At 36.5% G+C, this 1,153,433-nt stretch overlaps 12 protein-coding genes, 1 non-coding gene and 3 pseudogenes across 44 annotated transcripts; 9 read left to right on the forward strand and 7 right to left on the reverse strand.

The window, feature by feature from the left end:
* Positions 1-79,301: 79,301 nt before the first annotated feature.
* Positions 79,302-461,740, forward strand: STXBP5L (syntaxin binding protein 5L). 6 transcript variants are annotated; one of them, XM_042955301.1, is made up of 29 exons: positions 79,302-79,545; positions 80,620-80,816; positions 134,005-134,102; positions 178,186-178,267; positions 182,407-182,507; positions 224,006-224,140; positions 230,791-230,854; positions 264,025-264,108; positions 269,011-269,134; positions 285,133-285,211; positions 292,100-292,254; positions 297,420-297,492; positions 314,745-314,892; positions 315,777-315,844; positions 345,548-345,588; positions 348,953-349,170; positions 350,888-351,057; positions 352,953-353,078; positions 370,249-370,400; positions 372,377-372,448; positions 394,447-394,512; positions 401,769-401,861; positions 439,830-440,000; positions 442,097-442,336; positions 450,397-450,757; positions 455,905-456,070; positions 458,530-458,641; positions 460,304-460,524; positions 461,311-461,740. In XM_042955301.1, exons 2-29 carry the CDS (start codon positions 80,628-80,630, stop codon positions 461,350-461,352), a joined length of 3,651 nt encoding a protein of 1,216 aa, XP_042811235.1. In that variant the 5' UTR covers positions 79,302-79,545; positions 80,620-80,627; the 3' UTR covers positions 461,353-461,740. The 6 variants fall into 6 exon arrangements, with proteins under 6 accessions (XP_042811235.1, XP_042811236.1, XP_042811239.1 ...); XM_042955302.1 differs by having other exon boundaries at positions 79,302-79,469; XM_042955305.1 differs by lacking the exon at positions 401,769-401,861 and having other exon boundaries at positions 79,302-79,547.
* On the forward strand, positions 178,463-178,572 carry LOC122198969. The gene has a single exon (XR_006193255.1). It is a non-coding gene; the product is annotated as a U6 spliceosomal RNA (small nuclear RNA).
* On the forward strand, positions 232,282-232,379 carry LOC122199012 (annotated as a pseudogene).
* On the reverse strand, positions 447,928-606,046 carry POLQ (DNA polymerase theta). Of its 4 annotated transcripts, XR_006207137.1 has the most exons (33): positions 605,758-606,044; positions 605,108-605,287; positions 602,996-603,126; positions 601,190-601,346; positions 599,441-599,549; positions 595,466-595,685; positions 592,743-592,890; positions 589,379-589,525; positions 581,627-581,839; positions 577,874-578,016; positions 576,244-576,448; positions 575,777-575,919; positions 558,279-558,472; positions 557,241-557,365; positions 555,483-555,726; positions 539,293-542,402; positions 536,431-536,574; positions 535,164-535,360; positions 527,418-527,658; positions 526,021-526,214; positions 522,818-522,955; positions 521,202-521,376; positions 518,651-518,777; positions 511,532-511,653; positions 505,753-505,937; positions 502,357-502,468; positions 495,995-496,119; positions 486,744-486,897; positions 483,861-483,976; positions 483,050-483,125; positions 481,474-481,549; positions 451,123-451,188; positions 447,928-448,174 (listed from the first exon to the last, which is right to left on the reverse strand). XR_006207137.1 is itself a non-coding variant. In XM_042955297.1 (30 exons), the coding sequence occupies exons 1-30, from the start codon at positions 605,936-605,938 to the stop codon at positions 483,012-483,014; spliced, it is 7,794 nt and encodes a 2,597-aa protein (XP_042811231.1). In that variant the 5' UTR covers positions 605,939-606,044; the 3' UTR covers positions 482,119-483,011. The 4 variants fall into 4 exon arrangements, 3 of the variants coding, with proteins under 3 accessions (XP_042811231.1, XP_042811233.1, XP_042811234.1); XM_042955297.1 differs by lacking the exons at positions 447,928-448,174; positions 451,123-451,188; positions 481,474-481,549 and having other exon boundaries at positions 482,119-483,125; XM_042955299.1 differs by lacking the exons at positions 447,928-448,174; positions 451,123-451,188; positions 481,474-481,549; positions 483,050-483,125; positions 483,861-483,976 and adding an exon at positions 485,195-485,268 and having other exon boundaries at positions 605,758-606,045.
* On the reverse strand, positions 538,579-539,049 carry LOC122230355 (annotated as a pseudogene).
* A 5,550-nt stretch (positions 606,047-611,596) lies between the features above and the next one.
* Positions 611,597-638,508, forward strand: ARGFX (arginine-fifty homeobox). Its single transcript, XM_042954354.1, is given in 5 exon segments — positions 611,597-611,662; positions 637,150-637,252; positions 638,013-638,143; positions 638,145-638,276; positions 638,278-638,508. Coding segments are annotated over 5 exon segments (663 nt in total).
* Positions 638,509-657,234: 18,726 nt separating this feature from the next.
* On the forward strand, positions 657,235-664,149 carry FBXO40 (F-box protein 40). The gene is made up of 3 exons (XM_042954355.1): positions 657,235-657,270; positions 658,120-660,090; positions 662,767-664,149. Exons 1-3 carry the CDS (start codon positions 657,235-657,237, stop codon positions 662,980-662,982), a joined length of 2,223 nt encoding a protein of 740 aa, XP_042810289.1. The 3' UTR covers positions 662,983-664,149.
* Positions 664,150-667,375: 3,226 nt separating this feature from the next.
* HCLS1 (hematopoietic cell-specific Lyn substrate 1) lies at positions 667,376-693,651 on the reverse strand. Its single transcript, XM_042955261.1, has 14 exons — positions 693,498-693,651; positions 690,967-691,050; positions 690,535-690,608; positions 680,081-680,210; positions 677,847-677,957; positions 676,324-676,378; positions 671,862-671,972; positions 671,152-671,207; positions 670,505-670,574; positions 669,681-669,892; positions 669,178-669,282; positions 668,408-668,690; positions 668,188-668,256; positions 667,376-667,987 (listed from the first exon to the last, which is right to left on the reverse strand). The coding sequence occupies exons 2-14, from the start codon at positions 691,048-691,050 to the stop codon at positions 667,851-667,853; spliced, it is 1,497 nt and encodes a 498-aa protein (XP_042811195.1). The 5' UTR covers positions 693,498-693,651; the 3' UTR covers positions 667,376-667,850.
* Positions 693,652-695,933: 2,282 nt separating this feature from the next.
* On the reverse strand, positions 695,934-786,302 carry GOLGB1 (golgin B1). Of its 11 annotated transcripts, XM_042903416.1 has the most exons (23): positions 786,183-786,301; positions 782,601-782,691; positions 763,350-763,444; positions 762,392-762,544; positions 762,026-762,178; positions 759,660-759,788; positions 756,925-757,041; positions 754,204-754,326; positions 752,988-753,101; positions 750,577-750,979; positions 748,473-748,564; positions 741,601-741,715; positions 739,099-739,172; positions 730,862-736,047; positions 728,120-730,034; positions 713,761-713,939; positions 706,880-707,045; positions 706,541-706,678; positions 700,808-700,951; positions 699,937-700,034; positions 699,327-699,461; positions 697,618-697,723; positions 695,934-697,335 (listed from the first exon to the last, which is right to left on the reverse strand). In XM_042903416.1, exons 3-23 carry the CDS (start codon positions 763,440-763,442, stop codon positions 697,201-697,203), a joined length of 9,768 nt encoding a protein of 3,255 aa, XP_042759350.1. In that variant the 5' UTR covers positions 763,443-763,444; positions 782,601-782,691; positions 786,183-786,301; the 3' UTR covers positions 695,934-697,200. The 11 variants fall into 11 exon arrangements, with proteins under 11 accessions (XP_042759350.1, XP_042759348.1, XP_042759349.1 ...); XM_042903414.1 differs by lacking the exon at positions 782,601-782,691; XM_042903415.1 differs by lacking the exon at positions 786,183-786,301 and having other exon boundaries at positions 782,601-783,602.
* A 30,787-nt stretch (positions 786,303-817,089) lies between these two features.
* On the reverse strand, positions 817,090-880,165 carry IQCB1 (IQ motif containing B1). Of its 8 annotated transcripts, none has more exons than XM_042955594.1 (15): positions 880,093-880,165; positions 879,526-879,583; positions 874,983-875,092; positions 874,588-874,750; positions 872,469-872,598; positions 867,825-867,918; positions 862,695-862,794; positions 851,936-852,114; positions 849,052-849,161; positions 848,327-848,436; positions 835,980-836,122; positions 834,336-834,484; positions 828,791-828,922; positions 818,939-819,095; positions 817,091-817,862 (listed from the first exon to the last, which is right to left on the reverse strand). In XM_042955594.1, the coding sequence occupies exons 3-15, from the start codon at positions 875,080-875,082 to the stop codon at positions 817,633-817,635; spliced, it is 1,797 nt and encodes a 598-aa protein (XP_042811528.1). In that variant the 5' UTR covers positions 875,083-875,092; positions 879,526-879,583; positions 880,093-880,165; the 3' UTR covers positions 817,091-817,632. The 8 variants fall into 8 exon arrangements, with proteins under 8 accessions (XP_042811530.1, XP_042811528.1, XP_042811525.1 ...); XM_042955591.1 differs by having other exon boundaries at positions 879,501-879,583; XM_042955590.1 differs by having other exon boundaries at positions 880,046-880,147.
* A 97-nt stretch (positions 880,166-880,262) lies between these two features.
* Positions 880,263-915,985, forward strand: EAF2 (ELL associated factor 2). 3 transcript variants are annotated; one of them, XM_042955334.1, is made up of 6 exons: positions 880,263-880,336; positions 888,523-888,617; positions 896,129-896,265; positions 899,078-899,223; positions 909,802-910,062; positions 914,922-915,985. In XM_042955334.1, exons 1-6 carry the CDS (start codon positions 880,300-880,302, stop codon positions 914,966-914,968), a joined length of 723 nt encoding a protein of 240 aa, XP_042811268.1. In that variant the 5' UTR covers positions 880,263-880,299; the 3' UTR covers positions 914,969-915,985. The 3 variants fall into 3 exon arrangements, with proteins under 3 accessions (XP_042811268.1, XP_042811267.1, XP_042811269.1); XM_042955333.1 differs by having other exon boundaries at positions 880,272-880,467; XM_042955335.1 differs by lacking the exons at positions 880,263-880,336; positions 896,129-896,265 and having other exon boundaries at positions 888,533-888,617.
* LOC122230356 lies at positions 907,734-909,121 on the reverse strand (annotated as a pseudogene).
* Positions 915,986-923,686: 7,701 nt separating the features above from the next.
* On the forward strand, positions 923,687-958,960 carry SLC15A2 (solute carrier family 15 member 2). Its single transcript, XM_042956041.1, has 22 exons — positions 923,687-923,944; positions 925,977-926,064; positions 926,659-926,800; positions 930,261-930,353; positions 931,679-931,778; positions 933,591-933,681; positions 933,950-934,027; positions 938,666-938,748; positions 939,205-939,291; positions 939,463-939,552; positions 939,645-939,689; positions 940,728-940,760; positions 941,448-941,536; positions 942,691-942,772; positions 943,358-943,492; positions 944,654-944,818; positions 944,968-945,014; positions 945,729-945,839; positions 946,439-946,535; positions 956,568-956,714; positions 957,556-957,660; positions 957,997-958,960. The coding sequence occupies exons 1-22, from the start codon at positions 923,807-923,809 to the stop codon at positions 958,171-958,173; spliced, it is 2,223 nt and encodes a 740-aa protein (XP_042811975.1). The 5' UTR covers positions 923,687-923,806; the 3' UTR covers positions 958,174-958,960.
* Positions 958,961-972,210: 13,250 nt separating this feature from the next.
* On the reverse strand, positions 972,211-1,001,420 carry ILDR1 (immunoglobulin like domain containing receptor 1). 2 transcript variants are annotated; one of them, XM_042956043.1, is made up of 8 exons: positions 1,001,248-1,001,420; positions 989,887-990,057; positions 988,382-988,531; positions 984,642-984,761; positions 984,139-984,285; positions 977,669-977,800; positions 976,675-977,454; positions 972,211-972,454 (listed from the first exon to the last, which is right to left on the reverse strand). In XM_042956043.1, the coding sequence occupies exons 1-8, from the start codon at positions 1,001,300-1,001,302 to the stop codon at positions 972,435-972,437; spliced, it is 1,575 nt and encodes a 524-aa protein (XP_042811977.1). In that variant the 5' UTR covers positions 1,001,303-1,001,420; the 3' UTR covers positions 972,211-972,434. The 2 variants fall into 2 exon arrangements, with proteins under 2 accessions (XP_042811977.1, XP_042811976.1); XM_042956042.1 differs by having other exon boundaries at positions 976,634-977,454.
* A 17,565-nt stretch (positions 1,001,421-1,018,985) lies between these two features.
* On the forward strand, positions 1,018,986-1,086,422 carry CD86 (CD86 molecule). 4 transcript variants are annotated; one of them, XM_042955599.1, is made up of 8 exons: positions 1,043,068-1,043,421; positions 1,055,785-1,055,834; positions 1,067,605-1,067,940; positions 1,070,227-1,070,532; positions 1,073,464-1,073,613; positions 1,082,294-1,082,339; positions 1,084,276-1,084,352; positions 1,084,934-1,086,422. In XM_042955599.1, exons 1-8 carry the CDS (start codon positions 1,043,405-1,043,407, stop codon positions 1,084,939-1,084,941), a joined length of 990 nt encoding a protein of 329 aa, XP_042811533.1. In that variant the 5' UTR covers positions 1,043,068-1,043,404; the 3' UTR covers positions 1,084,942-1,086,422. The 4 variants fall into 4 exon arrangements, with proteins under 4 accessions (XP_042811532.1, XP_042811534.1, XP_042811533.1 ...); XM_042955598.1 differs by lacking the exon at positions 1,043,068-1,043,421 and adding an exon at positions 1,018,986-1,019,104 and having other exon boundaries at positions 1,084,276-1,086,422; XM_042955597.1 differs by having other exon boundaries at positions 1,043,070-1,043,421; positions 1,084,276-1,086,422.
* A 63,845-nt stretch (positions 1,086,423-1,150,267) lies between these two features.
* On the forward strand, positions 1,150,268-1,150,576 carry LOC122229283 (60S ribosomal protein L37-like). The gene has a single exon (XM_042954356.1). The coding sequence runs from the start codon at positions 1,150,268-1,150,270 to the stop codon at positions 1,150,574-1,150,576; it is 309 nt and encodes a 102-aa protein (XP_042810290.1).
* The last annotated feature ends 2,857 nt before the right edge of the window (positions 1,150,577-1,153,433 follow it).

Raw genomic sequence — 1,153,433 nt, forward strand, 5'->3', positions numbered from 1 at the left:
AACTCAAATAATGATTATTTTGATATGGAGGTGTTTCACACCATTTTGTCTCCCTCCAGTGGCTATTAGGCTACTGATTTTAACAGCTAATGCATTTTCAAGGCTGTTAATTTTCAAGGCTACTGAGGAACTGGGAGGAGGGGGATAGGAATAAGGCAAGTTAAAACATCACAAAACCCACTGTTCTTACCAAGATTTGACCATTTTTTTAAACTTAATTTCCAAAGTTCTGAAAAAGTTGATTTTGATTATTTTTTTTTTGCTAGTTTTCTCTCTTTGATTTTATGGAGAGATGGATTTTTGCTCCACCATTCCAGAAGTGCTTCTTTTGAATATGTTAAATTTGTTGTTTATTAGCATAAGGCAGAATTGCAAAATCAATACCATGTAATCTGAAACGAGATTCTCTTGTTTCTGCTAATTTCTAAGTCCTGAGAGAATTTTTGCCTCAGTTTCCTTTTCTATGAACTGAGTATATTAATAGTACCTATCTCATAGGGTTGTTGAGAGTATTATATGAGTTAATCATAAGTAAAGCATGTAGAACAGTAGTTGGCAAACTATGGCTTGTAGGCCAATCTTACTTTTCTTTTTTAAATTACATAAGTAAAGAATTATTTTTGCATTGTTAAATTATTTTAAAATCAAAGAAATATTTCCTGACACATGAAAACCATAGGAAATTCAAATTTCAGTGTCCATAAATAAAGTTTTATTGATACACAGCCATGCTAATTCACTTACCATATTTTCTATGGCTCTCTTTGCACTAAAACAGCAGAATTGAATAGTGTGATCAAAGCTGCATTGACTAGAAAGTTTCTAATACTTACTACCCAGCTATTTTTAGGAAGTTTGTTGATCTCTAATTTAATACATTGACATGCATGAAAGAACTTAATTATCATTAGCTATCATTTTTACTAGATAACTCATAGTTACTCTTCAGTCTTTGCCATTTTTTAAAAGTATATTTCACATGGTCTACACTGGTCTCAACTCTGTCTCATTAGGTGACACTGACTCACTATGGCCTCCCAGTTTCAGCATAGTCTGCCTCCTGTCTTTCTCCCTGAGATCATCTTTCCCTTTTGCTCACTCTTGTCTAGTTGCCTTGGCTGTCTCTCAGTTCTGGTAATGTGCTGAGCAATTTTCTTCCTCAGGGTCTTTGCATTTGCTTTTCTCTATGTTTGGAACACTCTTTCCCTGACTCTTCACAAATCTGGATCTATATCATTTTTCAGGTCTCAGTTTAGATATCACACCCAGCAAGCCCTTCTCAGACCATCTTATCTAGAATAGGTCCCTCCTCCTTGCTATTCCTTATTCAAATATCCTATTTACTTTGTTCACAACAATAATAATCTGTCATTATCTAATTTTTTAAAGTGCTTTTTGTCTGCTTCCCCCCTAGAATGTTAGCTCCTTCAGAACAAGGACTTTATGTTTCTTATACTTTATTAAAACATAGCATTTAGTGCCCTCACTAAATATGTGTTGAATGAATGAATGATATTTTAATTTCAACTCCAATGATTAAGTATATTCATTCTCTTCTTTTTCTTGTGTTCTCATGCAATGAAACTATTTGACTTATCTTTTTGCTCAAAGGAATGTCACAGGTCTCTGGCTGAGCTATTGTTTGACTGAGTTTGATCAGATACACTTCCCTCATCTAATTAACCATGGCCAGGAATTGGGAATTAAATGGAGTCACAATGGGGCAAAACATGTCTCTCTAGGGCCTGTCCTTTCAGTAGGAGTGTGGGCATACAGAAAAAAGTAGGGTGAAATATGAAGACAACTTTGTACTTTTCCTTCACAGCCTGCACTCTGTTGGTTACATCTTCTTCTGTTCCCAAGTGGAATCTTGGGCAAACCTCGTAGTTTAGATGCTTACAATTAGATAATAAAATCTTGTTTCCTCTGGTCATTTGAATTCCTAAAACAGTCTTAGTTTAGTAATTAATATGTCTTGGCCAGTGTAATAGTAAAAATTCTGAACTTCATTCAGTTAAATCTTCTTTCCCCTAACTTGGATCTGCTTCAACTGGAAACTTGCTATGCAGGTGGGTGTGGATTGTTTCCTTTTCTTCTGCCCCACTCACTGGGCTTGTGCTTGTTCCTTTACTATTGAAGTGTGGGGAGGCAGGAGAGGTGTGGAACAGCAAAAATCTGACTAGTACCACTGTAGTGGTCTTAATTTCCTCTCATGGGGGCAGAGATGGAAGCACACTCTCTACTGGTGCTTTGTGGCTTCCTCAGAGATCCCTCTGGTGGATACTCAATTGTAGCCCTTTTCCCTACATGCTAACAATCCCTATCTGCATCCCCACAACTTTTATACCATTGATATTTCTGAGCTTCCTTCGGCTGAAAGTTGTCTTGTCCCTCACAGAAAACTCTCCTGGGCACTACTCTAACCAGTTCCAGGTCAGCAGCCTCTCTCCTGTGTTGTCCACAACCAACTCATAGCAAACAAGCACCTTAGCTCTGTTGTCAGTGGGGATACAGTTACCTGTCAGCTATAGTGGTCTATTCTGCTGCCTCAGGTTACCTCAAACAATCTCAAATCCTTTAAATTTCTCACAGTTGATCTGGAGACACAAAATGACCTCTGATGTTCTCCTTGACACTCCCTTACTGGGCTTGAGGTGCAATATAGGGCTCCATGTTGATGCAAGATAGGCATGATGGGGAAAGAAAATACTACCACCCTTCTATACTCACTAGAAGAAATCCTTTCCTCAATCTCCCAAAAACTGTATAAGCATCTTCAAACTTATTTTTCTAGCTAGAAAATGGGTGATCAACCAATGGTTATAAGACAGCAAGTCCTGCTTAGGGAATCTAGCCCTTCACTTTGGAATGTAGAAATGGTTGGCATTTATTACCTGAGGGGCTTCAGCCAAAGTCAGACAGAGTCTCATTTAACATCACATTACACATGTCTGGCACCCTCTGAAACATTACAAGTTTCATACAGGGAATACTCACTTAATTTGTGTGTGTGTGTGTGTGTGTGTGTGTGAGTGTTTGATGGTTTTTATTCTAAAGCTTGCATCATTCACTTTTCAATCTGTTCTGGAGAGTTGGCAAAGGCCCATGACCAAAAAGTTTCGGCCTCATTTACAAACTAAATTAGACTATTGGATATATATAAAAATATTATGAGAAAAAATTAAATATTTTTAGAATAGTTTCAGGTGTGCTAGGTGGGGTGGTGCAGTTCTATTGCATGGCAGATTCTACTTGTATCCCTTGAGGCATCATTTTTGTAACACAGCTTATAAAGGCAGCAGAAGGTAGTTCTGCGTTTATTACTTATGTGTTGGTGGAGTGAGAAAGAACAATTTCTAATTTCTGCCAGTAAAATTCTTTTCTGTTCCTGTCTGTTGAGCTTGTTCTGGCAGTAATCATATTCTCCCTCCCTTTATCTCCCCCCAGCCTTAAGAGATACATTTGTGCTCATGCTGGATTGATACAAGAAAAGTGGAAAAATTCTTCTTTTTTTAGAACCATTAATTTCTTCTTGAATTCAGAAATTAGGATTGAGTAGCCTACATATCTAATTGCCTTCTCTGCTATAAAGTGGAGAGAGTTTATGAAGACTGATGAAGAGTTAAATGCTTTGTGGCATTTTATTAACAGTGTGTATCTCTTTAGACCTCACTATTCATTTTGTCTCCACTCCCCTATCTGTTCATTGACTTACTCTTTTTCAGAACTTCCTTTTTTTGACTATGAGTGACATTGTGCATGGATCAGAGTTAACGAATAGATGGATGATTTTCAAAGAGTATATGCCATGGATACTCTGTTATTTAAGAGGCCTCAGGTTAGAGATGCTTAATGAGAGAGCAGTCCAGATGTATAGAGCTGAAGTCAAGTGGCCATGAAGTTGGAGGGATACAACAAAGTTGAAGTCCTGTTCCAGTTGATACTAACTGCCCATGAATGCAACCCAGGCAAGAATAGTTTGACCCACACTTAACTAAGAGAAGAATAATGGTAGACTCTTACAAACTCTTGCTTTAAAAAAAAAAGGATAGATCTGAGGGTTACATTTTATATCACTTCCAGCTAACGCCTGAATCATCAATTAATATACTTCTCAGGAATTCAACCCACTAACAAAATTGTTAATGTTAAATTATTTTTTATAGTTGGTAAGGAGTTTTGTGAAAGATGATCCTTGGGAGCCTTGAGGTACACTTGCACTGAGGTCTGAGTCCCTTACCATGAAGGCCACACTTTCAATCAGAGAGCCAGGTTACTTTAGTTTACCATGCATGCCTCTCTCCTTTGAAAGCTCTTTGTTTGCCTTATCTTTTAAATCTGTGGGTTCTTAAGTATAGTAAAATCTGCCATCATTGATCTCTTACAATATGCTTTCTACTTTGCTGAGTACTTTACATATATTTTTGCATTTAATTCTCCAAGTTTCCAGCCTAAATCCTGAGTTGTGCTTTCTCTTTTCTCCATTCACTAGGGGAGCTCATCTGTTCCAATGGCTTCAACTATCACCATCATACTTAATCTGGATATGTCCACACCACCAGGTTCACACACCAAAAGCTCAATTAATATATCCCCATGGATGGTTTGCCATCACCAGTTTCTAATTTAACATCTTGGAAATTTTTTTCCTCTCTCATCTTCTTTCTCTGTGCATTACATCATTGTCTTTGCCACCACCCTGGTTTAAATCTTGCAGTCATCTTTGACTCATCCTTCTCTTCCTTTCATATATAAATATGAGGAAGACTCACCAAGTCCTACTGATTTTTTTCTATTCTCTCCACCACAGTGCCACTTCAGATCTCCTCACCTCACATATAAATTATTGCAACTCATTTCTGGGGAGGTTTCCTAATTCCAGGCATTTTGCTCTCTGATACATTCTGCCACCACCCTTAACCAATCTTTTGCACACCCTTTCTTCATGTTACTCTGACTGCTAATGGCCCATTGAATTAAGTCCACATCTTTATTCTGGCTCTACTTATCTAATTTTATCCATGTCATCTCTTTTTAAAAATTTAATATGTAACCTCTGCCCTAGTCAAGCCCAGGATCTTCTGTCACCTTTACCTCCAGGGCTCTGTTCATAAGATTCTCTTCATCTAGAATTTTCTTCCTTCCATTTTTTTTTGGATGAAAAATCCAAGGCTCAGAGAAGTTGAATGATTTTCTTGAGGTTATACTGCAAGTGATTGAGTGGATTTAAACCTATTCTTCTGATCCTCATGACCATTTTTTCTTTTCTTAACTCCAACTGCAGGTTTCAGAATCAGATTAATATAGGCTGGAATCCATAGATGGAAACTCAGAATGTATTTGTGATGCATCTGCCTGATAATAAAATACTACCAGTTCAGGAAACATTAGCCTCTGAAGACTGTCTCCCTTATATTGGACCCTAACTATGGCAAATTAAAACATTTTGACATGTCTAATCAAATTATTCTGAAAAATTAATTTTGATAGCTTTTCATCTGTAGTCTCTCAAAGAAAACCTTAAAATTAAAAAAAAATGTGGGATGCTCACCATCTTTTTCAAAGTTACTGAAATTCTCCAAATTTCAACTCAATCATAGGGGCATTGCTCCCAGTTGTCCTAGGTTTGTACTTTAAGCTGCACCCAAAGTTCCAGCACTGTTTTTTTTTATGAATCTAAAAAAGGATCAGATAGCATATGTTCAAGCTGAGCAAGCTACTAGGATGCCAATAGTATGTTTCTGTAAACTTTTGATTGTAGATTTCCTATGCAAATAGGACTTCTCAGAGTTCTGGCTAGTGTTACTTTTAAATAAAGACATGACCTTTTAGTTCAAACAGATATGAAAGTTTCATAGACTCTTATCCAAAGTCTTTTTTAGGTGTCTTTAAAGTGCAGAAATCCTGATTTGTGATCTGGCTGCAAACTTGCTGAATAACCAACGGATGTCTTTCTCCATCTTCATTTCCTTTTCTAATGAAGGAAAGTGACACTTGTCTCTTTGCATTCTACCAGAGGTATCTAAAGATTAAGGATGTTGTCAACATTATTAAAAGAGGGTTATATTTTATTACATAAAAATATCATGAATATAATCACATTATGGCAGGAGCTGTGTTTTATTACAGGTGCATACAATGGGGAGCTTTTTTTTTAATGTTTATTTATTTCTGAGAAAGAGAAAGCACAAGTGGGGAAGGGGCAGAGAGAGAGGGAGACAGAGGATCTGAAGCAAGCTCGTGCTGGCAGCAGAGAGCCCAATGTGGTGCTCAAACTCATCAACTACGAGATCATGACCTGAGCCAAAGTTGGATGCTTAACTGACTGAACCACCCAGGTGCCCTCAATGGGCAGTTTTTGTTGCTCATTTGGTCAGCTGCATTTTGTCATCACCACATTGATGTTAGTATGAAAAGCGAGATTCTCAGAAATCTAAATGTCACAGTTAATTCAAGTTCTCAGACACCTAAATATCAAAGTTGATTTCAACTAGCAATACTTGTGTCCCTGACAGAACTTTGAGGAGAATTAGAAACTAGTTGTTAAAACCTGCCTCTGGAATATTCTTCTCCTTTCTTGGATTTTATTGTTTGAGTTCCAGAGGCTAGTTGCTAATAGTAGCAGAAGATGTTAACCTCATTCTCAACTCTTTAGGCCATGACAAAAAGCTAATAATCTTCTGTGGTGAACACAGTAACTTCTTTCCACTGTCTTCCCAGTAAAAGAAAATCACACATTATGTCACAAGCCAGATACCACTGACCATTCATTCTTTTATTAATTTAGCACCTACAGAATGTAAAATATTCTTTGCAAATATGGGGGTGGGAAGGAAGGTTCAAAACTGTATAAGACAGTCTCTGACCTCTGGGAACTCATAATCCAACAAAAATTTGTTGCACTATTAATACCATAATTTGTATTTCATATCTAATAACTGAATTATTTTTCTGCCTTTCTGTCTTTTAACACATGGAATAGTATAAAAAGCTTTAGATAAGTGGTTCAAAAACTTGGGCCTTAGGACTGGATCTGCGATTGACCAGCCTGTTGGATCTTGACAAGTCAGTTTACATCTCTAGGTTCCAATGTTCTCATTTGTAACATTGCAAGCTTTAGAGTTCTACCCATTTATCCAATATTCATCAGCTATTCTTAAAGGACCTACTATATGAGGTACTTGTCCAGTTACTTAGATTACCTTAGTGACCTAAGCAGGCACATATTTCTGCTTTCCTCTTCTCTGACATTCTATATAGGAGAAAGACAATAAATAAAATAAATAAATAACATAGTATATTAGAAGGTTGTAATGCTATGGAATAAAGAGCACAGTGTAAGGGGGATCAGGAATGTAGGATGGGGAGAAATTGCAGTTTTATATAGAATGATCAGGTGGGACCGAGAAAAAGGCATTTAAGACAAAACTTGACAATGCCCCGTCCAATGTCCTCTCAAAGTATTTTCTCTTATATGGTAAGAAGGGAAAGAATTAGAGAAGTGCTAGCAAATACCACACAGATGTTTCAACCTTTCCTTGTTTGCTCCTTCCTTTCCTTGCAAAGTTGGATATGTGATCTAGAACTTCTCTGTCCAATATATTGGAGTAGCCACTAGGTATATTTTGAGCTGTTGATATGTAGTTAGTCCAAACTGAAATATTTTATCAGCATTAGATACAAGCCGGATTTCAAAGAATGTAAAATATCTCATTAATGTTTTTGTATTGATTGCATGCTGAAATGATAATATTATGGGTATATTGGGTTCAATAAAATATATTTTTAAAATACATTTTGTTCATTTTTTTTTAGTGTAGCCATCAGCAGTTTTAAAACAATACATGTAGTCCACATTATATTTCTACTGGGCATCTCATATTTAGAACATGGGGTTTTGCTATTAGAGTTAATGTCAGTATTGCTTTGCTAGCTAAGTCATCTCTCATTTTTCTGAATGTCTTTCCTTTGGCATTCCTCAAAAGTTTTCCTCTTATGGCCTCTGGGTCAAGGAATGCAATCACAGGGTTCACATTTCTAGAATTCAGGATACTTTAGGGTGATAATTAAGATACAATGTGGTAGGAGCAGGAGAAGAAAAGGAATTTAGATTCTGGGATAGAACATAGGTTCACAAGGGCATGTTTTAGAAACTATAAGACAGGACATTTTGATTCGGTTGTTATGCTAATTAGAGTGAATTATTTCTATCTTTAATCTTCATTCTGAACTTAATGATAGAAAATGTTAGCTGTCATGAATAGTGAATGAGGGGGATGCTGGTATAAAATAGAAACCATTTCTCCAAATCACAGCTAGTCGTAGAGGTGAACAAACCTTTGAGTCAAACTTAAAATTAGGAGAAAGGTATAAGTACCTCTTATTTGGTTTTGTTTGTTTGCTTGCTTATTTATAAAGTCAGTGTATAGCCTGGAATCAATTCAATATACAGCTCTAATCATTTTCTAGAATGCTGAGTTTCCCTTAATCATGTTTTTGGAAGTATTCTAGATCAGGGAAAATGCTGAAAAATTGTTCAGCAGTCTTTCTTTAAGGAAGCAAAGAACTCAATCCTCCAGCTCAGGAAATTTTATGTTTTCTTTATGATGATTTCCCAGGGTTAGCAAGAAATAGTAATTGAATGACTAGAGAGTCCGCAGTCTCTCTCAGGAGCCCATCTTAGTATTTAATCTCACTGATAGTAAAGAGCCTTGCTGGTATACAACCAAAAATAATATATATATTTTTAAATGTTTATTTATTTATTTTGAGAGAGAGAGAGAGAGTGCAAGTGGGGAAGGGGCAAGGAGAGAGGGAGAGAGAGAATCCCAAGCAGACTCTGCAGTGTCAGCGTGGAGCCCCACTGGGCTCCAACTCATGAACCAAGAGATCGTGACCTGAGCCAAAATCAAGAGTCAGATGGTTAACCAACTGAGCCACCTAGTGCCCCCCAAAATAATATTCTTTAATCTAAGGCATTTTTTCCCTTCCTTCCTTCCTTCCTTCCTCCCTCCCTCCCTCCCTCTCTCTCTGCATACTTCTTTCTTTCTTTCTTTCTTTCTTTCTTTCTTTCTTTCTTCTTTCTTTCTTTCTTTCTTTCTTTCTTTCTTTCTTTCTTCTTCCTTTCACCAGTGGAAAACAACTGGTGACAACTAGTCTTTTAAATTTTTTCAAGTATATAAAAGTTTGAATGCAATTAATTCCCCTCTTCTTCCCTTCAGAAATCATTGTATTAGCTGCAAACTCTATGCAGTTGCACAGTATTTGGTCCCTACCTTGCATTTGTATTTTTGTTCTTCTCCTTTACAAATCAACTTAAATTTTCTTTATTGAATTTCATCTTGTTGTTCTATTTTCTCATTTATCAAAGTCACTATGAATGTTTTTTCTTTACCTCATCTTACCAAATAGATGTGTATCTGAACCTGTGGTGTCAGAATGTCATAAACTGTGGCAATACTAAAATGTATGTTCCAGTAGGGAACCAAGAGAAACCAGATTCTGGTGAAGAACATAAATGAGAAGGAACAAAGATGATATTATGAGAAATTCAGTAATTGAAAACCATATAGGGGTCACTCACCATAGACCACCAGGGAAGACAAAAAGACAGAATTTACTGAATTACAAATAAAATAATCCCTAAGTATCTAGAGTTAAATTATATAGTCTTGCTTATCTCAATTACTAGGCTATTTAGAAGTCTCCTGCTCATCCAGTTTAAAACAATTCAGTTTAAGTGATTTTATTCAGAGTATTGTTCTTTGAGATCAATGGAGAAGAAATCTTAAAAATAAATCAGAATAAATCTCTTCTAGTCACTCTTTTTAGACCAATATCACCACTGGTGAGTTACTCATTCTAATTGCTGTTGTTTTGCTGGACACCAAATAAAACTGAGAGAAACATAACCTTTTTCCACTAATCTGAAGAATCATTGCCTCAGTAAAAATGCAAAATACTCATGAGTCAATTGCTTACTGATGGATCAATTATCTTGAGAAGTTAGAGTAGGTAATACTGTCTTCTTTGACTATGTGGGTGGGGAAGGGGAGAATTACTAAAAAAAAGTAGGTGACAATTCCAGGTGTCTGATATAATTGCAATTATCTACGTTTTGTTTTTGTTTTTGTTTTTGTTTTTGTTTTGTTTTGTTTTGTCTGTCTTCATCACAGGTGTATAAACTCCTTGATGGTAGTGACTGTGTCTTATTCCTGGTCTCCTGGTCTCACTTCAGGGCTCAGAAAAAAAGGTATTCAATAAGTAATTGATGAGTGAATGAATGAATTCACAGGTAAATGAATCAAGTTATCCACAAAGAAAAATAAGTGGCAATATCAATATCTCAAAGCAAAATTATTCATTTATTTCTTCTAAAAATATGAATAACAATATAGTTTATGTATAATTTCAGTCTATACTGATGAAACATTAAAGTGGCAAAGTCCCTTAATTTTATATAAATTAGTTTGAAAAATAAAATAAATAATATTAACATATAAAAAGAATTACGTATAATCCAATGAATATACATTTATATATGGATGTGTGTATATGTGTATATATGATAGTACATGAAAATGAAAATCAAGGTTATCATTAGTGTGTCTTAGGCTTAACTGTAGCAAGTAAATCTTGAATCTGATTTTAATTGGATTATGGCCATGAATTGATGGGGAAATGTTGACAGCCACTCAGGCAAAGGAAAAAATCCTTAAAGGGTGAACAAAAATAAGAATTATCAAGAGTGGGAAGGAAAATGGTAAGGCTATCAATCTGACTTAGTATTCAAGCAGAGAATACTAAGAACTGAGGAAATATTAATACACACACTATCTACCTCTCCATCTGTATTTGAGTCAATAGGCAATTAGAAGAAATTGGTGGTTTTTAAGCAAGAGAATTACAAGATGAAAAGGTTTTGTTGTTGCCGTCGTTGTTGTTGCTGTTGTCGTTTTTTAATGCTGTGCCAGGAAGAATTGAAGGCCAAAGGAAAAAGTCCAGCCAGGAGGGTATTGTGATGATATAAAGGTGAAGTGATTAGGGCCTGTACAAGGGTGACTATGGGCTCAGATAGGAAAAGAGAAATGAAAGACATTTAGTAAAACAAGCCATAGAACTTTGTACCAGGATGTGTATGTGGAACAAAGAAAAGTAAAAAAGTAAATTTGAGATTATGAGTAAGGGGAGATTAAGGACACATATATAATTAGATAAAAGAGAATTTAGGAAGGTGTAATATTTTGAAGGGGACCTGTTAAGTTTTAGTGTCATTAAAATAGCTACTTCTCAAAATAGCTGGAAATTTCAGACTAACAGGGAAAAGTCAGGGCTGATTGCTGAATCTTCCTTCTTCTCAGCCTGATTGCTTCTCTACTCTAGGAATAATTTTCTGTTTATTTCTTTGTTTGTTTGTTTTACATTCTGGCTTTGGACCAAATTGGAGATTGACTCCTGCCTTTATAGGAATCCTGTATGAGCCTCTGAGCCAAGGCAATTCTTTCATTTATTCATGTATCCAAGTGATATGAAATGTATACCTTCTTTGTGTAGGAATAATGCTGAGTGCTGTAAACACAAAGATGAAAAGATGGCCTCAGTAATTATCCAAACAAATAATTATAAAAGATATAATTACTAGTGAAATCTGGTGAAACCTTACTTTTATCCTCAGGGTACAAAATTCATCTTGAAACGATGCCTCTAACTCTGTTCTTATGTGCTTAGCAGAAAATCCAGACTTTTACACAAAAATGCATGGGGCACTATCAACGTTTATAGCAGCACTATCAACAATAGCCAAATTATGGAAAGAGCTCAAATGTCCATCGGCTGATGAATGGATATTCACACAATGGAGTATTACTCAGGAATCAAAAAGAATGAAATCTTGCCGTTTGCAACAACATGGATGGAACTGGAATATATTATGCTAAGTGAGATAAGTCAGTCAGACAAAGATAAATATCAAATGATCTTACTCATGTGAAATTTAAGAAATAAAACATGAAAATAGGGGAAAGGAATAAGATAAATAAGATAAGATAAAATCAGAGAGGGAGGCAAACCATAAGAGACTCTTAAATACCAAGAACAAATTGAAGGTTATAGGAAGGGTGTTGGGTGGGGGGATGGGCTAAATGGGTGATGGGCATTAAGGAGGGCGCTTGTTGGGATGAGCGCTGGGTGTTATATGTAAATGATGAATCACCAAATTCTACTCCTGAAACCATTATTACACTAGATATTAACTAACTTGGTTTAAATAAATAAAAAGAAACTCTTGGAGGAATACATGGGAGTAAATCTTTGTGATTTTGGATTAGGCAATGATTTCTTAGAGATGACTCTAAAAGCATGTTCAATGACAATAAAAATAAGTAGGACTTCATTGAAATTAAAAACTTTTGTACTTCAAAGGACATCATCAAGAAAATGAATAGACAACTCAGAGGATGAGAGAAAATGTTTGAAATCATATATCTATTAAAGGGATTGTATCCAGAATATGTAAAGAACTTGTACAATTCAATAGTAGGAAGATAAATAATCCAATTTAAAAATGGGTAAAGGATTTGAATAGACATTTCTCCAAAGAATACATACACAATAATGGTCAATAAGCACATTAAAAGATGCTTAACATCATCAATCATGTGGAAAATGCAAGTAACAACCAAAATGAGATACCACTTCATACTCACTCAATAACATAGCTATCATAAAAAAGATAATGAAAATAATACGTATTGGCAAAAATGTGGAGAAATTGAAACTCTCATATGTTGTGGATGGGATTGTGAAACTGGTGCACTCATTTTGGAAAACAGTTTGGCAGTAAGTCAAAAGGTCAAACATAAAGTTCTCATATGACCCACGAATCCGACTCCAAACTATATACCCAGGAGAAATGAAAACATAGTATACATAAAAGCTTGTATACGAATGCTCAGAGCAGTATTATTCATAATAACTCAAATGAGGAAGCAATCCAAATATCCAATGGCTAATGAATGAATAAAGAATACATGGTATATCCATGCAATGAAATATTATTTGGCCATAAAAGGAGTGAAGCACTGATACATGCTACAACACAGATAAGTCTTGAAAACACTATATTAAATGAAAAAAGCAGACACAAAAGGCCATATGCAGCATGATTCCATTATATGAAATGTCCAAAAAAAGTCAGTCATAGAGACAGCAAATAGATTGGCGGTTTCTAAGCGCTTGGGTGAAAGGCAAGGACAATGACTGCTAATGGAGATGGGGTTTCTTTTTGGGCTGATGAAAATATTCTAAAATTAGATAGCAGTGACAGTGGCACTACTCTGTGAATGTACTAAAAACAAAAAAAACCAATGGATTGTATACCTTAAAAGGGTGAATTTTATGATATGTGCATTGTATCTTAATAAAGCTGTTAGTATAAGTAAGTAAATAAAGAGGGAAAAAAAAATCCAGCCTTTTAAAAGCTTCCAGAATAATTTAAGATCCTTTAGAAGTGTAATATGTTTTCTTTCCACTACCACATAGCATCTCTTTTACATATTAGAGTGCATAGAAAATTCTGGATCTAAACCTACTTCAGTATTGCTAGGTTTGGAGTATGGAGTGAAAAAGTATAGAGTGAAGCCAAGTAGGATATAAAGCTGAATAAGCAAGGAGAAGTCAAATATTCATAGTGGACCTTTCTGACCTCTGTAAGACTTCTTCATAATTTGTTTTTATGAAATGGGACCTAGTCTTCATAGGAATATTCCACAGAACCGCTGTTTGTTAAAAGGAACAAAGAAAAGCAAACAGATCTCTTTATTCTGCATAATTGGAGATCTTTTGGTATAAGTTGAGCTGGCTTCTTTTGATGAAATGCTGCCATTTGCCATTTTTGGACTCTCCGTATTTCTGTTTCTCATCTTTTTTTTGTCTGGTAACAGAGCCTGTCACCAATTTTTCTCTGGTTCTTCATAGCCAGGTAAACTTCTCTTAGTTCTCTATCTGTAGGCCCAAACACTGCCTTTGGGACTTTTCCTGACAGGGTCTTTAGAGCTGCCTGATTTTTTTTTTTTTTTTTTTTTTTAACTCTTGCCTGCTTTGCTGGCCAAGGAAAGGAATCTGTTCTCACTAAGAGGTGTCATCCTGCCCCCTGCAGTAGCGTTGGCTCTCTACTTTCAGGTTTTCCTGAGTCTAGCTAACATGGTTTCTTTTTTATTTCTTTTTTTATCTTTAATTTTTATTAAAGCTTTTAAAAATGTTTATTTATTTTGAGAGAGAGAGAGAGCAAGAGAAAGTGTGAGTAGGGGAGGGGCAGAGAGAGAGAGAGAGAGAGAGAGAGAATCCCAAGCAGGCTCCATGCTGTCAGTGCAAAGCCAGACGCAGTGTTTGATCCCACAAACTGTGAGATCAGGACCTGAGCCAAAATCAAGAGTCAGACACTTAACCGACTGAGCCACTCAGGCACCTCTAGCTTTGTTTCAAACTTCAACTCCTTATCTGCCTCCAGTTCCTCATATTAGCCTCCTTCTCCTGTCTTCTTTTTATATAGTCTGTAATGCTCTTTTGGATTCTCCAGGGATGTCCTAGACCAGGGCTTTTCATACTTTAAATTATATAGGAATCACCTGGGGGTCATGTTAAAACATTATTTTAATTTAGTAGGTCTGGGGCCTGAGATTCTGAATTGCTAACAGTATCCTAGGGGAAGCCACTGCTGCTGATCCATGGATCACCCTCTTAGAAGCAAGGTTCTGAAGACTTTCTTCTTGGAGTTTCCCTAGCTCAGGTTTAAGTAAGCTACTTCATCTGAAGATGGGATGGTGGTTACCACAGCATCTACCTGGCCCAATTATGCTTCCTTTCACCTGCATTCCTGGATCCCCGAGCTTGCAACTATACCTCTTAGGGGACTCAGCATGAGTCCAAGTGGAATCAACCTCATATCTAGTCACCAAATGTCAGGGAACCTCATATAGACCCTTCTGCCACTCAGCTGCAAGGTTTCCAAAGCTGCTCTCTGTGTTCTCCTGTTTTTCTTTCTGTAGCTATAGCCACTCTTAGATATCTGTTTCACTCCGAGCTTGGCTATAGAGTAGGGCACAGACTCCTTACCTCCTTAGTCTCACAGTCTTTTGATGTCTCCATGCCCTATTAATTTTAAGGGTGGTCCTTCCAATTGTTTTGGAAAAATGGTCTTTTTTAACTATGTTTATAGCAAAAATTATAAACATACAGAAGTTGCAGAGATTTAAGTTCTTAAAATCCTGGTCCCTGTTTTATAACTGCAGCTCTCTTCTGAAATGGTAAAATGAATGCCTAAAATCTCTCCCCTCTGTTACCCAAGTCCAACTTCCTTCTGGATGTTTCATATCAATTATCTTTGGTTTCTTCCTGTTTGGTTTTGTGACCTCCCTCCTTGGGTGCTTTCCAATATCTGGCCCACCTTCTCATGACATACTTCTGGTTCCTTACCTGTTCCAATCTAACACACCATTTTGCTTCCTCCAAGGAGACAAAGAAATAGGAAAACTATTGGTTTGACAGCAATCTTTAAGATATTTTAGAATGCTGGCCTTGCCAGTATTACTTGACTTCTTCCCCCTTGACTGCAGCTCTGGTTCCTGACAAGTACTTTGGACTTCAGTTATGTTAGCACTATATCTTTGTCAACTGTCTGGGTGTGCCATTGAACTGATATTTTCTGCCACTTAATTTGGACTCTGTGTTTCTAGCCCCACTTTCCAGCTCTAGTCCACAAATCTGCTGCCAAACAAGTATTTAGCATAGGGCAGTTAGGGCCATCTCTCAGATTTGTACGTGATTGACTATTAACTATTTTGCTACCTTTTAAAAATGTAGGAAAATCAAAATTTCATATTATAGATTCAAAATAAATTGAGAGGGAATATCATGTCTTTAAAAGTTGACCCACCAATTCTCAACTGCACTGGCCCCTTTGTGTATGCTGTTCCTTTTTAACACTTCCCCCCACTGCTCTTTACATGACTCATTCCTTCTTACCATTTATGTCTTAGCTTAAACATCAACTTTCAGAGACCCTGACATCCAGTCTAAGAAGTTTCCACCTTCTTGTTTCGTCATGCTTACTTTAATCTGTTTATCTCTTCATAGCTTAATCACAAGTTGTGCTTTTATATTTACTTTTATTATTTTTTAATCTATTCACTGGGCTATAAATTCTATAGGACACAGGAGCTGTGTCTGGTTAGCCAAATGTTAAATCACCAGCATGCTGATTAAAATAAATATATAAATCAGCATGTTATATTGTAGGTATTCAATAAACACTTGGTAAATAGATGCTTAAATTGGATCTAACCTTGGTAGAGGACACATCTACCTGAATTAACTCAACAAAAAGAGTGCTTTAAGAGCCTTTTAGTGATGATGGAGGTCCAAAACTTTCAGTTGAAATAGGCTGAATGAGAAGCATGTAGAGTCATGTGGAATTCTATAATTCCAGAAACACTAGATAGATTTCAAGACTAAGCAATCAAACATAGCTGCTCTTGTGACCTAGTTTTTACTGAAATCCTTCCTGAGACCATCAAACATGATCAATTCTTGGATTAACAGACAAAGGATTAACGTTGCCTCCTGCTTCAAATGGCTTGAAAAGCTGATAGAAGTCATTAATATCCCTTGAAAGATTATTCTTTTTTTCTCTGCCCTTAAATTATTTGCTATAGCTCCTGTATATGATTTTAAAGGTTATCCCTTACTGATTTTTAATTTTTTTTTAAGAAACAGGTATGAAGTTTCTAGGTAAATCAACAAGTTAATGGAGAGAAGTACAACCTGGTATGATTAGGGAATGGAACTCTGCATGATTTTAGAAACATTAGGTATATTGTTACAGCTTCCTGAAAACAGCACTGAAGAAAATTAAACTAATTTTCAGTCATGGTTGTGAGAAAGGAAAACAGGAACATAGTGAAGGTTTATAGGCAACATTTTTAGTCTCTGTTCTCAGAGACAGCTCCATTAGGCTTAGACTATTCAAATTTATTAAGCCCAAGAAAGGCAAATAAGCTCCATATAAAAGAACAACACATATACAGGGTGCCTGGGTGGCTCAGTTGGTTAAGTGTCTGACTTCAGCTCAGGTCATGATCTCAGTCTGTGAGTTCGAGCCACGCGTTGGGCTCTGTGCTGACAGCTCAGAGCCTGGAGCCTGCTTCAGATTCTGTGTCTCCCTCTCTCTCTGACCCTCCGCCATTCATGCTCTGTCTCTCTCTGTCCCAAAAATAAATAAACATTAAAAAAAAAAAGAACAACACATGTATGAATGTAGGTAAATGTGACTGTAAGAGAAGAGGAAGAGGAACATCATTTTTTGTGGGCACAGAAAAAAAAAAAAATGTTCTTTTCCTGGAGTGTGAAACCATTACAACTCCAAAAGTGTTTGATAGAACTAAAGCCAAATATGTGCATAGCATATGACTCAGCAATTCCACTTCCAGGATATACCCAGTATCAAGGCATACATATATTCACCAAAAAGCATGTACTGGAATGTATATAGAAGCACTATTTATAGTAGCCTTAAACTGGAAACCTCCCAAATATCCAGCAAAAATAGAAAGGAAAAATAAACAAATACTATCCTGCCATGGAGAATTAAGATCTAAAACTGTACACAACAATATAAGACTTCACAAATGTAATATTGAGCAAAAGAAAACAGACACCAAGAATATATATGGTATGATTCAAATGATATAAAATATGAATACAGACAAATCTATGCTGTTAAAAATCAGGATAGCCATCATGCTTGAAGAGAAAAGTAGGGAATAGAAAGGGGCATTAGGGCTTTGAGTTTCTAGAATGCTGCTAATATTCTGTTTCTTGATTTGGGTATTGGCTAAATGGCTCTATTCAATTTGTGAAAATTCCTCAAGCTATGTGCTCATGATATATGCACTTTTCTATGTATTATATGTTAATTTTTTAAAAGATAGTTCTCTTTGGGAACAAAAGATTCTCTATTTTCCCAACTATCAAACAGTCACTCTCCTTTCTGCTTTCATCCTTTTTGGTTGTTATCTTGAAAATTTAAAAGAGGGACAAGAAACAATGATTTAAATGGCTAAATGCAAATGCAAACAGTGAGAACCAGACTTTTTTTTTTTTTTTTGGAAAGGAAAGAAAGCAAGAAGGATAAAGAGAAGAGGAGAGAAGAAAAGAAAATAGAAATCCCATCACTTAGTGTCAGCTCTCATCACTCCCTTCTGGTGACTGAATACCAGACCTCAGTCAGACAGCTGCCTGTTCCCTGAGCCTGTCCACAGAGTATCACAGAGGAGCCTAATTCTACATAGTCTGGGTGCTTTGTCAGGAAGCCATGGCTGAATGGAGAAAGGAGACAGAGAAGAAGGGTAGGAAAGAATAAAAAGAAGGGGAACCACATCTTCAGTGAGACTCGCTACCTGCACATTGCTTTGAAAATTTTACTTATTTTCTTGTCATTTAACTCTTCAATAGCCACTTTAGGGGAATACACTCAATAAAAATTATTATATTGTAGTTTTCAAATCAAACTCATGTAAACTAGATACAAGTTCTCCATTTATTCCTTAATATTAGCAGTAACACTAAACACTTGTTCCTTTAATACCACGACCAAATTTTATCTTTTCTCTCTTTCATACAGTATTTATGTAAGTGAATTGTTTTCATTCTCAAAAATTTCAATGGCTTACAGGAGATAAACCTAAAAATCGCTTTCTGATACACTCTTTTGAGTGGTTGAAAACTGACCTGGGTGGGGCTGTTGAGTTAAGCCACAGAGGTAAAAAACAAAAGAGTCAAACAGTTTAATCCCAAATATCACTGATGTATAGGAAGAGATGTATGGGATGATTTGTAATGGCTCTTATCTGTTCCTGGGGTATCTACACATAACTTCTAAAGGAAAACGCCCAACTGGCTCTTTTGTCTACGAATAGCAAACCACCAGAAGCATCTGGATGATCCATTTTTCATCCAGAAATGAAGCAGTAACATAAATGCTGTTGCTATTTTGTGAGCTGATCAAGTCCCAGAAGTTTGTTTGACTACTATGGCCTATAGATCTAGGTAGAAGAAACTCCAACTATCACCAGGTGCCAATTCCCCATTTTTATAGATGAGGAAGCAGAGGTGAACTAGTTTATTCAAGGTCACACGGGAAGTTAGTAACTGGAGCCCAGGTCAATCCAGCTGTGGCATCTGAGTGATATGTGATGCACATTATCATACAACATTTTCAAGAATCTGGTTTCAGCTCAGTTTCAAGGCACAGTAGAGGATTAACTATTTTCAATTTTTAAATTCTAGATATAATTATCATAGAACTATGAATACAGATTGTAGAATAAATGGTCCCCAAACGGTGCTTCTTTAAAAAAAAACATCTTTTCTTCCATAATCTTTCCTCTGCTGTTTCCTAATATCACTTAGTCCTTCGTTACCTATTTTTACTCATTAATTCTTTTCATTTCTGGGTTCAATTGACAGATGATCTAAAAATAATTATACCAGTGAAAATGTTTACCTATAGACCTTTCACTAGTTTAAAGAGAGTAGTTACAAGAATACTGAAGTAGGAATAAAATTCTATCTTGTATAAAATTTTACCCAAATTCTATTTCCTTTTGAAAAATATTCAAAGCATAATTCTAAATTGTTTAAAAAATAAATTATGTTATTCTTAATATTGAACAACTATGGAAATTTAAGGAATATTTGGTAGTAAATATTTTGTTATGTAAGTAAATTGTTTTACAAAGTTTTTAAAATAAAGCATCAATTTTTCTCCTTTGGAAAAAACAAGATTTAAAAGAGTTGTCTCAGATGCTAGGGTGTTATGACATGCAGTTTACACAGTATTTTAGCACAAATTAAACTTGCTTAATCCTCACGAAGTATGAGAAGTAAGCAGGAGAAACATTATTATTCCCATTTTACAGATGAGAAAATTGAGACTAAGAGAAGTGAAGAGATTTTTGCACAGTCACATAGCAATTTAGTGGCAAGAAATTACTTAAAACTAGATTTTTGGTCTCTAAGTTCTGTGTTTTTTTTTAAAATGCTATGTGATGGTTGCTACCCTCCTTCTCCCCTGCTGCCCCCCACAACATTCAGTGTGCTCCCCATTCCACATGGTTCTTATAAGGTGGACTCTTCAGAGAATATACTCAGGAAGACATATTGAATTAAAAATTCTGGCTGTACAAGCCTCTACCCTCCCACCCAAGTAAAAATCCTGGCAAGGCCATCTGTTTAGTCAAGCATGTGCCTGATGGCTGTGGGAGGATCGACAACTGTACCACCATGGAATCAGGCCCTAGAGAGTAAATATTGAAACATGTGTTTGTTTCTGTACATGTGCCTCAGGGCTCAGTGATGGGCACATTTTAAAGATCTAAATAATAATAGTGATGGTGTTGCTGCCAGCCCTATTCCTATTGCAGTACCTGAGTTCACTTGAAGGAGAGATATAGCCATTTTGCTGATTACACATTCTGTTTCCCTTTCATGCAGTATCTCTAACCAAACCCCAGCTGTCCCCTACCTGCCTTGGTTCTCTCCTTTCTACTTTCCCAGCCATGTTTTTTCTTTTTGAAGGGTGCACTGTATATTCCCATGGATTCTTGATAATTGATTTTTTGCAAGAAGTTGCCTAAATTCCTTTTTTCCCCCTCTATATGATGGGCTACCTCATTGCATGTATCAGTAAGAAGCAAATAAAACAGTCATCAAGAATTTCTGGAGAAAGATATGCAACAGGAGTCATGGCACTATATAAAACAAATAGAAAGCTGTACCTGCCCTAATGTACCATCACAATTGGCTTGGATAATAAGAGATGAGATCACCTAAGAAAAGCAATCTTTAAATAGGTGCCCAATGTTATATGTGATGGCACATATAGGATGATCAAAGACATTCTGAGTAAAGGAATCAGGTGGGGTTCCACAGAGGTACCTTTTAGAAAGAAGAGAAAACAATGTCAAGTCATGATTTAGGTGGATGTAGACCCAATTAATTCCATCAGCATTCACTTCCAAACACCCTAAATAAATATACCATCCAACTTTTTTTTTTAAAAATGAGTTTTCCATCCAATCTCAGCTTAGGATAAGACCACTAGCCACTTCCCTCAGATCAGATTGCCACAGAACCCATGTTCCTTATATTTAGAAGTCCAGAAGATACACTGAGAAGAAGTGAGTTTCAAAGGAATGATGCATGTAGAGTTTTGGAAAAAAGATTTGGACAAAACTTATCCAGTTGGAGATAGAAGTTTGCACAAAGTCAGTAACAAGTATGGGGAAAGGAGGTGTGGCTAAAGCAAAAGAAAAGCCATGTCAGGTTGTAGAGAGAGAAAATAAATGGAGATTGGAAAAGAAGGGTGAAATAATGGAAGTTCCTGAAGATCAGACTAACGATAACAATGGCTAACATTTATCAAGCCTCAATTATATACTGGGCTTGGGCTCTGTTGGGTACCATAGTCAGTATCTTATTTTAGTTTCCCAACAATCCTATGAGAAAGTTATGAATCCTGTTTCACATGATATAATGTAATAGCGAAAAATGTTGACCAAAGTCATATATAGCTATTAAGTCACATTAGTCATACCTCTGCTTGAATCTGCAGTTCATGCTTTTTCCCCTTTTTGTAATTTGAGTAACAAACAGTTTATGCTGGTTGGCAAGTTCTGGAGTTTCCCAGGTGTGATCCGAAGCTGGTCCCTGTACACTGAGAGCTGTGAGACTGAAGTAAGAGGCAGTCTGCTCCAGATTGGTAGGTGGCAGATTTAATAAGGAGAAGAACTTATGTATGAGGCTTGTCTTGGGCAGCCACAAGATGTAGATCTCTGCACCCACCTGCCAGAATCTTAGAAGTTTATAATAGAGGCCTGAACTAAGTTCAGTCATGCATACCATCCAGATGGTCTCAATACTATATCCCTGTCTTAAGGCTATGTCATTGGAGCAGCTTCTGGTTGCAGGAAAGGCAAGCAGAATGCACATTCCAAGGACAGAGGGGGAGGTGAGGAGCCTCTGATTGCCTAGGTCCTTCTTACAGGTCAACTGGTGGTCATGTCCTCTCTATGACCTCCCCCAACAGTTTAGATTGACTGTGCAAGGAAGTTGGGAATCTTTATAGGTTTTGTTTTTCAATTTAACTTTATTTTTGTCAGGGTAATATAAACAAATGATTTAAAAAGCTAAGTATAAGACATAAAATTTAGCAGTTTCCTGTCTACTCTTCCCTCCTCATTGGTATTGCTCCTTAGAGGCGACCATGTCCATTTCTTTTAGCTTTTTCATTTTACTCCATTTTGTATATTTCACAGTTATATGTGTATACTGCAATTTATTATTTTATCATTTTTAAACATTATTGATATCTTGCTTTTGTAGATGAGGATTTATCTTTTATATACTTCTACTTTTTCTTCCCCTCTTCACTCCATCCTCTCAACTGTTATATAATTTTGGGAGGTAAATTAATATCTAATGTTTACATTATGATGATATAAATACTGTTTACTGCCTAATTAAGTAAAGTATTCTGATTATGTTTCATTCTTATATAACTTTTTTTCCTTTTTTGGAATAAAAAATTGCCTTGGTTGTTTAATGACTTTGTTTCCTATACACCTATTGCTAATTCTTTCTAAATACCCCATATATATTTAAAAAATTTTTCAAAGTTTATTTTGGGAGAGAGATGAACGAGCATGAGTGGGGGAGGGGTAGGGAGAGGGGGAGAGAATCCCAAGCAGGATCCACACAGCGTGGAGCCTGACATAGGGCTCAAACCCACGAATCATGAGATCATGACCTGAGCTGAAGTCAGACGCTTAACCAACTGAACCACCCAGGTGCCTCTACTCCATATATTTTCAAAAAGCATCTCACAGTACTCTTTCCATATGGTAAAATGCATCGGATAACCTATCTGTTTATTTGTTTGTTTGTTTGTTTGTTTATGTATGTATGTATGTATGTATGTATGTATTGTCTTTGAGAAACTTTCTCTGCCCTTGTCTCCTGCATTCATCTAGATTGGTTGTGCTACTGTCATCCTTCACTGCTTTCCTGGAGTTCATGTTTCCTGAATTCTGTATCTTCTTATTTTTAATTTACTCTATTGCTCTTAGTGGGGCATATTCCCTATAATCATCCTAAGAAAGGGTACTTGGAAGGTCCAGTTTTGAGTCTTTGAATGCCTAAAAATATCTTTAGTCTATGATTGATAATTTGACTTAGTATAGACTTTAATGCTAGAATTTCCCTTAGACTTTTGAAGGTAATTTTTTTTAGCTGAATCCAGTGTTTATATTAAAAAGTCTAATGATTTCTAATAATTTATGATTCATTTTTTTTCAGAAATTTTTTTTATCTTTTATGCTATTGTTTTCTTTTTAAAAATTTTTTTAAGTTTTATGTATTTATTTTTGAGAGAGAGACAGAGAGAGTGAGCAGGGGAGGGGCAAAGAGAGAGGGAGAGAGAGTGAATCCCAAGCAGGCTCTGTACTGTCAGCATGGAGCCCAATGCGGGGCTCAAACTCACACACTGTTAGATCATGACCTGAGCCAAAACTGAGATTCGGACTCTTAACTGACTGAGCCATCCAAGCGCCCTGCTATGCTATTGTTATGCTTGGTGCCTGGGTCTTTTTCTTATCCTTTCCCTTCTATTATCCTTCTCCTCATTTATTCTATATTTTATAGTTTTCCACAATTTTGTCTTACAAGCCTTCTACAGCATTTTAATTTATATCATGTTTTTATTTATAAAAGTTCTTAGTTTCTAGTTGTTCTTTCCTCCTCATTTTATACTCATAAATATGCAGCATCTTCTATTTTTTTCTCCACAAATATTAAGTTATGAGTATTCTGCTTTCAGAAAAAAAAAATTTTCTCCCTGCATTTTCAGTTTCTCTATGCTTTTTCTTTTGTTTGTTTTGGTCTGTTTTTCATATTGAAAGTTTTCTTCAAATGTCTAGTAGTCCTTGCCTGACCATTCATATGTAAGAATGAAGAACTATAAAACTGGAAGCTCAGTGTGTGGGAGCAATGTGGGATGTGGGGTGATAAAACAGCAAGATTGCTTTTTCTTTGAGAACCCCCAAATGCCAGTATTGGGTAGTTATGTTTTCTCTGGAGTCATTCAATTTCTACACAGAAAAAATTTCCAATCTATTGTTTGGAGCCAGTGCCCTGGCCTTTGTAAAGACTGCTGGGGCAACTATGTGGCTCAGTTGGTTGGGCCTCTGACTCTTGATTTTGGCTCAGGTCATGATCTCAGGATTCTTTGAGCCCTGCTTCGGGCTCTGTGCTGGCAGTGAGAAGCCTGCTTGGGATCCTCTCTCTGCCCTTCCCTTGCTTGTTTCTCCCTCTCTCTCTCTCAAAATAAATAAATAAACTTAAAAAAGAAAAAGACTGCTTAAAAGAGGAAGCAGATTGAAAGGGAGCAGTCTCCCTATTCAACGTACAGACTTTCATTTATTCCCCTTATTTTGAGCTTCAACCCTCATTCTACCTCTAGTAATCCTAACATCTCCAAATTGAGAGTCTCTCCCTGATCCATTTTCCAGCAAAGAAATCTCTAGTCTTATGCAATGATATAGGAGGAGAATTGGGGGCTGTAACCATTTCACATATTGATTTCAATCAATCCCTTTTTATCAGCTTTGTTCTTGCACTTGTCTCCAGGGACTCCCTTTCAGGTCCTGAGCCTTTAAGAGGTTCCAGGGAAGAGATCACCCACTTATTGATATCGCACTCTACAGGAATTTTTGTTGTTTCCTCCTTTCTGTTAAGACAACTATTATTCCTTCACCCACCAAGTTTCTTCTCTTGCTCTCTTGGACCTAATGAGTTAAAAAAACCAAAAAACAAAATTACCTTACCTTCACTTTGATGGGGTTCCTGAGATATATAGATGCCTGGTTTACATGTTTAACATTGTCACAAGTTTGGTTCCCTGGAAGCAGTTGCTGAGATACTTTGGGGTTTAAGGTTAGACATCAATACTTGTTAAATGTTTTTTTAATGTTTATTTATTTTTGAGAGAGAGAGAGAGAGAGTTGGGGAGGAGCAGAGAGAGAGGAAGACACAGAATCTGAAGCAGGCTCCAGGCTCTGAGCTATCAGCACAGAGCCCAACATGGGGCTCAAACCCACAAACTGTGAGATCATGACTTGAGCCAAAGTTGGACACTTAACCGACAGAGCCACCCAGGTGCCCTAGAGATCAATACTTGTGAAAATAAAAGGGAGGAAGCAAGTTTGAACAGAAGGAAAAGCAAACCATGATGCAAGTCTGATAAAGCCTCTGCCAACCCAGCAAGGAGCTTGTAGGAGCAGTGCTAGTAAAAATTGTCCTTCATCCAGCAGAAATGGCTAAGCCTTTATACTCCTGTCTCACTGGGATATGGGCTGCCCTGGGAAGGGTGTAAACTCACCAAGGCAGCTCTCTGAAGCTGAGAAGGAGCTGACAACTATAGAATATCAGCTGACTATGCTCTTCACAACTGGGTAGCAGGTCCTTCCATGAAGGGGGGGTCTGGGTAGTGTATCTCTATGTCTACCACAAACAGGGAGCCCTACATAGGTTATCTTTTAAAATATCTTTATTGAGAGATAATCTACATACCAAATAAATTCACCCATTAAAAGTATACAATTCAATGAATTATAGTATATTCACAGAGTTGTATATCCACCATCATAATTTAAAAGAAACTCTTCTCCCCTTATCCATCACCCCTCAATCCTCTTAACATCCCATCCCTAGGCAACCACTGATCTACTTTCTATTTCTAGAGATCTCTCTATTCTGGACATTTTATATAAATGGAATCATACAATATGAGTCCTTTGTGACTGGCTTCTTTCATTTCATGTTTTCAAGGTTCATCAGTGTTGTAGCATATGTCAATTCTTCAGTTCCTTTTATTGCTGAAAACGATTCCACTGTATGGATATTACTTATTCTTTTATCAGTTGATGGACATTTGGACTATTTTCACTTTTTGGCTGTTATGAATAATGCTTCTATAAATATTCATGTACAAGTTTTTGTGTGAACACACGTTTTCATTTCTTTTAGATATATACCCAGGAGTGGAATTGCTGGGTCTCTCTATATTTAACTGTTTGAGGACCTGCCAAGTTTTTTTCCAAAGTGGCTGCAGCATTTTGTATTCCTACCAGCAGTTCATGAGGCTTCCAACTTCTCCATATCATCATCAATACTTGTTATTGTCTTTTCTTTTAAAACGATAATCATTCTGTTAGTGTGAAGTAGTAGCTCCTTGTAGTTTTTCTTTGGCATTTCCTTGATAGCTAATAATGTTAAGTATCTTCAATATGCTTATTGGCCATTTGTATAACTCTTTAGAAAAATGTCTATTCAAATGTCTGTTAAAATTGGATCATTTGTCTTTTTATTATTTACTTTTTAACAGTTCTTTGTAAACTCTAGATATAAGTCTTTTATCAAATATGTGATTTGCAAATATTTTCTCTCATTCTGTAGGTTGTCTTTTTACTTCCTTGATGATATCCACTGAAGCACAAAGTTTCAAAATTTTGATGATGTCTAACCTATTTTTTCTTTTGTTGTTCATACTTTTGGTGTCATATCTAAGAAACCATTCTATAATCCAAAGTCATGAAGATTTTCACCTGCATTTTTTTCTAAGAGTTTTATACTTTTAGCTCTTACATGTAGATTTTGATTCATTTTGAGTTAATTTTTATGGTATGAGGTAGGGAAGCAAATGTGAATATCTAGTTGTCCCAACTACCATAGATGTTAAAGCTTGAGAATGGCACAATTAATTTAAAAAATAACTAAGAAAATAGCGATTAAACATCTATTCTGTATCTAGCATTTTGTTAGGCATTATGAGATATTGGGCTACCATCCCCTTTCTGGTTATTAGATTCTGATTCTTATGCACTATATTAATTGCCTTTAAAATTTATTAATTGCTACCATAGAGTATTAAACAGGATGATTGTTATGCACAGAGTATTTAAAATATGTCACTAAGAATTCTTTTTTGCTGGACCTGAGTACATTAAGCAGTTCATTTTGAGTAGATTTGTTTAAGTGCCTATGAATTTAGGGAAAATGGATTGGGTATTTGGTTTTTGTCAGGTATTGAATTAAGTACCAGAGATACAAAGAAATGTAAAAGTACTCTTTTTTTTTTTTTTAAGTTGGGCTCACAATGTAGTGGGAGAGAGTGACACATTCTAAAGAAATTTCAACCCACTATCTAAACAATCACCCTATCTCATATCAAATCATCTTGTCCATGACATTCTAAGAGACTTACTGATGTCATAATTTGTCTTTATAGAGTTCCTTTTGTTTAGCAGAACTCTAACCTTAAAGAAAATAATTTACTTTTAAGATTCCATGCTGTTTCCTGATGGTGGTCTTTGTCTATGTGCTTAAAATCATTTTAAAAAAATCTTGCAATTTTATATTCATTTGTCTACAATCTCTGTCATAAAAAGCTACTTTCTCTTTTACCATGTCACTTTTGTTCATTGGGCAAAAGTTATCCATTTCCAGTATTCAGTCTCCTTTACTATTTTCTATGGTTACTAAACATTAATGTGTAACAATTCTGTGAAATTTGACTAACTTAGTTAATTTTCAACCTTACATATGACTCTTAACATAATAGTCTTTTCCATCTTAGTAAATGAAATCACTTAATAGTGGGCCAAGTAGGGCAGAGAGATCTAGTCCAAAATCAAGGGCTATAATAAACAAGTTACAGTATATAAAATAGGAAAAACAGTTTTTTAAAAAAAGATAATGGATGAAGGTGACTCTCTATAATTTAATGGAGTGAGAAAACAGATAAGAACAAGTATAAACACCTTTACAGTAATATAATTTTTTAAAGTACAGATTATATTTTTGGTCCTGAGAATTGTAGTAAAGATAGCAGAAACTCATCTGAGTCTCAAACCTCCTTATCCTAAAATAAATGCACTTTGGTCTGAAGGTATGGTACAAATTCATAAGTGTCTTTCCTACTTTCCTTCTCAAATTCCAGCCTTGTCTTAGCTATATGGACTCTAGGGGTCTGATTATATTCTGTTTCCTAGGAACAGTCTGACTGACCTTCCCATTCCCTCTCAGAGCAAGGTTCTTTTTTTCCGGCTTAAAACTCCAGAATTCTTTGAGTTTTTGCCTTGAATCTTAAAGCTGTGTATTATCCACAGGCATGACAAAAGTAATGACATGTGTTCCCATTTTGAGCTCAGGTTACTGATTCTCATAACTCTGGGTACTATGAAGACATGGGATTACCAGAGAATGTAATGTTTCTTCAAAGTTTGAGAATTTCATGGAATGCATGAATTTTTCTGACTGTCCATCACTTATTGTTACAGATGATATACACAGCAGAGGTTAATAAGATTGCACTGGTTCATTATCAACTTCAAGATATGCTTTAAAGTTGCTCTTTTATTTTATTTATTTTGTAAAAATTTTTTAACATTTATTTTTGAGAGATGGAGAGAGACAGAGTGCGAGCCAAGCAGGGGCAGAGAAAGAGAAGGAGACACAGAATCCAAAGCAGACTCCAGGCTCCAAGCTGCAGCCCAGAGCCTGACACAGGGCTCGAACCCATGAACCGTTAGATCATGACCTAAGCCGAGGTCTGACACTTAACCAACTGAGCCACCCAGGCACCCCTAAAGTTGCTCTTTTAAAAATTTAAATCCGGGGGTGCCTGGGTGGCTCAGTCGGTTAAGCGGCCAACTTCGGCTCGGGTCATGATCTCAGGGTCCGTGAGTTCGAGCCCCGCGTCGGGCTCTGTGCTGACAGCTCAGAGCCTGGAGCCTGTTTCAGATTCTGTGTCTCCCTCTCTCTGACCCTCCCCTGTTCATGCTCTGTCTCTCCCTGTCTCAAAAATAAAAATAAAATGTTTTAAAAAAAATTTAAATCCGTAGTTTCTAATTTTTTTCTTTCTAAAAATAGAGCCATAGAAAACGTCCTCAAGTGAACCCAGCCTCAGTAGTTGGGTTCCTATTAACAGAGATTTTACTGTAAGAAAATTCATGAAGTAGAAAAAATTTTAAAAACAAACAAACAAACAAACAAGTGATTGAATTACAAGCTCTATCAATGTTCCCATCTTATGATTAGAAGTGAAATATTTTAAGTCTTTCCCCCATTTTTCACGTGCAGATAAAGAACTCTGTATGTGGTATTTCTGTTTACCTTTGTTATTGTGATTTCACTGTTTATGCTGTACCATGATGAGAGGAGATTATATGTGAAGTCATTATGAATTATTGTTGGCAGAAAGGAGAACAGCCAGAATAAGTGATTAAAAAGAGAATGAGGCAAGGGTCTGGTGGGGGTAGGGGTGGTGCTGCAGCTGCTACCTCAGCATGAGAACAGAGACCTGTTATGCATGTGTGGGGAACACACGGTCTGCTTCCATCTTTACACAGCTTCTATTTCCGTTGAGTTCTCTGCTGACTCTAGTTCTCAGTCCAGAAGGAATTGGCACAATGTTTACTACCTGGAGGGATTAGAAATAAAGACCAACACCCCCATGGTGCCTTTGAACAAGTAAGCTTAGAAAGCCACAGAAGGGTGGACAGATTGCTAATACCAATGGGAGGTGGGTATGCCTTCTATAGTATGGTCCTAAGGGAATATTGTCTATGGGCAATCAGGAAGAAATAGATCCAGATTGCTGCCAGAAAAGAATGTCATTGCCTGGGTAGGGACTGATCAGAGATGCTGGCCGTATGTGTACATGCTGTTTAGAGGACTGCTTAGGAAAAATGGGCACACACAAGCAGTCATACCCCTGTTGGAAATTGTCTCTTGACCATTTTCTCCCCTTAACATGGTGACCCCCTCATCTTTCATATAAAACAAACTGGCACCTGAATACAAATCTCCTTGGAAATTCTCCTGAGTGTACTTTCTGGGACATGCCAGGTTCATGGTAGTCACTTGGTATCATAGAATCTCAAGAATTAAAAAGCCAGAAAGGGCCTTAGAGGTCATCCAGTTAGCTGTGTAAGCCCAATAGATACTGAGTGAATCATGAATTTCCATCAAGCTTGGCATCTGCCTGTGAATTTATATGATGTCATTTCAATGCTGACAAATGAGCAGCCTGGATAGAGCCAACACTTGTGCGGGATGCTTCATCCACAGGCGTTAGCTGGTTAATTTGATGAGAAATCAGTTCTTTCTGACTCAGTGGACTGCAGCATCAGACTCTCGCCTGCTTTGGGCTTCATTTTTCTGTCACTGTCACTGTGATTGCCAGGGCTCTGATTTTCCCTTCCTCACTCTGCTGATGACTTTCTGGTGGGCTCGATACTTGGCTAACTCTTCTTTCCTCTCTCTAGCCCCATGTGTACTCTGCTTTCTCACAATCTCTCCTCTCAACTCAGGGGGTAAAGAGAGGCATAGATTAGGCCTCATGTTCTAACGATGAGGTTGATTGTTCATCTTCTCCAGAAAGACCTGACGATCTTCCCTTCTCTTCTGGGGTCAGGATCTCTTCATTCCCTTCATCCCCTCCCCCATCAACACACTGGGTGGATGAGGCAAAGGAAAGCCTTGCAAAGGTCCAGATCTCAGCCTGAGACTGAGGCCCTGAAACTAGGCCAGACATGGAGAAATAACTTCAGAGATTCAGTTCCAAAGTGTACCCTTGAGTGAGGTAAAAATATAGGAGTTTGCATCCTTAAATTAAGGGGACCTTCTAGCTACAGAAGAAATGAACCAGAGGTGGGATAGGCTACAGACATTTCTCTTAAACCTACCTGGCCAAAACCTGTCTTCTAACCTGATGGCATGAGCCTGAGAGAAATACACACATCAGAGAGGGGAACATTAAGAGAAACCAGAGAGACTATACAACTGAGATAAACCAAACAGGAGAAGACAAATTTTACTTTGGGAATGAATAAAAGCAATGTTTGTCCATTCTATCTCTGAACCAACAAGTAAAGTAATCCTAATCTTGTCAGAGAAGCTTAGGAGTTTTGATAAACATCTATATTAAGGAGGGAAATACCCATAAATTCTGAATCAGTGATATTCAACCTTGGCTTCACATTAGAATCCTCTTGGGAGCTTTAAAAACCACTGATACCTGGGTTCTCTCAGAAATTCTGATTTAACTGGTTTGGGGTGCCTGTTGGGCATTGGAATATTTAAAATCTGTCTAGGAAATCGAACAGTCAAGGGTGAGAACTAATGTTCTGAAAAGAAAGGATCATATGTAGCAAGTAAACGTTTCAGAGATTAAGCTTCTTTTTCTTTTCTCTGGAAAGAGGAGTACCATAAAGCACCTTATAATTACTTTAGGACTCTCTTTTTAGAAGGGAAATTGCCTTAGAATCTGAAGGTGATTTCTTTCAGACAGACAGGTATATAGGAGCCCCTAGAGTCTGAATTCAGCCGTCGCTGTCTAGAGAAGGGATGTGATCAGATGCTTTGGGTTTTGAAAGTTCAAAGAAAAGTCTAGTCAACCCTTAGTTGCAGATCTCACTAGAGAAAAGGGATAGTAGTTCAGGGTTAGGTGATGTCTTGGCAGGTTATCTGTATATGATTTGCTTTTGCTGTTCTGCGCCTGAAGTTTCATTCTCCCTCTTACCAAGTTCCCAGTTCAAATATCAACTCTCCTCCCTGCAGCTTTCCGTGACCACCTCACATAAGATTAATTGATTTTGCATTCCTACAATAGTCCATGCATATTTCTATTCCCTGGACTTGTCACATTGTATTACAGTTATTTGTTTACCTGCTTGTCTTCTTTCCTAGACTGTGAACTTACTAAAATCAGTGACTTCACTTTTCATCTTTATGTAATAAATTTTGAGAGTGCCTGACATATGGTAGGTGCTTCACAAATATTTATGGAACAATCGGAAACAATAGATTAGGTTCCTAGACTAGTTCAACTTACAATGTAAATCAAATAGGTATACAAGTAATGAATGGTAGAAAACAATAATGTGGAATAATCTTCATCTTTAATGTGCTATGAAATTTGTTTAAATACACAGAATAAATAAGAACCTAAAATACATAATGCAGATATTTCTCAACATGAGAGCATGCTACCAGTCTAGGCATCTGCAAGAGGTAGAAGGGTAGCTAGAGCTTATTGTAAGAAGCCGTTTATGCTGGGGTTGGGGGGGCCACATTTGAACTTTACACTAAGATGTTGTGGAACTAGAGGAGTCCTCCAAGCAGGAAATGACAAAAATGAGATTTTTTCATTTGGAAAAGGACCACTGGTTTAAAAAAGGATCAATCTGATGTCTTTTTGGCAGATTAATCATAGTGTGGCAAAGTAGGGACCAAGTAGAAGGCCACTAAACAGGTGAGAGATGGGAAATGTGTCTTCTATTCCTAGTTCCAAATAATACTTACCAATTGTTATCAACTTGATTGTGTCCCTCCTCCAATTAAATTCGTATGTTGAAGTCCTGACCCCTAGTACTTAAGAATGTGATTATGTTAAGAGATACCTTTTTAAAAAGATAATTAAAGTAAAATGAGGTTATTAGGGTAGACCCTAATCCAATATGACTGGTGTCCTTATAAGATGAGGACGTTAGGACACAGATAGATATACAGAGGGGGAGATTATGTAAAGATACAGGGAGAAAACATCCATTTGCAAGCCAAGGAGAAAGACCAGAAGAAACCAATTCTACTGACACCTTGATTTCAGACTTCTAGTCTCCAAAATTGTGAGAAAATAAATTAAGCCACCCAGTCTATGGTACTTTCCTATGGCAGCCCTAGTGAACTAATATACCAATAAACTCTTAGGACATAATCCACTGGTAAGTTGTATACTGCTATTATGTATTATTTTTCATGACCAAATTCCCTAGAGGCTGGCTCAGTTTTGGGGCCAGAGATCCTATATTTAACATACAGTGTTTGACTAAAATTTAAAATAAGAACATCCTAAATGCCCCATAGAAACCCAGGATTTGAACAAACAATATGAAGTTTTCAAAAACCTTGAAAAAGATAATTTTTTTATCCATTTTAGGTTTCCCTGAATGAATATGTTAGACATCGATATTTGTCCTTTGGCCCCCTTTTCCTATCCAGTCAACTTCAAACATACTTAAATATATACCTATTTAGAGAATCTGCAATATAGACCCGACCACTCCTTTGGTAGCAAATAGGAGCACATAGGGGTAGTCATCTGACTCAAAGAGAACCAATGTATAGGCCAGGCTGACAAATCAGACTCTCTCTCTCTCCATCTCTCCCTCATTCTCATCTGAAACAAGAAGCCTACAAGTTGAGAGTATTGGCAGCTGAATAATATTAATGGTGAGATTCTTGATTGAAAACAGAGAATGGTTTCTAGATCTGGTTCTCTGAGGCCTCTTGGCTTGTTGGAGATTTATGTCCTTATAATAAGTCCACATCCTCCTTTACTTGAGCTACTTTAAGTAGATTCTCTTCCCTGCAAACAGACTTGCCCTAATACAAAAGATAAGGTGAATTCTAGAGGTGAGATTAAGCTTTACAGACTAAAACCATACATAACCACTGATGTACCCCAGAATTATGTAATTCTGCATATCCCTTTATTTTTTAGAGCAGAGGACAAAGTTTGTACAATATAGAGGGGACAGAGTAGAAGAAGAAAAACAAAAGTAGTAAAGTAACTGCTTCCATGATTCATGTAAACATTCTTTTGAATCTTTTAAGAATAATATTTTCATTTATATATGAGTAAGTACACATGTATAAATATATGCATATGCAAAATATACCAGAATAATGGAGTGTTACTTAGAAAAAAAAAGAAGACAGAGGATATGGAATTGAGCATGAAGTTCCATGATAAACATAAAAAGCATTTTAAAACCTATTCCTATAATACTAAAATGTACACATGTCACACAAACATTGTATAATTTCTTTTCAAGAAACTTAAATGCCTAAAATTTTCATTGTCTTCAGCAATTTTAAGTGTTATGAATAACCAGTAGAAAGGCCTATCTAAACCTATTATTTTGTTATTTTAACCAAGAGAAATTTTAGTAGCTCTCTAAATTGGAATCAAATTTCTGTATAATTCTCTGAAAATAGTCGGTGATTTGATTTTGGGGTGTGATTCATTTGTCTCTTCTCATTGCCTCAGTTTTGCCACATAAGGGTTGCTTTCTATAGGCATTGCCATACATTCAGGCTAATGGCCCAGCTTCCTCTTCCTTTTAACAGTGTTCTGCATTCAAGATTAGGATCTGAAAATGAGACTCTGGGTTTATGAAGTGTGGTCCTCTGAGGGAGAGGCCTGGGTGTTTCTCACCTCACTGACCTGGGACCAGTTGCCCCTCAGGGTGCCCCTCTAGCTCTTTTTAGGAGGAGAGAGAAGCCAAGTGAGGTGGATCTGGTCTTCCCTTCTCAGGATCTGTTGACAGAAGAAATAATTAGAAATCAAAGATTAAGTGATGAGTCCAGGGTCAGAAACATGGAGGCCAGGCTAGCTCAGAGAACAGAAGAGGCAAAGCAATAACCACATAAGGACAAGATAGGATGGTCTATGGTTAAATGCACAGGTCCTGAAATCAAGTTACTGGGACTCAAACTCTAGCTTGCCACTTATTTACTGAGTTTCTCCACCTCTCTAAATCCTCATTTCCCCATCTGAACAGACACATGGTTATAATAGTACCTACCTTATAATGTTGCTTTGAGGACTAAATGTGATAATATATGTAAAATGATTTGATTTATCTCATGTGTGACAAATGTTATATGTTAGTATTTTAAAGCTCTCCAACCTACAGGAGACATGCAGTGAGGGAATAAGGTGAGAGAGAGGCAGTAGAGTGGAGGGGATACAAGGTAGGTATAGACTGCATCTCATACCACCTTATTCTCTACCTGTGCTTGTCACAGCGGTAACCTGTGCTCTTCTGACTAGGCAGCTGCACCAATACGTAATAAGAGATTTGGAGACTCCTCAGAAAGCAAAGAACAGCTGTGCCTTTCTCCTCTGCTCAGCTTATTTTTGTTCCCTGTGAAGGCCACTCTAGTTGCTAAGATTAAAAACACCCTCTTTCCCTCCCCTCCCCCCCCATCCTCTCTCCAGTGAACCAAGAGATTTAAGTGGCAGCACCAGTGACAGAATATCTGGCTGTCTGGCTCCTGTGTGTTGGCACCTCTCCACCCCCGCCCATCTCCATCCTAGTTTTGGCTTCCCTAGTCAGACTTCTCTGCATAGCAGCAGAGGGTGTGCTCAGCAGCTCTGCCCAATGACTGACAGACCTGCAGCAGCCCCCGCTGAGGAGGCCAGGCTGTGATTCAGACTTCAGAGCACATTTGGAGGGTATTGCTTTTGAGCTGCCAGTAACAGCATTAGATTTTGTATTTTGTTAGTGATGGGTACTCTGTGGTCACTCTTCTGATTAATCAGTTCTCTTGTCTACCTAACCCTCCTCCCAACCACCCTGTATCTTTGCTCCCTCTCTCTTCTCATCAATCTCCTTATTTGTCTTTGTAAATAACTACACATTTCAATGTATTTGGATATAAAGTCTTATCTCTAATTTTATGGACCATGAAACTTAATTGTGAATCCCTTTGGAAGGGTTCTATTTCATAACAGATGAGGCTATTCAAAGGAAGCCTGTTAGTCTCCAAACCCAATGCTTGTCCAGGGTTTGTTAAGGGTTCTCAGCTGGCCTATAATTCCTATAGATATTTCCTTCAGCACTCAGGTTCCCAGATTCATGGGCCCCTCAGTATAATTATGTACATAATCATATTATTCTTTCCAGAGCATGGGGCTCTGAACCTTCAGGGACATGTCTGGTGCTTCTTGTGTTATGGTTAAGTCCAGATTATCAACATGCATATTGTATTTTTTAAAAGCACACAGCCTTGTGGATTGTGGCTGAGATTGTTATAACATAAGGACTAGACCAGAGCACTAGGGTTCGACAAAGGTGCTCCAGAGATTGTTGTGGTAACAGTGAGTGATTGTAGAGAGAGATAAACTGGCAGCCTCTGACCCCCCACCCCAATTCAACAAGAGAAACTATGCTTTAAGAGTTTTGCATTTTTGGTTTTGTGCTGGATATTCTCTGTTTGCCTGTTTAAATCCATTCTCTCCTCTTCTTCATCTTACTCTTTGCCCCCTGGTAGCTGAATTCTGTGAACTGCATCATTTGGGCTTCCTTGCTTCTAGTTTTCCATTGGGTTCAGCCAATGGAGGAAGCAGCAGGAGATTGGAGGGCAGAAAGAGAAAGAAGCATAGTTATGTATTCCCCTGACTCCTTCCCTTCTAGGCTGTGGTTTGGCAATGGCTATATTCCTCTACCAAAGTCCACTGCTCTTTTTTGGTGGCTCCTCCTACAGCTACAGTTCTTGCCAGGTTTTGGCAAGTATTCTGCCCACTCACTTGCCTGCCACCCACAGGCCTAGGGGTGGACATGCCATCCCACTGTGGCTAGCCCTGTGGAACTTACACCTTCTCTTGCCAGTTTTCCTTTACCTCAGCATTATTTTGTGAATAGACCTTTCATTAAACCCTCTTCACTTACCCTTTATGGTTTTCCATCTGTGTTTGAATTTTCTACACTAGTTCTGTGACTGATTCAGTCTTCTATTGCAAGATTTTGTTTAGTCAAGAATTCTGCTAAATGAAATTTGGAGAACCATAACACTGGATCAATCAGAAGCATTGTAAGAACAAATGTCACATTCTTTGTATGAATTATCCAAAAATTGCTGAAGCAATGTCTTCAAAAAACCATTGAATTAGATAAGGTTTATCATATATTTTAAAATTCCTATTGAGGAATACATTTAATCAGTACTAAATTTAGTTAGTAAATAGAGGCTAAAATGACTCTGGAATTAGACTTGAATCTGGATTCTGACACTTTCCATCTGTGTGATTTTAAGTTATTTAACCTCCTGAAGCTTGTTTTCCCATCTGTAAAATGAAAGTAATAACATCCCCCTACCTCATGGAATTTTGAGAATTAAATTAAATAATGTATACAGAGTGCCTAATAATGGGCTTGATACTTAGCTTGATAGCCAATAAACTTTAACTTTTGCTATTATTATTTATAACAATAAAATGCAAAAGAATATACCAAAGCAAGAAAAATCAACAGTTTGAAGAAACAGTTGTTTGAAAATCTAAAGGTCTTCATGGGGAAGCAACAAGTGCTTCACTTAGATAAACACCAGACCTATTTCTTCCTGGAATTTGTGTTTAAATCAGCCTTCCTGTTAAAGATCCATTGCTAACCAGTATGCATTCTGTACCAGCAGAGATTCAATGGTGCTATCACTAAATTCAGCCAGATAAACATACAAACATGCATACTGACATATAAAAGGCAGTGAAGGTAGTAGTTACCTGAGGAAGTCACCAATGCTGGAGATCCTTCTTCAAATCTTGGCTCAAACATTGAACTCTCAATTAAATCTACTCCTGACCTATTTAAAACTGCAACTCAGTCCTGGTGCTCAGAGCTCCTCATCTCCTGCTCTATTTGTTTTCTTTACTCCATTGCCTTTACTCATCACCTTCTAACGTACCATACAATTTGCTTATTTATTACATTTCTTGCTTATTGTCTGTTTCCTCTAGTTAGAATATAAGCTCCATAAAGGCAATATATATATATTTTTTTGTCTTGTACACTGATGTTTGCCAGCTTGGTACTCAATAAATATTTGTTGAATGTTGTTGAGTCATCTCTGCATTACACTGTGTGTGAGATTTGGGTACCCAAGTATGCTAAATGATAACTTCTGGGTGATTATTTAATTGTATTCAATGGATGTTTACATCAGCTTAACAGGTCAGTTGTCATTTATGTCTGGTCTCTGCTTGAAATGTGTCTGCTTAGCAGTCTGGCACAAAGTGAGGACTCAGACAGTGTTAGTCCCCCTGTGTATTGAATATAGCTCTTTTTTGTTTTAGATCAGTTTTTATGTACATGTATCTGTGTAGGTAGGTATACCTCAAGGTGTTTTCGTGCTTGAGAGCAATGTTAAAAGCCCTCAGCTATCTATTTGCAGCTTATCAGCGAGAAGACATTAATTGCTTCTTTAGTATTCCTTTCTCACTTCAAGTGTTTCCCCTCATTTCCTTCCTCCCCGCAAGAGTGACACATTTAGTTTTCTAAGTTTTAACTATTTAATTTGTTTTCCACATTGAACACTGGATAAGACCGAAGCAAGTGAAGTCTAGCAAAATTTTTTTAGACAATATGGGTCCTGTTTGTATTGTTTTCCCCCCTACTATGAAAAAACCTTGTGATTCCTGTACAAATTATCTTTTAAGGTAATCAGGAGCCCCATTCACCTACTTTCTTCAGCTCAAAGGTGAGATTGGGAATCAGCTTGGTAGTTCAAAGTATTAAGTGGAAAGGCATAGTTCAAAAGGCTGGAACTAAGTCCAAGACAAAGAATTTGTGATGCGGAATACATGATACTGAGTGGACTCATATTGGAAGGGAAACTAGAAGTTTTCTCAATTAAAGGGAAGAGAACTTATAGGACACCTGTAATATAAACTGTTGAGGGTCCTCATCTGCTCTGGATGGCTATTATCTGTTTTCTGAAAACTCATGGAAATCATGTGTTGTGACAAGGAACAGCAAATAGCTTCCATCTTATAAGCTTACTGTGTTCAGTCATGGTAGTAATTGACTGAAACTTTCTTGGAGTGTGGTCCCCCAAGTAGCAACATTACTATCACCCAACAACTTGTTAGATATGCAAATTCCTGATCCTTACCCCAGACCTACTGTACCAGAAACTCTGAAGCAATCTCTGTAAGTCCTCCAGATGTTTCTGAAGCACAGTAACATTTGAGAACAACTTGTCTGGAGTACTGTGTTCAGAAGAATTCTAATCCAAGCTCAGTGGAGGGGGAAAAAATGCAGTAATCTACTAGTGATGTCACCTATGAACAAAGGGAGGTAGGAGCGGCAGTAAGTAGGCAATGTATTTGTGATGTCATTCTTAGACAGAGTTGATCAATATAATGCAAACAAGTGATCTAAACAAGCTACCCAACTTTAGCTACTCAAAAGTTTTGAAGAATTAAAAGAACAATTGGTCAAAGTAAATAACAAATGCAGATGGAATGGTGCCAATGGACTAACTGAGAGCCACATGACTCCTTTTCTAAAACAGTGCTCTGGAGAAGACTCTAGAAAATATGTTTTACTCTAAATTTGGCAAGATGTGATGGAAATAAACATAATATTTATTGTGACAGGAAAAAATAACTCACAAATATCCAGAACTTTTTTTCTTTTGATCTATGAGTAATTATGTGTTCACTATCTGAGTTTATGTTTTTTGTTTTTTTGTTTTTTTGTACAGAATCAGTGTGCGGGTGGAAGAAGATTAAAAGGGACCCACATAGCAGGGCTTGCTCTATAGGGGTAAGAGAAGGTTACTGGAAGAATAACATAACAGGCCCAAAAGGTGAAACAAATGTTGACTAAGAATGAAAAGGGGCTGGTTTGGAGAAGAGGTTTATTTTGAGTTTTGGAAGTGATTTGGAGATAGAATTTAGGGAGATGAAGGTATTCAGAAAGAGATGAAAAAAAATTTTGAGAACTTTTGCTATGCATTAGGAAAAAATTGATATTTTTGAGAGACTTCTGCAAAGATTTAAATTGCTTTTTAATTATTATTATCACTATCATTACTATTTTGGTTGTCGAACTGTTGTTGCTTTCAGAGTGATGTCATGCTAAAACATGGTTTTATTTGGATAGGCATTTATATATTTATTATTCACTTATCTTCTGTCTTCCTCTACAAACACTTTGTTTAATGTAGCTCACAGACAACAGTAATGCTAATAGCTGATGTTTGTTTAAAATTTTGTAATTATATGGGGCGCCTGGGTGGCTCAGTCAGTTAAATGTCCAACTTTGGGTCAGGTCATGATCTCATGGTCTGTGAGTTGGAGCCCCATGTTGGGCTCTGTGGTGACAGCTCAGAGCCTGGAACCTGCTTTGGATTCTGTGTCCCCCACTCTCTCTGCCCCTCCCCCACTCATGTTCTGTCTCTCTCTGTTTCTCAAAAATAAAAATAAACATTAAAAAAATGAAAATTTTATAGTTATAAAACTGTTTTGATAGATCACATTTTCAGAACATTATGGTGAGGCAGGTGGGGGTGATATTATTATTTCCATGTTCCAGATTAGGACACTAAAGTTCATTTAAGTTAAATACTTTGCTCTGAATGAAACAGCTAGTATACAATGGATTTGGGATTCAAACTTGGCTCTCCTAACTCAAATTTAGTATTCTGGGCACTTGATGGGATGAGCACTGGGTGTTATACATAAGTGATGAATCATTAATTCTACTCCTGAAACAATTATTATACTGTATGTTAACTAACTTGGATTTAAATAAAATTAAAAAGAATTACATACATGCATACATACATAAACTAACTTAAAAAACTTAAAAAAATTAGTATTCTGTTTATTACCTTCGATGATAACAAAGAGTAGTATAAAGGAACAAGTCTGTTGGGAAAAGTCATTTGTCTAAAACTTTAAATTTACATGATGTCTCACAAAATATGGTTATAGTTTTTTAGCCACACCTTAGTATGTGAGGATTTGAGGTCTCACCTAAAAAGTGAGATTATTGCAGGTTTTTGTGATTTGGAATGAGGAACGTTTTTCAGGTTGGAACTGTAACAATGACAGGTTGAAAGCAGAAGTCTCCCCAGTCTAGTTTAATCTAGTTACAGAGGATTAAAATGACCTTTTGTTGGGGGTTATTAAAAAAGGGCTTTGAGCCTCAGTATATGTCTTCAGAGAACGGGTACAGATGGAATGGGATAGAAAACAAGCTGGTTACAGAACTAGCAGAAACCTGTGCTTTGTAAATTGCATTGCTTTTATGCTTCTGTACTCTGCTTATTTCCCTTTTTTTTCACCCTTGCTAGTTAACAGAGTTGCTTTGAAAGTTCTTTCCTGTCTAAGGGAACCAAGGATAGGAATTTGATCCTATTTGGGTTGGACATTACCTGTAGACCCCTGAGGACTCAAAATGGTGGAGTGTGTGGAAAGGTGAATCTCTAGGACACAAATTTGGGGTCATGTGGTCAACTGGCTTTTCCTATGTAGAGATTCTCCTTCCTTGGGTAAAATGTTGGAAGAATGCTGCAGTCTTTTTACTTTTGTTTGTTATTTCCCCCCTTAAGAATCTTCACATGATTTGAGTGTGAATTGAGGCAGGGTAAAACATGGTTGGGAGGAAAAAATAATAATTATCTTATAAACACATAGTTTAAAAAATATGTTGATACTAAAACTATTTAAATGGTAAATATAATGTTTAGATAAGGCTTTTCTCTGTTGGTGTCTGATCTTTGAACTTTCCAAATTCAAAAGGATTTTTTTTGTATTTTTAACTTTTTACTCTGCAGTGTCAGGTGACAAGCAGCACAGCATAGTTCTCAAATGCAAAAGTAAAATAAATTTCAGGATATCTTTCCATTTTTCCAAGCTGAAGAGAAGAAAGAATTAAAGGCTCTATTTGCTTGTAGACTTCTAATTTAAAAAATTGGGGAGTTTTCCTCTTCTATTGATTAGGCCTTGAAGCCTGGAGTTAAACAGTGGATGCAACAAACATCTACCCTCCTTAGAGACTGAATCCAGAAATATCTTGCCCTAATTTTGAAACACCATTGATAAAGAGAGAGAGAAAGAGGGAGGGAGGGAGGAGAATAAATAAATCTAAAGATATAGTAATTGGAATATCACTTTTTCTGATCCATGGAGTCGAAGGATCATCACCGATAAGAGTTCAAATGTACATGAATGAGAATACCAGACTATATTATAGTAACACTAGCATATTTTCCTTGCCTATATCAATTGTCATGAAAGTTGTGTTTACCTCGTGTTATTGTATGATCAACATGCTTGACCTTGGCAGTGAAGTGAAGCCTGTAGGACTAGAAATTAGTTTACACTGAACTTTATAAGGACCCATCCCTGTATTGGTACATGCTATAGGTTGGCACTCATATGCAAAGTAGTTAATTATTCATATTTTTCTTTGCTTCCCCTATAGCAGAATGGTGAAAGCAATTTCTTGCATTTATAATTCTAAGAAGGAACATAATTCTAATGGAAAAAATGAATAACAAATACTATCCAATAAAATGTACAATTCCAATGCTATCAGGACGGCCAAGCAATTTTTATATGTAAGAAGTAAACTACAGGCACCTGGGTGGCTCAGTCGGTTGAGCATCTGACTTCAGCTCAGGTCATGATCTTGTGGTTCACGAGTTCTAGCCCTGCATTGGGCTCTACGTTGACAGCTCAGAACCTGGAGCCTGCTTCAGATTCTGTGTCTTCCTCTCTCTCTGCCCCTGCCCTGCTCACACTCTGTCTCTCTCTCTCAAAAATAAATAAACATTAAAAAAAAAGAAGAAAACAAATCCTTCATGGATATAAAAAAAGGAAGAACCATAAAGAAGAGAGAAAAGTTGCTTTTCCTATTATTCTATCACCACCTGTTCTGTTGCTACTTCTGCAAAGTGAACACAGAGAGGTACCCAGTTAACCTCCCTGAGTAACCAAATATTTAAAACAAGTGAATACACAAAAACCTTTCAGCAACCTTCATTTGTAGACAAGGTAACCACAGAGAATCAATAAATAAATTGACCAAGCACTTGTAAGAAGAATGTATTTGTCACAGGACTGTGTTGCTTAAGGACAGTATACCTGACCAGCTTCTTGTCCCTGGATTCACTTAATCCAGGTGACTGCTTCTTTCCAAATCCTCTCAGGTCTTGGAGTAAGTCTTACTCAACACATTGATTTGAGATCAAGTCAGAGTTGTTGGTGGCCTCTCTCTAACCCTGGTGTTTGTCCCAAATGTTTCTGGTTGGGTTCACTTCCTATCTCCTAATTACATAACCTATTTTCTTGCCAATTTCTCTAAATCTCATGTTTCTCTGTTCTCTGACACTTACAATATTAGTTTGCTAGGGCTGCTGTAACAAGTTACCACAAACTAGATGGCTTAAAGAACAGAAATATATTGTCGCACAGTTCTGGAGACTAGAAGTTCAAGATCAAGGTATCAGCAGAATTGGTTTCTTCTGAAGGCTATGAGGCAAAATCTGTTCCATGCCTCTTTATCCTAGCATCTGGTGGGTTGTTGGCAATATTTGGTGTTCTTTGGCTTATAGAGACATTACCCTAATCTCTGCCTTCAGGTTCAACTGGCATTCTCTCTCTGTGTGTTTATCTTTTCACAATATGACACCAGTCATATTGGATCAGGGGCCCACCCTATTCACCTTAACTAATTATATCTGCAACAACCCTATTTCCAAATAAGGGCACATTCTGAAGTACTGAGGAGGCTAGGACTTCAACATATGAATTTGGGGAGGCACAATTTAACTCACAACAGCTTACTCTTGTCATAATTTCTTAAAAAAATTTTTTTAAATGTTTATTTATTTTTGAGGGAGAGAGAGAAACAGAGGGTGAGCAGGGGAGGGGCAGAGAGAGAGGGAGACGAAGAATCTGAAGCAGACTCCAGGTTGTGAGCCGTCAGCACAGAGCCTGATGTGGGGCTTGAGCTCATAAGCCATGAGATCATGCCTGAACTTAACTGACCTGAGTCAGATGCTTAACTGACAGAGACACCCAGGTGCCCCTGCCCTAATTTCTAAATGTCATCCAGTTTACTTTCTGCCAATGGCATACATATGGCTCACCTTTGCTTATTCTACCAATTCTTTGGTAGGCACCTCACATTTGATTTTATTTTCACCTAACTATACTCATGATCTTCCTCCTTTCTCCTTGGAACATTAATGTCCTGGGCTTACACCTACTATGGGAGTCATGTCTAATTATACTTGGCCCTGTGAAGCAGGCAAAATAATGCCCCTCGCCAAAGATATTCAAATCCTAATCCCTGAAACCTGTGGACCTGTTAAGTTCCATGGCAGACTGATGGAGATTGCAGGTGGAATTCAGGTTCTTAATCAGCTGGGAGCTTAAAATAGGGAGATTATTTTGGGTTATTCTGGTAGGCCCAAGGTAATAACACGGTCTTTAAAAATTGAAGAAGGGGGTCACAGAATACAGTCAGAGAAAGAGACTTGATTAGGGAAGTAGGGCCAAAGAGATGCTGTGTTGCTGCTTTGAAGATGGAAGGGGGCTATGAGCTAAGAATTGCATGTGGAAAAGGCAAGGAAATAGGTTCTCTCCTACAGCCTCCAAAAAGGAACACAGCTTTGCTGACATATCTTAATTTTGGCCTGGTAAAACCCAAGCCAGACTTCTAAACTATGGGACTATATGATAATAAAATAGAAAACTATTACATCCAAGAATCAGAAACTCCTGGACACACCCTTATGTTTAAGCACCAGTCTTTGAATGGTCCTGAAAGTTCTCCTGTTCCCCTACTTCTAGGTATACCCCAATTAATCCATTCTGCCACCACTTCAAATATTAGAATAACCATGCCATAGATGCAGCATGGTATAATTAATGCATTACAGTTTGCATAAACATTGGAGCCAGATTTGACTGCAAATTCTGGTTTTGCCACTCTCTAGCTGTATGACTTTAGATGAATTACTTAACCTTCCTGAGCTTTAATTACCTTTCCCTTATCTATAAAAGAGAGATAACAAAGCATACCTCTTATTATGAGGATTAGTAATAATATCTGTAAGTTCATCCAACACTGTGCATTGTATATACTAGGTACTCAATAAGTGGTAGCTATTATTAATGCATTTTAAATTCTTAAGACCACTGTTTCATTTTTCTACCACATTTTATTTTAGTCAAGGTTCATTTTGGAGTCAGAAGAAAAACAGATAATGAGAACTTGAAAGGAAGATTCAGGGAGGCATTATATCTTAGAGTACTTATTGATGGATGGATGGATGGATTTTCAGGAATAAATCATAAAACTAAAAAAAAAAGTGTCCACTGAGTTTTAGGGGGAAGGAGACACCCTTAAATACAAGAGAAAAGACTTGTACATTGTGAAGTATTCAAAATATGTGTTGTCCTTCATTAGACAGAGAACAAAAAGATATTTTCTCTGTTGAATAATAACATAAGTAGCCTGAAAGCTCTTTGGGAGATCACGTGCTTATATTCTTTTTCCTTCAAGGGACTCTATATATCATGGCTTAAATCTGCCTCGTGTTATCACGTCATCATGAAGTTGAAAGCCACCAAAATATCCTTAGAAAGATGGAAGTTATAAAACATCTAAAACCTACTTATAACAAAAAATAGTTCATTAAGAAACTATTTCTTAAAATCTCTTCTGTTTAAAAAAAGGGGGAAATGCAAACAATGCTAAAATGATGCTAAAATCTTATAGTAATATTTGATAGGGTAAAGTGGTAATTTCCTCTGAGAGTTAAAAAAAAACTCTAAGAAATAGCAATGGTTGTTGATCTTAATGTCCTCATCAAAGCAGGGGCAAACCACAAAGGCTGTACTACAGAGCTACAAACTCCAAAATGTCTTGAAACCATGATATTCAGCAATCATTGTATCTGAATCAAATACTGCAGTTTGTTAGATATTTGTCAATTAAATGATGGAGAAGATCAACTTAAAATATGTTTTGAGACTCAAAATGTATTTCTAATTTTAAGAACATAAGAAATAGACATTTATAAAGAATAGGAGGGGCTCCTGGGTGACTCAGTCGGGTAAGTGTCCGACTTCAGCTCAGGTCATGATCTCATGGTTCATGAGTTCAAGCCCCTCATGGCTCTGTGCTGACAGCTTGGAGCCTGGAGCCTGCTGTGTCTCCCTCTCTCTCTGCTCCTCCCCTGCTTGCACTCTGTGCCTCTCTCTCTGTCTCTCAAAAATAAATAAATAGACATTAAAAAATTAAAAAGAACAGGAGTAATCGTCATTAATTAATTCCTGCTGCTACAAATTTCTTAAATTCCAAATTCAAAAAAGAGAAATATGGGGCCAGTTCTATGATAATATTTTATAGCACTGGAAAGCAAGTAGTATACGTGGGATCTAAAGGATAATTCCAGTTGCAGAGACCAACCATAATAACTGGGGTGAGGCCAGGATAGTAGTTGTAAGGCAGGGGCTCTCCAGAGGGTAGGGGAAGCTTCAGGACGCAAGTGGGGTACCTCCTCCCTCCTGGGGAGGAGTCAGATGCCAAGTGTAGAAAGGTTGAAGACTGGAATACGGCACAGAACGCAAGTAATGCACAGGGAAGTAAGTGGGATTTATAAGCAAGAAGTTGCTGGGTATGTCTAGGGGAGAGAGGAATGAAGAATAAGCCAGGAACACCATGACATCACTCAGGATCACTGGTCAGGAGCAGAATAGGGAACACACCATGGCACTGCGGAACATAGTAGGCAGTGACTTCTAAAGATGAGCTTGTGGGCATGACCCAATTTCCACAATGTCAGCCAGGACTTTCCGCCCACTATTCTCAGTTCTTAAGGTGGTCAGGCCTGGCTAGGTGAGCAGCAGCATGAATCTTGGCAAGCAGCATTTGTGACTTGATATTGCAAACACAGAATGTCTTCAGGTGGTAGGTCCCAGAATGCAGTCTGGGATTCTGTTAAACAAATATGTCCTGAAATATGCTGAAAAAGCCTTTGCACAGCAAGACTACTGGCACCTCTTCCTTTTTTGTCTGACTAAGATGTCCCCGACTTCTTCAGCCAGTGACAAAATTAAACCTTCACTCCAAGCCAAAATATAACCTGATTTGTGATGAAGCAGAAAATTTTTTTCAATTTAGGCAATCTTGTAATTTTTAGAAGTCTATGAAAGGAGGAAAACGAGATATCAGATGCCCAGAGTCAATTAGGAACTTCCTAATTCACCTCAGTTATTGATTTATGTAATTATTTCAGGCAAGTGGCCTTGGAGGAATAGTAGTCCCCAACTACATTTATAACTCTAAATTAAATATATTGGTGTGCTATCTTGCTCTTTGACTTGGGAACACCCTAACCTCATTCCAAGTATTGATAAATGAGTTGTTATATGAACTCAGAGTGTTTATTCTAGCTTACTAAGATGAACAAGTAAGTATTCCTAGCTAAAATGCAGAAAAATATCTGAAACGTTGCAGGTTGATGCTCCATGCAACCCACATCTAATCAGAAACCATATTATTTCAATTTTGCTTCCTATCAGATATCTTCCAAAACAATCTATTTTTTCTTTTCCTACGGCTTTTAATGACATTATCCTAGTTTAGGGCCTACCACCTAAATTATAAACAGCTGCTTAGTTGGCCTTCAGTCTTACTCTCTCTCTCACTTCTTCCAATTTCTTTTCCATACCACAAGAATTATGGTTTTAAAAAATATCTAATCTGATCATCTCACTTCCCTGGTTAAAACATTTAATGGAGTCCTACTTTTCTTGGGGTAAAGACCATGTTCCTTAAAATGGTCCACAAAGATGTCCATGACCTGCCCATTATTAACTTCACCAATTTGAATTCCATTTTCCAGCCACACTGGACAACTTTCAGCTTCTACCTGCCATGTTTTCTTACCTCTAGGTCTTCTACTTTGTGCTTTCTCTGTCTGTAACATTCTTCATTACATCTCTCCATCTTTTCTCTTGCTTCAACTTTTATAGCTAATTGCTACTCACCCTTCAGGTTTGGGTAGGCACTACTCGTGTTCAGCAGTATCCAGCTTTCCCTCTTTATCATCAGCACATGGCTAGACTACATTTCCTAGCCTCCCTTGCAGTCATGTGTAACTGGTGTCACTAAGTAAAATGTGAGGGAAGTGATGCACCACTGTCAGTCCTGGTCCATAAAGCCCTGCTACAAACAAACCTTGCTCTATTTCTCCATCCACCACCTAACTGGAAATTCAGTTAGACTTTGACGAGAACAGAAGTCTAAGATGAAGGTGCCTGGGACTTTCATGTAACTGTAACGTGAATAAGAAGTAAATCATTTGTGTATTAAACTGCTGAGAAATTGGGGTTTGTTTGTTTCACCAGCTGGCATTACTTTCCTTAGGCAACACAAGGTCTTAGCTTAGTTTTGAATTTCCCTGGGAAACTTCCTTTGAATAACAAAATTTCTCTTCTTCACTCCACTGTAAGCTCAGCAAAAGCAGGGACTATTATTTTATTCACTGTTGTGCATTTGATTTTCTTTACAGTGTCTATACATAGTGCGTGAACAACCAAAAAGATCTGTTGAATGTTAAACAAATGGGTTTTATATTGAGGCTTAGAAAATTCAAATTTGAGTTTTCAGAGATTAAACATATAGGATTAAACTTGGAAAAGTACATTCAATTCCTTTATAGAACAAGAAACTATGAAAAACTAGAAAAGTCTTACATCCATGCAAGCAAACAATTTAAAAGACCAAATCAGCATGTTGAGGATAAAAACATTAATACAAAGTACCTCATTTTGGCACTCTAGCTGGTCTGCTTTTTGACTTTACTTAGAAGAGAAAACCATGATGAGGATATCTGTCCCCTGGAGTGTCAAGAAGCTTTTGAAAAGCTAAAATAGGATCTGATTTTTCTTATCAGTTTTTAGAGCCCCAGGCATTTTAAACCTGTTCAAAGTGGCAGTTGACATGTCCGATAATGGTTGGAGCACTTCGTTACAAGACCACAAGGCAATACTCATCTACATGAGAAAAATGCTGCCAAGAGAAAGAAACTTGTCTTCTCTATAGCAATAATATCAAACAATTTGTACTTCTTGGATAAACTTGATCTCTATCTTTGGCCAATATTTTTTTTGTGTGTGTATTAAGTAATCATCATGCTCTCTCTTGATTAGAATGCACTAGGCCTAACAGTGTCCTATAGAAATGATTTTGGATATGGCAGTATGAATAAATTTTCAAAGTAGGCAAGAGATCACAAACTAGAATATTCTTTGTGTGAAATAGAAGGCCTAATGTTTTTGTATTTTGTGGATCTCCCTCAACTGATAAAAGTTATATAATTGATTTTCACCCAAATTAATTATGTCATGGATAAGAGAGGGTAGGAATAATGTGGTATTCACAATTTACACTGTTTTATATATTTTTTACTCATAAGAAATTATTAGATCTCTACCTCACCAATTTGCTGAAGAAATGCAGAAAACACAATTTCAGATTGGATATTTAAGGCAAACACCATTAGTTTTCTGTTCTAAATCCATTCCTGTTTCTTCCTTGATGATAGAATCCTGACTTTGTTTATGCCTGGCCCCAGATGATGAAGCCAGTTATGACAACTTCCCTTTCCTAGTCTGTCTTGCAGTTCAGGGTGGCTATGTCATTCAGTTGTAGCCAATGAAACCAAAGATGAAATCTGCTGATAAGGTCTCTGTAGAAAAAATTTTTTTTTCCTGATTAAAAGGGACATACGCTGCTGGTACTGTTCTTCCCTAATCCCTGCCTACTTCCACCCCTATTTTTCCTACTTTGAATGCAGATGTGCAGTCTAGAGCTTTAAAAACCATTTTGCTACCATGAGGCAATCAGCATGAGGACACACTATTGGTGATAGAGAGGAAAAATAGAAAGAATCTGGATCCTTGGTATTGTTGAACAGATAAACTAATATCATTATATATAAACGCTTATTTCTAGGCTATTTATAATATGAGGAAAATGATCCCTATTTGTTTAAACCTTCATTAGTCAGATTTTCAGAGACATTAAAAAATGTGGCCAGTACATAGACAAGAGTAGAAAATATATTGAAACATATTTAAAATGCACACCAGAATCCAATGTGTACCTTTCTCTCACTGATGGGCCAAATTACACTCTGAGATACAAAACTTATATGCATTTGGGCATTCATTATAAGGGTAGAACTGTGAAGACAGGGAAAATGAGTCCAAATCATTTAGTTAAATGCTGTTGCCAGTTAAGAAAAAGCTTGTGTGCATTTTTAAAACATTTTATACTAAATCATGAATAAATAAAACATTTGAACCAACCAATAACAAGTAAGCAGATCGAAACAGTTATCCAACACCTCCCAGCAAAGAAAAGCCCAGAACCAGATGTTTTCACTGGTAAATTCTACCAAACACTTACAGAATTAACACCAATCTTTTTCAAACTCTTCCTAAAAACTGAAGAGGAAGGAATGTTTCCAAATACATTTTATGAGACTAACATTAATTACGCTGATACCAAAGTCAGATAAAGACAGTACAAGGAGGAGTGCCTGGGTGGCTCAGTTGGTTGAGTGACCAACTCTTGATTTTGGCTCAGGTCATGATCTCATAGTCATGAGATCAGGCTCTACGCTGGGTGTGGACACTGCTTAAGATTCTCTCTCTCTCTCTCTCTCTCTCTCTCTCTCCCTCTCTCCATGCCCTTCCCCTGCTTGTTTCTCTCTCTCTTTCTCTCTTAATTAAAAAAAAAAAGAAAAGACACTACAAGGATACATGGAAAGAAAGCTATGGGCCAATATCCCTGATGAATATAGATGCAAAAATTCTAAAAAATAATACTAGAAGACAAGTCAAAAGCACATTAAGAGACTCACACATCATCAAGTGGGATTTATCTTTTGGATGCAAGGGTGGTCCAACATATACAAATTAATAAATAGGATATACACATTTATAGAATTAATGATTAATACTATATGATCATTTCAATACATGCAGGAAAAGGATTTGACAAATTTAACATCCTTTCATAACAAAAACTCTCAAAAATAGAAGGAATGTATTTCAACATAATAAAGGCCATATACAACAAATCATATACAACAAATCAACTCAGTGGTAAAAGCTTGAAAGCTTTCCTGCTAAGATTAGGGATAATTAGGGATAATATAAGGGCCCATTCCCACCATTGCCATTTAAATAGTAAAATAGGACTGGGGAAGCTGTAGCCAGAGCAATGAAGTAAGAAAAAGAAATAAAAGACATCCAAATCAGAAAGGAGGGAGTAAGGGACACCTGGGTGGCTCAGTCAGTTGAGCCTCAGACTCTTGATTTCAGCTCAGGTCATGATCCTAGAGTCCTGGGATCGAGCCCCACATTGGGCTCCAGGCTGATCGTGGAGCCTACTTAAGATCCTCTCTCTCTCTCTCTCTCTCTCTCTCTCTCTCTTTCTCTTTCTCTCTCTCCCTCTCTTTCTACCCTTCTTCCCTGCTCATGCTGTCTCTTAAAAAAGGAAGAAGTAAAATTTTCTCTGTAGATGATATGATCTTATGTATAGAAAATTTTAGGTTCACCTGGGTGGCTCAGTCAGCGTCGAACTTGTGATTTTAGCTCAGGTCATGATCTCACAGTTGTGAGTTCAAGCCCTGCATTGGGCTTTCTGCTGTCAGCACAGTGTGTGCTTCGAATCCTCTGTCCCTCCCTATCTTTGCCTTCCGGCCTTGAGCACGCTCTCTCTCTCTCTCTCTCTCAAAAATAAATAAACCTTAAAAAAATAAACAAATTAAAATAAATTTAAAACATTTAAAAGAGTACGCCAAAGAACTGTTAGAACTAATAAATTAAGTTAAAAGATACAAAATCAACATACAAAAGTCAGTTGCATGTCTATACACTAACTGTGAACCACCTGAGAAAGAAATTTAAAAAACCAATCTCATTTATAATAGCATGAAAAATAATAAAGTACTCAGGAATAAATTTAATCAATGAAATGAAAAACCTGTACACTGAAAATATAAGATATTATTAAAGGAAACTGAAGAAGACACAAATAAATGAAAACATATCCTGTGTTCATGGATTTGAAAAATTAATATTGTTAAAATGTCCGTTCTACACAAAGTGACCTATAGATTTAATGCAATCCCCATTCAAATTCCAATGTCCTTTGCACACAAAAAAACAATCCTAAAATTTGTATGGAACCACAAAAGACCCCGAATAGCCAAAACAATCCTAAGAAAGAACAAACCTGGAGGCATCATATTCCTGATTTCAAACTGTATTACAAAGCTCTATTAATTAAAATAGTATGATATTGGCATAAAAACAGACACATAGACCAATGGGACAGAATTGGGAGCCCAGAAATAAACCCATTCATACATAGTCAATATTTGACAAAGGAGCCAGGAATACTTAACGAGGAAGGGAAAGGATAGTCTCTTCAATAAATAGTGTTGGATATTTTTTATATAGGGAAATGAATATTCACATGCAAAAGAATGAAGTTAGACTCCTATCTTGCACCATTTCCAAAAATTAACTCAAAATGGATTAAAGACTTAAGTGTAAGACCCAAAACTATAAAACTACTAGAATAAAACATAGATAAAAATCTTGACATTGGTCTTGGCAACAATTTTTTGAATATGACAACAAAAACACAAGCAACAAGAGCAAAAATAAACAAGTGGGACCACCTCAAACTAAAAAGCTTCTTATAGCAATAGAAACAATCAGTAAAATGAAAAGGCAATCTACAGAGTGAGAAAGAGTACTTGCAAACCATCTATCTGACAAGGAATTAACATCCAAAATATATAAGGAACTCATACGACAATAGCAAGAAAACTGATTAAAAAAATGAGCAGGGGACTTGAATAGACATTTGTACAAAGAAGACATACAAATGGCCAATAGGTCCATGAAAAGATGCTCAACATTACTGATCATCAAGAAAATGTGAAATCAAAGCCACAAATGAGATATCATTCCACACTTGTTAGAATGGCTATCATCAAAAAAGACAAGAAATAGAATTGTTGGCGAGGATGTGGAGCAAAGGGAATGCTTGTGCACTGTTGGTGGGGATGTAAATTAGCAAACAGTATGTAGGCTCCTCAAAAGATTAAAAAATAGAACTGCTGTATAATCCAGAAATCCCTTCTGGGTATATGTCTGAAGAAGCTGAAATCAGTATCTTGAAGAGATATCAATACCTCCCTGTTCATTGCAGGATTATTCCCAAATAGCCAGGATATGGAAACAACCCAAGTGGGCGCTGATGGATCAATGGATAAAGAAGTTGTGGCATATATATATATATATATATATACATATGAATAATACATATATTATATATATTCATATATAATATATATATGAATAATATAGATGAATATTATTCAGCCACGACAAAGAAGGAAATCCTGCCATTTGTAACAACATGGATGAACCTTGAAGGCCTCATGCTAAGTGAAACAAGACAGAGAAAGACAAATACCGTACATTCCCATCTATATGTGGCATCTAAAAATCCCTAATTTATAAAAATAGAGAGTAGAATAGTGCTTGTCATGGGTTAGGGAATGCGGGGAATGGGGAGATTTTGGCCAAAGGGTATAAACTTCCAGGATAAGAGGAATAAGTTCTGGGTATCTAATGTACAGCATGATGACTGTAATTCACCATGCTGTATTATCTACTTGAAAGTTGTTAAAAGAGTAGTCTTAAGTGTTTTCATCACACACAAAAATGTTGTAATAATGTGAAAGCATAGAGGTGTTAATCAACCTTTGTGTGGTAATCATTTCACAATATATTTGTGTATCAAATCATCATATTGTTCATCTTAACCTTCATATGTTATATGTCAATATCTCAAAAAGTGGAAAACATATATACTTTCTCCCTAAGTGAGGAAGAATAGATATGTACCTCCTTAAGCTGCTGGGGTGGATGTCATTACATCAGCAACATCTTAATGAGGACTCACTGAGAAGCCCCTGCTGGTCAGGAACATGATAAAGTTGCCTGCTATCATCATTATTAGTTAGTATTTCCCTGGAGGCATTAGTCAATTCAATTATATGAGAGAAAAAGTTATAGGTATAAAAACTGAAAAGAACAAGGTAAAAATTATTTACAGATGGCTGGAAAACCCATGAGAATCAAATGACAAAAAGCACTACAAATAAGATAATTAACAATGTCGCTGGGATATAAAACTGAAACATGGAAATAATTTGTTTAAGAAACATTTGATAGTTACAAGAACATAGGTACTATATTAGATGGGACTAGTAGAGAGATGATATTAGAATATGCTAAAATATTGTTACATGTAAGCTTTTAAAAATAACCCATGATTAAGAACAGGGTTGGTCATTAGGTCTGGGGCATGGACAAACCCCTGGTCCAAGCTGTTCAGTGGACTCAACCTATGGGATTGGGGAAGGTTAAGGCACTGGCAGATAATTGTCCAGAAAGATAAAGTCATAGCTATAGATTTCTGTCAATCCATTATGGAGATTAGAGATAATACTATTCTTCCCCTGTTCCTTCCAGGATTTTTGCTAGACCAAGATAAGATAACGTATATAAGACATTTTTGTATATTGTTAAATGCCATGTGAGTGGTAATTGTTATAATGATGGTGATGACAGCAATTCATATAAACAATATGGTGCCTGATTATTACTCAGGAATTACTAATTTTTTAATTATTTCCTTCTAGAAATTAAAGCAGACTCCAGAACACTCATTCTATAAACATCTCTGGCTGGGTTCGGAAAATAAACAGAAATCTGGGGTCCAATTGCTGGAGTCATGGCTGTGCTATCAGCTAGAACATTTCTGGCAACCCCTCAATGTTCCTGCCAACCTGAGGTGTGCTTTTCAGCTCACAGTCTCTTGTCATCTGTCAGAGGCTGAGAGATTTTTAGTGAGAAAAGAAAAGTCTAAGAGCCCTTTCCCTTCTTGCCCTTGAAAAGGAAATATAATGGTTTGGCAGAAAAACCATTCACAGGTCTGATGAAGGTTTAACATTTATTCTTCTAAATGTGCTTATTATGAAATAGTTAAGACATATAAAAATATATAACAATTTATAGTGAACATTCACATACCTGCAACTCATGTTAGGAAATAAAACACCAGCAATATAATTAAAGCCCTTTGGTAACCCTCCCAGATTGCATCTCATGTAACCATTATCTTGAATTTTGTTGTTTATCATACAGGGGACTTCTCTGTATTTTTGCTAATAGCCAACATTAATTCTTTATAAGAACAAATCTTACCAGACTTATCTCAGTTCTATATCCCAATGTTCCTTCTCCATCTCCTGTTTTAAATGTTATAGCACTTTTAAAAATTGTCAGCTTCTCACTATAATACATATTTTTGACATCTCAAGGACTCAGTTTGGTGGAATATATATATAGATTTTTTTTGGTAAAAAATAAAGCATCAATACTCATTATCTTTATACACTGCAGAATGTCTCCCCCACTCCTCCCCTCTTCCTGAACCTCTTCTCCCTTCTTGATTTGCATTGGCATGTGGACTTCTTGTTCCCACCAAATGAGTCAGTCGAGATAGAACGGATGTCAATGTCTCCTGAAAAAAAGATGCCATACTGTCTGGTAAAGTCACAAAAAAGCATTAGCTTGAGCCAACACTGAAAAAAAAAAATGGGAGAGCTCACATTAAAGTCTGGATTTCTGGCTTCTTTTGAAAAATTGAAAAGACTGATAACACAGTGCCCATATTCCTAAATGGCAATAATCCACTGGAACCTAGTAACAGCTGCTTCTTTTAGGTGGAGCACTCTCCATTTTACCATTTTTCTATCACTTCTTTTTTCTCCCTGAGACTAAGACCAATTTCAGTTGCCACTTATTATCATAATTGGACCGCTGATGTTCCTCGTGGTAGAGAAAAAGTTTTATCTTTACCCATATCAGTACTATCAAAAGTGGTGAAAGAAAACAATCGATCAAAAGGGCTACATCCACTCTGAAGCTCCCTTCAAAGAAATGCAGAGGCCTCTAAAAAGCCAGGGTGCTCACTTCACAACTTAAAGAGAAGCCCTCTAGTCCTCTTATCAATCAGATTGCTGACTCTGTGCCCCTCCTCTTGTCCCTTGTGAGGGTGTGTAACCCCCAACCCCACCCTCACAACCACCAGCGTCTTCATTTGTCTAGATTCATATGTAGTTTCTTTTATATATATATACATATATATGTATATATATATAATTTATTGTCAAATTGGTTTCCATACAACACCCAGTGCTTCATATGTAGTTTCAACATAGACTTGAAGCAATATATGTGGAAAATGAGACAAGAGAAATATAGGATGAGGATAAATGGCAAAACACTCCAAATGTAACCTACAACTTAAAATTTAGGAGTGAGGTACAGAAATCAACACATAGCAGATAGGATTATTTACAAAACAATTTCAGAAGAAGACCCACTTTAAATATGATTTATAAAATGTTAGTGGTGAGATTAAAGTGCCTGCTTTCCCGACATCTTATCAGGAAGTCTCCCATCCAAGTACTAACCAGGCCCGACCCTGCTTAGCTTCCGAGATCAGATGAGATCAGGCGCGTTCAGGGTGGTACCCTGTAGACCTTATCAGGAAGTCAATACAAATTGTGATGATGAAATTGATAAGCTCTAACCTTGGAAATTACATTGAGAGGTAAGGTTGTAATGACCAAAGCACTTTTTTTTCCCCAATATATGAAATTTATTGTCAAATTGGTTTCCATACAACACCCAGTGCTCATCCCAAAAGGTGCCCTCCTCAATACCCATCACCCACCCTCCCCTCCCTCCCACCCCCCATCAACCCTCAGTTTGTTTTCAGTTTTTTAAGAGTCTCTTATGACCAAAGCACTTTGTGGACTAATAGGGAATATTAAAAAGGAAGAGAAGGAAAGTAAAAAAAAAAAAAAAAATTGTGAGTCTTTAGCAGTATTCAGGGAAAAAAGGCACTGTGTGCCTGGCAGATATACACATAAGAGTTCTAGCCACAAGCAAAGTGTTCTCTGGGCAGAACAGGTATAAGCGCTTTGGATTTTGCATAAATTATTTAAATACCTTCTCTCCGGTTTAGGTTTAAGAAAAATTTTCTAATTATTATTTTGGGAAGAATGTGTCTTAGCTAATAGACATCAGGACAAGCACTCTCTGTCATACGAACAGCTGATTTACAAACGACTGGTACCTTTGGCATATTTTCTCCATATTAGTCATAACTGTTCTACACACCACTCCTCCCATATGTGATACCCCTGCTTTCTATTGTTTTTCTATTGCAGGTCACATGGGAAGTGAGGTATAGAGATGGTAGTGTACTGACAGCACGATACTCAAGCATGTTTTTGGGTGTATCAATCTTTTTGAATTAGCCTGAGACTCCAAGTATGATTGAAAAACATATTCCAGGGGCGCCTGGGTGGCTCAGTCGGTTGAGCGTCCGACTTCGGCTCAGGTCACGATCTCGCGGTCCGTGAGTTCGAGCCCCGCGTCGGGCTCTGGGCTGATGTCTCAGAGCCTGGAGCCTGCTTCCGATTCTGTGTCTCCCTCTCTCTCTGCCCCTCCCCCGTTCATGCTCTGTCTCTCTCTGTCCCAAAAATAAATAAACGTTAAAAAAAATTAAAAAAAAAAAAGAAAAACATATTCCATACTTAAAAAAAAATCTATGTACAAATGAGATTTTGGAAACAACCGTTTTCTGAATTTGGGGGACGTATTTGCTCTATCACTATTATAAATTATTGCTCATTGTTAATTTATAATCACCCTGGCTTTGTTATCTTTCATTAAAAAAAAGATTGTAATAAGGAAACTTGACCTCCTCTGGGAATTAGAGAAGATTAAGGAGGGCTAATTTGGGTATTCTGTGTAGTGCATTTCTATATCATAACCAATAGTACTGTATTTAATGCATTTCTAAGTCCATGCTTGGAGTGCGCTCTTAAAACAGGATCATTGTGTCCCACAGGGCCTCCCAGAAAAATTGACTTTAACTTCTTGGCCTAAGGAATGAATATAGTGACTAATGTTTTCTTCATTTCATGTCAGTCTTTTAAAACCTAAATAATTTATCAATTTTCCTACTAGCCTCTAAGTTCCTTTCTAGAAGTTTGACAGGAGTACAGAATCTATGTCAACTCTTTTAGGCCACCAGGAATTCATTTAGGAAACTGAAGTGGCAATTTATTAGCAAACTGGCATGAAAGCCCATTTCCTTATCTCTGTATTTATTTCTGCATTTGGGCCATTCTGCAAAGTGGCAGTTACTTAAGGCCTAAAGGGGTAAATGCAGTGTCCAGGTTGCTTAATTTGTAACCAGTGAGAGATTCTACTGGGAGAATTTGGTTCGTTATAAAATAAAATGCTTTATATTATAGGTAAATCTAGAGGCTCTGTTTTTTTTTTAAAGAGAATCTTTTTTAAAAAATTAAATAAGTAAAAGTAACAACATAATTTAAACCTACTCCAGACTTGTGCTATTGTCTTTTTCTTACATGTGCAGAACTCTCTCTGATTATCCAGAGAGCTCAGCCTGCAGAAGCAATGTTTGTGGGGGTGGGGTGGACAGAATGAGATTTTGGCCCTCCATTGCAAACTGCTGCCTTTTCAAATGATGCACACATGCTTGGTCCATCTGTCTTCAAGGACTCAACAGAGTAGTTAGTAAAACTTTCTATTTGGTGTTTGAAGCTGCATTGCCAAATATTAATAACTCATTTTATTTATAACTGATTCTCCAAAGTAGGAAAACAGGTGGTACTCATGAAGAACTCAGTAGTAGCCAAATTTCAAAGGTCAGATGGCTGCAAGTATGGAATGAGAGAAAGCATTTTGTGTTCATACTCTTACTGTAAAAATGTTTGCTATGGCTTTTTTTCCCAATCATAATACTAGTACCTGAGACTGCCCGGGACTTCTCTGTAGAGCTGACCCTCATCTTCCAAATCATTATTCTCCAGGAAGTTTTCCAGAATGCAGACTTTGAAAAATGTCATCATGGTCCTTCATTTCTTTCCCACATGGTCTTGCTCAGCTCACTTACGGCCATCTAATCTCACAAATTAATCCATGAATTGTTTTAGTATTGATTGTTTGGTATTAAGCCCCTCCTAGAGATGATAACTACACAAAACAATGTCCATATTGGTGAATGATTTCAGCCATGTGGCATGCCAGTAGGAAAGATAATTTTGGGCAGACAGGGTCTTTCTCTTTTACTCTCTCATCCTATGGGTCATGAGAACAACAATAAACTTCTAAAAGATCAAGAATAGAAGAGGTGCCAGGAGACAGCTTAATGAAGTTAAAATTTTCAAAAGGGAAGAAAGTTTGCATTTTGGCTTTCAAGTGTCCCTCTTTCTTTTCACAACAACACTGGATTTTCTTTGGGGGAAATTACCTCTTTCATCACTGGAATGGGATATTATGGTGCTGATGTCCCCTTGCCATGAACTAGGCATGTAACTCAATATAACCAATCAATTTCCACCCTTTGCATGAGCATCAAAAACACTGCATTTGTGTGGATTTTATTCACCCCAACAGGGAAACCTTGAAGAGGCCATTCATTTACTCTTTCTACTGAGACACCCAGAACTGCTCTGGTTTTCTTATCATTCTGATTATTTAATCTTCTCTTTTCAGTCCTTTAAATGAATTCCTTTTAACTGCTAGAGTCAATTTATGTTGTTTGCAAACATAGAACTCTAATTGACACAAATGTTAATTCTAAACTGGTAAATATAATATTCATCCTATAAGATTCTAGGGATACAGGCATTCATTAGTATTATCCACCCAATCTTTCCAATTCTACACCATTTATGTGGTAGGAGTGTTATTCCTACTCCCATTTGAAGGTATGGCCATGTAAATTTTTTTGGCCAATGAATTGTGATTGGAAATTATATGTAGCATATCTAGGTGGAGATTTATAAAAGCCATTGTGCAATTTTCCACTGTTCTGGTGATCAGGAAACTCATGTCCAGATGAAGTCTATTAACATGGGTATCTGAGTGACTATGATGAGGAGAGCTTCTCTGCTGATCTGCCTGAGACTTATAGTAAGAGGTAGATATAAACTCTTATTTTAAGCTATTGAGAGATTGGAGGGGGTGATGTTACTGACTAATACAAGAGTGCCTTTAAATGATGTAGAAAAATGTATAATTTTCTGGTTGCCAGCATGGACTCATAAAGAAACAGGGCATGTTGTATATTTTACTCTCACGTTTTAAAATCAGAGTCATTAGGGGTGCCTGGGTGGGTCAGTCAATTGGGCATCTGACTCTTGATTTCAACTCAGTTCATGATCCCAGGGTTGTGTGACTGAGCCCACTGTTGGGCTCCCCGCCGGGTGTGGAGCCTGCTTGGGATTCTCTCTCTCTCTCTCTGCCCCTCTCTCCTTTTCCCTGATCCCACATGTGTGCTCTCTCTCTTAAAAAAAAAAAGTAAGGGGCGCCTGGGTGGCTCAGTCGGTTAAGCGGCCGACTTCGGCTCAGGTCACAATCTCGCGGTCCGTGAGTTCGAGCCCCGCGTCGGGCTCTGTGCTGACAGCTCAGAGCCCGGAGCCTGTTTCGGATTCTGTGTCTCCCTCTCTCTCTCTGACCCTCCCCCATTCATGCTCTGTCTCTCTCTGTCTCAAAAATAAATAAACATTAAAAAAAATTAAAAAAAAAAAAAGTAAAATCAGAGTCATTAGACTAGAAATACAGGAAAAATGAAAAAGATGGATATTTTTCCAGCTTGAGAAATAATTAAACCCTATTAAGATGAAAGAAGATAGATTCTAAATTGTTTATATTTTAATTATAATGAAATATAAATAAAATTATATATTGAGATCATCCAATATGAATGCTAATAAAGCCACAAAACCAATATTATTTAAACTCATCCCTAAAATTTCATGTGATAGTTGATATTATTTAGGTTAACTACATAGATTAAATCAATCTAAATAGATTTGAGATTTAAATCACTGTTTAGCAATATGAACATGGTACTGACTTCCATGGGTTTGATCTTTCAATTCTACCACATGCCATGTGATGATTCAGGTCACCCACGTCTTTTCTTTATTTGAAACACTGCAAAATCATCACTTATAGAGGACACAATGATGTCATTTGGCCTGCTTTCTGTGTGCATGCATCATTTAAGTATTAAGGCATCCTCTCTTTTTTTAACTAACAATTAAAGTAGTACTTCTTGGTACCAGTATGAGGATAATTGCAGACCCAAGAACAGAAGTGTGGCAGTTCTCAACTATAAAGAGGCTATCCAAATTATATTGAATATGTCTGTATTGATTTTTAAAATATTTTTATTAAAGTTAAATAACAACATTAGAATAATTCTCACAGGTACTTGAGGACCTCTGAGGATATATCTGTGGACTAACTACTAGGGGCAGTGTATACCGGTCTGAAAAACATTGCACTTGATATATTAACATTTCAATAAGGCATTACATTTATCACAACACTTGACATTCTTATGGACAGACAAGATAATTAAATTATTAAACTACAGCATATTTGTTGGATGTTTATTAATAGGTCAGTATCAACCTGGGGGGAAGTTTCTACTGGCATGGTCTGGAGCTCTATCCTTAGACCTGTTTTGTTCTATCATTTCATCAAAATCACAAATAAAATATAGAATATATATTAAACAAGTATATCAGTGATAAGCTGAAGATGAAAACAAGTATGTTGTATAAAGAAATATTCAAAACAATCTCTAAACTGTCTCCCTCTCAAGATTTGATTCTTATGTCATCAGATGTTTATTCCACCCACTACCCCGCCCGTTTGCAGTCATGTACTGACCCTCAGAAGATCACTCCTCCTCATTTCTGTCATTCTTTCTACTAATACAGCTGTCTTCATTCTTTATGACTTCTTCATGCATATAGATGATCCTTCTATTTGCCTCGTTTTTCAGTTTATTGACCTCCTTTCTTCCAGTGACCTTGTCTTCTACCTCAGCCACTGTGCAAGTTATAGTTTAAATCTTGTGTTTGTCAATAACTGGAACTCCTGCATGATTTCAATTTCAAGCTCTCCACCCTGATTATCACCTCCTCTAAACTTTCCAGTTCATTCCTTCCTATATTTCAATTCCAATAATCCTTTGAACCCACCAAGCCAATAAAATATCTATCCTACTTGCTTTTCACTATTTCGTTGCTCATGTCTTCACTTCCTTGGTTATTTAGCTTGAATGATATAGTCAATCATCATACTAACTTCCTTATCTCTACTCTCAGCCTCTTTCTACTTTTTCACTGTATTGTTTTCACTTGTCTTCAATCCTGGTTAAAACCAATTTTATGCCAGGGTGCCTGGGTGGCTCAGTTGGTTGAGCGTCCAACTTTGACTCGAGTCATGATCCCACAGCTCCTGGGTTGGAGCCCTGTGTTGGGCTCTGTGCTGACAGCTCAGAGCCCGGGGCCCGCTTTGGATTCTGTGTCTCTCTCTTTCTCTGCCCCTAACCCACTTACATTCTGTCTCTGTCTCTCTAAAAAATAAACATTAAAAAAACACAATTTTATGCCTCTTGCATGTCTGGGCTTGTTTAGTTGACATGACTAAAGAAAAACACACAACCATGTCAATTGGCGTCATTTTATATTTGTGATCATTAACCTTAAGTGGGCCCTTTGCGCTGCCTCGCAATTATACTCCCACTCTGCTAGACTTAGATAATTATTGTATTCCTTCTCCTTCTCCTTAAACCGTATACCCTCTCCCTCGTTCTCACTTTTAGCTTATGATCTTTCTTCCTCTTTTCCTGAGAAAATGGAAGCAATACTTAAAGAACTTCCAAAAGCAACACCATCTTTTATTTCCACCCAATGCATCTGTGACCATCTACTCTGCTTTCTCCTCTGTTATTATGGATAAGCTGTATGTACTTTAGGTAAGGACAGGCCTTCAACTTATGTTCTAGATTTTTTCACTCTCTTTCACTCAAGGATATCCTTCAATTATTCTTCCCACTTTTTGTGCATCATTAATTTCCTCTTCTCTAATGGATTTTTCTTAATAGTAAACAAACATGCTTTTTAAAATTCTATCCCAAAGAAAAAATGTATTTGTACACTCAATACTCAATTCTTGTATTCCCATTCTTTCTTGAATGTGATTTAAATAAGCTTTTGTTCTTGCCACAAAAGAATCACTCTTGTCAATATCACCCAGAACCTCAAGTCTTCATTTTATTAGACTTTCAACAGTATTTGACACAGTTGAGCACACCCTCCCTTCACCTAGCGTGCAGAACGCACAGTATTGGTTTTTCAACTATCTTATTGACTGTTTCTTTTATTATTTTTTAATTGAAGTATGACTAACACACAGTGTTACAGTAGTTTCAGGTGTACAAAATAATGATTCAACAATTCTATACATTACTCAGTGTTCACCATAAGTGTAGTCACCATCTGTCACCAAACAATGCAATTACAATCTTACTGACTATATTCCCTATGCTGTACTTTTCATTTCCATGACTAATTTATTTTATAATGAAAAATTTGTACTAAATCTTCTTTATCTATCTCACCTATATTCCTTCTCCTCTGGAAACCACCAGTTTGTTCTTTGTATTTAAGAATCTAATTTTTTGTTTGTCTCCCCCTTTTTGCTTGTTGATTTGTTGTTTCTTAAATTCCACATGAGTGAAATCATATGGTATTTGTCTTTTTTTGTCTGACTTATTTCACTTAGTATCAATCCCTCTAGGTCCATCCATGTTGTTGCAAAGGGCAAGATCTCATTCTTTTTTAAGGTTAATATTCCACTGTGTGTGTATCTCACATCTTCTTTGTCCATTCATATATGGAGGGACACATATATTGCTTCCACATGCTGGCTCTTGTAAATAATGCTACAATAAACATAGGGGTACATATATCTTTTTGAATTAGTATTTACCCAAAGAAAAGAAAAAGATATATGCACCCCTCATTTTATTGACTGCTTTTGAATGCTCTAGGGCTCACACTTTGCACCTATTCTCTTTTCTATTTATACTCACTCTCTTGGTGGTCTTATCCAAAATCATCCCTTTAAGTACCATCTCAATGCTGATGACTCACAAATGTATATCTGTCTAGTATTTATAGCTCAGACCTTTCCCATGAATACCTGACTTAAATATCCAACTACCAATTAACATGTACCAAAATATTAATAGGCTCAAAACTAAGTCCCTCCAAAACTTTCTCCTTCCTGAGTTCTCCCCTTACCAGTTAATGGCAACTCCATTCTTTTAATTGCTCAGACCTGAGACTATAAACTTCAGTAACAGTGTACCATCATGCACTAGTGGATCATCACTTATTTAATGGTTTATTCATTATGGTAATTTTTTTTCCCAAATATTGATCAACTACTTACCTCAATGTTTCAAGGAAGAGGACTTCTATTTTATCATATCTAGGACCAAGAAGGTAATCTTCATGTTTCTGGGAACCATAATTAAGAGGACTACAATAGGAGCAATAGGAGGAAAGTGACCAAGATATTGAGAGAAAGTAAAGCCATGTTTTATGAGAAATAGTTGAAGAATTTGAGGGTATATTTAATCTACAGAAGAAAGAAATTGAAGAAGAAAAAGTGATACCTGTTATTAAATATTTCCATAGTCCTTCATGTGGTAGGGTGATTATCACACTTAGACTATCCATCTCGATTCAGTTAGATGGATGAACTGGATCATCAGATGGATGAACTTGATAATCAGCCTCTAGAACATGATGCTGATATATATATATATATATATATATATATAATTTTTTTGCATGATTGATACTTCGCAATATATCTACTAAAGTTTGGAGGAATCCCACCATTCAGTGTCCTAAAAGAAAATATTTACATATCTCACGTGAGAAAAAGATGAGCAGACATCTCATGGGTAGAGAAACAGTAACAGGATCACATCCATAGAGATAGATTCTACATGAAATGTTATCTGCCTGATATTTTTTTTAAAGTTTATTTATTTATTTATTTATTTTGAGACACAGAGAGAGAGAGAGAGAGAGAGAGAGAGAGAGAGAGAGACTGAGTCGGGGAGGAGCAGCGAAAGAGGAAGACAGAGAATCCCAAGGAGGCTCCATGCCGTCAGCCCCGATGTGGGGCTCAATCTCACAAACTGTGAGATCATGACCTGAGCTGAAATCAAGAGTTGGACACTTAACTGACTGAGCCACGTAGGCACCTGTGTCTAATCTTCTTAAGACAGGGTATTCTGCTCAAATATGCAAAAGTTTAAGGAAAGGTATATTTCCTTCAAGGGTTAAAAAATAAATGACACTTATATGTGATGCCTGGCACTTATAGTTCTGAACCTTTTATTCATGCTTTATAAAAATAATCTATTATTTAATTTTTTATCTGCCAAGAAGAGAATTTTCCCCTGATTTTCAGCTGAGAATTCCCAAGAAAACTTCTTTTAGGACCAGTAGGTCCTTTATTATTTTCAGATGTGTTGCCTCTAGAGCAGTGATTCTCAATTGGATGCATTTGGAATCACTTGGGAAGTATTAAATAAAAAAATGCCTCTTATTTCTGGGTCTTAACTCCAAAGATCCTGATTTACTTGATCTGGTCTGTAGACTCAGCTTGGAGATTTTTAAAAGTTCCCAAGTATGTTCTATTGTGTAGCCAAGGTTTAAAATTTCTCTGGAGATATTTTACTCCTTCTTGCAATTGCTAGGGATTTGTTAAAGGTAGGATGTGGGGGGGGGGGGGAAGAGAAAATGTTTCAGATACACGTTAGATGACCACTTGAAACAAATATTGTTGATAATTTAAGTATTAAACAGTTAATTGTAGTATATGGTCTTTTATATCTTTCTCACTCTTGAGATTTTATCATTTTATATTTACCCACCACAATGTGTATATATATATATATATATATATATATATATAATCAAAGAAATATATACAAGGACACAAATTCCACTGGGCTATATAAATCAGGATGATTTCATGAGTATAGCTGTATTCCTAGTTGCTGCCTCTTTGGATGGGTGAACCATTTTATTCTGACTACTTTCTCGGTGCACATGACATAATTTTATTAGATTACATTATGCACAGCATCATTGAGTCAAAGTGATGTTATTAGCCTGCTAGAAGAAGCTTCTTACCCAGCTGTGAGGGCTCGTTAATATACATTATGATGTTAATAGTGCACAGAATATGTGAGTAGGTGGTAGGGGGCAGAAATTTAAACCAAATTAAAAATGTGAGAGAAACTGCAGCACATGGGAAATAAATGCTCATTGCCACTAGTCTCAATTATTTTTCATTCTTTTCAAGGTCAAGCTGGCGATTTTTCACTCCTACCCACAAAATGCCCTTCCCGATTGATTGACTCTTACAGCTAGAAGCTCTCCTTACACCCAGGAGGCAAACCTGCTTTTTTATTGTATTAAAAAAAATCTAAATGCCAAAGTGAAAAGAATATTGAGCTTCTGTTTATTTTTATCTGAAAATCAAAACACCATGCAAACTGTAAAGCAGTTAATTTAGTATGAATCTGGGATTTTTAAAGAAGTTTAAATGCTTAAAAAATAATGTTCTGAAGAAATTGTTATTCTTACTGAACCTAAATAAAGCCTACCATAAACCTTTGAGGTAGGAATTTTGTAATTCCTCCTTCCTACTAGATAAAGCATGCTCTCTGGTGTGGCAAAAGAGTTTCCTTCACCATATAGTCACCATTCCTATTGTAGAATGAATAAATATCTTATGTTCACTTATAACTGGGTAGGAGTTTTTTCTTTTTCTCATGGATATTTTTGTCCCCCAAATCAACCATAGCTTGGAGGATCAGTGTAAATTATCATAATTTTGCATGTAGAGAAGGGGAAAGTTTCCCAGGGATTCTTAATTGTCATACTGATAAACAAAGAGAAAGACATAAGAAGTTTAACAGAAGTAGGAGAGTATGGTTAAATGGGAGAAAGTGGGAACAAGGTGGGAGGTAGGGGCTGTTAGTAGGAGAAATCTCTCTGATGTTGTTATTGTCTTAAAGATTTGATGGTAGGAGGACTAGAACATTTTTATTTAATGGCTTCCATTTTCTCTATTCAGAACAAAGTCTTCAGCTGGGGTTGCAGTGGCAGAGAAGTTGGAGGCTAGGAAAAGTGGGAAGGTTATGAAATAGTTGTTGCAGTCTATGACCTTGTTTTATTAGTTATCTTATTTTACTTTTGAATCTTTAATCATTTGTTCCCTGGTATTACCTCTCTATCCCAAAATATTCATTCCTGTCTCAACCAACCCCTCCTTTTTATGCTTTCATTTTTTCTGCTTTCCTCTTTTCCTTTACTACCAAACTTCCTGAAATAGTAATTTATGATAACTACTAATTCTTGCTCATATTCCACTTGCTTCTCACATCTTTAGGGGTTGAAAAAAGGAAGATGATCCATTGAAGGAAGTAAGAGAGACCTCAAAGAAGTAATCAACATAGAGTTGTGTTGAGGAAGCTAGTACAGAAAAAGATTCAAGAAGACTTCAAACCAACTTTCTCAATCATACACCTCTTTATTGAGGAACCTGGAAGAAATAATTGGTTATTTTTTCAGTGCAACCACAGGGCTCTGCTTATACCACTCACATTACTCTCATAACAGTGTTTTATAATTTTTTGCATGTCTGTCACCTTATACTCAATTATTATCAGCTCTTTAAGGCTGTATTACTCTTTTTCTTTGTTTCTTTTTTTGTCCCCTATAACAGCTAGCATTTTACTTAGCACAAAATAGCACACAATACATATTTGTTGAATAAGAGAAGCATGTTTATCTAATTTATGGCTTAATTACATCTTCAAATTCAGGCTTGAAATTCTAGCATGAAGCATGAATATCATGTACTAATATTTTTATTCAGCAAATATTTATTGAAAAACCTACCATGTGCCAGATGCTATTATAAGTACCATGGATATAACCATGAAGAAAATAGATAAAAATTACTGTTTGTAAGCCATTTTACAGATTAGAAAGCTGACTCATATCCATTCTCAGTACTTTTCCTCTTTTTTCATCCTACACTATCAAAGGCTAAGGCCTTCATTAGCCTGGTATGCATAAGGGAAAATATGGTTCTTTCCACATCATCTCTTTGGCTTCTCAAATCTTTTGAAAGTATGCTTTCATAGCTACCACTTTTGATTCTTTCAGCCTTATTTTTTTTTTTTTGACTGTGAAAATATCTCTTAAGAGTTAATAAATTATAAATATGATAACCAAGTTAGAAACTTTACAAACCAAAGCACATATTCTTGTGAAAGGCTTATTTTTTCTTATTTGTAAACACTTTTTTTTTACTTGAGCAAGAATTGATAGTTATAATTAATTACTCTTTCAAATAAAATAATCAAGTCTTACAGTGGTGTAAAATTTAAATCATTTAATTATACATCATATAATGAATCACATCATTATAAAGTATACAATTACATGAAGAGAAATAAAAAGTTCAGCCAAGACACCATATATTAGTTAATATAATATTTGCATTGTCATTTTCATCATCTGCTGTTGAAATGATGGCACATTATTCTCCTGTACTTGTTTAAAAAACTGTTTGCTTAATAATTGTTTATTCTTTCCAGTTTTTTTCCAGCGTTTCTTGCCAAGTCTCTGAATACTTCATGTGGATTATCAGGTAAGATTTTACAATAATCAATGGATGGCAATGGTAATTCCAATCTCAAAAGTTGTTAATGAGAAAAAACACAAAAACAGAAGCCACAGAACAACAACAAAGAACAAGCAAGCAAACAATAACAGTAACAACTCTCTTCCATCCTGGAGTTTGGACAGAGAGAGACTGAGTTTACACATTTTCTTTCTGTTGGGGAAACTAATGTTTCCATATTGAAAATCTTTAAACATATTTAACCGTTATTGACCTATAGATACATTCTCTTTTGTCCTATTTTGCTAGTAAGTTCTTGTTAGGATATGGCCTGAAGACATGGTATTTATTAAACAGACAATATGACTAAGATTTCGAAGATTTACCATTCAGGGCCTCCCCAGCTGAACTCAGCCAAGCTTAACAGTTTCTACAAAGATTTTCTTTCTAAAAGACAAGTTAATTATCAACCTGAAAATACACAGTTACTTACTTTGCAAGGTCCAAACCACAACAAATAACATTTTAGCAGTTTTCATGTTAAGGTCTTTTACTTTAGTGGTAAAATTAATTTTTTTTCTTATAATTCTTTTTTTAAAAAATTTTAATGTTTATTTATTTTTGAGAGAGAGAGAAAGAGAGAGAGGGAGCATGAGTGGCAGAGGGGCAGAGAGAGAAGGAGACACAGAATCCAAAGCAGGCTCCAGGCTCTGAGCTGTCAGCACAGAGCCTGATGTGGTGCTCAAACTCCCGAACCGTGAGATCATGACCTGAGCCAAAGTCGGATGCTTAACTGACTGAGCCACCCAGGCGCTCCTCTTTATGATTATCAGTATTCATTTGAAACTTTGGGGCTGAAAATTGATAATAACTAACATATGTGGAGGATTTCCTAGGTGCCGGGCAGTGTGTTGAATACCAGCACAATTTTTCTAACCTAATTTTCACAACCATCCTATGAGGTTGGTAATTTTATCTTCATTTTATAGATAAGAAAATTGAAACACAGAAAAGTTAAATAACTTGTCCAAGGTCACACATCAAGTAGCAGACTCTGTTCTGTCTGAAATCAGAGTTCCTGTTCTTAAATATACACTATTGTGTATTTCCCTCCCCTACAGTTTTTGCCACTCAAGTTTAAAAAATAACATCAAGGAAGACAGTGGTATTTGTTGAGGGACTGTATGTGTTATGAGACGGTTTTGATGGTTTATGAGAACAATGGTACAGAATATTTTAAATAACAACTGTCCTTGAAAATTCAAGAAAGTTAGTTTCCATAATTAAAGCACATTAAACACAGACACACTTGGAAAACAATGTAAAATAATCTTTGCATTAAATAAAGAAGGATTATGGCTAAAAACAATAGAGTGGGAATAATGGGGAGGAAAGAATGAGGCAGACATAAAATTTGTTTTTCTAACTGAGGAGAGCTAGAAGAAGCCATAAATCACTCTGGCTGTTACTGAAAAAAAATACTTGTCAAGTTCCTTAGCTTTGCAAAGGTTAAGAGAACAACAATGTTTTTTCAGCCAAGCTAGCCAAGGAGCTGATTGAAACAGAAAGCTTATCCTCCTTGGCCAGACAGGACCCACTTAAATGGTTTTCTCTTGTCTTAGAGCCTGTAATTGGACAGGCAAGAAGTCACTCATTCCTCTCCTACTCTCATGATTCCGTTTTGGAACTTTTGTTTATGCTAAAGCAAAGTAATGCTGGTATCATGGCTTATTTTCTAAAACTCTTGTGTGCCAATTTTAGCAGACCTAATAATTAATATTGACATTTACAAAATCTTAACATCTTAACCCTTTGTTAGCCATTATAAAAAATTAATTCAGTATCTTGTGATTGCCATCATGAAGGCAAATGCATATCCCTAAACTGGTGCAATCATCATAAGTCATTCCAAATCCAAGAAAGGCTGTCAATCTTTGTATTTTTATCATCTAGATGAGGGTCAGAGAATCTATAATATGTAGTTTGCATCTTGCTCTGAGTTTCAATTTATGTAACAAATTCCAAGGGTTCACATCCCTATTTGGCCTACAGTGGCAAAAACCCAACTTGGCTTTAAGATCCTTAAATATTCTTTTAAGATTTGGTTGTTTTCCTATGAAATTGTTCTTCTGTAGGTCTATATTTCCTTGTCTACCCTTTAAGCTCTTTTTGTGCTTATTTTCTCAATATTTCCCTTCAAATAACAATATATTAAAATTATAATTTTAATTTGCTCATATAACTGAAGTTTGTTATTACTTTTAAAAAAATATTTATTTTTAAGAGAGAGAGAGAGAGACAGAGTGCAAGCAGGGGAGGGCCAGAGAGAGAGGGAGACACAGAATCTGAAGCAGGCTCCATCCAGGCTCTGAGCTGTCAGCACAGAGACTGATGTGGGGCTCGAGCCCACAAGCCATGAGATCATGACCTGAACTGAAGTCAGACACTTAACCAACTGACCCAGCCAGGTGCCCCAGTTATTACTTTTTAAATTTAGAAATCAAACATGAATTACTAAATTTCTTTTTAATCTTAAAATTCTATGAAAACTCTTACGTTTTCACCTTCCAGTCTGAAATTACAACCTTTTACTAAAATTATGTTTTGCTTGTCATGTTTTCCTGCTCTGTCTAGTTGATTATACTTACCAATTCTTATAATTTAAAATTTTTCTGAACTTTTTTCAAACAAACAATACAAATATAAACAAAAAATGTCAATACAGGTAAGACAGGATATCACTTTACAAAAAGGTTCATTGTTGAGTTCTCCACAGGGACCTAAACTCTTAATGAAATTATGAATTGGTGTAACCTTTGAAAAATAAAATTTAGAACTAAGTATGAAGACATATTATTCTGACATAGTAATGCCCTCTAAAAGAAAGCTAATTGAGGAGTTTCTGTATAAGGAATTAATATTATGTAAACTTTTAATATTTAAGGAACAACTATTTAAAAAATCTGAAACTTTGCCAAAGATTCAGTATACAAATGTTCTCTCTATTATTATTTATAATAGTGCAAAACTAGAAATAAAATATCCAAGAATATGAAAATTATTAAGTGCAGTGTATAAATAATTGTATAACACTCAAAATGATTATTTCTGAAGAATATTTTATGAAGTGGGAAAAGTTTAAAACAAAATGCTTAGTTAAAAATGTTTAGTTCTGAAAATGACTAGAAATAAATGTTTAAGTTTTCTTAAGTTTTTATAATAAGCACACCTTATTTTTATAATCAGTGTATATATAATTAGTACTTTATTTTACATATGTGCAGTGTATATAAATAGAAATAGTAATAAAAAAGGTGATCTCCAGGAATCTCTAATTTGTAGACAGATACTTTTGAGGATTTCTGTATCTGCAGTAGGCTGCAGGTCATCTCTGTTGGTCACTACCCACATAAGTATTCTTTTAATTATTTTTTCAATCAGCTTTCGTAGTATTTAGGAAAAGATTGCAGTAAACCTTGACTAAATAAATCATACAGAGACAAAATTTTGGGTTTGAAAGATTCGTAAAATCCAAACCCTCTTCCTCTCTTTCAATTTCAGCAACAATCAATCCACAGACACAAAGGACTTTTATATTAATAATAATGGGAAAAATAAATTCAACTCAATTCCTATAAAGTTTCACTAAAGCAAAAGAATAATAACAATATATTTGTAGAGTGGTTTGCATTCCATATATCACTTTTACAAACATAATCTCATTTTTCCTTAAAATAGTCTATATGTATATACAGGAAAAATTGACGCTTAGAGGCTGAAAGGGCATGTTAGTGCCCCACTTAGGAAAACCAGTTCTGTCTCAGCACTAAATCCCTTTCTATTACACATCCTAATGTGATAATGTGATAGATAGATATGTGAACATCTATTTTAAAAGAGGCACAAAGAGCTGATTTTAATTACATGTTTAATAGCAAATATTTGAGTTTTGCCCTAGAAGACATGAGTTCTGTTTGCAATTCTGTCATTGATTGTATGCTGAGCCATACTTTGTATGTTTTGGGTCTATCCTAATGACCTCTGCCTGTTTGTTATGAGAGCGATGACATTATTTAATTAACCCTGTGGTTTCTCCCTTTGTGCACTTGGAGTAGGCTGAATAAGAGATTATAATGTTGGTTGCTATTTCCTGCCATATGACAGAAAGCTGACAACTATCAACAAGTACCCTTCCTGAAGGATGTGTAATCACAGGGCCAGAAAAAGTCAGATGAAGATTGAGGAAAGAAAGATAATTCCTAATCCTCTTGAAAATTTTGTGAGAAAGGATATAGGTAGAACCTGTTTTTCAACTGTGTCCTCTCAATGAAATTCTGATTCCTAGACTAGCAAATAATAATGGATAGTGCTATAACTTGATTAAGGGGTTGGAAATGTATGATAAAAGATATTGCTCAGTTCAAGATCCAGCACCTCACAGCAAGCAGATTGGAAATGTTCACACTTGCTAATGTCAATAATTGCCAGTCTGGCCCTTTGGTAAATCTTGCGTCATTGCCCTCCCTCTACTCAAATTCTCCTCCTAGCTGTTCTGATATTCACTGAGACTACAGCCTCTCCAAGCAATTTACTACTGCCTTGCTATGTTTAATTAGTTATCGAATAACTGATTTTCTCCTATTTTAGTGGGACACTCCCTGGGACTCTTAATATATTTCAAATTATATTGAGATTTATTGTGAACTAACAACTTCCTATTAGCATGCCATTCGCAAAGTTTGCTTCTAGTACCTACTCCCCCAACTCCAAAATGTCTTTTTACTTCTAGTATCCAAACTCCTTAGCAGGTAGTCTTCTTTTTTCTGTTCTCTTTTTTCCTAATATTTAGATCTTGTAATAATTTCCTTTATAATATCAATTATCTATATAATCAGATTTCTTAGGTTTCACACTAACAGCACGAGGAAAGAGATTTGGGATACAATTTATACAAGTTCAAATTCCTATTTCACAACCTACCTGATGTATGATATTGGACATATTATTTAATCTTCCTTTGCTTCCATTTTCTCACCTATGAATTGGAGTTATCGTTGTGAGAATTAAATGAAAAACTAAATATAAAATTGTTTACACAGTTCCTGCTCATAGTAGATGCTCATTTCAAAGAATATTGAATTTGATTGTCATATTGGTATGGACTGAATTGTCCTCAGAATATGACTTTGCTTGGAGATAGGGCCTTTAAGAGGTGATTAAGTTAAAATGAGGCCACTGGGGTTGGCCTTAATCCAATATGACTAATGTCTTTATAAGAAGAGGAAATTAGGGGGCCACCTAGGTGGCTCAGTCAGTTAAGCATCTGACTCTTGGTTTCAGCTCAGGTCATGATCTCACAGTTTGTGAAATGGAGCCCTGCATTGGGCTGCACTCTTGGACAGTACGGAGCCTGGTTGGGATTCTCTCTCTCCCTTTCTCTCTGCTCCTCCCCTGCTTGCATGCATGCACTCTCTCTCTCTCTCTCTCTCTCTCAATAAATAAATAAATAAATAAATAAATAAATAAATAAACTTTAAGAAGAAAAAGAAAAGGAAATTCTGGACACACAGAAACACCAGAAATGTGCACACACAGAGGAAAGACCATATGAGAACACAGTAAGAAAGAAGTCATATGCAAGCCAAAGAGAAGCCAAACCTGCTGACACTTTGCTCTTGGACTTCCAGCCTCCAGAACTGTGAAAAAAGTAGTTTCTGTTGTTTAAGCCACCTGGTCTGTAGTACTTTGTTATGGCAGTCCTGGCAAACTAATACACATATATCCACTATTTCAGAAGAATTAACCCTCACCATTTTCCTATTCCAATTCCTATTTAATTTTCTAATTAGTAATAGGGCAGTGATTAAAAGCATAATCTTAGATGTTAGATAGCCTTGAATTTGAAGACTGGGTTATCTACCTAAGTGACTATGAGTGACTTCCTCATATGTTTCAGAGTCTCAAATTTCCTTACCTGTAAAATGGAAACAACATCTGTCTCATAGAGTTATAATAAGAATCAAATTAAAAGAGATGTTTGTAAATTTCATAGTACAGTGTTTGGCATATGGGTGCTAAATAACTGGTAGGACTGATTATCTTTATGTATGACAGACCATTTATACGTGTTTTGTCAATTTGGCTTCGTTTTCTCCAAGCCTGATCAGTTTAGCAAATCTCTGTGTGAAGTGCCATATATGTACATACTTTCTATAATTAGTTAATTTTTTGAAGATGTGGAAAATCAGCTATTAGCTTCATTGTTGGCTTGAATCAAAGATCACAATCCCTTGTAATACATTTTTAACATATATTCTAAAAATCCTTTCAGTATATTAGATTTGTTTAAATAATTTGATGATTTTGTTCCAAGGACCAAGCTTAGACAATCTTTCTTCCTTACAGACTTCATACTTGCCATTTTAGGAAGATAGTGTGGCTTATCAGAAACTCCTCTCAATGAAGTATTCTAATTTATAGTAGAATAAACAAAGCTCTCCTTTATTATTATCTGGACCAATTCTAAATATCGCTACATTATTTTTAAGGTATATTTTATGGTCTGGTATCAATCCCTTTACCAAATGATTTATAGAATAGCACCTTATTGCTCTTTAAGTAAGTAAGGATGGAATTTTCCTCCATATATATGTCATTGTGCTTCTCTCATCCAGTAAGATTTTCAGGCTATAATTGTGCTATCTTCTCACATACACATTACATTATTACATATATAATGCACTGTCTTTTGCTCATTTCTATCCTTTGCTCACAGTTTGTGAGTTGGCATTACAATATCCTCTGTCCACAGTTTCCCACTCAATGAGATTGCAATTTTGTTAAAATTTTACTTGCTGTCATTTATTTAAATTAGTATTTACTGGGCACTTACTATGTACAAAACACTGTGCTACTACTGTGAAAGAACAAAGATATTTAAAATAATCCCAAAGATTCCAAAATCTCATTCTTCTAATTATATATTTTTAGGCTTCTAATATTTGTTAGAAACATTTATATATTCTGACTTGGCTTTTCTTCCACTTCCCATTCCAATTTGTTGTCCCATCTGAAGGAATATCTACGCTGTCACCTCTTTTTAACTCAAGTAGGCCAATGAATTCCCTGTAGGGTCTTAAAGCAGAGTCTTTGTCAATCTGTTTTGTGTCCTTTTTTGTTCTCAGTTCTCCCCAGCTTCAGAATAAAACCACCACCTAGTCTGCTAAGATAGTACAGTGTTAGTGATGAGTGGTTTATGGGGTTTTCTTGTAAACATTACATCTCCTTTTGCTGAATCACTCTCATCAAAAGACCAAACCATCATTTGTTATAGGCTTACTTTCATTTGTTTGAAAATTAAGGAATTGTCAATAGACTTTCTGATGAAGGGAAGGAGGGCATCTAAATCCATTATTTTAGACAATAATGTTACTTCTCAAAGAGTTAAAGTAATCCTCTCCATCCACCCCTCCCCCCCCTTTTTTTGAAGGAAAGACAAGCATAAAAAAGAGGAAAGCATACTTTTGTGGGTCCAATTCTGGAGTCTCTATTCTATTCCATTGGTCTATGTGTCTGTTTTTTGTGCCAATACCATGCTGTCTTTATGATTACAGCTTTATAGTAGAGGCTAAAGTCTGGGATTGTGATGCCTCCCACTTTGGTCTTCTTCTTCAATATTACTTTGGCTATTCCTGGTCTTTGTGGTTCCATACAAATTTTAGGATTGCTTGTTCTAGCTTCGAGAAGAATGCTGGTGCAATTTCGATTGGGATTGCATTGAATGTGTAGATTGCTTTGGGTAGTATTGACATTTTAACAATATTTATTCTTCCAATCCACAAGCATGGAAAGTTTTTCCATTTCTTTGTATCTTCTTCAATTTCCTTCATAAGCTTTCTATAGTTTTCAGCATACAGACCTTTTACATCTTTGGTTAGGTTTATTCCTAGGTAGTTTATGATTCTTGGTGCTGGGAGAACTGGATAGCAACATGCAGAAAAATGAAATTAGACCACTTTCTTACACCATTCACAAAAATAAACTCAAAATGGATGAAGGACCTGAATGTGAGACAGGAAACCATCAAAACCCTAGAGGAGAAAGCAGGAAAAAACCCCTCTGACCTCAGCCGCAGCAATTTCTTACTTGACACATCCCCAAAGGCAAGGGAATTAAAGGCAAAAATGAACTACGGGGACCTCATCAAGATAAAAAGCTTCTGCACTGCAAAGAAAAAATCAACAAAACTAAAAGGCAACCAACGGAATGGGAAAAGATATTTGCAAATGACATATCAGACAAAGGGCTAGTATCCAAAATCTATAAAGAACTCACTAAACTCCACACCCGAAAAACAAATAATCCAGTGAAAAAACATGAATAGACACTTTTTTAAAGAAGACATTGAGATGGCCAACAGGCACATGAAAAGATGCTCAACATCACTCCTCATCAGGGAAATACAAATCAAAACCACACTGAGACATCACCTCACGCCAGTCAGAGTGGCTAAAATGAACAAATCAGGAGACTACAGATGCTGGAGAGGATGTGGAGAAACAGGAACCCTCTTGCACTGTTGGTGGGAATGCAAACTGGTGCAGTCGCTCTGGAAAACAGTGTGGAGGTTCCTCAAAAAATTAAAAATAGGTCTATCCTATGACACAGCAGTAGCACTGCTAGGAATTTACCCAAGGAGTAACACAGGAGTGCTGATGTGTAGGGGCACTTGCACCCCAATGTTTATAGCAGCACTTTCAACAATAGCCAAATTATGGAAAGAGCCTAAATGTCCATCAACTGATGAATGGATAAGGAAGATGTGGTTTATATATACAATGGAATACTACTTGGCAATGAGAAAGAATGAAATATGGCCTTTTGTAGCAACATGGATGGAACTGGAGAGTGTTATGCTAAGTGAAATAAGTCATACAGAGAAAGACAGATACCATATGTTTTTACGCTTATGTGGATCCTGAGAAACTTAACAGAAGACCACGAAGGAGGGGAAGGAAAAAAAAGAGAGAGAGAGGGAGCCAAACCATAAGAAACTCTTAAAAACTGAAAATAAACTGAGGGTTGATGGGGTTGGGGTGGGAGGGAGGGGAAAGTGGGTGATGGGTATTGAAGAGGGCATCTGTTGGGATGAGCACTGGGTATTGTATGGAAACCAATTTGACAATAAATTTCATATTAAAAAAAAAAGAGGAAAGCAAACTCTTTAGCCTTAATAGGCACCTGTTTTTGGAGGTGACATGGGGCCAGGAAGAAATAAGAAAAAAAAAATGGAAAAAGAGAGTAATGACAAAGGTACATATTGTTAGGAATACAATACAGAATTTGGAACCCTACCAAGATCTAGTTTTCACCAGACATGGCATTCGTTTCCACCCAAATTTTTACCCTTCCCAAATAGGATATAATTGGGTATCATCTCTTAAATCTTTTACTAACAACCATTAACAAACCAATTGTTCAAAACCCTTTAACTGCCTCTTATGTGTGAAACATTGTGCTAGGTGCTAGACAAGACAGAAATCTATAATTCCATGCCTGCCTTCAAAAGTGTTACTGTCTAGCTGTGGCAATTGGGGGGTCTTTTAAAGGTTTCAAAAGGAGTAAAATACACATTAAGTACTGAAAAATTAAAAAGGAGAGGGTAAGCATTGAGCTGAGGATCTGAAAAACTAGGCTGTAACCTATCTCTGCTATTTCCTTGCTATGTGACCTTGGACAAATCATTTCTCTTTCAGGTCTTCCCTTTCACCCCATCCTCTTCCTCCACCAGAAAAAAAAATCATCCTAGGAGATCTCAAAAATGTAAGACTATATGAGATGCTTACTAATGAGCTCTGTTGCTTGCCCAAATTGAAGTCTGTAGCTAGCTCTGGCCCCCTGAGTTGCCCTTCATTTTCACAGACGAAGAAATTGAGGTCTAAATTTTCCCCAATCCAGTATCAAGTAAGGGCTCAGAACCAAATATTCCCATCCTGATGCTTTTATTATATTTTTTAATCCTGCACCAAATAGTGTATCTTTCAAAATGATTATTGTGACTCATAAAGCTTAAAATTTCCTGACACGGTTTACTCAGAGAAATGTTTTCTTTTTTTTGTTTTTAAGTGTATATGTGAAAATGGGGGGAAGGGTAATTTACGTATTAGAGGGAACAAGGTAAGCAATTGATTCCTTAGGGTCTGGAAGGCTATATATTCCAAGTCTACGGAAATACAATTCTCTCTGGCAGAGGTGACTTTTTAAGCAATTAGGCCAAGTAGCAGGACAGTGAGGGAAGCCCAATAGATGCACCTGGAGAACGAGTAGAGGTGAAAACTGCAAAAACACTTGCCCAGTTCACAGTATCTTCCAGGGTCAGACCTAGGAACACCCTTCCAGCAGCCTCGGACTCAAGGCGCCCAAGTTTGCACACTTCCACGCATTCTATTGATTCACACTTGCGTCCTTCAACAGGTAGCGCCAATTACAGCCCCCAAAACACGGCCCCCCAGCATACTGGCCAATCTCTCCGTCAATCAAACACTTCAACCACTTTTCTAAGTTCTCCCCTCCCCCTTCCATTGGCTTTTCCTTCGGCCTATCCCCCAGTTTCTTCCGCGCCTCGCGACCGCGGAGCTTGACTCTATGGAGCCTAGGATTGGAGCCGAGGCTATTTGCTCCCTTTGACGTACCGTAACTCTCCGCCCCTTTCTCCAGCGCCGCGCGGCCTGAAGTGGAGGGGGCGGGGCAAACGAGGGGGCGTTCTAGGGGGCGGGGCTTGCATCCCACGGCGGGAGGGCGGAGCCTTCGTTGGAGCCTGCCTGCTTGGTTAGGACCTCGGAGAGCGCCGGGCGCCGCGACCAGAGGAACCGGAGAAGCGGCCACAGTCGGGAGGGACTGACGCCTGCTAGCCCGCCTCCCTCCGCACCTTCAGCTTCTCGGGCTGGCTGGCACCTAGTGGCGGCCGAGGAAGGTGCCTAAGTCTGGAGTCCGATAGTCATCCCTCTGGGACGCCGACAACGCCGTCCAGCCGCGGCTCCCTCACACCTGTGTGTGTGTTCATGAGCGTGAGCGCCCGCGCGCGAATTTCTGTGTGACGGTGTTTGAGTGTGCTCCGAATGGGCGCGCGAATGTCTGTGTGAGGGTGTTTGTGTGTGCTTGGTGCCTAGGCGCTCCGCCCGGGGAGGGACCGCGGGAACGGCGGCTCTGCGCGCCCAGCAGGCTAAGGCGGGACTCGGGCCGCAGCCTGTAGCCGCCACTGCCTCACGTCCCCCAGGAGCTGCCGCGGTGCTGCGGGGAGAGCGGACAGGAGGGCGAGAGCGGCGGCGGCTGCGGACAGAGAGGGGCGGGGGGTGGATGGAGCGGGGAGAAGAGGGAGGAGGGCTGGAGACGCTGGTGGCGGGGGGGGGGGGGGGGGGTTGGAAGGGGAGGGCGGAGGGAGAAGCGGAGGCAGCCGGCGCCGCCGCTCACCCCTCCCGTCTGCTGTTGCCGTGGGTCACCCGCAGATGTTTTGGGGTCCGACTGTTGGGGGTGAGAAATGGAAAAAGGCCTCCCCTTCATTACCTACTGAGAAGAAGGGAGTGTTGAAGATGGTGAGGAAGAGTCCAGAAGGTGGTAGCAGAGTAAATACTCGCTATCCCACCGCCCAACCCCAATATCGTTTTTCTGAAAATATTCTGAGCTGAATCTTTAAAAAAAAAAGCCCGCCCTTAAGAGACACAGAGTCTTGGTCTGTTGGACTCCGGCTTGATTGTATAATAATAATGATGATATAATGCTAATGACGATGATGACACTGCCTTTTATTTTTACCCCAGTGCTGATAAAGCGTAGCTACAGCTGAGGATAAAGCACTTGAAAATTTGATGTATGAGGAGGGAATACTTTGCCTTTAGAGTTGTATTTTATTATTTCTTTTTAAAGGATGTTCTTTTTAGAATTAAAATTTGACAAGATGAAGCCTGGCTCGCTCTCTCTCTCTCTCTCTCTTTTTTTATTCGTTTATAGCCAATGCTTGTAAAATGGGGACTGGCTACTGCCTTCACTAATATGAAAAGCTCAACACTTTTACCCAGGTATAAGTCCATGCGTTAAGTCACCCTTTCCTTTGAATTTCTCAACAGTTTTTAAAATGAAGAAGTTTAATTTCCGAAAAGTTTTGGATGGCTTAACTGCCTCCTCCCCTGGCAGTGGTAGCAGCAGTGGCAGTAACAGCGGTGGTGGGGCTGGAAGTGGTTCCGTGCATCCAGGAGGGACTGCAGGGGTTCTCAAAGAGGAGATTCAGGAAACCCTGACTTCAGAGTATTTCCAGATTTGCAAGGTAAGTTTTGAATTGGCTTACAGCCTATTATTTCTTTATTTCACTGTTGTGAGGAAAGAATAATTAAAAACAAACAAACCAAACCAAACCAAACAAAAACACTCACTAGGGATCAGAAATTGTTGAGATGCCAACACCAGGCAGTCCTGGGCAGACGACTATAGGTAGATGTTTGAATTAATAAAGATGTTCTAGGCATCGACTTCAGTATCAATTTAAAAAGCAATGGTAATTTAAAGTGGAAATAAGCAAACATAAAAAGTAGAATTTGCAATGTCAAGGCCCAAATTGTGGGCAAAATTTTTAATGTAATATTTATGTATAAGTAGTAAACTGAAGGAGAAAATAATCATTCTGGTTAATTCCATGTTGACATTCAGAGAAACTAATTGTTATTTTATTTCACTGTGCAGTATAAAATGATTAAAGCTATTAAAATGTTGCTAGAAGTAATAGCTAAGTGAATACATCCATTTAAAAAGATGTAACAGTATTGTTTTAAATTCATTGTTTAAAATTCTGTATGAAAACAACTCCAGATTCTTAAATTTTTAAACAAATCCATGGACTTAATACTTGTAAGAACTTAAAAATAGCCTGTGTTCTGGTTTAGTGAGGAAACATTTTGGGTAACTGTACTCTAATGTTCAAGTTCTAATGAATAAGCAAAATAGAGTTTCTGATGGGGAGCCATGAATTTTCAAAACAAACATTTTGTTACTATATAGATATTTATATTTTCTGACATAAAGTAGTTTATAATTCTTACTGTTCTTTTTTCTTTTGGGAAGGTAGCTTAGGAATGTATTCTTGACCTCCATGTACAATTAAAAAAGCTACTAAGTCATTCATATAATACTGATGAATATAATTTTAAGATGTTTGAATACATTAAAACAAATCATAAATTTTTGAAATTACAGAAATTATTAAATGTTTTGGTACTTCAAAAGAATTTTTTGAAATTGTTAAAATTATTTTTGTAGTAAATAACATATATAATGGGGTAAGTTTAAATTATTGTCTTATTTGCTATTCCTGGTAGGATCATTATAAAAACATTAAACCTGTATTTATTAAAATATTATATATTAATTTACATAAAAGTGAATTTATTTAGAATTAGATTAAAAGATATAATTCTACCTTATGAAGTTTATATGCATACAATTTTGTATACAAAGTTGTATATAATTTCGTTCTCAATTTGAAATAACAGATAAAGAAGCCAGGGTGGCTCAGTCGGTTCAGCCTCCAAATTTGGCTCAGGTCGTGATCTCATGGTTGGTGGGTTCTGGCCTCGCTTCGGGCTTTGTGCTGATGGCTCAAAGCCTGCTTTGGATTCTTTGTCTCCCTCTCCCTCTGTCCCTCCCCTGCTCATGCTCTGTCTCTCTCTCAAATAAATATTAAAAAAAAAAAAAGAAATAGTAGATATTTTGTCAGATTAGGGGCTTAATATTGGTCATGAAAGAAATATGGAAAAGGGCCTTACAGGCTCAAATTTGAACTGCTAGTTAGGGGAATAATGCTATGATTATCTAATATTTGGTGTATTACTGTTTCCATTCCAAGATTCTGAAAAAATTTCCAAAATCTCTTAGAATAGTTTCGGTAAAGATAAAATAGTTATAGAAAAGGTAGACCTCTGAAACAGATTGGCAGGACTATTGAGGTTTTAAATCTGGTAGAGAAGGTTTTAAATTAAAAATTTCAGGGGAAATGGGTGAATGCAAGAGAGGAAAATGGGAGATATGTAGTTGTCTTCCTATTTAGTCAGACAGGAAATAGTCATGAGAAGTAGCAGAAGTTAAATATGCATTACTTCAAAAACATATGGCATGGTAGGAAGAACACTGGCCTAGGAATCAGATTGTACTTTATTTAAAGCTCTGTCACTTGCCAGCCATGTAATCTTGGACAAGCCATTTATCTGCCTTGAGCCTTGATTTTCTCATCTGTGGTATGGTAATAAGTATTTCTACTCTTCTGACTTAAGAGGGTTACTGGGAAGATCAAACAAGACAATTAGGTGAAGGTAATGTATAAATTTGGAAAAGGTGCTAAAATGTGTATTTTTGTATTCTTAAATTTTTGAAATCACCTTGTTCTTAGTGGAATGACTATAACCAGTAGGTTGTAATAATATAGGTACAAAATTATACTTTCAAAGAAATTAAGAGGAGACATAGCTGTATAAGTGGAACACTAATAGTATTAAAATGTTACTAAATGGGGAAAGTACTATGGCATCTTTGGATAGCAATATACTTAATTTTTAAAAGTGATTTTATGATTGTACTTTAGGTTACCTTGACTATAAGAAAATATATAAAAATGGATTAAGGAAACTCCAAAATTAGGACTGTTACTAAAGTGGGGACTTCATTTGGACTCACTGATGGAATGTGCAAAGAACATTCTATTCTGAGTACTAAGCAGTTGGCACCTTTTGGGTACTTGTAACTTTTCCACATGATCAAAACTAAAGTATAAATCTGTAATCTGCTCTTTTGAAAACCATCCTCATCTCTATTATCTGATCAGTCATCAAATCCTATCTATTCTATTTCCTCAGTATTTCTGAAATTTATTCCCTTTTCATCATCTTCAGTACCTGTTCATTCTATCATAGTTTCTTGGTTAGTCTCTTGAAATTACTCCCTACCTGATCTTCTTACCTCTAGTTTTACCCTGTTCCAATTGATTTTGTTATAATAATGGTTATTTCTGAACTGTAATGTTGATTATGTCATTTCCCTGCTAAGAAGTTTATGTTCGTTTCCCTAGAGCAATGATGCTCTACAAATAAAAGGCTAATGTCAGACCCAGTAAACAGCAGCTATTCAAACAAGTAAATATACCTTATTGGCATACATTTAAAAATAAATAATAATAATAAATTATACAGCTACTCAATAAAAATCGTGTATTTTATATTTGGTTTTTGTTGTATAATATTATCCCTGTCAGGTGTAGGACTTTTGCTGGCCTTATAAAAGTATAAAGTTACACCTTTTATAATCAGTGACAAATGTATAAGAAGTTCAAAAACATAGAAATGGTAGAAGAAACTTAGGTTCAAGCTTATCAAAAAACAAGTTATACATTAGTTTAATGCAATCTAAGTTCAGTATGTATTCATTTGAATGCCTATGTTCAGATATTTATGAACTACATGAAGTGCCTTTTCTGAACTTGAATTCTGTGAAACACAATTTGAAACTACTGCTCTATACAGTAAACGTCAAGGTGCTTAACTTGATCTATATCAGGTTGAGGTTCTCATTTACATTTCCATCCTCATTTCCTTGATTTCCTACGCATACTGCATTCCCTGAAAGGACCATATTTTCTCATATTTCAATGCCTTTTCTCAATTTGTTGCTTCTGACTAGAATATCCCTTCCAGCTTTAATAAAATTGGAGAATTCCTAGTTACTTTTTATCTCATAGTTAAAATATCACCTCCATGAAACCTGCTCTGTCCACTACCTTCCTTTTTTACTGCCCAAGGCAGAATTAGTTTTTTTTTTCCCTTCTGTTTTTTTATAGCACCTGGAATATTCCTTTTGGTGTGAATTTAGCACCTTACTGTGATTAGAAAATTTATTTTTCTGTCACTATTGTTATATTGTTAACTCTATGAGAGGAAAATATATGTTTCCTTATCATTACTAGGCTGCTTACTACCTAGTAGGCCAGTGGTTCTTAACTCTGTGTAAAAGAAAGATTTCTAGCTCCATTCGTCTTAGAGAATCCATATCTAGGAATGGGGCCTAGACACTTGCATTTTTTGAAAAGGCCCCACAGGAAATTCTGATATACAGTCAGTATTGAGAATGATTATAGTAGGCACCTGATATACTTCATGAATGAAACAGTATATACATGGTTGGTTGATTAAAGCAGAAAGTCATTAATAACAATATATGTCTTAAACATTTTATTTTAACTGAAAATGTATATACACCATTTTACAGGTCACTTGATGAATGAACAAGATTTTTTGTTGTTGAGCATTGGTTCTGTAATTGGAGTTCTGTGTGGGCTTTTCTTCCATAAACCATCCCAAAGTCATTATGTATAATTTTCAGTTTTAACTTATTTAAAGTAGAATAAGAACTTTTGGGGGGCACCAAAGTCGGTTGAACATCCGACTTCGGCTCAGGTCATGATCTCATGGCTTGTGAGTTCGAGCCCTGCATTGGGCTCTGTGCTGACAGCTCAGAGCCTGGAGACTGCTTTGGATTCTGTGTCTCTCTCCCAATCTGCTCCTCCCTTGCTCATGCTCTGTCTCAAGAATAAAGTGGGTGATGGGTCTTGAGGAGGGCACTTGGGATGAACACTGGGCGTTGTATGGAAACCAATTTGTCAATAAATTATATTTTAAAAAAATAAATAAAAATTTAAAAAAGGACTTCTTTTGCTTTTGAAGCAAAGTGTCAGGTCCTTCTAGATGATATATACATATCATCTGACACTTAGTTTATACACATGATGAATATATGGTTGGCCCTTGAACAACATGGGCGTTAAGGGTGTGGATCTCCCCATGATTGAATATCTGTATATATTCTACTCCCCCAAAACTTAACTCCCTGAAAACTTTACCTCCCCAAAACTTAACTACAAATAGTCTGTTGACCGGAAGGCTTACTGATAACATAAACAGTTGATTAATATGTAGTTTGTATGTTATATGTATTATATAATGTATATTTACAATAAAGTAAGCAGAAAAAAGAAAATGTTATTAAGAAAATCATAAGGAAGAGAAAACACATGTATAGTACTATGTATTTATCTAAAAAAATTCCAAGCATCACTGGATCCATGCAGTTCATACCCATGTTCAAGCGTCAACTGTATGTACACATATATATAGAGTATAGGTGAGTGTATATGCACACAATATATATGTGTATATGTGTGTGTATATATAAAATCTATCTACCTATCATCTATCTTAATTCTTATAGTTAATTGGCCCACACCTAATTAGGCTGGGAGTAGGAAAGTGTGAGAATTTAAGCTAGAGTTTCAAGTATTCAGTGAATCATTAATGTCAATCCATGTTTTACAAAGAGGATGGAAAGTTTTTGTTAATGTAGTGAGTTTGTTACATTAAACTTAGCTTTATTTGTAGGATCTCCCATTTGACCTTCATAACAGTCCTGTAAGGAAGGCAAGAAAAGTGTAAATATTTTTATTTTACTGATAAGACATCTGAAGCCAGAGAATTTAAGTGGTATCCTTAGGTCTCCAAGTTGGTAGGAGGCATAGCTAAGTTTAATGCTCTATTCTTCCATTATTAAATCTAGTATTTTTTCTGTTTTATCTTTCTAACTTATTAGAAAAGACAACATGATTAATTTCTTAGGAAACATAGAGATTTTGAGAAAATAGACTATTCTATTGACTCCCTTTCAAAATACATCCTAAATCTGATTACGTGTCTTCACTTCTACCACATCTTTTGCCTGGACTACTACTCAATAGCTTTCTAGGTATTTTCTCTGTTCTCACTCAGGCTCCACTTTCATAATAAGCAGTAGAATCCTTTTAAAATTTAAATCATATTATGCCATTCCTGCTCAAAACTCTCCAATGGCTTTTTATTTCTCTTAAAAATAAAAACAAAAATCTCATTAATGTCTTATAGAGACCTAAATGATCTGGCACTGACAAGATATCATTTTCTTTTTTTTTTTTTTAATGTTTTATTTATTTTTGAGACAGAGCATAAGCAGGAGAGAGGCAGAGAGAGAGCGAGCGAAACACAGAATCTGAAGCAGGCTCCAGGCTCTGAGCTGTCAGCACAGAGCCTGATGCAGGGCTTGAACTCATAAGCCGCGAGATCATGACCTGAGCCCAAGTCGGATGCTTAACCAACTAAGCCACCCAGGTGCCCCCAAGATATCATTTTCAACTCTACTTCATGTTACTTACTCTGCATCAGCTACATTGGTTTTCCTATTCTTTCTCCGACACGATTCCTACCTCAAGGCTTTTTCATTTGCTTTTCTTTTCCATGGAACACTTTCCTCCCTAATAATTATATTACATATTCCCTTTATTTTATTTAGTTCTAAGTTAACTAATTGTTAACTTCTCAGAGAGATCTTCATTGACTGCTGCTCACTCCCTCCCTGACCTCATCCTGATTACTTTTTCTTGATAACACAATTACCTGTCATTAAATTATATATTATTTGCTTGTTGTTTGCTTCTCCTATCATAATTTAACTACATGGGGGCAGGGCTTTATTATGTTCACAACTATATTACCAATTCATAGAACTGTGCCTGCCATATACAAGGTAATTAAATATTTGTTGAATGAATAAGTGAGAGCAGGAAAGGTAATAGAAAGGTGTATTAAGAGCAAACTAGGTATTATTTTGAACAGCTTCTTGGAAAAGGCTTTTATGGAAGACAAGGAAATTATTCAGTGAAAGAGTGACACCATTTTAGGAATACAGTATACAATTTTCAAAAAGACGTGGAAAAAGAAGATTGTAGAAATATTCAATTAAATTTCAGTTTTTATTGGAGTGCTTGGGTGGCTCAGTTGGTTAAGCGTCCAACTTTAGTTCAGGTCATTATTTCGTGGTTCATGAGTTCGAGTCCTGCATCGGGCTCTGTGGTGACAGATTTGGGTTCTGTGTCTCCCTCTCTCTCTGTCCTTCCTCCGCTCATGCTCTGTGTTTCTCTCTCTCTCTCTCAAAAATAAATAAACATTAAACAAAACTTTTAAAAAATTAAATAAATTTCAGTTTTTACTGAGAAAGATATAAGGGACATTTTATTCCTAAATCTTTTTAAGGGAACAATTCAGAAGTACTGGATTGACAGTGACAAACACATGGGATGATCTAGACCTAACAAAACAGACAAAAAGAAATATATCACTAGGCAAGATGGCATAATTCCTAAAGTTTTGAATAAACTCTTAAACTAGCCAACTCATAATTCATTACCATTTATAAGCTGTTTTTATAAATGGTCATAGTGTCAGAGCCAACATGTAGATAACTAGTGTAACTACTGCAAGGAAATGAGTTTGTAATCATGATCCTTATACCAGATATAACATAAGATGTTCCCAGATACATAGGTATAAAGTCAGAAACGTGTGGACTGTGGAGAATTAGGCTTTCCAGGACCCAGGAAAACTGAAGGAGGTCAAGTGCCTTGGTTTTCCTGATTATTATCTCTTCTTCAGGTTTCCCATTGTCTCCACATTATTCTAATTTCACATATCTTTACTTGGGAGGTTTTGTAACTGGGTTTGGTGCAAGTCCGTGATCACAGTTCTACATATTTGCAATTTTCATTTATTAAAATATTCCCTGAGATGTGCGGACCTGTCTCGTTCTGTGCTGTAACTAGTATTATAAAAGATAGTACAGTTGACATAGCAGGATAACTTATTATGGATAAAGCATCTGACAATGACTTCATGCTCCTGTCTCCAAAATGGACAGGTGAGGGTGGGCATCTTTAAGAATAGGAATGGAGGCAAACCAGAAGACTTAAGCTACCTTGTTAAGGTTGAGATGGTAACACATTTAAGAACCAAATGCATTAAAATTAATTTTTTTAAGAATCAGCAACAAGGGGGGGCGCCTGGTTGGCTCAGTCGGTTAAGCATCCGACTTCAGCTCAGGTCAGGATCTCACGGTCTGTGAGTTCGAGCCCCGCGTCGGGCTCTGGGCTGATGGCTCAGAGCCTGGAGCCTGCTTCCGATTCTGTGTCTCCCTCTCTCTCTGCCCCTCCTCCGTTCATGCTCTGTCTCTCTCTGTCTCAAAAATAAAATAAACATTAAAAAAAAAATTAAAAAAATGTTTAAAAAAAAAAGAATCAGCAACAAGGGTACGTGGGTGGCTCAGTTTGTTGAACGTCAGGTTCTTGGTTTCGGCTCAGGTCATGATCTTGTGGTTTCACAGGTTCAAGCCCTATGTTGCACTCTGTGCTGGCAGCATGGAGCCTGCTTGGGATTTTCTCCCTCTCCATCTCCCTCTTTCTCTGCCCCTCCCCTAGTTGTGCTGTCTCTGTCTCTTTCAAAAAATAAATAAACTTAAAAAAAAAAAAGAATCAGAAACAAAAGCCAGGTTATTCTGTTACTCTAGGCTCTCTACTTTGTTTATCCTAAGAGCATAAGGGTGCGGGTACAGGCTCATGTAAGGGATTATAGACTTGTAGGAAATATGTTTATAAACTTTTAAGTTACCATAGAGAGCAATCACATTTTCTTACAAAAAGTCTTTTGGTGCTAGTATATTGTCAGCAAATTGGATTTTTATCTCATTTAGTATGGCAGTTCTTATCTTAAAAACAAATAGTGCTCTTACTCAATAGTGAAAAACAACTTTTCCTCTAGCTACCACAGTCAGACAAGAAAAAGAAATGAAAGGCATCCAAATTGGTAAGGAAGAAGTAAAACTGTCACTATTGCAGATGACATTATACTATATATAGAAAACTTGAAAGACTCCACCACAAAAACTACTAGAACTGATAAGTGAATTCAGTAAAGTTGCAGGACACAAAATTAATATACAGAAATCTATTGTGTTCATATACACTGATAATGAAGTAGCAGAAAGAGAAATTAACAATCCTATTTACAATTACATTAAGAGTAAAATACCTGGGAATAAACAACTAGGAATTGAAAGATCTATACTCCAAAAACTAGAAAACACTAATGAAAGAAATTGAAGATGACACAGACAAATGGAAAGATATTCCATGCTCATGGATTGGAAGAACAAATATTGTTAAAGTGCCCATAATACTCAAAGTAATCTATAGATCATTAGATTAGCAATCCCTATGAAAATATCAACAGCATTTTTCACAAAACTAGAGCAAATAATACTAAAGCTTATATGGAACCACAAAAGACCCTAAACAGCAAAACCTATCTTGAGACAGAAAAACAAAACTAGAGTTATTGCAATCCCAATTTCAAGATATATTACAAAACTCCATTAATCAAAACAGTATAACTGGCACAAAAATAGACACAGAGATGAGACAGAATAGAAAACCCAGAAATAAACCCACATATACATGGTCAATTAATCTGTGAGAGAGTAGGCAAGAACATACAAAGACAGTATCTTCAAGAAATGGTGCTGAGAAAACTGGGCATCTACATGCAAAAGAATGAAACTGGACTACTTTCTAATACCATACACAAAAGCAAGGGAAACAAAAGCAAAATTAGACTAGTGGGACTATACCAAAATAAAAAGCTTTTGCACAGTGAAGGAAACTATAAATAAAATGACAAGACAACCTACTGAATGGGACAAAATATTTGCAACTCATATATCTGATAAGGGTTAATTTCCAAAACATAAAAAGGACTTCTACAACTCAACACCAAAGAACCAAATAAACTGATTGAAAATGCGCAGAGGACCTGAATGACATTTTTCCAAAAAAGACATACAAATGGCCAACAGACACACGAAAAGATGTTCAGCATCACTAATCATCAGGGAAATGCAAATCAGAACCACAATGTGATACCACTTTACACTTGTCAGAATGGCAAGAATCAAAAAGACAAGAAATAACAAGTGTTGGCAAAGATGTGGAGAACAAGGAACCCTTGTGTGCTGGGTTGATGGGAATGTAAATTGGTGAAGCTGCTGTGGAAAATAGTATGGAGGTTCCTCAAAAAAATTGAAAATAGAAATACCGTATGATCTAGTGATTTAACCACTGGATATTTATGTAGAGAAAACAAAAAGACTATTTTGAAAAGATATATGCACTGCTATGTTTTTTGCATTATTTATACTAGCCAAATTATGGAAGGAACCTAGGTGTTCATCAGTAGATGAAGATGTGGCATACACACACACACACACACACACATATATATGTATATATACAAAATAAAATATTACTCAGCCATAAAAAAATGGGATCTTGCCATTTGCAACAACATGGATGGACCTAGAAGTTATAATGCTAGGTGAAGTAAACCAGGCAGAGAAAGACAGATGCTATATGATTTTACTTATGTATGGAATTTAAGAAATAAACTAAGAAAAAGACAAAAGAAAAACAGACTTTAAAATACAGAGAACAAACTGGAAGTTGCCAGAAGGGAGGTTGGTAAGGGGATGGGTGAAATAGAGGGGATTAAGAATACATTTACTGTGAATGTATGAGAAAACTGGGCATCTACATGCAGTGTAGAGCACTGAATAATGTATGGAATTGTTGAATCATATTGTACACCTGAAACGAACATAATACTGTTAATTATACTTCAGTTAAAAAAAAATATATATTTAAAAAAATAGTGCTGTCATACTTTGTGTATATTTCAATATCGAACTAATTTAAAAACTTACATAATTTCCAAGTTTGTTTATCTGTAGGATTATCACCAATGATTAAATCAAATTCCTATTTCTTGAAGTTTAGCGCATTTCTGTAGACCCCCTTCTGCCTTCACCTGAAGATTGCCTACAAAAAAATCATAGGATTAATTAAGTTCCGTAGTTTACTTTCAATAATAGAATGATTGTATTGCTTTCCCATATTATAGTTCTAGAAATAATTTACATATTAATTTGACAGCAATAACTTTGTATTCATTAGAAGTTTCAAATAGAAGCCCTGTTTTAAGTTTTAAATTGAGTTTTTGTTGTATTAGAGAAAACTGAATTTTTTGTTTCTACTTGTCAAAATAATGATCTTTATAAAAGAATTTGGTTATAGCTGCTGTGCTCTTCTTTTTAATTTAAAAAAAGATAAATTTAAACATCTTTTTAATATTTAAAAGGCTAATCTCTTAATGTGTATAATACACTGGGAGATCATTCCTAACTTTCTAAGTAATGCTAAAATTTATTGATAAGGAGTGTTAGAAAATCAATGATTAAATTTGATAAAGCTAAAAATAGAAAGCATATTTAAAGGATTTGGGGAAAGTAGTTGTAAAGAATAGACTGCAAGACCTCCAGAAAATACATAAAGGCCCATGATATCTTTATAGAGGTTTGGTTAAATGGAATATTCATAGTTACTGAAGGAATATAAGAAGATATTTTAACAAGTTTATTGCTCAAATAATATTTATTGTACCATGTAAAATGATTAGTACATAAACCAGTCTCACCTAACTAACTATAATAAGAGTGAAATGATATCTTTTGGTTGATTAATCAACAAAATCAGTTAATGATATTTTCTGGGCCTATGTAAGATATAAGAAAGAAGAGTATGATTTTAGTTCTAGGAGGCCTAAAATTACCAGTTGATAATATATAGAATTATTTTGAATATAGTTATATATAATCAATATAATGAATTTGAATACAAATATAATTAATGTTTTAATTCTAGGTATCTTATAATTGGATTACATGTATCCAGTAAGTATTTCTTGGGTTGAAAATAGCATAAAAACATCATCATATTAGAATATGTACATTTCATTATAAATAAAATTGACCATTATGTAATGGTGGTTTTAGATGTAGATTTGGTACCTGGATTCAAAAGGTAAGGATTTGTAGCTAGAGAACACTGTTACTTTTTAAAATTTTTTCTGTTTTGCCAACCATTTGTACATTTCAGTAACATTAAAAACTGTACACAATAAATGTACACAATAAAAATGTGTTGTGTACATGTACACAATAAAATTAGACTGTCAAGAAATTAATTGGATTGCTTAATGTTTAGTCTAATTTATTTATTATAAATTGACTAAACACCTGTCTATAAATCTGCAAACCAAAAAAGTTTGAAAATCATTAGTAGTATAATCAATTGAGCAGTTAGATTGAATCTGAGGGAAATGCTTACAGTTTGTAAACATCTGAGAAGATGAGAAATGTAAACCTAAAAAAGAAGACATAGGAGAAGTAAGCAGAATAAGAGGAAAGCTCAAGAGTAGAGGTAAATAATCTGATGCTTTCTTTACAAAGAATATTAAGAAAGAAATTCAAGAAAGTCTCAGCATTGCAAAGATGTCAAGGATGATGAAAACAAAGCAAAGAAATTAAAAACAAACCAGAACTGAGAGAGCCTATTTATACCAGGAGGAACTTGATTAGGGTAAAATATTTTCAGTAAGATCATGGATAAAATTAAGGTCACAGTATAATAGGGAATAGAGTTGATAGAATCAGTACTATAAGAGTAGGTGGATAAGGAGAAAAGTGGTAGGAAAGTAGCAGTGATGGTAGATACTGATATCATTTTAGTATATTGTAGTGGAGACAATGAAGTTGAGCCATAGAAAAGAAGTTGAGGCTACCAGAAAGGGAAAGGTTGAATGGGGAATAGAGGAAAGATTTTCCCTTTAAAGTAGTAAGGGTCTCTGATCTGGAAATTTTTTCTTTAATTGAGGAGTAAATTTTTTCTTTACTTGATTCATATTTAATTTGAATTCTCAGCAAACTGCTTTAATCTCCTCTCAGGTAAATAAAAATATGAGATTCTACTAGAATATTGCATTAGTTTCCAATTTCTGATGCAACAAATTATCAAAGACTTAGCAGCTTAAAGCAATACAAATTTATTAGCTTATAGTTCTGGAGGTCAGAAGTCTGAAATGGCTGTCACTGAGCTAAAATCAAGGTGTTGGTAACATTGCATCCCTTTCTGGAGGTTCTTGGAGAGTGTTTTTCTTCCTTTCTGGCTTTGATAGGCTGGTTGCAATTCCTTCTGTCTTCTTCCCAACATTGGCTAATTGAATCTTTCTCACATTGCGTCACTATGACACTAACTTTCCTGCTTCCCTCTTCCACATTTAAAGACCTTTATGATTACATTGGGCCCACTAGGATAATCCAGGTTTATTCCCCCTTTTCAAGCTCTACTGATTAGCAATGTTCATTGCATCGGCAACCTTGATTCCTCCTTGCTGTAAAATCTACATATTCACAGATCCTTTAGGGAGCCACTATTCTGCCTGCCATAAAGATGTTCATTACCTTCACCTATCTGTTTTACTTTTAGTTACTTTATGGAAAATAAAAAGAACAGAGAGAATAATATAATAAACTCCTACTTTCAATATTTATCAATTTTGCAAATCTTAATCTCTCATTTCATTGTTTTAACGCAAATCTCAGACATTATACCATTTCATCTGTAAAAACTTTTGAGATAAGAACTTTCCCCCTTCTCCTTTTCAAAAATATAAACTTTCCCCCTTCTTCTCTTAAAAAAATCTCTAGCACCATTATCACTTCTAAAAACATTAACAATTTCTTTATACACTCTAATATGCAGTTAATGTTTACATTTCTTCAATTGTTCCATAATTTATTTTTGTAATTGATTTGTTTGGATTGGGAACCAAACAAGGTTCACACTGCATTTTCATCTGGCTTTAAGTTATCTTTAATTCAAATTGTGTAAAGTCACAGAGTTTTGTTTTGTTTTGTTTTAAAGATCAGGTATCCTATGCTTTTGTGTATGTTGCTGAAAACAAAGCCTGTTTCCTTTCTGAACTGTTAGACTATATGTGAGGAAGTGTGTGGGTTGTTCAGAGTACCACAAGTTGAAAAATAGACTTTAGATTTTTAAAATTTGTTTTCTAGAGATGGGCATATCTTTTAAAGAATTGGAGAAAGAATATTGTTAAATTAGCCTAACTAAGCTACTCCTACTTCATGATGCCATTGTGGGGGTAGATTTTCCTTAGAATATCAGAAAATAGGAAAATATAAAAGACATAGGAGATGTGAATATTAGGGGTGCCTGGGTGGCTCAGTCAGTTAAGTGTCCAATTCTTGGTTTCGGATCAGGTCATGATGTCACAGTTTTATGGGTTCAAGCCCCCCGTTGGGCTCTGTGTGGCAGCACAGAGCTTGCTTGGTATCTTCTCTCTCTCTCTCTCTTTCTCTCCCCCTCCCCAACTTGCACTGTCTGTCTCTCTTAAAATAAATAAATTTAAAAAAAGAAAATGTGAAAATTAATAAGACTGGAGTTGATTCTTTTGGTTGTACTGAATGGTATTAACTTTTATCTATTACATAAGTTATTGGAGGTATTAGGATGGGATCCAGTTTTCACATATCTGTTCTTTTAACTGAATATTTAAAGTAGATTAGTTAACTCTATTTTTTCTCTTACTTAGATTTCTTCTAGGTTATAGGATATCCAAGGCCTAGGTTAATAGGCTAAATATACCTGAAGAACTGGTTTGGAGGGCAATAAGGAGAGGATCAGAATACTGATGAGGAACATACTTTGATTTATTGAGAGTTCCATTTATAAATAATCTGAACATTTTTATTGATTACTTATATAATTCAGAAGGTTCCTTACTCTGATTCTCTTCCATCCTTAGATAGTTTATTGGATCTTTCTTTGCTTTTTCTAGTTCTATCTTAACCAATATTTCTTTGCTATTTGAGATAATATACAATACTTTTGTGTTTTGATAGTTATTCAGCATAGATATTAGGTGAATTAATTTACTTATGTATATTACTATGTACTTATTATTTTTTGAAGGCCTATTTTATATATAACTCTATACTAGGCACTTTGTAATTGGGCCATCAGTTTTTGAATTTACAATGCCAGCACACACTAAATGAACCATTTATATTTTTATGTGATTAATGATTTGCATAAAATGTATTTAATTCATTTTTTGTAACTTTTATGAAAGTTCTTTGCTCCTTTTCCCTTTCCTTCCTCTTTGCCTTGTGTTTCTATTTTTTAAAAATCATTTTGTAGTATATTTGCTGTCTTTGTCCTTTGTTTATCTTAATTTCTCTTTATATTCTCTTGGCTAAAAGCTCTTTTATTCTAAAATGAAAGAACCTGGAAGACATTTAAAACATATTTCTTTTGCCACATTTTATTCTCCTAACAAGTCTAATACTCTTATTGGTACTATTAATATATCAAAATAGTTCTTTAAGTCACCATTTCTCTTTTCTTACCAACTTTTCTTTAAAAGGATTGAAAAGTGTTTAATCTTGATCTGTTCGGTATAATCTTCAATGAATTACCTTCAAATCATGCTTTCTTATTCTTTGATAACTAATTTAATTTCTGCCTTCAAACAAAGCAGGATTATACAGTTACCATAAAAAATTTATTTAATTTTAACACTTTCATAATGCCCATATATTTTATTCTGAAGAGAGCTATAAGATTAAAAACTTGGAGCAAAAGATAAATGTTGAGAGGATACAGTCTAAGAGTTGAACACTTGAGAGTTGATAGCTGAAAGCAAAGTGGGGAAGAACAAGGAAGGAAGAATTTGAGGTATAATTTATGCATAATAAAATTCACAGGTTTTAAATACTCAGTTTAATGAGTTTTGAAAGTTATGTATATCCATGTAGCCATCAAAATATGATATAGAATACCTTAAATTTTCTTAAAATTTCTTTCTGCTCCTTTCAATTTCTTCCTTCTACCCCTTTCCTGAAGCAATGAATTCCTGGCTTTTATCATAAGTTAGTTTTGTCTGTTCTTGGACTTCATATAAATAGAATCTTACAGTATGTATTGTGTGTGTGTCTTCTTTTATGCAATATAATGTTTTTGAGATTTTTCTGTGTTGAATGTATCAGTAATTTTTCCCTTTTTTATTACTGTATAATAGTCCATCAAATATTTTTATTGAAAAATTACACTTCCATTAATAATATAGACATGCTCATCACAGAAAATGCAACAGGGTAGAGAGAAAAACATTCTCAAATTATCCATACATCAAATACTCAGATACAAATGGTAATTAGTGATTTTTTGGGTGCATTTATTTCAGTATTTTTTATGTTTAGTTTTTGTTATGTGCAAATAAATGACCACTCAAATAAGAACAGAGGCTATTTGTTTAGAGATTGCTATAGCGAGGGAATCAGCCAGCATTGCTTGCATTTGACAGAGACTCAAAAGCAAGTAAGGGAGTGGGGAAAGCTTTATAGTGAAAAAAAAAGGGGAAGTTTCAGATATGCTTTGAAAGGAGGTTGTTGGTATGGGATGCTGAGGCAGGCTAACTATAAGTGGGGCATCCTATATGATGAGTGTGGAAGTCACATTTGGCTTTCTCTTATTCGACCTGAGTTTGAAGTGTTGTGGGGGTAGGAGTCTGCAAAAATTAGGGAACCTGGCAGTCATTGACCAAATCCTAAAGTTCTGGGCTGATTACTGTAGAGGTTGTGATTTGGCTTCCTGGAATGGTTGCTGCAGGGATTGTGGTTTTGTTTCCTGGGCTGGTTGCTGCAGAGTTTCTTGGCCAGAATTCTGTTGTACCTGGTCTGGCCATTGTATACTGTATGTTTGGTATCCCAGTTATATAATGGATATTATGCTATATTATGTTATAGATCTTATATAGAATTTTGCATTCTAGTTTTTTTGGGTTAACATTAGAACATAAACATTTTTTATGTTATGAATTTTTTCTTTACGTTTAATGGCTTTATAACATTCATCCAGTGGATGCACTCTTTCTTTATTATTGGAAATTCAGGTTGTTTCAGTTTTATCCATTTTAAAACTAATGATGTAATGAACGTGTGAGCATTAAGCCTTTAGTATATATAGTACTGTTTCTCCAGACTAGATTTCTAAAGGTAAAATAGTTGGGTTATACACTTGCATATATCTTGCTGAATTACTTTCTGAAAGGATTCACTAATTTCAACTCACTTTTGTAATGTATAACTGTCAGTTTAATGATACTGTCACAAGCTTTGGGTGTTTAAAAACATTTTTCTTAATTCAGTAGGTAAAAATAGAAATTATAGTTATTTTAATTTGTACTTTTTGGTTATTAGTGATCTTTATTATTTTCCTATACATTTGTTAACCAGTTGAGTTTCTTCTTACATGAATTTTTTTTCATATCCTTTACTCTTGTCTCTTGGTTCTTACTAATTTTCTATTAGTCTGTATAAAAGTTTTATATATTAAATATATCAACCTTTTATCTGTTACATTTTTGTAAAAAATCCCTAGCTCATTTTTTTGCTTGTTTATTATATATATGAACACACACACACACACACACACACACACACACACACACACACACACTTTTTGGTATAGTTTAATCTATTGCCCCTTCCTTTTTATCTCCTAAGCAAAGAAATGCCTCTAAAATTCAGAGTTTTGATTAAATAATCATTTCTATTTTTTTATTTTTTAGTGTTTTGATCTTTTATATTTTAATTTTTTTATCCAGTTGGAACTTGTTTTGATGTATAGTATGACTCTAAAATGATTTTTTCCTTCAAATAACCAATCAGTTTTATCACAGTGTTTATGAACTGATTCTTCCATTTTCTACTAGTTATGATACTGCTTTGTTGTATATTAACTTTTGATGGGTACTAGGATTTGTATCTGGGATAACAGTGTTCTTCCATTTTTGTGCCTGTTCTTATGCCAACACCATACCAACTTAATTTTTAGGCTAAAGACTGGCCAAAATAATGTGTAGAATGGGTTTTGGAACATTTGAAAGGAAATGCAGTATTTGTGCCCACCAACCAGACTGCATTTCTGTAGTTAAACAAAGTTGGGTTTATTACAAAAGGGGAGATATTGTGTATGATAGGGAACCATGAAATACCTCAGTATGAGGGTGTTAGGAAGGGCTTGTTATAGAATTTGGTTGTGTGTTAGGTGCTTTTAGAAAAGTTCTAATAAGCATGAATTGAATGTTGTCAGAAGGTGGGGAATAGTTCTATTATTTGAATCCTAAGAATTTTTATGTAGGAGGCGAGGAATGACATGGGTGGGGCTAAAGCTCTAATTGATTAAAGAAATAGCAGTTGCTTATGTTGGCTGGATGTGGTTTGCATAGTGTTCTTACATTTATCAGTACCCAGGTGTGATTCTGCAGTAGTTTTGTTTTTGTCTTGCTTCATCACAGTCATAAGGTGGCCTTGTTTGATTTTGGTTTTCTATGAATTTGTTCATGTTCAACAGGAGAACATCATGGCTTAGCTGTTAATGCCAGGCAAACTCCAGCTGACAGCTGTTAGAGGCTGCTTTTTTTTCCCTCTCTTTTAGCAATTTCTTTTAAAGTAGCTTTTGTAGCTAAAATTGCTACAATATCTTGCTAGATAGGCCTGGTTCAATACCTAGATAAGAGCATTTTTTAAATTGATTAACAGCCAACAATCTCGTATTGGTTGATTTGAAATTGGTACACAGTTGTTGAACAACAACTACTCTTCAGTATAATTATATACTTGAAATAGTGTACTTGAAAACAACTATCCTAAATAAATATAACAATTGCTTGTGCTCTTTTCATTTTTACTGTTTCTCCACTTATCTCATTTTCTTTTCGTCTCCATTTTGAGAAAATAATGCAAATTTCATTTCCTGCTTATAATATTCCCTAGTAGGCACCCATTTTTACCTCTAGCGGATAGATTTGAAGTAACTCTTGTTTTTCTGAAAGGTCAACCCAGAAAATCAATTTAGTATTTTTATTTCATTTTATTTTTTTTAACTTAGTATTTTTATATGGCTAGGTGAATATACAAAATTCTATTTACTGTGGAAATAAAACTGATTTTCAAAAATCCTATTGTAAGCTCTGTTGTGTATGTATTAGCGTGAATGAGGTAAGCTGCCTCTGTAATACTTTGATTTTTCACCTGCGCTTTGTGACATCAACTTAATCCAGTTTTTTTAACCAAGTTACAGAAGAGGAATTATTATCTAGCCTGCATCACTGCAAATATTTTACAACTCTGGAGTGGTCTCACTTCCATTTTTCTAACCCTTCCTTTTTTAGTGACTCCTATACTGGCATAAAAGAAAAATTGTATGATAAAAGAAAATTATGTGAGGTAAAATAACATCATTTGCTAATGTCTTTGGCAAATGTATATTTTGAGGAGAGCATTGTATTTGATAATAGGATGGCCAGGTTGTTGAATGAATCATAGAAAGTTAATTTACTGAGTCTGGTGGAGATTCAGGCAAAGAAGTACATAGGGCATAGTCACAAATGATAATTTGTCTAAAGATTGTATTTGTTTGATTTAGTGTGATCAAATATAGGCAGAGATTAAGATTCAAGATGAAAGTTACAGAATTTGGGAGAATAGAGGCAAGAGTGATACAGGAGGAACTCTGTTTCCGGACAAGAATCCAAATGCTCATGATGATCTTGAAGAACCAGGAATAAAGATCATTGGGAGAGCAGCTACAATGCTAATTTAATACCAAGTCTATTGGCCAAGATTTTCTTAATCCCCTTAATCCAGTGAAAGGATTACTTTTAAAGGAATGGGTGGTAGTTTTCTGAAATCACCAAACGGCTTTCTTCTTGTAACTTCACACTACAGAAAAATTTTGACTTTTTTTTCTGTCCCTTTTATCCTCCCTGCCCAGTTAGTTCTTTTTTTTTTTCAATATATGAAGTTTATTGTCATATTGGTTTCCATACAACACCCAGTGCTCATCCCAAAAGGTGCCCTCCTCAATACCCATCACCCACCCTCCCCTCCCTCCCACCCCCCATCAACCCTCAGTTTGTTCTCAGTTTTTAAGAGTCTCTTATGCTTTGGCTCTCTCCCACTCTAACCTCTTTTTTTTTTTTTCCTTCCCCTCCCCCATGGGTTTCTGTTAAGTTTCTCAGGATCCACATAAGAGTGAAAATATATGGTATCTGTCTTTCTCTGTATTCTGCCCAGTTAGTTCTAATGCGCTGTTGTTCTTTTCTTCATGATTTTTTTTTAACCAGATTTTCATCTATCTTTGTTCAGTCTTTGTTTTTGTTATCCCAGTTATTTTTGCCAAATCATATTCTGCCTCTGTTCCCAAATGAAGGATAATTTTTGGTACCAAATTGTACTGAAGCATTTAAAAAATTTTTTCAATATCTTTTAAATGTCTCTTAAGATTTCTTCATTGACCCATGTACTATTTAGAAGAGTATTGTTTAATTTCCAAGTGTTTTGGAGTTTTTCAGCTTTCTCTTACTGATTTCTAGTTTAATTCCATTGTAGTTTTATGGCATACTTTGTATGATTCCAATCCTTTTAAATTTGTTAATAAGTGTCCAGAATGTGGTTTATCTTGGTGAATTTTCTATATGAGCTTGAAGGAATATCTATTATGCTGTTGTTGGATGAAGTATTCTATAAATGTCAATTAGATCTAGTTGATTGATTGTATTGTTCATTTCAACTATGTCCTTACTGATTTTTGGCCTGCTAGATTACTAAGAGGGGGTGTAAAAGTTTCCAACTATAATAGTGTATTCTTATATTTCTTGTTGCAGTTCTATCAGTTTTTGCCTTATGTTTTGATGCTGTATTTAGTTACATGCATATACATTAAGGATTGTTTTGTCTTTTTTGAAGAATTAACCCCTTCACACTATGTAAATCCCCTTTTTATCTTTGATAATTTTCCTTGTTCTGAAGTCTGCTTTGCCTGAAATTAAAATACTCCTACTTTCTTTTGATTAGTGTTAGCTGGTATCTTTCTCCATCCCTTTACTTTTAATTAATCTATGTCTTTATAGTTAAAGTGGGTTTCTTGTGGAAAACATAAGGTTGAGGTCTTGTTTTTTAATCCACTTTGACAATCTCTAACTTTTAATTGGTGCATTTAGTCCTTTGATGTTTAATATATGGTTATTTATATGGTTGGATTAATATCTACCATATTTGTTACCATTTTCTACTTGTTGCACATATTCTTTGTTTCTTTTTTTTTAATTCTACCAAAGATTTATTTTTTTGTTGTGATTTTATTTATTTAAAATTTTATTTATATCCAAGTTAGTTAACATATAATGTAATAATGGTTTCAGGAGTAGAATATAGTGATTCATCACTTATATATAACTTAACCTAGTGCTCATCCCAACAAGTGCCCTTCTTAATGCCCATCACCCATTTAGCCCATCTCCCCACCCAACACCCCTCCCATAACCCTCAGTCTTTTCTCTGTATTTAAGAGTCTCTTATGGTTTGCCTCCCTTTGTTTTTGTCTTATTTTTTCCTTCCCTTCCCCTATGTTCATCTGTTGTGTTTCTTAAATTCCACATGTGAGTGAAATCATACATCTGTCTTTCTCTGACCAACTTATTTCGCTTAGCAAAAATACACTTTAGTTCCATCCACGTTGTTGCAAATGGCAAAATTTCATTCTTTTTGATTGCTGAGTAATATTCCATTGTGTGTATATATTTATATAAATAAATATATATATTTATAGACACACACACACTACCTCTTCTTTATCCATTCATCAGTTTGATGGACATTTGGGCTCTTTGCATAGATTGGCTATTGTTGAATACGCTGCTATAAACGTTGGGGTACATGTGCCCCTTTGAATCAGCATTTTTGTATCCTTTGGATAAATACCTAGTAGTGCAATTGCTGGGTCATAGAGGAACTCTGTTTTTAATTTTGTGAGGAATCTCCATACTATTTATCAGAGTGGCTGCACCAGTTTGCATTCCCACTAACAGTGCAAAACTGTTCCCCTTCTCTGCATCCTCACCAACTTCTGTTGTTCCTGAGTTAATTTTAGCCATTCTGACAGGTGTGAGATGATATCTCGTGGTTTCGATTTGTATTTCCCTGATGATGAGTGATGTTGAGCATCTTTTCATGTGTCTGTTAGCCTTCTGGATGTCTTCTCTGGAAAAGCGTCTATTCATGTCCTCTGCCCATTTTTTAACTGTATTATTTGTTTTTTGGGTGTTGAGTTTAGTAAGTTCTTTATAGATTTTGCATACTAACCTTTTATCAGATATGTCATTTGCAAACATCTTCTCCCATTTTGAATGTTGATTGTTTTGTTTTGTTGATTGTTTCCTTTGCTGTGCAGAACCTTTTTATCTTCATGAGGTCCCAATAGTTCATTTTTGCTTTTGTTTCCCTTGCCTCTGGAGACATGTCTAGTAAGAAGTTGCTGCAGCTGAGGTCAAAGAGGTTGCTGACTGTTTTCTCCTCTAGAATTTTGATAATTTCCTGTCTTACAGTTAGGTCTTTTATCTGTTTTCAGCTTGTTTTTGTGTGTGATGTAAGAAAGTAGTCCAGGTTCATTCTTCTGCATGTCATTGTCCAGTTTTCCCAGCACCTTTTGCTGAAGAGACTGTCTTTTTTCCATTGGATACTCTTTCCTGCTTTGTCAAAGATGAGTTGGCCATACATTTGTGGGTTCATTTCTAGGTTCTATATTCTGTTCCATTGACCCATGTGTCTGTGTTTGTGCCAGTACCATACTGTGTTGATGATTACAGCTTAGTAATATAGTTTGAAGTCTGGAATTGTGATGCCTCCAACTTTGGTTTCCTTTTTCAATGTTACTTTGGCTATTCAGGGTTTTTTTTTTCTGGTTCCATACAAATTTTAGAATTGTTTGTTCTAGCTCTGTGAAGAATGCTTTGTTTCTTTCATTTTTCCATTCTCTCTCTCTCTCTCTCTTTTTTTTTTTTTTTTTTTTTGGCTTTTCGGGTTTTACTGAACATTTTATATGATTGAATTTTCTCTCCCTTCTTATCTGGCAGTTATATTTCTTTTAAACCTTATTGATCTTGTGCCCTTGGAATGTGACTTTCACAAGTACTTCTCAGTTTGTTTGTTTTTTCCCTTAAGTGAGACAACAAGGCCAGAGCTGGTATTTCCCTTCCCCATCTTGAGAGTTGAGGGATTGGAGTTGAGTATTTCCCTTCTCCCAGTTGATTAGGCTCTGATAAAATTGTTTCTTTCAAAGGAAGAACTTGTTAAAAACAACAGAATGGTCTGGGCATATTTCAAAATAGTTACTCTTTCCTTCTTTCTGCCAGAAGCAGGAGGGGATTTTCTTGTCTTCACTGTGAGGACCTGGTAGAGCTTCTGGAGGTAAAACTCAAAAAGGTGTGAGGCCTACCTGGGTCCATTGACGTTTTTAACTCTCAAACTTGTCCACAGGAAGCCTCCAGCTTTGTCAACAACAGTTGAGATGTTCCTTCTCTGGTACTAGTCCATATATTCCTTCTCTGGTACTGGTCTATTAGCATAAGTTTTGCTATTGGGCTTCTGTTACAGTACATTGTGGTTCTCTGTATCTGCCTGTCTTTTCTCTCCAGTTTTGGGGGCAATGGTCTACCCTGTGCTCTCAGTTCTCTGATATATCTAAGAAAAATTATTGATTTTTGTTTCTTCAGCTTTTTTCTTGTGTAGGTGGGACTTACAAGTTCTAATTTCCTATATGCCAGGCTAGAAACTAGAACTTCAGTATCTTTTTTTTAAAAAACAAATAAACTTAAAATCTTGACATCTATAGTGAAATTAATTGAAATAATTAGAAAAAGGTTTTAGCATGATAATAGTACATGTTGTGGTACCTGGGTGGCTCACTCGGTCCAACTCTTGATTTTGGCTGAGGTCATAATCTCACAGCCCTGTGTGGAACATCGCAATGGCAGTACAGAGCCTGCTTGGGATTCTTTCTCTCATTCTCTCTTTGCCCCTCCTCAGCTTGTGCACATGAGTGTGTGGGTGCGCTATCTCTCTCTCAAAATAAATAAATAAGTACTCAAAATAATAGTAAATAATTGTTAATGATCTACAACTTAATGGGTTATTTTCATATTTTAAATCTGATTTTGAAGTTCATTAGTTAAGGGTATAAATTTAATTTTTTCAATCACATTGAGGTTTACTGTGAGTTATTTTAAATTCAAGAAGTGTTTAGTGAGTATCTAAATGTACCTAGAATTCTTTTTCTTTTAAACTTCTATTTTGTTTTTTTAGGGGTGCCTGGGTGGCTCAGTTGGCTAAGTGTCTGACTCTTGATTTTGGCTCAAGTCATGATCTCATGATCATGAGATCGAGCCCCATATTGGGCTCTGCACTGAGCATGGAGTCTGCTTAAGATTCTCTCCCTCCTTCTCCCTTTGCCCCTCCTCCATTTGCATACATGCTTTTTCTCTCTCTCTCTCTTAAAAAATAAAGAAAATTAAAAATTAACAAAACACATAACTTCTATTTTATCGTTCTACTTTGCAAGTAATATGTATTCTTATGAAAAACTAGAAAATACAAATAAGCAAAAAGAAAAACAAATTTTTACCCGGACATTACCACTATTAATGTTTTGGAGTATTTTTTTGGAGACATTTTTTTGTGTTTATGATTACATGCAAAGTTTTTATATCAAAATGAGATCTATACATTCTTTGAAACTTTTTCCTACTTAATGTGTTATGAACATTTTCCTTGTCTGGTTATTTAGTTTTTTTTCATATGGTTGAGTGGTTACCTAGAATTCTGTTGTATTTATGGATTCTAGCTTATTTAAATAAATCCCCAGTTATTTCTATTTTTTTACTTTAATGAAATACTTTAATAAATACCTTTGTTTATTTTTATATACTTACAATTTTTCCTAGGAGAACAAGTACATAGCTAACGGGTATGTACTAAAAAAATAGGCATTTTTTTAAGGTTTTTGATATGTATAATCAAATTGTCCCACTGAAAAGTTGTACACATTTGTATTTTTATTAGAATTTTATATTTATTTTGTCAAGTATACCTCAGTAAATATGGAGTAGGGGAGAAGAAGCTTACTTGTCTCCTAAGCCCTGGAAATTGCCATTATTTAAAAAATTTGACTATATAATTGGCAAGAGATGGTAACTCAAGATTTTTTTGTTTCATTGTTTAGTGAAATTTGCATGTAACAAACTTACTGCTCATGTGTATTTCTTCTGTAGTGAATTAGATGTTGTCTTTTTAGTATTTCATTCTAGACTATTTGGCTTTTTCTTACTGTTTATAAAACATGTTATATAGTAAAGATATTAACACTTATCTACTGGGTTATGTATAAAAAGCTGCTGTAGCCCTTTATTGTGTCAAAAGGCTTTAACGCTCCCTCATTCCTATATGAATATGGGCCAAAAACAGTTTGAATATTTTATTAGTTTTGTTTTCATATGTTTTTTGTAGAAATGCATTTTAATCCATTTTGAATTTTATTGTCATATGGTGTGAGGTAGGGATCTAATTTTGTCAAATGATCCAGCCACATTTTTCAGTCCCAGTTATAGAATGACCCTTTTTTTCTCAGTGATTTGATTACTGCTTTTAATCATATATTCAATTATTTTATTTACTTGACCTATTTTTCAGCATTTTATTTCATTATATTAATCTGTGCCTTCCTATATGAATACTACATTTACAATTATGATCATTTTATATTTCAAAATTTTATAGTTCTCCCACTGTTTGTATATCCCTTTTTAAAAAATTCTTGGTTAGTTTTAAGTTTATATTTCCAAATGGACTTTAGTTTTCTTTTTCTGAAGTTTCATAAAAAATCCAGTTAGGATTCTGATTATTCTATGTTACATCCCTACTCAGCCTCCTGACCCCCCACCCCAGCTTTTTTTTTTTTTCAAATTTTTATTTAAATTCCAGTTAGTTAACATACAATAAACTTAACTAAATTCAGGATAGGATATTACTTTCAGGTGTAGAATTTAGTGATTCATCACTTACAGGCAATACACAGTGCTCATTACAACAAATGCCCTCCTTAATACCCATCACCTATTTAATCCATCCCACCACCCTCCTCCTCTCCAATAACCTTAGGTTTGTTTTCTATAGTTAAGAATCTGTTTCCTGGTTTGCTTCTCTTCCCTGCCTCCCACCCCCACATGTTCATCTGTTTTGTTTCTTAAATGCCACATATGAATGAAATCATAGGGTATTTGTCTTTCTCTGACTGACTTATTTCACTTAGTGTAATACTCTCTAGCTCCATCCACATCATTGCAAATGGCAAGATTTCATTCTTTTTGTTGGCTGAGTAATATTCAATCATATATATACCACCTCTTCTTTATCCATTCATTAGTTGATGGACATCTGGGCTCTTCCATAATTTGACTATGGTTAATAATGCTGCTATAAACATCAGGGTGCAGGTATCCCTTCAAGTCAGTATTTTTGTATCCTTTATGTAAAAACCTAGCAGTGTGATTGCTGGATCATAGGGTATTCTATTTTTGACTTTTTGAGGAACCTCCATACTGTTTTCCAGGGTGGCTGTACCAGTTTGCCTTCCCACTACAGTGTTAAGAGGGTTCCCCTTTCTCCACATCCTCACCAACACTTGTTGTTACCTGTGTTGTTAATTTTAGCCATTCTGACTGGTGTGAGGTAATATCTCATTGTAATTTTGGTTTGTATTTCTCTGATGATGGGTGGTGTTGGACATCTTTTCATGTGTCTGTTGGCCATCTGATGTTTTCTTCTGAAAAATGTCTGTTCATGTCTTCACCCATTTTTTAACTGTATTATTTGCTTTTTTTGGGTATTGAGTTTGGTAAGTTCTTTATAGATTTTGGATATTAACCATTTATCAGATATGTCATTTGCAAATATCTTCTCCCATTTTGAAGGTTGTTGTTTTTGTTTTGTTGATTGTTTCCTTTGCTCTGCAGAAGCTTTTTATCTTAATGAAGTCCCAGTAGTTTATTTTTGCCTCAGGAGACATATCTAGTAAGAAGTTGCTACAACCAGTGTTAAAGAGATTACTGCCTGTGTTCTCTTCTAGGATTTTGATAGTTTCCTGTCTCACATTGAGGTCTTTCTCCATTTTGAATTTACTTTTGTGTATGGTGTGAGAAAGTGGTCCAGTTTCATTCCTTTGCATGTCGCTGTCCAGTTTTCCCCAACACCGTTTGTTAAAGAGACTGTCTTGTTCCCACTGGATATTCTTCCCTGCTTTGTTGAAGATTAGTTGACCATATAGTTGTGGGTTCATTTCTGGGTTTTCTTTCTGTTTCATTGGTCTATGTGTTTGTTTTTTTTTGCCAGTACCATACTGTCTTATTCACTACAGCTTTGTAGTATAACTTGAGGTCTGAACTTGTGATATGTCCTGCTTTGCTTTTGTTTTTCAAGATTGCTTTGGCTGTTTGGGGTCTTTTATGGTTCCATACAAGTTTTAGGATTGTTTGTGAAAAATGCTGGCAGTTTTTTGAGATTTGGTAGAGATCTCTTTGATAGAGATTTCATTAAATGTGTAGATTGCTTTTGGGTAGTATAGACATTTTAACAATATTTGTTCTTCCAATCCATAAGCATGGAATATTTTCCAATTTCTTTGTGTCATCTTCAGTTTCTTTCATCAGTGTTTTATAGTTTTCAGAGTATAGGTCTTTTACCTCTTTGGTTAGGTTTATTCCTAGGTATCTTATGGTTTTTGGTGCAATTGTAAATATAATTGATTCCTGATTTTCTGTTGCTTCATTCCTGTACAGAAATGCAACAGATTTCTATATGTTGATTTTGTATCCTGTGACTTTACTAACTTTGTGTATTAGTTCTAGCAATTTTTTGGTGGAGTCTTTTGGGTTTTCTATATAGAGTATCATGTCATCTGCAAATAGTGAAAGTTTGACTTCTTCCTTGCTGATTTCCATGCCTTTTATTTCTTTTTGTTGTCTGATTGTTGAGGCTAGAACTTCCAGTACTATGTTAAATAACAGTGCTGAGAGTGGTCATCCCTGTCTTGTTCCTGACTGTAGAGGAAAATCTCTCAGGTTTTGACCATTGAAGATTATACTAGCTATGGGTATTTTTTATATATGGCCAGTCTTGGAGCCCTACTGGTTACAAAAACTCATGAAAATCAGCTGTTCTCATTTTCCCAGCCAATGGTTTTGGCCAGTTTCATAGCCATTTACATACCCCTGTAAACTCTATTCTCTCTTGCTTTTTTCTGTGACCAGGGCTCCTTCCCTTCCTCAGCACCTGTGATTCATTTTTCCCCCAAACCATATCTGCACTTTATGCCTTTCTCAGGCATCTTCTATGGCTTCTTCTCTCCCTCTAGTTTTCAGTTTGTTCTGTCAGTCCTCCAGTCAATTTCTTGGGTATTCAGAATAATTTGGTAGTTATATAGCTGTGTTCAAGGGCAGAAGCAAGCCTAGGGTCCTACTACTATGCTGCCATCTTAGCTCTTTTCCCCTCCCCTCTCCCCATACATGTAAAATTTAATTTGGGGAAAGCTTGACATGTTTTGAATATTGAAACTTCTGAATTTATGGTACACCTTTCTAGTTATTCATTATTTTATATTGATCAGTGTCTTGTAGTTGGGTTGGTTGTTGCTAATTGACACATTTCTTGCTAGGTTTTATCCTAGAATTTTATTTGTTTTGTTTTTATTTGTTTTGCTATTTTGAATAGGACTCTTCTTACAGATTTTTTTATTTAATGCTAATCTAGAAGAAAGCTAATATTTTGGTATATTTATTTTGTAACTGTTTCAATAAACTTAACTAAATTCAGGTTAGGATAGAGAGATCCCTAGGTTTATTGGAGAGATATTTATTTATTTATTTATTTATTTATTTATTTTTATTTATTTATTTTTTAACGTTTATTTATTTTTGAGACAGAGAGAGACAGAGCATGAACGGGGGAGGGGCAGAGAGAGAGGGAGACACAGAATCCGAAGCAGGCTCCAGGCTCTGAGCCATCAGCCCAGGGCCCGACGCGGGGCTCGAACTCACGGACCGTGAGATCGTGACCTGAGCTGAACTCGGACGCTTAACCGACTAGCCACCCAGGCGCCCCAATTGGAGAGATATTTAAGAGATTGTATCAGTTTGTATTTCTTGAATAAACTCTACTTAATGATGTTATCTTTTTATTTTTTTTATTTTTTATTTTTCAATATATGAAATTTATTGTCAAATTGGTTTCCATACAACACCCAGTGCTCATCCCAAAAGGTGCCCTCCTCAATACCCATCACCCACCCTCCCCTCCCTCCCACCCCCCATCAACCCTCAGTTTGTTCTCAGTTTTTAAGAGTCTCTTATGCTTTGGCTCTCTCCCACTCTAACCTCTTTCTTTCTTTTTTCCTCCCCCTCCCCCATGGATTTCTGTTAAGTTTCTCAGGATCCACATAAGAGTGAAAACATATGGTATCTGTCTTTCTCTGTATGGCTTATTTCACTTAGCATCACACTCTCCAGTTCCTCGTTCTTTCTCATTGCCATGTAGTACTCCACTGTGTATATAAATCACAATTTCTTTTTAAAATACACAAGTAAAATTACTTTTCAAATATTATACTTGGGACTTATCCTTTATATTTCTAAAATTTTAATGTTTGTTTATTTTTGAGAGAGAGAAAGAGGCAGAGTGTGAGCAGGGGACGGGCAGAGAAAGGGAGACACAGAATCTGAAGCAGGCTCCAGGCTCTGAGCTTGTCAGCACAGAGCTCAACATAGGGCTCAAACCCATGAGCTGTGAGATCATGACCTGAGCCGAAGTCGGGTGCCTAACCAACTGAGTCACCTAGGCGCCCCTATATTTCTAAACAGAATTGATGAATTGATGTGTAATTTGTGTGTGTGTGTGTGTGTGTGTGTGTGTGTATTTGTGTATTCTATATTAGGTTTTTGAATCTGAGTTTAATCTACTTTTCTCTATCTGAAATAAAGTGCCTTGTTCCTGAAAGGTTTGAAAAATGCTCATTTGGCTGGGATCAATATTTTTGAGGGAGTATTTTTTTGAAACAGAAATTTATGGTAATTGTTCAATTTGGATTATTGCTTTTCCTTTAATGAAATTTTTATAATTTATACTTTCAGAGTAAATCCCAAGTTTCATCCAATGTTTCACATTTATTAGTACAGAGTTATGTATGGTTTTTATAATAAAATCTCATTGGTAACAATGACTATATTTTTCAACTTAACATTATGTGTTTATATTTTCTCTTTTTCTTTTTGTTAACTTTTCAAGAAATTTGTCTATTTTATTGGTCTTTTAAAAGAACAGGTTAATGGAACTGATACTTAACTGTTTAAATTTTTTAATTTTTTGCCTTTCACTAATGCATTCTCTATAACATCTAGTCTTTGGAATTTGAGCTTTTTCTTTTTGTAAGTCTGTATGCTATAAATCATTATAAATGTTTCAATAAGACTGGAAAGGAGCACTAGAAGGTATTTCCTATTCTGGGCAGGCAAATTTCATTTATATTTGTAAATCTTACTAATTACATATATAGTACCTCCATATCTTTGTTTTTGGCTTACCAGATTGGTTAATAATGGATAGGTATATTATTCCACACATCTGTTGTGTTTCCTCCATTTTTCTTCTTTTTATTACTTTATCTTTCATATTTTAATCTAGTGGTATTTGTTTCAAAGCATTACAGTAGATCTCCATTGTGATATTTAGTTATATAAAATATTAAATGCTATCCCATTTAATGTGTTTTGTTTTGAATTCTGATATTAATGGTGTAATCCCAATTTTCCTTTTGTTCCCATTGCTTTAAATTAATATTTGGTTAGTTTTTACTAGATTTCTGGAGTTTGTTCTAGATGCTCATCTTTGATAATATTATAGTTAGATTTGGTTTTTTAACACAAACTGAATATCTTTTGTTAATATATTCTTAGGTAAAATGTTTAACAATTCCTTTCCTTGGAATTGGAGTCAATCAATATCAGCAGTCTTTTAATATATCCTTTTTGAGATAGTTTTTGCATGTAATTATATTTTCATCCTATAACACAAATAATTACATATTATAATGGACTTTTGCACTGTACTTTTAAAACTTAAAAATATATCTTATCTCTCATTGCATGCTCTTCCCTACTCTTTCTATGAGTTGCATAGTATTCAATTGTATGGTTATGCCATAATTTATTTTATTGGTCTCCTATAGTTGGACATTTAAATTTTAAAAGGCCTTTATTATTACATGCTGTAATAAGCTTCCTGGAAATGGAATTGCTTAATCAAAGGAGATGAATATTTTAAATTAGTACCTTTGTATTGAAACATATCTATATTGTTTTAATTAATACATTCTTTTATTTTTGAATTTTATGTTTTTAACAGCTTTATTGAGATATAATTCACAACCATACAGTTCACCTATTTGAAATGTCAATTCAAAGAGTTGTACCTCCATTGTCACAATCAATTGAAGAACATTTGATCATGTTAAAAAGATAGCTGTCACTCTCTAATCTTCTCATCCCACCCTTCCAGTATAGGAAACCAGTAATCTATTTTCTGTCTCTATAGATTTGTCTATTCTGGACATTTAATAAAATAACATTACACAATATATGGACTTTTGTGACATATTCATTTTTAATGCTTTTTGTTTGTTTTCTTTTTCTTGATTTTTGTTATGTAGGTTGTATTTTCTTTCCCTTTCTCAGTGTTGAATGTGTGTGTGTGTGTGTGTGTGTGTGTGTGTGTATGTGTATGTGTGTATACATAGGTAAACATATACATGCATAGAAACAATAAAGGAATTGCATGCGTGTGTGTGTGTGTATGTGTATATATGTGTGTATATGTGTGTGTGTGTGTGTGTGTGTGTGTGTGTGTGTGTGTGTGTATAATTTTGTGCCTAATATGTGGTCTGCTCTGGAGAATGTTCCATGTGCACTTGGAAAGAATGTGTATTCTGCTGTTTTAGGATGGAATGTTCTGAATATATCTGTTAAATACATCTAGTCCAATGTGTCATTCAAAGCCAATTTCCTTGTTGATCTTCTGTTTTGGTGATCTATCTATTGATATAAGTGGGGTGTTAAAGTCCCCTACTATTGTATTACAATCGATTAGTTCCTTTATGTTTTTTATTAACGGTTTTGTGTATTTGGGTGCTTTGATGTTGGGTGCATAAATATTTACAATTGTTACATCTTCTTTTTGTATTGTCCTCTTTATGATTATATATTGTCCTTTGTCTCTTGTTACAGTCTTTGTTTTAAAGTCAATTTGTCTGATATAAGTATTGCTACCCCTGCTTTCTTTTGACATCCATTTGCATGATAGATGCTTCTCCATCCCCTCACTTTCAACCTGCATGTGTCTTTAGGTCTGAAATGAGTGCCTTGTAGGCAGCATAAGATAGGTCTTGTTTTTCTTATCCATTCTGTCACCCCATGATTTTTGATTGTAGTATTTAGCCCATTTACATTCAAAGTAAATCAATAGGTATGTATTTATTGTCATTTTGTTACTTGTTTTATCGTTGTTTTTGTGGATCTTCTCTATTCCTTTCTTCCCTTTCTCTCTTCTGTCACCATAAGTTTGCTTTTGTTAGTGATCTACTTGGATCCCTTTCTCCTTATTTTTTGTATATCTGTTACTATTTTTTTGCTTTCTAGTTACCACTAGGTGTGTATATATACATATAATGTATGTTATTTACATATAGCAGTCTGTAGTACATTGATAGTTTCTTACTCTTACTTATGGTCTTTCCTTTCCACCCACAGTCCCTTTTAACATTTCTTGTAGGGCTGATTTAGTGGTCATGAATTCTTTTAACTTTTTTTTTTGGTCTGGAAAACTCATTGTCTCTCTTTCTGTTGCTAGATAGAGTATCTTGACTGCAGACTTTTCCCTTTTAGCACTTTGAGTATATCATGCCACTTTCATCTGGCTTGCAAAGTTTCTGGTGAAAAATATGCTGGTTGCTTTATGGGGTTTCCTTTGTATGTAACTGTCTTCTTTTAAAATTTTTGTTTTAAAATTTTTCTCATCACTACTTTTTGCCATTTTAATTACTATGTGTCTTGGTGTGGACTTCCTTGGGTTAATTTTGTTGCAAGTTATCTGTGCCTCCTGGATCTGGATTTCTGTTTCCTTCCTCAGATTAAAAGTTTCCTTCCTCAGATTAAAAAGTTTTCAGCTTTTATTTGTTCTAATAAATTTTCTGCCCCCTTTTCTATCTCTCCTTATAGGAACCCTATATTGTGAATGTTATTATGTTTGATGGTGTCACTGAGTTCCCTAAGTCTATTCTCATTTTGTATAATTTTTCTTCCTCTCACCTTCTCAGCTTGATTACTCTGTCCTCCAGGTCACTGATTCATTCTTCTCCTTCCTCCAGCCTGATATTTATTCTGTGTAGTGTATTTTTAAATTTCATTTACTGTGTTCTTCATCTCTGATTCTTCCCTATTCATCTTGTAAATGATATTATGTACAACACTTTCTAAGCTCTTTGTATCTAGGAATGTCTTTCTGTAGTCCTAATACATAAATAAAAAATTAGATGGTTAAAAATTCCTCATTATAGTTTTCCCCTTAAAATCTGTGTTGTTCCATTTTCTTTTCAAATGTTTTGAGTAGCCAAACTTCAAGACCAACCTAAGGCTTCACATAAAATAAGGACTACTGTATCCTTTGAATTGCTTGATAATAAGATAAACCTATTGGTAACCAATCTTTCCCTCTTGGAGATGTAATAGTCTTTTTATATGATAAAATACATAAGAAGTCTTGTGGTATAGAAATACATTTACCTGAGCATTTTCAGAATTTATGTGACCAATGTCAAACTTTGCCACAAATTTTCAAACTTATGTGATTCATGTGGATGGTTATGTGACTTTTTTTTTAAAGATTTTATTTGTAAGTAATCTCTACACTAAATGTGGGCCTTGAACTCACAACCCCAAGATCCAAAGTCACATGCTCCACCTATACTGAACCATCTAGGCATCTTTCTGTGAACTTTTTGATGTAACACCACTTATCCATAGTCTTCTAGGGAGTATACTTTGAGAAATTTTATGATTTAGTGTATTTCCCCCATAATTAAGTAACCTCCTTGTGTAGTACATTATTGAGTATGTGAATACATACATTGAATTCAAGATTATTCTACTTGACTAGGGCAACTGAGATGCAAATTGAAGACTTCCAAATCTTGGGAAGTCATTGAATCTCTTGGAAGTAATTTGAAATCATCACAAGATTTTAGACTTGGAAGAGAATTTAGAGATAAGCCAAATGGGTGTCTTTTGAAGGTGCAGAAGCCACACTACTGTGTGCTACTGTCACACTCAGAAAAATTAGTACTAATTCCTAAATATTATTTAATATCTAATCCTTGTTCAGTTTTCCCTGATTATCTCAATGATTGTCCCATTGCGTTTCTATAATAGGTTTGTTTGAATAATGATACAAGGCCATGCACTCTATTTCTTTGCACATGTTCCATAAGATTCTTTTAATTTATACTAGTTCCCCTTCCTTTTCCTTCCATGCTATTAATAGTTGAAGAAACTACATCATTTGTCTTATATAATTTTTCAATTGTGTGTTTGGCTACTTGCTCAACTGAGTGCTAATATCCTTACTCAAGCTTTTTAAAAATGGGGTGGGGTGGCTTAAGAAGGAAATAATGGTATAAATTACCCATTTGCCTTGATCTATACTCTTGGTTCTAGGATATTTTATATTCATGATGGAGACATTCTTTGCAATTATAATGATGATGACTTTTAAGTCATGATTTGGCTTTGCTCTTCAGTGTCTGTCCAAAGCATCTCTTTCTAGAGTCAGGCAAAGGGATCAAGTCCAGTCTAAAAGTGTCCGTTGAATTAACATGATGGTCACTGTAATAGCTTTAGTATATGATCAGTGTTTATTTAGTCTTATAATTCTATTCCATTCCATATAATATAAATGTTACCTGCTCTGTTCCTAGTCCTAAAGTTGTTACACAAAAAATGAAGGATTATTTTTCATTGGCTTATTCTACTCCTAAGAATAATTTATTTAGAAGCAGAAGCCTAATTATTATCAACTCATCTGCTTTATCTAACCTAGGGAAAGACAGTTGAATAAAGTAGAACATAAGCTATTCTTACCAGTAATGATCTGTTCAAGTAATGCCTTTCAGTCATTCCACAGAACTTAACTTGGCATTTCAATATTTTTTTTTCCATTTTTTCCATGTTTCATCACACACACAAACATAAACATACCTACAGGCCTCATTAACTAGACTAGATCATTAGACTATCAGGAAGAGAAGGTCTAAACATAGAGAAAAGTAGGTTTTAAGAACTAGATGAAAGCAAGGATAGTAAAAATGAATGCTATAATGTTTAAATATTATTTTCTAAGTATATATTTTAATGTTTATTTTTGAGAGAGAAAGTTTGTGAGGGAGGGGCAGAGAGTGAGGGAGACAGAGGATCTGAAGCAGACACTGTTCTAACAGCAGAGAGCCTGATGCAGGGCTCAAACCCACGAACTCTGAGATTATGATCTGAGCTGAAGTTGGACGCTTAACCAACTGAGCCACCCAGGCACCCTGGTATAATTTTTGATATCATATTTAAATAATAAAAGAAGAAAATTATAATAATAGTTAACATTTATTGAGCACTTAGTTTTGGTCAGGCAATGAGAAGAGCAATTTAGAATAATCTCTTTTGATTGTCATCATAACAATACTGTGAAGTAAAAATTATTCTTATTTTTGTAAATCAGATTTAAAAAATTGAGGTTTAGGAAGATTATATAATTTGCCTAAAGTCACATAACTAATAAGTGTAGAGTTGTGATTTAAAATCAGGTCTGTTTAATTTGAGAACTTAAGCTCTAAACCAGGTCAAATTTGCCAGTTTTTGTGATTTGTCTCACTACTGCAAAGTCATTTATTACTAGTAGTTCTGACTCTTAATTTCTGCTTCTTTATCTGAAAATAACCTCCAACCACTTAAATACTTGTTTCTTTTAGACTCTCTTGGGTCTTTTCAGACAGATTTGCCTAGTAGCAAAGGCAGACCTGTCTGTAAAATTAGGCAGTTCTATCTACAAAATCTTATTATTGCCAAACTTTTCTCCTTTCCTTTTCCTTTCCTTTCCTTTCCTTTCCTTTCCTTTCCTTTCCTTTCCTTTCCTTTCTTTTCTTTTCCCTGTTTCTTTCTTGCTTCTTCCTCCCTCCCTCCCTTCCTTCCTTCTTTTTTTCCTCCCTCTTTTTTCCTTTCCTTTCCTTTTTTTTTTTTATGTCACAAATAATCATTTATTCTGTTTATGATTCTGTGAGTTAGCTGGGCAAGTTTTCTGGTCTGGACCCACAAGCTGACCACAGACACAGACTTGGCTCTCTCCCATGTCTAGGATCAGCTGGTGGGTTGGCTGGCAGCTGTGATCATGTAGAATGATCTAGGATGGCCTCACTCATGTCTGGTGGTTTGTGCTGGCTGTTAGCTGTGATACCTTGGTTTTTCTTGCTGTGGCTGCTCCATCCTCCAGTAGGCCAGCTTGGGCTTGAATTACATGATGATCTTAAGATTCCAAGAACAGCAAAAGATCAATCGCCAGTGCATAAGCACTTTTCAAATTGTTGGAAAATGTGTGTTAATGTCCTATTGGTTAAAGAAAATCACACAGTTAAGATGGAGGTGGGTATATAGACTCTACCTGTTGGCTGGAGAGATAGAATTTCTGCCCATTTTGCCATCTATCACAGAACCCCAGGATGGGAAGGAAGCACACTGGGGCTTTTGAAACATTTTAGCCAGGACTTAGAACTCAATTAAACATCAAGACTTAGTATGATGTGACTGAAAATCTAAAATTATTTTTCTGAATAGTTATTTCATTTCCTCAATTCTAATTATTGAGTAATTAATTCCTTCCTTAATGGTTTTTGATTGTTTTAAATCAAATATTACATTCAATCAAAAAATCATATATTAAAATGACCCCAAACCTTATCTTCAGTTGGCTTTGGAGATGTCAATTCTATTTTGTTCATCTGTGTCTATTCTTACCCCAGTACCCCATGGTACCCCAGTACCATACTGATTTATTTATTTATAATATGTTATTATAGAACGTATTTATTAAGTGGTAGGCCTAGGTTTTCTTATTACACTTTTTAAAAGTATATATATTTCTTTTTTTTAAAAAGTTTATTTATTTTTGAGAGAGAAAGAGTGCATGTGGGGGAGGGACAGAGAGAAAGGGAGAGAGAGAATCCCACTCAGTCTCCACGCTCAGCATGGAGCCTGGCATGGGATTGATCTCATGACCATTTGGGTTTTTTTTGTAGTTCCATATGAATTTTAGGGTTATTTTTCTATTTTTATGAAAAATGCCATTGGCATTTTGATGGGGAATTTCCTTGAATATGTTGATTGTTTTTATGGAATGAACATCTAAACAGCATTATTTCTTCCAGTTCGTGGACACAAGATATCTTAGCATTTGTTTGTGCCTTTGATTTCTTTCATCAATGTTTTAAGAAAACTACAAACCAGTATCCCTGGTGATGGACATAGAGTCAAAAGTCATTAACAAAATAATGGCAAGTTGAACTTAACAGTACATTAAAAGGATTATACATCATGAGCAAGTAAGATTTATCCCTGGGATGCAAGGATGGTCAACATACACAAAATTATAAATGAGATATAAACATTAACAAGATGAAAAATAAAAATTATATGATCATTTCAATAGATGCAAAAAGTATTAGAAAAAATTCAGTATCCTTTTGTGATAAAAACTCAAAAATTAGGTATGGAAGGAATGTACCTCAACATAATATAAACCATATGTAATAAGCCAAAGATAACGTTATACTCAGTGGTGAAAAGCTGAAGAAAGCACTCTAAGATTAAAAGAAGACAAGGGTGTCTACTCTTGCCACTTCTAGTCAACATAGTACTGGCAGTCATAGCCAAAGCATTTAGGCAAGAAAAAGAAATAAAAGGCATCCCAGTTGAAAGGGAGGAGCAAAATTAATTGTTTCTATTTGCAGATGATATGATCTTACACATAGAAAACCCTGAAGACTCTACTAAAAACTGTTAAATAAATTCAGTAAAGTTGCAGAATATAAAAATAAATATCTAAAAATCAGTTTCATTTCTTTACACTAACAAGAAGCTATCCAAAAAATATATTAAAAACATAATTCCAGTTAAAATAACAACAGAAATAACAACATATTTAGGAATAAATTTAATCAAGGAAGTGAAAGGTCTGCACACTAAAGGGTTCTTGAGGTTTATTTTTCTATAGCTTTATGCTACTAATACCCAAAGAATTGGGGATAATAAGTATTTCAAGTATCTCTCTCTCTCTTTTTTTTAAGTTTAATTCAAATATCTTTAAATATCACCTTTGGGATTAGTGTTTTCCAACATGAAAAATACCTCCAGTAGATAAGGTTGGTCTTTAGCTTCTAGTCTTCTCTTTTTCAACTTTTCCTTCTATTATACTGACACCTTCTTCCCCTTTAGGAATAAAAGCACTGCTACTCATTACAATTGTCCCACTGTGAAAAGATATTTAAGTCAATGTATTATTTTATAAAATACCTCTCCCAGCTATTGTCTTTCTCAAGTTTTTGTTTTCTGACTCTTTGTCACTGTTATAAAACTATTTGTTGTCCTTCTGAGAATTGAATTTGGGTCAACAGACTAAAATAATGGAAATTTGGTGAGTATATGGAGCCAAAAAACATTTATATTTCTCCTGACTGTGGAAAGTAGAATTCTTAGAGACAGAATAAATAGCTCACATTTTGCTCCTTCAAGTGACTTCCTGCTTCTCAGTTATTGCCTTATGGACTTTTGAGGCCTATTACCAACAACAACTTGACATGGAGGTGGCCCTAACAAAGCATAGGGCCATTAACCTGTCATTTTTTTCTTTTGTAATCTCTGCCAATCTTTTCTTTTCTCTCTGAGCATAGACCTTATCTCCCATTCTTTTTTTTTTGTTTGTTTTTAATGTTTATTTATTTATTTTGACAGAGAGAGAGAGAGAGAGAGAGAGAGAGAGAGAGAATGCCTGTGCATGTGAGTTGGGGAGGGGTAGAGAGAGGGAAAGAGAGAATCCCAAGCAGGCTCTGTACTGTCAGCCCAGAGCCTGATGGGGAGCTCAGTCCCACGAACCATAAAATCATGACCTGAGCTAAAATAGGAGTTGGATGCTTAACCAACTGAGCCACCCAGGCACTCTTCCCATTCTTAATCATAAATTTCTGAGTTCTTGTGTCCATTTTTACTGTATCCTGAACAACTATACTTTTGCCATCATCCATGTCTCATTTTTTCTTGCCCTATATTTGCAAAATGAACTGTTTTTGCACATTCCAGGAAAAATGCTTTTGATCTTTATAAGTACCTTGAATTATAAAGCCATAAGAACTGTAAAGCCTTGTGTTGATCAGTTTTTTCTTAGCCTAACTTTCTAGAATGGCCCTGGGGAGAAAGAGGTAAAACAGTATTTTACTGGTCTGTAATGTCATTTTTTTTCCATACTCTGTGACTCAGAGATGAGAGATAACTACTGCTTCTCCTTTTTTGATACAATCTTACTGTTTTCTAATTGAAGCATGAGGAGGCATAAGGATCACTTGATCTTACTCATACCACTTAGTAAAGTTAGGAGAAGCATTTGGTTACTGGTTATTGTCTTTGTGGCTGCTCTAACTCAGTGACTGATCTTGATTCTACCCTAATTTGAAGCTTTATTATTTCTTATAATCCTTTGAAAGCCACTTCTATCTGGCTCTGGTTTTAAATTCATATCATGCAGTAGAGGCTAAAGCCTGGGATTGTGATGCCTCCCACTTTGGTTTTCTTTTTCAACATTACTTTGGCTATTTGGGGCCTTTTGTGGTTCCATACAAATTTTAGGATTGTTTGTTCTAGCTTTGAGAAGAATGCCAGTGTAATTTTGATTGGGATTGCACTGAATGTGTAGATTGCTTTGGGTAGTATTGACATTTTAACAATATTTATTCATCCAATCCATGAGCATGGAATGTTTTTCCATTTCTTTGTGTCTTCTTCAATTTCCTTCATAAGCTTTCTATAGTTTTCAGCATACAGATCTTTTACATCTTTGGTTAGGTTTATTCCTAGAGCCTAAATGTCCATCAGCTGATGAATGGATAAAGAAGATGTGGTTTGCATAGACAATGGAATACCACTTGGCAATGAGAAAGAATTAAATCATGCTATTTGCAGTAACGTGGATGGAACTTGAGGGTATTATGCTAATACCCTCAGTCAGAGAGAGACATATATGTTTTCACTCATGTGGAACTTGAGAAACTCAACAGAAGACAATGGGGGAAAGGAAGGGGAAAAATAGTTACAATCAGAGATGGGAGGAGGCAAAAAATAAGAGACTCTTAAATACAGAGAACAAACTGAGGATTGATAGGGGGGTGGGGGAGAGGGGAAAATGGGTGATGGGCATTGAGGAAGGCACTTGCTGGGATGAGCACTGGGTATTGTATGTAAGCAATGAATCTCAGGAATCTACCCCTAAAACCAAAAGCACACAGTATACACTGTATGTTAGCCAATTTGACAATAAATTATATTTTATAAATAAATTTTAAAAATTCATATTGTGAAAATCAGGAGGTTATATTCTTTCATCTTGAGAGAAGATTAGAATACTGAAAGGTTACATAGCTCTCACTTCCAAAGCTATCAAACTGTGTATTCACTAGTTTGGTGACCTTAGACAAGTTGATTAAATTTACTAAGGCTTAACTGCATCTGTAATGACTCCACCTATCTCATGGGGGTATAGAAATAAATGAATATTAAATGAAATAATCCATGTAAAGTGTTTTTCATTGTACCTTGTACATAGTGAAAAAATGGTGGTGACAGCAGCCTTGGGGACAATGATTATATGTCTATAGTCTTCATTTTTTGTTTCAATGTAGCAAGAGGAAAACTCATTTTCCAGTTCTTCACAACTGACAGTAAATAGACTGTGAAAGACATTGCAAAATGCTGTTTCTGCAAGTAGATTGTAAATTTAGATCTTATTTTATTTGTAATGGAGGTTCAAAATGTCCACCCTCCCTATTACTGGAGATTTAAGAAGTTGGCATCTGAAGAAGAGAGGTGGCCCTCAAATACTTAAGGGCTATTTATACTTATAGAAATAACAATAGTACCAGATATCTCAGTGGACTGTTTGACATGCAAGTATGTAGCTCACAAGGGAATCAAACTAAATAAACATTGAATCATCTTTAATAGTCTAACACCATAACTAGTTGGATAATTAGTCCTTTTGAATCAGGGAACGTAACGCTATTATTTGTTTCTTTTAAGGAATATATTCTTAGTGAGAAATGCAGAACTACCTGTCATGTGTTTTTAGGTCTTCCATGGTTTCTAATACAAGTATTTATATTAGGAGTATAATGGAATTGAAAAGGACCTTGACATAATTTAGTTCATTCTCTTTATTTTGTAGATGAAGAAATTGAGAGCTTAAGTAATATGTCCAGGTTAGATGGTGACAGAGCTGAGACCTGAACTAGCTCTCCTGATTCCTAGCACAATATTCATTATTCTGTGTCATGCTGCTATAATTTTGCTTCACAAGATTTTTCTTTTCGTTTAAAAGTGATTTTTATTTTGGAATGCCTGCTGGCTCAATCAGTGGTGCATGTGACCCTTGATCTCGGGGTTGTAAGTTTGAGCCCCATGTTGGGTGTAGAGAGATTAATTAAAATCTTAAAATGTGATTTTTGTTTTGCTCCATGGCCAAATTATTTTTCTGTGACTACTAATTTTAATACTTATTTTATATCAGTGAGAAAAGATCTTTATATTCACAGAAATTTGTTATATGTATAGACATATAAAATAGATACAATAAAGGATGTACATATTTCTTTCAAGCATGATACAGAATTAATGTGCAATGTATTGAGATGATAAATAAATTAGGAATAGAGGCTAGTGTAGCCAGAAAGAAAATAAATGTTTCTGATAGGTAGACAGGTTTAAGTAGAAGTACTGAGATAGTAAGAAAGATGGAATGGAAGTGATGACAAGGAAAGATACTTTGAGTGAACAAAGAAAATGGCAAATTGGAGTTCTGAAAGAGGTCTAGAAGTGTATGATGATGAGGCTGTGTTCATTTGAGGCTGATGATATTAATTGGTGGTGGTCAGATGAGTTGAAATTGAAGGAAGAATGATGTACTCAAGTTGTATGTTAGATTGAAGCAAGGATATTAAAGACATAAGGCTGTTAATAGGGTTCTGAGTAGAGAGAAAAATGTATTAGCCAGATGATAAAATCACCTAAGAAGATAAAATTGAGTCCTAGGGATGGAAAGAAAAAAAAAAAAACAGTTGAAGAACTCTGAAGAGAACAATCTGGCCACATTAAAGACTGTTCTATCCTTTAGTTCTGTGTCCTTACTGAATAATAAAGATGATAGAATTGGATACCCTTTGGGGTATACCCATGTTTGGTGCATGTTATTAGTGTGCTAGTATTCATATTACTTTTGTCAGTACATATTTGTGTATATATCTCTATACTTTTCACTAGTGAGAATTGGAGCTGTTCATAGATTATGTGGTGTATTTTTTGAGGGTCTATTTTAACATAACTACATGACAGTATGAGAGAAGGTGATAGTATGAGGATAATGAGATAATATTAGAGAAAGTAAATGCATTTAATTTGAACTTGATTTCCTCATATTTTGAAAGGACACTTTTCTGTGAAGTTTAAGAACCACAAACTTGTAAACTGTTTATAGTTAAGCTCAGTGTATAAAGCATATTTATATGCATTATCTCAACTATCAACATGCATTGGTAAGATTAACAATCAGACTATAGAATCGAAGTTACTATATGTATTAAACTGTTGCAATAAAAGTCAGTAGTTTTTTGAATGCCTATAAGTCTCTTAAGCTTGAAACAACAGAATCTCTGAATTCAAGTGGTTTGTTATATAATATGATAGGAAGAAACACAATTAGGTGGTAAAGAATAACATACTTTTACATTAGACTTAGTGATCCCCTAGTATCTATAACATATTAACTAAATAATTGTATGCGTTAAAGATATTATCCAAATGTGGGTATTTGTTCTGTTCTAATGCCTTAGCATTATATAACTCGGTTGCATATAGTTATAATAATCACTAAGGTGCTCAGAGGGAAAAGGGTGAGAATGATAGCTTTTGAACTTAAAAATAAATTTCAAATGCGCTTTCATTACTATTAAAGTTGAGAGAGTTCATTATTCTAGATAAGCATTCTATTTCAATATTTACAAAATATTTGGTAATATTCATCTTTATTTAAAATATAAGACAATAGGGGTGCCTGGGTGCCTCAGTCGGTTAAGCGTCCGACTTCGGCTCAGGTCATGATCTCACGGTCTCTGAGTTCGAGCCCCGCGTCGGGCTCTGTGCTGACAGCTCAGAGCCTGGAACCTGTTTCAGATTCTGTGTCTCCCTCTCTCTGGCCCTCCCCCGTTCATGCTCTGTCTCTCTCTGTCTCAAAAATAAATAAACGTTAAAAAAAAATATAATAGGTTTTGAGGGGAATACTCCTTATATGCATAAATCATATTCATTAACTTAAAAATACCTAAATAATCATAGCACTTAACTAGCTAGGTGAAGGGGACAAATTAAAGGCAGGGTTCCTGCTCATGAAGGAGCTCAGGACTTACTTGGAGAAACCAAAGGGTAAAAATCTTTCTTCAGTAATTTTTAAGAAGTGTTAAGCTGTGGTGTTGGCTTAGTATTTTAGAAAGCATTTCATGTAGGAGTAAGGCCTTGACCTGGGATTTGAGAGATAAGTAGATGAATATTTTATTTTTGAAAAATGATAATAGTTAGGGCCTTTGTTTATCACTTTGTATAGTTTCTCCACTATTAGGTTTTTGTAGATACTTTGAAAAGAGATGCTTTTAGTAGCTTGAATCATAGAACAATGTTGAAAAAGTTTTTGAGGTATATAAACAAATAATTGCTTCTTGAATACTAAATTCTCATGGGATTTTGTTGTCAAAGCTACAACACAAACTAATTACATCAGCTCTGTATATCTAATAGAATTCTAACAGTTGTGCTCTAACTTCTGTGGTATTGAATAAACCTTGATATATATGAATATAATCCTGCTACTGATCAGATTAAATTCAGTCTAGTGAAAAATATTTTGAATAACCATTTTATATATTAGGAAAGATATTAACCAATGCTGTTGAACAAAACATTTGTTTTTAGACTTTTAACATATTTGACAAACTTCAAATTAACAACTAAAGATATAAATGTTGATTTCCCCCTAATTTTACTGATAATTGGTCATTGCTAATAGAAGTTACTGATTATTGTTTATTTACCTTGTGTCTAGAAAACTTACCACATTTTATTTCTTACCATATTTTATTTCTAAAATATTTTAGTAACACTTTTTTTCTTAAATTTTCTGTATTTATGTTCACCATTTCAGTTTCCTTTCTTACTGAATTAGCTTACGTCAAGAAAACAAAGCTGAATAATAATGGACAAAATGGACATTTGTGTCTTCTCCCTGATTTTAATAGGAATGACTATAGCTTTTTGCTGTTTAGTATCGTGTTTGTTGTTATTTTCATTACTCTTAATATTTATCATCTTAAAGTAATTTTCTTCTAATCCTGTTTTACATAAGATGTTTACTTGGATTGACTTTTGAATTTTCTCAAATGCCTTCCCAGAATTTATTGATATAATCATGAGGTTTTATCTTTTAATTTGTTGAGTTAATGAATGTCAATACATATCATGATATTGAGCTGTTTTTTTGTGGATTTAAATGAGATTAAGCAGTCAAATTCTAAATCTAACAGAGACATACTTTAAAATTTTATTTTCTCTTCCATGCATATGAGAGAAAAGAAAACATACCAGTGATCCTCTTCTGGCTTTGTAAAAAACACTCACATGTATTTATATTTTTCTGAAAATGCTATGCCAACTTAAATATCATATCAGGGCAACACATTATTAAGTAAAACAACCAGTCAGAATTACATATACTCCTTAGAAACTCAAGACTATATTCACAAGAGATAGCAGCAATCTGTAGAGTACAGACTCCTTTTTAGAAATAACATTTGCAAAGACATTTATATGCTGAAGAATATTATTTGCTTTTCTATATCTGTATGTTGCCAAGGCTTATTTTGTGAGCAGTTAGAAGTGCCTGTAGTTTCAAGACTAAGCCCTGGAAAGTTGAAAATCTAAGTTAAGGAAAGGCAAAGGATGAAATTTATTAGTAACAAATGGAATATGAGGTATATATATTACATATAATATATATATATTCAGCACCTATACTTACATTTCTAGAATAAACTTTATTTAGTCATGGTTTTCATTGTCAGAATATTTTACTGGTTTTAATCTACTAGTATTTTATTTAGTATTTTGTACCTATATTCATAAGTATTTACTTTAAAATGTTTAAAACAATCTGCAATTATATATATTGTGCAATATGATGAGTTTCCTGTGAATCACTATCACAATAAAAATAGAGAACATTTTCATTACTTGTGGTTCTTCATAGCATCCTTTTTCCTCTTTCTGCCTCTGGATCCTGGCAACAGCTGATTTGATTTTTTTGTTACTTGGAATTTTGAAATTTTATATAAATAGTCCCTCCTTTTCTTTCTCTTTCCCTCTCTGTTACTCACTCTCCCTCTTTCCCTCCCTCCCTCCCTCCCTCCCTCTCCTTCCTCAGGTATATATACCTGATGTGTTTAGGTATATATACCTGATGTGTTCAACATATTGAAAGATGATTTGAGCAATTGGGGAAAGGGTTTGGGGATGAATTAGTGACCAGAACGTAAAAACTAAATAAATGAAACTTAAAAAAGAAGGTAACCTTAGAGAACAAAAACATCTGTGAGGCAAAATAAGAGATTAATATCAATAAGGTGTTAACACTGATGGTTTTGATTTATTGGAAGTTTGGGTATATGGCAAGGATACTTGTATGTGTAATGAGGGGATGGGTGAAAAAGAGAAAATTGTTTTTCCTGAAAAGTCAGTAAGTAGCAATATAAAAATGTTCTTTTGAGACACATTAGGAAAAATACCAAAATAAATAACAGAAATATTGACAAGTGGTTCCCTCTGGGAAGTAGGAAATAAGAGAGGTAAGGAGACAAATTATTTATAATTTTCAGAAATCCTTTAGATTTGTCTGATTTGTTAAACTGGGTGCATGATTGAGTGTTATAAAAATAAAACTAAAATAAGAAAAGAAAAAAGGATATAAAATTTCAGAATATTAATAAGTAAACATTCCATTTCTATTATGTCAACTTCCAAATATCTTATAAAATGGAGGTGTATTAATGCCTTATTCTTCTTTAATTTTAATATTAACTGCCTTTAGATCTTTGAACATTATAGTTTTCTCATTCTTTCAAGAAATTTAAAAGTCTTACTGAGAACTGGTACCAATACCTCAGTTGCCAATGGCATTCCCAGGAACAGGTACTTTACCATTTAGAGCAATTTTACCTTTTTATCACATTATAATGGGATTTCATAGGAACATGTTAAATTTGTTACCATTATGCTACTCGATGGTGTCATATGCCTATCATAGTCCTCTTACTTAGTCTTTTCCTTCATCCAAGTTGGCAGGAAATTATTAAGCAATACTTTCAGTGGTCCACGATGACATCAAATTTACTTGATAAAGTTTCAACCAAATATTGAAATTGAGGGAATTTTACCACTGGTGAGAGTTGCTCCACAGTTACAATAGTAGTTTGGCTTTTGCTTACCAAAATATATTGTGTCCATGTGAAAGTCCTTTTTTGTAGGAGAGTAACCAGATTTCTTATCTCAAATTATTTAAACTTACTGAACAAATTCTGAGACTGCAGTTAATTTCCAATTTCTGGATTCAAAATCAGGAATGATTTACCTTACTATACCTCTTCTCCAGAGTGTAACATTTATAGACCAAACCAGTCAAATGAACTTAATCAAAATAAACATGTATTATATAATCATAAATCTTTATAAGCAAATTTTTTATCCAGAAGAATTTTTATATAACAAATTTGCACAATTGTAGTATTCTATCTTTTGTAAGCTATGTTATTTTTTCTAGCAAGTTTCTTCTACTCTCTGAAAGTAGAGTGTTCCTATGAAATCTTCCATAAACCTAAATGACATAAAGCAAAGAAGCAACTACTATTAATTTATGTGGAAAAGTTTTTGAGCATTCCCAGACCCAAAATACAACCTCTCCTAGACTTTTCTAATACCTTTGGACACATCTTGGTAACAGATTCACAAAATAAATTGAGATAAATCACATATGCTCACAGACACAGTTTAAAGCTATGGCAGCTTGATGCTGAGATGCTGAGTGTAGTTCCCAGAGAAGGTGCTTGGTGGTGCCACTCTTGATGCTTGCTTGAGGCATGTGCTGCCTCTGTAATGGCCAGCTACAAAACAATCACTCAACTCTATTTTCACTTGTTGCCTTTTTTTGTAAAAGCAAAATCCTTTTTACATTTCTTTTGCTTGGTGAAAACAGGTACTAATGTAGGTCTTTTATTATTTATTTTTTAAAATTTTTTTAACGTTTATTTATTTTTGAGACAGAGAGAGACAGAGCGTGAACAGGGGAGGGGCAGAGAGAGAGGGAGACACAGAATCTGAAACAGGCTCCAGGCTCTGAGCTGTCAGCACAGAGCCCGACGTGGGGCTCGAACTCAGGGACCATGAGATCATGACCTGAGCCAAAGTCGGACGCTTAACCGACTGAGCCACCCAGGCGCCCCTAATGTAGGTCTTTTATAAAAGTAAAGTGGCACACATCAACTTTCAAAAGTATGGGATACCTGTATCTGGGAATTTCTAACAGTCACATTTGTGTCATTAGATGAAATCTGGTACATGATTCTAGGAGTTCTGTGCTCAGATTATGGAAATGATAGCTTTGGCCTATCAGTAGTATACGGAAATGATACATATAGGGATGAATCACCAATATGGTAGTGAGCTGGAGTCCTTTTAGTGCAGAATCAAAAGCCATTTAATTTCTTTCATTTTTCACACTAATGACCAATACTAGGCAACATTCCTCATAAATTAACTTGGTGGTCTAATAAATATTTACTTGTTTTTAGGAATGGTTGTGGTTTTTAGGATGCCAGTTAGGATGTGGGCCATAACAATTGTGGCTTACACGATACAAAATTTGTCTTTCATAAAATCTGTCCAAGTTTAAGCAACCCAGGACTGATTCAATGGCTTCATGTTATCTAGAGCCTAACAAGCCTCTTTGCTTTTATGAGAGACCTTTCTATCTTGTTACTCTGCTATCCTTAACCTATGGCTTCTACCTCATGTTCTAAGATGGCTGATCCAAAACCTGCCATTGAGTACATTTTCCAATCAGTAGGAAAGTGAGAAAAAAAAAAAGTAGTATTTGCCTTACTTTTAAGGCTTCATATCACTTCTGCTGTCATTCCTTTGTTCAGATTCTAATCTAGCCTGCTGTGGGGGCTCGGAATATAGTGTGAATTGGATTGCTATGTGCTGGGCTCAAAATTTTATTACTATAGAAAAAGGGGAAAAGAAGATATTAAGGAGCAACAGGCAGTCTCTGTCACAGGAGGTTTTAAGGCTGTTTTGAAATAGTATAATAGTATTAAGCTTAGTCCATCAGGCCAAATGTGAATTCTACTTTGTTTCGTACTGCTCTCAGTTCCACAATGGTCCTTCTGTGTTCTCATTTATATACTGAGGAAATTGAAATTCAAACTAAACTAAAGCTAAAGCTAAGATGTTATGCTTAGATTCTGCCAATGGGAGCACTTAGACTGGATTAAAAGATACAAAGAAAGTAAAAGTCATTTGCTTCTGGTAATAACTCTTGCACTGTCAGCAGTGAATACAGGTTTCTTTCATCTCAAAGGTGGTAGCAGCTTTCTTAACTTAGGGTAATATGACCAATCTTTCCACGTATTCATAACCAGTTCTCTCTATTATATCTTTCTTTGCTTCAAGTATCTTTTGCTTCAAGAGCTATTGATACAGTTGGCTACACTTAGACTGGATTAAAAGATACAAAGAAAGTAAAAGTCATTTGCTTCTGGTAATAACTCTTGCACTGTCAGCAGTGAATACAGGTTTCTTTCATCTCAAAGGTGGTAGCAGCTTTCTTAACTTAGGGTAATATGACCAATCTTTCCACGTATTCATAACCAGTTCTCTCTATTATATCTTTCTTTGCTTCAAGTATCTTTTGCTTCAAGAGCTATTGATACAGTTGGCTACCTCACCTCATCCCTTGTAGTAATTTCAAGGGAGAGTGCTGTTAAATGAATTGTGTCCCCCTAAAATTCATATTTTGAAACTCTAGCCCCCAGTGTGATGGTATTTGGAGAGGGGACCTTTGGGAGTTAATTAGGGTTAGATGACACCATAAGGGTGAAGCCTTCATGATGGGATTAGTGGTTTTTTTTAAGAATAGAGACTCCCTCCCCGCATCATATGAAGATACAGTGAGAAGGTGGCCATCTGCAAGCTAGGAAGGAACTGAATACCTGGTAACTTGATCTTGACTTTCAGCCTCCAGAACTGTGAGAAATAAATATCTTGCTTAAGCCACCAGTGTATGTTATTTTGTTATAGCAGCCTGAACAGACTAATATAGAGAGTGAAACAAAAGAAAACAAACAAAATAACATTAAGAAAAATTCACTTGTTGTGATGAGCACTGGGTGTTATATGTAAGTGATGAATCACTAAATTCTACTTCTGAAACTGATACTACACTATATGTTAGCTAACTTGAATTTAAATAAAATCTTGCAAGAAAAAACAAGGAAAAATTATGTATTTAAAAACCTCATTTTCTTATTGATCAGCTTTACTGCCATCTTATTTCACCAACTGAGCATAAACTATAGTATTTCAACAATCCTACCTGGCACTAAAATTGAGAATTTTTTACCTTGACATGTTTGTTCTAGACTCTGTTCTACATTTTTCTCTTGCTTCATTTATTTTTACTGAATTTATGTCATTCTATTGATAGCCTTCATTCTTTTGAAATCAACCACATACTACACAGATTTTTCTATTCTGTACATTCCATTAAATGGAATCATATAATATATGAATGGCTTCTTTCATTTAGCATAACGTTTTCAAGGTACATCCTGTGTAGCATGTATGTGTACTTCATTCTTTTTTTATTAATGAGTAATATTCCATTGTATGGATATACTGCATTTCATTTATCCATTCATCAGTTGATGGATATTTGAGTTGTTTGTACTTTTTGGCTATTCTGAATAATGCTGCTATGAACATTTGTATTGAAGTTTTGGGTGCATTTATTTTTCATTGCTGTTAGTTATATACCCAGGAGCAGAATCACTGGGTCATAGGTAACTCTATATTTCACACTTTGAGGACCTCCCAAGCTATTTTCCAAAGATTTTATACATGATTTTATATTCCCACCAGCAAAGTATTAGACCTCCAATTTCTCCACATCTTTGTCAGCATGTGTTGGCATCTATCTTTTTTATTATAGTCATCCTAGTGGCTATACAATTGTATCCCATTGTGGATGTGATTTACTAATGCTGTTGAGCATGTCATCATGTGCTTATTGCTCATTTGTATACTTTGGATAAGTGACTATTAAGATCCTTTGCCCATTTTTATTATTGAGTTGTGAGAGTCATTTATATACTCTGGATATAAATTCCTTATCAGATATATGACTTGTATGACTTGCAAATATTTTCTCCCATTCTGTGGGTTGTCTTTTTACTTTCTTGATAGTATCCTTTACAGCATAACAGTTTTTAGTTCTCACAAAGTTCAGTTTATCTTTTTAATTTTGTTGCTTGTGCTTTTGATGTCAGATTTAATTGCCTACTCCCAGTTCACTAAGATTTAAGCATATGTTTTCTTCTAAGATCTTTATAGTTTTGGCTCTTGCATTTAGGTCTGTAATCTATTTTGAGTTAATATTGGAATAAAGTAAGTAAAGGGTTCAACCTAATTCTTTTACATGTGGGTATCAGTTGTTGCAGCACCATTTGTTGAAAGACTATTCTTTCATTCATTGTTGAATTGTCTTGGAACCCTGATTAAAAATAAATTGACTAAAAATGTGAGGAGTTGTTTATGGAATCTCAGTTCTGTTCCACTGATCTGTCTGTCCTTATGCTAGTATCTCATTGCTCAATTACTGTAGATTTGTGTAAGTTTTGAAAACAGAAAATGTGAATCCTCCAACTTTCTTCTTCAAGATCTTTTTTGGTATTCTGGATCATTGAATATCCATAGGAATCTTAGGATCAATTTGTTGAACTTTGCAAAAAATGTCAGATGGGATTTTGATAGGGATGGCATTGACTCTGGAGATGAATTTGGGGAGTATTGTCACTTTATCAATATTAAGTCTTTTAATCCATGATATGGGATGGCTTTCCTTTTATTTGTCTTTAATTTTTTTCAACAATGTTTTGTAGTTACAGCATGTAAGTTTTGCACTTCTCTTCATTTTATTCCTGAGTATTTTATTCATTTGGATGCTATTATAAATGAAATTGTTTTCTTAATTTCATTTTTGGATAGTACATTACTAGTATATAGAAATATTATATTTGTACAACTAATTTTGCAAACTTACTGAACTCCTTTATTCTAATAATTTTTCATGGGCAGCTTTAACAAAATTGGCTCTGAACCCAGGGCCAAGGCTAGCAGGGTTGGAGTGGGCAAATCCCCAGGAGAACTCATGGGCATGGCATACTGCTAGCAGGTTAGTTAGCAAGGGTCTATGCAACCTTTCCTCTGGCAGATGACCCTGTGTTTATGCTGGGGTGGGGGCGGGGGATGCTGGGGGGAGGAAAATGATGCCTGCCAGCTCCCTCATTTTCAGAGAAGTAATCTAACACACTCTGAGATCAGCATGAACAGATCTGTCTTCTGTTTGCCCCTTGTGTTGTGTTAATTGCCATTTTTATGTTGCTTCTTTGCCTCTTCTGTCTTTTTAAGGGCAGCAACCCAGCTATCACTTGCCCTCCTGGCTAGCCCAGTGCCGAGTCAGCTGACTTTTAAAGCTCCAGGCTCCAGGGGAATTCATCCCCCATGATTTTCAAAGCCAAACATTATGAGGATTAGTACCTGCCCCCTACTGTGGTGCTCCCTGGTGCTAGGGCCCATTTCTCTTCCCTGAGTGCACAGCTCCTGCCCTCCTGCAGGCAGCCTCCTTCTGCCTTTCTGTCCTTGCTAACCATTCAGAGATGCAGCTTCTTTTCTATTTTTAGTTGTAGAATTTGTTCTGACTTTATTCAGATCATAAGGCTTTATTTACTTGGATGTGGATGATATCTAGGTGTAAACATGAGATGGTGTGAGCTCAAGGTCTTCCTACTCTACTATCTTCCCAAGCTCCTTCTAGAATCCCCTTTCCCTGACCTATGTGGGTCCTCTATTTCTTTGAAAAGTTATATTTCATGTTGAAATTAATTCCTGTATATTATTGGATATCCTTATGTTAGTTTTATCATCTTTATGATATTATCAACTCTATATTTTTTCTTTTTTTCCATTGTGTGACTATGAAAGCTTTCAAACATACAGAGGAATTGAAAAAGTTATATTGTGAACATTCATGTATACACACACATAACATACATTCTCACCACCTAGATTTGACAGTTACCATTTTACTATATTTGCTTTATCATATATGTCTATCCATCTCTCTAACCATATTACTTCTTTGGATGCATTTCGAATTAAATTGCAGGTGTCAGTACACTTTACTTCTTAAAACCTCAGTGTGCATATCATTAGCTAGAGTTAAATATTTGTTAATAATGCTTTTTTCTTTTTTTGACATTCAGTTTACATACAGAGAAATCATAAACTTTATTGTACAATTTGATGAGTTTTGACCAATGTATACACTTGTGTAATCCAAACTTCTATCAAAATATAGAATATTACCTTGACTCAATAAAGTTCCCTCATACCCTCATCCAGTGAGTTCTCCTCAAGTCAATCACTGCTCTGATTTTTTTTAACCATAGATTAGTTTTGCTTGTTCAAATTTTAATATAAATATAATCATACTATATGCACTGTTTTGTGTATTGCTGCTTTTATTTAGCATAATGTTTTTGAGAATCATCCATGTTGTTGCATCTGTTACTAGTTTTTATCTTTTACTGTTGAGTAGTAGTTTATTGTAGGAGTATACCACATTTTTGTTTTTTGATTCTCTTGTTGGACACTAGCACTTTTTCCAGGTTGTTATGTATAAAGCTATTAGGGGCATACTTACACAAATTATGTGGCCATATGCTCTTATTTTCTTGGATACATAAATAGGAGTGAAATATAGGTCATAGGACAGATAGTGCTTGTGTCATTTTACACTCCTACCAACATATGGTGATTTTTTTTTAATTAAAATACTTATTTTAGTCATTATGGTAGTTGGATAGTGGTATCTTATGATTTTAATTTTAATTTTCCTGGTGATTATTTTTACTATCTGCTCTCTTTCAGACAGTTCGGCATGGTTTTCCTTATCAGCCCACAGCATTAGCCTTTGATCCAGTTCAGAAAATCTTGGCTATTGGGACAAGAACAGGTGCTATACGAATGTATCCTTAACTTTTGGTTCAGTATTTGTTGTATTAATACCAATTACTTTTCCTTAAATATTCAGGTAAGTGAAATATGACCAAATAAAGTTGATTTATTTTGAAATGAATATGATTGTAAAAACCCACAATGTCCAGTTTATTGGCATATTTTTAATGTCTGTGGGAGAACTATTAGTGTCCTATCTTGAATTCTTGATATTGGTAATATTTGTCCCCCCCCCCCCCTTTTTGATCAGTTGTATTGATTTTCACAGGAAACAAATTTTGGCTTCAGAGCTTTCTTATATTGTTTTCCTAACTTGAGTTTTATTGATTCCTGCTTAGATCTTTTTATTTTTTTCTTCTGCTTAACTTTGAGTTAATTTGATCTTTTTTTTCTATTTTTTAAGGTGGAAACTGAAGTTATTGATTTGAGAACTTCTTTTCTAATACATGTCTGTAGTGCTATAAATTTCCTCTCAAATTATGCTTTAGTGTCATTCCATTTTAATTGAATTTTTTATTTTGATACTTAGGTTGTTGCTTCCATGAGATACAGATTTAATTGTAGTTGCAGGAAATGATACAGCCACATGTACTCTTCATTCAATTTCCCCCAAAAGTAATGTCCTACAAAATTATGGTGTAATATCACAACCAAGATACTGACATTGATATTCTCAAAGTACAGAGTGTTTCAGTTACCACCAAGATTCCTCACATTCCCCCCTTATAACCACATCCTCTCCTTCCAATTCTCCCACCCCATCCCTGATTTCTATCACTAATTTGTTTTTCACTTTAGTAATTTGGCCATGTTAGGAATGTTATATAAATGAAATCATACAGTATGTAAACTTTTGGGATTTGCTTTTTTCTTCTCTGAAGATTCATCCAAGTTGTTGTAAGTATCAGTATTTTTTTTTAATTGTTGGGCAATATTCCATGGTATGGAAGTACCACAGTGTGTTTAGCCATTCACTTATTGAAGGACATCTGGGTTTCCAGTTGGTGGCTATTATGATTAAAGCAGTTATAAACATTTATGTACATGTTTTTCTGTGAACATGTTTTCATTTCTCTGCCCAGAAGTGCCATTAGAGGGACTCTATGGTAGTTCAAAATTTAGTTTTATAAGAATATCCCAAACTGTTTCCCCGAGGGGTTGTAACATTTTACATTTTGTATCTTCACATCATTATTAGTGCATCTTGTTTTTTTTTTTTAAGCCATTCTGATAATTTTGTAGTGATATCTCATTGTGGTATTCTGATAATTTTGTAGTGATATCTCATTGTGGTATTCTTATGTATTCTAGATACTACTCTTTTGTCAAATAAATTATTTCTTCTAGTCTATAGCTTGACATTTGACCCTCTTTACAGGATTTTTCAGAGTCCAGTTTATCATTTTTTCTTTATTGATTGTGCTTTTGGTATCACTCCTTAGAACTCTTTGCCTAACCCTGGATCTTAATTTTTAAATTTTTTTTTCTAAAAATTATATAGTTATACATTTTGTATTTAAGTACAGTTCTATTTTGAGTTAAATTTTTATTTGTATTGTCTTTGGTTCTGATATTGGGGTATTATTAGCTTCATAAAATAAACTGAGAAGTGTTTCTTCTTCTGTTTTCTGGGAGAGATTGAGTAAAATTGGGGTTAATTCTTTAAATGTTTGGTATTATTCTCTAGTGAAAATACCTAGGCTTGGAGATTATTTTGAGAGATTTTGTATTACAAATTCAATGTATTTAGTAGTTATAGGACTCTTTTGGTTTTCTGTTTTATCTTAGTTGAATGTTGGTTATGTGTAGTAAGTCTTACTAGTAGTTTTTAAATTGTATTGATTTCTTTTTTGAGGAACTAGCTGTTTGTTTGATTTCCTCCATTTTCTTTGTTTTCAATTTTTTCTGACTTATTATTTTTATTATTTAATAAATCATCATTATTATTTCTTCCTTCACTTTTCTTTGAGCTTACTTTGCTCCTTTTTTCTAGTTTCTTGAAGTCAGAACTTAGATTATTGATTTGATATTCTTCCTCTTTTCTAAGGTATGCATTTAGTGTAATTCTCAGCACTGCTTTAACTGAATCCTGCAAATTTTGATATGTGTGTTTTCATTTTAATTGAATTATATATAGTTTTAAAAATTGTCTCTGAGGGGTGCCTGGGTGGCTCAGTCGGTTAAAGTGTCTAACTCTTGATTTCAGCTCAGGTCATGATCTCATTGTTTTGTGGATTTGAGCCCTGCTTTGGGCTCTGTGCACTGACCATGTGGAGCCTCCTTGGGATTCTACCTCTCTCTCCAACCTTCCCTAGCTTGTGCTTTCTTTGTCTCTCTTAAAATAAACTTAAAAAAAATTGCCTTTGACATATCTTGAGACCATGAATTACTTAGAAGTGTTTTAATTAATTGGGAAGTGTTTGGAAATTTTGTCTTTCTGTTATTGATTTGATTCCACTGTGGTAAACACACACACACACACACACACACACACACACACACACACATAGTATAATTTCAGTTCTTTTAAGTTTGCTAAGGTTTGTTTTATGGTCTTGGATATGGTCTTTCTTGGGGCATGCTCTATGGACTCTGGAAAAACATGTGCATTCTTGTTGAGTGGAATGTTCTATATTTGTCAACTAGATATTGTTGGTTGAAAAAAAAAGATATTGTTGGTTGATTGTGTTGTTGAGTTCTATATCCTTGCTTATTTTCTGTTTGATGATTCTATCAAATCCCAAGAGAAGAGTGTATTAAGATCTCCAACTATAATTTTGGATAAATTTATCTCCTTTTCCAGTTCTATTAGGTTTTTCTTTCTGTATTTTTGAGGCTCTTTGGTTTGGTATGCATGCATTTAGAATTCTTGTCTTCTTCCTGGATTGATTCTTTTATCATTATGTAATGTCTTTATTGGTCTCCAATAATTTTCTTTGCTCTGAGATTTACTTTGTCTCATATTAATATGGTCACTCCTGCTTTTAAAAAAAATCTAATATTTGCATATTCTATTTCCATCCTTTTGTTTTGAACTTAAATATGTCATTGCACTTGAAGTAGTTTATTTGTAGATAGCATATTGTTAGGTCATTTTCTTTTTTCCTTTAATTGAGCTGTAATTGACATTAGTTTTAGGTGTGCAAAATATTGATTCAATATTTATATATCTTGTCAAATGATCTCTACAATAAGTCTAGTTGATATGAATCACCACACACAGTTGCAAAAATGTTTTTCTTGTGATAACTTAAAAAATTTCTCTTAGTAACTTTCAAATACACAATTTATTAACTATAGTCACAATGATGTACACTATATTCCCTAGGTCTTACTTATTTTATAAGTAGAAATTTGACCTTTGACAACCTTCACTGATTCCACCCAACTCCTACAACCCAACCCCTACCTCCAACAACTGCCAGTCTTTTCTCCGTATCTGTGAGTTTGGTGTTTTTTGTTTTTTGTTGTTTTCTTTTGTTTTGTTTGTATTTAAGGGATATCATACAGTACTTGTCTGAAATATTACTCAGTGTACTGCCTTTCATGTCAATTCATGTTATTGCAAATGGCAAGATTTCTTTCTTTTTTATGGCTGAATGATATTCCAGAGTGTGTATGTTTGTGTGTGTATGTATTTTCTTTTAATCTATTCATCCATAGCAGACACTTAGGTTGTTTCCACATCTTCTTTATTATAAATATTCCTGCAATGAACGTGGAGTGCATACATCTTTCAAGTTAGTGTTTTGTTTCCTTTGGATAAATACCCAGAAGTGGAATTTCTGGACCATATGGAAATTCTATTTTTAATCCTTGGAAGAACTCCATACTGTTTTCCATAGTGGCTGTGCTAATATACAGGCCCACCAACAGTGTACAAGGGCCCCCTTTTCTCCACATCCTCACTGACACTTGTTATTTCTTGTCTTTTTGGTAATAGCCATTCTGATAGGTGTAAGGTGATATCTCATTGTGGTTCTGATTTGCATTTATTTGATAATTAGTGATGTACCAGTTAGCCATCTGTATATCTTCTTTTGAAAATATCTATTCAGATCCTCTGATTCCATTTTTTAATCTGATGTGTTTTTGTTTGTTTATTTTACTATTGAGTTGTATGAGTTCTTTATATAGTTTGGATATTGATATGTGATTTGTAGATATTTACTCCCATTTGGTAGATAGCCTTTTTATTTTGTTGATGGTTTCCTTTGTTGAACAGAAGCTTTTTAGTTTGATGTAGTCCTACTTGTTTAGTTTTGCTTTGGCATCATATCCAAAAAATCATTGCTAAGAATGATGTCCAGGAGCTTACTGCCTTTGATTTCTTCTAGGACTTTTATGGTTTCAGGTCTTATATTCAACTCTAACCATTTTGAGTTAATTTTTGTGTATACTCTAAGATAGTGGTCCAGTTTTATTCTTTTGCCTATGGCTATCCAGTTTTCCCAGCACCATTTATTGAAGAGACTGTATTTTCCCCCATTGAGTAGTCTTGGTTCTCTTATCAAATATTAGTTGACCATGTATGCATGGGTTTATTTATGCTCTCCTGGTTCTGTTTCACTGGTCTGTATGTCTGTTTTTATGCTAATACCATAATGTTTTGATTATTGTAGCTTCATAATAAGTTTGAAATCAGGAAGTGAGATGCCTCTAGCTTTTTTTTTTTTTTTAACCAAGATTACTTTGGCTATTTGACATATTTCGTGGTTTCATACAAATTTTAGGATTGTTTGTTCTATTTTTGTGAAAGATGCCATTGGAATTTTTATAGAGATTACATTGAATCTGTATATTGCTTTGGGTAGTATGGATATTTTTTAAAAAAATGTTAATTCTTCTAATCCATGAGCATGGAATATCTTTACATTAATTTGTGCCTTCTTCAGTTTCTTTATCAATATCTTACGGTTTTCAGTGTCCAGGTCTTTCACATCCTTGGTTAAATTTATTCCTAGGTATTTTATTCTTTTTGATGGAATTGTAAATGGATTGTTTTCTTAATTTCTCTTTCTGATAATTCATTATTTGTATATAGAAATGCAACTGATTTTCATATATTGATTTTGTAGGATCATTTTATTTTCAATCTACCATGTCAGTCTGCTTCACTTAATTAATATTTTAAGGTAATTTACTATCAGGTAATTATATGTTGGGGCTTAATTCTGCCAATTTATTTACTTGTTTTCTGCTTGTTTCCTCTCTTTTTTGTTCCTTTTTGTCTTATTTTCCTGGGAGTTATTTTGAACTTTTTAAATAACTCAATCTTGAATTATTTATATTGTTTTGAGTATATTGCTTTGTAGAGTTTTCTTAGTAGTTGCTCTTGGTATTACAACAAACATACATAAATTATCACGGTCTACTGGTATCAACATTTTTTCACTTCGAGGGAAACTGCAGCCTTACTTTCATTTAGGTCCCTATGCCCTCCCTGCTTTTATAGTATAGTTATTTTATATATTTTCTGTAAATGTCTTGAGCAGAATCATATCAGATGGTGCTATAATTTTTGCTTCAACCATCAAATGTGACTTAAGAAACTCATAAGAAGTAGGGGTGCCTGGGTGGCTCAGTCAGGTAAGTGTCCAACTTCAGCACAGGTCATGATCTCATGAGTTCAGGTCCTGCGTCAGGCTCTGTCCTGACAGCTCAGCCTGCTTTGGATTCTGTGTCATCTTCTCTCTCTCTGCCCCTCCCCTGCTCATGCTCCATCTCCATCTGTCTCAAAAATAAATAAACATTAAAACTTAAAAAAAGAAACTCATAAGAAGTCAAATAATATACTATATTTACCCAAAATTTTACCCATTCTTATGTCCTTTCTGAAGTTCCAAGACTTCTTTTACTAGGGTTTTTAAGGTGAAAATAGGGGATTTTGATTTGAGAACTTTCATTTCCTTCTGGTTAGAGAACTTTCTTTAGACTTTTTTAAAGGGTAGATTTGGAAACAAATTGTCTTAGTTTTTCTTCATCTGAGAATATATTTATTATTCATTCCTCAAGGATATTTTTGCTGTATATACACAGTTGATAGTTATTTTATTACTTGAAAAATGTTGTACCACTTTCTTCTGGCCTCTGTAGTTTCAGATGAGAAATCTACTGTCATTCAAATTCATGTTCATTCATAATGCTTTGTGTCTGACTGCTTTCCAGAGCTTTTCCCCTTAGTTTTCAGAAGTTTAATTATGATGTTTCTTGACATGGATATTTCTGGGCTTATCTTATTTGGTGTTTGCTCCACTTTCCAAATATGTAGGTTTAAGTATTTCACTAAATTTGGGAAGTTTCCAGCCATTATTTCTTATAAAAGTTTTTCAATCCCACTGTCTTTCTTCTCTCTTTCTGGGACTCCAGTTATATGAATGGTAGATCTTTGTTCTTGTCCCCTAAGACTGTTTATTGTGCTTCCCTAGTCTAGTCTCTTCCTTCTTTTGTTCAGATTGGGTAAATTTTATTGATCTCTCCCCAAGTACACTGATTTTTATACTCTGTCATCTCCACTCTACTATTGAACCTATCCAATTTTATCTTGGTTATTATATTCTTTAGTTCTATGATTTTATTTCCTTTTAGGAATTTCTATTTGCTGATCTTTATTTTCATTTGTTTCAAGAAGATTCATAATTCTTTATTGAAGGATTTCTGTGATGGCTGTTGAAAATCATTTTCAGATAATTATGGCATCTGATTCATTTTGATTTTGGCATGTATTGATTATTGTTTCTCATTCAAATGTCATTATCTTGGTTCTTAGTATGATGAGTGATTTTCAATTGTTTCCTGAATATTTTGGGTATTATATTAGGAAATTTGGATGCTACTAATAATTTTTTTTAAACCACTAAGTCCTCCCATTGAAGTGTAGCTTGAGGGCCAGGTGGGTGTGTATATTCAAATTTTGTGACGAGCCATGTCAACACCTCCTCCCCGCCAGCAAAAGTGGGTACTGACTCATACCACCTCATTTTCTGATGTGTGGGGATGGAAGTTCATCTTCCTGTGGGGGCCCAGTGACATCAGGAGAGATAGGAAGCATGGTATCAATCACTCCTTGAACTGCCTTGTTCTAACTCACTAACGTGAGTAGAGGTTCAGCTCCTAGTAGGATCCTTTGACACAGTATGTGTGCTGACTAGACCTGATTTGCCCACCTTGTTCAGTGTTATGGCCTATTGCTTATTGTCAGGTGGATGTGGATATTCAACTTCCTAATTATTTCCCTGCTGACGTGGAAAACTAGTAGTGTATGTGTGAAGCCTTACGTGTGTGTGAAGTTCCACCTCGTACCATCTCATTCAATCTTGTTGTCTCTGGACTTCACTGATGCTACCTTGGTAGTAGAATTAGAACGCCTCTTTTATGCTAGGAAGGGGATGTAGGACCAAGTGCTCATTCAGACTCACTAATACCATCCCATCAGGTTGGAGTGTTCCCACCTGCCTCCATTAGTCTGGAGATGGCAGGTCAGCATCCTGCTTAATGCACTAATACCACCTGACAGTGAAACAGAGTGCTACCTGCTTCTGCCAGGCAGGGGATAGATGATTAACTCCCTGCTTGTGTCCCTAACCACTCTCTGCTGAACAAATTGGAGTGTGCTCTCTGAAGGGTGGGGTTAGGATAGGTGGAAGATCAGTTCCCTAGTCAACCCTTTTGAACTATGTGGAGTCCGGGAGAGGAGAGTTTTTCCTTGTTGTTTGCTACTATAAGGTGGGTGATGCCAAAATTTGTTTTTAGGATATCCTGTCTTCTCAGTCCTTTGGCTGGGAAAATTGCCTTTTCATGGAGTTTTTGGTTTTGTTTCTGTTTTCCTTTTTCTACCAGTTGATGGTTCTGGGTTGGAGACTTCTGTGGTGCATTGTCCAGGATATATGAGACACAATAAGGAAACCCAAGGAAATCACTGCTGTGTCACTCTCCTGAGTTGCTTTGCCATTCCTCCTCCTTTCTATCTTTTAGAATTTTCCTCTGCTTGTTTGGAATCTTATATTCAGGGTTTTTTTTGCTTGTTTTTTTAGGTTGTAAGAGGCAGAAACTGGGAGGAATGGAGCTACTTCATATTGGCAGATTTGGAATTCTTCACTCTCAAATTTTAATATGTTGTGTTTTCATTTCATTCTGTTTCTTTATTTTTAAAACAATTCTACTAAACTTTTATTTTTATTTATTTTTTATGAAAGTAATTTTATTTAAGTTTTAGTTCACATACAGTGAAATATTGGTTTCAGGAGTAGAATTCAGTGATTCATCACTTACATACAACACCCAGTGCTCATCATAAAAAGTGCATTTTTAATACCCATTACCCATCTAGCTCCTTCAACCCCCAGTTTGTTCTCTATCATTAAGAGTCTCTTGTGGTTTGTTTCCCTCCCTCCTCTTTTATTTTCCCTCTTCACATATGTTTATTTTGTTTCTTAAATTCCACACATGAGTGAAATCGTATGGTATTTGTCTTTCTCTGATTGACTTATTTCATTTAGCATAATACAGTCTAGCACCATCCATGTGGTTGCAAATGGCAAGGTTTCATTCTTTTGATGGCTGAGTAATATTCCATTGTACATTTATAGTACATCTTTTTTAAAAAATACTTTGTTTCTTTTAATACTTTGTTTAGAGAACAAGAAAGGGAAAAGTGGAGAGAGAAAGAGGGGAACAGAGGGTCTGAAGTGAGCTCTGTGCTGATAGCAGAGAACCTGGTGTGGGGCTAGAACTCATGAAGTGTGAGATCATGACCTGAGCCGAGTCAGATACTTAACTGACTGAGCTACGCAGGTGCCTCTTTACCATATTTTTTTTAGCCATTCATCAGTCGATGGGCATTTGGGCTCTCTTCGTAGTTTGACTATTGTTGATAAGGCTGCTATAAACATCGGGGTGCATGTACCCCTTTGAATCAGTATTTTTGTATCCTTTGGGTGAATACCTAGTATTGCAGTTGCTGGATTAGAGGGTAGTTCTATTTTGTTTTTTGTTTTTTTGTTTTTTTTTTTAAGGGAACTCCATATGCTCTCCAGAGTGGCTGCTTCAGTTTATATTCCCACCAACAGTGCAAGAGGGTTACTTTTTCTCCACATCCTCACCAATACCTGCTGTTTCTTATGTTGTTCATTATAGCCATTCTGATAGGTGTGAGGTGGTATCTCACTGTGGTTTTGATTTGTGTATCCCTGATGATGAGTGATGTTGAACATCTTTTCATGTGTCTGTTAGCCATCTGGATGTTTTCTTTGAAAAAGTGTCTATTCATGTCTTCTGCCCATTTCTTAACTGGATTATTTGTTTTTTGGGTGTTGAGTTTGCTAAGTTCTTTATAGATTTTGGATATTAATGCTTTATCACATATGTCATTTGCAAATACCTTTCCCCATTCTGTAGGCTGCCTTTTGGTTTTATTGATTGTTTTCCTTTGCTGTGCAGAAGCTTTTTATCTTGATGAAGTCCCTTTGTCAAAGATTAGTTGACCATATTGTTGTCAGTCCATTTCTGGGTTTTCCATTCTGCTCCACTGATCTATGTGTCTGTTTTTGTGCCAGTGCCATACTGTCTTGAGGTTGACAGATTTATAACTTGAAATCCAGAATCATGATTCCTCCAGTTTTATTTTTATTTTTCAGGATTGCTTTGGCTTTTAGGATCTTTTTGTGGTTCCATTCACATTTTAGGATTGTTTATTCTAGCTCTGTGAAAACAAAAGAAGAAGGACCTCAATAAATAAAATCATGAATGAAAGAGGACATATCACAACCAACACCACAGATATACAAATGATGTTGCAAAACATAGGGGTGCACATATCCTTTCAAATTAATGTTTTCCAGTTCTTTGGGTAAATAACCAGTGGTGTGAAAACTGGTTCATAGGGTAATTCTGTTTTTAATTTTTTGAGGAATTCCATACTGTCTTCCACAGTGGCCGCACCAGTTTGCATTCCCACCAAAAGTAAAAAAAAGTTCCTTTTTCTCCACATACTCACCAACACTTGTTTCTTGAGTTTTTGATTTTAGCCATTCTGACAGGTATGAGATGATATCTCATTGTAGTTTTGATTTGCATTTCCCTGATGGTGAATGATACTGAGCATTTTTTCATTTGCCTGTTGGTCATCTGTATGTTTTCTTTTTTTTTAACTTTCAATGTTCATTCCAATATAGTTAACATATGGTGTTATATTAGTTTCACGTGTACAGTATAGTGATTCAACAGTTCTCAGGGCTCATCATAAGGGTACTCTTTATCACCTATTTCAGCCATCCCTCTACTCACTTCCCCTCTGGTAACTATCAGTTTATCAGTTTGTTGTCTATAGTTAAGAGTCTGTTTATTGGCTTCTCTCTCTCTTTTTCTTTGTTTTTTTATTGTTTCTTAAATTCCACATCTGAGTGAAATCATGATATTTGTCTTTCCTCTGACTTATTTCACTTGACATTATGCTATTTACCTCCATCCATGTTGTTGCAGATGGTGAGATTTCATTGCTTTTTATGGCTGAATAACATTCCATTGCATATATATACCACATCTTCTTATCCCTTCATCCACTGATGCACACTTTGGCTGCTTTCATAATTTGGCTATTGTAAATAATGCTGTTATAAACATAGGGGTGCATGTATCACTGAATTAGTGTTTTAGTATTTTTTGGGGGAGGGATAAATATCCACTATTTGGGGGGGGGATAAATATCCACACTATTACTGGATCTTAGTGTAGTATTTTTTTTTAACTTTTTTAAATCATTCTTTAAAAAAAAACTTTATTTAAATTCAAGTTAGTTAAGGTACAGTTTAGGACTGGTTTCAGGAGTAGAGCCCAGTGATTCATTGTTTACATATAACACCCAGTGCTCATCCCAACAAGTGCCCTCCTTAATGCCCATCACCCACTTAGTCCATCCCCCTGCCCACCTCCCTCCAGCAACCCTCAGTTTGTTTTCTATATTTAAGTCTCTTATGGCTTGCCTTCCCCTCTGTTTTTATCTTATTTTTCCTTCGCTTCCCTGTGTTCATCTTTTGTGTTTCTTAAATTCCACATATGAGTGTAGTCATATATTTGTCTTTCTCTGACTTATTTTGCTTAGCATAATATACTCTAGTTCCATCCACATTGTTGCAAGTGGCAAGATTTCATTCATTTTGATTGCCAAGTAGTATTCTATTGTATGTATGTGTGTGTTTGTGTGTGTGTGTGTGTGTGTATATATATATATATATATATATATATATATATATATATATACACACCACATCTTCTTTATGCATTCATTAGTCGATGGACTTTTGGGCTTATTCCATAATTTGGCTAGTGTCAGTAGTGCTGCTATAAACATTGGGATGCGTGTGCCCCTTTGAATTAGCATTTTTGTATCTATTGGATAAAAACCTAGTAGTGCAATTGCTGGGTCATAAGCTAATTCATTTTAAATTTTTTCAGGAACTTTCGTACTGTTTGCCAGAATGGCTGTATCTGTTTATATTCCCAGCAACAATGCAAAAGTGTTCACCTTTCTCCTCATCCTTGCCAACATCTGTTGTTTCTTGAGTTGTTAATTTTAGCCATTCTGACAGGTGTGAGATGGTATCTCATTATGGTTTTGATTTGTATTTCTCTGATTATGAGTGATATTGAACATCTTTTCATGTGTCTTTCAATGTGTCTATTCATATCTTCTGCCCATTTCTTCAATGGATTATTTGTGTTCTGAGTACTGAGTTTGATAAGTCTTTAAAGATTTTGGATACTAACCCTTTATCTGATATGTCATTTGCAAATATCTTCTCCTATTCTGTAGGCTGCCTTTTAGTTTTATTGATTGTTTCCTTTGCTGTGCAGATGTTTTTTAAATTTTTTTTAATGTTTATTTATTTTTTGAGAGAGACAGAGTGTGAGCAGGGGAGGGGCAGAGAGAGAGAGGGAGACACAGAATCTGAAGCAGACTCCAGGCTCCGAGCTGTCAGCACAGAGCCTGCTGTGGGGCTCGAACTCACAAGCTGTGAGATCATGACCTGAGCCTAAGTCAGATGCTTAACTGACTGTGCCACCTAGGCGCTCCTGCTGTGCAGATTTTTATCTTGATGAAGTCGCAAGAGTTCATTTTTGCTTTTGTTTCCCTTGCCTCTGGCAATGTGTCTAAGTAAGAAAAGGTCAAAGAAGTTGCTGCTTGTGTTTTCCTCTAGGATTTTGATGGTTTCCTGTCTCACATTTAGGTGTTTCATCCATTTGGAATTTATTTTTATGTATGGTGTAAGAAAGTGGTCCAGTTTCATTCTTTTGCATGTTGCTGTCCAGTTTTCCCAGCACCATTTGATGAAGAGGCTGTCTTTTTTTCATTGGATACTCTTTCCTGTTTTGTTGAAGATTAACTGGTCATACATTTGTGGGTCTATCTCTGGGTACTTGATTCTTTTCCCTTGATCTATGTATCTGTTTCTGTGCCAGTACTACACAGTCTTGATAGTTATAGCTTTGTAATACAACTTGAAGTCTGGAATTATGATATGTCCAGCTTTGGTTTTCTTCTTCAGACATTACTTTGAGGGGCACCTGGGTGGTTTAGTTGGTTAAGCATCTGACTTCAGCTCAGGTCATGATCTCACAGTTTGTGAGTTTGAGCCCCGCATTGGGCTTTCTGCTGTCAGAGAGCCTGCATCAGATCCTCTGTCTCCTTCTCTCTCTTCCCCTCCATCACCCTCTCTCTCTCTCTCAAAAATAAATAAACATAAAAAAATTATTTTAAAAACCCCATTACTTTGACTATTCAGGGTCTTTTCTGGTTCCATACAAATTTTAGGATCATTTGTTCTAGTTGTGTGAAGAATGCTGGTGTCATTTTGATAGGGATTGCATTGAATGTGTAGATTGTTTTTGGTAGTTTCAACATTTTACCAGTATTCTTCTAATCTATGAACATGGAATGTTTTTCCATTTCTTTGTGTCTTCTTCAGTTTCTTTCATAAGCTTTCTACAGTTTTCAGCATACAGATATTTAACCTCTTTGGTTAGGTTTATTCCTAGGTATCTTATGGTTTTTGATGCAATTGTACATGGGATCAATTCCTTGGTTTCTCTTTCTGTTGCTTCATTATTGGTGTATAGAAATGCAACTGGTATCTGTACACTGATTTTATATCCTGCAACTTTGCTGAATTCATGTATCAATTCTAGCAGTCTTTTGGTGGAGTCTTTTGAGTTTTCCATGTAGAGTATTGAGAAGAGTGAAATTTTGAATTCTTTGCCAATTTGTATGCCTTTTATTTCTATTTGTTGTCTGATTGCTGAAGCTAGGACTTCCAGTACACAGTTGAACAACAGTGGTGAGTGTGGAGATCCTGTCATATTCCTGACCATAGGAGGAAAGCACCGTCACTTTTTCCCCATTGAGGATATTAGCTGTAGGCCTTTCATATATGTCCTTTATGATGTTGAGGTATGTTTCCTCTATCCTGACTTTCTTGAGGGTTTTTATCAAGAAAGAATGCTGTATTTTGTCACATGCTTTTTCTGCATCTATTGACAGGATCATATGGTTCTTCTCTTTTCTTTTATTAATGTGGTATATTAAATTTGCAAACTGTTTGATTTGCAATAGTGAACCAGCCCTGCAGCCCAGGAATAAATCCTACTTGATTATGGTGAATAATTCTTTTAATATACTGCTGAATTTGATTTGCTAGTATCTTGTTGAGAATTTTTGCATCCACGTTCATCAGGGATATTGGCCTGTAATTCCCCTTTTGAGTGGGGTCTTTGTCTAGTTTTGGAATCAAGGTAATGCTGACTTCATAGAATGAATTTGGAAGCTTTCCTACCATTTTTATTTTTTGGAACAGTTTGAGAAGAATATGTATTAACTCTTCTTTGAATGTCTGATAAGAATTCCTGTGAGAAGGCATCTGGCCTAGGACTCTTGTTTTTTGGGAGATTGGTGATAACTGATTCAATTTCTTTGTTGGTTATGGGCCTGTTCAAATTTTCCATTTCTTCCTGTTTTCAGTTTTAGTTTTAGTAGTTTAGCATTTGTCCATTTCTTCCAGATTGTCCAGTTTGTTGGCATATAATTTTTCATAGTATTCTCTTAGAGTGTTTGTATTTATTGTACAAACAATTTATAATATATAGTTGTATTGGTGTTGGTTGTGATCTGCCCTCTTTCATTTGTGATTTTATCTATTTGGGTCCTTTCTCTTTTATTTTTGACAAGTCTGGCTATGGGTTTAGCAATTTATTTATTCTTTCAATGAACCAGCTTTTAGTTTTATTGATCTGTTCTGTGTTTGTTGTTGTTGTTGTTGTTGTTGTTTCTATATTGTGTATTTCTGCTCTAGTCTTTATCATTTCCCTTCTGCTAGCTTCAGGCTTTATTTGCTTCTCCACCTTTAGGTATCAAGTTAGGTTGTGTAGTTGGGACCTTTCTTGCTTCTTGAGATAGGCCTGAATTGCAATGTACTTCCCTCTTAGGACTGCCTCTGTTGGATCCCAAAGGGTTTGGACTGTTGTGTTTTCATTTTCATTTGCTTCCATGTATTTTTCAATTTCTTCTTTAATTTCCAGGTTAACACACCCATTATTTCTTTTTAAGTTTATTTATTTTGAGAGAGAGAGAGAGAGAGAGAGAGAAAGCATGAGCAGGGTGGGGCAGAGAGAGAAGGAGAGAGAGAGAGAGAATCCCAAGGAAGTTCTGTACTGTTAAGGTGGAGCCCAATTCAGAGCTCAAACTCACGAACCATGAGATCATGACCGGAGCTGAAACTAAGAATTGGACCGAGCCACCTGAATGCCCTAACACATTCAATTCATTATTTAGTAGGATGTTCTTTTTTTTTTTTTTTTTTTTTTTAAGCTAAAGGAAAGCATCTACTGCAAACAAAGGCAGAGACAGTGTAGCTAAAAGTAAGTCATGGAAAATGAATATTTCAAAATTCCTTTGGAATTACAAAGCACAACCCCCGACCAATGGCACAGAAATGATGGCCCATCATTGCAATTTTTGCCCCAGTAAATATACACTATTTGCATTACATTCAGAATAAAGTGGCAATGAGGAAGACCATTTTGACACAGCCTGGCACTTATAATGTCACTCTCTGCCTTCCTGTGAATATTCCATTTTTGTACAATGTTAAAGAAATCACATTTTTTGAGAGGTGGGAAGATGGCGGCATAGGAGGACACTGGGCTCACCGTGTCCTGCTCATCACTTCGATTCCACCTACACCTGCCTAAATAACCCAGAAAACTGCCAGAAGACTAGCAGAACGGTTTCTCTGGAGCCAAGGGTAGACAAGAGGCCCACGGAAGAGGGTAGGAAGGGTGGAGAGGTGGTGCCTGCTACACGGACTGGTGGGAGGGAGCTGGGGCGGGGGTGGGGGGCAGCCCCACTGGCCAAGCAGAGGCCCCAAGTCTGGCTTGCAAAAGCGGAGGGGCCGGATGGAGTGTGTTCTGACAGCAAGCGGGACTTAACATCTGGAAGGTTATAAGTTAACAGCTCTGCTTGGAGAGCGGGAAGGCTGGAGGACAATGGGAGGGAGAGTTGCTGAGCCCCGGATGACAGAGCTCAGCCTGGCGGGGAACAAAGGCACTCGCCAGCGCCATCTTCCTCGCCCATCCCCCAGCCAAAATCCCAAAGGGAACCAGTTCCTGTCAGGGAACTTGCTTGCACCGCGCAAACACCCAACGCTGTGCCTCTGCGGATCCATACCTCCAGCGTTGGGTCTGACCCCCTCCTGGTGCCACAGAGCCCCTCCCAAAGTAGATCACCGAAGGATAAGCAAGCTGAGCCTGCCCCTCCTGCCCCCATGCACCTTGCTGATCCACCACAGCTAATATGCCAGATCCCCAAGACCACAAGCCTGGCAGTGTGCAAGTAGCCCAGATGGGCCACGCCACACAACAGCGAGAGGGGACGAGAAGGTACACACCAGTCTGACTGTGGCCCCAGCGGTGGGCTGGGGGCAGACATCAGGTCTGACTGCGGCCCTGCCCACCAACGCAAGTTATTCAAGACAGCACAGGGGAAATGCCCTGCAGTTCTGCACCACTCCAGGGACTATCCAAAATGATGAAACGGAAGAATTCCCCTCAAAAGAATCTCCAGGAAATAACGACAGCTAATGAACTGATCAAAAAGGATTTAAACAATATAACAGAAAGTGAATTTAGAATAATAGTCATAAAATTAATCGCTGGTCTTGAAAACAGTATAGAGGACAGCAGAGAATCTATTGCTACAGAGATCAAGGGACTAGGGAATAGCCAGGAGGAGATAAAAAATGCTATAAATGAACTGCAAAATAAAGTGGAGACAACCACAGCTCGGATTGAGGAGGCAGAGGAGAGAATAGGTGAACTAGAAGATAAAATTATGGAAAAAGAGGAAGCTGAGAAAAAGATAAAAAAAATCCAGGAGTATGAGGGGAAAATTAGAGAACTAAGTGATGCACTAAAGAGAAATAATCTACTCATAATTGGTATTCCAGAAGAGGAAGAGAGAGGGAAAGGTGCTGAAGGTGTACTTGAAGAAACAATAGCTGAGAACTTCCCTGATCTGGGGAAGGAAAAAGGCATTGAAATCCAAGAGGCACAGAGAACTCCCTTCAGATGTAACTTGAATCGATCTTCTGCATGACATATCATAGTGAAACTGGCAAAATACAAGGATAAAGAGAAAATTCTGAAAGCAGCTAGGGATAAACACGCTCTAACATATAAAGGGAGACGAATAAGACTCGTGACGGATCTCTCTACGGAAACTTGGCAGGCGAGAAAGGAATGGCACAAAATCTTCAATGTGATGAACAGAAAAAATATGCAGCCGAGAATCCTTTATCCAACAAGTCTGTCATTTAGAATAGAAGGAGAGATAAAGGTCTTCCCAAACAAACAAAAACTGAAGGAATTCGTCACCACTAAACCAACTCTACAAGAGATCCTAAGGGGGATCCTGTGAGACAAAGTACCAGAGACATCACTACAAGCATGAAACCTACAGACATCACAATGACTCTAAACCCATATCTTTCTATAATAAAACTGAACGTAAATGGACTAAACGCACCAACCAAAAGACATAGGGTATCAGAATGGATAAAAAAACAAGACCCATCTATTTGCTGTCTACAAGAGACTCATTTTAGACCTGAGGACACCTTCGGATTGAAAGTGAAGGGATGGAGAACTATTTATCATGCTACTGGAAGTCAAAAGAAAGCTGGAGTAGCCATACTTATATCAGACAAACTAGACTTTAAATTAAAGGCTGTAACAAGAGATGAAGAAGAGCATTATATAATAATTACAGGGTCTATCCATCAGGAAGAGCTAACAATTATAAATGTCTATGCGCCGAATACGGGAGCCCCCAAATGTATAAAACAGTTAGTCACAAACATAAGCAACCTTATTGACAAGAATGTGGTCATTGCAGGGGACTTTAACACCCCACTTACAGAAATGGATAGATCATCTAGACACACGGTCAATAAAGAAACAAGGGCCCTGAATGATACATTGGATCAGATGGACTTGACAGATATATTTAGAACTCTGCCTCCCAAAGCAACAGAATATACTTTCTTCTTGAGTGCACATGGAACATTCTCCAAGATAGATCACATACTGGGTCACAACACAGCCCTTCATAAGTATACAAGAATTGAGATCATACCATGCATACTTTCAGACCACAATGCTATGAAGCTTGAAATCAACCACAGGAAAAAGTCTGGAAAACCTCCAAAAGCATGGAGGTGAAAGAACACCCTACTAAAGAATGAATGGGTCAACCAAGCAATTAGAGAAGAAATTAAAAAATATATGGAAACAAACAAAAATGAAAATACAACAATCCAAATGCTTTGGGATGCAGTGAAGGCAGTCCTGGGAGGAAAATACATTGCAGTCCAGGCCTATCTCAAGAAACAAGAAAAATTCCAAATACAAAATCTAACAGCACACCTAAAGGAACTAGAAACAGAACAGCAAAGACAGCCTAAACCCAGCAGAAGAAGAGAAATAATAAAGATCAGAGCAGAAATAAATAATATAGAATCTAAAAAAACTGTAGAGCAGATGAATGAAACCCAGAGTTGGTTTTTTGAAAAAATAAACAAATTGACAAACCTCTAGCCAGGCTTCTCAAAAAGAAAAGGGAGATGACCCAAATAGATAAAATCATGAATGAAAATGGAATTATTACAACCAATCCCTCAGAAATACAAGCAATTATCAGGGAATACTATAAAAAAATTATATGCCAACAAACTGGACAACCTGGAAGAAATGGAAAAATTCCCAAACACCCACACACTTCCAAAACTCAATCAGGAGGAAATAGAAAGCTTGAACAGACCCATAACCTGCCAGGAAATTGAATCAGTTATCAAAAATCTCCCAACAAATAAGAGTCCAGGACCAGATGACCTCCCAGGGGAGTTCTACCAGATGTTTAAAGCAGAGATAATACCTATCCTTCTCAAGCTATTCCAAAAAATAGAAAGGGAAGGAAAACTTCCAGACTCATTCTATGAAGCCAGTATTACTTTGATTCCTAAACCAGACAGAGAACCAGTAAAAAAGGAGAACTACAGGCCAATATCCCTGATGAATATGGATGCAAAAATTCTCAATAAGATACTAGCAAATCGAATTCAACAGCATATAAAAAGAATTATTCACCATGATCAAGTGGGATTCATTCCTGGGCTGCAGGGCTGGTTCAACATTCACAAATCAATCAATGTGATACATCACATTAATGAAAGAAAAGATAAGAACCATAGGATCCTGTCAATCGATGCAGAAAAAGCATTTGACAAAATTCAGCATCGTTTCTTAATAAAAACCCTCAAGAAAGTGGGGATAGAAGGAACATACTTAAACATCATAAAAGCCACTTATGAAAAGCCCACAGCTAATATCATCTTCAATGGGGAAAAACTGAGAGCCTTCTCCCTGAAATCAGGAACATGACAGGGATGTCCACCCTCACCACTGTTGTTTAACATAGTGTTGCAAGTGCTAGCATCCGCAATTAGACAACAAAAGGAAATCAAAGTCATCAAAATTGGCAATGATGAAGTCAAAAAACTGTAAGGATGGGGCACCTGGGTGGCTCAGTCGGTTAGGCATCCAACTTTGGCTCAGGTCATGATCTCACAGTTTGTGAGTTCAAACCCTGCATCAGGCTCTGTGCTGACAGCTCAGAGCCTGCTTCAGATTCTGTGTCTCCCTCTCTCTCTGCCCCTCCCCTGATCGTGCTCTGTCCCTCTCTCTGTCTCAAAAATAAATAAACATTAAAAAAAACTATAAGGTTGATTACAAAGAAAAAGAAAGGGAAAAAAAAGAATGAAAGAAAAAGAAGTAAAAAGAATAAAAAAGCCTTGGCAAAAAAAAAAAGAGAAAAGGAAATGAAAAATACAAACAAGAAACTTTGACTCTGATTCCAAAAGAAAAAACTGAAGAAGAAAGAAACAAAGAAAAAAGAAAGATAGGTGTTGTTTTGAAGCCCTGGATCTCAGTGCATTTGGTATATGGGGGATGTTGGCTATGCTGGTCTTCCAGAGAAGAGGTCAGCTGCTTTGGCATAGAGTCCCAGTAAATAAGCATTTGCCAGGCACAGGAGGTTGGGGTTTGGTGTTAGTGGGTCCCACCTCCACTGGGGGCAGCTGTATTGCTCTCTGAAGTGCCACTGTGGTGTTGTTGGGGGGAAAATGGTGCCACTCTAATATCTTGTCTTGAACCAGGGATCTCACACCCCCCTGCTGTTCAGGCAGCCCTCACAGAATAGCAAAGGCAGTAAGCTCACCCTGTGCCACAACTCCCCTGCATTTTCCCAGCAAGCAGCTGGGATTCAAAAGCCAAAGTCTGAAAGGATCCAGCACAGATGTGCTCCTCTCCTTTGGAGTAGAGCTCCATGCTGTGTGAATTCCTCTGTCCCTGAGAAACAGTCCCACTCCTGCACAGTGTGTGGAATCTATGTTGTTACTACTAAAGGCAGCAAAGGTAATATTCCCTTTGGGCGCACCTCTGTCTCCTGATGATGAAAAGCCTTTGGCTGGCACCTGCAGGGTCTTTTATCCTTGGGAGGCAATAAACGCTCTTCCAAAAGTACTCCAAATGGGGAATGTTCTCTCTCAGTGGCTGTGCATTTTTCATATAAGGCCTTTATTTTGTTGAGGTATGTTCCCTCTAGACCTACTTTGTTGAGGATTTTTATCATGAATGAATGTTATAGTTTGTCAAATGCTTTTTATCCATCTAGTGAAATGATCATGTGGTTTTTATCCTTTTTCTTATTTATGCAGTGTGATTTGTGCAGATTGATTTGTGATTGAACCAATTATGCAGATTGATTTGTGATTGAACCACCCTTCAACTCAGTAATAAATCCCATTTGGTTGTGGGGAATGATTCTTTTAATGTACAGTTGGATTGGATTTGCTAGTATTTTATTGAGAATTTTTACATCCATGTTCATCAGAGTTACTGGCCTGTAGTTCTCTCTCTCTCTCTCTCTCTCTCTCTCTCTCTCTCTCTCTTTTATGGTATCTTTATCTGGCTTTGGTATCAGGGTAATTTTAGCCTCAATTGGGAAGTTTTTCCGTTTTTATTTTTTTGGAATAGTTTGAGAAAAATAGGTATGAACTCTTCTTAAAAATTTTTTAATGTTTATTTATTTTTGAGAGACAGAGAGAGACAGAGCATGGGTGGGTGAGGGGCAGAGAGAGGGAGACACAAAATCCGAAGCAGGCTCCAGGCTCTGAGCTGTCAGCACAGAGCTTGATGCAGGCCTCAAACTTACAAACTGTGAGATCATGACCTGAGCCAAAGTCAGACGCTTAACTGACTGAGCCAGTTATTAACTCTTCTTTGAATATTTGATAGAAATGGCCTGTGAAGCCATCTGGTCCTTGACTTTTGTTGGGAGTTTTTGATTACTGATTTCCATCTCCTTGCTGATAATTGGTCTGTTCAAATTTTCTATTTCTTCCAGCTTCATCTTTGGGAGGTTATATGTTTCTAGGAATTTATACATTTCTTCTAGGTTGTCGAATTTGTTGACGTATAATTTTTTGTAATAGTCTCTTACAATAGTTTGTATTTCTGTGGTGTTGGTTCTTATTACTCCTCTTTCTGATTTCATTTAAGTCCTCTCTCTCTCTCTCTCTCTCTCTCTCTCTCTCTCTCTCTCTTTTGTGAGTCTGCCTACAGGTTTATATTGTTTATCTTTTCAAAGAACTAGCTTTTGGTTTCATTGATCTGTTCTATTGTTTCTTTTGTTTGCATATCATTTATTTCTGCTCTAATTTTTCATTAAATCTTTCCTTCTGCTGGTTTTGGGTATTGGTTTTTCTTCTTTTTCTAGCTCCTTGGGTGTGTAAGTTTAGATTGTTTATTTAACATTTTTCTTGTCTTGGGGTAGCCTGTATTGCTATGAATTTGCATCTTAGAACCACTTTTTCTGCCTCCCAAAGGTTTTGGGTTGTTGTAATTTCATTTTCATTTGTTTTCATGTATTCTTTTATTTCTTCATGTATTTCCTGGTTGCCCCATTCATTGTTTAGTAGCATGTTATTTAACCTCTATGTATTTTTTGTTTTTCTAGTTTTTTTCTTGTGGTTGACTTCTAGTTTTATAGTGTTGGTAGAAAAGATGCATAGTATGACTTTGATCTTCTTGAATTTGTTGAGGCTTGTTGTGTGGGCTAATCTGTGGTCTCTTCTGGAGACTGTTCCATGTGCACTTGAAAAGAATGTGTTTTTTTTCTGCTGTTTTATAATGGAATGTTCTCAATAGATATGTTAAATCTATCTGGTCTATCTGGTCTAATGTGTCACTCAAAGCCACTGTTTCCTCATTGATTTTCTATTTGGATGGTCCATCTATCCATTGATGTAGGTGGGATGTTAAAGTCCTCTACTATTATTGTATTACTATTGATTAGTTCCTTTATTTTTCTTATCAACTCTTTTGTGTATTTGGGTGCTCCTATGTTGAGTGCACAATATTTACAATTGTTATACCTTTTGGTGTATTGTCCCCTGTATGATTATATGTGTTCTTTTTCTCTTGTTAGAGTCTTTTTTTTTTTTTTCAAGTCAATTTTGTCTGAGATAAGTATTGCTACCCCTGTTTTCTTTTGGCATCCAATTTGCATGATAAATTGTTTTCCATCCCCTCAATTTCAATCTGCAGGTGTCTTTAGGTCTGAAAAGAGTCTCTTGTGGGCAGTGTATGGGTTCGGTCTTGTTTTTTTATCCACTCCATCACTCTTTGTGTTCTGATTGGAATGTTTAGTCCATTTACATTCAAAATAATTGTTGGTAGGTATGTTTTCATTGCCATTTTATTACTTGTTTTATGGTTGTTTTTGTAGTTCTTCTATGTTCCTTTTTTCTCCTTGCTGTCTTGTTTCATGGTTTGCTGGCTTTCTTTCATGATATACTTGAATTCCTATGTCTTTACTTTTTGCATATCTATTAGTGGTTTTGATTTGTGGTTACCATTAGATTTTCATATATCATCTTCTGCATGTACTAGTTTATATTAAGTTGATGGTTGCTTAAGTTTGAACCCATTCTTTACTCCCCTCCTCCACGTTTTACATATGATGTCATAACTTACATCCTTTTATTTTGTGAGTTCTTTGACTGATTTTTGCTGATACACTTTTTTTTGTACTGCATTGTGCTTCCTACTTTTCTTACTCTTAGTTATGGTCTTTCCTTTCCACTCATAGAGTTCCCCTTAACATTCCTTGCAGGTCTGCTTTAATGGTCATGAACTCCTTTAGCTTTTGTCTTAGAAACTCATTATCTCTCCTTGTATCCCAAATAATAGCCTTTCTGGATAGAGTGTTCTTGGTTGTAGATTTTTTCTTTCAACACTTTGAACATATCATACCATTCCCTTCTGGCCTGCAGAATTTCTGCTGAAAAACTTCTGTGGTAGCCTTATGAGATTTCCATTTTATGTAATGATCTTCTTGATGCTTTAAAATTTTTTCTTTATCACTACTTTTTGCCATTTTAATTGCTTTGTGTCTTGGTGTGGACCTCCTTGGTTTGATTTTGTTGAGGGATTTCTGTGCCTCTGGGATCTGGATTTCTGTTTTCTTCCCCAGATTAGGGAAGTTTTCAGCTATTATTTCTTCCAATAATTTTCTGCTCCCTTTGCCCTCTGTCCTTCTTCTGGGATACCAATAATGTAAATATTATTATGCTTGATGGAGTCGCTGAGTTCCCTAAGTCTATTCTCATTTGACATAATTCTTTTGTGTCTCCCTTGCTCAGCTCTATTACTTTCCATCATAATGTTTTCCAGGTCATTAGTTCATTCCTCTGCTTCCTCTACCTGCTATTTATTCCATCAAAATGAAAATTTTTATTTCATTTATTGTATTCTTCATTTCTGATTGGTTCATTTTTTTTATCTCTTTGTTAACTGTCTCACTGATATCCCTTCTTTCCTCAAGTTCAGTGAATATCTTTGTGATCATAACTTTAAATTCTCTATCCAGCATATTACTTATATCAATTTTGCTTAAGTCTTTTGCTGTGATTTTGCTCTGTGCTTTCATTTGCATATTCCTCTGTCTTTTCTTTCTGTCTAACTTATTTAGTCAGGCTTTCTATGCTAGGAAAGTCAGATATGTCCCCTCTCTTTAAATTAATGGCCCAAAGAAGAAAAGGTCCTGTAGTGCCCTGCACTGCAGTATCCCCTGTTCACCAGAACCTAGTGCTTCAGGTTTGTTTCCTCTGCATATTGCTTGTGCCCTGATGTTGTTTCTTGGCTGCTTTTCCCTCCATTCCAGTCATCTTCAATGGCTCTCTTTGCCTGTTTTGGTCAGTGTTAGGTCCCTGTAGTGTTAGGGGCCATTCTCTGGGGCTGCCTTGGGTTTGACTTTAGTAAGACTATTTGTTTGCCATAGATGCAGTAGCAGCAAACTGTAGGGCACTTTCCCTCTGTTATCCCTTGAGAAGCTTTCATTGGTAGGTGGGGCCTGCAATCAGACCAACTGTCTGCCCCCAGCCCACTGCTATGGCCACCATCTGACTGGTCTGTGATTATCTTCCCTTCACCCCGTGGCAGAAGTCACTCTAGAGTGGTGCCGGCTGTGTTGGGGTTGCTTGCATACTGCCAGGCTCATAGCCCATTTTGAATTGACTCTAGCCAAGAGTATATTGGAGGGTTTAGGTACAGTGTCTGCCATTTTGCACCCTGGTGAGAGGGGACATGCTGTATCTGGGACAGCTAGGGTGGGGCATGCTGTTTTAACAAGGTGTGAGCCAGTCTGTTTGTAAAAAGACCTATTACAGTTGCTAGAACCCGGGAAGGCTGATGCAAAGCTGCAGAGCGCATGAGTGGGGCCTGCAATTTTAACATGGTGCATAGAGATCTTCTGCAGGAGAGGCCCCACTGTTGCCCCTGGGACCAAGGCCCACAAAGCATGCAGGTCAGGAAACAAGGTGTTGGCAACGTTTGTGCTGGTCTTCTCTGGGAGGGGAGCCATAATGCTGTGATTGAGGAAAGTGTGACTGGAAAGGGTGGATCCACTGAAGTCTGGGGGTCTAGGGTTGGCATACACAAGTTAGATAGTGAGTGTTGGGCCTGTGTTGGTTCCCGCTGATGGCTATGTGATCATGCTGGTGGGGGAAGAAAATGGCACCTGCCAGCTCCTTTGTTCCTGGAGAAGTCCCTCAGTGAACCCTGCCCCTCCAGACATGCTCTGAGATTAGTAAATAACTCTTCCTCCAGTCTGCCTGAGATGTTTATTAAATTGCTGCTTCTGTGCTATATCTCTGTGGGCTTTTTGTAGTGCTGTCTCTTTAAAAGCAGAGACAGCTTCTGATTGCCTCTGGGCTCTCCCAGAACTGAGAAGCTTATTTTTTAAATTCCAGGTTTTAAGTCATGCTGGTTGTCAGCACTCACAAAATTTGGCCACTCACTCTAGTTTTCAAAGCCAAATGTCATGGGGATTCGTCTTTCTCATGTGGGCTTCCCAGTGTGATAGTCTGTTTCTCTCCCTTCTCTGTGCCTGATGCTGTCTCCCCCCTTGGACAGCCTATGGTCTGTTTAGCTCCCTACCACATCGCTGCTCTTCCTACCTCTTTGATGTGGCCTCCTTTCTTTTTTTTTTTTTTTATTTTTTTTATTTTTTAATATATGAAATTTACTGTCAAATTGGTTTCCATACAACACCCAGTGCTCATCCCAAAAGGTGCCCTCCTCAATACCCATCACCCACCCTGCCCTCCCTCCCACCCTGCCCTCCCTCCCTCCCCCCATCAACCCTCAGTTTGTTCTCAGCTTTTAACAGTCTCTAATGCTTTGGCTCTCTCCCACTCTAACCTCTTTTTTTTTTTTTTTCCTTCCCCTCCCCCATGGGTTTCTGTTACGTTTCTCAGGATCCACATAAGAGTGAAACCATATGGTATCTGTCTTTCTCTGTATGGCTTATTTCACTTAGCATCACACTCTCCAGTTCCATCCATGTTGCTACAAAAGGCCATATTTCATTTTTTCTCATTGCCACGTAGTATTCCATTGTGTATATAAACCACAATTTCTTTATCCATTCATCATTTGATGGACATTTAGGCTCTTTCCATAATTTGGCTATTGTTGAGAGTGCCGCTATAAACATTGGGGTACAGGTGCCCCTATGCATCAGTACTCCTGTATCCCTTGGATAAATTCCTAGCAGTGCTATTGCTGGGTCATAGGGTAGGTCTATTTTTAATTTTCTGAGGAACCTCCACACTGCTTTCCAGAGCGGCTGCACCAATTTGCATTCCCACCAACAGTGCAAGAGGGTTCCTGTTTCTCCACATCCTCTCCAGCATCTATAGTCTCCTGATTTCTTCATTTTGGCCACTCTGACTGGCGTGAGGTGGTATCTGAGTGTGGTTTTGATTTGTATTTCCCTGATAAGGAGCGACGTTGAACATCTTTTCATGTGCCTGTTGGCCATCTGGATGTCTTCTTTAGAGAAGTGTCTATTCATGTTTTCTGCCCATTTCTTCACTGGGTTATTTGTTTTTCGGGTGTGGAGTTTGATGAGCTCTTTATAGATTTTGGATACTAGCCCTTTGTCCGATGTGTCATTTGCAAATATCTTTTCCCATTCCGTTGGTTGCCTTTTAGTTTTGTTGGTTGTTTCCTTTGCTGTGCAGAAGCTTTTGATCTTCATAAGGTCCCAGTAATTCACTTTTGCTTTTAATTCCCTTGCCTTTGGGGATGTGCCGAGTAAGAGATTGCTACGGCTGAGGTCAGAGAGGTCTTTTCCTGCTTTCTCCTCTAAGGTTTTGATGGTTTCCTGTCTCACATTCAGGTCCTTTATCCATTTTGAGTTTATTTTTGTGAATGGTGTGAGAAAGTGGTCTAGTTTCAACCTTCTGCATGTTGCTGTCCAGTTCTCCCAGCACCATTTGTTAAAGAGACTGTCTTTTTTCCATTGGATGTTCTTTCCTGCTTTGTCAAAGATGAGTTGGCCATACGTTTGTGGGTCTAGTTCTGGGGTTTCTATTCTATTCCATTGGTCTATGTGTCTGTTTTTATGCCAATACCATGCTGTCTTGATGATGACAGCTTTGTAGTAGAGGCTAAAGTCTGGGATTGTGATGCCTCCTGCTTTGGTCTTCTTCTTCAAAATTACTTTGGCTATTCGGGGCCTTTTGTGGTTCCATATGAATTTTAGGATTGCTTGTTCTAGTTTCGAGAAGAATGCTGGTGCAATTTTGATTGGGATTGCATTGAATGTGTAGATAGCTTTGGGTAGTATTGACATTTTGACAATATTTATTCTTCCAATCCATGAGCAGGGAATGTCTTTCCATTTCTTTATATCTTCTTCAATTACCTGCATAAGCTTTCTATAGTTTTCAGCATACAGATCTTTTACATCTTTGGTTAGATTTATTCCTAGGTATTTTATGCTTCTTGGTGCAATTGTGAATGGGATCAGTTTCTTCATTTGTCTTTCTGTTGCTTCATTGTTAGTGTATAAGAATGCAACTGATTTCTGCACATTGATTTTGTATCCTGCAACTTTGCTGAATTCATGTATCAGTTCTAGCAGACTTTTGGTGGAGTCTATCGGATTTTCCATGTATAATATCATGTCATCTGCAAAAAGCGAAAGCTTGACTTCATCTTTGCCAATTTTGATGCCTTTGATTTCCTTTTGTTGTCTGATTGCTGATGCTAGAACTTCCAGCACTATATTAAACAGCAGCGGTGAGAGTGGGCATCCCTGTCGTGTTCCTGATCTCAGGGAAAAAGCTCTCAGTTTTTCCCCGTTGAGGATGATGTTAGCTGTGGGCTTTTCATAAATGGCCTTTATGATCTTTAAGTATGTTCCTTCTATCCCGACTTTCTCAAGGGTTTTTATTAAGAAAGGGTGCTGGATTTTGTCAAAGGCCTTTTCTGCATCGATTGACAGGATCATATGGTTCTTCTCTTTTTTTTTGTTAATGTGATGTATCATGTTGATCGATTTGCGAATGTTGAACCAGCCCTGCATCCCAGGAATGAATCCCACTTGATCATGGTGAATAATTCTTTTTATATGCTGTTGAATTCGATTTGCTAGTATCTTATTAAGAATTTTTGCATCCATATTCATCAGGGATATTGGCCTGTAGTTCTCTTTTTTTACTGGGTCTCTGTCTGGTTTAGGAATCAAAGTAATACTGGCTTCATAGAATGAGTCTGGAAGTTTTCCTTCCCTTTCTATTTCTTGGAATAGCTTGAGAAGGATAGGTATTATCTCTGCTTTAAATGTCTGGTAGAACTCCCCTGGGAAGCCATCTGGTCCTGGACTCTTATTTGTTGGGAGATTTTTGATAACCGATTCAATTTCTTCGCTGGTTATGGGTCTGTTCAAGCTTTCTATTTCCTCCTGATTGAGTTTTGGAAGAGTGTGGGTGTTTAGAAATTTGTCCATTTCTTCCAGGTTGTCCAATTTGCTGGCATATAATTTTTCATAGTATTCCCTGATAATTGTTTGTATCTCTGAGGGATTGGTTGTAGTCATTCCATTTTCATTCATGATTTTATCTATTTGGGTCATCTCCCTTTTCTTTTTGAGAAGCCTGGCTAGAGGTTTGTCAATTTTGTTTATTTTTTCAAAAAACCAACTCTTGGTTTCGTTGATCTGCTCTACAGTTTTTTTAGATTCTATATTGTTTATTTCTGCTCTGATCTTTATTATTTCTCTTCTTCTGCTGGGTTTAGGCTGCCTTTGCTGTTCTGCTTCTAGTTCCTTTAGGTGTGCTGTTAGATTTTGTATTTGGGATTTTTCTTGTTTCTTGAGATAGGCCTGGATTGCAATGTATTTTCCTCTCAGGACTGCCTTCGCTGCATCCCAGAGCGTTTGGATTGTTGTATTTTCATTTTCGTTTGTTTCCATATATATTTTAATTTCTTCTCTAATTGCCTGGTTGACCCACTCATTCGTTAGTAGGGTGTTCTTTCACCTCCATGCTTTTGGAGGTTTTCCAGACTTTTTCCTGTGGTTGATTTCAAGCTTCATAGCATGGTGGTCTGAAAGTATGCATGGTATAATTTCAATTCTTGTAAACTTATGAAGGGCTGTTTTGTGACCCAGTATATGATCTATCTTGGAGAATGTTCCATGTGCACTCGAGAAGAAAGTATATTCTGTTGCTTTGGGATGCAGAGTTCTAAATATATCTGTCAAGTCCATCTGATCCAATGTATCATTCAGGGCCCTTGTTTCTTTATTGACCGTGTGCCTAGATGATCTATCCATTTCTGTAAGTGGGGTGTTAAAGTCCCCTGCAATGACCACATTCTTATCAATAAGGTTGCTTATGTTTATGAGTAATTGTTTTATATATCTGGGGGCTCGGGTATTTGGCGCATAGACATTTATAATAGTTAGCTCTTCCTGGTGGATAGACCCTGTGATTATTATATAATGCCCTTCTTCATCTCTTGTTACAGCCTTTAATTTAAAGTCTAGTTTGTCTGATATAAGTATGGCTACTCCAGCTTTCTTTTGGCTTCCAGGAGCATGATAAATAGTTCTCCATCCCCTCACTCTCAATCTAAAGGTGTCCTCAGATCTAAAATGAGTCTCTTGTAGACAGCAAATAGATGGGTCTTGTTTTTTTATCCATTCTGATACCCTATGTCTTTTAGTTGGCGCATTTAATCCATTTACATTCAGTGTTATTATAGAAAGATATGGGTTTAGAGTCATTGTGATGTCTGTATGTTTTATGCTTGTAGTGATGTCTCTGGTACTTTGTCTCACAGGATCCCCCTTAGGATCTCTTGTAGGGCTGGTTTCGTGGTGACAAATTCCTTCAGTTTTTGTTTGTTTGGGAAGACCTTTATCTCTCCTTCTATTCTAAATGACAGACTTGCTGGATAAAGGATTCTCGGCTGCATATTTTTTCTGTTTAGCACACTGTAGATATCGTGCCAAGCCTTTCTGGCCTGCCAAGTTTCAAAGGAGAGATCAGTCACGAGTCTTATAGGTCTCCCTTTATATGTGAGGGCACGTTTATCCCTTGCTGCTTTCAGAATTTTCTCTTTATCCTTGTATTTTGCCAGTTTCACTATGATATGTCGTGCAGAAGATCGATTCAAGTTACGTCTGAAGGGAGTTCTCTGTGCCTCTTGGATTTCAATGCCTTTTTCCTTCCCCAGTTCAGGGAAGTTCTCAGCTATAATTTGTTCAAGTACCCCTTCAGCACCCTTCCCTCTCTCTTCCTCCTCTGGGATACCAATTATGCGTATATTATTTTTTTTTAGTGTATCACTTAGTTCTCTAATTTTCCCCTCATACTCCTGGATTTTTTTATCTCTCTTTCTTTCAGCTTCCTCTTTCTCCATAACTTTATCTTCTAGTTCACCTATTCTCTCCTCTGCCTCTTCAAGCCGAGCCATCGTGGATTCCATTTTGTTTTGCAATTCGTTTAAAGCGTTTTTCAACTCCTCGTGACTGTTCCTTAGTCCCTCGATCTTTGTGGCAAGAGATTCTCTGCTGTCCTGTATACTGTTTTCAAGCCCTGCGATTAATTTTATGACTATTATTCTAAATTCACTTTCTGTTATATTATTTAAATCCTTTTTGATCAGTTCGTTAGCTGTTGTTATTTCCTGGAGATTCTTCTGAGGGGAATTCTTCCGTTTGGTCATTTTGGAGAGTCCCTGGCGTGGTGAGGACCTGCAGGGCACTTCCCCTGTGCTGTGGTGTATAACTGGAGTTAGTGGGCGGGGCCGCAGTCCGACCCGATGTCTGCCCCCAGCCCACCGCTGGGGCCACAGTCAGACTGGTGTGTGCCTTCTCTTCCCCTCTCCTAGGGGCGGGCTTCACTGTGGGGTGGCGTGTCCCGTCTGGGCTACTTGCACACTGCCAGGCTTGTGTTGCTGGGGATCTGGCGTATTAGCTGGGGTGGGTAGGCAAGGTGCACGGGGGCTGGAGGGGCAGGCTTAGCTCGCTTCTCCTTAGGTGATCCACTTCAGGAGGAGCCCTGTGGCAGCGGGAGGGAGTCAGATCCGCTGCCTGAGGTTTGGCTCCGCAGAAGCACAGAGTTGGGTGTTTGCTCGGAGCGAGAAAGTTCTCTGGCAGGAACTGGTTCCCTTTGGGATTTTGGCTGGGGGATGGGCGGGGGAGATGGCGCTGGCGCCTTTGTTCCCCGCCAAGCTGAGCTCTGCCGTCCGGGTGCTCAGCAGCTCTCCCTCCCTTTGTCCTCCAGCTTTCCCGCTTTCCGAGCAGAGCTGTTAACTTATGACCTCCCAGACGCTAAGTCGCGCTTGCTGTCGGAACACAGTCCGTCAGGCCCCTCCGCTTTTGCCAGCCAGACTCGGGGGCTCTGCTTGGCCGGCGAGCCGCCCCTCCGCCCCGGCTCCCTCCCGCCAGTCCGTGGAGCGCGCACCGCCTCGCCGCCCTTCCTACCCTCTTCCGTGGGCCTCTAGTCTGCGCTTGACTCCGGAGACTCCCTTCTGCTAATCCTCTGGCGGTTTTCTGGGTTCTTTAGGCAGGTGTAGGTGGAATCTAAGTGATCGGCAGGACGCGCTGTGAGCCCCGCGTCCTCCTACGCCGCCATCTTCCGGCACTCCCGTGGCCTCCTTTCTATTACAGTTAGTTTTGGAGTTTGTTCTGCCCATATTGTTTTCTGGGTTATTATCTCGTTATATGGAGTTATCTCTGGAGTGTTATATATTCATGGGACAAAAAGGTGAACTTAGGGTTCTCCTACTTTGCCATCTTTCCAGCCTCTCTTATCTCTTTTTAATGACAGCCATTCTGACAGGTATGAGGTAATAGCTCTTACATTTCCCTGGTGATTATTGAGGTTGGGAATTTTCTTTTTACCTATTGACCATTTGTATGTCTTTGTGAAAATGTCTGTTCAGGTCTTCTGTCCAATTTTTAAAAAATTTTGCTTTTGATTTTTAAGCATTCCTTATACATTTTGGATATTAACCTCTTATCTGATATATGGTTTGCAAATATTTTCTTCCATTATACATATTGCTTCTTCATTCTGTTGTTTGTTTTGCTATATAGTAGCTTTTTGGTTTGATGTAGTCCCATTCGTTTATATTTATTTTTGTTACTTGTGCTTTTGGTGTCATAAGCAAAATTGTCAATATCAATGTAAAGGAGATTTTTGCCTCTGTTTTCTTGCAGTATTTTTTTGGGGGGGTGTTTAGGTTTTATATTTAAGCCTTTAATACATTTCATGTTAATATTTCTGAATGATGTGAGATAGGGGTTCAGTTTCATTTTTTTTTCACATGTGAATATCCATTTCTGTACAGAGAAAACACCCAATACCATTTATTGAACAACCTGTCTTTTCCCTATTGTGTGTTCTAGGCTCCTTTGTCAAATATCAGTTGACTGTATATGTGTGGACTTATTTCTGGGCTCTTGATTCTGTTTCACTGGTATGTGTCTGTTTTTATGCTAGAATCATACTGTTTTGGTTATTATAGCTTTCTAATATAGTTTGAAATCAGAAAGTGTGATACCTCCAGCTTTAGGTTTGTTTCTTAGGAGTACTTTGGTTCCTTGGTTCTTTTGTGGTTCCATAAAAATTTTAGGATTTTTTTTTCTATTTCTGCGAAAACTGGAATTTTGATAGGAATTACAACAAATCTATGGATAGCTTTGGGTAGTATGGACATTTTAACAGTATTAATTCTTCCAGTTCACGAACACAGGATATCTTTCTATTTGTGTCTTCTTCAATTTATTTCATCATTATCTTAAATTTTTTATTTTACAAATCTTTCACCTCCTTGTTTAAATGTATTCCTAAGTATTTTATTGTTGTTGTTGTGCATGTGTGTTTTTCTATTACTGTAAGAAGGTTTTGTTTTCTTTATTACTCTTTCTGATCTTTTGTTGTTAATGTATAGAAATGAAACTGATTTTTGTATGCTGATTTTATATCCTGCAACTTTACTAAATTCATTTATTCTAATATTTTTTGGTATTATCTTTAGGTTTTTCTACATATAATTTTATGTCATCCACAGAGATAATTTTACTTCTTCCTTTATGATTTAGATGTCTTTTATTTCTTTTTCTTATTTTATTGCTTTTCCTAGGACTTTTAGTACTATGGTGAATGGGTGTCATGAGAGTTGGCACTGTTGTTCTCTTGATTTTATTTATTTTTATTTTTTAAAGTTTATTTATTTATTTTGAGAGAGGGGGAGAAAGAGAATGAGAGAATGCATCGGAAAGGCAGAGAGCAAGGGAGAGAGAGAGAATCCCAGGAAGGCTCCACACGGTCAGTGCAGAGCCAGATGTGGGGGTCGAACTCACAAACCATGCCATAATGATTTGAGCCAAAATCAAGAGTCGGTCACTTAACTGACTAAGCCACCCAAGGTGCCCCCTCTTGATTTTAGAGGAAAAGCTTCCAACTTCTTTCACCAAGTATGATGTTAGCTGTGGGCTTGTGGTATATGGCCTTTATTATATTAAGGTATCTTCTTTCTATACCCAATTTATTGGGAGTTTTTTTTTTTTTCATGAAAGCATGTTGAATTTTGTCAAATGTTTTTTTCTTCATCTTCTAGAGAATGATATGATTTTTATCTTTCATTTGTTAATGTGGTGTATTATTTTGTTTACTTATGTATGTTGGACCATCCTTTCATCTCAGTGATTAATCCTACTTAGTCTTGGTGTCTGATTCATTTTGTATGCTGTGGAATTGGTTTGCTAATATTTTGGAGAGAATTTTTGCATCTATATTCATCAGGGATATTGGCCTATAATTTTCATTTCCTGTACTGTCCTTTTCTGGATTTGGTATCAGAGTAAGGTTGACCTTGTAAACTAAGTTTGAGGGTGTTGTCTCCTCTTAATTTTTTTAGAAGACTTTGAAAAAGATTGGCATTAATTCTTTAAATGTTCTGTGGAACCATCTGGTCCTGGGCTTTCTTTTGTTGGGAGGTTTTGATTATTGCTTCAATCTCTGTAGCCATTGTTACTCTGTTTAGATTTTCTGTTTCTTCATTACTTATTCTTGATAGGTTTCATGTTTCTAGGAATTTATCCATTGCTTTTGGGTTATCCAATTTGTTGATGTATAGTTGTTCATAGTAGTTTCTTATGATTCTTTGTATTTCTGTGGGGTCACGTGTAATGTCTTCTCTTTCATTTGTAAGTTTATTTTCCTCTTTTTTTCTTGATTGATCTAGCTAAAGGCTTATTTTGTTTATCCCTCCAAAAATAAACATGGCTCTTAGTTTTATTGATTTTTTTCAATAAAAAAATAAAAAATCTCTAATCTTTATCTCAGTTATTTCCTCCCTGATTTTTATAATTTCCTTTTTTTCCCTGTTAATTCGGGCTTAGTTTGTTCTTTTTCTAATTCCTTTTGGTGTAAAATGGTTGTTTATTTGAGATCTTTCTTTTTTCTTAATTTAGGCATTTGTGGCTATAAACTTTCCTTGTAAAACTGCTTTTCCTACCTCCCATAAGTTTTGGTGTGTCTTATTTTCATTTACATTTGTCTCAAGATACTTTATGATTTTCCTTTTGGTTTCTTCTCTTATCCATTGGTTGTTCAGGATTGTTTGTGTGTTTTTCTTTCTTTTTAAAATTTTCAAGTTTATTTATTTATTTTGAGGCAGAGAGCAGGGAAGGGGTAGAGAGGGAGAGAGAGAGAAAATTCTAGGTGGTACAGAGCCCAATGTGGGGCTCAAACCCATAAACCATGAAATCATGACCTGAGCTGAAATCAAGAATCAGATGCTTACTGACAGCCACCCAGGCACCCTACAATTTTGCATTGTTTAAATTCTATTTTAGTGAATTTTTCAGCTTTCCTTCTGTTACTGATTTTTAGTATAATACCACTGTGGTCAGAAAAGATACTATAAATTGTTTCAATATTCTTGCTTTGTGTGCCAACATATGATATATCCTGGAGAATGTTTTGTATGCCCTTGAAAAAAAATGTGTATTCCGGTCTCTTGAATGTAATGTTCTTTATATGTCTGTCAGGTCCATTTGGGCTGTAGTGTTATTTAGGTCCACTATTTCCTTCTTAATTCTGTGTGGATGATTTCTCTAATGTTGAAAGTGGGGTGTTTAAGTGCCTTACTATTATTGTGTTCCCTTTTATTTTACCCTCCAGTTGTGATAATATTTGCTTTAAATATTTAGGTGCTTCACGAGCTAAGCCTGCCCCTCCACCCCCCCGTGCACCTTGCCTACCCACCCCAGCTAATACGCCAGATCCCCAGCAACACAAGCCTGGCAGTGTGCAAGTAGCCCAGACGGGACACGCCACCCCACAGTGAATACCGCCCCTAGGAGAGGGGAAGAGAAGGCACACACCAGTCTGACTGTGGCCCCAGCAGTGGGCTGGGGCAGACATCGGGTCGGACTGCGGCCCCGCCCACTAACTCCAGTTATACACCACAGCACAGGGGAAGTGCCCTGCAGGTCCTCACCACGCCAGGGACTCTCCAAAATGACCAAACGGAAGAATTCCCCTCAGAAGAATCTCCAGGAAATAACAACAGCTAACGAACTGATCAAAAAGGATTTAAATAATATAACAGAAAGTGAATTTAGAATAATAGTCATAAAATTAATCGCTGGGCTTGAAAACAGTATACAGGACAGCAGAGAATCTCTTGCCACAAAGATCGAGGGACTAAGGAACAGTCACGAGGAGCTGAAAAACGCTTTAAACGAAATGCAAAACAAAATGGAAACCACGATGGCTCGGCTTGAAGAGGCAGAGGAGAGAATAGGTGAACTAGAAGATAAAGTTATGGAGAAAGAGGAAGCTGAAAGAAAGAGAGATAAAAAAATCCAGGAGTATGAGGGGAAAATTAGAGAACTAAGTGATACACTAAAAAAAAATAATATACGCATAATTGGTATCCCAGAGGAGGAAGAGAGAGGGAAAGGTGCTGAAGGGGTACTTGAACAAATTATAGCTGAGAACTTCCCTGAACTGGGGAAGGAAAAAGGCATTGAAATCCAAGAGGCACAGAGAACTCCCTTCAGACGTAACTTGAATCGATCTTCTGCACGACATATAGTGAAACTGGCAAAATACAAGGATAAAGAGAAAATTCTGAAAGCAGCAAGGGATAAACGTGCCCTCACATATAAAGGGAGACCTATAAGACTCGTGACTGATCTCTCCTTTGAAACTTGGCAGGCCAGAAAGGCTTGGCACGATATCTACAGTGTGCTAAACAGAAAAAATATGCAGCCGAGAATCCTTTATCCAGCAAGTCTGTCATTTAGAATAGAAGGAGAGATAAAGGTCTTCCCAAACAAACAAAAACTGAAGGAATTTGTCACCACGAAACCAGCCCTACAAGAGATCCTAAGGGGGATCCTGTGAGACAAAGTACCAGAGACATCACTACAAGCATAAAACATACAGACATCACAATGACTCTAAACCCATATCTTTCTATAATAACACTGAATGTAAATGGATTAAATGCGCCAACTAAAAGACATAGGGTATCAGAATGGATAAAAAAACAAGACCCATCTATTTGCTGTCTACAAGAGACTCATTTTAGATCTGAGGACACCTTTAGATTGAGAGTGAGGGGATGGAGAACTATTTATCATGCTCCTGGAAGCCAAAAGAAAGCTGGAGTAGCCATACTTATATCAGACAAACTAGACTTTAAATTAAAGGCTGTAACAAGAGATGAAGAAGGGCATTATATAATAATCACAGGGTCTATCCACCAGGAAGAGCTAACTATTATAAATGTCTATGCGCCAAATACCCGAGCCCCCAGATATATAAAACAATTACTCATAAACATAAGCAACCTTATTGATAAGAATGTGGTCATTGCAGGGGACTTTAACACCCCACTTACAGAAATGGATAGATCATCTAGGCACACGGTCAATAAAGAAACAAGGGCCCTGAATGATACATTGGATCAGATGGACTTGACAGATATATTTAGAACTCTGCATCCCAAAGCAACAGAATATACTTTCTTCTCGAGTGCACATGGAACATTCTCCAAGATAGATCATATACTGGGTCACAAAACAGCCCTTCATAAGTTTACAAGAATTGAAATTATACCATGCATACTTTCAGACCACCATGCTATGAAGCTTGAAATCAACCACAGGAAAAAGTCTGGAAAACCTCCAAAAGCATGGAGGTGAAAGAACACCCTACTAACGAATGAGTGGGTCAACCAGGCAATTAGAGAAGAAATTAAAATATATATGGAAACAAACGAAAATGAAAATACAACAATCCAAACGCTCTGGGATGCAGCGAAGGCAGTCCTGAGAGGAAAATACATTGCAATCCAGGCCTATCTCAAGAAACAAGAAAAATCCCAAATACAAAATCTAACAGCACACCTAAAGGAACTAGAAGCAGAACAGCAAAGGCAGCCTAAACCCAGCAGAAGAAGAGAAATAATAAAGATCAGAGCAGAAATAAACAATATAGAATCTAAAAAAACTGTAGAGCAGATCAACGAAACCAAGAGTTGGTTTTTTGAAAAAATAAACAAAATTGACAAACCTCTAGCCAGGCTTCTCAAAAAGAAAAGGGAGATGACCCAAATAGATAAAATCATGAATGAAAATGGAATGACTACAACCAATCCCTCAGAGATACAAACAATTATCAGGGAATACTATGAAAAATTATATGCCAGCAAATTGGACAACCTGGAAGAAATGGACAAATTTCTAAACACCCACACTCTTCCAAAACTCAATCAGGAGGAAATAGAAAGCTTGAACAGACCCATAACCAGCGAAGAAATTGAATCGGTTATCAAAAATCTCCCAACAAATAAGAGTCCAGGACCAGATGGCTTCCCAGGGGAGTTCTACCAGACATTTAAAGCAGAGATAATACCTATCCTTCTCAAGCTATTCCAAGAAATAGAAAGGGAAGGAAAACTTCCAGACTCATTCTATGAAGCCAGTATTACTTTGATTCCTAAACCAGACAGAGACCCAGTAAAAAAAGAGAACTACAGGCCAATATCCCTGATGAATATGGATGCAAAAATTCTTAATAAGATACTAGCAAATCGAATTCAACAGCATATAAAAAGAATTATTCACCATGATCAAGTGGGATTCATTCCTGGGATGCAGGGCTGGTTCAACATTCGCAAATCGATCAACATGATACATCACATTAACAAAAAAAAGAGAAGAACCATATGATCCTGTCAATCGATGCAGAAAAGGCCTTTGACAAAATCCAGCACCCTTTCTTAATAAAAACCCTTGAGAAAGTCGGGATAGAAGGAACATACTTAAAGATCATAAAGGCCATTTATGAAAAGCCCACAGCTAACATCATCCTCAACGGGGAAAAACTGAGAGCTTTTTCCCTGAGATCAGGAACACGACAGGGATGCCCACTCTCACCGCTGCTGTTTAATATAGTGCTGGAAGTTCTAGCATCAGCAATCAGACAACAAAAGGAAATCAAAGGCATCAAAATTGGCAAAGATGAAGTCAAGCTTTCGCTTTTTGCAGATGACATGATATTATACATGGAAAATCCGATAGACTCCACCAAAAGTCTGCTAGAACTGATACATGAATTCAGCAAAGTTGCAGGATACAAAATCAATGTGCAGAAATCAGTTGCATTCTTATACACTAACAATGAAGCAACAGAAAGACAAATGAAGAAACTGATCCCATTCACAATTGCACCAAGAAGCATAAAATACCTAGGAATAAATCTAACCAAAGATGTAAAAGATCTGTATGCTGAAAACTATAGAAAGCTTATGCAGGTAATTGAAGAAGATATAAAGAAATGGAAAGACATTCCCTGCTCATGGATTGGAAGAATAAATATTGTCAAAATGTCAATACTACCCAAAGCTATCTACACATTCAATGCAATCCCAATCAAAATTGCACCAGCATTCTTCTCGAAACTAGAACAAGCAATCCTAAAATTCATATGGAACCACAAAAGGCCCCGAATAGCCAAAGTAATTTTGAAGAAGAAGACCAAAGCAGGAGGCATCACAATCCCAGACTTTAGCCTCTACTACAAAGCTGTCATCATCAAGACAGCATGGTATTGGCATAAAAACAGACACATAGACCAATGGAATAGAATAGAAACCCCAGAACTAGACCCACAAACGTATGGCCAACTCATCTTTGACAAAGCAGGAAAGAACATCCAATGGAAAAAAGACAGTCTCTTTAACAAATGGTGCTGGGAGAACTGGACAGCAACATGCAGAAGGTTGAAACTAGACCACTTTCTCACACCATTCACAAAAATAAACTCAAAATGGATAAAGGACCTGAATGTGAGACAGGAAACCATCAAAACCTTAGAGGAGAAAGCAGGAAAAGACCTCTCTGACCTCAGCCGTAGCAATCTCTTACTCAGCACATCCCCAAAGGCAAGGGAATTAAAAGCAAAAGTGAATTACTGGGACCTTATGAAGATAAAAAGCTTCTGAACAGCAAAGGAAACAACCAACAAAACGAAAAGGCAACCAATGGAATGGGAAAAGATATTTGCAAATGACACATCGGACAAAGGGCTAGTATCCAAAATCTATAAAGAGCTCATCAAACTCCACACCCGAAAAACAAATAACCCAGTGAAGAAATGGGCAGAAAACATGAATAGACACTTCTCTAAAGAAGACATCCGGATGGCCAACAGGCACATGAAAAGATGTTCAACGTCGCTCCTTATCAGGGAAATACAAATCAAAACCACACTCAGATACCACCTCACGCCAGTCAGAGTGGCCAAAATGAAGAAATCAGGAGACTATAGATGCTGGAGAGGATGTGGAGAAACAGGAACCCTCTTGCACTGTTGGTGGGAATGCAAATTGGTGCAGCCGCTCTGGAAAGCAGTGTGGAGGTTCCTCAGAAAATTAAAAATAGACCTACCCTATGACCCAGCAATAGCACTGCTAGGAATTTATCCAAGGGATACAGGAGTACTGATGCATAGGGGCACCTGTACCCCAATGTTTATAGCGGCACTCTCAACAATAGCCAAATTATGGAAAGAGCCTAAATGTCCATCAACTGATGAATGGATAAAGAAATTGTGGTTTATATACACAATGGAATACTACGTGGCAATGAGAAAAAATGAAATATGGCCTTTTGTAGCAACATGGATGGAACTGGAGAGTGTGATGCTAAGTGAAATAAGCCATACAGAGAAAGACAGATACCATATGGTTTCACTCTTATGTGGATCCTGAGAAACATAACAGAAACCCATGGGGGAGGGGAAGGAAAAAAAAAAAAAAAAAAAAAAGGTTAGAGTGGGAGAGAGCCAAAGCATAAGAGACTGTTAAAAACTGAGAACAAACTGAGGGTTGATGGGGGGTGGGAGGGAGGGCAGGGTGGGTGATGGGTATTGAGGAGGGCACCTTTTGGGATGAGCACTGGGTGTTGTATGGAAACCAATTTGACAGTAAATTTCATATATTAAAAAATAAAAAAAAATAAAAAAAAAATATTTAGGTGCTTCAGTGATGGTACATACATATTTATAACTGTTATATCCTCTTGATGAATTGACCCCTTTATTACTATATTGTGACTTTTTCCTTTTGCCACTGATTTTGACTAAAAGTCTGTTTTATCTGACATCAGTATATTTTGGGTTACCATTTGCATGGAATGTCCTTTATCATCCCTTCAATTTCAGCCTATGTATATCTGTAAAGCTAAAGAGAGTCTTTTGCAGACCACATATCATTGGATCTCGTTTCTTATCCATTTAGGCACTTTGTGTCTTTTGATTGGAGAATTCGTTTATTTACATTTAAATAACAGATAGGTAAGTACTTGCTATTGCCATTTTAAAAATTATTTTCTGAATTTTTAATTCCTTTGTCCTTTGTTCTTTTTTTTCTCTTTTTTTTTTTTTTTCAACGTTTTTTATTTATTTTTGGGACAGAGAGAGACAGAGCATGAACGGGGGAGGGGCAGAGAGAGAGGGAGACACAGAATCAGAAACAGGCTCCAGGCTCTGAGCCATCAGCCCAGAGCCTGACGCGGGGCTCGAACTCACAGACCGCGAGATCGTGACCTGGCTGAAGTCGGACGCTTAACCGACTGCGCCACCCAGGCGCCCCAGCCTCTTTTTTTTCTCTTTTAATTTGTGTTATTTATATATATATATATATATATATATGTATATATATATATATATACATATATATATATATTTATGTACTTTAATTCCTTTCATTTTATCTTTTATGTAACAACTATAGATTTTTTTTTCTTTTTGGTTACTATAAGGCTTATATAAAACATCTTAGAGATATAATAGTCTAAGCTGATAACAGCTCACTTTCAATCATGTACAAAAACTCTACACTTTTATTTCACCTCCCCCAACAATTTATGGAATTGTCACATTTTACATCTTTATATATTGTGCATCCATTAACAAATTATTGTAGCTACAGTTCTTTAAATATTATCCTTAGTTTTTATAATAGAGATAAAAGTGATTTATATACCACCATTAAAATACTAGGGTATTCTGAATTTATGTATTTATTTACTCTTTATAGTGAGTTTTATACTTTTATGTTTTTATGTTGTTACATAATGTCCTTTCATTTCAGCTTGAATCCCCTTTCATGTTTTATTAACAGCAAGTTTAGTGGTAATGAACTCCCTTAGCCATTGTTTGTCTGGGAATGTCTTTATTGTTCCTTCATTTCTGAAGGACTGTTTGGCTGGGTGTAGTATTCTTGGTTGGCAGATTTTTTCTTTCACTACTTTGAATATAATATCCCACTACCTCCTGGCCTGCAAGATTTCTGCAGAGAAATCTACTGATAGACTTATGTGAGTTCCTTTGTATGTGACAAGTTGCTTTTCTCTTGTTGCTTTCAAAATTATCTCCTTGTCTTTGACTTTAAACGTTTGATTATAATTTTTCTGAGTAATTTCTGGGTTGATCTTGCTTGGGTTCTTTTAAAAAACTTTTTTAAAAAATATTTGTTTATTTTTGAGAGACAGAATGCGAGCAGAGGAGGGCAGAGTGGGAGACACAGAATTTTAAGCAGGCTCCAGGCTCTGAGGTGTCAGCATGGTGCCTGACATGCAACTTGAACTCACAAACTGTGAGATCATGACCTGAACTGAAGTCAGATGCTTAACCGACTGAGCCACCCAAGTGTCCCATGAGTTCCTTTGAACTTCCTGTACCTGGATATCTATGTCTTTTCCACAGTTTGAGAAGTTTTCAACTATTTTCCTTAAATAATCTCTCTGCTTCTTTTTCTTCCTTCTCTGGGACTCTCATGATGCAAATACCAACTTGCTTGATGGTATCCCATAATTTACTTAGACTTTCTTCACTCTTTTTTTGTTCTTCTGTCTAATTTCAGATGATTTATCTTTGAGTTTGCTAATCCTTTTGTGTGATCAGTCCTGTTATTGAAGCTATGTTCTAAATTTTTCATTTCTGGCATTGTATTCTTGAGCTCTAGGATTTCTGTTTGGTTCTTTTTTTATAGTTTCTGTTTATTAAATGTATTTTGTTCATGAATTGTTTTTCTGATTTTGTTTAGTTGTGTTCCTTTTGCATTTTCATTCACTTTTTAAAAAGATGATTATTTTGAATTCTTTTCTGGGTAAATCATAGATTTCCATTTTTGGGGGGTCTGTTACTGGAGTGCTATCAGTGCTCTTTGGTAGTGTCATATATATTTAATTCTTCATGATCTATGTTGCCTTGCATTGGTGTCTGTGCATTTGCAGGAGCAAATGCCTCTTTCAGTTTTTATAGAATGGAAGGTAAAGGCCTTCTCTTGTCTGTTCCTTGGACTGATAGTATTACTTCTAGAATCACAGTTGTGCTGGGTTGGAGCTGGTTACAAGGCTGTCACTGGATCTGCGGTAGAGTCTGTGGTTGGGCTTGTTACCAGGGCTTAGGCCAGTGTGGATCACTTCTGGTCCCTGGGTGCATACTACTGCCTGTAGTACTTTGTTAGTAGGGTGGTACTGGACAAGGCTTTACGTGTGGCTCCTGTTATCAGGTAAGTAAGTAGACAGTGGGCTTATTATCAGGTAGATGGTGGGTGTGGCTCCCATCAGATCCCTGGGAGAACTGCTGCCTCCTTACTTGATGGCTCCCTAGGTAGGCAGGATTGACCCTAGACTGTACCTAAGAGGTGCTGGAACTGAGCCTCAGGGCTGTTTTACAATCCACAAGAAAGATTAGGATTCTCAGACTGGCTCTGTGGACAGAGATGGGCATGTCTCCCTCCAGGTCACTGAATAGGCTGAATTTGTCCCTGATCATGGCTTAAGGGGCTCAAGTTGAGTATAGGGACCTTTTAGGATCTTTTGGAGTACAGTTGTAGCTCTTACCAAGCCCCTGTGCCTGTAGAACAGCTCATGGATTGAGGCTGGAGGTGTCTCCTGTCAGGTCCCTGTGGCAGCAGGACTATTCACAGGCTGCAGTTGGAGGGGTTGGAACTGAATATAGGGCCCTTTCAGAGTTATCAGGATTGCAGGTAAGAATGTTCCCCACTGGGATCCTGGACCCTCAGGATTGCTGGCTGGCTGTGACCGTGAGGAGGCTGGGATCATGTATAGGCCCTTTTAGGATCATTGGGAGGACAGATGGGAGTGACTACAGCCTGGACCTCTTGCCAGCAGGCCTACTTGTGGACTGTGGCTGGAAGGGGCCCAGAGTAGAATATGGGGCTCTTTCCAGATCTTCAGATGCATAGATGGTAGTATCCTCCACTGGGACTCTGGACCCTCAGGACTGCTGGCCGACTGTTAGACTGTTGCTGTGAGGAAGATAGATCCCTTTCAGGATCTCTAGGGGCACAGACAAGAGTGTCTCCAACAGGGTCACTGTGCCAGCAAGATTGTTCCTAGACTGTGGCTGAGAAAGTCTAGAGCCTAGTTACAAGGTTGTTTAAGAATCTATGGTCTGCTTGAATTTGGTGGGCTTACTTCCAGTGGCTCCTGCACTGTACCCAAGAGGAGCTAGAGCTGGTTCAAAGACCACTTCCAGTCCACAACTGATGTAAGGTCTGTATGACTACCACCTGATTTGGGTAAGAGTGACTCTTCCAGGTCTCTTGGCATATAGCAAATTCTGGTGACCCCAAGTTGAATGGGGGCTGTAGCTGAGTTCTGAGGGGGGGGGTGCAGAGCTATTTCTATTTCTGTAGTTGAGACTACAGTCAGTAAATCAGTTGCCTGGAGTAAGCCTGCCTTCTTAAAACAACACTTTTCAGTCTTGGACTGCACTGGGGTTTTGCAGCCTCCTATATGGATCTGGAAGCTCCCAGGAAGGCACTTTTGTCTGTGCATGGATGCCAAGTTGTTGTCAAGAAGGGCATTTGTGCAAGAGATGTCCTATTTGGCCATTTTGTTGTCCTGTGTTACATAATGTTATTTGCATCAACTAAGATATTTTGACTCTTTATTTACAAAAATCAGGATAACTTAAAAGCAAAACATTAGATGCTAAGTAAGTTAGTTTTTTCTTTACTAATTAATACTAGTACTAAGTAAAATCTTAGAATCCTTGACATTTATTATATTAGACTCGGGAGACCTGGAGTTGATTGTTATTGCCAACATGAAAGTGGTGCAGCAGTCCTGCAGCTCCAGTTCTTGATCAATGAGGTAAGGATTTTCTTGACTATCACAGAGGCATACACATATGCACTGCATTAGTTGATGTGATCTTTTTAATATTATGATATATAAAAATATATTATTTTTATTTAAATATGTTATATTTTGTATATTCTAAATGCTTAAAGATATGTATGTGTGAAATATTATTCATGGTCACATTTCTTAAAAAAGAATATTTCAGTGCTCACTTTGGCAGCACACATACTAAAACTGGAATGATACAGAGAAAGATTAGCATGGCCCCTGTGCAAGGATGACATGCAAATTTGTAAAAGACTATTTTAGTATTTGTCAATTTATTAGATTGTAAAGGAAAAAGGTCGTACCAGAAGAATGTTATTGTTATTCAGCATAATTTACAGATTATTTAATTTTTTTAAACTTACTAAAACCAATTGCTTCCTTGATCACTAAATTTTTTTCTGCATGCCAACTTAAATTTTATAATCCAGCACTAACTTCATGTTTTGCCTTTATCTTTCATGAAATAATCTTTTCAGTTATTTACCTATGGGTTCTGCTATCTATATATTTATACATATTTGTTGGTATATGTATGCATTTTTATTTATTTGTATATCCATAGGTATTATGACAATTGACTCCCTACTCCATCCCTGTTTTTATAGACCTATGGTGATAAAGAGCCTCCTAAAGACAAAGTATGTAATTAATTATAAAGCTCAGAAAAGTTGCAGATCTTTCATTAGTTGAAGACTTCTTAAAGCCTTCTGGACTCATATTTTTATTCATATTTTAAGTGGGTCATTGAGTTTTCTAGAGCTGTGTTCAATTAAGTGAGCCAGTCAATGCAAAAATGCTTTAAGGATTTGTGCCATACTGGGGTGCCTGGGTGGCTCAGTTAAGCGTCCAACTCTTTTTTTTTTTTAATTAATTTTTTTTAACGTTTATTCATTATTGAGAGACATAGACAGAGCACGAGCATGGGAGGGGCAGAGAGAGGAGACACAATCTGAAGCAGGCTCCAGGCTCCAAGCCACCAGCACAGAGCCCCTTGTAGGTTTGAACTCACAAACCGTGAGATCATGACCTGAGCCAAAGTCAGACGCCCAACTGGCTGAGCCACCCAGGCGCCCCTAAGTGTCCAACTCTTGATATCTTCTCAGGTTTTGATCTGGTGGTTGTGAGATTGAACCCTGCATCCGGCTCCATGCTGAGCATGGAGCCTGCTTGGGATTTTCTCTCTCCTTCTCTCTCTGCCCCTCCCCCACTCATGCATGTGTGCTCTTTCTCTCTCTCAAAACAATAATAATAATAATAATAATAATAATAATAATAATAATAATAATAAAAAAGCATTTGTGCTGTACTGAATTTAGGCACATAGCAGACTCAACTCAGTGCCTTGAGAAAAAGAAAATGAATTATTGCTGATTGTTTCCTTATGACATGAATGATGATTTTATTCACTATCTCCATATATTTACCTATATTTTTTCTAAAAATTTTATAATCATAAACATGGGTAAAATGGTTCATAGAGCTTTGTATCAGAGATAGTTAGGGCATGAAAAATTTGTGATGTTGGCAAATGTCCACCCTTTACTTCTTTTGGCTGAAAATCTTTCTCAGAAGATTGACAAACCTAGCATATTTTACCTTATAGTCATATTTACTATGGGATACCACAATGAGAGAGGGAGATAAAGAAGAAAAGGGAAAATTTTTAAAAACATTTTATTATAATACTTGTCATTAGTATTTAGAATGCCAACCTTTTTGAAGTCTCAGTGTTACTCTGTAACTCTTAGTAGAGTGATCTCAGCCTTTTGCCTTCTGCATGGCTGTTCACTAGCAGGTATAACTTGTTTCTAGGTGATTTTCTCTCATTTTGATCCTCTGAGAATCATCTTGAAATCCTTAGGTTTACTTCTGTGCTGTATAACTAAGTAAAAAGAAAACCTTTAACATCCTTCAGTTTCCATCATCTAACCAGAACTAGTTACCCTGATCCATCTTACACTCAGCTCTTCTACTTTTTTCCAAACTTTCTAGTCTGACCTCATGGCTGGTGTTTTTATTTGTTTTTAATCTTTTCACAAATTTTTATTACTTGTGCTTTTTACAGATTCACTTTGCTTTTATAAATAAGTCCTAGACACCTGCTGATGTGCTTACTTTCTTATGTGTCTTATAATCTTTATTGGTGGTGTTACGCTCAGTGGTACTGTTCATGTCCCTCCAAAATGATAAATTGTTTCCTATTTTTGTCATAGAATTAATAATTCTATGACTTCCTTCTTAGATTTATTTGGCTAGTAAACTGATGTTGAACATATGTTGCTTTATTTTAATTCCATTGCCTTTGGCATATTGTATCTTTTGTATAGCACATAACTATTTATAGAATTTTTATTAATTTCATGTATCATGTTCTATCCCCACCCTAGTCTAAGTGAATTTCCATTGTCCTTAGAAAGGAGATCAACATCCTATATCTAAAAAAATTAGCCTATCAAGCACTGGCAAGCAATCCTAGTAACATTCCAGTTTGTTTATAAGAAACATTTGGGGACAGTTTATACATAAAACAAGCAAACAAACATAAAAATCCTCAAGGCCTGTATACAGTACATTTTATTGCATGGAATGTAATTATGGGTTCATGTTAAAAAAATATATATGAGTGTATACTTTTAATCATGTGTATTTATATACTAATATATAAATGTGCAAATTATATACATTTTAAACATATTTTAATGGATATACTCTTGGATTATGATTGATGTTTTAAAAGCTATTCTTTGAGCCTGAAATCACAGGTATACAATATGAGCAGAAGCATGATAGGATACATGAGCATTTTTGTCTTAGGAATCTAAATGTTCTTCTATAACAATTTCTATCTTCTCTTTTTTAATCCCTAATGAAGAAATAAATTCTGGGAATTTCATTATAGTTAATCTGATCATCTAAATGGGATAATCATATTGATATCTCCAGTTGATATTATAAACTATGAAAGGTTACTTGTAACAGAGTACTTTGGAAAATATGAAAAGAATTTTAGATATCTCAGGGTATGATGATTCTGCAAGATCTGGCATTTTCAGCTGGGAAACCTATAATGGTAAAACTTCTGACATAGTTTAAGATGTTCCTAGCTCACGTAAATAGTTTAAGCATACATATCTATGAAATCATACATGGCAGCTAGTTATCTGCCCTTATGGTATCTGCCATATTAAAAGGTAGAAAACATACTAGTGTATTTGAAATATAATTTATTTGTATTTGGACATAATGTAAAAAAAAAATCTTTGTATTATTTTTGTAGTTATACTGAATTCTAATTGGAGAAATGTTTTCTTTTATTAAAGGTGTTTTCTTTTATCACAGATGAAGCTTCTTGAAACCAGTTAATTCTTGAAAATAAATTATACCACATGTACTTTTTAGAAAATATATATAATTTACAACTGTACAGAGAATCTTTACAAATGGTGAATAAAATATAAATATAAAATATAAAATATGACCAGATTGCAATTTTAAAACTTGGTTGGATATTTTTTTTTCTGGAAAGCTACATAGTATGAGAAGTGAGAAAATTAAACTTAGTTTTTCCCAAAGAAAATATAAAAAATTTTTTTCTAAGGTTTTTTTAGTGTTTATTTATGTACTTTGAGAGAGAGAGAGCATGAGCAGGAGAGGAGCAGAAAGAGAAGGAGAGAGAGAATCCCAAGTAGGCTCTGCACTGTCAGCACAGAGCCTGATGTGGGGCTCAATCCCATGACTGCAAGATCATGACCTGAGCCAAAATCAAGAGTTGGACACTTACCTGAATGAGCCACCCAGGTGCCCCTACAAAAAATTTTTAATATCCATAACGATGCTACAATAATTATTTCTCTCCAGTGGCAAATGCATATTCCTTGAGCTAGTCATCCTGACTAGCAGTAGTTCACTTGCTTCTTCTATTCAGCATTCTTAGCCCTCCTGATTGAAGTATGTACAATAGTTTTCTTTACATTTCTAGGTTATATAGATACAAGTAACTCTTAAAGTAGTGTAAAAAAGAGCAAATCAGCTTGTTGGTTTTGCCTAACAAAAAACTCTTAAGGAAGTCACTCACTTACTTTGTCTTCTTTTTGTTTCAGGGTGCCTTGGTTAGTGCGAGTTCAGATGATACACTTCATTTGTGGAACCTTAGACAAAAAAGGCCAGCTATTCTTCATTCTCTTAAATTTAATCGAGAACGGTAAGAATGTCTGAGTTAAACAATTTCTTAATGTATGAAAAAAGTGTTTCCTGAGAAGGAAGGTTAGGTTTCAAGGTTAACCTTGAAAGACTATTTTTTTCATTATCTTAATATCTAGAAATAACTTAATGTTAGCCTTGTTTTTATAGTTTATTTCATAGAAAATTCATAACTGATATAGATTTAATCATCTACTAATGGGGAACTCCTAACATTTTTATTCTCACTATAAACTGGCACTACAACAGTGATGTGTTCTTTCCCCTAGGCCAGGGTGCTGAAAATGCCCTAAAATTTGAAAGTCAAGTAAATACTAAATGTATTTTTATACCTTTTGATCATGGCAATTGTGTCTTACATTTTCAGTCTTTTGCTTAAATATTTTTACATGAAAAAAATAGCAGGAGAAAGTTTTAGATTCCAAAAATATTTGTTGAGCAGTACTACACATTCAAGCTAAATGTTTTCAAAAATGACAATTTGATCAGAATTTAGATTCCCTCATTTTAGAATGAAATATTAATAATGAGAAAGAGAAAATTGATTGGAAATGGGAAAAATTAATAGGTTTTATTTCTAACTACCAAATTTTAATGTGTCTAGTGTTGTATTCAATTAGTCCTAGAACATAATTCACATCTACTCAATTGATAATCCACCTGGAGATAAAGTAAAATTTGTATTTCTTTATCTGTCTCTGTAATTTAACTATAAAATAACCTGATATTTGTTTATTATTTGGAAAACAATCTAACTCTTTGCAGTGAATGAGAAGGGCCATCACAGGAAAATTTGATGTTAATGAAAGGAAAAGAAACCCCTGAGAAGTAAATTTACACAGATTAGCAAGTACTATTCAAATTGAGGTAGGTGAATAATGGAGGCAGGCAGTCATTGCTGAGAACTCAAGATAGTACTTACATTGTTGAATAGTAATACTTTAATATGTAATCATCACTATATGGGCAGAGCTTAATGAAGTGAATCTCTTTTTATAGCTATGTGAGAAAATAGGATGGCAGTTATGCAGACATTCTTTTTTTTTTTTTTTTTTTTTTTAACCTGAAGCTTTTTCTTTTTCTGTTTGGGTGCATACTATACTATTTAAATAATTAATCCTCAATATTCTGAGTAATATTCATAAGTATTATTTCTACAGTATTTTAGGATCTGGCATCAATGGAAATTTTTATTATACCTAGTATATTTTGAGAGGAGAGAATATATATTTTAGATGTTTGCTAAAACTAGATAGAGTTTATTTAGATCTAATTTTGGTTATATTATCTTAAATTTTAAAGTAATACAACAGAAGTTTCAGGATATTGAAAAATTTAAAGATCAGTCAAGAGTTGTTATACTATTCCTGTTTTTTACCACTAAAAATATCATGTACTCAGATATTGACATACTGATTTTTTCTCTTTCACTGTTTGTAAGATTTTGTTTGTTTCTTTGAATGGACTGAGTAGATCTGGCCCTACACTTCTGTGTAGATGGACAGAATAGGCTTTCCCCCCTTACAGTTGGAATATTGAAGGAAATTTTCTGGCTCCTTTCATGGCCCTTTGTGGAGTGGGGGAAAGAAATGATGGTGATGATTTCCAATTATACTTTTATTATCTCAACTGAAGTACATTTAACTGTTAGCAACATAAAAGAGCAAGCCGGCAGATTTTGGATAAGTTTAAATCATAGGAATTGTATAGGCACTGCTTATTTTAATGCTGACAAAAATGTGATATCTATGTGGTTGACAAAGATAAATTCATCATCTTGAATTTGAAAATAAATTATCTTGACTTGAAATAATCATTAACTATCACATTCTCTTGTATAGGGGGGAAATATTTTTAAACTTATGATAAATAGAAGCCTTAAGTCTGTAAAGGAGAATTCAATGAAGCACTTTTTGGAACTCTACACCTTCTTAAATTAGTCATTTCACTATGTAAATTTCTATATATTCTTATGCTTATGCCAAATATATATTTAATTTATATATTTTATGCTATAAATTTTAGATTATTTTTTTATTAGGGCACCTTCAACCTTTGATCTTAAAATCTTTGAGGCAGTAACAGTTGAGAAATAGGTTTAGATATTTCAGCTGCTTCTGGGGAATTATCCTTGGATTCCCTTAAAATCTGATTTTAAAGCTAAATATGGAAGAGCAACTGTTTTGATCTCTGTGATGCATGATCTGAAAATGAATAAAATAAGTCATTTATATTTTAGTCCTTGCTATCACTGATCATAAATTGTACAAAGTTGGGGAAAGCATAGAATTGTTTTATATGGTTCTCAAGTAAAATTCAATAGGTAGACTATGACATAAAGATGTTAAATTATTTATACTTATATCAGAGTTTATTTTTTCTATCTGTGGTGTTCTGATAATTAATATCATCAGAGTACTTCTAAGGAATATTAGCTAAGTTGCAGGGAAGTAATATTTTAAGAACCCTATAATTTATGAAATATCTAGCAAATTTGATCCATCAGAGTTGGCTTTTGGGGAAGTTTGTACCCCCAATTTGAAAGGTAGTATTGCATTATAAAGGTAATTTGAATTCTGTTTATTTAAGAATTTTCTTGAATAATTCATATTTAGCTGGTTTAACATTCAAAAGATGTAAGTTGTATATACAATGAAGGATCTTTCTTCCACTCTTCTTCCTTGGGCATTTAGTTCCCCTCAGTTGAGGCAAGCAATGTTACTTATTAATTTATTATATCTTTCCAGAGCTTCATTATGTACATATATAGGCAAATACATGTAACATAATTTTCTTCCTTATGTATATATAAGCAAATATGAAAATACATATTTTTGTTACACAAATTATAGCATGTTTTACACTTTTGTACTTTTTTCACTCTCTTTATAATTTATTCTAAAGATTATTCCTTATTAGTACATAAAAAGCTTCCTTATTCTATTTTATTTTACTTACTCTTTTGGTATGTGTGTAAATGTTACCAAATCAAGGAACTGTGTAGGGGTGCCTGGCTGGCTCAGTTGATGAAGCATGTGACTCTTGATCTCAGTGTTGTGGGTTCGAGCCCCCTGTTGGGTGTAGAGATTATTTAAAAATAAAATCTTTAAACAAACACACATATTGGGGCGCCTGCATGGCTCAGTGGGTTAAGCATCCCACTCTTGATTTTGACTCAGGTCATGATCTCATGGTTGGTGGGATTGAGCCCCATGTTGGGCTCTGCATTGATAGCATGGAGCCTGCTTGGGATTCTCTCTCTCTCTCTCTCTCTCTCTCTCTCTTTCTCTTTCTCTTTCTGCCTCTCCCCCACTTGTGTGTGAGCATGTGCTCTCTCTCTCAAAATAAATAAATGAACATTTTAAAAAGCTACATTAAAAGAAATAAACTATGTAAATATTAAGTGTACACATGAAATAATTTTATACCCATGTAACAAACACAAAAATCAAGAAACATAAAATTACTAGAACTATGGAAACTACCCCCCCCTCCGTTTTATCTTTCAATCACTAACCCCAGGTATAATACTATCCTGATTTCAAGCACTACAGATTAGTTTGCCTGTTCTTTGGGCAGTTATAAAAGTGATACCATACATATACAGTTGTTTATGTATAGCTTCTTTTGCTCAATGTTATATTTGTAATTTCAGCCAGGTTGCATGTAGCTATAGTTTATTACTTTCACTGTTATGTAGTATTCAACTTAGTGAATATTCTTCGATTTGATTAACTATTCTACTTCAATTCACTTGCTTAAATTTAACTTTTTTATTTCCACTTACATTTTAGAAATAGCTTGTCAAATTCCACAGACAGTTTCCTGATATTTTGATTTGACGTACTGATCTGAAAAGATATATGGATCCTTATATTCACTGTAACATTTATAATAGCCGAGTTATGAAACACACACACACACACACACACACACACACACACACACACACACACAAAATAGAATATTGCTCAGCCATGAAAAGAAAGAACTCTTAACATTTGTGATAGCATGGATGGACCTAGAGGGTGTTATGCTAAATAAAAATAAGTCAGACAAATACAATATGATATCACTTACATATGAAGTCTAAAAGAGAAAACAAAACAGAAATAGACTCATAAATACAAAGAACTAGTGGTTGCCAGGGAAGGGCGGGATGGGCCAAATAAGTAAGTGAGATTAAGAGGTTCAAACCTCCAGTTACACAATAAATAAGAAAAAAAAAAGAATTATTTTGAATTTGTAGATTAGTTTGGGGAGAACTAACATATTCCACGAAGATGGGGGATGACAATGTTGGTTCATTGTCATGGACAATGACAACATTGATTCATTCAGTTGATGAACAATGGCATATATTATATCCCTCCATTTCCTTAGGTCTTCTTTGATTTCTCTAAATAACATTTATAAATTCTCTGAGGAGGTCTTCCACATTTTTGTTAGGTTTAGTCATAAACATTTTTTTAAAATTCCAGGATAGTTAGCATATAGTGTAATATTAGTTTTAGGTGTACAATATAGTGATTCAACAATTGCATACATTACCAAGTGTTCATCACAACAAGTGCACTCCTTAATACCCATCTTCTATTTCAACCATCCCCCTTCCTACCTCCCTTCTGGTAATCATCAGTTATCTATGGTTAAGAATCTATTTCTTAGTTTGTCTTTCTCTTTTTTTTCCTTTTGTGCATTTCTTTTGTTTCTTTTTAAAAAAATGTTTACTTATTTATTATGAGACAGAGAGTGAGAGCATGAGTAAGGTAAGGGCAGAGAGAGAGAGAGGGAGGGCAAGAGAGAATCCCCCAAGCAGGCTCCATGTTTTCAGCACAGAGCACAATGCAGGGCCCAATTCCATGAACCGTGAGATCATGACCTGAGCCAAAATCAAGAATTGGATGCTCAACTGACTGCACCACCCAGGTGCCCTTTATTTGTTTCTTAAATTTCACATTTGAGTGAAATCACATGGTATTTGTCTTCCTCTGACTTATTTCACTTAGAATAATATTTTCTAACTCCATCCATGTCATTGCAAATGGCATGATTTCATTCTTTTTTTATGGCTGAGAAATATTCGATTGTATGTATATATATTACCACATCCATTCATTGGTCAGTGGACACTTGGGCTGTTTCCATAATTAGGCTATTGTGGATAATGCTGGAAAAAACCTAGGGGTGCATGTATCCTTTATGAATTAGTAGTTTTGTGTCCTTTGGGTAAAAACCTAGTAATGTAATTGCTGAATCTCTGGATAGTTCTATTTTTAACTTTTTGAGGAATCTTCATACCATTTTTCACAAAGGCTGTATCAGTTTGCATTTCCACTAACAGTGCAAAAGGGTTCCCCTTTCTCTACATCCTCGCCAACACCTTTTGTTTTTTGTGTTGTTCATTTTAGCCATTCTGACAGGTGTGAGGTGATATCTCATTGCAGTTTTGATTTGTAATTCCCTGTTGATGAGTGATGTTGAGCATCTTTTCATGTGTCTGTTGGCCCTCTGTATGTCTTCTTAGAGAAACATCTATTCATAAATTGTGCCCATTTTTAAACTGGATTATTTGTTTTTGGATGTCGAGTTATATGAAGTTTTTATATGTTTTAAATACCTTTTATTGGATATGTCATTTGCAAATATCTTCTCCCATTACATAGGTTGTTGTTTTAGTTTTTTAGTTGTGTTGATTGTTTCCTTCACTCTGCAGAAGCATTTTATTTTGACGAAGTTCCAGTAGTTTATTTTTGCTTTTATTACCCTTGCCTCAGGAGAATATCTAGAAAAATGTTGCTAAGGCCATTGTCAAAGAAATTACTGCCTGTTTTCTCTTCTGGGATTTTTATGATTTCCTGTCTCAAGTTTAGATCTTTAATCCATTTGAGTTTATTTTGTGCATGGTGTAAGAAAGTGACCCAGTTTTATTTTTTTGTATGTAGCTGTCCAGTTTTCCCAGTACCACTTGTTGAAGAGACTTTTTCCCCATTGTATATACTTTGCTGCTTTTTTGAAGATTATTTGACCATATAATCGTGGGTTTATTTCTGTGCTTTCTATTCTGTTCCATTGATCTGTGTGTCTGTTTTTGTGCCAGTACCACACTGTTTTGATTACTACAGCTTTGTTATATAAGTTGAAGTCTGTAATTGTGATACATCCAGTTTTGGTTTTCTTTCAAGATTTCTTTGTCCTTTTCAGTTCTTTTGTGGTTCTGTACAAATTTTACTATTATTTGTTCTAGCTCTGTGAAAGATACTGTTGGTATTTTGATATAGATTACATTAAATGTATAGATTGCTTTGGGTAGTATAGTCATTTTATCAATATTCTTCTAATTCATAAGCATGAGTATCTTTCTATTTGTGTCATCTTCGATTTCTTTCATTAGTGTTTTATAGTTTTCAGAGTATAGGTCTTTCATTTTGGTTAAGTTTATTCCTGATACTTTATTTATTTATTTATTTGTTTGTTTATTTATTTATTTATTTTTGGTGCAGTTGTAATTGAGATTTTTTCTTAATTTCTCTTTCTGCTGCTTCATTATTGGTGTATAGAAATGCAACAGATTTCTGTACATTGATTTTATATCCTACAACTTTACTGAATTCATTTATCAGTTCTAGTTGTCTTTTGCTGTTTCTATTAGTGTCTAGTGAGACACTAGTGTCTAGGTTTTTCTATTATATAGTATCATGTCCTCTGAAATACTTCCTTACCAATTTGGATGCGAGTGGACATCCTTGTCTTGTTCCTGATCTTAGGGGAAAAGCTCTCAGTTTTCCCCTATTGAGTATGTTGTTGGATAATGATGTTGGCCTTTCATATAAGGCCTTTATTTTGTTGAGGTATGTTCCCTCTAGATCTGCTTTGTTGAGGATTTTTATCATGAGTGAATGTTGTACTTTGTCAAATGCTTTTCTTCATATATTGAAATGATCATATAGTTTTAATCCTTTCTCTTATTGATTGATTTGTGATTATTGAACCACCCTTTAACTCAGGAATAAATCCCACTTGATTGTGTTGAATGATTCTTTTAATGTACTGTTGGATTGGATTTGCTAGTATTTTATTGAGATTTTTTGCATCCGTGTTCATCAGAGTTATTGGCCGGTAGTTCTCTTTTTTTATTATATCTTTATCTGGCTTTGATATCAGAGTAATGTTAGCCTCAATTTGGAAGTTTTTCCTTTTTTATTTTTTGGAATAGTTTGAGAAGAATAGGTATTAACTCGTCTTTAAATGTTTGATACAAATGGCCTGTGAAGCCATCTGATCCTTTTGTTTGTTTGGAGTTTTTGGGTTACTGGTTCCATCTCTTTACTTCTAATCAGTTTGTTCAAATTTTCTGTTTCTTCTAGCTTTACCTTTGGGAGGTTATATGTTTCTAGTACTTTAACCATTTCTTCTAGGTTGTCCAATTTGTTGATGTATATTTTTTTCATAGTATTCTCTTAACAATAGTTTGTATTTTTGTAGTGTTCATTCTTATTACTCCTCTTCCATTTCTGATTTTATCTATTTCAGTCCTTTCCCTATTTTTTTTTTGAGTATGGCTAGAGGTTTATGAATTTTGTTTATCTTTTCAAAGGGTCAGCTCTTGGTTTCATTAATCTGTCCTATTGATTTTCTGGTTTCTATATCATTTATTTCTGCTCTAATTTTTTATTATATCCTTCTTTCTGCAGGTTTTGGGTTTTGTTGGTTGTTCTTTTTCTAGCTCCTTTAGGTGTAAGGTTAGGTTTTTTTTTTTCTTTTAGATTTTTCTTGCTTCTGTATTGCTGTATTGCTATTAATTTTCCTCTTAGAATTATTTTTGCTGCATTAGGTTTTGGATTATAGTGCTTTCATTTTCATTTGTTTCCATGTACTGTTTTATTTGTTCTTTTATTTCCTGGTTGACCCATTTATTGTTTAGTACCATGTTATTTAACCTCTATGTATTTTTGTTATTTTCAATTTTTTCTTGTGGTTGACTTCTAGTTTCATAGCATTGTGGTCAGAAAAGATGCAGGTTATGACTTCAATTTTCTTGAATTGGTTGAGGCTTGTTTTGTGGGCTAATATGTGATTTCTTCTAGAGAATACTCCATGTGCACCTGAAAAGAATGTGTTTTCTGCTGTTTTAGGATGGAATGTTCTGAATATATCTGTTAAATACGTTTGGTCCAATGTGTCATTCAAGCACTGTTTCCTTACTGATTTTTGGTTTGGATGATATATCCATTAATGTAAGTGGGATGTTAATGTTCCCTACTATTGTATTAATATTGATTAGTTCCTTTATTTTGTTATTAACTGTTTTATGTATTTGAATACTGTCTTGTTGGACCCATAAATACTTACCAATGTATATCTTCTTGTTGCATCATCCCCTGTATATTGTACCGTGTCCTCTTGTCTCTTGTTACAGTCTTTGTTTTAAAGTCAATTTTGTCTGATATAAGTATTGCTACTCTAGCTTACTTTTGACATCCATTTGTATGATAGATATTTCTCCATCCCTTCACTTTCAATCTGCAGGTATCTTTAGGTCTGAAATGAATCTCTTATAGGCAGCAAATAGATGGGTCTTGTTTTTTTTATATACTCTGTCCCCCTGTCTTTTTTTTTTTTTATATACTCTGTCTTTTGATTGAAGCATTTGGTCCATTTTCATTCAAAGTAATTACTGATAGATATGTATTTATTGTCATTTTGTTACCGGTTTTGTCATTGTTTTTGTAGTTTTCCTCTGATCCTTTCTTCTCTTGATCTCTTTCATGGATTGTTGGCTTGCTTTACTGACATACTTGTATTCCTTTCTCTTTATTCTTTGATTTGTGGTTACTATTAGGTTTGTATATAACATTTTCTTGATATAGTAGCCTACGTTAAGTTATGGTCACTTAACTTTGAATCCATTCTTTACTCCTCTCCTACCCATGTACTTAGGCATATGGTGTCATATTTTATACCCTTTCATTTCTTGAATTCCTTGACTGATTTTTACAGATATACTTAATATTTTTTTTTTTTTTACCAATTCTGTGCTTCCACCTTTTTATACTCTCACTGATGTTGTTTCCTTTCTATTCAAAGGGTTCCCTTTAATATTTTTGTAGGACTGGTTTAGTAGTCATGAATTCCTTTAGTTTTTGTTTGTTTGAGAAACACTTTATCTCTCCTTTTATTTTGAATGATAGCCTTTCTGGATAGAGGATTCTTGGCTGCAGATTTTTTCCTTTTAGCACTTTGAATATATCATGCCATTCTCATCTGGCCTGCAGAGTTTCTGCTGAAAAATCTGCTGGTAGCCTTTTAAGTATGTAACTCTCCTTTTCTCTTGCTACTTTCTTTAGTTTAAAAAACTGTTTCCTTGGATTAATTTTATTGGGGGAATCTCTGTGCCTCTTGGATCTGGATTTCTGTTTCCTTCCCCAGATTAGGGAAGTTTTTAGCTATTATTTCTTCCAATAAATATTTCTTTTTCACTCTGTTCTTCTGAGATCCCTATAATGCGAATGTTACCATGCTTGTTAGAGTTGTTGAGCTTCCTAAGTCTGTTCTTATTTTACATAATTCTTTTTTGTCTCCCTTGTTCAGCTTTATTACTTTCCATTACTCTGTCTTCCAGGTCATTAATTCATTCCTTTGCTTCCTCTAGCCTGCTATTTATTCCATCAAGTATATTTTTAATTTCATTTATTGTGTTCTTTTATCTCTGATTGGTTCTTTTTTATTTCTTTGTTAAGGGTCTAACTGATGTCCACCACTCTTTTCTCAAGTCCAGTGAGTACCTTTATGATCATTACTTTAAATTCTCTCTCTGGCATAGTACCTGTATCCATATTGTTTAGGTCTCTTTCTGTTGTTTTGTTCTGTTCTTTCATTTGTTTTGTTCTTCTTCTATCTCCTCATTTTGTCTAACTCTCTGTGTCTGTTCCTGTGTATTAGAAAAGTCAGCTATATCTCCTGTTCTTGAAAGTATTGGCTTTATGAAGAAGAAGTCTTATAGTGCCTGTAGTGTGGGCTCCCATGTTGCCTAAGACCTGTCACTTCAGGGGTATCTCTTACATGCACTGTGTGTGCCTTGCTGTTGAGTCCTGGCTTTTATCCTTCATACCAGTCATCTATAGAGGTTCTCTTTGCCTGTTGTGGGCAGTGGGGTACATTTTAAAAAAGTGTGCACAGGTCTTGTGAAATGAGGCCTGCTGCTGCCACTAGAACTGAGGTTCCACAAAATGTGCAGGTCAGGAGATGGGGACTTGGTGGGGTTTTTGCAGGACTTCTAGGGGAGGAGTCTTGCAGCACTGGAACTAAGAAAAGTGGGAAAGACAGATCAGCTGAAGTGCAGGTAGATGGGGCTTGGTGTAAGCAGGTTAGATAGCTAGTGTAGGCACCATGCTGGTTCCTGCAAGTGGCCATGTGTTTTTGCGGGGGTGGGAGGGTGTTAGAGCTGGGGAAGGAAGTGTTGCCTGCCAGCTCCTTTGTTACTGGAGGTATCTTCCATGATCCCTGCCTCTCCAAGCCACTTTCTGAGATGAGTAAATAACTCTCCTTCCTGTCTGCCCCTGGCATTTTTCAAACTGCTGCATCCACACTGTATTTCCACTAGATGTTTCTTGGGCTGTCTCTTTAAGGGCAGTGACTTCATTTCCTGATGCCTCTGGGCCTCACAGAGTGGAGACTACTGACTAAAAAATTTCTAGGCTTTAAGTCTCACTGGTTGTAAGAATTCACGAGATTTGTTCTGTCTCACTTTCAAAGCCAAATATTATAGGCATTCCTCTTCCCTGTGTGGACTCCCCAGTGTGACAGTCTGTTTTTCACGCCACTGGATTGTTCTCTACCACGAGAGGCGGTGGTCCATTTCACTCCAAATCTGTGACTTCACCCTTCCTACCCTCTTCAGTGTGGCCTCTTTTCTACCTTTAGTTGTGGAGTTTGTTCTGCCAGTCTTCAGCTCATTTTCTGGGTTGTTTATGCTGATGTGAGTGTTATCTACTTGTATCTGTGGGACAAGATGAGCTTAGGATCCTACTTTGCCATCTTTCCAGCTTCCAACTATGTGCTATTCATTAGGGTTTTTAGTTGTAAGGCAGAGGACTTGGGAGAAAAGAGGATATTTTACCTTGATCAGAATTAGACATTCTAATTTAGTTATTTTTATTAAAATTTTGCAGAATCCAGCCCTATCTGGGCTGCCCCTTGCTAGGCCAAGGGGCATAAAAAAATGGATAACTATAGATTCATGTGCAGTTATAATGTATCATACAGAGGGATCCCACATATTCCCTACCCAGTTTCACCCAATGGTAGTAACATCTTTCAAAACTATAATACAAATTCAGAACCAAGATATTGACATTGATTCGGACAAAGTGTATAATGACATATATCCATAATTATCATACAGAGTAGTCACTGCCCTAAAAATCCACTATACTCTGCCTCTTCATCTCTGCCTCTATTTCACCCTACTAACTACTGTCTTATTACTGTTTTCATAGTTTTTTCCAGAATGTCAGATAGTTAGAATCACACAGTATGTAGCCTTTGCAGATTGGCTTCTTTCACTTACTAATATGTATTTAAGGTTATTCCATTTCATTTCACTGTTTCATTTCAACATTTCATATTATCTGTTCACTTACAGACTGACATCTTGGTTGCTTCTAAGTTTTCGCAATTATGAATAAAACTTCTCTAAATATAAACATCCACATGTAGGTGTGGACATATGTTTTCAACTCTTTTGGTTAAATACCAAGGTTACTGGATCCTATGATAAGAATATTTTTAGTTTTTTGAGAAACTCCCAAATTGCCCTATCTTCCAAAGTGGCTGTACCATTTTACATTCCCATTAGCAGTGAGAGTTCCTATTGATCCACACATTTGGTGTTTTTTGTGTTCCAGATTTGGCCTTACTAATAAGTGTATAGTCGTATGTCTTTATTGTTTTAGTTTGTGTTTCCCTGATTACATATGATGTGGAACATCTTTTTATACGCTTATTTGCCCTCTGTGTATCTTCTTTGGTGAGACGTCCATTAAGCTCTCTGCCCCCCCCCCTTTTTTTTACTGGATTGTTTGTTTTTTTTATTGTTCTTATTGAGTTTGAAGAGTTCTTTTTGATTTTAGAGGTGCCTGGGTGGCTCAGGTGGTTAAGCGTCCAACTTTGGCTCAGTCATGTTCTCATGGTTTGTGAGTTTGAGCCCTGTGTTGGGCTCTGTGTGGATAGCTCAGAGCCTGGAGCCTTCTTTGGATTCTGTGTCTCCCTCTCTCTCTGCCCTCCCCCACTCATACTCTGTCTCTCTCTTGCTCTCTCTCAAAAATGAATACAAATAAAAAAAAAGAATTCTTTTTGATTTTGGATAGCCATCCTTTATCAAATGTTTCTTGAGCAAATGTTTTCTCCCAGTCTGTGGCTCATCTTTTAATTCTCTTGATATTGTCTTTCACAAAGCAGAAATTTTTTATTTTAATTAAGTCCGGATTATCAGTTATTTCTTTGATAGATTATGCCTTTGGTGTTGCATTTAAAAAGGTGTCACCATATCCAAGGTTCACCTAGATTTGTCCTATGTTATCTTCTAGAAGTTTTGTAGTTTTATGTTTTATGTTTTGTGTATAGGTCTATGATCCATGTTGAGTTAGTTTTTGTGAAAGGCATAAGGTCTTTGTCTAGATTGAATTTTTTTCATGTGGATGTCCAGTTCTAATACAATTTGTTAAAGACAGTCTTTGCTCCATTGTATTTCCATTGATCTTTGTTAAATATTAATTGACTTTATCTATGGGAGTCTAAATCAGGGTTCACTATTCTTTTCCCGTCATTGTGGTTTTAATTTACAATTCCCTCCTGTCTCATCTTGTTGGACATCTTTTCATGTGTTTAATAGCCATCTGTATATAAACTGTTCATTGAAATGTCTATTTGTGTATTTTACCATTCTTTATTTGGGTTATTTATTTAATAGACTAATTTTTAAGAACAGTTTTCAATTTACAGAATAAATGAAAGATAGTACAGACTTTATTGTTAAAGTCCATAATTTATTTGGATTTCCTTAGTTTTTACTTTTCTTTTTCTGTTCCAGGTCCAATCCAGGATACCATGTTACATTTAATTGTCATATCTTCCTAGGCACTTGGCTTTGACATTTTCTTAGATTTGTTGTTTTTAATAGCTTTCACAATTTGGAGGGCTCCCTGGTCAAACATTTTGTAGGATGTTCTTCTATTGGAACTTGATGTTTTTCTCATGATTGGACTGTGGGTATGAGTTTTGTGGAAGATGATAATAGAGGTAAAGTGCTCTTCCATCATTTCAAGGGTACATTGCTATCAGTATGATTTAACGCTGTTGATACTGACTCTGGGCACTTGGCTGAGGTAGTGTTTGTCAGGTTATTCCACTATAAAGTTACTCTTTCTTCTATTTTTCCATACTGTTCTCTTTGGAGGGAGTCATTATGCACAGCCTACATGTAAAGAGTGGAAGTTTATGCTCTACCTCCTTAAAGGCAGAGTATCTTTAGAAATTATTTGGAATTTATTTGCAAAGGAGATTTATCTCTTCCCCATTTATTTATTTATGTATTTATTCATTGACTCATTCAATCAATAATTTATTTGTAATAATATGGACTCATAAAATCTTATTTCACACCTTGGATTATAATCTAATTCTAGTTTATTATTTTGTTGCTCTTTTTGTTCTAACTTTGGTTGTCATGAACTCTTTCACTGGCTTCTGTATCCCTTTAGCATACCCCAACATTATAGACTTTAAGGAATTTTAAACACTTCTTAATACTTGTTACTCCAGACTCATATACTTTATGCCCCAGTTCTAGAATCAGCCATTTTTCCATTTTCATTTTATTATATTAGGAACCAAAATATGAATACTAGGTGTGCTCATTGCTATTGGACTGTGGTTGCTTCTAGGCCTGCTCAGCTAACATAGCAAGGAAATATATGTTTATATACTAACCCACATCTATAAAAATATCTACAAATATTTATAAATATTTACCTATTTGTATCTATATTAAGATAAATATGAATTCATCTTGATGTCTCCAACTGTAATTCATCACCGTATGGGTCATTCCTCCTGTTGTTTATTTATGAATTTCTAACCAACACTGAGAAACTTGGCTCCTACTCTCCCTTTACTTATTTGTTCAATTCTGGCATCCATGTATATTAGTATCAGAATTACTAATCCATATCCCTGAGGGAAGCAACTTTATCAACTAGAATATAGTGTTTATGTGTAATTCTTTTTGTCTTTAGTCTTGTACTCATGTACTCTTGTACTCATATGGAAATGTACTCATTTCCATAATTATTTAGGTAACCCTTTTGTCCCTCAACTGTCTTCATTCAAGTTGTTTCACTGAAGTTGTTTCATACATTTATAATAGAATTAGATGATTTCATTATAGTCTTCATTCCCTCTTGGGATCCTCTGAACTCTAAAAAAGTGATTTTAAAAACTTGCATACACTAAGGTTCATTCTTTGTGCTGTAAATTTGTGTTGTTTTTGACAAATGCATAATATCATGTATTCCACCACTACAGTTTGATAAAGAATAGTTTCACCATCATAAGAATCCTGTGCTTCATATATTCAACCTTCTCCCGTTTTCCCTGAGCATCTTGCAACCACTGATGTTATTACCACCTCTATAGTTTGCCTTTTCTAGAATGTCATATAATTATACTTTTATACACACACACACACACACACACACACACACACACACAGTCCTTTCAGGCAGTCTTCATTTACTAAGCTATATGTACTTAAGTGTCCTCCATGTCTTTTAGCCACTTAATAGCTCATTTTTTAAAAATTGCTGAATAATATTACATTGCATGTTTGTACTGATTTGTTTATCCATTCACCTATTAAAGGACATCATGGTCACTTTCAGTTTTTATGATTATGAAGAAAGCTGATATAAAAATTTGCATACAGATTTCCTTGGTTTCAATACAGGTGAGAAAATACTTAAGAGAACAATTGCTGGATCAAATGGGACTATTTTTAGCTTTGTAAGAATCTGCCAAATTGTCTTCCAAAATGGCTGTACGATTTTGCATTTCCACCAGGAATAAATGAGAATTCTTGTTGCTCCATATCCTTGCTAGCATGTGGTATTGTGTTTTGGATTTTTAGCCATTCTAATAAGTGTATAGAGTCATCTTGTTGTAGTATTTGTAATTCTCTAATGACAGATGATGTTGAGCATCTTTTCATCTGCTTATTCCACATGTTTATCTTTTTTGGTGAGGCATCCATTCAGATCTTTTGCCCATTTTAATCTTTATTTGGTTGTGTTCTTATTGTTGAGTTTTAAGTGGTCTTTATATACCTTGGATATAAGTCCCTAATGGAATATATATTCTGCATATATTTTGCTAAATCTGTGACATGTCTTTTAATTCTCCTAACAGTCCCTTTTGCAGAGCAGGAGTTTATAATTTTTTTACATTTATTCATTTTTGAGAGACAGAGAGCGCAAGCTGGGGAGGATCAGAGAGAGAAGGAGACATAGAATCCTAAGCAGGCTCCAGTCTCTGAGCAACCTGTCAGCACAGAGCCCGATGCAGAACCCGAACTTATGAACTGGGAGAACTGAGCCAAAGTCGGATGCTCAACCGACTGAGCCACCCAGGCACCCTGAAGTTTATAATTTTACTTAAGTCCAATTTAACACTTTTTATTTCATGGATTGTGCTTTGGTGTTATATATTAAAATTCATGGCTAAATTCATGTCATGTTGATTTTTTCCTGTGTTTGCTTCTAGAAATTTTGCGGTTTTGTATTTTACATTAAAGTTTATGATCAATTTTGATCTTTGTGAAAGATGTAAAGTCTATGTCTAGATTCATTTTATGAACATATGGATGTACATATTGTTTAAGTACCATTTGTTGAAAAGACTATAATTTCTTCAATGAGTTGCTTTTGGTTTTTGTCAAAACTCAGTTGACTTCATTTGTATGTGTCTAGTTTTGGACTAAATAGTTTATTCCACTGATCTGTGTTTCTGTTCTTTTGTCGGTATGGTGCTATCATTAGATTTTAATCACTTTGAAATAAGTCTTGGAATTAGTAGCATGAATCCTCCAACTGTATTATTGTCATTGTTTTTCTTCCCATTCCTTCTCCACTTCTTTCCCTCTCCCCATTGCCTTGCCTCTTCTTTCTCCCCTTCTCTCACCTCCTTCCTCTTCTGTATTGTGTTGGCTAGTCTGGGTCTTTTCTCTTTCCATATAAACTTTAGAATTATTTTGTCAGTATTTACAGAAAACTTTTGGGTGTTTTGATTAACCTTGGATCAATCTACAGATCTAGTTGAGAATAATGGACATAGTAACAAAATCAAGTTTTCAAATCTGTCAACATAGAATATCCTTCATTTGATTTTTGTTAGATTTTTTGAAGTTTCTGCTTATACATTGTGTATATATGTTGTTAGAACCACATCTATGTAACTCATTGTTTTTAGTGCTATTATAGATGGTATTATATGTTTTAAATTTCAAATTCTGTTTACTTGTGGTATATAGAAAAGCAACTGATAGCAATTGTCCTGTATTCTGAATCCTTATTATAATTGCTTTTCAGTTTTAGGAGGTTGTTTTTGTCAATTTTTCAGAATTTTCTACATAAGACTATGATGGTCTTCTGTGAATATAGATAGTTTTATGTCTTTATTCTCAATATGAGTAAATATTACTTCTTTTTAACTGTCATATTGCATTAACTAGGTCTTCCAATACAATGTTGCATAGGAGTGGTAAGAGGGGACATCCTTCCCTTGTTCCTTTTTTTTTTTTTTTTTTTATTTTATTTTTTAATATATGAAATTTACTGTCAAATTGGTTTCCATACAACACCCAGTGCTCATCCCAAAAGGTGCCCTCCTCAATACCCATCACCCACCCTGCCCTCCCTCCCACCCCCCATCAACCCTCAGTTTGTTCTCAGTTTTTAACAGTCTCTAATGCTTTGGCTCTCTCCCACTCTAACCTCTTTTTTTTTTTTTTTTTTTTTTCCTTCCCCTCCCCCATGGGTTTCTGTTATGTTTCTCAGGATCCACATAAGAGTGAAACCATATGGTATCTGTCTTTCTCTGTATGGCTTATTTCACTTAGCATCACACTCTCCAGTTCCATCCATGTTGCTACAAAAGGCCATATTTCATTTTTTCTCATTGCCACGTAGTATTCCATTGTGTATATAAACCACAATTTCTTTATCCATTCATCATTTGATGGACATTTAGGCTCTTTCCATAATTTGGCTATTGTTGAGAGTGCCGCTATAAACATTGGGGTACAGGTGCCCCTATGCATCAGTACTCCTGTATCCCTTGGATAAATTCCTAGCAGTGCTATTGCTGGGTCATAGGGTAGGTCTATTTTTAATTTTCTGAGGAACCTCCACACTGCTTTCCAGAGCGGCTGCACCAATTTGCATTCCCACCAACAGTGCAAGAGGGTTCCTGTTTCTCCACATCCTCTCCAGCATCTATAGTCTCCTGATTTCTTCATTTTGGCCACTCTGACTGGCGTGAGGTGGTATCTGAGTGTGGTTTTGATTTGTATTTCCCTGATAAGGAGCGACGTTGAACATCTTTTCATGTGCCTGTTGGCCATCCGGATGTCTTCTTTAGAGAAGTGTCTATTCATGTTTTCTGCCCATTTCTTCACTGGGTTATTTGTTTTTCGGGTGTGGAGTTTGATGAGCTCTTTATAGATTTTGGATACTAGCCCTTTGTCCGATGTGTCATTTGCAAATATCTTTTCCCATTCCGTTGTTCCCTTGTTCCTGATCTGAGGGGAAAAGCATCTAGTTTCTCTTTATTAAGTATGATGTTGCTATTTATCAAGTTGAAGAAGCTCCTCTCTATTGCTAGTTTACTGAGAGTTTCTCAGGAATGAATGTTGGATTTTTTCAAATGATTTTCCTGAATCTATTGATATGACCTTTTTTCTTTAGACTGGTGATATGATTGATTATATTAATTAATTTTCAAATATTGAACTAGCTTTGCATACCTAGAATAAATTAGATAGTTTTTGGTATTAAATTCTTTTTATACATTTTTTAATTTGATTGATTAATATTCTGTTGAGAATGTTTTCATTAAGTTTTTGAGAGTTACTGGTTTCTAGTTTTCTATTATTGTTATGTCTTTGGTTTTGGTATTACACTATGCTAGCCTCATAGAATGGGTTAGGAAGTTTTGCCTTTGCTTCTGTTTTCTGGAAGATCTTGTAGACAATTGATATAATTTGTTTCCTTAAATGTTGAGTAAAATGAACCTGTTTCAGCCTGGTGCTTTTTTTAGAAATTTATTAATTACTGATTCAATTTCCTTAATAGATCTAGGGCTATTAAGATTATTGATTTCTTTTGTGTGAGTTTTAGTAGAAATTTAGTAGGAATTAGTCTATTTTATCTAGATTTTCAAACTTGTAGACATAGAATTTTTCATCATTTTCTTTAATGATCCCTTTAATGTACATGCGATTAGTACAGTCATCTTCCTTTGTTTCCAATGTTGGCAATTTTTCTTTCTTTTTCTCTTGATTAGTCTGGTTAGAGGTTTATCAGTTTTTTTAATCATTTGAAAGAACCAGCATTGGGTTTGGTTAATTTTCTCAATTGTTTTTCTGTTTGTTTTATTTCTCTAATTTTTGCTATTTCTTTATTCTCCTTGATTTAAGTTTTAATTGCTCTTCTTTCTCCAGTTTCCTGAGGTGTGATATTAGATTAATGATTTATATCTCGTTTTCCAAAACATTCATTTAGTGCTATAACATTTTCTGTAAGCACTTCTCTTGCTGCATCTCATAAGATTTGATTAGTTGTGCTTTCATTCATATACTATATTTAAAAATTTAATTTGTAATTTCTTCTTTGAACTGTGCTCTATTTAGATTTTATCTCTAAATGTGTGGGAATTTTCTACCTATTTTTCTACATTTGATTTCTAGCTTAATACCATCATTTTTGAGAATGTACTTTTCATACTTTCTATTTTAAAAATTGGTAAGGTGTGTTTTATGATCTAGAATGTGTTTGTCTTAGTGAATATTTTATGTGAACCTGACAAATATTTTTTACTTTTGTTAGTTGGGATAATCTATAAATGTCAATTAGTTCAAGTGGATTGATGGTGTTGTTTTTGGTCACCTATATTCTAACTTATTTTCTGCCTGCTTGATCCATCAGTTACTGAAAGATGGGTGTTGAAGTTTCCAACTCTATTAGTGAATTTTTCTTTTCTTGCATTTCTGTTAATTTTTCCTTATGTACTTCGATATCTGTTAGGTACACACATTAAAAACTGCTATGTCTTCTTGGAGAATTCTTTTATCATTATTTAACGCCCTTCTTTATCCTTAACAATATTCCTTGTTTTGAAGTCCATTTTGTCTAAAATTAATATAACTACTTCAGCTTTCTTTTGATTAGTGTTAGATGGTATGTCTTTCTACTCCCCCTTTACACTGAACCCCACTGTGTCAGTATTTTTGGGTATTTGTTTATATAGCATATACTTGATTGTTTTTAAATTTACTTTGAAAATCTCTCTTTTAATTTGCTTACAAAGATAATTTTTATTTAAATTATTGGTATAATTGAATTAATATCTACCATGTTTGTAATTGTTTTCTGTATTTGTGCTTTATTTCTTTTTTGCTCCTTCCCCCTTTTCTACTTCTCTGGTTTTATATTTTTTGATTTTTAAAAAAAAAATTTTTTTTAATGTTTATTTTTATTTTTGAGACAGAGAGAGACAGAGCATGAACGGGGGTGGGGCAGAGAGAGAGGGATACACAGAATCGCAAGCAGGCTCCAGGCTCCGAGCCATCAGCCCAGAGCCTGACGTGGGGCTCGAACTCACGGACCGTGAGATCGTGACCTGAGCTGAAGTCGGACGCTTAACCGACTGAGCCACCCAGGCGCCCCTATATTTTTTGATTTTTAAAAAATGTTTGCTTATTTTTGAGAGAGAGAGCATGAGTGGGGAAGTGGCAGAGAGAGAGAGGGAGAGAGAGAATCCCAGCCAGGCGCCAAGCTGTCAATGAAGAGCCCCATGTGGAGCTCAATCTCAAGAACTGTGAGATTATGACCTGAGCAGAAATCAAGAGTTGGATGCTTAACCGAGTACAGATCTTTTACTTCTTTGGTTAGGTTTATTCCTAGGTGTCTTATGATTTTTAGTGCATTTGTAAATGGAATTGATTCCTTGATTTTCTGCTGCTTAATTATTGGTGTATAGAAATGTAACAGATTTCTGTATATTGATTGATCTTACATCCTGCTACTTTGGTGCATCCATGTATCAGTTCTAGCAATTTTTTTGTTGTAATCTTTCAGGTTTTCCACATAGAGTATCATGTTGTCTGTGAAGAGTGAAAGTTTGACTTCTTCCTTGCCAATTTAGATGCATTTATTTCTTTCTGTTGTTGGATTGCTGAGGGTAGGACTTTCAGTACACTATTGAACAACAGTGGTAAGAGTGGACATCCTTGTTGTGTTCCTAACCTCAGAGGAAAAGCTCCCAGTTTTGCTCCATTGAGGATGATATTAACTGTGAACCTTTTATATGTGGCTTTTATGATGTTGAGGCATGTTCCTTCTATCCCAACTTTCTTTAGGGTTTTTATTCAGAAACGATGCTGTATTTTGTCAAATGCTTTTTCTGTGTCTGTTGACAGGATCTTTTCTTTTATTAATGTGGTATATCACATATATCACATAAGATAATGTTCTTATCTTTTCTTTTATTAATGTGGTGTATCACATGATTGATTTGCAAATATTGAACCACGTTGGCAGCCCAAGAGTAAATCCCACTTGACTGTGGTGAATAATTCTTTTAATGTATCATTGAATTCAACTTGCTAGTATATTTTTGAGAATTTTTTGCATCCAGGTTCATCAAGGATACTGATATTTTTAGTGGAGTCTTTGTCTGATTTTGGAATTAAAGGAATGCTGGTCTCATAGAATGAGTTTGGAAATTTCCTTCTGTTTCTATTTTTTGGAAGAGTTTCAGAAGAGTAGGTATTAATTCTTCTCTAAATGTATGGTACAATTCTCCTGGGAAGCCATCTGGCCCTGGACTCTCTTGTTTCTTGGGAAATTTTTGATAACTGATTGAATTTCTCTGCTGGTTATGGGTCTGTTGAAATTTTCTCTCTTCCTTTTTCAGTTTTGGTAGTTTATATGTTTCTAAAAATTTAATCACTTCTTCTGGATTGCCCAATTTGCTGGCATATAATTACTCATAATATTCTCTTATAATTCTTTGTTTTTCTGTGGTGTTGGTTGTGATTGCTCCTCTTTTATTCATTATTTTGTTTGGGGCCTTTCTCTTTCCTTTTTTATAAGTCTGGCTAGGGGTTTATCAATTTTTTTAATTCTTTGAAAGACTAGCTCTTAGTTTTGTTGATCTGTTCTGCTGGCTTTTTGATTTCAGTATCATTTATTTCTGCTGTGATCTTTATTTCTCTTTTGTTGGTTTTGGGCTTTATTTGCTGTTATTTTCCTAGCTCCTTTAGGTGTAAGATTAGGTTGTGTATTTGAAAATTTTCTTGTTTCTTGATGTAGGCCTGTATTGCAGTATACTTTTCTTTTATGATTGCCTTTGCTGCATCCTAAACTTTTGTACTGTCATGTTTTCATTTTTATTTGCTTCCATGTATTTTTAAAATTTCTTCTTTAATTTCCTGGTTAACCCATTCATTCTTTAGCAGTATGTTCTTTAACCTCCTAACCTGTATTCGTGGTCTTCCCAAAGTTTTTCTTGTGGTTGACTTCAAATTTCGTAGCATTGTAGTCTGAAAATATGCATGGTGTGATCTCAATCTTTAAGTACATGTTGAAGCATGATTTGTGACCCAGTATGTGTTCCCTTCTGGAGAATGTTCCATGTGCACTCTATTAAATCTATCTGGTCCAGTGTGTCGGCTAAAGCTATTGTTTCCTTGTTTATCTCTGCTTAGATGATCTGTCCATTGCTATAAGTGAGCTGTTAAAGTCCCCTAGTATTATTGTATTATTATTAGTGAGTTTCTTTAAGTTTGTTATTAATTGATTTATATATTTGACTTCCTCCAAGTTGGGGGCATAGATATTTACAGTTGTTAGATCTTGTTGAATAGACCTCTTTATTATGATATAATGCCCTTTTCATCTCTTATTACAGTCTTTGGTTTAAAATTTAGTCTGTCTGATAGAAATATGGCTACTCTGGCTTTTTTTGATGTCCATTAGCAAGATAAATGGTTCTCCACCCCCTCACTTTCAATCAGGAAGTGTCTCTGGGTCTCATATAGGTCTCTTGTAAGCAGCATATTGATGGGTTTTGTTTTGTTTTTTATCCGTTCTGATATCCTATATCTTTTGAATGGAGCATTTAGTCCATTTACATTCAGAGTAATTTTGGTAGATATGAATTTAGTGCCATTGTATTCTCTTTAATATTGCTATTCCTGTAGATTATCTCTCTTCCTTTCTTGTCTTTGTTGCTTTTGATCTCTATTTCCTGCTCAAAGAGTCGCCTTTAATACTTTGTGTAGAACTGGTTTATTGTTTACGAACTCCTTTTGTTTTTGCTTGTCTTGGAAACTCTTTATCTCTCCTTCTATTCTGGATGACAGCCTTGCTACATAAGATATTCTTTGGTGCATATTTTTCCCATTAGTATTTTAAATATATCATGCCATTCCCACTGGCCTGCCTAGTTTCTGTGGACAGGTCTGCTGCTGCTAATCTTATGTGTCTACCTTTGTAGGTTGAGGACATTTTGTCCATAGCTGCTGTCAGAATTCTCTATTTTTATATTTTGCAAGCTTCACTATGCATGAAAGTTCACTTTCATGATATATCATGGTGTTGACCTGTGTTTGTTGATTTTGAGGGGAGTTTTCTATGCCTCTTGGACTTGAATGTCTGTTTCCTTCCCCAGATTAGGAAAGTTCTCAGCTTAATTTGTTCACATAAATCTTCTGCCACTTTTTCTCTTCTCTTCTTCTTCTGAGACTCCTATGCTATGTATATTAGTGTGCTTTTTTGAATTGCTGAATTCCCTAAGTCTATATTCATGACCTAATAGTTTTCTTTCCCTCTTCTTTTCAGCTTCATGATTTTCTATAATTTTATCTTCTATATCACCTATTTGTTCCTCTGCTACTTCCATCCTTATTGTGATTACATCCATTCAGTTTTGCATCTCAGTTACAGCATGTTTTATTTTGACCTTACTAGTTTTTAGATCTTTTATCTCCACAACAAACGTTTCTCTGATGTCTTCTATGCTTCTTTCTTTCTTTTTTTTTTAATATTTAAAAAAATTTTTAACGTTTATTTATGAGAGATGAGAGAGACAGAACATGAGCAGGGGAGGGGCAGAGAGAGGGAGACACAGAATCTGAAGCAGGCTCCAGACTCTGAGCTGTCAGCACAGAGCCCAATGTGGGGCACAAACTCACGAACCGTGAGATCATTACCTGAACTGAAGTCAGACACTTAACTGATTGAGCCACCCAGGCACCCCTTCCATGCTTTTTTCAAGCCCAGCTAGTATTTTTATGGCTGTTCTAAATTATTGTTTACATATATTGCTTCTATCTGCTTTCAGCAAATCCCTGGCTGTGGTTTCTTTTTGATCTTCCTTTTGGGGAGAATTCCTCTGTCTCGTCATTTTGCCTAGGTTTCTGTCTTTTTCATGTTGTGAAAGCTTGTTATGTTTCCTGCTACTGAGAGTAATGCTTTATTAATAAGGGATCATACACTGTCCAGGATCTGGTGCTTCAGGAAGTGTTTTTGCTTTATGCTGTGTACATTCTGCTGTTGATTTGGCTACACTTTCTCTTATGTCAGTCCTCTGCAGAGTTACTCCTTGTTTGGAGTGGACAGTATTTGGACCTTTAGCTAGGTATGCTTTGATATTTTTGTTAAAATAAGCTTGATTTAAAAAAACAAAAATGCTTGATCCAAAAAAAAAAGAGAGAGAGATAAGGAAAGAGAATTAAAAAGCAAACAAAAAACTATAAGACTGTTTCCAAAGAAAAAGAAAGCAAGAAAAAAAAAAGCTTGAACCAAAAAATGAGAAAAGAAATGAAAAAACAAATACGTGAACCAAAACTATTCTACCTCCCTCACTACCCACCACCCCTCTCCCTCCCCTCCCCCTCCCCCCCTCCCCCCTGCCAAAAAAAGAAAGCCTGGTCCTATTTCCACCAGAACTGAAGCTGATGCTTTGGAACACTCTATGATCAGTAAACTTGTTGCATAGAGGGTACCTGTGTTGGTCCTCTAGGGAGAGGCTCACTGTGCTGCCTCACAGACCTGCCCTAGTAAAGATGCTTTTGCCAGGCACAGGAGGTGGGGGGTGGGGTGGGGATTTGAGGTTTGGTGTAAGGGGCTCCAGACTTCACTGGCGGTGCTGCACTGACTGTGCTGGTGGGTGGGGGGTGGGAGCTGGGGAGGGATTAGGGAGATGCATCACCCTGCTCTCTTGTCCCTGGAGAGGGTAGCTTGCACCAGCTGCTGCTCAGGGAGTCCTCACAAAATAGCAAATAATTTTCCCTCTTGTGTCCCAGGCTTCTGTCAGATCTCTTCCTTCAACCCTTCTATGCCAGGGCCATCGGCATGCCTGGCACCACAGCTTTCCTGTCTTTTACCTGTGGCACTGCACCTGGGATTCAAAACTCCAAATCTTAAAGGAGCCGGCAAGGCACAGACCTGCTCCCCTCCTCCCACGATTAGCCTTGCAGTGTTGCCCTTGGTGCTGTGCTTTCCCAGAGGAACAGTCACACAGCCATGTGGGTGCCTGGAGCTTATGGTGAAGCACAGGGGAAAGCTATTGCCAGGTTACCTACTCTCTGCACATGCTTCTGTCCCCTGCTGTTGAACTGCCCTCAAAGGTGCCAGCTGGGTCTTTTGTCCTTGCAGAGGCAATATACCCTATTCCAAATGCATACCAGGAAGCAGAGAGTTCTCTCCCACTGCAAACCAGGGGATCTCTACACCAGGCTCTCTGCTGTCTGCTTCTGGGCCTCTGCCCTACTTCTCTCCAGGAGCACAGCTGCCCACCGGTTTGACTCTGGCGAATGACATGGACTTTAAAAACCTCCAAATTTGGGCTCTGCTGTTTGCAATAACTAGTAATAGTCAGTGCCTCCCAATTCCCCAGTCAATGGTTTTGGGGGATTGCTTTTCTTGTGCAAACCCTATGTGCTACTCTCTCTGCTCCTCTCCTTTTCTACTCTGCAAAAAGGACTCCCTTCCTTCTGCAGCAATATGGCTTTTTCTCTCCCCCAATTCATATCTCTGCACTGGTACTTGCCATGTTTTCTGACTCAAGATATGTAGATTGTTCTCTTAATCCTCTGATCAGTTCCTAGGTGTTCAAAGTTATTTGATGTTGATCTAGCTGTGTTTGAGGGATCAGGCAAGCCTAGGGTCCTCCTACTACTCTGCCATCCTAATTCCTCCCCTTTATGATTTTCTTAATAACATGTTCTTTTAAAAAATTTTTTGTTTGTTTATTTTTGAGAGAGGGAGAGAGAGAGAGAGAGAAAGAGGGGGGAAGGGGCAGAGAGAGAGGGAAACAGAATATGAAGCAGGCTCCAGGCTCTGAGCTGTTAGCACAGAGCCTGATGCGGGGTGAACTCACAGACAGTGAGATCATGACCTGAGCTGAAGTCAGAGGCTTAAGACACTGAGCCACCCAGGCACCCCTCTTAATAACATTTTTTCTCTGGTTTACTTCATCGTAAGAGTAGAGTGTATAATACGTAAACATACAAAATATGTGTTAAGTGACTATCTTATTGGTAAGGCTTCTAGTCAACAATAGGTTATTAGTTGTTAAGTTTTGGGGAAGCCAATAGTTATACATGGTTTTTTAACTGCATGGGGGCGGCGGTCAGCATCCCTATCTCCTTCATTGTTTAAGGGTCAATTGTATACCAATTTTACCTCAAGAAAAGTTAATATGAATAAATGGAACTATATTAAACTAAAGGGTTCTCCACAGCAAAAAATGCAGTCAATAAATTGAAAAGGCAACCTAGAAAATGGGAGAAAATATTCACAAACCATGTATCTGAAAAGGGACTAATATCCAAAATATATACAATATGCATACAACTCAATTGCAGAAAAGCCAAAAATCCAGTTAACAAGGGGAAAGGACTTGGTAGACATGTTTCCAAAAAACACATACAAATGGCCAACAGATAATATGAAAAGATGCTCAATATTGCTAATCATCAGGAAATGCAGGTCAAAACCATAACATCACCTCACATTTGTAGGGATGGCTTTTATCAAAAGGATGAGAGATAACAAATGTTCTAGAGGGTGTGGAGAAAAGGGAACCCTTGTACACCATTGGTGGGAAAATAAATTGGTACAGACATTATTGAAAACATGGAGATTCCTAAAAAAATTAAAAATTGAACTGCAAATTTGATCCAGCAATCCCACTCCTGGATATACGTCTGAAGTGAAGTCACTACCTTGGGGAGACATCTACACACCCATGTTTATTGTGACATTATTCACACTAGCCAAGATTCAGAAATAACCTAGGTTTTTTTAATGGATAAAAGGATAAAGAAGATGTGTATATATGTGTATATATGTGTATATATAGGAATTCAGGGGATATTGTTTAGATTTTAACAATTCTTGACACAATAAAGAAATAATTATGTGGCATGATAAAGGTGTTAGCTGACACTATTGTAGTCCTCATATTGCAATATTAAAAAAATGTGTCAAACCAACACCTTGTATACCTCAACCTTACACAATGTTATATGGCAATTATATCTCAATAGAAATTTCAAATAATACATATTGCTTTATAGGTAGTGACTGTAGCTTATAAGAGATTATTCTCAAATCATCCCTCCAGTCCATTATGACATTGTTGCCATTTAATTCATCTATTTACAATAAGTACACAGTACATTGTTGCTATTATTAATTTAAGCAAATATTTATCCTTTAGCTCAATTAAGAAAAAGAAAATTTGTTATTTTACCTTTACTTATTCTTTCTCTCAAGCTCTTCTTTTTAATGTAGATTCTATCTCCCTGAAAAATGTTTAACACTTTTGCCAGGCAGCTCTACTGGCAAAGAATTCCCCATTTTATTATTGTTGTTACTTTTCTGAGAATATTTTTATTTCTTCACATTCGGAGAATAATTTTTCTGGATATAGAAATCTAGGTTGGTGAGGTTTTTTTTTTGAACCCCCAAAACCAATTCTTTCACTCCCCTCTGTTCTTTCTTGCTTTGTTTCTGATGAGAAATCCACTGTAATTCTTTTTTTTTTTTCTCTCTCTATAGGTTATGTAGGTAGGTGGGCTTCCCCCCTGACACTGGCTTTATTCTTACAGTTTGAATATGATATGCCTAGGTGTAGATTTTATATATCTATTCTCTTTGGTCTTCTTTGAGCTTTTTGGATCTGTGGTTTGGTGTCTGTCACTAATTTTGGAAGATTCTTAGTCATTATTTCTTCACATATATCTTCTCATTTTCTCTTCTCTTGGTATTCCAATTATATGTATATCTTTTGAAACTGTCACATAGTTCTTAGATATTCTGTTCTTTTCTTTTTTCTTAGTATTTAAGCTTGGCAAGTTTCTAGTAACTTGGTTCAAGTTTACTGATTGTTTTTTTGGCCATGTCCACTGTATTTTTGAGCTCATTAAATGAATTCTTCATTTTGTTTACAGTTATTTTAACATCTAACATTTCTATTTGAATCCTTGTTAGAGTTTACATCTCTGCTTACATTATCCATCTTGCATGTTGTTTCCTATTTCCATTAGAGCACTTAAAATATTAGTCATAGTTATTTAAAATCACTTGTCTAATTATTCTGTTTGGTTTTTTGTGTTTTGGTTTTTTTTTTTTTTGTCACATCTGAATCTGGTTCTGGTGTTGCTTTGTCTCTTCAGAATTTTTCCTTGCCTTTTATCATGTCATGTATTTTCTTTTGCTGAAAATTGGACATGTTTATTGGATAATAGGTATCAAGGTGGATAGAACTTAAGTATGAGGTTTTACATTGATGTTGTAAGGAGCAAGGCTGTAATGATGCTTGCTGTAGCTCTAAGTGTTAGAGGCTTCACATATCTTTAGTGTCCTTGATATTTTGTCTCTCTTGTTTTTTGGTTTCCCTAAAAACTCCTTCTTATATAAAGATTTTTGGGTTGTAGTTTGTCCTGAGACTTTGATTCTTCCCGAAGTCCAATAGAAGTCACTGATTTTCAGTTTGTTAGGCTTTTGCTTTTTTTTTTTTAATCATTCGGTTTTGAGAATTTATAAATTTATTCTAGATACTAATTCTTTGTAAGATATGTGATTTGTAAATATTTTCTCCAAGTTTATAGTTTGTATTTTCATTCTCTTAACATAATTCTTCATAGAGAAAATGTTTTAAATTTTGATGAAGCCTAATTTATTAATTCTTTAATTATGGATTATACTTTTTCATCAAATATAAGAACTCATTGCTTTGTCCCAGATCCCAAAGATTTTCTCCTATTTTATTTTGGTAAATTTTTATATTTTATATGTAAATGTGTGATTTGTATTAATTTTTGTATAATTTAAAGTTCCGGTAGAGATTTATTTTTGTCTTAATAGATACCCAATTCTATACTATCTTTTGTTGACCTCATTGAATTGCCTTGTATATTTGTCAAAAGTCAGTTGGACATATTAAGTGGGTTTACTTTTCTGTGTTCTCTCTTCTGTTCCATTGATCTGTATGTCTGTCTTTCTGCCAATGTCACACAGTCTTGATTACTGTAGCTATGTATTATGTTTTGTAATGGGGTGGACTTATTCCTCCTATTTACTATTTTTCACAATTGCTTTAGCTATTCTAGTGTCTTTGTCTTTCCATATAAATTTTAGAATAAGCATGTCCATAAAACCACAAAAATATCTTGCCTGAGTTTTATAAAAATGTGAATCAACATCTTTACTATGTTGATTATTAAAATGTGTGAACACTGTATGTTTGTTTGCTTAGATCTTTCATCTGGTTTGTGTAGTTTTTAGCATAAAAGTTGTATGATTTTTTAATATTTACACCTCAGTATAGCATATCTTGAATGCCTTTAAATGATACTGCATTTAAAATTTTACCTTTCACATGTTCATTGCTATTATATAGAAACACAATTGAGTTATGTATGCTGCAATGTTGGTGAAATCACTTTTTAGTTCTAAGAGTTTCTTGGGATTCCTTGGGATTTTCTGTGTTGACCATCATATTACCTTCAAATAGAAACATTTTATTTCTTCCTTTCTGATCTATATGCTATAATTTGCATTTCTTGCTTTTTTACACTGGATAGAATTTCCAATACTGTGTTGAAGAAGAGTGATGACAACAGACATCCTTGTCTTGTTCTTGATTTTTAGGGGGAAAACAGTCTTTTACCATTAAGTGTAAAGTTAATTATAGGGTTTTGGTAGCTGCTGTTTATCAAATTGATAAAATACACTCTAATGCCATTTTTGATAGTTTTTATCACTAATGAGTGTAGAATTTTGTCAAATGCTATTTCTACATCAATTCATATGATGATGTTACTTTTCTGTTTTAGCTTGTTAATATGGTGAATTACATTGATGTACTGGTGTTGAGCTAACCTTGCATTCCTGGAATAAGCCCCTCTTGACCTTTTTATATACTGTTCAATTCTATGTTAATATTTTGTTAAGGACTTTTATGTCCTTATGAGGAGTACTGATGTGTAGCATATTCCCCCTGCCCCCACAAGCTTTATTGTGTTCTAATTGGCAAATTAAAATTTTATATATTTAAAGTATACAATTAGCTATTCTTTTTTCTAAGTTTTTATTTAAATTCCAGCGAGTTAACATATACTGTTTCATTAGTTTCAGGTCTACAATACAGTGATTCAACTCTTCCATACAACACCTGTGCTCATCACAACACGTATACTCCTTAGTACCTATCACCTATTTAACCCATCCTACTACCCATATCCCTGCTGGTAACCATTAGTGTGTTCTCTATAGTTAAGAGTCTGTTTCTTGGTTTGCCTCTCTCTCTTTCTTTTTTTCCCATTGCTCATTTGTTTTCTTAAATTCTACATATGAGTGAAATCAAGTGTATTTTTCCTTTTGTGACTGACTTGTTTCACTTGGCATAATACTCTCTAGCTCTATTCATGTTGTTGCAATGCAGCATTTCATCCTTTTTTTATGAATTTCTGAACATTGATTTTGTATCCTGTGACTTTACTGAATTCATATATCATAAGTTATAGCAGGTTTTTTGGTGGAGTCTTTTGGGTTTTCTACATAGAGTATCATGTCATCTGCAAATGGTGAAAGTTTGACTTGCCAATTTGGATGCCTTTTATTTCTTTTGCTGTCTGATTGCTGCGGCTAGGACTTTGAGTACTATGTTAAATAACAGTGGTGAGAAGGGACATCTCTTTCTCTTTCCTGACTGTAGAGGAATATCTGTCAGTTTTTTCTCCATTTAGGGTGATATTAGCTGTGGGTTTTTCATAGGTAACCTTTATTGTGTTGAAGTATGTTCCCTCTAAACCCACTTTGTTGAGGGTTTTTATCATGAATGGATGTTGTACGTTGTCAAATGCTTTTTCTTCATCTATTGAAATGATTATGTGGTTCTTATCCTTTCTTTTATTAATGTGGTGTATCATGTTGATTGATTTGCACGTATTGAACCACTCTGGCAACCCAGGAATAAATCCCACTTGCTTGTGGTAAATGATCCTTTTAATATACTGTTGCATTCAGTTTGCTAGTATTTTATTGTGAATTTTTGCCTCCATGCTCATCAGGGATATTGGTCTGTAGTTCTTTTGTTTTTTTTTTTTTAAGTTTTTAAATGTTTATTTATTTTTGAGAGATACAGCATGAGTGGGGGAGGAGCAAAGACCTGAAGCAGGCTCCAGGCTCCAAGCTGTTAGCACGGATCCCGACGCGGGGCTCAAACTCACAAACCATGAGATCGTGACCTGAGCTGAAGTTGGATGCTTAATGTACTGAGCCAGTCAGGCACCCCTGTAGTTCTTTTTTTTTTTTTTTTTGTAATGGAGTCTGGTCTTGGTATCAGGGTAGTGCTAGTCTCATAGAATGAATTTGGAAGTTTCCCTCTTGTATTTCCTGGAAGAGATTTTTAGTTCTTCTTTAAATGTTTGATAGAATTCACTAGTGAATCTATCTGAGACTGAAGTTTCCTTTTCTGGAAGTTAAAAAAACAATTAATTTTCTTAATAGTTATAGGACTATTTAATTTATTTCAGATATGGGGAATTGTGCTTATTTGTGCTTCTTGATGAATTTGTCCATTCTACCTGCACTGTTGCAATGTAGGATATATTTGTATAGAGCTGTTATTTATCTGTATTGATATTCCTTGTTTCATTCCTAACTTGGTAAATTGTCTTTTATGTCTTTTTTTCCTTGTCAATCTTGCTGGAGATTTTTCAAGTTTCTTGAAATTTTCAAGGAAATTGCTTTTTGTTTCACTGATTATCTCCTTTGCTTCTCTGTTTTCAGTTTCATTGATTTCTGCTCTTTATTGTTTTCTTTTGTCTACTTGGTTTAGGTTTATCTTACTCTTATTTTTCTAGGTTCTTGGAAAAATATTTTTCTAGGTGCGTGGAAGCTTAGTTATTGACCTGAAACTTTTTCTCTTTTCTAATGTAAGTATTTAGTACTATATATTTCCTCTAGGAATTGATTTAGCTGTTTCACCAGTTTTGATTTCACGTATTTACAGCATCATTCAGTTCAATATATTTTTTCCAAGAGCTTAACATACATGTCTTTTGTTGAAGTATTATTAATATACAGTGTTATATTAGTTTCAGGTGTACAATATAACGATTCAACAATTCTATACATTTTTTCTTTGTCCATTTTTTTTGTTTCTTAAAGTATACATATGAATGATATCATATGGTATTTGTCTTTCTTTGACTTATTTTACTTAGAATTATATCCTCTAGGTCTATCCATGTTGTTGCAAATGGCAAGATCTCATTCTTTTTATGGCTGTGTAATATTCCAGTGCATGCATGTGCATGCGCACACACACACACACACACATACACACTGTATCTTTATCCCTTCATCTATGAATGGACACTTGGGTTGCTTCCATATGTTGGCTATTGTAAATAATGCTGCAATAAACATGGGGGTGCATATATGGTTTTGAATTAATATTTTTGTTTTCTTGTGTAAATACCTACTAGTGGAATTACTGGATCATATGATAATTATATTTTTAATTTTGGGGGGAATATCCACACTTGTCCCCACAGTGGCTGTACCAGTTTGCATTCCCATCAATAGTGCATGAGGGTTCCTTTTTCTCCACATCTGTGTCAACACTTATTATTTCTTGTGTTTTTTTAATTCCCTTGTGATGACTTCTTGGACCCATAGAACAGAAGTGTGTTGCTTAGTTACAAGTGTTTGGAGATTTTTTCTCTTATATTTTTGATTTCAAATGTGATTCCTTTGTATTTAGAGAACACATTCTATATGACTTGATTATTTTAAATTTGTTGAAGTTTATTTTTTAGCCCAAAATGTGGTGTCTTAGTATATGTTTTGTGGTGACAAGATATTTTGCTATTGTTTGGCAGATTATTCTATAAATGTTGATTAGGTCCTGTTGACTGATGGTTGTGTTGAGTTCTATACCCTTGCTCATTTGCTGGGGACAGGTGTTGAAATGCACTAGCATCATGGATTCTCTTTTTCTCTTCTCGGTTTTTGCTTCACATAATTTGCAACTTGTTGTTTGGAAATGCACATTTAGGATTGCCATGTCTTCTTGGTGAATTGATCTATTTATCGTTACATAATGTCCCTCTCTGTCTCTGGTCACTTTCTATTCTCCAAAGTTGTTACATTTTTATCTGGTATTAGTACACCCATTCCTGCTTTCTTTGGAGTAATGTTTATATGATGTATCTTTGTCCTTCCTGTTACTTTCAGTCGATCCATGTCAGTGTATTCAAGTGAGTTTCTTGTGCACAGCATATAGTTGAGCAGTTTTTAAGTTCACTCTGCCAATTGTAATTGGTATTTACATTTTATGTAATTATGGTATGTTAGTGCTTAAGTTGCCTATTTTTTGTCTGCTTATTTTATTTTTCATTCATATGTTTTTTACTTGCCTTCCTGTGTGTTAATAGAACATTATTTTAGAATTCCATTTTGATTTATTTATAATTTTTAGTGTATCTCTTTGTATCATTTCACTTTTTAATGGTTTCTGTAGACATTTCATTATGTATAAACAACTTATCAAAATCTGCTATTGCATTTTCTCAGTTTGAATGAAGTATAGACATTTCCTTTCTTTATCTTCCTTTACTTTCCTCATTTTAAATAAGCTCTCCTCTCTCTGTATTTAAAACCACATCAGACTGTTTATAATTTTTTCTTCGGCTATGATAATTTAGGATACTCAAGGGAAGGTGGAAAATATATTGTATTTAACTGTATTTTTACTCTCCCTGTAGTTTTTTTATTCACACTTGATATTCAAAAGTGTCTTTGATCTTTTTTCTGTTTAGTGAACTCCTTTTAACCATTCTTTTAGAGTTTGTCTTTTAGTGACAAACTCTTAGTCTTCCTTCATCTAATAATATACTGGTTTCTCCCTTATTCTTAGGGGTTATTTTGGGAGAATATAGAATTCTGTGTTGATAGTTCTTTCCCTAAGCATTTGAACAGTATTCTACTTCCTTTTGGCCCCTGGTTTTCTGGTGAGGAATTTGCCATCATTGGAATATTTTCTCCGATAGTTACGGTTTTATTTCCATTATGCTGCCTTTAAGATATTATCTTTTACCTCTTTTAGATAATTGGCTATGATCTGTCTTAATTTTATTTATTTGGGTTTATCCTATTTAGTTTTTCTCAGCCTCTTGAGTTTTTTGGGTTTTTTTTGCCAAATTTAGAAGTTTTAGACATGATTTCTTTACTTTTTTCAGTCCCATTTTCTGTTCCTTTTCTTCTGGGGCCCTGATAACATGATTGTTAGATCTTTTATTTTTATCTCACAAGTTTCTGAGTCTTGAAATTTTTTAAAAAACATCTATTTCTGTTTGTTGTTCAGATGGGATAATTTTTATTCTTTTATCTCTGAATTCACTGAGTCTTTTTTCTGTGCCCTCCATTCTGCTCTTGAGCTTATCCATAGTTTTAAAATTTTCTTGGTTGTATTTTTCAGTAGTAAAATTTGCATTTGGTTTTTATCTCCTGTTTCTTTGCTGACACTTTCCATTTTTTTAATTTCATTTCATTTCATTCATAATTTTTGTTGCATTTTTATGTTAGCTTCTTTTAAATATTTATCAGTGATTTCTAACACCTGTATCATCTTGGTATTGGTATCTTGGTCTTTTTTCATTCAAATTGAGATTTCCTATTTCTTGGTATGATGAAGGATGTTTTATTAAAACTGGTTATTTTGGATATTATGTTATGAAATGGTAGATCTTATTTGAACCTTTTTGGGGTAGGTTTTTTTAACTCTGGCAGTGAAGGACAGATGTCATCTTGTTACTAACAGATGGGAATAGAAATTCAGATTTCCCTGTTGGCCTTTACTATCTTCAGAGATAGAAACACTTTGTAATTGCTGGGTAGGGTATAATTATCACTCCTTATTTTACTTCTACTTTTATCATCCTGATCACAATAGAAGGACCTCATACCTGCTCCCCACGTGGCCTCCACTAACTCAGTTCTTTCATTTAGAAGTTGAAATGTTCTATGAATTTATTTATTTTTTAAAGCTTATTCATTTCTTTTGCGAGAAAGAGCACGCATACGCATGAGCAGGGGAGGGGAAGAGAGAACCCAATGAAGCCTCTGCACTGTCAGTGCAGAGGGCGATGCAGGGCTTGAACCCACGAACCATGGATCATGACCTTAGCCGAAATCAAGAGTTGGATGCTTAACCGACTGAATCACCCAGGTACCCCAAAATATGCTGTGACTTTAAATGAAGGTAGAAAATGTTATTTCTTTTGCTGTAGCAGAATGAGAATAAGCTTCTCAGACTTGGATTTGCCAGAAATCATGATGTTCTTCCTTATGGAACTATAAAGATTTGGCTTATTTTAAAAATTTGACTTATTTTTGATAGTTTTCCAAATAATTACAATAAATAATTAAAGCAACAAAATTGAGTGAGTTTTTTACTGTCTGGTTAGTTAATGAAGACTGTGTATGAAATTCAACTAAATTTTCAGTTTTCTGTTTAATTTTGTCTCTTGTGTTAGAATTTGAGCTGGCTACAGGTTATCCAATGTTATCAGATTCTATTTCTTAGAGAATTTTTAACTCTTTATTTTTTCTTTTATATGATTTTAGTTTTTCCACTAAAATTCCTCTAAGTATCAGTCTTTGAATCAATATGCTGAGGGAGTCTTAGGGTAGCTGTCTGTTTCTTTCCCTGGGCTGTTGTTGTGGTTCTTTTTATCACCACTGTTAGCTATTTGGGGAGAACTATGCAGCTATATGGCTCTATCCTATTACTAACTTAGTAATTTAGGTTCTTATCCTAAAACTTTAAGTGTAAAATAATGGCATTCATTCAATCACAGAACAGTATTTCATAAATACTGGTCATAGGTTATCTATATTAGAATCACCTAGAACAGTAGTAACTAAACTTTAAGTGTATGTGACTAACCTGGGTATTCCTCATAAAATGTAGTTTCTGATTCTGGGGTAGGGCCTGAGATTTGAATTTCTACTAAGTTTCCAGATGATGTTCATGCTGGTCTATGGACTTCATTTTGAATATCAAGTACTGAGGTTACTTGTTAAAGTATCAGTACATGTTCTATCCCTTGAATGTGAAAATATGCATTTTAATGAGATTTATTTATAATAAAGATTAAAAATTATTGCTATAATTTAGTAGTTCTTAACTATGGTTGTGCATCAAAACCACCCAGAAAGAGTTTTAAAACAATATTGCTAGATTTACTTCAGAACTGTTGAACTTTCCTCTCTGTGGCATTTGTATTTTTAATATGTAGAATACACCTGATTCTGAGTATCACCAGGTTGTAAAGCATAATTATAAATATTATAGAAGGGACTGGAGCCAGAGTCGTCATGCCTGATAGTAGAGGTTTTACCTAGTATCTGGATACAAAATAAGACTAAAATTGAACTATGTTACAACTTAGGGGAAAAAAGTTTCAAACTTGAAATCTCCCACTTAATTTCATACAGCAAAGTCTCTATAATTTGAAACCACTTAACTTTCTTAAAATATAGTTTTGGCTTGTGTTGACAGTGTTTCTCAAATTAGGATCTATAGGCATAGACTTGGAATTATGAATTTTCCACAATAGTTTCTGATTGTAATATTTTTATTTTTATAATCACATTAATGGAAAGATTCTGAGTGACTTGAACAAACAATTTTATACAAAAATACTGTCGCACAGTTCCCATATATGAAATTAAATTTGCATTTGTGGTTGTGTTGGCACCAAATAGTGTTATTTTAATTGTTATGGATTAATAAAATAATAGAAATAGACTATGCACATGTATTATGTATTCATGCAAAATGATTATAAAAGTATGTAATGATGTACTATGGAATAGAGTTCAAAACTGTTCAAGTATAGACAAGTGGTAGAAGAAAAACATGGAATAAATATATCCCAAATCAAAAGAACTTGTGTAGTCACAAACATATCCATATTGTGAGGTTAATTATTCTTTTAAAAAAAATCCATCTGTCACATAAACTAATGTCATTAATTTGAATTCTAGATGTAGTTTTATTTGTATTTTGTATTTTTCTATGTATATATGAAAGCCATAAGGATCAGGAATTTATATCTTACTTTATACATAAGTTAAAGAATTTATAAAAGTAAGTGAAAAGTGAAGATAAGCAAAAAACTTTAAAGGTCTGTACATTCTTCAAGCTTTGAAAACATTGATTTTATTTATTTATTATGATTATGTAACACATATATCAAACTATAGAGTTACTTGATTTTTAATATAGTGGCCCTATTTATTTATTGGTTTTTTTAGTTTTTCAAATTTTGGCATCATCTTTATTTTTTAATTTTTAAAACGTTTTAATGTAATTTATTGTCAAGTTGGCTAACATATAGTGTATACAGTATGCTCTTGGTTTTGGGGGTAGATTCCCATGATTCATCGCTTACATACAACACCCAGTGCTCATCCCAACAAGTGCCCTCCTCAATGCCCATCACCCATTTTCCCCTCTCCCTGCTTCCCCCATCAACCTTCAGTTTGTTCTCTGTATTTAACAGTCTCTTATGGTTTGCCTCCCTCTATGTTTGAAACTATTTTTTCCCCTTTCCTTCTCCCATGGCCTTCTGTTAAGTTTCTCAAGTTCCAAATATGAGTGAAAACTTATGATATCTTTCTCTGACTGACTTATTTCACTTGACATAATACCTTCCAATTCCATCCATGTTGTGGCAAATGGCAGGATTTCATTTTTTTCTCATTGTCAAGTAGTATTCCATTGTATATATAAACCACATCTTCTTTATTCATTCCTCAGTTGATGGATATTTAGGCTCTTTCCATAATTTGGTTATTGTTGAAAGTGCTGCTATAAACATTGGGGTATATGTGCCCCTATGAATCAGCACTCATGTATCCCTTGGATAAATTCCTAGTAGTACTATTGCTGGGTTGTAGGGTAGTTCTAATTTTGATATTCTGAGAGTGGCTGCACCACTTTGCATTCCCCCAACAATGCAAGAGGGTTCCCATTTCACCACATCCTTGCCAGCATCTGTTGTTTCCTGAGTTGTTAATTTTAGCCACTCTGACTGGTGTGAGATGGTATCTCAATGTGGATTTGATTTGTATTTCCCTGATGATGAGTGATGTTGAGCATCTTTCCATGTGTTTGTTGGCCATTTGGATGTCTTCTTTGGAAAAGTGTCTATTCATGTCTTCTGCCCATTTCTTCATTGGATTATTTGTTTTTCAGGTGTTGAGTTTGGTAAGTTCTTTATAGATTTTGGATACTAACCCTTTATCCGATATGTCACTTGTGAATATCTTCTCCCATTCCGTCGGTTGCCTTTTAGTTTTGTTGATGGTTTCCTTTCCAGTGCAGAAGCTTTTTATCTTGATGAGGCCCCAATAGTTCATTTTTGCTTTTATTTTTATAATGGCCCAATTTAAATACAGTTTTCTACCTTAGCATTCCTTAATTGCCCTTACTAGAATTAATTCCTCCCTTCTTTGAATCCTTTATAGCAATAGACACACTTTACTTTTATTTTTGTTTACTCGTCTACTTGTCTTATCTCTCCAATTAAATGGCATGTTGTTTTGAGGGGAAAAAGAGTAGATGTGTTGTAATCAAGTACAGTGCTTTTATTTTTTAAGATAATTTATTGTCAAATTGGCTAACATACAGTGTGTAAAGTGTGCTCTTGGTTTTTGGGGTAGATTCCCGTGGTTCATCACTTACATACAACACCCAGTGCTCATACCAACAAGTGCCCTCCTCAATGCCCATCACCCACTTTCCCCTTTCCCCCACCCCCTATCAACCCTAAGTTTGTTCTCTGTATTTAAGAGTCTCTTATGGTTTGCCTCCCTCCCTCTCTGTTTGTAACTATTTTTTTCCCCTTCTCTTAAGTTTCTCAAGACCCACCTATGAGTGAAAACATGTGATATGTGACTTTCTCTGACTGACTTATTTCACTTAGAATAATACCCTCCAGTTATATCTACGTTCCTGCAAATGGCAGGATTTCATTCTTTCTCATTGCCAAGTAGTATTCCATTGTATATGTAAACCAGATCTTCTTTATCCATTCATCAGCTGATGGACATTTAGGCTCTTTCCATAATTTGGTTATTGAAAGCGCTGCTATAAACATTGGGGCATAAGTGCCCCTATGATCAGCACTCCTGTATCCTTTGGATAAATTCCTAGTAATGCTATTGCTGGGTCATAGGGTAGTTCTATTTTTAATTTTTTGAGGAACCTCCACACTGTTTTCCAGAGCAGCTGCACCAATTTGTATTCCCACCAACAGTGCACGAGGGTTCCCATTTCTCCACATCCTCTTCAGCATCTATAGTCTCCTGATTTTTTCATTTTAGCCACTCTGACTGGTGTGAGGTGGTATCTCAGTGTGGTTTTGATTTGTATTTTTCTGATGAGGGGTGACGTTGAACATCTTTTCATGTGTCTGTTGGCCATCTGGATGTCTTCTTTGGAAAAGTGTCTATTCATGTCTTCTGCCAGTGCTTTTTATAAAGATTTATTTAGTGAAATTTGAATTAATGGGTAAATGGATGGAAGGCTAACAATGTCTTAGATGATATACTAGAGAGAATGATAGTGAATATGGATATAGGAATAAGATTATTTTTCCAGGGTTCCTACATAACAGAAAATCTTTCATCTTTCAGGTTATGGTGGTGGAAATACATTACAAGTGAAAGTGTAACTATTAAATATAATAAATTCAATAAGGTATTGATTAGTCACTTATTAGGGTTATCAAATATACAGCATAAGTGTAATCATGCCCTCTCCCTCACCCATGTCAAGCATCTTACATAAATCACATTAGTCTTTTTTGTTGGGTTCAAATAAAGTCTGGGAATCCTGTGAAAAAAATCAGTTGTTTAACCACCACCCATCAGTTGGACATGGGACATAAGATGAAGCCCTTCTGTCATCAAAGGTCTGGTTTCTTGTCATTTAGAATTAGGGGAAAAGTAATACTGGTTCAAAGAATAGTTCTAATCCTGTTTGGGTCTTTTTCATGTATTCCATCATTCTTGTAAAGTTTCTCTATACTGGAATTCTGCCTCTTGCTTCAGCCTTCATTACTGAATCGTGGCGCTTTTTAGATTTTTCTTGTTAACCTTGGAAATGACTAGGTCATATTGAAGTTTGCTCTTTATCTACTAGAACTACTAAATTTTTGTTTACTTTTATTAAATTAGTGTTTTTTTCAACTCTGTGATTCAGAAAGGGTAATCTAAATCCTCTTTAAAATGAGTTTCCTTTTTCCACTTACATTGAATTTGAAATAGATCCTTCATTGCCTAGAAACATGACCATCATATTATTTCCTGTGGGACATTATTAAATATCCCTTGGCAATAGCACTTCTAGACTTTAGGTTTTAATCAGACTTGTCCAATATCATATAGGTTACACTTCAATTAGATTGCCAATTAACTGTAAGTACATATATGATAGCAGGATTTCTAGATTTTTGGATGTAATGTGCAAGGTGCTTTTAGCAGAATACTTTTTAATACATTTTGATTTAGAGAGGTAGGCTGTTGAATACTTCAATGAACCAGACTGAGAATATAAATTCAACAGACTGGATGTTTAGTCTTATATAAAAAAGAGGTATGAGATAGAATTTTGGGGGGAATTTACCATTCACATTCCTTTTTTTCCCCCCGTATTGGTCTGCCTGCCTGGCATCAGAATTCTGTCCTGTTCTTCTAACAATTTACCAGCTTTCTTTCTGAGTGAATTCTAGGAAATATGATGATTCAATAATAAGTTCTGACAATGGATAACTATGAACTTACCTCCCTTGTCATTTTAAGAGTGATTAAGGAGCCTGAATAGGCAAAACTAGAGAGTGATACACTGTCAATAGAAGTCTCTGGTAAATTCCCATATTTTATTTATAGGTGTCATGGTTGTGTTGGCTATAGAACAGGTTCCCAGAATTGGTCAGAAAACCTACTGTGAAGATAAAGGCAGAATAAAAAAGCCCAAAGGAATAGTATGGTAGATCTCTGACCTTATAAGTTTTCTTTATACTAATTAGATTCCAAGCATCTGAATAAATAGTAAATAATTTATGATCTTATATAGACAAAGCTACAAATTCTCTAACTGAAATTTGTTTCCTATGTACTTAATTTCTATTTGAAGTGAATATTACTGAAGAAAAATGACTAGTGTATAAATATGCTAATTTTGCAATCAGATAGGAGTATATTTGAATCCCAGTTTTGCCACTTACTAGGTGTCAGTCCTCTGCAAGTAAAAATAAAAATTCCTGGCCTCAGTTTCCTCTGTGTAAAATAGAAATATTTATCTGTCTTGGAGTGCTCTTTTCAGAATTAGAAACAATATATGTTAATGTCCATGGTAGATACTTATTAAATAGTGGTTATTATTATCATAATTATTTTTAATGATGTACTCTTGTTATATATCCTATATCCTCTGCTAGTAAAAAAATGCTACTTGAGTGTATAGTAAATTTTATTGTTTATATAGCTATCGCTACCTAATAAGTATAAGGAAAATATAATGCTGACCAAATATAAAATTTAGATATTTTAATTGTAATTTTCTTTCTTTCAGAATTACTTACTGTCATCTACCTTTCCAGAGTAAATGGCTCTATGTTGGAACAGAAAGAGGAAATACACATATTGTAAATATTGAATCTTTCATTCTTTCTGGATATGTTATCATGTGGAACAAGGCAATTGAGCTGTAAGTTTGAATTTGAATATCACTTTATTTGGCTTAAATATTTCACATGGTTATGTAAAATATATGTCAAATTACAGAGTTATTTGAAACATTTATAGCTAATTTATGATTAATTTGTGTGAAAAGTTTAGCTAAAATAATTTGAAACTGTACAGACTTAAAATTATTGTAGTATTAACATATTCTTATTTTAGCCTTTCTGAATACTTAAGAGTTTCTGAATAACTAAGGGTTATGTATGTAAAATTTGATGATAATAAGCTAAGACTCATTCTAAAAGTTATACAGGAAATCATCTCATTTCTTTATTGTCATTCTTAGTATAGCCGCTTCCAATGGGAATGGCAAGTGGATTGTGACCACATTTCATTTTATGTAAAAATAATCATAATCAGTTCACATATTTTTTATTGGTGGTAGCTTATTCTTCATTTGCCTAACATATTGTTCAGAGTTCTAAGGAGAATCAATTTATCAATATTTTTCATGTTTTGACATATGCATCCATTTGGATATGTGGTTAGTGGTAATTACCAGTTTGACTTTGGCATTGATATTTAAGTTTTTGCACATGTAAAAATGTGAAATTCTCCAAATGTGAAGCTTTGTGGAATTCCAAGTTATCTTTTTGTAGTACATACATGGACAATTTTCCTGGTCACTGTCTCCTGGTCACTTAATCAGGAAAAAATTTTTCTTTAATAAATGTTTATGTTCTGTGCATATTAGGTCCTTAATAAGATATATTTAACTTGAGTCTGGCTCATTCTCTCTCTTGTATAGATATATTCTAAGTTACATAATTAATTCTCCAAAGCTCTGATTAAAACAGCCTATTTTTATGAAGCTTGAGTCTGGTCTTTATGATAAATCTACCATTCCCAATTTTTAATGTTTCAATGTGCCTGTATATTACTTGATAGGAAAGGTTATTACTAATTATGATCTTCTTATAATATTCCTTTTGTATTATGTCCTAATGGGTCTTTTATCAATGGTAATTCTTCATCCCTGATTAGATTAAGAGCTGCTCCAGGGCAGAATCTTTGTTCACTGTTCCTTTCTTTTTCTTCATACTTCGCTTATTTTGGTGCTTTCCAAAGAGTGGTTACTAAGTGATTGATGACACTACTGAAGAGTTACTTTGATAGTTACACTCTACTATTGACTTACAGCTTTCATTCATAATTGGCATGAGCTATTTTACTCATATATATTTTGATGTTCTATATGTGTATTTTAAAAAAATTTATCCTATAGTCAACTATGTCTTCCAAAAATTATTTACTTTTTTAGCTACTTGGGAAAGATTTTCCCACTATAATCTCAGTTCTATAGAAGTGGTAAATAGGGATGAACTTAATGTTTGCTTTCATAATATTGTTTTAGGATATTGATAAAAACATAAATAAACTTGAGAGATTGAATTATAAACTTTTATACAAATTTAACATTAGTACAAATAGTAATAGATGTATCATTTGTGTTTAGTTGAATGATGCTAATTAAGAAGTTTATTATCCAAATATATCAAATATTTCATCACTTTTGCTGTTTTGTTTCCATATTCACATACTTACCAAATACTTTTCATAGTTCATTAGTGATTTCTACTTTACCTGTATGTATTTATATAGTCTAACTTTTACGATTTCAGGACTAATGATGAATTTAAAAACTGTAAAGGAGGGTAAAATTAGAAGGAACTAAAAATAAGACACTTTTATTTTTCATAGTATGATCTTAGACATGTGATACAGCATCATAATAGAATCTACCATTTATAGAAATATCAAATTTTATAGAGTTGTACATGCCTCTGAAAAATGTCCTGAAATATCCTCAAGAAATTATTAGTAGGCAACATTACCTCTTGAATGTTTCTTGGTTTACATAGACCAAATTTCCAAAAGTGTGTTCCATGCAATTATAGATCCATTGTGATACATATAATTTTAAATGGCAACTGCCAGTCTCCTAGAACGGTCTTTTAACTGCTCTCTACCTCTTCAGGTACATTAGAAAATACATGTCACTTCCTGTTAATATGTGTCAAGTGTATGGGACAATAATACAAATATATTTAAAAGATCATTTCAGTAATAGAATTTTAGACACAAGTTTTAACAATACATTTTCTAAGTATAGCAAATGCAGAATTGTCTTTAAGAGATGTGAAATTATTACTAGGTAAGTTCTTACTTGAAATACTTTCCATTCAATGTTATTTTGTAATTTGTTTCTTTTTTTAGTGAAGTCTTTTAATTGTAATTATAGTCAATTCCCATAATTATAAATATTTTGTGCTCCCAAAATGTATGTATTAATTATTTGGAAACTGGAACACATTTTCCGTAGAAACAGTGATGTTTATAGACCCATAAAATAGTAGCATAGAACTAAACTGACATAAAAAAAATTTCTATGGGAAAATGTATTCCAGGTTTGAGCACAAAAATAAATATTTCTGTGGAACAGCCCTGGCTTTTAAAAATATATAACCGGGGCGCCTGGGTGGCTCAGTCGGTTAAGCATCCGACTTCGGCTCAGGTCACTATCTAACAGTTCGTGAGTTCGAGCCCCGCGTCGGGCTCTGTGCTGACAGCTCAGAGCCTGGAGCCTGTTTCAGATTCTGTGTCTCCCTCTCTCTGGACCTCCCCCGTTCATGCTCTGTCTCTCTCTGTCTCAAAAATAAATAAACGTTAAAAATATATAACCTATTTTTTTCTACATATGGTTAAAATTTGAGCATGAAATTCAGAATTAAATAATAAATGTAAGACTTGTGTTTAACAATCACTCAAACATGTTTATTGTACACTACGATATGCTCTGTACTGGAAACAACTATGAACTGGGAAGACATAGTTACTGTCCTCTTGGGGCTTTTAGTCTAATAAAGGTGAGATTAATTAAAAAGGCAATTCCAATATATTGGAAATAAAATGTGACAATTCCATAAGAAGGACACCTAACATGGGGTCTCAGAGAAGTGTCTGTGAAGGAAGTTACATCTATGTTGCTATCTGACAGGATGAGAATTTCAGTTGAGTGAAGAATTGGGAGACAGGGGTGGAAGTACTCTAGGAGGAGGGGATAGAAAGTTTAAAGGGTGGAATTTGAGAGAGTTTTTGTTCCATGCACAGGAATTTTAAGTAGTTTAGTTGGTTGTAATACCTGGGAGAGAGGATGACAAAGGAGAAGTAATCAGGGGATATAATATGAGGAGAAGTAATCAGGGGATATAATATGAAAGGCTTTTTAAGGCAGTTTGAGAAGTTTGGACTTCTAAGGCCAAGGGCTAGATTTTGAAGGGCTTTATGCAGAGAGTTGACTTGATTAAATATGCATTTAGGAAGACTACTCTGAAGGCAAATATGAAGAAATGATTAAAGAGAGAAAGACTGTATTCTAGGTAAACATTATGATTGATTTAGGAGTGGAGATAAGCTGTCATAATTAAATAAATAGAAGATAGAAGAGGCCAGACTTGGGTATTATGGAAGGATCTAAGAACAATGAGAAGAATTAAGAGATGTTAGGCTTGAGCCACTGTGTAGGTAAGGGTGCCATTTAGTGAAATAAAGTAGGAGATTGAGTAAGTTGGGAGTAAAATAATTTTAGGTTCAATTAGGTTCAATTTTAGGTTCAATTTTAGGTAGGTTGAGTTGTATGTGTTTGTAAGACATTCAAAATGATATGAAGTGGGATATATGGATCTGAAGGTAATGAGATCTGAATTTATGGTCATTGAAACCATGAAAAAAGATGAGATTGTGTATGAAGAGTATATAGAAAACAGGTAGCAAACTAGCAGACACTCAACCAATTCTGACTCACAGATATGTTTTGTTTGGCTACCAGAGTTTTAAGTATGTTCTGAGTTATTTGTAATATTTGAAAATTGGTAGAGTAGAAATAAAAAGTTGTACTTCCAGATTTTCATGAAAATTCATGATGAGACAATTCTAGTTCAGTATTGTTGTCATGGCAGTCAATAATCAATCCACCTTTTGTAGGTGGATAATGTGCTATCCAGTTGGCACAGTTCTCATTCAGCCTATTTAATTCATTTGCAAATCTTGCCTGGCTCCTGTGCATTCTTGAATTCATGACCATATATAACATGGGAATAGATGACAGACAAGGGCAGAATGAAAAGGAATATCAATATTTAAGATATAGAAAGAGAAAGAAAGTCCACAAAGGAAACTATTAAGAAGCTATCATGGTGAATGGGAGGAAGATAAATAAATAGGGATACCTAGAAATATTATTGGGCATTATTTAGATAGATATTACATGACTTTAAGGTCATTGATAATTCTATCTAAAGTAATTTTTGTAGGATTTACAGAATCTAGAGTACACCAATGCTTTATGGCTATAAGTTTTTCAAGGAATGCTTGATGGTTTTTGGAGGTACAATGTCAGGGGAAAAGTCAGAAAAAACATATCAAAATGTTAGTAGTCATTATATTTAGGCAGTGAAATAATATGAGAGTTTTTTTTCTTTTGACTATTAGTGTCTTCTAAGTTTGGCTTGCTTTCTTTCTTTCTTTCTTTCTTTCTTTCTTTCTTTCTACCAATAATATATCTTCTATAGTATGAAAAAGTAAATACAAACAACTGAAGTTTAATGCTAGATTATTTTCTGAACTTGAGTGTTTAACAGAGTTTGAGAGTCTAAATGGTAGAGTCTTGCATGTGGCCTTAGTAGTGTTTCTTAAAGTATATTTCAGTGATTGCCTTAATATGGTCAATGAGGAAGGATCCTATGAACCAACACTTTTGGAAAATATCAAAGATTTGTAATATTCACTTGCAAATTATGGCTTTAAGAAGTTTTATAGAAGAAAAAAATATGTAACTATGTTTAATTCAGGGTTTCCCAAACTTTTTAAATATGGAACACTCTTTAAGTGAAATAACTTATATATTTACTAGTTAATCATAGAGTACACTTTGTTATTTGCTGTTCCAATCAAACCCAAGAGACAGGGGTATGTAGTTTGTTGGATATTATTAATTTCCAAAGGATAATTGAAGGACATTGTCCTTATCAGAGGCACTTATACTCTAATAAAACACTACATTTAGAATGCAAATAGTAACTCTGGTTCCCAATTATTCCATTGATTTACAGCAGTCATAATGCATACTGTTCATTGAGTGCTTAACATGTTTTGCCATTATATTAGGTGATATATTCTAATTTTCCATTTTTAGAAAAACTATTTCCATTTTTAGATAATGAGATTTAGGATAAAACCAGTAACAAAATATCTAATAAATCTGTATTTATTCCTCTGAGTCACTGTGGGAAGTCGGTATCTAGGGAACCTAGAGTTACTTAATTTGTCAGTTTTCTCTGATTCCAACAAGTTTTTAAAATTTAATTTTCTTTACTATTTTGTGAAGAATCTTTGATGGTTTTAATGTGTGCATAAGAAATAAATTAGAATTATGTCAATATAATCATAATAGAATTAGTCTGGCACAAATAGACTGTTGAAGAAAGGATGTGGAAAAATGAGCAGTAACAAATCTATGGTCATATCAGGTCATATTATATTTAACCATGACATAATCATATTTAACAGTATGTTAAAATAAGGAACACAAAAGAAACATGCTAGATATCAGAGTAGAATAAATTTAAAGTCAGATTTACAGAGCATAGGTCCTTTTAACAATATGCACTTAGACACATAGTTACCTGTTATTGCTTACCCTAGGTAACAAATAAGTAAGACATAACCAGTGAACTATGTTTCCTCAGTTTGTCAGTTTTCTGTAATCTGGCTATCACTAGAGAGAGTTTCTTTGTAAATCAAAGGAGATACTAAAATTTTCTTAGGAGCAAAATTAGAGATTTTATGTCAAAAGAAATTGTAAATCAGTTATATACTTTGCAATTTGGTTGCAAGGATTTACAGCATTAGCCTTATGGCTGTGTAAGTTTTCTTTCTTGTGTAACTAAAAGTTCAATTTTAAATTTTCGGAGGTCCAGATAAGGCAACAAACATAAAAATTCCCAGTCCATAAATCCATACTTTTATGAAAAGGCATCATCTTGATTATTCATAATTTTCCTTTGATAATGAGGAAATAAAGTTGATAACATGAAAATATCTAAAGCATCGCTTTCATTATTAATATTGTCCCTTCGAGTATTTAATTTTTGTGCTATAGAAATAAAGAATCCTAGGGTACCTGGGTGGCTCAGTCGGTTAAGCATCTGACTTCAGCTCAGATCGTGATCTCATGGTTTGTGAGTTTGAGATCCACATTGGGTCTGTCTGCAGCACAAAGCCTGCTTTGGATCCTCTGTCCCCTTCTCTCTCTGCCCCTCCCCTGGTTGTGCTTGCTCTCTCAAAAATAAATAAACATTTAAAACAAAAAAGAAATGAAGAACCCTATTGTTATATGGATCTATGTTCTTAAACCTGATTTTAAAAAAATTACACCTATTTTAACAGAGTTAATAGGAAAAAGAAAGATAGTCTTCAAGAAAAACAACCAAATTTCAAATGAATAACTCTCAGATTATTAAGAGTGTATTCTAGTATAATTTCTTTATTCCAGTCTCTAATGGTAAGGTGTTTTAATTTTTATTTTTTAATTACTATTTTGAATTAATTTAACAGATCCACAAAGACTCATCCAGGTCCAGTTGTACATTTAAGTGATAGCCCAAGAGATGAAGGGAAAGTGAGTATTACAATACCATTATTCTTGCATTTATTTTCCTCATTCTTGAATGAAGGTGTTTCTTGTTCTTATTTTGTTCCTAACTTGTAGCACAGTTCATAGCATTCAGTGTTTTCTAAAATTAAAATATGTTGAATGAATGAATGAGCAAATAAATGAATGAATGAATGAATTGTTCACAATAATGGTCCCAAATTAAGTCTCTTTTTTCACCTAGAGTTAAAGTTGATATTTAATTCTAGAATTTTGAGGAAGGTATGGGACATGTGGAACAACTTCCATTTTCAAATATTCTGTGCTGGAACTTAACAATTTGATTATCAATATCATTAATCATAGGCCTCTGCTATTCAGTTTTGGTAATGATACATGACCAATATTAAATAATCATAAATTAGCCAATCTTGATTTTATAAATAGGTAATTATATAGAAAATTTTCTCAGGTTATAGAAATAATCCTTATTCATTTTGATCATTCATAATTTTCATTTTGAGGAAACAAAGTTGATAACATGAAAAGATCTAAAGCATCACTTTCATCATAAATATTCCTTCTTCAATAATATATTTTTTGCTAAATACCATAGAAAACACCTGTATAAATTAGTTAGTATAGGTTTTCTTCTTTGTTTATTTTTAAATGATAGAAAGTGAATTTGTCTAGTAAATATTGAGCCTGCAAGTCAAGTTTGCCTGATGGTAATAGAAAGAACATTGGATTTCTTCAAATTGATCCATTAATACACTGTAATTCCAATCAGGTGTCATCAGAATTTACTTATTTTTAAGGAAATTATTCTAAAATTCGTAAGAAAGTATTTTTCTCCAGATCCTCACCAACACTTGTTATTTCTTCTGTTTTTTATTTCAGCCACTCTAACAAGTGTAAGGTGACAATCTCATTGTGGTTTTTATTTGCATTTTCTTGATGATGAGTGATGTTGTGCATCTTTTCATGTGTCTGTTGGTCATCTGTATGTCTTATTTGGAAAAATGTCTATTCAGGGCCTCTGCCCATTTTTTAATTGGATTATTTGGGGTTTTTTTGGTGTTGTATAAGTTCTTAATATATTTTGGATATTAACCCCTTATTGCATATATCATTTGCAAATATCTTTTCCCATTCAGTAGGTTGTCTTTTTGTTTTATTAATGGTTTCCTTCGCTGTGCAAAACCTTTTATTTTGGTGTAGTCCCACTAGCTTAATTTTGCTTTTGTTTTCCTTGCATGAAGAGACATATCTGGAAAAATATTTCTACAGCTGATGTCTAAGAAGTTACCACCCATTTTTTCTTCTAGGAGTTTTATGGTTTCAGGTCTCATATTTAGGTCTTTAATCCATTTTTGAGTTTATTTTTGTGTATAGTATAAGAAAGCAGTACATTTTCATTCTTTTGCATGTAGCTGTCTAGTTTTCTAAGCACTGTGCTCCTTTGGCAGCACATATATTAAAATCACAGAGAAGATTGGAATGGCCCCTGGGCAAGGATGACATGCAACTTAGTTTTCCCAGCATCATATGTTGAAGACACTGTCTTTTCTCCATTATATATTCTTGCCTCCTTTATTATAGATTAATTGACCATATAAGCATGGGTTTATTTCTGGGCTCTCTAATCTGTTCCATTGATCTATGTGTCTGTTCTTATACCAGTACCATGCTGTTTTGATTACTACAGTTTTATAGTGTATCTTGAATTCTGGAATTGTGATACCTCTAGCTTTGTACACAGTTTCTGGGAATGCAAATTGGTGCAGCCACTGTGGAAAACAGTATAGAAGTTCCTCAAAAAATTAAAAATAGAAATACCATATGATCTAATAATTACAGTACTGGATATTTTCCAAAGAAAACAACAACAACAACAACAACAACAACAACAACAACAACAACACCCCCATTCATTTGAAAAGATATATGCACCCCTGTGTTTAATGCAGCATTGTTTTTTTTTTTTAATTTTTTTAACGTTTATTTATTTTTGAGACAGAGAGAGACAGAGCATGAACGGGGGAGGGGCAGAGAGAGAGGGAGACACAGAACCAGAAGCAGGCTCCAGGCTCTGAGCCATCAGCCCAGAGCCCAACGCGAGGCTCGAACTCACGGACCGCAAGATCATGACCTGAGCTGAAGTCGGATGCTTAACCAACTGAGCCACCCAGGCGCCCCAATGCAGCATTGTTAACAATGGCAAACATATGGTAGCAACCCATGTGTTCATCCATAGATGGATGAGTAAAGAAGATGTGGTATATATACACAATAAAATATTACTCAGCCATAAAAAAGAATGAGATCTTGCCATTTGCAACAATATGGATGGACCTGGAGGGTATGATGCTTAGTGAAATAAGAGAAAGACAAATACCATATGATTTCACTCATATGTGGAATTTAAGAAACAAAACAAATGAACAATGAGAAAAAAAGACAAGCAAAAAAAACCAGACTCTTACATATAGAGACAAACCCATGGTTGCCAGAGGGGAGGTGGTTGGGGAGAAGGGTAAAATAGATAAATGGAAGAACAAAATTGTTGAATCATTATATGGTACACCTGAAACTAATATAACACTATATATTATACTTCAGTTAAGAAGAAAATAAAATTAGTAACTATAAATTTTAAAAAAGGAAAATATTTAAAATATTTTTAAAATTTTTACCTCAATTTTTTATTTAAATTCTGGTTAGTTAACAAACATTTTAATATTAGTTTCACATACTGAGATACCACTGGTCAGATACCACACTGGTCAGAGTGGCTAAAAAGAACAAATCAGGAGACTATAGATGTTGGAGAGGATGTGGAGAAACGGGAACCCTCTTGCACTGTTGGTGGGAATGCAAACTGGCGCAGCCACTCTGGAAAACAGTGTGGAGGTTCCTCAAAAAATTAAAAATAGATCTCCCCTATGACCCAGTAATAGCACTGCTAGGAATTTACCCAACGGATACAGGAGTGCTGATGCATAGGGGCACTTGTACCCCAATGTTTATAGCAGCACTTTCAACAATAGTCAAATTGTGGAAAAAGCCTAAATGTCCATCAGCTGATGAATGGATAAAGAAGATGTGGTTTATATACACAATGGAATACTACTTGGCAATGAGAAAGAATGAAATCTGGCCATTTGTAGCAATATGGATGGAACTGGAGAGTGTTATGCTAAGTGAAATAAGTCAGGCAGAGAAAGACAGATACCATATGTTTTCACTCATATGTGGATGCTGAGAAACTTAACAGAAGACCAGGGGGAAGGGAAAGGGGGGGAAAAAGTTACAGGGAGGGAGGGAGGGAAACCATAAGAGACTCTTAAATACTGAGAACAAACTGAGGGTTGATGGGGAGTGGGGGAGAGGAGAAAGTGGTTGATGGGCACTGAGGAGGGCACCTGTTGGGATGAGCACTGGGTGTTGTATGGAAACCAGTTTGACAATAAATTACATATAAAAAATAATGAAAATAAATAAACTTAATAAAATGAAAAAAAAATAAAGTTTAATGGACTAGAAAAAATATTAGTTTCAGGTATAGAATTTAGTGATTCATCACTTACATACAACTCCCAGTGCTCATCACAGCAAGTGCCCTCCTTAATGCCCATCATCCATTTAACTCATCCCCCACTGCCACCTCCCCTTCCAGTAACCTTTAGTTTGTTCTCTATAGTTAAATCTGTTTTCTGGTTTGCCTCTCTTTTTTTTAATCCCCCTATGTTCATCTGTTTTGTTTCTTAAATTCCACATATGACTGAAATCATATGGTATTTGTCTTTCTTTGACTTATATTGCTTAGCATAATACTTTCTAGCTCCAACCTGTGTTATTACAAATGGCAAGATTTCATTCTTCTTTATGGCTGAGGAATATCCCACTTGGCATCATAGGGTGTTGCCTCTTACCTCTAAAGAACAGCACTTGGCTGCTGTGAGAAGGAAATATCCTCACTTAAGTACTAGGGAAATGGAATATCCCATTTTTTCCACATCAGACTGGCAAAATATTAAAAATTAAAAATAATATCAGGTAATGGAAAACATCACCCCCCCCCCCCACACACACACATACATACCACATCTTCTTTAGCCATTCATCAGTCGGTGGACATTTGGGTTCTTTCCATAATTTGGCTATTGTTAAAAAGTAATACAATACATTGTGATATTGGTACAGGGGGATACAAAAAGACCAATAGATGTAAATGGATATTCCAGAAATGGTTCAGACTTTTGGGGTAATTTTTGGATATTTTAGAGAAGATGTTTTAGGACATAAAAAACTATTGAATAAATGGTGATGGACAATTGGATATCCATTTTGAAAAAAAAAAGTAACGTCTCTCTACCTTACTCCATTCACAGAAGTAAATTCCAGATGGAGAAAATACATAAACATTAAAATCACAACTCAGAAAGTTTTAGAAGAAACTATAGGAAATGAGTTGTTACTGTAAAGTAGAGACATCCTTAGGAAAGACATAAAACCTAAAAGCTTTAAGGAATGTACCATAACAAGACAATCATGATAAGAGATAGGCAATAAAGAGGGAGATATTTGCTACGTATAGTAGGCAGATAATGAACATGCAAAATATATAAAAAACTTGTACCATATCCTCATCTTTCATAATAGGAAATCAATATGTGTAATTAATATATCAAGAAATTGAAATATAAATATATTTAGAAATATGAGAGTAAGTTTACTAGAAAAGGCAGTTATAAGAGTTGAAAATGTGTTGCCTCTTACCTCTAAAGAACAGAGTTTGGCTGCTGTGTGAAGGAAATATCCTCACTTATAAGTACTAGGGAAATGCAATATCCCATTTTTTCTACATCAGACTGGCAAAATATTAAAAATTAAAAATAATATCAGGTAATGGAAAATATTAATAATGAATAATGGACACCTAAATACAGCTCTAGTAGGTATATATACCAATATGGGCAATCTGGCATTATCACCATTTAAAACATGTATTCATTATGACTTAGAAAATTCATTTCAGAGGTCTATCCTATTTATATTACCAAGGGCCAAAATATTGAAAACAGAATAAAGTTCAATTAATAGAAAATGGAATAAATGTATGCCAATATATCCATATTATAGAATGCTGTACTGATATGGAAAGTTCTTTAAGCCATGTTTTAAAAATAAAAGTTGAAGAACAATAAGTGCAGTATAAGGCCACTTGAATAATGCATTTGTGTTTTTATTATATATTCAAATACCCAAGAAAAAAGGCCTGAAAGTATATGTACAAATCTGGGGAGGATACTGGAGATTGGAACTGGGGAAAGTGATCAAAGGTATTGATAGTCCCCTTTGTTCATATTTTTATGAATATAATGTGTGTTAAGTAATTAAAAATTAAAAGGGATGAGAAATAAATTAGTATTAATGTCAGAAAACTACATGTTTGAAATCTTGAATAAATCATTTGACTTTTTTTAAAAGTTTGTTTATTTTGAGAGAAAGAGCACTAATGACTGCATGTGCAAGCAGGGGAGGGGCAGAGAGAGAGAGCGAGAGAGAGAATCTCTCCATTTGTCAGTGCAGAACCTGCCACAGGACTCAATCCTGCAAACTGCGATTTCATGACCAGAGCTGAAATCAAGAGTGAGATGCTTAACCAACTGAGCCACCCAGGTGCCCCCAAATTGTTTGACTTCTTGTACATTAGTTCTTCCATCAACAGCCTTTTGACACATAGAGGTTTTTTCTTATTTTAATGTATTGGATTTTATCAGTCTTTTCATTTGTTTCTTGCATTTTGTATCTTACTCAGTAAATCATTTCTTCCTGTGGGAAAATATCATCCTTGTTTTAAAACAGAAGGTCAGTTTTAAGGCTTTCCATTTCACGATTAGATTTTAACTTAAATATAATTTATTTTATATTGGTTTGAAATAAGGGATATGTCTGTTTTTACAGATAAATAATTCATTTATTGAATAGTTAATTTAGTTACTAATTTATAAGGACATATCACTCACATATGAAATTCCCATGCTTGAATGGATCTTTTTTCTGGACTTTTCCTCTGTTGCATTGATATATTTATTTATTAGTGTACTATTACTACATTTTATTAGTAATAATACCTTTACAAAACATCTTGTTATCTGGTAGGTCCTCCACCTCTTCCTTCTCTATCTTGGCTTTTTCTGAACATTTATTGTACTATATACACTGCAGAATCAGTTTCTAAAACTCTATGTAAATGTCTCCTGGGATTTTGTTTGTAATTTGAACATACCGATTAGAAAAAATTTACTTAAGATATGAATGTTCCAACTATAAACATAGTGTTTCCTTTAGCCTTCTTTTTTTCTATATAGCTTTATAACTTTTTCCACAAAATTCATATGTATATCTTTTGTTAGATTAATTCTAAGTACTTTATAGATTTTATTGTTTCTGTGAATTAATTTTCTTAAAAATTAATTTTAAGTCATTTTAGTGCATAAAATATTGATTTTGTTATTTTGTGTTCATTGTGTCACCTAATGTTTTGTTTTTAATGGCTGTCCTTAGATTACCTGGAATATGCTATGTATAAAAGCATAGCAAACATAGACAAATTTTGTTTCTTCCTTTCTAATATTTATATATTTTTATATACATATTTGTTTTGTTGGATAGGAACCCAGTGGAGGTGAATATAAATGGCTTTAATGGGAACTTTCTTTTGTTTCCAACTGCAAAAGAAATATCTTCCAAGATTTCAAAATTAAGATGTTTGCTACAGGTTTTTGGTTGATTGCTTTTATGAAGTTCACCTATTTCCAATATTCAAAGAGTTTTAAATTATAAACAGTGTTGAATTTTTTGGATGCGTTTCTACATGCATTGAGATATGTTTTGTGCTAATCTCAGTCTATTGATAAGGATGCTATATAGGATCTAGAAATACCTGGGGACACTAGCTGGACCTGAACCAGCTCTCATCAACATTTCCTTTTTCAGAGCCAGTGTTGTGGCTAGACCAGCCCTTGTGGTTTTTTTTAATGGTCAAGATACCCCTCAGCAACAATCATCAGGGAACTTTGAAAAACAAGATTATTGTTCATGAGTCCTAGAGGGTACACAACATGGTTGGGGCCATTCAGTGAAGTCATAGGTAGAGAAAGAGAGAGTGCATGTACCTGGGGTTCTGATTTTATTGAGGATGGAATGCCTAGGGTTTCACATGTTCACTTTATTTGTGAAATAAAACAGAAGAGTGGGAATTTAAGTGTGGGAAAGGAAAAGTAAGCTGTCAATAAAATTGTCAGTTTATCTGTGTCAACCAGAGCTTTCTAAAAAAGGGGAACTTCATGGGTGGGGTATCCTGGCTCTTTATTTAGTCATGTAGCTTGCAATGTGTTTCTTCAAGATGGATGTCTGAAGTGAATGCCCCAGCAATCAAAAGTTTAATGTCAGACACTTATATTACAAAAAAAAGAAAGCTATCATGTACTTATACTACAAGATGAGTATTCCTTAAATTGTTAATTTGTTGAAATATTAATAGATTTTCTAATTAAAAACATTTACATTTCTGGGATAAATTCAACCTGGAAGGGACAATTTTCCACAGAGGCTTTGTGATGAGGTGAAAGAAGGAACACATTACTGATGTTAAGTGTTATACTGAAACAGCATAGTATTGTGGAATCAGAAAACAGACCATCCTCTCTCTGAGATATTATTTACTAAAGAAACTGTGCATTAGTGTATCAAATCGAAGAGGGTGCCCTTGAACTGAGAGATGCTTATATTGGGCATAATACTGTATACATTTCCTTGAATTCTCTCAGGCCTGTCTGTATTCCCAAATCATGACTGTTTGCTCCATCTCTGTTTTGGCAAAATTAATCAGTTTTATACAGTACTGTTTCCTTAAGTAGACTGGCTATGCCAAGTCTTAGCTTCTCCCTTTAATTCTGGATTCAGATAATATACCATACTATAAGATATGATATCTGGCTTTCCTACCAGCTACCAAAGGAGTCAAATGACAAGACTCTGAAATGAGGGGGTATTAACTTCCCATGGAGAAAACCTTGACCAATATTAGACAAGACACAGAAATAAATTCTCCTTTCCTTCCTCTCTGTGGTTGGGCTATTCTGAATTATGGTTTTTCCACATAGACTGTTAGAGACATCTAGCAAGGCCAAACATATATACATGCTGAGTGATTGGCTGTGTCTCTTTGTCTTCTCCCATAAAGTAGTGATTAGTGTGATAATGTATCATCTTACTTTTACGTCTTTGCTTTACTTCACTTTTCCTTTATTATTACAGCCCTGAGATTGCAATTCTCTATGAAACATTAGCACTTAAGCCTAGCCTCAGGCTGTTTTCCACAGAACCCTGGTTAAGACAATAATTATCAGAATTGTTCTAGATCAGGGATTGGAAGCTAGAGCCAATGGGACAAATCTCGCTTGAGGCCTTGTTTTTATAAAACGTTTTTTTGGGACACAGCCATGCTAACCATTGTCTGTGGTTGCTTTCTTACCACAAGAGTACAGCCAAGGAGTTGTGACAGAGCTGTAAGGCCTGTGAAGCCTAAACTATTTACTGTCTATCCCTTCACATAAAAAGTTTGCTGCCTCCTGTTCTAGATTGTAGACCCTCAGGATAGGAGTTTGGGTTTGAACTGTCTCCAATTTAAAATCAAAGAACCCACTGAAGGTGCCAAATGAAGTGGTATTAAACTTTATTATGCAGTGACATAATAATTACTTAAACATCCTCATATGAATAATTGTTAAAGGGGCTGATGGAAAGGTAAGACAGTAGGATTTAAAGTACTTGTTGTGTTTAACTGATAAAGAACAAGGATGACTATAATGATGATGGAAAAAAAACAGCTTCCTTTGATGCCCCTTGTATTATTTTCTATTTTGATGTAAATTACCACAAATTTAGTAGTTTGAAACAACACAAATGTATTATCTTATAGTTCTGTAGGCCAGAAGTCCAATACAGGTCTCACTGAGCTAAAATCAAGATATTAGCAGGGCTGCATTCCTTTTTGTTAGCTCTAGAGGAGAATCTATTTTCTCGCCTTTTTAACCTTTTATAAACTGTACACATTTCTAGGCTTAAATCTCCCTTCCTCCATATTCAAAGATAACATAGCATCTCTTTTTAACCATAGCTGGGAGAGGTTCTCAACTCTTAAGGACTCATGTGATTAGATTGGGCCTACCCAGATAATCCAGGATACTCTCTTCATCTCAACAAATCTTAATTACAACTGACAGGTGTTTTTTGTTTTTTGTTTTTTGTTTTTTTTTTTTTTGGTTTGGTTTGTTTTTTTGTCATTTAAGGTAATATATTAATAGGTTCTGAGGATTAGGGCATAGTCATCTTTGGTGGGCATCATTTTATCTACCAAAACACTGGAAATAAGATGATTTAACTCGGAACAGTTGATTACTGAGTTAAGAGACCCTTTAAAGGCAGCTCTAGGGCAGAGTGTGCTAAAAATAGGCCTGTTTATAAGGGGATAAATGCGTAGTTTGATAGGTCTTGTTTGTTAAAGTCAAAGCCCTGATAAGTAAAGAGTGTGACCCTGATTCCTGATATATTCACTTCCTAGGGCTGCCATAACAAAATTCTGTACACTGGGTGACTTCAAACAACAGAAATTTATTATTTCATTTTGGAGGCAGAACTCCAAAATCAAGATATTTGTCAGGCCATGCTCCTTCTCAAGGCTCTAGGAGAGAACCCTTTCTTGCCTCTTCCAGCTTCTTGTGGCTCCTAGTGTCCCTTGATTTCTGGCAGCATGATTCCAGTCTCTTTCTCTGTCTTCACATGACCTTCTTCTCTATGCCTCTGTGTCCTCTCCTCTTTTACAAGGACACCAGTCATTGGCTTTAGGGCCTACCCTTTAGTCAAGGATGATTTCATCTCAAAAAAATTGTCTCCACCTAACATGGGGCTCAGACTTATAACCCTGAGATCAAGGGTCTCATGCTCTTCGGACTGAGCCATCCAGATGCCCCGCATGTCAAAATTCTTAAAAAATTACATATGTAAAGACCTAATTTTCAAATAAGGACACATTCTGAGGGTCTGGGGCGACATTATTCAACCACTACACTTGGAATAGGGAAATTTGTGAGTATAAGCCTGAGAATTTCACCCTCTCCAATTTCCTTGATCCCTCCTGGCCAACAGAAGTACCTATTTACTATTTCCAGAGAATGGTTCTCCTTTTCTAGAGGACTGTAAATGACTGATGAAATTAGGTAGTTTTCTTGCCTGATGATTTTACCCTCACAAGATCAACCTTCAATTTCATTACCTTCAGCCCAGTAATTAGAATCAGATCTCAGAGTTCAGTACAGCCTAATATATAAGCATAAGTTTTCCTCCTGAAAGAAATAGGCACTACATATGAATCCCTCTCCACCAAAGGAATTTAGGAATTGGATAGTCACCAAGTGTATAGGAATGTTTTTTAAGGGGTTGAGTATAGGGGCTACATAGAGGAGAGTTCATTTACATGGGGGCACTCAACCATAATTTGGATTTAATGCTTTGAGAAGGACACCTGGATCTGTTCTGAATCATTTGTTGGGATGGTTCTTTGAAGGCTGGACTCAACAAAAGTATATGGTAAATAAAGTAGAGAGGTATATATAGTATTAAAGAAGGGGTCAGAAGACAGGGAGAGGAGAATTTTAAATGGATATTTTATATTTGTTCTGGCAACTCACTTCCTGACCATATTCCCTAGGAGGCTCTTTTTTTTAATATTAAATATAATTTATTGTCAAACTGGTTTCCATACAACACTCAGTGCTCATCCCAACAGGTGCTCTCCTCAATGCCCATCAACCACTTTCCCCTCTCCCCCACTCCCCATCAATGCTCAGTTCTCAGTATTTAAGAGTCTCCTATGGTTTGCCTTCCTCCCTCTCTGTAACTTGTTTCCTCCTCTTTCCCTTCCCCCTGGTCTTCTGTTAAGTTTCTCAGGATCCACATATGAGTGAAAACATATGGTATCTGTTTTTCTCTGTCTGACTTATTTCACTTAGCATAACACTCTGCAGTTCCATCCATATTGCTACAAATGGCCAGATTTCATTCTTTCTCATTGCCAAGTAGTATTCTATTGTATATATAAACCACATCGTCTTTATCCATTCATCAGCTGATGGACATTTAGGCTCTTTCCACAATTTGGCTATTGTTGAAAGTGCTGCTATAAACATTGGGGTACAAGTGCCCCTATGCATCCTGTATCCGTTGGGTAAATTCCTAGCAGTGTTATTGCTGGATCATAGGGGAGATCTATTTTTAATTTTTTGAGGAACCTCCACACTGTTTTCCAGAGTGGCTGCACCAGTTTGCATTCACCAACAGTGCAAGAGGGTTCCCGTTTCTCCACATCCTCTCCAACATTTATAGTCTCCTGATTTGTTCATTTTAGCCACTCTGACTGGCGTGAGGTGGTATCTCAGTGTGGTTTTGATTTGTATTTTCCTGATGAGGAGTGACGTTGAGCATCTTTTCATGTGTCTGTTGGCCATCTCTATGTCTTTAGAGAAGTGTCTGTTCATGTCTTCTGTCCATTTCTTCACTGGATTTTTTTTTGGGTGTGGAGTTGGGTGAGTTCTTTATAAATTTTGTATACTAGCCCTTTGTCCGACATGTCATTTGCAAATATCTTTTCCCATTTTGTTGGTTGCCTTTTAGTTTTGTTGATTGTTTCCTTTGCAGTGCAGAAGCTTTTTAACTTGAGGTCCCAGTAGTTCATTTTTGCTTTTAATTCCCTTGACTTTGAAGATGTGTCGAGTAAGAAATTGCTGTGGCTGAGATCCAAGAGGTTTTTTCCTGCTTTCTCCTCTAGGGTTTTGATGGTTACCTGTCTCACATTCAGGTCTTTCATCCATTTTGAGTTTATTTTTCTGAATGGTGTAAGAAAGTGGTCTAGTTTCATTCTTCTGCATGTTGCTGTCCAGTTCTCCCAGCACCATTTTTTTTTTTAACGTTTATTTATTTTTTTGAGACAGAGAGAGACAGAGCATGAACGGGGGAGGGGCAGAGAGAGAGGGAGACACAGAATCGGAAGCAGGCTCCAGGCTCTGAGCCATCAGCCCAGAGCCCAACGCGGGGCTCGAACTCATGGACCGTGAGATCGTGACCTGAGCTGAAGTCGGCGGCTTAACCGACTGAGCCACCCAGGCGCCCCTAGCACCATTTGTTAAAGAGACTCTTTTTTCCATTGGATACTCTTTCCTGCTTTGTCAAAGATTAGTTGGCCATACATTTGTGGGTCCAATTTTGGGGTCTGTATTCTATTCCGCTGGTCTATGTGTCTGTTTTTGTGCCAATACCATACTCTATTGATGATTACAGCTTTGTAGTAGAGGCTAAAGTCTGGGATTTTGATGCCTCCCGCTTTGGTTTTCTTCTTCCATATTACTTTGGCTATTTGGAGTGTTTTGTAGTTCCATACAAATCTAGGATTGCTCGTTCTAGCATTGAGAGGAATGCTGGTGCAATTTGATTGGGATTACACTTTTTTTTTAAATATGAAATTTATTGTAGAATTGGTTTCCATACAACACCCAGTGCTCATCCCAACAGGTGCCCTCCTCAATACCCATCAACCACCCTCCCCTCCCTCCCACCACCCCATCAACCCTCAGTTTGTTCTCAGTTTTTAAGAGTCTCTTATGTTTTGGCTCCCTCCATCTCTAACCTCTTTTTTTTTTTCCTTCCCCTCCCCCATGGTCTTCTGTTAAGTTTCTCAGGATCCACATATGAGTGAAAACATATGGTATCTGTCTTTCTCTGTATGACTTATTTCACTTAGCATAACAGTCTCCAGTTCCATCCACATTGCTACAAAAGGCCATATTTCATTCTTTCTCACTGCCATGTAGTATTCCATTGTGTATATAAACCACAATTTCTTTATCCATTCATCAGTTGATGGACATTTAGGCTCTTTCCATAATTTGGCTATTGTTGAAAGTGCTGCTATAAACATTGGGGTACAAATGCCCCTATGCATCAGCACTCCTATATCCCTTTGGTAAATTCCTAGCAGTGCTATTGCTGGGTCATAAGGGAGATCTATTTTTAATTTTTTGAGGAACCTCCACACTGTTTTTCAGAGTGGCTGCGTGATTGGGATTGCATTGAATGTGTAGATAGCTTTGGTTAGTATTGACATTTTAACAATATTTATTCTTCCAATCCATGAGCATGGAATGTTTTTCCATTTCTTTGATTCTTCTTCAGTTTCCTTCTTAAGCTTTTTATAGTTTTCAGCATACAGATCTTTTATGTCTTTGGTTATGTTTATTCCTAGGTATGTTATGATTCTTGGTGCAATTGTGAATGGGATCAGATTCTTTATTTCTCTTTCTTTTGCTTCATTATTTGTGTATAAAAATGCAACTGATTTCTGTACGTTGATTTTGTACCCTACAACTTTGCTGAATTCATGTATCAGTTCTAGCAGACTTTTGGTGGAGTCTGTCAGGTTTTCCATGTAGAGTATCTGTTGTCTGCGAAAAGTGAAAGTTTGACTTCATCTTTGCCAATTTTGATGCCTTTGATTTCCTTTTGTTGTCTGATTGCTGAAGCTAGGACTTCCAACACTACGTTAAACAACAGTGGTGAGAGTGGACATCCCTGTCATGTTCCTGATCTCAGGGAGAAAGCTCTCAGTTTGTCCCCATTGAGGATAATATTAGCTGTGGGCTTTTCATAAATGGCTTTTATGATGTTTAAGTATGTTCCCTCTACCTCGACTTTCTCGAGGGTTTTTATTAAGAAAAGATGCTTAATTTTGTGAAATGCTTTTTCTGCTTCTATTGACAGGATCATATGGTTCTTTTCTTTTATTAATGTGATGTATCACATTGATTGGCTTGAAAATATTGAACCAGACCTGCAGCCCAGGAATGAATCCCACTTGACCATGGTGAATAATTCTTTTTATAAGCTGTTGAATTCGATTTGCTAGTATCTTGTTGAGAATTTTTGCATCCATAATTCATCAGGGATATTGACCTGTAGTTCTCTTTTTTTTCTGGGTCTCTGTCTGGTTTGGGAATCGAAGTATTGTTGGCTTTATAGAATGAGTCTGGAAGTTTTCCTTCCCTTTCTATTTTTTGGAACAACTTGGGAAGGATAGGTATTATCTCTGCTCTAAATGTCTGGTAGAATTCCCCAATCCTGGTCCAGGACTCTTATTTGTTGGGAGATTTTTGATAACTGATTCAACTTCTTCACTGGTTATGGGTCTGTTCAATTTTTCTATTTCTTCCCATTTCAGTTTTGGAAGTGTATGGGAGTTTAGGATTTTGTCCATTTCTTCCACGTTTTCCATTTTGTTTGCATATAATTTTTCATAGTATTCTCTGATAATTGCTTGTATTTCTGAGGGATTGGTTGTAATAATTCCATTTTCATTCATGATTTTATCTTTTTGGATCATCTCCCTTTTCTTTTTGAGAAGCCTGTCTAGAGGTTTATCAATTTTGTTTATTTTTTCAAAAAAACAACTCTTGGTTTCATTGATCTGCTCTACTGTTTTTTTGGATTCTATGTTGTTTATTTCTGCTCTGATCTTTATTATTTCTCTTCTGGTGGGTTTGGGGTGTCTTTGCTGTTCTGTTTCTAGTTCCTTTAGGTGTGCTGTTAGATTTTGTATTTTGGGATTTTTCTTGTTTCTTGAGATAGCCCTGGACTGCAATGTATTTTCCTCTCAGGACTGTCTTTGCTGCATCCCAAAGCATTTGGATTGTTGTATTTTCATTTTAATTTGTTCCGTATATTTTTTGATTTCTTCTCTAATTGCCTGGTTCACCCATTCATTCTTTAGTAGGTTGTTCTTTAACCTCCATGCTTTTGGAGGTTTTCCAGACTTTTTTCTGTGGTTGATTTAAAGTTTCATAGCATTGTGGTCTGAAAGTGTGCATGGTATGATCTCAATTCTTTTACATTTATTAACGGCTGTTTTGTGACTCAATGTGTGATCTATCTTGGAGAATGTTCCATGTTCACTTGAGAAGAAAGTATATTCCATTGCTTTGGGTTGCAGAGTTCTCAATATATCTGTCAAGTCCATCTGATCCAATGTATCATTCAGGGCCCTTGTTTATTTATTGATCCTGTGTCTAGATGATGTATCCATTGTTGTAAGTGAACTATTAAAGTCTCCTGCAATTACCACATTCTTATCAATAAGGTTGCTTATGTCTGTGATTAATTATTTTATATATATGGGGGCTCCCGTATTCGGTGCATAGACATTTATAATTGTTAGCTCTTCCTGATGGATAGTACCTGTAATGATTATATAATGCTCTTCTTCATCTCTTGTTACAGCCTTTAATTTAAAGTGTAGTTTGTCTGATATAAGTATGGCTACTCCAGTTTTCTTTTGACTTCCGGTAGCATGATAGAGAGTTCTCCATCCCCTCACTTTCAATCTGAAGGTGTCCTCAGATCTAAAATGAGTCTCTTGTAGACAGCAAATAGATGGGTCTTGTTTTTTTTATCCATTCTGATACCCTATGTCTTTTGATTGGAGCATTTAGTCCATTTACATTCAGTGTTATTACTGAAAGATATGGGTTTAGAGTCATTGTGATGTCTGTAGGTTTCATGCTTGTAGTGATGTCTCTGGTACTTTGTGGTCCTTGCAACATTTCACTCACAGAATCCCCCTTAGGATCTCTTTGTAGGGCCGGTTTAGTGGTGATGAATTCCTTCAGTTTTTGTTTGTTTGGGAAGAACTTTATCTCTCCTTCTATTCTGAATAACAGACTTGCTGGGTAAAGGATTCTTGGCTGCATATTTTTCCTGTTCATCACATTGAAGATTTCCTGCCATTCCTTTCTGGCCTGCCAAGTTTTAGGAGATAGGTCTGCTACTACCTTATGTGTCTACCTTTGTATGTTAAGGCCCGTTTATCCCTAGCTGCTTTCAGATTTTTCTCTTTGTCCTTATATTTTGCCAGTTTCACTATGATATGTTGTGCATAAGATCGATTCAAGTTATGTCTGAAGGGAGTTCTCTGTGCCTCTTGGATTTCAATGCCTTTTTCCTTCCCCAGATCAGGGAAGTTCTCAGCTATGATTTGTTCAAGTACACCTTCAGCCCGTTTCTCTCTCTCTTCCTCATCTGGAATTCCTATGATATGGATATTGTTCCATTTGATTGCATCACTTAGTTCTCTAATTCTCCCCTCATACTCCTGGATTTTTTTTTTATCTCTCTTTTTCTCAGCTTCCTCTGTTTCCATAATTTTATCTTCTAATTCACCTCTTCTTCCCTCTTCCTCTTCAATCCACACTGTGGCCTCTTCCATTTTATTTTGTACCTAATTTATAGCATTTTTAATTCATCATGACTATTTTTTAGTCCCTTGATCTGTAGCAATAGATTCTCTGCTGTCCTCTATGCTTTTTTCAAGCCCAGCAATTAATTTTTAAGTATTATTCTAAATTCTTGTTCAGTTATATTGCTTAAGTCAGTTTTGATCAATTTGTTAACTGTCACTACTTCCTGCAATTTCTTTTGAGGAGAATTCTTCCATTTAATCATTTTGGCTAGTTTTCTGCCCCTTATGCATTTTAAAAGCTTGTTGTATGCTCTGCACCTGTGAGCACTGCTATATTAAAGGAGGGTCATACAGTGTCCAAGGCCTGTCCAGGTGGTGTTTTTTGGAGATTGTTACTTGCTCTCTGTTGGTATGACTTTGGTTATTTTATTACCCTACTTTGTATTACCCTACTTTGGACCCTCCCCCAGGTGTGCTTTGATTTGTTCCTTGGAGTAGCCCTGTAGAGGAAAACAAAAAACAGGAGACAAAAACACACAAACATGCAAATAACACAAACAAACAAAAACTAAGAACACAAAACCCCAAAAACACTGACTACAAGAACAGGGTGGAGGCAGTGCTGTTGGAAGAGCACATACAAAGAGAGAAATGACGGGAGTGGGGACAAAAAAAAAAAAAATAAACATTGACTAGGCAGAGAGACTAAAAGGCTTAATCCAGAGAGAGAGAAAGGAAGATAAAGAAGGAAGTAGGGAAAAAGAAGTGAAGATAAAGTTACCCAGACAGAGAAACTATATGGCTTGATTATTCCAGAGAGAGAGAAAGGAATGTAAAGAAAGAGGTGTAGAACATGCATCAAGAGAATGGATTAAATATGTCTGTTCACACAAACCACTAACCAGAGTAACCAGCCTAGAGGAGGGAAGAGATGAGGAAGAGAAATGGGGGGAAGAATATATCTATATATCCAGAATTGACCTAGAGTTAATCCAGGCGATGCTGCATCATTGGTCTGGAGGATCTGTCCACAGGGTCTGTCCAGCTCCGGTATATATGCAGTTACCCAGTAGGAAGGGGTTGGTTTGGTATAGTCTGGACCCACCTCCACTGTAGGCCCTGGGACTAATCCCTGAGAGCCCGTCTTGCTGGTAGTGGTGGTGGAGGGGTGGAAATGGCGATCCCTCAGTCTCTTCTCCATGGATCCGGGCCCTGTGGACTCCGTTTGAGTCATCCTCACTGTGCTGCGGGCACAGACTGGGTGGTCCTTCTCGCTCCTCCAACTCCCCTGACCCTGTGCTTGGCTAGGATTCCAAGTCCCGCTGCATGTGCTTTGGCACTGGGGAAGCGCCTCTTAGTGCCACCCGATATGTGGTCCCAGCTGGCATTGTCTGTGCCACCACACTTCAGGGAGGGCTGCTTTCTCCTACCTCGGATTGTGCCCCGACCTCTGCGCTGAGCCCTGGGGGTGGCAGACTGCAGGCAGATGTGGGCAAGCTTTGTCGTTTTCCACACCACTCCAGGGATGGGGCCACTTTCTCCTACTGGGGTCTGCCCCTTCCGCCCAGCCACTGAGCCTGGAGATGGCCAGCACAGGCAGGCTTTGTACTATAGCAACCCTCCAGGGAGGGGACCGCTTTCTCCAACTGTGGACTGTGCTCCTGACCTAGCACTAAGCCTGGCTCCCCTCCTCCTCAAGTGCACCAACAGGGAGCCAGACCCAGTCCAAAGAAGGCCCCACAGTTAGTGATAGTTCCTTCTCAGTCTCAGTCCGAGGTCTTTCTCCTATCCAGATACGGTCCTACACTTCCCTAGCCACTCTTTCTCTTCCCTTTGTCTCTCTGGAGAAGGGGGTTCCTCCCCTCCGTGCCCACGTGGCCTTTTTTTTTTTTTTTATCTCCCCCAGTTCGCAATCACCCACCTATCTTTTCTCCAGTTGACCTATTTTCTTCCTGGTAGATTCTGTCTCTTTTCTCCCCAGGCTCTTAGATTCAAAGTCCTTTGGCTTTAGTACTTCTTTGTTTGAGAGATGAGAGAGGTATGGATCCCCCTACTTCTCTGCCATGTTGGCCCCTCCCTCTCCTTTAAAATAATTCCCTAGGAGGCTCTTAAGGACACTGTCTTCACTTAACCTAATAAGGAGTGCTTTGGAAAGATGAGTACAATAATTTTTTGAGAAGTTTCATAGGGGTTGTCCTTTTTTGGCTTTTGTTGACAGTAGGAGATGATGGCAGAGATCCAGACTCCATAGTATCTATGGGGATTAAATATCACGGATTGGTAGGGGCCAGATGGTAATATTTGACCATCTGGCAATACAAACATAATTACCATAACAAGCAGTTAAGCCTGGATGGCAGTACAGAAATCTATGGTAATAGCTAAATTACCATGTCGTTTCTAGGAGCAAAATTAGGTGAGCAGCTGACTGAGATATTGTTTGATTTGCATAAGCAGAAAAAAAATCAGCTCTTGACATTGACCACTGAAGTGGAAACTCACAGCACTTCACAGGCTTCTAGATATAAGTCAGCTCTAAGATCTAGAGCCCACTGATAGAAAGGGAGAGCCCAGTTGCCCCTGATGAAGGACCCTGAAGTGCTTCCATAAGTACATATAGTAGTTATAGAAGCCATCTGTGGTCATTTGCAGAAGTAACTTTACTTTTTCAGTACTGTTAGCTGTAGGGTTGGGGCAGACATTAATATCAAAAGATCCAGAAAGTGTTGTCATCCAGTTAGAGTCATGGCATATAGAACTAGGTCACTAGGTGATAAATGATGTTTTGACCCAAGTGTATCTCATAGTAGGTCTAATGGGTATGCAGACTTACCCAGTTATTTTACACCTCAATTGCATAATCTGTATAGATATGTGTAGAAGCTGGCATTATTCTCTTAGTGGTTTTCTGACATTGGAATTAGAGCCATTACAATTGGAAGGGACAAATGGAAACTCCTAAAACTTGTCTCTCCCTGTCATTCTTATAAATAAAAGCTAGGATATATTTCTGGAGAAGTTGCAGAAATTATCACAGTTAGTCTTGAAGGATGTAGTAGTAGTGGTCACTTGTTGGATTCCATTGTCTGGGTCCTGCAAAAAACGATGGATTGAGCTTGGTATTAGTGGACCACTGTAAGTTAACCAGGTGATTACCCAAATCACAGCTGCCTTGCTGTTGATACTTCTACATGTGCAGATCAGTAACAGCCTATATCTCATGATGAATAATTACTGACTTAGTGAACTCTTTTTTCTCAATATATCAGCAGAGAAGATCAAAGCAGCTTGCTTTCATAGAAAGGGAAAATAGTATAACTTCATAATTTTTTCCTAGGACTGTGTTATTTTTCATACTCTGTCATAACATAGTTCTAAGGAAACTTGATTGTCTTAGCATTCTTTAGAAAGGATACTAGTTCATTTTCTTTATTATGCGTAGCTCACAAGATCATGTCAGAGGGTGGGAAGAAAATCCCATAAATATCTGGGACCTTGTGTTATATGTGATGATTTTGAGGGTCTAATGGTCTGGGGCATGTAGGGGTATCTCCTCTAAGATAAAGCATAAGCTTTTGTGGAAAGTGTCATTTCACTTGACAGGCCTTTTTGGATTTAGATAATAGTATATAATGTCTTAAAAATTATTGTTTTATATCGTTTTTAAAGATTATCCAAAAAGCCTGCTGGTTTTAAGTGGGACCTAAGGAAGAAAGGGCTCCCAAGCTTCTTTACAGTCCCCTTACCACTATGATCTAGTAGATCTAAAGGAGCTTAATGTGTCTGGTAGATAAGAATGGTCTGTTGGAAAGCCCGATAAGAGGGTCACAACAGCTATTTTCCATTTTCACGGCAATTCCTGGCATGTTAATGAGCTCTTGTAGAGACTGAACACCCAACCATGGGACACCAAATGACTATGTAAACTGAGTTGTCCAACATGACTTGTATATTATCATACTCATTGAGTCATAGGAATGGGTGAGGGAACTGACAAAAACCATTTTACAACAGAAGTGGTATATTCAGGAAATCAGCCTTCAGTTGTCTAAAAGGCATAATTAGATAAATGGGGGTCTAAGAATTACATCTGTTGCAACAATACATTTGTCTCAACCCACATATATGGTCTCATGGGGTGGGGGATACCTAAAATCAACTGATGGAAGAGGACAGAATTCAGGCCTGCCTCATAGGTCAGATGATTGGTTGCTATTATCTAGATATTGACTGCTGCTCAATTACATCTCCACTTAGGGGTGATCTTGAGTAATCCGATGAGGAAAAATCTTTGATTCCCAAGTACTATAACTGATTGCACATTTCATATAGAGAGTGAAACAATAATAAAAAATCCAGAAGCAAAAATTCCTTTCCATTTGGAAAATTTAAAACTCTTATTATATAACTATTATGTCAAATAGAAAATAAAAAAAAATTGAAGAATATATAAAAATTAACAATATTGTAATACTGCATATTAAATATAGAATAAAATTTCTATGAAATATAATGAAAACAATTATAATTCATAGCTTTTAGTAGCCTTTAATACTTGTATGAATAAAACTTAGAAATTTTAATAAATTCAATATGCAACCAAAAAACTAGAAAAAGAATAAGAAAATAAAGCAAAAGGAAGCAGAAGAGAAATATAAAGACAAATGCAGAACTTATAGACTTAGTTCTCCTGTTTTTAAGCTGTTTTATAAATTAATATCCTGGTTCTTTGCATAGAACATAAACAAAATATACAAACTACTATCTAACCTGATGAAGAAAAAGAGGGGAAAAACAAAGTTACACAAATGATACACAAAACAAGAAGAAATACACTAAAAGTAAGGAAATTTTTAAATATCCAAATTAATGTCATGAAATTATTTTACACAACTCTAGCAGATATATTTAAAAACATAGGTGAAATTGGTAATTTCCCAGGAAAATAAATTTACCAACATTGACGCCAATAGAGACAGGAAGTTTGAGAAAATGAGAAAGTTATTCAATTACTATGTATAAATAAAAGTACCAGACCCAGATGATTTTACAGGGAAATGTTACTAAATTTTTAAGTACTATATAATACAGTACTACATAAACTATTCTAAAGCAGGAGTTGCCTCTGTGGACAGTAGGACAAATTTGGCCTGCTTTCTTTTATTGTAAATAAGGTGTGTGTGTGTGTGTGTGTGTGTGTGTGTGTGTGTGTGTGTGTGTGTGAGAGAGAGAGAGAGAGAGAGAGAGAGAGAGAGAGAGAGAGAGAGATTATGTAGTCTGGAAAGCATAACAGATTTACTATCTGTCCCTTTAGGAAAAAAAGTTTAACAACCCTTGTTCTGACTATAATTTAAAAAAAGAAAATATTGGGACTCCTGGGTGACTCAATTGGTTGAGTGTCTGACTCTTGATTTCAGCTCAGGTCATGATACCAGGATCATGGAATGGAGCCCTGCAGGGGGTTCTGCACTGAGCTGGAGCCTACTTAAGATTCTAGATCTCTCTCCCTTTATCCTTCTCCCCTGCTTTCATGCACTCTCTCTCTTTAAAATAAAAAAAAGTAAATAACATTTAAAAATTTTAAAAAGGGAAAATATTGTGGGTTTTTTTTTTTAAATGTTTGTTTGGAACACCTGGGTGGCTCAGTTGGTTAACTGTCGGACTTTGGCTCAGGTCATGATCTCACAGTTAGTGGGTTCAAGCCCCACATCAGGGTCTGTGCTGACAGCTCAGAGCCTGGAACCTACCTCAGATTCTGTCTCCCTCTCTCTGCCCCTCCCCACTTGTGCTCTGTCTCTCTTTCTCTCAAAAATAAATAACCATTAAAAACAATAAACATTTATTTTTAAGATAGCACAGCATGGAAGGGGCAGAGAGAGATGGAGACAGAGGATCTGAAGTGGGCTCTGTGCTGAAGGTGGAGAGCCTGATTTGGGGCTTGAACTCACCAAATGTGAGATTGTGACCTGAATCGAAGTCACTTAACCAACTGAGCCACCCAGGTGTCTCTAAAATTGTTTTTACTTTACGTGTGACAACTAAGCCTGATAAAGGTTGCACAAGAAGAAAACATGGATTTATTGAATTTATTAATATCAATGGAAAAGTCTTAAAATATCCTATAGGACACAGTCTCCAACAGAATGTTCAAAAACAAAACACTGACAAATGGTGTTTTATTCAAAGTACGCAAAGATGGATATAATGAGAAAATCCATTAATATAGTTTGTTATTAACAGATCTTGAGAAAAATATCATTTCCATAGATGCTGAAAATGTCTTTTGAATGAAATTTAATATCCATTGTATTTCCACTTTTGATAATGAAAGACTATCCTATTTCAGATCAGTCCTCCCACTGGGAACTATAAAATCTAGACAAAATATTTTTGAAAATCTGTTTGAGGACACCAGAGAGTGACCAAGGCAGCAAAGATTTGCAAGTTCTTGATTCCAGAGAAAGAAGCCCAGAAATACTCTTATAGGGATTTTCTCATTTGAAAAGAATGGCTAAGATATTTAGTAACCAAAATGAAATTTATTGGCTGAGAGGCTAAGCAGAGTTTTCTGCAGCTGTATGGGTCATGAGTAGTGTGGATAAAAAAAGTTTAGGGCAAGCCAAAAATAAGTCTCTGATAATCACTCTAAAGGGTGGCTCCAAAGGAATATGCCCTACAAGTAAGGTTGAACTGGAAATATACCAGTCCTCTAATGACTGAAATTTTTGTTAACATTATCTGAATCCTTTTTGGGATTAAGTTGATCAGCCTTAGTCTAACTGACTGAAAAAATAAAAAAATCAATCATTTATGGAAGAAGAAAACATCACTCAGAGCCTTTATTTATCACTACATTTCTCCCATAGTTTGCCTCTATACTTAAAGTAAAAATAACATGGTGTGTAAAAGAATCAGAAAGATCAAAATTTACCAGAAGTCAAGTGAACAGACAATAAGTAGAGACAGACCACCAGGAGATTCAAATAGCAGTTATCAAACATAAAACTTTAAATCAAACTTTAAAATGAGTGTGATTGAAACTAAAAATGATGGAGGTTTCAGCAGAGAAATGAAAAATACGACAGAGAGCAGAATAAACAGATGAAGAAAGAATTAGTGACCTGGGAGATAGGTGAGAAGAAAATATCCATTTGAGAGCATGGTAAGCCAAATGGATGAAGAGCATTTGGGACATAATGAAAAGGTGGAATATATGTGTAATTGGAGTCCTGGAGGAAGAAGAAAAGAATGAGACAGCAGTAATATTTGAAAAATGAATGGATGTTAATTTTTCAAAGTTATGACAGATATCAAAAATCTGAGATGCATTATGGACTCAAAGCAAACTTAACAAAAGGTAAACTTCACCAAGATATATCAAAGACAAAGAGAATAATCTTAAAAGCAGAGGATAGAAAAAAAATAAGATTAATAGCAGACATTTTAACAGAAAAATAGAAAATGAAGACAATTGAGTGATTATGTGAAGGTACTAACAAAGAAAAGTACCTATAGAAAAAAAGCCTACACAGAATTCTATGCTCTACAAAAACACCCTTAAAAACATTGTCATGAAATTATAACAATTTAACATAATTTGCAGTAATTAGCAAATCTACTCTAATGAAAAAAATGAAGTGTTGCAGATTTTGAGTCTAGAGTTCTCTCTTGTCCAGCAAGAGAGCAGGTGCAGAATTGAATACAAGAGAGGCTAATGTCCAAGAGCGCTGAAAAAGGGTCCTTGCTCCATATTTATTAGGATCAGAAGTCTTAAAAACGTGATCGATGTGTAGAAAGAGACAATGAAACAGTGATCATTAACTCAACTGTTGAGAGAAAGGGGGCTTCGAAGATATGCAGTGTTAAGGGTTTGTGTCAATACAAAACAAAATCCGTGGCACCGAGCAGATGGCAGGCACCAGGCCCCGTGTCTGTTTATCTTAACTCGCCTGGGGGATAAGACAGAACATGCTACCTCAGGGTCAAGAAGGTACTTTTCTTTTGCTAATTAGCTCCAAACAATTTCACCCTGCTGCAGTGGTCTGTTGCCCTGTGTGCCTTTTCTCAGACCCTTTCATCCCGTGGAAGCAGCTTTCTGCTTTTGTTCTATGCTGGGGGTACTTTCGCCTTATTTACCCATTCTCGGATGCTTTTGTCCTAAGCCTTGTTAACCCATTGGTGCAAAGCTCAGAGAATTCCTAAACTTATTCCCCACACTAAAGGAATTCTCTAAGGGAATGAAATTGATTATAAAAAAAAAACAGAGATGTAGAAGGAATAAAGAACAAATATGGATAAATCTAGGGAATACTTTATTAAAATAATGACTTCTGGGAGTGTAATAAATTGAAAAATAATACACATGTAAGTTAAAAATAGGTAAAAGTTGGGATGAAGTCTCTGAATTAAGGTTCTAAGGTCCTTCTAGCTCCTAGGAAGTAACACAAGTACTAATTTACATTATAGTTCGATAAGTCATGGAAACATTTTATATTTATGTGGGTAACACTAAAAGAATAAATATATGTATAATGGATAAGTTAATAGAGAACTGAGATAACAAAATTATTAACTCAAAGTAAAAAATGAGGGGCACCTGAGTGACTCAGCTGGTTGAGTGTCTGACTTCAGCTCAAGTCATGATCTTGTGGTTTGTGGGTTCAAGCCCCATGTCAGGCTCTGTGCTGACAGATCGGAGCCCGGAGCCTGCTTCAGGTTCTGTGTCTTCCTGTCTCTCTGCCCTCCCCTGCTCTCTGTTTCTGTCTCTCTCTCAAATAAACATTAAAAAACATATTTTTAAAAAACAAAAAAGGAAAAGGTAATATTAAACAGATGGGGCAAATATAAAACAAGTAGATTAGTTCTAAAGTATGACAGCAATTATACTAAATGTAAACAGACTAAAGGAAAGAAATTTTTAAACTGTTAAAACAATGATATATTGTTACAAGGACACATTTTATTTTTTAATTTTTTTTAATGTTTATTTTTGAGAGAGAGTGAGTGAGCATGAGCAGGGGAGGGGCAGAGAGAGAGGGAGACACAGAATCTGAAGCAGGCTCCAGGTTCTGAGCTGTCAGCACAGAGCTCGATGTAGGGCTCAAACTTACGGACTGCAAGATCATGAGCTGAGCCAAAGTCGGACACTTAACCCACTGAGCCACCCAGGTGCCCTTACAAGGACACATTTTAAACTTAAGGTTATAGGAAAGTTGAACATAAAAAGAGAGGGCAGATATAGCATGTAAACCCTAAGCAAAAACAAACAAAACTGATATAGCTATGCTAATATCACACAAATTAGATGTCTTAGTTCAGCTGCTATAGCAAAAATACTATAGTCTGGACAGCTTAAACAAGTTTTATTTTTCATATTTCTGAGGCTGGAAAGTGCAAGATTAAGGCACCAGCAGATTTGGTGTCTAGTGAAGGACCATTTTCAAGATGGCCATCTTCTCACTGTGTCCTCATATAGTACAAAGGGAAAGAAAGATTTGTAGAGTCTCTTTCACAAGGACACTGCTCCTTTTCTTTAGCGTTTCACTCCCCACTGTTTTTAGAGAGCATGATTTTGGGAGGGGCAGAGAGAGAGGAGAGAGAGAATCTTAAGTAGGTTCCATGCCTGGTGTGGAACCCAGCACAGGGCTTGATCTCACTACCCTGGGATTGTGACTTCAGCTGAAATCAACAGTCAGATGTTTATCAGACTGAGCCACCCATACACCCCTAAGGTTCCACTTGTAAGACCTAATCACTTCCCAAAGCCTCTCCTTTCTAATACCATCACAAACATAAGAAGCAAAAGTAAGCAGGGGCACCTAGGTTGCTCAGTTAAGTGGTTAAGCGTCTGACTTTGGCTCAGGTCATGATCTCGCAGCTCATGGGTTTGAGCCCCATGTTGGGCTCTGTGCTGACTGCTTAGAGCCTAGAGCCTGCTTAAGATTTTGTGTCTCCTTCTCTCTCTGCCCCTTTCCTGCTTGCAGTTTGTCTCTCTCTCTCTCAAAAATAAATAACATTAAAAAAATTTTTTTAAAAGAAGTGAAAGTAAGCAAATAAAGAAGTAATTAGTGAGGATAAAAAAATTTGAACGTGATTAACTTAATTGACATATATAGTACATTACACCCAACACCTGCATACCATACATTATTTTCAAGTATACATGAAGTATTTACCAAAATTGTACATTTGCTGACCATAAATCATTTTTCAATAAATTTCTGGGGATTATAATAATACTCAATATATTCTCTCACCCTGGAGAATTTAGCAAGATTATCAATAAAACATAAATAGGAAATCTCCTAAATACGTACTTAGTAAATAAACACCACACTTCTGAATAACATGTTAAAGGAGAAATCACTATTGAAGTTAGAATATATTTTAAGTTAAATCACAACTATGATATATCAAAACTTATGGAATGAAGCTAAAGCTGTATTTTAGAGGGATATGTATAGCTTTTGTTGCATTTATTAAAAAGTGAAGAAAAGCTGTAAATCAATGATCTTAGAATAAAAATTGAAAAATAGTGAATTAAACTCAGAAAGTAGAAGATAATAAAGATGTGAAGGTTAATTTTATGTGTTAACATGAGCTGAACTGTGGGATGCCCAGATATTTGGTCAAATATTATTCTGGTGTTTCTGTGAAGGTACTCTGGATGAGATTAATGTTCAAATAAGTAGACTGAGTAGAGTAGATTGCTCTCCCTAGTGTGAGCAGGCCTCATCGAATGAGTTGCCTGAATAGAACAAAAAGGCTGACTTTCCTCCAAGATAGGCTGACTACTTTCAAACTGGGACATCAGCTTTTTCCTGCCTCTGGACTTGAACTGAAACATCAGCTCTTCCTGGATCTGGGGCCTGATGGCCTTCAGATTGGGATTACACCATTGATTCTTCTAGTTCTCATGCCATTAGACTCAGACTAGAACTACATTATTGGCTCTCTGGGTTTCTAGTTTGCCAATTAACCTTACCAGTTAACCCTTCTAGACCTGTCAGCCTTCATAATCACATTAGCCAATTCCTTATAATAAATCTTTCTTTATAGATACATCCTACTTGTTCTATTTTTCTAGAGAATTCTAATATAAAATATGAGAGAAAAAATTAAAATAAACATAAAAAGAGAATGTAGTACGTTAGCAAAAATGAAAGTTAATTCTGTGAAAACACTAATAAAACTGATGCATTTCTGGCAAGTCTGATCAAGAATCAAAGAGAACGCACAAAGGAACCCAACCTATTTGCATTCATCCCAGGAATACAAGATTGTTTTAACTTTTCAAAATAAATGGAATTTTCATATTAACAGGAATATGGAGAAAAAAACATATGACAATAAAAAGGTAAGTATTTGATAAAATGCACCTTCCCTTTGTGGTAAATAAAAATCTCTTGTTACACTAGAAGAAAGGAACTCTATTATTCTGAACTTTATTTACCCAAAAATATGAAAATATCCTCCTTAATGGTGAATTAATGTTTTTCTTCTGCATTCAGAAATAAGACAAAGATCCTATCATACAACCTCTTCCATTTAATATTGTGCAGCTATTGATAATATTAGTTGTTTAAAAAAGATGAGAAAGAATTGGAGGCCTCATATGTATCTTGTAGAAAAAAAATTGGTACAACCACTTTGGAAAACTACTTGGCATTATCTATTAAAGTTAAACATATTCTTACCCCATGAATCAGTATATACCTGACAGAAATGCATATGCATATTCACTAAAAGACATATACAAGCTTATTTATAGCAACATTACTATATTACCTGTCAGATGAATAAACTGTGGAATTGTCATACCCAAACAATGGAATACTATTACATTAATAAAAGTTAGTGAATTACTGCTATAAATATCATGTTCAAAAGTAGGAGCAGGACAGAAAAGGATATTTAATATATAATTCCACTCATATAAAATTCAAAAACAGATACTGATAACCTACAGTGTTAGAAGTCGGTAGTTACTTTTAATTTTTTTTAAAAGTGTATTCATTTTATTTTGAAAGAGAGCATGAGCAGGGGAGGGACAAAGGGAGAGGGAGAGTGAGAATCCCAAGCAGGCTCTGCACTGTCAGTGCAGAGTTCTGTGCAGAGCTCAAACTCATGAACCCTGAGATCATGACCTGAGCTGAAATCAAGAGCCTTAACCCTTAACCGACTGAGCCACCCAGGTGCCCCAGAAGTCAGTAGTTACTTTTAGAGGATAAAGAGGAAACGGGAATGTTGACTCATTGAGGGCATGAAATAGGCTTCTGAGTGTCTTGTATTGTTTTTATTCTATTTCTTGTTTTTCAATTATATTTTTTGACCCAGGGAGTAATTTCATAGGTATATTCACTTCATAGTCATTTAAAGACACATCCATAATTTGTGTGCTTTTCTCTGTCTCTCAATAAAAATATTTATTAAACACGTATTCCTGATAAAAGAAATTTATTTAAGAAATGAATCAATTCATACTCTCTTAGCTATATATATTAAATATATAGAGAATCCAGGATCTAAGTAGGGAAATATTAGGGACATTGCCACTAAAGGCAAGAAGAAAACAAGGATGCTCACCTTCTCCACTGTTTTTAATACTATAGGATGTTTTAGTAATGCAGTTAAGAGAAGTGAAAATAATTAGAGTCATAAAATTGGAAAGAAAGAAGTGCAAGTCTCTGTTTTTGATTATGTGATAGTATATCCAAAATGCTTAATAAAATGAACACTAAAATGAGTATAAATAATAAAAAAATTTATAAGGTATTATACTAAAACCTAACCATAGAAACAATGCACTTTCAAAAAAAGATAATGAAGAGAAGATCCAACTTAAAATAGAAACCAAAAACTTCAAAGTGATTAGCTATAAAATTAATAATAAAATTTATATATGGAAAATATCAAACTTCCTGAAAGGTATAAAAGTATATTTGAAAAAGTGAAAGATATCCTTTACTCTTGGATAAGGTGACTTACTATTTTTTCCCATTTCTTGAAGTTTGCTCTTTTTATTTCTTGACTTTATAAAGTGAAATGCTTATATCAGTAAAAAATTCAAAAATTTTCCTCTTTTAATATGTATTTCTAAAACAATAATTTTTGTTCTTGATGAGGCTAAATCTGTATCTCACAAGTTTTAATATAAGGCATTTTTGTTCAGTTCTGTTTCATACTTTTCACTATAATTTCTTCTTTGACCATAATTATTTAGAAGTGTATTTTTTAGTTTCCAAAATAGTTTTGTTAATAACTTCTAATTTCATTTCATAGTTGTTAGGAAACATAGTATCTGATTTTGATTTTGTGGTATTTAATAAGTTAATAGATACTTATCAGATACCTATTTTCTTCAGATACTGTTCCAAGTCTTGATGATATAGTCAGAAAGTCACCTCCTTTGCCTTTACAGTACTTAAATTCTATTTTGAGGGATAAATGTTTAATATTATATTATATAGTAATATAATATATAATTAGATAAAATGTATATATAATATATTTTTGTGACTTGGGTGATATTCATGTTTTGCTGTGGTCAGACATATTACGTACGGATTGATCTTGTCTTGATTCATCATGGTCACAGAGTGTCCTTGTCAGATGTCTCTGGGTATCAGGAGCTTTTCTCTTTCTCAATTCTCTAAGTGATTCTAATATTTTTTTATACTTATTATATCATAATGTATAGTTATATCAGTAAAGTATGACATTTTGAGGCTAGGTAGTTTATATTTTGTGATTTAATGAGGCTATTGCTGGTAATGTTTTATAAACAAAAAACTATCTTTCAGATGTTTCTATGAAAAAATATAGCATTTTAGATTATTATTTCATTACATCTTAGGCTTCCAATTTTGAAAGGTTATATTATTCATTCTCTTGCTAAGTGAGATTTTCTGAACTTTTTAGAGTTATAAACCTCCTTTCCATAGATTCCATAGGAATTGGTTTAATGATACATCATTTTCTATAGTATGCAAAAAGAGCTGATTTGAAGTTAAAAGGCATCTTAGTATAGTATTTATGATGTTTTATAAATTTTAACAAATATTTTTAAAGTTTACACTTACTTTTGACTTTTTTAATTTAGCAAGTCATTGTCATTTACTTTATTTCAATTTAGTATGTAAAGCTCAAATTTTTGCAAATCAATTTTAAAATTTACTGTGTAATTTAATGTTGAAACCTTTTTTATTTTAGTCATTCTGACAGGTGTAAGGTGGTATCTCATTGTGGTTTTGATTTGTGTTTCCCTGATGATTAGTGTTATTGAGTATCTTATCATGTCTCTGTTGGCCATCTGTATGTCTTTTCTGAAAAAATGTGTAGTTAGGTCCCCTGCCCACTTTTAGTCAGATTATTTTTTGGTGTTGAGTTATATAAGTTCTTCATACATTTTGTATATTAACCCCTTATTGAGATATCACGTACAAGTAACTTCACCAATTCAGTAGGTTGCCTTTGAAAATTAAAAATACAAATGGAGTGCCTGGGTGACTCAATCAGTTGAGTTCAACTCTTGATTTTGGCTCAGGTAATGATCCCAGTATTGTTGGATTGAGCCCCACGACAGGCTCTGCGTGTGGAGCATGCTTAAGATTCTCTCCCTCTCCCTTTGCCCCTCTCCCTAGCTCATCCTCCCTCTCTCTCTCTCTCCCTCTCTCAAAAAAAAAAAAAAAAGCATATGATCCAATAATTCCACCACTGGGTATTTACTCAAATAAACCAATTATACTAACTCAGAAAGATATGTGCGCCCGTGTTTATTGCAGCATTATTGACAATAGCCAAGATATGGAAGCAACCTAAGTATTCATCAATAGACAAATGAACAAGAAAGTTGTGGTATATATACACAATGGAATATTTGTAATCATAAAAAAGATGTGATTGTTACATTTGTGATAACATGGATAGACCTAGAAAGTATTATGCTAAGTGAAAGAAGTCAGATTGAGAAAGAAAAATACCATATGATTTTACTCATATGTGGAATCTAACAAAACAAATGAATAAACAAACAAAAAACAGAATCGGACCTATAAGAACAAATTGATGATTGCCAGAGAGGAGAGGGGTGGGGGATGGGCCAAATGGGTGAAGGGGAGTGGGAGATACAGGTTTCCAGTTATGGAATGAATATGTCACAGAAATAAAAGGCACAGCATAGGGAATATAGTCAATGATACTGTAATAGAGTTGTATGGTGACAGATGGTGGTTACACTTGTGATGAGCATAGTATAACATATAAAGAAGTTGAATTATTATGTTGTACACCTGAAATTAATGTAACATTCTGGATCAACTGTACTCAAATATTTTTAATTAAAAAATAAAGTTAAAAATAAAACCTTTAAACATGTTATAGCTTCAAATATACATTTATTTCATAATACGATATTTGAAAAATTTACATTTCCAGTTAAAACTAGCTCATTTATTTTTGTCATTTTTTTGTGTCCTATTATAAAATGTTGAGGTAAGTGATTAGGTCTCAGGATGATATATAGGAGTAGATTATAACCACCACTCTATTTTCTGTTTTTACCTCTGATGTTTTAGAATTATTGAAACATTTTTATGTATTGTGTAAGAATGTTTATCAGGGAAATACTACTGTGTTTTAGTAAAATCATCTTAAGGCAGATTTGTGGAAAATATTATCATTATTTGAGCACTGGCCCATTTTTATCCTTCCTGTTTTTTTAAACTAATGACAGAGTAAATATAACAATATAACTACAAATAATAACTCAGAATTATATGATAATAAAAATCAACATGGCTAGCAGTAATTAGCCAAATGAGTTGAATATGATCATCTATTAATCATTATCTGTTCTCAAATACTTCTTTTTTAAACTGAAAACATGTATTTTGTTGTTTTCTTTATTGATTTATAAATATCAACCATTTTTAATGATGTGAACCTCTAGAATATGTTTGTGAACTTTTTATGGTTCATAAATCACCAGTTTAAAATACATAACTCACCCACTCTCTGTATGGCTTATTTCACTTAGCATAACACCCTCCAGTTCCATCCACGTTGCTACAAAAGGCCATATTTCATTCTTTCTCATTGCCACGTAGTACTCCATTGTGTATATAAACCACAATTTCTTTATCCATTCATCAGTTGATGGACATTTAGGCTCTTTCCATAATGAGAGCCAAAGCATAAGAGACTCTTAAAAACTAAGAACAAACTGAGGGTTGATGGGGGGTGGGAGGGAGGGGAGGGTGGGTGATGGGTATTGAGGAGGGCACCTTTTGGGATGAGCACTGGGTGTTGTATGGAAACCAATTTGACAATACATTTCATATATTGAAAAAATAAAATAAAGTAAAATAAAATAAAATAAAATAAAATAAAATAAAATAAAATACATAACTCCAAGAGAAAGTTGGATTTGATATAAAGAAATTAGAAACCAATTTGTGGCCATATTTTTGCAGTACATAGAACTGAATGGCATGTACATTAGTCATTAAACTTATCCCATTTCACCCTTTATTTCATCTTCATTTTCTATTCCATTTTTCTTTGTTCCACTTTTGTCATTTATTTTTCTGTTCTTATATATTTATGTTTCCTCAATTTCTCTTTGGAACGAGGCAGATTTCATTGGTAAATATTTTATATTGAACTAGAGTTTATTTGCCATTTTTTTAAATAGGAAATATATATTCAGGCTCTAGAAAAATTGATATTCTAAATAAAGTTGTGTTTTGTGTTATGATTTTGCTTTATTGTATTAACATTAAGCTTTATTTGGATCAAGTAAAATTAATGTTGGAATTACAAAAATTATTGTTCTAATGTTTTCCAGTTGCTGATAGGTTATGAAAATGGTACTGTAGTATTCTGGGACTTGAAATCTAAAAGAGCAGAACTGAGAGTTTATTATGATGAGGTAAGTGATTTCTACTGAAATATTTGAAAAGGATATTATAACTTTGTGCCTGTTTTCTACTCTAAGCTTTGTACATTACCAAGTTTTATCATTGGGAAACTGCCTGGTTCTGACCCAGTGCCTCATATTGACCATTGGCATTTGCACAAGTTTTAACTCTGGATTGTTCTCCTGAATGAGAATTCTCCATTGACTGTTTTTGGGTCCCTTTTGGCATCTTATATACATTGATGCCTAATATCTATCCTTTTCCTTCTTTAGGTTTTCCATGGTTATGTCTTGCCTCACTCAGTACCCTTAAGATCTTTAAAGACACTATTCACAACTTCCTTAGAAAATTCTTTTTCTGTGGCAGAGAATTTAAGAGATCAGTTTGAAAGGCCTTATCATACAATACTTGCCTTCTCAGAATAAAGATTGATTTTGTAAATAGTAATACTTAAGAGTCAGTATGATCTTGAAGGAAGTTTTATTGTACATAGTTGAGACCATTAGGTTTTCATTTAGAGAAAGCAATGAACTGCTGTTTATCAGAGAATAGACTCTGCATTAATACTCTAGTTGTTTAAAGATTGATTCTATACCATTAATGATTTCCCCTTTCAGAAGAACCTAATATGAAGATAGGTTGGGGCAAAAAGTGAAAAAGGGTAATTACCTCTTATAGTTGTGGATATAAATGTAAGCTCTCAATTCAATTTTAAAAATAGTAAAGTAGGGAGAGTTAGGAAAATACAGGTCAAATAATCATTATCTGGTATCACCCGCACTTATATGGGAAGAATGCAGAAGAATTTAAGGCAACACTGAGATAAATAGAAAAATTAAAAAAAACCACATTTCTTCATGTTCTACCTCCCATCCTTTCATAACAGTTGAATTTTTAAATTTGATGCTTAAAGATAGAAGCTTTTGGCTATTTCATAACCACACACACACACAATTTGTTTCTTAGTGGTTCTTGCAAACTAAGATTTTATGGTATATACAAGATAATTCTCATAGTGACAGAGTTCAGAAGTACTCAGTTGGGTAATTTGGTCATGACTGGTGGAAGATACCCTGCAGGTGATGTCATACATTTATGCTCTGTGTGATGAACTTCTATTGCATCTTGAATCATAAGGAGAGAAGTCCCTAGGGAGCTAAGCTAGATTTTTCTTTTGTTAAATACACAAAATATAAAGATGACTAGTAGCTAGATAAAAGTACAAATATGATCTGAGTATTTAGCCAATTGGAAATAGAGTAGGCCATTGAAAAAGGAAATCCAGAGCAAAATGCTGACTCAGCTGGTTTTTTTATGCCCTAAAACAGTGTAGAAGGAAGAGTTCTAACCTTAAAAAGTGAGCAAAAACAACTTTTAGTGAAATTTTCAAATAAACATTAACAATGTTTAAGTCAGTAGAGTATTACACTACACCTACTTTATACCTAAAAATCATTTTAAATATTGACTTATATATATATGTAAGTATATACATATAATCTATTTACTGTGATGCATAATTATATATCCTATCATTTTAATGGAGATAGTTATATATATCATTTTACTGCCAAACTTTTAAGACTTTCCTCAGCACTTTTTACCTCTTGTATTTAGAATTTACTTGTAATACTATTATGAAATGGTTTCTAATAAGTCACCAATGACCTCTTCATTATTTAAATAGTGACCCCTTCATAGTCTTTTAAGTTTCTCATTAAACCTGTGGCTTTACATCAGCCCCTCCTTCTTAAAATTGTGTCTTCCCTTGTCTGTGTCTTTCTACCTCATTTTTTGCCCCTCCTTTCTCCATCACTTCTTTCCTTAGTTTTCCTTTAAATTATAGACACTCTTCAGGATTCTATATCTTTACCCTCTTGATTTCTTCTCCAGTTTACATTTGTATTCATGTCTTTTTCCCATCATTTCAAACATTAATTTTATGTTAATAAATTTAAAATCAATGTATCTCTAACCCTTACCTTTCTCCTGAGCTCTTGATCCATGTATCTAACAATCTATCACATAAGTCCAGATAAATATCTCATTGACACTGAATTTACATTTAAAGACCTAAACCTTGTTCTGTGTTCTCTTTTTCAGTTTTTAAATTTTGATTATTTATTCCAGTTTGTAACCCTTAGAGTCATATTTGATCTTTCTTCTTTACATATCCTATGCTATCAGTTTTGTAGTCTCTTGATTCTGTTATATTGCCTATCATTCATTTCCTCTCTTTTTTTCATTCCCACATTCAATGTTCTAATCTAGGTTGTTATCTCTTGCCTGGAAGACTATGATAGCCTTTTAACTAATTGCATTTCCTCTGATATCTTACCTTTTCAGTATCTTTCACTAACAAGATTATCATTTTAAGACACAGATCATGTAATTCTCTACCTCAGAAACTTTGAATGGCTCCCAATTATCAACAATACGAAATCTCTATTCCTTGACAGGAGATTTAAGATCCCAATGTTATCTTTTCTTTTTAGTTTAATGCCATGAATCTTTATAAGCACTCCTCACACTTAAGGCATATTGCTATCTGCTAAACATACCATTTATTTTCCACCTCCAAGCCTTTGCTCCAGCTTATTCCTTGTCGTGAACTCCCTTCTTTCCTCTTTTGCATATCAAAATCCTATTAACTTTTTAGCCACTGGAAAGCTATTTGGACTACCTAACTAGCCCCTTGATGAATAGCCATCGATGAATTGAAAGGTTTGTTTTATAAATCCAACATAGTTTTCAGAAATAACTATATGAATTTACTCCCACATTAGCTGTGACATTTTTGTTTCATTACGTCAATATTTCTAAATAATCTCTTACAGTGAAAACCCTCAGAGTTTGACATGACGATAACCTTTTAATTCCTTGAGTAGCCACTGATTTTCCTTTTTCATATTGATATCTGCTTTTTGGGTTTCCTTTTTCTTTTTTGTTGTAGAGAGAAACTCAATCACAGCCATCGAGTTGACCAAACTAACTAGTGTTTTATCTTCCATATTTTATTTTCTATCTTTTTAAAAATTCTTCTTGTATTAGTTATATTATATTTGTGTGTGTTTTTGTTTTTTGCTTTGTTTCATTTTTGGTTTTTCTTCAGAACCTTAAGGTCCTTTTTTAAGAAAGGAGTAGGGTATAATCAAATTAATAGAAATTGGGTACTTACCCATTAAATGTATTCAAATGCCAGTTCTTCAGTGATGCACTATTTGGCCTTCTCTAATAACAAACTGGTTTTAGATTCCTATTCTTACCTATAAGTGTACAATAAGTATATATCTTTCATGGCACTTAGACTTATTTTGCTTTTATGTTGTAGCTATTATTTTTGTACTTGTCTTCCCCAGTAGGTAGGAAGAAATTCAGTAAGATAGGAAGAAGGGTTAGGGCTGGAGATGATCTCTCTGCCTCCATCATTCATAGCAAAGCAGTCTGAGAGAACTTTACATTGAGTTCATCAAGTTAACACGTAAAAGTTAAAACATTTCCCTTGATCTACCCAAAATAGTGAGAATGAGCAAAGGAAAAGATGAAGAGTATTTTCCTCTAACTGCCTCTACTGAACCCTGGCAAAAAAAAAAAAAAAAAAAGTCTTTAGTAATGAAGACCAGGATGAGAGAGAAAATAAGTCCAGGGTTCCATGTTGTCTTTTCATTTAATTAAATCTTACCTATCTTGAGGTACAGCTCATATCCTATGTCCTTTTATGATGTATTTAATGATTACTCTAGCCATCAATTATCTCTAACTGTAATAATACTTACAGTTTGGAAAACAAACAATAAATTAGTTTTAAATACACATATCTTAGTATATGGTGTTTGTGTGTGTGTGTGTGTGTATCTTAGTTTTATATGCAAATATATATGCATATTTATGTTAAAAGTTCCAAACAATAACTATTATTAATATTCATTTATTTCAGTCTTCCCTATTTTGCAGTTTTGAAAGTTCCTTTAAGGAAAGGGTAATGTTGTACATATCTGTTCAGCTTTTATGCATTATCCAAAGTCCATATAAACTTTATGATTTAGAAAGAATACCAAGCTGTGGAAATATATGATAACATTATTATTCATACAACAGATATTGAGTATCTATTTTATGCAAGGCACTGTGCTACCACTGGGAATAAAACAATATGTGAAACTGGAATAATTACTTGTTAATTTTATGTATTTCACATCTTCAGAGTGAAATTAGAAGTATAAAAAAAGATTTAAATCCTTCTTCCTTAAACCCTAAATTGCCAAGTCAATTAAATAATTCATGTTAGAAGCAATATGGTAAAATGATTGAGAATGTGGGTTTTGTGGTTGGATAGACCTTGGCTTTGAATTGTGTGACCTGAACAAGTATATCAATCTCTGTAGGCCTATTTCACCATGTGCAAATTGGAAAAAATAATACCTTTTTAATAAAATTAATAGAGTTAATATAAATAAAGTGTTTTCCAAGGGGTCTAGCACATAGTAAGCCCTCAGATGGTAGCTCTTATGTAAATTATTTTTTAAATTGGCTACTTTAGGTGAAAGTAGGCCTCTACCTTTCCAGAAATCATATTCAGATAACCTTGCTTTTATTTCTATGTAAATAATTTTTCAAATAATCATATAGGATACAGGGAGGACATAGAATTTATAACAAAAAGTTCTAGGCTATAATGATATTATGAAATGTACCTAACTTTTATCTCAGGAGATTATTTTTTGTAGTTTTCTATAAGCTTATAGAGGACTAGAGCTAAAGGTAGTATGATCTGGGTCAGAAAAATTATGTATGTTTATTAAGTATTGTTGGTATAATAATTTTATTTCAGAATATATTTCCTTTGGAATATAGAATGCTATAACATATCAACTTTCCCCCTCCCCACTTGTTTTTAATTGCTGTTTCATTAGGCTATTCATTCAATTGATTGGCATCATGAGGGCAAACAATTCATGTGCAGCCATTCAGATGGTAGCTTGACTTTATGGAACCTGAAAAGCCCAAGTCGTCCTTTCCAGACTACAATTCCACATGGTAAGGTGTATGCTTTCCAAAGAAATAAACTCTGGAGATATAGTGCCTAGACTTGAAGTGGAATAGGTGGGATCAGTGTGTTTGAAAGAAAGTAATAGGATGTAACTTCTGATTTTAAATACCTCTTTATACCTCCTTCAGATCCCCACATTATACTCCAAACTTTCTGTACTTCCCCTCCCCTGTGTCTATCCACTTTCCTACTTTGTGATACTTATATAGAGACCTTTCCAACCAAAACTGAATGATGGATGGTTGATGTATCTGAAGCACAGGAGATAATGTAGAAAATCTGTCCAGTTTTAAGGGTTACAGAGATAGTGAGAATGACACCATATAGATCTGACCTTCAGACCTAATTCCTAAACTGGTTTATAGTTTGTCATTTTCTAGATTCTCTCACTTATTTCCATTTCTACCATTTGATTCCATTAAATTATAAGAACTATGGTTTTCATTGTAGATTATATTTCTTATTATCTTCCTTATCAAAAGGATGTATTTAAGGTTTATATTGTACCTGTCTCACTGGGCAGAACAAAAAGTTCAAATGTATGAGTATCTTTTATTCAGATGACCATTTTATTTCTGAGAATATTGGTAGTGATCTGAGTTCCATGTTTACCTTATATCATTGGTTGTAAGAATAGAGAGGTCAAAACCTAGCAGTTAATCAAACACAGTCTATTTTATATTTTCTGAGCATTTATTATAGTGTCAGATTTAGAAAATTTAGTATTATTTCTTTATAATGAATGACCCATAAACCACAAGATCCACTTATTCCATCTTGTGTTGGTCTGTCCTTTTTTGTATCACATTTGCATGTTCCATTTACAAATTATTAAATTATTACAACATTTAACCTAGCAGCTTTACTTAGAGATTACTTTGCATTTACTCACTTACTTTCAGATGCTTCATTTACAGATTGCCAGTATAGAAACCTTGGATAGTTATTTGCTATACCTCCCACTCAGATTTAAATATTTATTTCTATGATGAGTTTACTTTTTCTCCTCCCCCTAAAATCCTTATGCCTTTTTTTTTGTATGTGTGTAATATGATTTATTCATAAATTTTCTGTTTACTTCTATTCTTCTTGACTGTCAACTTCTATACGAGTTCTTTTTGGCTGGATTAGATATTTAATACTTTCATATGTTTCACCATATCCATATTTATAAGTTAGAGTTGTTTTCTGTACAGTTGACCCTAGAACAGTATGGGAGATGAGGCACGGATCCTCATGCAGTTGAAAATCTACGTATATATAACTTTTGACTCCTCCAAAACTTGTCTAATAACAGCATACTGTTGACTAGAAGCCTTACTGATAAACACAGTCAATTAATACGTATTTTGTATGTTATATGTATCATATACTGTATTCTTACAATAAGGCAAGCTGGAGAAAAGGAAATGTTATTAAAATCATAGAAAGACAAGATATATTTACAGTACTATATTTATTTTTAAAAATCTATTCCTTTGAATCACTAGGTTTTTTTTTTAAAGCTTATATATTATTTATTTTGAGAAAGAGAGGGTGGGGGAGGGAGGGGCAGAGAAAGAAAGGAGAAAGAGAATCCTAAGCAAACTCTGTGCTGTCAGCACATAGCCTGACTCGGGTCTCAATCCCATGAATCATGAGATCATGACCTTACCTGAGATCAAGAGTTGGATGCTTAATGGACTGAGCCACCTAGGCAGCCCTGAATTAGTTTTATGTTTTTTGGGCAAATACCTAATAGTGCAATTGCTGGATTAAAGGGTAGTTCTATTTTTAACTTTTTGAGGAATCTTCATATTGTTTTCCGGAGTGACTTGTACACCTGAAACTAATATTATACTGTATATTAACTAACTGGAATTTGAATAAAAACTTTTAAAAAATCTTTACATGAGTAGACCCACACAGTTCAAACCCATGCTGTTCAAGAGTCAACTATAATTCTGTTTTCCTGTTGAAAGGGCTAAAATTCTGTTCACAGGTTGTTGAAAACATCAACACCTGTCTCATAACATATAGATTAAGTTAAATACCATTGCCTCACCATAGTTAAGCAGACATCAGTGATTTTTACAATAAAGGCATTCATTGTCATATTTATCTATATTCTTCAGGTTCATTTTGTTACATTTCACCTATTTTTATTTTAGAAAATAAAAATTTTTCTAAGTAGTACTTTAGCTGTACTCTATAAGTTTTGATATTAATTTTATTAAAAAATTTTAATTTTCATTAATATTCAGTTTGAGGTATTTTCTAATTTCTATTATAATTTCTTTGATGTCTGAGTTAGACATTTGTTTTATAATTTCTAAAAATGTGTTTTGTTATAGATTTGGAAACTAACTGTAGTCTGAGAATGTGGCGTGATACTAGTTCTACAAAATTTACTGTGATTTGCTTTATAATTAGACATAAACAAATAATTACTACAAAGTTCCAAGTACGCTTGAAAAGAATACATTTCCAATACAAAGGTCAAACTTGAAATTGTGTTTTCTTTGTATTTTAAATCTTTGCTAAGTTTTTATTGTTTGATTTTCCAATTTTGAGAGAGGTAAGTTAAAATTCTATTATTACAGATTTTTCCCTGTAATTCTGTTCATTTCTGCTTTATATACTTTAAAAATCAAGTAGGTCGAGGTGATTGATAATATTAATCAGATCCTCTGATTTTAGTGATACTTGACTAGTGTTATCAATTTCTGAGAGAATGGTATTAAAATTTCCTACAGAGTATGGAATGACCATTTTTTACTTTAGTTCTGTCGTTTTTTGTTTCATGTATTTTTTGAGGCTTAATTGTTAGGCATCCATTATGTCTCCTATAGAGGGCATATAGTTGGGTCTTTTTTATTTTTAATGTTTATTTATTTTTGAGAGAGAGCACATGGGCAGGGGAGGGGCAGAGAGACTGGTTGGCAGAGGATCTGAAGCAGGCTCTGTGCTGACAGCAGTCACAAACCATGAGATCATGACCTGATCCAAAGTTGGACGCTCAACCAGTTGAGCCACCGAGGTGCCCCAGTTGGGTCTTTTTTTTTCATCTCTATCATTTAGTCAAAGTATTTTGTCCATTAATATTAAATGTAATTGGGGCGCCTGGGTGGCTCAGTCGGTTGAGCGTCCGACTTCGGCTCAGGTCATGATCTCACAGCTCGTGAGTTCAAGCCCCGCGTCAGGCTCTGTACCGACAGCTCAGAGCCTGGAGCCTGCTTCTGCTTCTGTGTCTCCCTCTCTCTCTGCCCCTAACCCACTCGCATTCTGTCTCTGTCAAAAATAAATAAACATTAAAAAAAAGTATATATATATATGTATATATATAAAATGTAATTACTGATTGAATTGGATTTGGGCACACCAAGTTATTTGTTATCTGTTGGTCCGAAGGTTTTTTTTTGTTCCTTTCATCGTTCTTTTTTTTTTTTTTTTTTTGTCTTCTGGATTATGTGAAAGTTTTTATTAGAATTTCCTTCTAATTTACATGTAGGCATTTTATCTTAAGACATTTTTTTGATCAGTTACTCTAGGGATTACAGTATACTTCTTTAACTTTTCACAGTCAATTAGAGTTAACATTGTAGCACTTTATGAAAAAATGTAGAAGCTTCATAATCATATATATTTATTTACATTTATACTATTATAATAGTTATATATGTTCTAAATACACTGTTGTAATTTTTGCTTTAAGTAGTCTTAAGTATTTTTTTAATTAGAAGGAAAATATTCTGTATTTTATTTATAATTTTCTTAATATAATTTTGTATTTATGAAGTTTTGTAATTTCATTTGTTCTTGAAGATACAGCAACATCATTTGGCATTTCACTTACCTTCCTTTATCTAAAAACTCTTCTCTTTTTTTCTTTTATTCTTGAAGCACATTTATGATGCATGTAAATTTCTGGGTTGACAGTTTGTATATGTGTGTGTGTTGTTTTTAAGGTGCTGAATGAACGCTTTAAAAATGTTCCATTATTTTCTGGTTTACAGTGTTTCTGAATGAGAAATGTGTGGTGTTTTTGACATTTGGTTCCCGTGTATATAATTTGTTGTTTTCCCCTGGCTAATTTCAAAATTTTTATAACTTTTATTTTCAATAATTTGACTATGATATGCCTAGAGTTTTCTTCTTCAAATTCATTCTGTTTAAGAGTTACAGAGCTTCTTACATTTAGAAATTTATATCTCTCACAAAATTGGGGAAATTTTCAGGCTTTTATTTTTTCAAATGTGTTTTTCTGCTCCAACCTCTCTCTACGTCTCTTTCTGGAACACTAGTTATCTGTCTGGTAGAATTTTTGGTATTGTCCCACATGTTTCTGAGCCTCCATTTTTTTGTTAATCATTTCTTCTCTGAATTTCAAATTGGATAATTCCCATTGGTCTTTTTCCTCTGTAATCTTCATTCAGCTATTAAGTCCCTTAAGTTATTTTTATTTTATATATTTTTCCACTTGCTACCTTTTTATATTTTGTATTTTTCTGCTGAGATTTCCTCTGTTTAGTCATTATGAGCATTTCCCTTCCCTTCCTTTCCCTTCCCTTTCCTTTAAACATTGAGTCTAGTTATAATTGTTGTTTTAAATCTTTGTCTGATGAAACCAAAATATGCTTCCCCTTGAAGATGGCCTCTGTTCATAAGAATGACTCAAATTTTTCTGCTTCTTCATATATCTAATAATTTGGACTGTATAATGCATATTATGGATATTATGTTGAATATAGTATAGAATATAATTTTGTTACCCCCCTTTTCTTTAGCCATTGTGTTTCCTAAACTGGGAAACCATATATAGATTTATTATTTTTCTACAAATCAATATTTTCTATACTACAAAAGTAGGCTTTGTCTGAAACTCATATTGGACAGTAGTAGGAAAAGAGGGAAGGTGGCCACAGCCAACAAGGTTAATTTAGTACCTATTTTACTTGAGGTTAGCACTGTGGTGACATTGTCCTTGTTGTAGCTGGTTTTCACTAGTACTACAGATATTATTTTTCTTTCACAGTAAATTTTAATGATTTCACATATGTATTCTTCAATCACAATGCCCTCAGCTAAACATACACACACACACACACGTACACAATCTACATATATGATCTTAAATCCCATCTAATCCTTAATAGTGACATTGTTGCTCAGAAACAGGATAGAGATGTCAACAATTATCACCATTATTTAACATTTTCCTGAAAACAATATGTAATGTAATTAGACTTGAAAAAGAATTATGATATTTAAGAGGTTAGAGGTTTTGGGGCACCTGGGCAGCTCAGTCGATTAAACGTCCAACTTCAGCTCAGGTCATGATCTCATAGTTTGAGTTTGAGCCCCGCTTCGGGCTCTGTGCTGACACCTCAGAGCCTGGAGCCTGCTTCAGAGTCTGTGTTTCCCTCTCTTTTTCTGCCGTTCTGCTTTTGCTTTCAGTCTCTCTCTCAAAAATAAATAAATATTTTTTAAAAGTTTTGAGGGTTCAAAATTACAATTACTTTTCGATAATGTAATTGCACAGCTAAAAATAAAAACTAATTAGGAATACTATTAAGTATAACATGAGAATTCTGTATACAAAACAAAATAAAGTGGATGATTACAACCATGAAAAAAATAGCATCCATAAGAATCCCTGAAGTAAATGTAAAATAACAGTGAGATATTATTTCTACTAAAGGACATAAGGAGGACTTTAATGAAAAACATACCCTATGTATGCATGGGTAGAGTTAATATTATAAAGATGTTAGCTTCCCACATATTAATTCAAAATTCAATTTGTTCCCAAGAAAAATAACAGTTTTTAAAAATCAGATGTACATATGTATAGCAAAAATAAACATGAAAATAGGAAAATTATTTGAACAAAGAGAAATGGTCTATTATAGATGGTTTGGAAGATTAGATGCCCTGAACAATTCTTGCTGAAATAAATAAATTCTTACTGAAATGAAAGAAATTTATTTAAGTGTGTGTGTATATGCATGTGTGAGTGTGTGTGTGTGTGTGTGTGTACTGTGTTTTAAATGTCATTGAGCTAGCAACCATAAAAACAAGGTAAATTTAAAGATCCCCAAAACTTTGTTAAACTAGAAATCCTGAGATATAAGTGATGAAAATAGTTTGTTCTGAAGTTTAATGCTGTACTTCAAAGAACTTAAACTTCTATTTTTTAAAAAATACAAATTTGTTGAGATGTAATTCACAATTCACTAAAGTGTACAATTCAGTGGTTTTTCATTTATTCAGAGTTGTGCAACCATCAACACAATCTAATTTTAGAACATTTTTGTCATCCCCAAAAGAAATCCCATACTCATTAACAGTCATCTTATCACTAGTCCTCCATCATTAGGCAACTGCTGGTGTTCCTCTGTCTCTGTAGACTTGACTACATTTCATTTCATGCAAATGAACTCCTATTAAATGTAGTCTTTCATGACTGGTTTCTTTCACTTAGCATAATCTTTTCAAGGTTCATCCATGTCATAGCAAATTTAAGTATTTTATTTCTGTTCATTGGTGAATAATATTCCATTGTATGGATATACCACATTTTTTTAATCTATTCATCACATGATGGGCATTTGGGTTGTTTTCATATTTTGACTATCTGAATAATTCTGTGAATGTTTACGTACAACTTTTATATGGACACATATTTTCATTTCTCTTTGGAATGTACCTAAGAATCGAATTACTGGATCAAATGACAACTCCTATTTAACATTTTAAGGAACCGCCAAATTGTATTCCAGAGTCCTTAGACTTTTACATACTTACCAGCAATGTATTAGGTTTCCAACTTTTCCACATCTTTATCAACATTTGTTAATATCTATCTTTATTATAGCCATCTTGGTAGGCATGCAATAATATCTCATTGTGGTTTTAAATGATATTTCCCTAATGAATAAAGATATTGAATATCTGTTCATGTGCTTATTGTCATTTTTAATATTTCTTGGTGACACACTGATTCAGTTCCTTTGCCCATTTACAAATTGGGTGTCTTTTTTCATTATTATTATGGAGGTGTAATAGTTCATTATATAGTAGACCATATATACATACACCAAATCTTCTTTATCCATTCATCTATGGATAGACACTTCCATTTTTTGCTACTGTAAATACTGCAATAAACATAGAGGTGCATATATCTTTTCAAATTAGTGTTTTGTTTTGTTGGGCTAAAAACCCAGTAGTGGAAGTACTGGATCATATGGTATTTCTATTTTTAATTTTTTGAGAAATCTCCATGCTGTTTTCCATGGTGACAGCACCAATTTACATTCCCACCAACAGTGCAGTAGGGTCTGTTTTCCTCCACATCCTTGCCAACACTTGTTATTTCTAGTCTTTTTGATTCTAGCTGTTCTCACAGGTGTAAGGTGACCTCTCATTGTGGTTCTGATTTGCATTTTCCTGATGATTAGTGATGTTGAGCATCTTTTCATATGTCTGTTGGCCATCTGTATGTCATCTTTGGAAAAAGGTCTGTTCAAGTCCTCTGCGTATTTTTTAATCAGATTGGTTTTATTTTATTTATTTATTTTTTTGGTGTTGAGTTATATAATTTATTCATATATTTTGGACAGTAACCTTTATCAGATACATCATTTTAAAATATTTTTCTCCCATTAAGTAAGTTGCCTTTTCATTTTGTTAATGACTTCCTTCACTGTGCAAAAGCTTTTTATTTTGGTGTGGTCCCAATAATTTATTTTTGCTTTTGTTTCTCTTACCTGAGGAGATGTACCTAGAAGAATATTGGTAAGGCCAATGTCAAAGAGATTACTGCCTATCTTTTCTTGTGGGAGTTTTATGGTTTTAGGTCTTTCATTTAGGACTTTAATCCATCTGCAGTTTATTTTTGTATATGGTATAAGAAAGTAGCACAGTTTTATTCTTTTGCATGTAGCTGTTCAGTTTTCCTAACACCATTTTTTGAAGAGAATTGTCATTTTCCCATTGGGTATTTTTGCCTCCTTTGTCATAGATTGACCATATAAACATGATTTGTTTCTGGGCATTCTATTCTGTTCCTTGGACTATGTGTGTTGTTTTATTTTTTTGTTGTTGGGTTTTTTGGTGTGTGTTTTTGTGTGTGTGTGTGTTTTGTTTTGTGAGTACCATACTGTTTTGATTATTACAGCTTTGTAGTAAATCTTGAAATCTGGAATTGTGATACCTCTAGCTTTGTTCTTCTTTCTCAAGATTGCTGTGGCTATTTGGGGTCTTCTGTGATTCCATACAAATTTTAGGATTATTTGTTCTAGTTTTGTGAAAAATGCTATTGGCATTTTGATAGGGATTGCATTGAATTTGTTGATTGCTTTGGGTAGTATGGATATTTTAATGATATTCTTTCAGTACGTGAGCATGGGCTATTTTTCCATTTGTGTCATCTTTCATTTCTTTTATCACTGTTTTATAGTTTTCACAGTATAAGTCTTTCACCTCCTTGGTTATGTTTATCCCTAGATATTTCATACTTTCCAGTCCAATTGTAAGTGGGATTTTTTTTAAATTTTTCTTTCTGTTACTTCATTATTAGTATATACAAATGCAACAGATATTTGTATATTAATTTTGTATCCCACAACATTGCTGAATTAATTTATGCTAACAATTTTCTTCTTCTTATTTGACTGCTGAAGCTAAGACTCCCAGTACTATGTTAAAAAGTGGCGAGATTGGACATCCTTGTCCTGATCTGAGAGGAAAAGCTCTGTTTTTCACCATTGAGCATGATGTTACCTGTGGGTTTTGTTATATATCACTTTTATAATGTTGAGGTATGTTCCCGCTAAACTCATTTTGTTAAGAGTTTTCATCATGAATGGATGTTGAATTTTATCAAATACTTTTTGTACATATATTGATATGATCTTATCACTTTTATCCTTCATTTTGTTAATGTGATGTATCACATTGAATGTTTTGCATATATTAAGCCATCCTTGCATTCTTCTTGGAATAAATTTTGATGATGGTGAATGATCCTTTTAATGTGTTGCTAATGCAGTTTGTTAATATTTTGTTAAGAAGTTTTATATCTTGGGGCACGTGGGTGGCTCAACCACTTGAGCGTCTGACTTTGGTTCAGGTCACCATCTCACAGTTCGTGAGTTTGAGCCCTGCATTGGGCTCTGTGCTGACAGCTCAGAGCCTGGAGCCTGCTTTGGATTCTGTGTCTCCTCTCTGCCCCTCCCCTGTTCATGCTCTCTCTCTCTCTCTCTCAAAGCTAAATAAACATTAAAAAATTAAAAAAAAGAAGTTTTGTATTTGTGTTCATCAAGGCTCTTGCCCTATAGTTTTCTTTTCATAGTGTCTTTGGTTTTGTTTTCAGGATATTGCTGACCTCATAGAGTGTATTTAGAAGCTTTCCCTTTTCTTCTATCTTTTGGAATAGTTTGAGAAGAATAGATATTAACTCTTCTTCAAATGTTTGGTAGAATTCACCTGTGAATCAATCTGGATGTGGACTTTTGTTTGTTGGAAGTTTTTTTGATTATCTGTTGAATTTCATTACTACTAATTGGTCTGTTTAGATTTTTTAGATTTTATATTTCTTCCTGATTCATTTCTATGAGTTTCTATGTTTCTAGGAAGTTATTCATTTCTTCCAGGTTGTCCACTTTGTTGACATATAATTTGTGTAGTAGTTTCTTATAATCCTTTGTATTTTTCTTCAATGTCAGCTGTTACTTCTCCTCCTTCATTTCTGATTTTGTTTATTTGGGCCCACTCTCTTTTTTGTTTGTTTGTTTTTGATGAGTCTGGCTAAAGTTTATCAATTTTATTTACCTTTTTAAATAAACAACTCTTGGTTTCATTGATTTTTCTATTGATTTTTTAGTCTATTTAATTTATTTCTGATGTTATCTTTCCTTCTACTCACTCTGGGCTTTGTTTTTATTTTCTAGTTCTTTTAGGTGTATGGTTAGATTATTTATTTGAGATTTTTCTTGTTGCTTGAGGTAGGCCTACAGTGCTCTAAATTTTCCACTTAGAGCTGCTTTTACTCCATCAAAGATGTGGACCACTATGTTTTTATTTTTATTCCTCTCCATGTATTTTTAAAATTCCTATTTGATGTCTTCATTGACCCACTGGTTCTTAGTAGCATGTTGGTTAGCCTCCATCTGTTTGTGTTTTTTCCACATTTTTTCTTGTGCTAATTTTGTAGTTTCATCCTGTTGTGGTCAGAAAAGATGTTGGATATGATTTTAAATTTATTGAGACTTGTCTTATGGCCTAACATGTGATCTGTCCTCAAGATGTTTCTTGTACACTTGAACAGAATGTATATTCTGTTGTTTTTAGATGGGATGTTCTATATATTTCTGTTAAGTTATTCAAAGACTCCATTTCCTTATTGATTTTCTGCCTGATCTATCCATTGATGTAAGTCATGTGTTATAGACCTTTACTATTATTGTATTACTGCCAATTTCTCCCTTTATGTCTGTTAATATTTGCCTTATTTATTTGAGTGCTCCAGTGTTGGCTACATAGATATTTATAATTGCTATATCCTCTTGTTGGATTAACCCCTTTATCATTGTGTCTTCTTGTCTCTTATTACAATTTTTGCTTTAAAGTCTATTTTGTTTGATATAAATATTGTGCCCCATTTTTTTTTTGCTTTTATTTGCATGGAATATCTTTTTCCATCCTTTCACTTTCAGTCTGTATGTGTCTTTAGGTCTGAAGTGAGTCTTTCATAGGCAGCATTTAGATGGGTTGATTTTGTATTTTTATTTATTCCACCACCCTATGTCTTTTGATGGGGGCATTAGAGCATTTATATTTAAAGTAATTGCTAATAGGTATGTACTCTTACCATTTTGTTCATTGTTTTCTGGCTGTTTTTGTAGTTCTCTGTTCCTTTTTTCTCCTCTTGCTCTCTTTCTTTGTGATTGACATCTTTCTTTAGTGTAATTACTGGTTTTCTTTCTCTTTATTTTTTGTGTATGTACTACAGGTGTTTGGTTTGTTGTCACCATGAGTTTCATATATAATATTCTAAGTATATAGCAGTCTATATTAATTTGATAGTCACTTAAGTGTGAATACATTCTAAAAGAATTTTATTTTATCTTTTGCTGCTTTTAAAATTCCCTTCATTTTTAATCTTTGACATTTTAATTTTTATGTGTCATGATGTGGACCTCTTAGATTAATCTTGTTGGAACTCTGCTTTCTGAACTTGGATGTCTTTTTCCTTCCCCAGGTTATTAAAATTTTCAGCTATCATTTTTTTTCAAGTAAGTTTTGTGCCCCTTTCTCTCTTCTCCTTCTGGGATGCCTATAATGAGAATGTTTGTTTGATTTTGTCCCAGGTATCCTTTAACCTATCCTCATTTTTTACAATTCTTTTTTTCTTTTTGCTGTTCAGGTTGGGTGCTTTCCATTGCCCTTTCTTTCAGATTGCTTCTGCACCTTCTAATCTACTGTTACTTCCCTCTAGTGGATTTTTTCATTTCAGTTATGGTTTTCTTCAACTCTGATGATGCTTGTTTTATATATTTAAACTTGTGTTAACGTTCTCACTGAGTTCATCTACTCTTCTCTCCTATTCATTGAGCATCTTTATGACCATTACTTTAAACTCTTTGTTAGGTAGGTTGTTTATCTTTGTTTCATTTAGTTCTTTTTCTGAGTTTTGTTTTCCTCTTTTGTTTGAAACATATTCTTTTGTCTCCTCACTTTGCTTAATTTTGTATCTGTGAGTTAGGTGAAACAGCTACTTCTTCTAAACTTGAAGGAATGATCTTGTGTATTACCATCCCCTGTGTAGACTAAGTGCCTGGTGACTTTGGTTAGCTGGCCGGAGCTATGGCTATTGTGTACCCTGGGTCCTGGGGCACTCTGTGCTGGGATCTCTCTGGTGGATAGCTGAAGCTGAAATGGGTGGGGGCCAGGGTGATCCTAGGGCTCTCCACATAGAGTGCTGTGTCAGAACAGCTGAAGCTAAAGTGGGTATAAGTTGTGTTGGGGGAGGGGGTATCCTGGGACCCTACACATTATGCACTCTGGCAGGAAGACTGAAGCTGAAGTGGGTACAAGCTGGGATGTCCTGGGGCTCTCCACACAGAGAGAATCCAGGCAGGATAGTTAAAATTGAAGTGGGTGCAAGATGGAGGGGAGGGGGCTCCTGGGGCATTCTGTGCTGAGGGCGCCCTGGCAGGATGGCTAAAGCTGAAGTTGGTGCAAGTTGGGGTATCCCAGAATGATCCATGCAGGGGGAGCCCTGGTGGAGAGGCTGGAACTGAGGAAGAATGTGAACTACACAGAGGGAGGGATGGTGGTCCTAGGGTGCTCCATGCAGGAGGTGCCTGGTGAATTGTCTGGAGTCAACATTGCCTGGCCCTGGAGTGTTCTCGAGTGCTTTGCCCATGTATCACTCTGGCAAAAGGGCTGTAACTGTAGTGAACACTGATAAGGAGTATTCCAGTGTGCACCACAGTGGTGCTGTCTTGGTGGAACAGCTAGAGCTAGTGTGAGCTAGGGGCCCAGAGTCATTGAGGTAGTAGGCTAGCTAGGGTGCCTGGATTCTGCTCTTGTGCAAGCTTTCAAGATGGAGAGGGGAATGTAAACCATGGTGCTTGTCTGTCTGGAGAGTTTCAATAGCTTCCATGACATTTGGTGGAGTCTTTTATATGCTAGTTGCTTTTTAAAAAAAAAAAATTTAATGTTTATTTTTGAGAGAGAGAGAGAGAGAGAGAGAGAGAATGGGGGAAGGGCAGAGAGAGAGGAAGACACAGAATCTGAAGCAAGCTCCAGGCTCCAAGCTGTCAGCACAGAGCCCGATGCAGGGCTCGAACCCATGAATCATGAGATCATGACCTAAGCTGGAGTCAGACGCTTAACCAGCTGAGCCACCCAGGTACCCTATATGATAGTTGCTTTTTTAAATTGTGGCTTTTATCTTTGTCCCAGGTCATCAAGGGCTGGCATGTGCTAGGGGCCCAGGTTTTGCTGAGGCGGCAGACCAGCTATGGCACCTGGACCCTGCCCCCATCTTTTTTTTTTTTTTAATTATTTTTTTTTTTTTTTTTTTTTTTTTTTTTTAGCATTTATTTTTGAGACAGAGAGAGACAGAGCACGAACGGGGGAGGGTCAGAGAGAGGGAGACACAGAATCTGAAACAGGCTCCAGGCTCTGAGCTGTCAGCACAGAGCCCGACGCGGGGCTCGAACTCGCAGACCGCGAAATCATGACCCGAGCCGAAGTCAGCCACTCAACCGACTAAGCCACCCAGGTGCCCCCTTGCCCCCATCTTTACTATCAAAGTGGAGGGCTATCATAGACAGTGGAGCTTGCCAGTCCCTCTAGCCCTAAGAGAGTTTCAGTCCCCCTCCCATTTGGCAGTGCTCTAGGGCTGGTTCCATTATATTCTAGTTGCCCTTTTAAACCATAACTTTTTTTCTATGCCCCAGGACAGATGAGTCTGCTTCCTGTCCCTTAGTCCTACCCCTCCCCACTGTAGTTCACAGCTTTGGGGGTGAAGGTTCCCTTTGTTTGTGTTTCCCTCTCTTGTGCTGTTCTCTTTGTGGTCTATTTTTTGTTGTACATAAGCTGTTCAATCGGCCCTCAGTTCTTCAGGAAGAATTGCTTTATAAGTAGGTGTAGATTTGGTATGTCTGTGGAGGGGTGTGTTCAGGGTCTTCCTATGTCACCATCTTGGACTGGGACTCCCAAGTTCTATTTATAATGCTTAATCTAGCTTCTAGAAAGTCATCTGGAAATTCTCTGTCATAAAGTGAAGCCATAATATTCTTAACTACTGCTTCATGTACTCCTACTATTCTCAACACTTCATGTCTATTACTCATTTATTTATGGTACCTCATATTGTCAGTTTTATATTTGTTTTGCTTAAGCTAGTAAATTTTAAGCATCTTGATGGTTATTCCTTTTTATCCTGCCATTTAGTATAGTACTTTGAACATAAAGAGTAGCAATAAATGTAATTTTTTATGACAATTTTTTACATGACATATAAGCATATTTCAATTACTGACAGGCAATGAATATAATCAAAGTTGAAAACCTTCAGCCAAAAATTAATTCTTGGAGTTGGAAATTGAAGTAAATAATTAAGATACTGTTCTTTTTACTGAAATCTGTGCATGATACTGATGTATATTGATTGAAAAACAGTAATTGTTTCCATTATGTATATGTGTGTGTGTGTGTGTATACATACACACACACATATACACATACATACCTATATACGTGTATATATAAACAACTGCAAATATACGGTTTTGATTTAATTAATGGATTGGCAATTATTAGACAAACAATGGAGGAAAAAGATATCAACTGAGGAGAATGGGTCTCTTTCCTTATAGTGTTATTTCTTTCAGTTTTCTCTATTACCACGTTACCCAAACCAGTAATCACCAACCACCTGTTCCTCCCCGCTAAGACTACTGTTCAGAGTGAGTCCCTGAGCCAAAGTTCTCTCTTTTTAAGGCATCATGACCTACATATCATGTCAGCAATTCTTTTTTATATATAATACAGATACTTTAAAATCTTTTTTTTTTAACGTTTATTTATTTTGAGACAGAGAGAGACAGAGCATGAACGGGGGAGGGGCAGAGAGAGAGGGAGACACAGAATTGGAAACAGGCTCCAGGCTCTGAGCCATCAGCCCAGAGCCTGACACGGGGCTCGAACTCATGGACCGCGAGATCGTGACCTGAGCCAAAGTTGGACGCTTAACCGATCTTTTTTTTATAATGTGAATGATTATGACCAATATTTAAAAAAAATTAATGTTTATTTATTTTGGGGGAGAGAGAGAGAGAGACAGAGCACAACAGGGGAGGGGCAGAGAGAGAGGGAGATGCAGAATTTGAAGCAGGTCCAGGCTCTGAACCATCAGCACAGAGCCTGACATGGGGCTCAAACTCATGAGCTGTGAGATCATGACCTGAGGTGAAGTTGATGCTTAACCAACTGAGCCACCCAAATGCCCCATGACCAATATTTTATTATTGGTTGCTTCTTTAGTTGACATAGGGTAAAAGAAAGAGAAGGCAAATTTAGAAAGCATGCCATGGAGCAGATAAGGTATGTTGTATGCTGATACCCTGCCCTTTAAACAAATTAAATAAAACTATGTTGACATCCTATTTAGATTATGACTGTGTCATTCTGAAGCTGTCCTGAAAATTTAAACTTAAATGCACATAAACATCTCTCTACATAATAGGTATCTGTGTCTATAAACAGTTGTAGCAATACAAGAATAAATAAGAGTACTTATTAAAATAAAAAAGAAACATACTTCAAAATCATCAATTTTATCAAAATGAGACATAGAATTATAAGCAAAAGCATAACTAGAAAAATGCTATATGTAGAAGTAGCTTTACGTCCATTTCCTACTCTTTTTTATCATTTTGCAAAATCCATGGAGTCTAAACAACATAAACCTTTCCCTACAAGACACTATTTTTATGCAAATATAGTATATCATTGAAATGTGCCATCTGTGTTCTTTGTGTATTGGACTTTCCCTTACATGAATTTTGACAAAAATACAATTATTTTGATAGTCTATCATAAGTTTTAAATGGCAAATCTTTCTGCATGTGAAAGTATGGATTTTCATAATAATACATTTCATTATGCAGAAGAGTATGTATGTGTATATGTCTTCAATTTTAAAGTTGTTTATTTTAAAAGTTAATTAAAATAACTATACGAGACGAGATTTATACATGGAGAATACAAAACAATACAGAGACAAATTTACAAATAACTTTATTAGGATTCAACAAATTGTATACAAATTCAACACATATGTTTGGATGCATAGAACTGTGTTTATCCTACTATGCAAAACACAAAATTATCCCTTTTGTTTATATTCTTTTAGTCAAACTTTTGAAATTATCATGGATGAGTAGAATTTAAATATGATTTAACAAAATCCTTTTTCTTTCTTTAGGAAAAAGTCAAAGAGAAGGAAGAAAATCTGAGTCTTGTAAGCCAATTCTTAAAGTAGAATACAAGACCTGTAGAAACAGGTATGCATTTTTTACTTTGGGGAATATAGGAGATTATATAAAAACAGAGACAGGAAAGGCAAATAACATTTAATGTTTATGTATTATTTAAAGTTTTACATAATTATGTAAGTATATTAATGGGCTATATCCTCTTCATTGATGATAATGATTCTTATTGTTTAATAGGAATATCTATGATGTTATTATGAATATTACAAATAGCAACTGCCAATTATTTTAACCTTCGATGAATATTCAGATGAATATTATGCAAATTAATTTTAACAAAGTAGGACCTTTGGGCCATACACATTACAAGTAGCAACCATTCAATTTTATTCAGCAGAAACGAAACATACCTCTTAGCATTTTACATGATAGAATTAAATACATAACCAAGTCTCTGTACTTTAGGATTTTACATGCTGAAATTAGAAAGATTATAGTTAGATGGAAAGACAATCACTGATGTATATTAGATATTAACATATTAAAATAGTACTCAATTTTAAGACAAAAAATTGAATAATAGTATATAATAAAGTTTTATCATGTGTGCATAGCAGTCTTATCCTATAAATCAACAGTGTTCTTTTTACTTCCAGTAATTATTAGTGGTAATATTCTCATTCAGAATTATTATAATTACAACTCTTGCCTAAACCTTAATTTTATTTTAACTCTGAGTTGGACAATACTACTTTATATTACTTATATGCTCACACTGGAATGTATTCTCAGTATTATAGATACATTTATTTTTTTATTTTTATTATTTATTTTTTAATGTTTATTTTTATTTATTTTTAATTAAAAAATTTTTTTTTAATGTTTTTATTTATTTTTGAGACAGAGAGAGAGCATTAGCAGGGGAGGGGCAGAAAGACAGGGAGACACAGAATCCGAAGCAGGCTCCACGCTCTGAACTGTCAGGACAGAGCCCAACGCGGAGCTCCAACTCACTGACCGGGAGATCATGACCTGAGCTGAAGTCAGACAACCAACCAACCGACTGAGCCATCCAGGCACCCCTTAAAATTTTTTTAAATGTTTATTTATTTTTGAGAGACAGAGAGAGACAGAGTGTAAGCGGGGCAGGGGGAGAGAGAGAGAGAGAGAGAGACAGAGACAGAGACAGAGACAGAGACAGACAGACAGAAAAACACAGAATCTGAAGAGGCTCCAGGCTCTGAGTTCTCAGCACAGAGCTGGATGCAGGGCTCGAACTCACAAGCCATGAGATCATGACCTGAGCCGAAGTCGGATGCTTAACGGATTGAGCCACCCAGGCGCCCCTTCTTTTTTTTTTTTTTTTTAATATGAAATTTATTGTCAAATTGGTTTCCATACAACACCCAGTGCTCATCCCAACAGGTGCCCTCCTCAATTTCATCACATTTAATGTTTGCTTATACCTGCTCTTTGAAAGAATTAATAGTATAAAATTATGGCTATTTTTAATTAGTGAGTTTATATATATAAACATATATGGCGTATATGTTTATATAGATAGATATGTTTTTAATGAGTATATTTTTATGACAGTTTATGTACCTCCCCACACATAAGATAGATTAATACTTCTTTAGTCCAGCCAAATGTTACTATGCTTAAGTAGTAAAAATGACCACAGTTTTGTACTCTTATAATTAAAGTCTTAAAACATTTTAAATTTAATTATTAGGGATGGAAACATTTTACATAGGTATTATGTGTATGGAAACATATGTACATGTTATATATGGAAACATGTATATACTATATATTGATATATATTGATATATATGCATATATTATTATTAAATATATATTATTTATTAGTTATTACTACATACTACACACTGTGCAACTTGTTTAGTGTACTAAAATGAAAGAGAATACTGCCTGCTTTTGAATCTATTATGGTCTAGTAGAGGAAGTAAGGCCATAAACTAGTGGTTTACATGTAACATGCGAGGTACATTTATGACAGCACAACAAAAGGACATCTAACCCAGCCTAGAGAGGGGAAGAGCACAGTGAAGAGACATCAGTAAAATTCTTCTTGGGAAAAGAAATACCTGAGATGGGGCTTAAGTGATGATAGGATGGTGGCACACAAAGAGAGGAAAGGGTGAACATGAAGAGAAGATACTTTAGGAATGAGGATTTCAAGACAAATGTAAGATACTTATTAAGATCCTTGCCATATACTCTCTCTCTCTCTCTCAAAAAAAGAAAGAAAGAAATAAAGAGAAGTAAACCTAAAAACTAAAAAAAAAAGGGGGGGCACCTGGGTGGCTTAGTCGGTTAAGCATCTGACTCTTGATCTCATGGTTTGTGAGTTTGAGCCCTGCATCGAGCTCTGTGCTGACAGCGCAAAGCCTGCTTGGGATTCTGTTTCTCCCTCTCTTTTCCTCTTCTCCACTTGCACTCTGTCTCTCAAAAAAGAAAAAAAAAACCCAAAAAGCAAAAAAGAAGTAAAAAAAAAAAAAAAGATCCTTGCCAAATGGAGTAAGACAGCTATGTGGTCTTGAAATTTAACTCTTTTAAACTTTAATTGCCTCATCAATTATACCTATCTCATTGTGATGTTTGTGAGGAATAAATGAAATTATGCATAAAGTTTGTACTGTCATAAGTTTGATGACTGGCACATAATGGATTTCCTGATAGAAAGAAGTTATCATGATTCTCATCATCAAAGCCATGATATTTCACATTGTTAAAATTATTCCACTGATCCTAATGATATATTCTAGTAATTGGTAATCCAACTTTGTGTAGAAATAATTCAGATTCTAATGTGAAATAATTCTATATTGTAGATAATAATTACTGCCATCCCACTTACTGTGTACTTTACTCAGTACATTGTGTGTTGTGATTATTACAATATTAAAAAGTAGTATTTTTAATATCTAAATTAAATCTAAAATCAGTGGTTCCACTGTTCAGAACACAAGAAGACTAAAAAGCAGAGGAGCACTTAAGTTAAGAATGCTTAAAGGTATTATGGCAAAATGGGCCACAGTCTGGAAATGAAAATACATAGCTATATTTCTGCTCCACCCAGTATGCAGTAAAAACTGTGAAGTCAAAAATTGGGATGGCTGTGGCAGGAGCAGGAACGTTAAGAAGACTCTATCAAATATGTTGCAGCAATAGGGCCTCTTAAAGGATTGCATAGGTAGCAGATGCAAGGGGTTTGTTTTCTGCTTAATTTATCTTAGATCAGCCATTCACATACTGGCTTTATTTACATTTCTAGGATGAACAACCATTGTGCTTAGGAATCACTGGTCCCAGTCAATAATTTGCTTACTGGTACCCCAACCCTGATGGTCTCTAGGCTTACTAAATGGATCCTCTTCTAAAAAAGGAATAATGATCTTTCTACCTGCTACCACTAGCATTATCAAATTCTCTGCAGTTAATAAAAATTACTTTCTGCTAGTCTTTTGATCCCTTTTTATCATGGCCACCTACTGATGGACTTCATGTGTAAAGTTCTCTAAACCTCAGTATATCCATCTGTTAAATGAGAATAATAGTTTTTTCATTGGGGTATCATAAAGATTTAATACAATACAGCAAGTAAAGTTCTTCATACAACACCTGGAACATTATACATATTCAACAAATGTTATTTTAATATGTGTTATGTTGCACAAGTTATTGTTTATCTTCATTGAGACAAAATTTTAATGCTTTTTTATATTATATTTATTTTACAAATTGTGCAGTAAAATAGACTTTTTTCTTTTGGAATCAGTACTATGGATTTTAACACATGTATAGATGCCTGAAAATCACCATCATGATAAGAATACAGAACATTTCCATACCCCTAAAATTCTCTCATGCTATTCCTAATAGCCACATTTTTCTTTCCTCCTAACCCATAACAACCAGTAATCTGTTCTCCATGACTATAGTTTTGTCTTTTTGAGATGTCATATAAATGTATTTATGTATTACATAACCTTTTAATCCTAGTTTCTTTCACTCAACATAATGCCTTTGGAATTTATCCAAGTTGTCAAAAATTTTAATTTGTATTAATGTTGTCTTTATGTATAAAGACACTGTTAATTATATAGCTGTTTATTTTGTAATAATCCATCTGGTCAGTATACCAAGAAACACTTGTATTAAGTAATAAAGGAGGAAGTTTACTGTGATATAGCATTTACCAAATTGTGTCCCTTTGATCACTAACTATATTCATGAAAAAATAGGAATCTGTAATCAAATTCATTTGAGAGATCTGATAAATGCTGCATTATATAGAAGTAAATTGAATTCTTTACTACACAGTTTCTTAGAATCTTTACTATATGGCCTGAATTATAAAATTTCAAAAGGGAGATGTGGTTTGCAAGTGTTTGTCAAATTATTAAATGAAAAACTTTTTCCAGAACATTTATGAAGTTATGTCCACAGTTTTAGAAACATTAGAAGTGAAAAACATGGACTTTGGAGTCTGAATTTAAATCCTTATCCTGCCTCTTCATAGCTGCTTGACTCTGAACAAGTTTACCTGCATTAATCCCAGACTCCTTATCAGCTATAGACAGTATAGATCATTGTTTAGGAGAATAGGTTTTGAAATCTTACAGATCTCCATTTTCTTTTGGGTTTTTTCTTGCTTAGTTGCTTAGTATTAACCTCATTAATGAAATGAGGATTATACTTATGAGAATTTAATGTGATAATAAAGTATCTAGTGCAATTATTTATGAGTGGTTTCCTGAGCATTGTCCTGAGGAAATAACTTTTTATAGAGAAGTGCATGTATATCAGCAATTAACTTTAGACTCAATGTTTTCTTTTTTTTTTTTTAATTTTTTTTTTAACGTGTTATTTATTTTTGAGACAGAGAGAGACAGAGCATGAACAGGGGAGGGGCAGAGAGAGAGGGAGACACAGAATCTGAAACAGGCTCCAGGCTCCGAGCTGTCAGCACAGAGCCCGACGCGGGGCTCGAACTCACGGACCGCGAGATCGTGACCTGAGCTGAAGTCAGCCACTTAACAGACTGAGCCACCCAGGTGCCCCTAGACCCAATGTTTTCTGATGCAGAGTCATAATAAGAGCAGAAAAGGTTTTGCTTTCTTCCAATATTAGAAAGGACATATTTTCCAATGTGCTTACCAAAAAAGGGAGAGTAAATTGCTTCTTAACCTTTATTTGGATTAGTACTAGGAGATGAGAGTTTATACTTTTATATGGAAAAAATCGATGTTTATGGCGTTATTAATATTTGGAGCAGTTAAGCTCGATACATATGAAAAGGTAATATGTTCTCCAAGTCATGATATTTGTTATACAACAAAGCAACACAAAAAGGTGCAAAAACACATACTCATTTCATTAGAAGTGATTTTTTAAATCTGGAGAGAAATCTTAATAATTAAGCATTTATTTTATAGGAAAAAACTTGCTGCTTAATACTGCCATTGCTAGGTTGGTAATTTAATATGCCAGATTACTGAGGTAAGACTAACTCACATCAACTGATATAAGACTCAAGAAGAATAAATTAGAGGGGTGCCTGGATGGCTCAGTCATTTAAGTGTCCGACTATGGCTCAGGTCATGATCTTGCTGTTCCGGAGTTCAAGTCCCGCATAGGGCTCTGTGCTAACAGCTTGGAGCCTGGAGCATGTTTCAGATTCTGTGTTTTCCTTTCTCTCTCTGTCCCTCCTTCACTCGTATTCTGTTTCTCTCTCTCAAAAATAAGTAAACATTGAAAAAATTTAAATAAAAAATAAGTTAGAGCACTGTTTCTTGTTTAGCTTACAACTTAAATATTTATGTTAAAACATCAAGACAGAATTATAAATAAAAATTAGTATAAACATTTTATATGTAAGTATTAATGGAAACCTTTTTAAAAGCTCTTTTTGTTGTTGTTATAGAGCCAGCATAAGATTAGCAAATGTTCCATTGGTAATGTTTGATACTATGTATACAGTACAAAATGAAAGAGAAAGGGAAATTTATGGAGTGATTTCTAGAAACTAGTTGATACTTTGGTGAATAAATGGAAGTGAATTATTTAGAGAAGCATATGTTCTCAAAGAATTTGGTAAAATTTGTGTCTAGTTCTTTTTAAAAATTGTTTTGGAGAAGAATATTTTCTATTAGTATTTACTTATTGAAAATACTTCATTAACATATTTTATTTTTATATATAAACTAGAAACATAGATATTACTTTGAGAAAAGTGAAAAATTATGACTCTATTTCATAACTTTCTGAAACCTGTAATATTTTATAGTCATCTCAGCCATGCCCTAAAATTTTGATGTTAGTTTCACTAGCTAAATAGAACTGGCTGACCCAAGGTAAAATTGAGAACACATTTTTTTGTTTTGTTTTTTCCATCTTTTTATCATAACTCTTTTCCCACAGAGAATCCATTACATAGAATTTTTGTACCTTCTACCACTGTGGGATTGCTACTTTTGCATTTCATTTTATATTGAAATTTGCCTCTCTTGTCCCTTAGGAATTTTGGACCCCACATGCCAACTGTTTAATATGATAAACTAACATACATTAATATTCTAATGGTAGTGATACAGAATTTTGGGAATCAACTAATACATGTGAAGATGTCCTTTTCAGTCAATGAGCACTTCTACCTCCCTTCAACCATCCTGTCTTTTCCCCAGCCCACCTCACCACCTTTAGACTGATTCATTAGTAATTTTAATGGTAAGAATTCACCTCCAGAAAAAGGGATATGGTAGAATAGTAAGTCAGTTAGCTGAGGTATTTTGGGCCAGGAAAGGTGTTTTCTCCCTGTCAAATTACATCATGTATAATCCCCACCAAACTTGTTCATTAGCTCAGCCTGTGATAATCGTATCACTTTAAAGGACTTCTCAATCTCATTAACTTTTTTTTTCTATGTAGTGAACCATTCATAATATTTTCTGGTGGATTGTCCTATGACAAAGCTTGCAGAAGACCAAGTTTAACCATCATGCATGGAAAAGCAATTACAGTGCTTGAAATGGATCATCCTATTGTTGAATTCCTTACTTTATGTGAAACGCCCTATCCAAATGGTAAGTAACAAAAATGAAACTATTAATGTTGAAAATCATTTTTGAAATAAGGTCCTAATAAAATTAAGCTTAAATATTTTTAGTTTCGGCAGCTGACATCTACTGTGGTACAACACTGAGCTACAGGTGCTGGAGCAGGTTCTGCAACTGTACCTACTTGACAAACTGGAAGTAAGACAGATGTAGTACAGCAGTGCTGGAGTTTCAGGTTCTTATATCAGGTAAGTGCTTTACACTTTGATAAGGATGGTGGAAGCTGAGCTGGGAGGGTCCGATAGGGGTCCAGGGTGAAATCACTTGGGGAAACTGAGGTCTCCTAATAGCCTCTCCTAGACCAGCTCCACCCATCCATTCCAGTGCTAATCAAAGTTAAAGCACTTACCTGATATCAGTGATCTGTAACTCTGGTGGTACTGCATCTGTTTCACATCTGGCTTTGCTTCAGATGCAACTGCAGCACCTCTGATTACTCTAGGATTGCTGATGTGTGGTTAGTGATTTATTTCAATTTTGAGAATAATTAGAAGGGCCTTTGAGAGAAGAGATGCATCCTGAATATAAAGACTTTTTTTAGACATAAAAACAACTTATGTGCGAACTGTATAATTAAATCTAATAATGAAATATTTTAATAATAAAATCTAAAAATTGAGGATGAAACATAAAAAGTAAAACATGAATTTATGATTAAAACAACACAGTACATATGCATATGCATATATATAACTACAATTTTTTAAGAGGGAACATGCAAAAGAAGGAACTCTAGACTTGGAGACACAGTATTTGGCTTTATGATTTAGCCCTGTCAGTCACTAGCTAGGTGAACTTGGGTAAGTCATTTTAATTTTATGAGTTAGGCTTATCATTTTTAGAAAGAGAATAATAATATTGACTCCACATGATTATTGGAAGGCCAAAATGAGCATACTTTGTAACTATGAATATCTATAAATTGTTTTATTATAACTGTTGATTTGCTTAAAATTTTTAGTTTCATATTTAAAGATGGGATAGATTGATATGAGATATCAGTGTGGCATTTTATTTCCAGGGTTTCTGGGACAAACAAGTTACTTGTGTTAATTAATCAACAAATATTTATTGGATGCTTCTGTGGCCTCAGTACTGTCAGGACTTATTGAGAATATAGATGAAGTATGAAACTGATCTCTGATGTCAAATCACATAAAATCTGGTTGGATGAGGGAGATAATTGTGACTTAAGTAAAAATGTAACACTTAAGTGCTGAATTATATGGGTTTTAGTAATGTACTAATTTATAGGCTAGTCAGAATCAATGACAAATTTTCATGCAAAGCTGCATGGAAAAAGGATTTAGATAGGCTTTGAAGAAGGACCTGGCACTTGAAGAGGATAATGAGTAAAGGTTTTAGAACTTGTAAGGTTTGCGAGGGTGACATCAACTTAAGAGAAAAAATTGAAAGCCTTTTAGAGGTATTTGGAGATAGCAACAGAGGGATTTTGAGAAAATATTAACATGAAAGAAAGCAATGTTTTTAGTAAAATTTGCCAGGAAAGAGTGTGTGGGTCTGAAGAAAAACTGAAATCTTAAATTCCAGATTACAGCTGGGTGGCATTTGTCCAAATGTTCATTAAAATGATCAAGACCTAATACACTGCTACCTATAAGAATGGAAACAGGAAACTTACTGAATTTGGGCACCAATTAGTTAGAGAATGACATGATAGAGGAGTCAAAGATAACATATTTTAAGAATAATGGTTTCATATGCAATAACTGTTTTTGGAAAGAGAAATTGCTTAGAGAGCAGAAAAAGAGAGGCAAAAGGTCTTTAATATTTATTTATGAATTATCAGAATATAGATGTTCTTTGGAGTTCTGAGAATGAAAGATAAAGGAACAAAGGAACAAAGGGAGAAAGAACAAATAGAAGACCAAAAGCTGAATTTAGGAAAATGCGTCCTGTTAAAGAGCTTAGAGAAAAATGTATGCCAGTAATAGAGACTGATAGTGTTTGATCTATGCAAACCACACATTTTACTTGTGTGTTTGTACAAATTTATGCACATTAGTAGAGATGTTAGGATAATCTATAATGATGTTAAGTAAGTTATAAATATATTGTAACTATGTATTATCACTTCCAAGCCACATATATGTGTTTGTTTTTCAGAGTAGTGATAATGAGGATGGAATTTTTGTCAGGGGCTAAGAGAATAACTATTTCTGGTTAAAACAATAGTACATGAAAATGACAGAAAAGACCCTACAGTACACATTAGTATATAATAAAAATTTTACTCATTGCCCTTCAAGAGGCGACTATTTCCACGTTTCTTATGTATTCTCCCAAAAAGTTTATGCATATGCGTATGTATACTTATCTATGTCTACATTATCTCTTTTTTGTACAAATGACAACATACTTTATGTACTATTCTGTATCATACTTTTTTTTCACTTAACAGTGTATTTTGATTATTAACTCCATATGAGCAAATATGGAACTTCAATCTTCTTTACAGCCATAATGATAAATCTTATGCATTTGTTAAAATAAATTTATTAACAGTTTTTAATGTTGATAAATCATTTTGACATTTGTCAATTCAACTTATTTTTCAAAGAACACAAATGCCTCTTATCTCAGGGGGTATTGCCCAGAGTAACTAACCAACTACACTTGGAATTCGTCAGTTTCACATTTACATTTAACTGTATCTGGTCCTCTATAAGTGTCATAAATAATGCATTTCTCTTCGGAGAAGTAGTAATTATGATAGAGCCTTTCACCTTGTTGGGGACTAGGGTTAAAAGACTGCTCAAAAATAAACCAATCTAATGGAGAAAATGATATGATCGGCATCTATTGAGCACATACTATGTGCCAGGCTTTGCATCTTCATATACACCTAATCTCCGTAACAGTCTAAGGAAGTTATTATTTTGCCATATCAATGGGTAAAGAAATTGAATTAATTTAATTGAGCTAATAAGTTAATGAATTTGCCTAAGATCAAACTGTTGAAAAATAATAGACACATAATTGAACCTAAACTGACTCCTAAGGAAATCTTTTTATTCAGCGGTTACCACAGTTCACCAAGTACTTCTACAAAGGTGAAACTTTTGCTACCAGTTTTTATTATTTTAAAAGAAACAATAATAATCTGAAACATACCTATCTCAAATGATAAAGCAGATATAACCACTGAAAAAAATTTATGAATTTTGCTCATTCATGCCAGTGTCTCAGCTATTTTATTTTTGTAGCAATTGCTTCCCAACCAATGGTTGTCCTAAAGAGAAGACAAAGAAGAAAGTAGTAGTATAGAACTCCAGTGTTCCTTCAACTGAAAAACAAAAACAAACAAAAAACCATAAAAACCCTAGGTTCAGAAGAATTAAAATAATGTTGAAAATTTAAAACATCTCTAAGAGATAAGGGAGAAGCAGAGGAAGCCTCAGTTTGAGAACAGTTTGAATAGCAAACAGTATGAAGACTGCATCCACCCAAACTCCTCGGTTTTGGGGGTTTTGTTTCTAGTTTTTCTTTCATAGCATGTGACTTATAAATAGGTTCTATAGCTTCTCAAGACTGTGAAGGCCATCTCTTCTGGTTTTCCAACTAAGACTTGAATTCTCTGAATAAAATTCTTGCCAAGTGATTGTTGAGTTTAGGATTAAATACTTGTTAAAGTAGCTAGTAGAAACTGCTGGTATAATGAAAACTTAGAATCAGAATTTAAAATTAGAATTTAGAATCAGAAGACTTGGGTTAAAGTTTCAGCTTTTTCAATTAACTAGCTTTGTAAATTTGCGCCAATCTCATAACCTCTTTAGACTTTAATTTTGTTGATGAAATGAAAAATAGTAATATAACACCTGTTCTAGCTACTGAGAATCAAATATGTATGGAAGATGTTTTTGTAAATTTTTACTTCTTAAATTGAGAACACTTTAATTGTACCTTTCCTTTATTAGTCCGTATTATAAATGGAAAACAATGCCTTTCCTTACCACAGTAACTAAATTAGTGCTCTCCCACCAACCATAAATCATTTCTTTTTTTGTCTTTTTCAAATTTTTACTTAAATTCCTGTTAGTCAACATACAGTGTAATATTGGTTTCAGGTGTAGAATTTAGTGATTCATCACTTATATATAATACTCAGGGCTCATCATAACAAGTGCCCTTCTTAATACCCATCACTCAGTTAGCCCATCCCCCACTCACCTTCCTCAATCAACCCTCAGTTTGTTCTCTGTCATAATGAGTCTCTTATGGTTTGTTTCTTTCTCTCCCTCATTTTGTTTTTTTTCCCCCTTCCCATATGTTCATCTGTTTTTTTTCTTAATTCCACATATAAGTGAAATCATATGGTATTTGTGTTTCTCTCCCTGACCTAAAAGTCATTTCTTATGCCATAAGCCTTGATTTTTTTTAATGGCTCACATTACTTTCTGAATCTATTCATTTACTTCTTCATTGTTTGTATACATCCCTAGAATGTAAACTCCATGAGAATAAGGACCTTGTCAATTTTATTCTCCATATATCCTTTGTTCTGAGAATAGTTGCTGGAACATATTGAAAGGAGGGAGGGGTTAAAGTTTAGGAACTTAAAATCACAGATTATCCTCAGACTCTCTGCCTTTTTGAGGTATATACTCTTAGGCACATAGTAGGCAATCTTTAAGTGCCTGTTAAAGCATATTGAATAGAAATTAAATTTTTTAGTATAAGGAATGTTGCTTTCACAGGGAGGTGAAATATGTCATAGCCCAGGAGGGCAGAACTGTTTTCTTACAACGTCTCCTTGTATGCATGAAATCAGATATAAGATGGAAAGATATGGAAGAATAAGATAAATGTTTGTGAGACAGAGATGACAGACTCTTTTCCAATAATCTATCACCACCTCATGATTATTGAGAAATATTTAACTCTATGCAACTTCTCACTTTCACATTTCCTGCAATGATCTTAAACATTAAGTCTGAGAAAAACAACAATATTTTTTAATTAAAAGTGTTTTGTTACTTTTTACTGTGGCTCATATTTTGGTCTTCTGAAATCATTTAAATAACATTTGTAAGGAGACAAAGGAAATGAAAGTTTGATGATTTTATAATATATGAAACATGAAAGCTTCCACTTTTTATTTTTACTTGTAGAATTTCAAGAACCTTATGCTGTTGTAGTACTTCTGGAGAAAGATCTCATTGTAGTTGATCTGTCACAAAGCAAGTAAGTTATTCCTTTACAGATTAACACTATTTTTATACTCTATTCATTACAATGAAAATACAGAAAGTTATCATAGATAATTGACATTAGTGTATGTTAGATGGTAAATATTCTTTATGTGGAATATTGTTATGCTAGAATTATAGAAATGTAATTAGTTCAATAATGAAAACGAAACCAGGAGACTTTAGGAGACGTAGAAAATTGTAACACATTTTTAAGGCAACACCTGATGTTTGGAAAGATGCATTTGGAGACTCAGGACACATAAAATGGATCACATTTTTTCTGTTAACCTAAGCAAAAACAATTGTTATGAAAATTTGTACAATGTACCATATGGCCATCTGCTAGCTATGGACTAATGGAAAATGGCACATGATTAAAGTGTTATTGGACTACTGCAACAACAATACAGGAGAGCAGGATCTCAAAAGCAGAGGAAATGGAGGCCTTCTTTTACTTTCTTTTCTTTCTCATGTTGTAGGCAATGGAAACAAATATTAAACATTGCTCTTGGAGTTGCTTTCGACTCCTTTACATAGTAAAAGTAGATGCAATTGATGAATACTGTCTTCTTGTTACACATTTTCATTCTAAATGATGATAGACATGAAACTGATTTTCCCTATCTTTTTTCCTTTTTAATTGAATTATATTTAACAGACAATGTTATATTAGTTTTAGGGGTATGAGATATTGATTCAACAATTCTATACATTATTCAGTGCTCACAAGAAATGTAATCACCATCTGTTGCATTACAACATTATTACAGTATTACTATGTTCCCTATATTGTACTTTTAATCTTGTGACTTATTTATTTTATAACTGGAAATTTATAGCTTTTAATCCCCTTTATTCCATCCCCCAGCCACTGTTGCCCCTCTGGCAACCACCAGATTGTTCTCTGTATTTATGAATCTAGAATTTTTTCTTTCTTTGTTCACTTATTTTGTTTGTTAGATCCCACATATAAGTGAAATCATATGGTATTTGTCTGTCTGAATTATTTCACTCAGCATCATACCCTCCAGTCCCATCTACGTTGCCACAAGTGGCGATATCTCATTAGTTTTTATGGCTAAGTAATATTTCAGCGTGTGTGTGTGTGTGTGTGTGTGTGTGTGTGTGTGTGTGTGGCACGTCTTCTTTATCCATCTATCAATGGTCATTTAAGTTACTTCTGTATTTTGGTTATTGTAAATAATGCTGTTATAGGGGGTGCATATGTCTTTTAAAATTTGTGTTTTTGTTTTCTTTGGGTAAAAACCCAGTAGTGGGACTACTAGATCACATGGTATTTCTATTTTTAATTTTTTGAGAAACCTCCACACTGTTTTCATGGTGGCTGCACCAATTTATATCCTTACCAACAGTGCACTGGGGTCTCTTTTCCACCACATTCTTGCCAATACTTGTATTTCTTGTCTTTTTTGATTCTAGCCATTCTGACAGGTGTAAGGTGACCTCTCATTGTGGTTTTGATTTGCATTTCCCTGATGATTTGTGATGTTGGGCATCTTATTCTGTGTCTATTGGCCATCTGTATGTCTTCTTTGGAAAAAGGTCTGTTGAAGTCCTCTGTCCATTTTTTAATCAGATTATTTGGTTTTATGGGGTTAACTTGTGTAAGTTATTTAAATATTTTGCATATTAACCTTTTATCAGATATATCATTTGCAAATATCTTCTCCCATTAAGTTGCCTTTTTCACTTTGTTGATGATTTACATTACTATGCAAAAGCTTTTCATTTGGGTATACTCCCAATGGTTGATTTTTGTTTTTATTTCCCTTGCTAGAGGAGATACATATAGAAAAATGTTTCTATAGCAGATGTCTATCTATCCTTGATGTCTATCTTTTCTTCTAGGAGTTTTAAGATTCCAGATTTCACATTTGGGTTTTTAACCTGAGTTTATTTCTGTGTATGGTGTAAGAAAGTGGTCCAATTTTACTCTTTTACATGTAGCTGTCCCATTTTCATAACACCACTTTTGAAAAGACTGTCTTTTCCCCATTGTATATTTTTGCCTCCTTTGTTGTAGGCTAATTGACCATATAAAGATGGGTTTATTTCTGGGCGTTCTATTCTGTTCCACTGGACTATGTGTCTGTTGTTGTTTTGCTTGTTTGTTTTTGCCAGTACCATTCTACTTTGATTATTACAGCTTTGTCATATATCTTGTAATCTGGAATTGAGATAATTCCAGATTTGTTCTTTCTCAAGATTGCTTTGGTTATTTGGGGTCTTTTGTGGTTCCATACAGCTTTTAGGATTGTTCTACTTTTGTGAAAAATGCTGTTAGTACGTTGATAGTGATTGCATTAAATATGTAGGTTGCTTTGGGTTGTATGGACATTTTAGTGATATTCTTTCAATCCATGAGCATGGACTATCTTTTCATAGTTTGTGTTATCTTTAATTTCCTTCATCACATTTTATAGTTTTCAGAGTACAAGTCTTTCATCACCTTGGTTCAGGTTATTGCGAGGTATTTTATTCTTTTTTGGTGTAATTGTAAGATTGTCTTAAAATTTTTCTTTCTGCTACTTCATTATTATAGAAATGCAACAGATTTTTGTATATTAGTTTTGTATCCTTCAACTTTATTGAATTGATTTATCCATTCTGGTAGGTTTTTGGTGAAGTCTTTAGGGTTTTCTGTATATAGTCTCAAGGCATCTGCAAATAGTGACAGCTTTACTTCTCCCTTACCAATTTGGATGCCTTTTATTTCTTTTTGTTGTCTGAATGCTGGAGCTAGGATTTCTAGTACTATGTTGAATAAAAGTGGCAAGAGTGGACATCCTTGTCTTGTTCCTGATCTTTGAGGAAAAGCTCTCAGATTTTCACCACTGAGTATGATGTTATCTGTGGGTTTTTAATATACAAACTTTATTATATTGAGGTATGTTTCCTCTAAATTCACTTTATTGAGAGTTTTTATCAGGAACAGATGTTATATTTTATCAAATTCATGTATTAAGATGATATATGGTTTTTATCCTTTTTCTTGTTAATGTGATGTATCTCATTGATGTATTTGCGAATATTGATCTATCCTTGCCGCCGAGAATAAATTTGGGGTGGTGGATGATCATGGTGAATGATCCTTTAGTGTGTTGCTTAATGCAGTTTGTTAATATTTTGTTGAGGATTTTTGCATCTGTGTTGTTCATCAAAGATATTTGCCCATACATTTTTTTTTTTGTAATGTCTTTGCCTACTTTTGGTATCAGAGTAATGCTTGCCTTGTAGAATGAATTTGGAATTTTCATTCCTCTTCTGTTTTTTAGAATCATTTAAAAAAAGGTTTAACTCTTCTTCAAATGTTTGGTAGAATTTGCTTGTGAAGCCATTTGGTCTTGGACTTTTGTGTGTTGGAAGTTTTTGCTTACTACTTCAATTCTTTTACTAATAACAATTCTGTTCAAATTTTCTATCTTCCTAAATCAACTTTGGTGGAATATGTTTCTAGGAATTTAGCCATTTTTTTCTAGGTTGTCCAATTTGTTGGCATATTTTTCATAATCTCTTATAGTTCTTGTATTTCTGTGGTGTTGGTTGTTATTTTTCCTTCATCTCTGCTTTTGTTTGAGTCTTCCTTCTTTACTCCTTGATGCATCTGGCTAAAGGTTTATCAGTTTTGTTTATCCTTTTATTTTTTAATGTGTATTTTTGAGAGAGAGAGAGACAGACAGACAATGCGAGTGGGGGAGGGGCAGAGAGAGGTATACACAGAATCTGTAGCAGACTCCAGGCTCTGAGTTGTCAGCACAAAGCCTGATGCAGGGCTCTAACTCACAAACAGTGAGATCATGATCTGAGCCAAAGTCAGATGCTTAATTGACTGAGCCACCCAGGTGCCCCAGTTTTGTTTATTCTTTTAAAGAAAGGATAAACCAGCTCTTGGTTTCAATCTTTCTATTGTGTGTGGATTTTTTTATCTCTATGTTGCTCTAATTTTTATCATTTCCTAGGTTGTTTGAGGTTTCTCTTATTTCTTGAGGCTTATATTGAGGCATGTATTGCTACACACTTCTCTCTTAGAACTGTTAGAACTGTTTTTGCTGTGTCTCAAAGATTTTGGACTATTGTGTGTATGTGTGTGTGTGTTTTTCATTTGTTTCCATATATTTTTTTATTTCCTCTTTGATTTCTTGGTTGACTCATTGGTTGGTTAGTAGCGTGTTGTTTAGACTTAATGTATTTGTGTTCTTTCCAGATTTTCTTGTAATTGATTTTAATTTTCATAACACTGTGGTCAGAAAAAATGGTTGATATGATTTTAATCTTTTTAAATTTATTGAAATTTGTTTTGTGGCCTAACATGTGATCTATCTTGGAGAATATTCCATGTACAGTTAAAAAGAACATGTATTCTGCTGTTTGGGATGGAATAATATGTATATATCTGTTAGGTCCATCCAATCTATTGTGTCATTCAAAGTCATTATTTCCTTTAGATTTCCTTTCTGTGATACAATTGATATAAATGGGATGTTCAAGTCCTCTACTATTATTTGATTATCAATTTTTCCCTTTATGTTTGTTAATATGTGCTTTATGTATTTGGGTCCTCCAATTTGGGTACATAGATATTTAAAATTGTTAAATCATCTTCTTGGATGTTCCCTTTATCATTATGTAGTGCCTTTCTTTGCCTCTCATTGCAGTCTTTGTTTTAAATTAAAGTCTTTTTATCTAAATATTGCTGCCTCCATTTTTTGTTGTTGTTGTTGGTTTTGGAGTGGTTTTTTGCTTCCATTTGCATGGTATATGTTTTTCCAGTCCTTCACTCTCAGTCTGTATGTGTCTTTAGCTCGGAAGTGAGTTTCTTATAAGCAGCTTATAGAAGGGCCTTGTTTTTTTAATCCATATAGTCATCCTGTGTCTTTTTATTGGAGCATTTAGACCATTTAAAGTAATTATTGGCAGGGTGACTGGGTGGCTCAGTTGCTTAAATGTCTGACTTGATTTTGGCTCAGGTCATGATCTCACAGTTCATGGGATAGAGGCCTGCATTGGGCTCTGTGCTGACAGTGTGGAGCCTGCTTGGGGTTCTCTCTCTCCCTCTCTTTCAGTCCTTTCCCCTCTCTCTTTCTCTCAAAATAAATAAATAAACATTAAAATAAATAATTATTGGTAGGTGTGTACTATTGCCATTCCATTAATGGTTTTCTAGTTGTTTTTGTAGTTCTTCTCTGTCCCTTTCTTCTCTTGCTGTCTTGTTTGATGGCTTTTTTTACTGTTATGCTTGGTTTACTTTCTATTTATTTTTTTGCATATCTAATATAGGTTTTTGATTTGTGGTTACCATGAGGTTCATATGTAACATTTTATGGGTATAGCAGTCTATATTAACTTGATAGTCACTTAAGTTCAAACACATTCTAAAAGCATTACATTTTTACTATCTCCATGTCTTATGTATATGATGTCCTATTTTATATATTTCGTATATATATTGAATGGTTTTGTAGATATAATTTTCTGTTTTTATGTTTTAAAGCTCCATACTGGCTTTATAAGTGATTAATCCACCACCTTCATTATGTGTTTCTTTTACCTGTGAACTTTTTTTCTTTCATAATTTTCTTCTAGTTATGGCCTTTTCTTTCCACTCAAAGAATTCCCTTTAACATTTCTTATAAGGCTGGTTTAGAGGTGATGACCTCCTTTAACTTTTGTTTGGGAAAATTTTTATCTCTCCTTCTATCCTGAATGGTAATCTATTCTATTCTTTGCTGGACAGAGTATTCTTGGTTGTAGGTTTTTTCCTTTCAGCACTTTGAATATACATGCCACCCCCCTCCTGGCCTACAATGTTTCTGCTGAAAAATCAGCTGATAGCCTTGTGGGATTTCTCTTTATGTAACTTTCTCTTGCTGCTTTTAAAATTCTATCATTGCTTTTTGCCGTTTTAATTATTGTATGCCTTGGTATGGACCTCCTTGGGTTAATCTCGTTAGGGGCTCTCTAAGATTCCTATATCTGTATGTCTGTTTCCTTCCCTAGATTAGGGAAGTTTTCAGCTATTATTTCTTCAGATAAGTTTTTTCTTTAATATGAAATTTATTGTCAAATTGGTTTCCATACAACACCCAGTGCTCATCCCAATAGGTGCCCTCCTCAATACCCATCACCCACCCTCCCTGCCCTCCCACCTCCATCAACCCTCAGATTGTTGTCAGTTTTTAAGAGTCTCTTATGCTTTGGCTCCCTCCCTCTCTAACTTTTTTTTCCCTTCCCCTCCCCCATGGTCTTCTGTTAAATTTCTTAGGATCCACATATGAGTGAAAACATATGGTATCTGTCTTTCTCTGTATGACTTATTTCACTTAGCATAACACTCTCCAGTTCCATCTACTTTTCTACAAAAGACCATATTTCATTCTTTCTCATTGCCACGTAGTACTCCATTGTGTATATAAACCACAATTTCTTTATCCATTCATCAGTTGATGGACATTTAGGCTCTTTCCATAATTTGGTATTGTTGAAAGTGCTGCTATAAACATTGGGGTACAAGTGCCTTTATGCATCAGCACTCCTTTATCCCTTGGGTAAATTCCTAGCAGTCCTAATCCTACGTCATAGAGGAGATCTATTTTTAATTTTTTGAGGAACCTCCACACTGTTTTCCAGAGCGGCTGCACCAGTTTGCATTCCCACCAACAGTACAAGAGGGTTCCCATTTCTCCACATACTCTCCAGCATTTAGTCTCCTGATTTGTACATTTTAGCCACTCTGACTGGCGTGAGGTGGTATCTGAGTGTGGTTTTGATTTGTGTTTCCCTGATGAGCGACATTGAACATCTTTTCATGTGCCTGTTGGCCATCTGGATGTCTTCTTTAGAGAAGTGTCTCTTCATGTTTTCTGCCCATTTCTTCACCAGATTATTTGTTTTTTGGGTGTGGAGTTTGGTGAGCTCTTTATAGATTTTGGATACTAGCCCTTTGTCTGATACGTCATTTTCAAATATCTTTTCCCATTCCGTTGGTTGACTTTTAGTTTTGCTGATTGTTTCCTTTGCAGTGCAGAAGCTTTTTATCTTCACGAGGTCCCAATATTTCATTTTTGCTTTTAATTACCTTGCCTTTGGGGATGTATCAAGTAAGAAATTGCTGCGGCCGAGGAAAGAGAGGTTTTTTCCTGCTTTCTCCTCTAGTGTTTTGATGGTTTCCTGTCTCACATTCAGGTCCTTTATCCATTTTGAGTTTGTTTTTGTGAATGGTATAAGAAAGTGGTCTAGTTTCATTCTTCTGCATGTTGCTGTCCAGTTCTCTCAGCACCATTTGTTAAAGAGACCGTCTTTTTTCCATTGGATATTCTTTCCTGCTTTGTCAAAGATTAGTTGGCCATACTTTTGTAGGTCCGATTCTGGAGTCTCTATTCTATTTCATTGGACTATGTGTCTGTTTTTGTGCCAATACCATGCTGTCTTGATGATTACAGCTTTGTAGTAGAGGCTAAAGTCTGGGATTGTGATGCCTCCCCCTTTGGTCTTCTTCTTCCATATTACTTCCGCTATTCGGAGTCTTTTGTGGTTCCATACAAATCTTAGGATTGCTTGTTCTAGCCTTGAGAAGAATGCTGGTGCAATTTTTATAGGGATTGCATTGAATGTGTAGATAGCTTTGGTTAGTATTGACATTTTAGCAATATTTATTCTTCCAATCCATGAGCATGGAATGTTTTCCATTTCTTTATATCTTCAATTTCCTTCATAAGGTTTCTATAGTTTTCAGCATACAGATCTTTTACATCTTTGGTTAGGTTTATTCCTAGGTATTTTATGCTTCTTGGTGCAATTGTGAATAGGATCAGTTTCTTTAGTTGTCTTTCTGTTGTGTCATTGTTAGTGTATAAGGATGCAACTGATTTCTGTACATTGATTTTGTATCCTGCAACTTTGCTGAATTCATGTATCGGTTCTAGTAGACTTTTGGTGGAGTCTTTCGGGTTTTCCATGTATAGTATCATGTCATCTGCAAAAAGTGAAAGCTTGACTTCATCTTTGCCAAATTTTGATGCCTTCGATTTCCTTTTGTTGTCTGATTGCTGATACTAGAACTTCCAACACTATGTTAAACAACAGTGGTGAGACTGGACACCCATTTCGTGTTCCTGATCTCAGGGGGAAAGCTTTCAGTTTTTCCCCATTAAGGATGATATTAGCTGTGGGCTTTTCATAAATGGCTTTTATGATGTTTAAGTATGTTCCTTCTATCCCGACTTACTTGAGGGTGTTTATTAAGAAACGATGCTGAATTTTGTGAAATGTTTTTTCTGCATCTATTGACAGGATCATATGGTTCTTATCTTTTATTAATGTGATGTAGCTCATTGATTGATTTGCGAATGTTGAACCAGCCCTGCAGCCTAGGAATGAATCCCACTTGATCATGGTGAATAATTCTTTTATAGGCTATTGAATTCGATTTGCTAGTATCTTATTGAAAATATTTGCATCCATATTCATCAGGGATATTGGCCTGTAGTTCTCTTTTTTTACTGGGTCTCTGTCTGGTTTGGGAATCAAAGTAATACTGGCTTCATAGAATGAGTCTGGAAGTTGTCCTTCCCTTTTGGAACAGCTTGAGAAGGATAGGTATTATCTCTGCTTTAAATGGCTGGTAGAATTCCCCTGGGAAGCCATCTGGTCCTGGACTCTTATTTGTTGGGAGATTTTTGATAACTGATTCAATTTCTTTGCTGGTTATGGGTCTGTTCAATTTTTCTATTTCTCCCTGTTTGAGTTTTGGAAGTGTGTGGGTGCTTAGGAATTTGTCCATTTCTTCTAGGTTGTCCAGTTTGTTGGCATATAATTTTTCATAGTATTCCCTGATAATTGCTTGTATTTCTGAGGGATTGGTTGTAATAATTCCATTTTCATTCATGATTTTATTTGGGTCATCTCCATTTTCTTTTTGAGAAGCCTGTCTAGAGGTTTATCAATTTTGTTTATTTTTTCAAAAAAACAACTCTTGGTTTCATTGATCTGCTCTACAGTTTTTTTTTCGATTCTATATTATTTATTTCTGCTCTGATCTTTATTATTTCTCTTCTTCTGCTGGGTTTGGGGTGTCTTTGCTGTTCTGCTTCTATTTCCTTTAGGTGTGCTGTTAGATTTTGTTTTTGAGATTTTTCTTGTTTCTTGAGATAGGCCTGGATTGCAATGTATTTTCCTCTCAGGACTGCCTTCGCTGCATCCCAAAACATTTGGATTGTTGTATTTTCATTTTAATTTGTTTCCATATATTTTTAAATTTCTTCTCTAATTGCCTGGTTGACCCATTCATTCTTTAGTAGGATGTTCTTTAACCTCCATGCTTTTGGAGGTTTTCCAGACTTTTTCCTGTGGTTGACTTCAAGTTTCACAGCATTGTGGTCTGAAAGTGTGCATGGTATGATCTCAATTCTTTTACATTTATTAAGGGCTGTTTTGTGATCCAGTATGTGATCTATCTTGGAGAATGTTCCATGTGCACTCGAGAAGAAAGTATATTCTGTTGCTTTGGGATGCAGAGTTCTAAATATATCTGTCAAGTCCATCTGATCCAATGTATCATTCAGGGCCCTTGTTTGTTTATTGATCCTGGGTCTAGATGATCTATCCATTGTTGTAAGTGGAGTATTAAAGTCTCCTGCAATTACCACATTCTTATCAATAAGGTTGCTTATGTTTGTGATTATTTTATATATTTGGGGGCTCCCGTATTCGGCACATAGACATTTATAATTGTTAGCTCTTCCTGATGGATAGTACCTGTAATGATTATATAATGCCCTTCTTCATCTCTTGTTACAGCTTTTAATTTAAAGTGTAGTTTGTCTGATATAAGTATGGCTACTCCAGCTTTCTTTTGACTTCCGGTAGCATGATAGAGAGTTCTCCATCCCCTCACTTTCAATCTGAAGGTGTCCTCCTCAGGTCTAAAATGAGTCTCTTGTAGACAGCAAATAGATGGGTCTTGTTTTTTTATCCATTCTGATACCCTATGTCTTTTGATTGGAGCATTTAGTCCATTTACATTCAGTGTTATTACTGAAAGATATGGGTTTAGAGTCACTGTGATGTCTGTAGGTTTCATGCTTGTAGTGATGTCTCTGGTACTTCGTGGTCCTTGCAACATTTCACTCACAGGAACCCCCTTAGGATCTCTTGCAGGGCTCGTTTAGTGGTGATGAATTCTTTCAGTTTTTGTTTGTTTGGGAAGACCTTTATCTCTCCTTCTGTTCTGAATGACAGACTTGCTGGATAAAGGATTCTCAGCTACATATTTTTCCTGTTCATCACACTGAAGATTTCCTGCCATTCCTTTCTGGCCTGCCAAGTTTCAGTAGATAGGTCTGCCACTAGTCTTATGGGTCTCCCTTTGTAAGTTAGAACCTGCTTATCCCTAGCTGCTTTCAGAATTTTCTCTTTATCCTTGTATTTTTCCAGTTTCACTATGATATGTCATGCAGAAGATTTATTCAAGTTACGTCTGAAGGGAGTTTCTGTGCCTCTTGGATTTCAATGCCTTTTTCCTTCCCCAGATCAGGGAAGTTCTCAGCTATGATTTGTTCAAGTACAACTTCAGCCCCTTTCTTATTCTCTTCCTCTTCTGGAATTCCTATGATACAGATATTGTTCCGTTTGATTGCATCACTTAGTTCTCTAATTCTCCCCTGTAACTCCTGGATTTTTTTTATCTCTCTTTTTTCAGCTTCCTTTTTTCCCATAATTTTATCTTCTAATTCACCTATCCTCTCCTCTGCCTCTCCAATCTGTGCTATGGCTGCCTCCATTTTATTTTGCACCTCATTTATAGCATTTTTTGGCTCTTCATGACTATTTCTTAGTCCCTTGATCTCTGTAGCAATAGATTCTCTGCTGTCCTCTATGCTTTTTCCAAGCCCAGTAATTTTATGACAATTATTCTAAATTCTTGTTCCATTATATTGCTTAAATCATTTTTGATCAATTCGTTAGCTGTCACTACTTCCTGGAGTTTCTTTTGAGGAGAATTCTTCCATTTCGTCATTTTGGGTAGTCCCTGTGGTGGCTCCTAACTGCAGGGCACTTCCCCTGTACTGCAGCGGGGCCGCAGTCAGACCTGATGTCTGCCCCCAGCCCACTGTTTGGGCCACAGTCAGACTGGTGTGTACCGTATCTTCCCCTCTCCCAGAGGCAGGACTCACTGCGGAGTTGCGTGGCCCCTGTCTGGGCTACTTGCACACTGCCAGGCTTGTGGTGCTGCTTCTATGGGATCTGGTATATTAGCCGGTGTGGATCCACAAGGTGCACAGGGTTGGGAGGGACAGGCTTAGCTCGCTTTGCCATGGGTGGTCCCCTGTGGGAGGGGCCCTGCAGCACAGGGAGGGAGGCAGACCGTTGGAGGGATGGATCCACAGAAGGACAGCATTGGGCGTTTGCGTGGTGCAAGGAAGTTTGGTGACAGGAACTGGTTACCTTTGGAATTTTAGCAAGGAGATGGGAGAGGAAAATGGCGCTTGCCAGCACCTTTGTTCCCCGCTGAGCTGAGCTCTGTCTTCCGGGGCTCAGCAACTCTCCCTCCCGGTGTCCTCTCGCCCTCCCTGTTCTCCCAGAGCAGAGCTGTTGACTTTTAACATTCCAGATGTTAAGTCCCACTGGCTGTCAGAACTCACGCAGTCTGGCCCCTCCACTTTTGCAAGGCAGACTCAGGGGCTCTGCCTTGCCTGGTGGGCTGCCCCTCTACCACCCTGGCTCCCTCCCACCAGTCCGTGTAGCATGCCCTGACTATCTGCCCTTCCTACCCTCTTCCGTGGGCTTCTTGTCTATGCTTGGCTCTGGAGAGTCCATTCTGCTAGTCTTCTGGTGGTTTTCTGGGTTATTTAGGCAAATGTGGGTGGAATCTAAGTGATCAGCAGGACGCAGTGAGCCCAGCGTCCTCCTACACCGCCATCTTCTTCCTCAGTCTGTCTTCAGATAAGTTTTATCCCTCCTTCTCTCTGTTCTCCTTTTGGGATCCCTATAATGTGAATGTTAATCCTCTTGATGATATCACAAAGTTCTCTTAACCTGTTGTCATTTATTCTGCTCAGTTGCTTCATTTTCAGTGCCCTGTCTTCCTGATCACTGAGCCATTCTATTTCCTAATCTGTTTATTCCCTAAAGTATGTTTATTTCAATTATTGAATTTTTCATGTGTGCTTGGTTCTGTTTTATAATTTCTCTTTGTTGAAATTCTCACTGAGTTCATACACTCTCTACTGAAGTTCACTGAGTATCTTTATAATCATCACTTTGCATATTTATCAGGCATACAGCTTATCTCAGCTTTGCTTACATCTTTAACTGTGATTTTGTTATGTTCTTTCATTTTGGGACATATCCCTCTGTCTTACTCTGTGCTTGTTTTTTAAACAAACTGTGCCATTTGTTGTTGTTTTTTAAATAAACACAGAGGTCAGCTATATCTCATAGTCTTGAGAGTAGTGGCTTTGTATAGAAGAGGTCCTGTGGTGCCCTGTAGCAATATTCCCCTTGGTCACCAGACCCGAGTGCTCCTGGGATATCTTCTTTGGGAACTGTGTGCACCCTGGTCTATAGCTGAGTAGCATCTGCATTTAGCCCAGTCAGCTGCAGTGATCAACTTTGCCTGCTCTGGGTACACTAGACAGGGTTTGGTCCCTCTGCTATTGAGGGGTCTGAAGTCTCTGTGGGCTTTTAGGTGGGTGGGGTCAGCAGTCAGGCTCATGATTAGTCTTCACAGGCACAGTGAAATGGCAGGGCTTTCTTCTTGTTTGCCCACAGAGGCTTTTGTTGGTGGGTGAGGCCAGCAGCCAGACTAGGTATTTGCAGTCAGCCTCTCTACCATAACTGTGGGCACACTGAAGAGCAGGGCTTTGTCTCTGCATAACCAGCTAAAAGGCTCAGTTTTTGAAATTGTAGGTATGCTGCTGTGTGGGGTTATCTCCCCATTTCCTCAGGACACTTTGGATTGGCACTGGTCTGTACCAAGGATGCTTGCAGGATGTAGAGGGGCAGGAGCTTCTTTGCAGGGATGCCTGTGAAGGCAGGTGGGTTGGATGGGGTAAGAAACTCAGTGCTACCAAGATAGGTGGAGAGTGTTTGGGCTGGTTTCCAACTGTGCAGCTATCTAGGCGAAGGGTGGGAAGAAAAATGCACCCACCAACATTTGTTTTTGGAGAAGTCTTATTAAGATCTCTGCCCCTTCAGCGCACATTCTGAGGTTAGTAAATAAATATTCACATTTACTCCAGGGACTTTTCAAACTGCACCTTCTGTGCTATGTCTCAGTTGGGGTTATTTATTATGCTGACTCTTTAATGGCAGGGACTGTTTCCTATCTCCCTATGGCTTTCCTAGAGTTGAGCCCCATGTTTTTGAAGCCCCATGTTAATGGAGACTTGATTTCCTACTGCATATCCCCAGTGCCTAGGGTGGGGTCTAATCATCTTACTTCTCTGTGCTTGTGGTATCCCTCTCATGTGTGATTAGTCTTACCAGTGGTTTGGTTCCCAACAACATCTCTGCCCCTCAGTGTGACCTCTTCTCTACAATTAACTGCAGAAGGTCTGTTCTGCCAGTCTTTAGATCATTTTCAGAGTTAGTTGTATAGATATAGTTGTTATCTTGGTGTGTCCAAGGGACAAAATAAGCTCAGGATCCTCCTGTCTCTGATTTTCCCTCATTCTATGCTCTAGGCCCACTGATCTCTTAGCCCCTTTATATTTAGAATTTTTGTGCATTCTCTCTCCTCTATATTAATCTTCCCTTCCTTTTTCTCCTCATTAACATCTCATCTGTAAGAAGCTCAACTCAGGTATCATTTCCTCATTTAAAAAAAATTCTTTCATTACCTATATAATTTGGTCAAATATCCTATTACAGACTCTCACAGCTCCCTTGCTCCTCTCCTTCATAGCTTTGACACATATAAAATTTTCCATCTGTTATTGTTTCAAATATGGTTTCTCTACTAGACTGTAGTGATCATGGAGAGGCTTTGTCTGCACATGGAGTAGGTTCTCAGTAAATTTTTGTTGAATGACTTATAGCCTGAGTTCTACTTTCCATGCCATTTAAAAATGTCAGAGCCGAAGTTCTTCTTTATATTTATTTGTAGCATATATTTCAGTAGTTTGAAAGATATATAGGATTGGGCCTTAAGATCATCATCACTGATTCTGCCTGGCTACTCTATTTATCAAGATTAAAACTGAGTAAATTTTCTGTACGTGTATAGATTTGTTATGTCTCTTCCTCTAAGTTCTAATATTAGTTTTATTAAAATGTACTCTTCTGTTCTCAACAGTACTCATCTTCTTTCTGTGCCATATTTGTTGGTTACTTACACTTTATCTAGTTGGCTATCTTTCAAGGCCCTTTATACCTTTAATAATCACTGTTTTCAGTATATACATTTATTCTTACAGTTTTCATTAGCTTATATGGGTATGTGAATTGACATTTTGTTTGCTAGTTTTTATTTAACATTTCACCTTCGGCAGCACCATATTTTTTTTTTTAATTTTTTTTTCAACGTTTTTTATTTATTTTTGGGACAGAGAGAGACAGAGCATGAACGGGGGAGGGTCAGAGAGAGAGGGAGACACAGAATCGGAAACAGGCTCCAGGCTCTGAGCCATCAGCCCAGAGCCTGACGCGGGGCTCGAACTCACGGACCGCGAGATCGTGACCTGGCTGAAGTCGGACGCTTAACCGACTGCGCCACCCAGGCGCCCCCGGCAGCACCATATTTTAAACTATGTGACATTCCCATTGAGTGTCTAAGAAATTTAACATATTCTCTTTCCTTCCAAATAGTTAACTTTTAACCATGTTTAAATAAATGTTCAAATTAATTTATCCCTTCTTCCCTTACCTCCTTTTTTCCCCACTTAATTGTTTATATGAAAACAAGCATCAGGGTTTACAAATTTTTCCTCTTCTTGATTTCTTGGATTTCTATCTTTGCTTACATCTCCACATCTAAATTCCTATAATACATTTTTAGTTATTCTTTTCTTAACTATATTTCTCTTTACTCTTTGCCAATATACTAATTTTCGCCATTTTCATGATGTTTTCACTTTGTCAGTCTATCATTATAACCTCTTGTTATTATCAATTCTGAAGTTGTAGATGTGGTCTTTAAGGTGATCCATTTATTTTACTTCTAATTCATCAATCTCAGATGTGTTTAATTTCTACTCTGAAACTGAGAAACTTTCATCCATCTATTTTAATATGCTTGCTGTTTCTTTCATTTATTTCTGGGTCCAGGTAGTACTTTATACTTTTTAAAAAATGGTTCTAATTTAAATTCCAGTTAACATAGTGTAATAGTTTCAGGTGTATAATATAGTGATTCGACACTTTCATAAAACATCCAGTGCTCATCATAAGTGCACTCCTTAATCTCCATCATCTATTCAATCCATTCCCCCACCCACCTCCTCTCTGATAACCATCAGTTTGTTCTCTATAGTTAACAGTCTGTTTCTTAGCTTGCCTCTCTTCTTTTTTACCTATGCTTGCTTGTTTTGTTTCTTCCACATGAGCAAAATCATATGGTATTTGTCTTTCTCTGACTTATTTCTTTTAGCATTATACTCAATAGCTCTCCATCCATGTAATTGCAAATGGCAAGATGTCATTCTTCTCATGGCTGAGTAATGTTCCATTGTATATAACATATATATATATATATATATATATATATATATATATATACACACACACACACACACACACACACTACATCCTTTTCTATTCATCAGTCAATGGACAGTTGGGCTGCTTCCCTAGTTTGGCTATAGGAGATAATGCTGCAATAAATATTGGCGTGCATTTATCCCTCTGAATTAGTATTTTTGTATTCTTTAAATAAATACCTAGCAGTGCAGTTGCTGGATCATAGGGTAGTTCTGTTTTTAACTTATGAGGAATCTCCATACCGTGAAGTGGCTGCACCAGTTTGTTTACATCCATTCCAACACCTATTGTTTCTTCTGTTGTTGATTTTAGCCATTCTGACAGGTGTGGAGTGACACATCATTACAGTTTTAATCAGTATTTCCCTGATGATGAGTAACATTGAGCATCTTTTCACATGTCTGTTGGCTATCTGGATGTCTTCAGCCCATTTTTTAATTGGATTATTTGTTTTTAGGGTGTTGAGTTATATAATTTCTTTATATATTTTGGATATTAACCCTTTATCGGATATATCATTTATTAAACACAACTTGCTCCTTTTCACCTGATTTTGCATATACTACTATTCTTATCTGGGATAGAATCTGCAGCATTTCAGATCAGAGGAAGAAAACCCTTGCCAATACACATACATGTTATACTCTTAGATTGGACTACGTTTTTAACTAAGTTCCTAATAATATGGTGGAAAATTATTGTTACTAGCCCCTAGACCCTCAGTAAAACAAAACAAAACAAACAAAAACCTTATATAAGAAATAACATGAATACACAGACCTAGAACATATGCAGCATAGAATAATAACTCCCTCTACTACAGTGCGTAGTAGCTCTGGTACATGAGAAGTGCACATATTATGGCTCTAAGAATTCTTTATGTGGTTCTATACTGATACCCATTTTTAAAATTATAGTGGGTTTAAAGATAGGAAATTTACTGCATCCATAAGTCTGTATTCCCCTTATGTTCTCTAGTTTACATTGGAAATGATCTTAAACATATATAATCATTCACACACCTACACAGCAAACATGTCTTTCAATAATTCTGTAAAAAAACAAAACATTGCCTATGTACTACTTCAATAGGAAATGCATGTCATATTTACTAAGATATTTTAACATTTACAAGTATATTATATAAATATTTGTCAATGTATTAAAACATAAGATAGGTATTTTCTCTATGTACAACTTTATGTAAATAAGTCAACTTGATGAATACATTTTCAGTTTAACATAATTCATTCTATATGTATTAAAGTGATATCACTGTGGAATTTTGGAATTACAGAAAAGACAATGAGTTTATTCAAGAAAAATTCTACCACTATTCATATTACATTTTATAGATAAATATTCTTAAAAGAGCATTCTTGTTCATGTGATCCTTGTTTTAGGATACCTAAGCTATTAAGTGAAATGTATAATTAATATTTAGAAGCTTTTAGGGTTTGTTTTATAAAAGTTACTTCATTTTTTATCTTTGGGAAGTGACACTAATATATTGTCTTCATCTATTAGTTTTCCAATCTTTGAAAATCCGTATCCCATGGACATTCATGAATCACCAGTTACATGCACAGCATACTTTGCTGATTGCCCACCAGATCTGATTCTAGTACTCTACTCTATAGGAGCCAAGCATAAAAAACAAGGATACAGTAATAAGGTAAAAGTAACCATTAAAAATGTTTTCTTATATTCATATCATATGATCATACTTTTTCCTGTTATTTTCTGACCTTCCATATAAGAATACTTGAACTAAATTCTTCTGAGGTCATAAGCTGGTGTCTATAAGACATAACTTGTGAAATTTAAATTTTCCTAAATGCCACATAGCTTTAAGCCTACACCAATATAAATTTCTTATATACTTATTTTATAAATACATATGATAGTATAGACTTACATACTGAGGTACATTTACCTAAGTATATATTTAAACTAGCATATATTTGAATCATAAGATGTAATTTTTAATTATTTCAGATGAAGGATTATGTTTTACAAAATTCAAGAGTCAACTTCAGTTAACTATTTCTTATTCAGTGGTTATAAGGCATAACTAACAAAAGTCATTTGTTAAATAACTTTCTCAATTCAATTTTGTTGTATTTAACTATAGGATTAAAATACTGGCAATAGTAATTTATGATTTCTATTTACACAGGGCTGTTGGAATTGACAACTCCAGGGGGCACAATTTACATAGTACTCTGTGTTAAATGGAACTACAGTAGTTTGGTACAGAGACCATGTGGCAAACGTAGCAACACTGTATTTGTATGATTAAAATACTTCTTTAGTACTTTTTATGTATATGGTAATTTTTGTTAAAATTTGTATTTTTAAAGAAGATGGAATTGTGCACTTGGAATTGTTTGTTCAATGAAATAAGTAAAAGCTGCACACTTCATCATTTACTTTACGGCCATTTATTTTTAAATGAATCTTTTGCCATTATTTTAAAGTGTTTTCCTTTAAAAATTTTAAGTAATTTAAATTAAAAAAAAATAAAACTCATAAATTCTTCCTAAATAATTTATTTAGGAGTGGCCAATCAGTGGAGGAGCCTGGAACCTTGGAACACAAACATATCCAGAAATTATTATTACTGGGTAAGTGGGATGTGATTTGTGACTTTATCAATTGATAAACAAAAAGATATTATTGAATTTTTATACTTTCCTGTAATTGTGCTCTGGCAGTACCAGAAATGTCACTACTTCCCATAGGAACTGACTTCATGCTCTAATATTAGGAATGAAAATAGAAATATAACAACAGATAAAGATGAGACTTAAAATTATAAGGCATTCTGCTTATGAGATATGGAATATATTTTTTCCTATTTTTCCCACTAAGCATTACCAAAAGCCCCGGTTATTAAATGTGTGTGTGTGTGTATATATATATATATAATTATGTATAAATAAATAAATATATAATATATAAAAATATATATTTATTTATTTTTATTGTTTTTTTTGGGGGGGGGGGAAAGAGAGAAGAGGAGGGGCAGAGAGAGAAAATCCCAAGCAGGCTCCATGAGGTCAATGCAGAGCACACTGTGGGGCTTGAACCCACAAACTGTGAGATCATGAACTGAGCCAAAACCAAGAGTTGGACATGAGCCACCCAGGCACCCCAATATTTTAAACAAACATAAGATGATTGGAAAAGATGGAGAGAAGCGAGGCTGGTTAGGGCCCCCCCCAACACCCAAGAAATGACATGGTGGTGAGTTTCCTAGGTTTCCTTTTTGCTTTGTTATCTCAGAATTGGAGTTGAAGAAGAAGCTGGCAACTTGGAACTGCCAGTGGGCACAGACTAAACAAAAAGTCCAAAAAAAGCACTGTCTACTCAAAGGATGATGTAAGGGGCAACCTATCAAGACAGAAAACTGTTAAAAAATAATCTCTTTACTCTAGCTAACCACAACAGAAAAAAACTATGCAGAGGCCGAGTGGGGAGCATCAGTTTCTGACATTGAGCTGAGTAGGGGGCTAGAACTTTTAACCCTTCTGGGTGGTAATGAAACCCATCACGTGTGGTGTTAGAGATCATGTGGGGAACCATAATTTCAACCACTGCCCAACAGTAATGAGCCACACACTTTCCTCCTCTTGTGTCAAGACAAGTCCAGTGAGGAAGGAAAGAAGAAAACAGGACCGAAAAATTACATAAGGAACAGTAGCTGAAAACTTCCTAATTTTGACAACATACTTGAGCCTCTAGATTCCAGAAGCTGAAAGAACACATCATAGTCAAACTTCTGAACACTAAACACGAAGTAAAAATCATGAAAATAAGAGAAATGACACCTTTCTGATAGTGCAAAACCAAATGCATGACAGTGAATTTTTCATCAGAAACTATGAAGGCCAGAAGAAAATCTGATCTCTTTTAAGTGCTGAAATAAAACAACTGGCAATCCAGAATCCTATACCTAATAAATATATCCTAGAGGAAATATTGAAGACAATTACAAATGCAAGAGGATAAAGGGAAGTAAAAAGGAGATAAGGTTTTTATACTTACCTCAAAATGGTAGTATGATGACACCAGAAAACTGTGACAAGTTATAAATATATAATGTAATACCTAAAACAGCCATTAAAAATATGTGCAAAGATACACTCAAAAACATTATTCATACATCAAATGGATGTATTAAATAACTGAAGTAATCCATAGAAAGGTAGGGGGAAACAAACAGTGAAAAAAAAGACTGAAGCCCTCACGTATCAATGATATTAAATATAAATGATCTGAGTACACCAATTCAAATGCACAAATTGGCAGAGTGGATTAAAAACATGACCCAACTATATGCTGTTTACAATACACTTACTTCAAATACAATAGTATAGTCAGATTGGGAGAAAAGTGATGGGAAAATACTCTATAAAGTAATCAGTGGAGAGTGACATCAGAAAGATGTCAGAATAGGGAGCCCAGAAACATTGATGTAACAACAATATATGTTTCAAAAAGCCTTCACGAAAACCCAGAGATTAGTTAGGAAATAATAGTACTCCAGGCAAGTTCAAAGCCTAAAATAGCCACAGCCATTTCATTTCATTTCAACTGTGTGAGCTCCTCCTCCAAATTGTCACAGCTTGTGTTCAAGAGGAAGGTCCAACCTGCATCTTCTTTCATGAGAGGGAAATAGAAGAACAGACTGTTCATTCAGTGTTCCTGCTTTTCAGGGGGATCCCTTGGAGACTGACAGGTGAGACAAACTATGGTACTGATGAAAGATGGATCCCTGGGGGCAGCAGAGAACAACAACAAAAAAAACGCTCAGTGTTTGTTGAAGCACCAAAAACTTGCAATGCTGCCAACAGACTGTAGAGGGAGCAAGAGACTACAAGCCACTTGTAAAGAAACCAGAAACTTCTATAATTGGGAAATTATTACACACAGCCCAAAAAAGACACATCCTCATTAAAGGTTCGAGAAGCCCCTAGGATCTCTACATGGGCCGATGGGTGAAAATCCTCCCCTGTGCAAAGCCAGCCCATAAGAGGTGGCTACATTTTCAAATGCTAAATTCACAACAAGAAATAATAAACACAAAGAAATAGTGAAATATAGCCCAAAGGAACAAAAACACTCTCCAAAAAAAAACTGATCCTAAGGAAATGGATATCTGTGAATTAACTGACAGTTCAGAATAATTTTCTTAAACTCAATGCACTGTAAGAGTACATGTTTAGGATAAACAAAATTAGGAAAATGATGAATGAATGAAATGGGAATATCAGTAAAGACACAGAAACAACCAAAAAGGAGTTTGGGAAAAAAATACTGAATTGAAAATTTTTATTAAAGGGAGGGATCAATAGAAGACTTAATATGTAGAAAGAATCATCAAACTTGAAGATAGGTAATATGAAATTATCAAATGAGAGAAACAAAACAAATGCCTAAAGGACTTAGAGAATACCATGAAGCAGATCAATATAAGCATTATGGTGGTCCCAAAAGGAGAAGAGAGAGAGAAGGGGACAGAGAACTTATATGACAAAATAATGGTAAAAAAATTCCAAAATCTAAGTAAATGAACATTTGCATTCAAATATTCCAATGAAGTTGAACACAAAGAGGCCCACAATGATATACATCATAGTCAAATGAACCAAACACAAACAAATAATCTTGAAAGCAGCAACAGAAAAGCTACTCATTATGCATATGGAAACTCCATAAGATAATCTGGATTTCTCCACAGAAACATTTTAGGCTAGAAGGGAGTGGGTTGATACATTCAAAGTGCGAGAAGTAAAAAAACAAACAAATAAACAAAAAAACCCACCCAGCCCTGAATACTGTATCTGGAAAACTACTTCAAAATTGGAGAAATAAAGACCTTCTAACATAAACAAAAGCTGAGAATGTTTATCACCAATATACCTGCCTTACTAAAACTGCTAAAGAGAGTTCTTCAAGTTAAAATGAACACTAGAGAACAAAATGAAAGCATAAGAAAATATATAGACAGAAACAGACTCCTGTAATGTTGTAGTGGTGATATATAAATAAGTTTAAATTCAAGTTTAGAATTTAGGAGATAAAAGCATTTAAAAAAAACTATATAAAACTAAATGAGTAAAAGAAGGGAATAAAACCATCATTTCAATAGATGCAGAAAAAGCATTTGATGAAGTACAACATCCATTCATGATAAAAACCCTCTGATAAGTAGGTCCAGAGGGAATATACCTCAACATAATAAAGGTGTTATATGAAAAACCCACAACCAACATCATACTCATGGAGAAAAATTGGGAGCTTTTCCTCTAAGATCAGGAACAAGACAAGAATGTCTACTCTCACCACTTTTATTCAATAAAGTACTGGAAGTCCTAGCCACAGCAATCAGACAAAAAAAAAGAAATAAAATAATCCAAAATGGTAAGAAGTAAAACTCACTATTTGCAGATGCCATGATACTGTACATAGAAAACCTGAAAGACTCCAGCAATAAATTACTACAACTGATAAATGAATTCAGTAAAGTCACAGGAAACAATATCTGTACAGAAACCTATTCCAGTCCTATATGCTAATAATGAAGCAGTGGAAAGGGAAATGAAGAAAATAATCCCATTTATAATTACATCAAAAACAATAAAATATCTAGGAATAAACTTAGCCACAGTGGTAAAAGCCCTGTACTCTGAAAACTATGAAACACTGATGAAGGAAATTCAAGATGACACAAAGAAATGGAAAGACATTCCATGCTCATGGATTGGAAGAGCTGGAAGAGCAAACATTGTTAAAACATGTATACTACCCAAAGTAATCTACACATTTAATGAAATCCCTACCAAAATATCAATAGCATTTTTCAGAGCTAGAAGAAACAATCTGATAATTTGTATGGAAACACAAAAGACCTTGAATACCCAAAGCAATCTTGAAAAAGAAAATTTAAAAAAAGAAAGAAAAAGAAATAAACCCACAATTATATGGTCACTTAATCTTCAACAAAGAAAGAATGAATGAATATACAATGAGAAAATGACAGCCTTCAAAAATGGTATTGGGGAAACTGGACAGCCATGTGCAAAAGAATCAAATTGGACCACTTTTTTTTCACCATACACAAAAATAAACTAAGAATAAAGACCTAAATGTGAGACCTGAAACCATGACAATCTTTGAAGAGAGCACAGGCAGTAATCTCTCTGACCTCAGCCATAGCAGATTTTCAGATTTTTCTAGATATGCCTCCTGAGATGAGGGAAACAAAATCAAAACTATTGGGATTATATAAAAATAAAAAGTTTCTGCATAGTAAAGGAAACAATAAAACTAAAAGACAACCTACAGAATAGGAGAACATATTTGCAAATGACCTATTCAATAATAGGATTAGTATCCAAAGTATACAAAGAACAGATATAACTCCATACTGCCAAAATAAATAACCCAATTAAAAATGTGCTGAAGATATGAATAGACATTTCTTGAAAGAAAACATACAGATGACCAACACACACACATGAAAAGATGCTCGAAATTACTCATCATCAGGGAAATACAAATCAGAACTACAATGAGCTATCACCTCACACCTGTCAGAATGACCAAAATGAAAAACACAAGAAACAAAATATGTTGGCAAGGATGTGGAGAAAAAGGAACCCTCAGGCACTATTGGAGAGAATGCAAATTGATGCAGCCACTGTGGAAAATAGTTTGGAGTCACCTCAAAAAATTAGAAATAGAACTACCCTATGATCCAGTAGTCACACTACTGGATATTTCTCCAAAATGCAAAAACATTAATACAAGGGATACATGTACCCCTGTTTTTACAGCATTATTTACAATAGCCAAAATGTGGAAGCAGCTTAAGTGTCTATTGATAGACGAATGGATAAAGAAGTTGTTGAGATATACATATACATATATATACATATCTCAACAACTTCTTTATCCATTCGTCTATCAATAGACACATATATATATACATACACACACACACACACACACACACAATGGAATATCATTCAGTCATAAGAAATAATGAAATCTTGCCATTAGCAACAACATGGATAGAGTTAGGATAATGCTAAGTGAAATAAGTCAGAGAAAGACAAATACCACATGAGTTCACTCATATGTGGAATTTAAAGGAAAAAACTAGCAAAGGAGAAAAAAGGAGAGAGAAACAAACCATGAAACAGACTTTTAACTATAGAGAAAAAACTGATAGTTACCAGAGGGGAGGAGGGAAGGGGGATGGGTAAAATAGGTGATGGGGATTAAAGATTAAATTTACCATGGTGAAAAAAAAATTAAAAAGTATATAAAACTATATTAATAGTTACAAAATATAAACAGATGTAATTTGTGACATTAATAACAAACTGAAGGGGGAGTTGTAAAGGGGTAGAATTTTTTAATGCAAATGAAGTTGGTATCACTTTTTTTTTTTTTGATAGCGCAAGCAGGGGAGAGGGGCAGAGGGAGAGAGAGGGAGAATCTGAAGCAGGCTCCACACTCAGCACATGGCCTGACATGGAGCTCCATCTCACAACTGTGAGATCACGACCTGAGCTGAAATCAAGAGCTGGATGCTTAACTGACTGAGCCACCTAGACACCACTAACTTGATATCATTTTTTAATAGATTGGCATAACTATAAAATATTTTATGTGATGTACATGGTAATCACAAAGAAAATACCTATAGAATATGCACGAAAGAAAATAGGAATGGAATTAAAGCATGTCACTACAAAAGTCAATGAAATGCAAAGGAAGGCAAGAAGAGAAAATGTAGGACAAAATAAATAAAAGATACACAGAAAACAATTTTAAAATGGCAATAGTAAATCCTTTCTCATCAGTAATTTCTTTAAATGTAAATCAATTAAATTCCCAAATCAAGTGGTTGCATGGATTAGAAAACAAAAAAGATCCATGGGGCGCCTGGGTGGCGCAGTCGGTTAAGCGTCCGACTTCAGCCAGGTCACGATCTCGCGGTCTGTGAGTTCGAGCCCCGCATCAGGCTCTGGGCTGATGGCTCGGAGCCTGGAGCCTGTTTCCGATTCTGTGTCTCCCTCTCTCTCTGCCCCTCCCCCGTTCATGCTCTGTCTCTCTCTGTCCCAAAAATAAATAAAAAACGTTGAAAAAAAAAAATTAAAAAAAAAAAAAAGATCCAAGTATGTGCTGTCTACATGAAATTCACTTTAGGTATAAGGATACACATAGGCTGAAAGTGAAAGGATAGATAAATATATCCATGCAATGTCTATCCAAAAGCAAGCAAGAATGGCCATACTTTAATAAAAAATTGTCATAGGAGGCAAGTACATCAGAAAGAAATAAATGTTGTAAAATATATATGTACCTAGTACCAGAGCACCCAAATATATAAAGCAAACATTGAAAGAATTAAAGGGAGGAAGAGGCAATAACAAAAATAGGAGATTCCAACACCCCCCTTTTACTAATTAATAGATCTGCTAGTGGAACTAGCAGACACGTACAAAACACTTCATTCAACAACAGTAGGATACATATTATTCTCAATTACACATGAAACATTCTCCAATATAGATCACATGTTAGGTCACAAAATAAGTCTTAACAAATTAAAGATTGAAATTATAACACTATCTTTTACAACCATAATGAAATGAAACTAGAAATCAACAGTGAAAGGAAAACTGGAAAATCCACAAATATGTGGAAAGTAAGCAACACTCTCTTGAACAACCAATAAGTCAAAAAATAAATCACAAGGAGATTGAAAAATATCTTGAGACAATGAAAATAAAAATACAATATACCAAAACATGGGATTCAGCAAAAGCACTGCTAAGAGATTTATAAGTAAACCTGTATGAAAATGCTGATGTTAAGATCTCAAATCAACAATCTAACTGTACACCTCAAGAGATAAGAAAAAGAAGAAAAAACTAAACTTGAAGTTAACAGAAGGAAGAAAATATTATAGCAGAAATAAAAATGATATCACAAATTGAAAAACAGTAAAGATATTGAAAAATTATTTCTTAAAAGATCAACAAAATTGACAAAGCTGTAGACAGACTAAGAAAAAAGAGCGAAGACTCAACGAGTACCGGAAATGAAAGAGGAGACATTGCAATTGATGCTGCAGAAATTAAAACATTCATGAGAGACTACTCTGAACAACTGCATGCTAACAAACTGGGTAATCTAGAAGAAATGTATGTTTCCAGAAATTTATCCAAATTATGAAGACTGAATCATGAAGACATAAAAAGATCTGAACATGCCTATAAACCAGCAAGAAGACTGAGTAAGTAGTAATAATAAAAAAATAAATGAAATCAACAAAGAAAAGTTAGGACTAGATGCCTTCTCTAGACAACTCTACCTAACATTTAAAGAAGAATTAACACCAGTCCTTCTCAAACTCTTTGGAAAAAATGAAAGGAGGGAACACTTTCAAACCCATTTATGAGGTCAGCATTACCTTGATACAAAAATCAAACAAAGATACTACCAGGAAAAGAAACTACAGACCAATATCCCCAAGGAATATCAATGCAAAAATCCTCAACAAAATACTAGCAAACTGAATTCAGCTACACATTTAAGGATTATACATCATGACGAAGTAGGACTTATCCTTGGGATGCAAGGATGGTTCAACATATGAAAATTAATCACTGTGATAAACCACATTAATAGAATAAAGGACAAAAAGCACACAATCATCTCAGGTGATACAGAAAACTGCATTTGACAAAATTCAACATCCTTTTAGGATAAAAAAAATCAACAAACTAGTAATAAAAGGAAATTGTCCCACCATAATAAAGGTCATATATGAAAAGCACACAGCTAACATCATACTCAATGATGGAAAAGCTGGAAGTTGTCCCTCTAAGATCAGGACCAAGGGAAGGATGCCCACTTACAACTTCTATTTGACAGAATACTGGAAAATCTATCCATAACAGTAAGATAAGAAAAATAAAGAGCACCCAAGTCAGAAAAGAAGAATTAGAATGACATCTATTTGTAGAATACGTGATCTTGTATGCAGAAAAGTTGTAAGTTTACACACACACACACACACACACACACACACACACACACACACAAAACAACTGTTAAATAAAATCCAGAAAATTTGTGGGATACAAAATCAATACACAAAGTCAGTTACATTTCTGTACCCTAATAATGAACAGTTTGACAGGAAATTAAGAAAACAATCTCATTTACAATAGCATGAAAAAGAATTTAAAATATAGGAATAAACTTAACCAAGTAGGCAAAATTCTTGTATAATGAAAACTACCAAACATTGAAGAAAGAAATTAAAGAAGACATGAATTAAAGATACCACATGTTCATGAATCAGAGATGTTAAAATGTTAAAATGTTCACACTACCCACAGTGATCTAGATTCAGAGTAAATCACTATCAAAATCCCCATGGTATATTCTGCAAAACTAGAAACAAAATCCTAAAATTAATGTGGAATCTCAGAGGACCACAAATATCCACAATAATCCTGATGAAGACAAACAAAGCTAGAGTCTTCACACTTTCTGGTTTCAAGACATGATAATTAAAACATAATACAAAGTAATCAAAGCAGACTTATACAGACTATTGGAACAGAATAGAGAACTCATAAATAAACTGTCTTCTATATGGTTAAATCTTTGATAAAGGTACCAGAGCTATCCAGTGGGGAAAGGATAGTGTCTGCAACAAATGATGTGGGGAAAACAGCCTTTGCACACGCAAAAGAATGAAGTTGGATCCTTACCTTACACCATATACAAAATCAACTGAAAATTGAAAAACTTAAATATAAGACCTGAAACTTCAAAGCTCCTAAAAGAAAACATAGGGGAAATCTTCATGACATTGGATTGGGCAATTATTTCTTGGATGTGACACCAAAAACACAGGTAACAAAAGCAAAAATAGACAAATGGGACTACATCAATCTTAAAACCCTCTTTGAAGCAAAGGAAACAATCAACAGAGGAGAAAGGCAACCTATAGAATGGGAAAAGGTTTTTGCAAACCATGTATCTGATAAAGGGTTAATGTTCAAAATATATAAAGAACTCCTACAAATCAACAGAAAAATCCAATTAAAAATGGGCAAAGGACTTAAATAGCTGTATCTCCAAAGAAGATATACAAATGGCTAACAAGCATACAAAAGATGTTCAGCATCACTCCTCATCAGAGAAATGCAAATGAAAATCACAGTATCACTTTACACTTGTTTTAGATGGCACTCTAAAACAAAACAAAAACAGAAAATAACAAGTGTTAACAAACACGTGGAGAAATTGGAAACTTTGTGCACTGTTGGTTGGAATGTACAATAGCACAGATGTTATTGCAAACAGTTTACAGCATCCTCAAATATTAAAAGTATAATTACCTTATAGCCCAGCCATCTCACTTCTAGATATTCAAAAGAATTGAAAACAGAATATCAAAGAGATATGTTCATTGTAGCATTATTCACAATAGCATAGAGGTGGAGGCAACCTAAATATCTATCAAAAGATGAATAGATTTTTTTAATGTGCTACACACGATAGATTATTCAATTCAGCCTTAAAAAAAGAGAAGGAAATCTTGTCATATGTTACAATGTGGATGAAACTTAAGGAAATTATGCTCAGTGAAACAAGCCAATCTCAAGAAGACAAATACTGCATGATTCCAATTATATGAGGTACCTAGAATAGGCAAATTCATAAAGACAGAAATTAGGGTGGTGGTTGCTAGGGGCTAGGGAGAGAGGGGGAAAGGGAACTGTTGTTCAGTGGATGTGGGGTTCAATTTTGCTAGATGAAAAAGTTCTAGAGATCTGCCGCACAACACTGTATACATAGTTAACACTGCTGCATTATACACTTAGTGTTTAAGATGGTAAATTTTATGTTACGGTTTTGACCACAATAAGAGTAAATGTAAATTGTAGAATTTAAAGTTATTATAACTGGAAATAACAACTACATCTATTAATTTAATAGCATTTAGTCACAGCTGAAAGACGATTACTAAACTGGAAGCTCATCAATAGAAAATATCTAGATGAAAGCACAATGGGAAAAGAAACTGAAAGCATGAGATATGATACATGGTAAAGAATTGAACATATACATAATTAGAGACACAAACAGAAAGGAGAAAGAGAATAAAGAAGAATAAATTGTTGAGTGATAATGGGTAAGAATTTTCCTGTTGAGATATGAAAAATGCTAAAATCCAAAAGCAGAGTGAATATAAAGAAAACCATCTACACAGACTGTAGTAAAACTGATGAAAACAAAGGACAAAGAAAAAATTCTTTGATGCAGACACTTTACCTTAAAAGGAGCAACAATAAGATTAATAGTTGATATTTTAATAGAAATGGTGAAAACAGAAGATATTGTAATGATCTATAGTGCTATAAAAAACTACCAGGACAGAATTTGATATTTAGCAAAAATATCCTTCAATTATGAAAGTGAAACTTTTTTCAAACGTTGAGAAAGTGTTGCCAGCAGAACTGCACTAATTAAAGCAAACAAAAAAGGGAATATTTTAGATAGAAGGAAGATAGTCCCAGACAATTAAAATGCAGAAATTAAATAAGAAAAATGGAAAAAAATAATTGCAGGAATTAATATAAATAAATATTGACTTTTTATACTATATTTATACTATATTATATGTTGGTATAAATATTAAAACGTTTAATTTTTTTTTAATATCATGATGTAAAATAAAAATATAATATTGTAAAAGGTGGGAGAGGAAAATGGAGCTAAAACATTTAACATTTCTTGTTTTGTCTGGGAAGATGTAAATTTACCAGTTTAATTTGGACTCAACAATTTAAGGATCAATTTTGTAATATTTGTGGTAACCACCAAAATAATAAGTACAATAATATAATACTCAAAGACCAATAAAATAGAATGTTTTTAAATGTGATTAATCCGTAAAAGGACAGAAAAGAAAGAGAAGACACAGTAGGTTAGGCAAATAGAAGAATTGTGAGGTTGGTAGGTTTAATTCAGATATATCGGTATTTATGCTGATAATATGCAGTGTTTATGTAATTGGACTGAATTCTCCAATTTTAAGACAAAAACTGCCAGTATGAATAAAAATCAAAACCAAATTCTAAGCTGCATACAAGAGACACATTAAATATATGTCTAGCAAAATTGTGAAAGTAAATGCATGAAAAATTATACGATGTAAATAATTTAAAATGCTGGTATAAATCACTTGTATCAGTAGTTTTCCATTGCTGCATAACCAATCACCACAAACTTAGCAACTTGAAACAACATCCTTTTATTAACTCATAGTTCTATAGGTCAGGCATCTGGCACTGCATAGTTGGGATTTCTGTTCAAAGTATCATGAGACTGAAATCAAGAGGTCAGCCAGGCTGAGTTTTCATTGGAGGCTCTGAGGGAAGACAAATTTGCTTCCAAACACATTCTTTTTGTCAAAAGAAATTAGTTCCTTGTCATTGTAGGACTAACATCCCCATTTACTTGCTGGCCATCAGTGGGGCCATCTTAACTCCCAGAAATTACATGCATTCTTTGCCATGTGGCTCCCTCTACTTTCAAGCCAGTTACAATGCATCTTAGTACTTCTCATGTTCAAATCTCAGAATACTCTTACCTTTGACCTCTAGACCTATTATAGGTATCATGTGATCAGGTTAGGTCCATTCAGATAGTCTCCCTTCTTAAAGTCTATCATAGGAGCAATATATTCTCTATTAAATTCACAGGCCCAGGAATTATATAGGATTATCCTGGGAGGCAGGAATCCTGGAGAACATTTTAGAATTCTGCCTACCACATTAATCTTTAAAGCAAGAAGCATTACCAAAGGTGAAAGGTACTATTTCAAAATAAAAGGCTGAATCCATAAGGATTTTGAATTCAAGGAAATATTGATAGAAAGGTAGACAATTCTGCAATAAATGAAATTATTACAGAGCTCCCTCTGCAACTGATTTAAAAATCATTAAAGAATGCATAATAATTACGTTTTGAACAGCATGATTAATAAATCTAACTTAACATATTTAGAACATTATACTCTATAGCTCAAGAATGTACATTGTTTTTTTCAAATGCACATGAAACACCAACACTGATCATATACAGGGCCATAATATAAATGTAAATAAATGTCAAAAAATTGTAATTATTATATAGGATGTCCTCTGACCACAGGAGAATTAAACTACAAGTCAATGACAAAAATATATAAAGAAAATAATTTTTCAAAATCACGTAATTACAACTAACTGCTGTTAATGAAGAAATCACAATAGAAATTTTTTAAATACCTCAAATAGTAAAAATACAATATATCATTACATGTGGATACATCTAAGTTTATGTTTAGAGGTAAATTTATACCTAGTGGTAAATTTATACCCATAACTGTATGTTAATAAAAAGAAACTAAAATTCGGGGCGCGTGGGTGGCGGTCGGTTGGGCGTCCGACTTCAGCCAGGTCACGATCTCGCAGTCCGTGAGTTCGAGCCCCGCGTCAGGCTCTGGGCTGATGGCTCGGAGCCTGGAGCCTGTTTCCGATTCTGTGTCTCCCTCTCTCTCTGCCCCTCCCCCGTTCATGCTCTGTCTCTCTCTCTGTCCCAAAAATAAATAAAAATGTTGAAAAAAAAAAAAGAAAAAAAGAAACTAAAATTCAATGATCTAATTATTTTAAGTTTAAAAAAGTCAGTTATCTTAATATTAAGAAAAAAATTAATGAAATAGAAAACAATGTATAATAGCAAAGATCAAAAAAACTTGTTTGTTTATAGAAATAAGTTGGTAAAGTTTTGTAAGATTGTCAAAAAATTGAATGAAAAAGAGGATTCACTACAATTTACTATCAATTAAAACATAATAGGGTGTTTATAATAGTAAAATTTATGAGATAAAACTTCTATAAAAATACAACTTACCATACTTGGCACTAGAAGAAACAGAAAATATGATTAGTCATATATCTATTAAAAGAATTTAAATAAAATTAGAAAACTTTCACACAGACAACCCTGGGCCCAGATGTCTTCATTGGGGAATCTGTCTAAACATTTAAAAAAGAGTATTACCAGGGTACCTGGCTGTCTCAGTCAGTGGAGCATGTGACTTTTGATCTCAGGGTCATGAGTTCAAGGCCCACACTGGGCATAGAGCTTACTTAATGATTAAAACAAACAAATAAATAAAAAGAATATTACCAATCTTTCAGAAAATCAGAGACAGAAAGAATTTTTTTTTGAAGAAGAGAATATTTTATTATTTTATGAGGCCAGTATATTTTTTGTACCAAAACACAACAGGTACATCACAAGAAAGGAAATTTATAGGCCAGTCTCTTTTATGCATATAGATGCAAAACTCCTAGGTAAAATGTTAGCCAATAAAACTTAGTGCTATAGGAAATGGATGATATCTCAGAACTAAGTCAACTTTATGTCAGGAATGCAATGCTGGTTTAACCTTCAAAAACACATCTATCAAGGGGCACTTGGATGGCTCAGTCAGTTAAGTGGCTGACTTCATCTCAGGTCATAATCTCATGGTTTGTGGGTTTAGGCCCCAGGTCAGGCTCTGTGCTGACAGCTCAGAGCCTGGAGCCTGCTTTGGATTCTGTGTTTCTCTCTCTGCACCTCCCTCACTCATGCTCTGTCCCTCTGTCTTTCAAAAATAAATAAATGTTAAAAAATTAAGGAAAAAAAACAAACACAGCTATCAATATAAAGTAAATAAATTAAAAAATCTCCATCATATAATTAAATGAAAATATGATTAAATTCATCCTCTATTCATTATAAAATCTCCTAGCAAGCTAGGAATATAGGGGAAATTCTATAGTCTGAAAAGTGATTTCTATTAAAAAATTAAAAAAAACTGAAGCAAATGTACTGATTGGTGAAATGTTTAAAGTTTTGCCTCCCATGTTGAGAATAAGACAAGAATGCCTACCATCACCCCTAGTATTAAACATTAAACTGTAGACCTATACAGTTCCATAGAGAAAAATGGAAATGAAAATATAAAGATTGAAAAGGAAGATATTAACCATTATTACTCAGAGACAGCATGATTATATAAGTAAAAAATAATGTACAAATAAACTGTTTTAATTAATTTGAATATGTAGCAATTCACTGGAAACATCAGTATGCAAAATTCAACCATATTTTATAAAATAAAATATACAAAATAAAATATAAAATTTTGTATAAAATAAAAAATACAAAATTATACAGTTTAAAATAGGATACAAAAAAATCACATAATCTAGAAATAAACCTAACAAAACATATAAAGACATCTACAATTAAAATTGTGAAACAATTTGAGAAGTTAAGAAAGACTTAAGTATATGGAGAGATATACCATAATCATTAGTTACACTCAATATTATAAGGATATCATTTTTTCCCCAATTTGATCTAAAGATTTAATGTAATCCTGATAAAAGAACATCAGTACCAATTCCTTAGTGGAAATTAATGTACTGATTATAATATTTATATAGAAATATAAAGAACAATACCCAAACCAATATGGAAAAAAGAACAAAGTGAGAAATTAAATTAGTAGAGAGATTGAAAAAGATGGTTAGAGAGTGGGAGGACCCTAGGCTACACCTTGTACCACAAATACAACTAGATAACTATCAAATCATCCTAAATACCCCAGAAATTGACCTGAAGACTGACAGAACAAACCACAAGTAAAGGAAGAGAAGAGGCCACACTGAAGAATGTTGGAAGTACAAAGACATGGTTTAGGGGAGAAACAGTCCTGACTGCTGCAGAGGTAAGGGAGCCATGATCACAGAAAAGGGCAGAGAGAGAGGAGTACACAGGAGAATGCACAAGAATGTTTCCCCATAGCCATTGGCTTGGAAAATGAAGGGGCTGAATTTCAGGAGTTCTTGCAACTAGTGGGGATTAAAGCCTGGAGTTTTAGAAGTCAGTAGCCTTGGCTGGGATAGAGTCCAGAGGGCACTGCACTGCTCTTGGAGAGAAAGTAGAAAAACAACCCTTGGGGCATATGGCATTTTAACAGCAATCTGAAGGGCACCTGGAGCACACAGTGGGGAGATTATTTGCTATTCTCATAGCATGTCCCAGAAAGGCAGCATTCAGAGACACTTCTCTGGGAACAAAGGAGCTAGATGGGGACCATTTCCCTCCCCCACCCCTCAGCACAAACAGAGCCACCTGCAGGAAGCAGCACAACAAAGAAACTGGCTGCCTAACTTGCTTTTACTAAGCCCCATGCCCTGTACTCTAGTTGAACTGTGCTTCTCAGTCATACTTACTTCAGCTCCAGTATGGAAGGCCCCTCTGCCAGAAGACCAGCACAAATCCCTGCCCACACTGTCTCCCAACAAGAGAGTTGTGCAGGTCCTCAGTTCCAAAACAGGTGGTGACAGATCTCATTTCACAAGCAGACAAAACCAAACCTAGTTAAAATTTGCCACAGACGAGGGACCAAACACAACTCACAGCAGATAAGGAGAGCCTTTGCAGCCTGCACGATAAAGCAGCCAGAATACAACAGTAGAGTGCCCGCAACACATGCTGGAGGCACTCTCTGAAGCACCAGGCCCTGGTCACTACACTATCTCTTCTTCATAAAGCCGTTACTGTCAGGAGCAAGAGATATAACTGGATTTTCTAACACACAGAGGAAAGCAGAGACTTAGACAAAATGAGAAGACAGAGGAACTTATTCCAAATGAAAGAACAAGATAAGGTCATATCCAGAGACCTAAATGAAACAGATATAAGTAACATGTCTGATGGAGAATTTAAAACACTGGTTATAAGGATACTCACTGGGCTTGAGAAAAGAATGGAAGACATCAGTGAGATCCTTACCACAGAGATAAAAAAGTTTAAAAAGAATCAGAAATGAAGAGTGCAATAAATGAGATTAGAAACTTGCTTTATGCAATGAACAGCAGACTGGAAGAAGCAGAACAAATTAATGACCTAGAAGACAAATTCATGGAAAGAAATGAAGCTGAACAAAAGAGAGAAAGAAGAATTATGCAAAAAGAGAATAGATGAGGGAACTCAGTGACTCCATCAAATGTAAGAACATTCATATATAGACATCCCAGAAGAAGAGAAAGGAGGCAGAAATTTTGCTTGAAGAAGTAATAGCTTAAAACTTCTCTAATATGGGGAAAGAACAGACATTCAGATCCAGGAGATACAGAGAATTCCCATCAAAATTAACAAAAGCAGGCTTACACCAAGACATATTGTAATTAAAGTTGCAAAATGTAGTGATAAAGAAAAAAATCTTAAAAGCAGCAAGACAAAAGACATCATTAACTTACAGGGGAAGACCCAGAAGACTAGCAGAAGATTTCTCAACAGAAACTTGGCAGGCCAGAAGAAAGTGGCATGATACAGTGCAAGTGCTGAATGGGAAAAATACACAGCCAGAAATACTATATCTAGCAAGGCTATCATTCAAAAGAGGAGAGATAAAAAGTTTCCCAGACAAACAAAAACGAAGGGAGTTCATGACCCCTAAACCAACCCTGCAAGAAATATTAAAGGAGATTCTGAATGGAGAGGAGGCACCAAAAGTGACAGTATAAATGCAGGAAACACAAAAGCAGTGAAAATGAATATTTCTGTAAAAAATTGGTCAAGCAACTCACAAAAAATGGATATAATATAATAACACACACTTAAAAACATCAGGGGGAGAGAGGAGAAAAGAATGGTTTCAAAATTAAAAGACCATCAATTTAATGTAGATTGCTATATACAGAAGAGGTTATTAACAAGCCTAATCTAACCATATATCAAAAATCACCAATAAACATGTAAAGAATAAAGAGAAATCCAAATCTATCACTAAAGAAAAATCAGCAAAATATGAGAGAAAGACAAGAAAGGATCAGAGAAAATCAAAACAACCACAAAACAAGTAATACAATGGCAATAAATATGTATCTATTAATATTTACTTTGAATATACATGTACTAAACACTCCAAGTAAAAGACATAGGGTGTCAGAATGGATAAAACAAACACCAAGACCCATCTATATGCTACCCACAAGAGACTCATTTTAGACCTACAGGCACCTGCAAATTGAAGATGTGAGGATGGAGAAACATTTATCATGCAAATGGATGTCAAAAGAAAGCCAGAGTAACAATACTTATATTGGACAAATTACACTTTAAAACAAAGACTGTAACAAGGGACAAAAAAAGGGGGGGGGGGCACTATATAATAATAAAGGGGACAATCCAGCAAAAAGATACAACAGTTGTAAATATTTATGCAACCAACATGGGAGTGCCTAAATACAATAACAAACATAAAGGAACTAATCAATAATAATAATAGGGGATTTTCACATCCCACTTACACTAATGGACAAATTTTCTAAACAGGAAATCATCAAAGAAACAATGGCTTTGAATGACATATTGGACCAGATAGACTTAACAGGTATATTCAGAAAATTACTTCCTAATGCAGCAGAATATACATTCTTTTCAAGTGCACATAGAAGATTCTCCCAAATAAATCACAAATTAGCCCCAAAACAGGCCTCAACAAACAAAAGAAGACTGAAGTCATACCATGCACCTTTTCTGTCCACAACTCTATGAAACTAGAAGTTAACCACAGAAAAAAATCTGGAATGATCACAAATACGTGGAAGTTAAGTGACATGATACTAAACTATGAATGACTTAACCTGGAAAATAAAGAAGAAATAAAAACTACATGGAAACAAATGAAAATGAAAACACAATGGTCCAAAACCTTTAGGGTGTATCAAAGGCAATCCTAAGAGGGAAGTATATTGCAATACAAGCCTACCCAAGAAGCAAGAAAAGTCTCTATTTGACAACCTAACCTTACACCTAAACAAGCTAGAAAAAGAACAAAGCCTAAAGCCAGCAGAAAGAAAAAATAAAGAGTAAAGCAGAAATAAATGATATAGAAACTAAAAAACAACAGAACAGATCAATGAAACCTGGAGTTGTTTCTTTGATAAAATAAAATCAATAACCTCTAACCAGACTCATTAAAAACAAAAGAGAAAATACCCAAATGAATAAAATCATAAGTGAAAGAGGAGAAATAACAACCAACACCACAAAAATACAAGCTATTGTAAGAGAATATTTTGAAAAATTATATGTAAACAACCTGGGAAATCTGGAAGAAATGGATAAACTCCTTGAAACATATAAACTACCAAAGCTGAAATAGGAAGAAATAGGAGACTTGAAAAGACTGATAGCCAGCAAAGAAACTGAATGAATAATAATAAAAAACAAAGTCCAAGACCAGGTGGATTCACAGGGGAAATCTACCAGACATTTAAAGAAGAGTTAAATACCTATTCTTCTTAAACTATTCCAAAAAGTAGAAATGGAAGGAAAACTTTCAAATTCATTCTCGAAAGCCAACTTTACCCTCAATTCCAAAACCAGATAAAGACACCACAAAAAAAGAGAAGTACAGGCCACTATCTCTGATACACAAAGAGGCAAAGATCCTCAAGAAAATACTAGCAAACTGAATCCAACAACACGTTAAAAAAATCATTCACCACAATCAAGTGGGATTTATTCCTGAGTTGCAAGGGTGGTTCAGAATTCACAAATCAATCAACATGGTACATAACAATAAAAGAAAGGATAAGAACCATATGATAATTTCAATAATGCAGAAACAGCATTTAACCACAACATTTATTCATTATTAAAAATCCTCAACAAAGTAGGTTTAGAGGGAACTTCCTCAACGTAACAAAGGCCATATATGAAAGATCCACAGCTAATATCATCCTCAATGGGAAAAAACAGAGCTTTTCCTCTAAGATCAGGGACAAAATGAGGATGTCCACTCTGGCCACTTTTATTCAACATAGTATTGGAAGTCCTAACCACAGCAGTCAGCCAACAAGAAGAAATAAAAAGTATCCAGATTGGCAAGGAAGAAGTAAAACTTGCCCTATTTGAAGATGACATTATACTATATAGAAAACCCAAAGGACTCCACCAAAAACTCCTAGAATTGATAAACAAATTTACTAAGGCCACAGGATAAAAAAAATCAATGTACAGAAGTCTGTTGCATTTCTATAAACCCATAATGAAGCAGAAGAGAAATTAAGGAATCCATCACATATAAAATTGCACCAAAAATAATAAAATACCTAGGAGTAAACCTAACCAAAGTAGTGAAAGACCTGTACTCTGAAAACTATCAAACACTGATAAAAGAAATTGAAGATGACACAAGCAAATGGAAACACATTCCATTTTCATGGTTTGGATGAACAAATATTGTTAAAATGTCTATTCTATCCAAAGCAATCTACACATTTAATGCAATCCCTATCAAAACACCACCAGCATTTTTCACAGAGCTAAAACAATCCTAAAATTTGTATGGAACCACAAAAGACTCCAAATATCAAATGTAACCCTGAGAAAGAAAAACACAGCTGTGAAGGCATCACAAATCCAGACTTCAAGTTATTTTACAAACCTCCAGTAATCGAAACTGTACAGTAGCAGCACAAAAATAGATATCGATCAATGGAACAGAATAGAAATCCCAGAAATAAATCCACAATTATATGGTCAATTAATTTTTGACAAAGCAAGAAAGAATATACAATGGGAAAAAGAGTCTCTTCAAAAAGTGGCATTGGGAAAACTGAACCACTTTCTTATATCATTCACAAAAATAAATTGAAAATGGATTAAAAACCTAAATGCGAGACCTAAAACTGTAAAAATCCTAGAAGAGAACACAGGGAATAACTTCTTTGATGTTGACCATAGCAACTTCTTTCTAGATATGTCTACTGAGGCAAGGCCAACAAAATCAAAAATAAACTATTGGGACTACATCAAAATAAAAACTTCTGCACAGGAAAGGAAACAATCAACAAAACTGGCAGAAATTTTGCAGAATATGAGAAGATATTTGCAAATGACATATCTGATAAAGGGTTAGTAACCAAAATATATAAGCATCTTATAAAACTCAACACCAAAAACACAAATAATCCAATATAAAAATGGACAAAAGACATGAATAGACATTTTTCCAAACAAGACATACAGACGGCCAACAGACACATGAAAAGATGCTCAGTGTCACTAATCATCAGGGAAATGCAAATGAAAAGTACAATGAGCTATTACCTCAGACCTGTCAGAACGGCTAAAATCAACAACAAAAAACAACAGGTATTGATGAGGATGTGGAGAAAGGGAACTCTCTTGCACTGGTGTTGAGAAAGCAAACTGGTACAGACTCAAAAAGTTAAAAATGGAATCACTGACAATCCAGCAATCACAGAACTGGGTATTTATCTAAAGAAAAGAAAAATACTAATTCAAAGTAAATTAATTGATGTTTATAGCAGCATTATCTACAATAGCCAAATGATGGAAACAGCCCAAGTGTCCATCAACTGATGAATGGATAAAGAAGATGTGATACACACACACACGTACATACATACACACACAATGGAAAATTACTCAGCCATCAAAAAAGAATGAAATCTTAACCATTTGCAATGACGCATGGAGCTATAGAGTACTATGCTAAGTGAAATAAATTAGAGAAAGACAAATACCATATTATTTCACTTATATGTGCAATTTAAGAAACAAAACAAATAAGCAAAGGGAAAAGAGAGTGAGAGAGGCAAATCAAGAAACAGACCCAACTATAGAGAACAAATTGATGGTTACCAGAAGGAACCTGGCTGGGGGGAGGGAGGCGGGGGTGGGGTGGGGGGGAGGGATGGGTTAAACAGGTGATGGGAGATTAAAGAGTGCACTTATGATGAGCGCCTGGTGATGTATGAAGTGTCGAATCACTATATAGTACACCTGAAACTAATCATACACTGTATGTTAACTAACTGGAATTTAAATAAAAACTTGAAAAAATAAAAGAAATTACATGACATTTAGAGTTATTACAAAACTATAGTGACTAAGATTGTGTGTTGATGGCAGAAATATAGACCCTGCCAGACAAAGCTGAACAGACTAGAGAGTCCAAAAACATATGTCATGTATAAGATAACTGATTTTTTATGAACATGACACTCCAAAGTAGTGAGGAATGGATCTTTTAAAAAAAATTATACTGCTTAATTGGATATTCATATGGAATCTGTCTTTACCACACATCATAATAAAAATATGTTCAGGTAAATGATAGATTTAAATGCTATAGGAAAACAATACAGCTTCAGGAGGATAATAGAGGAGAATATCTTTTTGATGTTTTGGAAGATTTTGTAAAGAAAATACAAAATAGCACTAACCAGAAAGGGAAAATTTTATAAATTAGATTACATTAAAATTAAGAACTTTTCCTCAAAAGACACCATTAAGACACTGAAAATACCAGTTACAGGGAAGACTCTTACATTTTGTGTAAATAGTGAAGGGCTTATATCAGATATATAAATAATTATGATAAATATATGAAAAAGACACAGTAAACTCAATAGAAAAAATTGGCCAAGAGACCTAACAAAGTAACCAAATGGTCATAAGCATATGAAAAGGTGTTCATCACTTTTCAGAGTAATGTCAATTGAAATCACAATAAGATAACATTGTACATACCCATCAGAATGGATAAAATTTTAAAGAGACTATCAGCACCTTTTCCTCATGATGTGGAACAACTAGAAATCTTTTATTATTATTAGTTTATTTAGTTTTGGGGGTGAGGGGCAGAGAGAGAGGGAGAGAGAATCCCAAGCAGGCTCCATGTTGTCAGCGCTGAGCCCAACACAGGGCTGGATCCCATGAACCATGAGATCATGACATGAGCCAAAACCAAGAGTTGGACACAACCAACTGAGCCACCATGTACCCCTAGAACTCTTTTAAAGTGTTAGTGGGAGTACGAATTGGTTATAGCTTCTTTGGAAAATTCTTTGGCAGCACCTAAGAATTCAGGTGAGTCCACTGATTCCACTCCTAGATATATATCTAATAAAAATCTGTATTAAGTACTCCAAAATAGAGTTTTCAAGAATTTTCAGAGCCACACAATTTGTAATAGTGCCAAAATAGAAACAACATAAATATTTAACAATACTAGAGTATATAAATATGCTGTGGTGTATTCATACAGTGGAATTCTAAACAGCAATTTTTAATATGAAATTTATTGTCAAATTGGTTTCCATACAACACCCAGTGTTCATCATTTTTTAATCTGTTGTTTCACACTGTAACACAAATCAAGTTGACGTTCTGACATGTATTAAAGTAATACATATTATTGACTGAAATCAACTAGACTCAACATAGTTGTTTCCATTTATAGACGCTTCAAAAACTGGTAAAACTGATACAGGGTGTTAAAAGCCAAGACAGCGGCAACCATTGGGAAAGATGTAGAAATAGTGATTGGAAAAGAGAATTTAAGGGGTTTTAGATGATGTTCTGTTTTTTAATCTGAGTGATTAAACAGTTGTATTCATTTTGTGATGCTTCATTGTGGTGTGATTTTATGATTTGTACTGTATGAGAGTTTTAACTAAGTAAAAAAATTTTTTTCAAAATATCAGGAAGTTACATTACTGAAAATGAGAGAGTACTGGTTTCTCCACTAAAAAATGCTTACGTTGGCAAAATCAATTTTTTCAGAATTCTAGAATCTAATAGAAAATTTATAACAATCAGGGGAATGCTTAATGAAGACAGAAGTTGCTATAAAATAAGTCATGGAAATGTAATGTATACCATGGTGGGTATAGTTTATAATACTGTATTGTATACTTGAAAGTTGCTAAGAGAGTAAATCTTCAAAATCCTCACACAAGAAAACAAAATATTTTTAACCACCCCCACCTATGGTGATGGATATTAACTAAACTTATGGTAATTATTTTACAAAATGTACAAATGTCTAATTATGTTGTACACCTGAAACTAATATAATGTTAAATGTCAACTATATCTCATTTCTTTAAAAAGCTGCTGAATTTTGTTAAGAGACCGCATGATATTTTTATCTTACTCATTTACAGTTAACTACTGGTGGCCATGAAGATAGCACCCTGCATTCTTCTTACATAGCTTTCTGGTGCCAGAGGGAGTAATAAATACAGACCTTCTTTTCATAGAATGGTAGTTGTACCTGACCTGTGTTTTTACCTGTTTGGTGACTCCCTGAAGCATTAGCTCAAGGGCTTACCTTTGTTTTCCTTGCCTCAGTGCTTTCCTGGGGTTGAAGTGGCTTCCTGGAAGGCATTTATCTGAGTAATTAAAGGCAGATGTACCAGCTGCCACTTACCTGGGGATAGGGATAACAAGCTGGGGCGAACAATAGATTGTTTATACTCTTGGAAAGAATAGGCTGTATAAGAAGATAGATGGGGGGAACAAAGGTTTTGTAAAGCTCCCACAGACACTGCAGAATCTAGATGTCTATATGCTGCCTACAGTTGGATACATGCTAAGAAAATACCTGAGAAGATTCTAAGTTTTCCCCTTTGGATTAACTTTAGGCACCATGCAGACAGTAATTAAAGGCTAATGCAGAGTTGGAAATAACCTGGCTATTATTGCAGCAGTTTCCTAACACAGAATCAACCTGTGCAGACATGGAAAGGATTTATTATTGTTGCTGCTGTTGTTTGGCTATAGTCATTTAATGAAATTGCTGTGAAATCACTAGGTCACCAGTAAGCTAACGGAGCAGAGTTTTCAGAGGCCAAACACAGTGAAGGATACAATCTTTTGAAAAACTGTTTACGTTATGACTTTTCTAAACTAACAGCAAAAACTTACAACAAGCATCAACAGAAAAAATTGGGAAGGGAGAAAAATCTAATTTTCACAGCTTCCTCATTAATGCTCAAAAGTTCAGCTTTCAACAACAAAAGACACAGCATACAAAGAAACAAGAAAGCATGGCCATTCAGAGGGGAAAGAAAATAATTTAACTGAAACTGTCCCTGTGATAGCTGACATTTTACGTACTATACAAAGATTTTAAGTCAGCAGTCTTAAATATGCTTAAAGAACTAAAAGAAAACAAGGATAAAGAATTGAAGGTAATCAATTAAAGAATTAAGTCTCACTAAATAGAGAGTATTAATAAAGAAAATTTATTTTAAAAAGAAACTAAATAGAAATTCTGGTCCTGGGGGTGCCTGAGTGGCTCAGTCAGTTGAGCTCCCATTCTTCATTTTATCTCAGGTCATGATCCAGGGTCATGGGATTGAGCCCCTGTTGGGCTCCATGCTGAGCATAGAGCCTGCTTAAGATTCATTCTCTCTCTCTCTCTCTTTCTCTCTCTCTCTCTCTCTCTCTCTCTCACTCTCGCTCTCTCTCGCGCTCTCTCTTGCTCTCCTACCCTCTCCCCGAGGCTTCCCTCCCCTCCCCGCATGCTTTCTCTTTCTCTAAAATAAATAAATAGGTAGGTAGGTAGGGAGAGAGAGAGAGAGAGAGAGAGAGAGATATTCTGGTGCTGGAAAGTACAATAACAGAAATGAAAAACTTACACGAGGGATTCAGCCTCAGATTTGAACAGGCAGATAAAAGAATACATGGATTTGACCTTACATGGTAAAAAGGGTTATAAAAGAATATTATGAACAATTGCATGCTGACAAAGTAAATAACCTAGATGAAATGGATAAATTCTGAGAAACTACCAAAACTGACTCCAGAACAAATAATCTGAACAAATTTGTAACAAGAGATTGAATTAGTAGTCAAAGTCTTCCTTCAAAGAAAAGGCCAGGATCAGATGACTTCATGGTGAACTCTACCAATTGTTGAAGGAGGTAACACCAAATGCTTCTCACACATTTTCCAAAAACTAGAAGGGAACACATTTTAACTCGTTCTTTGGGGCCAGCTTTACCCTAATACCAAAGCCAGACAAAGACATCACAGGAAAAGAAAACTATGCAACAATATTACTTATGAATATAGATGCAAGCATCCTCAATAAAATACTAGCAAACACAATCCAGTAGAATATTAAGAGATTTATAAAATATGATCAAGTGGAGTTTGTCCTAGGAACACAAGAGTGTTTCAATATACACAAATCAATGTAATACCCACATCAGTAAAATGGAGGGAAGAAAAATAAGGTTATCTCATGCAGAAAAAGCATTTTACAGATGTCCCTTTCATGATTTAAAACCACAACAGCAACATTCAGATAACTCAGTGACTTCCTTATTGGAATGGAACTTCCTTAACCTGGTAAAGGGCATTTTTGCAAAACCCACAGATAACATCATATTCGATAGTGAAAGACTGAAACCTTTCCCTCTGAGATCATGAACAAGACAAGGATCCCTGCTTTTGATACTTCTATTTCATATTGTATTGGAAATTCTATCCAGAAGAGTGAGGCAAGAAAAATAAAAAGCACCTACAGTGGAAAGAAAAAACATTAGCTCTATTTGCGGATATCATAATCTTATATATGTATTAGTGTGTTTTTGTATACTAACAATGAACAATCCACAAAGGAAATTAAGAAAGCAATTCTATTTATAATAGCATCAAAAAGTAAAATAAAATACTTTTTGAAACAAATTTAGAAACAAATTTAACCAAGTAGATGAAAGGTTTATACATTAGAAGCTATAAAACATTGCCAAAAAATATTTTAAAAACACAAAAATAGAATGACATCCCATGTTTATGAATGTAAGATTTAATATTCTTAAGATAATAATATAGCAAAAGTGATGTACATATTCACTACAATCCCTATCAAAACCCAATGGCTTTTTTGCAGAAATGAAAATGGTTATCCTAAAATTCATATGAAATTGCAAGTGACTCCAAATAGACAAAATGATCTTGAAAAAGAACAAAGTTGAAGGACTTACACTTCTTAATTGTAAAGTTTCCTCCACAGCTACACTGATCAAAACAGTTTGGTAATGTCATAAGATTAGAGATATAATTTAATGAAATGTAATTGGGATTCCAGAAATAAAATCATACATCTATGCTTGTTTTTTTAAACAAGAGTGCCAAGACAGGAGAAAGAATAATCTCATCAGCAAATGTTGCTAGGAGAACTGGATACCCACATACAAAAGAATAAAGTTAGACATCCACCCCCCCCCCCACCAAATCTATAAAAAACTTCACAAACTCAACACAAATAAAAACAACCAAGTTAAGAAATGGGCAGAAGACATGAACAGACATTTTCTCCAAAAAAGATGTACAGACACAGGAAAATACGCTCAACCTTGCCTATCATCAGGGAAAAACAAATAAAATGTACAATGAGATATGACCTCACACCTATCAGAATGGCTAGAATCAGCAACACAGGAAACAACAGATGTTGGCCAGGATGCAGAGAAAGAGGAACCCTCTTACACTGTTGGTGAGAATGCAAACTGGTGTAGCCACTCTGGAAAATAGTATGGAGGTTCCTCGAACAGTTAAAAATAGAACTACTCTAGGGGCGCCTGGGTGGCGCAGTCGGTTAAGCCTCCGACTTCAGCCAGGTCACGATCTCGCGGTCCGTGAGTTCGAGCACCGCGTCAGGCTCTGGGCCGATGGCTCGGAGCCTGGAGCCTGTTTCCGATTCTGTGTCTCCCTCTCTCTCTGCCCCTGCCCCGTTCATGCTCTGTCTCTCTCTGTCCCAAAAATAAATAAAAAACGTTGAAAAAAAAAAATAAAAAAAAAAAAAAAATAGAACTACTCTACAACCCAGCAATTGCACTACTAGGTATTTACCCAAAGGATACAAATATACTCATTTGAAGGGACACATGCACCCTGACATTCATAGTAGCATTATCAACAATAGCCAAATTATGGAAAAAGCCTAAATGTCCATCGACTGATGAATGGATAGAGAAGATGTGGGGGGTGTGTGTGATGGAATATTATTCAGCCATAAAAAAAGAATGAAATTGTGCCATTTGCAGTTACACGGATGGAGCCAGAGTAGATTAGGCTAAGCGAAATAAGTCAGTCAAATAAAGACAAATACCATCTGATTTCACTCATATATGAAATTTAAGAAACAAAACAGATGAACATAGTGAGGAAAAAAGAGAGAAAAACCGGAAAACAGACTCTTAACTATAGAGAACAAACTGAGGGCTGCTGGAAGGGAGGTAGGCAGGGGCATGGGCTAAATGGGTGATGGGTATTGAGGGCACTTGCGATGAGCATTGGGTGTTATATGTAAGTGAAGATTCACTAAATTCTACTCCTGAAACTAATATTGCACTATATGTTAACTAACTAGAATTTAAATAAAAACTTGAAAGAAAAATTTGGACCCCTACTTCATACCATATGCAAAAATTAACTCAAATATAAGGAAAGGCTTGAATTTATAGCTAAAGCTATAAAATTCAAAAAGGAAGACCATGGGGGAGGGGAAGGGGGAAAAAAAGTTACAGAGAGGGAGGGAGGCAAACCATAAGAGACTCTTAAATACTGAGAACAAACTGAAGGTTGATGGGAGGTAGGGGGAAGAGGGGAAAGAGGGTGATGGACATTGAGGAGAGCAGCTGTTGGGATGAGCACTGGGTGTTGTATGGAAACCAATTTCACAATAAATTATATTTAATTAATAAATAAATAAAAATTCAAAAAAGAAAACAAGGTAATCTTTCATGACTTTGATTATGGCAGAGATTTTGTAGATATTACACCAAAAGCATAAAAATAAAAGAAAAATATAGGTAAAATGGCCTTCATCATTAGGTGAAAAGACAACAATGAGTTGGAAAAAATTTTCAAACCATATATCTAATAGAGTTTAGTTTTCATAATATATAAATAACTCTTAGAGCTCAACAATAAAAAGACATTTTTTAAATGAACAAAGGATTTGTGTAGACTTTTTCAAAAAAAGATATACAAATGGCCAACAGGCACATGAAAATATGCTTAACATCATTAGTCATTGGGGAAATGAAAACAAAGCCACAATTAATTGTGTATACCACTTCACACCCACTACAATGGCTAAAAAAATTTTTAAGAGGAAGAAAAGCAAGTGTTGACAAGGATACAGATTAATTAGAACCACATAGTTTGCTAGTGGGAATGTAAAATGGTACAACTGATATAGAATATGGTTTGGCAATTTCTCAAAAAGATAACTAATTATCATATAACTGAGCACTCCCACTTTTAGGTATATACAAAAACTTTTACATGAACGTTCATAGAAGCATTATTCACAATAGCCAAAAGCTGGAGACAAATACTTTTCCTGTATTTATTGAGATGACCATATGGTTTTTCTTCTTTAATCTGTCAGTATGATGAATAACAATATGGTGTTTGATTTTTTTTAATGTTTAACAAGTCTTACATTCCTAAGATAAACTGCACTTAGTCATGATGTCTGATCCTTTCTATATGTTTTTTATTTGATTTGCTAAGATTTTGTTGACAATTTTTTCACCTATGCTTGAGGAATATGGTTTTATAATTTTATTTTTTGGTTTTGGTAGTCAGGATAAGGCTGACCTCATAAAATGTGTTGGGGTTATTCTATCGTCTTCATTTCTAGAGGAGTTCTTATAGAATTGCCATTATATTACCAAATAATGATACCATTCTAGATAGGTTTAAGGATTTGCTTTTTATATTTTGAAACTTAAATTTCACTATGACATTCACTTCAAAATTATTTTAATGTAATCAGAATTAACTCAGGTATTTTTTTATTGAGTGTGAACAATTTTTTTTAACTTTTTTAATGTTTATTTATTTTTGAGAGACAGAGAGAGAGTGTGAATGGGGGAGGGGCAGTGAGAGAGAGAAAGACACAGAATTTGAAGAGGCTCTAGGCTCTGAGCTGTCAGCACAGAGCCCAACGCAGGGCTCGAACTCACAAGCTGTGAGATCATGACCAGAGCTGAAGTTGGACACTTAACCGATTGAGCCACCCAGCCACCCCAAGTGTAAACAGTTTTATATAAAATATATTGTTTATTCAGGCCAGTTTTCATTGTTCTCTATTACACATAAAAATATTCCTACAGTCAAATCTTAGTAATTGTTCTTTTTTCAATTTAGATTTTAGTGCATTGTTTAAAAAGTAAACCATTGTTATGAGCTTAGAAATGCTTTAGCATATATTCATTCTCACTGGAATGGGATTTTTTAAATCAAATTTTGTCAATACCTCTTATATACAGTTAGAATGCCTATAATTTTTGAAATTTACTATAATTAATGCTAATGTATTTCTCATCTAGTCATGCAGATGGATCAATAAAATTTTGGGATGCTTCGGCAAGTAAGTTTTAAGTCTCTTGTTCTATAACAGAAAACCCTCAGTTAATATTTACGCAGAGCCATTTGCCACTTTTTACTTTGGATGATTAATATTTCAGATACAGTTTTAGCATATGTATATATAGCTGTGTTATAAAAATCCATTTCCTATGTTGGGTCATTTTAAAGTACTATCTCTACTATACTTTTCCTTTATAATATTAACAGATAGGACTGAAGTCTCCATCAGCAACCTGTTGTATTTACAAAAGGTAAGGTACATTGAAAAAACTACCATACTTTGTCAGATTAACTCTATTGAAGGAATTTCCTTCACCTCCAGCTCTGGTCCTAGAAAAGTTCTTTTATCTCACTAGTCTTCACTTTTCTTTTCCATTTGTCTATGAAGCCCTATGTGAATAAAAAGAAGTGATTAGATAAATGTAAAATTTCTTTTAAAATTTTTGAGAATTATGTAATTTAAGGAATAAGGTAGGCTGCCTCAGTGTTGAAGGGCACGCAAAGATATTTCAGAATTGATTGTATCTGTATATATCCTTCATAGTACTTTTATTTACTAAATCAGATAAATGAATGCACATATTTGACTATTAGGTAAACAGTATGATAAGAACTGTAAATGTAATAGAACTCGAATTCTGTTTGTTATCAGAAATTTGTGATTTGTTTGAACCAGGTAGATCCAGAAAGGGTAATTTGATGGGGTAATACTTAATGTGAGTTTGGGAAGATATTTAAGATTTTAATAGGAATAGGAGGAATAGAGTAAGTGAGCGAGGACTCAGTTTCTGAGGATGAACAACTAGCAAGATGAGGACTATAAGAGAGTGCTGGAGGTTTGAATCTTGTAATTATACCAGGAAATCCAGGCAAAAATGTCTAGCAGGTAGGAAGAACAGTCAAGAATGGAAACTAATGAAGAGGCAGTGTAAAAGTGGTATTTGAAGCTATAGAAGTAAACAGCTTCTGAGGAAGATTATGATAAACACAAAAGCAGAGGGAAGAAGGTTGATTATTGGTTATACTCTTAGCCTGCAAGCTAGAGTCTTTCAGCAATGGAGCAAATCATCAGCAAGAAAAAATGATTAAAATATTTAAAACCACGAATTTTGAGGCCCCTTTCTGAACTCACACAATAGAAATCAATGGCTCAGGGAGAAATTCCACAGGACAAAAGATTTTCTTTGGATGGACTTTTCTTGTAAATCTGACCTTGTTCCAAGAACACAATTTTATAGTAACATCCCACCACCTCAAATTCACTCCTTGGCATCTAAAATGTGAGAAGACACTTTAACATCCTAGTGATTAGAGTATATGCCACTCTTAAGCATGCATAATATTTTAAGAGGTTAATTTTTAAATATTTTATCCCATTCAAAACATATTATAAAGGCTTGCAGCATGTTTAATATTTTTACTGTAATTATAGGAACATATTTCCAGTTTAATGGATATCATTGAAGAAATTTCACTTAGTTTGTCAATTTTGTGGAATACTGTCCAGTACAGGAAGTGAGGTTATACTGAATTTGAATAATTGAGTTTATGTTTTATGTGTATTAGTTTTCAATTTGCTGACTAACAAATTACCACAACTGAGCAGTACTTACATATTATCTCACATTTTCTTTGTGTCAGGAATCTGGGTACAGTTTAGCTGGGTTCTTTGCTCAGGGTTTCCTGAGACTGCAGTCAAGGTGTTCGCTAGGGCTGCAGTTTCATCTGAGATTTAGAATCCTCATTCAGTCTCATGTAGTTGTTGGCAGAATTCATTTTCTTATAGTTTTAGAACTCATGGCAACTTGTTTTATTAAGGCTGGTGAGGGAGTGTCTCTCTAACCTCAGAGAGGGCACCAGTTATGTCAGCCCCATTAAGGATAATCTCTGTTAATTAACTCAAAGTCAACTAATTAGGGGCCTTAATTATGTCTGTAGTATCCTTTTAGCATTGCTATGTCATATAAAATAATCATGGGAGTGATACCCCATCTGACATAGAAGCCAGGCTATAGCATCTGGTATAAAGCCTTACCCATTTTAAAAATGTTTTGATTTGACGTAATTTTAGACTTACAGAATAATTGAAAAAAAAATACCATGAAGTGTTATATAGCTTTTAGCCAGATTTTCCAAATGTCAATGTATACTACATTTGTTTTTCCACCCTCCTCCCTCTCCTTCTTCTCCATATATTTATATATACTTACAGCATTTTGTAACCATTTCTGAGTTGCAGATATGATGCTCCTTTTACATTACATGCCTCTAAAATACTTCACTGTATCTTTCCTACAAATAAGACATTCTTTTACATAGTCAAATTACAGTTATAAAAATCAGAAGATTAATACTGATGGCAATACAGCAATACCTGCTAACCTCCAGGTCTTACTCGGTTTTCACCAATTGTCCCAATAATATCTTTTATAATAAAAGAAAATTGAGAATTATTTATTGCATTTATCATCTTTTGGGTTTTCCTCAATTTGGAATTGTTTCTTAGTCTTTATTTCATTTAATTGATATTTTTGAAAACTCAGGCCAGTTATTTTGTGTAATCTTCAGTTTGGGTTTGACTGAAGTTTCTCATGATTAGGTTCAAATTATGCACTTTTGACAGAAACTCCCAGATTTTCAGAAATTTTCTTAAGGATCTTTTGTAGAATCAGAGCTTTTTATAGGGGAGTTCTTATCAGGGTCTAAAATGGAAAAAATATTCCCCCAAATAAAAATTCCTGAAAACAATTCACAAACCCAGAGTTTTTAAAAATTATAACTGATCCTTTTCTAATACAGGGCCACTCAGAAAAGATTCTTTCTAAAATAATTGCAGATTATTGGGCTTTCAATACTACTAGGTAGTAAATTACAAATGTTTCTCATCTTAAGGATTGTCTAAGAAATTTGTTGGGAGAAGAAAACCCTCTATGAATAACATCAACCTCTCATGTAGCAATCAAAGGGGGGAAATTGTGAAAAAGGATTAAGGGGTCTCCTTTAGGAGAGAATTAGGTTTAGTATTTCCATTGTCACCTTTTTGAGCCCCAATATTTTTATCAATAAATAAGGATAAAAATACTTCATTGGACTTTTCTGAGGATCACATGAGACAATGCATACAAAGGACCTACAAATTCATTGGTATATAGTATATGTTCAATAAATGTTTATTTTTCTCTGGAGTCTCCCTTCAGCTAAACTATGATAAGAGTTCATGACATTGAATGCTTACTAGTTAAAATATAATTTATTTTGTCTGCTTGGATTCTATTTTAGTAGTTTAACAAATACACTGAAAGAGTTTAACAACATCTAAGAATTAAGTTCAAATTAGAAGATAACTATGCTTCAATATCTTGTAGTAACTCTGCAGATGCTGTATAAGCTAAAAACTTCAAAAGTGTTTGAAAAACAGAAGGTAGGAGAAGGAAAACCAACATGTGAAATTGTAGAGGAAGATCCATATGCCATTCAGATGATTTACTGGTGTCCAGAGAGCAGAATATTCTGTGTATCAGGAGTCTCTGCATATGTCATAATTTATAAATTCAGCAGACATGAAATTACAACAGAAATAGTGGTAAGTGATTTAAAATTTAATGTTCATAGCTAGAGTTATTAAAGCAATTATCATATATTTTGGCTAGTGCTTGATATGGTCTTAAGCCATCAAGACTGATGTATTTAGTCAGTAATCCAATTCATAGGATTTTAAATTATTCTTGTTACTTATATAACTTATTAAAAAATAGTTTGGCTTAAAATGATGAAAACAGTTCTGTATCAAAACCTTGTATTTTTAGATAGGATGTATTCTGTCTGTATAGAATTTATACAGACATTTGTAGCTTTATGCATAAATGTCAAATTAATGTGGGCTTTGTTGTATATCTTTATTAAAATTTTTTAGTTTGCCTTTTCTTGTCAATTTTTAATTTCTGTACAGCGACATTTTTATAGGATGGAAATAATTATGAGCTACCTTACCTAATCTTAATTTTAAACTAATCAAGTAATTTAATTGTTCTGATACTCTCGTGGGATAAATTAAATCTAAATTAAGGCATCTATAGATAATTGGCCATCCCTACTGAGTCCATTTTACCATTTTATCAGAAAATAAAGATTATCTACTAAACACCTGTGTATAACTTTTTACCTCAACAGCTAAAATTAAGTATTGCCCTGTTAAAGTATATTAGTTAAAATCCCAGCCTTTGGAGTCAGATAAGTCTATGTTTTAATTCTAGCTGTACCAGCGAATAGCTATACGATGCTGAGGTCACAAAGATCCAGTAGTCAGTAGTAGAGTCTGAGTAAGACCCAGTTTCATCACTCATGTAATTTTCTGTGCAAATAAAATAGAAAAATGGAAAGTAGTAATAAACTACAAATGATAATGAAATTTCATAAGGTTCTTATAAGGATTATATAATATCATTAGTATAGTGTCTAGGTATAGTTGACAATAATTGGTAATGGTTACTGTCACTAGAGAGTTTTTTAATTTTAAGATAATTATAACAGTCATTTTGATAATATTGCTATATTCACACCCCATAATGACATTTTATTAAGCAACTGTTTTCAGCCTCAAAGATCCTGATTTTTACATTGTAAAGCAAATGTTTGTTGTAAAATCGATTTTAATTAAAGCATAGAATGTAATCATAAAGTACTTAATTTTTAAACATTTTTAGATTTTAAAAAAAGGTTTTGGATCATCTTTTATTCCAATACAGTTTATCAAATGTTTTTTAATTAAGCAAGCTAATGAAATTAAGAGCTGAGCTAATGAAACAAAAATTAGAATTTATTTTGGGAATGTTTTACTGAATTTGAAGGCAAAATTGAATGGTTTTTTTAAAACTAAAATCCTTGTACAAATAATTTGTGTGTTATGTATGTGTGTGTAAACACATCCAGTTTATTTTATTTACTGGAATAACTGACCAATTTCTCCTTTTACTATATATGGAGTTGTAATTTATACCTTTATCTTAGGAGTATTTTTTATGTAAAAACTGTATCTTCACTAGTAGGTATTTTTCTTATAATTCTGAAGAATTAAGAAATATTTTACATTTTTTGTGAGTGCCAGTGACTGTTCCATGTATTTAAATACAAATACTGAAATACCAGTATTTAAATCAATTTGGGATATCTCAACTTTACTATAAATTGAAATTGAACTTATTAATCTGAATAAAACAATAATTACAAAAAAGTTGTCAGGTAATTTAATGTGGTTACTTATTGTTATGACTTAGGTTAAATTAAAACTTGATTTTTTTAAGTCATTAGAGGTACGACTTCAGTATGATATTGAAGATATTACAACCCCAGAACCAGAAACAAGTCCTCCGTTTCCAGATCTCTCATCTCAGCTTCCTTCAAGGAGTCTTTCTGGAAGTACTAACACTGTGGCTAGTGAAGGAGGAACAAAGGACAGTATCCCATGCCTCAAGTAAGAGTTGCTACCAAATTTTAAAACAATTTTACATATTAATCATATACTACTTTGAAACTGTACAAAATAAAATTATTCTTCTCTTTTATTAAGTTGTTGTCATTGATCTACACTCAACCAAGGAGTGCTGTGGTCTTTTCTTTGAATATCTATGAAGAGGGCACAATATTTTTATCCTTTATTATGAAGGCATTTATGTTCTTCCCAGAAAGATCATAAAGAAAATATGGCTTTAATAGAATGGGAACACATATGGCAGGGAAGAAACTTGGCCAGTTGCTTGGTATCTCCCAATTCTAAAATCTTTTAGGGAATTTCTTCAGCTTTCTTGGAATAAAAAAAAAACCCCAATCAACCAGACAAAAAACACTACAAGAATACTACTACAAGAACACTACTACAAGAATACTATGTTAGAAAAAAGGATTCCTCTCATGATTGCTATGATTTTGCTAAAATAATACTTTTTTTTACTTTTTAACTGATAAGAAGGTGAGATTTAAACAAAAAGTAGATGAGGGATTTACCTGAAATGTATCTTGTAGAAGAGTATTCCAGGCGGAAGGAATAGATAGAACAAAGGCTTAAAGTGCCTTGCATATGAAGAGGTCAGTGTAGCTAGGACAAGGAGAGCAAGCGGGGGTTGGGGGGGGGGGAATAGCAAGAGATGAAGTCAGATAAGTAATAGAGAGCCAATTATAGGCCACTGTAAGGCCATGGCTTTTATTCCTAATTAAATGGGGACTCATTACAGGGTTTTGAATAGAAAAAAGACATATCAGTTTTAAATTTTATTTTTCAAATTATTTTTTTACATACCATTTTATTTTTAATTTAAATTTTAGTTACTTAACATACAGTGCAACATTGGTTTCAGAAGAATTCAGTGATTCATCACTTACATTCAACATCCAGTGATTAAATTTTAAATTGATCACTTTGGTGGCTTTGTCGAAAATGGATCTTGGGATGGAAGGGAAAGGTAGAAGCTGGGAGACCAGTAAAGAGGCTATTAAATCTAAGCAGAGATGATGTTATGGGCTGACAGATTCAGCAAATAAAAATACAGGATACCCATTTAAATTTCAATTTCAAATAAACAACAAACATTTTTTAGTATCAGTATATTCCAGACACTGCATGGGACATATGTACAGTAAACAAAATAAACAAAACAAAACATAAAACCTATTTATTGTTTATTTGAAATTCAGATTTAAATGGGTGTCTTGTATTTTTATTTGTCAACTGTAACTAGGATGGTCACAATAGAGAATTAAAAAATGGTCAGATTCTGGGTATATTTTGAAGGTAACATCAACAGAATTTGATGATTGATTGATGTGAGGTACAAGAGAAGGATATTAGCATGACTTTTTTTTTTTTTAACTGAATAACTGGAAAGATACAAGTTGCTATAAACTAGAATAGATAAGGCTGCAGGTCAAGCAAATTTAGAAGGAATGAGCAGGAATTTGGGTTTTGGATATGTTCAACTCTTAATTTGGGTGGTAGATGAAGTCATTCATATTGTTATGCATTTATAACTTAATATATGTAACAAATATTTCATAAATATTTAAAAACTTTTGTTAAAAAAAGTAAATAATAAAAATAATTTAAAATACCATCCTCAAAAATTAAGAAAAGGAAGGGATAATGGCCATTTGAAGTTGTGGACTTGACTGGTTAAAAAGCTATTTAAAAAACTAAGCAATTTTAAATAATTTGGTATATTCTGAGAAAGCTAGAAGACACTGTCCACCTGTGTACTTCCCTCAATGTGTGGTATTGTATATTTCTGTAGAAAGATGCTATGTAAATTCTGAAGAGAAGCATGGGCATACTTATTTAAACTGTATGTGATAGAACTACTTTTTTCTCTTTTTTAGTGTTAAGACACGACCAGTGAGGATGCCTCCAGGGTACCAAGCGGAACTTGTTATTCAGTTGGTGTGGGTGGATGGTGAGCCTCCCCAACAGATTACAAGTCTTGCTGTAAGCTCAGCATATGGAATGTAAGTAGCTAAACATTCTAATTTGTATTATTTAATATGTTTGATATAGTGAGATGTTTCTTTTAAAATACTTAAGTCCTAAAAATGGAAAGAAGGCTTTACCTAGATTTTTACTTGATTGAAAATGGTATACGAAAAATAATAACTTATATACAAACTATGATTATTTGTTCTTGCTTGAAGTCAGACTTGTGCTAGCATTTCCACTTTTAATGTTTGGAGGTTGTTAGGATGTTATTACACATTCTTTTTTGTTTTTCTATTTTCTATCCTTTTTCTCCTTGTGTTTCAGTTTGGATGCTTTCTTCTGACTTGTCTTTTTGAATTCACTAATTCTCTCTTCAGTTGTTTATAATCTTATGGTAGATCCAGCCATGGAGTTCAATTTTAGTCATTTTGTTTTTCAGTTCTATACCTTTCATTTGATTCTTTTTAAAGCTTCTTGTTATCTTCCTAAATTATCACTCTTGTCCTTCATTTCCTTGAACATGTTGAATACAGTTCCCTCAATATGTGTTTGATAACTCCCTATCTCTATCTAGTTGATTTGTCTTGGATTTTGGTCATATTGTCCTCATGTAATCTAGATTTGCTTTTTGGTGTTCTTTCTGTTTTTATGGAACATATAAATTTATATACCATCATATATATACTTATATATTTATAAATAAACATTATAGAGATAATTTCAGGTTCTAAATGATGTTATCATCCTCCAAAAAGTATTCACATTTCCCCTAATAGGCTAAACTAAGAGACAATAGAAGGCTTAGAACAACATAATCCAGTCAGGCATTCTTTGAAAGTTGGATTATATTATACCCTTTAAAAGCTAATATAATTTTAATTATTCTTTATTTCTAGATTGTAGCCCTCCATAGAAGTTGTGCCAAATTATACCCCCTCAAAAATGTTTAAGAATACGTGATCTTGCACTACCTTTCTAACAATAGTGTAAACTTTTTATTCCCTGTCATTCTGTTGATAGGAAGTATGTAATTGTGTTAGTAGACTTTTCTCATATCTTAAGTGAAATGGAACATGTTTTCCTGTACTATGACATTTCTGTTTATATTCTGTCCATTTTTCTACAGAGTTGTTAGTATTTCTCTTATAGATTTGTGAAAACTATTTACATAGTAGGGAAGTTAGCTTTCTATCTGATGTAATTTGCTAGTATTTTCCCTGTTTTTGTTTACTTTATGAAATTGTTTACGATGGTTTTTTCCATGAATAAATTTTTAAAAATTGTTAAAGTAATTCTATTTTTTCTTTTATGTCTCTGGATTTTGTGTCATACTTAGAAAAGCTTCCCTCACTTCAAGATTAAAAATTATTACATTCTATTTTAATATATTTCTTAAATATATCTAAGTATTTAATCTATCTAGCATTAATTTAGATATAAATGGGGAATGAAATGGGGATTAAACTCTAGTTCTTTCCTGATGACTAAGAGTTGTACCAATACCACTTCCTGAATACTATATCTTTCCCTCCAAATTTGGAATCAATCACCATTTATCAAATAATACATGAAAAATATATATTTGGTTCTACTTCCATTCTTCCCAGTCTGCCCCTAAGCTAAGTTTGATGAGCTCAAAGAAAACTTTTTGAAGGCATCTGAAAGGAAGACTGCCTAAAAGAAAAAGAAAAATTTTATCTTGTGTTCCTGGAATTTTTGCAGTGTGGAGGTTCTATGTGAACATACATAAGGGGAACCTTTTCTTGACTGAAAAATTGTTTGGTAGATAAACTGGCAGGAACTCCCTTGAATGAAGGAAAGAGAGGAAGGAAGTGTGGGACAGTCAATAATCCCATTATCTGATATGACAAGAATATATGTTTGTCTTCTAACCCAAGTAGTTATGGCAGATGACTGAGCTCAAGCCATTTTCAGGGTTCTATACTCAAGAGATTGACCTATAAAGGCAAGGAATACCAAAATTAAGAGGGTATGAAGGTATATCACCAAGTTCAGGAGCTGAAGATTGTTAGAATAAGTCAGAGAGCATATTTTCCATGTAAAGTAACTGTGGGGGTAACAGTCACTATAGAGCCTCTGAAGAACTGACACTTGTAAGAGAAAGACAGCTTGGACACCTTGCTCGTAGACAGTTTCAACTGCCAAAAATTTCGAGCTCAAGTGGCTACTTCTGTAAATCCCAGCAAAATTTTAGGAAATAAGTAATACCGGTACTATATAAAAACTTTCTGAGAAAGCTGAGAAAGAAAAAGTCATATTCATCTCTTTATGGGACAATATAACTTGATGCCAAAACTTGAAAAGACCATTACAAAAAGCAGAACATGAGCATAGGTGCAAAAATCCCAGCCAAAATATAAATAAATCTGTCAATAAAATAATCACATATTAGAAACATGTTTAGTTTATACCAAGAATGCAAGGCTTGTTTAACATTTGAAATGAATTCGTGTAATTCATCACATTAACAGGATAAAATAGAAAACTATAAAAGTAAGCCATGGGATGCAAAAAGCAAAAACATTTAGTAAAATGTATCTTCTATTCATGAGTTAAAAAGAAACCATTAACTAAACCAAGAAGGAGATTTCCTTAATCTGATACATGGCAGCAAATATCATTCATACTTTACAGTAAAATGTTGAAAGCTTTACATCTGATATGAAAACAAAACAAGGATGACTGCTATCACTACCTCTATTCCCATTGTACTGAAGGACCTAGCCAGAGCAATACATAAAGGAAAATAAATCAAAGTTACATAGATTACAAAAGAAGGAAATGGAAAGAAATGATTATGTATGTACAACATTTAAATACTTTGCAGATAAATTATTAGATTGGAAGATTAGTAGATACAAAGTCGATGTAAAAATAAATGACATTTCCAGGGGTGCCTGGGTGGCTTACTTTGTTAAGCCTCTGACTCTTGATTTTTGGCTCAGGGCATGATCTCACAGTCGTGAGATCAAGATCCACCCCACATAGGGCTCCACGCTGGGCATGACAGCCTGTTTAATACTCTCTCCCTCTCTCTCTCTCTGCTCCTCTCCACTCACACATGCGCGTGTGCTCTCTCTCAAAATAAATAAATAAACAAACAAGCATTTCCATATACTGAAAAAATAGAAACTAAAGTTGTATAAAGATTCCACTTACAATAAAATAAAGTATCTAGGAAAACAATAAAAGATTATCAAGACCTCTACCAACATGCATGCGCGCGCGGCACACACACACACACACACACACAAAGACCTCTACACAGAAAACTATAAAAAGAGAAATTAACAAACCTATATCATGGAGTGGAAAATTCAATAATAGTGTAAAGATGTCAGGTTTTCACAAAATGATCTATTGATTTACCATAATACCAATATAAATTTTAGCATATTTTTTCCCTTGAAGTTTAAAACTGGTTCTAAAATGTATAGAGAAATGCAAAGGACCACAATTAACTAAGACAATACTAAAGAGAAATAGATTTAGAAGACTTGTTCTATGGGAAAGCAAGAGTTATTAAAGTTATGTTAGTCATGACAGTGTTCTATTGGCACAGGAGAAATAGACAAATAGACCAACTCGCAGAAGAGTGAAGAAAGAGATCCAAGCATATATAACCAAATTGGTTCTGCAGAGCAATAGAGGAAATGACAGGTTTTCCCCCAATAAATCTACAAAGCCAATTAAAAAATATATAGAGAAAAAATCTGACTGTTCTTTCCCACTATATACGAAGATTCTAGAAGGTATTATAGGAGAATATCTTCATTACACTTGTGTTAAGAAAATATTTCTTCAATGGGGCACCTGGGTGACTTAGTTAAGCGCCAGCTTAGGCTCAGGTCATGATCTCATAGTTTATGAGTTGGAGCCCTGCATCAGGCTGTGTGCTGACAGCTCAGAGCCTGGAGCCTGCTTTGGATCCTGTGTCTTCCTCTCTCTCTGCCCTTCCCCTGCTGGTGCTCTGCCTCTCTCTCTCTCTCAAAAATAAACATTAAAAATTTCTTTAAAAATATTTCTTCAACATGCTAAAAAATTATTAATCATAAAGAAAAACATTAAGAACTTCTTGGAAAAAAAGGCACCATTAGAGTAAAATGGTAGGGCAAGGAAGAGATATTTAGATTGTGTCTGACACTGGACTCATTCATATGCAGAGTGTAAAAAGAGTCTCATGAGTCCTCAATAATAAAAAGACAAATAATAGAAAAAAATGTGCAGGAAATTTGATCAAATATGTCACAAAGGAAGATATGTAAATGACAAACATATTTTCATATACATATGAGAAAGTACACAACCCCATTAGTAATATTGGTAATATTTGCAAAGATATTGGGTATAGGAACTCTCATACATTGCTGCAAAGAGGGTAAACTGTTGAATCTACTTTATAAAATGTTAGCATTATGTACTCCATTTTAGCATACTTATGTTAGCCCACCCTATAATCCAAAAGTTTCATTTCTAGGTATATAACCTAATGAAAAGCAAACACATATCTATCTTTTGATAAACATCTATCAAAAACAAGCAAAACTGCTTTTTTGGTGTAGGAAGTCCGATTTTGGAAGAGGAAAGAGTAGCAATAATTGTCAGGAACATGAATCAGCTGCTGGTAACATACTATTTCTTGACATAGTGGTGGTTATGTGGGATTGTTCACTTTTTGATAATCCACTGAAGTGTACAATTATGTACACTTATATTTATAAATGTTACATATGAATAAAAGTAAAATATAGAGTTTTGAAAATACTTGAGTAATTTAATTTCTAGAAATTTATCCCACAAATATACTCCACGTTTTAGTGCAAAGTAACTTATGAAGGATAGTCATTGTTGTATTGTTAATAGCAAAAGACTGGAAGCAATCTAATTGTCCATTAACAAAATTATAGGGGAATAAATTAGATTACATACAAATATTGTGAGTCATTTAAAAATTTTAAATCCTATGAATTTACATAGAATTAGCAAAATCTAATAAAGTTATAAAAATCAAGGTACAGCATATTACTTATATACTATGCAACATTGTCTTTCTATAATATGCTATAAACATCCACAATACAGTTTTTAAATTCCTACAAATTGATAAGAAAAAATAACCCAGTTAAAAATAAACTATATAAACAGGCAATTCACAGAAGAAATACAAATGGCAATAAACATGAAAGGATTTATAACTTCACTAGTAACAAGTAAAAAAATTGAAACAAGAGCAATTTTTATCCATTATATGAGAAAATTTTTAAAGATTGCTAACATCTTCATTAAGAATATGAGGAAATGGATTCTTTTTATATACCTTATTTTTTTTTTAAATAAAACTAAGGGGTACCTGGGTGGTTCAGTGGGTTAAACATCAGACTCTTGGTTTCTGCTCAGGTCATGATCTCACGGTTCTTGGGTTTGAGCCCTGCATCAAGCTCCACACTGACATTACACAGCCCTCTTGGGATTCTCTCTCTCCCTCTTGCTCTCTGCCCTTCTGATACTCATGCTCTCTCTCTGAAATAAATGAATAAACTTTAAAAATAAATAAAATAAAACTAAGCGTATCTTTTGACTCTGAAATTCTAGGCTTAGTGAAATATTTACAATTTCTGAAGGCTTTCACTTATGCACCGTTAGTAGAAGCATGTTCCTTGCATCATTCCATATAATAGCAAAATATCTGGAACCTATATAAATCTACATAAATAGGAAGATGCTCTCTTAAAAAACATGTTACTTTTGTACTAAGAATACAATGCAACAGTTAAAGAACACAGACAATGAAATATATCTTAGACATGTTTTAGTGAAAATAATAAAGTTATAGAACAAGTATAAGCTTGTTAAAACATAGAAAAAGGGCAAGAAGAATATAAAAACTGTTAATGGCAGTCATTTTTGAAAAGGAGATTGGCAAACAGTAGACCAAGTAAGGGGGCTTTCATCTTACTGTTTGAATTTTTTCTTAAATATTTATTCATTTTTGACAGTGTGAGCCAGGGAAGGGCACAGAGAGAGGAGGACAGAGGATCCAAAGTGGGCTCTGCAATGACTGCAGTGAGCCCAATGTGGGGCTTGAACTCATGAACCGTGAGATTGTGACCTGAACTGAAATCAGACACTCAACTGACTGAGCCACCCTGGTGCCCCTTGTTTGAATTTTTTAAAGTAAAAATAATTTTTAAGACTGAAAAAAAAAACTTTAAAGAAAACTATACTTTGTGCCTCTGAAATGCTCTTTCCTTAGGGACTTGGGGATGTGAGTTGTTGAGAATCATCAGACACCAGTAATGGTTAGAAAATCTAGGACCTATGGTATGTGACCAATGACTTAAAAGTCATTTGAAAGCATAAATATAGAAACTGATAGAGTGCAGCAAAGTAACTGAGAAGAAAATGTTGGAGAAAAAAGAAGGTGAGAAATCAGTCATTGACGAAATCTAGTAAGAAGATTAAATGTGAATATTTTACTTTTATTCCAAAGACGTAAAGAATTATGTTGAGTCAGCTCTTCTATTATTATCAGCTTTTCTTCCTCCCATTATTTCCAGAGGATAGAGAACCATACAATTTTGATGGCTTAGTGGTAGCTCTGTTTTTTAGTTACTGAGATAATCTAGTGCAGGGTTAAAGAGCATGAATGCTAGAGTCAGATTCTTTGGGATTCAAATCTTAATTCTGCTTTCTAGCTGTTGAATCTTAGAAAAGTTACTTAAAGTTTCTGTGCTCAATTTCCATATCTGTAACACAAGGATAAAATGTTGAAAGGATTAAATGTATGAACACATGTAAAATGTAACTTTTAAGGGCACCTGTTTGGCTCAGTTGGTGGAGTATGCAACTTCTGATCTCAAAACTGTGAGTTCAAGTTCCACTTTTGGTGTAAAGCTTACTTAAAAAATAAAAACAAAAATAAAATAAAATTTAACTTTTAGGTTCAGGGCAGAATACACATGACATATTCAAAAAGAACAATTGTGGAGCTTTTAATTAATGAATTACTTATGTAGGGTGTAGAGAAACGTGAAATAGTGTACTATCCCAGGGATAGGAAGAATAGTGATTTACTACCACCCATAAAATAATAACTTGAAGATATATTTACTTGAATAAACAAAGTAAACCAATAATAGAGTGATTTTATCTTACAAATACAAAAAGAATTTATAAATGAGGAGAGAATCAAGATGGCAGAATAGGAAGATTCTGAGTTTAAGTTCTCCATGGACACACCAAAATTACAACTACATATAGGACAACTCTCAGAATGACCCAAAGACTAGAAGAAGAGCTCTTACACAACTAAGGATAAGCCACATTGAGACAGGTAGGAGTGGAAGAGATGCAAGCTAGTCAGGATCTATATCCCCAGCATGGCAACCCACAAGCAGGAAGGATATCACATAAGTAGAGTACTCCCTAAGGAGGTAAGGGTTTAGGTACCACATCAAGCACCAATGCCCTAAGGACCTGCACTGGTAAAATGTGCCCCCATAACAACTGGATTTGCAAATCATTAGAGTTTAACTCTGGGAGAGCCACAGGGCTATAGGAAAATAAGACTCCACTCATAAAGAGCCTGGTTCACAAACACAAACTCATCTGCACCAAGACCCTACAGAGAGGCAGCAATTTAAAAGGAACCTGGGCCATACTTGAAGGAGACTTATTGACTAATTTTAGGCATGTTCTGGAGGGACAGGATCTGTAGCAACTTTATTCAGGAATATGTGCATATGTGGGTGCCAGTTTTCATGTTCCTCTATCAAGCTAGCCTGGTACTGGAAGGCACCGTTTCTAATACCCTCCATCTACCTGGTTAGCATTACTCATTCCACCCTGGTATTCCCCTATGGGTCCATTCTACCCAATTCATCTGCCCCAACAGCTCAAAGTGCCTCCTGCCCTAGGAGTTGCCAGGGGGTGTGTGTGTGTGGGGGTGTGGAATCCACCAATGTAGCTGCTATGGTCATGGCCAGACCTTGCAGCTAACCACAAGGGGGGCTGGCATAGCCCCCCCCCCCCAAGAACACACTGACAGAAGCTGTAGCCAGGCCTGTTAGCCAGCTGTGCCAAGGGCCACCCAACCTACCAATATACCTATAGCAGTTGCAGCCCAGCCACAATAAAAGGGAATACAGAACCCATATAGGGGACAGCCTGGAGCACCTGGTTCTGGTGAACAGTGGGGATTGCACTTCTGGGCCACACAGGAAATCTTCTACCTAAGGCCATTGCTTCACAACTGGGAGATATAGCTGATCTATGTAATATGTAGAAACACACAAAGTGAAGCAAAATGAGGAGATTGAGGAATATATTCCAAATGAAAAAACTGATAAACCTCAGAGAAAGAACTAAATGAAACTGAGATAAGGAATCTACCTGATAAAGAGTTCAAAATTACAGTCATAAAGTGTTCACCAAACTTGGGAGAAGAATGGATGAACACAGTGAAAACTGCAACAGAAAGATAAATATTAAAAAGAACCATTCAGAGCTGAAGAATACAATAACTGAAATGAAAAATACTTGAGGGAATCAACAGCAGATAAGATGATGCAAAAGTACAAATTAGTGATATAGAAGACAGGATACTGGAAATCACCCAGCTGAACATCAAAAAGAAATAATAAAGATCATAGCAGAAATAAATGAGGGAGGGAGGGAGAGAGGGAGGAAGGAAGGAAGGAAGGAACCAGGATCTGATTCCTTGAAAAGAGAAACAAAATTAATAAACCCTTAGGAAAACTCCTCAATAAAAAAAGAGAGAGGACTCAAATAAAGTCAGAAATGAAAGAGAAATAATAATTCACACTACAGAAGTACAAGGATTTTAAGACAGTACTGCAAAAAAAAAAAGTATGCCAGTAAATAAACAACACAGAAGAAATGGATAAATTCCTAGAAATATATAATTCCATGAGTAAATCTGAAAGAAATAGAAAATACAAACGGTCCAGATACTAGTATGCAATTAAATCAGTAGCCAACATAAGTCTAGACCAGATGGTTTCACAGGTGAATTCTACCAAACATTTAAAGAAGAGTTGATATCTATTTTTCCTCAAACTATTACAAAAAAATAGAAGAGGAAGGAAAATTTCCAAATTCATTCTATGAGGGTAACACTATCCTGATACCAAAACGAGAAAAACACTACCCAAAAAGAAATCTGCAAGCCAATATCTCTGCTAAACATAGATGCAAAACTCCTCAACAAAATAATAGCAAACAAAATTCAACAATACATTAAAAGGATCATTTACCACAATCAAGTGAGATTTATTCCTGTGGTGCAAGGATGGTTCAGGATTTGCAAATCAATCAACTTGATATACCACATTAACAAAATGAATAAAAACCATATGACTATCTCAATAGATGCAGAAAAAACATTTGACAAAATGACATCCATTTATGATAAAAACTCTCAACAAAGTAAGTTTAGAGAGAGTATACCTCAACATAATAAAAGCCATATATGAAAACCCACAGCCAACATCATGTTAACAGTCAAACACTGAGAACTTTTCCTCTAAGATATGGAACAGGACAAGGATGTCCACTCTCACTACTTTTATTCAACATAGTACTGGAAGTCCTAGCTGCAGCAATCAGACAAGAAAAAGAAATAAAATACATCCAAATAGGGAAGGAAGAAGTAAAACTTTCACTATTTCCAGATGACATGCTACTGTATATAGAATATCCAAGGGTGCCTGTGTGACTCAGTTAAACATCTAACTCTCGATTTTGGCTCAGGTCATGATATGGTCATGAGATCAAGCCTCACTTGGGGCTCTGTGCTGGGCATGGATTCTGCTTAACAGTCTCACTTTCCCTCTTCTTCTGCCCCTCCCCCACTCATGCTGTCTCATTCTTAGAAAACAAAAACCCTAAAAACTCCATTAAAAACCACTAGAGTAGATAAATGAATTAAGTATTAAGTTGTAGGAAATTAATATACAGAAATCAGTTGCATTTCTGTATACTAGTAACAAAATAGCAGAAAGAGAAATTAAGAAAATAATCCCATTTGCAATCACATCAAAAAGAATAAAATACCAGAGAATACAAAGAATAATTTAACCAAGGAGGTAAAACATTTGTACTTTGAGAATAATAAAACACTGATAAAAGAAATTGAAGACATCAAAGCAAATGTAAAGGCGTACCACACTCATGGATTGGAAGAGTTAACATCATTAAAATGTCCATACTACCCAAAGTAATCTACATATTCAATGTAATTCCTATCAAAATACCAGTATTATTTTTCACAGAACTAGAACATGTACTCGTAAAACTTGTATGTAAGCACAAAAGACCCCCAATAGCCAAAGAAGTCTTAAGAAGGAAGAACAAAACTTAAAAATATTACAGCTCTAGGTTTCAAGGTATACTATGAAAGCTATAATAGTCAAAACAATATGGTACTGGCATAAAAATAGACACATTCACCAACAGGATAGAGAGCCCAGAAATAAACCCATGCTTATAATGGTCAACTAATCTATAATAAAGGAGGCAAGAATACACAATGAGGAAAAGACAATCTCTTCAAAAAATGATATTAGGAAAACTGGATGGTTAAATTGAAAATAATAAAACTGGACTACTTTCTTATACCATACACAAGAATAAACTTACATGGATTAAAGACCTCAATGTGAGACCTGAAACTATAAAATTCCTAGATGAAAACAAAGGCAGTAATTTCTTTGATATCAACCTTAGCAACATTTTTCTGGATAAGTCTTCTCATGAAAGGGAAGCAAAAGCAAAAATAAACTATTGGGACTACAACAAAGTAAAAAGCTTTTTTAAGTCAAAGGAAACCATCAACAAAACTGAAAGGCAACTTACTGAATGGGAGAAGATATTTGCAAATGACATATCTGATAAGGGATTAATTTCCAAAATACATAAAGAACTTACATAACTCAATAGGAACGAGTCTAATTTAAAATGAGGCGAGGACCTGAAATGACATTTTTTCCAAAGACATACAGCTGGCCAACAAACACATAATTAGATGCTCAACAGCACTAGTCATCAGTGAAATGCAAATCAAAACCACAATGAGATACCACTTCATTCCTGTCAGAATGCCTGGTACCAAAAAGACAAGAAATAACAAGTGTTGGCAAGGATATGCAGAAAAGTGAGCCCTGGTGCACTGTTGATGTTAATGTAATTTGGTGTAGCCACTATGGAAAACAGCATGTAGGTTCCTCAAATAATTAAAAACATAAACATCATATGACCCACTAAGTCTACTGCTGGATATTTATCTAAAGGTAATGAGAATAAAAACACTAATTCAAAAAGATATATGCACCCTTAAGATTATTGCAGCATTATTTAAAATAGCCAAGATAGGGAAGCACTCTTAAGTATCCATCAATAGATGAATGCATAAAGAAGATGTGACACATATCATACATACACACATAATGGAATGTTACTTGGTCATGAAAAAGAATGAGATCTTGCTATTTGGGACAACATGGATGGAACATGGATGGAGGTTGAAATAAGTTTGAGAAAGACAAATACCATATGGTTCACTTATATGTAGAATCTACAAAACAAATCGAATGAATAAACAAACAAAAAAACAGAAACACAATTGTAAATACAAAGAAGACTAGTAGTTGCCAGAGGGGAGGGTGTTGGCAGGTGGAGCAAAATAGGTGAATGGGATTATTGGGCACAAACTTCCAGTTATAAAATAAATAAATCACAGGGAGGTAAAATAAATAAATCACATTTAAGATATGCATACCCTACAAAAGAATTGTGCAATAGGTCTTTCTGCAGTGATGGAAATGTATTATAATCTGAGCAGTCGAATATATTACTGCTAATCACAATGAGCACCTAAAATGAAGCTAGCACAACTAGGAACTGAATTTTTAACTCTAGGTATAATTAAATTTTCTTTTAAAATTTAAAAAAATTAAATTTAAACACAGACAGTTTTATGATTATTTTTACATGGTAGTATATCAAGGGAAAAAAAACAAAGCTATTTTTAAGACAGAATTATTAAATCAGTAATTTTCCAAAATGTATTTGTATTTGATTACAAATGTTATATGAGCTTTTTTCCCCAAGTTCATACCAGTAACAAAACTTTTAAGGTATTTAAAAGCAAAATTTTGCTTTTTTTCCAACCCATTGAACAAACATATTTAAACCTATTTTTCTGAGTTGCTTTTAGAAAGAAGAGCAATTTCTTAAAGCATCACCATATTCAAAGATATGAAATAGAAATGTGTTTTTAAAATATTTGACTTTTACTTTTTTTTATATTTATATGTGTCCATACATTAACATTGTTTATAAATGCCACATAGAACAGGATGCCTGTAGGATATTTAGGGACTTTTTAATGTGGACTTTTAATTTCTATATATAAATATATTTTGTACTTATAAAACAGAAAAGTTAATTAACTCTTAGACAATTGAGAATAGCTAATTTTTATATAAAGCAGTTTAAGATAGATGTTGAGTATTTAAAGAAACAAAGATGAAATTAATAAAAATTATTTTTATTATAAATTCTAAATCTTGAAAATATGTTCTTGTTGATTGATATTTTCTTTTGAATTTCCTTACCAACAAGATATTGGAAGAAAAAAAAAATCTCACCTTTTCTTCCCACCATGAAATCATTTTATCTTTCAGGTAGGTTAACTAAAATATCCAATTTTTTTTTAAATCTTTCCCGTATCATTCTCTTACTCTCCAGAACATTCTTAGGGACCAGAGTCCATAACTCTGTGTAATTCTCTTTTTTGTAGCAATTTAATTAACTAAATATTTATTAGTATTACAAATACTTTATTGAGGTATGTATATAAAATAAAAATCACCCATTTTAAGCATGAAATATTAATTTTGACAAACATGCAAGACAAATATAAGTCATGTAACCACCAACAAACTAATGATATAAAAAGTATCGATCACCTCAAAAGGGTCCTTCATGCTCCCTTGCATTCAATTTTTACCTCTTCCTCTAGCCCCTCAATTTGACTGCATTTACTGTAATTTTATATAGAGTCATAAATCATAAATAATTTTGTGTTTGTTTTCATTCACTTAGCATAATGCTTTTGTGTTTCATCCATATTGTATATGTATCTGTGGCTTGTTCCTTTTCATTGCTGCATTATCCATTATGTGGATACACAAAAAATGTGTTTATACGATGGAAACTTCAGTTGTTTCCAGTTTGAGGCTTTTATGAATAAATTTGCTATTAATGTTCAAGTACAAGTCTTTGTGTAATATTTGTTTACATTTTCTTGGGTAAGAAAGAATAGAATTACTGGGTCATATGGTGAATTTATTTGACCCTTGAACAATACAAGTTTGAATTGCATGGGTCCACTCATACATGAATTTTTTTTCAATACAATAATGTAAATATATTTCCCTTTCTTATGATTTTCTTAGTAACATTTTTTCTTTAGCTTATTTTATTGTAAAAATCTAATATATAATACATAGACAATATATGTGTTCATTGACTGTTTATGTTACCAGTAAGGCTTCCAGTCAACCGTAGGTTATTAATAGTTAAGTTTGGGGGGTATGAAGGAGTTAAAACTTATACATGGATTTTGATTGTGTGGGGGGGTAGGCACCTTTAACCCCTGTGTTGGTGAAGAGTTAACTATATATATTTATAAGGCAAACTATTTTTTAAAGAAGTTGTATTATTTGTAATACCAACAACAATGTATTCAAATTTCAGTTTTTCCACATAATTGTCAACACTTGATGTTACCAATCTTTTAATTCTATCTACTCTGATGGGATCAGTGGTTTTAATTTACATATTCCTGGTGACTAATGATGCTCAGCATCTTTTAAGTGCCTATTTCACATTTGTACATTTTGTTTGGTGAAATATCTGTTCAAATCTTTTGCCTATTTTTTGAAATCAAGTGTCTTATTAATTTTTCTGTACTATGGAAGGTAAAAATTTAAGGCTCAATTTTTTACTTATGGATATCTAATTGTTTCACATCATTTATTGAAGAATATCTTTCCTCTGAATTCCTATAATGCTTTTGTCAAATATCAGTTGACCATTTATGTTTGTTTATGGCCACTCGTTTCATTAAAATTTATTTTTATCTTTACTTCAATACCAGCCTGTCTTGATTCCTGTAACTTTAGAGTATGTTTTTCTCCACCTTCTTAAATATCTAGAATATATATTTTTAAGCATTTTTAATATCCTTGTTTGCTACTTTTATCATTTGTTTCATTTCTAGGTATGTTTCTTTTGATTTATTTTTTCCTTTGCTTATCAGTCATGTTTTCTGAATTCCTTATATGCCTGCTACTTTTTATATAGTGGACATTGTGAATTTTACATTATGGTGGTATTTTGTTTGATTCTTTTTAATAGTGTTGGTTATTTTTCTGGAAGGCAGTTATGTTACTTAGAATAATGTCTCTAAGCTTTTTTTAAGGTGGAATTCAGAAGAACTTTTAGATTATGGCTAAATGTGTTCCCCACTCCTAAAGTGATACTACTATATCTGCTTCTTTTTGTCTATTAGGAGATCTCAGCAGTTTGGTAGTAACATGAAATATTCTCAGCCTTTTGATAACTTTGTGAAATGTTCAGCTTTATCTCTTTAGTGGTTCTTTCCCAAGCCTGGGGGAGTTTTTTCACATGGATGCTCCAGAGAACCATTCTATGAGTCTGATATATTCTCCTTGTGTAGCTCTTTTCTCTCTAGTATTTTACCTCATAAATTCTGGCTGTTTTTGTAGCATCAGAGTCTGATCTATTTCTCCTCAATTCAGTGCGACCACTGATCTCTCTGTGTTAGTTTCCTGTGCTAGTCTAGTCTGGAAAGTCTCTCCTCCATTCACTAAATTAGAACATTAGTTTAAATTAGAATACCCAGATTCCGGTACTGAAATGTTCTAAAATGTGGTGATGATTACACAATTCTAAATACATTTTACTAGTAAGAACAAATATATTTAAAACCACAGAACTGTACACTTTATTTAAATCAGTGAATTTTATAATATGTGAAATATATCTCAATAAAACTGTAAATAAAAAACAAAACACAAGAAGAATACCTAGGTAAAGTTTACTTTGATTGTTATCCTTCTCTTATCCTATGTTGCCTGGTTGGTCAATCTGTGCAAACTGTGTCTTAATATATTTTGTATAGTTTTTTATTTAAGTTAGGAAATTAAACCCAGTATTCTAACTGACTTTTCAACAACCATTGCCTGACCTCCCCAACACTAAGGTATAACTTTCTAGTATTCTTATTTTTAATTCAAAGAGAAAAATAATCATTCTGGTTGATGTAATACATTCTACTTTCCTATTTTTTTTCTTGTCAGTATTGAATTGGGGAACTCTATCATACCTGTATAAGTTTCGAGATATGAACTTTGTATAATATTGCATTTGCTTATTATAATATTAGAATCAGTTCTACTTATGTATGGAAATTTTTCAAAGTATTTTAATAAAAATTTTCTGATTTTCATGCTCATTAAAGCCCTGAAAAATAGATAAATCTAGTATTATAATTCTCATTATAAAGTAAAGAAACTAAAGCCTGACAAAGTTCATTAATTGTTTTCAAGGTCACATAACCTGTAAATGATAGAGATAGAATCTGCTGACTTTTAAAAAAAAATTTTTTTATGTTTATTTTTGAGAGACAGACAGAGATGAGTGGGAGGGAGGCAGAGAGAGAGGGAGACACAGAATCTGAAGCAGGTTTCAGGCTCTGAGCTGTCAGCACACAACCCGACACGGGGCTCAAACTCACAAACCGTGAGATCATGACCTGCGCCAAAGTCGGTGCTTAACTGACTGAGCCACCCAGGCGCCCCTCTGCTGACTTTTATAACAATAGTTTTTGTTTTTGGGTTTTTTTTTTAGTTTCCAAAGTCTGTCTTGTTGGAAGGTGTAGAACTCTATGTGAAATAGCAAAACATCTCATATGGTAGAACTTTTCATTTGTTGTAAGGAAGGAAGGCTATGTGGTGGAGTGGAAAGAATCAAACTGAGAGTAAACCAATGGTTTGTCAACCAGATTCAATCTAAGTAAGAAAACAACACAGAACTTACATGAAATGAGCAAAACAACAGTCATGTAACTAGTGTTTGTTTAGTTTAGGGAGCAAACAGCACAAATTTACAATTGTTTAGCTAGAAGGCATGTTGTAAATTCAGAAAAAGAGAATTTGTGTAAGCCTAATAAATATTAAGTCTGACCAAAATGCCTGCTTAGTGCTAAGAGCTGTTTTAATTTCTCAGGAGAAGTAAAAAAAATTAATCGAATGATGTTTGTCTTTTAATAGGACAAAAGTTAATAAGTAGGACAAAATAAAAAACAAGAGAGAAATTTTTAATTTTTTGTGAATGAAAATTGTATCTCTGTTTATATCTACTATGGTGTCGAAACCTTAGATATAGATAGTTATTTTTTATGTAAATTTTGTGTTAAATATATATTGTTTAAGAAGAGAAATAATTTAGGGGTGCCTGGATGGCTCAGTCTGCCAAGTATCCAACCTCGACCTCGGTCATGATCTCTCAGTTTGTTAGTTTGAGCCCAACATCAGGCTCTGGCTGACAGCTCAGAGCCTGGAGCCTGCTTCAGAATCTGTTCTCCCCCTCTTGCTCTGCCCCTCACCTGCTCATGCTCTATCTCTCTCTCAAAAATAAATAAATATTTTTACAATTTTTTAAGAAAGAAGAGAAATAATTTGGAGGTTAATAATTATAATTTTATTTTTAAAAGGCATCTAATTATATACCTAAGCATCTATAGCTATTACAGTATGCCATTTCTTGATCTATTTCCCCACTGCTAGCAAAAAGATTTTATATGATTCTATAAAAGGTAAGACCAAGTTAAAGAGCAGATTGGGTAATCACTACTTAAATAATAAAATTGATGATAAAATATGACTGTATAATATGCTATTATACAAGGTCACTCCATCCTGTGTAAAGGCATGGTATCCTTCCTGACGTTACACCAATCGCGACCTTACCTCTCCAACCCTAAGGCATTACTTTCCAATTATGTTTAATTCAGAGATTACAATAATAATGATTACTGTGATACATTCTAGCTGCATTTTTTTTTTCTCTCAGAGTTGCATTTGGGAACTGCAATGGGTTGGCTGTGGTGGATTTTATACAGAAGACAGTACTGTTAAGCATGGGGACCATTGACCTATATAGATCAAGTGACCTATACCAACGTCAACCACGGTCTCCTCGAAAAAACAAGCAGTTCATTGCAGGTAGGAGATAAAACAAAATGGTTATGAACTTGATTAGTTCATCTGTTTTCTTACCTTTAGATTTCTTATCTTTCTTCTGTAATGCTATTCAAATGCATGGCAATATGAAGTCAATATAACTTATAATACTATGTAAATAAAATTGGGCGGAAATACAGTGAGAATCTTTGAAAGGATAAAGGAAGTGTTTAAACTTCAATTTGCTGCCAAAGTTAGGGAACACCTCAAGTTTCATAGGTTGAATTCCTAAGAAATAAGAGAAAATAAGAATTTATTAAATACAAAACTGCTGTGAAAATCAGGCTCTGTATTTGAAAAAATTATTTGCAATAGTTGTATTTTAACAGGATAGTTTTCTTCTAATATCTCTTCTAATATTCAAAAATATAATTTTAAATATTCACTACTTTTAATTGTTTAAACTCCATATTCTAGCTGTCACCTTTCTTTATTGGAGGGTGATTTTCTTGGAGGTATTTTCACAAATGCAATAAACATTATTAACATTTTAAAATGCTATGAAAGATAACATTTTGCTTGACAGGACCAATAAATTTGTATAACTATAAAGGAAAAATATATAAGGTTAATTAATATATAAGCAGAAATACTTTCTATATAATGCCAAATTTTGGTATGCCAAATTATCCAAAGTTTACTGAAATTTCAGTATTTATCCAAATAGTTGGCTTTGTAAACACTGACAAAATTTTGCATATTTTCTGTCCACTGATATAGTTTAGTTGATAAAAAAAATCAGTTGAGCTCAAAGATTTGCAGATGGAAATACATCTATAGTATTATGTGTTTAGTTTATTAAATATACTCCTGTAAAGAATATTTTAAAATAAAAAGAGAACATTATGATAGGTGTTATTTACTAAATAGCAAATGTGCCAAATTTAACATCCAAATGTTATAATAAAAGAAGTTTCCCTTTGGACTAATGAAAAATTAACTTGATATACTGAAATTCTTCCCTTTGTTAATCTTTTTTCTTTTTTTTTAATGAACCTTAACCCTTTCTACATTGCTAATTTAGACCCTTTTCAGGAGCACAAAAGTTCTCCTTCAGAATATAGAAGTCTCTTTGTTTCCTGCTAGTGATCTCAGCTTTTAGCATAATTTTAGGAATGCTGGAAATTTCAAATTGTATAGGTTCTGCCTCTACCTTTTCTGGCTTTTGAAAGGAAGGCAGAATAAGAGATTGTGCATGCATGTTCCATAAGATTACCGCATGATTGGGAAAGAGAAGATTGATTTTTTAAAGTTTATGGACTCTAGGGTAGGAAAATATTAGGGTATAAGAGGCAATACTTGCATACTGAAAGCACAAATTGAATTTGAAAAACTGGATCCTATGCCAGTATCTAAGTTACTTACTCAGTTTATACAATGGTATGACAAGGTGTATATTGTGACAAACAGTATAACTGCTACTTAATTTAAATTTATTGAGACTCAATTATGATTAGAGCTTAGAATTTTGATGACTTTAAAATCTGGAAAAACTGTGATGAAGTCATAAACTTTGTTCATATTTAGTGTATAAAATGACTACAATGAATACTCATTTTATATTATAAAAATAAAATACCAAAGACTAAAATCCCTAAGCTGTCTTTTTAATACTGAGGATTGAAGACAACCATTTTGATTTTTATGAGGTAACATAAGTATTATTTACATGTGAAATAAGTTTACTACATAAAAATCATATGACAAATATGACATCTACTCTTATATTTGATTAAATAAAATTACTATAGCACTGTCATCATTCATCTATCACCTCTTACTTTCTAATTGATTTATTTTTTTAATATCTCCTTTCTAATTTGGTTACCTAAACTTGCTGCAATTTCTTCATCTTGGCTGTTCTAGATTCTGGTATGAATCACTTCCTTTCACTTTAGACTATTTTTCTCTCTTTCCCCTGCCTGCTGCTGATGCTGATGTTCTGGCATGTTCCAAAGACAACTTTTGCATGCGTGGCCTGTCTAACTTTTATCCTGATTTAACGAAACGGATCCGTACTTCCTATCAGAGTAAGTTCTATAAAGGTTAGGCAAATAGCTTTTCTAAGTTTTAATGCCTGATTTAAACCCATACATCTGTGCTTAGTAATGTGTTTTTTAAAACACATTCAGCATGCATGCAAATTTTTGTTTTGTTATGGAAGTGCAACCTGATAATTTTAATAATTATATAAATACTTCAAATAGCTAATATCATTTATCCATTTATTCACACCCATTATTTCAGTGTTTATTACAAACCATGCAGACCATATTCTGTTAGTTCCAGAGTCACTGTCTTTTGTTTTGAGGAGGAAGAGCCATGGTGCCCTTATAAATAGTAAACCAGTATCAATAATAGTAATGCCAGTATCAATAATAATTGAATACTTTCTTGTTTGGAAAACCTTATGCCATTGCTCATTTTTAAGAAGTATTATAACAAGGACCACAGTATTTTCCTAAGTAATTGGATTTCTTAGACTTAGCTAACTTTCCTAGTTTCTGTTGCTTTTTTTTTTAAATAGAAAACACAAACACACTGTGAAGTTGGGAAATTAAGGTCACAAACTAAAAATCCAATAATATTAACATTTACCATGGTAGAAAATGCAAATTTGAAGATGATGGAGTAAACAATTCTAAAAACTAGTTCAGAAAGAATGGAGAATGAAGGTATGATTGGAGGTGCAGATATTATTAGTGATATTATGGGCTAACATTCATTGACAAGAAGAGGTTTACAACATATTGATCAGTGTTATGTTAAAAAAGAAGGAACTGGAGAGTGTTATGCTACCTGAAATGTCATACAGAGAAAGACAGATACAATATGTTTTCACTCTTATGTGGATCCTGAGAAACTTAACAGAAGACCATGGGGGAGGGGAAGGGAAAAAAAAAAGTTAGCGAGGGAGGGAGCCAAACCATAAGAGTCTCTTAAAAGCTGAGAACAAACTGAGGGTTGATGGGTGGGGGGGTGATGGGTATTGAGGAGGGCACCTGTTGGGATGAGCACTGGGTGTTGTATGGAAACCAATTTGACAATAAATTTCATATTAAAAAAAAAGAAGGTTGCTTAACAATATATATGATGGCTTCATGTTTGTATAAAATAGGCATATACATGTATACACACACTTATTGTTTGTATTTTGAATTTCTTCAGACCTCGCCTCACCAGTTTGTAGATGATTAATCGGATCACATCATTAATAATAACCTAAAACATTGTCTTCCTCTAGCTAAAGGATGCCAATTCCTATGAAATCCTTAAAATTTTTCTGGGAATGCCCATAGGGTGACTTATTTTTCATCATAGGTATTCTCTAGTTTTCTATTCTAGTAGAACACCCCCTTTTTGGTTGCTTTTCACTGTCTTTTCTCCTGGTGACTTATGATAGAACACTGATATCTATGTTGGCTTCTGCTGATCCTAAAACAGAAACCAATTAGGTATTATAATATTTCTTGACACCTGAAAACTATGTAAAATTTCATTTCCCCAAAATAAAGCTTTATTGGAATGCAGTCAAACTCATAATTTACATATTATCTATGACTGCATCCATACTACAATGGCAGAGTTGAGCAGTTGCAGCAGAAAACATATGGCCCATGATACTCAAAATATCTACTCTCTTGCTCTTTATATAAAAAATTAGCTGACTCCTACCCTAATACTATTCTTTCACACCCACTCGCTTCCACATAAAATGTTTCAGCCAAAACTTTTCCTGTAAATAGTCTCCACATGGTTTAACACACATACTGGAGCTTCTGAATCCCAGTTTAGCCTTCTCAGGGTTGGATTCCCCCAAGACTGTGTGTGTGTGGTGTGAGAGAGAGAGAGAGAGAGAGAGAGAGAGAGAGAATGTATCCATCTATACGGATCAAAAAAGTTTCTAAACATGAGACTGTGGCTTTTACACATCTCTTCTTTTAGTTTTAATGTATTTTCTGACATTTCTATAATAAAAATGCAATGCATTTATAGTAAAAAGAGAAATCTTATGCTGAGGATAAGAAGCAGGAGCAGGTTCTTAATCATGATTCTACAGTATCAACCACAGTATAACAGTTAATGAAGTTCAGAGACATGCTCACTTATTCTGACCCTTCAATACTCTTATACAGCCTTCAGATTTAAAAAGCAAAGATTTTAAATCTTCATTCAGGGTACTCTAAAATATAATTCCTATCTATATTTTCAAATGAAATTTCTACTACTCTTCTATAAAAACACTCCCCTTAAGCCAAGGGTATTTATCTTGCTATCCTTATAATTTATGCATATTATCCCCCCTCTGAAAACACCCTGCTCAAATTTTACTTCCTATTGTAAACTTTTCCTCCTGCCATCAGAGCCCTGTTATGCCAATTCATTTAAATGCCTACAGTGCCTATAGTAGACATGGTAGAACGTGAACCAGTTGGTAGTTGGTGTAGATTCATTTGTATTTTATTTATTTTTATGCATGTGCTCTACCTTTCCAAATGCATGGGAAGAATGTGAAGAGTATATCTAAAATTCTTTATACCCTCTATACCTAGCACAAATATGTGCTCAGTAGTTAAATGATGATGGTAGTAAGATAGAGCATGACAGCAGGCTCTTTCTGCTCATATGAACAGCCAAGGGATTTTTCAGATTTGACAAGGAAGAACAGAAATAGCTTCTGCAGTTATTGGGTTCACTGGAATTTTGCAAAACAAATAGTTTTTTCTAAACAAAGATCTGAAGTGTCAAGACAGAAGTAAAACCAAGTCCTTAGGAGGCCATTAAGAGATCCTCCATGTCTCCCCCAGTGAGCTCCCTAGAAATTCAGACAAGCCATGGAATTTGAAATCAAATTTCTTTAAAGTCTTCTCTTGATAATCAACATCATACGGGACTGATTAATGACTTGAAGGTATATCCTGGAATATGCTTTTAAAAATAAATTTTATGAAAACTTGCTTTTAATTTATTGGATCATAAAACCTGGTTATGTTTCTGTAGTTCCATTTTATTACAATAGAGACTATTTGGCCTTTCATGAATTATTTCCTAGCTTTCAGGAAAGCATATCTGCATTGTTCCTACTTGGGGAAACTTAATCCACTTCCACTGAGTGTCTATTCTATTCGGGGATTGTGCTCGGCAGTTTGACTCAGTGTTATATTATTTAATGGTCATTGTAACCCTTTATGGCAGATAGATATTTATCTGTAGATTCCTCTATAGATGAAAAAAAAATGAAGACAAAGCATATTAAATTAGTTTCTCAAAGTTACGATGAGTGGGAATTAGGCCTATCTGATGCAAAACAGACTTCATATGCTTTCCATTGTATTATTCAGTGTCTCTAAGTGTCTCAAAGTTTCAGGGTCATTGGAAATCAATCCCATTATACTATAATTAGAAACCACTTTTTTACCCAGTTTTTACCCACAATCAATGAAATAATATATTCAAAAACAAAACAATTTAAAATTATTTTTCACAATTGAGGAGATTAGACATGGTGCTCTCTGAAATCCAGTTTTTATCTTTTATGTTTTATTATATCATGATTATATATTATATTTTATTACATCTCAAAGTGACACACATTCTATTTTGAACTTTATACTTTCATTTCTGGAGAAACACTTCAATACCAATCTTTTCCTGGGCTCTTTCACTGATCATTTTGTAAGATACTTTAGGTTCCAAGGAACTGCCTACACTAAATCTTTATTCCATCTGCAAATCTTTCACATCATAGAATAACAAAACTCTATGGCTCAAAGGAAATCTTTGTATTTGACAGATTATGATTTGTGGAACCAATAAAATGATTTGCAAAGAGCAGCAGGCATAGCAGTCAGAGGTTTATATCAAGTTCTACTTTTTCTACTTAAGAAGTACTCATTATATTGGTAATCTGTGGCTAGTCATTTAACTTCTCTGAGTTTCTTTTTCTCTAATATCAAGTAAAAATTATAATCCCTTAACTCCCTTAAAGACTTATGGAACTTTTCTTGGTTAATGTTTGTAAAAGTACTCTATAAATAGTAGACATTATTATTTTAATAAAAGATGAAACCAAGCCTCAGAGAGGTTAAATATCTTTTCCAGTATAACAACTGGTCTATGGAATGACTAACATCCAGTCAGCTGCCTCGTCAACTAGTGCTCCTTCTACTTGTGAAAATGACAGAAATTTTGCTAGTTAGAAAATAATAGTATGCTGTTTAAACCAAAGGAGTTGAGGAATAGGCTTAAGGTAGAACACTGTCAGACAAACTTGCTTGTGCATCAACTTCTTGTTATGCAATGGAAGATCCTTCAAAAAGTCTCAAGTCTATCTATAGATATTTTCCCACTCTCACTGCATGGCTTTTTCAGATTGTGGGGAATGGTAACAGATCCTGGGAACACAAAAAGAAGCATAAAGAAAAATTGAAAGAAGAATAAAAGAGAACTAGCAAAGAGAGGCACATGAATGTAAAATAAAATGAACTTGAGAATATAAAAAATGGAAAAGTAAAACAAAGAATAAGAAAGGAAAGAATGCCTCAATGAACAAAAATGAGCAAAAATCATGGTAAATAATAAATGGGAAGAGTTCATTTATTCAAAAAAATATTAAGCATCTTTTGTGTCAAACATTTTTCTAAGCACAAGATATACAGTGATGAATGAAATAATTATGGACTCTTTCCTCAGTTTAGAATAGAAAACATGTAAGGAATGCATATATGTAAAACATGTAAAGAATCCATAGATGTACTATTATAATTGAAAAAAGCAAAGCCATCAAGGAGAAAAGTGAGATAAGGGGGAAAAGGTGGACCTATTTTTGAGAGTGTTATGAGACAAGGGCCTATCTGAGGAGGAAATATTTAAGTGAAATTGTGTCAGATAAGAATGAAGCAGACAATGCCTTGGACTTACACTTCAGACCAAGATACAGACCAGATTAATGTCTTGCCTAAAATAAACAAACAAACAAAACAGATATAATAAATGAAACTATGGCTTTTTTTAAGATGCAGGACATCAGGCAATGAAATACAGTAATCTCTGAAAATGGGAAACAAAAGAAGTGAACCCTATAACCACACACATTCCTGCCCTGAGAGTTTGCAGACTGCAGCAAAAGAGGAGGGGAAACCCTAGAGAAACCCAGTTGACTCCCTAAGTTAATGAGATGGAGATGAGAAACCAGGAAAACCAGAGCAACTGCAGTTCACAAAGAAGATCCCAGAGATCTATAGTTTCCTCCTCACCAAAGTACTGATCAACACATACTATGATGAAACTAACTAGGAATACATAAAGAACCATCTGAAGGGATTAAAGGAAACAGTGCCTATTCCCAGCAGCCAGACTAGAAAAAACTTCGAATTCACATCCACTTCTAGTTAACATTGTACTAGAGATTCTAGTGAGTGTAGTCAGGCAAGAAAAAAAGTTATCTAAATTGGAAAAGAAGTTAAATCATCTTTTTTCATAGATGACATCATCATCCATAAAGAAAAAAATCTAAAGAATTCTACAGAGAGCTACTAAAACTAATAAGTGAGTTTAACAAAGTACAGGCCACAAAGTCAATGTATGAAATCAATTTTATTTCTATCTACCCAAAACAAACAACCTGAAATTAAAATTTGAAAATACCATTCATAATAGCATCAAAAATATGAAACAGCGATAAATAAGACAACGGATGTGAAAGACCCAGATTGAAAACCTGAAAACATTGCTAAGAGAAGTTAAAAAATACCCTTCAAAAATGAAGAATTACACCATGTTCATGTTTCACAAGACTCAGTGTTAAGATCTCATTTCTCCCCAAATTGATTTGTAATTCAATACAATTCCAATAAAACTCTAGCAGACTTTTAATAGAAACTGACAAACTGATTCTAGAGTCCACACAGAAATGCAAAAGATTTAGAGCCAAAAGAGCTTTTTTTTAAAAAAAGAGAAATGTTGGAAGACCAACACTACCTGATTTAAAGACTTTTTAAAAAATTAGTGTTATTGAACAGTTTAATGTCAGTCCAAACACAAATAGATCAACGGACCTTAATAGAGACTTCAGAAATATACCCACAAATATATTTGGACAACTAATTTTTGACAGAGGTGCAAAAGCAAATTAAGTAGAGAAAGGATTGTTTTTCCTACAAATGATACTTAAACAATTGAAAAAAGTTAACTTTGATCCATAATTGTGACAAATTTTTTCAAAAAATTAACTTATAAATAGATCATTAGCCTTAATATAAAACCTAAAATTTTTATAAATCTAGGAAAAGAGGAGATTTTTATCATACTGGGTTAGGCAAAAGTTTTTTAAATAACATGCTTCATATTAGAACATATGACTACACTGGACTTCTTCAAAAATAAAAATTTCTGCTCTTCAAAAGATAATGTTATGAGAATGAAAAGTTGAGCCACACACTAGGAGAAAATATTTACAAAGCATATATCTTATAAGGGATTTGTATGTAGAATAGATTGTTAAAATTCTAAAAACTATAATAAAGCATAGAACCCAATAAAAATATGGGCAAGAAATTTGAATAAATAGTTCACAAAGGAAGATATACTGATAACATATAAACATATGAACAGGGAAGGAAACAACCAACAGAACTGAATGGCAACCTTCGGAATGGGAGAACATATTTGCAAATGACATGTCTGATAAAGGGTTGGTATCCAAAATCTATAAAGAACTTATCAAACTCAGCACCCAAAAAATAATCCATTTAAAAAACGGTCAGAAGACATGAATAGATATTTTTCCTAAAAAGACATACAGATGGCTAACAGACAGATGAAAAACACTCAACAACACTCATCATCAGGTAAATACAAATCAAAACTGTAATGATTACGACAATGGCCAAATGATGGAAACAGCCCAAATGTTGATCAACTAATTAATGGATAAGGAAGATGTGGTGTATATATATATACACATGTGGTGTATACACACACACACACACACACACACACACACATACACACACACATATACATATATATGTGTATATATATATCTGCACACATACATACATATATACACATACATACACACACACAATGGAATATTACTCAGCCATTGAAAAGAATGAAATCTTGTCATTTGCAAAAATGTGGATGGAGCTAGAGAGTATTACGCCAAGCAAAGTAAGACAGTCAGAGAAAGAAAAATACCATATGATTTCACTCACATGGAATTTAAGAAAACAAACAGATGAATGTAGAGGGAAAAAGAAAAAAGAGGGGCAAAGCAGAAAACAGACTGTTAGCTATAGAGAACAAACTGAGAACTACAGCAGGGGAGGTAGGCAGGGGGATGGGTTAAATGGGTGATGAGTATTAAGGAGGGCTCTTGCGATGAGCACTGGGTGTTATATGTAAGTGATGAATCACTAAATTTTACTCCTGAAACTAATATTATACACAAAAAAAGAAAAGTTTTAGGAAATCAAATCCAGCTGAATATCAAAAATAATTAAATAGAGAATATTCCCGAAATATAATGATAGTCCTTTATTATAATTCAATCAATCAATAAATTAAAGAATTAAACAATAAAGAAAAGCATATGAAAAGATTCTCAACATTCATCATTAGGAAAATCAAATTAAAACTATAATGAGAGAGGTGCCTTGGTGGCTCAGTTGGTTATGTGTCCAACTCTTAGTTTGCCTCAGGTCATGATCTTATGGTTTGTGAGTTTTAGCTCCACGTGGGGCTCTGTGCTGGCAGCGCAGATTTTCTCTCTCCCTCTCTCTTTACTGGTCCCCAGCCTGCAATATCTCTGTCTCTCTCAAAATAAATTAATTAATTAAAAAAAACTACAATGACATATCATTGTACATCGGTTAGAGTGACTAAAATCAAAAATGTTGATCACACCAAGTATTGGCAAGAATGTGGAAGAAACAGAACTCTCCCACCCTACTGGTAGGAATGTACAATGGTATGATCAGTTGGCAGGTTATTAAAGATTTAAATATACATTTATAACATGATCTAGTCATTTTATATCGTTATTTAAACTAGACAAATGAAAGCAGAAAGCCTATATCAATACAAACACATGCATAGCAATCAAACACTGAAACATTTGTAGTAGTCAAAACCTGAAACAACTAAATTCTCCAATAAACAAATTCTGTTATATCTGTTCAGTGGTTTACTAAGCAATAAAAAGGTAAGCACTTTTTTTTTCCTTTTTTTAATGTTTCAAGTTTTTATTTAAATTTTAGTTAACATATAGTATAATATTAGTTTCAGGAGTAGAATTTAGTGATTCATCATTTACATACAACACTCAGTGCTCATCACAAGTGCCCTCCTTAATAGCCATCCCCCACTTAACCCATTCCCCCACCCACCTCCCCTCCAGCAACTCTCAGTTTGTTCTTTATAGATAAGAGTCTATTATGGTATGCCTCTCTTTTTTCCCCCCTAGGTATGCACTATTGATAAATGTTGCAACATCAATGAATCTCAAAATAATTACACTGAATAAAAGAATCCAGGCAAAAAAAGGTGTATATTCATATAAAATTCTAGGAAATGAAAACTAATGCATAGTGACAGAAAGCAGATTAGTGGTTGCCTGGGGGTAGGAAGGGGCACTTATGGGAAGGGCTGGAAGGAGGGTTACAAAAAGACACAAAGAAACTCTTGGGCATGAGGGATATGTTTATTATCTTGATCATGGAGATGGTTTCACAGGTGTATACGTATGTCAAAATTTATCAAATCATATACTTTATAAATATGTAAATTAAACCTTCATAAAGCTTTTTTTCAAGAAAAAACTAGCCACATGAGGCAGGAAATGGTGTATTCCAGGCAGAGTGAATAGCCTTATAAGAAGGTTCTAAAGGTAAAGGACTTAACTATCTTCTAGAAATAAAAAGAAGGCCAAGGAGGCTGGGAGTGCAATAGAAAAGGACTGAGAGGGAAAATGAGTTAAGATTTTGATGTCTAGATGAGCAGGAATAAGATTATACATGTCCTGAGGCAATTATAAGAAATCCCATTTTATTTCAAGGAGGAGAATGATATACTTTTATGTCTTAAAAATATCATCCACACACACTGCTGCATGAAGAAAATATCATGGGGGGGAAAAAGAGCAAAGAAAAGAAAAGAAGAAGAAAAAGAAAAGATGGCCATTATACCAGTTAGGAGGCCAGTGTGTACTCTATGCAAGAATTGAAGGTGGCTTTGACTAGGGTTTTAACAATGTTATTGTAGAAGAAAGGATAGGTCCAAATATCATTAGTACATTAGAGCTACTAATTATATTCAATGTGGAAGATCAGAGAGTGGAATCAAAAATTCTTCCCAGATTTAGGCTTGAGTCACTGATTGTGGTAGGGTTGGAGTAGGACATGGTAATAAGGAAAATAAACTTCAGTTTTAGACATGTTAGAATTTGGTATGTCTGTCATTTATCCAAGTGAAGATGTCACGTGGACAGCTAAACAAATCTGAATATCAATGCTGTTAGTTGAGTCTTTAGCATATAGATAATATGTAATGACATGGGAATAAATGAAATTACCTAGACAGGGGAGAAAGGGGAAACAGAGGGAGGGAAGAGGAGGATTATGGATAGAGACATTAGGAATTTCAACATTTACGTTTCAAAGAAGAGGAGCAGCTGGCCCAGAGGACTTGCCAGAGAAAAGAGAAAAAATGAGGAGACTGTTGCAGAAGCCAAAATAAAGGGGAATGTTTCAAGAAGCGATCAGCCATGTCAAATGCTAAAGATAGGATTAAGTAAAATAAGCTCAGAGAAGTGACTAGTGTGTCTTGCTCTGTGAAGGTTATTAGTGATTCTTTAAAAAGTAGTTTGTGAAAAGTATTGGGAGAGAAACCAAAATTACATTAGAGAGAAGAGTGGCAAATGAGGAAACAGAACAAGTAGATAACTCTTTCAAGATGTTTGGTTATGAAGGAGTGTAGAAAAAAGCAGTAACTTGACTGGAATAAAGTGTCAAGAGGAGGAATTTTTTGTCTTTCCATTTTAGATAAAGAACATATTTTAAAGTTAATGCAAATAGAGAGTGATCCATAGAGAAAGAGAGACTGGTGATAAGGGACAGAGGGGGTAACTAAAGGAGCAAAATCCTTAAGAAGGGGAGAAGGGATGGGAATCAGAACAATGTAAAAGATTAGTTAATAGGAGGTTTTCTCTACTGTAATAGGTACATAAAAGAAAAGGAGAGAGCTACATAATAAGAGGAATAAATTGAAAAATAGTATGATTTGGTTAAACAAATGGTTTTTTTATATATCTGATTTTCAGGTCTATATTTTACTTATTTTTTTTTTGAAATTAGTCTTAGAGTGTAAATTTTTTTACCTCAAAACTTTGTGTTAGAAAGCAACTACATTGAACTGTAATTAGTGGGTAAAATATAAAGTTTCATCTTTGAATTTAAACAAAATGCACAAGGAAATAAAAAGTAGGAGAGCTATTACTTAGTAATATGTGTGGGTTTTCTAGAGTTTAGTGAGTAATCTCAGTGTGAGTCAAACAAATAAAACAAGCTAATATAACTTATGGCAGTGGTCTCAACCAAGAATAATTTTGTTCCCGATGGGAAGTTTAGCAATGTCTGAAGACATTTTTGGCCCTCACAAGTAGAAGAGGGGTGCTCTACTGGCATCTAGTAAATAGAATGTAGGTAAATATCCTATAATATACTATCCCACAGAAAAAAATTATCTCACCAAAATGTCAATCAAATTGGAAAAAATTCAGACCAGAGCATTTTATATGATAAGTGATAATTTGGTAAGAAAATCCCCCAAAGTATAGACTATTTATATGTATGGAGACACTTGTGTCTTAGTCTCTAAAGAATACTAATATTTTATTTAACATTCACAAGTTGCTATTTCAAATACTATCTTAATTATATTATACACTAAGATACATTATAGGTATATACTTGACCCTTAAACACTGTGGGGTTAGAGGCACCAACCCTCTTCTGCAGTCAAAAATCTATGTTTAACTTTTGATTCCCCCAGAATTTAACTACCAAGAGCCAACTACTGACCAAAGGCCTTATGGATAACAGTCAGTTAACACATATTTTGTATGTTACTTGTATCATATACTGTATTCTTACAATAAAGTATGCTAAAGAAAATGTTATTAAGAAAATAAGGAAAAGAAAATACATTATACTACATTATATTGCACTATACTTATTTATTAAAAAAAATTTGTGTGTTAGTGGATTCATGCAGTTCATACTCTTATTGTGTGCAAGGGTCAACTGTACATGCTTAACATTTTTAAATAAAAGTTGATATAATTCACTGTACCCCAAAGGGGATTTGTCTTCTGATATTCAGTTGTTTATTTACCATAAAATTTCTATATCTGTTTTCAACCAGGATTTATTATATGTTTTCTTTTATATTATTATTATGCATTTTCTAATGAATCACTGTACAAATCTTCCAAATTTAGTCAATTTGCTTTACTCTATTTATATGTCAGACATAATTTTCTCCACCTAATCTCTGGGAGATCTCTTTGGAAATCTCAGTATAATCTTTGGGAAAAGCACAATTATCTGGAATGTACTCTGAGTACTTCATTGGATACTTACTAGTATCAGGAATAGATTAATCAATTTGACTAGTTACCATTCTCTTGGTCTTCCAGGTCTTCAGTCCAGCTTTCACAGTATTTCCAAGATATAAAATAAAACCGAGAGGAGCTTTCCATTTCTAGACAGGATGTCGAGATATGAAAGTTCATTCCTGTAGTAACAATAATGATCGCAACAGTAATAAAACCCTGTGATAAATACAATGATAAAGTTAAAATCATTCTTTTCTGTGGAGATATTAAAAAGTGGTAGATTCAAAGAAGGCTTGATTAAATGAATTCCAGAGTGAAAGAGACATTCATAGATGAGCAGAAAGCTGCAGCTGCTCCCATACTTGGTGCAAGTGACTGATCTGGGCACAGGTGCAGAAAGGAGTGGGCCTTCTATAGATGGATGGACTGCAAAGAGTAGGAAAAACTAGAATTGTACATCTAGCAAAAGTCTTATTTATTTATTTGTTTATTTAGAGTGCACATGTGCAAACATGAACAGAGAGAGGGAGACAGAGAATCCCAAGAATCTCATGACCTGTGAGATCATTACCTGAGCCAAAATCAAGAGTCAGATGCTTATGGGGTGCCCAGGTGGCTCAGTCGGTTAAGCTTCCAACTTCTGCTCATGATCTCATGGTTCATGAGTTCGAGCCCAGTATTGGGCTCTGTGCTGACAGCTCAGACCCCAGAGCCTATTTGAATTCTGTGTCTTCCTCTTTCTCTGCCACCCCTCCCCCACTCATGCTTTCTCTCTCTCTCTCTCTCTCTCTCTCAAAAATAAATAAACATTAAAAAAAAGAGAGAGATGCTTAGCCAACTGAGCCACCCAGGTACCCCTCTAGCAAAAATATTTTAAAATAAAGGTAAATAAATTTGTCATGGGCAGACTTGCACTACAAGATATGGTAAAGGTTGTTTTTGATTTTGTTTTTAATTTTTATTTGAGAGAGAGGAAGAGCAAGGGGGGGGGTTGGAGAGGGGCTGAGGGAGGGGAGAGAGAGAGAGAGAGAGAGAGAGAGAGAGAAGGAGAGAGAATCTTAAGCAGGTTTCATGTTTAGTGTGCAGTCCACTGTGGTATTTGATCCCATGACCCTGCTGGGGTCATGACCTGGACAGAAACCAAAGAGTTGGGTGTTCAACTGACTGGGCCACACATGTGCCCCAGTATAGGAGGTTTTTAAGCTGAGGGAAATAATACCAGATGGAGATTTAGATATACAGTAAGAATGAAAAGCATTAGAAGAATAAATATGTGGGTAAATATAAAAGATTATTTTGTCATTTCTTAAAATCCCTAGGAGTTTATCTAATTTTTAAATTAAAAACTAACTGTATTATGGGGTTTATAAAATGTAGAAGAAAAATAAATGACAATAGTAACAAAGGATGGGAGGGACATAAACAGAATCACGTTATAAGTTTCTTTCATCATAAGAGAAATTATGCAATAATAATTAAAAGTAGATTGTGATGAATTATAGATGCATATTATAATCCCTAGAACCACCACTAAAAAATAAATAAATAAATAAAACAGAAGTGTAGCTAAGTAGCCAAAGAGAAGATAAAATAGAATACTAAAAAATATTTGATTTTTTTCAACGGACGGAAAAGTGAAATAGTGGAAAAAAGCACAGAAGGACATGCTGAAAAAAAAATGATAGACGGAAACTTAACTCTAACAATGATTATATTATAGTAAGTGTAAATGGAGCAAATATCACACACACACACACCCAAGAAAAGGGCAGAAATTGTGAAACGAGATGGAAAAAAAAAAAAAAACAACTATATGCTGTTTATAAGAGATGCACTTTAATTACAAAAACATACAAATGATTAAAAATAAAAGAAGTGAAAAATAATTTTATCAAATTATTTATCAGTATTAACCTCAAGAGAGCTGATGGGGCTACATTATGAGATAAAGTAGACATTAAGAGAAGAAGAGAGGCAGTTCCAAATTATAAAAGAATCACTGTATCAGAAAGATATTAATAATCCTATACAAGTACAGACCTAATAAGAGGTATTCAAAGTATAGAAAGTAAACAAAAGAAAGAAAGAAAGAGACAAATATACAATCATAGCTGGGGATTCATTATTTCTCCTCAGTAATTGATAGAACAAATAAAGAAAAATTGGTAAGTATATTAAGAAAAAAATTAAGCAATCCTCTTAACCAAATTGGCCTGACCAAAATAGCCACCTACCACATACAAAGGGAAATATGCATTTTTTTCAAGTAGAAATGGAACATTCACAAATGTAGACTGAGTCAGGAAACAAGTTACAATGGATTATAGGGGACTGAAATCAAGCAGAGTATGTTCTCTGATCATAAGAGAAATTAAATTAGAAATCAATAACAGAAATATATCTTAAAATCCCCAAACATTTGGAAATTAAGACTGTGTCATGGTTTAAAAAACAAATCACAGGAAATTTTTTAAATATTTTTGAACTGAATGAAAGTATAAACACAAAATATCAAAATTTGTAAGCTGTTACTTAAGTAGTACTTAAAGGAAAAATTTAGAACATTATTGCTTATATTGGAAAAGAAAATATCAAATTAATAATCTAAACTTTGTTAAGACACCAAAAAAAAAAAAAAAAAAAAAAGAACAGTGTAACACAAAGTAAACAGAGGAAGGAAATAAAGACAGAAATCAATGAAATACAGGGCAAACAATAGAGTAGATCAATAAAACCACAAGGTGTGTCCTCAAAAAATTTACTAAATCTGTAAAACCCTAGTTAGATAGATCAAGAAGAAAAAAAATAACCAATATGATAAATTAAAAAGGGAACATCACTATGGATTCTACAGAAATTAAAAATAATAAAAGTAAAACTATGAACCATGTTATGCCTATAAATTGTATAGATGAAAGCAAGAGATGTCTTGAAAGAAAAAAATTATAAAAACTGACACCAAACACATTGGAAAATATAAATAGCCTCCTATCTTTAAAAAATTTTTGAATTCAAAATTAAATAACCACAACAAAGAAAACTACAGGCTTTGAATAATTTCACTGATTAATTCTATCAAACATAAATAACACTAATCTTATGCAAATGATTTCGGGGAATAGAAAAAAGAGTGAAATCTTCCCAACTGCTTATCTGAGGACAGCACAATGCTGAAACCAAAAACTTGACAAACTTAAAGGAAAGTTCAGGCCAGTCTCACTTACGAACATAGATTCAGAAATATTAGTAAATGGAAGACAGACATATGTAACAAAGATAAAATATAACCATGGTGGTTTTATCCCAAGAATAAGAGTTTAATATTTGAAAACCAATCAATGCAAAACAACTGATTAACATAATAAAGGAGAAAATTATATGATCATCTCAATACATGCAAAAAAAATCATAAACTAACACTTCTTTAGAATAATCACCAGAAAACTAGGAATAGAATATTTCCTCAAATGAATAAAGCCAATCTATAAAAACCTACAAATAACATCACACTTAATTGTGGAATATTGGATGTTTTTCCACTATAATTGGTAACAAGCCAATGATATACACTCTCATCACCTTTGTTCAACATTGTACTTGAAGACTTAGTAAGGGCAAAAGCAATATAAAAATAATATGCCTAGGGTTTAGCAAGAAAATATTAAAACTCACTTTATTTGCCAGTGATATTGTGGTGTATTAGGACACCCAAAGGAATCTACAAAAAAAAAAAAAAAATACAAAACAATATGTGAACTTAGCAACATCGAAGAGTACACAGTATACAAAATCAATCATCTTTCTATATAATAAAAGGAAACAATTGAGAAATTTATTTATTTTTGAAATACCAGGTACTGGATAGGGGCGTCTGAGTGGCTCAGTTAGTTAAACATCCGACTCTTGATTTTGATTCAGGTCATGATCTCATGGTTCATGAGATGGAGCCCTGTGTTGGGCTCTGCGCTGACAGCTCAGAGCCTGCTTGGGATTTTCTCTCTCCTTCTCCCTCTGCCCCTCCTTCACTCTCTCAAACAACAAAACAAAACAAAAATCAGGTACAGGATAGACTTCCAAATGGCATCTTGAGAAGCACCATGGACACATTCTCCAGAAAAAAAGTAAAACTGGTAAAAAGTATTTTTTAAAAACAGCAATCATTTAAAGCCTCTGGAAATTGTCCTAAAAGGATACAGAAAATAAAGAAACATTTATTCAAGAAAATCTACTGACACTTGGTAAAAAGCGTGTGTTTGATATTGAGCCACAACTTGCTGTATACCTCTCCTGCCTTCAGGTTGCCAGCATTTCTCATCCGTTCCAACTCCCAAGTTGCAAAGGACAAATTCCTGGTGAGTGTAGCCAAGAGGTCAAAGTCTTCTCTCCCCTGTCAGTCCCCCACTCATAGGACAAAATGTCTACCCCAGGCATAGCAAGCTAAAATGCTGAGGCCTTGACTGCTCTCACCCAGCTTGGTCATAGGGCAGAGGTTTCGTGCCAGAAAAGTAGAGCTGAGAAGGCCAGAGGTTACCGTCCCTGCCCCAGGTCCAGACTAGTGGCTCAGAAATTTTGCCCAGAGAAAGAGGCAATGAACTTTGAAGCTCTCCCCAAAGAAACTAGCTTATTTGAAACACAATTTGAGGAAGTTCAAGCCTAAGGATGCCCTCAAAACCAATGAAGTATTTGTTGGAAATCAAATAAGAGGCTGGCAGCTCCTCTTATTTAAGAGCAACCAGCTAGGCCAAAGGTGAGTTGGGATTTGAACAAACCTCAAATACTGGCTTCAAATATGACTTCTGTCTGAATTGGATTAGAATATTGAGTAATATATATCCTGGAGCATTGTCAAAAACAATAAAGCATTCACCTGGTTGTGACTGTGATAGCTAATAGCTGGATTTGATATCAATGAAGTGGTCAGGGAAAGAGACAAGGAGAACCCTGCTAAAACTACTGTCATCCCAGGGTGACAGTATACACACAGAAGGCTATACCCTCTGATAAGCAACATCAGAGTCTTCACAATGTAAGGGAAATAAACTTCACTAAAATAGTCTAGCCAAGTCACTAAACAAGCAAATAACAACAAAAAAACCAGAGAGAGGGAGGGAATTGCTATACAGTATTACCTAATATGTCTAGTTATCAACAAAATATTATAAGACCTACAATAAAACAGGAAAGTGTGACTTATTCACAGAAAAAACAAGGCAATACAAATGGTCTCTGAGAGGGCTCAAATGTTGGATTTAACAAAGACCTCATAACAGCCATGAAAAATCTTTAAAGAGCCAAAAGACACCATGTTTAAAGAAGGTAAACTATAATGATAATGTCTCATCAAATAAAGAATATTAACAAAGAGATTGAAGTTATAAAAAGCAAACAGAACTATCTGATAGCATACACAAGAATTAACTCAAAATAGATTAAAGACTGGACTATAAGATACAAAACCATAAAATCCTACAAGAAAATATAGGCAGTAAGCTCCTTCCTTGATCTGGGTCTTGGCAATAATTTTTTGGATTTGACACCAAAGCAAAGGCAGCAAAAACAAAAATATACAAGTAGGACTACATCAAACTAAAAAACTTCTGCAGAGCAAAGGAAACCATCAACAAAATGAAAAGACAATATGTGAAATGAGAGAAAATATTTGAAAATCATATATCTGTAACAGGTTAATATCCAAAATATGTAAAGAACTTATACAACTATAGCAAAAAAAATTTTCAATTAAAAAATTAGCAGAGCATCTGAATAGATATTTTTCAAAAAAAAAAGACATGCAGATAACCTGCAGGTACATGAAATTTGCCCAGCATCACTAATCATCAGAGAAATGCAAATCAAAACCACAATGAGATATCACCTCCTATTTGTTAGAATGGTTATTACCAAAAGAACAAGAAATAACAAGTGTTGGCAAGTATGTAGAGAAAAGGGAATCCTGTGTGCACTGATGGTAGGAATGTAAATTGGTGCAGATGCTTTGAAAAACAGTGTGAAATTTCCTCACAAACTAAAAATAGAACTACCATAAAATCCAGCAATTCTACTTCTGGGTATCTATACAGAAAAATAAAAAACTAACTCAAAAAGATATATGCCACTCCCATGTTCATTGCAGCATTATTTACATATTTTCCAAGATATAGAAACAACCTAAGTGTTATCAATGGATGGATGAATAAAGAAAATACGATTGAGTTACACACACACACACACACACACACACACACACACACACACAAACTGGATTATTATTCAGCCATAAAAAAGAAGGAAATCTTGCCATTTGCAAGAACATGGATGGACCTTGAGAGCATTACAGTGCCCAGTGAAATAAGACCCATGACATCACTTATATGTGGAATCTAAAAATGAACAAAGAGCAACAAAAATGAGCACATAGATCTGGGGAAGAGATTGGTGGTTTTCAGAGGCAGAGGGTGAAGCGTCAATGAAATGGGTGAATGAGGTCAAGGGAAAATAAGACCCAAATGGAAATTCTTATACAAAAGTACAGTACAAAAAGTACAGTAAATGAAAAGAAAAATTTGCTAGAGGGAGTCAACAGTAGATCTGAACTGGCAGAAATCAGAATCAGCAAACTTGAAGGAAACTTATAGAGACTGTGTATTCTGAGGGGAAAAAAATTAAGAAAAATTAACAAATCCTCAAAGAAGCTTAGGATACTGTAAATGTAGCAAACATGTCCATAATAAGAGTAGAAAAGAGAGAAGCAGGAAAATATTCAAAAAGATAATGGCTGAAAACTTCCAAAATTTGATGAAAACCATTAATGCATATGTCTAAAATGTCAGTGAACTCCAAACAGGATAAATGCAAAGATACCCACACCCAGAAACATCATAGTAAAAATGCTGAAAGGCAAAAAAATCTTGAAAACAGTAAGAGAAAAATGACTTGTCCCATACAACAGAACTGAAGTAGGATTAACAGTTCATTAGAAACAATGGAGGCCAGAAGCAGTAGGACAACATATTCAGAGTGCTCAAAGGAAAAACCTAAACCCAAAAATCTTATATCCAGCAAAACAATCTTTCAAAAATGTAGCTGAAATAAAGTCATTCCCCGATAAACAAAAAATGAGAGAATTTGTTGCTAGCATAGGCCACTTTATAAGAAATACTAAAGGAAGTTTTTCTCAGGCTGAAAAAAATTAATGCCAGATGATAATTTGAATTCACACAAGGGGAAAAAGAACACTACTAAGGTAACTATGTAATTATAAAATAATAATATAAATGTACATGACTTCTTCTCTTAACTGATTTAAAAAGCCATTTATGAAACAATATTATAAAATTGTCTTGATGGGCCTACAGTATGTAGAAATGTAATATATTTTCCAATAACAGCACAAAGGAAGTAGGTGGGAGCAAAGTTGTATTTGAGTAAGCAAACAAAACCAGGTGGATTGACTGGAACAAATGAAGAGAACTAGAAATGATAAATTGCAAAGTTAATATACAAACTATAAATATATTTTCTGCTTTCTTCTCTCAGGTTTTATAAAAACCCAAAGTTATATAAAGTAATCATTATAATAATATGTTGCTGGATTTGTAACACATATGGATATATTATGTATGCCAGTAATAGCACATAAAGGGGAAAGAGGAAATAGAAGTATGAAAGAATAACATTTCTACATCTCCCTGGAATTAAGTTAATATACATCTGAAGTAGATACTGAGAAGTTAAGATGTATATGTTATCTTAGAGCAAGGCCAAAAATATGATGACAAAATCATTAAAGAAATGAATGAGTTACACTAGAAAATATTTAATGCCAAACAAAGCAGTAAGGAAGATTAGAAGGACAAAAAGACATGAGACATACAGAAAAATAAAGTAGAATGACAGGTGTAACCTAACTGTATCAGTTATAACATTAAATGTGGATAGATTTAACAATTCAATCAGAAGACAAAGACTGTTGAGCCAGATTTTTTAAAAAACCAAGATTTAACTCCATGCTGTCAGAGGCCACACATAAAGATGTAAATCCGTTGAAAGTTAAAAGAGAAAAAAACCATGCAAACAGCAAGTACAGCTGTAGTTAATACCAGACAAAATAGATTTTAAAGCAAAAAAAAGTTACTATAAATAGGGACATCTAAAATGAAAAAATGGTTAACCCATCTAGAAGATATAACATCTGTGCATCTGACGACCGATCTACAAAGTACATGAAGCAATACTTGACAGAATCAAAGGGAGAGAGAGAGACAATCCAACAATAATTACTGGGAATTTCAGTACTTCACTTCGAATAATGATACAAGAAGTAGACAGAAAACCAAAAAGGAAATAAAGACTTGAAAAATGCCACATACAAAACCTCTATACTGAAATCTACAAACTCATGCAGAAAGAAAAAAAAATTTAAAACATCATTTAAATAGAGGAGAATACCATGTTTATAGGTTGGGAGACTGAATATTTTTAAAATGTTTATTCTATCAAAATTACTATGGATTTATTACAGTCCAGTAAAAATTTGGCATATCCTTTTGTAGCAATTGACAAATTGATTCTAAAACTTATTTAGAAATGCAAAAAATCTGAAGTAATTAAAACACTCTTGGAAAAGAACAAAGTTGGAGTATTTTACTACCTGACTTTAAGATGTACTATAGACCTGCATTAATGTGGTAGTCAAAAAAAGATAGACAAATAGACCAATGACTACAAAATACAAAGTCTAGAAGTAAACTTACACATATGTATCCGATTTATTTTTTACTAAGGCACTAATAAAAATCAATGAAAAAAGGAAAATCTTTTTAACAAATAATGATGGAAAAACTAGACAAACAACATATAGGGAAAAATGAACCTTAATCTCTACCTCACACCACAATCAAAATTTATTTGAGATGAATTATAGTCCTAAAACTGAAAGCTGAAAATTAAAAAAGCTTCTTGGAGAATACAATAATATCTTCATGAGCATTGAGTAGGCAAAGATTACTTAAACAGGAATTATAAAAAATTCACAATTAAAAAATTTCATAAAGGGTCCTTCAAGTAAACTAATCTCCTGAACATCAAAAGATTTCATTTTCATTAAGAAAATGACAAAAAAAAAAAAAAAGAAAATGACAAGATAAGTCACATACTGGAAGAAAATATTCACAGTACCTACTTCTAACAAAAGACTCTTAAGTATATAAATAATTCTATTCAAGATTTGGCACATACTTGGTTCTGTAACCTTAAATTGTTTAAACTCTTCAAACTCATAGTTTCTTATCTGTAAATCATAAGAGGTGGGCTAGAGTACCACAGCAGCCTTTTCCCAAATTCTATAATTTTTTGAACCATAGTAAGTTTATTGGTACAAATTATATCAAGAAAGGGGTGGTAGCAAGGAATATGGACAAAGATAGTTCTGGTAATTGACAATAGTTTTTAATAAGTACTTCTGGATATAAAGATTTACATTAAAGTAGGAACTCTGAATATTTTTTATAAGGAAGAAGTATATAAGAATCTCTAACAAGTATAGGAAAACCATAATTAAGGATATTTTATGAATGCCACAGGAATGCAGGCTGGCAGATAGCAAGAATTATAAAATATTTATTTATTGTGCCTATCCTTGTGTTTGTCAGTAGAGTTACATAACAGAGTATTAAAAATAAGAGAGGGGTGACTGAGTGGCTCAGTTGGTTGAACCTCTGACTCTTGGTTTCAGCTCAGATTGTGGTGTTGAAGTTCCTGAGATCAAGCTCTGTCAGCACAGAGCCTGCCTGGGATTCTCTCTCTCTGCCCCTCCCCCACTCACATGTGTGCTCTCTCTCTCTCTCTCTCTCTTAAAATACATAAAATTAAAAAAATTTTTTAAAAAGTAAGAGAAAAATGTAATGCTTATTATAAGAAGGAATTTGATATCATCAAATAAGTCACTTAATATGTATTATACAACACTGCATTTTTATAACTAAGAATAATATTTAGAATCTGTAGCATCCCTTAAAGTTCTTTTTAAAAGCCAATAAGCATTTATCTTGAAAGAAGATTTGATTAGGTCTTTTTAAAAACTCCTTATAAATTGTATTATTTTTGGTCTATTTTTAGATAAAACTAGGTCATTTATTAAAGTAGCTATTTCATGTTAAAAAGTAAGAAAGAAGATTTTATATTTTACTACCATTATGTTAATTACTCCTTGTATATATCTATTAGTTATTGCTCCTTATTGTTTCTGGTATCACTTACTGAAACAAATTTTCAGAATCATTGTCATAACACGAGAATAGAAAAGTTTCACAGGGAGAAGAAAAACCTTTTGAAAATTTTAGGAATGAATATATAAGAATTATCTACAATTGTTAGCGAAATTTATCTAATTTCTTGTCATTTCATTTTCAGGTTTAACTGAGCTAAATGATAGTCCCGTTCCCCTGGAACTTGAGCGCTGCAAGTCTCCCACTTCAGGTAAACATGAATGTTAACTTTCAGCCTTCTTGTAATTCACTGCAGTAATCTACTGCTTTATTTTCTTAATTCTTACAATGTAAAATTCATAATTTTAGTAATTGTTTCTAATTTAGTTTCTGAAATTTTACCATAAGCAAATATATACAAAATTCTTGGCCTCCCAAAAAATTAAGATCAGAGATATGAGTGTAGTACATTTAAAGACATTTTAAACAAAGGTTTTTCAAAAAAAGAAAAAATGATAATATGCTGGAAGTAAAGCATCAAGAAAGCATGAGCCTACCACAGTATATTAAAAATGTGAGTATAAAGATTCCTAGGAATAGGTCTTTTAAGGTGTACAAGAAATGTTAGTAGAAATTATTGGGTGGTGGGATTAGAAATGGTTAGCTTATATTTTTTCATTTATTTACCTGATTTTTCTCCAATACATATACAGTATATGTAAATTTTTGAACACCAAAAAATATTACGTATTTCTTTGACACTGAACTATATGTTTTCAGAGTATCAAAAAATTATAATTCCTTATAATTAATTTTTATTTTAACTTCATATAAATTTATAAACATTTAATGCCTTAAAAAGCAATTAATTTTGACTTTTGGAAATTCTTTTCTAACTGTGATATTTCTTTAATTTACTCTATCTCTTTTTTTATGTTTATTTTTGAGAGAGAGAGAGAGAGAGAGAGAGAGAGAAAGAGAGAGAGACCATGAACGAGGGAGGGGCAGAGAGAGGGGGAGACACAGAATCTGAAGCAGGCTCCAGGCTCTGAGCTGTCAGCACAGAGCCTGATGTGGGGCTCGAACTCATGCACTATGAAATCATGACCTGAGCTGAATGAAGTTGGATGTTTAACCTACTGAGCCACTCAGGCACCCCCAATTTATTCTATCTCTTAAGAGTTGCTAATTGTTTATCCTTATTCTTCAGGAATGTGAGGCAAAGTAGAATCTAGTGTCCTGTATAAAGTTTTCTTTTAACCCTATCTATTTAATCTTTATTTCATTGCTTTTATTTTAAATATGATCTCATACTTTTACCCTTTCTTTTGTATTTCTATCCTGTAGGCACCATCCTAATTTAGGCATTTAGTATCCTACATTTAGAGTATCACAAAAATGTTCTTAACAGGTGTCTCTGTGATCTCTCATCCTTACAATTCATTTTGCATATCATGTTGCAAAACTAATCTCCTTAAAATATTACTTTGATATTTTCTCATGTCATAAATCTTCAATATAAAATTCAATATCCTATATCAATTTAAATAACTTCACTTTAAATTCTCATCCATAAGCTAAATTTAAATTTTTAAATATTTTTTTTTTTTTAGAGAGAGAGAGAGAGAGTATGCATGCAAGCAGGGGAGGGCAGAGGGAGAGAATCCCAAGCAGGCTCCACACTCTCAGTGCAGAGCCCAGCACAGGGCTGGATCTCACAACCGCGAGATCATGACCTGAGCCAAAATCAAGATCAGGTGCTTAACCAACTGAACCACGCAGGCACCCCTGTAATCTGAATTTTAATAGTAATATAGGGTTCAAAAGTCAAAGAGAAGTGGTATTTAAAAATCTCCCTCCCACCCTTCCCCATACTTTGTTTCCATCCTTTTGAAAAATAAACATTGTTACTTTCTTATTTATCCTTTCAATTTGTATTTGTAAACAAGCCAAAAAGACATAGTATATTCATTTTTGCTTCCTGTTCTATACATTAGTATAGTATATACATTTCAATATACTTTGCTTGATTCACTGTACTGTGTATCTTGTCTTTCCATTTCATTACATAATCATTACAGTTGTATGTTATTGAAATGCATGCAGTTACTATAATTTATTTAGTATTTCACCAATTAAGGGACCCTTAGTTTGCTACCAGTGTTCTGCCATGTCAAACAATGCTGCAGTGACTAACCTTCATACCTTCCTCATTATAAACGTGTACAGGTAGGGGCGCCTGGGTGGCTTAGTCAATTAAACAGACTTTGGCTCAGGTCATGATCTCCTGGTTTGTGAGTTGGAGCCTGCATCAGGCTCTGTGTTGACAGCTCAGAGCTCAGAGCCTGGAGCCTGCTTTGGATTCTGTGTCCCGCCTCTCTCTCTGCCCCCTACCCTGCTTGTGTTCTGTCTGTCTCTCTCTCTCTCAAAAATAAACATTAAATAAATAAACAAACAAATGTGTACCAGTAGATCTGTAAATTCCTAAAATTGGAGCTTCTGAGTCAAAGAGTATATGCCTATCTAATTTTTATAAATTTTCCCAAATTGCTCTCCTTAGAGTTTGCAGCAATTTTCTCTCTTGCCATCAGTAACATACAAACAATGGTTATCTTTTTTTTTTAATTTTTGTAACGCTGGTAAGAAAAGGTCAATGTAGTTTCAATTTATCTTTCACATACGTGATATTGAATATCTTTTCAATTGTTTAAGACCTATTTATTTTTTTCTATAAATCATCTATTCATACAATTTGCCCATTTTCTACAGAGTTGTCATTTTCATATCAATTTTTATTGCCTCTTTATAAATTAAGATTACCCTTTTTTGACCTGAGATCCACATATTTTTCTCATTTTAACTTTGCTTGTGGTATCTCTTGCCTTACAGCAGTTTTTTGCATTCAGACATTTCCTTTGTGGACTTTTTTCTTTATGCTCATTAATTTAAATACAATTGTAATTATCTGCTTTTTAAAGTTTTGGTAGAATTCTCCCATCAAGTCACTTACCCTTTATAATTACTGATTTTGTATTTCATATTGTCTGTAAAGAAAACTATTTTCATCCTAGAAATTTTCTAACAATATTCAATGTAACATACACAAAGATTGTGGCTCTTTAATTAGGCTAGTTAATAGTCAATCTATTTTTCTGTTGTTGTTTTAATTTAGAGAAAGAATGTGTGTGTGTGTCTGTGTGTGTGTGTGTGTGTACACACGTGCAAGCTGGAGAGGGACAGAGAGAGAGAGAGAATCCCTCAGCAGTGCAGAGCCCAAGGTGGGGCTGGATCCCACAAACCATAAGATCATGACCTGAGTGGAAATCAAGAGTGGGACACTTTACCAACTGAGCTGCCCAGGTGCCCCTTTCTGTTTTGTTTTTTTAAACTTGAACAAAAGTTTTACTGGATTTTAGGGGTTTTAACTTAATTTCTGCTTTTAACTTTATTAGTTCCCTCCTCTGCTTTTCTAATTTTTCACTTTTCAATTTTTTTGTGGTAGGTGCTTAATTCATTTATTTCTTACATGTTGCTATACTAAGGTTAAATTTCCCATTGAACTCTGCATTGTATGTATCAGAGCTTTTGATAAATTGTGATTGCATTAATAGTAATTTCCATATGGTAGAGTTTTTTTTTCTTTTACCAGAGTTATTAATGTTAACTTGTAGCAGAATTAAGTAGCTATAAGTGCTGCTTCATTGTTATTTAAGTCTTTCATGTCTTTATATTTTAATTACTTGACTTGCCAAGGATGGAGAAAAGGAGAATTAAAATACTGTACTAATAATATGTTTCTATCTTTCCTTATATCTGCTGTGTTAAAAATATTCATGTGTAGATATTTTAAACTATATTGACAAAAAGTGCATCTTATACCATAAACCACCATTGTTCATGTCTTTTTACCTGAATTCCACTTTGTTTACTATTAATACTACAACTTTTCCTTTTTTGTTTGTTTCTTTGGAATTTTTCTTTTGTATACCTTGGTCTTACCTCTTTAGGAGTAAACTTTTTTAACTGAGGTATAATACAGAATGTCTGTAGAACACCAGAAACCTCCCTCCTGCCTCTCAGCCACTTACTCTCACAAAGGTACCCACTGTTCTGACTTTTAACCATAAATTAGTTTTGTGAGTTTTGGACTCTCATATGAATGGAAACATGCAGTATTTACTTCTTTTCTTTCTAATTTTGCTCAACATTACGTATATGATATTCAGTCACATTGAATGATTTTTAGTTCTGTGTGATACTCCATTAAATGAATATATCTATGCATTTTATTGTTGCTGCACATTTAGGTGGCTTTCAATTTGGGGTTATGTTATGACCAATCTTGTAAAATATTTATTGAAAATATAAACTCATTTTTGTTGTACATGTTTCTGGGAGTGAAGCCTGGGGGTCATAGGGTATGTTTATGTTCAGCTTCAGTAAATACTACTGAGTTTTCTAAAATGATTGCACCAATTTTACTTCCATTAACAGTATAAAAGTTTTATTTGTTCCACATACATCTTTCTCTCAGTAACATATTTAGTTTTCTTTTTAGAGGTCTTGCATACCTTTCATTAGATTTATTCCTTGGTATTTGGTGTTTTTATACGTCATAATTTTTTAATTTTTTTCTTATTGTTTGTGACTAGGTTATAAAAATACAATTAATTTGTGTATATTGATGTCATCCAGAAAACTTGATAAATTCCAATAATTTATAAATTCTTTTGGATTGTCTATCCAATTATGCCTACTGTTAAAAGAGCAGTTCTATTCTTATTTCTAAAGGAAGAAATTAACTTGGACCTCCAATATAATGTTGAATATATGTGGTATTAGCAAACATCTCTTATTTCCAGTCTCAGGCATGTCTTTCAATATCATAATTAATTATGGTAATTATTGTAGGCTTTTAGTAGACATCTTGCTTTTAGACTTTTGCCTCTGATGTTTTTTTATTATGTTAGGGTAGATCTGGAAACACCACCAAGACACTTTTTCTTTTTGTTTTGTTTTGTTTTGTTTGTTTGTTTTGCAAGGCAGAGTCAGGACTTTGCATGTCATAAGGTAGATTACTTCAAAGCAACAAGGCTTTGACTACTTTTGTATTAGGATACTTGGGACAGAAATGATTGGCTGTGATAAGATTCACTTATCACTTCAGTGCCTTATTTGAGACTGGTTTGCTGGGCAGGGCCCACTCTTCTTTAGTAGCAGCCTTAAATCATATTCACAGTTGAGGAATGATTTTTTTTTCCTTATAACAACTTTTTAGTCATTTTATGTTTGTTAAAATACATGAAATCTATCCTTCTGGGAACAGTGCCAACAAAGTTTATTTTATCTTAAGAAAATTAGAAATAATATTTGATTATTCCATTCATTTCCCATGAAAAAATAAAAATAATGGTGTTGCATTAAAGGGTCTTTCTAAGCCCACAAAGGAGAATGTACCCCATGCCATTCCTAGAATACCACAGCAACACATATACATAAAACTACATTCTGAAATCTCTTCCTATTGTAGGAATTGCTTTATTTAATCTAGATTATCAGGAGAGGTATTGTTAGGGTAAATGCAGACTTTTCAGTCCAATCTCATAAAACTAAAACGTAACCCAAAAAAGCACATTTAAGACTTTAATGGTAGTTTAAATCTCATGAAGCCTATTATCTCTAAAGGCAGAAAAGAATGAAAATATAAACAGTGAAAATGTTTAGATAACTTATAAAGGGCAGAATCAATATGTGTAATAAAGGGAAACCAGAAAATAATAATACATCTGACTTCTGAAAAATTAAGAAAAGCAGCCATGCCTTCTAATGTCTCCTTGATTCACATACTAAAAAAACTAGATCTGATTAATAATGTCAATTATTATGTTTGTATCTGGGTATATCTCCCCTTTTTCATATATATGTAGCATTTAAGAGCCAATACTATTCTTGTCTTTTTTTTTTCCTTAATGCAATGGTTCTCAAACATAAGCCTATATGAGAATGATGTGAACATTTTGTTAAAACACAGATTGCTGAGTGCCAAAGATTCTAATTGGGCACTGAGTGTCTAGAGTGGGGCCTGAAATTTTGCAAAGCAAGGTCCCAGGTGATGCCAATGCTTCTGGTCTCTGGACCACTTGAGAACTATGGCTCTGTGAAAAATTTTTAAATATTTTTTCAATAGTTACACTTACCCTCTCAGTATGTATTTTGTGATCTCAAACCTTAACCCCTTCAAAGTCTGATAAAAGTAGATTAGAACATTGATGCAAAGAGCTGAGTAATGATGGCTGGTAATTAGGCAAGCCAGAGACCAGTAATAATTTTATAATTCTGATTTTCTACATGGATCTCAAACTCCCTTTTAGCTCAATAAACTGCAAGTAAAATAGTGCAAAGTTTAAGTCTATTAAATATTTATTTGAGGACAATGAGAACAGAATAGGAATTCAGAGCTGAAAGAATCTCAGTGAGCCAACCAGAATGCTGATGTTCTTAACTTCCAGGATACTATAGCCATTTCATATTATTTATTCATTCACCCAACTATTTAACAGGTAATTTTCAGTATGTGTAGTTATGTAGATATTATGCTATCTATCCCTGGAGAATAAACTAATGAACAAAATAACATACTCCATGCCAAATAGACCTGACAGTGTATCTGCAGAAACCAACATTAAACTAATAATTTTACCAATAGTCAGCTGTTTTTCCTTAAAGCTGTGTAACCATTTTTCACTCACCAGGTAAGGCTGTGCAGTTTGTGTACTGCATAAACATACCTTCCAAGGGGATGAACAGGAACATTCAGCCCTAGCTCCACTTACCTGGAACAGAACTGCAATCCCTCAAGGAAATAGACGCCTTTTCTTTGGACAAAGAGTTGAAAACTACCCAAGCCTTCAACTGTAGGGTTATATCTGCCCACAAGATGTGCATTTGTCTAATTTTTATTCCTTAAAGGTGTGTCTTTAAAAATTACTTGCTCAGATGAACATCTTTTTCTAGGCTAGCATCGGGTTCTAATATTCCTGCTACCTCTACAGCCATCAATCCTCATAATTCTCACTGTCCACAGTATACAATAGACTTACTATGCTATCAAGTTCAAGTTAAGGCTAGGGTGATAGAATTATTTATCGTTATTAAAATATGTTACTTTAGGTTTCTTTAGTAAAGATATCTTTATCAAAATTTCATAGAGGCTAACATCACAAAAACTAACAAAGAAGCAACCAGCTCTGTTGTTCTCAAACTGGAGTTAGAACTAGGTCTTATAGCCTACATTGAATTCTTGTTCTGCACGGTTCTACATTTCTAGAAACCCAGTACATCCTCCAAAGAAGAAAGCTTCTTCCATTCAAATAGTCCTCTGTTAGGGCAGTGCCAAAACACCCAGATAAATGCACAAAATAGAGACCCTTCCAGATAGTTATCATGCAATTCACCCCTTAGATAAAACTTCTGGGTTCACCTGGGCTAAGAAATTATATGCCAATAGTTTTTATTCCCTTCCTTTAGGACTTGCTACCAGAACTCCTGAGGCAGCACCAGGCTTTTATAGGAATGAAATACCAGCTGTGAGACAGAGGAATCAAGTACATCACTTGCCAGGTGAAAGTGAAAATCTCTTTTGTGAACAAACAAGTTTTTCATATCTCTACAATTTTCTGGACTTCACAATTTGTCTCAAAAGCTTTATTCCTATCTGTGCTGAAAATACAGGTCCCTCGTGGTGAATGAAGACAAATTTCCCTGAAGTAATAAAACCATGGACACTGACTTCATTCAATACAAAACAGGAATTGTTAGGGCTTTTGTGAAAGACTTTGAAATGTTCTATAGAATTTTGATAATGTTGTTTTTCTGCTTTAAACCTGAATACTTTTATCATACCTATAAGAAAATATGAGGGGAGCAACAGAGAATTCAGGGAAACTTAAGAGCCAAAAGGTAGAGTGGTTTTGTAAAAATTCTCCTAATTCTTCATAATACAATTAAGTATTTTCTATGATCAGAAACTACTGTGATGAACCCTGAAACTCCACCAAAGAATTGCCTCAAAGGGGCAATGTTCTCTCAGAAATAGCAGAAAGGAAGGTCTTATAATCTGTTTTAAGCAGAGCCATTGAATATTTGATACTGCTCAGAGAGACCAAATCAAAATCAAACACAGGTTGTACAGCTTCCTTAAATTAGGCATTCATTACAAAATGGTTGTGACCAGATTTGCAATTTAAGAAGCATAAATTACTAATATTCTAGAATCCAAATAAGTCAGTAACCAAGGATCCTAAAAATAGTTGTAACCCATAATTTTCCAAACAGTAACTTACTTTTTTCTTATGTAATACAACACCCCTGTGATAGGCCTTTTTCTGAGGAGAAAACTGATGGTCAGAGTATTTAAGTAATTAGATCTGGAATTCTAATTTGGTTACATTTGGTTGTAAAGCCTATGTGTTTTCCTGGTTTCATTAATAAAATGAAAAAAAGAAATACGAAAATTGCAAAAAACTAATCACAACTGAAATTAAAATATAAGCAAGCAGTGACAAAATTGCTATGAAGAGAATGTTTTAACAAAGAAATTCAAAAGAACTTAAGAAATATACGTTGCATGAAACATTAGAAATATAGTTTACCATTTAAGTTCCAGGAAAAACTAGATACAAAAATGGTTTTTAGTTTTATAGTGCATAAAATCAACAAATTATCACATTTGAATTTATCAAGCCTTGTTTGCTAAAAATTGTAATCAATGTTGGTATAGTACTTTAAAGCAAACAAAGTATTTTTCATATGTATTATCTTATTCAATCCTACAGCAACTCTGAAGAAATTATGACTAAGGAAAAATTTCATAACTTGCTCAAGATAACCCTGCTAATAATAAATGACTTAGTCTAAACCAACTCATATCTTCAGACTTCAAGTTCCTCTGATCCCAAATTATTTGTCCTCCTATTATGTGCTTTTTAAAAAAGTATGTTGAAGAAACTAGTTCTCTCTGGGATTTATAATTCAAGGTAGATAAGAACAGAAGTAAAGTTTCCCAATCTTTTAACTCTCATTCATACAACACTAATAACAAGTTACTGATTCATTAACACTGTCCAGATAGAAATAGGATATATATATTGATATTGTAAGAAAAGTGAAGTCATGACGTTAAACATTTTTTTATGCTGAGGAAAATTCTAATAAAGATACTTCTTTGCCTGGATATGCCTTAGCAACTTCCTAAAAAGGTGAGGGCAGGGGGAGTAACATAGAGGCATGTAGGCCTTTCAGTGCTCTACCATGGATGGTGACTCCAACATTGTGCATATGTTTGAACTGTACCTATATACATAGCAGGTATTTTTGTTTTATCTGTTTCTGGCTTAGGGAAGATACAGACAAATGAAATTTGTTACTTTGTTCCAACTAGTCAGTGAATGAGTCAATACACAGATAAATTTTATAAACATTTCAATCTAAACAACTTTTAATTTATTATTAGATTTATTTATTTTGCAGAAGGCATCTAGGCCACACAAGTGGTATCTTCTGTATCATACATATATCATACATATTATGTTGCTTACTGGAAAGGGCATAGCTTTGGAGTCAGAGAAATTTGAACTTACCTGTCATTTCCTACCATGATATCTTTAGCCAACTTATCAAATAGAAATCTTTCATTGGAAATCAAAAAGTCAATCCAGTTGTTTCTAACCAAGAAACAACTAATCAAAATCTTTCAATTAGAAATTTCTAGCCTATCTCTGTATTTTATTTCCCATTAAAGTAGTAAGCCACATTCAGACTGACTCAGGGTTTGTTTTGTTCCAAAAATTTTGATTCAGCTGTGGAATTAAGGACCTGAGAGGTTCTTTTTTTTTTTTTTTTTAATTTTTTTTTAATGTTTATTTTTGAGAGAGAGAGAGAGAGACAGAGTGTAAACGGGCAAGGAGTGTAGAGAGAGGGAGACACAGATTCTGAAGCAGGCTTCAGGCTCCAAGCTGTCAACACAGAGCCTGACACGGACTGTGAGATCATGACCTGAGCCAAGTTGGATGCTTAACAAACTGAGCCACTCAGGCACCCCAAGAGGTTCTTTTTTTTTTATGTGTTATTTTTTCAAGTGTTTACTTAAATTCCATTTAGTTAATATATAGTATAATATTAGTTTCAGGTGTACAATATAGTGATTCAGCACTCCCATGCCACACTCATGCTCATCACAAGTGTATTTCTTAATCCCCATCACCTATTTTACCCATCCCCCTGCCCACCTTTCCTCTGGTAACCATCAGTTTGCTCTCTATAGTTAAGAGTTTGTTCTGAGAGTTGAGGCCAATACAACATATCTCTGATGAGCCAGGCTGCTCTTTCCATTGACTTTGACTTGAATTAGGAGTTAGGAAAAAAGCATGTGAATATAACAAGTGATTGAAGGATTTGATACATTAATGATGCATGAAGCCCCCTAGTTAAAATAGTATTGTAGTGCCTGAAGTTCTGTTCTTATTTAGGCCTGAACATACTACCTCATTCTGGCATAAGCTATCAGACTACTCCATGGTAAGCTATGGTAAGCTTACTCTATGGTAAGCTATCAGACTACTCCACCTATTATTGTAACTGAGCCTGGAGGCAGAAATTCTAGAATAGAGATAAATAGTCTTGCAAAAGTTTATAATCTGGTGCTGTTCTAGGCCATCACCTGAACTTTAGGGCTGAATTTATATATATTACTATGTATTTTGCCATCAGTCAATTATTTCATTCATTTGCATCGTCTTTGGTCTCTTATACCATCCTACCTGATATTTTCTAGGTAAGTCAGAGGTGATAGATGTGATTAGGTGAGTGAGTAACCCTTTCTGTGGGGATAATTTTCTATGAATTTTTTAAATTTAGTTTTATTGAGATATAATTTATATAGGATAAAATTCACTTTTTTAGTGTATATTCATGAATTTTCTGGGTTTTTTTTTCAAAAGTGTATGCCATAACATGTTAAAGGGACAAGAATTTCCTGGCAATTTGCCCAGAACCTAACAGAATTAAGATAATAAGAAATCAAACTGTTCTAAGTCTAACACTTGGTGCAGCAATAGTCCCTGCCCTGCAGGTGGATTACCTATGTCACTATTTGCTGTGCTACTGTCAGTGAGCCAAGATGAGCAGTTTTTCAAAGTGTGAAGGATTAAAAATAGTACTCTAGAAGAGAACGCACAACATGATTTAAAGAGATTTTCATGGAAAATAAGCCCATTATGAATTAAGTGTATGGCATTACTATTGAAAAGAGCAGTGGAGTCTTAGGAAGTACTACTGTGCAGAGCAAACAAATAATAGTGCTATATACAATTGGAGACTATCCCAATGTGCAATGTTTAATCCTAGGTACCAGATTTTAAATACGACACATTGCCCAGACAAGTCATTTCTGGTATAAAATACCACAGAGAAACAATATTTTCTTGTCAACTAATAATGAAATTAATAGCTAACACTGAATTCTTATTAGATACCACACCATGCTAAATGCATTACACATATTCACTTAATTAATGCTGATAGAGATCCCTATGAAGTAGGGACTATTATTATTTCCATTTTACAGAGAAAGTGAAACATACTCTTCCTGAGATTAAGTAACTACTACCCCAGCTTCACTCACTCACCTGGCAAATGGTTGAGTCATGATATGAATCCAGGTCACTTGTGTTCTGGATCACTGGGCTTTGCTTCATCTAAAAAACAGGAAACCTGCATAGGAGAAAAGCAAAAAGTCTTTATGGAGCTTTACAGAGGGGAAAAAAGACCAATTAAAATTTAGAAAATGTAAGATTGAAAATAGAGATGACAAAATTTGTTTTTTTTTTTTTTACTTAACTCAAAGGAACCAAAAGCACCGGTTAACTTGAAAATGAATATAATAATCAATTTTTAAAGATCATGAAAGTGTTATGAATATCTATGTATCTATCTGTAACTGTATATACATCTAATTTAACAACTAGGACAAATGGTGTCTCATATGAAAAATCTAGGGTGCATCTCAGGAAATACTTCTTGTGGAAGGTTCCTGAATAGGTTAATGTTCATAAAACCATAAAATGTTATTTCTCAAAATGTGATCTACCAACCTCTTTGCATCAGTATCACCATCTTAAAATAAAAATTCCTGCCTATCTGTTCGGAGTACCTGGAGATGGCCCCTAAGTCTCTGCAGAGGCTTTAAGATCTGACATATGAGAGCAAGAATCATTTATTCTTTATTGCTCTAGAGGCCGGAACTGGGACAATTATAAATGGTAAAGGAAAATAGTTTGAGCTCACATAGAAGGAAATTTTGTAGCAATATAGCAACCCCAAATTGGATTTTTTTTTCTACCTTTAAAGGTTTCAATCAGAACTATTCAAACAGATAGGATATCAAGAATGTTGTAGGAGAAATACTTTCATTGAATAGGATATTTGACTAGATGATCTCTAAGATTCCTGGGAGCCAAGATTCTCTTTCTCTCTTTTTTGTGTAATGTGCTAAGCCAGTGAGTCGTGAGAAGTTTCTATTTACCATTTTCTCCGCAGTGCATATGCTTTAGCTTAGAGAACAGTAAAAATGTACCAATTCAGAGAGGCACATTCCCAGGGGAACATTGCAAAGGTTTTTATCCTGTACATTTGCAAGACTAAAGGCCTGTTACTACCTCTTACCTTATTCATCTTCCGACCCAAATTCCTCAAATGTTCATGTGTAACATATTTCTCTAACACTTGAACATACTTTCTCTGCTTAGCCTTCTTCAGCGTAATTCTTCACCGCCTACCTTCTGACTTTATTGGCTTTTTTTCAACATTCATTCAGCAAACACTTATTGTACACCTACTCTATGTCAATAATTTATTAGGTATTGGGAATACAACCTCCCATCTTTGGAGAACTCAGTTTCAGGAAGTTAATGGATAGTAGCATTAAAAAAATCAAGTGTAATAAAATGTGTTAAGTGTTATAAAGGAAATGTGCACAAGATGCTATGAAAGTAAAGATAATGGCACCAGATGAAACCTTAAATTTGAGGCTGCATTCAAAAAGGAGGTGATTTCTGAGCTGTCTTGGAGGACAAGTAAGAATTTACTAGTTGTCTGGACACTAAGAGCCTGGACACTAAAGAGCCCCTCCCCCCACAAAAAAAGTTTATTTGGGCAAGTGAAGAGAATCATTCTGTGCATGAATAATTATTAACATTGTTATTAAACTTTCCTAATTAATCCCACCAAATCATTCCCTTTCACTCCTTCAGTTATACTATTGAAATTGGGGTTTGTGAACTCCAGTTTTCAGGCTTTCTACAGGAAACCAAAAAGACGGGTAATAAAATGGAGGGGGGAATCTAAAAACATGGAGGAGATTTGGAAGACAGACTAAGTTAGATACTAGAATATACAATTCACAATATACAAGTGAATTTTCCATCAAAAAGAAGAGTAGAAAGTGGGAAGGCATGTGACATTGTGGTCATTGTCCTCCTGTATGCATCTGGGCTTATGACCAATAAGCAGGGACTGTTCGACTTTTTGAAAACATCATTGTAATTTATTTAAAGTAATTAATACTATATAGATATGTTGAAATACCCTATTTAAAAATAAAATAGAAACAATTGACATAAATTATGAAACCAATCCTTACATTAGTTATTAAAAAATTAAATGAAAGAGTAGTGAACACACCCCACTCCTTCACTTCATCTGAATTAGGAATTTACAAAATATATTTGCAATCTCTTCTGAAGCATATTACATATATTTAGTTTGCCATATTTTGATATAAATAAATTTTTGCTTGTGCTAATTCTAAACCCAAATTACTAAAATTTGATTTACTGATTGCCCCTTAATCTCTTTATTTTTTATTTTTTGGAAAGAGAGTGAGAGAACACACGCATGCAAGTGGGGGGGAAGGGCAGAGGAAAAGAGAACCCCAAGCAGGCTCCTTGCTCAGCCCAGAGCTGGGCTGGATTCCATGACCCTGAAATCATCACCTGAGCAGAAATCAAGAGTGGGTTCCTGGGCCTCCAGGAGTCCCTGCCCCTTAATCTTAATAGAATTATTTTTAATGTTTTATCATAGCAACAATTGTCAGCTGCTATTATTTTTATTAAAATGATAATACTTAGATTTCCTTTTACAAGTAGTTCAACATGGCATCTAATAATAAGCAAACCACAGCCCAAGGGCCAAATCCAGCTTGCCACTTATTTTGTTATGACTTGTGAAATAAGAATGGGGTTTTAATTTTTGTTAAATTTTTTTTTTAATATTTATTTATTTTTGACAGAGAGACAGCATGAGTGGGGGAGGGGCAGAGAGAGAGGGAGACATAAAATCCGAAGCAGGCTCCAGGCTCTGAGCTGTCAGCACAGAGCCCGACACGGGGCTCAAACCCACAGACCAGGAGATCATGACCTGAGTTGAAGTCAGACACTCAACCGACTGAGCCACCCAGGCGCCCAAGAATGGGGTTTTAGTTTTTAAATGATTGGTTGAAAAAAAAATCAAGAGATAAATATTTCAGGACACATAAAGCACCGTTTTTATGTGTCTCTTAATAATAAGAGCAGTAAAAACCTCATACATTGTATATTAATGCAGTTAGAATCCTTAAGTAGTTAGCATTTTATGACATATCTGCCAGATTTCATGGCCAATTGCTTTACACCTAACATTTTTACATTTAATGAAAAGCTATCTTGTTTCTCATTTTTAACCAAAAATAGACCTTTCTCTTTCCTGACAATATTTTGAATTAAAAACTTAAAAATGGTGTGCCTGGGTGGCTCAGTCAGTTAAGCATCAGACTCTTGATAATGGCTCAGGTCGTGATCTCAGGATTTGTGAGATGGAGCTCTGTGTTAGCTTCTGCATTCACAACGCGGAGCCTGCTTGGGATTCTCTCTCCCTCTATCTCTACCCCTCTCCCACTCTCGCTCTCCCTGTCTCTCTCAAAATAAATAAATAAACATTTTTTTTAAACCTAAAAATGGGAGCACCTGGGTAGCTCACTTCATTGAGCATCCAACTTCCGCTCAGGTCATGATCTTGTGGTCCATAGGCTCAAGCTGGAGTCGGACTCTGTGCTGACAACCTAGAGCCTAGAGCCTGCTTTGGATTCTGTGTCTCCCTCTCTCTCTGCACCTCCCCTGCTTGCACTCTGTCCCTCTCTCTCAAAAATAAAATATACATTAAAAAAATTTTTTTAATTAAAACTAAAATTAAGAAAACCAAAAAATGAATTTTATAGAATTCAAGCCTTGAATGTACATAATTCAGGGACTGGCTGATAATATTATGAATATATTGTTGTATATGCACCATAGGATATTATAAATGAAACACAGGCCCCCATAAGCCCTTAAAAAATATCTACTACAAGATGATCTCCAGCCAATGAAAAGATGCACAGAGAGGCCATGCTCAAAGAAATATAGTGATTATTTAATTTATTTAGGTGTAAAGCTACAAACAACAGTGGCAAATTGGTGGTAATAGGAGAACAAAGACAAGTAGAGGAAGAAGCATTACACTAATTTCACTTTTCATAAGGGGAAATAAATTGTTATTATGCATAGATAACAACTTAAGAAGAAGAATAAATCCTCAAGATAACCACTAGAAAAAAGGTAAAATACCCTAAAATGTCAAAAATTAAAAGGATAAAACATATAAAACTAAACAAGAAAACACAGACAATATAGTAAAAGTGTCTACAAAAAGCAGCAGCAGAAGATACAACCCACTATAAAAGTGACAGAGTAGAACAGAGTCTGTTCTAATTCTCCATTTTGAGACCAGTGTCTTTTAATTCTCCATTTTGAGACTCAGGACTGCCCTGACCCTAGCTTTCTACCTTTTGAAAACATCAAGAATATTGTCTTTGCAACAACTTTTTACTAGAGCCAGTCATTTGTCATGCATGGAATGGGGGTCATACTCAGATTGTTCTTAACCAAAATAACCACAAAGTTTATATCTATAGGAAGAATGGGAGCCAGTGGGTAAACTGGCTCATGAACTCCAGGCACACAATAAACACATCGCAGATGCTTATTTGTCTTTCAAGAGTGACTACATTGGTATTTTCAGGAGCGAGAAAGATGGTGTCTGGAAGCTAACCCTGGTGAATTAATTATGCTGCCATTTTTGTGACGTGGTCCCCTCTAGAGAACAAATATGCTGTGGATAGTGAAGCACAGTTCATTTCTGTTTATTACTTGAGTATGAAAATGGCAAGTGAGTAAGCAAACATATTAGAAGCTAATTCATTCAATGGTCCTCAGTTTGGACTGGCATATCAACAATATTTTGCTGGCATCAGGATTATGTGACTTCAAATGCAGAGTGCTTCTGCATACATTGAAGATGTGAATGAAAACCAACAAGTAGCTAGAACAAACTCCTAAAATTTGTATGGAACCAGAAAAGACCCCAAATAGCCAAAGCAATCTTGAAAAAGAAAACCAAAGCAGGAGGCATCACAATCCCAAACTTCAAGCTATACTACAAAGCTGTAATCATCAAGACAGTATGGTACTGGCACAAAAACAGACACTCAGATCAATGGAACAGAATAGAGAACCCAGAAATGGATCCACAAACATATGGCCAACTAATCTTTGACAAAGCAGGAAAGAATATCCAATGGAATAAAGACAGTCTCTTCAAGTGGTGCTGGGAAAACTGGACAGCAACATGCAGAAAAATGAACCTGGATCACTTTCTTACACCATACACAAAAACTCAAAATGGATGAAATATCTGAATGTAAGACAGGAAGCCATCAAAATCCTCGAGGAGAAAGCAGGCAAAAACCTCTTCGACCTTGGCCACAGCAGCTTCTTACTCAACACATCTCTGGAGGCAAGGGAAACAAAAAAATGAACTATTGGGACCCCATCAAAATAAAAGCTTCTGCACAGGGAAGGAAACAATCAGCAAAACTAAAAGGCAACCGACAGAATGGGAGAAGATATTTGCAAATGACATATCAGATAAAGGGTTAGTATCCAAAATCTATAAAGAACTTACAGAACTCAACACCCAAAAAACAAATAATCCAGTGAAGACATGGGCAAAAGACAGGACTTTTCCAAAGAAGACATCCAGGTGGCCAACTGACACATGAAAAAATGCTCAACATCATTCGTCATCAGGAAAATACAAATCAAAACCACAATGAGATACCACCTCACACCTGTCAGAATGGCTAACATTAACAACTCAGGCAACAACAGGTGTTGGCGAGGATGCAGAGAAAGAGGATCTCTTTTGCATTGCTGGCAGGAATGCAAGCTGGTGCAGCCACTCTGGAAAACAGTATGGAGGTTTCCTCAAAAAATTAAAAATAGAACTACCCTACAACCCAGCAATTGCACTACTAGGTATTTACTCAAAGTATACAAAAATACTGATATGAAGGGACACATGCACCCTGATGTTTAAAGCATTATCAACAATAGCCACATTATGGAAACAGCCCAGATGTTCATCAACTGATGAATGCGTGAAGAAGATGTGGTATATATGTGCAATGGAATGTTACTTGGAGATCAAAATGAATGAAATCTTGCCATTTACGACAAAGTGGGTAGAGCTAGAGTGTATTATGTAAGTGAAAATAAGTCAGTCAGAGAAAGACAGATATCATATGATTTCACTTATATGTGGAATTTAAGAAACAAAACAGATGAACATATGGGAGAGGGGAAAAGAGAGAGGGGACCAACCATGAGAGACTCTTAAAGGTAGAGAACAAACAGGGTTGATACAGAGAGGTAGGTGGAAGGGTGGGCTAGATGGGTGATGGATATTAAGGAGGACTACTTGTTATGATGAGCACTGGGTACTGTACATAAGTGATGGATCACCGAATTCTACTCCTGAAACTAATATTGCAGTGTATGTAACTAACTGGAATTAAAAATTTGAAATAAAAAGAATCTTGGATAATAATGAACAGAGACCATCAATAAACAGAAATTATAAAAAGGAACCAAGTAGAAATTCTAGAGCTAAAATTACAATAGCTAAAATGAAAAACTCACCAGAAAGGTTCAACAGCAGATTTGAGTAGGCAGAGGAAACTGGCCAACTTGAATATAGCACAACTGAAATTATCAATTTGGAGAAGCAAAAAGAAAACAATGGAAAATGAACAGAGACTAAGGGACTTGTGAGACATCATTCAGCATGCCAACATATTATGGGAATACCAGAAGAAGAGAAGATAAAAGGGATAAAAAAGAATATTTGAAGAAATAATAGCTGAAAACTTCTCAAACTTGAAGAAAGATATAAGCTACACATGCAAGAAATCCTTTAAATCCCAAATATAATAAACTGAAACAGATTCACACAGGGGTGCATAATAATCACTTTACAAAGAGATTCAGATTCTGTGTCTCCGTCTCTCTCTGCCTCTCCCCACTCACACTCTGTCTCTCTCAAAAGTAAATAAAACATTTAAAAATTTAAAAAAAAGAAATTCTCAATAAGTTTAAAAGTCAAATCCACATTAGAAACCAAAGAGGCCAGAAGCAATGGGATGACATATTTAAAATTCTGGGAGGAAAAAAACTGTCAAAAAAGAATCTCAGATATATGGCAAAACTTTCCTTCAAAAATTAAAGAGAAATTAAGACATTGCCAGACACAAAAGCAAAGAAAGTTCATCACTAGTAGACCCACCCTATAAGAAATACCAAAGGGAGTCCTATAGGCTGAAATGAAAGGACATTTGACAGTAGCTTGAAGACATATAAAGAAATAAAGAACAATGGTAAAGGTAACTACATAGGTAGATATAAAAACCAATATTATTATATTTTTGGTTTTTAACTCCTTTTTATTTCTCACATGATTTAAGAGTCAAGCATATAAAACTAATTATAAATCTTTAATGTGCATGTAATGAATAAAGGTATGGAGACAACAATATAAGGGCAGGTGATGGACATTTATAGAAACAGAGTTTTGTATGCTATTGAAACTAAGTTGGAATCAATTCAAGAGACATTGGTATAAATTTGTAATCACTAGTATAACCATTAATAACTAAAAAAATATATAGAAAAGGAAATATGGAAGGAGATATACTGGGAAGAAATTAATGAAACATAATAGAAGGCAGTATGGGAGCAATTCATGAACAAAAGATATTCTGAAAAACAAATATAGAAAATTAGCAGAAGTGCTTCCTTATCAGTAATCAATTTAAATGTAAATGGATTAAACTTACCAATTAAAAGAGATTTGCAGAATACATTAAAAATATATAATCTAACTCTATATTATCTACAAGAGAGTCATTTTACATCCAGAAACACATATAGGTTGAAATTAAAAGGATGGAAAAAGACTCCATGCATAACCAAAAGAGAACTTGTATGGCAATGTTAATATTAGACAAAGTAGACCTTAAGTGAAAAAACTGTTACAAGAAACAAAGAAGAATAAAAGAATCATTTTGGTGAGAAGATATAACAATTGCAAACAAATGTGCACCAAACAGCAGAGTCCAAAATATATGAAGCAAACACTGACAGAATTGAAGGAGAAAATTAGATAGTTTTATAATAATAGTTGAAGAATTCAATAGTCTGCTTTCAATAGTGGATAGAAAATCTAGACAGGAGATCAGGAAATAGAGGACTCAAATAACACTATAAATCAACTAGCATTAACAGACACAGTAATCCACAAAGCAATAGAATACATACTCAAGTGCACATGGAACATTCTCAAGGATAGAACACATTTCAGGCCACAAAACAAGTCTCAATAAATTTACAAAGAATACAATTATACAAAATTTTTTTTCTCTAACCACAACGGGATGAAACTAGAAATCAGTAAAATTGGGAAATTCATTAAATTTGGAAATTAAACTGCAACTTTGTAAACAACCAATGGGTCACAAAGAGGAAATCACAAGTGAAATGTGAAATACTTTGAGACATATTAAAGTTAAAAGCAAAATTTGTAGTTTACACCAAAGACATAGATCAGAGGGAAATTTGTAGCTGTAATGCCTATGTTAAAAAAAGTAAGATCTCAAATCAATAACCCGTCTATATACTTCAACAAACTGGAAAAAAAGACCAAATTAAGCCCAAAGCTAGCAGAAGTAAGGAAATAATAAAGATTAAAGAGAAGACAAACTAAACAGAGAATAGAAAAACAATAATCAACAACACCAGAAACTGGTTCTTTGAAAACATCAACAAATTAACAAATCTTTACCTAGAAAAAAGAAGAGAAAATGCAAGTAATTAAAATCAAAATGAGAGTGGGTCCATTACTATCAACCTTACAGAAATGAGGGTAAGAGAATACTTTGAACAACTGTAAACCAACATTAACCTAGATGAAATTGGCAAATTCCTAGAAACACATGAATTATCAAAACTGACTCAAGAAGAAAATTTCAACATAGCTATAATACATAAAGACATTGAATCTGTACTCAAAAACTTGCTGACAAAGGAAAGTACAGCATGAGATGTCTTCACTGGTGAATTCTACCAAATATTTAGAGAATTGACACCAATCTTTCTCAAACTCTTCCAAAAAAAATACAAGAGAGGGGAACATTTCCTAATTCATTCTATGACACCAACATCACCCTAATTTCAAAGCTAGACAACACCACAATGAAATTAGAAACCAACTTCCCTTATGAATGTGCATACAAAAAATTTAACACCATATTAGCAAACAGAATTCAATAGCATGTTAAAAGGATTATGTACCATGACCAAGTGGGATTTATCCCAGAAATGCAAGGATGTTTCAACAGAAGAAAATAAAAGATGTAAAAACAGCATTAATAGAATAAAAGAAAAAAAATTACAGAGATACATCTCAATTGATACTGAAAAACCATTTCATAAAATTGAATATCCCCTCATGGTAAAAACATTCAGAAAACTAGAATTGGAAGGGAACTTCCTTAAAACAGCACAGGGAATTCCTGAAAAACTCAGACAAGATTCTACTCAATGATGAAAGATAAAAATTTTCCTCCTTAAGATCCGGAACAAGACAAAGATGCCTGTTTTTACCACCTGTATTCTATATTGCACTGGAAGTTCTAGCCAGAGAAATCAGGCAAGAAATAAGAGGCATTAAAAATGGAAAAGAAGTAAAACTATCCCTGTTGACAAATGGCATGATCCTGTATAGAAAATCCCAAAGAATCCACAAAAGAACAACTAGAATAAGTGAATTCAACAAAGTTGCAGGGTATAATATAAACTGCAAAATCAGTTGTGTTTCTATACACCAGCAATGAAATTTTTAAAAAAGAATTTAGTAAATTCTTACAAGTCTCTAAAAGAATAAAACGCTTTTAAATAAATTTAACCAAAGAGATATAAGACTTGTACACTGAAAACTACAAAACATTGCTAAAAAAAATTAAATAAGATCTAAAAAAGTGAAAAGACATCACCTGTTCATGGATTGAAAGCCTTAATATTATTTAAATATCAATACCACCCAAAGCAATCTAACAGATTAAATGCAGACCCTACCAAAATACTAGTAGCCTTTTGTACAAGATGGAAAAGCTTATCCTGAAATTCATGTGGAAAATGCTGAAGTAAGAATAGCCAAACCAATATTGAAAAAGAAGAGGGCTGGAAGATTCACACTTCCCCAATATCAAAACTTACAGCATAGCTATAGTAATCAAAACAGTCTGTACTGGCATAAAGATGGACATATAGACCAATGTAATAAAATTGAGAGTCTAGAAATAAAAACCATACATCTATGACCAACTGAGTTCCAATAAGTTGCCAGGATAATTCTGTGGGATAAAAAATAGTCTCTTCAACAAATGGTACTGAGACAACTAGAAATTGACATGTGAAAGAATGGAGGTGGCCTGTTACCTCACATCATATACAAAAAATAGATCAGTGACTTTAAGAGCTAAACTATAAAACTTTTAGAAGAAAGTATAGAGAAAAATCTTCATGACCTTGGATTTGGCAATAGTTTCTTAGGACACCAAAATTTAAGGAAAAAGAGAAAAATATTGGTAAATTGGCCTTTGTCAAAATTTACAACTTTTGCGCATCAAAGGATTTTATTAAGAAAATGAAAAGACATACTATACAGAAAGTATTTGAAAATCATCTAAGGGTTACTATCCAGAATATACAGAGAACTACTACAGTTCCACGACAAACAATTCAATTCAAAAACAGGCGAAAGATTTAGACGTTTCTCCAAAGAACATATAAAGATGGACAATAAGCACATGGAAAGATGTTCAACATCCCTAATCATTAGGGAAATGCAAATGAAAACTACAATGGGATGCCACCTCACACTTAATAGGTGATGCTTACCATCAATAACAACAACAACAGAAAATTACAAGGGTTAACAAGGATGTGGAGAAATTGGAACCCTTGTTCATTACTGTTGGTAATGTGTTATGGTACAACTGCTATGGAAAACACTATGGTGGTTCCTCAAAAAATTAAAATTATTACAATTATTGTATTATCTAGCAAATCTATTTCTGGGTATATACCCAAAAGAATTGAAAGCAGAGTCTCAAAGAGATATTTGTACATACATGTTCATAGCAGCATTATTGACAATAGCTAAAATGTGGAAGCAACCCAAGTGTCCATCAATGAGTGAATGGGTAAGCAAAACATGGTATATACATACAGAAATATATTCAGATTTTAAAAGGAAGGAAATTCTGACATATACCATAACATGCATGAACCTTGAGGACATTGGTAAAATAAACTAGTAACAAAAAGGCACAAAAAACTATATGATTGTAATTATACTAGGTACCCAGAGTAGTCAAATAAATAGATAAAGAGAGTTAAATGGTGGTTGCCAGGGACTGGGAGAGGAGGAAATGAGGAATTACTGTTTAATAAATAATGAGTTTCATTTTTACAAGATGAAAAGAATTCTGAAGATGGCTGGTGGTAACAATATGAATGTACCTAGTACCACTAAACTATACACTTAAAAATGGGTAATATGGTAAATTTTATGTTATATACATTTTACCACAATTTAAAAATACTTTACTGAAGAAGTACTGATGCATGCCACAATGTGGATGAACCTCAGAAACATTGTATTAACTGAAAGAAGCCAGGTGTAAAAGGCCACAAATTATATGATTCTATTTATAAGAAATATCCACAATGGTTAAGTCCCTAGAAACAGAAAGTAGGCTGATGGTCACCAGTGGCTGAGGAAGAGTAGAATGGGCAGTAAATTCTTAATGAGTCAGTGCTAGTCTTTGTGGTGATAAAAATGTTTGTGAACTATATAGTGGTGGTGGTTGCACAAATTGTGAATGCACTAAATGTCACATTCTTAAATGGTTACTTCTATATTATGTGAGTTTCACTTCAACAATGAGGTAAAAATAAACATTGCAAAGAACTGGTAAAATACAAATATAAAGTCTAGAATTTAGTGAATAGTAATGTACCAAGGTGAAAAAAATATGAGAAATTTATGTATTATATTTGCAACTTTCCTCTAAATCTAAAATTATTCTAAAAGACATTTATTTTTTAAAATGGGCAAAATACTTGAATAGACTCTTTACCAAAGAGGATATATAGATGGCAAGTAAGCACATGAAAAGATAACACTAGTTTCTGTATGCTGCTTGCCCACACACTCACAGCCTCCTCCATTATTAACAACCCCCCACACCAGAGTGGTGAATTTGTTATCAGTGACAAACCTATGTTAATACATAATTATCACCCAGAATTCATAGTTTACATTAGGGCTCATGTGACATTATATATAAGTCAAAACACTAAGCATATTCATCATTAAAATATAATACATAATATAAAAAGTCTATTCTAGGGGCACCTGGTGGCTCATTTTGTTAAGCATCTGACTCTTGATTTTGGCTCAGGGCATGATTTCATGGTGGTGAGATTGAGCCCCACTTTGGGGTCTGTGTTGGACATGGAGCCTGCTTTAAGATTCTCTCTCTCCCTCTTCCTCTGTCCCTTGTGCTCGCTTGCTTGTGCTTGCTCGTGTTCTCTATTAAAGAAAAATGCTCTAAAATTCTTCTGTGTCAACCTATCCATCACTCCCTCCCCTAAATTCCTGGCAATGACTGATATTTTTGCTGTCTTCATAGTTTGCCTTTTCCAGATTGTCATACAGTTGAAATCATATAGTATGCAGCCTTTTCAGATTGACTTCATTTACTAATATGCATTTAAGGTTTCTCTGTATGTTTTTTATGGATTCATTGCTCATTTCTTTTTAGAATTTTTCATTATCTAGATATACCACAGGTTATCCATTCATCTATTGAAGGACATCTTGGTTGCTTCCAGGTTTTGACAATTAATGAATAAAGCTGCCAAATATTCTTGTGCTGGTTTTTATATAGATTTAAGTTTTCCATTTTGGAAGGTAAATACCAAGGAGCACGATTGCTGAATCATATGATAGGAGTATGTTTAGTTTTTTAGGAAACTAACAAACTGTCTTCCAATGTGACTGTAGAATTTTTGTATTGCATAACAATGAATCAGAGTTCCTGTTGTTCCATATCCATTCTAGCATTTGGCCTTGACAATATTTGAGATTTTTACTATTCTACAAGGTATATAGTGGTTTCTCGTGGTTGTTTTAATTTGCATATGCTTATTTGCCATCTGTCCACCTTCTTTGGTGTAGTATATGTTCAGATCCTTTCCCCATTTTTTAGTTGGGTTGTTTATTTTCTTATTGTTGAGTTTTAAGTGTTTGTGTGTGTGTGTGTGTGTGTGTGTGTGTGTGTGTGTGTTTTGGATAACAGTCCTTAACCAGATATAACTTTTGCAATTGCTTTCTCCCAGTCTGGGTCTTGTCTTCTGATTCTCTTGACAGTGCCTTTCACAAGGCAGAAGTTTCTAATTTTAATTAAGTCCAACTTACCAATTTTTTCTTTCATGGATCATTCCTATGATGTTGTATCTAAAAAGTCATCACCAAACCCAAGGCCATCTAAATTTTCTGTTTTCTTCTAGTCATTTTCTAGTTTTGAGTTTTATATTTAGGTCTATGATCCATTTTGAGTTAATTTTTTTGAAGATTGTAATGTCTGTGTCTAGATTTTTTTTAAATGCGAGTGTCCAGCTGTTTTGGCACCATTTGTTGAGAAGACTGTCTTTGCTCCATTGTATTGCCTTTGCTCCTTTGTCAAAGATCAGTTGACTACACATTTGTGTGGATATATTTTAGGGCTTTCCATTCTGTTCCCCATTGATCTATTTGTTTATTTTGTTGTCAATACCACACTGTCTTCATCACTTTAGCTTTATAGTAAGTCTTGAAGTTGAGTAGCACCAGTCCTTTGACATTGTTCTCCTCTTTAAATATTCTGTTATTATGGGTCTTTTGCTTCTCTATATAACTTTATAATAAATTTGTCAATATCTACAAAATAACCTGCTGGGATTTTGAGACTATTGAATCTATAGATCAAGTTGGGAAGAACTGACATCTTCACAATATTGAGTCCTCCTATCCATGAACATGGAATATCTTTTTATTTGTTCTTCAGTTTCTTTTATCAGTAAAGAATTTTTTTTATTGTTTTGTAGTTTCCTCATAGAGATCTCAAAAATGCTTTATTAGATTTATATCTAAGTACTTTATTTTTGAAGGTACTACTGTAAATGTTACTGTTTTTAATTTCAAATTCCATTGCTAGTATACAGGAAACTTTTTGTCCCATATGAATACTCACCAAAGAGTAACCTGAGCAGAGGAAACCGTTAACAATCAAGTGGGTAGAGTGACCCATTCTGTGGATACCAGTTGGTGTCCTTCCCAGTTGACCCTGTCAGCACCTAATGGGCTCATGAACAGAGTAACCATGGTGGTAGGGATAGAGGTTATGCATGGGGTCAGCAACATAGACTTTAACCAAAGCTGACCTGGCTACAACCACTGCTGAGTGCCCAATATAACAGCAGCAAAAACCAACACTTTCTCCAACTTGGCACCATTTCCGGGTGGTCAGCTGGTTATCTGGTGGTAGATTGGTTACATTAGACCATTTTCATCATGGAAGGGACAGGATATTGTTCTTACTTGAATAACCATTATTCTGGATATGGACTTGTCTTCCTTGCATACAATGCTTCTGCCAAAACTACCATCTATGGACTTACAGAATACCTTATCCACCATAATGGTAATCCTCACAGTATCAAGGAATTCATGTCATAGCAAATGAAGTGTGGCAGTGAGCCAATGCTTATGGAGTTCACTGGTCTTACCATGTTTTCCACCATCCTGAAGCAAGTGACTACATACACATATTTTATTATTAATCTTTTGATTAATGTTAGCATAATGTATCTTTCTCCATCCCTTTACTTTTAATCTATATATGCATTTATACTTAAATTGGGTTTCTTGTAGACAATATATAGCTGGGTCTTGTTTTTTGAACTACTCTGATAATCTCTTTTAGTTTAGATGATTCACGTTTAAAGTGATTATACAGTTGGATTAGTGTCTACCATAGTCATTGTTTTCTATTCATTACCCTTGTTCTTTGCTCCTATTTTCTTTTTGCATTTTTTCTTTTCTAGTTTAAACTGAGCATTTTATATGATTCATTTTCCTCTCTTCTTAGCATATCAATTATGCTTCTCTTTTTAACTTTTTTTTTAGTGGCTGCTCTTAGAGTTTGCAGTATACATTTATAACTGATCCAAGTCCAGCTTTAAATAGCATACTGATTCATGGGTAGTGCAAGTATCTTATAATAACAAAGCATTCCTAATTTCACCTTTTTATTCCTTCAATCGTTACTGTCATTTTACTTATCCATAAGTAAATACAGTATATCCATATATTATCTAATATACTTATCACCAACTTAGTGTGATTATATTATTATTTCCAAAATAAGAAGCAAAAAACTATACTGTTTCTAAAAAAACATTATTGTGCCCTGGAACAAAGCTCAAGAATACCTAAAGAATAGAAAACAAATAACACCTAATAACATTAAGATTCACAACGTCTGGCTTCCAGGCAATAATACCATATCAACAGGAAAATACAACCCATGATGAAGAGAAAATATCAATCAATGGAAACTGACCCAGAAGTTACAGGATTAAACCAACTATTATAAATATACTTCATATATTCAGAGAGATTGAAGAAAGCACAAGCATGTTAAGAAGAAAACAAAAAGACTCAAATTGAACTTTTAGAAATGAAAAATATAATGTATGAGATTACATAAATATACACTAGATGGGATTAACAGCAGAACTGACACTGAAAAAGAAAAATTACTAAACTCAAATTTTTACTCTCCAAAGTGAAAAAAAGGAATAAACCAAAATAAGTGACCTAGTGTTTAACTCCAACTTACATAAGAAGAGGAAAGAAAGGATGGGACAAGAAAAATATTTGAATAAGTCATGCCAAAAGTCTTCCTAATTTGATGAACACTGTAAATCCATAGATCCAAAGAGCTTAATGAACTTCAAGCAACTTCAAGCAAGAAACATGAAGAAAATTACGCCAAAGTACATCGCAATTGAAATTCTTAAAAACAGCCAGAGAGGAGGGAAAAGATATATTAACATAGAGAAGAACAAATATAAGAATAACAGCAGACTTATAAGCTAGAAGACAGTGGAAGAACATTTTTAAAGTGCTGAAAAAATCAATCTAGAATTCTCTACTCAGCAAAGTATCATTGAAACATGAGTGAAATAAATACTTTTACAGACATACAAAAGCTGAAAAGATCCAGCACTAAAATCTCAGGTCTACAAGAAACACCACAAGAAGTCTTTCTGGAAGAAATTCTAGATATACACAAGAATGAAGAGCCCTGGAAATGGTAAATATGTGGGTAAGTAAAATTAATTAGTTTTTAAGTTTCTTTAAAAAATAATTGATGACTGGAAACATCCTAAATAGGCATTAAGGAGTGAATGTTAAACAAATTGTGCCATACCTATACAGTGGAATACTCCTCAGCAATAAAAAGAAATGAGCTCTTCATACATAACACAACATGGCAGAATCTCAGACCAATCATGGTGAGTGAAAGAAGCAAGACAAAAACAAATATAAGCTGTGTGATTATTTTATATAAAAGTCCATGGAATGCAAACTAATATACAGTAACAAAGTACATCAGTGGTTTTTGAGGCTATAGGGCCAATGGGGAGAGGCAGGATGGAGGGGTTACAAATAAGAATGAGGCAACTGAGAGAGGTGATGGATATATTCATTATTTTGCTATGATACTGAAACAGAATAGTGTTATTCAATTTTAAACATGTGCAACTTATTGTATGTCAGTTATGTCTCAACCTATGCTGAGGAATGTAGTTGTCAAATAGGGATCTATCATCTAAGAATGAAGGAGAGCAATGGCTTTTTCAGACATCCAGAAACTAAGATTTACCATTTGTAGATATTTAGTTTGCTTTTAAAGTACTATCAAATGCAATTAAATAAATAAAATAAATATTATGTATATATATTCAAAAAATGTGATTGAATTATCATACTTACAGGGGATAAATTTTATACCTGAAATCTCAAGGGAATCAACTGAAAAACTAATAAACACATCATTAGAATTCAGTGGCATGGCTGGGTACAAAATTCACACATATAATACATACATGTATAATAAATATACAATTTTTGGTACGTATATATGAAAAGTTCAGTCAGTAGAACAATATAGAAAATTCAGAAAGAGACCAAATGTGTATATAAATTTTATAGTTGTAAATAAATAACATTTAAAATCAGTGAGATAAAGTAGGTCATTCAATAAATGTTATAGGGACAACTCACTAAGCATCTGAAAAAATAATTTCTTTATGCCAAAATAAGTTCTAGACAATAAAAATATAAATGTATAGAGAGAAACTATAAAAATGCTAGAATAAAGCATGGGAAAAGATATTTTTTTAAATGTTCTTAGGGTTAAGATATATTTGTGAAAGATGGCACAAAATTCAGTACCCATATAAAAACAAAACAAACAAAAACTGATGGTTGATAAATTTGATTATGTATGAATAATCAATATAGAAAAATGACATTCTGCAATAAATTTGCCAGATAAGACCAATTTCTACAATGTCCAAAGTACTCAGATATAAAAATAAGTTAAAGAACACACTAACAAAAATTTACAAAGTATTGGTAGTTCCCAAATAAAGAAATATAAGTGTCTTTAAAATTAATAAAAAGATATCCAACAATAATTATTAAAGAAATATTAAAACACTATTTTTTCCAATTAGATCAACAAATATCAAAGAATTGTATAATGTAACATATTGGTGAAGATGTGGGAAGACTGAAGTTCTTATACACTGTTGGAGGGAATGTAATTGGTTAAACCTTTTTGAAACTCATTTTGCAATCAAAATCTAAATTGCATATTCTTGTGCCAAGCAATTTCAATTCTGAGAATTTATCCTACAGATATAATCACGTATGTGTGTAAAGAAGTATTACTATTCTCATTAAAGTTTGTTTTCAAATAGTAAAAGATTGAAAGCCTAATAAGAAAATCGTTAAATCAATTATTATATAGCCCTAAAATGGAAAATTTGTCCCTATATAAACCATTATTCTATATTTACAAACAATTACATAGATCTATATAGAATGGTCGCCAGGACACTGTGAAATTTAAAAACAAAAAAAAAAGGTACAAAATATTGTTAATGTGCTTCCACTTCCAACGAAAAAATGTTTAGACTAATTGTGGAAGAATACTCAAAGAAAATGTTAACATTCTTTGTCTAAATGAAGGTGGAACTCTGAGGGAATTTTGAGCTTACATTTTAAAATTAAAAGTTATTTTAGAAGAAAAAATAAATTGAAGGTATAAGCTATAATACCCAGGGAACCCTGTTAGAACATTGCATAATATATAAAGTAGTAAAAGTCTTAATTTTCTTTTTTTTTTTTTTTTAATTTTTTTTTTAACGTTTATTTATTTTTGAGATAGAGAGACAGAGCATGAACAGGGGAGGAGCAGAGAGAGAGGGAGACACAGAATCGGAAGCAGACTCCAGGCTCTGAGCCATCAGCCCAGAGCCCGACGCGGGGCTCGAACTCACGGACCGCGAGATCGTGACCTGAGCTGAAGTCGGACACTCAACCCACTGAGTCACCCAGGCGCCCCAAGTCTTAATTTTCTTAACCAAATAATTTTAACTCAATATATTGAGATTTACCCCTCAAAAGCAGTTTCAACTTATTATAGGTTTTTATGTATGATTTAGAAAACACATACTGTATGTACAGCTCATTGTGAAAGATTCAGACACAAAAGCATTAAGAAAAAGTGATTATTGATTTGCAAGCCCATTAAATGAAGTTTAGATTTTGAAGAACTGACTCACTGAATATAAAACACAAACAGGTATGTCAAACGAAAAGTCCACAAGCTTTTCAAGGTTAAGGTAAATTTGTTCATATAGTGGGAGTGGGAGGCATTTTGCCCATATTATTATTATAGTCGTTAACATCAGTATTGCAAAAATCAGGGGTTAAAATTTTTTGTTAAGAAACATTAGAAAAAAGTAACCTAGCAACTCAAGATTTCATCTTTTTGGAGATGACAGCTAGATTAACTTTTTTCTTTTTAATTTATCTCAGAATACACTGTGTTGTTTTTTTTTTTTTTTTTTTTTTTCTCTTCCCACTCTTATGTGGGACTTGATATGGCTCAGGGCAAGGTATCAGTTTGCTTCTTCAGCATCAATCAGGATATAAGGGCATTTTAATGTTAAAATCTATTGTTATTTTGAGTTCTGGTCCAAGATGGCAATATAGGAGGCTGATGAATTCTTCTCCTTCCATGGACTCCACAGATCTACAACTACACATGCAGCAATTCCCTCTGAAGGAAATCCAGACTACCTGAGTGACTCCTACACACTGGATGAATGAGAAAATACCCATGTAGAAATGCAACTTTGCACACTCTCAATTAATGAGAGCCACTAAGAAAAACAAAAAACAAAACCTCTTGGACAACCACAAAGGATTCAGAAATCACCAAGAGCTTGGGCCAGGGTGAATCATAAGATTCATATGCTATATAAGACCAGTCCTTCAAATCTGGGAGAGGTGGCTATTTTATCTATAGTGTAGAAACCAACATAGAGTCAAGGAAAATAAAGAAACAGAGGAATATATTCCAAACAAATAAAGATAAAACTCCAGAGACAGATCTAATGAAATGAAGGTAAGTGACTTACCTGATAGAGTTCAAAATAATGGTAATAAAGATGCTCACCAAGGTCAGGAAAGAAATGCATGAACAAAATGAGAATTTAAACAAAGAGGCAAAATACATAAAAAGGTAGCAAACTTTCAGAAATCACATACCTGAAGAATACAATAATTGCACAGGAAAAATTAATAGAGAGGTTCAACAACAGACTGAACTGGAAGGAAGGATCAGTGGATTTGAAGGAAAGCAGATTCCATCCAATCAGAGAAGAAAAGGAAAAAAGAATGAACAAGAGTCAAGATAACTTAAGGTACGAATGGGACAACATCAAGTGGAACAATATTCACATTATAAGGACCTGAGAAGAAGAAGCATGAAAGGAAAAAAAAATTTGAAGAAATAAGGTCTGAGAAATTCTCTAATCTGGGAAATGATAAAGACATCCAGATCCAGGAAAACTAGAAACTATGAAATAAGATAAATCTAAAGAGACCAATACCAAGACACATAATTGTCAAAGGCAAGGAAGAATTTTAAAAACAAGAGAAAAACAATTTGTTACATACCAGGAAATCCCCATAAGACAACTGGCAGAGTTTCAACAGAAAATCCGCAGACCAGAATGGAGTGAAATGCTATATTCAAAGTGCTGAAAGAAAAAAAACCCTGCCAACTAAGAATGTTCTACACAGGAAAATTGTCCTTCAGAATTGAAGTAGAAATAAAGAGTTTTCTGGACAATCAAAAGCTGAAGGAGTTTATCACCACTATACTGACCTTTCCAAAATTGTTAAAGGGACTTGAAACAAAACAGTGCTAATTAGTAACAGGAAAACATATAAAAGTATAAATCTCACTGGTAAAGATAAATATATAATAAAATTCAGTACAATAAAATGTAATGGGGGTGAATAAATCACTTATAAATCTAGTATGAAAGCTAAAACACAAAAGTTGTAAAAACTATAACAACAATAATTTGCTAATAGATATGAAATAAGAATAAACTATGACATCAAATACAAAATGTGGGAAGGAGAATAAAAAGTAGAGCTTTAGAATACATTTGAACTAGTTATTATCAACTTAAAATAGACCATTATAAATCTGTTTGTACACCTAAAACTAATACAATATTTTATGTTCAAAAAGAATACAAGTTTTAAGCAACTTAAATAACATTTTATAGATTCATTGTAACCACAAAGCAAAAACCTATAGTGAATACATGTAAGAGAAAGAATCTAAGTATACCACAAGAAAAGCAACAAATAACAAAAAAAAAAGAGAAGGAACAAAGCAATTATAAAACCACCAAAAGCAATCAACAAAAAGGCAATGAATCCATACCTATCAATAGTTACCTTAAATGTAAGTAGACTAAATTCTCCAATAAAAAGCCAGAGTGGCTGAATGGATTTAACAAAAAACAACAAGGTGTAATTATATACTGTCTACAAGAGATTCACTTTAATTTTAAGAACACGTCAGACTGAAAGTGAAGGGATGGAAAAAGATATTCCATGCAAATGGTAAACAAAAGAGAGCCAAGGTAGCCATACTTATAATAGGTAAAATATCAAAAAAGAAAATTAAAAATATCTTGAGACAAATGAAAATCAAAATACAACATATCAAAATCTATGGGATACAGCCAAAGCAATAGTAAAAAGGGAAGCTTATAGTGATAAACACACATAAAGAAAAAAGAAGGATTTTTAAAATTTTTATTTATTTAAATTCAAGTTAGTTTGTATACAGTGTAGTATTGGTTTCAGGGATAGAAGCCAGTGATTCATCACTTAAATATAACACCCAGTGCTCATCCCAACAAGTGTGTTCCTTAAACCTCATCACCCATTTAACCCATCCCCCCCACCTCCCCTCCAGCAACCCTCAGTTTGTTCTCTGTATTAAACAGTCTCCTATGGTTTGACACCCTCTCTATTTTTATCTTATTTTTCCTTCCCTTTCCTTACGTTTATCTGTTCTATTTCTTAAAGTTCCACATATAAGTGAAATCATATGGTATTTTTCTTTCTCTGACTTATTTCGCTTAGCATAATATATTCGAGTTCCATCCACATTGTTGCAAATGGAAAGATTTCATTCTTTTTGATCACTGAATAATATTCCTGTGTGTGTGTGTGTGTGTGTGTGTGTGTGTGTGTGTGTGTGTGTGTGTGTCCTTTCTATCCAATCATCAGTTGATGGACATTTGGTCTCTTTCCATAATTTGGCTATTGTTGATAGTGCTGCTGTAAACATTGGGGTGCATGTACACGTTCAAATCAGCATTTTTGTATCCTTTGGAAAAATACCTAGTAATGCAATTATTGGATCATAGCATAGTTCTATTTTTAGTATTTTGAGGAACCTCCATACTATTTTTTTTCCAGAGTGATAACACCTGTTTGCATTCCCACCAATAGTGCAAAAGTGTTCCTCTTTCTATGCATCCTCACCAACATGTATTGTGTCCTGAGTTGTTAAGTTTAGCCATTCTGACAGGTGTGAGGTGGTCTCTCATTGTGGTTTTGTTTTGTATTTTCCTGATGATAAGTGATATTGAGCATCTTTTCATGAGTCTGTTAGCCATCTGTAGGTATTCTTTGGAAAAGTGTCTATTCACGTCTTCTGCCCATTTCTTCTCTGAATTGTTTTTTCGGTGTCGAGTTTGATAAGTTCTTTATAGATTTTGGGTACTAACACTTTATCTGATATGTCATTTGCAAATATCTTCTCCCATTCTATCCATTGCCTTTTAGTTTTGTTGATTGTTTATTTCACTGTGCAGAAGTTTATATCTTGATGAGGTTCAATAGTTCATGTTTGCTTTCATTTCCCTAGACTCCAGAGACAGGTCTAGTAAGAAGTTGCTGCAGGCGAAGTCAAAGAGGTTACTGTTTTCTCCTCTAGGATTTTGATGGTTTCCTGTCTTACATTTAGGTCTTTCATCCATTTTGAATTTATTTTTGTGTATGGTATAGAGGGTGGTCCACTTTCATTCTTCTGCATGTCTCTGTCCAGTTTTCCCAGCACCATTTGCTCAAGAGACTATCTTCCACTGGATACTCTTTCCTGCTTTGTTGAAGATTAATTGGCCATCGATTTGTGGGTCCATCTCTGTGTACTCTATTCTGTTCCATTGACCTATGTGTCTGTTTCTGTGCCAGTACCACACAGTCTTGATGATTATAGCTTTGTAATACAGCTTGAAGCCTGGAATTGTGATGCTTCCAGCCTTGGTTTTCTTTTCAAACATTATTTTGGCTATCTGGGATCTTTTCTGGTTCCATACAAATTTCAAGATTGTTTGTTCTAGCTCTGTGAAGAATGCTCATGTTATTTTGATAGGGATTGCACTGAATGTGTAGATTGCTTTGAGTAGTATTGGCATTTTAACAATATTTGTTCTTCTAATCCACAAAAGTAGAATGTTTTTCCATTTCTTCGGCTCTTCTTCAATTTCTTTCATAAGCTTTCTATAGTTTTCAGCATACAGATCTTTTACCTCTTTGGTGAGGTTTATTCCTAGGTATCTTATGGTTTTTGGTGTGATTGTAAATGGTATAAATTCCTTGATTTCTCTTTCTGCTGCTTTATTATTGGTATATACAAATACAACTGATTTATGTACATTGATTTTATATCCTCCAACTTTCCTAAATTCATGTATCAGTTCTAGCACTTTTGGTGGACTCTTTTGGGTTTTCCACATAGAATATCATGTCAGCTGCAAAGAGTGAAAGGTCGACTACTTTGCCAATTTTTATGCCTTTTATTTCTTTTTGTTGTCTGATTGCTGAGGCTAGGACTTCCAGTACTATGTTGAACAACAATGGTGAGAGTAGACATCCCTGTTGTGACCCTAACCTTAGGGGGAAAGCTCTTAGTTTTTCCCCACTGAGGATGATATTAGCTGCAGGCCTTTCATATATGGCTTTTATGATGTTGAGGTATGTTCCTTCTATCCTGACTTTCTTGAGGGTTTTTATCAAAAAAGGATGCTTTATTTTCTCAAATGCTTTTTCTACATCTATTCAAAGGATTATATGGTTCTTATCCTTTCTTTTATTAATGTGGTGTATCATGTTGATTGATTTGCAAATATTAAACCAGACCTGCAGCCCAGGAATAAATCCCACTTGATCATGGTGAATAATTCTTTTAGTGTACTATTGAATTCAATTTGCTAGTAACTTGTTGAGAATTTTTACATCCAGTTTCATCAGGGATACTGGTCTGTAATTCTTTTTAGAGGGGTCTTTGTCTGGTTTTGGAAACAAGGTAATACTAGCTTCATAGGATGAGTTTGGATGTTTTCCTACCATTTTATTTTTTGGAACAGTTTGAGAAGCAGAGGTATTAACTCTTTAAATGTCTGGTAGAATTCCTCTGGGAAGTTATCTGGCCCAGGACTCAGAGTCAGTCTTGCCCCAATTAATAAACAGTTGCCAGGCAAGGAAGGACAGGGTTTGGTGTAAGCAGCTCCCCCCTCTACTAGGGGCTGCTGTGTTGCTCTCTGAAATCCCACTATGTTGGTGTTGGGTGGGAAAATGGTGCCATCCCAATATCTCACCCCTGGACCAACCTCCACTATTCAAGCATCCCTTACAGAATAGCAAGGGCAGTCAGCTTGCTCTGCACCACAACCTTCTATGCCTTCTCCTTGGCACATGGCTGGGATTCAAACCCAACATCTTAAAGGACCCAGCATGGCATGGATCTACTCCCCTCCTTCAGAGTAGAGTCTCTCCACCCTGCTGATGGAAGGCCTTTGGCTGGCACCTGAGGGTCTTTTTTTCTTGGGGAGGCAATAAACCCTCTTCCAAAAGTACTCCAGAAAGAGGACTGTTCTCTTCCAGTGCACCCGGAGATGTCTACACCATGCTATGTATGTGATGGCCAGCTCCCTCCTCCCTAGGAACACGTATCCCACCACTCTGGAGAAAGTCACACACTTGCAAGACCTCAGAATTTGAGCTCCAAAAGCTGTTTGCAAAGGAGAACTGGGATACTCTGTACTTCTTGTTCCCCAGTCTATGGTCCAGAGAGGTTTTCCTCTTGTGCTAACTTGATGCCACACTTTTTCAACCCCTCTCATTTTCTTTCCCTTTTGTCTCTCCACAGAAAGAGTTCCCTCCCCTCTGCAGCTCTGCTGTTTTTCTCTCCCCCAATTCATATCCATGCACCTCCAGCCTGCCAAGCTTCTCCCCCCAACTGTGGAAATCCTTCTGACACTCCACAGATCTATTTCCTGGGTGTTCCAAGTAATCTGACCTCAATACAGCTGTGTTTAAAAGGCAAAGAAAGCCCAGGGCCCCCCTACTTCTCTGCTATCGTAACTCCTCCTAAGAATTTTTTTTAGATTTTTTTTCTTTAAGTTTTTATTTGAATTCCAGTTAACTTACAGTGTAACATTAGTTTCAGATGTAGAATCTAGTGATTCATCACTTACAGACAACACCCAGTACTCACTCATCACATGTGCCCTCCTTAATACCCATCACCCTTTTAACCTAACCCCTGCCCACCTCTCCTCCTGTAATCCTCAGTTTGTTCTCTATAGTTAAGAGTTTGTTTTCTGGTTTGTCTCTCTCCCCCCTCACCCAAGTTCATCTGTTTTGTTTCTTAAATTTCATATACGAATGAAATCATATGGTATTTTCTTTCTCTGACTTATTTCACTTAGCATAATACATTCTAGCTCCGTCCATGTCATTGCAAATGGCAAGATTTCATTCCTTTAATGGCTGAGTGATACTCCATTATATATATGTACATACCACCTCTTCTTTTTTCTTAATTTTTTAAATGTATGTTTATTTTTGAGACAGACAGAACATGATCAGGGGAGGGGCAGAGAGAGAGGGAGACACAAACTGAAGCAGACTCTGGGCTCTGAGTTGTCAGCACAGAGCCCAACATGGGGCTCAAACTCAGGAACTACAAGATCATGACCTGAGCCGAAGTTGGATGCTTAACCAACTGAGCCACCCAGGCGCCCTTAACCATACCACCTCCTCTTTTCCATTCATCACTCAAAGGACTGGACATTTGGACTCTTTCCATAATTTGGCTATTGTCAACAATGCTGCTTTAAACATTGGTATACAAGGGGTACCTGGGTGGCTCAGCTGGTTAAGCGTCCAACTTCAGCTCAGGTCGTGATCTCACAGTTCGTGGGTTCGAGCCCCGCATCAGGCTCTGTGCTGACAGCTCAGAGCCTGGAGCCTGCTTTGGATTCTGTGTCTCCCATTCTCTCTACCCCTCCCCTGCTCTCTCTCTCTCTCTCTTAAAAATAAACATTAAACAAAATTAAACATTAAAAAAAATTAAACATTGATGCACATGTATCCATTCCAATTAGTATTTTCGTATCCTTTGAGTAAATACCTAATAGTGCAATTGGTGAATACTAGAGTAGTTCTATTCTTAATTTTGGGGGAGCCTCCATACCGCTTTCCAAAGTGGCTGCACCAGTTTGTATTCTCACCAACAGTGGAAGAGGGTTCCCATTTCTTCACATCCTTTCTAACATCTTTTGTTTCCTGTGCTATTAATTTTAGCCATTCTGACAGGTGCGAGAGGATATCTCATTGCAGTTTTGATTTGTACTTCCCTCATAATGAGTGATGTTGAGCATCTTTTCAGGTGTCTGTTAGCCAGCTCGAGGTCTTCTTTGGAAAAATATCTATTCTTGTCTCCTGCCCATTTTTTAACTGGATTATTTATTTTTTGAATGTTGAGTTTGATAAGTTCTTTATAGATTTTGGGTATTAACCCTTTATCAGATATATCATTTGCTCTCCCATTCCAATATATTCTCCCGTTCCAAAGGTTGCCTCCCAGTTTAGTTGAATGTTTCCTTCACTAAACAGAAGGTTTTTATCTTGATGAAGTCCCAATAATTTATTTTTGCTTTTGTTTCCCTTGCCTAAGGGGACATATCTAGTAAGATGTTGCTGTGGCTGATATCAAAGGAGTTACTATCTGTGTTCTCTAGGATTTTGATGGTTTTGTGTCTCACAGGCTAAACAGCCAGTGTCCTGGTTAGTGGCCTTTAGCAGGTATCTCTACACCTATGCTGAGGGGTGGGAGGAGGAAATGGGGCTGGCTGGTTATTTTACCCCCAGAGAGGCAATGCCTCCTTTCACAGATGTGCTCCACAGGGAAGGAACAGGCTCTCCCTGTGCCCCTTAGGTGATCCTCACATCATGCAATCTGCCCTGGAGTTGTTTTCCTGCCTTTGCTCCAGGAATAGGGCAGCATCCTCAGGTCTCTATCCCAGAGAAGCCCACAGACCTCTAAAACTCCAGTCTTTCAGCCCCCTGGTTGCAAAATTTCACAAAATTCAGCCCCATTCATTTTCACAGCCAATGGCTTTGGGAAATTGTTCTCCTCATACTTATCCCTGTGCACTCTACTCTCTCTTGGCTTTCTCTGCAACCAGGACTCCTTCCTGTCCACAGCACCCATGTTCCATTTCTCCCCCAAACCTGGTCTCTGCACTTCCTACCTTCCTCAATAGTGGCCTCTTCTCTCCCTCTAGTTGTGCAGTTTATTCTGTCAGTTCTCAGACCAATTTGAGTATTCAGAATGATTTGACAGTTATCCAGCTCTGTTCAAGTGATGAGACAAGCCTGGGATCCTCCTTCTACACTGCCAACTTAGCTCCTTCACAAGAAAACAAAAAAGATCTCAAACAAAACAACCTACCTTTCTACCTCAAGGAACTAGAAAAAGGACAAATGAAACCCAAAATTAGTGGAAGAAAGTAAACAAAGATCAGAGCAGAAATAAATGAAATAGAGACTAACAACACAAATCAAAAAGATCAAGGAAACTAAGAGCTGATTTTTTAAAAAGGAGAAACAAAATAGACAAACCTTTAGCCAGATTCACCAAGACTGAAAATCACAAGTGAAAGAGACATTATAACTGATGCCACAGAAACACAAAGGATCATGACCACTATTAACAATTGAATGCCAAAAGATTGGAGATTCTAGAAGCAGATAAATTTCTAGAAAAATACAACCTACCAAGACAATCATGAAGAACTAGAAAATCAAACAGACCAATTACTAGCAAGGAGATTGAGTCACTAATTTAAAACCTCCCAACAAATAAAAGTTTAGGACCAGATGGCTCCACTGCTGAGTTCTACTAAACATTTAAAGAATTAATACAATCCTTTTCAAATTCTTCCAAAAAATCAGAGTAGGGAAAATTTCCTAACTCATTTTTTCAAGGACACTACAAGAAAAGAAAGTTATAGGCCAATATTTCTGCTAAACATAAATGTAAAACTCCTCAACAAAATATTAGCAAGCCAAATTCAATAGTACATTGAAAGGATCTTATGATCAAGGGTAATATTCAAGTCAATGTGATTCATCATAATAGCCAAATGAAAAATAAAAATCCATCATCTCAATAGATGAAGAAAAAGCATTTGACAAAACTCACTATCTGTTCATAACAAAAACTACAACCAAGTGGGAATAGAGGGAATGTGCCTCACATAATAAAGATCATATGTGACAAGGCACAGCTAACATCATATTCAATGGTGGAAAAGTGAAAGCTTTTACTCCAAGATCAGAAACAAGACAAGAAAGACTGCTGTCACCACTTTTATTCAACATAGTACTGAAATACTCTCCAGGGCATGAAAAATAAATAAAAGGCATCCAAATAAGAACACAAGAAGTAAAATTGTCTATCTGCAGAATATATATATATATCCATAAGGTCTCCACCAAAAAAATACTAAAACTAATAAATTCAGCAAAGTTACAGAATAGAAAATCAACATATAAAGCTCAGCTGCATTTCTATACACTAGCAACAAACTATTAGAGAAATTTTAAAAATCCTATTTAGTTGTATCAAAAAGAATAAAATACTTAGGAATAAATTTAACCAAGGAGGTAAAATATCTGTGCACTGAAAACTATAAGATATTAAGAATTAAAGACACAAATAAATGTAAAGATATTTCATACTCATGGGTTGCAAGAATTAATATTGTTAAAATGTCCATACTGCCCAAAGCAATTTATAGATTCAGGGAAATCCCCCTTAAAATTCCAATTACATTCTTCACCAAAATAGAATAATCCTAAAAATTTGCATAGAACCACTAACGACTCTAAATAGCCAAAGCAATCTTGAGAAGGAAGAGCAAAGAGGCATCACACTTTGTGATTTCAAACTATATTACAAAGCTATAGCAATCACAATAGTTTGGTATCAACACAAAAATAGACACAAATCAATGAAACAGGATAGAAAGCCCAGAAATACACACACACATACACACACACACACACACACACACACACAGACTCAATTAATTTACAACAAAGGAGCCAAGAATATACAATAAGGAAAGGATCATCTCTTCAATAAATGGTGCTAGAAAAACTGTACATCCACATGCAAAAGAATGAAACCAAACCACTATCTTACACCATGCACAAAAATCAACTCAAAATGGATTAAAGACTTGAACACAGACCTTTAACAATACAACTCCAAGAAGAAAACAGAGATGGTAAGCTCCTTGACATTGGTTTTGGCATTTTTTTATTTGAAACCAAAAACAAAGAAAATATATGCAAAATTAAGCAAAAATATGATGTAGTGAGACTACATAAAAATAAAAAGCTTCTGTATAGTAAAGGAAACCACCAACAAAATGAAAAGGCAATCTACTGAATGGGAGAAAGTGTTTGTAAAGTATATAACTGATAAAAGGTTAATATCCAAAATATATAAAGGATTCATATAACTTAATAGCAAAAAAACTCAGATTAAAAAAATGGGCAGAGGTGGGTGCCTGCCTGGCTCAGTCAATAGTGCATGCAACTCTTGATCTAGGGGTTGTGAGTCCAAGCCCCATGGTGGATGTAGAGCCTACTTTAAAAAAAAAAAAACATGGGCAGAGGAACTGAATAGACACTTTTCCAAAGACAACATATAAATGGCCAATAGGTACATGAAAAGGTGCTTAACATCACTAATCATAAGAGAAATGCAAATCAAAACCACAACGAGGTATCACCTCATACCTGCTATGGTATGTATCATCAAAAAGAATTAACAAGTGTGTTAAGAGTGTGGAGAAAAGGGAACCCTGTGTAGTGTTGGTAGGAATGTAAATTGGTGCAGCCACTATGGAAAACAGTATGGAGGTGTGTAATCACATTCCTGAAGACTCTAAGCCAATGGTGGGTGACAACCCAGCAAGACCAAAGGAATGACCCAGAAACAGTGATCGAGATCTAGGTTTATTGGGGGCACTTACATACAGGGAGCCCAGGAGTGGCCAACTGAACAAAGCATCTGCTGCTGGAAACTAAACACAGCAAAGTTTTATAGTGTAGCAATTATCCTAGGAATTCTCTGTAGCTTTGCCTTTCCTTGCACAGCAAATGTTCCAATGATATCAGAACCCACCACCTGGACATTTGCATTATCAAGGTGATACTCCAAGTTGGCCAGCCTAGAGCCCCTGACCTGGAATGCTGAACAACATGTTTTCTACATATCTTACTTATGGGAAATAACAGAGAAGACGGGATCTATACATTCTCAAGATAAAGATTAACAGCAGCATTAGGGTGTGCTTGTGCAAACCAGCCCTGGCCCTTAACACACAGGAGGTTCCTCAAAAATTAAAAATAGAACCACCATATAATCCAACAATCTCACTTTTGGGTATACATCCAAAGGAAATGAAAACAGGGTATTGAAGGGCTGTCTGCAGTCCTATGTTCATTTCAGCATTATTCACAATAGCTAAGATAGGGAAACAACCTAAGGGCCTATAAATGCATGAATGGATAAAGAAGACATGGTATATATACACAATGGATATTATTGAGCCATGAAAAAGATGGAAATCCTGCCATTTGCAAAAACATGGATGGACCTTGAGGGCATTACATGAAGTGAAATAAGCCAGGCAAAGACAAATACTGCATGGTATATCACTTATATGATGAATATTTTTTTTAAAAAGTTATAGAAACAGTAGAAAAGTGGTAACCAGTAGCTGAGGGTAGGGAAAATAGGGAAGGGTTTGTAAAAGGGTATAAACTTTCAGCTATAAGATGAGTAAGTTCTGAGAATCTAATGTAAAACATGATGACATGACAACGATGACTATCGTTGACAACCCAGGAATGTATAATTGAAATTTGCTAAGGGAGAACTTAATGTTCCACAAAAAATAAATAAAGTGATGGGCATGTTAATTAGATAGTGGGAATACATTCCCAGTTTGTATATATATCAGATAATGATGTACAATTTATTATTTTTTTAATGTCTACTTTTGAGAGAGAGAGAAAGACAGAGTGTGAGTGGGGGAGGGGCAGAGAGAAGAGGAGACACAGAATCCAAAGCAGGCTCCAGTCTCTGAGCTGTCAGCACAGAGCCTGACACGAGGCTCGAACTCATGAACTGTGAGATCATGACCTGAGCCAAAGTCAGATGCTTAACCAAAAGAGCCACCCAGGCACCCCTTGATGTATACTTTAAATGTTACGATTTTATATGTCAGTTTTACCTCAATGAAGCTGACATTTTAATAATAGTTATTTCAAGTTAAAGCATTCTATTCATCACCGACAAAGCCTAAGGCAATGGTTTCAGTAAGAAATTATTTTCCCTAAAACTGTAAAGTTAGTTTTAAACATCCACTTAAATGAACAAATTATAAGTTAAACTTTAAAAAACAAATGGTTAATTATTGAGAAATAAAGAGGAAGAAGCTCTTTGAAACTTTGCATTTCAGAGACTAACCATTAAACTCAAGGCATATAAACCTTTGCTCATTCAAAGCATTTTTAACTTTGACAACAAAAATATAGCCATGAAAATTTTGCTATAGAAGAATCAAATTAAAACTGGAGATAAAAATTAAGCTCATCAAGGGGAAGACTAAGATTCTGTTCATCCAGGTTTTCAGCTTAAAATTCTTCAGAAAAAATATTCTAAAAATAAGAGCTTAAAAACCTCAAAAAAAAAAGTCAGCAAAAAAGTAGAGAATGTTGACAGTCAAAAAACACTAAAATAAGACAAATTAAAAATGACATAAACCTTAGTTTTGGGATTATGATGGCAGAGATGTCCTGCTGAACCAGGCCAGCAATAGCACAGCTCCTAGCATGTAGCTCCAGGATCGTCAATGCTGAGTCACTGACTTTTTTTTTTTTTTTTTTAAGTAAAACATTAACTCCTGTGTGGTTGGACATTGTTTGGGGCTGCAAGCTTCTGAGTACACCTCATAGTTTCTCTCTGAGCTTCCGAACTTCCTAATATCCTTTAATAAATTCCTTTCCTGCTAAAACAAATTAATCAAGCGAACCAACATTAAGTCAATTAACAAAGCAACTTTTCCTCCAACCAACACATCGTGTCTGAGGAAGGGGCAACTCTTTCCAACAGATGTATGGCTTATTTTTGCAATTTATACCCCCAAAGTTGTCCTTTTTAATTCATTCTAGTTAGTGCCAGTGTTGTGTCAGATGTTGTTAGTGCCAGAAGTTGCTCTCAGTATTTTTGCTGTTTATAAGACTACATTTGATAGTGCAGGAGGGGTAGAGCTCTTGACTTCAGCTTCCCTACGGCTAACTCATCAAGGGATATTTCTGTCTTTCCATCTGGGAGATCTGGGATTTCTGAAATCTGTGTTAATACGGAAGATGACTGGCCCCAAAAGACTTGGATCTCAATACGCATTACACAGGCTGCTCCTAAACCCTACTATATGTGTCTTCAAAACTATCCCTTACCAAAATATTTTAAAGTGGCCCTGTGGCCCAGTTTTTAAGTATATACACAGTAAGTGAGAAAATCTGGATCCAAATTCTGCCCCCATGAATACTATTTATATATTATTAGATACTTTTCCAAAGTATCCAAACCCTTTTTTCTGAGCTTCAGTTTCCTCAGCTGCAAAATCAGGATAATAAAGGATCTACCCTGTAGGGCTGTTATTAACCTTAAATGGGTAGTGTTAGGGCACCTGGGTGGCTCAGTCAAGCAGCCAACTCTTGATTTCTGCTCAGGTCATTGTGTCACAATCACTGGGCATGGAGCCTGCTTAAGATTCTCTCTCCGCCTCTCCCATTTTTCACGCCCCCCCCCTCAAAAAAATTAAATGGGTAATGTTTATATAGTGTCTGGCATTTAAATATTTGATAAATGTTAACTCTTCTTTTTGAAAATAGTAAAAGAAACACTAATGTATATAAATGGTAAGACCTAATTGTCATGCTTGCACTAGTTCAAGGATATCCAGAAAATGGACACTTTTCAAATTCTATAATACAGAAAAGCTATAATGGAGTGGACACTTAGTACCACATGGACATTAAACATGATTCTTCTCCATTTAACTCTATTATCCTTTGAATGTCCAAAGCACATTTTAAAATGTATTCTGAATATTGCAGAACTATGAGATGATGTTTCAAATATTATATATCAGGATTGAAAAAATAAGACCTATTTTTAGTGCTATTATTTACAGGTTTTTAAGTTCTATCACAACGGAGCTAAACTCATGAGCTCTAAGTAAATAGTACTATTTGTCTGGAATGAGAATGACAATAATAATTTTTGTTCAGAATTTACCATATACTAAGAAGTGTTCTGGCATGTGACATGAATTATCGCAAAATATCCGTGAAGTAGATAATATTCCCAACTTACAGAAAAGGAGATTAAAGTATGGAGGACTACAATAATTTGTATATTTTGTAAATGGTAGAATTAGGATTTGAGCCCAGGCAGTCTGGCTTAAGAGTCATTATTCTTAAGTACCATTTTCAACTGCACAGTAAGATACTTCCATTCTATATTTTAAACTCCAAGCACTTGAGTTGCTTCCAAAACTTATATAAATAGGTGCATATTTAAATTATGCAAAAGAAAGTTGAATACTATAACCTATTTTGTACTGCCATTAAATGATAAAATACTTAATGGAGACAATAAATTTTAAACTATGTTAACAGTCAAATATTAAAAATGAACTTATGTTTAATAAAAATCGTATGAAGTTTTTGGCTAACTACTGAAAATGTGACTAACTCTTAAAATAGTGAGGACTTAGCCATCTTTGTATGTTTTGAAAAAAATGAATTATCACTCTTCATTTACTAATCTACACATTCAGATTCCTTTATATATGAAGATTTAATTATGGTATTTATGCTGCCTTCTTCCTCCTGGTACAGATCATGTAAACGGACACTGCACAAGTCCAACCTCTCAGAGTTGCAGTTCTGGAAAACGTCTGTCTAGTGCTGATGTTTCAAAAGTAAATCGCTGGGGTCCTGGAAGACCACCATTTCGGAAAGCACAATCAGCTGCTTGCATGGAAATTTCTTTACCAGTCACAGCAGAAGGTGAGTTAAACATACAAATTTTTGTGGATACAATTAAAATTTGATATACCATAATAATGGGAGCTAGAGGACAAGGGATGTAAATTACATGTAAAAGATATTTAAAACTATAGTCAGCTCTCAGCAATGAGTAACTGAGAGATTGGTCAAACTGTGGCCATGATTCCGAATCCATTCCTCGCTACACCTCCTTCTTCATCTCTAAAACCAGGATGGCTCTGCTTATTGGTAGACACCTTCTCTTGTACAAAGGAAGACCTATGCTTTAATTTGTTCTCAAGACCCCCAGCAACAGAGTTTCCTTCCATCTCAATGGTGAGCTTTTAGTGTCTCTATCTGTAGTTATTTAATGTCTTGCAACCCTAATTTCCTCAACTGTCAAGTGAATGTGACCAAGAAAAAGGCAAGATCTTAAGTTCTTAAGTTTGCAATCTTCATCTTCATATGTTTTTTAAACGATTAAGTGCTTATTAGTGGAATGAGTATTGGAGCAGAGATTAAAGTATAAGAGCTAGAAGGCCAGAAAGTTTTAGACAGGGAGGAAAAAAGGAATCTTCTAACTTAGTGGCTACTGTCTTGCTGACAACTTTAGGGAAAGATATGGAAAAAATAATCTTAGGAAGATTTTCTATGGTAATTCTAGTCTATAAAGTAATTCCCCATTTACCACCCCTCAATAAATTTGATAGAAATGACCTATATTATTATTCAAAAATTTTAATTTAAAAACTATTTTAATTATACCATACTAAATCTGGTTCATTGACATGCAAATAATGAATTTATCTCTCTCATAGGTGTCTGTGAGTAACAACCTTGAATGTTGATGCACTATGAATGAAAAAACTTTGAAAGCATTTTAGCTAGGATTTGTATAATAAAAGCAAAATGTAAAGGTTATAGAAATAGCACTCTTAATCACTGGCTTGAGAGTTGAGAATTTTGACTTTCAGACATTTCTGCCTCTAATTTGTACTGGATTCTGGGGAAATTGCTTAACTCTATATCTCGGTCTCTAAATCTATAAAGTTATATAGATTATATCCAAGCTCCCTCTCATCTCTAAATTCTATTACGAATAATTATTTTTACAAACTTGCTGAGGGATATAAGGGGGAAATTAGGAATACTATATTTGTCTTTCTAGAAAAAGGATAATCTAAGGAACTTATATTTAACTCTTTTTATAAAAATGAGTCACACTTGTACCTATAAAGGAAGGAGTGAATATGTAGAAAAAAAGGAATATGAGGAACTTGTATTCCAGAGCAATTATAAGAACAAAACCTGCCTCGAATTCCTTTAACTGAGGATGAGTTTATGCTTGTTGGAGTGTGCACATGTATGAGTGTTGATGAGCAGGAAAACTTGCAACTATCCTGCTTCCTGTAGGTGGGCTGAAGCCCCCTCAGAAAGATTACCATTAACAATGAGATGGCACGGTCTATAGCTTCTGATCTGGTCCTAGGAAAAGTTACAACTGGATTTGGATTCAAGGTAGGTAACCTGAAAGTAGTTCGGGGATACGACATTTGTTCTTTGGCCTTGGTAAATACTCCAATTTTTACAACTATAGTTACTCCAAATATAGCAAAACCAAAAATTGTGTTAGTTAGGGACATGTATTCACCACAGAACATTTGTGACCTTTCAGGTAAGTAGTCATAATTTTGTCCGTAAGAGGGAATTGCCAAGAAATCATTAGGAATATTTTCAATAATTGAGGTACAGAAGCATAATTAAAATGGTACCAGAAATTCTTGTAACCTTTACTACTTAGACTAAATGTTTTTTCCCCAGATTAGAAAATTTCAACTAATAGAGGAGGTAATGTAGGGGAAAAAACATGGTGACCTGGAACTCTGGAGTCCCAAGTTCTGGTCCCAGCTCTGCCTAAGTTTATGATTTATACTTCTGGACTTCAGTCTCTTCATTATCAAAATAAGCTGGTGAATTGGACAAGCTGTCTTCCAGATCAGTTAACAAGGAACCAAATTCTACTTCCCTCTCATAATTTTGTTTTTCATGTATGAAGTCTGACTTTACTTCTTATAGAAATACACTAACTTAATTTTTGTTCTTCTAAACATCCATAGAAAGCCGAGAGAATTCCTATAATCGTTCTAGAAGTTCGAGCATCTCCAGTATTGACAAAGATTCTAAAGAAGCAATTACAGCACTATACTTCATGGAGTCTTTTGCTCGGAAAAATGACTCTACAGTCTCCCCTTGTTTGTTTGTTGGAACTAGCCTGGGAATGGTGTTAATCATCTCCCTGAACCTACCTTCAGCAGATGAGCAAAGATTTACAGAACCAGTCATGGTATTTCCAAGTGGTAAGAGTTCTTGTTTTATTCCTTAATTGCTATTTTTCACATTTTGACATAAGATAATGTATAACATTAATTTGTATTGATCTGGAAGACTATAAGTATTCTGTATGTTGGAAACTATTGAGAATTTCATAAATCATATACTATCCCAACATTTGTCATATAGCAACTTACCATTCATTAGGATAAAATAGTATAATCATTTCTATGGTAGTAAACTGTATAACTGTCCACCTAAACAATGCCTTGGGGAAAAAGTTTCTGAAAAGCACTAAGGAAAACCTTAATGCAAAAGTTAAAGTATTTAATGAAGTATTTCTCCAAAGTTCTAGGCCAGAGCAGAGCCTATATCATCCCTGACAAATTCAGAACAATTAAGCTAGAAGCACTACATAGCTTTCGAAAATCTTCAGTAAACTTTCCATCTTGTTTCAAAAGCATACCACACAATTTCTTTCCTTTTTATCCTAGTGCCTGAAAAATTTGACCTAAGTTATGAGTACTGTTGCTAAAGCATATGTTCTTCTTAAAGCAAAGTATCTTCTTCCTACTTGAATTATCTTTTTTTCTTTTCAAAGAGATGAATGTGATTCCTCACGCAATTCCTTTGAACATTTAAAATTTTGTTCTCAATAACTTTTGCTTTGTATTTCCTATGTATGATAAGAAATGTTTTTCAGACAGTTTTTAGGTAAAAAAATAAAAAAGGAATTTTATTAATATATAGGATAAGGAATTTTATTTTAAAAGAATAAATATATGTGGTATGCCATGTTAGAGAGAGTTTTGTTTTCTTTGTTAACTGGTGTACTAAATTCTTATAGATATTTACTTAATGTAGGTGGAATAGTCAGCTCTCTACTAGTCTGGCAAATTTAGATAAACGTATTTATGTGTATGTGTATGTGTTAAATAACAGAAGTTGATCTTCTCACACTTCTGGGGACTAGAGATCCAAGATTAAGGAGTCAACAGATTTGGTTTCTTCTGAGGCTTCTCTCATTGGCTTGCAGATCACCAAAGGTGCCATGTGTTCACATGGCTGTCCTTCAGTGTGCATGTACCCCTAGTGTCTCCCTGTGTATGCTAACTTTTTCTTAGACAGACACCAGTTTGGATTAGGGGCCACCCTAACAACTTCCTCTTAATCGCTTCTTTAAAGGTTGTACCTTCTGAGGTACTGGGTTCTAGGCCTTCAACACATGAATTTGGTGGAGACACAATTCAGCCCATAAAATGCATTGTATTTTAAAAGTTAATCTGCTAGGATCACTGTATTTTAATTGTAAACATATTTCACGATGAGAAAACATCTTTTACTACATTCCTTATTTTAAGGAAATATGCACAATTCTCTTATATTGGTTGAGTTAAAGCCAGATTAGTGAGGTCACAATGAATTATTAAACATTAATTCAATCCACTATTTAACTCAATAAATCGTTATACATATTGGACACCTAATATGTGCCAGGCATTCCTCACAAGTTTAAAGGTGAAAATTTATCTCTTGTGTACAAAAGTTTACAACCATAAGTGAAAGACAGTTTTTTAAGAGATATTCTAAAAAATGTGGTTTTCTATTTCACAAGCTTAGAAATAAACATTCTCTGGAACTGACTTAACAGATCTCTCAATATTGTAGGGAAGTCCTTTAGCATTCTTAGCAAACAGACATAGACTAAAAATGATGGCAAATTACAAAATAAGTATAGATTTAACTTAATAATGTGGTATCTAGTTAGTAAGTAGTTGCAAAGCTTTTCCTCATTTAAAGATATATAATGGGAACCTGTCTTCTCCAATTTTCTTCTATGTCATTATTCTTCTGTTCCTTCCAGACTTTAGTTAATATCAATACCAGCTCACCAATTGTAACAAATGTACCACATTAATACAAGATGTTAATAAAGGACAAAGGGGTCATATGGGAGCTCTCTGTACTACTTGCTCAATTTTCTGTAAACCTACAAGTGCTCTAAAAAAAAGTATTTTTTTAAAAAAGAGGTATACAATAGAGAAAACTATGAAGCTGGTTTCCAATGTGTTTTACAAATAACCATGGAAAAGAGAGAAAACCTAATTAGAAGATCATAAGAGACTACTATGAACAATTATATGCAAATAAGCCAGACAACCTAAAAGAAATGGATAAATTCCTGGAAACATATAACATACCAAGACTGAATCATAAAGAAATAAAAAGTCTGAGCAGATCTATAACTACTAAGGAGATTGAATCAGTAATCAAAAACCTCTCAATAAAGAAAAGCCAACTCTTTTTTTAAGGAATCTTTTCACTTTAATTTACTGTGGTTGTCTTGACAGCAAATTCTATTCAATGATATGGAAATTTGAACTGTACTCAATCATTGAATTTTAGAGTGGAAAAGCACCTTAAGGTTATCCATTCCCTGTAGTTATGCCTTAGCCTGTATCAGAATCACTTGGAAGGTTTGTTACAACACAGATTATTGGTCCCCACCCTCAGAGTTTCTAATTAAACAGGTCCGGGGTGGGGTCTGAGGATTTGCATTTTTAACAAGCTTCCAGGTGATGCTGATTCTACAAATGCCACTTTACATAGGCTAGGATGGAAAAATCTCCAATTCTTTACTCCTGTGCAGGGAAAAACACAGTGCTTCCTCCTTCTGTGTGTTTCTTCTGTGTGCCTCTTTCAAACTGCTTCCACACTCACAACACTTCTGACACCACATGTGGAGAGGTTTTTCCCCATAAGAAGCAGGTCTTTGCAACACCAGCTGAGTGTCCCACAGTTTAACTCAATCCTGACACTATCTGGAGATAATTGTCAGATTCCACAGGTTAAGAACTCATTCCCACAAAACTGCTCCCTCTCCTTCCTTTAGATGTCAATCACCAGTCTAGTTTGTCACCTGTGCTTCTGACACATTGGCTATAAATCTGAGGTTCCCACAACCCCCTCTTTGGGTTCATTCAATTAATTTGTTAGAGTGGCTTACAGAACTCAGGAAAACTGTTTACTTACCATTTACCAGTTTATTATGAAAGGATACAGATGAACATCCACGTGGAAGAGATGCGTGGGTAAGGTATATGGAAAAGAACACAGAGTTTCCATACCCTCTCCAGGAGCGTCAGTCTCCCTGCACTAACACCTGTTCACAAACCCGGAAGCTCTTCAAAGCCCTTCCTTTTGGGTTTTTATGGAGGCTTCATTACTTAGGCATGATTGACTAAATCATTGATCATTGGTTGAATTCAATCTCCAGGCCCCTCCTCTCCGGAGATTGGGAAGGGATGGGACTAAAGGTACCAACCCTCTAAACACAGCTGGTTCCTCTGGCAACCAGCCCCTATCCTTGGGTAAGATCCAAAAGTCACCTCATTAACATAATAAAAGACACCTGTGTTTTTCTCCTCCTTGAGGAAATTCCAAAGGTTTTAGCAGCTCAGTGCCAGATACAGAATAAAGACCAAAATGTTTATTATAAATCACAATATCACACATGCAAATTCAGCTTAATTACAATCCTGGTTAAATTTATTTCTCCCTGCTTATTTATATGCCTGTGCAGCTGACCATGGCTGGAGAAAAACATAACCACAATAAATAGTCTCATTTTGAAATAAATCACCAATAACTTCAAGTAGGTTCCTATGCTGCTGGGTAATATCCTCTCTTCCACACTCTCAAACAATCATATATTTTCTCCACTCTCCTCAAACCTCAAATACCTCCTCCACTATTTTCAATGTCAGCTAATGACCATGTGTCCTCTTTTACTGAGAAAATTGAAACAAGCAGATAACTTCAAACACCACATCTACCAACCTGTCTGCTTATATCTCCGTGGTCTCTGTATTCTCTCCTGTTATTATGACTAAACTGTGTAAGCTCCCAACGTGGCCAACTTCTCTACTTGTATACTCAAAGTCAATCCAGCAACTTTTCCTGTTTCCTTTATATAATTATATTTGCATTTATACCTAATTGTGTAATTATAGTGATAATAAATACTTATCTTTCTGCTAGATCAGCAAATAAACATGCTGTTCTTTCTCCCATTAAAGGAGAAAAACTTGGGGTGCTTGGCTGGCTCAGTCGGTACAGCATGCAACTCTTGATCTTGGGGTTGTGAGTTTGAGCCCCACAGTGGGTGTAGAGATTACTTAAAATCTAAAAGTAAGTGAGTAAATGAGTAAATAAAAGAGAGACACTCTGTCTTGAATCTATCCCTCTATAATGCTCCATTTCATTTCTTTTTCTTTAATGCAAAATCTTTGAAATGTTTTTTTATATTCACGATTTCCAATTTTATTCTTTCATTCTCTCTAGGCTCCATTCTAAACAAGCTTTCTCCCATACCAATCAATAAAAACCTTTGTCTGGTCACCACTGACCTCATGGCTCAATCCAATGGTCAGTTGTCAGGCCATGTATTACTTGACATATCAGCAACATATTACCAAGTTTACCGTTGTCCCTACCTTAAAAACACTTCACTTGGATTCCAGAACAGTATATTTGCCTACTTTTCCTCCTACCTTTGTAGCCATTCCTTCTCAGTCCACTTTACTGGTTTCTCCTCATTTCACTAGACTTAAAACATAAGAATGCCCAAAGACGGACTCAAATCTTTTCTGTTTTCTATTTACATTCGAGGACAAAATGACTTTAAACCTGCCTCATGACTTTAAATGCCATTGAAAATTTAATGGGCTATATATTTTTTATTTATAGTCTGGAATTGTCTCCAAATTTCTGACATAGATATCCAGTTACTTGACATCCACTTGGATTAATCGTCTCAAACTTACCATGTCCAAAATCGAGTTCCTGGTTTCCTATCCTTTCTCCCATATTCATTACCACATCTGTTCATGACAATTCCATCCTTCCAATTTCTCTCGTCAGTAACATTAGAATCATCCTGGACCACTGTTTCTTTCACACTCTGAATCTAATTTATTAGCAAATTCAGTTGGCTTGACTTTTATAGTATCCTCAGATTCTGACCATTGCTTACCACTTCTATTGTTACCACCTGATTGGAAGAAACTTTTATCCTTTCCTTGCCTTGATTTATTGTAGTAACCTCTTAACTGTTCTCCCTTTGGAATATGGCCAGCAGAAAGAGTGATCATGTTAAGTGAAAATTAGATTACATCACTCTATTCTCAGAATCTTCCTTATACCAAGTAAAAGTCTGAGTCTTTACTGTGTTCTACAAGACGCTTTATAACCTAGATCCATCTCTGATCTCTCTGATCTCATCATCTCTAAGTCTGCCCTTTGCTGCTCTAGAAAGTCAAGATCTGAAAAGAGTTTGAGATTCTACTTTATTTGCAAGCTGATAAAGTTAGGTTTCCAGTTTTATGAATGTTGATAGAAGATAAAAGACTCCTGGTTCAGAGATGAAAGATAATCAGATATCTGACCAGTAGTCAGTATATCAGCATTTTGTGCTGGTTTCCTGAGTCTTGATTCTCACAGTATGAAGCAAAGAAGCCTTCTCTTCTATATTAGTCTGCTCAAGACACCATAACAAAATACCACAGAGAGGGTGGCTTAAATAACAGAAATTTATTTTCTCACACTTCTGCAGACTGAAAATCCCAAACCAGTGTCCCAGCAGTGTTGGTATCTGGTGAGAGCTCTCTCTTTGAGTTGTAGAGAGCTGCCTGTACACTGTGTTCTCATAGTGTTTCTTCTGTGTCCAGAAAGAGTGAACAAACTCTGGTGTCTCTTGTTTTAAGGACACTAATTCTATCAGATCATGGCCCTACCCTATGGCCTCATTTAACCTTAGAGGCCCCATCTCCAAGTACATCCACACTGGGGGTTAAGTCTTCAACCTAAGAATTTGAGAGAGGGGAGAGGTAGAAACATTTAGTCCGTAACACCTTCTACTCTATTAAAATTTAATCATACCTTTCCCCTAGAGTTCTTATCTCCTTTCCTGCTTTATTTTTTTCCTTAGTATTTATCAGTGTCTAATATCTCATATATATACTTAGTTATCATATATGGTCTATCTCTATCATCTAAAATAAACTCTAGGAAAGTAGAGATTTATCTCTGTTTTATTCACTATTATATTCCCTAAAACAGAACCTAGAACACATAGTAAGTCCTCAATAAATATAAGTGAAGGTTGTAGTAGGGTAGGCTGCCATTGTGGAAAGCTGGAGTAAGGTATACTTCCAGCCAGTGAGACCTCCTTCAAGAGGAAAGTCCTAATTACTTGTGGGTGAATTATTTACCATAGACTGAACTGTGAAGATCTTATTATACAGGACCTTAAATTTAAGCTTACTTTGCAATGAAGTGTATTTCTGAAATAGTAGTGGCTTACAATTTGGACTTAAGTTTTTTTTTTTCTTTAAGTTAGGAAAGATTAATGGCAAGTCATAAAGATTAATAATACATATTTGAAAAAACTTAAACCCTGTATAAACCTAATGGACAGAATATAATCAAAGCATTTTTTTTATCACAAATTAGGAGACAAAGCAGCTGTTTTGGCAAGGGCAGATTATTGAGAAATTGTCATTTTGATGCTGACAGTTTGTAAGCATCAGGTATAAGTAAAATGGCTTCCAAAATGTAGATTTCTTATCTTTTTAACCTACCTTAGGGTATCTCTAAATTGAGGGTGCTAAGATATTTATAATTAGAAGAGTTATCCCATGACAGGTAATTAAGGAAATGTGGCTTTATAGAAGAATGAATCCTAGATGAATTCTAATTAAATCACTTGTCATAGCTTTGGAAATCCCCCCTGCCCCTCCCACCCCGCTTCCGGAACACTGGGAGAGCTGTTCTTATATTCCTTGATGAAGTGCCCAAACCCTGCTCTCCTAACTTCTTCAGTTCCCTTGTAGGACATTTGCAAGATTCTTCTTTTTAAAGTGGATTTTAAAACACAACTGGGATGTTAAATCATCTAAACACGTTATTTTAAATTTGATTAAGCACTTTAAATTATAAAGTACTTTAAATGGAATGTATTTTTATTTATTATCCTTCCTTTTACAATTGTCTGTCATATGTACACTTTTGAGGCAATATTAGCCTAGGTTAATCCCCTTACTCTCTCTACATGATGTCAGAGGACAAAAGAAAAAAAAAGGCTCTTGGGCGTTGCTTACAGGAGTCTGGTAATGTCCCAAAGTCAATCCGTCACAAGTTGCCTCCCAAGTTTTATAATATCCTGTTTATAATATTCTGGACTGGTTAAAAATAGCCCATAGGTAATAATTTGGCATGGATATTCAAACTTGGAGAATCCAGGTGAGTAAACTTCTTTTCTATATAAACATGCATAAGCCTGCATAAGAGCCAAAGGAAGTTTTTTTTTTTTTTTTTTATAATACAATCAAAATTGCTAGCATGAACTCTATATGTCAAAATTTCATGAAATTTATTCCAGGTGTTCAATTTCAGAAGGAGAAACCGTTTTCTAGTAAATGAGCCTAAGAAATAAGGAAATAGAATCAGATGGCATGAGTTTTTTCAGTTGGAGTTATTTCAATAAATGAAAATTATAAATGTTCTAAAATTTGCTTTTAAAAAAAGGATTTTAAGGGAGACTATATAGTATAGCAAAAGAATACTGGATTAGAAATTAGGAAATGTGAATTCTAGTCCAGGCTCAACAACCAACCTGCCGTCTGACATGGCCCAAATCTGGGCCTCCATCTTCTCATTAATAAAATGAAAGGATTTGGGTGCTTGGCTGGCTCAGTTGGTAGGGTGTATGTGACTCTTGATCTTGGTAAGTTTGAGCCTTACATTGGGTGTAGAGATTACTTAAAAATAAAATCTTAAAAGTAAATAAATAATAAAATGCAAGGATTTGACAAGTTGATGTCTTAGGCCCCTTTTAGATCTAACATTCTATGATTCCAAGTTATTGCAACTGATGAACTTGCAAATCTACTGATTTATGTATATTACTGCAATATTGTGGCACTATAAATTATAAATAATTATAATATAAAGCATTTATTGCCCATGAATAACAGCTGTTTTAGAAAGAATTTCACATGCCAGTGATATGAAATTGTTTTTATAGGCACATTCCTCTCACTGAAAGGAGCTGTGCTAACATTCTCCTGTATGGACCGAACTGGTGGATTAATGCAACCGCCATATGAAGTTTGGAGGGATCCAAACAACATAGATGAAAATGAAAAATCTTGGAGAAGGAAACTGATCATGAACTACCCCTCTCCATCCCAAGAAACAGGAGATCATCAGTATACAGTAATCTGCTCAGAAAAACAAGCCAAAGTCTTCTCACTGCCTTCTCAGACTTGTCTTTATGTTCATAACATCACGGAGACATCTTTTATACTGCAAGCAGACGTGGTGGTCATGTGTAACAGTGCCTGCTTGGCATGCTTTTGTGCCAATGGGCATATCATGATAATGAGGTACTTGCCTTCTTTATAAATTGTCTGGTAATCACAACAGTGTGAATAAGGTACAATTTTGAAAAGTATATGTGTAATGTGCAATCAAGAAGCAAACTGAGATCATTCTTTCATTATGTTTGTGAATGTTTTATTGTTTGACAATTTGAAGAAACTCTTTTTTTTTTTAATTTTTTTGTTAAAAATGCTTTGCATTCTGAATGAAATACATATATTTTAATTGATTTCAAGGAATCTAAGGAAAGACTGATTTTTCTGGTCATTCACACAATTCAAGCATTTATTGAACATATGTATCTCCCATATACTATGCTAGTCATGAAATATAAAAATGAATAAGCTCTAAGGAAAAGAAATTAACTTACTTTTACTATGTTTCATAGTCCACATAAGTATTTTACATACAGAATTTAATTTGATCCTTATGGTTTCTGTAGGACATAGGAAAACAAAGTATTATTTGCATCCTCCATTTTACATATGTTAATAAATTAAAGTTTAAATCACCTCAGGTTACAAGTCTAGGAAAAAGTGAGACCAGCACTGAACAGTATACTAAAAGTCATCACTACAACTGAAATATAACACTGTGTAAGTTTAAGGTATACAGCACAATGATTATACACACACACACACAATATATATATAATAGTAATTTCACTCTGTGTGTATGTGTGTGTATATATATATATATATATATACATATATATATGACTACCACAATAACATTAGTTGACACATCCATCACTTCACATAGTTACATTTGTGTGTGTGTGTGTGGTGAGAAGTTTAAGATCTAATCTTCTAGCAATCAAGTATACAATACAGTATTGTTAACTATGAGTCACCATGCTGTACATTAAACCCCCAGAAGGTATTAATCTTGTAACTGTAAGTTTATGCCCTTTGACAACCTTAGTGTGCTATCAGCTGAGAGATTTCATTATACTGTTAGTAAACTAGAATAAAATTCATGAGACACAAAATTAATTACCTAGTTATTTTATGAATTCAACAAATATTTAATAAATATAACCTATGTAGAAGTCACTGTCATTCATTTTAATACATCACCTGGTTCTAAAAATCACTGAGACAGTTAAGCATTATACTAGGCCTATGAAAGATATAAAAATTAGTAAAAACATAGTCCTAATCCTTAAAAAGCTTACTATCAAATTGGGGAGATAAGACAGATACACAAATAATGATAACACAATGAACATGTATATTCCAACAGAGGAAATATAGGATTGAATCTTCTAGTCACAAACTAAGTTCTCAGAATCAAAGTCATGAGATAGTTGGTATATGTTATTAAATACAAGATGTTGGGAGGAAAGTAAACTGGAGAGAAAGATTGGGGTAAATTATTGAGGACCTGTAATGGCAGGCTAATGAGTTTGATATTAATCAGTTAATAGGAAATACTGTTTTAAAGCTGAATTTAACTTGCTCTAGCTATACATCGGGAAATACATATAAAGGAAGAGCTTGAAATGGTCTTCTGAACTAAAGTTTTAGCTATCTCGAAAGCAAGGTGGAAACAGATGTGAGGGATAATTGAGGAAAACTTGCTAAATATAAAACTGATTGTGAAAGGTAATGGAGGCCATTAAATCACAGGATTAGAAGAGAATTTAACTGAAAATATTTAATGAACCTGGGTAGCAGCGATGTCATTAAAACAGGAAATAAGAGAATTTGGAAAAGCTGAAAATGAGAAATTTGAGAATGAATTCTTGGAATGTGAGGTGTTTTTAAGTGATCCCACAGAAGTTTGGCAAGCAATTTTAGGTTTGGACTGTTAGAAAAATATGGAAGATCCAGCTCTGTTAGTCATCTATATAAATGCATTAGTGAAAGTTACAGCAGTGAATGAGATCATCAAAGAAGATAGTATAAAAAGAACGGAGAAATAGACTGATCTGGGTACAAAAACTTGGGGATATCTCTATATTTATGTAGTAGAATAAAAGCAAAATCCAGCAGAGGATATTGAGAAGAAGTCATCAGAGATATAGGAAAAGGAGAAGAATAACTTCATGAAATAAAAAGGATAGAAGAGTATCCAAACAAAAATAGAAGACCACCAAGAAAACGTCAAGAGGTAGTCAGATATAGCAGAGAGGCCAAAGAATTTGAGTAGAAGAAAAAACACTAGGCCTGGCCTGGCAACTAGTAGGGTATTAGTGATCCTTGCAAAACAAATCTTAGAAGCATAGTGGAGGCAAAAACAAAATTTTCAATGGAGAAAGAGACAGTGGTATAGATCAAAAGTTGACAAACTACAGCCAACAGGCCGTATCTATCCTGCCCTTCCTGTAATCTGATATTGTACAGCTGGCAAGCTAAGAATGGATTTTACATTTTAAAATGTTGAAAAAAATCAAAGAGAATATTTCATAATATGTGAAAAGTACATGAAATTAAAATTTCAATGTTCATAAATAGTTTTTGGAACACAGCCACACCCATTTGTTTACATATAGTCTAGCTGCTTTTGCATGACAAGGCAGAGTTGAGTAGTTATAACAGACTATATGGCCTACAAAGCCTACAATATTTACTATCTGGCTCTTTAATAAATGTTTGCCAACCCCTGGTATAGATTATTTTTTCAGGAAACTGTGGTAAAAAGATAGATGAGGGACAGGAAAGTAGTTCAGAGCAAAACTTGGCTTTCGAGAGTGTTTTCATTGTTAGATTTTCTTTAATAGAGGAGACATGTAAGCCAAGGAAAAGTAGCTACATAAAGTTTAAAAAAAATAAAAAAAATCATTTACTGTCTACTCATTCTCTTAGATATTTCTGGTTCTGTCTGTTTCTCTGTTTCTGTTTCTCTTTCTCAAACTATTTTTCAGTATTTGTCATGAAAATCATTCCAGTCTTGTTTGAAAATGAGGACTTAACTCCTAGACATGCCTTAGTTTTGAGGGAAAAAAAAAATGTGTATCGCACATACCCTCTCCTCCCCAAGCTCACATTTAGTCACTCAAAATTTTTCTTTTAAGTTAAAAGACGTTAAACTGTTGTCACAATTGAAATTTTTAGTTTGATAGTGATTACTTACCTTGTTTTTGCAAAATTTTAGTGAGTCTCGTTTTCTCAAATGATACTGAGTATATCTGAAAATTAATTTCCATTTAAATAAATATGCGCTGCCATCTACATTTATGAGGAGGGAAATTGCTTGAAAAATGAAAAATAGAGAGTTTAAAAAACAGCAGGAATCATAGCAACAGGAGAATTAAGATGCTATCTCTGTCTTCCTCTGCTCTATGTAAAAACTGCTTTACATGGTAATGGCTACTTTAATATTAATTATGTCCTAGTGGAGAATCTTCATGTGTTCTTGAGGATCTCAAAAATATTTGGAAGGAAATTACCTTGGGATGATTTTAGTAATATATATAATATGTAGCTTGAAGAACTGAATCCTTCAAATTGGCATGCTCCTGACTTTGATCATCTTCCCATGCTAAGTATTTTCCTAGATATTTCCAGATCCTATCAGAAATTAACTCTACTGAGTCCATTCTTCTCAAGACCTAGTTTTCTGATAGTTGGCAGGTAGCTGATTGCTTACATGCTAATGTACCCAAACCTAGAAAGTAGTAGAAAGGGATACAAGAGTCTTATCTATAAATGTGTTCTCAAACTGGGCTTTTAGTGAAAACCATTGTTAGTTACGTGATACTATTTCCTTATAAAGTGTCCCTGCACAGAAAAAAATCTATTTTTTCAGCTTTAAAAGCACTTGGTTCCTGGTTCTTAGCAAGTAAATTACTTTTTGCCATTTCCAACCTAAGGTAATTAAACCATTTTTGTTTTCTTCGCTTACTTTTATTATGCTACATAAACAATGTAGCTTATCAGAAAAGTCCATTGGAATCCCTTCCCCACCGCCACCCATTAATTTGACAGACTCTAGCATGGAAGTCTGTTTAACCGGGTTTGTTTTGGCTCACAGCCTAAAGACCTCAATTACTTGAAATGTCATAACATACTAAGTCTTTGAAATCCAGTACATATTTTACACTTACAGAATACCTCAGTTCATGCAAACCACATATCAACTGCTCAATAACCATATGTAGCTAGTGGCTACCATATCGGACAACATAGTGCTAGAACCTCATGGAAAGCTTTTTCCAACTGTGCACATTTCAGATCCCATTCTATATTGTAAAGTTCTAGGGCTTAACTTGTAATAACAAACTACTTTCATAAGAGAAATAAGTACGTTTTTTTCAAGGTACTGGTTTTATCATCTGGGATAATTTAAAATCATCATGCACACCAGAATCAGTTGAACAATTTGAAAGCTGGAGATTTAATGACAAGTCTCTTTTTATCCTTTTGGTATTAGAGGTGTGATTTAAAAGCAATGAGACCAGTTTCTTCAGTAGTTTGCAAAACTGGCTCTTGTGGCCATATCCAAAGGGACATTCTGATGAATATTTAAGCAAAATTTTGGGCTACCACATAAGGATAAGATTATAGCTATTTGGTAAGACACTGGAGATGAGAGGTATTCATTTAGCTATGCCTAATTCTGATCTATTATTTATAACTTATTCTCATTCCCGTACAGCCCTAACCATGTTTATTTACTAAGCATGCCTTCAGTGCAGATGTCCTAAGTCATAGGTAATTTTTATTTCCTGTGTGTAGAGGGAGTAGAGGAATGGGGAGCAAAGCCACTCCGTGGCCAGGCACAGTGAACTGGATCCATTCCATGTCTTCATCAGTGCATAACCTCCTCAGACTCGGGAGTTTTGCCTTAAAAGGAGACAGTAGACCAAGTACTTTCTAGTGGTGATGTTTCTCCCATAACCAAAGACTGCAACCTTTGGTTGCAGGAACCTGTGAAATGCTGCAGAGTGTATTCTGAAATTGCTGGCCACTACATTTAATCCACCCTTCAAACATATTTGCTAAGTATCTGTGTGGATTAAGAGAAAGAACCAGGCCCATAATTTTTTGTGTGTATATAATTTTATGTGAGAGAATAAAAAGAAACAAACATTAAATAGTGGTATAAAAATAAATGTTTTTATGTAAGGAACTGTACATTTTACACAGAGAAATGAAAGCTTCTAACAACGTGAATATGAAATGTGGATTTGCTTTTTTCCATTCAGCCTACCTAGTCTTCGCCCAATGTTGGATGTTAATTATTTGCCACTGACAGACATGAGGATAGCACGGACATTTTGTTTTACCAATGAAGGCCAAGCGTTATACCTCGTCTCTCCTACTGAAATTCAGCGGTTAACATACAGCCAAGAGATGTGTGATAATCTACAGGTAGGTCAGGCACATTTATGAATACACATTGGATATGGTTGTAAAAAGAGAATGAGAGAGATATCTAATAGCTAAATATTATTGGGCCAGGCAATAAATATGCCTTCCCCAGATGTTTTGAATATATGTTCATCATTGTGACCCTGTCAAGTTTAGTGTGGGTGTAGTTATACACAGAAAAAAAAAAAGAAAGAAAGAGGGGGACTGACGGGGAATATGCAAAGATCATACATATTAATGGTTGAGTTTTTGTTTGGTCATTTTATTGGTTTTTTGTTGTTGTTGTTGGTTGTTTTTTTGTTTGTTTGTTTGTTTGTTTTTTTACTACGGAGAATCCCCTGTAAGATTATAAACTCTCCCTCCAAGGTGGGGACTATGCATGTGCACACAAAAATCTTGCGAACAATTCAGGGAGTTCATGGACTTTTTAAAAAAAGAAGTCTAAATTTTAAGAGCCATACAAAATAAATACATATCCTGTGGGTTAGTATTGGGCATTTGTGTTTTATCATAGCAGTGAGCAGAGCTTTGAAACAAAATAAATATAAAAGCTTATCAAAACCTTAGATAACTTAAAAGCGGTTACAAAAGAGCATCTTAGAGATTTAATTGGTTCAACCCCTTTATTTTACAAAACAGAAAACTAAAACCCATCCATTTTAATAGAGAGGTTGAAAGTATAAGCTCTGAACTATTTAAGTTGTATTTTGCCCACTTGTATAACTTTGGGAATTTTGCTTAACCGACCTGTATGCTCTGCCTTGGAGCACTGTCATGAGAATTAAGAACTGAGCCCAGTGCCTGGAATATAGTATGTTTTAAAAATAAATAATAATGTTCCTATTATTGTTATTCAGCAAATGCTTGTTGAGTGGTTACCATATGCCTGGTACTTGGCTAGGTTCTAATTAAGATACAAGTCTCTACCTGCTAGTGTGGAGGAAGATAAGTCAACAGACAAGTACCGCACTCTGTCTGACAGAAAAAGACTGTCTATATGTGGCTGTGCCAGCGCTGAGGAGACATGGAACAGGGGCCCCTGGGTTATGGGATAGCAAGGAGGGCTAGTTAGAACAAGGTTGTAAAGGATGAATAAGAGTCATCTATAGGGATGGGTGGCTGAGAATGGCAAAGGATATGATATTCTCGGCAGAGTAGTGTCATGCAAAAATTCCAGAGGTTCAGGAAACTGCCAATAAACTGCAGAATTAGACAGTGAAAAGGGTGGAGGAATAGTACTGGGGAATTATTCAAAAGTAGATCTTGGAGCACCCTGTAAGCTCCTTAAGGAATCTGGCATTTATCCCAAGGGGAACAGGAAGTCATGGAAAAGGTTTAGCAAATTTGTTTATTAAAACTAATATTCTGGTTACATATAGTTTTGAAGAATTTGAGAGAACAATTAGGAGGTGGTTTTTTTTAATAATTAAGGCCAAAAATAACAGTGGCTTAAAATAAGGGAGCTAGCAGTGAGAATGGAGAGAAGTTAGCGGATTTAATAGTAAGAGTGTAATCAGTTGGATTGGAAGGTTATTAGATATAGCAGTGAGGGAAAGGAAGGGATTAATAATTATCCCTGGGTTTCTGGCTAAGTAAATGTTGCTGCCACTTCCAAAGAGAAGGGATCCAGGAGGAAGAGTGCAGGTCTGGTGAGAAGAGGTGAGAGAGAGTCACACTGCAGTTCATGGACAAACTGATATTAGGTCACACATCTATTGACTTTTGGTTGAAGTTCCTTCCTCCATACCAATGATTCTCAAATTTTGGTCTGCTTCAGAAAGACCTGAAGAGCACACTAAAAATATAGATAACCAAAGAACATTTATGTAGGTTCTGATTTAGTATGTATGAAATGAAGCTCAAGCACCTGTATTTCTAACAAGGTATTTCTCCAGTCATTCTACAGCACATCAGATATTGAAAACAACTGTGTCTCACTATGCTGCCTATTTTGACTCATTTATCTTGAATCATTTCCTAATTTTGTACTTCATATAAAAATAAATCCAAACTTCCTCCACATACTCCCAAAGGCTTCCTACTTCATAGGTTAGTCCATGCTTAGTTCAGGAAGGGGGTTCAGACGGGAAAGAGGCTATAGTAATTGAAAAAGGAAAAGCAGTCCAGATTGTGAGTCACTGATCAGGTGGAGATTAATCCTAGGGTAAATATATTGCTTCTCATGCTTTCTAACTGTAAAGGGGAGAAGAGAAGAGGACATAAAAATGAAAATTTAAAGATGTCAATTACAGGAGAAGGGGAGGAAAAGGAGGTAGAGAAAGAAATGCCAGAGAGAAAACTGGGAGGAAAGCAAAAATCACCAGGAAAATATATGGAAAGCAGATTGTCTTTTCATTATGTGCTTTAACATTCCACAATGTTTTATTATTATTATTATTATTATTATTATTAATTTATTTTTAGTTACTCTAATGCTTTTTTGTTTGAATTTGATACAGGACATGCTAGGAGATTTGTTTATTCCCATAGAGACACCAGAAGCTCAAAATAGAGGCTTTCTCAAGGGACTCTTTGGCGGAAGTGGACAGACATTTGACAGAGAAGAGCTCTGTGAGTAAACTGATTATGAAGCTGTATCACAAAATAGAAGACCTGTTTCTGTGTGTGTGTGTGTGTGTGTGTGTGTAACTTAATATAATATGTGATCTCAAATTCTAGACTAGGGTTTTTTGCTTCTGTATCTTGAAAATTATTTTTTACCAAATATGAATAAAATCAGTTACTTAATATTAGGAAATAGTTTAATAAAAATACTGCATGCAATTCATACAAATAATTAGTAAGCTAATAAATATGTCATTTGCAAATAGATCATACCCACAAGGCAGGTGAAGATATTCAGTTACTGAATTCTGGAAAAAATGTTTATGGATCTGCTACCTTGAAACCACTGCTGGGAAACAGATTCTTTATCCAGAGAACACAAGGCTTATCAATGCTACAGAATAAATTACTTTAAATTCTTCCAGTGAAACTCTGACAAACAATAATTGAAAAGGAGTAGAAAGATACTAGGGAACATTTTCAGAAAGAAAAATGTGTTTTCCAGAATATCTCACCACTATTTAGTCTTGCAGATCAAAACTCCTTTTCTCTTGAACTTTTAACCAAGCAGAAGATCTAGATGCCTCCATATGATGGAATATTTTTCAGCCATAAAAACAAATGAAGTTTGATACATGCTACAACGTGAATGATACTTGAAAACACCATGTTAAGTTAAAGAAGGAAGACAAAAAAAAGACCACATATTATATGATTCCACTTACATGAAATGTCCAGAATAGGCAAACCCATACAGACAGAAAGCATATAGTGGTTGCCAGGCACTGGGACAAGGACGGATCAGGGAGTGACTGCTAATGGGCACAGAGTTGAAACTTTTTGGAGTAATGAAAATGTACTAAAATTAGATAGTAGTGGTAGCTGCATGACTCTGTCAGTACACTGAAAACCACTGAACTGTGGTATATAACGTATGTGAATTGTGTCTCAGTAAGTCTCTTATTTAAAAAACAATAGATCTTAATTCCATGCCTAATGTTACATCCTTGAGAATGTTCACCAAATTTCTACCAAGATAGCTGTCTTTCAATAAAAAACTTCCTTAAAATTCATTCAAATTAAACTGAACTTTGTAAATGGTAGAGAAACTATTATCCTTTTATAAAGGAACAGAATTTCAACATATGTATGCTCGTGTCCATCAGGCATAGACCCTGTTCTCTAGCATTTTACTTCCCCCCAACACACAATTTAAAACAGTAACAACTGAGGCCTACAGAGGATGACAGCAAGATGAGCAGAGATGGTAGGAATGAAGACTTGGGCAGAAGTTGAAACAAATGAACTGGCCTAAGATTGAAACTATCCTAATATGGGTTAAATATGAAATCGCCTATATTGTGAGCAACTGATTCAGCAATGTCAAGAAAGGCAGTGATGCCCTATTGCATGGAACCCGCATACACACATACACATACACACGAAGACAGGCAGTAACAACACAGTTACCTCGCAGTCTCAATGTCTTTCATAGGTGGGTAAATGCTAACATCTCCAAATACACGTCTGTGATAGAACCAAGTATACCTCTCTCTATATGAGAATTATGATGATAGAATTTAATGTAAGTACTTTGGTGATAAGCTTGATTATAATTATTTGAATTACTGACAATGTGTTTTTAATTACTATGGCTTGAATTCCCAGTTGGGGAAGCTTCAGCAGGAAAAGCATCGCGCAGCCTTGCACAACACATTCCTGGCCCAGGTGGTATAGAAGGGATGAAGGGTGCGGCCGGAGGGGTGATGGGAGAGCTGACTCGAGCCCGGATCGCACTTGATGAGAGAGGACAGAGGCTAGGAGAGCTGGAGGAGAAAACTGCAGGCATGATGACCAGTGCAGAAGCATTTTCCAAACATGCACATGAGGTAAACTGCTTAATATAGGCATCTTTACACAGCAATAGCTTTAAACATTCAGGTCCCCCGCAAGAAAACCCAAACAGATGGCACTGTAAGTAATCCTGTGTGAGAGCCAAGGTAGCTTGAATCTCATTATAAGTATTGTAATTCCCCCAGTATTTGGAAGAAATATGTTTTTAATTTTTTTTAACGTTTATTCATTTTTTGAGACAGAGAGAGACAGAGCATGAACGGGGGAGGGTCAGAGAGAGGGAGACACAGAATCTGAAACAGGCTCCAGGCTCTGAGCTGTCAGCACGGAGCCCGACGCGGGGCTCGAACTCACGGACCGCGAGATCATGACCCGAGCCGAAGTCGGCCTGCTTAACCGACTGAGCCACCCAGGCGCCCCAGAAATATGTTTTTAAATACTATAGTAATACTGCTTTGCCTTAGGAAATAATTTAAAAGAAAATTATTCATTGGCTCTGATACATCGTATCTGTATTGTGCACCTGCTACTAGAAAGGTGCTTAGGTACATTACATGATTCCTTCTCAAGCAAAAAAAGGTCAGGGGCACAAGAAGCAGGAATCCACACACTACTTTTTGCTTCAATCATTAAAAATCAGCTGAGTCTTTACAGCTTATTTTTAAAAAAATCTTTCTCATATGCACCTTATTTCAGAAAATGAAGTTATATAAATTTTGCAATTTAGTTAGATATGCATGATTAGCTCAGTATGAACTTGCTTTGATTAGTACTTTTAAAGACTTCTAAAAGCATTTTATTGTGACTATTTTTCTTTGCAGTTAATGCTGAAATATAAGGATAAGAAATGGTACCAATTCTAAACTTCTAAAGAAGCTGTTGACTGCTTTGAGAAACCATTATTCAGGGAAACCAAATTTATTCCCAGCATCACTATTCAACTTGCTAGAAGCCAGTTTCTTCTACAAAATGTTCCATTACAGTCCATCTGAAGTTATCACAAGGGAAATTTATTAGAGACACCGTATAACCCAAAGGCTGGAAACCTGGTTAAAATCCCAAGACATGGCTGAATTTGCCTTTTCCCAGCGTGGAATGGAGCTATCATCTTGGCATGTCATTTGCTAAGGATTTACATTTAGGAACTACGGGGAGTCCTGCTGATTTGAAAAAATCCTGTACAAACAAAAGCATTAATGCACTTAATGAAAAAAAATCTTTGCATGATAAATTAACATCTTAAGAGGAAAAGAAAAAAAAAAACAAGCATGTTGTGACAGAAGAAAAAAAGATTTATGGTAAACTATTTTTATAAATTGGGCCACACCTGACAATTTAAAAAATCTGCATTAGAAGATATCAGTGTATTTCAAGTACATTTGCCATACCCAACTGAAAAAGAAAAGAAAACCAGAATTTTCTTCTCATCTATAATTTTCATTATACTATGACATTATTGAATTCTTATGGCAAGAGTCTGATTAATGTTTCTCTCTCCATAATATTTTACATCATCATGGTTATCAGTCATAATTATTACCAGTATATTAAATTATTCCTAACACAATTATTTCCATTTCTATCATCTCCAGAACAAGTTGCTATTTTCAGTCATAAACCAGGTAGGGCTCGGTCACCTCAAAGCATTTTTTCAGTCTGGCTTGTGCTCTGTAGGGGAGTTGATGATAAGTTTGGGGAAACTAGATTATAGGAACAATGCAGTTAGCTTTGAGAACTGATTTCACACACTCTGGTTTCAGTTTCTAAAGTGATATATTTTTAAGGCTCCATTTGTATCTTTGCCAATTACACAGTATATTACTGTTCAAGCCCAGTGGGGTCTTCAATCCAAAGGTGCTCTTGCAGCCTGACACTCACAGACCAAACTGGTCATTTTCTTCAGTATGATTCAGTAAAACCTCAGTTAATGTTTTGGGAAAGGGATTCTGATTTATTTCATTTCTGACTAACAAGGGCTTTCATTAGTAAATACTTTTTGGTTCAATACTTACTATTGAAAATCTTTATAAAATTTTTGCTATCTTGGCCTTAGTCACCATCATGGACAACAGAAATACAGAGAGAGTTTAATTATACAAAAATCAATAATTTTGTCACTCACTAGGCTATAAGCCACAAACTGTCAGTAGACACCAAACACCTATTCCTTATTTAAAACTCTTTTAAAGGTGGAATAAAGAATATCCTTAATATGATAAACATTCTCTGTCATAACTCTAACAGTGAACTACTAGAGGCTAAATGAATACATTTGCCATCATTATTTAACATGATTCTGGAAGTTAAAAGTCATAGAAAATGAATGTATGCAGATTCCAGTACCCATCCTGTAATATGTTGTTCCTTTGAAAAGAATATTTTTAAAAAATTAATGGGTCTGTCTTACTGAATTTTTATTATTCCAGGTATTACTGGATTTGCGTTTGTGTTTAAGAATTCACATTTTCCTGAAGTGAAGTTATTTTAGTAGCCCAAAATAGTATTTATTTGTGGGGTTTTTTTAGATTTTTTTTATTATTAGTGGTTTTTTTTTTTTTGAAGTGGTACTTTCTTTAAATGCTCTCAGTAATTTTGAGAAGAGCAAAGATGATAGAGTCAGAAAATGTATACCAAGAAACCATTTCTCAGAGTCCTTGAATTCTCCTAATTTCTCAAAAAAGCTTCTCCATGAATCTCACCATTCCTGAGAACAGCCTTAGAGTAACAGAACTTGACTTGGAAATACAAACATGATACATAAGATTATACAGTAAAAATATTAAACCTGAGATCAGAGTTTAGAAAACATTGGCAGCCATATTGCAGTACACTATTTGTACCATCAGTTTTAAGAACTCACTTTTCTGATTTTCTGAACAGATACTTTATCATTTCTGTAACTTAAAAAAAAAACTAAAAGAGCAAAATATTATTTTAGGAACAATGAAATTCAGTCCAAAGTGGCATCAGATTCAATGACTGTCTCTGAAGGCCTCAGTAAGTTTGTATTTAACTTGTTCTACATCTGGGTTTCTCAACAATGTCACTATTAATGGAAAATTCTTTGTTGTGGGACTGCCCTTTACATTGTAGGATGGTTAGCAACAACCCTGGCCTCTATCCACTAGATGCCAGTAGCAACCCCAGAATAAAATAATGTCTCCAGCCATTGCCAAAATTGCTCCCAGTTGAGAGCCACTGTTCTACATTATTTAAAGACAGATTAAATGTGACTATGTAATGTATGTCTTGTATAAAATTAAATATCATAACTTAAGAAGATAAATTATTACACCCCAAATTACATGTGTGGTTCATATGCAATAAAATACTATTTTGAGAAAGCTTATATGAATCAGTGAAAAATAACAATTACAGAATATTTTAAGCATACAGAGAAAACACGAAAAAGAACAATATAGCATTTTACAGAAGTGCTTAAAACTCTGGTTCTAATGAATAAAGCGTTTATAATTAGCACATCAATTGGAAGTAAACAGGTGCTTCTAAATGCTTGAAATGAATAAATTCTTTTAAGTCGTTTAAATATGTCTTTCAATATAATTTTTATAAACCCTTTCTTAATGTAAGGGTAACTTCATCTCCCAAACTCCTGATTAGTGGAATACAAATCAATGAGGTTTTACTGCATCAGAATTATTTTTATAATTCAAAGAGACAGCAATAACAAGAATCTAATGTGGATGTGATTTTTCTCTTTGAATATTTCCGTTCTGTTACACTGACATGTGTGCGTGCGTGCGCACGTATACACACACACACACACACACACACACACACACACCATCACAACCACCACCGCAACCTTATCATCATCATCTTTGGAAAATGAGTACTGTTGATCCATGTAATTCTTTACACCTCTATTCTCTACTATTTAAATGTCTTGCCTCTATCTTGGAACACAAAAAAATACTCCTAGTAACTTGGACAATGATAGAAAAAATGACTGAGCCTTAGTAGTCATCAAAATTACATTATATCTGCTATGGGGGCATCAGAAGATAAAGTTTGAAAACCACAGCTTCTTAAGTTGACCTCATCTCCTTATGAATCCTTCAGAAGATAAGCCCTTCTTACTGTCCCACAAGAAAATGGGTCTTTGTGTTCTATTCATCAATAAGAAGCTATAAGTGTTTGTTTTCCTGGTTTTAATAATGTGAGCAATAACCCCTACCATGAAATCATCCATTAACCTTGTTGTATGGAGGGGAGGATGATTGATTTGTCATTTAATCCCCTACAAAAGCAGGACTACTGACTTTCCTTCTTATACTTGAGACTCAGACTCAGTGCCCCAATCACCATTGGGGTCATTATCTAACTTTGGAAGAATAGTGACAGAACTGAGGGAGATGTTTTCTTATACTTTAGTCACAAAGACAATTTGTCAAACCTTTTATATAGCCTTGGAGTGATTCTCAAGTTAATAAATCAGAATCCAGTTTTCTATTCCTCAAAGATCTTAAAGGATTATAAGAGGAAAAGGTTTACTGTTGGAGTCCCTTTTTATGTGACCCATGTGTCAAATATTAAATGTACCATCTATCTGTTATTTGTATTAAGGGATTACCAGGACTTTGAGAAAGAAAAAATAGATTATGCCCAAGGCTGGTTGAAGAAGATGAAGATGAGCTCTTTGAAATAGTTATAAAACGTTTGGCAGAAGGGAAAAATGAAGCAGGTCTAGAAAAGTAAGCTAAAAATACTCTCCTTGGTTTAGGATCATTGGGACAACCCACCAACATATCTGTGTGATTAAGTCTGGCCCAATGGAAAGACATTAGAACTTGACCACTTTCAGAGATGACAATGCCGAAAGGAGTCAGACACTTCTATCAGGGCTTGCTGTGATTCAGGAGAAAAGTGGTAGCCTTCACAGCTTCCTCACCTATATCCTCTATTACACCAACCCCATTACTGACTACATACTACTTCACATACACACTGATCCAAGTGCCAGAAACACTCTGGTAAGTCATGTATTCTGGATGGCTCATTCCAGGGAGTATAGTGGTTGTGTAGCAAGTTTAGTGTACATATTTGCATACAAAATAGCCCTAAAAGGACAGAATACAGAATACTTGGGAAAGTGAGAGGAAGTGCCAGTTTGGTACAAGAGGGTTGGGGTGGGGAGGGACATGGGAGCCAGAGTTAAGTGGAAGAAATTTTGATGAGAAACCAGAGGCACAGATGGCTGCTTTTATTTATGTATTTACATAGGGAACTGAGTCTCAACCTTGGCTGTACAACAGAATCACCTAAGGAGCTTTTAAAATTCCCAGTTATATCAAAATCTCTCAGAGTGGGAACCAAACGTGTAATTTTGAAAGCCCTCAACATGGTTCCAATGTTAGCCAACGTTGACAAACACAGCTTTATGGCCAATTAAGGAAGAAACATTTGTCTACCTTGGCTGGTATCCAAGCCCCACTTCTGATGGGCCAGGGAAGACAACATGTAAGAGATATAGTGTTGTCTGGATTGATAATTATTGTGTTGAAACCCAAAACAAATGTTCTGTGCAAATTTCTGACCAGGGAAGGCCCCATTAATTTTAAATAAGTCTGTCTTTGTGATTTTCTCCCATGTGACTTGGCCATTAATTATTCCAATTCAAACATCTAGGTTTTGATTGTCTTATACATGTGACATCACAAGACACCAGAAGAAAAATAAGAAATTCAACAGTATGTAAAGCTAAGTGGAAACTAATTCTTAGTAATAGGATAGTGGAAATTAAAACAATCATTTACTAAATCAGGTCCAAATTTATTATTCATTCTTCATTTGGAGGAGACATAGGTACTAGGTACCTTTTCTGCATAGTTGGACAAGATCTTAGCAAGAAGGAAGAGCAGTTCCTTTTTGATTGCTGGCTTAGCTCCCAGGGCCACTTGGATTTATTTTCTTGGTTATTGGATTCATGTTTAAAGGGAGAAGAGTGTCTGTAACTCACTATCTGTGCCCTGAAAGACTACTTTTACCTTTAAAAAGGGAGAGTCTGCCTATCCAAGGCAATAATACCTAATGAGAAAACTTGAGAGTTCTCTCCTCTCATACTGCTCCCTCTGGTATTGGCCTATGCTTCTTAACTGCAAAGCCAGAAAATAAACTAGGTGGTGGTTATGGACAAGTGTACACAGAATCAAAATCTCTAATAACCTATAATTTTTAGTACTTAATTATGTGATGTTTTATTCTAGGAAATAAGAAACAGATGACATCATTGATGTATCTTTCTTTCATCTTCAGAACTTTTGCATCTTTTCAGAAAATGACAAATTACTATTTTTCTGTTGCACTCAGCAATTGTGACTATACTTAAAATTCTTGTAGTCTGTAGAAATATCAATAAAATTGTATATGTTTGTACATAGATGCTCTTATGTTATGATGTCATGCACTACTAAACATTTTTGCCAAGATTAAATATGGACAGAGGTAAGACCTTCATTTGCAACACTTTGAGCCATGGTTTTGCAAAGTACAATTGTTTTAAAAAGGCAGAGAGGAGGAGCATGTACAACACATTTGTTTGAAGTAAAAAAACAAAAAGAAAAAAGACTAAACATAAGTTCTCCAAACTCATAGATTTTGCTAGAGTCTATAAATCCCAAAGGGTAGAATAGCCACCCCAAATTTCCCCAAATTTCAAACTGGGGAGTTGTGTAACTTTTTTATGGAAGACTCTACAGTCAATTTTTGAGGATGTTGATTAGACCTTTGGTGAATTACAAGTTAAACTAAGTTTGGTGAGGATGCAGAATAAAAAACCGAGGCTGAATAAGATGTATTTACAAACTGAACATTCATACCCTACTTCTTGACTTCATTAAAGCTCAGGCTTTAATCCCATTCAGGCAAAACCCATAAACATTATGGGTTTATATCACTACATTCATTAACTTCACAACCTCCAAAAGTCCCCTAGAAAGACAGTGCTCTCTTCCCCTTCTGGCTTTCATCTGCACAATTAATTCCTCTTCAGGCACTTTTTTATATTTATCTATACTGTGGCCTTAGCTGACTAATCTTATTCTTCCAAATACTGTCTAATTATCTCAAGAAAATTTTCCTATTACCACAACTTCCCTCCTAGTTTTGGCTCCATATAAAGATGGGAAAAAAAAGTCAACCAACCAACCAGAGGCTAAGAAGTGTTTTTCAATAAATAGTGAAAATGTAAAAACAGACCCTTTAACATCCAAATGTTGTATTTCCTTCAGAATTTTTTTAAATGTTTATTTATTTTGAGAGAGAGAGAGCATGCACAAGTGGGTGAGGGGCAGAGAGGGAGAGAGAGAGAATCCCAAACAGGCTCTGCACCATCAGCACAGAGCCCGACACTGGGCTTGATTTTAAGAATCGTGAGATAATGACTTGAACCGAAATCAAGAGTTGGTCATTCAGTCAAATGAGCCACCCAGGCACTCCCCCACCTTCAGAATTTTCTCAAAAGTATCCTTATCTTCTTTGAAATACAATCAGTCAAGGTTCACATATATGCATTCAATATTTAAAATACTGATTTGACTTCCTTCCTCCTTTCCTTTTTTTCCATTCATTCAGTCCAAAAGTCAACCAACCTAAGTTGTTGATGACAGCCCCATGCAAGGAGTGCACAGTAGCAGGTGAGTGTGACAATCCAGAGGAAGACAGAATCAGAGTGAGGTGGCTGACATGACAGTAATGATGGCCTGTGAGAGGTAGGCACAGGACAGAAGGCAGTCCAGCAGGTGGAGATAAAGGAGGGAGCAATTAAACAAATATATTGAGGCTTCAAGAGTCAGGTTTCTCAATGATGGAGAAGTACAAATAAAAGGGAATATGAGGGGTGCTTGGGTGGCTCAGTTGGTCAAGCACCCGACTTCAGCTCACGTCATGATCTCATGGTTTGTGAATTCTAACCCTGTGTTGGCCTCTGTGCTAACAGCTCAGAGCCTGAAGCCTACTTCAGATTCTGTGTCTCCTTCTCTCTCTGCCCCTTCCCGACCTGCATTTTGTCTCTTTCAAAAATAAATAAATATTAAAAAGGGGGGGGATGTGAAAATAAATCATGTAGTATTGGATTAGAATTGGAACTATCAGTGAGAATTTTATGTACAAACATACATACATACCTGTGATGTAAAGGTGTGTGTTGTGTGTGTGTGTGTGTGTGTGTGTATCCTAATTCTGAACACTGAGAGAACTAGGAACATCACCCCAGGAACATTGAACACATGTAGTACTTGGAATTTGATTTCTAAACACTATTCTCTGCTAAAAGGAACTGGGGCTTTGTCAAGAAATAGCTGATTTCAAGGCTGAAACATCTTTTTATTCCAGAAAATCAAGTATTCAAAGAATGATGGGGATGTGTCAAAAGGACACAGAAGCCAGCTTCAAAGGGGCCACACAGGTCAAACCTGGGATAATTTGAGTATCAAAACTAATAATACTATTTGAATAAAATAGCTACCCATGTGTCCACACTGATGTTAATTAATTAGAAGGGAAAGCTCTTCCTTACAATATAATGTCGACCAATAAATGTGACAGAATTTTAAAATCACTGTCAATCACTTTAAATTAGGGGCAACAAACCAGTGGATGCTATAACTAGTGGGTTAAAATGTAATGAAGGAACAAGATATTTACATAGTCTCAAAAGTATTTTCACAAAAACTACTTATTAATCATAAAGAAAAAATTAAATTTTAAACTATAGAAACCTGGATGGATATTCTAGATTCAAGGAGACTAGAGAGTCATGGTAACTGGGTATAACATGTAATCTTGGATTGGACCCTTTTGCTATGAAAAACATAATTGCAGCAATTCACAAAACTCACTTGAGTGGGATTCTTGGTACTATTCTTGAAAATTTTATTTAGGTTTGAAATTACTTCAAAATAAAACTATAAAAATAAAACTATTTCAATTATGTCAAATTATTTGTGTTTCAATGACATTGTCTTCTACCTTTCATAGCAAATGGGTAGCTGCTTTATGGGTTAGAATAGTTTTCTGAACCGGTTTGGGAAGCCAACCACTATTTAAAAAAAAATTTTAATGTGTTTTGGGGAGCCTGGGTGGCTCAGTTGGTTGAGTGCCTGACTTCAGCTCAAGTCATGATCTCACGGTTTGTGAGTTTGAGTCCTGTATCTGGCTCACTGCTGTCAGCACAGAGCCCACTTTGGATCCTTTCTCCCTCTCTCTTTGCCCCTCCCCACTCGTGCTCTCTCTTTCAAAATAAACATTAAAAAAATAAAAATGTGTTTTAGTTACACAAATGATACATGAATGTATATTTATAATCACACCAAATAATAAATAGACAAAAGAAAGTGAAAGTTTCCCTTGGTTACCGCCTACCTTTTTCTATAACAGTTATCATTAGTTTGTTGTTTCCTTCCAAATGTTTTTCTATGCTGCAACTTGCTTGCTTATGTACCTGTGTCTTAGATACCTTTCCATGTCAGTATTTATAGATATCACTCATTCTTTTTAACTTATATTATTCCATGGTGTCAATAAAGCATAATTTGTTACCATTCCTCTAATAGTAAACATTTAGATATTTTCCAATCCCTTGACACCATAAACAAGACCACAACAAACATTGTTGCACTTGCATTTTGCTATCTGCAAGCAGTTCTCTAGGGAAGATACTGTGGAATTACCTCAAAGGGCATGCTTATTCAAACCTCTTAAATAAATGTTTCCAATTAAACTATTCTTCACCAGTATGTAAGAATTACTGCTTGCCTACGTTTTCATCTATTCTCAATATTAATCTTATTTTTTCACAATCTAGAAGGTGAAATGGTATCTTACTCTTTTTATTAGAATTTCTCCGATTAGTGAAATTAAATATTTTTTTATGTGTTTAATTAGACACACTTATTCTGTCTTCTGTGACTTGTTTGTAATTTTGACTATATTCTCTGAATAGTTCTGTTGTGGCCACCCTACAGAAGACTGAAGTCCTCCCCAGCATTTGGTTTGGATGTTGAAACTGATGCCACCACACACACCCTAAGAGTGTATGAAAACGTTTATCACTCACATAAAGATTTCTGGGGAGATCAGTAGCTCCCAAACTGGTCAAAAATAGCTTCGGAGAATGAGAAAAAAAGATGGCTTGTGGTTTTTATGTGGTTAGAAGGTGGGGCCAGGGTTTGCAGAAAGGAGTTTGCACAGTAAAGAAGAGAGCACCCAGGCTTTCTGCTCAGCTTTACCCAGGTGTGGGGCAGAAGGGCAAGAGAGACTTAAAACTTGTCAGCAAATGGCAAAAGATGGAGTCAGACTCTTTATTATAGACCACTTTTCTATTATTTGTTTTTGTTACAACTCTGGAAATTAATTTATCCTGTTTATTTTATATAGCTGATTTTTCCTTGAGTCTTTCCAAAGGCCATTCAGACAATCTCTTCCTCTTCCTTTTTGCAAGACTGCCTTCTGGGTTTAAAGGAAGTCTTATGTGGCCTCATGGCAAGGGCAGAAGGGTGATGGTTCTTGTATTTCCTTGTGAGTCCTCTATCATTCATTCTAGAATAGTGGCTGGTCTGCTCCAGACACTTAAGCGCCTTTCACTGATTTGTGCTGAAGTACAATAGTGAATGTGTGGCTTCCTCTCCTGTTTGGAGAAGGGCTCTGTGGTCCTCACTTGCTACTCAGCCTCATCTAGGCTCTGGATGCCTTTTGGGTTCTCTATCATGCCCTGGCCCTGGATTATACTGTTCTGGGTCTTGGATGTCTGTCATCCCTTTTTCATATTGAGGATTTTCTCTTAATGTAATAAAATTTTATAATTTCTTAGCTTTATGACTTTTGTACTTTGTTTTATAGGCCTTTATGTTTGTAAAATAATTCATAACTTCTTTAATTTCATAGTTTAGTTTTTACATTTAGGTTTTTAATCTATCTGGAGTTTTGAGATAAGAGATATTTTAACAAATGGATATCACTATACCCCTTCTTTTGAATGACATCCTTTACCACTAATTTGAAATGATATCTTAATAATTTCCCATCTACATTAAAGTCCGTTTTCTAAATTCTTTTTTTACTGTTTGTTTTTGACAGGGAGGGAGGGAGGGAGGGAAGGAGAAAGAGAGAGAGAGAGAGAGAGAGAGAGAGAGAGAAGGGGGAAAAGACAGAGAGAGAGGAAGAGAGAAAATTCCAACCAGGCTCAGCACTGTCAGCACAGAGCCTGACGTGAGGCTTAACCTCATGAACTGAGATCATGACCTGAGCTGAAATCAAGAGCTGGATACTTAACCGACTGAGCCACCGAGGTGCCTCATGTTTTCTAAATTCGTTAGTCTGCCCTAGTAATTTATGTCTATGTCTGCATCCCTAATAAGCTGTTAAATTATTTTATCCTTATAATCTGTCCTAATATCTGATAGATATCTTTGATATTTTTCAAGTTTGTAAGTATTGATTTTTTTTATTCTAGTTAAGCTTTAGGATAACACCTATCTAAAATAGAAATCCTCTTGAGATTTTCAATGGAATTACAGTAAATTTATACAAGTAATGATGTTTTCTGCTGTCATCACTTCTTCTAGAACATCTGTATCCTTTTTGTCACAACGATTTTCTTCGTTTATACTGATAATTTTGCCTTCACTAAATTTTTCAAGTTGCACATCTAGAGCATCTTGTATAGCATGAATATCGATATTTCCAGTCAGCTATTCTATAACTCTGTGTTTAATTTGCACTTCACTTCAAGTGTTGTCATTTTTCATTTCTCTGGTGTACTTGCATCTTCATTAGCCAATTTCCTCTTTTGATTACCCTTTTTTGTAAAATGTCACACTAATTCACACTGGGAGACAAGGAGTGAACACTGCTACATACTTTACTGTCTGTACCTAAAATCAGTGACAGACGTGCAGTGGCCAATCACAGACAGACTTTGAAAGAAGTGATGTAACTGGTAACTCATCATGATCATGTATTAATGTCCTATCAGTGCTATGACAAATCACCACAAACTTACTGGCTTAAAACAACACAAACTGAAGAATGGCATCAATAAGTCGGTGATATAGATCATTCCCAAGTGTACTCCCCCCTCACAAGAACAACTAACAAGTATCCACGGACAAGACACCAATGAGAAAATCCTCGAACACAGGGCTGAGACTGAAGCACCCCCTGCACCAAAGACTGAGGCAGACCACATTACAAAGGTAAAAGGAGTGGCTACATGGACCACACTGCTTCTCCTCCAGATCAGCACAGCATGACACCAAGAAGTCTCCTCTAAGCCTATGGTTTCTCCAATGGGAAAAGAGCCCATGGTGGACATCCAGCTCCCCTGGCAGCATGAGTTGCTTCTTGGCTCACTCCAGTCTTGTCTCAAGGGGATATCAGGGGAATCTGCAGGGCTTGATCACTGGAAATCAATTTGTGACAGAGAGGGAGGGAGGGACTTATAACAACCAGCACTCAGATCTTGGCAGACCAAGGTCCTACTTATAGCACTCAAGCAGAAGTCACAAATAGCATCTATGCTCATCTGCAGAGCCAGGACAGTGGTACAGTCTGACCAGGGAACTCAGAAGGATGCAGGCTTGCTTGCCTGATTTAGGACCTTAATCAAAGAGCCTTTCCAGCCCTGAAGCCTGGTCTACCCCTATCCCCCACCACTGTACCACTGTCCCCCACCACTACCAGGACAAGGATGCTGTGTCATAGTCCTACCCACTGTTCAATGTAGCTCCCAGCCCTGCCCAATGAGAAAGCCTGACCAGAAGAGTTAAAAGATGCATAGCCCAGCATGTTCAAGTGCAGAGTCCAGCAGGCGTATCTGATCATCCATAGAGCAAAGCCAGTGGCAACATTCTGCCAGAAAACTTGGCACAGATCACCAAGGAGCCTTGCCAGCCTTGGAGCCAATTACCCCTCTCTGCCCAATGAGGGGAGATGATTCATAACCCCACTCATGATGAGTGTGGTTCCCAGCCTCGTGCTACCAGAAAACCTGACCTCAACTCCTGGGAGGCTACTTGGATGCAGTTCCGCTGCTCTGTTCAAGTAGAGGAGCTAATTCATAGCTTCATTCACTGCTGAGTATAGCTCGTGGACTTGCCTAACGAGATAGCTGGAATAGATCATCTGGGACACTGTTTGGAGCTGGCTCTCCAGCCCTGCCTGGGCATGGGAGCTAATTCATAACCTTGCCCACTGCTGAGCATAGCTCCCAGCCCTGCCTGACCAGGAAGCCTGGCCTTAGCACTCGGGACACTCCATAGCCCAACCCACAGTCCTGATTACAACAGCACTTGAGTAAAGAACCTACAAGGAGCTCAGTAAAGAACCTGACCAGGAACTCCAGGTTCTTGAGTAAAGAACCAAGAGCAGGAGACCTGACCTTGGTCTCTTCAGAACCAAGACTATGTCCCCACTTGTCCAGGGAGCTTAGCATGCAGGTCTGTCTGATTTGATTCCTAAACAAGAACATTACCAGCCTTGGGGCACATATGAGGTCCTGTCTGGACAGGGAAACCACTTCCTGCCCCAGCTGCTGCTGTTCCAGCTTTCACCACCACCCCACCATCTCTGACCAGAGGATCTAACAGAGTACATACAAAGCTGTAGAGCCCATACTACACCCATACTTAAAGTGGTACTTGAAAAGAAAGCACAGATTTTGGCTTTCTCCAGGTGCATAGCAAAACCAATAGCCCTGTCTGGCCAGAAATTCAGTGTACAGTCTAGCCTGATCTGGGTCCCCAAACAATGAGCAGTGCAGGCCTTGGGGTACATTTTATTTACCTGCCAGGATGGTGAAGCTAATTCATGACCACACCTACTGCTGAGTAGAGTACCTAGACCCAATCATGTAGAAAACCTGAGTAGAGAACCCAGACAACTACCAAATCCATCCTACAGCCTCTTTAGAGCAGGGAACTAAACCAGTAGTCCTATCAACTGTTCTCAGCCAGCAGCATCCCCCTGCCCTTCAACCTCAAATCATAGGCAATGGCCTTCCCAAAGATAGACCCTGATAACAAGTCCTATTGGCCCAAGGACATTACCAGCGGACACGTCCAGAATACCAAACCATGTGGACTGGGGAAGAACTATCACTCCCAAAGGGAACCTCCAAAATGTAGAAAATAAAACAGCTTCCTAAATGCACAGAGACCAATGAACAGAATCAAGGATCACAAAAAATCAGGTAAATATGACATCACTAAAGGAAACTAATGAAGCTCTAATAACTAACCATAAATAAATGGAAATCAAAGAGTTCAGAATAATCCTCTTAAAAAAGTTTAATGAGCTACAAGAACACACAGATGACTGAACAAAACTAGAAAAACAATGCATGAACAAAACATGAAGTTCAACAAAGAAATATAAACTTTGAAAAAAAGATCCAGAAATCCAAGAGCTGAAAAATACAATGATTGGAGTGAGTAGTTCAATAGAGAGCTTCAACAACATGTATTTGACAATGGAAAAGAAAGAATCAGTGACCTGGAAGATAAGATACTTAAAGTTGTCCACTCAGAGGAACAAGAAGAAAAAAGAGTGGAAAAGAGTGAAGAAAGCCTATGAGAATGATGGGACACAACCCATATGTCCACATTATAAGAAAACCAGAAGAAAGGAAAGGAATAGAAAATACATTTAAAGAAATAATGGCTGAAAACTTCCCAAACTTGGGAAGAGAAATGGATATTCAGATCCATGGGATCCAATGAATCCCAAATAGGTTGAGTCTCAATAGGGCTACAGTGAGACAATTATTAGTCAAAAATCAAAGGCAAAAATTTTGAAAGCAGAAAGAGAAGAGACAAGTTATATACAAGGGAACACTTTTCTCAACATAAACTTTCCAGGATGGAAGACAATGGGATGATATATTCAAAGTATTGAAAGAAAAACCTGTCAAACAGCATTCTATGCCCAGCAAAGCTGTCCTTTATAAAATTAAGAAGAGATAAAGATTTTCCTGAACAAACAAAAGCTGAGGGAATTCATCACCCCCAGACCTGCCTTACAAGAAATCCTAGAGGGAGTTCTTTGAGTGGAAGTAAAAGGAAATTAATTTAACATTATAAAAACAAAAGAAGGTGGTGAAAAGATCACTGGTAATGGTAAATGCATAGTCAAAGTTAGGTTCCATAATATGGTAATAGAAGTACATAATTAACTTACAACTCTAGTTTAAAAGTTAAAAAAAAAATTAAACATACTAAAAATAACCCAAAGTACAATAATCTGTTATTGGATACAGAGTATAAAAATACATAAAGTATAAAATTAATAACCTTAAATGGGAGGGGAAGGAGAAGTAAAAGTATAAAGTTTAGGAATGCTATAGCAGCTAAGTTGTTATCACTTTAAAATAGAATGTTATAGTTTTGAGATATTTTATGTAAGCCTCATGGTAACCACAAGGGGACCTGTAGTAATTATACAAAAGAACATGATAAAGAAATCGAAGCATAGTGATACCAGAAGATAACAAAATAAAAATATAGCAAGATAAGAAGCAAGGAACAATAGATCTATAAAACAGAAAGCAATTACCAAAATGGCAATAGTTAGTCCTTACCTATTAATAGTTACATTAATGTAAATCAATTACATTTTCAGAAAAAGTTACAGAATGGCTGAATGGATAAAAAACAAGATCCAATGATATGCTGCTTCCAAGACACTCTTTAACCTTAAAGACACATACAGACTGAGAATAAAGGGATGAAAAAGGACATTTCAAGCAAATTATAAAAAAAAAAAAGTAGAGGTAGCTATACTTATCTCTTACTTACCCCAAATAGGCTTTAACGTAAAACTGAAAGAAGAGATGAAGGTCATTTTACAACAATAAAGGGGTCAATCCATTGAGGATATAATCATTGTAAATAAGCACCCAACAATGGAACACCTATATAGATATAATGCAAAAACTAACAGAACTGAAAGAAAAAATAAACAGCAATACAATAATAGTTGGGGGTTTTAGTACTCTGCTCTTAACAATGGATAGATAATCTGGATAGAAAATCAATCTGAAACAGTGGATTTGAGCAACACTATAAACTAAGCTAACTAAACCTAACAGACATATACAGAATATTCTATCCAACAACAGCAGAATATGCATTCTTCACAAACACAAATGGAACACTTTCTAGGATAGACCATAGGTTAGGCCACAAAACAAGTGTTAGCAAATTCAAGAAGACTGAAATCATACCACATATCTTCTATGACCAAAATGATATGAAACTGGAAATCAATAACAGGAGAAAACTTGGAAAAATCACAAATACATGGAAATCAAAAACACTCTTATGAACAACAAATGGATCATAGAAGAAATTACAGGGGGAAATAAAAGAGTTATTTGAGACAAAAAATAGAAGCTAAAACTTATGGGATTCAGTGAAAGTAGTTCTAAGAGGGAAGTTCATAACAATAAATATCTATATTAAAAAACAAGAAAGATTTTAAATAGTCACCCTAACTCTATGGCTCAAGAAACTAGAAAAAGAAGAAAAAACTAAGTTCAAAGTTAGCAAAAGGAAGAAAATAATAAAGATTAGAGCAGAAATAAATGAAATAGAGAACCAAAAAAGATTTAAAAAATTTTTGACAAATCTTTACCTAGGAAAAGAGAGAACCCACATCAACAAAATTACAAATGAAAGAGGAGACATTATAATGGATACCAAAGAAATACAAAGAATTATAAGAGGGCTACTATGAACAACTATATTCCAACAGACTGGACAACCTAGAAGAAATGGAAACATTATTAGAAACATACACCCTACCAACAGTGAATCAGAAAGAAGCTGAATATTTGAACAGAGCAATTACTATTAAGGAGATTGAATTACTAATCAAAAACTTCCCAACAAACAAAAAGCCCAGGACCAGATGGCTTTACTGGTAAATTTTACCAAACATTTAAAGAATGCCAATCCTCAAACTCTTCCAAAAAATCAAAGGGGAGGTAACACTCCCAAACTCATTTTACGAGACCAACATAATCCTGATACTAAAGCCAGAAAAGGACGCTGTAAGAAAAGAAAACTACATGTCAATATGCCTGATGAATATTGACACAAAATTCTCCATAAAATACTAGCCAAATTAATTCAACAGCACATTAAAAGGATCATTCACCATGATCAAGAGGGATTTATCCCTGGGATGTAAGGATGGTTCAATATACACAAATAAATACTGTGATACACCCCATTAACAGAATGAAAGAAAAAAAATCATATAGTTATCTCAGTGAGGCAGAGAAAGCATTTGACAAAATTCAACATATGTTCACAAATTAGGTATGGAAAGAAGGTACCTCAACATAACAAAGGTCATACATGACAAGCCCACAGCTAACATCATAGTCAATGGTGACAAGTTGAAAGCCTTTCTTCTGAGATTAGGAACAAGACAAAGATGCCTACTCTCACAATGGCCATTCAACAAAACACTGGAAGTCTTAGTGGGAGCAATCAAGCAAGAAAAAAAAAAAACAACAAAAAGTATCTAAACTGGAAAGGAAGAAGTAATATTGTCTCTATTTGTAGATGCCATGATTTTATATATAGAAAATCCTAAAGACCACCAAAAAAAAAAAAAACCCTTTAAACTACTCAATGAATAAAGTTGTAGCATACAAAACTAACATACATAAGTCAGTAGTGTTTCTATACACTAAAAATGAATTATCTGAAAAAAAAAAACCAATCCCATTTATAATAGCATCAAAACAATAAAATACTTGAGAATAAGCCTAATCAAGGAGGGAAAATATCTCTACACTGAAAACTACAATTGAGTAAAGAAATCAAAGATGACATAAATAAATAGAAAGGCATCACATGTTCATGGACTGGAAGACTTAGTAATGTTGAAATGTTTATGCAACCCCAAACTGTCAAGTTTCCAATGGCATTATTTATAGAAGTAGACAAAATAATCCTAAAATTTGAAACCATAAAAGACCCCAAATAGCTAACACAATCCTGAGAAAGAAGAATAAAGCTGGAGGCATCATACTTCCTGATTATAAGCTATATCAAAAAGCTAAAGTAATCAAAACATCATGTTATTGGCAAAAAACCAAACACACAGACCAATGGAACAGAATAAAGAACACAGGAATAAACCCACACAAATACAGTCAACTAATATTTGACAAGGGAGCCAAAAATACTCAATGAAGATAATCTCTTCAATAAATGGTGCTAGGAAAATTGGACACTACCTGTAAAAGAATGAAACTAAACCTCTATCTTACACCACTCACAAAAATTAATTTGAAATTGAAAGACTTAAATTTAAGGCCTGAAACCATAAAACTCCTTGAAGAAAACATAGGGAAAAAGCTCCTGACATTGGTCTTGGAAAAAATTTTTAATATGACACCTAAAACAACAAATCAAACCACATCAAACTAAAAACCTTCTGCACAGCAAAAGAAACAATCAACAAAATGAAAATATAACCTGTGAAATGAGAAAAAATACTTGTAAATCATACATCTGCTAAGGTGTTAATATCTAAAGCCTACTAAAGCTTCTATAACTCAATAGCAAAAAGAAAAAAACAAACCCAAAACCAAAAAACCAATCAAATTTAAAAAATGAGCAGAAGAACTGAATAGATATTTTTCCCAAGAAGATACACAAATGGCCAACAGGTATATGAAAAGGTGCATAAGATTAATCATCAGGGAAATACAAATCTAAACCACAGTGAGATAGTACCTCATACCCATTAGAATGGCTATCATGAAAAAGACAAGAACAAGTGTTGGCTAGGGTGTGGAGAAAAGGGAGCCCTTGTGACCTGTTGGTGGGATTGCAAACCGGTTCAGCCACTATAGAAAACAGTATGACATTTTTCCAAAAAATTAAGAATAGAACTACCATATGATCCAGCAATTCCACTTTTTGGTATTTACCTGAAGGAAATGAAGACACTTAACAAAGAGATATCTGTAAACCCCTGTTAACATTATTTGCAGCATTATTTACAATAGTCAAGACACAAAAACAACCTATGTGGCCATTGGTGGATGAATGCATAAAGAAGTTGTGGACTATATATTCAATGGAATATTTTTTAGTCATAAAAAGGAGGAAATTTTGCCATTTGAGACAACATGGATGGACCTTGAGGGCACTATGCTAAGTGCAATAAGTCAGACAGAGAAAGACAAATATTATATGTTCTCACTTACATATGGAATCTTTAAAAAACAAACTCAGAAAAAGAGATCAGAAATGTGGTTACCAGAGGCAGAGGGTAAGGGAAGGGGGCAATTGGATGAGGGTGATCAAAAGGTGCAAACCTCAGTTACAAGATAAATAAGTACTGGGGATGTAATGTACAACATGATGACTATGGTTAACACTCTTAGACTGTATATTTGAAAGTTGCTAAGAGGGGTGCCTGGGTGGCTTAGTTGGTTAAGCATCTAACTTTGGCTCAGGTCATGATCTCGCAGTTTGTGAGTTCAAGCCCTGCGTTGGGCTCTGTGCTGACAGCTTGGCGCCTGGAGCCTGCTTAGGATTCTGTGTCTCCATCTCTCTCCTCCCCTCCCCTGCTCACACTCTGTCTCTCTCAAAAATATATGAATGTTAAATAAATATATATATATATATATATATATATATTTATATATGCAATATATATATTAAAGTTGCTAAGAGTAAATTCTAAAAGTTTATATTCAAAAATATATGAATGTTTAATATATATATTAAAGTTGCTAAGAGTAAATTCTAAAAGTTCTTATCACAAGGACAAAACCTTTATTTATTTATTTATTTATTTATTTATTTATTTATTTAGGTAACCAAATGAGATGATGGATGTTAACTTATTTAAAAATTTTTTTAAGCTTTATCTATTTTTGAGAGAGAGAGAGAGAGAGAGAGAGAGACAGAGCGTGAGTCGGGGAGGAGCAGAGAGAGGGAGACAGAGACTGAAGCAGGCTCCAGGCTCTAAACTGTCAGCAAAGAGCCCGATGCGGGGCTCGAACTCACCAACGGCGAGATCATGACCTTAGCCGAAGTTGGACACCTAACCGACTGAGCCACCCAGGCACCCTGGATGTTAACTTATTTTGATAATCAGTTCACAGTATATGTCACTATGCTGTACACCTTAATCTTATACAATGCTCTGTCAAGTATATCTCAATAAAACTGAAAAACAAACAAACACAGATTATTATCTTACACTTTTGCAAGTCAGAACTCCGATATGGTCTTATTGGGTTAAAATCAGGGAATTGGCAGGGCTATATCCCTTCTGGTGGTTGTAGAGGAGAATCCATTTCTATTCCATTGCCTCTTCCGGCTTCTAGAGACTGCCTGCATTCCTTGGCTCATGGACCCTTCCTCCATCCTTAAAGTCAGCAGTGCAACGTCTTCAAATCTCAGTCTAACTCTGTTTCCATCTTCACAATCCTCCTCTTTGACCATCTGTCTTCCTCTTGTAAGGAGCTTGTGTTTATACTGGAATCACCCAGATAATCTTCCCATTTCAAGATCTCTAACTTAATCACATCAGCAATGTCCCTTTTAACATGTAATATAACATGTTCATAGGTTTGAGGGGTTAGGATGGGGATGGGGGGGCATTCTGCTTGCCACAGCGCTCATCTGTTGTTTACATAATGATTTATGGACTGAAAAGTGACGTTTGAACTTTATGAAATTACTCAGTTATAATACCATGGTAACGAAAATTTGAGTTGTGTTATTAGGGGCACTAGTGTTACTTAAGTAAACTATGTATGGTAAGTGGAATTTGTGCATAATTGAGTCATGCAAAGCAAGAACTGTTTGTTTTAAGTTCAGCTGATAAATCAAAAGGAAGAGAAAATGCATGTGACTACACATACGGAGCAAATGCTGCAGAAAATCAGGTGGAGATGACCTATATATCTGCACTCATATTTAGAGAATACTCACAAGTAAACAGAATGAGCCTTCTCTTGTGCCGCATCTCAAGGTCATCTGAACAATGACAGCATTACCACTTTTCTCTCTGAGAAAGATGGTGGAAGTGAATACAGAAGAAACTCAAGAATAATGCTGTAACTTCCCTCTTATCTGTGCCATCTTCTGCCCATTCCTTCTGACCCCCCAAAAGGCATATCTGAGTATTTTGTGTAATAGTATATTACACTTTGTTTATAAAGCAACTGTCTTTTAAAAAATTCTAGTTAATAAACATAAAAGAGCTCTTCTGATAACTGATTAAGAGAAACATTTCCTATGGGCATAGACATTGTTGAACAAACTCAACAATGCAAATCCTAGAATAAATACTAGGAACACAGGTTTCAGATACTCTTAGATGAAACACAATTTTAAAAACTGAGAGGCACCTGGGTTGCTCAGCTGGTGAAGCATCCGACTTTGGCTCAGGTCCTGATCTCACAGTTCGTGAGTTCAAGCCCTGCGTCGGGCTCTGTGCTGACACTCAGAGCCTGGAGCCTGCTTCAGATTCTGTGTTTCCCTCTCTCTCTGTCCCTCCCCCTGCTTGCCCTCTGCCTCTCAAAAATACATAAACGTTAAAAAAATTTTTTTGAATTAAAAATAAAACTACCGATATAAAGTTTCTTATAAATTCATTTTATTTCAACAGCAAAAAAGTCAGTTATACACCTCTGACTGATTAGAAAGTATAATGTCTTCAGCATGGGTATTCTCACCATGCCACAAACACAGAAAGAGACTGTAAGAGATGGATACAGGGGTGTCTTCTTTCTCTGGCAGTATTATATTAAACTGTAGTATAAACATCTGATTTTACAGAACAGGATGCCTCTTGAAGAGGTGTAGCTTATTTTATAATATCTAAGTATTGCAAACACATTCATTGAATGAATTGAGGAAGGAAAAGGAAGAAGAAACACCAATTCATGAAAATCCATTCCTAGACCGCACGCATATCGAGTCTACCTCTTTATAGAGTTCAGAATTTATTAGCCAATGCTGCATAGAAATACAGCTCCACTAGTCGTAAGTTGATATTGGAGAAAAATCACCAGAATGCCTAAGCATGGGGGTATATAAGAAACCAAATCCCTATCTGCCAATGGTTCCTGCTGGTGTCTACATCACAAGTGTCTGCATCCTGGACAGAGCTGAAAATGCCCCAGAGACAGCGGCCATTGAGCCATCATGCTCAACCAGACAGATGAGGACCCAAAGTGCTAAGTGCATGTTTCAGTCATGTGTTCTGAACCTGATTAGAGCCACACAGAACTATAAAAGGCAACTTCATACATTCTCTTTGAGAATAAATATAATTGTTAAACTTGGTATTCTTGCCTCAAAAAAGTTTTTTTATGCTACAGAGAATAAACTCTGATACACATTTTGAAACTCTCACTAAAATTACTATCCCAAGTCCATCAAGATTTGAGAGTTGGTTTTCCTGAAACAGGTGAAAGGGTAAGTTGTACCTACACCAGGCTTCCCCAGAGGACTTAGCCATACAATTACACATCAAAGTCCTTCAGCTCTCCCCAGCTCGCACCTATTTTCACTTTCACTTTCAGTTTCACAGAAAGTTTTATGGCATTTTCCATTTCATTCTTGACAATCTGAGCTACCTACAAAAAAAAAAAAAAAAAAAAAAAAAAAAAAAAAGAGGTTAACAAACTCTTTTCCCAATCAAAGAATGTTTCCCAACCCACCCATTGAGGCGATAAGCCAGACTAGAGCTCTTCATCTCATGGTGCTTAAAACTCAAAATCCAAAAAGAGCCAGCCATCCCAAACTGGTCTGCATTGAAGAGCAGGGCTCTACCAGTTTCTGTGGGAATGCTAAGTTTTTAAACCCTCATGGCAGAGCTCCAAACTCTCATCTAACTTCTCCCAAAGAAAAACAGCCCTGCATCAAAAGTTTCTTTTAAAAGGAGTATGAAGGGCACCTGGTGGCTCAGTCAGTTGAGCATCTGACTCTTGATTTCAGCTCAGGTCATGATCCCAGGGTCATGGGATGGATCCCTGAGTCGAGCTCTGTGTTAAGCATGGAGCTTGCTTAAGATTCATTCTCTCTCTCCCTCCCTCTCTCTCTCTCTCTTCACCCCTGCTCCTCTCCCCCTCTCACACACATACTCTCTCTCAAATTAAATAAATAAAAACAAAAATAAAAATAAAAATAAATAGGAGTATGAAACCGAGCACTCTTAGCTCTTTCTCAGCCCTGTAGGACTCAACATTTATATAGCTATATATATAGTCCCGTCCTGGGACTAAGGAAGGATTCCAGAAATCTCATGCATCTTAACCTGATCTACAGCATCTTAGCATTCTGTGAAATGGACACAAACACTGCAAAAATACCTGAACAACATCCTCTTCTGCCACTTCATATAAGAGCTCATCATGGAGTTGAAGGATGAAGAAGCCTCCTCTGATCGGACAGAACATCCCTTGCAGTTTTCTTTTTGGTAACAATCCTGTGCCACGAAAAAGGGATAAAACTGATCAGTGTGTCACTGTACCATAAAAGAATCATTTTTTACGGATTTTGAGAAACTCTGGGAATTTTTAATCAAGAGATTAAAACACATGAGATTTAGAACTATTAGGAAAATATCTACTTGCTGACTGCTGACCTATCAGGTAAACTCAAATCTCCATCAACTTCCTCCCATAAAGGAGGAATCTAACAGTCAGTAAATGGAGTTTGAAGAACTCTGCTCCAAATGCCATCTAATTTATTTCTTATAAAACAACCTACATCTTCACTTTCCATGGCACCCTGGTAATAGCACCAGAGTAGTATGGGCCCTGATCCATGCTCCAGGAAAGTGAACTGGTATTGTCATTAGGTAGTGTATTATAAGAAGAACATTTGCTGCCACATTTTTATGGCCAGAAGTGTCACTGTGGTAGAACTGGTGCTTTCCCAACTGGACCAAACACTGTAGACAAGTAATTCTAAACCTAGGGTTCAGATGAGGACTTCAGAGACTGTATGAATCCCTTGAAGTTATATGTAAGTCTATACCTGTACATTTTTCTGTGGAGATGATCTTTCAGTAGACTCTCAAAAGAACCTGTAACTCCACTATATCAGACTCAGTTACTATTTCCTAACAAGCTGAGCCTGGTGGTACAAATAATGTCCCAGTGTTCACTAAGATAAGGTCCCACAATAATACCTTTAGAGTAACTGCCTTTAATCATTTGCCCATAGCTCACAGCAGTCCTTCCTTTCTGCCACCCCAATTTCCTACTGATCCTTCTAGGCAGCACAAACACTATCTTCCTCATATCTTGTGCTTCTCTCAGAGAGGATTCTTTAGCTGTCACTGTCTGCAGCCCAAGTTTTCTCACAGGTGGCTCTTAGAGGGTAAGAGAACAAAGGTAGATGAGGCTGTGGCAAGATGCTTCCATATCAGGGCTGCAAGGCTGTGCATCTAACTGAAATCTGCTCTGCCCCACCGGGCCCACTTATCTCACATCACTGGTTGTCAGGATGCTTTTCTGCTTTCCAGTCACCATACCTTCCTTCTCTTGATTTCTCCTAGTTATTTGGCTTCTGACTCTGAATGCTACGATCTCCCTGTTCCTGGTGTGGTCTGCTTCCTCAGGTTCAGCTCCCTTTGATCCCACTAACCTACCACTACTTTTAACCCAGCATGGCATCAGGATGTATCCTCAGGGACATACCCACATTGCTTTCCACCCACTCTAAAGGCTGTTGTTCTTGTCTATATCCTCATTCAGATACTGCATCACTCTGCTGTGAAGAGTTACAGAAATATTTCAGTCAGGAATCATATCTTCCCTTCTTTTCTTTAGATTTTAAATGTAAAGAGGTTGATAACTTTTACTCCCAAATCCTGTAAAGCACATAGTACAGTGTTATTCTCTAAATAAGTTTGATCATATATTCTCTCTTTAAAGACAGAGAGAATGTGTGTGTGGTGTGTGTGTGCAGTATGTGTGCACATTGACTCCCACACACAAAATGTTGAACGAGTAGCCTTAGATATATGGGGGAGAGAGAAGACAATAAAATTAACAATCCGCATTTGGTAGGCAAGTCTTTATATCTATGTATTTTTTGTATGTAGAAATGAACATCTTTATTATCTGTGTAACTGACTATATTATTCTCTATAACATATTTATATGTCTCTCCTAGAAACAGCAAATTCCATCCTCAACAGCTGATCTCACATTTTCTGCCCCATCTCCAATAGAACTGATTCTTCTCCTTTATGCCCAAAACCTTAACTTCTTCCCAGGAAAATTTAAAACTTGGCTGCAGTCATGGTTTGGTAATCTCAATCACACTGAAATGGTATTTAAAGCAAAAGTATGGACATGGGACAAACAGAGAAAGGAATCTACTTGTTAGAATAAGAAATAATCTATCCAAGCAACAAGGAGAGAACTTAGGAAAATAAGAACAAGAAGAGACAACAATACTGGCAAAGAAATGTTGTGATAAGGAAGTCAGCTCAGAATATATTCCCAGACTTGAGAGAGAACATGGAAGGTGATGAATTGGAAAATCAACATATTCTTAAGGTGTTATCTAAGGACAAGAGGATCCCTAAGACACCTTCAAAGTATCTGCAAAGCCAAAACTATTTTCATAATAACACTCGGGTTATTTTCCTTTTCCAGCCTCCTTCTCTCATAAGTACAACAAAGGGACCAGTTATCCTGGATTTACCACTAAAAGTCCCATATCCTAGGAAACCCATCCGTCTCCCACAAACTGGGACATTATCACCCAAGACTATAGAGGGTTTTCCAGAGGTTACAGGGCAGGTGAGATTGCAACAAATCCAAATGTCTGAATCCAATGCAGAAATCCAAATGTCTTCTCTTAAGCCAGACATTAAAGAGACTTGCAGAAACATAAATATCACCAATTTTCTTTTGTTCTAAAACAAAAGAACAGTAGTTGTTTCTATGAAAATATATTACTTATGCTAACATGTAGTGAGTTTATTATTTGTTATTATTTTTAAACATTAATATATGTTTTTGAATTCCCTGTTAAAATTTCTAATATGGTAAATATTACTATATATAACCTACATAAAGTTCTTTGGGACCCTTAGTAATTCTAAGAGTGTAAAAACATCATGAGATCAAAATGTATGAAAAATGCTGAGAATTAATATATAAAAATACTTCCCTTTGTCTTTTCTGATACCGTTAATCTTAATGTTACAGCAGGGTCCTTGTTTGTGAACAAACCTGTTCTGTCTCTTTGGAGCATACCCTCCCGATGACCATGGGATTTGAAGGTTGAGTGCAAGGTCTCTAATTGCTTCTGAATGTTAACTGTGGCTATTTTGACGATATCAGCTGCTGAACCTTGGACTGTTGTGTTGATGGCCTGACGCTCAGCCTATGAAAAACAGTAACAATAACAGGCGCTCCATTAGATATATCAACATTGTTTCATACCTGCTTTCAGTGTCCACAGATCAGTGCTCACCTCTGTAACCAGACTGGAAATCTAGACCAAGATGTGACCCAAGACATCAACTATTAAACTGCATCTTGAGAATAGCAACTAGAATGACCCAGGGCTCTAGATTCTGGGCTATCGTCCCCATGAGAACAGACTAAACAGAAGAAGGTCAGATGGCTTCAGTTTAGAAATCTTCAACACTCAGGATCAAAAACTGCATTACACTTAAAATGTATTTAGCAACTCAAAATTATTTTATAAACATATATCATCAATGTTCTAGCTGTTCATTCTAAAAGACCTATTCCTTGAAAAGTAACTCCTCTTAATCTTAAACAGATATAAGTAGAATACATTCTTTGTGATGTGAGTTAGAATGTTCCAAGCACATTCCCCATATCAGTGGTTTGTTGGTCCTATGTAGGGTTTGGCCCCAGCAGGTCAGGAGCCCTCTGGTATGAATCAGAGCTTTTTAATGAGCTGCTGGAGCTAATCATTAGCTGCTAGTAAAAATGCAGACCCTAGATTCCTAGATATTAAGTTAGAACTTACCCAAAACTCTTGCTACCACAGCTGCTAAAAGTGATGATCCTAAGGCAGCAGGGATGGACATCTGGTTTAATATCCAAAGTAGAACCTATCCATGAATACCATGCCTACTGTCCCAAAAGGTCTCAGAAAGTGGGAAGGGTCTACACACTGGACGGATCTATGTAACTTGAGATGTATTCTCTAGTTCCCTGTTACCTGGACTACAACCAACTCCTAGTATAGTTAATACCTATTAAAGAGATAGACTTTTTTTTTAATGTTTATTCATTTTTGAGAGACAGCATGAGTAGGGGAGGGCCAGAGAGAGGGGGCAACAGAGGATCTGAAGCAGGTTCTGAGCTGACAGCAGCAAGACCAATTCAGGGCTTGAACTCATGAGCCACGAGATCATGACCTGAGCCGAAATCAGATGCTCAACCAATTGAGCCACCCAGGTGTCCATAAACATTTTTTTTAAATTATTTTTTCATCAGATGCTGACAAATCCACTCTAAACCCATTCAGTTGTCATTGTTTTAAGAATGATTAAATTTCAGAGTTCTACTGACTCCTCTCCTCTGTGTAGTGGACTGTGTTATTGTTGCTATTACTTGCTGCCCCACCCAATGCCATATAATTTCAAGTGTTGTTCACTCTAAACTGTTGACCTTGATTTATTTTGCTGAATGAAATGTGACTAAAATTGACATAAGCCCCATCTAAGAAGTTTTAAGAGCTACCCAACATTGTCACACACACGCAAAAAAGGCTTATCCCAGAGACTTTTCCTTCATTCTGAATTCCAGAATGAAGAAAATATGGAGTAAAGTCACAGTCAACCAAGAGCTTAAGTCTAGCGTGAATTAAAAATAAAGCTTCTTATTATAAGCCATTGAAATTTTTGGGTGGTTTTTACTGTGACATAAGCAAGCATAAAAATAAAACTAAGATATATAATTCACTCTCATGATATTATACTTCCCTGATTCTCTTCTAAAATAAAAAAAAAAAAACTTGGCAGTCTTTGGCTTTGTGTCTTACAATCTCATTCCCCTCATGACCAAGGTTTTTTCATGTACATAAAAAATATAGGTTTCTGGTAATAGGAGATTAGTCCATTAGGACAAACCCTCCCACTAATAACAACCAGAAAAGCTGCATGGAGAACACCTATTTGAATCAGATGATTAAAAAGGAAATGAAAAATTATAGAACCTAGAGAGCTAAGAGAGAAAGAAAACCCTGGCGTTGGAGGCCACCATTTCTCTCAGGGGCATCAACAGGTTCCAGAAGAGGCAGCTGAAAGAATCTTTGAGCAGAGCTTAATGGTTTTGAGGGGTCTGGGGAACAAACAAGGGTCATGAAGTAGGAGGGCTAGTAAACCATCAACTTGCCACTCCAAAACTAACACCCTAAGAAAAAGATAAATTAGAAATAGTCTGGTCTTAACATCCTTGCTTCAAATCATTTCTATTCCTGAAATTAGATCAAAGTAACCCTATATTGTTGGTCATTCTAATCTCCTGCCAAAAGCAAATATGAATCTTCTGAATAAAGGTAACATTATCATACAAGCTTCAAATTATACCCACAGTCATTCATAAACAACATTTGACACTCAATAAAAAGCCACCAGGACAAAAAGGAGTTGAGACAATATAACTATTTTTGTAGAAAACTAAGAAAAACAAAGGGCAATAGGAACAGACTACAGGGATATAAGTTCAAGGCTTTAATTATACTATAAACTATTATCAAATTTATTAGACTATAAAGCAAAGTAAAATATATTCAACAAAAAAAAGATGAAATTGAATATTTCAGCAAAAAGTCAAAACCATAAAATAAGAGCAGAATGTAAACTCTATAACTGAAAAATAAAAATAACAGAACTTACTACAGCTTTGAAGTATTATCTTGAAATCTGGGATTGTGATACTTCCAGCTTGGTTCTTCTTTTGCAAGATTGCTTTAGCTATGTGGGGTCTTTTGTGGTTCCACACAAATTTTAGGATTGTTTAGATCTGTGAAAAATGCTATTAATATTTTGACAGGGATTGCATTGATCTGTAGATTGCTTTGAGTCGTATGGACATTTTAACAATATCTGTTCTTACAATCCATGAGCATGAAATATCTTTCCATTTGTTTGTGTCATCTTCAATTTCTTTCATCAACATTTTATAATTTTCAGAGTAAAGGTCTTTCATCTCCTTGGTTTAGTTTATTTTTAGGTATTTTATTATTTTTAGTGTAGTTGTAAATGGGATTATTTCCTTAATTTCTCTTTGTATTACTTCATTGTTAGTGTATTGAAATGCAACAGATTGCTGTAAATTAGTTTTGTATCTTGTGACTTCACTGAATTCATTTAACAGTTCCAGTACTTTTTTGGTGGAGTCTTTATAGTTTTCTATATACAGTATCATGTGATCTGCAAATAAGTTTTACTTCTTCCTTACCAATTTGGATGACTTTTATTTCTTTTTCTTGTCTGATTGCTGTGGCTAAGACTTCTAGTACTATGTTGAATAAACACGGTGAGAGTGGGCATCCTTGTTTTGTTCCTAATCTTAGAGGAAAAGTTCTCAGTTTTTCACCATTGAGTATGATGCTAGCTGTGGGTTTTTTCCACACATGGTTTTTATTATGCTGAGGTAAGTTCCCTCTAAATCCACTTTGTTGACAGTTTTTATTATGAATTGATGTTGCATTTTGTCAAAAAGACAAGAACAAGCATTGCTGAGAATGTGGAGAAAAAGGAATCCTCATGCACTGTTGGTGGGAATGCAAAATAGTGCAGCCACTGTGGAAAAGAGTATGGAGATTCCTCAAAACAACTAAAAATTGAACTACCATATAATCCAGTAATTCCACTACTGGGTATTTACCAAACGAAAACAAAAACACTAATTCAAAAAGATGTATGGGCCCTTATGTTTATTGCAGGATTATTTACAATAGCCGACATATGGAAGCAATCCAAGTGCCCATCCATAGTTGAATGGATAAAGAAGATGTGGTAATGTATACAATAGAATATCACGTAGCCATAAAAAAGAAGAATGAAATCTTGCCATTTGCAACAACATAGATGGACCTAGAGGGTATAATACAAGGTGAAGTAAGTGAATCAGAGAAAGACAAATACTGTATGATTTTACCCATATGTGGAATTTAAGAAACAAAACAAAGAAAAATCAGAACAAACTGGTGGTTGCCGGGGGCAGAGGGGAGGGTGTGAGGATGAAATACATAAAGGGGATTAAGAGTACACTTAGGTTGATGAGCACTGAGAAATGCATAGAATTGTTGAATCATTATATCATACACCTGAGACTAATATAATACTATATATTAATTATACTCCAACAAAAAAAAAAAAATCAATCTGAGCCAGGAAAAAAAAAACAGAACTTAAAGCACTTAAATAGTACCTTTCCTGTAGTTGGGTGTGTGTGTATGGAAGGGTAGGGGGAGGGGGATGGTATTGATGTGGAGGGAGAATAAAGAAGCCTTATGGAGTTGTGGAAAAGTTCTATATCACTTTGAATAGAAAAGCTTAATAGTTGGGTTCAATAGCAAATTGAAGAGGAAAATCAGTAAATTGAAAGATAAGTTTGAAGAAAAAATCCAGAATTAAGCATGATGAAATATAAACATGGAAAGAGCCAAACAGAGGAAATGAAACATGAGGAATTTTTAAAAAAGGTTTAAAATTTTTATAATAGGAGTCCCAGAAAAAGAGGAGAGAATGTAATGAAGCAATAATTAAAGAAGAACTGACTAAAAATCTTCTAAAATCAACAAAAGATATCAAGCCACAGATTGAAAAAGTCCTAACACTCTTAATGGATCAATCAAACACACATATCCACAGAGAAACACGTAAATTAAAAACACACATGCAATTTAGGTACATCACAGAAAATCTACTGTAAACCAGACAGAAAGAAAAATATTGTATGGAAATCAGCCTGGAGAAGAAAGGCAGATTACATCAAAGACAGTTAGACCAGGGCTGAGCAAACTACAGCCTGCAGGCCAAATGTGGCCTAGCTTCTATTTCTGTAAATAAAGTTTTATTGGAACACAACCACACAGTCACCCATTTATGTATTGTCTATGACTGTATTTGCACTATAAGAGCAGAAGTGAGCAGGTATGACAGAACCTCTATGCCCTGCACGCAAATATATAAGGGAGCTTACTTTATCTGACAAAGGCACTAATAAACCTAAAGGAAAGTTCTACATAGCAGTGAATGTTTAAAATTCCCCTCTGAGATCAGAAAAGAGGTAAAGATGCTCACTATCACTACTTGTATTCAACACTGTCCTGGCTTATAAGTCAAACAAAAGTAATAAAAGGAACAAAGTTTAGAAAAGTAGTTATAAAAACTACTTTGCAGATAATAATTGGGAAGATAGAGTTTCTAAAAGTATCTACAGATAAATTATTAGAATTAGTAATTACAATATTTGCAAGGCTTCTAGACAAAAGAACAACAATAAAAACAACTATTTCTATGTACCAGCAACAAAGGCTTAGAAAATGTAAAAAAAGGAAGGAAAAGAGCAAAAATAGATACAACTTGCAACAGCATCAAAAATTTTCAAATACCTAGACAAATCTAATTCCCCAAAATTATACATCGAGAGAATTTAAAAACTACAGACCTAAATAAATGGACAGATATATCATGTTCATGGGCTGGAAAACTGAAGTGTATAAATATATCCATCAAGCTCATCTTGATCTATGAACTTGAGGCAATCTCAAAAAAGTCCCAACAGGATTTTGTGTTTATATAGAAATTTACAAGCTGCTTGTGCAAGTTATATGGAAATGCAGAGAACCAAGAAAAGGCAAAGCTGCATCACTAAGATGGTGTGGCACTGTCTAAAGGATGAACAAATACAACAGACAAAAATAATGTGTCCAAAAACAGACACATCCATATATAGAAATTTCATTTGTGGCAAAGGTGGCACTGAAGAACAGTAGGGGGAAAGCTCCGTTTTTCCAATAAATAGTTAGGGACAACTGTATATCCTTGAGGTGAGGGGAGATGGAAGACCTTGACCCTCAGTCTCTCATAATACATCAAAACCAATTTCTGGTTGATTGTAGATATAAATGTATATGGCAAAACCAAAAATTCCTAGCGAAAATTATCTTGACATTGGGGTAGTGAAAGCTTTCTTAAACAGATCAAGGAAAGCACTATAATAATATAAAAGACTGATAAGTCCATGTAACCAAAGAGCTCATATCTGGAATATATAAAGGACTCTCATAAATCAGTTAAAAGAGAGACAACTCAAAACAAATAAACAAACAAAGACAAAAGATTTAAACAGACCCTCCACAAAAGAAGACATCCAAATAGCCATAAACAAAAAAGGAGCTAAACATCATTAGTCATCAGAAAAAGGCAAATTGAAAGCACAATGAGGTACCATTACACAGTTACCAGAATAGCTAAAATTAAAAAGACCAATGATATCAACCAAGGCAAGAACGTAGATAAACAAAGCTGGTGGCAACGTTAATGGGGATAACTGCTCTGTAAAACTGTTAGGCAGTATATACTAAAGTATAGACGTGCTTAATCTATGACTCACCAATTCCACTCTAAAAGTAATGAAATTAGGTACATATGTTCACCAAAAGACATATGTGAGAATGTTCATAGCAGCTTTATTAATGATAAGCAAAACCTGGAAAGAGTCCAAATGTCTGCCAATGGAGAAATGAAATGTTAGAATGGATAAATTGTTGGTATGTTTCTACTATGTCAGCTAAATAAAGACATGAACTATAGCTGCACATGAAACTCAAGAATCTCACAGACCTATATTTGAATGAAAAAAGTCAGATCCAAGAGTACATATGGTACGATTGCATTTAAATAAAAATCAAGTTCATACAAAACTAACCTATAGTTTTATGTGTGTGCTGGGGTGGGAGGTGGATAGTACTGATTTGGAGGGAACATAAAGAAGCCTTCTAGGGTGTTGGAAAAGTTCCATATCATGACAGGATGGTGGTTATACGTGTATAAACATGTAAAACTTTACATGTTAAGATTTGTACCCTTTACTACACATGTTATTTCTCAATTAAAATTTAAAGGCTAATCCAAATTATTACCCTCTCCTCATCTAAAGTTACTAGTAAGAATGAAAAGGCAAGATACAGTGTGGAAGAGACTATTTTCCCAACATGTAATCAATATGTCTTTCCTACATATAAGAAAAAGACAGACAACTCAACAATAAAAAAAAAAAATGAAAAAGAAGACTTGAAAAACCACTTTTCCAAGAAAGAATTAAGTAATGGCTAATAAATATTTGTTAAGTTACTTACCTCATTAATATTCAAGGAAATGCAAAGTAAAACTACAAGATACTACCTTAAACCCAACAGAATAGCTAAAATTATATCACCTTAATAGCAAATGTTGGTAAGAACACAGAGCAGTGAGAACTTGCACACACTTCTGAAAGGAGGACAGATTGCTGCAACCACCATCAAAAACAATTTGGCTTTATCTACTAAAGTTGAAGATAAGCAGCAATTCTAAGACTAGTTCTTTACCAAACATAAATTGAAACATATGTGCACCAAGAACATTGGACAAGAATTTTCAAATCAGCAATATCCATAATAACTCCAAACTGGAAACCTAAATTCCCATCAATGGAAAAATGGATAAACTGTGGTATAATCATAAACATACTATCATAAAGTAAAACAGCTACCTTTATGTAAGACGACATGAATGACTCGTCTATGCAGTTTTGAGTGAAAGAAGCTATAGGCAGAAGAATACATACATATGATGTACATAGAGATCAAAAATATATAAAACTATAGGGCTAGATTATAATAGTGATTATTTCTAGGAAGCAGTGGGTAGTGAGTAGGAGTCATCAAGGGACCTTCTAAGGTGCTGACAATATTCTATTTGACTTGAGTGGTAGTTACACAGGTGTAGTTCTGTGATAATTTACTAAAATTTACATTTGTTTCCTGTACTTTCTCTATGTATATTTTTCAATACAATAAAATTTTAAACAAAAAGTGAAGCCAAACCAAAGCAAACCAAAAATTAAATCTGGTTATATCTATTCGTAATTCTGAGGGTTGGAATTTTCTTTTTTCTCAGCAACAACATAATGAATCAGTTAGAACTTTAACTCCTAAGGATTTGGCATGTAAAGTCTTACCCTCACATCTTTAGGTACAAAAATATTAGTTTTCAAAAACTTGTATGGTTTATTTACATCAATAAATCTATCCTCCATTTTTAATCATGTAAATCCCAAGAAATATAACTCCTCTTAGATCAAGTCTAAAATTTTCAGCCTGCCATTAAAGCCTTCCACTAGCTGGCTCCATCTGACCAGTAGAAAATTATCTACTCCTAAGGGACAACTCATTTAGAGAGATGGTAAAAGCCTGATAAATATTTGATGTCTGTGTATATGGTAGGCTACAGAGTGAAGAAGTAACAAAAAGCCATCTATTCTTCCACGGTCCTTAAGAACATTAGTGCTCTGAAGGTTTCTAGCTCCAGACAGAAGTCTAGCACTGTGGGGGGGCTGGGTATTTTCATTACATACAATGTATAGTGGGCACTGACATGCAGAAGTATTGGAGAAGATAAAATATAACCAGTTGAAATAGGAAGATGTGGACTATAATAGAAATTTAAATGTTCAGATGCATAGAATACTTTTGTGGGTCCCAAAGATTTCAGAGACTTTAAATCATAATTTTAGTAAATACCATCAATAAATATTTTAAATGGTGTTAAAAATAGCCTTTTTCAATATTTTGAATATCCTAATAACTTTGGGTGAGCCAGTGTTATTAAAATAAATAAACAAGGGGAGCCTGGGTGGCTCAATCGGTTAAGTGTCTAACTTAATTTCTGCTCAGGGCATGATGGGGCTTCCCGCTAGGCATGGAACCTGCTTAAGATTCAATCTCTCCCTCTCCCTCTGCCTTTTCACTGCATGTGTGCATGTGTGCTATCACTCTCTCTCTCTCAAAAAAATAAAAAAATAAACAAGTAGAATGAGCCAAAAATGAATGAACCACAATTTAATGATGGGCTAATCTGAAAAAATCGGAAACTTTGTGTGATATGACAAATTGGTATACAATATCTGAAACAAAGAACAATTAGCAAATGTAAGAATTACATTTATAATTTATTAGCAAAACTAAAAAAATAACTGGCTTACTGAAACAGAACGTCTTTAAAGTATTTGAAGTATTATTAAGTGAACTCATATTTACATTGGTCTCTAAGGACTACATTCAGCAAATACTGGCATGTGCCATTATTTCAAAGTCCTTAGTGAAACAGAAGATCCAATTAATAGGCTACTGATTCCTAAAAGGAAAATTAGCAGTGTTTAGTCTTGGTTGAAAAGTATATGTCATTAAAATATTAAGTTAAAAATCCAGAGAAATCTCAACATACGTGAGCTTTATGATAAGGGTTGTTGTCGTTGATTCCTGGTAAATATCTACGTCTTCCCAAAATGGTCTGAACAAATCCATCTCTTTTACAATTCTTCACTGTCTCTCTCATGAAATGATTAATCCCTACAAAGAAAATACAAAAATAATTATAACCAAAGTCCATTCTTAATCTCATTCACTAGCTTCAATATAATGAAATATACCAAAACCCTACCATGATTCTTAACACTATATCACATCATCAAATCTTTGCATATAAACTTTCATTCACTTTTTGTAGACTCAGAAAGTTAGGAACAAAATGACTTTAGAACATAATCAAGAAACCCAAAGCAGGAGGCATCACAATCCCAGACTTCAAGCTATACTATAAAGCTGTAATCATCGAGACAGTATGGTACTGGCACAAGAACAGACACTCAGATCAAGGGAACAGAATAGAGGATCCAGAAACAGACTCACAAAAGCATGGCCAACTAATCTTTGACAAAGCAGGAAAGAATATCCAATGGAATAAAGACAGTCTCTTCAGCAAGTGGTGCTGGGAAAACTGGACAGGGACATGCAGAAGAATGATCCTGGACCACTTTCTTAAACCAGACAAAAAAATAAACTCAAAATGGATGTAAGACCTAAATGTAAAACAGGAAGCCGTCAAAATCCTCAAGGAGAAATCGGGAAAAAACCTCTTTGATCTTGGCCACAGCAACTTCTTACTCAACATGTCTCCAGAGGCAAGGGAAACAAAAGCAAAAATGAACTACTGGGACCCCATCAAAATAAAAAGCTTCTGCACAGCGAAGGAAACAATCAGCAAAACTAAAACACAACCAACAGAATGGGAGAAGATATTTGCAAATGACCTATCAGATAAAGGGTTAGTATCCAAAATCTACAAAGAACTTATCAAACTGAACACCCAAAAAACAAATAATCCAGTGAAGAAATGGGCAAAAGATATGAATAGACACTTCTCCAAAGAAGACATCCAGATGGCCAATTGACACATGAAAAAATGCTCAATATCACTCATCATCAGGGAAATACAAATCAAAACCACAATGAGATACCACCTCACACTTGTCAGGATGGCTAACATTAACAACTCAGGCAACAACAGGTGTTGGCGAGGATGCTGAGAAAGAGGATCTCTTTTGCATTGCTGGCGGGAATGCAAGCTGGTGCAGCCACTCTGGAAAACAGTATGGAGGTTTCCTCAAAAAACTAAAAATAGAACTACCCTACAACCCAGCAACTGCACTACTAGGCATTTATCCAAGGGATGCAGGTGTGCAGTTTTGAAGGGACACATGCACCCCCATGTGTCCCTTCATGTTTATAGCAGTACTATCACTAATAGCCAAAGTATGGAAAGAGCCCAAATGTCCATTGATGGATTAATGGATAAAGAAAATGTAAGAAAATGTGGTATTATATACAATGGAGTATTACTTGGCAATCAAAAAGAATGAAATCTTGCCATTTGCAACTACATGGATGGAACTTCAGGGTATTATGCTAAGTGAAATTAGTCAGAGAAAGACAAAAATCATGTGACTTCACTCATATGAGGACTTTAAGAGACAAAATAGATGAACATAAGGGAAGGGAAACAAAAAAAAAAACAGGGAGGGGGACAAAACAGAAGAGACTCTTAACTATGGAGAACAAACTGAGGGTTGCTAGAGGAGTTGTGGGAGAGGGGATGGGCTAAACGGTAAGGGGCACTAAGGAATCTATTCCTGAAATCATTGTTGCACTATATGCTAATTTGGATGTAAATTTAAAAAAAATAAAAAATTAAATTAAAAAAAAAAAAAGAACTAACATAATCAGGGCACCTGGGTGGCTCAGTTGGTTAAGCATTTGACTCTTGATTTCAGCTCAGGTCATGAGCTCACTATTCGTGAGTTTGAGTCTTGCATTGGGCTCTGTGCTGACAGCACAAGCCTGCTTGGTATTCTCCCTCTCTCCCTCTCTCTTTGCCCTTCCCCCACGCTCGCTCACTGTCTCAAAATAAATAAACATTAAAAAAAAAAAGAAATGACATAATCTAACTCTATCACCAACAAAAAATATGAAACCAAACTCCAGAACAGAGCAGGTACTAAAACCTAGGATCTTAAGATTATTCCATGCTACTTTTCATCAGCTTCTTCTGCTCTTTCTGATTGTGTTAATCAATCCTCTTTTACTGTTTGGTCTTATCACTTCCAGGCTTAAAACATTCTAATAGCTCCTTGTTAGCATCTAAGCTATAGTCAAAATAGGACCTAAATGAAATCAATACAAGAATAATAAAAACTTCATTAGGAATATACACGACTCACTTCTTACAATTTAAAAAAATATGTACGGTGTACTTTTCAAACGCATTCATATTCCCTATACCAGGATTCATCCTCTGCTATATAGGCTCATTATTACATCTTACAGATCTCCAGATTGAATTTGTTGCTCCAGGTAGGCCAACTGTTCATTCCTATTTCTGAGCTAGAGAGGTCTTCTCTCCTCAACATCCTTTCTCCGTGCTATTTTAAACACAATCAGGTATACAGACTGTGCTGATATATCTTTATTCATACATGCAATCTCTGCTTTCTCACAGCTCTGCTTATCCTAAATAATTAACATTAATGTCTCCTAACTAAAACCCCTCATCTGAAGATTTCTGCTGTGTGGCTGGTACAGGAGAGACATTTGAGGGGACTGTGGGTGAAAGGAAGGGATAAAATCCTGCCAAGTGAAGCTGTTGGTGATATTCAACCACCAGCATAAGAATTTCAGAAAGCAGTAAGGCTCTCCCCTTTTCCTCTTTAAAAATTACTATGGTATTGTTGAGTGAAGAGCAAAAAAAGGATAAGACTGAAGACACTGCACCTGTACAAATTCTCTTAACTGACCCCTGTCAGAGGCTCTCAAATATTCAGAGATGGAAAGAACTACTTTAAAAAAAAAAACAAGCAAAGGGGAAAAAAAGAGAGAGGCAAGTCAAGAAGCAGACACTTAGCTATAGAGAACTAATGGTTACCAGAGGGTAGGTGAATGTAGGGATGGGTTAAATAGGTGATAGGGATTAAGGAGTGCACTTGCCATGATGAGCACAGGGTGATGTATGGAAGTGTTGAATCGCTGTACTGTACACCTAAAATTAATCTAACACTATGTGTTAGCCAACTGAAATTTAAATAAAAATTAAAAAAATCAATTTTGAGGTATAGTTTATATACAGTAGAAGGAACCCACTTAATTTTTAAAATTTGTATATTAATTTTATTTCATTTTATTTTATTTTAATTTACATCCAAGTTAGTCAGCATATAGTGCAACAATGATTTCAGGAGTAGAATCCAGCGATTCATCGCCTACATATAACACCCAGTGCTCATCCCAACAAGTGTCCTCCTTAATGCCCTTGTCCATTTAGCACACCCCCGCAACCCAAAACCCCTCCAACAACCCTCAGTTTGTTCTCTGTATTTAAGAGTCTCTTATGTTTTGTCCCTCTCCCTGTTTTTATATTATTTTTGCTTCTCTTCCAAATATGCTTCTCTTCCAGATATGTTCATCTGTTTTGTATCTTAAATTCCACATGAGTGAAGTCATGATATTTGTCTTTCTTTGACTAATTTGACTTAGCATAATACACTCTAGTTCCATCCACATTGTTGCAAATTCTTTTTGATCACCGAGTAATATTTCAGTGTGTGTGTGTGTGTGTGTGTGTGTGTGTGTGTGTGTGTACACACACTACATCTTCGTTATCCATTCATCAGTCAGTGGACAGTTGGGCTCTTTCCACACTGGCTATTGTCGCTAGCACTGCTATAAACATTGGAGTGCATGTGCCCAGAAGGAACGCACTTTAGGTGAACAATTGGATGTATTTTAACAAATTAATGCACACTACAAGATATGAAACATTTATATCACCTTTATAGTTAGATCCCCATTATCAGCCAAAAAACTCATTGATCTGCTTTATGATACCATATCTTGGTTTTTCATATTCTTAAAAATTCATAAAAATTGAATTGTACTGTATGTTCTTATTTGAATTTGCCTTCTTTTGCTAAATAGTATTCCATTGCAGAGATATACCAAAATTTGTTTATCCATAATCCTGTTCATAGACAATTTGGTTGTTAGGAATAAAACTGCTGTAACATTCACATAGCAGTCTTTCTCTTGCTGTTTTCATTTTTCTTGGGCAAATACCCAATAGTAGAATTGCCGGATCACATAATTATCTGTATGTTTAACTATGAAAGAGCCATACTGTTTTCCAAAGTGGTTGTACCATTTGACAATCCTACCAGCAATGTAAAAGGGATACAGTGTTTTTAATTTTGGCCATTGTAGTGTTTTTGTAATGGTGTCTCTTTGTGGTTTTCATTTGCTTTTCCCTGATGACTAATAACAATAATATTTGATGTTGTCATTCATATATTTTCTTTTGAGAAAAGTCTTTCAAATCTTTTGACCTTTATTTTATTGGATTGTTTGCTTTCTCACTATTGGTTGTAAGAATTTTTACATATTCTGGATGCAAGTTCTTTGTTGGATAATAGGAACTGCAAATATTTTCTCTTCTGTGGTTTGCCTTACATTTTCTTTTATTATTTAAAAAAATGTTTTTTAATGTTTATTTATTTTTGAGAGAGAGAGATAGAGTGTGAGCTGGGGAGGGGCAGAGAGAGAGAGAGAGAGAGAGAGAGAGAGAGAATCTGAAGCAGGCTCCAGGTTCTGAGCTGTCAGCACAGAGCCCAACATGGGGCTCGAACCCATGAACTACAAGATCATGACTTTGGCTTACCAAAGTCGGACGCTTAACCAACTGAGCCACCGAGGCACCATGCCTTACATTTTCTTAATGGTATCGTCTATCAATGTTTATCTTTTATGGTTAATTCAGTGTAATTATCACCTAAGAAATCTTTGCCTACCTCAATGTCACAAAGAATTTTCCCCCTATTTTTTCCTTCTGAAGATTTGTAGTTTTAAATTTTACTTTTAAGTCTATGCTCCATATCAAGGTAATTTTTGAATAAAGTATGGGATAAAAGTTGAAGTCACTTTTTTTCCATATTAGTATTCAGTTGTTCTAGAACCAATTGTTGACAAGATCATCTTTCCTACATTGAATTACCATGGCAACCTAATTGAAAATCAAACCACCACATATATATATATACACTTATGCCTATATTGATTATTGTAGTTTTATCATAAATTTTGAACTCAGGGGGTGTTAGTATTCAACATTATACTTTTCCTCCCAAAATTTTTCTCATTATTCCAGGCCCTTTGAATTTCCAGATAAATTTAGAATAAGCTTGTCAAATTCTACACAAAAGTCTAATGGAATTTTGATTGGAACTAAATTGAATCCATAGAACAATTTATAGAGAACTGTCATCACAACAATATTGTACCTTTTAATAAATTAACATGGTAACCCTCACATTTATCTAAGTATTCTTAAATTTCTCTCAGGATTGTTTCAGAGTTTTCAATAAAGTCTTGCACATACTGTTAGATTTATCCCAACTATTTCATGTATTTTGATGTGATTGAAATGGTTTTATTTTTACTTCATTCACTAATTATTGCTCATAAACAAAGATACAACTGAATTTTACAAATTGACCTTGTATGATGGGAACTTTCTAAATTTAGTTATTTGTTCTAGTAGTTGTTTTTGTAGAATTCATATGATTTTCTATGTACAAGATCATGTCATATGTGAATAAATTCTTTTTGGGGATTGAGGACAAGGTTGACTATAAAGGACTATGAAATAGCTTTCTGGGGTGAAAGGCTAATGGTTCCATATCTTGGTTGTGATGCAGATTATATAACTCTGTGTATTTGTCAGAATTCATACAAATACACATCTAAAAGGAATGAATTTTACTGTATGTAAATTGTACCCCAATAAATGCCAAAAGAAAAGATAATTTAAAATGGTAATACTCAAACTGCTCTATAACAGTAATTGTTCTTTCATAGTGTCTGGTACATTTAATCAATGGTTTACTGTTTTGAATTAAAGCTATCTAAACCTACAGCACAGGACAATTCCAGGGCTTTATGAGATATTCACAATGACATAGTAGCATATACATCAACTGGATTTTGTTATTCCATTTCTGATCCTACTTTTATTTAAAAAAAAAAAAAAAAGCCCATCTTAGTAATGATAAGGTTAATGTTATTTAATTAACAATACCTAACAAAAACTTTTGAGTAATAGAAACGTTAACAGAAAATTTTCTAACACTAATTTTTTTCAATTAATATGGCAAGATAGTTGAAGGATAGCATCTAGAAGATAATTGGCACTCCAGGTTTATCTACCTGTATATCTGGATTTGAATGAATCAATGTAGCAGGCAGCATCATTTTCTTTAATGCCCATCTGCTCTCCCAAAGATTTAGCTCCCATTCCATAAATGATTCCATAGCAAATCTGAAAAGAAGTCATTACACTCAGTGAGTAAATTAAAGGTGATAACTACATAACATGCAAATATAAAAAGTTCATGAGGCTTGAAATTTGGTCCACTTTTTATTTCATAGTGAGTCAAAAATGATTAGATCTGTTTTTGGTAGGTTAAATTCATAGAACCTGACATCCAGTGAACATCTTTTCTCTTTTCTGCCTTTTAGGAATACTTTCGGGTAGGGAGGAAGGGGGAAATACGAATAAATGTGAATATGTGTGTGTTTTAAGAAAATAATACTAGTGATTTAAAAGGGAAGATTTATTCCTGTCATTTAACCAGTAGTCTTCAGAGCGGCTTTCTGCTCCCATAATACCATATTAACTTCTGCTTAAAGAAGTGTCCAGGAGTCAAAAAAGAGAAGCATTACAAACATTCGTCTCCTGGCCCTTACATAGGACTAATAGAGTAGGAAGTGATGGCTTCATGGTTGGAAAATAGGGAAGACTTCACTGGAAATGAATATGCTTTCCGCTTCACCACCACCTTAAATCCCACAATTGCAGAATTCTTTTGGGTTAAATGAATTCCTGAGGAAATTTTGGGAGTAATGGAAGGAGGTGGTCTAAATAGGTCAGTAAGGACACTATAATTTAATAATGAATATTGCCTGGGTTCAAATCCCAATTCCAGCATTTACACAAGCTACCTAAAGTCTTGTAACTTGATTTATTCATCCATAAAATGAAGATAGTAATACCTGTATCATGAATTGTGAAGATTATGGAGTTATTATTTATAAGTGTTTAGGAAAATTCCTGATATAAAGCAAGCTCATATAAATGTCATTAAATACAATTCAGAAGATAACTTGCAAAAAATGATTATCAGAATTCCAAAATACTTTTAATGTGATAGGATGGCTAGAAGTTTTTGTTTTTTACATTTTTTAAATGTTTATTTATTTTTGAGAGAAAGAGAGAGCAAGCAGGCAAGACGTAAAGAGAGAGGGAGACACAGAATCCAAAGTGGGCTACAGGCTATGAGCTATCAGCACAGAGCCCAATGCAGGGCTTGAACTCGTGAACCATGAGATCATGACCTGAGCCAAAGTCAGACGCTTAACTGACTGAGCCACCTAGGTGCCCTGTAATGTTTATTTATTTACTGAAAGAGAGAGAGAGAGAAAGAGAACAGGGGAGGGGCAGAGAGAGAGGGAGAGCAAGAGAATCCCAAGCAGGCTTGCACTGTCAGTGCAGAGCCCTGATGCAGGGCTCAAACTCACGAACTATAAGATCATGACCTGAGCCGAAATCAAAGAGTTGGACACTTAACTGACTGAGTCACTCAGGCATCCCCCTATCTTTTTAAATACATTGAGAGAGTTTTTTTTTTTTACCTTCTTTTTTCTTTCCCTTTTTGGTGTTTTTACATTTTATTTTGTGACTCCTACCTTTTTTTTTTTTTTTTTTAAACTCAGAAAGTACACAGCACTTTCTGAGATCTCAGCCAGAGCCAAGGAGTTCAGTGCATGGTGACTTAGGAAGAAAAATTGACATAGCATAAACACCATTAAGTCATGTAAGAACTTATTAAATAGAGGCAGATATCATCAGTGCATGAGTGTTTATATGGAGACAGAATGTCTAAGTTCTGGCATTCTGAACTTATCTTGGCTCCACCACTTACAGCTGTATGACTTTAAGCAAATGACTAACTTTTGGTGACTTTGTTTACTCCTATATAAAATGGGAATAATAATAATACCTATTTTATGGGTTTATTAATATTAAATACTGGAACATTACCTATTTTACTTAGGGTTTGATTCTTGCTGAATGCAGAACCCCAGAAGAGATTCTTAAATAGAAAGGGCAAAGGTGGCTTTCTAAACAGTGGAAGAGGGGCACCTGGGTAGCTTAGTCAGTTAAGCATCTGACTTCAGCTCAGGTCATGATCTCACAGTTCGTGAGTTTGAGCCCCGCATCAGCCTCTGTGCTGACAGCTCAGCCCGGAGCCTGCTTCAGATTCTGTGTCTCCCTCTCTCTCTGTCCCTCCCCTGCTTGCACTCTCTCTCTCTCAAAAACAAATAATAAACATTAAAAAAAAAATTTTTAAAGTGGAAGAAACAAGTGCTGGTGCTAAATAGGCAATGTTGAGAGGAAGTGTTTCATGTCTAATGAGTGAGTCAAGAATTATAGTTGCGAGTAACTAGAAGTATAAATGTAAAACTAACACATAGGATCTTAAAGTGGGAGTAATGTTCGTTTGCCTCAGCCAGCAATCCTGTTCTCTCAAAAATGGCATCAGATTTCCCACAGGCCATGAGGTAAAAAAAAAAAAAAAAAAAAAAAAAAAAAGTATCAATGTTAATCCAGGCCAGGAACTAATACGGACCCACTTGAAAAGTCCAAGGGCAGTATAAAATTTCACATGTGGATTAGCTAACCAAAGGCCTCAAAAAGCTATCAGTTATTAATTATAATCTACAGCTCAGTCAATTTTTATTTTTCAGGAAACATTTAGAAAGCACCTGTGAAAATAAAGATGAAAATATGAATGCTTATAGACTAGAAAGAAATTTTTAAAACACACACACAGGGACACCTGGGTGGTTCAGTTGGTTAAGCATCTCTTGATTTTGGCTCTAGTCATGATCCCAAGGTCATGGGAGTGAGCCCACATCATGCTCTGGGCTAAGTGCAGAGTCTGCTTAAGCTTCTCTTTCTCAGGGGCACCTGGGTGGCTCAGTTGGTTGAGCGTCCGACTTCGGCTCAGGTCGTGATCTTACAGTTCATGAGTTTGAGCCCCGCATCAGGCTCTGTGCTAACAGAGCCTGGAGCCTGCTTTGGATTCTGTGTCTCCCTCTCTCTCTGCCCCTCCTCTGCTCATGCTCTGTCTCTCTTTCTCTCTGCTCTCAAAAAGAAATAAACATTAAAAAAAAATAAAAGATTCTCTTTCTCTCCCTGCCCCCTACCCTGCTCTCCCACTCACGATTCCTCTCTCTCTCTAAAAGAAACCCCCCCCAAACACAGATATACATAAATAACAACTACCACCACCACCACAATATCTACCACTAATGCAGATGGCTTTCCTCACACTAAGTTGCCTCAGACTAAATCTACCTGATTCTTTTTACTGACTCTATTGAGGAAAGTATAATGAATACCATGAGATAGGCTCAGGTGAATGTGATTTCAAAGATCCAAAGATGGAGAAATCATTCCTCCACTGCAAATGATCAAGGCAATTTTTAAATTTTTTTAATCATTAAAATTCCCATTTATGTTCAACATGCTAAGATCACCTGCTTTGCTTGTTGCCTCAGATCATCCCCAACAGACTCTGGCTCAATCATTTTCCACTCAGCGGCAATACTCCTGAAAACATCAGTTCCAGTGTTTAACACTTGAATGAGACGCCGATCATGAGATAAATGAGCCAAGATCCTCAGTTCAAGTTGAGAGTAATCAGCAGCTAATATTAAGCCACCTGAAACAGAAATGATTTTAGAAAAGCTGGTACAAAGATAAATCCAGGTTTTATAGAATTGAGCGGGAAGACAGAAATTTAGTTCTAACCTAGAACCATAAGATATGTGTCCAAAGGTTAAAATCTTGCTTTTAACATGATGCAATTCAGTTCTGTGACTTAGATCATAATTTTTCTGTTTGGCTTTCAAGTATATGTATTATGTGTAAAGCCACCCCTGACCTCTGCCACTTAACCACTATAGTAGTGCTTTCTTCAGTGTTTCCACAGCACCTGATACACAATCTAAAATGGTTCTTCCATGCCTCTCCCACGTAGCACAGAGCCATTAGAGATGGGATACTTATTTTTCCTTTTCATTCTATAGAAAATCCTTTAAATGAGGGGAAAAATATATTTTCTATTCTTTTAGATTGCTTGCAAAAACTGACATATCTCAAGTTTTACAACAAAACAAAAGATCAAATATTTGCTTCAATAAATTTTTTTAATTCTCATTTCAAAATTAAAAAAAAAAAGAACATCCTTTAAATGGTTGTTGAATGAATGAATGAATGAAGAAACTGATTTGTAATATGTGCACATTTTAAGTGGGCTGGAGAGAAACATTCAATGGAAACAATCCTCTATGACTTGGAGGATTCAGAAAGTTTACCTATGAAATAGAAATAACTGGATTAGACACACATGGCAAAAACAAAATTTAAAAAATAGTGGTAAAGTGGCACCTGGGTGGCTCAGTCAGTTAAGCGTCTGGCTTTGGCTCAGGTCATGATACCATGGTTCATGAGTTTGAGCCCCTCATCAGGTTTCAGATCTTCTGTCCCCTTTCTCTCTATCCCTGCCCTGCTTATGCTCTCTCTCTCAAAAATAAACTTTTTTTAAAAATCATGGTAAAAAAAAGTAGGAAAAATATTTACAACTGATATCACAAAAGATTCATTGTCATATTATAAAAAAGACATGCTACAAATCAAGAACAAGATAATATATAAACAAGCAGTTCACAGAAATAATCAGAAGAACCTTAAACATACTAAAGAATGCTTGACTTCATTCACAATAAAAGAAATGCAATTTAAAACTATAGCAAGGAATAATTTTTCTCTACTTAAATTGCAAAAATCCAGAAGTCAGACAGTACGTTCTGTGGCAAGGCTAAGAAAGGAACACTCAGATATCGTTACTGGGAACTAAATGGCTATTCTCCCCCATTAGATTGCAATTCAACAATACCTACCAATTAAACAGATTTACTCTATGATTCAGCAAACAAACCCACAGTTTGCTGCTACACAGATTACCTGCACAGAGATTAAACTGATTTATGTTCAAAATTATTTACTGATCATCACAATTCTTCAGTATAAAAACATTAAGTGAAGAAAGGCATACAACAGTGTATATGGAATCCTTGTTTTTGTGTAAGAATAGGGGAAGGAATTATATATTCACATTTGCTTATATCTGCATAAAAAATACAATGAGGACATGTAAGAAACATATATGAATGAGGTTATCTAGAAGAGCTGCAGACAATAGGACAACTAGGACAGGGAAGGAAATAAAACTTCTCAATATATTTTGATTTTATACATTTTTATTTCTGAACTATGGTAAATAAATAAACAATTCAAAAGTATATAAGTAATAATTTAAAACAAATGACCACAACTTTTATAGCCTTCCTGCCATAAATAAGATAAACTCACAAAATATATGAAATAAGTGTTTTCAGATGTTGGACATAGTACAGGACTACAATCCTTAAGAAGTAGGGAGGAGGGAAAAGATGAGGTGAGTCATGCAAGTGTCTTAGGGTTCTGAAAAGAGGAATTTACCAGAATGCATTGCAGGGAAGGAAAGATGAAACAAAGCACTATGATCTCTCTGAGATGAGGAAGCAGAGACTAGAGTTTGTGCCTACTGAGGGAGCTAGAATTTGTGGAAATTTGGAGAAAGGAGTTGTACATAAGAGGAGCACCACAAATATGCATAGTAATCCCTTTGGACTTTTAACCAAATACTAAAGAAGGGAGATAGTTCAGGAAACCAGGCAAAGAACCAATACTAAAGGAGTAACTATTACTGAAGAAACAACCACCATCACATAGCTGTCAGCTGAACAACTACTTGAACAACATCCTCTTGAATGTTGAGAGATGTTCAAGCTGTGATCAGTCTGAGTGGACAGACCTTGTTAACCCCTTGAGCACCAAGTACAGACCCTAGCAAGGCAGCACCTTACAATCAGGACTAATCTAGCCCTGGGGTAAAGGCCACTCTAAACATTTGCTAACAAAGCTTAAAAAACATCTCAAAATGATCAAGCTGAATGTGAAAGTAAATTAAGTGTCTGCCAGAGAAAATGTTATTAATGAAGACTACAAAATCCCAAGAGTCAATAATGTAGCAACCGTAATGTCCAATATATAATAATAATAATCATAATAAAATACCAGACATATGAAGATCCAGAAAAATGTAACTGACCAGGAGAGTCTTTAATCAATAGCAAAATGACCCAGAAATTACAGAGATGATGGAATTTTAAATAGCTACCATAGATAATGTTCAGGAATTTAAAGACACATGAACATAATGATGTAACAAATAATGAAATGCAATAAGGTAATAAAAACTAGACAAAGAAATCAAATAAAAATTCTAAAGCTAAAAATATCTGAAATGTAAAACCCACCAGAAGGATGTGACAGTAATTAGACACTGTAGAAGAGAAGATCCATGAACATTAAAACAGCCAATAGAAAATATGCATTGTAGCACAGGATTGGGAGGAAAAAAAAAAAAGGAAAGGGAAATAAAAAAGAAGAAAGCTTCAGGGAATTGTGGGGCAATACCAAGTGGTATTACATATGTATATTTGGAGTAATAGAAAGGAAGGAGAGAGAGATATGAACAAAAAACATTACAAGAAATAATGGTTGAAAATGTTCCAAATTTACTGAAAAATATAAGCACATAGATTAAAAAAAAAGCAAAATGATGCCAACTGAGGAAATTCAGCAAATTCAAAAGTCTTACAAGCAAAGCATGAAAAACTACCCAGAGACTTGCGCCCAAATCAAATTGCTAAAATTGAATAACAAATAAAATTGAAAAAGCATCCAAGGAAAAGTTTTATTATGCTTAGAAAAAGAGCAAGAAAAATGGTGGAGTACTTCTCATCAGAAATAATGCAACCAGAAACTAGTGGAAATATATAAAGTGATGAAAGAGAAGGACTGTAAACCAATAAATCTATGTTGAATAAAATTATCATTCGGGCACCTGGGTGGCTCAGCTGACTGAGCATTGGACTCTTGATTTTGGTTCAGGTCATGTTCCCAGAGTCGTGGGATTGAACCCTGCATCAGGCTATGTGATGAGTGTGGAGTCTGCTTAAGATTATCTCTCTCTCTTCCTCTGCCCCTATCCCTGACTCACTTTCTCTCTCTCTCTCAAATAAAATTAAAAAAATAAATAAAATAAATTATCTTTCAAAAGTGAGGATAAAATAAAGACACCTAGAGACATGGGAATGCTGAGATAAGTCGTTGTCAGTAGATCTGCACTACAAGAAACCTTAAAGGAAGTATTCTGGAGGAAGTACTTTAAGATTCCTTGAATTACTCCAAGAAATGAAAAGTGCAAGAAATGGTAAAAATGGACAGATAAGAGAGATGCTTTTTTATTTGATTTCTTTGAAAGATTATAGACTGTTTCAAGCAAGAATAACAGCTATATAGTAGAATTTATATGTCATAGAAATAAAACCTATTATAAAAGAGGGGAAATGGAAAAAATTCCTTATATTACAGGTGAAGTAGTATAAGGTTATTTGAAGATAGTTTGTGATGGGATGCATATTGTAAACTTTAGAATATATAGGATAGTTAATAAGACAGTAGAGAAAATAAAAAGAATAAAAAGTAGTCACTTAAATCTTTAAAAAAGAATAAAAAACAGATAAATAAAACACAAATAACAAGAGAGTAGACTTAAACCAACCATATGCCAATTTTTTTTTTTTTTTTTTGAGAGTTAGAGAGAGTGAGTGAGCACAAGCAGGGGAGGGGAAGAGGGAGTAGGAACGAGAGAAGCTTACACCAGCTTGACGCTTAGCTTAGATATAGGGCTCGATCTCATGCCCCTGAGGTCATGACCTGGGCCCAAATCAAGACAGACGCTCAACTGACTGAGCCACTCAGGTGCCACACCAATAATTACTTTAGATGTAAATGGACTAAACACTAAATATATGTGATAGAAATTTTCAGATTTAATCGATATATCTTTAATTTCAATAAACTTAAAAAATGTAAACAAAAGCAGTATAAAATAAGGTCATGTTAACACAATTTTATTGTTTAGCTAAGAATAAATTGATGAACAAATAAACAAAATGAAGCATATACATACAATCAAATATTATTCAGCCTTAAAAAGAAAGGAAATTCTGACATATACTACAACATGGATGAGTCTTAAAGACATTATGCTAAGTGAAATAACCAGACACCAAAAGACTAATACTGTATAATTTCACATAGATGAGATAGCTAGACTAGTCAAATTCACAGAGACAGAAAGTAGAATGGTGGCTGCCAGGGGCTGGGGAGTGGGTGGGAAGAGTTATTTTTTAATAGATGTAGAGTTTCAGTTGTGGAAGATGAAAAAGTTCTGGAGATGGATGGTGGTAATGGCTATACAACAAGGCAAATGTACTTAATGTCACAGAGCTAAATACTTAAAAAAAAAAATACTTAAAATACTTAAAAATGGTTACAATGATATAATGCTGATAGTTTATACTTAAAGCAAAACTGAAAATTACCAAGCAGGTTATGTTATCATAGACCTGAATTCACCATTGGAACATTAAGTTTCTGACAGAATTAAAATAAATTCAGAATGCACTCACCCAGACCCAACAGCTGGCAAAAGATAAAAGAGCAAATATGTATACAAATATTAGGGATGTTTAGGAGTTAGATCGTGACTTTCAAATGTTTTATGACTCGAGTTTATAGCCAGAGTTAAACCTTTTATGAAAAGTATATGACTAGAGTACTGAGGAGAGGTCAGGCACTGGGAGGACAGCCTTGGGGACTAGCCCCTGCACTAGGAAGCAGCGGTGTGGAGAAGAGGAGGAGAAACAGAATAGCAAAGCAACTCAGAAAGACAAAAAAAAAAAAAAAAAAAATGTGCCTTCAAGATAAAGGGAGGACAGAAATTGAGGAAAGTAAGGGTTAATCGAACAGTACAAAAGCTGTACAGAAGTCAAAGAGGACAAGGACTAATGGTATCTGCTGGACTTTGCCAAAAGGTCTACAATGACCTTGGAAAACATGGTTTCAGCAGACTGCTGCCCATAAGCTTACACCACAGAAGTTTCCCACAGAGCAGATCATGAAGACAATGATGACTGACAACCTTGCAACACAAAGGGGAAAAACAGGCTACACTGAAGAGAGGAAAGGGGAAGCGACCAATGCATCCTTCTGAGTCTTATTCATAATGCAGGCTTTATCAGTGCTTTGAAAACCATTCCCACAGCAATGAGGAGTTCAGAAAACCATCAGCCACCTTACCTGGGAAAGGTACAAAGGCATGTCGCATGCTGACTGAAAAGGGCATTCCTCTGTCTGAGGCTCTCTCCTCCATCTGTGCCTGGTGTCCAGAGTTCAGGCTGCAACTTGTCTTCTTTCTTCCTCTGTCATGAAAACATCATCAGCAGCTGGACATGAAGCAGTCTCAAATATATGAAAAAGGTCTCATTTTTCAGTAAAGTCAATAGTTCTATCTAAGAAACTTAAAAATCTTATCATTTGAAACGCACTTTAAAGCTTAACAAAGCTGGGAGTAAAGAAGATGGCGGCGTAGGAGGACGCGGGGCTCACAGCGCGTCCTGCCGATCACTTAGATTCCACCTACACCTGCCTAAAGAACACAGAAAACCGCCAGAGGATTAGCAGAAGGGAGTCTCCGGAGTCAAGTGCAGACCAGAGGCCCACGGAAGAGGGTAGGAAGGGCGGCGAGGCGGTGCGCGCTCCACGGACTGGCGGGAGGGAGCCGGGGCGGAGGGGCGGCTCGCCGGCCAAGCAGAGCCCCCGAGTCTGGCTGGCAAAAGCGGAGGGGCCGGACGGACTGTGTTCCGACAGCAAGCGCGACTTAGCGTCTGGGAGGTCATAAGTTAACAGCTCTGCTCGGAAAGCGGGAAGGCTGGAGGACAAAGGGAGGGAGAGCTGCTGAGCCCCCGGACGGCAGAGCTCAGCTTGGCGGGGAACAAAGGCGCCAGCGCCATCTCCCCCGCCCATCCCCCAGCCAAAATCCCAAAGGGAACCAGTTCCTGCCAGGGAACTTGCTCGCTCCGCGCAAACACCCAACTCTGTGCTTCTGCGGAGCCAAACCTCCGGCAGCGGATCTGACTCCCTCCCGCTGCCACAGGGCTCCTCCTGAAGTGGATCACCTAAGGAGAAGCGAGCTAAGCCTGCCCCTCCAGCCCCCGTGCACCTTGCCCACCCACCCCAGCTAATACGCCAGATCCCCAGCAACACAAGCCTGGCAGTGTGCAAGTAGCCCAGACGGGACACGCCACCCCACAGTGAATCCCACCCCTAGGAGAGGGGAAGAGAAGGCACACACCAGTCTGACTGTGGCCCCAGCAGTGGGCTGGGGGCAGACATCGGGTCGGACTGCGGCCCCACCCACTAACTCCAGTTATACACCACAGCACAGGGGAAGTGCACTGCAGGTCCTCACCACGCCAGGGACTCTCCAAAATGACCAAACGGAAGAATTCCCCTCAGAAGAATCTCCAGGAAATAACAACAGCTAATGAACTGATCAAAAAGGATTTAAATAATATAACAGAAAGTGAATTTAGAATAATAGTCATAAAATTAATCGCTGGGCTTGAAAACAGTATACAGGACAGCAGAGAATCTCTTGCCACAAAGATCGAGGGACTAAGGAACAGTCACGAGGAGTTGAAAAACGCTTTAAACGAATTGCAAAACAAAATGGAATCCACGATGGCTCGGCTTGAAGAGGCAGAGGAGAGAATAGGTGAACTAGAAGATAAAGTTATGGAGAAAGAGGAAGCTGAAAGAAAGAGAGATAAAAAAATCCAGGAGTATGAGGGGAAAATTAGAGAACTAAGTGATACACTAAAAAAAAATAATATACGCATAATTGGTATCCCAGAGGAGGAAGAGAGAGGGAAGGGTGCTGAAGGGGTACTTGAACAAATTATAGCTGAGAACTTCCCTGAACTGGGGAAGGAAAAAGGCATTGAAATCCAAGAGGCACAGAGAACTCCCTTCAGACGTAACTTGAATCGATCTTCTGCACGACATATCATAGTGAAACTGGCAAAATACAAGGACAAAGAGAAAATTCTGAAAGCAGCAAGGGATAAACGTGCCCTCACATATAAAGGGAGACCTATAAGACTCGTGACTGATCTCTCCTTTGAAACTTGGCAGGCCAGAAAGGCTTGGCACGATATCTACAGTGTGCTAAACAGGAAAAATATGCAGCCGAGAATCCTTTATCCAGCAAGTCTGTCATTTAGAATAGAAGGAGAGATAAAGGTCTTCCCAAACAAACAAAAACTGAAGGAATTTGTCACCACGAAACCAGCCCTACAAGAGATCCTAAGGGGGATCCTGTGAGACAAAGTACCAGAGACATCACTACAAGCATAAAACATACAGACATCACAATGACTCTAAACCCGTATCTTTCTATAATAACACTGAATGTAAATGGATTAAATGCGCCAACTAAAAGACAGAGGGTATCAGAATGGATAAAAAAACAAGACCCATCTATTTGCTGTCTACAAGAGACTCATTTTAGACCTGAGGACACCTTTAGATTGAGAGTGAGGGGATGGAGAACTATTTATCATGCTCCTGGAAGCCAAAAGAAAGCTGGAGTAGCCATACTTATATCAGACAAACTAGACTTTAAATTAAAGGCTGTAACAAGAGATGAAGAAGGGCATTATATAATAATCACAGGGTCTATCCACCAGGAAGAGCTAACTATTATAAATGTCTATGCGCCAAATACCCGAGCCCCCAGATATATAAAACAATTACTCATAAACATAAGCAACCTTATTGATAAGAATGTGGTCATTGCAGGGGACTTTAACACCCCACTTACAGAAATGGATAGATCATCTAGACACACAGTCAATAAAGAAACAAGGGCCCTGAATGATACATTGGATCAGATGGACTTGACAGATATATTTAGAACTCTGCATCCCAAAGCAACAGAATATACTTTCTTCTCGAGTGCACATGGAACATTCTCCAAGATAGATCATATACTGGGTCACAAAACAGCCCTTCATAAGTTTACAAGAATTGAAATTATACCATGCATACTTTCAGACCACAATGCTATGAAGCTTGAAATCAACCACAGGAAAAAGTCTGGAAAACCTCCAAAAGCATGGAGGTTAAAGAACACCCTACTAACGAATGAGTGGGTCAACCAGGCAATTAGAGAAGAAATTAAAACATATATGGAAACAAACGAAAATGAAAATACAACAATCCAAACGCTTTGGGATGCAGCGAAGGCAGTCCTGAGAGGAAAATACATTGCAATCCAGGCCTATCTCAAGAAACAAGAAAAATCCCAAATACAAAATCTAACAGCACACCTAAAGGAAATAGAAGCAGAACAGCAAAGGCAGCCTAAACCCAGTAGAAGAAGAGAAATCATAAAGATCAGAGCAGAAATAAACAATATAGAATCTAAAAAAACTGTAGAGCAGATCAACGAAACCAAGAGTTGGTTTTTTGAAAAAATAAACAAAATTGACAAACCTCTAGCCAGGCTTCTCAAAAAGAAAAGGGAGATGACCCAAATAGATAAAATCATGAATGAAAATGGAATGATTACAACCAATCCCTCAGAGATACAAACAATTATCAGGGAATACTATGAAAAATTATATGCCAGCAAATTGGACAACCTGGAAGAAATGGACAAATTTCTAAACACCCACACTCTTCCAAAACTCAATCAGGAGGAAATAGAAAGCTTGAACAGACCCATAACCAGCGAAGAAATTGAATCGGTTATCAAAAATCTCCCAACAAATAAGAGTCCAGGACCAGATGGCTTCCCAGGGGAGTTCTACCAGACATTTAAAGCAGAGATAATACCTATCCTTCTCAAGCTATTCCAAGAAATAGAAAGGGAAGGAAAACTTCCAGACTCATTCTATGAAGCCAGTATTACTTTGATTCCTAAACCAGACAGAGACCCAGTAAAAAAAGAGAACTACAGGCCAATATCCCTGATGAATATGGATGCAAAAATTCTTAATAAGATACTAGCAAATCGAATTCAACAGCATATAAAAAGAATTATTCACCATGATCAAGTGGGATTCATTCCTGGGATGCAGGGCTGGTTCAACATTCGCAAATCGATCAACGTGATACATCACATTAACAAAAAAAAAGAGAAGAACCATATGATCCTGTCAATCGATGCAGAAAAGGCCTTTGACAAAATCCAGCACCCTTTCTTAATAAAAACCCTTGAGAAAGTCGGGATAGAAGGAACATACTTAAAGATCATAAAGGCCATTTATGAAAAGCCCACAGCTAACATCATCCTCAACGGGGAAAAACTGAGAGCTTTTTCCCTGAGATCAGGAACACGACAGGGATGCCCACTGTCACCGCTGCTATTTAATATAGTGCTGGAAGTTCTAGCATCAGCAATCAGAAAACAAAAGGAAATCAAAGGCATCAAAATTGGCAAAGATGAAGTCAAGCTTTCGCTTTTTGCAGATGACATGATATTATACATGGAAAATCCGATAGACTCCACCAAAAGTCTGCTAGAACTGATACATGAATTCAGCAAAGTTGCAGGATACAAAATCAATGTGCAGAAATCAGTTGCATTCTTATACACTAACAATGAAGCAACAGAAAGACAAATGAAGAAACTGATCCCATTCACAATTGCACCAAGAAGCATAAAATACCTAGGAATAAATCTAACCAAAGATGTAAAAGATCTGTATGCTGAAAACTATAGAAAGCTTATGCAGGTAATTGAAGAAGATATAAAGAAATGGAAAGACATTCCCTGCTCATGGATTGGAAGAATAAATATTGTCAAAATGTCAATACTACCCAAAGCTATCTACACATTCAATGCAATCCCAATCAAAATTGCACCAGCATTCTTCTCGAAACTAGAACAAGCAATCCTAAAATTCATATGGAACCACAAAAGGCCCCGAATAGCCAAAGTAATTTTGAAGAAGAAGACCAAAGCAGGAGGCATCACAATCCCAGACTTTAGCCTCTACTACAAAGCTGTCATCATCAAGACAGCATGGTATTGGCATAAAAACAGACACATAGACCAATGGAATAGAATAGAAACCCCAGAACTAGACCCACAAACGTATGGCCAACTCATCTTTGACAAAGCAGGAAAGAACATCCAATGGAAAAAAGACAGTCTCTTTAACAAATGGTGCTGGGAGAACTGGACAGCAACATGCAGAAGGTTGAAACTAGACCACTTTCTCACACCATTCACAAAAATAAACTCAAAATGGATAAAGGACCTGAATGTGAGACAGGAAACCATCAAAACCTTAGAGGAGAAAGCAGGAAAAGACCTCTCTGACCTCAGCCGTAGCAATCTCTTACTCGGCACATCCCCAAAGGCAAGGGAATTAAAAGCAAAAGTGAATTACTGGGACCTTATGAAGATAAAAAGCTTCTGCACAGCAAAGGAAACAACCAACAAAACTAAAAGGCAACCAACGGAATGGGAAAAGATATTTGCAAATGACACATCGGACAAAGGGCTAGTATCCAAAATCTATAAAGAGCTCATCAAACTCCACACCCGAAAAACAAATAACCCAGTGAAGAAATGGGCAGAAAACATGAATAGACACTTCTCTAAAGAAGACATCCGGATGGCCAACAGGCACATGAAAAGATGTTCAACGTCGCTCCTTATCAGGGAAATACAAATCAAAACCACACTCAGATACCACCTCACGCCAGTCAGAGTGGCCAAAATGAAGAAATCAGGAGACTATAGATGCTGGAGAGGATGTGGAGAAACGGGAACCCTCTTGCACTGTTGGTGGGAATGCAAATTGGTGCAGCCGCTCTGGAAAGCAGTGTGGAGGTTCCTCAGAAAATTAAAAATAGACCTACCCTATGACCCAGCAATAGCACTGCTAGGAATTTATCCAAGGGATACAGGAGTACTGATGCATAGGGGCACCTGTACCCCAATGTTTATAGCGGCACTCTCAACAATAGCCAAATTATGGAAAGAGCCTAAATGTCCATCAACTGATGAATGGATAAAGAAATTGTGGTTTATATACACAATGGAATACTACGTGGCAATGAGAAAAAATGAAATATGGCCTTTTGTAGCAACATGGATGGAACTGGAGAGTGTGATGCTAAGTGAAATAAGCCATACAGAGAAAGACAGATACCATATGGTTTCACTCTTATGTGGATCCTGAGAAACATAACAGAAACCCATGGGGGAGGGGAAGGAAAAAAAAAAAAAAAAAGAGGTTAGAGTGGGAGAGAGCCAAAGCATAAGAGACTGTTAAAAACTGAGAACAAACTGAGGGTTGATGGGGGGTGGGAGGGAGGGCAGGGTGGGAGGGAGGGCAGGGTGGGTGATGGGTATTGAGGAGGGCACCTTTTGGGATGAGCACTGGGTGTTGTATGGAAACCAATTTGACAGTAAATTTCATATATTAAAAAATAAAAAAAAATAAAAAAAAATAAAAAAAAATAAAAAAAAAAAAAAAAGACATCTGGTAGGATTCCAGTCGGATTCCTCACTTATTATATTTGAATAAATAATCTTCAAACTTAAAAAAAAAAAAAAAAAAAAAAAAAAAGCTTAACAAAGCTACTAGATTTTCTTTTTTAGCAAACATTCAATTAAACAGGAAGTAAGACATTTCTGTAACAGCTTCTGCCACAAACTGCTTCTGAAACAATTCCTGATATTTAGCTCAAATCAACAAATCCTTTTGACCATATGTAATTATCTATGCTTTTTCTTTCCATCAGGTGTATATGGCGAGGGCAGGAGGGGATGTTCCTGACATAATTAAAAAACTCTTCCCTTTAGCGACTGAGTTAATAAAGCACGTCATGCCGATTGATTTAATTAGTGGCCTAGGTTTTCAGCCTTTCACCATCAACTAGCATCTTTATAGACAGACTCAGGATGTTAAACGAATAGCACCTAGAATAGAAATATATATGCCCAAGGGTGCCTGGGTGGCTTAGTCGATTAAGCCACCAACTCTTGATTTCAGCTTAAGTCATAATTTCAGGGGTTGTGAGTTTGAGCCCCCACTAAGGGCTCTGTCTCTGGCTCCTCAACGGACTTGGGGCTCCACACAACATGGAGCCTGCTTGGGATTCTCTCTCTTCCTCTTTCTCTGTCCCTCCCTGTGCACACGCACACTCTCTCTCCCTCAAAAATAAACTTAAAAAAAAAAAAAAAAAAGAAATATGTATGCCCAGAACAAAAAATTCATTATTTCATTATTTTGTCCAATAAAATAACTAATTTCATTATTTTGTCCAAACGGCTGTTTTTGAACCATTCATACTCACAAAAGTATATTAACACAAATACAGAGAAATAACGTCTACCTGTATGTGGGAAGTAGACCTTTGCCTAGGGCTTGGGAAGGTGGGCTTTCCCCTACTAGTGTTGGCATTTCGATCTCAAAATCTCTTGGCACGTTCTGAATATTTGGTTCTGTAAAGGTTATTCGTCCTAAAATCAAGCAGAATGAAGACATAAAATTGAGGGGAGTGGGAGGGATCTGACATTTATTTCACAGTAATGGCATTACTGAATTATCTTTAAAATGCATGTTCTATTATTGCTACGCTAAAATAAATTTGTATTTAAATATTTTTCATTATGTTCATGTGTCTGACAATGATAAAACAAGTATAAGACCAATCCCAATGTAGGTGAAGATATGAGTCAACAATAGAATATTTTACATTAACCTAGCTCTCTAGAAAACAATCCTATAAGCCATAATTTGATAAGTTGAACTATTCCCATGCTAAAGTGAATACCAGGTGTCAGCACTATACAATGTTAGTGGTGGTATTAATGAGTAATCAAATGGACTAATCAAATGGATCCTAGGAGAAATGACTGTCAAAGCTTTCAAAACCCAGGAATGCACAAAACAGAATCTGAAGCAGAAGAGCAACTGAATGCTGAAGAGGGACAACTGGGGCCCAAGGAGTTAGCTAATGTGGAAAATGCAGGAGTGAGAAGCGGTGACTGGAAAATCACTTTCTAGATATCAGCTGGCTGCTTTTCTTCATCACCATCCTTAATCATTAAGAGAATCAACGGTAGCATTGATAAAGTTGGAGACTAGAATCAGGTGGTTACTGAATTTTCTAGGAAAGAGAAAGCAATTTGTTTTAATGTTTATAGCCTTTATTTCCCAAAAAATATTTTACACTTGTTTACTTATTGATTGAATTTTTCTAAAACACATAAGCATAGTTCAAAAAAAGTCTGGGTAACTGATTGTGTTATTGTAGTTTTTATAACACATATATAGTGATACAAAATCTTCTGTTTTAAATTGTACTCTTCTTTGTAACTGGCTGTCTACTAGCTACTATATATAATTTCATCTTCTTTTGATGAGTCAGGCATTTTAAGTACCTCAGATATTCTTTTACTGAATAAATCCCTGATATATGTCCTTGTTATTTACCTTTTAGCAAAAATTAGTGCTCAATTAATGGTAGATATTAATGTACTTACTATCATTAAATGGCCTGTTCAATGTTACAAAACCAGCCAAAACCAGAAGAAGGAATCTAAGTCTCTTGCTGCCTCAGCACACTGTCTTCTTTTCTATAATGGCACTTACTATTCAGGCCTATTGTTTAAATTAATGAGGTTAACACTGGCAGACAAACAAGATGGCAAAAATAAATGAAAACATGAATGTAGCTTCATGGAGATGAATTCTAATAACTAAATGGCTTTGCTATGCTTAGGTAAGCTTGTATTTCTAAAATAGTCTTTATTTATTTATTTATTTATTTACTTATTTTTATTAATTAAATATAATTTATTGTCAAATTGGTTTCCATACAATACCCATACAAACTGACTGAAAAACAAAAGGAACTGATTACTTTCTGCTTTATAAACAATGAATAAATGCAACACCTTTAAAACTCTACATTGATTTTGATATGTTGATATGTCTTAGCATATGTCTCAAAATGAAATTTAAATACCAATAGGGCAAGAAATGGCTAGGATGAAGGCAGATGTTAGCTAAATAGGGGAGAAGGGAAAAGACTTTATTTAGAACAGAGAATAAGCAAGCGAAGAGAAGAGCAGCTCCTCATGGTGCCTCCATCTGTAATAACAGCAACAACTGATAACTAGCCATGCACAAAGTGCCATGAACTAAACACTTTAAATGTATTAACCTACTTAATCCTCAGAATGACCTGGTGAAGTAGACTATTAACACTGTGTTTTACACATGAGGACACGTGGGCACCAAGCTACCTTGTCTAAAGATTCACAGCACCAGAATTCAAAACATGTAAAAATTAGATATTAAAGTCCAATTCTATACCACCAACCTAAACTATCTCCCCAATGAAAGAATTAATCCTGCCCTTTCTTCAAATGCACTTTGCAGTTGGCAAATATTTAGTTTTGTACGGCTTAGCCTAAGAATGCTTTTTTCCTTACCTATCCCAAGAGTCATACAAGACACTCAAAGTACTCCACAGCTCTTTTCTGATTCAGTAAAATAAGACACTCATTTATTATACAGATGTTCCACAGCACTATTTAGATTCAACTTGGAGAGAATCTTAAGAGGTTCAGGAGAGGGCTAGGACTGAAATTAGATAAGATCACTGGCTCAAATAAATATTAATCCAAAGCACAGCCTCAGACATCCCAGTTACTCTATATAGTACTTGAAAGTAGGAACTCTATCTTACTAAATCTCATCTCTGTAGCTAGTATCCATCCATGCTTTGGTGTAGTATGTGTTTCATAAATGTTTATGAAACTTCACAGTATCTAATAATCAACACTTGAATTCCTTGGTCATCATAAGCAAATATTATATATGAAAAGTTTTTCTTTCAAAATTGGCTATTATCTACAATTAAGATTTCTCATTACCTGTAGCAGTGTGTGATTGTGATATAGGATAGATTCTTTCCATTCCAAGAAAAGGATTTAGACGCTTTTCCCGCTGCAGAGGAAAGACCACTTTGGTAATAGCATTAGTGATTCTTCTCCACTCTAATATCAAGCCTGGTAAAGGATGCAATGCCTTTAATTTATTTAAAACATCCTGCCAAAGAAATATAAAAAGGTAAGATCAGATTCTTGTCCAAATTCCATAGCAAACTAGACTTTCTTAAATCTCAAAATTAATTTTGTTAACTCCTGTATCTACAACTCAAAATTAACTGTTTGGGGTTTTTTGACAATCACTGTGATAAAACTATAACAACTATAGATTATAAAATGCAAATACGTCAATGCTGAGTAATATCAATTTAGATCTACCTTAAAAATAAAATCAATGAGATGTCAACTTAGCAAGGTATTAGAACTGCATTCCCTCGCCCCACCCCAAGAATCCTTTCTCTGTATTTTCCTTCTCTATTCTTCATGTGATTGGAAGTTTCTTATGTTTTGTTTTTTTTTTTTTCCTTTTGCCCTAATACTTTCATGGTTTCCATGTCAAGAAAGTTAGAAGACGTTTATCTTCAAAACTGTGAATTTTCCATGCTACAGAATTTTGGTAAACTGCTAAGAAATAGGAACTTGGAAGGTTAGAGGGCCAGTGAGATAAAACAAAAAGTTTTGTTACAGAATGAAACAGTGGAAACTTCCCTAGGGCAGGTTAGTCATAGTTAATGATATTAGGGTCAAAATTCTACAGAATGGCAACTGGGGACTTCTTTTTCCTTGGCTGTTGTGGCTGTATTTCCTACCCCTTATTATTCCATTGAAAATTTGTTCAGCAAAACTGTAAAATTAAGCCTTTTCTCTTCTCTCTTAAGCATAAAGTTTCCATGGATTGTGATTTGTACTTTTACTTTGAAATTAGCAGAGTAGAGGGGTCTCTGGGTGGCTCAGTTGGTTATCCGACTCTTGGTTTTGGCTCACGTCATGATCTCACGGTTCATGAGTTCCAACCCTGCAGTGGGTTCTGCTCTGACAGCGTGGAGACTGCTTTGGATCAATTCTCTTCCCCCTCTCTGCCCCTCTCACATTCACTCTCTCTCTCAAAACAAATAAGTAAACTTAAAAAAAAAAAAAAGAACTTAGTAGACTAGATTCTTAAAAGAAGTTCATGGAAAACTTACTATTTTGCCTTAAAATTGCCCCTAAACTATTTTATTTGTAATGGCTGGACTTTTTTTCTTTTTTAATTCTTCCGCACCTTTGTTCATATACCTATAACTATATAAATTATGTTACACTAGAAGTCCAAGAGTAGTGGATGTCAATGACTAAATAATGTCTACAGATCTAAGTTTATAAACCATTATACTGTCTTAATGATAGGAAGGACACAACTGCTAAATCAGATTATGGTCCAGATTTTCCATGATGGAATGTCTCCAGTTTTTGCAGGCAGTTGAACCACAAATCAATTTGTTTTTATCTGGATAAGTTCAAATATTGGGCTATGCTGGATCTTGCTTTCATCAGCATTCTTTCAAGACACTAAAATGCTAAAAGTAATTCAATTTCTGCCCTGTGACTGCCCCATAGAGCACCTTACTGGTGCTGAGCTGTTTTCCCAGCCTTAGCTTGCGTCCATTGTCATTCACTCTTCTAGTAGAACCCAAAGTCTTCTTGCTGCCTTGATTTTTTCTCTCTCCATTTGGTGGCAATTTTAATTCCAAAAATAAAACCTGCAAGAAATTAATGCTTCTTTAGTCAAGAATTAAATCCCAAGCATTGACATTCACAAACATTTTTTAAAGTTATTTAAGAAAATCTATATAATTCACTATGGCTTCAGAGATTTTCTTATAACATCTTAAATTATCACATTTAATAAATAATGGCAATAAAAATCTGTACGTCAAGTATGTCTATACCCTAATTTAGGCACTATCAGATTAATACCAATGCCAGGCTTTTAAACAGTCAAGAACACGGGAATGTATACTCTGTGCTGAACAAGTGATAAATAAGCTATTGACATTGAGACTAGCAATTGCTCTGACAACTGTGAACTCTCCTAAATACCCCTTGATGTGGTAACCAACGTGGCTACTCAACCATTTAGGCCTCATAGAGGGTCAATATGGGAGGCTCTGTGGCTATCATATGATCACAAAAATCAGAGAACACTAAGGTAGAAAGGGATCCAAAAAGTCATCTACTTCCACCACCATAAGGCTAGACTCAGAATCCTTGGGCACAAAAGTCAGGAGAAGGTGGCTAACCCAACGTAGCAATAATGATAGCTAGAGTGGCTCATAAGCACCCATTGAAGAAACTAGGCCTATACAGAGCAGGGATTTTTTTTTTTAATTTAAAGTAACAATAAATCAACAATTCCAGGAGGAAAGACCTACCATAATTAAAACAATTCAAAGATCTCAAGTTACGTTTTTAAAGGTTCTTTATCTTGCATTTCTGTTTTTGGTGAAACCCTCAGAATTGAGTGCGGAAACTTCATAAATTACCTCTCCACGTCTCAATGAATATATCTGTGAAATGAGGTAGTTGAACTAGATGAGAGCAAGAGGCACTAATATTTATTGAGGACTTACTTTGTGTCGGCCATTATGCTAGATGCTTTAACACGTATCATCACATGTAATATATGTAACAATTCTTTGACACATTTGAAAAGTTTACACAGTTGGAGAAACTTGCTTAACATTACATGGCCAAAAAGCAGAAAAATTAAGAATTAGAACCCATAGTCTTCTGACTCCAAAGTCCTTTTTCTTTCCTCTAACCCATGCTTCCCTCTAGACTAGGAATCAACAACCATTTCCAAAAATGGGCCAGATAACAGATATTTTCAGCCAATTGTGCCATTATAGACCAAAAGCAGCCAAAGACAATAAGTAAATGAACAACAGGTGTGGCTGTGCTCCAATAAAATTTTATTTACAAAAACAGGTGGCAGACCAGATCTAGCCCACAAGACGTAGTTTGCTGATCCCCACTCTACACCAGTGCCATCCAAAAGAACTTTTTTGCAATAATGAAAATGTTCTATATTTGCATTCCCCATTACGATAGTCACTTGCCACATGTGGCTATAGAACATTTGAAACGTGTCTAGCACAAGTAAGGAACTGAATTAATATATTTTATTTAATTTTAATCAAATTAAATATAAATAGCCACAAGTGGCTAGTGGCTCCTGTATTGGACAGTGCAGCTCTAGATGATTAGTAATATCCTTCCCAGGTCAAAGATTCAACTTCAGATCACTAAGGATTAAACAGTCAATGTGTGAAACTGTCAGATTACCTTAAATATAATTTCCATTTTAACATGAAGACCTAAGAACAAGCCATTAACATCAAAGGTCTTTTATTCTGGCCTAGAGTTTAGTCTAGGCCTATGGCCTTAGTACCCATCTGAATCACAAGGGCACAGATTCCTGTCTTTGCCCCAAGCCTACTTATGCTGAAATCCAGAGATCCTATGTTTTTGATAAGTCTTCTATGTAATTTTATGTGCAGTCAGTTTGGGAGTTCTAAGCTAAAGAACTCAAAAGAGGGGTGCCTGGGTGGCTCAGTCCATTGGGCAGCCAACTTTGGCTCATGTCATGATCTCATAGCTCATGAGTTTGAGCCCTGTATCAGGCTCTGTGCTGACAGCCAGATTCTGTGTCTCCCTCTCTCTCTGCCCTTCCCCTGCTCATGCTTTGTCTCTGTCTCTCTCTCTCAAAAATAAATAAACATTAAAAAAAAACTCAAAAGAAAAAAATTAAAAAAATAAACAAAAAAAGGCACCACTAATTCAATACAAATGTACCCTGTGGTTAGGAGAAACAAAATTCCTCTTATTTTAAAAACATAACCCTGTGGCTTAAAAAGGGGGCATTTATATGAGTATATATAACATTTATTGAATATTTACTATGAGATGAGCACTATTCTAAGTGTTTTACTTTCATCATTTACTCCTCACAACAAATCTGTGAGGTATTTCTATCATAACCCATTTTACTGATGTAGAAATTGAGATATAAAGAGTTAATGTATTGGCCCAAGGTTCAGAGTTAATTACTAAGTGGAGGAGACAGGATTCAAATTCAAGAAGACTGGCTTGAAAGCCTGTGATCTTTACAATATGCTGTATTACTGAATTGCATCTGTAAGACACCTGAACCTCAATGCTATCGAGTATAAGCACCCACCCTGTACTTGTAACCCCTCTACAACACCCCAACCACCCTTTGCGGAGTGTGAGGAGACAAAAGAATAGAATGTCAAACTTTGAAAATAAAAAAAAGGATAAACTCTGTCAAAACGTATGTAAGTTTATAAAAATCTTATGTAGGTTTAAAAAAAGCAAATAGTCACAAAATACCCTTTTTCATTAACAACTGAGAAAAATATCTAATTTTGTTCTCCAAAAAAAAATTGGGGGGAAGGAAGGAGTGAGACTTCATGAAATGTCTAACTTCATGGAGAAACAACTACACTGTTATGTAACATCACTATAGATCTTTTGTTTAATAAATATTTACTGAGCCTCCTCTGTTCTAGGTAAATCTCATGGAGCATACATTCTAAGTTTCTTTACTAACTTCCAAACTCATAAATACAGACATAATTTATAAATTAGACACTAGAATACTCTATTTCCAAAGTTCTGTGCTGGACTAAAATTTTTAAAATTGATCTTTGTCATTTAGGCAAACACATTTAGGAAATACACACACATACACAAACACACACATCATTTTTAACTCTAAAATTCTGCATTCCCATGATACAACCTCAGCAATATCATCTGAACTGGTGAAGGAAAAACTGTGCCCGGCTAGTTGATAGGCCTGAGTCTCAATGGCATCCAGCTTGGCTTGCATTATGTGTTTCTGACTTTCACACTCTGCAGTACTAAATCCAATTCCATTTAGTTCTAACAAGGCCAAGCAGTACTGAGAGGGCATTTCCACTTTACAGAAAACATCTGGAAGAAAAAACAAGAAAACTAAGACATTAATTCACCAGCTAAACGATTGGATTAGCATCATCACCTAAAAACACATGGAATTTTTCTAGGCAAATTCAGAGGTGCTACCCAAGCAACTCTTCAGGATCCAGTCTCCAAAGCAGCACTCTCAGGCCAACAATGAAAGGCATAAAAGTACTTCCCACTTTTCTACTTCAGCACTAGACCACTATCTTTGTCTACACAGAGGGCAGAAAAACTGGCAATCTTGTGAATAGTCTATATTATAATAAACTGCATTTCTCCCAAGATAATGTTTTTGTTTCTACCCTTGGCAAGAGCAAGAGAGCCAAACTTATTTGCTAAACTGACTAGAAAGAGTTAATCTCCTGAAATTATTTCCAATGTTCCTGGTTCCATGATATGCACATTTGCACAAAGAACTAAAAATGGATGCTTCTTACCAAAGAAGCCAATGCTCTTACCAAAGAGTAAAGAAAAAGTTTTCTAAAGTAAGAATCAGAGTATTTTTCTATCTACTGATGCTTCTCAACAGAGTAGTCATTCTACATCATTTTTTTCCAGTATGCTTTCTGGAATATTAGTGTCAAAGATACTCTATGAAAAGAGTACAGTTGAGAGACACTGTATTGGGAGTTCCAGCATTTATATACTGCTTTTGGATATTCATGATGCCTGTTAATTTAGTAAAGGCTCTGAGAAGCCCTGAAGCAAAGACTATTTAATTTTGTATTAAGTGAAAGTCTGAAATTATTTGACCACAATACCTTGTATCTTATGCAATACTTATTAACATCCTGAAAAGTAAAAATATTTAATGTCTCACCTTTTAAGGAAAGTTTGTTGACCCCTGTGCTGGACAATCCAGACATAGAATTTGCATTAAAAGTGATAAAGAGGGATGCCTGGGTGGCTTAGTCCTTTAAGCCTCTGGCTCTTGAAAACAACTAGGTCGTGATTTCAAGGATTTGTGAGAGGGAGCCCCCCATGGTGGCAGCTGTGCTGACAGCACAGAGCCTGCTTGGGATTCTCTCTCTTCCCCTCTCTCTCTCTGCCCTTCCTCCTTGCTGTCTCTCTCTCAAATAAATAAAGTTTAAAAAAGGTGTGATAAAGAGTGATAAAGACCTGTGATAAAGTGTCTAAATATAAAACCAACACCAGTCTGTAATAGCACAAAAATGCCAGCAACATCGTTTTAACCTTGAAGGTTTTCCTTCTTCAACAAAGAATTGAGTTGATTCATAGCGTTGAAGATGAGAATCGACTCCATCGAGGCTCTGTATCTCCCAGAATGTTCAGTGTTGACATTCAGCCCCAGACTCTGAACTCCTTGGCCAGTCTCTATCCCTTCGAGGAGTGGAAGCTCATGAGGAAGAAAACTGGAAACTATGCTGTGAAGAGTTGGCTCCTTAGAATCTGGATCTAGTAACCAGCATGCCACCTGGGAGGGTTCAAGACATTTGTGCGCACTTAAATCAAAAGGGGAAAATGCTCATTTCTAATCTCACTCATTTTCATGTAATACCAATTCAGTGGCCTTTCTAGAAGAGGAGGAAAGGATAATTATAAATTGTCCCAGGACTCATTTTTGGTACTAATTCGAGCAATTTTCAAAGAAGGAAAACTTACAACTTTTCATCACTACATTGATGATACAGCTCCTGCTGATATAGTTCTGAAATAGGCTTGAAATCTTAGCACCCTTCAGATAATTAAAACTTTGTTTCTGAAAATGTAGACAGGCTCTTCTCCACTAAGGGTTGATTTTGGCTAAGCTACTCTAGTAAAGATAGGCCTATACAGTTTTAGGTTTTTAAAAATTCTTTCAACATCATAAGAAGTGAGACATAAATGTTTTACCATTAAAACTTCATACTCAAAGTTTTAGAAAGCCTCTGGGGGCTTTCCCCTCAGGATGAGGGCCTGTCACTAGGACCATCCAACAAATCATGACTGCTATTTTTAGCTCTCCTATGAGACTAGACTTGTATTTTCTAATGCTATGTGATCTAGCAGATCAAAACTAAATTAGAATTAGGAAATATAAGCCCTATTCATAATTCTGACAATTACTACCTGACTCATTTACTTCTTCTGTAGCTTAAGAATGTAGTTTGATAGGGGAGTGTGATACTGTGAATTATAATAAGAAATTTAAAATCGGTCTCTGTCTCATTTCTAGGACAGAACTTCTAAAACCTTTGACATTTCCTTAACTATGAGATGAAGGTGTCTCTTGTTATGTTAATGAGGTGACTTTCGGAATGCCCCTAGGTTACCTAAGGATGGGAGCTGGCTGCCAGAGGAAACAACTCTGTGATTGGAGGGTGAGTACTTTCAGTCTCACCCCTGACCAGCTGGGAGGCGCCTGGAAGGCCAATGGCTAATGATTTAATCAATCGTGCCTATGTAATGAAGGCTCCATAAAATCCCCAAATGACAGGATTTGGAGAGCTTGGAAGAGCTTGGAACATGGAGGTGTTGGCGAGTGTGGTGTGCTCGGACAGAGGATGGAAGCTTCCTTTCCCTTCCCACATACCTTACTCTGCATCTCTCTTCCGTCCGGATGTTCATCTGTATCATTTATCATATCCTTTTATAATAAACTGATAAATGTTACTAAATGTTTCCCTGAGTTTTGTGAGTCACTGTACTTAATTTATTGAATCTGAAGAGGGTGGAGTTCACAGGAACCTCTCATTTACAGCCAGTTGGTCAGACTACAGGTAACAACCTGGATTTACAACTGGCACCTGAAGTCCTTGCCAGATGTCCTCGGAAAGGGGGGTCCTTGGAATCTCCAGTCTGTAGTCAGTTGGTCAGGAGCATATGTGTTAATTTGGGCTTGCAACTGGCCTCAAAATAGTGGGCAGTCTGTGGCACTGACCCTTAACCTGTGGAATTTGATGCTATTTCCAGGTAGATACTGTCAGAATTGAGTTGTAGAATACCCAGCTGGTGTTTCCAGCATTGCTTGATGGTGTGGGGGAAAACCCTACAAACACATCAGAACTGGTCTCAGTAGGGGCGTTTGGGTGACTCAGTCTGTTAAGCCTCTGACTTCGGCTCAGGTCATGATCTTTCAGTTTGTGAGTTCAAGCCCTGCATTGGGCTCTTCTGACAGCTCAGAGCCTAGAGCCTGCTTTGGATTCTGTGTCTTCCTCTCCTGCTTGCTCTCTCAAAAATCAGTAAACATTAAAAAAAAAATTAAAAAAAAAAAACGGGGCGCCTGGGTGGCTTGGTCGGTTAAGCGTCCGACTTCGGCTCAGGTCATGATCTCGCGGCCCGTGAGTTCAAACCCCGCGTCGGGCTCTGTGCTGACCGCTCAGAGCCTGGAGCCTGTTTCAGATTCTGTGTCTCCCTCTCTCTCTGCCCCTCCCCTGTTCATGCTCTGTCTCTGTCTCAAAAATAAATAAACGTTAAAAAAAATTATTAAAAAAAAAAAAAAAGAATTGGTCTCAGAACACTTTTTTTGTTTTTTTTTTTTGGTTTTTTTGGTGTCAGAGAAGCAGAACTTGCTAGAAGGGCCTGGCTCACAGAAACATATGGTTTATGAAGAGAAAAGATAAAAGGGTGGAGATTATGATCCTTTGATCGCTGGATGCTACCTAGTGACCCATGATGTGAAACTGCAGTTACACTATAGTTACTAAAGGTAAAAGCTACCAATGCAATTTAGAAATGGTAGACCTAACCCCCAAGGAGTTGGCTCATTAGATATATAAGGAAATAAAAAATAATAATCACACTAAACATACAATCTCCTGGTTACTGTTATCTGTAATAGCTAAATAAAAGTAAAGTGCTGGGTCTCGCCCTGATGATAAACCAAGTTCAGATTTGGGTCAGTCTGAGCTCTAGCCAGTAGCCTCAAAGTCATCTGTACAGGGGCAACACAAAGTAGCCCTAAGACCTCTGGTCATCGTTAAGGTAATCAATGTAGGAGGGCAATACCTACAAACTACCAAAACTAGGGGATACAGTGTGAAGAAGCTGTTTCCCTTTGCGGATCAGTATAATCAGTCTTTTTTTTTTTAAGTTTATTTATTTATTTTGAGAGACAGAGTGAGTGGGGGAGGGGCAGAGAGAGAGAGGAAGAGAGAAGAAGAGAGAGGGAGAGAAAGGGGGAGAGAGAGAGAGAGAGAGAGAGAGAGAGAGAGAGAGAGAATCCAAGCAGGTTCAGCACTGTCAGTGCAGAGCCCTTTGCAGGGTTTGAACTCACAAACCATGAGATCATGGCCTAAATTGAAGTCAAACATTTAACCAACTGGGCCACCCAGGCACCCTACCTACTATCATCAGCCTCTTGAGGAACCTTTACTAAAATGGATTAGGAGAGTAATTTAGGAGGAGGGTCTGGTCTTGGATGCTGCAGAACAAAAGGCAGAGGGTTGATGCAAGACCCCACAGCTCACTATAGTATAATAAGAGTTGAGTGTATGTGATCCAGACACATGCGAGGTTGTTGCCAAGGAAACAGCTGGCCTGGTACACCGGATAAAAGCCACTGTAAGGTCTGTTTACCCTGAGAGGGAGACTGTCCCTTTTCTCTTATAAATGCCAAGTGGAACACCCCAGATAAAGGAGCTGATATTCTTCATATGCAAGCCATATGGGACTGCTTTATGATAACTGGGATATTTACCCACTGAAATCAGTACATTATCCAGGTCACAGTAAATGCTTTGGTTTAAGGGGGACCTTTAACCATATAACTGTACTGTTGCAAAACTGAGGGACAGTTTGGGAAGCCTTGTCAAAATTACCACCTCACTTCCTCTCATAGGCCTTAGAGATGATAATAAAAACTTGAGATTTATTAACAAGAGAATGAGAAGAGGCAGGGCCAGAGTCAAGAGACTTCCCAACAGGGTGGAAAATTTTAAAAGGTTATTAACAAATAAGGGGAATAAAGCAAATATTGACAGGAGCAAGAGAAAGAGGAAACAGAAAGGGGAGAGTTACAGGACTCACCCCAGAAGGCTGGAAATCTTTAGATGGTTATTAAGAAATGTGATGAATAAAATGGGTAATGATGGATTAAATAAAAGGTTTTAATAAAGCACCACCAAAGGTTGGGTGGGTCAAAGCAACCCCCCCTCCGTTAGTCCCCCAACATTAAAGGGCCTCAAACAAGACTGCTCTATTCACCACAATTTGGAGAAATTTTAAAAGCTTGAAGGCAAAAGGTACAATGAGAAACCTGACCAGTGGTTAGGCAGATTAATCAAGTTAATAAAAGGGCCAGGGTACCTTGGTTCAACCCGTCCCTCAGGACTCAAAGCCTTTAGGACAAGCGTAGGTAAAACTGTCAGGAGGTGGAAAAGAGAAGTTTCCAGAACTCTTTGATGGAAGATCCAGGAACTCTGGTACCAAAACCCATTGGTAAAGCCCTTATTTGGGCTACAATTAGATTAAGAGAAATGTAAAAATGTAATCGTTGATAGGCTTATGTAAATTGGAATGTTTAATTATGTGAAGAAGTTGTATCTCCTTTACCTGAATATTTTATGGTAATGAGTTGTTATGCCTGGTTGGGGAACACTTTCCCTACCTAGTTTTGTAAAACCAAAGCCTTTTGATGAAGTCCTAATGGAGATTATGATTAGAAATGTAAGGGTTGATGGAATTAAGGAAAAAGTCTGTAGGAGAACTGGTATGTTTGAAATGGCTTTAGATGAGGTGGTTGGATTCTTACCTGATTGCATTTTGGGAATGGACATTATGTCAAACAGGGGAACATGTCCCATAATTAGTATTGTAAAACAGAAGGCATCTAAATTCACTCTTCAAGCAATGTTAAATAGACATGCTCAGTGCGAACCAGCAAGATTGCCTAATCCCGCACAGTGTGGAATAAAGCTCAAGTGCTGGTAAAGACAAACTGTGCAATCGCCCTATGTGGAGACTGGGGCTAATGGCAGAGCTTGTGAGCATCTCATGACAATGACTACTGGAACTTTAAACAAGAGAATTTCCATTTGAGGGTATTTATTGCCTTCTTATCTGACATTATTAATTGATGCTATTTCTATTACTAAAGGATATAATACGATCCTGAAACCTGAAATACCCACAAAGTGTTGGGTGATATCTGAGAACTGCTCTAATGGAGATGGCAGTGCCCAGTAGAGTTCCATAATAAAATGGAAACAGTTTATACAGGATCCTGCTGCCTGGGGAATGAAAAGAAGAGATACTCAAGAGCAGGGAGCCTCTTTTCTCCTAGGCTTGACTCTGGAATTGTGTGAGGAGAAGCTGCTGGATTCCATTGTCACTTGGACAGTGCTCTAGAAACAGTCCTTGACTGACTGATAAAGAGCTGCTAGGTTTGTGGATGGCAGTTCCGAAGTGAATGGACAATATCCTGCTTTGGAAGGCCATCATTCTAATTAAAGAAGATAGAAAAGATCATCCTGGTGTGCTGAATTTCATGTTGTTTTCCTAGCAGTGATGAAAGAATTGAACAGAGCTAGGGAAAAGCTCTGTTTGGGTTTTCACTGGCTCATAAATAATGCCCAATAACTTTGCCAAAATGTCAGTCAGGAAGGTCCTCTTCTGGGACACAGTCCTTATAGAAATTTGAAGGGGTGCATCAAAATAGGACACATTAATGCCTTTCAGAAGAATTCCCTTCTAGGCTAGGAAGGTGACTAGAATCATCAAGCCAATGTCCCTGTATGACCCTGGAAGATGGACACCTGGATCTGTGAAATGAGTGGGCCTGGTTCACTGCAGCAATGCAGAGATGGGCTGAATCTAGACATATTCCTCTTGCACCCTCTGAGGCACAGAGTGCCAAAACAAACTATTCTATCTGCCAACAAGAGGGACCAAGACTGCAGATGGTTATTTAGCAGATTCCCTGTTAGGAAGGTCATGAATATAGCTGGCAGGTGAAATTAATGCTAGTAGCCTTGGAGGGCTACAAATGGGTCCAATAGGAACAGACATTGACTCTGGACTGTGCTTTGCTTACCTGATTGTAGGGGCAAATGCTCTGGGTACTATTAAAAGAACAGAAGAAGAAATTGCACCAGTTTGAATGGCTAACTGTTATTTCTTCAGACTAAAGAACACACTTTACAGTCCATAATGTTCAACAATGGGCAAAGAGATATCCTCCTCAGTACTAGTTTGATAGAGAACTGAAATAGGCAATTAAAACATTGGTTGTCGTAAATGGGGGAAGAGAAAGGCAGGAAGAGATGGCTTTTATGCCTTCATGGTATGTGAGTATATGCTCACACTCAACATGAACATGAGTGGGGCTAAAGGAGTCCCCACTGGATATATTTGTCTGTTTGGATCTGAGGAACTAAGGTGGGGGGCGGGGGGAAGGTGCTAACATACTTTCTTTCCCACATCACCTCAACTTTTTTCCTCTTAGCTGATAATAGGGGTCACAGGACCAGGACTACGGGTATAAGGGCTGGAAATGAATGATTCCTAAGCAAGAAACTGTAACTATTCCAAAAGGGGTGAAGGCACATCCTGCCCCATCAGGCCCTTAGGAATTGTAACATAAAGGTTAAAGCATTGAAGGAAAAATAGTAGTTATGGCTAAGTAAATGAATAAATGGGCTTTGTAAGGAGGAAAATCCAATATTAACATCTTAAAAGCCGCTCCAAGCAAGAAATGATATTGTCTTTTAGTTTGATTATGTCAGATACCTGAAAGGGTGAAGCCATATATTGCTGACACAACTCTTACTTTTGGAACCTGGTAAGCCTGCAAAGCTGGGAGACATTTCATATCCTGCCATCCACATTAGAAACTGGTGAACAGAAACCTTTTAGAGAATATCAAATACGGTAGTTTGATGTAAAAGTTGGCAAATGTTTCTTATAAAAGTGAGCTTTTTAAAATTAATTATCTTCTTACATCAAAAGTGTTGTGACTGACAAAACTGATTGTGCAATCTTTCAAATAGTTTATGTAAAAAGTACTACAATAAATCTGAGATGCTACAGTAGTTTTAATGAGAAGCTCATATTACCCATATTCTCCTTTTGGACTCTGGAACATCAAAATTAAGTGACAACTTTTTATATCCAGTAAATGTCAGTTTAAAAACTACATGGAATTTATCACATGTAAACCAAGCCCAGCCTGAACTGCAGAAAAGGCCAGTATCTTCAGTTTATTTGATATTGCCTTTGAAAATCTTTCCCTAAAAAAGCTAAAGAAACTAAGAAATTTATCCTATTGATTTATCCTATTATTGATTATATTGCTAATAACAACCAAGTAGTATCATATATCAATTCAAAATTAATATTCTACATACCTCATGTATTCAGTATCAATAGGGGGAAAATGATATTCCTTTGAAAGCTATGATACTGTAAATAAATGTCTTATGAAAATGCATTATACTGTTTATGTTACAATAATGTAAGTTACCCTTTCCTTGATAACTCAGAGTCATCATTATGAAAAGCATATCATGCTTTGCTATTATTATAAGCAAAGTTCACAGGGGCTAATAAGGTGATTTGTCCCTATGCTAAATGGCCCTAAATGTTGTCCTTTCAGATGGCTTATTATCTACACATTTTTCCTATTTTCTGCCTCTATAGTCATGGACATCTGAAACAACCTGCTACCATATATTTAAATCTGACAGTTCTCACTTCATTTCTAATTTACTATGAGACAGAAAACTTAAAACATAACCAAAATAAAATTTTTTTAAATCTCTGAGGAAAGATATGAATTTTAGTGCTTATAATTTGTGGAATCACTGTTTTTATCTACATAGAGGTATTTTGGTGCCTAATATTCTGTTCTGGGTGGATGAAATTACTGGATAAAGGAATGACTACTCTGAAAAATGTAAGCTTCATTGTTGGAGTTAAATAAATACCAAGTCATTTAAGAATTAACACTACACATTAAAAAAGTTTTTTTAAGTATAGTAAAAATTAAATAAGACATGAAACCTTAGGATCTTCATAACTTTGTTCCAAGGAGATACCACAAGACAGAAGAAGAATTTTATAGCTCTGGATGAAGTCATAGATGATAATAGAACGTTCTTTATCGGATTCGTCTTGAAAGCAAGACAGAAGATACCACATTCTGTCTTTCACAGTCAGGCTTGGATCCAGAGAAGGTGGGACCAAACTGGAACTAATTTCTTTAAAAAACAAACAAACAAAAAGGCTTAAGGCAAAAATTACATGCATTCATTTGAAGCAGCAATCTTTAATAAAAAGACTGAAAAAAGACTCAGAAATCTAAGGGTTTACTTCCATGTAACCAATAACTCAGCATGACCTTATTCAGGTTATGTTGATCATATAGATGAAGTGCTTCATATTCTAGTGTGTATGCTGCCGAAGCAAGCACAAAGCTTCATATTCTAAAAATTAAGGCTTATGCTATGTAATTTATATTGTTCTATTTAATTAGGTGGGAGACAATTCTAAATATGAATATTTCTAAAAATAAATTTACATTTCCCAGAATAAGGAGTTAAAGACAGAAAAGGGTGTTTTGAAATGAATTTTAAATGAACTCCTTTAAAAAGGTTTAGTATGAACGTATAGTGTTACATCTTAAAAAAAAAAAAAAGTACTCAACATAACACATTTTCCCTCAAAACAACTGAAAAAAATTTCAAGCTTACTCAGGAACACATACATTATATGGCATTCTTTAAAATGCTTACTTATTAATTTTGCTCCTGTCTAAAACCAATTATGTCAGGTATGTAATGCAGCAACTGTAATCAGATCACAAGGTATTTCTAGATCATATCCTCTCTATTCCAAAGGCTTCTACAAAGGCTGTATGATTCAACTATTGTATATGTTCAGCTCATCAGTGTCACTAGATAAGTTCCAGACACAGTCAATGACAGGAAAAAAGTCTGAAAAGAAACTGGTATGATCCAATCTTCAGAGCAATCCCCTAAGATATCCAGGGAGTCCCTAAGGCTCCACTCCACTACCTCCAAGAAGAAAAGATAGTATTAGTAGCCTATGTGATAGGTAGAGGGGAGTAAGAATAGTACTTAAGACATTCATTCTAATGAATATATGAAATAATGTACAAATGTGCCACTTCCCCCCCTCCCCATTTTTTTAATCCTAAAAATAAATTCTAGGAAAACATCAGGAAATTATTCTCAACAAAAAAGCCACTATCCTAATAGAGATTATCTTAAAAATTATATGGTGACTTAATCAAATAGTGATTACTTACCAGGATGCTTTTGTTCCTTCTGCAGTGAAAAATAATAGGCATCTCTTCCACCCCAGCACACTGCCAAACCAACCACCAAGATGTCATCACAACCTTTAACAGGAACTCCATCATCTCTAATAGGGGTTTCCTGAGGTAGGCTGACTAAATAAATCAAAAGTGAAATAGTTAAAAATCTCAAAATAAAGCCATTAAACTGAATGTTAAAACAATGATAATGATAAAAAAAAAACTATTTGATTGGCAAAATTTCCAGATCCCCATAATATGCATTATTTGGATGGTCTTTTTAAGGTATATGTAAGATCTTTCTAGGCTTCCCATCAATTTAGATAACTGTCACTTTGAAAAATTTATCAAAGATATCTTAAAATATATCCATAATAATAACTAAAGTGGGTATTAACTAAATTTTTTCAAGCTACATTTTGAATTGCTATAACTGAAACAAATAAAGACCACTGGTATACTATAAAAATTTTGTAGTGAACTCAGCAATTCTTTTTTTCTTTTTTTAATGTTTATTTTTGAGAGAGAGAGACAGAGACACAGAATCTGCAGCAGGCTCCAGGCTCTGAGACGTCAGCACAGAGCCCAACACAGGGCTCAAACCCATGAGGTGTGAGATCATGACCTGAGCCAAAGTCAGACACTCAACTGACTGAGCCAACATAGGCACTCCTGAACTCAGAAATTCTTAACACTAAGAAACTCCAAAAAAATCAAGTATCTTACTTCTTGGTGAAGAATCAGGTATAATTTTGTATCCAGAGTCAACATTTTTTCTGAAATAATGGATCTCCAACTTTACAAATACAGATCAAGAACCAGTCTAATAACTGGCACACAGTTGTTAAATTTAAGTGAACAATTTTACCCCTCTACCTGCTCAAAGAATGTGCTCAATTTTATATTTGTTGAATGAAAAATGGAAAGTACTAGTCAACACAAAACATATATAAAACTTGTCATTAACACATTTGCTCCATGACCTAAGTGTTCATCTACAGACAAATGAATAGGAAGATGTGGTATACATATACAATGAAATATTATGGTGCCATAAAAAGGGATGAGAACTTGCCGTTTGAAACATGGATGGACCTACAGGGTATTACACTAAGTGAAATAAGTCAGACTGAGAAAGGCAAATACCATATGATTTCATAAATAGAATCTAAAACAAAAACACATAAATGAATAAACAAACAAGCAGAATCAGACCTATAAATACAGAGAACAAACTGATGGTTACTAGAAGGAAGGGGAGGTGGGGGGTTGGGCAAAATGGCTAAAGAGAATGGGAGATACAGGCTTCTAGTTATGTAATGAATAAGTCATGGGAATAAAAGGCACAGCATAAAGAATATATATAGTCAATGATATTGTAATAGCAATGTATGGGGACAGATGGTAGCTATACTCATGGTGAACATGGTATAATGTATAAACTTCTCATATCATTATGTTGTACACCTAAAACTAATATAACATTGACTGTCAATTATACTCAAATAAAAAAATTAAAAAGAAAAACATGTGTTCCATGAATTGAAGATCAGACAAATACTCAAACTTTTATGAACAAATTCATTCATAAATACAGAGATTTAAGAAATCTGATCAAATCTTTGATTTCCACAGCAGGTCGTCAAGCTGACTACAGCTATTCCCCAAGATACAGAATCCTTACTGTCATGAAGTAAGACAGGAATATACATGCATGGCATTATTTGGTTCAATTCTCTTAAAATGTGGAAGGGCTCTGTGAGGATTTGGGATCAACATTTTGGTATAGAATTCATGAATATCAGTAAAGGTTATAAGTCTACTTGAGGTAAGTATTGAAAAATATAGTTAACATACATTGTTAAAAATATAGTGCCAATTTTCTATGTACTTTTGTGATTATCTAAGTAGATTATATAATACAAATTAATTATTTTAATTAATTAATAGAAAATAATTCATAAGCACTGATGATTAATAAAAAATGAGATACCAAAAATGGTGATCCATATTCAAAATATATTTGTTTTTACAAAATTATATTCTAACATTTATATATTATATAAAATATTATATTATGTATTAAATATACATATTTATATGATTTTTTAAAAGAAACATTGCGTTTAATGGTAAAGCTTAGCACACTACAGCACCAGATATGGGCTGGAGTTGAAGCAGCAGAGACAGGTAGATGACCTCCATGAAGCCTCGTAAAGTGAAAAGAATAAGAAAGGCAACAATTAGCACCATGGCCTGACACATGGCAAAACCCAGAATAGAACTGAAGAAATGCTGCTGTTTGAGAGCCAGGTTCCTGATACACCCAATGATCAAGCTGCCAAAAACTATCCCAGTGCTGGCCCATGTACCAGCCACAACAACTGGGATGGCTGTAGCAGCAATAAGCTTGGGTACTATGTCCATGTCCTGAGAGACAAGACTGCTATAGAACTCCCTTTGGACCACCTAGTGTGGGGAGCTACTGTGGCAAGGCTGTTTAGGGATTTCTGGCTTTTGAAGAAAAGAGGCAGACACAGGCCTGATTAGACCAGAGCTATAACAGCGGATCAGGGCCACAGTAATAAGTAGTGCCTTAGAGGTCTGCATTATTTCAGTATCCCAGCTTGACCTTTTTTCTCAGTGCTCAGTTCTGACACCCTGGAGTCGCCCATCACTTATACCAGATGGCAACTATTATTAATCTAGTTGCACTGAACAATAAGCTGTTCTACAGGTAAACCCATATAGAAGAAATTTTAATTAAATTGGAATAAATTTAGTACATTCATCCCAATTCACTATTTTACATATAAACATGAAAATATGAAAAATTAAAGAAAAAATTCTTACCTTGCTTAAACCTACCACCAATAGCAGCATTTTTAGAAGACCTCAAATTACTGATCTTTTCACAAGCCAGTGAGATGGAAAATCTCTTTTTGCACTGCCACTCCTTAATGAATGTTTGAAAGAGAATTTGGTCACTTGCTACATCAATTATGGCCAAGCTTTCTGGGCTGCATGAGGCTGCAGTTAACTGCGATCCATCCTGTGACAACTGCAGTGAAAAACTTGTGTCTCTAATAGGTCTATCCTTTTTTAAACCATCTCTACTCTCTGAACTTAAATCTTGGTTTTTAATAGCTGAAGATGAGCCAAATGAGTAACTTTTACCAAGCTGTAAAACACTATGCATTTTCTGGAGTTTTACAGAAGATGTTCCAAGAATACTTGGAACCACTAGCTTAGAAGCAGATGCTGGGATGGGTGTAGGAGGAATGAGTCCGTTATCATCAACTATACAGCTCTCTTTCCAAGGCAAGAGGGATGAGGTTTTACCATGATGGGCCCCGTTCTCCAGTGCTCCAATCTTGCTCTTTATTTCAACATTAGGGAAAAATGAAATTCCCGGAACTTGATTTGGCTCCAAATTTGAAATCACTTGTTTGCCATTTAACTCCATATTTTCCCCTTTTAAACTAGACAAGTTTGTAGTGGCTAATTTTTGCTTTTCATTTTCTAGAGGACTGGACACTTCATCTAAAATTCTTTGCAGTCCTGGACTTAAATCAAACGATGCCCCTGACCATATGAGCGATTTATTTTGCCCTATCTCAGTTAATTTGGACTTTTTAGACTTTTCATCTTTATCTCTTCCAATTATTTCTCTTTGTGAATAATCATTATTGACAGTTCCTGGATCACTTAGTTCTAATGCTGTAAGAGACACTGAGGTATTATGTTTTTCTTGGACAGGAAATATATCTACATTGTCCAAAGCTTCAACCATCTGAGCAGAATCCAACTCTGAAAATATAAGAGACTCCTCACTGAAACAAGTCAACTGTTGCTGATTATCTTGATTCTCATTTATATTTGATTTTCTAAGTTGGCCCTCTGGTTGTAGACACAGAGAATGACTGAAACAGTTTGACATTAGTTCAGAAGAAAGCGGTTCTTTTGCTTGTGTATCAGGTGGTTGTTCTTTCACTAGGTAATCTTCACTGAAACTGTCAAATAGTAAGCTATCACTCAAATTCAAAGTTGTTTCAGGAGCTGGCAGACATTCTACTTCTACACCAGTGGGAGGCGGTAGTATAACTGGTTTCAAAGCTTCTTGTGTTTGATAACCTTGAAGAAAACTATTTAATTGAGAGTCAGTGACAGAAAGTTCATTCCTTTTAAAACAAGGGCCATTTTCCCTCAAGAGTATTGGAGAATGAAAAATTGAGCTTTCTGGAGTCAGGACATCAACTCCATGTGAATCGGTGCTTTGTTTCACAGTATCTACAGTCTTATCCTCCAAATGATCTATATTTGTCACTCCTGGAGAATGTCGTTCACCAGGAAAAGTAATATGAATCTCATTCTGAAAAGAGATCACCGAGCTCTGTTTGTCTAAACTCTTCGGCATTGTCTCTGTTGCCAGGTTGGCATCCTTTGCTCCTTCTTGTTTGGCATTTTCAGTTGCCATCTGTTGTATAATTTTCTCTGACTGAGTATCCAGGTACAAACTATCTTCAAATTCACAAAGAACTAAACCTAAGTCAGAAACGCAATTATTTTTAGTTTTGTTTGCTGCATAAGCTTCCGTTTTTTCTTGTATTTTAGAGGGATTTAGAAAATCCTCATGCTGGCCTCCTGATTTACCAAATGCTCCAGTTGGGGGATGTATTCTACTGAGTATCTCAGTGCTGTTTATATTATCTCCTGATACCTGAAAATTATTTGATTTATTTTCCTCACCATTAAACTTCATAATTCCACACTTGATAATACCATTTGAGTCTTTATTCATATAACTACTGCCTGTCTCACAGGGCATTTGTCTCTCTAATATTTTTTTCTGTTTGGTATAAGTGTTTGTTTGTTTATCAGACTGTTTTTCTGCACACTGGTTAATTGAATGGGTGTCATGGTGTTTTACATAAACATTCTGGGTTTTTGAATCACTTTGTATCATCAGTACTTTGTTTATTTTTTCTGACTGAACAAAAGCTAGTGCTCTTCCGTTTTCACTAACTGTACTAGTGGGATGACAAGTCACTTTTTTACTCTGGGATTCTGTGATAAAATGTTCCACAAGAATATTGTTAGTTTTTGTTTTGTTCTTTGAACTTTGTTCTGTTTGTGATGAGAATGATGCTTTGCTATATTTTCCCTCAGCACAGTAAGATACATTTTTAGCAAACGGCTCTGGACTTCTAAATTCCATATTCTTCTCATCTAAGGTAATTGAGTCTTCACAATAAACAGGATTAGACATAGCTTGTTCCTGTAAATCAATTCTATACATCCCAGTGTCTTTCACAGGGCTACTATCTCTGGATTGTGTTAGATGCTTACCACGTTTCCAAGATCGAGAGGCAGTACTCATCTTTTCTGAACTGAAACTCAAAGATTCTTTTTTTGTTTTCTCAAATAAGAGAGTTTGAACAACATTCTTAGTGCTTTTTTTCCTCTCATTCAGAGAGGTTACTAGCTTTTCTTTACTTCTGTTCAAAGAAGCCCGTTTTCTTGCTCTGGAAATGGAATGTACTTGGGATTCTTGATTCCCATTCCGTAACTTGTAATAAAAGGAATTTCTATTCTCTCCACATTTAACTAAATCTTGCACTGTAGTTGGTGAATGCTTAGCAAAAGAATCATTAAACACTGAGCTACTTTTTTTCTTTGATATTAATCTTTTACAAGATCTCTTAGTTTGGGGTGTAAGTTTCTGTTCCTTTACTTCTGGCTCACTGCTGGTCAATGAGTGTGTATTAGAATTTAAAAGGGAATATGGATTCCATTGCACTCCCATTTCAGCTAAATCCTGCTGCAGAATCCTTTTGGCTTCTTCTACTATAAGGGCTGCTGCTTCCCTTTCAGTTAAACCTTTTCTGCCAGTCACCCAAATATTTCGCATATTCCGACGTTCTTCAACTGCTTCCTCTTCCTCATCCACGGCCTTTCGGGCACTAAACAAGGATATAGAAAAAGAAATAAATTAATGCATTGATTCATTCATGCATACAGAAATATTTATTAACCACTAAACTGATCTGTTCTAGGAAGTGAAGAAATAGCACTGAACAAGAGAGAAATACATCTGCTTTCTAAGAGCTTACATTTTAGTTGGAGAAACCAGAAAACAAATGTTAGAATGCATTCCATATCAACTGATGATAAGAGTTGTGAACAAAAACGAAGCACCAGGAGGGGATGGCTGGTTCTGCAATTTTCAGATAGCAAAATTAGGGAAGGCCTCACTAAAACAGATGTAGCAGAAACTTTTTTAAAATAGTGTCATAAAACTTTCATTGAAACAAATCCTCCTATGTAATATTAACTCTAGACAAAATAGTTGAAGGAAATGGAGAGTGACCAAAAGAAAGGAGAAACTGAAAGAGGGTAACTAAAAACTTGGATAAAAGCCTGGAGTTTATTAATTGACAGAATTTGAAAAAGAGCTCAGAATAATTACAGGAGGTATAAAATGAATGGAGAAAGTCCAGAAATGAGATCCAGAGAAGGAAAACCCAAAATTCTCCATATAAATCTGTTCAAATATCTAGCTGACCTCTAATCTATGCAAGTATGGGATGACTCTAAGCAGCCAGTTAAAAGTCTAAACTGAACAGAGATTTGAGTTACTGTCCACTATAGGAAGACAAAGTTTAGAGTTTGAGTTCAGCCAAGCTCACTGATAAAATATCAATGTTCTTTAGCGTAAAATAATAGATTCTACACCCTAAAATGCCAAACATATACATAATTGAAGTACCATGAAAAGAAAAAATACAGCATGAATCATAAAAACTATGAAAGAAATAATGGTCAAGAGACTTCTGTTTCCAACAAGACTGGTGTAAGAGGGACCAAGTTAGCCACTCACCCAAAACAACTAAAATACCAAGGCTAGCTCCTAAAAGATGTTGCAGCTTCCATTTTGCTCTTTTATATCACTTAGTCTAGAGAAAGCCAATCATCATGGCATAAGGACAACAACAGCTCTATGGAGAAGGTCACATGGAGAATTGAGCACCAGCTGGGCAGTATGTGTGTGCCATCTTAAAAGCAGATGCAACTCAACCCTTCAGATAATTATAGTCCCAGCCAACAGCTTTACTACAACCTCAAACCAGACCACCAACAAAGATGCTCCCAAGCTTATGACTCATAGAAACTTTGCGTTAATAATTATTTCTGTTGCTTTTAAGCCACAGAGTTCTTCTTTTAAAACATATTTTTCAAGTGTCTTTATTTAAGGACTCTCTACACCCAATGTGGGGCTTGAACTCACAACCCCAAGATCAAGAGTGACATGATCTCCTAAGCCAGCCAGGTGCCCCTAAGTCACTAAGCTCTTAAAGTAATTTGTTTCACAGCAATAGTTAATTAATTAGCCTATTAAAACTATCCAACTTCAAAGATATAAAAATCTCAAGGTCTACATATTTAGAAGGAAAAAAAAAGAATTATATCACCATCAGAATTCTCAAAAACAGCATGCACAGCAAAGAAATCATTTTCCTAAAACTTAATAAAAGAAAAGGTGGACCAAAAGTCTATATCTAGTCAAGATGTGCTTTAATTATTAAGGTTATAGAAAAGCAGTTTTACACATACAAGAACTTAGGGAATTCTATACGATATTAGCCCTCAAGAAATCTATTAGCAGGTAAGTGTAATCCAACCAAGAGAGGACTAAGAGTACTTCAGCACTAAGACTGATGGTAAGAATATGAATAAATAAAAACGTAGATTATATTAGTTTTCATCTCTACATCCTACAAGGGTAGGGACAAGGGTGGAAAATTAATGTATAAATGTTATACATTGAGACAAACAGAACTAATGCACTTTTTAAACGGAGGGAAAAGGAGAGGGAAAAAGAAAACTAAAGTAAGCTCAATGTCAATGACTATTGTTCAGGCAATAGGTAGGTGCTACAGGATACCATTAAAATCTTGACAAACCAGGGATGCCTGGCTGGCTCAGTTGGAAGAGCATATGACTCTTGATCTCAGAATTGTGAGTTTGAGCCCCACGTTGGGTGTAGAGACTACTGAAAAATAAAATCTTAAAAAAAATGTTTACAAGCCAGATAATAAAAAGTACACAGGTACGCGCTAGAACAAAATACACACCTGTCTAAATTTAAAAGTAAAACTCCAAAGAGTACCCTTAAAGGTAGACAAAGAAACATAGTAAATACACAATACACATAATTATAAAATAATTTAAGAATTGAAATGGAACATTTTAGTTATATCAATAAATGTGATGGGATTAAATCATCTATTAAAAGAAAGACTTCAATTTGGTTCAGAAAGTAAAACACAATTACAACTCAGTGTGGTACATAAAAATCATACCTAAAACCAAGTGATTCTAAAAGACTAAAACTAAAGGGATGGACAAAAAATATCCTAGAAAAATGGAGCAAGAAGAAAGCAGTGAGGGCTATTTTGCATTAAATATAACAAAAAGAGGAAAATTTAATGCTAAAAACAACAATCATAGTAAATATAACATTACCAGTCATATTTACTATGAGTATTTACACACCAAATAATAAGCAACCATTTTTATGAAGCAAATATAAGAGATACAAGGAGACACAGAAAGAAGTGTACTAATAATTAGTAGACTTTAATAAACCATTCTCATTAAAACACAGATCAAATGTTGAGGAGGGTAATAAATAAGAATAAAGAAGACCTAATGAACATAAGCAATGAGGGCGACTTTTTATGAATATATCTCAAACACTTTACCTTTGTAATACAGAACACATCTAGTTTGTATTGATCATATATTAGAGCACCAAGAAAACATCAGTGAGTTCCATGAAGTATATGTGTTATAAATAACATGTTAGATTGATGTGCAATAAGACTAGAAATTATTTTAAAAAATAAAAAAACAAAAAGCACTTCCACCTGGGCAAAAGAAGGAAACCATGCAAATTACATTTCTAACAAATAAAAACAAAATCTCTACATATCATAATCTATGGGTTATATTTAAAATAAAAACCACAGGAAAACTCACAGTACTAAGTTCATAGTTCTACACTAAGAATACAGTATTTTATTTATCAATAAAAATATAAAAGTCAACAAATTCCTGGTTCAACAACAAAATTAGAAAAAGTACAAAAGAAAACAAAAGAAAGCAGGAAGAAGGAAATGTAAAATTAAAAGAAGAGATTAATAAGGTACATTACTTTAAAAAAAAGCCATAGACCTAGACCTAGGTCTAGATCTAACTGATTTTTAATCAATTTAAAAAATAGATAAACCACTAGCTAACCTAATCAAGAAAAAATAGAGATAAAGTAAAATTTATAAAATAGTAAATGACAAGGAAGGAATAACCATTGAAATAGAAGAAATACTTAAAATTCCTAAGAAACTAATTTACAAATCTCTATAAAAATGTATTTGAAAATCCAAATGCAACAAATAATTTTCTAAGGAAATACAGATTACCAAAATTGACCCCATTCAAGATAGAAAGCTTAGAGAGACTAATTTCTGAAAAAATAAAGTAGACAAAGTGATCAGGAAACTAACCCATTGAAAGGCACCATTCAACATGGTTTCCATACAATAATCATATAAAAACTTCTAGCAGTCCCAAGCCTCCCTAAATTATTGCAAAGCACTGAAAACAAAAAATGCTTCATAATTCTTTTTCATGAGGCAAGTCTGATACCAAAACTGATAGCAAAACTTGAATAAAAATAGTGCAAAAAAACCACACAATGCAAGAAAACAATAGGCCAATATTATTTGTAAATAACAATGCAAAAGTATACTATATCAAATATTAGCAAATAGAATCTAACATCATATAATAAAATAAGATGACCAAATTAAATTTATTCCATAAGATTGATTCAATATTAGGAAACCTATTAATATAATGTACCATGCTAATAGATGAAGGAGGAGGAAGAAAAAACTATGATAATCTTCAGGAATACTGGAAAATGCTTTGACAAAATTCAATACCCAATCATGACAAAAATATTCAAGAATTATGTATTTCTTACATAAATACACACACACACACACACACACACACACACACACACACACACACACACCATAGTTCTGAAACCAGTATCCTATTGAAGCAACACCAGAGGCATTTCCCCTAACAAACAAAGCAAAAATGCTTGTTTCCCCTAACAAAATAAAGAAAATTATTTACAAATAATATTGGCCTATTGTTTTCTTGTTTCCCCTAACAAAACAAAAATGTTTGTTTCCCCTAACAAACAAAGCAAAAATGCCCAATATCTATTACTACTATCCTTACTACTACTACTACTACATATTAGAGATATCAGCTAATACAATTAGATAAATCAATTAAAAGCATACAAATTCTTACAGAAGTAAAATAACTATTTGTAGATGATGTGCCAACATACCTGGAAAATTCTAGAGAATCAATGATAAAAGTAATTCAAACAATAAAAGAATTTAGAAAATAGGATAAAAAATTATACAAAACAGCCTTCATATACCCTAATAATAACTATGTAGAAGACATAATAAAAGAGAGCAACCAATTAAAATAACAATAAATATTAAGTAGGAATAACTTTAACAAGAAATGTATAAAACCTGTGTGAGCAAAACTTAAAACTTTTGAAAACCTATATGAGGAAATCTTTTGAAAACTCTTAAAAATCACAAAGACTAGATCAAATTCAAAGATGTTACCTATCCTTGGATAGGTTGACACAAAATATAAAGATATCAATTCTAAGTTAAATTTCAATACAATTCCTATAAAATATCAACAAGCACTTTAACTTTCATATGGCAAATATGCAAGAATAGCCAAAAAAAAAAAAATACTGGAAAACTATGAGAGGAAGTGTCCTTCCAGAGATTAATAATTTATAATTTATAATTAAAAGTATTTACTGGCTCATGAATTGACAAAAAGAATAGTATATAAAATAGAAACTACAGAAATAGACCTAATTATTTATGGATATTTGGTAGATGACAAAGATGGCATCTCAAATCACTAAGTCAAAAATAAACATTTTTATAAATGGGAGCCATTGGATAAAAGACAAAATTTGATCCAGACTTTATACTATACACAAAATTAAATTCTAAATACATCAGGAATCTAGATGCAAATCTACAAATACTAGGAGAAGACATGAATGAATTCCTTTTTAATTTCAGTAGACAAAAGTTTTCTAACTATGACAATTCCAAAGCAAAAAAAAAAAAAAAAAAATTGACAAAAAAATCAATAGAAAAGTTAAAATTCTGCATGGCAAAAACAATGTAGTAAAAGCCAAAAGACAATTTATAAATTTTGAGAAAATATTTGAAATATACATATAAAATAAACAGCTAAGAACTCTAATCAATTTAAGAAGAAAAGATTCTTTTAAAAGGAGAAAGAAGGGCACCTGGGTGGCCCAGTAGATTAAGCATCTGACTCTTGATTTAGGCTCAGGTCATGATCTCAGGGTCCCTGTGATAGAGCCCTCTGCACTGACAGCATGCAGTCTGCTTGGGATTCTCTCTCTGCCACTCCCTTGTTCTTTCTCTCTCTATTAAAGTATATAAACATTTTAAAAAAATAAATAAATAAAAAGGAGAGGGAAAAGACCAAACTCAGTAGAAACAAGAAAAGACATAACCAGATAATTCACAAGGATACAAAAAAATGATCCTGAAACATATGAAAAGATATCTTTTAAAAAAATAAATAAATAAAAAGGAGAGGGAAAAGACCAAACTCAGTAGAAACAAGAAAAGACATAACCAGATAATTCACAAGGATACAAAAAAATGATCCTGAAACATATGAAAAGATATCCACCATCATTCACAATTGGAGAAATACACATTAAAACCATACTGAGATACTATTTCCTATCTATCAGACTGGTGAAATGAAAACTGTAACAATGGATTCTGTTTGCAAGGCTGTGGCGTAATAGGCCAGTGAGAATGTAACCTGGTACAACCCTTCTGCAGGGTAATCTGGAACTAATAAACCTACATAAGCACTTACCTTTTGAAATCCCACATCCAAGAATTTACTCTGAAGAAACATTACCAACAATGGAAAATACATATGCTTGGGTAATTTATTGTGAATTTTTGTTAATGGCAAACTGAGACAATAAAAATGGATTTTCTGGCTCTCATGTACCAAGTACTAAAAGGAAAGGGTGGCCAGGTGTCAGATATACCAGTTTCCATTCAGAAAATTAACATTAATACAATGCTATCTCTTATCTATACACCTTATTCAAATTTTATCAATTGTTCCACTTATATCCTTGTTCTAATCTAATCTAGAATAAGGTGGTACATTTGGTTGTCATGTCTCTTTATTTCCTTTAATTAGAAAGAGTTCCTCAGTTATTGTTTTTCATGACCTTGATATTTTTGAAGAGTATTAGACAATTATTTTGTATAATATCTCCCAATTTAGGTTTGTCTGATGTTTCCTTACAATTAAATTTATGTTAGACATTTTTGATAAGAATACTCCAGGAGTAATGCTGTGTCTTTCTCACTGTGTCACATGAGGAGGTATGTGACGTAGATCTGTCCTAATACTGATGTTAGTAATATTGATCAATAAAGTTCTGGGCATTCAGAAAAGGCATAATCACAGAAATAGTAGCCTTAGCATAATACATAAGTACAAATAGCAACTAGAATGTAAAGAGAAACTAGACCTAGAACTTTGCCAAATGGTGGGGGAGCTGCCGGAACCCTTTCCATGTCAGGAGGGGCTGCAAGTGCCACAGTTTATGCTCCCTCTCCACCTTGATAGCCCAGAGAGAAGCAGGGTTCAGGTTCCCTAGCTGGCCTACCACTTCAGTAAGTTCCAGACCCCTAGCCCACACCAGCCCCAGCCCCACCAAAGTAGCACCAGTGTGGTGCCCGCCAGAACACCCCTGAGCAGTACTCACTGTAACTCCAGCCATTACAGCAAGGTGGCACAGGCGTAAAGCACCCCAGACCCAGGTCCACACTACTTTGGCTCCACACAGTTTACTAACATACTCCATGACTCCTTGGCCCACATCCACCTTAGTTCCAGCCACCCCGACAGTGCATCCCTTGTGTTAAGTGTCCCCAGAACACCCCAACTTGTAGCTTTAGCTGTCCTCCCAGGGCATCCTGTGGGTGGAGAGTCCCTAGACAGCCCTGGCCCATGCTCACTTCAGCTTCAGCTATCCTGCCAGGGATCCTCTCATGGAGAGCCCAGGGAATGCTCCAACCTGTGCCAACTTCAGCTATGGCTCTCCTGCCAGAGCACCCTCTCTATGGAGAGCTCTGGGACCACCTGGCCCAAGCCCACTTTAGCTCAAGCCATCCTACCAGGGCAGCCCAAACATGGAGTACCTGGGACTCTGTGCCCATGCCAGCCACAGTTCCAGCCAGCCAAAGTTATCCAGCATACACAGAATACACAGGAAATGACATACATAATACCTTTCTTTTAAGTTTAGAAGTAGCTATTCTACTCAATTCAAAGGAACAAACACAGAAAGTCAAGCAAGATGGGAAGACAGAGGAATATGCTCCAAACACAAGAACAAGACAAAACCTTAGGAAAAGGACCAAATGAAACCTAGAGAAACAATATGCTTGATAAGCAGTTTGAAATAATGATCTTAAAGATCTTCACTGGACTGGAGACAAGGGTGGAAGAACTCAGTGAAAACTTCAACAAAGAGTTAGAAAATATAAGAAAGAATCAAAGCTGAAGAATACAATAACTGATATGAAAAATACACTAGAAGGAATCAACAATAGGGGACGAGAAGAGATGATTAGCAATCTAGAAGACAAGGTAATAAAAAGCACTCAGCTGAACAGCAAATAGAAAAAAATTTTTTTTAATGAGAATAGGTTAAGGATAGGTTAAGCAATCTCTGGGATGACATCAAGAGAACAAATATTCACATTAGAGGGGTCCCAGAAGAGAATAGAGAAAGTAGGAGGCAGAAAATTCATTTGAAGAAATAACAGCTGAAAATTTCCTTAACCTGGGGGAAGAAAACAAACATCTAGGTTCAGGAAGGACAGAGAGTTCCAAACAAGATGAACTCAAGGAGTTCCACACCATGATACATAATTAAAATGTCAAAGGTTAAAGATAAAGAGAAAATTTCAAAAGGAGCAAGAGAGAAACAAAAAGTTACATAGAAGGGAAACCACTTATGGCTATCAGCAGATTTTTCAGCACAAATGTTGTGAGCCAAAAGAGAGTGGCATGATATATTCAAAGAGCTGAAAGGAAGAAAACCTACAACCAAGAATACGCTCCATGGCCATGTTATCATTCACAACCGAAGGAGAAATTTAAAAAAGTTAAAGTTCATCATCACTAGGCTACCCTTAAAAAAAATGTTAAAGGGACTTCTTTATGTTAAAAAGAAAAGGTCATAATCAGAACTAAGAAAATTATGAATACAAAGATGTAAAATATGAGAATACATACCTAAAACGGAGGTGAAAAAATTTTTAGAATGTGTTCAAATTTAAGTAACTGACTTAATATAGACTGCTATATAATTAACATGTTATATATAAACCTCATCGTAAAGACAAAACCAAAATCTATAATGGGTATACAAAAAATAAAGACAATCAACTAATACAACAGAAAGTCATCAAAGGAAAGAGAGCAAAAGAAGAAGAAAAAAACTGAGAACTACAAAACAACCAGAAAACAATTAACAAAAGGGCAATAAGTACATACCTATCAATAATTACTTTAAATGTAAAAGTAGGTCTAATGCTCCCATCAAGACATAGCGTGGTGGAATAGATTAAAAAACAAGACCCATTTGTATGCTGCCTACAAAAGACTCATGTCAGACCTAAAGACACACAGAAATTAAGAATGAAAGAATAGGAAAAGATATTCCATGCAAATAAAAGCAAAATTAAAAAAAAGCCAAGGTAGCAATACTTATATCAGACAAAACAGACTTTAAACAAAGGTTGTAATAAGAGACAAAGGGCATTATATAATGATAATGGGGTTAATCCAACAAGAAGATATAACATTTGTAAATCTCTATGCACCCAACATTAGAGCACCTAAATACATAAAGGAAATATTAACAGACCTAAATGGAGAAACTGACAGTAATTCAGTAATAGTAGAGGTCTATAACATCCCATTTACATCAATGGATAGATCATCCAGACAGAAAACAAAGGAAACAGTGGCTTTGAATGACACATTAGACCAGATGTACTTAAAATATCCATGCACAACATTCCATCCAAAAACAACAGAATATACCTTCAATTCAAGTGTACATAAGACATCCTCCAGAACAGATCACACATTAGACCATAAAACAAGTCCCAGGAAATTTAAGAAAATTGAAATCATATCAAGTATCTTTTCTAACCACAATAGCATAGAACTATCAATCACAAGAAAAAAACTGGTAAAAAGAAAAACACGTGTAGGCTAAACAGCATGCTACTAAATACCATGCTACTAAACACCCAATGGGTCAATGAAGAGATCAAAGAGAAAATCAAAAGATACAGGAAGACAAATGAAAATGAAAAGACAACAGTCCAAAATCTTTGGGATTCAGTGAAAACAATTCTGAGAGAAATTCATACAGATACAGGCCTACCTCAAGAAACAAGAAAATTCTCAAATAAACAATCTAACCTTATATGTAAAGGAAATTGAAAAAGAGAATGAAGCCAAGGTCCATAAAAGGAAGGAAATTAAGATCACAGTGGAAATAAATGAAATAGAGATTTAAAAAAATAGAAAAGATCAAGGAAACCAAGAGCTTGTTCTTTGAAAAGATAAAATTAATAAACCTTTAGCTAGACTCATCAAGAAAAAAAGAAGAGGACACAAATCAATAAAATCAGAAATGAAAGAGGAAAATTAATAGCCAACACCACAGAAATACAAAGACTTACACGAGAACATTACAAAAAATTATGTCAATAAATTAGAATAAATGGATAAATTCCTAGAAACATATAATCTTCCAAAACCAAATCAGGAAGAAACAGCAGCTGAACAGACAAGACACTAGTAATGAAACTGAATGAGTAACCAAAAAACTCTCAAAAAACAAAAGTCCTTGACCAAATGGCTTCACAGGTAAATTCTACCAAACTTTTAAAGACAAGTTAATATCTATTCTCCTCAAACTATTCCAAAAAATAGAAGAGAAAGGAAAACTCCCAAAAACATTATAAATGTATTCTACAAAGCCAGTATTACCCTGATACCAAAACCAAAAACACTATAAAAAAAGAAAATTACAGGCCAATGCCCCTGATAAACATAGATGCAAAAATCCTCAACAAAATATTAACAAATCACATTCAACAGTATATTAAATGGATTATCCACCACGACTAAATGGGATTTACTCTGGGGATGCAAGGATAATTCAACGTTCACAAATCAAAACAAAGGTTAAATATCATATGATCATCTCAATAGATGCAGAAGAAGCATTTGACAAAATTCAACTTGAGTTCATAATTAAAACTCTCAAAGTGGGTTTAGAGAGAACATACCTCAGTATAATAAAGGCCATATGTGAAAAACCCACAGTTAACATTATACTCAATGGTGAAAAATTGAGAGCTTTTCCCCTAAGATCAGGAACAAGACAAGAACATCCACCTTCCCCACGTTTATTCGGCATAGTACTGGAAAGCACAGCCAGAGCAATCAGACCAAAAAAGAAATACAAGACATCTAAACTGTTTAGGAAGAAGTAAAACCATCACTATTTGTAGATGATATGATACTATACATAGAAAACCCTAAAGATCCATCACAAGTCTATTAGAATAAATAAATTCAGTGAAGTTGTAGCATAAAAAGTTAATACACAGAAATCTGTTGCATTTTTATACACTAATAGCAAAGTAAAAACAGAAATTAAGAAAACAAACCATTTACAGTTACACCAAAAATCTTGTACTCTGAAAACTATAAAACATTAATGAAAGAAACTGAAGATAGAAAAAAGAAATGGAATGATATTACCATGCTCATAGACTAGAAGAATTAACATTGTTGAAAATGTCCATACTACCCAAGCCATCTACAGATTCAATGCAATCCCTACCAAAATACCAACAGCATTTTTCTCAAAACTAGAATAAATAATACTACAATTTGTATGGAACCACAAAAGACCTAAAAGCCGAAGCAATCTTGAGAAAGAACAAAGCTGGAGGTATCACAATCCTAGATTTCAAGATAAACTACAAAGCTGTAATAATCAAAATAGTATGGTACTGGCACAAAAACATGTAGTAGATCAGTGAAACAGAACACAGAGTCCAGAAATAAACCCATGCTTAATGGACAATTAATCTATGACAAGGAGGCAAGAATATGCAATGGGAAAGTCTCTTCAGTAAATGACGCTGGGTAAACTGAACATCTATGTGCAAAAGAATGAAAGGGTATCACTTCTTATACCATACAAAAATAAATTCAAAATGGATTAAAGACCTAAATGTGAGACCTGAAACCATAAACTCCTAGAAGAAAATGCAGGCAGTAATTTCTTTGACATAAGCTTTAGCAACATTTTTCTGGATATGTCTCCTCTTGGAACAGGAACAAAAGCAAAATAAACTATTGGGATTTCACCAAAATAAAAAGCTTTTGCACAGTGAATGAAACAATCAACAAAACGAAAAGGTAACCTATTGAATGGGGGAAGATATTTGCAGATGATATATCCAATAACAGATTAATAGCAAAAATATGTAAAGAACTTATATGACTCAACACCAAAAACAAACAAACAAATAATTAAATGGGCATTAAGTCCAATTAAAAATGGGCAGAGGACCTGAATAGACACATTTCCAAAGAAAATATATAGATGGCAAACTGACACACGAAGTTATTCAACATCACCAATCATCAGGGAAATCAAATCAAAACCATGAGATATCAGTTACACCTGTCAGGTCACCTGGAATCAAAGACAAGAAATAACAAGTGTTGGTGAGGATGTGGAGAAGCAGGAATGCTTGTGCACTGTTGGTGGGAATGTAAATTGGACCAACCACTGTGGAAAACAGCATGGAGGTTTTTCAAAAAATTAAAATGAAAATACCATACGATTCAGTAACTCTATTACTGAATATTGACCCAAAGAAAATGAAAACGCTAATTGGAAAAGATATATGCACCTCTATGTTCATTGCGGCATTATTTACAGTAGCCAGGGTATAGGAACAACCCAAGTGTCCATGGATAGATGAAGGAATATAGATGTCATATATATATATATATATATATGTATCACATATCATGTATCATAAATATGTGATAGAATATTACTCGTCCGTAAAAATGATTGAGATCTTGCTATTTTTGACAACATGGATAGACCCAGAGGATATTATGCCAAATGAAATCAGTCAGACTAAGAAAGACAAATATCATATGATTTCACTTAGATGTGGACTCTGAAAAAACAAAAAAGAAAAAATAAACCCATAAATACAAAGAACAAACTGATTGTTGCTGGAGGGGAGATGTAGGGGGATAGGCAAAATGGTTGAAGGGGAGTGAGAGATAAAGGCTTTCAATTATGGAATGATTAAGTCACAGGCATAAAATGTACAGCATGGGGAATATAATCAATGGTATTTAATAGCATTTTATGGCAAAAGATAGTAGTTACACTTGTGGTGAGCAGGGCATAACATATAGACCTTTCAAATCACTATGTGTACACCTGAAACTAATGTACCACTGTGTGTCACCTATACTTCAATTTAAAAATATATACATACACACAGGCAGGCACACACACACACACACACACACACACACACACACACACGATAGTAATTCTAAAGGGGGAAAAAAGCAGTCTCATTTTCTTCCAGTGACCCCATGTACGTCATGATACTATCAAAGAAAAAAATATTTTAGTACATTTTCTATTATTTACAAATAGACATAATTTTTCATTTAATAACTACTGGTCAGGAGGACTCTCTTACCTTTTAAAGGGCACAGCATTTTTCAGAACAGTCTCCACTTCCACAATATTTGCTCTGGCAAGATCTGCCACAGTAAGATAGCCAGAAGCATAGAAGAACCTGGCTCGCTGTGCATTAAGTAAGGACACCCGGACCAGGTCACACAACTCCCTCTGGATGCCAAATGTAAGACGCTTCTGAAATTGGGAAAGTAGTAGTTCCATGTTGTGCCAGCCGAGGCGGTTGGAAAATACTGTAATCATCCCTACAATAATCATAGAATATTTATGAAATTAAAAATTCTTGGGCTGCCTGGATGGCTCAGTTGGTTGAGCGCCTGACTTCACTCCGGTCACAATCTCTCAGTTTGTGGGTTCTAGCCCCACATGGGGCTCTGTGCTGACAGCCTGGAGCCTGGATCTTGCTTCGGATTCTGTCTCCTCTCTTTGCCCCTCCCCCATTCACACTGTCTCTCTCTCTCTCAAAAATAAACATTAAAAAAACGTTCAAAATTCTTTTAAAAATTCTTTAGAAATAATTCTCTATTTCTTTAGATACTTTTGTCTTGCTGTATCTTTTGTTTTGTTTTACCAGCAGAATCGTAAACTTTAAGAGGCACAAAGGCACAAAGTGTACGTTAACAGGCGAGTAGACACATGTTCAGGGCCTAGCTAATTGGTCAATAAAAGGGGTAAACACATTGTCATCTCATTTATTCTTAATCACGAACTTGATATTTGAAAAAACTGAGGCAGAGCATGTTAACACAAAGTACACAAAAAGCCCTCACTCTAGTTCATTCCTCTCATTCTCTCTTCCTTCCTTTCTTTTTTTTAAGGAAGAGAGAACTCTTTAAAACAGGTGAAAGACTCTTTCATCTAGAGCAAAATAAGAAAATAAGAGAGATGATTTAAATATTCAAGTGCTGAGAGGAGTACAAAAAGTGAAGCTCCTATTGATACTTTCTTCAAGGAAAGGTTGCCCAGCTTAATAGCTATTCCCTCATGAGATAAAGAGGCCAGAAGAGCCAATGTCAAGGCATTAATATAATCACTTCCCTATGAGAACATTAATCCTACAGGCAATTTGAGATCCTTCATGCCAGTGAGTTGAAGTCTCCAGCCCCTCCTACAATCTTTCCCTCAGTACTCTCATATATGCACACACCTTCACAATGAAACCTCCTACACACACAAATCCACACTCTCTCCAGCAGCCCAGGGTTTCCTTCCTAAGAGTTTGTAAGGATTTCTTGGTAAAATCAGACCCAGAACTTCCCTATTTGCCTAGCTTACAGATAGGGGTTTAATTTTATTAAGGGCAGACCAGTGTTTCCTTAGAGGAGAGATACTTAGAACAGTCTACCAGATATACAGAAATCCCTCTGTAGTTGCCATCCTCCTACTCAATAACAAATATTAATCAGCAACTTGATGAGAAAGAGGAGGCCATTGAGAACTTTGGGTCTACTTCCTGCAACAGTGAAAACATAAAAACTAAAAAAAAAATAAAAAGGAGGATGCTTAGCAGGTGGCTAAGCAATGGAGGGAGACTAAGATCCAGACACTCAGCTAGCTGCCAGCTGCCAATCCTCTGGAGCAGGGTGAGAAGCCATAGTTTTAGGGGTTCTTATGAGGACAAACATACACAATTATGACTTTACATGATCCCCTCATTTTTAGAGAAGCCTAAAATAAATGGAATATGAAAAAAAGTAATTTTAACTTGATCTCAAACTGCAGAGTCTCAAATAAATGTGGAAACCCTTGTTTAACTGACCTGCATAAACAGCTGCTGACTGTTGTAAGGATTGAATCTGTCCACGACTGCATCCATATTTCTGATTTATTTCCTTTAAGGGAACTTCACTGATTAAGTCTAATAGCACAAGACTGGTAAAAAACCTGGAAAGTAAATCACCGAAAGTGTGGTAAGAGATTACTTATGCCTACAATGAAGATATAACATATGCTGGGAAACAAGAAAGAATCAAAAAGGCAAGTGAAGATTTATACACTGTGAGAAGATTCCTAATAGGATATAGGATTAGTGGACAAAGACTGAGCTCAATGTTGGTCAAATAAATCCTGACATACATTAGTACTATAGCATAGCAAGGAACCTAATACCTATATAACAAAAAGAGCTCCTCCATATTTCAATACTGCTAACTAATTTTAAGAAATAAGACTTGGTTCAAGAAATATAATGGCACAATAATTTAAAAGAACATCTGATACACAGTTACATGATCATCTATTCATATTTCAAAAAAATGACATAATTTGATAATAAAAACCAGTTTTGACTTGAAAGGTCCTAGTGCCACAAATAATCCAAGTATATAAATCCTTACAAAATTCACACTTGATTATGTTGTAAATAATATACTAGATACTAGCACTAAGAAAAATAATTTTATTAGATTTTAAAGAAGCTAAATGATTCAATTTCCCCATCTGAATTTTTTAATGGCTCTTCCCCAGAGCCATTATGATATTGTTTTATAATAATGATACAAAGCACAACCTCACATGAAGCTACACTAAGTTGGCAATTCTAATTCACATCTTTAAGTAAAGGAAGTAATTAAATGTTCTACTTTAAAAGGTCTTCATCTACAATGACTTCTAAACTATAAATAGCAAGAGAGAAATATCAATCAATTCAGTAAATACAGGAAAGTGAAACTTTTTACCATACTCAGCCAAAAATTTGATTTTAATGATAATGAAAGTGACTACAATAAACTGAACATCTACTATATATCCAAAAACTGTGTTAAATACTGGATAGTGTAGACTCCTTGATATTTACCTTTTATGGATGGCCATCTGGCGATGCTGTCTCTCAGTTCTGGCTACTACTTTTCCTTTCACACAGCGAGCCAAGAACGCTTCTTCGACTCCCACTAGCTCTGCCACCCGTTTCATAGAAATTGGCAGCTTCTCCCATAAACAGAAAAATCGATACCAGTCAATAGTGGTCCAATCCTCAAACATAGGTGTAACCTAAAAGAAAGAAATATCATTCATTAGCTAAACAAATGTATTACAAAAGGAACAAAACTATAAATGTAAACTTTGTATTAAAAATAAAGGACTCAGCATTTGGAAAAATTTCTAAATGTGGTAATACCTCACTTATATGGAAACTTCATTTATTTACAAACGAGTCACAACCAAAAGAAAGAGACCACTGAGCATACAAACTGGATTTTACCAAATCCAAGAACTTTAATCATAGACACTTTTAATTTCAATGTCCTTACATTAAGTACAATCCTAAGTATTTTCTATGATTTCCAAGAAAGAATCAGGAGAATAGAAAGAGTGGGGAAGGAAAGAAGGAATCAATATTCACAAATGCTACAATATATTATCTAAAATATCCAGGGTTCAACAACAATAAAAACTATGAGACATGCAAAGAAACAGGAAAGTGTGTCCCAAACACAAGGGAAAAACATGCAAAAGAACTTTGATAGGTTCCAGATTTGGGAATGCCAGACTTCGAGGTATACAAATACAGTCAAAGAACAAAAGAAAACTATGCTAAATGAAGTAAAGGAAGGTATGATGACAATGTCTCAGCAAGAAGAGAATAAGAGTAAAGAGAAAGAAATGATTAAAAAAAAAAGAGCTAAATGGAAATTCTGAAAGTAAAGAGTGCAATAACTGAAATAAATAATTTACTACAGAGCTAAATACTACATGCAAGCTGTCAGAAGAATCAGCAAACATGAAGATATACCAATAGAGACTATGCAATCTGAGAGGACAGAAAAAAGGGAAGGAAAAATTAACAGAGCCTCAGAGAAATGTGGGAACTATTATGTGCAACAAGAGACTAAGTGAACTCCAAGTAGGATAAACATAAAAATATCCATACCCAGATGCATCATAGTAAAAATGTAAAAAAACAAGAGAAAATCTTGAAAGCAGCAGCAGAAAAACAATGCATCATATACAAGAGAAACCAATAAGATTAAGAGCTGACTTCTTAACAAAACAATGAAAGCTAGAATGCAATGAAATGATATATTCTAACAGCTGAAAGAAAAAAAAAAAAACCATCAACCCAGAATATTACATGAAGGAAACTATCTTTCTAAAGTAAAGGCATCATAAAGGCATTTTCACTGAAACAAAAACTAAAAACATTCTTTTCTAGCAGATTTTCCTTATAAGAAATACTAGAGAAAATTCTTCAGGTTGGAAAACAAGTGACCCAAAACAGTATTTTAATTCCACACACAAAAAAACAAAAAGTGCCAATAGAAGTAGTTATGTAGATACTTATAAAGACAGTATTATTGCATATTTCCTCTCCTTCCCTCTCCTGATTTAAAAAGCAACTGTATAAAATGACATGTATGTAACATATAAAAATGCATTACATTTGGCAATAACAGCCCAAAGGTTGACATGCGGGAGTTGTGAAACTAAATAAAGAAAACCTCCCTTACCATGGATCAGGGAAGCCCTGAAGGGAGAGCTGTTAAGCCCATACCACTCATTGTAGCCTACATAACCAGCAGGAAGAAGGAAGAATTATTTCAACAAGGGAGAGCACTTTTCAAATCGGAATTGTATCTCCTGTCTTTAAAAATAGGAAGGAAGATCCCTCTCTGCTCTAGTGACAACATACTAACTACCATTTACAGCCAATCAGAAACCACCACAAACTCAAACTCTTGTTCTTCTCCAGTACACTTTTGTTCTAAACAAAACACTCCCTAATTTCCTCCTAAAACATAATAAAAGCTGACCCTCCTTTGTCTTTTCAGACTTGCTTATGGTTCACCATAGCTTGCTTGTCCCAAATTGCAATTCCTCTGCTATTCCTGAATGAAATTCATTTTTTACTTAAATAAAATTTCTCTTTGCTCTGTTTAGAGTTAACAGAGCAAAACTGTATTGGAGTAAGGAAATGACAAAAGATAGTAACTAAAAACAATAAGAATAAAGAAAAACACAAATCTTAAATACGAATTTTAATGTAACAATAAATATACATTTTTCTCTCATCTTACCTTCTTTAAAGACATAAAATTGGGGTGCCTAGGTGGCCCAGTTGGTTAAGCATCCAACTCTTATTTTGGCTCAGGTCATGATCTCATGGTTCACAGGTTCAAGCCTGCATGGGGTTCTGCACTGATAGTGTGGAGCCTGCTTAGGATTTTCTCTCTCTCTCTCTCTCTCTCTCTCTCTCTCTCTCTCTCTCCCCCCCTTCTCTGCCCCTCCCCTGTTCGCTCACTTTCTCTCTCAAAATAAGTAAATAAACATTTAAAAAGACATAAAATTACATAAATTATAACTATAACAATGTATTACTGGGTTTGTAACACATATAGATATACACATATAACAGTAATAGCACATCAAAATAACACCATACCAGAATAATGTTTCTATATCTCACTGGAACTAAGTTAGTATAAATTTTAAGCTATATTATAACTCCTTGAGTAACCACTGGGAATAATTAAAAAAAAAAAAAGAGAAAAATTAATTAAAGAAATTAAAATGTTATACTAGGAAATATTCAATTAAAAGAAATCAGTAAAAGAAGTACAGAGGACATAAAAAGACATAAGATATATAGAAAATAAAGAGACAAAACATAGATGTTACCCCAACTATATCAATAATAACATTAAATGTGAATGGGTTAAATAATAAAAATTAGCAGACTGGATAAGAAGCCAGAATCCAACTATATGTTGTCTGTAGAAGACAGATACAAAAATACAAAAAGGTCAAAAGTAAAAGGCAGAGAAAATATAATGCAAACCACAACCATAATAAACCAGAGTGGCCATACTAATATCAGATAAAATAGACTGTTCAAAAACATTAATAAAAACAAAAGGATCATTCTATAATGATAAAAGGATTAACCCATCAAGTATATATAAACAACTATAAATATATACAGGGTGCTGAAATACAGGAACAAAACTTGTCATAAATGAAAAGAGAAATTAAAAAATAATAGCTTAAGACTTAAATACCCTAACTTTCAACTGGATAGAACAACTAAGCAGAAGATCAACTTAGTCTTCTAAGACAATATTCTAAATCAACTAGACCTAACAGACATCTGTAGAACTCCATCTAACAAGAGAAGAGTGCACATTGTTCTTGAATTCACATAGAACATTCTCCAGGATAGACCATATGCAGGCAATAAAACAAGCCTCAATGTATAAAAGTATAGGGGTGCCTAGCTGCCTCAGTCAGTGGAACATGCAACTCATGATCTCAAGGTTGTGGGTTTGAGTCCCATGTTGTGTGTAGAAATTGCTTAAAAATAAAGTCTTAAAATATATATATATATTTTTTAAATATTATATTTAAAATATATATATATAAAATCTTAAAATCTTAAAATATATATATATACACACATCCATATATATACATACACACACATATATAATATATATAAATATATATTTATAAAATATATAAATATATATATATACACACACACACATCCATATATATACATACACACACTAAATTACACAAAGTATGTTTCCTAAGAATGGAATAAAATTCAAAATGAATAACAAATAATGTTTGAGATTCATAATGTGGGAATTAAACAAGAAACTACTAAATGACATGGGTTAGGGAAAAAATCACAATAGAAATTACAAAGTACCTTAAAATTAATGAATATAAAAAATGAAAACATAACGTACCGAACTTAGAAGATGCAGTGAAAGTAGTATTTTGAGAGAAATGTATAGCTATAAATGCTTCTATTAAAAAAATAAAGGTTTGAAACTAATACCCTAATCTTCAACTTTAGACAATTGCAAATTGAAGAACAACGTAAAGCCAAAATAAGAAGGAAGAAAATAATAAAGAGCAGAAATTAATGAAATAGCCAAAAATAATAAAAGAAAAATCAACTAAACAAAAATTGGTTCTGGTAAAAGACAAACTTGAGACACATAAAATTTTTCAAGATTTTATTTGAGCATAAATTGATTTCAATTGGGCAGTGCCAAACCAAAGGTGGTTAGAAGCCCCCCACTAACAGGGGGAGGAGCAAAGTTTTTATAGAGAAGATGCTGAAGCAAAGCAAAGCAATTATTTGACTGGTTATAGCTTAAGCACTTGCCTTACTTGGGAAAGCCTCAATGGCTGTTTGTGATTGGTTGTTCTCAAGTTTCAATTTCTTGGATTTGAGTGCACTGCTTCTGGCTTATGTTTTGTCTTGCTTATGTAAGCTACCAAGGCATTACAGCCACCTCAATCTAATGGCTTCCTTGTTTAAATACTTTTAACAGTGCTTTGAAAAGATGAATGAAATTGAAAAACTTTACCTAGGCTGATTCAGAAATGAAGAGAGAGGACTTAAATTACTAAAGTCAGGAATGAAAGAAGGGATAACATTACTGAATGTACAGAGAAAAAAGGGGGGGGGGTTATAAGAAAATAATGTGAAATGAATACCAACAAATTAGAGAAGCTATATAAAATGAACAAATTCCTGGAAACACACAAACTACCAAACTTGATTCAGGAAAAAACAGGAAATATGAATAGACCTATAAGAAGTCAACTGATTGAATTAGTAATAAATTTACTCCAAAGAAAAGTCTGGGCCCAAATGGCTTGACTGGTAAAATTTATCAAATATTTACATAAGAAACATAAATCTTTCACAAATTGTTCCTTAAAACCACACAAAGTCATATTGAGAGAAGAGAACTACAGACCAATATATCTAGTAAGTATAGATGCAACAATCCTCAGTAAACCAAATCTAGCAACAGATAAATAGTATTATACAAATAACCAAGTGGGATTTACCCAGAAAATCCAAGATCAATATCTCAAAATCAATTAACATAATACACTATATCAATAAGATGGACAAAAAAAAAACCACATGATGATCTCAACAGATGCAGAAACAGCACCTGACAAAATCTAACACTCTCTCATGATAAAAGCATTCAACAAAGCCATCTGCAAAAAACCCACAACTAACATCAAGATTGATGGTGAAAGACTGAATACTTCTGCCCCAAGATAAGGGACAAGGCAAAGATGTATGTGGTTGCTATGCCTATTCCATATTTTATTGGATTCCAGCCAGGTAAATTAGAGAAGAAAGGAAAGGAAAGGAAAGGAAAGGAAAGGAAAGGAAAGGAAAAAGAAAAGAGAAGGGAAGAAAGGGGAAGGGAAGTGAAGAGAAAGAAAGGGAAGGGAAAGGAGGAAGAGGAAGGATGGATGGAAGGAATGAAGGAAGGAAGGAAGGAAAAGATAGAAAAGGAAAGACATCCAGACTGAAAGGAAGAAGCAAAACCATATTTGCAGATGGCATGGTCTTGTATATAAAAAATCCTCAAGAATTCACAAAAGTACTGTAAGAATGAATAAACAAGCTTAATAGATTACGGGATATAAGACCCATGTACAAAAACCAGTTTTTTCTGTATACTTTAATAAATAATCTGTAAATGTCATTAAGAAATAAATTCAATTTACAATAGCATCAAAAAGAATAAAATGCTTAGGAATAAGCTTAACAACAACAACAACAAAAAACTTGTACTCTGAAAACTGTAAAAATTGTTGAAAGATATTAATGAACTATCTGCATCGACCATAAGGCTTAATATTATTAAGATGAAAATATTTCCCAAAATGACCAACAACTTCAGACAATCCCTATCAAAACTCAGCAGGCTTCTTTGCAGAAATTGGCAAGATGATCCTAAAATTTATAAGGAAATGCAAGTGACCTAGAATGATCAAAATTTTTTTCAAAGTAAACAAATTTAGAGGGCTCACATTTCCTGATTTCAAAACTTACTACCAAACTACAGTGATCAAAACAATACAATATCAGGGCACCTGGGTGGCTCAGTTTGGTTAAGCATCTGGCTTTTTATTTCGACTTAGGTCATGGTTTAGGTCTCATGGTTTGTGCAGGTCATGATCTCGTGGTTTGTGGGATTGAGCCCCATACTGTCAGCACAGAACCTACTTGGGATTCTCTCTCTCCCTCTCTCTCTGTCCCTCCCCCACTCAAGTGTGCTCTCTCTGTGCTCTTTCTCTCTCTCAAAATAAATAAACATTTTTTTCAAGTACAGTATCAGCATAAGGATAAATATATATCATTGAAACAGAATTGAAAGCCCAGAAAGAAACCCTCACATTTGTGGTCACCTGATTTTTGACAAATGGTGCAGAGACACCTGGATATGCACATGCAAAGGAATGAAGTTAGATTCCCAACTTACATCAGTCACAAAAGTCCAAGTAGATCATATGTCTCAATGTAAGATAAAACTATAGAACTCAAGAAAACAGGAGTACATCCTTGTGACACTGAGTTATACAGTGGATTCCCAGATATGACAGCAAAAGAAAAAAATTGATAAATTTATCAAAATCCATAGCTTCTGTGCTTCGAAAATCATCATCAAAAACATGAAAAGATAACCCACAGATTGGAAGAAAATATTTCCAAATCTTATGTCTGATAAGAGACGTATCTAGTATATATAAAGAATACTTACCTCAATAATAAAAACTAGCAATACTTTAAATAATTTAAAATAGCAAATAATTTAAAAATAGCAAAAGATCTGAATATTTTTCTAAGATATTCATATGATCAATAAACACATGAAAAGATGCTCAACGTCATTAGCCATTAGGGAAATGCAGTCCAAACTATAATGAGATAGCACTGGACACTCATAAGGATATATTAAAAAAGATAAAAACAAGCATTGGAGAAGATGTGAAGGATAGGAATTCATATACATTGCTAGTGGGAATGTAATATTACGCAGATGCTTTTGAGGAGTTTGAAAAATCTCAAAATGTTAAAAATAAAGTTACCACATAATTCAGCAATTCTACTCCTAGGGATATACTTGTACATGCATGTTCACAGCAGGATTATTAATAATAGCCAAAAAGCAAAAACATACCAAATGTCCATTAATTGATGAATGGATAGAAATGTAGTATATCCATACAATGGAATATTATTCTCCAATATAAAGAACTTAAGAACTGATACATGCTTTACTGCAGCATTATTTACAATAGCCAAGAAATGGAAGTACTCCAAGTGTTCATCAATAGATGAATGTATAAAGAAGATGTGGTATATACACAATGAAATACTACTTAGCCATAAAAAGTATGAGACCTTGCCACTTGCAACAACATGCATGGACCTAGAGGGTATTATGCTAAGCAAAATAAGTCAGTCAAAGATAAATATCCTATGATTTCACCTATATCTAGATTCTAAAAAACATGAATAAACAAACAAAAAGCAAGATCATATCTATAAAAACAGAATACAAACTTATGGTTGCCAGAGGCAAAGGGGGAGAGGGACAGGCAAAATAAGTGAAGGGGAGTGGGAGATACAAGCTTCCAGTTATGAAATAAGTCACAGGAATAAAAGGTACAGCATAAGGAATGTAATCGATGGTACTGTAATAGCATTGTATGGTGACGGATGGTAGCTACATTTGTGGTGATCGTAACAAAACATACAGAGCTATTGAATCACTATGTTCTATACCTAAAACTAATGTAACATCATGTGTCAACTACACTCAATTTTTTTTTAAAAATAGAAAAAATGGGAATATATGTTATACCATGGATGAAACTTGAAAATATTATGCTAAGTGAAAGAAACCAGTCATAAAAGACCACATATTATATGATCCCATTTATATGAAATTTCCAGAATACGAAAGTCTATAAAACAGAAGGCACACTATTGCATTAGTGGTTGCTTAGGACTAAGGGAGAATGAGGAGACTAGAGGAAATTTGAGAGTAACTGCTAATGCAACCAGGGTTTTTCTAGGGTGATGAAAATGTTCTGAAATTAGATATTGGTGATAATTGCACAACTCTGTGAATATACTAAAACCCACTAACTTATACTTTAAATGGTATGCTATATAAACCATATTACACAAAGCTATTTTCAAAATATATACTCAACTTCTACATGAGAAAATTTTCAGAACATTCTTGGAAGCCCAAAAATAGACTTAAAGAAATAGAGAAACATGTCTCTTCATGAATAAGACCAATCAGTCTAAAAAAGAAGGATGTCAATTCTCCTACATGACAATGTGTAAATTTAACAATACCAATGAAAATACCAAGTTAATTCTAAGCATTACATTAAAAAGCAAGCAAGCAAGAATGCGTATGAACACTGAAAAAGGACAGCAATGAAGGAAACTAGCCCCATTAGATAAAACATACAAGAAAAGCTTTTAATTAAAACAGGGTAACTCGTGTACAAATTGGTAAAATTGGTCTGTTGTCAGATTGACAAATGAGGCAGATATACATCCAAAACCAAATGTAAGTTTAAAATATCCAAATAAGAAATGCAAATTAGTACATAAAACATGGGGAAAAAAGTAAAGATAAAAGCTAAAGAAATTTTTTCATTCGTTGTGTGTAAATAAACCTTTTAATAAATGAAATTGTGACTGCAGAATGTCACCATGAAAGAAAGGTGAAATTGAAAAGCCATATACAGTAGGTCTCCCCTGCTGCTTATCTGTTGGTTTCACTTCCCATGGTTTTAGTTACCCACAGTTAACCATGGTCCATAACAGATGATATATCATCAGAAGGTCAATAGTGGCTTCACACTACATCATAATGTCTATGGTATTCACCTCACTTCATCTCATTACATAGGCAATTTATCATCTCACATCATCACAAGAAGGGTACATACAGTAAATAATTTGAGAGAAAGATCACATTCACAAAAGATTTATAACATTACATAATTGTTCTATTTTGTTATGTTGTTGTTATTAATCTCTTACTGTGCCTAATTTATAAATTAAAATTTATCAAAGGTATGTAGGTATGGGAAAAACATAATATACATAGGGTTCGGTACTATCTGGGTTTCAGGCATCCACTGATGGTATTGGAATGCATCCCCCATTTTTTCCCTCCATGAATTGTCATGTGTTTTATTTTTCTATTGTGTTTTGTTCTTTTTCTTAAGTTTTTATGGTTGTTTTATATATTAGGGAGAGTAGTGCCCCATGGCACATAGAATGTATCCCCCATGGATAAGGGGTGACTACTGTACTAGAATAAACTTCTAATGGAACACAGCTCAAAAGAAGGGAATCATAATCAGACAATTACATGAAGAACAATGTTAGGGAATTCCTTTATAATCTCAGATCAAGAAAAGCATTTCTTGCCAATACAGAAGTTCATAAATTCAACGACATTTTTTAAAAATGTGAGGTAAAACACAGAATAAACACAGCCAAAGCCAACTAAAAAACTAGATAAAAATACTTTCAACTTATACTACAAAGCACTATTCTCCCTAATATATAAAACAACCTTAAAAACTTAAGAAAAAGAACAAAACACAATAGAAAAATAAAAGACATGGACAATTCATGGAGGGAAAAAAGCATACTGTCCTTAAACAAATGGAAAAAATGTTCAAATGTATTCATAACTTAAAAATATAAATTAAAAATACACTAAAAAGTATAAAAGCTTATCAATATATATACTCTATTCATCAGGTTGTGGAAAAATAACTACCCTAATATAGCACTGGTAAAATTGAAAAGTGATACAAATCTTATGGAGGGCAATCTTACAAAACCAAAATCACATGTGCCTTTATACTTTATCAAACAATTGTTCTTTAGGGAGTCTTTCCTAAAGATATACCTCCCTCAAAACTAAATAATATATGCACCAAAGTTATTCACTGTAGCATCATTTGCCATAACAAAATATTGGAAACAACCCAACTGTCCATCAACAGAGAACTGAATAAATAATGGTATACACACACAATGGAGTTATACAGATATTTTAAAAAAGAATTGAAAATCTCCATAAACTGACAGAGTGATTTCCAAGATATATTGTTAAGGAAAAAAGATGGTGCAAAAAAAATGTATACAGTGCACTTACAGTAAGGTAAAGTAAGAATACATATATGTGCTTGCTAGTATTTATAAAACAAAAGAGATATAGTACTTTCTTATTTTATATACTTTATTACATTTCACAGATATTGTCTTTTTTTTTTTTTTTTAATACAAATTAAAGGTTTGTGACGGTCTTGCTTTGAGCAAGTCTACTGGCACCATTTTTCCAACAGCATTTGCTCACTTTGTGTCTCTGGGTCATATTTTGTAATTCTCACAGTTTATTTCAAATTTTTTCATTATTTTATGTGCTACGATAATCGGATCAATTATCTTTGATGTTACTATTGTAATTGTTTTAAGGTCTCATTAACCACACCCATATAAAACAGTGAACTTGATAAATATTGTGTGTCTTCTGACTGCTCCACTGACCAGCCATTACCCTATCTCTCTCTCTCTCCTAGGGCTTTCCTACTCCCTGAGATATAACGATATTGAAATTAGGCCAATTAGTAACCCTACAATGGCCTCCACATGTTGAAATGAAAAGGAAGAGTCCCAAATCTCTCAAATCAAAAGCTAGAAATGATTAAGCTTAGTGAGGAAAGCATATAGAAAGCTGAAACAAGCTGAAAGCTAGGCCTTTTCCACCAAGCAGCTCCGTTGTGAAAGCAAAGGAAAAGTTCTTGAACTTTTAAATTAAAAGTTCTACTCCAGTAAACACTCAAATGATAAGAAGGTGAAACATTCTTATTGCTGATATGTAGAAAGAGTGAGTGACCTTGATAGAAGATCCAAATAGCCACAACACTCCCTTAAGCCAAAGCCTAAACCAGAGCAAGGCTCTAACTCTTCAATTCTGAGAGGCCAAGAGAGGAGAGGAAGCTGTACAAGAAAAACTGGAAACTGGCAGAGGCTGGTTTGTGAGGTTTAAGGAAAGAAGCCGTCCCCATAATGTAAAAGTGCAAGGTTAAGCAGCAGGTGCTGATATAGAAGCTGCAGCAAGTTATCCAGAAGATCTAGCTAAAATCATTAATAAACATAGCTACATTAAACAAAAAATTTTCAATGGAGACAAAATAGTTTACTATTAGAAGAAGATGCCATCTAGGATTTTTCATAGCTAAAGACAAGTCAATGCCTGGCTTCAAAGTTTCAAAGGACACGATGATTCTTATTAGGTACTTATGCAGCTGGTGACTTGAAGTTGAAGCCAGTGCTCATTTACCATTCCAAAATCCTAAGGTCCTTAGTAATTGTGCTAAATCTACTCTCCCTGTGCTCTGTAAATGGAATAGCAAAGCCTGGATGACAGCACATCTGTTTACAACATGGTTTACTGAGTATTTTAAACCTACTATTGAGACCTATTCAGAAAAAGAAAGATTCCTTTCCAATTACTGCAGACAATGTAGTCACTCATGAGCTCTGATGGAGATGTACAAGATAAATGTTGTTTTCCTATCTCCTAATGGAATATCCGTTCTACAGTCCATGGATCTTGAAGTATAGATAATACTTGAACAATGTGGGGGTTGGGGCACCAACCCCAATGCAGTGGAAAAATCTGTGTACAACTTTTGACTCTCCCCAAATCTTAACTGCTCATAGTCTACTGTTGACGGAAAGCTTTACCAATAACAGAAACAGTCAATTAACACATATTTTATGCTATATTATATACTGTATTCTTATGATATAGCTAGAAAAATGAAAATGTTAAGAAAATCATAAGGAAAATACACAGTACCGTGCTATATTTATTTTTTAAAAATCCATGTATAAGTGGACCTGCAAAGTTCAAACCCATTTTGTTCAAGAGCCAACTGTAATTTTGACTTTCAAGTCTTTTTATTGAAGAACTGTATTTCATAAGGCTATAGCTGTTAAAGACAGTAATTCCTCTGATGGGTCCAGGCAAAGTACATTGAAAACTTTCTGGAAAGGATTCCACCATTCTAGATGCCATAAGAACATTTATGATTCATGGGAAGAGGTCAAAACTTTAATATCAATGGGAGTTTAAGAGAAGTGACTTCCAACCCTCATGGATGAATGTATGGGTCCAAGATTCCCATGGAGGAAGTAACTGCACTTGTGGTGGAAACAGCAAGAGAACCTGAATCAGAAGTGGAGACTGAAGATGTGACTGAATTGCTGCAATCTCATGATAAAACTTGAATATATAAGCAGTTGCCTCTTACGGATGAGCAAAGAAAGTGGTTTCTTGAGATGTAATCTACTCCTGGTGCAGATGCTGTGAGAACCATCAAAATGACAACAATGGATTTAGAATGTGACATAAACTTAGTTGATAAAGAAAGCAGCAGCGGAGTTTGAGAGGATTGACTCCAATTTTGAAAGAAGCTCTACTGTCGGTAAAATGCTATCAAACAGCATCGCATGCTACAGAGAAATTGCTTGTGAAAGAGTCAAATTTCATTGGCAAATTTCATTGTTGTCTTATTCTTAAGAAATTGCCACAGCCACCTCCAACTTTAGCAATCACCACCTGGATCAGTTAGCAGACATCAACATCCAGGCAAGAACTTCTACCAGCAAAATGATTATGGCTTGCTGAAAGCTTAGATGATGCTTAACATTTTTTAGCAATAAAGTATTTTTAAATTAAGGTATGCACATTTTTTAGACAATGCTATTACACACTTAATAGACTATAGTGACTATAGTATAGTATAAACTTATATATACTGGGAAACCAAAAAAGTCATTTGGCTCACTTACTGCATTATTTGCTTTGTTACAGTGGTCTGGAACCAAACCTGCAATATTGCCAAGGTGTGTCTGTGTATTAAAAACTAATGAAAATAGTTATCTATGAAGGTCAGTAGAGGTACATCCTTTTGATGTACTTCTGACTTTTGAATCACATAAATGTTTTAAATATTCAAAAAATAAAATAGTATATGAAAACTACATGTTTTATTTAACTTAAAACATAAATGTATATTAACTTGCCACATTTTGAGCTAAGGTCAAGGCCTTTTGTTTTGAGTCTAAGTCTACTGATTAGAATTTATCACTGCTTTCTTATGTAGACCACATCCACAATACACTGAAATTCAATTTGTTTTGGCCAAGTGTAGTTAGATATTAAAGAGAAATGCAAAATAATCTGTGAGCAGTATCCTTCTAGTTCTTTCCCATATTGACTTTTATAACTTTTTTACAGTTTTTACAGTTGTCTCACATATTTCATTAGCAATTATTTTAATGACTTATATTCAATCTGATTTTCATGGAAGTAAACTGGCAGTCTGACCCTAGAACTGATAATCTTATCCACTGTATGATAAATGAGACAGTTTTAAGACCGTGGCAGGTAACTTATAACACTGGCTTTGAGATTCTTCCTAGCCACATTCTCAGGCACAGAACTTTGAGCATATTATCACCCATGTATTACAATTGTTCACTAGAAGAAAAAATGGCCTTGTTCTGGCATTTCCCCTCTGTTCACCTCAACACTGTTTTTTATTTAAATGCATTTCCTGATAAGCCTTCCTAATTCTATTTAACTTTGTTTTTAAGATTTATTTTATTTTTTTAAAGTATTCTCTAGGCCCAACGTAGGGCTTGAACTCACAACCCCAAGATCAAGAGTTGCATGCTCCATCAAATGAGCTGGCTAGGCACCCCAACCTTCCTAATTCTCTGATAATTTCAGTTTTATGCTCCCACCACTCACTTGCTTATCGAAATATATGTATCTGCCCCTTTCCCCCAAGCTTTATCAAAGTATAATTGGCAAATGAAATTGGATATATTGAAGATGTATAATATGATGATTTGATACATGTGTTCCTGTGTAATGAATACGACAATCAAGTTAATTAACACATCCATCACCTGACACAGTTACCACTCTGTGTGTGTTTGTGGTAAGAACAGATTTACTCTCTAAACAAATTCCAAGTATACAATACAGTGTTATTAGTTATAATTACCATTTTGTACATTAGATTCCTACAACTTATCCATATTATAAGTGAAAGTTTGTACTCTTTGACCAACATCTACCTATGTTCCCCATGCCCTGGCACCAGGCAACTGCCATTTAACAATATTTCTGAGTTCAACTTTTTCAAATTCCACATGTGAGTGATATCATATTATATGTGCCTTCTTCTCTCTGGCTTACTGCACTGAACATGATACCCTCCCAGGATAATCCATGTTGTCACAAATGGCACGATTTCCTTCTTTTTGATAGCTGAATGATGTTCCATTGTATATAGTTATAACATCCTATTCTAAGCTGATAACAACTTAACTTTGATTACATACACAAACTCAAAAATTTTACTTCTCTATCCCCTTATGTTTTAGGTCATTGATGTTACCATTTACATCTTTTATTTTGTGTATCCATTAACTCATTATTTTGTTTTTTTTTTTAATATAGTAGACACATTACATTAGTTTCAGGTATACAACTTAGTGATTTAACAACTTTACACATTATACTATGTTCACCACAAGTATAGTTAACATGTCTTATTATATCACTATTACAATATCATTGACTGTATTCCTTATGCTCTACATTTTATTCCTGTGACTTAATCATTCCACAACTGGAGGCCTGTGTCTTCTTCTCCTCTTCTCCCAATTTGCTCATCTCCCTACCCTACCCCCTCAGTTTGCTTTCTTTAATTAGGATCTATTTCTGCTTTTTTGTTTGCTTATTCTTTTTTTTTTCCATTTATGAGTGGCATCATATGATACTTGTCTTTCTCATTCTGACATATCACTTAGCATAATATCTTTGAGTTCACAGATTTTTTCTTTTCCTTGACTGAATCCACTTTTGAAGCTACTGAATTTTTCACATCACCCACTGTATTCTTCAGCTCTAGGATTCATGTTTGGTTTTACTTTTTGATGGTTTCTATTTCTTTGTTGAATTTCTCATTCTGGTCATGTACTGTTTTCCTAATTTTGTTTGGTTGACTATCTGTGTTTTATTGTAGTTCACTGAAATTCATTAAGAGGATTATTCTGAATTCTTGGTCAGTCAGTTCACAGATCTCCATTTGTTTAGGTTTGGTTACTGGAGCTTTACTAGTTTCTTTGGTGGTGCCATATTTCCTTGATTCTTCATTATTCTTGTATCCTTGTGTTGGTATGTGTGCATTTGAGGAAGCAGTCACTTCTTCTAGTCTTTACAGGTTTGGTTCAATAGGGAAAGATTTTCACTAGTCAGTCCAAACTAGGTTCTCAAAGGCCAGCTGGTAGAGCCCACAGGAGGGTGGGCAAGGTTTGATGCCAGAGTTTCTGGTTGGGTGGGGCCACTGGCTCAGCCCTGCATTCAGGCAAGACCACTCCCTGGGCTGCCTGATCAGGTGGGACTGTTAGCTGGTCTCTGCAGACAGGCATGGCCACTGGCTGGGCTCTCTGACCAGACAGGACCAGAGACTAGACTCCTTGGATAGGTGGTGCCATTAACTGAACTTTGTGTTCAGGTGTGGCCAGAGGTTATGCTCCATAGTTGGATGGGGCTGCAGGATGGACCCTGTGATCATGCAGGACTTCTGGCTGTGTTCTACAGTTCAGAGTCCCTGCTCCAGCAGGGCCACAAGATGAGCTCTGCAGTTGGGTAGGGGTGTCAGACTGGTTACCTGCAAGGGCAGAGGTACAGGCTGGGCTCTGCAGTCAGGCCTTTGCCTGGGAATCTTAGCTGGGCTTAACTGTTCACCCTGCTTTCTGGTCAAACAGGCAGCAATCTGGCACAAGTGGGTGGAGCCATTTGCTGGGCTCTCTGATTGGGCAAGGTGGCCAGGAGGGATGCAGTGCCATCACTAATCCACACACAAATCCCTGTGAGCCCTACCTCCCATATTGTTCCTCAGGTAATCTAGCCTTGCCTATTTCCCTAGCATTCCCCATAAGGTAAGACAGAAGTGGACTTCCCAGGGAACACTCCAGACTGCTGAGGAAGCTAGATGTCAACCCCAAGCTCTCTTTTTCTCACTGGAGAAACTGTAGGCCCAGAGAATTCCTCCCAGTGTGGTACAGTGCTGGATTAGGGAGGCGCAACACTGTCAAAGCAAAACCACTGCTCTTAGCCTTCTAATGTGGCTTTTCTCAGTTTTTGTGCTCCATGAATGTGTTTCAGCCTAACTGCCAGGTTCTGGGATTTTTAGAAAGGTGTTTTTGTCTGTAAATAGTTGCTAATTCATATTTCTGTTATGGAGACTAGAGCCAGGGGCCTCTTATTCTGCCATCTTGCTTATGTCAGTTCCTACGACTGCTCTTAATTGACAAAATATTTTTAGCCAGGTTCTTTCCAGAGAATACAATCTCAAACCCTATTTTATTCAATTTTTATCAAAATCTTTGTTATAAGAAATAGTTATAAAAGACTATCTAATATATACAAGCCTTTAAAATTCCTTATTGCATTTATTATAGAGATTTTCTCAAGAATATAAGACCCTGGGTGTCTTTTTAGGACTAAATTTCTCTTATGCAATAAAATGCAACATTTTTCCTAATTATTTTTTTAAAGATTTTACTTTTTTAAGTAATCTTTACACCCAACATGGGTCTCGAACTTACAACCCAGAGATCAAAAGTCACATGCTTTACTGACTGAGACAGCCAGGTACCCCTTTTCCTCATTTTTTTGGTTTTGTTTATCTTATCAATATTGAGACTAATCAAGCTTTCCTGTTTGCTGTAGTTGCTAGAAAACTCAGAACCAAAGTTGGCTACAGGAACTGTACATGACTTAAAGGCATGCATGTTTATGTACAAACCTTTGAATTTTATATGATGATCTTATTTTCAACTTCCTGATATTTCATTATACTTTACTATTCTTTTATATATTGTAAAACATGTTTTTTATAAAACACCTCAAATGCTTTTTTGAAAGGTTAGAGAAAAAAGCAGACAAATAAATTAAAATGTCACTATAACATTTAGCTTATTACTTTATTTTATTTTATTTTTTTTTTAATTTTTTTTTTCAACTTTTTTTATTTATTTGTGGGACAGAGAGAGACAGAGCATGAACGGGGGAGGGACAGAGAGAGAGGGAGACACAGAATCGGAAACAGGCTCCAGGCTCTGAGCCATCAGCCCAGAGCCTGACGCGGGGCTCGAACTCACGGACCGTGAGATCATGACCTGGCTGAAGTCGGACGCTTAACCGACTGCGCCACCCAGGTGCCCCTAGCTTATTACTTTAAAACAACTCTCTTCTTACCTGTACTCTATTTCCACCACTGCTACCCTAAAGAAGACAAACAAGATGTTCCCAAGATGTTCAGGATTCTATATAAGTATTTTCTCCCCATTTTCACAAACTTAATAGTGAAGAAAACAGAACTTACCAGATAAACAATATGCAAATCATTCTCTAAAACAAAGCCCTTCATTGCTCTTTGGAGGTCAGCAAAAATATCTAAAGTATCAGTTGGAGAAAGTGAAGAAGACAGAGTTGCTGAACCAAGATGTGTTGGATGATACACTTTTCCTGGTTGGGGGCAGGTGAAGGGAAATAAAGTATCAAATGTTAAAGATTAAATAAAACACTGTCTTTCTGTACTCTATAATTTACGTTTTAGCCTCTGATAAATTTTACAAACAGAATTTTGCCCAATGTATGCATATTTATGAGCAGATTCTATGCTAAATGTCTGATGTTGCTAAATCCAACACTAAGTACTAAAAATGAGTTTATATACCACTCGAAAAACCGGTTTCCTTTTATAGTGTTTGAAAAGTCAATTTCCTTTTACTAAGCAGTATAAAGTCAGCAAAGATGAAAAAGTGTATACTGTAATTAAGTCACACTTACCTTCTGTTCCATCACTAGCTTCAGTAATCTGGATGAATTCGTTTTCTAGCAGCCACATTACACAGGCTTCAATTGCTCCAAGTTGAACAGAATCTTGATTCTTCTGAATTCCCAGCTTCCCTTCTCTCATACTCGCAGCCAAAAATGTGCAAGAAGCATAAGTCTGCATATCTTGTGATGTACTTGCCATTCCACCAACTATTATCTGATATAAGAGGTTTGAAATTTTCTGTAACTTTTTAATAAGACATGCAGGCCCTTATGATATAAAAGAAATGAAGTGATTTTGTTCTCTTAAAGTATTCTCAGCATCTTAACGTAGAGATTTTTTATTAATTCTTCCATTATCACTCGTTATACATGTAGATAACACCTAATGACAACATCAAAAGTTTCCTTAAAAGTAGATACATTTTCTCATAAATGAAAATAAATGAATCACTATCTATCTGAAATGTAGGAACTAACAACATAGCCTTCCTTCTGAAACATATGGGCATATAGGAATGCTAGTATTGAATATTCCCCACCCAGAAAGGGGATGGGAATGGGTGTAGAAAAAGTGAAGTGAGTTGTGTTTTGTGGATATCATCTTCCTACAACTATATTAAATATACTAATTAAGTGTACTAATTTTCCCTTTGACTTCTTCCATTTAATACAGATTGAAAACATACTAAATCAACCTAAACAGAGCTTACTCCTTTTAATGACCCCAATGCATAGTTTTACCAAGATTTATTTAGTATTTGTGGTATTTTGGTTGTTTCCAGTTTTTTCTTATTGCCAATAATGCCATAATAACCATTCTTGTACATTTAATTTTATGCAATTTCACAAATACATCCCTAAGTAAAACTCTTAGTTGTGAATCTACTGGTAAATGGCTATGTGTTCTGTTTTGGCAGTGTTGTTGTTTTTATCTTAGTGGATATGTCCAAGTTGCCCTCCCAAAAGAGTTTCAGCAGTATATGAGAATGCCTACTTTCTATATCCTTACCAACCCTATGTTATCAGTTACTTTCCTTTTTTAGTGTGTTTTCGTTTTTGTTTTCAAATGGAGAGCGAAAGGGGAGGAAAAAAAGTATGAGCACAGGTACCAGAACCCCCTAGCACCAGTACTAAAGCCAAGAGCAAGGCATGCTGGTATATGAACAGAAAAATTTCTGGATGAATACACAAAACACTTAAAAGGAGATTCGTTACCTTTGAGGACCCAGAATAGAAAGTTTTTTCACTTTAGATCTTTCCATGTTGTTTAAAACTTCTAATCATGTCTATTTGTAATTTGATTTTATTTTAATGTCAATAGGTATTATCTGTATGTAAGAACTATGGTCCATTTTTGTCACCTTTTTTAAAAATTCAAAAAATAATAAAGTATACCTAAAAAAGAAAAAGAATCATCTGGCATTTGGGTTTTAATCCACTGTTCTGAAATACGCTGACATAGAACTAGCTGTATTAAACTCCAGGAAATAACTATATAAAATAGAAGACATTCAGACTTGGGAACACTATAAACAATCTCACAATGAAACACAAAGCTAAGATTTTTCTTCACATCATTAAGTTCTATCATCATATTATAGGCTTCAAAGAGCAAATAATTTAGTGAACTCTTCCTTACCTCCAGAATAGCTCTTATCATGCTTGCAGTTACTTCTTCTCCTTCTCGTCTTTGCAAACAGCTACAAACAGGTTTTAGAGATCCCTGAAGTAGAGCTATGCCTTTTGATTTCTCAGAGTTCTTACAAACTAAGATACTCTCACCTATAACCAAAAAAATGCACATTTGCAAAACCCCAACATATTTCCATAATATACCTGCCAAAGAGAATTTAAGTTGTCTTACTTATTTAAAAAGAAGGTAATAGATGATAGCGGTTATTACGATCATAAAATTATTGCTGATGCTTTAATTTTCTGAATTTTGGATTGAAGGGGATCAGAATATGCCATACCAAAACATGCCACTTTGGCATAAGATTATTTTGACCTGAAGGCACTTAGGAAGTAGCAAACACAGTAAGAGCTCCTGGCCCTCACCCTGTTTGCCTAGATGTAAGACATAAATTTCTCTTTGTGAAGGTGTTCCACTTATCACTTATCGCTGGATGCAGAAAGGCAGCACCAAGATGGGTCTGCATAAACCTTACTAAATAATCCTTAACTTCTGTTAGTTTCCAGTATATATTTACTTTCCCACAATTTACCACTTCTAGAAACTCAAACCCCTTTTCCTTGGTCTTGTCACTTCACAATTCTATTACCTTTTGTTAAAAGGGTATAAAGCCCCTAACATCTAACTGCTTCTTTGGGTCTTTACTGGTTCTCTATGAAGTCCTCTGTCTATGCAAAAAATTAAAATATTAATATCAAATAAAATATGTATGCCTTTTCTCCTGTTAATCTGCCATCTGTCAGTCTAATTTGCAGGCACTAGCCATAGAAGCTAAGCAGGCACAGGAAAAGTTTATTTCCTTCCACATAGGAGCAACTGTTTTTACTGAATAATTAAGTATATAATAATAATAATAGAGGTATTTTGAAAATCATAAAGGAAAATGCAAATACAAATTATTACTGGTTACATATGAAAACACGAATTCAAAAATATTTACAGAAACCTAGAAATTACATTATAACTCACTAATCAAAAAGCTTTAGGTTACTGTGACAATCAAATGAATAAAAATGTGATAGCACTTACACATTATAAACATATATAAAGGTACAATTTATACAAACATAAACTATTATTACAGTAATTAAGACTAGAAAAAAGATAATTTTTTTTTTCAAAAATGAATCCAATAGTAGGGGAAAGGAAGCAAGTAGATGTGTAAGGGGGAAAATGAAGGCAACTTGCATTAGAGAAAACTAAAAATGGCATTGTGGTGGAGTATATTAATCATTCTAGGGAGAGAGAAGCCTTTCCTAAAGCTGATTGCTAAACTGAGAACCAAGATAGGATAAAGATAAAGGACTATAAACTTGATGACTGTTGTTGTTTATCCTAGATATAATTACAAAAAGATAGATGCCATCAAACAAAACAATAGCAGCAACAAAAACAGCTGGATAAAATGCATCACCTGGCTCTTATAAACACTACAAAATAGCCCAACTTAAGATAAAAAATTATCTACAAAATGGATCAACTAGCATTAGTGGCAAATACAAAAAGCCACTTTGGGCTATTCAAACTACTTTCAGCTTTTAATCCTTCAGCAAGATGGACAACCCTTTTTCAAAGTGAGCAAGATTTATGAAAATTAATGCCAATATATACAGTCCAAGTCCCTGCTCCCATCTGTCTGAGGAGGTTGTATCCATACTACAATAGACAAGTCAATTAGAATCAAATCAATTATTATATTTGACTTGTAAATCACTATTTTTGCACAAAGTACCAACCTCTTATACTGGAAGGTTCCAAGAAATCCACAGAAAGATTAAAATGTTATCTAAATAAAACACCATTAACTGTCTAGGAACATTAACATAATTTATAAAATGTAAAGAAGTTATAAAGATGCTACATAATCTAAAAAGCATGACCAAGTATGCATATCTTCATAATTGATATGAAACACTATATTCACACATTCTCCATTTGCTGGAAGTTCTGAGCAAGCATATGTCATCCTGAAATGGAGCATTATGCAAAGTCAAAACTTCAGAAGTTTCCAAGACCTCAAATACAAAGTTACTGTGGTACATTTTAGTTTTGTTTAAATGTTAATCTGATTTAAGGCTTGATAATTTGGCCAGGGTACCAACCTTCCAATTATTCTTCCCTACAAGAAAGAGAAGTATAAGCTAAGAATATAGCAGGGCAAATAAAATCTCCTTATCTTCTATATTACCTTAAAGACCCTCTGACCCTAAAAGAAGAGTAGCTGTGTAAAATGAACTTAGACTCCACCCTCCAAAGTTTGAGCCTGCTAAGAAATTAGAGTTGGAAGGAAGGGCAGAGGGAAGAGCAAATAGGAATAGGAAGGGAGTGTTTTTGTCTCTTCCCCCAACCTTTTCTAAATGTGTGTAATCTGCACATTTTATAGGTAAAGTAAGAGACAGAGCAGGATAAACTTCTTTGATGCCTATAATAGGGGAAATCCAAGGAGTTGGATGTTTTTTTTTTAATCATTAGTATGTTTAGGGCTTAAAAGAGAGGCAGGCCAATAGCCCTTCAGGGATTACAGAGAAGTCATTTGTTACTGGGGCTGAGACACATAGCCATTCTCTCATTTTTCCTTTAATAAAACTCCTACATGTTGGATGGGCACATGGCCACACAGCTAAAGGTTATATTTCCCAGCCTCTCTTGCAGTTGGGAAATGTAACCATGTGACTAAGTTCTGGCCGACTGGATGTGAGGAGAAATACTTAGTGCAACTTCTGAGAAGTGCCCTTAAGGGATAAGTTGTGTCCTTTACTTCCTCATCGCCCCTTCCTGATGGTTGAAATGCAGATGTGATGACAGACAAATCAAGTTATTCTAATAGTCACTTCCTTGTATACTACCTAGGTTTTTGCACCCAGACTATCCCACTTATTTTCCCATTAAGACTTTCCCTTTTCTCCTGGATATCCTAATGTTCTTCAGCAACCATAGAACTATTTTTTTACATACAGTATAATATTAGTCAATAAAATACATCCTAGAGAAGAAAGATGAGATGACAGAGAACTTCCTCCCAAAGCTCTTTAATGTTGTAAGACTTATAACAATTTTGTCACACCCATAATTATCTACCAAGTTAGTAATAACATTTGCTGCTACCTCAATATTTAATTCAAACAAGACTCTTCCTCATTGCTTAAGACATAACTTCTGCTTAGTTTCTGTTAATGTTACCATTACTTGCTGACAGAAGAAACTAAAAAGGTGTTTTCAGAACCAGCACCATTTTAGAGAGAAAATAATGGTATGTGAAATTCCTATTCCTAAATGTAAGAGTACTTTCCAGCTCTCAGTATCCCTCCTTTGAAGTCTTAGGTCAGTCACCTAAGCAGAACTAAAACCCCATGAAAATTACTCCCTTCATTAGCACTAAATAGATTATACTGGAAATTAAAAATCATCTTCTAGCTAATATGATAAATCATTTTGATTAGAATAATACTGAATCATTTCACCACATATAAAAGAAAATCTTAATTTTACATTAAGAGAAAATCAATGGCTAATGATATATGAAAATTATAACTTACATTCATTATAAATATTAAGCAAATCAAAAACATGACATTAGTGCTTTGGATAACAAAGAAATACAGCATGATGAGAAATCAATTGGCAGGCATCAGTCAGATTTCAAGTAGACTGACACTGTCCTTCACCAATGCTATTACAATTAAAATCAAACTCACTTACCTACTGTGTCTACCCCTTTCCTGCCAGCACGACCAACCATCTGCTTATAAGTAAGAATATCTAGAGGTCGACCACTGAAAATCGGAGTACGAATAATTACACGACGTGCTGGTAAATTCACCCCAGATGAAAGAGTAGAAGTTGCTGCCAAAACCCGAATCTGACCTTGACGGAAGGCTCCTTCAATGATATCCCTCTCCTCAAAAGTAAGACCTAACAAAAGGAAGTTACAATAACATATATTTATTAATGAATATATGAAATAATGAATATAATGAAAATACTGTACTTGATTACTTACAAATGGATCTGGGAATCTACTAGAAACTTCTAAAGATTTTTACAAGCTATTGTTATGACCGTAAAAACATCTTTATGTCACCACAGTCTATCTTTAAGAGTATAATCTGCCTCCCCTAGTATACTTTTTTTTTTAAATATGAAATTTATTGTAAATTGGTTTCCATACAACACCCAGTGCTCATCCCAACAGATGCCCTCCTCAATACACATCACCCACCCTCCCCGCCCTCCCACCCCCCATTAACCCTCAGTTTGTCCTCAGTTTTTAAGTCTCTTATGCTTTGGCTCTCTCCCACTCTAACCTTTTTTTTTTTTTTTTCCTTCCCCTCCCCCATGGTCTTCTGTTAAGTTTCTCAGGATCCAAATAAAAGTGAAAACATATGATATATGTCTTTCTCTGTATGGCTTATTTCCCTTAGCATAACACTCTCCAGTTCCATCCACGTTGCTACAATAGAACATATTTCATTCTTTCTCATTGCCACATAGTATTCCATTGTGTATATAAACCACAATTTCTTTATCCATTCATCAGTTGATGGACATTTAGGCTCTTTCCATAATTTGGCTATTGTTGAAAGTGCTGCTATAAATATTGGGGTACAAGTGCCCTGATGCATCAGCACTCCTGTATCCCTTGGGTAAATTGCTAGCAGTGCTATTGCTGGGTCATAGGATAGGTCTATTTTTAATTTTTTGAGGAACCTCCACATTGTTTTCCAGCGTGGCTGCACCAGTTTGCATTCCCACCAACAGTACAAGAGGGTTCCCATTTCTCCACATCCTCTCCAGCATCTATAGTCTCCTGATTTGTTCATTTTAGCCACTCTGACTGGCGTGAGGTGATATCTGAGTGTGGTTTTGATTTGTATCTCCCTGATGAGGAGTGACGTTGAGCATCTTTTCATGTGCCTGTTGGCCATCTGGATGTCTTCTTTAGAGAAGTGTCAGTTCATGTTTTCTGCCCATTTCTTCACCAGATTATTTGTTTTTCGGGTGTGGAGCTTGGTGAGTTCTTTATAGATTTTGGATACTAGCCCTTTGTCTGATATGTCATTTACAAATATCTTTTCCCATTCTGTTGGTTGCATTTTAGTTTTGTTGATTGTTTCCTTTGCAGTGCAGAAGTTATCTTCATGAGGTCCCAATAGTTCATTTTTGCTTTTAATTCCCTTGCCTTTGGGGATGTGTCAAGTAAGAAATTGCTGCGGCTGAGGTCAGAGAGATTTTTTTCCTGCTTTCTCCTCTAGGGTTTTGATGGTTTCCTGTCCCACATTCAGGTCCTTTATCCATTTTGAGTTTGTTTTTGTGAATGGTATAGAAAGTGGTCTAGTTTCATCCTTCTGCATGTTGCTGTCCAGTTCTCCCAGCACCATTTGTTAAAGAGACTGTCTTTTTTCCATTGGATGGTCTTTCCTGCTTTGTCAAAGATTAGTTGGCCATACGTTTGTGGGTCCAGTTCTGGGGTTTCTATTCTATTCCATTGGTCCATGTGTCTGTTTTTGTGCTAATACCATGCTGTCTTGATGATGACAGCTTTGTAGTAGAGGCTACAGTCTGGGATTGTGATGCCTCCTGCTTTGGTCTTCTTCTTCAAAATTACTTTGACTATTCGGGGCCTTTGTGGTTCCATAAAAATTTTAGGATTGCTTGTTCTAGCTTCAAGAAGAATGCTGGTGCAATTTCGATTGGGATTGCATTGAATGTGTAGAAAGCTTTGGGTAGTATTGACATTTTAACAATATTTATTCTTCCAATCCATGAGCATGGAAAGTTTTTCCATTTCTTTATATCTTCTTCAATTTCCTTCATAAGCTTTCTATAGTTTTCAGCATACAGATCTTTTTTTTACATCTTTGGTTAGGTTTATTCCTAGGTATTTTATGCTTCTCGGTGCAATTGTGAATGGGATCAGTTCCTTTATTTGTCTTTCTGTTGTTTCATTATTAGTGTATAAGAATGCAACTGATTTATGTACATTGATTTTGTATCCTGCAACTTTGCTGAATTCATGTATCAGTTCTAACAGACTTTTGGTGGAGTCTATCTGGTTTTCCATGTATAATATCATGTCATATGCAAAAAGTGAAAGCTTGACTTCTTCATTGCCAATTTTGATGCCTTTGATTTCCTTTTGTTGTCTAATTGCTGATGCTAGCACTTCCAACACTACGTTAAACAACAGCAGTGAGAGTGGACATCTCTGTCATGTTCCTGATCTCAGGGAGAAAGCTGTCAGTTTTTCCCCATAGAGGATGATATTAGCTGTGGGCTTTACATAAATGGCTTTTTTGATGTTTAAGTATGTTCCTTCTATCCTGACTTTCTCGAGGGTTTTTATTAAGAAAGGATGCTGAATTTTGTCAAATGCTTTTTCTGCATCGATTGATGGGATCATATGGTTCTTATCTTTTCTTTCATTAATGCGATGTATCACATTGATTGACTTGCGAATGTTGAACCAGCCCTACAGCCCAGGAATGAATCCCACTTGATCATGGTGTATAATTCTTTTTATATGCTGTTGAATTCAATTTGCTAGTATCTTATTGAGAATTTTTGCATCCATCCATCATCACCATCAGGGATACTGGCCTGTAGTTCTCTTTTTTTGCTGGGTCTCTGTCTGGTTTAGGAATCAAAGTACTGCTGGCTTCATAGAATGAGTCTGGAAGTTTTCCTTCCCTTTCTAGTTTTTGGAATAGCTTGAGAAGGATAGGTATTATCTCTGCTTTAAATGTCTGGTAGAATTCCCCTGGGAAGTCATCTGGTCCTGGACTCTTACTTGTTGGGAGATTTTTGATAACTGATTCAATTTCTTTGCTGGTTATGGGTCTGTTCAAGTTTTCTATTTCTTCCTGATTGAGTTTTGGAAGTGTGTGGGTGTTTAGGAATTTGTCCATTTCTTCCAGGTTGTCCAGTTTATTGGCATATAATTTTTTATAGTATTCCCTGATAATTGCTTGTATTTCTGAGGGATTGGTTGTAATAATTCCATTTTCATTCATGATTTTATCCATTTGGACCATCTCCCTTTTCTTTTTGAGAAGCTTGGCTAGAGGTTTATCAATTTTGTTTATTTTTTCAAAAAACCAACTCTTGGTTTCATTGATCTGCTCTACAGTTCTTTTAGATTCTATATTGTTTATTTTGACTCTGATCTTTATTATTTCTCTTCTTCTGCTGGGTTTGGGGTGTCTTTGCTGTTCTGCTTCTATTTCCTTTAGGTGTGCTGTTAGATTTTGTAATTGGGGTTTTTTTTGTTTCTTGAGATAGGCCTGGATTGCAATGTATTTTCCTCTCAGGACTGCTTTTGCTGCATCCCAAAGCGTTTGGATTGTTGTATTTTCATTTTCGTTTGTTTCCATATATTTTTTAATTTCTCTTCTAATTGCCTGGTTGACCCACTCATTCTTTAGTAGGATGTTCTTTAACCTCCATGCTTGTGGAGGTTTTCCAGACTTTTTCTGTGGTTGATTTCAAGCTTCATAGCATTGTCGTCTGAAAATATGCATGGTATGATCTCAATTCTTTTATACTTAAGAAGGGCTGTTTTGTGATCCAGTATGTGATCTATCTTGGAGAATGTTCCATGTGCACTCGAGAAGAAAGTATATTCTGTTGCTTTGGGATGCAGAGTTCTCAATATATCTGTCAAGTCCATCTGATCCAATGTATCATTCAGGACCCCTGTTTCTTTATTGATCCTGTGTCTAGATGATCTATCCATTGTTGTAAGTGAAGTATTAAAGTCCCCTGCAATTACCACATTCTTATCAATAAGGTTGCTTATGTTTGTGAGTAATGGTTTTATATATTTGGGGGCTCCGGTATTCGGCGCATAGACATTTATAATTGTTAGCTCTTCCTGATGGATAGACCCTGTGATTATTATATAATGCTCTTCTTCATCTCTTGTTACAGCCTTTAATTTAAAGTCTAGCTTGTCTGATATAAGTATGGCTACTCCAGCTTTCTTCTGACTTCCAGTAGCATGATAGATAGTTCTCTATCCCCTCACTTTCAATCTGAAGGTGTCCTCAGGTCTAAAACGAGTCTCTTGTAAACAGCAAATAGAAGGGTCTTGTTTTTTTCCATTCCTTTACCTTATGTCTTTTGATTGGAGCATTTAGTCCATTTACATTCAGTGTTATTATAGAAAGATGCGGGTTTAGAGTCATTGTGATGTCTGTAGGTCTCATGCTTGTAGTGATGTCTCTGGTACTTTGTGGTCCTTGCAACATTTCACTCACAGAATCCCCCTTAGGATCTCTTTGTAGGGCTGGTTTAGTGGTGATGAATTCCTTCAGTTTTTGTTTGTTTGGGAAGACGTTTATCTCTCCTTCTATTCTGAATGACAGACTTGCTGGATAAAGGATTCTTGGCTGCATATTTTTTTTCTGTTCATCACATTGAAGATTTCCTGCCATTCCTTTCTGGCTTGCCAAGTTTCAGTAGATAGATCTGTCACTAATCTTATCGGTCTCCCTTTATATGTTAGAGTGTGTTTATCCCTAGCTGCTTTCAGAATTTTCTCTTTATCCTTGTATTTTGCCAGTTTCACTATGCTATGTCCTGCAGAAGATTGATTCAAGTTACATCTGAAGGGAGTTCTCTGTGCCTCTTGGATTTCAATGCCTTTTTCCTTCCCCAGATCAGGGAAGTTCTCAGCTATGATTTGTTCAAGTACACTTTCAGCCTCTTTCTCTCTCTCGTCCTCCTCTAGAATTCCTATTATACGGCTATTGTTGTGTCTCATTGCATCATTTAGTTCTCTAATTCTACCCTCATACTCCTGAATTTTTTTTAATCTTTTTCTCAGCTTCCTCTTTTTCCATAATTTTATCTTCTAATTCACCTATTCTCTCCTCTGCCTCTTCAATCTGAGCTATGGTCACCTCCATTTTATTTTATACTTCATTTATAGCATTTTTTAGCTCCTCCTGACTGTTTCTTAGTCCCTTGATCTCTATAGCAATAGATTCTCTGCCATCCTCTATACTTTTTTCAAGCCCAACGATTAATTTTATGACTATTATTTTAAATTTATGTTCCGTTATATTGCTTAAATCATTTTTGATCAATTCGTTAGCTGTCGCTACTTCCTGGAGTTTCTTTTGAGGAGAATTCTTCCGTTTTATCATTTTGGATAGTCCCTGGAGTGGGGCAGAACTGCGGGGCACTTCCCTTGTGCTGTCTAGAATAACTTGTGTTGGTGGGCGGGGCCGCAGTCAGACCTGATGTCTGTCCCCAGCCCACAGCTTGGGCCACAGTCAGACTGGTGTGTACCTTATCTTCCCCTCTCCCAGGGGCAGGACTCACTGTGGAGTGGTATGGCCCCTATGGGGGCTACTTGCACACTGCCAGGCTTGTGGTGCTGCTTCTATGGGATCTGCAGTATTAGCCGAGGTGGATCCGCAAGGTGCACAGGGGCAGGAGGGGCAGGCTTAGCTTGCTTTGCCATGGGTGGTCCCCTGCGGAAGGGGCCCTGCAGCACCGGGAGGGAGACAGGCAGACCTGTCGGAGGGATGGATCCACAGAAGCACAGCATTGGGTGTTTGTGCAGTGCAAGCAAGTTCGGTGACAGAAACTGGTTCCCTTTGGGATTTTGGCTGGGGGATGGGAGAGGGAGATGATGCTGGCCAGCGCCTTTGTTCCCTGCCGAGCTGAGGTCTGTCTTCTGCGGCTCAACACCTCTCCCTCCCATTGTCCTCTCGCCCTCCCACTCTCCAAGCAGAGCTGTTGACTTATAACATTCCAGATATTAAGTCCCGCTGGCTGTCAGAACTCAGGCAGTCTGGCCCCTCCACTTTTACAAGCCAGACTCAGGGCTCTGCCTTGCCAGGTGGGCTGCCCCTCCACCCCACCGGCTCCCTCCCGCCAGTCCATGTAGTGCGCACCACCCCTCCGCCCTTCCTACCCTCTTCCATGGGCCTCTTGTCTACGCTTGGCTCTGGAGAATCCATTCTGCTAGACCTCTGGCAGTTTTCTGGGTTATTTAGGCAGATGTGGGTGGAATCTAAGTGATCAGCAGGACACGATGGGCCCAGCGTCCTCCTACACTGCCATCTTCTCCTGCATTCCCCTCTAGTATACTTCTATCTCATCTTCTAGACCAGGGTGGGCAAACTTTTTCTGTATACATTTTAGGCTTTGCAAGACAGATGCTCTGTGTCAACCCTACCACCGTCAAATGAAAGCAGCCACAGAACAAATGAGCATGACTGTGTTCCAATACAACTTTACGAAAATAAATGGTGTGCTGGATTTGACCAGCAGACTGCAGTTTGTTGACCTCTGTTCTAGAAAATGAACTCACTGAGCATAGAGACATTGCTTATGCATCACACTATCTTCAGGGTCTATCCAACACAGTGGTCAGGCACAGTTTTGACATAAATAAATGCTAAAGAATATATATACAAGTAAATGAAAAAAGTATATACAATATATACTTATCTAGATTATTTTTAATTTTATTTAAAAAATCAAAAGGATTGGGTGCTTGGGTGGCTCAGTTAGTTGAGCGTCAAACTTCGGCTCAGGTCAAGAGTTCACTGTTCATGAGTTCAAGCCCCGTGTTGGGCTCTGTGCTATAGTTCAGAGCCTGGAGCCTACTTCCAATTCTATGTCTCCGTCTCTCTCTACCTCTCCCTTGCTCACACTCTGTCCCCCTCTCTCTCTCAAAAAAAAAATAATAATAATAATTTAAAAAATATCAAAAAGATTGAGGTTCTAGTTTATAAATTAAGTAGTGGGTCCACAGGTATTCATTTTATTAATATGCATAAGTTAAATATAATAAAAATATCTTGTATGCTTATATATACACACATATATTTTAAAATTTATTTATGTACATGTAATGAAAATTTTAAATAAATTAAAAAGGTTAAATTCCTAATTTTAGGAACTATATATTCTTAATCATATTCTTAGTACATATAATCATGGACAAACCACCCTCTGAAAGAAGTTATTTAGTTCAGTGACTGTATAATCCTTGCAATTTTGACCTGTTTTATTTTTAAACACTTCTAGTGCTCTCAAAATACAATATGACAATTTCTAAAATTAATTTGATTTTTATATATTTGTAAGTATATTTCAATACCCCTTAAGATAAAAGGAAACACTCAGAGTAGCATAAAATTAGGGTAGCAAATACCTGTCTAACCTAAATTTTAAGGAAACAAAATGTAGAAAGGTAACAATTATAGAATTCACTTCTCCAAGGGAACAAAAAAGCCTTTATGTAGTTTTATATACTATACAGATAAGTAAACTAAACGTGTTTTATTCTTGTTTAATCTTGATCACACAATTTCTTAAAATGAAATCTAAGAGTATTAGACTGACAAGAAATCAAATGCACACAAATATAAATGTGAAGGAATTATGAGGATATTTGGAGGGGGCTTCTTAATAACAGATTACAAATATGGATACCTGCATGATGAAATGCTACTCCCCATGGTATAGTTTTTTGCAATACAGAGTCCAATCCTGAAGGTGAACGTTTTAACTGATCCATCACTTCTAGGAGACTCTTTTGTTCCAGTACCACTGGTAGAAGTTCAGATGATCTTACCAATCCTGTCACAGAAAAATTATCAACACTGTTCACCTCTGGATAGACCTCCTTAAGTGCTATCTGCCTAAGTCAGGACAGAGGTAAATATCAGGGCAATGGTTCTAAAATTACCATATATAATAATTAGCTGAACATCTTTTAAAAATACTGATGGCTGGCTCTCACTCTTGGCCATTGTGATGTAATAGGATGCAACCTGGACATAAGGAATTTTTAAATCTCCTAGGTGATTCTAATGTGCACCAAAGTTTAGAAAGCACTGTAGTAGAGTGAGGCCAAGCCCACAAGAGGGGACAAAGGACCCAGCTAAGGAAGGAGAGGATTACAGATACTACCACTCAGAGCCTAAAAATCAAAATCCTTGCTCATCAGTATACTCTCACACAATAGGCGTCCTTGAGTCTCAAGTAGGAGCCCAAGAAATGGCATTCCAAATAGGAAATGGTCATAGAGGAAATGATGGGAGAGAGAAAAAACAAACTTAACAGAACTCCAATAGACTTAATACTGACCAATAATAATTGTAGATTCTCCACTTATAATTCTAGTAACGACAGCCTTTAAATTCTCTGAAAATCATTTTATATACCAGTTTTTGCAAGGATGTGGATCACCTTGTGCATAATTGCCTCCATGCAAAAGTCAGATATATTAAATGGCAAAACAGAAAATTCAGCAGACCATTTGGCATAGGTATAGGTATATAAAATCTAGTTTTAAATAACTGTAAGTGTTTGTATATGGTAGAGAATACTCAGAAATGTCATTTTCTTTGTGAGAAGGCGCTAAGCCTTTGAAACCAGCATCACTTGATATCAGACTAAATGTCTTGTTTGAATAAAAAGACTGAAAGGAAGGATGAATAAAAAGCAAATATACAATGTCCCCCTAAAGGTTCAGAAAAATGGAAGTGCCAGTGCTCAATAAAAATGATTAAAATGTGTGCAAAAAAAAAAAAAAAAAATCCTTGCTCAAAGTGTGTCCCATCAACCAGCAGTGTCAGAACCACCTAGGAACCTATTTCTGTGTGACAATTTTTCTAGCCTATTTGCCACTAATGTGGTAATTAATCACATATTACCTTCTGTTTTTGTCTCTCTGTGTAACCTGCTCCCTTAGTAAGCAAGACCTCAACTTTTTTAGGTGTAGGAACTATGTTTTCTTTAAAGAATCTCCCAAACTTTTGGATTTCTGAACTAGCAAATTTCTCATAAGATATATTTTTAATATAGCTTCTATTTCCTAATTAAAAAAATATTTTAGGTAAACTTTTCTTAAAATTTTAAAGACTCAGAGGGGCGCCTAGGTGGCTCAGTTGGCTGGGCATCCAACTTCAGCTCAGGACATGATCTTGTGGTCCGTGAGTTCAAGCCCCACATTGGGCTCCGTGCTGACAGCTCAGAGCGTGGAGCCTGCTTTGGATTCTGTGTCTCCCTTTCTCTGGCCCTCCCCCACTCACACTCTGTCTCACTCTCTCTCTCAAAAATAAATAAACATTAAAAAAAAATTGGGGGGCACTGGGTGGCTCAGTCGGTGGAGCGTCCGACTTTGGCTCCTGTCATGATCTCACAGTTTGTGAGTTTGAGCCCCACGTTGGGCTCTGTGCTGACAGCTCAGAGCCTGGAACCTGCTTTGGATTCTGTGTCCTCCCTCTCTCTCTGCCCCTAACCCACTCACATTCTGTTTCTGTCTCTCTCAAAAATAAATAAACATTTAAAAAAAACGTTTTTTTTAATTAAAAAAAATTTTAAAGACTCAGAGAGGCTTGTCAATGTTTTATTATGCTAAGTACAATTAAACATTTTTTTTAAACTACCATTGATTGATACCTTTATTTCCGAAGAAAAGTCATTTTAACATAAAAGAAATTAGTAGGGATAATTTCAGAATTTAAACTTCAGCTTTACAAAAAATGTGCTGCCTTGTCTTTACTTTTCTAGTGAAAAGTTCATCATAGCCCAGGCTCCAATTTAAGCACCAGGATTTGGGAACCCTTGTGATAAATCAAAATGACAGAATCTCAAGCAAAGAAGGTAATAATAATATTTCTGGCTATCAAAGGAATTTAAGTTATTATGGTACAACATAAAGAATATAAATGGCATAGTATAGGAAACATCAATCAGGAGGGAAATAAAAGCAGTATTATAATGTTGGGCTGGAGTCTTCCCAAAATAAACTTCAAGCAAAGTTTACTTGTTAGATCTAAGCTTGAGGTATCTATCACCTATCCTCATGACTGCAGTAGCATAATGAATTCATAAAATATCCTAATATTCTGTGACCAGAACTGGTTGGTCTCTGTCTTCTCTACACCTATCTTGGACCCCAAGGGACCACAGGTTAGCAAAAGTGGTGAGGGAACAGTGCTCATCCTAGAATCAGTAAAATATATACTAATAGTCATAGCTATACACTAAATTATTACTCAGCAATAAAAAAGAATCAGTTTGATAGATTTAACAACCTGGATGAATCTTAAAAATACCATGCTGAAAGAAGCCAAACATAAAACACACAAACATACTATATAATTTCATTTATATGAAATTCTTAGAAAAGTCACAACTAATCTAGAGAAACAGAAAGCAGATCAGAGGTTGCCTGGGGCTAACAATAGAGAGGAGATTGATAGCTAAAGAGCAAAGATTACATTTTAGGATGATAAAATGTTCTATATGTTCATTAGAGTAGGGATTAAACAAATGTATACAATTGTTAAAATTCATTAAATTATGTAATTCAAATGGGTACCTTGTATTGTGTATAAATTAAACCTTAATTAAAGCTGCTTTTAAAATACATATGTGTTTATATACATACATATGTATATGTGTGTGATTCTTTCTTAGAGTTTGGAAATATAAAGAGAGAGATGTCTGATTTCTCCAGAAAAATGTGCATATGAAATTTTATATATAATTTAGGAGCTTCAAAGATATCTCTCAAAGCCCATGGACCCCAGATGAAGAATCTTGTATGTTTAGTAGTATGCACCTGTATAAATCCAGTATTACAAAAATCTGAAGGTTAGCCTGAGTGTATGTATACATTGTCTATAATGAGGATAAGGAGAGGAGCATAGTTTTGTAAAGGAGTGTCCAGTGGGCAGGTGGAGGCAATGATCAAAGAGAACTATACTTTATTTATATAATCATTAACATTACTTTTAAGCAAATATACTGAAAATAGAGGCTTTCATTTCCATCAGTAACTTACCCTCAGCTTGATGGTGTAGGTTACAAAACTCACGGGCAATGATATCTGCCAACTTCTCACACCATTTCTTTGATGGACAGAAAAGTAATACTGAATGGTTATCACAAATGGTCTCATAACATAAACTAACAACATGGTCCTCATCTCCCTAAAAAAGAAAGAGAAATAGTCATTTTAGTGGTCTTTCAAAACATTTCACATCAGTTTCAAGTCACTCATTTTGCTTATTGGGGAAGGTTTTTTTTTCTACTGAAAGGTATAATAAAAACCCGTTACAAAGTCAGTAACAAAGAAAAAGCAAGAGAAAAAAAAGAAATAAGCTTCCTTATGATGCAAGGTAATTTCAGGTAGAACAAAGTATATGTAAATGTCTAGTAGCCCAGTGAGTTCTCAAAACTGGAAGGTCAGTGTGTTTAACTGGATTAATTCATTCATTCATTCACTTGATGAACAAACATTTACTACATACCAGATACTGTTCTAGGTACTGGAGATAAAGAACAAAGCAGAAAAAAAGCTCTGCCCTCAGAATTTTACTACTCCAGTAAGAAGGGATTGATAATAACAAAAACAAGCTAAGTAAAACGCACAGAATTTTGAAGAGTGCTAAAAATAAAATGGAAAATAGGGACCAGGAAAGGGAGGACATTATAATTTAGATGAGTTAGCCAGGGAAGGTCTCAGAAAGTGACATTTGAGTAAAGGTCCAAAGGTGAAAGAGTAAACCATGCTGATGAGTGGGGGGAAAGCATTCCAGACAGAGAGAACCTGAGGTAGAAGATTCTTGGTATATCATAGAACAGCAATGTGGCTGTGGTGGGAGTGAGAAGGAATGTAGTAGGTGAGCTCAGAGCACTAAGGGGCTGGGGACAGATCACATAGGGCATTATAGGCTACCAAAAAGAGGCTGGCCTTCATTCGAAATGAAACAAGGAAGCATTCCAAGTTTGGGAACATAATGGTTATGTGATCGGATGCTCATTTAAAAAGAAAATTTTTTTAATGTTTTTATTTATTTTGGAGACAGAGAGAGAGTATGAGCAGGGGCGGGGCAGAGAGAGAGGGAGACACAGAATCTGAAGCAGGCTCCAGGCTCTGACCTGTCAGCACAGAGCCCGACACGGGGCTCAAACTCAGAGACTGTGAGATCATGACCTGAGCTGAAGTCAGATGCTCAACCGACTGAGCCACCCAGGCACCCCTCGGATGCTCATTTTAAATAGATCACTAGCCCCTGATTTAAGCATAGACTGAAAGGGAGAAGGTGGGAAATAGAAAGATCAATTTGGAGACTATTTCAATAATCCAAATAAGGGTCAAGTGATTCAAATAGGGTGGAGGCATAGACATAATAATAGAAAGAGATTAATAGGACAGTAAATAAATGTGTTTACATATATATTTCATTGAGGTAACCAAGGCACAGTCTGCTGCAGTTTGGGGTACTGAGCAAAACAACTGAATAAGATTCCATGCCAGGCATACAGAGGCTACAAATGCAGACCTATGAGAGTACTGAAACGCGAATTTACTCCTAGTACCAACTCCAGCTGTTTCAGTACTCAGAGGCACAGCTCTTTATAAAATGTGAAGATGCCCCACTCCACAGATGATGAATCAGTTTTTTAATGTCAGGATTGAAAAATCAGACCTAAAAAAATACTGTGAACTAAAATTTTTTAACTGTATTTATCGGTGTGTGAGGAAATTTATCATTCATCAAACACTTCCTAGATGCCAGTTTTTTAAAACCATACTTCATTCTTACAATAAGTGTTACATCGCATTTTATAGAGGAAGACAGTATGTTCAGAGAGGTTTTGTGATTCAACTAATATCAGTCATATCAAGAATCTCTATGGAATACCAGAAATAGGTCTGACTCCAAAAATGTTTTTCCCCGTTACTATATAATTACTACTTAACAAAAGTTTCATTTTCCACATTAGTATTTAGTAAGTAAACTAAACCATAAGAAAATCTTTTCCCAGTTAAAAAGAAAAATCTACAAAATTAGTTATTACTTATTATTTATATTATTTTCTATTACTTATACTTACTGGAAATGATAATTTTTTTTTAAGTTTGACAGAGTATGAGTGGGGGAGGGGGAGGGGCAGAGAGAGAGGAAGAGAGAGAATCTCAAGCAGACCTTGCACCGTGAACAGAGCCTGATGCAGGGCTCAAACCCAGCAACTGTGAGATCATGACCTGAACTGAAACTAAGAGTCGGACGCTTAACCACCTGAGCCACCCAGGTGCCCCACAAAACGATAATCATTTAAATTCAAGGCACAACTACATTTCCTCTCTCACCATCACCACCAGTTATTTAAGATGAAACCAATTAGCTTAATATTAAGTAATCCTTCTGGGGCACCTGGGTGGCTCAGTCGATTGAGCAATCGACTTCGGCTCAGGTCATGATCTTGCGGTTCACAGGTTCGACCTTTGGGCTCTGTGCTGACAGCTTGGAGCCTGCTTTGGATTCTGTGTCTCCCTCTCTCTCTGCCCCTCCCCGATCACACTCTGTCTCTCTCTCTCAAAAATAAATAAAAAAAATTTTTTTAAATAAAAAAAAATATTAATAATCCTTCTGATGGTGATGTAAAGCATATTCAACTACTTTGCAACCACTAACTTATATAACTCAAAAATTGTTAACAACTTGCTAGAAAATGCAGTCAAACACTGGGAATACTTATCGAAGAATACTGACTTACCTTTACTTGTAGACGGGGCTGAAATTCCCTCACAAGTTTCATTGAAGAATCATATATAGAATTTCCAATTTTTACTGACTCCAACAGTGGTACAGGACGAAAGTTGGTGTGGTAGAGTTCAGCATTTAACCAGGAAGCCACAAGCTCCAAATTAGGAAGAGTAGCACTCATGCCAACAATCTGCACGGCATTAGACAGAGGACTGGCTAAATCTGTCTGGCTGTAAAAAATAAACGAAAATGATGTTAAAAGACACATAGTATTAATTACAAATAGTGTTGCTAACAATATTTTTGTTCATGTCCTTCAGGACATACACCAAGTCATTTTTAAGGTACACACCTAGAAATAAAATTACTGGGTTATAACTTATCTTCAATTTTATTAATGTCAAACTGGTTTCCAGAGACGGTACCAAAGTATCTCCATAATCCATGTGTGTTTTATTGTTCCACATCTTGTCACCACTTAGTTAAAAAAAAAAAAAAAAAAGATGCCAATCTTTTTTTTCTTTTTTAATTTATTGTCAAGTTAGCTAACATACAGTGTAGTCTTGGCTTCAGGAGTGGATTCCATGATTCATCACTTACATATAACACCCAGTGCTCATCCCAACATGTACCCCCCTTAATGCCCATCACCCATATTCTCCAACCTCCAAACCCCCATCCCATCAACCCTTAGTTTGTTCTCTGTATTTAAGAGTCTCTTATGGTTTTCCTCCCTGTTTGTAACTTATTTTTCCTTCCCTTCCCCTATATTCATCTGTTGTGTTTCTCAAATTCCACATATGAGTGAAACCATATGATATCTTTCTCTAACTGACTTATTTCACTTAGCATAATACCCTCCAGTTCCATCCACGTTGGTGCAAATGCCAATCTTTTTAATGTTAGCCATTTTGGAAAGTGTGTGGTAATATCCCCTTGAGGAAGTAGTTTACATTTCCTTGATTAGTAATGGTATTAAGACCATTTCATGTTTATGGACCATTTGGATACCATCTTATAAATGCCTGTTGAAGGTGCTTGCCCATTGACGTATTGGGTTTTTTCTTCTTGATCATAGAAGTGTGTGAATGTTCTAGATAATAACTTTCCTCTTTCAATAAGTTTTTCTCTTGTCTTTATTTATTTCCTTCTACTTTCTGTGGCATTATTTTACTATTCTTTTTCTAAGTTCTTGAGATGAATAATGCATTAATTTTTCAGTCTCTCTTCTTTAATAATATATGCACTTTATACTATCAAGTTCCCTTTAAACTTTAGCTACATTTCAAAAGTTTTGTTAGGAGATATGCCTTCAAACTATCTTCCAATTTCTACTGTGATTACTTTTTTGACCCAAAAATGGGTCAAAATGTTTTTCCCAATTTCCAGTGTGAATTTTCTAGTCATGCCTCTCCTATATTTATTTCTAGTTGAATCCCATTTGTCAGAGAATACATTTTAAGTGACTTAAACCCTTTAAAATATATTGCTTTATGGCTCAGCATTAGTACAAATTTACTATGTTCATTGAAAGGAACATTCTGCTTTTATTTGGTAATTCTTCTACATACATCCATTAGGTCAAATTTGGTAATTGTATTAGTCACATCTTCTATATCCCTACTGCTTTAGGACATAGATGATTATCTCCATGTTTTCTCATATACTGCAAAAGGTGTTAAAATCTCCCTAGACTGAAACATAAGAGCTCCCAGATTGAAAGAATCTATTGAGTACTGAGTACAATGAACAAAAATGGAACACCAAGACACATCAGCATGAAATTTCACAACACTGAGAAATAAAAGGAGCCCTAAAAACTCCCAGAGAGAATTAAAACATTTTATACAAAGGACAAAGGATAAGCATGGCATGGGATTTCTCAACACTAACAAGAAAATGAAGTAATGTCTTAAAAACTCTAAAGTTTTTAAGTAATAAGTAGTAAGTAAGTAGTAAGTAGTAAGTAACTTAAGTAAGTAACTTAAGTAGTAAGTAAGTTTTTAATGAAGTAATGTCTTAAAAACTCTAAAGGAAATCTTGACTTTTATACCTGGACAATCTATGAGATAGCTATAAAACATTTCAGACATGAAAATTTTCAAAAAAAATCACATGCGTAATAGCCTGTACACTAAAATAAAGTGGATTTTCCTGAAAGATGTCCTCACCAAAATGAGGAAAACATAAATTATCCAAAAAAGGGGTGCTCTGATTCAAGCAAAAAGTAATAGGAATGAATGATAATGATAAAGAAAGATCCTAAAATAAGTGCTGTGCAGCACATACATATGTAGTTTACCCACCTATCCAGATTGGAACAGTTCAGAAGGCTTTTGGAGAAACTTCAAGAAGATGAATTTGGTATAATAGCAAATGTGTTAAAACATATTGGATGAAAATTTACATAAGTGGGAAAGAGGCTGGAGGTCAATCAGTGATAAGGACATAGAAAAACAAACCAGTAGGGTGCTCGGGTGGCTCAGTCGGTTGAGCGTCCCACTCTTGATTTCAGTTCAGGTCATAATCCCAGGACTGTGGGATGGAGTCCTGCATCAGATTCCATGCTGAGCATGGAGTCTGCTTAAGATTCCCTCTCTCCCTCCCTCTCCTCTTCTCTCCAGTTCACACACTCACATAATAAATACAAAATAAAAGAAAAACAACAACAACAAAACACAGGCCATCAAACAAATAAACAAAAAAACATTTATTAATTTCAGAGAAAATAAAACATTATTTAGAAAGTAAAAGTAGTCACAATATATACTACATGGCTCAGTTGGCAATGGCATGTATAGTCCTAACAGCATAACACTAAATATTGATCTGAGCAAAATTATGACATAACAGTATTTGGAGAATGGGAAGGTGATGAGAAGACAGAGACTGTGGGGTGGAGGGGAGGTGATGGGAGACTCGGTTGGGTAAGTAAAGAATATAAAAAAGAGCTAGGATTTGAAGGGGCACATGTACCCCAATGTTTATAACAGCACTATCAACAATAGCCAAATTATGGAAAGAGCCCAAATGTCCATCGACCGACAAATGAATAAAAAAGATGTGTTATATATATATACAATGGAATATTACTTGGTGATCAAAAAGAATGAAATCTTGCCATTTACAACAACAGTATGCTAAATGAAATAAATCAGGCAGAAAAAAAACTATCATATGATTTCACTCATATGTAGGATTTAAGAAACAAAACAGATGAACATAGGGGAAGGAAGGAAAAATAAGATAAAAATAGGGAGGCAAACCATAAGAGACTCTTAAATATAGAAAACAAACTGAAAGTTGCTGGAGGGGAGGTAGGTCGGGAGACGGGCTAAATGGGTAACGGGCATTAAGGAGGGCACTTGTTGGAATGAGCACTGGGGGCTATATATAAGTGATGAATCACTAAATTCTATTTCTGAAACCATTCTTATACTATATGTTAACTAACTTGGATTTAAAGAAAAGTAAAAAATAAATACATACATACATACTGAAATGAGAAAAAAAGAGCTAGATCTTCATCTTCCACAGTAAGTAATCAATATAAACTGTAAAACTAAAAACTCAAGTGGTTACATTTAGAGATAACACTATAAATAATTGTTTTTAAAGCTATGAGAGTTGAAAGTAGTTACCTCTGGTAAGTGGAGGATGAAGAAATGCTATTTTTCAAAATTAGCTTTGACTACTTAAATACAATGAATGTATAACTGACAAATACAAAAACTGGATTTTTAAAATTTTATCATAAAAATGGTGAGTAGTCAGAAATTTTTAAATGTTTACAAAATAAAATCACTCTCAGTCTTATGTACTTCTTTTGGAATAAAAACTAACTGCTATACATGAGTTTGTTCTAAATAGGCACTATTCTACTTCTTTAATTTATTTAATTCATACCTATTTTGCAGACATTTTCTCAACATTTCTTTCTCAACATTGCTAGAATCTCAGGAACTCAGTTATTTCAGGTACTTACCAAGATGCTGACTTATGAGTAATATAGCAAATCTTAGTCAGCAAAAGTTCCAGCAGATACCCTCGGTGAGAGTCTCCCAGCATATGCAATTCATCCACAACCACCATTCCTAGATTTTACAAAATTTCACAATTTCAAGAAAAATTTTAAAAGACCCAATATCTTATACAGTAAGTAGCTGTCATTACTATAATATATTGCAGGTGATACAAATTTCTAACCCTAACACAAAAATTAGATTTCACATAGTAGATGATCCTTTTTCAAGACATTTCAGGCATCATAAGTGGTCCTACTATAAGTATTCTGGATCTAAAAATCAATGATTAGCTAAATCAGGGCTAACTCAGAGAAAACTGCCTCTTATTACTCAGACACTTCTTTATTGGCAACCTTGTAGAAATGTATGTACAATGAGACATCAAATACATTTATGACAGTTATTCAGTGTATTGACTTTTCTATGGGGGAAAACAGCCAGGGCAACCATACTGATGTTAGGAAGTTGCTTAGAAAAACAAGATCAGATCAAGAAGAAAGAAGTGATTTTAAGAGATGTTTTTGTTGGAAGTGATAGGCTAGTGAATCACCCTACTACAAAACATAAATATGACCGTAATTCCCTTCTCCACTACTTAGTGAATTAAACCAGTCTGTGCACTTGGAATAGTGCTCAAGAATAATTGAAAATTTAGTATCAACCAACACCTCCTTTAAAGGTCATCATGTCATGGTTTTCACAGGCGGTGGTATCCTCCCTACAAATCTTGCCCACCAAAATCAAGATCTTTCAGGTCTATTTCCTAATGGCATGATGTTCCTTTTTCTCATTGGTAAGCTATCTCAAAATCATATGGCATGATAAGTTATTTCAACATTTATTCACTCACTCATTCAAAAAATATTTATTCTCCCTAGTGTGCCAGGCACTGTGCTCAATATATTAGATATAAGACTTAATAAGATTCTATTGCAATCCTCAACGTATTTATAATCCAATTGGATCACAAGTAATAAGACAATTCTGATACAAATTGGTGAATGTGATTTCTCTAAGCTTTATAGAGCAGAGCCATGTCTTATTAATCTTTGATTTCACTCCTCACTCCTAACCTACTCCTACTTTACCATTTAAGTTCACCAGGATCTCAATGAATGGCTAACTGATATTCCTGCTGCTTCTGTTGCTGCTACAACCATTCTCTTCCTGTTGCTATCTCTACATAGACTTTCCTAAGAGGTTATTAAAGAAAAAAAAAGTATTAAGGTAGAAAATCTTCCTAGAGTCCTAAGTTCAAATACAGTATCAGCTTCTATAGCTCCCTACAATTTCCCTGCTAAATGGTAGCCTCTGAGAAGAAGCCAAATCTAGATATCTTAGCATTAGAACATGATAATGAATATACATACACAGTAACTGTGGATATGACAGAACCAGCCCCAGCATGCTTCCTTCTATTCTTGGTAAAGTTTAGACAGAAGAGAAATAATGAGAAATGACTTGAGGGCTCAAGGATATCCTCTATGTTTTGTAAAGTATATACAAGGAAATAGTCAATTAACAGCAGCAGGACACAATTTTTTTTTTTAAACAGAGTTCCTAACATTACAGATGCCAATTCTCAACTTCAGAAATAGATGACAAGACAGTAAGAAAAAACATGGGACACGTAGAAATCACAAAAGCTTCACTCCATTCCAACAAAAAATAGCAACAGAAAGTATTTGCTTATTTCCTACTTTTCTTACCTAATAGGTCCATCTTATTTTCCTCTATAAGGCGATTGATTAGACCATTGGCTCTCTCAATGGTGCAGACAGCAATATCCAAGGAAGAGAAATGCCTTGTGGGGGAGGCGCTGCCCATATAACCGTCCACATTTATTCCTACTTCCTGAAACAGACTCTGAATTGAGTAAAAAGGAACAATACAGGTAAAAATATTTGAAATTCATGAATTGTAGATTGGTTCTATTCCACGACACAGACATAAGTATCAAAAGATATTTATTAGATTACTGTTGGTTGTTCCTAGCCAGGATACACTGGTTCTTTTTAGAATCATATACTAAAAATATGAAGTTTAGAACTGACAAAACTCAGAACAGAGATTTTCTGTTAAGACAAAGCCAAATAAAATTAAGTATGCCATTTTAATGATAGTATTAAAGCAGCATTTCCTAGAGCTATTTATAGAAATTAAAATTGGGGGAAAAAACTACCTTAAGCACTAAATTTTTATTCTAAAAACATGCAAGATACTAGGTCTTTTTTTAAACACTAATGTAACACTTTAAGAAACAAATTTATACTTCATGAAAAAAATATTCTTACTATACCACTAATTTTTTATACAATGGAAGTTTTCAAAAGTCAAATGCAGTGGGACTTTGATGTTAATTTTCTTTTAGTTTAAATTGTAACTAACATACCTTCTTAATAAAAAGGATCCTTTCATCATTTTGTTACTTTGGTCTAAGTTGAGAGGATGTGGGACCAGCTTTGTTGGCTATTTGGCCTCTGAAATAACTGTTAAAAAGATTTATAGAACCATTGAACTTGAGAGCTGTTCATTCAATAAAATGTTTCTGAGTGTTTATTGAGTTAACCCATAGTTTGAGGGTTAACATCCTCATTTTAAGAATGAAAATACTGATGCCCAGGAGATTATGTGCCTGGTCTGAAAACATAGTTAATGGCAAAACTGGGACTAGAATCCAGATTTTCTGGACCACCAGTACAATAGTCTTGCCATTCCAACACGGCATTTTTTCACTGCAGAAATCACAATAGTAACTTTATTCTACTTAATGAAACACTGTATTTGTAAAAATGGCTTAAAAACCAGTGAGTATCATACAAATAAAAAACATTACTCACTTTTGCAGAATAGAACAGACCACAGGCTTGAAGTGGTATATGATTCTACCTAAGCACCAATGGATTTTGTTCTTCTTCCCTTAAATATTCCTGAACGGCTCTCAGGATAGGATATGTTTCTGTAAATACCCTTTCCTTTCCACGTTTCTCTCTAATCCTACTATTCAGCTAAAATGCTGATTTTTAATTTATGACTCAATCAGCATGAGTATTATGTTTACTTCCTAAGGGAAAGTTTATAAATTTTAACACAATTTCCAATCATTCTTTTGATTTGATGACCCTTTCTCTTTTATGCAATATTTTTAAAGTTTCTCTTTGGGGCGCCTGGGTGGCTCAGTCGGTTGAGCGTCTGACTTCAGCTCAGGTCATAATCTCGCAGTTTGTGAATTCAAGCCCCGCATCGGGCTCTGTGCTGATAGCTCAGAGCCTGAAGCCTGCTTCGCATTCTGTGTCTCCCCGTCTCTCTGCCCCTTCCCTGCTCATACTCAGTGTCTCTCTGTCTCTCAATAATAAGTAAATGTTAAAAAAAAATTTTTTAATAAAAAAAAAAGTTTCTCTTCATAAATGGTCAACTTTCAAAGCAACACTGGGATGCAATAAAAGAAACTTATTATTAACACAGCCCCAATAACAGGTCTTATCACAATAATGTTCTTAGTACAAGAACATTACCTGGAGATAGTATTTCTTCTCTTTAGCCACAGAGACAAAGGGCAAAATAAACAAAGCTTTCTTCCGCATTTCCAAAACCCTCTTCAACATAAGTAGTTCAGCAACAAGAGTCTTTCCAGCACTTGTCGGAGCTAAAACATATTATTCCATAAGGTTATCATAAAGAGAAGTAATATTTGACATACTGCACAAATAAATGTTTTAAACCACATCCAGTAACTACAGGGCCTAAGACTAACCTATCATTAAGGCCCCTACTAGCATTTGAAAACTTTACATGCTTAAACCCCACTGACTTCAAACCAGGGTTCTAGATAGCCTCACACAGAAGAGAATTATTAAACAAATCCTTTTTGGAACAATAAATGATGAATATTGAGTCCCTAGTTTGTATCTAAAGATCCTTTAAGTACTGAATGGTTAAAAGCCCTGCTTTGAGGAAGGAGATAAACAACTTTAATATATTGTGATAGGAACTATGATAGAAGCTGAGAGAGAAGAGCTGTAACAAAGTTTATGGAAAGGAAATAGAAGTTATGAGAAGACAATGGAAGAGGAAAGGAATGTCAAGCAAAAGAAACAGCATGTGCAAAGGCCTGGAGGAAAACCTGGTGAATTCAGATGACAGTAATTTAGTAAGCCTGAAATAAAATCAGTAGGAGTAAGAGAAGATAAATGAATGTGCCACATGAAAAAGAATTTTATAATCCCACCACATAAGGACTTTAGAATTTATCCTGAAAGCAACACAGAATGATGAGTTTCATAAAAAGGAGTGGCAAGATCATGTACTTTATAAAGACCACTTTGGGTGCAGAGGCAGAACAAAACCAGAGAGAAAAGATAAACTAGTTATAAGGCTACTCCATAATCTAGAAGATGATAGCATAATCTACAAGAGAGAGGATAATAAGCTAGGTTATGTACCTAAAAACAGAGAGTAGTCAGAATCAAGCTATTTGGGATAATACACACTGGACTTGGTAATTAATTGATATAAGTTGGTGACCAGAGATATGAATGACACTCAAGTTTTGGTTTAAGCAGTGGAAATGGTCAGGCCATTCTACCACTGTCACCAGTTAGCATTTATTGTGTACCTTCTACATGCCAAGAACTCTTCTAAGCATTCTCTCATGCTTTCTATTAATATGCTCTCTATTAAATGCCACAGGCGGCAAGTGTTAGTTTTCAAACCCAACCAATCTGATTCCACACGCTGAACTTATTTCTAATGATAACTCTGTATTTGCTGCAGCCATAAGGAAAGACCTGGATCACTCAACTTCAGAGAAAACTGATACAAAGAAAGTGCATCTTACCAAGTAAGTTCTAAAGTCAGCACAGTAAAAAAATTAAGTAGTATGAATGCCAGAGTTGCTCTTGAAAGCCTATATATATCTTCTATAAAGCAAATTACACCCAGTTTTGTGTATGCAACCCTGTAAAGCGAGTCAATTTATAAATAAATAATGTATAATGTTCATACACCGTAAGGCAACTGAGATCAACGGGGCAGGGGCAGGGGCAGGGGCTGGGGGGGGGCGGGCAGGGAGAACAGATTTACATTTCCCTTGCACACTCATCCTGGGACATGTTTGTTGAGAGGAATGGCAAGCAGAACAGCTCTCCTCAAATTGTCTGCTTTTGGGGGCACCCGCGTGGCTCAATCTGTTGAGCGTCCGACTATGGCTCAGGTCATGATCTTGCAGTTTCTGAGTTCAGCCCCACATCAGGCTCTGTGCTGACAGTTCAGAGCCTGGAGCCTGCTTCGGATTCTGTGTCTCATTCTCTCTCAAGCCCCTCCCCCACTTGTGCTTTGTCTCTCTCTGTCTCTCCAAAAGCAATGTAAAAAAAAATTTTAATTGTCTGTTTTGCTCTCTACCAACCACCAATATAATGGAATTTGCATAATTTAAGTATGTATATGAGACTCCACTTTTCATATTTTAAGACTTAAGACTTTCTCTAGTTATAAATCACTCTCATTCACTTTTTAAAACTACCTCATAACTACTACCTTTTAACTACTTCATAACCACCTCAATAGAGTATCCTTTACATTCATGTCTTTAAAGTAATAAAGAAATTAATTTGCACAAATTTTAATACCTGAATAGACTAAATTCTTTCCTTCCAGGACTTGTCCAAGCAAAAGGCACTCTGCCTGCCACTCAAACATCTTTTTTACACCAAAACTGTGATATTTCTCCAGAACCGCTGCAGGAAGTCCCCAGTTTGCCAACAGCAACTTGTCCATTTGATCGTCAGAAACTGTCTGCTTGCATTCCCCTTTCAGGAAAGAAAAAAGTAATTAAGAGTTGAATCTAATTCTAATATATGACTTCAGTAGTCCTCCACCGTGTTTTGGAATCCCTGTGTGTTGGAGTGAGGCTATATAGAGCATATCCTGACATAAAGCATTTTCCCATATAAGGATCTGTAAGGAGTCCTGGGCACTATTAGGCGTTGAGCCTCCCACAGATGATTAGACTGGCCACTAGGAAGTTGTTTCTGTAAAGGTCGAATGACCCACAAACCACTTGAATATTATCACGAGGCTGTTGCCCAATATGCACGTCCATGTCCTAACAGAAAGTGACCTTCCACACCAGTCAGGAGTCACAAACTGAGAAAGGGAGTAGAAGCCTAGCAGGCTGTGCAAACAAGCAAGCTCTGTGCTGTAATTACGTACACCTTCTGACACGTGGCTGGGCAGAGCTGCCCACCTCACCCGCCGCCCCCAGAGGGCCCGAGAGTACCTGCAGCTGCTGCTGGCGGGCGACCGAGGTCCTTCAAGCAGCGCCCCAGGCCTGGGGGAGGACTCAGCACCGGCCCTGAGGGGAGCAGGGGGCTGTCATTACTGTCACAGCAGCTTCCCGAGAAGGAGTCCGAGCCTGATGCTGAACGTCGCCGTTTCCCACTCCAGCGCGGAAGATTCATCGCGAACTCTTCTTGGCCATTCAGGGAAAGCCACAGTCCCAGCGTCTTCCCACACGGTAGAAACAGGGCCTGGTGACAGGTGTAGTCACCATCTTCCCGCCACGGTTTTCAAACAGACCTCCCAACCCGCGCCGGAACCATAGAGTTCTCAGTGGTGAGAGTATCCTGAAAAACCATAGAATCGTGGGGAAGGAGCGTCTCTCAGTGGTGTCCTAGACCTCCAGTCTCTAACCTTCTTTGTGGGTTAGGGTCAGAGAAGCTAAACTGGGCCTGGTTGGGGGGCGGGGAGGGGGGAGACTCGGTGTATATAACCTGCACTTATAATCGGGTTAGCCTAAGCACTTTTTTGGGTCCATTTCTGATTTGAATAGCAAGATTTACTAACTTCAAAAAGTGAGTTGCCCTTTATAGGTAGATCAGGGAAATAACTCTTCTTAAAGTGTTGTATTAAAAAATTATAGCAGATTATGTGTGCAAAATATTATACAAGTGAAACCTCGGATTTCTAGTGGAGCATAATCAGCCGCTCTCGTAGTGTATGATGGTGTGGCAGAGGCTATTTCTGCAGTTCCTGCTGTGGCCATCACACTCTGACGAATACGTGACGGCGAGTCGGGGACTGCTGGCAGATAGACCCCTTCGAAGTCTGTATTAACGCTGCAAAGAATGGGCTCTGAATGTGCCTGGGTGATCGTTCTAAGCCAAGAGCTTGTTGATGGACCTGTGCTCTACCTTTTGGCAAGGTAGAAGCAAACGCATTCTGGACGTAAACTGTGGCTAATTACCTAGTTGCATAATTAGTTTCACCAAGCAAATCTAGTAGGAGAAAGGCCTGTCCGTAAGAGGCTGCGCTATTCTATAGCACTAACGATCTCAAAAGGGCTGGTCCAGTAGAAAAGATTGGTTAGACGCCTGGAAAATAGGCACTTTAGAATTCTATGAAAACCTACCTTATTAAAAAATGTTTTTTAATGACAATATTCTAAAGTTCCACAAGATGGAGACATTACTCCACGAAGGAAACATTTTTCCTCGTTCTCTTTTATGCAAGTTCCCTGAATTCATTCTCTCAACCATTTATTGAGTACCTTCTGTGTATGTGGCAGGGAAAAGGCAGGAAATGGTTCCTGCTCTCAAAGAGAAAGAGCCTAGAGAAAGAGACAGACATTAAACAAATTAATAATTTTAAGTTGTACTAATGTTCAGGCAGAAATGAGCAGTGTTATCAAAGAAGTAGAAAGAATCCTAATTTACATTGTAGTCATGGAAGAACTTTATGAAATGTCCTATAGCATAGAGGTCAAGAGTGCGATTCTGGAGCCAATCAGTCTAAGTATGAAGACTTTGTAACTGATTTGGGGCAACTTGCTTAACCTCTTTGTGCATCCATTATTTCATGTATATGACAGTGATAATAATAGTAAACTGTTTGGTTTTTATGAACATTAAATAAGTCAATATGGGTAAAGTGCTTAGAACAGTGCCTCCCACATAATAAACGTTCTAATATTTCTCCCAATATAAACCCAGCATTTTAAGGAAGGTAATAAACCAAAAAAAAAAAATTCTCACAAATCTCACATTATTTTTATTATATGAACTATGATCAAATGAGGAAAATAATTAGGAAGGAAATGCAAGAAATAGTTCATGTCATCCCAGTAAAAAGCTTAGAGAATATTTTCAAATTTTCAAACATTCAACAACTGTTTCTAATTTTTAAAAAAAATCTTAAAAAAGAAAGCTACTTCTCAAAACTATTTTTTTAAATATTTAAAAAAATTTTTTGTGCTAACAGGTATTGTAATAATGTTAATACACCAGAAGTATTTCCCATCTGTCTTTTAATTGCATCTGAGCTTGTGTTCCTTAGGATTTTTATTTGTGGTAATTCTTCCAGGTCTGAATTAAAATCTTCCACAGGGAATGCCTGGGTGTCTCAGTCAGTAGAACATGGGACTCTTGATCTCAGAGTCATAAATTCAAGCCCCCCGTGTGGTATAGATTTTATTTACAACAAATAAAAAATAAATAAAATCTCCCAGAAAAAAAAAAACAAAACATCTGCACATATTTCTGGCAGTTTCTGGGAGACATCCAATTCTGGACCACTTTAAACTTAATCTCTGGGTTGATTTTTTTTTTTTTAAATATATGGAAGTAGGAGAATGATGTTAGACACTCAGACCCAGATTTGGACAGACTTCCATCCTCACCATATCAATCTGCAGATCAGACATTTCTCTCCTTTACTTACTAAGGGTGCTTCTTCTTGGGTTTTGACTTTATTTTCTTAGATCTTATCTCTCACCTGTTAGGAGCCCCAGACTCCTATCCCAGAATACATAATCCATTAAAATCCACACTCTAGATCACCATGGATCAGCAGACACCACTATGGAAAACTTTGGTTCTAGAGTTTCATTTGCTCATTTAGAATGTTTGAGTATTTGATTGATATTTATGTCCTACAAGGAATTCTCTGATTTTTACAATTTTACTCAGGAATTTTATTAAATATATTTCTTATATAACATCCAGAATTTTAAGAAGTGTGCTACACTAGAAGTGGTTTCTTGTTCAGCCTAATATTTCTGAAAACAAAAGCAAAGGAAACTCAAATGACAATTGATATACATTCAAATATGTCATCTGATTATTTTAGCCTGTACAAATAATAAAGTGATTTTTCCATTGAAATTGCAGAGGTTATATAAAAAATAAAATTTATGCAAACTACATTTGTGAGTTAATTAAAACAAAGTCATCTACCCAAACTGAATAAATTCTGTGCTTCTCATGTGGATGGAAGTGATTTGCAAAAAAAGGAGGAACCAGAAAATATCCAAGATCATAAATGGGATGCAAGTGGTGCTAATTGGAGCTAATGTGCTCAGACTAAAGGAGATGCTAATTAAGAGGATTTTCTATTTGAAGTGCAGTGGTTCTCAACTGGACAAGGGCAGTGGCTGCACATTAGTATCCCCTGGGGAGCTTTAGAACTATTATCCTATGCCTAAAGACTCTGATGTAATTGGTCTGGGATAGAACCTTAAAAGCTCCCCAGGTGTTCTTAAAATGTTGCTGGAATTGAGAACCCCTGGTATAATCCAAGGGGTGCTGCAGACTTGAATTCAGGTAGCTTCTGTGAAGGTTTAATAAGAGGCTTAGCTGAACAAGAAACTCTGAAAAAGACCTATTTCTCCACAGTGTCCAAAGAACTAGTAGAAATAGCTCGCTTATGGATGGGGTTGGAAGCAAAATTGAAATAACTTCAAAGGTCTAGGTTAAAACATCAGAAAGCCAACTTAAAGATAGTAAAATGAAACTGTGAATGCCTGAAAGAAATTGAATTACAGAAATATGCAAGAACACGAACCTATAACTTCCAAATTTACATGTAGGCTGTTCTCCCACTTCTCACATGGCAATACTATCGATTGCTTATGTAGTAAATACCAAGCAGACACTATAAGCAAGAGGGATAAGGAGTAAAACTAGGAATCCTAAGGATGTGATTTTTGGAGTAGAAATAGCCTTTGATTAGATGGGGAAAGGGGTGAGTACTCTGCTGGGGAAAAGTTACCAAAAGGAACCCTGGTGGATCAAGCTCCTGATTGGTTTGGTTGGGGTGGGGGGAGTCAGATCATACCTAAGCTAACACCCCAGGGCTACCACTTGAGTCTCTGAGTGTACAGTTTTAAAATCAGCCTTTTTTTTTTTTTTGCCTGCAAACTTTTAATTTATTTTTTATTTTTTAATATAACTTATTGTTAAATTGGCTAACATACAGTGTGTAAAGTGTGCTCTTGGTGTTGGGGGTAGATTCCCATGGTTCATTGCTTACATACAACACCCAGTGCTCATCCCAACAAGTGCCCTCCTCAATGCCCATCACCCATTTTCCCTTCTCCCCCACCCACATCAACCCTCAGTTTGTTCTCTGTATTTAAGAGTCTCTTATGGTTTGCCTCCCTCCCTCTGTTTGTAACTATTTTTCCCCTTCCCTTCTGTTAACTTTCTCAAGATCCAAATATGAGTGAAAACATATCTGTCTTTCTCTGACTGACTTATTTCACTTAGCATAATACCCTCCAATTACATCCATGTTGCTGCAAATGGCAGGGTTTCATTCTTTCTCATTGCCAAGTAGTACTCCATTGTATATATAAACCACAGCCGATGGACATTTAGGCTCTTTCCATAATTTGGCTATTGTTGGAAGTGCTGCTATAAACATTGGGGTACATGTGCCCCTATGAATCAGCACTCCTGCATTCTTTGGATAAATTCCTAGTAGTGCTATTGCTGGGTCATAGGGTAGTTCTAGTTTTAATTTTTTAAGGAAACTCCACACTGTTTTCCAGAGTGGCTGTACCAGTTTGCATTCCCACCAACAGTGCAAGAGGGTTCCCTTTCTCCACATCCTCTCCAACATCTGTCATTTCCTGAGTTGTTAATTTTAGTCACTCTGGCTAGTATGAGATGATATCTCAGTGTGGTTTTGATTTGGATTTCCCTGATGATGAATGACATTGAGCATCTTTTCATGTGTCTGTTGGCCATCTAGATGTCTTCTTTGGAAAAGTGTCTATTTGTGTCTTTTGCCCATTTCTTCACTGGATTTATTTGGAAAACCCAAAAGAAAGACTCCACCAAAAGGCTGCTAGAACTGATACATGAATTCAGGAAATTCACAGGGTACAAATCAATGTACAAATATTGGTTGTATTTTATACACCAATAATGAAGCTACAGAAAGAGAAATCAAGAAATTGACCCCATTTACAATTCCACCAACAAACATAAAATACCCAGGAATAAACCTAACCAAAGATATAAAAGATCTGTATGCTGAAAACTATAGAAAACTTATGAAGGAAATTGAAGAAGACACAAAGAAATGGAAAAACATTCCATGCTCATGGATTGGAAGAATAAATATTGTTAAAACATCAATACTACCCAAAGCAATCTACATATTCAATGCAATCCCAATCAAAATTGCACCGGCATTCTTCTTAAAAATCAGCTTTTTGATTCCGAGGATTTCTCTAGATGTGACTTTATTTTTTTCTTTTATACTCTCAACCCCACCCTTTTTCTTATTTAGATGAAATCTTCCCCCAAATCAACAGCAACAAACAGGAAGAATGAGTGGAGACTTGCTTATAGCCAGCTGCTTTGGTGTAGGGTAGAGGATGCAGGCCTATTTGGGTTGAATTTGTGTTCCTGTCTTCTTTTTGCATTTCCCCATTGCCTCTTTCCCTAATTATCTCTCCTCATTTTCACTTTATTTGCCTTTCTACCCTTCTCTTCCTGTTTACATTTGATCACTATGAAGATAGTATACCCTTATGCATAATGCAAGGAAAAAATTTATCTTTAATAAACTCGGAATCCTCCATGGAAAGACTTCCTTTATGATAAAGGGGACCTTACAGTTACCTATAATTCTCATGTTAATAAAATGGCCCTTAAAGCGATTCACAGTTGTCCTCAAGTGTAATTTTTATATAGATTAGACAATCTTTTGAGCATGAATTGGTAAATAAATATATTTCAAGATTCCATCTTTCTTCTCTAAAGTGGGACCAACTTACAAAGATCACATCTTCACCGCCCATTTTGATGGTGTGCACATCCTGGGTTACGTCAATGGTAACTCTAGAGGACAAGGACACAGACATTCCTCTCCTATATCACCTCACCTGCAAGGGTAAAGTAAGACTGTTTATTTTGGTTCAATGGTGTCATGAGTATCTCATTATCTGCCAGACTCAGAACATACTGGAAAATCTCTGGAGCATATGACCTGGATTGGACCATTCTCTAAGGCAAGTGACATATCATTGAGGTGTAGGTGTTTTAGCCAGTTCAGGCTGCTATAACAAAACACAGGGATAACATAAATTTTTCTCACAGTTCTGGATACCGGAAGTTCAAGATCAGGGTGCCAGCATGTTTGGGTTCTGGTGAGAGCCCTCTTCTGGGTTGCAGAATGCTGCTTGTTGTATCCTCAAATAGCAGAAAGAAAGAGAGAGATCTCTCTGGTGCCCTTTTTATTTGGGTATTAATTCCATTCATGAGGGCTCCACCCTCGTGAAGGCTAGGATTTCAACAAATGAGTTTGGAGGGGATACATTCAGTCCATAACAGAAGGTAAAATGTCCCTTAGTCAACATATGAAAAGTATATGGCTCAGCCCAACACAGCAGGCCAGGCAGGTAAGCTTCCCTGAACTCCAGTTCACCAAACTAGAGGCACTGTAGATGGCAGACTTAGGTTTGAACCCCAGAGCCACCATTTTCTAGCATTTTTACCTTAGGTAAAATTAACTTTTTTTAACCCGTTTTCCTTTTTTAAAATTGAACTGATAAAAATGCCTATATCACAGCTTGTGGTAAGAATTATATTACATATAAAGTGCTTAGCATCACACTTGGCATGTAATTAGCATCCAGTAATTGATAGATATTATTAATCTTCCTCTGAGGTATATTTAACATAGAAAATCCTAGAATCAATGAGAAGGCTCGCCTTTTGAAACAAAGACAAGTTGTAATATTCAGATTCACTATTATTTTTGATGAGCAAGTTTTCTCAACCTTGGATAGCTGAATGCTATTCCCTTTCCCTAAAGCACTTTTATCCATTTCTTCACTCAGAGAGTTTCTAGTTACTCTTCAGAGGTTGGCTTAATGATTCTTCCTCAAAAAGAAGCCTTTTCTGACTCCAATAGGACCTGAATTTTCTTATTACTCCAAAATAACTGTATAATTAATTGTCTTCCCCACTAGATATAATCTCCATAGAGTCACAGATTATGTCTATTACGATTGACTCTATGTACCCTGCTGGTGACTACTGAAGGCTTCAGGCATTCCTTCCCTAAATCTTCACTGCAATTTTTTGAGGGAGCTATTCATCTCATCTAGTTCTATTAATTATTGAGGGAGAGACATTTAAGTCTCCAACTATAAATGTGGTTTTGTCTATTTTTCCTTTCAGTTCTATCAGTTTTTGTTTCACATATTTGTTGTTTGGTGCATACACATTTAGGATGGTTCGTTCTTCTTAGTAGACTGACCATATCATTATGTAATGTACTTCTCTGTCCTTGGTAATTTGTTTTGCTCTGTACTTTGTCTAATATTAAGATAGGCGCTCCAGCTTTCTTTTGATTAATGTTTGCATCTTATCTTTTTCATCCTTTTATTTTATTTTATTATACTTGTATAATTACACTTGAAGTTACTTTATCATATTGCATTGTAATATTGTATATTTGTATATTACATATAAATTATATGTATAATCATTAATTATATACATTATATAATTTCTTAATATATTATTATGTAATATAGACATATCTTATCAAAGTCAACTGGTATTGATATTTTGAGTGAATTGTAGAAGCTTTAACCCCTTTATGTCCCTTTACCCTTCCCCATTTATAATATAATTGTATTAATTATTTTCTCCATATTCATTGAGAACTATACTGAAGACTATTACAATTTTTGCTTCAACCATCAAACAAACTCAAGAAGATAAGGGAAATGTATTGTGTTTACCCATATTTTTATTTCTGTGTTCTTTCTTTCTTCTAAATGTTCCCAGAGTCCTTCTTTTTTTCATTTCCTTTTTGTTTACAGAGCTTTCTTTAGCCATTCTTTTGAGGGTAGACCTGCTGGTGACACATGCTCTTAGATTTACCTCATGTGTGAATGTCTTTAATTCCCCCTTCATTCCTTAAATATATTTTCATTGGATATAGAATTGTGGCTTAACCATTCTTCTAGCACTTGAAAAATATTTTGTTATTTCCTTCCACCCTTCATGGATGCTGATGAGAAATACACTGTCATTTGAATTGTTTTTCCCATCAGTAATGTGTCATTTCTCTCTGACTGCTTTCAAGACCAAATCTGTCTTTGGTTTTCAGAAGACTATAATATGTCTTTGCACGAATTGCTTTGGATTTAATCCATTTAAGTTTTGGTCATATTTTTCAACCTGCAGGCTTATGGTTTTTGACAAATGCTAGAAATTTTTAGTCATTATTATTATTATTATTTAAATATGTTTCAGCCCTCTGCAATCTTCTACCTCTGGGACTCTGATGACACAAATATTAGATCTCTTTTTGTCCCACAAGTCCCTAAGGTTCTGTTCATTTTTTCCAGGCTATTTTCTCTCTGTTGTTGAGATTGCATAGCTTTTATTGTTCAAATTTACTGAGTCTTGCCTCTGTCCTTTCCATTTTGCTATTGAGCCTATCCATTGAGGGGTTTTTTCCCCTTTTTGGTTATATATTTTGGTTCTAATTTTTTCGTTTTGTTCTTTTTTATATCTTTATTTCTTTTTTTTAGTCTTCTTATTTCTTTCCTGAAATTTTATATATGTTTTCATTTGTCTCAAGAGTATTTGTAATTACTTGTTGAAGAATTTTTCTGATGGTTGCTTTAAAATTCTTGTCAGATAATTGGACACCATGTCATCTCAGTGTTAGCATTTGTTGATTGTCTCACTTAGTATGAGCTCTCCATGGTTCTTGGTAAGACATGATTTTCACTCGAAACTTGGACATTTTGTGCATTGTGTTATAAGACTTAGGATCTTATTTAAATCATGTGTTTTAGCATGCTTCCTCTGACACCAATCTGGTGGGTGAAGGGGATACCACCTTAGTACTATCAGGTGGGGATGGAAGTCCAAGTTTTCCACTCAGCCTCCCTTGACACTGGGAAAAGGGGCATGGAGAAGGGAGGAAAGGGACTCATTACAGCAAAGTGGAAGTGGAAGATTAGGCTCCCCGGTAGGCCTCTGTTAATTCTACCCTGGATAAGAAGGGGAGGGACACCTCATTACTGTTCCCCATGTGGCCTCCACTGGGGGACACCTTTTGAGTGGGGTTAGAAGAGGGATTGCTACTGCTGAGAAGTCATGAAAGTCTTCACTCTCTACTAAGCCTGATCTATTGCCACCCCAGCAAAGAGAAGGAGGAACACTGCATTAACAGTAGATAGGGTTGGAACTCCAGGCTCCCCACTTGGTCTCAACTGACACTGTATGAGACGAGAGGTGCTCATTACCACCCTACAGAGATGGAAATCCTGGCTCCCAACTCAGCCTTCTATGAGACCTCCCAGGTGAAAAGAACCTGGACAGTGAATACATTTTTACAGTGTGGCAAAGGTGGACGTCTAGGCTATTCACTCAGCCTTTGCTGGCCAGGGTAAATGTGGGACTGGAGTTTCTCTGTACAGCGCATATTGTCTAAAAGTCTGCCTTGCTTGGCTGCCCCTTTTCCTGGTCCTTCAACAGAAGAGCAGATTTTGGGGGGCATTTTTTTTGTCTGTGCCCATTGAATTTTGGGTTTGCTGACTTTTCCAGTGTCCCTTTGGTATATGTAAGGCAGAACAACATAAAACAGGAAACTCACAATAGTGAATTTTGGGGGACCCAGGGCCTTAGCCGGTCTGCCTTCTGTTCACATTACAGAATCTTCATGAGTTTGAAACTTTTTCTGTCTTTTGCGAAAAAGGAAAAAAGAGAGTAAATAAGAGTTTGAGGAAAATATTTTGAAAAAAAAGTTCCTGAGAAAGACTGAGGGATCAAGAATATTGAGACATTAAGAAAAAGTACTAAAAGAAATATAGAAATACCAAGAAAGTTAAAGAGAGCATGAGTATAACAGAGTAAAGAAACTGGATAGCAGAATTAGTAAGAAAGATGAAAAAGATAGATTAAGAAAGACTGTTGGAGATGAACAGAAATTGAGTTCATTTTGAGAAAAATGTTGAGAAATAGAGAGTTCAGAAACTAGGATATTGTCAAAATGTGAGAATTAGTGAGAATTTGAGAAAGAGAAAAATTGGGAAAGTAAAAGTATAAGAGAAAGAAATTGCGTTTTTGAAAGAAATTCAGAAAGAGGAAGAAGAAAGAAGAGGAATGACAAGAATGATAAGAATGGCAAGAGAATGACAGAAATAACAAATTAGTAGACATGGATAACTGAGAGACATTTTAAAAGAAAGTGAGATATAACAAGAGAGAACAAGAGAAAACTTGAGAGTGGTATTGGGATAAATTGTGAGATTTCTCTCAACTGTGCTCTTTTTGGAACACCTGTCAATTATCGTCCCATTTCCTGAGTTGATTCTTTAATGCCTAAGTTTTTTTCCTTCCTATTGTCCATTGTTTTGTTTTTGTGCTTTACTTAGGGTATATCTCTTTTGTCATGTGGTAAGCTTCCATCTTCTTTATTTGGTAGAATACAGAGTGTGAATCTGATCTTTTGTTTCTAAATCTATGGCTTAGTTTAAGACCTATGCATTCTGGGCTAGCTGACAGGAGGGGTGGGAAGGGCCAGGGTCAATAACACTACATTATGTATTTAAATGTTGCTAAGACAATAAATCATAAAAGTTCTTAGCTCAAGAAAAAATTGTAACTATTTATTGTGACAGATATTAACTAGACTTATTGTGCAATATATACAATATTGAATCATTCTTTTATATACCTGAAACTAATATAATGTTATAGGTCAATTAGAACTCAGTAAAATAAATAAACAGGGTGGGAGATAAGTGATGCATGAGTGAATAAGAGAACAAATGGATGTATAAGACTTCAGTCTATTTAAGGAAGATGGTGGCCAGGGTGGGTGGGTAAAGCACCACGGAAAATACAAATTAAGGGTCAACAAATAGCAGCAGCCAGAGTAATAAAATACATATATCAGACTTTTTATCCTTATGGCTAAACAAGCTGCAGTTCAGAAAGTTAAGGAAATAACAGCAGTTGAAAAATATGAAGAACAGAATGAGGCCTAATATAAATCTAATGAAAATTCCAAAAGAAGATAATAGAGATAATGGAAGAATGACAATATGCAAAGAGATAATGGCTCAGAAATGTCCATAATTGAAGAAATTCAATGTGCTTAGGTTGAAAACATATAGCAAAACATAGACAATATAAATAAGAATAAATCTTACCTAGACACTTAGAGGTAAACACATAGACTATGAACAAAGGACACATCTTTTTAAAGCAACAAGAGAGTAGAGAAAGATCACCTACAAAGGAATAAAAGTTCAACTATCAGCAGACTTCTCAGATAAATGAGTTTTATATTCACCTAACCTATTATGCAGGATTGACAATATTTTCAGGCAAAGCACGTTTGAAATGTTTACAATTAATAGACCATCACAAAAAGAATTACTAATGATTCTACTTTAGAAAGAATAAACCTGTGTCCAAGAGAAAAAAGGAGGCTGAGAGAGAAGCAATGGTGAGTGACCAAAGAACATGATAAGCATGGTTTAATCTAAATAAATATTTATGACAAAAATAATAATGGCTACTTTTAGGGGCATAAAAGCAAGTTTGATCTAAAACGGTAGACAAAAATAACATGAGAACCTGAAGGTGCAGGATTCACTGTTAAAAATCCAAAGAGCATTATATTGTTTGGGACAAGTATAGAGAAACTGATTAATTTTGAATTTTTTAAATCAAGTATTTATATGAAAAACTTAATGGTAAGTTTAAACCTTGCATATAATTGCATACAACTGTGAAAAGGCGGAGAGGGAATAAAGTGCAAACATTTCAACAGAAAGCAGGAAAAATGAAAAAAACACAAAAACACAAAAAATATAAGGAAGTAGACATCAGTCCAAATATATTTCTAATCATGATCCTATCAAACGTAAATGGATTTAATCCACATTAAAATTCTCAGATCAGATTGCTGGCTTAAAGAGACAGAGCTATAAACAAGGCAAGTATAAAAGTAAAGAGATGGTGGTATCAAAAGGACCCAGGACCCTATGACCCAGCAATAGCACTACTAGGAATTTATCCAAAGGATACAGGAGTGCTGATTCATAGGGGCACATGCACCCCAATGTTTATATCAGCGCTTCCAACAATAGCCAAATTATGGAAAGAGCCTAAATGTCCATCAGCTGATGAATGGTTAAAGAAGATGTGGTTTATATATATAATGGAATACTACTTGGCAGTGAGAAAGAATGAAACACTGCCATTTGCAGCAACGTGGATGTAACTGGAGGGTATTATGCTAAGTGAAATAAGTCAGTCAGAGAGAGCTATCATGTTTTCACTCATGTGGAATTTGAGAAACTTAACAGAAGACCATGGGGGAAAGGAAGGGGGAAAAATAGTTACAAACAGAGGGGGGAGGGATGCAAACCATAAGAGACTCTTAAATACAGAGAACAAACTGAGGGTTGATGGGGGGGAGAGGAGAAAATGGGCGATGGGCATTGAGGAGGGCACTTGGGATGAGCACTGGGTGTTGTATGTAAGTGATGAATCATGGGAATCTACCCCCAAAACCAAGAACACACTGTATACACTGTATGTTAGACAACTTGACAATAAATTATACTTTAAAATAATAATAATAATAATAAATAAAATAAAATTTTTAAAAAGGACACAGGAGATGGCTTAAAGAGTAGGTCAAAAGTAGAGTTTGAGTATAAAAAGAATAATGACTATTTCCAGCAACAGTTATATTAGTGTCTAAGCATACTATTACTGAACGAATAAATGATTGAATGAACGAAAGGTTGGACATCAGGTGTATATCTGGGTGCAAGGGTCTGGGTGTATCAAAAATTACATTTAAATACCTGGTGTTTCACCATGAGGACACACTAAAACAAAACAAAACAAAACAAAACAAAACAAAACAAAACAAAAAACAAAAAACACTTGATTTCCAGAGAGAGGATAAAGCAGGCTTGAAAATGGGCTCTCCAAAGGGATTCATGAGGGTAAGCAGGGGAGGGAAGTGAAGAAGGATAGGGGCCCAGAATGTGAGGTTTAAGTGGTCCAGAAAGATTCAAAGATTGAAAGAGAAAGATTGAAAGATGCAAATCACTCAGCTCCATTCCCATTGGAAGGAGATAATAGAAGACTAAAGTTGAGGACAGAAGGCAGATCAGAAGGTCAGATTGTCTTACGAAAGTGAATGTAAGATTCCTGTTACAGATGGTGTCTGCTTTTGCAGGGCTCCCATCCTTTCCCAATCTATGCTGGCCTGTGTTTTGTTAACTGCAGAATCACCACACCTAAGTAAGCAACCACTTGTGGGAGGCAGTCAATAAATATTTGCTGAGTATATGCAGTGCCCTGCTGGCAATTCTTGTTTGTGCTCCCCATAGCCCTGACCTAGGAAAACACCTGAGTCAGGTTGAAATATACACTTCCTTGTTTCACATGCTAGTTAAGCTGAAGACTCAATGCCCTTCCAGGGAGAGTGGGCAGGTGTTTAGATGGTGCATACAGGAGTCAGTAAGACCTGATTCATTCCCAGTTATGCTACGCTAGCTGCCAAAACTTGAAGACCCTGCTTCTCTTCATCTAAAAGAGGATGTTAACAATTGTACTTTATCCCCCATGTGTTTGTTTAGAATTCAGTGAATCATGCATATGAAGCACTTAAATGTTTGATACATAGAAAACATCTTCAAATGTTATTATTATGACTATTATTATATTGAATAATATTCTAATGTTCTTATTGTATGTTACTGCATAAATGTACTACTTCATTTACTCTGAGGATTATATTGAAGAACAGATGCTTAGCTAGGTTTAATTTTCCTTCAATTAAATGCCAGTTCCTGGCCCATCCTCTATTATTGCTTTTCAAATGCTTTGGTCTCAATCTTTTTACATTCTTAAAAATTACTGATTGAGGACTCCAAAGAGCTTTTTTTCTTTCTGTGGGTTATATCCTCAGACATTTGCCACATTAGAAATTAAAATTGATAAATTAAAAAACATTTATTCATTTCAGAACAAAATGATAAATGCATTACATGTTAACCATATTTTCCACACATACAAAAGGTGAAAAGAATGTCATCGTTTTACATAATAGAAACTTTGTCTGGCTTAATAGAAGATAGAAGTCTCTTCTGCATTGTTTTCTTTTTTGAAATATAGTTGACATGCAGTGTTATATTAGTTTCAGGTGTACAACACAGCAATTCCACAAGTCTATACATTACTCAATGCTCACCACAGTAAGTTTAGTCATCATACAGCGTTAATACAATATTATTGACTATATTCCCCATGCTGTACTTTTAATCTCCATGACTTATTTATTTTATAACCGCAAGTTTATACTTCTTAATCCCCTTCACCTATTTTGCCCACCCCCCACCCACTTCCCCTCTGACAACCACCAATTCTCTTCTGCTTTTGCATTTACTTTTTATGATATATTGTTTTTGTTGAAACTAGCCTTATGCACATTATGTTGAAATCTGGCTTTATGTGGTTATAGCGTTAGAAAAGAAAGAAGTATTCTAATAGTCTTTGTGATAATTGTGGATATTCTTTGAAGCTACAAAGCAATATCAATAAGTAGTAACTTTTTAAAAAGTGGTTGTTACGTGATACTTGAAATCATAGCAATGAGCTTTGCATAATCTATCACATTAAAATCCACTGGTCTGCATCACCCTTTGAGTGGATCTTTTACCTACACATGGGCTTGTAACAGCACACACTGGATATTTGTAAAATACTGGTTTATGAACAATCAGTTGGAGTTATGAAGTTCTCCTAAATGTATTCCACTATACGTTCATGATAAAATGACAGTTAAAAAGTAAACATCTCGGGGCACCTGGGTGGCTCAGTTGGTTAAGCGTCCGACCTCAGCTCAGGTCATGATCTCGTGGTACGTGAGTTCGAGCCCCGCGTCAGGCTCTGGGCTGATGGCTCAGAGCCTGGAGCCTGTTTCTGATTCTGTGTCTCCCTCTCTCTCTGCCCCTCGCCCGTTCATGCTCTGTCTCTCTATGTCTCAAAAATAATTAAACGTTAAAAAAAAAAAAGGTAAACATCTCAATATTATCATGAATATATTATTATATAATTTGACCTCAGGAACCCCCTGAAAAGATCTCAAGGACTCCCAAGAGCTTTTGGAGCACACTTTGAGAACTGCTGCCCCAGATTATCCAACCTTTCATAGTAATGGCCTCTCTCTCTTACTCCATCTCTCCCTCCTTCCCTCCTTTCCTCTTTTGCACACCTTTTCCAAGCAAAAGCAAAATTAATCTATATTCTCTTCCCACATACATATCACCTCCTCATAGCCAACTGTTTCCAAAGGTGCAATAAAGGGACAATAAAGTAGAAGCAGAAAAATAAATGAGCAACCAAAATTGAAATTGCTTTTGGAAGGAAAAGTACATAGTGCCAAGAAAGAGTTAAGAGAACACTGTGAAGTTGTTTGGGAAGAGAAGTCAGCTTCTACATGTTCATGTTGTTTAAACTGAGAAAAGATAGGCGGTAGGTAATGAGTAGTGTTAAGTAGGAGATGAAAGTGGAGATGAGCATATGCAAACACCAGGAAACAGGCAACTCATGACTTACTCAAAGAATTGAAGGAAATCCACAGTGGCCATAACACAGAGCTAAAAAGAGGGGAGAGCTCAGTAGGTGCCATTTTCAAGCCTAAGACAAGAGTACAAATGGAGGCACACATACCATATATCTAAGTATTTAGAAACTGTAAATCAAGCTATCAAACTGTTAAGTAAAATATGTTCTACTTGCCCACTTTGACAGATATATATCTTCCTAGACGCTGAGATTCAGATTTTGAATTCTTGGGTTCTCTGAAGTTCCAAAGAACATGGCAATGTAGGGAGAGCTAGCCCCAACCACTCCACCCTCATTCTCATCCCTGCTTGCATGCCTAGGTCCAGGCTCTGTTGACACCCCTTTGACCTATAGTCACCTCTTGGGCCAGGGAGGGGTGGACATTGACAGCATGTTTTTCCCTGAGGAGGATGAATCAGGGAAGGGGCTGTGCAGGTTCCAGGCAATGGGTAGAGAAGTGTGTGGTCCCTGGTACACGGAGTATGATGTAGAAGTGGGCACATATTCTAGATGGTCATGACAGTTTTAAATTGTAGACTCTATGCCCAGTGGGGAAGCACATACTAAAGAACAAAAGAGAGGCCCTTTTAGAACCTTGCTAAGTCTTATTTGCAGACCCGTAATATCAGCATCATCTGGTAACTTATTAGAGATGCAGAATCTTAAGCCCCAGATCTATCGAATCAGAATCTGTATCTCAACAATATCCCTGGCTGATTTGTATACCTATTAAAGTCTGAGAGGTGTAGAACTCAATGAAAGGACTCAAGACAAGGGCTATTTTTTTTTTAATGTTTTTATTTATTTTTGAGACAGAGGGAGACAGAGCATGAGCAGGGGAGGGACAGAGAGACACAGAATCTGAAGAGAGCTCCAGGCTCTGAGCTGTCAGCACAGAGCCCAATGCAGGGCTCGAACTCACGGAGTGTGAAATCATGACCTGAGCTGAAGTCGCATGCTCAACCGACTGAGCCACCCAGGCGCCCCAAGACAAGGGCTATTTTTCCAGGTTTATAAGAAGTACTGCCTGTTCCTGTAAGTCTTCCTAGGCCAAGGTCACTGAGGATGTGGGATTTGTCCCACCTGCACTAGGGAGTCATGGAAGAGCTCTAAGCAGTACAGTTACATGGTCTGAATTACTTTTCTAAATAACAGCAGTTCCCATTCCTTGAGCATTACATTGCAACAAGCTTTGTGGTTTACAGATAGGATTTTAGTGAATCATCACTACAGCCATGTGAGATGGAGATTATAATTATTTTTCAACTGGGGAACAGGCTTAGGAAGGTGAAGTCACTCTCAAATTCAGAGGTACTATGTGAAGGACCTGTTGTCTTCAATACATCGCATTCCAAGAAATGAATGAGCTCATCACTCTTCATTCCCCACTCTACTCTATTCCACAGACTTACCAATGCAGCCCTCTGGTGCCTGGATGAACAGAGGAGCCCCTGGAACTTCCCAGACCCACCCTTTTTATCTACATGAGTGATTACAGCATTGATGTGATACAGCAAGACAAAGTTGATCACAGTGAGCCTTCCTTTCAGTCTGACCCCCATCTCTTAGGGGCCCACAGAACTCCTTGAAGGAGGAACAGTTACAATAGTCAAATGAATCCCAAATGCTTCTAGCTCAGGCTGAATCCCATTTTCCAGGATGGATTAACTGGTAACATAAAAAATAGGGTGAATTTTTGTGCAGTCTGTGTTGTCTAAGAAACGCATGTCAGGTAGGACTAAATCTCCAAGAATTTTATTAGGGGAAATGCCTGTGCCAGAAAATGGGGAAGGCCAGAAGGGCTGTCAGATCATAACACAAATCTGACTTCTAGTGAAGGAGAAGGGAAGGTTGGGTAGAAGCATCTTAGACCGTCCACCATGCAGTCTAAATTGTGTAATGCTGTTGGTGAAATCTGAGTAAGCTTTGTGGACTGTACCAATGTCATTTTCCTGGTATTGATAATATACTACAGTTATGCAAGATGTCACCATTGGGAGAGGCTGGATGAAGGGTACACAGAACCTCCTTGTCCTTTTTTTTTTTTTTTTTTTTTTTTTTGGCAACTTCTGTGCACATGTAATTATTTCAAAAGTAAAAGTAAAAAAAAAAATACAGCACTAGAAAATGTGATAATTTTTTGCTTTCAGTATTTGTATAGAATCCAAATAACTGAAGAAGAGAAAATTAGTCTATTATATTTAACCAGATATTTTCCAATTCTGTGGCTCTTCCTTTCATTCTTGAAGTTCCAATTTTCCCTTAGTACCATTTCTCTTCAGTCTGAGGAACTTCCTTTAACATTTCTATAGAACAGGATTACTGGCCATAGAGTCTCATAGTTTCGCTTGATCTGAGAACGTCTGTATTTTACCTTTATTCTTGAAGGATGCTTTCTTTGAATATAGATATAGAATTCTAAGTTGACAGGTATTTTAGCACTTTAAAGATTTTATTCCACTGTCAGTCTTCCTTGGTTCTTGATGAGAAATCCATGGGCATTTGATCTCATCTAATTGTCTAATGTATCCATCTTTTCATGTAAAGACTGTATTTCAACAACCTCATTTTTTAAAGTCCCCCTACTCTGAATCACAAAGATATCAGCTCAATTCTCTTAATATTACCAAAGTTTCATTTTGGACTAATACATCTGGAGTATTTTTCTATGGTATACATGTGAATCACTTTCCAGCTGATGTAGAGTTTCCTGGAATTAACTTCATTTGTCCAAGATTGTTACAGCAAGCCGAGGCACCTTGAAAACATTGTTTCCCAGGGAATGAATGAATGCATCAGTATCCCCTTTCTCATATAGGTTTTCCTTCCCAGATGTCAGCACCCCTGATAAACAGAATGGCCCCAGAGAATTCCCAGTCATACCCTCTTATCAATATGGATGATTCCAGCATGAACTTGACACCATCAGATCTAGAGGGTCCCAGTGACTACAACTCTCCTTCACCCTCCCTCCTCCACTGTTACCCTCTTCACAGGGGGCCCTGTAACTGTATTTTACATTTGTTTTAAAACAGTTATTCATTGTTATACCTTCTTTTCAAAAACCTATTCAAAAAAATGTCCCCATTATAAAAGGGGAAGTTATAAATTTCATAATCACAGTCAAGCGCCTTTCACCCATGCTTGACTACATTAAGATAGATAAGCTGAAAACACAAGCTACAGAGCAAGAGAGAATGTTTTTTTTTCTGAGAGGGAAAGACTGAAGTAAAAAGTGACTGAAAACTCCTTTCCAAAGGCAAGGTATGATTCTGACACCAATTCTTATGGGTGGGAAAAACCATGTCAACCAGCTGGGTGTCCTAAATTCATCTCAATTCTGATATTATCTACTTAGAGATAGCCTCATTCAGATTCCACAAATTAAGGGCTCAGTCTCACAAGACTGCCCCCACTTCAAATGCCAACCCAAAATCTAGGTTGTCACTTCTGCTTCTGACCAACTGCCTCTATGTCAGAGGTTCCCATGACCCCCTTCTTGGGTTCAATTAATTAATTCCTGAGCTCACAGAACTCAGGAAAACAGTTTGCTCGCTAGATTATGGCCAGTTTATTACAAAGGATAGTAAAGGATACAAATTAACAGCCAGATGACAAGATATATAGGGCAAGGTCCAAAACAAAGGAACTTCTATCTGCTTGGAATTTGTTTGGCCCTGGCCGAGCAGCATGTCATTGCATCTGGTTCACCAACCTGGAAGCTGTCCAAACAATCCCCTTTGGGTTTTTATGGAGGCTTCATTACATAGCCATGATTAATTAAATAATTGTCATTGGTGATTTATTCAACCTCCAAGTCCTCTCCCATCCCCACAAATCAGTGGTAGGGCTAGCAACTTCCAATCCTCTAATCAGGATTTGTTCCCTTGCAAATAGCCCCCTGCCTCCATCTCTAGGGGATTTCCAAAAGTCACCTTATTAGTGTAAACTCAGCTGTGGTTGAAAGGAGCATTTATAAATATCAAGACACCCATTTAACCTTTAAGACTGAAGAACTTTAAAGAACTGAGGACAAGAGACCAAATACTATAACAAAAGATGCCCCCATTGCTGTTATCAATTAGGAAATTTGAAGCTTTTGGGAGCTGTGAGCCAGGAACCATGGACAAAGACTGAAATATATGTTTATTATAAATCATAATATCACACAGGAATATTGTCATCCACCATTGTGGGAAAATGTGAAAAAACCTCATTTATAGAGTGGTAGTATATAAATGTATACAGATATTTCTTTTCATAAGTTGTATCTTACTGAATTCTGAAATATGTACTTGTTTTTATTCAACAATGTATCCTAGAGATTTTTCTATGTTCATAATATCTACCTTTTAAAAACTATATGACTGTACAAAAATCATTTAAGTTTCTATATACAATGAACAATATGAAAAGGAAATTAATAAAACAATTCCACTTACAATAGCATCAAAAAGAATAAAGTACTAAGGAATAAACCAAGGAAGCAAACCAAACTAAAAACTAAGTAAACTAAAAACTACAAAATGTTGCTGAAAGTAATTAAAGAGTAGATAAATACATGGAAATAAATCCTGTGAGAATGGATTGGAAGGCTTCATATTGTTAAGATATCAATACTACCTAAAGCAATGTATGAACTTAATGCAATATCTATCAAAATCCCAATGGTATGGTTTGCAAAAATACAAAAATCCATCCTAAAATTCACATGGAATCTCAAGGGACCACAAATAGCTAAAAAAATCTTGAGAAAGAACAAAGTTGGAGACCCAAGACTCATACTCCTGATTTCTAAACAAACTACAGTGATCACAACAGTACTGGCATAAAGACATACATGCACCAATAGAAAAGAAGAGAAAGCCCAGAAATACAGTCTCACATGTATATGGTCAGCTGATTTTTGACAGGGATGCCAAGACCATTGACTGGGGAAAGCAGAATATCTTCAATAAATGATGTTGGGAAAACTGGATATCCACATGCAAAAGGATGAATATGGACCCTTACCTTACTCTATAGAAAAATTAACTCAAAATGGATCAAAGATCTAAACGTGAGAGGCAAAACTATAAGAAAACATAGGGGAAAAGCTTCACAACATTGGATCTGCGATGACTTCTTAGAGATTATACCACAAACAGAGGCAACAAAAGTATAAATACATAGATTAGATAACATAAAAGTGAAAAACTTCTGTGCACCAAAGGACAGAATCAACAGTAGAATGGCAACCTATGGAATGGAGAAAATATTTGCAAATCACATATCTGATAAGGGGTTAACATCCATAATAGATAAAGAACTCCTATAAAATAATAAATAGGTCATTTCTCCAAGAAGATATACTAATGACCAACAAGCATATGAAAATATTCTCAAAATAGTTAATCATTAGGCAAAAGCAATTCAAAACCGCAAGATATTCCCCTCACACCCATCATGATGGCAACTATCAAAAAACAAACAGAAAATAACAAGTGCTGACAAAAATGTGGAGAAATTGGAATCTTTGTGCCCTGTTGGTGGGAATGTAGAATGGTGCACCCACTATAGAAAGCAGTATGGTGATATCTCAAAAATTAAAAATAGAATTATCATATGATCCAGAAATTTCACACAAAAGAACTGGAAGCAGGGTAAAAGGAGATATTTGTATACACGTTTTCATAATAGCATTATTAACAATAGCCAAAAGGTAAAAACAACCCAAGTGTCCAACAGCAGATACATGGATAAACAAAAAAAACCCCATATGTGGTATATACATACAATGGAATATTATTTAGCCTTGAAAAGGAAGGAGATTCTGATACATGCTATAACATGGATGAAACGTGAGGACATTATACTACATGAAATAAGCAAGTCACAAAAATACAAACACTATATGATTCTACTTACATGAGGTATCTAGAGTAGTAGATTCATATAAACAACAGAAAATGGTGGTTGTCAAGCGCTGGGGGAGGGAGGAGTGGGAGTTGTTATTTAATGGGTACAGAGTTTCAGTTTTGTAAGATGAAAACAGTCTGGAGATTGGTTTCACCACAGTGTGAACGTACTTAATGCTACCAAACTATACACTAAACAATGATGTCAATAGTAAATTTTAAATTATGTATATTTCACCACAATTTAAAAAATATACATGATTAGGTACTATTCTAAGCTATGGATATACAAAAGATTATTTCACCAGCTTTCTATTGATGAATTAACATTTTAATTCCCAGTGATAAATATTCTGGGTTCAATGGTATGAAGTATATTAAAATGAAAGCTATTACTAACTTTCTTTTCAAATTTTGTGCCACTTCACACCTCCACTAATAATAAATAATGGTATGCATTCCCCCACATTATCAATAAAGTTTGATTTATAGTTAAAGTTTTTGCCAGTCTTGTGGGAGAAAAATTAACTCATTGTGTTAATTTACACATTATGAATCCCTAGTGAAGTTGAGCATTTTTCACCATTTTAAACATTTTTACCTTCCTTTCTAGACATTATTTTTTCATGCCTTTGACCCAATTTTATGATGGAATTTGTTTTTTCTCATTATTTTTGAACAATTTTTTTTATAAAATAGGGATATGAATCCTTTAATACATATTTCAAGTCTCTCTAGTCTGATGCAACTTATTTTAACCATTTAAGGTTTTTGTTCTTTTATTATTTCAATGTAAACGTTAAAAAATAAACTTGAATCTATTTGTAATTGCTATTGAATTTTGTGAGTTAGAGTGTAATTTCTTACACACTAATGGCAACTTGTTCTATTCCTACTGCTTGGAAATGCCAGTTTTCCATCTATAGTAGTGTTTGTTTGTTTTTTCTATATTCTGTTGTAGCTCTAATTTAACCTTTTTGGCACCAAAACTGCCGCATTCCATGTTACCTATTTAAAGTATGTTAGATGGCAGTCTAGCCCATTCTCTTTCTTTTAAAAATAAAAAATTACATACTTTTAGATACTTTCTTTTCCGAATTTTGGAACCATCTTGTCAAACTCCATAAAAAAAAAACTATTAATAAATTGATTAGACACCTTGCCTGCCCCCACCTTGAGCCAGCGGGTCTCCACTCATGTGGCATCAAGTGAGAGCACTGATACTGGCAGAGTGGACCTGGGTAGGGCGATGATGGCCAGGCTCTCACTGGGGCTTCTTCTTCTGTAGCTGCTTCTACCCACACAGATTTATTCAAATCAAAAACCTACTGTAATACTTTCAAGTAACTCCTCCCAGAATACCTCCACTGCCCCAAATCCAGCTAATGCCATCATCCTGACAACTAGCAGTGCTCTGCAGTCAACAGCCAGTCTCTTCATCGTCTTGTTCCCTTCTACATCTCTATGGTTAAGATAAGAGACTTAGGCCAAGAAACATCTATACTTCCCCATCTTCTAAACCCAATCCAAATGGTGTCTAGACAGCCAGTGTGACAAAGAAAAAACAGGTCCTTGTTGAATCTGCTAATTCCACACTTTATTTTATTGACACAGAAAATGTTGAGGATCCCAAGTTTTACTGGTTTGAAGAACATATGAAGAGTCTATTGTCTGGATGATGAATGTCTATTAAATCTACTGGAGTTGCATGTACAAGATGAAGAGACAACATCCAAGATTAGTTAAGGTATGATTTCTTTAAAGGTGGCTTAAGAAGTATGGACAGGTAAATTCTACCTTGAAAATGAGAATAGATTTTATCTTACCTAGATATAAAGGATGGGATGTCAACAGAATCAGTTTTCATTTGGTTCTTTAAATCTTTAAGGCCATAAAACAGTTAATACAAAAAGCTTCCATAATTCTATTTATATGTACATGGAAGAATCTTCCAGGTGTTGCCGTAAATCCTCAATGTATTGTCTCAGCAGTACTGATTTAATGCCAGTGTAGTCTAGATAAAGTTTTACATTGTTGAGCTATCACTGTTTTTTGGGAACTGAACTCTTTCCCCTGAGGCTTTGGATTTGACATTGCATTTGATTTTTTGTATAGTAGCTGACACGTGCCAAGGCAATGATGGATTGGAATCTACCCCAGATTGAAGCATAATGAGCAAATTTTGCTTATATACATATCACCCATTCCTATTCAACAAGAGTGCTAGATTCATTTATCTAAACTGATTCCAAAAAGTAGGAGTACATTGACCTCAACTAATTTCAAAATGCTTTTATTTCTGCTTATGTTGAATACTTTTTGCAATTAAAAAAAATCTGTTGTGAAGGTAAAATTAACAAATCTTGAAATTAAAAAGACAAAATATGTGCAGGAGCCAAAATTATAAATCAAGTATTTGGGAAGTGAAGACTAGAAGCTTACTTACAATAAATTCAGGAAAACTTTTATACTCTTTTTGTAAATACTTTTTTTTTTAACTCTGAATCAGAATAATCACATTTGGAAAACTTTCTGTTCGCCAATATTTTTAGATGGTTAGAACTTCATCCTAAGCCCAAAGAAGGCTTGATTCTGGAAAGTACATCTTTTCACAACTGCCCAGATGCACAGAAAGCTTTTTAAAAATAGACACTCTAAAATATTTTGTTCACATGGTCACCCACTGAGGCTCATCAGAACAAGTGCCCTCCTTAATGCCCATCACCTATCTAACCCATCTGCCCACCCATCTCCCCACTGATGCTTAAATGTTCCAATATCTAATATGGCCACAGTAGTCTTGATGACCAAAGTCATTTTTTCCCCAACTTTAGGAACCCACGCCATAACAACCATTTCCAACAGATCTCAAGCTACTGTGTATGAATGAACATTCCTTTTTGTTTCATGCCTGAATGTTGTCTACCTACTTTGGATTGTATATTGTGTTTGTATATTTATGCTTTGATTCATAGTAACTTCTCATATTATGGAATTGATTTGCATTGAACAAGAACTGCAAATTTAAAAAATGGCTGAAAGAACAAAAAAAGATATTGATTAGGATTAAACTGAAGTTATAGAACTATTTGGAAGAGGAGATTGACATTTTTGTAATATTTACTCATTTCTCTCAAGAACATAATATGCCTTTTTTGTTTCAATTTTTTATTTAAATTCCAGTTAGTTAACATACGGTGTAATATTAGTTTCAGGAGTAGAATTTAGTGATTCATCACTTACATGTAACACCCATTGCTCATCACAACAAGTGCCCTCCTTAATGCCCATCACCTATCTAACCCAACTGCCCACCCACCACCCCTCCAGCAACCCTCAGTTTGTTCTCTATAGTTGAGAGTCTGTTTTATGGTTTGCCTCTCTCACTTCCCCCCATGTTCATCTATTTCTTAAATTCCACATATGAGTACAATGATCATTTATGCCCTTTACACAGCTTTATAATTTATTTCATATAGTTTTTAGACATTTCATTTAGATATATTCTTAGGCATTCTATATATTTTGAGGATCTAACATATAGGAACTTTTAAAATGCAATGTTGACCTTACATTTCTTATTTGCTTTAAAACACTTAATGGTTGCATCACAATCTTATATTCTTCCAATGTGTTGAAGTGTTTTACACAATATTATATTTTGGGGTTTTTTTTTTTTCCAGTGGAATTTTAAAGATGAACTTTTTGGTGTTTTGCAAATATGACACTTTTGCTTTTTTGTTGTGCTACTTATTTCTTATTCATATTTTGTTTCATTTGCTAGGTACACTAGTGCAATGCTGCACAGTACCTAAGTTAGAGGACATTTTTGCCTCTTATTTACTTTAATAGTAATGGTCTTGATGTCTCTTATTAAGTATTTATCATTTTTTTAAAAATATATTTATTTTTGAGAGACACAGAGTGCATATGCGAGGGAGGAGTAGTGGGGGGAGAGAATCTGAATTGGGCTCTGTGCTGACAGCAGACAGCCTGATAAGGGGTTTGACTCACAAACTGTGAGATCATGACCTGAGCCAAAGTCGGATGCTTAACCAACTGAGCCACGCAGGTGCCCCAAGTATTTATCCATTTTGATATAGAAACTCTTTTGGTTAAGGAAATACCTTCTTTTTTTTTTTCAATATATGAAATTTATTGTCAAATTGGTTTCCATACAACACCCAGTGCTCATCCCAAAAGGTGCCCTCCTCAATGCCCATCCCCCACCCTCCCCTCCCTCCCACCCCCCATCAACCCTCAGTTTGTTCTCAGTTTTCAACAGTCTCTTATGCTTTGGCTCTCTCCCCCTCTAACCTCTTTTTTTTTTTTTTTCCTTCCTCTCCCCCATGGGTTTCTGTTAAGTTTCTCAGGATCCACATAAGAGTGAAACCATATGGTATCTGTCTTTCTCTGTATGGTTTATTTCACTTAGCATCACACTCTCCAGTTCCATCCACGTTGCTACAAAAGGCCATATTTCATTCTTTCTCATTGCCACGTAGTATTCCATTGTGTATATAAACCACAATTTCTTTATCCATTCATCAGTTGATGGACATTTAGGCTCTTTCCAAAATTTGGCTATTGTTGAGAGTGCTGCTATAAACATTGGGGTACAAGTGCCCCTATGCCTCAGTACTCCTGTATCGCTTGGGTAAATTCCTAGCAGTGCTATTGCTGGGTCATAGGGTAGGTCTATTTTTAATTTTTTGAGGAACCTCCACACTGCTTTCCAGAGCGGCTGCACCAATTTGCATTCAGGAAATACCTTCTATTCCTACCTTGACCAACATTTTATCAGAAATGACTGTCTAATTTTTTTTAATTTTATGTCATCTTTTTATATGATCATGAAAATTTTCTGGTAATGTAGCTGGTTGTCTTAATAAAAATGTATGCCTTAAAATACAGAAAAGAACAATGAATATTATAGCAAATACCTATAATGTCACCACAAAAAAGAAAAAAAACCTGTTAACATATAATCACGTTTTTCCAGTTGCTTTTTCCAACTTTATGCTCAAAGTAAATCACATAAGAAATATATAACTTAGTCTGATTTATTTAAAAAATGATAGTGATTAAGCCAAAGCACTTACTTAACAATCATTCTTAACTGTTCTATCCCACCTCTTTCTTCTCTGAGGCAGTCACTAATATAGGTTTGGTATAATTTTTGTAGTTTACTTTTTATGTGTTAATAAACTATAATTTTGTGAGTTTTTTAAAAAGTATAGTTCCTATATCATAGTATATAAGCACATAACAAACATTAGTAATATAGTTTTTTTGAATTTGTTTTCTATGAAACTATTGTAATTGGTAATATTTTCCTAACTTACACCTGATATGCTGAGGGAGTTAATTATTATAAGATCAGTAGGTGCAGAGGCAGTGATTTGATTATCAGAAAAGTGTTAGGGTTGTTACATAGCCTATGTTAAATATAGTTTATAACTTCAATTAAAGAGACTTCATTTTCAATGCCAAATATTCTTCTTCTATTTTTTTTTTTTTGTTTCTTTATTTTTGAGAGAGACAAAGAGGTCGAGTGGGAAAGGGGCCGAGAGAGAGAGAGAGAGAGAAACACATAATCCGAAGCAGGGTCCAGGATCCAAGCTGTCAGCACAGAGCCCTATGCAGGGCTCGAACTCACAAATGGTGAGATCATGACCTGAGCTGAAATCAGACACTTAACTGACTGAGCCACCCAGGTGCCCCATCAATGACAAATATTCTAAAATAATAAAAATTTAAAAAGAAAACACTTCTGTTGTGTATATTATGTGCCATGCATTATGCTAGTGTTTTGTGTGTATTAATGCCTGACATTAATACATCTGTGTAACATTTACAAACCCTATTATAAAATAGCATTATTAGCATCACCTATTTATGATTTATGAGCTGAAGTGAAGAGTTTAAGTCACCCGTTTCTATCACATTCCTAGATAATTAGTTTCTGAGGAAAATTTCCACCATTAAACATAAAATTACTGAATCTCCACTCCATTTCCTCCAGTCGTTCACCTTGGCAAACATAGTTCCTGCACATAATAGTTCCATCTCAGAGTGGATCTCTCTTCTTTTGGAAAAAAGATGATTGCTAAAGATTGAATTTTACTTACTTATTTTTAACATATAAAATTTCAATTATAAAGAAAAACAGAGAATAGTATAATGAATTCCCATGAGCCCATCATTAAGTCTTAGCAAATATATATCTCATTTAGTATGTTTTTGAGGTTCATCCATGTTGTAAAATGTATCAGCAATCCATTATTTTTTTTGTTGATGAATGATATTCCATCATATAGATATAACACATTTGTATGTCCATTCAACAACAAGGAGATTTAGATTGTTATCAGATTTTGGCAATTATGAACAGTGGGGCTGTGAATAGTTGTGCATATATCTCTGAATGGATGAATGTTCGCATTTCTCTTGGGTAGATTCCTAGGAGTGAAATTGCTGGGTTGTATGGTAAGATTATGTTAAACTTTCTTTTAAAGAAAATGCCAAACTGTCTTCCAAAGTAGCTGTATCATTTAATAGTTCCACCAGTAATCTCCAATTGTTATATGAGAGTTCTAATTTCTCCATATTCCTTCACATGACCATTTATATATCTTTGGTGAAATGCTTATTCAAACCTTTTAATTCTAATTAAATTAAATTCTACGATTTTTAATTGGAATGTTTTTCTTCATTTTTGAGATGTGTTTATTAGATATTCCAGATGCAAGTTCTTAACCAGATATACATTTCCTTCTGTCTGAAGAATGGCCTTTAACATATCCTATAGTGAAAGTCTGTTGTTGATGGATTCTTTCAGCTTTTATATGTGCAAAAGCATCTTTTCTCAGAATGGTCTTCTGAACTTTCCAATGTATACGTGTTGATGTTTTGAGGCTTCTCCTCTTCTTAAGCCCTGATGATTCCCCGCTGTCTTTCTTCTGCATCTCTGCATCTTCCCATGGATAAGTGGCAAGTCACAATCAAAGCTCCAAGACTCATTTGAAAAACACAAATAATAGGTATCAGAAGAGACTAGTTATTACACCAAGATAAGGGCACAAAGCTTAGATGCAAAAATATTGCTACAGTTTTACTAAAAAGAATATTTCAAATAAACACATACATCAATAATGACATGAGTATATAAAAAGCTAAAAACACACAAAGATTACTCTTTTCCTTCTTTTTATCACCTATAAGTTTTTTTCTTCATTTAATTTACTTTTATATGTTGTGTGTTTGCATACACAGATAAGAAACGTAAAGCCTTTACCTTTACTTTTAATGCATAATTAAATCAGACAATATATATGTAATACAGAAATAACATGTTATAGCTTTTTACATGTGCACATGTGCAAGAAGGGGAGGGGCAGACAGAGGGAGAGAGAGAATCCCAAGCAGGCTCTGTACTGCCAGAACAGAGTCCCATGTGGGGCTCAAACTCACGAACCACAAGATCATGACCTGAGTAGAAACCAACAGCCTGACGCTCAACTGACTGAACCACTTAGGCACCCTCAGAATTTAACATCTTAAACTGTAACGATACTTTGCTAGACCACGTACAGTCCAATGAGATATTTTACATTCGTTTGTTCATATTAAGACTTTGAAATCCAATGAATACTTTATACTTAACAGCATATCTCAACCTAGATGCTAAATTTTCATCATAAATACTTAATATGCTTTTAGAGTTCATAAAATTTAATTTAAAAAGTAGACCGAAGGGGTGCCTGGGTAGCTCAGTCGGTTAAGCATACAACTTTGGCTCAGGTCATGATCTCAAGTTTCAGGCGTTCAAGTCTTGTGTCGGCTCTGTGCTGACAGCACAGAGCCTGGAGCCTGCTTTGGATTATGTATCTCCCTCTCTCTCTCTGCCTCTCCTCCACTCGTGCTCTGTCTCTCTGTCTCTCAAAAATAAATAAATGTTAAAAAAATTTAAAAAGTAGACCCAAGTTGTTCTAAATATACTAAAAAAGTTACCAGTAACTGGATTGAGTATCTGTTTTTAAATTTAAATTAAAATTTAATAAAATTAAAAATTCAGTAACTCAGTGGAACTAGCCACATATCATGTACTTGACAGCCATGATGGGTAGTGGCTACTGTATTGAACAAAACAGCTCTAGAGAGCTAAGGAACAAAGTTGTTTTCAATTTTGTACTGTGTCCGTACATAACTTACCCAAATAAATAAACCGTTTTCCTGTTTTAAAGCCAAATAGTAACTAGAAGTTTGTAGAGATCAAGGATGCACCCCTAAAGGATGAATGTGGAGGCAAAACAGTTATCTTAATAGTATATTCTTGTAACCTAGAACAAAATTCCCAGTAATAGCATTCCAAAAACACATTCTGAAAGTGCTGTATCACATACAACTTCATTGGAAGTAAGATTGTGCGCTCAGTAAAACTATACAGCTTAATGAAAAGAGTAATCTCAGAGTGTTGATGAAGATATCAACTACCTAAGTTTGAATAGAATAATTTTATAAAATATGAGTAGAAAAATCAATATAAATTAATATTTTACATATTTGATTTCAAATACATATATATGAATCTCAAAAATAAATTAGATACTGTAAGTATAGAATATATACATATAAATATGTGATTATATTAAATATATTTCATATAGGTTATTTACATCTATGTTCCTAATTAGCATAGTCTGTAGCTTTGTTTATAGAATTTATTCTTGAGGTGCCTGGGCGGCTCAGTTGGTTGAGCATCCAACTTCAGCTCACGTCATGATCTCACAGCTCATGAGTTCTAGCCCTGCGTCAGGCTCTGTGCTTTGACAGTGCAGAGCCTGGAGCCTGTTTCTGATTCTGTGTCTCCCTCTCCCTCTTTCCCTGTCCCACTTGTGTGCTGTTCTCTGCCTCTCTCAAAAATAAATAAACGTTAATTGTAAAAAACTTATGGTGTCTATTCTTGCCTGGGTTTAGTACTGGTGTTATGGACTTCAAATATAAGAAGTGAAGTTCAAGTGAAAACCATTCCTTCTTTTATTGAAATGGGCATATAACAGCATTGCCTTGAATTCCATATAGCACAGAATTGTCTTGAATTCCATAATATATCTTATGTTTTTGTGTAGTTTTTAGTTTATTCAGGTTCTGCAGTTATTGTTTTTAGTAAATTATGGTAATTGTATTTTCTTAGAAATTTTCCTTTCTCTCAATTGCCATTTTAAAAAAATACTCTATAACTTTTTGATTGCCAGCATGACTTTAGTAATGTCTTATTTCTTATGAACTTTTTCCCAGGGCAATGATTAGAGCTTCAGAAATCCTGGAAAAGAAAAACCCTATTTACCAGACAAGATGGATCAAGTTCCAAAATAAATAAGCAAAGAGAGAAAACCCACTTTGAAGAGTGTGTTATATTTAGGTGCAGGGAGATGCACCTTCTTCCTAGTTTTTAAAGGAAACAAAAGTGTGAAAAAGAGGAGGGAAACCATTGTCCACTATCTTGAGGTTAGGCAGGGTAGACAGAGTATCAGAGAAGGGGGTTTTCTGTTTTCAGTTCAGGGCAAACCGAAACTCAAAGGAGTCATGTCCCAGAGTGAACAAACTGGATAGGGAGAAAGTTAAGAGGTAACTTTTCCCAGAGGAAAAAACTAAATCTCAGAAAACAGAGGACAAAGCACTGTTACACAGGGTTCAGCCACCCAGAGTGAAGACCTGGGACCTTTATCTCCTAAAGTCCAAGCCGTGTTGAAGGAAGTCATGGAAAATTCACAGTTGTGGTTTCTTGGGAGTTTTTAGGAAAGGAGGTGGTGTAATGGAAGAAGTACCAAAAACACACCTCATTTGCCCACACAGCATGAAGAGTTGGAGACTCTGTTTATCCACACCATGTTTCCAGATTAAAATCCCCAGGAGGAATCACCTTCGAAACTCAACTTACCCAAGTCAATAGTAAAGGTCTATCTGATTCCCTGAAGTGTGCTTGGCACCTTCATCCAAACCACAATCTGGAAATTTCTGTCATAACATAATAATAATATTTCAATATTGAATACATACTGTGCACTAGTACTGAACTGGGCACATCACATATGTTGGCCTTGCTATCATCCAATTTAAAAGATGAGGAAAACTGAGGTTCAGGGGCAAAGTGTTTGGATCACAGATACAAGAATAAGCAGTATAACTGGAATTAGAACTTCAGAGTTCTCGTACTGTAGAGCTCAAATAGAGGAAGGACTCTTATTCAGATTCCTGACTTAGGGTCTTCCCAAGTAAATCCCTGCAATCTGTTTAATTCATAATGCTACCAAGAGACAAAGAGCTCCCCTCAACCTCTGAATCTGCTAAGGCCCCAAAGTTTTTCTTACACTATTCCTTACTATAATCCTCACCTCCCTGGTAGGACTAGCTTCTCTTCTTTAGAGTTCAGGAAACTTTCTTGGACTAGTTTCTCTTCTCTAGAGTTCAGGAAACCTTCTCTAAAGTCCCAGAACAACCTCTGAAACAACCCCCTTTTTTTTCTTCTTCCTTCTCTGGGGTCCCAGTCCTGATTCCTTGCTGTCCCTGCACTCATGCCCATCTCTGCTCTCTCAGAATTCAGTGTCATGAGGACTTGGAGAGGACATGAGGGTTATAATCTGGCTTTTTCCACTCCAGACAAGCCCCCAAATCCTCCATTCACTGACCATAATCCTCCCACTTCTCCCACTCTTGTATCTGGTTCAGGAACCAACAATTCAAATTGAGGAAGCAGCAGCAGCAACTACTAAAGCAACCAAACCAGACCCTTCCATCCAAGAATGTGCACATCTCAACCACAAAGTCAATCAGTCTTCATTATTTTTCTTCCTGCAGTTTCAGATTTCTGTAGCTCCTTTCCACATCAGCCCTTAGGCCCTTTCAACTGGGCATGGGACTCTCACCACTGAGATATCCAAATGTAAAATCCTTAGTTGGAGAAGCTAGTGGCCTCAGTGTCTTGCTTTGTACTCTGATACCTATGACATAGCCTAAATCATGAAAGTGTACAGTTTTCCTGATGAGGGTGAGACATCCTGCCATTCTTTTCATTGTCTATAGAAGTATCCCTCACCAACAAGATCCCAGCTAGAAGAAAAGAGTTCCTCTCTCCACATCTGTGCTGGTCCAGCTGTAGGTCTATCTCCTGGACAAATCAGGTCGAGTATGACAAGCTGGGGCTTTGCAGTCTAAGAGATTGCCTGGAATTCTAGAATAACTCCAATGTGGTGGAGTTTGGATTTCTCTGATCAAAGTACAAATAAATACCAGATCATATAGAAAAATGTTCTTGTCTCTTATACATGCCTCTTTTCTTTCCTTTGTATGCTTCTAAACCCAAATGTATGGGTCAGTGTCACTTTGATTCCCACAGAAGTGTAAAAACTAGAGATGCTTTAACAAGTATAGCTCAGTACTACACATCAGCCCCACAACTCTCCCAGGAGATAGGCCTTCCTAATTCCTTAGATGGCCAAAGAGACTCCAAAATTCCCTCTTCTCAAAACTATCTTAAACTTTTAATTAATTTTTAATTTTGTTTTTATTTTTTATTTTATTTTTTTTTAGGATTTTAAAAGTTTTTATTTAAATTCCAGTTAGTCAACAATGCAATATTTGTTTCAGGTGTACAATATAGTAATTCAACAAAATATACAACACGTTGTGCTCATTAAAACAAGTGCACTCCTCAATCCCTATCACCTATTTAACCCATCCTCCTACCCACCTCCCCTCTGATAACCATCAGTTTGTTCTCTGTAGTTAGAAGTCTGTTTCTTGGTTTGCCTCTCTCTTTTTTATCCCTTTGCTTGTTTGTTTTGTTTCTTAAATTCTACATATGAGTGAAATCATATGGTACCTATCTTTCTCTGACTGACTTATTTTGCTCTAGTTCTATCCACATCGATGAAAATGGCAAGACTTCATTCTTTTTGATGGGTGAGGAATATTCCATTATATAATAAAGAAACAAACAAACACCATATCTTCTTTTTCCATTCATCAGTCAATGAACATTTGGGCCGTGTCCATAATTTGGCTATTATATATAATGCTGCCATAAACACTGGGGTGCATGTATCCCTTTGAATTAGTATTTGTATTCTTTTAGTAAATACTTAATAGTGCAATTGCTGAATTGTAGGGCAGTTCTATTTTTAACTTTTTGAGGAAGCTCCATACTGTTTTCCAGAGTGACTGTACCAGTTTGCATTCCCACCAATAGTGCAAGAGAGTTCCCCTTTCTCCGCATCCTTGCCAACACTTGTTGTTTCTTGTGTTGTTGATTTTAGCCATTCTATCAGGTGTGAGGTGAAATCTCATTGTAGTTTTGATTTGTATTTGCCTGATGATCCATAATGTTGAGCATCTTTTCATGTGCCTATTGGCCCTCTGGATGTCTTCTTTGGAGAAATGTCTGTTCAGGTCTTCTGCCCATTTTTAAATCGAATTATTGGGGGGGGGGTGTTGAGTTTTATAAGTTCTTTATATATTTTGAGTATTAATACTTTATCTGATCGTTAGCAAATATCTTCTCCCATTCAATGGGTTGACTTTTAGTTTTGTTGATTGTTTCCTTTGCTGTGCAGAAGCTTTTTATTTTGATGAAGTCCCAATAGTTTATTTTCGCTTTTGTTTCCCTTGCATTGGGAGATATATCTAGAAAGAAGTTGCAATGCCAGTGTCAAAGAGATTACTACCTGTGTTCTCCACCAAAAAATTGCTAGAACTGATACACAAATTCATTAAAGTTGCAGGATACAATATCAATGTACAGAAATCTGTTGTATTTCTATACACCAATAATGAAGCAGCAGAAAAATTAAGAAAACAATCCCATTTACAATTGTACCAAAAATAATAAAATACCTAGTAATAAGCCTAACCAAAGAGGTGAAAGACCCATGTTCTGAAAACATTGGTGAAAGAAGTTGAATATGACACCAAGAAATGGAAAGACATTCCATACTTGTGGATTGGAAGAACAACTATTGTTAAAATGTCTATACTACCCAAAGCAATCTACACATTTAGTGCAATCCCTATCATATCACCAACTGCATTTTTCACAGAGCTGGAACAAACAATTTTAAAATTAGTATGGAACCACAGAAGACCCCAAATAACCAAAGCAAACTTGAAAAAGAAAAGCAAGCTGGAGCATCACGATTCCAGACTTCAATATTACAAAGCTGTAATGATCAAGACAGTATAGTACTGACACAAAAATAGATACATAGAATAGAAAACCCAGAAATGAACCACAACTATATGATCAACTAATCTTAATCAAAGCAGGAAAGAATATCCGATGGGAAAAAGAGTCTCTTCAAGTGGTTCTGGAAACCTGGACAGCAACACACAGAAGAATGAAACTGGACCACTTTCTTACATCATACACAAAAATATATTCAAATGGATTAAAGACCTAAATGTGAGCCATGAAACCATAAAAATCCTAGAGGAGTATACTTCAAGTTTTTATTTTAATTCCAGTTAGTTAACATATAGTGTCATATTAGTTTCAGGTGTACAATATAGCAATTTAACAGCTCCATACATCATCCTGTGTTCATCACAACAAGCGCCTTAATCCTCATCACCTATTTAATCCACCCCCACACCTACCTCCCTTCTGGTAATCATCAGTTTGTTCTATATAATTAAGAATCTGTTCCTTGCTTTGACTCTCTCTCTCTCTCTTCCCTTTGCCTGTCTGTTTTGTTTCTTAAATTCCACATATGAATGAAGTTATATGGTATTTGTTTTTCTCTGACTTATTTCACCTAGCATAATACTCTCTAGCTCCATACACGTTGTTTCAAATGGCAAGACTTTATTCTTTTTTATGACTGAGTAATATTCCTACCTTAGGCTTTTTTTTTTTTTTTTTTTTAAAGGGTCAGCAGCAGGGCTGGGTTGGTCATTAACCTTTAATGGGAGCAGTATATAAACTTATATTTTATTACCAGTATTTAGGGCCTAGGGTTTTCTAATAGATATATTCAGTCAAAATTTAAGGGGAAATCACAATCACCATTAGTTTTAATATATGAATCCATAAGTACTAAGAAACGTATGAACTGGCATAGAAAGAAATACAACAGATTTTGAAGATGAGATGATTATCTAGGAAAATTGACAACATCAACTGTCAGGCTTTTAGAATTACTGTTCAGCAAGTTTTCCAGTACATGATCAACCTACGAAATTAATAGCATGTCCCCAAAACCAATAATAAAACAAAACATAATAAAATAAATACCTCTCAATGAAAAATATGTAAGGATCTAGGAATCGAATAAAGGATATAGAAGATGTTGTGGATAAAAGGCTTTTGAGGCCATAAAATAATACATTTGAGAGGATTTAAGTCATAAATTCTGTTCTCCAAACTCATGGGAATGAAAATAAAAATCAATAGTAAAAGAAAATTCAGAAAATTCTCAAAATTCCCAAATACATGAATATTAAAAAGTACATTCCCAAATAACCAATAGATAAAGACAAAATCACAAGGAAAATTAGGAAATACCCAGAGACAAGTGAAAACAAAAACACAACATGCCAAAACATATGAGAGGAAGTTAAATCAGTACTTAGAAGGAAATTTATAGCTACAAAATCCTATGTTTAAAAAATGGTGTCTCAAATTAATAACATTTTTTTAAATAGGAAGGAAGCTTGAATAAATATATTAATATCTGTCAAGTTATACTTTAAGGCAAAACACTTGGTTAAAAGTAAAAATATATTAGACAAGGACAAAAGGAACAATTAACCTGAAAAATATAATAATTCTGCATTTGTATCTATTTAACAACGTATTCCCAAGACATATAAAGAAAAGTTAACACAATTCTGGGGGAAACTTAAACACATAATCGTAATGGAACATTTTAATATAATACTCAACAATTGCCGAGTCAAATAGATTAAAATTCAGTATGCATAGAGAAGGTTTTTAACCACACAGTGAATAAACTTGACTTAAAAGAAGTAGATTTCTTCATCCAAATGATAGAGAATACACATTATTTTCAAGCACATAATGATCATGTACTAGACCACAAAGTGTATCTTAAACTTAAATGAACCAATAACATATATGCAGCATTTTTTTTAAGTCATAAGGCAATTTGACTAGAAGAAACTTCAACTTCTCTCTCCATTTAGAAATAAAGAGTACATTTTTAAGTAATTAATAAATCATGGAAGAAATTATGTTAATAACCTGGTAAATAATAATAATAATAATAATAATAATAATAATAATAACAACTAGGTCAATATTTACTGGGGAAACTAACAGACACTAGTAGTAGCAGGTTTGCAGGTCTTTGTTACCCATCACATCCTGGATCACTGCAGAGGGATCTTGCAGAGCAAGACTGCAGACCTAGGAGAGAAACATTGGCCCTTAGGCTGTGACATTTTTTGCCTTTTCTTTTTTACTTTTGATTTTTTTAATAGTCTTTATTTTTTAGAGCAGTTTTAGGTTCATAGCAAAATCAAGCAGAAGGTACAGAGATTTACCATATACTTCCTGCTCCCTCATATATATAGCCTCCTCCATTATCGGGAGGGGTAGGTATATTTGTTACAATTGATGAACTTACATTGACATACCATCACCTAAAGTCATAGTTTACATTAAGGTTTACTCTGGGCGGTGTACATTACACGGATTTTGACAAATGTATAATGACATGTATCCATCATTATAGTATCTTATAGGATAATTTCACTGCCCTAAAAATTCTCTGTGTTCTATCTATTTATCTCTCTCTCTCCCCTAACCTCTAGCAACCACTGATCCCTTTACTGTCTCCATAGATTTACCCTCAAACCAATAAGTTTATACCTTCATAAACTAGAAAAAGAAAAGCAAACTAAGTCCAAGGTAAGCAGAAGGAAGAATATAAAGACTAGAGCAGAAATAAATCAAATAAAGAAAAGAAAAACAATACAGCAAGTCAATAAAATCAAAAGCTAGCTCTTTCTCAGTCCGACTTACTTCATTTAGCATAATACCCTTTAGACCCATCCATGTTGGCACAAAAGACAAATACCATATATTTCACTTATCAGTGGAATCTAAAAACAAAACAAATAAATAAACCAAAAGCAAATAGGACATATAAATATAGAGAATAAATTGATGGCTGCCAGAGGGAAGGAAGCTTAAGAGACAGGCAAAATGGGAGAAGGGAAGGGAAACACAGGATTCCAGTTATGGAATAACTAAATGACAGGAATAAAAGGGACAGCATGGGGAATATAGTCACTAGTACTGTAATAGCAATGTACAGTGACAAATTGTAGCTTCACTTGAGCATAGAGATGTAACATACAGAGATGTTGAATCACTATGTTTTATATCTAAAATTAATGTAATATTGTTTGTCAAGTATCCTCAAAAAATTTTTTTAAATAATTGAAAGGGAAAAAAAGCTAGTTCTTTGAAAAGATAAAAAAATGATAAATCTTTAGATAGATTGACCAAAACCAAAAGAAAATAAATTAAAAAAGAAGACTCAAATTACTAGAATCATAAGTGAAAGATTATACTACCAACCTTACAAAAATAAAAAGCATTGTAAAGGAATACTACACAAATTATAAAATTATGCAATTATTCATAACAAATTAGATAATTTAGATGAAATGGAAAATTTCCTAGGAAGACACAAAATACAAAACTTGACTAAACAAGAAATAGAAATGTGAATAGAGCTTTAACAAATAAAGAGATTGAGTTAATAATCAAAAATTTCCCACAAAGAAAAGTCCAGGCCTAGATGGCTTCACTACTAAATTCTGCCAAACATTTAAAGAATTAACAACAATCTTTCACAAACTCTCCCCCAAAAAACAAGAAGAGAACACTTTCTAACTCATTCTATAAGACCACATTACTCTGATACCAGAACGGAACAAAGACATCATGAAAAAATTACAAAGTAATATCCCTTATGAATATAGATGCAAAAATCCTCCACAAAATACTAGAATACCAAATCCAGCAACATATAAAAAGGATTATATACCAGACCAAATAGGGTTCATCTAGGAATGCAAAGTTGGTTCAACATAAAAAAAAATCTGTGTACTATACCATATTAGTAGAATAAAGACAAAGTCACATGATCTTTTTAATAGACACAGAAAAGCATGTGACAAAATTCCTTACACTTTCATGAAAAAGACACTCAACAAATTGGGATAAACTTTCCAACTTCTTCGACTTGATAAAGGTCATCTACAAAATGCCCACAGGTAACATCATAATGGCAAAAGACTGACTGCTTCTCCCCTAAGATCAAAAACAAGAGGGGTACCTGGATGATTCAGTTAGTTAGGCATCTGACTTCGACTCTGGTCATGATCTTACGGTTGGTGGGTTTGAGCCCCACGTCAGGGTCTGGGCTGACAGTTCAGAGCCTGGACTGTCTCTCTGACCCTTCCCTACTCACTCTCTCTCTCTCTCTCTCTCTCTTTCTTTCTCAAAAATAAATAAACATTAAAAAAAGAAAACAGGAAACAAATTTGGGATGGCCACATTCATCACTCTTATTTAGCACAGTGCTTAAAGTTTTAGGCAGCGCAGTCAAGCAAGAAAAGGAAATAAAAGGCATCTGAATTAGAAAGGAAGAAGTAAAAATATCTCTGTTCACAGATGGCATGATCTTGTATATAGAAAATCCTAAGGAATCCATAAGAAAACTATTAGAACTAATCAACAAGTTAAGCAAAGTTTCAGGATACAAGATCAATATGTAAAATTTTTATAATTTTCAACTGCTCGTTGTTCACCCCTAAATAAGTTTACCTATGTGGACATATGTGCATGGAAAAATCCAGGGAAAGGCGAATTCTGTATCTGTCTTCGGTCCATATATTCAAATAACAGCATTGGTGAACACTTGGTATGTTCTGGGCATCATTTGTGTGCTCTACCTATATTAATGCATTAATGTGTAAGCTTACTAACACATAGTCACACCAAGTATTTTCATCCCCATTTCACAATTGAGAAAACAGAGGGAGAGAGTGGTTAAGTAATTCGGCCACATACATAAATTAGTGAAGCCAGGATTATATATTTGCTTTCCTTAAAATATCGCTAAAAGGGTTTCTTTGAAGAGGAAGTAAAGAAGAGCCCCAGACTCAGAGTGAGAAGAACTGAGTCTTTCCACCAGCCAGCTGTGTGACCTTGGAAGGACAATTTACTTTTCTAAACCTCTGTCTCTTTGTGTAAAAAGAGGAAGTTGGACAAAGTAAAAGCAAAGCACCCACCACCGCAGATTCTCTCACACTGGACTTAATTAACGCTGTGCCTGATTTCTGATTTACAAACCCTCCCTTTCCCGGCCGTGGGGGAAAGAAGAGGGCCAGGAGAGGACAGCCACTTACTTGTCATGACAAGAAATAGGAGAAACAGAAACAGGACCACATGTCACTTGCACAAGTTGCTGCTTCAGCCAGTGATGGGTTTAGGTGAAAAGCATGGTTATAATTAGAGCAGCAGCCTGGCCTGAATGCTCCACCAGCCACAGTGAGCACAGCTGGATCTGCCGACTGCACGCACAGGAGTCTGAGAGGCTGCTCCGGCCTTGAAAATGATCCTTCTTAAAAAGATTTGCCTCCTTCCTCAAAGGAAAGAAAACCTATTGATATAAAAGCTCACTTCCCTTCTGGCTTCCCCTGCTAAATGCTACTCCAGTAGAGACCAAGTGTTGATGAATACAGGGGAAAGAAAAAAATCGTAAGCTGAGCCTGGTCACATTGCCCCTTGTGATATAGTTTTATTTTTAACTTCGAAACACTTGAACTATTTCTGTTGAAGTTTTCTCTCCTTTCCCTGCCTCCTCAACAGAACTCTGTCCTCTGCTGCAGCTGATGCACCACGGCCACTTCCTGCGATCTGCTTGTTCACAATCAAGGGACACAGGTGCAGCAGATGCTGACTCCGCCCGTGCCATTAAGGTAAGCTCTTCAAACTCGAGCAGGTGCACCAGGGGGACATGTGGAGTGATGAACATGGAGATGGAAGCTGGGCTGCGCACCACCTTTTTGCTCTGAACAAGAGGATTGTTAAGCAAATTAGTTAGATGTGGCGGAGAAAGGGGTGGGCTTTGAGAATGAGACTCAGCCATATGTAAACTCTTCTTTTAAATCAAAAATCTTAGAGCAGGAAGAAATTACCTGCTTTCTGACAGCTTACGTTCTCTCTTCTATAATCAACCAAAGTGGCTATGTGATGTCTCTAAAGTTATACAGTAGTGATGGGGGGTTGGGGCAGGGTGGAGAAGATGGTGAGGGAATAGGTAGAAGGATTTCTATTTCTATTTTCTATTTCTATTTTCTAAAGTCCAAATGCTATGATCTTTTCACCAATCAGCATTTGCTACGTTAACTGCCATTCTATGTACCTTAAATTCCATCCCCTGTGTCACACTACCGATTAATAATATAGCACAATTATATTCACTGTATGTGCTATTTAAACTCTGTTCATAGAGCTTAAAACCTGTTTTTCTTTAACAATATTCCCTAAGTGTGGTTCCCTCCTCTCTAAATCTCTTGAATCCAAAATGCATCCATGGAATAGAAGTGAGAGTATTTTACAAGTTGACAAATTTATACAGGCTTTTGCACACAAACCGCAAATTATTACAAAGTTGGAGCTTGCACATCCAGAGGGCCAAAGGGAAAATGATGAATGATACTTGAAGTATCAAAAGCTTTAAAATGTAGATTATTTCTAGTTTTTGCAATAACTGCATAGCATTGCATGCACAAATAAATTGTCAGGGATAAGGGTGCAGTGTTTATTTTGTTTCCCTCTGGGACTTGCTTTAATGTTCAAAGTTCAGCTAAGGACATCCTAGGAAGTAGCCTATGCAGCAAAAGGGATTCTGTACACTCTGAACTTTGCAGTGTACAGGCTAAAGCTACCAATGCCAAGTAAAAAGAGACCTACCCAGATACCCTAACTCCTGGATTCCTTCCTTCCTGCCTCTGTAACCTCCAGACATATCCCATAACTGTGCTGTAGACATCTAGATTGTACTTATCCTTGTTTGCTGGGGACAATGTATTGTATAGAGCTGACTAACTTCCCTTAATTTTGTCAGGGTTTCCACAGTACCAAGGTCTTCAAGGTATATGGTGGGATGCTGTGCTGGCAAGACAGGGGCGTGGTGGTTTAGAAGTAACCAAGCATACAGGCTACCTCACAGCTACCCCAAGATAATCTGGCTAATTAGCACTTTCTTGGCCAATACAAAACAATAATTAAAAATACTGATACTAATAACACAAGCACCAGATAGGAGAATTAACTAGGGTATAATGAAAATGCTGGAATCATAGCCCAGAAGCCCAGGATTGTGGACCCAGGTATGGGAATTATCATCAGCCACTGGTTGTGTTAAAATTTCAAGAGACAAAGGGATTACTTTAGTATTTAAGTTTATACACTTTCTTTCCCTAGAATTAAAATCACCATAGCAGCGGAACAGGTGAACAATGTATAATTAAAGTAACTAATTAATTGGGTAACAGGTTAAGAGTTGAAGAATATCTCTGATCTTTAACTTTTGACCTTGTCACTTCCACTGAAGATAAAGCTCAGGAATAAATAATTATCGCCAGGGCCAGCCACATGAGGAGGCAAAATAGTTAGTTGCTGATATCATGTGAGGGGTGCTGAAAGGGGCCCTTGCCTAAAAATATCTCCCTGACATCAACCCTGTTTGCCTACTAATTTTAAAATTATAGTAAAGAATGTTAAAGCTATTATCTGTTAATCCCATTCTCTTTTGCTTGAGTCAGTGATTTAAATATACCTGCTATATGCCTCCTCATGACCTTGTTGGCCAGTGACAGTCAGGCACCACCTCTTTCTCATTCTTCCAGGCTCTGTCCTATTTTGCCCTTGGTACCATGTAAGCTGCCCACATGCTCTTCGCCACCACCACAACACAGGTTGCTCTGTATGGCATTGTGCTTTCCACAGAATTCTCACTATTACATCAAGGTGAGAAGCAAGGGAAGGACACTTCACTTTTCTCTGGGCCTCAGCTTCTCTTGTACGAAATGAAGAGGTTAAACTAGACACTTTCATTTCAAAGTGAGGTTCTTAGACCATCATCAGGAGCTTGTTACATGGTTAAGACTCTCGGGCCCCGCCCTAATCCTACCAGATCCAAATCCACATTTTAAAAAGATTGCCCAGGTGATTCCTACACACAAGCTCCAGAGCAGAGGATTTCTGATTATGTGCCCAATCCAGATTTCTGATTTAGGACTGCAAAGATTTAGAACAAGTACTACAACCTCCTGAAAACCAATTCTGGCAGCATTCAGAGTTTCTATTATAACTTGAGCCCACAGAATTCTCTTCCGTTCAGTTAAGGCTACATTCACATAATAACATTGAAAACATTTCTTTTTCTTTATTTAAAAAAAAAGCAAAAAAACCATGGGGCACCTGGGTGGCTCAGTTGGTTAAGCATCCGACTTTGGCTTAGATCAGGTCATGATCTCACGGTTTGTGGGTTCGAGCCCCTCATTGGGCTCTGTGCTGACAGCTCAGAGCCTGGAGTCTGCTTCAGATTCTGTGTCTCCCTCTCTCTCTGCCCCTCCCCAACTCGTCCTCTATTTCTGTCTCAAAAATAAATAAATATTTTTTAAAAATCAAGAAAATTTTAAAAAGCCCCAAATTAGCAGACATCTGACATCATTACAACTTTCCTCCTAAATCTGTCTCAAATTGCTCTCACACAGCTCTTTCAAAAAGCTGTTTTCTTTAGGGTTCTATTTTATTGCATTCAATTCAATCCTATTGAATAAACATTGAGTTCCAGGAGAACATTGGCTGTACTCACTCTCTCAGTGTCTCAGAAACTACTGTGCACATTCCTTGAGGGTATTCTCCTTCTTTGGTATTCCAGTCAGATCTCCTCTCCCACCCAAACACATTCTCCTGGCCAGATGACTTCTGCTCCACTGATGGCCTTCATCCCCAGGCTCTCCATCATAGCAACTTCCCTTAGAAGGTATTGACTCTGCAGCCCATTGCAATAGAGAAGCCAATTTTAGCTGACATCTTCCCTTTTTGCTCAATGAACAGAATAATGTATGTAGGTAAATAATAAAGATGACAAACTTGGGCTTAGGAAGCAAAGATGCCTCAATCTGCCTTTGTGACATCTGTAAGATCCTCCAGCATGGATGCCATACTGTTTGAATTTTTAAGAGCTTCAGGAATGAATGTGGTGAATACAAGGCACCATAGTTGGGGGGGTGGTTTAAGGGTACTCACATTCTTATGGGACTAAGGTAAGACTTTTTTCTTAAATGGGGTTTGAAGATGATTAAGCAGGCAGTGGAACATAAGCTACATTGGCCTGAGGGAGAACTGAATACTGAAAGGCTGGCCAAGAGGGGCAGGAGTGATGCAATGGGAAGACATAAGACCTGGATGCAGAAGTGACCATGGGAATGACCTTCCTCATAGGGGAAGGACTAACAATTGAGTGACACTTTCTCTACTTTATGTTATTTGTCATAATCCTATGGGGTATTATGAGTTCCATTTTATCAATGAGTAAGTTAGCTTTAGGGAAATTAACTTGTGAAAAATTACTTAGCTAGCACATGACAGTGTTCATGAATTTACTTTATTTTGAGGGTATCAGGTAAGGCCTCCACAGGAGGAAACATAACAGCTAAAGTCTAAACAGCAGGAAGGAGCCCATAACACAAATAAAGAGTGAAGGGAGAATTTTAGTAGAAAGAACCAGCACAAAGTCCCTACACTGGACGAAGTGACAAGGCTAGAACTAAGTGCTCAAGGGAGAGGTGAGGTAAAGGAGGCCAGCAGGGGACACTGATGCAGGGCCTTGTGGGCCAGGATAAGGGTGTCAGAATTTACTCCTCGTGATGGGAATCCACTGGAGATTTTAAGTGGGAATAATGACCTGGTGTTAAAGTTATTGAAATCACTCTTCTGCTGATGAATGTAGATTACAGAGCACAAGATGGGAAGGGTGAGACTGATTACAGGCTTTTGCACCAGACTGGATGAGTATGATGGTGCTTGGATCCAGGCAGTGGTGGTGGAGATGGGAAGATATGGACAGAACTGCCCACTGCCCTTTCAGATCTCTCCCCAAGGCCTTCCTACCTAACTGGGCAGTAGTTCCTCTGTGACTGAAAGCACAAAATCAACCAGCTTCTATCTCAGTGGTTCTTAAACTTGAGCTTACAACAGAATCAGCTGGATGCAGCAGTTCTGATTCCGTAGGTCTGATTTGGTAGGGCCCAATAGTTTACATTTCTAACCAATTCCTAGGTAATACTGACACTGTGGGTCAGTATGTGGGTCACTTTAAGGGGCACTGTTCTAGCTGACTTGCCTTTTCTTATTAATTTACTCCTTTGTGAGTGGGCCACACAGCACCACAACTTGCATCAAATGTTTCTCCCCTACCAGGTTCTAACTTATCCCCTATTTTTGTAAAGAATATCTATCACTTAAACTCATGTACCTGGTCCTTTCACCTATTCACATTCCACTTAAACTGCATCCAGTACAACAAGTAAAATCTAGTTCTGTGTAGACTTTTTTTTAACTACTTAAGTCTAAATTATTTCATGTTGATTGCTATCTCCTCTATCTAGGGGAACATTAAAACATAATTTGGGGAGAGGGTTTCAGAGGGTGTTTTGACCATAGACTTGATTGAAGTTCATTTTTAAGAGGAGAGAATGTATTGCCTTTTCAGACAGGAAGTGAGAATGTATTTATTTATTTAAGTTTATTTATTTATTTTGAGAGAGAGAGAGGCAGAAAGGGAGAGAGAATCCCAAGCAGGCTCTGCACTGTCAAGGGCAAAGCCTGACACAAGGCTCAAACTCACCAACCATGAGAACATGACCTGAACTGAAATCAAGAGTCAGATGCTTAACTGACTGAACCACCCAGGTGCCCCAGGAAGTAATAATTTAAAGGTGAACATAGAAGCATAGAAACTGAAGGAGGAAATGGCACCTGGATAAAAATACATTGTTTTTGTCATTGAATTTTGTCAACTTTTTCCACCATGAAGAGTTTCTATAATGTATGTGCTTTAACTTAGTAGGTTTTTGAGTTTAAATCTCAGAATCTATATTATACTACAGATTCTAACCTAAAAACTTTACTTTCATATTTATGCTACCTCAAATGCAAGGCCATGGGACATGGATACTTTTCATATTTCCTCTATTCAGATGGGGCACAGTATGGAATATGGTCCAGATGAGGACCAAAAAAAAAAGTCATCAGAGGGATGAAGATGCTTCCTGTGAATGATGAACATCCAGTTCCTCTACAGTCTGGAAAGATTATATATGTATTCTGTGCCTCAACTGGAGGAAGGGAGGATCTTCCCCTAATGGGCTCTAGTCATGGGCTTGCTTTCATCCCAAATCACAGAGATAGACCACATGTCTCTGTGGGTCTCTGAGGGACACAGTGTGATGTAGCAAAGAGTACAGAGTTTGAAGCTGGACAAACCTAGGCTTCTTTGTGTTCCACTGTAAAGTATAAAGGGTAAGACCCACATCACATAGTTGTTTGAGGATTAAATGAGGTGTTACTTAAAGCACATGGTAGGCACTAAAATCTTATTTCTCTTTCTCCCTGGCATCCAAAATGCAGAAAAATCCCTCAGTCTATGAAAGTCAGACAAACACCATCGAGGATAAGGATCCAGTCGCTGCATTGGAACAGAGATTAGGAGAACAAATCATCTTATGTCACAAGATAATCAATGATATATATAAGTTGAACAATTTGGGGCAAGACCAAGTGGCTACAACATAAGATGATCAATCAAGTATCCAAGTTTGTCTGGCACTAAGAGGCTTCCTGGGAGTTAAATCAAGCTTCCTCAGAGCTAAAACCAAGAAAGTCCCAGGCAAACCAGGATGATTGGTCACAATGCTTACCTAGCAATAATTAGACAATCAAGAATTTTGGATTGTCCTTTATCTCAGTGGGAACAATTTCCCCTAGATATACAACAAAAGGTTTAGATATGATTTTTTACACCCTTAGGCTATACTTATCTTTCTTCTCCCCTCCACTGTCAAACTGCTCCAAAGGATAGTCTACACTTTTGTGTCTTTCTGCTCAGTACATGTCCTCTCTCAAAGTCACTTATTTGGTGTAGCTCCAGAGCCTGGCAGAAGATCTTTAAATAGCATCATTAAAAACAGAACAAACAAAGGAAACAGCATCTTTGTTCCTGCATGCATGGTTTGTTTGTTTGTTTGTTTGTTTGTTTGTTTTCTGTTAAAGGGATATTTTCAAGTAACTTCAAAGACATGGAGAGCGATAGGGCTCCACCACAAATGTTTCCAGTTTCAATAGCACTGCTCCAAACAAAACAAAACAACAACAACAAAAACTATTCTTTATAATGCTGAAGCATAAGAAATGATTTGGTTCAGAGTTCATCACCACTGTCCCTCCAGCCAACCATATCCCTGCTGCTGGGGCTGAGTTGTCATCACACACACAGAGCACACGGAACTAGCTAGGCCTGCTTTTCCCTTCCCAGAAGCTGGTCTCAACTTTGTGACAGAACCAGGCTGGCAAATACAAAGGTAGACAGTCATGCTGCTGGTAGCTTCTTTCACTTAGCCTTATTCCATTTGCGATCTGCCTCTTCTTTCCCACCTAAAAACTAGTAGGGGACTCTGAATCACCCAGACTGCATCTTTATTTGTGTCTTTTATGAATAGAAAGCAGATGATCACACTCTCCCAACAAGGCCACAGGCCCTGCCAATATTGGAATGTGTGTTTAATGGCTTCCCCCTCCGCTCCAAGCAAACACCACATTTTGCGTGGCAAGGGTTCCACCGCACAGCTGAAATGCCACATTTGCTCTGCCAAGAGCTCTTTGGGGATCTGCCATGAGCAGTGACATTGTTATCATTGTTCTTAATCTTGAGGCAGCATTTGAAGCTATAGCTCACCATTTCCTTTACATGGGGCCACATAGTTCCGACTCTTAGCTCTCTGGTCTCTCTTCTCTGGCTTTACTTCTCCCCACTGTCTTGAAAGTGGTCATACTTAGCTCTGTACTTCACGGCTGAGATGCCTATTCTATGCTCTTCTTTCTCCAGTTATGGCTTCCTCTCTCATTTCTAAGTGAACACTTCTCAAATCTACATCTCTCCATTCTACCCACATCTTCCCATCCTCATGATCTGTCATCACCTTAAAAACTTGTATTAAACTTGCTGGGCTCATCTTTCCCCCAAAAACAATTCCTTCTTCAGACTTCTATTTTTCTCAGAATTACATCCAATGTTCTCTCTTCCTTGTTCAAAATCTTGGCATCAGCTTTGACTCCTCCTCTTTCCCCATCTCCAGACAGAAACCAAAATGCTGTGATTCCCTTGTGATGCCTACTGTCTGCCTCATCTTGCCTAATTCCATACCATCAGTCCTGCTCCTGCAGCTTCATCACCCTCCATGAAGCAGTTTCTTACTCCAAGCCCTCCACACTGTCACTCCACTGCTGGTTAATACCCAGTCACAGTGTTAAATGGCCCCTTATTGAGCAAGCAAATAATTCCAGATGCTTTAGCCTCATATTTACAAATTTCCACAATAAACCCATGATGAACTTTCCCCCCACAGGAGTGATCAGTCTAGAATATAGCAGGAGCCTAACTGAATGCTAAGTTGTATGCTAAAAGCTCCAGTAGCTGGACTCTTACATCCAAAAGATGTCCTCTTGCCCAATCCTATCCTGCTGCACCTCAGTCCAGCCCTCACAGCCCTTCACTCTGCTCAATTCCCCCTCTACCTTTAACACCTTAATTTATCTCCTCCTGGGCCCTGAGTCCACTTGGTAGTCTTGCTTGCAACTTCTCACCTGCCTCCTGATTCAGGATATTAGGGATAAAGAGCTATCTGCCATGATTCCTCTTTCACACTCAGTAGTCCTAGTGCATAAGAATCAGACGGGTAATATATTAAGGATGTGAATTCCAGACACAGCCCTCACTTAAGGCTGAGGTGCAGACTATGCTATGCTATGCTGTCCAATAGAACTTTTTATGCAGATGGAAATGTTCTGTTTTGTGTTGTCCAATAGAATAGCTACTAATCACATGTGGTCATTGAATACTTGAATTGTAGCTAGTGTGACCAAAAACCTGAATTATTAATTTTATTCCATTTTGATTAATTTAAATTTAAATAGTCACATGTGGCTGGTGGCTGCCACCGTGAACAGTGCAGACTTATAGATTTAACAGGCATCGTGAGTGACTAATTCTGCTTAGCAATAGTGTTGAAGAACTACCTAAACAAGCAGTGTGACACTTATGCTCCCTTACTGGCACATTGTTATCAACAAATGTTTGTTGGAGGACTGAATGAACAAATGAGTATATGAATAAATTTGAATATAATTTCCTTGAGATTTAAGACTGTCTCTTCTGGAAAAGAAATTTGAGGGGACTTTTCCAAATTAAAAGAGGCTAAAAAGACTTACCAACCAAATGTAATAAATTGACCTTAAAGGGACCCTGGTTCCAAAGTTAAATTTTTTTTTTTAAAGTATTGAAGACATTCTTTGGGACAATTGTGTAAATTTGAATACAGACAGCATATTACACGATATTAGAAAATATTTTTTTCATTTTCTTAGGTGAGATAATGTTATTACAGTTACAAAGGAAAATTTCTTCAGTCTTAGGAAATACGTGCTAAAGTACTCAGGGATGAGGTGTCATGATATCAACAACCTATTTTCAAGTGCTTTGGTAAAAAGTGTGTGTGTGTGTGTGTGTGTGTGTAGAGGAAGAGAGAGAAAGCCAAAGTGGCAAAATGTTACCTTTAAAATCTAGGTAGAGTATATTTGGCTGTTCATTGTATATGTTCTTTCACCTTTCCTGAATATTTGAATTTTTTTAAGTTATAGGAAAATTCACCCACAATGAATTGGCAAATCCTAAAGTAAAATAAAATTTTTAAATACTGTATTTTCTGACTTTTGGGTTCTAACTCCACCCTACCCCACCCACCCCACTCCATCCCAGACTAACATAGTGCTGACATTGTGCTATAAACTCTGTAGACCAGGTGCTGCAAACTGGCAACCTACAGATCCTATGTAGTTTGCATACATGTTTTACCTTGGCCCAAATAGAGGCTGCATTTGTTCTGATTAAATTAGTTGCCAACTTTAAAATTCCAAGGATTTTTATCGTAATGTATTATGCAGCAAGATGTTTTGCAATATAATGAAATATAAAGTACTCATTTTAGGGGAACCTGGCTGGCTCAGTCAGTAGAGCACGCAACTCTTGATATCAGGGCCATGAGTTCAAGCCCTACACTGGGCGTGGAGCCTACCTAAAAAGTTGTAAAAAAATAAAATAAAAATAAGACACTTATTTTATAATAGCAAACATGTATAGATCATGTCCTATGAGACAAGTACTATTTTAAGAGTTTTGGGTATTTAACTCATTTACTCCCCACAACAGTGCTATGAGATAGGTATTATTATTATTCTCCCTTTTACAGATGGGGGAAATGATGAACAAAGAGATTAAGTAACTTTCTCAGTTTCACAACTACTGACTTGTAGTGCCAGGTTGAATCTTGCACAGTCAGCCTCCTAACAACCATACTTTACCGCCAGTCACAACAATCTGCATCCCCAGTTTCTCTGGAAAAATCGGATGATCTGGCAACATATTCCCATGTGGGACCAATTGACCAGAGCCAAGGAGCTACATTCTCCTGAAGGCAGGGCATCTTCTCTTCTGCTTGCCAGAGTTCCCATTCAGCCTGCTTCTGAGGCCTTGGGGTCTGACCCCTGCTCTAGCCACAGCACAGCTGAATTCAGCAGGCTGAAGGACAGATGGTAGATACATCACAGATACTTGTACACCTGCCCCAGGCCAAGCTGAATATCAGGCTGACCTGGTAGTGAGCATGAAGCTCTACTGGGAGAGAAAGTTAGGAGGGAAACTTGGGCCAGATGTGTGTGTGTGTGGTAGTTATGGGAGGCATGGATGTGTGGAACATCAGACCAACTGTTGGTAGACAAAGGAGAAAAGTTACAGGAACCAAAAGGTACATATCCCATGCCTGGTAAGATGCCTCACCAGAGGGCTGGGTGTCAGTGAGAAGACTGTGGGCTAGCATGGCCCGGGACTCCATCACTTAGCAGCTGTATAATCTTGGACAAGTTATTTAACTTCTCCAGCTTCCATTTCCTGGACTATAAAATGTGGGCAATGACATTTACCTCAAGGGTGGTTAAAGGAATCAGAGTATACAAAGTCTCTTTGGTGCCTGTTAATACACATAACCAAAATGCTTTTCTTACTAATCATTCATATTCATATTTTCATGTTTTCCCCTAGATTTACAAAGCAAGAAGAAATTAGGAAGCTATGGTAAGTAGTATGGTGATTATTGGATTTTCATCTTTCAGGGGTCCAGGTCTGGCTTCATTTAACCTGTAGCCGAAGCAGCTGGCAGACTTGCCGTTATGGTTGATGATACTTATTGACTTTTGGCCAAACCAGAGATGCTAGAGAAGAACCTAGAAGAAACTGACATGGAGTAAGGGAAAAGCAGAGAGATGAGAAAGATTTGTGGGCAAATACTTTCACTAAAACTTTAAAAATGAAAAACCCAAACATCCAGCAATAAACTAAGTGGTTGACAATTCCTTCATTCAGCAAATTGAGTGCCTACAATGGTCCAAGTGCTGGAGATACAGATGTGAATAAAACTAGACATGGCCCCTCTCCTCCCAGCACTTGGTAGGTAGTTGGTTAAATAAATGACAGCACACTCACTCTGGAATATTACACTGCCACGATGAAGACAGTTTGCAAAGAATCATTAATAAAGCAGGTTGGTCTAATGTTATAATAGCAAGGTAAATACAGGATGAAGAATTGTATTCACAGTATTAACAAGATAATATAAATCACCCATAATCCACAACTCAAAAACAATTATCAACATTGTAGTCCATTACATTCAGCTTTTTCTTTTTCTATTCTTTTTTTTTTTAATTTTTTTAATGTTTTTTTTCAACGTTTTTTTTTTTTTTTTTTTTTTTTTTTTTATTTACTTTTGGGACAGAGAGAGACAGAGCATGAACGGGGGAGGGGCAGAGAGAGAGGGAGACACAGAATCGGAAACAGGCTCCAGGCTCCGAGCCATCAGCCCGGAGCCTGACGCGGGGCTCGAACTCACGGACCGCGAGATCGTGACCTGGCTGAAGTCGGACGCTTAACCGACTGCGCCACCCAGGCGCCCCTTAATGTTTATTTATTTTTGAGAGAGAGGCAGTGAGAGCCAGGGAGGGGCAGAGAGACAGAGACAGAGACAGAGACAGCAAGAGACAGACAGACAGAATACGAAATAAGCTCCAGGCTCTGAGCTGTCAGCACACAGCCTGATGCGGGCCCAAACCCATGAACTGGGAGATCGTGACCTGGGCTGAAGTTGGACGCTTAATTGACTGAGCCATCCAGGCGCCCCTTTCTTTTTCTATTCTAAACACATCTACTATATACATAGAATAAACTATTGGAAAATGAAGAAGAGAGTGTTGGTAGTTGTTATTTTGGGGTTGTGGGATTATGAGTGAGTTTTGCTTCTTCTCTATGATTTTGTAGATTGTCCAAGGTTCCTATAATAAGCATGTATAAACAGGTAATAAGCCAATTAAAACACAGTCACAGACATGCATAGAGCTTCTCTCCCCCATTTGTTTTCTCTTTCCCCTTGCTTTGGTGTCTCCAGGGTAGGGCACGCAAGCCTCTAAGTGGGCAGCACAGGCATTGTGAGAAATGCTTTGACCGTCACTGCCACATTCCTGTGGAGCCTGATGTCTCCTGTCTGGTGATAAACTGCCACCTGTCCTGTGGTGCTACCTTCCACATGTGCAAAGAGGCAGAGCATGAGCTCCTCTGCCCTCTGGAGCAGGTTCCATGCCTCAACTCTGAATATGGCTGCCCCCTTTCCATGTCCCGCCACAAGCTGGCCAAACACTTGCAAGTGTGCCCTGCCAGTGTGGTCTGCTGCTCCATGGAGTGGAATCGCTGGCCAAACGTGGACTCTGAAACTACCCTTCATGAGAACATCATGAAAGAGACCCCCAGTGAGGAGTGTTTGGACACAGCCCTGGCCCTCCAGGACCAGAAGGTCCTTTTCAGATCTTTAAAAATGGTAGAACTTTTCCCAGAAACTAGAGAGCCCACTCGGGAGGAAACTACCATGAATGGTGAAGCCACTTGGGAGGAAATGGGAGGAGCAGTGGGTGGAGTGGATGTCAGTTTGGTACCACATGGGTCTCTGTCAGCAGCTAATGGAGAAATGGTAGAGCTGAGTCAAGAAGAACGAGAGGCATTAGCCAAAACCAAAGAAGGGATGGACCTGGCCAAGTATGACAAGTGGGAAAATATATTCAGCAAAGAGCATGCAGCCTCTGCTTTAACAAGTACATCAGTGAACTGTGACAACAATAACAGGAACAACCCAGGAAAAGAACAGGTTTCCAGTGACAATAACATGGTAAGGGAGGATGATCTCCAAGAGAAAGAGAAAGAACCACAGGAAAAACAGAAGCAGCAGGACTTTAATGCAGTCGTGGAAAAGACAGGGCTTGCCCCTTGGCAGGATGGTGTTCTGGAAAGACTGAAAACAGCTGTGGATGCAAAGGACTATAATATGTATCTGGTGCACAATGGGAGGATGCTTATTCACTTTGGTCAGATGGCTGCTTGTACACCTAGGGAGAGAGACTTTGTTTATGGCAAACTTGAGGCTCAGGAAGTAAAGACTGTTTACACCTTCAAAGTTCCTGTGAGCTACTGTGGGAAGCGGGCTCGCATTGGAGATGCCATGTTGAGTTGTAAGCCAAGTGAACACAAGGCCGTAGATACTTCAGATTTAGGGATCACTGTGGAGGACCTGCCCAAATCAGATCTCATCAAAACCACCCTCCTGTGTGCTTTAGAAAGAGAACTTAAAGGTCATGTCATCTCCGAATCTAGGAGCATTGATGGGCTGTTTATGGATTTTGCTACACAGACATACAATTTTGAGCCAGAACAGTTTTCTTCTGGGACAGTGCTGGCTGACCTCCTAACCACTGACAACCCAGGGGGGCTCCATGTGGAACTCCACAGTGAGTGTGTCACCCGGAGACATAACAAAAGCAGCTCTGCCTTCACTTTCACTTGCAACAAATTCTTCAGGAGGGATGAATTTCCCTTACATTTCAAGAATGTCCACACAGACATTCAATCATGTCTCAATGGCTGGTTCCAGCATCGATGCCCTCTCGCCTACTTGGGATGTACTTTTATTCAAAACCATTTCCGTCCCCCAGGACAAAAGGCAAAAGTGATTTATAGTCAGGAGCTCAAGACCTTTGCCATCAAGCCAGAGGTTGCTTCAGAGCTGGGTGAGAGAAAGAAGAACAACCATCTCTCAGGCCGTGGAGCAAAAAGCCAGAATTCTCTAACCAGCTTGCCCCTGGAGGTTTTGCAGTACATTGCTGGGTTCTTGGACAGCATCAGCCTGTCCCAGCTTTCCCAGGTATCTGTGCTGATGAGAAATATCTGTGCTACTTTGTTACAAGAGAGAGGGATGGTCCTCCTACAGTGGAAGAAGAAGAGGTATTCTCATGGAGGCACTTCCTGGAGAGTCCACAGAAAGGCAAGTAAACTCTTATTCATTAATTAATTCATTCATTCATTCACTCAACAACTATTTAGGAAGAGATTTCTATGTGCCAAGCACTGTACCAGGCACTGGCAATGTACTAGGTTACTGGGAATAAGACATAATTCCTAAATTCAAGGAGGCCAGTCCAGTAGGGAAGACAGACCTACAGACATATAAATGACAATACAAATGGTAGTGCCTGTTTATCTCTGTGTATGTGTCCTGGATATCTTCTGCTTGCTCACATGATTCATTCTCCAACCCTGTGATCAGTTCCCTGGGAGGCTGATCTCTACAGACTGCCTCAATCAGCAGACTTGCCCGCCAGCTTCCATTTGGGCTAATCAAATGGGAGTGTATCAGTAGGAAATGGGAGGGAGGTAGACTGAGTTGATGTATCTATTCTTCTGGCTTCCTCCCTTTATGCATTTTTCCCTTCCATGACACCTAGCACTGGCCATGTCCCTCCATTGAAGGTGACTGTTTCAGGTGGCTCTCTCCACAAAGTTACTCATTCTGGGATACAATGACCTCCTTTCTTCTTCCCTTTCATGCCTAGGGTATTAATGCTCTAGATTGTTACTTGCCTGGGTACTGCACTATATCTTGTGGCTTTCCTACACCCTGCCCATACATTTGTATATCATTATTTTTTTTAATTCTCTTCAAATTACCAAGTTAAGTGTGCCATCTGTTTCTTGCCTGGACTCTGATACAGTATGCCAACAAATTCTCCTCAGTCCCATATCAACTCATTTTTTAAAAAAGACTTTTTGCCTTTGTTAAAGGAATTTTGAAATTCTAAAATAATTTGGTCCACTGATCTCTCCTGATTCAAATACCTATTTACTTTCTCAAAAAGCTGCCGTGTAAATCAAAGAATCTTTCTCTTCAGAAAAATCTTACTTCTTTTTTCCAATCACATTACACTTGCCGAACTGCATCATAACTTCTATTAGTTTATACCATACAGAAGTGAAACTCCTTAGCATCCTTTCCCATGGTAAATATGTTGGTAATATGAACCACAAATTAATAATGCCCATTTAGCTCAATAATTCCATAATCTCACTGTTGAATTTTTTCCCAAAATGTGGGTGTACAAACTGGCACTGGGGAGTTAGAGTTGTTTACACCTATTTTCATTAATTATGTCTAAAACATCTTATATGTTTTCTATTATTTATTCCCTGAACAGTCTTCTTTAAAAAATAATCATGAGACTCTCCTTCATGTATCCAGGCCTGCATCCACGTGTTTAATAAACACTGACTTCCACCCATCCACATGTTAGGGACAAACATGAATGAGACTGAGAACCTGCCCTCAGAAACTGTATAGTCTAGAACTGTCTAATATCTTTCTCTATAAAATCGGATGCAAACAATTTAATTTATGTAGTAGAAATTCCATTAATTTTTGGCTCATGTTTGTCCCCAGTTCAATGATTCCTGACCACTCTTGAAAATTATTTGGGACAAACAAATTTCCTTTTAGAAAGGAAGAAAGAGAATTTAGTTGGAGCTAAAGGATGCTCATATTAAAATGGCTTTTTTTAAGCAAAAAAGGGAAATAGTTCTAAAATCTCAGAAAATACCTTTTTTTACATAGGAACAAGGATAAGAAACTGAGGGTGAAGTGTCAGGTTGAAAGGGTCTCAGGTTATGCCTATCCTTATAGCCAGATTTTAATTTTTTTAATGTTTATTCTTTTTTTTTTTGAGAGAGAGAGAGAGACAGAGCATGGGCAGGGGAAGGGCAGAGAGAGGGAGACACAGAATCTGAAGCAGACTCCAGGCTCTGAGCTGTCAGCACAGGAGAGTCCAACACAGGGCTCAAACCCACAAACCATGAGATCATAACCTGAGCCAAAGTCAGATGCTCAACCAACTGAGCCACCCAGGTACCCCTATTAGATTTTAAAACTAGTAACTCTGCACCATATCCTAGGTGGAAAGGCCAAAAGGGGGTTTGTGTACCAGATATCTATATTTCTCCTGAGGTTTCTGTGTTAGGATACTTTTAGTTTTAAGCAACACCAACTTAAAATGGCATAAACAATAAAGGGAATTTTGGCCCACAAAACTAAACAAATCCACAGGTAATGGCTTCAGGTAAGATTTGATCTAGCAGTTCAAAAATGCCCCCAATGACCTTTTTACTTTCTATATCTTATTTCTACTTCCTCACTAGTGGCTCCTTTCTAAGACACAGTTATCCCTTGGTGGTCCCTTTTGGCTGCCAGCAGCTAAGACAGCAGTTTCCCAGTTCAAGTACAGAAGGAAAAAGAAAATCTGCTTCTTAATATCTCAAGCAAAAGTTCTAGGGTAGAGTCTCATTGACACTAATTGTCCTCATTTGAACCATGTGTCTATTCTAGAACTAATCACTGTTGCTGGTGGGAGGGTGGTGGGTGGGTGTCAATATGCAGATTGCTGTGGTCATTTCCATACATTACATGGCTGGCTGGGAAGATTATCAATTGGAAGGGGGGACTAGGAATTGGATGCTGAAGAAGGAACTAACAAATGTCTGCAGCAGCCACTAAACATTCTCTGGAAGCTAAGAACATGAAGAAAAGAAAGGTATTTTCTTATAGTCTTCAAATAAAGCTAGCCTGAGATTATTGCCCCGGCATTCACTTTTGAACTTCTATGTTTCCTAACAGATCTGGCAATTCAGCAGCCTTTTCTCCAAAGTCAAGAGCTGGGAGTTTAATGAAGTTGCTTCCATGTCTGAACACCTGAAGGCCTGTCCTTTCAACATTGTAGAGCATAAGACTGACCCAGTTCTTCTGACCAGCATGTGTCAGCTCCAGGAGCAGCCCCGAGAAACCTTAGTCACCACCTTTAGAACCAGACCACGGGGAAGACACACTTGCTAAAGATTCAGATGCCACCGTTCTTGGATTTGCCCTCCGAGTTACTGAAAGTAGGACAGAGTGTGGTTTTGAGGACTTTCTTCTGTAAACTGCATATGTGCTTTTCTAGGTATATGGAGCATGCACTCCTAAACCTGAGCAGTTGCACAGGATCTAAGAATTTTCTAAGCCGTGGTTTGTACACTTGCCATTAAGTGCCATACTGATTACTTATTTCCTTCTCCCCACCCCCTTTTTTTCCTAAAACAAATCAGTCTGAGGAGAAAAAATAGGTAACTTGAGGCCATTTAAAAAATAAGCCCAAGTCTTAGGAGATGGGAGAGCACTGAAATTCCATAACCAGTACAGACCTGTGTTTTTGTGGAGAATGTTTTAATTGATGAGCACTTTCAAATTTATGGGGCAAGCAACGCAGGATTGGGTCAGAGGTGTGTTCCACCTCTCATGAAGGGCACGTGGTTTGATGGTTCTGGAGCTGGGGTTGTCTTGATGGTTAAGTCTAGGTCTTCTTTTAGTCACTCCTGCAAACCCAGGAAGTCCAAGCATAGCTCAATGAAATGGAGACCTTGACCGAGTAGAGCAGCCTTGAGGACAACACAGGCCAAAGAATGAGAGGCAGAAATGAGGTCACAGAGTTTGTTGTGGAAAATCTTAGCAACATACAGAAGGACAGCCTTACAAAATGAGGAAAAGTCCAAAAGGGCATTGTATTAATGGAGAAAATTAGCACCAAAAGCCACACGCCTACTTTTAAACATGTTAAAAACGACTTGAGTCCAGATTCTTTTCTTCTTAAAATTATATTCTAGGTCTGGATTAGGGATAGCAGAGGTATAGCCCAGCACCATCCTGGGCTAGCTGAGATGACCTCAAGACATTAACACCAATTTCAGTGTCATGCCAGAATGCACAGGGTAATCCAGAGAGACCACACATTGGCAGAGTCCAGACAAGGCCCACTGCAGTTCCTGTGGCCCACCAGGTCTTAGATACCATTCGAGTACCCTGTGAGGGATCATAGGAAGGAACACACCTGAACATAGTAGTTCCCATAGAACACATAGGAACATAATTGCTCCTACCTATTGTGGTTCATGACTCCAGTCTGTCAGAAATTGGTGATACTATTGGGCTTTGGTAACAAATAGTGAATACTCATGAAAATAGGAGTAAAATAAAAATACACAATAGACACTGCCATCCCCTAAAGCAGGGTTTCTCAGAACTATTGACATTTTGAACTGAACAATTCTTTGTTGTAAGGGACTATCCTGTGTGTTATCAGATATTTAGCAGCAGCCTTGGCCCCTATGCAATAGATACCAGTAGCCCTCCACCCCCACATCTGTAACAACCAAAAATGTCTCCAGACATTGCTAAATATCCTCTGGGAGTAAAATCTCTCTGGGTTGAGAACCGCCATAAGCAATATCATACCAGTGGCAGTAACTTAGGATAAGTTTTTAGTACAGCAAAATCTTACATAAGTATCTACAATGGTTATGATTTTATGTAGCTCTTCTTTATTTACTAGATAAGTCTTAGATGTGATTTTAAGTTGGGAACCAGATGGAGCTGATTGTTCAGTGTGGCTTTATGTCCTTAGGTCATGTGCAAAGAAATATATCCTTTCAGTTCAGCTCTCTCCAGATGTAGCAGAAGCCAGCATGTTGAGCTATTTATCTTGTGTTTCTTTCCCTCTTACCTTAATTGGTGCCATTTTCCCAGCAGTCTTCAAACAAGTGAGAAAAGGGAAAAGGAGGACATGTATCATGCGGAAGCAGAGAACAAAGAATTTAGCCAACAAAAAGAGTTTAGTCCATCTGAATACTTGTTGTTGCCTGGGTCTCTCTCTGAACATGGTTCAGAGCTGGTACAGATGAAGTAGAGGACACCAGTGAGAAGAGTCAGAAGGCGTTAAAGCAAGTCCCAGAGTAGAAGCATGCTTATCTTTTCATTATAATATGCCACTTGGTACTATTTGGTAATGTAATTCTATTTTCCATAATCCTTTTTGCTTGGTTTATATTTCACATTTGTATATAAGGCACCATTTTCTAAAAATACAGCTAGAGTGTGAGCTATGATTTTATTCAGTGAAGATGAGTAACTGGAAACAGCTGAGCACCAAAGTGGAAAAAAAGGAAGAGTTCCCCAGATCTCAGCTCCATGTGTTTTGAATCCAGTCCCCTCCTATCTAGAGAAAGAAAGCTCCTAAAGTGCATTCTGGGTGTCTTCTTTTACTAGAAAAAGAGATAAAGTGTAGCTATTCACCAAGGGAGAGAAAAATCAGGGGCTGCTGTTAGATGAAAAATGGAGAGAAAGGAGGAGAGCAGAGGGATTTTCCTTCACACCTGGGCAGCTCAGGGTCCAGGAGAGCAGCCAGGAGGCTGCCCATACGGCTTTGTGGGCTGCACACTTACAGTTACTCTTTATTTTCCCAGTTACTGCCTTCAGAGCAAAATTAAATTGATTAGCATCATCAAACACATTTTATAAGATATCTAGTTGTATATGTTGCAGGAATCCAGGGTACTACAGGTATCCACCAGTCTACACAAACAAGCACATTTTATAGTGAGATGTCAGCTGAAGCAAAAAGGAAGCCTTTTAGAGAGGCTGTGGATTGGACTGAAAAATGACTGGATTCATGAGATGAGGGTATGTTGAGTAGCATGAGCAGCAGAATTATCTGACAGAGGCAAGACAGCTGGACGTTGCTTCAGATGAAGAAGCAGCAGAGGGGAGTAAAAAGGAATAGGAGTAGGAGTCTGGACAGGGAGGTATCTATGAACAGATACCTTGATGAGTTAATCTATCTGAAGTAGAGACCAGCCAAACATGGAGGGTGAAGTCTGCAGAACTGAAGCAGAAAGGAAGTTTCTGTCTTATAATGAAGGGAAAAGTGAAAAGCAAGGTGGAACTTGAAGATGGAACAGGAAAACCACTGTGAAAGTCTGATCTATCTGTGATATTGAGTCAAACTGAAATGAAGAATGAGATTGTGTACATCTGTGGTGACTTACCTCTGTGTGCTGGAAATCCCACTGTCTCTAGAAGTGGCAATAAAAGCTGTTTTGCACTCTGGAAAGCTAACTGAGTGATTCTTGTAAGTTAGGTCTAGAGACAGATCTGTGATTCACTGGCACAGAGGTCATTGTGGAAACAAAGGAGTGTGTGTCTTGAAGGAGAACCAAGGAACAAGCCTGAAGGATGCAGTGCTCTCGACACATGAGGAGCTCGCCAATTTTATGGAGTCCTAGAACAATTATGGATCTTAGTCATTAATCCTAGCTCCTGCTTGGGCCCACTGCTTTCTTCATCTTTGCCCCCAAATCCCTTTTATTTTGATTTTATCTAGGATCTCCTATTAGACCTTGCTGAGCCCAATGTCTCAGAAAAAAATGGCTGGAAAAACAAACAAAAAAACAAAACAAACAAACAAACAAAAAACCCACCATACCCAGGTCTCTCATTCTTTCTCATCCCCATAATTTGCTTGGTGATTTGCTTTTTGCCCACCATTAGCTGTTTAAATGTACTCATCTCTTTTCCTATCAGCCTTGGCTCTGGACCACACAGAACAGTCATGAGTTTCCCCTATCTACCCTCTTACATGGCCATCGATTTCAGTCACCCAACTACAAGGAAGCCTGGACTTTCCCTAGTAGAGGCCACTGTCTCTGACCCTAAATCCTCTTAATACCTCACTGGAGCCTGTGTTCCTTTAGCTTTAGTCTTTTTTTTTGCTGACCAAATCTCTCTTTTCCTCCTTTCTATTCCCCAATTTGTGTTTCTTCCTCAAGAATCATCATGTCCTGTGCTTGCTTCAGCAGCACATATACTAAAGAATCATCATGTCCTGGGGTGCCTGGGTTCTCAGTCAGTTAAGTGTCCAACTCTCGGTTTTGGCTCATGGTTCATGAGTTCAAGCCCTGCATTGGGCTCTGTGCTGATAGTGCAGAGCCTGCTTGGGATTTTCTCTCTCTCCTTTTCTCTCTCTGCCCCTCCCATGCTCTTTCTCTCTCTCCCTCAAAATAAGTAAACTTAAAAAAAGGAAAGTATCATCATGTCCTTAAAGAACGCAGTCATTACTCCCAGGAAGAAGGTGGTTGGCCTCTCACAACTGCTAAAGCCAATGCAAGTTGAACTGCCTTAATGTGTATACTTCCTGGTCCTCTGGCCCCTCACCTTACTGCCATTTTCCAGGCCAAACTATTTGGTGTTGGGTTTAAGTACAATCTAAGGAGAAGATTTAACCTTGATATACAGGGTGCAGGGCAGTGGGCAATGGCAGGAGGGGGTCTTCTGGATACACCTGAGAGAGGGAAGGAGAATTGGAGCCATGAGAGTAGGGCCATTGAGGCCTGCATAAAAAGTACTATTTACCTCAGCATACAAATGAACCACAGTCCCACTTTATTTCTGATTTAAGATTGAGCAGACAGAAGGTTAAAAAAAAATCTCTGCAGAAAAGGAAAGTGGGCAAACAGTATAGCCAGGCAAATCAGACAATCTAGACATACCTTTCCATGTAAGCAAACCAGGAAGCTCAGAGCTCACAAACAGAGGAAGGCAGAACTTGGGGTATTTGAGGGAGTATTCATGAGGAAGCAGACAGGATCACAAGATGAATGTATGTCCGTGAGCACTTCTAGGGTAGAAAGGACACTGAGGGGAAGAAGACCCCTTCCTCATGCTGTCTCTGTCCCAACCCCTAGTGGAGAGGGAGAGGAAAGTCTCTCTAGAATCTCAGGCAACTCGTCTCTAGAACTCAGTGCAACTTACACTTGCAGTAAGAATAGGGTGGGGGTGAAGGCAGAAACACTTTGGACTTGGGAAGTCACGGTAGAGGAGACAGGGAGAGCCAGTTACTGGAGGAGCTTGACATAATTTGCAGGAAAGAGTCCAAAGTGGCCATGGCAACGTCCCCGCCACCAGCCCTCATCCACCATCTCAATGTCAGTGATGATGTCATCAGGATCAAAGGAAATCTCGTCACTTCCCTCTGGGGAGGAAATGGATGGGATGTTAGGATGGTCAGACCGTAATCCTTCCATTCCTGTCCCCACTTTAAACTTCAGGGAAAGAAGGGTGCTATTCTTCTGGATGCTAATCCTGGGTCCTCCCCTGACCCTCAGAATCCATCCCCCTCTCTTGTAGTAAGGGCCTCCAGGCACCAGACCCCTCAGGCCACTCCAAACCTACCTCCTTGGTAATCATACAGGGCTATCGCTGAGATCCCTGCTCCAGCCCCAGCTGGGTAGCCAGATGATTCTGCATGAAGAGAAATATAAACATGGTCTCACCAACATGGAGAAGGAAAACAGGTCCTTCTGGGTAGTGGGGGAATTCCTCTTCCTTTTGCCCTCCCCTGGACTGGACCCAATGCAGGAGCTGCTTCTCCCACCCCCCACCCCCCACTCACCAGCCATAGTGGAGGCAAAAGAAGGATTCTCAGGTTCGAGTACATCCTCATAGTCCCCGTCTGGTTCACCATCCTGCTCACATCTGTCCATGTCTCCAATATCCTCATAGTCATTCTCAGTCTCAGGCTCAGTCTCAGGCTCAGGCTCAGACTTGGGCTGAGGCTCAGGCTCAGGCTCAGGCTCAGGCTCAGGCTCAGGCTCAGGCTCTACTTCATACACTGGCTCTTCCTCCAGCTGCAGGCCTTCCAGAGTCCTGGGAGGCAGGGCTGGGGGCTCCTCATCCTGAGAAGGGACGGGTGTGGATCAGAACAACTTCCACCCATGGGTGGGGTACTAAGACCCCACCCATCACCATCCTACCAATTCTACCCTCGTCCTCACCTCTACCTAATAGACTCTCCTATGGAACACAGGCTTTCATCCATCTTTATTCCTTGACTTCCTCCCATACCTACCCACTCAAAACATCTACCAGGAGGTGATAGGAGGGGAATATAGAAGGTGTGAAGAGAAGGAAATGGAAAGCAAGTCCGATTCCTCTAATGACCAGGAAAAGATTGAAGCAAAACACATTTTTGAGAACACCACGGCTAGGATGACTAACTCTCCTGATCTTTCCAGGACTAGGTAGCCCCCAGAATGCAAGGTTTTCAGTGCTAAGACCAGGACAGTACCAGACAAACCAGGGTGGTTGGTCACTTCATATGGCCCACCTTTCCTCCCATGAGGAGATGGGGAAGGGATAGAGGATCTTTGGGGCTCTACTCACATCTGGGGGATTCTGCCTCAGGGGCAGGGTGGGCACTGGGTGTTCCCTACTGGTTCTCACAGGTCCAGGCTGTGATGGTGGACAGGTCCCTGCTGGAGGCCAGGCCTGTGAAGAATGAAGCATCTCTCTTGTAAGTATGTAAACCTCTGTCTTCTCTCTTACACTTCCCTTCCTGTCTCTGCCAATCCAAATCAATCATCCTTCTAGATGGGCTCCAACCTGAAGTGATAGCTCCTTCTTGTTCCTGTAGTAATGACTGGCTGCATGGCCAAATATGCAAATCTTGGTCTATATAAATCTTGATTTTTTTTTTCCCTCTAACATTTTGGTATATATGAGGCCCAATCACTCAGCCTGAAATCTTCCCGAAGATAGAGACAGGAGTTATCAACTTTGCCTAACACCAGGGAGGCCTGTGCCTTATTTTCTACCAATGATTTGGAATCCTTACTTTATTTGGGCAAGGAATCTTGGATGTGAACCCCAGAAGACCAAGCACTCACCTCTGAAGAGATTTTCTTGGGCAATGGGGCTGGCACCTCTGGCTCTCCCACAGTGTCTACTGGCCGCTTAGCCTCATGGCTCATCTTTACCAGGGCCTTTCTCTCCTGTTGCTGCCTGGCTATCTGCTGTGCCTTTTCTTCTTCCTCCCGCTTCCTCTTCTCCTCAGCCATGGACTCAAATTTTGCCTTCAACCCACGAGCACCACTAGAAGCTGCAGACACAGGCAAGAAGAATTAGGATTGTCTTGGATCAGGTATGGTGGGGATGGCACTTGAAGGAAGAGAAGGAATTGGTTAAATATCCAGGCAGAAAGCAGATGGAGAGGGAACTCATGGGAGAGAAGGTAAGAGGTACTGATGGAGGAACAAGTGGGTTTTAGGAAGAGAATATAGCCCTGAAGCCTAGATTTCCATATAGCCAAGCCATGCAATCTCACACTTTTGTCCTTTCTAAATTATAAGCTTTGTTTTCCTAACCAGCATCCTTCCCTATCCACATTCCTTAAACCTGTATGCCCTCTGGCCACCACCCACTCTCTCCTTCCCAGTCCCAAGTTCTTATCCTTCTTATTCTTCCCAAATGTCTCCCCAACCCTCCCTTCCTATGTTCTCTGCTCACAGTTCCTTCCTAATGTCACTCCATCTCTCTACCCACTTAATCCAGTTTTTCTAGGAGAGAGAATTCGGGAATATACAGGCAGGATCAAGTCTACCTCAGCTAGTTTAAGTAGTTAAAGGCATGGAGAGGGTAGTCTAGGCATAAGAAAGAATGAGAAGGAAGAGGTGGTTGAGGAAAATAGAGAAAAGGAATTGTTAAGACTCACCAGCCTCTATGGGTGTCGTCTTTTTATAAGCTGTAGTTGGAGCCTCCATTTCATTGAAGCCAACAGCACTCTGTAGAGAGAACAGTATGCAGGGAGGGAGGAGAAGGGAATGGTGATAACCCAAAGTCAGTATTGGGTATTGGGGCCACTATAGGAGGTATCCCTAACCATTTGGTGCTTAATAGTTAAACAGGGTATTCCTACATTGTTTTGTGGTAGAGAGAGGGGTAAAGAATTTCTAAACTGGTGGGCTCAGCTCCCCTTTTTGAAACCTCAGAGAACCTAGAACCTCACACCTCTAAGTCCAGTTGCCTAGAATGCAGCAGGGCCCAGCCAATGCATGAAGAGGAACTGGTGTGCATGGAATAGAAATAGATTATAGATTGAATTAAGCAATGTCTAGCAATCAATGAAATTTCAAACATCACCTTTCCCTGAAGTTTATCTGTGTTTCTGTCTCTTTCTCTGACTCCCCCCATTCTCTTTATTTGAAGCTCAGGCTCTGGAAGACTTGCTCATTAAATGCTGAAAGCAGTCAATGGGTAGTGTAGGACAACAGCTCAGGACACTTAGCTTCTCTTATCTCAATCCATTTCAAGTGCAGTTTAGGGACTTTTTCTCAAGACACTGGTGTTCTGGTGCTTTACCTTATCCACTCGGTCCTTCTGGATTCCATACTGACCACCAAAGCCCTTGGCATAATCTGCAGGACAGAAAGGTCTGAGAGTCATAAGAGGAGTTAAAATGCTAGGAATGTATAGGTAGGGGAGTCATGGAAGAAAGACCAGACAACAGGAATATGGAAAACAGAGATGGATGAGGAAGAGTGAGAATCAGAGGGTAGAGAAAAGCCTGGATGGAAAGAGAAAGAAAAAGATAGGGAGAAAAACAGTTAAAAGAAAATGGATTGGAGATAGATATGAAGAGGGAAAGATAAAAGAGAGAAGTGACAGAAAAGGAAGTAATATAGGGAGGAAATGGGAAAAAAATAAGGAGTTTCCTCCAGTCATCCCCTATATGTCCCAGGGAGGAGAGAGACCTCTCTGTCTTTGTGAGGCACAGGGGCCTGTGAGACTCAAAGCCAAATCACTCACTTGTCATCACCCAGCCTGTTTCTCTTTCTCTTGCTCAGTGACCCCTTCTCTTTGGCCTCTTCTGTCCTGCTCCTAATCTTGCTTCTTTCCTCTCTATCCTCTTGGTTTCTTCCCATCCACCCCACATACATACACTTACCCTTTACACCACCACTGCACATCTGCACCTCTGTACTCTGGGTCCTCTGTGTCAGCTTCCAGCAAGGAAGGAAGGAGGGCTCTAGGCTACTGTGTGACCTCCCTCCTCTCCAATCCCAACTCACCTCTCTGGGACTCATGTTTCTCTGTCTCTCCCTTGTAGTCATATCCCAGAGCTGCTTTGTCCCGTTTATCCTTCTCTATCCCATAACGGCCTCCAAAGCCATGAGAGTAATCTGTGGTGGAAGAAGTAGTCATGAGAGCCCACTCAGCCCAAAGGAAGGTACTGTGGAAGAGAGAAGTCAGGTTAAGTGGGTGCAGGGGGGATAGGGGCCTGGGAAGAAAGATGGGCCAGCATCTAAGTGAATTAAAGACAAACAGTGTCCTAAGCCATCTTTTGGAAGCTGTAATTCAACATTGTTCACTCCTTTCCTCTTCACCTTTACTTCTGTCTCAAGATGAGAAGAGCATTTCAATCTTCTCCCTTCTTCAAGGAAGGGTAAAGTATAGAGAATGTAAAGAGACACTTTCAGGCAAAAAAAAGGCAAATACATATGAAATGTAGCCTGTTCTTACTCCTATATAAACACTTAGCAATATCTGCTAAAATACAACAATCGTTTTTTTTTTTTTAATAGTGAAGCTCAAATGAAAAAAAAAAAAAATCATGTCTCCAGAAACAAAGAGATGAATCAAAGCAGTAGATATGAGAGTACTTATGAGTGGACTGAGAAAACCCAAGGATGTTTTAAGCCCCGAATTTAGTGTCTAGAGATTAGGATCTAGGGTCAGGGGTTCTTATACAAGAACAGGGGACTGGGGAGCAAGAAATGACACTCTACCTGCTTCTGTAAAAGAGTTCTAGAAAAATTCTACTTATTTTTCCAGGGAAATGGTGAAGGGGGTTGTCATTTGTTCAGCACTTGGTAGTGGGAAATTTTACCTATGGGACTTGGAAACTCCAGGCTTACCCTGAATGTGTAGAATGCAAATTTCCAGTTATACACTACTTATATTACACAGGAATTCTAAGAGGAGAAATTAACTTCATGCTGGTCTAGAAAAATATATACCACCGAAAGAAAAAGCATTGGAAAGATGGCAGGAATATGAGACAGAGTAGACCTCAATAGAAAATGCATTATAAGAGATAAGAGAGCTATAACACAATAACAAGAGAACAAGTCATCATTTATGAGGAATATGTATGTTGGTATAACCAATTAACAGAATCCAGATTTATATGTAAGCAAAAACTGACAGAAACAGAAAGAAATAGACAAATCTGTGATCCTAGGTGAAGATATTAACACTCCTGTCACATTAACTGATAGAATATTTAGACAAAAAGAATCTAAAATTATAGAAGGTGCAACATTATCATCTAACAAGACCTAATTGACAATTACAGAACATTATATCCCCAAACTGCATAATATACTATTTTTTATGCACATAGAAAATTCACCAAGATAGATTATATGCTTGCCTATACAATAAGTTGCAATACATTAAAAAGGTTGAAATATTAGACATCATATTCTCTTAACACAATAGGGTTAAATTAGAAAATTCTCTAATACCTAGAAAATAAATATCACATTTATAAATAACCCATGGGTCAAAGAAAAAATCAAAAGGGAAATTAGAACACACATTTTTAGCTTAATAAAAATTAAAACACACAGAACATGTGGAATGCAGCAAAAGTTTGTTTAGAGGGAAGTATATAACTTTAAGTACCCATACATGTTACTACACTTTGTCCAAACCCATAGAAAGTACAATACCAATAGTAATCCCTAAGATAAACTATGGATGGACTTTGGGTGATTTTTGATGTGTCAGTGTAGGTTCATCCTTGGTAAAAAATGTACCACTGTGGTGAGTGATGTTAATAATGGAGGAGGCTACACGTATGCGGGTGATGAGGGAGGAGTGTATGGGAAATCTCTGTGTCTTCCTCTCAATTTTGTTGTAAGTCTAAAACTTCTCTAAAAATATAAAGTCTAGGGGCACCTGGGTGGCTCAACCAGTTAAGCATTGGACTCTGGATTTCAGCTCCGGTCATGATCTCACAGTTCGTGGGTTGAAGCCCCATGTCAGGCTCTGCACTCACTGTGTCAGAGCCTGCCTTGGATCCTCCGTCTCCCTCTCTCTGGCCCTCTCCTGCTCATGCACTCTCTCTTTCTCTCTCTCAAAAATAAATAAACATTAAAAAAGTTAAAAATAAATGAATAAAAATACAAAGCCTATGATGGGATACCATCTCACACCTGTCAGAATGGCTAAAATTAACAACATAGGAAACAACAGGTATTGGCAAGGATGGAGAGAAAGGTGAACCCTCTTGCACTATTGTTGGGAATCTAGACTGGTACAGCCACTCTGGAAAACAGTATGTATCTTGCTCAAAAAGTTAAAAACCTACCCTCTGACCCAGCAATTGCACTATGAGGTATTTACCCAAAGGATACAGAAATACAGATTCAATGGGAACACATGCCCCCAGATGTTTATAGCAGCATTATCAACAATAGCCAAATTATGGAAAGAGCCCAAATGTCCATCAACTAATGAATAGACAAAGCAGACGTGGTATACACACACACACACACACACACACACACACACACACACACACACTGGAATATTACTCAGCCATCAAAAGGAATGAAATCTTGCCATTTGTAACAATGTAGATGGAGCTAGAGAGAGTATTATGCTAAGTTAAATAGGTCAGTCAGAAAAAAATAAATACCATTTGATTTCACTCATATGTGGAATTTAAGAAACAAAACAGATGAACATAGGGGAAGGAAAAAAAAGAGGAAGGAAAATCATAAGAGACTCTTAACTATGGAGAGCAAACTGAGGTTCTCTGGAGGGGTGTTGGTGGCAGGATGGGTTGAATGGGTGATAGTTATTAAGCAGGGCACTTGTGATGAGTACTGTTATATGTAAGTGATGAATCACTAAATTCTACTCCTGAAACCATTATTACACTCTATGTCAACCAACTCAAATTTAAATAAAAACTTGAAACAATAAATAAATAAGTAAATAAATAAATAAAAATATAAAGGCTTTAAAGAAAGAGAAAGAAAGAGAGAGAGAGAGAGAGAGAGAGAGAGAGAGAGAGAGATACATTAAAAAGAGAAGGAAAAATTCCAGTATGCATCTAATATGGGTTCCAGAAGAAAGAATAAAGGAGAGGAGAGGCACTATCCAAAGGAAACCAACCTGAGAATTTTCTATAATTGAAGTTATTTCTCAGGTTGAAGAGGAACAATAGTCTCATGCAGGAAAGAGAAATAAGTCCAACATTTAGATGTATCCTAATGATATTTCAGAATATCAGAGACAAAAAGAAAACCTTTCAGGGCACCTAGGTGGTTCAGTCGGTTAAACATCTGACTTTGGCCCAGGTCATGGTCTTGCAGTCCACGGGTTCAAGCCCTGCATTGGGCTCTGTGCTGACAGCTCAGAGCCTGGAGCCTGCTTCAGATTCTGTGTCTCCTTCTCTTTCTGCCTCTCCACTGCTCACACTCTGTCTCTATCTCTCAAGAATAAATAAACATTAAAAATTAAAAAAAAAGGAAAACCTCTCACAGAAAAAATAGGGACACAAAGGAATGATGGTTAGAGTACACAAGAGAGATGCCAAGGAGGATGAAATAATACCTTCAAAGTGATGAAGGAAAAGTTACAATGAGAAATGGAGCAAAATATATTTTTCAGACAAAACCTGGGAGTTCTTTCATAGGCTCTCACTGAAAGAATTATCAAAGGATATACTTTAGTAAGAAGGAAATAAAAGCAATGAGGAAACAGCGAAATATAATAAACGGGAATGGGCTAGGAAGTTGGTAAATATGTTGGACAATTTAAATAAGCATTCACTAGGGGCACTTGGGTAGCTCAGTCGGTTAAGTGTCCGACTTTGGCTCAGGTCATGATCTCGAAATTTGTGAGTTCGAGCCCCGCATCAGGCTCTGTGCTGAGAGCTCAGAACCTGGAGCCTGCTTTGGATTCTGTGTCTCCCTCTCTCTGTGTCCCTCTCCACTCACACTCTTGTTTCTCTCTCTCAAAAGTAAATAAACATTAAAAAATTTAAAAATAAATAAAAAATAAATAAGCATTCACTAAATAATAATAGTGATTCATTTTTGTGGGGTTTAAAAACACATGGAATCCTTACACTGGGCAACAATTGGCCAGTTGGTACAAAGAATGTAGGATGTAGAAGGAATGCAATTAAATTATTCTACATTTTCTTTGTTACTCAGGATGAGATAGTGATTAATTTTAAACTTAAGTAAAAAATGAGAGTTAAAACTTAGGGATACCTTCCTAAAATAAAGGAATAGAATACCTTATTTTCAATCCAGATGGAAAAGGGGACTAAACAATCTCATAGGAAGAGATAAAGAAGAAAGAAGCAAGTACATGCTTGGATTTAAAAATAAATACAATAGTGGGGAACTGGGTCATGGAACTAAAGGGAGTTGATGACAGCTATTGGGAGGTGAAGTCTGAGCTGAATAGGTCAATTGGGTTGCAAAGGTTGAAGCACAGGGTCCTTGCCTTTCTGAGATGCATGCTTCTCCACTTCTCCTTTGTAATCAAAGCCAACTGCCGACTACAGAGAAAAGGAGAGAGGATTGATTAGAACTGGAGCTGACAGTTTTCCCTCTCCCTCACATACCTCCCCCCAGCTCAGGCCAGAGGTTAGTTTATAGGAGCTTAGGGCTGAGAATGAGGGTTTGACCTAGAAACAGATGACACCCTGACCTGACAGGCTGGTGGAGCAGCAGTGTGCTACAGAGCAATGAACGTGAGCGTTATGGGCTCATCAGCTCTTGATTCAACCCCCAACCCCACTTGCCCTATTTTTAGTTGTTTAACTTTATGCATGTCCTTTAACATTACTGAGCCTCAGTCTCCTCAAATATGAAATGAAACTAGGTAAACCTCCTTACTAACCTCAAGTATGAAATGGAGAAATGATCCCTCTTTATTTGGGACCAGTGTAAGTAATAAGTGGGTCAAGGTATGTAAAGTGTTTGCATTGTGTCACTCAGTAAATTAGTGCTTTTCTTCCTAACTCTCACGATATTAAAATGAGATAATAGTTAGGAATGTGCCTTGTAAACTATAAAGCACTATGCACATGTAAGAGATATTATCCTATTCCTAATTGATTGTACTGTGCCTCTCTTCTCTTTCCCTAAATGGCAGCCGACACCCAGAGATGTGTTTTGATGGGATGAGAGGCAACTAGGAGAACCTGGATCTTTGCTGCTCTAGGACTGGATATGTTGGCCAATACCTAACATCACTCATAGCTACATCCCCATCTGGCTCAGTACCTATAGGTCTTCTAAGCAAGACTAGATTTTGCATCTCAAGAGCCATTACTATGTATTGTTTCTTGGTTTACATGACATAATGACTATTTAGGTAATTCAATTTGTGACTCAGGAGGCAGAAGATGAAACAAAGAACAAGGAGTGATCAGGAAAAGACAAGATAGAAGGGAAATTCCATCCTACTGTGCTTTTTCTTTTTCTTTTTTTTTTTTTTTTCCCCACAAAGGAGTCTTTAAAACCTCTGGGCTTCAGGGTTTTGGTGCTACATCATGCGAAAAGTAACCTTTACCTTCTAAAAACATTATAACCCTAATTAGCTGTTTTACTTGATAGTTTGCTCCTGTGGTCATAATACTTAAGCTGACTCCCACATTCTCCTGAAAGGCATAATGATAAGGTTTTGATGCTTGAACAAAAGAGGAGCTTTGGAATTTCCCTTGTCTTTCTTCAAGACAATGAGGAAATCAATGGTTTGACTTCCTTATCAATGTTTGATTCCTTATCAAAACAGAGTTTCAGAATCTTTGTATCATTTATATTAACACTATTGAGCTCAGCATGTGGCCTCCAAAAGTGGCACAAAGGAACTTGCTGAAGAAGATTATGGGAGCTATCCTCATGATGGACCCTCCTGAGGCCACTGCCATCTTTCCATAGGAGAAGCATAGACCCACATTCAACAGTGAGTGCTGGTAAATCCCACAGGATTTGAGCTGGGTGGCACAGGGAGATACTTACCTTGTCTGCCCTGTCCTTCTCAACTCCATATTTGCCTCCAAAGCCTCTGGCAGCATCAGTCTGAGAAGAGTGCTTCTCCACCTCAGCAACATATTCATGGCCCACAGCACTCTAAGAAAATCAGATGGAATGAGTGAAAGACAAAAATGACTGTAAAAATTAAAATGATACAGACGTGGTTTGGGATTTAAGAATACCAGAAATTCCATTCTGGGTCTGTCTCATAGCCTCCACCAGTGTATCATGTAAGGAGTATATGACTGGAGAGAGCAAGGTTGCTTTTTCTTTTTTTTTTTTTTTTTTTTTTCAACGTTTTTTTATTTTTATTTTTGGGACAGAGAGAGACAGAGCATGAACGGGGGAGGGGCAGAGAGAGAGGGAGACACAGAATCGGAAACAGGCTCCAGGCTCCGAGCCATCAGCCCAGAGCCTGACGCGGGGCTCGAACTCACGGACCGCGAGATCGTGACCTGGCTGAAGTCGGACGCTTAACCGACTGCGTCACCCAGGCGCCCCGCAAGGTTGCTTTTTCTAGAGGCTCACACATCCTGAGTCTTCTTTAATACCATTAGGAACCCATCACTTAGGAAACTCCTGTAGGATGGGCTGGAACCATCAGGATAGATTCGAGGTAGGCAGAACAGTGGTTAAGCCAGAAACAAAAAGAAAGGTAAAAACAAGGGATTTATGGGTCAAAATAGAATTAAGTAGTTAATAAAGAGAGATCAAAGGGGACTAACTTTATACCATAGCCAACATTGCACATTTCATTAAAACAGCCAAGTGCTTCTGTTCTGGATTATAGTTTCTGTGTGACCATCACATTTCAGAAGTGCCAACTGAGCCCTGATATTTAACAGTGACTGACTCTGCACCAAAGGGGGTTGGTAGACAATACTGTAAGTAGTCCAAGAGGGCATATAAATTTTCTATGCCCCTTCACTTTTTATTCCATCTATTGTTTTATTTTCTATTTGGTTTTAAAAGGTTTATCTCTTCTAATATTTAGATATGGCTATTTTAATAATCTGGGAACTGACTAGTACTTCAAACCAAATAATGCAGAGTCCCAAATAAGAAGAAATTAGAAAGCCTTTCCTTTCTCCTGTATTTTGAATCTCATGCTGGGACAAACATCAATACAGAGATTGATGTGAAGCATTGCCGTATATGAGCTCCTAGGAACTCATTTTACAGTATTCTTAGGTCTGTGTAGGTCAACTTTGCTTGTGAATTTAAGAATGCATGAATGCTTATCTATTTTAGTTTTTTCCTAGGAATTTTGTGGAGAATACAATGTCTACATTGCACTTTACACAATGACAAAACAAAACACTTCTTGAGGGTGCACTAAAGGCTTTTCATTGAATTATTTTTTCCTCCTTAGAGATAAAATCTTTTTTGTTGTTGTTGTTGTTACAGGAATATATCTCTATCTTTGAGATTAGCAAAGTCAATGGAAACTATGATTTAAAACACAAGCATTTTTGGGGCACCTGGGTGGCTCAGTCGGTTAAGCGTCCGACTTTGGCTCAGGTCATGATCTCACGGTCCGTGAGTTCAAGCCCCGTGTCGGGCTCTGTGCTGACAGCTCAGAGCCTGGAGCCTGCTTCAGATTCTGTGTCTCCCTCTCTCTCTGACCCTCCCCCGTTCATGCTCTGTCTCTCTCTGTCTCAAAAATAAACATTAAAAAATTTTTTTTTTAATTAAAAAAATAAAGAAATAAGACAAAAGCATTTTTAACCATAGTTTAGTGGTAGCTAATGGATAAAGGAAAATATTTGTATTTGATGGAATCTAATGAATAAATTCACATCAATATTTTTCCCATGCACATATCATATAAGATATAATATATATATAGACAAAGAACACTAAATACACAGTAAAGAAAATAATAAGAAGTTGCAATATCAACATTCTATACAAACATTTGAAAACAGTAAATGATTTTAAGACATATTCTTCCCTTCTCTAATTGTGACCCTGTCTCCTCAGTCTAGGAGTTACAGCATGGCTGGGTCTACCACAGGCTAGCCTTTTTAAATTCTTGGACCACATTTTCTACCATCTATATTTATGTGTTGAAATCAGGAAAAAAATGATACAAATAGTATGTGGACATTCTATTTTAAAGCCCAAATTAATACTGTACTTTGAATAAGTTTTAAACTACAATACCAACAAATGAATCAATTTTTTATCTTTAAGCAAACATCTTTCTTTCAACTCACCTTGTCCATTCGGTCTCTCTCCACCCCAAACCGACCTCCATACCCATGGGATGCTTTGGGCCCTGAGTCCATCTCCTTCTTCTTGAGAATATCATGCTCCTCTGACACTTTGTTCCTCAGCTGGTGGATACTGGAAGTAACCACATGACAGAGACTCATCTAGCACAAGTCAATGAACTCTCCCTCCCAGAAAAATGGAAGTCTTGAGATGTGTTCTTTATTTTTAGCAATAACCTGAGCTCCCAAAGTATATCAATGCTGGGTCTGGAAGTAAGAGATTAGTGTGGCCTATATACCATAGTCTGATTTAAACTCTCCACAAGCCAATAATATTTCCTCTAGTCTGTTAATTTGTCCACTAAATAAACTTCTGATACTTGTCCCGTTTTTCATGTTCTTAAATATTAGAGGACAGTGATACCAATTATATTCTAGTAACTGGGAAGTTATTTTCCTTCTGAATGGGTCTGCTTTCTAGCATTAGATACTCTCTCCCCAGAAGTACAAAAATATTTATATACCCCTTTATTCCCACATTCTAGTCCTGAGAATCTACCTCAAGGAAATAATTTTAAATATGGCAAGTCTTAATATCTAACGATATTCACTGAAACACTGAAGATAATAGCAAGAACTAAGAAACAATTTATAGGGCTAATACTTGGAGAACAGTTAAGTAAATTGCAATATTACCTTTCAATGGCATACTAGGAAGTCATTAACGACGGTTAGGAAAGATGTAGCTTTGGGAGATTTATCTATACATTAAGTATTTGGTGTATATTTTGGTAAAAAATGAATGCCCTTCATCTCCACCCCCAAATCTGAAATTCCTTACACTAAAATCTAATAAAACAAACAATAAGCAGAATCAGACCTATAAATACAGAGAACAAACTGATGGTTGCCAGAGGGAATGGGCAAAATGGAAGAAGGAGAGTAGAAGATGCAGGGTTCCAGTTATAGAATAAATACGTCACAGAAGTAATAGTCAAAGCACAAGGAATGTAGTCAATGACATTATAATAGCGATGTAACTACACAGATGGTAGCTATATTTGTGGTAAACACATCATAATGTATAAACTTGTCAAATCACTAAGTTATCCACCTGAAATGAATGTAACATTATGTATCAACTATACTGAAATGAAAAAAAAGCTAATAAAAACTAACAAAATTCAGTCTTATCACTAATTGTTGTAACACCTGAAGACCCAAATAAACTTGATTTGGGACACCTCTGTCACTAAGAGAATGTAACACCAAAAGGAAGCCTTCTCCTTCTTACTTCACTTTCATCTTCACTATGAGGGTAGAGAGTACCTCTGCATATCTGTCTGCTCTGAGGATATGAAGTGACAGGTCAGCACCAGCACTAGCACCAATAAGGGACAATCAGTATGTATACTTGGTCACATAGAGGCACTTCTGGGGATTCTTAGAAACATTTGGACAAGAGAACCCTAAATTAAAAAATTTCACTTCCTGTAGCAAGAAAAAGAGGTTTAGGGAATTGAGACATGATGATGTTACTGGGACTTCACCAGCTCGGGAAAACCAGATACACTGGTTACAGGTTAGAATGGCCATCCCACAGCAGAAATTCTCTTCTTTCATGGAAGAATAGATCCATCTGGTGGCCTTCTAGTATAAGCCCACCAAAAGCCTTTTTTTAAAGCCCTCTTGGCTTTAGTCATAGTTAATTTTAGAAAGCTGGCTTTGAACCAGATGAAATTAAGCTAAGAGCTGGAAGGACCATCTGTTCCGTGCCTGCTCTAAACCCTCTGGCAGCAGTGGAGGCAGAGATCCTGTGTTGCTAGTTCATTAACACTGACACTTTAGAAATGTCTGTGTCAAAAAAGCTACTGGTTCCAAGAACATGTAAATAACTGTTATTTCCCAACCAAAATATTCAGATGAAGAATGACAAAAATGATGCCAAACATTACTTTCAAATGAGCAAAATGTGCGAAGTTTTAATGAGTCCAATGATTGCCACATGGGTCATAACTATATCATTGTTAAAACAAGTTTTAAAGGGGATTTGAAAATGAAATTCAGGAATTTCCACCTAATGGATGATAGCAAAGCTAATCAGAGGATGATGCCAATAGATAATACAATTTAAATAAAAATGTTGGGGCCAAAAAAGACCAACTTCTTATCAAATTCTTTAGAATATAGCTGAAGCCACTCTAAATAGGCCTTAATCATATTAGTACCTCACTCAATAAATATTCATTAAACTTTTGAGTGTAAGGCACTTTTAGGCTGTGCGGATACAAAGATTATTAATGTATATGGAGATAGTGGTCAGGTGGGAGAGATAGAAAAAGTTACAATCCAATGTGCTAAGCAGCATATCTAAGAAACGTTTGACACATTAAGTCTCAGATACCTATTTTAAGTTTTGAAATACCTTGGAATTTGATAAAGCGATGCAGTTTATGGGAACCAAGTGTTTTGTTTTTGTTATAATAATAAAAGCACAGAGATGAGTCACACAGATAAGATTTTATCCACAGATGATATGATCATAGATGCAGAAAATCTAAAGAATCTACAGAATACACTACTGGAACTATTAAGTACATTTGGTAAGTTCACAGGATACAAGGGCATGATCAAAATCAATTTCATTTCTACACACAGGCATAACTCATTTTAGGGGCACACCACTTTATTACACTTTGCAGATATTGTGTTTTTAACAAATTGAAGATTTGTGGCAACACTATATTGAGCAAGTCCATTGGCACCATTTTTCCTACACCATTTGCTCACTTCATGTATCTGTCACATTTTGGTACTTTGCACAATATTTCAAAGTTTTTCAATATTATTATATTGATTATGGTGATCTGTGATCAGTGCTGCTTGACGTTACTATTATAATGGTTTGGGGGCACCATGAACTTGAATGGATGGGAAGTTGCTTCTTATGGATGAGCAAAGAAAGTGGTTTCTTGAGATGTCATAAATGTTGCATGTATTCTGACTGCTCCCCCAACCAGCCATTTCCCCATCTCTCTTTCTTGCCTTAGGCCTCCTTATTCCCTGAGACACAGCAATTTTGAAATCAGGCCAATTAATAACTCTGCAATGGCATCTAAGTGTTCAAGTGAAAGAAGAGTCACACATCTCTCCTTTAAATCAAAAGCTTCAAAATCATTTCAAAAGAAATCATTAAGCTTAATGATGAAGGCATTTCAAAAGCCAAGACAGGCCAAAAGGTAGGTCTCTTATGCCACACAGTTAGCCAAGTTGTGAATGCAAAGGAAAAGTTCTTTGTTTAAATTTTCTTATGTAACTGACTGTCAAATTGGCTTACATACAATACCCAGTACTCATCCCAACAAGTGCCCTACTCAATGTCCATCACTCATTTTCCCTCTCCCCTTCCTGCCCCCCCATCCACCCTTAGTTTGTTCTCTGTATTTAATAATCTCTTGTGGTTTGCCTCCCCCTCTCTCTGTTTGTATCTATTTTTCCCCCTTCCCTTCCCCCATGGTCTGTTCAGTTTCTCAAGATCCACATGAGTGAAAACATATGATAACTGTCCTTCTCTGACTGACTTATTTCAGTCAGCATAATACCTTCCAGTTGCAAAGGAAAAGTTCTTAAAATAAATTAAAAGTGCTACTCCAGTGAACATAAGAATGATAAGAAAGCAAAACAGACTTATTGCTGATATGGAGAATGTTCTAGTGGTCTGGATAGAAGATCAAACCAACCACAACATTCCCTTAAGTCAAAGCCTAATCTAGTGCAAGGCCCTAACTTTCTTCAGTTTCATGAGGGATACAAGAGGTGAGGAAGCTGCAGAAGAAAAGCTGGAAGCTAGCAGTGGTTGGTTCTTGAGGTTTAAGGAAAGACACCATCTTCATAACATAACAGTTCAAGGTGAAACAACAGGTGCTGATGTAGAAGCTGCAGAAAGTTATCCAGAAGATCTACCTAAGATAATTAATGAAGGTGGCTACACTAAACAAAAGATTTTCAATGTAGACAAAACAGCCTTCTACTGAAAGATGCCATCTAGAACTTTCATAGCTAAAGAGGAGAAGTCAATGCCTGGCTTCAAAGCTTCAATGGACAGGCTGATTCTCTTGTTAGGGGCTAAGGAAGCTGGTGATTTTAAGCTGAAGCCAATGCTCATTTACCATTCTGAGAATCCCAGGGCCCTTTAAGAATCACACTAAATCTGGGGCGCCTGGGTGGCGCAGTCGGTTAAGCGTCCGACTTCAGCCAGGTCACGATCTCGCGGTCCGTGAGTTCGAGCCCCGCGTCAGGCTCTGGGCTGATGGCTCGGAGCCTGGAGCCTGTTTCCGATTCTGTGTCTCCCTCTCTCTCTGCCCCTCCCCCGTTCATGCTCTGTCTCTCTCTGTCCCAAAAATAAATAAAAAAACGTTGAAAAAAAAAAAAAAAAGAATCACACTAAATCTACTCTACCGGTGCTCTATAAATGGAACAGCAAAGACTGGATGACAGCACATCTGTTTACAACATGGTTTACTGAATATTTTAAGTCCACTGCTGAGACCTACTACTCAGAAAAGAGATGCCTTTCAAAATATTATTGCTCATTGACAATGCGCCTGGCCCCCAAGAACTCTGATGGAGATGGACCACATGGTTAGTGTCATTTTCAAAACCTGCTAACACAACATCCATTCTGCTGCCCATGGGTCAAGGAATAATTTCATTTTTCAAGTCTTGTGACAATATTTAAGAAATCTATCCTTTAAGACTACAGATGCCATAGATAGTGATTCCTCTGATGGATCTGGGCAAAGTAAATTGAAAACCTTCTGGAAAGGATTCACCATTAGAGGTGGCATTAAGAACATTCAATAATTCACAAGGAGAGATCAAAATATCAATATTAACAGGAGTTTGAGGAAGTTGATTTCAACCCTCATGAATGACTTTGAGGGTTCAAGACTCCTGTGGAGGAAGTAACTGCAGTTGTGACGGAAACAGCAAGAGAACTAGAATCAGAAGTGGAGCCTGAAGATGTGACTGAATTGCTGCAATCTCAAGATACAACTTGAATGCATGGGAAGTTGCTTCTTATGGATGAGCAAAGAAAGTGGTTTCTTGAGATGGAAACTACTCCTGGTGTAGATGCTGTGAAGACTGTCAAAATGACAACAAAGGACTTAGAATATGACATAAATTTACATGATAAAGCAGCAGCCGGGTTTTAGAGGATTGACTCCAATTTTGAAAGAAGCTCTACTGTGGGTAAAATGCTATCAAACAGTGTCACATGCTACAGAAAAATCATTCAGGAAAGGAAAAGCCAATCAATGTAGCAAACTTCCAATTTTGATACAGAAAATTTTTCCATAGAAATTGCCACAGTCACCCCAACTTTAGCAACCATCAGTCAGAAGCCATCAGAAGCCATCAACATGGAGGTAAGACCCTCCACCAGCAAAAAGATATGACTCACTGAATGTTCAGATGATGCTTACTATCTTTTAGCAAAGTATTTTTATTTTTAAAAAATGTTTATTTTATTTTATTTTTTTTGAGAGAGAGAGAGAGAGAGAGAGAGAATGAGCGGGGAAGGGGCAGAGAGAGAGAGGGAGAGAAAGAATCCCAATCCATGCTGACGCAGGGCTCAAACCCACAAACTGTGAGGTCATGACCTGAGCCAAAACCAAGGCCACCGAGGCACCCCACAAAGTGCTTTTAAATTAAGGTATGTACATTATTTCTTTAGACATAATGCTACTGCACACTTAATAGACCACAATATAATGTGAACATAACTTTTATATGCACTGAGAAATAAAAAAACTCATTTTACTTGCTTTATTCTGATATTTGCTTTATTGTGAGGGCCAGACACCAAACCTGCAATATTGCTGAGTATGACTATACTAGCCATGGACATTTGGAAATTAAAAGTTAAAAATAAATACTATGTATTATCGTATGAAATCACATGAACTATTTTAGCATCAATTTAATAATAAAATATGTCCAAGACCTGAACATCGAAAAATATTACTGAAAAAATTGAAGAAGAAATAAATAAGTCCATGTTCATGGACAGGAAAATTCAAGATCATTAAGATACCAGTTTTCTCTAAAATGATCTATAGATTCAATGCAATTTCAACCAAAATATGATCAGACATTTTTGTAGGAATTGACTCATTTATTCTAAAATATATGTAGGAATATAAAGTCCTGGGACAGCAAAAAGGTTTTTTTTTAATTTTATTTTATTTAAAAAAAAATTTTTTTAACGTTTTATTTATTTTTGAGACAGGGAGAGACAGAGCATGAACAGGGGAGGGTCAGAGAGAGGGAGACACAGAATCCGAAACAGGCTCCAGGCTCTGAGCTGTCAGCACAGAGCCCGACGCGGGGCTCGAACTCACAGACTGCAAGATCATGACCTGAGCTGAAGTCGGCCACCTAACCAACTGAGCCACCCAGGCCCCCCTTAAATTTTATTTTAGAGAGAGAGCACAAGTTGGGGAGAGGGGGGGAGAGAGAGAGTGAGAGAGAGGGAGAGAGAATCTTAAGCAGGCTCCATGCTCAGCCCAGAGCCCAACACGGGGCTCAATCCCACCACCCTGGGATCATGATCTGAGCTGAAACCAAGAGTCGTACATTCAACTGACTAAGCCACACAGGTACCACTTGAACAGACACTTTAAATGAAGACATATAAAGATACATGAATAACACATAACAAGATGCTCAATAAAATTAAGCATCAAAGAAATACAAATTAAAATGACCACATACCCACAAGAGTGATAAAAATTAAAAATACTAACAATACCAAGTGTAGAGAAGCATGTGGAGCAATTGAAATCCATACATTATTGGTAGGAATAAAAAATGGTAAATTCCTTTCAGTTTGGTAATTTCTTGAAATAAATGCATACTTATTATATGACTCAGCAGTTTTATTCCAAGATATTTCCCAAGAGAGATAAAAACACATGTCAACAAAAAGATTTGGACCCAAATGTTCATACAGCTTTATTTTTAATAGTTCCAAATTGTCAACAACCCAGATATCCATCAGCAGGGTAATGGATAAACCAAACTAAGATATACCCATATAATGGGAAACCACTGGACAGTAAAAAGGGACAAAAGACTGATACACAAAGACCATAGTTAGGTCTCAAATAATTATACTGAGTGAAAGAAGACAGACACAAAAGAATATATTTTGTATTACTGCATTTACATAAAATTCTAGAATAGGCATAACTAACGTATAGTGACAGGAAGCAGCTCAGTGTTTACATCCAGCCAGGGGTGGACATGGGATATATGGACTGTAAAGAGGCACATGAGCATGAGAGGGCAAGAGTGGCAAAAAGAAGAAGGAAAAAAGGGCCAGAGACCTTGAAAATCAGGCAGCTACTAGGAAACACTAGGTTGCTTGCAGCTGCCTGGCCCAGGCTTCTCTATACAATAGATGAGGGACAGACATTATCCTTTGAGCTATTCACTGAATTACCAAGTCACTCCCCAAACTAAGTATATTTTAGGTAGACTTAAAAAAGAAAGATAATGGTGTGGGGGAAGGTAGTGAGATTAGTGAGAACCACAATCACTTCCTTTTCCTGCTCTGAGTGATCTCAACTCTGCAGCTACTGTTCTCCTCTCCAACTTCCCCCTCCTTTCCAAAGCCCTTAGTGATTCTCATCTGACCTTAAAGATTGGCTTAGCCCATGTTAGCCAGAGAGAATCCAAGAATATTAGAGACTTAATAATGGAAGGTCCTCTAGAGGTCTTTTTGATCCCAGTGGGAAAACTGAGAATCAGAGAGGAAAAGTGACCTGTTCATGGTCACCTGGCTAGTTACTAGCAGAGATGGGGCTTTTACATCTTGGTAGCTTGGGTGAATGGGAAGGAAGTGGGTTTTTGTGTAAATATCTCTACCATGTATGCTATCCTTAAAAGATCCAGTTAGGTTAATAAGGTAACATCCAAGGTCACTACATTTTATAATTCCAAGGGTCAACAGAGTAATGGATATACTGAGTTGCACAACACAACAGTCCAAGTAAACACCACTTAGGAAGAAGAAAGACTGTAATTTTTTTACATGTTTATGTTAGGTTTTTAGGAAGAAAGAATATAATTTAAACTAATCTATATTTGGGCACCTCAGTGGCTCAGTGGGTCAAGCATCCAACTTCGGCTCAGGTCATGAGCTCGCGGTTTGTGAGTCTGAGCCCCGCTTTGGGCTTTGCGCTGACAGCTCAGAGCCTGGAGCCTGCTTCGGATTCTGTGTCTCCCTCTCTCTCTGCCTCTCCCCTGCTCACACTTTGTCTCTGTCTGTCTCTCAATAATAAATAAACGTTAAAGAAAATAAGAAATAAATAAAAATAAACTATATTAACAAAAAAAAGAAATATTGGGGTGCCTGGGTGGCTCAGTTGGTTGAACATCTGACTTCTGGCTTAGGCTTTTGCTCAGGGTATGTGAGTTTGAGCCCCACATTGGGCTGGCTGCTATCAGGGCAGAGCTCAGTTTGGATCCTGTCTCCTCTCTCTGCCTCTCCCTAGCTCATGCTCTCTATCTCAAAAATAAATAAACATTTTTTAAAAATGAAGAGAAATATTATTGAGCTGCTAAGAGGTGCTAAATACTGCACTAGAATGTTGATACATGTTAGCCCCTTGAATTTTAACCATACTCTGCAGGGTAGCTATTATTATTCCCCTTTGATAAGCAAATAAACTGAGATTCCGAGAGGTTATATGTCTAAATTCACATTACTTGTAGCTGCAGAGCTGTTAGTCGAACCTAACAAATTCAAGCTCTTTCTATAAGATCATGGCAAAGATTTAGCAGTCTTCCTTAAAATATTCTGCTCCTACTATGCATGAGACAAGCTGGTTGGGAAAGGTATTAGAATATTGGTATCTTCATCTTAAGAGTTCTCGGGATACTAGGGCTGAGTAGCCTTTACTCAGAAAAGGAAAAGGATCTTTTTTCTTTTTTTTTTTTTTTTTTTTATCTATGAGATTGGAAAGGAGCATCAAGAAACTTCCTGAATGAACCTGTTCCATTTTTTTTCATCTTTCCAACTGCTTCCAGAATTGGTTGGTTTAAGAACAATATTCATTACAGTTTCTTGAGATAAATCATTATGTCTTATCAAACAACGATGCATATTACTGAATATTATCAAATTATATAAACACATGCTAAGTTTCCTAGTGTGTTGTTTATACAATGTGGTCATCCACTGACACTTTTTAAATCTAGGGGAAAAGAGGTAAAAACACTATTGTTAAATTCTGTATGGGGGAGTTAAAATGGAGTTTTAAAATGTATTAATTTTGCCAATTTATTTGTAATTGTTAATTTTTGCTTTAAAAAATTTAAAAATTTTTTATTTTAGAGACAGAGTGATTGGGTGAGAGGGGCAGAGAGATAATCTTAAGCAGGCTCCATGCTCAGCATGGAGCCAAATGTGGGGCTTGATCCCATGACCCTGGGATCATGACCTGAGCCAAAATCAAGAGTCAGATGCTCAACCAACTGAGCCATCCAGGCATCCCAATTTTTGCTTTTTTTATTTTTGCTCTTGTTATGCAGTTTATTGTGTCTACCCTGCTACTAATATTTGACATCCAAAGTAGACAGCCCTGTTTAAATGATCCTGAATAATCTATGGAGGAGAAGAGGGAATCTTTCAATATGAATATACAATATATCCCACAGAAACCCTTAGATATGTCTGTAACTTCCTTCTCTCTTACAGTATCAGACTGTTTTGTTGTTTTGCTCTTATTTCTGATAAAACGTTGGGTTATCATCTTTAAGACCCTTAAACCCTATTACTAAAATAATTTTAATCAATAGGTTTTCTAACTGTCACATTTCTTCATATTACCATTCATGGTTTCCAGCTTCTGTCAAGTAGCCAAATACAAATTTTTATTTTAAAAATCATCCAGGCCAGGTATGGGACCTGATATTGTCCTCTTCTTACAATATCTATTCTGAGTTATTTACCTTGATCTTTCACTGAATCCTTCTTGGTCTATCTGAAGTCACCTACATTCTAGACACACATTTCTATTTCTTTGAATAGATAGATGATAAAGAGATGTTGGAGAGATAAAGTGATACAACCTCAACCAGTATTTGAGCTACCTCATCTCTGAATCCCTTATAATAGACCCACTTGGGGAAATAGCATAGTTGTTAGAAATGAGAGAGAGAATACGGTTAGGGGGATAAGTGGAGAGACATGAAACAGAAACCCACAATGATACACATAGGGACACACAGGGATAGATTCAAGAAAAAACAAATGCAAAGACACGTAGACATTAACTACCTTCTCTCCTTCCTTCCTTCCTTCTTCCCTCACCCTCCCCTGAGTGTCCAAGTTCTCCTCAGGCTCTTCCTACACCCTTTTTCTGCACCCCAATCCTTTTGGCACCTACTTGATATGTTCTGCACGTCCAGAGCCTTCAATGGTCTTGGCTCCCCACCGTTGCTCCTTTTCAGAGATGTCATTCTACAAAAGACATCATCAGCAATAAGTGATGGCAAGAGATGTGCCACATTGAGAGAGGCTGACACATGTGCCTGCACCTCAGCTTCTGCCTAGCTTGTCATAGCCCGTCAATCACAATGTCAAACTCCTCTACACCTGTCCCCTTCCATCCTCAACATCAGCTATCATGCACACCCCCACTCATGACACCCAACTGTCCTACCAGTCAGTTCTACCATGAGTGCTATTTCAGTCCCAGATTGTCCTTTCTAAGCCCCCTAAAAGGTAAGTAATAACAGAGTAGCCCAGGTGCCTCTCCCTTGTCCCCTCACCTCCACCTTTTATTGATTTTTCCAAGCAAAGTTATTTCCAAACTCACCACAAAGTCAGGGTCTGTGTCCCAATCATCACCCTGGGTCTCCACAGAAACAGATACATCATGCCCTACTACAGACTTCCACATCTGAGGATGACAAAATGGGAATTAGGGAGAGAAAATCAAGAAGAGGGAAAACAAGAATGCTGCTGAAGTCAATGTTATAGCAGTCCAGTGGTTTTGCTATTTTTTCTTAGAACAAAATGGAAGCTGAGGCAAAGCAGATGGAAGTTTTAGGAAAACACTTTTGCTCAGTTAGAGGAGCGGAGGGGGGGGGATTTATTCAAGACAAATTAACACGGTCTAGGCCTACTGAGTCTGGAGAGAGGCCATCATGGGTGTAGGTAATGTTAAATAATCTGGGTGTCAAAACTGCTGGGAACATTCATTTGTGTTGCAAGGCTAGCAGGGTAGTGGCTTAAAGTGGCCATCAATGAGGAGTACTAGGGTACCCTCCAAATTAAAGCACCATGCCTCTCAGTTTCTACATATGACTCCTGTTACAGCTGTTGAAAGGTGCATTGGTCCAGCCCCTAATAAAGTGAACACCTACACTTTCTTCTCTACCACCTGCATAATTCTACTGAGAAAATTCCAACCCCAGTGCAAGTCATTATCCCATTTTCATTCTAAGAGCAGCTACTGAATAGGTGCATGAGGTCAGTAGGGAAGTCAGCTGAAATTCCTGCCCTGAACAACACATAAGGAAGTATTATTTACTGGGAATGAATCATCTATTCTTTAATTTTTAAAAACAGTTCAATTATATTTCTAAAGAAGATAACTGGTTCAAACAGCATATAATAAATCCCTTATTTTGAACACTGAGAGTTATTAGATTTTTTTATTAAGTAAGAAAGAAATTGTTAGAGAACACTAGGATGAAGGGGAGCCAAATTGTTATTCTGTGGCATCCCCAGTGTTTCCATTGGCTCTGCCAGTTTATGCATGAGGAATAGCAAGTTGCTCTGTATGTGTGGGATCCTGGATCTCTGTATGTCCATTGACAAATGCTTATCTGCTCTCGGGGGACACTGAGACTTCTTGACCCTGCTACTACTTGCTAACTAGCAACTCTCCTGTCCATCCTTCCTTGGACTCCTCATCCCACTGGTGTATTTCCCTATACTCTTCACTGTCTCTTAAATGAGACCTCTTAAAACTGCTCCTAGGACTCCACAATGTCTCCACACAGTCTCTCAGACTCTCCGATTTTCCTTTCCTCTTGGAAGCTCCATCTTTCTCCATGCTATTTGATAGCCTCCTTGGAAACTAGCCCAAGGATTTGGGGGGAAGGGTGGTTAAAGAGATGCAAAGAGGACACTGGAGAAGTAGTGACTGAGTCAGCTGCACTGTGAGAGGAGTCCCTGCCCAGAACAGCTCTGCCTTTCCTTATGGGGTAACAATTATGGATTGAAGAGATAAGGCCTATGGTCCTGGCTCCTGGGCTGCTTTTTGACAAAATGACTTCATACAGAAAACTGGAAAGGAGAAGTTTCTGAAATATTCATGATCAAAAAGGAAGCAAGGAGGACTGACGGTCCTCTCCTCTTTCCTGCTGTTCCTCTGGGGCCTCAGCCTAACTCACCCAAAAGCCTCCCATCTTCATGTATTTTTTAAACAAAGGGAAGTTTCTGACGCAGAGACTATTAGTGTCCTTAAGCTGCTGGCCAGAAATAGAAAAGCCAAGAGGGGCTATTAGAGGTAGGGGACTGGGGAGTAACTCGGTGAGGAATGGTGCCCAGGATCGCAGGCACAATTAAGGGCCTCATCACGAAGCTGCCTGACAGCATCAGTAAAGTACATGGACCTCAGTCAGAAGATCACCCCAGCTCTGTTACTAAGCCCCTGTGGGAACAGGGGTAAGGGAATCAACATGGAATATGTTCTTATTTGTCAGGTACCAGAGTAGGCAATTAAAAATATTAATTGGGTAAATCACTGAACATCTTTGATACTCCATTTTCCCCAGGGGAAAATAAATGAAGAGGTTAATGTAGCTAATTCATCAAGTCCCCTTCATTTCGGACATTCTGGGATTCTGGGATCCTACAATCACAGAAACTAGCCCTAGTGGAACCATTGTTTGGCCTCCATCCGCACTGGTGCTCAGCACGGGTGTAAGTAGCAACTACTTCCTGCTGTGTCACAGTGTCTCCTATGTGAGTTTTGTCTCTTTGCAAGACCATATGCTCTCTAAGGACAGAGACTTTGTCTTCATCTCCTATGGTCCTCCTCTTGCCTCAGGGCCTAGGAGCAACAGGCCTTAGGAGAAGGTTGTAGACTGTCAGCAGAAACTAAGAGTCCTGGGTGGCTGCTGCATCATGTGCCCTGGGCTCCAGACCCCCATTTCAGTTTCCATCCCCATATGCTCATTAGTCATGATCACTCACCCCCAGGCCTCTGGCCATAAAAGTCTAAGAGCCTGTGAGAAAGGACTTTATCTCTCATGGAGGACTAAGAGCCAGGTAGGTTCCTCTTAATTCAGCTCTTGCCCTGTGCTCCCCAACTTTCCCACTGCTCAGAGTACCCACCTCCAGTAGCCAAGTGTCTGCTCTAAGCTCCCAGCTCTTCACGTCCACTGGGCTCCCCTCTCTACTGCCACTTCAGAGCAAGAAACTCTGAGCTGCTGCTTCAGTTCCGTATTCAGCAGGTTTTCTGTCATTTCCTGACACCCTGTCCTCACAGCTACTTCCTGAAGTTTGAGTCAGTTCCTTCTGCTTAGGCACTTAAAAAAAAAAAAAAAAAAAAAAAAGATAAAATGCCGCCGTGCCTCGTCTTTTGCAACGCTTTGAGAGTCACAGGGAAGTTATAAGAAATGCTGCTCTTACTCTCAGAGTTTATATCTGGTCAAGGAAGCAAAGTATTCACAGAAAATACATAAAAGAATGTTGTAGAACAGCACTCATGTTTGAAATAGGTAGGCACTTGCATCTACTATGGTACAGGAATTTGTGGTAAAAGTAATTTGGTATGGGGTGAAGTAATCTAGAAAGGTTTAATGAGAAAAGTGATTTTTATGTGGGTTTTGAAGGGTAAGATTTAAAAAGAAACTCACTTCTACATCACCCATCGCACTTAAACCTGGGGTTTGCATACAGATATTCAAATAAGCATTGATCAGTTGAACAATGGAACAGAATCAGTCACGGGAAAGGCAAGCCATGGAGGGAGAAAGTTTCAGACGTTGTTTAGGGGAGTGGGGTCTGAGCTAACTAGCAGAAAAAAGTCTGAAAGAACTAGATGCTACTACCAGATGTTGGAAGGTTTTTGTGGCATTTTGTATTACTGTTCAAGATTTGCTGCCCCTCCTTCCTTTCCTTCTTGAAGCCAGACTTGCTCAGGTGACTGATTTGGGCCAATTAAATGTGAGAAGTGAAATACATCACTTTCTGGTGGAGACTTTAAGACCAGTGCAAGCTTTGCCATGCTTTTCTGCCCACTGCTCACCAAGGCAAAGTGCAGTTCTCCAGTGGCTCCTCTGGAAGCCTGGGTCCCCAGCTGAGAATGATGACAACACTACTAAACAGTAATCTTTGCTGTTTTAGCTACTAAAAATTGGTGTTTGTTACTGTTATCTGACCTAGTCTCTCCTAAGCCTGATGATATGGAGTTCTAACCTGATTTGCTCAGGTTTGAGCTTCCCAACAGACTCAAACAGAGACTAGATGAAAGTGGTCTAAGATATAGTGGAGGTGATTTCTGCATTAGAAATAATAAGACTTTAGTCACTCTTAAGAATTCTATGTCAGTTTGGTGGGTGGTGGTGGTAGTGTATTTCTCTCTCCTACTTCACGACCTATTTATTATGGCAGCACCAAAATCATTTCAAGGAAAAGATCATTTGTAGAAGGGGAAAAGATCTTTTAGATCATTTGGGATCCTGATTCAGTGTCAAAAATGGGAATGATCAGACCAAATACTGTGGCACACCATCCAGGTACAGTTCTAACCCTATCACTCTTTAGCAAAGTCTCAAGTTCATTTCTTCTTCTTCTTTTTTAAGTTTATTTATTTTGGGAGAGAGAGGGAAAGTGAGCATGAGCAGAGGAGGGGCAGAGGGAGGGAGAGAATCCCAAGTAGGCTCTGCACTCTAGCTCTATCCCACGAACCATAGGATTATGACCCGAGCCGAAATCAAGAACCGGTCACTTAACTGACTGAGCCACCCAGGTTGCCCCCAAGTTCATTTCTAATGAGACAGTGAGATGGAGCACACAAATAAATAGCATGGACTTTCAAGCCATAAAATCTTGGTTTGATTCACTCATTGTACTTTAATAAAGTAAGTTAGCTTTTCCTAAGCAGCAACTTAATATAAAAATAACATAGTAGGGGTGCCTGGGTGGCTCTGTTGATTAAGCGTCTGACTTCAGATCATGATCTCACGGTTTAGGAGTTTGGGCCCCACATAGGGCTTCATGCTAACAGCATACAGCCTGCTTGGGATTCTCTCTCTCCCTCTGTGCTCCTCCCCTACTCTCTTTCAAAATAAATAAACTTAACATAAACCAGTAACTTAAATAAACTTAAATAAACCAGTAACATAGTAATGTTTATTCTGCTATACCCTCTTAGATTTCTCTTCCCCCAACTCCCATTCATAGGGATCCTTAAGGGCCTAATATTTTCACTATACCCCAGATAAGTATTCTCTCAGGCCCAGGCATGAGCTGCATGAATCTCAGGCCCTAAGGCGCAGTTTGTTTGGTTCAACACTAGAATGAATTTCCTCACTCCGCTTCATCACCCTGGAGTCTAGAGGCTAAGGCCAGAATGACACATGCAGCCATTACTGATGCTGGCCAAGGAGAAGGAAGCCTAAACAGGTAGAGCTTACTACCCCTGAATCCACTCCTGGCTGCCCAACCCTCTGTCTCCTATCTACCCTTCCTTGCCCAGCATGCAAGCACATGTACATAAGCACCTGTGTCTACATACATTCATACACATGTACATACCACCACCAGTTTTGATTCTGAAAATAATTTTATTATTTTACAATTGTTCAGGAAAGTTCCTGGGTTGCCATGACCAAGATTTGGTCACCAAAGAACAAAGGATCACAGCAGATCAATCAGTCCACCAGTTTTCTCTCTTCTTTGGGTGGTGAGAGCAGGCAGGGAACACATCATGTGCATAATGAGAAACTAACCAGCAGGTAAGGGTGGGGGAAGGGGAGGCAAGGAACAGGCACAAATGGAATTCAATCCTGGCTGCCATTCTCAGGCTTAGACTTAGATATCTTGTCTTCTCTATATTCACCCTCCACTTTCCTCAGCTCTGTTACCACAGAGGGCAGATGACTATGGGCTGAGAAACAGGGCTAACTATCACCAACAGCAGAGTAGCTTTGTACAACCAGAGGCTAGGAGTGGTCATCAGACCAGTCAGATCTCCCTGGTGGGAGTCAATGCCTCACCTAGGATTAGCTCCTAGTATACTGCTTTAGGGTCTACACTCAAGGCATATCCAGACAACATCGGAATGACAAGAATCTGATCTCCCCTGTCTATAGCCAATTCTTCCTTTCAATGAAAGGAAAGGCACGAGCCATTTAATACCTCAGTATGTGATCAAGGGCACACACATAGGATTCTATCCCTATAGTCCAGGACCTCAAATCTAACTCCAGTTATGTCTGAACAATCAGGGAAGGAGTCAGTGTCCTACCCTGTGATTGGTCAACTGAAACCCTGGGGAGTTCTTCAGTTCCCACCCTATTTTGCAAGAGACCTAACCAGCTATTCTATGAGATACTGTTCCCCAAAACTTTGTTTATGGCAGGTCCACCTTCCCTCTGAAGCAGGAGAAAATATAAGGTAACTGAGGGAAAGAAAGTATCAATCAAAATGATACTAGACTTCAGATTATTAGGTTTATTACAACCATCTTCTAAGCTGAAAGACATTCCTCATCATCCTTCACAGGACCACAAAAAATCAGGGCCCTGCAAAATCTGAACAAATACCGGGTTCAACAACCGACAGTGGGGCCTCCTCAGATTATGCAGAAGTGTTCCGACCCCGGGCAGGAGAAGAAAGCAGACCCGCTGGTCCCTGCAGCTCTGCCCTGGGCTGACATCCACCTCTGTTTGTGCAGGCACTTTCTGTGGAGAGTTGGAGAGAAGACCTGTAAGTGGGAAGACTGTTCCACTAGCAAAATTGATGGTTTGGATGTTAGAGATGAGGGAATTCCAAGTTCTGAGGGGAGTAGTCACAAAGGTGAGAACTCAGTTTATAGATGGCCTGTGAAACACAGAATGAGTAGGACGTGAACCATCAGAAAGTAGATGGCTGCTAGCAGTGGCACTCGGGTCCGGGAATGACAGAGTGAACGCAGGACCCGCTTCCATCCAGCACCACTCCGGGTCTGAAAGAAAAATTGGAAAGTCAGAGAGGTTTGCCCTACAGGGATATGTCCCTTTCCCTTCTCCCAACATTGCAGGAAAGAGGTATCCTGAGAGAAAGCTCCTTCAGGGTCACTTGGCCAACTCCACTAGGTTCCTCTAACCTTCCATACCCTTCTAGTCTTAGATTCATCAGGTACTCAGTGCCTGGACTTCCACCTTCCTTTTCCTTGACTCCTTGCCCTCAATGCAGCCAGCCCTGTCTGATAGCTTAGTACCCTCTCCTTAGTTTCTCCCCTTCTTACCCTTCGACAGCTGCTGCTTGTAAGATCTATCAACAGTGCCTGTTCCTGAGTGCCACAGGAGCCAATGATAGGAGACCGGGCAGAGTCCCATTCACTGTGCTCCAACCTGTGTTGAGGGAAAAAAAGAGACATGGCTTGGTTGTAGCACAAGCAGCTGATGAGGTGAAGTCTTCCCAGCCATTCTGCTGTGTGATGTAGCACGACAGACTGGCAGCAAAGGCTGCTACTATAGTTCCTGTCCCTACACAAGCAGTGTGTGTGCAGGCAGATCGGTTTCTTTCAGCAGCAGTTAACGGTGAGGATAACTACCAGGAATTAATAATTGCCTACTATGTATCAGATGCTGGACTGGGTGCTGTACATATATTTAATCCTCAGGTTAGAGGTTGGTGTTACTATCTTCAAACTAATGTTGTCTTGTCCATGGTGGCACAGCCAGTAACAGGTCAAGCCAGAATTCAAAACCCAGGTTTGTCTCTAAACCTCACGTCTGTTTTTTGTTTATTTTTTTTTCCAATACACCAGAGAAACTCATTAAATTGTTTTTTCATTTACCAAAGGCTAATTAGGCAAAAGCATCCAAGGAAGATTTTTGTGAGGTTCTTAGAATTAAACTGAACTGCCAGCCTCTACTGCTTCTTCATTTTTTGCTGATTTAATACTGGCACTTCTCTATGTAATGAAGAAGCTGCCTTTTTCCATTCAATGGTTTCTCAAAAAACATCAACTGCATCAAAGGGGCTGCGGTAACATAGCACATTTGAACAAATATTTGCCTATAGGTATGCACTTTTTAATCATGGTGGGGAGGATGGAACTCTCCACTCCTCCATATGAAGGGATGTCCATTAGTCTAACACTCCTGGCCTCTCATTGCAGGTCACCGAATTTTCTCCTGGAAAGAAAGAATATTTTAATCTGATTTGTGAGTTTGGAAGGAGAAACTGAATGAGTACAGTCTAGCTCCATCATGCCAGTTTTCCTCTGAGAGTCAGGCTGACTGCACAGTACACCTTCTGTGTCTGTTCCTCCAGATGATAAGCTTTTCAGGGACAGCCCTGACCTGGAACAGCAAAGTCTGGCACTATGCAGGTCAGTATGTCAACTTCTGTAGGCTAGGCCGAGGAAAAATGAAATGTTTGTAAATATTGGTGAACCAAACAGCATTGGCTGCTTTTAAATAACAAGTCCACTGGGGGTGCGTGGGTGGCTCAGTTTGTTAAGCGTCCAACTCTTGATTTCAACTCAGGTCATGATCTCATGGTTTGTGGGTTCGGGGCCCCGCATTGGGCTCCATGCTGGCAGTGCAGAGCCTGCTTGGGATTCTCTCTCTCCCTCTCTCTGCTCCTCTCCCACTCACTCACTCTTTCTCAAAATAAATTTCTTTAAAAAGAAATAACAAGTGCGCTTAGTTCCACATACACTGCACAGTACATGTGAAAGAAGCTCTAACATGGCAGAGTGTGGGGCCTAGGCGGGCTGCACTTGATCAGCTGCCTACATCTGCATTCCGCATCAGGGCCGAAGAGGACACTGTGGAAGGGCTAAGCTTAGACTAACGTAGCTTATCTTGACCCCAAACTTCACTGCAGCACCCATCTCAAGATGGGATTAGATCCTAATTATTCCCAAGTCTGGCCACTGAAGTGTACCCAGTGTAATCAGAAAGGATGAGAAGTGAACAGAGGTTATCTCCCTCAGTCCTTTACCGCCGGATCTGCTCCTCAGCCACAGAAAGGGCAGTCTCAGCAGCCACTCTTTGGTCTCGTTCTTCTTCCAGCAGCTTCCGCAATTCGCTCATCTCTTGTTTAGTGTTGCACAGCTGCTGCTGGGCTTCAGAAAAGCTTCAAAATAAAAGGACATCAAACAGCATCAGTAGGTGCAGAACATAGTTGCTGACACAAGGGATTCAAAGCCTTCGTAAGATTATAAAGCAGGAAAATGTATAGACGTTTATACAAACAAAAAATAGGAAGGGGAAAAGATTTTTTTAAAAAAAGAACATTTTAAAAGTGTAGCTGTTGAAATAAGTTGCAGAGAATGCCTTAGAGATTTTAGAGATTGACTGCATATCTTTCATTTGAATACCACAGGATTAGTGGTGTGTGTGTGTGTGCGCGCAGGTGTGCTCCCATTGCCTGACAAACTTTCAACTTTACAAATTTGTTATTATAGTTGGTACAATTTAATCCTCACACCAATCCGGTGAGGCTGATAAGAAGTCATATTAAACCCATACTCTGGGCTCCAGTTCCATCTAGATGACTGTCCATTTCTGTACACTAGTGTGTGCACCAGGGTTGAGGGCTGCTCCCCTACCTGAGCTGTGGCTCCCTCAGTTCCTCAGGATCACTCTTCCTGTGAGCTCCATTCTTTTCCTGGGGAGCTCCTGGAGCAACATCTATATTCAGTGGCCCCTAGAAGAAGAATAAGTTTAGTAATTCAGAGATGAAAGCACTTAAGAAACCGCTTGGGCAAAATGAGAACTCACTGAACACCAGAGAGAATGAGACACCCTGGAGAAAAACACTCCTCTTGTCGTTCTCTTCAAGTACAGAGTCAGAAGTGAGAATCTTCTGCTCTAAGAGATTAATCTCCTACCTGAAACTCTTGATTAGATTTTCTCCCAGATAATCATTTTTTAATCTCTCTTCTTAAAATTTTAAAGGCTTACGGCTGAAATCTGCTTTTTTTCTAGCGGAGGCTCATGGATTTTCCAAAAGCTACTCTGATCCTTCCGTTGTTCGACTACTCGCAAACCTCCTCCTTCCCTGTCCTATTCATCTCTATGCTAATTCTCACTACCTCCCAGCTTCAACAGTACACACCGCTAGGCTGTGTCACCAGCCCCACCTATTTTGTTTCTCAGGGCCAAATCTTCCTACAGCTTTCTTATTTCTTGAAGCCAAATCCACAGTCTTAGTGACAGAGTTAAAGCCTCAGTCATCAGTTTCCCACTCACTTTTTGATTTCTCTCCCACCATCTCACTGATCTTTGTCCTTCTAATCCCTTCACTCTTTAATTTTTCTAGGCCTTATTCCCATCTCAGCGAATGCTCTCCTCTCTTCCATCACACCTAATTAATCTTTAGCCTGAGGCACCAGCCTCTCCCATGCTGCTCTTTATGCTTTCCCATTTGCACTCAATTTTGTAACCCTTTTCCCAGCCTCTCGCTGCCTTCCAGCTCACCGCTTGCAGCTCCTGGACCTGCTTCTCCAAGACTGCGCAGTGATTAAAAAGGTCAGTGTAGTGCTGCTGGTTCTCACGAAGACTCTGACTGGTATCGCTGAGCTGTATTGAAAGGGTATTTTTCTCTTCGAGTAGTTGAGAGAACTGCAACAGTGGAGAGGGGAAGGACTGTTTCACAAGAAGCAGTGCTTAGGAAGACTCTTGGAGTTTCAAGGATCTAATTTTTTTTAATCCAAGACCTTTATTTCAATAATAGTAACAAGAGCATTGTGTGTTCCTTCAAACTGAGAAAACTCAGAATTTTTCAACTGAAAAAGGAAAATAATTCTGGAGAAGTGGTAGGAAACTATTTGTGGTGCCTAGTACATTGACTGGGAAACCAGAAAGCAGAAACCCACAAGCAATCTGATAGTACAAACTATCGCAGGTATGTAAAGGAGAAAGATAGCAGGTTGGGTCCAAGATGAAATAACTCACAAATGACTATAATCCTTAAAAGTCGATAAGAGATAGAGCTGTCACCTAAAAATTCACACAACCACAGTACTGGGCAGATTCTTCAATGCTGCAGAGAGTTACAAGTTGTCAAGAAGGTAGAAAAAGAAATTATCATGGGTGGTAGGTGGGAGACACAGAAGAAATCCTAAATTTCTATGTACATGTAAGAAACTATACTGGGAGCACAGACTCTCACAGGTGGAAATATTTCAGTCACTCAAAGCAGGACCTTCCTTTACTACCTAAGAGGTAGTTATTCAGTCTTTCCTTGAACATGTCCAGTGTCAGGGGTGCTCACCACCTGACAGAGCAGCCCACGTCAGTTTTTACCAGGTCAAAAACCAGAAAATTATTTTTTCTATTGAATGAAAAATTTACCCATTGTAGCTCCTACGATGACTTGAATTCAATCCCCTGGAACTACAATTCTAATTCCTCACTTGCAGGCTTGTCAGGTTTCAAGTTTTAGTTATGATTAATACCCAGAAATATTAACAATCAGAGATACTTCTTCAAAGTCCCTGCTATAGGACTGTATGCATTATGCGAAGGGAAACCAGTGTACCTGGACACATGTTCAATCTTTCCCTGAGTATTCCTTTTGTAATTATTCTGAGTTAGTACTTGTGTGAAAAAGTGGACTCAATGTTCAAAGAGAAGATAAATTCTTCTAGAGATACTCTGGCTGGATGGGAAGGACATTTGATACTCACAGAAAACTAGAATAAGAAATCCACATGGTATAACAAAAATATTTGCATAGCCAAAATAAAAATCACAACAAATAACCTTACCTCTGAAAAGCAAGTTTACAAAGTAATTTTTATTTTTTTTTTATTTTCTATTTTATTTTTCATCTATTTAACTTAAATTTAATTTTTTTAATGTCTATTTATTTTTTGAGAGACAGAGCACAAAGGGGGCAGGGGCAGAGAGAGAGGCAGACACAGAATCCGAAGTAGGCTCCAGGCTCCAAGCTGTCAGCACAGAGCCCAATGTAGGGCCTAAACCCAGGAACCATGAGATCATGACCTGAGCCAAAGTCGGACACTCAACTGACTGAGTCACCCAGGCACCCCGACAAAGTACTTTTTAAAGTATCATCTGATTTGAGAGAGGTAGAGGAATGATTTCTGTCCCCGTTCATAAATAACAAACAAGAGACGATCAGTGACATGCCCAACAACATGTAGCTAATAGATGACAGACCAGGACTCAAGTATGGTTCTTGATTCCAAGTCTAAGGTCTCCCTACTACATGATGGCATCCCATCTGTGGGTTCAGCGAGGGAAGTGAACCAGGTTATGGTTTTTTGGGGGGAGTACGACAAGTGAGCAAAGAAAAGGATATAAACGTTTGAGAAGCAATACTAATTTGAAGACAGGGGTAGACATGACTACTGGGTACAATGATAACTACTGGGTTCTGAGACAGAGTATTATAGTCTCCTAACAAACAAAAATTAATTTTCCTGGCAACAGTGAACAGCTCAAACTGTACAAAAACAAACAAACAAACAAACACCTCTCAATATTGAAAAATACAACACTTTATTTTTCCTTCACAAATCTGAAGGAGAAAACTTCGATTTGTAAAACTCACTGGAAGCAAAACCCCTCTTCACTGAAAAAGTCTAATTGCTTATTAGCCAGCCATCCTCATATAAAGCACTTTTCCTAATGTTTGCATTATTCTTTCTAGAATTAGACACAGATCCCTATAGCTCAGGTATTGACAAACTTTGTTCCAGGGTCTACTGCCTTTTTTTGTAAATAAGGTTTTATTGGAACATGACCACTCTATTTATGTGCCACCTGCGGCTGCTTTTGTGACACAACTGCAGAGCTGAATAGTGGTAACAGAGACGGCATAGCCTACAGACCTAAAGTATTTACCATCTGGGCCTTGACAGAATTTGCTGACCTCTGTTCTAGCTCATAAGCTATTGTACTTCATCATATCTATACTTATAAAAACAGATGCAGGAGGGAATGATCTAGACTACATTATACCAATAATCATTCCTCTCATGTTTTTAAGTTTGTATTATATACAAACATCCAACCATGCTGGCAGAATTATATACATAAAGTCTGAGCATCCATGGAAAGAATTAGGGCAGTGGCTTGGAGAGCAGCCATTCTACGCTGACAGCCCATCTACTGTGCTCCATCCTAGGGCCCAAGAAGAAATTCTCCTAGGTAGCTGGGACCCATCTAGAGTGAGGCTCTAAACTCATCAGATAATATGCTCCATGAGGGACTACTGTGTATCCTAACATACGGCCAGGCCCATAGAAGGCAAATAATAGTTATTTGCTTGATGAATGAATGAATGACACTAGGGACAGAGATACTTTACAGTTGATTTCTAAAGGAAGTACTCTTTCTCACCCAGAATGATAGTGACTCAAAGTAGTGCTTCTCATTCTTTAAGTGGTAGATGAAGTATATCTCAATAAAGTTGTTAAAGAAAGCATAACTGTGATTATGACCCAGAACCAGTACATAAATATATATAATTGAAGCTAAAGTTTCCCAAAACAAGATATGTTCTTTATTATATATATTACATAATACATACATATTTCCAATCTTTTTTACTGTGTTTTTTTACAAAACACTATTTGCACTGCTTCTAATAGCCCTAAACTGGAAAAACCCAAAAGTCCTTTAAACAGCAGAACAGAGAAACCATGGTATAAGCCTACAATGCAATACTGTACAGTATGAGAAGGAAAAATCACACTATATACAACAGGATGAATCTCACAAAATAAATGAAGCAACATAAGAGAGAAGATATGATTCCATGCACCTGTAGTTCTAAGAAGGGGGTGGTCATGAACAGAAAAGGACACAAGGGATTTCTAGGGTTCTGGTATGTTCTGATTGTTGATCTGGGTGCTGGCTATACAGGTGTCTTCACCTTGTGAAAATATGCCATGTTGAATTTATGGTTTGTATGCTTTTTTGTATCTTTACTCAATAAAACATTAACATTAGGGGCGCCTGGGTGGCTCAGTTGGTTGAGCATCAGACTTCAGCTCAAGTTCAAGCCCTGCACTGGGCTAGCTGTTGTCAGCATGGAGCCTGCTTCGGATCCTCTGTCCCTCTCTCTGCCCCTCCCCCGTGTGCGCTCGCTCGCTCTCTCTCTCTCTCTCTCTCTCTCTCTCAAAAATAAACATTAAAAAAAAGTTTACATTAAAAATTTTTTAGTTGCTACCCACTAAAATGACCTCATCATTTACTAATAGCCCTGAATCGCAGTTTAAAATACTGTCCTAGAAAGACAAATGCTCAAAGTGATTTAGAGTGATTTTCAGGGCAGCAAATGTAACAAGGCTGAGATGGAATCTAGTTTATGGAAAAAAGGGGAACTGGATAGGAGCTGCTCTGGAGCCCCCTTGAAAACACCCAGACGGGCACCTGGGTGGCTCAGTCAGTTGAACATCTGACTTTTGACTTCAGCTCAGGTCATGGTTCGTGAGTTTGAGCCCTGCATCGAGCTCTGCACTGACAGTGTGGAGCCTGCTTGGGTTTCTGTCTCTCCCTCGCTCCCTCTCTCTCTGCCCCTCTACCACTGCCCCCTGCAAAATAAATAAATTTAATAAACTTACTTTATAAGAAAAAATAACCACTCCCAGACAATTACCCCAATAAAAGCCCTATAGTTTTATTCATTTGGATCAACAAACCTATTTTTTAAAATGCAAATTTGTCTGCCAAAGTTAATAGCATTATCAGCATCTGATACTTTGATGTCAATTAGTTGAATTTAACATTTAATAACTACCTTCTACATAAGCTAGGTACTGTGCTTTTCCACATACTATTATCATATTTATCTCAGAATGACCTCCTCCTAACACTTTAGGTAAATTACTTAATACCTCTGGGCCTTAGTTTCCTCATCTATAATACAGCTTACCAATCTTTACCATTTTTGGATCATAGATCCCTTGGTGAACTGATGAGTTCTCATGATGAGAAACTTACACACACACACACACACACACACACACACACACACACACCATTTTGTATATACTTTTTGGACATTCACAGCTTTCCTCAAAGCCAATCTTTGTACTCTACAGTCTAAATGACCTCTTAAATCCCTTCTAGTTCTAACATAAACTACCTAGCTGGGTTCCTCTGAAGAAGTCAGAACTAGGGAGTTGCCACCAGAGAATATTTGAAGTCAGAAAGCAACAGGAATATAATGATTCATAAGAAGGTGGGGAAGGAGAGGTAGGTGAAGGAGGAAGAAAAGCCAGAGAATGAATGAGGAGAGAAGACACAGATGTAAAAAGGCTTCCAAGAATAATTTTCTTCCAAGAATAATCTTGCCTTGGCGAGGGGTACCTGGGTGGCTCGGTCAATTGGGCATCCAACTTCAGCTCAGGTCATGATCTCACAGTTCGTGGGTTCTAGCCCCGCGTCAGGCTCTGTGCTGACAGCTCGGAGCCTGGAGCCTGCTTCAGATTCTGTGTCTCCCTCTCTCTCTCTGCCCCTCCCCTGTTCATGCTCTGTCTCATTCTCTTTCAAAACTGAATAAACGTTAAAAAAACATTTAAAAAAAAAAAAAAATCTTGCCTTGGCGAGATTGGCTCTAGGGACCAGATGGCAAAGTGGCTCTTCCCTACAGAAATACATCCTATCTACTCCAGCATGCTTCCTTAGAGTGTCTAGAATGGCATGGCTGGGGTTTGGGGGAAAATCTGGCTTCTTTAGTTCCAGAATGTTAGACACCAGTGAAGAAGCCTACAAATGGAGTGGAACAAAGAGCAGCCCTCTCACCTCTATCCCTGCTATCTAATCACATCTGAAAAGCTTCCTCCTGGAGACATTTTCCTGTTGCACATTGATGGGAAACAGAGAGGAAGGTGTTGGAGGATTTGTGGGGAGTTACCTCAATATTACTAACAAGGGATACAGATGGGGAGAGAATGCTGGGGAATAAGCCTTCCTAAAAGAGTTGGATTTTTTTTTTTTTTATTCTTATTGAATAGATTTCACCAATCATTCCCAAGGACACTCCAAGGATGAGGAAGTGGATATGGTCCCGTATCTGTGCTTTGCGGGGAGCAACCCAGGCTCCAAGAAAGGTAAATCTTCTGCGCCCTAAGATATGCTATAGCTAAAACACAGGCTTAATCAGTTCCTACTTACGACCTTGCTTCTGGTCATGGAAATAAGAAATTGAATTTTAGTCTAGTAGGAAACACTTACCTTACTGTTTAGTTGCTGAATTCTCAATTCCTTTTGGTGAATTTCCTTTAAGCTGTCATTGAGCTGAGTCCTAAGAAGTTCTGTCTCATAAACTAGATTTTGTGATCCATCTAGGGATGCCAATGTCTCTGGGGATGCCTGCCAGGATACAAACACTGATGAAATTCCCTCCCAATGCTGTTCATGCTTAATTCCTTCCCTCAGTAAATTCTGTCCACTTCATAGGAGGTCACAAGACAGCTTGTCCAAGAGTGGTAGATGGGCACTTGGCTTGCAGGAAGCTGATTCTTCCTGGGTGGTGGTTATCTCTAAGTAGCAATCAGCACTGAAATTACTCACCTGTCTTTGGTACTGTACTTTGAGGGCCTCAGTATGGGAGGAAGGAGATCTCAATTCCCTTATAAGATTCTGCAGATGACTGAGCTGCTGATCTTTATCTGAGATAGCCATAAGGTACTGTTCCTTCATTCTCTTCTCCTGGGCTTCCCAGGAGCTCTTCTCCACCCTACAAAACACATGAAATGATCATAGGCAAAAAATACTTGTGAGACAAGGATGAATAATTACATATTCAAAACAGTAGCATGGGCTGTAGAGATGTAGTAAATATGTAACCAATTGAAATTTATATTATAAATTGAACTGTACAGCAAGATGATGAAGCTGAACTAATAAAATAATTTCAACTGGCAAGACCAAGGATGATTTTACAGAAAAACATTCCAGGTTCCAGGAACATACTGAACAAAAGGCACAAAAATGAACACACACACACACACACACACACACACACACACACGCACTGAATTTGGAAGTGGAGTAGCATGTAAAGTGGATAGGGTAGGAAATGAGGATGGAGAAGTGAGGTTGGATCATGTGGGGCACTGAGTGCATGCTAAATAAAGCTTACTTTATAAGCAATGGGAAACTACTGTAACTCTTCGGAAAGGTAGTGCCAGATGCAGTCTAATGTTATAGTGACAAAAATACAACTGTAGAGTCTTGTAGGAACTGGGTTCAAATGCTGGCTCTGTCATAAACTAGGCATCAGACCCTGAGTAAAGTTTCTTAATCTCTCTGAGTTTCACTGGTGAAATGGGAATACATATCTATTCCTGAAGATTATTCTGAGGATTGAATGAGACACTGTATGCCATGCACCAGACACAGAGCCTGCCACATCATAATCGCCCAACAAATATGAGCTGCTGATATTTTTATTCCCTAAACTTAGCCAAGAGGAAGGCTTCTTTCTGATCCCAGCTAATTTTTTGTAGTACTAGCAAAAACTGCATCTCTGTCATATTCTTTAGTTCTACTTCTCTCTGTACTGTCTAGAAGAACTCATTAGAATTGTAATCAAATTTCTTCAGTGTCTCTTCACTTTAAATAATGCCCATGTCTCTATTTGTCCCAATAATACAAGATTTTGTTTGAATTGAATCTGACTTTTTTTTGTCTTTCACTTTAGAAAAAAGGTACAATGGTCCCTTCTTTTCTAAATGGCAAATACCTGTTATGAAATAATACTGCTTTGCTAAGAAGTGAGTTGGAATACAGTCAAAATGTTTTCAAATAGGCAGAGCCAAAACTTAGAAACTAAAATGAAATTTTATTACAAGGTCACTATATGTAAAAGGCACAAGAACTTTCAACACTTTCTTTGATATTTGTGAAAAAATGAGAGAGAACAATTTAAGAGCGTAATGCAGAAGAAAGACCATAATCTTCCATAAAAAGCTTCAAGCTGCCATTTTTCTGGAAGGTGGTGATGGCATGGAAAGAGACGCTCAAAGGAGAATAGGGCCTAAGAAACAAAGCCGATTATTCATGTAACTCAGCCATTACAGGGTTATACCTCACTTACCCCTTATGTAAGAGAGCACAGGAACCAGAGCAGAATGAGCAAACCAATAGCTACAAGGGGAAGAGAAAGGTCATGGTATAGATCCAGGCTCTCCTAATAAGCCAACCCTGAGGCTAACAGAGGTTTAAACAAGATGTTCCAGCCTTTTCATATTTGAAAAGCTAATTTCCCCCAAGTATATCAAGAGCAAACGACAGAGAGCCCTGAAGATATTCAGCTAAAAAAACCTGGTCCTAAAGTCAGGGAATCAAACCTGTGTCTTCATTTTCTTCTTCCTTCTAAATGTGAAGTAAAATATCTTCCTTTCCTCCCCCCAATTTACTCACATTCACTTGAGATATAATTTTACTTTTCTTCAAAATTGCTCAACTGTGGAAGGTCAAGAGAGAAAGGCTAAGAGAAAGGTACATGGGGACACAATGAGGGGGCAAAAAAATCAACAGACCAGAAATCATTTTTTTCTCTTCTCTAAGATTCAACTCTATAAGGAAAGTATCCTTTTAGGATGCCCTTTCAGGAAATTTAAAAGGGAAGAGGTGTCTACAGAAAATAAGCCTTTAGAGCTTTGCAGCTCTTAAGTTTATACTGGTAACTGGACACTTAATATATTTGTAGTTCCAGGTGACCTGGAGATAATATGGGAGCATCAACTTGATGTCTCCCATATGGTTCCAATCATCTTTGGAGATCCCTAAATTCAAAGGTCAGTTTTACTATGCATTTGGAAAAAGACACACCGAGATCCTGATCTCTTGATAATGCACTGATTCTAAAAGACTCTAACAGAATAAACTCAGGGTAGCTATTCCCTGGGCAGGGAATGAGTGGGGGGAGATAAAGCTGAAACGGAGCAATTCATTTTTTCTCTTGAGATTCAACTCCAGAAAGAATAAACAGAAGAAATTTGTGTTCCCAGAGAGCAAAAATTCAATTTTTTTACCTTTGCAATCATCATTTGGTTAAAAATGTGTACTTTTATTATTTGGAGAGGCTATCAACTCCATGAAATAGGTTATATATATGTTCACTTACAAGAAAGTTAATAAGATGTTAAATATGAAAACCTTTTAGATGTAATTTTACTGGGCAAAATTTAAATTACCAAGTTCTACAAAGCTCTGTAAAGCTGGCTTAAGGTTTATTTTGAAATGCCACGTTAGCAAAATGTATGTTATCTAGGATCGGTGAAGGAACAAATCTTTTGTGTCTGCACATTAAGAGCTGCCTTAGGGCCATTCCAACAATACTTTTATTATATTGCTAACTGCCACGATGGTAGCCCCTCTGTAAGTTGGATAGGAATCTAGACTCCACCTGTATTCTCTGTATTCACTTGCCGATAGCAGCAGGTGAGACAAAACAGGTGCTGCATGATTAGCAGTACTTTCCAACACGGAGATTCTTCTTTTAGTACCAAACTTTGAAAGTTTTGGATTTGAAACAGCAATAAAGTTCCAACAGTGAGGTTGCAACAACAGGATTTGTTTTTACATACTGCTAAGCATTTCTTCTTTACCTTTCTTTTTGGATCAAATTTGTTAGAAACACTGAATTTAAAAACCAGCCAGAAGTACAGTTCTTATTATATTTTTTTCTGCTCTAATAGTACCATATAACACTATTATTCATCTTTAAAAGAAAAGGGCTTGGATTTCTGGATACAGACAAGAGGGAGTGGATGCATATCTCCTTATTTCCCCCACTAAGTATAGATAAAAACCCTGGGAATTATGTATAAAAACAAACACAGGAAGACCCAGAAACATGGAGAGAAGAAATTGGACCAACTAGGGACCCCAGGACATGAGAAATGACACAGCATTGAATTTGCTGGTTTTTCTTTTTGAATTTTATATATCCCAAACTGGGTGAAGAAGGATCCAACAATCTAGAAACACCAGTGAGTACCAAGTAAAGTTTGTTCCCACTTGCCAAAAGACCACTTGCCAAAAGCCTAGTGAGGCAAATATTAAAGACAGTAATCACTCTATTCTAGGTGAACATCATGGAAAAACCACAGCACCTTCCCTCCACCCCAAATCAACAAAATCCTAGTGGAAAGAGCAGACTTATATCTTTGCTTAGAGATAACTAGGTGTAATTCACCCTCCTTGCTGGGTGGTATCAGAAAAGGCCAAAGTACCCTGGACTATCACCACTACCCAGTGGAAAAGAGGTGACTCTGACTGCCCCCACCTACACCCCACTATAGTGTCAATGTAAACAACATGTGGGGTCTAGACATCTACCTCTACCCATAACAAGGTAACAAAGCAGAGGTAGTATCAGAGACAGGTTCCCTGTCCCTGTGCAGGTAGTATCAGAAGAGGTCAACAGAAAGTTTGGACTTTGGACTTCTGGACCAGGGGTAACAAGAGGAGTAGATGTCTACCTATTCAACCACCTTCCTGCAATGTCAGTAGGGGCTGAGTGAGGAACCTATATTTTCCCCCACTGTCCAATGATAATGAAATGCCTCTCTCCAAAACCTGCCACCCCCAATGGTATCAATGGAGTCCATGTATGGACCTTGGACTTGTATTCTCACCTAACAATACTGATGCACTGCTCCCCACCAAGTGCAGTGTCAATGAAGTACAAATGGGGAACCTGGGCAGCTGTCTCTTCCTGGCAGTATCAAGGCACCTCTTCTCCTGGGGTAACAATGAAGGCTGAGTAGACAGCCCACTGGGCTGCACCCTCCATCTAGCAGTGGAAGCCTACTAAAGCAGAGAATTTAAGTAAGATTCAGAGTCATATCATCTCCAAAATGTTCAAGATACAACTGAAAATCACTCATCATACTAAGAACCAGGGAAGTTATGACTTGTCTGAGAAAAGAAAATTAACAGATTACAACACTGAAATGACACAGATGTTGAATTAAATGTATAGAATTATATAAGGATTTTAAAGCAGCCACCACAAAAATGCTTAGACAAGCAATTACTAACACACTGGAAACAAATGAAAATACAGAATGCTTCCCATTTCTCCAAAGACAATATTCAGATGGGCAACAGACACATGAAAAGATGCTCAGCATCATAATCTTCAGAGAAAGGCAAATCAAAACCACAATAAGGTATCACCTCACAGCAGTCAGAATGGCTATTATCATAAAGACAAGAAATAGTTAAGTATTGGTGAGGATGTGGAGAAAAAGGAAACTTTAATTACTGTTACTGGGAATATAAACTGGTACAGCCACTATATAAAACAGTATGAAGGTTCCTCAACAAATTAAAAATAGAATACCATACAACCCAGTAACTCCACTTCTGGGTATTTTCCAAAAGTAAACAAAACACTAATTCAAAAAGATATATGCATCCTTATGTTTACTGCAGCATTATTTACAACTGCAAAGATATAGAAGCAACTCAAGTGTCCACTGACAGATGAATGGGTAAAGAAGATCTGGTATACACACACACACACACACACACACACACACACACACACACACAGGAATATTACTGAACTAAAAAGAGAAGGAAATTTTGTCATTCACAACAACATGGATGGACCTAGAGGGTATTATGCTAAATGAAGTAAGTCAGACAGAAAATGAGACAAACACCATATGATTTCACTTATATGTGGAATCTGAAAAACAACAAACAAAGAAATGGACTCATAAATACAGAGAACAAACCAGTGATTGCCAGAGCAGAGGGGGTGGAGGAGGGATGGCAAAATAGGTGAGAGGATTAAGAGGCAGAAACTACCAGTTATAAAACAAATAAGTCACAGGAATGAAAAGTTCAGCATAGGAAATATAATCAATAATATTGTAATAACTTTGTATGGTGACAGATGGTAACTACACTTATCACAGTGAGCACTGCATAATTTATATAATTGTTGAATCACTATGTTGTACAGCTGAAACTAATGTAACATTGTATGTCAATTATACTTCACTTAAAAAAAGAGAAAACCTTAGCAAAGAAATAGAAGATACAAAGAAGACTGAAAAGAAATCTTAGAGCTTAAAAATATAATATCCAAAATAAAAGCTAATAACTCAATGGGCTCAACAACAGAATAGAAGTGATGAAGAAAAAAAATCAAGAATCAGTGAATATGAAGCTAGAACTGAAATTACTGAATTTGCAAATAGAGAAAAATAATCATTAAATTGGATTTCATCAAAATTAAAAAGACATTGAGAAGAATGAGAAGATAAGCTGCAGACTAGGAGAAAATATTTGCAAGCCACGTATCTGATAAGGAACTTGTACCTAGAACATATAAAGAATGCTCAAAACTCAAGAGTAAAAAAAAATCAACAACCCAAATAAAAAATGGACAGAACACATGAACAAACATTTCATTAAAAAGGACATATGCATGTCAAACAAGCAACAAAAAAATTTTCAACATTATTAGCCATTATGCAAATTAAAACCACACTGGGATACCATGGCGTATCTACTAAAAAACTACGATACAGTCACAATATCAAATGCTGACAAGAATACAGCATTCAATATTGAAACTAGATCATTCATATATTGCTGCTAGGAATATAAAATAGTACAGTCATTCTGGAATATAGTTTTATAATTTCTTAAAAAACTAAACAGACACTTACCATACAACCTAGCATTTGCACTCCTGGACAAACATCTCAGAGAAATGAAAACTTATTTTCCACATAAAAACCTATACACAAATGGTTATAGCAGCTTTATTAATAACACATAAAAATGAGAAGCAACACTCACGTGTGAATGGTTAAAGCAGTATATTCATACCATGGAATACTATTCATCAATAAAAAGAATGAACTATTGATACACGAACAATGTTGATGGACCTCAAAGGCATTTATGATATGTGAATAAAGCTAATTTCAAAAGGTTACATACCGTAGGATTCCACTTAAAATGATGTATGTTAACTAACTGGAATTTAAATAAAAACTTTTAAAAAATTCTCAAAATGGCAAAATGATAGAGGTGGAGAACAGATTAGTGGTTGCCAGAGTAGGATATTGGCATAGGAGGGCGAGGAAGTGACTATTTTCAGTGATGATTACATTTATTTACACATATGATAAAGTTGCACAGAACTATGCACACATACCACACACATACATATGTAAGTGAACATAAAATTGATGAAATCTGAAAAAGGTCTATGACTCACACCCATGTCATTTCCTAATTTGGGTATACTATAGTAATGTAAGATATTACCATTAGAGGAAACTGGGTGAAAGGTATACAGGAGCTCTCTGTACTGTTTTTGTAACTTCTTATAAAACTATATTTTATAATAAAAAGCTAAAAAAAAAAAAAAGAAAACTAAAAGAAAAAGAGTCAAAAAGCAGGGATTATCATACCTGAGCTGATGCAGCTCATGTTGCCAGGAGAGATTTTCCTGCCTTAGCTCTTCTTGCATAATCTGAAAATTTTTTGTCTTATCTTGATACTCCTGAAGTTGAGCCTTCAGTGGACGTAACTCAGTGATTTCTTGGTTAATCTGTAAGTATTGCTGCTGCAGATTCTTCAATTCCTTCAGCTTTAACCAAAGGGAAAGTAACAGGGTGATTCATCACATCTCATTCACCCAGCTGTAAGTCATCAGCAGCTCTCTGCTAAGTCAGTCAGACACCACGACAGACTATCAGCACCTAACAGGTTCACTGACATATATTTGCAACATTAATCTCTAAAATGGTGAAATATAGGCAGCCAGGCTGGTGGGAATCACCCCATAGAGCTGCCATCAAGGCTATAGGGCCTGACCATTCCTGCAACTTGTACCCCAGCCTCCTGCTCCTGAGGTCCCCAGTTGATTCTAGATCTACAACCTGGACATAGGACAGACCTAGAGGACCTACAGTTTCTTTATGGGTGGTACCTCCCCAGAACAAGAAATGTAAAGATGGACTGACTTTCTATTTAGCCCTGTGCCCTGCTTAGGCTTTTAAACTTTCTTACATGGATATCAACCTTAACTCTAGCTTAGCTAATGTTGACTATGAAAAGAAGGCAGTGATGCCCAGGCCCAGGGATTAATAAGAGTACTTAGGCTTTGAGGGTCCAACATCCCGCCCACATAGGTTGTGTGACCCTGTGCACATTCCTCACACCCTCTAAGCCTTAATTTCCCTTATCTATAAAATTTCCCTTACCTTCCTTATAGTACTTCTCATTAGATTATGAGAATCAACTGACGAAATTAATGGTGGTAGTGATGATGGTTATGGTGGTGATGGTAATAATGATGATGGTCATATAATGATGGTGGACTTGCCTTTAATTAACAAAACTCTCTACCTACATTCCAGATATATCTTCAAATTATTTATCCCCAGTACTCTTTAAAAGCTTGGTAGTAAGAAATAATGTCAGGACATCTGGGCTAAAAGGGTGCATTGAACACATGTCTCTTTCACCCACTCTTAGAACCATCATTAAACGTACAATAAAGGCATCATTTTATAAGCATAAAACACAAGAACAGGGAGAACAAGAGAGGAGTCAGCAACAACAAAATTAATTTTGGAAGCTGAAAAGCAGATGCATAAGTGGTAACTGACTTAACAGATCTGGGAAAGCCAAATCTTAAGCTGGCAGTAAGGAAAGCCAAGAACCAATGGAACTTACTCTGTAGAATCTTCAAAAGGCTCAGGAATTAACAGCACCAGGTACCTCTGGAAAAGATAGTGATGGGGGTAGGGAGAAGGTGGTGGCTGAAATAAGGAGAATTAGATGAAAGCTGCTTAAAAAACAATTACATCCCTAAATACTCCTCTTAGTTCCATACCTTTTGTTAACTCTAACAGACAACTAGAGTGTTATTCTTTGGAGAAGGTAAAAGAAGTGTCTCTGGGCCATCAAATACCAGGCACAACTGAAGGTAAAAAGACTGCTCTAAAACAAGGGTGATTGAGTCAATGTATGCCTTCTGAATGCTTGAAGTCTTTCCCCTACTCAGCTTGGACAATGCTGGCACCCAGGCCTTTACCATCCATGCAGGAAATGAGAAGTCTTCTCTAGAAAATCTGACCAGCCCAAGAGGAACTAAAGATACAACATGGGAACTACCCACAAAAAGTTCAGCAAGATCACCCTGCAATCACCAACCTCACAGTTGGTAAGCCCCATCCACAAGCTTTTTAGACCTTACCCTTAAACATGAAGAGTAATTCAAGGATTAACCCCCATCTGAAGAATGGATATCATTAAGTCTGGGATGAAAAGAACTAAAAGAAAAGTAATTCAGAAGAGATTAGCAGGAGGAAGAATATAATACACTTGAAGATTTAACAGAGAATATTGGAAATTAGAAACATTAGAGCAGAAATAAAAAATAAAGAAAAATTCATTATAAGAAAACATCAAAGAACAAAATTACCACCCCTATTCTTGGAGAAATAAGTTAAGAACATCTATCTATGTGACAAGAAAAAAAAAAAGAAATACTTAGAAATTAGGAACATGATCATAAAAATGAAAACCTCAATATAAGGTTCTAAGGATAAAAGTGAGAAAGCCTTCCCAAAGTATAGCAAAAAGAATAGAAAGGAAAATTATAGAACCAATCCAGAAGGTCCTACATCTAAATAACAGGCTTTTCAGAAAAAAAGACAACAGAGAAAAAGGATGGGGAAAATGGTAAAACTGAATTCAAAAGAATCTCCCAAAATTGATGAGTATGACTTCTTGGATTTAAAGGACTAGAGAAAATGATGAATAAAAATAGATCCACATCAAAGTACATTATCATGAAATTTCAGAATACATGACTAAAAACTCTATACATTTCCAAAAAGAAATGAGAGAGACAAAAAGGAGATAAAGAAATAGATTATAGATAAAGGATCAGCAATCAGAACATTAGACTCCTGAACCACACTGTAATATAAAAGGCAATAGACCAATGTCTTCACAATTTTGAAGGGGAATTATTTTCAGCTTAGAATTCTATAGCCAGCCAAACTATCAATCAAGTATGAGAGATAAAAAGACATTTTCAATAAATTTACCTCCCCTGTATCTTTTCTTAGGGAGCTACCAACAAATCATTTGTTGGAAATGATTTCTTCCAACATGGGAATTCCAACAAGGGGAATTATTTTCAGCTTAGAATTCTATAGCCAGCCAAACTATCAATCAAGTATGAGAGATAAAAAGACATTTTCAATAAATTTACCTCCCCTGTATCTTTTGTTAGGGAGCTTCCAACAAATCATTTGTTGGAAATGATTTCTTCCAACAAAATGAAGACACAAAACCAAGACAAGGAAGACCTGGAATACAAAAAACAGGAGATCTAATACAAGAAACAGGTGAAGGGAGATATCCTAGGATGAAAACTAGGAGTGCACAGCAACTGGTTCATGTAAGAGCGAGAAAAAAAACTCCAGAATTTTCTTCATAAATGCAAAATTGATAGGAATAAACACCTTAAGAGGATATGTGGATAAATGGCAGTAAACCTAGAGGTAAATTATATTGATAAATAGAAAGAAAACTAGTAACAACAACAAAAATACAGCTATTAACTCTAAGGGGGAAAAAAGATGCTGAGGAAAATAAAAGTAACATATCTCAGCTCTTATTTGTAGTCATAAAAATGTAAACACTGGGGCGCCTGGGTGGCTCAGTCGGTTAAGTGGCCGACTTCAGCTCAGGTCATGATCTCGCGGTCCGTGAATTCGAGCCCCACATCGGGCTCTGTGCTGACAGCTTAGAGCCTGGAGCCTGTTTCAGATTCTGTGTCTCCCTCTCTCTGACCTTCCCCTGTTCATGCTCTGTCTCTCCCTGTCTCAAAAATAAATAAAACGTTGAAAAAAATTTTTAAAAAAATGTAAACACTGAATACTGAATTAACCAGAATGCAAATTACATCAGTAGAATGGAAAACGGGCTGTATACTGAAAATGTGCATATGTACCATGGAAGTAGAGAGAGGAAACAGACCTAAATAAATCCCCGTTAGCATAAAAGACAGTCAATAGCTAATACAAAGAATTAAAACTCAAGATGCATTACCAGCATGATATTTAGATACCGAGAAAACACCAAAATAATAAGACAGTTGAAAGCAAAGTGTCTTGGGAGGAGGAGAATCAGAGTTGGGAGTGCTGTTTTTCTAATCAAACACGTAGAACTGAGTGATATGCAGAATTTAGTGACATAGATGTGCATATAACTTTATTTTTTAAACAAAAAAGAAAAGCATTTTTTTGTTTTAAAACAAAAACATTTTTATGCACTAAATATATTCTTTATTCACTCCTCTAATCCAGATACTCTAAATATTAATCTTGGAATAGACTAGATCATCAGGAAGCTGTGTGTCTGGGACTGCATTTTAGCTGTTTGTATAAGTACCTTTAGGAAACTAGACAAAATTCTTTTGCTATGCAGTTACAGCAAGGAATGGCTAAATTAAACCTATAAAATAGGGAGCCTAGGTGGCTCAGTTGGTTGGGTGTCCGACTTCAGATCTGATCTCACCGTTTGTGGGTTTGAGCCCCGCGTTGGACTCTGTGCTGACAGCTCAGAGCCTAGAGCCCGCTTCAGATTCTGTGTCTCCCTCTCTCTCTGACCCTCCCCCTACTTGCACTCTCTCTCTCTCTCTCAAAAATAAATAAACATTAAAAAAATTTTTTAACCCCTATGAAATAACTATTATATTTACTGTAGAGAAGTAAAGGATATTTCACAATTTCATACGGTCCTCTCTATAGAAACACAAAAGAAATTTCTTGCAGGTCTCAATAAACTATTCTTATATCGAACAAAGTAGTTTTTCTTTCTTCCCTTTCCCTAAAACACGGATATTGTAATTCATGTATATGGATTTTTAATTCCTTATTTCTGATGGCTGCCAGAAAGCTGGAAAAAAATCTGATGACCCATCTTTCTAAAAAGATATTGTGACATCTCCTTGGGATACTAAATTTACTCCTGGTTTAATCTTTTTCTCTCCTATCCTCATCTTCTCTTCCTTCCCAGTTACTTGCATTATATTATCGTGAAAAACTGCTCATATCTTTATATGCTACTTCAAGTCATTTTCAGAATGAAATGAGTATAGGGGACTTCCAGAAAAGATGGCAGAGTCAGAGGATCCTAAAGTCACCTTGTTCCATGGATACAACTAGATAACAATCACATCAGTGTAAACAACACTGAAAATGATTCAAAGACTGGCAGAACAGATTCCACAAGTAAACATACAGAAGAGACCACATCAGGTAGAAACACAGTTGGGAGCCAAGCTGACTCAGGAGACTGTCCATGGGAAGGAAGGACATCACAAGAACAGAGAAGGGAGAGGAGCAGACCCCATACCAGGCACCCCAGTCACAGGGACCTGCACTGGGAAGACAAAGCCTCGTAACACTGGCTTTGAGAACCAAAGGGAGCTAATATCTGGAGTTTTTATAATCAGTGGGGCTTACCACCTAGAACTTTACAGATGAACAGCTTGGCTCTGGGAGAGCTGGAGGGCAAGAGAAAATTAAGTCCCTTCCAATAAAGAGCACAACAAATAGCCCTGCTGAGATATAGCATAAAAGCAGCAGTTTGAAAAAATGCCTGGGGCATACAGGAAGACTTATCTATTAATCTCAGAGTGTATGCTGGAGGGCCAAGGATCTTTGGGAGACTTCTCCAAGAACAAAAGAGCTGGCAGGTGCCATTTCCCTCCCACCCCCAGCCTATATATGCAGATGTCTGCAGAAACCAGTGCAGCACAAACACTCTCCACTTGGGATTGCTGTGCCCCACCCCTGGGTTCTTCTGCAGACTCATCCCCTGCAACCTGGCCTCAGCAGGAGTATATCCAAAATGGCACCACAGGCGTGGCATTCTGCAAACAGTCCCAACAGGGGCCAATACCACTCCAAAGTGACTCCTGTCCAAAGGAGAGGGGAAGATAACCACACAGTAGTTTACTGCAGCCTTAGCAATGGGCTGGGAGGAGACGCCTGGTCTGACTACAATCCCCCACCCACTAACAAAAACCTACCAGGGGATAACACAGGGAGAGCTCCCTGCAGTTCAGTGTAATCACAGCTCCGGCAAACACCTGGTCTGACCCAACTAAAGCCCAAGACAGTCCCAGACTGGCCCATTAACAACACAGGGACCAAACTCTGCCCACAACAGGCAAAAGGAGCCATTGCAGATCACTACACTGAAGGCAAACACAGCTCAGCCACAACATGAGGGTGCACACAACACACACAGGAAACACCTTGAAATGCCAGGTTCTGGTGAACAAGGGACATTGCACTACAGGGCACCACAGGATCTCTTCTTGATAAGGCCACTACTTGCCACGGCTGACTTGATGTTGCTGACTTTCCTAACACATAGATATAAACATGGAGAGTTAGGCAAACTGAGGAATCAGAGGAATAATCCCCAAAGAACAGGACAAAGAGAGAGAAATGAAATGGAGATAAGCAATATGCCTGATAGAGGATTTAAAGTAATGGTCAGAAAGATACTCATTGAACTTGAGAAAAGAGTGGAAGATCTCAGTGAGACTGTCAACAAAAAACCAGAAAACACACAAAAAAAGAACCAGTCAGAGAGGAAGAACTCAATAACTGAAATTAAAACTACACTAGAGAGAATAAATAGTAGAATAGAGAAAAGAGAAGTACAGATCAGTAACCTGGAAGACAGAGTAATGGAAAACAATCAAGCTAAACAAGAGAAAGAAAAATGAATAAAGAATGAGAATAGATTAAGGGAACTCAGTGATATCTTCAAGTATAACGTTTGCATTATATGGATCCCAGAAGAAGGAGAGAAAGGGGGCAGGAAATTTATTTGAAGAAATAATAGCTAAAAATTTCCCTAATCAGGGGGAAGACACATAAATCCAGATCCAGAGGCACAGACAGCCCCCAACAAAATCAACCCAGGGAGGTCCACACCAAGATACACAGTAATTAAAATGGCAAAAATTAATGATACAGAGAATTTTAAAAGCAGCAAGAGAAAAGAAAACAATACGTACAACAGAAAGCCCATAAAACTATCAGCTGATTTTTCGGCAGAAACTTTGCAGGACACAGGGGAGTGGCATGATATATTCAAAGTGCTGAAAGAAAAAAACCTGCAATAAACAATACTCTATCCAGAAGGGCTTTATCTATCATTCAGAATAGAAGGAGAGATAGAGTTTCAGGACAAATGAAATTTAAAGGAATATATCACCACCAAACCAGCCTTACAAGAAATGTTAAAGGGGACTCTTCAAATGGAAAGGAAAGACCATAAGCAGAAGTAAGAAAAGTAGGAAGCACAAAAGCAGTAAAATCAAGTACATCTATAAAAACCAGTCAAGGGTTTCACAAAATACAAATATGTAAAGTATGACACTATATACCTAAAACATGGAGGGGAGAGGAGAAAATTTTGGTACTTTTAGAATTAGTTCAAACTTAAGTGACCATCAGCTTAATACAGACTATTATATGCACAAGATGTTATATATAAACCTAATGGTAACCACAAATCAAGAAACTGGTAATAGACATGTAAAAAAATAAAATGAATCCAAGTATATCACTAAAGAAAGACAGCAAACCATGAGAGAAGAGAACAAGAAAGGAACAGAAAAGATCTACAAAAACAACTGTAAAACAAGCAACAAATTTGCAAGAAGTACACACCTATCAATAACTACCTCAAATGTAAATGAACTAAACTCTCCAATCAAAAAGCATGCAGTGACAGAATGGATAAAAAATCAAGACTCATCTAGATGCTGTCTAGAAGAGACTCATTTCAGACCTAAAGATACCTGCAGATTAAAATTGAGGGGGACAGAGAAACATGTATCATGCAAATAGATTTCAAGGGAAAGCTAGGGTAGCAATACTTACATCAGACAAAATAGACTTTAAAGTAAATACAATAACAAGAGACAAAGAAGGACACTCCATAATCATAAAGGGAACAATCCAACAAGATATAGCAATTGTAAATATTTATGCACCCACCATGGCACACCCAAATAAATAAAGAAGCCCACAACTTAAAGGAAGTAATCAGTAGTAATACAATAATAGTAGGAGACTTTAACACTCCAGTGAAATCGGACAGACCATCCAAATAGAAAATCAACAAGAAAACAGTGGCTTGAATGACATGCTGTACCAGATGGACCTAACAGACATACTCAGAACATTCCATCCTAAAACAGCAGAATATACATTCTTTTCAAGTGCACATAAAATATTCTCCAGAATATATCATGTTAGACCACAAACAAGTCTCAACAAATTCAAAATGAGTGAAGAGGTATCATGCATCTTTTCTGACAATGCTACATATAAAACTAGAAATCAACCCCAAGGAAAAAATCTAGAAAGAACACAAATACATAGAGATTATATAACATGCTACTAATGAATGAGTCAACCAAGAAATCAAAGAGGAAACTTACAAATACATGAAGACAAATGAAAATACAATGATCCAAAATCTTTGGGGTGCAGCAAAAGTGGTTCTAAGAGGGAAGTTTATAGCAAAACAGGCCTACCTCAAGAAGCAAGAAAAATCTCAAATAAACAGTCTAACCTTACATTTAAAGGATCTTTAAAAAAAGAATAACAAAAAAAATCTAAAACCAGCAGAAGGAAGGATAAAATAAAGATTAGAGCAGAAATAAACAAAATAGAAACTAAAAATACAATAGGAGAGATCAATGAAACCAGGAGCTGGTTCCTGGAAAAGACCAACAAAATTGATAAAATATTGGTGAGATTCATAAAAGAGAGAGAGAGAGAGAGAGAGAGGGAGAGAGAGAGAACTCAAATAAAATCAGAAATGAAAAAAGAAATGACCGACACCACAGAAATACAAAGGATTATAAGAGAATATTATGAAAAATTATATGCTAACAAATTGGGCAACCTAGAAAAAATGGATAAATTCCTATAAACATATAATCTACCAAAATTGAAGCAGGAAGAAACAGAAAATTTGAACAAACCAATACCAGCAAAGAAACTGAATCAGTAATCAACAAACTCCCAACAAACAAAAAAGTCCAGGACCAGACAGCTTCACAGGTGAATTCTACCAAACATTTAAAGAAGAGTTAACCCTGTTCTTAAACTATTCCAAAAAGTAGAAGAGGAAGGAAAGGTTCCGAATTCATTGTATGAGGCTAGCATTATCCTGATTCCAAAACCAGATAAAGACACCACTAAAACAGAGAACTACAGGCCAACTACTCTGATGAGCATAGATGCAAAAATCCTCAACAAAATATTAGCAAACTGAATCCAACAATATATTTAAAAAATCATTCACCATAATCAGAATTTACTCCTGAGATGCTGGAGGGTTCAATATTTGCAAATCAATCAATGTGAGATCTTTTCAATATCTGAAGAAAAAGCACTTGACAAGGTACAACATCCATTCATGACAAAAACCATCAGCAAAGCAGGTTTAGAGGGAACATACCTCACCATAATACAGGTCTTATATGAAAAACCCACAGCTAACATCATATTCAATGGGGAAAAACAGAGCTTTTCCCCTGAGGTCAGGAACAACATGAGGATTTCCTTTCTCACCATCACCACTTTTATTCAGCATAGTACTAGAAATCTTAGCCACAACAATCAGATTAAGAGAAAGAAATAAAAGGCATCCAAATTGGTAAGAAAGAAGTAAAACTTTCACTATTTGCAGATTACATGATACTATATATAGAAAACCCTAAAGATTCCACCAAAAACCTACTAGAACTGATAAATGAATTCAGTAACTTCACAGAATAAAAATCGATATACAGAAATCTGTTGCATTTCTATTTACTTAATGAAGCAACAGAAAGAGAAATAAATAAAACAATCCTATTCACAATTGCAACCAATAATAATGAAATACCTAGGAATAAAATTCACCAAAGAGGTGAAAGACCTGTACTCTGTAAACTATAAAAACACTGATGAAAGAAATTAAAGATCACACACACACACACACAAATGGGAAGATATTCTATGCTCACGGACTGGGAGAGCCAATATTGTTAAAATGTCTATACTACCCAAAGCAATCCTTAATCAAATGCAATCCCTATCAAAATACCAACAGCATTTTTCACAAAACTACAATAAATAATCCTAAAATTTGTGTGGAACCACTAAGACCCTGAATAGCCAAACCAAACTTAAAAAAGAACAAAATTGGAGCTATCACTCTCCCAGATTCCCAACTATACTACAAAGCTGTAATAATCAAAACACTATGGTACTGGCACAAAAACAGACACATTGATCATTGGAAAGAATAGAGCCCAGAAGTAAACCTATGATTTAATCAATTAATCTATGACAAATGAGGAAAAAGACAGTCTCTTCAACAAATGGTGCTGAGAAACTGGACAGCTACATCCGAAAGAATGAAACTGGACCACTTTCTTACACTATACACAAAAATAAATTCAAAATCGATTAAAGACCTAATTGTGAGACCTGAAACTATAGAAACCTAGAAGAGAGCACGGGCAGTAATTTCTTTGGCCCCAGCAACATTTTTTCTAGTTATGTCTCCTAAGGCAAGGAAAACAAAAGCAAATATAAACTATTGGGACTACATCAAAATAAAAAGCTTCTAGAGAACAAAGGAAAAAATCAACAAAAAAAAGACAACCTACTAAATGGGAGAAGGTATTTGTAAATGATACATCCACTAAAGGGTTAGTATACAAAATATATAAATAACTTATAAAACAACACCAAAAAACCCCCACACAATCCAATTTTTAAAAGGGCAGAAGACATGAACAGATATTTTTCCAAAAAAAGACATATGGCCAACAGACACATAAAAAGATGCTCAACATCACTAATTATCAGAGAAATGCAAATCAAAACCACAATGAGATACCTGTCAGAATGGCTAGAATCAAAAACACAAGAAACAACAAGTTTTGGTGAAGATACGGAGAAAAAGGAACCCTCACTCACTATTGGTAGGAATGTAAACTGATGGCATCTACTGTGGAAAACAGTATGGAATTTCCTCAAAAAATTAAGAACAGAATTACAATATGATCCAGTAATTCTACTACTGGATATTTATCCAAAGAATACAAAAATACTAATTCAGAAAGATATATGCATCCCTATGTTTACAGCAGCAGTAACACAATATCTAAAATATGGAAGGAATCCAAGTGGTCCATCAATAGATGAGTGGATAAAGAAGATGTATTTATATACAATGGAATAATAGTCACAGAAAGGAATGAAATCTCACCATGTGTAACATGAATGGGTCTAGAGTGTATAATGCTAAGTGAAATAAGTCAGTCAGAGAAAGACAAATACCATATGATTTTACTCATATGTGGAATTTAGGAAACAAAACAGTCAAAGGAAAAAGGAGGCAAAAAAGCAGACTGATGTTTACCAGAGGGGAGGTGGCAGGGGGATGGGTGAAACAGGTGAAGGGGAGGAGGAGTCCACTTATCCTGATGAGCACTGAGTAATGTATTGAATTGCTGAATCACTATATTGTATACCTGAAACTAATGTAACACTGTGCATTAATTACACTGGAATCTAAAAACAATTTAAAAAAAAAGAATGAAATGAGTATAGATAAAGGCAGCTCTGGAGATCTGCTCTCTACCCTTTAGGTAAACATTGTCTAAGTACTTATTTGATTATGGGAAAGTCCTAAGGAAGTTCGGACAGACTGAAAACTCTGGAATGTTTTCAGAGTTGTTTGTGACATTGTATTAGAATCCTCAGGGCTAATTCTCTGCCACTTGGACACTCAGACTTTCCCTTGAATAACTAAGTAGAGAACCAAAGTAAGCTAAATCCCTTTCGGATCTAAATCATTTCTGGAGTGGTCCTGAGGGAAAAGGAGTGTGTTGTAGAAAGAGGTGATAAACTGCTAGCCTCAGCTGAATGTTGAAACTGATAGTGGTTGACTTAAGATAGCTCCCATAACTATCATATATGCAGCCAGTGACTGAGAGACTATATGCTTCAATGCCCATGACATAGACTGAGAACAAGATATGAGGGAAAAGAGTTGATGGACAGTTAATGATACATTCAAGAAGTATGCAGAAGCACCTCAGCAGACTGCAGTGGGCCTCATTTGTAGTATCACCCAGTCAGACTGTCAGGCTTTCATGTGATTTATAACCCTGCCTAGGCTTTAGGATTCATTCATGGCAGAAATAAAGGCCTCAGTCTCAAATGTTTCCGTAACTCCCCTACGTGACAGTTTTACAAAATGGAAAAAACAGCGTTTTCAGTAACAACCACAAAAATAGAGAATGATCCCCAACTATGTTGATTACCTACCATATAGTTAATTAATTACCCCATGCTAAAAATCATAGGAAATACATACAAGTATAATACATGACACTTAACCAAGAGTTTAGAATCTAATCAGGGAAATATTAAGTGTATAGAAATTAAACACACACAGACACATACACATATATACATCAAGACAATATGGAACAAATCAAAGTACTAGAGAAGTACAAACAGAAGGCAATGGACAATTAAGTGATTTGGAAATACAACCAGAGAATTTGAGCTCCAGGGAGATGTTTAAATAGTGGGAAATATTTGCCCAACAAAGGAAAATTGAGAGAACATTTTGGTTCAGAGGATGGTAATGTGGAAGTACTAGATATGATTACTGCATAATGAGGAGTTCAGTTTGGCTGCAATGAAGATTATGAGTAATGGAGTAGTAACAAGGAAGGCTGGAAAGAAGGACCTGAACAAGATATAGGGTGTCAAATGCCAGAGGTTTGAATCCTAAGCCTATTCTAGAGTAATACAACTTTTAAAGATTTTTGAGCAGTATAGTAATAAGAAAGAAGAGCTTAAGATTTATTCAGTGATGATATATAAAATATACTGGAAAGGTGACAAACTCAAAGAAGCAGTATCACAACAGTTAAGTGTATAGTGTTAAGAACTTATCTTAAGATATCGATGATGGAAAGGAAAAAGATATTTGAAGCCCACTGTGAGTAAAGTGACAGACCTTGATGATTAAATGAAATAAAATCATGGATAGCTATGAGCCTTAGGGAACAGAAGAACACTACTATGAGTTATAGAAATGTAGAAATTATAAAATGCTGACTTGGCTTGTAAATATCCAGCAGACGAAAATATGGAATGGGGATTGAGAGATAGAAAGCATTGTGAGGTAGCAAGTTTAGTCCCCAGTGTTTACGATAAGTAGAGCAATTCATTAAACAAAACCTTGTCAATTAAGAATCTAACATAATAGCTTCCAGGAAAAAGATTTTGACTTCGAAGATAATCAAGTCCTGGGTGCTATAAACTACAGCTTTGAGGTATATACTGTCCTGATGAAAACCTTTCACATTTGCATTCTGAAAGCAATGAAAAAAGTTTAAGCTCCTAGGACAAAGTCTGCTGAACTGAAACTATTTTTAAAATATAAACAAATATGTACACATTGTATTGCTGTCAAAACAATAGCTGGAAAGAGGGGCTTTGTTTGGATTACAAAAATGAAAAAATTATCTATAAATGCTAGATATTAAGTGTAATATGAATGAACACATTGTCTACAAAGAAAAAGAAAAATTAGAACAAGTCTTTACAGGTAGGGGAGGGGCGCCTGGGTGGCTCAGTCGGTTGGGCATCTGACTTCAGCTCGGGTCATGATCTCACGGTTCGTGGGTTTGAGCCCCACATCGGGCTCTGTGCTGACAGCTCAGAGCCTGGAGCCTGCTTTGGATTCTGTGTCTCCCTCTCTCTCTGCCCCTTCCCCCACTCATGCTCTCTCTCTCTCTCAAAAATAAACATTAAAAAAAAATTAACAGGTAGGAGAAATGATCTCTTTACTCAGGCTAATCTTAAAAACTAGAATTTTCATATTCTGGACACTGGTCACTTTTTAAAATGGAAAATCCAACCTTTTGAAGCTCAGTTTATTTCCTATTTGGCCTAAGTACATGGCCTTGACAGAGTCAAGAACTGTCATGAAAGTGAAGGCAGTAATGTCACAAAGCAGAACCTGGCTTGGCTCATATAGTTCCAATTTTTGCCTCTGAATCTTGATAACCTGGAAGTTTTTAAGAAAACAGACCTCGATTAAACTACTGGATCCTGCTAAAAGCAGCAAAATTTTAGTATTAGAGATCCTCATTAGCTTTCTCTCAGATTGAAAAAAAGTTGGGTATTAAACTTATTTAAATTAACCATTTTTACATTTAACTTTTTTGTGACAAATTAGGGTTGAGTTATATGTAATTATGAGATGAACTGAATCCTCTCTACCCTTAATTCTACCAGATGACCTATTGCTAAACTGTCACTGTAAGAAGGCACTGAATGATCCCTATACCTTCATTCATTGAACTATGACAAATTCTGGAAATATTTATGTGTGTGTTTAAAATATATAAAACAGCCTCCATCTCTTCATTCTTTTGTAACCAATGGAGAGTTTTGTGCACAGAAAATTTGTAATTGTTTTTAAATGGAATGGCAGATTTAAAGTAATTTAAGTAATGTCTGTGTTTCTCTAAGAGCACACAGAATCTGTGAGATGGATAATACTGTCTCAGAGTTCCCAGATAATATGTATAAGAATGTGCTTATCTTTTTTTCCATGGAGACGAAAATTATAAAGAAAGGCTCAAAAACTCCCAAACAAAGACCAGAAAGAGAACCAGACACTCACTAGTCGGTCTCTGTCATTTTGGAGTGATGACATAGCTTTTTTTAAACTCTGGACTTCAGCTAGGCTGGTCACAGGCTGGGCCGCAGACCTCTGCTTCCCCTCCTCCAACTTGCGGAATTTCTGCAGTTCATTCAACAGGTGATCTCTCTCATTCTGTAGACTGGCCATAGCCTTGGAAAAGGACTGCACTTGACTGTAAGAATCTTCTAGTTGTGAGGACAAGTGAAGCAGTTGCTCATCTTTGGACAAAAGCTGTTGGTTAAGTTTCTCAAGGTGAGGCAAGCTGCTATCCTCAGTGGAGTTCGCTGAAAGGGCAGCTTTAGAAACAAGAGCATCTCTCTCCCTGCTTAAGAGGCCCTGTTCTTCTCTCAGCTGTGCCAGCTCCTCGAGACTGGCCTCGTATTTCCTTTTCAGTTCATCAAGCTCCTCATTGGCATGATCCCTGCTATTTTGTAGGGAGTTCATAGACCTTCCGAAAGACTGGATTTGTGCTGTGAGATCTTTATTTTCTTTGGTGACCATGAGTAATTTCTGTTCCATCTCCACTAGATCTCTTGCTAGCTCTGCCACTCTCTCTTCTGCAGTTTCTGTTTCATTTCGCATTATCCCGGCATCATGGTGAAGATGCTTTAATTCTTTCTTCAGTTTATCTTCAATTTCACCCACTTTCTTGGCAGCTTCCTTCTGAACACAAATCAACTCCTTTTCCAGTTCTGTAATTCTCTTCTGAGAGGAGGAAAGGGTAGTACTTAACTTCTGTACTTCTTCTTCTTTTACTTTTAATTGGGCCTGAAATATCCCTAAAGTTCCTTCTTCTTGCAAGGCTGTCAACTGTTTCTTTAGTTGAGATATAGATGCATTCAAGCTCTCAATCTCTCTAGACAAACTTTGTTTCTCCTCCTCTAGAGCAAGTGAGGACCTCCGCAGATCCTCCTTTGCTTCCTCAGACTCCTTCAGCTTTCCTTCCAATTTAGCACATTCACTTTTTAGCTCCTTATTCTGCTGAAGTTGGGCTTCAAGTAGTTGTTTTTGCTGGCAGTCCTTTCTTGATATCACTTGGTTCAGGTCTTCTCTATACTGGATCAGTTCTGCATCTAATTTGGCATTCTCAGAATTGAGATCATCCATATGACTTCTCAAGCATCGAATTTCTTCTTTAAGCTTGTTATTCTCAGCAGCAGCTTCTTGGATGAGTTGATCTTTTTCCAAGATGACAGAGAGATGTCGCTCTTCCAGCTGTTGGTAGTCGCCTACTATGCGGTCTCGGTCATCCTGGAGAGAAGACATGGATTTAACGAAGGAATTCAACTGAGCCTTCTGCTGCAAGTTTTCCTTCTTGATGGTTTTCAGTGTTTCCATAAGCTGGTTGGTTTTGTCAACAGCTTTTTTGTTCTCCTCTTCTAAGACAATATTCTCCTCTTCCTCCTGGGACAACAGGTTTTCCAATTCTTTAATTTCTTTATTATGTTGCTGATGTAGTTCAGCAACAGCTACTTGGATTGCCTGTTCCTTGGCAGAAAGCAGGCTTATAATCTTCTGCTCCTTCATGCTTATTTCTTCATGCAGCCTACTAGTCAGTTGTCTGGAGGCCTGAAGATCAGTCTCTAGCTGTTCATAACTGAACTTACAATTCTGGATGTCAGCCTCTTGCTGCTTTATGATCCCTTCCAAATTCTCTTTCTTTTCCTTACATTTTTCTAAAGAATTATTTAAATCAGTCGACTGGTCTCTGAGAATCTTAAGTTCTGATTCCAACTTAGCTAATTCATTCTGAGAACTGTGGTACAGATGCCGAGTCTCTTCTAGCTGGGACAAAAGTTCTTTGTTTTCCCCTTGCAGAGTATCACAGACCTTTTGTTGAAGCTGGACCTCTGTCTGGGCCTTGGACTCCCAAATTTGCTTATCATGTTCAAGCCTGGAAAAAAAGAGAGGAGGTCATTAATTACAGATTTCAAGGAAAAACTACCTGATGCCTAAGGAACACATACAACAAGTACTCAGACCTACAAATGAATCAATATTTATGATTCAAGGTGCTCATCCTTTTAATGAAGAGATATTAGTTCTATTGAGTGCTCTGTATCAAAGGTATATTGTACCTAAGGGTATTTCAGTCATAAACTCCCAAATATGTTGCTGATTTTAGTGGCATGACTTTGCACACTCTAGAAAGCAATATTTTCTATTTTGTTTTACTTTGCTCCAGACAAGCTAATGTCTAGCTTCTTAAAGGAATTATCTTGGTGTGACAGACCATGAGGAAACCTGTCTCAGAGCAGAAAAATCCTATTAAAAGTGGAGGAGTACCAAGTGTTAGTTCCTGAGCTTGAAAAGTGATATAAAATTGGTGTTAGAGGAAAAGAACTCTAACAGGTATATGCAGTATGAATTAATGTGAAATATAGGGAAGAGAAAAGAGGAGATCATTTAGGAAGCTAAAGCAGTCATTTGGGAGTACCACAGTAAAAACCCAGACAAAGATAGTGGAAATGAAAACGAAAAGGGAGAAATCAAAGAGATCTCTCAATAGAAAGATGGGAAGAGAAGCAAACATGGATATTTCACCTTAATACTAGTCAAAAATCACTGAAAAAAAAAAAAAAGAAGTGAGGGAGAATATAGCTTCTAGAGAAGTCTAAGCCAAAATGAGTCCTGTAATATCAAAGGCAATAGAAATAGTTTAAATAGTGACTTTCTTTGCCTTCAGTTACATTTAGAAGAGCATAAAACTTATCCATTTACCTGGAAATGTTGATCTTCAATTCTTCCATGTGGATGGACATCTGCCTAAGCTGATCCTTTAGAACACTGCAATTCTCCTCTTTGAGTCTAATTTCTTCTTCTTTTGTTTGAATAGCATCACTGAATTTCCTCTCCCACTTCTTGGCTTCATCTATTACCCTGTCCCGATCATCCTGGAGGGAAGACATGCTCTTAGTGAAAGCTGCAAGCTGGGCCACAGTACTATCAAGGTTTTCCTGAAGTTGCTTAACTTCCTTGTCTTTCTTGTTCAGAGTAATCTGAACCTCTCCAAATGTCTCTTCCAAGTGGACTTTCTCTCTACGCAAAGCATCCAGTTTCTCTTGCATGTTCTTCTTCTCTTTCAGGTGTTTCTCTTCTACCTGCTCCAGTCTCCGCTCCAGATCTTCATCTTTTTGTTTCATTTGGCTTTTAACTGATTCTTTGTTGGACTGAAGTTCCTTTTTCAACTTGAGATTATCTGCTAGGACCCTTGCTGCTTCACTTTGAGTGTCATCTAGCAGTACTTTGAAGCTAGCCAATTCTGTTTCTGCCTTCTTGCGGTGTTCATTGGCTTGAGCCAGATTTTCTTTGGTTATTTCCAAATCTTTTTGGGACTCTGTTTGAACAAACTCTAGGGCCTTTACAGTTCTCTCCAGAGCACTAATTTTCTCTTGATACCTGATGCAGTCCTTCTGCAGCTGCTTTACTTCTTGTTGTTTTTCTTTTAACAGCTCTTGAAGTTCCTTTGCATGGCTTTTATTGCCAGGTTCCTTCTGAGCACCTTGTATTTTCTCCAAATATTCCTTTCGTATTTCTGATTCCACCTTAGTTTTCTCCTTGACTAACTGCTGCTTTTCTTCTTCCAATTCACTCACACACTTTTTAAGGTTCTGCATTTCGGATTCCAGTAGCTCATTTTTTATTTGGGCATCTGTAACATCCTGATAGTAATTGCCAATGCTTCCATTAAGTTCTGCTAATTGATTCATAAGCCTCTCTTCCAAATCATCTTTCTCTTCTTCTGCTGTCTCCTTTAGCTTGGTAACTCTGGCAAGTTCTTCTTGCATTTGCTGATTTGATAGGTTTATTTTGGTTATTTCTTCCTGAAGTATTTTTAGTTCATCATCCTTTGCTGATATTTGACTCTGTAAGGTACTTCTCTCATTTTCTAAAGTCTGGTTAAATTCTCTTTCTTTCTGCTTCTCTTCCTCTAATTCAGCAATTTTTTCTTTGAGCTGATCAATCTGCTGCAGGCAGTTATTAATTTCGTCATTTGAACTGACATTCTCATTTTCATCAGGCTTCTTGGCACTGTTCTCAGATGGAACAGATTCTGAATATTCAGTCCTTGTGCTCATGTTCAGAGAGCTTTGTTCATTAGAATCACCTGGGACAGACTGTGTTGTCCCTTCAAAGATATCCCTTTGGTTATCAGGTTTCTCAGTGGCCTCCAGGCTACCTTGTTTGGATACAGTACCTTCAACCTGATGCTTTAAATCTCGAACCTCTTCACATAGAGAGTCCTTCTCAGTCATTAAAGCCTCAAACTCCTTGGAAAGGGTTTTATACTCTGTTTTGACCCTTTCCAGTTCTTCTTTCAAGTTGGAATTGGAAGAAAGAAGTGCTTCCACATCATCATTCGATGTACCTCCTCCAGAATGTACCTCTGCTCTAAGCCGGTCATTCTCTTCTTCCAATTCTAGGATTTTCTGTTGTTTAGATTTAGCAAACTTTCTCATCTTTTCTTTCATTTCCTCCATTTCCCGTTCAGCTTCCTGTAATTGCTTCTCTGCCTCTTTCTTGTTTGCTTCTGTGCTTCTCAACTTGCCATACAGTTCTTGCTTCTCTTGCCTCACAGTTTCCACGACATGCTGAATCCTTTCTGCCTCATTACTAACATTCTCATATGACTGCAGAAGGATTTCATACTCCTTTTGTAACTCTTTGTGTTTCTCTTGCCACTCAGCGCTTTCTGCAATCTTAGAACATTTCAAAGATTCAATTTCCTTCACTAAGTTTTTCTTGTCTTCAGTAAGATCCTCCAGAGCTAATTTCAGACTTTCACAAGAGCCACTGAGACTTTGATTTTCCATTAAAGATCTGTCCATTTCTGTAATGAGCTTGTCTCTTTCTTCCTGAAGAAGAGCTAACTTTCCTAAGAATGTATCTTTTTCTTTATTTTGAGCAGAAACTTGGCTTTCCACATCTGCCAGAGACTTAGTGAGATGTTCAATGGTTTCTCTGGCCAAAGACAATTCCTCTTGAAGACTTTTGTTTTCTTTTAGCGCTTCTTTTCGGGAAATAAGAGCAGCTTGCAGTTTCCTCTGTATTTGTTGCTTTGCTTTACTTTCTTCCCCAGTCTCCTCTGGTTTTTGCTTCATTTCACAAAGTTCCACCTGCAACTGCTTTATCTTCTCATCATGTTCTTTGGCTTGCATTTCCAGCTGTGTATGGAGAGCCTTGATTAAATCCTCTTGTTCCATTATCTCTGTCTGTACTTTCATAAGCGCCTCTTCTTTCTCACTAAGCTGTCCAGAAAGGTATCTAACTTCTTCTTCCTTTTTGCTTAGGAGTTTCTGCAATTCATCTAGTTCAGGCTGTAATTCTCTTAAATGTTCTAATCCAGCAATTTCTAGCTGACTGCTTTCCAACTTCTGCCTCAGGCTTTCTGCATGGGTTTCAGCCTCATGGGATGCTGTCTTCAGGCTCCGGATTTCCAAATCCTGTTTATTTATCTGCTCTTGTAACTGAAATACCTCTTCTGATTTTTTAGTGAGCTCACTTGTCACAGAACTAATCTTCAATTCCAACTCCTCTTTCTGGGCCTCTATCTCTTTCAGCTGGTTCTTAATCTGGACAACAGAAGTACTGCTCTGCAGAGCATCTGCATCTCTAGGAGAAAGCAAGTCAGATTCTGAAACAGATTGAGCAGGTTGCTGCTCTGTGGCTTTGAATAAAGGTTCTTTTAAACTTTGATTTGGAGGTCCTGGATCCTGCTGGTCGATGCTCAGGAGTTTTCTGTCTACAGACTCCTTTACTTGAATCTGGAGTTGTCTTAGTTGGTCTCCGATGTCCTCATTTTCCTTCCTCTGCTCATCAAATTGATCTCGTAAGTGATTATAATCATCCTTCTGTTGCTTTAGTTCCTCTCTAAGATGTCTTTCTTTTTCTTGTGCCTTCTGTAGAATCGCCTTTCGAGAGGTTAACACCTCCTGTAGTTTCTTTTGAAGTTGCTCCTTTTCTTTTTCAAGGTCCAGCATCTTTTCTTCCAGCTCTGGTTTCCAGTGTTCTCCACTGCCCACACCAGGTGGACTGATGGCCACTGTTTCTTTTACAGGTGCTGCTGAGTCTCCATCACCTACATCCTTGTTACCTGTGGTTAACTTTTGGATAACTGCTTGGTTTTCAATGATTTCTGCTTGCAGCAAATCTATTTTGTTTGTCTTCTCTTGCAGGTTCTGATTCATCTGTTTGATCACAGCCTGTAACTCTTCTTCAGCTGCTACCTTCTCTTCTAAATCCTTCCTTACATGCTCTAGCTCCACCTCTTTCTCAGATATTATCTGTTTTAAAGAAATTTCTATTTCTTGGCACTTAGCAGTCACACATTTTTCTGAGTCTTCTTTGCTTTCTTTGTCTTCTTCCATTTCTCTCTTCTCACTCTCATTGAGTGGGATCTCTTTCGTAGATTCATCTTTCACTTTGGCCAATTCCTCTTCTAATCTACTGACTCTCTGTAGAAGTTCCTTTCTGTTAATAAGAGCTGCCTGGAGCTTTCTCTTTCTCTGTTCACTTTCTTTCTTTACAAGGTCTAATTCATGCTGAAGTTCTTCTTTACTTAGGAGCCCTGCTGGGTTCAGCTCATCATAATTCTGTTTAAGGCCAGAAACAACTTCTTTATCTTCTTCTATCTGCTCTTTTTTTGCCTCTTCAGCCCTGGATAATAAGTTCAACTGTTCTTTAAGAGTCTTAATTTCAATCCCAAGAGAAAACTTCTCCTCATTAAGCTGAACCATTTTCTCAGTCATACTGAAGCTGATTTCCGTCACTTGCTGATCCTTCTCTATGATGGTTTGTCGGAGGGTTTCCACATCTCTTTTTTTCTCTAATAAGAGTTGATCCATTTTTGCTATTTCAAGTTCCTTCTGTGAAAGAGCCTGAGAAAGTTCTTCCATCTTATTTGATATATTCCTTACACATTCTGCGCCTTCAAGAACTTCATTTTCCTTCTTCTCCAGCTGGCTTTGCAGGCTTTTTATCAGTGCACTCTGCTCAGAAAACTGAAGCTGCAAACCATCGAGTTCATTCTGCAAAACTTCAATCTTCACATCTTTAGATTTGGCTTCTATGCTGAGACTGTGGATCTGTTCAGTAAGCAAGTTGTGATGAGTCGTTTGACTTTCATAGTCAAGTCTTCTTTGCCTTTCTGCTTCTGCAAGGCTCACTTCCAGTTGTTGTACCTGAGCCCTCAGTTCCATTACCACACTAAGTTCCTTCACCTGAGAGAGAAGTTGGTCTCTTTCTTCAGACAAAGCAGTGAATGCACTGTTGGTATTTTCGGCATTTTTCCTAAACTCATCAATCAACTGGGTTAGGTTGCTGATTTCTTTAGTTTTCTCATCTAAATTTTCCTCATAGATTTCCTCTGCTTTATGAGAGCTTATCTCGAGCTCCAAAATTTGCCTTTTTAGCCTTTCCAATTCATCCTGGTGACACTGACAAATTCCTGGTACAGCAGAAAGGGATTTATCAACATCATCCTGTTTGGTTGATTTTAATTCCATTTCAGTGTCATTTAAAGATATATCTTCAGATGTTCTATTTTGATGTTTAGTACTCATCTGCTTTTCTTTTTCAAGTGTTGGAAGACTGCTCCCTTCATGTGGCATTGGGGGAAAATGTTGCCCTGTATCTTCAGGCAATACTTTCATGCTAACTGTAAGTATTCCTTCACTTTCTGCCTGCTTCATTTCTTTCTGGTCAGGGACCTCAGCGTCCTCCTCGGCCTTTTTCCCCTGGAGCTGCAGCTTAAGAAATGCAATCTCTTCTTGAGCTTCTTTCATTTCCAGCAATAAAACGGACAGTTCTTTATGTTTCTGAGAAAATGTGTTGTCTAAGACATCCTGTCCACTCTCCTCAGCAGAAGAGCTACTCTTGCCGAGTCCGGTAATATCAACCATGTTGACCTATTTTTTAAAAAAGAAAGGAAAAGCCTCAATCAGATGTCTTATAAGAAAGAGCCTAACTAAAAACTCATATTTCAGGCATTTTTCAAAACCTGAAAATCTCTAGTCCAAACCTCCTTCCATAAAGCTGCTAAATACTTTTAAAATCAGTTATTATTTCCCAAACTGGACCTCTGTGTGAGAGTACCCTGTCAATCCTATATTGAGGTCAAGCCATATTCATAAGACCTATATAGTAGCCTGGAACTCCTTTTCTGGATATCCCGTACTTGGGAAACTTTTTCTTTAGATTAAAATTCCTATTTGTTTCTCTTGAGAATTGCTTAAAAATAAAAAGAAAAGCAGGAAATGCATTAAATTTTGCTTGATCCCACACCAAAAAGGAAGGTATGAGATCCTTTTTCCTAAACTATCCGTTGAAATGGGAAATATTACATAAGATAGCCATTACCACCAGATAAGTGGATCATTAAACAAGTAGGTTGAGATAAACTACCATAATCAAATAACCAAAAAGAAGTTCCACTGAGGGGTGGGTATGAAATTACAGACTTGTCTGACAAAATATTAACCATTATTATTACAAAGATAGCTGTGTTAGACTGCTTAATCCATATACATTGTTTCTATAATTGTCTTCCTAGGAAACAAAATCAGTGAATCTCCTGGTAAATTTCATTAGAACTTTACTAAATTGAGTTTGGAGACAGTGTACACAATGAAATCTCCACCTTTGCCAACAGCACCATTTTTTTTCCCCCGAAAAAAATTCCAATTTGATAGGAGGGAAAAATCCCCACAGGACTGTCAAATAATGTAGTGGCCAAGAGTACAAGCTCTGCAATCCAACTGAGTTCACATCTTAGCTCTGCCATTTACTAGCAAAAGCTGGCACACAGTAAGTATCCAATGAATATTAGCTACTATGTTGGTAACATTCTCAGCCATTGAATAAGAAAAAATATTCATCACTTTAAAATTATTATTTCAAGAAAGGTTATAATTTTTCATAAGCATTATTTTTAATCATTTAAAATTCTCTGCTGTCTGCATTATTCATAATCAAATTTCTGGAGATTAACACTGGACAGAGTATTTAAGCACATGGAAAAAGCTCCTTTTATAATTTCTTCAGGTCACATGCTTATTTATCCATCCCTATATACACTAAAGACCTGATATAGTCAAGACATCACTTTCTGCCAGAAGACCTCAATATAATTCCTTTTTTGTTCTCTCTCTCGGCCTAAGTATATTTGTTTCCTCTTCTCCATCATGCCAGTTCACTCACTCTCTTCCTTCCCTTGGTCACACCCTCTGCTGCTCTCCATGAGATCTACTAAGTTCAATCAACTTTTTGGCTCAGGTGAAAAATCAATGTTATCCCTAAGACATATACCCAATGTTATACCAGAGAACTTTGTTTTTTCCAGCCACTCTCATTACTTTTTCTGCTAATACTAGCCTTTCCCTTTCAGCTGAGCTTACACTTTCTATGCACCTTTTCTACTCACTTTCTCTTACCCCAAAGGATTATCTTAGGCACCCTTCCTTTTGCAATTTCTTTGTGTGTGTGTGTGTGTTTTTTTTCCCCTTTCTTTTCCCTTGTTCTCTGTTTTTGTGTTCTCCCTTCTGGTATTGTTTTTCTTTTTCTTTTTTTTTTAATGTTTTTATTTATTTTTGAGACAGAGAGAGAGAGAGAGAGCATGAGCAGGGAGGGGCAGAGAGAGAGGGAGTCACAGAATCCGAAGCAGGCTCCAGGCTCCGAGGTGTCAGCACAGAGCCCAACATGGGGCACGAACTCACGGACCGTGAGATCATGACCTGAGCTGAAGTCAGACGCTTAACTGACTGTGCCACCCAGGAGCCCCTGTTTTTCTTTTTCTTAAGAAATTAGCATCTTTCTTACCTGTTCCTCTTTTTTGATCTAAGTTGTCTTGTTTTCACTAGATACTACTGCTAAGCATCTTAAAACATTAAGCAACTGCTTGGCCAAACACGACTCATTTTTACTCTGTCAGTATCCATATAATGCTATAACTTTCAAATTTTAGTTTCCTTTTGCCAAGTTTGTGAACAGCACATCAGCAGTCCCATAAAAAAATACTAAATATAAGTATAATGGTTAATTTTATTGTCAACTTTGCTAAAGCATAGTACCCAGATACGTGGTCAAACATTATTCTAGAATTATTCTACATGTGTCTGTGAAGGTATTTTTTAGGTGAAATAAACATTTAAATCAGTAGGCTTTGATTACCCTCCACAATGTAAGTGGGCCTCATCTAATCAGTTGAGGCCTTAACCAAAAAAAAAAAAAAGAAAAAAAAAAAAGACTGACACCTCCAAACAGAGGGAATTCTGCCACCAGACTGCCTTTAGACTCGAACTGTAACTCTTCCCTCGGTCTCTACCCTGCTGGCCTACCCTCTAGATTTTGGATTTGCTAGCTCCCACAATTGCATGAACTAATTCCCTTAAAATAAATCTCTCTCTCTACATATATACACACTCCCTATTTTGTTTCTCTGAAGAACTCTAATATAATTAAGCAGACACTTCTATTAAGAAGTTACATTATTCTTCAAGGCCACTTATGACTCTATCACTGACTTCTTAAAACAACAGAATATTTAGGAATCACACATTCTTATAAGTAATTTCAGGTTATAAAAAGCACCATTCTTCAAAAATACTCTTTTTAATATAATCCTAAATGAAACTATGCCAATTTAGTGGAGGGGAACTAGAGATTTTATCTAATCTCACTGAGAAACTTTTCCGAGATGGGCAAAGAAGTTGAGATAAATAATAACCCAGTATGAGAAAGGAATTATCAAATCCCAAACAAATGGCTACTATACTTGTATTCTGGTTCAGGACAAATAAAAAAAAAAATCCAATATTTTGATATAAATGAGACCAAATGGGAAATAATAACCATTATAACTTTCTCTGTCAACATTAGAAAGTTGCTGAAATGTTTAGGTTTGAAGCTAACTTCTCTTGATCTAGTTCACATTCTGGTTATTTTAAGAACATATCACTTACCTCACTGACTTCTCTATCTGCCTCTCCACTTCTATTCTGAGCCTCCAGGAGAGTAATCTGAGAAGACAGTTTTTCTGAAAGTCACAAAATAAATATCCTTAGATGATTTATGTAGAGTGTTTGAGAAAACAGAGACATGATTGTGTGTGAGGCTATTTGAGATGCATGATATAATCCAAGAGGAAAGAAATAAACAAAATAGTTTTGGGAAGATAAAAGGCTTATTTTATCAAAAAGAAATGGCAAGAGAAGACGTGATATAAGACAGAATGGTGGGGAAAAAGACAGAATGGTTCTAGGTGATGATAGTTAATCTGAATGAAGTATATAAATAGTGGAGGGCTTTAGAGGAGAAGGATGCCAGAGCATGTGAAGAGTAGCAGCTATTTCTGTGGCACAATTTGGGACTTCTAGGGTAATAAATTTGCCTTGATTTATCCATAACCCTACTGTGTTCATAATATACATCTTACATTCATACAGCACTTAAAGGTCTTCAATGTTCTTTCACATATGTTTATAAAGACATCAAATTTTAGCACTAGAACACAGCTATCTAATCTCCTCAATGACCATATAAAGAAACATTGAAATGACATGACCTACAGCTAGTTCACAGAGAGCTGGGATCATAATCCAATCTTCTAAGTTCTACCCCATGTTCTATTTTGATACATATATCTAAAAAGGGTAGTAGTACCTTGGAGGATAAAAACACTGAGTATTAACATGCCCCCAAGAAGTTTATACACTTTCTGAGAAGCTAAGACAGATATGTTAAAGGTAAAAAAAGCATTTTATACTACATCTAAATGTCTTAACATGACCTACATGGGCTCTCATGAGTTGACCCCACCTATTCTACAACCTTTTCTTCTGCACTGGCCTTTTTTTGCTCACTCTCCTCCCAAAATACTGGCTTTATTTCTGTCTGCAAACATATCAAGTTTATTCAGATTTCATGGTATTTGCACTGCTTTTTTCTCTGCTTGGAATGCTTCTTGCTTGGCCTTTTTGAATGGCTGTCCCCTTTTCTTCATTCAGGTTTCAAGTTCTCAGAGAGGCCTACCCTAATGACTCTAATGTTGCTTTCCTCTCTCCCCAGGCATACTTGCAGTTATCTATTTTATTTTTATCCTAATACTTATCATGTTCTGAAATTTTCTTATTTATATATCTGTTCATGGCCTATCTTCCCCTGTAATGTGTTAGGCAAGTTATCACAGCAACTAGATTACTGCTTGGCACATAGAATAGGTACCACAGAAATCTGCTAAATGAATGAATGACAATTCATGAAACAAATGAATTTGAGACAGTATATAATGTGTTCAGACATCTCACAAGATTATTTGAGGAAGAGGTACAGTGGTAGAAATGGAAGTGCAAAAGGGGAGTTGAATAGAATATGACACATAAAGCAAAGGTAACCTAAAACCAAACACAAAAACTAATACAGAAAACCTTAAGGGCAGTGATCCTTGCAGGAAAAAGCAAAGAGAATGGAACTTGTGTAACACCTCTAAACTATAATGAGCTATATGACAGTGATAGGCACTGTTTGCAAAACTGCAAAATAAGCATCATGGATAAAGTCTCAAAGAAGTGCTTTAAGTGGGTTGATTAATGAGCTGAATTTGTGGTGTTCTTTATATATTAGCAATGGTGGGAATAGTCTAATACAGATATATAATCCCCAGCTAAGTAGAACTGAAAAATGGTTAACGTGGAAATACTGTCTCTAGAGTTTAAGAAAGGTACAAACTTGGGGCACCTGGGTGGCTCAGTTGGTTAAGCATCCAACTTCAGCTCAGGTTATGATTACACAGTTCGTGAGTTCAAGCCCCTTGTTGACAGCTCACAGCCTGGAGCCTGCTTCAGATTCTGTGTCTCCCTCTCTCTCTCTGCCCCTCCCCCACTAGGGCTCTGTCTCTCTCTCTTTCTCAAAAGTAAATAAACATTAAAAAAAATAAAAAGAAATGGTACAAACTTTACTTGGTAAAGTACCCTAGTTGAGGTCTGAAAGATGAGTAAGAATTAGCCTGACTAAAGGAAAGGGATAGGGTTGTAAGTAGTATATAGCATGAGCAAAACTCAAAATGTTTTCTACTTTTGGACCTTTATTTTACACTGATCTCTGTTACTTCATCCCCAAAATGTATTACCGGGAATACCCTTTCTCTCATCATTTTGCCTCTTTAAAAATTCATCCTCTTATTAAGGTCCTATTCAAGCCATGCTCCTGAAAAGATCCCTTGACCACTCCAAAATACTGATATCCTACAGCATTTACATCCCATAATGTAAAATGTTATACTTACATAAACACGGGTATGATGCTCTAATTGTTCATTGTGTATTAGTCCTATCTTTAATAACCACCAGCTGTGCTAAGATCATTGTCATCGAATCAGAAAATCTACATGTTATACATGTATAGTGATAAAAGTAGAAGCATGTGGGTTGAGAAGACAGAGAATTATGGTTTTCATTTATACGTACCATTCTCAGCTTTCAGCTCCTCCAGCTCTATAGAACTAAGGAGCAAAGCTCTCTTTTCATTCTCTAGTTCTATCACTTTCTTCTGCAAAAAGGCAATATTCTCCTCAGTGACTACCTAAAATGTAGAAAGACAACAAATCAATGATTCTCAGTGAAAAACCCTCACATAATGCCCAGATAGCCTCTGGCATTTTTGTCTCCTAAAAGTTCTCCAGCCACGAAAATACTTTAAATATGGCATCTACGTATTTGCCTAGCTCATCTTTAAAGTAATGCTTTTTATCAGAAGATAGAAAAATTTTCACACAAACTTCTAGTTCATTGGCTTTCAAATTTAAGAATAGGCACTGGATTACAAAGACAGAAATCTCAAGTCTATTGCACAAGAAAAAACATTTTCAGGTCCATAAGTAACATTACCAAGTTTGCTTAATGCCACTTGATAACCAGATCACTCTCTTGTAGGAGACTAAACATGAAGAAGAACAGGGACAAAAGTTAATATATAATCTTTAAAAAGAAGAAGAGCCATAACTGTTTTTTTTTTTCCCAAGGATAATAAAAATTATCTTGTGCTTCATTTATGCATCCATATTGGTTTCGTTTTCCTAGTGAGGCAAATATCTCATTAGGACACATCTTTAGTTGTCTGTCATTTTATACAGGTTTTTCTTCGCCAAGGGGATTTTCTATACAATTCTTCATAAAAGTGTAGGATTTTTAAGCCTTGATAGTCTTTACAGCCTACTCAGCCCCAAATCTTCACTTAATGTTTAAAGAAATGGCAAGAGATGAGTTTAAGGATTCTATGACTTATTCTAAGGGAAGTTCCCGGTTTGCATTACAAGGAGCAAGTAAAACACTGACAGAAAAGCCTCAGAATGAGATCTTGAAAAACAAGGAAACAGACTTTGGGGCAAACACACCTGCCAGAGTGTGAGAGGGAAATCAATGAAAGAAGAAAAAATGAATTATCAAATCCCAAATAAGAAAAAACGGTACAGCTAAATCCAATCGTATCAATAATTACATTAAATGGACACTAAACACTCTAATTATAAAGTAGAGATTATGAGAAGAAATAAAAGAGCATAACCAAACTTTATGCTGCTTTTAAGACATTCACTTTTTTTTTTTTTGAAATTTATTGTCAAATTGGTTTCCATACAACACCCAGTGCTCATCCCAAAAGGTGCCCTCCTCAATACCCATCACCCACCCCCCATCAACCCTCAGTTTGTTCTCAGTTTTTAAGAGTCTCTTATGCTCTGGCTCTCTCCCACTCTAACCTCTTTTTTTTTTTTTTTTTTTTACTTCCCCTCCCCCATGGGTTTCTGTTAAGTTTCTTAGGATCCACATAAGAGTGAAAACATATGATATCTGTCTTTCTCTGTATGGCTTATTTCACTTAGCATAACACTCTCCAGTTCCATCCATGTTGCTACAAAGGGCCATATTTCATTCTTTCTCATTGCCACGTAGTACTCCATTGTGTATATAAACCACAATTTCTTTATCCATGCATCAGTTGACAGACATTTAGGCTCTTTCCATAATTTGGCTATTGTTGAGAGTGCTGCTATAAACATTGGGGTACAAGTGCCCCTATGCATCAGTACGCCTGTATCCCTTGGGTAAATTCCTAGCAGTGCTACTGCTGGGTCATAGGGTAGGTAAGACATTCACTTTAAAGAAAGAGTAACTTGAAAGTAAAAGAATAGAAAAGAATGTACTATACAAACAGTAAACATCAGAAGACTAGAGTTCTTTCATTAATATCAGATAAAAAAAGAACTTCAAGTAAGGAAATGTTACTAGAGATAGAGTAACATTTTATAAATGAAATAAGGAACATTTCCTCAGAAGACATAAAATCATAAATGTAAAGGTAATTAATAATAGAAATTCAAATTACGAAGAAAAAAATGACAATTAAAAGGAAAAATAGACAATTCCAGAATCCAATAACTACAGAATATACATCCTTTACAAGTGCACAAGGTATGATCACCAAGAAAGACCACAGGCTGTATCATAAAACAAGTCTCTAAAAAATGTCAAAGGATTTTAAATCATATACAGCATATTATCTGATCACAATGAAATCCAATTACAAATCAATAATAATAAAATATCTAGAAATAAAACCAAATTTCTAGATATTAAACAACACACTTCTAAATAATCCACAAAGAAGAAATCGCAAGGAAAATGAACAATAAAAAATATATCAAACTATGGACTTTGAGAGAATTGTGTAACTTTAAATGAAAAATGCTTATATGAGGGAAAAAAACTTAAACCTTTGATATAAAGTTCTACCTTGAGAGGTTAGCAAAAGAACAACAAAGTAAAACCAATTAGTAGAAAGAAATACCAGAAAGCAACAATCAATGAAAGTGAAAACAGACCAGTAACAGAGAAAATCAACAAAGCCAAAGCTAGTTCTTTGAAAAGATTTAAAAAAAATAAGAAGTGGAATAATTGCTAGTAACACTGCTCAGGAAAACAAAGCATAAATTGAGGGAATTTTGATCAAAGGATACACACTTGCAGTGAGAAGATGAACAAATTCTGTCCTGGAGAGCCAATTTACAGCACTGTAATACACAGTTAATGATACTGTATCACATACTTGAAAGTTGCTGAGAGACTAGATCTTCAATATTCTCACCACAAAACAGAAGTGATAATTATGTGACGTGATGGAGGTGTTAGCTAAGGCTAAGGTAATCATACTGTAAAATATAAATGAATCAAATCAATACTTTGTACACCTCAAACTTATACAATGATGTATCAATTATATCTCAGTTTTTAAAAACAATAGGGACTGGGGTGAGGGTGAGTGCCACTAAAAAGCTATGGGCATTAAAAGGATAAAGAGGGAATATTATAACCAACAATATGACAAAAACTAAACATCTTCAATGAAATGGGCACAATCTCAACAACAATAACAAAAAAACCCAAACTGACATAAGATGAAAAAAATCTTATTAGCATTATACCTGTAAAAGAAATTCAATTTCTTTCTTTCTTTTACAATTTTAGATTCAGACGGTCTCACTGTTGAATTCTTTCAGACATTTAATACCAATCTTAAACTCTCAGAAAATAAAAAGGAACACTTTCAAGCTTGTCTTATGAGGCCAGCACAATCTTAATATCAAAATCTGACAAAGATATTATAAAACAAAGAGAAAATTATAGACTGATATCCTTCATGAATATGGATACCAAATCCTTCACAAAATAGTGGCAAATCAAATTCAGTAATGTATTAAAGGGATAATACTTCATGACCAAGTGGGATTTATCCCAACAACACAAGGTTGGTTTAATATTAAAATACTGTACCACATTAACAGAATATAAAAGAAAATCCATATGTGCATTTAGAAAAATGCAGAAAAAGCATTTGACAAAATTCAATGCCAATTCTCAGAAAACTAGAAATAGAGGGGAATGTCCTCAATCCAGTAAAGGACATTTATTGAAAACCTAAAGTTAATGGTAAGCATAGCTAATGGTAAAATATGGAACATTTTCCCATAAGATCAGGAACAATGCAAGAATCTCACCACTTTATGAAATAGTGTAATGAAAATGAAGGTCCTAGCTATTGCATAAAAAAAAGAAAGACATAAAGATTAGAAAGAAGTAAAAGTCATCTTTATTTGGAGATGACATGACGGTTTACTTAGAAAATCCAAGGAATCTATAAAAAGAGACTAGAACTAATAAAATGAATATTTGTCAAGTTCAGATAATATAAAGTTACTAAGCAAAATTCAATCGTACATTTACATATTAGCAGCAAACAGCTGGAAACTGAAATTAGAATAATTCCATCTACAATAGCATCAACAGGCATTAACTACTTTGGAATAAACTTTTAAATGTGCACAGCCCCTCCAATGAAAACTATAAAACATCATGAAGGAAATTAAAGAAGATAAAAATAAGTGGGAAAATATACTACATTTGCTCATGGATTGATAAGTTCAGTAGTGTTAAGATGTCAATTCTCCCTAAATTGATCTATAGATTCAACACAGTGCCAACTCAAAATCCCACCGAGCTTTCTTTCGTTTTTTTTTTTTTTTTAATACAATTTGAGAACACAGACTATATACTTTCTGTGGATATGTACCTGTAATAAAGCGATCTTGAATAGAAGAACAAAATCAAAAGACTTATACTACTTGACTTCAAGACTAACTACACTCTACAGTAGTAAAGACAGTGTGTTACTGGCCTAAGGACTGACAAATAGATCAAGACAACAGAATACTAAGTTCAGAAATGGACCTAGTAATCATTTGATTTTCAACAAATATACCAAAGAAATCCAATGAGGAAAGTAAAGTCTTTTCAAGAAATAGTGCTGAAACAACTGGACATCTATATGGGGGAAAAAAATAAGCCTTGACCCTTACCTTACACTACACACAAAAATTCTGAGGTTCAGAGACTTAACTGGGAAGGCTAAAACCGTAAAGCTTGTGGAAGAAAACAAGACAAAAACTTCATGACTTGGCATTAAGCAAAGGTTTCATAGTTAGGGCACAGAAAATTATAACAATAAAAAAAAATTGATAAATAACAGGTTTCATCAAAATTATAAAATGTCTACTAGTTAAAAGACATGAAGAATATGAGTAGGAGGCAAGCCACTGTGTGGGAGAAAATAGTCACGAAACAGATTTGAAAATAAATTGGCATTCAGAATATATAAAGAATCCCTACTACTTGATAATAAAAAGACAAAGAACTTCAATTTTTAAATGGGGGAATAACTTGAAAAGACACTTGATCAAAATAAGATATATAAAGCCAGGAATCTCAAGAAAAAATGTTCAATATCATTTTTCATCAAGGAAATGCAAATTAAAACCAAGCACCCATTAAAATGGCTAACATTTTTTAAATTGACAATATCAAATCTTGGAAAAGATGTGGGACAACTAGAACTCTCATATATTTTAGATGGCAATGTAAAATAATACAACCACTTTGGGAAATGATTCGGCAGTTTCTTATAAAGCTAAATACATACGCTATGGCCCAGCAATTCCTCAACTAGTATTTACTGAAGATAAATGAAAACGTATGTCCTCACAAATACCTGTACAAGAATGTTTATAGCAGCTTAATTCATAATGGCCAAAGCCCAGGAAATCATCAACAGGAAATTACAGCACAGTCATGCAAAAGGAAAATGCAATATATTCACAAAATTAAGTACTTCTCAGCAATATAAAAAGTACAGTATGATATATGCAGCAATATGGATGAATCTCAAAACAGGCTGAGTGTAAGAAACTTACACAAAAGAGCACATATATTTACATGACTCTGGAAAACAGGCAAAATTAATCTGTGGTGAAAAAACAGAACATTGGTCATCTCTAGAAGGTTAGGATGTGATTGGCTTCAAAAAGGTATGAGAATACTTCGTGGGCAGATAGTGATATATCTTGATAGGGATTTGGGGTAACAGTAGTGTATGCATTTGACAAAACTCAATGAATGGTACATTTAATATTTATACATTTCATGTTTCTAAATCTTACTTCAAAAGAAAAAAACTATAAATAAATATTAAAATCTAGTCAATGATATGCATGTTGGAATATTTAGAGAAAAATGTATCTACAACTTCCTGTGAAATACATAAAAAATTAAGATGAAGTAGTGGATGGATAAATGGATAGATGTTTTATAAAGCAAATACAGTAAGATGTTTTGTTTTGTTTTGTTTTGCTTGTTTTTTAGTAAAATGTTGATAGAACCCAGATAGTGGATATAGAGGTATTCACTATCATATTCTTTAAATTTTTTGAAATTATTGAAAAATGTCTTTAAACATTAGAGGGAAAAGTTGTGATTTTGAGAACAGAAGAGATTGGAAAGCTAGATGCTAGAAGCCAGGAAACAAAAATTTTTATCAGTGTACAGTACTGCCCAGGGACCATGGAACTCTTGCTGGTCAATATGTTTGTCAGTTTGGAAGGGTATAGCTTATAATGGAGATGAATGAATCCAGTTATCCCAGCTTGGCACTAGCCAATTAAGAGCATCAAACTAACTATCCTTGTTCTGATAATCATGCTCCATAACAGCCTTATGATGATTACAATCTAGCTTCTCACAGAGATTTTTACAGAAGGAAAAGAGAATATATGGGCCAATCAACAGCTAATTGGCAATTAAAGTTTCTACTGTTACTTAATGAGAGCATTATGATTTCTATAATAGACTTAAACATCTGGTTAGATGAAATTGTGTACATTAAAGCTGATCAAATCTCAGTCTACCAAAAACAAAATTGACTTCTCAGCTGATAAAAGGGATTATAAAATCAAAAATAATGATTTATTTCCAAATCAGAATTCTAAGACCTTAGAATCAGAAAGGCTCCTGAGATCATGGTACTTATTATCTATTATTTCCTCATTAATCACTGTTCAGACATAAATTAATGGCTTTCATGATTCCTTTCAAATGAAATCACCTCCAAAAAAGCATTTTATCAGGGCGCCTGGGTGGCTCAGTTGGTTAAGTGTCTGACTCTTGGTTTCAGCTCAGGTCATGATCTCACAATTTCTTGAGTTTGAGCCCCATATCGGCCTCTGCACTGACAGTGTGGAGCTTGCTTGGGATTCTCCCTTTCTCTCTGCTCTTCCCCTGCTCACACCCTCTCTGTCTCTCTCAAAATAAATAAATAATTTTTTTTAAAAAAGCATCTTATCAGGCAGAAGAGACAGAAAGTTTATACTACTTTCTGGAATAAATTCTCATTAGAGCACTCAAGTATAGATATAGCAAAGACAGATCATATTCGTAAGAAGTAAACATTTAATTACCTGTGTATCCTCAGTATAAACATCTGGGAGAGAAGTCTGAGACGCTGCTTCTTGTTGTTGCAAGGCTGGTCTGCTTAGCAATTTGACTTGCTCTAAGGAAAGGAAAATAAGTAAATAAAAATGATTTCTGATGCAAGTCTGAAACTTGGTAAATTGTTATCTTCTAGAGATATACCACATGCTGCTTACTCCAGTTATCTTTTTTTAAATATTTTTTTTAATGTTTATTTACTTCTGAGACAGACAGAGCATGAGTGGGGGAGGGGCAGAGATAGAGGGAGACACAGAATCCAAAGCAGGCTCCAGGCTCAGAGCTGTCAGCACAGAGCCCAACACGGGGCTCAAAGTCACAGACCATGAGATCATGACCTGAGCCGAAGTCAGTCACTCAACCGACTGAGCCACCCAGGCACCCCTTACTCCAGTTATCTTAATTAAAATTATGCCAATGTCATGTTTTAACTGTTCACATGCTCTGAAGGACCAAAAGGCATCTCCATAAACCACTTCCTTAAAAGGTAAAATAAAACAGGATTAGAATTTTTTACAAAGTCATTTTTCCTTAACCCCTTGCAAATGCCTTTAGTATTTTTAAATTTTATTTTCTTCACTCTACACTGAATCATTATGAATCCCACCAAGATAATATGGCACAACTCTGCACATAAATATGGTCCAGTTAAGAGGACAGTGTGCTCATGTAACACACTGTTCCCATGTAATGCCTCTCAAGGCTTTCTGGTTAATGTTCAACTCCTCAATACAGATCTTCAGCTTAAGTTTTTCTAAAATCTTTCCTTCAAATGTATGCCAATCTCTTCAAATTAAATTAGAAGCATATATTACTTTAATAATAAAACTTTTTTAAAAAGTAAGTTTTCATTAGGCCTTCTTAAAGGATAAAGATTTTCCTTAAAAAGAACTTTTTACCTTTAAGAAAAGCATTCAGATCCATCTTTAGAAGTAAGGATGATTCCACACCATTCAGTTTCCCTACCTATGTACCTAGATCTAGCCTGAGTTTCCCAAAAATTAATTCAAATCCTACTCATTTATTGGGTAAAAATAACAACACAAGAAACAACAGGTGTCAATGAGGATGTGGAGAAAGGGGAATCCTCTTACACTGTTGGTGGGAATGCAAACTGGTGCAGCCACTCTGGAAAATAGTATGGAGGTTCCTCAAAGAGTTAAAAATAGAACTACCCTATGATCGAGCAGTTGCACTACTAGGTATTTACCCAAAGGATACAAAAATCGTATTCGAAGGGATTCATGCACCCCAGTGTTTATAGCAACATTATCAACAACAGCCAAACTATGGAAAGAGCCCAAATGTCCATCGACTGATGAATGGATAAAGAAGATGTGGCATATAGACACAATGGAATATTATTCAGCCATCAAAAAGAACAAAATCTTGCCATTTGCAACAATGTGGACGGAACTAGAGTGTATTATGCTAGTGAAATAAGTCAGTCAGAGAAAGACAAATACCATCTGATTTCACACATATGTGGAATTTAAGAAACAAAACAGATGAACATATGGGGGGTGGCATGGAGAGAGGGAAACAAACTAAAAGAGACTCTTTAAAGACAGAGAACAAACTGATGGTTATCAGAGGGAGGTAGATGGGAGATGGACTAGATGGGTAATAGGTATAAGGAGGGCACTTATGATGAGCACTGGATGTTGTATGTAAGTGATGAATCACTGAATTCTACTCTTGAAACCAATATTGCACTGTATGTTAACTAAAATTTAAAGAAAAATTTGAAGAAAACAAAAAACAAATCCTACTCATTTCAGTTACTGAAACTTTCAGATCACAGTCATGTTTCACATAGCATTCTTTTTAATACACGACACATCATTATCAATAGTTTTTATTTCTGTAATGATAATTATAATATTAAGCCAGATTATAACTTCAGCCAGAGATAGGAAAAATGACAAAGAGTTCAGAAGAGAGGTCTTTCGTAATTCTGCTAATGATTCAATTGCTTTGAGCAAATGATGTCATTAACATATCCCTGAAATTCTGAAGTAGGAGACACTCAGGTGCTAACCAAGTAGACTTGAAAAGCAACCAAATACTGACCTTCCAGTTGTTGAATAGCCTGGGCTGAATGAACTGCCTGTTCACTCTTATCTTGGAGAAGCTTTGAATTTTCCTCCTTTAGAGCATTACAGGCAGAATGTAGCTCTTGCTCAGTCTTCTGAAGACTCGAAATGTGAGAGATCTTCTCTTCCATTTCTGCTTTGTGCTTCTGCTCTAAAGCATTGTACCGGGACTGTAGTTCAGCCTGGGCTTGACCTGCTTGCTCAAGCTGCTCCAGAAGATGATGCATTTCTTCCTGCAGGTTATGGAAAGATAATTTTCTCTCTGTCACCTCAAGTTGCATCTTTTCCATTAGAATCTTGGACTCCTGTCTTTCTGTTTCCACAGTGTTCCTTAAAGTATTATGCTCAGCTTCCATCTGCTGTAACTGCTGAGAGAGAATCTAAGAAAAAAAGACAAAGCTTCATGAGCTATAAATTCATTCTTTCATTTCAATAAGCATAGTTAAGTACCTGTTCTAGGTGAAGCATGGGGCTAGAGACCCAGGACCAAACCTAAAATTGCATAAGACCCTGTATTTGCTCCTTGATACTTTTAACAGTTTCTATTCATACATACTTATTTGTGCGTCATCTTTTATTTTCTGTCTCTCCCGTTACGAAATAAGTTCAATAAGTGAAGGGACTTTGTTTTATCATCACTGTTCTCTAGCACCAAGCATAGTGCATGTCACAATGAGTACCTGGTACTCAATAAATATTGAATAACGAATGAATGAATGAATGTCGTTCCTGCCCTCATGGAACTCAGAGTTCAGTGGGAGTCACATTTAACCAGATAATTATAATTCAAAAGTGATAGAGGCCATGAGAGAGATACTTAGGTATTAACAGGAGCAGAGAAAAAGGGAAATTTGCCGAAAGTCACATAGTTGTAACTATTTGTATAGTAACTATCTAGTAAGAGGCACAACTGAGATTTGAACCTAACTGCCTGAAGACAGTGAGAGGAGCCTCGGGATCAGGATATAGGTTTTATTAGGATGGGAGATCTGGGATGTTTCTATGCAAGACGTCCTTCTCAAGAAGAGTTGAAAATTAAGAAGAAAGAAGATGATTGACTTTCTCCAGCAGCACACAGCACCCAGATGAATAAGCAGAGAATCTGGACTATAGCACTGATTCTACGTTAGGATTTGGCTACCTGAATGTGATAAGACAAGGACATAGGGAACCTAAGGTCTGATAAAAGAGTATTCCAAATGGTCAGACATGGGTCAACAGCAGATGGGGAAAGGAGAGAGGCCAAGAAAGAACTAACATACCAGAGGAACAAAGTGAAAGGACCAAAGGATCTCAATGAGAATAAAGGTCAAGACAGCCTGAGAAAGGGAATGACAGGATGGGTTACAGCCTGGGATGGGATACTTGAGCTTAAGATTTTAGAACATCTTTGTCTGATCACTTTAGATTCAGGGAATACTGCATGGTGGGATTATTTCAAGCCAACAGAAAATCAACAAAAACAAACAAGGGATAGTAAAAATCAGGCACAAGAACCATTCGAGATACCAAAGGAGCAAACTAACAGAAAGGAAACTCACTAGAAGACAGTATGACATTCTAGAGAAACTAGGCTTCATGAGCTATAAATTCATTCTTTCATTTCAATAAGCATAGTGAATTCAATAAGCATAGGTGAAGCATGGGGCTAGAGACCCAGGACCAAACCTAAAATTGCATAAGACCTAAAAGCACAAAGGAAAAAGCAAGAATAAAAGATACAAATAAAAGCAAGAATAAAAGATACAAAAGGTAAGCTCATCGTTATATCACCACCATGTAAGCACAGGGTATTTGTTGAAAGAATGAATAAATGGCACCTATTCTCAGAAGGCTTACGATGTTATGGAATGCCTGGGTGGCTCAGTTGGTTAAGCGTCTGACTCTTGATTTTGGCTCAGATCATGCTGTCACGATTCATGACATAGAGTCCCAAGCTGGGCTCCCCATTGACAGCACAAAGCCTGCTTGGGATTCTCTCTCTCTCCCTTTCTCTCTGCCCCTCCTCCACTCCTCCATGTGTACATGCTCTCTCTCTCTCTCTCTCTCTCTCTCAAAAATAAACGAGAGGCGCTCGGGTGGTGGCTTAGCCAGTTGAGTGTCTTACTTTGGCTCAGGTCATGATCTTGCGGTCTATGAGATCAAGTCCTGCGTTGGGCTCTGTGCTGACAGTTCTGAGCCTGGAGTCTGCTTTGGATTCTGTGTCTCTATCTCTCTTTGCCCTCCCCCATTTTCTCTCTTTCTCAAAAATAAATAAACATTAAAAAAAATTATAAATAAATAAACTTTAAAAAGAAGGCTTATGATGTTATATGTGCTGCCTGGGAAACTAAAGTGGAAATGAATACTCCACTCCTAAGACAGGCAGTAAAGATCACGAGGCAGTACCTGGTTTTTCTCTTCGGCAGTAGTCAGCTCCTGTTGTAGCAAGTCCACCACCTGAGCACGGCCCAATAAGGCTTCCTCATGCTCTTCAAGCTTCCTCTGCAGCACCCTTAATTTCTGAGAAGGAAATGTTTTAGATACAATGTGCTAAACCAATGAGCACCATTATCTGCTTACCTTTCGAAATATTATGTAGATTTGTGTACTTCTGTTTTTTGGATGTTGAGATGACAGATTAAAGAGTGGGACACCAGCATGCCATGCTCCCCCTCCAGCACAAAAAAGAATCTCCGAAATTGCCTTCTCCAGTACACTGACAACAACCAAACTGAGATACAAGCAAGCCCCTGAATTAGGGAGGCTTTTTAGTAATTAGAGAAAATAAAACATCCACTTCTAAAATTATATAGTCAATGTCCTACTCCTATGTAACATAAGTACATGTATATCTCACTCACCAAAGAGAACATTCTCTGCAGGCAAGAACCATTTCTCTTCTAGCTTCATGCACAGGACATGCACTCGATACACATTTGTTGGATAAATAAATCAATGATACATGTATATATTAATATACTACTTCAAAGAGTGCTATATTCTGAAACTTTATTTAGTGGTGTATTCTGAAGGATTACTTAGAACGTGGAAGAAGTTTTCACTCAAAAACAATTAAATGCATCAACCATGAAATACCACTGGAGCACTTTTAGTTACCAGACTGCACTACACACTAAATAAAAACAAATACCTTCAAGTTAGTAGATGATAAACTTAAAAACAATGAAGCCAATTTCCAAAATATACCCAATGAATTTTTTTAGAATAATTGATTTAATAAGAGACTTTATGACTTCAAAATCACTCCTTTACATCTTTATAATTTTTTGAAAGTTTAAAACTGGCTTCATTGATTTGAAGCTTTGGATCAGGTCTTTAATGCAGCTACAATTGGCAAACTGAAGAGAAACCAATTTCTGACTACCACATACATTTGCCAATTAAATTTAGCTTTTGAGTACCAACAACCTGGTTAGAGGCATAAAAGGCAAGGTAAGGACAAGAAAAAATAAATAATTAATATGCAACAGAAGACAAGATCACCAAAAAGAAGCCAATTAAGGAGCACACTAAGACCAAGTAGAGAGCAGTATGCAAAGGTAGAAAATTTAATTAAAAGTTAACCAAATGACAGTCATTCTACTAAGTTTTAGCAACACACCTGTTGCATCTCTGTTTCCACATCTGCCTGGGTTACTAACTGAAGAAGCTCATCTTCATGAAGACGAACTTGTGTTTCAAAGCGGGCATCTTTCTCTCGGACCACCTGCTGCATGGAACTCAACTAAAGACACACACCAGAGAAACTATACACGTTACACTCCCCGAATATAGCACAAACAAAACTCACACACTATTCTCCAAAGATAGACACTGAGAACTGATAGACAATAGAGTTTTTAAATTAAATTTTTAATGTCAAGGATGAGAATGCGAAAGAGAGACAGGCCTGACAATAACTTCCAATGTAAGAGAAATCCTCTTATCAAATTCAGAAATCAGCCTAAATACAAATTGCGATTAACAATTGTATTTGCATGGCTACTAAAATGTTTAAATATACAAGAAGTATAATTTTTAAAAGTTCTGCAGAGATTAGAATATTAAACCTACAAAGTGAAATTAGGTTTCTGTTAAGTCCTAGGCACATCAATATCACACTCAGGCTCAAAAACTTTCAGTGAAAAATCTCATGCCCTATTAAGTCAAACTTCAAACTAATGGATCTTTTATTCAAAATTCTCTACAACTGGAATAAATCCCATTTGATCATGGTGAATGATTTTTTAAATGTATTGGTTGGATTCAGTTTGCTAGTATTTTATTGAGAATTTTTGCATCCATGTTCATCAGGAATATCAACTTGTCTTATCTTCAAAGAACTGCTTTTACCAAAGACCTTGGTATATTTCTAAACTCTTACCACCTCTTCCTGACGCCACTATTTTCAGGTGTCATTACTTGCAGGCTTCTAGATCACCCTTATTTGTAAATGGCTCTTAACAGAATAAAATGGAAATAAATAGACTGTGAGCTGTTTAACATCAGTGTTTTTGTTTTGTTCTGTTCTGCAGTTATGTGTGTGTGCACGTGCACATGTGTGTCTGCATACGAATGCCTACTTACTCATTTCTTTAAGATCTGTAGTGTGTGTGTGTGTGTGTGTGTGTGTGTGTGTGTGTGTGCGCGCGCGCGCGCACGTGCACATGTGTTGTCTGCATATGAATGCCTACTTATTCATTTCCTTAAGATCTGTAGTTGAGTATGCTGACCTCATCTTAGCTTGCCCAGTCTGTATTGGTCCTTCAACCACTGCTAATTTTTTCAATTTATGACATCTTGAATTATCTCAGCTCTCCTTCTGGGTAGGAAAAAAATCTTTGTAATTTTTTTATCTTAATTCTGACATTACTATGAATCTGGAATCCTGTGTTGCAAGTGTATAGGCATTGGAGTCCTTCATTACCAAATGCATCTATGTATCCTTTCCTATAAATGTACCATATTCCTTTTTAATCTCTGTGACTTTGCTCAGACCATTCCTCACAAATGGAATACTTTCCCCCATCTTGTCGAGATTAATATCTATCCATCACAGTTTTGCCTAATTTTTCCATGTACCTTCCTTGGATATCACACTCATGGTAACCTCTTTCATCTCTCAAAATACTTTCCATTTGTGTTGACGCTTGCTATTCACTCATTCTGAATGGTTTGCATTATGATGGATCTGTTAATAATATATTTATATTCTTGGCTTTCCATGTTTTATGCCACTCAGTAAAATACATATTTTGTATTTCTTTATGCTACATTATATATAGTGCTTCTGCCTACAACGGACACAATAAAAGCTAATAGTTTTGTAAAAGTAAGGATTTCGGGATATACAATATTAACTGTATATATAGCAGCAGACCATCCATGGACAGAAAACACCGTTAATACAATAATTTATCAAAAAATTAAACACCCAATGGAAAAAATTAACTATTATGCAAAGATACTTCAAGGGAAAAAACAAATTCACGAGTCAAAAGCATTCTCAAGGGAAAAATATAGGGTTGGTTGGTCAAGCTGGAAATTTAGAAAAACAGCCAGAGAGAAGGAGTTGAGGATGCCAGTCCAAACAGTCTGGTCCTGGTAGCAGAAATAAATATGAAGAATGTCAAATACTAGTGCCTTTTAACATTGAATCATGTAACCTATACCACTTTCTCATCATATACTAAGAAACCTTCTGATTATAATTTAACTTCTCAGTAAGATTTTACTATAGGGAAAGAAGGGACCTAATCATTTGTATTTCTTTTTGTTTACCTTACCAGTCCCCTCCAAACAACACAAGCCAAATCATAAAAGACTGAATTTCTGTGTGCTATTAAAACCAAATTACAGGACTGTAGAACTTAGAAACAGCCATCAATTAGGTTATGGCAAATTTATCAACACTTTTATTGTAACACTTTTATAGTAACACTTCTATTTTCTTCTACTACCATACCCTTCTCATTTCTACTGTAACATTCTAGTTACTATACTTTTATATACTAAGGTTTTAAAAAGTGTTTGAATTGGGGCACCTGGGTGGCTCAGTTGGTCGGGTGTCTGACTTTTGATTTTGGCTCAGATCATGATCTCATGGTTCATCAGTTTGAGTCCCATGTTGGGCTCTGTGTTGACAGTACAGAGCCTGCTTGAGATTCTTTCTCTTTCCCTCTCTCCCTCTCTCCCTGGACCCCCACACCCCTGCTTGCACTCTTTCTCTCAAAAGAAATAAACTAAAAAAAAAAAAAAAGTGTCTGAATTGGCTTGTCATGAATAACCCATTAGACTTTCATGATTCTTTATTCTAACCATTATGAGGTACCTTCCCCCCTACCTGAGCAGCTTGTTCTGCCTGTGTCTGGCTGAGCTGGGCTTTCAGACTGCTAATGAGTTCTTCCTTCTCTTGGAGCTGTTGCTTCATAATTAAAAATTCTTCCACCTCTGTTGAGCGCTTATCAAATGGAAGACACAGAAGGAAAAAAATATTTAAACAAAAGAATTAGCACTCTTTATTCTTTGATCTCGCCGTCTCATTTGCCCCAATACCTACCAATATCCTTCTAATTTCCTCTTAACACAAAAGTGAACTACATGTGCATAGTGGTTTTTAAAAAGTAATTATCAGAATTATTTGTCAGAGGAAAATAGAAGCGACAGCAGCAATTTTTCAACTTCTCTGAATCCTCACATTGAAACAGACAGCACAACTAAACAGTAAAACCAAAAACCCATAGATAATATTCACAATGAAATTAGGAAGGTAGTCCCACAAACTCCAAAATACAAGCAGGCAGAGCAAACCACCAAAAGGCACAAGACCTGCATGGTATTAAGAGCCTACACAAAGGAAGAAGGCAGCAACAGAGCAACAGTAATGGCCTTGAGAACAGGAAAATCCCCAAATAGCCAACAAGTTCTTACTGGAAAGCACAGTTGGCCAATCTAAGAACAGCAGCTTAAATTGGCAGGGCTTTTCCATTCTCCAATACTGGGTAAATGCAAGGGATCCACAGGAAAAAGGACTAAAAGGCTAGATCAGCCTAGCCCCTCTGAATTCTCAAAACTGACTCATCAGGGCTGCCTTCCAAGATTCAGGGCTGCCTTCCAAGACACAGACCGGAAATAAGAAAAAACTTCTAGGAGTGAAATAAAAATTACGCAGAATAGAGATAACAGAAACAGAAGAAAAAGGTCTATACACATGTTGTATAATTCATTATCAACTAGCCACATGTGACTACAGAAGGCCTGAAATATGCCTAATGCAAATGAGGAGTTTAATTATAAATATAATTTAATTTTAATTAAAGTACAAATTATTTCCCATTAAATTCAACTATATTTCATTTGATTGCATCATGTCATATACTCTTGAATTGTTAAACAAGTAAGACAAGTAAGAAGTGTGCATGCTATTCCTAGTATTACAATAAATACATCATGTAGTCAGTGTCAGTGGATTCACTCAGTTTGAATGATTTTTTCCTACATACTCATGTAACACTGCAATGTGTTTATCTGAATCCTTTATGCAGACAACATGAGTCACAGTTGATACCTATGCAGATCATACAAAAAATGATGTTCAGCCCTCAGTTCAGTTATTGGAAAGTGTTTAAGTATGTCTGGAACAACTTAAAATGAATCTACTTTTTCAATTGGAAATTTTATGAAATCTACACAGAGGTGAAGTATTTCTAATGAGAATTTAATAACCCAAATTGAGACATAATATAAAAATACACACCAAATTTCAGACAGTGAAAAAAAAGAAAAAGTAACATACACAAAAATAATTATATTAATTTCAAAAGTATATTTTGAATATATTGGACTAAATGAAAAATATTTTTGAAATTAATTTTCCTTCCTGTTCTTTATCTTTTGTAATATAGCCACTACAAAATTTTTAAAATTATGCATGTGGTTTACATTATATTACTATTGAATCCAGCTGCCAGATCTTTGGACAGACACACACACACACACACACACACACACAAAAGAGAGAGAGAGAGAGAGAGAGAGAGAGAGAGAGAAGTCTCTTAAGTAAATAAAGTTCTCCTGAACGAAGCCTCTCTCCAAAAGTTTAGAAAAATTAACTGCACACAAAAATAAGGAACATAAAAGGATCAAGGTTAAATTTCATACAAAGTTATTATTAGAAAAAAGACTAAGGAGCAGAATAATATTCTTAAAGGTCATAATAACAGAACTGAGACATGTTAAAAATAAAATAAAATAAAAAACCAAACCCGCCATCTATTTAAAAAGGTGTTAAAAAATAAAGAAAATTATATAAAACACAGAAGAACAACATAAATCAAAATTAGAAATTTCAGAAAAAGAAATCTAAACAAGAAATAACACAAAAGTAAACAAACACAAAACAGAATGCCTTAAGTAAAGTAAGAAAAAAAAAGAAAGTTACAGTGAAGAAAGAAAGAAAAAGGAACTAAGAGTGACAAATACTAAAGATAATCAAAGAAGGAACATACAGATAATAGAAGTTCTTAAAGAAGAAAACATACCAAATATTACAAGCTATATAATTCAAGAAAACTCTTCTGAAATAAAAATATGTGAAACCATATATTAAAAAAGCATAATAGGGGGCGTCTGGGTGGCTCAGTTGGTTGAGCATCAGACTTCGGCTCAGGTCATGATCTCGCGGTCTGTGAGTTCAAGCCCCGCGTAGGGCTCTGTGCTACAGCTCAGAGCCTGGAGCCTGCTTCGGATTCTGTCTCCCCCTCTCTCTCCCCCTCCCCCACTCGTGCTCTATCTCTCTCTCTCTCTCTGTCAAGGGTGAATAAATATTAAAAAAAAATTTTAAAAAAAGCATAATAGGAATCCACAAATATCAACCACAAATGGCAAACACCGATTACTAGACTTAGGCAGGAAGGAAGGGAAGTTGGTGAGGGAAGGAAAGGGAAGAAGAAAGAAAATTGACAGATACATAGGTAAACATCTGTTGGGTATCTAGAAAAATGTATTTATGGTATAATAATCCATTGGGCCTTAGTGATTCATTAACCTAATGATTATGAGGTGACTAAACACCCCTACCTGTGTAGTTTGCTCTGCCTGTGCCTGGGTAAGTTGGGCTTGCAAACAGCTAATTAGTTCTTCCTTCTCCTGGAGTTTATGTTTTATCTTTTCTACTTCCATCTCTTCCTCTGTAGAACTCTTATCATGCTGAAAATACAGGAGATAAAGTTATTTATTTAAAATAATTACAACTAATACATATGTGATCTTTTGTTCTAACTTGCCCTATATAACTATTTGATTATAGTTTCATAAATGGGAGCAAGAAATAACACCTGACCTATCAACCAGGAAGGAATCTTAGAGTTTTCCCATTTTAGTATGGCCAGGTAGCTCCTTGCTAGACTCATCCTCCATCAGATAACAGCTATCAACTCTGAACAATACAGGAAAACAGCTACTTGAAAATGCTAGAGGGCAACCAAAAGCAGGAAGACACTGGAAGGGAGTCAATACTTGGAAGAAATTACACTGAGTTTCCCATTTTTATGGTTTTTTTGTCTGAGGACAAAACCAGTCAGCACCACACAGGACTAAAACTTAATAGAAAATTCACAGTCTCACTGCCTTGAAAAACCAGAGGACAGAATTTAGGAAAACACAGGTGCTGTTAAGTGAGGGGCAAAACATCATACAAGACCCAGTAAAGGGAAATCCAAATCTTTCAAGTCTATTTTTTCCCCCGAAAAGCTCTTCCTTATATTAAACCAGACTCTCCCTCCCTACTGAATTCACCACCCTCAAATGAACCAAGTCTGCTTATTAGAACTACGCAAGATAATTTTATACTTTCTTCTACGTAATACTTTGTCAAGCATCTGAGGATTGCTGTCATTTCTTCAACTATACTTTCCAGAGACTGTCTAGCTCTGTAAATGGGTATCCAATAGTATAAAGCTGCTATAACTAATTGCTGAAACTTAGAAATCATTTGAATTCGACCCTCTTATTTAACAGAAGAAGGAAATGAAGTTGTGGTCTCAGGCCTTAAAAAAAAAAAAAAAGCAGAGTATAAAATGGATAACTTAAAAATCTAACAACATAGTAGAGGGAAAGTTAGAAGAAACAAAGCAACGTGGGGAGACAGACTGGTACCACAACTACAAGAAGAAACAATTATCAGAGGAAAAACCAAGAAGAAAAGAATCTTGATGAACAAGTAATCTGAGAAGAATGAGAAAAGCTCCTAAAATAAGCTTTGAGAAGTTAAATAAAGCTATGGAAAAGTAATGTCTTCTGAGCATTAGATCCAGAGAAAAAAGACTAACCAGGGTACTAGGAAGCTAACCAGTGACCCCAAGAGTTGTGCCTAGAGAATCAATTACAACCTCATTTCCCCAAACTAAAAACATTGAACAAGGTGGAATTAAGAAAATGAAAATAATGGGGCACCTGGGTGGCTCAGTTGGTTAAGGTTCTGACTTCAGCTCAGGTCATGAACTCACGGTCTGTGTGTTCAAGCCCCGCATCAGGCTCTGTGCTGACAGCTCAGAGCCTGGAGCCTGCTTCAGATTCTGTGTCTCCCTCTCTCTCTGCCCCTTGGCTGATTGCACTGTCTCTGTCTCTCTCTCTCTCTCTCTCTCAAAAATAAATAAACATTTAAAAAAAAGAAAAAGAAAATGAAAATAAAAATAAATAGATCTCTTAGGCAGAGTTAAGGCTAGGCCAACTACAATGTGCACATGTTATATGCCGGCCTCCATTATATTCTATACCAAACTCTTCAAAAAACTCAGGTTTCTTGTTCACTAAATGGCTGGTTGAATGTGAATATCTGGGGCTTAACCACATAGAAAAGCAATAATAATGTGTTGGGACAATACTCTTTCTTAAAAGGCACCACTTTCCTTATTCCTCTAACCCTGATCTTAAATTGTTTTGCTGGTGACAGGTGACAGTCATAAACCTAGAAAGCACCCCTCACAGGGAGCCCAAGGCAATCTAATTAATTCAGTTACAATGCATGAAATATTAATCCACTAATATATGGCCACATGAAGACGAAGAATATTCTATGTCAAGTCACTGACTAAAAGAATTCAGAGCTGGTGGAAACCTTACAGACTATGTAGTTTAATATTCTAACCAAAGATGAAATTCCACCAAAAAGTATGTGCCTCTCCCATCTAAATTCCTCACTCCAGTATATTTTTCCTGTTAGCCTTTTTTAATTCTCTGAAGGTCTAGGTCACATTTCATTTCTATATTTTCTGTTGGCCTTTTATTCTATCTGTGTGTGGCCCAGAGCCCAGCTAGACTACAAGCTCAATAAGAAAGTACAACATTTAGTGTTGTAACTTCACAAATTTTTGTGATTAGGGAAGATCTGTTATAATGGGAGGCTTTTCCACTCAGAAAATGTGTATTATATCCAGTCACCGTACCTTGGAAAGTTGCTCCTCTGACTGAGGTTCTGTAGGCAGGACAATCCCTCCTTGTGCCTTCATTTCTTCAATGTGCTTATTCAAAGAAGTTAATTTGGCCTTAGCATGAAGTTTTAGTTTTTTTATTTTATTATCAGCAGCTTTTCTTTCTTCCTGTCAGAGAACAATGAGATGGTAAGTATATAAATGTTTATTCATCACGTACCTAGTACATAACAAAAAGTTATTCTCAATAGGCATCATTTTACAGTATGAGGGAAATAAGAATCACATTCTCTAATCACTTAAGTGAAAAGAAAAATGTAAGTGAATGTTGTGTCTGTCTTTTATCAAATGCTTGGCAGGAAAGGAGGAAAACCATGGTACCTGTAGAACTTCATCCTTTTGTTGCAGTTGAATGTCCTTCTGTCTAACGATTTCTTTTAACTCCACCACCAACTGCTCAGCATAAGCCAGGCGCTCCAGAACATCCTCTTGTGTTCTATTGTTAAATTCCATGTCTGATTCTTGGGGTAATGCCTAGTATTTAGACAAAAAGTTGCCAATGCACCAGGGAAAAGACATTAGCATTGAGAGAAAAGAGTTCCTTCATTGCAACATCATTTTATCTTTTCCCCAACTCACCGCCGTGCTTAAGAAATCTTTCCAACTCTGAGACAATAATTATCATCATAGCCATTAAAATATATTGAGTATTTTAGAAATGTGAAGCATTTCACAAACATTATCTCATTTATGAGATTATCCTAATTTTACCAAAGAGAAAAATAAAGGGAAGCAAATATAACAAACTAGCAAGTGGAAGACCCCAAAATTTAAATTTAAGAGAGCAGTTGAATAAAGTTCTCTCAACCACTAGGCAATACTGCTTGTCTTTCAGAAAACTAAAGGGCTTCTTTTGATTCCTTATGTGACCATCAGAAAATACAATGTAAACTATAAGAGAAGTGTGGATAAATTTACAATAGCAAACATATCTTCAAACCTGAAAGGTGCCCTAGTTCTGCCACTAATTATTCAAACCTTTCCTAGGGAACAGGATATATACCTGAGGAGAAGTTAAAACAATCTAGCTAGCACTAAACAAGGCTCAGGGGGCAATGAGAAAGATCTTTCCAATCTCATCCAGAACTTGACTCCCATCACCGTGGCTTATAGGCTACAAACTTATAGGAGAAGGATCATTTATAAAGTATCAATATTTTTCTTAATCCTCTCTTCCACCTAGTACAATGGAGGCTACTTAAAACCTTCTATCTTCCTTTTCCTCAGAAGAACATAGAATATATGTCTCATCAGTTTAATTTAGAACAGAGCTACTCACAGGGTCTAGGGAAGCCCTCATATTCTGATCAGTGTCATCTCCTGATAATTCATGCAAAACAACATTGGCTAATCCTGACAATCGGCTCAGCATTTCTGCAGGAAAAGAAAACATAAACAGTAAAATGGACATAGGCTTCTCTTGTACTGGCAACTATATCATCTATAAGTGAAAAGCATGATGATGTCTTTAAAAAGGCATTTGAGGGGCGCCTGGGTAGAGCATCCGACTTCAGCTCAGGTCATAATCTCGCGGTTAGTGAGTTCGAGCCCCATGTCAGGCTCTGGGCTGACAGCTCAAAGCCTGGAGACTCTTTCAGATTCTGTGCCCTCCCTCTCTCTCTGCCCCTCCCCCATTCATGTTCTCTCTCTCTCTCTCTCTCTCAAAAAATAAAATAAACATTAAAAAAATTTTTTTAAAAAGGCATTTGAGTATGTGCAGTGTAGTCACATAGTGTTCTTTTCAGTGGCAACTGCACTGCACTCAAATAACCACCACTAACATTTTCTAAATAAAATACAGATACATAATTGTTTTGTGGGAAGTAAAAATGTCTTATAAGTTACCTTTAATCCATTTTCTTTCATCATAATTTCATTTACAAACATGAACTTCTAACATTCCTTCCCCTGCCAGAAGATTATTCTCTCCTACTTTGTCAAATAAATCCTGTGATGTAGCAAAATTTTTCTTTTTATGTGCCCTCATGAACCCCATTCTTTCAGGAGGGTTTCCTGATAACCTATGCGGTTTTGCTAAAATTTAAATATAATCCTTGTTTAAATGTATAGCATTAAATGCATATATTAGAAAAGGAAAAGGGATTTAAATCAGCAACCTGTGCTGCTTCTGTAGGAAATTAGAAAAAGAAGAGCAAAATAAAACAAACATAAGCAGAAAAAAATTCAGGTTAGAGCAGAAACTAATAAAATTGAAAATAGAAAAATACAGAAAATCACTAAAACCAAAAGATGATTCTTAAAGAGTAAGTTCAAACTAAAATTACCTGAATGTAACATAGACTGCCACCTGCAGAAAAGGTTATATACAAACCTAATGGTACCCTTATATCAAAAACCACTAATAAATATGCAAAGTATAAAGAGAAAGAAATCCAAATATATCACTAAATAAAATCAGCAAACTATGAAAGAGATAAAGACAAAGAAGGATCAGAGAATATCTCCAGGAACAACCATAAAACAAATAATAAAATGGCAGTAAATACATACCTATCAACAATTACTTTGGATGTAAATGTACTAAACACGGGGCAGAGAGAAAGGGAGAGAGAGAATCCCAATCTCATGAACCCTGAGATTATGACCTGAAAGGAAACCAAGAGTCGAACGATTAACTTGACTGAGCCACCCGGGTGCCCCAAATACATATTCTTCTCAAGTGCACATGGAGCATTCTCCAGAACAGATCACAAAATAAGCCTAAACAAATTCAAGAAAACTGAAGTCATACCATACATTGTTATTGAACACAATGCTATGAAAATACAAGTCAATCACAAGAAAAAATCTGGAAAGAACACAAATACATGGAGGTTAAATAATATGCTACTAAACAATGAATGTGTTGACCAGGAAACAAAAGAAGAAATAAAAAAGTATATGGAAACGAATGAAAATGAAAATATAATGGTCCAAAAGCTTTGGGATGCAGCAAAAGCAGTTCTCTTCAACGTTTGTTTTTTTTTTTTTTTTTTTTTTTTTTTTTTTTTTTTTATTTATTTTTGGGACAGAGAGAGACAGAGCATGAACGGGGGAGGGGCAGAGAGAGAGGGAGACACAGAATCGGAAACAGGCTCCAGGCTCCGAGCCATCAGCCCAGAGCCTGACTCGGGGCTCGAACTCACGGACCGCGAGATCGTGACCTGGCTGAAGTCGGACGCTTAACCGACTGCGCCACCCAGGCGCCCCAACAAAAGCAGTTCTAAGTGGGAAGTTAATTGCAATACGGGCCTACCTACCTCAAGAAGTAATAAATTTTCAAATAAACAACCTAACCTTATACCTAAAGGAGCTAAAAAAAAAAAAGAAACACAAACAAAACCTAAAACCAGCAAAAGGAAGGAAATAATAAAGATTAGAGCAAATAAATGATATGGAAACTAAAAAAATAGCACAGATCAATGAAACCAGGAGCCAGACTTATCAAAGTTGGCGGGGGGGGGGGGGGGGGGGGGGGGAGGAAGGAAGGACTCAAATAAAATCACAAATGAGAGGAGAAATAACAACCAACACCACAGAAATACAAACAATTATAAGAGAATATTATGAAACACTATATGTCAACAAACTGGACAACCTGGAAGAAATAGATAAATTCCTAGAAACACATAAACTATCAAAAACGAAACAAGAAATAGAAAATCTGAACAGACTGATAAACAGAAAAGAAACTGAATCAGTAGTCAAAAACTTCCACCAAAACAAGTCAGAGGTGAATTCTACCAAACTAGAATACCATTTAGCTATTCTTCTCAAAATTTTGCAAAAACATAGAAAAGGGAGGAAAACTTTCAAATTCATTTTATGAGGCCAGTAGTACACTGATTTCAAAAACAGATAAAGACACCACTTAAGAGAACTACAAGTCAGTATCCCTGATGAACACAGATTTAAAAATCCTCAACAAAATACTAGCAAATCAAATTAGTATTTTAAAAAAAATTATTCATGATCAAGGAGGATTTATTCCTAGGCTACAAGAATGGTTCAATATTTGCAAATCAATCAGTGTGATAATCACATCAATAAGAGGAAGGTTAAGAACCACAAGATCATTTCAATAGATACAGAAAAGGCAGTTGATAAAGTACAATATCAATTCATGATAAAAATCTTCAGCAAAGTAGCTGTAGAGGGAACATACCTCAACATAATAAAAGCCATATATGAAAAACCCACAGCCAACATCAAAAACTGAGAGATTTTCCTCTAAGCTTAGGAACAAGAGAAGGATGTCCACTCTCACTGCTTTTATTCAACATAGAAGTCCTGGCCACAGCAATCAGGTAAGAGAAAGAAATAAAAGGCATCCAAATTGGTAAGGAAGAACTGAAACTTTCATTATTTGCAGATGACATGATACTATATATAGAAAACCCAAAAGACTCCATCAAAAACTGCTAGAACTGATAATTCAGTAAAACTGCAGGATACAAAATCAATGTACAGAAATCTGTTGCATTTCTATACACCAATAATGAAGCAGAAGAGAAATTAAGAAAACAATCCCATTTGTAACTGCACCAAAAATAATTAAATACCTAGGAATAAACCTAACCAAAGAAGAAAAATAATTGTACTCTAAAAACTATAAAACACTGAAGAAAGAAACTGTAAATGACACAAAGAAATGGAAAAACATTCTATGCTCATGGGTTGGAAGAACAAATATTATTAAAATGTCTATACTACCCAAAGCAATCAATAGACTTAATGCAACCCTCCCCCCTCAAAATACCAACACCATTTTTCACAGAACTAGAACAAACAATTCTACAATTTGTATGGAACCACCAAAGACCCCAAATAGCAAAAGCAATCATGAAAAAGAGAAACAAAGCTGTAGGCATCACAATTCTGAAATTCAAGTTATATTACAAAACTGTGGTAATCAAAACAGTATGGTACTGGCACAAAAACAGACCCATAGATCAATGGAACAGAATAGAAAACCCAGAAATAAACCCACAACAATATGGTCAATTAATCTTTGACAAAGCAGAAAAGAATATCCAATGGGAAAAAGACTCTCTTCAATAAGGAAGAGGAAAACACTAGGAAAATGGGACAGCAACATGCAAAAAGAAAGAAACTGGATCACTTTCCTATACCTTACACAAAAATAGATTCAAAATGGATTAAAGAACTGAATGTGAGATCTGAAACCATAAAAATCCTAGAAGAGAACACAGGCAGTGTTCAGTAACTGCTTAGAACAAGCAGTAACCTCTTTGACATTGGCTGTTGCACTTTTTTCTAGATATATTTCCTAAGACAAGGGGGAAAATGCAGAAATAAATTATTGGGACTATATCAAAATGAAAAGCTTCTGCACAGCAAAGGAAATATCAACAAAATACAAAGTCAACTTGCAGAATGGGAGAAGATATTTGCAAATGACATATCCTATAAAGGGTTAGTATAAAACTCAACACCAAAAAAAATAATAATCATCTAATTAAATTATGGGCAGAAGACATGAACAGACATTTCTTCAAAGAAGTCATGGAGATGGCTGACACATAAGAAGGTGTTCATCATCACTTACCATAAGGGCAATGCAAATCAAACCACAATGATTTATCACTTCACACTTGTCAGAATAGCTAAAATCAACAACACAAGAAACAACAGGTGTTGGCAAGGATGTGGAGAAAAAGGAACACTCTTGCACTGTTGGTGAGAATGCAAATCAGTGTAGCCACTCTGGAAAACAGTATGGAGGTTCCTCAAAAAGTTAAAAATAGAACTACCATATGATCCAGCAATTGCACTACTAGGTATTTGCCCAAAGAATACAAAAAACTATTTCAAAGGGATACACATACCCCTATGTTTATTTACAACAGCCATGATATGGAAGCAGCCCAAGTGTGTCCATAGATTGATGAATAAAGAAGATATGGTATGCGTGTATATATAAATATATACACATATATATATATGTGTATATACACACATATATATATGTACATACATATTTATATATGTGTATATACACATATATATGTATATATATATGTATATATGTGTACACACAAAAGAATATTATTCCACCATAAAAAAATAACAGAATCTTGCCATTTACAATAACATGGATGGAACTAGAGAGTATAATCCTAAGTGAAATAAGTCAGTCCAACAAAGGCAAATACCATATGATACCACTCATATGAAGAATTTAAGAAAAAACAAATAAGCAAAGGGGGAAAAAAGAGACAAATAAAGAAACAGACTCTTAATTATAGAGAACAAACTGATGATTACCAGAGGGGAGGTGGGTGAGGGGATGGGTTAATTAGGTGATGGGGATTAAGGAGTGCACTTATTGTAATGAGTACTGGGTAATATATGGAATTTTCTTTTTATGTTTGTTTATTTATTTTGAGGGAGGAGGGGCAGAGAAAGAGGGAGAGAGAGAATCCCAAGCAAGCTCTATGCTGACAGCACAGACCCCAATGCAAGGCTCTGTGAGATCATGACCTGAGCCGAAATCAAGAGTCAGATGCTTCACTGACTGAGCCACCCAGGTGCCTCTGATGTATGGAATTGTTGAATCACTATATTGTACACCTGAAATAAATATAACACTATACCTTAGCTAACTAGAATTAAAATAAAAACTTAAAAAAAAAAAGTTTGTTCTTTGAAAAGATCAACAAAATTGATAATGCTCTAGTCAGGCTGACCAAGGAAAAAAAAATAAAGATACAAGTTATCAATATCAGTTATGAAAAAGGAGACATCAGTACAGATCTAACATACATTAAAATATTGTAACACAACAGTACAAATAATTCTATGCCCATAAATTCATCAACATAGAAGAAATGGGATAATTCCTTAAAAGATATAAGCTAAAAAAACTCACTAAAGAAGAAAAAGACAAATATAGATAATACACACAAAATAATATACATACATAATACACACAAATATATAAATACACATACACCCACACATCCCTTATTTATTATTTACTCATTCATTCATTCAGATCAGTGTCAACTGCTAGTCCATAGAAGTGAGAATATTAATGTTTTGATAGGAAAAATCAAAATAGAACTGGACTGTGCATAGCACTAGTATAAGTAATTACACTAAATTTTGTTTAATGATAAAATGTTATTTGGCCTTCAAAAGCCTCAGCAGGGAGAAATATAAAAGCTCTTGTACAAAATAAGCACTTGAATTAAAAACAATTACCCCTAAAGTTTTCTTCTACTTAGAACAGTAATAATGTTTAGGGCAACCATGGTCCTTAATTAAGAAGGAAGTGGTGAAGTCTTTGTTTCTATGACAGGTTATCTTGGATAACCGAACTAGCATATAACACTTAGAAAAAAGATGTACATGAAACAGGAAAGGAAAAAGAAAACCACTCCTAGAAGGGCAACATAGGACCACATATAACTATATATATAACTACTAAAAAGGCAACATAGGGCCACACATAAATATATAGGACCATATATAACCACTCATTCAAGCTGTGAGACTTATAACTATAGTCAGTTAAAAAAAAATCACAACTCACCATTACACAGACTAAACTTTGTTTTCAACTCTCAAGACTGAATTTTCTATAGCAATCATTAGTGAAAGAAATGAACACCATTAACTATGTGCCTAATAGGCACACAGATTTGCACTAATCAAAGAAAGTCATAACAGAACCTACTCTATCAAACAGAATCATTTTATCTTCAGATTTTTCAGACCACATCAGGAATAAACACACACACAAAAAATCAACCAACTGATGGGACTCTGAAAAAATGGGGATTGCAAACAGCACAGATTATGGAACTTCCTGATTTCCCACATAAAAATTGACAAAGCAACTAGATAACAAAACTAAAAACCCATATACAGGCTTTACCAAAAAAACAATGTGACAAAGTTTCCCACAAACTCTAAAATAAACATGGATATAGATAAACCACCAACAGCCACAAGATCTGCATGTCATTGTTGTCCATGTGGGAGGAAAAGGGAAGTGAAGAGTGGCAGAATGTTCCACCCCAAAATCTGTCACTTTGGCTTAAAGATTATTTTGGAGCTAAAGGCACTTGAAAAATAGCAGGTACAAGAAGGATGCTCTGACCTCTCCTTTTTCTTCCTGAAAGCAAGATACAAAACCTCATATGGAAGATGTCCTCCTTATATTAGAAGGAAAGTAACATTCTTATCTCCAGGGATGGGGAGTTGAAGCCAAGAGGAATCTGTACAAACAAACCTTGTATGTGAATCCTTGTCTTCCTAGTCACTTTTCCATGATTAACTACCCCTTTGCCTTGTACTGTTATCACAATTTACTGTTCCTTGTCCAACTCAATATATAAGTGTTCCATTCTAATTGCTTCTTTTAGTCTTCATTTCCTTATGAGGGCTCCAGTGTCACTTAAAATTTATACTAAATAAATCTGTATGCTTTCCCTGTTAATCTGTCCTATGCATATTTAATTCTCCATCCAAAAACCTTAAGAGGAAAGAGGTAAAATAATGCTGCCATACAGAAGCTATAAGACTGTGACACATAAACCAAGAGAACCACAAAATAGCCAGTGGGTATTCACTGGAAAATGTGCTGAGCCAATTAAAGAATAGCAGCTGAAAGAGGGAGGTATATCCATACTCCAACACACATAAGAGCAAGGAGCCTGCAAGATTTAAAATGACTAAAGAGTCTGGGCCCCTGAACTCTCAAAACTGAAGAGTCATGGCTCTCTTTCAGAACAGGGCCTCTAGTAAGAGCAGAACCAAAATTCATCAAAACTGAGTCAACAGACAACAAAGGAAGATCCAGATAAAGAGTGAGCTGGGGGTAGTAGAAAAGGAGTCAGGAAATCTCAGAAATCCAATGGCCACATATTTGAACCAATATTGGAAAACAACGTAAGAGGGAACTCTGTGAAGTTAGAAAGGCTATCCAAAATAAATGTCCTTCTAAAAGTTTAGCAACATTAAATTAACACAAAAATGAGCACCTGAAAAGTAACACAATCTCCATACAAAGTCATTTTAAGAAAAATAGCAGAATAATATCCATACAGAAAATGGAAGCATGTCAAAGAGTCATGCTCAAAATAACTCAAAATTACAACCTACTAATCAAAATGATGTAAGACATGAAAAGCCATACGTCAGAAACTGAAATACCCATAAAGGCAGCAAGAGAAGAAAGGAACAAATGAACCACACAACAGTCAGAAAACTATTAATAAAATGGCAATAGTAAATTCTTTCAAAAATTACTTTAAATAGGGGCGCCTGGGTGGCTCAGTCGGTTAAGCGGCCGACTTCGGCTCAGGTCATGATCTCGCGGTCCGTGAGTTCAGGCCCCGCGTCGGGCTCTGTGCTGACCGCTCAGAGCCTGGAGCCTGTTTCAGATTCTGTGTCTCCCTCTCTCTGACCCTCACCCGTTCATGCTCTGTCTCTCTCTGTCTCAAAAATAAATAAAAGTTAAAAAAAAAAAAAAAAATTACTTTAAATATAATTGGATTAAATTATACAATCAAAAGACATGGAGTGGCTGAATGGATTTAAGAAACAAAATCCAACTATATGCTGCATACAAGAGACTCACTGGCTCTAAGGTTACACAGAGACTGAAAGTGAAGAGATGGAAAAAGATATTCCATGCAAATGGTAACCAAAAGAAAACAAAGGTGACTAATAAAAGACAAAATAAACTTTTAGTTAAAAACTGTAATGACAGGCAGAGAAAAGGTCAATGGTAAAGGGGTAAATGATAAAGGGGTTAATTCATCAAGAGGATATAATACTTGTAAATAAATATGTATACACCCAGTATCAGAAAGCTAAATATATTAAGCAAATGTTCGCAGAACTGAAGGCAGAAATAGACAGCAATACAATAATAGTGGTAGACTTCAATTCCCTTACAACAGATATGTCATCCAGACAGAAAAGCAATAAAAGCATAAGAAAGCAATAAGAAAACAATGTACTTGAACTACACATTAAATTAAATGGACCTAACAGACATATACATAACATAACAAAAGCAGCAAAATATACATTCATTTCAAGTGCACATGGAACACTATCTAGGATATAGATCATATATTGGGCCACAAAATAAGTCTTTACAAATTTAAGAATATTAAAATCATATCGAGTATTATTTCTGATGACAATGGTATGAAACTAAAAATCAAAGAGAGAGAGAAACAAAAAACAAAGTCTTAACTACAGAGAACTGATGGTTACCAGAGGGGATATGGTGGAAGATGGGTTAAATAAGTGATGGGGATTAGGGAGTGCGCTTGTGATGAGAACCAGGTGATGTATGTAATTGCTGAATCACCATATTGTACACCTGAAACTAATACAAGACTGTATGATCACTAACTGGAATTAAATTTAAAGAAAAAAAAACATTAAAAGAAGAAATAAAATTACTTTTAATATGCAAAAAATAGCAAGAAGAATATTGGAAAATCCACAAATATGTGAAAATTAAACAATATGCTCCTGAATCAATGGGTCAAAGAAGAAATCACAAAGGAAATAAAAAATTATATTGAGACAAATGAAAATGGAAACATGGCATATCCATGGAAATTTAATGAGACACAGCAAAAGCAGTTTTAAGAGGAAAGTTTGTGGAGATAGCCTCCTACATTAAGAAAAAAGAAAGATCTCAAATAAACATTGTAACTTGACACTTCAAGGATCTAGCGAAAGAAAAACTAAGGTGAAAGCAGAAGGAAGGAAATAAATAATTATCAAAGCAGGAATAAAGGAAATGGAGACTTAAAAAACAATAGAAAACACCAATAAAACTAAGTTTTTCAATGTAACTGGTTTTTTGAAAAGATAAACAAAATTGACAAACCTTTAGCTAGACTAAGAAAAGAGAGATTCAAATGAATAAAATCATAAGTGAAGGAGGAGACACTACAACTGAGAATACAGTAATATAAGGGATCTTAAGAGACTACCATGAATAACTATATGCAAAAAAATTGGATAACTTGGAAGACACAGATGAATTCCTAGAAACATACAACTTATCAAGAATGAATCATGAGAAACAAAATCTGAACAAACCAATAACATAGAGATTGACCCAAAAACCTCTCAACAAAGAAATGCCCAGAACTTGATGGCTTCACTAGTAAACTCTAAAAAAATGCTTAAAGAAGAATTAATGCTAATCCTTCTCAAACTAGTCTAAAAAAAACTGAAGGAGAGGAAACACTTTCAAATTCATTTTATGAGGACAGTATTACCTGGATACTGAATCCAGACAAGGACACAACAAGGAAATTATAGGCCAGTATCCCCGATGAAATAGATGCAATAATCCTCAAAAAATACCAGCATACTCAATTCAACATCACATTAAAAGGATCATTCACCATGTCAGGTAGGATTTATTCCTAAAATACAAGGATGGTTCAACATCCACAAATCAATAAATGTGATGTACTAAATTAACAGAAGGAATGATAAATATCACATAATCATCTCAATAGATGGAGAATAAGCATTAAAAAAATTCAACATCCTTTCATGATAAAAACTCTCAACCGAGTAAGTACAGAAGGAATGTACCTCAGTATAATTAAGGCCATATACAAGCCCACAGTTATATCATACTCAATGGTAAAAAGCTAAAAGCATTTCCTCTAAAATCAGAAAGATGATAAAGATGCCCATTCTCACCACATCTATTCAATATAGTACTGGAAGTCCTAACCAGATCAATGAGGCAAGGAAAAGAAATAATAGGCACCCAAATCAGAAAGCAGCAAAATTTTCTTTTTGCAGATAACATGGCCTTACATATAAGAAACCCTAAAGATTTCACCAAAAAATTATTACAACCAGGGTGCTGGGGTGGCTCAGTCAGTTAAGGGTCTGACTTCAGCTCACGTCATGATCTCACAGTTCATGGGTTCCAGCGAGTCCCGGGTGGGGCTCTGTGCTAAAAGCTCAGAGCCTGGAGCCTGCTTCAGATCCTGGGTCTCCCTCTCTCTCTGCCCCTCCCCCTCTGGTGCTCTGCCTCTCTCTCAAAAATAAATAAAAAAACATTTAAAAAACTTTTTTTTTTTTAATTTTTTTTTTCTAACATTTATTTGTTTTTGAGACAGAGAGAGACAGAGCATGAATGGGGGGGGGGGGGGGGTAGAGAGAGGGAGACACAGAATCTGAAACAGGCTCCAGGCTCTGAGCTGTCAGCACAGAGCCCGACGCGGGGCTCGAACTCACGGACCGCGAGATCATGACCTGAGCTGAAGTCGGCCGCTTAACCGACTGAGCCACTCAGGCGCCCCTTAAAAAACTTTTAAAAATTATTACAACTAACAAACTAATTCAATAAAGTTTCAGGATATAAAATCAGTATACAAAAATTATGTTTCTCTGTACCAACAACAAACTATCCCCTCAAAATTAAGAAAATAAAGCCAATTATAACAGCATTTTAAAAAATAAAATACTTAGGAATAAATTTAACATTGTATATATAAACCACGTCTTTATCCATTTATCAGTTGATGGACATTTAGGCTCTTTCCATAATTTGGCTATTGTTGAAAGAGGATCTTGAGAAACTTAACAGAAGACCATGGGGGAGGGAAAGGGGAAAAAAAGTTACAGACAGGGAGGGAGGCAAACCATAAGAGGCTCTTAAATACAGAGAACAAATTGAGGGTTGATGTGGGGTGGGGGAGAAGGGAAAGTGGGTGATGGGCATTGAGGAGGGCACTTGCTGGGATGAGCACTGGGTGTTGTATGGAAGCCAACTGGACAATAAATTATATTTTTTTAAAAAAGGAATAAATTTAACAAAGGATGTGAAAGATTTGTATACTGAAAATTATAAGACATTGATGAAAGGAACTGAGAAGACACAAATAAATGGAAAGGTATCCCATGTTCACAGGCTTGAAAAACATTATTAAAAGCCTATACCACTCAAAGCAATCTACAGATTCAATGCTATCCCTATCAAAATTCCAATGCCTTTTTTCCACAGAAATTAAAAAAAGAAAAATCTAAACCATATGGAACCACAAAAGATCTAGAATGGCCAAAGCAATCTTGAGCAAGAATAAAGCTGGAGGCATAACACTTTTGCTTTCAAAATAGAACATAAAGCTATAACAATCGAAACATTAAGATACTTGCAGAAAACAGTCATACAGACCTCTAGAACAGTATAAAGAGCCCAGGAATAAATCCATACATTTACATCGAACTGATGTTCAAAAAAGGTGCCAAAAATTCACAATGGGGAAAGGATAGGCCCTATTTTAATAGTGGTGCTGAGAAAACTGGTATCCACATGCAGAAGAATGAAACTGGACCCTATCTCATACTGCACACAAAAATCAACTCAAACTGTATTAAAGACTTAAACACAAGACCTGAAACTGTAGAACTAGGAGAAGAAAGCAGAGGGGAAAAGCTTCTTAACATTGGTCTTGACAATAATTTCTTGAATACGACCTCAAAAGTACACACAACAAAAGCAAAAATAGACAAATGAGATTGCATCAAACTAAAAAGCTCCACAGCAAAGGAAACAACAGAATAAAGAGACAACCTACAGAACAGGAAAAAATATTTGCAAACCATACATCTGATAAAGGATTAATATCCAAAATATATGTGAGAAATTCAAACAATTCAATAGCAAGAAACAATCTGATTTTAAAATGGGGAACGGAACTGGCCAGATATTTCTCCAAAGAAGACATACAAATGGGCAAGTTGTATGAAAAAAAAATGCTCAACACCAATAATCATCAGGGAAATACAAATTAAAACCACAATATCAGGTGGGAGGATGAGCTTAACGGATTATGGGCATTAAGAAGGGCACTTGTTGGGATGAGCACCAGGTGTTATATGTAGGTGATGAATCACTAAATTCTACTCCTGAAACCAATACTACACTATATGTTAACTAACCTGAATTTAAATTTTAAACACACACACACACACAATATCACCTCATACCTGTTAGAATGGCTATTTTCAAAAAAACAATGGATAGCAAGTGTTGGCCAGGATGTGGAGAAAAAGGAACCCTTGTACACTGTTGGTAAGAATATTAATTGATACAGCTATTACACAAAAAGGTCTGGAGGTTCCTCAAAAAATTTAAAAATAGAACTACCATATGACCCAGGAATGCCACTTTTAGGTATATATCCAAAGGAAATGAAAGCAGTATCTTAAAGAGATATCTGAAATGCCATGTTCATTGCAGCATTACTCACAAATAGCTAAAATATAGAATCAACCTAAGTGTCTACTGATACATGAACAGATAAAGAAAATTGTGTGTGTATGATATATCATTCTGCCCTAAAAAAATAATGAAATCCTGTCATTTACAAGAACATGGATGGACCTAGAGGACATTATACTACGTGAAATAAAACCAGGTACAGAAAGACAAATATTGCATGATTTCACTTATGCACAGAATCTAAAAAAGTCAAACTTGTAGAAGCAGACAGTAAAATAGTGGTTGCCAAGGAAAAGTGGGTAAGGGAAATAAAGAGATATTTGTTAAAGGATACAAACTTTCAGTTATGCAGAATGAATAAATTCTGGAGATCTAATGTACAGCATGGTGACTACAGTTAATAACACTTTATTGAGGGGCACTTGAGTGGCTCAGTCGATTAAGCATCCAACTCTTGATATTGGCTCAGGTCATGACCTTGCATTTGTGTGATTGAGCCCCACATTGGGCTCCATGCTGAGCGTGGAGCCTGCTTGAGACTCATTCTCTCTCTCTCTCTCTCTCTCAAAATAAACATTTTTTTTAAAACTCTGTATTGGGGCACCTGGGTGGTTCAAGTGAACCCCCACATCGAGCTCTCTGCTGTCAGCACAGGGCCTGCTTCAGATCTTCTGTCTTCCTCTTTCTTGGCCCCTCTCCAGCTTGCTCACTCTTTCCCTCTCAAAAATAAATAAATATTTTTTAAAAAAACCCACTGTACTGTATACCTGAAATTTGCTAACAGAGTACATCTTAAATGTTCTCACCACAAACACAAAATGGTAATTACGTGAGGTGATGGGTACTTTCCATATTTCAATTAGCTTGATTGAGGTCATCATTTAACATGTCTATGTATAGCAGAATATTACATTGTGTACTTTAGACATGTACATTTTTGTCAATTATACTTCAATAAAGTTCAAAAATAACAATGACAATATCTATTTCCAATATTAACATTTTGTTAACAAAAATTAATAGCTGACTATAATTGATACATTTTTATACACCAACTAAGAGCACACCAGAGCACAAATAGTTAAGTATATGATAGAGATATGTATCATATTTACTTTTACAAAAGAAAGATTAAACTTTGATAGGTTGTTCTATGATGCAAACTTGGCTGAACACATGTATAGGTTTTCTTCGATTTGAAATAAATTAAAACAAATATATTTATCAATTTACCTTCCCCAGTAGAAAAACCCAAAACTGAAGAGGAAACTCAAGAAATAATTGAAAAGTTTTAAAAATCATTTTGGAAATGAGATAAAACTAAAACAAACAAAAAATACCCAGGAAAATGAACATTCATAAGTCATGCCTTAAGGAAAAAAAGAAAGTTAAGATAAAGGATAATTTTATAAATCAAAAAGAAATTACCTGTAAACTAAACATGCAACTACCTTATGATCCAGCAATTTTACTCTTAGGCATTTGTCTCAGAGAAACAAAATCTTAAATTCACGCAATAACCTGTACATGGATGTTCATAGTAGCTTCAGTTGTAAGAGCCCAAAACTGTAATCAGCAAAGAAGTCCTTTGACAAGAAAATGGTTAAACAAACTGTGGTATATACATACCATAGAACACTACACAGCAATCAAAAGGAACAAACCAATAATTTCGATGAATCTCCTGCTGAATGAAAAAAAAGCCAATTTTCCAAAAGTTACATACTATATAATCCTACACCTATATAATATTTTTGAAGTCACAAAATTTTAGAAATGGAAGACAGATCAGTGGTTGCCCATGCTTATGGAGGGTTTGGAAGCAGAAAGGCAGGAGGTGGTTGAAGTTATAAAAAAACAACAGAAGGTGTTCTTGTGTTGGAACTTTTTGATATCTTAACTGTAGCAGTGGATACGTGAACCTAGATAGGTGATGAAGTTGTATAGAACTTACACACACACATATAAAGGTGGGAGTGTATTAATGTTAGTATCCTGGTTGTGATATTACACAAGTTTTATAAAATTTTAAACTTTGAGGGAAACAAGACAAAGTGTACAAGGGATCTTTCTGTATTATTTCATTACAAGTTCATATGACTCTACACTTATCTCAATTTTTAAAAAGAAAGAAAAAGGAATGAACTAAATACAATGTGATGTCCTATAATTTGATCCTGGAACAGAAAAAAGGACATCGGGGCGCCTGGGTGGCGCAGTCGGTTAAGCGTCCGACTTCAGCCAGGTCATGATCTCGCGGTCCGTGAGTTCGAGCCCCACGTCAGGCTCTGGGCTGATGGCTCGGAGCCTGGAGCCTGTTTCCGATTCTGTGTCTCCCTCTCTCTCTGCCCCTCCCCCGTTCATGCTCTGTCTCTCTCTGTCCCAAAAATAAATAAAAAACGTTGAAAAAAAAATTTAAAAAAAAAAAGAAAAAAGGACATTAATGTTGAAACTAATGAAATTAAAAGAAAGTATGGAGGTTAGTTATGAATCATCACTGGTTTCTTAGTTTTGACAAATTCACTTTGTCAGGAGTATAGTTGACTAAACTGTCTACATATTTTCTATAGTAAACCTAAAATTATTCCTAATAATTTTTTTATTTAAGTTTGTTTACTATTTATTTAGTGGGGGGAGGCACATGTTTGAGTAGGGGAGGGGCATACAGAAAGGGAGACAGAGACTTCCAAGCAGGCTCCACACTGTCAGTGCAGAGCCCGACTTGGGGCTCGATCTCATGACCCCAAGATCATGACCTGAGCTGAAACCAAGAGCCAGACGCTTAACCAACTGAGCCACCCAGGCATCCCAATAAAAATTTTTTTATTCTTAAAAAAATTTTTAAAGGTAATCAATACAAAGGGAACCAGAAGTGATAAAGATTGATGATAAGCACTGTGGACAACCAAATTCCCTGCAGAAGAAAACCAAAGTTTCTGTAACCAAAGTTACAGAAAAGACACAAAAAGCTAAAACTGAAGAGCATTTAACTGAAATTTTAAATTTTGAACTTTGAAGCTACATATTGAAAGAGTCTACCATGTAGCAGGGGTTATCAACCCATAATGACCAAGAAGACATTCTAGTAAAACTAATGGACTTAAAAATAATCTTTAAGATTTAGGTCAAAAGATCATGTGACTTGTCTAATTATAATAATAATAATAATAATAATAATAATAATAATAATAATATCAGACTTTTTATAATGTTTTTGCCAGGAAAAATATCCTAGAGTTCCACATTTGAGATATTCAGGGAAAGAAAATGTGAGCCAAGGATTTTATTTTCAGCAAAAATGACCTTCATTTTTGATATAAAAAGCACAGAGAGAATGTTAAAAGCATGCAAGAAAATTCATGAAAAATTTTCCCACGAACATTTCCTAAGGCACCTACTAAAGAGAAAGCTTGAGATGACCAAAATGATCAAAGAAACATCATCATAAAGACTGGTGGTAAGCACTAAATATAGTTATTTGTAGAACTAACACTGATATGGAGAGAACATAATATTAAATAATTACATGCTCTAACAATATATAGGGCTACCATGAAGAAAACCTGGGAAGAATGTGAATCATATATGCAAAAAAAAAAAAAAAAAAAAAACCCTTTAGAACTATTTTCAATAACCAACATTAGTGGTGACTGTATTAGTATTATTATTCCTTGACAAGTACCACATGTACCATGTGGAATTAAAGTGCAATAATTGAGCAATTAACAGGCATAGTAATTCTATCATATTTTCAATGTGAAAAAAGGTAATACAGGTGTAAAACAGAAGAAATTAAGAACCTCAAGATAAAAACTGATCTTGGATTTGAGTTGAAAGCATCAGTATAAACTTACAAGGCATTTTACCTCAGTACATCTATTTTCCTAGCTTTGTCCACTGAAAAGGCTTAAAAATAATGATAAACTGAGAGGCAATGAACATCTCTAGTGCTAGATTGGGGTCTTGCAATACTATTTTCCATTAAAAATGTTTTTAAGTAGGAGAGCTTCTCAGAGAAATGGCTAATTCCTGTTCTGAAATAGGAAATGTACACAATAAGCCTAAAACATCTTGTCATACAAATAGCAAGGAAGCAATCAAAGGCTAACTAGAGTCATGTCAAAAGGACCTGGGGGGAAAAAAAAAAACCAATATGTGATCCAGTTTTATAATCCAGAAACAGGGATTTATTATGGTCTTTTAAAATTTCTGTCAGTATTTTTTTTATAATTTTAATAGTACAGGGTTTACACATACTTTGTTGAATTTATCCCTATGTATTTAAATTTTTTATTCTACTCTAATATTGTTTTACTATTATTTTCCAAATAGTTGCTCTACATACAAATATAATTTATGTTTCCATATTGACCTTGTATCATGTGACCTTGTTAAATGTACCCATTAGTTCTATGTGGTTTTTGATAGACTTTTCTTTGTAAATTTAGTATACACAATGATATCTTCATTAATAAAAGTGAATTTCATTTTTTTCCTAAAAAAAACAAAAACAAAAAACAAACAAAAAAAAGGACCCAGGATCCAAATTGAGAAGGTTCTCACAGGCCAAAGGAACAAGTGAGTTTCTAAGAAGAATATCAATTGCAATAGATTGAAACCCACCAAAAATACTTCAATCCACAAGTTCATATTAAACTCATCAGGTAAACTAAGTATCTTGAAAACTAACAAAGTCAAGGATTTATCTTGACTTTTCTATTTGAACTTTACCATTCAGGAACCAAATAGTAGATAAGGGGATCCATATCCATATAAAATATTTCAGCTAACAAATGAAAACAAAATGGTAGAACTGGATACAAAGGATACAGGAATATGCTGAATTGCCCCATGAAAGTGAAATTCTCAGAGTGTGGGAAACTCCACAGGTCAAAAAGTCTAAGTTCTTCAACAAAAATTATAAGGAAAGGACTTAAGAGACACTGAGTTAAAAAGGGGGGAAGGGAGGGAAAAGATTCACATTTGGGTGATAAAACCATAGAGAAACCACAAGGAAGTGATTACTGTGAAAGGAAGGAGAGAGCAAATGGAGGAGTTTCTCAGATGACTGACAAAGTTAGATTTCTTGACCTCATAGTTATGATAAGAATGCTTACCTCCTAATAATTCATCAAGCTATATGTCTTTTGGTGTGTGTGTGTTTTTCTTCTTGAGTTTTATTTTACAATAAAAAGGTCTTTTTAAAAATCAATTAACAGCTAGAGCCGTCTATAACAGAGTTACTCAACTTAACCCGTGGCTTGGTCACACACCATGACCTATAAATACCTCAATCACTGGCCACTTCCCATCATCTTCACTTCAGATTCTCAAACCAACCTTCAACCCACCTCTATCATAGTCCTTCTGTTCGTACTCACACTTTCTGCTCTAACTAGCTTGGATTCTACTGCTTGCTTCTGCTACTACCTTTAGGGCTAAATAGAGAAAGTACTGAGATTTCACACATTGTGGCAACATTCCCAACCATCTTAGAACCATAGGACCTTTAGAGAAATGTAAAACACGTTATCATCTGTGGCCAAACGTATGCACACATGTATACTGAAGGTGGTATGCCCTAAATCAAATCTTTTGTATATCACCATTAGCCAAGAAGACTGTGAGGGATATGTAATTTCTATTGGGAAAGTTTTTTTTTTTTCCCCCCAAATATACAATTAAAATCCCAAATGTTTTCTCAAACTCTCCCCACCATTGGTATCCACCACTGCCATGCATGAGATTTTGATTCATCCTCCTGAGAAGGGTGTGTCTCCACCAGCAGCCTACTGAAAATTACTGCACATGAAGATACATACAAATGAACATAGGATCATGATAATATTATTGGAAATAATTATTGAGCAATATGTACTTTATACAAATTTCTCTATAATTCTCACAAAATCTGCAAGATCAGTATCATCATCATTGCCATTTTAAGATAAAGAAAACTGACACTCAAGAGAAATGAATACATTTCAAAGTATCTCTACTAAAAAAGCATTACTAAGATAAAAAGCTCTTCAAATGAAAAATAGGTTACTTTCCTCACATAACCATTTAAAAATATGTACATTTTAAGAAAGGAAAGATCAGTATAAAGGATGTACCATTTCAGGTCAAAGTAAAAGGAGTTTCTCAAAGATATACAATAATCGGACAGGTCCATGAGAAAGGAAGTAGTGGAACAAGCACCAAATTGGGAGCCAGGAACTGAGCCTTCAGTTCTGGCTCCAACACAAAGAGGCTGTACTATGCTGGGTAAGTTACCTTACAGTTTCCTCATCTTCAAGTGAAGAAGACTGACAAATATTCTAACGCCCAGTACTATGACTCCATGATTCAAGAGTGATTTGTATGGCTGTCAACAGAAAAGGAAAATGTGGAAATGTAATTGGGAAGGGTATCTCAGGCACAGTTAAGTGCTTTATGTAGTTGAAAGGTTGAGAACTTGAGGGCAAAAGAGACAAAGTAGTCATGCTTAAGCCAAATGAAGAAAGATGGATCTACCCCTCTGTTTAGGCTCACTGTAGGACAGAAATGGACAAATGGGGGAAAATATTCATGTTCACTGTAATAAATTCATGTAAGGAATATGTGTGACTGCTGGGACAAAAAATGCTCTTGCTATTGTTTTATAAAGCACCAGAATTATGACTAGCAATTTGGGAAAAGAAAAAAAATCAGGGCTTCATGCCAAGGCCAGCCTTCAATAAAACAGGCAAATAAAACAATCTTTCAAGTCAATGCTAGCTACACCTTCCACAAACACTGCCACAGGATCTCAACACTCGTCTGTTGAGGTGGCACTAGAAATTTAATAAGTATTATTTTTGCAAAGTCTTCACTGCTTGCTATAAATAATTATTTTCAAAGTACCTACTTGGCATGGAGCATAATGCCAGGAGCCACAAAAACATAAAAAGAAATATAAGTAATGTCCCTAACCACAGAAAACTTAGTACAAAATGCATGGGAAAATAAAAAAAAATAAATAATCGAAGATAGTGCATGCCTGGGTACACATCTGCTTTGGAATTTAAATCACATTTTCCCACAGAAAATGGTGAGATCTCCAAGTCACTCCTCAAATTTATTTAAAGTGTACTTGGTTGAGCCTGGGTAGTTTTCCTTAATTCCTTAATTCTCAAAGTGATTTTCAATTGGTTTGAGGAACTGAGAGGAAATGGTGCTATACAGCTGGAAAAAACATATCCAATATTATGATATAACTTTACAATTACAAAATGAAAAGCTAATTTTCATGACACAAAAAAATGTTTTCATTAACAAATTTAGAAGTAAATGGTAGATATAATTTATATAAGCAGTACTATGCACTATTATTTCAATAGCTTTACATATAAAAACTTATATATCCTCATTACTTTACTTTTTTATTATTAAAACAACCCCAACAAGGAGGTACTATCAATATCCCCAGTTTTAAGGTTTGTAAACTACAGCATAAGAGAGATTATATATTTTAACTAATCACAGAGCACCATAAAGCTTCTTGGCTGATGGAGATATACAAAAAAAGAATCTATTTTGTGAGTAACCTCATCACCCAACATTCATCACTGGGGCTGAAATTAGGGCTGGGGCTATGAGAGCACTCATATACTTATATATTCACTACAGCAGTGTTTGTGATGCCTAATAAATACAATCCAATGCCCATCAATAGGGAACACACTAAGTACATTTTGACATTTCTACAAGGACATGCTGTATAGCCTTTTAAAAGAATGAGGTACTTTAATACTTATGGATAGAAAAAAATATAGTATCAAGAGGCAAAAGAAAGGTATAGAATAGTATGTGTATCATGACTCCACTTGTGGGAAAGAAATAGGAGGGGGATACATATTAGGTAAGTGCTTGAGTCTGATCAGAAAGTTTCTTAAGAAGAAACAAATTATTTACAATGCTTACTTCTGGGAAGTAGGGAATGAGAAAAAGGCCAGTAGATAGGGGAGAAAGAGATTTTTGTTTTTATATTATACCCTTTTGTATTGAATTTCAACTTACCTAAAGTACATACTGCTGATTTTTACATGGCTGAATTAAAAATATAGTAGTAGAGAGCCTAACCTCCTTTTATATAGTGGTTCCTAACAACAGACTGGTATGTGATGATCAGTGGTGAGATGTGTTCCAAATAATTTATTCCTAACAGTATTTAACCAAGAGAAGTTTATGAATGATTTATTATTTTTATAAATGGATAAAATCGACATCCTTTTAATTAATCCATTAATGCAAAAGGGAAAAAGATAGGGGGCCTTTAAGACTCAAGCAGAGGGGAAAAAAGATGGATCGCCTGAAGAGGATTTCTAGGAGGTCCCATTCCAGAAGAATGGAGGACCTCAAAAAAAAAAAAAAAAAGTTTTCTCCATCCAGTCTGTAGATACTTAGAAATGTAAACAGCCTTCTTGTAAAATAAACAAACTTTATAATGGTTCCCAAATTGGGTTAGGAGTGTCCTGGAGAGTAGGCAAGATTTTTTTTTCATCCTTTTAAATACGTTTTTGTATATGTTTACTGTGCTATGCATATGGTATCCATAATTAAATATAACATATTTGGAATATGCTTGTTCAAAAACGTTCTACTGATAGGGTGTGTAAAAATGTTTAGGAACTACTGATGTGGTCAAACGAAGTTAATGCAGTGAAGAGGAAAGCATTTAAGTAAAAGTACATGGTCAAGGGATGAAAAGTAAAAGTTGTGAAACTGTCAGTGTATAATGGTTGCAACTTTTTAGTTCTCTTCAACTTCTTCCTATATCTATTCCATGACCAAATCCTGCCATTTCCAGGTTAATGTTTACTGGGTTTGACCATTCATAGTCATTCTGACCATGCAAATTTTAATTACTTCGTGTTTCTGGAAAGGCCTCCAAGCCTGTCTGTAAGGAGTTCTCCACTGCCATCTTGCAAAAATTACCTTAAGGTTCTTTAAGAGTTCAGAAAGCTTCCAACTATCGCCAAAAGTGAAAGTACTTATCCAGTGATTTTAAATATCTCTGTCCTACACTTAAACTGTCCTTTCCCCACAGACCAAATGGAACTCTTAAAATAAGTCGGACAAATATATTCCTCATTTGTCAAGGAACTCACTTTCCTCTTCGCACTCCCACACACCACTCCCCTTAAGCAGATAAATATCCTCCACAGCACCAAATCAAGTTCTTTTTCCTCCAGAACTTTCTTCAGGATTCTCTTTCTCTAACAGTATGTCTACCCCTGATTCCTGGGATTTTAGTGCTGAAGGCGTCGCAAAGATTATTCCTCTCTCCAAATCTCACCAGCAACTCATTAGCAGGATCTTTTGCCAGGTCCCTTTTTGCATTTTATCTCCACCGTTTCTGTGATCTCCGCCCTGAAGGGCGTTCATTCCTTTGGGTCCCGCTTCCCTTTCCGGAAACTAAGTTTAGAACCTGAGCACAGGGGCCAGACAGGTTTTCTCCGACGTCAGCTACTGCGAACCCAGGGCGGCCTGAACAGGCCGCTCAGGGAACAAGGCCGAGAGGACAGGACTGACCCGAGAGCCCTCTCCGTCGATCCGGGAGAAGAAACGTCCTGGGGAGGGAGCAGACCGCGCATATGTGCCCCGAGGCCGCGCAGTGAGACCCCCAAAGCCCTTCCAAAGGGCCAGCTGGCATGTGGGCAACTAGAACTAGGCCTGGTAGGTGAAAGGAGGCGTGTGTAGGGCTGGATCCAGGACGGAATAGGAAGAGGAGGGGCAGGGAGGGGACCCGAGTGTGGCCGCTTCGGCAGCCCCTGCGGAGGGGTGACCGTTAAAAGACTCAAAGAAGGGAGGAGTTGGGGAGTATCCCTCACTCACCTGGAAGAGGCTGCGGCCGGAGGCGCCAGCTGCCCCCCTCCCAAATTTAAGCCACGTCAGCTCGGGAATCCCGTACGCGACACCTACCACCGCCGCGCCCCGTCAAGGGACTCAACCACTCGCAGTTGGGACGGAAGATGGGATTAGGACAAGAACCAATCAGAGCTGTTGGCAGAGCGTTACCAGGGAGACCAGGCACGCCTTGTTTGTAACTAACCCATCAACAATGACGGAAACCAATCAACATTAGGAAACTCTCCTCTTCCTCAAAGAAAGAGCCAATGGTCTCTAACGAATGGAGGGGGGGGGCGGAGTCAGACGTGAGCAAGTGTTCCGGAAGAAGATCTGCGGAAAACCGGAAATGCCCGGAGGGCGGGCATTCTGGGGAGGGTCAGGTGTTAACGCTGTGAAATGGGTGGGCCACTTGGCCCGAGTTCTTCTGTGGTGTTGATGGTGACTGACCCACGCTATGGCTTGGGTTTTTGCGTAGTCCGGTACTGTGGATACCAGCTGTGACAGGATTGTTGAATGAGCTGTGAGAAGGGAGTGGGGATGTGGGTTTTACTCTTAGAATCATAAATTAGTAAGAGCCGGAAAGTAGGTCGTCTAATATGATCTTTTCATTTTATTGATGAAAAATGAGACCCGGATTAAAATGAGACACCCAAAGACAAGTAACAATTACTGATAGAACTTGGATAGAACCTGGCGGCTTTATGAAAGAGAATCAGAGATATCTCGACGTGAGAGAAGAGTGAATACTGTTAGGAAAGTGCCTCTTAAGTATCACTTGAGCTGGCACTTCAGCGAGAGGTGAGATTTGAGGACTCAGGTCTGGACGTGAGAAGCTCCAATAGTAGTCACCCAAATCATGCGTGCTCTCCTTAAGCTTCTAAGGAAAGGGGGGAAAGCCAGCTCCCTTGATTTCAGGAAGTCTCTTGACAGCAAGACTATTAGTTTGAATTTATTGCTAGCCCACTATATGAATCCTCACCTTAACTCACATAACTCGTTCAGGTTCAAACATCAGCTCACTAAGGGCTTTGCTGGCTACTCACCTTTCATAGCAGTCTCCTGCATGTACTTTACCCCTTCTCTGCTTATTTTTTCCCTAAACCCTTTGTTGTCTTTGTTTTTTCTCTTCTCTGTAAATGTTTACTTCCAAAAGACAGGAATTTTTGTCTCTTTTGATCTCAGCTGTATCTCCAGGTCCAAGAACAGTATGCAGTAGGGCACTCAGTATCTTTTGAATCAGTGAAGTACATATGATTGTCGCCATTTTTCATTGGACACGTTAAGGCTTAAAAGGATTAAGTAATTTGCATAAATTCACATATTGAGGGGCAGAACCAGGATTTGAAATAGCTATCAAATGCCAAAGCTGTGTTACTTCATCAGTACATTATATTCTCATTTCCCTGACTGCCCACCCAGCAAAGCCTGGATCAGTGCAACCACCAGTCTTCACTCCTACCTTTTGGAGCACAGAATGGTGCAGGAGAAAATTTGACCTCAGGGAGGTGGTTACTTCTACACATTCAGTTTCCAATTTCACTCCATCTTCAGCACACTCCTGAATCTTTCGTGTGTATTCAGCTTCCTTTCTCATTTCCACAACAGTTATTGGAACTTTTAACACCCTCCTCACATTCCTGGCAGATGAACTTGCTTCTGTCTCAGAGAAAATAGAAACCATCTGCTTGGAGTGCTATTGAGTTACTCCATTGCACATTGTCTTTCTCCATACTTTCTTGCTTCCACATTCAGCCTTAGAAAAGATCTTCTAGTTTTAATGTCATGAAACTTTCTTATAGGAGAATAAATTAGAAAATTGTCTGTATAGTAGGTCTTCTTAGGCCTCTGCCCTTCATTCTTGGGTCAGTACAGACTGGCCATTCAGTGAGAATTACAGTGAACTCTAGGGAAATGAAAGAATAATACTGGGTGGAGGTTAAAGAGCTAAACTGAGGTTTTATTTCAAAGGACGCTGAAAGACTGGATATAATTTAGAATGCAATTTAATGGAAACAGTTCAGGCCGTGAGAGAGTGATCAAGGTAATAAAAGATAACTAGGAGTTGACCCATCGGATAAGAGGGTAAAGACCAGTGGAGGCAGGTGGAGCAGCATGTGCATGGACTGTTTAAGGAACGACATGAGTACTACGAACAGGTAGACAAGGAGTAGGTCATGATGTGGTGTGTGCTATTTTATGATAAGGGATATTGTTCTGAACTCAAAAGCAGTTAGGGACTGCAGAAGTCTATAATCACTCAGTTGTCCCTTAAAGAGTGACCATTCCTCAATTAATAGTGTGGTGAGAAAAAATTGGGAGGCAGGAAATGTCACATCCTGTCTGATTTACAATTGCCCAATTCCCTGTTGGCTTCTTTGTTCCAGTCCTTTTGCCTTATTCTCTCTCACCATCCCTTATGCGAAATGCAAACTTATCCTAAAACTTTCATACAGATTTATTTATTAATGTATTCTCCATACCTAACATAATCTTCAACAGAGTACATGTTCAATAAATAATTGTTAAGTGAACAAGTGTTTAAATTTACAAGAGTCTGATGTACAACTATGCCAATAAATCTTAAAATCAGAGAAATAAAAGTAATTTCTTGATAAATAGAAACTTTGATGTGTAAATAAATACACAAAAAATATAAAATCACACAATTACATCAATGCAGAAAAAATTGACAAAATTCAACAGTGATTCATGCAAAAAAACAAATAAACAAACAAAAAACCCTGAGAAAACTAGGAATAGAAGGGAATTGCCTGAATCTGATAAAGAATATCTACAAAAAGCCCACAGCTAACATTATTCTAACTGGTGAAAATGAGATGTTTTTCCCCCTAAGATTGGGAATAAGGCAAGGGCATCCTCTCTCACCATTCCTATTCAACATTGTACTGGAATTCCTAACTAATGTAAGACAAGACACACAGATTGGGAAGAAAGAAATAAAATATTTTGTTTGCAGAACATGATTTTATATGTAGAAAATCCCTAATAAACTAAGAAACAAAAAAAAAAGCAACAACAAAAAAAACACACCTGGAACTAAAAAGCAATTATAGTAAGGTTGCAGGATAAACAGTTAATGTACAAAAATCAATTGTTTTTCTTACAATAACAATGTACAATTGGAATTTGAAATTAAAACCACAATGCTATTTATATTAGCACCAAAAGAAAGAAAGAAAGACCTAGGCATAAATCTAACAAACATGTACAGGAGCTATATGAGACAAACCATAAAATTCTGATGAAAGAAATAAAACACTAGGTAAATAGAAATATTTCATGTTCATGGATAAGAACAGTTATTTTGTGAATATCAAAAAAATGAATTCTAAAGTTTATATGGAAAGGAAAACCTGGATTAACCACAGAATAGAGAATAAAAAAGAAGGAGAGGTTGGATGAGATGTTGGTGGGAAAAGAAGGAGGAAGACAAAGTTGGAGGACTGATATTAGCTGCCTTCAAGACTTACTGTAAAGCTATAGTCATTAAGATGGTGTGGTAATGGAGAAAGAATAGATCAATGGAACAGAATAGAGAGCCCCAAAGTAGACCCACACAAGTATAGCCAACTGAGATTTGATGAAGGAGCAAGGGTAATTTTATGGAGAAATGTCTTTTCAACAGGTGGTGCTGGAACAATTAGACACCCATATGCAAAAAAAAAAAAGAATGTAGACACAGACTTCTACCTTTCACAAAAATTAACACAAATGGATAACAGACCTAAATGTAAAATGCAAAGCTATAAAAATTCCAGTATTAAAAGAAAATCTAGATGACTTTGGATTTGGCAATGACTTTTTTTTAAGTTTATTTATTTATTTTGAGAGAGATCACATGCATGCATGGGGGAGGGGCAGAGAGAGAGGGAGAGAGAATCCCAAGCAGTCTCCTCACTGTCAGTGCAAAGCCTGATGCGGGGCTTGATCCAATGAACTGTGAGATCATGACCTGAGCCAAAACCAAGAGTCAAATGTTTAATTGACTGAGCCACCCAGATACCCATGGCAATGACTTTTTGGATACACCACCAAAAGCATGATCCATGGGTGTGTGTGTCTGTGTGTCTGTCTGTGTGTTGGCAGCGGTGGGGGGCTGATATGATAAGTTGGACTTCATTAAAATGAAAAACTTCTGAAAGGCTCTGCTAAGAGAATGAAAAGGCAAACCACAGACTGGGAGAAATACTTGCAGAACACCTATGTGATAAAGGACTGGTATCCAAAATATACAAAGAACTCCTAAAACTCAACAATAAAAAAAATCCAATTAAAAAGTAAGCAAAAGATCTAAACAGACACCTCACAAAGGAAATATACATATGGAAAATAAGCATATAAAAAGATGCTGAACATCATATGTCAGTAGGGAATTGCAAATTAAAATAATACTGAGCACCACACACTTATTAAAAAGGCAAAAACTCAAAGCACTGGCAACATCAAATGCTGGCAAGGATGTGGAGCAGCAGAAACTCTCATTCACTGATGGTGGGGATTCAAAATTGTACAGCCACTTTGGAAGACAATTAGGCCATTTCTTACAAAGCTAAATGTTGACTTACCACACTATCCAGCAAACACACTCCTAGGTATTTACTCACATTGGTGAAAACTTACATCTACACAAAAACTTGCATATAAATGTTTATAGAAGCTTTATTTATCATTTCCAAAACCTAGAAATAACCAAGATGTCCTTCAATAGGTGAGCGGATAAACTGTGGTACATCCATACAATGGAATATCATTCAATGATAAAAAGAAACAAGCTATCAAGCCACAAAAAGACATGGAGGGAATTTAAATGTGTATTGCTAAGTGAAAGAAGCCAATCTAAAAAGGCTGTATACTGTATGATCCAACAATATGACAACCTAAAAAAGGCAAAACTATAGAAATAGTAAAAAGATCAGTTGTTGGCGGGGGTTCTGAGGGGCATGGAGAAATTAACAGGTGGAGCACAGGGGATTTTTTAAGACAATGAAACTATTCTGTATGACACTATAATGGTGGATACTTGACATTCACTTGTCAAAACCCATAGAACTATATAACACAAAGAATGAACTTTAAACTGTACACTTCAGTTAACGATGTATCAACATTGGTTCATCAGCTACAACAAAGGTACCACACTAATGCAAAATGTTAATAAAAGGAGAAACTGTTAGGTGATAGGAAGATGGAGGTGTGAGTAGATGAAACTGTATAACTACTCAATTTTTTCTGTGAATCTAAAATTACTAAAAAAATAAAGAAGTGTGTGTGTACGTGTACATATATTATCAAATTTGACTTTTTAAAAAAAGTAGAAAAACCTGACAGGCCATTACCATAGAGAAAAATTGAGAAGTCGTTCATTTTTCTTCAAATAAGTATACTTTTCAGCCCAGATAGTTTTACAGGCAAATGCTTTTAGGACTTTCAATGAAGAGATATTTGCTATGGTAGATAATCTACACAGAGTATAGAAATGGGATGCTTCCCAGCTGATTTTTAGAAGATCTTGCCATTTGTGGCAACATGAATGGACCTAGAGGGTATCATGCTAAGTGAAAAAAGAGAAAGATATATACCATATGATTTCACTTTTATGTGGAATCTAAAAAACAAAATAAATGAACAATGAAACAAAAAGCAGAAAAAGACCCACAAATACAGAAAACAAACTGTATTTGTAAATGATCTCCAGAGGAGAGGGGATGGGAAGAGATGGGAAAAATAGATGAAGGGACTGGGAGGCACAGGCTTCCAGTTATGGAATGAATTAGCCACAGGAATAAAAGACACAGCATAGGGAATATAGTCAATGATACTGTAATAGAGTTGTATGGTGGCTACACTTGTGGTGAGCACAGCATAACATATAGAGAAGTTGAATCACTATGTTGTATACCTGAAACTAATGTAACATTCTGTGTCAACTATACTTCAGTTAAAAAAACCTTGGGGCACCTGGGTGGCTCAGTTGGTTAAGCGTCTGACTTCGGCTCAGGTCACGATCTCACTGTCTGTGAGTTCGAGCCCCATGTCAGGCTCTGTGCTGACTGCTCAGAACCTGGAGCCTGTTTCAGATTCTGTCTCCCTCTCTCTCTGACCCTCCCCCGTTCATGCTCTGTCTCTCTCTGTCTCAAAAATAAATAAACGTTAAAAAAAATTTTTTGAAAAACCTTGCATAATCCAGTTAACTAAGGCTTTTAAAAAGTCTCTAATTATGATTATCTTTGTTATTACGACTTCTCTTTCTCCATATTTATTCTAGCTGAAGCTACTATTTACAGAAGTAGAAGTACTATATGACAGGCTATTTTCAGGGGAGTTTCATGGGGCCTTTGAAGAGAAAGAGGGTCAAAGCCAGGGCGGGCAATCAACTGGTGGTCCCATAGCAAGGCCACTGGAACTAATAGCCCAGTTAGAGCCATAGAGCCAGGGCAGCCCTTCCAGAGTCCAACATGAGCTGGTGTTTGGAACACATCCCCTGCAGTCTCTCCAAGAGCTTCTTTCCGATTGAGGTCAATCAGTAAGAGAATGTTGCTGAGTACCACTGCAGCTGTTTAGGGCTGAGGCACTCAGCAGCCTGCATCAACAGCTGAAACAGTTCCTTGATAATGTGCAGACCTCTCACATAGCCAGTCTCTGTGAGTTATATTTAAATACATTCATCAAATAAAATTCTCATTAATAAGGATGCCCTAGAGGTGAAGTAAAGTCTAAATTATGAGATTTGAATTTTGTATGAAAATATCTGTTTATACCTGCCCCACAGAGCACTTATTGATTATTTTCTCCCTACAACAGCAAAAATCCCAGAAGGATCCAGAGTGTACCACACACCCGTACTCAAAACCTTAAGGAAATACAATTCCTCTGAATTTCCTGGCACTCATAGGTTATGAGTCCTGGGTGTCTCCTCTGGGAAATACAGATATACCTGTCCATACTCCAGTGTCCATTTTTTTAGTAGGGTCAGCCTGCCTGCAGACTGAATCTGAAGCAGATGAAACTGGTGTCCCACCTATGGTGAGGACAGAAGGACTGTTCCTCTGTGAATTGTTTAGGCTCTGTTCTGGTATCCCAAGGAGGCAAATATGACATGGGGTAGATTTCAGATCATTTGTCTCCATAACACTGTTGGCGGTCATTCTTTACAAAAACTGATTCCTAGCAACAGATGCCATAGATGGCTCTCTATGGGAATGAGGACTTTTGTTTCCTGACTTTTCTGGGAATGTTAGCACTCCTGATTAGGCACTAGACCCTGTGGAAACTGAGCTGGCTTTAGGAAAACTGAGACCAGATCTGATGGCTTTTGTTTTGTCCTTTTATACTCCTTAAAACTCCATAAAACTTGGAATGTACAGCAGCCCTTATTTTGTATTTTCTTGCCTAGATCCAGGCTCTGGTTCCCACAGGTCTTTGCATATCATCTATCTTTGAGGATTGAAAAGATTGCGATTTGGGGATCTATTCTGTCTGTGGAGCTGCAGGTGCCCCCTTGCTTCTGCTGGATGAGCTCCGGGATGGGGAGCAAGGATGGCAGGTTGGGTCTTGGAAGGACTGTTAGTGTGGAATGAGCTGATGTTATGCTTCCAGTCTTCTCAGAGACATTAGAAATGTCTGAGGGATGCAGAAGCTTGCCAGTTTCTTTTCCTACCTTGATGTTAAGGCCCCAATGCCTTTCAGTTCTACCTAAGTATCTTCAAGCAGCACCAGTTTGCCCAAAGGTGGGCAGGAATAAGCAGCAACCTTTGCTCATGGAAGAGCAGAAAAGCTAAAGAGGCTAGGCGTCCTTACCCAGGAGATGGCAAAGTTGTCTCCCAGCCATACTCTGGCTACAAGCTGCTCCTTTGCAACTGAAGTGATCACTGTTAAAACTCCTATTGTGTCTGCAGGGGCTAGAGATACTAGAGCTATTTGACTCAAAGCCCTGAATAGGCCAGGCTCCAGGAGAATTGATTGAGTCCTCTTTTAACTTTAAGAGTCTTCCCCACAGAATCAGTAGGCTCTGGATACTTCATGGAACATGTGGTGCCAGGCAGAAAAACCTTGGAATTCATGGTAGGCAAGGGCGGGGAATGGCTCAGACAAACAAGTGGGCTTGTCTCCACAGGGGAAGAAGTCATGGTATTTTGTAGAGGAGAAGCAGCATTCATGCCATAAGAACTCAGATACCATTTCTATATGAATCATTATTGGGCATTTACAAATATATGAGGAAGTCATAGAGGAGGAAATGGTGACTTTCTTATCCTGAGGCACCCAAAGCCAAGGGCATGAGGAATCTCAAATCAAAGTGGAGAAAATTCCTCCTAGGAATTCCTCCTGGGAGGAATTTTCTAGTAATTCCTAGGAGGAATTACTCAACACTGATTCAATGAATATTTACTAAGTACAGACCATGTGCCAGACACTGGTGTGGCTTATTTTTTTAAGTTTATTTATTTATTTTTAGAGGAGATAGGGGCAGGAAGAGAGAGAGAGAGAGAGAGAGAGAGAGAGAGAGAGAGAGAGAGAATCCCAAGCAGGTTCCACGCTATCAGTGCAGAGCCTGACATGGGGCTGGAACTCACGAATTGTGAGATCATGATCTAAGCCAAAATCAAGTGTTAGCCCCTTAATGGACTGAGCCACCCAGGTACCCCGGTGTGGCATTTTTTTTTTTTTTTATCTAGGATCTAAGGATAAATTCTAGGCCTCTAAGCAGCTTTGTGATGTGGACTTCTCCAGGCCTCAATTTGAAGAATTTTCTTATCATGTATTTTAAGGGATATGGCAGGGCCCTCTTTTGGAGAACTCCCAAATACTATAAAATTTCCTCAGGACACAGCTATATTTAATGAATTAATATGTTAGCACAAAGAAGCCACTGGAACTCAAGTTACATATCAAAGTGACATCTCTGAGAAGTTTCCTAGGTGCTTTCAAGAATTCTTCTCACTAAAGCTTACCCTCACCAATATTCCTAACCAAAAGCGTCGCTAAGATTAACAAAGTCACCCTACCATTGCTAATATAACTAATAAATGTGAAGATTCACAAATAGAGCACTTACTGAGAAAACTTATGGACTTGCTAATTATCTCTAAATTGTCCTAGTTGTGTCCTACTCAACAAACTCCCCGTGATTTTATCAGAATATTTCTTAATAACTAGGAGATTTTTTCCATTTACTACTTTACAGAGCTAAGCACACCATTTAGGAATGTGTATTCAATCTGGAGCCAAAACCAAGTTATTAAAAAGTTTTGTATAAATAGCAATTAACAGGTTCTCCTCTGATCCCTAAAGGAAATGCAGCCCTAGCCTCTGTATCCTGCCTTATTTCTCAGTCCTCAGGATTAGCAAACTTCTCATTCACTTTCCTTACATACATTTTAATTAGGCTGACAGGCACAAGAACTACAGACTGATTAATATGAATGAAGGATTTGGCTGCATAATTTATAGACCCAGTAATAAGACACCTTACAGGACTCCTGTAGGGACACAGGTGTTGAGCCTCTGCTCTCTGGGAGAGTCCTCCATTAAGATATTGAGTTTCCTTTTATGCCTGTGTAGTGCTGAGAGTTGCACATTCTAGAGAGTTTGCCCCAACTCTCTTGTCTTCTCTGTGTTATATGGGGATTCTATGAAACTAACTTATTCATTCCATATTTATTACTTTAATTTTGTTTATTTTTATTAATCTTTCCATTCTGCTTATTATTTAGTCTTGAGAGTGTATCACATGAAAATCCAGAGCACTTAAAATTGCTTGGCTCTCCTAAGGGCAGGGAAAGCCCATGTGTGCTAAATAATCTACAATCAAATTGTTACTGAGTGCCTCCTTCATAATAAATTGGTTGAATAGATGGTATTTTTTTCATTCCCTCTACCTAGAACAGTCCCCTTCTACTCCAACTGGTCAGTTCATTCTTTATTTCACTTCAAGGGGCTTCTTCTGGTCATCTCCCAGACTAAGTTAGGGACTCTCATATACACATCACTCCCTACAAAATAATCATCCTCACACCTTAATTCATTTACTTGCTTTAATGAGTGTAGATTATTTATCTCTATGTAAGTTCCATTACCAGGGGCTGTATCTGTCTTTTTCATCTAGCACAGTCTCTTTTGGTATTTACTTATAGGTATTCATTGAAGGAATAGCTGCATCTTAGGGTTAAACATCTGACGTAATAGACACTTGGCCAAATACTGATAACTCAGTTATTTAACAATTAACTAATCGAGCACCTCAAATTGCATAATGCAGAGTGGAGAGACAAAAAAATATATGGGGCACCATCCCAGCTCTTAAGAGGGATTAGATTTTCCATAAAGTGGATGGGCCATTTTCATGCATAGTTGCTTTTGAAAGTTCTGGTTTTTAATGTCTGGCTTCCAACGGGGGAAAAAGAAAAAATGAAGGGAGGGTAAAAAGGGGCACCATCCCTTTAAATCCCCTTCATCCAGAAGGGAAGGGCTTACAAAAATGGGGGCAGATGTAACAACAATGGCCACTCTGTTCTTTGCCTGCATATCTGTAATTGGAAGCTGCAATCATTGATCAAAGTACAGATCACCATATTTGGAGGACAGGGTCCATTTTGCCCACCCTGGCTCTGGCAAATTGTATGCTCCAGAAATGTGCAAAGCTACCTTCCAGGGTGCTGAGGGAGGGAGCAAAGGTAGAGGTAAGGGTAACTGCTATTGTGCTTAGAGCTGAAATTGACTAAAATTAACTGCAATTTACCTGCCAAACCTTTACCTAGAAGTTGCAAGCCTTCCATGTATTTCAGAGTTCCAAAATAGTTACATTACATATATTCTGCCAGGGCAATTGTCTAGGTGAGAGGACACAATCCTGAGCCTTACTTACTACTCCACTATCTTAGAATCCTCTATATACAAGAGGAATATATATACTCTTAAGGAACAGCTAGTTCATAATATTCCTGAAAAATTTAACATCAGCTTTGGTAAAAAAAACAGTAAGAGAAGACTTCAGGAAACTATTTCCCTTGATGTTTACCATATTCAAATTAAAACATAAATATTAAAAATACTTATTTAATGATGCAGTAAAAAGCAATAATAATAAATTACTACATGTTAACATAAAAAAAATATTTTTATAAAACTAATTTTTTTTTCCCAACAAAAGTTTTGAAGAAAAGGGAGGTACATTATTAAATTTTTGCAAAGCTCTTTAATATCTGGCTTAAGAGAAGACAATCAGATTCTCATATCTGCTTCTATATTCAATCTGTTAGGATGTTGCTTTGCCCAAAGTATTTGAAGAAAATACAGCCTCACACAGACAGGTAATTAAAATACAAAAACATTTTAAGAGCCTTTTCGGAAAATTGTAGATATTCTTCTTTCTACGCCAAAACTCACCAAGTAGTAGTTTCTCAGCCCTGGTTGCACATTAGAATCACTCAAAGGGCTTTTAAAATATACTGATGGTTGGTACCCACCCTAGGGTAATTAAATTATATGTGGGCCACAACAGCTAATCTATCTATCTATCTATCTATCTATCATCTATCTATTATTTGGGAGAGAGAGAGTGCACTGGAGGGGGTGAGAAAGAGGGAAAGGGAATCCCAAGCAGGTTCCACGCTGTAAGCATGGAGCCCAATGCAGAGCTTGCACTCATGAAGCATGAGATCATGACCTGAGGAAAATCAAGAGTCGGATGCTTAACCAACTGAGACACCCAAGTACACCAAGAGTTGAATTTTTAAAAGCAGGCTAGGTGAGCACTTCTTAAAATTTAATGGAAATACGAGTTACCTAAGGATTTTATTCAAATGCAGATTCTGATTTAGTAGATCTGGAGTAGCATCTGAAATTTTGCCTTCTGACATCTCCAAGGTGATGCCAGTGCTGCTGGCCCATGGACCATAGTTTTACTAGCAAGGCTCTGGTGATTCGTACAGGCAACCAGGGCTAAGAACCCAGGCCAAGAAAGGCTTACTAAGCATTAATTATTGATTGATTAAGGTTTGCTAAACAATGAAGAAGAGAAAACTAGAGACTGAAAAGGGGAGAAAGCTCTGACAACAACCTGGAACTGTTGTTATTGCTGGAGAGTGAGGAGTAGAATCTATTTTATAATTAACAATTAGTACTAAAAGCAGAGTGTTCCTTCCAAAATTTTTATGTAGAAACCTGGAATCTCTCTCTACAACACTGTGGTATATGTTTAGCTATGAGGATGTTTAGCTATGACATATGTGAGCCCATATGCTATATGAGGGCAGAACCAGACTTGAGTCCATGGACCAAATTGAATATAAGGTGTTTTTTTTTTTTATGTTTATTTTTGAGAGAGAGAGAGAGACAGACAGAACATGAGTGGGGGAAGGGCAGAGAGAGAGATGAAGACACAGAATCTGAAGCAGGTCTCAGGCTCTGAGCTGTCAACACAGAGCCCAATGCGGGGCTCGAACTCACAAACTGCAAGATCATGACCTGAGCTGAAGTCAGACACTCAACTGACTGAGCCACCCAGGTGCCCCTGAATATAAGGCTATTTTATTTTATTTTATTTATTTTATTTTTATATTTTTTTTATTTTTTTTTTATTTTTTAATATATGAAATTTACTGTCAAATTGGTTTCCATACAACACCCAGTGCTCATCCCAAAAGGTGCCCTCCTCAATACCCATCACCCACCCTGCCCTCCCTCCCACCCTGCCCTCCCTCCCACCCCCCATCAACCCTCAGTTTGTTCTCAGTTTTTAACAGTCTCTTATGCTTTGGCTCTCTCCCACTCTAACCTCTTTTTTTTTTTTTTTTTTCCTTCCCCTCCCCCATGGGTTTCTGTTATGTTTCTCAGGATCCACATAAGAGTGAAACCATATGGTATCTGTCTTTCTCTGTATGGCTTGTTTCACTTAGCATCACACTCTCCAGTTCCATCCATGTTGCTACAAAAGGCCATATTTCATTTTTTCTCATTGCCACGTAGTATTCCATTGTGTATATAAACCACAATTTCTTTATCCATTCATCAGTTGATGGACATTTAGGCTCTTTCCATAATTTGGCTATTGTTGAGAGTGCCGCTATAAACATTGGGGTACAGGTGCCCCTATGCATCAGTACTCCTGTATCCCTTGGATAAATTCCTAGCAGTGCTATTGCTGGGTCATAGGGTAGGTCTATTTTTAATTTTCTGAGGAACCTCCACACTGCTTTCCAGAGCGGCTGCACCAATTTGCATTCCCACCAACAGTGCAAGAGGGTTCCCGTTTCTCCACATCCTCTCCAGCATCTATAGTCTCCTGATTTCTTCATTTTGGCCACTCTGACTGGCGTGAGGTGGTATCTGAGTGTGGTTTTGATTTGTATTTCCCTGATAAGGAGCGACGTTGAACATCTTTTCATGTGCCTGTTGGCCATCCGGATGTCTTCTTTAGAGAAGTGTCTATTCATGTTTTCTGCCCATTTCTTCACTGGGTTATTTGTTTTTCGGGTGTGGAGTTTGATGAGCTCTTTATAGATTTTGGATACTAGCCCTTTGTCCGATGTGTCATTTGCAAATATCTTTTCCCATTCCGTTGGTTGCCTATAAGGCTATTTTAAAGGATATAAACAGAATATTGGATTGAGTTAACCAGAATTTAACATTCCAAATCTGAGAATACAGCTTTTTGGAACTAGTTAAACAGAAAAGTATCACGAAACTTTTCAACCACTGATTTCTTAACTCTGAGTAAATTCTGATCAAACCCTTGATAGATCCACAGGTTTTTCTCCAATCTAACTTACTGTTTCTCTACCAAACTCCTATTCACATTCTTAGGCCTAGCTCCCAATTATCCAATCCCTTTACTCATCATGCTTCCTTTCTCCTCTCTCAGAATCTTAAACACTTCTTTTTTTATAAATTTTTTAATGTTTATTTGTTTTTAAGAGAGGGAGAAAGAGAGATAGAAAGGGAGAGAGAGAGAGAGAGAGAGAGCCAGTGGGGGAGAGGCAGAGAAAGAGAGAGGGAGACACAGAATGTGAAGCAGGCTCCAGGCTCTGAGCAGTCAGCACAAAGCCCAACTCCGGGCTCAAACTCACTGAACCGTGAGATCATGACCTGAGTTGACTGAGCCACCCAGGCGCCCCCTAAACACTTCTTTTATACTGTTGGCATACTGTGTCATCATTTTCTTATCTCTTTCTCCCTCCAGACAAAGAGCTCTTGAGAGAACTTTGTTTCTTTCTTTGAATCCCTAGCACCTGGCACAGTCACTGGGATATGATTGGTACTCCAAAATATTTGAGGAATTACACTGAAGTTAAGAAATACTGGAGAATCTTTAAGAAAAAAAGTAAAAAAGAAAAAAATATTGGAGAAACTATAGAGAATAGCTGGTAGAAATGAAAATACTATTTATGAGTGAAGAAAAATTAAGGGCTAGAACTGCTAAACCTAAGGAAGAAAAATTAGTGGGGTATTTACCAATTTTCCAATAGACTCTATAATGGAATGTAAGCAAAAAGATTCTGATCCTGAAGGAGTTTTTTGGTTTTTTTAAATATATGTAAAAATTCACCAAATTGTACATTATTAGTGCACTTTATGAATGCTATCTTTTGATAAGACAGATAAGGAAGGAAGGAAGGACAGTGGGTAGGAAAGGAGAGAAGGAAGGAGAAAGAAAAAGAAAATCCAGTCGACTAAGAGGTGAATCAAAATACTCAGAAATTGATACATACTGATAAAAGATTGGTAGTCTAGTATTGAATCTATGTCAATATAAAATGGAGCTTGAACAATGTGGAGTCTAAATTAATAGAACAGAACATGATGTTACTAGAATTAAAAAATAAGGAAAACTAACAAAAGCCTAAAGGAAGAAAGGAAGAAACCCTAATGGTGAGCCAATTTCTGTATCTTCTTTTTAAAAAAAATTTTTTTTAATGTTTTTATTTATTTTTGAGACAGAGAGAGACAGAGCATGAGCAGGGGAGGGGCAGAGAGAGAGGGAGACACAGAAGCAGAAGCAGACTCCAGGCTCTGAGCCGTCAGCACAGAGCCCGACACGGGGCTCTAACTCACAGACCAAGAGATCATGACCTGAGCCGAAGTCAGATGCTCAACCGACTGAGCCACCCAGGCACCCCAATTTCTGTATCTTCTATAGCAGAGTCAGTAGATACTGTCAAAATTGAAGCATGTAATTAAACAAAGATTCCAGGGGAAAAAGTTGCTGTCCTGTTGTTTCCTCATTTACCCAAAGAATTAAACCAGAGAATAGATTTTGAATGCTATTGAGTTCAATTAGATATTAAGAACTAGTTTCCTGAATCAAAATTAGTTGAGGACTGTCCTTTTGGTAAAATTCAGATTGAAAATAATTTTCACATAAGATGTTTTAAAGACTAGATAAGTGTTTTTCTGAAGTTTAGTAGTGAGCCCAGAGGAGATTTAAGGCCATTATAAGCTTTTGATTGTGTGTCAGAAAGGAGAAGGAGAGTAACAGAAACCTGGGCCCTCTCATCTCTTGTGCAGACCACCTCCTATCCCATCCTTAGGCTCTAGTATTTACCCCACTATCATCAAACCATCTCTGAGAGCAAATTAAATGGGAAAGAGTAGAATTGGCCTGCCAGGATAACCCCAGTGATCAGATAAGAGAGTATAGGAGAGAGCAGAATAATGAGCTGAAACCCGTTTCCTGACCATCAGGGTAAAGATCGAGAGACAGAGAGACAGAGATAGAGACTGAGACAGAGACAGAGACAAAGAAATTGGGACAGAGAGAGAGACTTTGGAAAATGATGGTAGTAGCCTTTATAGATAGTACTTCTACTGGTTGAGGAAGGTACAGGGATCTGAATATAATTTTCTGAGCTGGTGCCACATGTGTTTCTGGCACCAGAGAGGATACTGAATACGACAAAGTAAGATGAAGAAAATGAGAACACAGTCATCTCACATGTATTCACACAATCCCTTTGTACACTTGCACCCTCATGCACAGATGCCTTAAATATCCCACACATTTGCCTACACATTCAGAGACCACCACTTACATACCTTCTACCTGCCATTCATTCCCTTCCTCCCTGTTTCTGGTTCTGTCTGTTCCTCAATCATCTCTGCTCACACAAGAGCAGGACTCCTGTATCCTGCCTCTTGACATCAACAGGCAATGCCTGACTTTGCCATCATCATGGAAACTTTGGGGCACTGGGAAGTAGTAGGAGGAGAGAAAGTGGGATAGGCTTTGATTGGCTAGTGCTTGTCAAAACGTGAGGCAGAAAAACCAGCTGGGAAGAGTTAGATTGCATAGAGGGCACGAGGCAGGAAAAGAGATACTTTCCACACATGTTGCTTTGACTGGAGAATGTGTCAGAAAGAGTGGAAATCTGAGCTTGTCATTGTCATTGTTCTGCCCCCACATGATTGAGTCCTAGCCCAAATGTCTGAGCATTTACTCAGTATCTTTCCATTATAACACTAACGTGACTGTAGTGACTGAAACAAAATCCCCTTGTCTCAGGACCTGTTTCCTCATGAGTACAAAGGGCATAATCATAGCTAAAAGGAGAATAAATGCAAATGATAGACAAACAAGCTTCTTTTTTTATGTTTATTCATTTTGAGAGAGAGCACAAGTAGGGGAGGGGCACACAGAAGGAGAGACAGAATCCCAAGCAGGCTCTCTGTGTTCAGCGCAGAGCCCTATGTGGGGCTCAGTCTCACGACCATGAGATCAAAACCTGAGCCGAGATCAAGAGTTGGATGCTCAACCAACAGAGGCACCCAGGCGCCCCTAGACAAGCAAGCTTTTTAAAACATTGTAAAGAGATCCATAGAACCACGGTATTATATGAGAAGTCCCTTCCTCTCTGAACAGATGAACAAAATTTTTCTGTGCTATGCCAGCGAATTCTTCTAGGAATATGAAAAAAATATGAGATGGAGGATATCTACATGTTAGTGTTCGAAATGAGATAGGAGGCAGAAGCTAGGAAGGATGTGCCATGACCTAGACACTGTCTACTGACATTAAGCTGTGGCAATCACTGAGTTCACCTCATTTGTTTCCTATAGACTTTCCCTCGTTGCTTGATGTTCAGTGTCCTCAAACCTGTTGTTTCATATATTGCTTGTTTCTGTTTTTTAGGTTGGGGGTCAATATGGTACTCTATCTTAGGTAGAGCTTTAAATCATTAAGTTTTTGAGTAGTTTGTGATACAATAATGAATGCTACTGAAATTGATAGCTAGATATGGGATACTGCCATGAAAAAAATATACAACATGTGGCACTAGCTTTGTGGCCAGGCAGCAGGCATAGGCTGGAAAAATTACAGGGAGATCGGAAAACTGGCAACTCATATTATGTAGTAGTGAAACTTTATTTATAAACCTATCACCTGTAAACACATGACAGAGTAAAAATCTATCTAATGAACATTTGAATTTAGATAAATAAATTTATCTAAATAAAACTTTCAGGAAAAAAATATCCTACAAGGTGAGTATGATAAGGGACTATAAGAATTTAATTAGCTAATGAAAGAAGGGGCCAATTTATAAGCAAAATTTAAAGAGAACATAATGGGGCCAAGACAGGTTTAGAAAACATTTTTAATCTCCCATCTACCCATTTGGTAAAAGATTCTCAAAGCCAAAACTTAGATGATTTACATTTAATATATTATTGATACAGTTGGGCTTAAATCTATTATTTAGTTGTTTTATGCTAGTTGTTTTATGATTCTATTTTGACTGCACTGTCATCTTAAGTTATACTTCCTCTTTTATTGTTTCTGTGGTTGTTTTAGGGTTTGCAATGCATAAACACAACTCATCATAGTCTACCTAAAAGTAATACTATCTCTCTTCATTTATAATTTCAAAACCTTAACAATTTTATTTTCTTCCTTCAATTTGTTTTTTTGGCTATTATTATCCTACAATTTACTTCTACATATGTTACAACACAAAATACATTCTTACTAATTTGACAGCCAAGTAACTTTTACATTGATTAAAAATAAGCAAAATTTTTATATTTACTTTTATTTTTACCATTTCCCTATTAGTTTGTGTAGGTCTAATTTCTATCTTATATCTTATTCCTTCTGTCTAAAGAACTTCCTTCAGCATTTCTTATCATACAGCATACAGGTCTGCTGCCATTGAATATAATCAGCTTTGTTTTTCTGGAAAAAATCTTTATTTTGCCTTCAGTTCTTGAAAGATATTCTTGCTGTATATGGAATTCAGGGTTGATAATTTTTTCTTTCAGCATTCTAAAAATGTCATTCCTTTGTCTTCTGGCTTGTATAGTTTCTGTTAAGAAGTTCATTTGGAACTTAATTTTTCTTTTTTCTACATTTTTTTTCTGTTTAAAAAAATTTTTTTTTAACTTTTATTTATTTTTGAGACAGAGAGAGACAGAGCATGGACGGGGGAAGGGCAGAGAGAGAGGCAGACACAGAATCGGAAGCAGGCTCCAGGCTCTGGGCCATCAGCCCAGAGCCCGATGCGGGGCTCGAACTCACGGACCGTGAGATCGTGACCTGAGCTGAAGTTGGACGCTTAACCGACTGAGCCACCCAGGCGCCCCCATTTTTTTTCTGTTTTAATCATTTTCTTTTTATTTTGGATTTGAAGCAATGTGACTATGATATATTTAGGTGTGTTTTAAAATTTTTATATTATTTTATGTTATTTATCCTGCTGGGGGTTCTCTGGGATTCTTGGATCTGTAGTTTCATTATTTTGAAAAAAATTCTTGGCCATTTTTACTTCAACTATTTCTGCCTCATTTCTCTTTCTTTTACATCTGGTATTCCAGTTATCCACATGTTATACTACTTGATATTATTTCACAGTTCTTGAAGGCTATATTCTCCTCCTCCAACCCCATCTGTATTCTTTTTCTTTTCTCTTCATGTTTCTGTTTGGAAAATTTCTGTTGATCCATTGTCAACTTCATCCATTCTTTGCTCAATACTAGTCTGAACTTCTCAAAGGAATTCTTAAACTCTAATATTGTTCTTTTTCTAGCATTTCCACTGATCTATTATTTTTAATAGTTTCTATTTCTATGAAACTCCACATCTGTTTATGCACGTTGTCAATATTTGCATTCTATCTTTTAACATATTAACAATATCTATTGAGGTCTTTTGTGAGTCCCAATGTCTGAATCATCTCTGAATCTTAAAGTTTAGTTGTTTATCTCTTGAAAAAACAAAAAAAAGCTATTTTCTTCCCTATATTTTTTGTGTGTCCCAATTTTTGACAAAATTTCAGACATGTATAAAATAGAAAAGACTAAGGTAGACACTACTTATGCCCAGATAAGGGTACAACTCTTTGTATATCAGACAGTAAATGTGGGGATGTTTTATAATAAAGGATTTGTATGCTCTTTGCCCCATGTTGTGGGATGGGGCTTCTAAACCCTTGAAATTTCCTGAGTGATAGAAGCATTTTGTTCTGTATGTTGGGCCACTGGACCACACATGAGTTTATGCTAAGAAAAGGACTCAAAATGGGGAGGAGGGGTGAATCATGTCAGAAAGACAAACCATGTGATTAAAAGGCTGAAGCTTTGCACCACATATTATCAGCCTGACCTCCCAACCTATGGGGAGGTGAGGGAGTGCTGGAGATTGAGTTCAGTCATATGATCAATGATTCAAACAATCACCCCATGTAATGAAACAACAATAAAAATTCAGAACATTAGACTTCTGGGGAAGATGTGGAGTAGGAGGACCCTAAACTCACCTTGTCCCACAGGTACAACTAAATAACACTCATATCAGTGTAAATAGCCAAGAAAACAACCCCAAAAGTGGCAGAACAAACTCCACAACTAAATATAGGGAAGAGGCTACATTGAAGGGGATAGTAAGGATGGAGACATGGGAGGGAGCTAAACCCTGCATTTCTGGCCATTGGAGGAAGGGGACCATGGGTGCAGAGAATGTGAGAAACAGACTATCATACCAGGGAGCCTGCACAGGGAAGACAAACCCCCATAGCATTTGGCTTTGAAAACTAGAAGGGCCGAACTTCATGAGTTCTTACAACCATTGGGTTGAGACTTAATGCCTACAATGTTAAAAATCAGCAGGCTCAGCTGTGGGAGAGCCCAGAGGGTGAAAGAAAGCTGAGTTCCCACCTTTAAAGAGACAGCAAACAGCCTGAAGAGATAAGCATAGAAGTAGCAGTTTGAAAAACAAGCTGAGCATATGGGAGGGAGAGTTATTTACTGATCTCAGAGTTCACTGAGGGACTTACTCAGGAACAATGGAGCTGGCAGGTGCCATTTCCTCACGCAACGCAACGTTTCCACCAGCATAACCACACAGCCACCTGCAGGAACCAGCATTCACCACAGGGCTTGCTTACACAGGGCCCTGTGCCCTCCACCTAGGCATACCTCAGTCCCAGCACTGTGGGTCCCCTCTCCTAGAAGACCTGTGTAAATCTTGCCAACACTGCATCTCCCAACTGTGCACTTTGCAGGGCATTGGTCCTGGCAGCAGCAGCTGGTCACCTCCCGGGGAGGACATGTACACCTTGTAAAAACTGCACCCCATGCCTGCGTGCTTTGCAGAGTGGCCCTGGCTGCCCTGTCTCTATAGCAGCTGTGTGTCCCTGTGCAAGAGGACCAGCACCACCTTGTTAAAATTGCATGCCCTGCCCACTACTTTTAACAGCAAAACACAGAAATGACTTTCCGAACGCACAGAGAAACAGACAGGCAAAATGAGGAGATGTCCTAAGAAACAAAATCACATCAAGAGACCTAAGCAAAATGGTGATAAGTAATATGCCTGATAGACTGACTTCAGCCATAACATCTTTCTAGATGTCTCCTGAGGCAAGGGAAACAAAAGCAAAACTAAACTATTGGGACTATATCAAAATAAAAAGCTTCTGTACAGGAAAGGAAACAATCAACAAAACAAAAGCCAACATATGGAATGGGAGAAGATATTTGTAAATGACATACCGGCTAAAGGGTTAGTATTCAAAATATATAAAAAAACCTATAAAACTCAACACCCAAAAATAAATAATCCGATTTAAAAATGGGCAGAATACATGAATAGACATTTCTCCAAAGACTACATACAGATGGCCAACAGACACATGAAAAAATGCTCAACATCACTCATAATCAGGGAAATGCAAATCAAAACTATAATGAGATATCATCTCACACCTGTCACAATGGCCAAAATAAACAACACAAGAAACAACAAGTGTTGGTGAGGTTGTAGAGAAATAGGAACCCTTGTAAACTGTTGGTGGAAATGCAAACTAGTGCAGCCACTGTGGAAGACAGTATGGAGGTTCCTCAAAACATTAAAAACAGAACTATTTTATAATCCAGTAATTGTACTATTGGGTATTTACCCAAAGAATTCAAAGGGATACATGTATGCTGTTTATTGCAGCATTATTTACAATAGCCAAATTATGAAAGCAACCTAAGTGTCCATCAGATGAATGGATAAGAAACACACACACACAATGGAATATTATTCAGTGATAAAAATGGAATTTTTCCATTTGCAACAACATGGATAGAGCTAGAGAGTATAATACTAAGTGAAATAATTCAGTCAGAGAAAGACACATACTCACATATGGATTTTACTCAAATATGGAATTTAAGAAACAAAATAAATGAACAAAGTAAAAAAGAGACAAAGCAAAAAGCAGACTCTTAACTAAACAAACTGATGGTTACGAGGCGGGGGTGGGGTGGGAAGATGGGTGAAATAGATAAAGCAGATTGAGAGTACAATTATTTTGGTAAGCATTGAGTAATATATAGAATTGTTGAATCACTGTGCACCTGCAACTAATTTTACACTGTATGTTAACTATACTGGAATTTAAAAACATACGTTAACTTATCGATGCTTGCTTAAAGAATTTCCAAGATATGTTTTTCAGATAAAAGAAAACACAATCTTAAATGGAAGCTCCTGAAATGTAAGGAAATGTAAGCCAAAAATATGGTATGTGTGTTTATCTAAATAAACACTTGTTATAAAAACAAACAAAAATCTGTGAAAAATAAGCCTGGTTGACCTTCCTTGTTGGTGAGCATATCAGTGTGTTGGGAGGGTAATGCATCCTGATTCCATGGGGACAGTGCATGGAAGGTCCATGTTTGGAAGCCTATAAGACCTTTTCATAAGTATTCTTCGATAAAGAAAATGTGATATATCTATATCTATATAGATATCATATAATGGAATATTACTCACCTATGAAAAACAATGAAATCTTGCCATTTGCAATGATGTGGATAGAGCTAAAGTGTATTATGCTAAGTGAAATGAGTCAGTCAGAGAAAGACAAATACATATAATTTCACTCATATATGGAATTTAAGAAACAAAATAAATGAACATAGAGAAAGAGAAAAAAGAGAGAGAGAGAGAGGAAAGCAAACCATAAGAGACTCTCAACTATAGAGAACAAACAGGGTTGATGGTGGGAGGTGGGTGGGGAATGGGCTAAATTGATGATGGGTATTAAGGAGGGCACTTGTGATGAGCACTGGGTTATATGTAAGTGATGAATCACTAAATTCTACACCTGAAACCAATTTTACCATATATGTTAACTAACCAGAATTTAAATAAAAACTTGAAATAAAAGAAAATTAAATTAAAAAAAAACATAAGCATTCTTTATTTGGCTAGACATGATTTGTAACTTTTATAATAAAACTAAACAAAAGTATACTGCTTTTGTGAGTTCTGTGAATTGTTCTAGTGAATTATCAAACATGAAAGTATTGTGGGAACTCCCAAATTTGTAGGCAGTTGGTCGGAAGTGTGGGTGGCCTGTAGACATCTAAATTTATGGCTGCCACCTGAGGTGAAAGCTGGTTTGTTGGGGATTGTGTCCTTTGTGGAGTTTGCATTAACTCCAGTGGATAACATCATAATTGTATTGAACAGTGGCCAACAAGTGCATGACAAGGTGTTCAACATCACTAATCGTCAGGGAAATGCAAATCAAAACCACAATAACACCTCACACCTGTTAGGATGGCTTTTCTTAAAAAGACAAGAGATAATAAATGATGGTAAGAATGTGGAAAAAAAGGAACCCTTATATATACTATGTGGGAATGTAAGTTGGTTATAGACATTTTGGAAAACAGTGTAGGGGTTCCTCAAAAAATTAAAAATAGAACTACCACATGATCTAGTAATCCCACCTCTGGCCATACATCTAAAGTAAATTAAATCAGTATCTCAAAGAGACATTTACACTCCCATGTTCATTGCAGCAATATTAACAATAGTCAACATATGGATACAACCTAAACATCAGTCAGTGAAGGAATGGATAAAGATGCACCCAGAGGGAGGAGTTAAGATGGCAGAGAAGTAGGAGGGCCCTGGGCTTTCCTCCTCCCTCAAACACAGCTATATTCAGGTCATATCACTTGGAACACCCAGGAAATCAATCTGCAGAATGGCAGAAGGATCTCCAAGGTTGGAGGGAGACAGCGTGGTAGGTGAGAGGTGCATGAAAGTGAATTGGGGGAAGGAAAAACTGCAATGCTCTGGGGGTGGGGGGCATTCTGAGGAGAGATAAATGGGAGACAAAGAAAGAGGGATTGAGTGAGTGTGGCATTGAATTCACACAAGAGGAAAACCTTTCTGGACCACAGACTGGGGAGATAGAAGTTTTCAGTGCCGCAGGTTTTTTAGCAAACAGCATGTAGAGCTCAAACTCAGAGGTTTTGGAAGTGCACAACTTTCTCCAGAGCAGAGCTGTGGTGCATGCTCCTGGAGAGAAGGAGGGAGCTGGCTCAGGAGTGCATAGCATGGTGTAGGGGTCTCTGGGGCGCATTGGGAGAGAATACCTGCAGATTGAAGTGAGGGGATAGAGAACCACCTATCATGCTAATGGAGGTCAAAAGAAAACCCAAGTAGCCATACTTATATCAGAAAAACCAGAGTTTTTAAAATTGTATTTATTATTAAGAGAGAGCAAGAGAGGGAATGGAAGAGGGTTGGACGGAGAGAGAGATAATCCTAAGCTGGCCCCACTCTGTCAGTGTGAAGCCTGATGCAGGGCTCAAACTCACAAACTGTGAGATCATGACCTGAGCCAAATCAAGAGTCAGACACTTAACCAACTGAGCCGGCCAGGCACCCCAGACAAACTAGATTTTAAAGCAAAGGCTATAACAAGAGATGAAGAAGGGCATTATATCATAATTAAGGAGTCTATCCATCAAGAAGATCTAATAATTGTAAATATTTATGCCCCCAACTTGTAAGAACCCATAAATAAATTAATAACAAAGAAACTCATTGATAATAATACCATAATAGCAGGGGACTTTAACACACCACTTATAGCAATGGACAGATCATCTAAGCACAAAATCAACAAGGAAACAATGGCTTTGAATGACACACTGGACCAGATGGACTTAACAGATATATTCAGAACATTTCATCCTAAAGTAGCAGGATACACATTCTTCTTGAATTCTCATGGACCATCTCCAGAATAGATCACATACTGGGAAACAAATCAGCCTTCAACAAGTACAAAAAGATTGATATCATACCATGCTTATTTTTCAATCACAATGCTATGAAACTTGAAATCAATCACAAGAAAAAATTTGGAAAGACCACAAATACATGGAGATAAAAGAACATCCTACTAAAGAATGAATGGGTTAACCAAGATATTAAAGAGGAAATTAAAAAGTACATGGGAGCCAATGAAAATGAAAACACGACAGTCCAAAACCTCTGGGACAGAGCAAAGGCAGTCATAAGAGGGAAGTATACAGCAATCCAGGCCTTTCTAAAGAAGGAAGAAATGTCTCAAATACACAACCTAACCTTACACCTAAAGGAGCTAGAAAAGGCACAGCAAATAAAGCCTAAAGGCAGCAGAAGAGGGGAAACAATAAGGAATAGAGCAGAAATAAATAATATAGAAACAAACAAACAAAAACCAGTAGAATAGATCAATGAAACTAAGAGCTGGTTTTTGAAAGAATTAACAAAATTGATAACCACCTAGCCGGACTTATCAAAAAGAAAACAGAAAGGACCCAAATAGATAAAATCACGAATGAAAGAGGAGAGGTCACAACTACCACTAACACCACAGAAATTCAAACACTCATAAGAGAATACCATAAAAAATTATATGCCTAAAAACTGAGCCATCTGGAATAAATGGGCAAATTCCTAGAAACATACAAACCACCAAAACTGAAACAGGAAGAAAATTTGAACAGACCCATAACCAGCAAAAAATTGAATCAGTAATTAAAAATCTCCCAATAAGAGTCCTGGGCCAGATGGATTACCAGGGGAATTCTATCAGACATTTAAAGAAGAGTTAATACCTATTCTTCCCAAACTGTTCCAAAAAATAGAAATAGGAGAGCTTCCAAACTCACTCTATGAAGCCAGCATTACCTTGATCCCAAAACCAAAGATCCCACTAAAAAGGAGAGTTACACAAGATACCAGCAAATCGAATTCAACAATACATTAAAGGAATTATTCATCATGATCAAGTGGGACTGCAGGGCTGGTTCAATATTCGTAAACCAATCAACATGATACACCACATTAATAAAAGAAAGGATAAGAACCATATGATCTTGTCAGTAGATGCAGAAAAAGCATTTGACACAATACAGCATCTTTTCTTGATAAAAACCCTCAAGAAAGTAGGGATAGATGGAATATATCTCAACATCATAAAGGCCATATATGAAAGACCTACAGCTAATATCATCCTCAATGGGGAAAAACTGAGAGCTTTCTCCCTAAGGCTAGGAACATAACAGGGATGCCCACTCTCACCAGTGTTGTTCAACATAATACTGGAAGTCCTAACCACAGCAATCAGACAAAAAAAAAAAAAAAAAAAAAAAAAAAGAAAGAAAGAAAGAAAGAAAGAAAGAAAACACATCCAGATTGGTACAGAAGAACTGAAACGTTTACTATTTGCAGATGACATGATACTATATATAGAAAACCCTAAAGACTTCACCAAAAAACTACTAGAACTGATAAACAAATTCAGCAAAATCACAGGATATAAAATCAACATACAGAAATTGGTTGCATTTCTATACACCAATAATGGAGCAGCAGAAAGAGAAATCAAGGAATTGATCCCTTTTACAACTGCACCAAAAACCATAAGATACCTCAGAATAAACCTAACCAAAGAGGTAAAAGATCTGTATGCTGAAAACTATAGAAAGCTTATGAAAGAAATTGAAGGCACACAAAGAAATTGAAAAACATTCCATGCTTGTGGATTGGAAGAACAAGTATCGTTAAGTCTATACTGCCAAAAACAGTATACACAGCCATTGCAATCCCTATCAAAATAACAACAGCATTCTTCACAAAGCTAGAACAAACAACTCTAAAATTTGTGTGGAACCAGAAAAGACCCCCAATAGCCAAAATAATGTTGAAAAGGAAAACCAAAGCTGAAGGCATCACTATCCTGGACATCAAGCTGTATTAAAAAGCTGTAATAATCAAGACAGTATGGTACTGGCACAAAAACAGACAAACAGATCAATGGAACAGAATGCAGAACCCAGAAATGGGCCTACAAATGGATAGCCAACAAATCTTCAACAAAGCAGGAAAGAATATCCAATGAAAAAAGACAGTCTGTTCAGGAAAAGGTGTTGGGAAAACTGGACAGTGTGACATGCATAAGAAAAACTAGACCACTTTGTTATATCATACACAAAAATAAATTCAAAATGGATGGAAGACCTAAATGATAGATAGGAAACCAACAAAATCCTAGAGTAGAAAACAGGCAACCTCTTTGACCTTGGCCACAGCAACTTCTTACTAGACATTTCTCCGGAGGCAGGGAAATAAAAGCAAAAATGAACTATTGGGACCTTATCAAGATAAAAAGCTTCTGCACAGCAAACAATCAACAGAACTAAAAGGAAACCGATAGAATCGGAGAAGATATTTGCAAATTACATATCTGATAAATGATTAGTATCCAAAATCTCTAAAGAACCTACAAACTCAACACCCAAAAAACAAATAATCCAGTAAAGAAATGGGCAGAAGACATGAATAGACACTTTTTCAAAGAAGACATCCAGATGGCTAACAAACACATGAAATATCACTAACAGACACATGACTAACATCACCCATCATCAGAAAATACAAATCAAAACCACAATGAGATACCACCTCATCCATCAGAATGGCTAAAATTAACAACTCAGGGAACAACAGATGTTGGTGAGGATGTAGAAAAAGGGGAGCACCAGAGCCCTTTTGCACTGTTGGTGGGAATGCAAACTGCTGTAGCCACTCGAACAGTACAGAGTTTCCTCAAAAAATTAAAAACAGAGATACCCTACGACCCAGCAATTGGACTATTAGGTATTTATCCAAAGGATACAAAAAATGTTGTTGGGAAGTATATGTGTATACATATACAATTGGAATATTACGATTCCAAAGAATTAAATATTGCCATTTGCAACAATGTGTATGGAACTAGAGTGTATTATGCTAAGCAAAATAAGTCAGTCAGAGAAAGACACATATCATATGATTTTACTCATATGTGGAATTTAAGAAACAAAATAGATGAACATAGGGGAAAGGAAGGAGGAAAATCAAGATAAAAACTAGAGGCAGTAAAACCATGAGAGACTCTTAAATACAGAGAACAGAGTGTTGCTGGAGTAGAGGTGGGGGGATGGGCTAAATGGGTATTGGGCATTAAGAAGGGCACTTGTTGGGATGAGGACTGGGTGTTATATGTAAGTGATGGACCACTAAATTCTACTTCTGAAACCAGTCTTATACTGTATGTTAACTAACTTGAATTTAAATAAATAAATAAAAGAGGGGCGCATGGGTGGCTTGGTTGGTTAAGTGTCCATCCCTTGATTTTGGCTCGGGGCACGATCTCATGGTTCATGAGTTCAAGCCCTGCATTGGGCTCTGTGTGGACTGTGTAGAGTCTGCTTGGGATTCTCTCTCTCCCTCTCTTCTTCTTTCTCTCTTTGAAAATAAATAAACATTTTTTAAAAAAAAGATGTATGCAACAGAATATTATTCAGCCACGAGGAAGAAGGAAATCCTACCATTTACCATAGCATGGATGAAACCGGAGGACATTATTCTATGTGAAATAAGCCAGATAGAGAGAAACAAGTATTATATGATTTTATACATATGTGGAATCTGAAAAAAAAAAAAAAAAAAAAACCGTCAAACTCATAGAAACAGTAAAATGGTGGACACCAGAGGCTGGGAGGTGAGAGAAATGGAGATGCTGCTCAAATGGCACTAACTTTCAGTTATAAGGTGAATAAGTTCCTGGGATCTAATCCACAGCTTGGTGACTATAGTTAATAATACTGTAATTTATACTTGAAATTTGCTGAAAGCAAATCTTAAGAATTGACACCACATAAAAATAAAGGTAAATATGTGGGGTGATGGATGTGTTACTTAACCTGATTGTGATTATCATTTCACATCATTATACATTTCAAATATATACAATTTTGTCAATCATACCTAATAAAGCTGGGGGGGGGGTCTTCAAAATGTAATCATTAAAGTTAAGTCTAGCAATTGTGTGTTTGGATTGTCTTTGACATAATTTGAAACTGACCTAAATGGACATGGATATTCCTAAAAAGAAAAACATAATAGGGAATGGCTTTTCTACAGACTTTGTTAACTACAGAATTTTCCGTTTCTAGGCATTCTCTACATGCATAAGGATCTAATATTAACAACTGTGTTTCTCATATTTGTATTAAACCCTCTTCAGTACTTTATATTCTGTAGACGACGAACTCTCACAGGGTAAGCAAGTCATCCAACAAAATTAAATTGTGACATCTAAATTGATGATTGGTAAAATCACTTTCTCACATGTATTAGATTTTTTTTTCACTGAGTAATGCAGAATTGTTTGGTTATATCAATATACTAAACACAACAGCATTATAAATCAGAATAAGAATTTAAAATGTAAGAATTAGATTGCAGTGGGGTTGACTCAGAGTAGTCAGGGCTTTAGCTGGGTTTGGTTTTCCTTTTTATCTTCAATGCACCATGGACTTCAAATTATTTTTTTGCTGCTGTTACCTGCTTACAGTGGGGTCTAGGAAGCTTGAAGGTTTTTCAGTGTTCCAGCTCCACCCTCCACTTTCAGCTGTCCCTTTTGCCTTTACCACAGAGGAGGTTTCTCTCCATGCCAGTAATAAAGTGCCATTGCTTATTACTTGGTGCTAGGCTAGTTGCTGGGACATTGGGTATTGTGTTGTCCTGATCTAGCCTAAGTCTTAGGCCAGGTCTCTTCTCCTGTGATTGGAGGTAGGGCTTTCTCGGGGTTCCTATCCTTCTATTCCTTGGCAGTCATTAGCTTTGGCAGGCAGTTTTCTAGCTGTCCCCCCCCCCCCCCCCCCCCCCAGCATTAGGAGACATCTGCCTTGTATTATGTAGGATTTCTGGGGCTAAGATGATTTCCTCTCTCAGGAGAGGGATTTTGTTTCTGTCCCTCCCTCAGCAATACTGTATCTGTACCAGTATCTGGAGCTAGTGTTTCCTATCCTGCCTCCAGAGACAGTTTTTATTTCTATTGCTTTCTTACATGTAGTAGGATTTTCTCTGAGCCTTGCTACCCCTGCTCTAGCAGCCTAAAGCTTTTAAGAAAAGGGTTTGGGAAAGCAGGCAGGGATTTGGGCATGGCACTCAGCAGCAGCCTATCACATGTTTGCCTGCATCACAAAAGGCATCTCTTCAGGCCTGCTGCCCTGCTCCCAACCTTGCCTGTTTTTAGATGGAAGGTCTAAATTCTCCCGTCTGAGGCTCCTAGATATTCTAAACTGACATGCTACCCCATACTTGGTCTTTAAGAATTTGTAAAAATTTTAGTTTTCTTCTTATCCAGCTACCTTTGTCTCCTGTGCTCTGCTAAAGATGAAATAGCTCATTTCACAGATATTGAGTCACATCTCTATTTACTTGGTTGTCTTGAGGCCTCAACTATCAGATAGGCTCAAGAAAAATTATTTTTGTAGATTATCTTGCATTTTTAACAGGGGAGCAACATTTTCACCTAGCTTTCTACATTCTAAGTGAAATCAGAACTTTCAACTGATTATTACAGATTAATTATGTACATTTCTTTCCCAATTATGAATAAAAATTACATTAGGATAGTGACTAGAATTTTACTAAACTTAATGTTGGAGGAACGGACATTATACTATTTGGTCTTCCTATCCAGAAATAATGGTATTTTCACTCATTTATACAAAAAGTATCATACAGGTTCCTTATGATATTGAGTCCATGATTTGTTAAATGTTTTTAATTTAAATTCTATATTGTTACAAACACAAACAGAAGTAGCTTCTGGTACTAAAACACAATCAAAGATAAATAGGAAAATTAGAAAGTATCAGGTTGCAACCAAATAACTCTATAGGTACCTAGGATCATTAACACAAAGTAAGTATTATATTTGGCTGAGATTTATAGGAGATAAGACAAAGGGAAACAGTAAGTTATAGAATTCTCACAGTTTAACAGAACAAATGCATTTATCTGAAGGAATTTTTTTTGTGCTGAATCCTAGGATTAAAAATTTTTTTTTAACGTTTACTTCTTTTTGAGACTGACAGAGCGTGAGTGGCGGAGGGGCAGAGAGAGAGGGAGACACAGAATATGAAGCAGGCTCCAGGCTCTGAGTTGTCAGCACAGAGCCTGACATGGGGCTCAAACTCACAAGCCATGAGATCATGACCTGAGCCCAAGTCAGATGCTCAACCGACTGAGCTACCCAGGCACACTTCTTAGGATTTTTTTAAAATGCAGTTCTTTTAGAAATGATAGAAAATGAGTTCAAGCACTGTTTGGTAGAAAATAGTGCAGTGCCCTTCAAATGACCATTTCTTTTCCTCATCTTAATAAATTAGGCCAAGAACATACTTTTTATATTCGTAGAAACACATGCATTCTAAACAATAAATGTGAAAAGTTGAAGTAATCCTGACAAGTTTTTGAGAATTGTTGAAAATATTTATTTAGAAAACATCTTTAGTAGGAAAACAGCAAAAACAAAAGAACTACCACATTTCATCTAAGCAATAGAATGCCATGCTGAGGTTAGTTCCACAATAAAAGCCATCCTAATTTGTGTGTGGCGTGGGTAATGTGGAAAAAAAAAAAAGAGAACTGAGACAGAGGTAGAAGGTAACTCCTTGCTTACTGCCTGAAAATCTTATCTGGAGAGGAATTTCGGGAAATGAGTTAGGATAGCTCTAGTCTACTAGTATGCCAGAGGCAGAACCAATACAATCTCCTGAAATAAGTGTCATTTCTTTGGGTAGCTCCCTAAGGGGGTTTGGTTCCACCAATGAATAAAGTTCCTAATTCTACACTGAGCTCATCCTTTGGGACATCAATCTCATCTCCTTCTTCTTCCCCAAGATTCTTCCACCAGGGTGCCTGTAAATGCTTCAGAGCGGTAAGATGGGCCTGCTTGGCCTTGGCTGCCACAGGCCTGGATCTACTTAGGAAGAGCTCAGGTTCCTTCCCTTCTGTTTCCTTCAGACTTGGTGCCTCTGTAGTAAACAGAAAATAAACAGGTGAGTAGAAGAGTTATGTATCAAACAAGTAGGAATTTGGAAACTATAGAGTTGGAACTCTGCTATAGTAGGCAAGGGATAGGGTTCCAATTCTGAATCTATTATCATTGCTAGCTATAGATGGCATATGACTATTCATAAGTTGAAGCTGTGGCTGGCAGCAACTACCCACCCCCCATACTGTGTAAAAGAAAAGAATTTAAAAAGATGTAGGTTTTTTTAGATGGTTTAAAGAACATGAATTTTTAAAATATAGCAGAACCTCATCCTATATACGAGAGGCTCAGTTCCAGCCACCTATCTATTGAAAAATACAAAATTCACAAGTAATGGCACTAAACAGAAGACCCTGGTCCTTTCTGCTCCGTACACACTAAAAGTGTTTCATAGGTGGACTGAAATGTAGGATGAGATCTCTCCCTAAATGTATCTATGGTTGTAAGAAGCAGATGAATTAACTTTTGTGAAAACACTTCATTAAAAATTGTAAAATGCGGGCCCCTGGGTGTCTCAGTCGGTTAAGTGTCTGACTTTGGCTCAGGTCAGGATCTAGCAGTTCATGAGTTCGAGCCCCGCGTCAGGTTCTGTGATGACAGCTCAGAGCCTGGAGACTGCTTTGGATTCTGTGTCTCCCTCTCTCTCTGCCCCTCCCCTGCTCACACTCTGTCTCTCTCTCAAAAATAAACGTTAAAAAAAATTATAAAATGGCACTGTAACTACTGTCATCTACTTCTGAAATATTATCAAAAGCTTTTGAGACTACATAATGAAATTTGGCTAGTAGGGCTTAGCATCTTTATAATTAATAACTTTTGTCTAAGTTGATATCTATGAATGATAGCAAGGCTTAGAGAAATAGCCAAAAAGGAGGTTATTAGATCTGCATTATTTGAAAAGATCATGTGCTGGCATGTTCTGGATCTAGAAATTTCTGAGGACAAGAAATAGGCTAATAAACCATTAAATGGTATTTTCCTTCTGAAGATTTTCAATGTCACAAAATCTTGCATAGGTTGTTCATTTTTAGGATACCAAGATAAACAAGCACATACTCATTAATTGTTCAATGTTGGTGTTGATCTGAGCCATCAGAGCCTCCCTGTGCTGCTGGGCTCTCTCTTCTAGGACCCTGCCCATAAGGTAGTGTTGCAGTTGTTCTTGAGCTTGGGAATGGAGCTCTCTGCTAGTCACATCTGACATCTGAGAGCTCTGGGAAAAAAGAAGCGAAAAAATTATCACAGGAGACATATGTTTCACCCAACCACTTAGCAGAGGTTCCAGAATGCTTAGCTATCTCAGCCTATCAAATGAATCTCATGATTGATTTCTACCTTGTACTCTTGTTCAAGCATTAAGTAGGTTTTTAAAAGCAGCTTTATGAAAATTCAGAGGATAGTTTCTTTCTGGTATATTCCCATACCTCACTTCCTCACATACTGTAGAATTTTGGGAGAAGAGGAAAGATTAAGAGCCCTTAGTGAAAACTACAAATGGTTAGGTAAAGATACTGGCCTGGAAGAGGAATAACAAGCCCAACCCCTGTTCCAGATCCCACCTGACAGGCTTTTCATCTCACTCCCACTCCCAAACTTATCTAAACCATAATGTTATAACTGCTTCTGGTTTCACAAAACAAGGGGGAAAAAATCAGCTAAAGGACCATAATACTTTGGCTACACAGCTACTTTAAAGAGAACTTAATTAGTTTGGACAAGAATAAGAAAATCTTAACTCTGAAGCTGATAAAGCTTCTGACACCACAGCTTGCTCAAATATTCCAGTTCCTGGATCTGGGATACAGTCCCACTCCGTCTAACACTTTACTTTTCAGCCACAGAATCTTAAACAGGAGCACGAGAGTATGGCTAAAGTAATACTTGTTTTTTAAATGAGAGCATGCATCAACATCATACAAAATGCATTAAAAGAGAGAGAGAGAGAGATCAAAGACCTAAATATAAGAGAGAAAACTATAAAACTCTCAGAATAAAAGGGGAAAATCATGACATTAGGTTTGGCCATTTCTGGAATATGACACTGAAGACACAGACACAACAAAAGACAGACAAGTTGAACCTCCATCAAAATTAAAAATTTCTGTGCATCAAAGGATGCTATGAACAGAGCTGAGAGACAGAATACGAAATTTGTGTTTAATGGGTATAATTTCAGTTTTGCAAAATGAAAAACATTTTGAAGGTGAATGGTGGTGATAGTTGCACAACAATGTAAATGTATTTAATCCCACTGAGCTGTACACTTAAAAATGATTAAAATGGTAATTTTAGGTTTGGTATTTTTATGTTCTATATATTTTACAATTAAAAGAAATAAATTAAAAAATAGAACTATGAGGACACACCAAACCTACTGATTCAGAATTACTTGCTGTGTATGTGTGGCTTGGGTATGTTATTTTATAAAGGGATTACTCTGATTAACACTGCTAAAGCAATATAGTCTTCTTTATAGACCTTAGGAACCAATGATCTATTTGTTGGGAAAAAGGTTTTCTTTTCTTTTCTTTTGCATTTAGGTTAATTTTTTTTTAAAACATACAGCTTTATTGAGGTAAAAGTGACATACAATCAACTACAATTATCAAAAGTGTACAATTTGGTAAGGTTTTTAAATTTTTTTTTTAAGTTTATTTATTTTGAGAGACAGAGACAGCACAAATGGGAGAGGGGAAGAGAGAAGGAGAGAGAGAATCCCAAGCAGGCTCTGTGCTACGAGCGCAGAGCCAATGCGGGGCTCAAACCCACAACACCATGAGACTATGACCTGAGCTGAAACCAAGAGTTGGATGCTCAACAGGCTGAGCCACCCAAGTGCCCCAAATTTGGTAAGCTTTGACCTATGTATACATCTGTGAAAAACATTACCACAGTCAGGATAATGAACATCCATCACCACCAGAAGTGTCATTGCCTTTTTGTAATCCTTCATTCCATACTCTCCCATCCCCAAGTAACCACTGACTTAACTTTGTTACTCTAGAGATTACATTTTTAAAGTTTATATAAATGGGGTAATTCAATGTATATTGTCTGGCTTCTTTCACATAGCATAATTATTTTGAGATTCATCTATGTTGCTGTGTGTATCTATAATTCATTCCTTTATACTGTGGACTGGTATTCCATTGTATGGATATAGAGCAACTTGTTTATCTATCTGTTGATGGATCCTTGGGTTATTTCTAGTTTTGGGCTATGTGCATTCATTTACAAATGCTTGTATGGATATATTTCCTTTCCACTTGGATAAATACTTAAGAGTGGGATCACTGAATCATATGATGGATATACGTTTAACTTTTTAAGAAACTGCCAAACTGTTTCCAAAGGGGTTGCACTATTTTGCATTCCCATCAGCAGTGTATGAGAGAGCTACAGTTCCTCCACATGCTTGCCAACCTTTGACATAGTCAACTTTTAAAATTCTAGACATTTTAACAGTTGTATAAAGATCTTATTATGGTTTAAATTTGTATTTCCTTTATTAACTGATGTCGATATTTCATGTATTTGCCACAATTTCTTTGGGTGAAGTGTCTGTTCAAATCTTTTGCCTGTTTAAAAAAATTGCTTTGCTTTGCTTTGTTTTCTTATTGTTGAGTTTACACTCTGGATACAAGTCCTTTACCAGATACATACTTGGCAAAGATATTTTCCCAATATTTGCTTTTTTAAAAAAAATTCTATTATGGTGTCTTTCGAAGAACAGAAGTTAAAAATTTTGATGAAAACCAATTTATCAATTTTTCTTTTGTAGATTATGCTATTGTTGTTGTATTTAAGAAATTACTGCCCAACCAAAAGTATGGCTTTTCTCTAATGTTTTCTTCTAGAAGTTTTATATAATTTTAGATTTTGCATTTAAGTCTATGATCCATTTTAAGTTTTATATATGATACAGTATATGGATCCAAGTTCATGTTTTTTACATATGGATATCCAATTGTTCCAGTTTCTCTACACATTAACTGTGCACCTCTGTCAGTAATCAGGTGGCCATATATGTGGGCTTATTTTTGGATTTGATTTTGGTTCCACTGATTTATTTTTTTAAAATCTTTATATCAGTACCACAGTTTTGGCTACTACAGCTCTATAGTTCATGAAATCAGGTAGTGTTAAACCTCCAACTTTGTTCTTTTTTGTAGTTATTTTAGCTTTTCTAGGTCCTTTGCATTTCCATATGAATTTTAGAATCAGCTTGTCAATTTCTACAAAAAAAAGCCTGCTGGGATTTTGATTGTACTGAATGACATTCTGTCTTGTTCCTGATTTCAGGAAAGAAGCATCCAGTCTTTCATCATTGTCAGCTGTAGATATTCTTCATCAGATAGAGGAAGTTTCTTTCTATTCCTACTTTGCAGAAATTTTTTTTGCATGTATTTATATGATGACAATTGTTTTTCCTGGTCTGTTAATATGGTGAATTACTTTAATTGATTTTCAAAGGTTAAATTAACCCCGAATCCCTGAGATAATCCCAGGATGTATTAACCTTTCAATAGATTGTTGAATTCAACTTCTTATCATTTTGTTTAGAATTTTTTCATGTATGCATGAAAAATATTGTTCTGAAGTTCTTTGCTTGTAATGTCTCTGGTTATGGTGTCAGAGTAATGCTGGTCTTATAAAATGAGCTGAGATTGCCTCCCCTTCAGTTTGGTAGAAGATTTTATATAGAATTTGCACTATTTCCTCCTTAAATTCACCAGTAAAACCAATCTTTCCCTCAAGTTTTTCCTGAGGAAAGTTTTTAACTACAATTTGTTACCTATATATATAGATACAGGGGCTATTCATTTTATCTCTTTCTTCTTGGGTAAGCTTCGTAATTCTTATCTTTAAAGGAATTTATTTCATGAGATTAATCAAATTTATTGACATATGAAGTTGTTCATAATATTCCCTTATTATCCTTTAATATCTGTAGTATCTACAACGAAGTCACCTTTCTTATCCCTGACAGTGGTAATCTGTATCTCCTCTTTTTCCTGACTAGTCTGCCTACAAGTTTATCAATTTTATTGATCCTCTCAAATAACTGGCTTTTTATTAAATTTTTTCTATTGTCTTTGTTTTCTATTTTATTGATTTCTCTCAAATGTTTATTATTTCCTTTTTTCTATTTACTTTGGGTTTAACTTGTCCTTTTACTAGTTACTTTAATATGTAAGGTGAGGTCTTTGATTTGAACCTTCTTTTAATATAGATGGTCAGCAATATAAATTTCCCTCCAAATACTGGTTTAGAATCCGCAACTTTTATTTATTTATTTATTTAGTTAGTTAGTTAATTTCAATTTAAATTCAAGCTAGTTAACATACAGAGTAGTCCTAGTCAGAAGTAGAACCCAGTGATTCATCTCTTACATATAACACCCAGTGCTCATCCCAAAAAGTTCCCTCCTTAATGCTCATCACCCATTTAACTCATCCCTCCACCCACCTGCCCTCCAGCAGCCCTCAGTTTGTTCTCTGTATTTAAGAGTCTCTTATGGTTTGCCTCCCTGTTTTTTATCTTATTTTTCCTTCCCTTCTCCTATGATCATCTGTTGAGTTTCTCAAATTCCATGTATAAGTGAAATCATATTATCTCTGTCTTTCTCTTATTTCACATAGCATAATGCCCTCTAGTTTTACCCACATTGTTGCAAATGGCAAGATTTCATTCTTTTTCATCACTGAGTAGTATTCCATTGTGTGTATGTGTGTATATCTATATATATATACACACACATTTTCCTTATCCATTCATCAGCAAGTTCTGAAATATGCTTCCATTCAGTTTGAAATATTTTTTAATTTCCCTTTTTACTTCTTCTTTGATCCTTTGGTTATTCAGACGTGTTGTTTAGTTTCCAAATATTTGGGGATGATATATCTAGAGATCTTTCTGTTCTTAAATTTCAAACAATTTCATTGTGGTCAGAGAACATACTTTGTATGACTTCAGTCTTTTTCAATTTACTGACTTGTTTTATGCCACTGAACATGGTCTATCTTGGTAAATATTCTGTGTGTACAGGAGAAAAATGTGTATTCTGCTGTCATTCCATGGAGGGTTCTAAAAATGTCAACCATATACTCTGGTTTCTCTTCAGATCGTATAAATCTTTCGCCTTTTAAAAATGTCAACCAGATCAAGTTGTCTGATAGTGTCATTCAAGTCTACTATATTCTTGTTGCTTTTTTGTCTATTTATCCTGTAAGTTGTTTAGAAATGGGTATTGAAATCTCTATATTGTGGCTTTCTCTACTTTTCATCATAGTTCTATCAGTTTTTGATTCATGTATTTTATTGTGGCTAAATGTATATATATAATTTATCATGTTAACCACTTTTTAAGTGTATAGTTCAGTGACATTAAATACATTCACATTGTTGTGCAACCATCACCAGGGTCCATCTCTAGAACTTCTTCATCTTTCCAAACTGAAATTCCGTACCATTTAAACACTACCTCCCCATTCTCCCACCCCCCACTCCTGGACACCACCATTCATTCTATTTCCCATCTCTATTCTAGGTACTTCATTTAAGTAGAATCATACAACATTCGTTCTTTTCTGTTTGGCTTATTTCACTTAGCATAATGCCTCAAAGTTCATCTATGTTGTCTCCATATAGTTTCAAGTTCTGTTATTAGGTGCATAAACATTTAGATTCTTATGTCCTTTTGATTAATTGACCCTTTTATTATTATGAAATTGCCTTCTTTACTTCTGGTAATAATCTAGTAATAGTGCTCTGACATCTACTTTGATATTTATATAGTCATTCTAGATTTCTTTCACTAGTGTTTGCACATTTTGTTCTTTTTATTTTTTCATACTTAAAGTGTGTTTCTTGTAGTTAACATATAATCAAGTCATACTTGTTCATTTAATCTGACAATCTCTGCTTATTAATTGGGGGTATTCATACCATTTAAATTTATTATAATTATTGATATGGTTATGTTTGAGTCTATCATTTTATTATTTTTCATTTTCCCATTACTTTCTTTTATTTTTCCTCTTTTTCTGCTTTCTTTTTGATTAATCGACTATAATTGTTTCATCTCCTTTATAGGCTTATTAGCTATAACTCTTTTGTTCTTTAACTTTATTGGTAGCTTTAGGATTCAGAGTATACATCTTTAATTATCAATCCACTCACTTCACATATAGTATAAGAACTTTTCAATAGTATACATCTATTTCTCTCCTGGTTTTTATACTATTGTTGCAAAGCATTATATTTTTACATATGTTACAAACACCATTAAACATTGCTATTACTTTTGTTTCAAATAATCAACTGCCTATTTTTGAAAATGAAGTTCAACTGAAACACAACTACAAGTATTTGTTTATATATTATCTAAGACTACTTTAATCTACAGCTGCAGAGATGCATAATGATGATAAAGGGTATATGGTCTACAAAACTGGAAATATTTAATCTGTAGTATGTATTACAGAACATTTGATGACATTTTGGTTTAAAAAAAAATCAATTATGGGGTGCCTGGGTGGCTCAGTCGGTTGAGCATCCCACTTCTCACAGTTTGTGGGTTCGAACCCCGCATTAGGTTCTGTGCTGACAGCTCAGGGCCTGCAGCCTGTTTCAGATTCTGTGTCTCCCTCTCTCTCTGCCCCTCCCTCACTCATGCTCTGTCTCTCTGTCTCTCAAAAATAAATAAACATTAAAAATTTTTTTAAATCAATTATATTTTATAAATATTTAAATGATGAGTTAAAAGTCATATATTTACCCATGTAGTTACCATTTCCAGTGCTTCTTAATTTCTTTATGTAGAGTTGGACTTCTTGTGGTACCATTTTTAAGAGAAATCGTAAATCCTTTACAACTTGAAGGCTGTAACATTTCTGGTAGTGTGAGTATGCTGGTGACAAAGTACTTTATCACTTGTATGTCTGAAAAAGTTATTTTGTCTTTGTTTTTAAAATAATTTTTCATAGTAAAGAATTCTACATTGACAGCTTTTTTTTTTCAATTACTTTAAAGTTATCTTCTTACTTGCATTGTTCCTGCTGAGAAATATGTCCTCTGTTTTCATATGTTTTTGTTTTCTGTTTTTAAGATTTTTACTTTATTACTGATTCGAGGAATCCCATTATAATATGCCTTGGCATAGGTTTTGTTGTTTTTTTTTTCCCCATGTGCCTGTGCCTTCATTGGACTTGGGGGTAAATTTATAATTTGAAAAGTTTTTGGTCATTATGTTTTCTATCTTTCTTTCCTATCTTCTTCAGAAACTCCCAATTATTCATTTAATAGGCCACATGAAGACTCACAGCTCACTAATGTTCTTTTCAATTAAAAAATTTTTTTTTCTTTTTTGACTCATTTTGCATAGTATATACTACTATGCCTTCAACTGTATTAATCTTATTCATCCATGTCTCATCTGCTATTAATGATCTAGTGCATTTTTCATATCACACATTGAAATTTTTACCTCTAGAAGTTTGATTTGGGTATATTTTATATCTTCCACATCTCCACTTAAAATTTGAACATATGGAATACAGTTATAATAATAACTTTTAATGTCCTTCTCTGCTAATTCTAACATCTGTGTAATCTCTAGAGTGGTTTAAATGTCCTGCTCATTATGGGTCATGTTTTCCTGCCTCTATATATGCTTATTAATCTTTGAATGCAAGACATTGTAACTTTTACCTTGTTGAGTGCTAGTTATTTTGGTATTTCTAAAAATCTTGAGGCTTTTTCTGAGATGTGGTTAAATTACATAAAATTTTTTTGGTATTTTTGGCTCTTGCTTTTATGATTTGTTTGGCAGAATGCATCAGTATATACTATTTACTTTCTACTACTAAGACAAGACCTTCCTTCTTACCGATGCCCTGTGGATTAAGTTTTTCTAGTCTATTTGATGGGAACATGCACTATGGACCTGTGTTGAGTACCAGGCACTGTTCTCTTTTATCTTTTAAGATGACTGTTTCCTTGGCCTTGGGTAGTTTCCTTATATACATGTACTAATCAGAATTCTGAAATATACTCAAGGGAACATTCTCCAGATATCTGGGGTTCTCTTTGTATCTCCTTTTACTCTGGTACTCTGTCCTATGAAATCTAGCTACCTTGTTCTCCTCAGACTCTCAGTTTCATCTCCTCAGCATGGGATTCCAAAGAGCTCCTCCTTTGTTCCTCCTCCTTATGCTGTGACCTAGAAACTTTCTCAGGGTAATAAGCTAGGGTCATCACATGGCTCACTCTGGTCCCTCTCAAGAATTACTAATTTTTATTGTTTGATGTCCATGGTCTTGGAAACTATTGTTTCATGTATTTCATCATGTATTTCATCTCTACCCCACCCCCCACTTGGTTGTTTCAGGCAGGAAGTAAATCCAGTCCCTTTTACCCCATCTTCCCTCTCAGGAATTACTAACCTTCACTGTCTGATGCCCACTGGCTTGAAAACCATTGTTTCACGTATTTTATCTCCCCCCGCCCCAGTTGTTTCAGGCAGTAAGTAAATTCTGTCCCTGTTCCTAAATCTTGGATAGAAGCAGAAGTCAGAACTTCTTTCTATTGTCTACCTCTATGTGGTAACCACAGAGGGCCTGAAATACAAGGGCAGGCTTGTCATCTTTTTTTTCACAGGCCTACATTAGTTTGTGAATTCTTAAATTCAGATTAGTAGGCAGGAAAAGTAGGAGTCCTTACTTATGCCTCCTCAACTGAGCCTTGCTGTCGAATTCTGCTTTTACCAATGTTCTGTTCCAGTGGTAATCTATCAGATACATGCTCAGCTATAACATGTTAGTCCTCTAATTTCTATTTATAATGGTCTTTCTGTTTTTTTAGATTTTGTTTCTTTTTGTTTTCTTTTGCATAAGGCTCTTTAGTTTTGGGAGTTCTGGAAGAATGAAAGGGTAAATGATAGGACTACCTAACATTATTCTTAACCTCTAACATTAGTCACCCAGAACCTTCAGATTTTAGAAAGAGGGAGAAAGTGTGTGTATGTGGGGAGGAGGGGGTAGAGAGGAGGGAGAAACAGAACCCAGAGACAAACGATGGAAGCACAAGAAAACGGATGTGAAAAGTACGTAAGTGGTACCTTCATGAGTGGTTATTAGTTTGAGTGAGGGCAATAAGCATTCTGATTGGCTGAAATGTATAATCTCCCAACTTTCCTCATAAAATTAGTGAAGTGTGGAAGTATGGGAGAAACATCAAGAAAAGAGAAAGTGAGTGTGATTGGCAGAAGTATAGGTCATTAAAATTAATGACAGGGTGGTGAATCACTCTAAAAGCAGAAAGGAAAATGATCTTCAAAAACATAGGAGTATAAGGTCAAGAACTCAGAAGGGAGAAGCAAATAACACCTGATATGTAGTACTGTGGTTACAGAAAGTAAAAGATATGGACATTTCTATTGGGAGAAAGGTGTTAGCAGTATTACAGTAATAAAATCATAAGAGGCAAACAGCCAACTGTTTTATAATATTGGCTCCTGGAGTTTCATTAATAGCAGATGTCAGTTTCCACATGTCTGTGTTATGTGTTTGGGTATATATGTTAACAACGAATATTTACTGACTGGAAGCTATATATACTCTTTGTGGAAGCTTCAACATAGTTTTATGCACTATTGCAAAAAAAAAAAAGCAATGACCATGTTTTGCTGATACACTATGCAAGATGACTGAATTGAAGCAGTCTCCTTCCTTATTGACTATACGATGGCACATGTAATTATAAGACTCCTTAACTCTATGGTAAAGCCACTGTATTACCTTTTACCAATAAAAAATGCACAAACACATATAATACACTACTTTGTTGGTGAATATCATGCACTGGCAAAAAGTAACACTGATTATCAACGCACAGAAGCCTGCATACCGGATGTCTTTGGAGATAGTCATCCACTTGTTGCTTCAGTTTAACTCTGCGTGCATCAGTGAGGTCTTGAAGTCCTTGCCAAGGAGCAAACAGTTTCTTTTTCTTACGACACTTTGCTAGGAATTTAAGAGTCTGGGGCAAAAAAAGAGTTGTAATTTTTCATTCCTAACTAATAGAACTATTTTCTTCTACAACATACGGCAGCAAACATATTACAAGTTATTAACTCTGAGTGTGTATGAGGAGAGGGATGGGATTGTGATGGGAGTGAGGGAGGACAATGATTTTTTAATGATATTTTCTTGGAGTGTTTTAATATTTTACAAGGATATATTCATGTATTATTTGTATACAAAGCAACAAAGAGGAAAAAATAGGACATGAGTTCTCATCTCAATTCTAGTCCCTTATAAACTGTATGATTTGAGACATCGTATAGTAAGCAATCAGGAGGAAAAAACTGGAAGTAAGCTCTTGTCTCAATACTTGTCCCTTATAAACTGTGTATGATTTGGGGCAAGTCACTTGATCTCTACAGAAAGGGCTCTAGGTCTATAGAAAAGAAACCCCAATTCTACTTAGACTACAAGAATGTGAGGATCAAAGGGATAGTATGTATGAAAAAGCTTGGTAAATGAGGAAATACTATAAAATTATAAAGTATGGGGCTACTGACAAAAATACTTTCTTAATTTTCTTTCTCATGTCCTTCAGAAAGAATTCCTAGTAAAACAAGAAGTCTTAAAACAGGCAAGATTTGGAAACAAATTTGAAATTATTCTGGCCAATTTTTTTCACTCTTCTCCCCTCCTTGTAGTTTTTATTTCATCAAAGTTACATATTCACATTGGCTTAAGGAAAAGGTTGGCAAATTATGGCCCACAGACCAAAGCCAGCCTGCTGTGTCTTTTTGTATGGCTTAAAAGTTAAAAATGGTTTGTACTTTTATATGTTTAAAAAGAATATACTGACTTGTGAAAATTATATGAAATTCAAAATTCATTGTCTACAAATAACATATTATTGATGTTTCATGCTTGCTTATGTATTGTTTTCAGCTTCCTTTGTACTATAACTATAGAGCTGAACAGTTGCAAGACTGCATGGCTCACAAAGTATAAAATATTTTACTATTCAGTGCTTTCCAGAAAAAAAAAAATCATTGATATAATTCTACTGTTTAATGTGACAGTTTTATAAGAATTATTATTAAAAAAAACAACTACAGCTCTCTGCCCCCGCCCTCAAAGACAACTTTAACTCTCCCAGCTTCTTCTTTTGATGTTTATCTTCATCTAGTTTTCTGCAATTTTTCAAGTATGGGTATTATCTATCGACCTTCTTCTATAGCAGATAAGGATTTAGCTTAGCTCTCTTTCATTGCTTGGCCTCCCACATATTTTCCACATCCCCAAACATCCAATATTATTGTAAATTTAGTTAAATCAATGTGCAGTGCTTACATAATTATAACTACAAAAAGGTCATTCAATTTTGAGCCATATAGCATATGATTACTTTTCCTTTCTTGCACATTTTTTATCTTCTGTAGAATAAATGTGTTGTTTTCCAATGATTACTTTTCTATGTACTTATCCCTGATCATGCATCTAAACTCTGTCCTAATGCTTACTTAATACATTAAAATATATCAGGCATTCTATCAAATTTGTTTTCTGGGATATACATTTTCCGGAGCTTTCTGACCTGCTCAAAACTGGATTGACTGTTCTCTATGCCTGATGCATGTCATCCTGAGATCTCCATTCACCATCATCTTAGCGACTCCTTTTCATCTTTCCTTTGCACATTACTATATTCCACATTGTCTTTTTTCTTGTTTTAGAGACTTTGTGATACGTGAAAATTCTTTAGTTTACCCTTATCTTTAACTGATGGTGCGGATGATGTAGAATTCTAGTAGGAAATCCTTTTCCCTCCAAAATGTAACAGCCTTACTCCAATATATTTTAGCTTCCAATGTTGCTACTGAGAAGTATGTGTGTCCCCAGCGTAGTTCACAGTAATGTAAAATAAATGTGGGTGTATTTCTGTCCTTGTTTTAGACATTTAGTTAGCCCTTTTAATCTAAAACTAATGACACTGAGTTCTGGAAAATATTGAATTATTTGATTTCCTCTCCTCAGGTTTTTTCTGTTCTTTGTTTCAAATGTTTGAATATTTGACTTCCTGGACTGGTTTTCTTTTCTTTTTGCCCTGCTCTCTGGATTTCCTAATTTTTCCCCCTAGTCCTTTTATTATGTCTTTCATTTTTCCTTCTGCCAATTTTTCTTCTATTTGTTCCCCTTTATATAGCATCCTGGTTTTGTTTCATGCATTATCTTCTCTTAGCTCTGAGGAATTACCAGATTTTTAAAAAGTCTTCTTATTCCTGCAATGTCTCTATTTCCACCAAGTAGTATTATTGTTTGTTTTGGCTTCAGCTTTCCTCAGATATTCAGTGACACTTTGAGCTGATATTTAAGAGTGAAAACTAAGAAGTTGTTAGAAATTCTGGGCTGGTGGGTAGGCCTTATCTACTGTGTATTTTAATATAAAACTACTGAACTGGGCTGTTTCTTTGTGGAGTACCCCATCGTGAGCATACTTGTAACTCTTCTCAGATTTCCCGAAAAAAATATTCTCAATCTACTGTTTGCAAGAGATAAGCCTGGCTGATGGCACACAGGGACCTGGGGGGGTGGTGAACAGAGCTGGAAGTATTCTCACTCACTATATAAAATTTCCCTAATATCTCTGTTTTTAGTATGTTACTGGAGCCTTCAACTGTGCTTGCATCCTCCTGTTAAGAGACCCTCTCCCTTGTATTGTTCCCTTTACTTGATTCTTCTTCCTTGCTTCTCCTTCTCTCTCTCTTCTACCTCCTGCTATTAGCTGGGAACATCAGAGTAAAGGTACCAGAACAGAGGAATTTCTGTCCCTAGATCAAAAAAGCCCGCCTTAACCTTTTATTTCTTCATTCTTTGCCACTTGAGGACTCTCTGAAATTGTTATTTATCTTCCAGTTTTTATTTATTTTCTCAACTGCTAAGGGTTTCTCTAAGTGTTTTTGTGGTCAGTGTGTGATGGATTTGTATAATAGTGCAAAGTACTTTTCTGCTATAATTAAGTAGCAAGCACTACTATCATTCTGGCTCTAGAGACCAGACACCATCAACCATCACCTTCCTTCTAAGTTTCTTAAGAGATGAGAAAGCAAGAGAAGAAAATCATGGAGCTATTAAAAGGGAAAATGCAGCTAACTCTTCAAACTTAATTTCAACACTATACCACTACCAAGAACTCCCACTTATTATCTGGGTTAAAAATGTGTAATTTGAAATTAGCAAGTTTACATAGGGTTTTTTCAATTTCTAATTACATGAGAAACAATGCCTCTCCTTTTGCAAAAAAATAAGGAAGGGAGAAAGGCAAAACATAGTTCTGGCCTTTTCCTGCCAAAAACACTAAAAAGCAGTTCCTCCCAAAGGACAAGTTCAAGGAAATGATATTCCTACTACTTTCAGTGAAACTAATTAATTATTCCTTTTTTTTCTTACTAAGATCAATAGTAGTGCTAATAAAAATATAATGGAAGTCACATATGTAATTTTAAACTTTCTAGTAGCCATATAAAAAAAGTAAAAGGAACAGTCAAAATTAATATTTTGCAAATACTGAGCTATATAAACATACTATATATAACTCAATATATGTAAAAGATATTGGCACTTCAACATATATTCAATATAAAAATTATTAATGAAGTATTTTACACTTATGACACATTCCAATTTTGACTAGCTGCATGTCAAGTACTCAGTACTCACATGTAGTTAGTGGGTACTGTATTGGACATAGTCTATACACAGGTCTTTAGTACGTCTTAAAAAAGGATGCTTTGAAATGTAGTAAAATGTGTTGTTTACTGACCACTGATTGCCTTATCCTAATTTTCTCTACTACTTTCATTTCCCTCTCTGTACTTCATAATTTGTTTCTCTTTTCCCTCTTTGAAAGGAATTCTCTTCCTACCTCTCCAATTTTTGGCTAGCTTTGCTTTGACTTCACCATTATTTCTAGTAGTGAGCTGCAAAGAATAAAACATGACCTTGACCCATCCCTTTTTGTCTTACAATGGAGACCTGTATTCCTTCTTTTGGGTGGGGGAGACATGAGGCAGATATGACTAATCTTTTTCCTTTTATGCCAAAAAAAAATTGTGAAAGCCAAAATGACTTTGCCTTCATAGCTGTCAGATATCCTCCTCTATAATGACCTCTGTGCTGCTTTCTTTAAGGAACGGTGGACAAACTGAGGTATCTCATTTTAGAGTACAGGATCCTTTTATAAAATATTGGCCTTATCTAAATTGTCAAAGTAGTAATTCAATTTCATAAGGTCCTAGTTGATTCTCTGACAGAAAAGAATTTAAAAAGGAGGAAGCCATGAGATAAAAAGTACTAGAAAGCACCCAAGGGTTCCTCCCCTAAAAGAAGTATCTCCAACATGGATATCCATAGGTTCTTAGATGGCCTTATGTAGCAGAGGGTAAAAAGCAGGTGTGAGTGTTGTTTGGTGATGGTATAGGATTGTTTGTTGCAGACAGAGCCTGACATCACCCAAAAAGTCTGAGGAAGAAGGGGGCAACAGAAATCTACCTACTTCTCTTTCCTTACTTACTTACTTTTTCCTATTTTTTTAGTACTTACTCTTTCCTATTTTTTATAAGAGTAGTTTTTAATTATCTTTGTAAGAAGTTAATCATGGAGAATTAACAAAGAGACTATTCAAAATTTATCACTGTAAAAAACTGAAATTAACCTAAAATTCAACAATAAAGTATCATAAAGATAACTGCTATAGACACGAAATGCTATAGACCTGAAAGTTAACAGGTATAAGCAAATAACAGATGTTAGGAAAATTGGTCACTGAATGAAATAAATAGCCTGTTTGCTATACTTTTCCAAGGCAATAAAATATTACTATGCTCCAGATAAATCTCAGGAAAATTATCATTTAAGAACACCATTCTATAATTCAAGAATTACAGTGATCCAATTATATCTAATATATTATCTGTACATTAAAAAAAAAATAAAATATGATGTGCTGAACTGGTACAGGCTTTGCACTTTACAAAATACTTTCCCAAAAATCAGGTCATCTGACTCACATAACAATTAAGTGAAAAAGGTACGGTAAACATCCATTCATATACCAAGCACATGCTGAAGGCTGACAACAATAAATAAGAGTTCCTTACCCTTCAGGAAGTCACAGGCCAAGAAAGAAAAAAAAAACAAAACGAACAAATAACACTGCAGTATGATAAATGATGTTCAAGGTTCAATGGAAGTACTAAGGACTGGGTGTCTAAATCAGTTTGTCCAGTGGTAAAGAGGTTCTTATTTTATAGAGGAAGAAACTAAGACTCAGAAAAGCTCCGTGACTAGACTTTACAGCAGGTATATCCAAGGTCAGGTTTGAATCCATGTTTTTGCCTCCTAATCCAGTAATCTTTTTACTACATTAGACTCACTGCTCTCTGAAGTGTGACAGCTGCTTTATACTCCGTGAGAGATGGCCTCTGTTGGCGAAAAATTTTCCTTTCCCTGTACCCTCTCCAGTGTTTCTGGATAATCAATGCTGATTTCTCTTCTATTTCCCGATTATGTTTTTCCACCTGACCTAGAAAGATGACACACACTATTACAACATATGCTTTTTCAAGTTCTGGAATCAGGACAATGATAATAACAACAATCTTACGGTCTTTTTATTTGTTTCTTTAAATATTGTTAATTAATTTCCCCAATTTTATTATTTTACAGTAGTTCTAACATAGTAGGAAAAAAAAAACTCCAAAACCTTTCTCAGATTATGTCGCTTCTTTTAGAGAAAAGATTCATATAATTTTTTTGTAGCAAAGTAATGAGAAAAGGGTTAATATTAATAATCCAATAGTAAGAATATTTAGAAAAAAGAATCCCAAGTACATAGTAGGAATTCAATCCATACCACGAGAGGGAAAAGGCAAAACGTGTGTATGTATTAACTACTCTGTGTACTTCTAAATTTCTCTTATCTACAGATGACTTTTTTTTTTTCTTTCTCAGACTCGTTGTACGTGAGCAAGAGAAAGAACTCTAGCGCGTCTCACAGATGGGAAATTGAGCGGATTGTTGATGCCATTATCTGAGAAGGGGAATACAGGGAGAGGAAATTGGTGGGGGAAGTGGGGAGATAATGACTAGTTTTAGGATGCCTGTGGATATCTAAGTAAAGCTATCCAATAGAGAACTGGCTACAGAGCTGTGCAGTCCAATATAGTTGACACTAACCACAAATAGCTACTTTAAATAAAGTGAAATTAAAGATTCATGTGCTTGCATGCACTAACCATATTTCAAGTACTCAATGGTCATGTCTAGCCAGTGGGAACCATATTAAACAGTGCAAATAAAGAACATTTAATTTTGTAAAAAGGTTTATTAGGAAGTGCTGGTTTAGAGCTTGGGAGGGTGAAGATGCAAACAAGATTTGAATGTTCACTCAGTTGGTAGTTGAAGCTGTAGTTACGGATAAGATACTGCAGAAAGAGCAACATGAGAGTGAGGAGTAAAGATGGAACACTATGAAAATTTATATTTAAGGGAAAAAATGAGAAATAAGAGGGTAGTGGAGAACACTGGGAGTGAGTGGTAGGAGGGGAAGGGGAAGAACAAAAACAATCTTAAAACCATTCCAATTCCCAGACTGTAATATTAATCTCAGTTTAGTGTATCAAAGGTGGTAAGATGTCACAAGGTTTATACTGGTGTATGAATAAAGTTCAGATGCCAGAATGTAGCAATATTCAAACTCCTTACTTAGGGTCAAGGGGATTCTTTCTCTATGTCTCTGAAAGCTATCTTTAAAGCTATCACATATTTTTATGTTTACTAATTTATTCAAAAGATACGAAAACTAGTTGAGAGACTGCTCATCATCAATAATAGGCCTTAATCAGAAAAAATAGTAACTTTTTTTTTTGACTCGAGATTTAACAAGGTTTACCTGGAAAAGGGAGAAACAGGGAAACAGTCCAAATTAAAAGAAAAAAAAAATCAGGTAGCAGGAAATCTGGCTCATTAAAAGATGCTTTAAATATTTTTACGCTTAGAAAATTGACATTGCCACGCACCTGGATGAACTATTTCAAGCATACTCAGCCGTAATTCTCGGGACAGTCTCATGGCTCTCTGTCTTTGAATGTGCAACTGTAATCTGCGATCCTCTTCTTCCTTCTGCCTTTTTAGCTTTAGTAAGATCTTGCTTCGTTTAGATCTGTGACAGAAACAATAAGTACCTTATACGTAATTTTTTCATAAATGATACACCCATTTAAGAAGTATATGAAAAAATGTTTAACCTCACTAGTAATTATATATATGCAGCCTTGTTACAACTGTAACAAGTTGAAAACAATAGGGAACTGGATAAATTACTGGTTCATTCACTGAACAGGATTCTATGAATAAAAAAAATAAAAAATTCAAAAATTTCCAAATTTAGCAACTTGGGAAAAGACCCAAATCTAATGTCAAGTAAAAATAAAATCAGGATATAGAAAACTTTCCAAATTGTGTTAAAAATACATATTACATATATTAAAAAAAATTTCAATAGCAATTTTAACTGCATGAAATGATTATGAATGATTTTTATTTTCTTCATGTTTACCTATTTCTCAATTATTGACTAATAACATTTATTATTAGAACCAATTATGAAATTTTAATGTGGCCACAAATATTTAATTAGTATTTGTATATTATCTGCTTTTATTCACCAAAATTTGTCCTTAGCCATTTGTGTCCAGTTTGCTTCCTATATCACTATGCAAGGAGATCACAAGTATTAATCTATAATAAATATACTCAAAATGCTTTCAGATACCCACAGAAAGAGAAATAAAAAAAGGATTAAGAAGAGAAGAATACATTATTTATTTTACTTCTATAGACTTAATTTGCTTGTGCCTCACTCAAAAGCATTTGTTCTTAGATTCTTTTTCCAGAAATGAGGTACCTTGGCTATAGCTTTGTAGACAGGCAGACTTCAAAATGGTATAGTTATTGAGAGTTATAACGGTTTTTAATTCGGTTTCTTTTGGAAAAGGAAAAACAAGCATAAAGCAATTTAAAAATCTCTTAAAACAGAAGAGGAAAACTCACAAAATTATTCTGATAAAATTTTTTGTGTGTGATTTTTGCTTATTTTCTTAGTATTCCCTAACTGCTACCAATTACAACTTAAGGGTTTTTTCTAGTTGTACACTTTGTCAAGAGTCAAAGGTCTGTTTCAAAATGTCTTTCTTATTACCCTATTAAGAAAGGTAGAGAAGACCTCAAGTTCATGTGTGCCAAAAGGAGAAGGGGTTCTAGAGAGGATGTAGGGTTAGCTAAATAGTTTCTAAGTGTCTTTTCCTCTTTCCAAAATTTGGAAATAAAGTAAGGGGTCTTTACGTTCTCAAACAATGCTGATGTAAACTTGCCTCTCCTATAGAACTCTCCCTGCAAAATTGTGGGTTGTATACAGCATATAAGTAAGGACATTTTGCCCTTTACCTACTTATGGAGGATAAAAGAGAACAACTGGCCCTAAACAAAATCTCCTTTTAAACTGTCTAATTGTTTATAGATTATCATGTTTAACATTGCATTATCATTATTTTAAATTTACTATTAGTATGAGAAACCTAGTAATCATTAAAACTGAATTGCTAGGACATTTAATCTGTCAGAAAACTGTGTCTGGGTAAAAGCTTAAGCATACAGGCTATAAAATATGGCAAAAATGAAAAGATTATGGTGTGTGCAGTAGAAGTAAAACACAGAAATATAGTAGAAAAGTGAGGTTCAGTGATTGAAATGACAAATGATAAATATGTGTTTCTGGATTCACATGCTTTATTCATGTTTGAAAACATTTATTAGGAATTAATGTGATTTTGAATTTGAATGTTTTCCTCCCACTTAGGAACATTCTAGTTAGTTACTAGTAGCTACTTACTCTGTAGTTCTAGTTAGGAGTTCCTTTAATCACTAAAAAATTTGAGTACTCATTTAACTGGTTTCTTTGTAAGAAAGAATAGGCATTTGACCATCTGGGAACTGTACTGCACTTCTATAAATGAAATGACTGATCAGATATATTTGCAAGATAATTTATATAAGTACATTCCATGATCTACATTTAATCAACATGAATCTTTACCATCAAAGAGTGACCAAACGATCTACTGCCAAAATATCAGGAATTCTCTAGGAATTCCTCTTTTGTAGAATAGTAAGTATGAACTAGGGGAACACCATATGAGTTCATGGCCAAAATAGTTGATGGGCTCTGTTCATTAACTCAACAAATATTTATAAAGAGTGATTGCTGTCTGCTTGATACTGCAAATCAGGCGAACAGAGAAGAGATAATATTTCTGCCCTTCAGAAGCTCAATTTCAAGAAGTTGAAAGGTAGCAGAATATGCTACTTTGGCATAAAGATTAATTTTGAGCAGGCAAATGAGAGAGAGGCAAATGAGAATCTGCCAGTGCAGAAAGAGTCTTCCCAGAGCATACTTTATCAAACTAAAAGCAGAAGCCTCTCAGAAATGAAGACTGCTATAAATCCCCCCTCCCAAAGAAGTTTTATGGCCATGAAGAAGATGGAGAGTTGGTGCCAAGATGGATCTAGACAAATAACCCACATATGCTATTAGTTTTCCAAATATATTTACCTTCCCATAATTTCCTGATGTTGGAAGCCTAAAACCCCTTTTGTTTTTACCTGTCACCTCTCTATGAATTTATTATTCTTTGTTAAGATGCTACCCAAGCCCAAACCATTCATTGGAGTTACTCATTATGTGAGGTTTCTTCTGCAGGATGTGTACTGCACACATTAATAAACTGTTTTTCTCTTGTTAATCTGTTTTGTTTTCCTTTTTTGTCAGTCTAATTTTCAGAGCCCCAGGGAATGAACCTAAGATAGGTAGAGGAAAAATTTTTTTCTTCCCCTACAAAGTGAAACAAGTATAATTAAGACACCAAATTATCGGGGCCTGGGTGGCTCAGTTGGTTAAGCGTCCAACTTCAGCTCAGGTCATGATCTCCCTGCCGTGAGTTCGAGCCCCGCATCAGGCTCTGTTCTGACAGCTCAGAGCATGGAGCCTGCTTCAGATTCTGTGTCTCCCTCTCTCTCTGCCCTTCCCCTACTCACACTCTGTCTCTCTCACTCTCAAAAATGAATAAATGTTAAGAAAAATTAAAAAAAAAAAGACACCAAAATGTCAGCACTATGATAAAGGTAGGTAGGTTGTGTGGTTTCCCAAAGATAACTGGTGCAGCTATTAGCTGCTTCAGAAAACCTTGCTGAGGAAAAGAGCACTTACCATTAAATAAAGTTTCTGACCATAAAAAATGATTCAGTAAAAAAGAAACCCCCAAGTGGTGAGAGGATGGGCAAAATGGGTGAAGGGGAGTGGGAAGTACAGGCTTCTAGTTATGGAATAAGTAACTAATAGGGATGAAAGGTACAGACAGCATAGGGAATACAGTTAATGGTATTGTAATAGCCTGTATGGTAACAGATGGTAGCTACACTTGTGGTGAGCATAGCCTAAGTATAGAGTGATTTTATCACTACACTGTATACCTGAAATTAATAATCACACTTCAGTTAAAAAAAAAAAAAAGACAGTTCAAAAGGCATCTAACACAACATAAAAAAGAAAAAAGAAAAGAAACCCCTAAGAAGGCACATCAATAAGGGTATGACTACACAAGAGTGCCTCTTGCTGGAATTTAAAAAGCTCTGATGAATCTGGGTCCATAATTATGAGTGGTGGGCAGTTCCTTCCTCCCCAAAAAAACATGGGAGGGAAAAATTACCCTGAGATAATGACCTGACCACAAAGAGACAGAAATAACCTTTGCAGAAAGCTCAGTCATAAAGGAAGCAAGAAAAATTTGCATAAATTATTTCAACTAGTAAAAGAGGAAAGGTACTGAAGCCTGAACAAACTTGAAATTAAAAAATTAAATAAAACCCAAAGGTTAAAACTATACTTCAATCTGTTCTAAGACTTCAAACTCAAAATACTGGAAAAAAACAAACTGTTTATAACATGAGATTTAAATAATTTTGGCTTCACAACTAATTTCTTTTAACGGAAATAGTTATAACTGGACTGGTTTTGTTATATAAAGCAATGCAGTTTCTATTTTAAAATAGTGTAACATTAATTAGAATCCAGAGGTGCCTCGGTGGCTCAGTCGGTTAAGCGTCCAGCTTCAGCTCAGGTCATGATCTTGCAGTTCGTGGGTTCTAGCCCTGCATCCGGCTCTGTGCTGACAGCTCAGAGCCTGGAACCTGCTTCGGATTCTGTGTCTCCCCCTCTCTCTGCCCCTCCCCTCCTCATGCTCTGTTGCTCTCTCTCTCTCTCTCTCTCAAGAGTAAATAAACATTAAAAAAAAAAAAGAATCTATAACTATACTTTTAAGTGAACAGAATCGGCAATCATGGGGTACTTTTAAATATAGATTTTTATATTACAAGAAAAAGTAGATGGGCAAATTTGACAACTATTGTGAGACTAAACATTAAAGGTCTGAATCCATGTTATAGGGGTACCTTTAAATGTAAGAGGGCAGAGAGCTGAGAATGATAGCAAGTAGAATTCATAATAAATACTCTGAGTTCACCACAGAAGGCAAGGCTATGCCAGAACATCTCAGATTCTTGAAGAGAATAATATACATTGTGACTCTCAAAATATTCATCATTACCCATATTTATTTGACCAAAGAAATATTTTTAAAAATGTTTTTAAAGAAATTCATTGTAGGATACATAGTAAACCATGAGCAATGCTGGAATGGATTATAATTGCCTCTCACAAGTACTATTTATTTAATATATCTGTTTGTCTAACTAGATTTGTAAATCTTCAATGGCAAAAAATGTGCCATATGTAGTTCCCCACTATCATTTTTTTAAGTTCCAGGTAATATGCTAAAAAAAACCAAACACCCTTTATATTATTTTAATCTTGGGAGGTACATAATTATCGCCATTATATAGATGGAGAAGTTGAGGATCAAAGAGGTTGGGCAACTTGTCCAGGGTCTTTTAGCCCATAAATTGCTGAGGTGGAATACAAAATCAAGTCTGTTTAACTCTTCCAATACCTAGCATGGCCTCTGGCATATATTAGGCAATTGAAACATGTTTAAAAAATTCATGTTAAAAAAAAAAACACATGCCCAATATTAATAATCTATCTTTAACTCTTCTCTAAAGGAAATTTTCATCAATGATTTAAATCTAAATTTTAGCTCACTATTTAAAAAAAATTTGTAACTGAGAAATGCAGCTGTAGTTATTAAAAGACTAGTTTTAGTTCTCTTAAAAAACTGACTTCTGGAATATGCAAGTTTCACTTTAGTAAATGAAAATTTAGCTTTAAGTCTAAGGCTACATGAAAATCACCTTTGAGATAGCTCTATTTCATCACAAATGACTAGGAGCTAAGTCATTTACATGTGTGTATGTGTGTGTGTGTGTGTGTGTGTGTGTGTGTGTTATTCTTTCCATTGGCTCTAAGAATCTGGATGGGTCAGTCATAAATAATATGCTGTCAGTATTTTCACTTTTGGTCCACTTGAAACAAGGATGAATGACAAACTGTGTCATATCTAAATGACAATACCTATCTGTGCCATATTTACTGATAAAACTCAAGTGAACATACTAAAACCATTATGAACTCATACATGTTTTTACCATAATTACATATGAACAATTAAGGCACTTTTTTATTTCAAGGGTTAAATAAAATAACTGACTATCACTGCCTCTCTCTGTAGGCTTGGCCCACAAAAAATGTCTTATCAAGTGAGTAAGACTATATATTTGGTCCATCAGATTTTTGTCTTTCATTATGTCCTTTGCTTTGAAAGTACATCTAGTTACTGGAGTGCTGGTATTCAGAAATGTGTTTTCAGAACAAGAATGAAAGCAATAGTAAAAGAAACAGCTGGAGGAGCAAGTTGGTGGAGCAGGAGTATCCTGAGTTCATCTCCTTCCCCAGAAAATAAGGATACAACTAAATACAGACCAACTCTCTCTGAGAACAACCTAAAGATTAGCTATTCCACAGCTAAAGATATAAAGACAAAGCACATGGAGAAAAGTAGGAGAGACAGAGATGAGATCTGGTGCAGTGACCCACAGGGGGAGAGATGCCACAGGTATAGAGGTCTTCCCTATGCAGCAAGGGTTTCAAACCCGACATCAGGCTACCTTGCCCTGGAGATGTTCATCCAGAGAAGTGCCCATAAATTTCTGGCTTTGAAAATCAGTGGAGCATAATTCTGGGACAGCAGAGAGGCTATAGGAAACAAAGACTCTATTCTTAAAGGTCTCATGCACAAACTTACTTGCTCTGAGACCCAGCACAGAGGCAGCAGTTTGAAAAGTACCTCAGCTATATGTAAAGGAAAGCTGAGTGATTTCCTGACTGATTTTAGGGTATGTGCTGGAGGACCAGGGATCTGTAAGAACTTTCTCTGGGAATGGAAGTACTGGTGGGTTCCATTTCTGATACTCTCCCATCTACTCTGTTAGCATCACATACCACTCCCCAGCGTTGCCCTGTGGACTCACCACACCAACTGGCAGGTGGCACTGGCTTCGACTAGCACCTCATAAAAGCATGTTCTGCCTCACTGCATCCAGTGGAAAGCAATGGCCTGGACTGGAGCCCACCCAAACTGGCTGGTAGGGGGAGCTGTAGACAGCCCGACCCACCAGTGTGCCCACAACAGTTGCAGCCCAATCAAAAGGAAAGTGCATGAAGTCAACACAGGGGACACCCCTGTTGCACTTAGTTTTGGTGACCTGGAGAGGACTGTGCTTCTGGCCCCTCCAGGACACCTTCTACATAAGGCTACTCTTTGAAGACCAACAATTGATCTACCTAATACACAGAAACAAACACAGAAAATCAGGCAAAATGAGGAGACAGAGGAATATGGTACAAATGAAAAAACAAGACAAAACTTCAGAAGAAGAACTACACAAAAAGTGTGATCTACCATATAAAGAGTTCAAAGTAATTATCATAAAGATGCTCATCAAACTTGGGAGAAGAATGGATGAACACAGTGAGAATTTCAACAAAGAGATAGAAAATATAAAAAAGAACCAATCAGAGCTAAAGAATGAAATAAATCAAACAAAAAATAAGTTAGAAGGAAATCAACAGCAGATTAGATAATGCAGAAAAACCAAAGAGCAATCTGGAAAACCATGTAGTAGAAACCAGCAAAAAGACTGAAGAACTTGAAAAAATTAGAATAGTTTAAAAGACTTCTGGGACAACATCAAATGTACTAACATTTGCATATTAGGGGTCTTGGAAGAAGAGTAAGAGAAAGGGGTAGAAAACTTATTTGAAGAAATAGTAGCTGAAAACTCCCTAACCTGGGGAAGGAAACATACATCCATGTTCAAGAAGCACAGAAACTCCCAACACGATTAACCCAAAAAAGTTAATACCAAGAAACACAATAATTAACATGTCAAAAATTTAGGAGAGAATCTTAAAATCATCAAGAGATAAGAAACTAGTTATGTAATAAGGGAATGTCCACAAGGCTGATATTTAGCAGCAACTTTGCAGGCCAGAGGGGAGTTGAATGATATATTCAAAGTTCTGAAAGGAAAAACCTACAACCAAGAGTACCCAGCAACATTATCATTCAAAATAGAAGGAGATATAGAGTTCCCCAGACAAACACAAGTTAAAGGAGCTCATCACCACAAAAACCAGCCTTACAAGAAATATTAAAAGGGACTTCTTTAAGCAGTTAAAGGCCATAACTAGAAGAAATTTATGAAAAGAAAAACATCTCACTAGTAAAAGCAAACATATAGTAAAGACAGTAGATGAACCACTTATAAAGCTAGTATGAAAGCTAAAAGACAAAAGTAATAGTCAAGTGTATCTACAATAATTAGTCAAGAGACACTAAAATAAAGAGTAAAATATGATGTCAAAAACATGGTGGTGGGAGAGTGTTTTAGAATGTGTTCAAACTTAAGTGACCATTAACTTAATATAGACTGCCATAATTGAGCATTATATATGAACCTCATGGTAACCACAAACCCAAAATCTGTAACAGCTACACAAAAAATAAAAAGACAGCCAAGCATACCACTAAAAGTCATCAAATCACAGAAAACAAGAGAAGAAAAAAACAACCACAAAAACAATGAACAAAATGAACAAAATGGCAATAAGTACACACCTGTTATAATTACTTTAAATGTAAATGGACTAATGTCCAATCAAAAGACACAGCATGATTAAATGGATAAAAAAGAAGACCCATCTACATGCTGCCTACAAGACTCATTTCAGACCTAAAAACACATACAGGCTGAAAATAAAGGGATGGAAAGAAGATATTTCATGCAAATGAAGTGAAAAGAAAGCTGAAGTAGCAATACATATATCAGACAAAATAGACTTTATAACAAATACCATGAGACAAATAAGGGCATTACATAATGATGAAGAAATCAATACAGGAGGATTTAACAGTTGTAAACGTATATATTTTTTCACCTAATATATTACATATATAAATATATGCACCTAATATAGACACACCTAAATATTTAAAGCAAATTATTAACAAATGTAAAAGGAGAAACTGACAGTAATACATAATAGCAGGGACTTTAATAACCCATTTATGTCACTGAATAGATCATCGAGACAGAAAATCAATAAGGAAAAAGTGGTCTTAAACGACACTGTAGATCAGATGGATTTATATACACAGAACATTCCATCCAAAACCAGCAAACTACACATTCTTTTTAAGTGCACATGGAACATTCTTGAGGATAAATCACAGGTTAAACAACAAAACAAGTCTCAACAAATTTAAGACTGAAGTCATATTAAGTATCTCTTCCAACCACAATGGTATAAAACTAGAAATCAATTACAAGAAAAAAAAACTGGAACAAACACAAACACGTGGAGGCTAAACAACATGCTATTAAATAAATGGGTCAACAAAGAAATAAAAGAGGAAATAAAACATTACATTGAGACAAATAAAAATGGAAACACAGCATTCCGAAATCTATAGGATTCAGCAAAAGTAGTTCCAAGAGGAAAGTTTATAGCAATACAGGCCTACCTAAAAAAAAAAAAAAAATCTAAAACCTAATCTTAAACCTAAAACAACTAGAAAAAGAAAAAGCCCACAGCTAATAGAAGAAAAAAATAATGAAGACCAGAGCAGAAATAAATTAAATTAAAAAAAAAGATCAATGAAACTAAGAACTGATTCTTCAAAAATATAAGCAAAATAAACCTTTAGCCAAATTCATCAAGAAAAAAAGAGAGGGCCCAAATAAATAAAATCAGATGAAAGAGAGGTTACAACTAACACCATAGAAGTACAAAGGATTATAAGAGACTACTTGGAAAATTACATGCCAACAAATTAGACAACATAGAACCCACAAAAAATGAAATATACAATCTTACAAGAGTGAATCAGGAAGAAGCAAAATCTTAACAGACCAATTACTAGTAATGATATCAAATCAATTATCAACAAAGTTTCCAGCAAACACAAGTCCAGGATCAGTGGCTTCCCAGGTGAATTCTACCAAACATTTAGAGTTAGTATCTACTCTTCTCAAACTACTCCAAAAAATTTAAGAGGAAGGAACACTTCAAAATTCATTCTACAAGGCCAGCATTACCTTGATACCAAAACTAGACAAAGACACTAAAAAGAAAAGGAAAAAAAGAAAATTATAGGCCAATAACCCTGATAAACATAGATAGATGCAAAATTCCTCAATAAAATATTAGCAAATGGCATTCAATGATGCATTAAAAGGATCATACATCATGATCAAGTGGGATTTATTCCAGGGATGCAAGGATGGTTCAATATCCACAAATCAATCCATATGATATACCATATTAACAAAGGAAAAAAATCATATGATAATCTCAACAGATGCAGATAAAGCATCTGACAAATCCAATAAGCCGTTTATGGTAAAAACTCCCAATGAAGTATGTTTAGAGGGAAGATACCTCAAAATAATACAGGACATATATGACAAACCCATAGCTAACATCATATTCAATGGTGAAAAACAGAGCTTCTCCTCTAAGATCAGGAACAAGACATGGATTCCACCCTTGCCACTTTTATTGATCATAGTTCTGGAAGTCCTAGTCATAGCAATCAGACAAGAAAAAGAGATACAAGGCATCCAAACTGGGAAGTAAGAAGAAAACCATCACTGTTTCCAAATGATGTAATATTATATATAGAAAATCCTAACGATTCCACCAAAAAACTATTAGAATAAATGAATTCATTAAATTTGTAGGTTAAAAAATCAATTGACAGACATCTGTTATATTTCCATATGCTAATAATGAAGTAGCAGAAAGAGAAATTAAGAAAACAATCCCATTTACAATTGTATCAAAAGAATAAAATATCTAGTAATAAATTTAACCAAGGAGGTGAAAGACCTGTATTCTGAAAACTATAAGACACTGATGAAAGAAACTGATGATGGCACAAGTGGAAAGATATACTGTGCTCATGGATTAGAAGAATTAATATTAGAATGTCCATACTACTCAAAGTAATCTACAGATTCAATGCAGTCTCTATCTACATTGGCATTTTTCACAGAACTAGTACAAATGAATCCTAAAAGTTGTATGGAACAACAAAAGACCCTGGATAGCCAAAGTAATCTTGAAAAAGAACAACAAAGCTGGAGGTATCACGTTCCCAGATTTCAAATTGTAGTACAAAGCCCTTGTATTTAAAACAGTATGGTGCCGGCACAAAAACATGTAGACCAGTGAAAAAGAATAGAGAGTTCAGAAATAAACCCAAACTCCCATGGTCAATTATCTGTGACAAAGGAGGCAAGAATATACAATGATAGTCTCTTCAACAAATGGTGGCTGGGAAAATTGGACAACTACATGCAAATGAATGAAACTAAACCACTTTCTTATATAAAAATACTCTAAATGTATTAAAGACCTAAATGTAAGACATGAAACCATAAAACTCCTAAAACAAAACACTGGCAATAAACTCTTGGACATCAGTGTTGGCAATTTTTTTTTTGGATCTGTCTCCTCAGAAAACAAAAGGAAAAATAAACTATTGTGACTATGTCAAACTAAAAAGCTTTTATACAGTGATATAATACCAACAAAACAAAAAGCAACCTATGAATGGGGAAGATTATCTGTAAATGATATATCTGATAAGGGGTTAATATCCAAAATATATAAAGAACTCATGCAACTCAAAACCAAAAATCGCCCCTAAAAAATTCAGTTAAAAAATACACTGAATACACATAAAAAATACCTGAATACACATTTTTCCAAGGAACACATACAGATGGCCAAAAGACACATGAAAAAATACTCAACATCACTAATCATCAGGGAAATGCAAATCAAAACCACAATGAGGTATTACCTTACACTTGTCAGAGTGGCTAGTGTAAAAAGACAAGAAATAACAAGTATTGGCAAGGATATGAAAGAAAAGGGAAACCTAGTGCATGGGGGTCAAAATGTATATTGGTGTAGCCACTATAGAAAACAGTATGGAAGTTCCTAAAAAAATTAAAAATAGAAATACCTTATAATCCAGCAAATACATTTATGTGTATTTATCCAAAGAAAATGAAAATATGAATTCAAAAAGATATATGCACCCCATCTTCACTCCAGCATTATTTACAATAGCCAAGATATGGAAGCAACATAAGTGTCCATGAATTAGATGGATAAAGAAGATGTGGTATATAAAATAAATACAATGGAATATTACTCAGCCATAAAAACGAATGGAATCTTACCATTTGTGATAACATCGATGGTTCTAGAGGGAATTATGCTAAGTGAAATTAAGTCAGAGAAAATAAAATTCCATATGATTCTACAGTTATATGTAGCATCTAAAAAACAAAGTAAATAAAACAAACAGATCTATAAAAACAGACATAAATTGGTTGTTGCCAGAGAGGGGAGACAGACAGGGGGATGGACAAAATAAATGAAAAGAGGCATAAGCTTCCAGTTATTAAATAAATAAGTCAAAAGGATGTAAAGTATAGCATAGGGAATATAGTCAATAATATTGTAATACATTTGTGTGATGACAGTTAATAACTAGACTTATCATGATGATCATTTTACAACGTATATAAAGGTTGAATCACTTTGTATAATTGACACTTATGTAATATTGTATGTGAACTATCCTTTAATTAAAAAAAAAGAGTAAAAAAAACATATTAGAAAAATTGAGGGAAAAAACACCTTAAGTTTTCACTCAGCTGTAGTGTAAAAAGATGTATCTATCCTCTGAGATCATCGTGCCTCACCAGAACTTTTTACCTGAAACTCCTCTGCAAAGTAATCACAGCAGATGGAAGCTTCTTTAACCTCTTTCTAGTTTGGAAACCCTTCCAATAAGCTTGAATCAAGCAAGCTGCTTGATGTAGTTTCTGAAATTAAAGGCCAGAATTAATATAGAGACATTTCTATGAAAATCTTGTTTAGAAGTTTACCTCTCAAAATATCAGGCCTGGGCAAGTAAGTATTAATCTCTACCTCTAATAAACTGGGGAGGAGGCAATTTCATAGGACAAGGACAGGTAAGGTCTAAAAATATTAAACCTGACCTGCCAAAAGAGGTACATACACTAGGTTCTCAGGCAGTATCTAGAATGTGTTCAAGATACAGTCTGATTATCTCTGGATTCTCCTTAATTAATCTCACTTCTACTCTTTTTATAAATATTTCATAGTTCTGATTTTTAATGCTTTCCCCTCTGCTTGACTTCTTATGCCTGACCTCATTTATTCAAGCATTCAAGGGTATGAATAACTCTTTGAACAGGCTAAAAAAGAAAAAAGGCTCTAGGGTTAAAAATCGGGTCCACAGAAACCCCTTACCCTATCAAACTACAGCTGCTCTGAATATTTGAGGAGATAAGTAAAGAATGGGGGAGAGACAGCAAATAAAAAATTCAAGAAGCTACCACTCTCCAGTATTTTGAAACTAAAATGTTTACTGACATGTTAGCAAATACGCAAGTTATTTTTTTAGAATTTATTACCTGTTCTTCTACTTCCTGATAGACCTTTGGGGTTAAAAGGGCAATGAGCTGTCCAAGTTCTTGACTAAACTCTGTCCCAGGCTCCTGCTTATTTCGTAGACTTCTGAGTCCTGAAATGGAATAACAAAGGTACATATAAAATATGATTTGCTATCTAATCAGGATTAATTTGAGGTTAAAAAGTCTGGTTTAGAAAGAAATGAATACAACAGTAAGATTAATTACATGATTTTTTTTTTTCCTTTTCTCAAAGACTTCTAGATTGAAGTCTTTAGGATATTTCTCTGTCCTAAGAGATTTTATGTGATCACTTGTAATATCTGATGCAAAGGCTGTCTCCTCAGTATCTTAAGTGGAATCATTGTGGTAAATCAAAGAGGAGAGATATAGAATTTTTTACCTGTTTCAACATAAATACCTTAAACTGAAACACTTTTAAAAATAAATAGCATACTGAGTAAATGACTATACTGTGGAAGCATTTAAACAGGTTACTAGTCATTCTTAAAGAAAGCTATTTAGGGGCGCCTGGGTGGCTTGGTCGGTTAAGCGTCCAACTTCGGCTCAGGTCATGATCTCACGGTCCGTGAGTTCGAGCCCCGCGTCGGGCTCTGTGCTGACAGCTCAGAGCCTGGAGCCTGTTTCAGATTCTGTGTCTCCCTCTCTCTCTGCTCCTCCCCTGTTCATGCTCTGTCTCTCTCTGTCTCAAAAATAAATAAACGATAAAAAAAATTTAAAAAAATTAAAAAAAAAAAGAAAGCTATTTATTAAATAAAAATACACAGTATTGTATGTAATTTGGGGCAAATCAATAGGTTACTGAGCAACTATTATAGAAGTGCTATAAATACTGCATTTTCATTCCAAAATAAAACACAGAAGTAGTATAAGCTATAAAGTAAGTACTATTTGTAAGCATGTTGAAATGATGTATTGTAGTATTCACTGTAAATAAAGTAAAATGCCCTTGGTGTATATAATTGGGGAGGCCACTATACAGATCTGACCATGTCTTTATACTCTCTTCAAAACTCAAGTTCTCAGCGGTATTAATAATTGTAAAATAGCTTTTTTTCTAATTTATTTTTTTAAATTTTATTTATTCTCAAATTAGTTAACATACAGTGTAGTCTTGGCTTCAGGAATAGAATCCAGTGATTGATCACTTAACATGCTCACTCAATGCTCATCCCAACTATTGCCCTCCTTAATGCCCTTCACCCATTTTCTCCACTCCCATCTACCCTCAGTTTGTTTTCTGTATTTAAGAGTCTCTTATGGTTTGCCTCCCTCTCTGTTTAATAATTGTAAAATATCTTGAGGAAACTGAGTAAGTTCTACTATTGAGAAAATAAAGGGAGATGAATTGTTAAGGTGAAATTCCTTTAATGAACTCTATTAGACATTCACATTTCTATAGAATAAATCAAATTACTAAATTTAAAAATGACTGGCACAATATCAATTGGAGAATACTATTACTGGCACTTTCTTTCCATCTTTATTCCTATAACAAAATAATTACAATGTTAACAGTAATGACTGATGGAAGGTAAGCTACTAAATAGTGCTTTCCAAATCATCAGGCATGATTAGAAGGCCACTGTAACAGTCTGGATATTAAAAGCATAATTTAATGTTGTAATCTTTAAAAATTTCCATATAATATGGCCCTGTATTAGTGAGTACATTCAGAACTAGAAACCTATTTCCTGACCATGCTGAATAAGAAAATATCGTGTAATGAATTCATGGCCCCAGGTTGCAAAGAAATAAAACAAACCTAACAGAACTTAGCTTGGCAATTAAAAACGAAACCAAAAACACCATCATCTGTGGGATTCTGGATAAATTACCAAATTTTTTCATGGCTCTGCTTCCATTGCTATAAAATGAGGATATCTCTTGGGGTGCCTGGGTGGCTCAGTCGGTTGAGTGTCTGACTTTGGCTCAGGTCATGATCTCACAGTTCGTTGAGTTCGAGCTCCACGTCGGGCTCCGTGCTGACAGCTCGGAGCCTGGAGCCTGCTTCAGATTCTGTGTCTCCCTCTCTCTCTGCCCCTCCCTTGCTCATGGTCTGTCTCTCTCTCTCTCAAAAATAAATAAACATTTAAAAAAATTTTTAAATGAGGATATCTCATGGGGTTTTTAAATATTTTAATGTAGAATAAGGTATGCAGAACTATGACTGACATAGTAAATTTTCAATTAAATGAAAGCTATTATATGGGAGTGGCATTGTGCTGAGCCTTTCCTCCTCCAAATTTCTGACTTTTTATTCATATATAATTTTGGATGTGAGGAAGACTTTTTGTTTGCTTTGAGAAAAAGCAGTGAAAGACCTGAAGAGTATTATTAATTGATGTAAAGATCAAAAGGGCTGTCAATCTCTCAAGCATAGCTCTATTTTCTCCAGTAAAGTTAATCTTATTAAGGTCACCAGTCTTTTTGGTCATTATTTTACTATACTACATAGTATATTCAATACACAACTTTTTTTGTCAGAGGAGTATCCATTGTAACCTCATCAACAAAGTACCATAAGCCATCTGTTGAGACACGAAGATAGCTTGATTACATAAAGACATTTTCCTGAATTGGTATCTGTTGTAATAGGGTTTTATCTACACACACCAGTTACTGAGCTTTTTAAAGTACAAGAATTTTAGTGACTCAACACTTCCATACAACACTCAGTGCTCATCACAAGCATACTTCTTAATCCCCAACACTATTTAACCACTAAATTGTACACATGAAATTAATATTACACTGCATAACAACTGGAATTTAAATAAAACCTTAAAAAATACAGAAATTTTGTAAACCATCAATAAAAATTTCTTTTTGAGAATCTCAAGAAAATAAAGAATATATGCACTACCTTTGTAGCAGGCACTTAGTCTCAGTAAAATCAAAATTTCCTGATGGGTTTCAGTCATCAGCAGTAGAAGCTTTGCAGCAGTACTTCTTATCACAGAGCTAGGAGTTGATAAAAGCTTGAAAACAACTTCATCTAAAATTGAATGTAGTGTTTTTCCTTCTATCCGGAGTAAATCACCCCTAATAGAACAAAATAAAAAGATAAAGAATGTACCATTACTAATGGATGTATAGGTATCATAAAAAATTAAACATAAAAGTTTTAGCAACTTTATGCCTAACTGTGGCCAAGTGCAAGAAAATAACCCAGTTTTTAAACATAGAGCTTAGTTCCACAAATGTATCACATTAAATCAATTATTATTTATTGAATTCCTACTGTGTGCAAGGCACCATGCTCGGTAAAACAGGGAATACAAAGCAGCCAAATGCCCTCTCTGAAAAACCTACAATCAAGTTGCAGAGGAAAAATAAATGCGCAAAATATTACATAGATGACTTAAAAACTTAAAAGCAACAATAAGAGGAAAATCACAAGACAGTACATGGTTCATTGCTTAACGATGTGAGAAAAATCCTATAGGAATTCAATTATCATGGACTTAATATAGGAGGAATTTATCTTTCCTTAGGTATTTCCTTCATTACATGAACAATTATCTTCTTGGACTACTTACGTGATGAAAACTTATCTGAAACTTGGAAACAGCCAAAAGAAATTACTGGGTATCTTTCACTCACCTGCCCCTAAGGAGTATGTGATTTTCTAGGGGTGTGTACCTTTGCTTGACTATGTGTTCACTATTGATTAGGATATTTTGCAATTCTGTAAGCTAACCTTGATAAGCTAACCTTACAAAAAACGAGTAACAGTGATTCTTATCTGAGAGCAATGCAAACAGATTCTTAATCAACAATACAAATGGATTCGTCCAGTAGAAAAAGTAACTGTAATGGTTACTATCTACTGTTTTACAAGACATCAATTAGGTTTTTTAGCTATTAGCAAATTCATTTCTACATTCCTTTGACAAACCCCTCTTTAAATCTCCCTTCCTCAAGATTCCTCAAAAAATTAAAAATAGAACTACCCTACGACCAAGCAATTGCATTACTAGGTATTTATCCAAGGGGTACAGGTATGCTGTTTTGAAGGGACACATGCACCCCAATGTTTATAGCAGCACTATCAACAATAGCCAAACTATGGAAAGAGCCCAAATGTCCATTGACGGATGGATGGATAAAGAAGATGTGGTGTATGTATACACACACACACACACACACACACACACACACACACACACACACACACACAATGGTGTATTACTTGGCAATCAAAAAGAATGAAATCTTGTCATTTGCAGCTCTGTGGATGGAACTAGAGGGTATTATGCTAAGCGAAATTAGAGAAAGACAAATATTATGACTTCACTCATATGAGGACTTTAAGACACAGAACAGATGAACATAAGGGAAGGGAAGCAAAAATAATATAAAAACAGGGAGGGGGACAAAACAGAAGAGACTCTTATTAAATATGGAGAACAAACAGAGGGTTGCTGGAGGGGTTGTAGGAGCGGGGATGGGCTAAATGGGTAAGGGGCATTAAGGAATCTACTCCTGAAATCATTGTTGCACTATACACTAATTTGGATATAAATTAAAAAAATAAAATAAAATAAAATAAATCTCCCTTCCTCAAATTCTCCTTTGAACCTATAAACATCTTACTGGTTCCTTCATTAATAAATAAGTTGAATAAAATTTTTTTGACACACTTCACCACCAATATAATGATAGGGAACATACCCATTGTGCCACAAAGTTTCCTTGTGTTTCATTGTCATACCCCAACTCCTTCATCTCCCTGTTAGCCTATCCCTTGACAACCACTAATCTACTATCTGTCACTAAATTAGTTTATGTTTTCTAGAATTTTATACAAATGGAATCAGACAGTATGTCTTTTTTTGGCCCGGCTTCTTTCACTCAGCACAATTATTTTAATATTCATCTGTATTATCTCATGTATGAATAGTTCATTCTCTTTTTTTACTGAGTAGTAGTCTATTGTATGGATATACCTATAGTTAATTCACCTGTAATGGACATTTGCATTGTTTCTAGTCATTGGCTATTACAGATAAAACTGCTATTAACATTTGTGTACAAGTCTTTGTATGGACATATGCTTTCATTTTTCTCAGGCAAATACCTAGTAGTGGAATGGATGGAAAATATGGTAGGTACATGCTTATTAAGAAAATGACAAACTATTTTCTAAAGTAACTGTACTATTATATTACTCCCGCTAGCAGGGTTGATTCCTCCATATTTTTGTCAACAATTGAATCAGTGTTTTAAATTTTAGTCATTTAACAAGTGTATACTCGTATCTCTCTAATGACTAGTGTTGCTGAACATCTTTTCATGTGCTTATTTGCCACCCATGTTATCTGTTTGTTCTCTATACTGAAGAGTGTCTTATGTTTTTGTCCCCCTCCCTGTTTTTATATTATTTTTGCTTCCCTTCCCTTATGTTCATCTGTTCTGTGTCTTAAAGTCCTCGTATGAGTGAAGTCATAATATTTGTCTTTATCTAATTTCGCTTAGCATAATACCCTCTAGTTTCATCCACAGAGCTGCAAATGACAAGATTTCATTCTTTTTGATTGCCAAGTAATACTCCATTGTGTGTGTGTGTGTGTGTGTGTGTGTGTGTGTGTGTGTGTGTGTGTGTGTACACCACATCTTCTTTATCCATCCATCCATCGATGGACATTTGGGCTCTTTCCATAGTTTGGCTATTGTTGATAGTGCCGCTGTAAACATTGGGGTGCACGTGTCCCTTCAAAACAGCATACCTGTACCCCTTGGATAAATACCTAGTAATGCAATTGCTGGGTCGTAGGGTAATTCTATTTTTAAACTTTTGAGGAATCTCCATACTGTTTTCCAGAGTGCCTGCACCATTTTGCTCATTTTTCAAACTGGGCCTTTTTTAAATTTTGAGAGTTTGTATATATTCCAGATACAAATACTTAAGATACATGCTTTTCAAATATTTTCTGCCAGTCTGTTTTGTCTTTTTCATTTTCTTAAATAGTGTCTTTTGAAGAGCAGATTTTTAAAATTTTTGATGAAGTCTAAACTAATCAATTTCTTCTTTCATGGATTTTACTTCTGTTGTCATATCTAACAATTTAAGAAATTTTATGCAAACCAAGGTCATAATGGCTTTCTACCATTTTCTTCAAGAACTTTTGTACTTTATATTTTGCATTTATGCCTATTATCCATTTTGAATTAATTTTTGTATTGGTTAAGAGGTATAGATCAAAATTCTTCTCTTTAAATATCAATAGCTAATTGTTCCATCACACTTTAAAAAACTATCCTTTTCACCTTAAATGGCCTTTACACCTGTTTTGAAAATCAATTGTTCATATATGTGTTAAGTCTATTTCTGGATTCTATTCTGTTACATAGATATATTTGTATATATTTGCATTAGCACCTCATTGTTTTAATTATGTTAGCTTTATAAAGCCTTAAAATTGGGTAGTGTTAGCTCTCCAACTTTGTTCATTTTCAAAGTTGGTTAGGCTATTTTATATTTTAGGTTCTTTGGTTTTCATATGAATTGTAGAAATCAGTTTGTCAATTTCTAGAAAAATTAGATTTTGAGTGGATTTGCATTTAAAGTCTTTTAAGTTAAATTCAATTAAATTTGGAGAGAATTTGAATCTTAATATTGTACCACTCATCTATTTACATAGCGTAACCTTCCATTTATTTACATATTCTTTAATTTCTCTCAGCAGTCTTAAGTTTTAAGTCTTTCCCATTTCTTTTCAGATTTAACCCAACACATTTCATATTTTTATGCTATTTTAAGTTGCAATATCTTAAAATTTTAATTTCTGAGTATTAATTGAAGGACATAAAACTTCAATTTATATTTTTATACTGATTTTACATCCTACTACCCTTGCTACAATCACTAATTTTAGTGGCTTCTTTGTACAGTCTATTGATTTTTCTACATAGATGACAATGTCATTTCCAAATACAGAGAGCTTTGTTTCTTCCTGTCTGTACAAATAACTTTTCCTTTCCTTGCTTGACTGTAAAAGAAAGAAACTCCAATACAATGTTGAAGAGAAGTGATTGGAGAGGAGATCCTTATCTTGTCCGTGATCATTTAGGGAAAGCATTTAGCATTTTACCATTAAGTATTTCCTAGATAATTTTCATCAGGCTCACAAAGTTCTATCTTCTACTAGTACCGTGTTGTTTTTCTTTTTGAAAAATCAGGAACGGATAATGGATTTTTCAAATGTTTTTTCTGTATCTACTGATACGATGATATAATTTTCCTTTTTTTGTTTTGTTAATATGATGAATTATATTGCTTGACTTTAGAATATTACTCTAGCCCTGAATTCCTGGGATAAATCCAACTTATTCAAAATTTATTAACTTTTTAATATATTATTGGGTTCCAATATATTACAATGTCTTTTGTTTGGTTATCAAGTAATTCTGATCCCATATTATGAGTTGGAAACTATTTCTCCTCTTCAGTATTCTGGAAGAGTTTGTTCAGGATTATTTCATTAAATGCTTATGAGAATTTATCAGTGAAAAAGCTGTCCAATCCTGAAGTTTTCTTTGTGGGAAGTGTTTTAGCTACAAAATCAATTTCTTCATACTTATAGGCTAGTCAGATTATCTATCACTTCTTTTTTTGTTGTTGTTGTTGCTTCTGGAGCAAGTTTTAGTAGTATGTGTCTTTCAAAGAACTTGTCCATTTTACCTTAATAAGCATAAAGTTGTTCACATTATTTCCTTATAGTACTTTTAATGTCTATTGACTTTATTGTGTTGTCTCCTAATTCCTGATATTGGTAGGTCGTATTCTTTTTTTTCCCCTGATCAGTCTTGTTTCAGACTTATCAATTTCATTATCATCTCAAAGAACCAGCTTATGGTTTCATTGATCTTCTATACTGTTGTTACTATTTTACTGATTTCTGCTTTGATCTTTATCATTTTTTTAAGATTATATTTTTTTAAGTAATCTCTACATCCAACATGGGGCTTCAACTCACAAACCTGAGATCAAAAGTTGCATACTTCACCAAGCCAGCCACGTGTCCCTATCATTTTCTTTCTTCTGCTGGAACTTAATTCCCTCCTCTTAGTTTCCTAAAGTGGAAGGTGAAATCAATAATCTGACACTTTTCTTCTTTTCTAATACAGGTATCCCCAACATTTTAAAAGTTTGCATTATACCCCTTGACTGCTATGAAATACCTACATTAGTACTTGTTTTTTGCTAACTAAAAGAAACTTGAAGGTTGCTGCTTTTACCAAAAAGAAAAAGAAAAAAAAGGGGGGGGGAAGAATTTGTTTTGCAGTAAGCTGTTATAGAGGCAGTGCACATCCCAAAAAGCCAGAGCGGCACCAAGAAGCTCCTTCCCTGGAAACTGCACTCAGTATTTCAGCATCAAGCTGCCATCACTTTGAACTGTCTGTGAGCATCTGTGCTGTACCTCAATTTATTCTGTGCAAACTTTAGCAAGATATGTCCTAAGTATCAGAAAAACCTGGGAGGTTATTTTTGGGGTCTTAAATGCACAACATTTTTTCCCACATAAACTAACAGTAATTGTTTGCTTTATACCATTTTGGCTTAGGAAAGGTTTTATATGACTGCTTTACTTTTAGATAGTAGGGGAAACCTATGTTGGTATTAAGTGGTATAAATTTTCCCATTAAGTACTGCTTTAATTTAGATTCATCCCAGAAATTGGGATATGGTGTTTTAATTTCCATTTATTTAAAAACACCTTCTAAGTTAATTTTTTTTCTTGGTCCTTTGGGTTATTTAGACATGCATTATTTTCCCCACATTTGGGGATTTTTCAGAGGTCTTCTTGGTATTAATTTCTAGTTTAATTCCATTGAAGTTAGAGAACATACTTTGTATGACTTAAGTCCTTTTACGTTTATTGAAACCTATTTTATGGCCCCCGAATGGCCTCTCTAGGTAAATGTTCATTTGCATTTGAAAATAATGTGCATTCTGGTCTTCTTTGGTAGAGTGTTCTAAAAATTTCAATCAAGTTGGTTGATATTGTTCAAATCTTCTGTAGTTATAATTTTTACCTACTTATTCTACCAATTATCAAGAAAGGGGTTTAGACATCTTCCACTTTACCTGTAGTTTTGTCAATTTCACCTTTCAAATCTGTCAATTTTTTCTTTGTATCTTGAATCTCTGCTGTTAGGTCAATAAACATGTTTTCCTGATGAACGGATTCTTTATTATGAAATAACCATCACTGGGAATATTCTTTTTTCTGAAACTTACTTTTTCTGATATTAATATAGGTATTCCAGCTTTCTTTTTACTAGGGATAGCATAGTATATCTTTTTTCATCCTTTCACTTTTAATCTATTTGTGTGTTTTTATATAATTTTTATTTATTTCTTTGAGAGAGAGAGAGCATGCACACAAGTTGGGGACAGGAAAAGAGAGAATCTTAAGCAGGCTCCACACTCAGCATGGAGCCAGACGTGGGGCTCAATCCCACGATGCTGGGATCATGACCTTATCTGAAACCAGAGTTGAACGTTCAACCAACTGAGCCACCCAGGAACCCGTTTTTGTATTTAAGGTACATTTCTGGAAGACTGCATGTATTGGTTCCTACTTTTTCATCCAACCTGTCAAGCTGTTCCTTGTAACTGAGGGTTTCTAGCCATTTGTACCTAATACAGTACAGGTTTACATCTGTTATTTGGTGACTACTTGTTCCATTGTCCTTTACTTGCCTTTTTCTTTTTAATGCCTTACTTTGGAGTAAGTATTGCTTTATGATTTTTTACTGCCTATCTTGGCTTATTAGCTATAACTCCTTGTCTTGTTATTTTATTGATTGCATTAGGGTTCATAGCATATATCTTCAACAGAGTCTAACTTCAAGTGATATACTACCAACCTTAATTGATATACTACTTCATGTACAGGTTTCTTCCACTATCAGAAACTAGAGTGTTCTTATGAAACCTTTTGTAAGCTAAAATGGCATAAAGAGAAGAAGCAATTACCATTTTGTAGAAGTGAAAACTGTCTTTGAATTTCTTTTGGTTAGCAAAAACAGGTACTAATGTACGTCTTTCGTAAAAGCAAAGAGGCATAAAGCAAACTTTCAGATAGCCTGAAACCTATTTATAGTGTAAGAGTTTATAACAGACTTCCATTCCTTTCCTCCCAGCCTTTATGTTATTGTTGTAATACGTTTTACTAATACATATTACAAACCCTCAAACACATTTTATTTTTGTATAAACAAATGTTATTATATTACATGTATCATTATAATGCGAAAAATAATCTTTTATAGTTACTTCTATGATTACTATTTCTGATATTCTTCAATACTTGGTGTAGATCTTCTTTCCTCTGGTTGAAGGACTTCCTTAACATTTCTTGTACTGTGTGTGGGTCTGCTGGTGATTTCTGAAAAAGCATTTTGTCTTTGTTTTTGAAACATATTTCCACTGGGTATAAAATTCTAGGTTTGACAGCTGTTTTCTTTCAGTGTTTTAAGGATGTTGTCTTCGTATTGTTTCTGATGAGAAAGTTACTGTCATTCTTATCTTCATTCCTGTGTGTAACATCTTTTTTCCTCTGGTTGCCTTTAAGATTTTCTCTTTATCACTCGCTTTAATAAAAAAAAAATGTTTATTTATTTTTGACAGAGAGAGAAAGAGAGAGAGTGAGGGAACAAGAACATGAACAGGGGAGGGGCAGAGAGAGAGGGAGACACAGAATCCAAAGCAGGCTCCAGGCTCTGAGCTGTCAGCACACAGCCCAATGTGGGGCATGAACCCACAAGCCGTAAGATCATGACCTGAGCCAAAGTCGGAAACTTAACTGACTGAGCCACCCAGGCGTCCCTCTAATGCTTTGATCTCAATGTACCTTGGTGTCATATTTTACTGTCCTTCGAGTTTGATGAGAATTTTGAATTTGTAAGATTATTATAGTATTCAATGAATTTGGAAAATTTTTAGACATGGTTTCTTCAAATATTTTCTTCTAACTCTACTACTTCCTTTATATACTCTAATTATGCCTACATCAGCTCTACAGTTCACTGAGGTGTTTTTCTTTCTTTATTCCTTTTGTTTCATTTTGGATGGTTTCCACTGCTATGTCTTCAAGTTCATTAATCTGCAATGTTAATCTGCTATGAATCCTATCTAGTGTATTTTTCATATTGAGTTTGTAGTTTTCATATCTAGAAGTTCACTCTGGGATTTGTATCATATGGGTCTCTATTAAACTTTTTTAAAACATGGAATACAGTTAACTATCCTAACTATCCCATAACTATCCTGATGTCCTTGTCTATTAATTCTAACATATATGTCAGTCTTCATCAATTGATTCTTCTCATTATTGGTCCTGTTTTCCTCCATGTTTGCATGCCAGGTACTTGTATGAATTTTATCTTGTTGGGTGCCAGGTATTTGTGCATTCCTAAAAATATTTTTGAGTTTTCTTCTGTTTAGAGATTTTCAGGTTCCATATGCAAATCATATGCAATCAATGATTTAGTGAAATTAGTATCAGATTGGTAATACTTCTGACCAAAACTAAAAGATCAGTAACATTTTATAAAACCAAGTCACCTATAATCTGCAGTATATTCTATAGCACAGTTATGACTGCAGATCCTACCTGAACATCTTTAGTAGAAACTGTAAGATATTATCACTTTGTATTATTACTAAAGGAAGACGAAAAAAAGAAATCAAAGATGCTATGATAGCACAGGTGGGATTTTCTCATCCCTTTAAAATCAAATCAAAACACGACCATTTCTGCCATACTTCCTACTTTGTAGAACTTACCATAAAGATTTTTAAGATAAAGATATGTTCAAAAACCAGAGCAGTTACTTGTAAATAATTTGATCCTTTTGGGTTGTGCTTTTGTTTGGAAGGTCCAGAATGTGTTCAATCTAGTGCTAATTATCCCCCCACTACTGAGATGAAACCTTACTGAGTACTCAATGTTCTGTTACTCATGAGGTTTTCCACCTGGCTGTTGGGAGTCAGGCAATATTCTTGGCTCTGTGTGAACTTCTGATGCTGTTCCTTTTCATAGTTTTGGATTATTGTTTTCGCAGACATTGAGTAGTTTCTTCACATGTATATGCCAATCAGTACTCTACCAAATACTTGAAGGAGACTCTGATTTCTGGGGCTCTCTCTGCATGTAGCTCTTTTCTTTGGTGTTCTGTCTTATGAACTCCAGCTATTTTGTTCTCCCCCGACTCTCACCTCTACCTTTTCAACTCAGCCTGGCTAGGATACCCCTCCCTGTGCCACAGTCTGGAAACCCTCTCAATGCTAGGAGTTAAAGTAAATATTAGGTTCACCCTATTAATTCCTTTCTCTTAGGGCTCACTTTTCTTTCACTGACTTAAGTCCAGTTTCCTGAAAACTGTTGTTTTACGTTTTTCCTGGTGTTTGTTTTCTTCAAGTGGTAGGGTAAATCCATTTCAATTATTCCATTTCAATCACAAGTGGAAGTAAAGTCTTGATGGTTTTCATTAGTTTTTAAAATATTTTTTTAATCTATTTGGTACCAGTGCCCAAGGCCAAAATTTTATTACTTCACTTGGATTACTGTAGTTGCTTCCTCTAATTGCCTTCTTTGTCTAGAGTTTTGTCCCCCTTAAATTCTTCCTCCACATAGTGACCTGAGTAATGTAAGTGAAATACACTTATTTTAATCCACTTTAAAAATCTGTTAATAGTCCCATTTCCTAAGATTAAATTTCCTTAACACAACATATAAGCTCTTCATGACTTAAGTCTGAAGAACTTGTTAGTCACCTCCACATGCCAAACTGTAGATGCCAGCAATGATGAATTGTACCTACTTTTCATCCATATCATGTTATTTCTTTGTGCATTTGCTTACGTTATTACCTCTGCCTTTCTCTTCTTCCTCTCCAGCTAATTTTTCATTCTTAAAGTTTCTCCTCAGGTGTCACCATATTGAGGAAGTATCACCCCTTGGTTTTGGTTAGGAGCCTAACACTTGTGCACACCTTTATAACTGTAACTTAATATGCTATAATATAATCATGTCTGTGGGTTGGTCTCCTGCTATACTGTAAGCTATCTGAAAGCAAATTTTTTATCTTAATCAACTTTGGGAACCCAATGACACACATAGTTGACACTTTAGACATTTAATAAATCCATACTGAACTGGAAGAATCAATTATTATAAGTGTGTATAGTTCTTTTTCCATTTTAATCTGGAAAAACTGTCTATCAGTTCTTTTATGCCATTCTAAGAAAAGCACCTGGCATAATGGTGAGCTTGCAGTTTGCTAAATAAATATATGATTAAGCATTTTTTTATTGTGGTCTCAATATTTTTGTTCAGATAGCACCATAAATATTTCTTCTCTAAGCCTGAGATTGTCTACAAACTTCTTAAGCTCTGAGATACCAATTCAATAATTAATTTCCAGTCTTTTATGGTATTTTATATTCTTTTTTCTGAAAGACAATGGTAGTAACAGAGTTCTTGAAGTATCATGTACAAGTCATAAGTAATTGATGATTTAAGCAAAATTGGAATAAAACTGGTAATGCTTCTGTACCAAAAGTTAAAAATTATAAATACTTTAATAAACACTTTGTAAAACCAAATCACCTGTTGATTTGTAGTATGTTCTGTAGCATAGTCATGACTGTAGATCCTATTTGAAGGTTGTCAGTTTGCAGTAAGTGTAAGAAATGATCACTTTGTAGTACTAAAAGAAGAGAAAAAAATTAAAACAAAGATTCTATGATACAATCGAGATTCATTTACTTTCAAAACCAAATCCAAGCATGACCATTTCTACTAAAATACCTGCCTTTGTATACTTTACAATAAAGAAGATTTTAAGATGGGCAGTTTCAGTAACCATAAAAAAGTGATTCCATTTTATGAAAGTTATGAACAGAAAGCATCCACAAATACTACCCTAAGACTCTACTGTTATCTCCCATTAAATGAGAAATAAAACAAAACATATCCTAAATTGGAATCTTTCTAGCAATAAATTTCAGTGAATAAAATCAAATTTCCTGTGAAGAAAAGAGAATATGAAGGAATGGAAATGGTACATATGACTGTAAACAGTGGCTTACATCCTTAAAACAATTGTTACATAATATACATGTTTGCTAACATTTTGTCTTAAATAATAATGAAATTATCATTTACAAAACAACGTTTGTTTTTATTGGTTTATAATTTTTAGGTTCTGAGAAGCCAGTTTTGAAGACCTGACACTGGATGCTTCTGTAAGTTGCTTAACCTCTCAGAACTCCCATTTCTTCAACTGTAAAACAAGAATAGCTCTCTCATAGATTACTGATGAATGTCCTACAACCTACCCTACTGAATAGGTTCCCAGTAAATGTCAGTTTCTACTCCCTTCTCCATTAACTGATCAGAATTACAATTAAAGTGGGATCAGGTGTGCAGGCAAGGCAATTCTGTGAATACTATCCTAGCTTCCACAAAACAACTTTACTCTTTGCCTCTTCTTTCTCCTGAAAGAATATATTGATTTCTTTCACATACTAATTACTGTTTTTCCATTTACAAAGTCCAATATTTCAATATTTTACTAAACATCAATTTTTTTAACATTCAGCAACTTCAAAAAAAATTCCACTATTAAATATTTCTATGGCTTCTTATTTTCTATTACTTCAACAGTAAAAGACTTCTTTTTTATAACTGGAATAAGTATATTATTTCCTTTTTGTCTACTTAAAGATGTTTTATTAGTAACTCTTTTTAATTAATTAATTTCAGAGAGAGAGAGGGTGTGAGTGAGGGGGAGACAGATAGAGAGAGAAGCAGGACTCAACTGAAGTGGGGCTTGTGCTCACCCAAAGCAGGGCTCCAGCTCACTCAAAGTAGGGCTAGAACTCATGAACTGTGAGATCATGACCTGAGCCAAAGTCAGATGCTTAACTGACTATGCCTTGCCCTTAGTAACTCTTTGTAATTCTGAATTCACTGAACTCGTGATATGCAGAGTGTGTGTGTGTGTGTGTGTGTGTGTGTATGAGCTCATCTTTTTTCTATACTGGAAAAAGTTATGCTAAAATAATTTTAGTCATTCCATCTTATTTTTACACTGTTTTATATTATTACAGAATTTATTTTTGGAGCCTCTATTCTGTTTTTCAAGTGTAGTTGTTTTTATTGAGTGTGAGATAACTATTTGGTCCCCCAAACAAAAATACTTGTGCCCATTTAATTAACCTTCTTATAATGAATGCTTCAAACCTTCACAAGAGTAGAGAGAATAAATCATGATTCTACATGCATTCAACTTTAACAATGATCAACTTATGACCAATCATCTTTCACCAAGCCTATCCACTTCCAGCCTCCCATTTTATTTTGAAGCTAATCCAATACATCAATTATTTTATCCACAAATACTTCAAGATATACTCCCAAAAGATATGATTAAAAAATAAAACATAACCATATCTAAACTGAATGTTTTTTTTTTTCTTTTTAATGTTTATTCATTTTTGAGACAGAGACAGAGTGTGAGCAGGGGAGGGGCAGAGAGGGAGACACAGAATCTGAAACAGGCTCCAGGCTCCAAGCGGGGCTTATGAGATCATAACCTGACCATGAAATCATGATCAAGACCTGAGCCGAAGTCGGATGCCCAACCGACGGAGCCACCCAGAAGCCCCGAATAATGATTTAATTTTATCAGATATCCAGTCAGTGCTCCAATTTCCAATTATTTTGTGGATTTTTAAAGTTTGTTTGAATCAAGATATAAATAAGTTCCACAATTACAAATATTATACATAGTAACTGGTTATCTTTCAAATTTCTTTTAAACTATGGATTCTTTTTTTTCTTACAATTTATTTGTTGACAAAACTATATCAATTGTCTTAGGAGGTTCCCATGGTCTAGATTTGTTAACTGCATTCCTGGGGTGTAATTTAGTGTTTCTCTGACCTTCTATAAATGGGTCATTGGAGCTAGAGGATCAAAATGATTCAGGTTTGAATTTTTGACATCTACATTTCATATGTGAGGTTATGTTGAGCCATTAGGAGGTACTTCTCAAATTTTGACAGTGATGGATGATTAATTCCTAAATCTGTTCACTTACTAACAGTTGTACAATGGCAATATCTATCTTACCTTTTTCACCTATTGGAATAGTTTTATAAAGAGAAATTTCTCCTCATCAAGACATAAGAAAAGGCAAGAGAAACTCTGGATTCTTCATTTACCAGTTTTCAAAATGAATTGGTTCCCTAGTAGACTTTAATGGTAATTTTTTAAATAGTTGATATATTTTTATCCTCAGTAGTTATTATCCTTATTACTGTTCTAATTTCCCATTTTTGGCTAATAGAAGCCTCCTTATTTTGGCTCCTGAATCCTTTTCACAGAATCCCAATAAATTGTGTGTGTGTGTTTTTATTAACTTGTTTTATTTTTTATAATCCCAATAAATTTTGCTTGCTTCCTTTCTATCTGGTATACAAAATACCTTGCATATTTTCTGTCTCAGACCTTTAGTCTGCCATTTCTATAAGAGCTGATTCTTTTTAGAGAGAAAGGTTATAGGAGACCCCAATTTTGTACCCATTTATTTTTTTGTATATGAATCTCACAACCATGTAATTTAGTTTTAATACAAACTTTATTGATATTTTAAATCTACAGAATAACCTGAGGAACAGTCACATTTGTTGTCATTACTATTTCTGGAAGAAAAAAAACAGCATATTTTAAAAGTTATTCAAGTATTCTCTCTCTTGCTATCTCTCATTTTATTAGGCCTTTTACCACCCATTATAGTATAGTAAAACTAAGTACTTTATATTTTTGGTAAAACAGTTGTTTAAATTGAAAACTTTATAATATTTGTTTCATAATGGGAAATTAATAGATAATGCTTTAAAAGAAAAGGAAGTAACTAAGTATTTAAAAAAAAAAAAAGAGAGAGAGAGAGAGAGTGGGAGAGACTATTCATCAAGGTTTCAGAGGACCTGGTTTCTGGGTCTACTTAGTTTCAAAAGGATATAACCACCCAAAGTATTAGTTGCAATAATTGTTGCAATAATTAGTTGCTGCCTTTGGAAAATGGGAAATGAAGTGAGGCACAAGGGCCAGGGTTTGTTTTTAACAATCCTTATAGAACTATTTGATTCTTTATGTGCATGCATAATATTCTGAAAAAATTAAATTAAAAATAAAAATTCAATTCTATTTTCACCTTCTAAAAAAAGTCAGTGTTCTTATATTTTTCTTATAGTTACATTTATCTTAGATTAAATCTTTCAAAAGGATAGAATGTTGCCACAATTATCATTAAAGATTACTTCCCCAGTCTTAAGAAAACATAAAACACATGTTTATATTTCTCAAGTGTAGAAATATCCTATAAAATAACTATCAAGTTCAGTAAAATGTCAATATATAAAAGCTTACCCCTACATGAATAGTTAGGCTATGAATTAAATCATATATGCTCTGTACATAGGGATTTCTCTCACACTAAATCTAAAATACAGATGCAATCTTTGGAGCTTAGAAAAAAACATTTTCTCTAAGTTGCTAAAATTATCATCCAAAGAAGACTTCCAGATGGCCAACCGACACATGAAAAAATGCTCAACATCACTCATCATGAGGGAAATACAAATCAAAACCACAATGAGATACCACCTCACACCTGTCAGAATGGCTAAAATGAACAACTCAGGCAACAACAGATGTTGGCGAGGATGTGGAGACAGAGGATCTCTTTTGCACTGCTGGTGGGAATGCAAACTGATGCAGCCACTCTGGAAAACAGTATGGAGGTTCCTCAAAAAATTAAAAATAGAACTACCCTATGACCCAGCAATTGCACTAGTAGGTATTTATCCAAGGGATACAGGTGTGCTGTTTCGCAGGGGCACGTGCACCCCAATGTTTACAGCAGTTCTATCAACAATAGCCAAAGTAGGGAAAGAGCCCAGATGTCCATCGATGGATGAATGGATAAAGAAGATGTGGTATATATATATATATATATATATATATATATATATATATATATACATACAAGTATACTTGCTGAGTATTACTCGGCAATCAAAAAGAATGAAATCTTGTCATTTGCAGTTATGTGGATGGAACTAGAGGGTATTATGCTAAGCAAAATTAGTCAGAGAAAGATAAATAGCATACGACTTCACTAATTTGAGGACTTGAAGATACAAAACAGAGGAACATAAGGGAAGAGAAGCAAAAATAATATAGAAACAGAGAAGCAGACAAAATATAAGAGACTCTTAAATATGGAGAACAAACAGAGGGTTATTGGAGGGGTTGTGGGGGAGATGGGCTAAATGGGTAAGGGGCATTAAGGAATCTATTCCTGAAATCATTGTTGCACTATATGCTAACTAACTTGGACGTAAATTAAAAAATAAAACTTTAAAAAAAATTTAAAAATTATCATTAATCCTTATCTTTGATTTGCTAAATAGTAAGAGCTAAGAAAAAATTATATTTAAATAATATTTAAGCAATTTTCTCCTTAATATTCACATCGTCAATGTTGACTATTTAAAACTGGAATGTACAGATGGGCTTTTATTTTTGTGTGTGTGTGGTTATTTCAACGTAGTTCCATTTAACTGTGGTTATCTGTATAGTTAATGAGATATTTATTTTTGAAAAAAAAAAGCTGTTAGCAGGTACTTTACAATGATTATCAGTTACCTTAAAAATCTTTTCTCTTACCATTTTGGATGAGTTGAACATGGCCTCCCAAAAGCCAGAAGAGAGAATCAGTCACAATTTGGAAAAAGCGTAGTAATTCATCTTTTTCTTCCCCCTTAATACACATAACACAAACACAAACCCAATTTACTTTTCTGTAATTGCTTTATTTAAAAAAAAAAAAAAAGAAGAGAAACTTCTCTCGGGGGGAATCAAGAGAACCTGGTTGCTGGATCTTACTTAGTTATTTATGATCTTGTAGCCTTTAGTTTCTTAATTTATAAAACTTGTGTTACAGGCTGGCGATACCTACCTACTCTACTTACTAGAGAAATGGTTGTTACCCAGAGGTCAAATGAGACAATATATAAACTGTATAAGAACTACAAGTTGATATATTAGGATTTCTCAACACTGGCTATGCATCAGAATCACTGTGGAGCTTTTTTTAAAATTAAATATAGTATATCCATGTACAGGCTTTAACCCAAACAATTTGAATCTCCAAAGTCAAAGTCTGAACATCTGTATTTTTACAAAGTTAGGTGGCTGATTTGATTATGCAGTTAGGTTTGAAAATCACTGTTATATGCAAATGTAGATGTCAGCATGTAAAGCATTATTATTAGCACATTTCAGTTGCAGCTTCTAATCTATAACTCCATGAGAGCAGAGACCAAGTTACTTGGCTCTCCATTAGACATTCAGTGTCTAAAAAAGTTCCAAACATAGTACGTGTTCAATCAGTATTTATTCTACAAATAAATGACAATTTTTTCTGATTCTTCCTTTCTGGAAAATAGGGTGATTAGTGTATTAGAATATATGTCATAATAGCAAATAAGAAACAGATTTTGTTCACAATTCTGTCATTTACTGGCCATGTAACTTCAGTGGAAAGTTGTATAAAGGCCACTAATTTTACCCAGGTCTTAAATTTGTACTCTAGCACAAAAGTAACAATCACAACAGCAAAGGCATTATGATTGCAATGATTATTATAATAATAAAAGCATGTTCTTCCTATTATTTTAGCACAGGGTTAGGTAGGTGCTTAAATAGACATGTGCTTAAATACAACAACAATCAAAAAAACCAAAATCTAAAAAAGAAAGAAATGTCGCATTAGGTCAAGAAATACTTTAGTCCAGTAAAGTGCCTTTGCCAGTTTCACCAAAAGACACAGCAGAAAGAGCGTGGTAATCTTCATTGTTGTCAATCTCAAAGAATAGTGCAGAGCCCTTAGACTTCCTTTTTTCCTTAAAAAACCCATTAGATAATGCCACCCATAAATTCATGGCTTCTGAGACTGGTTAACAAAATTTACCCTAAGTCACTTCAAAATTTTGGGGTAGGTATTTTTCTTATGGCAGTATGTAAATGTATGTGTACGTGTGTATATTTTAACCAGTTTGCAGTTTAGGCCAGATCATTCTGTGTATGTCCCACCATGTGATCTAATACCTATATGTCAGCTAATTAAAAAAAAATTTTTTTAATGTGTTTGGTTCTTTAGACAATGAGTTTGGCTTTTTTTTTTTTAATGTTTATTTATTTTTTAGAAAGAGCACACATGTGAGCACATGAGCAGGGGCGGGGCAGAGAGAGGGAGACAGAGGATCCAAGCAGGCTTCACATTGTTAGTGCAGAGCCCAAGGCACATCTCAAACTCACCAGTGAACCGTGACATGAGCCAAAGTTGGATGCTTAACTGACTGAACCACCCAGGTGCCCCCAATATTTTTTTGATTGGGAAACACTTAGGTAGATAAAACTTATAAATTCAGTTTTCTTGTAATCTTTTTTTTTATTATTTAAGAAAGAGAGAGAGAGAATCTTAAGCAGGCTCCACACTCAGCACAGAGTCTGACATGGGGCTCGATCCCACCATCCTGGGAACATGACCTGAGCCAAAATTAAGAGTTGGATGCTTAACCGACTGAGCCACCCAGACACCCCTGTAATCTCCTTTTTATCTATTTTCATTTTGTTCTGTGGTAAAGTGGCCCTCTTTTGCTGTAGTTTACCCCCTTTAATGTATTACTGAAGGAGTTTTCCTTTCTATACAAATACCATAATAAAGAATAGGAAAGTATTATGAAAAGTTTTAAAGGACTACGTAAATGAAAAGACCGTAATTACTATTGCCCCTAATATTAAATAAAAATACTCTCAAGAAAACATAAAGCTGTCTTAATGGTCTGAGCTATTCATGAGATAGAAATTATTTTACAGGGACGCCTGGGTGGCTCAGTCAGTTAAGGGTCATGATCTCACAGTTTGTGAGTTCGAGCCTCCCCATCATCAGGCTCTGTGCTGACAGCTCAGAGCCTGGAGCCTGTTTCAGGTTCTGTGTCTCCCTCTCTTTCTGCTCCTCCCCCACTCACACTCTGTCTCTCCTTCAAAAATAAACAAACCTTAAAAAAATTTAAAAGAAGGGTGGCTCAGTCGGTTAAGCGGCCGCCTTTGGCTCAGGTCATGATCTCGCGGTCCATGAGTTCAAGCCCCACGTCGGGCTCTGTGCTGACAGCTCAGAGCCTGGAGCCTGTTTCAGATTCTGTGTCTCCCTCTCTCTGACCCTCCCCTGTTCATGCTCTGTCTCTCCCTATCTCAAAAATAAATAAAACGTTAAAAAAAATTTAAAAGAAAAAAGAAATCATTTTACAAAGGAGAAAACAGGTACAGTGAAATCAAGTCATCTGCCCAAGAACCCATAGTTAATTTGTGGCACAGCCAGGAAAAGAAATCAAGTCTAACACAAATTCCCATAGTTTGTGCTGCTTTAACTGACTTGAATTAAGTCTAGAAATATATAAAATTTATTTATTGCTACCAACCTCAAAATGCCAATGGAGATGCTGGAAGAATTTGTGACCTATTATTACATAGAAAGCCTATATACTCTACTACTAAGTTAAATTCTCTGTCAACAATAGTTTAAAACAAATTTTTTTTAATGTTTACTTATTTTTGAGAGACACACACACACAGTATAGGCAGGAGAGGGGCAGAGAGAGAGGGAGACACAGAATTCAAAGCCGGATCCAGGTTCTGAGCTGAGAGAGCACACAGCCCAACATGGGGCTCGAACTCACAAACCGCGAGATCATGACCTGAGCCGAAGTTGGATGCTTAACCAACTGAACCACCAAGGTGCCCCTGTCAACAATACTTCTTATACTCAAACTACTATCTCATCCATATTGTATGTCTCATTCAATTTCATTCATAATTTTTTAATTTGTTGTTTTTTAAATTAAAAATAGAGCTGTCTTATGTTTCCTAAAGAAATATCTAAATATCTTGCCGACTTTATTAGCCTAGGTGTTAAGTATAAGACTATGTCTATTCTTTATACTTCAAGCACCTCAAATGAAATTTAATATCCCTTGATGACCCAGTTATTTTTCTTCATAACTCCCAAAAGTTGTTAATCTGTTCAAAATTTAATATAGCAGTAGGCCAAATGTACATATAGCCAAGAAATATTACAAGATAAAGAAGTTTCAGCTGTGTACACTTACGACTTCTTTAAGTATTATAACTAAATTGATCTGATATTCACAGAACATTCCACACAACAGAGTTCACATTCAAGTATACAGGCAGTCCTTACTTTTTGCATGGTACCATGTTAAATGAAACTTGTGCCATATCAAAATCTTTACATGTTTCTGATATGCATGAGTTTCAATCAAGATAGCACTGTGCAAAGCAAGGACTGCTTGTAATGAAACATTCACCAAGATAAAAGTGCCATAAAACAAGTCTGAAAAAATTTCAAAGGATTGAAATGATACAGAGTATGTTATCTGACCACAATAGAATTAAAGTAGAAATTAGTAACAATAAAATATCAAGAAAATTCACTCATATGTGGAATTTAAAAATAAAACAATCATGGAGGGAAAGAGAGGGGCAAACCAAGAAAGACTCAACTATAGAGAACAAACTGATGGTTACCAGAGGGGAGGTGGGTGGGAGGATGGGTTAAATAGGTGATGGGGATTAAGGAGTGCACTTGTGATGAGCACCAGGTGTTATATGGAAAGTTGACTCACTAAACTGTACACTTGAAACTAATATTACACTGCATGTTAACTAACTGGAATTTGAATAAAAACTTTCAAAACAGAAAATTCTCAAATATTTGGATATTAAGCAACATATTTCTAAGTAATCTGTGGGTTAAAAAAAAAATAGTACATACAGCATTTAGCACAATCCACCCAAGAAATACTTGCTGGACTTAGTAAGCCCTATGTTTGAGTTGAAATATTTTGACTACAGAAGATCTGAAAGATCAAATAGAAAGTTCACCTTTATTGTTCTGTGCCACAGAAGCTATTAGAAAAGTACTGGGCCACAGAACAATACTTTCCTCTACTGTTAAGTAGGTGTATTTTAGAAAGATGCTATGGAAATAAATGTCTATGGGTGCTGCTCAAAGTTGAGAAGCAAAGCAGATTCTTCAAAAAGTCATATGGTACACTTCAGCCAGCACTTTAAAATTTCACACATAGAGGCTTTTTTGGTTATAATTTCAAAAATGTTTGGATCCACTATTCTAATTGTACTTTCAGCCAAATACTGCACATGTGAAAAATAATGTGGAACATCTTCTCAAGAATTTTGGCTATTAAAATCCTGAATAAACACATATACCTTAGCTGCATTGATGAAACATGTTTGCAATCGCCTCCCCAAAACCAGAAAATTTTCTGCAGCTGATGGAAGCAATTCATTGTAAAATTCCTCTGCATCTTCTCCTGGCTCCAAGCCCACACAGCAATGACTAAAATAAGAGCACAAGTCTGTGACTGTTTGTGTTAATTATAAATTTCAGTTGAATGCTAGAGCTTCTATAGACAACACTGTGCCTTAATGAGAATTTTTAGTTATCTCTTTTGTTGTCAAGCCAATAAAGAACTTTTGCTGGAAAATTAGCATTACAACTTTCTGGAGAAGTAAGTCCAGTGGTGTGAACTTTGTACTGAGAGCTAGGACTCATATGTCCTAAAAACCTACTTGTCAGCTTTTTGGGAAACAAAATACACCTGATTCACAATAAAGAGAAACAAGGCAAGTTTTCAGTGAATGAGCTATAAACACTCTAAAAGCAATACAATACCTTGGGAGTCTAATTCATGAAAAACATTTGTGTTGATACCTTTGAGACATCTGATAGCTGAAAAATACCCAGGGTAGGATTAGTCTACAAGGGACAGATGAAGAAATCAAATACTCTAATACCAATTCTACTCTCCAATAGATCTATTTTCTTAAACTGCAAAATATCTGACTACACATTCCTTATATCAGAAAAGTAAACCACAAAAACCTTGCTTTATTAGGGACACTTTACAATTTATGTTAAAGTAGATAAAGTCATTTAGAGAAATGAGTCCTCTTGAAACTTCACATAAAAGTCACTCCCTAGATATGAAATGGGTATATTCAAAGCTCTTGATAATAAAAAGTATTGGTGTAGACTAATACTAACAAGAGTCCCCAACCCAAGACTGATCTCTAATGAGTAAACACTGCTGTTACAGGCTTTTCAACATGTGAAGATGACACTGATAAGCAATAGTGACTACATATGAGTATGCTAAAATTTAGCTGGTTGACACTCAATGTACTTTTGTTTTTGCACATCAATCCTAAAATTTATGGACGAACATTCACATGTATCAGTTTCTCTTTTTACTTTCGTTCCTAAAAATTATTTAAGAGTACCTACTTTGATTGTGGACATTAATTTAAAAAATTATGTTTTTTGTATATGCACAAACATGGGGATTTTTTTTTAATGTTTTTATTTATTTTTGAAGGAGAGAGACAGAGCATGAGCGGGGGAGGAGCAGACAGAGAGGAAGACACAGAATTCGAAGCAGGCTCCAGGCTCTAAGCTGTCAGCACAGAGCCCGATGTGGGGCTCAAACCCACAAACTGAGATCATGACCTGAGCTGAAGCTCGACGCTCAACCGATTGAGCCACCCAGGCACCCCATACGTGGGGATTTCTTAAGACTTGGATTCCACCAAGATATGTGTATCTGTTAATAGTTTTTTCTAACTATACATGTTGAATCCAGCCTTTATGTAGTAACAAATTAGGAATGAGCAATTTTGAAAGGTAAGATTCCAATTAGTAATACAGGTGTTTAGTTACTTAATTAGAAAGTGGCTTAGGCACTGAGAACAACTGGTTTATTTTATTATCTCCTTTAAAAATAAAAGATTTTGATCTTCTAAATTTTATGGACAGGATTTTGGTTACCTAATGAAATATACAATTGAGATAGCTAAATCAATACAACATAAAATGACTAGCTTTTGTATCTGTTCTCCTATAGTACTTTGCTTACATCTTTCATCTTAGCACCTATTTCATTTAGCCTTGTATGATAAAGTCACATGACTGTCATCCCATGTCTACTGTAAGTTTTTCCAGTATAGAACCAGTGCCTTAAAAATCTTCATTTCTTCATATATTCCTTAGTGAATAAAGAGTCTGTTAAGTACTTGGGACTCAGTGGTGAGCAAAAGACGTGATCACCATCTTCACAGGACTTATGTAGCAAAATTTTAGATAGTGAAATATTCACCAATACAGTTACAAAGAGTAATATATGGTATAAAGGAGGAAAAGTACAACCATAACCTACCACAGAAGGTTGCCAATTCTTGTTAAGCAGATGAATAAAGAGAAGCAAATGTTGAAAATGAGAATCTACTACTATATCCCTCAAGAACAGGAGGACTCATTGCTTCATTTTACCTTAATATCTGTGTAAGCTGGGAAATTGTAGTCCAACCACCCTGGATTCGAGAACAATCTTGACTGAGGACCAAAAGGCAATACTGAATGAGGTCATAACAATATATATCTTGTTTTATTTTCTTCAACTCTGAGCTTCCTAAAGGTGTGTTGTTTATTATTTCTAAGGCAAAAGGAAAGAAGATATACTTATTTCTGCTCAATAAATCCAAGACTTTTATATTTTTATAGTTTGAATAATAACTAAACTTACTTTAAAAAGGAAACATAGCACTTTCTTATCACAATGTTAAGATTTTTCTGAACAAATCAGAAACAAATGCTAAAACTATACCCATGATGGAATTGTTTTGTTCCTTAAATAGTGTTAGCTAATCACAAAAATATTTTCTTACCTTTTAACTTCAACAGTATAATAGGGACATTCTGCTCAGGACTGTTTGCAACTTCGGCAGCTAGAGATAAGATCCTTGGGTCTGTACCTGTTGGTTTCATTTCTTATTGCCTATATTTTAACAGAATCAGAAAGATAAAGGTCAAACAGCCCTAAAACATTTGCTCCCTAAGTAATGTTTGAAAAATAGTTTCAATATAAAATTTGTTTTGTTTGCTTTGAGAAGTGAAGGATAGATTTTTCAATTTCTTCCTTACAGGAGATTCTAATGTTTCTAATTGGAATACCTATAAAGAGCTAGAGACTCCTATAACTTACTATGACAGCTACAGCAGGTATTATTTATCGCGCACTAGGAGTCAGGAACAGTGCTAGATACTCCACATTCACTCTCTCTAATCTGCACAATAATCCTGGGATAGAAATTAATTTCTTTGATCATAAAAGAGACACTGAATGTGCAGAAAAGAGCTAACATAGCTTGAGACAAAGTTGGCCCTTGCCTGATGCCAAGACTGGCCCCTGGCTGGTGAACTTGGATTTCAGAAGGGTTTCCACCATTCCCTAACAAGAGTGGCTCACTGTACCTAAAGTATTTGTGAAAACAATGTGATTTATGCAGAATGCCTGCTCATTCCAAAAGCTTGGAATTCTGGTACTTGGTAGTAGACGATGCCTATATGACCACCTCCAATAAAGACCCTTATCACTGAGTATCTAGTGAGCTTCCCTGGTAGACAACACTTCAAAATGTGACAGTTCATTATAGGAAGAATTAAGTGTGTCCTATACGAACCTACTGGGAGAAGACTTTTGGAAATTTGCACCGGTTTTCCTCTGGATTTTGCCCCATTTGCCTTTTCTCTTTGCTGATTTTGCTTTGTATCCCTTCACTGTAAATCACAGCCACAAATACGACTATATCCTAAGAGGTGTCAGCCCTCCCAGTGAATCACTGAACCTTGGGTTGGTCTTGGGGACCAACACACAACTCAGAAATGGGACGTAATTATAAGATAACAAAAGCTTATTAATAAATAGCATAGTAAATCAAATTATCTTTGTTATTATTATTATTATTCTCATATTAGTGTAGTCTTGGCTTCAGGAGTAGAATCCTGTGATTCATAACTTACATACAACACTCAGTGCTCATCCCAACAAGTGCCCTCCTTAATGTCCATCACCCATTTTGCCCACCCCCCCATCAACCCTCAGTTTGTTCTCTTATGGTTTGCCTCCCTGTCTCTTCTCTTCTTGTTCCTTCCCTTCCCCTAAGATCTTGTTAAGTTTCTCAAATTCCACACATGAGTAAAATCATGTGTTATCTTTCTCTGACTTATTTTGTTTAGCATAATACCCTCCAGTTCCAACCAAGTTGTTACAAATGGCAAGATTTCATTCTTTTTCATCACCATAAAATCAATTACCTTAAAATTAAATATAAGACACATCCCAATTCAATTTGCTGTTTACCACACTCAAAGCTCAACGGTATCATTATTTAACAAAAAGTACAACCTTCACTTACAATAAAAGCCAACATATATTAAGTATTTTACTATGAACTAAGCACTGTACTAAGTGCTTTTGCACACATTATCTTACTTCTCACAAGACTATGAGGTAGAGGCTGTAATCATCTCATTTTACAGATATGAAAAATAAACTTTGAAGGAACCTATCATGGTTCCACCAGCATCTGGTGGAGTCCGTATTCAAATCCAGATCAGTCTGACTCCAAAGTCTGTGGTTTTAGATACAATGTTCATTATATTCCCTTCCATGTAAAATAATAAAAAACACAAATGACATACTTTTAACTCACTTATTTTTAGGTATTATTCTTCAAAATTGGCACCAAAACTGCCCTTTATATTGGGGAGTTGGCCATAAAATAAGCATCGAAATGTCATCCTTTTTAGGTAAAATATAAATCATTAAAATATAAATTTTCTGAAAATATTTCAAAGAAAGTCCAGCACAACTCCTGGTGTCACTCCTGTCACACAGTAGGCATGCTACTTCCCAAGAGAGTGGATACAGTTATCTCACTCTTTCCAATGGTTGCATATGCTATCTTCCTTTGTAAGAGTGCATCAAAATATATTTAAACCATTCCCTCTACTGGAGGTCATTCAGAGTATGCTATTACCAGCAATGCTGCAATGACTATGAATGTACACATCTTTATGCACTCATGCTAGTATCTTGCAGGATGAATTTCCCTTGAAGTCAGATGGCTGGGTGGCAGGATATAAATTTTTTAAATTTTGATTAGATGGTACCTTTGAAATATGTGTTTCAAATTATACTTCCTCTAACAACATATGACGGTGTTCTTTTTACTATGCCCTCACTGATACATACTGCTATCTTATACATTTCTACCAATCTACTAGATGGAAAATGATATCATCTTTAATTTGTATTGCTTTGATTATTAGACAAGTTAGGCACATTTCATGTTCACTGGTTATTTCTTCTTTAATATATTTTCTATTCATATCCTTCAACAATTTTCCTACTGGATTATTCTTTTGTAGAAGCTTTCAGCTTTTCATATATGGATATGAACCTTTACCTTTTATACTAGGTGTAAACAATTTATGTCATTTATTTTTTTTAAGTTTCATTATGGTGTCTTCACCACAGTTTCACAATTTTCACGTAGTCGAATATAACAATCTTTTCCTCTATGACTTCTACTTTGGTATCATTCTTAGAAGGGTCCTCCTTAACCCTAAGAGTTGAAATACAGTCTCTTAGACTCTTAAATATGGAGAATAGAGGGTTACTGGAGGGGTTGTGGGAGGGGAGGCGGGCTAAATGGGTAAGGGGCATTAAGGAATCTACTCCTGAAATCATTGTTGCACTATATGCTAACTTGGATGTAAATTAAAAAAATAAATTAAATAAAAATTTAAAAATAAATAAATAAATAAAATATAGTCTCAACTTTTTTCTGGTGCGTTTATGGGTTTGTTTTAGTTAGATCTTCATTTACTTATATCTTTATATATTCAATACACATTTAAGTTATTTGTGAATGGTGTAAGACAGGAATATAACAATATTTTTTAAGTTAGATGAGGATATAGATTTGTGGAAAAGAACAAATGCATACAGCTGTTATAAATTCCTGAGGTAATATGTCATCAGTAGACCTAAACAAAGCAATGTGAAATGTCACTTGGGGTATTTTCCAACTCTATTTAGTTCATTAACCTGTTTGGTTAGGTTTTTTCGGTTTTTTCTTTATTCCTGGACTCGTACAACCTGGTTCATTTTAATACGTTTGGTGAAAATTCACACTAGAAGGTAAGTTTCATGACAGCAAAGCTCAGACCATCCTTGGTGGCTGCCTTCTTATCTCTCTTGTTCACTACCATATTCCCAGAGACTAGACTAATGCCTTTGCCCATACCTGGTAAGTATTTAATAAACATATGTTGAAAGAATGAATGAATGCACAAACTTTGGGCACTCCAAAAGTCAATTTCTTGACTCTGCTTTTCTCTTTATTAGGATTATGGAAACCTCAGATTTCTAATTGGAATCTTTTTCATGTAAAATAGGCTTAAAGCACTGTTGTTGCACTCTGGCTAACATAATAAAAGATCACTGAAACATCATCATCACCAAACGTGTGTAGAGCACTATGTTAGATACATAGATCACAAACATTTTATACAGGACAGAGTCCCTGTTCATGTGTCGGCTGGGAAAGAAAAGTACACACACACATACGTATATGTAAAATAATTATATAAAATATTTTAAGTGCCAAATAGACGACACAGATGATAAGAAAACAGACCAGAGAGTCAGAGGACTGGACTTCTCTGAACCAGTTTTCTTACCAGTAAACAAAATTCCTACTTTCTAGAATAATTCAAGATTTAGAAAAGAAAGCAGAAACCAAGGATGTTTCTAAAATGTTGCCAGATAATAGAGTTATACTTCAATAACGATAACCATTTGGAGAGCTTTATGTGCTGTGAATTGTTTTAAATCCATTCATGTATTAATTCATTTAACCCTCTTAACAACTCTAAGGAATAAGCAGTATCATTCCCCCCACCCCTAATTTTAACGATGAGTATACTTTAGTTTGCATGAAGTCACACTGTAAAGTATGAAGCTAGGGTTCAAACCCAAAAATTCTGGCTCCAGAACCTGAAGCACTTAATTACCACACCAAACAGTCTGAATACACTTTATAAAAGAATTTACACAAGCAGATAGGTTTAGGGAAACACATTCACCTACTTGCCTAGAACAATAAATTGACAAATTTGGCTACGGTATAGGTTAAGCAACGGGGTAGAGTTTGATTACATACTTACCCTGAAAAACAACCACCCGTTATGGCAACCATCTGTAAACTCTCTCTTGGGTGCTTCTCTTCTAATATAACACTTCCCTCATCTTTACCATTAAACTCATGAACTTTTGACAGGACAAAAAAAAAAAACAAAAACAAAAACAAGTATTTTTGAATTATTAATGCTATTACCCTGTTGCACAGCACGAACTCTGACCTTGATCTTTTGGGAATTTCGTCTTCCTGGTCGTGCCGTTTACTGCCTCCAAAGATCACTGTGAAGGAAGTAAATAAAAGAAGGCTACCGAATGCAATCTCGTTGCAACTGATCCTAAACACCGTGATTTCCAACTTGTAATCTTTTCCCCCATCCTCTTCATCCCGTCTCGATCCTAATACTCCCGAGAACTTCCTCTGGAACAGAAATCAGGAGTTGATTGCCCAGGTAACGGCGTCGCCTCCAGGCAAGTTCAAGGTCTGAGGTCGCAGGCTCCTTCATTCCGGATTCTAGACCCAGCTTCCGCGCTACCAGGCCTTGGGGCAAAACACCAGGCCTTGTGCCCCGCTTCCGCCCCTCCCCGGGCCTCAGTTTCCACTAGACATCTCCACAGAAAAGGCACAGATACTCCCGTTAGGAACTCCTAAGCACCGGGATACTTGGCCCAGAACCCCACCAGGCCTCCCAGCACCCGGGACTCTCACTCTCCCCAGTCGCCACCTCAGGCAGGTTACCTCACCCTGTCTTCGCGTTCTTCCTCCGAAGGACCCACCTCCCACCACGCACCTCAGCTGCGCGGCCTTTCCCAGGCGGCTTGCGTCGCAACGCGGGAAGGGGTCTGGAGGCGGGACCAGGATCCTCGGAGCTAGGGGGCGGGGCGCCCTTCTCCACGCAGCCAATCAGCACGCGAGAGGCTTCTGGGGGGCCGCGCGCGTCGGGCGCGGGGCGGAGTCTGGTGGCTGCCCCGGCCTCAGCAAGTGCAGCTGCTTCAGGATGAGGTGGCAGATGACAGTGAGCGCAGGTGGCGGAGGTAAAGTCAGAGCCAGGGGATAATGATGAATGGAGCTGCGGGACCCTCGCGCATCGATCATCGCGAGCGGGTTCTCAAGTTAGGGGAGAGTTTCGAGAAGAAGCCGCGCTGCGCCTTCCACACTGTACGCTGTGAGTGAGGACGATCCCCGGGAGAAAGGGGGACCTCTGGGGATGGGGACGTGGAGACATTAAACTTCTCGGAATTGTGATCCCACAAACCTCCTTACTCTGCTGGAGAATGGGGTGACCGGAGCTAACCGCTGTCCTGCCTGGAGTCCTAGGGGTTTCGTGGAAGAAGCCAGAGTTGAGCAGGTGTCGGTTGTAAACCCTGGGCAGAGAGATTCAAGTGAGACCAACAAGCAGAAAGGGAAACTTTGTGGAGGAGATCCGCAGGGGTGACTGTGGAGACGACGTGACTGGTGTATAATGCAGAGGTGATAGGAAGGTAGTTAGGTGACAGATGGAAGGATGCAAAGGGCCGAACAATTATGCAGGGTGAAGGTAGTACCTTGAGGCTGGTAGGGAAATATTCCTTCCCTTCTTCACTTTTTCTGTCGCTGACTGATGAGAGTTCTTGTTTAGTGTGTTCCTGGGTAGGTATTCTAAACCATTCCAGTAATCTGTAGCTCTTTTGGACCCCTGATTTCGTTCACCTACCAAATACTGATTATCAAAGTCTTGGAGGGTGTGTTATGCATTTCTTTTTTAGAAAGGTATTTACTTCCCTATGATCTCTCCTTTTGATTTCCTTTTGGTTGTCCTCTGGAAGTAGTTCTGGTAAATTACACTCTGTAATGTTCAGGTAGAAAAAGGATCTCTTTTGCTTTAATAGTTGGATGGTATAGATTCCAGGAAGGAAAATATAGCATATTATAATTTGGTATGTAAAACATTTCATTCTTTGCATAATAACCCTCAGAATTATAGAGCGGAAAGGAAACTTTGAGATCTTTGAATCATAACCTCTTATTTTTCTGTGGCAAAATTGTAAAGTAGCTATTTTTTCACTTCCTTTCCCCTGTCCTGTTCTTCTTTAGTGTCTCATCATTCCACCTTTCTCACTCATCGTGTTCTTAGACTGTCCAGAGATCTTCATGGTTTTTGCTCTGAGATTTTCCATGTTTCAATCAAAACACCCCATTAAAACTCAACTTTCTTGAGACACCTTGGTGACTCGGTTGAGCGTTGGACTTCGGCTCAGGTCATCATCTCTGGGTTCATGATTTCAACCCCATCTCTCAGGGTTGCTGCTGTCAGCACAGAGCCAGCTTTGGATCCTCTGTCCCTCTTTCTCTCCATCCTTCCCCTGCTTGCACTCTCTCTCTCTCAAAAATAAACATTAAAAAAAAAAAAAAAACACAAACCCTCAACATTCTCCAGAAGTTTGGTTAAGTTGTAGATGATCTAATTAAAGTAACCCAGGGTAAAGGTATAAAGATCAATGGGTTTAACTCTCCAAGAATATATTTACATTTTATGAAAGGGTTTTGTTAAGCAAAATTAACATCCAGTTGGTAGAATAAACAGGGGAAATATTTGTCAACAGATCTTCAACAGTGTCCTTTGTTTTTTCTGCTTTGCGGTTCTCTGTCGTCCAAGGTTACCCACAGTGAGACAGCTAGTGCTAGCTGTGCAGTTTCTCTCCTTCACTTCCATTTTCCAAAAGTGTGATAAAGCTGATAACCTGGTTTCTCCATGCCTTTCTTGCAAATAGTACCTCCTCTCTCCTCTTTTTTCTCAGGTTTAAAGTAGCCTTTTAGTGATTTTTCAAATCATAAGGTTTAAGATTATAAAGATTTGCTTAAGAATAAATTTTTGCATAATTTGGATATACTCTTTTAAGGGCATGAATCACAAAGAGGATAAAATACAGCTTTTGAAAGGCTCTCTGCAGGTGCTTCAAAGCTTTTCATTTATAAAAGTTCTCACCATGCTGGAATTGTGCCTTTCGAGTCAGAGAATCAGTTGATCTGGCTATAACAATGAAAAAAAAAAAAAAAAAAAAGACAAAACAACCATAGGAATAACCATCACAATAAACCCAGATATTTGAATACACGCTTAGTGCTGTGGAAGATATTAGAAAAGTTTTTGGCCTTAGTTTTTTTCTTGTTGAAGCAGGCAGAATCTTTCTAGATTTATTTGAATAAAACCAATCATTATCCTTGAGGACAGTTTCATCTACCTTATGATCCTCACTCTTAATGACTCAGAGTAAGGGATGGAAACTATAGAACAAGAAATCTTACTTTTATACAGGGCAAGTGGACCTAATTTATAACAAACACTCAAGTCAGTGTAATCTGGGAGAAAGTAATATTCTACGTTTATGTACAGGGGTAATTATGCCTGCCTAATATTTTTAACAAAACAGGTTGCGAATTCTGGCCTCCACTACCAAATAAGTAATGTACCTTTTGGAACATTCTCTAAACTTTTAGCCTTCATTTTCTAATATATAAATGGTAAGGATTAAATAAGATTGCATAAACAACCTGGCACAGTCTTTGGTGCATAGAGAATAAATAATAGTTACCATTATCCTTGAAGGGGTATATTCATGTGTGTATGAGGAGTGCCAATGAATGTCATTTACTTAGAGTTTCAAAAAGCATTTATCAAGGCTTGGCAATAAAACCTAACGCAAAGATAGTCTGGCATGTGGTAGGGAAGACATGGGATGTTCTGTAAGTGATAAGCTCAATGTTTAGCAGCAGATACTTCACTGGGTGGAAGAGTTTGAGTAACAGGACCCACTAGAATAAATTTTGAATTTGGGCTAGTGCTAATTTTACAATTTCTATCTAGATAAGGTAATAAACATTGAAATTCCTAAGTTTGTAAATGATACCACTTTTTGCTTGACAGTAATTGATGAACTCATGGTCAGTGAGGAAGATTGAGCCTTCATGTAGAGCCACTCCCACAAAAGTGGTTGTTAAGCTTTGGTGTGAGCAAACATTAGAAAGTACATTAATGAGAAATTGGATTAAAATTATATTTACAATTAATTTTTTCTGATAAATGTGGTATATTGGAAAGGATATGGGTTTTCAAGTTAGTTGAATTAGTTCAAATAATAGGAAGTAAATTTATGATAGTAATTGTGATTCTTTTTTGAAGATATTGACATTATGTGACACTACAGCCAAAATAATCAGAAAAGTGATCAACATTGATTGAAAAAGTATTAATACAGAGTAGGAAATGTTTCTCTCCTCTATATGTAATACAAGTAATTGTACTGTAAACCTGAAAAAAATAACATAGAAGAAGGATATCCACAGTGAATAAATAAATGGTAAAATTGGTGGTGAGGTTTCCAAACCAAGGAGAACTGAAAGAAATAAACTATGTAGTCTGGAATCATAGCAACCTAGAAAATACATTTGATATTTGGAAACATATAGAAAACATGAGATTACTTAACAAATTCTGTAATTCTAGAACTATACTTAATCCATTGAAACTCAAAAGTTGTATTCTTAAAAAAAAACTTGTTTGAAAGTAAATAAAAGGCAATACTAATTAATATAACAAGTAATAAAAAGTAGAACTTATTAATTCTAGCAGTAAAATAATTAGAAATGTAAATAGGTTCAGAATAGTTTTGATAGATTTATTGACTATGAGTTCATGCTTATCATTGAATAAAGCTATAGATATTTTGGGTATATTACTATCTCTTATAGTTGTCTCATATTATAGACATCTATAGAAAGGCTTCAGAGACTTGTGAATCTCTTGAAATTATACAGTATTTGATATGTATGTTCATATATGCATTTTTTCTGTAGAGAGGATTTATGGCTGGTCTATAATTTTCATCAGATTCCCATAGGGACTTATGACTATTCCTCCTCTCCTAACAACCCCCGCTCCCCTGCCAACACACACAAAAGTTAAGAACTCTGGACACATATGTGGCTCAGTCGGTTGAGCATCCGGCTTCGGCTCGGGTCATGATCCCGCGGTCTGTGGGTTCGAGCCCCGCGTCGCGCTTTGTGCTGACAGCACGGAGCCTGGAGCCTGCTTCGGATTCTGTGTCTCCTCTCTCTGACCCTCCCCATTCATGCTCTGTCTCTGTCTCAAAAATAAATAAACGTTAAAAAAAATTAAAAAAAAAAAAAAAGAACTGTGGATATATAATAAGGCAAAGAGGCTATATGAGTGGATAGAGTTTGTGGCTTGAGTTCCTGATTTGATTTTTAACTGGCTCCATTACTTTAGCAGAGTTTCCCATTAGTAAAATGTGGGTGAGAATAATCAATTCAAAGAATTGTTGTGAAGATCTAAAGTGATGATATGTTACAAAGAAAAATAATCAGTTTTAAACACTAAAACAGAGGTTATAGATTAACAACCTGTTGGCTGAGTTTGACTTTAGAGATGCTTTGTTTGACCCACACAGTTATTGTTTTAGCATAAACTAGTTGTAAATATGTAAAAATCAAGATCTTTTATACAGAAATCTGGATTACCAGCTTCTCTTTAAAAAATCAGAAGATAACCTGGCCTCACCAAACCCATATTCCTCTTGACAGGAGTTGGCTGGATCCAAGTTGTGGTTGTCTTCTTGAGATTGGGCTTATTCATTCTCTAGGTCACTGTGGTTCCCCACTGATCTGCTTCACTGCCTTGAATTACCTTTCTGGCTTCTCCTCTAAAGCATTATTTAACTGTAGTTAAGCGACAGGTCTCCCAATATTGTCCTCTGTGTCACTGTCAGAAAAATATGGGACATCAAAAGACCCTGGCTTTACTCTAGGATGTCATTTCTGTTAACTATTTATCGTAGAGATTCCTTTATTGTCAAATATTAAGTAATGAGTGCCCTCTATGAGAACAGAAATGTGCTAGTGAAAAGTACAAAACAAATATGGCAGTATCTACCTTAAAGAAATGAGAGTCTTGAAATACAGATTTATCTGATCCTCAGGAGACAATTAGAAAACAAGTCTTTTGCACATAATTTAGCTGAAATAAGTTTATACTTAAAAATAAGTTTGGAGTTGGTTCAGAGAGGGATAAACATATGAACCAGGGTCAATTACAAAGATCTCATATGTGCCCATTATATTAAAGGCACTATGCTAGGAGCCATAACTCAGGAGGAATTAAAGTATGAAGCATTATGTTTTAAAAAATTACAGTTCTGGGGTGCCTGGGTGGCTCAGTCGGTTAAGCGTCTGACTTTGGCTCAGGTCATGATCTCACAGTCCAGTCTGTGAGTTCGAGCCCCGCATCAGGCTCTGTGCTGACAGCTCAGAGCCTGGAGCCTGCTTTGGATTCTGTGTCTCCCTCTCTCTCTGCACCTCCCCCACTCGTACTTTCTCTCTCTCAAAAATAAATAAACATTAAAAAAAATTTTTTTAATTACAGTCCAGTAGGGCATATACAGAAACAGGCAAATAATACCAGGAAGTTTATGTTAGGTTTTGATGAGTGGTAGGTAAATGCTATAGAAGAAGACCAAAAAACTTGAGATTTTGGAGAGTAGAGAAAGGGCCCCACATAGTGACTACTTTAGGGAAGAGGGGACTTTGAAATAGGATTCACATTCTAAGAGCAAAAACAGAAAAGCAGATGGTCAAGCTGTAGCTTTCTGTTGATTGAAAACTAGTTGACTTCAGCAAGAATAGGAGATGGAATAGGAGATGGCTCTGAAAGATATTATGGAAGAAGACATAGTGATTAGATGTGAGTGATGAAGATCGAGGAATGTTTATATGAGTATTTACACTGATGAGCAAAACCTTAAAGATAGTTAAAATTAGGAAGTTGAGGACATTTTAAAACCAACAAAGTCTGTTACTGTGGGTATCCCATAGGCCATGATGATAAATTACTTATATTAAAATACTTTAAGTGGAAGTTACTTCATTTATTATGTATACATCCTTATAAAATGAAGTTCTCACTTTAGTTCATGATCTTAGGTGAGGGACTTGATTTCTTCTACCCTCATTTGCTGTATCTGTAACATAGGAGTATTCACAACTTTAGAGAATGTTCGTAAGGCTACGAGATAAAAGTAATTAAGAAAAAATTTAAAATAAAGTAATTAACACATAAGTTATTGCTGTTATTGTTTTTGTTTTGTATCTTTGTTTATTCTCTTGGCTATTTCTGTCTTCTGCTTTCTACTTTCTTTATTTCCATGATACTCAAGCTCAGTTCTGATTTTTTTCTTTAGTATTGTTGTCTTTTCATTAATTGATATTAACTAACACTTATTTCCCTAGAACTTCTTTCAAGCATCTAAAACTTAACACCTTAATTATTTTTTATCTTTGTCATTACTTTACTGCTACTAACAAACTTCCCAATTTATTTTCAGTCTAATCTTTATCCTCAATGGTACTACTATTGTAAATCAAATTCTTTCATGTTTTTCATATTGTCTATGTATTTTTAATCTGTTTCTTAAAATCTGGAAATAGGCATCAAGATTTGAGAGATACTTATTGCATGTTTTCAGTTCTGAATTAAAGCAACATGAAGAATAAACCATGCTATAAAGAATACTTAGTGTGAATTGTTTATACTCATATGTGCTTAAGGAACATAAGAGTGGATTTCATTTCTTTTCATAGAGTTGTTAAAGAATTAAATATGCAGTGCTAACAAGGTGCGTGGCAGGAAGTGTTCCTTATAAATGTTAGCCATTATAATTGTCATTGAGAAGCAGCGGCCAGCTTTTGTTTATAGACAGCAGATCATTTGATGAGCACTAGAAGATTCTCCTTTCACAAGACCTACCTATTATAGTTCTCTAAATTCTAATAAATGTTCAGTACTTTGGATTTAGACATTTGGGGGTACTTCCCTGTTAATATAAAGATCAGTCTCTTGGGGTAGGGGTAATTGGGAGAGGCCTCTCAGAGGCTAATGTTCTATTTCTTGATCTGGTTGCTGATTACATTCGTGCCACTTTGTGAAAATTCATCAAGCTTATGATTCACATTCTAGTTTGCATGTATGCTATATTTTAATAAAGAGTTAACCTGGGAAAAATGTATGTAACTGGAGGAATTCTGTATCAGAATTATCAGTCCTTAATATGTATTGATATGAATTATTTTTAAATGGCTTTCATATCTTAGAGGTTTTAAACTTGTTCAGCATGTGAAATATCTGAGCACCCTAAATTTCTTCTGGGTAATATATTTTAATAACATCATTTGAATTATGATTTAACTCAAAATGAAATTCTATTTTAAGTATTCTGAAGTTGCAGATTTGGTTACATTTATGTATCCTTTAGTGGCAAATATATCCATGAAAAACTCAAACTTTTAAATTCAGTGATTGCTTTTTCTTAAGTTTTCCAATGAATGTGTATTTTCCACGTATTCATTAATTTTGTATTCTGCTAGAACAGCAGGCAAGTGATAGTAGGCACCCAAGGTGGTTTAAGAAAAATTATGGGAGAAAAAGACTGAAAATTGAAAGCATTCTACTAATATAAGTTTTTAGCAAATTGTGAAAACACTGACATTATGTAGTTTTTAGCAGTGGAACATCTTAGTCTAGGTTGCAGTCTAAACAGGATCCAGAGGGAACATGGTTTGAGGAATACTGTTGTAGAGTTCAGCTATTTCTTTTTTTCTCAGAGTTATATATATCTATCTATATCTATATCTCTATATCTCTATATATCTATATATCTATATATACCTATCTAGATATATAGATATATACCTATCTAGATATGTATATATAGATATATAGATAAAGATATAGATATAGATATAGATATAGATATAGATATAGATATAGATATAGATATAGATATCTCCAAACTGGTTTGGATTTTATTTGTAATATGAAGACTCTCCTAAACCATTTTAATTACTGGCTATTAAAAAATGATTTATCACTCTGAAACATGCTCACACTTTTTTAAATGTTTATTTACTTACTTATTTATTTATTTTTGAGAGAGAGAGGGAGGGAAGCATGAGTGGGGAAGGGGCAGAGAGAGAGAGGGGGACAGAATCCAAAGCAGTCTCTGCGTTGTCAGCACAGAGCCAGATGTAGGACTCAAACTCAAACCATGAGATCATGACCCGGGCCAAAGTCGGATGCTTAATTGACTAAGCCACACAGGCACCCCTTTGATATCCAGGTACCCAGGTATTGTTCCATCTTATAAAAATCCATATCTGTTTCTATTTTTAGATGACTTCAAACCTGCTTCCATTGACACTTCTTGTGAAGGAGAGCTTGAAGTCGGCAAAGGTGAACAGGTGACAATAACTCTGCCAAATATAGAAGTGAGTACTTCCATATATTTGGACTTAAAGGATCCTTTTGCAGTATTTTTACTAAATTTAAATGAAAATAACTGCACAATTCATGTAGTGATAGTTAAAGTAATTAACAAATATACCAAAGCAAAAAAAAAAAAAAAAAAAAAAAAAAGCCAAACACTTATTTTAAGCTATTTCAGGCAAAATAGTCTTAAAATACTTTATTTATTCATTTTTTTTTTTTTTAGAGAGTGAGCACAAGTAGGGATGGGGTAGAGGGGGAGGAAGAGAGAGAGAATCTTAAGTAGGCTCTACACGCAGCACAGAGCCCAACACAGAGCCCAACACTGGGCTCCATCTCATGAGAGTGAGATCATGACCTGAGCCGAAATCAAGAGTCAGACGCTTAACTGACTGAGCCACCCAGGCACCCCTTAAAATACTTAAAAAACAAAACACCTTTGATCCATTTAATAAGTTTTAAGAACTATCACATCAGATGATTTGAAACAATTGGAGGTCTAAACATATACCTATTAAATTATTATTATAAGCCAGATTTTGTACTCTGAACTAGGAATAAGAACATATCCCCTGCCTTTTAGTCTTAATCTGCTATAGCAGAAAGACATACAAATGTCTAATGCTATACATTAGAGCATGTACAAAATTCTGTGCAAGCACATATGTGGAATCAAATATTCTGCCTGGTAGAATCTTGAAAGGCTTCACAAAGCACATGCTATTTGAGCTGAATCTTAAAAGGCAGGTAGAATTTCATCAGGCATAAAGGGAGTAGACTATCCTAGGTAGAAGGGATGTTATGTGAATGGCTCTGATAGAGAAAGAAACAAGAAGTTTGTGGAATAAATGAATTAATGTAAGTTCTAATGTAGAATTTAGACTTTATCCCATAGGTATTAGAGAGCTTTTAGAGGCTTTTAAGCAGAGTAGTAACATGATTGGATTTGTGCTTTTAGAGTGATTTTATCAATAATTTGGGGGAATGAGTTGGAGAAGAAAGACTCTAGGTCTTTAACCAAAGTTTTGTCTATTTAAAAAATTTCCAGATGTTTCCAAGTAACACTGTGAAATACTGTTTACACAGATATACAAATTATTTGTTGTATGGTCTAGTTTTCTCAATCTTTGAGTTAGAAATTTCTTAGCATTCAACTTAAGTTTGTTTCTTTTTTTCTTTTATACCAACTTGACCTATACTCAGAGAACACAAAGACTGTAACATTTTATTTTAACATATAGAGAAAGCACAGACTGAGATTTTTGTCTTTGTGTAATTTTTTAATGGAAATGGTTTTGTGCTAGTTCATCTACATTCTCTTATATGCATTTATGACATTATTTGTCATGATTAGAGGTAGAGCAAGCAAGTTCTCTATCCCCTAGTCGTCTATCTTTTTCTTATTTTTATCAGTCAAAATTATTTTTTATAATTTTTTAATGTTTATTCCTGAGAGAGAGAGAGAAAGCACAGGAGAGGGGCAGAGAGAGAAAAACATACACAGAATCTGAATCAGGCTCCAGGCTCCAAGCTGTCAGCACAGAGACAGCTGGGGCTCAGACCCACAAACTGTGAGATCATGACCTGAGCCGAGCCACCCAGGCACACCCCCCCACCCCCGCACTGCTTTTCTACTGCAAGCAGATGGGGATTTTTACATTTATTAATAAACTTTTCTCAATCACCCCTATCCTTCAATTAAGAGTTACCATCCACCATGTGTTATGATCTCAATTGTTGGGGTGCCTGGTTGGCTTAGTCAGTTGAGCATCTAATTCTTGATTTTGGCTCAGGTCATGATTCCCCCGTCATGGAATCGAGCCCTGTGTCAGGGTCTGTGCTGAGTGTGAAGCCTGCTTAGGATTCTCTCTCTCCCGCTGCCCTTTTCCCCCACTGACATGGCCTCTCTCTCTCTCTCTCTCTAAAATAAAAAAAATAATAATAATAAATTAAAAATAATTTAAAAATTGAAATGTCTCTTAAAAGAATGACAATTATAGAAAGAAGCTTTCAAGGCTTCAAATGGTAAATTTCTTTAACAGCAAAGAAATAATTTAGGAAGATGTAACTCCTTGCCCCCAGGACACCAGAGATATGTCCAAAAAGAATATATCTCAATATTTGTGTGTGTGTATGTGTGCATGAGAAAGAGAGACAGATGGACAGTGGGCCATATATGTATATATATTTACCTTCTATGTGGTAACTCCTGTGCTAGGTAGCTATTAAGAATACAGCAGAAGACTAGACATAGTGTCCTAAAAAATATTACCATTTAATTAGGAAGACAGGAAATTACTGATTACAAAATATAGAAATGTAAGGACTGTCATAAAAGTATTTGTAGAATATTACAGAAGTACAAAAGAGCAATAATTCAGTCAGCAGAGAGAGAGCAGATGCCAGGGTATGCTGTCTTGAAGGAGAGTTGAAGTTACCCAGGTAAAGGAAAGAGGGAAGAATGTTTTAGGCAGAGAAAAGAAAAATACATGGGCTAAAACAAGGCAACAAAAGAGTCTGTTACATTTGAAGAACTACATAAAGCCGCTATGGCTAGGTCAGAAGGAGTCTACTAGGGACACAATGGGAGATGGACAGGTATTAGAAATCAGATAATAAAGGGCTTAATGTGTAAAGCAAAAGAATTTAAACTTTATCCTATAACTCTTTTTAGACAGCTGAAATGAAAGAGAATAGTTAAAATTATCATCTGTCAAGAGCAAATATATTTTTCTGCTGGCCATATAGTCCTTGGACAATTGTGAATTGTAATAGAAATTACATTCTCAAATTCACTTTGTGGGTTTTCCTCCCTTAATTAAAGAACTTCTTTAAACAAGTAGGAGTTTTACATTTCTTCAGAGTTCTTAATTTTGTAGGAATGTAATGATTTTAGTTTGAGGCATTTAGATTCTCTATTTTCTTTATGAACTTGGCTTTCATCATACAGGTAAAAATGAATAAAAGCTAGGAGTCATCCTATAAAATAGAACTTTTATTATACTATACTTTTAAGAGTACCTTCAGTTTCTGGAAGTTCTTCAAAAGAGTAGATTTTTTTATATGGTAGTAGTTAATATTTATTAAGTGTTGTATGTAAAGGGTACTATTCTATGTTCTTTATAAGAATTAGCTCACTGGGGCACCTGGGTAGCTCAGTTGGTTAAGCATCTGACTTCAGCTCAGGTCATGATCTCATGGTTCGAGAGTTCGAGCCCCATGTCGGGCTCTGTGCTGACAGTGTGGAGCCTGCTTGGGATTCTTGCTTGCTCGCTCACTCGCTCACTCTCCTTCTGCCCCTCCGTCTCTCATGCTTTCTCTCTCAAAATAAAAAAATAAACTTAAAAAAAAAAAAGATTTAGCTCACTTAAGCCCCACAACTACCTATGGTTTAGGAACTCTTCCTGATGCCATTTTGCTAATGAGGAAACTGAGGCATGTGGAGGTTTGGTAATCGTCCCAAAGTTAGGTAGCTTATAAACCACATAGTTGGATTTCAAATCCAAGTCTTCTTGACATTGATAAATTCTTGACCTTTGTAAAGTAGTTTTTGCAAAATTCTTATTTTTTGTTAATTTAAATTCATGTTAGTTGACATATAGCGTAGTGTTGGTTTGGGGAGTAGAATTTAGTGGTTCATCACTCACATATAACACCCAGTACTCATCCCAACAAATGCCCTCTTTAATGCCCATCAAATAGGATAGATTCTCTAATTTTCATTCCTCTAGGTTTTCTTTGGTAGTACCACGTAGAAGAAACTAATAAAAATGGGATGCTTGGGTGCTCAGCCAGTTAAGTGTCCTACTATGGATATTGGCTCAAGTCATGATCTCACAGTTGTGAGCTGGAGCGCAGCATCAGACTCTGTGCTGAGCATGGAGTCTGCTTGGGATTCTTTCCCTCTCTCTCTGCCCCTCCCCCATTGGCACACGCTGGGTGTATGTGCTCTCTTTCTGTCTCTCTCTCTTTCTCCCTCTCACAAAATAAATAAGTAAACATTAAAATAGGAAACTAACAAAAAATGGAGGCTGTTAAGCTGGTTAATAGTGGGAATTTACAAATCTCTCTTTCTTATGAGTAATTCTCTATAATTGACTACTGTAAAATTTCAAAATGTTGAATTTTGAAGGGAAAAGACTTACTTGCTATGATTTATCATTGGTGCTGTCCAAGTTTGGCATTCTTTAGTGGTGACTCCACCTTATGGAGTACTTTTGTAGGCCTCAATGAAATAGTCCACTGGAAACTTTCAACCACTCTTGCTATTATGTAGGAAATGCATCTCTAGAGGTTACCTATGACTTCAGCCCCCAAACACTGGACTTGTGAAAGTTCCATATGTCAGATGGGCTGCTATGCCACTCTAAACCACCCTCTTGGGCAACATTCATCCAGGATGAACCTGGAAGGTTTGATTCCATCCACTGAATTTATTTAGCTCAAATGAGAAAATAGCCACCACGTTCTTGGGACCTCAACCTATTTTAGGACTCATTTTATTTTAACATCCTATTGCAGTTATATTTTTAAATGAATTATATCTTTTATCATTATATAATAATATTTTTAATCATGTTTTTGTGATTTTTAAGCTTAAATACTACCTTGCCTAATATTAATATTGACACTTTGCTTTCTTTTTGTTTGCATGTTCGTAGAATCTTTCTTTTATTTAGCTGACATTTTAAAATATTTTAAAATATATTAAATATAACTATTTTAAAAATATTAAATATAACTATTTTAAAATATATCTTTTGATAACAGAATAATTTTTTTAATATATGAAATTTATTGTCAAATTGGTTTCCATACAACACCCAGTGCTCATCCCAAAAGATGCCCTCTTCAATACCCATCACCTACCCCTCCCCTCCCTCCCCCCCCCCATCAACCCTCAGTTTGTTCTCAGTTTTTAAGAGTCTCTTATGCTTTGGCTCTCTCCCACTCTAACCTCTTTTTTCTTCCTTCCCCTCCCCCATGGGTTTCTGATAACAGAATAATTTTTAAACCCAGTTCAACACTTTCCGTTTTTATTAGATTTCTATCCACACTTAGTTCAAAGTTGATATAGTTGATTTTTATATTTATCATCTTATAGTATGTTTATTAGTTATTTTACTTTATTTTCTATCTTTTGTTTTTTATTAGTTTCATTAAGAATCTCTTCTTTTTTTCCCTTGTATTTCTTTTGGAGTACTATTGTACTTTTTCATCCCATTACTGACTAATTTCCTTTCCTGGTATTCCTAATCAGGCATGATCAAATTTGCCTGTCAACAGATGGGGGACAAAACTGGAAGGTGAGTAGGGAGGTGAATAATGGTAACTTAGGTGAGATGATGATTGGATCCTGAGGTTGGGTAATAGCAGTAAACATGGAGATGATTGGATGTATTCAGTAGTTAATTTTTTTTTTTGAGGATTGAATGAGTTTAATATTGTACACATAAAACACTTCAAACAGTGTCTAGCACCCTATAGATGTTCACACATGTTCATACAAGGCAATCTTTTTAAAATCTAGTTCCATTCTTCTGCTTAGAGGCTTCCAAATGCTTTTCTTTTTTTTTTTTTTTTTTAATATGAAACTTGTTGTCATATTGGTTACCTTACAACACCCAGTGCTCATCCCAACAGGTGCTTTTTATGGCTCTCAGAATAAATCTCAAACTCACCCCACCCCCCATGGCCAGCAAGGCCCTATGGGGGTCTATAGTTATCCATCTGCCAAGCTCATCTCCCTCTCTCACACCCCCTCCCTCTCACTTCATCTTTTTGGCCTCAGATCCTTTGCACTTGCTGCTCCCTTTTCCTGGAGCTCTCTTCCCCCAGTTCTCATGGTGACTGAGTCCTCATATTTCAGGCTGACTGTGACTTCAGTTTTATTTGCTCACAAAAGTTATTGAGAGGCAAAGACAGTTCATATTCTTAGGAGTTTCCTGATGTTTTAATACATTAATACTCTTTTCTAGGGGTATGGAATAAGGGACTAGGCAGGAATTAAAGTTTAAAATAGGAATAGTGGGGCGCCTGGGTGGCTCAGTTGGTTAAGCATCCAACTCTTCATTTGGACTCAGGTCATGATCTCATGGTTCATGAGTTCAAGCCCTGCATGGGGGTCTATGCTGACAGTGCAGAGCCTGCTTGGGATTCTCTCTCTCCTTCTCTCTCTGCCTCTCCCCCACTTGCTATCTCACTGTCTTTCTCTCACTCACTCACTCAAAATAAATAAATAAACTTAAAAAAATAAATAAAATAGGAATGGTGCTCAATTTAATAAGGAAAAAAGACTTTACTTTTTATATTTTTTTAATTTTCTTAAAGGTTATTTATTTATTTTGAGAGAGACACAGAGTGCATGAGCAGGGGAGGGGGCAGAGAGAGAGAGCAAGAAAGAGAATCTCAACACAGGGCACAAACCCACCAACCAAGAGATCATGACCTGAGCTGAAGTCAAGAGCTGGACACATAACCAACTGAACCACCCAGATACCCCAGGAAAAAAGCTTTACTTTTTAAAAACTGTTTCAAAATGTGGACAGCAGGTATAGAGATTATGAAGGCTTTATTTAACTTTGGATCAAAGTGTTCATATTGTTCATATTCAACACCCATTTACTATCTCTGAAGCATTTGTTACTTTAGGTACTAGGAGAAATAAAGAAAACAACCAAAACTATGATCCAGTTGTTATTCTTCAGGAATTCAAAGTACAACAATGTATTATAATTTTAAGATACATTCTATTCTAAGTAGAAATGCAACTATCTTTAAGAAGAATATGGTGCAAATCTCTTATCAACTGTAATTTGGAGTCCTTGGGTTACTATCTGGGAGTATCTTATTCATTTATTCGTCTATTTCTTGTATTTCCTGTAAACTGATAGATATATCTAAAGGGCGGATGTGAGTTAGACTGTGTGTGTGTGTGTGTGTGTGTGTGTGTGTGTGTGTGTGTGTGTGTGTGTGTTTTAGGCAAGATACTTTATAGGTGATGCTGTTTACTTTCTTTTATATCACATCGTGCAGGATATTATGTCTGGTTGTCCCACTTTTAATGATGCTAAAATTAATTGGTGAGTTTAGTGTAATAGTAATCTGCATAGGGAAGCACCACTTTAATAAAAAAAACAAGATTTTAAAAACTAAACTAATGAAGGAAGAAGAAGGTGGGTAGGAGGTGTGATTCAGGGCTTCTGTTCCCTTATCTGTAAAATATATTATGCATTAGAATTGAACCCCAATTGTCTGTTGTTGACCAGTGAAACAAATCTTTAATGACACAGGGCAAGTACTTCCTCTGTTCCCTTTTCTCAGTAATAGCAGGTTTGAGACCTCAGCCTTGCTTCATCTCTTTTTTCCTACGAATCCTTGTTAGAGTAGTAAACTTAGGTAGTTAGGTGGCTTGAGGCATAACATAGGTTGAGAAACACAGAAGATCTTGAAGGCCTTCCCAAATGATTTTCTATGACAGATTTCAAGTAATAATATTTAACTTTTTAAACAGGGCTCAACTCCACCAGTAACTGTTTTCAAAGGTTCAAAGAAACCTTACTTAAAGGAATGCATTTTAATTATTAACCATGATACTGGAGAATGTCGACTAGAAAAACTCAGCAGCAACATCACTGTAAAAAAAACAAGGTATGTAGGGGGTGCCTGGGTGGCTCAGTCAGTTAAGCGTCTGACTTCAACTGAGGTTGTGATCCCACAGCTCGTGGGTTTGAGTCCTGTATTGGGCTCTGAGCTACCAGCTCAGAGGCTGGAACCTGCTTCAGATTCTGTCTCTCTTCTCTCTCTGCCCCTTCCCCATTCACACTCTGTCTCTCTCTCTCTCAAATATAAATAAACATTAAAAAAGTAAAAAAAAAAACAAGATATGTGGTTTATGAAATAAACTACTTTATCAACAAAGAAGTTGCTAAGGAAATATTAGTGAAAAAAAGTATTGGGTAAGTCACATTATTATATAAAGTTTCTTTCTTTGTGGTACAAAATGTTTTAATCTTTTTCCAAGTTTAAATTTGGCGGAGATCCTTAGCCAAAAGCTTTTATCACTTCTTCCTATGATATATAAAAGCTTTCTTTGTTTCTGAATGTTTTCTATATGCGTAGGTATACATTTTATTCTATTGTAGATACTTTCATAAAGCTGAACTGAAAGAAGCCATTATACACTCTCCAAAATAATTTCATCATCATTAGTAAAAACTTATTGAGCACCTAGAATATGTAAAGAACTAGAAAAAGAAAATTTCCTATACAAATACTAGCTTCAACATGTCTGCATTTTAATTGGATTAACAGATCATTCCATTTAAAAAGTCAGTAAGAATATAGCTATCTCAAATTCTTGTTTGCAAATAGGTGATGCATTGTCATGTAATATAAGAGACCTACACTAATAGCCATACAAAGAATATAGGCAAAAATTGTTCTCGGACTTAAAGGAATGGAGAAGTTCTCATTGACTGGAACATTTGGGAGTCTTTATTGATGTCTTGAGAGGTTAAGAATTTGAAGGGATACATGCACCCCAATGTTTATAGCAGTATTATCAATAATAGCCAAATTATGCAAAGAGCCCAAATGCCCATCAACTGATGAATGGATAAAGAAGATGTGGTATGTATGTATGTATGTATGTATGTGGTATGTGTGTATACACGCACACATATATATATACACAATGTATATATATATATATATATGTGTGTGTGTGTGTGTATATATACACACACACACACAATGGAATGTGTATATATATATATATATATATATATATATTTATATATATAACATATATAATATTATATATATATACATACACCCACAATGGAATGTATATATATATAAGGTATATAATATTATATATATATATATATATATATATATATACACACACACATACACACACACAATGGAATATTACTCAGCCATCAAAAAAATGAAATCTTGCCATTTGTAACAATGTGGATGGAGCTAGAGAGTATCAGGCTAAGCAAAATCAGTCAGAGAAAGACAAATACCATATGATTTCACTCATATGTGCAATTTAAAAACAAACAATCATTGCCAAAAAAAGAGAGAGGCAACCAAGAAACAGACTCTTAACCATAGAGAACAAACAGTTACTGGATGAGAGGTAGGTGGAGGATGAGTTTAAATAGCTGATGGGATTGAAGAGAGCACTTATGAGTACAAGCTGTTGTATTGAAGTGTTGGATCACTAGAATGTACACTTGAAACTAATGTTACACTGTATGTTAACTAACTGGAATTTAAATTACAAAAAGAAAGAAAAAAAAGATTTAGGGCTTTTCCTCCCAAACATACTTGATAAGACTTACCATGGGTACTTGTTAAATGTGAGTTTCCAAATTCAACTTCAGATCAGGGAAGGACCATTGGAAGCTCTTTTTTATTATCCCCTTCCTGCTTAGGTAATTTTTATTGGTAGGAAAGTTTGGAAAATATTTAATTGATCAGTGAGAACATGAAGTTGTAGGCAAGGTTTGAAAGCAGGGATATATCTGACTTATTTGGAGCCAATGAGTAGGATCTGTTTAATAGAGCAATAATTTGTTTCTGTGCCTGTGTATAAGTAGATTGACATGCTTACATTTGTTTAAAACATTAATCCACCAAACAAGCTGACTAAAATGAAACAATGTGGGAAACAGAAAAATGAATAAACCACAATTTTTGAAAGTAGGAATGAAGAGAACAGTGGGGTTCTAAATATTCTGAATGAAGAACTGACGGGATTTGGGTGATTGGCAATTGAAGAGACAGAAGTCAAGCATAATTGTATTATATACTCTGTTCGCAAAAGCATTGAAAAGAAAGTATACAAATCTCCTTTAGTAATGTGTCTTAAAGTTAGGAATAAAAAATATGAAAGAGAGGCACCTGGGTGGTTCAGTGGTTAAGCGTTCAGCTTCATCTCGGGTCATGATCTCACGGTTTGTGGGTTCCAGCCCCATGTCGGGCTTCTGTGTCTCCTTCTCTCTCTGCTCCTCTCCCATTCGTTCTCTGTCTTTCTCTCTCAAAAATAAACATTAAAAAAATTTTTTTAAATATGGAAGTGATTTTAACAAATGATAATTTTAGAATTTAGGGAGTATGTTGTACTTGTTATACACTTATGTATAATTTCAGTTTATTTTAGTCATTTGTGTATGTCTCATCTCTTCAATTTTGAGCAGTTTTGTTTTTATTCACATCTGTATTCCCTCAGTGGATCTGTGTATATGCCATACATATAGCAGAGTTCAATAAGTGTTTGTTAAATAACTACTTGTTAAAAAATGAACTAAATTCATGCTTTAATTTTTGAATATCATTTTAAAGATTTCTAGAGAAAAGAATAAGTGGTCAATTTTAGTAACTTTGTTAGTTGTAATTGTTAAATTTCTATCATCCCTGTTTTGACCTTTGATATTCTGAATTGCAGAGTTGAAGGAAGTAGTAAAATTCAGTATCGTATAGAGCAACAGCAACAACAAATGCGGAATTCAGCTAGAACTCCCAATCTTGTAAAACATTCTCCATCTGAAGACAAAATGTCCCCAGCATCTCCGATGGATGATATTGAAAGAGGTAAAATCTAAGTTTATATATAATTCCCCTTATAATAAATTATTAAGAATTACTGGGTGAAAATTTTTATTTTAATTAACAAGGGAGCTGATTTAAAATTTGTTTTAATGTTTATTTTTGACAGAGAGAGAGAGAGAGAGAGTGTGTGTATGTGTGTGAGAGCAGAAGAGGGACACAGAGAGAGGAAAACACAGAATCTGAAGCAGGCTTCAGGCTCTGAACTGTCGGTACAGAGCCCAATGCAGGGCTCGAACCCATGAACTGCAAAATCATGATCTGAGCCCAAATCAGTTGCTTAACCGACTGAGCCATCCAGGTGCCCTAATGAGAGAACTGATTTTAAACTGTCATTGAGAGCATAATATTTTTGTAATTATGGGTTTTTCTGGGGGAAGAATGTAGTTTATGATTTAGGGTATTATGTCAGTAAGACTATATCTGTAGAACAGAATTTATATCTTTTATTATTATCCAGGGTAAAAAAAGTGACTGTTTAGATATCTGTAACTGGAGTTTCTTTTTTACAGTTGTGATGATTTAGATTGAATTCCTCACAGCATTTTTCTGTCAAAGTTATTTTATTTATAGCCAGACTGTAAATATCTAAGATGTCACTAGACCAATAGGAAAGTGAGGAGATGTAATAACATGTAGTAAGTTCTTCTGAATGGCAGCTCACTTCTCAGCAGGAAGGTGTTTCTAGGGAGGCATAGTCCTTTTGAAAGTAAGGAAACTGAAATCTCCATTTTTTTTTTCTAGCTTCAGGCTGGGTGTCTGTGGTATACTAATTGTAGGAGTAAAACTCTGGTCACCTGGTTACAAAGTATATTTGCTTCTACACTTTTCTTTCATAATTTGTATATAGTTCTCCAATTCCACTTGCTCCATTCTAGGCCCACTATAGCATTAGTTCCCCAACATATTAGTGTTCTTTTTACAAACAGCAAAGAATATACACACTTAAAACCCTTGTTTCTACAAGGAATCTTGAATTTTATTTTATTATTATATCATATCTGATTCCGAAATGGATTTGAATTATGATGTCATTCTATTCATGTATATAATAAAATACTGGAATAGAAAATCAAGATATTGAAGGGGAAGAGGATTTGCTAATTATTTAAAATTATTTAAAAACAGACAAATACCATACGATTTCACTCATACGTGGAATTTAAGAAACAAAAAACATAGGGGAAGGGAAGGAAAAATGAAATAAAAACAGAGAGGGAAGCAAACCCTAAGCTATAGAGAACTAACTGAGGGCTGCTAGAGGGGCAGTGGGTGGGGGGATGGGCATTAAGGAGGGCACTTGTTGTGATGAGAACTGGGTGTTACATGTTAAGTGATGAATCACTAAATTCTACTCCTGAAACCAATACTACACTATATGTTAACTAACTTGAATTTAAATAAAATCTTGGAAGAACAAATAATAATACAGTGCAAGAAGAAATCCCTCTTTGTTTTTTAGCAGAGACCTTAATAAAAGCATTGTATTGAAGCATTGGATTCTAGAGGATAAGTTATCATCATCTTATGAGGTTTAATGATTTCAAGGTCTAATTTTATATAAGAAATTACCTTGAGATGTTTGTATAGCATGTTATCTAGACTGTCTTCTTTTAAATATTTTCCTGACCCTTCTATGCCAATGTCTATTGCTATGGTTGAATCATCTTTTCAAATTTATGACTAGATGTCTGGCAGTTGTACTAGTGTTTCTGCGGTTTAATTTACATTCACATCTTTGAGCTGTCTGGGATTTTTGTTTAAAAAATAAGATGAGGGACACCTGGGTGGCTCAGTCAGTTGAGCATCTGACTTTGGCTCATGTCATGATCTTGCAGTCCATGAGTTCAAGCCCCATGTCAGTCTCTATGCAGATAGCTCAGAGCCTGGAGCCTGCTTCGGATTCTGTCTCCCTCTCTCTCTGCCCCTCCCCCACCCACATGCATGCTCTAAATAAATAAATAAATAAATAAACAAACAAACAAACATTTAAAAAAAAAAGATGAGAATCCAAATTTATCCCCTCCCCAAGAGCATGGATAAATAAGTATTAACAGAGAATTAATAAATATGGTATTGTTAGAGAGTGTATATTGATACCCATTTATTGATATCAATTGATATAATTGATATATTTATATCGAATGATATAAAGACATGATTTCTTCTGATATGAAAACCATTTTTTTCAATTTTTTATTCAAATTCCAGTTAATCAACATATAGTGTAATATTAGTTTCAAGTGTAGAATTTAGTGATTCATAACTTACATGCAACACCCAGTACTCATCACAGGTGCCCTCCTTAATACCCTTCACCCATTTTACCCATCCCTCTGCCCACCTCCTCTCCAGCAACCCTCAATTTGTTCTCTAAAGTTAAGAGTATGTTTCTTGGTTTGCCTCTGTTTCTTTCCCCCATACTGATCTATTTTGTTTCTTAAATTCCACATATGAGTGAAATCATATGGTATTTGTCTTTCTCTGACTTTTTTGCTTAGCATAATATTCTCTAGCTCCATCCATGTCATTGCAAATGGCAAGATTTTATTCTTTTTTTATGAATGGGTAGTATTCCTTTGTGCATATATACCACATCTTCTCTAGCCACTCATCAGTCATTGGACATTTGGGCTCTTTCCATAATTTGGCTATTGTTGATAATGCTGCTATAAATATCAGGGTGCATGTGTCCCTTCGAATCAGTATTTTTGTATCCTTTGGGTATATACCTCGTAGTACAATAGGTGGATCATAGAATAGTTCTCTTTTTAACTTTTTGAGGAACCTCCATGCTGTTTTCCAGAGTGGCTGCACCAGTTTGCATTCCTACCAATAATGTAAGAGGATTCCCCTTTCTCTGCATCCTCCCCAACATCCGTTGTTTTCTGTGTTGTTAATTTTAGCCATTCTGACAGGTGTGAGGTGATATCTCATTGTAGTTTTGATTTGTATTTCCCTGATGGTGGTATTGAGTGATATTGAGCATCTTTTCATGTGTCTGCTAGCCATTTGTATGTCTTCTTTGAAAAAAGTCTTTTTTATCACGTGCAGAATTTCAATATGGATTTAAGTCTATTTTACAACCTAAGATATGCAAGGGCCAATGAATATGTGAAAAATTGATCAGACTCACTAGTGCTTTCAAAATGTAAAATTTAAAATTAAGGAATATTTTTTTCACTTATGAGCTTGGCAGTAACTAAAACATTTGTTAACATCCACTGCCAGGTAAGGAGAGAAAGAGAAATAAGTAGGTAACTACTGATATCTTTGGAGTCAGACTGCTGACGTTCAAATCCTGGCTCAGTCACTTAGCAGCTGTATAGCCTGGGGAAATTTATTTAACCTCTTATTTCTCTTTGTGTATGTTTCCTCATTTGTAAAATAGAGGTAATTATTAGGGTTGTTGAGAGGATTAAATAAAGAAATACCTATAATGTGCCTAAAGCAGGCACTGGGAAATGTTAAAATATTAGCTATTATTTTAACTCCTTTTTTTTTCTTGTTCCTTTGTTTATTTATTCATTAATGTCTGCTCTTTAAAAAAATTCTTCCTTTCTTTGACTCATTTTGAGTTTGCTCTGTTATTCATATAATTGGATGGTAAGCTCATCTATGTTGAATTTACTTTTTGTATTCATTTAAGAGTATAAATACTCTCTGAGTATCATTTTAACTGCATCAGTAGATGAGTAGCTCTTCCACTATAGTTGAATTCTAAATATCTGTGTAACTTCAACTCTTTGACAATTATTTATAATTATGATTTATGGTTTCCAAATATGAGGAATTTAAGAAAAATCTGAAGGTGGGGCTTAAAACAATAACAACATATTTTCTGATCATAAATCATCAATTTGTGTAGAGCTCAGTGGAAATAGTTCGTTGTTGTTTCACATGGTGTCAGCAGGAATGACAAGAAGTCTAACATCTGGAATTATTTGAGGGCTCAGTTGTTCACAGTGTCTGCCAATTTGATGCTGGCTTTGGCCTAGACCTTTCCAGGGGTTGTCAGCTGGAAAACCTACACATGGCTTATGCTGCAGGTGGCTAGGACTTCCTTACGACATAGTGGCTGGGTTCCAAGAGTAAATGTCAAGATAGGAAAAAAGAGGAAAAGAGGATACAGGAGAGAGAGGTGAAAACTTTATCTTTTTAATTGAATGGTTTCAGAAGCCTAATTTTTTGATGCTATTATAAATGCTTTTATTTTGGGGTGCCTGGGTAGCTCAGTCAAACGTCCAACTCTTGATTTTGGCTCAGGTGATGATCTCATGGTTTGTGAGTTCAAACCCTGCATTGGGCTCTCTGCACTGACAGTGCAGAACCTGCTTGGGATTCTCTCTCCCCCATTCACTCAAAATAAATAAAAAAACTTCCTGTTTCTCTCAAAATAAATAAATAACTTTAAAAAATGCTCTTATTTTATCATTTTAATTTCTAATTGCTCATTGCTAGTCAATAAGAATGCAACTGATTTTTGTATATTTTTCCTGTATCTTTTAACTTCACTAAACTCACTATTTTAATAGGTTTTTTTTTGTGGATACATCAGATTTTGTACATACACAATTATGTCATTTGTGAATAATGACAGTTTTACCTCTTTCTTTCCCATCTGGATGGCTTTTATTTTATTTTTTGACTTACTGTACCAATTAGAACCTCGAATACAATATTGAATAGAGGTTGTATGAGTGAAAAACCTCCTTCTTCTGACACTAGCAGGAAAACATTTAGTCTCTTACTTAGTATTTTGTACAATTTAAGCTGTAAATTCTTCCTAGCTGTCTTTCATCAGTTTAACTCCCTTTTAATTCTCTTTTGCTGAGAGTTTTTATCAAGAATGACTTGAAATTTGTTAAATGTTCTTTTTGCTGTTTTGAGATGGCTTTTACTTTTTATTTTTTAATATAGTGAATTATATTGATTGATTTTTTGAAGGTTTGTATCCCTGAGAAAGCCCCACTTGTTCATGATGTATTGTACTTTTAATATAGTAGTGTTTCTCTCATCCTCAGCAATAATGGCATTTGGGGTTGGAAAATACATTGTCAGGGGCTGTCCTGTGCATTGTAGGATGTTTAGCATCATCCCTGGCTTCTACCACCAGTTGTGACCACCAAAAATGTCTCCAGATATTGTCAGATGTCCCCCTACTGAACAAAATCATTCCTGATTAAAAGCCATGTTAGATATTGTTAAATGCGGTTTGCTAATTTTTTTTTTAATTTGTGCATCTGTGTTCATAAGGGACATTGGGGTGTGTGTGTGTGTGTGTATGTGTGTGTGTGTGTGTGTGTTCTCTTGTAATGTCTTTGTTGGGTTTTGATATCAGTAAACTCTGATATCAACTTAAGTAACAAGTTGGAAAGTATTCCTTTCTTTTTAATAATCCAGAAGAGTTTGTATCACACTGGTATTATTTATAACTTAAATGATTGGTAGAATTCATTAGTGAAGCCACCTGTGCCTGGAAATTTGTGTGTGGAGTTGGGATGGGGGTTGGGTTTTAACTACAAGTCAATTTCCTTAGAAGGTTTAGGAATATTCAGATTATCTGTTTCTTCTTGAGAAATTTTAGTAGTTTGTGCCTTTTAAGGAGTTGGTGTATTTCTTCTTATTTATCAAATTTATGGGCACAGAGTGGTTCACAGTATTCCTTCCTATCCATTTAATGTCTTTAGGATCTGTAGTGCTGTCACCTGTTTCATTCCTGACATTAGTAATTTATGTCTAGTGTCTTGTTTTTCTTGATAAATATGATTGAGTTTTGTCAATACTATTTATATTCTTAAACAATCAGCCTTCAGTTTATTTTCACTATTTTTTTTTCTGTTCTCTTTCCTTAGTTCTTGCTTTTACTATTTTTTCCCTTCTACTTACTTTGGTTTTAATTTGTTCTTCTTATTTTCTAGCTTCTTAAGGTACAAGTTTAGTTCACTTAATTGAGACTGTCTTTTTCCCCCCAAAATATAATCATTTCATGTTTTAAATTTCACCCTAAGCTGTACTTTAGCTGCATTCCAGAGATTTTCATTTTGATTTTCATTTAATTTGAAGTATTTTCTAATATCTTTTTGCTTCTTTGTCCATGGATTTTTTTTAATTGTGTTTACTTCACAAATATTTGAAGATTATGTTCTATTTATAAAATTAAAATTTTATTTTGTTTTGACAGAACAGATACTCTGTATAAATTCAATTTTTTAAAATGTATTGTGGGACAAGACAGCATAGATTTATCACTCCCTGCTTCTCCCTACAAAGTAAAACTATAAACTCTGGAAATAATGCAAAAGACAACCAAAGGCCAACTCTGAAAGGTAGAAATTGGAGGGCCATCTGGTTAGGGAACTCAGGAAGGACTAGAGGAATAGTAGAGTCAGGGCATGATAAAATATTCCCCTCCCAGATGATGATGGTTCAGGGCCAGTATGTCTTGACCCCCAACTTAGCTATAGAAGGTATTCCAGATAGGGTCATTCTTCCCCTGGGTTAAAAGTCCAACAACAACACCAGGGTAGCCCGGATAAGGAAAACAAGAGAGATGGATCAGAAGTCCCACTGACAACTTGTGACCAGGGAAAGTACTCTCCTTTTTCTTCAGGTCTGAGATTCCACTCCACCACCCAGAGATGCTCCGCAGCAGGGTATACTGGCAAGAGGTAGGGCAGGGTCCCATATTTGTTTCAGATGTAGAGTTTAGTGATTCAACACTTACATACAACACCTGGTGCTTAATCCTCATCACATGTTTAATCCATCCCCACACCCACCTCCTCTCCAGCAACCCTCATTTTGTTTTCTATAGTTAAGAGTATATTTCTTGTGCCTCTCTTTTTTTCCCTATGATTGTTTGTTTTGTTTCTTAAATTACACATGAATGAAATCGTATGGTATTCATCTTTCTCTGACTTATTTCACTTATCATAATACTCTCTAGCTCCATCCATATTGTTGCAAAGGGCAAGATTTCATTCTTTTTTATGGTTCAGTAATATTTCATTATATATATATATATGTATATACACACACACACACACACACACACACACATATATATATATATACACACACACATACATACACACACATATGCACACCACATTTTCTTTATCCATTCATCAGTTGATGGATATTTGGGCTGTTTCCATAATTTCCCTATTGTTGATAATGCTGCTATAAACATTGGGGTACATGTATCCCTTTGAGTTAATATTTTTGTATTCTTTTGGTAAATACCTGGTAGTGCAATTGCTGGATCATAGAGTACTTCTATTTTTAACTTTTTGATGAATCTCCATACTGTTTTCCAGAGTGACTGCACCAGTTTGCATTCCTACCAACAGTGTACAAGGGTCTCCCTTTCTCCACATCCTCACTAACACTTTTGTTTCTTGTGTTGACTTTAGCCATTCTAACAGGTGTGAGGTGATATTTCACTGTAGTTTTGATTTATGTTTCCCTGATGATGAGTAATGTTGAGCATCTTTCCATGTGTCCATTGGCTATCTGTGTGTCTTCTTTAGGAAAAGGTCTATTCATGTATTCTTCCCATTTTTAATTGGTTTATTTGGGGGTTTTTTGATGTTGAGTTTTATAAGTTCTTTATGTATTTTGGACACTAACTCTTTATCAGGTATGTCATTTGCAAATATCTTCTCCCATTCTGTAGGTTGCCTTTTAGTTTGGTTGATTATTTCCTTTGCTGTGCAGAAGCTTTTTATTTTGATGTAGTCCCAATAGTTTATTTTTTATTTTGTTTCCCTTGCTTCAGGAGACATCTAGTAGGAAGTTGCTATGGCCAATGTCAAAGAAGTTAGATACTGTCTAGGTTCTCCTCTAGGATTTTAATGGTTTCATGTCTCACATTTAGGTCTTTAATCTATTTTGAAGTTATTTTTGTGTATGGTGTAAGAAAGTGGTCCAGTTAAATCTTTTGCATGTTGCTGTCCAGTTTTCCTGACACCATTTGTTGAAGAGACTTCTTTCCCATTTGGATATTCTTTCCTGCTTTTTCAGAGATTAATTGACCATATAGCTGTGGGCTCATTCTGGGTTTTCTATTCTGTTCTATTGACCTGTGTGTCTATTTTTGTGCCAGTGGCATGGTGTCTAAATTTGCTAAGAGAGCAGATCTTAGGTTTTCCATCACACACACACACACACACACACACACACACACACACACAGAAACTATGAGGTGTTGGATATGTTAATTAACTTAATTATGATAATCATTTCACAATGTATATGTTTACCAAAGCATTAAGTTGTACATTTTGGGTTTTTTCCTCCTACCAAAAAAGTGCTTTAATAGTTAGAGATTGTCTAAAGTTCTCTCACAGAAGTCAATTGATTTGCATATTTCTCTTCAGTCAAAGCTAGGACACCCAGAGTGAGAACCTCCAAGAGCAGCCAGTCTCATGCAAGGGCCCAGGTAGGAGCTATCAGGAGAGCAGGTTGCAGGAGCTAGGCCAGGAGGCCATTCAGGAGATGACCTTTAGGCTCAGCTTGTGCCCCTCCAGGACCTGCAGGCAGTCCTGTCTCCTACATCCAGTAGGTGTCGTACAGGACCAGCTGTTCCAAGGCACAGCTGAGCTTCTGGAGGCTCTAATCAGCTGCTAGATGCCTGGGTCACACATGTAGTTGTCGCCTGAGGTCCCACTTGCATGGGCTGTGGTTGGCCAGTGGGTGGGAGGCCAGACTGCAGTAGCCACTCTCAGTCAAGTCGCATTCCCCAGCTAAGGCACCCACAGCATGGTGCCAGGCTGGCCCATGACCTGGCATAGTTCCTGAATGCCAGAGTACCCAGCTTGTTGTTGCTCATCTACAGCTCTACAAGATTCTGTTTTGAGTTAGCATCATGTTGAAGTGGTGGCAGCAGATAGCTGTAAGCTGTAGGACTTTACCCATGAAGAATGCAGCTGGCAACTAGGCTCTTACAGGCTCTCACACAGCAGCCAGGCACCCTGTCCTCCAGTGCATTGCCCAGAAGGCTCAGCTCTTCAGGTTTACCTTGGCCCTAAGGACATGGCACCGGTCTCTGCAGCTCTTGGTGGTGATGTCAGAGTCCCAGAGCCATAGGGCCCTGAGCCAAGAGCTGGGGTGTAGCAGCCTGGGGCACAGCTGGACAATGCCCAGGTCGCCCAGCTTGTCACCCAGTTCCAGCTCCTTCATTGAAGCCTTGGAGGCCATGATGCCACACAGATCCTTACCATTGGCCTATGTGCAACCACAGTTCTCCATCATCAGCGCCTCCAGCTAGCAGGTGGAGTCCATGAGGCCCTGGCACAGTGCCCTGGGGCTGTCCTGGCAGATGTTGTCATTGCTCACCGTGAGTTCCTTGGAGTGCTGCTTGGCCTTGAGCACCAAGGCTAGGGACTCACAGCTGGCCACTGGCAGGTTGCAGAAGCTCTTTGCAGAGCAGCTAACAGGCCTGCATCTGCCAGTGGGTTGTCACTGAGGTGCAGTTCACACAGGATGGGCACTGAGCGCAGCATGTAGGGCAGAACCCCACAGCCAGCCTCCATTAGGCAGCAGTTCTGGAGGCTGAGCTTCTGTATCTTGGAGGTGGGGCTCTGCAGGCCCTGGAGCACCAGGTGCAGACCAGCATCACCCAGCTCTTTGGTGTAAAGGCTAAGCTTGGTCAGGGAGGGGTTGGCCTAAAGGGCAGAGGTAATATCCTTGCAACACACCTCTGTGAGGACCCTGTTGTCCAGCCTGACCACCTCAAATTGCTGAATCAGAGAGGCAGGAGCTCTGTCCACCCAGCATCATTCAGCTGTTCACGCTGAATGTCCAGATTCCTTGTTCAAGGCAAAGTGGTTTTTTTGGCCGAGCCACTTTATGCCAGGGCCAGAAGCCTGTTGTACATCTAAATGTATACAATTTTGTCAATTATATGTCAAAAAAGCTGGAAAAAAAAAGAAATTCATCTGTAGGTATTGCATTGCATTATATATATTTTAGGATAAGAGGAGTTGGAGGATTGTCTCTGCCAAAATAGATTTTCATTTTTATAGTTTTAAGTTTTCACATTCTTTATTTTATTTGAATTACATACATATTTAAGTATAATGGTATAAAAATGTAGTATTTCGATTTAGGCACTGCCTATGTCTTTTAATTTTCTTAATCCCAACATTGAAGTATGGCTTGTTTTGGTGGTAGAGGAGCTTTTTAAATAAAATGCTTTAGGGGTGCCTGGGTGGCTCAGTCAGCTAGGTATCTGACTTCAGCTCAGGTCATGATCTCAAAACTCATGGGTTCAAGCCCCACTTTGGGCTCTGTGCTGACGGCTCAGAGCCTGGAGCCTGCTTCAGATTCTGTGTCTCCCTCTCTCTCTACCCCTCCCCCACTCACATTGTCTCTCTCAAAAATAAACATTTTTAAAATTTTAAGTAAAATGCTTTAAATGCTCTAAATGTATATATATCTTATTTATTCCTCATCAACAGTCTCTTAGAAGCTAGCACATTCAAAATTTACTTTATTTAATATCTATGTTTAATATTATTTATTTAACCTGTCTATTAATTTCTGCTTTATTTTCAGAACTGAAGGCAGAAGCTAGTCTAATGGACCAGATGAGTAGTTGTGATAGTTCATCGGATTCCAAAAGTTCATCATCTTCAAGTAGTGAGGATAGTTCCAGTGACTCAGACGATGAAGAGTGCAGATCCTCTCCTTCTGATCCAGGGACTTATATCTCAGGACATCCTGTCATGTCTGCCATGCCACAGTGCAGGATTCCTGATATGGATGCTGGCCGGAATAGATCTCATGACAACAGTGGCCTTCTGATGAGTACTTTAAGTGAGTATATGTAAACATGAGTAATTGGAAAAGTAAGAATTCACTGTGGAGCCATAGTGATTATGATCTAAAATTTGGATTAAAAGAATAAAACTCTTACTTTATTCATTTGGTACTATGATTAATCATTACCTGCTTGTTGAATCCTTCCTTTCCTTTTGACACTGTGACATTGTGTCTTATTGGTTTTTCTCCTGTCTCTCTAGATACTTTTCTCTGTCTCCTTTGCCAGTTTAGAATCTTCTACTCCATCATTAGAGCTGGAGTTCCTCAAGCAAGGCTTAATTCTAGGCCCTCTTTCCTTTTTCCACATTCTTTCCCTAGATAATCTCCTCCATATTTTTGTTGTAATCAATACTTACATATAGATAACTTGTAAATTTGCATCTCTGACCTGGTCCTCTGAGCTCTAGAAACAGATAAGTCCAACACCATCTTTTAGGAAAGGCATTCCAAATTCACTTTGTCCAAAAACCAACTTATAATCATTGGCTCACTGTGTTTCCTCTTAGTGAAAGGCAGGATTCATAATAATACAATCCAGAAGCCTAATTGTATATAAGGATTTACTTCCTCTCCCTTTTTGTAGCATAGTCAATCCATCATCAAGTCCTATTTATTTTACCTCCTTAATATTTCTCAAATTCATCTACTTCTCTGCATCTCCACTGCTATTACTCTAGTTCAACTTACCATATTTCTTGCATTTCACTCTGCAGTGATGTTCTAACTGGTTCACCCCCTTATCTACTCAAACCCAGTTTTGATCCATTATGTATATTGCAGCCATATTGCTCTTTTCATAATTCAAATATAATCTGTCACCCCTCCTGCTTTAAACTTTTCAATGACTAGTACAGTTGAACCTTAAGCAACACAGGTTTGGACATTGCAGGTCCACTTTACGTGGTTTTTTTTTTAATAGATTTTTTTTTCAGTACTGTAAATGTATTTTCTTTTCCTTATAATTTTCTTAACATTTTCTTTACCTTGATTTATTATAAGAATATAGTATATGACACATATAGTAGTATATAGCATACAAAACATGTGTTAATTAACTACTTATATTATTGGTAAGGCCTCTGGTCAACAGTAGTTACGTTCTTGCGGAATGAAAAGTTATATACAGGCTTTTCACAACAGAGGGTCATCTCCCCTAACCACTCCCGCATCAAGTGTCATTTGTAATTTCTTCTATGGTAGAGACAAAACATCTTAACATAATGGTCTTGCTTGTTTTATTCTAGTAACATTTACCTAATTTTTGCCACTATACTCAAACCTTTCACCCATATGAGGGCCCTTATACACTGCTGTTCATTTAGCCAGAAACACTTCCTTCTTTTCATGTAGTTAACTTTTTCTCCTTTAGATTACAGTTCAAGACACACTCTGTCAAGGATACCTTCCTGACAAGGTCAGATCCTCCTTTTTGCAGAACTTCAGAGCAATATCTTGCTTATGTCAATTGTCATAATTATAAATTTATATCTTTTGTGTGATTTGCTTTCTTCTAAAGTTTAAGCTGCAGGAGGAGACCAGTCTTGTTTATTTTTTCACTTATCATTGAGTACTAGCACCTAGTACACAACCTGATACATAGTAGATGCTCAATAAATACATTTATTTATTTATTTTTATTTTTTTAATGTTTTATTTATTTTTGAGACAGAGGGAGACAGAGCATGAGCAGGAGAGGGGCAGAGAGAGAGGGAGACACAGAATCCGAAGCAGGCTTCAGGCTCTGAGCTGTCAGCACAGAGCCCGACTCAGGGCTTAAACTCACAAACCGCGAGATCATGACCTGAGCCGAAGTCAGATGCTTAACCGACTGAGCCACCCAGGCGCCCCGCTCAATAAATACTTTTTAATAAAAGCATACAGGTTGATACTCTCAGGAGGAAAATGGGACTTTATGTGTATTTAAAGCTAATCTCACTGTGTTAATTAATAATGATAAAGAAAACGACTGACTCTAGCTAGCCATATAACAGAACAGATCCAGTTTCATTCTTTTGCATATATTTGTCCAGTTTTCCCAGCACCATTTATTGAAGAGGCTATTTTTCCCCATTGTATATTCTTGCCTTCTTTGTCATAATTAATTGACCATATAAATGTGGAGTTATTTCTGGGCTGTCTTTTCTGTTCCATTGATTTATGTGTCTATTCCTCTGCCAGTACCATACTGTTTTGATTATTATAGTTTTATAGTATATTTTGAAATCTTTAATGAATAAATTTAGAATTAAGAGGAGCAAGACACCATTCAACACACAATGTCAACAATTTTTATCTTTATTTAACTTGTTGAAATAAGGATTAGAAAGCATTCATATCACTAATATGTTTTCCAAAACAAATACAAAAATCTTTGTGAAGTAAAGATTTAAAATAAAGATATAACACTATTTCAAAAAGATATGTGCACCCTATGTTTTTGCAGCATTACTTACAACATTTAAAGTAACATTTAAAAAAATGTAAAGTCTTCTTTCAGTTTACACAATAGTTCATTAAATTTCAGTAAATTTTAAGTCTGTGAAAAAGAATAGTTTATAAAACTGAAATTAGGTTCCAGCCTTAAAATTACGAACTGGTCTTCCAGGTACATGAATATACTAGTGGACTTTGAAAAGCTTTGCACAATGTGGTAGAGTTCTTTATTGTGTAAGACTTGTTCCTACATTGTAATACATTTAGCATTCCTAAATTCCCCTCTCACTAAATGCCACTAACAATCTGCAAATCATCCAAACAACACTTCAAATAAATTTCTGTGCCATCTCTAAGGGATCAGTATTGCTGTCATTGAGAACCACTGGCTTAGGAATCTGAATGCATTTGCTATGGGTAAACTCTTTTTTCCAAGTCACAGTTACCATTTTGATTGAAAATGTATTTCCTTTACTAGTATGTCATGTTCAAAGGCTAATCTGGATACCTTCAAGTCAACTGAATATTTCAACAGCACGGTGATACTATGCATATAACCCATACAGCATGAAGTCTATTACAGAAGTAGAACTCGGGACATTGGGTTTGACTTAGGAAACTCATACTATGGGGATCGTGTCAAGTTGAACATTCTTATGCCATACAATAGTTGTGTAATAAATGGAAACTTAATCCTTAAAAATTATAAAATGGTCATGCACAAAAGAAGCTTTAGCAGATTTCTTTATCAAATAATGTAATAGTTCTGGAGTTCATGCAGTGAACTGAGCTGTCTTGCAACAACTTATATATGGCCTAGAAACCACTTCTCTTAAACTGGGTATTAACTTAAAAATATGCCAGCTTTTTGTTGATTTTGGACTAGTTTAAAAATACAAGAATATTTTTAACCATTGTAATTTACTACCCAAATGATATTATCCAATTCCATATCTTCAAATAAACCCCTGCAGTCAGTGACTCCCAAATCTTTATTTCCAGCTCCAACCTCTACCATGTCAGACTTATATATCCAATTGCCCATAGCATATATACTTGAAAATTTACTAGGTATCTCAAATGTGTCATGTTGAAAATTGAACTTGTAATTTTTTCACATAATCTTGTTCCTCTGGTATTTCTCATCTCAGTAAATGATACCACCATCCATTTGTTTAGATCAGAAATGCCAGGAGTCATTCTTCACTTTTCTCTTTCTCTCATGCCCTAAATCCAATACTTTTGATAGTCCTGTAAGTTCTGTCTTTATATTTTAATCCTGACTGCTTAGCACCACCTCCACCTGAGCCACCTGAATCAAAGCCAGTATTATTTCTTACGTGAGAAACTCTGATACAATTATAGTGTATTATAGTGTATTCACTGATCTAAAACAGTTCAAGTCAATTGTCTGCTTAAAATTTTCTGACGAATCCCATTACATTTCAACCAAAACCCAAAGTTTTTATCATAACCTAGAAACCGTGGTTTTCTGGACATCTTCCTGACCTCATTTCCTATCATTCTCTTCCTCATTCATTCCACTTCAGCCACAGGGCCTTCTTGCAGTCAGCAAACACAAGCATGCTTCTGCCTTAGGATATTTGTATTTCCTGTTCAGGCTTGACAGTACCTGCCCTCCTTCCACAGTTTTATGACTTTCTACATTTGGATCTCTGTTCAAATGTCACGCTTCAAGGAGGCCTACCTTCTGGACAGTACCTACTCTCCTTCCACATTTTTATGACCTTCTCTCTACATTTGGATCTCTGTTCAAATGTCATCCTTCAAGGAGACCTGCCAACAACTATCATATCTAAAATAGCACCTTCCACCACTCTTCCATCACTAATCTTCATTTTTTCATAGTATTTATCCCTACTTGACATCATATTGTATATTTGTTTGTTTACTGTCTGTTTCCCCCACTGGAATATAAATTCCATTACTGTAAGCGCATTGATGAATTACAAAAGGAACCAATGATGAATTACTCTTAAAATATACTACTTAATGTTTTGACTGAATTTGATGTAAAAAAATTATGTAACTTTTTCACTCTTCAAAATGATGTAGGCTGATCTAAACCACATTTTTTCTCATTTCCTGATGTAATTAAATCAGTGGGGTAAAAAGAAAAGTGGTGTTGGTATGTGAAAGAAGACTAAAAGAGATGCCAGATGATACTAAAACTATGCTGAAGATTGGTGTTTTCTTTACAAGCAATATTAATTTTTCAAATTACTAATGAAGTGACTAAATTATAGAATAAGCAATCTGATTATTAATGACAAAATGCTAACTGAATGGGATCACTCGGTGTTACATTTTGTGTAATATTTATGTTCATCCAAAAATAAATATATTAAATATGAAAATATTAAATAATTACTACAGTTTTGCTATTTTTTTTATTTTAGGAAATGATTTGCAGCTGAGTGAATCAGGAAGTGACAGTGATGACTGAAGAAACTTTCAGCTATATATATAAAATTTGTAAGACGTGGGATAATTTATATTAAGAGTAAAAATTCCTAAGACTGAAGAAAATGTATCTTAACTTTTGATGATAAAAGAAATTAAATTTGATTCAGAATTTTCAGTTGATATGATATTTTTGACCTTTTCCGAGTACTAGCATTTTCATGTGCATTCCATTTCCAAGGTTTTACAGATGAGAAAACAGAATTTAGGTAATTTGCCCACATATTGTTAGTTAACAAGTGGCAGATCAGGTGTTCTAGAGTTCAAGTTCAATGCTCTGTTTTATCACACTGCTGTCTCCAATTGTGAAATGTCAAAACAATTTATTTATAATGGTTTTAATTGTATCTCTGAGCCTTTTATATATGATAATCCTTAGATTTTGGTTGAAAATATTTAAATTCTTAACAAAATTAAGCTATAATTTAGAATAAAAGTAAAGCTAGATAATTGTTTTAATGAAACTGTTTTTGTATCTCATAATATTTTTTTAATTTTGCTTTTGAGAGAAAAATAAGCAGTTAAGTGTTAAGTAGATAAATATTACTTACATCTGTAGTATTTTTGAATTTGGGGGAAATGATAAATATTATAGTTGAAAGCCAATGACCATAGCAAGTTCTTTTTTTTTCTTTTTTTCTTTTTTTAAGTTTTTTTTTTAATTAAACTTCACTTTTTAGAGAAGTTTTAGGTTCATAGCAAAATTGAGCAGAAAGTACAGAGAATTCTCATATACTCCCTGTTCCCCAACCTCCCCCACTATAAACATCCTGCACCAGAATGGTATGTTTTTACAATTGATGAATCTTACATTGACACATCATCACCCCAAGTCTATAGTTTGCATTAGAGTTCACTCTGCATTGTACATTCTATGGGTTTTACAGATGTATAGTGATATGTATCCACATTGTAGTAGTATACAAAATCATTTCACTGCCCTAAAAATCCTGCACTCTTCCTGTTCATTTATTTCTCCCCCACCCCCAACCCCTGGCAGCCACTGATCTTTTTACTGTCCCCTTAGTTTTGCCTTTTCCAGCATGTCCTATAGTTAGAATCATACAGTATGCTGCCTTTTCAGATTGACTTCTTTCACTTAAATATCCATTTAAGTTTCCTCCATATCTTTTTCATGGCTTGATAGTTCATTTCCTTTTAGTACTGAGTAAACATTATATTGTCTGGATGTATCAAAGTTTACTTATTCACCAACCTACTGGAAGAATTTTCCTTGCTTACAAGTTTTGGCAATTCAAGTTGAATAAAATTTTTTCATAATTACCTCTTACCATAGGAATTTCGTAGTTTATTTTTTTTTTAAATACTTACGTTTGGTTTTAATCTCTCCTACTTTCTTCTCTCTCTCTCCCTTCTTCTCTCTTCAGCTAATCTATTTGTATATTCATTTTTATATCTTTTTTATTCATCAATACTTATCTGAGAAACACAGCTGTATCATTTATTACTTAACTAAAGCAAGCTCAAAGAATATTACTCAGCCATCAGAAAGAGTGAAATCTTGCCATTTGCAACGATGTGGATGGAGCTCGAGTGTATTATGCTAAATGAAGAAAGTCAGTCAGAGAAAGACAAATACCGTATAATTTCACTCATATGTGGAATTTAAGAAACAAAACAGATGAACATACAGGAAAAGAAAAGAGAGAGAGAGAGAGAGAGGTAAACTATAAAAGACTCTTAACTATAATGAACAAACTGAGGGTTGATGGAGGGAGGGAGGTGCAGGCTGGGCTAAATGGGAGATGAGCATTAGAGAGAGACTTGTGATGAGCACTGGGTATTGTATGTAAGTGATGAATCACTAATTCTACACCTGAAACCAAGTTTACCATGTATATTAACTAACTAGAATTTAAATAAAAACTTGAAAAAAAATAAAACAAGCTGGAATATTTAAAGTAGCTAGTAAAACAAGCATATCATTCTAACATAGGAATACAAATTATAATGGTTTTTGCTGAAAGTCGTTATGCTGAGATTTCTTTGACTAGTGTTTACTCTATCAGAAATGAGTACATGGTGGTATGAGCTGATAATGCTGGCTACATTAACAGTATGTTCTCAAACTATACCTCTTGCATTCAAAACAGCTCATCCTCTCTTCCCCCTATTATTTCCCCTGTAAATGAAACACGTTCTTAAAGACTTTTTTTTTATAGTGTGAATACCTAGAGTATCATTCTCTATACCCTTTAAGGATAAATATAAGTACAATAAAACCTTGGTTTGCAAGCATAATTAATTCTGGAAACATGCTTATAATCCAAAGCATTTGCATATCAAAGTGAATTTCCCCATAATAATGGAAACTCAGATGATTCGTTACACAACCCAAACTATTCATATAAAAATTATTACAATACTGTAATACAAAATAATAAAGAAAATATAAAATATACAGAAAAATAAACAAATTAACCTGCACTTACTTTCGAAAACCTTCATGGCTGGTGTGAGGGAGACAAAAGAGAGGAGGGTTATTGTATAGGATGAATTTGACTATCACTGACAGAATCACTGCTATCTATTGGCTCAATGGAATCATTTTCTTTTCATACAGCTTTAACAGGGAACCTATCCAATGACAAGTACTTGCTTTTGCCTCCTTTTGAGGATTTCACAGAAATGTGATATTGCATTGATGATCACCCACAATCCCGCAGCAAGAGAAAGAGAAGAACCATTGGCTTGGTTGTGATCATGTGACATTTTACGTCATGTACTACTCATATTGGAAGACATCTCTTGTTTACCAAGTTAAAATTTATTAGAAATGTTTGCTCATCTTGCGGAACACTTGCAGAACAACTTACTCACAATCCAAGGTTTTACCGTAGTTTAAAGAGGAATGAAATAATATCTCCCATGCCTCCATACCTCCTCATTGGATGTGTTTTCAGACATTGAAATGCAGGGAGCTATGGATGAGACAGATTCTCAGATATGAGGTTTTCTGTCAGAATCATCTGATGATCCTGACATGAAGCCAGGTAAATATCTTTTCCCCATCTTCATTGATATAATTGACATATAACATTGATAAGTTTAAGGTGTACAATGTGATGATTTGATACACATATATATTATGAAATTAATACTACTATAAGGTTAGTTGACATAAGGACATGTCCTGTTACTTTACCTGTTCTGAATGGTTTGATGAAAATGATGATGATATAAGCATGCAAGTAGGAAAAGTAAGTTGGCTACAAAGGAACAAAAATCAATGGGTTTGAACCATTCCATAATACTATGCTAAAACACTAAAGTTAGGAAAGCTGCACCTGCACAAGGATATGAGTGTGACTTATAAATAGTTTATGCATTAAATGCCATCCATAATTTGGTAAGAAAGCATTCTTAGACATGCCAGAATTTGCGAATTATATCATTCACATATAATTCCTATACTTTCCAATTTGTTAAGAGATGGGTCAAAATTAAGAACTCAAGAATGGAAAAAACAATTCATTGCATCATTATTTATAATAGCCAAGATATGAAAACACCTAAGTGTTCATTGATGGATGAATGATTAAAGAAGATGTACACATACATAATGGACTACTACTGAGCCACAAATAAAGAATGAAATCTTGCCATTTGTAGCAACATGGATGGGCCTTGAGTGTATTAAGTGAAATAAATCAGAGAAAGACAAAAAAAAAAAAAGAAGAATGGAAAAAAAAACATCATAACAATATTCTAAGAAGGTTGATAGCTCTCCTACCCACCCTGCCCTCATGAAGGGGACTCACTCAGTTTGTGGGAGTAGGGGACATTCATGCCCTGCAACATTTTATGAGGAAGTGACCTCGCAGATGCTGGCCAGTGGAGAAGAGCCAGGAGCTTAGCCCTACTAGCCTGAGGTTGTAATCCTAATTAGGGCAATGACATTTGAGAATAGGCTATGTGCATGCACCAAGCTATTCACACACTCCTGACTAACCCTAGGGCTATGTACATGTGCATAAGACACTGAAAAGGGCCTGATGAAAAGCAAAATCTGGAAAGACTTGAAAACAGCCTGAACTTTGGACACACTCCCCCATACATACAGATCCATCAGCAAAGGACAAAGCCTTAGTGATTCAAAATGTTTGACTTATGAACTCTGCCCAGTCTTGGACTTTTCTGAGTAAAACATACTGCTTCACTTCCACTTTCCAAATCTCACTCAGGTCTTTCTGGCCTAGACCCATCTAAAGAATATGATTCTTGGAAACACAGTTCCTAGTTTAAACAAACTTGACAATAAACAACCTAAAAACTGGGAACAACTCAAATGTCCATCAACACAAGAAGAAGGAAATGAACGGTGGCATATTTGTACAGTGAATTCTACTGAACAATAGGAAAAAAAAAACTTGTCACAGACAAAGAAATAGACGAGTCTCACAGTCAAACACAAAGAATACAAATAGTATTACTCCATCTATGTGAAATTCAAAACTGACAAAACAAATCTATGGTGATAAGTCAGAATAGTGATTACTTTGGGGAAGGAGAGTTTGGCTGGGAGACAGAAGGAAAGCAGCAAGTATTATTCTAGCACTGAGGTGCTAGAAATACATATACATATTTTATATTAAGTGGGTGATGGTTGTGTAGTGTAAAAAAAGTTACATTTGTGTAATGTAAAAAAATGGAGTTTTACACTTAAGATTTGTGCATTTTAGGTTATACTTAATTTTAAAAGTCCAAAAAACAAGATCAATAGAAAAAATATTTGCAATGCATAATAATATTATTGTAATATTAATGGCAGACCATTAATACCAATATATATAGATTTTATAAACTTACAAGAAGGGGTAAAACAACTCGCTAAGAAAATGAGCAAAGGAAATGGATAGGCAGTTCTAAAAATTATAAAAACATACATTTTTAGCAATCTCACTTCTAGATATTTATCCTTTAGATATATTTGACTTACATAAAAGGTTATCATGACAGTATTATTAAAAATAGGAAACTCAAAACAACCTGGATATGCATCTTTTTGTTAGTGATTTTTGGAGTTATTTATATAGCCTGGACACAAATCCTTTGACAGATATATGTAATATGAATATTTTCTTGCACTCTATGAGTTGAATTTTCACTCTTAATGCGTATTTTGGTGAACAAAACTTCTTAATTTTAATACTGCCCAACATATCAATTTTTTTTCTTTTATGGTAATGTATTTTTATGTCTTATTTAAGAAATCTTGGCATATGCCACAGAGAACATCCCACAGAGAACACAGAGATGTTCTCCTATGTTTTCCTCTAAAAGCTTTATTTTTAAAAAGCAGATCCACAATCTATATAGAATTGTTTTTTACCTATGGTGTAAGATAAGGGTTACAATTAATTTTTTCCATATGGATATCCAGATTGTGTTTATTTATTGAAAACCATTTCCTCCACTGCACCGCAGTGTCATCTTTGTCATTAATGATATCTCAGCACATGTGTATGTCTTCTGAATTCTGTTTTGTTCCATTGTTGCCTTACCTAGCTTGGTGTTGATTCCACGGTGGTATAATTATTATAGTTTTATAACAGGTCTTATATTGGGTAGCGCAAGTCCTCCACTGCTATTCGTCAAGACTGCCTTTGCTCTTCTTGGCTTTTTGCATCCCTCTATAAATTTTTTAAATGAACTTGTCATGTTCTACACTCACAAAACCTATTGGGATTTTGTATTGAAACAATAGGTTGATTTGGAATATTGACATCTGTATAACATGAACTTTCTAAGTCATGAGCATTGTATGTGTCTTCATACATAAATCTAAATACATATTTAGATCTTCTTTAATTTCTTTCAATAGCGTTCTATAGTGTTTAACGTTGAGGTCTTGGACATTTTCATTAGATTTATTCCTAGGTATTTTTATGCAATTATAGCTGATATCACTTTTTAAATTCCCTTTTCCATTTGTTTTTGCTGATATTTAAGTACGATTTATTTCTGTGTACTGACTCTATATTCATACACCTTGTTTAACACGTTCTCTTGTAATTTCATATTTGTCTCCTCTCTCTGACTATATTAGTATTTATTATTTTACAGCTTCAGTCTCCTTTCTAAATATGAGTGTAAAATATCACTGCTGTCATAATCACTGAGACCCAAAATATTTTTCACTCTTATCACTGATATTTCAGATTCTTCCACTGCCATTATCTCTTTTGTGTCCGAAGAGTTTGTGCTGATTTCTATTCAGGAATTGCTTTCTCTTTGGTTTTTTCTTTTTATTCGTCTGTCTGATTTCAACTTAGCAAAAATGAGACATCTTGATATATGATCAATATATGGCTCTAGAATAGGCCACAGGAAGCTAGAGTTCTAGTCCTTGTTCTGTCCCTTCTGAGTTCTTTCATAATATTCTGTAAGCTAGGCTGGGAGAGGGATTTCAAACCAGTGTTCCCTAAATTCCTGTCATAAGAATTATTAGAGGTGCTTATTAAAAACAGAGGTTCTTCAATCCCTACTCAAATCTATTGAAAAAGAATTTTCAAGAAAAAGGCCTGCAAATCTGTGTGTGTGTGTGTGTGTGTGTGTGTACACATGCATACATATATACATATGAATTGTTCTGATATATATAGAAACATTATATATATGAATGAAAAAATATACATATGAATGAATTACCCAACATCACTCTCACCATCAGGGAAGTTTAGTTTACATAGGACAAGATTAAGATTCCTTCCATCTGTGATATTATTTGATTTTATGAATCTTAGCATTGTATTGCCATAATCAAAAAAAGAATTTCATCTAAAGAAGAAGGAGGAGGAGGAGAAGGGGAAGAAGAGGAAGAAGGGGAAGAGGGGGAAGAGGGGGAAGAAGAGGAAGAAGAGGAAGAAGAAGAAGAAGAAGAAGACGACGACGACAAGAAGAAGAAGGAGAAGAAGAAGGAGGAGGAGGAGGAGGAGAAGAAGGAGAATCAGGGGTGCCTGGGTGGCTCAGTCAGTTAAGTGTCCGACTCTTGATTTCAGTTCAGGTCAAGATCTCACAGTTCATGAGTTTGAGCCCTACATCGGGCTCTGCGCTGTCAGCGCAGAGCCTGCTTGGGATTCTTTCTTTCCTTCCGTCTCACTCTGCCCCTCCCCTGCTGGCTCTCTCTGAAAATAAATAAATAACCATTAAAAAGAAAGAAGTATCAGAAAACCAATGCCAATACTCTGAAGTTTGGTATTTGGAGTACCTAAGAGCACAAATAAATCAGAGCATTGCATCTACAGGTGCATTACATCTCTAGGTGCTCTGCCAGATCAAATGCTATTCTTAGAGGTATATGGCTGGAGCAGGGGGAGCCATTGATATAATCAGATCTTCAAGGCATCTTAAGGTTAACTTGACTAGTAACTTATGACTGTTTTGCATCCAGAGTTATAACCAACCTAGGTCAGGAAAAGCAATACTTTTTGAAAGAACAACTACAGCTTAATCATTAATGCCACAGTCCAAAATGAAGCTGAACTCTGGGTAAAGGTTGGTGGGAAAGAAGGGCGATGCGGAGTATGATAGAAGCTGAGAAGACATGGTCAAATTCTGAGGTAGAGTTTAGAGAGGGAAGGGTAGAGTTTATTCTGGCTTTATTTGTCAACAAATTACTCATAGAGGTAATGTAAGAATTCCGCAAGACATAGAGTTCTAGGTTCTCTCTTATATTCTCAAATAAAATAATTAATTCTCCTGTTTTCTGACCTCCTTGTTAGTTTTATCCTCATTTTTCTTATAGCTCTCTCAGTTTTCTTTTATCTTTTCACTAACAACTGGAAGGGCATCATACATTTTTGTTCCCCATTGACTTACTGTATAAAATACGTCTGTCATCATCACTAAGTATTGATGAAAATCGTGATTGCAATCATATCTAGAAAGTGACCAGTTCATAATTTTTGCTCAGATTGGATTTCCTTTATTCATAAAATGATGGATTCATCCTGAAGTGATGAAAACACAAGGGCTGAATTTAGCGAAGAAGAGTGATTTCCAAATGTACATCACCAACCCTTTTCTCTGATTTTCGTTAGCTCCACCTCTTTAACTGTTTATAGGATAGTTCTAGTTGAACTTTACTATGTTGAAAACCAAAATCAACATCTTTTCTATATTTCCAAATTCAATTTCGTGATTACTTTCTCTCTTCAGTGCATTTCAATTCCCCTATATTCCTACATTTCCATTTCCATATACCCTCCATTCCTGAATAATGTCCATAGGCATTACTGATATGAATCTCCCATCTCTCATGGCAGTTAAAATTCCAGACCTGCCATTTACTGACCACACGACTTTGGACAAATTACTCAACCTGTTGGGACATTAGTTCCTATAAAATGGGGATTGTACTAAGAATTAAAATATAGATAGATAGATAGATAGATAGATAGATAGATAGATAGATAGATATTATATATATAATACATATGTAATACATATATATTATTGTTGGCCATAATAGATGTTCAATAAATGGCAGCTATTGTGATCCTGAAATCAATCTATACTTGAGGCATGGTATTCTTAGCTATTTTGCACTCTTTTGCAATTCTCCAGCATTGTCTTGCCCCATCTTGTGATGTGTTCTTCTTACTTCCTCAAGCTCTTTTATTTAATCATTATTTTGAACTAGCCTCTGAGACCCAACCCTTTCTTTTCCCATAGCTGTGTGCTTTGCTTTTGGTCAGGCAGCTGCTGAAGCTGACACCCACAGGGTTAAACCTAGTCCACTCCCAGTGCCCGTTTTCACAGTAGGCTGGCAGCTGTCCCAACTTCCTACCGAAGCCAAATGCTTGAGGAGAGAGAGACTAAGGAGCCAGCTATGAATCCCTTCCAGAAAAATGAGTCCAAGGAAACTCTGTTTTCACCTGTCTCCACTGAAGAGGTACCACCTCAACCCCTCAGCCTCCCAAAGAAGCCACCTCCGGTGAGTCCCCAGATTTAATTCTGCTTCTGACAGGAACAGACTTGCTCTTTTGGTTCTTCTTGGCCTCTGGAGTGTCAGGCTGAGCTGTATTAGGGTATCAAAAACTATTCTCACTTGGAATTAGAATTAACCTGAAAACCAAATCTAACCAGAAGTTTTCTTTACTTAGGAGAAGAAGCAGTAGGAAGAGGTAGTGAGATTTCTTCAGCTGGGATACAAGACTTTGCTGTATCTCATTGTATATTCTGAGTTTCTCTGGGGTGAAAAAAGAAGCAATTTGAATATCCAGGGAAACTTGGCAAGCATTCTTGCCTGGAGAACTGTGTGTAATTGTTCTTTCTTTACCAGTATAAAAACTCAGCCCTTCGTTCCCCCTGGATTCAGAGTCTTATGCTGGACACCAAGGAAAGTTTTAGAATAGATGCAGTGTCTGTTATTATGTGTGCCAGTTTACAGTGGAAACAGGACAGAGAAACAAAGAAGTAATAATGTTTGCATTATATACTTGTGAAACACTTCCAAATTCGTTATCTCATTCAACCTTCATATCAAAATCCTGTAAGTGGAGAGGATATAGTAATAATAGCCAATATTTAGTTAGTTCTCACTATGTGCCAAGAGGTGGTAGTATTCCTATTTCTTTGGAATAATGAAAGTAAACATAAAAACAGGTATAGTAGTATGTCCAGAGTTAATATGTTAACACAGCCAGTGACGGTATTACATAGCCAGTAAAGTATATTAACTAAACTCTAGGTTGTATAATTCTCAAGCTGTGAGATGGGAAAGTAAGAAGCTTTTTAGCAAGTTAATATATTAATATATAGTAATATTTAGGAGGGTTGTTTATATCCATCTATATAGGTAAAAAAAATGAAAACATTAATTTATTACTTCATCTATTTATTTAGTTATATCTCTTCTGGTCCCAGAAAATTTAAGGCTGCTTACAAAGATGCATGTTATTTCTTATGAAATAAGAGGCAATATAAATTTCATGATGAGATTTGACTGTCCAAAGTACAGATATCTCCCTCCCCACCTCATGTAAGTTGGGCAATCATAATGGGTAGGGATTTGAAATTAAACATGACATTCCTTATATACTGACTGATACAGCATATAGTCCTTTTAATGTCCAATAGGATTAGCAAGAAAATGTTATAGAATGACTTTCATAGGAAGAGTGGACATTTAATGTTATAAGATTTAAGAACTCTCTAAGTTCAAGGTGATCAATCAGCTTACCTTTAGGAATCTAGATGGACTCTGAGCCTGGTTCCACCAGGCTCTGAATGGTAAGCCATCATATTGCCAGGATCCTCCTGGTATCATGAACAGGGAAGGTGGGAACAAGAGAGGTTAGTTCAAACAGTAGAACTAAGGAGGTTATTGACCTCTAAAAGTAACTGCTTCAGGGGCGCCTGGATGGCTCAGTTGGTTAAGCATTCAATTCTTGGTTTCAGCTCAGGTCATGATCTCAGTTTCATGAGTTCAAGCCCCATGTTGGGAGAAATACCACTGGCAGCACAGAGTCTGCTTAGGATTCTCTCTTTCTCCTCTCTGCTCCTCCCCGACTCGTGCTCTCTCTCTCAAAATAAATAAATAAATAAACTTTAAGAAAAGTACCCATTTAAATGTAACTGCTTGGATGTCAAGTGCTCTATAGGCTAATTCTTTGTTCTGCTCTTAGAAATAAGTATGATTATTCTCCTACTCAGAGCCCCAGGCTTTTCAGTTGCTTGTAGGTAGATGGGAGGTCCTGGTATGTAGGGTCAAGGAATGTCTGAGCAGTTCCATGTTAAATGAATGAGGAACAAAGTAATATTCAAAATAGCTTCTATTACTCCTAAGTCAGCAATACAAGTACTTTTTAGTGTGATAATAGCTGTTTCATGAAGAGTAGGGGCCTTTGCTTCACGTTACCTATCATGATGATTTCAAGTAAATGAATTTGTGTGTCATAGAGCAATCTAGTGATTAAATAGAGGGGAAAAGCTCATGCTTGAACCACTGCCTTTTTATTTCATAGAAAATTTGTGGCTCCAACTATCCACTGAGCATTGCCTTCATTGTGGTGAATGAATTCTGTGAGCGTTTTTCCTATTATGGCATGAAAGGTAATTTTGTGTCCCAAATTCTTTCTCTTCTCCACTCACCCTCACCCCATGTTGGGAAACACGTGGTCTTCTTTATGTACTTATTTCCCTTATCCACACTTTCTACCTTTATCCATATTGATCTTTTCCTCTGGCAAACATTGCCAATAAATACTGCATGGGATTTCACCTAGTGACAAGCCAAGAACAGAAAGGCCTTACAGATACCAGAAAACAGTCTGTAAGAATATAAGTGTGAAAACTTCCTTCTATTTTCATACATGTTTCTCAGGTCTATGAACAGACCTGTTTCTCAGGTCTATTGTTGAGAAGGAGAAGGCCGTGACATTGGAAGCATCTTTGGGATTGGCTTAAATGCTATGTATGTACATGGACTTAAGGGAGAAATACCACATTTGTACACTAAGCATAGCCTCATTCACTCCCACAATGTCCATGGTCCCTGCTTCTATTGCCTGACAGTCACTCCTCAGTCACTTCACTGATAGTAGTGTTGAAGGTCAAGATCACCTTCAAAGACCAGAGCTGAAATATACTTCTCCATGAATCATTTTAATGTATCTGTCTTGTTTTCTTTATCCCTTTTCACCTCAGCTGTGCTGACCCTGTATTTCCTGTATTTCCTGCACTGGAATGAAGACACCTCCACATCTATATACCATGCCTTCAGCAGCCTCTGTTATTTCACTCCCATCCTGGGAGCAGCCATTGCTGACTCATGGCTGGGAAAATTCAAGTAAGGAAGATGGGCGGTCACATCCCTACATTGCAGATTAATTGTGCAGAGATTTTTCCACTTCTTGCTGCTTGCTTCCAAGCAAAAATATACTTGTGTCATCCATGACAAATATGTATCTCTTTAAGATTGACAACACAGAAAGACTATCTCTCTTCATTATCAGTTTTCTTCCTTTTTTTTTTTTTTGCATCCTTTTCAATCAGGAATTGTTTTATTTTTATTTTTCTTAAATCTAATTTTAATCTCCCATTCTATAGTTTAAGACCAATTCTTGTTATAATCTCAGGGATGATAAAGATTGCTACCCACCAGAAAATTTATAATTTTAGAGACCTCAGTGTAGTTACTTCATATACTCTCCATCTCTTCTCCAGAGCGAATCATCCCAACTCCTTTAGTATATTCTTATGAGTCCCCCTTTTTAGCTGTTTTACTGTTTCTTTTCTCTAAACTCTTTCTGTGGTTTGTTTCTTAAGAATATAATATATTCATGAATTACACTGATGGTCTATTCAGTTCTGCACCTTTTAAGTCTCTGAAAATAGCACCAAGAGACATGTATGGGATGTTATAGTTTCCCCTACAACATTATCCTCATAGGCTAGAAATGAATGGATCTTGGCTATCCATTCCCAACTTATTTTCTATGGCTTTGTCATCTATGGATTTGTCTTAATTAGTATTTCTCAAAGAGCATTTTGTTGAAATAGGTTGATAGGATACAATGAGTATAATATAGGAAGATAAAGCTCTCATAGTCAAATAAGTTTGGAAAATGCTAGGCTGAACAAAGTTAAAAAGATTTCTTTACTGCATGACTTCTTATAGCCTTTAACATGCTAATACACACTGTACAATTAACAAGAAATTGTTATGTTATGTTATGTAGTGATTATGTTATGCTGTGTTATGGTATGTAGTAATTCCCAAACTTATTTCACAATGGAATATTTTTTCAGGATATTTTGTGGACCTAGTATTCCAAGGAATCCTTTCTAGTAAACATTGGTTTATATCTCACTTGGCTTATATATATTCATTGTTCTAAAGTGTTTACTTAGCATTTAATATATGACTACAACCATAACACAGTAGTGAATACAGTTTCTTGACTCGAGAGAAAGATGGTGGATTATGTTTGCTACTTATGTAATATTGGTTACCAAGTCCATCCAGATAGGAGATTGGTACTATATGCAGAATAAAAAGTATAAGTCATGATCTTTATTCAGTTATAGAATAAAAGACTCCCATAAATGCCCTAGTACTTTTATTTATTTTTAAAATGACTTCCTTTAAAATTGAAGCATGGATATGGCTTTTCATGATTTCTATAAACATCTACTGAGAGGGCTAACTACATGCTAGAATGCTTTTTTTTTTTTTTATGTCAAGTTGCTTTTAAGAGAGCCAAACATTTTTAGTCATAGTCTCTAGTGTGATTTTTATGCTCTGTGTCCCCATGCCTATTGGTTTGGACTTACAGCCACTCTCTTAATGAATGTGTTTACTACCATCACCTTTCTCTTTCTCTGAATAGGTATATAGCATGTTTTTTCCCTCTCCTATATTTTTTGTCTCATCAGAGCTGCCCCTCTTCATGCTAGGTTTCTTTCTCTGCCATCACTGCACATACTCCTTCTCAGTTCCTAAACTCTCATTAAAAATGGCTCTGGTCGTGAAATAAAACTTAAAACCTCTCCCTCTTTCCTTTCCTTTTCCACATTAACTTGTCTATATTAAAACTGAAGGAACACTGGGCTGTAAGTTAGAAAGTAGAAGTTCTATACCTAACCCTAATACTAATTAATTAGAATGTCACTCTAGGAAGGTTCTTCGACCTCTCAGGATTTCACCTTCCTCATTTGCAAATGAAAGATTGGTCAAGTCTATCCAGAAAACTTTTGTTTCCTGTGGTTAGGATTTCAATGACCCCCTTTCAAATGCAGAATGTCCAAGTCTATCTTGACTTCTTTCTCTTTCTGTTAAAGTTTCCTACCATTAGCTTCCTCTTATATTCTTCATATCCTAGACTAATTTCCTGAGCCTTTCACCTAAAATGTTGCTTATTTTCTTTCTAAACCACTTATACTTCCTTTATCCATTTAGTCCAACAATCTGATATTGCTCTGATCTCCCTACTCAGACTCTATTATTCCAGCTTACACTTCTTTTGTTTTTTTCTCGCAGAGATCATCTCTTTTGGGTTCATGATAACTGGCCTTTTTTTCAGTCCTTTTTCATTCCCCTTCTATTTATTCTTTTTATTCCAACAAAGAAAACTCTTCTCCAGAAGATGCTACATGCCTTTTGGGAAAGCCTGTCCCCTTCCTTTGATATTAATTGTCATACGCAATTAATGCCCTGGATTAGTCACCCAACTTCTTATACCCTACTTGCCATTATAAACCTTCTAAGGTCCCTTCCCTGGAGAACCAACTGAAAGAGAGTAGGCATTTAGAATAAGAAATCCACAACCTGAGATTGATGGCATATCCAGCCTCTGTCTGATACTTTCATTTCATTCTTTATATTCCACATTAGCATATAACACTTTAAAACCACAGGTGTAAACTATATAATCTCCAAGGTTCTTTCTAGTACTAACATTCTACTTATATTTAAAGAGAATGCTGGCATGGTAATGCACATAAGGAATATATCATAAAGGTAGTAGTGTGTTATATTTTAGTGTGTAAATCTCTACATATGTTCTTCCTGGAATTCTTCGCTGTTCCACTTCCTATTTGCCATTCAGATTTCTTGGAAAAACAACCCAAGAAGTCCCTACCAACTGCATGACCTTTATCACTGGGCAGTCTCTTCATAGTCCCTGACTCCTTTCTTACCCTTGATAACCTGAACATGAAGTAACTGTGGTAGGGGTTACAATTAACCCAAGTGTTCGAGTAATCAGGCTGAACCTGAGAGCCTTTTTATCCATCCCATTGGTTGGGTTTAGAGAAAGTTCTTTATGTTACTCATTCTTTTTTCCTATTTACCTGCAGTTTTTTTCTTGATTCCTATTGATTTCTAGTGCCAAAGACATTCCTTGATAACAACACCTCTGGTCAAAGTAACCTATTGTCCTGGTTCTCATAGTTTAAAACGTCATTTGCTGCAAATCCAACCAGTGGATGTGGATCCAACCAGTGGATCCAACCAGTGTAGAGTGAGTGGGGAAAAGGACATGTCATATATGAGAAAAAAGCTTGAAGGGAATGTCCATTACCTCTAACACTACCGGGTAAAGAGTTGCTCTCTCTTTTTTCTGGTTTGTTTACTTCATTTACCACTCCTATATCTATGTACATTTCTCAGGTAATTCTTTCCTCCTCCTCCCCTTCCTCCTTCCATTCCATTTATTCTGGCACTGAGAACAGTATGAATTCTGAGTCTGTATTACTCAACTCTCTCGATTCTGTTTGTAGACTGACTGATTTAACTCTCTCAACAGGACAATCATCTATCTCTCCTTGGTGTATGTGCTTGGCCATGTGGTCAAGTCCTTGGGTGCCTTACCAATACTGGGGGGACAAATGGTACACACGTGAGTAAAATCATGGAATAAACTGAACAACTTTTCTTTCATTAGACAGGTCAATGTCTCACACATTCATTACAGGTTATTTTCTATTTTCTTACCAGAGATGTCCCTTTATTTTCCAACCTATTGTTTTATTACCAAAGTGGTTGAGAAAAAAAAATTATTTTGTGATCAGTTGAACTCTTGCCTACTTTAGCTGTCCTCATTTGTTTTTATTAAACATTTGGAGACTTGTAGAATGCCTAGCTAGTTTCCTTTTCATAAAAACTCATCATATTCTTAAAGACAATTATTTTTTTTAATTTTTTTAAGTTTTTGTTTATTTTTGAGACAGAGAGAGACAGAGCATGAGCAGGGGAGGAGCAGAGAGAGGGAGACACAGAATATGAATATGGCTCCAGGCTCTGAGCTGTCAGCACAGAGCCTGTCGTGGGCTCAAATTCAGGGACTGTGAGATCATGACCTGAGCAGAAGTTGGACCCTTAATTGACTGAGCCACCCAGGCACCCCTCTTAGAGACAATTATTAAAACTTGATGCCCCTCATATTTCCCCACTTATTCACCCACCCATACATCTGTACTTTGCTAGGACTAAAAATGTGCATAATATTTCTTTATAGTGTGCATTGCAGAAATCCTATTCAAAGCTTGGATTATTTTCATTTAAGTTCCATATATTCCAATTGCTCTATCCCTCTTTATTTAAGCTATTGATGTTTATTAGGCCAGAGGCATTTGATACATACTGATGTCAGTTGATTCAGTCAGTAAAGAGGAGGGTTACAGTTGTTCAAGAAGTAGATCATATGTATTCATGTTTATAATCTGCCTATACATGTATTTATCTAATGAATTAAGAATTTTAAAATTTAATAAATATTAGATACCTCCTTCTCAGTGTCCCAACAAAAAGTGACACTTCTCCTATTAATCATAAAGAATTTTAACATTTTGTTTTGTGGTTAGGAAGGGTATATGGGATAGGTGTTTATAAGGCCCTTCTGTTGGTATATTCCTTAAATTAAGACAAGATTGAAAACAGTGCTTTAACTGTGGAATTCCTTCAGTATCTGCTTCTATCTATTGCACACAAAGGGTAAATGGAGCTCTCAGGGACAAAATGCCCCCTTGCAATGCATACTTTCTGGCAGAGGCTCAAAGGTCATAAATATTTTAAGTGTCTCTGGGTCTCCCCGAGGAATGAAGGCAGATGGAAAGTGCCTGCAGAAATGTAAAGAAGTGTGAAAGGAATCTTTGCTCTTGTACATTCAATTTCTGCAGTTGTGCTTCATATCAATATGGTTATATCCTTACCTCTCCATTTCAGAGTCTTATCATTGGTTGGCCTGAGTCTAATAGCTTTGGGGACAGGAGGTATCAAGCCCTGCGTGGCAGCTTTTGGTGGAGACCAGTTTGAAGAAAAACATGTAAGAGACCTGTTATTTCTGTGTTTTCAAGAACGTAGAGCAGGCATTAAAAAGGTACCTAGCAGGTAGCTATTTGCCAAGATTGAAGTAATCCACAGGTCAGTTCTATTAGGTGCTGGGTACTGGTCATTAATTGAAACACTGAAACATGTTCAAAGGAAAGTAACCAGGGTGGTGAATGGACTAAGACACATCTTATGAAGAAAGGTTGAAAGAATTGGAGATATTCAGCCTACATAAGAATTAAAGAGAATATTATAACTGTCTATAAATATTGATAGTAATTAAATCAGAACTAGTGGGTGAAAGCTATAGGAAGTTTTTTGCTTGATGGAAGGAAAAATTCCAAAAGAGTTTGAAGCAGTGAGTTTACTCTCACTTGAAGTATTTGAGAAGAACCTTGGCAAGTACTTCGAGAATGGGAGATAATAAGCAGTGTAGAGATGATTTAAGTACATCTGGCTGAAATTCTATGAAAGGGGGAAATGATCGTTCAGAATAAAATAGAATGAGATTCTATAGATGAACTTGTCTGAATGATCATTTCCTCTTTTCCTACTTTCCACTATTAATGGGGGGGGGGGAGGGCGGGGAACAGGTATGAATAAGCTGCAAATGGGCCTAAACGAGGAAGCTTGATAATTAGGCAGGGAAAGTAGTCTATTTTTAAATAGGCAACATTTTTGGCTTTCTCTCTTTTGCTCTCACTTTTCTTTTTTGTCTGTCTTCATGTATTATTCCCTCATCTATAGCAATTTCTCATGTTTCTGGTTTTTGTCTCTCTGTTCTTTCTCTGTGTCCTGCTTCTTGTGTATCTCCTCCCCTTCGGACCACTTGAGTTATTATTTTATATTCCCTATCTGCCCGGGGTACCATAGATCATAATTGCTTGCTGACTTTGGAGAAATACCGACCTTTGGCAACCTTTGGGATTCTAGGCACAATGAACTGTACAAATAGGTGAGTGGAATAGATTTAAAAGGGGACCAGAAGAGGAACCAAACACTGTAAACAGAAAATAGGGAAGGGCAGATTGTGCTACCGTGTCAGGAAAAGATCTGTGGTACCAGAATGAAGCATAATGAATAAAAACAACAACAACAACAAAAACAAACAAACAAACAAAAGCCTATATTTTAAAGTTGTTTCATTCAGTAACTGCTCTGCAAAGATATTTGAATAATAAGACAAACCTACGTCCAAGTTTCCACCAACCACTTCTAAGCCCACGGACTTCCTTTTATACTCTCTGGCAGACTTCCCATAAGCACTAGGTGAACTACCCTGCTTGATCAACAATTTAACCCACTGTCCTATGTTCTAGTACTATTCCTATACCACACATTCCATAAAATCTATTATTTAACTCAATCATTCACTTAATTAATTCAGTCTATAAAAATGTGTTGAGTCTGTAATATGTGTCAGGGACTATGCTAGGTAGTAGGGAACACAAAAATGAGCAAGATAGGATTTCTGTGCTAAAGGAACTCTCAGCCTACCGAATGAAACAGACATTTAATGGAAAGAAATTAATATTAGGACATATATAGGACACAAGTGGCACAGTATTATAGGATGATCATTTTTTTCCCAGGAGGGGTATAAGAGTGTTAAAGATGCTTGTACTAGGTTTGAAAGATGGGTAAATGTTTGTATGGGTTATGTGTTAAAATATCTAATATGTTTTTCAGATATCATGGAGGCAATATCTGAATCTGTTTCTGTGCATGTACCTCCAGCTTAGTCTGAATGTAGGGTAGATGAGCTAGGAGGCACATCACACTTATTTTTTGTTTTTTTGTTTTTCAGGCAGAGGAACGGACTAGGTATTTCTCAGTCTTCTACCTCTCCATCAATGCAGGGAGCTTGATTTCTACATTTATCACACCCATGCTTAGAGGTTAGGATCTTTTCTAAGGGGCCCTGTGTAAGGTTTTCTCTGACCAGTCAAAAATCTTTTCAAGGCTTCCTGCTCTTCATCCTCTACTTTTACAAGGGCTTAAAAATCTGAGAATTTCTTTTAATCTTGATTTGTCTGGCCCAAAAGAAAGATTATGGATGAGGTGATGGGAAGAAAGAGGATGGTTATGTCTATGACCTCACAAACTTGAGCTTGCAGAATAGAACACCAAAGATTCAAGATTCAAGGTTACTTTCTTCTGGCCTAGGAGATGTGCAGTGTTTTGGGGAAGACTGCTATGCATTGGCTTTTGGAGTTCCAGGATTACTAATGGTGATAGCTCTTGGTAAGTACACTGGGACAGAGGAAATTAATAATCACTGATGCCTGCTACATGAAAAGCATCATCTAAGCACTATTTTATTCAGTCCTCACACTAACCCTATTAGGTAAGTGTTATTGTAGGGATTTTCTCTAGACATTGGAGATAAATTAACAGAATGAAGTCAGAAACCAAGGAAGAAAGAAAGAAAGAAAGAAAGAAAGAAAGAAAGAAAGAAAGAAAGAAGACACAAAGGAAAGAAGGAAGGAAAGGGAGAAACATGCCCAAGGTTATATAACTAATAAGTTTTCTGGGGAGCTTTTAAAAAGACTAATCCCTGTGCCTTATATTGGAGCAATTAAGTCAATATCTCTGCAGGATGGAGGCTAGGTATCCATAGTTTTTTTAATATCTAGGTGATTCTAAAGAGTAGTCAAGGCTGAGATCCACCGTTCTATACTACAATATGTAAGGAAGCGAAGAAGATAATTAATCCTTTCTCTCAATCTAGCTTATTTCATCTGATAGTTATTTATCTGGTTATTGGAAGATATTTTTAATTCTTTTAAAGTAGTTTCTAGGTTTTGCTATTTCTGTCCTGCTCTTCAATGCTCCCAAGGAGTTTTCTCTTGATCAAAGGGAATGAGGGGAGTTGGATGAGTAGGTGGAAACTGATGCAAGTTAGATCAAGTGGCATTCTCCTTACCACCGACAACCCAATAATGGAAGAGGAAAGAGGATGTGTGTGTTGCTTAGTTTATGCACTCTAAGGGGAAACTTGGATGTGATTGTTCCTAATCACTGACCTGGAAACCTGTTCTCACTCTGAGTCTTTGGGTGACACCCCCCTGGAAGATATCCAGCGCAACACATAAAGAACTCAATAGAGGAAGAAAGAACCCAAAGAGTCAATGTTCAGTCCTGATTATTTTCTTCCAGGGGGTGGTTAATAGTAATACTCAGATTCTAATTCCAATTTCAAGGAAACTTCTGTGTTATTCCGGGAGAGCTGTGATAATACATTCCCTGCTTCCTTCTCCCTTTGAAACCAAACATTTTCCCAAATATCATCCTGGTTTTCCACTTAGTGCTATGTCTCCTTCTCTGGATCATGGCACAATAATAATATTAACACATCAGAATAATTATAAAGATAAAAAGAGATACTATAAGTTAAATGTTTTATAAACTATGAAATGTTAAACAAGTGTTAGTTGTCATTATTAGCTGCTTCAGTTTTCTGGGTACGAATAAATAATTCTCTGGCCTTTCACTATAAATTTATTCATCTATTCTTTTCATTCATTGATTCAACAAACATTTATTTAATGAAACTTTTATGTGTCAAATCCTGTGTAGCAATTGGGGTTACATTGATGAATTAGAGAGCCACAGAGTTTATGCCTTCAAAAAACTTATATAGTCCAGCAGGAAAAGGGAGACATACATAGTAAACAGGAATTTACCATACAGTATGATCAGTGTCACAGTGGGGGAGGTACAGAAAAGGTTGTAGGAACACGAAGGAGGGATGTCTGACTAAAACTCTGAAGCTCAGAAAATGTTTGTCTAAAGAAATGGTATCTAAGATGAGGCCTAAAAGATTAGCAGGAGTTAATCAAAGAAGACATGATATCTGTAAGACAAGGAAATGAGAGATAATTGTGACATATCTGAAGGCCTTAGAGGAATTCCAGATTGCCCCAGGTATAAATGAGAAAGATGAAGAGAAAAAAAGTGACAAAAACCAAATAACGAACGGCCTTTTAAGTCTTAAGGAATTAGAACTTTATCAAAATATTAGGGAGCTACAAAAAGATTCTGAACAGAGGAATGATTGTTAGATTTTTATTTCTCAGTGGTGTCTCTGACCATAATGTGGAGAAAGAATGGGTTAAGGGTGAAGTAAGGATATTATTTATCTTGATTACTGAATTCTTGGCATTATTTAAAATTTTGTGCTCAAGGTGAGTGTCTCACTCAGCTCAGACTAGTCTCAGCCCTGGTAAAATTGACAAAACTTGATATGATTAGAAATGTGAAGTGATGGAGAAGATAAATCAATGAATATTAGGGTTCTGACTTGAGCAATTAGGTAGATAGTGGGATCATTACACTAATGAATTTAGTTTGGGATACATTACATTTTAGATGTCTTTGAAAATGTAATTGGGGTTATCAAAGAGCTATCTGGAAATACAGGTTTAAAGCTCAGAAGAAATGTTTGGGCTGTAGATAAAGATCTGGAGCTAGTAGTGTATGAAGAGCAATTAAGCTATAAAAATAGATTAAATAACTAAGAGATAGTAAAACTAAAGTAAAAGAGGGCTACGTTAGAGCCCTGAGGAATGCCAGTATTACAAGATAGGCAAAAAGAAAAAGCTCACAAATGAGACTAAGAAGGAATGGCTAAAATGGTAGGGGTTCTATCTTGGATTCTAAGAGGATTTCAAGAAGGGAATTGTTCAGAGTAACAAATGTTACTAAGTGGGAAAGTGAGATAAGGGAGAAAAATCCCCTTTGAATATAGCAACAAGAAGGTCACTAATTTGGTGATATCAGTCATGATACATTGGTGGATTCAAGACAGATTAGAGTAGAATGAGAAGTGAATAAGAGGTAAGAAAGGGAAAATGGTATGTATAGCTGAATGGGACATGGAGTCAAGAGAGTATGTTGGGCATGCTTGAATATCATTAGGAAGACTCCAGTAGAGAAAGAAGTTGAAGATGTGAGAAAAAGACAGTGTAATCAGTATGAAAGCACACATGGCAGAATTACCTTTGTACAGAGGAGGAATATCACCTTCAACTAACTGGAGGGAGAAGAGGATAGCTGTAGATATAGAAATTAATAGATTTTGTGTCAGGAAGTTGAGACAATTCCTGTTTGAAGGCTTGTGTTTTCTTTATGAAGTAGGAGGCAACATCATCTACTGCAAGAAAGAATTAGTAGAGAAACTTAAGGTTCCTACTCCTCTTCTTCAGTTAAGTGGCTTTGAAATTTAAGTGTGATCTTACCCATATAATTACCTGGCCTTCCTTTTATCAGTCCACTGTCCACTCTACTATTGATATTTCTAGCCTCTTTCTAGGATCATTCTTAGTTTTAGGAGTGGTCTATTTCCCCTCCAAAATCTTCCTCTTGTCTAGATACCTCTTTTGCAGCCCACTTGTCTCCCAGGATTAGCATCCTTTCTCTTAGCCATTTTTCTGTCAACAATAAGAAGCCCGTGGTAAGTAAAGCGTGCTATTTGGACAAGCTTTGGGGAAACAGAGGATGAATGAAGAAAAAGTGATAAAGGCAATCTGACTGAGAATAAGAGAATTTAGAAAGTTAAGGTAAGGAAAAGTAAGGGGACTCAGGCATTCTGGTGCATAAAGATACTACAAAGTGCTGCTGGTCACTGACAAAGACACCTTTGGTAGAAGAACTTCTAGAGGGACATCTTGCTGGAGCTGGGAAATCCATTAAGGAGGGAAATACATTTGGGACAGTACCAAGATAGAGTCTTCCTGCTGAATTTAGTTCATAAGCTTGAAAAAAATAATATTTAGTATTTCATAATTATAAAAATAATATCATCTAATTGCTGGTTAGTTGGAATGTAGAAAAAAATAAGAAAATAAAATTCACTTATAATTAGCTGTGAAGATGTGGTTAAAGAATACGGGGTAAGGAAAAGAGAATGAGCTCAAGTACAGTAATAGCACAGAATTATTTTTGTAAGAATTATGAATAGTGGTTAGAGTGTAGAGTACCTAATGGGAAATAATGAAACATAAAGTAGGAAATAGTAGATTGAGGTGAGCTCCACAGGGGCCATGTCTTTTTTTATCTAGCAAAGTGTCTAGTGTAAGAATGAGTGAATGAGATGCTTTATGGTTGTTAACAGCATATATTATTTTTGAGTCAGACAAATCTCAGGTCAAAAATACAGTTTCTGGCATTTTATAACTATGTAATCTGTACAAATTGCTTAATTTCTTTTATCTTCAATTTCTGCAATAAAATGGAGAGAGTAGTACATATTTTTCCGGTTAAATCTGTTAATATATATAAAATGCTTAACACTTTGCATATAATAGTAAACCTTCAATAGATGGATAGTGATAATAATAGCCATGAGGATAATAATGAATTTGGGAAGAGCTTTCATGCCAGGAGTTTGGGCTTTTTAGGTAGGTCCTAGAAATAAGGTTTTAATTTGGCATCAGATAAGAGAAGGAAGAGACCAGGGATTGAAAAACTAGTTGGTAGCCATTTTAATAATCCAGGGTAGAGGTTCCAAGGTACTAAACAAGAGTCCTAGCAGTAGTAATACAAAAAAGGGGCAGATAGGAAATATGTTGAAGAGAGTCTCAATTAAAGTGGGTAACATATCAGATGTAGAGATGGAAGAAAAAGAGAGAATTCAGAAATGACTTTGATTTCTGTGGCACAAGAAAGTCTCAACAGATTACTTCTCTTAACTATTGACCATTTTATTCTTCTCTGGGATCCCATAATTTGTGTAATTCCAAAGTCAGGAAGTTTAACTCAGTCCCCTCCCTTTATAAGCTTTGCCAGTCACTCCTAACACGTCAGCAGCCTGTCCTTAGTACTGACATACTGAATGTGCTGAATGAGAAGCTAAGAACCTTGTTCGTGTATCAACTGCAGTTGTGTTTGCAATGGGAAGCAAAATATACAGAAAACCACCTCCTGAAGGAAACATAGTGAGTCAAGTTGTCAAGTGTATCTGGGTGAGTGAATTGTTTACCTGCCTTTTTCAATCAATGGGAGAGAGATGCTATGCTGAGCATATAGGCCTTCAAACATGGGTATACATTTTTCCCAATGACTCTGTTCTACTTCTGTACCTTTTGGCAAACTGAGATTAATCAGTCTTCCTCTGTGTCTCTACTTAACCATTAAGTAAAAAATATAATGTAACCATTTTTGTAAATTGACAAAAAACTTCTGAAATGTGTATATGTAATATATGTTGCCAATAGGATGCAGGAATAGTTTAAAATTATATCTGAAATATTCTGTATTCAATGTCTGATGAAATCAAAGGGTTGGAGTAAGTCAATTAAAGTATGTGTATCTGAGGGAAGGGATAATGAATTAGAAAAGGCATGGGAGGCTTTCTTTTTGTCACACTTCTGATATCTATGCTCTGGTATCTATGCTCTGATATTTATGCTCTGCCCTAGTTTGCTATTTCCAACCGTTTCAACAACCGCTCTGGGGACATTCCTAAGCGACAGCACTGGCTGGACTGGGCAGCTGAGAAATACCCAGTAAGTTGGAAGTGCAGAAATATCTTATGCCTCCATGGAGATTTTCAATGTCCAAACTGATTCCCTCTTACTGCATTTGACTTCTTCTCTTACTGTTCTGGGACATTTCTACTCTAAACAAGAAAACCAACTCTAGAAATTCAGCCTGTTCCTTCTTTCCCTTTCTTGCAGAAGCAGCTCATTATGGATGTGAAGGCACTGACCAGGGTACTATTCCTATATATCCCACTTCCCATGTTCTGGGCTCTTTTGGATCAGCAGGTAAGAATGGTTCTTTTGAAAACAACTCCTTATTCCAGCCCCTTTCCTCTCACAGGAAAGGAATTTCTCATAATAGCATCTGTCACCCCTAGGGCTCACGATGGACCTTGCAAGCCACAAGGATGAATGGGAATCTGGTGAGAAAAGATTTTCCAGAGAAGTCTATTATTTTCTTTATAATCCATATTAGGGAAAAATTAATTTCTTTGTGTTTTTGCCTGAAAACTGACTTAAGATCATAAGAGAGGTGCCTTTAACATGAAGGTACTGAGTAGGCAAAATTTAAAAAGCTAGTCTAGAAATAAAAACACAGAATCTTCTCTTTAGAAATCAGGAATATAAAGATGGAAAGGTTTAAATGTATACAAGGAAGTAGTGAGAAGAGAGTGAATGAAATGATAGAGACTTGGGATAGAGAATGTTTTCTCCCATCTAAGCCTTCCTGGGGCATAGTAGCATCGGATTTGATTGGTGCCACTACACATTTAGCCCATCCCAGGTTCGTGTAGAGGACCTAGAAATGTGGTACTTTGTACATGGACGAGGAATGGGAAAGTTGTAAACATTGTTTTGTTTTTCCAATCTCCATTCTTTAGCAAACTCAGAGTCTCATCTAGGCTCTCAGTTGTTCTACTTAGATTATTATATTGTTTTTCTACCATCTCAGTTGTGAAGAGGGCAGGGTGGAATGATACCAAGATTTTATTAACCAGTCTATTTGGAGCCTGCAAACTATAATTTTACCTTTTCCCTTTCTCTGGTTGTCCAGAATTTACTATGGTTGTTCTCTCGTTGACCCCTGGAGAACAACTTTGGAAACACTGTGTGTTAGTGGAAGTCATTATCCTAACCATAACATTGTGTTCTGCACATTATCACCTACAACTGCAGTCACTGAAATTAACAAAAACACACTGACTCTACTCTCTCTCAAGAAAACCATAGTACACCGAAAAAGAAAATTCTCCTTTAGGCCTACCTGCCTTCAGCAAGCATTGCCTGAAGCCATTCCCAGTCTGTTTCCCCAAATACCCTTAGAAGCTCAACCATGGCCCTGAACTAAAGACCTGGTGAATTTTATCTTATGTATCTCTCCTACTAATTAGCAATATTTTTGATCTAAGCTATTCTTGTCTTTAGCCACCATCCAAGTGTAATTTATTATAATTTTTCAGGGTGTTTTTGTGCTTCAGCCTGACCAGATGCAGGTAGGAGTTTTCTCTATACTCATGGGGATTTATGGCTTTCCTTATCTATACTTCTACCTGTAATATCAGGATTACCAAATATAACTGGATGTTTGTTTCCTTGTATGCTGAGGAGGATTAAGGATAGGGGTGAAAATATTCTCCTTTTGCCCCACACTTCTCTTTCACATCCTGCCCACTTCCAAGTAGAGTGAATTTTGATCTCGCAAGAGAAGTATAAGCTCGGGTTTTTTTTTTCCATGTCAAGACAGTATTTTGGAAATATTGTCCAAGAAAGTGTAAGGCTTTGTTGTGTGAGTAAAACACAATTTGGTGACTCCCAGTTCTTTTTTTAGCCCTTGTTTAATAATCCCCAATTCTTCCTTCTCTCCTTCTCTCCTTCACATTTTCCCTTGGGCTGTGGAACAGGAAAAGATAAGTGAAATTGGGAGGGAAAAATTCCCAACTGATTGGACAGAAAAACAGGTTCAGAGTGAAATTTGTTCTGTGGGATATTGAGAAGCTGAGGTGCTATGCAGGGCAAATAGAGTCCTGGGTATAAAGGACTGAGAGAGGTGGAATCATTCCATACTTAGTACAATGAAACTATGTTTGAACGTTAGAGTACACACAAGCAAATGAGAGCACATACTTACACTTGAGGTAGAAGAATATGTGTAATTAATCCTTTTTACCATGATGTTACAGGTACTAAATCCCCTTCTGGTTCTTATCTTCATTCCATTGTTTGACCTTGTCATTTATCGGCTGGTTTCCAAATGTGGAATTAACTTCTCGTAAGTGCTCACTATGCCTTTGTTATTTAAACTGACTTAATATTTGCTCAGCTTGATAAAAGTTTAATGTCAGTACTTTTCTACTTAGTCATGATTTGTTTTGGTTTATAATTTTTCTGCTTCTATGTATCTAAGTTAAACTAAATGCCTATTGATACTGGAGGATGGGAATTAGAGCTAACTAATTCTTATTATAGACAGTCCAAGCCATTATTGCGGACTGAACTGTGTGATGTTGAAGAGGTAGATCTAAGCTTCATGGAAAGTCAAAAGTATGTGAGAATAGAATCCTAAATCAACTTGTTGCTTTATTCTTGAATGTTGCCTCTTCAAAGTATAAAGCCTATCATGACAACTAATCCCTTTAAATCTTCTACTGTCTATATGAAACAAAGTGGGTATCTAGTAAGAGTGGGAATAGAGTTGTCCCTAATTACTGCTTTCGCCCCATTCTAAATAGGAGCACCGGGTGTTGTATGGAAATGTTGAATATTGTAGACATGAAACTAATATTACACTGTGTGTTAACTAACTGGAATATAAATAAAAACTTAAAAAGAAAAGAAGTGTTATTCTTTGTAAATTTGACCAGAGGGTTTTCCAGCCTCCTCTAATTCCTGATTTAATAGCAATTTCTTTTTGATGACCACATTATCATATTCAAATGTATTCAAATGGTCTTTTTTCATTTACTCATTGATTGAGCAGATATTATTGAGTTCAGCACCAATGCCATGCAAATATAACAGCATAGATCCAGCCCTGAAGGAGTTCACTGTTTAATAAAGGAGGTAGAACACATGCAAGATAATTATTACACAATGTGATATATATTAAGTGCAGTAAGAAGGGAAACAAAGTGCCAGGGAAATAAGACTTATGAAGAAGAAGAAAATGAGGTAAAAATGTATAGTGCCTGGCATATAGCAAATGTTCAATATATCTGGCTGCACTACTATTATTTTTGGTTATGATGACATAATGTATAGAAAGACCATCATAAACAAAAGTTGATGTGGGAAAATGTGGGGCATTAACAGATAACTCTTCAGTGTGAGGAGTAGCTGGGACCAAATCAGGAAAGGTCTTTAATGGTAGGCTTAGAGGGTTTAGATTTAAAGTTTAGATATATTGTCTCTCCCTTTCCTCTGCAGATCACTTAGGAAAATGGCTGTTGGTATGATCCTAGCAAGCCTGGCGTTTGCAGTTGCAGCAGCTGTAGAGTTAAAAATTAATGTGAGTTCAATAAATCTAAAGCTCCATGAGGGCAAGACCATATCTATGGTATTCACTCTTCTGATTTGTTCAATCCTGGTTGCCTGGGACCTAGCACAGTCAGTACCTGATCTAGACAGTACCTGATCTAAAGAGGGTGCATCATACCTATCCGTGGTAAACGAGTAGATACAAGGGTAGAACAGCAATGTAAAATGACACCCACCTCCCACCTGAGTGTTTCAGAGTATATTGTCAAGGAATTCCCAAACACTAATATCCAAGGTATCTAGTCATCCCTTTGGGAACACAGGCTTTTGAATATTTGGCAGATGGAATAGCCATTATTGGGGAATGATGTATGAGGACACAACTGAGTCAAAAAGCATGGAGTTTGTTACGTAGCATCAGTGCTTGCTACACTGAGCTGGTGCTTCCCCCTCCAAACTGCCTTCAGAGTTTTCTAAGCCAAATACTCTTCAGAGGGAGAAAACTGTCCTCTTGACTAGATGGACTAGGCTGTCAGAGATAGGACAGAGCTATGTGTTCTCATTGTATTTGAAGGGTTATTTGTTGGTAATTCTGACATGCATTCTATGTCCTAAGAGAATGACCCCACCGCAGCCCGGTCCTCAAGAGATTTTCCTGCAAGTCTTGAATCTGGCAGATGATGAGGTGAAGGTGACAGTACTGGGAGATGAAAACAATACTCTGCTGGAAGAGTCCCTCAGATCCTTTCAGGTGAGATATGGACTTGAATTAATTAGAAACACATTCAGGGACACCTCGGTGGCTCAGTTGGTTAAGCATCCTGAACTTCGGTTCAGGTTATGATCTTCTGGTTGGTGAGTTCGATCCCCATGTCGGGCTCTGTGCTGACAGCTCAGAGCCTGGAGCCTGCTTTGGATTCTGTGTCTCCCTGTCTCTCTGCCCCTCCCCGGCTCACCTCTGTCTGTCTCTCTCTCAAAAATAAATAAACACTAAACAAATTTTTTAAAAAAGAAACACATTCAGATTATGCATCAAGGTGACAGCATAATATAGTGGTTAGAAGCACACACTTGTGGAGTCAAACTGGCCCTAGTCCAATTCCTGGTTCTGCCATTCCATAGCTATAAGACCCTGAACAAGATACTTTATCTCTAAATCTCAGTTTCATCATCTGTAAAATGGCAATAATTTTTATGCCATAAGCTGTTGTAAGGATAAATATTATATGTAAAGCACTTAGTGTCAGGGACATTGTAAGCTCTCAGTGGGTTGTCATTTGTATTGTTATTTCAAACTGCTTCCTAATATCACATCCTCTGGAAGGATTTGGCTTGTATATTTTCACTAATATTACTGTAAATATTCTGAAATATTTATTTTAAGATATTGTTTTTAATAATAAAAATAATATACATCTATTGTTGAAAACTGAAGAGTATGTAGAAGGACATAAAAATCACCTGTAATTCCACTACCCAGAGATGATCAGTTAAGCATTTTTGTATAAATGAATAAATACGTTTTTAAAAAGTACTCAAACTCTACATGCTGTGTTGAACTTTGATTTTTTTCTTAACATTAACCATATCATAATCATCCTTCTTTGTCGAGAGCATGATTTTAATGGACACATGATATTCCATTTTATGGATATATCATAGTTTACTGAGGTATATCCTTATAGGTATTTAAGATTTTTTTATTATACATAATCCTATAATGAACATCCTTACTATAAATCTTTATGCATGCCTCCAATTACTCTAATATAGCATATTCCTAAAAACAGAATTACTAGGTTAAAGGGCAAAGTTGAAAGTATCTGATGAGCTCACCTGCCCTGGGATGCTATGAGACTGTGATGTCTACAATGCATCAGAAGTTGAGCATGACAATTTCTTCATTCCACAGAAGATGCCACACTATGCCCAACTCCACCTAAAGACAAAAAGCCAGGATTTCCACTTCTACCTAAAATATCATAATCTGTCCGTCTACACTAAACATTCTGTGAAGGAGAAGAACTGGTACAGTCTGATCCTTCGAGAAGATGGAAAAAATATTTCCAGCATGATGGTAAGTTGAGGAATGATCTAGGTTCCAAACTGTTATCTTTTTTTGACTGGATCATTTATATCTTACCAAAGATATGCCTGATGATCAGATTTCTGACTATCAGTTCCTTGTTGTCACCAGTAACTGATTTTTACTTTCCTCTATTACAGGTGAAGGATGAAGAAAACAAAACAGCCAATGGGATGACAACTGTGAGGTTTGGATGTCAAGGAGACCCCAGGCCACTCTGTTTTGAATCTTGGTCTCTCTTCTGATCTGTGGGGCTTCAGATAGAGTAGCCTCACATTCTATTTGTCTTGTACAGAGATTCTCTCTCCTATAATATCAAGGGCATGGGTATCAGAGGCATTTTCCAGGACAATGAGAGACAGGTTTGCTTTCGCATGTGGTATTAAAAGATGACCCTGTATCTGTATATGTCCCTGGTGCTCTAATGTGTACATCCCTTTTTGTTGAATTTTATCCACTTATCTTGCTCTCAGGAAAATAACTGAGTACTTCCCTCTCTGTGATCACCAGAGAAAAATTTAAAAGTGAGCAAATAATCCTTTCTTCATGGTTGGTGGTTGAATATCCCTTATTGTTACTGTGTTTTTAAAGCATAGTTTTTTGTAAACCTGTAGAAGCCCTATGGTGTAGTAAAGGTAACACCTTTGGTTTTGAATCCAGATAAGGCAAAAATCATGTCAGGTATCCAGGGAAAGTTACAGAGATAGAGAACCCAAGAGGTCACTGGTCTCTGTAGCAGGAATCAGGCATGAAATAGAGAGATGCACATGCTTATGGCTGTCAAGATTAGGTGGTTGCTATTGTGTGCCAAAAACTGTTCTAGGCACTGGGAATATAGCGGTAAACAGGTGTCCCTGTTTGGGAGGGTTTGTCTGATGTGTGACAATGTCTCTACCCTTAGGTTTATTAATACATTACACAAAGAAGTCAACATCTCCCTGACTACAGATATCTTCCTCAGTGTTGGTGAAGACTATGGTGTGTCTGCTTACATAACTGTACAAAGTGGAGAGTAAGAGCATTACCCTTGTGGACCTTTTACTTCTATCAACAATTGTTTTTTATTTTTATTTTTATTTTTCGTTTTTGCAATTTCATTTTATTCCACTGGCCCAATGTCATCGTACAAATAAAATTCAGTTGCGTTCCAAATAGCACAACAGAGTCTTCTGGAATGGCACCCTACATATAACAATTGTTTTTTAAATGTTTTCTTTGCATATAGGTGTGGGGATTGATTTTGAGTATACTCAGGTTTCCTGTTTTATACTGTTTCACTAATTCTTAAGACTTGGATGAGAAAAACACATAAGGCTTGGATGAGAAGACTGAGGGCCTGAAGTCCACAAAAGAAGATGATTTGTGCCTTCTTTATTCAGGCATAAGGTTAAAAAAAAACTACCTGACAGACAATGAAGAGCTCAGATCAGGGTCAGAAAAACCTGGCATTAAAATCAATCACTCCTAGAGACTTCTTTTCAAAGAGAAATGGTAGCTTTGCTGCTTGACTCATCATGAATAGAGAGATGAGGTCACTCTTTCCCTGGAGATGGGAATGCATTTTCTAGAATAAATGTGGTGTTTATTCTAACTAAAATTGTCCTGTTCCAGATATGCTGCAGTACATTGTAGAACAGAAGATAAGGACTTTTTACTGAATATGGGTCTACTAGACTTTGGTGCAACTTATCTGTTTGTTATTACTAATGTAAGTAACTCATGACCACCCTACTCTCTCCTTCTATATATCTGTATCTATATTTATATCTATATATTTATTATCTGTATCTGTATTTATCCTGGGATCCAAAGAAAACTGTATGTTGGTGCAGGGTCACATACTTATTTCTAGTGTAAAGTGATAGGTTCTTTTGGGACTTTAGAAAGTCTATTAAGGTCTCTATAAGGGACATTAAAAGAGATAACATAGGCAATAGGCATATAATAGAAATATAGAATGATATAATAGGTGGACTTTTGTGTCTGGATTCTTTCATTTGGCATATTTTCCAAGGTTCATTCATGTTGTAGGATGTATCGGTGCTTCATTTCTTGTTACTATTAATTAATATTCCATTATATAGATGTAACACATTTTATTTGTCAATTCATCAGTTAATGGACAGTTGGGTTGTTTCTACCTTTTCACTATTATAAATAATGTTGTTATGAACATTCATGTACAAGTTTTTGCATGGACATTTCCATTTCTCTTGGGTGTATATGTATGAGTGGAATTTCTGGGTCACATGGTAACTCTAAGTTTTAACCATCTGAGGCACCACTACGAACTTTTCCAAAATGAATTCCATTTTACATTCCCACCAATAGTGTATGAAGGTTGAAATTCCTCCTCATCTTCACCAACACTTTTTTTCTGTCTTTTTTATACCCATCCTAGTAGATGTGAATAATATATCATTGTGCTTGTGAGGGGGCAGGCGGGGGACACAGAATCCGAAGCAGGCTTCAGGCTACAAGCTATCAGCACAGAGCCCAACATGGGGCTCAAACTCACAAACTGTGAGATCATGACCTGAGCTGAATGCTCAACTGACTGAGCCACCCAGGCGCCCCTTTCTCCTCTAGCTTCTAGTGGTTTTCTGGCAACATTTGGTATTCCTTGATATGTAGAAGAATCACCCCAATCTCTGCCTTCAAGAGAAGGCTTGTCTGTGTCCAACATTCTTTTTTACGAGAATACCAGCCACAGTGGATTAGAACCCACCCTAATGACCCCATTTTCACATGACTAATTATATCTGCAACAAACCTATATCCAAGTAAGGTCACATTCTCAGGACTCAGTTAGGGTTAGGACTTCAACATATGAGTTTTTTTTTTTTTTTTTTTTTTTTTTTCAACGTTTTTTATTTATTTTTGGGACAGAGAGAGACAGAGCATGAACGGGGGAGGGGCAGAGAGAGAGGGAGACACAGAATCGGAAACAGGCTCCAGGCTCCGAGCCATCAGCCCAGAGCCTGACGCGGGGCTCGAACTCACAGACCGCGAGATCGTGACCTGGCTGAAGTCGGACGCTTAACCGACTGCGCCACCCAGGCGCCCCTCAACATATGAGTTTTAAGGGGATGCAATTCAACCCATAACACTTGTATTCCTGTTATTATTCTACTTTTTGTTTGTTCTGTTTTTTGTATGCTACTCAGGATAGAAGTCATACATATTGTTTCTGAATGCCAGGATCTAATAAGCATTTAAAGTAAACATCATAAATTGGAGCTTGGGGGCCCAGTTTTTTCCATAGTCCTATTTTGTTTGGCCTGCACAGGACTGACAAAAGTAATAATAATCATTATTAGTTGACAATACTTAAAATTCGGTGGATTTCATGTAAGAAGCAGGATTCTTAACATTTTTCTCTCTTTTTAAAAAATTTTAGTTAGTTAACATATAATGCAATATTGGTTTCAGGAGTAGAATCCAGTGACCCATCATTTACGTAAAACATTCAGTGTTCATCACAATAAGTGCCTTCCTTAGTACCCACCACCCATCCAGCCCATCTCCCACCCACCTCCCTCCATCAACCCATAGTTTATTCTCTATCATTAAGAGTATCTTGTGGTTTGTTTCCCTCTCTTCTCTTTTCCCCTTCCTTTCATATGTTCATTTGTCGTGTTTCTTAAATTCCACATGAGTTAAATCATATGGTATTTGTCTTTCTCTGATTAACTTATTTCGCTTAGCATAATACATTCTGGCTCCATCCATATGATTGCAAATGGCAAAATTTCATTCTTTTTGATGGCTAATATTCCACTATATATATATAGTATACACACACACACACACACACACACACACACACCCCAAATCTTTATCTGTTCATCAGTTTATGGACAGTTGGGCTCTCTCCATAGTTTGGCTATTGTTGATAATGCTGCTATTAACATTGGGGTGCATGTACCCCTTTGAATCTGTATTTTGTATCCTTTGGGTAAATACCTAATAGTGCAATTGCTAGACTGTAGGGTAGTTCTATTTTTACTTTCATAAAGAACCTCCATACTATTCTCAGGAGTGTCTGCACCAGTTTGCATTCCCACCAACAGTGCATGAGGGTTCCCCTTTCTCTGCATCCTCACCAATACCTGTTATATCTTGCATTGTTAATTTTAGCCATTTTGACAGGTGCGAGGTGGTATTTCATTGTGTTTATTTTTTTGTTTTCCTGATGATGAGTGATGTTAAACATCTTTTCATGTGTCTGTTAGCCATCTGGATGTCTTTTTTGGAAAAGTGTCTATGCATGTATTCTGCCCATTTTTTAACTGAGTTATTTGGTTTTTGGGTGTTGAGTTTGATATGTTATTTATAGATTTTTGGTACTAACATTTATTAGTTATGCCATTTTCAAATATCTTCTCCCATTCTGTAGGATGCCTTTTAGTTGTGTTGATCGTTTCCTTTACTGTGCAGAAGACTTTTATCGTGAAGTCCCAATAGTTCCTGTTGGCTTTTGTTTCCCTTGCCTTCAGCGACATGTCTAGTAAGAAGTTTCTTCAGCTGAGGTCAAAGAAGTTTGCTACCTGTTTTATCCTGTAGGATTTTGATGGTTTCCTGTCACACATTTGGGTCTTTCATCCATTTTGAATTTACTTTTGTGTATGGTGTAAGAAAGTGGCCTAGTTTCATTCTTCTACATGTTGCCATCCAGTTTTCCTAACACCATTTGTTGAAAATACTTTTTCCCATTGGATATTATTTCCTGCTTTGTCAAAGATTAGTTGGCAGTATAGTTGTGGATCCATTTCTGGGTTCTCTGTTCTGTTCCATTAATCTATGTGTCTGTTTTTGTGCCAGTACCATATTGTCTTGATGCCTACAGCTTTGTAATACAGCTTGAAATCCAGAATCATGATGCTTCCAGTTTTGTTTTTCTTTTACAGGATTGCTTTGGCTATCTGGAGTTTTTTGTGGTTCCATACAAATTTTAAGATTTGATCTAGCTCTGTGAAAAATGCTGGTGGTATTTTGATAGGGATTGCATTAAATGTGTAGATTGCTGTATGGAAACCAATTTGACAATAAATTATATTTAATATAAAAAATGTGTAGATTGCTTTGAGTAGTATGGACATTTTAATAATGTTTGTTCTTCCAATCCATGAGTATGGAATGCTTTTCCATTTCTTTGTGTTCTCTTCAATTTCTTTCATAAGTGTTCTATAATTTTCAGAGTATACATCTTTTACCTCTTTAGTTAGGTTTATTCCTAGATATCTCATTGTGTTAATGCAATTGCAAATGAGATCGATTCCTTGATTTCTTTTTCTGCTGCTTTATTATTGGTATATAGAAATGCAACAGATTTCTGCACATTGATTTTATATCCTGCAACTTTGCTGAATTCATGAATTAATTCTAGCAATTTTTTAGTGGAGTCTTTCAGGTTTTCTACATAGAATATCATGTCATCTGCAAATAGTGAAAGTTGCACTTTTTCCTTGCCAATTTCGATGCCTTTTATTTCTTTTTGTTGTCTGATTGCTGAGACTAAGACTTCTACAACTATATTAAATAGTAATGGGGAGAGTGGACATCCTTGTCTCATACCCGACTGTAGGAGAAAAGCTCTCTGTTTTTCCCAATTGAGAATGTTACTAGCTGTTGGTCTTTCATATATGGCCTTTATGATGTTGAGGTATGTTCCATATATCCCACCTTCTTGAGGGTATTTATCAGGAAAGGATGCAGTGTTTTGTTAAATGCTTTTTCTGCATCTATTGACAGGATCATATGGTTCTTAGACTTTCTTTTATTAATGTAGGGTATCACATTGGTTGATTTGTGGATATTGAACCAGCCCTGCAGCCCAGGAACATATCCCACTTATGGTGAATAATTCTTTTAATGTACTGTTGAATTCAATTTGCTAGTATCTTGTTGAGAATCTTTGCATCCAGGTTCATCAGGTATATTGGCCTGTAATTCTCCTTTATAGTGGAGTCTTTGTCTGGTTTTGGAATCATGGTAATGCTAGCTTTGCAGAATGAGTTTAGAAGTTTTTCTTCCATTTCTATATTTTGAAACAGTCTGAGAAGAATGGGTATTAACTCTTCTTTAAATATCTGGTAGAATTCCCCCTGGGAAGCCAGAAATTGTTGATTACTGATTTAATTTCTTTGCTGGTTACACATCTGTTGAAATTTTCTATTTCTTCCTGTTTCAGTTTTGGTACTGTGTGAGTTTCTAGGAATTTATCCATTTCCTCCAGATTGTCCTGTTTGTCGGCATATAATTTTTCATGGTATTCTTTTATAATTGTTTGTATTTCTGAGGTGTTGGTTATGATCTGTCCTCTTTCATTCTTGATTTTATCTATTTGGGTCCTTTCTCTTTTCTTTTTGCTAAGTCTGGCTAGAGGGTTATCAATTTTGTTAATTATTTCAAAGAAACAGCTCTTAGTTTCATCGATCTTTTTACTGGATTTTGTTCTATACCATTTATTTCTGCTCTAATCTTTATTGTTTCCCTTCTTCTGCTGGCTTTAGGCTTTATTTGCTGTTCCTTTTCTAGCTTCTTTAACTGTAAAGTTAGATTGTCCATTTGGGACCTTTCTTGCTTCTAGACCTGAATTGCAATATACTTCCCTCTTAAGACTGCCTTTGCTGCATCCAAAAGGTTTTGGACTGTGATGTTTTCATTTTCATTTTCTTTTTTCTTGTGGTTGACTTCAAGTTTCATAGCGTTGTGATCTGAAAATATGCATGGTATGATCTTGATCTTTTTGTACTTGTTGAGGGATGATTTGTGATTCAGTATGTGATCCATTCTGAAGAATGTTCCTTGTGCACTCGAAAAGAATGTGTATTCTGCTGTTTTAAGATGAAATGTTCTGAATATATGTTAAGTCCATCTGGTCCAGTGTGTCATTCAAAGCCATTGTCTCCTTGTTCATTTTCAGCTTAGGTGATCTCTCCATTGTTGTAAGTGGGGTGTTAAAGTCCCCTACTATTATTGTATTATTATCAATGAGTTTATTTATGTTATTAATTGATTTATGTATCAATTATGATATAATGCCCTTCTTCATTTCTTATTTCAGTCTTTGTTTTAAAATCTAGTTTGTCTGGGGCGCCTGAGTGGCTCAGTCGGTTAACCGTCGACCTTGGCTCACGTCATGATCTCACAGTTCGTGAGTTCGAGCCCCTTGTCAGGTTCTGGGCTAACAGCTCAGAACCTGGAGACTGCTTCAGATTCTGTGTCTCCCTCTATCTGCCCTTCCGTTGCTTGCACTCTGTTTCTCGCATTGTCTCAAAAGTAAATAAACATTAAAAAAACTTAAAATCTAGTTTGTCTAGATATAAGAATGGCTACTCTGGCTTTCTTTTGATGTCCATTCACATGATAGATGGTTCTCCATAGCCTCACTTTTAAACTGTAGATATCTTTAGGTCTAAAATGAGTCTCTTGTAGGCAGAAAATTGATAGATCTTTTTTTTTTTTTATCCATTCTGCTACTCTATGTCTTTTGATTGGAGCACTTAATCCATTTACATTCAGAGTGATTATTGAAATTCATGAATTTAGTGCCATTGTGTTACCTGTAGAGTTGGTGTATCTGGTGATGCTCTCAGGTCCTTTCTAGTCTTTCTTGCTTTTGGTCTGTTTTTTTTTCCTCCACTCAGAGTCCCACTTCAAATTTCTTATCAGGCTGGTTTAGTGGTCACAAACTCCTTTAGTTTTTGTTCGGGAAATTCTTTATCTCTCCAACAGCCTTGCTGGATAGAGTGTTCTTGGCTGCTTATTTTTTACATTCAGTATGTTGAATATATTTTGCCACACCTTTCTGACCTGCCAAGTTTCTGTGGACAGATATTCTGCAAACCTGGTCTGTCTTCCCTGGTAGGTTAAGGACATCCCCCGCCCCCCCTCCGGCTGCTTTCAGGATTCTTTCCTTGTCTGTGTATACTGTGAATTTGACTATGATATGTCTTGGCCATAGCCAGATTTTGTTGGATTTAATGGGAGTTTTCTGTGCTTCTTGGATTTTGATGTTTGTGTCTTTCCCCAGATTAGGGAAGTTTTCAGCTATAATTTGCTCACATAATCCTTCTGCCCCCTTTTCTCTCTCTTCATCTTCTGGGACTCCTGTGATATAAATGTTATTATGTTTTAACAAATTGCCGAGTTCCCTAAGTCTGCCTTTGTGATCTCTAACCTTTGTTTCCCTCTTCTTTTTCAGCTTCATTATTTTCCATAATTTTATCTTCTATGTCACTAATTTGTTCTTCTGCCTCATCCATCCTCGCTTTTGTGGCCTCCATTTGGGTTTACATCTTTGTTATAGCATTTTTAATTTCAGCCCGACTAGATTTTAGTTCTTTTATCTCTGCATAAATGATTCTGTGGTGTCGTCTATGCTTTTTTTCAAGCCCTGCTAGTATCCTTATAATCATTGTTTTATTTATTTTAAAAGATTTTTTAAATGTTTATTTATTTTTGAGAGGGGGGAGGGGCAGAGAGGGAGACAGAATCTGAAGTAGGCTCCCCACTGTCAGCACAAAGCCCAGTGTGGGGCTCAAACCCTCCAACCATGAGATCATGACCTGAGCCGAAGTCCAAGGCTCAACTGACTGAGCCACCCAGGCATCCCATAATCATTGTTTCAAATTCTAGTTCAGAGATCTTACTTACATCTGCATTGACCAAATACCTGGTCATCATTTCTTCCTGTTCTTTCTTTTGAGGTGACTTCCTCTATCTTGTCATTTTGGAGGAAGAAAAAACAACAATAATAGAATGAAATAAAAATGAAAAATAAAGGGAGCCAGATCCTAGGTGTGTTTTTGTCTGTTTGTTAAGAGAGGCTTGATAGAAAAAAAAAGAAAAGAGAAAAGAGGAGAGAAAAAAATTTAATTTAAAATTTAAAAAATAAAAAGAATAATAAAATAAAATTAAAAAATTGTGCTTTTTCTGTATACAAGAAACAAAAGAAAAGAAAAACAACAACATCAACAACAAAACAAAAACAGAAGGAACAGCAAATGAACAAACAAACAAAAATGAAGCTAGATCCAGTTTCCCCTATAACTGAAATTTTGCAGCAGTCTGTGATCAGTAGACTAAGCTCAGGGAAGGGATCTGTGCTGGTCTTCTGCAGGAGGGGCCTCCAGGGCACAGTGGAGGTGGGGGGGAGGGGTGGTTGATGGTAGGAGGGAGGCTTGGTGTAACAGCTCCATTCTCCACTTGGTGGCATTGTGTAGCTCACTGGAGTTGATTAGTGTTTGTGGGCTAATGGTGGAAATGCCTTCACCCCACTCCCTAGTCTCCAGAGTGTGAAGTTTGTACCTTCACAGATGTGCAGTTGCCCCTTTTGTCTCCCAGGCATCGGTCAGCTCCCTGCCTTCCCCCTGTCTCCCAGGTATCAACCTACTAGGGAGTGCCTCCCTCCAGATTTTTATCTCAGGAATGGCTGTGTTTCAAAACCCCACACTTCAAAGACCTCCACAGTTCCAGAGAAAAGGGTCTTGCTGCACTGTGGCCCACTTGTCCCAGGAAATGGTTGTACCATTATGCAGCAGTAGCAGCTCAGAGTTTGTGGTAAATTGCAACACATATCCCGCTCCAGGGTTTGCTACCCTCAGGCAGTGTCTGTTTTTATATGGGTGAATGTGGCAGTTTGATGGTGCCCACTGGGTCTCTTGCCCATGGGGAGACTGTATCACCTCTACTAAATGCACTCCAAGCTGGGGAACCCATTCTCCTGTGCAACCCAGGGAATCCTCAGACCATGCTGCCCATTCCCAGGGTTCTGACCTGCTTTCTCACCAGAGAACCACCAGGGAGGGGCTAACCTCTGAAACTTCAGACTCTGTGCTCCACTGTTTATAAAAACCTGGTGGTAGTGAAACCTTCTCCTTTTCTTTTCCCCGTGCTAAGTTTTTTTGCGCAGTCCCCTGTACATGTTTTTACTCTTTCTCTGTTTTCAGAGGGAAGAGTGCTTTTTTGCACAAACCCAATGTGCTGCTCTCTCTCCCTCTCTTTCTCCTCTCTGTGAAAATGCTTTCCTCCCCCTCTGCAGCACCACGGCTCATCTCTCCCCCATTTCACCTCACTGCACCATATACCTGCCACATTCTCTCCCTCAAATTATGTAGATTGTTCTGTTAATCCTCAGCTTGATTTCCTAGCTGTTCAAAATGGTTTGATATTGATCTAGCTGTGTTCAAGGGACAAGACCAGGGTTCCCTTATTACTCTGCCATCTTAACTCCTCCTCTCCTCTCTTAAGTTTCTTAAAAACAATAACAGAAGATTTAATTACAAGTATTACCATGTCAATTAGTTGGTGCTGTAATGGCTATGCCCTTTAGATGAGGCCTGTGCTATCCACTTTACCACAGCCCCCATCATTCCCATTTAGCCTGCTTCGTTTTCTTAATTGTTTGCCTGTGGGTATTTGAGTATGAGATCTTGATTTAGAAGCTTAAGTCACGGTCTTCTATTAGCCTAAGAAAACCCGAACATATGTCTATGTATTGTTCATAATATCAATTGAAGCAAAATTTACCTATTTTGAACCTAATGACCCTTCGACTCAGAAAATGAAGGACATTTGGATGTCAGACACTTTTGATTTCAAGGACTTTTGATCTTGATGTTTTAATTGCTATTTTAATCACATTATACTTTAGATATTATACCTACTACCTAATAATGGTTTCACTTCAAGAAATAAATGTAATTTTAGAGTTTTTATTCCATTTATAACAAATATTAGTAGACATAGCCTATATAAAATAAAACCAACCATAACTAAAAACCTACAGACAAAGAAATGAAGATTATAGAATCACATATATTTGGTAACATTAATAACAACAACAATAAAAGACCCTAAAAAAATATTTTTGACCAAAATTCTACAGAAAAATTATCTCTTTTTCACATAATTTGAATGTGTGAGATTTGAGTTAAAAAATAACGGCCAGTAAATAGAATTAAAAATAGCAGGCACTATTTGATATAGATTTTTCAACATTTTGATCAACAAAATGTTTAATGTAAGGTATACCAAGAAAATAATTAATTTTGATAAAATTAATTTTAGTAAAATAAAAATTTTAATGGAAAATGTCCAAAACCAGTTTAATTATGCTTACATAGAAAACTGGACAAGGAAGTAAACTTTCTCAAGAACATGCTGAAAATTCATTGTGTTTGTATAATTTAGACACCATTTTATATTTAAAATATTGGTCAGGGGCACCTGGGTGGCTCAGTTGGTTAAGCATCTAACTTTGGCTCAGGTCATGATCTTGCTGTTCATGAGTTGGAGCCCTGTGTAGGGCTCTGTGCTGACAGATCAGAGCCTGGAGTCTGTTTCAGGTTCTGTGTCTCCCTCTCTCTGCCCCTGCCCCCTCTGCCCCTCTCAAAAATAAATAAACATTTTAAAAAAATTTTAAAAATAAAATAAAATGTTAGCCAGGATCATAATACCTATAGTTCAAAATGATGGAAATCCAAACTACAGTATCAAAATATTCTGCCATTTTAAGGACTTTGTCAATAATAGTATCTGATTGACTGAAGCCTGGTAAGTGAGTGCAGTGTTACCAAAAAGAATTTCAAAAACTGAAATTGTATAGAATTTGTTCAGTTTCTTGAAGGATGAAAATACAAAAAGGGGATGGATATAAGATCACATAATGCTGTAGGTTAGAAATATTCACTTGTGACTGCTGATAAGCCTATTTCTTCTTTCTCTCACTAAGAACACCAGTCAGGATCCTCAGGCCTGGAAGATGAAAGACACTCCAGCCAACAAACTGTCCATTGCATGGCAGCTACCACAATATGCCCTGGTTACAGCTGGGGAGGTCATGTTCTCTGTCACAGGACTTGAGTTTTCTTATTCTCAGGTAAGTTTTTCCAAGTGAAAAGTGGAGGTATATATATATTTCTCAGAGAAGGATGAGGTTTAATCCTAGCACTGCCTTAAATAGGTATGTGATCCTGGTCAAGACCTCTCTATTTTTCGGCCTTAGATTCCTTACATATGACCCTGAACAGAGAGTCATCTTGACTCCCAGGATCATGGCAGGGCAGCATAGTAGGTGATGCTCTTTGGGATCTAGGAAAGGGTACTTTAGGAATGAGGACTGTGGGAGCGCCTGGTGGCTCAGTAGGTTGAGTGTCCAACTTCTGCTCAGGTCATGATCTTGCAGTTCATGAGTTGGAGCCCTGTGTTAGGCTCTGTGCTGACAGCTCAGAGCCTGGAGCCTGTTTCAGATTCTGTGCCTCCCTCTCTCTCTCTGCACCTCCCCACTCGGGATCTGTCTCTCTCTCTCTTTCAAAAATAAAAATAGATCACAAAAAAAATTTTTTTAAAGAATAAGGACTGTGAAGTCAAACTGGCCATGTTCAAATTCTGACTGTACAACCTATTGCAAAAACTTGAGCAAGTTAATGATCTCTGATGCTATTTTTCTTTATGTATAAAATAAGAATACTGGTAGAATTTATCTCTTAGGGTATAATGAAGATTATATGGTATAATGAATTAAAATATTCAATTAAGAGCTCCATCTTATTTTTACTGTTAACATTATTTCCATGCCCTGAATCAAACACCACAGCTGAACTTGGGGGGTGGGGCAGGAGTTCAAATTTGGAAACTTTTGTGGGAGAAGTTTTCTGGATGCATGGGTCATATGGATGCTGTAGGGCGTTTGTTTACTCACAAACCTGTGTCCTCTTTAGGCTCCCTCTAGCATGAAATCTGTACTCCAGGCAGCCTGGTTGTTGACAGTTGCAGTTGGGAATATCATCGTGCTTGTTGTGGCACAGTTCAGTGGCCTGGTACAGGTATGGATCTGATGGAAGTAGGAACTTGTCTACACATGATTTCCCCTCCAAGTTCCTTTTCTCCCTGTTCCCCTATCCCTTTGCCCCTCACATTTCCTACTCAGCGCTGCGGCATGAGATGGGCTAGATATAAACAGACATGGCCAGGAAAATAGACATATAAGAGTGGCAATAATGGCCATCATAGGCCCATCAGAGGAGACGCCAGTGAACCCATTCTTCTTTTAGCAAACCTCTGCCTACACTGGTGATCCTGAATCAATCTGCTCATCCTACAAAGATCCATTTAATTTCAAGTTTCTCCACATTCGTCTCTATATTTATTTCTTCCTGCAGTGGGCAGAATTCATTTTGTTTTCTTGTCTCCTGCTGGTGGTCTGCCTGATCTTCTCCATCATGGGCTACTACTATGTTCCTATAAAGCCAGAGGATTTACAGAAGCCAGCAGATAAGCAGATTCTCCATACCCAAGGAAACGTGATCAACCTGGAGACCAAGAAGACAAAGCTTTAATGGCTCCTTGGCCTCTGCCCAGACCCCAATCTCTGGCTTTGGTCTTGGCCATCATCCATCTTAAAGCATTTTTTTCTCCTACTTGGTCAGGGAATAGAAGTAGCATCATATCTGAGATGATCTCCTTCATTTTTGATAGAAGCAGTTCTAGGACTGGATTTTCCAGTACATTAAAGTACAAGTCCCCTGAGACTCTATGTCTCCCCATCAATTACTAAACTCGTAAACATTGTGTAGTATTGCTGAAGCAGGCTAGGTGTTTCTAAATGTCCATTAAAAACACAAATGTATATTGAAATTAATTTCTGGGGTTATGCAAAGTTATGTAGGAATCCCTTTACTTGCCATTTAGAACTAATGACTCCTTTCTTTGAGGTGCTGATTCCGGGGAAATATTGCAGAATAACAGAAATGGTATTTCAAGTTTCTTCGTAAGCAACATACTTATACTATTACTAGGACCTCATGAATTAGTGTGTCTGGTGCAATCTGGTTCAGGGGCTGGCCTGTCAGCTACCCAGGTTTGATAAGACCTTTTTAGTAAATTTTTCAGTACAGGTGGTAGGAGACAAATGACATTTTATTAATACACAGAAGAAATATATCTTTCTGATAATTATAGTATTTTATCTACTAACCAAAATACCTTTTCTTCATACTGGTAGATCTTTGGAGACCAAATTAAATATGCTAAGCATGGTTCTGGAAATCAAGAACAAGTATAACTTGTAAAAATCTTGGGGTGCCTGGGTGGCTCAGTTGGTTGAGTCTGACTCTTGATTAGGGTTCAGGTCAGGATCTCATGGTTCATGAGATGGAGTCCTGCATCAGGCTCTGCACTGAAGGCATGGAGCCTGTTTGGGATTCTGTCTCTCCCTCTCTCTCTCAAACATAAATGAATAAACTTCTTACAAAAATAAATCCTGTTGAGCCATTCTTCTACAATGCACATTCTTCTTGGGACTACAAAATTTCAGCTGGATTATGCCTTCCTGTGGACAGTTGTATAGACACTTATTATAATTTTCCAACCATACCTTTTCAATGTCACTGGGCCAGCTTTTTATTATAATTACATCATTTCTAGTTTATTGCAACAGATATTTAATAACAATAATATTTTTATGAATTCAACTTCCTTTTTTATTATCACCCTCTTCAGCCTCAAAGTAGTGGTCTGTTTTGATAGTTTTTCCTATTTGTCTTTTCCTATAATTTTAATTTTTTTCCAATTTTTTATTTAAATTCTAGTTATTTAACATACAGTGTAATATTAGTTTCAGATGTAGAATTTAGTGATTCATCACTACATATACCACTGGGTGCTCATCACAAGTGCACTCCTTAATACCCATTGTCTATTTAATCCATTCTCCCACTCACCTCCCCTCTGGTAACCATCAGTTTGTTCTCTATAGTTAAGAGTCTGGATTGCCTCTCTTTCCCCACCCCCATGTTCATTTGTTTTGTTTCTTAAATTCCATATATGAGTGAAATCATATGGTATTTGTCTCTCTCTGACTTATTTCGCTTAGCATAATAATCTCTAGCTCCATCCAAATCATTGCAAATGGCAAGATTTCATTCTTTTTTAGGACTGAGTAATATTCCATTGTATATATGTACCACATCTTCTTGATCCATTCATTAGTTACATAATTTTTAAATGCCGTCTCTCCATTTAGGCCTTGGAATTTCTTGTTTATTAAAAAAGTTACAATAACACTCTAGGTTTAAGCTTATAAAATGGTGATGCTCAGTGGAGGGGCTTGGTCCCATATAAAGATCCTATCAAAATCTGTAAGGGGATGACAAAAGTGGTAGAACACAGGGTGGTTTTTTTTTTTTCTGTGTTAAAATGTCAAAAACATTACCTTGTACACAATGAATGAACCAGTGAACAGACATGGGGATGTCATTATACTACTGTGCATTTCTAGGGAAAAAAGTTCAGAACCACAATACTACAGAGCCTCACTTCTGCTGGTTTTGCTCCATTATTCTCATCTAGAACTGTGTTGAGTCTCACACAGTAAATGTAACAAATAAGAAAAGTTACTCCAATTTCCCAAGTGTTACATACTTTAGTTTTACTGGCCATGATTTCAGAGATACTGAAGTGATAGTAACACCATTCAGTTTCCCCAGATATCTTGCTGTAAACCTGACCTTACTTCTTCAGAAGATATTGTTTGTTTTTGAGCAGCCTTAACTCAATCTCCTCTATGAAATATTGTTTAAGGAGAAGTTAACAGTGCTCTGTGAATAAAAGTTTCTATGGACAAATACATTTTGGGAATGAGGCATATTATATCCTCTTCCATAGTAAAGATTCTGAGAAATCCTGCAGTAAAGACAAAGTAAAAACACTTTGTTTAGCCAAAATGGTATAGTAATCTGCAAAACAATGGTTTGGGGGAAAACTGTGGGAGGCAGTTCTTCCTTATGCTGAACTAAAACCTTCCTCTCTCAAACCTCCTACCATTGCCTCTTTCATATGGCAGAACTTTTGCCAATTGGGGAGAACTTTTATGTCTCCTCTTCAATCATCAAGTGAGTGTACATCAAGTTAAAGATTCTCAGCTCCTTTATTTTTTTTATTTTTTTTTTAAATTTTTTTTTTTTAACGTTTATTTATTTTTGAGACAGAGAGAGCCAGAGCATGAACGGGGGAGGGTCAGAGAGAGAGAGGGAGACACAGAATCTGAAACAGTCTCCAGGTTCTGAGTGGTCAGCACAGAGCCTGACGCGGGGCTCGAACTCACGGACCGTGAGATCATGACCTGAGCCGAAGTCGGACGCTTAACCGACTGAGCCACCCAGGCGCCCCATCAGCTCCTTTAATTACTTTAATGGGTTTTCACAGGGCACAGTCCAGCCCTTTCAACATTCTTTTTTACCTCTTCTGAGAAATGTATTTTACCTGAAATGTAGCAGTGGCTCAGAAGCCTTCTTAACATGATACCTGGAGCTAAATACACTACCAGAAGTGGTCTGACTAGAGGAAATAAGACCTGCCTTTCTGTAAACAATATACTTCAGTTAATACAACCTTTGGTAATATTAGATGTTTTTGGCAACTCTACCATGATATATGCTCATATTCCAACCAGATGGTTGGCTAAAATATCCAATTTTTTTAAAAGAGCTATTATTTATCCAAAAACATCTTTGAGTTTCACCATGTGCTATTCACCAAGTTAGGTATTGGAAAAACAAAAGTGAATAATCTACTATACCTATATGAAAGGTTACCTCACTCATCTTGACTGACTGTCAAGATCCTAGAAAGAACAGAAGCCTTGAGGAAGTTATGGTATATTGAGGAAGAACAAGAAGGACAATATTACAGGGCTCCAATAAGGTAGAAAGTGGATGCAGTCAGAAGAAGCTAATGACCAGATGATGTGGGGCCTTGTGACTACAGTAAGACCTTTTGATGTTACTGTTTTGGTTTTTTTTTAATTTATCTATTTAAATTCAAGTTAGTTAACATACAGTATAGTATTGGTTTCAGGAGCAGAACCCAGTGATTCATCACTCACATATAATGCCCAGTGCTCATCCAGCAAGTGTCCTCCTTAATGCCCATCACCCATTTAGCCCATCCCCCCACCCACCTCCCCTCCAGCAACCCTCAGTTTGTTCTCTGTATTTAAGAGTCTTTTAGGGTTTGCCTCCATCTAAGTTTATATCTTATTTTTCCTTCCCTTTCCCTATGTTCATCTGTTTTGTTTCTTAAATTCCACATATGAAATCATATGATATTTGTGTTTTTCTGACTGAATGATTTCACTTAGTATAATACACTCTAGTTCCATCCTCATCAACATAAAAAGCTTCTGCACAGTAAAGGAAACAATCAACAATGGAATGGGAGAAAAAATTTGCAAATGACACATCTGATAAAGGATTAGTGTCCAAAATGTACAAAGAACTTACCAAACTCAACACCCAAAAAAACAAATAATCCAATGACGAAATGGGCGGAAGACATGAATAGGCATTTTGATGTTATTCTAAGTGAGATGTGAAACTGTTGGAGGTTTAGAACATGGGAATGACATAATCTGACTTTATATTTAGGATAACTCTGGCTGCTAAGAGGAGAATTGTCCATAGTCTGGAAGGAATAGAAGCAGGGATTCCAATGAGAAGACTTTCATAATAGTCCAGGCAAAAAAAAAAAAAAAAATGTTACTTGGACAGGGTGGTAGCAGTGAAGGTGGGAAGAAATGGTTTGACTTGGATTTAACCTTAGGTAGGACTGAAATGATCTGAGTATGGCTTGCATATATGGTTTGAAAGAAAGAAATCAATGCTGACTTTTAGATTTGGAGTCTTGAGTAATGAGGATGAATGATGGTGCAATTTTGGGGGAGTAGGAAGACTAGGGTTAAGAACAGGTGTGAGGTATAAAGTAAGTAAAACTTTTTGTTTTGTCAGTGTTGAACTTCAGTACCAGTTTGGTGTCCAGTTGGAGATGTTGAGCCAGATGATGCTCTGGCTCATTTGTTGTTGTTCAGATTGGATAACTTCAATAATCTATTCTTTTATTAATCTTCTTTCCTCTGTCATCTCTAATCTACTATTGAGCACATCTAGTGAGTTTTATTTCATTTATTGTAATTTTCAGTTTTACAATTTCTCTTTGGTTCTTTTTTCATAGCTTTATTTCTTTGCTGAAACTTTCTATTTTTTTTATTTGTTTCATGAGTGTAATTGTTAGCTGAAACATTTTTATAATTGCTGCTTTACAATCCTTGTCAGATAATTCCAACATCTGAGTCATCCCATTGGCATCTGCTGTCTTTTCTCAATCGAATTTTAATTGTCCTGTTCTTAGGATGATGAGTGAATTTCAACCATATCTTGTACATGTGTGTATTATGTTAGATTATGGTTATCATTTAATCTTTTTCTTCTTTGGTAAGAAGTCACACTTTTTAGATGACTCAGGAAAGTGGAGGTGGATGTTCAGCTCCCCACTATGTCCTCTGACACCTTGCTGGCAAAAGTGGAGTACCAACTGGCACCAACTCATTGCTTCTGGGTTTCAGTGGAAGTCTACTCCCTGCTGGGTCCCACTGATGCCAGAAGGGAGATCAGTGTGTCAACTAGCACCACTTCACACTTCCCTCTTCCACCTCATTGCTACTGGATGAAGGTGGGTGTGGAAGTTCAACTCTCCGCTGAGTGCCAATTAAACTGAGGATAGGGAGGTCGGGAGGACAGAGAAGGTGGAGGGTCAGTGTGCATCACTTCATTCCATCTCATTACTGCCTGGTAGAAATAGAAGTTCAGCTCCTCCCACTAGGCCCTGTTGACAGGGGGCAGGAAGAAAGAAGGGTGCTGACTAGCACCCTTCTTTGAATCATCTCTTTTTGCCTCTTAGTTGTGGGTGAGAGTTGAAAGCTCAGCTCTTTGCTTGGTCATGCTGATACTACCAAATGGTGGAACTGGAGTACTGTTTGCTATCACTGTTTGACCCCATGGACACCAGCATGGTGAGGGATTCAGAATGCTATCATTGGTTGAGGAATGAAAGTTCAGCTTCCTGCTCAGTCCCACAGACAACTGTAGTAGAGTTTTGCCATTGGTATTTGGCTGGAATAAGGTGGATATTGTCAAAATGTTTCATGTTCTGCTACACTGCTCTTTTTCCAGTTCTTTGGCCAGGGGGAATAGCCATTATGGAGTACATCTTTGGCTGTACCTGTTGGCAGTTTCGGCTATAGGCTTCTCCAGCCTCCTGTACCAGAAATACAGGAAACAAGAAAGAAACCCAGGGAATTCACCACCATTCCCAAGATCCCTAGGCACTTCACCTTTCTCTTTCTACCTTTCAGAGTCTCCCTGTGTTTGCAATGTTATGTCCAAAATTTTTTAGTTGTAAGAGGGAGGACTAGAAAGGGATGTGGCTACTCCTTCTTGTCCAGAACCACAAATCCTAAATTGTTCTTAAAGGTGCATTATAAATAAATAAATAAATAAATAAATAAATAAGAACCAAGGATTTTTTGGTTATTCTCCTACTGCAGTATATTTTCCCCCAGTTTTATTGAGAAATAATTGACATACAGCACTATATAAGACATACAGCATGATGGTTTGATTTGCATATATTATTAAATGATTACCACAATATGTTCAGCTAACATCCATCTCCTTATATAGATACAATAAAAATAAAATAAACAAAAGAAAGGAAAAGAAAAGAAAAATTGTCTTGGGATGAGACCACATAGGATTTGCCCTCTTAACTACTTTTTTATGTATCATACAGCAGTGTTAGCTACAGTCATCATGTTGCACGTGACACCCCTAGTACTTATTTCACATAACTGGAATTTCATACCTTTTGATCACCTTCTTCCACCTTCATTCCTTTTTTAAAAATAAAGTGATTCCTGTGAACTTACTTTCTAAAAACATAAATACAATTATTTCGGTTTTGTTTTATTGACTTTTTTTTTTCTATGTGTAGCTTGAGTAGTGGCATGTTGTCTACTTCCATGGCTGGGCCATGACAAAGCCAACCCAATCTACTTTTAAGACTCCGGATTTCTGCTTTGCTCTGGAGTCTTCTGAAACACGAGGACCTCTAGAAGAGGCAGATTTAGTAGTCGCTAATGATGAGTTCCTTATTGCTCTAGTTAGGGAGGCAGCTTTGTATCATTATTAGAAGGAACATGGACTCTGGAGTAGCAAACTCTAGTTTGAATCTCTATTCTATTTACTACTATAGGACCTTTGGCAAGATTTCTGAAGAGTCATAATACCTTAATAGAGTTTCTGAGAGAATAAAATAACATGTGCAAAGCATTGAGGAGGACATAGTAGGCACTCCATAAATACTACCATCTACTGTGTTAAGTTTAATGAGTAGGGAAGAAAGTTCAGATCTTCAGTAATTTAGAATTTGTTGTTGAAGACTTACCTTGGGCTCAGTCCATCTATGACCTCTTCAGTATTCAATTATAGAAACTCAAAAGGAGCCAGAATTCTAATAATGAAGCAGAGAAGGCTCTGAGCTTATGGTATTAAATTCCCTGAAGACAAAGACCATATCAATATTTCTTTTACATTCTCCACAGAATCCTCCCTACCTAAACCTCTCAGAGAAATTTTCTAGCCACAACCCAGATGAGGGCAAGCCCTAGGTACTAATTGACTCTGCCATCTTTAGAGATTGGACCAAGAATGGACATTAGCCCAAGTAGGATTCATGAGTTGAGAATTTAGAATTGAGACAAAGGGATAGAGAATCAGTCACATGGTATAGGACACTCAAATTGAAGGGTCTATAGGTTGTTGGGGGATTGGGTGGACACCATGGATCCTTTTGTGTAAGCCAAAGTTAGGGTGAAATTAGAATCCTGTAAAAGAAGGTGGTCAGCAAAGCAGACAGATAAGCAAGTATCAAAAGAAATGCTGAAGTGGGAGGACACACAGCTTGAAACAGAGACAAAAACAAACAAGGAGACAGATATTCAGAGAAAAGTAAAGAAGATAAGGGGATAGGATATCAAATGAGAAAGAATGGAACCCAGGAATGGAATGGTCACCCTAAAACGACTCAGATGACTACAATATCTGTTAACTGGAAACACCACTGAGGCCCTGTTGCCAGCAAAAGCAGTCCCTTTACCTCTGATTGATGATGGTGATCCTGCCTTGCTTGAAGACCCTGTAATGACCCTACTTAAGGTGATTGCCTGGCAAGGGAATGCCATTCTCCTCATGCCCTACTAAACTCTCCTCCATTGTCTCCATATTTACAACAGATAATAAAACACCTGTGGGGTCAATCACCAAGTCATATCAAGAACAAGTGTCCTGCATGGCAAAAAAAAAAAAAATATTACAAGATTGCACTAATATTTATCAGTACAATCCTGGGGGAATAGACATGGAACTGAATTATGAGGGTACTACAACAGGGGTGGAGGAAAATAAATTTCAATTAGGCTGAAATTATTTTTTAAGTTTATTATTATCTATTTTGAGAGACAGAGAGCATGAGTAGGGGAAGAAGTCCAAAGGCCTAGCTAGTTCTTGTCTTGATATAGCTGAACTTAAAATGAACTCTGTCCTCTGTGAAATTACCCCCCAAAAAGCACAGGGTTTTACTCTACAGTATTGCAAGAGACCAGAAAAGGTTTTTTTTTTTTTTTTTCTTTTTTTTTTTTTTAAAGAGAGAAAGCAGAAAGAGGCCTTGGGGTCATTTTCCAATTCCAGAAACCTTATATCCTTGGTTTTTAACAGCTGAGGGCTTCTCTGACTGATCCACCTCAGTCTCCCTCAGAAGCTCTCTTCTTCTACCTGCTTCTATTTTTTATTTTTTTATTTTTTTCAACGTTTTTAATTTATTTTTGGGACAGAGAGAGACAGAGCATGAACGGGGGAGGGGCAGAGAGAGAGAGGGAGACACAGAATCGGAAACAGGCTCCAGGCTCCGAGCCATCAGCCCAGAGCCCGACGCGGGGCTCGAACTCACGGACCGCGAGATCGTGACCTGGCTGATGTCGGACGCTTAACCGACTGCGCCACCCAGGCGCCCCAAAAGGTTGATTTCTAAGATGCCTGTGAGAATTCTTTGAATCCTTTCTGCAGAACTTGAAAAATAACGTTGAATAAAAATTATATCTTACAGGTCTTTAAAAAGAAATGTAACTAGGAATTTTACTTTGACCACAAAACTAAATGGAGAGGTGAGTGGAGATTAGAGGGAAAGTGAGAGTGTCTAGCACTCTCCCCAGGAAGTTTATTTGAAACCTGGGATTTTAAAGCACAATGACTCCAAATGCTCAACATTTTCGTCTTTTTTCATAATCCAAGAGAGGTCTTTTCAAAAATAAAATCTCTTCAAGTGAAATATTTGAAGTTTAACAATTCTTTCAATTTTGCTTCAATTTCCCTTTTCCTGTTAGAAAAGAAAAAGCTATTTATTTATTTAACATTTATTTATTTTTGAGAGACGGAGAGAAATAGAGCATGAGCGGGGGAGGGGCAGAGAGCGAGGGAGACAAAGAATCTGAAACAGGCTCCAGGCTCTGAGCTGTCAGCACAGAGCCCCACACGGGGCTCAAACTCACCGACCACCGCACCTGACCTGAGCCAGAGTCAGATGCTTAACCCACTGAGCCACCCAGGGGCCCCACAAAAAACTTTTTAAATTAAAACTAGTATTCATATGAACATATTTTAAAAGGATTTCTATCATTCATTATATATCAGAGAACGCATTTTGGAATGACGTTCAACCTACTATAAAGATTTTTGTTACGGTGTAGTACATGTCATAGAATTCACCAATTATAAGCATACAGATTCCTGATTTTTAATAAGTTTACAAAGCTGTTCAACTATCACCACAATGCAATTTTAGAACATTTCCATCACCACAAAAAGAAACCTCTTGTCCATTTGCAGTCAATTCCTGTTCCAATCCCATTCCTAGGCAATCACTTATTTACTTACTGTCTCTATAGATTTGTCTTTCCTGCACATCTCCTTTGAATGGAATTATATGCTATGTGGTCTTTTGTATCTGACTTCTTTCACTTAGCGTATTGTTTTTGAAGTTCATCCATGTTGTAGTATGTATCAGTAATTTGTTTTTCTTTATACTGAATAGAATCCCATTGTATGGGTGGCTATACCGCATTTTGTTCATCTGTTCACCAGTTGACGGAAATTTGGATTTTTTCTACTTTTTTAGTTATTATAAATGAGGCTTCTATGAACATTCTTATACAAGTTTTTATGTCCACGTATTATTTCTCTTGGGCAATACCAGGGAGTGGAATTTCTGGGTTGTATGATAAATTTATGTCCAATATATATTTTTTAATTGTCAAAAGGCTTTCAAAGCAGCTACAGTCATTTCATATTTCCATTAGCAGCCATGAAGATCCCCATTTCTCTACATCCATGCTACCACTTTTTGTTGTCTCTTTTATTATTTTCATTCTAGCAGGTGTGAAGTGGTATCTCATTGTAATTTTAATTTGTATTTTCCTAAAGATAATGATATGATAGAGACATCTTTTCATGTGCTCATTAGCCATCTTTATGTTTTCCATTGTGAAATCTCTATTTGAATGTTGCCTATTTTTAAAAATTTGGTTGTGGGGCGCCTGGGTGGCGCAGTCGGTTAAGCGTCCGACTTCAGCCAGGTCACGATCTCGCGGTCTGTGAGTTCGAGCCCCGCGTCAGGCTCTGGGCTGATGGCTCGGAGCCTGGAGCCTGTTTCCGATTCTGTGTCTCCCTCTCTCTCTGCCCCTCCCCCGTTCATGCTCTGTCTCTCTCTGTCCCAAAAATAAATAAAAAACGTTGAAAAAAAAATTTTTTTAAAAATTTGGTTGTTTGTCTTATTGAGTTGTAAGATTTCTTTAGAGATGAATGTTAGAAGTATTTTTATCAAAGATTTGTGAATGTATTCTCTAAGTTTGTGGTTTGTATTTCTATTTCCTTAAAGGTGGCTTTTGAAGTACAAAAGTGTTAAATTTTGATGAAATCCAATTTACATTTTTTTTTCTTTTAAAGATTATGCTATTGGTGTTATATCTAAGAACTCTTTACCTAATCAAAGGAAACAAAGGTTTTCTTCTATCTTTTTCTCTAAATGTTTTATGGCTTTAACTCTTACATTTAGAACTATTATCCATTGAATGGATAAAGAAGATGTGGTATATATATACAATGGAGTATTACTCGGCAATCAAAAAGAATGAAATCTTGCCATTTGTAACTACGTGGATGGAACTGGAAGGTATTATGCTAAGTGAAATTAGTCAGAGAAAGAAAAAATCATACGACTTCATTCATATGAGGACTTTAAGGGACAAAACAGTTGAACATAAGGGAAGGGAAACAAAAATAATATAATAACAGGGAGGGAGACAAAACAGAAGAGACTCATAAGTACAGAGAACAAACTGAGGGTTACTGGAGGGGTTGTGGGGGGGATGGGCTAAATGGGTAAGGGGCACTAAGGAATCTACTCCTGAAATCCTTGTTGCACTATATGCTAACTAATTTGGATGTAAATTAAAAAAAAAAAAGTTAAAAAAAGAGAACTATTATCCATTTTCAATTATTTGTGTACATATGAAGGGTCTAAATATATTTTTTTACGTGTGGCCATCCAAATGACCTAGCTCCATTTGCAAAAAAGACATTCCCTTCCTCACCAAATTGCCTGAACAGTTTTGTAAAAAAATCAGTCTACCATAAATATAAGGATTTATTTCTGGACTCTCAATTCTGTTCCACTGACCAATAGGCCTATTCTTATGTTTGTACCATACTCTCTTAATTACTGTAGCTGTATAGTACTATTTATTTACTTATTTATTTTAAAGGGTATTTATTTATTGTGAGAGAATGATCAGGGGAGGGACAGAAAGAGAGAGAATCCCAGGTGGGCTCCACAATGCAGAGCTTGAATTCATGAACCATGAGATCATGACTTAAGCCAAAATCAAGAGTTGGAAGCTTAACCAACTGAGCCACCCAGGTGCTCCAATAGTACATTTTAAAATTGGAAGCTATAAGTTCTCCAATTTTGTTTTTCAAGATTACTTTTACTATGCTGCGAACCAGTCTTGCATATATGGGCCAAATCCCATTTATTCATGGTGTATAATTATTTTTAAGTATTAAAATATTTGGTAATAGTCTGTTAATGATTTTTGCATATAAGTTCAGAAGAGATATTTTTTTGTGGTTTTCTTTTTTTGTAATGACTTTTGCAGTGGCTTTGCACTGGTCTCCTTAAATGAGTTGGGAGTATTTCCTCCTTTCTATTTTCTGGAAGACACTGTACAAACTTAGTGTTAATTATACTTTTAAAGGTTTGCTATTATTCTCCAGTGAGACTATCTGGCCTGCATTGAGATTTCATTTCAGAGAGCTCTTAATTAAAAATCCAATTTCCTGAGGTAGCAGTTGTGGTGACTGAGCACAGCCCAGTGACAAGATGTTGGTGTTAGTATTAAGAGACATCACACACTGGTACAACATACTGCCAGCTAAATTAAAAAAAAAAACTGCTGGTGCCAGGAAAGGTTCAGCGCGTTCTGTGTACTGGAAACCTTTGCACCAAAGAGAGTTATGACTATCTTCAAGACTGCTGATTATGCTCATAATGTGAGAGGAGACTTTGATGAAGATCTGAATTATCCAGAACAGAAAGTTGTAACTGTTGGGCAGTCCAAAATCGGTTTGATCCAGGGGCATCAAGTTATTCCATGGGGAGATATGGCCAGTTTAGCCCTGTTGCAGAGGCAGTTCCGTGTGGACATTCTTATCTCAGGACACACACACACAAACTTCGGTTACTGAAATGACACCTTTCCTCATTAAAAAAAAATTTTTTTAATGTTTATTTTTGAGAGAGTCAGAAAGAGAGTGAGCAGGGGAGGACAGAGAGAGGAGGAGACACAGAATCCAAAGCAGGCTTCAGGTTCCGAGCTGTCAGCACAGAGCCTGACACAGGGCTTGAGCTCACGAACCGTGATATCATGACCTGAGCCAAAGTTGGATGCTCAGAAGAAGGGGGTTCAAAAGATCTGACAGCATGGAGTCTGACATGGGGCTCAAACCTGCTACCTGGGAGACCATGACCTGAGCTGAAGTCAGATGCTCAACCAACTGGGCCACCCAGGCACCCCTGAATTTTATGTCTTAACTGTTAATTTCTTTTTCTGTTTTGCTATTTTAGATCCAGTTACATTACAGACATCAAAAATCCCAAAGAAACCTTTGTACAACACAGGCATTTAACCTATTTTCTCTAGATGTAATTAATGAGATTGGGGGAAAAAAATGGATGTGTCAACGCAACAGGATCTAAATTGAGCTTAAGGTCGTACACATAAAGATACTGTTGAGGAACACAGACACACCCCTCCTTTCAGACCACCTCCTTCCCTGCTCAAGGAGGGTGTCTACATCAAGCACAAATGGGTTCATGAAACCACCAAAGGGGCTGGAGAAAATGGGAGGGAGTAGTACAGCTTATTATAGGGAGGGCATAGCCCACTCCTCCTGGGGTTCTTGGAGTGGCAAAACCTACCTGGATGCTTCTGCTTGGGAAATCTCAAATCTGCAAGGCTGAGTGGTGCCAAGACAAAGGTGACTCCAAAACTATCCAAGTTGGCTTGGCTCTACTCTGAGCTTTAGTTGGGAAGAAAACTCAATTCAGTCAAGCACATCAAAGTAGATATTTATTTGGGGCAGAATCCTTAGGTCAGTATATTTTCTTTCTAATTTATTTATATACTGTGCTGTCCCCAAGAAGCATTCAAAGTGATTTTAATGGATACATAATATGTAAGAATATATAAATTAGATATAAGCAAAAAAAAAAAAAAAAAAAAAGCAAAATGAAAATAAAAACAAGGGACAGGAACAAGTTTGGTGCAAAATTGCTTCTTGTGATTTTTGACACTTGCATAAATAACCCATGAGAGAACACGTTGCTGGAGTATTTCCCATGCTATCTCTGACTTGACCCTCAAGAGCACTCAGGAATGGGCATAGGTGCAGCAAAGTGTACTCCTAATATGCAGGTATGCTATAGAGATAGAGACAAGTTCCCATGGAAATTTCCCACATACTATTCAATAAATTTCCTGCACCTGAAACATGTTTGATTTCTTCTTAAAGATTCCTGAGTTCTGTGAAAATGGCCACGGTTCTGAGCGTGTAACCTAGCTGAAGACTCCAGCTACTAAGTTTCTGAGGGATCACATCCCAGTTAGGGTCCATTACATGTCAGGTACTCTAAATGTGCAGAGTGTGAGCCAAAGCTAACGCTATAGTCATGAATTCCTCAAACTCTTGTTTTTTAAACAGGTTTTTAAATGTTTATTTATTTTTGAGAGACAGAAAGAGACAGAGCATGAGAAGGGGAGGGGTACAGACAGGCAGACACAGAATCTGAAGCAGGCTCCAGGCTCTGAGCTATCAGCACAGAGCCCAACACGGGGCTAGAACACAGAAGCCGTGAGATCATGACCTGAGCCGAAGTCAGACGCTCAACTGACTGAGCCACTCAGGCACCCCTCAAACTCTTGTTTTTAATATTCTTCTGTTTCATTCTCAGAATCTAAGCCAGAACTGTTAGAAACGGGTTGGTAGAGTCCGTCCCAATCAGCTGGACATCTAGGTGATGCTGATGACTTGCGGAGCTGAGAAGTAGCCAAAGAAGTAGTGCTGTGCCGGGTGACTAAATGACCACACTCCTTCCACTATGGGAGCTGTCTCTCTCCTGTGGAATAGAACACAAAAAAATCCAGTCAGCTGGGATCTATTGTCTATGCATAGAACACACAAGGTGCACTTGATTGTGTTCAAATCATAGATGAGTGGTGGATGCTGGGACAGCATGTATGAATCTAAAAATTATTTCTTGACTCTTCATAAAGCCAGTGTCTTCCCCAGGCTGAAGTTTCTCTTCTTTCATACCTCCCTGGAGGCTCCCTCAAACATCTTTAATTTTTGAAAGTTTTAGTCTCATTCACTTTGTCACCTGCTGATTTTAACATCTTTAAGTGTCCCTTAGACTGAAAAAAAGTACCCTGTCCATTCATCAGCCCATCACCCTACCATTTGTTTATGAAGACATGGCCAAGTTCTTTTCCTACTCATATTCTCCTGAACCATTCCTTCTCAGCCCTTCTAAAAAGTTTAGCTTCATACCTTAGTATTTCTCTCAAGTTATTTTTCAGAGATCATTAATTATCTCTTCCTGACCAAACTCAGTGGCTTTTCTTCAGTAGTTAGTCCACTTGATCTTTCGGCTTTTTCAACTTGTTCTATCAGGGCAAGGACTATGTCTACATTTCTCATATTTCTCTAACTATATATTGTAGGGGATTTCTATCTATGTTTTGAATATCTACAGCTGTAGTCCATGAATGTGACCGTTCTTATCTTACTTGAAATGGCAAAATAAGGTATCTGTCCCAAAACATACTGTTCAAAATGCATTGTATATGTACATACATTCATGTTGCTATAGAAAAATTGTGTTTCCATTTTATTAGGAAAGTGATTTTTAGGGGGCATGACTTCTAATCAAAATGCTATGGGATAAATGTTCTCTGATACAAAGGAAAGTAATGAAATGGGACAAAAGGAAAGTTCCTTGTGCAGGGCTTGCTGAAGAAAAACCTACACATGATCAAGGAATAGGCATTGTATTAAAAGTAGAAGATTAAGTATACTGATCAAAAAAAGGTTTTATTAAATTGAGTCAAGAAAAATGAAAAAAAATCTTGGCTTCTCTACAGAAAGTTTGAGTTTAACTAGGAGAGGAAGGAATGCAGTTTTCTTTCATATTATAAGAGGTGTGTATAGGCCAAGCTTGCAACAAACCAGAAATGCCTTGGGAAGCCCTTTATGATAAGGCAAGATTGCAAAGAAAGATAATCAATTTGAAGGAGGTCAGGAACACATGGGGCAATGCAGTGTGAAACCACAGGAGTTTAAAGCTTGACATTATAATTTCTTAGATTTCTGAGGTTTGATGGAGTGGAAAAAACACCAGACCTGAGGTCAGATATTAACTGGTTTGGCAGTCAAACGGGAGACTCCTCAACATAACTTCCACTTTCTCATGGGCACTGTGTAAAGAACAGGGTAATATTTTGGATGGAAGCCCTTGTTCCTTGGTATATATTTGTTAAACATTAATGATTCTTTAGAGAGAAGGTTCCATGTGAGCAAAAGATTTTTCGATTAATGCATATTGCTCTGAATATTTAATGAACTATTTTTAAAAAGTATTTTGTAAAAAGTTATGGTAAAACTAACTGCCAAAAGCTTGATTTAAGAAAATGGTGAAAAATCAAGTCACGGAGCAAACAGAAACTTCCAGTTATACATAATCAAAGATTGCCATCTAGTGGTCTAATTGTATTATAAGTTCTGAGGTTAGCTGCAAACTCTGAAGACTTCAGAGGCTAGGAAAGTGTGTGGGAAGCAACCAGCCCCACTGAGGAAAGATGCAAAGAGATTTTGGCCCTGGATACTTTTGCTTCACTAAAGGCATTAAAAATTCCAACTATGAACAAAACACTGTGCCCTTTCAAACCAATCAATTTTCTAAAGCCAGCTTTGGCCCTGGGCCTCTAGTCACTCAGAATATGAGTAGACAGTTGAATGTGATAAAGTAAACTGATAACTCTTTGTGAGATAAACTCAGAGATCCAAAACAATGAAGGCTTTCAAAATGATCGTTAGTGAGATCTTTGGGTCTCGTGAGCAACTTTGCAATAGAAAATTTGGTTTGCCTGTGTTAGAATTAGTGGTGTGTACATTTTAATGATAAAGGAAGCTGTGATACTTTCAGAAAATAGGGAAGAAATAAAGTTAAGAGGAAGAAATATAGAAGGAGAGCATCATTGCCCCAGACGATTCTTCTTTCTTTCAAATGAGGCATTATGAGTTACTGAAAGGGTACAGGCTTGAGAGTCAGAGAGCTGTCTGTGTTCAAATTCTGGTTTCACTCCCTACTGGCTTTGTGACTGAGGGCATGATACTTAATCTCACTGAGCCTCACCTAATGTTATAAAGATTAAGTGAAATAAGGTTTAGAAAGGGCTTACCCCAGTGTCTGGAACTTAATTAATGTTCCTTTTTCCCTTCTCTCACTTACAAGAAACCACATAATTGAACTTAAAGAGAAGAAAATGAAAAAAAGAAAAAATTAGAAGAAAACAGGGCTTGGATTTGAGGCCAAACATTGGCTTTTACATTACACTTTTTTTTTTTTTTTTCTGTTAAAATAAGAGACAGTTTAGTCACTAATGACTAAAGTAACAGCTGTTGTCCCAGCTCTAACTGGTTCCGGGTTTTCTTTCAGGATATAATTTTCTTACTGGTAACATGGAAGAAAGAGCTGTATCCACTGTAAAATGAAAATAATAGTAAAAACCTCACAGGGTGCTCTAAGGATTAAATTAGATAGTGCATAAATGCCCATAGCTAGGTACCACTTAGTAAGGATACTAGTAAGTTTCATTGTTACTGGTCTTTGCCTCTCTCGTGGGACATCTGTGAGAATATGATATAATTGCCATTATTTCAGAAGTGCCTGCAGACCTTGCTCATGAATTACTCTCTCACCAAGGCTCTTTTCCTGAAAGACTAGCACCATAGCTTCCACAACGTCCCTGTTTCTTTGCACACTACATACATGTGATTGTTTTTTAAACAAATCACAGCAGTATTTGCATTTCCAAATGACAAATATATCCTTGAAGGTATATTAGAGACTAAAATTCTTCTTCCTATGATATCTTCTACTCTGGGAACTTCCCTCAGAGATATCTCTATCTCAACAGAAGCAAACAGAAGAGGATTTTGGTCAAATACAGAAATATATTTTCATGTAAATTGGTTCCGAAGGCAGTTCGTGAATATTTTTGAGCAACGGCAGCATAACTTTGCAAAGTGACATTAAGGGAATATCATCATTTGGATACATTAATTATAAAATGATTTTTTAAGTCACATCTTAAAAAACAAATTAAGGCCAGGGCACCTGGGTGGCTCAGTCAGTTAAGTGTCTGACTTCAGCTCAGGTCATGATCTTGCAGTCTGTGAGTTGGAGCCCCACACTGGGCTCTGTGCGGACAGCTCAGAGCCTGGAGCCTGCTTTGGATTCTGTGTTCCCCTCTCTCTCTGCCCTTCCCTCACTTGTGCTCTGTCTCTCTCTCTCGCAAAAATAAATTAAAACAAATTTTTTTTAATTAAAAAAAACAAAACAAATTAAGGCCTATAATCCCTCTTTGTGCCCCTTTTAGGCTGGTAAGCTTTGACTAGCACCTTGCCTGTTCACAGAACCCTAAAGTTTTACCCATATTTGGGATATGAGGTATTTATTGTTTTGGTTTGGGGTTTTTTTCATCAGTTTAAGGATTCTTTCCAGGGGGTCTCAGAGGACCTCATCCTCGAATACAACAAGGCCTTGCACCCTGACTTGCAGCACTCAGAAGTGGCACAAATGTCCTCTGTCAGGCTGCATGTTCTAATTTGGGGTATGGAAATACGGTTGCTAAGTAAAGACAGGCAGGTATGACAGGAAGTAAAGCCTTAGCCATAAAGCCCGTGTTTAAGTCTTAGCTCCACTACTCACAAGGCACTTAATTATTCTGAGCCTCATTTCTGAATCTGTGAAATGGGGAAGCCCTGCCTCACCAGACTGTGATGAGGGCTGGTCTGAGGATGAGAAGGCCCTGTTTTAAGCATCAAGCATCGAGCCCTTCCTGGCCCTCTGCACTCACCCGGCCCCTTCGAGCGAGGTCTCACCAAGCCCATGAGGCAAGCTGTGCAAAACAAGGAGGAGGTACTCTCACTGGTGGCATGTGGGGTGGCCTCTGCCAGCTGTGGCCAAGCCCCGCTCTGCCCATGCCCGACCCTCAGCAGGATGCCCCAGGCTCACCGAGCGCCTCTCCACACTCCCTTTTTTCCTGCCATTCTTGCCTGGCATGACATCCAGCGAGCGGTAGCTGGGTGGCTTCTCCTCAGGCCAGTGTGAGGGGTGTGAGCTGCGGCGGTGGGTTCCCCAGCTCCGGGACTGCCTCTCCTTCTCATCCTCCTCAGAGCTCCAGGAACTGAGGCCGGAAGGCAAGGGCGGGGAGTAGCTGCGGGGCCTGCGCCTCTGGGGCCTCTGGGCATTCTCCCAGGGGCCAGGCCTGTGAGGTCGGCCTGAGTAGTGGCTCCGAGCAGATACGTGGTTGGGCCACCAGTGGGCCTCACTGGACGAGGGGCCGTCACTGGGGCTGTCCCTGTCTGACCAGGGCGTGGGTAACCCACGCAGCCCAGAGCAGTGGCGCCTTCCCCTCCGAAGTTGGTTCAGCTCCCGTCCTTCCAATGCCCGGCGCTTAGGCTCCCTGTCCTGGAGCTCCTGGTGAAAAGCAGAGTAGTGGGGCTGCCTTCTCTCCTCCCTCAGATCCCAGGGTCCAGGGGGAATTGGAGTGAGCCACTGTTGGTGGGAGGAGTTGCTGGTCCTCTGGGAGGACGGCAGGTCTCTGATCAGTGGAGGCAGGTGGATGATTCTGCGTTCCACAACCTCAGAGCCCAGGGAGGACAGCATGCTGCAGGCTTGGCCAGATATGGCTTTGAGGTCAGGGGGCAGAGGCTGGGCTGGGTTGAAGTTCCGCAGCTCTTTCTCCAAATACTCTAGGACACCATTGGTGATGGGAGGGTGAGCAGTGGTCTGGCTCATTGGCATCTGTGGGAGGCTGGATCGCAGGGACAAATCTGAATGCAAACAAGGATAAGAACATACAGAATTGCTGGCCCAAAACATGGCTTCTCAGAACCATGGCACCAAAATGCCACATTTTTCAGCTTGCATCCATCCCGTCCCCTTGATCATAGATATTCACTATATTGTCATGAAGGCCCCAATGCAGCCCATATTCCTACCCTTACCCTCTGCCCTCTCCCACCCCAAATCTCTGGCAAGGTTTACCTCGCTGCAGCAGCGGGTTCATTGGATAAGATGAAACCTGGGAGCTCCTGTCCGCCCCCCAGTATAGGGGTTTTTCCATCATCTGAGGGCCTAGGGCCTGAGCCTGCTTCATGTACCGGTGGCGAGCCAGGGCTAGAGGGGAAAAAGGAGAAATGCGGACCCTCAGCCAGGACAAGCCCCACACCTCCCACCTCACTTTTCTTGCTAGGAGGCTTTGCTAAGAGGCCAGTTTCTGACCTATCTTACATAGGAGTGAAAGTTAAGGGAATAGTAACTAATTGGTCATCTTGCAAGGAGCTGGGACTCCTGGGGTACAGGATGCAACCCCTATTCCCAAGGAAAGCATACCTATAACCCTGACTTCCTAGTCTTGAAAATATTGTATCGTCCTGCCATTCCCAGTTTCACCTAAAATTTAGGTAGATACGTGGGTATTAGTAGGCAATGAAATCTTGGGTCCCAGGCCAACAAGGCCTTCAGCCACAGGCCAAATCTAGAAGGTGCAGACGCAAAGGACTTTAAGGCAGCTATGAGTCAGGGACTGCCAGGGAAGCTCAGGGCTGCCCACTCAGAGTGGAAAAAGCTAAAAAAAAAAAAAAAAAAAAAAAAAAAGGATGTAGATGCTGAGGTCAATGGGCAGAATTACTGGTAAAGGGAGGGACACTGAAGAATTTTCTAGCTAGTACAACAGCCCTGCAACCCTGGGGGTGGAGAGGAGAAACTAGTGGAAGGGAGGCAAGAGATGCAAAAAGCTGAAGTAGATCCCAGTGGATCCTTTCTACTCTTCTCCTTATCCTAAGTAGGGGGAATCTCTAAGTGGTGCAGTGAAGGCAGAGAAGGGAGAAGGGAAATACCATTTCCTTTCAGGGCAAAGAAAATCATATAAAAAAAGCAAGAGGGATCAATAGAAATGTCACTCTGATACCCTAGTGCAGCTAGTCTGAAGCACACAATCCTTTCCTCTCTGCCCCCATGAGTGTAAATTAAAAACAAAATCATTTAGTTGGTTTGTTCATGAATTTCTATTTTAAGGTGATTCTGTCCCAAGGTCTCAGTCCGTCCATGCATGTAGGAAAAGGACTTGTGTGTTCAGGCAGGAAGTGCCTGCCTCAGGCCCCCCAGCTGGCACTCTCACCTCCTCCTGGGTTCCTCAAGCCTGTGGCCACCTCTAAAGCAGCAGGGCTCTGCCTCAGGCTTCCTCCTGGCACAGTAAGAGGGGCAGACAGGCACTCTGGACCCTACTGCAAAGGGCCGGGGATTTGCTGAGGCCAACAGCTAAGTGGCCATCTGGGCCCAATGACTCCAGTGTGAAACAAACTTCCAGCACAACAGGAAGTGGTTGCAGCAGAGCCTCCAGAAATGTCCGGAGCTCCAGCCCTGGTAGTGCGTCATAGCCCAGCCTGGAGGAAATCAGATGCAAACTTAGAGAAGCTCACCCAGCTGCCACACCTTCATGCTACTGGACAGCACTCTAGACCCTCCAAATGCTTCAGCACTTCCTCTCCCTCTTGCTAACAGATGCCTCCCCTAGCTTCCTATATGTGCTACCATCAGCACACATAATGCCCTGCTTAATACGTATGTGCCAGTCACTTTATATAGGCTAACTAATCCTCAGAGCAATCTGTTAATGTGGGAATTAGATGAAGAAGCTGGGTGCAGGGAGGTTGACTTCCCAGTTCAAGGTCCCATAGCTGGTGATGGCCAGAGGTGCCATTCTGATGCCCAGGCCTGTGTCCTTTCTGTCAAATCAGTGAGTCCCCAGACTCCTTTATTTCTGTGATGAAAAACAAAACAAAAAACAAAAACCTTCCACAATTGTACCTCCTCCCTTTATTACTAACTCAGCTCTATACCTTTCAAAACCCACTCCAGACCTGCCTCTGCCTCTAAGGCCTGGGGACATCTGGCTCAATTGGGAACAACTCTATCCACCCCCCACCCCTCTAACTGAATCCTGGCCACTTCCTTCTCCTACTCTCTTAATTCAACAGTAGAGAAAGGGAAAGTTGGGCTTACTCCTTGCTCCCCAAATGACTTAACTAATGGGACCCTCTGCACAGATAACTCTCTAGAGACCCTTCCAGATCCTCCATCTGAGGATGAGGATCTCTGAGATCCTCTCTGAGAGATTAACCCACCTGCTCCCTTCTTAGCTGCCACATCCTTTTCCCCAGGGCCCCTCCCTTCCCTGATGCAATGGAACTGTTGAGATGGGAGTGGAAAACACAACCTCTGAGCTTCTCCTATGCCCTCTTGTCCCCTAGGGATGTCAGGGTTTTCTGTTCACCTAGTGGGGAATCAGATAGGCAATAAAATAAGAGACATGGAGAAAGTAGCTAAGCCTCAAAAAACTCCTAATAAGTTATCTCTGAACCTCAGTGGAGTAAAGTCTGCCTTGATCACTTTAATGAGCTACTTAAAAATACAGATTACTGGGTCCTGTTCCCAGATATCCTTCAGTCTCACGCAGAGCAAGCAGCAGCTGTGTTTTCAACAAGCTCCCTAATTCAAGTGCAGGAAGCTCAACTAGAGTTGTCTACTGAGGATTCTCAAGAATCTCCTGAGAACTATGGTCCTCAGGGTTTAGTTTCCTTAAATAAAAGCTTTCAGGGTCAATGGACTTCCACCTGAATCCCAGCGTATACCAGGAGTCTGATTTTGAGTGACCTTCCAGAGTGTGCGGGCCCAGGCTCCTCATCTGTAAGCTAAGGATGGAAATACCTATTTCATAAAGTTGTTGAGGTTAAATGAAGCAATACATTTGAAATGCCTAACAGATGACAGACAGTCAAGAGACAGTGGCTCTCATTGTTATAAGTCACTTTTTTTGCTTTAGATCCCATAGGAAACAAAAGTATACATTTGGAGCCTAAACTACCAAAGGCATATTTATCTTCACTTCTGAGGAAAACCCAGGGCACGTTCTTTAAGACATCTCTTCCGTGACAGAAATGACACAGCACCTGCCTCTCCTTCCCTGCAGTCAAGATCATCTGTGGTGCCTTGAAGCCTTCCAACTGCACTTGCCTGTAACTGCTTATCAGCCATTCCCCACCCTTAAAGAACTCCTTCTTTACCCTCTTTTGATCCATGGTCACACAGTCCTTTCACTTTTTCCCATACACCAGTCCCCCTAACTTGGCTGGCTAATCATTTCAGTGACATCCTGAGGAGCTCCCTAGAATCCCATGCACTTGAACTCTTACCATTTCAGCTTTAGCTTCTGGCCCCATGCTGCCAGAGCTGACTGCAGTCAGACAACCGCCTTCAAGTAGCCCTGCTCAACTGGCTTCCCTTGACTGATCTATAGACCCCACTTCCCTCCTCTAGAGCAGCAGTTTAAATGGTCCCCACTTCTCATGTCTTCCCCTCCCCATGAACTTTCAGCTGATGACATCATCTTGGTTGAGGAAGAGGAACCAGCCCTGGGCATGGAATCAAGAGAACTATGTCTAGTCCAGGATCTGCCACTAACGAGCTGTGTGAAATTGTGCAAAAGTCTCTTTAGGCCTTACTTCCTTCAGCTGTAAGCAGAATGGGGAGGTGGGTGGGTAGATCAGAGATTCCCAGTGTGGCCTGTGGCCCTACTACACGGGATGCCTAGAGGCCCTGTGGGGAGGATGGCCAGTAACCGATGTAGGAATCAGTTTCAATCACTTTCATCTTTTAAGTTCTACTGTGGGTCATTTACCAGTACTAAGTGAAATATCAAGAGTTACTAATATCTGGTGTCATTTCATTTTTTCTCCTCTCTGGTCCTCCATTAACTCACTGTAAAGTGGGAGCAAGTTAGGGAGGTGAGCTGTGGTCAGAGAAGGTCAAGAAGCACTGATGTCATTCTCAAGCTCTGTTCTGCCTCTAGAATTCTGATTTGCTAAAATTGAGACAGGCTGGTATGAGATCCCTCAGCTTCTTCCCTTACACTTTGGATCATCCCCCACATTTTAATGACTTCCCCCCTTTCTCCAGAGGTCAGGCTGCCCTTCCCTTCCTTTCTACAGGTAGTTCTTTTGCTGTATACCTGATGTCAATCCCAACTGTTCCTCCTGCTCAGTGATCGCCTTGCCTCATAAGGCTTCATTTTAGGGGTGGGCACCTGGGTAGCTCAGTGGGTTAAGCGTCCGATTTAGGCTCAGGTCACAATCTCATGGTTAGTGGGTTCAAGCCCTGCGTTAGGCTCTGTGCTGACAGCTCAGAGCCTGGAGCCTCCTTTGGATTCTGTGTCTCCCTCTCTCACTGCCCCTCCCCCACTTGTGTTCTTTCAAAAAAAAAAATACGTTAAAAAAATAAGGCTTCACTTTACTCATTTCCTACTGGCCTTGGTTCTTTGCCTACAAATACACTTGGGGTTTTCATATTCTAACCAACAGTCACACACACAAACCCTTCCCCATGCAAGAGCCCTCCTTAACAACTTCAATCCTCTCTATGTAATCTCCTCTTGTCATCAAAATTCTCAGGACAGTGTGCCTTAGTGACTCACTCTGAAAGTGACCTCATTTGCTCAAGTTCAGGGACCTTTATTTGTGGCCTGCATTTCTTTATTTTACCAGTTCTTCTAAATGAACTCTAACCACTTAAGAGAAATCATTCTCCCCCAGAACGTGTTTATCAGCTTACTGACAGTGGATACATTTATCATTTGTGCGGGCTTTGTCCCCGGTTCTGCCTGTTTTTAGTGCCCCACTGACTTAGGGATTCTAAGAAGGCATCTTGGGAGCAGTTTTCTCATCTCTTCACACATATTACTACTTCAGTGATAGTGATTTTTCCTTGGGATCTGTCCCAGAGGCTCTTGAAAGGTAGGGAGTTCCACAGCCCAGTATTGAGTCCTCTGCTATTTTCCCTCTCTTTCAGGAGGTCATTGGTTTCTCTGCCAAGCCCACTGTGATCTACACACAGAGGCTGTGGCAGCCTCAACTGTGTGACATTCGGGCATTCATACGTCAGGTGAACATGGATTCAACACCACACTGCCACTGTTACTTACTAGCTGTGTGACTTCTCTGACCTTCAGTCTCCTCATCTGTTAAGCAGTGATAACACAGTCTTCTAGGGTTGTGAGGATTCACAGAGGGAAATATATGGAAGGGGCTTACGCATAGCAGACATCCAAAAAAAGTTAGTTCTCTTTTCCTATAAGACAAAAACCTCGGAACACAGACCTGAAACCAGACTCAGGCCATTAGCCTTCTTGACATTGTAGATTAAGGTTTTTTTTCTATCTTAAGAGGTAATTCCTTATATTTCCTTTTAAAAAATTTCCTTTCAAATGAACCAAACTGATAAAAGTGATTATCTCTGAGTGCTTAGTGTTTACACTTTCCCAAATTTCTCAAATTTTCTACAATGTCATACCTTACTTGTATCATCAGGAGAAAAGATGTTATTTTAAGAACACAAAATTCCTACCATTTAAAGCAGGTGATTCCACTCCATCTATTTATTAAGAAGTCATTATAGAATAATTTTCTATTAAAAAATTTGGCATTCCACAGCCAAATTTTTTAGGGTATATCATAATTTTGGTTTAAAATGTCAAATTTTAGGGGCACCTGGGTGGCTCAGTCAGTTAAGTGCCTGACTTGAGCTTAGGACAGGATCTCACAGTTCATGAGTTCGAGCCCGGCCTCGGACTCTGTGCTGACAGCTCAGAGTCTGAAGCCTGCTTCAGATTCTGTCTCCCTCTTTCTCTGCCCTTCCCCTGCTCATGCTCTGTCGCTCTCTCTCTCTCAAAAATAAATAAACATTTGAAAAAAATAAAAAAAAAAAAAGTCAAATTTTAGCCCAAAGAAAGATCACATTAAGAGCAAGATCTTCCGTTCCCTCTCTCCTTCATCTAAACCTCTTTCCTTTATCTAAAAAGAGATATTCAAAGTGTGGCCCACAGCTCAGCAGCATCACATCACTTGGGAACTTTTGAGGAATACAAATTATCGGGCTACCCCAAACCAATTAAACCAGAAACTCTGGACGTAGAGCCAGAAACTAAGTTTTAACAAGCCCTCTAGGTGATTCTTAAGTTTAAGAATCACTGCTTTAACTCCTTTCTCCTCTATCTGTTCTTTTCAAGTCCTCTCTAAGGGGTGGCCTTCTCTCTCACTGCTACATTCAAACCACTTGCTCTAGCCACTCCCTGTCCAAGCAAGGTGAGAGCTAGGAGCAAATACTGAAGCACAGGCATTTCAGGGCCACTGAGGAAATGCCATCAATAGGCAGAACCATTGGAAGGAGGCCTCAGGCAGGCTCGGATGTGGAGAGACAGAAATCTTCCCACTTGGGTCTAAAGCTTTCTCTAGCATTATATTCTGTGCTGGGGTCAAAGACCTCTGAGCCTGTGAGGGGAGAAGGGCATGGAGGAGAACCTGGAAGGACCCAAGGTTTTGATCTGTGTGTGTGAAGCTCATGTATTTGGGATACCAGGCTCCAGCATCACCCCATCCCACTGCCTATCTGTCCTCTCTCACCTTCCTCGGGGCAGCAGCAACGGGCAGGACAGCAGGGGCAGCGGATGTAGCAGCAGCAATACTGAGGACAGCACTGGCACCAGCACACTCCAATCAGCAGGAGCAGAAGGAGGGCTCCCAGAATGATGAAGATCACTGTCAGCCAGTCTGCAGGGGAGACACCAAGAGGAAGCTAACCAAATATGCAGGTGAATGTTTCCAGGTCTAACATTCTAGAGGTCTAATAAATATAGCTCTTGACCTATAGGTTAAGCTTGACCAATATACCAGCAAAAAAAAAAAAAAAAAAAAGACAAGGAAAGGAAAAGGAAAAGGAAAAGGAAAAGGAAAAGAAAAAGGAAAAGGAAAAGGAAAAGGAAAAGGAAAAAAATAAAGTTTAGTTTTGGTAAGGGACCTTCAGAGGTTGGCAATCCAACAATAACCTGGGCTTGCTTGTTTCTGTGCTGTATGTAAAAGTGTCACAGCAATGAGGTGGCTAAATAGAAAGCTCCAACAGCACTTACGCAGAACAATGAGCTTCACCTCCTTATCTGGGTCTCCTGATGTGTCCCCTGGAGCCTCAATGGTGCAATAATACACTCCATGGTCCCACCACATCACTTCATTAATCACAAGGTCTGCTCCTGCAGGGAGGAGGGAAAAAGTACCAGGTGTTAAAGGAGAGGGCCCTAGTATGTGACCTATGGCTTAGGACTCAGCACTGTCCTTCCACATCCTTAGGGCCCCCCTCATAGTTCTGTCTTTTTTCTGAGACCATCCTATTTCTCCAAACAGTCTAATAATGGTAGAACTCACCATTCATTGAACCCTACCAGGTGCTTTGAAAGGATTTTGGACATCACCTCATTTAATTCCCACCACAGCTCACAGTGGGTGAGATGACATTACACTGTCACTCAGGGTCTCTTCTCCCTTTTTCTCTGTCTTATAATTTTTGGTCATGTACATGGCCATCTAGAATAAAGTCACTACTTCCTGTCATCTCTTACAGGTGGGCATGATCATGTGACTCAGTTCTGGTGGATAGAATGTAAGCAGAAGTGTTACAAGATGGCTCCCAGGAACTTTCTTAAAACAGTTGGGGAACATCTTTGTCCTTTTCTTCATCTTTTCTTTTATACTGTTATCAGTCAAGCACATGTGATGAATGCCATCTTGGACCATGGGGGAGAAAAAGACTTTCTTGGTGAGCTGGAGCTGGGGACCATCCCTCAGGACTTAATGGAACAGAGGCATCACACTAGTTTTGGACTATCTACCTCAAAATTTATACATGAGAAGAAAAAAACTTCTTTATTAAGTCACTAATATTTGGAGATTTTGCTTATTCACAATCAAACTCTACACAATCCTGATACACTAACCATGATTATTGGCTGCATTTCAGATGATCACATGAAGAAACCAAGACTCCAGGAGGCTAAGAAACTAGCCTAAGAACAGAGAAATAATGCTTAGCATAAGTAGGTTCAAATCCATGTCTCTCTGTTGCAAAGCTGGTGCTGTTAACCACTAAGTTCTGATGTCCTCTCCAAAGTGGGTAGAAAACTCCACAGCCTGGATCCCTCACTGGCTATGAATGGATCCCTCTGGATCTTGAAGGGATGGGTTATGAGATGAATTGAATGAGTAAGGATGAAATGCCACTATTTTAAGGGTAAATGTTATTCAATACTCAAGAAAGGATTTTCAGTTCTCATGAGCACCAAGCGCTGTGCTACTTAAGATAGATGAATGGTATGTTCAAGTTTAGTAAATGCAACAAATCTTCACTAAAGACCTTTTGTGGGTCCAGCACTGAGTCAGACACTGGGAAGATCTGCAGAGGAACCAGACTCCTCTGTCCTAACAGGGCTTAAAGTCCAGTCAGAAGATCCAGGCAGCTTCCACATTCCTGCTATTTCACCCACAGTAAGTGCCAGGGGACATCTTCAAATTCTTTTAAAAAAAAAACCCAAAAAACCAAAAACAAAACAAAAAAACCCTTCGCATTATGGACTTGCTCCTGCTTAGCTGGCAGTCATATTTACAATTCTCCATTATCTGTTTGTCAAAAAATATTTATTGAGGAAATGAAACAGAAATGCAAGGTCACGCACCACTGGAGCTAACTTCAACTTTTGTTTCCTTCTCTTTCTACGTCAATCTCTACAATATTTTCCTCCCCATGATTTTCCAAACACACTACCTTTCCCAGAAAGAGCTTCCCCTAGACTTGGAAGAATGGGGAAAGTGTTTTGGAGGAGGTTCTCCCTCTAAGTTAATGTGTATCATAGGTCTGCCCCAGTTTTTATTAGAAACATAAACATGTTTTTCAGGGATGTCACAGTAATGAGGACATTCAGATATGTTAATATTTAAATTTCTTTATGTTTATTTATTTTTGAGAGAGAGAAACAGAGCACAAGTCGGGGAGGGGCAGAGAGAGACAGAGACCTAGATTTCAAAGCAGGCTCCAGGCTCTGAGTAATGTGGGCTCAAACTCATGAGCTGTGAGATCGTGACCTGAGCTGAAGTTGGACACTCAACCAACTGAGTCACCCAGGCACCCCTGGATATGTTTATATTTTAAATGATCCAAGAACTGATTTGACAGGGTCATTTCAAATGACGCAAGCACAGGGCAAAGAAGTGTCAGAAAACAAGGGTTCTAGGAAGTCACAACAAGCATGGAGGTAGAATTAAAAACCAAGGGGGAAATAATGGTTTTCCATGGGAGTAAGGAAGAAGCAAAGTTTGATCCAAAAGTGACTGGGAGTGAAAATAGTGGATACTATTGTTCAAAATTAGATAAAAGGAAGAAAGAAAGAAAGAAAGAAAGAAAGAAAGAAAGAAAGAAAGAAAGAAAGAAAGAAACAGAAAAGCAAGGACTGTCTGTCACCTTGTCACCTCTGGAGAATTTTATCCTTCAAAAACTAAATGAGACTTGCCAAAAGAGACTTTACATTTTGGAGTCAGATCAGGGCTCATTTTGCAGGTTCTGGGAAAAACAGAACCACCCTGAATCTTTGAGAATGTACCTAGAGACCAGAATAGGACAGATGTTCACTAAAGCTAAGAGTTTAAGGGCTGGCTTGGGGAAAGCAGAGATTGCATGTAAAAGGATCAGGTTTAAATATTACAGCTAAAGTATTAGACACCAATCTGGAAGCAAATATTAAATTGGCTCCCTTTAAATGATCTACCTTTAAATGGTCATCAAATATTCACTGATTTCCTCACATTGTTGCCACAGGTACCCTGAGTGGCCTGCTTAGTGTATTCTCTACCATTTTTCCCCTTTTAAGCAGCAAATATTTATTTAACACTGCACATGAAACTCACTGAAATAGGCTCTGAATTATGTGCCAATAACCCATCATGGCAATCCTGGATTACAAGGTAGGAATGTAGGGCTAACCCTCCGTCCAAAAGCGTGCTCAGTGATGGTAACTAAAGTTCACTGCACACTTAATATTTGCTAAGTGCTTTATGTATATCATCTCACTTAATCCTGACAAATCTCCACAAGATGGGGAGTACTATGGCAAGTCCCATTTTGTAGAAAAAAATCGAAGGGACTTACCCAAGTTCACATACCCTATAAGTGCAGAATGGGGACCCACACCAGAATCTGACTGCAGACTGAGGGTTCTAACCACCACTCCGTGTACTAGGCATAAAGAATAAACATGCTTTAGACATAGCTTTCAGATATCACGTTTGATACTTACTTCAGTGTAGGGAGACAGAGCCTATTATGTCCATCTTTCAGATGAGGTAACAGATGCCAGAGAAAAAAATCTGCTGCTGGTCAATGAACTAATGCTCTTGGTCAATGAACCCTAATGCTCTTTCCTCTACCAATGGGTGATGATGGTGTCAAGGTGGCCACCTACTTGAAAGCCCCTTAGATATATACAACAGGAGTGGTCAGAGGGAAACTCAGGGCCCTGGGGTTCACACAGGCCCTGAGGGCAATTTATGGGAGGGAGCAAACAAGACTGATCCACACCTTAGCCATGAAAAAGCAAAAGAAACCACCCACTCCCAGACCTTTAGCCAAAGCTGTAGGACATCTTCTCATCCAGACACCAACTTCCAGGGGAGTGACTTCAGATGGTGGTACAGCATTCTATGTATCTGGCAATTTCCTCAAACAAACAAATGGAAAGAAAAAAGGGAGGGGAATCCCCACAATGACTCAGCCTGTCAGGCCTGGTGTCCGCCACCCCCATTTCCCTGCTGCCTCCCCTGCACTCACGGTTCTGGATGGTGATCTTGCGCTGCCGGTAATCCACCCCCAGCACGGGCTCATTCTGCCCCCGCCTCTGAGCCACGATGCGAACCTCCCGCTGGCTGTCATTGCAGTCATTGGAGGGGTCCTGGCCCAGGGATAAAGCTGCCTGGTAAGCTGAGAAAAGGAGACACAGCTAAGTCACACAGCAGGGGGAATTCCCATGAATAAAGGCACCTTTAGTGTTCCCTGGAGCAGGGAAGCTTCTCAATTTTTCCTGAGCTCATGCATCTACTGGGAATCTCACTAAACATGAAATTTCTGAGTCTGCGGGTCCGGAGTGAGAATCTGAGAGTCTGCATTTCTAATGAACTCCCAGGTGATACTAATGAACTTTTGAGCAGCAAGACCCAGACCCCTCTAAAAGGCCATCATTTCTAAATCCTGGCTGCATGCCCCCGTTTCCCAGCCCAACTACCCTTACCTCATTTTTGGTAACCCCAGATTCTGCCCCCACAGGGTTCATCTACCTGCCCTTACAATGCATTTTCTGGTGGCAAATGCCTACCACCCTGGTCTCTTTTCCCTGGCCCTTTATTTGAAGAGTAACCCCCTGAAAATCATGCCTTGATTTAGAGATGTGTCTTTTGGGAACGAGGCCAGGTTCTGTCAGTGACTCAGACATTTAGGTATCGGGGTTCATACTGTAAGATGTACTGTAAGTCAGGGCTGACAGAGGTAAAGCTCAGGCCTCCCCCCATTTTTCCTCATCTCAGGAAGCTCACTTCCTTCCTTATAGATGGCATCTACTTCTACTCTCAAAAATTTCTACAAGGTTAATTGTAGAACCTCTCACAGGGCTGCCAGTGAGGATCTGCATTCCTTTGTTCCTTGAGAGAGGCAGAAGTAGACAGCTAGAAAGAGCTTTGCTTTCGGAGCACAGAACTGACATGAGTGGGGCAGCCACTACTGTGAGGTAGGACGTGGCTAAGCATAGGTAGGGGGAATTGTGCAGCCCGAGAATGTATTCCCTGGGGGCAGTGAGCTCTTGCTCACTCGCTCACTCGGAGGGTTCAATCGGCCACCAGGAAGGCTGACCATAAAAGGGAGTGTGGCAGTGTGTGGAGGTTCACAAATGGCCACTCCTCAGCATCCTGGAGGGTGTAGGAGGCTTCTTGTCTACATTCTAAGGTGGTGAAGGTGATGGCGGCAGACTTCAGACTCATCTCAGTGTGCTGGCACGCAACCAAATGGGCTGGGAGGCAGGACTTGAGCTGCCTTTTAAAAAAAACTTAATGTCTGATCTGCCTAAATCTTTTCAGGAACAAGGTAGGACATAAATTTTAAAATAAAATAGTATGTGACCAGGAATAAGTTAGTTCATCTGCCTGGGCCATTTATCTATCAAATGAGGGGGCCACATTAAGTGATCTTTGTGGCTTCTCATAAGGATTTGTGACCCTAAATAATTCCTATGCCTTCATGGCAATGCTTCACAGAGGGGCCTGGGCAGAGGGGGGGAGGGCACTCACATGCAGAGTAGTAGTCAAAGATAGGGTCCTTGCAGAAGGACTTGAAGCGCCACGTCACTACCACATCCTGGAGCTGGGCGGAGGTGGTGTAGTCACATTTGAGGATGACAGAGGCAAACAGGGTGACATAGCGCTCCGTGTGCTGGACGGTCACCAGCAAGGACAGGCACCCTGCAGCCAAGAGCAGGAGAAAACACTGAAGGCATACTATGTCTCTGATAGGTGACCTACTTCTGTTCATGGAGTGATAAAAGCCATGCAAATAAGTGAACACACTGTCTGACTAGATGGGAGCTCACAGGCAGAGTTAGAGGCGGAGACTGCAGACACTCTGGGCGAGGTGGAGGACAGAGCAAGGATGACTTGCAAGGGTCTCATCCGTCCAGCAACAATACAGAAACTGTATGAAAAGAAGGCTGTATAGGTACTGGTCTGAGCCTGCTAATACATGCATACATTTTCTCATGTCACTTTTCTTAAAATGTTTCCCCACTTCCCCAAGGAAGGATTCTGTGTCTCCCTCTCTCTCTCTCTCTGCCCCTCCCCTGCTCATGCTCTGTCTCTCTCTCTCTCTCTCTCTCTTTCTCTCTCTCTCAAAAATAAGTGTTAAAAAAAAAAAAAAAGAAGAAGAAGAAGAAGCCTTCCCTGACTGCAAACCTGGGAGAGGGGCCCTGTGTGTTTTCCTAAAGTGCCTCTTTCTACCCCCAGGCAACACTTTTCACATGCCTTGGTGATGGCCAGTTAAGTGCAGGCTCTGAGCAGGCTGAGTTTGTCTCTGACTCATCATTTAAGCACGAGCACCTCATCCTGCACTGTCACCTCCTTGGCACCCAACAGATGTTTGTTGAATAAATAATGGAATGAATGACCAAGAATACATCAACAGTAGAAACTGGCAGTACAGGTTGTAGACCTAAGCATGACAACATAAATAAAAACGATCAGATTGTGACAAATTTTATCAAGAAAACTTGAAGAAAGTAAGGTTTTTTTCTTTTCTCCTTTTTAAAACTCCTTCTCCCCAGCCTCCAAAGCTACAAATATACTTGCAGCTCCAGGTCTGCCTTGATGAGGAACCAGGTGGCACAGAAAGTCAGGTGGACTCTGGCGTGGTGAGGGGTCCACACATAACCAACATCTTAGAATGTTCCTATGTCAATATGGTTTCTAGGCCAAGTTATAAGGGATCTTCTTGTGGGAGGTTTAGCTCAGAATAGTAGTATTCAAACTTGAACATGCACCACCAGGACTTGTAACAGCCCAGATCACTGTCAGTAGGAGTTTCTGATTCAGCAGGACTTGGGTGGGGCCCAAGAACTTACATTTCTAACAAGTTTCCAGGAAACGCTGATACTACTGCTCTGGGCATCATACTCTGAGAACCACTGGTGTCGACTAAACTAAAAACAAAACAAACAGGCCTTGTACTCTGAGACAACTGGGTTCAAATAACACTTCGCTATTTATTTGGACATTATACAAGTTTTTTTTACTCTGAGTTTGTGTTTTCTCAGCTGTGGCTGGAGATTATAGTAGTCCTAACCTCATCGGGTCCTTGAAAGAACGCAGTGAGATCATTCTCTTCTGGCACTTGGCATGGCGCCTGGCACATATGCTGCTGTGTTAGTGTCGGAGTCGGAGTCGGAGTCTGAATCTGAGTCTCTTTCCCTCTTTTCCTTTATCATGAAGGCCAGAGAGAAAGGGGTTCAAGTTGCGGTTCTCTCCAGGAGAGTTCTCAGGTGGAATGGCTTCAAGGTGACTGTTTTACTCCCACAAACATTTAGCGCCACTCTCACCCCTTACAAAACAGCTGGGTGAGCCTGGCTCAAAGGCCAGAGCCATGTGGTTCTGAGTCCTTCCTCACCTGCTGGACACAGCCCTCGTGAAATAGTAAGTGGTGGCTTGTGACGGGCACATGCACCCACTTTTCTCACATCCACAGAGAAAGAGCAGAGTGCTGCTCAGGATAGGCCCTTGCCCCCAGAAATGACCTAAACTGTCTCTAGGGCTGGGCTGAAATGAGTATATGCCTGTGACAGACCTGCTGTAAAGAGGATCTGCAGGGGAGACCTGTACCTGGGCAAGACTTCATGGAAGAAAAATATAAGCTGGACCTTAAGACTCAGGTAGGATTAAGATCACACATGAAAAATAGGAAGAAGGCAGAGAAACTCATGGCTTCAAGGCAGAAGAAGAGAGTGAGCAAAAGCCCTTATCAGAAAGGAGCAGTTATTTACGGGGCTTGGAGGGAACCAAACTGGCTAGTATTCTGGCTTTATGGGAAGCAGAGGGATAAATAAGGTGGGGCTGGTGGTAGCGTGTGGGGGTGGAGTCTAAATCACACTGAAGCATGTATTTCTAGTTAATGGATAATCACTGGAGACTTTTCTGTAGAGTAATAGGGCAAAAGTGGTGTCTTTGGTAAGACTGATGACTTCCTTGTCCAGCTATAAAGATCATCATTTCAAAAATGAGCCTTGAGTAGTTTGGGAGAAAAACAGCTGCTGTCTTCTACCAGCTATTCCTGGACTAATTCCTGGAAATTAGTCCAATCAGAAATGGAAGAGCCAGTGACCAGCGTCTCAAGCCTAACATGGATTACTTTGTAATCTGCTTTGTTAGTTTTGCTTCTCTACCCTCACCACCCTCCTTGTTTTTTTCCAGAACTGACCTGACATAGACCTTGGAACTTTCCCCCAACACAGCTTTAACTGAAGAGAAGTCGCTACAGGTAAGCTTTTGACAATGTCCAGGATGGCACTGTCAACACCAGCTTATTTTGCTCAGCAGATACACGGATTGGAATGGAAATAAAAACACCTATTTGTGGTCTAAACAAAATCCTATGTCCACACAGTACTTTCAAATATTTTCTTTTACACATTAAAAATGATCCCTGGGAGGAGATGAGCAGTGCCCCTTCATACACCGCAAATCTGAGACTGGAAAAGGTGAGTGGCCTGTCTGTAGTCGCTTCACTTTCTAATAAGGTCAGAGTCAAGATTCCACCCCTGAGCAGTACTCTGGCCACTCTGCCTGGTTATTCTTTAAATAAAGGAAGATGTTCGGTACTCACTAGCCTGCAAATAATTGTGGAGTGTGGAGCCAGGCTATAATTGGCAGCAATCACTCTGATACTGTGATTGACTGATAACCTGCATGTTCTTTATTTTCCTGAATGGTAATGTGACATAAATAGCAATTTCTTCAGAGGACTGTAGTGAACATTATTTGTATAGAGGTGGAACATTTGGAGGGAGGGAGGTTTGCTGGGAGTCAGAGAAAGGAATTTGGAGCTAGAAGTTACTTTCAGGTAGCTTTGAAGATTGCTGAATCTGACACTCTGAGGGAGAAGAATGGGGACAAGGGTGATCACCTTTATTGCCAGATTCCCATTCAGCACCCTTCCATGAATGCCTTTATTATGGCCAAAACATACCTGAGGTGACATGACTCACCTTTACCAACGTCAGCACTGGCTTTGCTGGCTGGGTATTTACTCCTTCATCCTCTCTCAGATTTCATCCCTTATGTGAATTTCAAGCCCTTGAAATAGATCAGGTTCCCACAATTTTGACTGAACTGAGCTCACTCCCACTCTCTCCAGGGTTCTTCCAGCCCCATAGCATATGCACTCTTGGACCTATACCCCTTGCCCTCCTCCACAAAGAGAGTAAGAGTCCCCGGACAAAAGGTACTGAGCAACCACCAACCCTCCCTCCCCTTTTCTCAGCTGTTGCTGTGAATCTTAGGATGTATTCTGTGCCAGGTGATGCACACACATTGCCTCTTATCTTCACAAAACCCTCTAGGGTGGGAATCCCTCTGCTCATATATGTGGGCCAAGCTTCAGAGACTATAATAAACCAAGCCCTCTCAGCCTCAGGATTTGGTTCTGCTGGCACCCAAACCTAATCTTTCCCAAGCAGGCAAGCTTGACTTTCCAAGTGGAAGTCAGGTGTTAAACTCAAAAAGTAGGAGGATTTTCCAGATTGGGAGGAGGACAGCCTATCTCAAAGGCAAAAACTTCCCATCCTTCTTGTTCTGTAGCCTCAGACTTCTCAGTAAAACTAACCACATTGGTCATGCACACTACTATGCAGGTAAAGTTTTCAAGAAGAGACTAAGAATAGAAGAATCTGGGCTGAAAACAGGGACAGATTCAAAAAGGTAGATGTCGATGTTGGATCTTTGCTTTTTTTTTTTTTTTTTTTTTGAGAGAGAGAGAGAGCAGGGGAGAGGGAGGGGGAGGGGGAGGGGGGAGAGAGAGAGAGAGAGAGAGAGAGAGAGAGAGGGAGGGAGGGAGGGAGAGAGAGAATATCTTAAGCAGCTTCATGCCCAACACAGAGCCCAAGGCAGGGCTCAATCTCACTATCCTGAGATCATGACCTGAGCCGAAATCAAAAGCCACCTAGGCACTCCGGATCTTTGCTCTTTAAATTGTTTTCAAATTCTTATATTTCTTTTCTTTTTTTTTTTAATTTTTAATTTTTATTAATTTTTGAAAGACAGAAAGAAACAGAAGGTGAGCAGAAGAGGGGCACAGAGAGGGAGACACAGAACCTGAAGCAGGCTCCAGGCTCTGAGCTATCAGCACAGAGCCTGACACAGGGCTCAAACCCACAAACCGTGAGATCGTGACCTGAGCTAAAGGCAGATGCTCAACTGACTGAGCCACCCAGGGGCCCCTCAAATTCTTATATATTTTTTCTATTTTTAAATTTCCTTCATCCTGTGGTATCCCCTTCATTTCCTAAATATCTCTATCATTTTCTTTTGAAACTTTAATTCTGGAGAGTGACTTCCTGAGTTCAGATTTTGTCTCCACTCTCCCACCAGCTAAAAGACCTAACAAATTATTTCCAAACTACGATTGCCTCTTTATGCGGAATTATGATAATACTTCCTTGATAATGTTGTAGTAGGGATTAAATGAGATAATAAATGTCCAGCATTTAGCAAAGAGGGTGGGACATAACAGGCACTGAAGAAACATTAGCTGTTACTTGTCTCATTTGTACTTATCTTGCCTACTTTGGAGATTGAAGTCAACTGACAACAGCATGTGAAAGCATTTTGAAAGCATTAAAATGATACAAATGTAAACTGGCATTAAAAGCTCTTAAAGCTCCATCACTTTGTCCCCTGGCAAACCCATTCAGTTAGTCTCCTCTGGGAAAAAGGGAGAGAAACCTGTCATCTAAGGATTGAAAGGTAACTTCAGATGAGATATTGGAGTTTGTGGGAAGGAGGGAAATGGTAGAGGATTCTGTTTCCTACCATGAAGTACTTTTTAAGACTACGCTCAGGTGCCAGTGGGGACTACATCCTATATTAAAGTCAAAGGAAAACCAATGAAAGAAAATTATCTTTACAGCTAAATGATGTATGTTCCAAACATATGCATATCTCTGTATATTACTTTATTCAATGTCTTCCCTGTGTAATATCAGATTGGGCAAGATGTTTTACAGTGTCTAGAACATATTATCCATACAGCATAAGGACAGAGGTATTCAGGGGATTGAATGGCATTTCCTCTCCTTTACACATGAAGGGCCCTGCCTGGACGGGTGTGGCAGGCAGCAGGGGAGCATGGTCTTTCCAGGCAAGGGGCTTGACCTAGTGCCAACACTTGATGGAAGGTCTTGATTCTTGAGTGATTTTTAGGCACCCAGGCACCTATGATCCACTAAGCAGGTTAACAAAAAGTACACAGGTTTAATCCTATCAGAGTTTATGTCTGAGCAAGCTATCTCCCCAAGTATATTTGCCGTCAGCACTTGTTACATTTCCTTAGATAACAGTGCAAATATAAAAGGAATCAAGGGGAAGAGGGAGTGGCCATGAGTGTGAACAAAAAGGGGTTGAGAGAATTAGGAGAGGAGAAAAGAGGACAAAGAGAAGGGGGCTGGGGCGGGGGTGAGGGTAGGAATTCGGTCTATGTATTACATGTTTAACAAAGGTCTGGTATCTGCTACTCAACAGTGTGAGGCTCAGGGTGGTGCTAAGCATGTGGCTACACAGGGGAGGAAACATATATACTGAGCACTTGCTATGTTGTTAGCCATGGTCTTGGGTGCTTTATTATATAGTATCTCATTTAACCTTTGTAAAAACACCCATGAGATAAGCCTTATTTTATCTCAATTTCATAAATGAGAAAAATCCTCAGGGAGATGAAGTAACTGGTTCAGGACCACACAGCTAGTGTTTGCCAGCCTTATACATGGCTGGCCTTATACATTAATGCGTGCCTTATACATGGTATGCATTAAACATTTGCTGACTAAAAACAAATTCATACAAGACAGGCTAAACTGCTTGGAACAAATTTTAAGTGCTCTAAAAGTATAGAAAACAAATAAAGTTAACCATTTGTAGGGTGGCAGACAAAAAAAACAAAGAAGGGTGTGTATTGCTGGGAAAGGGGGTACAAGAGCATCCCCATATCAGCGGGAGAAGGCTGCCCAAAGTAGTGAGTGAGGCCAAGAATGAGTGAGCCCTGAAATCCAAACAAAGAGCTTTAATCCACTCTATAAGCTATGGGGATCTAATAGAGGTTCTTGGAGGAATAAAATGAAGGTGAAAAAGATGAACCCAGGTAGGTTAACCTATCGTCTGAGTAGAGGCTGGTTGGAAGTAGACAGAAAAGAGGCAAGATGGTTAAGGTGCTTAAGATAGGCTAGTGTGAGGTTTATCACCTGGAATAGAAAAGAAGGGGCAAAGCCTGGGATTAAGAAATAGAACAAGGTTTGGGAAATGAAGAAAGTGTCAAAACTGCTTTCTTCTGACCCCACCTTATCCTAAGATTCACAGATTGAAAGATACAGAAATAAAGATGAGGGAAATATGAGACATGACCTGAATCTTCCCAATTCTTTAAACACAAATTTAATTCTCCCCCAAGGACAAAATGAAACACACTACTGGGCTGAAAGAAACCCAGGCAGATGATACATTAATTATCAGCATCTCATTCCACTGCATTGTTGTTGGGGCAACATGTTTAATAAGTAGCATTTAGTTAGACAATCTATTTCTACTTCTGCATACTAGGATTCAATTAGACAAAACAAATTTAATCCATGGTATGAAACAGGGGAAAGAGCAATGTACTAAAAATGAGGATGCCAGGGTTCTGGTCCTAAGTCTACTATGTCAACCTGGCACTTGTGACTTTCCTGAACACAGATTTCCTTACCTGCAAAACTGGTCCAAAGAGGAAGACAGACAGAGACTGGGAGTGAGTTCTACTTGAGTTTGGCAGAGTCCTGGGATTCTGGGGAGGTACGTCAGGGATCCCATGGAGGTAAGGAAGGAGCCAAGTGGACAGCTCCCAACCACCACCCACACCCTCCTCAGCCTGAGAAACTCCGCTTTCCTATCCACTACATTGTGAATCAAGATGTCATTCAGTCTTCAGTGTGATCCCACACTTTACCCCCATCACCAAGGGAAAATTGCTGGTCTATATGCTAAGAATCTTGTGTCTTAGAATCAGCCGGCTCATTTCACAAAGAATGATAATACAAGTTGATAGTTGAGTGAATCTGTAAGTTAACACCACTCTATAATCTTTAAAAAATTCACAAAAGCCCAAATGAGACACACTCTTTTAGAATTTGGGTGGAAAACTAAACTTTCATTCCAGGCATAAACTTTGAGGCTCAATGGAGGTAACCAGAACTATCAGCCAATAATGCAAAAGGCTGCAGAACCTACTTTAGATTATCTTAATGTTTTGTTTTAAGGGGCAAGTATCACTTGTGTGCTAAACATTTCTTTTTAAAGAAAAAAAAACTTTGAAAAAGTACAAAAATGAACAAAAACAATGACAACTGATCTCTCCACAGCTCAGAGCACAGGGACTGGGGTTAACTTCCCAGGACTCCGGGACCTGAGAGGCTCCATCAGGGCCCCAGGCCACACTGACTAGACTTGCCAGTACCCAAATCTGACATGATTTCACTAATGGCCCACACTTAACAACTACAGAAGCCTGGATGCTAACTAGAAGCTTGGGTTAACTCTTCTTTAGAAACAGAAGAGAACAGCGTGCTGGATCAAAATGAACATACTCTAGGATTTTCCAAAGCTCATATTGCAATCTGCAGCAGACCTTGAGAAAATCAACTTACTGGATTTTTCTATTTAGTGTTAATTTGGAGACTATTTTCTACTTATTTAAATGTTATTAAAATAATATGTGATATCAATCTGTTATTCTTTTACCCAACATAGTAATGGGTTTGTGTGTGTGTGTGTGTGCTCGTTTCTGTTTTATAAATCTTATACATGTGTCCATGTCACAACATAAACTGTATTTCTGAGAGCTGTAAAAAAAGTTTGAAAAGCACTTCTTTGGTAGATACCGGAACTGAGAAAAGTAGTTTGATTTCTGTTTGATCTTAGGGAATTTTAGGAAGTTTCGTGTAAAAATGAAGAGGTGGGGGCAGTATTTCCTGAGTGATGACCATTTTGTAGACCCTGTGCTTGATGTTAAGCCATCCAACAAGAGCTGGCCTTATGGGGACTGGAGGGTGGGGGTTGTGAGGGGCTTATCAGGAATTTCACCTGTTTTCTGGATGAAGGGAATTGAATTCCTCCAAAGTCACAGCTAGTAAGAGGCAGATTCTGAATTCCAACCTGATAGTCCACTGACTATTAACTGCAGTTTCTTAGCTATAGGGGAAGGAGGAGGAGGGGAAACTTAAATTGCTTCATTCAAGTTAGCTCTAAAATACCCTACTTGGATCTAAATCATGAGTATCATCACCTCACCACCGTGGCTAACATTCATTAAACCCTCACTTTGTTTCAGCCACTATATTAAGTGCCTTAAAATCTTCATTTCACTTAATCCTCACAAAAACCTTATGAGATATGTACTATAATCATCCCTGTTTACTGCAGGCTTTCAGTAACTTGACCAGAGTCACACAAACATTGTGGATGCAAAATCCAAATGCACATTAAATAGCTGGATGAAGCTTTTTCTTTTATATATACCTTCTACACATATTCGGGGAAAATATCTGCTAAAATAGCTATTTCCCCTCAAACTGTTGGAGTCTGAAGAGTTGAAATCTCAATTTCTCACCTATGAAATAAAGTTGAAATTTGGGGCACCTGGGTGGCTCAGTCAGTTGAGTGTCTGACTCTTGATTTTGGCTCAGGTCATGATCTCACGGTTCATGAGATCAAGCCCTGCATCAGGCTCTGCACTGAGCATGGAGCCTGGTTAAGATCGTCTGTCTCTCTCTCTCTCTCTCTCTCTCTCTCACTCTCTCTTTCTCTCCCCGTGCCCCTCTCCCCACCCCCCCCCTTTGCATTCTCTCTCTCTAAAATAAAAAGGAAAAAAAAAAAAGAAAAGTGAGATTAGATGTTACTTAGGACTTTTTGTGAATTCAGCTTTCTCTAGTTCTAAAATGGGTCATGCAGGTAGGCTTCCATTTAAAGAATGCCTGGGTGGCTCAGTCAGTTAAGCGTCCGACTTCAGCTCAAGTCATGATCTCACAGTTTGTGAGTTCGAGCCCCGCATCGGGCTCTGTGCTGACAGCTCAGAGCCTGGAGCCTGTTTCAGATTCTGTGTCTCTCTCTCTGACCCTCCCCCATTCATGCTCTGTCTCAAAAGTAAATAAATGTGACCAAAAAAAATTTTTTTTTAATAAAAAAAATAAAGAATGACAGGCAAACACAGCAGTCTGTATAATTTTACCACCTCGGCATCCTGGCTACTAACACTGCATGGCTGGTTCCTGAACACTTGGAGCTCCACTTTCTAAAGCCCCTGTCCATTTAGCAATCTGCTTACTATAAAGAATATACCCTTTGGTTATAGTCGCTGTATTTGAAAATTTTTCAGTGTTCAATATTCTTCATAAAAATAGAACAGCTTTTAGAACAGTATGCTGATGATTTAAGGATTGGGGTTTATACCCTAATAAAATTTTTGTCTGTAAGGCTTCTTTTCTTATTCTATTGACCTGGATGACTGCTGGCTACAAAGTCCTAATCTGGAATAGGGTGCTAAAGGGGGGAGATGGGAGTAGACCTCTATTTTCTTGAAAAGGTAGCTCAAGCAGCTTCAGAAATCCCTAGCTGCCATGGAACTTGAGCTGAACACATAACGCACAGGATAGAGGACTGTGAGAAGCTGGGATTTTTATGATTTTGCTGTCACACTCCCAGTTGGTAACTACTCTGGTGGAATTTGGGGCACTTAAATTTAGGTGAGGTTTAGTCCATTTCCTTGTGTATCATGTGTCGGACACCTAGCCTTCTTAGCTTCAGACAACTGATAGAACATAGATCCTGCAGAAAACGGTGTGAGCCAGAGGGTCTTAGGGATACTGATTTTCCAGTTTTCTCACCCTTTTGCAATTCTCCCTCCTTTTTATTCTCAGCATTAAGCTTAAGCTATTGTAGAATCTTGTCTGAATGAGATTTAGTTACACCCAAGTGATTTTCATGTCCTATCAAGCTGGTAAAAATGAAACTCTGCCCATAACTTCAAATTACATCTCCTTCAGAAAAATACAAGACTCAAATTGGTCTGTGAGCAAACTGAGCTGACTTCCCACTGAGATAAGAGGGCAGTTATTCCTAAAAAGGGGACAAGGGATGGTAAAATGAAATGAAACAGGGAAGAATTTCCAAGGGCACTCATACATTCTTGTTTGCAAGGTCACACCTACATCCTACTTGAAAAGGGTTGAAAGTCCTGCAGTCATTCAGCTATCCTTTCACCTGATTTTACTCATGCAGATAGACACTCCTGCCATATTTCCAAGAGATACACTGAGACACAAAAACCATGCTTTCCAAAGCAGACAGGGTAGGAAAGTTAAGAGAAGGGAGGATAAAGGGTGGGTGGTTGGGCGCCTGGTGGGGAGATACTGAGCAAGGGGGAAGAGTTAGGAAAGTGAGTGGATACAAAGAAAGTAGAATAGGGACACTGACCATGGTTAGCAGACAGCCACATGGCTTAGTCCTATAAAATAAGCAAAGTAAATAGGAATCAAAAGAGTGGTGCTTCCACCTTTATCGATTCAGTTTTAAAGACTAAGAAGTACCTAAAGACTGCTGGAGGGAAGCCCAGGGGCTCTGGGTTTCTTTCTTAGTTGCACCTGTTTCAGAAGGGCCTAGGCCAATACATGAGGAAAACAACAGGTTCCCACAGGCAGAAACTCGAGCTACTCCCCGCACCTCCTGGTGCCTGTGCCAAGAGCTACCAGAGCGCTGCCCCGGCCTCCACTACCCTGCCCTGTCCTGCCCGAGGCCAGCTCTGCAAGGCCAGGCAACAATGGCTTCCTGTCTCTCTGCGCCCAGGGTGAGACCCACTTTCCCAAGGCTCACCTGCTGGGAGCCAGGTGAAGAGGAGCAGCCAAGGTGCAGGCAGCTCGGGGCCCATGCCAGCCGGTCCCTGGCCCCTTTCTGCTCAGGGGCTCCGGGGGCACGTCAGCTCTCTTCCACAGCTTTCACCCCAGGACGCACCACTTCTCCAAGGAATCCCTCCGCCTTCCCCTCGCCCGGCGCGGCGCGGCGCGGCGGAAGGGCCGGCCTCGGTCCCCGAGCAGGTGAGGTCCGGCTCATCCCCACCTGGGGCGCGCCCCTCAGCCCCGCCTCCCGCTCCGCGCACCGCCCTTTCCTGCTCCGCCCCCGGTCCCGGAGGACCGCGGCCACCTCTCCTACCTGCCACCGCCTCGCCTCTTCCACCGCAAGACTCCAGGTAGTTCTCCTCCCTGGAACCCCATCTCTTTCCACACCTTTCCCGCTTATAAAGAACGTTACCATTTTATCCCCCATAAGTTCTTGGGAAATCTCACCCCTAGCAACTTTCTTACCCCTCTTTGGAGAATTTATGTGGACATAACTGTCTAGGTGCATTTCCTGCGTTATATTTCCATTCCCTCACGCGTGTTTGGAAAACTTTTTTTCCCCACTGAAAACACACTAATATGACTTTTGCACATAATGTTTGCTCAGGTTTTCTAGAAACTAAAGTGTATGGTATAAACTAGACAAATAGGTCTAATTTTCCACAAATATAAAACTCATAGATGCTTATTACAGAAAAGTTAGAAAAATATAAATTATTAGAAATAAGAAAAAAATCCTGCTCCCACCACCCATAGTTAGGCATTGTTAACGTTGGTGTATTTCTTTTTATTAGTTTCCATCCTTCATGAAGTGCAGCTCCACAGCCTCTCACTGACTCAGCCCCCCCAAAGTCAAAGATTCTAGGTCACTTTGCACCAGGCCAACTAAGATATAATCCAGTCCTTCCTTCCTTGGCAGGAACCCACTAGGGAACCATAAAACACAGGAAGAAGACACACTTGCCTTCGGGAACCAACCAACGACATTAACCTGGAAAGTCACCTATACACTGGTCAATAGAAACAACAAGCTATTTTATACACCTCTCCCTTATTAGGGATTGTTCATTGTGCTCTCCCTCCTAGCCACCGTCTTTTTCCTCAAGAAAAGAATTATAAAGGTGCATTAAACATGGTTTCTGCCCCTCAGGAAGCTCCCATTCTCATCAGTGACCTTAGAAGTCAATATTATTTCTCTTAAGATTGTCTCCTCCTCTGCTGTGAAGGGTTCTCTTCACTAGAGCTACTCGTGTCCCTCATCTCACTTCAGCCCAGAGGAACATCCTTGTCCTGAGACTAATTGGTGGTCAACCCAGTCCCTTCTCCCAATTTCCCCTCCTTCCCCTTTAGTCTGCCCTCTAGTTCCCCAATTGGCCTCTCCCCTTTAAATGTTTTTTCCTGTAGCCACTTCTCTTCAAGAAAGTAGGAAGTAAATTCAGGCAGTAAGTACATGGCCAAAGGCAGATGGTACAGAATGTTCAGGGGCCTTGAGACCTTCCACAGTGGGATCTTAGCACAGCAGCAGAAGCAGGATATAATGTGAGGGATGCTCCCCCTACCCCCTCCAGAGACTGTGCACATGCTGTCAGGAACATTGTATGTGTCTGAGTGTTTGTGACCCTGAGGGATTTGTGTGGCTCCTGGATTTGTAAATTGCTCTAGGCAAATGTTAAATCCCAGTCTAAAAAAGTATGAGCCCTCACTTTCCCAAACCTACCTCCCACGCCCTTCAGTCCTTGTTTTGATATAAAGGTCAGTTTAATACTACACGCATCTTTTTTCTTTACTACCTATATTCTATATTCCACCTGTATGAAGCAATGATCTAAGAGCCTTCTGTGCATTATCTCATTACATTTCTACAATAACTATATAAAATAGGGACTGTTATTCTGTTATTATCAATCCCATTTTACAGATGTAGAAGCTGAGGTACAAAGAAGTAACTTGACCAAGGTAACAAAGCTAGTAAGTGGTGGAGTTATGAATCTAAATGAGGCAGCCTGATTCCAGACCTTCTGCTGTTAGCTATTACACCATACACTCTCACCTAGCCATGTCTCAATCTGTGTTTACAGTTATCAGCTAAGGCAGTTTGTTTCCACATATATCATTTAGCTCTACAGAAAGTAAAACTCCATTCCACTACCGTGAGCTCTCCTGGACTAGTTATTCTGCCAACATGTACCATTGATTCAATAAAGATTTGATAAGAATATACATTTGGCTCAGAACAACAAACAATTCTTTCATTACTAAATATAGAAGTAAAAATCACTTGACCTGCTGATAGTGACTGAGACAAAAGTGTCCTCATATACAAAGTAACAATAGGTAGTATTTATTAAATGCTTATATTGTGCTGGGCACTATTCTCAGCACTTCAATAATTCTCTCAACAACATTCTGAAGCAGGTATTATTATTGTCCCCATTTTACAGCTAAGGAACTTGAGGCACAAAGATCCAGTTACTTGGGGTCACCCAGCTTGTAAGCAGAAAAGCTGAGAGGTAAACTCAGGCAATCTGCCTTTGGAGAACACACCCTTAATTATTACCCTAGCCATATTGTGTTTCTTGGTGTTCACTCGTCTAGGGTCTAACCACAAAGTACAGAGCTTATGATTTCATAATTTATAATCATACTTTTTAGTTAAAACTGTCCATAAATATTTCTGAATACTGTGTCTATATATACATATGCATCTCTGCTCGAGAATAGTTTGATATTTGTACATGTGTGTATTTATCAAGAATGGAAGAAAGAAAATAAAGAAATATGTAATTAAAAATCCTGCTCCAGTTAAACCTAAAGGGACGCAAGAAATGAAAGTAGCTAACTGATGCTGCAACATTTGGAAATATCTCATTCATTTTGTATGTCTGGCATACAAAGAGCATAGCACCTGGCATATTGGTAGTGCTCAATAGATATAGTTGAGTTCTTTATCTATAGTTGCTGGAGTAAGTGACATGTAAGCTGGGTTTGAAAATGAACAAGACTTTGTCAGAGCAATCCAAGCAGAGAGACTATGTGCGAAAATCATAGCACCAGGAAACAGCATAGTTTAACTATAAGCACTTCAGTTTTGCCAGGGCAAGGTGGGGAGTGGTAGGAAAATTTGTTAGAGAGCCAGGGTAAATAAAGGGCCTTGCATGACCAGCTGGAGAACTAAGACTTTATACAGTAGACGTTAGGGAGGCAGCAAAGGGTTTTAAGCTGGACAAGACATGATCAGACTTGCGTGTTAGGAAGATAAACTTGTCAGCAATGAGAAGAATGGTAAGCAAGGATTGAGATGAAAGGCAGGGAGATCAGTTAGGAAACTGTTACTGTGGTCAAGATGGAAATACTGAAGGCTCAACCCAGTCATTGGTGTTGAGAATGGGGAAGAAAAAATACTTTGGCAGACATTTAGAATGTAGAATTGACAAGACTGATGGTAAATTAGATGTGGGAATTGAGAGAATATATATTTCTGATTATTAAGTCTGTGTAGATGGTGTTGCCATTCTACACAGATATACAGAAAAAATTTTGAATCATTTTAGACACATTTGCACCTGACAGAATAGTGGAGTATCCAAATGAAACCCTCATGGATGGTTCGACACCTTTATTAAGTACAGTTGTTTGAGTGGGGTTGGTAGGAACTACATGCTTAATAAGAGAGGTCTGGGTCAGATGGGACTGGGAGACCTACTTTTTGGTCAGTGGAATATAATCCAAGATACAATTCATCTGGGAGTAGGGCTAAAAGCAGGAGGTGAAAAAATCTGGGGAAAGGAGTTTCAGAACAAATATGTTCATTATTACTACTCCTATTCAACATTATACTGAATCTTCTAATTAGCATAATAAGAAAATTTAAAAGGCTGAAAATGAATAAAGATATTGTTATCACAGTGTTTTGATTACATAGACTACTGAAGAGAATCTATATACACAAGGACTAACAAGAAGTTGCTGAAAACAAGGTCAATATGTTAATGTCACTGGAACATCCATTTGGAAGATATAACTTTAAAATATACATTTGTGGGGAACCTGGTTGGCTTAGTCGGTTAAGTGTCCAACTCTTGGTCTCGGCTCAGGTCATGATCTCACAGTTTGTGGGATTGAACCCTGTGTCATAAGGCTCTCCATTAACAGTGTGGAGCCTGCTTGGGATTCTCTCTCTCTCTCTCTCTCTCTCTCTCTCTCTCTCTCTCTCCCTCCCCGCCCCCCTGCTTCAAAATAAATAAATAAACTTTAAAAAATAAAAATAAAATATACATTTGTAATAGCAGTAAATCTATAAAGTAGGAATAAATCTAACAATATATGTGAAATAGCTCGATGGAGAAAATTGTAAGAAGTTAGTAAAAACACTTTTCAAAGATGTAAATAAATGCAAAGATGTACCATATTCATAGATAAAAACAATATCACTAAAGACAGTATTTTTTCTGAGTTAATTCTAAATATTTCTAACAAAAACCTGAAAAATCTCCCCAGAACTTCCTAAGATATTCTTAAAATCAAATGGAATACAGTGGTAAATAGCTAAGATAATTTTGAAGAAAAATAAGAAGGAAGAGAGAAATTTGCCTCTTTAAATGAAAAAGCTAGAGCACTTAAAACCATGTGGCAGTGGCATAGATAAGCAAACAGACAAGTGGAACGAAGACAAAAGAGATTCTGGAAACAGATACCCATATAGACGGGAACTTGATACATTACAGAGATTGCATTATACTTCAATGGGAGGATAGGGATAACCATAAACTATTCAATAAGTGATGCTAGGACAATTAGTGTTTGTTATGTTAAAAGTTAAGATATTGTTTCTTCATACTACATACAAAATTCCAAACTGATTGAAATCTAAACATTAAAAGCAAAAATTTCAAGCTTTTAGGAGAAAATATGGTAGAATACTTATATGACCTTGAAGAAAAGAATCATTTCTTAAACAGAAAACAAGAAGAATAATTCATTAAGGAAGACTGATACAGAAGACTATGTTAAATTTTAAAATTCTATAATCAAAGACAATGTATACAAAATGAAAAAACGAAGCACAAACTGGAGAAAAATGTTTGCTGTGCATTTAAAAGGCAAAAAAATATGACCAGCATATTTAAAAAATAACAACAACAACAACAACAACAACAACTCCTAAATAGTAAGTAGGGGACAACCCAATAGCAAGGGAGACAAATAGCCAATTCACATAAGAGGAAATCTGATTCACTATTAATTATATTAAAAGATGCTCAACCTGACTAATAATCAGAAATTGTAAATTTAAAACAAAGCTATTTCATGTGTGACAAATTGGTTAAAATGTAAAAGTCTGAGCAAACTAAGTGTTGGTAAAGATGTGAGAAGTTTAAATTGGTTCAACTACTTTGGAGAACAATTTGGCAAAATCTCATGAAATTGAAGGTGCGTATATCCCTGCACCTTTTGATTTCCCTTCTAGGTCTCCAATCTATAAAAAGTCTCACTCTTGTGCACACAGATACATGGATGTTGGCTGCAAAACAGTTTGTGCAAAACCTGGAAACAACTTCCCAACAGAGAGGAGTAAATAAATAAAATGGGGCTTATCAATGGAATGAGATAATATGACACTGTTAAAATGAATTAACTAAATCTATACCATGGATGAATATTAAAAACATAATGTTATATGAATAAAGAAGTTGCAAGATATTATTTACAGTATTTTGTCAAATGTTAAGACAAAAACAATATATATAAGATTCACATATATGTAGAACAAAATACAAAAACATTCCAGGGAATAGGATTCACCAATCTTGGAGGGTTGTTACTCCTGAGAGGGAGGGAGGAGAGGTATGGGTTAGGAGGGACGTCAGCTGAATCTATAACATTTTATTTAAAAATATATATATCTTGGGGTGCCTGGGTGGCTCAGTTGGTTGAGCATCCAACTCAGGCTCAGGTCATGATCTCACGGCTTGTGAGTTAGAGCCCTGTGTTGTCAGTTTGAGCCCTGTTTGGGGGGTGAGGGGGCTTGGCACTGACAGCTCAGAGCCTGGAGCCTGCTTCTGATTCTGTGTCTCCTCTCTCTCTGCCCCTCCCCCGTTCATTCTCTCCCTCACGTGCGTGCTCTCTCTCTCTCTCTCTCTCTCACAAAAATAAACATTAAAAAAATTTTTTTTAATATCTGAAACTAATACACTAAAAATGTAAAATCCGTTACATTTAGGTGGTATAAATGGTGCTGACTGTATTATTTTGTATGCCTTTCTGTATCTTTGGCTTATTTTGTAATTAAAAATGCTTTAAAGACAAAAAAGAGTAGCACTGAATGAGACTATGTGTGTTTGGGCTATGACATTTCCACTGACATCCAGTGTGACTTTAGGTAAGTCACTTTGGCCAAGAATGTTTTTATCTATCAAATGGGAAACTGGATGAGATAACTTCTTTGGTTCTTCCCACCTCTGGCATTCTACAAAAGTGAGAATGACCCAGATTAGGAAGATACCAGGGTTCTTTAGCTGGACAGAGGAATACAGAACTAATGCATCTCTAAGGGTGACTTTCCTCAGAGAATGGGCTCTACCCATTCTAAGCAGAGATGTAGACTCCATATTCTGCCAAAGCCATGCATGGAACCAAGGTACTTTAACTGCACTTTTCATGGAAGGCCTGAGAATCTGGTTTTCTGACTATTTTATTGTAAGAAGAAAATCTAAGGACAATTGGGGGGGGGCTTGTCCAATTCTTGAGGCTGGAGAAGAGGCCCAAGTCCTCATAGCAAAGCAAAGGTAGGCAGCCTGGAGTTTTGCTACCAACAGAGGGATTTTTTTCTCTCTCTAGTGTTTTTCATCTTGTGTCAAGGCCCAATTTGTTATTCAGACTCAGAGCTTCTCTGAAATGATGAGCTCAGTCCATACACATCTCAGTGAAGCTCAGTAGGGGTCAGAATATCCAGTTCTTTCCAGCCCACTCCAGAGAATCTGATTCAGTTAGTCTATGGGGAGACCCAGGAAGCAGTATTTTTTCAAAAGTTCCCAGGTGGTTCTAATGTACAGCCAGAGTTGAGAAGCTACTTGAAGAGTGAGCTGGATGAGAGAATGCCCCACATCTTTGTTAGCAAATAGGGCATTCCCCAGGGCAGTCCCTAAACAGAACACTTTCCAACACATTTCTTGTCTCAGTTTATCTTTGATAATTCTGCTTTGCCACCACCTTGAATGACAGAATAACAGAGTTTCTACTCCAAAGACCAAGATCCTGAAGTATGTAACTTTTCCGATGTTAGGTTTCTTCACCAGGACAGCACAACATACTCATGGTACCTTCACATGGGAGTGAGGCTAAGGACATCGTCACCAAGCAGCTGTTTGACTCTAAACAAATAACAGTCTCTCTAAGCCTCAGTTTTTTGTTTTAACACAACGGACTTAGGCAAGATCAGTGGTTTTTACACTGTATTCTGAGAAGCTCTTGCATTCTGTGGAGTACCTAAGGATTTGCCTCTGCCAGAAAGGTCGGTTTGAAAAAATCACTGGATTGAATGATCCAGAAAGGCTTTTCCATAGCCAACAGTTGACAATTCTAAATTCTACAGGAATAGATTTATGCTACCACCAAAGTCTAACATAACCCATATGCTTTGAGGCCTTTTGAAGATCATATTTACCAACCTGGTCTAAAGCAGATATTACAAACTGGCTACTTGCAGACCAAATTCAGTGCACAGTCATGTTTGGGTTTTGCCTGAAGAATACTATTTTTTCTTTCTTTGGCATCTTTTTAAAAAAATTTTCGGGGCGCCTGGGTGGCTCAGTCGGTTAAGCGTCCGACTTCAGCTCAGGTCACGATCTCACGGTCTGTGAGTCCGTGAGTTCGAGCCCCGTGTCGGGCTCTGGGCTGATGGCTCAGAGCCTGGAGCCTGCTTCCGATTCTGTGTCTCCCTCTCTCTCTGCCCCTCCCCCGTTCATGCTCTGTCTGTCTCGAAAATAAATAAACGTTAAAAAAAAAAAAATTTTTTTTAAAAATTTAAAAAATTTTTTCTAAATTTGAAATATAAGACAATTCTGAAACCTGTACAAATCAGAGGTGTATGGTTCAATGAACTATCACAATGTAAACATATCTTTACAATTATTCTGGGCAAGTTATAGATCAGTAATGAAATGGTGATTTCCTCATAACCCCTCTAAATCATTCCCTCCCTTTTCCTCCCCAAAGGTAACCACCATCTTGACTTCTTACATTATAGATTGGTCTTGCCTCTTTTAACATTTACATAAAGAAAATAATGTAGTACACATTTTTGGAGCTTGTCTCTTTTGCTCAATATTAGCAAGATTCATCTGTAGTTTTGCATGTATCTGTAAGTTTGTTAACTCTTATTTATGAATAGAATTATATTGATAGAATATACCATAATTTATTTAATGTATTGTTGATAAGGATTTTGTTTCTACTATTTGGCTACTATGAATAATGACGCTATAAACATTGTTGTAAATGTTTGGAGAACCATACACTAACCCATTTTTGCTTCTATAACTTAAGGTAAAGTTATCGGGTCATCGGGTATGTGTGGTGATTTTAATATATGTACCCAAATTCTCTGACCCTCCTCTCTTCAAAAGAGACCCTCAAGTATAGGCTGAACCTAGTGACTCACTTCTAATGAAAAGAACAGCAAAAGTGATAGTGTGTTACCACCAAGACCAGATCATAAAAGGCATTACAGCTTCTTCCTTGCCCAGTATGGGGAGGCCAGCTGCAATATCATGAGGATACTAAGGCAATCCTATGGAGAGGTCCACATGGCAAGGGACTGCCAATGATCATATGAGTGAACCATCTTGGAAGGAAATATTCTAGCTGCAATCAAGTCTTCAGAAGAGTTGACATTTGGCTATTAACTCATGAGAGACCCTGAGACAAAACCCACACAGCTAAGCTACTGTCAGATTCCTGACCCACAGGAAGAGAGAGAATATGTTTGTTGTTTTAAGCAACAAACTACTGTTTAAACTATTGTTTAAAACAATAGTGCTATTATGCCGCATTAAATTATCAGTATAGTAAGCATATGTTCAACCTTAGATTTTTCCAAATTTACCTATATACCACTAGTGTATGAAAGTTTTAATGTTTCACATCCTTGGCTATATTTGGGGTTGACAGTCTTCAATTATAGCTCTACTGTGGGTATGCAATGGTATTGCATTGTGGTTTAATTTGCATTTCCCTGATGACTAATGTGTTGAGCACTTTTTCATATGTTTATTGGCTTTTGGGACTTTTGGATATTCTTTTTTTTTTTTTTTTGGCTTTAGTAGAATCTTTTGCTTTTTTTTTCTATTCAATTTTCTATTCTTTTCTTGATTTATAGGAGTTTCTTATGGTATTCTGGATATGGTCCTTTTTGTGATTTTCATGGGTTAAAAATACCTCCTCCCAATTTGTGACTTGGTTTTTTGCTCTCTTAATGATATTGTTTGCTGAACAAATATATTTATTACTTATTTTAAAGAAGTTTAATTTATCAATATTTTAATGTCTTTAAGATTTTAGTGTCTTATTTAATATATACTTGCCTTTCCTAAGGTCATGAAAATATTCTCGTCTGTAATCTAGTAGCATTATATTTTCCTTTTTACATTTAGATCTACAATCCACATAGAACTGATGTATGAAGTAGGGAGTTAAGTTCCATTTTTTTCCTCAGATATCCAATTAACCAAACCTAATTATTGAAAATTAATTTCTATGCTTGCTTCAGCAGCACGTATGCCACCCCCCCCCAAAAAAAAAGGAAGAAAGAAAGAAAGAAAGAAAGAGGGAAAAAGAAAAAAATAATTTCTTTCCTTTCTGCTCAACAATGTCAGCTTTTCCAAAAGTGAACTGTCCATACATGTGTATATTTGATTCTGGATTCTCTACTTTCTTTCCTTAGTCTTTCTATTTGTTTGCCTATCTTTGTGCCAATACCACATTTTTTAAATTATGATAGCCTTATAACAGGTCTTCATATCTACTAGAACAAGTCCTTCCATTTCATTTTCTTCTTCAAGAATGACTTGGCTATTCTCAGCCAGTTGCATTTCCACGCACATTTTAGAATCAACTTGCTAATTTACACAAAAATCTGCTAGGATCTTAATTGGGATTGCCTTACCCATCTACCCGATAGATGAATTTGGGAGGAATTGCCATTTTTATATTTTTGAGCCTTCCAATTTATGAACTTAGTATATACCTCCAATTGTTTTTATATTCTTCCATTTTTCTTAAATTTTTTTAGGTTTTCATTTTTTTGGTAGAAATACATCTCCATGAGGCTAATTTGTAGGTATTTATATAATTTGATGGTAAATTACATCAATTTAAAAATCATTTTAAAAATTGTATTTTCTGTTGTTTATGGCTAGTGTATAGACTTTCAGTTGATTTCATATATTGACCTTGTATTCAGCAAAATTGTGTGTCTGGTTATTTTGGTTGAGTCCCAGAAATTGTATGAAATACATGAAAAGGTATAGAAATTACTTCTGGTTTCACCTCAGAGGTATAGAGAGCTATAAAGAGCTGTTCCCACCCTTACATTAAGAAAATGCTGGACAAACTGCAAAACTAATAAAGATTCTTTAACCCTTAAGAAGGTTGCTGTCACTGGACAAAAATGTAACCCAAATTTGGGAGACAAGCTCCTATATAGAAAAACAGAATCAGAGCATTTGCTTATCTGGGGGAGATGCCTCCTGATGCCATATAAGCCAGTCACAAGAATAGCTGGAAAACTAATAAATTGCTAAAGGCTGAGTGTGGACCAGTGTTATACATTGAAGCCCCCGTGGGTCTGTCTGTACCTTCTTTCAGGGCTTTTCTGTGAGAACCTCACCAGGAGCTCACAAGGAAAATTGGAGAAAACTCTAAGGACATTTTCCTTACAGGAATGGCTGCATGAGAGGGACTAGAAATCATTGCCAAAACTCTGCTCTAACCCATCTATTCTAGCTCCTCTGTGAAACAAAAGGCTCAATCTGCAGAGTTAATGGAAACAAAAACTATATTTTTAAGGTACTGATGGAAGCCTGTTGCTACTGGGGAAGGAAAACAGGAAAATAAATGTTTACCCCTGGGAGAAAGTCAAGAATAGGTTCTGGCCCAGCACTAAGTCCGGTGGAAGGCAGGAACACAAGTGAAGGTTCACAATGTCTGCCGAAAACTGAAGCAATTAAAACACAGAGAACTAGGCCTTGCCTACCCTCCTCCCCACAACCATTCTGATAAACATTAAGTAAAAATAAGAATGGAATACAGCTAGGAGAACAGCAAAAGACAGATTATTTTGGGGAACCAGTTCAAAGGGAAGACTCAAAAGAAAGCAGAAAGACATGAAACCAAGAGTAGAGAAGACACCAAGAAAAACATTCTGGCAAATAGCTCACACAAGGTATCGCTAGAGAAATTTGAAGCCTGTGTACACTGAGGTAACCATAGTAACAACAAACTTCCAGCCCAACTCAACTCCAGACAAACTTAACACCAGTCCTCATGTCACTAAGTGCCTAGCAAAAGGAAAAGCATGCTTATCTCTAAGCATGAAAGATGTATACTCAGTGTCTATTATCTTGTAGAACACATCTTACTTTGAACCAAAAATCATGAGGCTGTCAGTCTGCTCAGGCTGTCTAACAAAATACCATGGACTTGGAGGTATAAACAGCAGAAATTTATTTCCTTACAGTTCTGGAGGCTGAGAAGTCCAAGATCAGGGTGCCAGCATGGCTGGTTTCTGTTGAGAATTCTTTCTGGCTTTCAGATGACTGCCTTTTCACTGTGTGCTTATATGGTGGAGACAGAAGGAGAGCAAACTTCCTGGTGTCTCATCTTATATGAGCATTAATCCTCATGAAATCTCCACCCTCATGACCTCATTTAAACCCAAATGCATGTCAAAGGCCTCATCTCCAAGTACCATCACATTGGGGGGTTAGAGCCTCAGCATATGAATTTGTGAGAAGATACAATTCAATCTATAGCAGAGGAATACAAAATGACAAGAAAAATCAAAATCTGAAAAGACAAAACAATCATCAGAACAGAACCAGGCACAAATATGACCCATGTTGGAACTATCTTACAGGGAATTTAAAAAATTAAAATTAATATGTTAAAGGGTCTAATTGACAAGGAAGATAATATACAGGATCAGAAAGATAATTTCAGCAGAGAATATAAACTATAAACAGAATCAAATTGAAATGCAAGAAATTAAAAAATGTAGTAAAGAGATGAAAAATGCCTTAAACAGGCCCATCAGTAGACCTGACACAGCAAAAGAAAAAAACATGGAACTTGAAAATAGGTCAATAAAAATTATATAAACTGACAAACAAGAGGAAAAAAACTAAAATGGGGGAAAATAAACAGAACAGAGCAACCAAGAGCTGAAGGAAAATATCAAATGTTATAATATACATGTAACTGGAATCTCAGAAGGGATAGAGAAAAAGAATAACAAGATAGAAGAAATATTCAAAGAAATAATGGCCAAGAATTTCCTAGAATTAGTGCCATACCTCAAACCACAGATCTAAGAAGCTTAGAAAACATCATGAAGGATAAATACCAAAACCAAAACCAAACAAAATAAACTCCACTCCTAGGCATATCATATTTGTAGTAGTTTCCTAGGGCTACCATAACAAAATATTATAGACTGGGGGGCTTAAATAAAAAATTTATTTCTCACAGTTCTGAATGCTGCCTGTTCAAGATCAAGGTGCTGGCAGTGTTGGTTTCTTCTGAGGCATCTCCTCTTGGCTTTTACATGGCCACCTGTTTGCTGTATCTATACCTGTCCATGGGTGTCATCCATGATGTCTTTTTTTGTGTCCAAACTTTCTCTTCTTATAAAGACACCAATCAGATTGGATTAGGGGCCACCATATCAGCCTCATTTTAACTTCATCATTGCTTTAAAGGCCATATCTCCAAATACAGTCACATTCTGATGTACTTGGGATTATGACTTCAGTGTATGAATTTTGGAGGGACACAACTCAGTCTATATCAAAATCAAACTTCTGGAAACTAAAGCCAAAAAGTACACAGAGGAGGGACGCCTGAGTGGCTCAGTTGGTTGAGTGCAGACTCTTACATTTTTTTTTTTTACATTTACTTATTTTTGAGAGAGAGAGTGAGACAAAGTGAGAGTGGGGGAGGGACAGAAAGAAAGGGAGACACAGAACCTGAAACAGGATCCAGGCTCTGAGCTGTCAGCACACAGCCCGACATGGGGCTCAAACCCACAAACCATGAGATCATAACCTGAGCCAGAGTCAGACGCTCAACCGACTGAGCCACCCAGGAGCTCCAGCAGACTCTTTGATTTTCAACTCAGGTCATGCTCTCATGGTTCATGAGATAGAGCCCCACATCAGGCTCTACACTGACAGGGCATGGAGCCTGCTTCTGATTCTCTCTCTCCCTTTCTCTCTGCCCCTCCCCAGCTTGTGCTCACTCTCTCTCAAAATAAATTTAAAAAACTTTTTTAAAGAAGAAAATACACAGAAGAGAAATAAAATTACCTCCAGGAGAAAAAGGATAACAATTACATGGACTCTTTGTCCCAGAAACAATGCCAGTAAGAAGACAGTGGAGTGACATATTTAAAGTGCTGAAAGAAAAACTGTAATATAGTTTGAAATTAGGAAGTGTGATGCTTCCATCTTTTGTTTTTCTTCCTCAAGATTGGCTATTCAGAGTCTTTGTGGTTCCATAAAAATTTTAGGATTTCAGTGAGAATAGGCATCTTTATCTATTCCTGATCTTAGAGAAAAAGCTTCCATCTTTGTATTGTTGAGCATAACAATGGACCTTTATTATGTTGAGGCACATTTCTTCTATACCAATTTGTCAAGAGTTTTCTTTTTTTGAAATCAAGATTATGTGATATTTACCCTTCATTCTGTTAATGCAGTATATCATGTTTATTGATTTGCTGTGGTGAATCATCCTCAAAACCCACTGACCGTGGTGTATGATCTTTTTAATGTGCTGCTGAAGTCACTTTGCTAGTATTTTACTAAGAATTTTTGCATCTATATTCATCAGGAGTATCAGCGTGTAATTTTTTTTTTTTATGACAGTGCCCTTATCTGGCTTTATAATGAGAGTAAAGGGGGCCTTGTAAAATGACTTTGGAATTGTTCCCTCCTCTCCAATTTTTGGGAAGAGATTGAGGAGGATTGGCATTATTCCTCTTTAAGTGTTTGGTAGAACCTTGTGAAGCCATCAGGTCCTGGGCATTTTTTTGGATGCAGTTTTTGATTACTGCTTCAATATTCTTAATCATTATTGGTCTGTTCAGATTTTCTATTCTTCCTGATTCAACCTTGGTAGGTTATATGTTTCCAGAATTGTATCAATTTCTTCTAAGTTACCCAGTTTGTTGGTGTATAATTTTTTTGCCAATTCTATCTATTCATTTTAATTGAAGTATATTTGATATACAATGTTACATTAGTTTCAACTATGTACAACATAGTGATTTAACTAGCTTATATATTATGCCATGCTCACCAGAAATATAGCTACCATCTGTCCTTATATATTGCTATTACAGTATCTATTGACTATATTCTTATGCTGTGATTTTTATTCCTGTGACTTATTCATTACATAACTGGAAGCCTGTATCTCCCACTCTCTTCCAGCCATTTTTCCCAGCCCTCCACTATCCTTCCCTCTGGCAACCATCAGTTTGTTCTGTGTGTTTATGGGTAAGCTTTCTGCTTTTTGTTTATTTATTCATTTGTTTTTTAGGTTCCACATATAAGTGAAATAATATGATATTTATCTTTCTCTGTCTGACTTATTTCACTTAGCAAAATATCCTCTAGGTCCATTCATGTTGTCGCAAATGGGAAGATCTCATCCTTTTTATGGCTGAGTAATATTCTATTGTGTATGTATACAGTATCTTCTTTATCCATTCATCTATGGATGGACACTTGTGTTGGTTCCATATCTTGGCTACAATAAATAATACTGCAATAAACACAGGGATGCATATATCTTTTCAAATCAATATTTTCCTTTTCTTTATATAAATACCCAGTGGTGGAATTAATGGATTATATAGTATTTCTATTTTTAATTTCATGAGAAGTCTCTATACTGTTTTCCACAGTGGCTGTACCAATTTACCTTCCCACCAACGGTGCCACAATGATTCCTTTTTCTCCATGTCCTCACCAACACTTACTATTTCTTGTCTTTTGATTTTAGCTGTTGGAACAGGTGTAAGGTGGTATCTCATTGTGATTTTGGTTTCCAGAAATTTGATTTTGATATAGACTGAATTGTGTCCCTCCAAAATTTATATGTTGGAGCCCTAACCCCAAGTACCTCAGAATATGACTGTATTTGGAGATATGGCCTTTATTTTTATTTTTATTTTTTTAGGAAGTATTTTATTTTATTTTTTTTCCAATATGAAGTTTATTGTCAAACTGGTTTCCATACAACACCCAGTGCTCATCCCAAAAGGTGCCCTTCTCAATACGCATCACCCACCCTCCCCTCCCTCCCACCCCCCAGCAACCCTCAGTTTGTTCTCAGTTTTTAACAATCTCTTATGCTTTAGCTCTCTTCCACTCTAACCTCTGAGATATGGTCTTTAAAGCAGTGATGATTAGTGATGTTGAGCTCCTTTTCATGTGCCTGTCTTATTGGCATATAATTGTTCATTGTATTATTTTACTATCTTTTGTACTTCTGTGGTATCAGTTGTAATGTCTCCTCTTTCATTTATAATGTTATTGATTTGAGTGTTCTCTCTGTTGGTCTTAATCTAGTTAAAGGTTTGTCAATTTTGTTTATCTTTTTGAAACCAACTGTTAATTTTGATTATCTTTTTAATTGTCTTTCTGGTCTCCATTTCATTTATTTATGCTTTAATCTTTGTTATTTCCTTCCTTCTTTTAACTTTTGGCTTAGTTTGTTCTTTTTCTAGGTCCTTGTCATGCAAAGTTAGATTGTTTATTTGAGATTTTACTTTTTTTCTCAATGTAGGCATTTATTTGTATGAACTTCCCTCTTAGAAGTACTTTACCACATCCCATAAGTTTCGGTAATTTCTGTCTTCATTTTTGTCTGCCTCAAGATTCTTTTAGAAGGAAATCAAAAGGGAAACTTTTGATTTCTTCTTTGATCCATTGGTCACTTCTGATTTTACTAATTTGAGTCTTCTCTCTTATTTTCCTTGTCCATCTGGCAGCTAAAGGTTTTGATTTTTTCAAAGAGCCAACTTTGGGGTTCATTGATTTTCTCTATTGTTTTTCTATTCTCTATTTCATTTATCTGCTTTAATTTTTATAATTTCCTTCCTTCTGCTATCTTTGGGTTTAGTGTGTTCTTCTTTTTCTAGTTCCTTAAGTTGTAAAGTTAAGTTGTTGGTTTGAGATCTTTCTTTTTGTTTCTTTGTTTTTTTGTTTTTTGAGATCTTTCTTAATTCTTAAAGTTAGTGTTTACATCTATAAATTTCCACCTTAGCTCTTGCTTTCCTTGTGCCCTTCCTACCACTCCATTTTTCTCTTTTTCCCCTTTTTGGAGCCAGACAATGAGACAATAACTTCTCCATCTTTATGTTTTCAACTTTAATTCTTTTTTTTTTTTTTTTTTTTTTTTTACTATTCTGGAACACTCTAGGTAATTTATTTAGGAAGTTTATCTTTGTAGTGGCATTTTTGTTGTTATTGTTCTGTCTGATTGGTAATATATTTCTATTGACCTTCCTACTTAATTGTCATCTTCTCTAGGTAGAGAATGCTACCTCAAAACTCTCAAGATATTATGCTGTGTTTTTTTGACATGCAGGGTTTAGTAAGAGGTCAAACTGGTTTATTTTTCTCTGTAGCCATCCTACTTTTTCATTTTGCTTTTAGCTTTCAATGTCTTTATAATTTAAAATGCTTACAATTATTTATCTGTAGGAATATCCATTTTCTTACTTTTTTTTTTTTTTTGGACAATTTGAATCCTTTGCTTTCCTTAATAGTGTCCTTTTCAGTTCATGTATGGAAATTTCGTTTCTTCTGAAAATAGTTTCTACTTAATGAATTTTATGTTTTTCTCTCAAGTACATCTCTTAATTTTAGGATGCTGCTTTTTTTTCAGGCCTCTATTTCAGGAACCTTCTCTTTGGCCAATTTAATCTTTGGCTACAGTAAGAATGAAATAATAAAATCTGTAGTTTTTGTTTGTCCTCCTTGATTATGCAGCTCTCACAGGAGGACTTTCCCTTGCCCCCAAAGTTCAGTGAAATCCTCTGTTGTCTCTGTGATGGAAATCAGTAGGAGGAGGTTACTGACTCCAAATCCAAGTCCATAATAAATCATACTTTTTCTCATCTTAACAAAACTTTAAAATACTTTTTATTCTATTTATATATACAGATATTTTTTCTTTTTAATTATTTTATTTTCTAGATTTTTTGAGGGAATTTCAAGAGGGGGAGTTTTAGTCAGCCTCATCTTAATGTCATGTCTGGAACTCAAGCCACTGAATTATTTTTAAAAACATGTTTAGATCTAGGTCAGTGAATTCAAATGCAAGGAAAGAGTTAAATTTCTTCCACAAGTGTTGGCAAAATCTGTAGAAAAAAGAGGAACGGCCTTTATTAAAGAAAGTTACAGGATATACAGTCATTGAGGAAGAAGGCTTTTCACAGGGGTAGAAGAGATTGCTCCTCCTTCCACTGTAACGCAGACTCTACAGACAGACAAGAGTCATTCCCAGATGTTAGCACAATAGCAGACAGTCAAGATGGATCTCGGGTGGTGAGTGATCATTCTTACTATTCTTTGAAAGGCAATTAAGGATTATGTAACCTCAGTAGCAGGCTGAGGTTGAGGATGGTGCTCATTCTCTGTTTTCTGTCCTTCCTGCTCAAGAATGCTAATATGTATTAAGGGCATAATTATGCACAAGCCAAAAGCATGAATGCTTGGGATAATGAATGATCTATGTTGTGAAAAATTGGATAAAGTCCCAAAGCCATTCTCACCTTCTGAGAGCATCTCCTTAGGTTGATCTTATAGCTCCAAGGCAGGGGATCTTTTAAAGAAATTTCTAGCAAGGACATTTGACTGCCACTCAAAGGTAAAAATTATTTAAGGTGCCAAAAAGTTTACTGGTTGTTGTTTTTTTTTTTTTTTCAAGTGATTAACTTTAATTTTATAAATTTGTTTTTTGAATATTTCAATGTTGCAGTTGTTGGTTTTAAGAATCAGAAAAATTTTAAATGTCTGCATAAGTAGTACCATAGACTAGAGAGTAAATTTTCCTTTGTAAGGAAAAGTAAGATGGAGAAGAGGTGTCAGAAGAAAACGCAGAACCCAGAAAATGAGTCACAAATAGGCCATGAGAGATTCTGAACAGAGTGAGGTAGTAGAAAGAAGGAGAGTAGTAATTCAATTAGCTCTCTGGTATTGAACATACATGATGTATTATGTGCTTTATTCATGTTATTTCACGCATTTTAATCTTCACAGTGACTCTTGGACAGATAATATCTGTTTTATAGATGAGATAACTGTGGCTTGAAGAGCCTAAATAACTTGTTAAGGTCACACTGCTCATAAGGAATAGAACTAAAATCTTTCTTGCTGCTTTGCTCTGTACCACAAGGTTTCTTCATGTGTGGCACGCCCCCATGGCAGAACTTACTGGAAGCAGTAACATACACCCTCCTCTTGGTTGGTGGCAGCTGGAATCAGTCATCATTTGTTATTGTTCTTTGAAAATCTAAGTAACCCTCATCTACACAGTGCTTACTGGTTAGGGAAACAGCTTTGCTGATTTCATTTCAGAAGATTAGAATTTAATTTCCAAGTAAAGAGTCTTGCTTCCTTGCTGTAGAATTTTGAAATATTACACGTGTATGAAAAAAATTCAGAATTTATAATTTTTGTGGAACTAGAGGTGATACTGTTTAATTATGCTAATGCTGCCTGCAGACATCTATAGAACCACAGGCCACTGTCTATATTGTTTTTGTTAAGATTCTCTGTTTCACAGTGCCTGAAAATTGATAATAAACAAAATTTTTAAATATAAGTCACCAATAAATAATGTTTAATCGCCTCAGAAATAAAAGAAATGTGAATTAAAACCACAAAATATCATTTTTATTTATCAAAATGGCAGATTTCTCTTTTTTTTAGTTTATTTATTTTGAGAGCACAAGTGGAGGAAGGTGCAGAAAGGGAGGGAAAGAGAGAATCCCAAGCAGGCTCTATGCTGTCAGCCCGAAGCCCAACACAGGGCTCAATCCCAAAAACCGCGAGATCATGACCTGTGCCGAAATCAAGAGTAAGACATTTAACTGACTGAGCCACCCAGGCACCCCTAAATGGCAGATTTCTTTTTACGAAGTAACTACCATTCATACAATAAGCCTACATGTTTCTAAGAAGAGAGGAACATTTATGCTCTTATTACCTAATATAATCTTTCTGGACAAAAATTTGGTGATACAAATCAAACCCTTAAAATTTATATGCCCTTTAACCAAGATATTCAATTTTTAGAAATTTTTTGTAGGGGCACCTGGGTGACTCAGTCGGTTAAGCATTCAGCGTCAGCTCAGGTCATGATCTCACATTTTGTGAGCTTGAGCCCTGTGTCGGGCTCTGTTCTGACAGCTCAGATCCTGGAACCTGTTTTGGATTCTGTCCCCCTCTCTCTCTGCCCCTCCCCTGCTTACACTCTGTCTCTCTCACTCTCAAAAATGAATAAACTTAAAAATTTTTATTAATTAAAAAAATTTAAAAAGAAATTTATTGTAAAGACATAATCATATGTTTGTAAAGTTTTAGTGACATGAACATTTTTCTTGTCATTGTGTCTAATAGTGAAAACCTTAGAAACAACTTCAATGTCTTAAAATAGGTAATTGGTTAATTATGGAACATCCATAATGAAATACTATGAAATCATTAAAAATTCTATTGTAGAACAATTTTTAATGTGTTTTGCTAAAGAAAAAAGCAGAATGTACAGTACTATGACGTTTATACATAATACCTTTATACAAACAATGTTAATCAGAAATACAGATGATTTTTATTTTCTATTTTGTGCTTTTGAACTTAGATCATATCTGTAGGCAGAAAAATAAAACTAGATTATTAAAAAAATAAATCAATACTTAGCTTCTCTCAGAAAACCAGACAGCTGTCTAGTACTATGAGATCACTCATAATTTGTGGAATTCTATTTTTAGGCTTTGGCCCTTTGTGTCTAACTTTTTCTCTCTTAACTCTTCTTCAGAATATACTCACTAATGGGGATCTGGGTGGCTCAGTCGGTTGAGTGTCCAACTTCAGTTCACGTCATGATCTCACAGTTCGTGGGTTCGAGCCCCGCATCAGGCTCAGTGCTGACAGCTCACAGCCTGGAGCCTGCTTCAAATTCTGTGTCTCCTTCCTCTCTATCCCCACCCCCCCCCAACTCATGCTCTGTCTCTCTCTCTCAAAAATAAATGAACATTTAAAAAAATTTTTTTTTAATGTTTAAAATATACTCACTAGATCCTAATAAGCCTGTTTTCATAGAAGTTCTGTGCGGAAAGACCAGAGTGCTCATGTCATTTTACAGATGTGATGGGATGGCTCTTGAGTGAGCTACATATTGGGAGGAAGAACAGGGCAGTGGTTAAGTGGCCATGCTTTGGAACCAGAGTGTTGGGGCTTGAATCCTAGCTTCTCCTTCTTCCTAGCTATGTGACCTTGGACAAATTGCCTAAAAATTGTGATCCTTAGTTTCTTATCTGTACAATAGAGATAATTGTGATATGTCATAAGGTGGTTGTGAGAGATAACCCATGTAAATGCTTAGAATCTTGCTCTGATAAGTACTCAGTAATTATTATTAGTTGTTATTATTATTACTGTTAGTATTAATTATTAGTTATTATTATTAGTTGTTATTATTACTATTACTGTTAGTATTAAGAAATAGAGGGGAAGTGATTTGTCCAAGGTTACACAATTATTTGATGACAATGCTAGGACTAAAATTCAGGAAGGTTTTTTCCAATAGAAGTGTGTTGTACCCTCTGAAGCCTGTTAAGACAACCCCAAGCTGGGCTCCCGGTGAAGCTGACATGAAAAAGACAGAGCCCCAGGACAAAGCCAGCCACTCTAGGGAGTGACTCTAATTACAATGGGAAGCCAAATGCTGGAAAAGGAGGGTGAGGCTAAGAAAGCAGAGAGTCAATTTGGATGCAGGGAGCAGCCAGGAGCAGAGATAGGGCAGAAGAGAAGAGATGGCTCAGAGATCTGCTGAGACTTTTATAGACCACCAGCTGTGGGCTTCATGGGGGCTCAACATGGTTTAAAGACCCAAGGTGTGGGTGATTAAATAGACATATGGGGTGTGTGGGGTGGGGAGGGACTGCAAATATAGCTGTGAGAAGATCCTTGACAGATAGTAATAATAAAGGAAGAGGTGGAAACTAGGAGGGGCCAGGCATCCAGCTGTGATTATCCTAAAATTACAGCCTAAGTTTGAAAATTAATAAACAAAAGATAAGATAATATCTGCTTTAAAGAAATACCTCTGTCAGCAGAGTGCAGAACTGATCTGGGCTAACAAGGAGATTATTTAGGAAACTATTGGAATAATCCAAGGAGAGGTGTTGAGGACATGAAACCAGTACAGTTATGGCAGGATCAGAGAGGAGAGGATGCTTTTAGAAGATGTTTAAGCACAAGAATTGACAGGATTTGGTTTCTGAAAGATGTGGAGCTTGGAAGGAGAGATCTAAGTATACAGTGGCATCTTTCATAAAATGGGGCATATAGGAAGTGGATTGGGTTTGAGCTGGGGAAAAGAGAGGACTAAAGGTGAGTTCATTTTTGAGCATGCTGAATTTGAGATCCTATGGAGTAGGTGGATGGTGATGCATAAGTAGACAAGTGAATATACAGGTACAAAGCTCAAAAAGGAGGTATGGGCTTGGAATAGATTCAACATAGCTGCAATTCTCATTGTGGGTAAGATCACTAGGGAGAGAGGATGATGGAGTGAGAAAAAGCCAGGGATAGAACCTGGAAAACCATGACATTTAAGGAGGGAGATGAAGATGAAGAGTCCAAAATAGACACACCAAGGAGGGACTAGAGAGATTGAATTAAAGCAGGAGAAAAGTGATGTCCTAGGAACCAAGGGAGGAGATAGATGAAACAAAGAACAGAACATGCCTAGGGAAAGACAAAGCATATTTACCAAACTTCTACGTTGAACACATGAGATACAACAGAAAAAGTGAGTCTAAGGGCTGAATTGTGTCCCCTCAAAATTAATATGTTGAAGTCTTAACCCCAGTAGCTCAGAATGTGACCGTATTTGGAGAGAGGGTCTTCACGATGATAATCAAGTTAAAATGAAGTCATTAGGGTGGACCCTAATCCAAGATGATTGGTGTGCTGATAAAGAAGAGAAAATTTAGAGAAATATGCATAGAGAGAAGACAATGTGAAAAGACATGGAGAAGAAGGCAATTTACAAGCCAAGGAGAGACACCTGGAGCAGACCTGTCTGTCACAGCCTTCAGAAGGAAGCGATGCTGCTGACACCTTCATTTAAGACTTCTGGCTTCCAGAACTGTGAGACAATAAACCTCTGTTGTTTAAGCCACAATTTGTGGTACTTTGTTACTATCTCTAACAAACTAATACACTTGGTGAGTGTGCATAATACCTTGGTGAGAAGAGTGCACACAGCCAGAGAAAGAAACTGGGCATAAGCGAATGGGGGAGGGAGGGAGGAAAAAGGATTGGTCACCTGAGCTAAGAGAAGGAAAATATTTCACAATGCAGAGGGTAGTCATAGTGTCAAATTCTGCAGAAAGGTGAAGTAGGAGAATGACTAAAAATGTCAGTCCAGAGGCCCTTGGTGACCTTTGCAGAGATCTCCTAGTTGAGTAGAGGGAGTAAATTGTAGAGAGCCGAGAATACAGAGACAGAACAGGGACCACTCCTGCAAAATGTCTGGCAATGAAAAGGGACCTCCTCTCTGGATCAAAACTCACCTCTGCTGTCCATAACAGCCACATGGAAACAACCTAGAGTCCAGACAGCCAGACCTGGAGTTTTCCTTCCTCTACTCTAATAGCTAAACAGAGGAGAGAAAAGCAGATACAGGTATTCCTTTTCCACCCAAACTGGTTTGGGAAGGATTTCAGGAAGAAAAGGATTTTTGTAGCTAACATTTTGGCACATCAGATTTTTATTTATTTTTTTAATGTTTATTTATTTTTCTGAGAGACAGAGATAGAGCACGAGCAAGGGAGAGGCAGAGAGAAAGAGAGAGAGAGAGAGAATCCAAAGCAGGCCCCAGGCTCTGAGCCACCAGCACAGAACCTGACGTGGGGCTCGAACTCACGAACCACAAGATCGTGACCTGAGCTGAAGTCAGAGGCTTAACTGACTGAGCCACCCAGGTGCCCCACAAGGTAGATTTTTAGTACTAACACAGATTCTATTCTGTTTTGTAAAGCCATAAGAAAGTTGTTTTTTGAAACTTCTCAGAGATGAAGACTTGTGGTGAATCTGATGATGTCGAATTTGGGGGATCGCTTATCATTTAAGCAGAAAAATATAGTAGAATTGGAATGAAGAAGTATTAAAGCATCTTCTTAGAAAGCTCTGAAGCCAATGGGATACCTGAGTGGCTCAGTTGGTTAAGCGACCGACTTTTGATTTTAGCTCAGGTTTGTGGATTCGAGCTCTGCATCAGGCTCTACACATGTACAGACAGTGTGGAACTTGCTGGGGATTCTCTCTCTCTGTCTCTCTGCCCCTCCTGCATGTGCGCTCAATCTCTCTCTTTATCTCTCTCTCAAAATAAATAAATAAACTTTTAAAAAAGATTTAAAAAAAAGAGAAAGCTCTGAAGTCAAAATGAGTCTAAAATTTGCTTTCTGTAGTCTCAGAGACATTATCAGCCAAACAACTCAGAAGTCACAGTTCTGTATTTTAGGGGATGAAATTAATCCAATTTGGCTGTACTGAAAGATCAAATAAAAATAAAAAAGAATGAATAGTTAGTTAAGTAAACCAATTAGTCAATACCAGCCAGAAACTAACCATGGGGTAAAACCTGAGAAAGTAACTACCCATAAGATAAACCTAGATCATCACCTTCATCTTTATGACTGTTTTCAACCAACTAAACAATAAATCTTCATCAAGAAACTGTCTTCAGGAACTGTGTAGAATACAGAAAAAAATAGCCAACATGTAATCTTTACAGTGTAATTAGGAAGAGAAACCAACAATTATAAAATGACAAAAGCAATCCAATGCAGTTAATAATTAAGCAATTTTTTAAAATAAATGTAAATGACAAAAATTGTTCATTTCACTACATATTAAAGAAATGCCAATTCAAGCTCCAATGAGATATCTTCATTTACCAGATTAAACAGTAAACAAACAATCCAATTATAAAATAGGAAAAAGATATAAAAAGGCATTTTCTCAAAGAGGATGCACAGGTGACAGGCACATGAAAAGATGTTCAACGTCATTAGCCATGATGAGAATGAAAATTAAGCCCACAGTGAGATGAGATATCACTACACACCTATCAGAATAGCTTTAAAAAATAATAATAATGGTAACATCACTCTGGCAGGATGCAGAGAAACTGGATCACCTATATTTTGCTGTTGGGATTGTAAAATGGTGCAGCCACTCTGGAAAACAGTTTGACAGTTTCTTGAGAAACTAAACATACACTTACTATATGACTCACAAGTTGCATTCTTGGGCATTTATCCCAGAGAAATGAAAAAACTATGTTCACACAAAACCAATACATGAATATTCATACCAGATTTATTCCTAGTAGTCAAAACGGGGAAAAATATCCTTCACTGAGTGAATGGTTAAACAAACTATGGTACATATATACTATGGAATACCACTCAGCAATAAAAGGGAAGAACTATTGATACCCACACAAACTTGGATACATCTCCAGAGACTTATGCTATGTGAAAATGCCAATCTCAAAATGTTACATACCATATGATTCCATTTATATGTCATTCTTGAAATAATAAAATCATAAAGACAAGAAAGCAGACTGATGGTTGCCATGGTTATGAGTGGTGGAGAAAGGAGGAGGTATGCCTCCATAAAGGGATAGTACAAGGGAGCCTTGTGGTAATGGAATATTTCCTTATTACACTAGAGTGACAGTTTTTACATAAATTTATACACATGACAAAGTTGCATAGAACTATACACATGCACATAAAACATAAAACTGGTGAAATATAAATAAGCTCTGTGGGTTATACCAATCTCAATTTCCTAGTTTTAACTGTTATACTGCAGCTGTAAAAGATGTTACCACTGAGGGAAAGTGGGTGAAAGTCACACAAGACCTCCTTTACAGTTTTACCAACTTCCTTTGAATCTTAAATTATTTCAAAATAAAACATTTAAAAAGTAAAGATACAACTCATTACCCCCAAAACAAATAATCCAGTTAAAAAATGAGCAGAGGACATGAACAGACATTTCTCCAAAGACATGAAAATGGCCAACAGACACATGAAAAGATGTTCAACATCACTCATCATCAGGGAAATGCACATCAAAACTACAATGAGATATCACCTCACACCTGTCAGAATGGCTACAATCAAAAACCAAAGCGGTTCCTCACAAAGTTAAAAATAGAAATACCCTATGATTTACTAATTGTAGTACTGGGTATTTATGCCCAAAACACAAAAACACTAATTCAAAGGAATACATGTGCCTCTGTGTTTATTGCAGCATTATTTATAGTTAAAGCCAAATTATGGAAGCAGTCCAAGTGTCCATTGGTAGATGAACGGATAAAGAAGGTGTGGTATATACATATTCAGTGGAATATTATTCAGCCATGAAAAAGAATTAAATCTTGCCATTTGCAACATGGATGGAAGAAGTGAATATAATGCTAAGTGAAATAAATCAGATAAAGATAAATGCCATATAATTTCACTCACAATGCAGAATTTAAGAAACAAAACAACTGAGCAAGGGAAAAAAAGAGAGAAACCAAGAAACAGATTTTTAACTACAGGTTATCAGAGGGGAGGTGGATGGGGGGATGGATGAAATAGGTGAAGGGGATTAAGAGTACACTTAGCACAATGAGCACTGAGTAATGTATAGAATTGTTGAATTGTATACATTGTATTGTATACGTGAAACTAATGTAACACTGTACATTAACAATACTGGAATTAAAATCAAAAACTTAATTTTAAAAAGTAATGGGAAAAAACCCAAAATGTTAATCTTCACTGAATATTAAACAAATACTAATTCAAACACCAATGAGGTATTTTTATTAACCAAATTAACAATTTATGTTTTGTTGGAGTGGGGATAATAATGCTACTGAGTATACAAGAAGAACAGTACATTCATATGGTATTGATTGGAGGATTATGAATGGCTATAACCTTTCTGGAAAGCAATTTTCCCACTGTAAAAAGCTTAAGAATGCTTAAAAACACCCATTCTAGCCAACTGCTTATTTCTCTATGTTCTTAGTAATTTCTCAGTTCATTCAGCACCTTTGTTTCCAGGCTCTGGGCTACGTGTTAGAAATTGCCAAAATGAGTGACATGATTTCTCAAGGAGCTCAGTTTAGTGGTAAATATATCAAATATGATGATTTTTTAAAAATAGCAGTGAAGCGTGTGAGGTTCCAATATGTTTTCTATTTGTCTGTAGGCAGTATGTCTTGAATAAGTGCCAGAGTTTTGAGTCAGTCTGGCTGGTGTCAAATAATAAGTAGTTAATAAGTAGTTTTCTGTTTACCAGCCATGTCACCTTGGGGAAGCTATCTACTTGTCTGAACTTCAGTGCCCTCATCTAAAAAATGTGGTTATGAGTACTTTTTAATGCCATGAGACTTCTAGGAATTTATAGTGGATATGAAGTCTCATGGAAATAACATGTTTTAGTCTTCATATTTTTTCTTTAAAATCTATTATTTTCTATATTTTAAATTGTCTTCACTTTCTTTAGCTCTGCCTTTTCTTATTTAGTTCTAGCAAATGGTTTTTTTTAAGTTTGTTTATTTATTTTAAGAGAGAGAGAATTCCAAGCAGGCTCCTCACTGCCAGCACAGAGCCTGACATGGGGCTCAAACTCACAAACTGTGAGATCATGACCTGGGCTGAAACCAAGAAGTTGGACGCTTAACTCTGAGCCACCCAGGTGCCCCATAGCAAGTGGATTCTTACCTAAAACCCCGAAGTCACTATAGTAAACCTCTAATTATAGATACGAGAAGGGCAGGCTCAATGCAAGTGAATAAGGTGAAAGCCAAACAACAAAGCCACTTAAAATATATTTTATGTAAGGTAGGATGCCAAAAACATTAAAATAAAGTCCTGTCCTATAATTGGTAATTATATGTACCTTCATGAAGCTATGAAGCCCCCTTTTTAGCCTTCTGGATTTCCAATATGGTACATTTGGTAATGTCTGCTCTTAATTTATAAAGACTTGTTTGCCTATTAGTCATCATGGGTAACATATTCAAATTTGCACTTCTAATTCTAGAAGATATATAAACTACCACTTTTGCTTATTGTGAAAATGCTTATTCCTCTTCTGCAATAATTTCACTTTTAAGGATATAGATAAATAGTATGAGACATGAAAAAGATTTGTGCACACAAATGTCTATTATTGCATTATTTAATATAATGAAAAATAAGAATCAACCTGAATTTTTCATAGTAGGTGAATGGTTAAGTAAATTAAAGATGAAGTTGTTGATAACGTGTGTGTGTGTGTGTGTGTGTGTGTGTGTGTGTGTGTGTGTGTGTTGATGACTTTTTAATGACAGAGAAAACATAAAGCTATGGAATTATAAAGAAAATAACGCATGGAAACAACATAGCAAGTATGTCAAAACAGTCATAGTGGTTACCTCTAGGTTGGCAGGATCATAGGAATAGGGTTTTTTTTTCTTTGAAATTGCTAAATCTACAGTGAATTTATATTGCTCTGCTAAGCAGGATAAAATCAAGATAAAAAGCAACCTAGTAGTGAGGTACAGTCTCTGAGTTGGGAAGAGTAAACACAGAATGCCTACAGAGATCTTCAGATAATAGAATGTGATGCAGGCATATAGTTTATTATACCCTCATGACGCCTGAATGGTGGAAGCTTCGTTACACAGCAGATGAACCCCATCTTTTTTTGTTTGTTTGTTTGTTTGTTTGTTTGTTTGTTTGTTTTAAAATTTTTTAATGTTAGTTTTGAGAGAGAAAGAGAGAGAGGTGGGGCAGAGAGAGACAGAGACACAGAATCCGAAGCAGGCTCCAGGCTCTGAGCTGTCAGCACAGAGCCCAATGCAGGACTCGAACTCCCAAACCATGAGATCATGACCTGAACTGAAGTCTGACACTTAACCGACTAAGCCACCCAGGTGCCCCACAGATGAGCCCCATCTTGAGCAATGCTGCTGGTCCCCACTCTGTTGTCTTGTGTGCTGGAATGTGGTCCAGTACAACCTAATCTCATTTTTTGGAGAGAAGTTAGGGAGGTAGACTTATATGTGATATCTCCTGATTTTTATGTAATGCCTCAATGTCTGGAGGGGCTTGCTTGGCTCAGGCCTCCAATTTTGACCTCTGTTCTCTAGTGCAACAGAGGTTCAGAGGAGTGTGAGAACACTATGGATGGAAAGGTTTAAGAATATATTAAATTCCAGGCTATAGTGAATCAGGGCTAGAAAAGAGGGGGCTGAGAAAATTTGTTTATTAACTCATTCAGTAAAGTTTTATTTAATGTTGAGAAAATGAAGATGAATCACATAGAGATCCTATTTAGCAGCTATGAAGGGAGAAGGTTACATTATAGCTAGCATTTCTTATCACATGGCAGGCATTATGGCACATTCTATCATATATTATTTCACTTAATCCTTACAATTCCTGGAGGTAGGTACTATTATTATCCCCTATTTTCCACAACTGAAAACTAAATCTTAGAGATGTTAAATAACTTGTCCAGGTCGCATAGCTGATACAGAGCCAGGAGTCCAGCCACCAATCTAATTCTAGACCAAAGCTCTGAACAGCATTATGGGAGCATCTATTATGGCAGACCAAGACAGATTTGTGGGTAGAAATATTTGTGCTTGGAGAGAGCTGTGTTGTATCAGGGCCCAAAACAAGCTCTGGCAGCCAAGTAATAAAGGTAAGAACTAGGGAGCAAGTGGTCTGGGACAGAGATTGAAAACTAAAGATTGGTAGACCAAAAATAGCATATAGATAGACAGTAATTTTTAAAAATTAAAAAAAATTAACTATAACTAGTTGCCAGTACTTTAAAAATCTGGAGAATTCACATAAATTTGGATTTCCACCTCCTCTGGGAAATCAGAATAACCAGTAACAATGGGCCCTCATTCCCATATGGTAACAACAGGTGAATCTGGAAGAGGCTGCTCAACTTCTAAGGGTGGGTAAAAGCTCTCCTTTTCCTACATGGCCTACTTTGCTCATTTATTTACATTAACTGCCAGGACCATGTACACACTTGAGTCTAAAAGCCTTGGTGTAAATAGTGAGGCATCAACAGGTGGGAAGGAATAACCAAATGGAATGAAGGCAGGTGAGAGCTGGGAGTTACAAAAGCTAGGGAAGTTTGAAAATATAGACCCAGCAAGATACTTCCCCCAGGGCACCAAATTTTAAGGCAGAAGCCATTTACATCTTCCCTTCTGACTGGGCTGGAAAGTGGTCCCAAGATCTTTGCTTGCAGGTTAGAAGGAAGTAGATTGGTAGAGAAGGGGGAACTTGATTGAAGGTTCAGTGGAAAAGGTGGGAATTTGAGGGACATGGAGAATTGAGACAGCAGGGAGTAGAAAAGTTAATACACCTATGCAGTGGCTCACCCAAAATTCAGTTTTCAAGACGATTCTCTGACTTGTTAAGTGTTCATGGTCACTAGGGAAAAAAAATTTAAAAAAAAAAAAGGGAAAACAAACCCAAACTCAGTTTCTTTAATGTCTCTAGTTGTGTTTTCACACATACAGGCAGAGTGATCCCTTTACACACACTTAGGTATTGATCTGAGGGTCCCATTCAGTTCTGGGGGACTTTAGGAAAAACATTTACTTGGATTAAAAGAATTTGGGGCAGGTTACTTATTTCTCTAAGCCTGTTTATTCATCTGTTAGAAGGTTTCATAGTTTCCAATTTTCAGAGAGTAAGGATTAAGTGAGTGAATGGAGGAATATGAAGTGCATGGCTGACAGCAGGAAGGAAGAAATGATTGCTGTGATGAGCAGGGATGGGGCTAGGAACCTCACATAGGTGTAGTCCCTGAATCTTTATAATGACCATGTAAATTAGGTATTATTTTCCCCCACCGAAAAAAAAAATGAGGAAATTGAGGTTTGGAGAGGTTTAGTAATTTACTCAAGGTTGCATAATTAGTAAAAGGTAGAGTGGAGAGACTTAAAAAGAGCCAAACCACACCAAAAAAGTACGCTGACATCTATCTGACATTCTAATGATAGTCATATAGCAAAATCAGCTAGAAATTGAAACAGATTCAATTCTATATCCTGCTAAAACTTGAGGTCACCAGCTGTGTGTCCCTAGGCAAGTGGCCTAACTTCTTTGAAACTCAGTTTCCTCATCTGTAAAATTCCTACATTTATTGTGGAGATTAAATGAAGCAATACACTTAAAGTACCTGGCAGAATACCTAGCTTATAAGTCATCAGTTAACAGATATTAACTTTAATGACGTTTGTTGGACCTGTTACTGCACTAAGTATCAGGAATGCAAAGGGAACTAAACATGTTCCCTGCTCTTGTGGAAGTCAGGATAGGACATCTATATAAGCAGGGAAATTTTAACACAAGGAGGAAACTGTTATAATGAAAGAATAAATGATGTGATTTGGGAGCGAGAAAGATATAGATATAGTGGAAAAGGAGGGAAGGATGGCAGGGAAGGTTCCAGCTGTGACGTACAGAGTGACCTGGATCTCAAAGGAACAGTGGATGGAGTTCTGCATACAGAAAAGGCAGGAAAGGCATTCCAGGCAGAAGGAATAGCTTGTGCAAAGACAAAGACGGCAAAAAGTCCTGAAAGGTCTAGGAGGGTCAAGGGTCAGTGAACAGTTCTGGTGTGACTAGAAGGTAAGTTATGTGGGTTGACTGATAGAAGCAGAAGAGAAAAGTTGGGTTCAGGCTGTGAAGGCCTTTGTGTGTCTTGCTAAGAAGTATGACCACTAGTCCATGAGGAAAAGGGAGCAAGTCTTCAAAGCAAGGAAGTTTCATAGTCAGATTGCTTTTGGTGAAAAATAATGATAGGGTAAAGGATAGTGTAAGGGATCCAGCCAGGAGATTGTTGCAGTAGTCTGGACAGGAGGTGACAGAGACCCCAAAACTGGCCACCAATGAAATGGAAGTGGGTGGTAAGGAAGAGGAAGTGAAGGATGACATAAACATAATGTGTGAAGTCCATGGTATGAAAATGGCTTGGTCCCTTACTTACCAAAGGACCAAAACAAAAACACAGAAAACCTCTTTTAAAAATAATCTCTTTTGTTTGTATGCAAATAGGCCATGCATAGTGAAAATGCAACTCAAGTATGATGACAAATACAATATTTTGTCTCCAATCCTTGAATTGCAAAGATCAAATTGGTTTCCAAATGCTGTCCTTCTTAAGAATTCCAACTCCTCACATTAAAACCGTAGCCAACAAGTACAAGGTTTATTTGAGATCATTTCTGATATTAAACCAGATTTGAGGAAAGCTATTTAAGGCACTTTTCAAAAGAGACCATCCTTTACTCACATGGCAGAAGAGTAGGAGGAGCGACATCTTATTTTACTGGAAATTTTGTTGTTGTTGTTCTTAAAATGCAGGGTGCTAGTTTATTTTATAGATTTAGAAATTAATTAGCACTTAGTATTTATCTTCAGTATTTAGAATTATTCAAGAAATATCAAAGGAATCTGAATTTATTAGTAAAAGGTTTAATGTCATTTGCCAAATGGTATGTTTACTTTTTATTTTTTTATTTTTTAAATACAATTTATTGTTAAGTTAGCTAACATACAGTGTATACAGTGTGCTCTTGGCTTCAGGAGTAGATTCCCATAATTCATCACTTACATACAACACCCAGTACTCATCCCAACAAGTGCCCTCCTCAATGCCCATCACCCATTGTCCTCTCTCCCCTGCCCACCCCCATCAACCCTCAGTTTGTTCTCTGCATTTAAGAGTCCCTTATGGTTTGCCCCCCTCTCTGTTTGAAACTATTTTTCCCCTTCCCTTCCCCCCTGATGTTCTGTTAAGATTCTCAAACTCCACATATGAGTGAAAACATATGACCTCTATCTTTCTCTGCCTGACTTATTTCATTTAGCATAATACCCTCCAGTTCCATCCACGTTGTTGCAAATGGCAAATTTCATTCTTTCTCATTGCCAAGTAGTATTCCATTGTATCAAAAACAAATAATCCTGTGAAGAAAAGGGCAGAAGACATGAATAGACACTTTTCCAAAGCAGACATCCAGATGGCCAACAGACACATGAAAAGATACTCAATATCGCTCATCATCAGGGAAATACAAATCAAAACCATTGAGATACCACCTCACACCAGTCAGAGTGGCTAAAATTAACAACTCACACAACAATAGATACTGGCGAAGATGTGGAAAACAGGAACCCTCTTGCACTGTTGGTGGGAATGCAAACTGGTGCAGCCACTCTGGATAACAGTGTGGAGTTTCCTCAAAAAATTAAAAATAGAATTACCCTATGACCCAGCAATAGCACTAGTAGGAATTCATCCAAAGGATTTAGGAGTGCTGACTCATAGGAGCATATGTACCCCAATGTTTAGAGCAGTGCTGTTAACAATAGGCAAACTATGGACAGAGCCCAAATGTCCATCACTGATGAATAGATATGGAAAATTTCTTGTAAGTGGCAACATGTCTAAGTGGTGGTGGACCTTTAGAATCTTCCAGATAAAGGCATGTGAAGGGAGCTACAAAATTACACCTGGTGGTTCTGTACCACCAACTTGAAAATTGCAAATCCAGGTTGATAAATACGTATTTTCAGGGTTCCCAGAAGTCTTATGTTCGTTGCTTTTGGTTACAAAGATGCCACAGGGAAGTGAGCCTTTGTGTGTGCAATGCCCCCTCCTTCGACCCTATTGTGAAATGGAAGCTTTAAAAAATCCAGTGGTTTTGGTTTTTTGTTTTTTGTTTAACAAGCTTAGTCATATTGGCTGTGTTCTATATGCCCCAATATATTTTATTTTACTTTGTAGAGCACATTTTATTTATGTTCTTATATAAATATTTTGCATAAAAAGGTGCTTTCTCAGATTATGCTTCCCTAAAATTGAAATATGCTGCCATTTATTAAAATGTGTTAGTTTTGTTATGTATTATATTCCCTCCTCTGCACAAATAGGAAAAAGCATATGGACTTTACTCTTTAAGCAACTTTTATACTTAGAATATTACCTCATTTTATTTCTTCTAACTAAGGTTTAAAGGAAATGGCAAATGTCAGATGCTTTGTGAAAGAGATGACAGTTTCTCAGAATGCGTAAGGGCATATCTTTAAGCAAATGGGCCACTTTAAATTCAGAGATCACAATCTTGTGAATTTGGGTTTAATGTTCCCAGGTAACACTAAAGATCGAAATAATATGTTTGGAATCATATATTTACTTTGTTGAATTCTGAAAAGTGCCATCACTGATGTTGGTAGTTTATTGGCATCAATTTTTAAACTTGCTGCTGTATGTATTTCATTCATCTTGGAAAGATTTTACGTGGTTTTGTTATTTGTTAACTAACAGGCCATCTTTTGTATAAACCCTCAGAAGTCCTGAGATTCTCTAAGTCCTGAGATTCTCGTATTGTAAACATTACTAAATAGCTAGAATATAGAATTATTAAATTAGAAGTTAAGTATCACTTTCATCTACCCTTCTCTCAGAGTGAGTTCTCTGCTGTGCCATCTGTGACTGACAGTCATGCAGACACAGTGACCATTTAAAATATGAACCGAAGGAGAACCAATATTTCTTAGAGAAGTCTATTCCTGAGTCAGAGGGCCTGGGGAAATTTTTCTTAATTGTGACCTATACAACCTAGTTAATATCTACCACATGCTCTTCAGATGTTACTTAATCATTAGTAACTGAAGCTGTTTTTGTTGAAAATCACTTGTTGGCAGGCCCCTTGATATTACCAGTTTGGTGTCGGTCTCCTGCACTCACCTTCAGGCTCTTGCAGAGCAGGGACCCTCTGCTTTTCCTTGTATCCCAGGACCAGCCCAAGTCCTATACTTAGTTAGGGCTGGATAAGCATTTGTTGAATGAATGAAGGCAAATTAAAAAGTAGAAATTGCAAATGGTGCAATTACATCAGTGGATTTTAAAGTATTATTAGAAAGTGGGAAATAGGGGCGCCTGGGTGGCTCAGTCGGTTAAGCGTCCGACTTCGGCTCAGGTCATGATCTCGCGGTATGTGAGTTCAAGCCCCGCGTCGGGCTCTGTGCTGACTGCTCAGAGCCTGGAGCCTGTTTCAGATTCTGTGTCTCCCTCTCTCTCTGACCCTCCCCCGTTCGTGCTCTGTCTCTCTCTGTCTCAAAAATAAATAAACGTTAAAAAAAATTTAAAAAAAAAAAAAAAAAAAAAAAAGAAAGTGGGAAATAATGTTAAGATACAAAGATGGGTGGAAACAAAGGTAAAGAATAAAAATATGTGCTTTTCTGTGTCACTAGAGTCTATAGTATTACTAGTTTCCATGAGCATCCTGGAACCACTCCTGAAACTCTTCCCAGTCCCTTTTATGAAGTGTCTGTACACATAGCTGGTGGGAGGGGGGCTCCAGATGTGGTCTTGCTGCTATAATTCTGATCTCTAGTGTCCAAGGGGGCGAATGGTGAGTTCCTCAGTTCTCCAGGCTGTAGTCCTTCTCTGGCTTGGCCTTATTTCCTGATCTGTGGCCCCAGTTCCCCATTGCTCCTTAGGGCCTGTCCCCCAGTGTCCCCCAGGACACTTATTTCACAGGGGCAAACAATGCCCCTTATTTCACAGGGGCAAACAATGAAGTATCTCCACTCACCACACTGTAGATATCACACTTCCCAGAAACTCCCAATTCTGACTGTGCCACAGCACACCTCCACCCCACTCCGCCATGTCTCCACCAGACCACTGACCACTCTCAGACCCTGGGTTTGGGATGGCTGGCTCCGTACTAGCTGGGGTTGCTGTCCTTAGCCTGAGCTCTACACAGAGCCACATTCTTAATCTTCTCCACTTGCCCATACAGCTAAAGTAACAGATCATGTAAATGCCACAGTCATCCCAGGTACAACATTACTTGTTTTTCTAAAATGTGCACATCCTGATACTTAGCCTTTTGACAATTTTTCCTTACCCTACCTTTTACAACATGCAAATGTAATTTTCAACCCACATAAATTTTGTTGCCGAAGTTTAGGTATGTTTTATTAAGCCACCATTTGGTTTTGAGAGAAAATGCAGACAAGGATCTTAAGTAGGATCTTGTAAATAACTGTTAGTGTCCTTTACCTTTCTGACTTCTCCTTAGAGGACATCTAGGCAAAAGTGTGTCACTGAGTCCTAGTTTCTGTGTTCAGAAGTTGATCGAATATAAATTAAGAAACAATACACGTTCCCTCTTTCTTAACATGCATGAATGATGGGTGTGAATTTGCATCATGAGAAAGTGAATAAAATAAGATACCCCAGGGCAGCCAAGGAGACCAAACAAACCAACTCAGGACTAGAGAGGAGACTGCGCTAGAGGTTGTAAGAGTGAGGATCTCCCCCAACCTTGGTGACCCTCTTATAGGATGTAAATATGGAGGCTGTAAAAGTTTGGCTGAAAGAAAAAGACTCAACCTCCAATGCTTAACTATATAAAATTGCTTTTAAGTGTAGGTCAACATTGTATCTCCGCCTCAAAGAAAAAAAGAAGCTTACTACATTTCTAAGAATGTTCCTCCAGAAACATGGAACTGAAAGCTATTTTTTTATTGATCTGGCCCTTAGAAAACAATGGGACTTTTTAATGTACGCAAGGAACTGACATGAAAATTTATGATTCTGCACCAGAAAGATGCAAAAAATGTCAAAATAGAGGGCAGAAATACAAAACTAGAGATGTTTCGCAGCAATGTCTTATGTATGGCATTTAATTACAAGTGTGCAACATGGAGAAGAGAACCTCTGGACTGTGAAATTGATGCTAATTTTTTTACCCACGGGGTAGAAGCCCTCTAAAATGTCATGTTATTAACTTAGTTGCTTTACCAGGAATCAGTGCTTATGTAGTGTGTGTGTATGTGTGTGTGTATGTTTTTAATTAATAGACTTTATTTTCGTGACAGTTTTAAATTTATAGAAAAATTGAGCAGACCATACAGAGAATTCCCATACACCCTCTCCCCTGCACATAGTTTCCTCTGTTATTATGATCTTGCATTGGTGTGGTATATTTGTTAATGAACCAATATTGTTAATTAAAACTCACACTTTACATTAAAGTCCCCTCTTTAGGTTCTACAGTTCTGTGGGTTTTGACAAATTTATAACATATATACACCATTAATTACAGTATCATGCAGAAAGTTTCACTGCCCTAAAAATCCCTTGTGCTCCTCTATTCATCCCTCTTCACATCCTCTGGCAACCACTGATCTTTTTACTGTCTCAGTGATTTTGCGTTTTGCAGAATGTTATCTAGTTGGAAACATACAGTATGTAGCCTTTTGAGGTTGGCTTCTTTCATTAAGCAACATGCATTTAAAGTTTGTCCATGTCTTTTCATGGGTTGATAGCTCATTTCTATTTATTACTGAATAATATTCCATTGTATGGACATACCACAGTTTGTCTATCTATTCACTTATTGAAGGCCATCTCAGTTGCTTCTACTTTGGGGCAATTATGAATAAAGGTGGTATAAATATGCATGCACAGGTTTTTGTGTGGACATAAGTTTTAAACTCATTTGGGTAAATACCTAGGAGCATTATTGATGGTTCATCTGGTAGGCTTATGTTAAGTGCTGTAAGAACCTGCCACAATGAGTTCCAGAGTCCCTACATCATTTTCCATTCCCACCAGCAATGAATGAGAGTTGCCATTGTTCCACATCCCTGTCAGCATTTGGTATTGTCAGGAGTTTTGTTTTTTTGTTTTTTGGGGTTTTTTTAGCCATTCTAATAGGTATTTAGTAGTAGCTCATTATGGTTTTGATTAGCAATTCCCTAATGACATATGATACTGAGCATCTTTTAATATGTATATCTGTACCATCTGTATATCTTCTTTGGTATGGTGTATGATCAGATCTTTTGCCCATTTTTAGACTGAATTGTTTGTTTTCTTGAGTTTTAAGAGTTCTTTGTACATTTTGGATATCAGTCCTTTATCAGTTATGTGTTTTGCAAATATTTTCTTACAGTCTGTGGCTTCTCTTTTCATCCTCTCAGCAGTTAGTGTGTTTATGTTTTAAGGATGAAGGATTTTCGAAATACAATTTTATAACAGCAGTAAAATAAAAAATTCATAGCAAATGTTTTATGTTCTCTCTCAAGCAGTATCAGAGAACCCTGTTTATGGACCCAGAAGAGTTTCATTAAAAGGGAAAAGTCAGGTTCTGGGGACAGTGGTTGTGGCTTCCTGCACTCTGAGAGGTTGTGCAGCAGGGCTGGGAATAAGAACAGGACCACCCTGTGCTGCATCACTTCTAAATTAAAAATAACTTAGGAACTATGAATAGGGCATGAATTTCTGTCCATGAATCCAAGTATGTAAGAGATGGTCACTTCCCATGTTTCCTTTAATTCAACCTAATCTCACCTGTGAAACCTATTCTACCAGTTGGATAGGGGATTCCATCTTGATCATACAGGGATGCCCTTTCCTTCTTACAGCCCAGTCATAATTCAGGAAGCTTACCTAGTGCCTAGAAGGAGGAAGGGCCTCAAATCCCAAGACCATTTTGGTTGCTATTGGCAACCTCACTATCTAAACCACGGTGGTCTGTGAAGTCTGGCAGCTCTCCACCCCTATGTCACAGTGGGAAATGAGGTTATCTCCTGAGGCCCATGAACCAAGTGCACTGCTTCTGTAGGCACGAGCCATCACTCCCAAAGCTGTTATCCCCTTGGGAGCACTGAGAGAGAGTGCTTTGTTTGATCCCTCTGCTCACAGGACCCAAACAACTCTGCCCTTCCTTCCTCTTGCATCTCAAAAGCACTCTCTTTTCTCTTCCCTTTTAGGACATCTATATTATCTCTTCCATGAGCTTTCACAAAAGTCCAAAAGTGCCTTTGACTTTAAGTCACTTCTGCTTTCTCCCCTGCAAAAATCTATGTGTCAAGAAATCTCAGAAAACAAATGCTAATTAACATTTCGATAAGTAATGCCTCTATAATTATTTGTGGAAATTATTTGGTCCTATATTAGAACCACCACCACCTAGAATATTTTTAGAGTGCTTCTTGACTGGTGGCCACGGGAAGCCATTTATGTATAGCAAACAAATATATAGCTGGAATTGGAAAATTCAGCTAAGTGTTTGGATCTTTCCAAATGCCCACAAGTTTCTAGCTTTGCCCCTCCACCCTCAGAGTAAATCCTAACCGTGTGGTCCCAGGGGAATATCTCTTCCCCCAACCCAGCTACCATCTATAGCCACTCCCCTCCGGCTGCTTTTTCTTGTAGCCTTGGCCTCCTCAGACATGAGAACATCTGGGAGTGAGGCATGGAGGAAGCAGCCCCACACAGAAAGCAACTTTCTGAGGTTACTGGTAACTTCCTCTTCACTAAACACAAGGAACTGATTTTCTTCATTTTGCTTAACCTCATCTCAGCATTTGATACTGTTGACCACCATCACTGCTGAACCCCGTCCATGCTTGGCTCTGATGACTCTTGGGTAGGCCTCCTTATCAGCTTTTTGAGTGGCACAGGATTGGAGGGATGACTAGTACAATGAAAGACATAAAGAGGATTCAGAGTAATTCTGATTGGCTGAACACTGACATACAAATAAGATGGGGCCAAGAGGTGGTGATGTGACATGATATTTGAAAAAAAAAAAATCATGGTCAGCCACTCCAGTACAACTGTGTACAGGCTAATTTGATCTCTGACTCATTAGTGAAAGTGATCTTGTCACTATCCATTTCATTCTGTAAGCCCTTTCTGCAAAGAGGTATGTTGACACATTCAGGGAGACAGGTGCCAGTGAGAGAACCACCAAGCTGGTTAGGGTTCTAGAGACCACATTATATGAGGAACAGTTGAGGACACTGATAATATGTAGCTGAGAGAAAAGACTACTGAGGAAACTTATGATATATCTGTTTTCAATTATTTGGAGGGTTCCATGTGAAGGGGTAAAAATACATATCCCGGCAGTTTTAGAAAACAGGACAGGGACACTTAGGGGACTGGGGAGTGAGTGGTGGGAGATTTGGGATTATTATAAAGAAGACCTTTCTCTCATAACTGTCATATCAGGTAGTAAGTTTTCCAACATAAGTAAGAAAGCAAAGACTGGACATCCATCTATTACAGATAACACCGAGGGGAGTCCTTGCTTCAGTGAGAGACTAAAATGACTTTTGAGGTCCCTGAAACAACCTTGCAATGCTAATTAGTTCATAGAATTAGAGAATTCCGTGACCCCGAATTGTCCTTTATTTCTGCTGCCTGCCTCACTACTTATCTTCCATTACTTCTGTTACAGTGCATTGGATACTACTCTAATCAGGACCTGAAATAAGGAGATGAGAGAAGGGATACGGAAAAGAGAAAACAATAAAACTTTTTTTTAAAATAACCTACCGTATGCCAGGATCTGTGTGAGGCACCATATACGTGTCTTCCTATTTAATCCTCACAACAAGCTTATGAGACATTTAATATTACCTCTGTGAGGAAACTAAGGCTCAGAAATTAAGTGACTTCCTCAAGAACACACAGGTATTAACTAGTGGGGCCAGAGTTTGAACAACAGGTTTGAACAAACACAGAGTTTGAACTCACCCTTTATTTCTGGTAAATAATACTGCTCTTTAAAATTTTTAGTATTTATATAAAGATTCCTTTTAAAATAAGTCAAGAATAAAATGAGTGCATAAAAAATAATACAGATTTTTACATGGATATGAAGTGGTACTAGTAGCTAGAATGACTGAAGTTTGGGAAATACTATTCTAAATATTTTGATAGCAAGACTTTCCAGTTTAGCCTATCTGATATTTTGACTGCTGAGTATAAGGAAAAGAAGGAAACTTGAAAACGGAGTGGTATGTAAATTAATTCTCCTGTGCTCTGATACATGGGTAATTTCATGTGTTACAATAAGGAAACTAAATGGACCCTTTCAAATAAAAAAATATATATATGATTGTAAAATCCAGAGGAAAACCCCAGGTGGTGCCTATCCGAGTAAAGGATGAAGTTTCCAAGGTATGCACAGAGAATCGCTGAGAGGAAGTGAAGACCCTATGAGTCAGGGCCCAGGACCCACATAAGAGCCCTCTGGGTTTGAGAGACCCTGGATGGAAGGTGAGGAGTTTACAGACCTGTTTTGGGAAGAATGATCATCACCTTTCCAGTGATTAAGGATCAACTTTGCGCAAAGGTCAAAGTCAGAACTGTAAAGTCTGGCAGGAAAACAGAAAAGTAATAACGAAGACTAAATAGCTGCATATCATGCTCTGTGCCAGGTGATGTACATGCAAGATCCCATTTGTTTTTCAGAACAATGCATCAAGGATGCTGGTCACATTTCCTGGATGAGAAGACTAAAATGGGGAGATGTAACTTAGACATCTGGACATCTTAGACATCTCCTGGACAATAACTTGTCCAGGGCCCGGTGGTCAAGCCAGGGTTTGACCTTGGACTACCAGTTCCAAACCTGTGCTATGCTACTTCCCCTGCACCACATGTGCTTGCTTGGGTGCTCTTCTCAACCCAGACAACAAACAGCTCTCCCTTTGCTACTTTTAATTTCTCTAGTCCTGCAGGGCCCAGCTAGCCACCAAGAGATCAGAGGAGGCAGGTTCACAGGTAGCTGTTTCTCTCCCGAATGCAAATGCTGCAGGCTCAGAGGCGCATAAACGTCTGCCCCCACCCCCCCTACTGAGCAGAGGGCTTTTCAGGGCCTGATTGGATCAGGAAAAGAAGCCATACATTTGGATCAGGATTATATGTGTGAAGCCTGTCCCTCTCGAAGCACTAGGTTTGGAAAAATCCACTTGGCATTCACACACCTATCACTCTTCTGCTGGTGACTTGTCCCCAGACTCGAGTACCACCTACTTCCAGGAATAGGGGCCAAATTTTCTACATTAGGATAATTAGGATTAGATGAGGATAATTTAAAAACAAGCTGTGTATGTTAATTGGCTCCTAGCAGGATCCATGGAGATATACTCAAATGAATGGTTTGTAGGGGGGTGGGGTGAGAAAAAAATACCCAGTCTCTGGGCTCTGTGGTTGCAGACTGCCTCCTGCAGCCCTGCCAAGCCGGAAACAGTACCTGGTACATGGCTGCTGCATAAAACACTTGTTAAACTGAGCTGAACCTTCACCTATGGGACTCAAAGGCTACACTCCTGGATCTCTGTTAGTCTTTGTCATGTTTGTGGCTGGGCTGCCTTTGGGGAGTTTCCTCAGGGCTTTACATTCACTCACTCTCCGCCAGTGCATTTGTAGTCATTTTCATCGGTGGAAATGCCCACCTGCCATCAGAAGTTATCTGGAACCAGCCCCTGTCTGTGGTGCTATTTCTTTCTTGTCAGTTCCCCTTTCTGCATTTGAGTTCTAGTCTCAGCCCTGACATTATTTCTTTCTCTACAAAGAGTGTTAGGAAGTTATGGGGAGCTCACAAAGGCTCCTCATCGTTTATTCTTAACACCTTGTTTCTGTGTTCCTCGGGAATGTCACTGAGCTTATACATCTGGTCTCTAGGAGCTGCAGTGGATGGGCATTTGTGACAGGTATGTTCTTATGAAGCTTGTATGCTTTGGGAGCTTGGTGTCTGATAAAGCTACATCTGGGGCAGATGTTCAGAGGTTGGGCTGATGGCTGGCAAGGGAGTGGGTAAGAAGGGTTGTGGAATACGTGCATAAAACTTTTGACCATCAGGCTTGATTCTGAGACTGGCTACATTGGAGGTAGGACATTATAGAAATGTGTCTCTTCCATCCAGATCCTTTGTCTGCTTTGGTGAGCTAAGAGACAGGACAGGCAGGAAACAGAAGGCACCACTTACCAAACAACCAACAGCTGCCCTTGGCCTCAGGGTGCTGGGGGCTCCAACGAGCTCCACTGCAGGAGAAAGTATCCAAGGATGCTGGCCCTGCCTGAGCCCCTTGTGCCAGTGAGAAGTTCAAAGAACTGGGGCAAAACCCACAGCTTCTGCAGTGGTCTCTGCTTTCTTATTTGGCCTTTCTCTTCCCGTCTCTTTGTCTCCATTTCTTCTTCCCATCTAAATGCCCCTCACAATATTGGCTCCTCTTGGCACCAGAGACCAATAGCTCATTTGAAAAGAAAGTCTTAGGTCCAAAAAGAGCCCATGCAGTGGTTTCTCGTGTTCTGTATACCATGAACATATTTGCATTTGCAAATAGGCTTAAAATAGTGCCTCCACTAATAGTTATTTAAGGAGAGACAGGTGAAAATAATTTTTGGCCAAGGGAACTTCCCACTCCTCTCAAATTGTAATAACTAGGGAGATGATCTATTCCTCTGACATGCAACCTCAATCTTGGGACTAAGGCTGTGGACTTAAATGAGTCTAATTATGTGCACAAGCTCACAGTTCTATATTATTTCATCTGTTTGCTGTTGCAGGTATCATTGATACTATTTACATGAGCTATCCTGTGTATAATGGAAGCTTTTATAAATCTCTGTTCATTAGCATGTTCTAAATGTATCTGAGTGATTAACTGTGTCCTGGGTTTTAACAGAGAGCATAAAAGTCATGGTCCTTGTACTCTTGAAGCTTTTAGCTTAGTGGGAAAATAGTATTAACAGTCACACTAAAAGGACTGTATAGCAACACTGCTTTGAAGAGAAGGAAATGGCTTTTTGTGATTGTACCCACTGTTTAATGACTGTCTTTGAGCTTGATACTTTGGTTGCTCTAATAGCCCTGGATATCAGATATCTCTTCCTGGTGGTAATGAGAATTGGATTTTATGGAGTTGAGGCTAAGGTGGGAGAAGAAAGAGCATAAAAGGTAAAAAAGTGAGCTAAGCCAGATTCTTCAGGAGAAAATCAAGGTTCAAATACCATGTTTCAAAAAGGTGAGAAATAAGTTTGGGGGGTCCCTCTCCCAGGAGACTGAAGCTGTGAAGAAATAGAGTAAGAACCTAACATGTCTGAAACAAGCAAGGAGTAGGAAGGTTCCTGAGTGGTTATCCAGTGTCCAGGCAAGGGTTGACAATTCACCTTTCATGGTCAGGCAAATAAGAGTGGTTTAGGGGGGCAGTACAGAAGGATAGGGCCATAGGCTAGGTGCACAATCCTTTATTGAACCTTTATCCTCATCTCTAACCTAATATAGAGACTAGTTTCTAAACCATACATCAGAGTATACTCAGGCTGAGGTTGGGAAATACACACCATTTTGAATATATGTAGAAGAAAAATATGTCTTCGGCACTTTCCATCTCCCCATCAGGGTAGGAAACTTCCCATTCACTATTCTCCCTCTTTTAGGAGTATGATTTCTTTCTGAGTTCCATTTCCTATTTAGCTGCATTAACTTGAACTTAACTCTTAATGGCTAAAAACAGAAAACATTTCTCCCTTCTAGCTAGCATTTGCATTTTAATAGGGGCTTTCAAAAATGCCTAAACCCAAGGAATGAGTAATTTGGGAATTCCAAGCACCAGGGTAGGGCTGGTACACAGAATGGGGAGAGGGGACGTCCCTCAAATTGTGCCCTTGATACATTGGCTTTCTCTCTTTGACCATGGTTCTGGTTCTGAGACAACAGGAAGGGGCCCTCTTAAGGGGCCATGATTGGCATAAATGCCTTTTAGTGAGTTCTGGGTTCTTATTTGTGGTAGGCAGAGCCCTTGACCAGATGTGCACAGACTCACCTGTAAAACTTTGCATGATGCTTACCCACAGGCACCTTTTGGCAAAAAAGGAAAAAATGGTTTCCAAAACCATTAATAATTTGGAAAAGAGATGCTCCTTGACTCAAAAATATCTGATTTTTGGGCATATGTCTTGTACACAAACTTGCTATAAGGAGATTGGAAAGCTAACCATGCTATGTACGTTCCTTCTTCCGGGAGTGAGGGGAATGGACTCTTAATTTTAATACTTTAGTTACCTACAATATCAGGGAGTGAATAAAAGCAGCCTTCTCCCCCATATGAATCTACATAGATATTTTTTCTTTGTACCTATTCATCTTTGATGCTGTTCCCCTCATATCTGTGTGGAAACATTGTGCTCCCAAATGGGTATGGGAAAGGACACCTAATCAAATTAAGGCAGTGTTAGGTATGAAAAATCTCCACAAATGGGAGTCCAGGAGGATTTGCTCCAAGAAGAGATTGGAGACCAAGTCAGACATATGATCCAGCGTGAGCTAGAAAGAGACATGTTTGGCATGGGAGCTTAGCAAAGCTCAAGATGGGTGACACATCTATAGCCCATCATCTATGCCCACCAGACACCAGGAAGTGTTCACGTTTTCATCAAGGTGTCGCTCATGCTCTTCTCTTTCTCGTCCGTATGCTGGTTCAGCCTCTTCATCTGAGGTCTTTGAGAGTTAATATTGGCTTTCTTGATACCAGCCCTCACCCCTTCCTCAGACCACTGACAGGCTCATTTTCTTTAAACTTTCATTACATAATTTTTCTGCTTCCAGACCATCAGTCCCAAACTCTCAATTTTCTATCACATCAAATATAAACTCATCTGACATACCAGACTGCATTAAGCTATCCTACTCTACTTAAAGAAATGAACTTCCCATTATTTGTGCAAGTGAAAAGTAAAAAAACTCTGTAGCATCCACTGTATTAGTCTATTAAATAAGAGTGATTCCTGACACTCAGTTGAATGAACGAATAAATAAACCAATCAATTAATACCTTATTCTCATCTCCCATACTTAATCCATCACCACATCCTGTCAATTATAATCCTAAATATCACTTGAACCTATCCACTGCTACTTCTGCTACTACCACCCTAGACCAAACAACCATCTTCTTCATTTAAATGACTGCAATAGTCAACGGATTGGTCTTCTGGCATCTTCTGACTTCCCTACTATCCACTTTCTACACAGTAGCCAAAGTCATCTTTTCAAACTACAAACCTGATTATGTCACTCTTCCACTTTAATTTCTTCAGTGATTCACACTGCACTCAGAATAAACACCAAAATCCTTTGCTGACCCTTAAGATAAGCATGGTCTGGCCTCCACTGACCTCTCCAGGTTTGTCTCCCACCCCTCTAGTCATTTAAGCCACATCAACCTTCCCTCATGTCCTTCTTGCCGTGGTGCCTTTGCACCTGCTGTTCCTTTTGCCTAGAATCCTTCCAAGCTACCCCCTTCACCTATCTGGCACTTTTCAATCTGTTATGTTTACCTAAAAAACTGCCCCTAAACTCAGCAGCTTAAAACAATGAATATTTTACTCTGTCTTACAATGTTGTGGGCCAGAAATTTGGGCAGGGTTTTGAGTGATTTTTCTGTTCCTCATGGCATCAACTGAAGTCACTTGGTGGTTGGTACTAAGTTAGTGAATGGGCTAGTATAGAACTTCCCTGTCCAATTCAGTAGGCACTAGCCACATGTGGCTACTGATCACTTGAAATGTAGTTCATCTAAGTTCTGTAAGTGTAAAACACCTACAAGATTTTGTACAGAAAAAAGAATGTAAAATATCCATTAATAATTTTATATTGATTATATGTTGAGATTATAATATTTTAGATATACTGAATTAAAGAAAACATATCATTAAAATTAATTTTTACCTATATCTTTTTAATTTTTTAATATGGCTATTGGAAATTTTCAAATTACGTATGTGGTTGCATTAAATTTCTAGTGGATGGTGCTAATCTAGAGCAAGGGTCACCATTTTTTTCTACAAAAGGCCAGATAGAAAATATTTTCAGCTTTGCAGGCCTGACAGTCCACTACTCATCTCTACCACTGTAATGAAAAAACATCCATAGACAATAATTAAACAAATGGGTATAGCTGCATTCCAACAAAACTTTATTTATAAAAATAGATGGTGGCCAGATTAGGTCTGCAGGCTATGTTTGCTAACCTCTGATCTAGAGCTTCCAAGAGTTTTTTAAGTTTATTTATTTATCTTGAGAGGGAGAGAGAAAGCATGAGCAGGGGAAGGGCAGAGAGAGTGAGAGAGAGAATCCCAAGCAGGTTCCACACTGTCAGAAAAGAGCCCAATGTGGGACTCAATCTCATGAACTGTGAGATCATGACCTGAGTCAAAATCAAGAGTTGGACACTTAACTGACTGAGCCACCCAGGCACCCCTAGAGAATCCAAGATTTTATTCATATGTCTTGTGGCTTGGCAGAGATGGCTGGAAGGCAGGATTCGGCTGGGACTGTTGACCCAAACATCAATGCATGGACTCTTTGGCATGGTGGTCTTAGGGTAGTAGGACATCTTCCATGATGGAGTCTTCCAAGAAAAACAGAAGCTTCAAGGCTTTTTATGAAACATCCTTTCTGCTGTATTCTATTAGAGAAGTCTCTAAGGCCAGCCCAGATTTAAAGAGAGATTAGACTTCACCTCTTCATGGGAGGAGTAACAAGGAATATGTGTCCATCTTTAATCTATCACATCATTCTTCAAATCTCAGTTAAGACTAGTCCTATTATAGGCATTCAAATTACCGTGAAACTCTATGTGGCACTTGTCATTGTTAACAATTTTACATCTATCTGTGTGATTCTTTTGCTCCTCCACTAAACTATAACCAACCATGTGAAGAGGTTCCTGGTTTTGTTCATTATTATATTCTAAGCAGCTAGCACAATGCCTGGTTTAATAAATATTTGTTGAATGAATGAATGATATTAGGGCACAGCTTTGCAGCCATTAACTGTACTAATAATATTGATCCCACATTTCTCCATATTGCTCTCAAGCATATCACAAGACACCCTGTCAGAGGCCCTGTTAAAATTCAGACACATTCCATTCCCAGAAATCTTAGGAATTTGTAGTTCAGAAACTTTATAAAAAAGGAAATAAGCCTACCCTATTCCCCCCAGTAGCTTAAAGGTGATAATAGCTGCTCTAAAATTATACCTTCAGATTCTGGTGCTCTGAGACGTAATTCATGCAGCATGTCAAACCAGAGGCAAACCAAGGCCCCAGGCAGCTTGTGATCCTCCTGGACTTCACTCACAATGCCAGTACAGCAAGCTTGACTTGTCCAGTCACAGGATGAACTGACAGAAGGCAAAGGACCAGGCCCAGAGTACTGGACTGAGTCCGACCTAATCTTCCCTCCATGGAGGCTGCAGCATCATCTCCTGCTTTGCTTAGAACAAGGACTCTTGTATGTGCCAGGAGGAGATAAGCATTGCCACCTTCCACACTGATCCTAGAACTTAAATTGTAGTTATATGTGTACACCCTATCATTTTTTTTAGTACTGAGTGAGGGACCAAGGCCCACACATCTTTACATCCCCCACAACCTGTAGAACAAGGCTGTCACTGAGTAAATTCAATAAATGTTTACATGAGAGAAGGTCTCAATGATCAAACAATTTTCCTTAGACACCAGCAAACTTAGCATTTTTCCTGATACCCTGATCATGGCTAATACTCTAGATAAAGTTGTGAAACAGAAAACAGTTTTCTTTGTTGACACCAGCTTGTACCTTGAATTCTTCTCTCACTTCCTGTGACATCATATCTGCACTCCCCAGTCCCACCCTCTAGCTAACCACCATCACCCCACCTCCCTTCATACAGCCTCTTGCCTGAAATAGATCCCACATGCTCCTTCAGATCTGAGACACCAAAGATACCTTCTTTATCCCCTCCTCTTTCTGCCCAAATACCTGAATTTCCCCCAGAGTTCTTCTAGGTGAGACTTGCTGAAACACAGTAACCTGTGCCTGCAGCTAAGTCCACACTAGAACGCTGATAACCTGTTCAGGGCTGGAGTGGAGAGGAACATTCTCTGCCTGGCACGGAAAGGGTGTTCAAGTAATATTTGTGGAATGAATAGAAGCTCGGACAGAAACTCTTCTGATAGGAAGGGCCTTTTGGCTCCTCCCACCCCCATCACAGCACCTGCCTTTCCTGTAATGTACACTCCGATCCCAGGAGCCACCTTCACACTTGGCCTTTGGGATGTGCTGCTCCCCTGCTACCTTAAGAGTGGGTAGAATCATAATCCTTTCTCCTTGCTCCCACAGCACAGCTGAAACTGGTTGGAACTTTTAAAGGAACTCTATCAGTGTTAAAAAGAACACAATGATACTGTGTGGGTTTAAACCTCAACTCTGTCATTTACTACCGAGTGGCTAGGGCAAGTTCCTTAACCTCTCAGCAGCTCCGTTTCTTCATCTGTAACTTGGGGGCAGATAATCCCACTTGGCTGTGAGGAATAAAAGTGTAAATAGTCATTCAGCTGACTCTCACTCATGGTCTATGATGAGCCAGGCATATACAGTAAGGGAAAGTGGGGTGCTAGGGTAGGTGTTCTGCTTTGGTTTCTACAATGGGCCTCCAGCTACATGGAGGCAAAAACCTACTATTAGATTTTTGGTCAGTTCACCTACCTACAGACCTTATTCTGCTCACCACTGACAGAAATCTCTTCTCAGAGAATCCCCCCCCCGTAAATTCTTAGGTTCTTTCCTCTCCCATTCCCCTTTTTGCTCGCTCCCTTCAAAAGCAAGAGTATCTACTTCTCAGGCCCTCTGGAGAAAGCAATGACTTGTGGTTGTGGTTGAGAGTTTATTCCTGAGGGAACAGTGACATTTCTGCTCTTCTTCAGAGCTGAAAACATTGAAGAAACTGGCTTCCCAACCCAAGCCTGCATCCTCACACATACGCCATGTCTAGAGTTGAGAGAAATTCTTCACATGGGGTATAGAGGATCATGTCAATCTCAAGTATTTTAGCACCATATTTTACGAGGGTCTCTGACAAACGGAATGTCCAAAGTATTGTCCAGGACAGTGTGCAATCTTCAAATTAATGTTAGTAAAGTTTACTAAAAAGACTGTCACTGCTGGGCCAGGATTTTGAGGAGGGATGCAATCTCTGCCCCCAAATTCTTAAAGGGCTTTCGCAGAAGTGTATTAAGGTTTCTCTGCATAGCTCCAGAGAGTGACACCAGTATCAATGAGAGGAAGTTAAGGAGAGGCAGTTTTCGCTCAGGGGAAGAGAGAATTTCCAAATAGAGAAGTTAAAATGGTATTGATTTCCTTGTCATATGCAGTGTTTCTCCCCAATATATGAATTACAGGGACCATCTGTCCAAGATTTCTTGGGCCATACTGATTCATGTAATAATTTGAATTAAAGGCGATTTGTTAAATTTATAGTGAAATATAATTTGATTTTGTGTCCCTGTTCAACACATCACCTCAAGGAAAAACAAATCTTTGGCTAGGTCAAACATGCTGGTTTTTGGATTGCAAACAATGGGAGATTCCTATAGTAGATCGTAGTTCAGATCAAAGGATTCCCAGTCCTCAGTTTCTATGACAAATAGGATGCTGGTGGTGATTTAGTATGAGGAAGTGCACAGGAAACAAACAGAGAACTCTCTAGGCTCTACCATTGAGTGGTGTCAGCTCTGGCCCAACAGATAATGCCCAAGCTCTGTGCCCTATTGAAATCATTGGAAGGAAGAGACAGATTAATTGGGAGCAAGTGTGAGATTCACATACTGAACACGTACTGTGTGCTTCAGCAACTGAACATATTTGCAACTCAGTGTCATAAAGCTCTACTTTTCTAAGTAGTTACCAATTCACACTAATTTTTTAAATATTAAAGAGTTCCTACAAATTAAGAAAAACTTGTAAAAAGCCCAAAGATTCAAAAGTATGTAAAAGAAATGTATGGACAGTACATGGAACAAGAAATGTTATCTGTTATACATTTGAAAAGATATTCAAACTCATAATAAAAGAAATTCATTCTAAAATTACAGTGAGGGGCGCCTGGGTGGCTCAGTTGGTTGAGCGTCCGACTTCGGCTCAGGTCATGATCTCACGGTTTGTGGGTTCAAGTCCCACATCAGGTTCTGTGCTGATAGCTCAGAGCCTGGAGTCTGCTTCGGATTCTGTGTCTCCTCTCTCTGCACCTGCCCCACTTGTGCTCTGTATCTCTCTGTCTCTCAAAAACAAATAAATGTAAAAAAATTTCGTTTTAATTACAGTGAGAGGGGTGCTTGGGTGGCTCAGTCAGTTAAGTGTCCAACTCTTGGTTTTGGCTCAGGTCATGATCCCATGGTCTCATGAGTTTGAGCCCTGCATTGGACTCCATGCCAACAGTGTGGAGTCTGCTTGGGATTCTCTCTCTCCCTCTCTCTCTGCTTCTCCCCCACTTGCACTACTGTCTCTGTCTCTCTCAAAATAAATAAATAAACTTAAAAATTTTTTAATAAAAATTAAAAAAATAAAATTACAATAAGAACCACCTCACATCCATTAGGATGAATACCATAGGGAAAGAAAATAACAGATGTTGACAAACGTGGAGAAATTGCAACTCTTGTGCACTATTGATGGGAATGTAAAAGTATGCAGCTGCTGTGGAAAACAGTATGCCAGTTCCTCAAAAATTAAAAATAGAATTACCATATGACCCAGTAATTCTACTTCTGACTATACACCCAAAAGATATGAAAGCAGGGCTGCAAAGAGATATTTGTACATCCATGTTCGTAGCATTTTCACAACAGCCAAAAGGTGGAAACAACTTAAATATCCATCAACAGATGAATGGATAAGCAAAATGTGGCATATACACACAGTGGGATATTATTAAGCCTTAAAAATGAAGGAATTTCTGATACAGTCAACATGGATGAACCTTGATTAAATTATGCTAAGTGACATAAGCCAGTCACAAAAAGACAAATACTGTATGATTCCACTTATATGAGGTACCTGGAGTAGTTAAATTCATGGAAACAGAAGGTGGAATGGTGGTTTCCAGGGCCTGGGTGGAGGAGAAAATAGAGAGCTAGTGCTTAGGAAGTAATGAGTTTCTGTTTTGCAAGATGAAAAGAGTTCTGGAGATGGATGGTGATGATGGTTGCACAATAATGTAATTGTACTTAAAACCACTGTACACTTAAAAATGAGTAAGATGCGCTCTCTCTTTTTCTCAAAAAAAGAGCAGGGGGAGTGGTGGCGCATGGGTGGCTCAGTCACTTAAGCCTCCAACTCTTGATTTCAGCTCAGGTCATGATCTCACAGTCATGAGATTGAGCCCCACAACATGCTGGGCATGGAGGCTGCTGAAGATTCTCTCTCTCCCTCTCCCTCTGCCCCTCCCCCATTTACATGTGTGTGCTCTCTGTCAAAAAAAAATGGGTAAAATGGTAAATTTTATGTTATGTGTATTTTACCAGAATGAAAAATAATTAAAAAAATTTTTTTAGGGGCGCCTGGGTGGCGCAGTCAGTTAAGCGTCCGACTTCAGCCAGGTCACGATCTCGCGGTCCGTGAGTTCGAGCCCCGCGTCAGGCTCTGGGCTGATGGCTCGAAGCCTGGAGCCTGTTTCCGATTCTGTGTCTCCCTCTCTCTCTGCCCCTCCCCCGTTCATGCTCTGTCTCTCTCTGTCCCAAAAATAAATAAAAAACGTTGAAAAAAAAAATTTAAAAAAAAAAAATTTTTTTTTTTAATTATTATGTCTATTTATTTTGAGAGAGAGAGAGAGAGTGACAGTGTGAGTGGGGGAAGGGTAGAGAGAGGGGAGACACAGAGTCCGAAGCAGGCTACAGGCTCTGAGCTATCAACACAGAGCTTGTTGCAGGGCTCGAACTCACAGTGAGATCATGACCTGAACTGAAGTTGGACACCTAACTGACTGAGCCACCCAGGCACCCCAAAAAATAATTTTTAAAAATTACAATGAGGGGCCACCTGGGTGGCTCAGTTGGTTAAGTGTCCCACTTTGACTCAGGTCATGATCTCTCGGTTTGTGGGTTTGAGCCCCACATCAGGCTCTATTCTCACAGCTTGGAGCCTGGAGCCTGCTTCAGATTCTGTGTCTCCCTCTCTCTGTGCCCCTCCCCTACTCACACTCTATCTCTCTCTCAAAAATAAATAAACATTAAAAATTTTTTAAAATAATAAAAATGAAAATTACAATGAGGTGTCATCTTAACTTTCCCTATTAGTAAAGATGACAAATTAGAAAACATGTTATGTTGGCAAAAGCTATGTGAAAAGAAGCATGCTCATGGGGGACATAAACATATAATCTTAGGGGAAAACAATTTTTCAATGTTTCAAAGATTAAAATTTCAATTAATTTTGACCCTTTGGTCAAGCCATTCTACTTCTAGGAAGATAGCTTATTCCCACAGTGATTTGGTATATGACCAAGGTTTTTCATTGCAGCAAAATACATCTATTGATAGAGGCTGGTAAAATAAATTATTATCACTCAATAGAATACGACAGAATATGCAACTGTTAGAATGAAGATACCCAGTACATGCTGATACAGAACAACCTCTAAGGTAGTGGCAAGTGTGCAAAATTGTGTATAAAATACTACCGCTAGTGTTTAAAGATGAAATGAAAAAAGAATATGGGTCTATGTTTTCATTCTGCATTACCTAAAATAATTGCAAGTCTAAGCAAGAAACTTAACAGATAGCAGTGGTCACTCCAGTTATGTCTGTGGAGGAAAACTAGATAGCTAGGGGACAGATTGGGAGAGAGACTTGCTTTCCACTATTTATCACCTTTAACTTTTAAATTTAGTTCCATGTGCAGGTATAATCTATTCAAAGATTTTTAACTAAAAAAAAGAGGTTATAGTCTAGAAGGGAAGAAACATAACAGACACTTTTAGCCCAAAGTTCTATGCTGAGTGCTATGGGAGCAGAGAGAAAGGGTATCTAGCATAGCCCAAATGGATTAGAGATGGCTCCTCGACAGACACCCCTAAGGAAGACATTTCTTCTATTGGATAAGAAATAGTTGTGCATCTTCTCCTGGGCATTGGTTTGTTGTATCTTAATTAGATCTGTAGATTAATTCACCAATTAGGTTTTCATTTTCACTTTGGTAAAAAGTTATAGGCCAAACTTATGACTTGAACCATGCAGGATGAGCAGATTTCTATGGTAAACATTTAGCATTGGGCTTGTACAAGGCTCCATTTTTCATTCTTGCATTTGTTTTGCTTTTCAACTGTTTCTAATTTTGGTCATTCTCCCCTATTCTATGCTTCCCTGTAAGCCATTCTGAACAGCTTTTTTGTCTAAGTTGGGGTAAATGGGTGAGTAAAGAAAGAGGGAGGGTGGAGAGGAAGAAAGAGATGAGAGTATAAAGCAATGCCTATTGTTTTCTTTGGCTCCATCATGTTCTCAAAGAGGGGTCCTTAGACCAGCAGCAGCAGCATCACCTCTGAGTTCATTAGACATGGGTTTCACCTGCCTAGTAATTCAGAATCTCTATGGACAAGGCCCAAATAACTACTTTAACATGATCTGCTAGATGATTTTTATGCACATTAAAGTTCAAGAATCACAGGGAAACCAAAGGCAAGTTGATTGCTAAACATACTCTTTATTTGTCCCATCAAACCCATTGTATTGGTCAAGATAAGTAATGCTAATTACTCCAATAAATAATGCCCAAAATTTCATTAGCTTAACACAATAAAAGTTTATGTTTTGCTCATGCTACAGTCCAATATTGATCACTTTAGGGTGGAAAGAGCTGTTTCATTAATTTGTTCACTAAACCAGTTCCTTTCATAGTGAGGCTTTGCCATCCTCTGGGGCCTTGGATTCTTCCTCTGGATTCTTTGCATCTAAGAAGGCAGGAGAGGGAACAAAGAGAGAGGAAGCTTTGTTGGCAGGTCTGGAAGCAACACCAGTCTTTTCTGCCTACTATTCCCCTGGCTAGAACCCCAATCACGTGGCCCACCTAATTGCAGGGGAGGCTGGGATGTAGGGCATATCTGTGGAGCCAGGAGGAAAAGGAAATAGCTTTGGTGAATACATAGCATGGTCTCTGCCACATCCATGGGCCTAAGTGAATCTCAAACTCCACATGTCATGTTTTGATATTCAGTGTCATTTGCTAATCAAATTTTATCTTTTCTTTTTTAACTCTAGCACTATGGGACTGAGTCGCACTCTCCTTGTGATGGCCCTCCTGCTCTCTGGTAAGAACCTTTGACTTTGTAAAGTCCTAGAATCCTTCTACTGTCTCCCAATGAGTTGACCATTGTGAGCCCAGTCCTGAGACTTGATGGATTTTACTTAATTTCTATACAGTGCTGCACAATACCACATTAAACAACAACAACAACAACAACAAAAAACACATTTTTCTGGAGAAGAAGGAAGCATCATGATTAAGAACAGGTATCTCAACCAATGGCAGGTGTAGCCTGGGATGGAGCTCCACCCCTCTGCACATCCTCCTCCTTTGCCATCTTATACCCATGGTACTGGATATACAAAGTAAGGTACACTGGCCTGTCCAGCAGCACCTAGGGAGCTATGGGAAGGCCCCTGCTCTGACACCACTGAGGCTTAACTCTTTTGCTCCACACATACTTCCTTCTGGTCTTCTCTGTCCCCATTCCTGGCATTCTCTGGCTTTTAGAAAATAGCTGATGGGCTTCTGAAAGCCTTCCATTAGGGACCACTGGTTTCCATGTTCCCTACCTTCCCTTTCCTCTTCCACTGCCTTCCCTACCAGCCCATGCCTATACATCATAGTTGCCACTGTTTACTGGAAATATCAAGAAGCCCAGCCCTGCTACCTACCTCAGTGACCTTCAGCTTGTTGCATCAGTGGATTCACCATGAAGTGAATGAAGCTGAGCTTCAGGGATTCTCACACTTTCCAAAGTCCCCTCTGAGCCTCCATAAGGGGCCCTAGTAGTGTGATCATGAATCTCATGCTTTGGTAAAATTTTCATAAATATGATATTTTAACCACAATAGTTAAGACCACTGTCTTTTTCCACTGCAGCTTTCCTCTCCATCACATTCTCCTTCTGTTGGGTGCCACTGTAGTGGCCATGGGCATTTTGTATTTGAATTCTATATTCTTTCTCTTAAAGAGAACTCCCCCTCCCTCCCCACCCCCAACAAAGATGTTTTAGAAGACTCAGGCCTCACAAAACTCAGATCTTCCCTGTTTGCTGCTCCTCTCTGAGTTTCAGTTTCTTCATCTATAAACTGGGATTGATCGAGGTTCCTGCTGCACACCCTATGACTGGGTGCCTTTAGTTTCTCCTCTCCCGCCCCTTCCTGCTGCTCATTTTCCACACCCTCAGCACCAAGAGAGAAACCATCCCAGTTCTGATGTGGGGCAGGAAGGGAGGGTGAGCTGAGCCCAAGCGTGGCCATAGCAGGAGGCAGGCTGCCCCTCAGTAACCAGCATGCTGGTGAGTTCACCTCCTCCAGAGGGCTGCACACCAGGCCCATGGCCATTGGCCTCATGCCTGCTGTCTGTGATGAGGAGTCAAGGTTCTAAGGGAGAGATACTCCCTCAGATTGATGCTAGCTGGGACAGGCCTTTTGTGATTTCTGTTTTCTACTTAGCACCTTGGAGCTTGTTGAGTCCATGAGTATGAGGTCTATAGATGTGCTAACTGACCACTTCACTGATTTAGGCCAGAACAGAATCTTCTACGATCCAGGGCCAATAACCTGCTAACTTTAGCTCTTGGGGAGGCATAAGGTATATGTGAGCAAGAGTAAGAGAGAAAGGGGCCAAGACAAGTCTCTGGAGAACATTATCCAGCAGGAAGCCCTTCCCATTCTACTTCCTATTTTATTTACTTGACAAATACTTAGATGTAGCACTTACTTTGTGCCAGGTACTGTTATAAGCATTTTATAAATAATAACTCATTTGAACATCACAATAATTTGCTGCTTTAGGTCTTATTTTGATTCACCATTTTATAGATGTAGAAAAGAGCCCAGAGAGGTTAAGTAATTTGTCTAAGACCAACATAGGTATAAGTGGCAGAGCTTAGATTCATACCCCACAGTGTAGATTCAGCATCTATTCACTTAACCTTGACATTATGCTTCCTCTCCTAACTGTTGCTCATGAACTGTTCATAAGTGGTAGGATTTGTTCCTTGAAGATACAAACAACTTTGTTGGATAAGGTCACTTATGTCTCAGCCAAGGTCACAGATCCCCACCAGCACGTCCTCCACCTTTCCTATAGCCAACACCTCAGCTGTCTCTAATGCTTGGGCCCCCGCCCTTCTCATTACAGTGGCCAGCCCAGCTCTTATGACGTGGGGGAAAAATGAAGAAAAATGGCTTAGAAACAAATTTTTAGAAAAGTCTGAACTGAGATACCATTTTCCCCTAAACTTTCTGACTCTGCACACTGAAAGTGAGAATAAAGCTGAGAAACCCTATCAAAACTGAGTCCAGATGTCACTTTTGCCCTTGTTTTAACTTTGAAACTGCCTGGACACTTCTTAACCTCAGAAAAGAGAATTACCAGTATTGAAACCTTAAAAATAACCCCCAAATGGTAACTGCTTAAGTTTTATGGCATTAAAAGTATAAAAAAAAATAAAAAATAAATAAAAGTATAAGCTATATATTTGGCAATAAAAATTGCAATATTGGGATAGGAAAATGGTGATACCGGATTAGAATTAGAATGTAGCATTGCCAATGCTTCACATGCTATTAAAAACAACAAAAAGAAGAACAACAACAAAACAGATATCATTCTTTTTTAAAGAAGGGGAAGAATCAACTTGAATTTTATCTGTCTTTCTTCTCAGGACACATCTCTGCTTACTGAGTTGGTGAGCATTGACCCGGCCATAGGCACGGATCCAAGGGAAGAAAGGAGATGCAGTTGGCCCAGTTAATCTGCAGCAAAAATGCAGGGTTGAATGATTTATTTGATGGCAGAGATAAAGCAGTGCAGCAAAATAATTTTGTTTTTCCTCTCCCCCATATCTTTCGTGTCTTCCCTTAGTTGTGGAAATTAGACATTATAGTGGCCACCTCTGCCCTTCAGATGAAAACTGGATGAGAGTTTAAGACTGAAAAGGGAAGGAGGGCCTTGCAGAATTAGGTTACAATTTGTGCTCTGTATTTATAAAGCTAAGGGAATTTCTAGGTGCCACTTGGAGAGACACATTTAACTGTCAAGTTCTGTTTGCTGCTGTCCCAGCGCCTCTGTAACTCTTTAAAACTGGAGCCAGAGTGGTATTTGGAAAATCAGTAGCTCACACATCAGAAGGAAATTTCTTTCTTGTTTGACTTTTGTTGATGGCTCTCTTATCGTCTGGTAGTGCTTCCCATTTCTTTTGATCAATACCTCTGGCTCAATGAATGTACCCGGAGTATAACTGAAAGTCTTTTTTCACTTTAAAATTTACATAAAATTGGGTCAAACCCTTATTCCACATCTTATGGAAAGGTCCACTGTTTTCCCCAGATTTTTGCAGGTTCCCAGCGGATGGTTGCATGGAGATTATGTTTATATATGTGGTTACTTTCACTCCTATTTCCTGCTACTGTTGATAGTGGTCACTAAAATCATTACCTGGAGGTGAGCAGATACTTCAGACTTAATCGCAAAATTCCCAAAGAATTGTCATGAAGCCTAATAGTTCTCCTATTGGGGTCATTCCATGTTAAGCTACTGTTTCAGGGTCTTTTGAAATACATTCATGCAACCCAGTAGGTAGTATCTTACCCCAAAAGTAATTCATCATTTTAGTAGAGTGTTTAGTTAAGTTCCAAAGAGTATGGGCTGGGGGGCGCCTGGGTGGCTCAGTTCATTGGTCTTCCGACTCTTGATTTCAGCTCAGGTCATGATCCCAGGGTCATGGAATCAAGCCTCATATTGGGCTCTGAGCTGAGTGTGGGTCCTGCTTAGGATTCTCTCTCTCTCCCTCTCTCTCTCTCTCTCTCCTCTCCTTCTGCCTCTCTCCCCCACTCACTCTCTCTCTCTTTAAAGTGAAAAAAGGGGCACCTGGATGGCTCAGTTGGTTAAGTGTCCAACTTCAGCTCAGGTCATGATCTCACAGCTTGTGGGTTTGAGCCCCGTGTTGGGCTCTGTGCTAACACCTCAGAGCCTGGAGCCTGCTTCAGACTCGGTGTCTCCCTCTCTCTCTGCCCCTCCCCTGCTCACACTCTGTGAAAAATAAAGAGTATGGGCTGTCAGCCATGATAATTTAGTGGGAGATGGTCACTGAATAGGATAAGTGTAGGGTTGTTTAGAAGCAAGAATAAAACTGGGAAAAGAGAATTTCTCTAGGTGTGGATTTATTTTCATTTATCTTGCTTGGTACTTACAATGCACTTTTGATCTGAGGACCCATGTGCTCAATTTGAATAGGGAACACAGAGGCTTCAATGGTAGACAGACTCCTTCAGAAAGGAGTTAAAAGTTTGAGATATTATGGCTTATTTTTACTTTGTGAGAGATCTTAATACCATTTTCAGAATATGTAACTCTGAATTTTGGCCCCCATGGGACTGTTGTAATTTATGGAAACAAAAACAAACACTTAGTAGCCCTTACTATATAAGCAACATTTTACTTCTAGAGCCAATCTATTCAACAGAAGTGACCCCTCTTATATTGTCAGGCCATAGGGCCAAGTTCCAGGGCCATAGTTTCAAAGGTATAAAAACACTTTTAACACCCTCTAAGAGTATTTACCCATTCTTGGTTTCATTTTCACTTTCTTTAATTCCTTCTTCTTATATATGTGTCTATTAAAAAGCATTCAACTCCTTTCCCCATTTAAAAATCACTTTTCTGGTATTTACTATAAAGCAACAGATAAGACAGTAAAAACAGTTACATACAGTTATGATCACAATACATATAAGAATCTCTCACATTTACTCAATATTGTTTCATACATACTTTCTAAAGTTTCTAAATTATTTTCATTTTCATAATTTTTGAATTGCATTAATCCATTGAATTGGAGTTAAAATTTAGTGTGTGTGTGCGTGTGTGTGTGTGTGTGTTACTCATTTAGAAGTTATGACCTCACTGTTTTCTTTGGTTGCTAAGGACATTTCAATCTAATTGTCATTTAGGTTTTCTTTCTTCAGTTTTTAAAGAATGAGTGTATAAGTTTGAAAAAATATTTTATGCTTTAAGTTTAGCAGTTTCACCACAACATTTCTAGGTGTGAACTTATTTTCATTTATCTTACTTGATACTTAGAATGTATTTTAAATCGGAGGACCCAAGTTCTTCTCAACTTGAATATTCACAATCTTTATCTCTTCAACTATTGTTTACGTACCATTCCTCCATTCTCTCTTCTTTGAGAAGCTCTAGAACTTCTCACACTAACTGTTCATGACTCAATCTGTTCTTCCACATTTTTACTTCTTTCTCTTTCTGTACAGCATGCTAACCAAGGGTCAGGTAGATCAGCACAGCCAGGAGGTCTTCTCATTGTTGAGGGAGCCCAGAACAAAAGGCTCCAACAGTGTTTTGGACCCTGAGGTTGGGGTGGGGAAGAAAGATGAAGGGAAGTGCTTGGGTTGGACATACTGAGTCAGCGTGAAGAAAAGTGTCTTCAAGGCTCTTCCTCTTCCCCAACATTAGGAGACCTCAGGAAAGGCTTCTGAAGGCCTCTGCTCAAGAACTCAAAGGAATCTAGGAATGAAGGAGTCTGGGCTATTAATGTAAATTTTTGAATGAGCATGACTGGCCACAGATCTTGAGTTTTGACTACAGTTCCTATCAGAGATTGCTGTGCATGGGCTGTGCACTAAGTCTGGTTTGGGAAGGACAGTTCTTCCCCATGAAGCCTTCTAGGTAAAACCTTTGTAATTCTTTAGGATGAGGACTTAAAAAAAATCACACATAGGTTTTTAAACTAGGAGATGGATTCCTCAGAAGAGACAGACAATAACCAACATACCACATCATGTCAGGGCATGATAACTACTCTGATAAAAAATAAGTCAGTATAAGGAATAGGGAGTGGCAAGGATGCTATCTTCAATAGAACGGTCAGAGAAATCTCCCTAGGTGGTAGCATTTTATGAGAGACTTAATGAAGTGAAGAAATAACTATGAGACTATATAGAGGAAGAGCCTTCTAGGCAGAGGGATCAATACGAGAAAAGGCCTTGAGATAGAGTGTGCCTGCCTTTGGAGGAATAGCAAGGGAGCCAGTGTGGCTAGAGCTGAGTAAGTGAGGGAAAGAGGTTTGAAAGGTACCAAGGGCCAGATTATATGAGACCTTATAGACCATGGGATGGATTTTGGATTTAGTTCTCAGGGTGATGTGAAAGGATATGGATTTAATTTTCAGTGTTGTAGGAAGTCATCAGAGACTTCTGAACAGAAGAATTATATTATCTGAGATACATTTTTAAAGGATTATTTGGGCTTAAGTAACTAGATGTGGGGGCAAGGATGAAAGTGGGGAGATCAATTAGGAGGCAATTGCAATTATCCCAGTGGAGATGGAATGGAGGCTTGGCCTAGGGGAGTATCTGCAAACTCAGTGAGTAATGTTCCAATTCAAAATCTATCTCAGTGAGGCAGAAGAATTGATGGAGTGGTGGTAGTAGAAGGAATGAAGTAAAAAGACAGGAGGTGGTGATAATAAGGTGAGGTGCTTGATATTGAGAGCTTTTAGGAGATATAGAGGTAGAATTTTGGTCTGGGGTCTGGTCCAGGGAGGAGATGGCTGGGGTTGCGTGAACAATAACACCATTGGACAGAAAGAGGACAAGAAAGTGGGAGGCCCGACACTATGTTCATGAGGCTGAAATCACCTAGACAGGGGCAGTGAAGGAGAAGACAGGAGAAGATAACTATAGTAAGCCAGATGCTCAGATCTTCAGTGAAAAAGGGGCACTTAGGAAGAAGACAGGCAACAGCAGCCATGAGGGGTCATGGATGGTATATTCTGATGGCTTGTACTTCAAAGGAGCTGGGGTTTTTTAATGTATAATGATGTGTTTTCCATTGTACGTTATACGATGCTTCATATATTTTAATAGATAATATTTTATAAAACATATAACATTTTTATAACTTTATAAAACATATAGATATTATGTTATATATATATATATGGTATATAGGAACCATTCAATGAGGTAGAGGACAAGAACATTTACAGGGGAGGAAGAGAGTATCTGTTGCTATATAAATAGCAGTATTCAGCAGGTAGTTGAATATGGATATCTGGAACTCTAGTAAAAGTGACTGGCTGAAGAAAAGCATCTATGAATTATTAGCTTATACTTGACAGGGGAATAGAGAAGAAAAGAATCCAGGGGGGTAGAGAAGAAAAAACATAGAGAGTAGAGAGTAAGGAGAAGATCAAGAACAGGCACTTGAGATAATCAGCATTTAAAGAGTGATCATAGAAAACTGACCAGGAGGTCAGAGAATGGGAAAGATGAGAGTTTCCAGAAGGAGATATGGTCAACACAGTGACATTCAACAGAGTGGTCATATAACATGACGTCTGAAAAGAGCTCTGAATTTGGCATTGGTGGGAAATCACTGGCAACCTCTGTGAGGGAAGTTTTGGCAGAGAGGTGGGGGACAGAGCCTGGGGGTGGAGGCAGCAGTTGCTGCTTACTCTTTCAGAGAGTTTGACTATAAGAGAAAAAGAAACTAAAAGCAGTAGCGAAGGAAACTGCTGAAGTAACTGCTATGAGGGAGAGTAAGGAGGGTAATCAGCCCAGAGAACAAATTAAGTGAGACGGGAGACTACAGATTTGTAATGTTATCAGTCTGAATAATTGAGTAATTTCCCTGGTACTGCTTAATTATTTAGTTGTAAGAACAGATATGTAGATCAAAAATTAAATGTTCTTAGGATGAATTCTGTACAGCGGGGCAAGTTTATTGGCAAAAGAATGATTGGAAAGACATACTATCATCTAATATGATAGCCGCTAGCCATATATGGCTATTTATATTTAAATTAATTAAAATTAGGGACACCTGGGTGGCTCAGTCAGCTAAGCACCCGACTCTTGATTTTGGGTCAGATCATGATCCCAGTGTCATGGGATCAAGCCCCACGTCAGGCTCTGCACTGCGTAGTAGGAGACTGCTTGAGATTCTCTCTCTCTCCCTCCACCCCTCTCCCCTGCTCCACATGAGCTCCTCTTTCTCTCTAAAATAATAATAAAAAATACTAAATTAATTAAAATTAAATAAGATTAAAAATTCATTTTCTCAGTCACACTAGCTACATATCAAGTGCTCAATGGCTATAGTGGCTGGTGACTGTCACATTGGTCAGCACAAATATAGAACATTTCTATCATTGTAGAGAGGTCTTTTGGTAAGCACCACACTACAGGGTCTAAACTGGATAGAGCTGAGGTCTTGATGAAGTCAGAGAACAAACTTAGGTGGAGTAGTCAGGAGCAAATGTTGGAGGAAGATATATTGTGGACAGAGATAAGTACATTGAGGTTTAGGATTCTAGGAGCAGAGATGTTCTTGGTGAAAAGGTTCAGGGTTATGTCATGGGAGAGGTGCTGCTGAAATAGCCTGTGGATGAAGATCTTTGAAGTGGAAAAGACCAAAGAAACTTGAAGCAAGGTTGTTGGTGAACTTATCCATACTGAAATCACTCAAATTGATAGTAATAATTGGTTGGAAAGAAGGATCTTGCATCTACTGCCAAAATCCTCAGTGAGCAAAGAAGTAATGACAAGTGATTAGTAGTAACAGCAGTGAGAGAGGTGAACACCTCAAAAGGGGAAGGGTGTTTCTCAAGGTCCTCTCGAAATGTGCTAAAACAAGCAGTAGCTGGGGACAAAGGGTGGCCTTCAGGTAGGCCAGAATCCAATGAAAGCACAACCTTGGGGGAAATATTTGATGAAGAGATTGAAGATGTAGAGGAGTTTATTACAAAGGAATGAGATTTCCAGGGGGCTTGGTAAAGCTTTGGAGGAAGTTTAGTAAAAGAAGAAAAATTTATGAGCATAAATAATCATAGTAACATGAGAAGAAGATGGACCTTGAATGTATAAGACATGCATTTGGGGTAGTGGCCTGGAAAGACTAAAGTCCCAGGTATGGTCGGAGACCTCACAAGGTCATAACACTACAGTTTTGTGTAACTTTTAAACATTATATTGCTAAGAAAGTCCTCAAGTACCCTTTGAAACAAACTTCTCTACTTGATCGGGGAAGTGTCTAGATGGATTCTTGTGTGCCTAGCTCCTGACATCATCATAGCAATCAGTGATAACTAGACCCAGACCTTTTCTGTTACCTAGATGCTGGTCAAGGGAGAGAATCTCAATGCTTAACCACCAATGGAGTCTCAATGAGTCCAGTAACTGGGTGACCTAAGGTGTGGAGTCATAACAGGGGAGGCCTAAAGCCACTTAGGAAAAATAGACCTTGAGCTAAATGTTCCCCACATTGTCAGAGAGGAAATTAGCATGTGTAGCTCTGAGTGATGTCATGTAAGCCAGTGGTTGGTGAGGAACTTGGAATGTAAATTGTGAAATACTTTCAGTTCCACTCAAGATGGGCCTCAGAGTGATTTCTACCCTAGAGTGAGGGGAAAGGGAGGAGGGACAAATAGGAATAAATTGTTCCTATCACTATCTTCTTTGTTCTACTCCAAAGACAGAGGTAGAGATCCTCTCTTCCAGCTTCTCAAACTGAGCTGTTGTTAAAATGAAGATTCTGACTCAGTAGGTCTGGTGGTGGGGGTGGGGCAGAGATTCCGCATTTCTGTCCAGTCCCCTAGTGATGCCCATGCCTTTCACTTTTGATTGGTAGGTGAGGATTGGGGCAGTCAGATGGGTGGAAGGAACAGCCCTTATAATCTTTGGGAGGAGGGGGGTGGGACCTGAGTCAAAGAATTTTGACTGATCTGTGAGTGGAAAGAGTGAGTAGGAAGGAGAGAGAGGTTCTGCAGAGAAACAGTCATAGACAAAGAAGACAAAAAGAAGAAGCCAAAGTTGAAGTCATTTCCAAGCCCAGAAGACACAGTTGACCACTAAGCAATAATTTAATGTTGACCATTAACTGGTAGAATTTTCAACTATGAGTTTGGTTTCGCCTTTAGGTCATCTGCCCTGTATATATATATATATATATATATATATATATATATATATATATATAGTAAATTAGCGATAAAACCAGAATGAGTTTCCCCAGAGATATAGCTACTAGAAGCTTTTACAGCAGGTGGCACTCTTACATTATCATTCAGAGTTTAGCAAAGAAGTAGCAGGAGCCCTCGGATTGCCTTGTAAGGCAATTGCTGTAAATTGTAAGTAAATCTTCCTTAGGTTCCCCTTTCACAGTTCCAGGTACTCAGGTAAATTTTCTCACCACCCTCCAATATGGGAACACATCCCATACAGATGTTGCATTTTATACTTGCCAAGTGTTTTACAGGGTTCTAGTGAGCACAATGCAACAGTCAGTGATTTGAACTTGTGCTAACAACTCTCAAGAGTGCCCAGAGTCCTCTTCCCTTAGAGTGCAAGACCACCCAACCCTCTTGATTATGTGTTCTCACTGGGCCACACTTTGAATAGTTCAATTTTGCCAAGTGCATGTCACTGTTATATGTCCTACTCCCTCTTAGAAGAGGAACCCATTGATCAGATCAATTCAATTTCTCCCACCACCCTCAAAGAACACCTCAAACGAAACTCCTCTCATCTCTCTCACCAACCTGCTCTCCTTTCCAGCTTAATGTCAACATCTCTTCACTGAAGTCTTGAATGATGAAGCTTTATTCAAAACCCACCCTAACATTCTCCCCAGGGTGGTATTTAACTTCGTATTAACTAAGAAACAGCATTTCATTTCCCACTAACCCTGCACTTCTCACCCACTACTACTTAATTTCTTGGCCAACTCATACGTAATTCTGTGACTCAGAACAAGTCCTACAAAAACCCTATAATCAATCACATTTAAGGAGTTAGGTGGCCCACATCCCTTCCACACTTCACTATGTCCTTAGGGGTGAAAGCCTTTATCTGAACTTTCCCAGCATGTCCTCCAGGGGTTGTAAAAATTTCCAGTGGCAACACATATGGGGAAGAGCAAGTTTCTCGTACCTGGGGTTTCCCCAGTACTCCAAAGGCACATCCTCACCTTCTCATCTATGATTCATTTCCAGGATTTTATTCATGTACTTTAAATGGTTTTTGACCACCACAAACCCAAAACAACCATCATATTGGCACAGTTCTCCTTCTGATCCCTGAAAGAGCTTAGGGAGGTCACTGAAAATAGAGGCTTTGGTTGACCGTGTCATTTCCAAACTGTTTTATATCCTTGGGCGAGCTGGCCATGGAAAGCAGTATTCATGAGGGAAGCTCTACAAAGGGAACTGTTTGAATTTCAAAGATATTACTCAATGTAATACCCAACTATCAAGGCATAATGAAAGGGAGGGAGTATCAAATTTGTTGCCATTATCAGAAATCTTTCAACTATAGCAGGCCAAGGGATAAGGGGATAGGGAAGGGAAGGGAGAACTTTTGGTGATGGCATAGAAGTAATGGACCTTGTAACAGCTACAATGAAGAGAATCAATATTCAGGTTACAGGAAGGTTAATAGATGGGTGAATGTAAATGTATTATCTAACTCTGCTGGTTTTCCCTGTCTTGGGATTTAAATTCACAGAACCATAGTACTTGAAAGACTCTTGGAACATTTAGTCCACCCCTTCATTAAACTGATAAGGAAAGTGCATTTCATAGTGGTTGCAGTTTGCACAAGGCCCACTTTAGTTAGCAGTGGAGTGAGAGAGAACAAAGGTCCCATTCTCCAGATGCCAGTATATTGCACATTCCAGAGTTTAATACCTAGTTCTTTAGTATCTGTACTGGTGAGATAGCATCTGGGTATTGTATAAAGATAAATGGAGTTGTTTTTTCTTTTTCCTTCTTGCTTCACCTTCTCCAATCTCCACCTTTCCTTTTTTAGGTGTTTCTTCCATGAAGAGTCAAGCATATTTCAACAAGACTGGAGAACTGCCATGCCATTTTACAAACTCTCAAAACATAAGCCTGGATGAGCTGGTAGTATTTTGGCAGGACCAGGATAAGCTGGTTCTGTATGAGCTATTCAGAGGCAAAGAGAACCCTCAAAATGTTCATCTCAAATATAAGGGCCGTACAAGCTTTGACAAGGACAACTGGACCCTGAGACTCCACAATGTTCAGATCAAGGACAAGGGCACATATCACTGTTTCATTCATTATAAAGGGCCCAAAGGACTAGTTCCCATGCACCAAATGAGTTCTGACCTATCAGTGCTTGGTATGTAATCAAGGGCATGTTCAGATCCCTGACCTTCTCAGATGAGACTGCAATGAACAGAGAAATGTTGCAGGGGGTAGGGTTGGGGAGGTGAGAGGGGTGGGGGTGGTACCTGGAGAGAGAAGACAAGGGCCAGCCATTTCTGGGAAGTCCATTTGAAGGGAAGGCAAGGTTTGGTAATAGGGAACTGAAAGTCCTTGTACTTTTTATAGATTGCTTCTGAAGGATCACTAAGAATCTGCTTTGGGGGCAAAATAGAGCTAACTGAACAAAGTTAAAGTGGCCAAGGGAAAACCATGGGTAATTTGGCCATTACTAAGTTTACAAAGCTATATAGGCCTCAGATTTCTTTTATGTTCATTTTTTCCTTTGGTCCAAGATTTCTCACCCACTAAATCTTTGCCTAGAGCAACTAGCAAAGGTAATAGCTGATTGATCTGGGTTTTTTCTTCAACCTCCTGTAGGTCACTTATGAGTTGTTTGCTGACCAACCAAGAGCCTGGTTGACGAAGGGAAATAACCCAGAACACATAATCCCCAAAAGTGACAATTCAGCTCCTCTTTTTTTCCAGGCCTTGAAAAGTCTACATATCACTACAGTTTTTTTTATTATAATACAGTAAAATTAATTATTTTATTTGATGCATAGCTCTGTTGATTTTGACATATGTATAGATTTATGTAACCACCACTACAAATAGAATATAAAACATTTTTGTCACCCTAAAAATTTTTCCTCATGCTGTATCACTTTATTATCATATCCTCTCCATATGCATAACTCCTGTTTTGCATCCTACAGTCTTAACTTTTGAAAACGTCACTTAAATGGAGCCACATAGTACGTAACCTTTTAAGATTGGCTTCTTTTTTTCAACATAATGCCTTTGAGCCTCATCTAAATTGTTGCATGTATCAAAAGCCTGTTGCTTGCTATTGCTGAGGAGTATTATATTTTATCCACTCAGTGTATGGCAAGACATTGGGTTATTATAGTTGTTTTGGGTCTATTATAAATAGAGCTTCTGTAAACATGTACAAGTTTTTGTGTGAATGTTAAGTTTTCATTTCTCTTAGGTAGATACCCAAGTGTGAGATTACTAGATTCAGATTAATTTTTAATGAAATTGGAAAAGGCAGATCAACACTGATTCTGAAAACACAGAGTTAAACCAAAGGCAAAGTAGAAATAGAATGATGAGTTGCTCCCTTTAAGCTTTATGTGATTTAAAGTAGGCTGCAGGACTTTTGGAACATTTTGTACACATGCTAAATCAATGTTTTTAAAGTATGGCCAGATACCATTGAGAAACATGGTGTGTTTTGGTGGGACACAATCATTTTTCCAACCTGTGATTCCACAGATATTGTTAAGGAGGGTGAAGTAGGTAGCACCATGGCAACCCACTTTCTACAGACTCCATAAAGTATAGGCAGGGTTCTTACAAAACTTACAAAAACAGGGTACTTACAGCAAAACTTACAAAGATGACATGCAAATCACTGTTAAAGGCAATCTACTAAATTATAAATTAGTATGTAGAACCTGAAAGCTACCCAGTGACTACTGAAGAAGAACAGGGATCTGGCTGGCAGAAGGGGCTAGGTGCCAGTGATCCTCAATGGCCACAGGAATCTGAATGGCAAACCAAAGCAGGGGAATCTCTGTGTTTATCAAGATCATATATTTTCCCTAAAAATGGCTGGGTTTGACCTTCATCTTGTATATGATGTAGAAAACTTGACAGTTATGCCCAAAACCAATATTCTGAATTTCTAAATCCAAAATCCCCATCCACTCACTTACCACTATCTTGCTTGGGGTTCTGGAAGATATGGCCCAGAGTATGCCAGCACCATAAACTCGGCTGGTGTCAATCCCTTTCTGCTTCCTTAGTCTGGCAAGCTGGAATGTACCCCACGAGACGGCTGAGTTCTAAAGTCACACCAGTTCTCCTTCCCAAGACTCCACTCTCCAGCACAATGGCCTCATTGTGAATCTTTGGTGACTCAATTTCAGCCCTCCTTTCACTCAGAGAGTACCCCCCTGATTTGGGTAAGCTGGAAGTAAGCATAGTCCAAAACTCTATTCTTGAAAAATAAATGTGGGGTCATTATGAAGCTTTCACCATGGACTGAGGCCCACAATTTACACACCTGGAGGCTCCCAGATGTGCCCCCAGTGAGTTCCCAGATCAGAACGTTATTTGCAGTTATCTTCTAGACACATCTAAATTTAGACTGATTTCTTTTTTTTTTTTTTTTGTCTCTTTATTCTGCTTTCAGCTAACTTCAGTCAACCTGAAATAACAGTAACTTCTAATAGAACAGAAAATTCTGGCATCATAAATTTGACCTGCTCATCTATACAAGGTTACCCAGAACCTAAGGAGATGTATTTTCAGCTAAACACTGAGAATTCAACTACTAAGTATGATACTGTCATGAAGAAATCTCAAAATAATGTGACAGAACTATACAACGTTTCTATCAGCTTGCCTTTTTCAGTCCCTGAAGCACACAATGTGAGCGTCTTTTGTGCCCTGAAACTGGAGACACTGGAGATGCTGCTCTCCCTACCTTTCAATATAGGTAAAGCTGCTTCTCAAGACTATTTCTTTTAACAGGTATTATACACAAATGGTTGAGGCAGATCACTCAATGTGCCTTGCTTGCCAGGAAACCTCCAATGGGGTCATTTTTTGGTACTATTAGGGAGGACTCAGACAGAGGTCTCCTCTCCATCTGAGTGCTGCAGGGTCCCAGAAACTATGAACGCATGCTGCACTTGAGGAAGTATGTTCTTAGCCCAGTCTTCTGGGCTACCTTTGGATAGAATATTTTGAAATTCAGTCAGAAAATGCAAGATTCCTCCAGGCTAGAATTCTTCCATTCATTCATACACACAAACACACACACATCATACATACATTCATACATAACAGTACATGCTGAGTATAGAGCCATTCTACACATTGTTGACTGCAGACATGAAAGCTGAAAGGTGTAAGACATGCTCTCTGCCCTCAAGGACCTTCTAATAGAATCAGAACTCCATGATGTAAACACATGGAAAACTTGATTTTAAAAAGATTGGAATTAGAGTCTAAAGCATATCCCATGGAAATATGTGACCAAATTTAAAAACAAGAATGACTGATAATCAGTTTTATAGACATTCAGAGGTAGGTAACTTCCTTGGGAATTCTTCCTAAAGGAAATGGGATCTTAAAAGATAACTGGGCTTTAAAAGTATGGTGAAGAGATGACAGGCATCAGACTAGTGGTTTCCTAAACAGAAAGAAAAATTCTCAGCATCCAGGCTTAGAAGGTGAGAAGACTGGGGCGCTTGGGTGACTCAGTCAGTTAAGCATCCGACTCTGGCTTAGGTCATGATGTCATAGTTTGTGGGTTTGAGCCCTGTGTTGGCCTCTGTGCTGACAGCTCGGAGGCTGGAGCCGGCTTCAGATTCTGTGTCTCCCTCTCTCTCTCTCTCTCTCTGCCCCTTCCCTGCTTGCACTCTGTCTCTCCCTCTCAAAAATAAACATACATTAAAAAAGAAAAGTGAGAGGACCAAAATCAATTCACAGTATCTGATATGGGCACAGGTGGTGGTGGTGGGCATATGCATCAAGGAAAGACTCAGAAGCAGAAGTTCTTGTGGCATGTTGACAGTATAGTACAGGGTCCAGTCTAGTTGGAGGAAAGGGCTGACGATAAAGCAGTGTCTGCTAATACGAGCCTGACATTTTAGAGTCTGGCTTTGCCCTGGAAGAAATGTATCCATATTTGAGACTTCACTTGTGAGGAGCAGTAACTCCAAGATTCTCTCCTGGAATAAAGGGACCCTGTACCCACACTGCCCTTATGGCTGCTTCTGATCCTGACCCCTTTTCCCACACGTCTGCCTTCTGCTTACCTTGGCCCCTTCTCCAATTCTCCCTTTTGGTTTTTTCCTCTTCTAAGGCATCCATTCAACTTCTTTCTTAATCCTCTAACCCTGCTGTTTCCTCTCTCCTGGTGTCTCATTGTTCAAACATAACTTGGTCCATGGACACATTCTTATGGACAGTCCTTGGGGCCAATAAGCTTTGCCGGTGGCCCAATCCTTTCCTTCTACTGATTTCCTCCTGCTAAGACACTTCTGCCTCTGAGAGTCCAGTAAATAGGCCACATAGCCTGTCCTGGTTGCTTCACTGTAATCTCTGTTGGCCTAATAGTAGCCTCTCCTAAGCTATCCCTGAGGTTCAGCACCTGTTTGGAGCCAGCAACACCACCACACCTAACATGCCTTGGGGCCTTCTGCCATGGCTTCCTCTGCCATGCCTCCCACAGTCTACAAATGAACAGAGCCTTACCACCACTGTAGCTTCATCATGTCTCACCTTTCTGCTGTTTCTCCACTACTGTCAAAACCTTCCCAGCTATCACCATATTCAGAAATGTTTTAGCTCTAGCTGCCTCAGGAAGCCAGGGCTTGCCTCTCTGTATCCCTGTTCTATGGCTTGATCAGAAATTGAGTAGACCCTGAATCAAGGAATCTTTTTGGGTGTCAAAAGGTAGCAGTCTCCATGTTATCAAGTATAACTTCTCTATACTGGGAATGCCAAACAGGCTCAAGTGGGATAAACTGGGACAGACTCAAAAAAGTGTTGAATATGGCCTGTAATGGCAGCAACTCCTTTTGTTAATGTCTTAGGAACAAGGTATGGATCCACAAATTGCAGCTAAACTAATAGGTCAGTGGTTCCTATTTGCCTGTAATTTGAGATTAACTATTCAAATCATTCCCATAAATTGTCTATAAAATGGGCCACTCAGTTATAAGCTTTCTCTCCAAAGTCTGTTTTTCAACTTTGTAGAAACTTAGAAGTCCCCATGCAGGAAAGAATGTCCTGACCTCCCAGGAGCTGATTCTAAACCGGTTTCCTCAGGGCATGAAAAGATATCAAAGGTTTTCTAGTAGGTGATACATTCTGAAAGCCCTGCTTTTTCCACTGTGACCTCAGTGGAAGAAACAAATAAACAAACAAGCAAAACTGGAGATAGGAAGCTGTTATATTTGTCCAAGTGAGGTATGTCTGACACCTGATCTACAGATGATAGTGGATGGAAAAATTATTATAAGGGAAACTTCAGGACCCCAGGGCTTGACTATGCCTGGGCTGAGGAAGCATGCTGCTGCACAGATGACTATACATTCAAAACCTTCAGCATGGGTACCATATCCATGCACAGAACCAAGGGCCAGTTTGACACTCTTCTTCTAGATCACAGTCCTTGTCATCCCAACCTCTGGGAAGAGAAGGTAGCTTAGTCCAAGCATTTGGCCAGGAGCAATGGCTTGGTTCTTAGCTGTGAGGCCCTGTGACTCGGGCTTTCTATGGCCTCAGATTGTGGATTTCAGGCTCCTCTGGCAGTAGAACCCTGGGGAGATGTTGACTTGTAAATGAAGACAACAGTAATTATAAACCTTTTATAATCAACCTTCCTGGCTGATTGAAAACTTGTGGTCATTTCTAGATGCACAACCTAAGGATAAAGACCCTGAACAAGGCCACTTCCTCTGGATTGCGGCTGTACTTGTAATGTTTGTTGTTTTTTGTGGGATGGTGTCCTTTAAAACACTAAGGAAAAGGAAGAAGAAGCAGCCTGGCCCCTCTCATGAATGTGGTGAGTCAGTGCTTGTCCTCTCTACAGATTGCTATTTTGCAGCTACCTCCTGATCAGCTGCCTTCTGGAGCTCATTGACTGAGCTCAGACTGGCAAAAAGTCAGCAAGTGGCTGGAGGAAAAGGTTTTCCCTCAGAGTTTGTAGCCCATATAGATGGGACTCAACATTGCTCTGGATTTCTAGGAGAGGCAACATTTCTAAGGTTTACAAAGGTACTTCTGGTTTCCAGACAAAGCTGATTATTCCTTGCTTTACCTACCTCACTTCATGAGTTCACTGTGAACATTTAAATGAAGTAAAATGGTGAAAACACTTCTAAATGTTAGTGATTATGGACCTGGCAGAGTTCAAGCAGGGAAGCTTGGTGGGAGGAGGGGAGAATTAGATGACCATAAGATTCACCTTCTCATCTCTAAAAGTCTAGGTTTCTGAGGAAAAGAAAGTGGGATGAATTGTTCCCTCTTGACTTGTTAAAATAATATTATTATAAAAATAATAATAAATAAAATATAATATAAAATAATATTATAAAAATAATATTAACTTTTATTGATTACCAAGTATTACATACCCATTACCAATTATACTGAAAGTAAAAATCATGTATAGTTCCACAAGAAAGAAATAGTTATGTAGACAACATTTTGGTGTATATATTCCAGATTTTTCTGGAATCTATGTTATTTTCCATAATTGGAATAATATTATAGGACTGTTTTTCACAGTTTGGATAATACCACGTGTACTGTTTTCTAACTTATTTGTACTAAATGTAGCAAGAAAATTTTTAATGTCAGTAAGTATCATTCTATAGCATCATTTATTTTTTTTCTACAGCATCATTTTAAATGGCTGTGAGATATTCCATTTTGTGGATATACCATAATTTATTTAACTAACTCCATATTGGTAGACACCTAGGATGTTCCCATAGTTTTGCTATTATAAATAACACTGCATTGAGCAGCCTCCTCATTGACTTTTATAAAAGTGGCCCTGTGCTTAATGGGGGACAAAATTTCACCTGGCTTTATAATAATCTTATGCTTCTTTGTGGTTTGGGCTGGTTTGGGCAAAGTTGTAGAGTAAGGTTGGACTTTATATCAGTAATGCCTGTAGTAGAAGTTTGGTTGGTGCTAATAATTAGGTAACCTTCTTACTCACTTTGGTAAAAAGCATCAGATGAGTAAATGCTTCAGATCAGCATCTTATTTCAGATTTCAGTATACTGATTTTTATTTTTTTAATGTTCACAAATGATTTTATTTATTTATTTATAATTTTTAATTTAAATTTTAGTTAGTTAACATACAGTGCAATATTGGTTTCAGGAGTAGAGTTCAGTTAGTCATCACTTAAATACAACACCCAGTGCTCATCATAAGTGCCCTCCTTAGTACCCATCACCCATCTAGCCCATCTCCCACTCACCTCCCCCTGTCAATTCACAGTTTGTTTTCTATCATTAAGAGCATCTTGTCATTTGTTTTCCTCTCTCTCTTCACTCCCTTCCTTCCCATATGTTCATCTGTTTTGTTTCTTAAATTCTACAAATGAGTGAAATTACATGATATTTGGTATTTGTCTTGCTCTGAGTGACTTATTTTGCTTAGCATAATATATTCTATGTCCATCTACATCATTGCAAATGGCAAGATTTCATTCGTTAATGGCTGAGTAATATTTCATTGTATATACCTACCACATCTTCTTTATCCGTTCATTAGTCAATGGACATTTGGGGTCTCTCCATAGTTTGGCTATTGTAGATAATGCTATTGTAAACATTGGAGTGCATGTACCCCTTCAAATCTTTATTTTTGTATCCTTTGGGTAAATACCTAATAGTGCAATTGTTGGATCATAGTTTAGTGTCATTTTTAGTTTCTTGATGAAACTCCATACTGTTCTCCAGAGTGGCTGTACCAGTTTGCATTCCCACCAGCAGTGCAAGAGGATTCCCTATTCTCTGCACCCTTGCCAACACCTGTTCTTTCTTGCATTGTTAATTTTAGCCATTCTGACATTCAGAAGAGCATGGGGCTCTTAAGATTGTGAGTTTGAGGCCCACGTTGGGTATAGAGATTACTTAAATAAATAAATAAATACATACATAAATAAATAAATACATAAATAAATAAACTTTAATAAATAAATAAATAAAATTTTGGGTCACCTGGCTGGCTCAGTCAGTGTACTGATTATAAGATCCACTAGAAAATAGATGGATAACATTAGCAGTCATTCATTGCATCCTATTATGTATATTTTTTTTTAAGTTTATTCATTTATTTTGAGAGAGAACAAGAGGGAGAACATGAGCTGGGGAATGGCAGAGAGAGAGAGGGAGAGAGAATCCCAAGCACGCTCTGCACTGTCAGCAGGGAGCCTGATGCAGGGCTCAATCCCGCAAACTGTGACATCATGACCTGAGTGGTAACCAAGAGTCTGACACTCAACTGACTGAGCCACCCGGACAACCCATCATCCTGCTATATTAAAACAAAACAACACAGGAAATTGGGGACTGATTATCCAATTTCAATAAATGAATACTAAGCCTATGGTAGAGTCATTCAAACCACCAAAGTATGTAGTGTGCTGATATAATAATAGATTTCTATGATATGAAAGTGTAAAATTCAGAACACAGGGTCAGATGTAGAGATATATCGTGGTTATCAAAGCTTTGACTTCTCAAGGTGACAATTTTGAGCTTTTTCTTTCAATCTCATTGCCATTTAGAATTAGCTAAATGTGCAGAAGCAGGCTTCAGCTTGAAAATAAGCTGTTTCCTAAATTTTCTTTTACTTTGGAATGATTAGCTCACAAATGAAACAAAGAAGAAATGGAGAAAAGGAGAGTAAGAATGTTTCTTCCCCCAAGAGGAAATCAGAAAAATTCAGGAGAATGGACTATAGAGTTAAAGAGGATGTGTGTGTATACATGAAAGAAGTTGAAAGGGGGTTCAAGAAGCTTTGTATTTCAAATGACAAGATTTCCTTCTTTTTGATGGCTGAGTAATATATCACCACATCTTCTTTATCCATTCATCAGTTTGGACATTTGGGCTCTCTCCATAGCTTGGCTATTGTTGACAATGAGGCTAATGGAGAGAGATGAGTGGGGGATGAGCTAGATGGGTGATGGGTATAAGGAGGGTACTTGTTATGATGAGCACTGGGTTTGTATGTAAGTGATGAATCATTGAATTCTACTCCTAAAACCAGTTTTACACTGTATGTTAACTAACTAGAATTTAAATAAAAATATGAAAAGAAAAAAAGAAGCTGTGTGTATGCATATGAAATAGTCAAACTGAGCTATGAATGATAAAAGGCAGAAAATAACAAGAGAACATAGCATATATATGACCTCTTCCTCCCAAGAATGTGATAAAGAATATTTCTAGGGAAAGTTTGATCAGACAATCACCTGTGCTAGTGAGTTTGGTCAAAGAGAAGAGTCTTGATATCACTGGAGGAGGACATGTTCCTAGTAACCATGCTATGTAGATGTGTTTGTAAATTTGGCTTCTGTAGTTCAGCAATGTCTGCACTTTGCTTTGTGGATACCTCTGGCACTGCCTATATGATAGACTAAACAATGTCCCCAAAAAGATGTCCACATACTATTCACAGAACCTATTATGTTATCTCACATGGCAAAAGGGACTTTGTATATGTAACTAAGGTACTGACTTTAAGATGGTGAGATAATCCTGAATTACCCAGGTGGGCCCAATTTAATCACATGAGTCAGAGCATCTTTCCCAGGCTGGGTTAGAGGGATGAGATGTAAGAAGGAGAAATCCAAAGGTTGAGACAGACTTAACACATCATTGCTAGCTTTGAAGATGGAGAAGGGGCCGTGACGCAAGGAATGTGGGTGGCCTCTAGAATCTGCAACTGGCCCTCAGCTGAAAGCCAGCAAGGAAATGGAGATCTCAGTCATAAAACCACAAGGAACTAAATTCTGCTGACAAATAGACGTGGAAGCAGTCATGATCCATCCACAGAGACACAACTTACTGATAACCAGTAGGAATTTCTCCAAAAATGGAGCTTCCTCCTAATCCAATGTTAATCTGTTTCTCAGAGGAGACAGCCCTCTAGCTAAATAATTTGGCATCAGAAGTCTTTTCCAGTGTTTGTTCGGTAATTATACTTTTTCTATGCCCCAACCGTCCAGATTTACTCTGTTCAGGCTGTTAAATGAATAAAAGGGAAATGCCACAGTTCTTCTAGCTGGTTTCTAATCTCTCTTCTCTTTTTTGATTTGTCAAACAAAGCAGATTAGGCATGAGAAATTGTAACCTTGAATTACTGTCTTTTCCCAATCAGAAGTTACCCTATCGGTTTACCCATTGGGGAGAGAGACTAAAAATAGCTCCTCCTGAAGTTTTACTTCCTCATTTGGGTCTTGTGTGACTGAAATCTGTATGTAATAGAGCCCTAGCAACCAACAGTTTTTACAGTTTGCCTCCCTCCACCAAACCTGGAAGAGTCTCAGCTCTTTCAGGAATGATTTCTTAAAGGGCAAGTGTCTTTTCTGAAATAAATAATTTTAACCACTATTTAGACAGAAACCTTCACAAGACTTAAAAACTGAAAGTTGGTGATATCATTACATCTGGCCTTCAGAATGCTAAATTTGTAATCAAATACACAAGATTAGAATCTGCTTTTTTGTTGTCCGCTTTTATTTTAAAATAGAAGCTTTTTTTTTTTTTTAAATGGTGATGATTTTGTCATGGGTATGAAAAGACAATATAAATATTCTATGTTGGTCCACAGACATCTGAAAAACTGTATTCAGCTATAAGCATTATTTTTAAAAAAGGAACCTTGACAAAAACAAAACCTAGCCAGATATATAAAGTGTCTAGAAGTTCAGTCAAATAAGAAATAGTTCAAGTAACTGAGGATGCTTAGCCAGAAAGGAAGCTTTGGGAATGGGAAAGGTGTTCCCTTCAAATATCTGAAGAACTGCCATAGAGTACAAATATCATACTTAACTGTGGCTTCAAAGGGCATCTCAGTGCATGATTATAAGAAGATGTAAGGAAATATGACTGAGTTGTAAAAATTAAAAATTTTTTTAATTTATTAAATTTTTAAAATTATATAGAAGATATAAACTTCTTCCTCCCATGTAGGATGAACTGCTACAGGAATTTCCCTCATACAGTAAACTGGAAATCAGACAAAATATGAAACAACTGTTTTCAGACTTTGGACAACAAGCTGTAGAAAATTGTAATCCCTGAAAGAAGGGAAAAGATGAGATGAGCTGTATGATTGCCCCCAAACTACTAGTTAAAGTCAGTTTCCAGACTGCTCTGATAAGGAAAGAAAACTACACATATGCCTTGGGAACATAAATGGCCAAATGCTTTACAAAATTACCAACTAAAGTCTAGCAATATATTAAAAGTATGATACATCATGATCAAGTGGGGTTTATTCCAGGAATATAAGATAGGCTCAATATAAAAAAAATCAAGCAATAAAATTCACCATATTGGCAAACCAAAAAGAAAAGCCATGTAATCATGTCAGTGGATACAGATAAGCATTTGGCAAAATTAATACTCATTCATAATTTTCAAAAAGAAAGAAAAACTCTCATAAAAGTAGGAATATAGAGGAACTTCCTCAGCCTGACAAAGGACATATACCAAAACCTTCAGTTAACATCATATTTAATGATAAAAGACTGTTTTCTCCATAAGATCAGGAATGAGGAAAAGATACCACATTTAAATGTATTATATTTATTCAAAATTTTCTTGGAGGTCCTAGCCAGTGCAAAAATCTAGAAAAAGAAAGAAAAGGCATACGTGTTGAAAGGAAGAAGAAAAACTGTCTTTTTTTCAAAAATAGCATGATCATGTTTATAGAAAAGCCCAAGGCATCCATAAAACGCTATTAGAACTAATTGTGTGTAGCTGACTCAAGATACGAAGTCAATACACAAAATCAAAATCAGTTGTATTTCTACATACTAACAACAAACAAGTTGGACACTGAAAAAAATTTTAAATACCATTTACAGTAGCATCAAATAATATTAAAAGGTTAGGAGTAAATTTTTAAAAATAAGTACAAGACCTGTACACCAAAAACTGAAAAATATTACTACTGACTAAATTAAAGTAGGCCTAAATAATTGGAGAAATATGCCATGTCATGGATCAGAAGAGTAGATATTAGGATATCAGTTTGGCCCAAAGTGATCTGTGGATTCAATGAGATACCAATCAAAATACTGGCAGGCTGTTTAGTGGAAATTAAAAAGCTAATTTTAAAGTTATGTGGAAGTGTGAAAGACATACAATTGCCAAACAATTCTAAAAAACAAGATAAAAATGGACGACTTATACTACCTTATTTCAAGATTTACTATATAGCTATAGTAATCAAGACAGTGTGGTATTAGTGAAAGCACAGACATACCAACCAATGAAACAAGAGGGATAATCAAAAGGTAAACTCATACGGTCAACTGATTTGGACAAAGGAGCTAAGGTAATTCCATGCAGAAAAGGATAGTCTTTTCAACAATGGTTTTGGGACAATTAGATACCCACATGGAAAAATATGAACCTTGACACACACAACATAACTTGCAATGGATCATAGACCTAAAAATAAGAGCTAAAATTAAGAGATTTTTAAAAATCAGAGAAAATCTTTTTGATCTTAGGTTAGGCAAATCTTAGATAGGATACAGTAAGCACAAAGTAAAAATTGGGGGCGCCTGGGTGGATCTGTCAGTTAAGCGTCTGACTTCGGCTCAGGTCATGATCTCATGATTTGTGAGTTCAAGTCCCACGTCGGGCTCTGTCCTGACAGCTCAGAGCCTGGAGCCTGCTTCGGATTCTGTGTCTCCCTCTCTCTCTCTTCCCCTCCCCCACTTGTGCTCTGTCTCTCAAAAATAAATAAATAAATAAATAAATAAATAAATAAATAAAGTAGAAATTGATAAACTGGACTTCATCAAAATTAAAAAACTTTTGCCCTTTTGACTTTGTTAAAAAAATTAAAAGTCAAGCCACAGACTGGGAGAAAATGTTTCCAAATACATATCTGAAAAGAACTTATATACTATATATCCAGAATGTATAATTATAAATTACTACCTAGTAAAGAAGACAATCCATTTAACAAAAGGCTAGGAGCAAAAGACTTGAACACATACTTCATAGAAGAAAATATACAAATAGACAATGAGCACAGTCAGACAGTCACAACATCATTAGTCATTAAGGAAATACAAATTAAAGCTATAATGAGATACCACTACACACTCACTAACATGGCTAAAATTAAAGGTACTGGTAAATATCAAGGGCTGGAGAGGATGTGAAGCAATTGAAACTCTCATGCACTGCTACACAACCCAGAAATCTTAGATATTTACCCGTGAGAAATAAAAACATATGTCTACACAAAGATACATACACAAATGTCCACAGCAGCTGAAATACTGAAAGTCTGGTATCCTAAATTTCCATCAGTTGGTAAATGGATAAACAAATGGTGGTATATTCATACAGTGAAATACTGCTGAGCTATAGAAAGGAACAGACTACTAGTAACATGCAACAACATGTATAAATTCAAAAGAAGTATGCTAGGAGAAAGAGACCAGGCACAAAAAGACCACACGACCACACACTTATGATTGTTTGGAATTATGAAATTTTAAAAAAGCAAAACTATTGTGACATTAGCCAGATCAGTGGTTATCAGAGGATGGGATAGGGGAAAATATTGACTGAAAAGGGGCAGGAGGGAACTACTGGGGCTTATATAAATGTTCTATATCTTGGTTATGGTGGTAGTTACTTGACTGCATACATTTGCTAAACTCATAAAAATCTATACAGACAATCACTGGATTTTGTTGTATATTAATTAACCCCCAATAAAGCTGATTATCTTTAAACACACACACACACACACACACACACACACACACACACACCAGAACTGCCAATGCTAGGAAGTGTTAAAACCCATCAAGGGTATTGTTTTACTCCCTAAAGTTCTCTATGGACATCCAGGTTAACAATCCCTGTTGCAAGATTCTGAGTGAGACAAAAGCACTATCACAACAGTTAGCCTAAAGGAATTCATACTCCAAGTTGCATCAGTGGTAAGCCCATATCAGTAGCAACTCAGGCTTTGGGAGATCTAGCCAGCTAGAGATTTCCCATTTAGGCCCATCTGTGCCACATTGTATAATATTGGGTAGTGCCAGCTGACTCAACCATTTAGGCATCAACATATCCAGGATTTCCTTTTATTCCTTCTTCTAAACCTTTACTTTCAGAAAAGGATTGAAAACTTTTCCAATCACTAAATGATTGCTAAAACTAAATGTGTTACCCCTCCCAGTAGTATTTTTATTTTAGTAAAGAGTAGAGCTATATGTGAAAAGTCTATTTCCAATATTAGAACTTAAGACACAGTGAATAAAGGAAAGCATTTGCTTTTTGGATGCAAAAAAACGCCTTCTCAGTCCCCCTGAAATTGCATCAAGTAACCATCTTTTCCACGTGTATGGGCACATGATTTCTCTTTGAGTCCTAGGACTGGATTCTCTTCAAACTTTCCCTCGTTTAGTGTCTATAAGGCAATACATTTTCTAAAGTTGTTTTGGTCTCTTTCAGAAACCATCAAAGGGGAGAGAAAAGAGAGCAAACAGACCAACGAAAGGTGAGTCTTGACCTTACAACATTGCTGAAAGAGGTACCATCTCCAGAGAATTTATAACTTGACCATCAGTTGAATCTGAGGCATGCTGCGCCCTTAGCAAACATGCACGAATGAAGAAAGAAAGGAAAATGAGACTAGTCAGGATCTGGAAGGAAATGTTCTACCTATAAATGGATGGCAGGATGTCCAGTACACAATGCTCAAGGGACATGGCAAGCTCAGTCATGGTAAAGTAAAAAATTAACACCAAAGGTGGTCTGTGTGGTGTGTGTGTGCTGTATACGATTCACATGGTAACCTCGGTACCTATCACGATGCCTGGACTAGTGGGAATCCTACATGTATGGAATGAATAAATAAGTGAGGAGAGATAACATGTTCCCTGTAACTTCAGTGTCTTTGCATCTGCTGTGCCGTCTACTTGGAATGTTCTTCTGCCACTTCTTTACTCATTCTTCACATCTTGGTTCGAGCTGCACTTCTAAAAAACCCATTCTTAAACTAGATTATGCTAACCTGTTATAGAATCATATGGATCCCTATGCTTTATCTTCATAACACCAGGCAATACTTACATTTTTGTGCAGTTACATTATTAACGTCTGTGAAGTACACACTTATGGAGGGTACAGACCATAACAGTTAAGCTTATCATTGTGCTGCTAGCACCCAGCTCAGTGCCTGCCATATAGTAGGTGCTCAATAATTTTTTTCTATTATGAAACTATAGTAGCAGATATTTTTTAATTCATAGAAAGTAGCCTTTTTATAATACTAACAATTTTCTATAGTTATAATTTTCATGGCATCTACCGATTTACAGATAATGGGATGTATTCATAACATTTACATGGTAGTGATTTGGTAAATATATAACATGTTGAAAAAGAGTTTCATGGAAAAGTAAATGCTATTCATCAGGGCTTAGTTTCTCTTACATTTGCTTTCAGCTGAGCAGTATTATAAGTTGTTTGATTTTTATTTTTTCATTTATTTGCTTTCTTTCTAGATTTTTTACGTAATCAAATCTAAATAAGCAATCCTAAATATGACACAGGGGAAATGTGTATATCCTTTTCTTTATATTATCTTTTGTCCACATACTAGGGGCTAAAGTAGACAAAATATGATGAAGTGCTTTTTTACTAAGAGTTCAAGTTTTCAGTTGTTTTTAAATTCAATTTATTCAAACTAAAAACAAAAACAGTCCATCCATGTTGTCACAAATGGCAAAATACTCATTCATTTTTATGGCTGAATCATATCCCATTGTATGTACATTACCACAATTTCTTTATCCATTCATCTATCAGTGGACACTTAGGTTTCCATATCTTGGCTATTGTAGCAAATATTTGTTGACAGAATGAATGTATGCATGAAGAATGCATAAGGATTCCTGGTGATCAGTTCTTTCACAACATGATGAAATCAGATTATTTGTACTCCATCCTCCCTGAGAAACAGGGCTCTCAAGAATATCAAGGCTCTGGCCACACAGTCATAGGGTCAAAGCAATCCTAAGTCAAACACCTGGTCACAAAGATACAGTCATAACCCCAGGATGCACAGCCCCCAGAGTGCTCAGCATTGACCTAATGCATAAGCTGCTGTGAATCTAGGAATCCTGGATGATGAGCCCAGGTGCTGAGATGTTGCCTGTCCTCACAGACCCAGTTCAGAAATAGCCAGAAGAGCCTACAGAGAGAAGGCAGCAAGGAATCAACACATGGCAGGGGCAGGCCCAGACTAAAATAAAGGGTAGTTAATTGAAGGAAGCATGAACAGCGCATCCCCTTCTCTCTCTTCAATAGTTTGTTTCTCCTTATTGCTATTGCAGTGGCCCCCTATGTTTCACCCTGTCATTGAAATCTAGAAAAATAAAATGGCTGTATTGTGAAATCTCACCCAGTTTTTTTTCTTCCTGTTTTTCCAGAGTACCATACCATGTACCTGAGAGATCTGATGAAGCCCAGTGTGTTAACATTTTGAAGACAGCCTCAGGCGACAAAAGTACTACACATTTTTAATTAAAGAATAAAGTCCATATAACTGTCCATTGTTTATATGCCTTTCCCTTCAAGTTTTGGGCTTACCTTTTTCTTGTCTATTAATATTATTATTACCATTAATAATAGTGGAGGTTCCAGGACTCCATCTGAGAAAGCCACTCTGTAATGCCAGCTCTGCTCCCTACCTCAGGAGCAGACCTTAACTGCTTCTTTTCATTTCAGAGCAAATTTGTGTGCCAAGCTCACCTGACTGGCTCCTGGCTCAGGAATAATGTTTAAGACTAACACCTCCTGTTTCACATTCAGCCTTCTTTTCTTAATTTTATAAATTGTGTTTTATGTAGAACTCCCAATTACTGGAATAATGGCTTTTATCTATGATAATTCTAAGGTAGTGCCTCATTCTATCTTGTATATTTGTGACTGAATAACTACCTCTTCAGTCTTGTGGGAGTTATATATTTTATGGCTTTTATAGTATTGCTATTAATATCTTGAAACATAAAGAGATGTGTACTATAATAATGTAATTACTATGCCCTGAGAAAATCACTGCTGAGGAGCTCTTGTCCCTCTGTGAAGATCAGTAGGAAAATGGTGGCTTGGCGTGCTGACAATGATGAGCAGACCAACTCAAAATTTGGAAAATTAAGAACAATGAAGATGGAATCAGCTCTGGATCCTGGATCCACTTCTATCTGGGCCCTTGCTAACCTGAGAAGGATCCGCCTGCGGAACAAGCTATAGATAAGCCTTAGCAGAGAACACTGGGTCAAGCACTGCGCGTTGTGAACCTACTTCTCTTCTTGAAAGAAATGACTGAGATGATGGTCCAGGGCAACTATGCAAGAGCCAACTGAGAGATCACAACACTCAAAAGAGAAAAAAAATGAAAGATCTTGACAACAGAGATGCACATGAATGTCCTGTCTGTCCAGTCCTCTGACAAACCTTGGGATTAGCAACAGGTGGACAGTCTGTACAAAAGGACTTAAAACAGACAGCAGCTTCCATGGTGGTTGGTGAGAAGTTTGGATAATAAGTTATTGTGATGTTTCATCTGGCTGCAGGCAGAGCTGGGGAGGAAGAGCTATCATCTTGATAATGGGATAAATGGAAGGAAGCTTAGGACTCTTTCAACTTACTTCTGAGACACAAAGAGCTAGAGTGGAATCAGGAGGACCAAGATGTAAATAATCTAGAGGCCAACTTAGCTGGCAGGTGCCCTAGGGAGAGATCAGCTGGCCAAGAGCAGGGCTGGCAAATTTATATCTGAGGACTGTCTATATGTCATTATAAATGATGGGGAAACTGGGTACACGAGAGGACTATACTAGCCCAGTAGAGATGAGTCAGATGACCCTGGCTCTAAAGCAGCATCACTAAGGGACGAGGCAGCCTCAGTCCAAACCAAGAGAGAACTTTGGGAGGCCCAACCCACAGAAATATTTCTTCTTATTCTACATAAAGGAATCTAGAAGGTTGTAGACAGCTGTACTAGCCATGCTTGTCCTTGTAATATTACCATTTGTGTGTTCTTCCCTGCATTTGCTTCATTAGGCCATAAGCATCTTGTTAGTTTCTAACATGTTTCGTATAGTGAGTTCTTAATAAATTTTTCTTAAATTGATTTAAAAGTCTCCATTTTCTGCTTCTACTTCAATGGTACTACTTAACCTTTGTAGTCTGATATTACTTCCTCTGTCTTCCTAATGTACTTTCTCCCTCTTAATGTCTCTATGGAAGCCTCATTCTCCAGTCACCCTGGCTAATGGCCTCTGACTCATCCCAAACCCTCCTCTTCCCCTTTCCCCAACCATTGTATAAGAAAAGGGGGCTTATATGATTCTATATGTTTATCTCAGTCATGAGACATAAAAAATCAAGTAAGGGAGGTTCTTTCTGAGGACAACTGGGAAGTTTGGAGTTAGGGAAGGGATACTTGGTTTTCAGTTTGTAACTTTTATATTCTGTAATTTTAAATTATGTGCTCATATATACATTAAACAAAATCTTAATGTAAAATATTCCTTAAAATACCCTGATTATAAAATAAATGCATATAACTGTATTGTATATTTGTAAAGTTGCTAAGAAAGTAAATCTTAAAAGTTCTCACTGCAAGAAAAAAAGTTTGTAACTATATGTAGTGATGGATGTTAACAAAACTTATTGTGGCAATCATTTCACAATCTATACATATATCAAACCATTGTGTTGTACATCTAAAATTGGTACAATGTTATATGTCTATTATATCTCAACTAAAAATGAATAAATGCATACACACACATATATGTATATTCACTTAGCATATAGCATGCACTTAGTATATATTGCTACATGTGAGAAGACCCAAGGAAATTCTGGGAAAAAAACCTCTAGGTTCTGTGAGGGCAGCAATGTGTCTAATTTCTTTACCAATGAATCCTAGGCACCTAAGAGTACCTCAAAACTATTTGTTCAAAGACTGAATGAAACATTAATGTGCCTCTGGTGAAAACATCCTTCCTCTGTATATTAAATTCTCCAGATTTTCTGTGTTCCAAGTCTGGGGGAAGAAAAGCCAAGAACAGTTAAAAGATGTCATTAAGTATAACACTACTAGTTAACATTACGGGTATTTACCTTGTACCAGGCACTTTTCTAAACTTTTAAACTCATTATCTCATTTATTCCTCACAATGACCCTGTGAGGTATCGGGATATAATGACCATTCTGTTGATGAAGAAACTTAGACATAGAGTGGTCAAAGTAATTAACCCAAGGTCACTAAATTAGTAAGTGACAGAGCTGGGGGAAGTTTTGCAAAGCATCAGCCCCTCTGCCCCTTTGCTTCTCAGCCATAGAAGAAATACCATTTTGGTTGGTTGAGTGCCTACAGCACATTTTGCACTACACTCCCTCAACCCTCTGAGGTGGTGCCTCCCAAGGATGCATCACTGAGATTTCCAGAAGCCACTCCATCATCTCACAAGACCAGAAGCTGTGGATGATAAGACACATGATATGACCAGCAAAAATGAGTTTTGGGTCAGAAGGAAAGTGAACTACAACTTCTGCCTCCAACTCCTCCACCTCTACCCCTGCCACTTATTCTTTTGTAATCCACCCTCCTCAGTGTTCTCACGGTGTTCTCAGATTTGTTAACCTGGGCTAGAAAGCAAAGAGTCATCTCTGACCACTGCCCTCCAGCCTCTCCCTCAGTACCTACTGCCACCCCACCTTCCTGCCACATTTGGTTATCACAAGACCAGGCAAGTATTCTTATGACTTCAGCACCCACCCCTTCTTTTCTCATTCAGGCCCTTATTTCCTCAATTCAAGAACATGACAATCTCTACTGATCCCAGTCTGTTGTCTCTCTTACCCTGCATTCTGTCCAAAACATTAAAAGAAACAAGGAGATAAATAGTGAAGAAAAGGTCTCCTCACATTTCTTTTCCCTAGCCACACAGAGACAACTATGATCTCCAGGTTCTTATGTATCTTTCCATAGACACACTATGCCTATTTATAAGTGTGTGTGCACACGTGTGTGTGTACATATACATATGTATATATAGTATATATATATATATATATATAAACATACATACATACACACATGTGTGCGTACATATTTTTCCCCTTATTCAGGCAGATTTGGTTTTATTCATTTATTTTTTTATTTAAAAAATTTTTTTAATGTTTATTCATTTTTGAGAGTGAGAGAGAGAGTGTGAGAGGGGGAGGGGCAGAGAGAGAGGGAGACATAGAATCTGAAGCAGGCTCCGGGCTCCAAGCTGTCAGCACAGCGCCTGACGCAGGGCTTGAACTCGCGGACCGTGAAATCATGACCTGAGCTGGACAACCAACCGGCCGAGCCACCCAGGCACCCCAGATTTGGTTTTATTCTACACCTAAGCAAACAGCCTAAATATAAGACCCTTGCTAAGATGATTAAGAGAGACACCTGTCTTCAGTATAATCCTTCATATTAAAAACATATTACTATATTGGCTTTCACTCTCACCCATATGCCAGCATTACTGTGGATCTTATAATAAAAGTGAGATCCCATTGGCTTTTACCACATCTGCCTGTTAACTCCAGAAGAAAAAAATGCTTAACAGATATGGAGTCCTGCACTATCTTTAGACACAAATTTTGAGCCTGTTCCAGTTTGAACAAGTTATACCCTAGGTCTGATGAACAACAGTCACCCTGAAATGTATCTCCCATTTATTGCATTTCATTTTTTGTTTCTCTTCTTTAATATTTATTTTGAGAGATAGAGTGAGAGAGAAAGAATGGGGGAAGGGCAGAGAGAGAGGGAGAGAGAGGATCCCAAGCAGGCTCCATGCTGTCAGTGCAGAGCCTGATGCGGGTGTGAAATCATGACCTGAGCCGAAATCAAGAGTCAGGTGCTTAACCAACTGAGCCACCCAGGTGCCCCCATTTTTTATCTTTCTGGATTTACTCCCTCTCTTTGGTGGTACATATCCACCAGTAGCTTTCTGAGAAAGGATATATAGGAAATTAATGATATTTTGTGTATCTAAAATGTCTTTACCCTATTCTCCTCTCCTCTCCCACTTAATTAATCACTTGGCTTGATATGGAATTTTAGATTAGAAGTTATTTTCATTGTCTCTAGTTTTCAGTGTTGTTCTTGAGAAAGCTATAGAAATTCTGATTCCTTATCCTTTTATGTGGAAGCTTTTAAGATCTTCTCTTTGTATCCAGTGTTCTTAAATTTTGTAATAAAATTCCCATTCATCTACTGTGATTTACACTGAGGTGGCCTTTTCTATCTGGAAATGCATGTCCTTCACTCTAGAGACATTTTCCTGAATTATTTCATTGATTATTTTTTTCCCTTCTATTTCACTAATCTCTCATTCTAGGATATGGATTCCAATGTTGGATCTCCTAGACTGATCCTCCCATTTTATCTTTCTCTCTCCTTTTCCATCTTTTTGCCTTTTGTTTGATTTCTTAAAGATTTCCTCAAGTATAACTTTCAACCTTTTTGCTGTATTCTGCTATCATGTTTAATTTCCAAAAGCTCTTTTCTATTCTCTGAATGTTTCTTTTTGCAAGGAGTCTGTTCTTAATGGTTGCATTATCATCTCTTGACTCTCTGAAAATGTCAGTAATAGGTTATTGTTTAAGTCTTATTTTTCCTCCCTTATCTCTGTGTCCTCCAAGTTGTTTCTTTTTATTTCTTGGTTTTGGTCTATATCATCCATGTTGGAGGATTGCTCAGATGTCTGATGGTGATGTCTGTTCATGATTAAGAGTAAGGAATTAAAAATTTGTTTGGAGGATCTAAGTCTAAGGGTGGGCTTGTTAACTTTACCATTATAGTCAAGGGATCTGGATGGGCATTTATGGGGGAACCATATTTAAATCTTTCCTCTTCAGTTGGTAGTTTTCCTGTATCTTGCTTGGAAGGTGGAAGTCTGGCTGTCAGCACTTTGGGAGTCACGTGAGAGAAAAGAGAAAAGCAATATGTGCACATGTGATAGTGGTGGGGTCTCTGCAGGCTTTATTAAGTATGAATAAATTTATGTAATCTATGTTTTCAGTATGGTAACTCCATCCTCAAATGTGTGAGATATTTCCCAATTCAAACATTTTCTGCTTTACCCTCTCCATAGAACAAGACTCCTGACCTCTGCCAAGATGGGAGAGGGGAGTTGCCCAGTGGTGTGGAGTGGGAAAGGAAAGTGCAGCTCTAACTATCACACAACTTCTACCCAGTCTTCCTTATTTTGGCCCTTATCTTTTCCCTCAAACTTCCCCTCAATTGGTTCTTGGTCCTACCAGTTCCTGAGGCTTTTGATGGTTCTGGAGTATAAACTGGATTGTTTCTTGGGTTTCTGCACTGACAGGTTAGACTTGGCTGTCCTGCCTTATTAAGTTAGTTACCACTCAACCATCTACTTTTCAGATTCCAAACTTGTCTCCTTTCCTATTCTTATACTTTTAAATTTGTCCACTTAAGTTAAAAAATATTTTTCTTTAGTTTTAGTGGAATTTTAGAAGGTAATAAAATTAGAGGTATGTATTTAATCTATCATTGTACCTGGAACTCCACTATTCTAGGACTCTACCATTGAGTGCCTCCAGTCTAACATCCAAAGTCATCAACAATGTGACTTGAAACTAACCCAACTATACCAACCTTATTTTCCCCTCTTCTTTTATTGGAAACCATTGTTTGGAATCTAAATCTGGAAACTGCCAGATTTAGCTACTAATAATTTCTGAAATATAGCCTGTATTATCCAGATTGTTTCCATTTACACTATTCTGTATCTCTGGAATATTTCTTCCCATCTCTGTCTTTGTTTACTGGACCCTTTTTTTTTTAACTTTTTAAAGTTTATTTGTTTATTTTGAGAGAAACAGAGAGAGCATGAGAGGGGGAGGGGCAGAGAGGAAGGGAAAGAGAGAATCCCAAGAAGGCTCTGCACTGTCAGAGGCTCCGATGCAGGGCTCGAACCCCACTAACTGTAAATTCATGACCTTAGCCAAAATCAAGAGTCAGACACTTAACTGAGCCACCCAGGTGCCCCTAATGGACTCTTGTTCATCATTAAAACCTGGCTCAAATACCACTATGTCTGTTGGACCACACACCTAACAACTACCCAGGCTGCACAGTAACACCATATCCTTGGATCACAGAATGCCCCTCCCAGCAGTAATTCATTCCTATCTTAAAACTTTCCTTCCTACCAATCACCATGATTCTGGCCATTGGCCAATATATAGAGGACTTCCAGGTTTCCTAGGGGAAATCCAAGCCACCAAATAGCAAGTGTTATTTTGTTATACACAGCTATAGTCCTAAACATCCTAGTCTGGGTAGTTTCATGTTCTACATGCCAACTTCTACCAACCATCCTAGCTTTGGCTTTTGATCACCCAATTGCCCCTGACCTTGCCATACCACTGAGACCTGACAATCAACTTCTCCTCCCAGGTTAAAATCTTAATTTCCCGATCTAAGTATGACTTGGATTCACTCCCTAAAAAAGCTGCCTCTGGCCACCCAGGATAATCATCCCTTGAACCATCTCAGCCTTCTGAACCCATTATTTCAAAGCAGTCACACCAGACCAGATCTTCCCAGCCAACAGGAAGCAGGATTACAGAGTCACATGGCCCTACACAGGAGGTAAAAGTGTGTCCCGTACCTACCCCTCAATTTTAGTAAACATCCTCATTAACTTAAATAAAACCTCTCATTTCATGGAATCATATACTTTTAGAGCTTAAAAGAACTCAAACATTCCTTGGCCCTCATGGGAGGTGGAGGTAGATACCACAGGAATTAAGAAGCAGGGTCTGGAGAGATGTGGAAACAGAAAATGAACTCACTCAGAGATGGGTAAGGTGGTGGGAAGGTTAAAGTAGAATAGAAAAGGAAAATTGTCTGTTTACAGCAACATCTCTGAACCGTGCTACCCTTCAAGTTTGCCAACATGTAATAAAACATTTCTAATTTTGTGAGCAGTTATTTTTGTCTGTTCCTTATACATTTCCTAAGAAAATATTTATCTGCAAAGAGTAACTTAACAAGCATTAAGGATAAAAGTCACAGATAATGAATGAAACAGAGAAGAGGAAAGTACCAGTAGTTTTCATTCTTATGAAAAAACACATAAGATTTCCCACTTCTCAAATTATTTCTTATTAAGCTACACATTCGATTACAGTGATTAATAAATTTTCTTTAGTGAATGAGGAAAGGGGAATACATTTTGGTATTCATAGGGCCCTACACCTGTAAAGTCTAAATCAGAATCCCAATGCTGGGGAACCACAGATGCTGTGTCTTGGGACTAGGCTGTCTACTAATACTGTTTTCAGAGGAAACTAAGCACCCCAGCCTTTCTCATCCTGGCACCATTTACATTGTTCCCTATTTACATACACACAAGAGCAAGGTAGTATTTTTTTTTTTACAAACAAGTGTAACATAACAAATATTAGAGTGCTCATTACTTTTTAAATCTCTTATTGTGAAAAGAAGCCCTTTAAAAATATACATGAACTTATTGCAGAAAGTAGCTCTCCACTCTGGCAGTAGTATCAGTTTCCTCCTACTCATTGCATGTGGCAAAGTGGCTTCCTTTCCCATGATCAGATTGTATAGCATTGTTTCCGAGATTATACACTCTGAACTCCTAGGTTTCCAAAATATGGAGAACACAGAGTAAATATTCACTACATTTTCCTAACAGTTGATTAGAAATGGGAGAAATGTGGAAACCATCCAGTAGAGCCCTTCCCTTTGAGGTGGCAAACAAGGGCAGAGAGGAGGGGATTCACCCAACATCAAAGAAAGTCAGCACTAGAACTCAGGTTCCTGACCTTCAGGTCATTGCTTTCCACCTCATGGTGCCCTCTGTGCTTCCTGTTAGCTGGAAGGGCTGGGAAATGGGCATCAACAGATTATAATGTAGCAAGAGCGTTGACTTTGGGTCGGATAGACCTGGCAGTGCTACAGTTGGCATGCGACCTTGGGGCAAATTACTTGAGCTCTCTGATCCTAGGTTTCCTTATGTGTAAAATAGGGTTAATAACACCTACCTACTTCATGAAATCAAGCACAATCCAAAAGATATGAGGATTATACAGTTGAAAAGAGAGGGAGAAGGGGAGGAGGGGAGGGATCCAGCAAATAAGCAATTATATAGTTTGTTTCAGTAGGGTGGGGTTGGGGGGTGGTGAGTGAGCATTAGTAGTGAGAGGATGGGAACAGGAAGCCATGATGGAGTAATAGTAGTGGGTGTGGATTCTTTCATGTAACACTTAGCCCAGAAGTCCCTCCACACCTTGCTGAAAGCCAGAAATGCTCCTGCAACTCCTCCTACATCAGCTTCACTTGAAGAAGTTCCTCTCTCAGCATCTCAACCCAGGGACCGAGATGATCCATGCAATCACTTTATATGCATGGGATTTTCCATCCTTACTGCTGAAGCCAAAGTCATCTTTTTAAGATATTTATCTTTGTCAAGATTATTTCCAGACTCAATAATATCTCCTTTCCATCAAGATGGCAGAGAGCTCCGCCCTTACTAAATATAACATAAAATTCTATGCAGTCAGGCTGAGAGAAAAAGGGGTTCTCTCAAGGGCCAGTGGCTCCCAGTCCAGATTTTGGAAGACCTCTGTCTTAGAGGGCAATTATGCAGAGAATGGTTTTGTATTTGAATGGTTTTGGATTAGAGGCAAGAAAACCAGTTAGAAAACTGGCACAACTAGCCCCTGCAAGTTTAGCATTTCTGAGTTGCTAAGCTAGAAGAGCCTCCTTACATTTCCAGGCTGGATCCTGGTGTCTGGGCTCATCAGATCAGGGGCAGGTCTAAGTAGACTCCACTACAGAAGCAAATCCAAATGACAGGAAAAGGGAAACTTAGGGGAGCTGCTTTAGGAGAGACAGACCACAAGAGTTCTCTGCACTCAATCAGAATGGGATAAAAGAAATCCTAAATGATGTTAGAAAGGTGACATAATTCAGGCAAGGCTAGTAGACTACAAACAATAGTATAAATCAAAGTCTTTGAATAAACCCACAATTATATGGTCAATTAATCTTCAACAAAGGAGGCAAGAATATATAATGAGACAAAGTCTCTTCAAGAATGGTGGTGAAAAACTGAAAAAGTACATGCAAAAGACTGAAACAGGACCACTTTCTTACACCACACAAAAATAAACTAAAAATGGATTAAGTATGAAACCCTAAATATGAAACCCGAAACCATAAAAATTCTAGAAGCGAGCATAAGCAGTAATTTTTCTGACATCAACTGTAGCAACATTTTTCTAGATATGTCTCCTGAAGGAAGGGAAACAAAAGCAAAAATAAACTATTGGGACAGCATCAAAACAAAAAGCTCTGCACAGTGAAGGAAACAATCAACAAGACTAAAGAACCTAATGAATGGGAGAAGATATTTGCAAATGACATATTCGATAAAGGGTTAGTATCCAAATATGAAACGTATTAAACTCAACACCAAAAAAACAAACAATCCAATTTAAAAATGGGCAGATGATATGAACAGACGTTTTTCCAAAGAAGGCATACAGATGACCAACAGACACATGAAAAGAATAATCATCACTTATCATCAGAAAAATGTAAATCAAACTACAAAATGCCAGTCCCAAGATATTACATACCATACGATTCCATTTATATGTCATTCTTTAAATAACAAAATCATAAAGACAAAAAAGCAGATTGGTGGTTGCCATGGTTATGGGTGGTGGAGAAAGGAGGAGGTACACAGCTGCAAAGGGAGAGCACAAAGGAGCCTTGTAGCAATGGAATATTTCCTTATTACATGAATGACAGTTTTTACATAAATTTACACACATGATAAAGTTGCATAGAACTATACACATGCACACAGATGAATGCACATAAAACAATACTAGTGAATCTAAATAACCTCTGTGGATCATACCAATGTCAATTTCCTAGTTTTAACTGTTGTACTGCATCTATACAAGATGTTACCACTGGGGGAAAGTGGGTAAAGGGTACACAAGACCTCCTTATAAAGTTTATTTAAATATATAACTCAACACCCAAAAAACAAATAATCCAGTTAAAAAATGAGCAGAAGATATGAACAGACATTTCTCCAAAGACCTACAAATGGCCAATGGACACATGAAAAGATGCTCAACATGGCTAATCATCAGGGAAATGCAAATCAAAACCACAATGAGATACCACCTCACACCTGTCAATGGTTAAAATAAAAAACACAAAAAACAAGTGTTGGTGAGGATAAAGTGAGGCCAATTGAGGATGCAGAGAAAGAGGAACCCTCACACACTGTTAGTGGGAATGCAAACTGGTACAGCCACTATGGAAAATGCTATGCAAATTCCACAAAAAAGTAAAAATAGAACTAACATATGATCCAGTAATTCCAATACTGGGTATTTACCCAAAGAAAATGAAAACTCTAATCTGAAAAGATGTATTCACACCTGTATTTATTGCAGTATTATTTACAATTTACAATAGCCAAATTATAGAAGCAGCCCAGGTATCCATCAAAAGATGAATGGATATATATAACGTTATATTTATATATATACACACACACATATATAACATATATATAATGTATATATAACATATTATGTTATATATAATGAAATATTATTCAGCCATAAAAAAGAATGAAATCTTGTCATTTGCAACAACATGGGTGGAGCTAGAGAATATAACGCTAAGTGAAATAGCCCAGAGAAAGACAAATACCACACGATTTCACTCACATGTGGAATTTAAGAAACAAATGAACAAAGGAAAAAAGACAAACCAAAAAACAGACTCTTAACTATAGAGAACAGATGGTTACCAGAAGGGAGATTGAGGACGGGTGAAATAGGTCAAGGAGATTAAGAGTACACTTATCATGGGGCACCTGGGTGGCTTAGTCGGTTACGCGTCCAACTTTGGCTCTGGTCATGATCTCACAGTTTGTGAGTTTGAGCCCCGCGTGGGGCTCTGTGCTGACAGCTCAGAGCCTGGAGCCTGCTTCAGATTCTGTGTCTCCCTCTCTCTCTACCCCTCCCCCTGCTCGTGCTCTTTCTCTCTCTCTCTCTCAAAATAAATAAACATTAAAAAAAATTTTTTTAGGGGCACCTGGGTGGCTCAGTCGGTTAAGCATCCGACTTCGGCTCAGGTCATGATCTCACGGTCAGTGAGTTCGAGCCCCGCGTTGGGCCCTGTGCTGACAGCTCAGAGCCTGGAGCCTGCTTCAGATTCTGTGTCACCCTCTCTCTCTGACCCTTCCCCCGTTCATGCTCTGTCTCTCTCTGTCTCAAAAATAAATAAACATTAAAAAAATTTTTTTTAAGTTTTTTTTTTAAAAGAGTACACTTATCGTGATGAGCACTGAGTAATATATGGAAGTGTTGAATTACTATATATACACCTGAAATTAATACAACACTGTTAACTACAGTAGAATTAAAATTTTTTAAAGAAAAAAAAACCTAAATTCTTTAAACAAATGGAAGCATTAAATATTCAGTAATAAAATTTTTTGCTTTAAAAGAATAATTAAAAATAAATAAATAAATCACAGTCTTTGATACAGTCACCAAGATGAAAAGATCCTTTTCAATACAACAGATCCAATATGGGAGTAGGAGAAAGGTAATTTGACAAATGAAAGACAAGAGATACAAAGTAGGAAGCAAAGGCTTTTTGCTTCCCAGATTGCCGACTACCAAATACATAAAACTCTTTAAGTTCATATTTGCAACCCAGAGGATATACCTGAAGCTTCTTACTAGGGCGCGCCAGGGTATGGTTGCCATGTTGACTGGTAACACAAACTAGTTACATGCTGTTTCCACCAGCCCACCTGCAACTTTTTAACTGCACACATCAAGAATTTGCCCTCAGGCTTCACACCTCACAACCTTTGTAGAACAGTTGAGCTGTATCCATTTGATGGGAAAACATCAAGTCTATTTCATTAAAAAAAAAAAAAAAAAAAGCCAACCCAAACAATCAAAACATAGTGGGTTTTTTACTGACTTTTTTCCCCTCTAGTTTTCAGTTTATTTGTTGAACTCTCTTAGAGTCATATCTCAGAGTTTGAGACTCTCATTATCAATTTAGAAAGAAAAAAAGGAATGCCTTTTCTTAATGTGAAAAATATATTCCTATGTCCAAACCAGGTATGCATGTTTTTTTTTTATCTTTACTTTTGGTTTCTTATTGTTATTGTTGTTTGCTTACTTGAACAAAGACTGAGTCACAAGTTCCACTATTACAATAAAATTATATTTCTGTTAATTTCTCCTTGAATCTCTAATAGTCCAGGTATGCATATTAACATATGTGAATGTCCTCAGGGTTTAAACAGTCTTGACTGGAAAAAAAAAATATATTGTAGCAAGACTTAAAGAAACAAGGTGACAGGTCAATGTAAATTTTAAGAGTTTTGATTCTAATTGCTTATATTCAGAACTTGTTAGAAATAGTTTATTTGAAGCAGGAAATATAGGTAAGTTATAAAGAAAACCTTACCTCAGGGTCTTAAGTATTGGTTTGGTCAAATCTTCCCAAACCTATGTGAGGAAGTGATACTGTATCATTGCCATCATCTTCATTGTCATCATCACCATCATCATCATCATCGCTATTTATTGAGCACACTATACGTCAGGCACTATGTTAAACAGCTTATGTATATTACCTTGGGAAGAAGGAATAAAGGCTGCATCACACTGCAGAAGTTTAAGAACTCATTTGAGAAGGGAGAATCAAAAGAAAAGCATAATAAAATAAGATAGTATCAGAATTTAGAGAAGCGGGGGGCAAAGTATGAAAGCAGTAGTGAACAAGTATTTTATGGTATTGGGGCAGGATGGGGAGGTGCAGTCCTATACTAAGAGTTGCGTATAAGTGATCATGAGGTCAGAACTGGCAAAGAAAACTGGTAATACTAGGAAATATTTCATCCTAAAGAAAGAATTCAGTAATGAGTATTCAGGAATTATGGAACTATTGCCAAAGGGTAAGTAGATTTTAGTAAGCAGGAGCATCTCTCCCCCAGCTTATTGTTTGATTCATGTTTAACCTGAACATGTAGACAGTCCTAAGAAAGCAGATCCAAGAGATAGATCATGGTGATGTCATGCAGGCCCTGTTTTTAGCCACACATTCAGTTATGTGAGCCTATAGTTTTTTTTTTTTCTCTCTCTCCCTCTCCATTTCTCCTCTCACCCTTTTTTATTCCTCAAGTTGGTTTTATTCCTTAAGTCATACTTTCTATTCCATACAACAAAAATATTCCTAATTGATGCATCACAGAATGGAAAAATCTTGGTCCAGCTCAGTCCAAAGGTGCAATCAATATTTTCAAGCTTCTATTCCCCTGCTTCATTTTGACTTGGACTTTCTTTGCTTATTGACCCCCTCTCCTATTACAGGCAGGTTCTCTCAATGTGAAAGATGGTCACAAGAAGTTCTGGCTTATGTTGTCTGGAGAATCTTTTTTGTTAGGTCCAGTAGATATATCCTTGAGAGGATGCTGATTAGGTTTGTTTGGGTCACAAGTTCATCCCTGAAGCAATCACCATGGCCAGGAATTTCTGACCTTATTAAATAGGTCCAAGTATTGTGCTCCATTTCTCCCTCTCCCAAATCCCAGGGGAATAGAGTCAACTCAAACTCAAATACAACAAAATGTTGTATAGGGAAAGTGGTGTAATGGATGTTAGTGAATCATCCAGGACCAATGCATCCATCCCCTTGGATGCTGTGAATGTTTGTTCTAAACAATCCATAGCTGCATTCTCTAAGACTTGCCCTTGGCCAAACAGGAAACTCTTCCCCTAATTCTATCTTTAAAATTTGATTTTGTTCATTATGATTTTTATTAATTATGATTTAATTAACTTAAATTAATGTAATCAATGTTTGTTAATTATTTATCAATAATTATCGATTTATTTAAAATATTGCATTAAAATAGTGTTCATCTTGATTACTGAGGTTTTTTCTCACCCTCCAATTTTACCCTGCTCCCCTTACCCTAGTCCTAGCCCTGGCTAAGGAGCTATACACCAGCCCTCTGCCATCCCCTCTGGGGACAGACCTCAGTCAATGATTAATGGATGTAGGGGTACAAAAGGTCAGCCCCATTGCCTCAAGACAGGGCTAACTCTGCAGTAGGAGCTTCTCAGGGGATCAGATCCTACAGCTAGCCTCCAGGTAGGATCACATTCTTGCTGGTTTTTATTCCTGCCCCTTTTTGCCTTCCTCAGTCTCTTTTTCTGAGAGCATTCCCAGCAAGTTACTTGGATAGGATTCCCTAGCTTCAAAGAACCCTACCTAAAACAGTTGATACCAGGAAGGGTTCTAGAAAGTAGACACTAAACGTGAGTTACTGTAGTTCGATTACTCACCAGCTGGATAACAAGGAGATCTAGGTTTCAATACTGTCTGGATGCTGTGGTAGTGGATTATTAAAACTTACCTGTAGTAAGCTATAATAGGATACAGACACAAGAGGCACTAACTGGTACAATGTCCTAGCATTAAAGTCACCTAGAAGTTTTTTTAAAAGTTCCTAAGCCCAGACTACGGATAAGATAATTACATCACAATTTCCGGGGGGAAGAATAAAGGCACCAGTATTTTTAGAAGCTCCCAGGTGATTTCAGTGTGCTGGCAAGTTTAGGAACCACTACCACAGACAGTTGAGGGATAGGGGAGCAACAGTGACTGTAAGAAAGTTACAAGAAAAGATACAGGAAAGTTACAAGAAAGCTCTTGGTAATGCTACTGATTCCTTGCAGAGAGAAAAATCAAAGGCTCAGGTTTATCAATGAAAAATTTTGAACAGTGAAAGTCAGAGGATCTCCTTGACAACATTTAAAGAAACACTCAAAAAAAGGGGGGGGGCACCTGTGTGGCTCAGTTGGTTAAGTGTCTGACTTCCACTCAGGTCATGATCTCCTGGTTCATGAGTTGGAGCCTGCGTGGGGTTCCATGCTGACAGTTCAGAACCTGGAGCCTCCTTTAGATTCTGTGTGTCCCCCTCTCTCTGCCCCTCCCCCACTTGTGCTCTGTCTCTCTCTGTCTCAAAGATAAACATTAAATAAAATTTTTTAAATGAACACTCATTTCCTGTGGCTGGAGGGGAGGCATGGCTGAAGACTAGGCTGAGGATTGATCAAGAACTTTGAATTGCCTGGACCCTCTAGGCTTACAGAAGTGAACAACTCCCCCTTGTTGAAATATACAGCCCACCTGCTGCTTAAAGACTACAAAGATAACTCAATGAGGCAGTGCTGGCAACCCTATTTTTAAAGCCATCCTTGCCCTCTTCATTTTATGCCCTCATCTCCATCTGGCCACTGGACACATCATTAATATCAAGTCTAAGCAAACCTGACTGGGAAGTCTGAGGCTTACTAAAGGAACAGAAAGAAAAAATACCAAAGGAGCTGAAGGACCTGGCTGGCAGGTAATGGGGGAAAGTTTAATGGGGGAAGAATAAAGTATAATGGGGGAAGAATGAAACCCTAGATAAAGGATTTAGCATCTGACTGTAAAAGGGCCCTGGGTGACAGTCCTAATATATTACGGAAATGAGACTTAAAGATTGGAAAAAAACATGGTGCATAGTAAATGAAGTAGAGGTGTCAGAACTGTGATGGCGAACTGTGGAGGAAAGGCTCAGAGGCTTAGAATGCTAGAATGAGCCTACAATATAAACCTGGAAACCCTATCACTGTGTTTCTCAGGACGACCTGGAAGATGCTTGATTAACCAAGGCAGTAACAAATATGCTTATGGGACATAAGCATGGTTGAAAATCTAGTAATATTTGTTCTCTGTAGATGAGGACTGATAGTAGCAGATGCTGTTGCAGAGTGGGCTTTACAGTATTGAGAAGACATGACCCTGGGATGATAGAGAGCAGGGGCAGCACTTAAACATCCGAGGTAATGGGCATAATGAATGTGATGGGCAACAAGTTTGGAACAGTAGCCAGGGAGCCTCAGCGATCCTTAGAGATGGCTCGTAGAAATTGTACCCCGAGGGGCAAGAAAACAGGCCGTCCTCAGAGATGCTGTTTAATATATATAACCAAAAAGGACCAAGAACAGATGAGAAGAAAACTGAGGTCATGAGCCCACCATCTCCCCACGCCTGGAGGTAATTATTATCTTGTCTTTGTGATAAACATTTTCTCGTTTGATTTATTATTTTGTAGCCTATGTATGATCACTAAACAATATAATTTAGTTTACCCCAGTTTCCAACTTTTATATAAATAAAATTGTACCATATGGTTTTTTGTGCATGACTAATTTCTTTCACTCTACATTATGTTTGTGAGATGTATATGTATTATGTGTGTGCTCCATGTTATTCCATTGTATGAACAACCTCTACAAGTTCTGCTCCATGGAACATGCAACCACTGCAGTCATACAGGGTCCCACACTCAAAAGGACCTGTTCTTGGTTTAATCATTTTATCTTTGAATTTTAGTTTTGAAAGGGAAGTCTGATGGAACAATGCAGCATGTGCTGCAGACTTGGAACCTTGGCTCAAGAATGATCCTACCTCCTGCCATCTTCCTGGATTAGGTTTTCAGCCAACTACTCCCAACCAAAGTCATCCCAGGCCTACTGGTCCCAATCCCATACAGCAATGGCTAACGCCCTATTGGAGGTCTGGGTGAGGGCACACAGAGGGTCAAGATTGGTTCCTACAGTATCTAGGGTGGAGTATGGTGGCAATTGTCTCTGTCCTAGGCCAGGTATGCCATGGTGAATTCAGAGGTGACTTGGCAGGGACAAACCTCTCATCCACCCATGTCCAGGAACTTAGCACTTCTAGGCATGAGGTTGCAATACTATGTGGACTGGAAAGGGTAGATGACTGCCTCAACTTTGGGGACCAGGTCTGGAAGCTGCTGAGAATCCAGCAGTTGGTGGGTTTTATGCCTGCACTAGTATGGAGTCATGAGGTGGGGCTCCCAAGTGTCTGGGAGTATCTGCACTTGCCCTATGAGTGTCCCTGAATCCAAGACAGCATGACATTAAACAGCAAATCACAAACACTACGACACGTCAAAAGAAACCATAGAATAAAGGAAAATGCTTTCTTTTTGCTGTTTTGAAGGTGCCCACATTTTCATTTTGCACTGGGCCTGGCATATTATAAGGCCAGCCCTGATGCTATAGTTCGTTTGTCCATTACTGTTTAGATCAATTTGTAAAACCTAAAAATTGTACCCATATAAATGTATAACTAGATGAGTTTTGACATATTTATACACCCATTAAGCTGCTGCTAAAAACAAGATTCAGAACATTTACGAAAAGATTCTCATGTCCTTTGCAGTCCATTCCTCCCTCCATCCTGGTCCCCAGACAACCACTGATCTTTTTGTCATTATAGATTGTTTTTATAGATGATAGATTGACTTTTGAAAATTTTACATAAGCATAATTCTTTTGTTTAGTTTAAAAAAATTTAGGGGTGCCTGTGTGGCTCGTCAGTTCAGTGCCTGACTCTTATTTTTGATTCAGGTCATGATCTCGCAGTTCATGAGTTTGAGCCCCACATTGGCTCTGCACTGACAGTGCAGAGTGTGTGGAGCCTGCTTGGGATTCTCTCTCTCTCTCTTTTTTAAATATGAAATTTATTGTCAAATTGGTTTCCATACAACACCCAGTGCTCATCCCAACAGGTGCCCTCCTCAATGCCTATCACCCACTTTTCCCTCCCTCCCACCCCCCATCAACCCTCAGTTTATTCTCAGTTTTTTTAAGAGTCTCTTATGATTTGCCTTCCTCAAAATAAGTAAATGAACTTAAAAATTTTTTATTGAAATATAGTTGACACACAATGTTATATTAGTTTCAGGTGTACATCATAGCGATTTGACAACTAGTATGTATTATTCTTTCATGACTGGCTTCTTTCCCTAAGCATGATTTTGAGAATCCATTGAATCTTGATGGACAGTTGAATTTTTCCTAAGTACAGCCTTATGGAAAATACCACTGTTGACATTCTCACACACATGTGTTGGTACACATGTGAACAAGTGTCTCCAGGGTTCATACATAAGGCCATGAGACATGTTTAGCTTCTGCTTTATTAGAAAAAAGCCAAAATCTTTTCCAAAGTTGCTCCAATTTAAATTTCCATCAACATGTATGACAGTTTTCCTTACTTTATATCCTTGTCAAATCTTGGTATTGTCAGTCTAATCTAATGGGTGTGTGGTGACATTTCACTTGTGGTTGATTGGTTTTAATTTGCATTTTCCTGATTACATGTTTTCATATGCTTATTGGCTAATTAAATTTCCCCTATTATGAAGTACCCATTTATTCAGTTTTTATATTGGATTGTCGACCTTTATCTTTTTGATTCATAGGAGTTCTTTGATTATTAGTGAGGTTTTTCTGTCAGTTTTACATGTTATAAATATCTTCTCCTACTCCATAAGCTTGTCTTTTCATTCTTTTTATTGTATCTTCTGTTTAACAGAAGTTCTTCATTTTAATATAGTCAAAAGCATCAATCTTTTCCCTTTTGATCAGTGTTTTTGTACCTTGTTTGAGAAATCAGTCCCTACATGCAAAGTCATGAAGATATTCTTCTCCTGTGTTATCCCCTAAAATGTTTTTGTTTTTTTCCTTTCACATTTAAGTACAATCTACAATTTATTTTTGTGTATGGTATGAAGTGTCCCAAATAGTGGTTTTTTTTTTCAATTTGGATACCCAATATTTCCAGCACCATTTACTAAAAAAAAAAAAAAACACCCACCCTTTCTTCACTGCTTTGATATACTACCTCTGTCATAAGTCATTGTCCAGACATGCATGGATCTGTTTGGGGGCTCTGTGTTTTACCCATTTACCTGTTTTTCATCCTTACACCAATACTACCATGCTGTCTGGTTAGGGCTTACCAAGAAGTCTTAAAATAAAGTCTGGTAAGCAAGTTCTTCCACTTCCTGTCTTGACTGTCCTTAGCCCTTAGCACTTTCATATATATTTTAGAATTTGCTTACCAAATTCCACAAATGGATCTTTTTGAATTTTGACTGTTACTACATTAAATCTATGAATCAATTTGTAAAGAATGGGCATCTTCTTGGTGCAGCCACTCTGGAAAATGGTATGGAAGTTCCTCAAAAAATTAAAAATAGAACTACCCTATGACCCAGCAGTTGCACTAGTAGGTATTTATCCAAGGGATACAGGTGTGCTGTTTCGAAGGGGCACGTGCACCCCAATGTTTACAGCAGCTCTATCAACAATAGCCAAAGTATGGAAAGAGCCCAAATGTCCATCGGTGGATGAATGGATAAAGAAGATGTGGTATATATATATATATATATATATATATATATATATATATATATATATATAAAATGGAGTATTACTCAGCAATCAAAAAGAATGAAATCTTGCCATTTGTAACTATGTGGATAGAACTAGAGGGTATTATGCTAAGTGAAATTAGAGAAAGACAAATATGTGACTTCACTCATATAAGGACTTTAAGATACAAAACATGAGCATAAGAGAAGGGAAGCAAAAATAATATAAAAACAGGGAGGGGGACAAAACAGACAAATATGGAGAACAAACAGAGGGTTACTGGAGGGGTTGTGGGACGGGGGAGGGCTAAATAGGTAAGGGGCATTAAGGAATCTACTCCTGAAATCATTGTTGCTAACATATATGTTAACATATATGCTAACTAACTGGAAGGTAAATTTAAAAAAATAAATTAAAAAACAAAGAATGGGTATCTTCACCAAATCATGTTTTCCATCCTATGAATATTGTAACACTCTCCAATCATTTATGTCTTCTTTGATGCCTTTCAGTAAAATGCTAACATTTTCTCCATGGTGGCCATCCTTACTTGATCATCTTTTGATAGGCATGATCCTTGGCACTTGATATGATATTTGCAGTCTTATTTCATCTAATTAACTGTTGCTATTATCTAGAACTACAATTTATTTTTGTACATTAATTTTGTATGCAGTAAACTTCCTAAATGCTATTGTTAATTCTACTAATTTATCAGTAGATTCTTTCAGGTTTTCTACTTACACAGTCGTGTCATCTGAGACTAGTGATAGTTTTATTTCTTCCTTTCTGATGATATTTATATCATCTATTACTTTCCTTGCCTTACTGTTCTTCCTAGGATTTTCAGTACAAAACTGATTAGAAGTGATAGCAGGTAGGGACACCTGGGTGGCTCAGTCTGTTAAGCATCCAACTTCGGCTCAGGTCAGTGGGTTTGAGCCCCGTGGGTTTGAGCCCCGTGTTGGGCTCTGTGCTGACAGCTCAGAGCCTGGAGCCTGCTTCTGATTCTGTATCTCCCGCTCTCTCTACCCCTCCGTTGCTCACGCTCTTTTCTCTCCATCTCTCAAAAATAAATAAATGTTTAAAAAAAATTTTAATTAAAAAAAAAGTGATAGCAGGTATTGTTTTATTCTTGATCTCAAAAGAGATCCTTTCCAATGTTTCACAATTAAGAATGTTTGCAGTGGTTTTTGTACATATTCATTATCAGATTAAATATTGTTTTATTCCTACTTTAAGAGATTTTTTATATTATTATAAATGGATTTTTAATGTTATCAAATGGTTTTCTGTATCTTTTGGGACAATAATACAATTTTTCTACATTATCCCATTAATGTGGCAAATTATATTAATTGTATTTCTAACGTAATTCAACTTTGTATTTCTGTGATAAATACAATTTGGTCTTGATCCTTTTTATATGTGACTAGATTTGGCTTGTCACATTTGGCTTCAGATTTTTGTACCCATTTTCATGTGTGAAATGTCTGGTAATTTCTTGTCCAATTTTCTTGTCCTAGTCCAGTGTTGGTATCAAACGTATGTTAGTTTCTGATAATGAGTTGGAGAAATGTTTCTCCTTTTCTATTTTCTAAAAGAGTTTGTCTCATTCTGGAATTATCTCAATATCAAATGTTTGACAGACCTTGCTGGTAAATCCATCTGTGCCAAGAGTTTTCTTACAAGGATATTCTGACTACTGATTCAATTTCTTTAGTAGTATAGCACTATTCAAGTTTACTTTTTCTCTTTGAATCAGTTTTGTTATATTTTTCTGGGAAATTACCCAATCTAACTTTTCAAATTTATTGACTTATAATTGTTTATGAAATCTTCTTGTATATTAATGTATGCAAGATCTGTAGCGATGGCTCCTTTGTCATTCCTAACATTAGTTATTTGTACCTTTATTTTCCTGTGCTCTCCCCCCATACCAACCAACCTCTCTCCCACACATGCACTCAATCTCACCAGAGGTTTGTCAATTTTATTAGTCTTTCCAACAAACTACCTTTTGGTTTTATTGATCCTCTCTCTTATATACTATTTCCTACTTCATTAATTTCTGCTCTTATATTTATTGTTTCTTTCTTTCTACTTACTTTTGGTTTATTTTGTCATGCTTTTTCTAACTTCTTGAAATAGATGATTCAACCATTGATCATCGGGTTTTTTTCTTTTCTGATCTATTACTTAGGGTTATAAAATTCCCTCTAAAAACTGCTTTGTGTCCCCAAATTGTTCATTATTGTTCAGTTCAAAATATTTTCTAAATTCTATTTTCTTATGATTTCTTATATGGCTTGTGGGTTACTTATAAATGTATTTCTCATTATCTAAACAATTAGAGATTTTCTAAGTTTTTTTGTTTTTGTTGTGTTATTTTTACCAATTTTTAGATTAATTGCATCATAGTCAGAGAACATGATCTGCATGATTTCCAGCCTTTGGTTTTGTTGTTCTTTATAGCTCAGTATATGGTCACGTTTTGATCTGCATGATTTCCAGCCTTTGGTTTTGTTCTTTATAGCTCAGTATATGGTCACGTTTTTTAATATGCTCCTTATGGGTTTGTACTTTTGTAGTTGCTGGGTCCTATATAAATTCAGTATGTCAAATCTGTTAATCAATGTTAGTTAAATCATTTAAATCCTTTTGATCTTTTTTGTATTGTTATTTTATCAGCTACTGAGAGAAACTAGTTAAATTGCCCAATATAGCTAAGCATTTTTCCATTTCTTATAATTCTGTCAATTTTTGCTTTGTATATTTTGAAGCTATATAATTAAATGCATTGTAAATTTTAAATTGTAATTGTCTTCCTGGTGCATTCTTTTATTGTTATGGAGTGAATCTCATTACATATAGTAATTCTTTCTGTATTTAAGTATACTTTGTGTTATGTTAGTTAACCATGCCAGATTTGTTGGTTAGTATTTGTATACCATATCTTTTTTCATCCTTTTAAGATATCTCTTAGTGTCCTTATGTTTTAGATGTGTCTATACATTTATTCTTAGCTTTTATAAACCCGGTTTATCAATTATTATTATATTTATTATAATTGCTGATACATTTTGGTTTAAATATATCGTTTTATTTTGTGCTTTTTATTTTTTCCACCTGTTCTATGTGTATTTTTCGCTCCTTTTTGGCTTCTCTTAGGTTAAGTATCTTTCAATATTCTAGTTTTATCCTCTATTAGGTGTGAAATTAGGCATTTTGGTTCCATTATTTTAATGATTACTAGAGAAATAACAATATACAAACCTATCAAAGTGCACAATTAATCACTGTTTCCTCTTTGACAATACAAGGCTAACAGTACACTTTTAATACCATTTAAACTCCTTCCAACTTACATATTAGTTTTGTCATATACTTTAATTATATCTTTATTTTTTTAAAAAATAGCACAAGACATCATTACTGTTTTATATAGTCAGTTTACCCACATATTTACTACTTTTACTGTTCTTTATTTCTTCTTAAATTGTAGGCCTTCTAGGATCCCTCTAGGATCATTTTCTGTCTATCTAAGGTATATGCATTAGACCTTCTTTTAGTGAGGGTCTGCTATTGAAAAGCTCTTTGTTTTGTTTATTTACCATTTGTACTTGACACAGATATAAAATTCTATGTTGGCAATTGTTTTTTGATGCATTGGAGATATTATTCCAGTGTCTTCTAGCTCTCCTTGTTATGTTCAGAAGTCAACTGATAATCTGTCCCTCCTTTGAAAGCAATCTGTCTTCTTTTTCCTTCTGAACTTATTTTATAATCTCTTTGACTTTGGGGTTCTGAAGTTTGATTATAATGTATCTAGATACAGATTTCTTTTTATTTATGTTGCTTGGGTTTCCTGAAGCTTCTTAGTTGCTGTGTTGATATCTCTTTTTCATTTCCAGTAAATTTTCATACAGTATCTCTTCATATTCAAATTTCTCTTTCTTCTACTGCAGTTCTGATTAACTGATTGAGTCTTCCCACACTACCCTCTTTGCTTCTTAACTTTCCACCTGTATTTCCCAGAGTTTTTTCCTGTAAACATTTTTTTGCCCCATCTTGTAATTCACTAACATTTTACCTATATCTAATTTGCTCTTCAACATTTCTGCATTGCATCTACTATGAAAGACAATTCCTGATCTTTCTTAGAATAGAATGGTTGCCATTCACTCATTCATTTGTTCAATTAATACTGAGTACTTGCTATGTTTCAGGCACAGTGGATGAGTAAACTTGGATATACAGTAGTGAATAAAGCAGACAAGACCCCTGCCCTCATGGAGCTCACAGTCTAGTGGAAAGGGCATACATTTAACAGGTAATTAAACATGCACACTCATTTCATAGTGTAGTAAATATGATGAAAGAGAAACACAAAATTCTGGGAGAGAGAATGGGTGTTGGAGCTTTCACTGTGCCTCATTTACCTTCACAAAAGCTTGCACCATGATTTATTGTAATTGTCTGATACCTGTGGCTATTATTCCTTGGCTACCAACATGTCTTTTGTCTGACACTATTCCACTTTGAGCCATCATCCCTAATAAGGATAGACCCAAGTTTGCCTCTGCATCCCTTTCTCCTCGCCACCTTGCTGACTTAGCATGGCATGAGTCACTCTTGCTCTGAAAACCGAAGTTCTGAGAAAACTGACCCAATGAAGATATGACAGAAAAATAAAACTCCTAGCGTAAGGGATTTGGAGCATGTAGGGGTGGAAAAATCACCCTGAAGTTGTCAGATGAACCTGATCCAGATAAAATACTCTGTGCTTAGATGAGCAAACAGATAGTGAAGTAAATAAAAGTACACTTTGAGTACTGTTTGAAACAGTGGCACATAAATACTTCCAGTGCCTTGAGAAAAGTCCTCACAATAATAATAGAGATCTCGTGACAAAAACAAACCTAAGTATTTGGACTGTGAAAAAACAGAAGACCGAACATGCAGTCAATGAATCCACGTTTTCTGTATCACTATAGTCTGGAAAATAAGCCATTATATCCTTAGGGTTTCAGGATCTTAGAAGAAGTCCTAAAGTGACAGGAAAGGGCCTTCTAGTGTCTTCCTCAAGCCAAGGGCTTGGCATTTACAATTAAAATCTCTGCAACACCAGCTGCATGGTCTTAGGGAGATTATTTAATCTTCCTCACTTTGAGCTCAATTTCTCATCATAAAATTTGAATAATAATGGGCCTTCTAGAGGGTTTTAATACTTAATCTATGTAAGCATTATAATTTTATAATATATAATTTTTCAGCACCCAGTTCAGTGTTGAGCATATATTAGATGCTCAATAAATGTTTATTGTTCAATCAGCTATACTTTTATTATTGAGGCCTCTCTCAAATAGTGAGGATGGTAAGATAAATGGTAGTTGGTCTCTGTAGATGGTCTCAAATAGTGAGGATGGTAAGATAAATGGTAGTTGGTCTCTGTAGATGGTCTCTGCAGCCCCACAGAGGTTTTCAGAGGCCTGGTGACCAAGTCTGCAAAGAGTGACACAACGGCATTCCAAGACACATACTCTTAGCTAAGACCCCCAAACATGGAAAGGAAAAGACTTCCTCCATTTACCTGGGCCAAGTGCCTTGCTTTATTTATTTAAATAAAAAAAGCAAAAGCACTGGCTAATGCATATTAACATTCTTAGTCAAGGTGAGCTAAAATGAAAACTCAAGCTGGCTAGAGGAGCTTTGCTAACCACATGCTCAACATAGAAGGTTGTGATAGACATGAGCTGGAGGCAAGAACAGCAATAAATAGGTTACACATTAGCAGGCTAGGGACACAACATCCTGACTTTGTGCCTTCCAAGACCCTTCCATATCATGGCCTTGTGGTTTCCAAGACCCCAGGGCTAGCAGACCAAGAGCCACCAGTGCAATACATGCATTATCCCCTTCCATTTCTGTGTTAGGGTAACCCCTAGACTTATTATAATACATTTGTATTGCAATTTTAGTCCCCCCATGGGGAAGGCTGCCATGACTGTTCTGGTACAAATCTTGTAGGGTCAAAAACTACTTCTCCCAGCTTGTAGGAAGAATCTCCCAAATGATTGGAAGCAGCCTTCATTAGAGACCACCCTCCATGACCCAAGCCCACCCCACTTTCACATAAAAGAAAAAGACCCCTGTAGCCTCGGGTTAGTTGCCTCCTCTGGACCTGCACACTCTCCCTACTTGAGAGTGTACTGTCTTAATGAACTGCTTTGTGCTTTGCTACTTTCCCTCTGGCTGTCTTTTTTTTAATGCTTATTTATTTATTTTTAATTTTTTTTTAATGTTTATTTATTTTTGAGAGAGAGTCAGAGACAGAGACAGAGTGCAAGCAGGGGAGGGACAGAAGGAGGGGGAAGAAACAGAATCCAAAGCAGGCTCCAGGCTCTGAGCTGTCAGCACAGAGCTCTACGTGGGGCTCAAACTGATGAACCACAAGGTCATGACCTGAGCCAAAGCTGGACACTCAACCGACTCAGCCACCCAGGCGCCCCTGGTTGTCTTTAATCAAGCACAGATCCTCATGTAAATCTTCCACGGGGAATCCACGAACTAAGACCTCCATTCATACAATGCAGACTCTCCCACCAATAACAGTTGCATGGCATTAGCTTTCCACAGCAGACCACTTACCCAGTCCCAGGCCCCATGAATGAATCTCTTTCCTGACCAGAGTTCTATCCCACACCATGGTGGTCTTCAGTGAGTTCATATGTTTTAACTTTCTCCATGCAGCACTCTGTCATCTGCTCTACCTCTATAGCTATGAAATGTCCAATCATAAACTGTCAGAGTATGGGGTAGGGTGCTGCCCACCAGGTGATCATTTCTGGCTGCTTCCTTGAGTGTTTAATGGAACCTTCAGCTCTACAGGAAACTCTGCTCTTGGTGGCATAGTACATGGGGTAGAAGGAGGCTCCCTCTGAACTGCACTTGGTCTCAAACTAGTCTGTGACACAGAATAAGAAGGGATTCTCAGGGAAGGAAAGAGACATTCTTCAGGGCTCCCCACCTGAAAGGATAAAGTTCACCTTAGAAATTCTGCTGGAAAATTTGATGGACCTAATCAATAAATCATCTAAAATTCAAGGAGATTTGTTCTTATCACAAAGAAAAATATGGTCAGAATTTTTTCTTCTCAAAACAGCCTAAGTCACTCTTTGGAAAGGAAGTTTGATATTTACAATTATGGGTTTCTTAATAATCAGTTGGCAACAATTTTATAAATCAAGAATGGAGACAGAATTAAACACTCAAATATGAGTTTGGTACATCATGGTTAAGGTCAATACCATGACAGTAAAATAGTTAATCTTGGGTTCACAGCTGTGGGGTAAAAGAGAAAAAAATAGTTGATTTCCTGAAAGCTAAACACTAGGCTCTCTCTCTAATCCCAGACCACATTATCCTGATAAATAAGGAAGTTGTGCTTATTAACAGGAGCTTAATAAGATTGCATCCCCCCATAAGTATCCTGAAGACATTGGCAGCTTTCCTCTCTAGCAACAAACTGTGGTAAGCAACTCACAGTCATTTCCTGCCCTGTCCTTGACTCCTGGCTGCAGCCTGTGGACATGGATGACCAGGGCATGGAGCTACATGATTCATCTATCTTCTAGCGTATGGATACGAGGGCAGCACCATCTCACAGGAAAGCACAATTTTGTTTTTTAATTTTGCTTAATGTGCTTCTGGAACAGCACAAGCTGTCCCTATTCTGAGGCTGGAGAATTTGATTTCCTCTCTTGCCTGTGGAAATGGTCTCAGTGTCTGACCCTATTTAATCACAGAATGTTAATACTAACCTAAGATGGCTGACTGGAGGCCCTCCCTGGGCCATGGCAGAGAGCAGTGCTAATCTTTCTCACTGAACCTAAACCCAACCTCAGAATACAGAACTCTTGGCAGCCCCACCAATCAGAGTAGGCATGTCTGATTAAAATCACCACATATTTCCTCAGTTAAACAATGCATATTATTTTTTCACTAGGAGAGGAAAACACATTACTGTTTTAACAGCACTGGAATTCTACTAAGGGAAGAGAACAACTAGCAACAGTGATGTATACTCTTCTGACACTCTTTTCAAGGGCTACTTTCAAATCCCCCCGCCAAATCCCTAACTCCTCAGTCAGAATCGAGTATATTATATATTTATATTCCTGCAGCCTTGGGGGAATGAAGGAAGAAGGGTGGTGCCTATTGTGGAATGAAGCACAGAGGAGACAGGACCACAGATGCTGAAAGAAATGGTAGAAGCCAGGAAACAGTAGAGAGGCAGGCTGCAGTGTGGATAAACTCAGAGAGAGCAGACACAAGAGAATCCTGCAGACAAGGGGGCAGGGAACGGGGAAATAGGTGGATTGGGGCTGAGGGCCTTGGAGCTGTTATATGGGAAGAGGTTTTCCAAGTAGTAGATATTTATTTGTTTAACACATCTGTGGTGATAATTCATGTATAATCTAGTACCTTGACTTTTTTTGCAAAATATAATCTCAGAAGTACTTTCTATGTTAATAATACATTATCTTCAAAAATATCATTTCCAATGGTGTCAGAATAGTCTACTGAGCAAATATGCTCTGGTTTATTTGATATTTCCCCATACTAGACTATTTTAAATACATTCAAACTTTTAGCTATAAAGGATGATAATGCTATGAATATCTTTATCTATAAAGTTTTTGTTATCATAGGGTAATTCCCTCATGGTGCATTATGAGCAATGGAATTTACCTGGTCAAATGGTATGAAATTTTTGCACTTTTGATAAATATTGATATAGTTTCTATTTCCACCAATACTGATGGGTATCCCAGTTACTCTGCACAAGGGAAGCTGTCTATTAACTTCCACTTATTTCCTGGAGGGAGATGTTCTTAGACTGACAGGTATTTTTAGAGGATTACATTCTTAGAGGTATAATTGCTAAGTCAAAAGGTACACATATTTGAATTTGGGGGAGACAATGCCAAATTGCCTTCCAAATAGGCTATACCATTTAAACTCTCAACCACAATGTTAATATATCAACCACATATATTCATTTCTCCTATCGTTGCAGACTATGGGTACTTTGCCCATTATTCTATTAAGTTGTTCATATTTTATTTGTTGATTTACAGAAGGCCTCTAAATATTACCAAAATATATTGCCTGTAATGTATATTGCAAATGTTTCCTTTTTGTCTTCTTTGTTTTTAATGGCTCGTATTGTACAGAGATTTTTTTTAATATATGAAATTTATTGTCAGATTGGTTTCCATACCACACCCAGTGTTCATCCCAAAAGATGCCCTCTTCAATGCCCATCACCTACCCTCCCCTCCCTCCCACCCCCCATCAACCCTCAGTTTGTTCTCAGTTTTTAAGAGTCTCGCCTAAATGTCCATCAACTGATGAATGGATAAAGAAATTGTGGTTTATATACACAATGGAGTACTATGTGGCAATGAGAAAGAATGAAATATGGCCCTTTGTAGCAACGTGGGTGGAACTGGAGAGTGTGATGCTAAGTGAAATAAGCCATACAGAGAAAGACAGATACCATATGTTTTCACTCTTATGTGGGTCCTGAGAAACTTAACAGAAACCCATGGGGGAGGGGAAGGAAAAAAAAAAAAAAAGAGGTTAGAGTGGGAGAGAGCCAGAGCATAAGAGACTCTTAAAAACTGAGAACAAACTGAGGGTTGATGGGGGGTGGGAGGGAGGGGAGGGTGGGTGATGGGTATTGAGGAGGGCACCTGTTGGGATGAGCACTGGGTGTTGTGTGGAAACCAATTTGACAATAAATTTCATATATTGAAAAAAAAAAGAGTCTCTTATGCTTTGGCTCTCTCCCACTCTAACCTCTTTTTTTTTTTTCCTTCCCCTCCCCCATGGGTTTCTGTTAAGTTTCTCAGGATCCACATAAGAGTGAAACCATATGGTATCTGTCTTTCTCTGTATGGCTTATTTCACTTAGCATCACACTCTCCAATTCCATCCACGTTGCTACAAAGGGCCATATTTCATTCTTTCTCATTGCCATGTAGTACTCCATTGTGTACAGAGATTTTTAATTTTTGTATATAGTCAGATCCATCTGTCTCTCCCTTTTGCCACTTATGGGTTTTTTGCTTGTTTGTTTGTTGTTTTACTTTTTAAAATTTAAATCCAAGCTAGTTAACATATAGTGTAATAATGATTTCACAAACAGAATTTAGTGATTCATCACTTACATATAACTCCCAGTGCTCATCCTAACAAGTTGGCAACTATGTTTTTATCTACCTTAGAAGAGTCTTACCAGTCCCATGATTATAAAAATACTCTCAGAAGTTTTAGTATAATGATTTTTTTATATTTAACTATTTAAACTGTATGGAATTTCATTTTGTGTATGTTGTGAAGAGTGATTTTATTTTTTCTAAAATATATGAGCAATTGTCCGTTTATCACAAACTAAATCCGTAGTCTTCTTAGATCTAGTTTTATGTTCTCTAATTACTAACTTCATAATAGGTTTTGTTCTTCTGGAGGAAGATATCTCCTTGATATCTTTCCTATTTTAAAATGTTATTGTTTATTCTTATGTATTTATGTTTTCTTTTTTGTTGTTGTTGTTTTTGGTTTTTTTTGTTTTTTGTTTTTTGTTTTTTATTTATTTATTTTTTTAATATATGAAATTTACTGTCAAATTGGTTTCCATACAACACCCAGTGCTCATCCTAAAAGGTGCCCTCCTCAATACCCATCACCCACCCTACCCTCCCTCCCACCCCCATCAACCCTCAGTTTGTTCTCAGTTTTTAACAGTCTCTTATGCTTTGGCTCTCTCCCACTCTAACCTCTTTTTTTTTTATGTTTTCAAATAAACTTTAGAATCATCTAGAAAAGGATTACTTTTTTATTTCTGTTTTCTTTATTTGTTTTGAGAGACAGAGACAGAGACAGAGAGAATCCCAAGCAGGTTCTGTGCTGTCAGCACTGAGCTCAATGTGGGGCTTGAGCCCATAAACTGTGAGATCATGACCTGAGCTGAAATCAAGAGGTGGATATTCAACCAACTGAGCCACCCAGGCATCCCAGGATTAATTTTTTAAAAAGCAACTAATTTTCATTGAAATTACACTAAATTTATATGTCAAATTGGGGACAAATAATATACCTTGGTAATATACCCTATTAATAATATTAAATCTTTCTATGCAGAAAATGATATCACTCTCCATTTGTTTATTGGACTACTTCTCTATTTTTATTGATATCTTCACATTTTTCACTTTGTCTTGGTTATTTTTAATAACAACTTTATCTAGATATAATTCACATGCCATAAATCCATCTTTTTAAGGTGTATAACTCAGTGGTATTTAGAATATTAATAAAGTTGTTAATTCCAGAAAATTTTTATCACCCCTAATAGAAACTCCATATCCATTAATAGTCACTCCTCATTCCCCTTTTCCACCTAGCTCCTGGCAACTTTATGTCTTATGGATTTGCCTATCCTGGACATTTCATATAAATTGAACTAAACAATGTATAGCCATTTGTGTCTGGCTTCTTTCATTCTGTATGATTTCAATATTCATCCCTGTTATAGGATGCTATCAGCATTGTACACCTTTTTATTCCAAATAAACTCCATTAGTTGGAGATACCATATTTCATTTATCCATATATAAGTTGAGAGACATTTTGGTTGTTTCCACTTTGGGCTATTATGATAACACTGCTATGAATACTTATATACAAGATTTTGGTGGACATATGTTTTCAATTCTTGGGCATACACCTAACATCTAGGTATATACAGTTACACTTACACATACTACTGGGTCATACGATAACTGTATAACATTTTGAGGAACTGTCAAAGTGTTTTCAAAAGTGACTACACCCATTTTACATCCCCACCAGCAATTTATGACAATCCAAATTTCTCCCCCTCCTCACCAACACATGTTATTTTCCATCTGTTTTATTACAGCCATTTTAGTGAATATGAGGTTGTATCTCATTGTGGTTTTGATTTGCATTTCCCAAAGGACTGATGATGCTGAGCATCTTTTTATATGCTTATTGACCATTACTCCTGTGTTTTCTTCTAAGAACTTTATAGCTTTAGCTTGTATTTAGGTCTGTGATCTATTTTAAGTTAAAATTTTTATAAGGTGGATCTACCTTCATTCTTTTGCATGTGCCATCATGTTTTCTCAGCAGTATTTGCTGACAAGACTATTGCTTCACCTGTTGAATGGTATTGACACCTTTGTCAAAAATCAGTTGTCTACTAGGTATATACCCAAAGGGCACAAAAAGACTGATTTGAAGGGATATGTGCACCCTGATGTTTATAGCAGCATTATCAACAATAACCACATTATGGAAATAACCTAAATGTCCGCCGACTGATGAAAGAAAATGTGCTATACATATACGATGGAATATTACTCAGATGTCAAAAAGAATGAACTCTTTCCATTTGTAATGATGTGGATGGAGCTAGAAAATATTATGCTAACTGAAATAAGTCACTAAAAGAAAGACAAATGCCATATGATTTCACTCCTGTGTGGAATTTAAGAAACAAAACAGAAGAACATAAGGGTAAAAAAAAGAGAGAGGCAAACCAGAAAACAGACTCTTGACTATAGAGAACTGAGGGTTGCTGGAGAGGAGGCAGGTGGGGGATGGGTTAAATGGGTGATGAGTATTAAGGAGGGTACTTGTGATGTGCACTGGGTGTTGTATGTAAGTAATGAGTCACTAAATTCTACACCTGAAACTAATATTACACTGTATGTTAACTAACTGGAATTTAAATAAAAAATTGAAAAAGAAAAACATCACAAAGAAAAAGGAAAAGAAAAAGAAAAAAAAATCAGTTAACCACAGGTTCATGGGTTTATTTTTTGGACTCTCCATTCTATTCCATTGATCTGTATGTCTATTCTTATGCCAGTAGTTAGTACATGATCTTGATGACCGTAGTTTTGTAGTAAGTTTGGAAATCAAGAAATGTGAGTCCTCAACTTTGTTCCTTTTTTTAAAATTTCTTTTTTATTTATTTTGTTTATTTATTGTTGAGAGACAAAAACAAGAGTGCAAGCAGGTGAGAGGCGGAGAGAGAGTGAGGCACAGAATCCGAAGCAGGCTCCAAGCTCTGAGCTGTAAGCACAGATCCTGATGTGGGGCTTGAACCCACAAACTGTGAGATCATGACCTCAGCCACAGTCGGACACTTAACCATCTGAGCCACCCAGGCACCCCTGTTCTTTTTCAAAACTGTTTTGACTATTCTAATTGCCTTGCAATTCCATATGAATTTGAGAATCAACTCATCAATTTCTGTAGTCAACTGAGATTCTGATAAGGATTACATTGACTCTGTAGACCAATTTGAGGAGTATTACCATCTTAAAAATATTAGCTCTTCTGAATCATGAACATGAGGTCTCTTTCCTTGTATTGAGGTTTTCTTTCACTTTTTTCAACTATGTTTTGTTACTTTCAGAGTATACTTGTTTTGCTGAAATTTATTGCTAAGTATTTCTCTTTTTTTGATCCTATCAGAAAATGGAATTTTTTCTTACTTTCATTTTTGGATTGTTCATTGTTGGTGTATAGAAATGCACTTGATTTTGCATATTTATTGTGTATTCTGCCACTTGCTGAACTCATTTATTCATTCTTATAATTTTTGTAGGTTTCTTAATTTTGTTTTTATATATAAGATCATGTCATAAGATAGTTTTACTTCTTTCTTTCCAACCTGGATTTTTTAAAATTTATTTTTCTTGCCTAAATGCCCTCACTAAACCCACCAGAACAATGTTGAATATAAATGGTGAGAACAGACATACTCATCTTGTTCCTTATCTAAAGAACCAGTCTTTCATTTTTATGTATGATGATAGTTGTGGATATTTCAAAAATGCTCTTTGTCAGGTTAAGGAAGTTCTCTTCTATTCCTAGTTTGTTCGGTGTTTCTATCGTAATGAAATTGAGTTGGGTTTTGTCAAATGCTTTTTCTACATCTGTTGACATGAGAATGCAGTTTTGTTCCTTTTTTTAATCATATGGCATATTACAATATATGATTTTCAGATGCTAAACCAGCCCTGTATGACTGGGATAAATCCAATTGTTCATGGTATATAATCTTTTGTATATGTTGCTGGATTGGTTTGCTAATATTTTGTTGAAGATTTTGTTTTTATATTCATGAGGGATACTGAGCTGTAGTTTTCTTATGATGTCTTTGAATGCTTCTGGTATCAGAGTAATAGTAGCTTCCTAAAATGAGTTGAAAAGTGTTTCCTCATTTTCTGTTTGGGAAGAGTCTGTGAAGACTTGGTATTAATTCTTTTTTAAATGTTTGGTATAATTAACCTGTGAAGCCATTTGGGCCTGGACATTTTCCTGTAAGAAGTGTTTTTGTTTTTGTTTTTGTTTTTGTTTTAATATAATTTATTTTCAAGTTAGCTAACATACAGTGTATACAGTGTGCTCTTGGTTTTGGGAGTAGATTCCTGCGATTCATTGTTACATACAACACCCAGTGCTCATCCCAACAAGTGACCTCCTTAATGCCCATCACCCATTTTCCCCACCTCTGCCAATGCACCCCCCATCAACCCTCAGTTTTTTCTCTGTATTTAAGTCTTTTATGGTTTGCCTCCCTCTCTGTTTGAAACAATTTTCCCCCTTCCCTTTCCCCATGGTCTTCTGTTTAGTTTCTCAAGTTCCACATATGAGTGAAAACATGATATCTGTCTTTCTCTGACTGACTTATTTCACTTAGCATAATGGAACTGAAAGGTATTATGCCTGTAGGAAGTTTTTTAGTTACTAATTAAATCTCTTTACCTATTACAGGTCTACTCCAATTTTCTATTTCTTCCTGAGTTATTCTTGGTAGTTTGTGTCTTTCTAGTAACTTATCCATTTCATATAGGCTTTCTAATTTATTGACATACACCTTTTCATAATATTCTCTTATATCATTTTTATTTCTGCAAAGTTGGTGGTTATGCTACCTCTTTCATTCATTATTTTAGTAATTTGTGTATTCTTTTTATCTAGTTTATCTAGCTAAAAATTTGTTAATTTTATCGACCTTTACAAATGACCAAATTTTTCTTTTATTGATTTTATTAGTTTTTTATTATCTATTTCACTTATTTCCACTCAGGTCCTTTTTCCCTTCCTTGTGTTTGTTCTCTATTTAGTTTTCACATCTTTTTCTGTTTGTTTCTTATGTTGGAAGGCTAGATTATTGATTTGAGATCTTTCTTTCTTTTCCATAGAGATGTTTCCAGCTATAAATTTTCCTCTAAGCACTCAAAAAATCTCTAATCTACCTTATAATTTCTCCTTTGACATATTTATTTCAGAGTGTGTTTAACTTCCATATATTTGTGAATTCCCAAATTTCTTCATATTATTAATTTCTAATTTCATTCCATTGTGGTCAGAAAACATACTTCATATGATTTCAATCCCTTTAAATTAATTGAGGCTTGTTTTCTGGCCTAACATATGGTCTGCCTCAGTCCATGCAGGTTGCCATAACAAACTACCATAAACTTGGCAACTTGTAAACAACAGAAATTTATTTCTCACAGTTCTGTAGGCTGGGAAGTCCAAGATCAAGGCTCTAGTAGTTTCAGTGTCTAGTAAAGACCCACTTCCTTGTTCACAGGCAAGTGTCTTTTTGCTGTGTCCTCACATAGGGAGAAGGAGGCAAAGGAGTTCTCTGGGCCTCTTTCATGAGGACACTAATCACATTTATAAGTTCAGAGCCCTAATCACCTGTCAAAAGCCCCACCTCCAAATACTATCACACTGGGGATTATGTTCCAACATATGAATTTGGGGGAGACACAGACATGCAGTCTATAGCATAGTCTATCCTGAAGAATGTTCCATTTGTACTTGAAAGAATGTGTATTCTGCTATCTTGGGGTAGAATATTCTATGGGTGTCTGTTTAGGTCTAATTGATTTACACTGTTGTTCAAGTTTTCTACTTTCTTTTAGATTTTCTTCCTAGTTGTTCTATTCATTGATAAAGTGGGGTATTGAAGTCCCCAACTATCACTGTTAAAATTATATTTTTCCTTTCATTCTTTTAATTTATTTCTTCATGGATCTTGAAAATCTCTTGTTATGTATGTGTATGTGTACAATTGTTATATCTTTCTGATGAATTAAACCGTTTACCACTAAAAAAAGACTTATTTTGTCCTTAATAATAATTTTTGTCTTAAGATGTATTTTGTCTAATATTAAGATAGTTGCTCTAGTTCTCTTTTGGATACTATTTACATTGTATATCTTTTTCCATTATTTATTTTAACCTATTTGTATCTTTGAATCTGAAGTATGTCTCTTGCCAGACTCTTAAAAACTGAGAATAAACTGAGGGTTGATTGGGGTGGGAGGGAGGGGAAAATGTGTGATGGGCATTGAGGAGGGCACCTGTCGGGATGAGTGGGTGTTGTATGGAAACCAGTTTGACAAAAAATTTCATATTTTCCCCCCCCAGAGGGGGAGGGATGTGGGGGTTTGGGCCAAACAGGTGAGAGGGAGGAATAGGCCTCCAGTCATGGAATGAGCAAGTCATGGGAATAAAAGGCAGAGCAAGGACCAGTCAATAATACTGTAATAGCAATATAACAGGACAGATGGTAGCTATACTTGTGGTGAACATAGCATAATGTATAAATTTGTCAGATCACTGTTGTACACCTAAAACTAATGTAACATTGTGTGTCAACTCAAACAGAAAAAAAATGTCTCTTGTCACAACATAAATGTCGGATCGTATGTTTTATCCATTTTTCCAATTTCTGCCTTTTGATTGAAGTGTTTAATCCATTTACATTTAATTAAATTACTGCAAAGATAGGATTTATGTTTGCCTTTTTGCTATTTTATATGTATCTTAGGTCTTTTCATTCCTCTATTCCTCCATTACTACCTTCTTTTAGATGAAAGGGAGGCTTTCTAGCATACCATCTTAATTCCCTTTTTGGTTTTTTTTTTTTACTATATATACTTTTTTAATTTTCTGAGTGATTACTCTGGAGATTGCAATTAACATCTTAACTGAAAATAATCTAATTCAGATAAATACCAACTTAATTTCAACAGTATAAGAATCTTTGCTCCGGTATAGGTCCTTTTCTTCCACCATCTTTTGTACCATTATTGTCATAAAAATTGTATCGTTAGACATATAAGGTAAGCAACACAGCATTATAATCATTGATTTATGCATTTGTCTTTAAATTAGATAGGAGAAAAAAGTGTTAAAAACAAAAAAGTACACTTATACCCACTTATACCTTTTATCTATGTAATTACCTTTACTGGTGCTCTTTACTTCTTCATGTGGATTTGAGTTACTGTCTAGTGTCCTTTCATTTGAACCTAAAGGACTACACTTAGGATTTTTTTCAAGTTTTTATTTAAATTCCAGTTAGTTAACATACAATGTAATATTAGTTTCAGGTGTAGAATTTAGTGATTAAATACTTTAGTGATATAACACCTAATGTCCATCACAACATACACTTAGTATTTCTTCTGGGCAGGTCTCGCTTTTTGTTATCTGAGAACACCTTAATTTCTTCTCTGGCTCTGAAATATAATTTTGCTGAATATATCTTTTGGTTGACAATTTTTTTCTTTCAGTATTTGAGTATGTCATCCCTCTGCCTTCTGACCTCTCTAGCTTCTGAGAATTCTATCAACTTTTGATCTTATTGAGGATCCCTTATATGTGATGAGTTGCTTTTCTCTAGCTGTCCTCTTTCTCTACTGAGGTATAATTAACATAAAACATTATATTAGTTTCAGGTGTGCAATACAATTTCAGATAAGACGACCTGCATAGGCCTGAATTTTTCCAAAAACGTCATACATATAGCCAACAGGAACATCACTAATCATCAGAAAAATGCATTTCAAATCCACAATGACATATCACCTCACACCTGTTAGAATGGCTATTACCAAAAAGACAGGAGATAAGTGTTGGTGAGGTTGTAGAGAAAAGGGCATTTCCCAAGTGTAGCTGCTATGGAAAACCAAATGGAGGTTCCTCAAAAATTGAAAAATAGAACTATCATACAATCCAGCAATTCCATTTCTGTGTATGTATCCAAAGGAAATTAAATTACTATCTTAAAAAGATATCTGCACCCCCATGTTCACTGCAGCATTATTTACAATAGCCGAGACATGGAAACAATCTAAGTGTCCATCAACAAAAAAATGCATAAAGATGTAGTATATGTATACAATGGAATGTTATTCAGCCACAAAAAGAAGAAATTCTGAAATTTGTGACAATATGGATGAGCCCTGAGACCATGATGCTAAGTGAAGCAAATCAGAGAAAGACAAATACTGTATGATCTCATTTATATATGGAATCTAGGGGGAGAAACTCACCAAAACCTGCCCCCTGCCAAACTCATAGATACCAAGAACAGATTGGTGGTTGCCAGAGGCAGGACAGGGTGAAATGGGCAAAAACGATCAAAAAGTTACAAGTTTCCAATTAGAAAATAAAGAAGTTCTGAGGATGTAATGTACAGCATGGTCACTACAGTTAACAATATTGCACTACATATTTGAGAGTTGTGAGGAGATCAGATCCTAAAAGCTCTCATCACAAGAAAAAAAAATTTACAGATATGTATGGTGATAGATGTTAACTAAACTTATTGAGGTGGTCATTTCACGATAATATACATATATCACTTCATATTTACATACACCTAAAACTCATACAATATTATGTCAATTTTATCTTGATAAAATGGAAAAATTAATAAGATTAAATTAATTTTTTAAATTAAAAAATGCAACATTATGAATACAAAAAATACAGTGAGTATTTATTAGTGTGATAAAGAAATCACTACAGCTTTATTTAGGTCCTTTTATTTAACCCCAAGCATCCCTGTGCAGATTCACAGGAGCTATACAAATGAAGGATCTTGATGTTTAAACTTTTTTAGTTTGAAGGTATAATTACCTTTGGCAAAAGTTCTACATTTATGTTAAGATAACTGAATTTTATTTCAAAAATACAAGCTCGGGATATTGCTTGACCACAATCTTACTGTGCATCAATATTGTGACAGAGCAAATAAAAATGAGCCATCTCAGGCAAGTAATATTCCAAATTTACCATAGGCATCAGTCAAATCACTCTGGGAGCCCAGATTGAAAGGGAATATTGGCAAACCAGAGTTCATACTAAGGAAGGAAGGCAATATGATGATAGAATCTCTAAAACCTGCCTTTGAGGAACTGCTGAAGGAACTGAAGCACTTGGCTGTGGGAAGGAAGTGCTGCTGGGGAACAGTAGAAGAGCCAGCATGTACAAGAAAGAGACTTATTCTGTATTGTTCTAGAGGAAGGAAGGATGAACTGCAGGAAGATTTCAGTTCAATATAAGTCAATTCAAGTCAACAAATATTTATGGAATCTGTTATGTACTGGGAATTGTTTGAGGCACTGGGAATAAAGCAGTAATCAAAATGGACAAAATTTGATTCTCATTTTGTAAGAGAGATATACAATAACACATAAGTATGACAGGTGATGGGGGATGATGTATCCTAAGAAGAGAAATACAGCAAAGTGTCAGCAACAAACAATTAAGAATGAAATTTTAAAATTATGCCAAATACAATTGTATCAAAAAAGCATCAAATATCTAGGAATAAATCTAGCAAAATATGTGCAAAAAACTTATACACAGAAAACTATAAATTATTAGTGAGAGAAATTAAAGAAGATTTAACTGAATGGGAGAATATGTCATGTTTACAGATTGCAAGCCTAACTATGAGATATCAATTTTCTTCAAAATTGATCTATATATTCAATGTAATCTCAGTAAAAAATCCAGACGTGTGTGTGTGTGTGTGTGTGTGTGTTTGCAAGCTGATTCTAAAAATGTATATGGAAATGCAAAGGGCCAATAGCAGCCCACATGATCTTAAAGAGGAATAAAGTTCAAGAACTTACTGTACCAGATTACAAAACTTACTATAAAGCCACAATTAAAAAAAAAACAGTGTGGAGTTTTGGCAAAAGAATGCACAAAGACATAATAGGACACAATAGACAGTCCAGAAACAGACCCACATATAATTGGGTATTTTATGACAAAGATGACACACAGAATAAAAATGTTTATCTTTTTTATTAATGGTGCCAAGTCAATTGGATATTCATTGGGAAAAAAATGAAAGTTGACCATAGAAAAATCAATTCCAGGAGGATTATATATCTTAAAGTAAAAGGAAAACATAAGGCTTCCAGAAGAGAACACTGCAGAATATATTCATGACTTGATGTCCACAAAGCTTTCTTAAGCAGGATAAAAACACACTAACCATAAAGGAAAAGATAATTAATTGGACTATATTAAAAATAAGAACTTCTGTCCATAAAAAGACACTATTAAGAGAGTGAAAAGGCAAACTACAGAATTGGAAAAACTATTTTTAATATCAACAATTGACAAAGAACCTAGAATATAAAAGGTATGCATGTGTTTAACACTAGAAGATATTGCCAAAGATTTTTCAAAAGTGGTCATACTAATTTCCATTTCCACCAGTAGTCAATGAGAGTTCTTATTTATCTGTTTTTTATGTTTAGTTATTTTTGAAAGAGTACAAGTCAGGGAGGGGCAGAGAGGGGGGACAGAGGATCTGAACTGGGCTCTGTGCTGACCTCAGCGAGACTGGTGTGGGGCTGGAACTCACGGACCATGAAATCATGACCTGAGTCAAAGTCAGACATTCAACCCACTGAGTCACACAGGTTCCCCGAGAGTTCTTATTTATCTTATTAACCCAGTAATTCTACTCAGATATATTGCCCAACAGAAATTCAAGCACATGTACACCAACAACCATTCATGGCAGGATTATTCATTATAGCTCAAAACTGAAAACAACTCAAACGCTCATCAACTGAAATGATCAATAAATTGTGATATATGCAGGAGAATATTCTACAGCAATTAAAAGGAGCAAGTTACTGCACAATATGGTTGAATCTCACAAGTTGTTGAATGAAAAAAAATTAGATACAAAAGAGTATTTACTGAATGATTCCACTGATATAAATATAAATAATCTATGGTTTTATAAATCAGGACAATGGAAAAAAGTACAAGTGCTGATCAAATTGTACAAATTTCTAAACATGTGTTCTACTTCAATAAAATTTATTAATTAAAACAAAAAGAAAATGACTAGGCCCTATTTGAGTTTCTTAGAGCATCTTGAGAGGGATCAGGATGAAAAGAGGACAGGGGCTAAAGATGAGAGTGTGAAAACACCCTCTAGCAATGAGACAGGAAAGTCAGAACCCAGGAGGAAAGAGAGCCAATGAGAAATTCATGGCAGCTGGATTCCTACATGTTTTTAAAGAACAGAGTATTACATATTCATTTTTAAGTTGTTTTCTGTGTGCAATTTGCTCTAACTTCTCTGACCCTATCACCTACCCCCCAACTTTATTGCTTTCAAGCCATAAATAAAGTTTGCAACACCCTAAAAAATGGTAAAGAAGAATAAAGAAATAGTGATGGAGTGGGGTGAAAGAGGGGCTACACTATGGTGATATGAATCCCAGAGGAATGCATTTCTGGAAAGGTAACATTGAATGGAGAGCAAAAGAAGTGAGGGAGAAGAGTGTTCCAGACCAGGAATAGTAAATGAGTCTCTGAGGCAGGATCTGCTGACCACATTCAAAGACCAACAAGGAAACCAGTGTGTGGGAACCAAGAAGGATTATAGGAGATGAGATCAGGGAAATAGCCAGATGATGCTGGCCTTTATGAACAATGCATTTTACTGGATTTTAGTCCGAGTGAAATAAGAAGCCATTACAGACAGGGTTTTGAACATAGAAATGACATAATCCAAGTTATTCCAAATGTATCGATCCCGTTGCTATGGGAAGAATAGATTGCAGAGAGGCAAGGGTGGAAGCAGGAACAGTTAGAAAGTTTTCTAGGAGATGCTGCCTTGGATGAGGCTGGTGGTGGTGGAAGTGGAGACAAGAGGTTGATTCTGGCTCTATTTTGAAATCTGAGCCAGCATGACTTGCAGATGAATTGGATATGGAATGTGAGGGAAAGAGTCCTTCCAGGGATGCCTCAGGAAAGAACTTTCTAACCTAAAGATCTGTCTGTTGAATGAGCTTCCCTGAGAGCAGTTATTCTAGCATAGGCAGTTTACTCATTCCACCTGAATGTTCGTCTCCTTCTAGTTTACCTGCTGTGTAAGATCCTTAGAAGCAATGGGCTGGGTGACCTCTAAGATATTGCATGTGCCAAACATTATGGAGCTTTAAGGCAGTCAGATCATGATCCTGTACATCATGAATTTTTAGGCCATGCAGTCGCAAAGTTAATTTCCCACACCAAAGTAACTTTTTATCTGCTATGTGCCTTTTTCACCACACATGCATTTTTATACTGGTCAAAATGGGTTAAAATGAACAGCAGGGGCAGCTGCTTTGGGGTAAGCAGACACCACACAAAATGAAGCCTGAGGCTGAGAGATGCTGATATTTGAAAGAAGGAAGAGCAGCCTTGTCCTCCCAGCCCTTAGGGATGGTTATGAATAGAGGCTACACCAGAAGAAAGTGTAATTATAGAGAAAATGATTGAATTGTAAGCAAACACCTTAACAGTTTCAATAGCCCCAAATGTTATCTCTTTCAAAGCAACTACCTTGAGAATAATCTGCTATTGTTCTATATATAACACAATTGTCACACTGGTGCTGCTGTTGCTCTAAGCTTATTTGAAACCCTTCTTGGGATTTTTCCTCAGGGAGTTTATGTAATTTACTTCAAAATGCAGTCTCTCCAGTGGTCAGCTCCCTGGGAAGTTTGATGCCAAGAATCTCAGATTCTCCTGGTTGGCAGGAACTTCAAAGCTTATAGCCTATCTAGTGTGTGACCTCCCATGGTATCATTAGTGACAAGCAGGCACCTAACCTCTGCTTCAGTCCTTGGAGGGAAGGGAATGTGGTAAATACCTCTAAGGCAGCCCTTTCAAATCCTCCCAGACAGCTCTGATTGTCAGAGTTGCCATTAATTTATTTTCTTTCCAAGATTTTATTTAAATTCAAGTTAGTTAACATATAGTGCAGTATTGATTTCAGGAGTAGAATTTAATGATTTATGGCTTACATATAACACCCAGTGCTCATCACAAGTGCCCTTCCTAATGCCCATCACCCATCTAGCCTATCCCCCACCCAACTCCCCTCCAGCAACCCTCAGTTTTTTCTCTATAGTTAAGAGTCTCTTTTGGTTTGCCTCTCTGTGTTTTTATCTTATTTTATTTTTCCTTCCCTTCCTCTATATGATCTGTTTTGGTTCTTAAATTCCACATATGAGTGAAATCATATCGCATTTATCTTTCTCTGACTAATTTCACTTAGCATAATACCCTCTAGTTCCACCCATGTTGTTGCAAATGGCAAGATTTCATTCTTTTTGATGGCTGAGTAATATTCCTGTGTGTGTGTGTGTGTGTGTGTGTGTGTGTGTGTGTGTGTGTATACACCACCTCTTTATACATTCATCAGTCAACGGACATTCGGGCTCTTTCCATAATTTGGCTATTGTTGATAGTGCTGCTATACACATTGGGGTGCATGTGTCCCTTCAAATCAGTATTTGTTTATCCTTTGGATAAACACCTATTAGTGTAATTGCTGGGTCATAGGGTAGTTCTACCTTTAACTTTCTGAGGAACCTCCACACTGTTTTCCAGAGTAGCTGTACCAGTATGCATTCCCACCAACAGTGTAAAAGGGTTCCCCTTTCTTCACATCTTCACCAACATCTGTTGTTGCCTGAGTTGTTATTTTAGCCATTCTGACAGTTGTGAGGTGGTATCTCATTGTGGTTTTGACTTGTATTTTCCTGATGATGAGTAATGTTGAGCATTTTTTCATGTGTCTGTTAGCTATTTGCATGTCTCCTTTGGAGAAGTGTCTGTTCATTTCTTCTGCCCATTTCTTCACTGGATTGTTTGTTTTTGAGGTGTTGAATTTGATAATTCTTTATAGATTTTGGATACTAGCACTTTATCAGAGATATCATTTGCAAATATCTTCTCCCATTCTGTTGGTTGTTTTTCAGTTTTGTTGATTGTTTTCTTCACTGTGAACAAGACTTTTATCTTGATGAAGTCCCAATTGTTCATTTTTTGTTTTGTTTCCCTTGCCTCTAGAGACATGTCTAGTAAGAAGTTGCTGCAGCTGAGGTCAAAGAGGTTGCTGCCTATGTTCTCCTCTAGGATTTTGATAATTTCCTTTCTCACATTTAGGTCTTTCATCCATTTTGAGTTTGTTTTTGTGTACGGTGTAAGAAAGTGGTCTAGTTTCATTCTTCTACATGTTGCTGTCCAGTTCTCCCAGCACCAATTGTTAAATAGACTGTCTCTTTTCCATCGGATATTCTTTCCTGTTTTGTCAAAGGTCAGTTGACCATATAGTAGTGGGTCCATTTCTGGGTTCTCTATATTGTTCCACTGATCTATGTGTCTGTTTTTGTGCCAGTATCATACTGTATTGATGAGTAAAGCTTTGTAATATAGCTTGAAATGCTCCAATCAAAAGACATAGGGTATCAAAATGGATAAAAAACAAGACCCATTGATATGCTGCCTGTAAAAGACTCATTTTAGACCCAAAGATACCTCCAGATTGAAAGTGATGGGGTGAACTATTTTTCATGCTAATGGACATTAAAAGATGGAGTAGCCATACTTACATCAGACAAACTAGATTTTAAATCAAAGACTGTAGTAAGAGATGAAGAAGGGCACTATATCATAATATAGGGGGCTATCCAACAAGAAGATTGAACAACTGCAAATATTTATGCCCCCAATGTAGGAATAGCCAAATATATAAGTCAATTAATAACAAACTTAAAGAAACTCAATACAATAATAGAATGGGACTTTAACACCCCACTTACAACAATGGACGGATCATCTAAGCAGAAGATCAACAAGGAAACAATGGCTTTGAATGACACACTGGATCACATGGACCTAACAGATACATTCAGAGCATTTCACCCTAAAGCAGCAGAAATTAGAATTATTTAGAATTTAGAAAAGAATACACATTCTTTTCGAGTATCCATTCATTTTCAACTGAAGCATGCCCCAACATACCTTCCATCCACTGGTCATAATGGAGTGTGAGCAGAATTCCCAAAATTCAGGCATCTGTGTCCCACCTTCATTATGTTGCCATTTCTACTATATCCAAATATCACTGGTCTTATTCTTCCTTTAATATCTTTCTTTGAAAATTACCCAATTTTCTTACGCAAGTAAATTGACCTTAAATGGAAACTACATCACCTTGTAAGTGGAAAGCCTGTATCAATTAGAAATTAATAGTGTAAGGAATAATATCAGAAGGAAGAGAAAGTGATGATATTAAATTCTACTTAGGAACTGTTGCCTAGCAAATGTGCTGAGCCCGAGGCAGGCTTTCTCTTTGTTAAAACAGATTAGCAAGTGGTAGAGAGGTGTAAAGACAAAGAATCACAAAAATGATAGTTCTTCCCAGACATAATCCATAGAATCAAGAGAACTGAAAAAGACATAAATTTTTTCACCACGTGATCTAGTTATTTAACATCATCAACTGCGTACCACTCAAAACCATCTACTGTACCTGTAGTGGGAGATGTACACACTGAGACCCACGGGCAAAATGGTCAAACACCTTGGCTGGTCATGTTTCCACCACCTCCTAACTGCTGTAAGCTTCGGTTTCTTCATCTTTAAAATGTAATAATAGCTCTTCAGAGTGAAACTTTCTTAATCAAAGGAATTTGAACATTATGCCCAGGTATAAACTAATCCCTGAGAGGAATTAATTCGGCCTAAGGCTGCAGCATCATTCAGTTTGGAGTTGAATTAATTCAGCCTTTTGGCACTGACTAGGTTGTACAGTCGTTAGGACATTTTAATACCTACTGCTACTGAACCAAATCCCCCACTATGAATTTGTATTGCTGGGTGTTTGGGCCTGAGGGAGGACTTGGCATTTATTACTATTTTTTAAATTTTAGTTAATGTACAGTGCAATGTTGGTTTCAGGAGTAGAATTCAGTGATTCATCACTAACATATAACACCCAGTGTTCATCACAACAAGTTATTTTTATTAACTAGATTCTTCTCTTCACTCTATCCTGGTGTTGGAACATTTGTTTACCTCCCCTTGTGCTGCATTGGAAGGGAAGTAAGTCAATGGGCAGAACTGGGGTCTGATAAGGATGTATTTGAGAGTCCCGATGTGAGTCTATGCTCCTCTGAAGCAAGAAAATGGAAATACAGAGGAGAAATCTGCGTTGTTACTTAAAGTTGTTAAGCTTAGTAACTATGCAACTTTTCACTCTTATGGCTTAATGTTATTTTGCAAACACTTCATCATGTTACTTCATATTTTCTTTTAGGTTTCTTTTTTTTTTTTTTTTTTTTTTTTGCTTTAAAAATAAATACTCCCTCTTGTTCTAAAAAACATTTTGAGCACTCCTGCCCTGATGTTTTTCATTTTTAAAGATTGTGTAATATCTCATTAAGTTACCCTCCCATAATTTATTTAACCAATTTCCTATTGTTGACAGTTTGCTTTGTTTGTTTGCCTTAGTGTTTTTTTACTGCTGTTATCTTATGTTTAAAAAAATAATCTTGCTATGATCATCTGCCCATGAACATTATTTTGTTCTGGAAATTTCCCCAAGAATGAAATTACTGCATCAAAGGGATAATAATTTTTGTGGCTCTTTACAGACACCAGCAAGCTGCTCACCCAAAGGAGTACATGTTGTTTGAGGGTAAAAAGAAAAAACTGGGTTTCTACAAAATAAATTAATTTTCCCCTTTTTCAAAAAATATTCTAGCGCCTGATAGGTGGCAGGCGTCATGCCAGAGGATGGGGACTGGGATGATCAAGGCAGGTGGGTCCCCGTCTTCAAGGAGCGCAGGGTCGATTCCGTACAGGAAATGACACGCTAGCGGTGACTGCTTCTGGCCGGGGAGGACTGAGAGCCCTTTGGCGCGGAGAGTGGACAGAAGAGAGGAGGGAGCTGTTTGCGAGCACCGAGAAAGTCTCCCTGCGTAGGCAGCGCATGACCTGAGTCTTGCAGAATGAGTAAGAGTTTGAGCATGGGTTTTATATTTATTTTACTGTAATTCTCTGGCCTTTTATCAAAAAAAAGTTTCCCACTCTTGGCACGGAGAACGTTGGTGTAGTCGTAAGCCCCCACCGTCTAAAGCCTCTTTCCATTTCCAAAAAGGAAGGAAGGGGTTCTCTCAGACTGCAGGAGCAGGATCTAGGGTCCAGGGATTCCCAGCGCTGAGAGGACTGGAGAGCACCCGAGCGTGGGGCGCCGGGTCCCCGGGAACCAGACCCAACGAGTGGCCCCCGGGAGAGAAAAGACGCGCCCTCGGCGCTGGGCTCCAGAGGAGTCAGCGCAGCTCCATGTGGACGGGGAAGACGGTGAGGGTGCTGGGGCTGCCAGGAGTGCAAGATAACAGAGCAGCCGGCAAGTGGGCTCCGAAGGGAGCCGGGCTCCTCAGTCTGGGACCCCGAGGGGGCAGGCGGGCGGGGAGCGGGAGAGGGGCGGAGTTCCGAGGCCCGGGCAGTGGCAGCCGCCCAGAGGGTCGGCGCGGGGGGTGGGGGGTGGGGGGGCTGCTGTGGCCGGACCGGACAGCTGGCGCCTCTCCGAGACCGTGACCTTGGCATCGGGAGCTGGGCCCGCGTGGCGTCCTGAGCTCAACTTCCAGCCCATTCTCGTGTAGACCCACAGCTGACGGGCCGGCGCTACCCCTGGTGAGGGAGCACGGGCCAGGGCTGCAGGTAGGACCAAGGTCGGGGAGGAGGGTGGGCCGGAAAGCACCCCAACGCAGGGCGGGCAGTGGCGGGGTCCAGGGACCGCAAGGGCCCAGGAACCAAAGGAAGGGCGCACGCGGGAGCACCTCAGCCCCGGGAACACCGGGTGCGGGTCTGTGCGGGAAAGTGAGGGCCAGGTTACAAGACCAAAAAGACTTCCTGGGCACAGGACCAGACTGTTCAGTTACCCCCAGAAGGAGCTGGGGGTCGCCCTCTCTGACGAACCGAAGTGCGTACCAAGACACGGACTGTGGGTAGTGTCTTGTGCCTGCGCCTTGTTTCTGCCTGTGGCGCGGTCAGAAAGAACACACACCTTTCCGTGTATGTTAACAAGGCAACAGGCAGCTTTCTAGTGTCTTCGGATATTTAAGGGAGGGCCACAGTGTCAGCACCCATCTTCCTTGGCCCAAGCCTCCAGGTGTCTTGAGGACAAAGGAAAAAAGAGCAAGAAGAACCAGATGCGGTTTTTTTTATTATTTTTAAAACTATTTTTAAGAGATAATTTCAACAGATAACACATGAGCATGGGTTTTTTAAGGTTTATTTATTTTGAGAGGTGGGGAGCGGCAGAGAGAGAGGGTGAGTGAGAGGGAAAGAAAGAATCCCAAGCAGGCTCCTGTGCTGTCAGCCTACAGCCTGAGAAGGGGCTTGATCTCAGCAACTGGAGATCATGACCTCAGCTGAAATCAAGAGTGCCACGCAGGCACCCGATTTTTAAAATCAAACAATGCAAAAGTTAATCTTCTAGAGATAATATTTATACCAGCATTTGTATCTATAGCTCATTGTTTTTACTCATATCCTTTCTTGCTCTGTCCCCTCCTTTTGATTCTTTTTTTTTAATTTTTTTTTAACGTTTATTTATTTCTGAGACAGAGAGAGACAGAGCATGAACAGGGGAGGGTCAGAGAGAGAGAGGGAGACACAGAATCGGAAACAGGCTCCAGGCTCTGAGCCGTCAGCCCAGAGCCCGACTCGGGGGCTCGAACTCACGGACCTCGAGATCATGACCTGAGCCGAAGTCGGCCACCTAACCGACTGAGCCACCCAGGCGCCCCTTGATTCTTTATCCTACCTCCTGCCTAATGAAAGTACCAGAGGAAAATGACATCATTGCCACTGCCCACACCCCATAATCTCCAGTGTTCCCAGCTGGTACCACCCCTGCTGTCTTCAGAATCTTTCACTGGGCTGGCCCTTGGGGTAGGGAGCCCACTACCATGACATTTCATTTACTTTCCCTAACTGTCCCAGCATTCGGGAAGAATCCATGATGAGTACTATACTATCTGTTCTTTCCCTTAAACTAGTCTTTCCAAGTGTAATTTAAGTAGAGTCTGGTACTGAGGGGGAATTAATGAAGGCTGTTTCCTAAAATGCACTAGATTTCCAGGAATTCCAGAAAGCAGAACTTGGCCAATTACACTTTTACATTGCCTGTCCCTTCTCCACCCAGGACCAACAGAGTGGCAGGCATAGTATTCTTCCTCCATAAGAATCTCAGAAAATAGGTGTTTTATACTTGTAAAGGGGCTCAGGGACATAGCTTTGTGGCAGACCACCAGGAGGGAAAGATGTAGAAGAGTTAGAGGGGAACAGAGAAGTAGGAAGGGAGGAGTAGGCCAAGACTCTTGAGTGGAAAAGAATCCTGGAGCACAGGGCCCTGTCATTTAGGAACAATCATCAGATAATTCTGCTAAAAGACCACACATGTGGCTTATTTCTGCCAACAATCAGCACAATCAACTCTGTTCCAAGGCTTTTACTATGCAAGGCCAAAATATATTGAGAAATGGAAAAAATCAGCAAATAAACCCCTTTTTATCTATATGAGAAAATATAAGTGGTTTAAATTATTTTTAATGAAATAATAAGTTTTTTAGGAATTATGCAGAGTGTTTAAAATAACCTAATAGGTACTCCAAGTCACTACATTTTCCTTTATTTTGTTCACTTTTTTCATGTTGCATGACCTAGACCTGGATCCCACACATGTCAGAAAGTTCAGGTTGGTTAGAAACTGCCCTTTCTAAGAAGCCTTTTTGAATGGAGGTTGAGAGGAGAATGGATTAGAAAATAATGACTGATCCTTGTCGTAGGGTAAGGAAACAATGAGGAGGAATGAATTGAGTACCAGCTTGAGTCTCATAAGGAATCTTTGTGGTTTTTCTTCTCAAATTTTTATTTAAATTCTATTAGTTAACATAGAGTGCAATACTGGTTTCAAGAATTCAATGATTCATCACTTAACATATGACACCTAGTACTCATCATAACAACAGCCCTCCTTAATGCCCATCACCCATTTAGCCCTTTCCCCATCCACCTCCCTCCATCAACCTCAGTTTGTTCTAAGAGTCTCTTATGGTTTGTTTCCCTCTCCCTTTTTTCCCCTCCCACATGTTCATCTGTTTTGTTTCTTAAATTCCACATACAAGTGAAATCATATGATATTTGTCTTTCTCTGACTGACTTATTTTGCTTACCATCATACACTCTAGCTCCATCCATGCAGTTGCAAATGGCAAGATCTCATTTTTTGATGGCTAATATTCCATTGTAGGGGCACGTGGGGGACTCAGTTGGTTGAGCATCCAACACCTGGTTTTGGCTCAGGTCATGATCTTGAGGTTCATGAGATTGAGCCCTGCGTCGGGCTCTGCACTGTCAGCACAGAGCTTGCTTGGGATTCTCTCTCTCCCCTCTGTCTCTGCCCCTTCCCCACTCATGCTCTCTCACTCTCTCTCAAAATAAATAAATAAACATTTAAAAAAATATTCCATTGTATATACATACCACATCATCTTTATCCATTCATGAGTCAATGGACATTTGGGCTCTTTCCATAGTTTAGCTATTGTTGATAATGCTGCTTTAAACATTGGGGTGTATGTACCACTTCAAATCTGTATTTTTTTATCCTTTGGGTAAATACCTAGTAGTGCAATTGCTGGAGAGTAGGGTAGTTCTATTTGTAACTTTTTGAGGAACCTCTGTAATGTTTTCTAGAGCGGCTGCACCAGTTTGCATTCCCATCAACAGTGTCAGAGGTTTCCCCTTTCTCCACATCCTCGCCAACATCTATTGTTTCCTATGTTGTTGATTTTAGCCATTCTGACAGGTGTGAGCTAGTATCTCATCATGGTTTTGATTTGTATTTCCCAAGGAATCAGGTATAATTCTTCAGAGAACTGGACAATGAATAAGAGGTGAAGGAATCATTCTATTCATTCATTCATTCATTCATTCATTCATTCATTCATAATGTTTATAAGAGTGCCTGGCTATGTGTCAGCAACTGGGGGAAAAGTGGTGAAAAAACCAGGCAAGATCTCTGATCTCCTGGAGCTTATAGATGCTTTGGGGAGGCAACTGTTAGTAAAATAACAAACTATTAAATATATTTTTATAAACTAAAATAAGCTCCCTAAAGAAAAGAATGTTAGTTCATTGAGGGTGTATACAGACTTTACTGCATAGACCAAGGAAGGCTTTCTCAAGGAAGTTTCCCTTGAGCTGAGATTCAAGAGTAGGTGGAAATATTGGAGATATATGGTTTTGAGATGGGACCAGAATGTATCGGCTAGACATTGCATTTGGCTGCTAGTGAGTTAGTAATCAAGAAGTCTGGCTGCCATGTAGTGTTTTCCATATGGCATGTGTAGACATGTAGAACTGGCATTTCTGGAATTTGGGGAGATATTCCTTGTTCACACAACATCATTTATGCCGTCTTGAGTTGGTCGTGGCTTTCCATTGCTGTCATTCTTGCTTTTAAATTAAAATTTCAAATTAATTTCATTTTTATTAGTTTATTTTATTATGCATAATAAAATATGTGCATTGTGGTTCAAATATGAATATTTCCCATTGTAGAGGCAGATATGTATGTAACTGCCATACCAAATTTGGCTGGTACAGTGACAACTCATTGTTATCATTTTCCCAGTACTTTCTCAAGTGAAAATAAGTGTGGTAGGTAGACTACAATATCTTCTCTCCAGTCCTATCTTCTGCTCTAATTGGGAGGATGTCAAAATGTTTAGTTATCATAAAGCTGCATGTACTTCTTCAGAGTTTTATATTCAGTCCCTCAGTAAAGAAAAAACGTTACTAATTACACTGATGCTGTAAATAAAAGCAATATAAATCTCACAATGTATTGGCATGGGGTGCTCTGACCAAGCAGCATACTTCATGTACAAACAAATATTTTCATTCATTCAACAATATTTGCAGTTAAATTTCTGTAAGCCAAGCACTGGGCTAGATACTATGGATAAAACGGATTAGTAAGACATGGTCTCAGCATTTAAGGAATTCATAGGAATCTAAGAGGAGGGAATCATTTGTCCATGGAAGGATAGGAAAGTGTTGTGGTTGCCATAATGAAAGCATAATTAAGGTACAGTGATACACAGGGAATGGAGTAGTCAATTCTACCAAGGAGAAGAGGGGCTGAGGAAAGGTTCATGGAGGAGTTAACACTTGAGATGAATCTTGAAAGATGAGACACTCCACAAGACAAACAAAGGGAAGAGGGCATTATAGAGAAGGGATTTATGTGCAAAACCAGAGGTGTGAAATAGCATGTCAAGGTCCAGGACCTGTAAGCAGCTCAAAGAGCTGAGGCATTAGGAGCAAAGAGGGACTCATGAAGAGACAAGGCTGGAGTGGTGGGCAGGCCAGGTCACAGAGAACCTGCATGCCATCACATGGATAACTTGGTGGTTAAAATATGCATCTGAAATGATACAGACCCAGGTTTGAGTCACGGCTCTGCCACTTTCTAGATGTGGAACCTTGGTTAAGTAACTTGACCTCAATAAGTAATAGCGGTGAAGGTTGTACCTCCCTTATTAGGTTCCTGCAAGAAATGATAAGTCATGTGGTACGTGGCAAGATTATGCGTATAGTTAATATTGGCTTTTTTTATTATTATTATTATTTATCCTAATGCAAAGGAAGCCACTGTAGGGTTTTAAGTAGACTTAATGTGCATTTTGGGTTAGATCATAATCATCCTGGCTGTATATGGATGCTGAATTAAAGGGGGGCAAGTTTGGAACAGAGAAACCACTTACAGAAATTATAACCATTCAGATGATGATGAGGATAGCCCGAACCATGGTGGCCATAGCAGTGGCCATGGAGAAAAGGAACCAATGCTAGAGATGTCTGCAATGTAAACTCCACAAAACTCAATTACTCATTACTTGTGGGAAGTGGGACTCTGCTCTGTCATATTTTGGTTCTGTCATCTAAGTGATTTTAGGATAAAGGAAAGGAAGCCATGTGTCAACCGGGACTAGGGATCAGGTATCTAGGAAGTGCTTCTGTGTTAGCAGAGGACTTAATGATTGGTACCAAAAAAAGCTGTCTTTGTAACTGAGAAGACTCCTTGACAACTTCTATGTCACAATGTAAAATAGTACTGGGAAGGCTTAGTTGATCCATAACAAATAAAATCCATTATCTCTCTCATCTCTGGGAGGCTTTTCGTTCAAAGTGAGTGAACAGTAGACTTCATCCATTTGCCACTGTCATAAAGTGGCACATACAACAAGCACTCATGCCTTGTAGTTTTGTTTCTATTCTTGCCTGACACCAGCCTGATTGAATTTTTTCTCAAATGCTCTCTCAGAATCCAATATGCACAGGCTGAGGTGCCTCTATCAAAGCTAGTGAGAATGAGAGGATTGAGGTGCTCCCTATTTTATAATGCAAGGTAGTCTTGGTAACCACATCATCCGTTCCTAAGATGGAAAATAATCCAGATATGTGTGATAGTGTTTGCTGAAAAGTTGCTGGGAACTTTATGCCTGTTTCCCCCAAGTCTGGATCCTAGGAAATGCTGACTGAATGTTGGATTCACTTGCCTGAACAATTTTATAATTACTTGAAGCCGCAGAAATGAACAGACATTATAATTAGGCAGGGCCAATGAGTTAGGTGGTAAAGTGTGAAATGAGAAAAAATAAGGTCTGCCCCTGCCAGAGACAGAGAGTTTGGATAAAAGTGGATTTTCCAATCTCTGTGACTTTGGGCAACACATCTCACCTCTCTGAGCCTCAGTTTTTACTGGTGGATATTCCTTTGAATATCAGTAAAACTGAGGTAGTGTCTCCTTCAAAGGGTGGTTTTGAGGTTTAAATGAACTATAAATGAAAAGTGTTTAACACAATGCCTGCAAGGTAGCTATTTAACTGGTCTGTATCCTTTGGCTCAGCTCCTGTCTGAAATCTTTTTTTTACACTGAAAAAGCAGGAAGAATCAAGATTTCTTAGGTTAAGTAACCTGAATTAATTGGCTTTTATGTGTTTCTCATCCATAATTGATTTTTTTCCCCTGGGAACTGGGGTGGAAATCTGTTTTCCTCCACCCTCGGGGAATGCTTATCAGTATGATGGGGACAAAGGTAATATGATACCCGCGGAGAGAAGACTAATTTTAGCTATTCTTTCAACAAGTCTTTCACCTACATACAAGAAAAATTACTAATAGTAAGAAAAATGAAGTGATTTGACTTCTTTCTCCCATGTTTTTTGTTGTTCGGCATTCCTAACAAGCATGTTTCTTATTTATTTGTTGTTTTTCATGTAGAGAGAAGCAGGCTCAAAAATATTGTAACCATTTCCCCCAACCCTCAATAATAATTATGATCTGTTTGTCCTTAGAAAGAAAGTTGTTTTTTTCCTCTTAACAGAAGTTAATGGTTGAAAAAAATTATCATATCCTCCATTTAGTCCTTCTAAATATTCTATAATTTGACATAAGCATTTAGTTTAGTTCAATAAACATTGGTTGAGCTCCAACTGCATGTCAGGCATTAAGTTAGCACTACACACTCAGGCCAGCCTTGATACCCAGATCTCCAGTCTGGTGGCCCCTGCAGAAGAGGATGGGTAGGCAAAGGTGTGGGGGGGGGGGGGTTGCCAGCTGATCAGAGAAAGCCACTGAGAAGGGAACCTTCAGACTGAGGTTCTCTACCACAGCTTCAGACCCCTGGTTCATCAGATCATGAGTTCCTTCAAGTCAGGATCCTGGTCTGTCCCTCCCTATGCCCCAAGGCCCTGTCCAAGAGAGCCCTTTTGTGCTATTTGTCAATGGAGAAACCAAGAGATAAAAATAGTGAGGAGGCCAAATGGTCTTCTCTTTCTGTAGTCTTAAAAATGAAAATATTCCAAATAAAGTTTCACTCTGCAATTATCATCTAATTTTCACCATCATCTTTTGAGAGGCAGCACAGCATGGTGGTTTAAAGTCTGGGCTTTGGAGTTAGACTGCCTGGGCCTGTGTCCCAGCCCTACAACTTACAAGTGTGTAACCTTGGGCAAGTTATTTAATCTCTCTGTTCTCCAGTTTCTTTATCCATAAGCTGGGGTTATTAATATTACCCACTTCATTGATTATTTTTTTATTGACTTACAATTGATACATATTAGTTTCAGATATACAACATAATGATTTGGTATTTGTATATACTGCAGAATGATTACCACAATAAATCTAGTTAACATCCATCACCATACATAGTTACATTTTTTCCTTGTGATGAGAACTAAGATATACTCTCAGCAACTTTCAAATATGCAATACAGTCACCATGCTATACATTACATCCCCATGACTTATTTTATAACTGGAAGTTTGTACATTTTAACCCCCTTCACCCATTTCACCCACTTCACTTTGCCCACTTATTGGTTGTTAAAAGATTTAAATGAGCCAATACACATTGTTCAACCTCATCAACTACAGACAGCATGTCTTACTCGGTGTTAAAACCCCAGAATCCAGCTTGGTGACTAGTACATTGGAAGAGCTGAATGAATGAACAAATCTCAGTACTGTAGACTGCTAAACCAGTCTACTTTCCTAATATTAACTCACGATCCTCAGAACATCCCAAGAGATAAATAAGGGAAATGAACAGGTATCATCATCTCCATTTCTCAAGTGAGGGCACTGAAAGGTGGAATAACTTGCCTGAGAAAACGTGACTATAAATGACAGAGTAGATTAACACTCTGGACTTCATTTATTTCCAGCTCTCTACCCTTCCCACTATCTGGCTGTCTCTTGATCTTATGCAGGTTTCATGGAATTCAAAGGATAACCAACAGCAAAAGTGAACACATAGAGATAGCTCTTTTAGCCTTCTGAAGAAATGAACTTCTTACTGTAAATATACTCCATCAAATTGTAACTTCAAGTTAAACTTGAAGTTTGGAAAGTTTCTTTTTGGGGGGTGTGGGGAGGAAAACAGAGGATATTTTATGGGAATGAGGAAATTCTTTTTTTTTTTTTTAAGTGTAAAAGTAGCAGAGAATCATGAAGGAAAAATACTGATAGATTTTATTACATAAACATTTAAAAATACTTATCTATAAAAGTCATAACTAAATTAAAAGGAAAATAAACTAAAACAAATTGTACCAATTATGCCAAAAGGTTAAGTTTCGGTATCTTATTTAAAAAAAATTTTTTTTAATGTTTATTGTTTATTTTTCGGGGAGAGAGAGAGAGAAAGAGAGACAGAGTGCAAGCAGAGGAGGGTTAGAGAGAGAGAGACAGAGACAGATAGAACCTGAAGCAGGCTGTAGGCTCTGAGGTGTCAGTACAGAGCCCAACATGGGGCTCAAACCCAGAAATTGTGAGATCATGACCTGAGCTGAAGTCAGACACTCAACTGACTGAGCCACCCAGGAGCCCCTAAGTTTTGGTATCTTAAAGAGCTCACAGAATTGAATAGGAAGAACACTAAAACTGTGGTTTCAAAAAAGTGGGCAAAGGATTTAACAGTTTTCAAATAAGGAAAAGCACAAGGTTGGTGAACATATAAAAATATTTTAACTTTACCTGAATAAAAGGAATAAGAACTTTTTTAATGGTATGCCAGTTTGTTTATCAAGAATACTAAGACTTTAAATATAATGCTGGTGGAGTGGGATGAAATGGCTATCCTTGTAACATTATCTGGAAAACAATTGCCTTAAAATTGTGGCCCTTGATTAAGGATTTCAGTTCTGAGACTCTGTCCTACAGAAGTCATCAGGAATTAAAGATTTATATCTGAAGATGTTCTTCACAGTGTTTATTTATGAAAGTGGAATAGTAGGGGTGCCTCGGTGGCTCAGTCGGTTGAGCGTCCGACTTCAGCTCAGGTCATGATCTCACAGCTCGTGGGTTCGAGCCCCGCATCAGGCTCTGGGCTGACCACTTGCTCAGAGCCTGGAGCCTGCTTCAGACTCTGTGTCTCCTTCTCTCGCTGCCCCTCCCCCGCTCATGCTTTGTCTCACTCTGTTTCTCAAAAATAAATAAATGTAAATAAAAAAAAATTTTTTTTAAAGAACGAAAGTGAAATACTAGAAACAACCTATATGTCCAATAGTAAGGGAGTAGTTAAATAAATTATGGTGTGGGGGGGGAAGCAGCATAGTCTAGCAGCTAAAAGCATGGATTCTGGAGCCTCACCACCTGGGTTCAAATCCTGGCTCTGCCACATATTAGCATGTAACCTTGGAAACCTCACCATGCCTCACTTTTCTCACCTACACAAAGGGGATGACAAGAGTACCTACCACATAGGGTTGTTTTGTGGCTTAAATGAATCAACATCATTCACAATTCCAAAATTTGTATCTTTATTACCAGCAAAATATAATTGAACTGACATAAACTGACACAACCTTATCCCACTTACTGTACCCATATTCTGTGACTATCGTCAATCTTAATCCTTTTCCATGGTTTTACTTTCCATGCAGAATCTCTAAGGTCAAACCTAACTGGAATCAGGTGTATATACTTGGAGCTAATCTCTTGGCCAAGAAATTTTTCTGATTCCTCCAGCCCGGGACTTTGAAACTTTAAGGTTGGGGATATTCTTAACATGTAGATTGCTGAGCTCCACACCCGGAAATTCTGACTAAGTAGTTCTGGGGTGGAGTCAAATGTCTGTAATTCTTACAAGCTCCCAAAGTGATGCTGGGGATGCTGATCCATGGACCACACTTTAGGTAGCCCTGCTCTGATCCATTCCTTCATTTTTATCACCCCTTGTATAGTATCTTTCTTATTTGAACATTTTAATCTCTGGAAACCCCAACTTGTTTTTTATGTTATCATTCTCCTATTCTCTCCTTACTACACTGTGCTTCTATTTCCAGAAGTAGTAATATAATAAAATTTTATATCACTTTCTAAGCACTTATGATGCTCCAGTAATGGTCAGTGCTTTATCCATATTATTTTTTTTCATCCTTCCAACATCCTCATTTTGGAGGTGAGAAAACTGAGGTCCTAGGACACCTAGTAAGTGGAAGAGCAAGTCCTCTTGGCCCCAAAGCTCAAGCTTTTTCTATTTTACTGTCCTATCCCTTTCACATGGTGGTACATGTCACCAGGTCTCTAGTCAACATGCCTTCTCGGTCCTGCCTCAGCTGCCTAGCTCTTGCCTAGTCTCCAATCTAGAACCCCCTCGTCTCCTCATCACCTATCCAGATCCCAGCCAGGCCTTCTATGCCAGGAAGCTTTCCCAGCTACAGCTGCCCACAGCCAACACCCCGCCACATCTTTTGTTTTTACCTGGGGATTTATCATATGTGTTTATGTTTTCATATTAAGGGATTTTTGTCTTCCTAACTGAATTTGGAACTCCTTGAAATCCAGGCCCATCTCATGCATCTCTGGGTTCCCCTTGGACTAGCAATGGTGGGGACTGACTGCTTCCCTTACCCACCCCCCTTCCTACTCTTCTCCTTTCCTAGCCCCCTATCTCCACCTTGTCCTTTCCTAATTTGGTGAAATCAAGCCACATCAACAAGAAGACAAAAAAAAAAAGGCCAACCTTAACCCTTCTTAATCTCCCGCCTCCCTCCACTGCAGCTGTGGGTGACTTGCCTTGTTGTTCCACAGTATCATGGGAAGGAACTTTTCTATGAGGCCCTACATTTGGCAGAGAAGCACTAGCAATGCCCTATAACACTTGGTTCTTCTTGAGGGTTTCCAGGTACCACCCCTCTCCCTCCATATTTACTCAAATTCCATTTCCATTATTTTGCTTCCCAGTTTCACTCTGCATCCTTGTCTTCATTCAAGTATGTCAGGAGTTCTCAACTGCCTATTTCCCCTAATGAAATGAACTATTTCCCCTAATGAAATCTATTAGGGCCAGTATGGTGGGACCCATCCATTTGGTCTGTACACTTTGGTATTTTCTCCCTTCCCTTCTTCCCCTCCTTCCCTCCCTCCTTCCATTCCTGCGTTCCTCCTTCTTTTTGAGGTCATTATTCCTGTTATTGCTTGAAAGGTGTTATCAACCCCCTATGACAGCTTATACATCTCAGGGTTTAAAATCTTCCTTTTTTAATTTTCATTATCTCCTTGTAAGGTGTCTGCAGAGCAGCTGGGCCTCATAGCCAAAGAGTGAGATTTCCCATGGTGCTTTCATTTCCTCCCTGTCCATTAGTAGGAAAGTACAGGTTGTGTTTGTGTTATAGCCTCATGTAGCTACCCTGCTAAAAATGACAGCACTAGTACATTATGGTAGATTCAATTAGTTTTCTTTTTTTCAGAAGGTTTTTTTCTGACCCACATTTGTGAGCCACTTTTGTGGTGGCCCTGATGCTTTCCTTCAGTACCTCCTGTAGTCTGAATTCCTTCTATTTGGTGCCTCATTCCATGTGCTATTCTTGGTAGCTTTCAATGTGAAACCCTAAGAAAAAAATTCTAAGGAATACCATTTACTGTTTCTTTAGTGTTTACAATGTATTGTGCTAAGCATTTTTATACCTTGCTTTGTTTGATCCTATCAAAAACTTTAGTTAGGTATTATCCCAATACAATGGAGAAACTGAGGTTTAGTGAGGTTAAGTGACTTGCCTGAGGTCTCACGGCCAGTAAGTGGAACAGCCTACATTCAAACATTTGTCACATAATTCCAAAGCCCATAGTCAAAATTTAGTTTCTGGGAGATTTGTTCTATTCTTCAAAAAACGCGATAATTTTGCCAAAAGTTCTCTCATATACTGCCATGATGGTATAAACGGAAACACCCTTATTGAAGGCAATTTGGCAACACATATTATAATCTTTTTGAATGTCCTTATCCTTTTAATCTAGCAATTCCCATGACTGAATTTATCCTAAGGAAATAATCATTAATATGTGCAAAGATTTAACCCTAAGGGAGTTCAAGGAGGCAATATTCATAATATGAAAAATTGAAATAGGTTCCATGTCCAACAGAGGAAAATAAATATGATACACAGAGGTAATGAAGTACCAAGTAGTCATTAAAAATTATTTGGAAAAAGAATATTCAGTGGCATAGAAATGTGTGCAGGATATAGTAACTACTATAGGATTTCAGATTACACCCATTTTTGTAAAAACAGATACTACAAAATAGATTCAAAGAGAAATGATACAGAGCAAGAGACACAGATATGTAGTATACATCAAAAATGCAAAGAGTTGTGAGATTAAGGGGATAGAACTAAGATTAATTTTTACTTTCTTTTATTGTTTTTATTGTGCACCTTTCAAATTGACATTGAAGCTTTTTAAAACTTATTTTTCTTCTTTAATTGGAAAAATGTCTGTGTGTTGTTTGAAGACATAGAATCTTTGGCACTCCATCTTGGGCATTCCCTCTGTTAATGTTTTTATGCTAAAGACATCTTGGATTGTTCTTTTTGTCCACCCACCTGGGGGCTAAGCTGGGGAGCTGATCGTATGTGTTGGAAATGTCTGCATGAAACTAAGTTCTTGTCTGGTATTTTGTGCCCCGTGGTTCAGGTAGCAAATTCAGAGCTTGTTTGATCCAAATCCTTTTCCTGGTCTAAACTAACTAAACATCCTCTCTTCCCTCTGCTACCTGGTTGTGTGAACCCTGACAGACCTCATTTTTCCTCTAGAGCAGTAGCCACTTTTCCTTAACTTCACTCACACTGTGAAGAAAATTTCACACTTTTTTAAAATTATAAGATCTATGAATGCTGTTCATATTTACCAGTGCTCCTTTTTATATTTATTATTTCCTCCACAAACAACCATTTCTACTGACATTTGAGTTCCATCTTCTTGGTTTCTTTAATGCAGGCTTTCGTTAGTTTTTTTTTCTCTGACTCAGTGCACTTTGGTTTCTTGACCTGATCACCTTCCAACCGCCTCCTGCAGCTGACTCACATCCATCTCCTCCAACTCACCACATTGCCTCCCCTTCTTTCAGGTCTCAAGGTGTCTTTGGAAAGTGCCTCCCATTCTTCCTTCAGCTTTTCCTTCTGCTCTCATCACTTTGATCATCTCTCTGCTGGCTTCCTTCATTGACCCCTGTTAAGTCCCCATTTCTGCTTCTAGAGAGTCCACCTGTCTGTCTTTCATCTATTTATACTTTCCATTCAGCTGGTAATCCTTAGTCTAATCATTTCAGCCTTTGATTTGGACCTTCTCTGAAGTGTTTTTTTTTCAGATATTTTAAAAACAAGTTCCACCACTCAGGCTCCCTGAGGGGGGTGTGGAGCTTTCTAATTCATGCTTTTTCTTTAGAGCATAACCAATTGTAGAAGGAATAGTTTAACCTTAGAAAATAACTTACTAAAACAAAATATCAGTTAGCACTCCTTGTATTTAAAAAATGTATATATTGGTTTTTTTTTTAAAAGCAAGTAATCTTTGAAAAGAGAAAATTATCCTTGACCAAAAACAAACACAAAAAAGCTCATGACACAGTATTTCCATCTCTAATAATAATAATAATAATAATAATGTAACTGAACAAGTGTTAAAGAAGTATTTGAAAATATGTTAATTGAAATATTGGTTGTAATAGCAAAAAGAAACTAAGAAATATCTTAAATACCCAGCAGTAAATGCTTGGTTATGTAAGTTTGATATACCACTAATCACTATGAAGTCATTAAATATGACTATTACATATGTATGGAAAGAAATACATATTGTTTAGTGAAAAAAACTGGGTTGCAGACCAGAATTTATGACATGATCCCCTTTCTGTAAAATTATACATGTATGTGTATATATAGTCATCAAAAGATCTCTTGGTGATGGATTTTGGGGTGATTTTTAATTTTCTGTTTCTTTTGATTTCTTCTTTATACTTTTGTACATTGCTAGCATATTTTACAGGTAGCAATTCTTGTTTTTAAACCAAAAAACACTTATTTTCTTTTCCTAGTAAATTACATAACTAACTTCAATTTTTGATTCTTCATTTTATATTTTCCTAACATTTTACAATGAAAATATCAAACATTGCTTGACTTATTATGAAATATTCATACTAGAGATATGTAATATATATATATTATATGAATATTAAAGAATAATAATAAAATGGATACTTGCATGCCCATAATCAGTTTAAGAATATTAATTCTTTGGAACCCCTCTGTGCCTCTAATCAAGCCCATCCTGTTCCTTTCTCCAAAGAGATTAACTACTGCCAAATTTGTATTTCACATTCCTTTACTTTATAGTTTTATGAAATATATGTATGTTCAGTTCATTATGCTACAACTTGTGTTACTTTAATACAATGAGTAAGGGAATTGTGTCAATATACACAAAAGTTACATTGTTTATATAACGTTTTTCTCCACACATAAATGTTCTGTACTACTAAGGAGCAGTAGCTAACTGCAAAGTATACTAACACAGCTGAAGGCATCAAACTGAATTTCTGTACACAAAACCTACCCATCCCAAGTTCTTCTCTTGATTTCTTTTAGACTTATACCCTATCTGGGAAGTGCTTATACCTAAATAGGAAGTGCTTGTTACACAGTTCTTCCTGATTTTCAGGCTTAGGATCTTTGCCCAAAAGCAGCTTCCTCAACCTTCCTTAAGCCTTCTTCTAAAAAGCTATCTTCCTCTTTTCTATAAGATAAATTCTAATGTTTGCAGACATATTTACTTAAGAATGTAATATGTCTTGTAATTATACTAATGTTTTTATTAGGATTTGTATTGGTTTTATTAATATTCTGTTTACAAAGTTATCTAGAATTTTTTCCATAAGGAAAACAGTCCATAATTTCTGTTACTATTAATGCATGGTTTTGAAGAATGAGAGTGATTTTTTTAAATGCCTATATTATATCAAAAACATCTGTATCCCTAAACAATAGTTTAATTTGCATTGTTTTGAATTTTGTATTTGTACAAATGGAATCATGCTGTTTGCATTCTTCAATGTGCATTTTTAAAAATATTGTATTTGTTAAATAATCCATGTTAATGACTATAGCTCTGGTTCCATTTTCACTGCTGTACAGAATTTCACTCTGAGTGTGCCAAAGCTTATCTATTCTCCTGTAGATCAGCAATTGGTATTTGAAATTTTCTGATGTTATTTTTTAAATGTTATTATAAACAGTTTTGTACATGATTCCTTGGCACATATACAAGAGTCTCTAGGGCATTCTACCTAGGGATAAAAGTGCTAGGCTCAGAGTATGCACATCTTCATGTTTACTAGGTAATGTGACATGAATCTCCAAAGTAATTTTACCAATTGAAACTTCAATCATTAGTGTATGACAGTTCTCCTTTATCCACATCCTTGCCAACAATTGAGTTGTTGCCAAATTGTTCTGGTTTTAACTTGATTACCAATGTATATGTGCTTGTCTATTCGTATTTCTCTGAAATGCCCATTCATGTCTTTTACCCATTGCTTTGACATTGGGAGGTTTCTATTTTTTCTTTCAATAGGAATGCTGTATATTCTAGATACTACTCCTTTTTCAGTTACATTGCTACAACTATCCCCTTTCTGTTTGCAGCCTGTCTTTTCCCTTTTAGGATTTTTTTTTTTTTTTTTGATCTTTTCATTAACAGTTCTTAGTTTAATGTAATTGAATTTGTCACCTTTTATTATTTGTGCTTTTTAAAACTTGTTTAAGAAATCTTTCCATACTTGGGGTTATAAGACATTTTATATTTTCTTCTGAATTTTTTTGTGTGAACCATAAACTTTGATTAATGGAAAATAGAATGCCTTGCTAATGGAAATCTTGTCTTAAAAATGGCAGAGAAGAACACATTTATTTTTTTAAAGTAAATTCACATTTTATTGGGCTGCAACATGATGGCAGGATTTGCTTTTGTTTCAAAAGATTCCCTAAGTTCAAGGTAACTCTGTTGAGATTCAACAGTACATCTGCCGACCTGGAAACTGGGAGTGAGTGGAGTTTAGTAGCGGCAGGTGAAGTGGGGGTACAGGTAGGGGTGGGGATAGAGGTGGGGGTGTGGGACTCTGCTGCCCCCGGTCCTTTGCCTGTCACCTTTAAATCTTCAAACCATTGCAGTTGATTTTTGTGCATGATCTGAGTAGAGATCCAAATTCACTTCCCCCACATGGTTAACCAGCTGTCTCAAAACTGTTGAGGCAAAGTCCACTCTTTCTCCCACCAATACAACACCATGTCAATTATCAAGGTTCTGTGTATTCATGAGTCTCTTTCTGTGTTCTCTGCTCTTTACTATTTGTCTTCCCTGCCATTATCAACTATCTCAGTTATTCCAGCATAATATTGTTTTGGCAGCTGATAGGGTAAGCCTCCCTTCCATTTTCTTCTTCTTCTTCAGAAATATTGAATATTCTAGGCCTTTGTTCATCCACATAAGTTATAGAAGCAGTTTGTCAAGGTGTGTGCATACAACACACACACACACACACACATACACACACACACACACACACACACCTGATGGCAAGTGTATACATACACATATCTGTTGAGATTTTTATTAGAATTGTAGTGTTTCTATAGATCAATTTGGGAAGAATTGACATGATAACAATATGGAGTCTTCTGTGAACAGAGATATCAATTTATTTAGATTGTCTTCAGTGTCTTTCACTAATGTGAAGTTCTCTCCAAAAAGAAATCTTATACATATTTAGTTCATTCTCTTCTTGAGAAACTTACTTTTTTCTATTATAAATAGTATCTATTTACAAAATATATATTTCTGTTATTGATGATTAATAGAAATGCAATTGACTTTTACCTACTACATATCTGGAAACTTTAGTAAATTCTCTTATTAATTCTAATTATTTTTATGTAGATTCTAAAATTATCTTGTCTATAATTAATGATAATTTTATTTTTCTTTTCTAAACCTTATACTTTTGATACCTTCCTATCACTAAATTGTCTAAAACCTCTGGGAAAATGTGAAAGAGAAATGATGATGGGGCATTCTTGTCTTGTTCCTGATTTTGAAAGGAGGGCTTTTAACATTTCATCATTACATATAGTGTTTGGCATCTCTAGTGACTGAGCTGCCTTATATTTTGGAGCACACTTTTCTCATGCTTGATTGGAAAGAGCTCAAGTCAAGTTTAGCCTTGGAGCAAGAGGCAAAATCATATGCCTTAGATCTAGATTACTTAGGCTAGTGTAGTAGAGAAGAAGGATTTTCTATGTGGCCCACTAGAATTTGACACTGGGGTTTGGGGCCACAGCCCCAGCTAATATTCTCTGTAGATACATTTTCCTCCAAAACCTTGAAGTCAGGATTTGAGTAGTTTTGAGTCCCAGCCAAAACCACCTCCTAATGCAATGAGTGGGTATCAGAATCACACATTGGTGGGCCCTAACCCAGAGTTTATGACTCAGAGTCCCTGGGGTAGGGACTGATAATTTGCATTTCTTTTTTTTTAACTTTTTAAAATGTTTTGTTTATTTTCGAGAGAGAGACAGGGTGCAAGCAGGGAGGGGCAGAGAGAGAGGGAGACACAGAATCTGAAGTAGGCTCTAGGCTCTGAGCTGTCAGCACAGAGCCCAATGCAGGGCTTGAACTCATGAACTATGAGATCATGACCTGAGCTGAAGTCAGACACTTAACTGACTGAGCCACCCAGGCACCCTGAGAATTTGCATTTCTAAGAAGTTCCCAGGTGATGCTGATACTGCTGGTCCCAGAACCACACTTTGAAAACTAGTCTTCTTTTTGGTCTCCACCATGGAAACAATATGATGAAGGGGATGTCATCATTTGAAAAGCATTGCAATAAGATGCATGCATTGTGCTGCTGCTGTGGCTCTAAGTCCTACCACCTTCAGAAATTGACCTGTGGCAAATGTGTCTATCTTGCCAAGCAGAAGAGAAAGTATAACTGGAGTGGCAAAGCTAAAAGACGAAATACCCCTGGGACTGGTCAAAAGAGGCACCCAAAAATTGTGTGCCGCAGATTCAGAGATGGATTCTGTGAAGGAACAACACCTAAACCCAAGAGGGTGGCTGTTGCAGCATCCAGTTCATCTGAAGGATTCAATGATTAGTCACAAGATAAGTGTTCTGGTTTGAAAGAAAGAAAGAAAGAAAGAAAGAAAGAAAGAAAGAAAGAAAGAAAGAAAGAAAGAAAAAAAGAAAGAAACGCTGCCCTAACCAGCTCCTTAAAACATCCCAACAGTGACAATCCAGAGACAAGGAAACAAAATTATTAAAGTGCCTGAGGGGTGCCTGGGTGGCTCAGTTGGTTGAGCATCTATCTGACTTCAGCTCAGGACATGATCTCACGGTTCATGTGTTCAAGCCCTGTGTCAGGCTCTGTGCTGATAGCTCAGAGCCTGGAGCCTGCTTCAGATTCTGTGTCTCCCTCTCTCTCTCCCCTGCCCCACTCATTCTCTCTCTCTCAAAATAAATAAATAAATATAAAAAAAAAAGTGCCTGAGAAGGAAGGAGGGAGACTGCAACCATGAGTACCATCCCTGGAGGATGACAGATGGCCACTCCAAACATGGAAGAAATGAAAGAGGGAAACACAGGAGGAAATGGGAGATTTGGGACAGAACATGAAAGGAACTCATGGGAAAGTATGAAGGGAGACCACAAACAAGCAAATAAATCAGGTGGGGCTGATTATTCAGTCTGCATCCAACAAAGGACATGGAGGGGAAAGATGACAGTGAGACCTGCATAGCTTTTAGGAGGGGCAGTGACAGGATGGCAATTTAAGTGACAATTCATTGCTAAGATCTGTTCCCCACAGAGATGGGCCTCTGCCAAGTAAGACAGTAAGTGCTGGGTAAATCAGAAGCCCAAGCCCCAGGAAGTAACAAACTTAATGCAAGTTTCCTATTAAGCAGATAAACTGGATTTATTCTTAAAGTAGATAAGAAAAGGGAAGTACTGCAAGAGTACAAGCCTTAAAGTCATGTTCATCTTTTCAGGAGCTGCAGTCCCTGCCAGACACTTTTACATGGGCTCAGGGCCAGTGAAGTGGCAGGGGTGGAACATGGAGAATCACGTTAAGGAAGAAGTTGAATCCATTGCCCTAATGGAGGGAAAGCAATACCAGAGGTTCCAGGGAGAACCAAAGACTAACTCTGCACATAGTAATGAGATCAGAGGATGCTTCTGATACTGGGTTTTTACTCATCTATGGTGTAAATTGGCAACTGCTAAAAAATAAGAAGAGTGCAAGGTCTCCATTCCCTTCTCATGCCTGCTGCCTGCCAACTTCCTGTCAAGAGCTAGCCGGCTGTCTGGACATCATGTCTTAATGCTGTCTCTAGCTTTGATAGTTAGTGTATAATACAGCAGAGTTGGAAGGAACCATAGAGGTGGTCCTCACCTGTTGGGCCTATACAGCAAGAGTGATTAGCCAGAAGTCAACCTAGGTAACAGCATTCATTTATTTTATTTTACGTGTTTGTCATTAGGACTGTTTGATTCAATTTACTGACACATTAAAATATATAAATCAGTATCCCTATATTTACCCTATAAAATCTGAAAAGCCTTGGATATATGTAGCATGTTGCCTCTAGGTAAACTCAAGTAGCTTCATATGTGTATGTGTATAGAAAACATAGAGAATTACACCCCTATGAAGGGTTTTGATTCCAAATTAGCTACAAACAGTTTTTAAGCAAATTGCTTCATTATTCTGTGATTCACTACTCTCGTGAGGCTAGAAGTAAAAGTACTTTAAGTTCCAAGAAAGAAAGGTACAGTATAAATTCAACATAGTTCTTAGAATTGTAGATTCTTCCAGTGGGACATGCAAATCACCCGTCCACACTCACCTACGGCCCTCCACTTCCCTCACACCTGGTCATCCAGCCTCTTTCTGAATACTTTTACACCCTCACTTTGGGAGGCCTGTATTTCCATTGTTGCATAGTCTTAATTGTTGTAACAGGAAACTTTTCTCATGCTTTTGAAAACCTAGTACGTTGCTATACAGTTTTGATAGGAAATTCTTTTTTACATCACGTTAAAATCTGGCTGCCTTGAATTTCTGCCTGTCTGTCCAGTCCTATTCTTGGTCCCACTGAGAAAAAAACCTAAGACCTCTTTCAGCATCCTGAGGACTCCAATCATGTCCCAACTAAGAGTTCTTTTCTCCTGACAAACTATCACAGTTCATTCCCACAAATGTTTCCTCCTCATAGCTTCATTTTCAAGCTTTCATTGTCCTGTCTGCCTTCTCTAGACATGAACTAGCTTATCTGGATCCCTTTCTTTAATATTGAAATATATATACCTGGACATCATACGACATAAGAAGTCTAGGCCAAGGATGGGTATGATAGTGTTCTTGGTCCTCCTGGTCCTTGTTAACAAACCACTGCTTTAGTAGTCACCTGACCCTGGGGCCCATATATTGCCTATAGGCATTATAGACACCTTTCTATCTTTTTTCTTACTATTTGGGTATAGTTGTTAAGCCAGTATCAAAAACACCTATCTAAATTACTCAAATCAACATTCGTTTTTATGTGCCAATTTTACAACCATAGCAAAGAGAGGTCAAAGATAATTTAAGACAACTTGCACAAGCTGGTTCTTGACTATTTCAGCTGTGGTTTCTAAGAGGTACAAGCCCCCCACATGAAGATATCTTTCTATTTTCTTCCGTGTGCTTGTTCCACTTGACCAAATTCTGCCAATTATCCTGGACCTATATCAGTGCACTGTCTACCCACATTTAGCTCCTCAACACTTGACCCTGTGTTATCCTCTCTTTTTGAAAACTCCAAGGTGACCTTTGGAAGTACTTGCATTTTTGTTGCTGTTGTATACTATTTCCTTATCCCTTTGTCCTTCTGATCTTTCATTTGCCAGATTCTTTAATTTGCTCTTTTAGCAAATTACTTTATGATTCTGTTGTCTTTATTATACTTTATGACT

This window comes from Panthera leo, chromosome C2 (assembly GCF_018350215.1).
Source record: "Panthera leo isolate Ple1 chromosome C2, P.leo_Ple1_pat1.1, whole genome shotgun sequence".
Classification (NCBI taxonomy): domain Eukaryota; kingdom Metazoa; phylum Chordata; class Mammalia; order Carnivora; family Felidae; genus Panthera; species Panthera leo.

What these genes read in the sequence shown, in the direction of transcription:
- HCLS1 (XM_042955261.1), bottom strand. Translation starts at nt 691,050, where the DNA reads ATGTGGAAGTCTGTAGTAGGGCATGATGTATCTGTTTCTGTGGAGACC. An exon ending in GGACGTGCAGAACATATCAA is followed by an intron (nt 680,211 to 690,534) that starts GTAGGTGCCAAA and finishes GGTTACTTCCAG; the next exon opens with TATCCACCAGCTGAGGAACA. An exon ending in TTTTGCCTCCACTATGGCTG is followed by an intron (nt 668,257 to 668,407) that starts GTGAGTGGGGGG and finishes CTCTTCATGCAG; the next exon opens with AATCATCTGGCTACCCAGCT.
- POLQ (XM_042955297.1), bottom strand. Translation starts at nt 605,938, where the DNA reads ATGAATCTTCCGCGCTGGAGTGGGAAACGGCGACGTTCAGCATCAGGC. An exon ending in GAAAGGGGTAGACACAGTAG is followed by an intron (nt 578,017 to 581,626) that starts GTAAGTGAGTTT and finishes TTTTGGTTATAG; the next exon opens with GTGAGAGTATCTTAGTTTGT. An exon ending in TGAGGCAACAAGCAAAGCAG is followed by an intron (nt 502,469 to 505,752) that starts GTGATCTTAGCA and finishes ACTTCTTTTCAG; the next exon opens with ATTTGCTATGGAATCATTTA.
- LOC122229283 (XM_042954356.1), top strand. Translation starts at nt 1,150,268, where the DNA reads ATGATGAAGGGGATGTCATCATTTGAAAAGCATTGCAATAAGATGCAT.
- FBXO40 (XM_042954355.1), top strand. Translation starts at nt 657,235, where the DNA reads ATGAAGACAGTTTGCAAAGAATCATTAATAAAGCAG. An exon ending in AAGAATCATTAATAAAGCAG is followed by an intron (nt 657,271 to 658,119) that starts GTTGGTCTAATG and finishes AGACATGCATAG; the next exon opens with AGCTTCTCTCCCCCATTTGT. An exon ending in CCTGGAGAGTCCACAGAAAG is followed by an intron (nt 660,091 to 662,766) that starts GCAAGTAAACTC and finishes GTTTCCTAACAG; the next exon opens with ATCTGGCAATTCAGCAGCCT.
- IQCB1 (XM_042955594.1), bottom strand. Translation starts at nt 875,082, where the DNA reads ATGAAACCAACAGGTACAGACCCAAGGATCTTATCTCTAGCTGCCGAA. An exon ending in GCTTGAAATAGTTCATCCAG is followed by an intron (nt 834,485 to 835,979) that starts GTGCGTGGCAAT and finishes TCATCTTTCTAG; the next exon opens with GTCAGGTGGAAAAACATAAT. An exon ending in CAACATTGAACAATTAATGA is followed by an intron (nt 817,863 to 818,938) that starts GTATGTGCTTGT and finishes TGTTTACTACAG; the next exon opens with AGGCACCAAGTCTGAAGGAA.
- STXBP5L (XM_042955301.1), top strand. Translation starts at nt 80,628, where the DNA reads ATGAAGAAGTTTAATTTCCGAAAAGTTTTGGATGGCTTAACTGCCTCC. An exon ending in GCCCAAGAGATGAAGGGAAA is followed by an intron (nt 230,855 to 264,024) that starts GTGAGTATTACA and finishes AATGTTTTCCAG; the next exon opens with TTGCTGATAGGTTATGAAAA. An exon ending in GACAGTATCCCATGCCTCAA is followed by an intron (nt 351,058 to 352,952) that starts GTAAGAGTTGCT and finishes TCTCTTTTTTAG; the next exon opens with TGTTAAGACACGACCAGTGA.
- GOLGB1 (XM_042903414.1), bottom strand. Translation starts at nt 763,442, where the DNA reads ATGCTGAGCCGATTGTCAGGATTAGCCAATGTTGTTTTGCATGAATTA. An exon ending in AAAAGGATGAAGTTCTACAG is followed by an intron (nt 762,179 to 762,391) that starts GTACCATGGTTT and finishes GTTCTCTGACAG; the next exon opens with GAAGAAAGAAAAGCTGCTGA. An exon ending in AGGCAGAGCAAACTACACAG is followed by an intron (nt 757,042 to 759,659) that starts GTAGGGGTGTTT and finishes CCATTTGATAAG; the next exon opens with CGCTCAACAGAGGTGGAAGA.
- CD86 (XM_042955597.1), top strand. An exon ending in TTCTGACCTATCAGTGCTTG is followed by an intron (nt 1,067,941 to 1,070,226) that starts GTATGTAATCAA and finishes TTCTGCTTTCAG; the next exon opens with CTAACTTCAGTCAACCTGAA. An exon ending in TGGCCCCTCTCATGAATGTG is followed by an intron (nt 1,073,614 to 1,082,293) that starts GTGAGTCAGTGC and finishes GGTCTCTTTCAG; the next exon opens with AAACCATCAAAGGGGAGAGA.
- SLC15A2 (XM_042956041.1), top strand. Translation starts at nt 923,807, where the DNA reads ATGCTTGAGGAGAGAGAGACTAAGGAGCCAGCTATGAATCCCTTCCAG. An exon ending in ACTAATGGTGATAGCTCTTG is followed by an intron (nt 934,028 to 938,665) that starts GTAAGTACACTG and finishes TATCAACTGCAG; the next exon opens with TTGTGTTTGCAATGGGAAGC. An exon ending in GGGCAGCTGAGAAATACCCA is followed by an intron (nt 939,292 to 939,462) that starts GTAAGTTGGAAG and finishes CCTTTCTTGCAG; the next exon opens with AAGCAGCTCATTATGGATGT.
- EAF2 (XM_042955333.1), top strand. Translation starts at nt 880,359, where the DNA reads ATGATGAATGGAGCTGCGGGACCCTCGCGCATCGATCATCGCGAGCGG. An exon ending in GATGGATGATATTGAAAGAG is followed by an intron (nt 899,224 to 909,801) that starts GTAAAATCTAAG and finishes CTTTATTTTCAG; the next exon opens with AACTGAAGGCAGAAGCTAGT. An exon ending in CCTTCTGATGAGTACTTTAA is followed by an intron (nt 910,063 to 914,921) that starts GTGAGTATATGT and finishes TTTTTATTTTAG; the next exon opens with GAAATGATTTGCAGCTGAGT.
- ILDR1 (XM_042956042.1), bottom strand. Translation starts at nt 1,001,302, where the DNA reads ATGGGCCCCGAGCTGCCTGCACCTTGGCTGCTCCTCTTCACCTGGCTC. An exon ending in CTTTGACTACTACTCTGCAT is followed by an intron (nt 988,532 to 989,886) that starts GTGAGTGCCCTC and finishes TCCTTTTCTCAG; the next exon opens with CTTACCAGGCAGCTTTATCC. An exon ending in TTGCTGCTGCCCCGAGGAAG is followed by an intron (nt 977,801 to 984,138) that starts GTGAGAGAGGAC and finishes TTTCCCCTCTAG; the next exon opens with CCCTGGCTCGCCACCGGTAC.